A 1153433-nucleotide genomic window follows, 5' to 3' on the forward strand; every position below is an offset into this window, starting at 1 on the left:
TAATATATAAACTATAAGTTCCATATAATCTATTTAACATAAAGCCACAGCCTTTGCACAGCAAAGGAAGCTATCAATAAAACTAAAAGTCTGCCTACTTAATGGGAGAAGATATTTGCAAATGATATATCTGATGAGCGGTTAATAACCAAAATATAAAAAGAATTCAACTCAATAACAAAACTCAAATAGCCCAATTGAAAAATGGGTAAAGGATCTGAACAGGCATTTTTCCAAAGAAGACATACAGAGACCAACAGGCACATGAAAAGATGCTCAACATCACTAATCATCATGGAAATGCAAGTCAAAACTACGATGAGACATCACCTCATACCTGTCACAATGGCTATTACAAAAAAGATAACAAATAACAGGTATTGGCAAGGGTGTTGGAAAAAGCGAACCCTTTCCTGCACTGTCAATGCGAATGTAAATTGGTGCAGCCACTATGGAAAATACGGAGATTCCTCAAAAAATTAAATATAGAACTACCATACGAGCCAACAATTCCGCTCATGGGTATTTAGCCGAAGAAACCAAAAACACTAATTACAAAAGATATATGCAGGCCTACATCCATTGTGTTTGTATAACTTGATTCTTACATGCAATCTAAAAATATAAATCAGAGGAGAATTATATCAAAGGTAAGATCTACTTTATATGATCTTATTTCTTTAAAGTTATAAGTAGTAAAAGAGTACAGATAATACTTATCAACGTCACGGACCGGGAAGGCTGGAATTTGAACCTAGGCAAGCTGGCTCGATAGGCCAAGTTCTTAAGAACTCTGCCATACTGTTCTTTACTATTTCTAAATTAAAAATTTCTAAGCACTGTGGTCAAGCAGAAACCTATTTGCTATTAAGCTATTTGTTTACAACCCATTATATTTTCCCCAAATTAACAGCTGGAAGAGATACTACTACTAGCTATTATTGTAACAGTACTAAATATTAGAGTAAAGCAGTAACATTATCTTAGAAAACATAATCATCAGCCCTCTATACATTATGAGGAATACTTCAGTAAGATGACATGATTGGCTTTAATGTTTTTAATGCTTTCCTGAGAAAAATTACAGTGTGAAATGGAAATTTTTACTTGTAGGGAAAATAAGATGTAGAAAGGAAGAGAATTTGGATATTTAGAAGGTAATCTAAAACTGAGTACACTGGGATAACCCAGAGAGATGATATGGGGAGGGTGGTGGGAGAGGGTTCAGGGTTGGGAACTCATGTACACCTGTGGTGGATTCATGTCAATGTATGGCAAAACCAATACGGTATAAAATTTTTGAAATTAAAGAACTAAAAAAAAAAAACAAAACAAAACTGAGTACCTACACATTACGTGGAGGGGCTAATAAAAGGTTTCTGGAAAATGTAAGAAGGGTTGTGGGAAGAAAAAATAATGAGAGAGAAATGAAAAGAAGTGCTTTGTAATTTTACCTAGAACATTGAAAAAATATTTCAGTGAGCACCTTTGGTTGCTGTTCAGTTCAGTACAGTTCAGTCACTTAGTCCTGTCTGACTCTCTGTGACCCCATGAACTGCAGCACGCCAGGCCTCCCTGTCCATCACCAACTCCTGAAGTCCACCCAAACCCATGTCCATTGAGCAGATGATGCCATCCAACCATATCATCCTCTGTCGTCCCCTTCTCCTCCTGCCCTCAATCTTTCCCAGCATCAGGGTCTTCTCCAATGAGTCAGCTCTTCGCATGAGGTGGCCAAAGTACTGGAATTTCAGCTTCAACATCAGTCCTTCCAATGAACACCCAGGACTGATCTTCTTTAGGATGGACTGGTTGGATCTCCTTGCAGTCCAAGGGACTCTCAAGAGTCTTCTCCAACACCACAGTTCAAAAGCATCAATTCTTCGGCACTCAGCTTTCTTCACAGTCCAACTCTCACATCCATACATGATTACTAGAAAAACCATAGCCTTGACTAGACGGATCTTTGTCGGCAAGTAATGTCTCTGCTTTTGAATATGCTATCTAGGTTGGTGATAATTTTCCTTCAAAGGAGTAAGCATCTATTAATTTCATGGCTGCAGTCACCATCTGCAGTGATTTTGGAGCCCAAAAAAGTAAAGTCAGCCATGGTTTCCATTGTTTTCCCCTCTATTTGCCATGAAGTGATGGGACCAGATGCCATGATCTTAGTTTTCTGAATGTTGAGCTTTAAGTCAACTTTTTCACTCTTCTCTCTCACTTTCATCAAGAGGCTCTTTATTTCTTCTTCACTTTCTTCCATAAGGGTGGTATCATCTGCATATCTGAAGTTATTGATATTTTTCTCGGCAATCTTGATTCCAGCCTGTACTTCTTCCAGCCCAGTGTTCCTCATGATGTACTCTGCATATAAGTTAAATAAGCAGGGTAACAATATACAGCCTTGACGTACTCCTTTTCCTATTTGGAACCAGTCTGTAGTTCTATGTCACGTTCTAACTGTTGCTTCTTGACCTGCATACAGGTTTCTCAAGAGGCAGGTCAGGTGGTCTGGTATTCCTATCTTTTTCAGAATTTTCCACAGTTTATTGTGATCCACACAGTCAAAGGCTTTGGCATAGTCAATAAAGCAGAAATAGATGTTTTTCTGGAACTCTCTTGCTTTTTCCATGATCCAGTGGATGTTGGCAATTTGATCTCTGCTTCCTCTGCCTTTTCTAAATCCAACTTGAATATCTGGAAGTTCACGGTTCATGTATTGCTGGCTTGGAGAATTTTGAGCTTTACTTTACTAGTGTGTGAGATGAGTGCAATTGTGCAGTAGTTTGAGCATTCTTTGGCATTGACTTTCTTTGGGATTAGAAAGAAAACTGACTTTTTCCAGTCCTGTGGCCACTGATGAGTTTTCCAAATTTGCTGGCATATTGAGTGAAGCACTTTCACAGAATCATCTTTTAGGATTTGAAACAGCTCAACTGGAATTCCATCACTTTCACTAGCTTTGTTCATAGTGATGCTTTCTAAGGCCCACTTGACTTCACATTCCAGGATGTCTGGCTCTAGGTGAGTGATCACACCATCGTGATTATCTGGGTCACGAAAATCTTTTTTGTACAGTTTTTCTGTGTATTCTTGCCACCTCTTCTTAATATCTCCTGCTTCTGTTAGGTCCATACCATTTCTGTCCTTTATTCAGCCCATCTTTTCACAAGCTATTAATACCCAAGTTAAAGAAACTTTATGAAGAAATTTTAGTAAAGAGTCCCTTTGTAACATGAATAATTATACCTACTATTATCGAGGATTTAAATAAAAATTGAAATCTTATCTTTGTGTTTATAAAATTTTGACTAATTTCGACAGCTATGTCTACTTCTAAACCAAGAATTATAAAAGTCTAGAATAAGTACATATTTCTTTACAAAATAGATGTACAGCTGATAAAATGGAGTTTTAGGAATTTATTCAGGCTTTAAGAAATAACTTTTGTTCTCTTTATACATTTTATCACTGAAGAAAATTTGTGCCAAATGGAGAAGCAAAAAGAAAAAATTAGCCATAATTCCATCATTTGTAGCTAACAACTTCATATTTTGGTATATTTCTTATCTTTGTCTTTTATTCATTAAAATTCTGATCATATGTTTTATAATCTTATTTTCCTCTTTAATGCATGTTTCTATGTTATTAAATAGTCTACATATAATTTTTATGGCTGTATATAATCTACTGTACATATAAACTATAATTTATTAAAATAATCCATAGATCAGAAATCTTTAAATATAAATTTTTTTGCACATACATGAGTGCCGAAGAATTGATGCTTTTGAACTGTGGTGTTGGAGAAGACTCTTGAGAGTCCCTTGGACTACAAGGAGATCCAACAAGTCCATTCTGAAGATCAGCCCTGGGATTTCTTTGGAAGGAATGATGCTAAAGCTGAAACTCCAGTACTTTGGCCACCTCATGCGAATAGTTGACTCATTGGAAAAGACTCTGATGCTGGGAGGGATTGGGGGCAGGAGGAGAAGGGGACAACCGAGGAGGAGATGGCTGGATGGCATCACTGACTCGATGGACGTGAGTCTGAGTGAACTCCGGGAGATGGTGATGGACAGGAAGGCCTGGTGTGCTGTGATTCATGGGGTCGCAAAGAGTCGGACACAACTGAGCAACTGAACTGAACTGAACTGATTTATATTAAAAGCTTAAGAAACAGAATTTCCAGTATGTATTAATCAACTGGAACATGAGTCAAAAGAAAATATTTAGAATTAGGGAGAGAAAGACAAAATGATGGAAACTAGAAAAGGTCATTAAAACAAACAGCAGATAACATGAAAAAGCATAACATGTAATATTAATTGTAGCCCAAAAGTAAAACAGAGAAAATGGCACAGAAACAATATTTGAACAAATAATATCTGAGAATTTACCAAAATGAATAGAAGGCATTAATCATGGTTTTACAAAAGTACTAAATGTATTTACTGAAATGAAAACAAAGGGGACTTCCTAGTGGTCTCGTAGTTAAGAATCTGTCTGCCAATGCAGGGGCCATGGGTTTGATCCTTGGTCCGGGAAGATTCCACATGCCATGGGGCAACTAAACCCTGCGCCACAACTGCTGAACCTGTGTATCTAGAGCCCACGAGCCCAAACACCATAGAGCCCATGCTCCATGACAAGAGGAGCCACACAATGAGGAGCCCACCCCCAACTACTACAAAGCAGCCCCATTACTGCACCTAGAAGAAGCTCACATGCAGCCATGAAGACCCAGCACAGCCAAAAGTAAATGAGGAAATGAAGACAAAGGAACCATATCTATGCATATTATAGTAAAATTGGAAAACAAAGAGAAAAACTCGGGAGGAGACAAAAGATATATTCTTTTCCAAAGGACAACCATAAGACACAGTAATGCCTAAACTCTTAAGGATACAGAAAGACGGAAACAAAAAGAGTGTAAAAAGATGTACTATGGCAACATTAACCTACAGAAAGCTGGCATTGCTCTATTAGTGCTATATAATAACACAGCTTCAAAATACGTAACACAAAATTGTTAGTTCGAAGGCTAAATATGTAAATTAAAAACTGAGGTAGAAGATTTTTAACATACCTCTCTCAGTAACTTGTAAGTAGGCAAAAATTCCACAGGGATAAAAAATTTAAACAACATGACCAACAGACATAAATGGAGAAACGTACTCAACTGCAGAATGCATGTTCATCTCAAGTGTACACTGAACATTCATAAAAACTGACCCATGTTAGGCCTCATATAGTTTCAATACATTTCAAAAGATTAAATCCATATGTTGTATATTCTCTGGTGACAGTATAATTGACCTAGAAGTCTTTAACAAAAATACAACTACTAAATGCCTGCATGTTGGAAATGTTTAATATACTTCTAAACCCATGATAAAATTACAGTGGAAATTAGATGTTTTCCACTAAATAATAAAAATAATCTGCAATCTAAAACTTGTGGGATTCAGTCAATGCTATGCTCATTATGTACATTTATGCTTAAATGTACATAATACTATAGAAAAATTTTATTAGGCTTGATTAAGTTAGATTGCAGTTTTAACACCATTTTAAAAAGTATTTCACAAGGTATTTCTAAGGTATCTTCATTTCAAGAGTTTTTCCTCAAATAATACCACTCTACTGAACTCTACTTCTATGAAATAAGCATGTCAGTCTCAGCTGCTCCATCTGCCATTTGCTACAAAAATCCTGAAAATCAATGGTCTAATTAATGCTCAAGAAGTTAAAGAGAAGAATGGTAAATAAAAATGAAAAAGTAGAAAGATGGGAGAGTGAACTGTAATGTTAAGGATGGACTTTGGGCGATAATGATATATCAATGTAGGTTCATCAACTGAAACAAATGTATCACTCTGGTGGGGGATGTTGATAAAAAGAACACTATGCATGTGTGGGTGCAGTGGGTAAATGGGAAACCTATCTTCTTCTCAATTGTGCTGGGAACCTAAAACTTTTCTTAAAAAAATAAGGCCTTTAAAAATTAAAGAAAAACACTGTAAATCTTTCAATGTGCAGCTCAATGTTCATAGCAGCATTATTTACAATGGCTAGATATGGAAGCAACCTAAGGGCTCATCAACAGATGAATGGATAAGGAAGATGAACGAGGTAAGAGGAATTAATTAATCATCTGGGTATTATTTTTTTTGGCTGTACAATGACCACATGTTTTATTTTCCATGTTCTGTGATTTTTAATTTCAATAGTAACCTTCATATAAAGTAAAATTACTTACTCAATTACCTCAGCTTTGATTTAGATTAAGGGCTTGTAAGAAATAAGAATTTTAGAAAGTACATTTAAACTAATGGCATAAAAAACAATCATTATTGAAAATAAGCATTCATCAGGAAAATATGCCAAATGAGTATTAATCATTATTATTATTTTTTAACTTATTTGGCTAAGCCGGCTCTTTAGTTGTGGCATGTGGGATGGCATGTGAGATCTTTCTTTCAGTTGCGGCATGTGGAATCTTTGGTTGCAGCATATGGAATCTAGTCCCTTGACCAGGGGTTGAATCTAGGCCCCCTGCATTGGGAGCATGGAGTCTTAGCCACTGGACCACAAGGGAAGTCCTGGATATTAATTCTTAACATAAGCTATAGTAATTAAAGCTCTGTGATAATGGTGTAAAGATTTGCAAACAGGTAAGTGGAGCAGAATTTTAAAATGTGGAGACGGGCTAATGGGTGTATGACAGCTTGATTTATGACAAAGTTGACACTGCAGGACAATGAGGGAATGCTACTCTTCTCCATAAAAGACGCTAAGTCAACAGGCATCTCTCTAGGAGGAAAAAATGAAACAGTAAGTTTGTGCAGAAAAGCAAAGTAGCAGGTTTTAAGCATTAAGTATTCAGAAAAAAAGATTGCTGGTTTGGCTTACATTATGATTAAGAACTAAGTACACCAAAAAAAGAGAAAGAAAAGAAAAGAAAAAAGCTCAGTACAACAAAAAACACTATTGAGTGAAGAGGAGAAGAGGATGTGAGGACAAAATTAATTAAGAAGTCTAAATCAATAAGAAAAAGATAATCCAACAGAAAAATGGGCATTATCACTCAAGAGGCTATCCAAATGTTCAATTAACATTTGAAAAGTTGTACTTTAATTTCATTTATGAATTGAAAAATGCAAAGTAAACCCTTCAAAAGGACTCAGTGTGAAAGACTGACAACCTAAATGTAAGGAAGAATGTGAAATGACATAAACTCTGATTATGCTGCCAGTAGTCTGAAACTTGTATGCAGATCTAGAAGCAAGAGTTAGAATCTAGTATGGAACAACTGCTTGGTTCAAGATCGAGCAAGGGGTACAAGGCTGTCTGCTGTCACCCTGTTGGTTTAACCTGTATGCTGAGCCCATCATGAGAAATGCCAGGCTGGATGAGTTACAAGCGGGAATCAAGATAGGTGGGAGAATGACAACCTCACATACGAGGATGATACCACTCTAACGGCAGAAAGTGAAGAGGAACTGAAAAGCCTCTTGATGAGGGTGAAAGAGGAGAAGTAAAAGAGCTGGCTTAAGACTAAATATTAAAAACTAAGATCATGGTATCTGGGCCCATTATTGCATGGCAAATAGAAGGGGAAAAGGCGGAAGTAGTGACAGATTCCCTCTTCTTGAGCTCCAAAATCACTGCAGACAGTGACTGCAGCCATGAAATCAGAAGACGATTGCTTCTTGGCAGGAAAGTGATGATAAACCTAGACAATGTGTTGAAAATAAGAAACATTACTCTGCCGACCAAGTTCTGTATAGTCAAGGCTATGATCTTCCCAGTGGTCAGGTATGGTTGTGAGAGCTGGACCATAAAGAAGGCAGAATGCCGAACAACTGATGCCTTCGAACTGTAGTGCTGGAGAAGATTCCTGAAAGTCTTGGAAAGTAATGAGATCAAATTAGTCAATCTTAAGGGAGATCATATGAAAAAGACACGTAGAAGGATATTTACAGCAGTGTTACTTAAAATGGCTCTCAAACGTTGACAATCTAAATGTCCAACAATAGAAGAGATTTTTAAAATATTGGTATATTTAAACAATGGATTGCTATATAACAATGTAAACAAATTACTGCTATATTATATGCAACAACATGGATAAATCTCACAAATATAATGGTGAATAAAAAAGCCAGATGCAAGAAATGCCAACAATATGAATCTACTTATATTAAGTTCAAAAGAAAGCAAACTTGGTTGCTTTGAGGAGGGCTGAGGGACTGAGGCTTGGGCTCTTGAGTTGCTAGTAATGTTTTATTTCTTTGATTTACATAGTAGTTACACATGCTCAGCTTCTGGTCATTTAATGATCTAAGCACTTTGCTGTACTTTGCTGTATCAGAATTTAAAGTTTAAAAAATACAGTCGGGTTAGAAAAATAAGAATGCAAAATTAATAGTTAAGGAGAGACAATAATCCTAGCTATACTCAGCAAATTACCAGTGTATGGTGCTCATTAGAACTCCTTTTCTCCCTTGGGGGTGGTCCCTAATCTTTCCTCAAGCTCCCTGAAGATAGCCTACATTCATACTTCTATTTATCTACCTACAGCACCAAGCACCTTAAACAGTGTTTAAAATTGTTGTTTAGTTGCAAAGTTGTGTTTGACTCTTTTGTGATCCCATGGACTGTAGCCCAACAGGCTCCTCTGTCCTTGGGATTTCCCAGGCAGGAACATTGGACTGGAGTGCATTGACATGCCCTTCTCCAAGGATCTTTCCAAACCAGGGACTGAACCCAGGTCTCCTTCATTGAAGGCAGATTCTTTATCATCTGAGCCACTAGGAAGTCCCAAGAACACTGGAATGGGTTGCCATTTCCTTTCACAGGGGATCTTCCCTACCCAGGGATCAAACTGGCATCTCGTGCATTGGCAGGTGGATTCTTTACCACCAAGCCACCAGAAAAGCCCGTGTTTACAACAGCTCCTCAATAAATGTTGTAGAATGACTGGAAATTTGCTGTTTAGTCAGTTTGTCCTGAAAAGAAAAAGTGAGCAGGAGAAGGAGTGAGAGGTGGGTGGCACAGATAATGTTTTTTAGAGATGCTATTGGGGTCCAGATCTGGCTAAAAATGTACTGCTATCAAATCTAAATTTATTGCTATCAAGGCTAAAATTATTTACTGCTATCAAGTCTATTTATTGCTATGCTTTTAAAGTACTATTGTTAAAACCTACACAGTCTCCTAATAACTCAGCATATATAGTAACGTAATATGTACTGTTAGAAATGCTGGCTGGATATCCTTGTTAATTGAAAAACAGATTTGGTATCTATTCTGGATTTTTTAATAGTTAGCCTTTGTTGTATTATAAAACTTTTGGTTGTTTTATTAGCCTGGCTTTTCTTCTCCCAGTTTTTGATTAAGATAGTAGAATTATGAAAAAGAGAAAAACAGTATAAAGGTGTGTGTGGCACATGATTAATATTTAATTCTTTTACTACATATTTACATATATCTATAGATAGATGTTGGAGAAGGCGATGGCGCCCCACTCCAGTACTCTTGGCTGGAAAATCCCATGGACGGAGAAGGCTGGTGGGCTGCAGTCCATGGGGTCGCGAACAGTTGGACATGACTGAGCGACTTCACTTTCACTTTTCACTTTCATGCATTGGAGAAGGAAATGGCAACCCACTCCAGTGTTCTTGCCAGGAGGATCCCAGGGACGGGGGAGCTTCATGGGCTGCCGTCTATGGGGTCGCAAGAGTCGGACATGGCTGACGCGGCTTAGCAGCAGCAGAGACATAGATAGATGTATAAATATGGGCTTGGGTAAAGACTGGCTAGGTAACAATGGTGGATAATTGGTTCAAGGAAAAGGTAGAGATTTCTTGAGTGCTATAGTTTGGTGAGTAGGGGAACTGGCAGAGAACTGAAATTCCACTGTACTAAAGAAAACTGTTCTCATAGTCATATAATCATTCCACGAATATTTACTGAATTCCTTAAATTTGAAAAATATTGTTCTAGTTACTGCTAATAATGAAAAAATCAGATAAGAGCCCAGAGGTCAGAGAGCTTCCAATCTAATGTGAGGACAAACATTATATTAAGCAAAATACATAATTATTTCATGACAACTGTGATGAGTGCAACTGACGTATATGTGCTACTGAAGTGTTTGAAGAATGAGAATATAAAATAAGGAGATGAAAAGGGAAGGATGTTTGAATAGATTTTTGAAGTAAAAGGATTTAATCGGTGATGATGGGGTGATGATGGGGAATGGCAGGGGCATAACTCCAGGGCATTATATGAAATAATTCAGAAAAGGCTTGGTAGGAAAGAATATATAGTATGTTCAAAAACAGAAAAGATCAGCATGATTGGTGCACAGTGAGCAACAAAGACCATGGGTTGGAGCAGGACTGCTGTCGCAAGCAGGGGCAAAAAGCACGCAGGAACTTTGTTAATAATTTTATTCTCCACCTTAATAATTGCTGGACATCATTAAAGGGTTTTAAGCACCCACCCCGGGGCTTCCCTGGTGGCTCAGAGGTTACAGCGTCTGCCTCCAATGCGGGAGACCCAGGTTCGATCCCTGGGTCGGGAAGATCCCCTGGAGAAGGAAATGGTAACCCACTCCAGTATTCTTGCCTGGAGAATCCCATGGACGGAGAAGCCTGGTAGGCTACAGTCCATGGGATCGCAAAGAGTTGGACACGACTGAGCGACTTCAAGCACCCACCCCATGTAGGAAGGAGGTTGGTATTGCAGAAAGTTTCTGTCTGGTGATTGGACCTAGAGAAATTATAGGCTCCTGAGGAAATTAACCTTGGATTGGCTTCCTTGTGCATACATTGTGAATCTAGACTATATGATCACTTAGGTTTTCTTCAGCTCTAAAATTCAAGAATACCTCTGTATATTCACAACCAGAATGTCAGTTACAGGTCCGCTGACTTCTTGGCGAACTCCTCCTAACTCTAAAGCTGAACACCTTTTAGATCCAATGAAGAGTCATAAGTTAATCTATGTTATGTTGATGGGGCTGAAGTTTGACTAACCCAAAGAAGGCTGAGAAGTTAGGAAGTTGGGAAGAAGGCAGTAGTGACCAGATGCAAAACCAGTGTAATTAATCTTATGAGTACCGAGGAAGTAGGCAGAAAAGAGCAGGACAGGAGAATTCAGCTGACTGGAACGATTTAGTTTAAAGGCAGCTAGTCAAGAGGAAGTTTAGGAGGGGGAAGGGATGTCCATCAGCAAAGCCTTATCTTCATCAGCATCTTGCACTCCGATTCCCCCACCATTTTGACGGTATAATTGATCATTCTTGCAGCTTATCATGCAATGATATGCTATGCAGAAAGTTTAAAGTACTTCATTTCTTGAGATTTACTCAAATTAAATCCTTTGTATTTAAAAACTCAGGAGTGGAGAGTGAAGGCTTCTCTATAATGTGAAGGCAGAGAGTGTGCGTGTGTGTTTGGGGAACAGGAGGTAGAAGAAACTATAATTCCAGAGTGTTAATGCTAAATAGGCTCTTGGAGATCACCGATGAACAAAAACCTTCGTGGTGAGGTGATTTTCCCAAGATGACACTAAGTGGAGGAGCCTAGCCAGATTGGGGTTCTTGCAAGACCCCCGGGTGGCCTCTTTGGGTGGCCCTTTATCTGTGAAGCCGAAAGCCCTCTTCGTGGGCCAGAGGAGTGTACAGGAGGCTGGCCCTGGGGTAGCCTGGGGCTGCCTGACTGCCTGGGGCTTTCCTCCGTTCCCGGTCGCCCGCTCAGTCTCCCTGCTTTCCCCGTAGGTTTCAGCAGGGAGGACACCGGGTGCAAAATGGACGCGGCGCCCCCCACGGGTCTCAGGCGCTCGGAGAAGTGGATAACCGAAGAGACATCAAAACAGGCGGGAGCGAAGTGCTCGGAGCAGATGACGGAGCTGTCCCCGCACGGGTACCAGTTGGCCGGCGGCCCCGTACGAAGCGGGTACGAAGCGGTCCCACAGCAGCCGCACGGCCCCGTCCTTTGGGGAAGCGAAACAGCAACTTCCCGGACTTGGTGGTGTTGCCGCAGCGGATGGGCACGGCAGCAGCCTCGGGGCTGGGAGCTGCGCAGCTGGGGAGCTGCATCCTGAGCACGGCCTCGCACTCCCAGCGCCCTCACCTGCCGACTCCGTGTCGGCTGCTGCTTCTTTGGCCGCGAGAAAGTGCCAAACGGCGGCCCCTACCTTGGAGAGTACCCGGCTTTTGGAGGTCCTTCTCCTTCCAGCAGTCTTCTCCTGAGAGCAGGCAAAGGGATACAAATTTCGCGCGGACGCAGCTGAGGTGGGAGGTAAAGAGGGACGGACCGGAAGTGGCGGTTGTCATAGCTACCGAGGTGGCCGGCCTCTTCCTCGTTTTATTCTCCTCCCCACCCTAACGCTCTGTTTTTCTGAAACTGGGACGCTAGAACGAGGAAATGCTGATATTTTGGGCCCCTCAAATATAACCAGAGGCTCTAACGAGTCCATTGACCAGTAGATTTGGGAGAGGACCAGACCGGAAATGGCAGTTTCCATGGTAACTCCCGAGCGGGTTGCCTAGGAGATGACCCCTTTCGGTTTCTCAATCTGTGCTGTAGCGTCATTTCTAAGGCAGATCTATCTGATCTTCTTGGACTGTCTCCTGCCATGATTCCCGGGAAATACCGCTCTGTTTCTGGCCGGGCTGCGAGCAACGTAGGTTGGGTTTCCTACTTTCTCTTGATTTCCATTTGTACCGTCCTTTCTGACTGGAGTCTTTGTCCTAGGTGATGAGCTGTATTGTTGAGACCAGGACCGCTCAGTCTACTCAAGCTATTGTCTGACCGAGGCTTGAGGTTCCTGGACTGGACCAAGGCACTTGGAGGGTATTTAACATTGAGTGATGGGTATTCAAAGCCTTGTCCAGGATCTGCGCTTCCCAGAAGGTGGAGCTGGTCTGCTGTGAAAGGCTAAGCTTCATTTACATTCCTTTAACTGGTCAATTCCTTTTTTTTTTAATTAAGAAAATATTAGCAGGCACCCCCACCTCCTTTACCTGTCTCACTGAGATATTTACTTAGACCTCACATGGCAGGTGACGAAAGCCTGAAGTGCCAAGTAGAGGGTTAAATTGCAGACATTTTGGAAGATAAATCACAGTGAAACCTTTTAATTATTAGTTGTAATTTTATTGTTTTCAGCAAATATCCAGAACATGATAATTTACCAGAAACAAACAAAAAGTGAATTCTAATTTTTTTTGTTATATCTTTATGTACTGTTTTGGGGAGGAGTGTTTGTGTGTGCGTAAGTTAAGAGCATATTTTATGGTTTAATTTTTACATTGTAGGTGAACTGTGGGCTTCATCTGGTTATTCAAACATCATCGCTTCCTGAAAAAAACAAAGTAAGATTCAAGCAGATTTGTATTTAGATTGAATATAAATTGCTTTATATTCTGCACAAATAGCATGATTTAAAGAGCAGAGTCTAAACTGGAAAATTTAAGTATATTTACTTTGGTCTCTACTTTGAAGCTAATATTTATTTTTTGCCTACACTAATCCAACTAGTAGTTACCAAAGAGAGGGAAGGGGGAGGGGCAAATTAGGGGTATAGGATTAAGTGATAAAAAATACTGTGTATAAAATAGATAAGCAAGAAGGATATATTGTATATCTGAGAGAATTATAACCATTATTTCACAATAACTTTTAATGGAGTATATTCTATAAAAGTACTGAATCACAACATCGTGTATCTGAAACTATTATAGTATTATAAATCAACTGTACATCAATTAAGAAAAATTAAAGCAAAACCAAAAAAAAACTCACCTCCTTTACAAACTGAATCTTATTTCATCAATTGCAAGAGGTAAGATGGGTTTTTTTTTTGTTCTTTTTTGACATATAAGCATTTCTTAAATCAGGATCCTTCTTGAAACTGATGGCAGATCATATTATTGTTTTAATGGGGAAACTTTTTCTTTCTTAGTAGTGGATAAAATGATGGCATGTTTTACTACTGATAAAAATCTTATATTAGATAAAATGTGATAATTTGGGGTCCCATATCTAACATTCCAGAAAAAATTGATTAGCAGTGGCAGTTTTTTAGGCCTAATGAGATTTAGAAATTAAGATCTGAGCATTCTTTTCCCCCCAAAATTTGCCCATATTCTCCCTGAGATTTCCTTAATTTCTGGCTTTTGATTTGATTTTTGAGATACATACGTTTTCTTACCCTCATGTCACCTGAGCACTCAGATATACTTACCCATCTCCCACACAACTGTGTCTCAAGACACAACACAAAATTTTCTTCTTTGACCAAGTTGGACACCTTCAATGGGCACAATTCAGGTTTTTCCTAAAAAGTTTTAAAATAGATGTTACTGGAGGAATTCTTAAATGAAGGACAAAGAAGCTGTGGTACATATATACAATGGAATATTACTCGGTTATAAAAAGAATGAAATAATGGTATTTGCAGCAACATGGATGGACCCAGACATTGTCATACTGAGTGAAGTAAGTCAGACAGAGAAGGACAAATATCATATGATATCACTTAAATCTAGAGTCTAAAAAGGTATGAATGAATTTATAAAACATTCTCTGAATGTTGTGTCTTAAATAATGTTTTTTAGGTTGAATTCAGGCTAAATAGAGAAACGCCATCATTCCCTGGTCGACTCTTACAGCATGACCTTGAAAGAAACTACTCAAGTAGACAAGGTATTGTCAGAGAATAGAGATCAGACATGATTTATCATCTTTAAGTAATATTGTTTAATAATATTGAATTTCTGGATCCAAATAGACTTCAATTAATGATGACATTATTCATTGGTTACCAAATTCATTGGGCATTTGTTTAAATCAGAATTGATTTAAACCTATGTACACAACATAGGTTATTTTTAATACAGGAAAAACTGTTGTATTTTAGTTTGGAGTGGGCTGTACACAAGAGAATTAGAATCTACCAAATAATGTCTTAGAACTAGAAAAAATAGCTAATTCGTGAGGGTAAGACTATGGGAACACATTAGGTAAGTAAGGACACTGGAAAGAATGGAAAGTCGGGAGTAGAAAAGAAGCTATCACTTTTCCTTACTAACATATATAATTATAGAATTATATCAGAGGGCTTTGACATTTGTGTGCATCATGCAAGGTCTTATTAGGAATGCAGATTCTTAGTGCTTGCTTCGTCCCCTTCCCCATTCTGACTTTGTAGGTCTTGGTGGGATTTGGAAAAGTGTGTTTTAATAACTTCTCAGGAGACTGTGATGGATGTGGTTTGTGGACCACCCTTTGAAAAATAGCCTCATATGATCCAGTTATATTTCTGAAATGTATTGTTCAATTAAAGGAGAAATCTTGTTTAGAACTTCTGAGTTGTTACTTCAGTTCAGTTCAGTCGCCCAGTTGTGTCCGACTCTTTCCGACCCCATGAATCGCAGCACACCAGGCCTCCCGGTCCATCACCAACTCCCGGAGTTCATCCATACTCATGTCCATCGAATCGGTGATGCCATCCAGCCAGCTCATCCTCTGTCGTCCCCTTCTCCTCCTGCCTCCAACCCCTCCCAGCATCAGAGTCTTTTCCAATGAGTCAACTCTTCGCATGAGGTGGCCAAAGTACTGGACTTGCAGCTTTAGCATCAGTCCTTCCAAAGAACACCCAGGACTGATCTCCTTTAGAATAGACTGGTTGGATCTCCTTGCAGTCCAAGGGACTCTCAAGAGTCTTCTCCAACACCACAGTTCAAAAGCATCAGTTCTTCGGCGCTCAGCTTTCTTCACAGTCCAACTCTCACATCCATACATGACTACTGAGGCTATGAAAAACCATAGCCTTGACTAGACGGACCTTTGTTGGCAAAAGTAATTTCTCTGCTTTTGAATATGCTGTCTAGGTTGGTCATAACTTTCCTTCCAAGGAGTAAGCGTCTTTTAATTTCATGGCTGCAGTCACCATCTGCAGTGATCTTGGAGCCCCCCAAAATAAAGTCTGACACTGTTTCCACTGTTTCCCCATCTATTTCCCATGAAGTGATGGGACCAGATGCCACGATCTTAGTTTTCTGAATGTTGAGCTTTAAGCCAACATTTTTACTCTCCTTTTTCACTTTCATCAAGAGGCTTTTTAGTTCCTCTTCACTTCCTGCCATAAGGGTGGTGTCATCTGCATATCTGAGGTTATTGATATTTCTCCCGGCAGTCTTGATTGCAGCTTGTGCTTCTTCCAGCCCAGTGTTTCTCATGATGTACTCTGCATATAAGTTAAATAAGCAGGGTGACAATATACAGCCTTGACGTACTCCTTTTCCTATTTGGAACTAGTCTGTTGTTCCATGTCTAGTTCTAACTGCCGCTTCCTGACCTGCATATAGGTTTCTCAAGAGGCAGGTTAGGTGGTCTGGTATTCCCATCTTAGTTGTCAACAATTGTTAGCTCTCTGTAATGTACTAGTGTTAAGCACTGCAAAATACTTACATACAGTACTGTCCTCATCTAGGAATTACTGGATGAGAAGGATAATCCGTATAGGCCTCTCTAGATTGTTCATCTTACATGAACACGTGGCAATTTTGAATATTAGCTTTCTTTTTTTGTTTTGTAATTTTTAGACTTTCCTCTTGGGCCCAGCTAATCTGACATCACTTTTCTGTTTCCTATATCTTGAATTCTTCCCTTGGTCAATTGCTGGACATGACATCAACCTAACCACTGTTCCACAGTGCAGAGAGCATCTGTCTCCCCTTCTTTGGTTCAGTTCAGTACATATCTATTGAGTATGTTCTGTGTGCCAGACACTGTATTGGGCTCAGAGCTATAGATGTGAACCTGAAAATTTTCAGGTAGAATTTTCTTGTATTTACATTGTGAACTTCCTTTACATGTTTGATAATAACTCTTAAATTTGTTTTCTGACTCGTGAGCCAAACTTAAATACGTTTCCCAAGGTATTCTTGAGTTAGAGGATGAAGTTGGTAGACAGATTTGTGTATGTCTGGCTGAATAAATTTATTTTAGTGTTTAAGTATTTCTAGATATTTGGTAATGAGGAAATAGTATAGAGGCACTGAATTTTGTGAACCTGAAAGATGAATAAAGTCCTATACATAAATAATGACCTGTAAAATACAAATTAATTCCTTCGGGAAAAATAAACCTATTTTTTTAATTAAAATATATTATTCAAAATCATTCTCTCTAAAATTTATACCTGATTGTTTCCAAATGTGCCTCCTTCCTAGTTCCAGGCAGTTTCATGCAAAGAAGGCCTCACAGTGTAGCTGTGTTCTTTACTTCTGTACTTACTGTTCTTCCTCCAAAGGCACAAAACTTTGGAAAACTTTTAAATAGCAATTTATCAGGAAAAATGAGGGAATCTCTATCTAATAAACTGCATTTTGATACTGAATTATTATAATTAATTTTACTTCATTTCATATTTTTTATGTTTTTCAAAATTAATTGAACATACACCATAAATTAACCAGTGGTACTCTCAGCCCAAAGTAAAGATTCTCTTTGTTTTAGTTAGGCTACTTGGTCTTAAACTTGGTGTATGATTTCTTTTAGGCATTTTATATTAATGTTAAGAGTTAAGCCCTATATCCTTGAAATTTTGTAAGAGTCAGGAACTGCTATAGACTAAAATCTCAGTTCCAGACCTTCATTGATTAAATCCCTTGAATAAAAATGCCAAAATATGTATATAGAGAGGAAGAGGTAGTGCTTGACTCTTAAGACCATGATGAATCATGAAAAATACAAAATCAGGATTTTGATTGCCAACACAGTCTTAAAGATAAGGCTGAGTGGACAAGCATATGAACATGTACTGTATTATCCATCTATTCAGCCAGCCATCTGTCCATCCCCCTGCCCATCTGTCTGTCCAACTTTCTCTCTATCCATCCACTCACCCATCCTTCTCATCTATCCCTCCATCCATCATATATCTAGGGTGTGGTGTAGTAAAGACTCATACCAAATATATACCATTATGCCTTTAAACACTTTGGGATTCTAATTATGAAAGAATTCATTCAGAAATTTTATACTAAAATGCAAATATTTCTGATGTTCTTTTTTAACAGAAATAACATTCACAGAACAGATTTCTGATTAACTCTCAGTAAATTGGAAAATCAGTTAATTTAATGATTGCCTACTGAATTTAGATTCCGCAAAGAATATAAAGAATATAAAATGAGCTCCATTTCTCCAGGAGCTTATAAATTTAATTAGGAAGACAAAAGTTATTATTTGGTACATTAAATAGTGATATATGAAATTACCAATAACAGGAAATATTTCAATTAAAATTTTGCTTTAAAGTGGGATGAAACAGTCCACATATATATATGTTTGGGTGTTTGATACATACATCTACTGTATGTATATGTGTGTGGGTATTTATTGTGGATGTTTCGATTGCAGATCATTCTGGTTCCCAGTTGTTTAGAGGGTCTTGTTTGCGTATTTTAAGGCCTTTCTATCTCATCATTCTCATATTCTGCTATTTATTGTAAGATGTATGTCATACTGATCATGATAGTAAACTCATCATGCAGATCATGATTTTGTGTTCTGTGTGTAATAAGAGGTGGCAAGAGGGAAGATGAAGTTCCTTTATTCACTGACTGTAAGTGAAATTTACTCCTTGATTATTGCCTCTACATCCCAAGTCTTATTAAATTTAAATGTGCTTTCTAAATTGAGCACTGGCTTGAAGCCTTAACAAAGTAATTTTAAAAACCTAACTCTAAAAAAAAAAAACCTAACTCTGACACTAATGAGGGAAATCAAGGTTGTTTATTGTTTGGAGTTTTTCCTTTATTATTTTCACTGACCAGTTAATCCTTTATCAGTTGATCCTTACTCTAGTTTTTGTTTTTTTAACTATTCAGTTTTTGATTTCCAAATCAATTTACTGACTTATCGTTGCTTGGGTATTTTGCTAGCAACTGGTCCTGTCACAAGACCAGTTCATTTATGAACATGATCTTTGTTCCGAATGCTTGTACTCTAGAACATCATTTTTATTTATCTTGGTATTTCATGGTATTCAGAAAAGTGGGGTGTGAGCACTAGTATTCTGTTCAATAAGCCAGGTTTGTGCACTTTGGTGCATATCTTGCACACCTGGAGAGGTTAGCAGATACCATTGCTTTACAGCTCTTTAATATGATATGTGTGGAACTTGATTTTCAGATGGCCTCCCAGAGAATGATAGCTTCCTGTATTTAGGTTCATCTCTTTGTCTTATCAGTCAGTTTAAGCAGTAGAATTCTGTGGCACTTTAGGTTCTATTTTATTGCTTTTCGCTTCCATCAACATCGGTTGCTGCTTTCAGAAAATTTTCTCTTGGTAGAAGAAAATATTTCCTTCTGGTGTTCAAATTGGTACCTTTGACCCATTTCTCAAGTCTTACTTCATTTCTGGAGCTTCTCAGCAGCTTTTATTAACTATTCTACATTCTTCTAGGTCTTTAGAACATATCTTAATATCCACCTCCACTGAAACCCATCTGTGATCTTCTTTAAGTGAAAAATAACCAGACACATTTATGTGTGAATATATACGTAGGTATTGTTTTTTATTCTATTTTATTTATTTTATTTTATGTTTTGTGCATGTTGTTCTGTACAGTTTATTACTTTCATATGCCCACTAGATTGAAAGCTACTTAATGGAAGGGTCAACATCAAACCATCAGCTTATAAGTCTCATAGGGGTGTCAAATACCTGTTAGACCCTAACGAAAAACCTAACTGCAAATGTACAAGATTTATTGACTCCACTTTGGTCTCTGCAGTATTCTCTACCAATAGTAGCTGAACATACAAAGAAAAAAGGATGATTCGAGGTTTACATTTGCTATCCAAAACTACTTTCTCTATATTTCTCTAAAGTCATGTACTGTGTAGCTTTGTGATAAATTTTTTGATATTTTGAAGGAGATGGAAGAGTAATAAGTCCTTCGCCTCATAATAAATCATCCTGCATCTCATCCACAACAAATGTGACAGAACTATGTGGGCTGGAAATGAAAGCTGCCACGAGCTCCTTATCAGCATTTGGAGATTGTTCCATTCAGACACCTTCAAAGTCCAGAATCCGGCAGGGCTGTCATAGTGCTGGCCCAAATGTATCTGGTAATGAGGGAACTATCATCTCAGTTACAAGAGAGTTAAGATATAGTATTAGGAGTCAGGATTATAAGGGATAAATGTAGCACTAGCGTAGTCCTGTACTTTCAACCAATCTACAAGGCAAGGGAGAAATTATTTGATATGTATAGAACACACAGTTTAGACCTGAGGAGGAAAACAAGCTGAACTTTAGTTTCAAATACAGAGAGCTATAGAAGCTGTGTTTTCTAGAAAGGATATTGGTAGGTGCCAAAGTTCTCCAAATATAAGGTGATTTTAGTTTCAAAATCGGAAAGATTTTTCTTATTCAAGTAATTTGTATATTATTTTTAATAGGTGATCATATTAATTTGGTGAGCTCATCAATGCCTTCATTTCCCATTCTCCAACGTTCTTCTGAAGAGAAAATTCTTTACTCAGACAGGTTGACCCTAGAAAGGTGAGGACAACTTATTTAATTTTTCTGGCTTGACGATATATAGATATAGTACAAGATTTGAAAGGTACAAAATTCTCTCTTCCTCCCCCTTGTTTTTCAGGCGTTTAGTTCTCCTACCTAGGTATAATCACTGTTGCCAATTTTAAATTTATCCTTCCAGGAGTATGAAGAAAAATTTTATATCTGTGGAATGTAAAGGAGCTTGACTACACTCCAAAAGAGTACTATAGAGGTTCTAAAATATGATAATGATAAAAATGGGTTTTAGGATAGGAAAAAAACTTCAAAATATACTCCTCCAATGGGCTTCTCAGCACTATTCAGTTGAGTTCCCTTTTACCTTATTGACCTCACCTGCTCCTAGTCTGGCCTTCACTCACTCTGCTACTGCATACCTGCTCCTTGAATACACCAAGAGTGCTTAAACCTCAGGAGTTTTGCATTTGCGGTTCCCTCTGCCTGGAATGCTATTTCACCATGTATCAGTAGGCTCACTTTCTTACCTCCATCAGATCTTTCCTCCAGTGTCACCACCTAGGGATAGCCTTCCCTGCCCGACTCTCCAAAGCAGCAACTCCTTCAGCCCTGACAGTTCCAGCACCTTTCTCTGCCTTTTCTTCTCAGCACTTATCACCCTCTCACATGTTAAGTATTTAATTTAGCACATTTATTGTCGTTCATTGTTTGTCTCCTCCGAGTAGAATGTAAACCCCACAGACACGGGGAGTTTTGTTCAGTTCTGTATCCCCAGCACCTAAAACAAAGCCCCGTACAAAATAAACCCTTAACAAATTTTGAATGAATACATGTGTTTAGGACTTAATCCCTATCTTTAAATCTAGGAAAGTATCTGCAGTAGAATGATGGATGAAGGATTTCAACCTTACCTTAGCGTTATAACCAGCAGAGAAACATTCTCTGCAGAGAAACCTTCTCTGCTGTGCATACCTTTAGCTCAGCAGTGCATATCTAACAGCAAGGCGTTAAGCAAACTTTCTAGCTTAGCAATGCCTGAGCAATGTTTATCTCAGTGGGTTAATGGCAAGCGCATTTCTCTGGTTATGTGACATGGTTCCTTGAATCATCTCAACCTTTCCCACAGAAGGCAGTTACACTGAGTGTTTTCTGATGGTTAACTTTATATGAAATAATTAATACTGGAGTTTTTTTTTTAATACTATGAGCGTTAGACTTAATTTTAATAACTACCCTTGCCAAAGTATATCGGTTTTTATATGAGTGATTTACAATTAGATCTAGAATGCTTGGTTCATGAAGGCAAAAAGTGGTTCTGTTTTTCTTCTTCTCATGGCGTGGGCACACAAACATACTACTATTAATATTCTTGAGAAGAGGCAGACTGCTGAATCAGAACCTTACTAACTTTAAACATGTTTTCTAGGCAGAAGCTGACCGTGTGTCCTATTATTGATGGGGAAGAGCACCTTCGTCTCCTGAACTTTCAGCACAATTCTATAACTCAGATCCAGAATATCTCCAATCTGCAGAGGCTAATATTCTTGGATCTATATGATAATCAGATTGAAGAAATTAGTGGACTTTCTACTCTGAGATCTCTCCGTGTCCTTCTTTTGGGGAAAAACAGGTAATCATTATAGATCAGTCACTGTTATACTTAGGACTAACGTTGAGTCCTCCTGTGGTCTCTAGATGGCAACTCAACACTGAATAATACTTAAGAACCTAACAGACGAATGTTTTTGAAAGACTGTTTGATTGAGTTAAGATTCATTTATAATTTGTTTTATCAGTTTCATATTGACAGTTATTCAAACCAAATAACATTTGTTGAAAGTGAAAGTCACTCAGCCATGTCTGACTCTTTGCCACCCCATGGACTATACTGTCCATGGAATTCTCCAGGCCAGAATACTGAAATGGGTAGCCTTTCCATTCTCCAGGGCATCTTCTCAACCCAGGGATCGAACCCAGGTCTCCCGCATTGCAGGTGGTCTCTTTACCGTCTGAGCCACCAGGGAAGCCGAAGTTGTGGCTGACTCTTTGTGACCCCATGGACTGTAGCCCACCAGGCTTCTCTGTCCAAGGGATTCTCCAGGAAAGTATACTGGAGTGGGTTTTCATGCCCTTCTCCAGGGTATCTTCCCAACCCAGGGATCAAACCCACGTCTCTTATGTCTCCTGCATTGGCAGGTGGCTTCTTTACCACTAGCGCCACCTGGGAGGCCCATACATTTATTAAGTACATATTATTTCCATTGCTTTCCAGAGCCATATCATATGTGGAAGTAAACAACAGACTTTGGCCTCTATGTTTTTTTAGGCTACATTTTAAATATGTGTATTCACATTAAGCTTATGTGTTTCACTTGTGATTCTTCTCAGTGCTTAACTAAGGGTGGGCATTTGATACTTTGTGACTGTCAAATTTTAGTCAGCTATCTGTATCCAGTTTTTCATCCACAGCTTTAACTGAGGATCGAAAAACACTTGAAAAAAATATTCCAGAAAGTTCCAAAAAAGTAAATCTTGAATTTACTGTGTTCCTGGAGACTATTTATGTAGCATTTACATTGTAGTACATATTATGAGTAGTCTAGAGATGATTTAAAGTGTACATATACTCTGCCATTGCACATAAGGGATTTGAACACTTGCAGATTTTGTTACTGATCCTGCCCAAAATAGATACCCTATGTCCAAGGGCAAAGGAGAAGCCCCAGCAAGACAGTTCAGTTCAGTTCAGTCCCTCTGCTGTGTCTGACTCTTTGTGAACCCACGGACTGCAGCACGCCAGGCATCCCTGTTACCAACTCCCAGAGTTTACTCAAACTCATGTCCATCGAGTCAGTGATGGCATCCAACCATGTCATCCTCTGTCATCCCCTTCTTCTCCTGCCTTCAATCTTTCCCAGCATCAGGATCTTTTTATATGAATCAGGTCTTTGCATCAGGTGGCCAAAGTATTGGAGTTTCAGCTTCGTCATCAGTCCTTCCAATGATTATATAGGACTAATTTCCTTTAGGATGGACTGGTTGGATCTCCTTGCATTCCAAGGGACTCTCAAGAGTCTTCTCCAGCACCACAGTTCAAAAGCATCAAATCTTCAGTGCTCAGCTTTCTTTATAGTCCAAATTTCACATCCATACATGACTACTGGAAAAACCATAGCTTTGACTAGATGGACCTTTGTTGGCAAAGTAGTGTCTCTGCTTTTTGATATGCTGTCTAGCTTGGTCATAACTTTTCTTCCAAGGAGCAAGTGTCTTTTAATTTCACGGGTGCAGTCACCATCTGCAATGATTTTGAAGCCCAAGAAAATAAAGTCGGCCACTGTTTCCACTGTTTCCCCATCTGTTTGCCAGGAAGTGGTGGGACCAGATATCTTAGTTTTCTAAATGTGACTTTTAAGCCAACTTTTTCACTCTCCTCTTTCACTTTCATCAAGAGACTCTTTAGTTCTTCTTTGCTTTCTGCCATAAGGGTGGTGTCTGCCATAAGCAAGACTGTAGGAGGGGCGAAATTGCATTTAGAATCAAACCCCTTACCCTCCAGAGATCCTCAGAGGGCTCAAACAAACCTGTGTGTACCAGAACCTAAAGACCCCACAGAGACTGAGCCAGAACTGTGTTTGAATGTCTCCTGCAAAGGTACAGGTCAGCAGTGGTCTGCCACAGGGGCAGGGCCTCTGGGTGCAGCAGACCTGGGTATGGCATAAGCCCTCTTGGAGGAGATTGCCATTAACCCCCTTGTAGAGCCACCAGAACTTATACAGGACTGGGGAAACAGACTCTTGGAGGGTACAAACAGAACCTTGTATGTACCAGGACCCAGGAGAAAGGAGTAGTGACTCCACAAGAAACTGACCCAGACTTGCCTGTCAGTGTCCAGGAGTCTCTGACAGAGGCATGGGTTGGCAGTGGTCTGCTGCAGGGTCGGGGGTACTGAGTTTGGCAGTGCGTGCACAGGACCTTTTGAAGGAGGTTCCCATTATCTTCATTACCTCCACTATAGTTGACCTCAGGTCAAACAACAGGGAGGGAATACAGCCCTGACCATCAACAGAAAACTGGATTAAAGATTTACTGAACATGGCCCTGCCCATCAGAACAAGACCCAATTTCCCCAAACTCAGTCTCTCCCATCAGGAAGCTTCCATAAGCCTCTTATCCTTATCCATCAGAGGGCAGACAGATTGAAAACCACAATCACAGAAAATTAACCGAACTGATCACATGGACCACAGCCCTGTCTAATTCAATGAAACTATGAGCCATGCCGTGTAGGGCCACCAAAGATGGACTGGTCATGGTGGAGAGTTCTGACAAAACGTGGTCCACTGGAGAAGGGAATGGCAAACCACTTCAGTGTTCTTGCCTTGGGAACCCCGTGAACAGTTATGAAAAGGCAAAAAGATAGGACACTGCAAGATGAACTCCCCAGGTCAGTAGGTGCCCAATATGCTATGGAAGATCAGTGGAGAAATAACTCCAGAAAGAATGAAGAGATGGAGCCAAAGCAAAAACAACACCCATTGGTGGTTGTGACTGGTAATGGAAGTAAAGTCTGATGCTGTAAAGAGCAATATTGCATAGGAACGTGGAATGTTAGGTCCATGAATCAAGGCAAATTGGAAGCAGTCAAACAGCCGATGGCAAGAATAAGCATCGACATTTTAGGAATCAGTGACCTAAAATGGACTAGAACAGGTTAATTTAATTCAGATGACCATTATATCTACTACTGTGGGCAAGAATTCCTAAGAAGAAATGGAGTAGCCATCATGGTCAACAAAAGAGTCCGAAATGCAGTACTTGGATGCAATCTCAAAAATGACAGAATGATCTCTGTTTGTCTCCAAGGCAAACCATGCAATATCACAGTAATCTAAGTCTATGCCCCGACCAGTAATGCTGAGGAAGCTGAAGTTGAACGGTTCTATGAAGACCTTCAAGACCTTCTAGAACTAACACCCCCAAAAGATGTCCTTTTCATTATAGGGAATTGGAATGCAAAAGTAGGAAGTCGAGAGATACCTGGAGTAACAGGCAAATTTGGCCCTGGAGTACAAAATGAAGCAGGGCAAAGGCTAACAGAGTTTTGCCAAGAGAAGACACTGGTCATAGCAAACATCCTCTTCCAACAACACAAGAGAAGACTCTATATATTGACATCACCAGATGGTCAACACTGAAATCAGATTGATTATATTCTTTGCAGCCAAAGATGGAGAGGCTCTATACAGTCATCCAAAACAAGACCAGGAGCTGACTGTGGCTCAGATCATGAACTTCTTGTTGCCAAACTCAGACTTAATTTGAAGAAAGTAGGGAAAACCAGTAGACCATTCAGGTATGACCTAAATCAAACCCCTTATGTGTATACAGTGGAAGTGACAAATAGATTCAAGGGATTAGATCTGATAGAGTGCCTGAAGAAGTATGGACAGAGGTTCGTGACGTTGTACAAGAGGCAGTGATCAAGACCCTCCCCAAGAAAAAGAAATGTAAAAAGACAATATGGTTGTCTGAGGAGGCCTTACAAATAGCTGAAAAAAGAAGAGATGATAAAGGCAAAGAAGAAAAGGAAAGATATAAGCATCTGAATTCAGAGTTCCAAAGAATAGCTAGGAGGGATAAGAAAGCCTTCCTCAGTGATCAGTGCAAAGAAATAGAGGATAAAAATAGAATGGCAAAGACTAAAGATCTCTTCAAGAAAATTAGAGATACCAAGGGAACATTTCATGCAAAGATGGGCACAATAAAGGACAGAAATGATATGGACCTAACAGAAGCAGAAGGTATTAAGAAGAGGTGGCAAGAATACACAGAAGAACTGTACAAAAAAGATCTTCATGACCCAGATAATCACGATGGTGTAACCACTCACCTAGAGCCAGACATCCTGGAATGTGAAGTCAAGTGGGCCTTAGAAAGCATCACTACGAACAAAGCTAGTGGAGGTGACGGAATTCCAGTTGAGCTGTTTCAGATCCTGAAAGGTGATGCTGTGAAAGTGCTTCACTCAATATGCCAGCAAATTTGGAAGACTCATCAGTGGCCACAGGACTGGAAAAGGTCAGTTTTCATTCCAGTCCCAAAGAAAGGCAATGCCATTTCCTTCTCCAATGTGGGAAAGTGAAGCCGTTCAGTCGTGTCTGACTCTTAGTGACCCCATGGACTGCAGCCCACCAGGCTCCCCTGTCCATGGGATTTTCCAGGCAGGAGTACTGGAGTGGGTTGCCATTGCCTTTGACTGTATGGATCACAACAAACTGTGGAAAATTCTTCAAGGAGATGGGAATACCAAACCACCTGACCTGCCTCATGAGAAATCTGTTTGCAGATCAAGAAGAAACAGTTAGAACTGGACATGGAACAACAGACTGGTTCCAAATAGGAAAAGGAGTACATCAAGGCTGTGTACTGTCACCCTGCTTATTTAACTTAAATGCAGAGTACATCATGTGAAATGCCAGGCTGGATGAAACACACACAAGTTGGAATCAAGATTGCCAGGAGAAATATCAGTAACCTCAGATATGCAGATGACACCACCCTTATGGCAGAAAACAAAGAAGAACTAAAGAGCCTCTTGATGAAAGTGAAAGAGGAGAGTGAAAAAGTTGGCTTAAAGCTCAACATTCAGAAAACTAAGATCATGGCATCTGGTCCCATCACTTCATGGCAGATAGATGGGGAACAATGGAAATAGTGACAGACTTTATTTTCTTGGGCTCCAAAATCACTGCAGATGGTGACTGCAGCCATGAAATTAAAAGACACTTGCTCCTTGGAAGAAAAGCTATGACCAACCTAGATAGCATATTAAAAAGCAGAGACATTACTTTGTCAACAAAGGTCCATCTAGTCAAATCTACGGTTTTTCCAGTAGTTATGTGTGAATGTGAGAGTTGGACTATAAAGAAAGCTGAGTGCCTAAGAATTGATGCTTTTGAACTGTGGTGTTGGAAAAGGCTCTTGAGAGTCCCTTGGACTGCAAGGAGATCGAACCAGTCCATCCTAAAGGAAATCAGTCCTGAATAAGGACTGATGCTGAAGCTGAAACTCCAGTACTTTGGCCACGTGATGTGAAGAACTGACTTATTGGAAAATACCCTGATGCTGGGAAAGATCAAAGGCAGGAGAAGGGGATGACAGAGGATGAGATGGTTGTATGGCATCACTGACTTGATGGACATGAGTTTGAGCAAGCTCCGTGAGTTGGTGATGGACAAGGATGCCTGGCATGCTGCAGTCCGTGGGGTTGCAGAGAGTTGGACACAACTGAGTGACTGAACTGAGATTTTGATGTCTATTGAGAACCAATACCCTGCTGATATTTAGTGATACTGATTATTGCTCAGATGATATTTTCAGTGTGTTTTTAATATTATATCTTATGTAAACTTCCCCAGTTCCCTTTAAAAGAATCTGTTGTGTAGTTCAGTTCCGTTCAGTCGCTCAGTCATGTCTGACTCTTGGCGACCCCATGAATTGCAGCACGCCAGGCCTCCCTGTCTGTCACCAACTCCCAGAGTTCACTCAGACTCATGTCCATCGAGTCAGTGATGCCATCCAGCCATCTCATCCTCTGTCGTCCCCTTCTCCTCCTGCTCCCAATCCCTCCCAGCATCAGAGTCTTTTCCAATGAGTCAGCTCTTCGCATGAGGTGGCCAAAGTACTGGTACATCTACTCAATTCCGGACTAATTCCCTTGAGATTTGTTCAACAGTTTTCTTTCCATTCTGTTCTACTGGATAGCTTTTACAGTGTTACCAGGAAAGACTGTTTAGCAAAATCCAAAACTGATTTTTTATATTATGAAGTTTAGATATAGCATTATATCTAAGCTTGGTTTTTCTCCTCCCTGTTCCTTCCCAACCCCCACAGCATGGACTTTGAATTTTTATTCTCACTGTCTGATGATAATTAACATAAAATACTTTTTTTCCAAGATTACGCACCAGTGTTCTAGGTTCTTGTCTATTCTTTGTGGTTTCTTGAAAGTTCCCATCAGTGTAGTTTATCAGCCACAGTTGGCTCAAGTGTTAAGCTAAGCATTATGGTAGCATGAGGGAATTTAGGGGAATTACAGGATCATAGAGTATTAGAATTTGGAGTGAACTCAGAGATCAGTGATCAGCTCCCTTATTTACAGATGAAGAAATGAAGATATAAAGAGACTTTTGCAAGGTTACATATGCCTCTGGAGTATGCCACCAGAGCATTCACTTCAATAAAGTGAGGCATAAAAGAAAGTTTTCATATATTTGAGGCATTTCCTCATAGGTGCTCCTGATTGTCTCTCCCAGAGACTTCTTCACTAGTTTCTGATCCTTGGAGTTTCTGATTTGTTTACCTAGCTTCCACTTACTATTTAGTATCATGGCTTTTAGGTCCTTCTTTTAGTCCTTGAGTAAGTAGACTTTGTTTTTGTTTTCTTGCAGTTTTATTAAGATATAGTTGACATACAGCACTGTGTAAGTTTAAAGTATATAGCATGATGGTTTTTGAAAAGAACTTTTATATTTTCTATTGGAGCATAATCAGTTAACAGTGTTTGATAGTTTCAGGTGAACAAAGGGACTCAATCATACATATACATGTATCCATTCTCCCCAAAATGATTTGACTTATATACATCATGAAGTGATTATCACAACAAGTTTGGGGAATATTCATCATTTCATATATAGATACAAAATGAAAGAAATAGAAAACTTGTTTCCTTGTGATGAGAACTCAGGATTTACTTTGTTAATAACTTTCACTTATAACATACAGTAGTGTTAATTATATTTATCATATTGCCAATATCTGATGGATCATTGAAAAAGCAAGAGAGTTCCAGAAAAACATCTATTTCTGCTTTATTGACTATGCCAAAGCCTTTGACTATGTGGATCACAATAAACTGTGGAAAATTCTGAAAGAGATGGGGATACCAGACCACCTGACCTCCCTCTTGAGAAACCTGTATGCAGGTCAGGAAGCAACAGTTAGAACTGGACATGGAACAACAGACTGGCCCAAATAGGAAAAGGAGTACGTCAAGGCTGTATATTGTCACCCTGCTTATTTAGCTTATATGCAGAGTACATCATGAGAAATGCTGGGCAGGAAGAAGCACAAGCTGAGTCAAGATTGCCGGGAGAATATCAATAACCTCAGATATGCAGATGACACCACCCTTATGGCAGAAAGTGAAGAAGAACTAAAGAGCCTCTTGATGAAAGTGAAAGAGGAGAGTAAAAAAGTTGGCTTAAAGCTCAACATTCAGAAAACTAAGATCATGGCATCTGGTCCCATCACTTCATGGCAGATAGATGGGGAAACAGTGGAAACAGTGGCTGACTTTAGTTTCAGGGGCTCCAAAATCACTGCAGATGGTGATTGCAGCCATGAAATTAAAAGATGCTTACTCCTTGGAAGAAAAGTTATGACCAACATAGATAGCATATTAAAAAGCAGAGACATTAGTTTGTGAACAAAGGTCCATCTAGTCAAGGCTATGGTTTTTCCAGTGGTCATGTATGGATGTGAGAGTTGGACTATAAAGAAAGCTGAGCATTGAAGAATTGATGCTTTTGAACTGTGGTGTTAGAGAATACTCTTGGGAGTCCCTTGGACTGCAAGGAGACCAGTCCATCCTAAAGGAGATCAGTCCTGGGTGTTCATTGGAAGGACTGATGTTAAAGCTGAAACTCCAATACTTTGGCCACTTGATGCAAAGAGCTGACTCATATGAAAAGACCCTGATGCTGGGAAAGATTGAGGGCAGGAGGAGAAGGGGATGACAGAGGATGAGATGGTTGGATGGCATCACGGCCTCAATGGACATGGGTTTGGGTGAACTCCGGGAGTTGGTGATGGACAGGGAGGCCTGGCGTGTTGCAGTTTATGGGGTTGCAGAGTCGGACATGCATGACTGAGTGACTGAACTGAACTGATTATACATTGTATCCCTAGTATACTTATTTATCTCATAACTGAAAGTTTGTATCTTTTGATTGCCTTCATCCAGTTCCCCCTCCTCTCACCTATTCCCTGCCTCTGATAACCACAAATCTGCTTTCTTTTCCTGATTTTTTTTGTTTATGAATATAATCAACCTCCAAATCTCTGTTAGTTCCTGTTACACAACACAGTGATTTGATATTTCTATACATTTCAAAGCGATCACCACAGTAAGTCTAGTTACCGTCTCTCACCAAAGATATTACATAATTATTGACTATATTCCTCACACTATACATTTCATACCCATGACTCATTTATTTTGCAAATGGTAATTTGTGTCTCTTAATCTCCCTCACCTATTTCTTTCTCACTACCCCCTCTGGCAACCACCTGTTTGTTCTCCATAACCATTTCTGTTTTCTTGTGTTTTTTGGTTTCCACATATTAGTGAAATCATATGGCATTTTGCCTTTCTCTGTCTGATGTATTTCAGTAAGCATTATACCTGCCAGGTCCATCCATGTTGTTGCAAAAGGCAATATTTCCATTTTTTTATGGGTGAGTAATATTCCATGTGTATGTACACTACATCTTCTTTATCGGTTCAGCTACTGATGGGCACGTGGGTTGCTTCCATACTGTGGCTATTGTACATAATGCTGCAATGAACATAGGGGTGCACGTATCTTTTTAAGTGGTGCTTTTCTCTTCAGATACATACCCAGAAATGGAATTTTTGTTTCATATAGTAGTTCCATGTTAGATTTTTTTAGAATTCTTTCTTTCTCTATGGCTGAGCTGTGTCTTCGTTACTGGGCACAGACTTTCTCTAGTTGCAGCGAGTGGGGGCCACTGTTTGTTGTGGTGCAGGGCTTCTCCTTGTGGTGGTTTCTCTGGTTGTGGAGCACAGGCTCTGGGCATGTGGGTCTCAGTAGTTGCAGCACATGGGCTTTAAAGTGTGGGGTCAGTGGTTGTGGTGCACAGGCTTGGTTATCCCATGGTATGTGGTGTCTTCCTGCACTAGGGATCAAACTGTGTCCCTTGCATTGGCAGGCAGATTCTTAACCACTGAACCAACAGGGAAGTCCCCTATTTCAAATTTTTGGAGGAATTTCCATAACATTTTCTATAGTGGCTGTGCCAATTTATATTCCCATCAACAGCGCATGAAGGTTTTCTTTTCTCCGCATTCCTGTCTCTTCTTTTCCGTTTATCTGGCTTCTTGGAAATATATATATATATATTTTTAATATTTTGTTCTTTGAAGATACAAGTCTGTCTTTCTGTTCCTCCATCTGTTTTTTGTTTACTTTTGCTCACACTTTATTTTTCACATAAAGTAGCTATTAAATAGTTTTAAAACTTTTAGTGTTCTGGAGTAAAAAAAAAAAATGTGTCAGAAGACTAGTGTCCACAATTCTCCCAAATTGCATATTTTTGAAGTATCAGTACAAGCAATTCTGACCCCTAACATATTCCTCCAGTCAGCTGACTGTCACAGCAAGGAGCCTGTGAGCCTTGAAGATGCAAATCTATACTGAGGCCGTACTTTAGTGGTTATTAGGCAAACTGGCTGAGGATTGCTGAAGAGAGAAACACATCCACCACCCTGTCTCCTTGTGTTTGTTTTGGGTGACTCGTTGCCCCCTGCTGGTTAAATCAATATCATTTACTCCCTCGCACATCTCAAAGCACTGTAGTCTTTGAGTCCAAGGCAATGGAACCACATATGACAATCTAGTGCAACCATATGCCTTTAAATTCAAGCAGATCCAAAAAAGATTTCCATTCCAAAGATAGAAAGATCCTGCTCACCTTCCATATGTGAAGTTTACATTGCTACCAAAGAACTCCCAACCCCTCTATACCACTTTGCTGTTGAAGTTCTTCCTGTCTAACTCTTCTACTTTCTATATCCTCTGTTTACCTTTGTGAGATCTTCTGGTACCCTAATGTTCAACAGGCTCATGACCAGAACTTCGCTGGGTTTTCTTGTGATCACCCAGTTCTATAGATAACAGAATTTTCCACTAGACCCTGGAATTCCATATTCCTTTCCTTTTGATTTCTTGAAGCATCTCACTTAAGGATTTCTCTTTGACACCTGAGAAGCCAGGCCTCATATAGATCCTGTAGTGGGGTCCTTATTCTAACATCAGCACATAATGTGGCCTGCAGAGACAAGCTGTGGTATGTCCCTAGAGGTCTGTAGTTGCTGAGTGATGAGTGAGCCTTGTCTTTTTCTAGTTCACTTCCATTTGATGGGAGAATTTCTTTTTAAGTAAAAGCTTTCAGGTCACATTGGTATCTTACTAGTTTTCTACAAGTTAGTATATAACTTACAGAGTTTGGGCTCTAGTCAGTTGTAAATAGATGATCCTTAGGTAGGTTTGTTGACAATGCTCTGATACAACACTGAAAGGACAGTCATTCACCCCTTTGCCTGTTTCCAAGCATTGGTTATCAACACTGAATACACCATTCTATACTCACATGTAAGTTTTAGAACTTGATTTTTATGTGATCTGTTTTTTACTCGAATATATTTTATTATTTTGCCTTGCCTGGTGGCTCAGACAGTAAATAATCCGTGTTAGCGAGGAGAGAGGTGTGAGAAAGCAGACTGAGAGGGGGGTTTTGGTCCTAATGGAGTAGTGTGGGCAGGGGGTGGTGTGGGGAGATAAGCGTGAGAGGAAGAATAGTCACACTACAGTAGGACATAATAGGCGTATGATAAATATTTTCATAAATTAAAATGGGTTGGTAATACAGTTCTGGATTTGGCTATGATGTGAGTGATGGAAAGGAAGAGAGCTTCTTTTTGATAGGGTCACCTGGAAAGGCTGCTCTGAGAAGATGTTTGAGCCAAGACTTGAATAATGGCAAGAAATAAACCATGTAAAGTTCTGGTGAAAGAACATTAAGGAAGAAGAAACAGCAAGGGTAAACACCCCAAGGCAGAAATGAATTTGTCAAGTTAGAGATAGCAAGAAAGCCCCTGTGGCTGGAGCAGAGTGATTAGGTAAGCCTGAGAAGGAGATAAGCCATGGAAGGAGATAAGCTAAAGGAAGAGTCAGCCAGGCAGTTTAGGGCCTTGAGGACTGTTCAGTTCAGTTCAGTTCAGTCATTCAGTCATGTCCGACTCTGCAACCCCATGAACTGCAGTACACCAGGCCTCCCTGTCCATCACCAACGCCCGGAGTTCACTCAGACTCACGTCCATCGACTCAGTGATGCCATCCAGCCATCTCATCCTCTGTCGTCCCCTTCTTCTCCTGCCCTCAATCCCTCCCAGCAGCAGTCTTTTCCAATGAGTCGACTCTTCTCATGAGGTGGCCAAAGTACTGGAGTTGCAGCTTTAGCATCATTCCTTCCAAAGAAATCCCAGGACTGATCTCCTTTGGGATGGACTGGTTGGATCTCCTTGCAGTCCAAGGGACTCTCAAGAGTCTTCTCCAACACCACAGTTCAAAAGCATCCATTCTTCGGCGCTCAGACTTCTTCACTGTCCAACTCTCACTTCCATACATGACTACTGGAAAAACCATAGCCTTGACTAGACGGACCTTAGTCAGCAAAGTAATGTCTCTGCTTTTGAATATGCTGTCTAGGTTGCTCATAACTTTTCTTCCAAGGAGTAAGCGTCTTTTAATTTCATGTCTGCAGTCACCATCTGTAGTGATTTTGGAGCCCCCAAAAATAAAGTCTGACACTGTTTCCACTGTTTCCCCATCTATTTCCCATGAAGTGATGGAACCGGAGGCCATGATCTTCATTTTCTGCATGTTGAACTTTAAACCAACTTTTTCACTCTCTTTCACTTTCATCAAGAGACTTTTTAGTTCCTCTTCACTTTCTGCCATAAGGGTGGTGTCATCTGCATATCTGAGTTTATTGATATTTCTCCCGGCAATTTTGATTGCAGCTTGTGCTTCTTCCAGCCCAGGGTTTCTCATGATGTACTCTGCATATAAGTTAAATAAGCAGGGTGACAATATACAGCCTTGATGTACTCCTTTTCCTATTTGGGCCAGTCTATTGTTCCATGTCCAGTTCTAACTGTTGCTTCCTGACCTGCATACAAATTTCTCAAGAGGCTAGTCAGGTGGTCTGGTAATCCCATCTCTTTCAGAATTTTCCACAGTTTATTGTGATCCACACAGTCAAAGGCTTTGGCATAGTCAATAAAGCAGAAATAGATGTTTTTCTGAAACTCTCTTGCTTTTCCATGATCCAGCGGATGTTGGCAATTTGATCTCTGGTTCCTCTGCCTTTTCTAAAACCAGCTTGAACATCAGGAAGTTCACAGTTCACGTATTACTGAAGCCTGGCTTGGAGAATTTTGAGCATTACTTTACTAGCATGTGAGGTGACTGCAATTGTGTGGTAGTTTGAGTATTCTTTGGCATTGCTTTTCTTTGGGACTGGAATGAAAATTGACCTTTTCCAGTCCTGTGGCCACTGCTGAGTTTTCCAAATTTCCTGGCATCTTGAGTGCAACACTTTCACAGCATCATCTTTCAGGATTTGAAACAGCTCAACTGGAATGCCATCACCTCCACTAGCTTTGTTCATAGTGATGCTTTCTAAGGCCCACTTGACTTCACATTCCAGGATGTCTGGCTCTAGATGAGTGATCACACCATCATGGTTATCCGGGTCATGAAGATCTTTTTTGTACAGTTCTTCTGTGTATTCTTGCCACCTCTTCTTAATATCTTCTGCTTCTGTTAGGTCCAGACCATTTCTGTCCTTTATTGTGCTCATCTTTGCATGAAATGTTCCCTTGGTATCTCTAATTTTCTTGAAGAGATCTCTAGTCTTTCTCATTCTGTTGTTTTCCTCTATTTCTTTGCATTGATCGCTGAAGAAGGCTTTCTTATCTCTTCTTGCTATTCTTTGGAACTCTGCATTCAGATGCTTATATCTTTCCTTTTCTCCTTTGCTTTTCACATCTCTTCTTTTCACAGCTATTTGTAAGGCCTCCCCAGACAGCCATTTTGCTTTTTTGCATTTCTTTTCCATGGGGATGGTCTTGATCCCTGTCTCCTGTACAATGTCATGAACCTCATTCCATAGTTCATCAGGCACTCTATCTATCAGATCTAGGCCCTTAAATCTGTTTCTCACTTCCAGTGTATAATCATAAGGGATTTGATTTAGGTCATACCAGAATGGTCTAGTGGTTTTCCCTACTTTCTTCAATTTCAATCTGAATTTGGCAATAAGGAGTTCATGATCTGAGCCACAGTCAGCTCCTGGTCTTGTTTTTGCTGACTGCATAGAGCTTCTCCATCTTTGGCTGCAAAGAATATAATCAGTCTGATTTTGGTGTTGACCATCTGGTGATGTCCATGTGTAGAGTCTTCTCTTGTGTTGTTGGAAGAGGGTGTTTGCTATGACCAGTGCATTTTCTTGGCAAAACTCTATTAGTCTTTGCCCTGCTTCACTCCGCATTCCAAGGCCAAATTTGCCTGTTACTCCAGGACTGAGGTGAGGGATTTAGATTCTATTCTAAGGTGAAGGAAGGAGAAGGCAATGGCCACCCACTCCAGTGCTCTTGCCTGGAAAATCCCATGGACGGAGGAGCCTGGTGGGCTGCAGTCCATGGGGTCACTAAGAGTCGGACATGACTGAGCAACTTCACTTTCACTTTTCACTTTCATGCATTGGAGAAGGAAATGGCAGCTCACTGCAGTGTTCTTGCCTGGAGAATCCCAGGGACGGTGGAGCCTGGTGGGCTGCCGTTTATGGGGTCACACAGAGTCGGACATGACTGAAGCGACTTAGCAGCAGTAGCAGCAAGGTGAAGGAAATTGCCTTGAATAAGTGCCTTGTGCTAAAGTTCCTAGAAGTAGAATTGTTCTTTCCTAAAGATAGCACTTTGAAGCTGTCTTTGGAACATTTCCCCTAGTGGGACCGCATCTTTAACATTACAATTAAATCAATGGAGATATGTTTTTTTAATATATGTAATTATATACAATCTCTCTCTCTATGTATATATGTATTTCTGTGTCTATATCTATATCTATCTATCTGGAGAGAAAGAATAAATTAAAATAAGTCATGCCTTAGACTGGTTTTTTTTTTTTTTTGATGATCATGAGCAAGCTTCTTTATTTTTTTTATTTTTATTTATTTTTATTTATTTTTTATTTTTTTTTAATTTTAAAATCTTTAATTCTTACATGCGTTCCCAAACATGAACCCCTCTCCCACCTCCCTCCCCATAACATCTCTCTGGGTCATCCCCATGCACCAGCCCCAGGCATGCTGTATCCTGCGTCAGACATAGACTGGCGATTCGATTCTTACATGATAGTATACATGTTAGAATGCCATTCTCCCAAATCATCCCACCCTCTCCCTCTCCCTCTGAGTCTGTTTTTATTTGCAATAGATGTGATGCATCTGTATTTCCATTCTGCTTATTCTAATTTTCAGAATTAAGAAAATTTCAAATCTGGAGAATCTAAAGAGCTTAGATGTCTTGGACCTTCATGGAAATCAGGTATTGTTAAAGCCCTTTTGTGACTTACTCTTTTGAAAAAGCTTTAGGAAATTTGGCATAGAAGTTTAAATAATTATACTTGTGTTGAATTTTTCCAGAATTACTTTACTGATTCACTGAAATTAGCTTTGGTATTAAGGTATTAAGTCTATTTACATGAATTTCTCAACAGCAAATGACAGATAAGACATAAAACATTTAGAATTCTTGTAGTTATGCCTGTTTGTTTCTTATTTAGTCTTTTATTAGCTTAATAGACAACCCCAAACCAAGAACTAGAATATTACTATTGATTTTCCTCTACCTAAGTGTTCCTTCTTTATTCCAAGTTACCGCTATTCTGGATTTCACATTTATCATTCCTTTGTGGGTGTTTTTAGTTGGTTTTATCACGTATACATGTGTCTAAATAATATATTGTTTAGTAGTATCATCTTTTAACTTTAAAAAGGTGTCACACTATAGATTGTCATCTAATGTTTGCTTTTTTGAAACAGCGTTATGTTACTGAGATTTATCTATTTTGATTATGTAATTGTAGTTTGTTTATTGTTATACGTTCCATGGTTTGATTGTACAAAAACATTTTTCTGCATTTTATTATCGATAGACATTTGAGTTGATTCCTTTTTGTTTGCTCATCTTTTTGTTTTGTTTTCTACTCGGATAATACTTGTAAGAACGTTCTTATATATGTTTCTCCCATACATTATATTACTCTAGGGTATATTCCTAGGAGTGGAACTGATGGGTCATAGGTTATTTAAATGTCTAACTTTAAAAGATAATGCCAAATTGTTTTCCAAAGTGATTGTACCAGTTTATACTCCCACCAGTAACACATAATAGATCCTGTTGCTTCGTATCTTTTTCAACATTGGGAATTGTCATACTTCTTAATTTTTGCCAGTTGAATTGGTGTAAAGGGGTGACCCCTCATGGTCTGGATTTATATTTCCCTCATTACTATATAACCTGGGATCATTATCCTGTTTGATCAGTTTATCTACCCATGTATTTGTCTGTCTTAATTTGTGTCTGGTTTGTTATATTCCCCTCCTTATTTTCTCTCTCAGAGCATCTTGGCTGTTTTTTTAACCCCTTGCTCTTACATTTAAATTTTAGTCTTTTCAATATGAATACTTATTTCTAAATAACTACATGAGCTACATACTCATGCAGAAGGTAAAACCTCTCCTGTGGTGGCAAGTGTACATTGTGGGATGATCTGGGAGTCCCTGCCTGTTAAGAACAAGGTTTTCCACTTGCAGTTGGTCAGACATAAGCCTCAGTGTAATCTCTCTGGGTGCTCTAATAGCTGTTAATGCCAAGCATTTTGTTGAAAACTGAATGTTATTAATAAAACCGTGATAGATCTGGATAGGCCGCATCAGCTAGCGGCTGGGGTCAGCTAGCGGCTGGGGTCCCAGCTCCATCTGTATGTCTGCCCATATATGCACACAGAGGGAGGGTTTTTGATGGCCTAGGAACTGTCCAGCCCTGCAGGCTGGTTAGTGTCTTTCTAGTAGAGAGAAAGTTAGCCTTTTATTAATAGTTAGATGTTGGTAGAAGGGAAGAAGAATTAAAGTGTTTGTCAGTAAGAGAATATCATATACAAAAGCACTGAGGTTAAAAATAACATGGTAAGTATTTTTTTACTGCTAGAGAATTCAGCACATGTTGGGGGATGGTGAGAGATGAGGCAAGAGAGATAGATATAAGGCCAGATTGTGGAGTGCTTTATTTGCAGTACTAAGAAATTGCTATTTTGTCTTTATTTATCCCACTATTTTAAATATTGTCCATAAGTATAAGTGAAACATTTTATGGTAGCAATATTTTTCCTAAGTTTATTTTAAAATGTATAAGCCTTTATGTGTTTTCATATGATAATATACTTTTAAGAATTCATGGGCATTACCCAAGATCTCTATAAGAGCAACTGGTAAATGAATAACATATCACTTGATCTATATATCTTGTATAGGGATTATTTACCAACATTATGTTGATTAAAAATGCTCTATTCCTTGTTAACTGACCTATATTATGAGTTCTATAATTCCAGCATGTTTGTGATAGTCTGTGTATTAAAATTAAATATTTATACCACACAAATTATTTCTCAAGATTCTGTGAATGCAAGAAAGAAATTTTAAGTGAAAATCTTAGTCTTATTTCAAATATTTAATTCCAATAAGCAAAAATTTGGAGTATTTCAAGGCAAAGATAGTCTTGGTGACTAAAAAGTCAGGGGATGTTTCAACTCAAGTTGAAACAATGTGCAACTCTAAAAAAAATAGCATCAGATAGTTTAAAAACTAAAAGACTATTAAGTGAATATTTTTTATAGTTTGAATTTACTTCCATTGGAAATAATAATGATACATGATGTACATTGTAAAATGAAATGTCACTGGTCTTTTGATGTGCAAACATTGGGAGGAATAGTGATAGTGTTCAAGAAACAGATTGGGGAATGGAAAGAGAGGGGAGGCGAAACTGGAGGTAGAGAACAATTGAGAGACAAATTCAATAATTCTTGTGAGAAGTGACTTAAAGCAATAACAATAGGGGTGTAACAAAGGGACAGATTGGATAAATAGTTAAGTAAAAACATTAAGATTTAGCAATTGATTGTATGTGAGTAGTAGAGAATACAGAGGAATATGGGAGACTGATTCTTAATTTACAACCTAGATTTTTTTTTGTCTAGCAGAAAATGTTCTCCTATTGAATGCTTGCTTTAACATGGACACAAACATACTTCAAGAAGAATCTGTTCTTTCAGTGACATCTTTTCCTTCAGGGAGAGCTTGCCCTTTCTGTGATTGCTCGCCTGAAAGCAGACATCTTTCTTTTCAGTGTTGTTTAATAAGAAGGTCGTCTTTATCCAGATAGAACAATCTGGGTCACTCTTATACACATACAAAAGAATGGAGGATCACCTTTCCTAGATGTATTAAGAAGCTTTCCTGTCTACCTTAAGACCCTCTCTGATCAGTGTGACCTAAGGTTAGGCTTTTGAACATTCCTATCTTCTCTTCTTCTTGCTGTGAAATTTATTAACTGATCCAGAACTCTGCTCTCACTATATACCACCTTTTGCTTGAAGATTCTGTCATTTGCTCTGTTCCTGTGACTTTGTCCATGGCTGCAACAGAGTAACAAATTTTATTCTATCGGAGATGTTCCACCCAATTCTGCCATGTCAGTTTGCAAAGCAAGAAATTAAACAACATCCCCAGTGATTTTTTTTAAATTACAGATTTATACCTAATATGAATTAACAACATTTCTTTTCGGAGTCACCAAACTAAAAAGGGACTCTAAAATTTAGGCATCCTAATTGTAAGTCCCACCAGGACCAAATGAAATTGAAGGAAGGTAGTTTTCTAAAAGAAGTGCTCCAAGATTATTGGCAGAAGGGGGAAGACATCATACACAGGTCATGTGCCCCTTCATTCTGTGTATTTATCTTTCTTGAGTTCAGAGAAGTTTTATATATATAAAATATATACATGTATATATTTAGATATTGCTTTTTCATATACCTATCTCTATTTTTTTTTTAGTATTTTAGTAGAATTTCTCAAGCTTATGTTGATATTACTGATTTCCTATAATGTCCATTTTACTTTTTGCTGATTCTATACATTTTAAATTCTATCACCTATTTAGTTTTTAAATGTCATTTTCTGTGTCTTTACAGTTCTGTCATCTGCAAATACTCATAACCTTGTTTTTTTCTTTTACAGATTTCAATTGTTTTCATTTTATTATTAGTTAAACCAAAAATCTCAGTGCAAATTTTAAAGCATGGTCATAGTTCATCTTTTATATTGTTAAGTTTGCAATAAATATACTTACATTTCTCCTCTTGAATCTAGACAAAATCTAGATGATATTTCTTGAATGGAAGAGAAGGGCTAAATAATATCATAGAAAATGTATTTTAAGTCTTTAAAAAGGCTATTTTAGCCAATATCTGCTTTGAAATGTTAAATAGAAATTTTCAAATAATATTGTGATGGCAATACAGATGAGAAAATTAATCTCCAGTGACTGTGAAATTTATATATTTTAATGTCTGGGAAAAAAAATGTTATGAATAACTCGATATTACTTACGTCTGTTAGATTAAAAGGTTGATGAAGCCCTCCCAAGAAGCCCTACTTCTGGGTCATGTAGAAACTCACCCTGTTTTGTGCTGTTCTTGCTATATTACAATAGTGGGGCTTAAAGTCATGCTGCACTCGCATCACTTCATGGGCCATGCCCTTTAACTTACCCTTCTTGTGCAACTTTGATTCCTCTGCTGCAATTCAGTGCTTATGTACATGGGTATAGTCTATAGTTCAAGTCCTCTTGTTCTAAACAGCCAGTGTCCACCATATTGTACCCTGACTCAACATTATCTGTCTCCTCTCTTAAGCAGTTTCAGTAATAAAGAATATCTATCCTCACCCTCTCCTGGGGTTCCTAGTTCCTTTTCCATTCAGACTCTTGACTGCTTTCAGGATCCTGCAGTATAAATGGAGTATGAACAGGGAGAATTGGTATCATATCTTTTCTCTGTCTTTTCTCTCAGAGGGTAGTCTTGTTTGGTCAAAACATTGTGAGCTCGTGCCTTACCTTAGGCTTACAGTGTCTATTTTGAAGCTAGTACATATATTTCTCTTTACCTTCCTGGGAACGTGGCTCAGTATTGGGCAGTTCAGTTCAGTTCAGTTCAGTCGCTCAGTTGTGTCCAACTCTTTGTGACCCCATGAACTGCAGCACTCCAGGCCTCCTTGTCCATCACCAACTCATGGAGTTTATTCAGACTCATGTCCTTTGAGTCAGTGATGCCATCCAACCATCTCATCCTCTGTCATCCCCTTCTCTTCCCGCCTTCAATCTTTCCCAGCATCAGGGTCTTTTCCAATGAGTCAGCTCTTTGCATCACGTGGCCAAAGTATTGGAGTTTCAGCTTCAACATCAGTCGTTTCAATGAACACTCTGGACTAATTTCCTTTAGGATGAACTGGTTGGATCTCCGTGCAATCCAAGGGACTCTCAAGAGTCTTCTCCAACACCACAGTTCAAAAGCATCAGTCATCGGCACTCAGCTTTCTTTATAGTCCAACTCTCACATCCATACATGACTACTGGAAAAACCATAGCTTTGACTAGACAGACCTTTGTTGGCAAAGTAATGTCTCTGCTTTTTAATATACTGTCTAGGTTGGTCATAACTTTTCTTCCAAGGAGTAAGCATCTTTTAATTTCATGGCTGCAGTCACCATCTGCAGTGATTTTGGAGCCCCCCAAAATAAAGTCTGCCACTGTTTCCCCATCTATTTGCCATGAAGTGGTGGGGCTAGATGCCATGATCTTCGTTTTCTGAGTGTTGAGCTTTAAGCCAACTTTTTCACTCTCCTCTTTCACTTTCATCAAGAGGCTCTTTAGTTCTTCTTTGCTTTCTGGCATAAGGGTGGTGTCATCTGCATATCTGAGGTTATTGATATTTCTCCCAGCTTCTTGATTCCAGCTTGTGCTTCATCCAGCCCAGAGTTTCTCATGATGTACTCTGCATATAAGTTAAATAAGCAGGGTGACAATATACAGCCTTGATGTACTTCTTTTCCTATTTGGAACCAGTCTGTTGTTCCATGTCCAGTTCTAGCTGTTGCTTGGAGATGCCCAAATGAGTGCTTATTGATTATTTGGTAAAATATACTTCAAATAATTACCATGGTCAGATTACAAGATGTGTTCCTTTAGTTAATTTTCACAAATTAAGTAACTTCATAATATCTATAACAGAGGAAACAAGAAATAGATTTTGAAATGTCTTTGTATAAATATGTTTGTTACTGAATCCCATGACTGGATCTTTTATTTTTATAACATGCACCTCTGAGATTTATGCCTGCTAATCATCCCTGCCTCATTTTTTTTAACAGATTACCAAAATTGAAAATGTCAATCATTTGTGTGATTTGAGAGTTTTAAATCTTGCCAGGAACTTTTTAAGTCACGTTGATAATCTTAATGGGCTGGATTCACTAACTGAGCTTAACCTGCGACACAATCAAATTACTTTTGTGGTGAGTATTAATATGGAATCATTATGTGATTTCTGGCCTTTCTTTTAAGGGAAAGAAATAAATGTTATAGCATTGCTTTCTCTAAAGTAAGAGTCTAAGGTAATTTAGTTTTTTTCTGAATTTAACTTGTGGATATAATTATTAAGCTTTATAATATTATGGTTTGGGAAATAGTATGTTATTTTCCATTCTAAAAGATAAATGTAAAATTAGGAGCAGGAGTGTTATCAGTAAATGAGTCAACTAGGGATAAATGAATTTTTAATCCTTTCCTGTGTTATTATAGAAAGAGAATTAATAAGAAAGATGGTTATTGGTGACTGACAGTTGGCAGATTGTTGCACAGAGAGGAAAAAGACACAGTGAGGAGAGATTGAGGGCTTTGAAGGCACATAAATATCATATTCTTTGCAGTTTTTCAAAGACAGCTTTGTATGGAGGAAAAAACACTGCTGCATAGGACATCAGAAGCCAGGCGCTGGTCTGCTTCATCTCTCACTAATTGTGTAGTGGTGTAGTGTTAGTTGCTCAGTTGTGTCCAACTCTTTGCCACCCCACGTCCTGTAGACTGCCAGGCTCCTCTGTCCATGGGATTCTCCAGGCAGGAATACTGGAGTGAATTGCTAATCCCTTCTCTAGAGGATCTTCCTGACCCAGGAATCGAACCTGGTTCTCCTGCATTGCAGGCAGATTCTTTACCATCTGAGCTATAGGGAAGACAGCTGTGTGACCTTGGGTAAGTCACTCACCTGTGAGCTTCAGTTTACTTTTCTCTAAAATGAGGATATTGGGTTAGATCATCTCTGCAGTCCTTTTTGGTTTGCTGACTCTGAAAAAAGGATATAAATATGATAGAAAGCTGGCATGTGAGCAGGATGAAAAGAGCTGGCATCATGAGGCTACTCTGAAACTCTGAGGATGAACTTCATTAGATTTATAGTTTTACTCACGTTTAGCAGCTAAATAACTGCTTAATGCTCAGGTATGTTGAAGTCGCATAGGTGAGGAGCTCTAGAAATAAGACTTTCAGTTATATGAAATGATACAGGCCAAGAAGACATCTAAGGCTTTATAAAAACACTATTTGTTTTTAAACAAGTTTCCTTTGTTTTTATGCAACAGAGAAACTGCATTAGGTTTTCTCTGGATATCACTTAAGCACTCTTAAAGGCACAATCTGATTCTTAACTTTTTCAAGAAGACATTGAGTTCCTTGGTTGGTTGGTTTAGTCACTAATTTGTGTCCGACTTTTGCAACCCCATGGACTGTAGCCTGCCGGTCTCCTCTGTCCATGGGATTCTCCAGGCAAGAATACTAGAGTGGGTTGCCATTTCCTTCTCCAGGGAATCTTCCCAACCCAGGGATCAAACCCAGGTCTCCTGCATTGCAGGCAGATTCTTTACCAACTGAGCTATGAGGGAAGCCCATTAGTAAGTAAGTAAGCCCATCGAGTTCCTTAGTAAATAATTACATAAACTTAAGTGGTACACTTGCAAAAGTTGGACGACAGTTGATACCGTGTTGAAGTTGAAGTTTCTCCAGAAAATCTGAGCCAAGTAATGCTTACATTTTCTAGGAGGCTGGGATAATTACAAAACCTTTTCTAAGACTTAGATTTATTCCAGAACCTTTAAATTCTGCCAACCTTTCCCCAGATTGGATTTAAATATTGGAAATGGCTTGTTTATTTTAAGAGACATCCATATTGAGTTAATCTGTTACATTGCTGTCTGGAGGAACTGTTCAGGCTGAACTTAATCCGTCCTCAGGACAATGGGTGTGGTAAGAATCCAAAGACTTCAGTAGTGTGGGGTACAGAAATCTGTTGGCCTTAGCATATTTCTGTCTACAATTTGTCCTTCATTTGGAAAATGTGTAATACACATCCAGGAAATTGCTTAATGAATTTCCCACTGAGTACCTAATCATTACTGTTATAGATTAGGCAGCAGTGAGCATCTTATGGAAAAGGAAATTGTTTTAATTTCTAAAAGTGAAAAAGGTTTAAGTATTATGTATATGGTATAAGCATCATGTGTATTAATTTACTGGATACTGTGAGTGTATGTGTAAGAATAAATAAACTTTTCCAACTCCATTTCTTTTCTGAAGCATCCTTTTCCTGAAGGCCCAAGAGACTTTAAATCTGAGGATTCCTCTTTTTTTCCCCTCTCTCTTGTTTTTAAACTACCTCTTCTTTTCTCCAGGGTCACTTATCACATTTTTTTTTTTTTGCTTTGTTTTTTCTCATGGTTTTGATTTTCCACAGTGACTGGTAATTCTTAAATGAAGGACCATGTTAAGGCATGGCTGACTCTCCTCTACAGCTGAATAGGTCTTTTTAACCATAAGTCTCTCCCTAGAATGATCACTAGATTTGTGTAAGTTGCTGATTCCCACACATTGGCAGACTTCCCCTTAGAGTGAGTGGATGACAGGCAGGCTCACTGTGTAACTATCAAAATAGGAAAAACTACTTTGTGAGGGCAGGGAGGAGGAATAAGAAGGACCTCAGTATCTTTTGTGCCAGCTGAAATTGCCATTCCTCTTCCCCTTCTGGTTCTGCTGTGACGGTTATTAAACATCTCCATAGATAAAACTGTTTGTGGGGTTCTCAAGGCAAAAATACTGAAGTTGTTTCCATTCCCTTCTCCAGTGGACCACATTCTGTCTTCTCCACTGGAGAAGGGAGTGGCAAACCATTTCAGTATTCTTGCCTTGAGAACCCCGTAAAAAGTATGAAAAGGCAAAATGATAGGATACTGAAAGGGAAACTCCCTGGGTTGGTAGATGCTCAATATGCTACTGGAGATCAGTGGAGAAATAACTCCAGAAAGAATGAAGGGATAGAGCCAAAGCAAAAACAATACCCAGTTGTGGATGTGACTGGTGATAGAAGCAAGGTCCGATGCTGTAAAGAGCAATATTGCATAGGAACCTGGAATGTCAGGTCCATGAATCAAGGCAAATTGGAAGTGATCAAACAGGAGATGGCAAGAGTGAATGTTGACATTCTAGGAATCAGTGAACTAAAATGGACTGGAATGGGTGAATTTAACTCAGATGACCATTATATCTACTACTGCGGGCAGGAATTCCTTAGAAGAAATGGAGTAGCCATCATGGTCAACAAAAGAGTTCGAAAAGCAGTACTTGGATGCAATCTCAGAAATGACAGAATGATCTCTGTTCGTTTCCAAAGCAAACCATTCAGTATCACACTAATCCAAGCCTATGCCCCAACCAGTAATGCTGAAGAAGCTGAAGTTGAATGGTTCTATGAAGACCTACAAGACCTTTTAGAACTAACACCCCCCAAAAATGACCTTTTCATTATAGGGGACTGGAATGCAAAAGTAGGAAGTCAAGAAACACCTGGGGTAACAAGCAAATTTGTCCTTGGAATACAAAATGAAGCAGGGCAAAGGCTAGTAGAATTTTGCCAAGAGAACTCACTGGTCATAGCAAACACCCTCTTCCAACAACACAAGAGAAGACTCTGCACATGGACATCACCAGACGGTCAACACCGAAATCAGATTGATTATATTCTTTGCAGCCAAAGATGGAGAAGCTCTATGCAGTCAGCAAAAACAAGACCAGGAGCTGACTATGGCTCAGATCATGAGCTCCTTATTGCCAAATTCAGACTTAACTTGAAGAAAGTAGGGAAAACCACTAGACCATTCTGGTATGACCTAAATCAAATCCCTTATGATTATACAGTGGAAGTGAGAAATAGATTTAAGGGTCTAGATCTGCTAGACAGCGTGCCTGATGAACTATGGATGGAGGTTCATGACATTGTACAGGAGACAGGGATCAAGACCATCCCTATGGAAAAGAATTGCAAAAACCAAAATGGCTGTCCGAGGAGGCCTTACAAATAGCTGTGAAAAGAAGAGAAGTGAAAAGCAAAGGAGAAAAGGAAAGATATAAGCATCTGAATGCAGAGTTCCAAAGAATAGCAAGGAGATATAAGAAAGCCTTCTTCAGCGATCAATGCAAAGAAATAGAGGAAAACAACAGAATGGGAAAGACTAGAGATCTCTTCAAGAAAATTAGAGACACCAAGGGAACATTTCATGCAAAGATGGGCTCGATAAAGGACAGAAATGGTCTGGACCTAACAGAAGCAGAAGATATTAAGAAGAGGTGGCAAGAATACACAGAAGAACTGTACAAAAAAGAGCTTCACAACCCAGATAATCACGATGGTGTGATAACTCACCTAGAGCCAAACATCCTGGAATGTGAAGTCAAGTGGGCCTTAGAAAGCATCACTATGAACAAAGGTAGTAGAAGGGATAGAATTCTGGCTGAGCTATTTCAAATCCTGAAAGATGATGCTGTGAAAGTGCTGCACTCAATATGCCAGGAAATTTGGAAAACTCAGCAGTGGCCACAGGACTGGAAAAGGTCAGTTTTCATTCCAAGCCCAAAGAAAGGCAATGCCAAAGAATGCTCAAACTACCGCACAATTGCACTCATCTCACACGCTAGTAAAGTAATGCTCAAAATTCTCCAAGCTAGGCTTCAGCAAAATGTGAACCATGAACTTCCAGATGTTCAAGCTGGTTTTAGAAAAGGCAGAGGAACCAGAGATCAAATTGCCAACATCCAATGGATCATCGAAAAAGAAAGAGAGTTCCAGAAAAACATCTATTCCTGCTTTATTGACTATGCCAAAGCCTTTGACTGTGTGGATCACAATAAACTGTGGAAAATTCTGAAAGAGATGGGAATACCAGACCACGTGACCTGCCTCTTGAGAAACCTATATGCAGGTCAGGAAGCAACAGTTAGAACTGGACATGGAACAACAGACTGGTTCCAAATAGGAAAAGGAGTACGTCAAGGCTGTATATTGTCACCCTGCTTATTTAACTTCTATGTAGAGTACATCATGAGAAACGCTGGGCGGGAAGAAGCACAAGCTGGAATCAAGATTGCCGGGAGAAATATCAATAACCTCAGATATGCAGATGACACCACCCTTATGGCAGAAAGTGAAGAAGAACTAAGGAGCCTCTTGATGAAAGTGAAAGAGGAGAGTGAAAAAGTTGGCTTAAAGCTCAACATTCAGAAAACTAAGATCATGGATGGCACCTGGTCCCATCACTTCATGGCAAATAGATGGGGAAACAGTGGAAACAGTGTCAGACTTTTTTGGGGGGGGCTCCAAAAATACTGCAGATGATGATTGCAGCCATGAAATTAAAAGACACTTACTCCTTGGAATTAAAGTTATAACCAAGCTAGATAGTATATTGAAAAGCAGAGACATTACTTTGCCGACTAAGGTCCGTCTAGTCAAGGCTATGGTTTTTCCTGTGGTCATGTATGGATGTGAGAGTTGGACTGTGAAGAAAGCTGAGTGCCAAAGAATTGATGCTTTTGAACTGTGGTGTTGGAGAAGACTCTTGAGAGTTCCTTGGACTGCAAGGAGATCCTACCAGTCCATCCTAAAGGAGATCAGTCCTGGGTGTTCATTGGAAGGACTGATACTAAAACTGAAACTCTAATTCTTGACCACCTCATGTGAAGAGTTGACTCATTGGAAAAGACGCTGATGCTAGGAGGGATTGGTGGTAGGAGAAGGGGTTGACAGAGAATGAAATGGCTGGATGGCATCACCAACTCGATCGACGTGAGTTTGAGTGAACTCCGGGAGTTGGTGATAGACAGGGAGGCCTGGCGTGCTGCAATTCATGGGGTTGCAAAGATTCGGACACGAATGAGTGACTGAACTGACTGACTGACTGAACTGATAGATAAAACACCCATGCTCTCCATCCTTCCTTTAGTCTCTGTTTTGTTAGAAACAGATCCTGAGGCTCTAGCTGAGGATTTCTTCAGAGAGCTGCTCTGTACATGATTGTGTGTGTGCATGGCAGGAGTGGGAGTGGGCTTGGAGGGCAGTGGGTTTGTTGGTGTTCCAGGAATAGCTGTTTAGTAGACACATCTTTAATTATACATCTACTTGATTAGTCATAGCTGTTCGTAGTGCATGCCTGTGTTTTGTTTGTGCTGACTCTGAGAGTGGTAGTTGGCATTCTCATGGAGAGAATTGCCACGTTTGCAGTGCAGCATCTCTCCGGCCAGTTCTGAGCTGCAGTTTTCATTGTTCAAGATTATCTCCAATAACATCCATCTGCTTTTCAGCTTCCTGAAATTTCATCAAAAGTGTTGCTCTATTAATAACTTTTTTTTTAACATTTTCTGTGGAATTGCTCATTTTCTTTATTTTGTTTGTTTCACCCATTGAATCTTGGGAAGGAGATGAAATAAATGCATCACCTACTTTACCATGTTATCAGAAACTGCCTTTACTGATAATTTCAGTGTAAAAAAGAATTTAATACAATAAAAAACCAATGACTATATAATACAGTGTCAGTTCAGGTCAGTTCAGTCACTCAGTCGTGTCCGACTCTTTGCAACCCCATGAATCGCAGCACCCCAGGCTTCCCTGTCCATCACCAACTCCCAGAGTTCACTCAAACTACTGTCCATCGAGTCGGTGATGCCATCCAGCCATCTCATCCTATGTTGTCCCCTTTTCCTCCTGCCCCCAATCCCTCCCAGCATCAGGGTCTTTTCCAATGAGTCAACTCTTCACATCAGGTGGCCAAAGTACTGGAGTTTCAGCTTCAGCATCGTTCCTTCCAATGAATACGCAGGACTGATCTCCTTCAGAATGGACTGGTTGGATCTCCTTGCAGTCCAAGGGACTCTCAAGAGTCTTCTCCAACACCACAGTTCAAAAGCATCAATTCTTCGGCGCTCAGCTTTCTTCACAGTCCAACTCTCACATCCATACATGACCACAGGAAAAACCATAGCCTTGACTAGACGGACCTTCATTAGCAAAGTAATGTCTCTGCTTTTCAATATGCTGTATAGATTGGTCAAAACTTTTCTTCCAAGGAGTAAGCATCTTTTAATTTCATGGCCGCAGTCACCATCTGCAGTGATTTTGGAGCCCAGAAAAATAAAGTCTGACACTGTTTCCACTGTTTCCCCATCTATTTCCCATGAAGTGATGGAACCAGATGCCATGATCTTAGTTTTCTGAATGTTGAGCTTTAAGCCAACTTTTTTGCTTTTGGAGTTCCTCTTCACTTTCTGCCATAAGGGTGGTGTCATCTGCATATCTGAGGTTATTGATATTTCTCCCGGCAATCTTAATTCCAGTTCATTCTTCTTCCAGCCCAGCATTTCTCATGATGTACTCTGCATATAAGTTAAATAAGCAGGGTGACAATATACAGCCTTGACGTACTCCTTTTCCTATTTGGAACCAGTCTGTTGTTCCATGTCCAGTTCTAACTGTTGCCTCCTGACCTGCATATAGGTTTCTCAAGAGGCAGGTCAGGTAGACCACCTGGTATTCCCATGTCTTTCAGAATTTTCCACAGTTTATTGTGATCCACACAGTCAAAGGCTTTGGCATAGTCAATAAAGCAGGAATAGATGTTTTTCTGGAACTCTCTTTCTTTTTCGATGATCCATTGGATGTTGGCAATTTGATCTCTGGTTCCTCTGCCTTTTCTAAAACCAGCTTGAACATCTGGAAGTTCATGGTTCACATTTTGCTGAAGCCTGGCTTGGAGAATTTTGAGCATTACTTTACCAGCGTGTGAGATGAGTGCAATTGTGTGGTAGTCTGAGCATTCTTTGGCATTGCCTTTCTTTGGGCTTGGAATGAAAACTGACCTTTTCCAGTCCTGTGGCCACTGCTGAGTTTTCCAAATTTCCTGGCATATTGAGTGCAGCACTTTCACAGCACCATCTTTCAGGTTTTGAAATAGCTCAACATGAACAATATGAAAAGGCAAAATGATAGGATACTGAAAGGGGAACTCCCCAGGTCAGTAGGTGCCCAATATGCTACTGGAGATCAGTGGAGAAATAACTCCAGAAAGAATGAAGGGATAGAGCCAAAGCAAAAACAATACCCAGTTGTGGATGTGACTGGTGATAGAAGCAAGGTCCGATGCTATAAAGAGCAATATTGCATAGGAACTTGGAATATTAGGTTCATTTATCAAGGCAAATTGGAAGTGATCAAACAGGAGCTGGCAAGAGTGAACGTCGACATTTTAGGAATCAGCAAACTAAAATGGACTGGAATGGGTGAATTTAACTCAGATGACCATTGTATCTACTACTGCGGGCAGGAATTCCTTAGAAGAAATGGAGTAGCCATCATGGTCAACAAAAGAGTCCGAAATGCAGTACTTGCATGCAGTCTAAATAACGACAGAATGATCTCTGTTCGTTTCCAAAGCAAACCATTCTATATCACGGTAATCCAAGTCTGTGCCCCACCAGTAATGCTGAAGAAGCTGAAGTTGAATGGTTCTATGAAGACCTACAAGACCTTTTAGAACTCACACCCCAAAAGGATGTCCTTTTCATTCTAGGGGACTGGAATGCAAAAGTAGGAAGTCAAGAAACACCTGGAGTAACAGGCAAATTTGGCCTTGGAATACAGAATGAAGCAGGGCAAAGGCCAATAGAATTTTGCCAAGAGAATGCACTGGTCATAGCAAACACCCTCTTCCAACAACACAAGAGAAGACTCTGCACATGGACATCACCAGGTGGTCAACACTGAAATCAGATTGATTATATTCTTTGCAGCCAAAGATGGAGAAGCTCTATACAGTCAGCAAAAACAAGACCGGGAGCTGACTGTGGCTCACATGAGCTCCTTATTGCCAAATTCAGACTGAAATTGAAGAAAGCAGGGAAAACCACTAGACCATTCAAGTATGACCTAAATCAAATCCCTTATGATTATTTAATACAGTGTAGTTGTATTCAATTCTCTGATCTTTTTCATGGAAATTTTATAAGTTTCTAAGCAAATATCTTTTTGATTTGTATATCTTTCCCTTTCAAAGAACTATGAAACATTTCAAACATTCCCAAAGAATAGGAAATAAGATTACCAACATTTGTGTGTCAACCAATGAATTTAAATAAAAGCCTTTTAAATATAGTTGAGACCTACTCTGTAGCCCTCCCCCAACACATTCCCTCCCTCCTTTGCAGACATAACCACAATTATGAATTTGGTGTTTATTTCTATGCATGTCTGTTGCTGTTTCCTGTATATATTCCCAAACAATCCCATATATATCCCTAAATAATGAAGTAATTATTTTGCATGCTTTTAAGTCTTCTGTAAATGGTTTTATCAAACAGTACATATCTTCTGTGAGTTACTTTTATTATGCTTTGAGATTTATATGTGTTGATACCTATCACTCCAGTTCACTAATTTTCATTGTTATATAGTATCTGACTGTATGATTATGATTAAATATTTATTCTTCTGTTTTTGGATAATATTTCTAATTTTTATTGTTAAGAAATAATATTTTTGTATGTTTCTTTTTGTGCATAATTATAACAGTTTCCCTTGGACAGTGGCTTTCAGACAGTTTTGGCCGTAGTCTATGTTAATAAATAAAATTTACATAGTGCATGCATGCTCAGTCGTATCTGACTCTTTGCGATCCCATGAACTGTAGCCCACTAGGCTTCTCTGCCCATGGGATTTCCCAGGCAAGAATACTGGAGTGGGTTGCTGTTTCCTTCTCCAGGGGATCTTCCCAATACAGGGATAGAACCCATGTCTCCTGCATCTCCTACATTGCAAGAGAATTCTTTACCACTGAGCCACCTGTGACATCCCTGAATTGATTTCTTGACTAATGAAAAACTGGTTGTAATCTGCCTTTGAAAAATAATGCTAAATGGTGACTTGGGAGAAGCGCAGCTTGGTGCCAGGACTGTGCACATCATTTTACTCAACTAGTTACTGCCACATTTTCCCCAAAGTGGTTGTACCAAATTACATTTCCATCAGCATTCCCTGAGAGTTTAACTTCACTACTTTATTGACACTTGATGTTGTCAGATGTTGACCTTCTAATTTTTGCCAGTCTTGTAACTATGAAATTGTATTATCTTGAGATTTGAATTTGAATTTCTAGTGGGATTGCATACCTATCATCTTTTTTCCATTTTTGATATTGATATTGCTTGTTCTGCAGATAGCCTTATCCTTTGCCCACTGTTTTAACGTCTTTTTCTTTTTCCTATTGATCAGTAGGATTTCCTTTGTTTCTGCTGTCTTTGAGAAACAGATGTAAAAATCAAAAGTTTCCTTTATTGTTTCTTCTTTTTGTTTGAAAAATCCTTTTTTATAGGCTGAAGACATAAAGATGTTTTTCTGTGTTGTCTAGCAAGAGTTTTAAAGTTGTTCTTCACATGGAGGTGTTTCATCTATTTGGCGTTGATTTTTGCTTGTGATGTGCCATTGAAATCCAATTTCATTTTTTTTCTCATATGGATTACCAGTTGTCCCAGCACATTTTCTTGAAAAGTAAATTCTTTTTGTCTTTCCCTCTCCCCTGGGCAGTATCTTCTTTTAGCAAATTAAATGTGCACATATGCGTAGGTCATATGCACAATTTATTTTTAAATGTATAATCTGAGAATCTGTCTTCTGATCAGATGTTTGTCTATTATACTAATTTTGATCACATACATTTCCATTCATCAATTTGATATTATTTCAAGCTTTCTATTTTTTTCTTGTGTCTGATTTCCAGTTGATGGAGTTTTCTCTGTTCTTCTTCACATTAATGGTTACTACTGCATTTTAAAATACACAGTTGACTTAAATTATAGTCAAGTACACGTCCCTACCTTCTTCTCGAAAAAGAACCTTAGAATCATTTAATCCAGTAAACCTCTCTCATTTTGTATGCTTTTGTTGCCTAGTATTTCCTTTTTTTTTAACCATCCAATTTATATATTTTAATTGCTGTGTTTTTAGTCAGTGTTTATTTGGATTCAGCAACATACTTGTTTGGCTTTACCACTCTTCCCAAACTATATAACTTAGATAAAGTTCCTTTAAGATGGCTATGGTGGGAGTAAGCTTTCTCAGTTTTTGTTTAGTAACTTGTTTATTTTGCTTTTACTCATGACTGATTTCTGGATTTGGTTGACAGTTGTTTTTCTCCTGGATGTTCTGAAGCGCATATTCCCTTGTCTTCAGTTTTCTATTATTGTAATTAAACTGTCATCAATCACTTTTTGTTGGTAGTCTTTTACTTTCTCTGTTTAAGATTACTTCTTCAAGTCTTTCAGACTCACTATGATCTATATAGATATGGAACTACTATATTTGACCAATTTGAGGCATGTATTTTTCTATATTTCAGCAAATCTGAAATCTGAATATATGTTACAGTCTATATCAGTTCAGTTCACTTCAGTCTCTCAGTCATGCCCAACTCTGTGACCTCATGGACTACAGCGTGCCAGGCCTCCCTGTCCATCACCAACTCCCGGAGTTTACTCCAACTCGTGTCCATTGAGTCAGTGATGCCATCCAGCCATCTCATCCTCTGTCATCCCCTTCTTCTTCCGCCTTCAATCATTCCCAGCCTCAGGGTTTTTTCCAATAAATAAGTTCTTCACATCAGATGGCCAAAGTATTGGAGATGCAGCTTCAGCATCAGTTCTTCCAATGAATATTCAGGACTTACTTCCTTTAGGATGGACTGGTTGGATCTCCATGCAGTCCAAGGGACTCTCAAGAGTCTTTTCCAACACGACAGTTCAAAAGCATCAATTCTTCTGAGCTCAGCTTTCTTTTTACCAACTCTCACATCTGTACGTGACTACTGGAAAAACCGTAGCCTTGACTAAACAGACCTTTGTTGGCAAAGTAATGTCTCTGCTTTTTCATATGCTGTCTATGTCATAACTTTTCTTCCAAGGAGCAAGTGTCTTTTAATTTCAAGGGTACAATCACCATCTGCAGTGATTTTGGAGCCCCCCAAAATTAAGTCTGACACTGTTTCCACTGTTTCCTCACCTATTTGCCATGAAGTGGTGGCACCAGATGCCATGATCTTAGTTTTCTGAATGTTGAGTTTTAAGCCAACGTTTTCCCTCTCTTCTTTCACTTTCATCAAGAGGCTCTTTAGTTCTCCAATTTCTCCCATAAGGGTGGTGTCATCTGCATATGAGGTTATTGATATTTCTCCCAGCAATCTTAATTTCAGCTTGTGCTTCATCTAGCCCAGCGTTTCTCATGATGTACTCTGCATATAAGTTAAATAAGCAGGGTGACAATATGCAGCCTTGACGTACTCCTTTCTCAATTTGGAACCAGTCTATTGTTCCATGTCCAGTTCTAACTGTTGCTTCTTGACCTGCATACAGATTTCTCAGGAGGCAGGTCAGGTGGTCTGGTGTTCCCTTTAAGAATTTTCCACAGTTTGCTGTGATCCACACAAAGGCTTTAGTGTAGTGAATAAAGCAGAAGTAGATGTTTTTCGGGAAGTCTCTTTCTTTTTTGATGATCCAGTGAATGTTGACAATTTGATCTCTGGTTCCTCTGCCTTTTCTAAATCCAAATTTTTTCATTCTTCTCTTTCACGTTCATCAAGATGCTCTTTAATTACTGTTTGCTTTCTGTCATAAGGGTGGTGTCATCTGCATATCTGAGGTTATTGATATTTCTCCTGGCAGTCTTGATTCCAGCTTGTGCTTTGTCTGGCCTGGCATTTCGCATGATGGACTGTGCCTATAAGTTAGATAAGCAGGGTGACAATACACAGCGTTCATGTACTCCTTTCCCAATTTGGAACCAGTCTATTGTTCCATGTCCAGTTCTAACTGTTGCTTCTTGACCTGCATACGGATTTCTCAGGAGGCAGGTCAGGTGGTCTGGTATTCCCATCTCTTGAAGAATTTTCCACAGTTTGTTGTGATCCACACAGTCAAAGGCTTGAGCATAGTTAATGAAGTGGAAGTAGATGTTTGTCTAAATTCTCTGGCTTTTTCGATGATCCAACAGATGTTGGCGATTTGATCTCTGGTTCCTCTGCCTTTTCTAAATCCAGCTTGAACGTCTGGAAGTTTTTGGTTCACGTACTGTTGAAGCCTAGCTTGGAGAATGTTGAGCATTACTTTGCCAGCATGTGAAATGAGTGCAATTGTGTGGTAGTTTGAACATTCTTTGGCATTGCCTTTCCTTGGGCTTGGAATGAAAACTGACTTTTTCCAGTCCTGTGGCCACTGATGAGTTTTCCAAATTTGCTGGCATGTTGAGTGCAGTACTTTCACAGCATCATCTTTTAGGATTTGAAATAACTCAACCGGATTCCATCACCTCCACTAGCTTTGAGGAGGCCACCATTAGCTCCAGTATAGAGCTGCCGAGCAGGTGACCCACAAACTTGAGAACAGTAATAGACAAAGAAGTTCCCATACTGTTGCAAAAGTTCTAGGGTCTACAACAGGTTTCCCAACCTGGGGATCTAGCCAAAGAACTGAGAACCCCCAGGGAATTTGACTTTGATAACTGTTTATATTATTATCAGTTCAGTTGTTGGTATTATATATGTGGAGTTTAATTACTCTGCAAAATGTATTTTAAAATTTTATAGCATAATTTGGAATTAAAATCAAACATTATTCCAAAAAACATGGAAATAGAATAGCAAAAACAAGTTTAATATTAGTGAAATATGCTTTTCATTGGAGGAATGACTGTAACTCCACACGATTTTTCTAATTAACAGTCAAATACTTAAAAGGAAGATAACTGCACTTGACAAAGCTGTGTTACATTCTCACTGTAGTTTTACTTGCAGTTAGTGACTCATGGACAATAGGTACCTATTGGCTATTCTGGTATATCCTTTTGTGAAGTATCAGTTCATGTCTTTTGCCCATTAAAAAAAACATATTATCTTTTTATCAGTGAGTATGGTAGATCTTCATTCTAGATTCAGCCCTTTGTTTCATTTATATATTGAATGCATTTTCTGCATGGCTTCCTTTTTTGCTTTCTTAACAATATTTTCAACTTGTAGAAACTTTAAGTCTTAGTGACATACAGTTTATCAATTTGTTTTCTTTCTATCATTAGTGTCTTTTTTTGTCTTGTCTGGGAAGTCTTTGCTTATCCAGATATCATAAATATGTTCTCCTCTCTTATCTCCCAGAAGGCTTATACTTTTACCTTGCATTTTAGGTCTGTGATCCACTTTTTTTTTTTTTTTTAACTTTATTTTGCTTTACAATACTGTATTGGTTTTGCCATACATTGATATGAATCAGCCACGGGTTTACATGAGTTCCCAATCCTGAACCCCCCTCCCACTTCTCACCCCATATCATCTCTCTGGATCATCCCTGTGCACCAGCCCCAAGCCTCCTGTGTCCTGTATCGACCATAGACTGGTGATTCATTTCTTACCTGATAGTATACATGTTTCAATGCCATTCTCCCAAATCATCCTACCCTCTCCCTCTCCCACAGAGTCTAAAAGTCCATTCTATACATCTGTGTCTCTTTTGCTGTCTCACATACAGGGTTATCATTACCATCTTTCTAAATTCCATATATATGTGTTAGTATACTGTATTGGTGTTTTTCTTTCTGGCTTACTTCACTCTGTATAATAGGCTCCAGTTTCATCCACCTCATTAGAACTGATTCAAATGTATTCTTTTCAATGGCTGAATAATACTCCATTGTGTATGTACCACAGCTTTCTTATCCATTCATCTGCTGATGGACATCTAGGTTGTTTCCGTGTCCTGGCTATTATAAACAGTGCTGTGATGAACATTGGGGTACACATGTCTTTTTCAATTCTGGTTTCCTCAGTATGTATGCCCAGCAGTGGGATTGCTGGGTCATAAGGCAGTTCTATTTGCAGTTTTTTAAGGAATCTCCACACTGTTCTCCATAGTGGCTGTACTAGTTTGCATTCCCACCAACAGTGCAAGAGGGTTCCCTTTTCTCCACACCCTCTCCAGCATTTATTGCTTGTAGTCTTTTGAATCGCTGCCATTCTGACTGGTGTGAAATGGTACCTCACTGTGGTTTTGATTTGCATTTCTCTGATAATGAGTGATGTTGAGCATCTTTTCATGTGTTTGTTAGCCATCCATATGTCTTCTTTGGAGAAATATCTATTTAGTTCTTTGGCCCATTTTTTGATTGGATCATTTATTTTTCTGGAATTGAGCTGCATAAGTTGCTTGTATATTTTTGAGATTAGCTGTTTGTCAGTTGCTTCATTTGCTATTATTTTCTCCCATTCAGAAGGCTGTCTTTTCACCTTGCTTATAGTTTCCTTTGTTGTGCAGAAGCTTTTAATTTTAGTTAGATCCCATTTGTTTATTTTTGCTTTTATTTTCAGTATTCTGGCAGGTGGATCATAGAGGATCCTGCTGTGATTTATGTCGGAGAGTGTTTTGCCTATGTTCTCCTCTAGGAGTTTTATAGTTTCTGGTCTTGAGTTTAGATCTTTAATCCATTTTGAGTTTATTTTTGTGTATGGTGTTAGAAAGTGATCTAGTTTCATTCTTTTACAAGTGGTTGACCAGTTTTCCCAGCACCACTTGTTAAAGAGATTGTCTTTAATCCATTGTATTTTCTTGCCTCCTTTGTCGAAGATAAGGTGTCCATAGGTGTGTGGATTTATCTCTGGGCTTTCTATTTTGTTCCATTGATCTATATTTCTCTCTTTGTGCCAGTACCATACTGTCTTGATGACTGTGGCTTTGTAGTAGAGCCTGAAGTCAGGCAGGTTGATTCCTCCAATTCCATCCTTCTTTCTCAAGATTGCTTTGGCTATTTGAGGTTTTCTGTATTTCTATACAAATTGTGAAATTATTTGTTCTAGTTCTGTGAAAAATACCGCTGATAGCTTGATAAGGATTGCATTGAATCTGTAGATTGCTTTGAGTAGTATACTCATTTTCACTATATTGATTCTTCCAATCCATGAACATGGTATATTTCTCCATCTATTAGTGTCCTCTTTGATTTCTTTCACCAGTCTTTTATAATTTTCTATATATAGGTCTTTAGTTTCTTTAGGTAGGTATATTCCTAAGTATTTTATTCTTTTCGTTGCAATGGTGAATGGAATTGTTTCCTTAATTTCTTTTTTCTACTTTCTCATTATTAGTGTATAGGAATGCAAGGGATTTCTGTGTGTTGATTTTATATCCTGCAACTTTACTATATTCATTGATTAGCTCTAGTAATTTTCTGGTGGAGTCTTTAGGGTTTTCTATGTAGAGGATCATGTTATCTGCAAACAGTGAGAGTTTTACATCTTCTTTTCCAATTTGGATTCCTTTTATTTCTTTTTCTGCTCTGATTGCTGTGGCCAAAACTTCCAGAACTATGTTGAATAGTAGTGGTGAGAGTGGGCACCCTTGTCTTGTTCCTGACTTTAGGGGAAATGCTTTCAATTTTTCACCATTGAGGATAATGTTTGCTGTGGGTTTGTCATATATAGTTTTTATTATGTTGAGGTATGTTCCTTCTATTCCTGCTTTCTGGAGAGTTTTTATCATAAATGGATGTTGAATTTTGTCAAAGGCCTTCTCTGCATCTATTGAGATAATCATATGGCTTTTATTTTTCAATTTGTTAATGTGGTGAATTACATTGATTGATTTGCAGATATTGAAAAATCCTTGCATCCCTGGGATAAAGCCCACTTGGTCATGGTGTATGATCTTTTTAATGTGTTGTTGGATTCTGATTGCTAGAATTTTGTTAAGGATGTTTGCATCTATGTTCATCAGTGATATTGGCCTGTAGTTTTCTTTTTTTGTGGCATCTTTGTCAGGTTTTGGTATTAGGGTGATGGTGGCCTCATAGAATGCATTTGGAAGTTTATCTTCCTCTGCAATTTTCTGGAAGAGTTTTAGTAGGATAGGTGTTAGCTCTTCTCTAAATTTTTGGTAGAATTCAGCTGTGAAGCCGTCTGGACCTGGGCTTTTGTTTGCTGGAAGATTTCTGATTATAGTTTCAATTTCTGTGCTTGTGATGGTCTATTAAGATTTTCTATTTCTTCCTGGTTCAGTTTTGGAAAGTTGTACTTTTCTAAGAATTTGTCCATTTCTTCCACGTTGTCCATTTTATTGGCATATAATTGCTGATAGTAGTCTCATGATCCTTTGTATTTCTGTGTTGTCTGTTGTGATCTCTCCATTTCATTTCTAATTTTATTGATTTGATTTTTCTCCCTTTGTTTCTTGATGAGTCTGGCTAATGGTTTGTCAATTTTATTTATCCTTTCGAAGAACCAACTTTTGGCTTTGTTGATTTTTGCTATGGTCTCTTTTGTTTCTTTTGCATTTATTTCTGCCCTAATTTTTAAGATTTCTTTCCTTCTACTAACTCTGGGGTTCTCCATTTCTTCCTTTTTTAGTTGCTTTAGGTGTAGAGTTAGGTTATTTATTTGACTTTTTTCTTGTTTCTTGAGGTATGCCTGTATTGCTATGAACTTTCCTCTTAGCACTGCTTTTATAGTGTCCCACAGGTTTTGGGTTGTTGTGTTTTCATTTTCATTCGTTTCTATGCATATTTTGATTTCTTTTTTTATTTCTTCTGTGATTTGTTGGTTATTCAGAAGCGTGTTGTTCAGCCTCCATATGTTGGAATTTTTAATAGTTTTTCTCCTGTAATTGAGATCTAATCTTAATGCATTATGGTCAGAAAAGAGCTTGGAATGATTTAAATTTTTTTGAATTTATCAAGGTTAGATTTATGGCCCAGGATGTGATCTATCCTGGAGAAGGTTCCATGAGCACTTGAGAAAAAGGTGAAATTCATTGTTTTGGGGTGAAATGTCCTATAGATATCAATTAGGTCTAACTGGTCTATTGTATCATTTAAAGTTTGCGTTTCTTTGTTAATTTTCTGTTTAGTTGATCTGTCCATAGGTGTGAGTGGGGTATTAAAGTCTCCCACTCTTACTGTGTTATTGTTAATTTCCCCTTTCATACTTGTTGGCATTTGCCTTACATATTGCGGTGCTCCTATGTTGGGTGCATATATATTTATAATTGTTATATCTTCTTCTTGGATTGATCCTTTGATCATTATGTAGTGGCCTTCTTTGTCTCTTTTCACAGCCTTTGTTTTAAAGTCTATTTTATCGGATATGAGTATTGCTACTCCTGCTTTCTTTTGGTCTCTATTTGCATGGAATATCTTTTTCCAGCCCTTCACTTTCAGTCTGTGTGTGTCCCTTGTTTGAGGTGGGTCTCTTGTAGGCAGCATATATAGGAGTCTTGTTTTTGTATCCATTCAGCCAGTCTTTGCCTTTTGGTTGGGACATTCAACCCATTTACGTTTAAGGTAATTATTGAGAAGTATGATCCCGTTGCCATTTACTTTATTGTTTTGGGTTCGGGTTTATACACCCTTTTTGTGTTTCCTGTCTAGAGAATATCCTTTAGCATTTGTTGGAGAGCTGGTTTGGTGGTGCTGAATTCTCTCAGCTTTTGCTTGTCTGGAAAGCTTTTGATTTCTCTTTCATATTTGAATGAGATCTTTGCTGGGTACAGTAATCTGGGCTGTAGGTTATTTTCTTTCATCACTTTAAGTATGTCTTGCCATTCCCTCCTGGCCTGAAGCGTTTCTTTTGAAAAATCTGCAGTTATCCTTATGGGAATCCCCTTGTGTGTTATTTGTTGTTTTCCCCTGCTGCTTTTAATATTTGTTCTTTGTGTTTGATCTTTGTTAATTTGATTAATATGTGTCTTGGGGTGTTTCACCTTGGGTTTATCCTGTTTGGAACTCTCTGGGTTTCTTGGACTTGGGTGATTATTTCCTTCCCCATTTTAGGGAAGTTTTCAACTATTATCTCCTCAAGGATTTTCTCATGGTCTTTCTTTTTGTCTTCTTCTGGGACTCCTATAATTCGAATGTTGGAGCATTTCATATTGTCCTGGAGGTCTCTGAGATTGTCCTCATTTCTTTTCATTCATTTTTCTTTTTTCCTCTCTGATTCATTTATTTCTCCCATTCTATCTTCTATTTCACTAATCCTATCTTCTGCCTCCGATATTCTACTATTTGTTGCCTCCAGAGTGTTTCTGATCTCATTTATTGCATTATTCATTATATATCTAGGTCTTTGTTAAACCTTTCTTGCATCTTCTCAATCCTTGTCTCCAGGCTATTTATCTGTGATTCCATTTTGATTTCAAGATTTTGAATCATTTTCACTATCATTATTTGGAATTCTTTCTCAGGTAGATTCCCTATCTCTTCCTCTTTTGTTTGGTTTGGTGGGCATTTCTCCTGTTCCTTGACCTGCTGGGTATTCCTCTGTCTCTTCATCTTGGTTATATTGCTGCGTTTGGGCTGGCCTGTCTGTATTCTGGGGATTTGTGGAGTTCTCTTTATTATGGAGTTTCCTCACTGTGGGTGGGGTTGTATCAGTGGCTTGTCAAGGTTTCTTGGTTAGGGAAGCTTGTGTTGGAGTTCTGGTGGGTAGAGCTGGATTTCTTCTCTCTGGAGTGCAATGAACTGTCCAGTAATGAGTTATGAGATGTCTCTGGTTTTGGAGTAACTTGAGCTGCCTGTATATTGAAGCTCAGGGGTGTGTTCCTGTGTTGCTGGAGAATTTGGGTGGTATGTCTTGCTCTGGAACTTGTTGGCCCTTGGGTGGTGCTTGGTTTCAGTGTAGGTATGGAGGTGTTTGATGAGCTCCTATCGATTAATGTTCCCTGGATTCAGGAGTTCTCTGATGTTCTTAGGATTTGGAGTTAAGCCTCCTGTTTCTGGTTTTCAGTTTTATTTTTACAGTAGCCTCAAGACTGCTCCATCTATACAGCACTGATGATAAAACATCTAGGTTAAAGATGAAAAGTTTCTCCACATTGAGGGACACCCAGAGAGGTTCACTGTTTTTAAAGACAATGATCTGCTTTTCTGGATGCCTGATGTTCTCTGCTAGCATTCAGAAGTTGTTTTGTAGAATTTACTCAGCGTTGAAATGTTCTTTTGATGAATTTGTGGGGGAGAAAGTGGTCTCCCCGTCCTATTCCTCCATCATCTTAGGACCACCCCTCTGTGATCCACTTTAATTAAGTTTTGTGTATGGTGTGAGATGGCAGCCCACTCAGGTATTCTTGCTTGGGAAATCCCATGGACAGAAGAGCCTGGTGGGTTATAGTCCATGGGGTCACAGAGAGTCAGATGCAACTGAGTGACTACACACACACACACACACACACACACACTCACACACACACACTCACACACACACACACACACACACACACACACACACGGTGTGAGATGTAGGGGTCGTGATTCATTTTTCCCAAATAGAAATGTCTGTTTTCTCCATCACCGTTATTCAAATGGACTTATTTTCCACTATTTAATTAACCTGCTTTCTTTTTCAAAATTGAGTTATAGTCAAATGAGCCTTTCTCTGAACCTTCTCTTCTGTTCCATCTATTTGTCTACCATTATGCCAAGACTGTACTGTCTAATTATTCTAGCTTTATACATGGAGATATTTGGGGAGATCATTAATTTAAAAATTTTATTTTGCCCAATTTTTATGTGTAAAGAAATGATATTTGGTTTTAAAAAATATGGTTAAGTAAATTAAAAGAACTTTTTTGGTAATAATGAAATAAAAATTCAAAGTGATATTATATTGGTTAATCATAAGTTTATTTTCACCAGGTGTTATATAAAATAATCATCAGATGATATCTTAGATTTGATTAAATATGATAATTTTATTAACATACCCAATATCTATGTTTTATGTATCTGTGGATTCATTTCTTTGACTAATTATGGGAGCAGGAATATTCTGAGGCTTTATATTTCAAGTATTGATCTCTTCCACGTTCTGCTTCTTCAGCACCTGCTAGACATGGTATGGGCCTTCTTGTTCTATTCTTTGTTCCTTAAAAAATTTCCATCATTCTTACTTTTCTCTGCTACATTTGTGTGTGATTTTTATTTCTTTAATGTTTCTTCCAGTTCACTAACCTTGTCTTTAGTTTTGTCTAATCTGATTTTCAGTCCATCCGCTGAATTTTTAATAATGACCAGAACTTTCTAGAAGTTCTGCATGGATTTTTAAAAAATAAATACTCTAATATCTTTGTAACATATTTTTTCTCATGTTTTGATTCATTTTATTTATCTAATAATTTTAAACATAGCTATTTCATAGTCTTTATCAAGTTATTATATTTTCTTAGTTTTTTGGTAATTCTACATTTATTGCCTAAAATTTATGCTTACTCTTGCTTATAGCAGTGTTTTTCATTAATCATCTGCAATTGTCAGAATGCTGTAAGGGCTTCCCAGGTAGTGCTAGTGGTAAAGAACCACCTGCCATCACAGGAGATGCAGGAGACACTGGTTTGATCCCTGGATTCGAATGGTCACCTGGAGTAGGACATGACAACCCACTCCAATATGTTGCCTGGAAAATTCCATGGACTGAGGAGCCTGGCAGTCTACTGTCCATGGGGCTGCAAAGACTAAGGCACCACTGAGCAACAGAGCGACTGAGCATGCACGTGCATGTGTGCATGCGCGTGTGTGCACACGTGCACACACACACGCTGTAAAGTCTGATTTGAGTTTATGTCTTTCTAGTGAGTTTTTCCTGTAGTGGTAAGGGTAAGAATGGCAGGGACCATTTTTTATGAGGAGTCTTGGGTTTCCCTGATGCCTCAGATGGTAAAAAATTTGCCTGCAGTGCAAGAGAGCTGGATTCGATCCCTTGTCTGGAAGATCTCCAGAGAAGTTAATGGCTACCCATTCCAGTATTCTTGCATGGAGAATTCCATGGACAGAGGACCCTGGTGGGCTACAGTCCGTGGGGTCACAAAGAATCAGACGCAACTGAGCATCTAACTCTTTTTTGTTAGATCATGTATGTGATGTGAATTTGAACTAGAAATTCAAGTGTAGAAAGGCCTGTGATTGCGAAATTGAGGCTTTTTCTATTTCTCCTCATAGTGGTTATATCTAGCTCTCTTAGATTATAAAGACTGGAAATCTCTGTAGTCAGAGTGTCATTTCCTGCTTATTAGTCTGGTTTTCAGTTCCTTTTTATTTTCAGGGGATTACAACAGTGTATAGAAATAAATCAGACTGAAAGAGCAGCTTGCAGCTAGACTGACTGATAATTGCCAGGTAATATGTCATAAATAAATGTAAAAAGTAGGTATGGATATTACTGCTTTTGGATAATAGAGGCAGGTAACAAACTTTTTTTCATGGTATATAAAAAGATGATTTGAGTTGTTGATATGATGGCTTACACATATTATTCCTCATATAATATGTGTCTGTATTACAGTGATGGCTATAGTAAGTAATTTTAGAATTTATAAGCCTTTTTATAAAAAGGAACACTTTTTTCTTTGTTTTTTTTTTTTATGCTCATTCAGTGCTTTGTTTTAGTTCTCAAAATGAAGATAATTACCCCTACATATTTTAACACTGACTTTTTTGTGTAACAGAATAGGTAACAAAACGAGAGCTGTTGTGATTTTATTACAGTCATCTTTGTTCTCTTTGCTGTGTGCCAAAGCCTCTGTCTCTTCACCCTTCTTCCTTATTCCCCTGCAGGAGGCTGCTCTAAAAATAGCTCCAGTAATAGATGTTCTTTCTACACAGGGTCAAATTGCTGAATCATTTAGTCCTTTTGTGAAGTTTAGGAATATGGAAAACAGCATCTGAGCTGGGTAGGACAAACATGCTTCTAAACTGGCAGGTCATTATTCTCTTGAAAAATAAAGAATTGTATTCTTCTCAATAACCATATAGTAAATAATTTTTAAAGTCTATTTTTGAAGAATATATTTTAAAAATCTGTAAAATGCTTTTGTGTCTTAACTTCAAAACATATTTTGAATGTGATTCCCAGAAGTGTGTTTTGTTAAATATAATAAATCTGATATTAAGAGGTTAACAGATGAACTGTAAATATTCCCCTATATGTAAATATTTCATCTTCTTTTTCTTATCTTAGGTATGTTATTGCCTCTTTGGAATAGTTTCAGTGCCTGTGAAATAGTTACCTCCAGAAAAGAATTTCTGGGAGGATTTAACACTTGACAGTGAAATAAATATGCTGACATTTTCTTAACGTTATAAGGATTTAGCTTTCTTTAATTATCTGTAACCCCTTATTTTAACTTTTCTCATTATTCCAAAATAATTATATGCAGATTGTTGAGTGCTGGCTTCCCGAATGTAACACCAGAACAACCTGCTGATAAAGAACAGTTGAGATTATTACTTCCTGACAGGAAGAGCACATTTTCTTGACACAGTCTTAGTCATATTTTAAGAACCAAGTCACAATATGTATTTTTGAGATTTCTTGGGGATCTTGTTTAAGGTGGGTCTTTCAGTGCACTGGCTTCAGATTGATGAATTTATGACATAATAGGTTACCCCCTGGTGGCTCGGATGGTAAACAATCTGCATGCCGTGCAGGAGACCCAGGTTCAGTCCCTGGGTTGGGAAGATTCCCTGGTGGAGGAAATGGCAACCCACTCTAGTATTCTTGCCTAGAAAATTCTGTGGACAGAGAAGCCTGGTGGGCTACAGTCCATGGGGTTGCAAAGAATCGGACACAACTGAGCAACTAACAGATTTCAGATTTTCAGGTTAGGATTGTCTGGCAGAACAAGATAAGCTTTTCAAAGTGAATGTTGGACCATGATACTAAACTTTGGTTTTCTCTGGCGTTAATTACTGTCTCACTTCTCCATTAATTGCAGAACACTCTCCATTAATCCCAACAGAACTCTAAAATTCTTCTCTATATGGGCAAAGATCTCAAGTAATCTCTCTGTTTCATTTTCTGTCTTTGAAGATACCCTTTCCTCTGTCTCTAATGTAGATTGGTTGCCCTTAGGCCTGCTATGGAGGTGACATCCTTGAGTTTCTCTTGTCTCTCTCCAATAGTGAATCGACTTCCTGGATCTCATGTATCTACATCTTTAGTTCACTCTCATATTAGAGCAACCATCTTCTGGTAACTTTCAGCAGTCTTTTTTTTTCTTCTGTAAATAACTCATGCATAGATAATTGATATAAATAGAATATTTCTTTTTGTCTATTATAATGCTAGAAATTCATTACAGAGTATATCTTAGAGTTGCTAGAAAAATTAAAGTTATAATTTTCTTATAGGAATGAAGTTTGTGGGTAACAATGATTGTGGGTAATTATTTTGCTTTTTAAAGTTTTGGAAAGGCTATCTCCTGAAATGATTTTGGGGTATATGTTGTTGAATTCTGAGTTTTAATTTTTCAACTTGTGAATACTTTTTATACCTCTATCAGATGAGAGTTAATAATTTTGAAAATTTGATAAAAAACTCCTGGTAAAATTTTGCTTCTTAAATGAAAATAAATATAAAACATTATAATCAAATAAACTTAAAAAACCCTTTTCTCACAATTTATAACCTGATGTAATTTGAGTTTATATTTTAATAATAGAAAAACTGTCTTGAAAGGTGTGTCTGTGTGTCTGTAGTCTTTGATGGTGGTAGGCTAGGGCCCCAAAAGAAGACTATTTCTTAAAAAATTGATGGCACTAGTTTATTTCCCTTCCAAAAACCAATTGCAACTAAATGAAGCAAACAATCTCCAATTTTTATTGTCCTCATAATAAAACAAAATATGAAGTTCAGAACTGGATCACTTTCTCTTTCTCCTCTTATCTCCTCTCAGTTCAAAATGCTTGCATCTCATAATAGCCAGCATTCTCTTAAATCTGCAGTTAGGCTCAATGTATTCAAGCCTCAGTACAATCTTGTAGTAGTTTTAGTCTTTTTCTGGAAAATTGGTTTAGTGTGCCCACCATAGCCATTCAGCTTCCTGTCATAATGCCTCTTTCCTTGGGCATACAGAGAATCCTTGCCCTTTTTGTACTGTCACTTTGTGGGATTTATACTTGCCTACTCCTTAGAGAAGCCCAGTGTGTTTTAGGAACGTTCTCCATGTTTGTGAGAGTGATTGCACAGAAAAAAAGCAGATGTACTTTTTTTTTTTACAGATGCCTTGATTCAAAGGAGATTCAGGCTACTGCTTCTCAGTTTTCTCCCAGTTAGATGTCAGCAAACAATGCTTATGCCCAGAAATATCTCCCTTAGATTCCAGGAAGAATTTAAGAGAAGAGATTCCTCAGACAGGCTTTCAATCTGACTGTAACTCTAAACTTCCGGAGACCGGATAGGAAGCAAGCTATCCTTTTCTTTTGGAAATTACAGCCCTGGAAACTATATGGGAAAATGTCTTCAGCCAGATTCATTGCTCCTATGTCCTCTAAAAAATCAATGAGACATGGCTCTGCCACAGTTCTATCACTTTTATATTTTCTTTGTATAACAAGTTTTTAAAAATAAATAAATGACTTTTCGGAAAAGCCTAACTTGTCTGTAATTTTGATGCATGGCCTACATTTTTATTTGGTCTTGGAAATGGTAGTTTTAAAAGGGAGGAAGGAAAGAGGGGGAGGAAGAAAGATGATGACTTATGGAAAGAGTTTGAAAAGTTTTGATTGGGCTTAAATATTGGTCACAATTTATGTAAAATGTACATTTTTATATTAGCATCATTCAGTTGGATATAACTAGAAATTATTATAAATAATAAAAGTGAAAAATATTTAATATTAGAAGTACCTGTGTGTGTAGTATTGTACAGAGCAGAGCACTGAAGTCAGGATAACTGGAATCTTGGCCTACTTTGGCTTCTGTGTGTGTGACAGTATGTTTCCTGGTCACCTTTCCACCCCTCTCCCACGCTGCCCCTGCCACAACCTCAACCGTTTTACTTTTTCTCATGTGAACAATGAGATTATGGACTAGGTAATTACTAAGCTTCCTCTTAAGATTCTGATATTCTAGAATATGTCAGACTTTTCAGGAGGTTTGTGTCTTTTAATAAAATTAGTAAAAAATCATTTGGGCCAAAACATTTCAATATTTGCTGATGGTAACTGTATTTAAACAGCAGTGTTTTACTCGGGGTGCTGCACCTAAACAGAACAGCATAGATTTCCAATTGTAAGAACCTTGGATTCTTGCTTAGATTGGAAATTGCCCTTCCAGTACCCTTCATTGACAGTGATGATGATCTACTTTGAGCATTATGGGGGCATTGTCAGTGTATTGATTCATCTGCAACTGAGCGGTGCATTTCTGTGGGTTTGAGAATAGTGAGGCGAATGGCTCTGAAATTCTCAGTACTATTTGGAAAGCTGATTGCATAAATTTAAAATTTAAAGTGTTTGAACAGATTCTTTTCCAAGTGATTTTTAACAAATGTTTGATCATACTGTATTTGTGCTACAGTTGAAAGGCTGAAGTAGCATTTTGGCTCCTTTCCCAAAAGCATGCTTGAAGAGGCTAGCAGCAGCAGCAGCATCTCCCTCTGTTCTCCTCAGTGCTTTTTACCTTGCGAGTGGTGCAGCTTGTTCTGCGGATGTACTAAAACCCTCCCATTTAATCTGCAGTGGAGAAGAATGGAGCTCAATGCCTAGTAGCATTCAGTGGTCTAGTAAGGTTGCAGTAACTAGCAATGACTATGTATTTCAACAGCTGAACAAGAAGACATTTTATAATATATATATATTTTTTTCCTTTCAGCTGATAGATTTTTGCTTTCTGTTTCCTTCTAGAGAGATGTGGATAATTTGCCCTGCCTCCAACGTCTGTTTCTCAGCTTCAACAATATAGCTACGTAAGTGGAAACTCCCAACTTGTCATGTATTAATAATTTGATTGTGTGGATTCTAATGCTTTAAATTAAGATTGTAAATACTTTGGAGTATTTCTAATGACATGTAAGATTTTCAACTGGGAAATGACAGGGCCATCTGTGACAAAGTTCTCTGTGGAAAAACAAAGCTCTTGTGTTTATTAGCGCTTCTGATGCTAAAGTGATGACTGGTTTAGTATAGTATGTGCTCTTTATAGTTATAGTTTAGAGTTGCTCCTTTGTAAAACATGTATGTGGAGATGTCAACATATATTCTGCTGTCCTTTGTTTGACACTTACTGCACTAATCAGTTGAATTAGAATTTCTTTCATAAATTATCATCTACAATCTACTGAGCAATTTTGATATAGCAGGTTATAGTTGTCACTAATCCACTTGCTAATTAGGCCGTAACTTCTAACTTGGTATCCCTACTTGGAGAACTAATGCAGCTAAACACTGTGTATTAGAATATATAAATGTATAAATGTTGTTTTATAAATATTTGAAACATATCATCCTTTCTGTTGTGATGATGTCTCATTCAGTGTCAATGTGGAAGATTTCAGAACTGAAGCTGAGACAGGCAGTCAGACTTTTCAGGGCAGAATGAGTAGCCACCCTTCCCTGACTCTCTCCTTCTCTTCTCCCTTGCCCCTCAGTTCTTTAGTTTCACTTCAAGACTGTTCTCTGAATGTACTTTTATAGAAGGATAAGAACTAAGTATAAAAGAGTTGAGAACATATCTCTTCCTGAGTTCTAGGTCTATGCTTCTGACTATTAAAAACCAGTTGAGCTTTTGCACAATTTCTGTTTCTACCTTTCTCCTATGTTAGCCCCCATCCCTGTACTATATCTCTAAAAGGTAGCGGTTAAGTCTAGATGGTGAATTTTGCATATAGGCATTATTTCAAAGAAAATACCCTTAATCATTTCCTTTTTTTTCTTTGTGTGGAAATACTAAGTTTCTGAAATACTTTTAATGTGCTCTTCAGTTTATGTTGAATCCTGTTCCAGCTGCCTCCCCATCTTGTGGGAAGAGTAGAATTTATTTATTTATTTAGAATTTATTTTTAATGGCAATAGAAGGAACACTCAATTTTCTTTAAGGAGTTTCTACCTAAAGACCATTAACAATTGTTTTGAGAAGATAGTGTCTCGTTTTTAAAATGTGTTTTTTCTCATGTCTCACAATATTAGCTGCTGAAGGTGCAGCAAACCCTTAGCTTCCCCCAACCTGTGGAGGAACTTATTACTTTTGCTCTTGTCTTGTTTATGGGGAGTAATTTAAAAAGAGATATAAATTTGGGTGTATGGGGGTTATGACATGCCCACTTCCTCAGGATACCTCAACTTCTAAACTCCTAGCTCTATCGGGAGTTGATCTTAAATGTCTGTATTTAGGGAATTTTCTTCCCAACCTGAAAAGAAGTTTTATCTACTCAATGAAATAAATATGTGATTAATGGGATTAATACTTATGACTTTCTATTAAAAGTGGGATTTATTGAGAAATTGAGATAGAAGGAAGGGTTTTCGTATTCTTACTGATTGCTTTTTTTGTGTTTCTGCAAAGGCTTAGCTCTTTACCTTTCTCTAATATTTCCAGATGACCTGCTTTTGAGGTCAAGTACATTTTCTATTTTCTGCTTTGTTCCTGTTGATGCATGTAATCCAACAGATGGCATAGAGAATATATTGGCTCTTGGGCAGGGGACAGGAGGAATTGGAAAGTGCAAGCCCTTTTCACATTTCCATGAGTTTTATTCAAGACACAAATATTTCAGTTGACTGGGATGGTAGATGATCTGTAGTGTTAATTGTGGTGTCCTTTCATATCCTGCTATAGTCCTGGCATGACAGAGTTGCATAACTTTCAATTCAGTGGTCGAGGAGTAACATACAGGAAGAGCAGAAATAGCAGTATAAAGGTGAAAGTACCTTTTAGGACTTTCTCTGGATAACTTTCAAATATCATCCAGCAAGTGAAATATCCAACAGGGTATCCATTTTTGGGAGACAAAAATGTACTGACTGTTGAAGTAGTAAGGCTTCCTAGATTTTGACCAAGTTGTTGGATTCTTAGAGGCCCATTTGCATAAACTATTACCTGGTGAAAATTCAGAAAGTTCCAGAATGTTATAGCACCCTAACTGAATTTAGAGAGCTCCAACTTGGGGTAAATAGGTACCTATATTTAATGATGGGTTGACTATGGCCTTGGTAGACAGGACCATTTTTGTATGTTTTCCTGTAGATATTAGAACAGGCATTTAGTTCTTCTGGTAGGCATACAAGATATATTAAGAGAATGACTGACATATCCACGTCTGTGTATCTGAATAAAAGTGATGCCTCTGGTTAAAATATCCCTCAGAGCATGAGGAAGACAGAAACACAAATAGGTAATTATAATACAGTGAGTTAAACTTAGTTGTGGTCAAATGCAGATATACTAGAAAATGTAAATCAGTGTAGAGAAGAGAAGTTAAGGAAAACTTCCCAGAGGGAGATGGTCCCTAGACCTCAGTAAAGTGAATAGTCCTTGGACATACCAGGTAAGGGTGAAGGCTCAGAGTGGACTCACTAGGCCCACCCTCTGGGAACCTGCAGTGAGATGCTTGCCCCCTTCTCCTCCTAACTAGCTCCAGGTCTTCCTCCAGCCCACGGAATGCTAGAGGGACCTGCCAAAGTACACTTCGCAATGCTCACCTTGAAGGAAATATTCTGTGGCTAATCAAGAGAATCAGCTGTGTCTAGTTCGTTCTTCAGGTGTGTTCGTTCCATTATTCAGCTCTTCTGAGGTGCTATTGTCTGCTTGATTTGTTTTCTTTGTCTTGGCTCTCATGATCTTAATTTCCAAGTAGTCTGCATTTTTTGTAATGGCTTATTCTGTTTAAAAAATTATTTATTTATTTGCCTGTATTGGGTCTTAGTTGTGGCATGTGGGATCTTCATTGCCACATGCAGAATCTTTTTAGTTGCAGGATGTGGGATCTACTTCCCTCATCAGGGATCAAACCTTAGTCTCCTGCACTGGGAGCACAGAGTCTTAGCCATTGGACCACCAGGGAAGTCCCTCTAATGGCTTATTCTTGTTTTATGAATGAGGTAAAGTTTTTTTTTTTTTTTTTAATTTCTAGAATTTATTTTTCTCCATTACCTACACTTGTTCTTTAAATTAAACAAAAATACTTTCTTTCATCCATTCATTTGTTCTATGATTTTTTTTGTTCTGGTTTATATATGAGGATCTAAACGAATTTGTTTCCTTAGCATAATTTAGAAATGTCACTGTGAATGCAAGTTATAAGATCTCTGTCTGTGGAGGATGTAGGAGGGAGGAGGAAGGCTATCCAACCAATTGGACTTGCCTTTATGATGTTTACAAGAAACTCGCCCTCTGAGAATGGGGGCTCCTTTTACATCTTGGGCCAGATGCACTTCCCCAAGGCACAGCCCTTCTTCCCTCACCATTTTCAACCTGAGGACAATTCAGGAGTCAGCCTTTTTGAGGGTAGGAGGCTAGCAAATTGCTACCAAACCCTCCAGTAGTTACTGGACAGCTGACCCACATCTGCTGGCCACACTTTCTCTCTCTGATTCTGGGGAGTATTCTGAAGTTCTGCCGGTAACATTTTCTTAACTCTTCATACTCTTCATTTCAGGCTCTAGCAATTTGGGGATTTACTGATTCCATCTGCTTTATATCTTCCAGAAATTCCTTAGTGCTCTGGTCTGCTGATAGAACTTTTTCTGGTTTTCTAGTATTGCTAAGGATATTTTTGTACTTTTATATTCAGTCATTTCAAAGAGGTTTTGAGAGGGTAGAGAGAGGTCAGATCACACACCAAGCAGCCATTGTCATAGCTGTCCTTACTTTGAGTGATTTGCCCCCCAAAGGCCACCCGTAAAAATATCCTTGGCAGCTTTAAAAACACATAGGCCTTAAGTTCACTGCTGGGTAACCTGCTCCAGTAAATCTGGAGTAGGGCCAAGGATCTGTATTTTTTTAAGGCTTCTCAGAGAATTCTGATGTTCGGCTTGATGCTAAATCTGGGAACCATTGAGTTATGGCACCCCCAAATAAGAAAATTTGTTAACTAGCAGATTACTATTTTATATAAAATTTCCCTTCACAAGAAAAATCTGCTAGACAAAAGTATTTGTCAGGGATAGATATGTACTACCATCCAGAGGTAGTTTATGATCTGTAGGCAAAACCCAGGGTGTTTCATCTCCTTTCCACTGAGGCTGTGCAGAGCTCTACTCTTCATTACAAGGTTAAGGTATAATTGATTCTTTCCTGTCTGTTTCATTCTCCAATGTAGAAAATTTTAACAAGCTTTTTTCTTTAAAAAAAAAAAAAAAGACACATTTATAATTTGAGTGTTTTCCTTGCTTAAAAAGGAATGGTTACTATTGCTCCCAGAAATAAGGAGACGTTAGTATCCCTGGGAAAAGAGTCAAATACTAGTCAAGGTCAAATGTCAACTCAGGACTCTTAGTCTCATGTATTATTTTTTAAATTGTGGTAAAATACTCATAAAAGTACCATCTTAACCATTTTAAAGCACACAATGAAATGGTGTTAATAAATACATTTACACCCTTGTGCAGTCAGTCTTCTGTTGCACAGAACTCTTTTCATCTGGCAAAACTGAAATGTTATACCCATTAAACAACCGGTCTCCCTCTCCAAGGCCCTGGCAACCACTGTTCCACTTTCTGTCTCTGAATTTTTGACTACTCTAGTTATGTCATGAATGTGAAACCATGCAATATTTGTCTTTTTGTGATTGGCTCATGTCACTTTGCACGATGTCCTCAAAGTTCATCCATGTTGTTGCAGTTCAGTCTCTTAAGTCGTGTTGGACTCTTTGTGACCCCCATGGACTGCAGCACGCCAGACTGCCCTGTACTTCACTATCGCCTGGAGTCTGTTCAAATTCATGTCCATTGAGTCGGTGATGCCATCCAACCATCTCTTCTTCTCTTGTCCCGTTCTCTTCCTGCCTTCGATCTTTCCCAGAATCAGAGTCTTTTCCAGTGAGTCAGTTCTTTGCATCAGATGGCCAAATTATTGAAGCTTCAGCTTCAGCATCAGTCCTTCCAATGAATATTCAGGACTGATCTCCTTTAGGATTGACTGGTTTGATCTCCTTACAGTCCAAGGGACTTTTGAGAGTCTTCTCCAGCACCATAATTCGAAAGCATCAATTCTACAGTGCATAGCCTTCTTTATGGTCCAACTTTCACATCCATACATGACTACTGGAAAAACCATAGCTTTGACTGTATGGAATTTTGTCTCCAAAGTGATGTCTTTGCTTTTCAATATGCTATCTAGATTTGTCATAGCTTTCCTTCCAAAGAGTAAGCATCATTTAGCTTCATGGCTGCAAGTTCATCCATGTTGTAGCATGTGTAAGTTTCCTTCCCTTTTAAGAATGTATACTTATATATTATTCTTTAGGTGGCATGGAACTAACTAGGAGAGGCAGATGCCAGAATGAACCATGCCTACCTCTTCATCCACATTGTTTTCCCATAGAGCCCTATGAACTTGCCTTGTTCCACTGAACTTCCTTAAACATAAGCATGCTCTCCCTTGCCCATTTAGTCTTTGCATTTACTATGGCCTCTGACAATAATATTTTTTTCTACCTCTCTTTGTCTGAATAACACCTGATGATCCTATAGATCTCAAGGGTTCTCAAACTTTAATATGCTTAAGGATCATCTGGAGAGCCTGCTAAAATGCACTGCGTGGGGATCCATCCTCCATGGATTCTAATTCAATAGTTTTAGATGGGGCTCAGGAATTTGTATCTTTAGCAAGTTGTGCAGCTGATTTAAAAATACCACTGATCTGTGCTTTCCAGACTTTGAGTCAAAACCCATACAAGAATCCTAGTCAATTTTAGTTCAAGACTGGAAACATAAAAGCAGAATAGAAAATGTCAAGAGTTTCTCACACATTGTAAGGGTGAACACTGTCTCATGAGAAGTTTGCAGTTTTAGTATATATGGATGTATCTATGTATACATTTGTATGTGTTTGTGTATGAATGTTATTTTGCTATAGATATTTTGGAACTGGATTACAATGTAAATATATTTCTCACCATGAATTGGGTTTAAAAAATTTAGAAAACACTGTGGAGTCTCCATTTTGGGAGCATGGACTACCAGGGAAGTCCCCAGATAATTCTTATTATAATCATAAAGTTTCATTTTTCTTTGTGTTAGACTAATTTATTCAATGTGTATATGTGTGAGTTTTTCTAAAAGGAAGGATTCTTAAACTAAAATTAAACTAAGACACGGTGAGCAGGCTGTTTTGCACACCTAGTCTCATACTGGGTTCACACTTATATAGTTGAGAGGCTGATAGCTATTCATGGCAGTAAATTAACATTTTAATGTATTGATGTGTCAAAGGCCCTTTTGGGTTTTGCTAATGTGAAGGTTCTAGAAGTTGTGGACATTTTTGGTACATATTGCTAAGGGGGAATTTTGGTCTTAAAATTACTCATGATTGTATGTTATATTGGGTGATTGTTTCTAGGTTGAGAAGCACAATTATGGTAAATTGAGATCAGTGTGTTTTATGATTTCTGTTTTGTTTTGGTCTACAAATTCAAAGTATAAGTAGAGTAAATCCAAAATGCATTTAGAAATAAAATATATTAAGTAACTTCTCCTGGTGCTATTCCTTATAACTTGTAGAAAATACTTCCAAAAAGTGTTTGAAGTATTTTGCAATAACAGTGTCAAATACAGTGAACATAAACATTTAAAACAAAGGTAAGTGACTGTAACATCCCCTTCTTATCTTCATCTTATCTTGTTTTGTTTTAATTGAAGTACAGTTGATTTATAATGTTGTATTAGTTGTAGGTGTACAGCAAAGTGTTTTGGTTTTCATGAAAAGAGATGTACAAATTTGAAACAAAAATGTTTACATATCTGTTTTATGTCCATTCCACCTCCCCACCCTACCCCACCCCAACCTAAATTGCTATGTTGATCTCTTAACCCATGGTACCTCAGTATGTAACCAACCTTATTTGAAAATATGGTCTTTACAGAGGTAGTGAAGTTAAAAAGAAGACATTAAAGTGGGCTCTAATCTAGTAAGACTGATATTCTTATAAAAAAGGTGAAATTTGGAGGCAGGTGTACAGGGACTTCCATGGTAGCTCAGACAGTAAAGAATCCACTCGCAATGCAGGAGACCCATGTTCTGTCCCTGGGTTGGGGAGATCCCCCAGAGAACGGAATGGCTACTCAGTCCAGTATTCTTTCCTGGAGAATCCCATGGACAGAGGAGCCTGGGCAGGCTACAGTCCATGTGGTTGCAAAGAGTCAGACCTGACTGAGCACACACACACACACACACACACACACACACACACACACACACACAGGGAGACTGCCTTGTGAACATAAGGACAGCTATCTACAAGCCAAGAAGAAAGGCCTAGAACAGATTCTGCCTCCACAGCCCTCAGAAAACAACAACACTACCATCGCCTTGATTTCAGACTTCTAGTCTCCAGAACTGTGTGATAGTAAATTTCTGTTGTTTAAAAATATGAAAATAAAGCAGAGGTGAGCAGATATTGAAAGGAATGAACAAACCAGTTAATTTTATGAAAAAAGCAAGGTCAAAATTAATCATGCCAAAACCCCAAGTATATACTTTCAAATTTGATCTTCTGAAGTAACTTTTGTTCATCCTTTATAATTAAATACAAACCCCAAACTAGAAGAATTATTTTTTTTCTATTATCTATACCATACCTCTTTGAGTTCTGTAATATCTATTTTGATGTATGCCCAATTATAACTTAATTATACAGGGGTAAGGGTAATTCGCTCAGTCGTGTCTGACTCTTTGCGACCCCATGGACTGTAGCCTATCAGGCTCCTCCGTCCATGGGATTTTTCCAGGCAAGAGTGCTGGAATGGGTTGCCCTTTCCTTCTCCAGGGGATCTTCCCAACCCAGGAATTGAACCTGGGTCTCCCGCATTGCAGGCAGATGCTTTACCGTCTGAGCCACCAGGGAGTAGTGTCAGTTATTATCTGTCACATGGTAGGCATGTAATTATTGTTCTTTTAATTAATGAAAAAAAGAAACCAAAGTTTAAAGGTGATGTTCTTCAATATTCATAGATAATTTTTAATAGCCCTTTTCAGCATGTCATCTTGTTTGGTTGTCTAACGACCCAGTTTGCAGCTAATTCACCATGGCTATCCCCTGGAATATAAAATAATAAAAAGTAACTAAAACAAGGAAGGCAAATTAAAATTATTTTATGGATTATTTTATTGATTATTGATTATTTTATGGATTATTTTATTGGATTATTAGAAACAACTGTAACAGATATCTTCCAGACTAAAAGCTTTCCTCAGTAACTTAAGATTTTAGCAGTTACTTTTTGAATATTTGAGTAGATTCAGTGTTGTTTTGAAGAAAAACTAAGACTGTTTCAGGCAGTTTCTGAATTATGTAACACAAAGATAAGATAGGCCTCTTATTTATAAATATATGTATAATAGTCATTTTAAAGTCCTTGTCTACTAATTCCAATATTCCAACAGCTGTGTCATCTCTGAGGCTTTTATAGAGACTTGTTTTTCCTTTTTGATACATATATTGAGGTTTTTTTGCTTTCTCATGTCTGGCAATTTTTTATTACATTCCTGGCATAGTGAATATTACATTGTTGAGAATCTGTGTTTTGTTGTCTTAATTTGAAAGTTGTTGAATTTTGTTTTAAAGGTAGTTAACATACATGAATCAAGGCAAATTGGAAGTGGTAAAACAGGAGATGGCAAGAGTGAACGTCGACATTCTAGGAATCAGCAAACTAAAATGGACTGGAATGGGTGAATTTAACTCAGATGACCATTATATCTCCTACTGCAGGCAGGAATCCCTCAGAAAAATGGAGTAGCCATCATGGTCAACAAGAGTCCAAAATGCAGTACTTGAATGCAGTCTCAAAAATGACAGAATGATCTCTGTTCATTTCCAAGGCAAGCCATTCAATATCACGGTAATCCAAGTCTATGCCCCAACCAGTAACGCTGAAGAAGTTGAAGTTGAACGGTTCTATGAAGACCTACAAGACCTTTTAGAACTAACACCCCAAAAAGATGTCCTTTTCATTATAGGGGACTGGATTGCAAAAGTAGGAAATCAAGAAACACCTGGTGTAACAGGCAAATTTGGCCTTGGAATACGGAATGAAGCAGGGCAAAGACTAATAGAGTTTTGCCAAGAAAATGCACTGGTCATAGCAAACACCCTCTTCCAACAACGCAAGAGAAGACTCTACACATGGACATCACCAGATGGTCAACACCGAAATCAGACTGATTATTTTCTTTGCAGCCAAAGATGGAGAAGCTCTATACAGTCAACAAAAACAAGACCAGGAGCTGACTGTGGCTCAGATCATGAACTCCTTATTGCCAAATTCAGACTTAAATTGAAGAAAGTAGGGAAAACCACTAGACCATTCAGGTATGACCTAACTCAAATCCCTTATGATTATACAGTGGAAGTGAGAAATAGATTTAAGGGACTAGATCTGATAGACAGAGTGCCTGATGAACTATGGAATGAGGTTCATGACATTGTACAGGAGACAGGGATCAAGACCATCCCTATGGAAAAGACTTGCAAAAAGCAAAATGGCTGTCTGAGGAGGCCTTACAAATAGCTGTGAAAAGAAGAGAGGCAAAAAGCAAAGGAGAAAAGGAAAGATATAAGCATCTGAATGCAGAGTTCCAAAGAATAGCAAAAAGAGATAAGAAAACCTTCCTCAGCGATCAATGCAAAGAATTAGGGGAAAGCAACAGAATGGGAAAGACTAGAGATCTCTTCAAGAAAATTAGAGATACCAAGGGAACATTTCATGCAAAGATGGGCTCGATAAGGAACAGAAATGATATGGACCTAACAGAAGCAGGAGATATTAAGAAGAGGTGGCAAGAATACACAGAACTGTACAAAAAAGATCTTCACGACCAAGATAATCATGATGGTGTGACCACTAACCTAGAGCCAGACATCCTGGAATGTGAAGTCAAGTGGGCCTTAGAAAGCATCACTACGAACAAAGCTAGTGGAGGTGATGGAATTCCAGTTGAGCTATTTCAAATCCTAAAGATGATGCTGTGAAAGTGCTGCACTCAATATGCCAGCAAATTTGGAAAACTCAGCAGTGGCCACAGGACTGGAAAAGGTCAGTTTTCATTCCAGTCCCAAAGAAAAGCAATGCCAAAGAATACTCAAACTACCACACAATTACACTCATCTCATATGCTAGTAAAGTAATGCTCAAAATTCTTCAAGCCAGGCTTCAGCAATATGTGAACCGTGAACTTCCTGATGTTCAAGCTGGTTTTAGAAAAGGCAGAGGAACCACAGATCAAATTGCCAACATCCCCTGGATCATGGAAAAAGCAAGAGGGTTCCAGAAAACCATCTCTTTCTGCTTTATTGACTATGCCAAAGCCTTTGACTGTGTGGATCACAGTAAACTGTGGAAAATTCTGAAAGAGATGGGAATACCAGACCACCTGACCTGCCTCTTGAGAAATCTGTATGCAGGTCAGGAAGCAACAGTTAGAACTGGACATGGAACAACAGACTGGTTCCAAATAGGAAAAGGAGTACGTCAAGGCTGTATATTGTCACCCTGCTTATTTAACTTATATGCAGAGTACATCATGAGAAACGCTGGACTGGAAGAGCACAAGCTGGAATCAAGATTGCCGGGAGAAATATCAATAACCTCAGATATGCAGATGACACCACCCTTATGGCAGAAAGTGAAGAGGAACTAAAGAGCTTCTTGATGAAAGTGAAAGAGGAGAGTGAAAAAGTTGGCTTAAAGCTCAACATTCAGAAAACGAAGATCATGGCATCTGGTCCCATCGCTTCATGGAAAATAGATGGGGAAACAGTGTCAGACTTTATTTTGGGGGGCTCCAAAATCACTGCAGATGGTGACTGCAGCCGTGAAATTAAAAGACGCTTACTCCTTGGAAGGAAAGTTATGACCAACCCAGATAGCATATTCAAAAGCAGAGACATTACTTTGCCGACTACGGTCCTTCTAGTCAAGGCTATGGTTTTTCCAGTAGTCATGTATGGATGTGAGAGTTGGACTGTGAAGAAGGCTGAGCGCCGAAGAATTGATGCTTTTGAACTGTGGTGTTGGAGAAGACTCTTGAGAGTCCCTTGGACTGCAAGGAGATCCAACCAGTCCATTCTGAAGGAGATTAGCCCTGGGATTTCTCTGGAGGGAATGATGCTGAAGCTGAAACTCCAGTACTTTGGCCACCTCATGCGAAGAGTTGACTCATTGGAAAAGACTCTGATGCTGGGAGGGATTGGGGGTAGGAGGAGAAGGGGATGACAGAGGATGAGATGGCTGGATGGCATCACGGACTCGATGGACGTGAGTCTGAGTGAACTCCGGGAGTTGGTGATGGACAGGGAGGCCTGGCATGCTGTGATTCATGGGGTCGCAAAGAGTCGGACGTGACTGAGCGACTGAGCTGACTGACTGAACTAACTTACAGGAGAATCAGGTTGTGTTCAGGTTTATATTTAGGCTTTTTCAGGCAGGTCTAAAGTAATCTTTTTCTACAAGTAAAGTCATAAGCTTTGCATCTATATTTATTTTACCTTGACACTAAACACAAGATTTCTCCATCAAAAGAAAACCAATTGTTTATCTGCAGAGTATCTTTGCACTGGTTTCCAATGTTCCATTTTTCCTCACAGGTTTATGTGATGAAGGCAGTTGTCTCCCATATGTACAGGGTGGAGGGTTTCTGGCCCTTAGTGGAATACAACATTTTTAGTTTGGGAGCTTATGTAGGAGCTCCTTGTATAGCTTCACCTGTTCCCCTCCAGAAAAGGAGCAAGAGACAGACAGACAGATACATGCTCACACACACACATACAAGAGACAGACAGACAGACAGAGATGGGGAAGGCTTCTTGGTCAAATGACCTTTGGAATGTAAACACACAGTTGTAGGAGATAAAATTCTGTGTCACCCGAGAGGTCTCTGTCTATGCCATCACTTTGAGCCCACGTGGCAGTTTTCTTTGCCCATGCAGAAATAGGAACATCTGAGCACTGTTTCCCAATATAGAACAACCTGAGGCATAGCATTGCTGGGACCTCAGCCGTATAGCCTGGGTGTTCCCCGTGGTCTCTGTCTGGTTGGAACTCCAATGTCTCCGAGCTCTCTATGCTCAACAGGTACACTTTTCATCTTTTGGCCCCTCAGTAGTTATAATTTGCTAGGCTTCCTGGAGCCACACTGTGTTGGTGCATATTAATTTCAGCCAAGACTTCTATGCATGTTTTTGGAGTTTCTTCCCTATACAACTCCTTATTCTCCACTGTCCAGCCCTCTGCCTCAAATTCCAGCAGCCCCAGCAGACCCAAACTCTGACCTCTGTTTGATCCATGCAGTGAGACTTCTGTCCTCTTTTTGACTCCTCTTCCCTTTCTGTGATCTGAGAAGTGCCTCCAGGCAGAAAGCAAGATTAAAGTGGCTTTCATGTGTTTCTCTTCTCTAAGGACCACATCTATCCTGTCTGTTGTTCAATGCTTGCTTCAAATATTTTGTCAGTTTTATAGTTGTTTACATTGAGAAATTGAGTCTGATAACCCCATAGCCAAAACTGCAAGTTCCTTCTACCGTATTTTCAAATTATCATGTTGTATATAATCTTTGCGACCTGTCTAGTGTATAGAAGATGCAAATTCCCTTAAATTAACAATACTGTATTTTTGAATCTAAGAACAAGGGACTTAAATCTAACCTGAATTGGTAGATGTGCAGTTGCTGTCAAAAGCCTTCCTGATATTTAAAATGAGCCATTTAGAAATGAGCTAAAAATGTATTGTAAAAATCGACTTTAGGATCATGTTATTTGTCCAGAAATCTCCATGCTCTGTCTTTACATACTTAATCTCCCTATAGAAATTCCTTCAAAAACTGTGATTTAATGTATTTTAATATTTATTGAAGAGATTGAGGAAAAAGCTAGTTAAACCAGAAAATTCTGGCTAGAGAAAGATATAACAGTAGAACACAGGTTTAGTTATGTGAAAAGAGAACATTATGAATGTATGAGTAAATTATTGGGATGCTTTTAATATACCCAAATATGCCTACATAGAGTCGTTCCTGAGTCCATGTCTGAGGGTGCAGGATCATGTCATTCTCAAAATAAAAATACATTTTTCTGTTTCCTATGGATAAGTACATGTTATCTAAAAGGTGTGTTAAATTATTTAGGAGTACATTTATAAGAATTGTATGTTTCTATAGAAGCTGTTGACTTTTGATGTTTGAAGGGTGATAGTTAATCACACCCTTTCTCTTCTGCTCTAAGTTTTTAATCAATTGAAAGATACAGTGGTCGGATATATGGAGTACAAAATAGCAGAATGCAGTTTAGCTATGCATCTACAGTCAGGCTTCCTAGTATATCTCTCCTGGATTAGATTTTCAACTCACTGGCCAAAGAACTGGAAAACAGAGACCTCTCTCCTTGGGAACAATGAAGCTTAAGAAAACACTCCCATCCTGGAGACCCGGTGGCCTGAAAGAAAAATAAGAGAAGCTGGGCCTCTTACGTATGCACATCCCCCTGTGAGAGTTTACCTTGTAGGAATTATGTGTGTGTGGGTGTGTGTGTGTGTGTGTGTGTGATGGGTGAATTATTTGTTTTCTCCATATTTGTTTTTAGAATTAAAGATGACTGTTATGATGTGGTGAAACTTAGCTTGAGGAGGAAGGAAGATTATTGCCTGAACTTGATAAGCACTGAACTTACAATCAGGCCTTGGTTAAATAACAGGGCATCCTCCCCTTCAAAAAATCTTGCTGATATCCAAGTAAGGGAGTTGGGATTCTCTATAAATAAGGAGGTTATTTCTAGATTCCTGTCTTGAAGGGAGGTGAACCAGTTAGATTTGTTTGTCCTGGGCACTTAAAAAGATATCGCAGTGGCTTAATTATATACTCCAAGATATCTTGAGTAGTTTACAACTGTCGAATAGTCTCTGGGAATTATTTGTTGACAAGACTTCCTTCTTATGGTTTAAAAAGAAGTTGACAGTGTCAGTTGTAGACCCCATGTTAGAAATCATAGTTCTTAGTTTAGGAATCTCCTGGGAAGCACTGAATAATGTAAGCCAAATTAACAATATTTTTTGGCTAGTTCCTTTGATCTTATCTTTGAAGTTTGGAGTTTTGCACTTCTAGGATATTGGCTTGTGATTCTCCAAAGTAACCTGCTTGCGGGCTTATGAGAGTGTTTTCTCCAGGTATTTATTTATTTATTTGGCTGGGTCGGATCTTAGCTGTGGCCCGTGGGATCTTCGTTGCATCATACAGGACCTTTTGTCGCAGCGTGTGGACTCTGTAGTTGTGGACCTCAGGCTTAGTTGCTCCATGGTATATGGGATCTTAGTTCCCCAACCAGGGATCGAACCCATGTCCCTTGCATTGCAAGGGGAATTTCTAACCACTGGACCATCAGGGAAGTCCTCCCGAGAGTGTTTTTATAGCTGCATGGGTTTAGGATGGAGGACCACCTTAGGGATATCCAGAGCATGGTAGCTAATAACTGACCCTCCTCTTTCTCATCCTTTATGATTTCATTAAAATATCTTCTCCATCTGTTTCATTTAAAGACTTTAAAATTTCTTCGCAGTTGGTTTCTGGAGAACACTGTTTATGCATTTCTCTATATAAAACATCAAATAAGGCATTTTGGGGCATAACAAGAGGATGTCTATATGCCTTTTTTCCTAAAGTGGATAATCTAATGACAGCACGCGTGCGTGTGTGCTCGGTCGCGTCTGACCTGTGCCCCCGTGGACTGTAGCACGCCAGGCTCCTCTGTCCATGGGTTTCTCCCGGCAGTAATACTGCAGTGGGCAGCCATTCCCTTCTCCCGGCGATCTTCCTTGCTCAGGGATTGAACTGGCATCTCCTGCAACTCCTGCACTGGCAGGTGGATTCTTTAGCACTGAGCCACCTGAGACCTCCCTATCTGGGGAAAATGAAGCCCCAATCTAATGACAGGGAACATCCAAAGACATAAGTGACATTAAACATAAAACAAACCACCCCCGCTGCCTGTAGAAAAGCCCACAGCCCTAGTATCACAGTTTTATCAGCTAAGAAGCTTTGGTGTAAGGGGTACTTCTTCCCTGATAATGCTGGCAAAATGTTTTCTTTGAGGGTTTTTTTTAATTGAAGTATAGTTTTAGTTTTATTGAAGTATATTGTGTTAGTTCTTGGTGTACAACAAAATGACTCATGTATATATATATATATCCCCATATTCATCCTGTAATAACCCATAATGGAAAAGAATATGAAAAAGAATATATATACACATATGTGTATGTGTGTGTTTGTATATGTATGTGTATATATGTATTCTTTTCCATTCCCTATTCAGCCACAGGGACGAATATGGTCCCCTGTGCCATACAGTAGGACCTTGTTTATTTTATGTACAGTAGTTAGTATCTGCTAATCGCAAATGCCTACTTTATTCCTCCCCCTGCCCTCTTCCCCTTTGATAACCGTAAGTTTGTTTTCTATTTCTGTGAATCTGTTTTTGTTTTGAAAAAACATTCATTTGTGTCATAAGTGATAGCATATGGTATTTGTCTTTCTCTGTCTGACATACTTCACTTAGTATAATGATCTCTGGATCCATCCATGTTGCTACTAATGGCATTATTTCATTCTTTGTTTGGCTGGGTAATATTCTTTTATCTATTTTCTTTATCCTTTCATTGTCAATGGGCATTTACATTGCTTCCGGGTCTTGAAGGTGAAGGTGAAGTCGCTCAGTCGTGTCCGACTCTTTGCGACCCTGTGGATTGTAGCCTACCAGGCTCCTCCATCCAGGGGATTCTCCAGGCAAGAATACTGGAGTGGGTTGCCGTTTCCTTCTCCAGGGGATCTTCCCGACCCAGGGATCGAACCCAGGTCTCCCGCATTGGAGGCAGACGCTTTAACCTCTGAGCCACCAGGGGAGCCCCTCATGTCTTGAACATTGTAAATGTTGCTGCTATGAACATTGAAGTGAATGTTTCGTTTTAAATTAGAGTTTTCTCCATATACATGACAAAAAGTTTTTGAAGAGCCCTGATGTTCAAAATTGTGGGTCTAGATCAGTAGTATCAATATCACTGGGATCTTATCAGATATCCAGAATCTCAAGTGCAATTGTAGACCTACTAGATGAGAATCCTCCTTTTTAAAAGATCCCTGGGTAATTCAAATGTACGTTATAGCCTGGGAAGCACTGTCACAGAGGATTCTGATTGTGCTTCTTTGTTATTTAGGTCAAATGTCCAGTTGGAACTAATCACTCCAACCACAGGCATATAGGTTACACTGAATGCTCAAGGTCACACTCAGTGCTTATAGAGACATATGTTCTCTGTCCTCTAGGACAATGCTGTGGATTGGGTTTGCTGCAGAAAAGAAGTGTTTTGTTATCAGGAGAAGCAGGGGCATAAGCGATACCCAAATACACTTATTTCCACTTTCAGATCTTGGCGCACACGAATGTCAGAGCTCACTGTTACTAGCCTCTTCACGTTGGATCATTTCATCCCATTTCATGTTTGTGTGTGTGTGTGTGTGCACGCGTGCAAATGTGATACTCCCCATCTCCGTTGCCTCACAGTACCATCTGTCTGACTGACCTAGATAACAGAGATTCTTGCTTCTTCCACAGCCTGGTTCTTCTATCACATTTCAGAGTCATATTTATCAAGTACATATGAATACTTTAGGATAACCTATATATACGTACCTGTGCCTACGTCTGAATTCACTTCCCTGTAGTCTTGGTAGGCATGTATGCCTCACTTACCCTCTTTCGTCTTGCCACTATGGCATTGATCCTTGGAAGTAAGTAACTTTCAAGTTACGAACTGTTAAATTGCACTGGTATTCTCTAGAAGAAGTCATGCTTTCAGCCCTCAGGAATTATAACTGCTAGTCACTACCTTAAAGAAAGTTTAATATACAGGGCAAGAGAAGGTTTTAATCCTTTACTTCTGTTATTTATAGTTGACCCTTGAACAATGCTGGGGTTAATCTGCTGATAATTTATAGTCAGCTCTCTGTATCTGAGGTTCCTCTGCATCCTCAGGTTCAATCAACCACAGACTGTGTAGTACTCTGGTATTTACTTCTGAAAAATATCTGCTTATAAATACACAGTTCAACTCACATTGTTCAAGAATTAACTGCATTTTGATGCTCATGTTTTCCTGGGTTTGTTAAGCTGTCTCCTGTTGCCTTTTGATGTGTCGTCATTCTTTGAGCATTCTTACTTTCTGGCGCACTAGATGTTCCAAACTCATCTTTACAGGGGTTCTGATTCCTTTTAGTGGAAAATAATATTTAGAAATCAAGATCTGAGTGTCAGATACAGTCATGGTTACTGAGCTGTCATTGCTTTTAGGCCTTCTCTATGGATAGAATCAGGAGATGTGTATGTGTGTATTGCACACATTTATCTATTTGTCTATCTGTATACATTTAAAACCATAGTTTTATACCAACAACTTCATGAATTCATTAATGAAGCTTTGAATTACAATTCAATTCTGCAGGACTGATGTTAGCCATCTACCACAATCCTTTTCCATATTTGCAATTACTTTCTCTGACATTGACTCCCCATTATGTATAATACATTTACTTATTTGCTCAGTCCTTGAATATATTGAAAGTAGTTTGAGAGTTGCTAACCCACACTGCTGTGGGAGGAATAAAACTTCTAACCCTTATTTTTTTCACTATGCTGCACGGCTTGCAGGATCTTAGTTTCCTGACCAGGGATCAAACCCAGGCCCCCAGCAGTGAAAGCTTTGAGTCCTAACCACTGGACTGCCAGGGAATTCCCTCAAAAAAAAAATTTTTTTTTTTTTGTACTGTGTTTTTGTGTTTAACCTAAAAGTATGTAATCAGAAAACTGTGTTTAAAGTTGTTTGGGTTAATTCTCCTCTACACTTTCAGTGTGATTATGTTATTCATTTAAGCAGTAAGATTTATCTGTTTGTTTGTATCCACTTTCTGTTGTTCTCCCCCAGCCTTGCTAATCTGATATACCGATTTTTCAGTTGTGTAACTGTAACATGGTCCCCAAACTCAACTATGAAAAAAGGGATCACTCAGAGGTTACTTTCCTATTCTTTCTACCTCATTTTCAACCCCCTTCCTTTCCATCCTCTTTTCACCCACTCTTTTAGATAACCTTATACATTTCTGGTTTATCTTCATGTGGTTTTTTTTGCACATATCAGCAGATACATGTGTAGTTTAGATGAACTCACAGGGGTTTTTTTCCCTAGTATTTCTGTGGCATTTCTAGTATTTGTATTTTTAGTTCCCTGATCCACTTGAAGGTTATTATTTTTTTGGAGGGGGGAATAAATAGCATGAGATTTGAAGTTTAGTTTTTCAAGCATCTACTCAGTTGTGCCAGAGATACTTATGTAAAAAGCCTATCTTTTCCTTGGTGATCTGGGATGCTACTTAAGTATCAACTTATCTAACCCCGTTAAAACTTCAGTAATCATGAACTTGTTTTACTGTCTTTCTTCTCCCACCTTTCGTTTTTCTCAGCTGCATCATTTCTACCTTATTGCACATAAAGCCCGTTATATAACATACATAGCACGTTGTTCTTTCAGCTGGATTCATGCCTCTATTTTAGAGAGTCATGGAGAGTCTTAGATCTCTAATTAATTATTGAACGTGCATCATCAGTCCTAGTCGAGTTTCCTCAGTCGTCTCTCAGTGAATGAAGCTCATCCAGTATATTCCTCAGGAAGGGTTCATGGGTACAGAACATTCTGAAATCTTAACCTTGATGCTTGAAGGACTGTGCTCTGTGCTTAGTCACTCAGTTATGTCCAACTCTTTGCGACCCCATGGACTGCAGCCCACCAGGCTCCTCTGTCCATGGGGATTCTTCATGGAGTGGGTTGCCATGCCCTCCTCCAGGGGATCTTCCCAACCCAGAAATGGAACCCAGGTTTCCTGCATTGCAGGCAGATTCTTTACTGTCTGAGTCACCAAGAAAGCCCAAAAGTACGGGAGTGGGTGGCCTATCCCTTCTCCAGGGGATCTTCCCAACCCAGGAATCGAACTGGGGTCTCCTGCATTGCAGGTGGATTCTTTACCACCTGAGGTACCAGAGAAGCCCCACCTAAACATAACTTACAATGCAAAGTAGCAAAAGTGTGACCTATTTAAGAAAAAGGGAGGGGCATAAAAAATAAAATTCTTGCGCTATTCATTTTTGCCATGAGGTTTTTTTTTTTAAAAAAACTTTTTAAACTTTTGCTACTTTGCATTGTAAGCTATGTTTAGGGCAAAATAGTACCAGTCTGATTTCAGCTGTCATCTTTATGCTTAGAGGTTAAGTCTAACAGTTTTACTAGGATTGTTGCTGTTCAGTCGCTAAGTTGTGTCTGACTCTTTGAGACCCCATGGACTGTAGCATGCAAGGGTTCACTATCCTTCATAATCTCCTAGAGTTTCACCAGCACTCTCAAGAGTCTTCTCCAAAGCCATAGCTTGATTATATGGACCTTTGTCATATCAAATTGATTGTCCTCATTCAGTTTTCCCAAGTTCCTGTTGGTCCATTTCAGTATGTACAGTTTGGTCTTTTCTTACTTCCAGGAAGTTTCCTTGGGTTATAGTTTTAAGTATTAGTTCTGTTCAGTTGTTCTTATCTTTAGACTCTCCTGTTGCACATTGCTTTCATCTTTGGCCTTTTCTATTCCAACCACTTTACTTCTGATCCTTTTCATTTCTTTGCCTCGTCTTCATTCTCATGGTTGTTTTTTCTGGCTTTGTTAGATGTCCCTTAGTAAAAATTTATTTGGATCTGGTCTCCCTTGGTGACTTTGATTCTGCAGTGATTTTATCTTTTCCTTTCATTTCTTTCCCAAGTTCAGTCAACCCTGTTTTTGTTTCTTCCTGTTTATTGTCCATTTTCGCTTTTAGTTTTTGAATTTGATATTCAAGGTGGGTTTTTTATACTTTGATATGCTTATTTGAGGATATTTAATTTAGTATGGAATGTTGTATTACAGTTTCCTTGTTCTTCATGTTTGTTTTTGAAGGGGAAGGGAATTTTCATCAGCTTGAGTGGGTTTGATTTTCTAGTCTTAAAATATTTTATAGATATTTAGTCTATTTTTGCCAAGTTCCTTTGTGAGTGTGGGTGATTTACAAGACTCTTAGGTCAAGGGTATCTTCTTCTGTCAGTGTAGCCAAGCCAAGTATGGTGTGTGTGTGTGTGTGTGTGTGTGTGTGTGTGTGAGAATTTTGGGGAGACAGGGTTGTATATCTTCATTCTATTCTTTATTTTGGGGGTTCTCTTTTGTCTTGCATTTTCCCCTTTTGCACCTTGCCCATTTTCATCTTCACCATCCAATTTCCAAAGACCCCTCTTCTACCTTCTTTTCTACCATCTCAAGAGCAATGTGTTTTTGAAGACTGCGACTGCAAATCATGTGCTTTTAGAAGTCCATTCTGTGTAGTGCTGGAAGAGCTATTGGAACGTTTCCAATATTTTCACACCTAATGTGGAATTTCTCTTTCTGGAAATGACTGTAGATTAGTCCTCTACTAGTTCCCCATTTCTCTCTTGTGCATGAGTTTTTCTAAAGTGTTCTTCTGTACTGACTACTTATATAGGTAATTTGATACTTGAGCATACTCTTTTTGTTATGGGCATTGGTTTTATGTAATTTGCCTGTTGTTCTTATAGTTTTTGTATTGCTTTTTGAAAGACAGACTGGAGCATTGTGTTTATACCCCTGCATTTACCTCATATATATATATATATATATATATATAGTATACATGCATGTATGTGTGTAGATGTTATATCTATATACTATCTCTCCTATCAGAATGTAATTACCTTAAGAGCAGCAGTTCAGTTTTACTTATCTTTATGCCCTTAGCAATAGTCCCAGTGCCTATCATACACAATGCCCTTTAAGCCTTTCTTTTTCATATTAACAATTGAAACAAAATTGTAGTAACTGCACATTACTGTTAATAAATTTTCCTTTTCCCAAAGGCTGCAGATAATTAAAGGATTGTAACATGAAGTGAAAACCCTTCTAACTATGTAACTATGCCCATGTGGGCTAGATAACCAGCACTAGGAATTATTATTTGATAACCTGAATATATAGAAATTGCCATATTCCTCATGAATGAAGGAATATGATTTACATAGTACTATAAAATGATGCTGTTCAGTTTAGAGAAGAGCCCCATGGTTCCTGAATGGCTACATTATTATTATTCTTGTGACTTGACTGTAAAATGAAATGAGAGGTTTCAGGAATCTTCTGTTCAAATAAAGAGACAAGTAGCAGTGTTGCTTTATGCTACCGTATTTTAAATTGGTTGGGAAGGTCAAAAGTACTGCAATGAATGTTTAATGTTCTGATGAAATCTTAAGGGAGATTATGTGTATTCACCAGTACCAGTTTCACACTGAACTCTTACATGATCCATCCCGTCTGGATCATGCAGGAAATGAAATTTAGTGTAACTGCCATTTGAGTAAGAGACAGATACTTTGTCAGTTCATGATTCAGAAAGAGAAGTGATGGATAGGGATATAGGGATCAAACCTAAGAATATGTACAAATAAAAAGTTTAAAGAAGAATATGTATGGCAGAGTCTCCTTTGCTGTCCACCTGAAACTACCACAACATTGTTAATTGGCTATACTACATAAAATAAAAAGTTGAAAAAAATAATATACATAAGATCTATGTACAAGTGTTGTGGGCTGAATGGATCGTGTCCTCCCCTCACCCCTGCACATTCATATGTTGAAGTCCTAATTCCTAGTACCCGAGAATATGACCTTATCAGGGGACACAGCATCTGAAAAAGTAATTAAGGTAGAATGAGGTTTTATGGGTGGATCCTAATCCTGATATGAATAGATGAGGACACCTACACCAAACAAGAAAACCCATGTGGAAATGGGGAGAAGATGGCCATCTCCAAGCCAAAGAGAGAGGCCTCAGAAAAGTGAACCCTGCTGACACGTTGATCTTGGACGTTTATCCTTTAGAACTATGAGAAAATGAATTTCTGTTGTTTAAACTACCCAGTTTGTAGTACTTTGTTGAAAACCCTCTCAAACGAATATTACAAGGATACTCATCACAGAATTTTTTTAATAGCAGCTCAAGACAAAAACATAAGTGTCCAACAGTGGAGGCATTGTTCTTTTCATACTCCAGTTTACCTGTATGTCCTTAGGAGGAAATATTTCACATGGTTTCTTTTTTTTTGCCAGATTTTGATTTTATACTTTTCTAAATTTCATCACTTTATTATTATTAAATTTCCTCACTGTATTAGGGGGTGAGGAAAAAATTTTATAATTAGGAAAAAAAGAAGGCAAAAGAAACAGCTATGGAGAAGACTGCTGATTTAATCTCATTATACACTTAAGATTTTTTGTTGCATAATTATGGAGTGAGATAAGGTTTCAAAAAGATTTTTTTTTTCGTGCATGGACACTGGTATAGTCAGAATAGATGCTAAATTGGATCATGAAGCCCCTGCTGTGTCAAGGGTTATATTTTTACTGCCAAAATAATAGGTGTTGTGGGGCACCTCAGGGCTGAGAGTGGGACAGTGAGGAGGGGCATTTAGGTGTTTTGAGAACAGCAGTGTTTATCAACTGGCGTGGAACTTATCTCAGAATTTTAACTAAGGCAGTTAGTTATATCACATATATATCAGCCTTACATGTACATCTCATTGTTTTTAATGGCTGCATTTAATTTCATTATATGGATCACTCTCAATTTATTTAATCAGCCTCTTATTGATGGTCATTTAGATAGTTTGCCCTTTTTTTGTTATTACAAGCAGTGTTATAATATGCATCTTTTTTTAACATATTATCTTTGTGAAAGTGGGTCAGTATATCACAATGTGACTCTGGAGAAATCATCTTTCTCCTTAGAATTGTGAATCCTTTCCTAATATTAGCAAGGAGTTGTAAAGTTCACATTAAAATCTGTAGTTTTAAGGGGATATTGAAGTTTAGGTCAGTGGTCTCAAATGTTGACTTTGTTTTAGAATCACCTACAGAACTGTTAGGAATTATTCATCTATGACCCTACTCCTAGAGATTCTGATTTAGATCTGGATGGGTTCTAAGTATTCAATAAGCTTCACAAATGATTCTGATGCCCAGCCAGTATTAGCAGCTTCTGAAATGCAGAAAAATTAAGATTTTAAAAGAAGACAGGGTTGTATGATTTGTCAACATCTAACATATTATAAGGAGTATGGGCAAGGAATTGAAGCTACCGAAGCTCTCATACCTGCTAGTAGGAGTGTGACTAGGTAAAATCATTCTGTAAAACTCTGGCAGCATCTATTAAGCTGACTTCTTAATAGCATACTTTGCACTCAGCAGTTCCACTCCTAGGTTTATAATCCATAGAAATGCTTAACATGTTCACCTGAATATTCTTAGTTGCACTGTTTATAATAACCCCAGGCTGCAAACAAGATAGACGTCCACTAATAGTAGAACAGAGGAAGTAAATTGAATGCTGTTTTTAAATAATGGAATATTACCCAGCAATGAGAGTCATCAAGCTTCAGCTACATACAATGTGGATGAATCTCAAAAAAAAACAAAAAACAAAAAACAAAACAACCAAAATATGTAGCAAGAGAAGCCAGATTCAAACAAATGCATATGTACAATTTTATCTAAAACAGGAAATCTGTATCTATAGTGTTAGAATCAGGAGAGTGGTTACCTTTGGGAGGTTTACTGTAAAAGGATACAAAGGCATCCGAGTGTGGGTAATATTTTGATCTGGGTACTGGTTACATGGTATATTAGTTTGTTCAGAATCATCAAGCTGTATACTTGTGATTTATAGTCTTTCTGTGTATTGTATGTTGATAAAAAGTTCAAAAATATTGTAAACCCATCATTAGGAGGAAGTTCCTCCAAAAAACAAAATCACTTCATGACAGAATGATCTCGGGTGGCTTCAGCCTGCAACTGCTTGGAGCAGCACTTGGGTTCCCAACCAGAGACTGAGGCTGGGTCATGGCAGTGAAAGCGCCAGATCCTAGCCACTAGACCAGTGGTCAGTGACAAGGCCCTGGCCCTTTGGCTTTGCAGAAAAGAATTTCCACAAAGACAAAAAGCAGTGAAACAAGTGTTTATTAAGAGGAAAAAGAATACAGTATGTGTGGATAGGCAGACTCAGAAGGAGAGTCCCTGAGATGCGCCTGTGTGGCAGTTTAAATCACGTATATGGGCTATTTCTTCCAGTTTTCCTTTGGCCAATCATTTTGATTTACCTGGTTCACAGTCCATATTTGGTATATCTCAAGATCCTTCCATGTGTATGCATGCATCTCTTAGCCAAGGTATCTGGATAGAATGCAAGGTATCTGGATGGAATGTCCCTTGACATTGCTTCCCCTTTGGCCTGCAAGGAGCCTTTTCTACACATATGTGGTTGGGGAGGTCTTCTGACTTCAGGAATGAGAGATATGTGGTCCAGGCAGGGCCCAGCCTTCTTCCTTAATTGCCTTGCTGTTATCTTCTTGGAGTTTCCCTCCATAGAGAATGAATCTCCAACTGCTTTACCTTGAGGAGACCCTGCCTCAGGTCTCCTGCCTCACTTCCACTAACTGTAAAAGGAACTTGGTCTGCAGTGGTGTGCTGGAGGCAGCTTATACTGGCTCACTAGAACAATTTATGTGCATCTCATCACCTCAGCAACATTGTCCTTTTAGCTTGAAATCGGCCATGTTGGAAATATGTACACCGTGGAAACTGGCAAATGCTACATCAGGTATTGTTGTTTTCTCAGAGAGCTGCTTACTTACTCAGTACTGAATTTAGATCTCTTTGTATGTGGAATATTATTTAACCTGTTTCATAGCTAGTGTAATTAGTAAACAGTATAAAGGTTGAAAGTGACTAAAATGAGCATGTCTTTTAGAATTATCTTATTTTGAGATTGCAAAGAATCCTTTTTTTTTTTTGTAAATTTAAGGAGGCTTATTTGCATTCACATATCAATTCAGTGAAAGGAAATATGTCATTAAGAACTTTCTTTGTCATTTTAAATTTGATTTTAGTGTCACAAATTAACATTACAAGAATATTACCAGGTCCTGAAATTTACCCTCAGTACTCAGAGTAACTGTAAATCACCTGAGACAGAAGCTGTGTTTTTGTTTTTTCTTTTTTTGTTGTTGTTTAGTTGCTAAGTTGTGTTCAACTCTGCGACCCCATGGACTGCAGCACACCAGGCTTCCCTGTCCTTTACTATCTCCCAGAGTTGGCTCAAACTCATGTCCATTGAGTCAGTGATGTTACCTAAATATCTACCTCATCCCTTCCCACACCCTTCTCCTCTTGCCCTCAAGCTTTCCCAGCATCAGGGTCTTTTCCATTGAGTCAGTCCTTCGAATCAGATGGCCAAGTATTGGCGCTTCAGCTTCAGCATCAGTCCTTCCTATTGAATATTCAGGGTTGATTTCCTTTTAGGACTTACTGGTTTGATCACTTTATTGTCCAAGGGACTCTCAAGAGTCTTCTCTAGCACCACAGTTCGAAGGCATCAATTGTTTGGCACTCAGCCTTCTTTATGGTCCAACTCTCAAATCTGTACATGACTACTGGAAAAACCATAGCTTTGACTATATGTCCCTTTGTCTGCAAATTGGTGTCTCTGCTTTTTAACATGCTGTCTAGCTTGGTCATGGCTTTTCTTCCAATGAGCCAAGCATCTTTTAATTTCATGACTGCAGTCACTGTCCACAGGGATTTTAGAGCCCAAGAAAATAAAATCTGCCACTGTTTCCATTTTTTCCCCATCTATTTGCCATGAAGTGATAGGACCGGATGCCATGATCTTAGTTTTTTGTAGGTTGAATTTTAAGCCAGCTTTTTCACTCTCCTCTTTCATCTTCATCAAGAGGCTCTTTAGTTCCTCTTTACCTTCTGCCATAAGGGTGATACCATCTGCATATCTGAGGTTGTTGGTATTTCTCCCCACAGTCTTGATTCCAGTTTGGGATTCATCCAGCCTGGCATTTCTCATGGTGTACTTTGCATCTAAGTTAAATAAGCCCGGTGACAATATACAGCCTTGACGTGCTCCTTTCCCAATCTTGAAGCAGTCCATTGTTCCATGCCTGGTTCTAACTGTTGCTTCTTGACCTGCATACAGGTTTCACAGGAGGCAGGTCAGGTGGTCTGGTATTCCTGTCTCTTGAAGAATTTTCCAGTTTGTTGTGATCTGCACAAAGGCTTTGGCATAATCATGGGAGCAGAAATAGATGTTTTTCTGGAATTCCCTTGTTTTTTCTATGATCCAACAGATGTTGGCAATTATCTCTCTGTTGCCTCTGCCTTTTCTAAATCCAGCTTGAACACCTGGAAATTCCTGAAGCCTAGCATGAAGGATTTTGAACATTACCTTGCTAGCATGTGAAGTGAGCACAATTGTGTGGTAGTTTGAACATTTTTTGGCATTTTCTTTCTTTGGGATTGGACTGAAAACTGACCTTTTCTAGTCCTATGGCCATTGCTGAATTTTCCAAATTTGCTGGCATGTGGAGTGCAGCACTTAAAAAGCATCATCTTTTGGCATTTGAAATAGCTCATCTATAGTTCCATCATCTCCACTAGCTTTGTTAGTAGTGATGCTTCCTAAGGCTCACTTGACTTCACACTCCAGGATGTCTGGCTCTAGGTGAGTGACCACATCATCATGGTTAACTGAGTCATTACCTGCTTTTTTGTATAGTCCTTCTGTGTATTCTTGCCCCCTTTTCTTAATCTCTTCTGCTTCTGTTATGTCCTTGCCATTTTTGTCCTTTATTGTGCCCATCTTTGTATGAAATGTTCACTTGGTAATTCCAGTTTTCTTAAAGAGATCTCTTGTCTTTCCCATTCTATTGCTTTCCTCTATTTCTGTGCTTATTTCTCCTTGCTATCTCTGGAACTCTGCATTCAAGGGATATATCTTTCCCTTTTTCATTTTACTGCTAGAAAATGATCATTGTAGCCTTGAGAAAACTAATAGAATTGTCATCTGCAATTATGAGACCCTCAGCTCTGTGCTCTGTCTGTCTGAGCGCAGCCAGACATAATAGATATTCCCTTGATGGAACTGTGTCAATGGCACTGTTGTAACAAAAGGTATGCAAAGAGACACTTGAACATTTTCCTGTTTTACATCTGTCAACTCTTTAACTCTCTACCTTTTCACTTTCCTTTTGACTTTATCCATGGCCTTCTATTTATTTCTATCTGTTGTCACTTTATCTTCTCAAGTTATTAAAAACTTTTATATGTAGTGATGGATAGGTTAAACTACTTTAATAGCTTCCCCCAAGGGAAATTTGGAGTTCTTTTTCATGCTATGTGAAAACTTTTTTCCATCATGAGAAAAACATAGTGACTTATTATTAGAAGATATCTTGAGATTCTTTAGAACAATTCATTTCTAAGAACCCTTATCACCATCATGCATTAAAAATTCTAGTGACTAACATTAATTAACATGTATCAGATCTAGATGTTTACTTATTATGGAGCACCAAAAGAAACAGGAAAGTGAAAAAAAATGTAAATGGAGAAAAAAAATATATGAAAAGAATATGTGTTAGTTTTGCTTACTGTAATATTAAAAGTGATTATTAGGTTCAGCAATATTATTAGGTTCAGCAAGTTTTAATAAAGTTCCCCATCATCTTTTTGCTGAAGTATTTTAGTAGTCATTGATGATTGTTGTCTGGATCCAGTCTTTCTTTAGGGATTACAAAATGATATTCTGTCACTCTTCATTTTTAAATCTGTGTTTCTTCTTTAAAGAAAACTTTTACTGGCTTTCTGGTTACCCTGAAGAACAATTTGTGCAGGAAAAATAGGGCGAATGCTTGACTCCCTTTATCTGCATCCCCTGCCTTTGACTTTTTTATTTTAATTAAAAAATTTTTTTACCTCTAGAAGATCTGTGCCTTTTCAGATCTTCTTGGAGTTTACTCATATTTTCAAATTTGTTTTTATTTCTTGAAATATATTATAATTTTTATAGTCTGTTTGATGATCATTTTATATGAAGAAGTCACAAGTTTGATAGGGTCACCTATTGTTTTTGCTGGTGGTTAGAGTGCTTTATTTCCTTTTGAACTGTGAACTGTTTATTTATCTTGGTACCCGTCTTTGGGAATTCTTTGAGGTCTTGTTTAAAGGTAGGTTTCTCCATGGAGAAGTTTTGTTTCTGTCAGATGCCTATAGGCATAACAAGCCTTTGACTTTTTCAAAATATCACTTCTCCTCTTGAAATATTTTAGACCACCCATTTAGTGTGGATTCAGGTTGCAGATTGTGGTTTGTGGTTACAAGTAACCAGGGAAGAATTTTCATCCTCACCTTAGCCCCAGGTTTTGAGATAAGCGATAGTCCTGGGGGAGTGGAGAGAAAAGTTTGTAACACATTTTGAGACCCTAGGCATTGGGGTCTCAGTGTATATGTGACTTAGTCAGTCAGTTGTTTCTGGATTCTTTGCTACCCCATGAACTGTAGCCCACCAGTCTCCTCTGTCCATGGAATTCTCGAGGCAAGAATACCGGAGTTGGTGCCATTCCCTTCTCCAGGGGATTTTTCTGACCCAGGGATCGAACCTAGGTCTCCTGCATTACAGGCAGATTCTTTACCGTCTGCACCACCAGGGAAGCCCCTGGGGTCTCAAGGTTATGGACAAGTCTCCAGGTATACTCTCCAACTTGTAGCCCCTGGGATTTGTCTTCTGTCCTCCAGCTTTAAAGATCATGGAAGCTGGAGCTCAGATTCACTGTGTTCCCTCATAACAAAAAGGTCAGTTTCAACATTCTGCTTGCCTCTCTGGCTTCCTACCTTTACTTTTTTCTTTTTTTTTTGGTCTGTGTAATTCTTATGTATTTTTTTAGCAGGTCATAGATGCGTTTGAAAAGATTTTAAGAATACATTTTATTTTTAGTTGTTTAAAACATATTTGTATTTTTTAGTTGTTTTTAGCAACAGCCTCAGTCCACAAACTTAGTTCATCATTTTATCAGAAATACGCTGTCATTGTGTGCTCCTTTCTTTAACTGTCCTTCATTCTTTAGCACTTAGGTATTATCCTGTTGATCTATCTTATTGATATCTTATTGATCTAGCTTATTGATATTTATGTTTATTAACTGTGTATATTTAAATCCTTGTGAGTACACTTGATTTATTCTATTTGATTTGTTCCATTTCATTTTAGCCTGCTAGACACATAGAAACTATTCAGTAAAATTCTCAATGATCAGTATAAAACAAGTGAGCTTTTCGTTAAGGTTATCACAGAGTACATGGTATTTCATTGGTATGAAAGAGTAAAACCTATCTTACTTTTAGGAGAGAACTTTCTAATTAGAGAAATTTGACTGGCATTGAGGAATTTTTACTATATTGTATACATGCATATATGGAAATTTTGTTTTTTCTCTGTTTTATTAAGCAAGCATAAAATGGGCTGAAATAGTTTATTTTCCTTTTGAGATGTGAGTTTTGGTCAGTGGGGACAGCTTGTTCCTCTATAGATTTTTTAGCAGATAGGAAGCAGATGTGGCGTTGGGAGGAGACTGCTAGGGGAAGAACAAATGTATGAGTAACCTGGAAAAAGATTAAAGTCAAACTATGAGTTAAATGTCAGCCTTTGGACCAAAACTTTTCCACTCTTGGTACTTTGAAGAGACAAGCAGCTGAGTGTTCTTAAAAAAGGAGAGACTGTTCTTAAAGCCATTACTACTCCACTGTACTTACTGTTATTTTTCCAAGTGTTTTTGTTTTTTAACAATCTGATTCAGACTTTCTTTGGCTAGGTAGAATATAGCTCCTCATTAGCCTGTGTTTGTACTTAAGGAGTCTTGTTTTATTTGATTAGAGAATGTCTTTAAAATCATGTGCCCTTTGTCAGTGTGTTTCTAGGAATGTCTGGCATGTTTATTGGTCAAATGCCTTACAGATGGAAATGAAATTTTGTGAGGAATCTTGTGGATCAGATATGAATCTATTTTTACTTTAATAAAATTATTCAAAGCATAAAGACTTCGTTCTGGGTGTCAATACTAGCTGCTGATCTGGGAAGGATTGCCAGGAAAGTACCTGCTAAGGATTGCAGTGATTTTCCCATCCCTGGTGCCTCTTTTTGGTTGTGCTTGAATTACAGACATAAGCCAGACGGGCATCCACAGGTCTTCTAGATCTCTGACGTGCTTCATGATGGCATTTACTGAGCCTGCTGTTTTTTCCTGTTTTCACCAACATGCCTTACAGTATGAGATTTCACTGAAGACATTGTTTTGTTTTGTGTTTTGTCATTCAGTTTTGAGTGTTGTTGTCATTCCACCAGTCAGTCATGTCCAGCGCTTTGCTGCTCCGTGGACTATAACACAGCAGGCTCTTCTGTCCTCCGCTGTCTTCTGGAGTTTGCTTAAATTCATGTCCATTGACCCAGTCGTGCTGTGTAACCATCTTGTCCTCTCCTGCCCCCTTCTCCTTTTGCCTCCAATCAAGCTTAGTGTTTAACAACACTCATTAGCTTCTGTGTTGGCTCAGATGGTAAAGAATCTGCCTGCAATGCAGAAGACCTGGATTCGATCCCTGGGTTGGGAAGATCCCCTGGAGAAGGAAATGGCAACCCACTCCAGTATTCTTGCCTGGAGAATTCCACGTACAGAGAAGCCTGGCAGGCTGCACTCCATGCAGTCACAGAGTCAGACGTGAATGAGTGACTTTCACTTATATTAGTTATTTAGTCATTAAAGAGAGTGACTCTAATATAATTGAAATTTATCAATCTGCTTTGAGGTATTATTTAGAAAAGTGATTATTTGCTTCTTTTAAAAAATGAGTCCTTAAAAAATTCAAAATAAAACTACCATGTGATCCAGCAAATCTTCTGGATATTTGTCTGAAGAAAATGAAAATATTAACTTGAAAATATATAAGCACCCCAGTGTTCACTACAGTATTATTTACAGTAGCCAAGATATGGAAACAACCTAAGTGTCCATTTATGGTTAAATGGATAAAGAGAATACCATACACACACGTGCACAATAGAGTATTATTCAGTCATCAGAAAGGATGAGATTTTGCCATTTGCAACTGCGTGGATGGACCTTGTGGGCATTGTGAAATAAGTCAGAAAGACAAATATGATCTCACTTATATGTGGAATCTAAAAAATAAAACATTAAGCTCATATATAAAAAACAGATTGGTGGTTGCCAGAGGCAAGGGGTGAGGTGTTGGTGAAATGGGTGAAGGGGGCGTCAAAAGGTACGAACTTCCAGTTATAAAATAAATAAGTCATGGGGATGTAATGTACAGCATGTCAGCTATAGTTAATGATATTGTATTACATATTTGAAGATTGCCAAGAGAATAGATCTTAAAAGTTCTCATCACAAGAAAAAAATATTCTGTAACTATGTATGGTGATAGATGTTAACACTAGTTAATTATGGTGACCATTTTGCAATATATACAAATATTGAATCATGTGCATACCTGAAGTTAATACAATATTGTATGTCACCTATAACTTAATAAAAAAACGAAAGTCTTGATTACAATATCAGCAAGCAGATATTGACAAATGGATTCTAAAGATTATATGGAAAAGCTAAGACCTAGAACAGCAACATGATGCTGAAAAAGAACAGAGTTGGAGGACTGATACTGTCCTATTTCAAGACTTACTATAAAGATACAGTATAATCCAGACAGCACAGTATTGGTGAAAGAAGAATAGAAGGTCCAAAAATATACCCACACAAATATAGTCAAGTGATCTTTGACAAAGGAGCATAGGCAATTCAATGGAGAAAGAATAGTCCTTTCAATAAATGGCAGTGTGACAACTGAGTATTCATCTAAAAATGAATCTAGATGTAGACCTTATACCTATTGCAAAATTAACTCAAAGTGGATTATACCTAAATATAAGACACAAAACTATTGAACTTCTAGAAGAAAACTCAAGAGAAAATCTAGGCACCCCTGGGTTTGGTAGGTTTTTAGATACAACACCAAAATTATGATCCATGAAAAAGGAAATTGATAAGTTGGACATATTAAAATTAAAAAGTTATGCCATGTGAAAGACACTGTTAAGAAAATGAAAAGAAGTCAGACTGGGAGAAATATTTCAAAACATATTCTGATAAAAGACATATTCATGATATAAGAAAAAGAACTCTTAAAACTCAGCAATAAGGAAACGATTACAAATCTACCTGAGAACTGAAAATGCAAAGAAGATATACAGATAGCAAATATGCATATGAAAAAATGCCAGCATCTTTGTCCTTTGGGAGTTGCATGTTAAAACTGTGAGACCACTGAACACCTATTGGAATGGCTAAAATTAAGAAAAAACTGACACTTATGAAATGCTGATAAGACTATAGAGCCAATAGGAATTCAAGATGGTACAGCTACTTTGGAAAACAATTTGGCAGTTTCTTACAAAGCTAAACATAGTTTTACTGTACAATCCAGCAACTGCACTGTTGAATATTTACCCAGTTGAGATGAATATTTATGTTCACGCAAAAACCTGAAGATGAATATTTATAACTGCTTTATTCATAATCGCTGAGAACTGGAAATAACCAAGATATCTTCAATAGATGAATGGACAAGCAAATTGTGATACAGCCAGAAAATGGAATATGATTACTGAGTGATTTTTTTTAAAGGAAGCTATGAAGCCACAAAAAGATACGGATGAACCTTAATTGCATACTGCTAAGTGAAAGAAGTCTGTCTGAAAAGGCTGTAAACTATATAGTTCCAACTATATGAAATTCTGGAAAGCAAAACTATATAGACAGTAAAAAGATCAGTGGTTGCTAGAGATTCAGGGAGAAAGGAGGATGGTTAAATGGGGAATTTTTTAGGTCCATGATAGTTTCTTGGTGGATATATGACATTACGTGCTTGTCGAAACTCACAGAATTTTACAGCATAAAGAGTGAACCTTACTGTATGCATATTAAAAAATAATTTAGGAGATTGGAGAATCCCAGGAAGAAATGAATATAGACTATAACAGGAGAATGTAACCACATTTCAATTGTATGGAACAACCTTCTTGAAGGTGTGAGCAAGGAAGAGTGGCAGGGGAAGGTGCTAACCTAAGTAACTTTGGAAATGAGTCTGTAAGACTAGATGCAAAAGGAATTACACATTATCATTATGCTTTCGTTAATAAAGTGATTTCCCAAGGGGGTACAACAAATTGAAAATTCTCATAGCACTATACGTATATTCTGGAATTAATAATTAAATGGATGAGAGATGGTGACAGCCAGATTTCTCCTGTTTGGAGTAGGAATTTACAGATAAGTAAGGGGAGAGGTGACAATGATCCTTTTGGTGATAGAGTTGGAAACATCAGTTTGAACTCATGTTTAGCTTAATATAGACACAGATGGTTAGAGAAAAAATATACATATATACACAGGTTGGTATACATGCATATATTTCCTTGCTCGGTCATCAGAGGGCCTAAAAGAAATGACACCTCATAGTAAATAGTACACTTGCCACCAGGTCTTTGTTTCTAATGCCATTTCCCAATAAAGGAAACCATGGCTTCTGAAGAAATGGCGGATGCCAAGACTAGAGTAGGAAGTATACAATAGAGAATCTTATAATGCTGGAAAGTAAGGAAGTGCTTAGAAAAACCAAAAAATCCATGTTAATAGGGGTATGTCAAAGGGACATAGGAGCCAACCGAGAGAGCTTCCAACAGCCCAAACTGGAACAAATAGAACAATAAAAAATAAATAAAGATGTACTGGATTATAACCCAAAGAATGAAATGAAATGTCCATGGATAGAAACCCAATACAAATAAATAAATAAGAAAAAGACAACCTTCCTTGGAAGAACAATCCCAATTAATTTATGTAGATACTATGCCCTCAGTGAGAGGAAACTGAACTTCCACTCCCTCAGTATGGGCTGCACATAACGACTTCCCCCCAGAGTTCAGTGTGGAAAGAAGGGGAGAGAAGAGTAACTATACACCGGAGGAGCCTAACAAACACTGCTTCAGTCAGGTGATCAAGGTCGACTTTCAACAATGGTGTCATATTCATTAATAGTATGTACTGTAATCCTAATCATGAAAAAAATCAGATAAATTCCAATACAGGATCAGCCTACAGAATAACAGATCGGTGCTCCTCAAAAGTGTCAAGGTTATCAAAAATGTCACAGCCAAGAGGAGCCTAAGGAGACCTGACAACTAAATGTCATGTGATATCTTGGATGGGGTCCTGGAATTGAAAAGGGGCATTAGATGAAAACTAAAGAACTCTGGGTAAAATATTGAGTTAGTAAGAATATATCAATATTTGTTCATTAATTGTAAAAAATTTACTAATTCATGATGTTAATAATAGAGGAAACTTGGTGTGGAGCATGTGGGAACTCTGAACTGTCTTCTCAGTTTTCTGTAGGTGTTCTAAAAAATAATGTATGTTAAAGAAAACAAAGTGTTATTTGAAGGGCTTGCAGTAATCAGCTGGTGTCTGTCTCTCCTCAGTTTTGAGAGTGTTTGCTGCCTCGCGGACTCCACTTCTCTCTCCGACATCACCTTTGATGGCAATCCCATAGCTCAAGAGTCATGGTACAAGCACACAGTCCTTCAGAATATGACGCAGCTGCGCCAGCTAGACATGAAGAGAGTCACAGTGAGTGGGAGCTCTTCCCAAGTGCTCGCCGCATTGGTTTACTTAGCGTGGGCTAGGGAATTAGAGTGCATAATCTCTGCTTAAAATGCTGATTTTTAACAATCTATGGATTCTCATGACTATATACTTCATAATTATAATGACAAACTTTCTTTTTTACCTCCTACCCATATTCCCAATTTCATTGAATTAAGTTCCTAGCTTTCTGTTTAAATTAATCATCATGCTTGTTTTTCATTCTTGCTTAATGTCCAACTAACAGTTTACTTTGGAATAGATGTGTAAGGATTTCATTGGTAACTTACATAGTATAATGGCTAAGATAGGTGCTGGAGCCAGACTGCTTGAGTCTGAATCCTGGCTTAACCATTTTCTAGTCGTATGACCTTTGACAGTTTACTTAACCTTTCTATCTAATTTTCCTCAAAGTAAAATGGGGATCATAAGTATGTCATATGGTTGTTGTCAAGATAAAAGTGAGTACTGAACCTTAGAACAGCGTGAATCTTCCAGGAAACATAACATGCAGCTATTATTATTATTCCTTTTGATGCTATATTTCTCGAAGTATCTCCTTTTCTATTCATTCTATCTCCATGGTAGACATTGTTCACAGTAGGAGTTTTGATACGGCTCCTGAGCTAAGTGAAATGCTGCTTAGAGTGCTCCTCCTTTTAGGTGTACAATGCACACAAGCATGCTTTAGCCTCTAAGAAGTTCTGTAATAAAGAAACTTGCCTGAATGCGTTTTGTTGCATCCCAAATTTATTGGAAGAGAAAATATCTGTTAATGATCTCAGTTTGATAATCTCTGACCTAGAAAAATATCCTAAACCTCCACTGTTTTCTTACTTTTAGACTGTGCTAATTTCATGTGGATTTTTTTTTTTTTTGGTCCATATCCTGTGTCTGCTGGTTTCTTAGCTCTCCAGCCAGGGATTGAAATTGTACCTTCAGCAGTGAAAGCACAGAGTCTTAACCACTGGAAAGCCAGCAAATTCCCTGATGTGGATTCTGAGTGATCACTTAGGTTTATTCAGTTGCCAGTTGACTCATTGCCTGTCCACTGGTTTCACAGTGTGTGCCATTCACATTTCTACCTTTATTTTTTGGGCTCTAAAATCACTGCAGATGGTGATTGCAGCCATGAAATTAAAAGATGCTTACTCCTTGGAAGGAAAGTTATGACCAACCTAGATAGCATATTGGAAAGCAGAAGAGACATTACTTTGCCGACTAAGGTCCGTCTAGTCAAGGCTATGTTTTTTCCAGTGGTCATGTATGGATGTCAGAATTGGACTGTGAAGAAGGCTGAGCGCCAAAGAATTGATGCTTTTGAACTGTGGTGTCGGAAAAGACTCTTGAGAGTCCCTTGGACTGCAAGGAGATCCAGCCAATTCATCCTAAAGGAGATCAGTCCTGGGTGTGCATTGGAAGGACTGATGTTGAAGCTGAAACTCCAGTACTTTGGCCACCTCATGAGAAGAGTTGACTTATTGGAAAAGACCCTGATGCTAGGAGGGATTGAGGGCAGGAGGAGAAGGGGACGACAGAGGATGAGATGGCTGGATGGCATCACCAACTCGATGGACATGAGTTTGGGTAAACTCCGGGAGTTGGTGATGGACAGGGAGGCCTGGCGTGCTGCGATTCATGGGGTCGCAAAGAGTCGGACACAACTGAGCGACTGAACTGAACTGAAGTGAATATTATGGACATCACGGTGGCTAACAGGCAAAGTGTTGATGAATTCGTAAACACTAGGAATCTCCTAGGGTTCCAACTCTGTCTCTGCTCCAGCGTGTAGCAAAGGTTCTTTGTCTTCTCAGTTTGTTTGGATCTATACTGGCCGCTCTGTCTCATACTTTTACTCTTATCTTCTTGTCTTTCTTAGTTAAGGATCTTTAGTACTCTTTTCCTGTTGGGGTTGCAGTGAACAGGGTGAGAAATGAAGCTGACCCATTTATATAAATTAGTAATTATATGGTGTGTTTCTCATAGTAAATTTATGTCAGTCTTGTCTACTCAGCTAATGTATATGGTCCTTAAGGGCAGAAGCCATTCTTCATCTTCCTTGCCTGATACATGGAGTTGTTCTATACACGCTTATTTTCTTTCCTTCTCTATCTCATACAATGGTGAGACTATAGTAATATTCAGTAAAGACTTTTGGGTTGAGTAAAATTTACCCTTTCCATGCCTTAAATAAAAGGAAAGTTGTATTCGTTGTTCACGTCCAACTCTTGGTGACCCCATGGACTGTAACCTGCCAGGCTTCTCTGTCCATGGAATTTTCCAGGCAAGAATACTAGAACGGGTAGCCATTCCCTTCTCCAGGGGCTCTTCTGGACCCAGGGATTAATGGGCTTCCCTGGTGGCTCAGACAGTAAAGAATCTGCCTGTGATGCAGGAGACCTGGGTTTGATCCCTGGGTCAGAAAGATCCCTTGGAAAAGGGAATAGCTATCCACTCCAGTATTCTTGCCTGGAGAATTCCATGGACAAAAGAGCCCAGTGGGCTACAGTCCATGGGGTCGCAAACAATCTAACACAACTGAGCACTTAACACTTTTCACTTTCATGTCTGAAATAAGGGAGAACAAGCAATACTATCTATAATCATTGTCCTTGTACATTCCCTAAAATGTGCTTGCTGGGTAAGGAGATGAGGAAAATCCCCTGGGATGGGAGAGGGCCAGCTCTTCTGCTAAATATAGAGCAGCAATCCTTGCGCATCTGTTCCTCCACTGTTAATTTTAGAAATTCAAAAATTTTTAATGGAAATAATCTCAAAGTTACAGAACAGTTGTAAGTACAGTACAAAGAACTTTGTTTTATTGAACGATTTGAGAATAAGCTGCTAACTCAATTCCACAACTGCTCTGAATACTTCATGGTATATCTTGTAAGCAAAGACATTATCTCATGTAAACACAGCATAACCAACACTGTCAAGAAATAAACATTGAATGATTGCTAGTGTCTAATCCTCACAGCACATTCACATCTTACCAATCATATTAATACTGTTCTGTGGGGCAGAATGACCCAGTTTGGAATTACACACTGCATAGAGGCGCATTTTGTTTGCAGGTGTCTGTTGCCACCGTATTTCCTGAACAGTGTCCTAGTCTTTCCTTGACTTCATGACTGGCATTTATGAAGATTACAGGTCAGTTATTTTATAGACTGACCCTTAATTCAGGTTTTAGTTGATGTTTCCTAATGATCAATTAATAGTTATAGCTTTTTGGCCTGAATATCACACCAGTGATTTTGCATTTCTCTTATTGTGTCCTATTGAGTGTTCGTGTTCTGCAATGTATATGTATATCTTTATTGAGGTTGTTTACTTTAAGATGGTGTCTGCGAGCCTTCTGCATGTGAAATTATTCCCATTCCCTTTCCTTTTGGTGTTCTGAGGTTCAATTTCCAATGTGGAGGGCAGGGTTTCTCACAGCTCCAGTAAGAAATTCTCAGAGCACCAGCTCAGTGTTCAAGAATTCAGTTTGGACACCATCCACCTGGAGATAGCATCAGATTCCACAGGTTGAGGGCTCAGTCTGGAAAACTGCACGTGTACCCTCCCCACTCTGCCAGACGCCAGTAACAAGCCCAGGTTATTACCTGTACTTCTGACCTGCTGGAAGAAACTGTTAGGTTGGCCAAAAAGTTTATTTGGGTTTTTCCATAACAGCTTATGGGAAAACTGGGGCGAAATTTTTGACCAACCTAGTACTTACTAGGTCACCAGTTTATTGTAAAATGATATAACTCAGAAACAGCCAGATGAAAGGGATACACAGGGCTTGGTGGGAAGGGACAAAGAGCTTCTGAGCATACCACTCTCCCCAGATGTCCAGGTTTTACCACCCCCGAAGTTCTCTGAACCTGTCCCTTTGGATTTTTTATGGAGGCCTCATTAAATAGTCATGATTGATTATATCATTGGCTATTGGCAATTGATTCAACCTTCGGCTCCTTTTCTCTGGGGGTGCCATGGAAAGTTCCAACCTTCTTAATTGCCTGGTTGGTTCTCCTGGCAACCAGCCTCCATCATTAGATGAGGTCCAAAAGTCATCTCATTAATGAAACAATAGACACTTTTATCACTCTACACACTTAGGAAATTCCTAGGGTTTGAGGAGCTGTGAACCAGAAACTGGGATGAAGATCAAACATGTATTTCTTATAATAAATCATACTATCACACTTTTGTAACTCTGTGCCTCATAAAAGTTTCAATTTATTAACTTATTCATATCAGTATAGACTCATGGTATTTTGTCTCACCTTTTGTTTATTCCTTTTTAGTAACTTTAATTTGTAAAGAATACACCTTGTAAAAGACTTTCTATAGATTTTTCATCCTGGGCTAGTATTGACAAACACTAGCCCATGAGTGGGCCACCTGTTTTTGTAAATAAAGTTATATTAGAACACAATCATGTCCACTCACTTATGTATTTATATCTGCTTTAATGCTACACTGGCAAAATTGAGTAGTTGTTAAAGAAACTATGTAGCCTATGACCCTAAAATATTTACCATCTGGCTGGAAAATTGTACTGATACCAGTTCTGTAGCTACTGTTTTCTAGCTGGAGTGGATCACATAGACACCTCATGAACTTGTGTGTACTGTGGTTATGGTTCCCCACTGTGTGCCAAAGATACTGCAGTGAACTCACAGGGGTGTGGTGGAGTATTTTTAATTTTAAAGCAAAAGGCAATGAGATTTGGTATCTATGAGACCCTGAGAAAACTACTAGCTTAAGGTAGTTTACCATCTCAACGTTAGGTCACAATATATTTCTCTCTATGGCATTATATCTTGGCAAAGCTGAGCTTTCAGTGACTGTTGTGATAAAAACAAATACTAAAATCAGTATAGAGCAGGAAATGAGGGTGACAGTATCCAATCTAATTCTCATATTTGAGAAGTTGTGTAATGCCTTACAGATACACACATTTCATTAGTAAGTTATTATAGTTATTCAATAATGATATTTTTATTTAAATTATTATTTTTGAAATGATCCCCTGGTGGCTCAGCTGATAAAAGAATCTGCCTGCAATGAGGGAGACCTAGGTTCGATCCCTGAGTTGGGAAGATCCCCTGGAGGAAGGGAACGGCTACCCACTCCAGTATTCTGGCCTGGAAAATCCCATGGACTGTGTACTCCATTGGAGTTGCAAAGAGTCGGATATAACTGAGCGACTTTCACTAAGTTGCTAGAACATGAATCTTGTTGTTTACTAACTACTTAATAAACAGAGCTATAACATATTTTTTCTGACCTAGTGAGTGGTACCATGAAAAATTCCTAAGACAAGTCGTAGGCACCTTAGAGTTTCTGCACTAGGGTGTGTATTAGACTCTAGAGATGACAAGATCAGAATTGCAATTAACAGCCTCAAGTTACTTACAGTCAAGTACAGAGGCAGGCATGCAGCCAGATTATAATGCAAAGTGATAAACTAGTTAGATAAAATTGATTGATAAATAGATATGTGTATGTTTATACGCACACACACACACACAGCACCATGATATCAAAGAACAAAGCTGTCCTATGTATACTGGAGAAATAGAAAAAATTCCAAAGGAGAAAATGCTTGACTTGAGACTTGAAGAGGGCCAGAGACAGAGAAGAATATATCAGTAAGAAAGTATTCTGGAGAGAGAGAAGGCACGCAAAATGCAGAGGGGTGTGAGGATATAGCAACTCAGAGCGGTTCAACGTGGCTGAGCACTGAGTGTTCATAGGCGAGAAGAGCAGCAGGATGAGAAGAGATGCATGACCAGTAAGAGCTGAGTCATGAAGAGGGTGTTTTATGCCATAAGAAAGAGTTTAGATTTTTGTGTTGAATATAGTAGGAAACTCTTGAAGAGTTTAAGATACTTAAATTGGATTTGCCTATTGAAAAGGTTGTCTGAGTAGCAGCCCAGAGGACAAATTGGGAAAGATAGGATGAGTGATAAAATGAGAAGCAGGGTTAGTCAGGAGAAGAGCTTCTGGGGGGGTCTGATCTAGAAGAATGGCAAGAGATAATATGGGATCTCAAGATAACATGAGTTGCTGGCCTCTATTCCTATTTTGCTTTTCTTATCTATGTTGGGAAGAATGACTTTTAGTCAGTAAAGAGAAGTAGATATTAATAAAGTGAAAATAAAGCACTGGATAGGTGAATAAAAAGTTTGAATCTGGACCTATTCAGGGCTAAATGTCCTTATGGGGATTCCCAGGTGGCACTAATGGTAAAGAATCTGCCTGCCGATGCAGGAGACTAAGAGATGCAGTTTTAATCCCTAGGTCAGGAAGATCCTCTGAAGTAGGAAACGGCAACGCGCTCTAGTATTCTTGCCCAGAAAAATTTCATGGACAGAGGAGCCTTGGAGGGCTACAGTCCATGGGGCTACAAAGGGTCTGACACAACTGAGCACATAGCCTAAAGGGCCTCATAGTAAATATTTCAGGCTTTGGGGGATATACAGTCTGTGTCGAAATCTATTCAACTCTCTCATTGTAAAGTAAAAGCAGGCATGAACAATACATAAAAGTGAGCATGGCTGTGTTCCAATAAAACTTTATTTACAAAAACAGATGGCATGCTGCATTTGATCTGTGGGCTAGAATTTGCCAATCTTTGATCTAGAGCAGTGAATAAATGCAGTGAATACGTTGCTAGGCCTTTGAAAGTTATATCTGGAAAGCAGTGTAGAATAGTAGAGTAGCTAAAAGGTAAGATAAACTAATCTCTCTTTTTATCTTGGATAGAGAAAATATTGTGGCAAATTATGACAATAAACTTGAATGTAGATTATGAAAGAAATCTAAATTGGATTATTTAGATGATTTGTGAGTACTTAAGGAATTGATCACAAGGAGGCAGTATTAGTTCACTAAAAATAATTTGTGCCAGACAAAATTAGGTTACTGTTTTAGATGTTGTAAATAGACCTTCTCAGATGAACACTATAGAGAGACAGTGTTTTGGTATATAAGCGAAGCACTCAGTGAAGTCTTTTATGATAGCACATTGAGTAAATTGTATGACAACATAGTTAAGTGGATTTGTGATTCGAGTATACCTACAGAACAGAAAGTAATGGATTAATGGCCAACCTGCAGAGAAATCTATACTGGGGTGCTCTGAGGCTTTTTGCTCACTCTCATTCTCTTAAACATGTTTAAGTATTGACTAGTTGAGAGCATTATATTATTCTAATAAAATATATAAATGACAAACTAGGGAAGTTAGAAATCCTGATACACCAGTTGATCAAATCAGAATCCAAAAGAAGCTCAATAATTAAAAAATAAAAATAAAAATAAATAAAATAAAAGAAGGTTTGGCAAACTACAGCCTGTGAGCCAGATCCATCCCACAGCCTGTTTTGTTTGTTTGTTTGTTTTTTGTTTTCATAGCTCTCAAGCTGTGAATTGTTTTTATATTTGTGAAGCACTGTGAAAAAGAAAAAGAATAAGAATACGTGCTGGAGATTTTATATGGATCACAAAGCTTCATATACTTGCTATCTGGCTGTTTGTATAAAAACTTTGCCGACTTCTAATCTATAAATATAAGCAGAATTTAGCAAGATAAAAAATAGATAAATTGAAAATTCTGGACTTAACTTCTTAACAACAAACATGACAGTTCTCAGCCAAATGCAGAGTTGGGGGAAAGAGAATTAGCATGTGTGAAAAAGACTTGCATTGAAATTGATAAGTTCAGATTGAGTTAATTATGAAATATGATTGTTTGAAGTTGATATGGCTTAAAACAATATTCATTTATAGAAATAGAGAATTTAGAAAAATGGACAGTAGTTCACTTTTTTTTTTGTTAAATTACACCTGAACTATTAGTTTTAAAAAGGTGATTGCAAACAAACATTTCCAGAAAACCTAGCACAATTCATTGACAAAGAAGATATTCCAGTAGTGTTCAAATATTTTTATGACTGTACAAAAAAGGAAGGGATAGACACATTTTTAAAATTTTATTTTTTTTAATTGTAGGCTAATTACTTTACAATATTGTGGTGATTTTTGCCATACATTGACATGAATCAGCCATGGTGTACATGTGTTCCCCATCCTGAACCCCCCTCCCACCTCCCTCCCCATCCCATCCCTCTGGGTCATCCCGGTGCACCAGCCCTGAGTGCCCTGTCTCATGCATCGAACCTGGACTGGCGATCTGTTTCACATATGGTAATATACATGTTTCAGTGCTCTTCTTTCAAATTATCCCACCTTCACCTTCTCCCACAGAGTACAAAAGACTGTTCTATACATCTGTGTCTCTTTTGCTGTCTCACATATAGGGTAATCGTTACCATCTTTCTAAATTCCATATATATGCATTAGTATACTGTATTGGTATTTTTCTTTCTGGCTTACTTCACTCTGTATTATAGGCTCCAGTTTCATCCACCTCATTAGAACTGATTCAAATGCATTATTTTTAATAGCTGAGTAATATTCCATTGTATATATGTACCACAGCTTTCTTATCCATTCGTCTACTGATGGACATCTAGGTGCTTCCATGTCCTAGCTATTGTAAACAGTGCTGTGATGAACACTGGGGTACACGTGTCTCTTTCAATTCTGGTTTCCTCAGTGTGTATGCCCAGCAGTGGGATTGCTGGGTCGTATGGCAGTTCTAGAACAGACATATTTTGAAGGACTAGAACAAGGACCATTGTATAGAAAATTCCACCTCCCAGAATTTTTTATTTCCAAGGCAGTATTTTGTGAATGCAGGTGCTATTCTCACAGTTCTGAAATGGACACAGTATCTAAAGTTTCCACCTCAAACTCACATATATTTGGCTTCATAGGAACTTGTTTACAATTTGTTCTCCAAAATATGAAGTAGCCTATCCAAGGTGGAAGTGAGTGTCCTGTTGTGGTAGCCATTACTAATCCCCCCAGTGTGTTCTTACATCTTCCAGGTGGAAAGATGATATTTGCATTTCCCTTAAGTTAAACGTGGTCATGCAATTTGCTTTGGTCAGTGAAATGTGAGCAGAAGTAATGTACATAATTTTCAGACAGAAGCATCTAAAGGCCAAAGTGTGATTTTCTGGGCTTTTCTCCCATGTGATGGTCATTGTGAAAGCATATATTGAGTCAAAGATGCCATCAAGTCATAGCACCTAGGAACACTTAGCCTACTACATGGAGAACATTTGAGGTGTTCTTTGCATGATCAAGAAACAAACTTTTCTTATTGTAAGCCCGTGTGAGTTTTAAAGTTATTATGGTGGTATAACCTATCCTTTTCTGGCTTTTTCTCCCCTAATGTATAGTAGGGGGGTTGCAAACAAGATGGAGGAGGGAAGCATCACTACGAACAAAGCTAGTGGAAGTGATGGAATTCCAGTTGACCTTTTTCAAATCCTGAAAGATGATGCTGTGAAAGTGCTGTACTCAATATGCCAGCAAATTTGGAAAACTCGGCAGTGGCCACAGGACTGGAAAAGATCAGTTTTCATTCTAATCCTAAAGAAAGGCAATGCCAAAGAATGCTCAAACTACCACACAATTGCACTCATCTCACACACTACCAAAGTAATTCTAAAAATTCTCCAAGCCAGGCTTCAACAGTACGTGAACCAGGAACTTCCAGATATTCCAGCTTGAACTGCATTTAGAAAAGGCAGAGGAACCAGAGATCAAATTGCCAATATCCTTTGGATCATCAAAAAAGCAAGAGAGTTCCAGAGAAACATCTACCTCTGCTTTATTGACTATGCCAAAACCTTTGACTGTGTGGATCACAACAAACTGGAAAATTCTTCAAGGAGATGGGAATACCAGGCCACCTGACCTGCCTCCTGAGAAATCTGTATGCAGGTTAGGAAGCAACAGTTAGAACTGGATATGGAACAACAGACTGGTTCCAAATCAGGAAAGGAGTACATCAAGGCTGTATATTGTCATCCTGCTTATTTAACTTATATGTAGCGTACATCATGCAAAATTATGGGCTGGATGAAGCACAAGCTGGAATCAGGACTGCCGGGAGAAATATCAATAACCTCGGATATGCAGATGACACCACCCTTATGGCAAAAAGTGAAGAGGAACTAAAGAGCCTCTTGATGAAAGTTAAAGAGGAGAGTGGAAAAGTTGGCTTAAAGCTCAACATTCTAAAAACTAAGATCACAGCATCCAGTCCCATCACTTCATGACAAATAGATGGGGAAACAATGGAAACAGTGAGCGACTTTATTTTTGGGGCTCCAGAATCACTGCAGATGGTGACAGCAGCCATGAAATTAGAAGAAGCTTGCTCCTTGGAAGAAAGGCTATGACCAACCTAGACAGCATATTAAAAAGCAGAGATATTACTTTACCAACAAAAGTCAGTCTAGTCAAAGCTATAGTTTTTCCAGTAGTCATTTATGGATGTGAGAGTTGGACTATAAAGAAAGCTGAGCACCTAAGAATTGATGCTTTTGAACTGTGGTGTTGGAGAAGACTCTTGAGAGTCCCTTGGACTGCGAGGAGATCCAACCAGTCCGTCCTGAATGAAATCAGTCCTGAATATTCATTGGAAGGACTGATGCTGAAGCTGAAACTACATTACTTTGGCCACCTGATATAAAGAACCAACTCATTGAAAAAGACCCTGATGCTGGAAAAGATTGAAGGCGGGAGAAGAAGGGGATGACAGAGGATGACATGGTTGGATGGCATCACCGACTCAATGGACATGAGTTTGAGTAGGCTCCAGGTGTTGGTGATGGACAGAGAAGTCTGGCGTGCTGCAGTCCATGAGGTCACAAAGAATTGGACACGACTGAGTGACTGAACTGAACTGAACTGAATGTATAATATGACTATTATCCATAGGCCAGTAGAAGTCAAGTGATATAGCTTCTAATCTTCATTCTGACATTAACTATGACCCTGGAAACATCTGTGTTCTCTGTTAAGAAAAAAAGATTGAAAGAAAAATAAGGAACATTCTCCTCTAGATAAAAAGTCTGTAATTTAATCTGTTTTAATATTTAGTGTAGTCAAGGAAAACAATGTCTTGTATAACTATTTAAAGTATATGGTTAAAAAACCCACATTGCCATTGTTTTTAAAATTCCACGTAATAAATTGCTGATTATATTAGGACTGCTATTATTTATTTTGTAGCAAAATGTCTTCTCATGTAATAAATTCATTGTTTTAGAGCCTTAGAAGTCTGCTAAGAGTGTATAATGTAAGTTATTAAATACCCATTAAATCACTGCTGCTGCTGCTAAGTCACTTAAGTCGTGTCCAACTCTGTGTGACCCCATAGACGGCAGCCCACCAGGCTCCTCTGTCCCTGAGATTCTCCAGGCAAGAACACTGGAGTGGGTTGCCATTTCCTTCTCCATTAAATCACTATGCTTCTTAATTAATTTAAACCTGTTTCTGTATTAGGTCTTCATGACAAACCACAGTAATGAGGAAAGTATATGTCTATTTTCAGGTGAGGTAGATCTCTTTTTTTGCTACATAAAGGATATTATTTTTGTCCCAGAAATTGGATTATTATCATGAAGATGCCTGAATTTTACAATTTTTTTCCTTCTTACCAACAAATTTATAGCTTATCTTTACAATTAGAGGTGTTTATTTTTGTTTCTAACTTTAGCTACTCTGTAATTATTTGGGCTGAAATACAGTCATCATATGTATAAATTTTTAAAACATTCAATATTTGAATTGATTTGGCATCTATCCAGTTTTCCTAGGTTTAGCTTTCCTTTTAAAGTCCTCCTGCCTTTAATAGAAGCTCAGATTCTTTGCAAATCTAATGAAATCATCTGTTAAGTATGTATAGTACGTGATCCATACAGTTTCCAGTACTGCTTAAAATTGGCTCTTTGAATAACCAATCTGTTTCTAGTTCATATTCAATACACGAGTCAACAACTGACCATCAATATATTTTGTTCTTTTAAAAAGTTTTTTTCTGAAACAGGTTATACTTAATAGATACTAAATCAACATCTACTAAACAAAAGAGTTTAATGTGGTTATTAATTCAGCTATTTTATGAAACTAGGAACCAAGGTTCTGAATTTCTTATTTAGTTTATTTCTCCTCATTACCTCTGTTCAGTCTTTAAACATTAAGAACAACTATTTTCCATATTGTAAAATGTACTTTAAATTCACCAAAAATCATATAAATTTTCATTCCCTTTTAAACAACTAAACTGTATGGCAGATTACTGCTAAATTTTGACCTCACTTTTTTCATCTGTCTAAAACCAGTAAAACACATATAATTATATCCTGATTATAAAAATGCAAACCCCATTTCTCAAAAATGACCGCTGTTTCTGATCCTGGCTTTGACCTTGTATAAGGTACTAAACTTCTCAGAGTGTTCATTTCCTCATTTTAAAAATTTGAGTCTTCCAGTGGATGTATTTCTGATTACCTTTTTAACTCTGAGATAGTTTGTGCATTTTTTATTTACTTCTTTAGTCTAAGTCCTTTGTTTTCGGGAGCATTTATAATGGCTCACACCCTAGAATACATTTTCGTGCCTCTTTGACTTTCCTTAATTCTAATTATAATGTATATGCTGATCAGGATGCTCTAGGCTGTTGTTCAGTCACTGAGTTGTATCTGACTCTTTGCAACCCCATGGACCACAGCACACCAGGCTTACCTGACCTTCACTGTCACCTGGGGTTTGCTCAAACCCATGTCCATTGAGTCAGTGATGTTATCTAAGCATTTCATCTTTTGCCACCTCCTTCTCCTCTTGCCCTTAATCTTTCCCAGCATCAAGGTCTTTTCCAGTGAGTTAGCTCTTCACATCAGGTGGCCAAGGTACTGGAGATTCATTTTCATCATCAGTCCTTCCAATGAATATTCAGGGCTGATTTCCTCTAGGATTGACTGGTTTGATCTCCTTACTGTCCAAGGGACTGTGAAGAATCTTCTCCAGCACCACAGATCAAACACATCAATTCTTCGGCACTCAGTCTTCTTTATGGTTCAACTCTCACATCTATACATGCCTACTGGAAAAACCAGAGCTTTGACTATACAGACCTATGAGGGCAAAAGGTGTCTCTACTTTTTAATGTACTGTCTATGTTTGTCATAACTTTTCTTCCAATGAGTAAGTGTCTTTTAATTTCATGGCTGCAGTCGCCATCCACAGTGATTTTAGAGCCCAAGAAAATAAAATCTGTCACTGTTTTCACTGTTTCCCCATCTGTTTGCCATGAAGTGATGGGACCAGATGCCATGATCTTCATTTTTTGAATGTTGAGAGCTTTTTCACTATCCTCTTCCACCTTCATCAGAGGCTCTTTAGTTCTTCTTCACTTTCTGCTATAACGGTGATATCATCTGCATATCTGAGGTTGTTGATATTTCTCCCAGCAATCTTGATTTCAGCTTGTGAGTCATCCAGCCTGGGATTTTGCACAGAAGTTAAATAACCAGGGTGACAAAATGTAGCCTTGATGTACTCCTTTCCCAATTTTGAAATAGTCAGTTGTTCCATGTCCAGTTCTAACTGTTGCTTCTTGACCTGCATGCAAGTTTCTCAGGAGACAGGTAAAAAGGTCTGATATTCCCATTTCTTTAAGAATTTTGCAGTTTGTTGTGATCCACACAGTCAAAGACTTTAGCATAGTCAAAGTATGCTAAAACACATATAATAGCAGAAGTAGATATGTTTTTGGAATTCCTTTGCTTTTTATATGATCCAACGGATGTTGGCAATTTGATCTCTGGTTCCTCTGCCTTTTCTAAATCCAGCTTGAACATCTGGAAGTTCTCAGTTTAAGTACCATTGAAGCCTAGCTTGAAGGATTTTGAACATTACTTTGATAGCATGTGAAATGAACACAATCATATGGTATTTTGAACATTCATTGGCATTGCCTTTCTCTGGGATTGGAATGAAAACTGACCTTTACCAGTCCTGTGGCCATTGCTGAGTTTTCCAAATTTGCTGGCTTATTGAATGCAGCACTTTCACAGCATCATCGTTTAACATTTGAAATAGCTCAGCTGGAATTCTATCACCTCCACTAGCTTTGTTCATAGTAATGCTTCCTAAGGCTCACTTAACTTCACACTCCAGGATGTCTGGCTCTAGGTGAGTGACCACACCATTGTGGTTATCTGGGTCATTAAGACCTTTCTTCTATAGTTCTTCTGTATATTCTTGCCACTTCTTTTTAATCTCTTTTACTTCTGTTAGGTGTTTGCTGTTTCTGTTCTTTATTATGCCCATCTTTGCATGAAATGTTCTCTTGGTATCTCTAATATTTTTGACAAGATCTCTAGTCTTGCTCATTCTATTGTTTTCCTCCATTTTTTTGCATTGTTCACTTATGAAGGCTTTCTTATCTCTCCTTGCTATTCTCTGAATCTCCGCATTCACTTGGCTATATCTTTCCCTTTCTCCTTTGCCTTTTGCTGCTCTTCTTTTTTCAGCTATTTGTAAGGCCTCCTCAGACAACCACTTTGCCTTCTTGCATTTCCTTTCTTCCTATACAGCATTACAAACCTCTGTCCATAGTTCTTCATGCATTCTGTCTACCAAATCTAATCCTTTGAATTTATTTGTCACCTCTACTGTATAATTATAAGGGATTTGATTTAGATCATATCTGAAAAGTCTAGTGGTTTTCCCTACTTTCTTCAGTTTAAGGCTGAATTTTGCAATAAGGAGTTCATGATCTAATCCACAGTCAGCTCCAAGTCTTGTTTTTGCTGTTTAGAGCTTCTCCATCTTACAGTAACAACTTCTCTAATCTCAGTGGATTAAATCAACAAAGTTTATTTCATGCTCATACTGTCAGTCTGTCCATTTTGTGTGGTCTGAGAACTTTACTCTGTGTTGTCCTCATTCCATGACCAAGGCCATCCTTTGGAGCTTTGCAAATTCTGTACCAGAAGTGAGAGAGGAAATAGCTATATCATACATTGTCCTTGAAATTTTCTACCCAGAAGTAACACATATCACTTTTGTTCATACGACATTGGCCAAAGCAATTCACATGACCACACCTAACTTCAAGAGGACATGAAGTGCCATCTCACTATATGGCCAGGATGTAGGAAGACATAGGAATATTTGGTGAACAACTCTTGTGACTATCCATTATATTTTAAATCAAATGTTAACTTCTGGTAGAAATGTAAATTAGTACTACACTTATGGAGTACTTTTGCAAACACAGCAAAAGCCCTAGAAATATGTCTACCATTTGATTTAATGATTTCACTTTTAGGAAATTATTGAACAGTTGTGGGCTTCCCTGTGGCTCAGATCAGGAGCCAGTGGCTCAGATCTGCCTGCAAGTCAGGAGACCTGAATTTGATCCCTGGGTTGGGAAGATCCCTTGGAGAAGGGAATGGCAACCCACTCCAGTATTCTTGCCTGGAGAATCCCATGGACAGAAGAGCCTGGTGGGGCTACAGCCCATGGGGTCACAAAGAGTTGGACACGACTGAGCAACTTACACAGTCACAGTCATAGAGATGTACATTTAATAATTCATTCTTTGAATATATATTTACTGCATATCTCCTATATGCTGGGTAGCTGATATGGTCCATACCTTCATGGAGCTATCTATTTGCAGGCAAAAGAGGAGAGACAGTACCAGAGATCATTTAAATGAAAGAGGTTAAGAGCTATGACTGGCAATTATAGGGTGGTATGAGAGCATTCTACTCTTCAACTCACGTCTTAAATTTTTAATTTCAGGTTTTGTAAATTGTATGTCTGAAAATGTTCTCCTTCAAATGTACTGAATTACTTTTTATAGTTTTCTGTCTCTGAAGATATTTTCAAGTTTGTCTTTAATGAAGAAATTGTTTTCTCAAATTATGACATCATTTTTAATGTATACAAATCTTTTGATAATAAAAATTATGAGTTACATGCCTATAATTTACTTTATTAAAATTTGCCAATCCTTAGGGTGAAAAATCATGATGCAGATTGCGTATGCAGATTGCAACATTTAAAAATTTGTTTATAGTGAATATCATAATGTGATGGAAAAATTATGATATTTGAGTTAGGGTTTTGGGATTATGACTGATTTTTTTAAAAAGTTTTTCTAAACTGTAATGTTATTACAGTAAAGTTTCATAGTTTTTAGAATGGAAGAAATTAGACTAGCCAAATCAACTTAAAAACAAAGTAATGATATTATGGAGAATAATTTATTAATATCCATGGAAATTTTTAAAAAGCTTTCACATTTGTATTGTCATTTAAAAAAAACTCTGCCTTGCAACAATAAATTAAATAGATTGTTAAAAGTATGATTTTCATCTTCATGATAAAAACTTTGTTAAAAATCTCCAAGTAGAACTACAATACAGAGAAAAGTTATACAGTCCTGCTTCCCACTCCCTTTTGGTACGACCTTATTCATTTATGTCTGTGCGGGATCTTGGCTGCCATGCGTGGCTTTCCCTAGTTGTGTGAGGCGGGCACTTTCAGTTGTAGTGCATGGGCTTCTCGCTGCAGTGGCTTCTCTCGTTGCGGAGCGTGGGCTTTAGTGCATGCAGGCTTCGGTCGTTGTGGCACGTAGGGTCAACAGTTGCATTCCCAAGCTTTAGAGCACAAGCTCAATAGTTGTGGCACATGGGCTGAGTTGCTTCATGACATGTGGAATCTTCCTGGACCAGGGATTGAACCGGTAACCCATACCTCTTGCATTAGCAGGTGAATTCTTTACCACTGAGCCACCAGGGAAGCCCTCTGCTCTCCCTTTCTCCTTTCTCTTCTCAGTCTTTTTCTTGTATTGTTCAGGTTTATCTCACATCAAGAGTTGGGAGTAGAGTTAAGAATGCCCAGTTTTCTTTTCGAATTAAGTTGGAAGAAGAAAATAAAGAGGAACATACTGACTTTTTCTTTGAGGGCATGTTTCCTATTAGCAAGTAGTATGGCTCTCACAAAGAAAATCAGACTTGGAGAACTGAAGATATTTAGCATCAAAAAAGGTTAAATACTTAACAATACTTTTTTACATTTTTCTTTTAGGAAGAAGAAAGGCGTATGGCATCTGTTGTAGCCAAAAAAGAGGAAGAGAAGAAGCGGGAAAGTCATAAGCAATCTTTGCTTAAGGTATTGTCTCTGGTGTCTGCATTCATGTATGTGCACGCACACACACACACACATACACACACACACACACACACACACACACACTCTCGCACCTACTGAAGGTAGAAAAGTGGTTTCCAAACTGCAAATTTTTCATTCCTATTGATAGTGTTTTTAATAAACAGACACCCTTAAAACATAAAAAACCTGTACTTCTGAAATACAATATAATGTAATATAATGCACATTATAAAATAAATGTGAAAATGAGAAATTATAAAAGGAAGAGATTCAAGTATATATATAAAACAGAAGTTAACCTTCTTTCCACACCAGTACATCACCTTGTGTATCCTCCTGGCATTTAAATTTCATTTTGGAAACCACTGTAGTAAACTGTCATCTTTAGTGATATATTTTAACGAGCTCTGCTACATGGGTTTATTTTTTAGTGATGGCTTTAAAAAAAAAAAGAAAAATCTCCATTAGCTTCTCCGATAGAGAGGTGGTAAAGATTTTGAGGAGTATAGAAATTAAAGGTTTTTTTGAACTTGTTTTAAAAGATTTAGCATATCAGATATTACTGTCCTTAAAAGGTTTTCGGGATAACAAAGTTGTATATAGCAAACTTAGGAAACAAGAGAATTTACTGGGGTGATGGAAATATTACAGGGTAACATTTATGCATTTGTCAGAACTGATCGAAGAGTACATTTGAATCTGTGTGTTTTACTTTGTGAAAACAACTAAATTAACAAACAAAACAAACTTGGTCCCAAGTCCTCTCAACTCCACTCTACTAGGACCTGGGCCACACAGCAGGAGGTGAGTGGCAGGCGAAAGATGGAAAGATCGAGGCTTCATCTGTGTTTATAGCCGCTCATCTCAGTTCAGATGTCAGTGTCTTCCATCACCCCCAGATGGGACTGTCTGGTTACAGGAAAACAAACTTAGAGCTCCCACTGATTCTGCATTCCAATGAGATGTATAATTATGTCATTATATATCACAATGTATAATAATTTAGAAATAAAGCACACAATAAATACAATGTACTTGAACATCCCCAAACCACCTGCCCCATCCTGGTCCATGAAAAGATTGTCTTCCATTTAACTCGTCCCTCGTACCCAAAAAGGTTGGGGACTGCTGTTTCTGAGGGACAGGAAGGGTGTATAGACATCCATCTTTAGTCCTGTTGCTTTTCTATCTTTCTGTTTTCTTTTCAATCTTTAAAATGAATGGAAGTGATAGTGATGACATATACTGGTGTGGTATTGCTTGGTTTATAAAGAATAGACTCAAGTGGCAGAAGCTGAAAGTTGGCATCTTCTAAAATAACTATCACTTTAACACAAATTTGACAGACTGTCCTCTAGTTATAGTTGTGATTGTACTAATATGCCAGATGCATCCATGATCTTTGAACATAAATTTTTTTTGGGGGGGGAACCCTCTTTTGCCTGATAGAATATTTGTCTTTCCTTTGTTCTTCTTTTTCCTGCTCCACAGGCACTTAGAGCCCTTGTTGGCCCCTCTAACCAGCCAGTGATCCCCACCTGACCCCAGATTGCACTCTTGTTTTAAACTATATCTTCCCTTTCCTTGACCTCGGTGAAAATACCCATTTTCTTTGTCAGCCTGGTGTTGATCTGATTTTAACAACTCAGGTAAAGAAAGCTTAACTTTGGGATTGGTATAGAAAAGTGTTTGCATTTTCAGAGTATCTTGTTATAAATTTAACATACTGAGTGGTGTAAACTTTTGTGCCTTTTTTCTAAGCACTGCTACATCTATCTCATTAAGAATATTTATTTTTGCCAATCATTAAGAATATTTATTTTTGCCAACTGCAAGTCAGCCAGAAAGCCACATGCATGGCGTCAGCATGATAGCCATCTGCCATTAACTCCCTGCCCCTGCCTCTTTCAAAATAGCCTTGGCAGTGAGTGAAAATAATGGTATTGTGTAGATTAAGAATTGGGTTGTCCCAAGTCATCTGCAAATAATTGAAATTGAATCTTTTAAGATAAGATGCCTTCTTATCATAGATTTGGGGGAAAAATTTATAGTAGAATGTCAAATGCCTACTTGCTTTAGATAAGGGCATACATAAAATGTCAAGAAGTCTCAGAAGTATACACATACTAAGTGGAACCCATTTAATTATATAAACAAATTTCAAATACCAAGCAATAGAAAAAAGAACCCATGTTAAAGACATTTTTAAACGCAGAAATAGAACTTTAAAAATGTTTAGTTTTAATTAAGCTTTGTCACCAGTTTTCATTCGTATTCAGTGCCATTTCCACGTCTAAAATTTTAGACAGGCTAAGAAGTGGATGTAAACAGAAGTATTCTACATGTGTGGATGCACTGGGGGAATAGGCAGAGAATCTTCCCGACAGCTTTTCACTGGTTCCAAAGGGAGCAGGTGAAGAGGGGCAGTATCACACCATGACTTTTCACTAGATGGTTGTTCTCTGAGTAAAGATAAAAGGGGAGGTGTCTATTTTCAGGACTCTGATTTAATCAACATACCATTTAGAAGCTGTGTTAGTCGCTCGGTCATATCCGACTCTTTGTGGCCGAATGGACTATAACCTACCAGGATCCTCAGTCCATGGGATTCTCCAGGCAAGAATACTGGAGTGGGTTGCCTTTTCCTCCTCCAGGGGATCCTCCCTTCCCAGGGGTTGAACTCGGGTCTCCTGCATTGCGGGTAGATTCTTTACCATCTGAGTTACGAGGTTTGATAATGGATAATCTAAGATGCTACTAGTTATCTAGAAATGTTTCAACTTAGTACAATTTCTTTTAATAGTCTATATATGTTTGTTAATTTTCAGACATTGTAATTTATGCTGTAAAGCTTAAAACGCTGATCAATCTCTCCTTTCTCCCTCCTTCCGAGATCACTCCACCATATTTGCCATAATTATTGGTTAAAAAGATTAAAATATTGTCAGGTTTTCTTACTATCTTTAAGCACAAAGACATAATTTAAACTTCACATAACAGTTGAGTCCCCTGGAGGAGGAAATGGAAACCCACTCCAGTATTCTTTCTTGGACAGTCCACGGACAGAGGAGCCTGGAAGGCTACAATTCATGGGTTGCAGGGAGTGGGACATGACTAAAGCGACTTAGCACACATGCCACCATAACATTTGAGTATATCAATTTCCGTCAAGTTAAACTTGCAAATAGTGAATTTTCTTATGTCCAACAGGAGTAATTGTTATTTGTATATACTTTTTTAAGAATGATAGAGCACTTTTGAGATGTTTGAATGCATAGGTTGAACAAAGGCTGCTTATACCATGTTTTAGAATACCTATTTGGTAGCTGCTTTAAGTAATTGACTCCTCTTAAAGATGTGATAAGTAGTACAAACAATATGCTCCTTGGATTCTCCTGCTACAAAAATTGCATTATGTAATTCTTGTCACAATGAACTTTTTCATAGGAGAAGAAAAGGTTAACAATTAACAATGTAGCTCGAAATTGGGACTTGCAACAACATCGAATAACCAGTATCGCTATAAATCAAGATAGAAGAGATTCTGACTCTCAGGACCACTGTCAGAACGATGGAAGCACCGTCTCTACATTTCCAGAGGAAGCAGGGTATGCAGTGGTATTCTTTCCGGATATTAGTATCTTTGGAGAAATGAATTTGGAGCAGAAATGGGGAAATATTTTACATTTAACTATTTTAAAATAGTTTTCTTAAGAAAACCTACTGAAATTAGCAATAGGTTTTAAAAGTTAAGATGGCAATATTGAAAATATAAGCTTACCCCTAATTTAAGAACCCTTTAGTAGTTTCTTGTTTTTCTTAGGAATAAATCTAGATTACTTACTGTAGCCTGTAAGGCCATCTACCCACCTTACCTATCTTGTCCCATAGTATCAGCCATTCTGTTCTTGTGCTGCAGGCTCAGTGATTCCCAATTTGTTTACTTCCTACCTTAGAACCCTTCTTCTACAAAGAGATCTATTCTCCCCTGCCCTGCTTCCTTCACCCTGCCCTGGCTAACTGCAGTTCAGCCTGGAGGTCTTGACTTCAACCCTCACTTCCCCTGAAAAGTCTTTCCTAATGACTTCCCAGACAGTAGGCTAGATCAGATACCTGTTTTTCTCCCAGTACTCTGCACTTCCCCTTGTTAGCACTTATGAGCATAATTAACCACTGGGTAGTTAGAAAAAAGGAGAAGAGGGCAGCAGAGAATGAGATTGGTTGGATGGCATCACCATCTCAACGGACATGAATTTGAACAAACTCCGGGAGACAGTGAAGGACGCAGGGGCCTGTCGTGCTATTATAGTCCATGGGGTCTCACAGTCGGACACAACTTAGCAACTGAACAACAACATAAATAGTTGTTTTGTATCTGTCTTCCCCACCAGAATGTAAAATCCTGGTTGTGTTAACCTTTGTTGTTTCCCCAGTAGCTAGCACAAATCCTCACTCCTTAACTATCAGTGTTAAGCAGTTTGGCATAAAACATAAGTAGTTACTCCAGTTGCAGTCTATAGTATCTGTCTTTTCCAGTGGCTCACAGCCTTTTCCTTCTATGACATACAAATCATATAACACATATCCCTTGGTTTATGAACAAATCTGAGGACACTATCTAGGCTTAACATATTTCACTTCTGCTCATAAAGGCATACTAGAATCAAGTCAATGAGAGGAATATAAAGCATATATAACTTCATAGTTTGTTTATCATTTAAAAACATGTGTGTGTGTGTATATATATATATATATATGATTTAAAAAGAAAAGCTAAAACTCAAAGATAGAATGCACTTCAGTTTTGTTTCATTTGATGCACAGTTATCTAATGGCCTAACCAAATTCTGAAACACATTTCAAACTAAATATAATATAGCTTTTATTTTAGCTTTTCAGCCAGTTTTCTTTGAGCTTTCCATTTATGAAGAGTGTAATCAACAAGTCATTTAAGAGGAATTAGAATAATATTTTGGAAATTTCCTGTAGCTAGAGTTTGACATATATTTTAATGACAAATATACTTTAGCAGTTTTAGTTATAAGATTAATTTATATTGACCAGCATACCTCCTTTACCTCACTTGGGTATCCACATGTAGAGTTTCTCAGATGTTTCAGCTAGAAAAATAAGGAAACATGAATTAACATTTTAATTAAGTGATAACTTATATAATGGATATATCACTTATATTGCCCTGAAACTTTGTTAAATATTATTTAAATGTCAAAATAATTCTACTTGTATATAACTATACTTTATAAAATTAAAACTTTATCTCATTGGGCTTTAGATTTATGAAATGCTACCCATTAGTTCTATCTGGTTTATCTTTTCTTTAAAAATATTTTTTCTGTCTTCCTTAAGAAGGATTCCTAGTTCCAAGTTTATCCAAATGACCTTATAAATTTTATTCTAAAATTTTAATAAGGTTTTAAAATTCCTTCTTTAATACATCAAATTTATTTTTATACATGGTGTTAGGTAAGAGCCTAACTTGATTTTATTCCAATTGACTAGTCAGTTTTCTAATAGCATTCCTCAATTAAATTATTCTCTTTTGTAATGGGAATGTCATTTTCATCTTATATTAAGTTCCCATAAATACTGGATATATTTCTGAACTTTCTATTCCATTTCACTAACCTACTTATCTGTTTTAATGCCAATACCAGACTATTTTGATTATTGTCATTTTATAATTTTAACAACTAGTAAGGGAAATATGCTTTCACTATTCTTTTCAAAGTTTCAATTCTCACACACTTGTTCTTACATATGAGCTTTAAAATCATTTAATCTAAATGGAAAGTTAAGAATCTTTTTCAAATGGCATTTAAGTTGTTTATTTCAATAGGATTAACATTTGTAAGATAATAAATCATCACTTTAAAAATCATGGTATATCTCTACATTTTTCAAGTATACTAGGGAGCTAACTGGGGAGGTGTTGAGATGTTGAAGGAAAATTCTGAGGAACTAAAGGAAGTTATAGACCATGAAATTGTAGCAGCTAGTCTGAATTGTTGGGCAAGTATTCCAGGAGTACAGAGTGACAAGATATATCAGTTGTTGTTGTTCAGTTGCTAAGTCTTATCTTTGCAACCCCATGGACTGCAGCAAGCCAGGCTTTCCTGTGCTTCACTATCTCCTGGAGTTTGCTCAGACTCATGTCCATTGAGTCAGTTATGTCATCCAGCGATCTCATCCTCTGTCACTCCCTTCTTCTCCTGCCCTCAATCTTTTCTAGCATCAGGGTCTTTTCCAGTGAGTTGGATCTTCGCTTCACATGGCCAGAGTATTGGAGCTTCAGCATCAGTCCTTACAGTGAATATTCAGGTTTGATTTCCTTTAGGATTGACTGGTTTGATCTCCTCACTGTCCAAGGGACTCTCAAGAGTCTCCTTCAGCACCACAATTCAAAATCATCAATTCTTCAGCTCTCAGCTTTTTTATGGTCCAGCTCTCACATCCATACATGACTAGTGGCAAAATTATAGCTTTGACTTTATGGACCTTTGTCAGCAAAGTGACATCTCTGTTTTTTAATACACTGAAGGTTTGTTATAGGTATATCGGTAGAAAAGCTAAATATCTTAGAAAGAATAAGGAAATAAAGGATCAAAGATAAGGAATTTAAAAATTCAAGTATAATGTCAAAAGAAAGAAATGATAGATCATATGGTCTAGGCTACTTTTAAATAGTTGAAAAGTAGAAGTTTGCCAATGAATTGGGAGAAAATGTAGTATTTCTGGGACTAGAAGTCTTAATGAAATTAAAGATGGGAATTACATAAAGTAATAGGGTCAGTAGTGAGCTGAACTAGTGGGAATTTATGGTCAAATTAAGTTTTTGAAGTTGAAGATTTTAGAGATGGAATATATGTTAGTAATAACATAAAAAACACTTTGGAGGCCACTGCATCCCTGGGAATGAGTTGTTGGAGAAAAATAGAAATCAATAAGGAGAGGAGAAGAGGAAAGAAGATGAGTTGAAGTTATTATTGTGTGGTCATTGAAGTTATTGCTGATAGAACTAGGTGTGGAACCAAGGGCCAGAGTATTCAACGGTGAGCAGCGTTATCTCCATCCAATCTCAGCCATGCATCCTATGCCCTTATCACAGAGATGTTCACTGTTCACATCTCACTAGTGTTGGCAGCAGCAGTGATTGCGGGAGTGTCATTGTTAATTAATTGATTCTTTTACCTGGCAAAACTATCTCTGATCGCTGGACTCTGACTATTAGGCAGACTGATAGGTGGACTCCAGACTATTAATGTGACTTTCCTGATACTCTAAACTTTTAAAACAACTTTTTTCCAAAAATTTTGTGACCCTCTAAAAAACAATTGGTTCCAAGGGAAAGAAGTATCTGCTAGTGAAAATTACTATGACTTAAAATTGCTCCCAAGATTTTCAGAACTTTTATTAGGAGTTCCACAAAGCTAGAGGCTTTTTAAGGAAAGAGCGCAAATGAAGAATTTGCAAGAGATGGGAAAATTGATGTGTGGATTCAGTGCAGAGGATGTGGAGAGCAGTAATGAATTATTAGGAAAGAGATCCACAGTTTCTGGCAAAAATTACTACGGTTGTAAGTTCAAAGTGCCATGGAGACACAATTACATTATCATGGTCCGACCCGTTTTGATGATCTAAAAACTTTTAATTCAAGGAGACGTAGATGACATTTATCTATGAAGTCAGAAAAGTAACACTTTAGAGATAGACAAGAAATTATTAGTAGAGACTATAATGCAAAATCACAACTTCTAGTAGTTGTAGATTTTTTTTTTCAGTTTGGCTTATGGTTATGTGATTCCTGTAAAATCTGTTACATTGGAAAGGTAGGAATATTGCTTAAAGAGCTTATTTTACCTTGTATATGCCTACATGAAGGGCTCTTAAACAGAGAATCCAGATTGACTTTTTGAACTTCAAGTTCTTATTTTGCTTGAACATGCCACACCCATTGACGTAGTTGATACTCATTGTTGGTAGGATCTTTGCATTAATATTGTTGAGAGCACATTCACTTGATTTTCCTTTTACCTATGTGGCTCCTCTTTTTTATGTTTAATTATTTGTTTATTTTTAAAATTTTTAATTGGAGTATAGTTGATTTACCATGTTGTGTTAGTTTCAGGTATACATCAAAGTGAATCAGTTATACATATACATATACCCACTCTTTTTTAGATTTTTTCCCCATATAGGCCATTACAGAATATTGAGTAGAGTGTGCTGTATGGTAGGTCCTTATTAGGTACCTATTTTATATATAGTGGTGCGTGTATATATCCCTCATTCCCTCCCTCTCTCCTTTCCCCCTGGTAATTATAAGTTTGTTTTCTACATCTGTGACTCTATTTCTGTGTTGTAAATAAGTTAATTTGTACCACTTTTTAAAAGATTCTACGTATAAGCAACGTCAGATGATATTTGTCTCTGTCTGACTTCACTTAGTATGACAATCTCTAGGTCCATCCATGTTGCTGCAGTTGACATTATTTTGTTGTTTTTTTATGGCTGACTACTGTTTAAGTGGGTTTCCCTGGTGGCTCAGCTGGTAAAGAATCCACCTGCAATGCTGGAAACCTGGGTTTGACCCCTGGGTTGGGAAGATCCCCTGGAGAAGGGAACAGCTACCTACTCCAGTACTCTGGCCTGGAGAATTCCATGGACTTTGTAGTCCATGGGGTCACAAAAAGTCAGACACAACTGAGCAACTTTTACTTTCACTCTTTTAAGTATATCTTGCTGACTCCATTTCTCCATTTCTATACATTCTATCTTTGAATGTATATGAGATTGATCCCTGGGTCAAGAAGATCCCCTGGAGAAGGGAATGGCTCCCCCTCCAGTTTTCTTGCCTGGAAAATGTCATGGACAGAGGAGCCCGGTGGGCTACAGTTCGTGGGGTTGCAAAAGAGTTGGACACAACTGAGTGACTAACACTTTCACTAAGGAATATAACTGATATTTTAATATTTAACAATTTAGTTTGCATTAATACCAATTTAGTTGTATTAATTTGTAAGCACTTTGCTCTCATACAGCTCCAAATTTTGTCTTTATACATTGTGTGGACATTGACTTAGCAGCAGCAACATAGGTACTATTTTATGCATTTGTTTATTAAATCATGCAAGAATAAAGAGGAGTTACCAACTAAAAATACAGTGACACTGGATTCTATATTTATCTGTATAATTATCTGTTCTAGTATTCTTTGTTTCTTCGTGTGACTTTGAGTTATGGTCCAGGTTCCTCTCATTTCAATCTAAAGGACTACTTTAGCGTTTTTTTTTAATAGAGTTAGGTGTACTAGCAGTGAACTCTCACAATTTTTGTTTATCTATAAATGTCTTAATTTCTCCCTCAGATTTGAAGTATAGTTTTGCTGGATACAGAATTCTTGGTTAACAGTTTTGGGGGTTTTTTTTTCCCCCTTTCAATATGCCATCCCACTGCTTCTGTCTTCCATGGTTTCTGATAAGAAGCTGACTATTAATCTTACTGAAGATTCTTTTTATTAATACAGGACTATTCATTTCTCTCTTGTTGCTTTTAAGAATCTCTGTTTATCTTTGTCATTCCACAGTTGGAGTTGATGTTTAGAGTCTTCTCAGGTCTTTTCTGAGCATAAATGTGGACATAAGTGTCACCCTGTAGATTCCCTGGAACACACAGGAGCTTCCCAAAGTCCTTCTTCCCCTAAATATCTTCTTTCCCAGCCTCTTGTTTCTTAGTCTCTTTGGTCTATCTATTGTTTGCCCTGTGTGGCAGCAGCTAAATACATTTTTGCCTTTAAATACTTTTGAAAACTGCCACCTAGGAAGCCACCTCAGCTATGGGGAAGCTCAGAGGCAGGGAAACAAAGGCAAGTCCTTGAGCTGATCCTTTGGTGAGCTACTGGACATGTCAAAACATATAACCACAATTATTTTATAGTAAGGTATGTATGGCTTCCTCTGGTACCAACAACCCACACAAGGAATGTGAGCTGTCATGTTCAAGGCTGCCACTGAGCTGGGAAGTAGGGGATGGGAACAGGGTAACCTTAAATGCCACAGAATTGTCTTAAATTCTGTAAAAATCAACTTTGTTTTCCTTCATTAAACATTCCCCTGATTGTTGTAATATTTCTTAGATTCCAGAATTCTGAAAAAGTTGAATCTGATAGTTTTTACTATCATATACGGTGCCTTTATGGAGAGATGGAGTTTCAGACTTCTCTATCCTGCTTTTTTCCCTTCTTTGGTACTCTAATTTTGTTGTATTCTATGAACTATACTTTTATATTTCAAGATCAGTATCATTTATATTTGTTCTATAACCATTACATTTGTCAATTGGTAGCTTCTACAGATCAGCTCAACTAGTAAAGAATCTGCCTGCAATGCAGGAGACCCCAGTTTGATTCCTGGGCGGGGAAGATCCCCTGGAGAAGGGCTAGGCCACCCACTCCTGTATTCTTGAGCTTCCTTGGTGGCTCAGATGGTAAAGAATCTGCCTGCAATGAGGGAGACCTGGGTTCGATCAATGGGTTGGGAAGATCCCCTGGAGAAGGGAATGGCTACCCACACCAGTATTCTTGCCTGGAGAATTCCATGGACAGAGGAGCCTGGCAGGCTACAGTCCATGGGATTGCAAAGTGTTGGACACAACTGAGCACTTTCACTTTCACTTTCAAAGACTGAAAACTGATAAAGTGTTTAAATGTCTGTGATTATGTAATTATCATGTAACTATTTTTTACTTGAGAGTCAAGTTATATACTTATATCTTATTTTCTGCTTCCTAAACCATTCAAGAAAACTAGTCCTAGTATCAGATTCAAAGGTTACGCTTCAAAGTTTGTTGAAAACCGTGCCACAGTTTAGTTTGCTTCGTATTTGAATCATGCCTTTCTTACATAGTTTGTTTTTATCTAGGGTTTCTGATGGCCTGTTTGTTTAACAAAGAGATTTGTGCTTCCTTTGCCACATTTCAGTTTCTTTGAACTTATTTGTCTATTAAATAGTAGTATTTACTTTTTACCTGAATTATGTGTCTTTTTCATATCCTCAAGTACTTCTGTCCTTTCAACTTCTAGATGGTAGAATTTCTCTGATTTTAGTCCTGAGCTTTCTTTTCTCTCTCTGCTTTCCCCCTAAGCAATATCATATATTTGTTTGACTTTAAATACCATTTGTATTTTGAAGATACCAATATGTATGTCTTTTCTTCTGTCGTTTACCCATTTGAATTGTGTTCAAGGGTAAAAAAAAAATTTTTTTTTACTACACTGAGATTATGAAAATATTCTCCCATTTGTCTTCCTAAAGGTTAAAATATGGCCTATCATATTTTAGTCTTTATTACATCTGAAATTGATTTGTAAGTTTGAGGTTGGGTTGAATTTCTTTGTTTTTCCCTATAGGAATAACCAGTTGCCCCAGTGTTATTTGTTGAATATTCTTTCCTTTTCCAAATCAACTGCAATATCCCTCTGCCTGTTTTATTGGCAGTAGAAGAAGGAAGTAGTAGGGTCCTTGCAGATCTTCAATTAATGCCCCTCCCTGTGTTAGTCTCGCTTCTCACTCCCATCTTCCATCATATCTCTGTTCATTTCTTTCCAAAGTTTGGGCATCTTGGCTGACATTTTTGTTCTTGTCCCCACTTCATATTCAAAGCTATGGTTTCCTTTGTCCTTCCTCACACAAAATTCTTCACCTTCCAGCTTCCAGAAGCTTGCTGAAACTTCTTGCGAAAGATTGTCTCCCCCCTGTCCTCTTTACTTGTTGTTATTGTGAGTTTATAACCTTTTAACTACCTTAATGGGGTCTTGGAGGGAGAGGTTTCAAACACATGCTAATTCTATCAACTATTTTATGTGAAAGCACAAAGTGAAACATTTTAAGTATTAGAAGTTTTATTACTACATTCTCTGTAAGTCTTTAAAAATATAATTAAATTTCATCTTTCAGGAATGATACAAGCCTGGCTCTATCTGAAGGTAGAAAGTCAGAGGGCCACAGAGTCTTTTCCTTAGGGTTCCAATTTGCTTTTTAATGCTTCATGAGATTTTCCATTTTTAACAGTCCCATTTATGGTCTTTAGTATTTCATAATGCCAAAAGAGTGGCTAATTCTTGTGTTATAATGTCTGTGACCTTTGGCTTATGGGTGTGTAACTAAACGCCTGGAAATAAGTGTCCATGAAGAAATTATAGTCACATAAAGGAAAGAAATTCTGTAAAACTTTGGTATATCCCATTAATGATTTCACTGTTCACTGTACTTGGGACAGCTCTATAGTAAAATGACATATTACGGGTTTCTTTCCCCTGCCAGAAATGGGAAAGTACGTGGTGTAATGTTTTCTTTGCTTACATTGGATGCATACAGTGAAGCTGGTTTATTTTCGGTCATTTCCTGTCTATGAACAGTGTGGTATTTTAGCTAACACTACTATAATAAAATATAATGCATAAAACGAATTTCCACACCTATGAATGTTGTAATAGAAATTCATAAAATACATTATTATAGGAATCAGCACCACTTATTCATTGGGAAAAGAATCTTCCGAAATATTTTAAGTCTTTCTATTCTAGCTTGTTATAGAATGCATAAAGTTTTTTTTTTTTTTAACTGTAATCCTATGAAATATTGTCTTTTCTCTCCACTTAGGCATTTAAGAGTATATTCTCCATTTAGCCTGCCTTTCTGGGACTTATTACTTTATTGTATTAAGTTAATCATCTGGTCTTAGAGTCCTTTACTAATCAGGAAGGCATAGAATATTTTTCTGATTCATTCTTATATAAAGGTTGAGTTGGATTAATGAACACTTGGAATTAACGTCTAAAAATCTTTAACAGAATTCCTATTTGATGGCAGACTGCCTTACTGTTATATAAATAGTACTTGAATTGGGAAATATACATTGAAATGTATTGTACTTCATGGAAAAACAAATTATAAAGCATGGATCCTCTGTAGAGGAATACCACATTTCTTAAAGCATGAATTTAGCCTTGACAGGGGTAAAACCTAGGCCAGGTTGACTCCATCACCTACTCTAAACCTTTTGAATCCTCCCTGTCATTCCTTCCCCACAGTCACTAAGTCCTACTTTTATAATCTCTTAAATATCTGGTATATCTGTGTTCTTTTATTAGTAATCATCATTAAAATCTATTGAAGTAAGCGTTAAGTATGGTTTAGAGTTGATCCCTGGGTGAGGAAGGTCCCCTGGAGAAGGAAATGGCAACTCACTCCAGTATTTTGGCCTGGGAAATCCCATGCACAAAGGAGCCTGGTGGGCTACAGTCCGTGGGGTCACAAGAGTCAGACCTGACTTGGCGACTAAACCACCACCACCATGTTTAGAATATTACTTCTAATCTTAATAACAACTCTGAAAAACTATGTATTATGATATTTTACCTACAAGGAAACTGAAACTACAAAGAAATTCAGCAACTTGCTCCCAGAGTCATCTATTTATTCTGGCAAATCTAGGATCTGAACTAAGCTCTATCTTATTTTCTTGCCAATGCCTCTTCCACTGCCTGATGCTTTCTTTTTTGTTATATAATCTAGCTGACACTGTTGCACTAGTCTTCCTACTAACCTCCCTCCATTCAGTCTCTCCTTGCTACCTACCTCATCCACAGAATTGACCAACTTATCTGTCTCAAGTAGGTCCTTGAGAGCAGGGAACATATTTTATTCATCTTTTTATTCCCAGCCACAGAACCTAGCTCCATGCATGGCACACTGGAGATGCTTAAAAACTTGCATTGAATATGATTCTGTTATGTTTTCATTTGAAAATCTTTTTCTGCTTCTCAAACTTATGGGATAAAATCTGATTTTTTTGACTTCAGCTTCAGCTTCTACTCCCCTATATATTTTAGTGTTTAATTTCTTAATTTCAGTGTTCCATCCATATTGAAATTGTTTTTAACTGAGTATGTTATAATTAGGCTTCTGTGCCTTCATTCTGTTTTTCTTACATAAAGTATGCTTCTTCCTTCTACTTCTGATAAAATTCTACTGTTTATCTTTCAAGGACTAGTTCAAATATCAATACTACCTCCTTCTGAAACCTGACTTCTCTGCACTAGCAGAATTAGTCATTCTTCCTCTGCATTTACGTAACATATTGCTTAAATATTCATTGTGTGATAATAAGCCTATTATATTTGGATTAATGTATATGTTTATCTTGCTTTCCACCCTCATAGAATGGGAGCTCCTTAAGGATAAGTAACTATTATCTTTATATCCCCAGTGTCTACCACAATACCTGACACAATACCTCTCCAGATTAACCTATTTGTTTAATGGGGTTGAGGTCTTTAGAAATTATACCCATTTCCTTATTAATTTAATTACAGAGTATTATTTGAGCAGTTATTTTTCTGGGACCATAAGTCAATAAAAGTGAAGAAAATTTTGATACATCAAAAATCTTGCCCATGATTTCTGTTCTGATTGACTTTTTCAATGCAGATGAGCTGGTTGCCTGTGACAGAATTCTTAGGACAGTGCCCTGTATACAGTGAACTTTTAGCAAATGTTTGGCCAATAAATGAATGATAGAGCAAAAGAAATAATATGTATGTATGTTTGACTAAAAAGATATGGACATATCTGTTAGGCATACAAGAAAAACTGGAAGGACAATGCCCAACATATGAACATGGGAGAAAACTTCCTGAATTATTTTTTTTATGGACATCAGAGCACACTTTGCCAGAGGAACAGCTTCCTCTATTTCCTATTGGCCAGAGTTTGAGGCTGACCTTGAGCCTCATTCAGAAAATAACTGAAACATAATGATCAAAGGATCAATCCAAGAAGAAAATATAACAATTATAAATATATATGCACCCAACACAGGAGCACTGCAATATGTAAGGCAAATGCTAACAAGTATGAAAGGGGAAATTAACAGTAATGCAATAATAGTTGGAGACTTTAATACCACACTCACACCTATGGATAGATCAACTAAACAGAAAATTAGCAAGGAGACACAAACTTTAAATGACACAATGGACCAGTTAGGCCTAATTGATATCTATAGGACATTTCACCCCAAAACAATGAATTTCACCTTTTTCTCAAGTGCACATGGACCTTCTCCAGGATAGATCACATCCTGGGCCATAAATCTAGCCTTGGTAAATTCAGAAAAATTGAAATCATTCCAAGCATCTTTTCTGATCACAATGCGGTAAGATTAGATGTTAACTACGGGAAAAAAACTATTAAAAATACAAACATATGGAGGCTAAACAACACACTTCTGAATAACCAACAAATCACAGAAGAAATCCAGAAAGAAATCAAAATATGCATAGAAACAAATGAAAATGAAAACACAACAACCCCAAACCTGTGAGATTCAGTAAAAGCAGTGCTAAGGGGAAGGTTCATAGCAATATAAGCTTACCTCAAGAAACAAGAAAAAAATCAAATAAATAACCTAACTCTACACCTAAAGCAACTAGAAAAAGAAGAAATTAAGCATCCCAGGGTTAGTAGAAGGAAAGACATCAGAAGAATTAGGTCAGAAATAAATGAAAAAGAAACAAAGGAGACAATAGCAAAAATCAACAAAGCTAAAAGCTGGTTTTTAGAGAAGATAAATAAAATAGACAAACCATTAGCCAGACTCATCAAGGAAAAAAGGGAGAAGAATCAAATCAACAAAATTAGAAATGAAAATGAGGAAGTCACAACAGACAACACAGAAATACAAAGGATCATAAGAGACTACTATCAGCAACTATATGCCAATAAAATGGACAACTTGGAAGAAATGGACAAATTCTTAGAAAAGTATAACTTTCTGAAACTGAACCAAGAAGAAATATAAAATCTTAACAGACCCATCACAAGCATGGAAATCAAAACTGTAATCAGAAATCTTCCAGCAAACAAAAGCCCAGGACCAGATGGCCTCGCAGCTGAATTCTACCAAAAGTGTAGAGAAGAGCTAACACCTACCCTACTGAAACTCTTCCAGAAAATTGCAGAGGAAGATAAACTTCCAAACTCTTTCTATGAGGCCACCATCACCCTAATACCAAAACCAGACAAATATGCCACAAAAAAGAAAACTCAGGCCAATACCACTGATGAACATAGATGCAAAAATCCTTAACAAAATTCTAGCAGACAGAATCCAACAACATATTAAAAAGATCATACATCATGACCAAGTGGGCTTTATCCCAGGGATGCAAGGATTCTTCAATATTTGCAAATCAATCAGTATGATACACCACATTAACAAATTGAAAGATAAAAGCCATATGATTATCTCAATAGATGCAGAGAAGGTCTTTGATAAAACTCAACATCCATTTATGATAAAAACCCCCCAGAAAGCAGGAATAGAAGGAACATACCTCAACATAATAAAAGCCATATATGATAAACCCACAGCAAACGTTATCCTCAATGGTGAAAAATTGAAAGCATTTCCCCTAAAGTTAGGAACAAGACAAGGGTGCCCACTCTCACCACTACTATTCAACATAGTTCTGGGAGTTTTAGCCACAGCAATTAGAGAAGGAAAAGAAATAAAAGGAGTCCAGATTGGAAAAGAAGTAAAACTCTCACTGTTTGCAGATGACATGATCCTCTAGATAAAAACCCTTAAAGACTCCACCAGAAAATTACTAGAGCTAATCAATGAATATAGTAAAGTTGCAGGATATAAAATTAACACACAGGAATCCCTTGCATTCCTATACACTAACAATGAGAAAACAGAAAGAGAAATTAAGGAAACAATTCCATTCACCATTGCAACGAAAAGAATAAAATACTTGGGAATAAAGCTACCTAAAGAAGCAAAAGACCTATGTATAGAAAACTATAAAACACTGATAAAAGGAATCAAAGAGGACACAAATAGAGGGAGAAATATACCATGTTCATGGATTGGAAGAATCAATATAGTGAAAATGAGTATACTACCCAAAGCAATCTGTAGATTCAGTGCAATCCCTATCAAGCTACCAACTGTTTTTTCAGAGAACTAGAACAAATAATTTCACTATTTGTGTGGAAATATAAAAAACCTCAAATAGCCAAAGCAATCTTGAGAAAGAAGAATGGAACTGGAGGACTCAACCTGCCTGACTTCAGACTATACTACAAAGCTCCAGTCATCAAGACAGTATGGTACTGGCACAAAGACAGAAATATAGATCAATGGAACAAAATAGAAAGCCCAGAGATAAATCCACGCACCTGTGAACACTTTATAGGTGTCCTTTGACAAAGGAGGCAAGAATATACAATGAAGAAAAGACAATCTCTTTAACAAGTGGTGCTGGGAAAACTGGTCAACCACTTGTAAAAGAATGAAACTAGAACACTTTCTAACACCATACACAAAAATAAACTCAAAATGAATTAAAGATCTAAACGTAAGACCAGAAACTATAAAACTCCTAGAGGAAAACATAGGCAAAATGCTCTCTGACATAAGTCACAGCAGGATCCTCTATGACCCACCTCCCAGAGTAATGGAAATAAAAGCAAAAATAAACAAATGGGACCTAATTAAACTTAAAAGCTTTTGCACAATGAAGGAATCTATAAGCAAGGTGAAAAGACAGCCTTCAGAATGGGAGAAAATAATAGCAAATGAAGCAACTGACTGAAAGAATTAATCTCAAAAATATACAAGCAACTTATGCAGCTCAATTCCAGAAAAATAAATGACCCAATCAAAAAATGGGCCAAAGAACTAAACAGACATTTCTCCAAAGAAGACATACAGATGGCTAACAAACACATGAAAAGATGCTCAACATCACTCATTATCAGAGAAATACAAATCAAAACCACAATGAGGTACCATCTCATGCCAGTCAGAATGGGTGCTATCAAAAAATGTACAAACAATAAATGCTGGAGAGGGTGTGGAGAAAAGGGAACCCTCTTACACTGTTGATGGGAATGCAAATGACTTTTACAGCCACTATGGAGAACAGTGTGGAGATTCCTTTAAAAAACTGAAAACAGATCTGCCATATGACCCAGCAATCCCACTGCTGGGCATACACACTGAGGAAACCAGAATTGAAACAGACACGTGTACTCCAATGTTCATAGCAGCACTGTTTACAATAGGTAGGACATGGAAGCAACCTAGAGGTTCATCAGCAGACAAATGGATAAGAAAGTTGTACATATACATAATGGAATATTACTCAGCTATTAAAAAGAATACATTTGAATCAGTTCTAATGAGGTGGATGAAACTGGAGCCTATTACACAGAGTGAAGTCAGAAAGAAAAATACCAATACAGTATACTAGCACATATATTGGAGAAGGCAATGGCACTCCACTCCAGCACTCTTGCCTGGAAAATCCCATGGACGGAGGAGCCTGGTGGGCCGCAGTCTATGGGGTTGCTAAGAGTTGGACACGACTGAGCAACTTCACTTTCACTTTTCACTTTCATGCATTGGAGAAGGAAATGGCAACCCACTCCAGTGTCCTTGCCTGGAGAATCTCAGGGACGGGGGAGCCTCATGGGCTGCCATCTATGGGGTCACACAGAATTGGACATGACTGAAGCGACTTAGCAGCAGCAGCAACACATATATATGGAATTTAGAAAGATGGTAGCAATGACCCTATATGTGAGACATCAAAAGAGACATAGATGTAAAGTACAGTCTTTTGGACTGTGGGAGAAGGCAAGAGTGGGATGATTTGAGAGAATAGCATCAAAACATGTATATTATCATATGTGAAACAGATCGCCAGTCCAGGTTCAATGCATGAGACAGGATGCTCAGGGCTGGTGCCCTGGGATGACCCTGAGGGATGGGATGGGGAGGAAGTTGGGAGGGGGCTTCAGGATGGGGAACACATGTATGCCCATGGCTGATTCATGTCAATGTATGGCAGAAAACACTACAATATTGTAAAGTAATTAGCCTCCAATTAAAATAAATAATTAAAAAAAATAAAGCTCCTTCTTTTTAATCGAGGGGGAAAAAAAGAAAATAACTGAAAAAAGTTTGGTCCTGTAAGACCTATTTAATAGGTGCTTTGTTTCCTAGCAACAGCCCAGCAAACTTGCCATTTGTTTTTACTGAATGTCCATATGAAGTCTACAACAGTTGAAAATTAATTCTGCTTTGTTTTGGAACTGTACAACTGTTTTGCTGAGGCTAAGCTTATTTATTATTTCACTTATTTTCTTAACAGTTTACTAAAAAACTTTTAAAGAAAATAACCATTTTCTAATAAAGACATTTTATTTTGAAGTTTATTTTTTCATATTTTATTTTATTATTATTATTTTTTTACTTTACAATATTGTATTGGTTTTGCCGTACATCAACATGAATCTGACACGGGTATACATGTGTTCCCAATCCTGAACCCCCTTCCCACCTCCCTCCCCATACCATCTCTCTGGGTCATCCCAGTGCACCAGCCCTAAGCATCCTGTATCCTGCATTGAACCTAAACTGGCAATTCGTTTCTTATATGATATTATACATATTTCAATGCCATTCTCCCAAATCATCCCCCCCCCCACCCTCTCCCACAGAGTCTGAAAGACTGTTCTATACATCAGTGTCTCTTTTGTTGTCTCGCATACAGGGTTATTGTTACCATCTTTCTAAATTCCATATATATGCATTAGTATACTGTATTGGTGTTTTTCTTTTTGGCTTACTTCACTCTGTATAATCGGCTCCAGTTTCATCCACCTCATTAGAACTGATTCAAATGTATTCTTTTTAATGGCTGAGTAATACTCCATTGTGTATATGTACCACAGCTTTCTTATCCATTCATCTGCTGATGGATATCTAGGTTGCTTCCATGTCCTGGCTATTATATCATAAGGAAAAAAGATAAACAAGACATGTTCATACAGACGATGTAAAACAACACAACTTCTCATAGCTATGATTCAACTTCTTTTGCTGAGTATCATGGCCATCAGGCATCACTACATTAACTAGCAAACTTTTTTTTTTGCCTTGACTTTACTTTTTCATTATTTGTGTTTGCCTCACCTGTGAGAACCATCTTCCTAACCGCTTAGCCTGTGTCTGTATCACCGACTCTGCCCCTTTGTTCAAACCACAGTTGATGATTGGAACACCCTTTTGAAGTTCAGTAGATACTCCTAAGAAAATTCATAACTGTCTCATTCATTAATTCTTTGAAGAAATACTTACAACATGTGCTAGGAGCTGTGCTAGGTGCTGATCTACTATAGTGAACATGACAGAGTTTGAACCCTCAAGGATCACATTGTTCAGTAGGAGAGGCAAGCAACAGTAGTACAGTATGGCCAGTGCTGTGTTCTTTTCATAAAGCCATCTTTATTTTAGTGGTACTGAAATGTAACTCCTTTATCCTATTCTAGAAATGATTATGTGTTCTATGGGTTGTGTGTACACTCAGTCGCTCAGTCTTGCCCAGCTCTTTGCCATCCTATGGACTATAGCCCACCAGGCTCCTCTGCCCATGGAATTTTCTAGGCAAGAAGGAATAGGGTGCCATTTCCTACTCCAGGGGATCTTCCAAACCCAGGGATCGAACCCGTGTCTCCAGCATTGGCAGGCAGATTGTTTATCACTAGCTCCACCTGCTCTACATAGCTCAACACAAAGTTATCACACAAACCACAATATAAGGAACTCTTAATTCTCACCTTATTTTTGTTCTATTATCAGCCATTACCTTTATAGGATTTTCATCTAAGATTATTTACACACCATTACTCACTAAATATTTGATTATTACTGTATAATAATCATTGCCATGAGCACTAGCCTGGCAGAAATCAATCCTTTTTATATTTTCTTGGTCACACATTCACAGAGTTGATGGATGTTATTACCCAACTTCTTATTGTGTTAACAAATATGTTACATGTTAAGTGGTGCCCATGGGGTAAGTACATGGAAATCTAGTAAAGCATGATAAACCAGCAAGGTGATGGTTTGTCAGTCTTACTCACAACACCAGCATTATAAAACTTCTGAAGATCTTTAATAATGCCGTCATTTATATTGTGAAAAGCCCATTAGTAGATTCTAGACCCTCCAAAGATGAAAAAAATGTAGCCAAAATTGTAAACCCATAATTATGATTGAATATGAGAAGTGGTGTATCAGAGGAGTATACAAAATTCTGTTGGAGTCCAAAGGAAGGCTAAACATTAATATGTTAGTAAGGGCAAATAAAAACTATCTAAAGGTAAAATCCCATAATGAAAACAAAGCATTATTTGAGTTTCAAGATTGAGTAACAAATAGTTATGTCTGTATTCATGAAGCAGAAATTTTGAGTTGGATCAAGCAGCTATGGTTTTTCCAGTAGTCGTGTATGGATGTGAGAGTTGGACTATAAAGAAAGCTGAGCACCTAAGAGTTGATACTTTTGAACTGTGGTGTTGGAGAAGACTCTTGAGAGTCCCTTGGACTGCAAGGAGATCCAACCAGTCCATCCTAAAGGAAATCAGTCCTGAATATTCATTGGAAGGACTGATGCTGAAGCTGAAACTCCAATACTTTGGCGACCTGATGCAAAGAACTGACTCATTGGAACAGAGCCTGATGCTAGGAAAGATTGAAGGCAGGAGAAGGGCACAACAGAGAATGAGATGGTTGGATGACATTACCAACTCAATGGACATGAGTTTGAGCAAGCTCTGGAAGTTGGTGATGGACAGGAAGGCCTGGCATGCTACAGTCCATGGGGTCGCAAAGAGTCAGACACAACTGAGCGACTGAACTGAAGCTATTTCTTTTTTTTTCCAGAGCATTCATTTAGGTAACCTTTTACAGAAGTGTGGCTCTAACTTTGAAAATATTAACAGTTATCATAGTCACTAGAGTATGTGAAGTTATTTTGCATGTGTATGTACTGGATTTTTTATCATTTCTTATTTCAATACGGGGAGGAAGTCTTCATTGATTTTGCTGCCTATAACTGTAATATATTTACACTTGCATATTTTCAAACACATTGAACTATTTAAAAATGTGGAGTCAAAGTTACCCCTTAGTCCAGCTTCTGAGAGAGAAACTATTGTTAGCAGTTAGTATGTGAATTCCCACGTATTTTATAAACATAGTTTTATATTATATTGTTCTTACTATAGAAATATTATTCTGTAAAATGCATTTTTTTTCAGTCAGACAGTGGAATACTTTCCAGAGTAGGCAAACTTACTTGTTTTGACATGCAAAAGTATCTATGCTATAGTAAATGGATTGTTTTATTTTTTTCTTTTTTTAAAACCTTTTTATTTTGTATTGGGGTTTAGCCAGTTAACAATGTGATAGTTTCAGGTGAACAGTGAAGGGACTCAGCCATACATATACATGTATCCATTCTCTCCCAAGCTCCCGTCCCATCCAGGCTGCCACATAACACTGAGCAGAATTCCATGTGCTATACAGTAGGTCCTTCTTGGTTATCTTAAATGTATTATTTTAAAACTAAATAGAATATCAATTACCTTCCATCAGTATAAATAATTTGGGTTTAAAAGTAGTAATTTTTTGTTCACATGTGCCTCTTTTTAAATTAAAGTATATGACTATAGAAGAATATAAAGCTTCAGTTCAGTTCAGTTGCTCAGTCGTGTCCAACTCTTTGCGACCCCATGAATTGCAGCATGCCAGGCCTCCCTGTCCATCACCAACTCCCGGAGTTCACTCAGACTCATGTCCATCAAGCTTGCAGATGTACTATTGAAAATTAGTCTTTGGTACTCTGGGTTTAATTATTGAAATAAAAAGAAATGGATGTAAAATTTCAAATACCTTTTCCAACAGATCTTTATAATCTGTTATTTACTTTGCATGATAAAACTTTCATTAAGATTATATGATGGGTTTCCCAGGTCTCTGGACTCAGGACTCACCAGTGGATTACAGGATCTATCTGTCACAGACACACACCTTGTTGAAGTGGATGGAGACACGCTTTCCCTGTATGGCTCAGGAGCACTGGAGTGTCTGGATCGGAACTGGAGCATGCAAACAGCAGGAATGGTGACAACAGTGTCCTTCACGTTCATAGAATTTGATGAAATCGTCCAAGTGCTTCCCAAATTGAAGATTAAGTTTCCTAATTCTCTGGTAAGCATTTCCTTTTTGTTGTATATTTGAATTCTTCTCAGTCATGACTTGTATATTCAGGCCAAAGACCTATTTTAACTTTTATTTATGCTGTTTCTATCTGGCAGGGAGACTAAGTTCTTATGTTGAATTTCTGAATCTGATATTTAAATTAGTACTCATAAATGGCCTTGCAGTCTTCTATTAATATTGGAAATTTTCTCTCTAGAAAATGCTTCCTTATGGAGTATGAAGGACCAATGTAATTTTAGTCAAGTGACATGCTTCTACTTTGGGAAACTTTCAACAGGACCTCACCTAACTCTATATTATAAATTCATTTACTATACCTGGTATTAACAGGACAAGTATACTCACATATAATTTTTATAGTAGTCGCCTAACAACATTTAAAATCATTTTAATAGCTCATTAAAGTTACTTTGAGAAATTTGCCTTTTCCAGTTATGGTATTAATATATTAATTATTAGTATGAATTTGTGAAAGCTGTGATTTCTGAGTTCTTTCTTGAGTTTTTATTATCATTGTGTTTTTCTCAATTAGCTAGTGATTTCCCTCACCAACGCTTTTTAAAAAATTTATTTATTTTAATTGAAGGCTAAATATTGTAAAAAACCACAATATTGTAGTGGTTTTTGCCACACATTGACATGAATCAGCCATGAGTGTACATGTGTTCCCCATCCTGAAGCCCCCTTACAACTTCCTCCCCATCCCATCCCTCAGGGTCATCCCAGTGCACCAGCCCTGAGCACCCTGTCTCATGCATTGAACCTAGACTGGTGATCTATTTCACATATGGTAATATACATGTTTAAGTGTTATTCTCTCAAATCATCCCACCCTCACCTTCTCCCACAGAGTCCAAAAGTCTGTTCTTTACATCTGTGTCTCTTTTGCTATCTCGCATATAAGGTCATTGTTACCATCTTTCTAAATTCCATATATATGTGTTAATATACTGTATTGGTGTTTTACTTTCTGACTTACTTCACTCTGTATAATAGGCTCCAGTTTCATCCACCTCATCAGAACTGATTCAAATGCATTCTTTTTAATAGCTGAGTAATATTCCATTGTGTATATGTACCACAGTTTTCTTATCCATTCGTCTGCCAATGGACATCTAGGTTGCTTCCATGTCCTGGCTATTGTAAACATTGCTGCGATGAACACTGGGGTACATGAGTCCCTTTCAATTCTGGTTTCCTCGTCACCAACCCTTTTATAATGTATTTTGTTCTTTTGTTATATTTTCCTCTCTAATAAAAAGGATAGTAGTGGAGACAGTGTGTTTAGAAAAGATCATCCAAATTCACAGACAGAACATTTCTATTAGCATTTCAATGTTGGTATTTTGTTCTCTGATAGCCAGTTTAAGTAGCGTACATAGTAATTAGCAAGATAAAAGTAATAATGGTTAACTAGTTCTTCTCAGAAGTACTGTGAGCCCTGTATTTGTAAAGTTCTGAAAATTTTACTTCTGGTTTTTCCTCTATAGATTTAATCTCCATGTAAAACATATAAAATCATTGTAATATCTGGAAGAGTCTGAATTATTGTATATTTATATAATTTTTTAGAAATATAGTTATTTAATAGATAGGTGGATGTCCTTTCCAGAATGGAAATCACTTTGAATTCAATATTGGGTGGCTTAATATATTCTATCAATAATTTTTTATTAGGTAGATTAAAGGTATTTAAGTTTAATACATTTAGTTTGTTTAATGAAAACATATTAGTTAACCCTAAAATTTAGACTTCTTTGGGGAATGATAGTGAAGCTTTAATGGTTACATTTTAAGATGGTTAGAGTCAATATTCACCCCTTTTTTTGTTTATTATTGTAGCACCTTAAATTCAAGGAAACAAATCTTGTAATGCTGCAGCAATTTAATGCACTAGCACAGCTCCGTCGAGTTGACCAGTTGACAATTGATCCTCAAGGAAATCCAGTTGTCAGTTTTACACTCTGGAAATATTATGTCCTGTTTAGGCTGAGCCATTTTAATATGCAGAAAATAAATGGAACAGAGGTAAGCTAACACTAAGTCAACTGTAGAATTGAAATGTTCCTTTTAAAGGGAAATAATCGTAAAAATATCCAGGAATTTATGTATAAAATCATGATTGAACTTTTGAGAAATAATTTTTTTTTTAAATCGTCACATTTAAAATGTTGAAAAGCTGAAAATATTTGTCTAAAAACTTCTAATATACTAGGCAAATTTTGTGAATAAATTAGTAACCAGATCATGGTGAACAGTAAATACTACTTCTATTGTTTTTAAGTATTCAGAGAAGGATTGATAGGATAATAGTTTAAAATGAAAAGAAAAAGAACACTTCTGTAAGTAATGTGATCTTTGTGTTTCTCAGAGTGTTTTACATACTGACATGTAAAAGGGCCTGGGGAAGTGATACTAAATGTCATTTAATAAAGGTTGTGATAGAGGAAGGGAAGAATAACATGCAAAAAAATGTACATAGGGAAAGAAGAGTGATTTTAAAAGAAGATAAGAGGGAGAAATAAGCAAGGAGGAAAGTTAAAAGACGAAAAAGTCTACATGAATGAAAAAGGAAATAAAACAACCATAAGTAAAAGTCTAGATTGCTTTGTTAATAGTTTGTAACAGCTGCTTGGACATATCTACATTGTATAATTCAGGTCTGGAGCCTGAATAGCTGGAAAATTATTAGCAAAGAGTTATTTTTCAGATTGATTCTGCTAAGCTTGTCACGAGGGTAATCCTCCAGCTATCCAAAGATCATGTTCTCTTTAAATATTACTTTGGAAGAAGAGAGAGAAGCTATGCTTCTTCTTCTTCTGTGGAATTCCAGAACTGAGTTTAGATAGTCCTCCAAAAGGAAAAAATCTTTTAATATGCTACTAGTATTAGTGTGATTATCTCTTAAAATTCAGACCTCCTTATTGTAAGACGAGCTATAATCAATTTTGCTAGCAGGGTGGGAAGAGCAACTATAGTTCCCTGCAACTGATACACTATAAGTAGTGAAGTGAAGTGAAGTTGCTCACTCGTGTCCAACTCTTTGCAACTCCGTGGACTGTAACCTACCAGGCTCCTCCGTCCATGGGATTTTCCAGGCAAGAATACTGGAGTGGGTTGCCATTTCCTTCTCCAGGGGATCTTCCCGACCCAGGGATTGAACCGGGTCTCCTGCCTTGCAGGCAAACGCTTTAACCTCTGAGCCACCAGGGAAGGTAACTCTGGCCTAAAACTTGAGAACTCCAGCATACCATCAGGAGATTGGAGGTCTCTGGGTCAGCATAGAAGAGCCATGTGAAATTTGCATCAGCTACTTTGGTCACCTCATGAGAAGAGCTGACTCATTGGAAAAGACTCTGATGCTGGGAGGGATTGGGGGCAGGAAGAGAAGGGGACGACCAAGGATGAGATGGCTGGATGGCATCACGGACTCGATGGACGTGAGTCTGGGTGAACTCTGGGAGATGGTGATGAACAGGGAGGCCTGGCGTGCTGTGATTCATGGGATCGCAAAGAGTTGGACATGACTGAGCGACTGAACTGAACTGTTGCAGCCATGAAATTAAAAGACAATAACTCCTTGGGAGAAAAGTTATGACCAACCTAGATAGCATATTCAAAAGCAGAGACATTACTTTGCCAACAAAGGTCCGTCTAGTCAAGGCTATGGTTTTTCCAGTAGTCATGTATGGATGTGAGAGTTGGACTGTGAAGAAAGCTGAGCGCTGAAGAATTGATGCTTTTGAACTGTGGTGTTGGAGAAGACTCTTGAGAGTCCCTTGGACTGCAAGGAGATCCAACCAGTCCATTCTGAAGCAGATCAGCCCTGAGTGTTCTTTGGAAGGAATAATGCTAAAGCTGAAACTCCAGTACTTTGGCCACCTCATGCGAAGAGCTGACTCATTGGAAAAGACTCTGATGCTGGGAGGGATTGGGGGCAGGAGGGAAAGGGGACGACAGAGGATGAGATGGCTGGATGGCATCACCGACTAGATGAACGTGAGTTTGAGTGAACTCTGGGAGTTGGTGATGGACAAGGAAGCCTGGCGTGCTACAATTCATGGGGTCGCAGAGTCAGACATGACTGAGCAACTAAATTGAACTGAACTGAATGGTAGGTCCATCACCCCAGGTATCAGCCATCTGTTGAAGATGTAGGGCAAACCTGGAACCTTCAGATGACTATTAATTTCTCCAACTAGTTCACAAGAGATTCGTTTTAGTTTTGTGTACCCTCTTGGTACTTCCCCAGAGAGGTTGTAAGTCACTGGTCAGATCTAATAGTTCCAAAAGTTTCCAAAGCTAGCCTGGGCTGTAGGATAGTTATTTTAGCTATAGGTGAGGAATTCTCCCTTGTTAGTGGCCAAACCATTATCTTCATTAACCCTAAATACTGTATTTACCCAAATGTGGATCACTGCTGGAGACATAATAGTTATTATAAAACCTTAAAATAGGAAGTAATAGTGTAATATCATTATATAGAGAAGAATGAGAAAGAACCAGTGTAATGTACTCTGATTTAAAGTTCTGAAAATGTCAATGCCCAGGAATATTTGACCTTTTAATATAAGACCTAGAATAAACCTGCTTATCTCGTCCTTGACAGTATGTGATAATGTTATACTGTGTTTCTGCTTTTCTTTGTATGACAGTGAGCATTGTGAGCATCAAGAGGAAAAGATGGAGTAGTGGCCTACACTGACCACTAGGTGACTATGTTAGGCCAAACAAGTTAGTTGTCAGCTGAAGGAATGATTCTGGGGAGCTGCAGCCTCATTAACTACTGAAGTCTAGGGAAGGAAGGGAAAGAGTCAGTCTGCAGTGATTCCTATGTATAAGTCGCTTGTGAATTATGGGTCATTTTCCAGAAAATCCCTGTGTAGGTAATTATAGCAAGTGTTAAGAATAAAGGTTTTAAAGATCCAAAATGGGTCTCTCAACATCAGCTCTATTGACATTTTGGACCAGATAATTCTTTGTTATGGGGACTGTCCCGTACACTGTAGGACATTTAACAGCATCCCTGGCTTCGACTCACTAGATGCTAGTAGTATCTGTCCACCAGTTGCAATAAACAAAAACCATCTCCAGACACTGGCAAACATTCCCTAGGGGCCAAAGTGGCCCCTGATTGGGAACCACTGAATTATATTGGTAAAGAAATAGTATTTAAAATGCAAGAAACCTAATTTTATATTTAAAACATGCCCAGATATTAGTACAAGGCTTGCGCCTTTAGTAGTTTCTTGGTTAACACAGGAATGAGCCCACATGGGGAATGTACCTGTGACAAACTGTTCCTTGTGCGGAGAAAGGTGGATGCAACTTCAGAAGGAGCAGGAGTGCCATTCCTAATCCAATGTTCATTCCCTCAGAAAGGGATGAAATTATCCTTTCAGGAACAAGGTATTAACAACACCTTGACTTGCCTCTAACACATTATTAAAGTTAATCTATTCCACTGACACTTGAGATTTTCCCCCTTAAATCATTCTACTCAAAGAAGCTTTGGGATTTTTGGGAAAAAAAAAAAAAATTCATTAAGAATTTAAGGTGTCTCAAGTATAATCCTCAGGAACCATGGCTTCTAAGTCAGAGCTAACACCTCACCTCCCAGCCCTCTTCCATCACAATAAGCCACATTTGTAAATCTACATTCTAATCAAGCTCAGGGAAAAAAGAGAAATATCAGCCAGAACTCACTCTCTTCTTATAGCCCAGGAGAATGTATTTTCCCTGAAAAGAAAATTTTTAATTAATTTATTTATTTTCGGCTGCTCCATCAAGTCTTAGTTGCAACACGTGGGGTCTTCCTTGCAGTGCATGGCTCTGCAGTTGCAGTTTGCAGGCTTTGTTGCCCTGCAGCATGTGGGATCTTAGTTCCCCAACCAAGACTCAAACTGGCATCCTCTGTATTGGATTCTCAACCATTGGACCACCAGGGAAGTCCCTACAAGAAAATATTTAATCTGGACATTTCTATGAGATTATGTTAGTTGTATCAAGTTATGAGGCAATGTCATTTTTTACCCCTTTCCTATTTGTCTCTTCAGGTGACGCAAAATGATATGATAATGGCTGAGAGGCTGTTTGGAATCCTAGCACATGTAGCATCTTCTGAATTACCACAGTACCGTCTGATTTCAATACTGGGTGATGCCAGGTAAACTTTAATTTCTATAGTTTTTATAGAAGCATTGTTGCACTAGACAAAGTAATACATAACACACACTTCTCAATTGTGCTATTCATTCATTCCACAAACATCCTAAATTTGTTTTTGTCTGGCCTTCTCCAAAGTTTTGGAGATATAAAGATGAATATGACGAAGTTCTTGCTTTTTGGTGGCTTATAAGCTAATAAATTATTAGTTTATGAGCTAATAAGGTAAGACATTTCAGATGTTGTAACAGAGGGCTGTAAGAGTATAGGAGAGATTACGCTTTGGAAGAACATTGGGGAAGGCTTCACAAAGGACTTGACATTTTTCTAGCTCATCAGGAATGAATAAGGGTTTTTTCAGATACAGGGTATGAGGGAACGAGATCTGCTAAGGCACAGGGAATTGTAAATAATTCAGCATAATTAGAGCATAGGATGATTGTGAATTGTGATAGAGAGTGAAAGTAGAAAGATTGATTGTGATCTGATTTTGAAGAGCCCAGAAATCCATGAAAAACAAAATGAATACTGTGCTTTGTAATTAAGCACAACAATCATGTGATTAGATTCGTGTTCTAGAATAGCTGCCATTTGAGAGGATCCAGATGGAAGGAATGGAGACCACTCAAGAGGCCAGTCTGTACTCCAGGAGAGAGGTTATACGGGTCTGAACTAAGACAGAATAGAGAAGATAATTGAAAAACACATAGAAGTGGACCTGACAGAAAACGCTGACTGGCAGGGTGTGGCATGGACAGAGGAAAGCCAAAGACGGTGTGCCAGTCATGACTCAGTTATAGATAATCACCCTGACCAGAGGAAGGAGAAAACAGTTGGTATACAGGAAGTCAGTCATCCACAAAATCACTGAGAGGGACAGGGAAGCAGTCTCTAGCCTGGGCCAGGAGGGGATCCCACAACGATACCGCAGAACCAGTCCACCAAGGGCACTGCCACCTTGGCTACAGTCTGGGAGCTGGGGGGTCAGGATGCTTGTCCAAACCATGGCGTCCACTTTTCACACAGGGGTCAGGAAGTTCCCCATTCCCCTCCTCAAAACTTGGCTCTACTATGATTCATGCCAATAAAAGGGGTGTCTGGCATGCTTACTCTCCCACTTAGATCAGGTCTGATTTCAGAGCTTACCCATGTGTATCTGATTGGCAGAGCTGAACTCATAAAAAGCCTGCAGAACATTCTGAAAAAAACTACTGAGCGAGGTGCTGCTACAAAATGAACAGTAAATGTAAGAAATAGGAAGCATTGAATTAAAGAAATGATGTTGTGCAAAGACTCATTAGTAAGTGGGCTTCCCTGGTGGCTCAGTTGGTAAAGAATCTGCCCTCACTGCAGGTAGACGTGGGTTTGATCCTTGGGTTGGGAAGGTCCCCTGGAGGAGGGCATGGTAACCCACTCCAGTATTCTTGCTGGAGAATCCGCATGGACAGAGGAGCCTGATGGGCACCAGTACATGGGGTAGCAAAGAGTTGGACACGACTGAGCAACTAAGCACAGCACATAATGCAAAAAACTTTAATAACATGAAAATAATAATCCCAGAATACCCTCAGAGAAAGGATGTTGACGTTTGCCAAGTTTCTTTCCCTGTTAGGGAGAAATAGGAAAGTATATGTTTATCTATGTGTTTTCAAATCTCAAGGGCTACCATTAGAAAGGAAGATAAGATGTACAATTTCTAAATCATTAAAAGAAAAAACCACTGATCAACAAAAAAAGCAGGAAGGGAAGAAAAAAATGAACATGTCAGTTATCACAATAAATATTCATGAATGAAATTCTATTCATTGATAATAGCTCTCAGCTTGGGTTAAAAACTGAATTTCATTTTGTTTTTGAGAGATACTCCTAAACTAATATATAAAGGTTGAAAATAAAGGGATGGAAAATATATAACAGGCAAATAACAATAAATAAATATGGGAATATTACTACTAGTGGTGATAGAATTGATGATGTTGTTGTTCAGTTGTCCAGTCATGTCCAACTCAGCAACACCATGGACCATAGCATGCCAGACTTGCCTGTCCCTTACCATCTCCCAGAGTTTTCCAAGTTCATGTCCATTGCATTGGTGATGCCATGCAGCCATCTCATCGTCTGACACCCTTTTCTCTTTCTGCCTTCAATCTTTCCCAGCATCAGGGACTTTTCCAGTGATTCAGCTATTCACATCAGTGACTAAAATGCTGGAGCTTCAGCTTCAGCATCAGTCCTTCCAATGAGTATTCAGGGTTGATTTCCTTTAAGATTGACTGGTTTGATCTCCTGGCTGTCCAAGCAACTCTCAGAAGTCTTCTCCGGCACCACAGTTCAAAGGCATCAATTCTTTGGCGCTCTGCCTTCTTTATGGTTCAGCTCTCTCAACCATATGTAACCACTGGGAAGACCATAGCCTGGACTACATGGACCTTTGTTGGCAGAGTGATGTCTGCTTTTCAACACACTAAGTTTGTCATAGCTTTCCTGCCAAGAAGCAATGGTCTTCTAATTTCATGGCTGCAGTTACCATCCACAGTGATTTTAGAGGCCAGTAAGAGGAAATCTGTCACTATTTCCACCTTTTCTCTTTCTATTTGCCATGAAGTAATGGGGTCAGATACCATGATCTTAGTATTTTTAATATTTAGTTTTAAGCTGGCTGTTTCACTCTCCTCCTTCACCCTCATCAAGAGGTTCTTTAGTTCCTCTTCTCTTTCTGCCATTAGAGCATTAGAGTGATATCATCCAAATAACTGAGATTGTTGCTGTTTCTCCCACCTATCTTGATTCCAGCTTGTCACTCATCCAGCCCGTCATTTTGATAATATCAAAAACCTAAAATCCACCAAAAAAGATAATTATGAAACTTTATGTAACCAAGATCACAGCTTCTAAATATGTTAACAAATGTAAGTATATATTAACAAATTCACATTATTGTGGTAAATATTAAGCTATTCGATCATTTGATCAAATAAACACAGTTAGAAAAGAATACTGAGGATTTGAATAACTCATTTAACACACTATACCAAATAAATGTATTTAGAATTTTATTTCCAGAAACTTATTCCCAAATCAGGGGGGAAAAAGCCTATTTAAATACCTATTTAAAACTTTCAAAAATTGAACATATATTTAAACTCAAAGAAAATCTTCATATATCTCAAAAAGCATATTCATGCACATAACTTTCTGTAATGATAATATCATAAAATTAAAAAAGAATGAGACAAAAACCTGTACAACTGCAACTGGAAAAGCAAAGAAACAAGAGAAACAAATTCTCAGAAAACAAGATACAACTTCCTTAAAACTTTAAAAAAGTTGTTTGATCTCAAAGTTATAGACAGCACAAACATAGGTATCCAGGGATTTTCATTACAGTGTTTATAATAGTAAATAACAAACATATGAAAACTCACTCAGTTCAGTTTAGTTCAGTCATTCAGTCGTATCCAACTCTTTGCGACCCCATGAACCGCAGCATGTCAGGCCTCCCTGTCCATCACCAACTCCCAGAGTCCACCCAAACCCATGTCCATTGAGTTGGTGATGCCATCCAACCATCTCATCCTCTGTCGTCCCCTTCTCCTCCGGCCCTCAATCTTTCGCAGCATCAGAGTCTTTTCAAATGAGTTAGGTGGCCAAAGTATTGGAGTTTCAGCTTCAACATCAGTCCTTCCAATGAATACCCAGAACTGATCTCCTTTAGGATAGACTGGTTGGATCTCCTTGCAGTCCAAAGGACTCTCAAGAGTCTTCAACACCACAGTTCAAACGCATCAATTCTTTGGCACTCAGCTTTCTTTATAGTCCAACTCTCACATCCATACATGACTACTGGAAAAACCATAGCCTTGACTAGATGGACCTTTGTTGACAAAATAATGTCTCTGCTTTTTAATATGCTGTCTAGGTTGGTCATAACTTTCCTTCCAAGGAGTAAGCATCTTTTAATTTCATGGCTGCAATCACCATCTGCAGTGATTTTGGAGCCCAGAAGAATAAAGTCAGCTACTGTTACCACTGTTTCCCCATCTATTTCCCATGAAGTGATGGGACCTGATGCCATGATGTTAATTTTCTGAATGTTGAGCTTTAAGCCAACTTTTTCACTCTCCTCTTTCACTTTCATCAAGAGGCTCTTTAGTTCTTCTTCACTTTCTGCCACAAGGGTGGTATCATCTGCATATCTGAGGTTATTGATATTTCTCCTGGCAATCTTGATTCCAGCTTGTGCTTCTTCCTGCCCAGCGTTTCTCATGATGTACTCTGCATATAAGTTAAATAAGCAGGGCGACAATATACAGCCTTGATGTACTCCTTTTCCTATTTGGAACCAGTCTGTTGTTCCATGTCCAGTTCTAACTGTTGCTTCCTGACCTGCATACAGGTTTCTCAAGAAGCAGGTCAGGTGGTCTGGTATTCCCATCTCTTTCAGAGTTTTCCACAGTTTATTGTGATCCACGCAGTCAAAGGCTTTGGCATAGTCAATAAAGCAGAAATAGATGTTTTTCTGGAACTCTCTTGCCTTTTCAATGATCCAGCAGACATTGGCAATTAGATCTCTGGTTCCTCTGCCTTTTGTAAAACCAGCTACATGTCCATTAATAAAGGACCAATTACTTGCAGCCATGAAAATTATTAGAAGTTCTGATATGAAATAATCTTTAAGATGTCTTAGAAATGAAAAATACAAGATATAGAACAATTGTATAGTATGCTGCAATTTCTCAGAAATAGAACATGTTCTTCAGAGATTTCCTTGTGTAATTTTAAATATTTGAATTTTTAGAAATGATTGTCTCTATGAGTTAAACTGAGAACAGTAGGATTTCATAGTGCAAAAGCTTACTTTTTCTGTATGTTTATATGTAGTACTTGGAATTATCTTTTTCGGTTTGTTCTGGTTTTTTGTTGTTATTCTTTTTGTTAAAATTATTGTATTAGTTTCTAAAAAAAGGATTTTAAGAGATTTCCTATCAGTATTCCTGCAGTAGAAGAAATGATAGTCTCTAATTAAGGCAGAAAGAACCTGATCCCAGATAGAAATTCTGATGTGCAAGGAAAACTAAAGAGCAAAGAAAGTAGTAAATTTGTGGGATGAAACTAAATAAACATCGACTATATAAAGCAATGATAATAGTATTATAAGATTTTAAAATCAATATATCTATTGAAATGAGTATATTAGGAAAGAATAAAGACTGAAAATGAAGGAGCTAAACATTTATCTAAAGAAGCTAGGAAAACAATAGCAAAATAATCCTGAAGAAAAATGAAGGAGATGAAGACATTGAAAATATAATGAAAAACTGATTATTTGAAAACACTACTGAAAGTGATGGATAATGTGTATGTGGCTTTCATAATTAAAAATCAATAAAATAAATATTGATAAAATCTATATTACTTTCTTCTTTATAAGAGTGAGAAAATTATGCTACCAAAATATCCAGTAAATGAGTGATCATATAAATTGACCTACATCACAATTAAATTTTATTCATTTATTAAAATGTTAATTTTAATAACATAGAAAATGCTTATTATATAGCATTAAGCAAAAACAGTGTACAAACCTGGATGTTTATAAAAATTCACAGAGAAAGCCTATGAGGAAATATGTCTAATGTGAACAATGTTACTGATTTATATAGATTTATTTGCTATATATTTATGGATGATTTTATGCTATTTCTTTATACTTTTCAAAATATGTACTCCTTATAATTTTTTAAATCTCTGTGTTATGCTCATATTAAATTGGAAAAATGAAGACATTTTCTAAAAGATATATTCCCTTTTTGCTCCCAGTCTTCAGTTCACAGTTCATAGTAGTTACATCACTTCCCTGAGAGACACCCTACGTGGTAGAAACCAGAAAGCAACCTTCATGATGAGTTGCTGTCCTCTGTAATTCTAGGCTTGTGGGTCTGCAAGTGATACTCTGAACACTGTCTATGTTCTTCATAATCAAATGAAGCTTCCTGTTTCATTATTTACCTCCTGCTGAGATCGCGCCCTTGATATGATAACAGCTAAAAGTATTTTTGTTCTGCTTTTCCTAAACCTAAACCAGTATTCCATTCCGTTTGTAGCTATGGCTGATGCTACTGAGCTACATAATGAAATTATGAACTATTTTTGTGATTTATAAGGTGTGTAACTAAGATGTTTTATGGGATATAAAGACTGTGCAAGTTTGGTCTACTATGTGTCTAATTGCTTTTTGTGTGTGTATTCTGTGTTATTTACGTTTTATATTGATTTTTTAAAGACAGTTTTTTTTTTCATTTTAGAAATGCTTGAGACATGTCTTTGTTGATGATTGGTAGTGAAACAAAAGAATTTGAGTTATATAACTTAATTAGAGAAATTGGAGTAGTGAATTGACTTTAAAAACTCAAACTGATAAAACAGATATTCAAAAAAGCATATGCTACCCTCTAAGATCAACAGGAAAGACATTTTCACCAATTGGATAAATAACTCTCTAAGTCTCTCTACCGTCTTTCTACAGGAAGAAGCAATTCCGATATCTTCTAGAAACCAAAGGGAAAAAACCTGGTATTGTCAGTGAAGAAAATAATGATCGCAAGAGACTTGTGGGAGAAAACACAAATCGTGCTACACTGAATTATACCACCAGAGACTTTTACACTGAAAAGCTGGAGGTAAAGCTGCCATCATCTGTGCAACTTATTGCCTGGATAAATTCCAAATGGCCTGAGACTTGGGAGTTATACGTTTCTCTCCTCCTCATTTAAGATAACCTTTTTTAATTCTGGAATGTTAGTCAGCCTCATATCCAGAGCTGGGGGCAGTAGGCACCAAGGAATTAGGGAGAAGTAGAGCCCTTAGTTCAATATATTTAAGCAGGAAAGAAATGTTCAAAAGAAAGAAATTGGTACCAAAAATTTAAACCGAAGTAGGACCAGGATTCAGATCTCTCTGAATTAAGAAAACTGGAATAGACTTGCTCTGAGTACTTACCTAGCCTGTGCCAGACTGGCAGAAAGACACAACAGAACCTCCATTTCTGTTCTCTTTGCCTAGGTCCTTGATGTTTTAATTCACTATTTTATTCTCCTACAGCATTGGCTTCTGTGTTCTTAGTCACATAGTTTTAACCTATTTTGTTTCCACTATAGTCTTTTAGACAGAAAGGCTAGAACCAGTTCTTTACTCCTGTATGAGTTCAGAAGTTTTTTGAGGGACTGCTGTGTTAGGGGACTGCAGAACTATAAAGAAGAGAACCATGCAGTGTGTGCCTTGATGGAACTCAGAGAAAGGTGAAGAAACAAGTCACCTCTATAAAAATAAGATGTTAAAATTCTGCAAGAGTTTTTGAGGGGTTTAGGGGTGTGTGTTAGTGTGTATTGGCCAAATATTTTTCAAATGTTTTATAATGGTTGTGAGATTCTTTATTCAAACTATATTGTAGCTGAAAACTCATTATGTCAAAAGAAAGCAAAACAGCAGAGCTGCTCCTGTTGTAGATGGGGTTCAGAGCTCTGTTTGATTGGATCTTCTATTTTTTCCTTTCTCCTTACCTCATTCCCGGACTTCCCTGGTGGCTCAGATGGTAAAGCGTCTGTCTACAATGCGGGAGACCCGGGTTCAATCCCTGGGTTGGGAAGATCCCCTGGAGAAGGAAATGGCATTCCACTTCAGTACTATTGCCTGGACAATCCCATGGACAAAGGAGCCTGGTAGGCTGCAGTCCATGGGGTCGCAAAGAGTCAGACACGACTAAGCGACTTCACTTCACTTCACTTCACCTCATTCCCAGACCTGAAGAATCTCTTTGGAACCCGTAGGCCTCTAAGGATTGTACTTTGAAAAGCACTTAACTCAATGCAACAATATCTTTATAGCATCCTGAAGGATGTTTTGAAAAGATTCTGCTTTAAATTCTAGCACATGAAAGGTTACTGCTTCATGAGGTACTTGTATATCACTGAACAACTCTAACAGTGGAGAAATTCTTACCCATGTTAAGCTGCCTCCTAACAACTTTCAATTAGTGATGCTAATGTTGCCTTATGTAGAAAACAGAGCAGATATCTTCCTTATGAAAACTCTTTAAATATTTGAAATGAATTGCTTGAAGTCATCTTTATAGTTATACTTTCTTACATTCAAAAATAACGTATTGAGCACCTGTCACATGTAATACTTGGACTGTAAGAAGTCGCTGTATTATCCTCATGAATCTCACATTCTAACGGAGGAGATAGACATATGCAGGGATGATGTAAATCAGTAAGTTGGGAGAGTGTAGCTCAGGGAAACTCTGCTCAGTGCTCTGTGCTGACCTAAACGGAAAGGAAATCAAAACAAAGAGGAGATGCATGTATACATGTGGCTGATTCTCTTCAACACAGCAGTGTAAAGAAACCAAACTCAAATTTTTAAAAGTCAGTGTTCCTTAAAGTAATTTAAAATTTAATATAATCCCAATAAGAAACCAAAAATTTTTCACTGAATTGATCCTACAGTACCTGTGGAAAAATAAACATAAATAACCATAAAAACTCTGGAAAAGAAAAATGATGAGGAGAAAACTAGCACTACTAGATAAATTAAGACATATTATGGTCTTATCAGTTAAAACAGGGTGTTTATGGAGAGACAGTCTCATGGGATAGAATGGAAAATTCAAATGTACATCTAGAAAAAATTAATTTATGATACGATAAAGAATAATCTCAAACAAATCAAGAAGGGTTATCCCAGTGGTGATTTGAAAATAACTACAGAATTAAGGGGGAAAAAAAGCTGGATTCAGACTTTATACTTCAGTTCAGTTCAGTTCAGTTGCTCAGTCGTATCCAACTCTTTGCAACCCCATGAATCGCAGCACGCCAGGCCTCCCTGTCCATTACCAACTCCCGGAGTTCACTCAGACTCGCGTCCATCAAGTCAGTGATGCCATCCAGCCATCTCATTCTCGATTGTCCCCTTCTCCTCCTGCCCCCAATCCCTCCCAGCATCAGAGTCTTTTCCAATGAGTCAACTCTTCACATCAGGTGGCCAAAGTATTGGAGTTTCAACTTTAGCATCATTCCTTCCAAAGAAATCCCCGGGTTGATCTCTTTTAGAATGGACTGGTTGGATCTCCTTGCAGTCCAAGGGACTCTCAAGAGTCTTCTCCAACACCACAGTTCAAAAGCATCAATTCTTTGGCACTCAGCCTTCTTCACAGTCCAACTCTCACATCCATACATGACTACTGGAAAAACCATAGCCTTGAGTAGACGGACCTTAGTTGGCAAAGTAATGTCTCTGCTTTTGAATATGCTATCTAGATTGCTCATAACTTTTCTTCCAAGGAGTAAGCGTCTTTTAATTTCACATCCGCATTAATTCCAAATGAGTCAGAGACGTTGAAGTTTATAATGAAAGGGTAAAATATCTACAAAAAACCATGAAAGATTTATGTACAGCACTGAGATCAGAAAGACCTTCAGAGATATAAAATAAGCAATGTCAAAAAACAAACTGAAAAAAATAATTTGCAGCTCAGTTCAGTTCAGTCGCTCAGTTGTGTCCAAACTAATCTCCCTAAATTATCAAGAACTTTTAGAAATCAGTGAGAAAAGGGACCAACAATCCAGTATAGGTTGTGTTACTTATTCAAAAATAAGTTTAATATAATATACCATTTACCATGACAATAAACACCGTCAGTTCAGTTCAGTCGCTCAGTCGTGTCCGACTCTTTGCGATCCCATGAACCGCAGCATGCCAGGCCTCCCTATCCATCACCAACTCCCAGAGTTCACCCAAACCCATGTTCACTGAGTCGGTGATGCCATCCAACCATCTCATCCTCTGTCGTCCCCTTCTCCTCCTGCCCTCAGTCTTTCCCAGCATCGGGGTCTTTTCAGATAAATCAGCTCTTCACATCAGGTGGCCAAAGTATTGGAGTTTCAGCTTCAACGTTAGTCCTTCCAGTGAACACCCAGGATTGATCTCCTTTAAAATGGACTGGTTGGATCTCCTTGCAGTCCAAGGGACTCTCAAGAGTCTTCTTCACTTCCACAGTTCACAAGCATCAATTCTTTGGTGCTCAGCTTTCTTTAAAATATGTATAAGCCCTCCACAGAGAAAATTATAAAGTTTAATTGAAAGACACTGAAGAAGAACTAAATAGATAGTGTATGTTTATGGTCAGAAACTTTCTACATAATAAAGATGTCAGTTCTTCCTAAATCCATCTGTATAAGGCAATTCTAATAAAAATTTGGAAAAGTTACTTGTAGAACTTCACCAGTTGATCCTAAAGGTGTTTGATAGAGCAAAGGACTTAAAATAACACAACAGTATAAGTGAGGAGAACTTGCCTTATCAGATATGAAGTACTATTTTTAGCTCTAGTTATTGAGGCCATATAGGAATAGATTCATAGATCCATGGACAAAATAGCCAGAACTATCCCATGTTTATGGGAAAACTTTGTACAGATATCAGGTATTGCTGACTAGTACAGACAGACTAGCTAATAAATACTACTGAGGAAATGAAATATCAAATCAGAAATACATATCCCTACTATGGTGTACTTTGTTAAAAACCATATTAAAAAATTAACTCCAGATCAAATAAAAACCCAAATATGAAAAGCAAACTTTAAAATTCTCACTTAAAAAACAGTTGAAAATATGACTGTGATTGGGTAGGCTATGATTTTCTAACCCCCTACCCTCCAAGGGCACAAACTGTAGGGAGAAATTTTGATAAATTTGGCAATAGAGGTCATTTTTTGAAAAAAACAGGAAGAGTTTCCATGGAGTAATATAAGCAGAGTCTTGATTAAAGTGGTTTGAGAGGCAAATAAGCAATCAAGAAGTAAAGATAGCAAATGCCGACTCCTGTTTTGAGAAGTATCAAAGGGAAAAATAAAATCTGAAGCCACATAACATTTGGAAAGAATAATATGCCATTAGGAGATTTGGATCTGAGCCCATGATTCCACCACTTATTTATTACCTGAAAGACCTTGCCTGGTCCCTTAATCACTTTCTCTTGACTCACAATGTACCATTCCCCACTTCCTGAAAAATGTTTTAATCACTGCAACACAAAGTGCTGATTCTCTCTCCTCTGTATATCTTGAGTTGTTGAAGGAATTACTTGAAGTAAGTTTCTCACAAATCAGGATAAGCCGCCCCTTTCACTATACGTATGACATGTATAATTCTGTTGCTTGGTAGGTGTTCATCCAGTGTCCTGACTCATTCTGAAAAAGATTTAAGATGGATGGAAAGCTGAAAGGGACTTTAAAGAACCCAGTCCTGTTATTAGACAGCTGAGGAAAACTGGAAACTTAGGTGAACAGCTGAGGCTCACATGGTGAATTCCAGACTGAACTGCCTGTAGAACTCAGCCCTTCTGATTCCTGCCCTTGGCTCCTTTCAGTGTGTATGAATGCTTCCTAAAGTCATCTTGACCACCCCAGCACAAAGGGCTCTCTTGAACCCTGGTGGTATTTGCTGTCTAAACATTTCATCCAGCACTCATGTACTGTTTCATTGCTTTTAGTTAAGCTTTTAATGTGTGTAGGACATCTCTCCAACTAGACTGCAGGTTCTTCAAGAGTGAAATTAGCATTTTCTCCAAGTAGGTATTAGTAGAGGACGGCTAATCCTGAGCAAGTCTGTCAACCTTTGTTAACCTTAGAGTCCTGTTTATAAAATGGAGATATGGATTAAATTCCTATACAAGTGCCATTATTGTTAAAGTAACTCTATAACAAGTCTACCATGACCTGCTTTTTTCTATCTTCATGACAATAAAGTTGCCAATTTTCCTCAGCTGTCATGACATTATGTTAGTTCAATGAACTAACATAAACAATATTGTAGAGTTCATCTCATCAGGATTGAACTTGTGAAATACTTGTTTTATGACCCCCTACAGGGATAGAAAAAAAAGTAAATGTGTGATGTGTGAAAGCATTTGAGAATGGAAAAAGCATTATTCAAAGAGGAGCAACTTCTTGACAGGTCAGGGCAAGAGAAGTATCTCTAATGTGCTCCTAACAGGATCACTCTGTACACGCAGAGTGAGTTGTGCTGGCAGATGCCTGATGAGTTTCAGAGCATACTGCATGGAGATGCAGAGTAAATTGGCTTAGTGGAGAGAAGAAATGATGAAGCAAGGATGCTTTCAAACACATTTACTCATTAACAGTTAGTATATATTAGATACAATTCTGTATCAACATGTTTATAAAGAAGTCATGGAAGAAACTAGCACAAAATTGTAAAGCACCCAAAATTTCACTATGCCAATTAGAAAAGTTTAATTCGTATTATATATAAATTATTTAACAAAAGTCATCATTTAAATATCTTTATATTTTTCTTATCCTTTATTACTATAAAAATTTTCCAGTCCTACTGCTAGAAATTTTTTAAAAATTCAAAATCATGTTTTAAGAAACTTAGATGTCGGTAAGAGATGTCTTATGTAAATACATTGCTCGTTGCAAAATATTGCTTGTTTTAGTTATTGATCTCTAGTGATTCACTGGAGAAGGCAATGGCACCCCACTCCAGTACTCTTGCCTGGAAAATCCCATGGATGGAGGAGCCTGGAAGGCTGCAGTCCATGGGGTCGCTGAGGGTCGGACATGACTGAGCGGCTTCACTTTCACTTTTCACTTTCATGGATTGGAGAAGGAAGTGGCAACCCACTCCAGTGTTCTTGCCTGGAGAGTCCCAGGGACGGGGAAGCATGGTGGGCTGCCGTCTCTGGGGTCGCACAGAGTCGGACACGACTGAAGTGATTTAGCAGCAGCAGCAGCAGTGATTCACACTTATCTTTCTTCCTGGTATTCTCCTTGTTTCCCAAATTTACTGAGTATTAAAAGGGAGCAGCTAAATGCTGTTCTCATTGATAAGCTAACTTAGTGCACATGACTGAGTCCCAGACAGTATTTCACAGTTAGTGAAGTTCGGTTCACCAGAGAAGTCACCAGCTGGAACCATCTGTTATTTATTGCCCATCAAAATCTGTGCATATTTTTATAATAGGTCAATACATGACCTGTTGCTTTTAGCACATGAACTAAATCAAATCAGATCAGCATGTTGACCCCTGAATGGTAAGTGATTATTTAGAGAAATCTTAAATGTCATAAGAAAATTTCCAAAATGTGCCTCTGTTAGAGGAAGTTAGTGACGATTGGGACTCGTTGTTAACTTCTGTAAATTAATCAAGAATCCAAAACATATTTATTTTTTGTTTTATAAATTGTAAAACTTTGGAAAAGGAAGAGAAGAAAAAAGGAGTAGAAATACTCGTCTCACTACCCTAAGACAATCTTAATGACACTTCAGTATATTTTCTTTCATTAATATTGAATATATTTTTGTAACTTTTTAATGAAAATTTCAAACATATGACAAAGTTGAAATAATTTTACAGTAAACATTCATTCCCCAAACTTAAATTCTAACGTTAGTATTGTACTGTACCATGTACTTGCTTTATCACTTATCTGTGCTTTTCCCCATCCTCTATCCATCAATAATCTATCTTATTTTTTAAATTTATTTCAAAGTAATTGCACACATTGCCATGCTTCTCCCTAAATAATTCAGCGAGCACATCATTAGAGTTCAGTAATTGATATAGTTTCTTATTTTGAGGCATAATTTATATACAATGAAATATAAATCTTAGGTATACAATTAAGTTTCGACAAATACGTATACTCATGTAACCCAACCTCTATCAAAACTTCATTTTGTACTTTTCTTCTTCCACTTAGCATTATAGTGTAAGCATTTTCCTTGTTACTATAAACCTTCATAGTAGATTTTAAGGGCAGTATTTGTTGATGTTTTAAATTTAACTTTTTAAAAATTATTTTGCTATTTTGATTTGAGTTGGATAGATCATTTTTCAATTAGTTAAACCTATTTTCTCATTGACATTTATTATTTATTTCCTTATCCATTTGTGTGAATTGCTTCCCCTATAATTCTGATTATCGATCTATTCCATTGATTTTTTCCACATATATTATGACATTTTCCATCATTGTGCCTGAATACTCGAAGTATCAATAGCCAAAATAAGTGTCAAATTCTTGCATTAATCAAAATGGCTTTGTTTCAGCTTCTAGGATGAAATCCAGGCCCAATGTCCCAGTTACCTCAGGTCTCAGACTTCCTCTGTTGTGTTTTGAACCCAGGCCTTTCATTTGGGTTTCCCTTGTGGCTCAGCTGATAAAGAATCCACCTGCAATGCCGGAGACCTGGGTTTCATCCCTGGATTAGGAAGATCCCCTGGAGAAGGGAAAGGCTACCTACTCCAGTATTCTGGCCTGTAGAATTCCATGGACTCTATAGTCCATGTGGTTGCAAAGAGTTGGACATGCCTGAGCAACTTTCACTTTCACCTTTCATTTGTAGACTGCCAGACCGAGAAGTTGAATGGGTGCATTGTGTCATCTGAAGGCCAAGTTCGGGGTCCCAGGCTTGTATATATGTCCTCTTTCTCCTTGTTCACTTTCCCCCAACTTTGTCCAAATATTCTCAGCCACATAAGTCAGTGTAATGTATCACTTCATCCTTTCCTAAAATATGGAAATAATTCAGAGTGTGGATATTTCATGTGTGTATATAAACATTAACTGACCTCAAGGCTTCCCAGGTGGTGCTAGTGGTAAAGAACCCTTCTGCCGATGCAGGAGATGTAAGAGACATGGGTTTGATCCCTAGGTTGGGAAGATCCCCTGGAGGAGGGCATGGCAATCCACTCCAGTTTTTTTGCCTGGAGAATCCCATGGACAGAGGAGCCTGGTGGGCTACATTCCATAGGGTTGCAAGAGTCAGACATGACTGAAGCAACTTAGCACGCATGCACATTAACTGACCTCTTGTTTATTAATATTGTTAGTATCATTTACCATTAGAAGCTATGAATCTGTACATTCAGCTGACTTGTGTGAGGTAAACTGCCTGCACTGAGAAAGGAGAAAGTCTATCAACAGAGAAATTGTAGTTAGGATCCAGTGATGCCAATAAATAAGCACTTTTAAAATACAGCTTAAAATCTTTATTTCTCCCCACAATTAGCAAATGAGTTTCATATTAGCTCAACTGGAAGTTTTCTTCTCATAGTTGCCAAGAAATACATTTTTAACAGAGCTGTCCCACAGAGCTGGGAGTGGACTGGCAAGAAGGAAGCCCTCAGTTGCTGTCTTTACTCAAGCAGAGCTCTGTGTCAGAGTGTCTAGGAAAGTGTTCCTGCTCTGAGGGCTGGGGTCAGAACAGATTATCAAGCTTCTCTGGTTCAGCTAATTGTTGCTTTGGCTTGGGGCTTAATTATGACTCAATGCAAAATATTCTTTTTCTAATAGGAAATAAAGGAAAAAAAGAAATTCTGCAAGATGTATATCGAGGATCTTGTGAAGGAAGCCACAGAAATCAACATGAAAAATGAAGCTTTGCAGAAACTTTGGCCACAGATGTTCATTGAACTTGTGAGGGATGCAGTTATAGAAATCCGCAATAAAAATTCCTATATGAAGCTTTGCCTACAGCAGATAACGGACCAAAAATAGAAATGGCTTAGTTACAATTGAGATTTTTAGTTTTATGTTTTTGATGGTTGAAAATATGTGGGTTAAAAAAATGTTAAAACAACAACAAAACTTTTCCTTCAAGCTAGAAAGACTAGCATCAAAGCATTTATTGCCTACTGTTCTTGTAGTTAAAGGTTAGGAAGGAAAGAGCAAAAGGGAAAATTCATTTCCTATATATGTTGACCAAACAGCCTTTGGGAACTGAGCAATCTTTAGGGCCCTTGAATGGGCCCTGCGTCTTGGGTTCTTGATTTGACTGGTGCCCCTGCTATAGCCCAAAGCACGTAGTGTTCGCTCATGATTCAGCATGAGTTGCTTCTGTCTACTTTCAGCTGATAATTTTTAGTTACTTACCTCTTTATTTTATGTCATGATTTCAAAGCCAAAAATATGTTCTTTTTTATGAGTGAAGAATAAACTTATTAATAAATTAGTTTAAAAGAAAACGTGTTTGCCTCCTTAATCCAGTCAGAATTGTCATATTTATTGTACGTTTCTCTTTAGCTGAGTAGGAGCCCTTCTCTTTACTTATGTAGGAAGAGGCCTCATTCTTCTAAGTATGCATACTTGGCGCACCACAGAAAGTCCTGGGGGTCACTATGAGCAGAGAATATGAAAATGAGTACGAACAGGGACAGGAAGAAAGTGTTCCTGCCTTAAGAAGTCCTGGGTGTCTGCATGTAAAATGCAGTGATTAACCAGTAAGTCTGCTTCTGTGAATGGTGTCTCTTTCTGTTGTTGGCTACTCTGAGGCTCTTTTTCTAGGCAGGCATGTGTACCTGTATCTCAAAAGTATTAGGGGTTTATGAGGGAAGGTTTCGAATTTTTCTAATTCCAGTTGAAGATCAAACAGAGAAATAAGATATAAAGATATAAGCAGGGGGTTGTCCTGGTTGATGCTAGTGATTTTGGAGCCCATGACCATAGCCAGAAGTGATACAACTTTAGAAACACGATCTTACAGGTTCATAAATAGGAATTCTCTGACTTGCTCAGATTTCACCTGGCAGCTATATGGATCACCAGGATATGGGAAAATGAAAACAAAAGTTACAGGACAATAGAGTCCTATGGAAATGCTTGAAAGGAAGGAAGGTAAGCTGCTTTGCTTACACTAAGAAAGGCTTACATCCTTAAGAGCTCTTGGTCACCCTCAAGTTTAGGAAGGGCTCAAGTTTAGGAAGCCACGTTTCAGAACATGGCCTTTCAAGTCTCACTGTCCTGGGTTTGCGTCTTGGCACTTCAGCTCTCACTTTAGCTTGTGAACCATCTGGACCTCAGTCTCCTCGTAATAGCACATATCTTATAAGATCATTGTGAGGATCAGATGAGGTAATGCATTTAACCCAGAGAGATGATATGGGGAGGGAGGTGGGAGGGGGATTCAGGATTGGGAACTCATGTACACCCATGGCAGATTCATGTCAATGTATGGCAAAACCAATATAGTATTGTAAAGGAAAATTTAAAAATAAAAAATAAAAGAAAAGTGAGCACAAAGTAAATGAAGGTATTCTTTGTTATCTTCTAGCAGCAGGTTGAACCACGGTGTTGGTGCCCCGGGACAGGAAGAACTGTTACTGTTTCCTGATAATCCTCCGTCTCTCCGAATTGAAACATACAGACCAACTCTCATCTGCCTGGTAAACAGTGACCCCTCCCCGGGTTTCTGTCTTATTTGGTATAGAAATGAGAGCCCACCTTGAGGGTGATGTTGAGATGAAAAACAAGAGTATCTTGTTCATGGGCTTCTAGGAAATAGGAGAGGCAAGGACATCTGACCCCTCAGGCATGCGGGGAGTGGTTGCTCACTCTAGGCCAGGCAGGGGAATGCCTGGCTGTTTAATAAACGACCTGTCTAGCTTCCTGCTTGCTGCCTCGCCTCCCCCCACCCTCCCGCCCCTGATGATAAAGAGCCTAGATCTTCACGTTCACATGCATTCTTAGCTCTCCCCAGTCCTCCTAGGCATCTAAGGAACTGAAAGAAGATCAGCACTCACTGGCTTGGTGGCAAACCTACAGGTTGGCTTAACTCAGAGCACCTGCTTCAAGCCTAGTAAGAGAGGTTCTGTCTTGTCTCTGAAATCAGAACTCCTTAATGCCCCATCTTTAGTCACTTGGTCTCTTCATCCCTTTGTACTTGAGCTCCCTCTTGTTTACCCCCACTTTACATACTGAGTGATTTCTGTTACTTGAATCTTTGTTTTGCCTGATCCCAAATCCCACTGACTGTGTCCTCCCATCTCATCCTTATCCATTGCCACTCAGCTTCCTCCCAACCCATGCTTGCTGGACTTTCAGGGTGAGGATAATCCCCAGAGAAAAGGGCAAGGGGACCTGGGTCTACTGTGTCTGAAATCAACTGAGGACTCTCTGTGGCTAGTGGGGATCCCTGCAACAAGTTGTTATCTCTACTCGGGGTTTTCCAGGATCTTTAGGAAGGGAGTAAGATGCACACCCCACAGGCTGAGACTATCAAGGCTAGTGTATTCTGAAGGATTGCCTTTTTCCAAAAAGAATCTTGAGCTCAAACAGAATATCACCTCCAAAGCAGAAAGGTACAGAATCCGCCAACTGGGGAGATACCATCCCCCGGGTTATGGTTTAGCAGTTAGGTGGTTACATGTGCTGTTGTTGGGTCTGGGGATGGCCAAGTGTGCGGTTGGATCTGAGGCTAATTAGCTGTGCTGCTGTCTGAGGATGGTGCCTGGGTCGGCTCCCTACTTTGTGAGCTTCACTCCACTAAAGGCCTGATGGAGGAGACCATGAAGCCTCACCCTGCTCCTGATCTGTTCCTTTCCAGGGTAGGGGCTACAGTGGTATTCTTATGCTCCACTGAGTAATACTAATCATAACAACAAATAAGATTTATTGGGTGGCATCATGCACTGTTTTAAGCTCTTTTTAAAAAATGTTTTAAATTTATTTTTGTCCGTGTTGAGTCTTGGTTGCTGCATGCCAGCTTTCTCTAGTTATAGCAAGTGGGGTCTGCTCTCGACTGCGATGCAGGGTCTTCTCATTTCGGTGGCTTCACAGAGTTGTGGCACACAGGCTCTAGGTGAGCAGATTCAGCAGTTGCAGCACGTGGCCCTAGAGCACAAGGGCTTCAGAAGTTGCTATTCGAGTGCTCTAGAGCTCAGGTTCAGTGGTTGTGGCTCATGGGTTTAGTTGCCCCACAGCATGTGGGAGCTTCCTAGACCAGAGATCAAACCCATGTCCCCTGCATGGGCAGGCGGATTCTTTACCACTGAACCACCACGGGAGTCCTATTTTAAGCTCCTTACATGCACTGTCTCATTTATCTTCCTGCACTGTGATATACATGTGCCCCTATTTGAACACTAGAAAACTGAGACACTGAGAGGTTAAAAACCTCACCCAAGAGTATTTCGTCCAATAAGTAGTACATGGGACCTGCATTCATAACCATGTTTCGTCTTAAGCGTTTGGCATCTGAGTAATATAAGGGAAAGAATGAAAAGAAAGAAAGGAAAGAAAAAGAAGAAGCAAGGAAAGGAAAGAGGGACGAAACAACAAATGAAAGAAGAACCCGGCTAGTTAGCAAGGCAAGCATGCAAACCGGAATACAGAGACACTGCTCAGGAGAATATTAAGTTAAATCTTGAAGGACAAAGGTTAGTTTTCCTAACCTGCTTTTATGGGTCAGCTGGAGATGGAATGGTGACTGTTGCCAAGAAGTTCAGAGCCAAGTTTGAAACTTGATCACACTGACTGTGGTTAACCAGTATTGATGGAGTATTTGTTATCTTTGATCCTGATTTTCTACTTAGGTTTATATTTTCCTGGCTCATTGTATGTTTTTTTTTTTTTTGCAAGCTACCTCAAATCCTTTCTGGAAAGAGGAAAAGGATAAATAAATGAGTTAAAATATACCCAAAGCTCCAAAGAATAGACTACTCCTATATTTTGGGCAATGAAATTCTTTACAGTTTCTCTTCAGGAGACAATGAAACTATTCCTTATATCACTCTCTCTAAACTTGAGTTTTTGGAGAGTTGACTTCTTTCTTCTCTTTGTTTATCCTGAAATATTTCAACATGCAGAAATGTAGGTAGAACAGTATCTCAAATAAAACCCTGTATCCACCACCAAGCATAACAGATATTTTTCCACATTTGCTTCAGATTTTAAAAATAAAACATCACAAGTAGAAAAGGAGCCTCTGTGTAGCTCTTTCCCTAGAGGTAACCACAATCCTGAATTTGATGCTTATCATTCATTCATGTTTTCATACCATTCCTATTTATATACATACGCATAGGGAGTTCATTGAATTGACTTTATATTTTCATATTTTATATAAATAGTATCATGCAATATGCATTTTTTCTGCATATTTTTTTTTCTACTTGGTATTCTGTTTCTGAGACGCTCTACCCAAAAACATAATTGATGGGAATAAATAAGTCAGCTTTTGTTGTTGTTGTTTTTACTGCTGTTTGATATTTGGCTGTATGGTCAGTGTATACTTTATCTATTCATTTTCCTGTTGATGGGCATTGTGATTTCTAGTTTATAACTGTTACATACAATTCTGCTTTGAATATACTTGTTCACAGTTGAGTTTTGAGAGCACAGAATTAGTGATGGAATTTTTGGGTCAGATGCACATCTTCAACTACATTAAATATTGTAAATTGTTTGCTGAAGTCATTACCAGTTCACATTCCCACAATACATGTTCGGTTGTTCCACATTCTCAACGATAGGTTTCAATTTTTGCAACCTGACGAGTTCATGTACAGTATGTGTGTGTGTTCTTGAGGATGGCTTTTGTGCAGAGAAGAGATTATTCAAGAACTTTTTTTAAGATGAAATTTATATACAGTGAAATGCACATAAGTGTAAAATCTGATTAATTTTGAAAATATCAACATCCCGATTAAGATATAAAACATTTTAATCACTTGAGAAAAGTTGTTCTAGCCAATTGCCTTTCCCTATGAGCAGCTATTTTTCTAAGTTCTTTCACCATTGATTGGTTAATTTTGTCTGTTCTAGAACTTCCTGTAAATAGAACAATACAGTGTGTACTCTTGTGTCAGGCATCTTTTACCCAACAGATATATTTTTAAGAATCACTCATATTGTTTCACATATCTGAAATAGTAATTTTTATTGCATAGTGTGAAGATACTACAATTTGTTTATCCACTCTATTGGGTTGTTTCTAACTTTGGGGATATTATGAATAAAGACATTTTATAAAAGTTCAGTGAAGCTACTGGGTCATTATAAGTTTGACTTTCTAAGGAACTGCCATGCATTTTTAAAGGTGTTAATTTCACACTCTCTCCAGCAGCGTATACAGAGTTCCAGCTGCCCACATGGTTGCCAACATGTGCTGTTGTGAGCCTTTATTATTTTTAATAATCCTAGCATGGCTTTTTTGGCCATCTCATTGTTACTTTCATTTTATTTTCCCTGATGTCTAATGCTGTTGATCATGTTTTTATGTGCTTTTTAGTCATTTTTATTTCTTCTTTTGTGAAGGAAATATTCAGGTCTGTTGCCCATTTCTAAAATTTGAATTGTCATTTTATTATTGATTTGTATGGGTTCTATATATGTTCTATATAAAATACTTCTGTTTTGAATTATAAAGTTTAATCCATTGATTAAGATGGATTGCCAGGGAAATCCTGGCAAATGCTTTTTGATGTTCCCTTTAAAATGATTTGCCTGTCCAAAGTTTGCAAAGATATTCTCTGTTTACTTCTGGAGGCTTTATAGATTTATTATCACATTCAGGACTATTATCCTTCTTGAATTAATTTATGCAAATACTGTGAAATAGGGATCAAAATTCATTTTCTTTTCCATATGGAAGCCCAGTTGTTCCCATATGGTGGTGGTTTAGTTGCTCAGTCGTGTCTTACTCTTGCGACCCCATGGTCTGTAGCCTGCCTGGCTCCTCTGTCCATGGGATTCTCCAAGCAAGAATACTGGAGAGGGTTGCCATTCCCTTCTCCAGGGGATCTTCCCAACCCAGGGATCAAACCTGGGTCTGCTGCATTGCAGGCAGACTCTTTACTGACTGAGCTACAAGGAATATAACTTGGTGCAAAAAGTTCCTTTCTCCCATTGAATTGCATTGGCAATTTTTTAAAAAAATCGATTGACCTGTACATGCGTGTATCTCCTTCTATACTTACTATTCTTTTCCATTTTAAACTTTTTACATGAATACCATACTGTCATGAATACTGTACTGAGTCTTGAAATCGTGTAACTCCCACCAATTTCATTTTTATTTTACAAAAGTGTTTTAGCTACGCTAGGTCTTTGCATTTCCATATAAATTTTAGGATCAGCTTGCCAATTTATAAAAAAAAATGATTTTGGACATTTTTATTAGGATTATACTGACTACAGATGAATTGAGGAAGATGAATATCTTAATAATACTGAATCTTCCACTGTATGAATATGAGATATCTCTTCATTTATTAAGACCATTTTTCAGCAAAATTTTGTAGGTTTCAGTTTAAATTTTATTCTGAAGTAAATTTATTCATGACTTTTTATATTTTAAAAATATTTTAGTTTTACTTTCAATTCTTTTTGATAATACATAGTAATAGAATTTATATATAATTGATTCTCACTGTTTATAGATTCTGTATTTGCGAATTCACTTAATTGCTAAAGTATATTTGTAACCCCAAAGTCAGTACTCACAGTGCCTTCATGTTGATTCAAAGACACAAGCAGAGTGATGAGAAATTTAAGTCAACCAGCACACACCTCCCAGCTGAGATCAAGGAAGGCAACATTCTGTCTTCTTGTCTTAGTTGTCATAATGTAAACAAGTGTCCTTTTCAGGGTATATTTAGTGTCATGACTGTTACTTTTTTATCTTTTCTGTTGGTGAGTTTGTTTTTTTTAAAGTGTCCCCCAAGGATAGTGCCAAACTGCTCTCTTAAGCACAAGATGGTTGTGATGTGCCTCACAGGGAAAATACGTGTGTTAGATAAATTTTGTTCAGGGATGAGTTGTAATGCTGTGGCCATGAGTTAAATGTTATTGAATCAATAATATGTATTTTAAAAGATGTCTTTAAACAAAGCATACATTAAAAAGTTTACATACGAATTGACAAAAATGTTGTGCTCAGAGGGTCACAGGCACCTAACCCTGTACTTTCCCCAGGAGCAGTTGTTTAACATTTGCTAATTCAGTGTTCACAACATCGTTATAGAATATAACTTCAGTGAATAATGAGGATCTAGTATGTTGACCTTGTATCCTGTAACTTGGTGTGCTGCAGTTCATGGAGCAGAGAGTCCAACATGAGAGCGACTGAACAACAACAAACACTCCATGCTTTACTAATTGTAATAGATTATTCGGTAAATTTCTTAGGATTTTCCAAAACACATTTTGTCTACAAATACAATGTTACATCTTTCTTTCCAGTCATCATACCCCTTATTTCTTTTTCTTTCTTTACTGTACAGGCTAAGATTGCCAGTTTAGTTGTCTAAAAGAAATGGTAAGAGTGGTTGTCATTGTTTTGTTCCTAATGTAAAAGTATTCAATGTCTCATTATTATTAACTATAGGTTTACATAGATAGCCTTTGTCAGACAGGGGAAATTTTTCCCCTTTTATTCCTAGTTTGCTAAAAGTTTTTATGGTGAATGAATATTGACTTTTGTAAAATATTTTTCTACATCTGTTGAAATAATCATATAACTCTTCCTTGAGGCTGTTAATATTAAACCAGCTTTGCATTATCAGGATGATATAATGATATCCTTTAACATACTGCTCAATTTTATTTGCTAGTATTTGTTTAGAGGTGTTTGCGTCTATGTTTATTAAGAATATTGTTCTGTGATATTTTTCTGTTGCCTCTTTTTCAGGTTTTGGTATCAAGGTTAAGTTAGTCTCATAAAACTAGTGGGAAAGTCTTCCCATCTACTCTGTTTTCTGAAAGAAAATGAGAAGAGCCATATCCTTTAAAATACATGCTAAATTTCCTTGCGATTTATTCTTTGACTCAGAGGTTACTTAGAAATGTGTTATTCAATTTCCAAGTATTTGGCCCATTATTTGAATAAAAAAATAGAACATTTCATATCTTTTTGGTATGTGTGTGGAATCACCAGTATCAACATCTGAACCAAAGTTTGATTGAAGAGTCTGTCTCAGTTCTGAAAGGTGACTATAACATCTGTATATCAATTTAGGTCAAAATTCTCAAGTATATTGTTCAAATCATCCTTTGCTTTATGCATTTAAGAACATGTTATTAAGTGCATACAAATTAAAAACTGACATATCTTCCTGGTGAGATGATGTTTTGATATTATGAAATGGCTGTTTTGTCTCTAGAAATGTCTAAAGTCTATTTTGTTCAATATTAATATAGCTATATCAGCTTTATTTTTTTTTTTACAGTTTGAATGAGGTATTTTGTATGTTTTAATTTCAACCTTTCTATATCCTACGTTTTAGGTTGTTGTTGTTGGTCAGTCACTCAGTCATGTCCAAGCCTTTGCAACTCCGTGGACTGCAGCACGCCAGGCCTCCCTGTCCTTTACTATCTCCTGGAGTTTGCTCAAACTCATATCCGTGAATCGGTGATGCCATTCAACCATCTCATCCTCTTATGTTTCTTTTAAATGGCATATAATTTGTATTTCTATCCAGCCTAGCAATGTGGCCTTTTTAAAGGTGAATTTAGCTCATTTGCATTTACTGTGATATAAAATCAACTGGGTTTAAATTAACTATCATAGGCTGTGCTTTTACTTTACCTCCTCTTCCATGTTTTATTTCATTGTGTTTTTTCATCCTTAATTGCTTCTTTTTGATTTATTGAGTATTATTTAGTATTAAATTGTGGGTATTTTTTAACCAGAATTTTTCCTATATGGATTTAGAAGCTATACACTCTGTTTCTATTTTATGAGTGACCTCCCTATAACTTATATATATCATATCTGATAGTTTTATAATATGCAATAAATTAAGACGTGGAGGTAAAACTTCACCAACTCAATAAAAACCCAAATTTTATATAGACTTAATAATGAACATTTATACTTCATATTCACAATTTTATATTTCATTTCTTCATATCAAATCATCATTTTACACAGTTCCATTTGCCCAGCACCTTCATTTTCTCATTCTTTATTTACGGTAGAATCAGCTCACTATTTAAGTTTACATAATTTACATTAATTGAATATGCTCATCATTATTCTTGACCAATAAACCATTTTTATGAACTGTGACTAAACACAGTATAATAGAAGTAAGAAGGAAACGGCAACCCACTCCAGCACACTTGCCTGAAAAATCCCATGGACAGAGGAGCCTGGTAAGCTACAGTCCACGGGGTCGCAAAGAGATAGGTTCTTCTATAGAAGTGAGAAATATGCATATTAAGGAAGCATTCATTCAACAAACACTCACTGAGTACTTATGAGGGTATTAAGTGTATCCCAGGCATAGTGCTGTGGCTCAGAATATAAAAGTGAGCAGTAATAAATGTAGCCTCATAAAATTCATAATCAAGTAGACAGCACAAACTGCATGGTGAGAAGCTCCATTGGCCTAGAGGAGTTCTACTGACTGATTTTCAGCAGAAAACAACTGTTTATAACATGGATAATCTTTAAAAATAAAAATATAGGAAAGCTTACACTTCTATGAAGGTAATTTTATGTTCCAAATTTGTGGAATATATATATATATGCATGCATGCATGCTAAGTCGCTTCAGTCATGTCTGACTCTTTGCAACCCCTTGAACTGAAGCTCGCCAGGCTCCTCTATCCATGAAATTTTCCAGGCAAGAATCCTGGAGTGGGTAGCCATTCCCTTCTCCAGGGGATCTTTCCAACCCAGAGATAGAACCCAGGTCTCCTGCATTGCAGGTGGATTCTTTACCACGTTCTCTATCATCTGAGCCACCAGGGCTCATATATATGTGTGTGTACATATGTGTGTGTATAACTTTTAAAGTATTTTTGACCATTCTGGAACCACCAAATTAGCTGCAGTTCATTCACTTAGATCGCTGGCGTCCACCAGTGGTCTAGAGAAGATGACTTACAAAATATACATGTAGATGTGTTTTTTACATATCCTCCTCCAGCAGTGTAGCAGAAATCTGGTTGGTGGAATTGATTTCACTTGCTCCAAAGTCGAGACTTGTTTGACCAAAGCTGGTTAACAGTCCCTAGTCTCTTGCTGCAGTCATTGTGCAGTGCATCAGACGTAAGCCAATCGACATATGGAATTTCTCTAGCATCAGTAATTGGTTCAGTAAGCCAGTCGGAGAGAAGTACAGTTTTGCTTTATGCTTTGAATGTTTGGGAGTAAGAGAGAGCTGTCTCTCTCTTGCTCTTAATACAAGATGTACAAATATGAAGGCTAGAACTTCTATACTTCTTTAATACCATGATAGAAATCACCCACACTCAGAAGAGGATTGCTGATAAAGAGTACTAGAGGAGTCCTGTTAGAGCTATGCTTGAAGCCCTCTACTGCTGGAGTTTTTCTCCGCAGAATGATGTCTGGGGCTTCAGGAAGGAAGAGGCATAGAATGGCATTTGGAACAATCTGAGAGTTGGACTGTGAAGAAAGCTGAGCACCGAAGAATTGATGCTTTTGAACTGTGGTGTTGGAGAAGACTCTTGAGAGTCCCTTGGACTGCAAGGAGATCCAACCAGTCCATCCTAAAGGAGATCAGTCCTGGGTGTTCTTTGGAAGGACTGATGCTAAAGCTGGAACTCCAGTATTTTGGCCCCCTCATGCGAAGAGTTGACTCATTGGAAAAGACTCTGATGCTGGGAGGGGTTGGGAGCAGGAGGAAAAGGGGACGACAGAGGATGAGATGGCTGGATGGCATCAGCGACTCGATGGATGTGAGTTTGAGTGAACTCTGGGAGTTGGTAATGGACAGGGAGGCCTGGTGTGCTGCAATTCATGGGGTTGCAAAGAGTCGGACACGACTAAGGGACGAACTGAACTGAATAAAGCTTTATCTTACACTTTGTATAGTATAGCAAACCAGTTTCATTTAAGTTGGATTTTCATTTCTGAGACAGCCCTCAACTTCCAGACTTTTAAAATCCTTGCATCCTGCATTTTTTTAAACCCTCTGCACCGACACTTCTATGCACCCTCCAGACGCAAAATTCAGACTTTTATAAGCCAGGCAGCAAAGAATATTCTGAGCTACATCATAGTGGCCACGCCCAGCAGCCAACTGCTCAGTCTTACGAACATCACCATGTATGCACAGCAGAGTGAATGGAAAAAAGAAAAATAAGTAATTCTGATATTAGTGATAAGTGAAACCTGACAGGTACTACAGTAGAGTCAAAGATGAAAATCATTAAAAATGATAGAAAGGCAATAAAAAATAAGAACAAAAAGGAAAGAATTTTGCTGGAAGGACATCGTCAGAGATGGAATCTAGGGGTTTCCACAGTGGCTTAGTGGTAAAGAATCCACCTGCCAAAGCAGAAGACACGGGTTAGACCCCTGATCCAGAAAGATCCCACATGCTATGGAGCAATTAAGCCCATGCACCACAACTGTTGAGCCTGTAGTCGAGAGCCCGGGAGCAGCCACTACTGAGCCCACGCGCTGCGACTGCTGAAGCCCGCATTCCCTAGAGCCTGTGCTCCACGACAAGAGAAACCGCCACAGTGAGATGCCCACACTGTGCAACTAGAGAGCAGCCCCCACTCACTGCAACTGGAGAAAAGCCCGTGCAGAAATGAAGACACAGCACAGCCAAAAAATAAATAGATAACATTATTCCTTAACAGATGGAATCTAAAAGGTAGACTGTTACTATGGAATTGATCATTTTTTTAGCTCTCTGGGAATGAAAGCTGCTCATAATACACAAATTCTTCTGATGAACTTCTCATTTTCTCGCAGGTTTGTAGGGAGGTACTGTACACTTAAAGAGTAGACTTCTTATTCTAAAACAGATATGAAGCTCATAATTAATTTCCATCAACTCTATAAGTCAAGTTTATCAGTGTATCCAGGCTGTGAACTGATGTTGAAGATGGCAACAGTAAGATATGTGCTCTGGGAAGAAGACGTGAAGCCTTAGATACCTGTGCCTGACAAGCAGAAGGTCACATCAGGTTCATGACTGGCAAGACATCTTCTGAAATGTAAGCAAAGACCTACTGTCGTTACTCTGGGAAATATTTCTGGAAGGATGGCATAGGGATGCCCACATCAGAATCGCATTAGGGAGTCTTATAATTCAGATGGCTGCCTGCATTCCCTTTCCTCAGACAAAATCTCTTCAAGTGGGTCCCTGCCTTTTTAACAGGCCCCAAAATCACTCTTTCCATATACCACATTTGGAGACCAATACTTGGTAGATGCTGACACGGGATCCATGAGTCACTTGACATATTCCTGCAAGCTGGAGAAGAGCCCAGTCTAGTCTCACTGGACTAAGCTGGACTCACCAGGAGAAAGTCAACCTGAGCAAAGCCCAGGTGACATAAGCCCATATTAACAAGAAGAAAGGGTTCACAACAAGAGAATGAGAAGAAGAATCCAAGGAAAGATTTGGCCATCACCTTTGAAAACTTTGTGTATTTTCAATTGTCTAAGACCTCTGCCTTTCTCCCCTAGCTGACATTGTATTAGCAGAACTGGGTAGCCCTCCTTCCAACAAATTTCTGTGAGGCACTGGTCCCACAGTCCAGAGAATATTAAACTGGACTACAGGAAAAAGGTGGCCAAGGACAGAGCGTTTTGTGAGACTGTGATGCAGAGACTGTGGCTTGAAGTCTTATTTAAGAATGATAACACTTCTGGTTTCTGCGCTATGGGATAGCCTGCTGACAGCAGTGGAAATGGTGACAGCCTAAGACTGATCAACAATGCAAGGGGCAAGTGAGACTGTTGGCTTTCAGCTAATCCCAGCACTGAATATAAGAAATCAGAGATCTTTTACATCATAAGCTGCTGCTGCTGCTAAGTCACTTCAGCCGTGTCCGACTCTGTGCAGCACCAGAGATGGCAGCCCACCAGGCTTCCCCGTCCCTGGGATTCTCCAGGCAAGAACACTGGAGTGGGTTGCCATTTCCTTCTCCAATGCATGAAAGTAAAATGTGAAAGTGAAGTTGCTCAGTCTTGTCTGACTCTTAGCGACCGCATGGACTGCAGCCTACCAGGCTCCCCCGTCCATGGGATTTTCCAGGCAAGAGTACTGGAATGGGGTGCCATTGCCTTCTCCAACATCATAAGCTATGGGAAGTTAAATCTAGTGGCTGAATTCGCAAAGCCTAAAATGGACATGAAGATGCTGTAGGCAAACATAAGTAGCCTAATGACCAATGTCCAAGCAAAACTGAGACTGGAAATATGTAACTAACCCCATAGAGCTTACTTATTAACATGAGCTCAGCTAAAACAATTCAAATTCTGCTGGGTTTTTCTATCAGTGAGTCTGTGGCTTGTATTTGTGGTCTAGGAAAGAAACTGTAAGAGTGAGTTTCTCTCTACTTTTCTTTCTCATCCTGTCCATTTTTCTTTGCTTTATTGTCCCCACATCTCTCCCTACTTCTCATATCTTGCTATAAATCCCCTCTCAAAAGTCATCATTCTTTCCATGTCTGTCATCTATTTTATTTCATTTATTTATTTTTTGTCTTAAATATTTCTGTAATCCTCTGTCTTTCCTGCTGCACACTCTTGGTGCTCTCTCTTTCCCACACTTCTCATCACAAAGCCCATCTCCTTCCCTCTCATCCCGTTAGTCTCTTCCTGTCTTTGTTTTTGTTTCTTTGTTTCTCAGTGTCTCCAGCCACTTATCTTTATCTCAGTCTTCTAAGACCTTTATATCTATGTTTAAAAATTTCTGTGTTGATCTCAACCTCTATCAAGTTATTCTTAGGAGAATTAATGTGCCAAGGAGCGTGGGCTATTCTGACAAGCAGTATCTACGGTCCCATGGGGAGAACAGAGGCCTGTCGCATCCAGTCTTCTCCTACCAGACTGTGAATTCCTCAAAGCAGGGACAGTGCTGGGAACACATTAGGGCCATATTTCCCTGTCGGTCCAGTGGCTAAGACTCCATGCTGCCAAGGCAGAGGGCATGGCTTCAAATCCCTGGTTGGGGAACGAAGATCCCAATTGCGTTGCAGTGTGGCCAAAAAAAAAGATTTATAGCTGCCTTCCAAGCAGGTGACCCGGGTTCATTTCCCGGCCAACACATAGTGCTCTTCGTTTTATTGGGCTTCCCTGGTGACTCAGATGGTAACGAATCCTCCTGCAATGAAAGAGATCTGGGTTCGATTCCTGGATTGGGAAGATCTGCCTGGAGAAGGGAACAGCTACCCACTCCAATATTCTGGCCTGGAGAATTCCATGGACAGAGGAGCCTGGCAGGCTACAGTCCATAGGGTCGCAAAGAGTTGGACAGGATTGAGTGACTTTCACTTTCACACTTATATTAGGGGCACGTACATTTATAGGACCTTTGTTACCAGGGAGAAAGTGTTCATAACAGGTGATACCAATTACTATAGGAAAAGTGTATGCTCAGTCACTCAGTTGTGTCTGACTCTTTTCGACCCCATGGACTAGACTTCTCCAGACAGAAGAGTCTGTCCATGGAATTGTTCAGGCGAGAACACTGGGATAGGTTGCCATTTCCTTCTCCGGACTTAGAAAAGTAGGATACATCCATATAACATCATTACATTTGAAAAATCTTAGGAAACCATAGTTTATTTTTTAAGTCACATTTTCCAGTGCAACTGGCTCAATAGCAGTGTTGGAACTTCTAAAATTTTATATATTTTTAAAATTTTTAATTAGAAGATAATTACAATATTGTGATGGTTTCCACCATCCATCAACATGAATTGGCCATAACTATACCTATGTCCCCTCCCTCTTGAACCCACCTCCCTCCCCTTCCCACCCCTCTAGGTTGTCACCAAGCACTGGCTTTGGAAACTTTTGCCCATTTTTCATATGCATTCTCTCATGCCCATGATTCTAATACTTTTGTCAAGTAAAAAAGTGAAATAGGATGCCCAGAGGATAGATGGTTCTTTGTGCTGGGAAATGGAAAAGAATGATCAGAATGAGCCTGGAATATCCTACTACCCCCAGAAAGCAAGAATATTGTTTTTTAAAAGTATAAGAGGCTCTGGAGAAGAAATGGCAACCCACTCCAGTATTCTTGCCTGGGTAAGCACGAGAGGAACCTGGTGGGCTACAGTCCATGGAGTCACAACAGTTGGACATGACTTAGCATCTAAACCACCACCATCAGTAATAGCAGAGGAATATTATTGTAAAAAAATAGGAAATGGCTTAAAACCAAATAATGGATGTCATTGCTAAGTTCACTAACCTGCAGGTCCAGTGTATAAATCCAGTCAACTAGTTAGCCAACCAACTAGTTAATCAGTTCTGCAACTGATTGGTAAACCATAGTGATCTTTTATCCAAATGTTAACTGGTTTTGAGTATTTATTATTCTCTTCTAATTAAAAATGCTATATAAATATAGATATATATATATAATATAACATTAAAAATTAAAATCAAATATTCTAATAAAAAAAAGTGTAAGAGGCAATATGAGAAGGCCAAACAACCCAATTTAAGAGTTTCTATTAAAAAATAAAAATTAAAAAAAAAGAGTTTCTGTTGACCAGGTTTTAACAGTTTGAGCATGAAATATTATTTTTATTATGCTTACTTGGAGCAAATTGAGTCTATGAAAGACCATGGATTCATCAGTTCAGTTCAGTTCAGTTCAGTCACTCAGTCGTGTCTGACTCTTTGCAACCCCATGAGCTGCAGCACGCCAGGCTTCCCTGTCCAACACTGTCTCCTGGAGACCACCCAAACTCATGTCCATTGAGGCGGTGATGCCACCCAACCATCTCATCCTCTGTCATCCCCTTCTCCTCCTGCCCTCAATCTTTCCCAGCATCAGGGTCTTTTCCAGTGAGTCAGCTCTTTGCATCAGGTGGCCAAAGTACTGGAGTTTCAGCTTCAACATCAGTGCTTCCGATGAACACCCAGGACTGATCTCCTTTAAAATGGACTGGTTGGATCTCCTTGCAGTCCAAGGGACTCTCAAGAGTCTTCTCCAACACCACAGTTCAGAAGCATCAATTCTTCAGCGCTCAGCTTTCTTCACAGTCCAACTCTCACATCCATACATGACCACTGGAAAAACCATAGCCTTGACCAGATGGACCTTTGTAGGCAAAGTAATGTCTCTGCTTTTTAATATGCTGTCTAGGTTGGTCATAACTTTCCTTCCAAGAAGTATGGATTCATAATATTTATCAAAACCGAAAAGTTAAGATAATGAGTACGAAAATATAGTTGTGATACAAAAAATGGATAACCAACTATGAATTTGCCTCTTGTTAATGGATTTTAACAAGTAGCTATTATTTGTATATGGATATTTTGTTTCTCCCACTTAATTATTGTTTTTTATAAAAATGTATAAATCTGTGTACACATATTGGTTTCAGAGGAAAAAATAAAATTGTGGAACTGAGCAAACCAGTAATCTAGGAAAAAAGCAGAAATGCTAGCAAGAGGAGAAAAGACTGGTTTGGCTGGTGCTGAGTTGAACATACAACTTAAACAGAAAGAAAGTCCAACACTTAATCAGGGTTAGTGACCACACAATGTTGCCACATAGAAAAAAGGGGCAACAAGACCTTCCAAAAAGATGAATTAGTCAAATATCCCAAAGAGGAAGAATCTGCAACTCATACCCAATGCCTCATCTTACAGGAAAGGAAACCACTAGATGGCCCTACTCATTTTAATAAAACACCAATAAGAAATACATAATTCTTTAAAAAGGTAACAGACCAAGTCAATATATCATACTGATAGGACATTGGGTTTTGTAACTCTGGCAAAGTGAGATTTTAAAAGTACATCATTTCCTGAAAGACAGCAGGTTGTAAAAAAGTAAAACCCAAGTGAAGGTGTGACCTTAAAAATCATGTTGCTGTAAGGCCGGAAGTTAATGCAGCCTGATGATGAGTCCTGTACCCAGACCAAGAATGGATCAGCTGGTAATCCAGATTCTACAGCCTTGGCTGGGCTGAGCACATATACTTTTTTTGGAGGGTCTAGTAATATTACTCCACCCCTGGGAAGAAATAAAAATGTATTACTGAAACCCTAGGAAGATATTAAAATAAGAATACTAATATCCCCTCAGAAGGTATAAAACAAGCACATAAATTATCAAAGAAATGAATAAGTCCATTGTTTCAAGGCTTTAGAATATATTCAAGTATAAGTATAATAATAAGCTTTGTAGTCACGGCATTTGTGAAAGTTTTATGACATTTGAAGTATTCAAAAAACAGCCATAATGAATTTGCGATTGCATTTTAAATGATATAGGAGAACTTAATCAAATTATAGTCAGTTTAAAATTTCAAGATAATTTTAAAAAATATTTTTTATTAGGTATATGAGTTCAGTAATTTGAGCATTAAACAAAATACAAATTTCTAGCTCCTAATAGGAAAACTAAGAAACCTGGACTGTGAGGTCCCTTCCCCTAAACTATCCCAGAGGAAATTGGAAACCTTTGTGGCACATTAGAATTATCCATGGAAGCTTCAAAAACTACTGATAGTCAGGAGCCCTCCTTGGACCATTTGTATCAGAATCTTCAGAAGCAGAATCTTGGCACTAGAATTTTTAACATACACCTCAGTTCCGAATAATATGCAGCCAGATTTGAGAAATTGATAGAGGAGTTGAGAAGGCTGTGGAACTAACATCAAAGGTTTGAAAAGGCCATGAGGAAACCAGAGACCATTCTGAGTTGGTGTAGAAGAGACTCATGGCAGTATGGGGTGGGGACATAGTGGAGCAGTAGGGGTAGCTATGGAGGGTGAATTTTGCTGCTACTTATCCCCTACATTGCTTTGCAGGATTTTTTTCTGGCCCCGTCACTTCCCATGGACTAGAAATTAGCAAGAGCAGTCCAGATGCCAGCTATGCATGTGGGGGAAATGGAAGAGTTGGGGAGATGGGTAGCTTTAAGACCCTACCAATCTGAAAATTCAGTGGGAACCTGTGTATAATATCTAGCTGCCCTAAGGCATTTGCTTCCTCATTCTTTTACTCTCCATAGCTCAGTGACAGGGGACTAAGAATTTTATCTCTTCAAGATAACCTGCTTCTTTCCAGGAATTCAAGGAGGTTCTCTGAATGGGGCAATCCCTCATGAAGAAACTACGAATGGAGTTGGTCTGCAGGTTCTGTGATGTGTGGTGCTCTCATTCCTAGAGATCTTCCCCAGCCTCCACCAGTAATCCTAAATATGGATGTCACACAGGCTATGTTCTCTAACCACAATGCAATGATGTTAGAAATGAATTACAAAAAAATAATTATTAGGAGAACCAGAGATCAAATTGCCAACATCCGTTGGATCATTGGAAAAGTGAGAGAGTTCTAGAAAAACATCTACTTCTGCTTTTTTGACTATGCCAAAGCCTTTGACTATGTGGATCACAACAAACTGTGGAAAATTCTTAAAGAGATGGGAATACCAGACTACCTGACCTGCCTCCTGAGAAATCTGTATGCAGGTCAAGAAGCAACAGTTAGAACTGGACATGGAACAACAGACTGGTTCCAAATCAGGAAAGGAGTATATCAAAGCTGTATATTGTCACCCTGCTTGTTTAACTTATATGCAGAGTACATCATGAGAAACGCTGGACTGGATGAAGCACAAACTGGAATCAAGATTGCCGGGAGAAATATCAATAACCTCAGATATGCAGATGACACCATACTTATGGCAGAAAACAAAGAAGAACTAAAGAGCCTTTTGATGAAAGTGAAAGAGGAGAGTGAAAAAGTTGGCTCTAAACTCAACATTCAGAAAGCTAAGATCATGGCATCTGGTCCCATCACTTCATGGCAAATAGATGGGGAAATAATGGAAACACTTTCAGACTTTATTTTCCTGGGCTCCAAAATCACTGCAGATGATGACTGCAGCCATGAAATTGAAACACACTTGCTCCTTGGAAGAAAAGCTATGACCAACCTAGACAGCATATTAAAAAGCTGAGACATTACTTTGCCAATAAAGATCTGTCTAGTCAAACTTATGGTTTTTCCAGTAGTCATGTATGGATATGAGAGTTGGACTATAAAGAAAGCTGATCGCCTAAGAATTGATGCTTTTGAACTGTGGTGTTGGAGAAGACTCTTGACAGTCCCTTGGACTGCGAGGAGATCCAACCAGTCCATCCTAAAGGAAATCAGTGCTGAATATTCATTGGAAGGAATGATGCTGAAGCTGAAACTCCAATACTTTGGCCACTTGATGTGAAGAACTGACTCATTGGAAAAGATCCTGATGCTGGGAAAAATTGAAGGCCGGAGGAGGAGGGGACGACAGAGGATAAGATGGTTGGATGGCATCACCGACTTGATGGACATGAGTTTGAGCAAGCTCGGGGAGTTGGTGATGGACAGGGTGGCCTCGTGTGCTGCAGTCCATGGGGTTGCAAAGAGTTGGACATGACTGAGCAACTGAACTGAACTGAACTGGATTATTGGGAGACAACTCTCCATGGGTCTCTTGTGTTTCTGGATATTGTCTAAGCAGAAGTATTCTCAGCTTTTGACTATCTTTTCAAGGATGTTCATATAGCAAGCAGCCTTGGAAAATAAGGGTATAATCTCCCTCCATGACAGATGGCAGGTTTGTTTGCTGTCTAGGAAAATGAAGATAATGTCTGCCTGTGTGGAAAAGATTAGGTAGGTTGGCTTATACTTCCTTAGGCAAGATAGGAGTTTCCTCATCTCAGGGTCCTTCAACTGTGACTGAAACCTCTTGCAGGTATGTCATCCTCCTGGACCCATGCATCACTCCTGTAGGACTTGGGAGGCAAGGGGAAACAATGAGAAAATGAAGCCATTAAGTCCTTTGTCTTTGACCTTTTGATCAAAGTCTCGAGTCTTTCACCACTGTTTTTGAAACTGTGACTGACAACATTGGTAGCTTACAAGTAGGTAAAATGTAAGACTCTTCACAGTTGTTGATAATAACTTTAAAAAATCCTTTAAGTGTAGATATGAAATTGCATACAACTAAATAATCTTTAGATTAAAAAGGAATTTATGACTATCATATAGAAAACAGAATAAACAAAGTATTTTAAGTCAAAATTTACGGACTTAGCTGAAGCAGTATTTGGAGGGAAATTTACACATTTAAATAAATGTATCAGGAATCAAAAAAGAGTGAAAACAAATGACTTAAGTGTTTAGTTCAAGAAGAAAGAAAAAAGAAATTAGAGCAGAATTAAAGAGGTCAGAGAGGGAAAAAAATACTAGGTTGGCCAAAAAATTCATTTGGGTTTTTCCATTGGATCTTATGGAGAAACCCGAATGAACTTTTTGGTCAACCCAGTATTAAGCAGGTAAAGAATCTCCCTTCAATTCAAGAGACACAGGTTCGATCCCTGAGTCAGGAAGATTCCTGGAGAAGGAAATGGCAACCCACTAAGTATTCTTGCCTGGGAAATCCCATGGACAGAGGAGCCCGGTGGGCTATAGTCCATGAAGTCACAAAAAATTGAACCCGATTGAGTGACTAAACAAGCAAGCAAAAAATATTATGGGCAGAAGTCAAAGTAAACAATAAGAAAACAATAATAATTTAAGATATAATAATAGTAACAACCAATAATACTGAAAATCAGTAAAATTAAAAGCTGATCTTTAAATGTTTTTGAAAAGATAAACAAGATGGTCTTCTGGGAAGAAAGGAAAAAGGTCATATAAAGCAAAATCAGAATGATAAAAAGGAAATAACTGCAGATAGATGCAACATTTAAAAATAATAAAAGAGTGTTGTGAAAACTATATTCTACTATATTGAACTTGTAGATGAAATAGATTTTGCTCTCTATGATATTTAAATTATTCAACATCAAGTAGAGCATGGTGCTGGTTAATCAGCCTGGGCATGTGCCAGTCAGAAAGGGTGATCTCTGGTTGCCAGACTGGTATGTCCTGCCCAAATAACGGCTTCGTATTTCTGAGATCAAAATTAAATTCCCAACTGGCCCAAGGAGAAGTATAAATACCATACAGGCCAGTAAACATTAAAGAAGCAAAATGGTAATCAAAGCTTTTCTTTTCCAATAAGCTGCAGCCTGGAAAATTTTTTAGATGAAAGCTTCACAAACAATAAGAGCGAGGTAATTCCCTAGTTCATATATTCTCAATGGAATCAAAATCCACTGGTTTTTGAAGAAGGATAAAAATCTTAGATATTAAAATAGTGTGTAGTCTTCCAAAGGGTCACAATACATAAACAGACAGTGTCTCTGTGGTATTAAAATTTCAAGGTGAGGGATTGGGAGAAAAAAACATATCTAAAAAAGTTCCAGTGACAGGGGGAGATGCTACTGAAAAAGAAAAAAAAAAAAAAAGATTGAGAAACATTCCCTAAATTTAGTTAGGAAGATAGAGAAAGAATAGAAACTTCTGAGATTATTGTAACATTTTAAGAAGTTGCTTGCATGCTTAGTCACTCAATGGTGTCTGACTCTTTGCGACCCTTATGGATTGCAGCCTGCCAGGTTCCTCTGTCTGTGGGGTTTTTCAGGCAGGAATACTGGAGTGGTTTGCCGTTTCCTCTTAAAACTGAATCCAAAACTGAATAAGAAACACATACACACAGAGACATATAAGTTATATACACATATGTATGTATTTATATTTGTAAGTGAAATGTGCCTCTGTAGATATACAGTCATGTTCCATTACGAAAATGAGGGAGAAGTCCTCCATAAATGTTCATTAAATGAATCCAATAATATTAAAAGTATATTTCAGAACCAGATTTACTCTTCCACCTTAAACAATGAAAAAAACTGGACAGCATATGGGGAGCAACTGTCTTAAAATACAGGATGATGTGAAGATAAAGACTGTGATTCCGGAGAAAGGGAAACCAATGAGATGAGTCTCAGCATCATTGTCGTTGCTTCCTGAAGGTGCTCTCTGGTCAGCAGAGTGTGTAGGGATTTCCCAAGCAGAACACAGTGTTCTCTCTGAGATGAGGAGCAGAGATTGGAGTTCTGGGAATCTGAGGTAGCTAGAAGCTGTAGAGGCAGAGTTCCAGAGAGGAAAGCACTGTAGAAAAACAGCTCAGTCTTTGCTTAATACTAGGATGTGCAGACCGGAGAAGGCGATGGCACCCCACTCCAGTGCTCTTGCCTGGAAAATCCATGGACAGAGGAGCCTGGTGGGCTGCAGTCCATGGGGTCGCTAACAGTTAGACACAACTGAGCAACTTCACTTTCACTTTTCACTTTCATGCATTGGAGACAGAAATGGCAACCCACTCCAGTGTTCCTGCCTGGAGAATCCCAGGGATGGGGGAGCCTGGTGGGCTGCTGTCTACGGGGTCGCACAGAGTCGGACACGACTGAAGTGACTTAGCAGCAGCAGCAGCAGCAGCAGCAGTGATTATTAGAGCTGCTTACTATATACACTTTAAACCAGCTATTGTATACAAAACAGAGTTTTAACTAATAAATCCCCAAAGGAGGAAAAAAAGCTCATAGAAGTATTCAATTAACCCAAAAAAAGTCAATAAAATAGGAAAAAGTTCACAAGTGACAGATGGAACAAATAGAAGTCAAACAGTGAGGTAGAAGCATATGACTTACTGTATAAAGGACAAATGGTGGAAACACCAAGTTAAAAGCCAGAGATTGTCAGACTGGATAATAAAGTAACACCTAACTATATGCTGCCTGCAAGCAATCTATCTCAAATATAAAGACACAGTGCACACATGCATGCTAAGTTGCTTCAGGCATGTCCGACTCTTTGCGACCCTATGAACTGTAGCCTGCCAGACTCCTCTGTCCGTGGGCTTCTCCAGGCAGAAATACTGGAGTGGATTGCTATTTCCTTCTTCAGGGGATCTTCCTGACTCAGGGATTGAACCCATGTCTCTTTATGTCTCCTGCATTGGCAGGTGGGTTCTTTACCACTAGTGCCACCTGGGGATCAAAAGACACAACAGATTAAAAATAAAAGTGGACAAGATGTACCAAGTTAACCCTGGTCAAAATAAAGCTGGAGGGGCTATACTAATACCAAACAAAGTAGAATTCATTGCAAATAATCTTAGCAGGGATAAAGAAAGTCATTTTATAATAATAACAGGGTCATTTCACCAAAGGACATAACAGTGTTTTTGTACCAAGTAACAGAGCATCAAAATAATTAAAGGAAAAAGCTAATGGACCTGAAAGGAGAAGTTGGCAAATTTATAATTATAATCAGAGATTTCAACATCCTCTTTTAATAATTTATAGTTCAAGTAGAAAATCTTCTTGGACATAGAAAACTTGAAAAACACAACATAACCATAGAGGTAAACCATGTTTATATTTACGGAATACCCCACTCAATAACTACATAATACACATTCTTTTCAAGTGCCCAGGGAATATTGACTAAGACAATATTCTGGAATGTAAAACAAACCTCAATAAATTGAAAACAATTCAACTCATTCAAAATATGTTCTCTGACTACAATAGAATTAAATTAGAAAACAAGAGAAAAAGACTTGAAAACTCTCCAACTGTTTGGAAACTAGCATACTTCTAAATAGCCTATGGATCAAAGAAGACATCATAAATAAAATCAGAAAGCATTTTAAACTAAATGAAATGAAAACACAACATATCAAATATTATAGGAAGCTAGTTAATTAGTTCTTAGAGGGAATTTCTTGGGAAGGTCTCAATTAATGACCACCTTAAAAAGGTAGACAAAAATAGAGTAATCCAACCCCAAGGAGAAAACCAGTGAAGCCAAACACTTCTTTTTTTTAAATCAATAAAATTGATGGATCTCTAGTCAGATTGATTACGACAAAAAGAAGACACTGGGGGAAGGAACTGTAATCACAGTTTCAACAGACCTTTAAAGGATAATAAGAGCATATAATGAAACTCTACACACATAAATTTAGCAACTTAAATGAAATGGATCAATTCTTTGAAAAACAAACTACCAAAGCTCCTTCAAGAGAAAATAGATAACCTGTATCATTTCAGTTCAATTCAGTTCAGTTCAGTCACTCAGTTGTGTCCGACTCTTTGCGACCCCATGGACTGCAGCACACCAGGCTTCCCTGTCCATCACCAACTCCTGGAACTTACTCAAACTCACATCCATCGAGTTGGTGATGCCATCCAACCATCTCATCCTCTGTGGTCCCCTTCTCCTCCAGCCTTCAATCTTTCCCAGCATCAGGGTCTTTTCCAATGAGTCAGTTCTTTGCATCACATGGCCAAAGTACTGGAGTTTCAGTTTCAACATCAGTCCTTCCAGTGAATGTTCAGGACTGATTTCCTTTAGGATGGACTGGTTGGATCTCCTTGTTGTCCAAGGGACTGTCAAGAGTCTTCTCCAACACCACATTTTGAAAGCATCAGTTCTTCAGTGCTCAGCCTTCTTTATAGTCCAACTCATATCCATGCATGACTACTGGAAAAACCATAGCTTTGACTAGACAGACCTTTGCTGGCAAAGTAATGTCTCTGCTTTTTAATATGCTGTCTAGGTTGGTCATAGCTTTTCTTCCAAGGAGCAAGCGTGTTTTGATTTCATGGCTACAGTCATCATCTGCAGTGATTTTGGAGCCCAGGAAAATAAAGTCTGTCACTGTTTCCACTGTTTCTCCATCTATTTGCCATGGAGTGATGGGACCAGATGCCATGATCTTAGTTTTCTGAGTGTGACATTTTAAGCCAACTTTTTCACTCTCCTCTTTCACTTTCATCAAGAGGCTCTCTAGTTCCTCTTCACTTATTGATTATGCCAAAGCCTTGACTGTGTCGGTCACAACAAACTGGAAAATTCTTCAAGAGACAGAAATACCAGACAACCTTACCTGCCTCCTGAGAAATCTGTATGCAGGTCAAGAAGCAACAGTTAAAACTGAACATGGAACAACAGACTGGTTCCAAATTGGGAAAGGAGTCCGTCAAGGCTATATATATATTGTCACCCTGCTTATTTAACTTATTTGCAGAAGCACAAGCTGGAATCAAGATTGCCAGGAGAAATATCAATAACCTCAGATACGCAGATAACCTGTATCTCTATATTAAAAAGCGGAGACATCACTTTGCTGACAAAGGTCCATATTGTCTAAGCTATGGTTTTCCCAGTAGTCATGTACAGATGTGAGAGCTGGACCATAAAAAAGGCTGAACACCAAAGAATTGATGGTTCTATACTGTGCTGCTGGAGAAGACTCTAAAGAGTCTCTTAGACAATAAAGAGATCCAACCAGTCCATCCTAAAGGAAATCAACCCTGAATATTCACTGGAAGGACTGATGCTGAAGCTGAAGCGCTAATACTTTGGCCACCTGATACAAAGAGCCAAATCACTGGAAAAGACCCTGATGTGGGCAAGATTGAGGGCAGGAGGATAAGGGGACAACAGAGGATGAGATGGTTGGATGGCATCATCGACTCAATGGACATGAGTTTGAACAAACTCTGGGAGGTGGTGAAGGACAGGTAAGTCTGGCATGCTGCAGTCCCTGGGGTCACAAAGCTTAGATACAACTTAGCCACTGAAGAACAACAACACCCTATTTAGGGCCAATAGCTTCTTGCTTTTGCTCTCAAATCATCTATGATTTTTCTCATAATAATCTCATACTTCCAGAGCACCCTCTAATCCAAGTTTATTGTTCAGGTGGTTTCTTCAGTGAGGACCGGGAGCCTGCTGGCAAGAATGTTGGAAGAGGACTCCTGGTTCACATTAGAAACATTGGAAGCTGTTGTTCTTTCGTCACTTAGTCATGTCTGACTCTTTTGCGACCCCAGGGACTGTAGCTCTTCAGGCCCCTCTGTCCATGGGATTTTCCAGGAAAGAATTCTAAAGTGGGTTGCCATTTCCTACTCCAGGAGATCTTCCTAACCCAGGGACTGAGCCCACGTCTCCTGCATTGGCAGGCAGGTTCTTAACCACTGAGTCACCAGAGAAGCCAAACTTTGAAAGTTTGGCTATTTGACCTTTAAAACTGTATATACATCATTCCTATATAAAAGTAAATCTATAACGAAAAGGTCTAGTATGGTTGCTATTTCTCCCCATACTGGGCAGGCACCACTAATCTATAAAAGGGCTTCTTTCTAATGACTCACAGCCTCCCAACCCTTCTCAATAATGTACTCCAAGCAGGTACTACCAGTCAGAGTTGACATCCGGCTGGTTTTCACTGCCTCCGTGAACAGATTTTGCTTTTGCTTTTCTAACTCTGGACTCTGTGCTTTTTTCCAGAATGATTCCAAGATTCAGCTCTCTGATGTCATACAGCATAGCCTATGATGTACGCTGCTCCTACACCAGGCTGGGCCTCACTGCCAGGAGGCCTTCTGTGGCCTCCCTGCTCAATGGGGAGTGGAGACTTTACAGCTGCAGTGCACAGAAGCAGATTCATTTAAAGAGGTCCGAACAGCCAGAATCCCTAAGAGAAACCCCCTTTGGGAATAGCGGGTGCAGCCAACTGGACATCTTATTGCCTCAGAGGTCTTCAGCCATTTATGTCAGTCTGAATCACCCTGGGGAGAGGGAGTGACCTCTTAGCATTCAATAATTTCCTCTCCAAGAAGAGTAGCAGCTTCTACAGCCATTCCAACTGTGGTTGGCTTACCCCAGGTAGAGAGATCTTACATTATATCTGCAGAGGGTGTGGCACAGGAAAAATTACAGCAGTGAGAGCTGTTACCCCACGCTCCCTCCCATCAGGAAGAGCACTGACATTTTTAAATATTTTTCCTTGCAAATCTTCAGTCTCGGAAGCAGAGCAATCCATCATGTTGTCAACACAAATAGGCCTCATAAAATTCAAAGTTAAAGTCACCTCTGACAGTTTCCTCACTCATAAAAATGAGGGAGGTAGACCAGATAATCTCTCAGGGTCTTTCCAGCTCTCACATCCAGTGATTTTATAGCTTCAGTCAACAATATAAAACAAGAGCAGAAAGCAAAAGACTTCCTTTAAAACTTAGCACAGGTTCTGGAGAAAAAGAGGATTGACTTGAAAGGTAAGAAGCCAAAATGAATTCTGAAATGAAGCAGGACAATGAGAACGTGCTTGTAAAATGTATCACCGCCCAAGTGCCTTCCAATTGGCTCTGGATAATTTCCAGACTGGGTGGTAACCGACTGATAAGCATCATTCTTGGTTAATATAACCATGACTTGTTGTGTTTGCCAAAGATTGGAAGAAAACTGAGCCAAGATCTGGAAGCCAGAAGTTCCCACTCCTGCCCTACTCATCTAGGCTTTGGGTTTTTACATTTTCTACTACATTTCAAGGCAAGTAACCTTAATTTTGCTCCTCTGTCCTCTGTCACTGTGGAATAGTACATCTCCATGGAAACAGCGGATGCCTTTACCTTCACCAAACCTGCTGAAATTCTTCTAGAATCTGACGTAGCAGGATTTGCCTTTCAGTTGGTGGAGGTTCAGAATGCTGTCTGTACACGAAGAGGTGCTTGTTCCCAGAATGCAAGCGCTCTCCAAAATCCAGAGATACAAGAGATCTCTCATGGAGGAAGCAGTGGCTGCAAAAATTAAAATGGAAAAAGCACAGGAAAGCAAAGCTTAAGTTTGGCACAGAATTTGGGACCATTGCTTTGGGAGTCAATGACATCCAGGTGGGAATGGCAGCCTCCGGGGTGGGTGAGGCAGATCAGGGAGAACAAGTGTGTGCAGGGGGAAGAGATGACTTGGGAGAGGAGGCTGGTGGGGTGGGTGCTGTCTTGGGTCTGTTCCTAAGAGGCATGTTTTTCCAGCCTCTTCATACCTTCACACACCTCCACTTAGGGGAGTGTTGCATTTCTTCATTCACTTAATTGAATCATCCATTCTTTCACTGACTCACGTACTCAATTATTCAAAAAGCATTTATTCAGCACCTACGATGTGCCAAATATTGTCTTAGATACTGAGTTCACGTGGAGGGATAGGACATTGTCCCTACCCACCAGGGCTCACAACCTAGGCTGGGGAGCAGATGCCATTGAGCATGGTCCATGGCATGGTGTGGTGAGCAGATAAGGCGGTGGAAGCACAGGAGAGGGGCAGCTAAACCGCTTTTGGGAGGGGGCTCAGTGGGTTTTTTAAAGGAGGGCCTGCCTTAAGGGTCCTGAAGAGTGTGCTATTATTTGCAGGGTCCTGAAGCGGGCAGGCAGTTGCCTCCTAGGTTCTCGGACAGCTTTCAGGATGTCTCAGAGACAAGGGAGAGTACGTGGGGCTTGGGGGTTCAGAGATCTCAGCTGATGAACTGACCACTTGCTTTGTGGTAGGTGGGAGCCCTCATCTTCACTGGTGTGTTTTCCTGCACTCCTCTGTCTAGGAAAGCGCCTTGTTTGTGCTGGCCACATGAATCCACATGGTTTGACTGTATTTGACTTGGTGCAGTTGGGTTCAATGAAAGGTTCCCTCTTTGGAAGGAACATGTGGGTTTTTGAACCAGAGAATAACAGAAGAAATCATGTGATAGTGGACAAGGTGATTGCTCGGTGAAGGGACCGAAGGGAGAGCTTTCAAAACAATCTGGTCGCCATTAGAGGCACTGGAATGGCACACCCACAGTAGGGAAGGGAAGCAACATTAAGTTTTGTATCAGGCACCAGGAGAAATGGGCTTCCACGTGGCACTAGTGGTAAAGAACCCACCTGCCAATGCAGATATAAGAGATACAAAATATCCCCTGGAGAAGGGCATGGTAACCCACTCCAGTACTCATGCATGGAGAATCCCATGGACAGAGCAGCCTGGAGGACTGCAGTCCATAGGGTTGCAAAGAGCTGGACACGACTGAAGCGACTTAACATGCACACAACCAGGAGAAACGCAATAGACGGGTTACCTGAACTCCTCCCAGCTACCTCATGAAAAGGGGTATTACTACACCCACGTTACAAATGAGGAAGAAGAGGCCAGGATTTTGTCAAAGTCACTTGCCCTGTATCATTTTGAGAGGTCTGTCATGGTTTTCTAGACTAAGCAGAAGCTGAATTAAATGTTCAGAAGTTAAGATCCATGTTGGGGGGAGAAGCAGTACAACTGAGTGTCTGGTTGGGTGTGAGCAGCTCAGGAGGTCTCCCATGAGTTGGCAGATGTGACAAGTAGAGGTGTCAACCTTAACAACAGGGAACTTAGGAGAGGTGATGGATTTTTAGAGCCTATAGTCTCATCATTCTTCATTCTATTGATTCTATAAAAGATTACTGCTAGAGACACAGCAGCAAAAGTGAACAAAAAGAGACCAAGATCTGTGTAATTATGGAACTTGTCTTCTAGCGGAGAAGCAGATAAACACGATGAATATGTTTCCTCTAGAGTAGGATAGTGAGTGATAAGCCATCAGGGAGAGAAACAAAGGAAAGAAAAGAACACCGAACTATCAGACTGGTGACATTTTTAGAAGTGGTCTTGAATTAAGACCTGAAGAAATTGAAAGGTGAATGTGAAGATATCTGGGAGGAAAGTGTTTCTGGCAGAAGAACTAGCAAGTGTAGTGCCAATCCTGGCTTTGAAGCCTGTTTAATTTCATGGTCATTCCAGGGATCTCTTGGAAATCGATAGGAGGGTATGCTGTCCCCTGTATGGTATTTTTATGTCCATTTTTATGGGGCATTTATTTTTTCTGCTAAAAATATCCTGTGCCTTTCTGGAGGTAGGGGTGGGGGGAAGTGGAGCGGAAAAATTATTTCACCATCTCACTTGCAAATCTGCTCAGTGAACTGGAGTCTTTACCTACTGTGGGTTTGAGCACTGGCATTCCATGCCCCTTTCTGGATGTCCTCACTAACATATTCCAGCCCAGGCCCTTCCTGTTTTAATGAAAGGAAAGCAGTGAAATCCTGCCCACTCATCTTAGAAACTCCCTCTGGATGGCCTGGCCAGTTTCCATTCCAGTAGATGGCACGAAGCTGAGTTCACGGAGCATAGAAAGTCTGAACATCTGTTTCTATGGGTCTAAATGATGTCATTTGTCCTGAAACACCCCCAGCCCCACACACAGACAGCCCAGATTCTAAATTTGGAGGAAAAAAGGAAAAACAGCAGGGGAATTCCTACTGGGGTAACGTTCTAGATGTGCAGCGGCACCCAAATCTGGCTTCCATGAATGGACTGATTGAGCTAGGTAGACTCGAGAGGGTGAATCTCCCCTCAGTACTTCCCTAAACTCCGTCCTTTGAAAAAAAGAAAAGAAAAATAAACTGGGAAAAGTCATTGCTGTGTGAAATGGAGCTGGGGATTAGGATTTCCACGTGTCTAAGAGCAACTGAGTCAATACCATTGCAAAGATTCAAGGCTGATTTTAGGGTAGCTGACTTCATTCACCACAAGATATTTGAGAAACTGGCTAAAGAAAATTTCATTGTGACCCAGCTCAAGTCAGAGTAAGAGCTTGCTTCAGACAAGTGAAAATAAGTCAATAACATCCCAATGGTTGCTGGAGGTGGGATAGAGACTGGCACATGGAGAATGGAGGAAGTCGTGTGAAGGGGACTTTATATGAATCAGAAAGAAGTGTTCCTCCCTAAGCTTCAGGAAGTAGTTCTTCAGCATGAGGGGTGTGATCCTTCCAGGTCTCAGAACCAAAACTTGGGACCACCATGCTGGTCAGTTTGGGTTTGGGGAAGGATGAGAAAGGAACATTTTGTGAACAATATTTAGCACTCCAGGTCAAGTGGGCTGCTTTAAAGTCCAATTCAGGATGGGGGTCAGTGCATGGTGGTGGTAGAAGGCAGGGGTGGGAGTGGGTGGGGAATGGCTTAGGTTCTGTTTTGCCAGCTTGGAGCACTAGATTCTTGATTGGCAGCAGCATATGGGGTCCTACCGGTAGAAAACTAGATCCTCAGCGACACCTGGAGAAGTGCTTTGTCTTAATACTTTGGGAAGATAGCAGCATTTCTCCATCAGCCTGAGAGGACGTCGCGGTTGAGCCGTCGAGAAGAAAAACTGCCATGTCCACTGCTTTGGCAAAACCTCAGATGCGTGGCCTCCTGGCCAAACGTCTGCGATTTCATATTGTTGGAGCATTCGTGGTCTCCCTGGGGTTTGCAACTTTCTATAAGTTTGCTGTGGCTGAGAAAAGAAAGAAGGCATAGGCAGACTTCTACAGAAATTATGATTCCATGAAAGATTTTGAGGAGATGAGGAAGGCTGGTATCTTTCAGAGTGCAAAGTGATTTGGAATATAAAGAATCTCTTTGGGTTGAATTCTTTGGAAGTTTGGCACTTTGCTGTGCTCCTGAACTATGAAACTGTGACTCTCTGGGGTGAGAAATAGTCTCTCAATAAATAAACAATTGACAAATACTCTGGAAAAAAAAAAAAAGAAGATAGCAAAAGATTTGTTGACAGTGTTTGAACCTATGCTTCTGAATAAAATCTTTAAGAAGAGGTGGCAAGAATACACAGAAGAACTGTACAAAAAAGATCTTCACGACCCAGATAATCATGATAATGTGATCACTAATCTAGAGCCAGACATCTTGGAATGTGAAGTCAAGTGGGCCTTAGAAAGCATCACTACGAACAAAGCTAGTGGAGGTGATGGAATTCCAGTGGAGCTGTTTCAAATCCTGAAAGATGATGCTGTCAAAGTGCTGCACTCAATATGCCAGCAAATTTGGAAAACTCAGCAGTGGCCACAGGACTGGAAAAGGTCAGTTTTCATTCCAGTCCCAAAGAAAGGCAATGCAAAAGAATGCTCAAACTACCGCACGATTGCACTCATCTCACACGCTAGTAAAGTAATGCTCAAAATTCTCCAAGCCAGACTTCAGCAATACGTGAACCACGAACACCCTGATGTTCAAGCTGGTATTAGAAAAGGCAGAGGAACCAGAGATCAAATTGCCAACATCCGCTGGATCATGGAAAAAGCAAGAGAGTTCCAGAAAAACATCAATGTCTGCTTTATTGACTATGCCAAAGCATTTGACTGTGTGGATCACAATAAACTGTGGAAAATTCTGAAAGAGATGGGAATACCAGACCACCTAACCTGCCTCTTGAGAAATCTGTATGCAGGTCAGGAAGCAACAGTTAGAACTGGACATGGAACAACAGACTGGTTCCAAATAGGAAAAGGAGTACGCCAAGGCTGTATATTGTCACCCTGCTTATTTAACTTATATGCAGAGTACATCATGAGAAACGCTGGGCTGGAAGAAACACAAGCTGGAATCAAGATTGCCGGGAAAAATATCAATAACCTCAGATATGCAGATGACACCACCCTTATGGCAGAAAGTGAAGAGGAGCTAAAAAGCCTCTTGATGAAAGTGAAAGAGAGTGAAAAAGTTGGCTTAAAGCTCAACATTCAGAAAATGAAGATCATGGCATTCGGTTCCATCACTTCATGGGAAATAGATGGGGAAACAGTGGAAACAGTGTCAGACTTTATTTTGGGGGGCTCCAAAATCACTGCAGATGGTGACTGCAGCCATGAAATTAAAAGACGCTTACTCCTTGGAAGGAAAGTTATGACCAACCTAGACAGTATATTCAAAAGCAGAGACATTACTTTGCTGACTAAGGTCCGTCTAGTCAAGGCTATGGTTTTTCCTGTGGTCATGTATGGATGTGAGAGTTGGACTGTGAAGAAGGCTGAGTGCCAAAGAATTGATGCCTTTGAACTGTGGTGTTGGAGAAGACTCTTGAGAGTCCCTTGGACTGCAAGGAGATCCAACCAGTCCATTCTGAAGGAGATCAACCCTGGGATTTCTTTGGAAGGAATGATGCTGAAGCTGAAACTCCAGTACTTTGGCCACCTCATGCGAAGAGCTGACTCATTGGAAAAGACTCTGATGCTGGGAGGGATTGGGGGCAGGAGAAGAAGGGGACGACCAAAGATGAGATGGCTGGATGGCATCACAGACTCGATGGACGTGAGTCTGAGTGAACTCTGGGAGATGGTGATGGACAGGGAGGCCTGGCGTGCTGCGATTCATGGGATTGCAAAGAGTCGGACACGACTGAGCGACTGAACTGAACTGAACTCTTATGCTGTAGATAATGTAAGTTTAATCATATACATCTGTACATAAGGGTTAACCATAACAAGCCTGAGACTGCTTTCCTTAGAAAGGCTTGCTTGTCATGGTAGCCCTCGGCTGGTGTATGGGAATTGTCCAGTAAATAGTTCCTGACTCTGATCTAAAACTTCCCTAACTGATAAGGGTAGCTCACTGTGCCTACCCTGTTTGAATTGGGTTGGCCAAATCATTTGTTCAGGTTTTCCAGTAAAATGTCATGGAAAAACCCAAACAAACATTTTGGCCAACCCAACATCATGTGGTTTATGCTGAAAACCTGTTTGCCTTCTGGGAGTCTGGAGTGTTGATACAATAGCGTGTCTATATATGATCAGCCTCCCCAAAAGCCTTTGACACTGAGTTTCTAATGAGCTTCTCTGATAGACAGCACTTCATATGTGTTATTACAATTTGTTGCTGGAGGAATTAAGCTTGTCCTGTGTGACTCCACTGGGAGAGGACTCTTGGAAGCTTGCACCTGGTTTCCTCTGGACTTCTCACATGCCTTTTCCCTTTTGCTGATTTGGCTCTGTATCCTTTCACTGTAATATATCACAGCCATGAGCGTGACCATATGCTGACTCCTGTGAGTCCTCACAAATCACTGAACCTGGAGGTGGTCCTGGGGACCCCAACACAACACTAAACCATACATACTTTAAGGCTGGATTCTAAAGTTAATGACCAGTTCCTCTGAAGAATTCGAAAAATTCTTTAATTAGGTGGGTTAAAAAAGGTGTTGATTCCAGTCTGGATAATTCTGTTGACCTATTCTTGGTGACCCCTGTTGTTCCTGTCCCATGCGCGTCCCCAAGAGTAATTGATTCCCCATACCAGACCCTACCCCCTTATGTATGTTATTCTCAGTCTCTACTTTCCTATCATGGAGCAGGGTCAGGGCAGAGACAGGGAAGGAATGTTGGGATTTGTCAGTGGTTGATGCTCAGAACTTCATGGATGGTGGCAGTTCAGCTCTTAAGCCAGCAGGAGAGTGATGATGATGAGCTGACCTACAGGTCCAGTTCAGGACAGACCCCTTCAGCAGGGCATGGATGGGCTTATCCCAAGTGCCTTTCTGACTGAGGTTTTTTTCCGATTGCAAGTTGACCTACTTTCACCTGGTTTCCACGTACTCCTTCTTTAGATATGCTGATGCAATCAGTTATTAACAGAGAGTCATGCTCTGGCCTGTGGGCATTAGCTTCTGTAAGGTGGCTCTGTCTGTCCATAACCTCATGTGTTGATTTGGCTCTCAAAGAACAAACTGATCCAAGTTCAGCAGTACGCCTCACTCATGGTTCCTTCCTCCATCTGCAGTTATACCTTATATGCAGAATTACTTTGAAGCCTTGGATTATTTCTAGAACAACCCGAAGGGGGGGGAAAAGAAAAAAGCAAGTTTTCAGCTTGTATGTGCTGTTCAGGGTCTTAGAAAGAAACTTGCCATGTATCCAGTAGTGTCCCAGACAGCCACTCAGATGTGGAGGCTTTCCTGGCAGGACGAGTCTATTTCGCTAGCAATACTTCCTTCTGCAGACATAGCATAAATCCGTGAAAATATGAGAAGCAGCCTTGGGAAGTACACAGGAAGCATGCTGAGAGGAGGCCCATCTTGAAAGTCTGGAAGATGTGTTTATCTCATAGAATTTTGACTCCAAGGGCTGATTTTCTAAATTGCCTAGTCCTGATTAGCTTTGGAAGAAAATAGTCCATAGGTCTGGCAGCCCCTATAGAAGGCCAAAGGAAAGTAGGACTCCTGAGTGTGGAAAGTGAAAGCACTCAGTTGTGTCCGACTCTGTGTGACCCCATGGACTATAGAGTCCATGGACTTCTCCAGGCCAGAATATTGGAGTGGGTAGCTGTTTCCTTCTCCAGGGGATCTTCCCAACCCAGGGATCAAACGTAGGTCTCCTGCATTGCAGGTAGATTCTTTACCAGTGGAGGTGAGAGGAGTAAAGGAACAGAAGTATCTAGATAGCCACAGGATCCAAGGGTAGGAGAAGGAAAGAGAAAGTGTCCATGGATGAGGGGTCAGGAAACCCCAAGGACTTTTTTTTCTGATTGAAGCCTCATCACCCCCACTGAACAGTGGAATAGGATCGAGGGACCACTTATGATTGTTAACCCAGGGTGGACCTTCATGGGTTGCTTTAGATGGACTGTTACAAGTGGCTTCAGATCCAAAAAGAGAAACCAGTCAGTGTGTTCTGTCTCTGCATGATAGACAAACTGAGAGTACGCCTTTTGATAATCTGCTCTCCATCCTTCCAACATTACAAGCTTAGTAGGAAAATAGAAAATTCTCACATTTATGATGGCAGGAAGTGCTGGATGAGCAGAGAAGTGTACTAGAACTTCAGACTTTCATATCTGGAAGTTTTTCCTCATTGTTAACTTCAAAGGTGTCTTTAAGGTATTTGAGGTCAAAAGCCTTTAAAGGAACATGATGTGAAGGTCTCCTTTCATATCTAGAGTCTGTTCTCCATCTTTAATGACTGTGAGTAGAGACCCCGTCATTTTCACTGACACACATTGGCTGTGCACCTGGGGTGGTTGCGGGAAGCCATAGAGAATGACTAAGACACTACCTCTTCCCTCAGGGAGCTTACAGTCTAACATGGGGATCCATAAGTGAGAATAAGAGGATGCCCTATTGTTGAATGGAGGGCTAGTAGTGGATCGATCCCAGCTCTCCCCAGTGGAGGGTTCTGTACTTTCATATTGCCCATCTGCAGACAGATCTGCTCAGAAGACTGTGGAGGCTATATTCATTCCCCAGAGCAATGGCTTTCAGCACCACCTGTAAATATATTTTAAGGAGGTCTTCAACAAGCATGTTTTAGTTTCTCATAATTCAAACCAATCCAACATTTATTAAGGCCTAAGAAGAATGGAAAAGAATGTGGTCTGTAACCTTAGGTCCCCTGCTTTTATTCTCCTGAGATTGCCTGTGAACCCCAAATCATTGTTTGGCAGGCAGCACAAAACCTCCAGCCCCAGCTGAGCCATTTAATAGGTGCTTAGGTCGAAATTTTGCAAATTTTCTAGAGAAGAAGAAAAGCAATTTCCCTAAGCATACAGAAATATTTCATGCAGCTGCATTTGTATCCTCCACATTTCTTCCTGCTGTGAAGGATGACCTGCCTCTGCCTCTGTCCAGGGAAACCCACCACCTGTTCACGGGGTCCTATCTCTTCTTTCCATTCAAAGACATTGCATCTTTCTCTTGTATCATTAACTTTCCCATTTCTGATGATTTTATCCCCTTGACATATCAACATGTTGTAAGTTCCTTTGATATTAAAAAATAAATAAATCTCTTCTTGACCTCCAGTTCGTTATCTATTATTTATTTTGCTTTCTTTATAGATAAATTCCTCCAAAACAACTGTTGCTCCTTACTCTACCTTTCCCTCTTCCTATTCTTCCTTTGACCCTTATCTGTCAGATTTTTGTCTCTACAGTAACACTGAAACCAGAATTCTAATAGGCACCAACAAGTGTCACCTTGCTAAATCCACTGGTCAATCTTATCTTCATATCATTTGACCTCTCATTAGTATTTTATATAGTAGGTCATTTCCTTCTTCTGAAAACTCTATTCTTTCTGGAATTTTGGGGTAGCCCACTCTCCTGGCTTACTTTTTTCTTTTATTTTAGGCTGCACTGGCTCTTTGCAGCGATGCACATGCTGTTCTCTAGTTGTGGCGTATGGGCCTAATTACCCTTTCATATGTGGGATCTTAGTTCCCTGACCGGGGATTGAACAAATGTCCCCTGTACTGCAAGACCGACTCTCGACAGATGAACCACCGGGAAAGTCCCTCTCCTGGTTTACTTGCTCAGTGATTACTCCTCTACGCCCCTTACTGGCTTTGCCTCCGCTTCCTTCCTTCTAAATGTTGAGGTGTTCTAGGCTCCTTCATCAGACTTGTTCTCTATCTCCCCTCACTCTTAGCTGATCTTACCCTGTCTCATGATTTTAAATACTATTCATACTCTGATGATTTCTCAAGGGTTTAGGGTGGTGCAGAACTAAGTGCGAGCTGGACTAGGAGCTGGGGGCTCGACCCCAGGGTGGGGTGCTTCACTGATCCTGGAGTGGAACGCATCTCTCCTTCCAGCATGTGCTTGCTGGGGGTCTGGAGCCTGAGAAGCTGGAGTCTTTAGTGAGCACACTCTGGAAGCGTGTCAGCTAGCTGATTACGACTTCCTCAGGGTTGGAGGGCCCTCCCTGCCCACTCATGTGTGTTTCCCCGGTGTCTCCACCTTTGCCCATCTGCCGTAGCAATGCCTACAGCGTGCGGCACCACACAGGGTGTTCCTTCTCAGCGCGCAATGTTTCCTTAAAGAAACACACACCTGGAAGTGGAATTTCTGGAACGATTCTTGGATGCTTTCCAGAGGAACCCTAGCAACACGTGCAAATACCCTTCTATTTTTCAACATGGCAATGAATATTTCCTCTCTTTCTTTTCAGTGTGGGGGCTGGGCTCAGTGAGTTCTCAGGCAACTCGTTTCTGGGTGGCAAGGGTGGATAAGGCCAAAACAACAGCTGTCAGTTCTGGGTCATTTCCACCAGCATCAAGTATATTATTATTTTAATATCCCAGTGGAGATTAAAAATGGAAAGCTAAGGGGAAAAGACGGAGATGAGAATTCTGGACAGAGGGAATTTTAAGCTATGAGAATGAATGCAATCTCCATAGAAGAGAAGAGAAAGAGGAGTAGAGAGAGACAGATGGGAGGAGACAGGGCCTCAGACTGCTTGAGCATAGAATTTATTACCCAAACTGGAACAACTTTGGGAGAGATAGGGGCCAAAATTAGTAATGACATTGGGAACTCAGGGGTAAAGCAGAATTGTCTCAGGCACACGAGTACACTAGAGTCACCTCTACCAAGGGACTGGTGATTGCCTTCGCCACAGCCCTGACATAACAGCAGGGATTTGCTGCAGTCCAGAACGTGACTCCTTTTGGTAGGGTCTCCTGAGGGAGCCATTGTCAGCTCATGCAACCTGTCTTCCCTTGGCTGGAAAAAACCTCTAGCTTTTCTCCTGTTTTAGCATCCTTCCTTGTGGACCAGCGAGGAATAAGATAGGACACGGATGGGCAGCTCTCTCCAAATGTCTCAAGGTAGAAAACTGTAGCTGTTGGGGAACTGATAGAATTGTCAGGAGAATATAATCAGTGACATAAATTGCTTAACCAAAGACACAATCCTATGATAAAAATTGTCTTCATATGATATTAGAACTGTTATCATGTCTATAAAATTCCCATCTCCCCCCAATTTAATTACAACATACCATCATCCCTGGAGAAGGCAATGGCACCCCACTCCAGTACTCTTGCCCGGAAAATCCCATGGATGGAGAAGCCTGGTAGGCTGCAGTCCATGGGGGTGCTAAGAGTCGGACACGACTGAGCAACTTCACTTTCACTTTTCACTTTCATGCATTGGAGAAGGAAATGGCAACCCACTCCAGTGTTCTTGCCTGGAGAATCCCAGGGACAGGGGTGGGCTGCTGTCTATGGGGTCGCACAGAGACGGACACGACTGAAGCAACTTAGCAGTAGCAGCAGCAACCATCGTCCCTATTTTGTTTCCAACCCAGTCTCTTTATCTATGCCCTCCTACCTCTTCTGGGACCTGGACCCATATTTTATTTAAAAAATCATTTCTTAACCCTGAGTCTCCATTTTAACCTACATCTAGAAGAGTATAGACTCAATGTCTTCCGTTTCCTCCCCCACCTCTTTCACTCCCTGGCCTGTATAACCTGAGCTTCTACCATCTCCATTTTGGTGTTTGGTGTTTTGACCAGACTGAAGAGTTCTGACAGTCTGAATCAGTGTGGCTGAATCACAATAGGCTCTGACTAGCTTAGCCATTTCTGAATGCTGGATTTCTAACAGAAACCAACTGATTCTCAGTAGTAACCAAAGTAGCAAACCGATTCCAAATTGGTCAAAATCAGTTTTTAAATGGTTCTAACTGGGTCAAATCCAACATTCCTGGTTCAAATTGGATAAAACCAGCTCAAGGAGGATAAAACATTCCGACTTAGGACAAATTAGATACAGAGCAATTCACACTGACTGAGGCCAGATGAGCCTGGTTTTAACTTGTCCTTACTGGGTCAGACCAACATGAATTGGGTCACCTTGGTTCAGAAGGAGGGACTGAAATCAGTGAGGTGATACTGCTTCATATAGGGAAAAACAGTAAAAAATTATTTTTAGCAGAGCAAACAGATTCTAGCTAAATTAAACCAGCTTTAAGTCACATTTGTTAAAGTAGCTTGATTCAGACTGGATCAAGTCAACTCTGTCTTCAATAGTGTTGCCATTGTGGACTAACACCAGTTTTGGTCGGTTTAAACCAGATCTGGCATCATGACTTTAAAAATATTAGCTGTTTATTGAGGAAGAAAAGATATGGATAAGTTCTAAATGTCATTATATATTATATCTTATTTACTTTTTGGTTTCATAGATGAGTGAGAGGTATATGAAATTACTAATTCAGCAATTAAAAGCAGTCAGTCTTAAAGGAAATCAACCCTGAGGAAAAGGCCCTGATGCAGGGAAAGACTGAGGGCAGGAGAAGAGGGAGGCAGAGGATAAGATGGTTAGATAACATTACTGACTCAATGGACATAAATTTGAGTAAACTCTGGGAGATATTGGAGGGCAGAGGAGCTGGCGTGCTGCAGTGCATGGGGTCACAAGGTGTCAGACACGACTTAGTGACTGAAAACTACAATGTTCGTTAATTTACAGATTTCCCTCAGCATTAAGATTATTTTTACACTGCTGAGTTTTCTAAATTTTCATCATATCAAGGCAGGTTCTTGGCAAATAAAAAAAAATTCTCCCAAATATCTAGAGAAGAGATTCCCTCAATGGAAGTGAACTACATGACCAGGCTCTGACCCCACTGGTATTTCAGGAGAACCTCTTTTCTTCATGGGGACAACACCCAGGTTTGAATTGCTTCATCAAAAGTAATTAATGAGGAGCTAGACCTACAACAGCACACATTTTCAAAGAGAAATGACTTCTCCAGATCCGTGAGGATTCTGTCCCAAGGTGGTGCTGCTTTTATGGAAAATATGTTGACTCATGAACTGCTGAACCATCTTTCCATAATCTGAAAATAGCTCTCCAATAAAAACCTTTTCATATTTTTTTTCTTCAAAGAATTTCTGGATTAAATCATAGTTTGATACTGATGGGTAGTGCAACAGTGAATGAATTCAGAACTGTGTTGATGGCTTCGGATCCACCTGAATTGATACCTAGTCATACTTATTCATCCAAATGGCAAATTAGTTTAGAAGTAGAACAAAAAGGTGTCGAAATTGAATGAGAGTACAAGTTATAGTACAATTAATAATAAAACTGAAGTTGAAAGGTAATTTATATGAACCACCTGGTGGTTCAGCCACCTGCAATAAAGACTGCCTGCAGTTCAGGAGATGAGGGTCCGTTCTCTGGGTGGGGAAGATCCCCTGGAGAAGGAAATGGCAACCCACTCCAGTATTCTTGCCTGGGAAATCCCACAGACAGGGATAACTGGTGGGTTGCCCTCCATGGGGTTGCAAGAATTGGACACATCTTAGCAACTAAACCACCACCACATTTTTAAAAAAGTATTTCAAAGCCTGAAAGTAAATATTGGATTTTGTGTTTCAAAACCGGACACCTACAAACTTGACACCCTGGTCCTATTAGATAACTTGTTTAAACAATTCTATGCAAATGAATTGGTTCTCAATACTTTAAGCTACTTGCAATCATATTAAAATGAGAATTTCCTTTTCATATCAAAGTTTGCACCACCAATGGTCCCACAATGTCCTCTGAGAGGCTAGATTGTGAAGTAAGAAAATGCCTCTCTGCTACTGTACTCCCACCATCCATCACATCTCCACCTCTCTGGTACAATTAGTGAAGAACTGCTTTATGCAAAGGAGTCCCCAAATGTTCTATGTGCACCTGAAAGAAATATATATTCATCCTGCTGTTGGGTGGAGGAGTCTATAAATATTGAGTAGATTCAGTTGGTTGATGGTGTTGCTTGGTTCTAGTTTTGCTCACTGTCTATCTTTATTTTTCTTAACAACTTTATTTACTTATGGTTGTTCTGGGTCTTCTCTAGTAGCATGGTCGCTGCTTGGGGTTTCTCTAGTTGCAGCGAGTGGGGACTACTATCTAGTGATGGTGCCTGGGCTTCTCATTGCAGAGGCTTCTCTGGTTGTGGAGCTTGGGCCCTAGGGTGTGTGTGCACAGTAGCTGCAGCTCCTGGGCTCTAGAGCACAGCCTTAGTTGCTCAGTGGCATGTGGGATCTCCCCAGACCATGGATCGAACCCTGCATTAGCAGGTAGAGTCTTCAGAGTCTTTACCACTGAGCTATCAAAGAAGCCCCATTGTCTATGTTCTTAAACTATTAATTACAGACAGAGGAATTTTGAAGTCTTCACCTCTGTGGATTTGTCATTTCCCTATCTGGTTCCATCAGTTTTTATTGTGTTCTGAGATTCTGTTGTGGGTACATACACATTTAGGATTGCTATGTCTTTGTGAATTGGCACTTTTATCATTATGCAACGTCTCTTCTTTATACCTGGTAATTTTCCTCAAACTAAAATTTACTTTAATACTAAAGTAGCCTTTGCAGTTTTCTTTTGATTAGTGTTTTCACAGTTTATCTTTTTTCCATATATTTATTTTGAATATAACTATATCATATTTAAAGCAGACTTCTTTGGGGCAGTGTAGTTGTGTCCTTTTTTTCCCTTAAATTTAATTTTATCTTGGAATGTAGTTGATTTACAATATTGTGTTAGTGATTCAGATATGTATATATGTATATTCATTCTTTTTCAGATTATTTTTCCATATAGGTAATCACAGAGTAACAAAAGGGGTCTTTTTTTAATTCATTTTTTTCAGTCTTTCATTTCATAGGTCTGATGGACACACTCTAAAATGGTCCCCAATGATTGATGCCTCTTGAATTTATGTTATTGCTTCATACCATCTGCTCAAATGTTGGCAGGTCCCATAAGGTGTTTCTAACCAATAGAATATGGCAAAAGTAAAGGGATGTCACATCTTTGGCTATGTTACCTAGGTTATCTTCCATATTTCTAGGAGACTCTCTTGGTAGAATCATTCTCTTGCTGGCTTTGATGAAGCAAGTTGCCGTGATAGGGAGGCTCACATGATGAGGAACTGAGCTACCAGTCAACATCCAGCTAAGAACTGAGGCCTTCTATCCAACAGCCCAGAAGAAAGGGAATCATCTTACTAACCGTGTAAGTGAGATTGAAAGACGATCCTGCTTCAGTCAAGACTTCAAATGAAACCCCGGCCCTGGCCAACACCTTCATGAGAGACCCTGAGGCAGAGAACCAGCTAAACCATGCCTGGACTCCTGACCCACAGAAACTGTGAGGTACTTGTTTTAAGCTAGATTTGTGGTCATTTGTTTCACAGCAACAGATAACTAGTATATTATACCATTTAAATTAGTAATATCTTTGTACCTAGATCACCGTTTTATTATCTATTTTCTATTTGTCCCTTCTGATTTTCATTTTCTGTTTTCTATGTTTTTGTACTACTGGACTATTTTTATATTTTGTATTGAGTTCTCTTTTTTTTTTACTCTATCTCTTAAAAAAAACTTTCTAGTAGTTTCTCTAGGAATTAAAATATACATACTTTCACAACATGTGTAGAATTCTGTTCTACAATCTCAAGTGAATTACAGAAACTTTATCACCATGTAAGTACTTTTGACATCCCCTATTTATATTAGTTATGGTGTTATTGATACATCTGTGTGTGTGTGCTTAGTCGCTCAGTCATGTCTGACTTTTTGCAAATGGTTGGAAATGGGTTGCCATTTCCTCCTCCAGGGAATCTTCCCAACCCAGGGGTCAAACCCACATCTCCTTTGTCTCCTTCATTGCAAGTGGATTCTCTACCTGCTGAGCCATCAGGGAAGCCCGTTGATACATCTGCATATATTAAAAACGCCTTCAGGCAAAGTCATAAGTTTTTAACTGTCATATACTCTCCATGATCTTTGCGACACCTTCTGGCTCCTTGGAGCCTTCTTCCTAATGCTCTAGGCAGCATGCTTGGACTATAGTGTCCTTCCTCTGCCACACATTTCCTGTGACTGCTATTGTGCCTGGAGCCAAGTGACTGGAGGACAGAGAAAGGGAAAAAAAGGAGTGGAGACTTGCTCACATTCTTCCCATCACTGCTCCTCTGGTCAAGCAAAAGGATTCTTCTCCCTCCCTCAGGACTTTAGCTGCCTGCCCGTCACCACAGCTGCCACCCCTCTCCCCTCCCCACCGCTGCTGCCGCCACACTGTTGCCTATGGGAGAGGCTGAAAAGAAGGAAAACAAGAAACGAAAACCAGGAGATTCCCCCGCCCCCTCTCTCTGACCCTTAGGGGTACCCTTATTTCTTGGATCAGAAACAAGAAATTTCACTTGGAGGATTTCACTTGGAGCTCTTTCTGTCAGCCCCTGGTGCACACTTCGGAGTTTCTGGCTGCCTTTGGGTCCAGGCTGGGCAACACTGGAGGAAAAACAATGGCAAACTCACTGCTGGCTTAGTGGAACTTTGAATTCTGGTCTCCTTCCCCAATCTGCGTGCTACAATTTATGTTTCAGGGCCCTCAGAGAGCTGCTCCATCCATTCTGTCCAGGATTTATAGTTGCATTGAGTGTGCAACTACTGTGCCCTTCTTATTCCATCTTTTCTGGGAACAGCATCTCATTTTGCTTTTTAAATCATTGGTGTTTTGCTTGGTGAAAAAAAAAATCCTCAGAAGTTGAATTTTTAAATTTCATAGACCAGCAATAGCTCTTTATTTTGGCCTGAAAGAATGAGGCAGTCCCCATACTATTTTCTGAATCTACAGTTCAGAAAGACAAATTATCAAAGGAAGAAATTCACTCTAAGATTGAACTGCAGACTTACTTGGCCTGCATGATACTTCCAGTTGTTTCTCCTGTTTATGTTCTCTGCTTTCACATTAATAAGGGGGGAAAGAGACAGTGTTCCAAAAAGGCTGTAAGAATTCTAAAATTTTCAGCCTAAGCGGTTGGGAAGATGACTGCCCTTTACCCAGATGTGGAGCCTGGAATAGGAAATAGCAGTTTGGGTAATGGGAGATGGTCTGTTTTGTCTGTAACACATTGACTTGAAGAGTCTGCCAAAATATCCAGGAAATGGAAACCTAGAGTTGAAAAGTTATCATGGAAGATGTGAGGAAGAAAATTATTAAGGCAAGGGAGTAGAGACAGGGACCACGTATTGAGGTGTGCTTAAACTTCCTGCTGCCAAGGATCCTCCTCCCCCAGTTCAGTCCTTAGTCTGAAGAGCTGCTCAAGACCCCTCCCACTACTGTGCCTGCTCACCCTTCTTGAACATCTCTCTGCTCCCCAGAGCCTGGTGAACCTCCTACGCACTTTCCCTTTCAGGACATCAACTGATCCTTTACCTGGAGCTTAATCAAAGTTTTAGAGGTGGTATTTGGTCACCATGGCAGAACCACTGGGGGAGATTTTTTAGGATTTTTCTGATTCTGGCTCCTGATGGAGACAAATAGTCTGGGGGTAAGTTACAATGTTCTGTAGCCTGCTTGACCTTTGTCAAGAATTTGCCCCTTAACTTGAGTTAATCAGTACAATTAGCTTTAGACAGTGAAATAGCAAGGCTTTTCAAGCACATTACCATTGCCAACTTGTATCTACAAATGCCATCAGATTTTATTGTAAAAACTATTGTATCAGTCATGGTATGCTAGGTTTTGCTGCCTTAATAAACAAATCCAAATCTCAGTGGCTTAACACCACAAAAGATGCTACACATCCAATAAGAGGCAGTGAGTGCTCTGCTCATCAGAGACTTCTGGAACCTATGCTAACCAAGGCGACATCTGAACCGTAACTTCCACAATCACGGTACCAGTGGGAAGGGAAAATGATGGGTTCACTGAGACTTGAAGCATCTGCTAACTGCCCTCCCTCTCTCTCTCCTTCCTTCCTCTTTCTCTTCCTTCTTTCTTTCATTTTAAAGAATAGTTATATTCCGTTGGCCACAGCAAGTCACACAGCCACATTTAAGTTCAAGGGGACAGTGAAATGAAATCCTCTTTTGCCCCTAAGGGGGAAATAGTCAGCCTTCATAATGACTGCCTAAACCGTGTCCTCAAGAATTATCTCCTCTTTAGAGTTGAAAACTTTAGACTCTATTAAGGCACTTTCCCCAGGTCACACAGTTGATAAGTTAGCAGAGCACGGATGCAGGCACACACTTGTTCAGCTCAGATGCCTCCTCTTCAGAAGCCATTATACAGAAGATGGTTCTGATTAGCTTCCAGGGAGCTTCAGATGCTGATAAGTGAAAAGCTTGACCCCCAAATTCACAAAATTAATTTTGTGGAAAAGTTTCTTTTATTTCTTTTTTTGAAACAAGCTGTTATTTTTTTTTTAAGAATGAAAGAACAAAAGAAAGAAAGAGAAAAAATAAAGAGATTAAAAAGAGAAGAGAAAACAACAACCAGATCTTTTGCCCACCCTTGCTCTGCACTACTATATTATTGTATGTCAGAGTGATTTGGTTTCTTTCCCACTGTGTGGTATTTTCCATTTAGAAGACTGGGTCAGGAGTTTGTATATTAATCTACATGCTTGTTCTTGCTTATGTTTGTTCTCTGCTTGATCCCGTACCCTTCATTCATCCTTGGAATGTTCCCGTGACAATGGAAGAATAGCAACGCAGCTAGCCAGACAAAGGGAACAGACCATGGACACAGCCCACCTTCTCTCAAAATTCTAAGAGGGAAAGTAAGGACTTCCCTGGAAGTCCAGCAGTTAATCGGTCTTCTAGTGCAGGGGATATCGGTTCAATCCCTGGTCAGAGAGCTAAGATCCCACATGCCTCAGGGCCAAGAACACAAAACTTAAAACAGAAGCAGTATTGTAACAAATTCAATAAAGACTTTGGAAATGCTCCACATTAAAAAACAAACAAACAACAAAAAAAAAAAAAAACACAGCAAAAATATCCTAAAAAAAATAAGAGGGAAGGTAAAGGCCATGAGCATGCTCTCTACCCATCTCCCTACTTGAGAGGTCAGCCATGTTTAGTCCCACTCTATGGATGAGGAAAATGAGGCTCAGAGAAGTTAAGCCAGTGTTCAAGGTCACACGTCTAGAACCAGATATAAACCAGCTGCTACCATTTTTCTGAATCATAGCTTCAGATCACCCCACTCTGCAGCCTCCCGCCTACCCTCCTACCCGTGGTGCAGCTGTCCTTAAATATATCACACCAACTGATGCAGGTGGCGCTCTCCCTTGTCTAAAGACTTCCGCCTTCACAGGCTTGCTCTCTGATGGGCGCAAGAGTAGGTACAGTCCTTTCCCAGGGAGACATAGAGATGAGGCAGCAACCCCGCTGCTCAGACTGCTGGCCCTGGAGGTGATAGTCCTGCCAACACTTTAGAAGAAACGTTTCTCGGGTCTCAGGACTCCTCCTGGACAAACTTGAGATCCATAGATGAGTTCTGGAGAGACGCGTGAGTAGTAGGAACTTGTGTCCATACCTCAGGACCAGGCCTCTGGATGAGCCCATGAGGAAGATCCAGCAGTGTTTTTGTTTTAACTCCAAAGAAGGAAAAACACCACTTGATTAGATTAAATGTGCTTTGAGTAGGGCCCAAAGTCCTCAACTTTAAAGTGCAGGCGATCTGCCACTCAAGGTATTTTTGGTGGCTTTGATAGCTGTTTCTGACAGCATGAGACCCCAGCTTTCTCCATGCATGGGCTTGGGAGGGGCAAGACAGTGGAGGGGCTTCCTGAAAGAGCTCGAGTCCTGGCCTCCGGGGTAGTTATTCTTGGTCTTGACCAGACACATACATACTTCCAGAATGACTGTTTGCCACTCACTTACCTGCATCAGAGGAAGCGTTCTCTTCCACCTCCAGAACTCTGTGGTTTGAAATAGGGAAAGGTGACCTTAGGGAGAAGCCAGCCATGGATCCTCTGGCCTGTGGACCAGCAGCTGCTTCAAGGGGAACACTGGAGCCATTCCAAGGCTCACACAACCAGCAGGCCTTCCATCTCAGCAGCTATGTCAGTGAGCCTTGAAGACTCAAGACCCAGGCTGTGGGGAGTTTTCTACTGAAGCCATAACTTGGCACTAGAGTTGTGTGGTAATTCTCTACATAATAGGAAAGAAAGAAGCCCTTTCAAATGCAGCCTGAAATTTTTTAAAAAGATGTCACATACGTCTCTGAGTGTGCCGTCTTTTCCCAGATGGATCCAAAATGAGCCACAGAATTTCCCTATTGCAGAGTTTCTGAGAGAATCACAGGTTGGAGGTTTGGGAGGGGCTTGGTATGAGTCTTTTATTCCAACAGGTATAAATATGTTCTCCCTATTTTCTCAATGAGGGGACTGCAGGTCCGAGGTTGGTGATTTCCACATTGACATGGCCAGCAATACTCCATGGTGTGGGAGTTGGGAGCTACCTGCATTTTTCTGCTATGCTAAACTACTTCTCACAAGGAGAAGATCCCACCATCATGCAGAGAGTATGAAATAAACCAGTAAAAGAGGAACGCCAACGTCTTGGCAGCAAAGACTGACAAGATGTCACAATCAGCGTGCAGTAGGTCTTTATGTATTGACACCAGGGCAGGACGCAGGTGACGGGCAAAGTAGACCAATGAACCTGTAGACCGTTTGACTTTGTGATCTGTAATGCCTGGGTTTGTGTACAAGGTGTATCTGGCCAGTGTTGAATTGAACATGCGGTATCTCTGAGACTTTGTAAAAATCAATTTGTTCAACAAAAAGCCAGTTTGATAAAAGAGGGAAACTTGCCAATGAGGCTAAGGTGACAGCGATTTCAGGCACCGTGTAAGCTGATTAGCCTCAAACAGCGACACTGCTCCGTATGCTGAGACCTCTGACCCTGTGACCGCCTTGGAGACGTGCGGTGCCGGTCACGAGGGCAGCATGGGCAGTGAGTGAAGGCCAAGACCTTATTAGGAGAGTCTCCCAGGAAGCAGGGAAGGCAAACACAGGGCATTCCTTTAGAGTGATGGATTTATTTTGCATCTATTTTTGCTTTACAAAAAAGTCATGGAATGATGTTTTATAGTACCTTTTTTTCCTTTTTTAATTAACTGAAGGGATTTTTTTTCCCTCTCCCTTTGGATGAACACAGATCTGGTCAGGTCAGCCCCTGCTTAAACTCCCTCAGAGGCTTTGAAGATAACCCAGCTCACAGAAAAGACCATAAGCATCACTCACTTTTTTTAAAAAAAAAATTTATTTTTTATTAGAGGATAATTGCTTTACAAATTGTGTTGGTTTCTGCCACACATCAGCCATAAGTATACAGCCATAGGTATACATATGTCCCCTCCTTCTTGAACCTCCCTCCCTCCTCCCACCCAATCCCACGTCTCTAGGTTGTCACAGAGCCTCAGTTTGAGTTCCCTGAGGCACACAGCAAATTCCCATTGGTTGTCTATTTTACACATGGTAAGCATCACTGACTTTTAACTGATTTGCCCATGATGGCTTTCCCTGTCGATTATGGGATGATACGTTTTGGTATTGGTTGATGAAAAGCCACTATTTTGAGCTGCCCCCACTTCCCCTCTGGGATCCCTTATCCAGCATCTAAGGCAGCGGGGGGCCCTAAACCCCTGCTCCAGCCGGTAGCTTATGTCTGTTCTGATGGGACGTGCCTGTGCCTTTGTGGTGGTCAGAGGCGCATTAACCCTGCCTGGAAGGCTCACACAGCCAAACCTGCCCACTGACCACTTCCCTGCTTTCTCTCCCTTTGGATGAACTGGCTACACTGCCCTTCTTTATGATCCCCAGGTGGGCCATGTTTCCCTCGGGGGTCTTTGCAAGTATGTTTCCTTCTGTCTAGGACGATCTTTCCCACCCTGTCCTCTTCTGACTTCAGTTAACGCTTCTCCTCCTTCCTTCAGTCATTCCTAATTGGCTTTCATACATACAGGTTGGATGGATGAATGAGACAATGACCAATCACGTGTGAGAGGAGCATACATTTGCGTATGGACTTCTTCCATCGCCATCAATTGTCTCTGTCCGGTTAATCATCGCCAGAAGGACAAAGGGAGCCTGTGCTGTCCACCCTCCACCTTATTCAGTGTTGCTACTCCTGGAGAGAAGCCGCTTCAGCCTGAGTGATGCTCCTTAGCTGCAAGTATTATGCTTTCAAAGAGGAAAAAGAGGAATAATTGGAATATTTGGGATTCCAGAAGTTGTCTTGTACCAGGTAACTCTTCAGGCTTCCTATCTCCTCTTTCTGGCCATGAGGCAAGAGAGGAAAGGGGAATTAGACAAATTGAACACAGCCTGAAGACTCCCCAACACTTCATTGGAAACCCACGTTCCACTGAGAAGTCCTTTTGCTCCTGTCCTCTGAGCTTGAGGCTGCAGCTCTTCTCGTGAGGTCGTAGACCACAGGTCACATGGGGGCCAGCCCCAGGCAGGCCCTCAGGAGAAACTCGATTTTTAGGTCTTTGTCCCAGATGCCCTAGAGGAGGAAGAGAAAGAAATAAGTTACGGAGGCAAGTAGGGGAGAGAAGGCTTCTTAACACTCACCCAAGGTACTTAGAAGCAGCTTAAAACCACGTTTACCGGTTCGCAAGGGGCTCTGTTGTGTCGCGTTGTCGTGTTTAAATCATGCTTTCCTTATTTCCTTATTATTCACTGGGCACAAACTTGCCTTGACTTTCAGTCTACAAAAGTTTACAACCAAGAAAATGAAAAGGACAGCTTTGCAAGTCTTGTGATGGATCCTGAAAGTACCTCGCTGGAGCCTGAAATTAGGGGTTTGACTGCGAGTCTGCTTCCCTTCCACCTCCAAATGTTAACAAAGTAGGGATAATGGAGGGCTTTTCTTCCCTGCTGGGACACAACCCCCTGAAATGCCATTAAGATGAAAACACTAGTGTTTGTCAAGAGTAGAGAGCAGTATTTTTTCAAAGCGTAATTTTTGGTACACTAGCCCCCAGAAATATTCTGCTAGTAAAAGGATTCCTGGTCAAGTGCTTGTGAATGAAGTGCAGAAGCTGTGTTACTCATATGTTCCCCCACAAAGGTCTGGTTGTCCCAAGCTGCCTTCCTGCAGTCTGTTCATACTTGGCTCTTATTACAGTCCCATATGCCCTGAAATCCCAGGAAGCCGCTCTCATCAGTACACCATTGGTCCTCCAACATTTGGGAGCCTTCACTGGTACTGACACTCTGGTCCAGGCTAAGGACCCCCAGAAAGAATGGAAGAATGCTGGGCATGTGTCACTAGGCAGACAACAGACTCAGTAAAGTAAGGTGGTTGGCCGTCTTGTGCAGGATGACCAGCAACTTGGACAAGGGAGTGAAGGGGGCATTAATAATCCATGATTATACTAAGCTTCCCTGGTGGCTCAGACAGAAAAGAATCTGCCTGCAATGCAGGAGATCTGAGTTTGATCCCTGGGTCAGAAAGATTCCCCTGGAGAAGAGAATGGCTCCACACTCCAGTATTCTCGCCTGGGAAATACCATGGGCAGAGTGTCCTGGCGTTCTACAGTCCATGGGGTCACCAAGAGTTGGACATGAATGAGCGATAAACACTATACTGGGCAGAAGGTGGAAACTAGGGCTGCCTTGTGTACACGGAGCTGACAGAGGGGTTGAGTTTTGTTTCTTATTCTAGGAGCCACTTCTAAGGCCAGTGGACAGTAGTCACAGGGAAAAGGTTTCAGTTAACGATGAAAAGAGGCTTTGTAACAGAAAGCCTCCAACAACAGTATGGGCTATTTTATGAGTAGTGAGTACCTCGTTCTGCAGCTATGCACGAGGGTATTCGACAGCTGCCCTCCAAGATGCTGTGTTTAGAAGACACTGACATACCAGGGAGGTGCCAGGGCTGTGGGGTAGTCTTTGATTGGGTTCTAAGGCTCCCATTCTACTCTGCCCTCTCTGCTGCTGAGAGTTAGTTGTTTATCTCATACGTACGTTTGGTAAGTTGCTTCAGTCATGTCCAATTCTTTGTGACCCTATGGACCATAGCTTGCCAGGCTCCTCTGTCCATGGGGTTCACCAGGCAAGAATACTGGAGTGGGCTGCCATGCCTTCCTCCAGGGCATCTTCCTGACCAGAGATCTTACCCGTGTTTTCTACATTTCCTGCATTGGCAGACAGGTTCTTTACCACTAGTGCCACTTGGGAAGTCTGTTTATCTCATACATGAGGACAAAATCCTGCCAATTTGATTCATGCGAGTGTATACACACACACACACACACACACACACAACATGGATAAAGTAGAAATGCAACAGGACTGAAAGATAGAAAACTTGCTGGTTTTATATAGTTAATTAATATTCTCTTCTGATATACATAATGTAAATATCTCTGTTTAAAATGAGACTGGATTTCACAGTATAGTCTTGACTTTAAGAGAACACTCTGGGACATGTAAGCAGAATATGCTCACAACTCTTTGAACAAGTTTGAATTGGTTCAGAATCAGTTCTGGAAAGCCAGCCTAGGTCACTTGGATCAAGTTAGGTCAATAATAATTGCTCTCTGGTTATGTAAGCTGTTCACATCAAGGGAAGAAGGGTGGGAATAGAAGGGAATTCTTTGTACTATTTTTGCAACTTGTCTGTATGTCTAAAATTAGTTTTAAAAAACCCCATATCCTTGGCTCCTAAGCCCTGCTCATACTGTGCTCTGCCTGATGAACTTCCCCTATCCTGTAGACTTAGCTCAGGCAGAACACTCCAGATTTCCGATCCCCTCCCATGAGTTCTACAGATGTCCCAATTATACCCACCACCGACCAGTATGATTTTTTGTTTTGTACCTTTCTTGCCTGACTCAGAGCTTCTCTGGACTGAAATGTTTTCTTCATTTCATCTTTCCCTCTCAGTACCAAGACCCTACTGAGCACTCTGTATATATCTCTTCAATGAGTTAATAAATCAATCCAATTTGAACAAGTTTTATTAGTTTTCCTCGTTTTTAAAAAAACTGTGGTAAAATATACATGACATAAAATTGACCATTTTCCCCATTTTAAGTGTCCAGTGCATTGGCATTCAGTATATCCCAATGTTCCATAATTTTTCTCTCATTTTAAATGGTTTAAACTGATCAGAGCTGTTAGAGCCACTTAATCTGGACCCAAGGGACTCACGGGGCTTCCCTGGTGACTCAAACAGGAGAGAATCTGCCTGCAATGCTGAAGACCAGGTGCAATCCCTGGGTCAGGAAGATCCCCTGGAGGAGGAAATGGCAACCCACTCCAGTATTCTTGCCTGGAGAGTTCTGTGGACCGAGAAGCCTGGTGGGCGACAGTCCAGGGAGCCACAAAGAGTCAGACACAACTGAGGGACTAACACTTTGACTTTCAAGGGACTCATGACACTCGGAATTAATTTAGTCCCACTTGCACCAGGAGCCACCTGGTCCAATCAAAATCTGTTTGACCGAAGTGGAATTATTTCACCCCATTTGGACCAAGTTGAATCAGGGAGAACGGGTTCCGCCCAGGCTCCAGGCCAGAGCCTTTTCTTTGTCCTAATCTCCTGGGTTGTCACTCTCCTTTGATCCTGTTTTTCCTCTGGGGGCTACCCGCCCTGCTGCTCTCCTAACTGCTCCCACACGCCGCACCCATCCCTGTTGGACCTGGCTCCGGGGCAGGGAGCTCCCATTCTGCTGCCACCTTCATTGTCCCACCCGTGCACCTGCGCTCTCAAAACAACTCCTGCTTAGCAGGCAGTCACAAACAAATAGGCTGACTCATTTAGTGAGACGACCAGTATCTGGACAATCTCTTCAAATATTTAAGGTCACCTCCACCCCCTCCTGGTAGAGGCGGGACATTTTCTCCCAGTCACTCTTTCCTGCCTCACTAGCTCTAAAGGCCTCCATTTGAATGTGAGGAGTGTAGCACTGCGTTGGAACCCAAGAACCTGGGCTCTAGCCATTCGGCTGCCGCTAGCTTTCTAGGTACCTTTGGTCATGCCTTCTTTGGGATGATATTTGCCAATGAGTAAAAAGAAGGGCTCAGATATATGAATCAAAGTTTGATTTTTGTCATTATTGCTTTGCAGCAGGATTTTTTTTTTTTCCTGTGTTGTGTATGTAGGGTTTGTGTGTGTGTGTGGCGGGGGGGTGGGGAAACTTTTCTGGGGAAACCAGAAAAGTACCAGATGTCTCTGGCTGTCGCAAGCGTGTTTTCTCGCTCCCTCAAGCTGCCCAATCCTAGTGCGAATTCGGAGGGCTCTTGTCCGTTGTCCCTTGCCTTCAGAAGCAGCCAGTGAGACTTCTCTTGTGTGTGAGTGTGCACGTGTGACTACATGTGCCCTTTAGACTAGGGGTCCCCTTTCCTATCTTAGAGCCACTGCTCTTCTCTTGTTTTCAGCAAGTTTCCTTGCCGGCTCCCTCCTTCAGCCTCAGCCTCACCCTGTTGCAGCCAGAATGGCTGTTCCTAAACGCAAAGATGCCCGCATCCCTCCTGTGCCTCGGCCCTTCAGGGGCTCTCCCAAACCTCAGGATAAGTAAGATGAGCTCGAAGTTCGAAGCCTCCCACCATCTGTCTCTGGCTTACTCACCTCCTGGTCTCACCCCTTTTCCCTCTTACTTGGCCAGCCCGGGCCACTCTTCCTTCCACTCTCGCCACGCTCCTCCCTGTTTCTTCGGTCTAGGCTGTCCTAGGGAATGATGCTCTCTGGGGGCACAGGGATCAGGGGCCCCTCTGGGACGTGCGGGTGGGTTGAGGGCCGGTGCTTCCCGAGGCGGCCGCCAGGGGGCGGCAGGAGCGGCTCCAGATGACAGCAGGAGGCCGTAAGCGGGGGAGGGAGGGAAGGACGGAGGGAGCGCGATTCCCGGCTCTCCTGATCGCAAACTCGGAGCCAGAGCTCTCCGCGCGCGCCCCAGCCGCTGGCCGCCCGCGCAGCCGGACGCGGAACCCCGGCGCAGCGGGAGCCTTGCAGGACGGGCGCGGGGCGGCGGCGGCGGCCGTCCATGCGGCGGGCTCGGGGCTGCCCGGCGCCGGGAACCACGCGCGGGCCAGGCAAGGCTGCCACTGGCCGCACCGGGACACGGACCGCCAGGTGAGCAGAGCCGCCCGCGTCGCACGCCCCCTACCGCCCTGCCCCGGGGGCCCGGATCCGGCCCGGCCGCTGCCCGCCTCTCGGTCCCCCTCTGGACGGCCAGGAGGGCTGGCGCGGGCGGCGGGCGCAGTGGGTGTGTCCGGGGCGCCGGGGGGCTGCTCCCGAACCAGGCAGGGGAAGCCAGCGCGCGTCTGGTCCGTCCCGACGGCTGCGCCTCCTTCTCCCCTCTTCGCTTTCTGGGGGATTGGCTCTGTCCCCGCGCCAGCACTCACCCCTCCACCCTCCCACTCGGAAACTCTAGGGACGGTCAACCTTGGTCGGCCCGGAGTTGGGCCCCCAGCTCTCTGGGTCGGGGTAGATGGGAACCGGTGAGTGCACACCCAGCCCGCGAGCCCTAACCGCAGCCTGGCCAACCTCCTGCCAGGGCGGGAGAGCTGACGGAGCCTCGGTCGGCGCGCGTCGAGCCCCATCCTGGGGCCTCGGCCACACGGTTTTCTAGAAAGCCTCAGATCTGTGTATGTGTCTGAGCTAAACCGCTGCAATCCAGCGCCACTGGGAGCCGGAGTGGGTGGGTTGTTTCCGCCAACTCTGGACGCTTCCTCGAGTGCAGCCCAAGTACCTGCGGTCTCTGGGCGCGCGTGTAGGATTAGCTTTCACGGAACTAGCCCGCACTGGAGCTTTAGCGATCGCGAAGTTACTGGGGGTGTGTTGTTTCGTTTTTCTTTGAAATGACATCAGCCCTAACGTGGGAAGAAGCTTTCAGGTCGCATCTGGAATGTGTGGGGTCTGGGATCTCCTTGAGCAGTCCACACTCAGCCTCTCGCCGGGGTGCCTCCAGGACAGCCTGTTGCATGTGCGTGCCTCTTCCGGTCTCCTTTGTGACCCCCATCACGCAGCTCTTTGTCCCTTGGCAGGCAGGCAGCGAATCTGAAGCCCCGGACCTGGGTAGCCACAGCGATCATGGGATGCCTGTTGGAATTTGGAGTAAGAGAAATAGAGACCCAAGAGAGGGCTAACGAATCATCTTGTCCAACTGTCCTTTCACAGCGAAAGGCACCCAGGCACCTCATAGTGTAAATGTTAAAATCTTAAAATTTGTATAACCTGCCCATGTCTTCTACTTCGTTGATAAAAGTGATGAAGTGATTGAGCTTAAAAGGATTTTATTGGGCCTCAAAATACAAAGAAGAAAACATTTTTAACAGGTGATTTAAATACAGCGCTACACAATTCCTATTGATTTCTGTTAGCACCATGGTTGAATTACTTGGAAAACAAAATCTAGCCCTGAAATTAATGTAAGGAAGCAGATGGGAGTCCTGGGACTTTCCTATAAACTTCTGCAGGGCTGGAAAAGGGATTTCCCAGAGGTCCCGGAAGTGAGTTTGGGTGACCAGAATACTGGAGCCCTCACTGAACAAGCAGCTGGTGTGGCCTCTTGTGGGCAGAGTTAGTCAGCTGAACCTGTGTGATCTTGGTGCCCAGCACCCAGTAGGGTGCCAGCTTGGTCTTATCTTCATTTCAGTCTCCCATGAAGAAGTGGTTCCAGTTCATTGTTAAGAAAAAATAAAATACAGATAAAGTTTGGGAATAAGATCAGGATTGGATATTTTGATTTGAAGGGTTGTTGTTTTTGACCCAGAAGTGCTTATTGTGATTGTAATCACATTACCCTAAAGAGTGCCTAGATATTGATTGCCCATCCTCCCACATTTCTCTCCATGGTACCACCTTTTTCCAAGTTGGCTGTGAGTCTATTTTTGAGAGCACAAAACTCCCCATCCCATCCCCCTTATTTGTAGCTAATTCATTACCAAGCCCCTTCCACATTCTTTTGTGATATCCCAGGAAATTATTTTCCTGTCTCTGTTCCCTCTGCCTTCTTCATAAACCACGTCCACATTGCAGTAATAGTCTCCCCTCTTGACTCCCGGCCACGAGTCCCTTTCTTCATTTTAATCCATCATCTTTCATGCTGACAGATTAATATTCCTCAAATTCTGATTTCGCCACATCACTCCTTTCAAGAAATCACAGTGGCTTCCCAGTATTTACTTCTCTTTAAATCTTCTCCAGCCAATATTTTTGGGCATCTGCTGTGTGCCAAGGACTGTTACTATGTGCTGGGGCTTAAATTAATAACAAGACAATATCCTTGCCCTTGAATTGTTAACAGGCTAACAGATAATATACAGCCACCCAAGAGAGAAAGAGATGTGGAGAACCGCAAACCAAAGCTAATCATTAGGGTGTGCAAGACATAAAGGAGACACAGATGAGGGAGAAGCATTTTCCTGTATGAGAAGAGCTGGGGAAATTTCACCTGGGCTTTGAAACATGGGGAGCAGTTCAAGGAGATGGGAAAGACTGAGAGCAGGGAAAGCATGCTAGGCAGAGGGAAGAGCTCGAGCAAAGATCCAGAGGTGTGAAAGCACTGGTGTGGACGTGGGGGTATCGTGGCCGTTCTTCGTCTAGGGGTTTCACAGTGTTAGTCACTCAGTCGCGTCCAACTCTTTGCAACCACATAGGCTATATCCTCTGTTCATGGAATTCTCCAGGCAAGAATACCCGGGTAGGTAGTCATTCCCTTCTCCAGGGGATCTTCCCTACCCAGGGACTTCTGCCTTAATTTGAGTCTACATTTTTGATCCAAGAGCAGCTCAACTCTTTCCTGCCTGAAGTCCTTCATTCCATTTACCTGGTGTTTTTACTGTGGTCTTATATGCCTGCTAATCCTAGCTCAGAAATTCAGATTTCCTCTCTGCTGGGCTAAATTTCTCCAGGAAGTGGATCCCAGCCTATCTTAGGTGTTCCTTTACACTCTTTGCACTGACTCTGTATTCAGCCTAGGCATGTTCTAATGGGCATGCCTCATCTCCTCAGCCACTTCGGAGTTTCTCCAGAGCAGCTCCTGCTCTGAGGACCTCTCCCAGGCTGTGGGACACAGTCCCAGCACACTGCCAGCACCAGCGAACTTGAGAATGTGACTCGCTATGACCTTCCATCCTACTTTTCCCTCCTCTCTTCTTCTCTCCACTTTCCCCACCTTTGATCTTTCTTTTTGTGTGTCTGCAGAGTTGTGATATTTATTTACATATATGTTTATTAACTGGCTTCTCTTTGAAGATAATGGATGAAACGTGTTGCGCTGGTAGCTAATGTGCGGTGCAGATTGGCACTGGGAGGGGAGCTGCAGTGTGAGGCTGCGCCTTTACGTTGCATTGCTGACGCTTGGGTTGTTTCAGAATCACCCCTCTTCACCCCCCTCTGCCTGACCTGTGCGACTGATGCTGGCCTACTTCTCATCTTTGGCTCTGATTTGCCTTCTCTTCTTTCCCCAACCCGTCAAAACTGACTTCTCCAGTTTCTGGAGCCTTGCTGGCCTGATTAACTCATTCAGGTCAAGTTTAATGAGCCTGTGTGTCCTGGGCCTGATGCTTTCATCCTCCCAGCAACCTGTGACACCAACAGTATCATCCACACTTGAGGAAACTCCGCTTCCTTTCCTGAGGTCAACCACTCAGGTTTTGAATCTAAGTCTTAGAACCTAGCTTTCTCAGTCTGGTGCTCTTCCTGCTATATCACTGTTCCCTGAAAAGACTGTTTTCAGAACACCTGAATCAGAATTAAGATCTGGTGGGAAAAACTCAGATTCCAGAATGGAGGCAGGGCCTGGGATGGGCATTGTAAAGGTGGACTTAGGTAGTTCTGCACACTCAGGTTTGAGGATCACTGCCCTAGGCTGCCTTTACAAAGGAGGTTCTAATGACAGGTGGTGGGCGAATAAGCCTCAGGATCCCACATAGCACAGTCCTTTTTAACAGGCCTTGACCTTGACTTGAAGGAGTGAGCCCTGGAACTGAGCCCTCTTTTGGTCAAAGGGGTCTGCAGTTCAGTCCTGACAGCATGCTCCCTACACGTCCCCATAAAGGCAGGTGAGCCTGCTGCTGCTGCTGCTAAGTCACCTCAGTTGTGTCCGACTGTGTGACCCCATGGACTGCAGCCTACCAGGCTCCTCCATCCATGGGATTTCCCAGGCAAGAGTACTAGAATGGGTTGCCATTGCTTTCTCCACAGGTGAGCCTAGCCCCCATCAAGATGGCTCACTCTGACTTTATTTCTGGGCCAGAGCAAGTGCCGAGGGAAAAGGACCAGAGTGGACTGGTTTGCAGCCCAAAGTTGCCTGGAATCACAGTGGACTGGGACTCCCCAGATAGAGCCGAGCATGGTGGCCAGTCACTCCCTCCCTCTCTCTGGGCGTGGTGAGTCAAACCTCCTCCATACCCGAGTGGAGTCTGGTCACTGACCCCTCTCCTTCATTCTACAGGCCTTCGTTTTGTGCCCTCAGCCCTCCAGTCATTTCCCTGTCGGTAACGATGGATGGCCACAGCCCAGAGGGTGCGTGTGGGGCCCGGTGCACAGGCACACAGGGCGTTCAGCAGAAGTCCAGCCCCTCGTGGGTGCCCAGTGTCGCTTCTCATCCTGTTCAACTGCTCTGAAACTGTCAGTGCTTGGCAGGCAGTTGGTGCTCAGAAAGAATCTGCCTGTCAACACAGGAAATGCCAGAGACTCGGGTTCGGTTCCTGGGTTGGGAATAGCCCCTGGGGAAGAAAATGGCAACCCACTCCAGTATTCTCACCTGGGAAAATCCCATGGACAGAGGAGCCTGGCCAGCTACAGTCCATGGGGTCACAAGGAGTTGTACATGACTGAGCATGCAGGACAGGACGTATGTGCACTAGAAAAAGTATGTAGTCTCAGACCCCTCAGGTCCAGGGGGTTTGTGTTTAAAGGGCTGAATATCACAACTTTATATTCAAATCCAGGAAATGAGCATGCCCAGCTGTGCAGTAATAATAATGATGCTGGTGATGGAGATGATAAGGAATTAACTATCCATTCAGCATCCCCTCCCCTCTCCAGTCCCCTCCTCCCACTTCCCCTTTGGTTTCCTCTAAGAAGAGGAAAGTGGGCAGCGGTTTTCTTTATTGCTGGTTACTTGTCCCGAGAAAATGGTCTCTTTCTGCTTATCTCTCTTTCTTTTTCCCTTATCTTTCCCTGAACATTGGAGAAGGAAATGGCTACCCACTCCAGTATTCTTGTCTGGAGAATCTCATGGACAGAGGAGCCTGGTGGGCTATAGTCCATGGGGTCAGAAAGAGTCAGACATGACTGAGCAACTAACGCTTCCCTGAACGTACTGTGCTCTCTGTCTTCTCCTATGAGCCTTGCTTAAGCGGATCACTGAACGGTACCCTGGCAGCTTCCCACCTTAGCCCCTCTACTCTCGGGCGTGGTCCAGAAACCCGGCTTACAAGGCCGTTGTCCCAGAAGGGTGGCACCGAGCAGCCCACGACCTGGGCTGGGCAATCCTCCCAGCCAGCTGGCCGACTGCCCGAGGGCTGGCCAGCAGCGAGGACCCAAGTAATGAGTGATTAATGGGTGCCCCATCTGATCTCCTGCCAGGGGAAATGAAGGGCCAGTCGTGGGCTGGGGCTCGTCATGACCTGCTCCAGGTGGGCTTGGAATGCACCCAGCTCAGGATGGGGATTAAGGCTTGAAAGATGAGAGGAAATGAGATGTTAACCCTTTACGCTGTGGCCCTCTGAGCCCCAGCAGGGAAATCTCAGGGGAATTATCTGTAGGCATCTGATGAAAGGGGAGCCTGGCCTTTGATTTACGGCAGGGATGTGGCCACATGACTCTGGTGGGAGGGGGGCAGGGTGTGACAAGCGACGGCTTTGACTTAACCATTTTTCTCGGAGGCTCAGATTAATTTCTTATGAAAATGGAGTATGTGGACTGCAGGGAGGCTGCTCTACCTGCTTCCTTCTCAGAAACCTTTCAATCATATCACCACGTTACAAATTTGTAGTTGCCAAGCAGACCTTTCCTTCTGTAATGCAGTGTCCCTGATCTCCTGTTGTTTTGAGGAGGATGGAGGAGAGAGTCTGGTCATTGGTGGTGGGTCCACCTCCTTCCTCAGGTCAGAAAGCAGCGCTGGGGCCCTGAGGGTGGGAACCAGCTCCCCGGGTTCCTTAGCTCTGCCATGCTGGGGAGCCCTGAATCTTAACCTCTTGTGCTATAGTTTTCCTGTCTGTAAAATGGGCCTAATAATAATGCATAGGATGGGCGAGATTCATGAGGATGTAGAGAGCTTTCAGCAGTCTTAGGCATGCGGACCTGCCATGTGAGGATTGTGCTGCGCTTAGTCGCTCAGTCGTGTCCGCCTCTGTGAGACCCCAGGGATTGTAGCCCGCCAGGCTCCTCTGTCCGTGGGGATTCTCCAGGCAGGAATACTGGAGTGGTCTGCCATGCCTTCCTCCAGGGGATCTTCCCAACCCAGGGATGGAACCCAGGTCTCCCGCATTGCAGGCGGATTCTTTCCTGTCTGAGCCACCAGGGAAGTCCATGCATGGGTGAGATTCATGAGAATGTAGAAAGCTTACAGCAGTCTCAGGCACGTGGACATGCCATGTGAAGGTTACCCATCACTTTTTTCTCCCCTTTCTGGGAAGGATGTAAGCAGCTTCTCTTCCACACCTCTCAGATTTGCTTAGGGTGATGGATCTCACTTGTTTGACCTCTGACCCTCACATGCCTTGAATTCTGGTCCCCCCTCCCTTTGCCGCTGGCTCCCTGGCCTCCAGCCGCCCTTTTCATTCTACTGCCTGCCCCCGCCCCACCGCCATGCTCAGCGGCCAGAGCTGCTGGACCCGGTAGTGGCTCCTGCCTGATCCTCTGGTGGCACGGCCCTTCCACACCAGCACTGCCCACTGCCAGCCTTGCTGTTCACCTGTAGCCCAGAGAAAACTGGCTGAGAGTAAAGGCAGCAGCTGCCTTGAAAGCAAAACTGGGACCCGCGGAGACAGTCTAATCTGGGTGCAAGTCACAGCTCTGCCCATTTTCTGGTTTCTCTGAGCTCCTGTCGCCTCACCCTTGATTGATGCTAAGAATAGCAATGCTTATCTAACGGTTGAGAGGGTTCAACCCAGCAGTGGACGTGAAGCCTTTGGCGGGGAAGAGTTTATTGCTGGTTATATTGGGTTGGCAAAAAGTCAGACACGACTTAACTACTAAACAACAACAATACTGGGTTGGCCAAAAAGTTTGTTTGGCTTTTTCCATAGCATCTTACAGGAAGACCCAACGAACTTTTTGGCCAACCCAATAGGTGAGCCATGAGGGTGGAGCTGTGTCTTCAAGTTTTGAAGTCTTATTACAGAGTATACACTGGCATCCTCGCCTCCAGCTCCATTTAGTGTCTTCTCCAGAATGGACACGTACTCAGGTCCTGCTTGACTTTGGTGATGTTTTAGTCAAGGCCCAGGGTTTTATTCTGCTTGAAGTTTAAAGGAGCTTCTGGCCAGCGAAGGGAGAAGGAACTGCTGTTTATGGATCTCCATGTCAGGGATTTACCTGCGTGCACTTATTTAATCCTCTCAACAATCCACATGAGCTAAATGTTATTCTTGTTCAATAGCCTAGCAAACTGAGGCTCCGAGAGATTAAGGAAATTACAGGGGCTCATGCAACAAATGAACGTCAGAATGATATTTGAATTCCAACTCATCTGACTCCAGACTGTGTGCTCTGGGGAGAACTAATGGGCCAGGTAGTACCTCACTGTAATTATAACCCGCTGAGAAATGTAAGTATCGCCACTTGAAAGCCTAATTGTAACCCACTTGAAAATTTTAAACATTGAGATGTAGTTCCCATACTGTAAAATCCACCATTTTAAAGTACACGTTCAGTGGTCTTTAGTTTATTCACAGAGTTGTGCCACCATCACCATGATCTAATTCCAGAATATTTTCAGCACCTCTAAAAGAAACTGCATACTCATTACAAGTCACTTCCCACTGCTTCCTTTCCCAGCCTGTGGAAACCGTGAATCTACCTTCTGTCTCCATGGATTCTGGACATTTTATATAAATGGAATCTTATATTGGGTTGGCCAGAAAGTTTGTTTGGGTTTTCCCGTCCCATCTTATGGAAAAACGTGGAGGAGCCTTTTGGCCAACCCAGTCTACTGTGACTGCTTCCTTTCCCTAAGAATGTTTTCAGGGTTTGTCCGTGCTGAAGCTTGTATCAGTGCTCCATTCCTTTTCACTGCTGTGTAACCACTTAAAAAGTAGAAAGTAAGGCGATTTTGCTTAGAGAAGAGGTGGGCTTACAACTGCAGGTGTAGCACAAAGTGGTGCTCATTTTTTACTGGGGCAGGTGTGAAGGAACCGAGTGAGGAGGCGGAGGCGGGTGGGGGCTTGGCTGTGTTCCCATGTCTGGGAATTGCAGGGATGCCCAGCGTCTCTGCTCCAGGCACTCACGCTGCCCTTGGCTTGTGTCTTTGGCCAAACTTACTGAGATGCACCCCAAAGAAGCCATGGGCGTGCCATGGACCCCTGCCTGGGAGAGGTGGGCTAGAGGGTTCTGGAGCTGTCTTTGCCACAGTCTGCCTAATGTTGGTGCTGTGGAGACATTTTAGCCCCTGCTGTAGTCTGCTGGGTTACTTTTAGCTGCAGGTGGACCCCAGTGCCAAGTGCTGAGGATGGCACTGCTGATTTGCTTTATAAAAACAATTTTGTTTACTTCGGCGGTGCTGGGTGTTCACTGCGGTGGGCTTTTCTCTAGTTGCGGGGGTCGGGGCTCTTTTCCTGCTGCAGTACACGGGCTTCTTACTGCGGTGGCTTCTCTCCTCACAGATCAGGGCTATAGGCTCCTGGGCTTCAATAGTTGCAAATAGTTGTAACACATGAGCTCAGTTGTTGTGGCACATGGCCCTAGAGTTCATGGGCTTCAGTAGTTGAGGCCCATGGGATTAGTTGCCCTGAAGCATGTGGGATCTTCCCGGACCAGGGATCCAACCTGTGTTTCCTACATTGGCAGGCAGCTTCTTTACCACTGGGGCTCCCCTGGGGGTGTGCTGTTAAGTTACTAGATATAATGCTTTATTTTTTTCTAATAATGTAGGTAAGGTATATTTATTACAGAAAACTTAGGAAATACAGAAAATACACACACAGAAAAAAATCACCCATAATTCCCCAATCAATAAGACCAGGATTTTGAATGTGTATCTTCCTAGTCTCTCTGTCTCTTTAAACACACACTCATACACACACACACACACACACAGTTTATAAAATTGGTATTACACTAAACATATTGTTTTCTTCACTCCTCCTTTCACTTAATAACACATCCTAAACATTTTCCTTTTGTACTAAATATTCAATGTTCTTCCAAACTATAATTTTTTCAATGGTTGCAGTGTACTTTTAAAAATATTAATGGTTGCTTAAACAGAGGACCTAACAGAAGCAGAAGATATTAAGAAGAGGTGGCAAGAATACACAGAAGAACTGTACAAAAAAGATCTTTATGACCAAGATAATCATGATGGTCTGATCACTCACCTAGAGCCAGACATCCTGGAATGTGAAATCAAGTGGGTCTTAGAAAGCATCACTATGAACAAAGCTAGTGGAGGTGATGGAATTCCATTGAGCTATTTCAAATCCTGAAAGATGATGCTGTGAAAGTGCTGCACTCAAGGTGCCAGCAAATTTGGAAAACTTAGCAGTGGGCACAGGACTGGAAAAGGTCAGTTTTCATTCCAATCCCAAAGAAAGGCAATGCCAAAGAATGCTCAAACTACCGCACAATTGCACTCATCTCACACGCTAGTAAAGTAATGCTCAAAAATCTCCAAGCCAGGCTTCAGCAATACGTGAACCGTGAACTTCCAGATGTTCAAGCTGGTTTTAGAAAAGGCAGAGGAACCAGAGATCAAATTGCCAACATCTGCTGGATCACTGAAAAGGCTAGAGAGTTCCAGAAAAACATCTATTTCTGCTTTATTGACTATGCCAAAGCCTTTGACTGTGTGGATCACAATAAACTGTGGAAAATTCTGAAAGAGATGGGAATACCAGACCACCTGACCTGCCTCCTGAGATATCTGTATGCAGGTCAGGAAGCAACAGTTAGAAATGGACATGGAACAACAGACTGATTCCAAATAGGAAAAGGAGTATGTCAAGGCTGTATATTGTCACCCTGCTTATTTAACTTCTATGCAGAGTACATCATGAGAAATGCTGGGCTGGAAGAAACACAAGCTGGAATCAAGATTGCCAGGAGAAATATCAATAACCTCAGATATGCAGATGACACCACCCTTATGGCAGAAAGTGAAGAGGAACTAAAAAGCCTCTTGATGAAAGTGACAGAGGAGAGCGAAAAAGTTGGCTTAAAGCTCAACATTCAGAAAACGAAGATCATGGCATCTGGTCCCATCACTTCATGGGAAATAGATGGGGAAACAGTGGAAACAGTGTAAGACTTTATTTTGGGGGGGGGGCTCCAAAATCACTGCTGATGGTGATTGCAGCCATGAAATTAAAAGACACTTACTTCTTGGAAGGAAAGTTATGACCAACCTAGATAGCATATTCAAAAGCAGAGACATTACTTTGCCTACTACCAAGGTCCATCTAGTCAAACTATGGTTTTTCCTGTGGTCATGTATGGATGTGAGAGCTGGACTGTGAAGAAGGCTGAGTGCCGAAGAATTGATGCTTTTGAACTGTGGTGTTGGAGTAGACTCTTGAGAGTCCCTTGGACTGCAAGGAGATCCAAGCAGTCCATTCTGAAGGAGATCAACCCTGGGTGTTCTTTGGCAGGAATGATGCTGAAGCTGAAACTCCGGTACTTTGGCCACCTCATGCGAAGAGTTGACTCATTGGAAAAGACTCTGATGCTGGGAGGGATTGGGGGCAGGAGGAGAAGGGGACGACCAAGGATGAGATGGCTGGATGGCACCACCAACTTGATGGACGTGAGTGAGTGAACTCCGGGAGTTGGTGATGGACAGGGAGGCCTGGCGTGCTGCAATTCACGGGGTCGCAAAGAGTTGGACACGACTGAGTGACTGAACTGAACTGACTGACTTAAACAGTCCCCTGTTTTGGACATGTTGGTTGTTTTCAGTTTATCAATATTGTTTATAAATAAAATGGCTTCTTTTGTGCATCTTTGTGCATCTGTTAATGCATGGTGTTGCTTCTGGTACAAAAGATATAAATACTCTGAAAGTATTTGTTACATATAATCAAACTGGCCTTCCAGAAAGGCTGTTTAATTCCACAACTGTGTTATTTTTTAACTTGAGTTTTACTGTTCATGTAACTCTGCCAAATATCCCTCCCTTCTCCTCCTCCTCCTTCCTCCTCTCTCTTCTTTGCACCCCCCGCCCCCACATATCTGCATAGTCCACTAAATGCTCATATTGTTTTCTCCTTGATCTTTGCCTGTATTTTAATTGAAGCATGCCTTTTTGCACACAGTATGATTTTTATGTTAACATTTCTCTTGACATAGTTGGGGTTCCCATTTTTAAGCCTTATGACCGCTTCCGTCATTCTGCCCCATCATGGTCTCCTCTTGCCGTTCCCCATCTTCCTTTACGGGTCTAGGTTGTTTGTAGTTTTTTCCTCATCAAAGAATTAGTACTTACCAAGTTTACCCATCCATCTCCCTTCCCCCGTCCCCCCATTTGCTCTGGTCATAGCCGTGCTGTGGTCTGCAGCGTGTGTGCCCTTAGTCAGGTCTGTGCTTTATCTTCATGTCTCATTAAATGGTGTTTTTCCCCCATAGCAGGAAGTTGAATTGGTGTATCACTATGCAGTTACAGGAGAAGGCAATGGCACCCCACTCCAGTACTCTTGCCTGGAAAATCCCATGGACAGAGGAGCCTGGTAGGCTGCAGTCCATGGGGTCGCACAGAGTCGGACACGACTGAAGCGACTTAGCAGCAGCAGCAGCAGCAGCAGCAAGCTGAATGTCCAGTGTGCTGTTTTGTTCTGGCCTCATGCTCCGTTTTGGACATTCAGTTCCTGGTCGTGTAATTACTAGGTCCACAGCAGGAGCTGTTCTAATAACATTCATGCCGCTGAGGGGCCCTCAGAGAACAGGCAGCTGGGAGGCCCAGGTGGGAGAACCCAGAAACAGAGCGGGTGCTTGTTTTGGCCTTCCCTCTTCCTTTCCTTACGAGGCCCTGTTCTTTCTTCAGGCTCACGTTGGAGGAACTCAACACCTCACTGCTACCAGGGATATAAGAGGTGCTGTGGGTTGGGACTTTCCGAGTCCACGCAGGGAAATTATGTCAGTGTTCGTTTGGTGTCCACGTGTGAATGGCACCATGTGACAGCTGGTCTTTTGTGACTGGCCTCTTTCACTAAGCGTAGCGAAGGCCTTCTGGGATTGTTAATACGCTTTGCTGGTTCTGTGTGGGCCTGGCCATGCCTCCATTCACCCGGCTTCCAGTACATTCTGAGCCCCGACCACACACAGTCGTAGCACCCTGTGTTTGTAAATGGTGCAGATTCCAGTCCTGACGTTGTCACTTACTGCCCATGAACAGCTTAACCTCTTCAAACTCCAGCTTCCTCGTCTCTGACACAGACTGATGATCCCCGTGCCTGCCGCCAGAGAGAGGAGGTGGTGTGTGCAGCGTTCGTTCACTCATGAGACCAAGGCCTGCGCCGAGGCTGTCAGCTCTGGGGGATCTGTCCACCTTAAGGAGGAAGGAACTGGTGTTCCTGCCTTTCAGCTTTGGAGGGGGCAGGTGAGGAGATCCCTGTGACCAGCTTTACTATGCGGGAGGAAGGCGGGGGCCCAGGAGAAAGGCATCAGCGTGACAGAGGTGGGAAGTCGCAGGGACTGAAGTGCCGCACGCTCAGATGGGAAGCTGTGTGGGAGAAGGAAGATGCAGAAGCCTGTTTTATGGGAGGGCTGCATTCTTTTTTTTTAATATATATCCCCTATTTTGGATTTCCTTCTCATTTAGGTCACTACAGAGCATTGAGTAGAGTTCTCTGTGCTATGCAGTAGGCTCTCATTAGTTGTCAATTTTATATATAGTGTCAACAGTGTATATATGTCAATCCCAACCTCCCAGTTCATCTTCCCCCTCCCTCACCTTGGTATCCATATATGTCTTTTCTATGTCTATCTCTATTTCTGCTTTGCAAATAGGGTCATCTGTACCATTTTTCTAGATTCCATGTATATGCATTAATATATGGTATTTGATTTTCTCTTTCTGACTTACTTTACTCTGTATGATTGTCTCTGGTTCCATCCACTTCTCTGCAAGTGGCGCAGTTTCTTTTCATAGCTGAGGAATATTCCATTGTATATATGTATCACATCTTCTTTAGCTATTCCTCTGTTGATGGACATTTAGGTTGCTTCCATGTCCTGGCCACTGTGAATAGTGCTGTAGTGAACACTGGATACATGTATCTTTTTGAATTATAGTTTTCTCTGGATATATGCCCAGGAGTGGAATTGCTGGATCATAGGATAGTCCTAGTTTTAGTTTTTTAAGGAACCTCCATACTGTTCTCCATAGTGGCTGTATCAATTTACATTCCCACCAAGAGTGTAAGAGGGTTCCCTTTGCTCCATACCTGGAGGACTACGTTCTTGAAAACCTCACAGAATTCAGATCTCTAATCATTTAGACCACGTTTTTCCTGTAAAATAGATGTACAGTGTTCACGGGTGCTTGGTGCATAATTTTGCTTGAACGTGGCTTTTCACAGTGCCTTGTTTATCACCAGTGCTGTGCAGAGGGCTTGCTCATAAACAGCCCACTTGGTATCTCAGGATGGGTGTTTGGCTTCCTCAACAATTGCTGGTGGTGGTTGTTATCATCATCATCTCAGTGTGTTTTCAGTCCAGCACCACTGTTTGACAGCCCATCTAGACCAGAGATCAGCAAGCTTTTTTTGTAAACGGCCAGTTGCAGGCTGTAGGGCCTTTGTTGCAACTAATCAGCTTTGCCTTTTGAGCACAAAGCAGCCATAGATGATACATAAATGAATAGGCAGGAAAACCTTAGTTATGGACACTGCAATTTGAATTGCATATAATTTTCACATCGTAAAGTAGTATCCTTTCGATATTTGTTCAGCCATTTGAAAATGTGACAAGACCAGGCACTGGGACAGGTTTGGCCCACTGGCCAGAGTTTGCTGACCCCTGGTCTAGATGACTATAATATGTGAACATTGTCTTCAACTGAGTGAATGTTAAAAAAATAAAAAGAATAAATGTTAAAGTAGCCCTGTAGTCAACAAAATCACTCCTAGACATTCCAGTGCTCCTAATAGCATAGCTAAGTTCACAGAGTCTATCAAACGATTGTGGGTACTTATGAGCCTGGGTGATACCAATGTAGCCAAGTTATTCTTGTGAAGTTTAAAATGTAAATCTTATTGTTTTGAAATTTAGGCATCCAACCAGTGCCTTAATAGTTGCATCGCTCCATCTCATGATTCTAATTGCACCCCGTAACATTGTTCATGGTTGTGTACCATGCTGGGGCCTTGCAACCTCTGCCTGCCTCTGGACAGTCTGATGGCCTATGGTGAGGGGTTTGGAACTTGCTTCTGGCTGGAATGGTTGTTGCAGAAGCCAAGAGAAGGCACAATGGAGGCCCAAGGGGTATGTCTGGTGCGTGGTGAATGTGGGATAAACTTTGTTCCTTCTCGTCCCTTTCTTTTCTTCCCCACCCAAAAGTTCTATATATTTGGTCAGCTCCAAAACATGCTGAGCCTCTTTGAAACTGTTACTTTGGTTCTTTCCACATGCAGTAAAGTCACTAACCTTTTTAAATGGAAACAAAAACAAAGGCTGTTAGAAAGCAGTTTCCCCTCCCAGGTCACCAGCTTTCCTTTGCCGGAGAATAAGCAGTGCTGTGCTGAGACTGCGGCTGGGGCCAGAAGAGGGGCCCCAGGTTTGAGGCAGGCGCCTCCAGCGGGGTGCAGACTCGGCTCTCCAGCCAGGAGGAGGGCGCCTGGCCTGCTGGCTGCGCTGAGGTCCACAGCTCCTGGGTGTATCTTGGTTTCAGAGATTCTAACGGTAGGAAAGCCAGGATCCTCTCCAGATGGGAGACCACCAGCCCCGAAGGTGACTGTGATGCTGTAGTTCTTGGCTCACGAGTATGCTTTTGCTGTGTGTGTTGGATGGAAGGCCCGTCTTGAGTAGACGTGTGTTTGTGTTGTTCGGGGGCTGATGTGCATAACCACGTGTGCTTTCTGGCCTGGGGTCTGGCAGGATGTGAAGAGAGGCAGCCACTACCCTTTGGCTGGTGAGATTTTGCATTGTTATATTGGCAGGGGGCTGGCATTCTTGCTGTATTTTTGGAACTCTTTGGTGTGTAGACAGGGGGTCTTGGAGCCAGGGGCATGGGCATTCAGTCCTGACTTTGCCACTGCTTTGCCATTTAATCTCCAGTAACCCATTTTACTCTGTCTCTGGGGTCACTCATTCCTCACTCCTAAATGAATGATGATAGCCATTTCTGAACACTGAATTCTCAGTTGAGATATGTGGGGAACCTGGACCTTCACTCCCACCCAGCAGCAGTAAGATGGCCCTGCTCTGCGCCACTGGGTGGTCAGTGGAGGCCTCATGGAGGGTCAGGACTCTTACACCACCCAGTAGTAACTAGGCCTTGCATTCCCCCTGCTTCCTGCCCCCACCCCAGTGTGCCAGTGGAGGCCACATGAGGCACCGTGATGAGGCCCTCCTACCCCTCCCAGCCAGGAAAGTATCAGTGGAGACGTGCTTGGGAGCTAGAACCTCCTACCCTGCTCAGCGTAATAACGAGTCCCCTGCCCACTCAGCTAGCTGTCCGTGAAGGCCAAGTGGGGAACCTGAACTTCTGTCCCCACCTGACTGTAATGTGATAGGATTTCCCTTCCTCTGCTGAAGCAGTGTCAGAGTAATCCAGCCAAAATGGAATGTTTAAGTAATTTCTAGAGCCTCGTAAGGGAATACCTAAAATGTCCAGGTTTCCGTTAAAAACCACTTATCACACCAAGATTCATGGGAATCTCAAACTTAATGAGAAGAGACAATCAACTGATGCCAACGCTGAAATGACAGAGATGTGGCAGTTTTCTGACAAAGATATTGAAGCAGTCATCATGAAAATGCTTCAGTGAGCAGTTATGAACGTGCTTAAATGAGAAAAAAGGAAGTCTCAGCCAAGAAACAAAAGGCATGAAGAAAAACCAAATGAAAATTTAGAACTGAAGAAGGCAATAACTGGGAAAAAAATCTCACTGGATGGGCTAAACAGCAAAATGGAGATGAATCAGTGAATTTGAAGATATAACCATAAAATTCCCCAATCTGATCAACAGAGAGAAAAATAGACGAGTGGAAGAAAAGAAGAACAGATTCTCAGGGACCTGTAGGACTAACAAAAGACCTCACATTTTGTGTCTTTGAAATCCCAGTAGAGAGGAAAGAGGATGGGAATGAAGAAGTTCTCAATGAACTTATTGCTGTAAACTTCTTGAGGTTAGGAACGTCTCTAGATTCAAGGAGCTTAGTAAATTCTGAACAGGATAAACCCAAAGAAATCCATACCAAAAATATGTCTATACTCAAATTTCTGAAAACAATTTTGAAAAGAAAGAAAGTAGGAAGAATCAGGGGGCTTCCCGGGTGGTCCAGTGGTTAAGCATCTGCCTTGCAGTGCAAGGGACCCTGGTTCAATCCCTGGTCCGGGAAGATTCCACACGCCATGGGTCAATGAAGCCCCTGCACCACAACTACTGAGCCCATGCACCGCAACTCCTGAAGCCCGTGCACCTAGAGCCTGTGCTTCACAACAAGAGCAGCCACCGAAACGAGAAGCCCCTGCACCACAACAGAGAGTAGCGCCCGCCTGTTGCAACTAGAGAAAGCCTTCATGCAGCAACAAAGACCCACCACAAAACAAGTTAAATAAATAAATCTAAAAAAAAAAGACAGTAGAAGCAATCAGTCTTCTCAGTTTCAAGACTTATCGCTAAAATAATCGAGACCGTGTGGTGTTGGCAAAGGACAAAATAGAGCACCCAGAAGTGTGCCCATCTGAGTTTTGGTAAAGGTGCATAGGGGAAATGGAAGAAACACTAACCGCCGTGATCTGGATGATGATTTGGAAAGGCTGGTGGAAGATGGAGAGCAGAGGGGAAAGTTTATCTGAGAGATAATGCAAATGCAGAATTGAGAGCTGGTGAGAGATGGGTCCTAAGGCTCACTGGAGGCGGAATCACAGAAGCCCAGGCAGGCTTTGAGCTTTATTCATTGGAAGAATAGTGATACCAGGATTTCCCCTGGTGGTGGTCCGGTGGTTAAGAATTTGACTTGAAATGCTGGAAATGTGGGTTCCACCCTTGGTTAGGGAACTAAGATACCACATGCTGTGGAGCCTCTGAGCCTGTGCCTCTCAACTAGAGAATCTGTGCACTGCAATGGAAGATCCCACGTAACTCTGAAGATCCTGTGTGCCACAACTTAAGACCTGATGCAGCCAAATACAAAAATTAATGTTTAAAAAAAAGAATAGTTATACCACCACCAAAGCAGGAAAGGGTGGCAGAAAGAGGGCTTGGTGTGGAGGTGTTGACCACGTCCAGGTCCTTTTATTATTCATCTTGGGTGGGCCACCAGCAGGAGGAAACTAGAAGTACAGGAAAGCATCTGAATGAGAGGGTAGGTCTCATGTGGGGTTTTTGAGACCTCAGCATGAGATAATTATCAAAGAGGTCAGAGTGTAAGAGTCCTTACCCAGTGTACACAGCTCATTAGTGGGGGATGGGTTATGACTGATATTTTTCTATGCTTGTTTGGATCACAAGGAAAGTCAGTGAGGCAGACAGGAGAGACAGGCAGAGAGCAGACTTGCGTGGCCTCTGATGATGGGGTTCAAGAAAATGGGTACAGTAACAGTTTTATTCTTCCTAAACCCAGTTGCCTTTTATCGTCCCCTTGACCTCTGGGTGACCTTTGGCTTCAATGACTTGCCTGTCTTGGTTTCCTTGAAAATAGTTCCTAATTCGCAAGATGGGCGTCTGGTTTGCATTACCATAATCTTTTAATCACAGCACCCGATTTCAGCTTTACCTAATACCAGCCTATCACAGAATTGTGTCAAGGAAATAAGACTAATTTGCTGGATTTCTGTTTCCCTCCGTTAAGGATATATGGAGCCTTTCAGCCTACATTGCACAGCAGTGATTGCTACAAATCATTGACTAGATTTCTATCGCTTAAAAAAATAATGACATAACTCAAATGTCAATGCAGAAGCCCCAAGAGCCGAGCAGGAAAGGGCAAATCCTTTCCTCTGATGTTCAGAAGCACCAACGGCAGAGTGTGTGGCTGGCTGAGTTATGGCGGTCGAGGCACATGGAGCCAGGATGTGTTCTGGACGGGCAAGTGTGTGGGGGCACTGAGATGCCATTCTGGATTCAAGGCCAGAGCAGTAGTGGAGTGAACACGCAGAGCACAACCTCACGCATACCAGCTCCCCTGGCCAGACCCAGGCTGCAACCTGTGTTGTGTGCCTGGTGAATGTGAACAAAAACAGCTCTCCAGGAAATGTATATCTGACGCAGTGTGTCAGGGGACCTGAGAGGCAACTTAGTGGAGTGCCAGACAAGCCAGGTGGCCTTGGGTTTCATCACGCTTCTGCCCCTTACTAGGGGCATATTGCTTCTGGTGACCTTGGGCACAGTGCTTCACTGCTCGCAGCCTCAGTTTCCTCCTCTGTAAAATGGGCATATCGATAGCACCTGCCTCATAAAATAATGTTTGAAAAGTGTTCAGTACAGCCTGTCACGTATTATACACTCACCCAAAATTAAAAATCTCTAGTCTGAGCTCTGTGTCTAATTAGCTGTGATACTTTGTAACAGTCATTTGGTTTCATTGAGCATCAGTTTATTCATCTGTGAATCGTGACTAAAATATAATGGATTTGGAGAGTTGGGTTGGAATCTCCCAGTTTTTGTGTGCTTTGTGATTTTGTGATGAGAACTCAATCAGAAAGTCACAAAGGAAATGCCTGATAGATTTAAAGACTATGACAACACTGTCATTTGGTTGTACCTCGAAATAAAATAAAAAGTTTTAAAAAAATAAATAAAACAGTACTTCCTCACAGCATTCAACTGTCATAAATCCCCTCCCCCAAGGTTTTGACTCTTAATACTGGAGAGAAGTCTACATTGGGTTAAGAAATCACATAAATAAATATTGCGACAAAAAGTAAATAAAATAGGTAACTAACAAGTTGCCAGAGGCTTTATTGACTATGCCAAAGCCTTTGACTGTGTGGATCACAACAAACTGTGGAAAATTCTGAAAGAGATGGGAATACCAGACCACCTGACCTGCCTCCTGAGCTATCTGTATCCAGGTCAAGAAGCAACAGTTAGAACTGGACATGGAACAACAGACTGGTTCCAAATTGGGAAAGGAGTACATCAAGGCTATATATTGTCACCCTGCTTGTTTAACTCACACGCAGAGTACATCATGAAAAACGCTGGGCTGGAAGAAGCACAAGCTAGAATCAAGATTGCCGGGAGAAATATTAATAATCTCATATATGCAGATGACACCACCCTTATGGCAGAAAGTGAAGAACTAAAGAGCCTCTTGATGAAAGTGAAAGAGGAGAGTGAAAAAGTTGGCTTAAAACTCAACATTCAGAAAACTAAGATCATGGCATCTGGTCCTATCACTTCATGGCAAATAGATGGAGAAACATTGGAAACAGTAAGAAAGTTTATTGTTTTGGGCTCCAAAATCACTGCAGATGGTGACTGCGGCCATGAAATTAAAACACACTTGCTCCATGAAAGAAAAGCTGTGACCAACCTAGACAGCATATTAAAAAGCAGAGACATTACTTTGCCAACAAAAGTCCATCTTGTCAAAGCTATGATTTTTCCAGTAGTTATGTATGGATGTGAGAGTTGGACTATAAAGAAAGCTGACTGCTGAAAAATTGATGCTTTTGAATATGGTGTTGGAGAAGATTCTTGAGAGTCCCTTGGACTGCAAGGAGGTCCAGCCAGTCCATCCTAAAGGAAATCGGTCCTGAATATTCATTGGAAGGACTGATGCTGAAACTGAAACTCCAATATGCTGGCCACCTGATGCGAAGAACTGACTCATTGGAAAAGACCCTGATGCTGGGGAAGATTGAAGGCGGGAGGAGAAGGAGACGACAGAGGATGAGATGGTTAGGTGGCATCACTGACTCGATGGACATGAGTTTGAGTAAGCTCCAGGAGTTGATGATGGACAGGGAAGCCTGGCATGCTGCAGTCCTTGGAGTTGCAAAGAGTTGGACGTGACTGAGCGACTGAACTGAACCAACAAGGATCTACTGTATGGCAGGAAAAAAAAAAAGAAAACTTATTTTCATAAAAGTTATAAGCAAAATTAAAAGACAAAAATCAAACTGAAAGAACTTGAGAAAATAAGAGTCAGTGTCCTTAATATAGAAAGTGCTTCTTAAAACTCAACTGAAAACATTATGAACTCAACAGAAAAACTGGCAAAATGCACAGAAGAGATAGTGCGCATGGGTAATAAAAATGAAAATCTGTTCCAACTTTACTAATAATCAAAGGAAATACAGTTAAAATGACTTTTTTTTTTTTTGCCTATTGTGACTAACACATATATGCCCATCCGGTACCAGGAAAAGTCATTTACCCAAAAGTTTCCTCCTGGGAATGTGGACAGACCACCTTCCCACAGGCTCTGCAGTTAGGTGTGGCCATTTGACTAATGGAATAGAGAGTGGCGGTGACTCAGGTTGCCTCTGTGGAGCTGTCAGCTCAGTCTCGCATGCTTTCCCTTTTCCCTTGTTTGTTCACTGAATGGGAAAAAAAAAAAAAAAACAACAGTGGAGGATTCTGAGGCCCTAGACAATGGTGACGTCCTTAGCTGAAAGGAGACTGGCTCCCTGGATGCCTGCATGCCCGTGTGGAGCAGAATGCCCCTGCCAACCCACATCAGATAATGAACTGAGCAAAAACTTTTTGTGTGTTAAGCCTTTGAAACTCTGGGATGGCTTGTAACTACTTGCTTACCCTAACTAACTATGCATCAAATTGGAAATTACTATAATGCTAACATTATTGGCAAGTGTGTTGATTTTACCCATTTCAGTGGGATTTTAAAAAAGAGTGTTCTTTTTTAAAACAATTCATATGTAAGAAGGATTTTAAATAGTTATACCTTTTGGCTTAGTGATTCTGGTTTTAGGAATCTACTGTAAGGAACTAAACAGAGAAACAGGTAAAGAATTTCTTATAAGGATGTTTGTCACAGATTTCAACAATAAAAGAATTCCTTAGATAGTGTTATCTGGCTTCTGTGGGGTGAACTATTAAACAGTGATTAAAATATTTTAATATTCTATACTAAAACATAGAATATATATTTATATATGTTGTCTATATATTACTTATTAATATATACTTACACATAATCTTTATATTACTTATTAATATTTACTTATGTATGTTATCTATATGTTCTATATATAATCACTTAAATAGTTTTGCATTTTATTTTTCACTTTAAATCATAAGCATTTTATTAGTAACATTCATAAATATTTTAATCACTGTGTAATATTTAACCCGATGGAAGCCAGAAAACATATCTAAGAAATTCCTTTATTGTTGGAATCTGTGATGAATATCTTTGTAGGAAATTCTTTACCTGTTTCTCTGCTTAGTTCCTTATAGTTGATTCCTAAAGCCAGAATCACTAAACCAAAAGGTATAACTATTTAAGCTCCTTCTTACTTATGGGTTGCTTTCAAAAAGAGTGTATCCACCTGCCCTGGGGACTCAGACAGTAAAGAATCTGCCTGCAATACAGGACACCTGGATTCAATCCCTGGGTCAGAAAAATCCCCTGGAGAAGGGAATGGCTACCGACTCCAGTGTTCTTGTTTGAAGAATTCCATGGACGGAGGAGCCTGACAGGTTATACAGTCTATGGGGTTGCAGAGAGTCACACGTGGCTGATGACTAACACTTCCACTTCATATAAAATTATTAAGCATAGAAACAAACACCAGAAGGAAAAACACCAAAAACACTGAGTGGCTGACCGGGATCGTGAGGTTATGAGTAATTATCACGTTCTTCTTTATGTTTCCCTGCCGTTTTCAATTTTTCTTCAATAAACATGTACAATTTTATAAACATCTTTTTTTCTAAGTGTTCCACGCAGCTGTTAAGTCTCACCTAGACCCACCTTATGGATAAAAATGACGCTTGTTGTCTGTGAGTTTGTTCTGTTAGTACTCTTGGCACACCTGCCTTACCTCATGTGTGTGTGTATGTGTGTGTGTGTGTGTATGTGTGTGTGTGTGTATGTGTGTGTGTGCATACACAGATGTACACAGGTGATTGCCAGAGGGCCAAGGGCCATTTGTAGATGTCAGGACCTGGACCTTATAGCAAAAGGAGAGAAAGTGGGCCAGAAGGGTAGCTCAGCCTGAGCCAGAGCTGCCCTTCGTCCCATGGCCACCTGCCTTCGATCAAAAGTGGCTGGAAAATATATTGCTTTTTGCAATGAGATGGCTCATCATCTTGGAGAAGGCTTGGGTAGCACATCAGAAAATCTGTGGTTCTTGTGCAGAACTCAGGCTGTGGAAGTCTGATCTTATTTCCTTCGATGTCTACAACCCAGGGATTACAAATCATTCTTGGCAGAGGATGGTGGGGAGGGGTTGAATTCTGAGCAGGGAGGAAAAATGGAGTCTGTCTGTAGATGTCTTTGATTCCTAGTGAGAGTGACCTGCATCCCTTTACAGTTCACTATGATGTGTGTCTGAAGACAGCAGAGAATGTCATTGATGGTGTTAATTTCAGAAATGCAGTTATAGTTATTACAAAGCAGTAGAGTCTCTATTCAGACTGCAGGCTGGGCATCAGTACGTTTGGAATGTATTACAATCATGCCTGAAGAGAAGGCCCTCCAAGTGAGATCGAATGTAAGTTCTCCCTGCTGTCACAGAACACCTGCTGTGCCCCGAAGTGCTGTTCTAGGAACCAAGAATATAAAAAGTAATTCCTTGAGAAATCTCTCTACTCTTCTGTAGTGTCCTGTTATGGGGAGGAAAGGAAAGCACCAATCGTAATGATACGCTGTGACAATTTCTGGGTTGGAGCTCTGAATGTGATATCTACACAGAAGTAGAGAAATTCAACCAGGTTTATCAAGTGCTGTAAATCAAATGACTAAGTAAGCAATATTTGGACAAGAGAAAGCACTGTCACTCCAAATGCATTTCTCCCTTTTATCTGCAGTATCATGTCATCTGAAATTGAAAAAGCCACTCTGTACAGAAGCAGGAACAAATGGCTCATTTATTGAAAATATCTTGCCTGCCTGATATTTCTACCCTGGACTGTTTTCCTGGGTTACCTGGGAAACCTTTTTTAGGAGTAAAAACAAATATATACCACATTAATGTCAATGACCGTGAAAATGATGTAGTTTGCCTTGAAATCCTTGACTAATCCATGCTGATTACCTAGTTTCTCCAGGGAAGAAAGGAGAACTAAGGTGATTTCTTTAATGAGTTAGCAAAAACCTGCTGTAATGTGTTTGCTTAAAAGTGTCCTGGGAGTTTTAAGATCTTCTCAACATTTTTCCTTAATTCCAATTCTCTGGGTTTTCAGGATGGTCTGGGCAAGCCAGCTGATTTGCAGAATGGAGGTTCAGTGGGAAGAAATGAGTTCTGTGGCTGAGTTTCAATATGATGTGGAAGAAGGATGGGCTTGCAAGGGGTAGGAGAAAATACCAAAGATAGAGAGCAGAGGGAATGTCAGGGGCCCATCTCTCTGGCTGGCCTCAGCCCAGTAGGGTGATACTGGAAATGTGACCAGGCCTGGGGCCCCAAGGTCTGTTTTCTCAATACCCTGGGCTTCCATGGTGGCTCAGATGGTAAAGAATCCACCTGCAATGCGGGAGACCTGGGTTCGATGCCTGGGTTGGGAAGATCCCCTGCAGGAGGGCATGGCAACCCAGTCCAGTATTCTTGCCTGGAGAATCCCCATGGACAGAGGAGCCTGGCGGGCCACAGGGCATGAGGTCATGAAGAGTCAGACACGACTGAGAGACTAAGCACAGCAGAGCATAGCGCTGCTGCCTGGGGCAGGATTCCTGAACGGGCTGTGGCGAATGATGATGGCCAGTGGAGGGCTTGGGAGGGCTGGACGCGCTGTGGGGGCAGCATGCATCTGCAGTGGCCTGGTGCCTTCATTCTGTCTCAAGGGCAGTCTGTAGCAATTCACTGAGCACCTAGCAATTCAGTAAAAGTCTGCTGGAGAAACACACCATTCATCCTTCATTCATTCCTCAAGCTTTTATTGCATAGCCACTGTGTCCTAGGCAAAGATGAGCAAAGATGTAGAGATGAATAAACTTATCCCTGGCCTTGAGAAGCTCCCCGGCCAGTGAGGGAGAAGCATAAACAGAGCATAGAGCAAGCATGCCTAACATCTCTGTTAAAAGAGATGATAATCCATTCTCTTGTAAACTTCTAGCTCCTGTCCTGTACCTCCCATTGTTGGCTGGCAAATTTGCCCACCTTGTTGTTAATGGTGACTCTTCAAAGGATATTGCTCTCTCAAAAGAATACTGTAAGTGCTAACAATGAAAGTCCACTGTGATATTTACTTTTTTGGACTGTTGGCATTCCTTTTGCCTGTACAGCCATTGGTCCCTCAGTCTCGGGTGACGTGTCATTGTGAAAGAAATATTTATTTATGTATTTGTGTATTGGGGTTTCCCTTGTGGCTCAGCTGGTAAAGAATCTACCTGCAATGCAGGAGACTTGGGTTCGATCCCTGGTTTGGAAAGATCCCCTGGAGAAGGGGAAGGCGGCCCAGTCCAGTATTCTGGCCTGGAGAATTCCATGGACTGTATAGTCCATGGGGTTGCGAAGAGTCTGACTCAAGTGAGCGACTTTCACTTTCACTTTTCTGTGTTTATTTGGCTGCCTCATTAAAAGTTTAAGCTCCTTAAGGGCAGGGATCACCCACTCCTTGTTATATGTACTATCTTGCATGAAGCTTCCTAACCCAAGAGGTATTGAGAGCTCATTAGCTGGTAACCTATATGCCCCCATACAAATACTCAAGGATGATCTCAGGATGGCTGGTCCCAGCCCTACAGAAGACATGAGACCACTCTGCTGTGTTGTGACTTGAGGAATCCAATGTATCCATTGAGACTTAGAATGTTCCTTTAACTCTAGAGGACACCAGGGAAAAGACAGCCACAGATGCAACCTCTGTTTTGCTCCTTTAAGCTGGCACTGTTCGTGTGTGGATAGCAAGCAGCATCAAATGATGGTTAAGTGCATAAACTCTGGGCTCAGGCTGCCTGGGTTGTATTGTGACTTTCCCACCTGCTAGCTGGGTGACTTTGGGAGAGTTATTTGACTTCTTGGCACCTCCATTTCTCAATGATACCTCTTTCATGGGGTTGTTGTGAGGATAAAATGAGTGAATATAAAATGCTCAGAATACCGTATGACACATGGCACCCACTCAGTAGGTGTTTGTTAGAGTTTCCAGCTACATTATTATTATCTGAAATAATAGGTTATTACATTGCTCATCTTGGCTCACTTTGCTCTAAGTGATGTTCATGGCACAGTCAAGTCATGTCTTGAAATGTTTCATCTCCTAGCAAAACAGGTGAGATACACCCAGTCCCCTTGGGGTGGCATCTATCCTTCCATTCATTCATTTATTGAGTGTCCAGCTATGATCCTCTGCTATGCGGGAGGCAGTGACTCTAATAAAGTGAAAAGAGGAGAAGCCCTGTGGTTGGTGGTCTGTCTTCAAGTCCAAGCCCTATCCTCTACCCATCACGTGGTCTTGGTTTTGCTGTAAGAATTAAATCACATGCTTATGTCGTGTATCTTATGTGTAGTAAAAGTTGATTCCTGACATTGAGTTTTCTTCCACTTTTCTGATAATTTAAGACAGAAGTGGGTTGGATGCCCTGATGTTGGGAGCTGACACCTGGTACTCTGGTCCACAGACAACCAGGCCTCAGGTAGGGGCGCAGAACACAGTGGGCCAGAGTTCTAAGGGAGGAGAGTTCTGTGAGAAGACACAGGCGGGGCAGGAGAAGGTGTTGCTGACGTTATTGGTGAAGACACGACAGGGCAGGATGGAGGCTCCAGCATATCAGGACCCTTGGGGGCAGCTTTCACAGAGGAATATGTAGGTTCTGAGACTCGTCCTCACTCATGATCCTCCTGGGTGCTAACTTGGGGTCTAAATGGCTCCTCTCTCTGAAACCTGTGGTTCTCATTCTTCCACTGGTGAGTCACTTCCTCTCCCGAGGGACTAGGGCCTTTGTTTGTCTGGGTGGTGGCTTTCCCTTGTGGGAATTCCCTTGTTGGGGGAACAGGAGGAGGACTGGCTTGTCTGTGGTTGAGGTGTGGATACAAGGTGGTCTCACTGAACCCAAACCTGAGAGGCTGAGCAGACGCTTCTTTCTGGGGTATGCTGAAATCAGAGAGGGGGATCTTCCAGGGGTTCTGCAGGCCAGGAGAAGGGGCAGGAAGGATGCTCAGAGGTGGACTGTCAGAAAGGGCAGCACAGCTGTGCCAGTGCCTAGGGCACGATGACCCCTTCTGGGGTCAGGGAACCATCTCCTGTCCTGAGTCACATCTCTCCTGGCCTCTCTTTCCATCTTCTCGTCCCCAGCCTTCTCATCTCCTGCCACATCCTCCCCACCCTTGAGGTATTGGGGCCTGTGACTTTGGCCTGAGCCATGTCAGGTGCCTGGTCCAGCCTTCCTGCAAGGTCTCTGTGGAAAGGACAGCCAGAGCCACCAGGGAGCATATGTTCCAACAGAAACTAGATTGTTTGATTATTTTTTGTTCACTGTCAAGAAAGGTTATAAATCAACAGGAGCAAACCCCCAAGGGCGACTCACTCCACGGATAGCGTGTTTACTCAGTCCTAGAGCTGTGGCCAAATGGGTTTCGGGAAACTTCACTTTCATCAGGTCCCTCCTCTCTCCAGAACCTACGAGGGCTCTTTCTCATCCATTTCATCAGAATTCTCCTGGCATTTCCCAGGGCTTGGGCAATATGTCTTGGCTCCATCTTCACGATTTTATTCCCCCCATTACAGCGAGAATCCCGCAGTGCCTTCTGATCCCCCAGAGCCAGGGCTTCTAAACTTTTCTGACCAGGAGCCTCAGTGAGACATACTCACTTAGCCTCACTGTGTGTGATAAACACTGCTATTTTCTCTTTCATTTAAAAAGGTGCACACTGCTATTTTCTCTTTCATTTAAAAATGTGCAGGTCATGACTCACGCAGTTGATTTCATGACAGACTAATGGGTCATGACCCACAGTTTGAAAAGCAGAACTGATTTCACACATACTAATCATGGTAGCATGTCCAAGCTTGTACTGTTTGCCGCAGGACAGGCCACAGGCCAGTCAATGGAGAGTTTTGGGGGCAAGGAAGAGTGACTTTATTTGGAAAGCCGTGAGGATGGTGGGCTCATATCCCAAAGAACCATCTTCCCCAGGCTTGGATGATAGTTTCTTTTATAGACCAAAGGAGGGGAGGTGAAGCGGTAAAGCAAAAAGGGTTATCTCTGTTGTTTAGTCACTGAGTTGTATCCGACTCTCTTGTGATCCCACAGACAATAACCTGCCAGGCTTCTCTGTCCATGGGATTTCTCAAGCAAAGATATTGGAGTGGGTTGCCATTTCCTTCTCCAGGGGATCTTCCTGACACAGGGATCAAACCCGCATAACCTGCATTGCAGACGGATTCTTTAGCACTGACCCCACTAGGGAAGCCCTCCAAAGGGGTGACAAGTTGTTGGAATGATTTCCTGGTTCCAGCTAGACCCCAGAAAGCATGTGTTAGTTTCTTCCTTCCTGTAGCTATTCACAGGTGGGCCTGGTCAGGATGTTTCCTGTGAGCTAAACAAAGGTATTTTAGCTTAATGCTCAGGTGTGGGAGGCAGGGTTCCCCGAGATGGACCATTATGTACACTTTAAACTATAGGTAACATCCCTTGAGTGATCAACTTGTAGCAAAAGCAATATAGTGCAAAAGTTAAGAGAGAAAGATCCAACATGGAGTCAGATTTGTTATTCCCTATTACAGTCATGGAAACCCAAGTGGATGCCAGGACACGCTCACCAACCATCTCAGGAGATTAAAGTGACCAGTGACATCTGACAAAAAGTTGGTCAAAAAACATTCAAGAGTAGTGGCTGCCACAAATTTTTTTTGATTGCACCCCATCAGTAAAAAATGTTTCAGCATATAGCACTGATCTATGTTTGGTTATTTTTTTAACCTACCGGTGTATGATGTGACCACATAAAACATACACTCAAAATGGGGATTTTGAAAGGGTGGCATAAAGATGAAAGGAACTGCATTTTAAAATGACATGCTAATCGTGTTGGCTTCATTCTGTTATCAGCAAATATCCGAAGGCAAAATACACAGAAAGAACGAGGCTCGTGGTTATCAGCAGCAGTTGTAAACCTATTTTCAAACTGTTTAGATGATTTAAGATGTTTTTCTGGTTGACTTCTTGTCAGATTTGGAAACCACTGCTTTGCATCACACCCTCTTTCCTCAACGTTGCCCTTCCTTTCCTGACAAAACCAAAAAAGCTCCATTAGCACCTCCTTTTGCTACTTCTACTTCCATCCACCAGAAATCTGGGGGGAGTCACTTTTGACACCTCTTTCCCTTGCCCACCTCAGCCAGCCATTTACCACTTTCTGAGGACTTTATTACTCAGTAGAGGATCAGCTCTCCCCACGCTCTCCTTCAGCTGCTACATTCCTGCCATGCTGCCTCCTCCTTCCTCCCAGGTCTTCACACACCTTTCAAGTGTGATTCCCCCTCCCTGGAGTGCCCCCTCCCTTTTCACCTGACTCCCACTCACCCCTCGAAACCCAGCATAAAGGCCTTCTGCAGAGGGACCGTCTCTGACCACTGCCCGGGATACTTTCTGAGGCACCTTGCACTTTCTTCCATGGCTCATATCACAGTTTTATTTTTATACTTATTTATGCTTCACTTTCTTTCAGGTGTGCAGCCCTCTAGCATCTAGATTGTATCGAGTTGGCCAAACAGTTTGTTCAGGTTTTTTTTTCTGTTACATCTTATGGAAGAACTCAAATAAAATTTTTGGCCAACCCAGTAATTTCCTTCAGGGCAGGGACCATGCCTGATGTGTGTGTGTGTGTGTGTGTGTGTGTGTGTGTGTGTGTGTGTGTGAGAGAGAGAGAGAGAGAGGGAGAGAGTGGGTGTTTAGCATCCACATCATGGACTCTCAATAAATATTTAATACTACAACTGTATTATAGATAGTACCCCTGTTTTACAGATGAGGAAGTTGGAAGTCTAAAAGGTTAATTGCCTGAGGTCACCGGTTAATAAGTGGGAAAACTGGCCCTCGATCCAGGCCTTTCAGGTTGTCGCGCACACTCTTGCCAACCCCTCTGGGTTGTTCTTTTGTAACCCGCACAGGCTCTAAGGATGGATTTCAGTCCTACCTTCTTTGTTGATACTAGCTCCCTAGTGATTCTCCTCCTGAACTAGCTCCAGTTGTGCTCAGGGTATCTGCATCACACTCTTTACCCTAAGTTTTCTGGATGACTCTGACCTTTTCCCACACAATTTCATGTCCCTAAAACTTATCCACGTTTTAAGTTGGAAACGTAAGACTCTGCATTGCCTCATCTTCTCTTGAATTCCATAGCACCTTGGAAAGAACCTGAGTGCCCCAAATACTAAGTAAATAATTACTGATTAGTTGATCATTATCAAGAGCTTGGCAGAGATTTCATCTGACTCCCAAGTTAAACCCCGTCTTTGTGCGTATCCGCTTCCCAGCCAAGAGTAAGAAGACCGTGCCTCGGATTCAGAGGGGTTTTAACTGTTCCAATTTGCACTTGTTGGCCTTCTTCCTGGTGGATCTCAGTGTAACTTTTGGCTGAGACCCAGGAATTTAAGGGTCTTCAATACCATGAGTAATTTCATGAGTTGCTGATGGCTAATTAGGGGTGATTACAGTCAAGAGATTTGACTGTCTTAATAACCCCCAGAAATGGCTGGTGGTGACTTTAAATGTCTTGATTATTTTCCCCTGCAAATGGAATTTTCTGATTCTTTTGACTGTCTTTTCATAAGTCCTTGTAATTTATCCCCCATCTCGCCTTTCTAGTGAAAAGGAAATGTGAAGTCCTGAGGTGAATTTGGAAACCAATGATTTTGGAAAACTCTGGCTTTATTAATGAGGACTCCTGGGCACACCTTGAAACCCTGCTTCATTTCTTTGTCTTTCCTTGGGAGGAGGTGTGTGAGGAGAGGAGTCTGGACCATGATTTTTCTCCCCATTCCATTCCATTCCAACCTAGCCTCCCATCCCAGGCTGTCTGATGGTATTTATAACTTACCTTTGAAACCACTTCCTCATTTGACAATGTTGAGAAATTGTGTTCAGTGCAATTTTCTGAATGGAGTAGTGTTTGTAGGTGAGGGGTTTTACCTTCCTGTTGTTACTGTGACAACAGACTTTATGTTACTTGACCTCTTCCTGCAGAGCAATTTTTTTTTTCAGGGTTTTTTTTTTTTTGTCATGCTGTGCAGGATCTGAGTCCCTGATCAGAGATTGAAAACAGGCCCAGGGCAATGAAAGCGCTGAGTTCTAACCACTGGACTGCCGGGGAATTCCCCAGAGCTACTTTTAATTGGGCATCCTCTGTTCTAGGCACTGGGCTAAGCATACGACACGTTTCCACTCGTTTAATATTCGCAACCTGCCTCAGTTCTTCAGGACATATTTTTCAAACAGGTTTTATTTTCTTTTCCTGTTTTGTTGTTCTTGTCCGTACCACATGGCATGTAGGATCCTAGTTCCCCCACCAGAGATTGAACCCGTTCCCTCTCTGTGTGGAAGCCCAGAATCCTAACCACTGGGCCACCAGGGAAGTCCTGAGCAGTTTTATTGAGATGTAATTCACATGCCATATACTTTACCGATGTAACATGTAGAATTAAACTTTTTTTTTTTAGTGTTTTCACAAAATTGTACAGCCATCATCACAATCTAACTTCAGGACATTTTTGTCACCTCAGGCGGAATCCTCACACCCTCGAAGTAGCCTCTCTCCATCCTCCAGACCTTGGTAATCACGAATGTATTTTTTTTTTGTCTCTATAGATTTGCCTATTCTGAACACTTCCTGTAAAGGGAATCATACAATACGTAGCCTTTTGTACTTCACTTGTGTGATGTTGTCAAGGTTTGTCAGTATCCAGATGTCATTTCTCTCTGTGTTTAGGCAGTAGTTTTACCCCCACTGTACAGGTGGAGTAACCAGGACACAGAGGTGAAAGGACTTTCTAATGGGTCAAGTAGCCTTTAATGGATGGAACAAGATTTCCAGTGCGCATTTGCCTAACGACAACTCTGCTGTTGGCTTGGACTCTGAAGTAGTCATACTGATGGTGGCTTATTGAACAGTCTCTCTGGGTCACTGTGCTGAGTGTCCTGTAAATCTGTTACCTCACTTTCATACATAATCAACTTTCATTTGGGCCATCTGGTGACCATAACTGGGCATAAATGGGCAACGGTATTTTTGTACTAATGTCTTCCATTTGCTCACTTCTTGTTGAAAGGGCTGGCCTAAGCTGCAGAATCTTAGATCCTAGACTCTTTGTAAGCTGATGATACTAAAAATAGCATTGTTATTCTTCTGTAGGAGGTGAACATCACCCCCATCTGCAGAAAATTGGCAGCATCTCTGAGGAGCCCTTGTTTTTTCCTGGGACACCCAGGATCATGGTTTCCTGTTTCATGGAGTCCTTCAGGTGAGTGGAAAATCTTTTAAAAGGAAATAGGAAAATAAGCAATTCAACATTTGAATTTTCCTGTATATTTCTTCTAGTAATGAGCCTTGAGGGCCTGCATCTCACAGGTACTTTTGATGAGCCATGTACATATGTGTAGCAAGTTTGATGCTCACAAAGGCTCCTGAGGCCTGGACAGCTATGTGCTGTGGTGAGAAGTGCTTAGACTGAGATTAAGTGGCTTGGGCTGTATGCTGTGTTCTGCTATTTGCTGAGAGATATCTAGGACTCAGAGTTTTCATTTATTATTTATTCATTTGATGCTCTGCTTGGCATATGGGATCCTAGTTCCCCAACCAGGGATCGAACCCATGTCCCCTGCATTGGAAGCACGAAGTCTTAACCACTGGAGTGCCAAGAAAGTCCCCTCAGATTTTTCTTAAAATAAAAATGTTAAAGGACTTGTGGGTGTTTATCATGGCTGCTTAATAAAATTACCTGAAGAACTTTAGAAAATATTGTCCTCTCGCTGCATGCCCACAGATTGTGATATAATTGATCTGGTATATTTAAAAGGTGGCCTCACTGCTCCTGTTTGTTCAAAGCATCTGTGACTTGCCCCTGCATTTTTAACTTGATACTGATATCAGCCATGCAAAGTAAGTGGAACAAGCAGTATGGTCTCTGTACGCAGATCAGAAAATCAGTGTTTATCTCCTGATGCCCATTCCTTCAGTGTAGGCTCAGGGAAAAGGCTTGGTGCTCTGGAATTTAGTCTGTACACTGAGACTCTTTTCACGCTTTCTTAAAGATGATAGACCCCTTTAAAAATTCTTCAATCAAAATCCTATGTAAAAAAAACAACAAAAAATACTTCATCATTATAAAATAGCCAGTGGCAGTATTTTATTAAGGGAAACTTATTTTAGAAGTTTGAATTTGTAATGTTTACACATTATGAGATTCATGAGTCTATTTGCATAAACATCAGAATTTGGAATCAGAATTTACAGATGATAGCTTATACGTTTGGAGAAGGCAATGGCACCCCTCTCCAGTACTCTTGCCTGGAAAGTCCCATGGATGGAGGAGCCTGGTGGGCAGCAGTCCACGGGGTCGCGAAGAGTCAGACACGACTGAGCGACTTCACTTTCACTTTTCACTTTCATGCATTGGAGAAGGAAATGGCAACCCACTCCAGTGCTCTTGCCAGGAGAATCCCAGGGACGGGGGAGCCTGGTGGGCTGCCGTCCATGGGGTCGCACAGAGTTGGACACGACTGACGCGGCTTAGCAGCAGAGCTTATACGTTAGCCTCTGCATCGAGTTTACCTTGTGACTGGTTTTAGCTGCATAGTGTTCAGAAAATCTTGGTCCATCTAGGTAAGTAATTGCAATTGGTAACAGTTCTTTAGTGAAGCTCATTTTACAATCTCAGGATACTCTTTAAAGAAATTGACTCAGAATCTAGAAAGGGAAAAGAACTTTTTGTTTCAAAGTTGAATCACTAAGGTTATCTTATTTTTTTCCCTCCATAACTATGATAGTCCCAAATGCCCAGAATTTACACTGAAAAGTGAAAACGGTCTATAACATGTTATTATGACGGTGCCACATGTAATGGCTCAACCCGGGCTAGAGCATTTGTCGGGCAGATGCTCTTAGCCCATGGCTGGCATTTCACTGAGTATAGTGCGTGTGTGTACTCTCAGTCTGTAATTGCTTGTATAATTTTACATGAACTGACATGTGCAGGCCTGCAGTCCAAAGACCCACGCAGAGCTATAAGCTTCTTCATCAGTGACATAAACCAATGTGTCAGAAAGAGTCAGAGAAGGCAGGAAGTGTTCCATTCTGAGGCCTCTGCAAAACCCAGCCATGAACAGAACAGCCTGAGTCTCTTCAGTGTTCATTTTTGGTATCTAAATTAGCATGTGGACAGTTTTTAGCCATAGTTTAAAACACAGTTTAAAAGCTGTTTCAGGACATAAAATGTGTATCCAGTTTGTGGAAGCTCCCATGTCCTGCTGTAAAACCACAGGGGAGTGAGACATGCAGTTGTCCACTCAGTCATGTTAGGACCACAGCCTATTTGAGTGCCAGGACCCAATGGGAGACACAGAAGTGGAAGTCACAGTTGTATATTTAATTGAATTAAAAAGAGCAGCAAATAAAATGTTGTTTCCTCATGCAGTAAGCAAGTGGTAAGCAATTGTGAGTCTGGCTGCTATCAGAAAGGCCCCCTTGAATACTGAAGACCCTCAAAAATGTGGGGCCACCCAGGCTGTATAAGAAGGGCTTCATCTGAGAGAAGTCCCTTTTGCAAAAATTTTTTTTTCCTTAATGTTTGGAATTTTAATTGATGCCCCTGCAGTTAACCTCCGTAATGATCTGTGATATGGAGGCCATCTCCCAGGGAGGCCTGGTGGGCTCACCTCCAAGCTGTGCATTATTTCAGAGAAATTGCCAACAGATTAGAAGTTAGCAGGGTAGGAGCTGTTGAAAGCTAGATGTGGCCTTGCTACCCTCCAGGCAGAACTCTGGGAGTCTTGACAGGCCTCCAGGATTAGGGTCCTGCTGAAGGGATTGTTTGGAAAGAGCTGCTCAGTCAGATGATGCTTCCCAGCTGGCTCAGAAATTAGCAGGAGATGTGGGTTCGATCCCTGGGTCGGGAAGATCCCCTGGAGGAAGAAATGGCAACCCACTCCAGTATTCTTGCCTGGGAAATCTCATAGACAGAGAAGCCTAGTAGGCTACAGTCCATGGGGTTGCAAAGAGTCAGACATGACTTTAGTGACTAAACAACAACAACTCATCAGGACATTTCTCCAACAGTCCTGCTCTAAGGAAAGAATATATGAGTTATGAGTACAGGCAAGTCTTGAGGAGAGGTCAGCTGAAGATTTCCACCAAGTCTCCTTCTTTATAAGCCAGGTGCTCATAAACCATTTTGCATTCTGTTTCGAGGCCCACATAAATATATTTTAACTTGAGGGGGAGGGGGGATAAAAAAAAGCAAGAATGTCTTTTGTTTAAATACTTTAAAAAATGTTCTGGGGGAAAGGGCCATGGTTACTTTAAGAGTAAAAGTCTTCGATAAAACTGGTAGATGAGAAACACATAGAGACATACAAATACTCAGGGTTTAAAAAAAGAATATTGATCAAGGCAGCCAAATGCATAAAGATTAATAGGAAAAGCTGGAGGATATCTCTACCTATAGAGAAAACAGGTCAAAATTAGGAGTTAGTCGCCAAGAAAACCCCTGAGAGGAAAAAAAACAGTTAAGGGGATTCACAATTCTGATATGCAGAGATTTTGTTTAAAAATCCCTCCCCAGTTCTTGCCAAGCCACAGGGAAACAGAAAGCCAGCTTCTCCATTGAAAGAGACGGAGAAGCCCTGAGTATTAATATAGCAAGAGTGCCTCTGCCATGCTCAGAGTCTGTAGTAATAAAAAGAGCCATAGTTAAATCCAGTAGCAAAAGAAACACTAACTCTGCCCGCAGCTGGTTATTGAGTTGTCTTTGGACCTTGGATGAGTCTTGGATGCTGTGCAAAATTCAGGACAGGTGATATCCATTTGGAGCAGAGTTGGTTAAGGCTGGATTAAGATTTGTCACCTATCACAAGTTAGAGAGGAAAAGGCCCTAAGTAATACAGGAGCGTATTTATCTCTTAAACACTTGCTCCAAATTGTGCCCCGTTTTTTTTTTTTTTCTTGTATGTACAATTACATCTTTGTGTGTTTGTTCAGTGATCGAGAGGAATGAAACTCAGTTTTCTCTCTAGAAGCAGCATAACAGTTGAAGATGACCAGCCAACCAAGTTTCTTTAGAGCCAATCACCCTGGTCAAGGGCTCTTTCTTTACCTTTTAGAGTGCTTTTGTGCAGTTGACATAATATATCTTTGAAATGAAAACAGGAAAACAAAACTATTGAAAATGCCAAACAAATGGTTAAAGCTGATTCGGGGATTCTTATTTGGAATAGTAGTTTTTGAAGAAATACAGATGTAATTAGAAGGATTACAGGGTTAGATGGTGATTTTTATAGCTCTTATGAAGGAGAGTTCTGGATCATTTTAAGGGTTTTACAGGTTGATGGCCCTAGGTCAAGTGTCTGGTTTTAGTCTTCTGAAACGTGAGGCTTTTCTTTTCCTTGATACACAGTTCAGTACAGGAATATTACTGTAATGCCTGTCAGCTACTTCACTGAGAAATACAACCATAAGGGATTGAGGAAATGAGGAAGAGAAAGGTTCCAGTTCTTGGAGAACTGGAAAAAGATCCTGAAGACAAAAAGCAAGAAAGAAGGAGGTTGAAAAAGTCTAAGTGCAAGAAAGAGAATGCCCAAAGTAGTGATAGCTGAGGTGTGAAAACTGAGACTCCCTTTGGAGAGAGGGGAAATCTGTGATAATTGGGAAGGTCATGGGATCAGTTAGTGTTCCTGTGCCAGTGACCAAGAAGTGGGTTGGAGGAGGAGGGGAAATAAGAGAAGGAAGAATAGAAGGAAGAGACGGAGTGGGGAGGGACAGAAGGAGGATGGAGGGAGGCCAGAGGAAGGAAGGGGCAGAAGAGAGGGGAGTGGTGGGAGTGGGGCAGGAGGAGGGGTAGGAGGAGGAAAGGGGAGGGGAAGGAGAAGGAGGGGGATGGGGCAGGAGGAGGGGAGGAGCATGAGGGAAGGGGCAGGGCATAAGGGGAAGGGCGGTGCAGGACAGAAAGCAGAAGAGGCCAGGCTGAGATCCTAAGTATTAAACTTCAGGGTGTCACTAAGGCCGGACTGAATTGCTCTGGCCCACATTGAAACCACTACCCAATTGATGCATAATAAATATTGAGTTGGCCAAAAAATTAATTCGAGGTTTTCCATAAGATGTTACGGAAAAACTCAAACGGAGTTTTTGGCCAGCCCATGATTTGTTGAACATTGAATGAATAAATTAATAATTCTCTTTAATGCGAGAGAAATAAAGTAGATTTTTCTTTCCTAATCAGGGTTTTTACTTAATTATAAAAGTAGGTTAAAGCAGAAAATCGTACAAGTGATACAGACACACACCTTTAACAGTTTATTTTTAACATAAAACACATGTACACTCACCAAGTGTTTGATGTAGGGGCCAAGGACTTTTCCTTGAGCATGAACCCCTGATTGTCTTTCTTGCACAGACCACACCCATAGCATTATCAAAGGTTTCCATTTGGGTTTCTTTCAAGTGGAATGAGAATCTAAGACATTTGCAAAGCAATCTGAGTATAGAATGATGCTGAATTTTTATTATTTTTGCTTCTAATCATTTACAGTTGTCCAATCCACACCAAATTTGCCAGTGTTTTTTTTTTTTCTTGGCAACTTGCCTTTATCAAGTCTTTTCCAAAGCATTCAGCTTCATTTATGTAGAAACAACTACCAACTGCTCTTTCTTTTCACATTTTGTTTCACGGGCTTGTGTACGTTTGAACATTTTCTGTAATTACAAAGCCCTGGCATCATCAGTTTGGGGACCATGGTTAAATTCCATTGGAACGCAACTCATCTGGTGAGTGCAGAAGAGTACCAGGGAAGAACCTGCTGGAATCTTTTGTGGGAAGCCCAGTAGGCATAGAGGCTAGGAGGAAATAAAACAGTTTCTTGGAGGACTGTCTTGGCAAGCCCCTCCCTATAAAACGATGGCGGGCGTTCAGACAGTATTGATTTTTCTTTATCCCTGGCACAGTCCTGCACCTGGCATGCATCCTCATCCCTCAGAACTTAACAGTGGGATTTTCTAGAACCTTCTGTACCTAAAAGGTGCAACGCAGTCAAGGTGTGTCACTAAGCTGCCAACTACCTGTTCCTTATGGACTGAAATAAATTTGTATGGCTCAGGTTAACGTCGACACCCCACCCGCTTCCCTGGGGTCAGAATCAATATCTCCAGCTTGTAGAAATCCACCCTTTGCAATTGTCCCCACCCCACCCCCACCCCACCCCCACCCCACCCCCCTCCTCAGCAGTTCCTGGTTTTCCAACAGTGAATTCTAGGGAAGTACTTAGAAAACACTTTATTGATGAAAGTGTCATTCACAGCAGCACTTTGTATTTCTTGGTGACTGGTATTTCCTCTCTCTCTCTCTCTCTCATTTTCTTTTTTCCCCTCACTTCATTCTCTCTTTCCTTTCTTTTATTCACTTGCTATTTATTGGCCCTGCATTTGGACTAAGACTGTGCTGGTGGTTCTGTTTGCTGCAAAGGTGTATCAGAAACAGTTTCCTCAAGAAACCTACCACTGAGCTGAGGAATTTACTGCAGGGTTTTGTGTCTTAAAAAGCTGTGCTGAGGGACTTCCTCGGTGGTCCAGTGGCTAACACTCCGCACTCCCAGTGCAGGAGACCTGGGTTCAATCCCTGGGCAGGGATCCCACACGCTACGGCTAAGAGTCCGCAGGTTGCAACTAGAGATCCTACATGCTGCAATGGAGATCAGAGATCCCACGTGCTGCAGCCAAATAAATTAATGAAAAAAGAAAGCTGTGCTATGACAGGACACCTCACTTTTCCAGAGACCCCAGTCCAGAAAACACAAATGGCTGTGAGAGTTGAGAACCTGGAAATAAGCAATAAAAACAAATACGCAGTTAGAAGAGGTGTCCTTAAGTCCGGCTCTAAAATGGAAACATTTACGCCACGACAGCCAGCCAGGCCTTTTCCTTGAACCTGTTTGGTCTTGGTTTGGCTGCAGCTTGGTTGTCTAAAGGTTTTCGCGGCCAAGGCTGACCCGAAGGAAGCGGAGTTAAGAGGTGCAGGCTCATCCACAGTAAGGTGAGCAATACCTGACAGCAGGAAGGAACCGGCAGAAGACCAACTGGATTCAGAAAGCCCCAGGCGTCTCCGGTGCTTTCAGCCTGCTCTGCTCCAAGGTTGCCACCTTCTGCTGCACCAATTGATTGATACTCACTCTGGTGACTCTGAGCCATCTAAACAAGGTTACCACAGCTCAGCATACTCTGTATAAGAAAGCGGGGCAAAGAAATAGAATGCACTTTTTTAAAGTTTGGAATTTCAATGGCTAGTTTCAATTATTCTAGAATATTCTCTAGTGAGTCTGGTACATGTTTTCCTGTATCTACTTATTCTCTGATTATTTTTTGCAAGAAATGACAGAAAGTAAAACAGATGTGGGAAGCCACCAGCTTATACAGACTGGAGGAAAAAATTGGTGTGATAAAGTGACAAATGCTTGGTTTCATAGTGCGTTGTGTCCTAGGAGGCCTGGACCATAGGGGTTAAGGGTCCAGACCGAGACACTGACCGTTGGCATTGGAATCAGGCTTCGCCACTCAATACTTTTCACTAAGTGACTTGGCCTCTCTGTTCCTCAGTTTCCTCACCTGCAGAATGGGTATAAACAAAGTATCTGACAGGATGGTTGTGGCAATTAGATGAAATAATAGTTGTAAGCGTTGAGGTCAGTGGTAACTGTGTAGTCTTCTGGCTAATGTCATTTGTAACTCATCTCCTTCCCTTCTTGCCTTTACTGTTTCAATGCTGTGAGAGGAAGTTAGAGGGTTGGATTGAATACAGTAAAATGAATGCTTAGCAATCATTTTTGATCTCCAGAGTGCAGTACGTGGAGATTTCACTTCAGTGCTAAGATTTTGGCTCTCTTTTCAAAGGTCGATATAATTTTATTCCTGATCAGGTTGCTCCCAAAATATCTCTTGGGTTGTATTAACTGAAGAGGAAAAGAAGTACAGTTTTTTTTTTTTTTTCCTCTCTTTTTCTTGTTTTGTAGTTTGACTGTGTTCAAGTGGCACTGAGTTCATTGAGATAATCCCAGGTATACAGTGTCTGTGACATGATCCACCCTCGCTAGAGTCAAGGATGATTGGGCTGGGGGTGGGGGTTTGGGGGAAGTGTTGGCCCAGGCAGATACAGAAGGGCAGAGTCCCAGTTCCATGATGTCAATCTTGTACCAAATTTCAATGAGCATTATTTTCTACAGGAAATGAAATGATGGAGTGTTTAAAATCTAGAACAGGGTTGGGTAAATGGCATGACTTTTTTTTTCTGATTGGTGTGAACTGTTGGGTTGTTTCTCCTGCAAGGTGAATCGGAAAGTCTTGCTAGGAATGTGGCTCCCCTCACCGCTTGGAGGGGAGTATGTGATCTGTTTGCCAAAGGCCCTGGTAGCCTTCAATCTGTCAAAACGTTGCAAGCTGGGAGCAGTTTGCCAAAGCAAACTATCAAAGTGAAATAACACACGAGTTGCACACACACAGACACACACATGCTCTCCCATTCCCCAAACATTAATTTCGAATTGGGTCAGCAGGAACAAGACTTTGGGCCAGATTGCCAGTGTTTTGAAGAGCTGTGGGCACAGCTATGGACTACCAATTAGATAGGTATGTGTGAGGAGGGTGGGGTGTCCTAAAGTGGAGTCTGCAGTGTAGGGGTGGGAAGCTTCCAGCCCTTGGCCGAGTTTCATCTGGCCCCTGGGGTTATATATTGCTCTGGCTGCTGCGATTGCAGTCCAAAGAATAATTTCCCCTCTGGGGGAATTTATTCTATTCCATTCATAGCAGAGCCCACTTAATAACTAAGATTTTATTCCAGCATCAATTTTATTGGGTACCCCTATGCATCTGAGCCTCACTAGGGCCCGACTTGATGAAGAAAAGAAGCATTTGAACATCTAACGTAACTTGCGTAGCCTTTTTGCAACAAGAAGCACTCACAAACATTTTGTGTAAATCCTTTAAGAACAAATTTGGGGGAAGTCATGTAGAGACTCCAGTATTCTTGCCTGAAAAAAGCCACGGACAGAGGAGCCTGGTGGGCTACAGTTCAAAGGGTCACAAAGAGTCGGACACCACTGAGCAACTGAACACACACATGCAGAGACTCAAAAACATACTGATTTTTATAAATCCCTCGTAAAATAGCTTTTAAAATCTCCCAACATTACTTTGGACACTTTAAAATATGTTAATTTGCACTATTTCCACTCATCTTGAAATTTCACTGGTCACAAGATGATGAAGGCGTATTCATTAATTCAATGAATTAAGCTCTTTCTATATAGCAGACAGTCTGCTTGGTGCTGGGAGATAAAGGAGTGACCAAACAGGCTCCCTGATCTCGTGGAGCTTATATCCTAGTGGGCAGAGGAAGAAGTTTAAGTGAATAAAGACATTCTATGTGAAATGGTAGAGCGTCCCTGGTGGCTCAGTGGTAAAGAATCTGCCTGCCAATGCAGGAGCCACAGGTTCGATCCCTGAGTTGGGGAGATCCGCTGGAGGAGGAAATGACAACCCACTTCACCATTCTTGCCTGGGAAATCTCCTATACAGAGAAGCATGGCAGGCTACAGTCCATGGAGTCACAAAAGAGTTGGACATGACTTAGCAACTAAACAACAACAGCAGGTGAGATGGTAAGTGCTGTGGAGAAATAGAAATAGACTAGGTTGGGAGAGGGTATCCTGGGGAGGGAACATGTTGTAGCCGTATCTGGGAGGAGAGTTGACCAGGCAACCCTGGAATGTAGTTCCTCCAAGAGAGCGGAAAACCTAAAATTTTCCCTTCTCCCACTTTCCACTCCTTCTCCCACTCCAAGTCCCCCTGACTATTATGGCAGTGCAGTCTGGGATGAGTGGTTATGCAAAACAGCTCCTGATTGCATTACAAATATGTGGCTTAGGTGTGTGCCAAGAACTTTGAGGGGCTGAGGTGTAACACATTTCTAGAGCTGCTGTTTGTTTTTTTAACAAAACCACACCAATCTGGTTTTCTTTTTAAATGAGTAAACAGTGCCAGAATGTGTTACAAGTGATTCAGATTTGTGGGCACAGCTTCATAATGTATTTTCTTGCACATAAACTCATTTGAGACAGTCAGGGCGGGTGCCATTATTCCCGTTTTACAGATGGAGGAATTGAGGTGCAAAGGTGATCTGCCCAAGGTTATGTAAGCAAGGAGCATAAACTCCCGAATTGTGATGCCCATATCCCTTGATTTCTAGAACAACCTAAATCTAGTAGGAATGCAAGTAGAAAATAACTTCTTCTCTCATCACCGTGTTCACACCTACTTCCTTAGATGGCCCTGCCTTGTCGAGGGAAGACAGATAGGCAGTTTTCTGGTCCATTGCAGGTTTAATGAGCAGTCTCACTTACAAGTATCAAAAAGCCCCCAAAGATGTGTGTATGTGTAGGAGGGATGGCTTTAATGGTTGCATGTCCATCCTTCTAGAAGTTTTAGTTTCCCTTTAGTAGCTTTAGGTTTCATTTTCCTGGAGTCATTTTTGGATGAATCTAAGACATCAGTAACTTCACCATCCAGACCTGCACCCTTAGCCACCTGTGTGCTGAGCAGCACAAGTCCATGTGCCCGTGCATTGGATAGTACAGAGACAGAACATTTTCACCCTCATAGAAAGTTGTCTTGGACAGCACTGGCTTAGAGCCTCAGCAAGTATAAATCAACTCCTTGATTCTTTTCACCACTCATTTTAATATTTTTCTGAATAGATTCCTTACTTGGAGGGATTTTGTGTGTATTTTGCTACATTAAAAGGAAGTCTAGTCAGATATAAAATCTTTAGTCTCTCATCCAATTTAAAGCTCCTCTCTTCCCACACCCTGGGCCTGGTCTGGCCTCAGAGCACTGTAGTAGGGAAGCGAAGGCTTGGCTGGTTTCTTCGTACTCCTGGTTCCCCTCTGTGCCCTCTCCTTCTGGCCCTTGTTCCTCCAGGATGGAGCATGGGGAGAGAGGCGACTGGGCCTAGAGGATCCCAATAGGAGTGGCGCCCACTCTCAGCTGATGTGGCTGCCTTGGCTCGGCAGATGTCAACACTGTGGATTCTCCTTTCAGGGCACTCTGGCTGGTCCTTTGAAGAACCTCCCCTCACTGGGGTCTCCTGCTGTGGATCCCCTGGTGCAGGCTGTGCAAACATTGGCCGCCCCTTTACCACCTTCCCCCAGCTCCTGGGCCCCATGGGTACACACCTCATATCACCCTGTCTTTTGGGGGTTACCTGATCCTGATGAGTTATCTTCTTTGAGGAGGTCCTTACTGGACAACTTAAGTCCCATTTTCCACAGGCGAACCCCAGTCTCTCCTGCCCCTGCAAGTTATAGGTACACAGGCTGCTCGCACTCCAGCCCTCTCTCATCGCTCTGTGCTCCCAGACACTCCAGATAGGTTTTGACCTTTAGATACTTTTCAGGGGACGATCAGGCACCACTCAGTATACTGCAGACACAGAGGGTCCAGATCCAGCTCTTAAATGGTTGCCCTCCTTATTTCTTCCCCTTGTAGCAGGATGGAGGGGCTGTGCTCAGCACTCCTGTATCCCTAGCAAGTGTGTCCCATTCTCCAGCCCACACCGCGCTCCTTGTTCAGGCCGAAGGTTGAGGATGGGTGGGGCCAGAGGAGGACACCTCCATTTCTGGTCCTGAACAGAGGGTTGCATCCTCCTCTCTGGAATGTGTGCATATGCCAGCCCCTTGGTTCTTAGTTTTGGGGCCTCAATGCAGCAATGCATTTAACACCTTGGTACAGAGGCACCTGGCATCCATGGGGTCAGACATGACTGAGGAACGGAGCAGCAACAACATATCCCTTCCCCCTGCTTCTTGTCCCATCACGTGATCTCTAGCCAGTCTGGCCACATCCATTCTGTGTGGTTTCCTAGAACCGGACTCATTTATACACAGTGGCGGTTAGGGTGGAACTTAGGGTTCCTAGAGATGGTGGGAGCTTTCCTAACTCCACAGGTCTTACCCGCTCCCCCCACCGCCACCCCCGCAGCTTCAGACAGATTTTCCTCATGCCTACCTCTACATAGGACAAGGGCCTGTGGATCCTCTCTCAGCTACGTTGGAGGCCTCTAAAAGGTTGAGAACCACTGGGTTACCTGACTGTGCTCAGGTTTTAACCCTAAGAGGATTCCAAAGACAACCAAGTAGGACCAGTGGCCTTTTCGCCTTGATGCTTCAAACAGTGCCATTGATGACGTGACATCAGGGTGCTCTGGGCATTTAATTAATTGGCAGTGCTTGTTTCTGCTCTGACTCACTAACTGTGCTGGGCGTGTTCACCTCTGTTGTCCTCGGTGATCCTTACATACGGCAACCTTAAGGCTCACAGATGTGAGCTCACCCAGGATCACCTGGATGGGAATGACAGAGTTGGGATTCTAGCCTCAAAGTGTTTGAATCCAAAGCTTCATGCTCATCCAGCTCACCCTGCTGCCTTGGGGCCAGTTGGCTCCTATTTCTACACCTTCTCTTTATTTGATGACAAGCCCTAATCAGGGCTGGTGACAGTAGGGCTTAACACAGCTAATCCCACCCATGGAGAACATATATAACACTGAAGGGCCAAGGACAGAGAGAGGAATGGTTCTGAGGAAGCCTAGGGTGTGGGAGGGGAACTTTCTTGTCCAGGCTCAGAAGCCCCCCTTCTGGGCTAACATTACCACTTCCATGAGGACTTGCATGAGCACTTACTCTGTGCCAGGCACCGTGTGTTATCTTATGCAGCCTTCCCAGACCTCCAGCCAGCTTCTGTTGTATCCTGATCTTACAAGGAAGGAGTGAGTGAGTAAGTGAAGTTGCTCAGTCGTGTCCGACTCTGCGACCCCATGGACTGTAGCCTACCAGATTCCTCCATCCATGGGATTTTCCAGGCAAGAATACTGGAGTGGGGTGCCATTTCCTTCTCCAGGAGATCTTCCCGACCCAGGGATTGAACCTGGGTCTCCCGCATTGACAAGGAAGGAGACTGAGGCTCAAAGAAATTCAATGTCCTGACCTGGAAACCTTGCCAGCAAGTGGTAAAGCAGAGTTTGATCCCCAGGTCTGCCTCATGCCAAGGCCCTGCCCACAGCACTGGGCTGCCTCCTTGCGTGTGGGGCTAGCCCTTTGCATCTTCACTGGGTTTACATCCTAGGGCCCAGTTGGGCTGTGCTCCTTCCCTGTGGCTCAGCTGGTAAAGAATCTGCCTACAATGCCGGAGACCTGGGTTTGATCCCTGGTTTGGGAAGATCCCCTGGAGAAGGGAAAAGCTACCCACTCCAGTATTCTGGCCTGGAGAATTCCATGGACTGTATAGTCCATGGGGTCGCAAAGAGTCGGACACAACTGAGCGACTTTCACTTCCTTCCAAAGATGAAACAGAAATATACTTTTCCACTATATGCTGCTGCCTAGAACACGCTCACAGCTCTGCCTGTTGCTATTTTTCCTTTTCAGTGTCCTGGGTTCCCTCCTGCTGCTTGGACTCCAGCTCGTCTGCCCGCAGCCCTCCACGGAACACAGAAAGGTAAGCCATGGCCTTTCTGTGGCTTTCCTTTTCTGCCAAGGTCCTGGGGTCATACTAGTCATCAATGCCTTGAGTTTTATTCTGTTTGGAGGTGAGTCACTGATGATTCTCAGAGGAAGCACCATTTATAGGACGTTCACCACTCCTAAGTCCTTGACCTTAAAAATGAAGCCAGTGCCCAGGGTCAGTCTCTGATCTGAAAGCAGTGCTGGCCTTGCAGCCCATGTCTGATAGAGTGGGTCAGCTAAGGAGAGGTCAGTGGGCAGACTCTCCCCACTAGGAGTGGAGGAGCACCGGCACGGAGCTTTGACCTCCTCTGGGGGCACCTTCAGTGCAATGGGTATGGATGGTTAGTGCTGTGGTGGGAGCCATCCATGATTTTCCGTAGAAGGACACCAGCCAATAGCCGGGCAGGGAGGGAGAGAACAGGGAAATAAAGACCAGGCCCTCTCTTTTTTCCTCCCCTCCATCTCTTGCTGGTGAGTCCCTCAACCTGAGCCCAATCAAAGTACAGAAAACAAAGAGACCCATCGATGCAGTGCTCAAAGGCCAGCCGTCTGGGCAACAGGGCTGGGTGGAGAAAGGTGGGCAGAGCACCTGGAGGGACATGTGGACAGTATCAGGCACGCTTCCCTTCAGGTTCTGAGTGTTCCGTAGTTGATGAACCATACGCTGGTGCCTAAACAAGCCCAGTGCTGTCCTGCAGCGGAGCGGTGGCATGATTAGTATTTCCTTGAAAATAGGTGCATGATATGACCTTGGGAGAGGCCCTCAAATGCCTTTCTCCTGCCTAAGAACTCCTGGTGTCTAAAGGTGATGAAGTGCAGACACTTCGGAGAGGACTAATAGGCCAGCCATTTGTATCTAAGTGTGACTGAATTGGTTGGAACCTTTCCTAGAGGGGCTTTCATAAGGGAAGTCCAGGAGAGAAGGGAGCCAAGAAACGAGTGTATGTATGGGTTTGCCTAGCTATGCACCTTCTTGGGACAAGTTCTTGATGTTCTTGTCTGATGAGTCTTGTTTCTTTTAGGTCTGTGGATTGTGTTCTGACTTTCTTTCTGGGCCAGATATGAACCTGTATTGTGTGGTGTCCTTCATTAGGGGTCAGCTCCATGAAAGTGGGATCTTACCTATCTTGTTCATTACCCTATTTCTACCTCCTGGAATACAGCCTGGCATGTTGTAGGTGCTCAATAAAACACCTATTGAATGACTGAATGACTGAATGAGTGAGTGGAAAAACTGGCCAAAATCTAAGCATTATTTTGGTAGATGCCTGGCAATTTACACCCCTTTTAAACAGGTAGCTCAGTGGTTAAGAATCCACCTGCCAATACAGGAAACGTGGGTTCGATCCCTGGGTTGGGAAGATCCCCTGGAGAAGGAAATGGCAACCCTCTCTGGTATTTTTGCCTGGAAAATCCCATAGGCAGAGGAGCCTGGCAGGCTACAGTCCATGGTATCGCAAAGAACTGGACATGGCTTAGTGACTAAAAACAATGACAAATACTTTACTGTGTCATTCCCATTCATGATTTCAAGAGTCAGAAAGGACAGCTATTAGAGCTTGAATGTTTATATTCCACCCCAACCCCCTACCCCCATGCTAGCCCAAGATTGGTGTGTTAAAACCTAACCTATGTGATGGTATTTGGAGGTGGGGCCTTTGGGAGGTGATTAGGTGATGGAGTGGGGTCCTCACGAATGGGGTTAGTGCCCTTGTTAGCAGTAGGGGAGAGGTTGCTGCCCCGTCCTGTGAGGATACAATGAGAAGTCTTACCCCAAGGTTGGGACTGTGCTGGCACCCTGACCTCAGACCTCCAGCCTTCAGAACTGTGGGAAATCAGTTTCTGTTGTTTATGCACCACTCGAACTATGATCCTCTGTTTCAGCAGCACAAATTGACTGAGACAGAAATTGGCACTGAGAAGTGGTGATGCTGCTATAACAAATATATACAATGTGGGAGGGGCTTTGGAACTGGATACTTGGTAGAGACTGAGGAGGTTTGAGGTGCAGGCTAGAAAAAACCTGCAATGACATAAATGGGCTTTTTAATAGTGACTCTGCTAAGAGCTCAGCAATGAAAGAGGGGGGCTGTAGAGAAACTCTCAATCTGCCTAGAGAATACCTAAGTAACCTCAACTAAAATGTTGGTAGAAATATGGACGTTAAAGGCCATTCCAATGGGTTCTTAGATGGTAATGAGGAACAAGCTATTGGAAACTGGAAAGGCTGTGCTTGTTATAAAGTGGCAAAGAACTTGGCTTATTCCGGCTGTAGTGTTTTGTGGCAGGTAGGACTTGTAAGGGATGACATCAGATATTTAACCAAAGCCATTTCTAAGCAAAGTGTTGAAGGAGTGGCCTGGTTTCTCTTGACTGCTCATAGTAAAATGTGAGGAGGGAGAACTGATTTAAAGATGGAATTGTTAACTGGAAAGGAAGCAGAGCGCAGAAGTTAAAGATTTGGAAATTCTGCAGCCAATCCTTATTGAAAAGAATGAGAAAGCCTGTCCAGGAAAGAACAAACGCTGAGGGTGTGGTTGGGAGACTGATAAGGCCATTAGTCAGCCATCTTGACAGAAGCCAGAGGCTATTGTCCAAGACAATGGGAGACTGTAAAAGGGGCGGTGGTGCCTTCCGGACCTGGCTCATCTTGGCACCATCTCCCTTTGTGGTTTCCACTCTCCACACTCAGGCTGAGTTCCTAGGCTGCCCCAGGAGCTGCTCCAGTGATGACCCAGCGAGGTTGGGCTGTGCCCAGCAGAGCCTTGGGGGGCATGACTACCTCCACCCGGATTTCAAAGGACAAGGCTTAAGCCAAGGTCCCAGGATGCCAACCCTGGAGAACCACAGTGAGGGCAGGGCAGCCTGGAGCTTTGGGGCCCCAACCTGTTCAGGCAGGGCCGTGGGCCCAGTGGGCCTGGAGAGCAGAGCACAGAGCCAAAGAGAATTATTCTTAAGCCTTTATGAACCTTTCCTGGGTGGGCTGCAGACTTTTCCTCTTCTTCCCCTTTGGAATGGGATTGTCTGTACTCTGCCTGTCTTACCATCATATTTTGGAAGCACATAATGTTTGATTTCACATGTTCATAGCTGGAGAGCAGTTTGCTCATACCTTGCGCATGGACAGTATCAGGCACACTTCCCTTCAGGCTGAAGGGAAGCCCTTCCCGTCCCATGAATCATACCTTGAGTTTCACCTATGTCTGATTTAGATGATATTTAGGTGAGACTTAGAACCTAGACTTTAATAATGATGCTGGAACCAGTAAATGCTTTCTAGGTTATTGGGATGGAATGAATGTATTTTGCCTATAAGAGATGTGTGAATTAGGGGGCCCAGGGATAGAATATTATAGACTACATGTGTCCCCCCAGATTCATATGTTGAAACTAAATCCCCAGTGTGGGGCTCTTTGGAGGTGGGACCTTTGCAAGGTGATTAGGTCATGAGAGGATAAATGGCCCTTATTAAAAGGGTCGTAGAGGAATCTCTTGCTTACTCTGCTATGTGAGGATACAGGGAGACGATTACTGTCAATGAACAAGGAAATTTGTTCTTCCCAGACATCAGATCCACAGGCCCTTTCATCTTGAACACCCCAGCCTTCAGAACTGTGAAAAATAAATTTGTGTTTTCCATAAACCACCCAGTCTATAGCATCGTTTTTATTGCAGCTGGATCAGACAATCGTCTGTTTCCATTATTATGTTCTATTATTTATTAGTGTTTAGAGCTATCAGGGTTATTAATCTTAACAGTTGAATTAATCTACCAGTGTTCTTTTTTTTTTCACCAGTGTTCTTTTTTTCTTTTGCTGTTATTCAAATAGGCCATCATACCTTAAAATAGTTTATAAATGGTCAGTTTACTTTGCTGTGTCTATTAATTTTTCAAGTTAGCCTGAATGATATATATGTAGCCGGAACAAAAGTTTCACAAAAAGGTACTGCCTCCATTTTGCTTTGTTTCTTCCTTTTTTTTTTAAATTTATTCTTTTTATCAAGTTGTACCATAATATGCTTGGTAAGTCTCCACAGTTCTTAAATAGGGTATTTATTCTGAGAAATTTGAAAAATGATTTATGAATCACTTTAGAATGTCAAATTTAAAAATTGAGTAAAAGGTTTCACATTTTAGTGTACTCTTTCTCCTTGTCAAAATATTAAGAACTTTGTAGTAGAAAGTTAGATTAGGAAAATTTTTTTCGAAATCACTTACAGACTCCTTTACTCAGACAGTACACATTTTAGGACAGTTTTCAAATATGATTATGTGCGTTTTAGTTGCCAGGATCATTGTCACTGTCATTCACTTCAGAGAAGGAAGATTCAGCGCTTTTTTGGGTCGCAAATTTCTTCTTGATGTTTTGCTGGAGTGCTGTGAAGCCGCGGCTGTCATCCTGCCTGCCTGACTGTATCCCCAGAGCCCTGGAGCAGCAACAGTGCTGGCAGTAGTAGCATCCATTTATTTCTGCAACATGAGAAATACGGAGATACCTATTAGGGGCCGGAAATGTTTTCCTATAAATGGTCAGGTGTGATTGCTCTAGACTTTCTGGGCTACAAAATCTCTGTCACAACTAGTCAGCTCTGCTTTTGTAGCACAAATTCAGTAATAAACAACTTGTCAATAAATGTATATGGCTGGGTTCCAATAAAACTTTATTTGCAAAACACTGGATTTGGCCCGTAACCCATCGTTTGCCAGCCACTGCTCTAAAGTCAAGATACAGAAGAGTTAACTGTAATTACTTTATATGTATTTCGAAGTTGGAAATTGTCTCCTCCTGGGACCTTAAGAAACACAAAGGATTTGAAGGAAAAAAGTATATTTTTACATGAAAACATAAGAATTATGATTGCTATCAAATTGTTTTTGTTGCTTGGATAAATCATGATTGAATTCCTGCTGACTGCTTTGTGGCAAGATCCACTCTCAATCTGTAGAAGAGAGCAGCAGCAAGAATTAGAAAACCATTTATGGTAAATTCTTAAGGGACAGCATTACGAATTTGTGCGCACTGTAGTTCAGTATGCATATGAAAACCACTCTCCAAAAGACATCTCTTTTTCGTTCTCATTACTATAGCATGTCCAACTTTAGCATATGGAAGCATTTCTACACTGTAAGTTATTCTGAGGAAAAGACATAATTTGTAAACGCTGTCAAATAAACTATGCATTTCTAAATGCTACTCGGGTGACTGGATACATCTCTGTAAAAACTGTCCCATAATGGTGCAGGAAAAGAGGGCTCGAGTGCAGAGTATAAGTAGCTCTTTCAAGATATTTTTATCCAGATGTCTTCCTCTTGCTCCTGATGGATGGCATCAGAAAGGACTGTTCCTCCTCTGTTCTTGGTAGTTATTTAATGACACTTGGCAAGTGATTTCATTTTAGAAACTCTCTGTGGCTTCGTTTGTAGATAAGGTAAGACCAAGAGTGGAAAAAACTTGTCCCAGACTCTAATAAAAACCATACGTTATTAGTACAAGAGAATATGTAGATTGTAGAAAGCTTTTAAGTTAGTGAAAGTGTTCTGTCTGTCTGACAGACGTTCACTGAGCAGGTTGCTTTATAAGTCATAAAATGTATGGTCAACATAATCTATTTAGGAAAAAATCATGAAACATGTAATTTTATTCCTACGAATGGAGAAACATTAATATACTTGAATCACCACTGCTAAACTTTTTTTTTTAAGTTTACTTTTTAATTAAAAGTATGCATGTATATTGGGCTTCCCTGGTAGCTCAGCTGGTAAAGAATCCACCTGCAAGCCAGGAGACCCCGATTCAATTCCTAGGTCAGGAAGATCCCCTGGAGAAGGGATAGGCTACCCACTCCAGTACTCATGGGTTTCCGTGGTGGCTCCGATGGTAAAAAATCCACCTGCGATGTGAGACCCTGGGATTGATCCCTAGGTTGGGAAGATCCCCTGGAGGAGGGCATGGCGACCCACTCCAGTATTTTCACCTGGAGAATCCCCATGGACGCAGGAGCCTGGTGGGCTACAGTCCATGGGGTCACAAAGAGTCAGATACAATAAGCGACTAAGCACAGAACATGCATGTTTATTATAGAAAATTTAGAAAACAATGAAAAACAATGAGGAAGAAAATAAAAACTCATTCCTAGGGCCACCAGCCAAAGAGAAGTGCTCTTCAATCTGTTATTTATAGAAACTTTAAAACAAACAGAAAAAAACCCCAGACATACTATAAAATGAAATAAGAGTAAAGTAAAATATTTGTTTTGCTAACTGGTTTGTAAGTCACAATATGAATAGCTAGGGGCCCTTGTAAAGGGTTTAGAGCCTACTATTACTGTGTACAGGCTTCCCTGGTGGTTCAGTAATAAAGAATCCACCTGCCAATGCAGGAGATGCAGGTTTGATCCCTAGGTTGGGCAGATCTCCTGAAAAAGGAAATGGCAACCTACTCCAGTATTCTTGTCTGGGAAATCTCATGGACAAAGGAGCCTGGTAGGCTATATAGTCCATGGTAGCCCAAAAAGTCAGACATGACTTAGCAATTAAACAACAACTAAAACAACTGACTTCAGATTGCCTCTTGACAATGTCCTACAATTGGATATTGAACAGAAAGCCTATAGAAGGACAAAAAATTTCTCATATTATTTCTCCTGTACTCCACAAAGGAGAAAACAATAAGGTTTTTTGAAGAAAATATATGAAAATATCCTGATGACATGGGATAAGCAAGGGTTTCTTAAACAACACACCAAAAGAACTAATCATAAAAAAATTGAACTCCATGAAAATTGAGTAGTTTCATTTATTATCATACACCCTGAAGAGTGAAAGGATAAGCCAAAGACAGGGTGAAGGTATTCACAATTACATATTTGACCAAAGATTCATACTCAGATTACATAAAGAAACTCTACTGATTATTAAGAAAATGTTAAGCAGTTAAATTTTTAAATGGGCAGAAGACTTGAACAGATGCTTTGTGTAAGAGGATATTCTAATGGCCAATAAGCATATGAAATATGCTCAGTCAGTCAGTTCAGTTACTCAGTTGTGTCTGACCCTGTGATCCCATGGACTGTGCATGCCAGGCTGCCCTGTCTATCACCAACTCCTGGAGCTTGCTCAAACTCATGTGCATCGAGTTGGTAATGCCATCCAACCATCTCATCCTCTGTCACCCCCTTCTCCTCCCACCTTCAATCTTTCCCAGCATCAGGGTCTGTTCCATTGAGTCAGTTCTTCACATCTGGTGGCCAAAGTATTGGAGTTTCAGTTTCAACATCAGTCCTTCCAGTGAATATTCAGGATTGACTGGTTTGATTTCCTTGTAGTCCAAGGGACTCTCAAGAGTCTACTCCAACACCACGGTTCAACAGCATCAATTTTTTGGCACTCAGCTTTCTTTATAGTCCAACCCTCACATACATACATGACTACTGGAAAAACCATAGCTTTGATTAGACAGACCTTTGTTGGCAAAGTAATGTCTCTACTTTTTAATATGCTATCTAGGTTGGTCATAGCTTTTCTTCCAAGGAGAAAGCATCTTTTAATTTCATGGCTGCAATCACCATCTGCAGTGATTTTAGAGCCCCAAAACATAAAGTTGCTCACTGTTTCCATTGTTTCCCCAGTGCGCAATCAAAATCATTAATTAAGTGGGACTTCCCTGGTGATTCAGTGGCTAAGACCCTACTCTCCCAGTGCGGGTGGCCCAGATTCAATCTCTGGTCCAAGAACTAGATCCTGCATGCCACAACTAAGAGTTCTCATGCCACAACTAAAGATCCTGCATGTTGCAATGAAAATTGAAGATCCTGTGAGTTGCAATACAGGAGACATGGGCTCAATCCCTGGGTCGGGAAGATCCATTTCCCTGGAGTAGGAAATGGCAACCCGCTCCAGTGTCCTTGCCTGGAAAATTCCATAGACAGAGGAGCCTGGTGAGCTACAGTCCATGGGGTCACAAGTCAGACGTGACTGAACACACACACACACGCATTGCTCTGGACATCACAAACAGATCATAAAAGCAGTACTGAATGGTTCAAACTGTTTCTAAATAGCTTATCTATCCTACTACAATTTTCAAGAATATGGGAATATGAAAATATCCAGTACCCAACGAGGTAACATTCAAGATGTCTGACATTTAGTCAAAGATTACTAGACATGCACAGAAGTAGAAACACATTAGCATTATTCTCCATAATGAGGAGAACAATCAATTGAAACCAACTCTGAACTGACACAGATACCAGAATTTGAAAACAAGGGTAATAAAAGTTATTAAAACTGTATCCCATATATTCAAAAAGTTAAGTAGAGGTTTGGGAAGTATTAAAAAAAATGTCAAACTTCTGGAGATGAAAATGAAAAATACACTGGATGGGATTAATGGAAGACTAGATGTGGACAATAAGAGAGAACTTGAAGTTACAGGAATATAAACTTTCTAAAAAGAATTTTTAAAAAGATGGTGAGCATTCAGTGAACCCTGTAACGACTTCAGGTGAATTTATGTGTGTGCAGTTGGAGTACCAAAAGGAGAAGAAGTGAGGGGTGACAGAAAAGTATTTTTTTTAATGTTAGGAAATACTCTGATTTTGATTAAAACTATGAATCTAAGAACACCAATGAACTCCAAACACTAGAAACATGAAGAAAATGGCACCTTTACACCATGATCAAATTGCTTAAAATTCAGTGATACAAGGAAACAAAAATTTGAATCCCTTAGGGGGGAAAAAAAACACATTACATCCACAGAAACAAAGAAAAAGATGACAACATATTCCTTGTCTGCTGTCACTCATGCATGTGAAGCAATATCTTTAAAATACTGAAAGAATAAAACTGTCAACCTGGAATTCTATATCCAGAAAAAACATCTTTCAAAAATGAAAGTAAAGACATGTTCATACATAAGTGCTGAGTCACACTTGTAACACCAAAATTGTTAATGGAAATTCTTTAAGCAGAAGGAAAATGATACAAAAAAATATAGATCTATACATGAAATGAACCAGAAATAATAACTACACGGGTAAATATATACAATTTTGAAAAACACTTAAGTATCTTTCAAAGATTGACTCTTTAAATGAAAATAATATAATGTGTTGTAGAGGTAATAATGTTTGTGTAAGTAAAATGTATAGGAACAATATTGTAAATGCCAGAGGAGGATAAATGGAAGTATAATATTATAAGGTTCTTATAATATGTATAAAATTATATATAACTTGAAAGTGGACTATGATAAGTTAAAGATGTAAATTATAAACCTTAAAATAACAGAGTAACAAATCAAAGACTTAACTCACAGAATTGTTTTAGGAAATAAAATAGAGTCATAAAAATACTCCAACAATTCAAAAAAAGACAGAAATAGAAGAAAAAGAGATGGGATAACTAGAAAACGAATAGCAAGTTGATAGACTTAAATATAGTTATATTAATAATCACAAAAACACCTCAACTAAAAGGCAGAGTCTGAGCAGGTTGGATAAAAAACAAGACACTCAACTGTATGCTGTCTACAAGAAACACACTTAACCATAAAGACACAGATTAGGTTAAAATTAGAAGGATGGAAGAAGACATACCATGTTAACATTAGTCAAAAGGAAGCTAGAGAGACTCTATCAATATCAGATAAAGTAGATTTTAGAGCAAAGACTATTACCAGATATAAAAAAGTCATTTCATGATGTTAAAGGGGTCGGTTCATCAGAGGACATAACAATCCGAAACATTTATGTACCTAATAATAGAGCTTCAAATTACTGAAGTAAATCTGAATAACTGCAAGGAGAAACAGAAAAATCCACAATTACTGCCTGAGGTTTTAATGGTGGTAGTTTAATCGCGAAGTCATGTCCTACTCTTGTAACCCCGTGGACTGGAGCCTGCCATGGGATTTCCCAGCAAGAATGCTGGAGTGAATTGCCATTTTCTCCTCCTTGGGATATTCCCAACCTGGGGATGAATCTGGGTCTCCTGCATTGATTGCATGCAGAGTTTTTACCAACTGAGCCACCCCCTTTCCAAACCCTGATAGAGTACTTAAACAGAAAAATCAGTAAGAATGGAGAAAATTTGACTATGACTATCAGTCAACTGGACCCAATGGACATTTGTAGAACATTCCCCCAAACAAAACCAGATATATATTCTTTTAAGATGCATGAAGAACACTTACTAATATAAATCATATTTGGGGCCATAAAGCAAGTCTCAATAGACATGATTCAAATCACAGTTTATTCTCTAATCACCGTGGAATTGATTTAGCAATCAATATAAAAGATATCTGGAGAATTCCTAAATATTTGGAATGGAATAAAACATTTCTAAATAATCCATCTCAAAGAAGAGATGAAAGAGAAATTAAAAATTATTTTGACCTGAATGAAATTAAAAACACAAAATATTAGGAATTGTGAGATGCTGCTAAAATAGCACACAGGGGGAAATTTGTATAACTAATCAACTATAAAGACAAAAAAGGTCTCAAATCAGTAACCTCAGCTTTCCACCATAAACAACTAGAAAGAGAACAGTGATTAAACTCAAAGTAAGAAGAAAGGAAATAATAAAGATCAAAGCAGAAGCCTCTAAAGTAGAAACAGAAAAACCATAAAGGAAACCATTTATTCCAAAAGTTGGTTCTTTGAACGATCAATGAAATGAATAAATCTTGAACCAGAATCATTAGAGAAAAAATTGAAGATATAAATGATCATTATCAGGAGACAGAGTGGTAACATCACCACAGATTCTGTAGATATTAATAAGGATAAGAGAATATTATGAATTCTTTATTTTTATAAATTCAACAACTTAGATGAAAAAGACAAATCATCTGAAAGATACAAACTACCAAAGCTCACTTAAAAAGAAATAGATAAACTGAATATTCTATATTTATTGGAGAAATAGAATTTGTAGTTAAAAACCTTCCTGCAAAAAAAAAACTCCTGATGGCTTTTCTGATGAATTCTTATAAGCATTTAAGGAAGAAAATAGTACTAATTTTACACAAACTCTTCTAGAAAATTGAAGAGGAAGAGAACTTCCCAACTCATTCTATGAGACCAGCATTACAAACCAAAGACAAATAAAGATGTTAAGAGATAAGAAAATTATAGATGGTTGTTCATAATGAACATAGATACAAAAGCTCTAATTAAAATTTTAGCAAATTAAATCCGACATTATAAGAAATGATATGCATCATCAATAACTGGGCTTTATTCCAAGCATTCAAGTTTGGTTCAACATTTAGAAACGAACTGGTATACAAACTAAAAAAGATAAGTCATATGGCTACCTCCTTAAATGCAGAGAATTTTTGACAAAATCTGATCTCCATTCCTGATAAAAACTCTCAGCAAAGTAGAAATAAAAGGAAACTTGATTTAACCTGATAAAGGACATTTCCTTAAAACCTATAGCTAATGACAGAGGATGAGAGTGGATGGCATCACCAGTTCAGTGGACATGAACTTGGTCAAATTCCAGGAGATGGTGAGGGACAAGGAAGCCTGGAATGCTGCCGTCCATGGGGTCGCAAAGAGTCGGACACGACTTAGCGACTTAACAGCAACAACAACCATTCTTAACGGCGAAGGACTGAATGTTTTCCTTCTAAGATCAAGAAAAGACAATGATATTTTCCGTCACCACTTCTTTTTTTTATGTTTATATATTTATTTCTTTGGGGCTGCGCTGGGTGTTCGTTGCTGTGCAAGCTTTTCTCTAGCTGTAGCCAGCAGGGACCACTCGGGTTGTGGTGCGCGGGCTTCTCACTGCACTGGCGTCTCTAGCTGCGGAGCACGGGCGCTGGGGCGTGCGTGCTTCAGGAGTTGTGGCGTAAGGGCTCAGTGGTTCGGTTCCTCGGCTCTAGAGCATACATAGGCTCGCTAGTTGTGGCACAGAGGCTTGGTTGCTTCACAGCGTGTGGGATCTTCCAGGATTAGTCTCCTGCTTTGGCGGGGCATTCTCTACTACTGAACCACCAGGGAAGCGCCCTCACTGATTCTGTTGTGCACGGGATTGGAGGCTCTAACCAATGCATTCAGGCAATGGAAAGAAACAAGACGTATACAGATTGGAAAGAAGTAAACTTGTCTTTATTTTCAGACAGCAGAATTGTCTGTAGAAAATCTGATAATATATAAGAAAGACCATAAGTGAGTTTAGCTAAATTATTGATATAAGATCAATATGGAAAGAATTAATTGTATTTCTATAACTGCCAATGAATAATAGAAAATTAAGTTAAAAAAAGAAATCATTTACAAAATCTGACAAAAGATGTGAAAGATCTATACATTTATACCTATAAAACATTGTTGAGAGAAATTACAGTTAAATGGAGAAATATACTATTTTTATGAGTAGGGAACTCAATATTATTAAGATGATCATCTGCCAAACTTGATCTATAGATTTAACACAATTTCAATAAAATTCCCAGAAGACTTTTTACAAAAATTAACAGATATATTTAAGAACCCTTTTTGAAATGCAGAGGACCTTGAATAGCCAAAACAAATTTCAAGAAAAAGAACAAAATCCCAGGAGCTACACTGTCTAATATTCGCATTATTATAAAGCTACAGTCAGGAAGTGAAGTGAAAGTCGCTTAGTGGTGTCTGACCCCTGGCAACCCCATGGACTGTAGCCTGCCAGGCTCCTCTGTCCATGGAATTCTCCAGGCAAGAATGCTGGAGTGAGTAGCCATTCCCTTCTCCAGGGGATCTTCCCAACCCAAGGATTGAACTCAGGTCTCCCACACACTGCAGGTGGATTCTTTACCATCTGAGTCACAGGGGAAGCCCATGTTTTTTGGCATCAAGGTAGATAAACAGTGTAACAGAATACAGTATAGAAATAAATCCACAAATATATGGTCAACTGATTTTTGGGAAAAAATGCAAAGGTAATTCAATGGAAAAAGGGTAATATTTCAATAAATAATCCTGGGACAATTGGGTATCCACATGCAAAAGAGTGAATAGTCAATCCATACCTTGTTCAATATGCAAAAATTAACTCAAAATGGATCATAAATCTAAATGTAAAACCTAAGTCTTTAAAACTTCTAGAAGGAAACAAAGGAGAAAATATTTGTTACTAGAACTAGCTAGAGATGTTATTTTTTAGATGCATCATCAAAGTCATGACCCATAAAAGAAAGAGTTGATTGGTTAAATTTTTTGAAACTACTAACTTCTACTCTTTTAAGAAGGGAAAGACAAGCCACAGACTGAGAGAAAATATTTACAAAGCATATATTGATACAGTACTTGTGTTCAGTATATATAAGGAGCACTCAAAACCCGATAATAAAGAAAAACAACCTGATACAAGAGTAAGCAAGGGGTGTGAAATGATGCTTCATTAAGGAAGGTACCTGGCTGGCAAATAAGCTCAGGAAAAGATGCTCAACGTCGTTAGTCATTCAGTTCAGTTCAGTCACTCAGTCGTGTCCAACTCTTTGCGACCCCATGAATGGCAGCACGCCAGGCCTCCCTGTCCATCACCAACTCCTGGAGTTCACTCAAACTCTTGTCCATCAAGTTGGTAATGCGATCCAGCCATCTCATCCTCTGTTGCCCCCTTTTCCTCCTGCCGCCAATCCCTCCCAGCATCAGAGTCTTTTCCAATGAGTCAACTCTTCGCATGAGGTGGCCAAAGTACTGGAGTTTCACCTTCAGCATCAGTCCTTCCAAAGAACACCCAGGGCTGATCTCCTTTAGAATGGACTGGTTGGATCTCCTTGCAGTCCAAGGGACTCTCAAGAGTCTTCTCCAACACCACAGTTCGAAAGCATCAATTCTTCGGCACTCAGCTTTCTTCACAGTCCAACTCTCACATCCATACATGACCACAGGAAAAACCATAGCCTTGACTAGATGGACCTTTGTTGGCAAAGTAATGTCTCTGCTTTTGAATATGCTATCTAGGTTGGTCATAACTTTCCTTCCAAGGAGTAAGTGTCTTTAATTTCATGGCTGCACTCACCATCTGCAGTGATTTTGGAGCCCCCAAAAATAAAGTCTGACACTGTTTCCACTGTTTCCCCATCTATTTCCCATGAAGTGATGGGACCAGATGCCATGATCTTCGTTTTCTGAATGTTGAGCTTTAAGCCAACTTTTTCACTCTCCTCTTTCACTTTCACCAAGAGGCTTTTTAGTTCCTCTTCACTTTCTGCCATAAGGGTGGTATCATCTGCATATCTGAGGTTACTGATATTTCTCCTGGCAATCTTGATTCCAGCTTATGTTTCTTCCAGCCCAGTGTGTCTCATGATGTACTCTGCATATAAGTTAAATAAGCAGGGTGACAATATACAGCCTTGATGTACTCCTTTTCCTATTTGGAGTCAGTCTGTTTTTCCATGTCCAGTTCTAACTGTTGCTTCCTGATCTGCATATAGGTTTCTCAAGAGGCAGGTCAGGTGGTCTGGTCTGCTGCTGCTAAGTCGTTTCAGTCGTGTCCATCTCTGTGCGACCCCATAGACGGCAGCTTACCAGGCTCCCCCGTCCCTGGGATTCTCCAGGCAAGAACACTGGAGTAGGTTGCCATTTCCTCCTCCAATGCATGAAAGTGAAGTCGCTCAGCCGTGTCTGACTCAGCGACCCCATGAACTACAACCTACCAGGCTCCTCCATCCATGGGAGCTTCCAGGCAAGAGTACTGGAGTGGGATGCCATTGCCTTCTCCACACACCTACTAGAGTAGCTTAAATTTAAAAGATCAAGTGCTGATGGTGACAAGGAGGAACTACCTCCCTTGTAGGCTGTTGGTGAGACTATAAAAATGACAGACTATTCTAGAATACAGTTTGTCAGTTAAAAAAAGTTAATCATATACCTATCATGCATGTGTGTGTGCTAAGTCACTTCTGTTGTGTCTGGCTCTTTGTGCCCCTATGAACCGTAGCCTGCCAGGCTCCTCTGTTCATGTGATTTTCCAGTCAAGAATACTAGGGTGGGTTGCCATCTTCTCCTCCAGGGGATCTTCCTGATCTAGATTGAACCTGCAGGGACTGACCCAGGGATCTCTTAGGTCTCCTGCATTGGGAGATGGGTTCTTTACCAGTAGCCCCATACCTATCATATGGGAAGGTATGGGAAGCCCCATACCTATCATATGATTCAGTTTTTACCCAAGAGAAAGGGATATATGTATCCATACATAAACTTGTACAGGAATATTCATAGCAGTTTTCTTTGCTGGAAAGTAACCCAAATGTCCATCAACAGGTGAATGGACACACTGTATTAATTCATTTATATAACCTAGGAAATGTAGTTCAGTTCATTTCAGTTGCTCAGTCATATCTGACTCTTTGCGACCCCATGGGCTGCAGCACGCCAGGCTTCCCATGTCCATCAAGTCGGTGATGCCATCCAACCATCTCATCCTCTGTCGTCCCCTTCTCCTTGTGCCTTCAGTCTTTCCCAGCATCAGGGCCTTCTCCAATGAGTCAGTTCTTCGCATTAGGTGGCCAAAGTATTGGAGCTTCAGCTTCAGCATCAGTCCTTCCAATGGTTATTCAGGACCGATTTCCTTTAGGATTGACTGGTTTGATCTCCTTGCAGTCCAAGGGACTCTCAAGAGTCTTCTCCAACACCACAGTTCAAAAGCATCAGTTTTTCAGCGCTCAACTTTCTTTATGGTCTAACTCTCACATCCATACATGACTACTGGAACAACCATAACTTTGGCTAGACGGACCTTTGTCAGCAAAGTAATGTCTCTGCTTTTTAATATGCTGTCTGTGTTGGTCATAGCTTTTCTTCCAAGGAGCAAGCGTCTTTGGATTTCATGGCAGCAGTGATTTTGGAGCCCAAGAAAATAAAGTCTCTCACTGTTTCCATTGTTTCCCCATCTATTTGCCATGAAGTGATGGGACCAGATGCCATGATATTCGTTTTTTGAATGTCGAGTTTTAAGCCAGCTTTTTCACTCTCCTCTTTCACTTTCATCAAGAGGCTCTTTAGTTCCTCTTTGCTTTCCGCCATAAGGGTGGTGTCATCCACATATCTGAGGTTATTGATATTTCTCCCGGCAATCTTGATTCCAGCTTGTGCTTCATCCAGCCTGGCATTTCACATGATGTATTCAGCATGTAAGTTAAATAAGCAGGGTGACGATATACAGCCTTGACATACTCCTTTCCCAATTTGGAACCAGTCCATTGTTCAATGTCTGGTTCTACCTGTTGCTTCTTGACCAACTAATCTATAATGATGTAAAGCATATCTGTATTTATGGGGGATTAAGAAGGCATGGATGCAGAGTACATCATGAGACATGCTGGGCTGGAAGAAGCATAAGCTGGAATCAAGATTGCCAGGAGAAATATCAATAACCTCAGATATGCAGATGATACCACCCTTATGGTAAAAAGTGAGGAGGAACTAAAAAGCCTCTTGATGAAAGTGAAAGAGGAGAGTGAAAAAGTTGGCTTAAAGCTCAACATTCAGAAAACGAAGATCATGGCATCTGGTCCCATCACTTCATGGGAAATAGATGGGGAAACGATGGAAACAGTGTCAGACTTTATTTTTTGGGGCTCCAAAATCACTGCAGATGGTGAGTGCAGCCATGAAATTAAAGACACTTACTCCTTGGAAGGAAAGTTATGACCAACCTAGATAGCATATTCAAAAGCAGAGACATTACTTTGCCAACAAAGGTCCATCTAGTCAAGGCTATGGTTTTTCCAGTGGTCGTGTATGGATGTGAGAGTTGGACTGTGAAGAAAGCTGAGCGCCAAAGAATTGATGCTTTTGAACTGTGGTATTGGAGAAGACTCTTGAGAGTCCCTTGGACTGCAAGGAGATCCAACCAGTCCATTCTAAAAGAGATCAGCCCTGGTTGTTCTTTGGAAGGACTGATGCTGAAGGTGAAACTCCAGTACTTTGGCCACCTCATGCGAAGAGTTGACTCATTGGAAAAGACTCTGATGCTGGGAGGGATTGGAGCAGGAGGAGAAAGGGATGACAGAGGATGAGATGGCTGGATGGCATCACTGACTCGATGGATGTGAGTCTGAGTGAACTCCGGGAGATGGTGATGGACAGGGAGGCCTGGCGTGCTGCCATTCATGGGGTCGCAAGGAGTCGGACATGACCGAGCGACTGAACTGAACTGAACTGAAGAAGGAGAGGAAGGGAAGATGGTCATGTGATACAAAGGAAAATTTGGGGTGATCTGTATGTGCGTTATCTTGATGATGATGATTTCATGGTTGAATACATATGAGCAACTTATTAAACTGTACACTTCAAATATGTATGATTCATTGTGTGTCAATTATACTTCAATAAAGTTGTTAATAATAACCTATTCATATAAGCACCAACTGGGTAAATTTCTCATGAATTCCATTCACTGAATACGTTTTTCTTACTGACTGTAAGATACCAGACACAGAAGTACCTACAGTATAAGTCCATTTATATTTAGTTCAAGAACAGGCAAAGCTAATAGACCGTAAAAATAAAGTCAGAATAATGGAAACCTTTGAAGAGGTTGGGATTGACTAGTAAGGGGCATGAGGAAACCTTCCAGGATGTAGGAAATATTCTCAATCTTAAGCTCAGTGCTGGTTATTTAGGTCTTAAATGTCTCAGGAGCCATACACTCATCATGAGCCTACTTGATGTGCTTCTTATAATAATACATTATACCTCAATAAAGAAAAGGGTAAAGAAAATGCAGTTCATTAAATGCCAGTACTGAAATGGCACTGAAAGTCTTTGGAGCAGTGTGGGATTGTCCTTTGAGTGTTACCAGGAAACAAAGATGCTCTTCAAAGTACAGCATAAGGCGCATTCTCATTTGCTATTGAGTGTCCAGCCACAGAACCCTTGCCGAGTTGGAAGCTGCCTCTAAAGCAGGCACTGTGTCTTTTCCAGCTGGTATTTGTCAGACCTTCTGTTTCTAATGGCATAAATATAACTGACTGCTTCTGAAAAATTAAGAGTACTTCTACTTATGAGAAATGAAGAAATTAAAGTAAAAAGACCTTATTAAGGACTGGGAAGAATGTCAATGTTCATTAATTCATGCTTTGCCAAATCTCTTGGATTCAAATCCAACGGCTGAAAAATCAAATTTGCTTCTATTACAAATGGAACAGCAAGTATAAGACTGCATGTTCAGAAAGCCCTTGACAACATAGCAGAAAGAGCACATCTTCAGCTTTTAGTCTGGGCATAATGGGGCATTCCTGGCCTCTTAGCCTTTTCTGGTTTAAGGCCAGAATTCCCTACCAGATCTCCATTTTTTTTTTTTTTTGTTTTTTTTTCCTGAGTGTGCATTTTGCCCAGGGGTAGATGGGACAAAGTGGAATGTAGAAGAAACCACTCTGCCTAGAACCCAGCTTTCACTGGGTTGGCCAATGCTTGCTGACTTCCTCGACTGCAAACGGGGTCTGCCTGCCCAGCCCTTTGGTGCTTCTTTGCCTTCTCCTGCCCTGGTTGACTTAACTTGGGTGGGTTTTTCCCAGCCTTAGGGTATCTACCAGGTCTCTCCTGTGGAGGAGTCTGTCCCGTCTATCCTGATATCACTGCCCATGCCTGGCGCCAGGAAGACAGGGAGGAAGTCATAGCTGTCACGTATTCTATTTGTAGAAGTCTGTGAAGATGATGCGGGCCCATCAGAGGAAGCAGACACTGGGATAGTGTAAGCTCGGGAAACCAAGGCATTTTTAATGGCAAAAATTATATCCGCTGAGTTTTGAGTGTTCCTTCCCTAATGATGCCCTCTACCCTGGCATCTTTAAAAACTGCTTTTAGTATTTAATTTGTACTAAGTTCAGGGACAAAAAAGCGCTTTATTTTTCTATATTGTAAGTATTTCTTTTGTTCTGAGTGATTTTCCTGCTTCCCAGAAACACATACAACCCAAGTTTATAAATTCCTTCCTTTGGAAGTTTGTGGTTCCATTTGTAAGGGTATTTAAAAATAAATACGTTATAAATTTATTATTGTCTGAGCAAACTCTAGTCTAATACCCATATCTCAAATGTGAGATTACTACAAACAAGCCAAATTATACAGAATAGATTTGTTTTTTGTATTTGTTGACCCCTAACAAAGTTACTTTGAGACTATAAATAGTTATAAGAAAAAATGAGTATTTTATGTACTTTAAGTTTTACTTGAAATTTCCATTCCCTCCCACACTTATACACACAAAACTCAAACCATAAAAAGGTGTTTTTAAAATAACTTATAAATTCCCCACTATGTTATGTTTCCAGGCCAAATTACAGTTAAAACAAAGTTTTGACAGACAGAACAACTTATCACTTAGGCCACAAATCTTGGTCTTTGGAAAAGAAAATGAACAGTACAGTCTTAAGGCCACTGCCCTTGTGGAGTCCTCACCTGCTAGCCAATTTCCAGCCCCTCCACAGGATGCTCACTCCTTGGTTGCTTGGAGAGGATAAGTCCGTATCTTTTTGCTCCGAATTTTATTCTGTTTGTATTGCTTCTCTTATATAGTTCATGCATGTTTTTACTTATGGCCAAGTTCATCTTTTTTTTCCCCATTAACTCATCAAACACCTACCAAGTGCCTACTATGTGAACTTAGACTCTGAAGCCAGACTGCCTAGTTGATACCTGTTCTGCTACATACTAATTTTGGACGTTGGGCAAGGTCCTGTGCCTCAGTTTTGACATCTGTGAAATGGGGCTGGAAATAGTACCCATTGCATAGGTTGTTCTGAGGATGATATGAATTTAGGATGTTTCAGATGATATTTGACCCACTAATTGCTATGTTGGTGTTGCTGTCATTGTTTGCTGTTGCTGTGATGACAAATGCCAGCCTTGAGCTAAGTGCTGCATACCCTAATGGACTGCTTTTCAAGGAACTGCCCTACTAATGTCACCTTCAGGATTTCTATCCAAGTCTGATGTCTCCAGAGTGTCTCAGTCTCAAAACTATTGGCATTTTGGGTGGGGTGATTCTTTGCTGTGGGACCGTGCTATGCACTGTTAGAAGTTTAGCAGCATCTCTGGTCTCTACCCACTAGATGCCAATAAGATGCTCTTCCAGTTCAAAAAATGTCTCCAGATGTTTCCAGATGCTCCTTGGGGGACAGAATTGCCTGAAGTGGAGGACTGTCCATTTAGGTGGTAAATCTGCCTGCAGAGGCAGCACTGTGGCTCCCCCTGCTTTCTAGGGAGGCCCCTGGGGCTTCCCTGGTAGTTCAGCTGGTAAAGAATCTTCCTACAATGCAGGAGACCGTGGTTCAATTCCTGGGTCGGGAAGTTCCCCTGGAGAAGGGATAGGCTACCCACTCCAGTATTCTTGGGCTTCCCTGGTGGCTTAAACAATAAAGAATCCACCTGCAATGTGGGAGACCTGAGTTCAATCCCTGGGTTGGGAAGATACGCTGGAGGAAGGCATGGCAACCCACTCTAGTATTCTTGCCTAGAGAATCCCCATGGACAGACGAGCCTGGAGGGCTACAGTCTGTGGGGTCGCAAAGAGTCGGACACGACTGAGCAGCTAAGCACAGCACACAGCAGTGGTTACCTGCACTTGTCTTCCCCCTGAGCATGGTTTTGAAGATCCATGTTGTGTGTTCCAGGCATCTCTAACCACATGTCTGGAACCATAGGAACACTTCTGCTGTGACCACTGTGGCCTCCTTAGTAGGAGGGGCTCCTCTTTACAATGGACTTCTTTATTTTTTAAAATTTATTTGGCTGTGCTGGATCTTAGTTGTGGCACACAGAATCTTTGTTGTCACATGCAGGCCCTTAACTGCAGCATGTGGGATCTAGTTCCCTGATCAGGGATCGAACCCGGGCCCCCTGTACTGGGAGTGCAGAGTCTTAACCACTTGACTGCCAGGGAAGTCCCTCTTTAGAAGATAGGAGGAGAGACATAAGCATCCTAGCACTTCAGTCCAAGGCTCCCTGTGAAAGCCAGTCCCCTGACCCTTTACAGCTGAAGGAATTTACTGCTTATCACTATGGGGAACAAGCAGAGGTCACAAGACCACATATGGGGAATCTCACTATGGGAGTTTGTGCGATGTGGTCCTTGGTCCTCACTGGGTGAGCCCTGGTGGTTAACACTGAGAGACTGATCATCACACGCCAGACTGAGCTAAGTACGTGATGAATATTGCTCACATTCACCCTTGAAAGCAGATATTTTTGTCCCCATTTCATAGGCTGGGAAACTTTAGCTTAGAGACATTAAGATCACAGAATCAGGATTCATTTCCAGACTACCGATTCCAAAGTTCTTAATCCCATTGACACTTATCCTCAGAAGCACTGCCTCCATAAAAAGCGGCGTCTCACTCTTGGAATGTCCCCTGTCTGTGCCCTAGTTAGATTTTGGTTCCCAAATTCCATCCTGGTCACATTAAACTATCCATCAGCAGCTTCATGCTGACCTGAGATGTGACTGGAGTGACATCATTTTGTTTTGTTCGCAGGTAATAATGTCACAGCTGAGACATACCCTGTCCCCCACTCTTATTTTTCACTCTCCTTATGCTGAGAGCCCCGGAGAAGGGAATGGCTACCCACTCCAGTATTCTTGCCTGAAGAATCCCATGGACAGAGGAGCCTAGAGGGCTACAATCCACAGGATTGCAAAGAGTCAGACACGACTGAGGGAGTAACACTAATGCTAAGAACCAAATCTTTTTCTTCCTTGTGTTTAAGCTGTGTGCTTCTGCTAACTGACAACAGTCATTGTGATGTAAACCAATCTTTAAATTAGAACTTTCTAAATGACCCTTAGGTCACAGAACTTATCCTGCTGGCACCAGTTGTCCTAAGATCTAAATTTCTCCAGGGTGAACCTCTTTAAAACTATTAATTCTGTAAGCAGAAAGTAATTACTTTTAATATACTTCCAGTTCTGTCCCAGACACAGAACTTCATACAAGCCCCAAATAAAGAACTTAGTGTAGAAAAAGAGTTATACCTAATTTCAAGGGCCTTTACTAGAATTTTTTTGTATTGAATATTGTTCAAAATACGTTGGCCATTGAAGGTAAGGTGCCTTTTCCCCCCTTTACAATGATAGTTTATGCTAACAGGCTGTGGTTTGGACCATAAGTCTATCTGTTACCTGGTGTCCCTTTGGCCTACCTTGGTTTCCTTCTGCTGAGGCCACATGGGTCTGCTTTACTTTTCCACTTTGTATTAAAACCCCTGGCTTTAGGATCATTGTACTTATAGTTTTAGTAAAATCATCAGCATCTGCAGAAAGCACTCAGAGAAAATGAAGGTCATAAACTGTCAAAGTACAGATGAATTATGTAGAATCTTTGCCTTAGAATATTTCTGAGTACAATCAAGAACATCTCATTCTTTTTCTCTAGTCTCCTCCCGCGCCTGTCACAGGGAGGACGCTCCATGTCCATGCGTGAAACGATAGGAGAAGGGCAGAGAGTTCAGTCTGGAATTAATCACTGATGCAAAAACATGTGGGAGGTTTACTGAGTACTTGCTGTGGGCCAGACACTATACAAGCTCCTGGGGATATGATGGGGAGGTACTGGCCTCTCCCTGGAAGATCTCAGAGCCTAATAGGGGTGGCAAGAATTAAATGATCACAGTGCAGTCGAGGAGATGCTGTGATCTAGTCTGGCTGTTGAATTTGGGATCACAGAGAATGGTGCCTGACATTTATTGAGCACTTTCTACATGCGCCGTACTTTCTATTGTTGTTCAGTTACTCAGTCATGCCTAACTCTTTGCAACCCCATGGACTGCACCATGCCAGTCTTCCCTGTCCTTCACCATCTCCCGGAACTTGCTCAAATTCATGTCCACCGAGGTGGTGATGCCATCCAACCATCTCATCCTCTGTCATCCCCTTCTCCTCCTACTTTCAATCTTTCCCAGCATCAGGGTCTTTTCTGACTTGGCTCTAAGCATCAGGTGGCCAAGGTGCTTTCTACACATCATTTATTTTTTTAATTCTCACCACTGTGTGAAGTTGAAGCTGCTCTTATACCCATTTTATAGATGGGGAAATTGAGACTCAAAGGGAAATTCCCTGAGTCTTAAAAGCCAAGTAGGAAGTATCCAGAGGGAAGAAGGAGGAGGTAGAAATTCTGGAATGAGGGAAAAGCAAGTATAGAAACACAGAGGCAATTAGATGAGATGACCTCTGTGTATCAAGAGGGCACTGGGAGCTGGGTGTTACACCATCCAGTTCTGCCCACAGTTAAGTGATTTCAAACTTGTGACTTGTTTTTTCATTGAAGAGCAACCTGTGCTTCCTCAAGTGATGAGCCACTTGATTATGTAATTCACCCACGTGATCAGGGTGAACTCCTCAACCTTGAAGTGGTTGTTCAAGTGCCTCTGATTTTATGCTTGGGGGAAATAACAGCTGGGAGAGTCGCTGGGCTGGCAGGGTCCCCAGGGGTATTGGCTTCTCAGGCTTTCAAGCTGGACTTCAAGTGGCCTTAGGCAACCCACTTAACCTCTGTGGCATTTGCTTTGTCGCTCACATGCTCAAGTCTGTATCCCCAGAACCTACCGCAGAGCCTCTGTGTGTGTCCGTGTGCACACATGCTCAGTCATGTCTGAACTGTTTGCAACCCTATGGACTATAGCCTGCCAGCCTCCACTGTTCGTGAGATTGTCCAGGCAAGAATACCGGAGTGGGTTGCCATGCCCTTCTCCAGGGGATCTTCCCAACCCAGGGACTGAACCCGCATCTCCTGCATTGGCAGTTGGGTTCTTTACCACTGTGCCACCTGGGAAGCCCTACTTCAGAGCCTAGACCTGCATAATCCATAACATGGGGTACTAGTGAAGGCAAGGCATTTCAGTAATTCATTATAGTTCACATGAAAGCCTTTAAACTATTCAATGAAAAGTAAGCAACGAATGGGCTTCCCGGGTGGTGGGAGGCCTGGGTTCAATACCTGGGCTGGGAAGATCCCCTGGAGAAGGAAAGGGCTACCCACTCCAGTGTCCTAGCCTAGAGAATTCCATGGACAGAGGAGCCTGGCAGGTTACAGTTCATGGACTCACAAAGCATTGGACGTGACTGAGCGACTCACTTTCAGGTGGCGCTAAGTGGTAAAGAACCTGCCAGCCAATGCAGGCGACATGAGACGCAGGTTCGATCCCTGGGTGGAAAATATTCCCTGGAGGAGAGCATGGCAACCCACTCCAGTATTCTTGCCTGGAGAATCCTGCTGGCGGGCTATAGTCCATGGGGTCGCAAAAAGTCGGACACGACTGAAGCGACTGAGCACGCAAGGAATAAATAATCCCACTTCACAAGAGATTCCTTCATTAACTACTCACCAGCGATCTGAGTCCTTATATGCAGAGCTGGCAGATGTTAGATGTACTAGGAAAACTGTGTTGGCCTCTGCTCTGTGCAATTTTAGTTCGCAGCGGGTGGGTACAAAGAAGAGCAAACCAGAGGTGGAATTTTTTTCCATACAAGGGGCATGCCTAGTGGAAAAGCAGCCCTTTCATCAGGGGAAGGCAGGTCGAGCAGGGCAGAAAAACCTGCAACCTCTGATTGTGCCTCATCTGATGGCTTCTCCTTTGGAAGGGCTGATCCCTAACATTGAGGTGGGGGAGGGTGATGATTGCATTGAAATGTCTGCTCCTAGGCAAGACCCTGCCTTCTTCCACACCCTCTCTTCTCCAAAGACCTTCTGGAAAACAGAGCAAAAACAATGAGGCAACCCCAAGGGTTGATGAGAATTGCACTCTCCGTGCAGCCCCGATTACCCTGCGCCTTTGTCCCCGGGGACTCCGTGAAGGGCACGGCTGTCAGGTGTCGCTCCTCCCGGGCTGGTTAATCTGCGCTGATTGACTTGTCCATTGTCCTTCCCCTGGAGCTAAAAACAAAACAGGAAAGGCTGCTTGTTGGGGAGAGAGGAGAGCTTGGTGGCCAAATGCTGTTGCTTTCCCGGCATTGGACACAGGCTCTCTCTCTCTGAGCAAACTTACATCCAAAGGCAGTGACTTTGAAAGGACTGTGGCTGTGGAATTAGAGACAGATGCTTAGCTGGCCATGAGCAGATATTAAATTGTATTAAACTATGCAAACCGCATTTCTCATGCAAGGCTTGTTTCAACCTTACATCAGCCCTTGGGCTGCATTTGCATCTCTATAGAGAAGGAAATAAAAGCAGCATGTCACTTATTCATTTCTATTCATAACTGTGAGCTGTTATTATTCTAGCTCTTGTCTCCCCGACACAGCACGGGCTAGATTAATCTTTCTCAACCTCCATCAAGAGCTTGTTCCCAGCATTTCACTTTATCCACTCCTGTTTATAAGGCCCAGGTGCTGAGAGGGGTATAAGGATATGGAAGACAGGACTAATTTTAAAGACATCCTGCTTCGTCTGGGACAATCCTTGTGTATGCCTGTTATTCTGATATAATTTAATAGGACCCCCTTCTGCTTTCAGAAGTGATCCAGTCTTCATAATGAATTACATGGTCACCCTGCTCACATGCTCATAAGCTAGAAGGGGTGGAAATGATGAAGAGAAATACAGTAGTTACAGAACAAGGTAGAGAGACTGGAGGCAGAGGAGGTCGATGGTTGGAGAAGGAAGGGAGGCGCCCCGGGGCTCAGGTTGACGCAAGACCTAAGGGTTAAAGGAAGAGAATGATCGAAGCAGAGGGGGAAGGAGGCCTGGGTGAAGGCGGGGGACCAGAACCATGAAGACGAGTATGTGTTCAGGGTTCTCAAGGGGCCACGTGAGAGTGAAACTGTTAGTCGTTCCATCGTGTCTGACTCTTTGCGACCCCAGGGACTGTAGCCTGCCAGGCTCCTCTGTCCATGGGATTCTCCAGGCAAGAATACTGAGTGGGTTGCCCCAAGAGACCACACAGATGGAGGATTTTTCTGAGAAGACAAAGTGGACTGGAGAGGTGGGAAGGATGCCTGTGGAGGTCTTGAAAGGTAGGGGTGGGGGATCTTGTGCTTCACCTTGGAGCCGGCAGAGAGCCACAGGTACTGGCATGAAAGCCTCAAGGTGAATAGGAGGTTTCAGCAGCTCCTGGTCTAGGACTGGTCACCCGGGTACTGACTGTGGATGTAGGATTTGAACGGCGGAGGCCGCTTCTGAACCGCGCTCTTTGCTGTCATGCCCTTCTGCCTGTCTCCCATGTCCCGCACGATTAACTAGGCAAATTAAGATTTTCCACACATGACAGGGTGAGGCAAATGGATGTTCTGGTGTCTTTGGTTTCCTCTGAGCAGAAGCCTCCAGCCAAGAGTTGACATGAGCTTGCTGTTTGAACACTGGTTAAAATAATGATTTTAGCATGATTTTTTGACAGGAAAAAACCAAAAGCATACGTTTACAGGAGCAGACCTTGCAGTTTGGACAGGTAGGAGCCTTCAGGGGGCTGTCAGAGAATGACTCGCCCTGGGGTGTTTCTGTGTTTCGTGGGGTTAATCATCTTCTTAGTAATTCTGCTCGACTGAAGTCAGAGCTAGGGTTACACGTGTGCAGTGAAGCTATTTGTTTCGCCTGTGTCATTTCTTTTCTTCATCTATCTTTCCTTTCCTTCAATTAAAACCATTTATCAGGTGTCCCAGACTCTAAGCTGATTGCCCTCACTTCACTGTTACAACAACCATCCAATCCTCTGAGATCAGAGCATGCCCATTTTACAGACGAAGAAAGTGAGATTTGCTGAGGTTGAGTGCTACTCAAAAGGAGACCCACTGTGTGTGTTGTTGAACACATTCCCAGGGCGAGCATTGTCCAGCAGGGCTCTGGAAATAGTCTGATTATTTCCAGGGATGCTGTTGAGGAAATTAAATGCCATATAGAAGGCAATACTAAATTAGTGGTACCCAAACCAGAACATGCATCAGCACTATTTAAGGAGCTTTAAAAATGCAGGTGCCTGGGCTCTACCCCCAGAGATTCTATTTAGTGGGTTCTGGTGAGCTTAGGAATCTGTGTGTCTTTGTGTGCGGTGTGTTTTACCTTCTGTGAGGCACTGGTTCTCAGACTGTGTGTGCAGCAGCATCGTGCAAGGCTTGTTAGAACGAAGATAATGGGCAGCCCCCCTCCCTGATTCAGGGAGGTTCTGATTCAGGAGATCTTAGGTGGAGCCTGAGAATTGCATTTCAGGCGGTGCTAATGCTACTGGAGTAGGAAAGTCTGAGAACCACTGTCCTAGCAGTTGGGGATGCTCATCCAGGCTAGGGACTGCTGGCCTATGGGCTCATGGTCTCTGACTGATGCTTAAATTGTGGAGACTGTGGTAGGATTAGAAAAACCTGACCCAGGATGCCTACGGAACCAGCACTCCCGCTTCTTCCTCACCTGGAAGGATCACTGTGCTCTTTTTCTGTGAGTCTGGATGTGGGCTCAGTATCTCTCTCACCTCTCTGCAGCAGGCAGACCCAAATCAAACAGAGTTGGCTCACAAAACAAATGTGTTTTTGTTCACTAAGCTAGAGAGTCTAACTGGTACTTCCCAGATCAATAATTTTATGTCTGTGAAACGTGTGCCTTATGTATTCGTTAAAGGAAACCCCGTGGGGAGTAAGTGGTTAACCTTGGTTGCACAGTAGGATCACCTAAGATGTTAAAAAAAATTTTGCACAAAAATTATTGATGCTGGGCTCCCTTCCTCACTCTGCCTGTCTGGCAGTGGCTCCTGGTGTTGGTAGCTTAGTGAGCATCACCTCCTGTGCAGTCAGTGGTGGGAGCCAGTGACCAGAGGCATCAATGCTGTGCAGGCACCTACTTATCCAGATGCCACGTGGGCTCCTAAAACCTGTCTGTGGATTCCCTTTTAGGGCATCCCTTCTCTCCCCACCCGCTTCCATGTACCTCTTTATTTTTCTGCCAAACAAAATAGAAGGGAAAACAGCCAAAGGCCTGCTGATATCCATCACTGTCCTGGAGGTTCCCTGACAGGAGGCTGAAATGGGTGAGAGCCACTGTCCCAGAACAGCAGGAAGGAAGCCGTGTTCCCGGAACAATGCCAAAGGAGCAGAGTTCTGGCCACAGAGTGTCTCTTTGCTCTCTTTTGTGAATGCTGGGATGCACAGGGTCCCACCAAGAGGAAACATTTCCATGTGGGGACTCCCCAAATCTCAGCCCCGTGGTTTTCCCTCTCTGCCTAGTGCCAGGCTGCTGGCGCCACCTTTGCCAAGACTCACTCCATCACCGCTGCCCGCTGTGCTTCATGAAAACTGCCCTAGTCTGAAGCCACCAGGGCTTCCTAAGGGACACGTCTCATTCTCTGTTCTTCCTGAACCACCTGACGGAGTTGGTCCCCCTCTCCTCTCCGGGCATCTTCACTGTCTTGCCTTCTCTGTTTCCTTTGTTGACATCTCTGCCCTCTCTCACCCTGTCAATGGGAGCCTTTCCCCACTGCCGCCGTCTTTGTCCCTCAGCACTTCTCCTCCAGCCTTCTTTCCCTTGGGATTCCTTTTCCAGCTCCAAGGGACCAGCCTGACATGCTGAGTCCCAGTCTCCCAACAGTATCTCCTCACAGAACTTCCTCTGTGTTCGCTGAACTCGCCCTGTCTCTGGGGTCCTCTTTTTATTCCAGCCACCACCATCTCTTCTGATTTCCCCCATGTGGGAGCTGAGCTGCACTAAGCTGCATTTTCCAGGCAATGCCCGAGTCTGGTCTATGTTTCCTTTCTGATGCTTCTCAGGATGGCCATTCTTGCCTACGCCTCTGCTCCCTGGTGCTGGGTTGTGGTGAGAACTTTCCAGGGAACCACCAGTTTCCAGTCTCACTCTCCTCACATTTACTCATCACCCTCAGAGTCTTCCTTTTAATCCGCTCTTACTTCTCTCCCTGCAAACATCCGAACATGGATCTCACGCCATGTGCCTGGCACAGTGCTAAGGATGTCTGTTATCAACCCGACGACAACCTTATGAATCCATAAACACTATTATTTTCCCTGTTTTACCTGTAAGGAGGAAGAACTGGAGGGAGATGGTTGGGAACTTAGCCAAGGCTCATAACCAAGGACAAGTGGTGGAACAGAAATTCTGACTTTCTCTGAGCCTCTGAACTAGACTCTGTTGTTTCTCCCTTTGCGCCCAGCTCTCAGCAACTGCCCAGCCCGTGCAGAATAAACACCAAGATCCTTGGATCCACACGTAGGCTTTTCCAGATCCACTCTACTTCACCTTTGAAGTTTTCTCTTCTTTCATCCTCCTGTGTAGGACTTAGCACCACGTGAACCGTTTCCTCCTGGGCCCCCAGGTCGCTTCACTTTGTTCCTGTTCTAGTAATACTTTTTTGCCCAAATCCTCGGTGACATCCAGTCCCCCAGGAGCACTGCCGCTCCTTGAAGCTTAGTCATCGTGGCCTTTCAAACCTTCTGGGTTTCAAAAGCCTTTTTTGGTGCACTCTCTTGTGTCTTACATTCCTTTCTTTACTTTTAATGTGAAACCGCTTTGGACTCCTTTTCAGGTATTTCAGTGTTATTTTCCTGGATGGGTTATAAACCCTGGAGGGTAGAACTGAGTCATAAACTTAGTTCGGTGTCCTGAGTTCTCGAGGACGCAGTGGTCGCTCAAGTCCGTGCCTTCTGTCTTGTCCATCACAGGGGCTCGCGCTGCGTGATGTAAATGAGGCTGCGAGAGGCCGGCCCACCCCCGCGAGCTGTTCTGCTAAGGTGCCCTGATCCCCTTGCGGCCCTCAGCACAGCCGGAATCATTTGTTAGATTAGTTTTCCATCCTTCGTGGGAATCATTTTTCTTCGTACGTTTCTGTTTTTAAAGTTGAATAAAATGGAGACTTGGCTGGACACCAGGGAGGTTTAGGAGAGAAATGAGCACTGGGACGTCCCCAGCCAAACCTGGCTGCAAACCGCTGACTGCGCAGGAATACAGATGACTTGTAGCGGAATGGGCGGGACTCCGTGGGGACGCTCTGCGGGTCCTGCTTTTGATCAGGGCTGGGCTGGCGTTGGGAATCTCAGCACGGTCGTCCCTCGGTGTCTGCAGTATCCGGTATCCGCGAGGGTTGGTTCCAGGACACCCTTGGACACCAAAACCTGCAGATGCTCAAGTCCCTTGTATAAAATGGCATAGTATTTGCATATCATCTATGTACATCCTCCTCCTGCTGCTGTTGCTGCTAAGTCGCTTCAGTCATGTCCGACTCTGTGCGACCCCATAGACGGCAGCCCACCAGGCTCCTCCATCCCTGGGATTCTCTAGGCAAGAACACTGGAGTGGGATGCCGTTTCCTTCTCCATTCCTTCTCCTAGGATACTTTAAATCTTCTCTAGATTACTTACACCTAATGCAATGTAAATGCTATATAAATAGTTGTAAATACAATGTAAATGCTATGGAAATAGTTGCTGTTATTGTTTAGTCGCTAAGTTGTGTCCAAGTCTTGGCGACCCCATGGGCTTTTGCAGCACACAAAGCTCCCCTGTCCTTCACTGTCTCCCAGAGTTGCTCAAATTCATGTCCATTGAGTGGGTGATGCTATCTAACAATCTCATCCTCTGTTGCCCCTTCTCCTTTTGCCTTCAATCTTTCCCAGCATCAGGGTCTTTTCCAATGTGTCATCTCTTCTCATCATGTGGCAAAAGTATTGGAGCTTCAGCAACAAGCCTTCCAATGAATATTAAGGGTTGATGTCCTTTAGGATTAACTGGTTTGGTCTTCTTGCTGTCCAAGGGACTCTCAAGAGTCTTCACCAGCACCTACTGGCAAGTAGCAAATTCAAGTTTTGCATTTGGGAAATCTCTTGAATTTTTTTGTGTGAATATTTTAAATTTGAGTTTGACTGGATCTGCAGATGTGGTACTCATGGGTACAGAAGGCAGGCTTTTTCAGTGCAGCCCTCCACTGGGCTCCCTGCTCTGTATCTTCTGGGATGAACTTGGTGTCCACAGTCAAAAAGGACCACTTCTATTACAAACCTGCCTCTTGCTGACTGAAACAAGTGGGTGTTTGGAATGGCAACTCGTGATGTGCCTCATACAGAATCATGTGAATAACAGTAAGAAGCTCTGAAACAGAATGACACGTAACATGGCAATGAAATAAACATCTAAGCACAATCAGTACAGTTAATTTTTGTGGAGAAGGCAATGGCAACCCACTCCAGTACTCTTGCCTGGAGAGTCCCAGGTACGGGGGAGCCTGGTGGGCTGCTGTCTATGGGGTTGCACAGGGTCGGATTCGACTGAAGCGACTTAGCGGCAGCAGCAGCATTTTTGTGGAGAGTATAATTACTTTACAATGTTGTGTTAGTTTCTACTGTATGATGAAGTGAATCAGTTATATGTATACATATATCCCCTCCTTCTTGGATCTCTCTGTCTGCCTCTATCCCACCCATCTATTATAGTTCATCACAGAGCACTGAGCTGAGTTCCCTGTACTATACAGTAGGTTCTCACTAACCATCTATTTTATACATGGGTTATTCAGTTCAGTTCAGGTCAGTCGCTCAGTCGTGTCTGACTCTTTGCGACCGCATGGACTGCAGCACACCAGGCCTCCCTGTCCATCACCAACTCCCAGAATTTACTCAAACTCATCAAGCTGGTGATGCCATCCAACCGTCTCATCCTCTGTCATCCCCTTCTCCTTCTGCCTTCAATCTTTCCCAGCATCAGGGTCTTTTCAAATGAGTCAGCTCTTGGCATCAGCTGGCCAAAGTATCGAAAAAAGCAAATCAAAACTACAATGAAGTATCACCTCACACTGGTCAGAATGGCCATCATCAAAAATCTACAGACAATAAATGCTAGAGATGGAGAGGTTATGGAGAAAAGGGAAATGAATTAGAACAATTTGAATGGTTCATAACTTCTCGAAACTCCAGGATCTGCTGCTGCTGCTTGCATTATTGTTCTACCTAAAGGAAGAACTGCAGTCATCCTCTACCACAGGGAATGTGCCCTTCACGCTCTCAGGGGGCACTACTGTCTTCAATCAGTAAATATTTATTGACTACTTTTATGTGTAAGGCATTGCATTAATTCATTGTAGAAGGTAGAAAACCAATAATGTTTGGGAATGCACCTAACAGTACTCAGTCCATGGAAGAGGCTAAGAAATGTTAAAAATCTTTAGGTATGTATGTGTGTACATGCATGCTAGGTCACTTCAGTTGTGTCCAACTCTTTGTGACCCTATGAGCTGTAGCCTGTCAGGCTCCTGTCCATGGGATTCTCCAGACAAGAATACTGAAGTGGATTGCCATGACCTCCTCCAGGGGATCTTCCTGACCCAGGGATAGAATCTACTTTTCCTGTGGCTCCTGCCTGGCAGCTGGAGTCTTTATTGCTGAGTCACCTGGGAAGCCCTAGGTATGTGCATTCTACTGCAAAAGATAAAAAGACAACTGAGCATTATTGAGTTGGAGGACAGCCTCTTTGCTGGGGTCCAGAGGGTTAGGGAAGGGAGAAGTGGGGAGAGTTTAATAGAGGGAGGCTGATAGGGAGGACATTTCTCTTGTCAGCTGGAGTGTGCGTAGGGTGGATGGAGATGGGAAGACACTGGTGGCAGGGAAACCAGCTTGTAATAATAATAGTATTATTAATAATAACAGTAACAACCACCAGCAATTATTGAGCATACCCTAGGTGCTAGATACTGTACACATATGATTTCTGTCTTACACAACAAACCTACAAAGTGAGTGCATTCAACTAATGAGGAAACTAAGACTTATCCATGTTGAATTGCCCACCCATTGTCATAGAGTCTGTAAATGGCAGGACCAGCATTTGAACTCCAGGCTGCTTTCTTTCAAAGCCCAGGCTGGGGACATCCCTGGTGGTCCAGGGGCTAACACTCCACACTCCCAATGCGAGGGGCCCAGGGTCGATCCCTGGTCGGGGAACTAGATCCTGTATTCCACAGCTAAGTCCTAGTGCAGCCAGATAAAAGCAAAAACACACAAACAAAACCCCAAATCCCAGGCTGGAGTAGGTGGGTCGGGGGGTGTTATTATGGATTTGGAATCCAAATTAGGGGCGTTACAATTAAATTGAAAGGAAGGGTCAGGCGAAAGACATAATTGGAAGAGGTAAGAAAACTTGACAACAGGACCAGGTTTGGAGGGCAAAGGAGACTCAAGGAAAAATAATGAGTCCATTTTGTGACTTCGAATATTGGGAGAGAGAGCTGCCATGCCCTCACCAGATGTCATGAACAGGAGGTGATCTTGAGTGAATGAGGCAAGAGGGAACTGTGAGGCGTTTCAGAGATGTGATAATCAATGACATCACTGGCATCCAAAAAATAATGCGAATGAATGTATACACAAAACAGAAACAGGCATAGAGAGGCAGAAAACAAGCTAGTGGTCGCCAGAGGGGAGAGAGAGGGAAGCAGGGGCAGATTAGGGGTAGAGGACTGAGAGATTCAAGCTACTGTGTATCAGATGGGTCAGCAACAAGGATGTACGGCAAAGGGACCTATCGCCATTATCTTGTAATACCTTTTAAAGGAGTATACCTGTAAAAATATTGAATCATAATGCTGGACATCCGAAATGCATGTGATATTGTAGATTAACTATACTTCAACTAAAAGGAGAAAGAAATATGGCAATCACAGTAGAAGCAGAGATGCCAGTAGTGGGTCAGTCATCTCCGACTTGGATTGTAAACAAGCTGTGAGTATGCATGAATAGGAACATGGAACGGAGAAAGACTCTTAAGTTAGGGGTAGATTCTGGAGGAAGGTAGAATGAGGAATGACAGAGGACATAGCTTTCGGAGATGTAGGACGAGGAACAAGGATGGTGTCATGGTGAGCCTGGCAGAAACCGGCAGTGGAGTTGGTCCCAAGTGAGCTGTCAAGGTGCCGTGCGTGTTAGAGAAGATACTTGCTCCTGCCTGAACGCGGGAGGGCGCAGTTCAACTGACCACACGCTCAAAACGCAGTTTCCATAGGCTGGCTTTGTGTTTGGTGCAGAGGATAGAGAAAGACTAGACCCTACTTTTGAAAGGCTCAGGAAACCTCGAAACAGACCTGAGTTGCAGTGTGGCCCTTCCGCTTCCCGAGATTGTCATTCTCCGAGTTTATTCCCTTATGTGTAGAATGAATATATTTAATACCTGCCCCTGAGCAGGTAGTGCTGCTGGGCGTTTTTCTGGGATTCAGAAACTATGCCTGTACAGCACTCACCCAGTACCTGGAGCTTCATGGTACTTGCCTGATGGTGCCTGGAACTCAACGTGACCCATGGGAGAATGAAGGGCAGCTTCTGAGGATCTGCCTGCCAGACTCAGGGAAGCCTGCCTTCTTTGGGAGGGCATCGTTTCTTCAGTGGTTTGTGCTGTTCAGTCGATCAGACCTGATCTCTGCTGCCTCATGTGGCTTTTCAGGACTGAGAGGAATCTCCTATTTCTAGAGCTTCCCGCCCTTTCATGTGTGTTTTGGCCCAGATGTTCCAACAGAGCTCCTTTTCATTTTTCTTTCCCAAGTTCAGAGCAGAGACAGAGCCCCCTTCTGTTGGCGGGTGGCGTTTTTGCTGGCCACGTCCCGGGAAAGCAAATAGAGTGCTCCGTGGCAGATGGAAGGGTCCCCAAGGGCTCCGAAGGTTGACAGCACGGATGCACCGGCTGCATCAGGGGCTGAGCGGACTACCTCGAGCGCTGCAGGACTCTATGTTTATCTGCCTGAGCACCTTGCTGCCTCCAGCACAGCCTTGCTGGGGGCTGGAAGGTGGGGGGAGGAGGGGCCTAGGAGTATGGCCCTATATGTGTTTGGCACTGTTGGGAGAGTAGGGAATAGAGGTTGGAGGTGGGGGATTGATGCCACAAAGATACGGGCTCCTGGAAAAATCCATCTGTGACCTCAGAACTGAAAGTTGTATGTGTGGAAGGGGAAGAGATCAAAGCGGGGACAGAAAAGGCCAACCCGGTGACCTCTGAGGCTGTACAGGAAGGCTGTGGCCCAGACACCACCTCCTTCACCCCCTTCCTGGTGGGCAGCTCTGTCCCATTTCCTTGCAATCAGTTTCCCCTGCACCTATATCCAAGGCATGGAAATTTTTACATATCAGGCTGAGGGCCTTCGGGGGTCACCCAACCCCACTCCTTCCCCACCAGGTGACTGTTGCCTCAGTTTCCCCAGTGATTGGAGGAATGTAAATCACAGGTGTCTCGGTGTCACGGGTGTAGCTTTGGGCATGGAGGGCAGAAGGGGTCGAAAGGGATCCAGGGTAAGGGGCTTGCTAACCTGGCAGTCTGCCTCTTCTACCTGGCCAGGTATGCCCAGCGTCTGAGAAGGCCAGCGGGGAGGCATGGGCTCGAGGTTAGCTCTCTTGGCACTGCATATGTGGCCACACCACCATCCACTGATATGGATGACCCAGGCACCTTTAAATAAAAACTCACTTACAGCTTGATCAATCCAATGGCCCGGCCACAACCATTTAAAGAGTCAGAGCAGCATTCCTTTTCATTCCAGACTGACCAATTTCAGTCTGGGTATCTTTCCTATTTAACCTCAGTAGTATCAAGTTTAATCAACTGGCATAAGCAGTTCCCCTATTAATAGATTCACTGGAAATCCCCTGATGTGTCATTTATTTGTGACCTTGTTTAAAATTAGCCCATATCAACATCCACTAGCTAGGCACCCAGGGTCAAACTGCCTGCCTAGCTCTTTGCACCAGTGCCATGAGACGTCAGAAGCAAGGCTAAGGGCAGGTCTCGGGGTCCCCGACACAGGTGCTGCCACATCCCCATTCCCTCTGGACCTTTTCCTTTTGAACTGTTGTTCCCTCTCATTTTGTACCCCACCCCCTTGCCCCTCTCAGTCACAGTGCTAATGCTCTGGGGACCAGATTCCTTAGCTGTGCACAAGCCAGAGACAGAACTCTGTGGAGAGAAAGGCTGAGTGGAGTGAGGATATCCCTGGCTCATTCCAGAACAGAAATTTTCATCCTCAGGGCCATTGACATTTGGGCCCAAGAACTGAAGATCTCAGGGGGGTGGGTGCGGAGATGACTGTCTCATGGATTGCAACATGCTGGCAGCATCCCTGACTTCCACCCACTAGATACTATAGCATCCCCCACACCCTTAACTATGAAAACCGAAAATGTGTCCAGGCGTTCTCTAATGTCCCCTGGTCGGCATAATGGCCCCTGCTTGAGAACCATTGTTCTAGAAACCACAGTAGCAGTATTTCAGGCGCCTCTGGAACTTTCCCCAGTCTCTCTTTCAGTCGGGAGTTTTGGAGGCTGTGTGGGACATAGGGCATGTCCCAGCTCCCTCCACATTCCTGGGCCTGGTGTGTCCCTCCTTCATTTCTGTGGCTGTTCTCCCAGCCAGAACCCCGCCACTCCTCACATTGGTCTATGGTTTGCTGAGTCCCTGTTGGCTCCTCTGCAGGCCTCTGGCCTTGCATGGCAGGTTGACTGGGGGCAGGGCTGGTGGAGAAATCCCGGGCTGGTGTCTCAAGCTCCGCCTCTCACTGGTGATGTGACTTAGATCACCTTGTGGGAAATGTCAGCCTTGGGCCTTGGCAAGCTTGTCATGTCATCCACTGGTATTCCTGCCAGAGATGCCTCAATGCCTGAATCCTGCCTGTGGGATTCCTGAGCTAGAGAGAGACCCTGACAACAGTAGCAGATGGAAGACAAAGCCTGCTATGTCCTTATGATGCATTAATTATGCCCCTGAGAGGTTTTGTGCTAAGCATCAAGTCATCAAAGCCATGTTTTGGAGGAAGAAAAGGGTTAAGTGTTTGAGAGTTTCATACTTGCAACAATAAGTTTTTCTGTAAGAATTAATAAAGGCTTTTTAATGGTCACTGGGTATATTTTGGTAACATATGTAGGCTGCTGTCATCATATGATCCATTGTTACAATCAATAAAGTGCAAAATTGAGATAAGATGTGGGGAGCAGGGAGCAGAATATCCAAACACAGTGCAGCTCCATTCACAGCCGCCGCCCTTGGAAGGAGACACCACATTGGTGGCTCCTAAGCCCCAAACAGAGTTGAGCCCACTGGGGGGAGTAGTGGTGGCTTCTCCTGTGTTCCTGGTTGGCTTCCCTTGGGAATCCCATATGGCCAACATCCATGTGATGGTGGATGTGCTCATTTTTTAACCATTCCCGTTATATCCAATTTACAGTAAGAGTTATGTTGTGAGGAAAATGCCAGAAAACACTTTACCTGGGTCAGTGCCTAATGGGTCCCAGTGCAGATTTCTGACAAAGCACAAGTGGATTATATAGCTTGGATGTGAGGCCTAAATGGAGCCTTCTGTCTCTGTGAGCCCTAAGCAGTGACCAGCACTTTCAAGAACTTGTAAGAAAAAAGAGGTGGAGGACCCCTTGCTGCGGAAGAAAGAGCCAGAGGATGGAAGCTTTCAAAGTGGTACCTCTGCTCGCCAGTAAATGTGGTCCAGGCAGCATAAGGGATTCTAACCAATTAGATTAATGACTCTCCTGTGGATAAACTGAGGATGCTAACCTCCCAGGATTAGGGTGTGGATTAAATACATTTATATGAGTGCAGTGTTCTTACCATCCAACACACTGGATCTCAAGCCTCAAGCAGTTCGAAAATCCAAAGGTGCCTCTGGTTCCTCCACATTGTCCTGCCCTAAATGTGGCAGAACCTGCCTGCGCTCCCAGCACTTCCCTACGGCACCTTTGGTCTCCCGCATAATCGTCTGAGAGCCTTGGAAATAGCTGTGGTTTTTAATACAGTGATATTTCCTCTTCAGGGACTCTAGCCCCTGGTCTGGTTTCAACAACTGCTAGCACGGTCCCAAAACGTGGTTCTTGTTTCTTCCTTGTCTAATGGAGAGAGTGTTTGCATTTGCACAGGGTTTTTAATGGGCTGTACGCTGTTGGCTCTGAGAGGGATTCTTGGTTCACAGCCAGGGAGAGTTTAAATGTTTGGGGAAGCCTATGAGTGCTGCAGAGGAGGCCCTTTCGGGGCTGTCCACATGACCCACGTCTGCATGGACAGGGGCGTCCCGGTTCCCCTGGCAGGCAGGCTCCTCTGACCTCCAGGGGATGTGTGCTGCTCTGTTCCTCGCCCGAGCAAGGATGCTGCACCAGGCAAAGTTTTCTATGACTGTCTGGGGCAGAAGTTTCAGATCAAGCCAGAGTCTGTTAAGAATCCACCTCCCCACCCCCACCTTTTCATCATTCCAGAAACAGTGGTAGGAGCTTCTAATTTGGCTGTTGCTGGTGGGTCTAGGCCATAGCATTCTCGGAATGGAAATAAGTTCCAGAGATTGTCTCTTCCAGGCAAGATCTACACCATCCCAGAAAGACAAGCCTGTTTTATTTTGGCCCATGCTGGGAAAGAGGCTTTGCAACCATCCTCGCAACAGAGTCTCTTTCAAATAATGTCTGTGCTTTTGCTTTCTCACCTAAACCACTTTAGCTGAGGTCTGTTGACCTTTCTCTCTCTAGCACCATCTTTCCTTACCTCGAACATCATTGTTTAGGATTGTTATCCCTCAGCTACCTTTTTTTCTGCTAAATCATTTCAACTCCAGCACTTCTGAGTGGTGGCCTGCGTACAGTGTGGGTCTTCTCAAATGTTTTCCTCCAAATGTCCCTTTAGAAGAGTGTGAACATTTACATACATGCCCATGCAGGCAAATAAGCAGAATACAACCTTTGGAGTGGCCTAGAATGGCCTACTGAGAGCTCAACGTTTCCTTGAAGTCTACTGTTTTCTTTAAACATTCTTGGAAATGTAACATTCTGTCCCCAAGTACAACTGATCGTTTTAATTTTAAAACAATGTTCTAAATTACTTAACATCAGGGATGTTCACATGCACATATGTCCTGAGGAAACTGGTTATTGGGGAAGGTCCCACATCTTTTTATTTTTCCCCTGGGATGTCTGGTGCACTGCTAACAACCCCAGTTAGAGAAGGTGGAGGAGTGAGCGTCTTGGCTTCTGGAGCAGGTAGGTTGAAGTTTCCATTCTGACTGTATCACTTTCCAGCAGCCTAAACCTAAGCAGAATATATTAGCTTCTCAGTTATATTAGAGGGATGATGTTTCCTACTGAGTAGAGTATATTCATTCAACAACCACTCAGCATCTACTATGTGGCAGGCTCTGCGTCTAGGGCCTGGGAATAGAGGTGAAAACACAAGATCCTCACATATAAGGAGGCATTTCTAGTCTAGATGGGAGCAATAGAAAATAAGCAAGCAAGCATATAAGAGTATTTCAGACTGTAATAACTGCTATGAGGGAAATGAAACAGCATAATGGAATAGTGACTCTGTGTGTGACTGTATGTGTATGTTTGTGTGTGTGTGTGTGTGTGTGTATAAGTGTGTACGTGTGTGCCCATGTACACTTGCTACTTTAGATGATGTGGCCAGGGAAGCCTCGGTGAGGAGGTGACATTTGAATTAAGGTATAATTGGCAATGGGACTTGGACTTCCCTGATGGCTCCGTGGTAAAGAGTCTGCCTGCCAACACAGGAGAGTGGGTTCTATCTCTTGGTCTGGAAGATTCCCTGGAGAAGGATGGCAATCCACTCCAGTGTTCTTGCCTGGGAAATCCCATGGACAGAGGAGTCTGGCAGGCTACAGTTTATGGGTTCAAAGAAGAGTTGAACACGACTTAGTGACTAAACAATAACAATAACTGGTGAGTGTGGGGAAGCTAGCTTTAAAATTCAGTCAGGTAAGTTAGTAATGTGCCTGTCTGGCACATGGTTGGAGCTTAGTAGACATTACTTGCCTCTCTTTTTAGAAGAATCAAAGAAATGCTGTGTAAACACAAGGAGATAGATTTTTATAGGTCACTGGATGTGTTGAGAAGAATCTCAAAGGTAACCAAGGAATTCACCTGGACCCTGGAAATAATAGGGTCAGAAGATTTGTTTGCATCCCAGACAATTGCACCTTTTCCAGGAATGGCTGCTCACGGGTGTTCTTGGCTTAGCAGCAGTTTTCTAGTTGCATTTGCACCTGGGCCCCTGATAATTAGCATCTTTTCCTTTGTTGGGAGGCCCCAGTTTTCTACTAATCTGCTCCCATGGTACATGTAAATAATACCTTTACCTCCTTAATAAAACAATATCAGATTTGAGTTGTAACCTGTTAAATATACGGAGAGAACTGATATAAATATTATCTCCTTAAAGAGGCATCAAATTGTGCAAGACAGAACACTTCCTAAAATAGGCCTGTTCCTTTTCTGAAGTATTTTCCTTTGACCTATATAAGTAACAATAAACTAACCCTCAACTAACCATCATATAGTGTTTTATGGGACTTCCCTGGTGGCAAGTGGTTAAGAACCCGCATGCCAATGCAGGAGACATGGGTTTAGTCTCTGGGTCAGGAAGATCCCCTGGAGAAGGAAATGGCAACTCACTCCAGTATTCTTTCCTGGGAAATCTGATGGACAGAGGAGCCTGGTGGACTACAATCCATGGAGTTGCAAAAGAGTTGGACACGGCTTATCCACTGAACAACAAGAGGGCTTTATGGCTTCTGAAGCTCTTTGGTGCCCAGTATTTGGGCCTCAGAGCATTCTTGAGAATTAAACACCAGGGGCAGAGAGAGAAGAGTCTGAACTTTGGAATCAGCCCAGCCTGGAGTCAAATCCTGGCTTTCAGCCTCATCATTTTTCTTTAATATTAAAACAGTGTTTTATAAGCCAACAACCCATAGATCCTTGGAGTCTTTTGTGTATGCTTGGTGATCTGCATCTTAAATTAGATTTTTTTAGTTGAGAATTTTCATTTTGATGATAACCTAAAAACATTAATATAAATCTATTCTGGGTAATCTGAATGACAGTTTATAGCTTCCTTTTAGTGAGGAAAGGTTTACATTTTTTCAGTCCATAAAAAGGTGGAGATATATGTGATACCATCTGGGTATCAATCTCCAAAGATCCCGTCTTGTAGAAATGCAGAAGCAGGGCCACCTTCAGCTGTATGCACAGGTTCTGTCTTTCATGACCTAGCTCACACTCATTCCTAATAAGTCCGGTGGTAAATAATACTGAATATTTTTAATTAAGCAAGATTTAAAATGTTCTTCAGCCTTATACATAAGACCTTTCTCTGTGATGGATTGGTGGTTTAAAATAAGTTCATTTTTTCAACAGGAAAAAATAACTCAAATGATAGTTCATCATGCTCAAATTCAGAAGAATGTAGTCAATAAGTAAAATTTCAAAAGCTTAGATATATCCTAGTCACTCTCTGCAATGTCTAGTTTCATTAGCCATCCATCACATTAAATTAGTATTGTTAATTTGAGTTTTTGTTGTTTTTCTCAGTTTTATACTTATTCCATTTGTAGATGAGCACAAGAAATTTAGATCTGGTTTTGTTTCACAACTTGGGGTATGAGACACATCAAGAAGTTATAATGGAATACAGTAAAGTGTGCTCAAAATTCTCTGAGTGCCTAAAGAACAGAGCAGCCATCCTTGCCTCGAGAGTTGGGGTTGTCTGCAAAGAGGGTGTGACATCCAGGAGGTCTAGAAGAATGAGCAGGAACTTATCAGGTGAAGTAAAGGTGGGAGCGAGGGCTTTAGAGCCCAGGAGCATGGGCTATACTTTGTGACCTCATGGACTGCAGCCTACCAGGCTCCTCTGTCCATAGGATTTTCCAGGCAAGAGTACTGGAGTGGGGTGCCATCGCCTTCTCTGATATTAGGCACAGAGTGGTGTAAAGACTTGGGGCAGCTGAGTGAGAAGTTAAGAATAGGGAAGTGCTAGCAGGGGAGGCTGCAGGTCCAGGAAGAAGCCAAAGAGTGAGGGGGACTTATGAGCCAGGCTGGGGAACTAGTTCTGGAGGCAGAGGGGAGCTCCAGGAAGTCAATAAACATGAGACTTGGATGCGTGATTTTCAGGACTGTAATTCTGGAAGTGGAAGGAAGGGGGGTTGAATGGATAGAGACCAGGTAAGAGCAAATGAAAGTGAAACCTTGCCCCAGCCATGGGCCCTGGGGTGGGGGAAATGGGATGGAGTCCAGAAACATTTTTGAGGTCAAGCTGTCATATTTTATAACCAGTTGGAGGAATCAGAAAGTGGAACAGGTGTTCTGGTCCTCGTTAGATGACATATTGAGTGTGAGAAGCCCATGTGTGGGTAAGTAGAGTTGGTGATTTAGAATATAAATCTGGTGCTTGGGAGAGAGTTTGGGGCTACTCATTAATAAGGGAAATATCATCATGAAAGATCATTGCTGATGCTACAGTATTTCCCTGTAAGAAGAGTTGGATAAGACTGGAAAGCCAAGAGTGGAGCCCTAACATTTGAAGGGCAAATAAAAGAGAAGCCGGCCGATAGAAGAAGACCTAGGTAACAGCAGAGAAGAGAGCTGTAAGTTTAGGAGGAAATCTAGGACAGCATGGTGTCCTGGAGTCAAGGAGAGAGAAAGTTTCAAAAGGCAGGAGATAATCAGGGAATCAAATACTGAGTGCCTTACTTTGAAGAGATAGGAGAGCAGGCATGCTGTTCTGGGGAGAAGAGAAGCAGTTGGTACATTCGTCATTCATTCACCCCTGTGCTTATTCATCCTTCCATCAAACATTCTCCGAGGGCCTTGCCAGGTGACAGACAACTGTAAGCGGTGCTGTTGCTGTTGCTGCTGCTGCTAAGTCACTTCAGTCGTGTCTGACTCTGTGCGACCCCAGAGATGGCAGCCCACCAGGCTCCCCCGTCCCTGGGATTCTCCAGGCAAGAACACTGGAGTGGGTTGCCATTTCCTTCTCCAATGCATGAAAGTGAAAAGTGAAAGTGAAGTCGCTCAGTCATGTCCGACTCCTAGCGACCCCATGGAATGCAGCCTACCAGGCTCCTCTGTCCATGGGATTTGCCAGGCAAGAGTACTGGAGTGGGTTGCCATTGCCTTTTCCAAGAGGTGCTGTTAGAGAGAGTAAACGGAAGACAAAGATAAATAGGCATAATCCCTGCCTTTTGGGCTCATGGTGTTGGGGAGACAGGTAATTATAGTTACGTACACAGATAATTATAGTGCCAGGTGGTAAGTGCTATGGAGAGGGATGTGGGTAATGACCCGGCAGCATGGGAGAGAGACCATTAAACCTGGACGGGAAAGGTCTTTGGAGCTGAGTATGAGTTCCCAGGCAGAGGAGGAAAGGAGAAGGGAGAGGCATTTGAGCTGTGAGCTTAGCAGGGTTAAGGCAGAAAGGGAGAAGCCATGTGTCCTCCTTCTCAACTTCATCCATGCCATGAGCACAGTGCGGGAATAGGGGAGAGGGCAGCAGAGGAGTTGAAGCTGGAACGGAAGGGTGAGGCTGGTTTATGAGGTTTATGAAAAGTTTCAAATGCCATGGCACAAAGTAAGTTTGGATCTCATCTTCTGGAGAGTGAGAACTCAAGAGACATTGGTAAGCAAGAGAGTATTGCAGTAGGGCTAGATCTGGAGAAAATAGCTTTGATGGCATGAGGAGGAGTGAGTGGGCAAGGGAAGGACTTGAAGTTGGGAATCCAGGTAGGGCCCATCTCAACCCATCTGCAGCCGCCTTCATCCCACAGAGTGTTTACTGAGTGTCTCCTGTGCGCTCTGCTCTGCGTGGGATGCTGCCAATTTCCAGGGGATGCTTTCAAATTGCCTTCCTTCTAGGAGCCTGCTGATCCCAGCTGCTTCCCAGTGAGTGCTGGCTATTGACTCAGATGCAAATGGCCAAATCACCAGGCAGAAGTCTCTACTGGAAGGTTCCGAGTCAGCCTCCGGTCCAGAAGCCAGCACTCTTTATTGTGTGAATTACTCACTATTTTGACTTGTCCCGGTTGGCTTGGGTTGCAGGTAGTGGATTGCTGTTGAAAGCATGAGGCCAAATGGACCAGCCACCGAACAAAAGAACACACCCAGGCTCTGCACACAGAGAAGACATCTGCTTGTGTTTTCTGAGTAACTGTGCAGCCACACAGGGCAGCCTCGGGACCCAGGCACATGCTCCGTGTTATTTTCTAGTTACAACCGAGGATGAGTTCCATGTGGCTGGTGATGAAAGAGTCAGGTCCATTTCAGAAGGGGGAGTGTTTCCGATTATGCAGATCACATTCAAATATTCACCTCATTCCATCCTTTTGGCCGGGCCGCCTTTGAGTACTATGGGAAGGCATCCGGGCCTCCTTTGCACCACATTTAGGGAAGATCTTCTGTGCTGAAAGCCTGCTCTTGGCTGGCAGTGGGGACCCCTGGGCACAACCTGTGGGATTGCCTCTCTGTTGTGGTACTTGAAGCGAATCCATACGTGGCAAGGAATGTCAGCTCTCTTCCAGGAAAAATCAGAGCCTGTTAGCACTGGAAGGGACCCCAGCCCTCATCAAACCCAACCGGCTCGTTTTACTGATATGGAAACTGAGGTCCAGAGCCACAGACCAACGTGCCCCAAATCAGAAAGTGGGTTACAGCGGACTTGGGACCAGAACAAGGAGCCAGTCTGGGGTTTCCCACGAGTCTTCCCTTCCCTTCTCTTTCATCTTCCTACAGTTCTGATTGCTGTTGTACTTCCTTTCTTAAAAGTACATTTCAAATGGAGGCTGCTTAGCGTGGATCCCATGTTAGGTAGATATCCTTCTGTGGATGCTTTCCTGTCTCGTTTGATAAACTCTAGGTTGTCATCAAATTGAATGACAGAAGTGAAAAGGGTGGGATGAAAAGCAGGGAATTTGAGGGTAATAAAATAGTGTGGCTAGAGCATTTGGGGATTAGGAATTAGCAGTGTGTAGTAGAGCCCCAAACCCCAGACGGTAAGTCAGTTGGATGCTTTCCATCACAGAGGTCCCCAACCTCCGGGCTGGGAACCAGTACCTCTTGTCAGATCAGCATTAGATTAGAAATAAAGTGCACAATAAATATAATGTGTTTGAATCATCCCAAAACTATCCCCCCCCCACCAGGTCCATGGAAAAATTATCTTCCACAAAATTGGTTCCTGGTGCCCAAAAGGTTGGGGACCACTGCTCTAGAGGCATCCAGGGACCAGTGATTCTCAAACCAGAGGATGCATTCAAATCACTGGGGAAACTTGTTTAAAATGCATATTCTTGGGCCTCACCCAGGAGATTCTTATTCACTAGGTTTGGTGTGAGATCCAGGGATCTGCGTGTCTCCAGCAGATGGGAGGCTGATGATGTTGTGGGTACCAGGTGGGTCACACATGGAGAAGCGACACAGGACTAGGACTAGGAGGACAAGGGTGTGTCTGTGTTGTTCTCCAGTGTTTGGGTCAGACTGTGCTGCTGGAGAAGACTCCTGAAAGTCCCTGAGACAGCAGGAAGATCAAACCAGCCAATCTTAAGGGAGATCAACCCAGAATATTCACTGGAAGGACTGATGGTGAAGCTGAAGCTCCAGTATTTTGGTCATCTGTTGGAAACATAGATGCTGGGAAAGACTGAGGGCAGAAGGAGAAGAGGGCAACAGAGGATGAGATGACTGGATGGCATCACTGAGGCAATGAACATGAACTTGGGCAAACTCCAGGAGATGGTGAGGGACAGGGAAGCCTGGCGTGCTGCAGTCCATGGGGTCACAAAGTGTCAGACATGACGGGGTGACTGAACAACAACATATACTCAAGTATCATATTTATGGATGGATATGATGGAGTTTGATGAATTTAAGATCATTTACTGTCAGGATTCATCAACTCAATGAATACAGGTGTTAAGAGAGGGCCCAAGGGCCTGGCAGATAGACTTGGAATCTGCAGGGCAACAAAACTCGTACTTACTTAGCTTTCGGGTGGCTCCCTGTCAATGGGTTTTCCTCTGTATGGTTCATGCTTTAGCTGAGGCTTGGTATTCCTCTTTCCACACATCTCCCTCTCTCTCTCCGTTGGCTTCCACCCACTCCTCCCCCTTTATGATGGTTTTGTGCAAATGCATCCTTTTAAAATGCATTTGTAAAAAAAAAATAAAAAATAAAATGCATTTGTAGAGCTCTCTTATGTATAAACATTTGACGTGATAATCAAGGTTGAGCGTGTTTTACTCCAGTCTCCCATTTTTGTGAGATTCTTACATTCATTTTGCAGCTGCTGGCCTTGACATTATGCTGAAAGGTAAGAGTAGGGGCTTTTGCAGTCTGTGTTGTAGCAGAGTCAAGATAGCTGGTTAAAATGTAAGGCTGAATTTGTGTCCCTGAGAAAACCATCATGGAGGTCTTTCATTTACATCTGGCTTGAGTTTGGAGTATCTTCATCATGGTGCACCACCTCCCAGGACTCCTGCACAGGTAACACATATCCTAGCTGGGGGGCCAGCTCGACGTGCCTGCTTCTGTGTGCTCTCAGAGTTCCAAAGCTTTGCTCGCCGGGATGAAACTCCAAGGTGTGTTTTTGCCATGTTTGCTTTAGGGTGTTGATTTGGTTATATGGCTAAAACCAAAGTCTTCTTTTCCAGTCTCTCCTAGAACAAGACTTTAGAATGTCAGACTTTGCATGTGACTCCCTTTCTATGAAGAACAGATGGTGGGTTTAATTTTGTAGAAAGAAAATTAGAAACCAGTGAAATCTTACATGATTTCACATTAGTACCGAAACCAAATTTCACATTAGTACCGAAACCAAATACATTGAAAACATTCAGAACTGTTCCTAGTTATGGATCTTCTGGTGGCAATGAGAAATTCCCAGGGCTTTCTGTGAGGAGGATTTCTACCAACACTCGGTTTATTCCATACTTCTCCCCATCCCCCAGCAGTCTGTTCTGAATCTTTCTCCGTTTAATCTATTTATTTTTATTTATTGAGCAAGCAATATTATAACCATGACTGAACTTTTTTAAATTACAAGAAAACTTACCCTGGGTCCAGCTTGAGTAACAGATCGTATGTTTTCATTTTTCCATGTCCCCTTCCAGGCTTTGTTCATATGCCTACAGAATCTTTACATTTTTATAATCACAGTATAGTTACAATTTTGTATTTGGCGTTTTTCACTTAGTATTATGTTACAGGACTCTTCGCATTGCTCTGTATTATTCATAATGATGATATTTCGTTGAGTCATGAAGCCCCAGTTTATTTGACCATCCTATTTTAGTCATATACGTTCATCCGCCTTAAAAAGATGATGAAATAAAACACAGCCACCATCGTTCAGATTGTTGCTTCTCCAGCTCTTCTCTAAGCTCACTTGCTATCTGTCCCTGTGAACCTCCTACTCACTTAGTGCCTCCTATTCCATGGCGGCCTTGGTTCTCTGGTTACACTTACCGTGATCAACTGTTGTCTCCATATGAAGCCGCCAGCGCTGGATTCCTTTAATCCTGAGGCTTCTGCCAAGTCAGGACTACCTTTGGTCATCCCAGTCACTGCTTTCTCTCCAAGTAGTATGCCAAAGGCAGACCCAGCTTTTTTCATCTTATCTTGGATGCCACATATTATCTTATTTTCAATCATTTAGATATCATGTGGGCTTCCCTGGTGGCTCAGATGGTAAAGAATCCACCTGCAATGCAGGAGACCTGGGTTCGATCCCTGAGTTGGGAAGATCCCCCTGATGAGGGCATGGCAACCCACTCCAGTATTCTTGCCTGGAGAAACCCCACGGACAGAGGAGCCTGGCAGGCTACAGTCCATGAGGTCGCAAAGAATGGACACGACTGAGCAACTAAACACACACAGATATCATTTAGGATTCTTAACTGCAAGCCACAGAAACTAATATAAGCATTGCGGAACTCACTGTTACCAGCCTAGGAGGCAGATAGGCACTGAGGCACTCCAGAGAGCAACAGAAATGGTCTCAGAGCACAAGCGATGGGATCAGGATGAAGGACCCAAAGCTGTCTGTGTTCTTTTGGCCACTTTACTGGAGATTTCAGATTCCAGGGACTGTTCAGTTGGCTCACACTGCTTACCTTGGCTTCAGCTGTCAGGGTCCCTGAATACATTCCTGTTATACTTCATCCAGCATGGAGGGGGATTTCCTAAAGGACCCAGGGGAAAGGTAATAATTGCCAGGCTGCCCTGTGCATACATCCTTCCATCAGTATACATTTACACATCCCTCCCTAACGTTAACTTTCGTACAGCAGATCCCAAAGTGTTGTTCATTAAAGCATCCAGCTCCAAACCAAAACCTTTGGGGGATTTTAATCCCCCTACTACCACCCCTTCTTTTGCACAGGTCAAGTTAAAATAGGGATGTGACTACCTTGATTCTCCTACTTCTCTGAATGCCTTCCATTTTTTCTGCTCCCTGGCTCATGCCCAACAGTGACTATTTAGAAAAATACTGTAATAACAAGCAGGTTTTTTTAAGCTAACTGATTAATTTGATTGCCCTGGATCTTGGCTGCTGTGCACGGGCTTTCTCTAGTTGCGGTGCACGAGATTGTTATGGTGATAGCTTCTTTTGCACGGGCCCAAGGGCAAGTGGGCTCCGTAGTTGTGGCGCATGGGCTTAGTTGCTCCTCGGCATGTAGAATCTTCCCAGACCAGGGACTGAACCTGTGTCCCCTGCATTGGCAGGCGGATTCTTAAACACTGGACCACCAAAGAAGTCCCAAGCAGTTGTTTTTTCTATGAGGAAGGGGACTATTAGAAGCCTGGAGGATTTTATCCAAAGTGTACATCTCCTTGGATCCTAGCCTCATCCCAGGCAAGACATATCATAACCTCTGGGGAAAAGGCATGGCATTGTAAGTGTACTTTGAAAAATCTTCTCTTTCAATTCTCTTATCTTGCCTCTACATCCACCCTCCCCCATTCTCGAAAACCTCCAGTGGAATGGAGAGAGCACCAATTTGATTTGACAGCTGGATCTGCTTCTTACACATTATAAAACTCCTGTCGAATGATTTAAGTTCTTCTGGTGGAGGAACGATTGGAGCTCTCCTGTGCCCCTGCTTGGTGACTGCTAGCATGTTTGCGACTATACTTCATTCTTTTATTTCATTACCCAATGACACTGTCAGATCTACATTAGAGTCAATCCTTGGATATGAGGAATGTGGGCTCCAGGACCCCCAAGGATACCAAAGTCTGCGGATGCTCAAGTCTCTTATTTATATAAGATGGTATGGTATTGTGTATAATCTATGTGCCTCTTCCCAGAAACTTTAAATAATCTCTGGATTACTTATAATACCTCGTACAATGTAAATGATATATAAATAGTTGTATAGTATAAATGTTATGGGCTTCCCAGGTGGTGCTAGTGGTAAAGAACCCACCTGCCAATGCAGGAGAAATAAGAGATGTGGATTCAATCCCTGAGTTGGGAAGATCCCCTGGAGGAGGGCATGGCAACCCACTCCAGTGTTCTTGCCTGGAGAATCCCATGGTCAGAGGAGTTGGGTGCGCTGTAGTCCAGAGGAGCCTGGTGGGCTACAGACCATGGGGTCATAAAAGAGTCAGACACGACTTAGCACCCTAACAACAACAACAGTGATGGTATCTATAAATAGGTTTACTTTCCACATACTGTTCTACTTCTTGGTGGTTTTTTTTTTTTTTTTTACTAATTAATATATTACGGAGAGTTGTCCAATTTAACAGATATATATATCTACCTCATTCTAACAGATGAGTTGTATTCCATTGCTTGAAGGGATTAGATTTGAGAAGATTTAACCAAACTCCTTTTCATGGATATTCAGGTGATTTCCAGAGTTTTTGGTTTTGTTCTTACGAAAAGTATTGCAATAAAAGTTTTTCTATATACAACTTTATTCACTAATTTTGAGTGTATCTAGTCAAGGCTATGGTTTTTCCAGTGGTCATGTATGGATGTGAGAGTTGGACTGTGAAGAAAGCTGAGCGCCAAAGAATTGATGCTTTTGAACTGTGGTGTTGGAGAAGACTCTTGAGCGTCCCTTGGACTGCAAGGAGATCCAACCAGTCCATTCTGAAGGAGATCAGCCCTGGGATTTCTTTGGAAGAAATGATGCTAAAGCTGAAACTCCAGTACCTTGGCCACCTCATGAGAAGAGTTGACTCATTGGAAAAGACTCTGGTGCTGGGAGGGATTGGGGGCAGGAAGAGAAGGGGACGACAGAGGATGAGATGGCTGGATGGCATCACTGACTCGATGGACGCGAGTCTGGGTGAACTCCGGGAGATGGGGATGGACAGGGAGGCCTGGCGTGCTGCGATTCATGAGGTCGCAGAGTCGGACACGACTGAGCAACTGAACTGAACTGAAAGGGTGAACTACTGAAAACAGAGCTGCTGGGCTCAAGGGTTTGTGCATTTAAAATTTGGTAGGTACTGCAAAGTTCGCTATTAAGAACTGCCCTAGTTTAGACTCCCATCAACATTGAACATTCTTGCTGTATTGATATTGTCAAACTTTATAATCTTTACCAGTCTGATGGGGGTAAGTGGATTTCTGTTGTTTTAGTTTGCATTTATTTGATTACATGGAACATTATACAGTTTTCATATATATGTTGTATTTCTCTGCTATACTAGTCAGCTTGGGCTGCTAAAACAAAATATCATTGACAGGGTGGCTTAAACAACAGGAATTTATTTATCATGGTTCTGGAGGCTGGGGATAGTCCACAATCAAGGCACTGGCAGATTTGATGCCCCAGTGAGGACTCTTTTCCTGGCTTGAAGACAGCTGGCTTCTCACTATATCCTTAGATGGTAGAGAGAAAGACAGAAAGTGCTGGTCTTTCTTCCTCTTCTGATAAGGATACTAATTCAGTTAATCCTAAAGGAAATCAACACTGAACATTCATTGGAAGGACTGGTGCTGAAGCTGAAGCTCCAATCCTTTGGCCACCTGATGCGAAGACTCATTGGAAAAGACCCTGATGCTGGGAAAGATTGAGGACAGGAGAAGGGGGTGATAGAGCATGAGATTGTTGGATGGCATCACTGACTCAATGGACCTGAGTTTGAGCAAACTCTGGGAGATAGTGAAGGACAGGGAAGCTTGGTGTCCTGCAAGTTTGGTATACGATCATGGGGTTGCAAAGAGTAGGACACGAACAACAACAATCCCATGAGGGGAGAGGTCCCATCACATGACATCATCGAAACCTAATTAACTCCCAAAGGTGCCATGTCCAAATACCACCACATTGGGGTTAGGGCTTTAAGACATGAACTTACGAAATGTCTGTAAACTACCCATTCATGCCCTTTAAACCTACTTCCGTTGGGTTGTTTGTTTTTTTCTTCCTGATTTGTTAAAACTCTTAATAAGTGAGAGAAATCAGCAGTTTGGGGTCATTTGAGAAGTGCCTCATGTTTTTCTTCTTCAGTCCTGATATGTTGTGTGTATCTTGGGCAAGGGACAATGGGCTAGCAGTTGACAGAGCTTTGAGCTTCTATTACTTGTTTTTATCTCTCACTATGATTTATTCTTTGGTTTAGCTGTTTGTCACTGACTAACCAAGGTCCTAATTTTAGGAATAGTGTGTCTGAGAACATTTGGAATTTTTCCCATCCTGCCTCACAGAAAACTCCTTGATCATCAGAAAAGAAGGAGAGAGGAGGGTCGTCAGGAGGACTGGAAGGAGTAGAGGGCGGATGGGAGGCTGATGGAACTAGGAGGCTGGTATCCAAAGCTCTCCTCCCTTTATTTTTTCCTTTGATATTTCTTTCTTTCTCTGCATTTCCACTCCTTCTTTCCTTTCTGTTTCTCTGTTTTCCCCTTTGTTTCTGGCTGTGTACTATAAAAATACAATTCTGGAGCTTGTGGTTGGATTCTCACCATGGGGACCGAGATGGAATTTCAAATCACTCACCATAATTCAACTTTATAAATTAGAGAATTCTTATGAATAGAAGAGGATGGAATGTGGTTTCATGTTTTCTTTCCCCAGGGACCCTGCCCAGCTGGGCAATAGGAAACTAAGTCAAGGGTGGGATTAGTTCTAGGAAGTGGATTTTTAGCTGCAGTCAAAGCTAGACATTATAGACAATGCCTTAGTTATCTGTGTTCATGATAAATCAGGAAGTGATGGGTAACTGAATTCCCAAACGTGCCAGGAATATACTTCCTCTGTTTGATTATCCCTATTATCTTTCTACTAGGACTATCAAAGTGGATTTATTTCTATTCATTTTACTCTTCTGTTTTCCACTAAAAACACAGACAGGGAGGCAACATGCTGCATGAAAAGCAAAAGTGCTCGAGTAGGAGTCATGTGTGTGCCTCAGTTGCTCAGCCTAACTCTTTGTGACCCCATGGACTGTAGCCCGCCAGGCTCCTCTATTTGTGGAATTTTCCAGGCAAGAATACTGGGGTGTGTTGCCATGCCCTCCTCCGAGGTATCTTTCCAACCCAGGGATTGGACCTGAGTCCTCTGCATCAACAGACGGATTCTTTACCACTGAGCCACCAAGAAAGCCCAGAGTAGGGGTCAGGAGACCTCAATTTTAGTCCTGTCTGTGCTCTTCACTAGCCAGAGACCATGGGTGAGTCATACAGCTTCTCTGAGCCTCAGTTTCTTCCTGTAAAAGAGACAAAATAATCAATCTCCCAGAGTGGCCCAGGGGCCCTGTAAAGTGGTGACCTGGGGTTAGTGGTGCCAATGCCACACAACCTGTCCCCATGCTTGTGAGCTGTCTGCACAGTGCTCAGCACAGAGAAGGAGCTTGACAAATGTCTGTATGCTTTTTTTCCTTGTCCTGGAAGGACCAACAGACTGTGTTAATTTCCTATGGCCATTGTAATAAATAACTACAAACTTCATGGCTTAAAGCAACAGAAATTAATTCCCTCACAATTCTGGAGGCCAGACATTCAAAATCAAGGTATTTTCAGGACTGTGCTTCTTCTAGTAGCCAAGGGTGAATTCTCCTTACTTCTTTCAGCTCGTGGTGTACTTCTTTCAGCTCCTGGCCTGTGGCTGCTCAACCCAGTCTCTGCCTCTATGGTCACGTGGCCTTCTCTGTCTTCTAAGGACATTTGTTATTGGATTTAGGGCTCCCTCCTCCCCCCAGAAGAGGATGATCTCATCTCATCCTTTAATTACATCGACATTGACCCTTTTCCCCAATAAGGTCACATTACAAGTTCTCAGGGTTAGGGCATGGACATATCTTTTGGGGAAAGCCACCATTCAAACCGCTTCCCACACTCTAGGAATTACTTTATATATCAAGCCTGCAACCTGATTTGACACTTTTTTTTTATAACCACCCAGTGAATCCATCATCAGTTTATTAATAAATCAGGATATGTCAGGGAGGAGAAGAAAGAACAAAAGCTTGTTTTCTGTTTGCTGTGTTTTGTATTTACAAATAAGAGAAAAGCCTTCTCTGCTGGGTCCCAGGTTTAGGACTGATGAGTTGACTGTATTTGCCACTCGTGCGGCCATCCCCGTCTAATGTTCACATCTGGTGATTAGGAAACTGCAGCCCTTCGGTCACAGAACCTTCTGTCCTGACCTTGCTCTAACCATGTCTCCTGCTGGCTCCGCCCACATGACCTCTGACCTCTCACCGCAGCTCTCTGAACATGGTGCCCGTAGACTGGCAGGCTGACATCCAGCTCTGGGCTCGAACCTCTGATTAGATGGTTCTTTGCTGAGCTGCTCAGCCCTCTCACTCATCCTGCCTTCAGGGACCCAGTTTAAACTCTCAAGGTCATCCAGAGACCCGTCTGTGCCCTGGAATGTAGTTGAGTGACAATGACAGCGCTCAGCCACTCAGTTGTGTCCGACTCTTTGTGACCCCATGGACTGCATGCAGCCCGCCAGGCTCCTCGGTCCACGGGATTTTCCAGGGATACTGGAGTGAGTTGCTATTTCCTCCTCCAGGGTAGTTTCCCATGGAGGGAAGGTCAAACTCGTGTCTCCCACCCGTTGCGGGTAGATTCCTTACCCCTGCACCACCTGGGAAGGCTGTAGAACAAGCCCCATGGTTTCAGGGTAACTGAGTGCCAGGACTCTACCCTGGAGCTGAGACCTGGAGGACTTTTAATGACCACAGTGTGCTACAGCAGTGGCTTACACTCACTCCCTGAGCACTCACTCGCCTTAAGCACTTGGGTGGGTTTCCTCAAAGAGTCCTCACACCACCCTCTGAGGTAGTCTTGGCTCCATGTCTCCAGGTGCTGTGAAGGAGTTCAGCCTTACTGGGTTTGTTCCACACAAAGGGGAAGACAGTCCCTGTACCTCTCACCTCTCAGGGTTATCCTGGGGACAGAGGAGTATAACTGTGGAAGGTCTTCAAACTCTTGGACCTTTGGGTAAACAATGCTACCCAAAACCAATATCTAAAAAAAAAGAAAAAAAAAAAAGCTGAGGTAGTCTGGAGGCATTTATGCATGTCACATAGAAGCCTGAGGCTCACTGAAAAACCCTCCTTTTAAGAAAGTCATAGTGTTGCTCACGGCTTCCCCAGTGACTCAGTGGTAAAGAATCTGCCTGCAATGCCGGAGACCCCGGTTCAATTCCTGGGTCGGGAAGATCCACTGGAGAAGGGATAAGCTACCCACTCCAGTATTCTTGGGCTTCCCTGGTGGCTCAGCTGGTAGAGAATCCACCTGCAATGCGGGAGACCTGGGTTCGATCCCTGGGCTGGGAAGATCCCCTAGAGAATGGAACGGCTTCCCACTCCAGTATTCTGGCCTGGAGAATTCCATGGACTGTATATTCAGACCACGGGGTTGCCGAGTTGGACAGGACGACTGAGTGACTTTCACATAGTGTTTCTCGGGGTCCCGAGGGTAGGAAGGACATTCCAGGGGAATGATTCAGAAGCTCGAGAGCAGTCTGCTGGAGAGAGAGCAGGCAGTGCTGGAACTGCCTATACTGGGGGCTGAGCAGACTCGAGTCCAGCCTCTGCTGCAACCACATGACTGAGGCAGGTCACAGGTCTCTGATCCTTGGGTGGGAAACTTCATCTCTGAAAGGTGAGAATGTTTGTAACCAGGGATGCCAAGAGGACTGGAAATTACATGTGCTATCTGGCACCAAGTGGATACCAGAATAATTACAGCTATTTTACCATGATTCCTCCTCTGAGGACTTGTCAACCCATACCCTACCCAGCCAGGCAGCCGGTTCCCCAGGAGACTCCCCTAGTCTTGTCTTAGCTGCATAAAGCTCTTTGCTGCTAGGTCCAGTCCATTTGTGCAACCTGGGGTGCTTCTCTCCTTGTTCTCAGGTCCTAGCTCAACACTGGTATACAGCTGGTACTCAGAGCCTGTCTGCATCATGAAGAAACAGAAGGATACCCATGCTTAGCACTCTGCTTGGCATGATAGCTCTCTGTGAAAGGGTCAATTAAATGCATGGGAACGTCGAATCACCTTCACTTAAAAATGTCACTTTCTGACATTTTTAATCTCTCCTGATTCACCACGGAAGCAGAAAAGATGAAAAGCAGAAAAGATCATTATGGTTTTACCAAGCACGTATTTAATGCCTGCTCTCTGCTGTGTGTGTAGATATCCTAACTTAAATCTTCTTGGAGCCTGTGAGGTAGGTAGGTAGGTACCATCCCTCTTTAGGACACAGAGAGCTTCAGAAACTTTCTGGTAGTACTGGTACAAGTGGCAGGCGTGTGATAGGGGCATCTGCTTCTGCAGCAGGTCCTCTAAACCCTGATACTGCGTTGCCTTTACTGCATGGAGACACTGGGCCTTGGCCTCCTCACCGACTTGAGGGAAGCCCTGTCCTTCTAGCCTGGACCCCAAGGACCTGAGGGGTAAGCCTCAGTTAAGATGTGAGAGCAGTGCATTGTGCTGTCCAAGGCCATGGTCCCCAAAGACAGGGTCACATAGGTGAGCCCTATGCACTTGTGCCTTTATGTGTCCCTTCCTTTATTAAAAAAAAAAAAAAATATATATATATATATAATATATAAAAATTATATAAATATATAAATATATAAAATATGTATATGTATATATATAGTTATGTCTTTGTATGTCTTCCTTTATATATATATGTATGTATGAATGTATGTATGTATGTGTGTGTGTGTGTGTGTGTGTGTGTGTAGATATATGTTCATTCTATTTTACTACTTCGTCTGTATAAGGATGAGTATAACCCAAGCTGGATTCTATTTTGTTTTCAGATTTTAACACAGGCCCTGTGCCAACTTGTGCCTAATGGATAAGCCTTTTGGGTTATCCACGGCCTATGCGGGTTAAGCAGGAGCGGGTATTGCGGTCCCCTAACAGGCCTCTGTCTCCACAGGTCCCGCAGCGGATGGCTGTGGCCGAGGGCGCCCCGGAGGACGGCGGTGGCGGCGCCCCGGGCGTGTGGGGCTCCTGGGGCCCCTGGTCCGCCTGCTCGCGCAGCTGCAGCGGCGGCGTGATGGAGCAGACGCGGCCCTGCCTGCCCAGCTCGTACCGCGCACGCGGGGGACCACGGCCTGGAGCCCCTGCGCGCGCCTTCACGGGCCACGTGGTGTCAGCCGTTCGCACATCGGTGCCGCTGCACCGGAGCCGTGAGGAGACACGCGCCCCTGCCGGCCTCAACTCTAGTCGCCAGGGCCCGGCGCTGCGAGGCAGCCGACACCCGCAGGCCCGGGGCCGCGAACCCACGGCGGAGAGAAGGTACCTGCCCTCCCGACCCCCAGGCGCCCTCCCGCTATCGTCCCTGTACCTGCTGGCACGTGCCACGCTCGCCATTCTTCATCATAGATGTCGCGGTTAAAGCTTGGTTTCTGCCAGGTGGGGAGGAATTCTTGGTTCCACGGATCTCCTTCCATCCTTTGATTTATTTTGCAGCCTTTTACAGCACTGAGGCCACTCCCACCCACTCTGTGATTCTGAATTGTCTTCAAAGTGAAGCTGAGTTTAAGAATGTCCTTAAGCTCAGCTTTAGGGAGGCCCTGAGGAGGACTGAAAGAGCTGCCTGGAGCGGGGAAATCTCGTTCCTGGTGCTCCTCTAGCGCTGGGGGAGAGGGAGAATCCTGGCCGCAGGCTGTGTGGGTTTGAGCTAAGAACACAAAACAAGGGGCTTTTTAAAGCCAAGAGCTGGCATGAGTTTGGAATCCCTGAACAGGTTGGGTGTCTGGAGTCTAACTTGCTCCCAGCCTATAGATTTCAGGATTCTATGAATTCTTCTAGAAAGTTTCTCCAAATTATTTTGAGTGAACTCACAACTGTGAGAATATGTCTAATTAATTAGACATATTCTAATTAGATCTAGATATTTTTTAGAGTCAACAAAATCAGAATAGTTGTATAACTCTCCAAAGCCTTAGGTGGCTAGGCTAGCATAAATAAACCAAAATAGGCAGTGCCCATGGCAAGGCAGGAATACAGATGCTGAGAAAAACTTGTTAGTGAATGAATCAACCAACATTCACAGATTATTCAGTATCCCTACTGCAGCATTTGTTGGGCACCCAAGGTTCATGATAAATTCTGAGAGAATATTCCTATGAAAGCAATTTTTTGTTCAGTTGTATAGTCCTTTCTGACTGTTTACGACCCCATGGACCACAGCACACCAGGCTTCCCTGTCCTTCACTATCTCCTGGAGTTTGCTAAAACTCATGTCCATCGAGTCGGTGATGCCATCCCACCATCTCGTCCTCTGTCAGAGAATGAAAGCAATAAACAACAAACATTTACAAGAAGAATAGCAAGTATAAGGCGTGCTCACTGTGCTTAACAAAAGTGAAAGTCTTTGTCGTTCAGTTGTGTCGGACTCTTTTCGATCCCATGGACTGTATGGGATCCTCTGTCCATGAAATCCTCCAGGCAAGAATACTGGAGTGGGTAGCATTTCCTTCTCCAGGGTATCTTCCTGACCCAGGGATCGAACCTGGATCTCCTACACTGCAGGCAGATTCTTCACCATCTGAGCCACCTGGGAATCCCTGCTGCGCTTAAGAAATACTTAGTTTAGTCATTAAGCCAAATTAATGCCCAGTTCAGGGAGGGTGCAAGTGTATAAGATGGGCTGCCTGGTCCCTCTTGTCAGTTGCAGTTCAGACATTAGCATCGATCGCCACTGTGGTTAACACTGCCTGAGTCCTTTTTAGCTGCCAGCCACCTAGAAATAGAGAGGAGTTACAACCCATCCACCCTTGCCTGCACAGGTCTTTCTTGACCCGGTTGTTAGGATTTTGGAGAGAAAGGGCCATTTCACAGAGAAGATGCTTTGGCCGAATCCTGAATTGATCAACCAAATTTGAGCTGATAGAAGGGAGAGTCTGGAGACCTGGCTGGCCTGCCAGTTGGAGAGTAAAAGAGAGATCACCTGGGAGAAGGTGCTTCCGTCTTTCTCTGTTCCTGCGTATAGACCCGAGGACCTCCCAGTATCACTCTGGGACTGAGAGGCTGCTGCTTCTAAAGCCAAGGGTTTGGTTTGTGTTATCTCTCTTCATCCTGATCACAACCCCATAATAACATAGCTCTCCAGTCCCTTATCTGAAATGCTTATGGCAGTGGGCATTTTAGAACTCAGAACTGTTCGGAGTTTAGCAAGGTGATTCAGGGCACATTTCACACGGTAATGGCATTCCTTCCATGGCCTGGGGCAGCACCCCATCAGCAAACACATTACTACTGCTGCAGTGAAGCCTGCAAATGTTCACATCAGCTGGGAAGAGAAAAAAGACCATAAAAAGCCTTATGTCAGTTAAGGCGAGGCTTGCTGCCCAGAGTTTTGGTACCAAACAGAAAAATGCAAAAAGTAAAGGAAAGACAAAAAGTTGGTTTTCCAAATGCTTGGTTTCAAAATTGCAGATTTATAACAGCTTATGGAATGCCTGTTCTGTACCAGCCACTGTTCTTGTCTCTTTTCACGGACAACCCTATGAGATAGGTACTAATATCATCCTCATTTTAGAGGTGAGGGAACAGAGGCCCAGAGAAGGGGTGTAACCTGCCCAAGGTCACACAGCTAGTCTGTGAAGAGTCAGGATTGGAACTCAGGCAGTTCTGGCTCTAAGGATGTGATGAAGTGTTACACATGAGGATCTAAGGCCCGAAGAGGTTTAAGTGATTGCTCAGATTCCTAGAGCCATGAGAAAGCTGAGATTTGAAGGTGCTACTGACTCCAACCTCAGATATGCAGGTGACAGCACCCTTATGGCAGGAAGTGAAGAGGAACTAAAAAGCCTCTTGATGAAAGTAAAAGAGGAGAGTGAAAAAGTTGGCTTAAAGCTCAACATTCAGAAAACGAAGATCATGGCATCTGGTCCCATCACTTTATGGCAAATAGATGGGGAAACAGTGGAAACAGTGTCAGACTTTATTTTGGGGGGGCTCCAAAATCACTGCAGATGGTGACTGCAGCCATGAAATTAAAAGACGGTTACTCCTTGGAAAGAAAGTTATGACCAACCTAGATAGCATATTCAAAAGCAGAAACATTACTTTGCCAACAAAGGTCTGTCTAGTCAAGGCTATGGTTTTCCCAGTGGTCATGTATGGATGTGAGAGTTGGATTGTGAAGAAAGCTGAGCACCGAAGAATTGATGCTTTTGAACTGTGGTGTTGGAGAAGACTCTTGAGAATCCTTTGGACTGCAAGGAAATCCAACCAGTCCATTTTAAAAGAGACCAGCCCTGGGATTTCTTTGGAAGCAATGATGCTAAAGCTGAAACTGCAATACTTCGGCCACCTCATGCGAAGAGTTAACTCATTGGAAAAGACTCTGATGCTGGGAGGGATTAGTGGCAGGAGGAGAAGGGGACGACAGAGGATTAGATGGCTGGATGGCATCATTGACTCGATGGACATGAGTTTGAGTGAACTCCGGGAGTTGGTGATGGGCAGGAAGGCCTGGTGTGCTTTGATTCATGGGGTCGCAAAGAGTCGGACACGACTGAGCGACTGAACTGAACTGAACTGAACTGAACTGACTCCCAGATCCCTGGAGTACTAGGGACTTCTCTTCCAGCCTCTGTGGTTGAGAACCTAGGAGAGCTGCCTGGGGAACAGGCTCCAGTTGGCTGGAGGCCTGGGCTGCAGGCATTCCAGCCCATGCGTTTTGGCAACAGGAATTTTTTTCTTCTAACTTATTGACAAGGGGCCAATTACTGTTTACTATGAAGTTCCTACAAGTTTCTATCATGCTTTTGTAATTTGACAGTTTCAGATGAAACAATCCAATTATTAGCCTGGAAGACCCACACTGCTGACAAATGTGGAGCTCTTCCTAGCTGACGAAAATCACATTTGCTTATATTTATTAGTCATTAGGAACTTGCATAGCATATGTGACCCCAGAAGAGATGTCAGTGTGTTCTCTGGATGGCTGTCTGCCTCACTCTCTGTTTCAGGTTCAAGGTTTGAAGCAAAGGCCATTGGGGGTTTAGATGTTTAAGAAACTGTTAGATTGTTATGCTAGCCAACTGAAAACCTAACTGGAGCCAGATAACAAATAAAACAAAATGATACAACCTTCTAACAAATATTTATTAAGCATCTAATATGTTGTAAGGCCCCAGACAGACACAAAGGTATAAAAACCAGATTAGGGATGCTCCAGATTCTTACTGACAGAGCAGTTGTTTGCAAATGTAACTTTTTTTTTTTTTGCATTCTTAAAAAAAATTTTTTTAATTGGAGAATAATTTCTTTACATTGTGTTTATTTCTGCTGTATAATAATGTGAGTCAGCTGTAAGTATACATATATTCCCTCCTTGAGCATCCCCGTGCCATCTCGCTCTGCTAGGTCATCAGAGAGCACTGAGCTGAGCTCTCTGTTATACACTTGCTTCCCACTAGCTGTCGGCTTACGCATGGTAGAGTGTATATATGTCAGTGCTACTCTCTCAGTTCGTCTTACCTTCTCCTTCCCCCGTTGTGTCCACCAAGTCCATTTTCTACAGCTGTCTCTCCATTCCTCCCCTGTGAATAGGTTCATCTGTACCATTTTTCTAGACTCCATATATATGCGTTAATATATGATACATGTTTTTCTCCCTCTGTATGACAGACTCCAAACTTTTTTTTTTAAGTTTATTTTTAATTGGAGGAAAATTGCTTTACAATGTCATGTTGGTTTCTGCCATACCAAACTTAACTATTTTTTGAAGTGTTAAGAATCCTGTCTGCAAAATCAGTCTTAGGTAGAGGCTCAGTTTGTCACACAGACAAAAGCTGAGCTGCTCTGGTTGAAGCCTCATAGGCCTTGCTGTAGAAATCCAGGGTCTAGATCCAAATGCCACAATGGTTTTCAACCTCTGTTGACCATAAGAATCCTTTGCCCATCTTTTAGAAGTCTTGATACCCTGGTTACATCCCAGATGAACATCTGGATCTCAGAGGGTTATGCTTGGATGTCTATATAATGTCAGTCCAGCCAAGTCTGGGAACCACTGATCTGGAAGTATCTCTTTGGAACCTCAAGGTTCCGTGGTAAGTCATTTAGGAATCAGTATTGTCCAGCAGAACTTTCCAGGTTTGGTGAGCACCTGGAATCACTTGCAGTGGGGTGGGGAGGTTTGTTAAAAGAGGGGTTGCCCATATGCATAAAATAGGTAATTAATGAGAACCGACTGTATAGCCCAGGGAACTGTAATCAGTGCTCTGTGGTGACCTAAATGGGAAGGAAAACCAAAAGAGAGGGGCTATATGTATAGCAGATGCACTTTGCCCTAGAAACTAGCACAACATTGTAAAGCAACTATCAGTTCAGTTCAGTCACTCAGTCGTGTCCGACTCTTTGCGACCCCATGAATCACAGCACACCAGGCCTCCCTGTCCATCACCATCTCCCGGAGTTCACTCAGACTCACATCCATCGAGTCAGTGATGCCATCCAGCCATCTCATCCTCTGTCGTCCCCTTCTCCTGCCCCCAATCCCTCCCAGCATCAGAGTCTTTTCCAATGAGTCAACTCTTCACATGAGGTGGCCAAAGTGCTGGAGTTTCAGCTTTAGCATCATTCCTTCCAAAGAAATCCCAGGGTTGATCTCCTTCAGAATGGACTGGTTGGATCTCCTTGCAGTCCAAGGGACTCTCAAGAGTCTTCTCCAACACCACAGTTCAAAAGCATCAATTCTTCGGCACTCAGCTTTCTTCACAGTCCAACTCTCACATCCATACATGACCACTGGTAAAACCATAGCCTTGACTAGACAGACCTTTGTTGGCAAAGTAATGTCTCTGCTTTTGAATATGCTATCTAGGTTGGTCATAACTTTCCTTCCAAGGAGTAAGCGTCTTTTAATATCATGGCATCATGAAAATCACCATCTGCAGTGATTTTGGAGCCCCCAAAAATAAAGTCTGACACTGTTTCCACTGTTTCCCCATCTATTTGCCATGAAGTGATGGGACCAGATGCCATGATCTTAGTTTTCTGAATGTTGAGCTTTAAGCCAACTTTTTCACTCTCCTCTTTCACTTTCATCAAGAGGCTTTTTAGTTCCTCTTCACTTTCTGCCATTAAGTAATTATACTCCAATAAAAATTAATTAAAAAGATAATTTAAAAATAGCATAAAGAAGTTCTAAAATAAAGTGGAGTTGCCCGACCCCCACTCTCTCCCTTGCTTAATGAGGACTTTATTTTGTAGGTCTGTGCTGTGTCCTGTGTGGCTCTATTTTAAATGATTTTGGTATGCTCCAGAGTTTGAGAACCACTGCTCTAAAACGTTGGGAAACACGTGAGTGTAAATGCCTTCGGGACAAGGCAGTGTGTTGAAATAGTCATGGTAATGATGATGGCTACCATTTTGGAGCTTTCATATGTACATATGCTGTCGAATGCACTGTAATTCTAGCTTGGCAAAAAGTTTGTTTGGGCTTTTCCATAAGATGGTACAGAAAAGCCCAAATGAACTTTTTGGTCAACCCAGTGTTTACAGCTCACATGGCCCTGTGAGGAGGTTGCAAAGACTCACATTTTACAAATGAGAAAACTGAGACTCTGAGGAATGAAGTGACTCCACCAAAGTCTCCCACTTCAGAAGCAGCGGAACTATAATTCTCAGTAGGTCTGTCAGAGTCCAACAGTAAAGCTCTTATCTCTGAAATGAGTATTTTTCAAAGGGGCGTTTTGAAAGTGAGGCTTCTCGTTTCCAGCAGGTGTGGTCCAGAACAGCTAAGTGGAGGTTAGAGACACGTCTTGAAAAGTGGGTGAGGTTTGGTAGTCGAGATTTAAAAGGACTGCTTCTCTTCCTCGCAGTGTTTAGCTCTCTTACCAGGGAAATCCTTGCATGTAGTCCTGGGCACCAGAGGGGTTCAAAAGAGTTGGAAGCCATGGTCCTTGTCCTTGTGGGCCTGACACTGAGTCTGGGGATGAGGGGCAAACCCACAGAGCACTGAAAGGGCCAGAAACAGTGAAGATGTGACCAGAGTTCAGGGAGATTGGAAAGTCCTTGTGGGATGGAGTTGTCAGGAAATACTGCACAGAACACATAGAATTTGAACCCAACCTTGGCGAATAAATACAATTTACTTGGCTGGAATTATGTGGAAACTTCTTGAGTCTACCATTTGTTTGCCATATCAGATCTTTGTCTCATTAAAACACATACACTCACACTTTAAAAACCCTTAGAAATCGTGTCATTACTGATTGGTGCTCTCCCAAGCATCCTAAAGTTACTTAACTCCTCTGAACCTCAGGGGCTTCATCTTTCAAATAAGAGCAGCATATGATAATATCCATGTTCCAGTGCTCTTCTCTCAAATCATCCCACCCTTGCCTTCTCCCACAGAGTCCGAAAGACACATGTACAACACCCATGGCTGATTCATGTCAGTGTATGGAAAAACTACTATAATATTGTAAAGTAATTAACCTCCAATTAAAATAAATAAATTTAAAAAACCAAACAAAAACAAATAAGAGCAGCAATAGTAATACCTATCATATCGGATTGTGGAGTCTTGAAATGAAATAATATTTGCATTGCCTGGTCCATAGTAGTTGCTCAGTAAATTATAGATCTAATTCCCATTATGAATATAGAGGCTGGGCAGTAGTGTGTTAGATAGTTCCAATTAGAACTGTCATTAAACTCATCTGTACTTAGCATATTCCTCTCAGACTTGCCCTTCTAGAGAGCCTTTTTCAATGTTAAAGGTAATACTCATGACTTAAACTAAGTTTGGTAAACTAATACTTCTCTGTTTGAGATGAAAATTTTCTCCAATATTTACCCCAAAATTATTAGTAATAACTTACATATATAATGACTGTATATAATGTTACATATTGGTTTGGCCAAAAAAATTCGTTTGGGTTTTCTGTAACGTGGAAAAATCCAAACTTTTTGGCCAACCCAATATCCAGTAACACTGAAACCATCTCTACCGTGAACTCCAAAATCTGTGTGGGATCACAGGGGAAACCAACTAGCCATGGTCAACAGCTGGCCATGCAAAAGTTTTCACATAAAGTATTTGCTTTTAAAGGCTTCCTCTGAATTACAAGGCTTAATTCAGCGAGATGACCTGGGCATTACCGTTTGGTGTTTCATTTTCGTTTTAATTCAGTCAACGTTCCTTGTGTATTTGTTACGAACCAGGCCCTGTGCTAAATACAGAGGTATAGTCAGGGAAAGGAGGTGTGGTTTTCAAGGACCTCCACACCTAATGAGCAAACAGCCCAGAGATAACCACCAGAATGCAGGGTAGTGGGTATCCTGCCCATGGGGTGAGTGAAGGGTTGCAGGAACACAGAGGTGGAGCTCATTCTTGGAGAAGTAAGTTACCTGGTGGTGGAAGTCCTGCCTTGCAGGGTGAGTTTGCATTATTCAGGTGGGAAAGAGCTGGGAAGTACTTGGTAAAGATGGGAGATGGCGGTGGTTTGGTGACGCAAGAGGAACAGAGTCTCCTTGACCTCAAGGAGTGCATGTTGGTGGGTTGGGGGAGGGAGACAAGCAGACATTGGCAAGACCAAGCGCTCTCTTAAGAGGGGTACTCAGGGCGTGGGGAAGGAAGGGAGGGGCAGAAGGAGGCCTGGGGAGCCCGAGAAGGCATCACAGAGGCAGTGATGACTGAACTGAATTTTGAAGAAGAAGAAGGATTTTAGCAGAGGTCATTCCCCAAAAAGCAAACTGCGAGGGCATGGTGAGCCTGTCACGTTCTGGAAGTTCTCCGTGGTCTGATGGGGCTGGAGCACAGGCTGTATATGAGGGTGTGTGCAGGCGAGACTGGTTAAGTCCACAGGCTCCTTTCCAAGGAGGGGTTATCAGGCAGTCCTAAGGGGACTGAAATAGAATTTCTTTGAGAGAGGCAGTCCCTGTAAACATGGAAAACTAACTCTTTTCCATCTTAAAGCAAGATGGTGTCTCCATTGTATAGTTGGTTTAAATCTCTTCTTAATGCCCTTGGGATTTTTCAAAATATTTGGCTCTGCCACCCCGTGCCCCATCTCCGTAAAGCTTAGGAAGCTAGGGTTTACTGCCCGGGAGCTTAGGCTTGCTCTTCCAGTTTCGCAATAGGTGTTTCAGTCTCCTCTTGATGCTGTAACACTGACCACAGATTTGGTGGAGAAAAACAGTACAAATTTTTCTCTTACCGTCTGGAACTCAGAAGTCTAAAATCGAGGTATTGGAAGGGCTATTTTCCTTCTTGGGGCTTCAGAGGAGGATTTTTTTCCTTCTCTTTTCCAGCTTGTGGAGTCAGCCTGCCTTCCTTGGCCTGAGGATGTTTCCTCCTATCACTCAGCCCTCTTGCCTCTGTCATCTCCTCTCCTTCTCTAACTCTTATCCACTGATCTTCTCCTTTTATAAGGACCTTTGTAATTACATGGCACCCACTCAGATAATCCAGGATAATCTCATTTCAAAATCTTTAGCACACCTGCGAAAATCCCCTTGCCACATAAAGTTACTTTTCACAGGTTCTGGGGATTAAGTATGTGGGCATCTTGGGATGGAGTGGAGTGGGGTGGGGAGCATTAGCCAGCCTACCATAGTGTACATGCATTTGGGGGGTCTTAAGAATACCCTAGTAACAGGACAGTTTCTGTGCTAGCAGAAGCACCAGCCACTTCCGCACATCATGCCTGGTAGCCGTCTGTGGGAAATCCAGCAGCACGGGTTCCGGCAGAACAAAGAACAGGAAGGATGCATTCCCCATCTAGCCCTCATGTGCTCTTCTTTGGGACAGGTGGTGTTAATCAGGACAGTGATAATGAAGTTAAACATAATAGTTGCCCAGGGCTGCCGGCATAGAATAAAGAACTCTGTATTCCAGTCCAGAGTCCAGGGTCCAGTCCCCAGCTCTCGCTAATGCTTTGATCTTGGGGAAGTCACCTCATTTCTCTGAGCCTTGGTTTACATGTTTATAAAATAGAGGGATTTTATCCAGTCATTAAGGTCTCTGGCCTGATGTTGATGTGTTGTTGTGGTCCGACTGGATTGCTCTTTTAAATGCTCCCACCGTCCTTCTGCCATCCGGAGTGATGGAGGGATGGTGGCTGGGAGGCACGGCTCTCAGACCTGTTTTCCAACATGTTCAGGAATGCCATGGCTTTCTTTCTCTCTCTGAATCCACAACATAACCCGCTGTTCAGATTTCTGCCCCATCACATGAGTTTTTCTTAAAAGTGCTGTCCACACGTCAGAGCCCCTCTTCTTGGTCTCCCCCCGGGCCTTTTCACTGGAGGCATCTGCATGTGTTTCCTCGCCTGGAGAAGCTCCGGGCTGGGAGTCATTACACCCTGCTTCCTGTCTCATGGCCATCATTTGCTAACTGGACGACCTTCGGGAATCACTTAATCTAATCTATAAAATCTGCATTATTATTTGTCTCTGTCTTCCATACCCTCTGCAGAGAGGGTCAGTTGAGGTAACAACTGTAAAAGTACTTCAAAAATACAAGACACTGTTCAAAACCAACATGGCTTGATAATTTTATTATCACTGACCAGATCACCTTTGGGTTTTTAGAGCCTTGTATCTTTTTCTGTAACATCTTGTCTGTACATACACGTGCGTGTGTGCATGTAGTGTGTGTCTGTGTGTGTACACGTGCGTGTGTGCATGTAGTGTATACGTGTGTGTGTTTGCTTGAAAGGTCTGTGGTTTCGAAACAGGACAGACAGGATCAGCCCTAGATCCTAGGCTGTCCCTCCATTTCCTACCTCTTCGGGGAATTGTCTTTGGCTTATGGGTAAGAATCATTTGTTTTTTTAGCTCCTCCTTTCCTGCTCACTTTCTTGGAGGCCATTTGCATTTCATCATCAATAACTCTGGAGCACTATGTTATTTCTGTCCCAAGGGCCCCTGGAGCCAAGTGGGCCCCTTCATGATGCTGGATAGGAAATTTTGCTGTTAATTAAACTTCACAAAGCCCACTTGCCATTTTCCTGACCCTCTGTTGAAACTTAAGGAGTCTTGTTACATCCAAGAGGGGCAAAAACCACACAGCAAAAGACGGGAAAGCTTTTGGCCTTGTCTGTGTTTCTCCTTGGAAAATCTCCCTGATAATCTGGGCAGTTAGCAGAGCAAGCAGGTACATCTGTTTTTAAAATGCAGACTCTACATTTTCGGTGTTTTTTGTTTTCTTCCTGCAAGTAGAGTTTGGTTTCTTTTCCTCCTTTTGAAGCAGGATTTCCACTTAGTCCCTGAATTGTTTGACATGAAGTTACCTGTTGATGCTAACCAGATAGACGGTGTTTTAATATGCTTTGGTTTCTGAATCTGAAACCTTAGCCCCTTTGTGGTGCGAACGTTTGTAACAGAGCCGGACCCGCTGGTATGTACACTTCTGCCTGTAGGTTAGGAGAGATTGGAGCCAGATTTTAAGCTTGAGTGACTCTGCTCTCAGACAAGGCTCCAAAGAGCCCTTGTTCCTTTCTTGTGGCATTTCATTAAGTGTCAGAAGTATTTCATTAGTTATCAGAACAAAGATCACATTTGCCATAAGAATGCTGCACTGAATCCCCTCCAAGTCATTCATAACTCAGGGTTCCAGAAGAGAAGGGTGATGGGCTCTGGAAAAAGCCTGACAGCAATATGTGTGTCCCAGAAGGGGATCTCAACCTTGCATCCGGGACCCCTAGGGTTCTCCTTGGATGCTCGCCTGGTGGCAGTCAGAGATGCCTTTGTGTGAGGATGGTGGGGGGAGCACATCTTGTACGTGAGGCGTACTGTCATTTTTTTTAGTCACCCCCTTCCTGCACGCATTGCTGATTTAGTTGTAGTAAAGAAAATTATTTTTGTAGCACCTGCTATGTGCCACATTAGTCACATGTGTATTTGAACCTTAAGCAGCCCCGTTTTACGGTTGAGACCACTGAACTAAGGTTGAAAATCCCCAGCGTCCTGCTCCTTTAAGGGGTGGAGAGGATCAGAGTGCAGGATTGCCTGACCCCAGCCGCTTCACTCTTCCCACTCCAAGCCTGTAATATGGATGCAGGTAATTTACCTGTGACAGAGTTTGGAATACAGAGGCTATGGCGTCACTGTTGGTTTTCATGGTTAAGTACTAACAGCCCCTCAAGAGCATTTTGAGTCCTTACTTTCTTACCTTAACTATACGCACTTTCCTGGGCATATAGCTCTTCTGGCTCATCTCTGTTAATTGTAACAAGGCCAGCCACAATGGATGTTTATTGAGAGTTTACTGTGTGTAACAGGCTGAATACAGCTCTCTCCCCCTACCCACCCCAAAGGTATGGAGTCCCAAATGAAAAAGACTTTGCAGATATAATGAAGGATCTTGAGATGGAGAGATTATCCTGGTGGGCCCTGCATGCAACCATGAGTGTCCTTATAAGAGATGGGGAGACGGAAATTTGATACCCAGACACACAGAGGAGAGGTGATACAAAAACTGAATAGAGAGCGATTGGAAGGTGCTGTTCTTGAAGATGGGAGGGATGGGGCCACAAGCCGAGGAAAGCTGGCTGCCACCAGAAGCCAAAAGAGACCAGGAAAGAGACTCCTCAGAGCTTCCTGAGGGAGCACAGCCCTGCCAACCACCAACTCCATTTCGGTCCATTGACCCTAATCTCGAATTTCTGGCCTTCAGAACTGTGAGAGGATCAATTTCTGTGGCTTTTGGCCACCGAGTTTGTGGTAGTTTGTACAGCAGCAACAGGAAGCATACGCAGTATTGAAGGCTCTGAGCTAAACCTCTAGGGACTCTTGCATAAAGTAATCCATATTATCCTTTTTTTTTTAAGTACAAGATCTCTGCACTCAGAGAGATGAAGTAATGAGCCTTGGGGCCCAGAGCTAATAGGTTGGAGAACAGGGCTTTGAAATGGAGTTTGGCTCTAAGCCTCTGCTCTTAACCGCTGTATAGTTCTTTCTTCCTGTCCCCTGACTTATTTCTCAGCCTCATGCCCTCTACATCAGGCCTAGGTCAAGATCACACCTTGCCCCAGAGACTTCCTTTCCCTCTTTATGGTTTGACTTCCAGGCATGCATTATTTTCTTTTTCCTATAGAAACACTTAGTCCCTCGTGGGCCTTGTGGATCCAGCAGCAGTTAACTAAGATTTCCCTTTTCCTCAGTGATGAGAACATGTGGGCTAGTGCTAAAAATGTTTTCTTTCTGGATTTGGAGGGAAGCAATAATTTCCCCCACCCTGTTTTCCAGTAAATTCTCATTCCAAGCAGTCTATCCCTGTAATCCTTGGTGAATGGCATTTGGTATTTATAAACTGTACTCTGTTGCAGCAGTTTAAGCTCCTTAAGAGCTTACCATTCATTCATTCGTTCAGTAACATTTGTTAATATCACAGTAATATCCATTCATGTAGACTTTCTATCTTGGAAAGTTGTTTAATATCTTTTAGACTCAGTTTCCTTATGTATAAAATTGGAGTAATGACCCACTTTACTGTTTGCAGTGAGAGTTAATGGATAACATGTATAAACCATTTGGCAGGTGTTCAGTAGTTGCTGTGATCTGAATACTGAATTTATGTAAGTACATGATGCTATTTGAGGGGATGGAGTAAAGTCTAGGACAAATCTCTTTTTCCTTCAATTAACTCAGGGTAACAGACCTGCATCTAAAAAAGGAAAAAAAAAAAAAAAAAAAAACACTTCTCTAATGCAAGTAAGAATGTTATGAATTTTTTTCATACATGACTATTATAATAGAAATATTTCATATTTAAAACAAAGAAAAAATATACATGGTACATGGGTACACATTAAGTGGTATGTGTAAAAGAGGAGACATTCAGAGTATGAAACACCGTTGCTTCCTCCATGGACGATTCACATAAAAAATGTTCAGGAAATGTAAGTTGCATCAACACATTACTGTTCCATTATTAAATTCAGCAGCATGTACAGAAAATAGTGCTTCAGTTTGCTTCAACCTGCTGGGGGTCAGCCTCTGGGGCAGAGAGCACTGTTTGAGAGGCCCCGGGGAGAGGGGTTAGGAGCTCACATTTGCTCAGCGCCTGCCTGGCCCGGTACTGTGCCCCACAGGTAATCTCATTTGGTTTCCCTTTTAAGCCCCTGAGTCCCCCAGGGCTGCTCAGGTTCAGATCACAACACACACCAGCAACAGGTTTGATTCTCAAGAGGGTTCCTCTCAGTTAAGCTGGAGAAATGAATGCATCACTGTTCTTTCATGCAAATCCAGGCTGTACCTCCCAGCCCCCATTTGGCTGTCTGCCTCCGCAGTGACCCTCATGTGTGAAGGTTGCAGGCTCTGTGTCTCTCTTCTTGGGGACAGTTCAGCTCTCATGGTAACCTCCATTTACAGAGAGTCCCCAGGGGCTAGGCCCTTTCCCTTCATTATTTTGTTTAACCCTCACGGCAGCCACTGATGAGGTAGTCACCATTATTCCATTTTGCCACTGGAGATAGGAAATGTGGCCTGACTGACCCAGGATCGCAAGGTAATAAGTGGCTGACCTGGATGGTTTGATGGAATACCCAGGACCTCTCTATCTCCCCAGTTACCACCCCTGTCCTGGTTGATCTCTTAGTTTCCTTATCTTCAGGGATGCCCTGCCCAGCGTGAAACAGGGTGGGGCCATCATCTTTCTCTGAGCAATTGAATGTTAACTTAGTCTCGACTGGGATCGTCTCTTTGGTACACCTCCATCAGCTCATCTTTTGCCTTTGCGTGAATCCAAAACAGATGCCTCTTCCTCTGGTTAGGTCCATCCCCTCCCTGGGAAGACACACTGCTTTTCAACACCCAGGTGTCCTGGTGCAGTGAATAACCTGCTCAACTACAAGTGGCAGCCGTGCAGGCAGTGGGTACTATTGCTTTCTATTGGTCTGAAGTTGGTTTCCTTGAAGACTGACACCTCCTCCCACACCCGCCCCCCCACCCCGCCACCGCCATGCCCTTATTCCACCCCTCGAGGCCCATACTGCACAAGCACCTGAAGATCAGTCCTGGAAACCCAGTATCCTTCAGATGTGCAGCGGCACCAGGGAGCACTGTGGTGACTTGTCCTTAGGGATGCTTGGCTGGCCTCCAAACACCATCCTTTAGACAAGGAGAAGCAGCCTGATGGCAAGATCTATTAATAAATCAGAGTCCAGGTCTCTCCTGAGATCCTTACCCCAGAAGGACTGGGTCTGTTCTGAAGGCTGTTTTATATTTGGGGTGTGTGGAGGTGGGGGGACAGTACTATGGTGCTCACTGTCTGGGCTGCCAGCAGTTGGGTGGGGTCACTGAGAAGAAGGTTTTCTCAGGGCTTGGCTTCCTGGCGCAAAGAAGGCCTTTTAAACTTAGTTGCTCCAAAACCACCATTCTACTTCCTTTGCTAGATTTCAGACATCTTGGTTCCTGCTAGTGCCCCTGAATCCATTGATGAAAAGACCTCATTCCTTTTCTCTTATTAAAACAAATTCGTCATTTCCTCTCGCTCCCTCTGCCTCCCCAACTCCCCCACATGTAAGCCTTTGAGTTCCTTCTTCCCTGCGGGCTCAGAGCAAACCTGTCCACTGATTCTTCCATTGATCTTTAAATCCAGACCTTAAATACTTTCCAGGGAGCAAGCAGATCTGGTTAAACCGGCTAATGTGTGTGACAGTGTGTACCACCCAGTAGACAATCAGGAAAGCTTTTGTTTTCATCATCTTAATTTTTATTTCCCTAAGTGGTCGGAGTTTTGCCTCTTATCTGCTGTAGACAGCAGAGAATTTATTGCCTGGAACAGCTCTGGCAGGACTTTCAGTCTTCTGAACTTCTAAGAAGACATATGCTCTCAACCTAAACCATTTGCTCACAGCCTCTTTGAACTCAGCACATGCTATCCTTTCTCCATTTGGCAGGTGATCACAATGGAACAGGGTGAGTTTTAGGAACACAGGGCTCTCTTTCCAGCTTTAAGCTGCAGACTCCTTTCCTTCCAGCTTGCCTTGGATCACGCACCCCTTGGTGAACGCATGTTTCTGCTTTTCAACTGCTGCTCCCTTCCATTCTTCCTCCCCTCGTGTTTGAGTGTCAGGGTCTCTCTAGGTGGCCAGTGGCTACTGATGCTTAATTTCACATCAACTCCCTTTGCTTCCCACCCAGAAGTGTGGGGCTGCCTTGACTTCTTGCTTATTGGAACTCAGAGCTTTTATATCTCTGCTAATTGATCCACAGAGGTAACCTTTATTGACCCGTTGGTAAGAAATGGTGAGCAATTAAGCTCTGGTCTCCAACAAGTGTTATTTCAACAAACATTCACAGAGTGCCTCTGGGTCAGACCCGCTGCTAATCTCAGGGATTACACACACAGGAATAAGAAGCTGACAAGCCTTGCCCTCAAAGACTGGAAGACTTGGGGGGAAGCCAGGCCTTTTACTCAACAACATTACCAAGATGCAGTGTTAATGCCGAGGCAGAGGGGTGCGCAGACGACAGAAAGCGCTTACTGTGTGGGGGCCGCCTAGGGGAAGCATGCGGGTGCTGATGTTTATTTTGGGCTAGAAGGCTGCTCCAGTTCAGAAGTTTGTAGGTAGGGTAGAATTCCAGGCAGGCTCTTGGAGGCACAAGAGCTCAGTGTGTTTGGAAAATGATGAGTGATTTTTGTGCCTGGAAAGTGTAGGGTTGGTGGCAGGAGACAGGGGGAGAGGATAAAGACTGGAATTGAATATGAGACGAGAGACTGAAACCAGTTGATGAAGGTCTTAATGCGGCATCAAAATGAATGGGCCTTAAAACCATCTATGTTTGAACTTTATTTTCTAGGCCGAATGAAGTCATGAACATTTTTTTCTTTTTAATAGAGGGTAATGATCAAGGGGCGTGCTTATGAAAACGAATCTGGTGGAGAGAGAAGTCAAAAGTACATGAGGGTCCCGAGTTTGACTTGGCTTCCTCATGGACCGGGATGCGTGCACAACCTGGGAATATGCTCTGGGGTGCATTTTGTCATCATTGTAGCTACTGTATTGGATGTCCAGAGTCAGTGCAATTCATTACCTAGGCTCTGTTGCCCAAGTACATCCAGATACCAAAGAAGCTTGGCACAGGGCTTCCGATGGCCTTTGTCGATCTAAAATCTTCTGGGAGTATGTGACTTTTCAGTTATTGACAGTGACATTTCAGAAGAATATTTTCTCCCCTAACTGTTTATGCTCCTTTTGTCTTTGGGGATTACAATTTATAAATGGGTATTTTGTGTCCAACTGAAATGTCTCCATATTCAAGTATTAAGTTTGCTGACTTGAATTCTCTTTGTGATGTTGTGTATACAGCAGACAAAACCTTTAGAGAGAGTTCTGCCTAGGAATTTTGGCATTTGCTTTCTTAGGATCTTCCCCCCATCCATAAAGGGCTACATTTAAAAAAATTCAGTGGAAAACAATTTAGTATTATTCTTTTTGATATCACTTTCCTATATTGAAAACTTGTACAGAAGACAAAAAAAATTTTTTATGATAGTACAAAAGGGTAAGAAATGATAAATCTGCTTCAACTCCACCCTGAATCTGCTTCTCAGAGGAAATCCTTGCCTAAAATTTCATTTGTATCAGTTCAGAATGTATGCAGCATACGTATGATATTTTGTATACATATTTTCCTCCTCTCTTTGTAAACACAAACAGGGAGCATGAATGTTTCCTGTGTCTGCGTCTTGTCCTTTTTCATTGCAGGGTGCTTTGGGGACCGTTCTGTATCAGTACATACGCATCTGCCTCATTCTTTTAAACAGCTTCATTGAACTCCACCAGCATGTACCCTGACGTTTACCTTCATTTACCTAGCTTATTATCCTCCTCTTTAAAGATGCTTACATTGGGTTTCAAATTTACAATTGCAACTCAGAGTTGCAAAATGCAATTTATTTTTCTACAACTGGGTTTGGTTCATGAGTCTTGGTTTCTGCTGCTGCAGGAAAACTGCCAGCTCCAGGAAGCTCAGATGATCAGATGCAGCAAGGCCAAAAAACACAAAGCAAAGCAAACAAAAAACAAACAAACCAACAGCAACAAACATGACCGATTCTGTGATTTATACTCAGTTCACTCAGGATTTCCCTCCGTCCTCGAGTTGTAACCTTTTCCCTGAGGGAGACCTGGATCTCCAGATGAGCGGCTTCTGTGCAGCTGTGTTCTGTTTTGTGGTTGCTGCTTTGCTTCCATAAACTGCCTCCCACCCTTTGCAGTAACTGTCCCTGAGGTCTCCACCTGTACTCTAGTCAGAGGTCATGTGCTCTGTGTTCTTGTTAGAACCACAAAGTCTCCTTAGGGATGACCCATCAGTGCTCAGGTGGGCCCCTCCATCCCAAGTCCTCCCATGTTCAGGAGCCAAGTTGGACATGGACTTCCCTACAAAGCTTGCAGGCCCCTTCTATTCTCAGGCTCCTAAACAAGTCTGAAAGTGAAAGTGAAGTCGCTCAGTCGTGTCTGACTCTTTGCGACCCCATGGACTGTAGCCTACCAGGCTCCTCCCTCCATGGGATTCTCCAGGCAAGAGTACTGGAGTGGGTTGCAGTTTCCTTTCCAGGGGATCTTCCCAACCCAGGGATCAAACCTGGGTCTCCCGCATTCCAGGCAGATGCTTTAACCTCTGAGCCATCAAATCTGAGGTTTCTATTACTCCCCACCCCAGGCAGAATATTCTACCCTAACCTCTGATTACTGCCTCTCAGTTGCTCCCTCCTGTGCCTACTAGCCAAACTCTTGATTCCTATAGGTTTGAGAAGATTATTTCAGTCTTAGCATCTTCTTCACATTCTGGAGTGTACACGATACCTCTGCTCTCTATGCTCCCAGCTTTGGATCTTGCCAGACAAGGCCCAGCATTTCAGATTCTAAAGAAACCTCTTCCATTCTGCTGACCTTTAGTTCTTCTCTTTTCTGGTGCTGTAATGATCCAGGTCATTCTAGAGGCACTGCTCAGGGAGAGAAGGGATTGCTGAGAGGGAGAGATGTACTGGCTAATTCCTTAAAACATTGTCCTGTGAGGGTTGTTTCAGGTGTCCTGCCTGTTCAAGAGGCTGCACCGAGGACCCCTGAGCTCAGGTCTCTTTGTGCCTCTATACGTAGATATATATGTATGCGGCCGAGTATCTTTTAAGATGTCTATTAAAACTTCTTTATAAATGCATTTGGGGATTAATTAGGAGTTTCGGATTAGCAGATACACACTGCTGCTGCTGCTGCTGCTGCTAAGTGGCTTCAGTCGTGCCCGACTCTGTGCGACCCCATAGACGGCAGCCCACCAGGCTCCCCCGTCCCTGGGATTTTCCAGGCAAGAGTCCTGGAGTGGGTTGCCATTGCCTTCTCCAAGATACACACTACTATATATAAAATAGATAATTAACAAGGACCTACTGTATAGCACAGGGAACTATAGTCAGTATCTTATAATAAACCTATAATGGAAAAGAATATCAAAAAGAAAAGAAATACACACACACACACACGTGTGTGTGTGTGCTCAGTTGTGTCCCACTCTTTGGAACCCCGTGGTCTGTAATCCGCCAGTCTCCTCTGTCCATGAAATTTTCCAGGCAAGAATGCTGTAGTGGGTCGCCATTTCCTTCTCCAAGGGATCTTCCTGACCCAGGGATCGAACCCATGTCTCCTGCATTGGCAGGCAAATTCTTTACCGTCTGAGGCCACCAGGGAAGGCCAATGTATGTATGTATGAATATATGTCTATTACTTTGCTGTACACCAGAAACTGACACAACATGGTAAATCAACTATCCTTCAATTAAAAAAAAATCAAACCGATGGATTTTGGGGAAAGCATTTCACTTGATAATAGTTGTGACTCACATCTTCCTTTCTTCTCTGCATCTGTAACTAGGAGACTGATTTTAGCCTCTCATATCCTCAGACCTGTCTTTGGTGCTAAGACTGGCCAGGGAAATTTGCACCCAAACATTAGCTTGGGAAGAATTTAGTTTTGATATGTAAAAACAGTGCAGCGTGCAAATGTGGCATAATGGATCCCTTTAAATCATATGGAGATTACTCATTAGATACATTAAGATTTAAAAAGATCTTAGATTTTTCTCAACGGCATCTAGTACAGGAACTTCCACCCACCCTTGGTTCTGTGAACATCTCCAGTAATATCCTGTCTCCCAAGCCTCCTTCCCATCTTTGCTATGGAAGGATTGACTTCTGTTTACCTAACAACTCAGGTGGCTTGCTTCAAGGAATGCGCCTCTTTAAATGCTGTGAAAACGGGAACCTCTGAGCTGAAGGCATACAAGGAGACTTTTCAATTGAGCAGGGACACCAGCCTCACTGCCCAGCCCCCGGCTGGCAGACGCAGGCTCCTGGGGACCCCACCAGGCTGGTCCCAAGGGCTGCTGCTCTGTTGGATGCTGGGGCCAATGTGTGGTTCATGTTAGCACAGCTGAGAGAGGCCAGGCCTCTTGCAGAGACCTGACTGAGCCCAAAGCTCGAAGGGAAATAAACATGAAGAGTGTAAGAACTACAAACAGCCTGGCTTCCAGAAGGCAGGGTTCTCTCTGTGCCCGTTCTACTCCATACTGGGAACTGAGACAATAGATGGAATGCCATCCTGTATCCGCAAGCAGCTGACAGACAGCCTCTCCTGGGTGGCTCTCAAGCTCTGACAGGCTTGCATGGAGCACCGTGACCTCTTAGTTCTTCCCTCCTTTTGAGAATAAAGCTGAGTCCCAGCCTCTGTTGGATCCTCTGTTTCATTCTAAGGACGTGTTTCTTCTCCAGGTGTTTGATACCAGGAATGGTCTCGCTTAATAGATGAGATTTTATTCCTACACAGAGGGATATTTCATGTACTGGCAATTAAACATGGATAGTAATGGGAAGGCGGGGGCTTCCCTGGTGGCTCAGATGGTAAAGAATCTGCCTGCAATGCAGATTCAATCCCTGGGTTTGAATCCGTGCATTTAATCCCTGGGTCAGGAAGTTCCCCTGGAGGAGGGCATGGAAATCCACTCTAGTATTCTTGCCTGGAGAATTCCATGGACAGAGGAGCCTGGTGGGCTACAGTCCATGAGGTTGCAAAGAGTCGGACACGACTGAGCAACTAACACTTTCACACTTTGTTTCAGTAAGAAGGGTTCTTGCTTTGGCAGGCATGGTTGGAGCCATTCATTCATTTGTTATTTCAGTTTTTCAACAGTTGTTGAATACCTGCTCTATGCCGACCGTTGTACTAGGATCTAGAGATATGAGACAAATAGGACATATACCCTCCTCTGAAGGAGCCTACAGTCTGTTAAACTAAGGCAGTCTAAAGAAATTGGTACAATAAAAGGTTATTTTGCTGTGACAGTTACATGGGGTCTGATGAAAGGACAGAAGAGATGAACATTGATTCTAGGGAGTGGAGGGGTGGGGTTTGGACCCAGAAGAGCTTCATGGAGGAATTAATGCTCAGCTAAGTCCTGAAGGGTGACTAGCTGGTTGTTGCAGAAAATGGGGGGGAAGGCAGCCTAGAGGAGAAAGCAGCGTAGCCAGAGCATGGAGAAATAAATTGGGTTGTTCTGTTGGGAAACTCCAAGGAGTGGGGTGGGGGAGGTCTCTTTAGTGCCAGGCTGTGACAGGACATGTGATAGGAGCTTCGCTGTGCAGGCTCGGTGGCCGAGCTGAAGAGTTTGAACTTAGAATCACAGGGTTGAGGAGAATAGAAGACCGAGCTGACATCAGGGCTGTGACAGTTACATGGGGCTCAGTGGAAGGACAAAAGAGAAGGACACGGATTCTATGGAGTGGAGGCTTGGGTCGGGTTTGGACCTGGGGATGGTGCGGTACTTGGAGGTAAAACAGAGCAGTTTGGCCCACAGACCAGCATCAGCATCCCTTGGGGACTTGTAAGAAAGGCCGATTCTCAGACCCCACCCAAATCTCCTGAATCATACTCTTTGTAGGCAGGATTCAGTGGTCCGATTAGGTAAGACTTCCAAGTGATTCTGATGCTTGCTCAAGCTGGAAAACTACTGAGAAGAAGGAGAGTATAGGAAGAGCTAGAAAGAGAACACTTTTGTCGTGTGGGGTGAAGATGATGAATTTGGGCTTGAATGTGTGGAGTTTGAGATGTCTGAGGGAATGTCTAGAGCAATTAAAGTATAGTCCAGGGACCCACAGCATCAATGTCAGCTGGGACGTGGTTACAAGTGCAGAATCAGACCCCCACCGGCTGACCTCCTAAATCAGAAGCTGTATTTTGACAAGATCCTCAGTTATTCTGCATGTACACCCCAGGTGAGAAGCAGTGCTAGTCCAGAGGTTAGTTAGGTCGATGGAACTGATGCTCAAAAGAGGGGTCTGGGCAGGAAGTAGACATGTGGGTGTTGTCAGTTCAGGTGGTGGTCATAGATGACACACTTCAGGGTTCATGTTGAGCTGGGAAGAGGGAGCTAGATGTGGCGTCTTTGCTTGAATCATCACACTGATTGGTCAGGATTAACATCACCAAGCTGGACAGCATCACACTTAATGAGCCCCTGGGTGACAGCCAGCCGGTTGTAGGGAACATGTTTTATGTGTTTGTTACTCTTTCCAAAATGCTGTTTGTAGCCATTTTCTCAAGAAACAACAGTTTCCCCAGACGCCCATAGAAGGTCGTTGGAAGAACTGAGGCCAGAACCCTTGCTGTCATGTTCTTACCATTGTTGGGGAGGGAGGCTCTGCATTTACTCATGTTGTCAGGCTTGGAAATGTGAACAAGCAGGAAAAAATATCACACATGAAGCTCATAGATCAATAGAAGTTTGTTAAAGGTTGTTGAAACAAGTGATGGAAAATGAATGATAAAAACTGCTTTCAGATTCAAAACATGCATTCCTATTGGTAACCTCAATTTGATCTTTACATCTTCGTAAGTAGATAAGCTGGGAATTATTCATGATCTCATTAAAAAAAATGACAGTTGTATTGAGATAATTAATGTACCATAAAATTCACCATTTACAGTGTATAATTCAGTGATTTTTAGTATATTCACAAGGTTGTGCAATAGTCACCACTCTCTGATTACAGAACATTTCCATCATCCCCAAAAGAAACCCATACCCTTTAGCAGTTGCTGCCTAGTCTCCCCTAGTAAGCAATAATCTGCTTTCTGTCTGTCTCTATGAATTTGCTTGTTCTGGACATTTCGTATAAATGGAATCATGCAATATGTAGCCTTTTGTGCCTGGCTTTTTTCACTGAGAATATTGTTGAGGTTCATCAGTGTTGTAGTTTGTATCAGTGCTTTATCTGTTTTATGGCTGAGTAATAATCCAATGTATGGATATACTATGTTTTGTTTATCCATTCATCAGGTGATAGGCATTTGGGTGGTTTCCATGTCTTGGCCATCATGAACAGAGCTGTTATGAACATTCATGTACAAGATTCAGTACAGGTCTTTGCACAGACATACGTCTCCATTTCCCTGGGGTATATACCTAGGAGGATTGGAATTGCTGGGTCACATGGAAATACTCCATGCAACTTTTGAGGAACTTCCGGGTAGTTTTCCAAATGACTGCACCATTTTACCTTCCCACCAGGAATGTCTGAGGGTTCCGGTTTCTCTGCATCCCCTCCAACACTTGTTATTATTTGTTCCTTTTATTATAACCAGCCTACTGGCTATAGCTCTCATTTTCTAGGTAAGAACATAGAGGGTGTGCTTTTTGTCCAAGTTTGGAGAGCTGGTAAATGGCCAAGCTTGAACATTTTTTTAAAAAGCAAATATTTATACGAAACATGCTGTGTGTCAGGCATTGTTTAAATCCTTTGCACTTAAGTTGTTTATGTTTTACGACAACCTGGAAGCAAGGCACTATTGTCATCTTTATTTATTAATGTATGCAGGGCCAGGGCTGGATCTGAGATGCAACGTTTAAGGGGACATCACAATGCTGAGAGTGACTATCTCTTTTTTTTATTAATTTGAAGTATTGTTGCTTTATAATGTTCTGTTAGTTTCTGCTGTACAGTGAAGTCAATCAGCTATACATAGAGAAGGCAATGACACCCCACTCCAGTACCCTTGCCTGGAAAATCCCATGGATGGAGGAGCCTGGTAGGCTGCAGTCCATGGGGTCGCTAAGAGTCAGACACGACTGAGCAACTTCACTTTCACTTTTCACTTTCATGCATTGGAGGAGGAAATGGCAACCCACTCCAGTGTTCTTGCCTGGAGAATCCCAGGGACAGGGGAGCCTGGTGGGCTACCGTCTATGGGGTCGCACAGAATTGGACACGACTGAAGCAACTTAGCAGCAGCAGCAGCAACATACATATATCCCCTCTCTTTTTGGATTTCTTTCCTGTTTAGTTCACCACAGAGCACTCAGTCGATTTCCCTGTGCTATGCAGTAGATTCTCATTAGTTGTCTATTTTATACATAGTAGTGTATTCATGTCAATCTCAGTCTCCCTGTTCTTGCCCCCTTCTTCCCCCTTGGTATCTATCTATTTGTTCTCTATGTCTGTGTCTCTATTTCTACCTTGTAAACAGGTTTATCTATACCATTTTTCTAGATTCCACATATATGCATTAATAAACAATATTTTTCTCTTTCTAACTTACTTCAGTCTGTATGACATTCTCTAGGTTCATCCGCATCCCTGCAAATGACCCAGTGAGCATCTCCAAAAGGACTAGTGACCCAACCAAATTGCATAATTAGCAGGTGGCAGAGCTGGGGTTCAAACCCAGGAAACCTGGCTTCAAAGTCCAAGTCTAACCACTCTGCTATACAAACATCAATGTCCTTGACTTTCAAGTCAGGCTTTTTCTGTTACTTTTTCAAGACCTAACTTTCCAAAGTTAGCTAGGACTTTGACAAATGGAAAAAATCCCAGAGCCGGGTGATGGGGAGATTAAGCAAAACTGATCACCCTAACAGCTCCCAGGCACCTACCACATGCACCCCTGGAAGGGTTAACCAGCTACACAGATCCCCTCGGCCACATCTGTGCTTATTATCCCAACTCTGCATAAATCTACCCTTGCAAGTGGCCAGATGGACTCTGTCCTGTGGGGAAGAGGCCATTCTGAACCATCAGGATTATTAGCTCTGACCGGCTGTAAGGAAAACACACATTGTCCTGGCCAAGTGGGGATGAATCTGCTGCTTGTCCAAGTGTTCTGAGTCAAGAATTCAGAAATCATATCTCTCACAAGCACTCTCTAATTGGCTGCTCATCCTCTGTAGTCTGTTTATCAGAGTTAACTGGTCGTTCGTTTCTGAATCATCCTCCTTCCAATGATGTCGCTGTTTCGGTAGGTTTTGAATGGTTCTTGGCAGAGCCTCCCATGAGGCACTGTGAATATAAAAATATACATTTGCACATGTATATGTTACCCCCTCTGGGGTGATGAGCAGCCTTTGAAAAGATGCTTACACAAGTCACTGGCCAACTGTAGGTTCTCCCTCTGCCTCCTGGACTTCCCAAGAGCAAGGTCAAGTCCATCTGGGTTCAGCACCTCTCACTGATGGAGCTACAGCAGTGCATCCTGGCTCAAACCAGCAGAATTTTTGTCTGTGTCACAGGCTAAGAGGTTTTTGAAACAATTTTATAGCTATCTTTCTCCATTAAACCTGACAAATGTTGTTGAATTCTCACTCTTTTGCTTGGAATTTCAGTTCTATTCTGTGACTTTGTCAAAGTAGTGGGTCTATGGACGCCAGCATCACCATTATCACCTGGGAACTTGCTAGACATTGAAAGGTTGTTGTTGAATCATGCAAAGATGTCGGGATTCTTGGCCCCCGGAGGAGAGGAATTTAAATTCGAGGCCAGAGACGAGGCTTGATCGCTCAGAGCTTTTGTGTAATAAAGTTTTATTAAAGTATAAAGGAGATAGAGAAAGCTTCTGACATAGCCATCAGAAGGGGACAGAAAGAGTACCCCCCTGCTAGTCTTCAGCTGGATGTTATATAGTCACTAGCATCTGTTAATGAAAGAAAGGAATGTCTTAAAACTCAGAATGGCACCAGGCCCCTCACCCATAAGATGCATTTTGGGATAATCTTGGCACCAAATGGTTCATCCTGGGCCATACAATGATTAACTTGAATCTTGAAGAAGGGCAGATCACCATACAAATAGTTTCATTTACATAGATTAGGGGAACAATATCTGAGTATAACATACTGGTTTGTCAAGTCGGTTCTGAGTCAAGAGGTGGAACCAACTTGAAGACAGAGTTTGGGGTGAATGCATAGTACATTAGCATAGCTTAAGATAAACATTTCCATAAGAAAAAGGCATTGGTTAACTTCAGGTGAAACCAGGTGTCATTATGTTAACACAGTATTTTAAGAGAAACCCCCTTTTTAAATTTGTATAGAGAAGGAAAAAATATCCCTAGTTTGTTTCTTCCTGCCGCTTAAGAGAGATAAAAATGTCTGACCCTTGCAGGCTATTTCCTCCGTTGGGAAACCCCTGGCCTTCCTGCCTGTTACCCTCTCAACATGAAGAATCCTGCCCCTTCCCCAACCTACTGAGTCAGAATATGCCTCCCAACAAGATTTTTGTGCCCATTCAAATTTGAGAAGCATCACTCCATATATGTTTATATCTCTATTACCTTCTGTTGGGGTTTCCACCTGTACTTTGAAGCTAGAATTTCTATTAGGCTTTCAGATCTTTAAAAAAAAAAAACGACACACACACAGAAAAATTCTTTCCTTTACTTTTGCATGATGTTATTCATTTTACCTGGCCTGCTACAAGAAGAAAAAAGCAAATTACATCCAACATATATATACACACACACATATATATATGACTAACTTCTTAATTGCATCTCTTAAAGCAGCATTCTGAAACCCCCATCATTAATAGAGTCCTAAGTGTTGCCAAGATTAATTGAGAAATGCCTAAAGGCAAAATAAACACCAGCACAGTTTAATTCAAAATCATATCAGCTAAGAATGAAGGTGCAATTTGTGATAAAGATGTTAATAATTAGTTGTGGTCTGTTAAATTTTATATTCAGTGGTTCTGTAGAGTGAAGAAAGAATTCTTCAAGAGGGCAGAAATTAATGTTTCACCTTGATTGCTATTTTAATGTGCTTATTTTAACGGGGCCATCCTGTAGGAACCCTTGGGCACATTTCCAGTTTTACATAAATGTAGAATTAATTATTATGGAAGCATATACTTTTAGAGCTGGAACAACCCTCATAGTTATTTAATCCAGCTCAGTCATTTTACAAATAAGTAAGAGTTATGTGACTTACTTAAATCCTTCCACAGAGTATTGGAACCTTGCATCCCAGCTCTCAGATCCGTGATGATGAAACCCCCTGAGATCACCCAGATAGAAGTTCTCCCTCTTGCCTCAGATTGCCAGTGTGCTGCTTGTTGTATTGCTTCCAAGGCTGTTTCCCACCTTGTGTTATGTTCTGGTTACTTTCAGTTGTATGGTTGGGGTCTTGGGTACCCCATGGGATTCACTTTTATATTTCTTCCTCATTCCTAGCTCTGTTTTGAAAACAGTGGTTGTGCAATAAATTTGCATGCAGTGGTGTGCGAGAGCTGGTTTTGCCCTGGTTGCTCCAGCTGATTGTGTCTTCACATTAGTTGGCCACGGCGGGAGTATTTGCACCATGGAAATGGACAGAAGCTATAAATCAGGGAATTTTTTTCTCCCTGACGGGGTGGGGGGAACCTCTGTTTACATAATTGTCATAAGATCCCACAGGGCAACTGATCTTAGCAAAACCTAAAGATCTGTATGAATGTGAACATGGCCCTTTACCCATTATTCCTTGTGAGTTGACTTAAATGATGGAGTAGCCAGTTGCTCAAACTCCTGAAGTTTCTTCAGGGATTGAGTTTGACCCAGGGAAAGTCAAGACTCAGGACTGCATTAGTCTTTGGTTGCTTAGCTAAGTTCCTCTTTCCTGCAAAAGCTATTTGGACATGAATGGTCATGGAAACAGGGTCTGAAATATTAGTAAAGTTGAGTGAGAAAAAAAAACCCACTAACTATTATTGGGGGGAAAAAGTGAACAGGATGTCACTATGGCTGAAATGATAATTTTCTCTTTATTCTTCTCAAATACTATATATAAAATAGATAACCATTAATAATAAGAACCTACTGTATAGCATAGGGAACTCTACTCAATACTCTGTAATGGCCTATATGGGAAATGAATCTAAAAGAATGGATATTTGTATATGTATCAGAGAAGGCGATGGCACCCGACTCCAGTACTCTTGCCTGGAAAACCCCATAGGCGGAGGAGCCTGGTAGGCTGCAGTCCGTGGGGTCGCTAAGAGTCAGACACGACGGAGCGACTTCACTTTCACTTTTCACTTTCATGCATTGGAGAAGGAAATGGCAACCCACTCCAGTGTTCTTGCCTGGAGAATCCCAGGCATGGGGGAGCCTGGTGGGCTGCCGTCTGTGGGGTCGCACGGAGTTGGACACGACTGAAGCGACTTAGCAGCAGCAGCATGTATGTGTATGACTGACTCACTCTGCTGTACACTTGAAACTAATACAACATTGTGAATCAGTTGTAGTCCAATAAAAATTAAAAAACCTTCGGTGGCTCCCTACAAACTACAAAACACCCAAACTCCCTGACATAAGTCACATACTAGCCACAGCTTACTGTTCTAACCTCATTTTCTACCAGTCACATCACCCACTGTTGATTCTCACTTTCATTCTGCGTTCCAGCCTCTGTAAAGCCTCTGTTTTGGCCTAACCCTTCCCCTGGAAAGCCCTCCTGCTGCCTCTCTGTTCCACCATAGGCTTTCTCTCAGGCTTCTGTTCCTACCCAGTCCCCTCTCCCATGGACCATAGGTTCTGGGTAACATGAAAATCCTCTCTTGTGTTTCTCTTTAGGAGCAGGACCCGAGGTCCCATCGGCCCTGGCAAGTATGGTTATGGGAAAGCCCCATACATCTTACCATTGCAGACAGACTCTGCACACCCACCGCAGAGGCTTCGGCGACAGAGGCCCTCATCCCGGAATTCCAGGTCCCAGGGGGCATCTGGCTCTAGCCATGACTACCACCCTTCAGCTCACCAGCGCCCCCAGCATGGACCTCTGTACCAGAGTGACAGTGGCCCGCGTTCTGGACTGCAAGCCTCAGAGGGCTCTGTCTACCAGCTGCCTTTGACCCATGACCAAGGCTTCCCTGCAGCCTCCAGTCTCTTCCACAGCCCAGAAGCAAGCAGCAGCCCTGGGCTGGGGGCCCCCAGGGCAGCTCAGAGCTTCTCCCAGCCCACCAGATCTACAGCCATCTCCTGCATCGGGGCCTACCGGCAGTACAAGCTGTGCAACACGAACGTGAGTACATACCGCCCGAGACTGGCCCTGGAAACAGCTGCTACTCATCTTTCTGCTGGTCGGCAGTACACATGGCAGAAGACAGCAAGGGCATGGTTTTTTAGACCATGTGAATGCTCCCTTCCTCTCATTCCTTTTCATGTGTTCTCCCATATACTTTTCTAAGGTTATTACTTTAGTAACTTATGGATAACTTCTTGAGTCATTTATTGATGATCACTATTGCTGATCAAGCTACTTCCACATTCTCAGTGGCTTTATATAAAAACTATTTCTTCTTTGCTTTTTGGCCTGTGAGTCAGGTGCAGTTTAGCTAATTTAGGGCAACCAATGGTGGTGCCAAAGATGGGGGAGTTTGGGGGGGTTTGACCAGCATGAGTGTCATCCAGTAAGTTTCCTGGCGGCTCCCTGAAAAAGTCTGACAGTGAAAAATTGCTGGATTCCATAGCTGATGACTCTACAGCAAAGCAAATTATAAATGGAAGCTACACAAGATGACCAAATATGATTAAAAAAAAAAAATCAGTTTGTGTGCTGTGCTCACTCAGTCGTGTCCAACTCTTTAGACCCCGTGGACTCACCAGGCTCCTCTGTCTATGGAATTTTCCAGGCAAGAACACTACAGTGGGTTGCCATTTTCTCTTCCAGAGGGCCTTCCTGACCCAGGGCTCGAACCTTTGTCCCCTGCATCTTCTGCATTGGCAGGAGGATCTTTTTTTTTTTTTATTTTAACCACTGAGCCACCTGGGAAACCAATATCAGTTTAAAGACTTTATACTGAGTTGGCCAAAAAGTTCTTTGGGTTTTTCCATCTTACAGAAAAGCCTGAAAGAACTTTTTGGCCAACTCGATATAAAAGAGAAAGAAATAAGAGAATCCTTAAAGGTTAAATTTCCAAGTTGCTATATTTCTCATTAATTATTTAATCTGCCTTAATAGTTTTACTGGGTAACAGGACAGCTGTTATATATTAGCTTCAATTTCCTCATTAAAAATATATTTCCTGCCACAGAGTCCATAGAAATGACTTAATTTGTGATTTCAATAATTCCTCTGAATGCCTGGATTTCTTTTCAGCATGTTCTTCCACTGACAGACTTCAGGAATTATTGATTTTTTAGAGCAATATTTTTCCTAAAGCCATTACTAATCAGTCAACCAGTAAGTCTTAATTGAGCATCATTGCTTGTCTTGTAATGAATGAGGCTCCATGGAAGATAGAAGAAAAGTCATATTATCTACCTCACAGAGTTGTTATGAGGATCAAAAGAGGTGATATTAAGAAAGTGCTTTGTAAACAAAACAAAAAAATACTTGTGCTCATCATAAGACATGGTCCCTGTTCTTGAATATCCATTGCAATTCTTTTAAAAATGAAATGGATTAATTTCTAATGTAGAATACACTCTCCCATTGCCTAGTATGTGTCTTAATTTTGAGGACCAAGTAATCCACAAAGAGAAGGAAAAGAGAGAAGGCATTTAGCATATATCAGCTTCCCAGGTGGTGTTAGTGCTAAAGCAGGAGAAGTGAGAGACGTGGTTCGATCCCTGGGTCGGGAGGATCCCCTGGAGGAGGGCATAGCAACCCACTCCAGTATTCTTGCCTGGAGAATGCCACGAACAGAGGAGCCTGGTGGGCTACAGTCCATGGGGTCAAAAAGAACTGGATGTGACCAAAGCAACTTAGCGCACCCTTCGGACGCTCAAACAGACCTGATATGTACTTAGCATTTCTTTCATTTAACCTCTGTTTTTGAAGCATGCACTTTTTTCCAGGCCTGTGCTGCCAACAGCAGGGCTGTGTTTGCCTATGTAGAAGCTGTGGTTTCTTCTGGTGCTGGATAACTCCACTACTGAGGAGACTGAATTGCAATGATTTTTTTTTTTTAATTCTTGTGAATTCATGATGTCTGCATCATTTTGCAAAAAGGTAAAGCAGTGTCTCACACATCTTCTTAGACAAAGAAGTAAATGTTGACAAAGGATTGACAGGTTTAAATCCCTTCTTTTCACTGTAACGCTTTGCACCCCATCACCCCAAGCCACATCCTGCTGCTGCTGCTGCTAAGTCGCTTCAGTCGTGTCCGACTCTGTGCGACCCCATAGACGGCAGCCCACCAGGCTCCCCCGTCCCTGGGATTCTCTAGGCATCCTACTTATCCTTATTGAGAGATTTCTTTCCTTAGAGGTCACAGTAATACACATCTTCTTTTTAAAATATTGGGGTATGGTTGCTTTGCAATGTTGTGTTTCTGCTGTACAACGAAGTGCATCAGCTATATGTATATGTATATCCTCTCCTTCCGGGACCTCCCTACCACCCTCCCAACCCACCCATCTATGTCACCACAGAGCACCGAGCTGAGCCACCTGTGCTTTATAGCAGCTTCGCACCAGCTATGTCTTTTACACATGGTAGCGCATCTGTGTCAGTTCTCATCTCCCCATTCGTCCCACCCGCTTCCCCCTGTGGTGTTCACATGTCCCTCTCGACACCTGCATCTATTCCTGCCCTGCAAATAGGTTCATCTGGACATTTTCTGCTGCTGCTACTGCTAAGTCGCTTCAGTCGTGTCCGACTCTTGCGATCCCATAGACAGCAGCCCGCCAGGCTCCTCCATCCATGGGATTTTCCGGGCAAGAGTACTGGAGTGGGGTGCCATTGCCTTCTCTGGTACATTTTCTAGATTCCACATATATGCTTTAATATACTTTATTTGTTTTTCTCTTTCTGACTTACTTCACTCTGTGTGACAGACTTTAGACCCGTCCATGTCTCTACAAATGACCCAGTTTGGTTCTTTTTTATGGCCGAGTAATATTCCATTGTATATATGCAACACATCTTCCTTATCCATTCCTCTGTCCTAGTGTTCATTGCAGGACTATTTACAGTAGCCAGGATGTTGAGGCAAACTAAATGCATATCTTCTTTTTTTTAAGCCCATGGCTTCTTGTGACTTGGGCTATGCCCCATGAACACTTTAAGACTCCCTGTGTTACTGGCTCCTAGAACCATGCCTTGGTCTAATGATTTGTAGGAAGACTCACTGGACTCAGCATACACTTGAAGGTACAGTTATGATTTATGACAATGAAAGGCTACTGGGAAAGTCAGCAAAAGGCAAAGTGCATGGGGCCAAGTCCAGAGGAAAGCAGGCTCAGTCTTCTAAGAGTCCTGTCCCTGTGGAGTCACACAGGATGTACTTCTTCATTCCCTCAGCAGTAAGTTATTACATGAGTGAAGCATCATCTACCAGGGAAGCTCATTACAGACTCCATGGCCATAGTTGATACCGGGGACTAGTTCAGAGGCACCCTCTGCTTGCTACTTACCAAAGTGCCAGGCTCCCAGAAGAAAAGCAGGGGCTTAGCATAAAATATATTGCTTGTATAATATAGATGGAGCATAGTGACTCACACTTACCACTTAGGAAGTGGTGGGAACCCTTCTGAAATCCAAGTCCCCAAACATCAGCCGAAGACCGACATTGCAAGCAGGCTTTTCTGAGAGCAGTCTCAGTCCTGCTGTGCTGTCTCATTTGTGCATTCTCCATGTGGACCCATGAATTCCAGCATCTTAGCCTCAGTGACCTTATGTAGACGTATTTGTATCCTTCTCAATGTCCAAAAGGGGTGATGGCATGTGTCCCCCAATTATGTAAGTCTTCCTACTCAAAAATGAAAGAGGTGAAGGGCAGTGGTATGAATAATTCCCTGTGAACAGGGAGTGCAGGCTTTCACTTATGTCCTTTCAAAGATTAAAAAATAATGCATACATTTAGAGTTCTCTCCCAGATATTATCTGGGAGAAGAAAAAGAAGGGAGAGTAACCCAGAGCTGGTTGGAAATATCCACTGATTTCAGAACTTCATCCCTTTAACTAAGTGCCCAGTGTATCCCACCCCAGTTGTTTTATTTATTTTTTAATAAAAAAATGTTTTTGGCTGCACCACAGGGCATGTGGGATCTTTGCTTCCCAACCAGGGATTGAATCAGTGCACCTTGCCGTGGAAGCACAGAGTCTTAACCACTGCCTCCCCTCCCCAGGGAAGTCCCTCCCACTCCAGCTCTTGATGGAATGCCCCCTTTCTGAGACTTCTCACCATAAAGGGCTCAGTTCTGAGCTGGGAGGTCATGTGATTGGCAGGTGGTCTGAATTAAGGGAAATGGTTTTGCAGGCGTCCAAATTCCGAAACAGTGTCTCATCACTGGTCATGATGTCTCCTTCAACACAGCAGAGAAGGTGCTGAATGAGCTACTTGTAAGTCATTACACTCAGTGCTGGAGCACTTCATGAGGGGAAGAACTCTAGGAGCACAGGGCAGGAGGCCACAGGGTTGGGGAAGGGAACAGTTGAGCTGGGCTTTCAAGGATGGCCAAAACAGGGGAGAGAGCATTTGAGATCAAGGAAACAGCGTAGTCATGGGGCTGGGTCAGGATCTCGGGTACTGCGGAGCCTGCCAGGTGGTAGGGACTCCCCTTCTTTGACCTCTTGCCTCCTCTTCTGTTGTTATTCAGTGGCTGGGTCGTGTCCCTCTCCTTGAGACCCCATGGACTGCAGCACACCAGGCTTCCCTGTCCTTCACTACCTCCCGGAGTTTGCGCAAACTCATGTTTTTGCCCTCTTGCCTCCTCTTATCCACTATAAATAATCACAGTCTTTCTTGTTTCTTTTTTTCCTTAACTTTCTTTATTTTATTCTTCCTTTCTTCATTTCTTTCTTACTTGCTGTGCTGTGCATGGTATCACCATCTTAGTTCCCCAACTAGGGATGAAACCCGTGCCCCTTGCAGTGGAAGTGTGACGTCAGCCACTGGACGGTCAGGGAAGTCCCAGATAATCACAGTCTTAATGGGCAATTTATTCTTTAACATCTCAGAATACAGAAGTATCACATGGTCTTGCTGGTCTTTCTTACATGAAATTGACAGGTGAGAAACATTTAAACACAGTAAAAAATCAGAAAGCAATTCTAATCAACTGGCTTAATTGGTTAAGTCTTAAAGGCTTACTGAGCTTGGGAGCAAATCTGAGCTGGATATAAACCCCAGCTCCAACGCTGGGAGCTGAGTTTCCTTGGGCAAGTTACTTAACTCTTTGAGGACCATCTGTGATCTGGGGACAGTAATTGTACCTACTGCACAGAGTTGTGAGGTTCAGATAAGGTCAGGTTCAAGCTTGGCATGTGCTGACACACTGTTAGCAGGAAAAAAGACTGGACCTGGATAAGTAAATGTGGCTGGTGATGATGGAGTAAGATGTTTTACATATCTGAACAGGTCCCATTTCCTAAGTGCCCAGTCATGGAATTGTGGATGAAATGGTCAGACTTGCTCAGAATCCCTTTTTGTCCTTTGACTTACTTGTGGTTGAAAGTCCTTTCCTTTTGAAAGTGAAAGTGTTAGCCTTTCAGTCGTGTGTACCTCTTTGTGACCCCCATGAACTGTAGCCCTCCAGGCTCCTCTGTCCATGGAATTCTCCAGGCAAGAATCCTGGAGTGTGGAGCCATTCCCTTCTCCAGGCTATCTTCCCAATCCAGGAGTGAAACCTGGGTCTCCTGCACTGACCAGCAGATTCTTTACCATCTGAGCCACCAGGGAAGCCTTTTCCTTTGCCCAACCATAAAACAAGCTGAGAGACCCAGCATTTCAGCTGTGATGTGGTTTTAATCTACTCACCCTTGGGTCATATTTAAAGTGACAGAAGTCAGCCTACAGGTAACTTCATGCCAGTGAAGCCTTGATGCCCTCAGATGTGTATATTTAATGTTAAGCCATACCGTACATGGTAGTGTGTCTTTAGGATTGTTCCGATCATGTAAGATGTCCTCGATGAAATAGTACTTCAGTATCAGTAATAAATGCAACATTAATGATGTCTGAAAGTAGACTTTAAAAATAAGGAAGACTTTCTTTATCCTTGCCTACATGTGTATGAGGAAGTGAAGCTGACACACTTCAGTATGAATAAAGAATTTCTGGGGGCTTCCCTGGTGGTCCAGTTGTTAAGACTCCATGTTGCCACTGCAGAGAGGGCATCACTGCAGGGAGTGTGAGCTCAGTCCCTGGTCAGGGAACTAAGTTCCCATACGCCACATGGTGCAGCCAAATAAAGACATCATCAATAAATAAAGCTAGTCACTTAAGAATAAAAGTTCACAGCAGGCATCTGCGTAGATGCCTGCGAGTATAACACTCCCTACTGTTACACTAGTCACTCCCCGCTGTGGATTTTTGCTTAGAGTCCATGAGCACAACCCTGACATTGACTGGGGGTCAGGGACACTGAAATTAGAGGAAGCTCTGACCCTAAGCAAGTCAAAGTTCAGTGGGAGAGGGAGGCTTATAAATATGTAACAACAAGTACTAACAGAGTTTTGCCAAGAGAATGAACTGGTCTTAGGAAACACCCTCTTCCAACAACACAAGAGATGACTCTACACATGGACATCACCAGATGGTCAATATGGAAATCAGATTGATTATATTCTTTGCAGTTGAAGATGGAAAAGCTCTATACAGTTAACAATAACAAGACTGGGAGCTGACTGTGGCTCAGATCATGAACTTCTTATTGCCAAGTTCAGACTTAAATTGAAGAAAGTAGGGAAAACCCTAGACCATTCAGGTATGACCGAAATCAAATCCCTTATGATTATACAGTGAAAGTGACAAACAGATTCAAGGGATTAGATCTGGTAGACAGTGCCTGAAGAACTAGGGACGGAAGTTTGTAGCCTTGTACAGGAGGTGGTGATCAAAACCATCCCTAAGAAGAAATGCAAAAAGGCAAAGTGGTTGTTTGAGAAACAAAGAAGAAAAAAAGAGAAGCGAAAGACAAAGAAGAAAAGGAAAAATATATCCATCAGAATGCAGAGTTCCAAAGAATAGCAAGGAGAGATAAGAAAGCCCTTATAGAATGGGAAACAATAGAAAGACTAGCGATCTCTTCAAGAAAATTAGAGATACCAAGGGAACATTTCATGCAAAGATGGGCACAATAAAGGACAGAAACGGTATGGAACTAACAAAAGCAGAATATATTAAGAGAAGGTGGCAAGAATACACAGAAGAGCTATACAAAAAGATCTTCATGACCCAGATAATCATGATGATATGATCACTCACCTAGAGCCAGACATCCTGGAATGCGAAGTCAAGTGGGCCTTAGGAAGCATCACTCCAAACAAAGCTAGTGGAGGTGATGGAATTCCAGTTGAGCTATATCAAATCCTAAAAGATGATGCTGTGAAAGTGCTGCATTCAATATGCCAGCAAATTTGGAAAACTCAGCAGTGGCCACAAGACTGGAAAAGGTCAGTTTTCATTCCAATCCCAAAGAAAGGCAATGCCAAAGAATGTTCAAACTACCACACAGTTGCGCTCATCTCACACACTAGCAAAGCCATGCTTAAAATTCTTCAAGCCAAGCTTCAACAGTACATGAACCAAGAACTTCCTGATGTTCAAGCTCGTTTTAGAAAAGGCAGAGGAACCAGAGGTCAAATTGCCAACATCCGTTGGATCATAGAAAAAGCAAGAGAATTCCAGAAAAAAACATGTACTTCTGCTTCACTGACTATGCTAAAGACTTTCACTATGTGGATCACAACAAACTGTAGAAAATTCTTAAAGAAATGGGAATTCCAGACCACCTCACCTGCCTCAGTATGCAGGTCAAGCAGCAACAGTTAGAACCGAACATGAAACAATGGACTGGTTCCAAATTGGTCAAGGAGTACGTCAAGGCTGAATATTGTCACCCTGCTTATTTAACTTGTGTGTAGAGTGAAAAGTGAAAGTGAATATGAAGTCGCTCAGTTGTGTCCGACTCTTTGCGACCCCGTGGACTGTAGCCCACCAGGCTCCTCCATCCATGGGATTCTCCAGGCAAGAATACTGGAGTGGGTTGCCATTGTACATCATGCAAAATGCTGGGTTGGATGAAGCACAAGCTGGAATCAAGATTGCTGGGAGAACTATCAATAGCCTCAGATATGCTCATGACACCACCATTATGACAGAAAGGGAAGAGGAACTCAAGAGCCTCTTGATAAATGTGAAAGAGGAGAGTGAAAAAGCTGGCTTAAAACTCAACATTTAGAAAACTAAGGTCATGGCTTCTGGTCCCATCACTTCATGGCAAATAGATGGGGAAACAATGGAAACAGTGATAGACTTTATTTTCTCGGGCTCCAAAATCACTGCAGATGGTGACTGCAGCCATGAAATTAAAAGACACTTGCTCCTTGGAAGAAAATCTATGACCAACCTAGATAGCATATTAAAAAGCAGAGACATTAGTTGGCTGACAAAGGTCCGTCTAGTCAAAGCTATGGTTTTTCCAGTAGTCATATATGGATATGAGCGTTGTACCATAAAGAAAGCTGAGCACCAAAGAATTGATGCTTTTGAACTGTGGTGCTGAAGAAGACACTTGAGAGTCCCTTGGACTGCAAGGAGATCAAATCAGTCCATCCTAAAGGAAATCAGTCCTGAATATTCATTGGAAAGACTGATGATGAAGCCGAAGTGCCAACACTTTGGCCACCTGATGCAAAGAGCTGACTCCTTAGGAAAAAAACCCTGATGCTGGGAAAGATTGAAGGTGGGAGGAGAAGGGGACAACAGGATGAGATGGTTGGATGGCATCACCGACCTGATGAACATGAGTTTGAGCAAGTTCCAGGAGTTGGTGATGGACAGGGAAGCCTGGTGTGCTGCAGTCCATGGGGTCGCAAAGACACTACTGAGCTACTGAACTGAACTGAAGAACAAGTGCAGTGCTCAGGCACCGCCCTACATGCTGTGTAGATCCTTTGAAATCTCCAGATAGTGGAAGTGAACCTGGCTTGGGTGAAGGGAAGCGAAGGCCTCCTGAAGCAGTGCAGCTGATTCATCAGAGAAGAGAGTTTCCTAGAAAGGGGGAGTGACAGAGTTGCGAGAGTCCTTTCAGGCTCCAGTAAGGGCTGAGAAACAAGAAGGGATGTTGGAGGACCTCTCAGTGGAATGAGATGCTTTTGCTTGAGCGGTGACTTCACCTGCAAATATGTCTTCAGCAGTGAAGGAGCAACACCAGGAGGTGAACATGGTTTATCCATAGCCCTGGACACATTCTCAACTGTGGCTAAAAATAATAAGTATTCAAACATCATGTAAACAGATACATTTCTTTTATTTTTAACTTTTTATTTTGTATTGGAGTATAGCTGATTTGGCACCCCACTCCAGTACTCTTGCCTGGAAAATCCCATGGATGGAGGAGCCTGGTAGGCTGCAGTCCATGGGGTTGCTAAGAGTTGGACATGACTGAGCAACTTCACTTTCACTTTTCACCTTCATGCATTGGAGAAGGAAATGGCAGCCCACTCCAGTGTTCTTGCCTGGAGAATCCCGAGGATGGGGGAGCCTGGTGGGCTGCCGTGTATGGGGTCGCACAGAGTCGGACACGACTGAAGTGACTTAGCATAGCTGATTAACAAGCTTATGATAGTTTTAGGTAAACAGCAAAGGGATTCAGCCACACATATACATGTATCCATTCTTCCCGAAACTCCCCTCCCATCTAGGCTGCCACATAATATTGATGCCAGTTCCCTGTGCTATACAGTAGGTCCTTGTTGGTCTTCCATTTTAAATATATGCTTATTGAAGGTCAAGACCTGGGAACAAAATGACTAGAGTCTTTCCTTATAGGGGTGACACATGGGAAGGAGAAAACCAAACCACAATCTCTCCTGGTGTCTGTGGATATGCAGTAAAAATACAGCTCTTTCTGCTAGCTGTTTCTAGGCTTTTGTATTATTATTATTTGCAATGTAATTAACCAATTGAGACATCTTATGCTGTTTGTCCTGGAGCCCTAAATGTCTCTCTCCCTCCTTCTTCTCTTAAGCACTCTGAGTTCAGTACTTCCTCCCCGGAGAGGAAACTGACACACAGGCTCCTTCTGGATCAAGGAGGCTGCAGTGAGTCACCAGGTGCAAGGCGGGGACAAGGTTTTGAGTTTTTAAAGGGCTTTGCTGACAAAGGAGGCATGATCCTGAGTTTAGACAGAGTGCACTTAGCATTTTGAGGGGAAAAACCTCTGGGGCTAAAAAGCAGCTTTTAGCAAAAAAAGGCTGTGACGAGTTGTGGTATCTCCAGTGACTCTCCAGTAAATTTCCCTGGGGTGGGACTGACTTCTGACAATGGATTTATCCACATGCAGAGTTGTTTCTGGCTCAAAGTAAGTGAAAATGAAGGGAGGATGTTGGACAAATCTCAAATATAGCTAAGCTCTCTTTAGGCAGATTTTAATTCTATCCCATTGCTACTCTTATATGAAATGAGAGAGGAACTGATAAACAACTTCCTGCATGCAGTTTAAGGAGAAACTTTGCAAATGGGCCACATCAAGAAGTCAGTGCAGTTCTGTGAGGTGTGAAATGTACCAGGAACTATGGGGCCAGTTACTGGATACACAAGTTCTCTAACTTCAGGGCTCAACTTAGGCTTCTCCTGTCATGAACTTGGCCCCAGCCGCCTTGTCTGGGAAATAGATGTGAAGGTCAGTGGTGTTTGCAGCACTCTGCTTTCATCTTCTCAGGTCACTCGGAATTTTCCATAGAAATACGTGTGTGTGTGTGTGTGTGTGTGTGTGTGTGTGTGTGTGTGTGTGTGTGAGAAATGGGCTTTCTGGTGGCTCAGATGGTGAAGAATCTGCCTGCAATGTGGGAGACCTGAGTTTGATCCCTGGGTTGGGAAAATCCCCTGGAGAAGAGAATGTCAATCCACTCCAGTATTCTTGCTTGGAATATTCCATGGACAGAGAAACCTGGTGGGTTACAGTCAATGGGGTTGCAAAGAGTTGGACACAACTGAGTGACTAACAGATATATATGAAATATGGATATGAATATTTTGTGAACAGTGGCCTTATATATATAGTATATATAAACATGTAAATATTAGATACATTAAACATATTCAAATAAATTTCATACAGATATATATGTGAAATATAAATGTATGAATCATACCCATAAATATATTGTTGTTCAGTTGCTCAATCGTGTCTGACTCTTTCCAACCCCATGGACTGCAGCATACCAGGCTTCCCTGTCCATCACCATCTCCCAGAGTTTGCTCAAGGTCATGTCCATTGAGTCAGTGATGCTATCTAACCATCTTATCCTCAGATGCGCCCTTCTCTTCTTGTTCTCAATCTTTCCCAGCATCAAGGTCTTTTCCAATGATTCGGTTCTTTGCATCGGGTAGCCAAAGTATTGGAGCTTCAGCATCAGTCCTTCCAATGAATACTCAGGGTTGAATTCCTTTAGGATTGACTGGTTTGATCTCCTTTTAGTCCAAGGGACTTTAAAGAGTCTTCTCCAGCACCACAATTCTTCAATGCTCAGTCTTCTTTATTGTCAAGCTCTCACATCCATATATGACCACTGGAAAAACCATAGCTTCGACTGTGCAGACCTTTCTTGGCAAGGTGACATCTCTGACTTTTTAATATGCTGTCTAGTCTTGTCATAGCTTTTCTTCCAAAGAGCAAGCGTCTTTTAATTTCATGGCTGCAGTCACCATCTGCAGTGATTTTGGAGCCCAAGAAAATAAAATCTGTCACTGTTTCCATTGTTTCCCCATCTATTTGCCATGAAGTGATGGGACCAGATGCCATGATCATAGTTTTTTTAATAGTGAGTTGTTTATTCACAACTGTCACTTTTCATGATTACAAAAAGAAGTTCAAATAGGAAGGAATATCACAGTGGCAGTAAGAGGTATATCCTCATCCCTCTCTCAAGATGTAATTACAGTCAATCATTTCAAACTTAAATTTCTCCATAACTTGAAATAGTATACCAGCACCTTGCTTCTTGATATATCAGCTTCAAATTTTCTCTGTTGACTCCTCACTCTGCAAGATAAAGAAATGACCCCCCTACATCCACTCTGCTGTTCTCTGTTAGCCACATTTTATTTTCAGTTATATTTTTATTATATATAGTATGTTAATAATTTTTGTTTTGTTGATTTGTCAATGTTTTGAAGGATCAATCAACTCCTTATTTTTCAAGATTAGAAATGTAGTGCCTAAGTGGTTCACCAAATTCTTCCCATGGCATTACATGTTTTGGTTTATTTCTTTATTTATTTTACCTTGGCCTATGAAATCCTTGCAGGAGACTATTGTGAGGAATTTTTCTTTGCATCTTCAATAATTGCAATCATAGCAAGGGTACAATGACTGTTTGCCTTTGAAGGAATTTCACGTCTTGCCTCAGCAGATGGCAGAGGGGAGGGAAACCAGGCTTATTAGTAAGATTCCTAAAGTAGCCACTGTAAAATTTGTGCTCCTTGGGGGAGTAAGAGCTTTGCATTTAAAAGCTTACTTTTTCCCACATACTTCCTGGTTAGTTATATAAAGTATATTCTCTTTTAGAGAATATCCTCTAATTCTCTTTTAGAGCTATTCTTCTTACAGATCTCGAGATACATGAATAATGTAAAAAGGGAGAAATAAACAAGCATTCCTGTGATAAACTTAGGTTTGTATAGACATGTGTACAGAGTATTTAAGAAATAGGGTTCTCTTGGGTGAATGGATGGGCTTAGTTACATTAACATCCTTTGGGTCTTTGATGAACTTACTAAGAGGGAAACTCCTTTCTATAGGAGAACAGTATGAATTTGGATAGGAAACAAAAAGTGTCTGAGAATGGAGAAAACCTCAGTTATTTGTTTTTTAAATCCAAAGCCTTTACCAAGTTCTTTTGGAAAACCCAGTTTGCTGACTGTCTGGAGGGCCCTGGAAGTGGTGGGAGGTGGCAGCATTATTGCAAAGTTGAGTTTGTTCCAAGTGACTTGGGAAAGCAGTTATTAAACATATTTGAAAACTGTGCTGGATCGCTTGTAAGAAATTTTGATCCATGGTTGTATGATTCTACAGCTGGGAAACAAAGCCCATCTTCCATCTGTAGAAGAGAACATCCACCTGTCAGGCACTTAGAGCTTCTGGAACTGCTGGGTTCATCTTTGATGTCTTCTTAGATTTCAATTCAGCTAACATGTATTGCATTAGTATGAGATACAAACTTGAATATATTACGAATTTTCTCCTCATGGAATTCCAGGGTTGGGGGCAGTAGCATAGGGCTTGGGATTGAAATGCAGTCATTTAGGCTATTTTAGAGGAGCAGAGTACTTTTCCCAAGGTCCCGTAGGCACTTTCTCATGGCAGTGCAAGGACATTTTCTAGAGCTTGTTCTTTAGATTTTTTTCACTGTGGTGATGTTAAATACATCATGTGTTGCTATGGTAGCTGGTCTTTTGATTGAATCCAGAGCAATGCAAAAGCTAAAAAAAAAAAAAAAAAAAGTACATATTGGACCCAGGCAGACCCCAAGGTCATGTTCCTTGGTGTTGTCTTCATCAGGGATGATATTCTTCAGTCTCCTGGGGAACTGAAACAATTAATTACTAAAAGGTAATTGTGTGATCACTGACAGGGACCTCTTGAGCAGTGAAGTTATGTATGGGCAGCTGTCATCTCAGATTAACCAGGGTCACTGGAAACATAGCCAGAGTTTCCATAATAATTTTTGTGACTCATCGCAACTCTAAGCAATTGTCTAGATGGAACTTTGGATAGGGCCTCAAGTGCTTTATAAGGATTCTGCTCATTATATTAAAGTACATCTTTATTCCACTTCCCATAAGAGACCGGTGGGAATAACCCTCCTTCTCTGGGATGGAAGAGAGTCATTTGAAGGGAGGTTATCTCCCAGAGGCATTCTTTGGCTGTAAAGCTCCAGTCATAGCTGGCCCCATCCTGAGCGGGCCTGATCTCTATCTCCATGGCTTGTCCCTTGTTTCAGTGTTTTGGCCTGAAGATCATAAGGATCTGTGCCCATGGAAAGGATCAGCAGGAAATCTGCCCCAAGCCAACTCGCAGTGTAATATCGAAACAATTACTGATAAGGTGAGGGTGACTCAGTCTGTGGCATCAGGAAACAACCCACTTAAAGTGTAACAAATGTAAAATGATCTGTAACCTGGAAGTTTTAACTTCAGAGGGTCTGTTGAAATGAGAGGAGATCGCACACTGATAACAGTATGACAAGTACAAACAGATGTGATCTACAGAAGAGACATGAGACAGAAATTCCCCAGCCCTCCTTGGTTTTCATCCTCAGTCTTCAGCTCCCTAGTCTTTGTTACTGGGGCCACTCCAGCGGGCCTCAGAGACCGAATCTAAACCTGTTCTCCAGGATGTCTCCTGACAGTAAGCAAGAGGAGCTTACGGCTCTCTTGTCTGAGGATCCATTACAAATGAACTATGCTGTCCACACGGTCTCGACGGGCACCTCGGCAGAGTGGTTACTGTCATGAGTTCTAGAGTTAAATCCTGACTTCCCCACATGCCCTGTGACCTTGGGCAGCTCCTTTAACTTTTCTTTGCCTGCTCTTCCTCATCTATAAAATGGACATGAGTGGTTGTGCAGATTAAATGAGTAAATATACATAAATCGTATGGTGGAATAGCTGACATTTGGTGAGTGTTGATAAAAGTTAGCTATTTCTTTTTATAATTTTATTTTTTGTTTATTTTTGGCTGTGCTAGGTCTTCGTTGTTGTGTGGGTTTTTCTCTAGTCATGGAGATCTTCCTGGATCAAGGATCAAACCCTTGTCTCCTGTATTGGCAGGCAGATTCTTTACCACTGAGCCACCAGGGAAGCCCCCAGATTTAGCTATTCTTAACACCATCATCATCATTATCACCCCAGACATCTATGTTCCTCTCCTGTACCATAATTCTGTCTCAATAACCCACTTCCATATCTGGACTCTGTGAGGCTTGCATTTTTCTGACCAGGTCTCTCCCCTCCTCTGGAAGTAGTGTCCTGACTCTCACTGGCAACTCACCTGGCCTCCTGTGGGTCATCTTTCAGGGCACCTTGTTAACCTCCTGCTGCACCTTCCCATGCGAGGTAATCCCTGGGTACCATGGTCAATCTCTGGGCTCATCTGCTTCCTGGTAACCATAGGTGGATTTGCTGTTTTAGCACCTGACCCCTCAGGGGTCAGATGTCCACAAGCACCCTGGCCTCAGGAGGTAACTGGGGCCACACTCAAATCTAAAGAACTTGTTGATCTGAGATAAGATACCCTGAATGACCTATCACAGGTGGCTGGTAGACTTGGCAGATGCATATGGATATAATAAAAGCACCAGGCATTAGCATTAAAAACTCTGCAAAAATGTTAACAGTATTGAGCCATTCCAGCTTTGCATGGCTATGTGTTTGGAAGAGCTCAATAGTGATACATACGTATTACATAAATGTTAAATATTGCAGAAAAACTAGATAATACAAATAAACCAAGTTAATTATAAAAAGAAAACATCTATAACCCATCTTCCAGAGATAACCATTTTAATCTCTCTCACTGTCTCCACACACACAGACCCCGCCAACACACACACACATAATCACTTTTTTCAATTAGTAGATTGTGAACTGCTTTCCATGTCATGAAATATACATTTAGATTATCAAGCATCAAATAATTCAAAATCATTCTGAAGCTGTGTTGTTTCGTGGTCCAGCTTTTTGGCACTATTTTGCTGCCAAATGATAATGGTGATGGTGATGTTAAGAATAGCTAAACTTCTGGGCTTCCCTGGGAGCTCAGTGGTAAAGAATCTGCCTGCCAGTGCAGTAGACAAGGGTTTGATCCCTGATCCAGGAAGATCTCCACAACTAGAGAAAAGCCCACACAGCAACAAAGACCTAGCACAGCCAAAAATTAAAAAAGAATAAAATTATAAAGAGGTTAAACAGACTGGCTGAGTTTTTATGGTGTGCAGCTTCTGATGCTGGTAACTGCCACCAGGTTAATTAGGGTGGCTCCTGGCTGGAGCCTCCTTCAGAGCAGCTTGGCTCTGTGTAGGAGTGGTTATTTGAGGAACAGGACTTTTGGCCCATTTGTTCTAGTCTCTTTCCATTGCGAAAACCTGCCACCCAGCAGTGGATCTCAAGTTTCTAGGGATGGCCAGGGTGGGTGTTTAGCATTCTGGGCTCTACCTCTGTGTCACTGTGTGATGTCTGGCAGGGTAACCCGTCTCTCCATGCCTCTGTGTCCTCCTCTTTAAATTAAAGGAATTGTACTTGCTTTTCTTCCGCTCTCACACTCTGATTGCATGTTAAATCATTTGGAGTGTGATTGAGGCCTGGGAGTGGCTCTTATTTGTGGCTGCATAATCTGGTGCCAGGCTGGCTGCCCCAGGATCACCAGAGTGGGGCGCATTCCAAGTGTATATTCCTGGCCCTCTTCCTTATCCTCCACTGGATAAGAAAGCCCAAGAATCTGTATTTTTTAACAATCCCCTTAGCTAGTCTTTCTCATTGAAAGGATGGTGCCTGCTCCTAAGCTGCCCGGCTGATCTCATCCTAGTTGGACTCTCGTTCTGGCCAAAGGGTTGTAAAAAGCATCTTAACCCCAGATCCTTCATGGAGGCAGCTGGTTTTGCTGGAAGCCTACATGGTTCCGGCTTTAGGACCGCCAGCAGCTTGGCTTCCATGGCCCCTGGAGACAGCTTTCCCCAGCCTGTTAGCTTCTCACCCATTGTCAGAGCTCAGCGCACGCTGCTCAACCACCTGGCCCCCTTCCCCCAGCCCAGTTTCCATTATGTTCTACTTCACATGGTTTCTTGTTCTATATGGTTTGGCTCAGGCTGCAGTAGGGTTATGACCACCCTGCGTGTTTGTCCCAGCAGCCTCCCCCACTGCCCTTCATCAAGCAGGGGATGTTTTTCCTTCTACCTGGTTTCATTCCCCGCCTCTGTTCCCTCATCTTCCAGGAGACCTGATGTTTCTGATACATATAGTAGATTTCCCTCTAATCCTGTAGGACTTGATCTATTGTATTAGCACTTTACTTCAGAGACTTCTATACAGGGCTTTAAATATTTGAGTGGCCGCATTCCTTTCCTGTCTGATTATTAAAATACAGACACACAGGCACACACCCTTCACCTGAGAGTGTGCTGGATTTAAAAAGCTAGAACCTACCTTATCCACAATTTGAATAGGAGATTCTGATCTTATTTCACATTTATGTCCCATTTTACTCATATTCACCATTTATAAATAAGAAAGCAATAAGCCAGAAGCAGCTGGATATTAAACCTGAGTAGACTAGTATATCAGAATCACCTGGATAAATTAACAAACTACAGATTGTTGGACCTCATGCCAGACTTACTGAATCCTTCAGGGAGGGCTCCACAAGTCTGCACTTCCCAGGAGCTCTCTGAATGTCTCTACTATAGGCTGAGGGCTTGGATCTCCTGCACTAGATAGTGAAGAGAATTTAGACAAAATAAGATGCACCATCCTGCATTAGACAGTAGAGAGAATTTAGGCCAGAATTTAGACTGGCAGGCAGCCTGGTGGGCACTAGACTTCTTGGGGTTCAATTCAGCCTCTGCCCTCACTGGCTATGTGACTGCTTCATGCCTCAGTTTGCTCACTAGTAGAAACAAATCTGTAAAAATATTAATAACATTGTCATCATGAGGATTAAATCAGTTAACATGTGCATACATGCTAAGTGGCCCCAGTCTTATCCAACTCTTTGTGACCTCATAGACTTAGCCCACCAGGCTCCTCTGTCTGTGGGATTCTCCAGGCAAGAATACTGAAGTGGATTGCCATGCCCTCTTCCAGGGGATCTTCCCAACCCAGGGACTGAACCCGTATGTCTTACATCTCCTGCATTGGCAGGCAGGTTCTTTACCACTAGCGCCACCTGGGAAGCCCTAGTTAGTATGCTTAAAATAGTGCTGCACATTGGTAAGAGCGGTGTCTGTGTCCACTGTGAATGTTACCCCATGCACAGGAATGGCATGAGCAAAGTCAAACAGATGCAAACGGGTGGCCTCTCTGAGGGAGGCGAGCAGACCTCTTTGTTAAGAGCAGGTTTAGGTCAGTAGTTTTCAAATTATGGTATGCAAAAACTTCACATGGGAAGCATGTTAAAAATGTAGTGTCCTTCCAAAGACTTGATTTAGTAAACTTGGAGTGAAGCATTTAAAATTTTTGATGTAGATGATCAGCACATTTTTAGAAATCCAGGTTTCAGTGGGGAAGTACAGGCATTTAACATTGGTGAGGCCTCATGGGATGTGGCTTGGGCCATGAAAAAATATGGATGCTAATTGCATATTTAATATCTGCTTTATTAGGTGTGTCCAGAAAGCAGTAGAAGTATCTGGGAGGTACAGTGTGCATCCTACAACAACAAGCCGTTCATGGGCCGGTTTTATGAATGGGAACCATTTGCAGAAGGTAAGAGTAGCCCCAGCCCTGTCCGCAGGAATCAGTTTTGTCTGTTCTCCAACCCTGTTGCCTTTTTGTTGTTGCTGGAGGAACTGGTGTGATGCTGGCTACAGTGGCAGTGTGAGGAGGAGCTGGTACGGGTCTTTACTGAAGGTAGTAATAGCTCTCAGGTGACAGCTGGACCATTAGTCAGATGGGAGAGGCTTTGATCGAAGCAAGCAGCATCTGAGGATGACAGGATGAGTGAGACAGAGCAAGGGTCAAGAAATGAGAAGAAGCAAGAGATTCAAGCTAAACCTGTGAGGAGTGAGCAAGGCTAGAGTTTCCCTTTTCCTTGGTTCCTGCTGCAAGGGCTGGTATAATGGCTTAAGAGAGCCTAGAGGTGTAAGGCTGACAGTTGTTTGGCTTTAGTGCTGGGGGAGCCTCAAATGCAGTTTCCCAAGAGGAAGTGTGGTAGGCAACCACCTCAGAGCTCGTCAGTACTGTTCCAGATCTTGGAGTCACTTTCCTTTGTTGTTTGCTTTGTTTTGATAAGGACCATTTTTTAAGTCGTTTTGAGTTTTTACCATGTTGCTTCTGTATTACGTTTTGGTTTTGGGGCCATAGTAAGTTGTGCTGATTCCATTATAGAATCTGTGTCCACATGTGAGAAGTCGTGCCTAGGTGTAAGGCCATGGGAAGAGGGAGGTGGGGTGGATGTCTGCTCTGAAATGGGATGCAGAATTATTCTTGTCTGCACATTTGTCTCAGAGAAGTGTCTGTAGCTTGGGTTGGATTCTTAAAGTGGTCTCATGTCCACTGCCCATTAGAATCACTGAGGAGCCTTCTAGAAATACTGAGGCCTGGGTGCCACTCCCGGAGATTGTGATTTAATTGATTTGGGGTGCAGCCTGGGGATGGGGATTTTTTTTTTTTTAAGATCACAAGTCATTCTGATGGGCAGCTGGGGTTGAGAAACTCTAATCCAAGATGGAGGCAGGATCTCAGAAGAGGTGGTGACTCTGGCTTAAATTAAGGCACAGAATCATGAGTGTTTTGTCAACTGTGAAATATATTCTTATGTCAGGGCAACAGTACTTGGCAGTGAGCACTTAGAGAAGTAACCCTTTCTTTTGTCTGAGCTGCGCCCTTGCTTTATTGTTGGCTGTGGGTAGTAATAGCTGCTTTACCGTGGTTCACTGGGCGGCAAGGTGAATTCCTCCAGCCATGCGCTGTCTGTCTGCGTTGTTTACCCTGAAGCTGGAGCCACATCACCCTCTCTGCTTAGTGCCACGTGGTCCTCTGCCAGCCACCTGATCCTGTCAAGCCTAGTATCAAAAGCTCTTTGCATCCCACAAAGAAAACTCATGCTAATATTTTCACCTATCATCAGTATTGCCTGTGGATGCCAGCTGTTGTCTATCTATGATTCTACTTTTTCTGTTCTTTTGTTTGCCCTGACTCAGACTGGACTTTAATTGTGAGTCCTCAGGTAGGAGGAGGAGTAATTAACATCTGATTCAACTTTTTATTTTGGAAAATTTCAAACATATGAAAAGATAGAGAGAATGGTATAATCATATGATAATAACCTCCTATATACCCATCGCTTAGTTTCAACTCATGGCAAGTCTTTTTCATGTATAGTCCACCTGTTCATCCCCATCCAAATATGGCAAACTATTTGGATTTACGTTATATAGCATTATTCACTAGTGCATATATTGATTAGAACTCTTGGCTGTAAGTGACCAAAACCAAGCCTACCTATATTTAAGCAAGAAAGATACTTTGTTGGTCCTGTTACTGGGAAGTCCAAGAATGGGGCTGGGATTTAGATGTGGCTGCATTCAAGAGATTCAATGACGTTGCTGCTGCTGCTGCTGCGAAGTTGCTTCAGTTGTGTCTGACTCTGTGCGACCCCATAGACAGCAGCCCACCAGGCTCCCCCGTCCCTGGGATTCTTCAGTCAAGAACGCTGGAGTGAATTGCCATTTCCTTTTCCAAGGCATGAAAGTGAAAAGTGAAAGTGAAGTTGCTCAGTCGTATTGACTCTTCGAGACCCCATGGACTGCAGCCTACCAGGCTCCTCCACCCATGGGATTTTCCAGACAAGAGTACTGGAGTGGGTTGCCATTGCCTTCTCCCCCAATAACGTTAGGAGCCTGCTTTTCTCTCTTTCTCCGTCTCTTGGTCTGTTTACTTACTTCTCAGATGGATGGACAGGCTTACATGGCTTTGAACTTGCAATCATAGTGAGAAAGACTCTTTCTTATCCAGTGTTATGGGTTGAATTATGTCCCCCGATTTTTCTATCTCTGGTGCCTATGAATTTGCTTATCTGGAAATAAGGTCTTTGCATGTAATTAAGGTTCAGGTTAAGAAGAGGTCATACTGGATGAGGGTGGGCCGTTAATCCAATGCGACTGGTGTCCTTATATAAAGAGAAGAGACACAGAGACACACATATAGAGGACACGCAGGCACAGAGGAAAGATGGCATGTGACACCACGGCGGAGCTCAGGGACACAGCCACAAGTCAGGGGACACTAAGGGTTTCTGGAAAATGCCAGAAACCAGGGGGCGTAACAGAAAGATTCTTCCCCAGAGACTGCAGAGGGAGCAGGGCCCTGCCAACACCTTGAGTTTGAATTCCCAGCCTCCAGAACTGTCAGAGAATAAATTCTGTTGTTTTAACCCACCCAGTCTGTGGTCTTTTCTTATGGCAGCCTAGGAAACTAATATGCCTAATGAGGGCTTTGGTCTCAGAAAAACCACACTGTGATCTTTTTGGGGTCATATTCCAATCCCTGGACATGACATGGCCTAGGCTGGGGGCAGTGGTCCTTGGGTTAACTCAGGTCATGTAACTAGCCCTCTGGTGGGAAACCCACATCCCAGGAAGCGGAGGTGGGAAAGAGGGAATTGGGACAGGCAGAAAAACAGAATCTTCTACAGTAATTGTTATCTACTTCTTCACCATAAGCCACTGAAATTTTGAAGGAGCCAGTGAGAATGCTGTTTTACAAAGCATTTTTACAAATGTTTTACAAAGAAAAGAAAAATGCAGAACAGCAGCAGATTAAATAAATCAACTATCTTCTGCACTGCGTTTGGTACTTTGTCTAGAAAATTCAGCATTCTTTAAAAATATTTACTGACATTAATATGTCTCACATGCCTAGGAGGAGGGGATCCCAGAGTCACTGAAACTGCATTTACTTTGGCTTTCTTTAAACAGTTCTTCTTGCTGCTAAGATTGTTTTCTTGATTTTGTCCTCTTTCCTCTTAAATGACTCCCAGGCTGACCAGTGGGAGGAAGACGCTGTTAATGTTTCTGCGGGGTGTTCATATTTTACGGCTGGATTTTGCATTCAGCTCTGGGTTTTGTTTGGATGTCTGTTGCTATTCGCATATGCCTACTTAGGGGAACAGCTGCACTTATTCAGCCCAATGCCACATAGAATAGTAAAAGCAGAGTACACTCTCTGATAAACACATTAATTTCACCACATGCTTCTTCTTAGACCCTTGACTGCATTTCCTGGATATAGTGATCTGTCCTAAGATAATGCCTCCAGGAATTTTTCTCATAGACTTAATATTGTAAAGACGATGGAAGTAGAATTCCAGGGTCTGCACGCGCCTGTTTACTCAGTATAGTCATAGTTCATGTGTCACCCTCGCCCCCCTTCACTCCAAGCCACTCTGGACTGTAAATTGCACAGTCAGTGTAGCTAGAAGAGGACACTTGAATAGGTAGAGTCTTGTTTGGGTGCATTGGAGAAAATCGTACATGTTTTCATAACTAGAATCTAGAGTTTTGCCGGGTCACTGTGGGCTCTACAGCAGGGAGTATCAGTCTTAATCCATAAGCCAGGGGACAGCTTTGTATTGGTATTTTAATGCACCATATGTCCCCAAGAGCTGAACTAAACAGAGCACAAATCTAAAAGCCAGAAGTGAGACTGAGTAAGAAACTGGAGGTTGCCAACTGGTCATATGACCGGGGTCGGTGGATCTGTCAGGACTGAGTAGCTTGAGCTGCAGGAACAAAGAACCCCTGAGTCCTTATGACTTAACAGAACAAGCTTGTCTCTTGCTCAGCCTACCTGTGTGATGCAGTATGTATTCTGTTCATTCAGGGGTCCAGGCTGATAGAAGCAGCATCTCAACTTCTGCTTCCACTGAGGCCAGGAAAGGGAACAAATGAATCACCCATGGATCCTTCACGCTTCTCCCAGAAGTGATCAGTGTTGTTTCTGCTCACATCTCTTTAGCCGAAGCAAGCAACACATCATGTTTAACTTCAAGGGCAGCAGGGAGGTACCATCCTGCTGTGTGCTCAAAACAGACGTGGAATATCCACGACCACCCTAATGACTAGTGCAAGCAGGAAGCTTCGAGAGAATTCCGTGAGCTGTGTCTTCCTTCTCTAAGTTCAGGTGACTTTTATTAGGCTGCTTGCAAGAAGAGTAGGGCTCTAGGGAATGTTATAGGTGACACAGTCTCTAACAGTTACAGGGCCCTGAGCTGTTTAGACTATTCCTTCTCCTTGGTTAAAGCTCCGAGGGGCAGGGATGGAATGTTGGTGCCAAGGGGTGCTGCTGACTCCCCCGCAAGTCTAGCCCTGGCACAGACCACGTTGGTACGGGGGTCAAGGACTGTCATAAACATGGACAGTATTATCAAAACTGTATGATGTGAGGAAGGAAGGCTTAGGGCCAAGTGCTGGTGGACCTGGGGTTAGGATGTTTATATTTTACTGAAGCAACTTTATTCATTCCTGGAATTCTCGCTCCCTTAGCCCACCCCTCCTGCACAGATAGTTCTTAGTCATCATGGACTTTTCAGAGTGGACAGGGAAGGCCTAAGGGAAAGAAGAGGAGTTTTCCAGTTTTCTACCCTCCACAGATCCATTCTGAAGCTCTTTTATCCAGGCCTAGGAATACCTGGCAAGACAAGGTCATGTTTGCTCCGCATTTGAGTGTATCATTGAGGACAAGGGGCTTCCCTTGTAGCCCAGTTGGTAAAGGATCTGCCTGCAGTGCAGGAGACCCAGGCTTGATTCCTGGCTTGGGAAGATCCCCTGGAGAAGGAAATAGCAACCCACTCCAGTATTCTTGTCTGGAGAATCCCATGGACAGAGGAGCATGGAGGGCTACAGTCCATGGGGTCGCAAGAGTTGGACATGACTTAGCAACTAAACCTCCACTGAGGACAAAGCAAAATCCTGAGAGCAACCTCTTTGTGAAAACAAAACAGTGATTTTGGTTTTATACATTAGTTGAGTATGAATGAATGGTAGTGAGCTCCCAAGAAAGAAGTTGGGGGTATTTAAGGGAGATATCTGAGGGTTGTAGACCTATATTTGAAGTCATTGTCTTTAGTGTGATAATTAAAGCCACTGTGATGAAGACCTTCAAGAGAGTACAGAATCACGAGGATGAGAGACTCAGGAAGGAGGTTTGACATATATCCACATTAAAGAAGCAGGGGAAAGAGACCCAACGATGAAAGGAGCCTGAGAAGAGGTGGCATCAAAGTATTATTGTGCCTTATATCATCTCCAATAGTAATAAAGTCTGTTATGGTTTATAAAGTTCTATTACATACACCACAATGAGGGACAAATGAGATAAGAGGAATTGCAAGCACTTACTGTGTACCAGGCTAACTCATTTAATCTTTACAACAACCCTGTGAGGTGAGTCCTATTATCAGCCTCACTTTACACAAGAAGCAAAGTATATAATCGTTAAATAATTACCCAAGGTCACCCAGATAGTAAGTGATAGAACCAGGTTCAAACCTCAGAATCTGGCTGCAGAATCTCTACTCTCAATGTATATGAAAGCCAGGAGAAAGATATGTAGACTTGTGGGCATTTTAGACCAGTCTTTCGGTGCCTGTTTTCCTTGTAAAAACTATCTGAGTAATTAAAGTTTAACTTTTCTTTAAAAAAAGATAAAAGAAGGAGTGGTGGGGGAGAAGCCATGAACACAGCTTAACATAGCAAGAAGTCAAGGGGAGGATGGGGCCTGAGAAAATGAGACTAGGATAGACTGTCGGGAAAGCACTGGAGAGAATCTAGCCGGGTGGAATGAGCAGGGAGGGGAGGGATCTTTAAGAGGCAGGGGACACGGGTATGCCTATGGCTGATTCACGTTGATGTGTGCTAGAAACTTTCACAATATTGTAAAGTAATTATCCTCCAGTTAAAAATAAAATAAAAAATTTAAAAAGAGTGTAGCCAGTGAATAGGGCTAGCTCTTCCTTTTAAAAATTGCCACGAAGAAGGCATACTGAGAGTGTTTGCTAGCTTAATTTAAGGCAAAGAGAACGGTTTGTTTAGAATGGTAGAGAAATGAGAATTCTGGGGATTGAGAGACTGAAACTTAAAAAGGAAGAATAAGGGGTTAATAGAATGGTATCTATAAACCTAGTCTATCCTAGAAAAAAAGGTGGAAAATAGGCACCATTTTCCCTCCAGGAAAAATTATATTATTGTTTCTCTGCGTGCTGTTAATACAAAACCTCTTCACCATTAAATGAAAATTCATTTACTCAAGACCAATGAAAGCAATCATAGTTCCATAAAAAATATTTATTTAAGAACTTTTTTCATGATAGCTTCAAAGTGGAAACAACCCAATGATTTCATCAACAGGAGACTGAATAAACACACTGTGATACATTTATACAGTGGAGTATTACTCAGCAATAATAATGCACACTCTACTGATACATATAATGATCCAGGCGAGTATCAGAAACACTGTGTTGACCAGAGTAAGCCAGATACAAGCCTCTGCACTGCCTGATTCTGTTTGTATTTTCTTCTAGAACAGGGAAGATAGGGCTACACTGATGGAAGTCAGAACAGCGTTTGCCTATGGGTGTGGGGAAGGAATAGCTGGAAAGGCCCGTGATAGAGCTTTGTGGAATGATGGTCACGTTCCAGATCACAGTTGGCACAGCTGGTTTACATAGTTGTTGAAACCCATCAACTGTACATTTGTGATCTATGCATTCTATTGTATATAAACAATACTTTAAAAAGCCATTAGATTCTCTTTCCCATTCTGTCTTCATTCCTAAAAGTAAAATTTAGAGCTAATATAAATTTTACCATTATAGAACTATTCTAAGCAGATCCAACCAGTCCATTCTAAAGGAGATCAGCCCTGGGTGTTCTTTGGAAGGAATGATGCTAAAGCTGAAACTCCAATACTTTGGCCACCTCATGCGAAGAGCTGACTCATTGGAAAAGACTTTGATGCTTGGAGGGATTGGGGGCAGGAGGAGAAGGGGACAACCGAGGATGAGATGGCTGGATGGCATCACCGACTCGATGGACGTGAGTTTGAGTGAACTCCGGGAGTTGATGATGGACAGGGAGGCCTGGCGTGCTGCGGTTCATGGGGTCGCAAAGACTTGGACATGACTGAGCGACTGAACTGAACTGAACTGAAGCCTTGCTAGTTTGCCTCTCCTTCTCTTACTCTATTTTATTTTAAATACTCTTTATTATTTACCATAGAGGCACAAGAGGATTTTAGGAAGAATGTACTCATATGCAGGATATCATTTTTGGAATCATTTAGGATCATAGGGCTTAGTTGAGCCTAGAAATCCTCAACTAGGTCCAGAATCTGAAGAAGCAAGCTGCACATCTGTGTAAGTTAGCATTCTTCATTTTTTCACAAGCAGCAGACACCAATTTTGGCTAGGTCAAACACAAAAGGATTTTGTTGAAAGGATATCCAGCAGCTCTAAGAATCAACAGGAAGTGTGTGGGAGCAGGCTGGGTGAAGGACAGATACAAAGTGGGTGCTGGGGATCCAGGTGGACAGAACTGATGGTGTTACTTGCGTGCTGCTGGTGTTGCTGCAGTGGATACATTTGGACAGGTTTCTTCATCCAAGACTCAGAGCCCTGGAGATAAGAGCCCTATGGCTTGGCACAGGCCACATGCCCACTGCTTGGCTGGGGATGGAAAGGTCGGGGGAGTCCTGATTGACAGTCCCACCAAGACTACATGCAGAGGAGGAGGATATATTCCCAGAAAGGAAATCCAGGTGCTGAACCAAAAGAAGGAAGAATGGGTCTGGGATGGCCCAAAACAACTGATATCCATGACAGAAACTCATGACAAGTCAGGATCCCCACCTGGTTTGTCAACTGTACTTCATGAGATTTTCTGACACCTTTGAGGGACTATTGAAATTAGACTATAAAGTGTGATTGTCGCTCTTTCCTTCTCATGTTGACTTTTCTGAAGATTTCTTCAGATAGGCCTCCTTATATAGGTATGGTATGTGACTGTGTGGGTTCTTTCTGATTCCACACATTGTCAGACATAATTTGGGTTGACCAGTGTGCATTTGCAAAGGGACAAGGGAGAGAGGCTGGGGTTCTGTGGTACCTTTATCCTGTGGCATGCTGTGTTGAGGAGGACCTCAGGAGGAAGTGAAAGGGGCTAGTAATGGTTGTTCTTTTCCTGCTGATTTCTGTAATCCTGGATAGACTCTTTGGTGGGATTATATGTGTAAAGTACATCTAGATCTGTGTACCTTAGGAAGTGGGCCTTAGGAAGCATCACTACGAACAAAGCTACTGGAGGTGATAGAATTTCAGTTGAGCTATTTCAAATCTAAAAGATGATTCTGTGAAAATGCTGCACTCAATATGCTAGAAAATTTGGAAAACTCAGCAGTGGCCCCAGGACCAGAAAAGGTCAGTTTTCATTCCAATCCCAAAGAAAGGCAATGCCAGAGAATGCTCAAACTACCTCATAATCGCACTCATCTCACATGCTAGCAAAGGAATGCTCAAAATTCTCCAAACCAGGCTTCAATAGTACATGAACTGTGAACTTCCAGATGTTCAAGCTGGATTTAGAAAAGGCAGAGGAACCAGAGATCAAATTGCCAACATTCGCTGGATCATTGAAAAAGCAAGAGAGTTCCAGAAAAACATCTACTTCCGCTTTATTGACTATGCCAAAGCCTTTGACTGTGGATCACAACAAACTGTGGAAAATTCTTAAACAGCTGGGAATACCAGACCACTTTATCTGCCTCCTGAGAAATCTATATGCAGGTCAAGAAACAACAGTTAGAACTGATCATGGAACAACAGACTGATTCCAAATCAAGAAAGGAGTATGTCAAGGCTGTATATTGTCACCCTGCTTATTTAACTTATATGAAGAATACATCATGCGGAATGCCAGGCTGGATGAAGCACAAGCTCGAATTAAGATTGCCAGGAGAAATATCAGTAACCTCAGATACTCAGATGACACCACCCTTAGGGCAGAAAGCGAAGAACTAAAGAGCCTCTTGATGAAAGTGAGAGAGGAGAGTGAAAAAGTTGACTTAAATGTCAACATTCAGAAAACAAAGATCATGACATCCAGTCCCATGCTACTTCATGGCAAATAGATGGGGAAATAATGGAAACAGTGACAGACTTTATTTTCTTAGGCTCTAAAATCACTGCAGATGGTGACTGCAGCCATGAAATTAAAAGATGCTTGCTCCTTGGAAGAAAAGCTATGACCAACCTAGACAGTGTATTAAAAAGGCAGAGATATCACCTTGCCAAGAAAGGTCCACATAGTCAAAGCTATGGTTTTTCCAGTGGTCACGTATGGATGTGAGAGTTGGACAATAAAAAAGCTACTGCTGCTGCTGCTAAGTCGTGTCCAACTCTGTGCAACCCCATAGATGGCAGCCCACCAGGCTCCACCATCCATGGGATTCTCCAGGCAAGAACACTGGAGTGGGTTGCCATTTTCTTCTCCAATGCATGAAAGTGAAAAGTGAAAGTCAAGTCTCTCAGTCGTGTCCAACACTTCACGACCGAATGGACTGCAGCCTACCAGGCTCCTCCGTCCATGGGATTTTCCAGGCAAGAGTGCTGGAGGGGGTTGCCATTGCCTTCTCCAAAAGAAAGCTGAGCGCAGAAGAATTGATGGTTTTGAACTGTGGTGTTGGAGAAGACTCTTGAGAATCTCTTGGACTGCAAGGAGATCCAACCAGTCAATCCTAAAGGAAATCAGTCCTGAATATTCATTGGAAGGACTGATGCTGAAGCTGAAGCTCCAATACTTGGGCCACCTGATGCGAACTGACTCAGTGGAAAAGACCCTGATTCTAGGAAAGGTTGAAGGCGGGAGGAGAAGGGGATGACAGAGGTTGAGATGGTTGAATGGCATCACTAACTCTATGGACGTGAGTTTGAGTAAGCTCTGGGAGTTGGTAATGGACAGGGAAGCCCGGTGTGCTGCGTCCAGGGGGTCACAAAGAGTCAGACGTGACTGAACCGAGTGACTGACACCTAGATCATGTGTTCCTCTCAGTATCTAAAAAGAAAGAAGAATGTAGGGTGGGGCACATGGAATCATGTCTCTGTGAGTGTTTTCCTGGGAAACTGAGGATTTGGAAAAGAAAAGATCATTTGAGGGAGAACATTGCCCCTGCTCTTAAGTATTCTGGAAGGTGTAAAGGATTCATGTAAAAGCAGTTTCTTTCCTGGCACTTACAGCAGTGTCATTCTAGGTAATTAGTAAAGAAAAGCCTCAGGGTATATTTCAACATCTAAAAAGCAGATTAGTCTAAATGTAAATAATTTTGAGGATTTAAAGGCAAGGGTAAAGCTTAAACCCATTGCAAAATATTCAATAATGAGACCCAGTCCTGTCATTTCTCTCTCCTGGGAAGCTCAACTGTCTTCAAAGACTGCCTCCATCCTCGTGGTGTGTCTGGTCAGGATGAGCAAGGTCAGATGTCATTATTCTACAGACTCAAGAACTGAGCCTCCAGGTTGGATGATCTGCCCTGGGTCGCAGGATAAAATAGAAGGATCAGATTAAAAGAGATGTTACATAACCGCAGCCTGCTGATTTCAGAGCAGCCATTTGCCTCAGGGGCTATGAAAGAATTTTTCCCTTCATGTAACCAAGCCGTGACCGATTTGGTACCTTTAAAAACAAACAAATGTGTTTTTACATCGACTGAGACTTTTCCAGGAAATCCAGGGACTCTGTCTTAATCCTTGTAGCACAGTTATCTCACCCTTTGAGCAGATGCCTCTGATCATAAATTGATAGAGCTGGGTCCCAAAGGAGTGGTCAGGACCTTTGGTTGCACCATGTCCGGATGTTGAGACATTAGTATGGGGCCAACATCAAGAGGTTTTTAGAATTAGAGGCCTTAGAGCTGGAAAATAATCCATGAAAATGCAAATTCTGTTTAAGTTGTAAATCCAGCCCATTCTTTTGCATATTGATGAAAGAAATTCTCCTTCGCCTGCATAGTCCCTCCCCCGAAGCAACCATACCTGTTGGTATCTGTTTTATTAGAAATTGCAGTGAGAACATTCCATGAGTCAGTGGAACTTGTTAACAAAGGATTAAAGGAAAAATTTGTTGTATATCTGGGGTTGGGTAGGAGGAAGGGAGAGAGCAAGCTCCAGCATTCCTGTGTTTACCCAGGCGGTTGGCTTCACCTTCCTCTTCACAATGCCTACACTTTGTAATAAGGCCATTCTTTTAATGCCACTATAATTCATCCCAGGATGATTGTTACCTGGCTACCCTTTGGAACCACATGGAATGAAACCTCCAGGTTCCCTCTTAAGATATTTGAAAGCAGCCATCTTGTCATTCTACGTTTTGTTTCACCAATCTGCTAAATATTTATTTCCTTCAATTGACTCCATATGTATTGGAGCACGCCACTTGTTTACCATCCTATCTACTCCCTTTAGAATCAATATATGAGTCATAACAAGCAGCTCTGGTTGAGTGTGCCTCTGGTGTGCAAGGCTCAGGAGCACGGAGTGTCACTGGCATGGATTAGTGATGTCCTGCATAACTATGGGAAGGGACATGGTAGCCTGTATCCTCCTCCTTTTCCTATAGTTGATTTACTGTATTGTGTTAGTTTCCCATGTTGCTGCTGCTGCTAAGTCACGTCAGTCGTGTCTGACTCTGTGAGACCCCATAGACGGCAGCCCACCAGGCTCCCCTGTCCCTGGAATTCTCCAGGCAAGAACACTGGAGTGGGTTGCCATTTTCTTCAGTGCATGAAAGTGAAAAGTGAAAGTGAAGTCATGTCCGACTCTTGGTGACCCCATGGACTGTAGCCTACCAGGCTCCTGCGTCCATGGGATTTCCCAGGCAAGAGTACTGGAGTGGGGTGCCATTGCCTTCTCCAGTTTCCTGTGTACAGCAAAGTGATTCAGTTATACATATACATATATTCACTCATTCTTTCTTAGATTCTTTTCTCTCATAGGTTCTCACAGAATATTGAGTAGAGTTCCTTGTGCTATACAGTAGGTTCTTGTTGGTTATCTGTCTTATATATAGCAGTGTGAAGGCAATGGCACCCCACTCCAGTACTCTTGCCTGAAAAATCCCATGAATGGAGGAGCCTGGTGGGCTGCAGTGCATGGGGTCACTAAGAGTCGGACACGACTGAGCAAATTCACTTTCACGCTTTGGAGAAGGAAATGGCAACCCACTCCAGTGTTCTTGCCTGGAGAATCCCAGGGACGGCGGAGCCTGGTGGGCTGCTGTCTACGGGGTCGCACAGAGTCGGACACGACTGAAGCGACTTAGCAGCAGCATGTATGTATGTAAGCTCCTGATTTATCCCTCCCACATTTCTCATTTGGTAACCTTAAGTTTGTTAACCTCAACATCTGTAAGTTTGTTTCTATCTTTCACACTGTGATGACATAAGTGCCAATTAACCCAGTAATGAAGGAAATGATGCAAATAAATATAATGAATGCATCATTGTACTAGTTTTGTCTAAAATGTGTTCACGTTTAAAATGTAAGTAAAATACCAAATAATATGTAACTGATTGTAATTTTCCAGAAGAAGACATTTAGGATGGCTGAAATAGTCAGGGACAGGCCTGGATTTCCCAGAGTAATCCTTCAACTTGAGGCTTCTTTCAGGGGCCCAGTGTATCTAGAGGTAGAGAAACTAAATCAAAGATAGTTTCTAAAAACTGGATTGTCTGCTATCGCTGTATTAAATAGGTTTCATTCTGCATTTGAAGTTGTGTTTCCTGTCTGCATCTGAGGCTGGGTTGACTAAAGCAAAGTAAAATGAAGTAGTGGCAGTGATGTATATCTGAATTATCCTGGTTCCAAACCCAGCTATTTTCAGCCTGAACTATGCAGATAACTTGTCATCGTGTCTTGAGGACACATGTGTCATTTTCACACCTCTTTCCTGAAAAACCTAGGAGACACGAACAGCTATTTGAGGTCCTTTGAACCCAAATGCTTAGGAACCTAGTATTTATTGGGATATATATTTTTTTTCCTTAAGGTTACTAATTGTGATATACAGCCTGAAACAGAAGGCTTTGGTTCACAACCATTTCTGTTCAAATGGGAGAAATTTTTGGATTGTTGATTTTCTCATCTCTTTCCTGTTCTGCAATTGTCACTGCTCCGCTCCCACCCTTGATGGAAACCGGTGATCGCTGAATGGCCCACTGATGGAGACATGCCTTTAATGCTCTTTCTGTGCTGGGGCTAACATGGTTGCCGCCGTAGCTCCGCCTGGGGCGAAGCAGAAGTACTATCACTACTCATACAAGTCCTTCTGTTCCGCTCACCCTCTCATGGTGAGTGCTTAGTTTTTTATCTGGATTTTTTCATTCTTTTTGGGTTGCAAGATACACACATACACACACCACCACCACCACCCCACCTCCGGGAGGAAACCACTGTTTAATTTGTTGACAAACATGTGTGGATATGTTTAAATACTGTAGAAGTAAAACAAGGAAAGTTCAAGTTCAGTTCAGTCTCTCAGTTGTGTCTGACTCCCTGCGACTCCATGGACTGCAGCACACCAGGCTTCCCTGTCCATCACAAACTCCCAGAGCTTACTCATACTCGTCCATTGAGTCGGTGATGTCATCCAACCATCTCATCCTCTGTCATCCCCTTCTCCTCCTGCCCTCTTTCCCACCTTCAGGGTCTTTTCTAATGAGTCAGCTCTTTGCAACAGGTTGCCAAAGTATTGGAGCTCCAGCTTCATCTTCAGTCCTTCCAATGAATATTCAGGACTGATTTCCCTTAGGATTGCCTGGTTGGATCTCCTTGCAGTCCAAGGGACTCTCAAGAGTCTTCTCCAATACCACAGTTCAAAAGCAGCAATTCTTCGGCACTCAGCTTTCTTCACAGTCCAACTCTCACATCGATACATGACCACTGGAAAAACCATAGCCTTGACTAGATGGACCTCTGTTGGCAAAGTAATGTCTCTGCTTTTGAAGATGCTATCTAGGTTGGTCATAACTTTCCTTCCAAGGAGTAAGCATCTTTTAATTTCATGGCTGCAATCACCATCTACAGTGATTTTGGAGCCCCAAAAAACAAAGTCTGACACTGTTTCCACTGTTTCCCCATCTATTTCCCATGGAGTGATGGGACCAGATGCCATGATCTTCGTTTTCTGAATGTTGCGCTTTAAGCCAACTTTTTCACTCTCCTCTTTCACTTTCATCAAGAGGCTTTTTAGTTCCTCTTCATTTTCTGCCATAAGGGTGATGTCATCTGCATATCTGAGGTTATTGATATTTCTCCCAGCAATCTTGATTCCAGCTTGTGTTTCTTCCAGTCCAGCATTTCTCATGATGTACTCTGCATATAGGTTAAATAAGCAGGGCGACAATATACAGCCTTGATGTACTCCTTTTCCTATTTGGAACCAGTCTGTTGTTCCATGTCCAGTTCTAACTGTTGCTTCCTGACCTGCCTATAGATTTCTCAAGAGGCAGGTCAGGTGGTCTGGTATTCCCATCTCTTTCAGAATTTTCCACAGTTTATTGTGATGCACACAGTCAAAGGCTTTGGCATAGCCAATAAAGCATAAATAGATGTTTTTCTGGAACTCTCTTGCTTTTTCAATGATCCAGCGAATGTTGGCAACTTGATCTCTGGTTCCTCTGCCTTTTCTAAAACCAGCTTGAACATCAGGAAGTTCATGGTTCATGTATTGCTGGAGCCTGGCTTGGAGAATTTTGAGCATTATTTTACTAGCGTCTGAATTGAGTGCAATTGTGTGGCAGTTTGAGCATTCTTTTGCGTTGCCTTTCTTTGGGATTGGAATGAAAACTGACCTTTTCCAGTCATGTGGCCACTGCTGAGTTTTCCAAATTTGCTGGAATCTTGAGTGCAGCACTTTCACAGCATCATCTTTCAGGATTTGAAATAGCTCAATGGAATTCCATCAGCTCCACTAGCTTTGTTTGTAGTGATGCTTCCTAAGGCCCACTTAACTTCACATTCCAGAATGTCTGGCTCTAGGTGAGTAATCACACCATCGTGATTATCTTGGTCATGAAGACCTTTTTTGTACAGTTCTTCTGTGTATTCTTGCCACCTCGTCTTAATATCTTCTGCTTCTGTTAGGTCCATACCATTTCTGTCCTTTATCGAGCCCATCTTTGCATGAAATGTTCCCTTGGTATCTCTAATTTTCTTGAAGAGATCTCTAGTCTTTCCCGTTCTGTTGTTTTCCTCTATTTCTTTGCATTGATCGCTGAGGAAGGCTTTCTTATGTCTCCTTGCTATTCTTTGGAATTCTGCATTCAGATGCTTATATCTTTCATTTTCTCCTTTGCTTTCACTTCTCTTCTTTTCACAGCTATTTGTAAGGCCTCCTCAGACAGCCATTTTGCTTTTTTGCATTTCTTTTCCATGGGGATGATCTTGATCCCTGTCTCCTGTACAATGTCACGAACCTCCGTCCATAGCTCATCAGGCACTCTATCTATCAGATCTAGTCCCTTAAATCTATTTCTCACTTCAACAGTATAATCACAAGGGATTTGATTTAGGTCATACCTGAATGGTTAGGAGGACAAAACTCTGCATTGTACTCAGTGAATGGTGTCCTTCTAAACTTTGTTGCAAATGCTTTTCATCATGGAGGCATGGAGGAGAATGGTGAGTAGATACTAATGCCGAAGGTTTGCAGTTGGGAAAATCTTAATGGAGTAGGTTATGGGTGAAGAGAGCCAGATATTTCAGGGGTCAGAACCTCTAGATAGACAAGCCTCGTCATGAGTTTATTGAGCCAAGAGTCACCAGCAGAATAGGGCAAGAGATTGGCAAGGCAAGCATAGATTTCACACTTACCAAATTAATTTTTACTTTTAGATTTTATCAAATTAGCCATAATTTATTGGGCTGAGTCAAGTTTTGGTCAGGGGAGTGATTTGAAGTTTGGGTTAATACCTGGAAGCATCTTTCATCTATAGTCATGTTCTAGCAAATGATTTTTTTTTTTAATTGAGCAGCACATTCAAAATAGGTCAAATTTAAACAGGACAGTGGAGCTTTTGGTTTTGGGGAAAATTTGCAGTTGCTGTTAAGAGATGTATCTGTTATTATCATTTAGGCCTTGCCTGTCTTTAGGAAAGAAAGTAGAGGAGTGGGCTCTGACCGTCCAGTCAATTCATGTAACTTCTTGATGCCAAAAATTAGAAAGGAGAAGCATATCAGATTCATAAGCATATCAGCCCAAATTCCATTTGCTCTTAAGGTTACGTAACTGCTCATCATGTAATACCTTGGGCCCTTGTCCAGGGAGCATGTAGATATTGGCAGCTTTGCATGCTTTAATAGACCCCCATCAATCAGTCACGATGGCTTGTCCCACACCCAGTTGCCTTGTTTGTTTAAGCCCGCTTTGGAGGTTGTATAAATAGCTTTAACAACCTACTCTCCCACCCCTGGTGATAAATGGCACCTTCAAAAAATCCCTTGGCATGTTCTTTGGCTTCAGAGGAGTAGAATTTTATCCACTCATGCTTATGATGATTATCAGTCTTATTCCCTGTATGTTCTCATGCGTTCCAGGCAGGGAGCATGGAGGGGCCCCTGGGTTAACTGCTCCCACCCTGCTCCCTGGACCTCCCAGGCGTCTACTCTTTAGAGTCAGCAAGTGTATAGTGTGCTTATGGAGCCTGCCAAGAGGCTGCCACATGAAACTGTGCCTCAGGACTGGACAGGTGAATTCAAGTTCACACAGAATGGAAAGGTACACTTTTCCTCTTAAAAAGCACAAATTTTAAAAAGGTTACTACAACACATCAGCATTGATTCAGGCAGCCACCTTTTGTTCTGTGTGAGAGATAGCCTTGGGCTAGCAAGAGGGACAGTGAACAGAGGACACAACCGCAGGGGCACCAACCCCAGCCTCCTTGGACCACAGTAAGAAATGACCTCCTCCCACTGTGAGGATCCAGTGAGATGATGTGTATAAAGCATGTGTATAAAGGTTGTAAGTTCCACTATTGATGACCAGATGCCTGCACCTTCCAGGTGAATTTCTGAAAGGTAAATGGTATGGGACAGGTCTTCCCTGGTGATCCAGTGATTAAGAATCTACCTGCAGGAGATATGGGTTTGATCCCTGGTCTGGGAAGATTCCACATGCCGAGGGGCAACCAAACCCATGCACCACAGCTACTGAAGCCCATGCGTCTAGAGCCCATGCTTCAACCAGTGAGAAGCCCGTGCACCACAGCTAGAGAGTGATCCGCACTCGCCGCAACTAGAGAAAGCCCGTGCACAGCAACAAAGACCCAGTGCAGCCAAAAACTGAAGACAGTTTAAAGCAATCGTATGCATGAGGCACACGCTGATGTTGGGAAAGGCATTCCCGGCTGAGGGAACAGCACGAGCTCCCTGTGACAGTGCAAAGGAGGGGGATACAGGATGCACCACAGGAACATCAGGGAGCGCCCTGTGGCTGGAACAAAGAGTGTTCAAAGGGCTGGAAGTCTGGGGCCAGATTACAAAGGGCCTCAAATAGGAGGCTGAGGAAACTGGACTTCGTTTTATAGGCAGTGAGGAGCTATTGGGGTTTCTTAAGCTGGGGAGTAACATGACCATAGCTGAGCTTCAGGAAAATTAATCTGGCAGCAAAGTGCTGCAAAACCTCTTTGGAACAAGAAGGGGTATAAATAAATAAGTAATTCAAAAACTTGGCAGAAGTGTTTTCACATACGTTCTGAAATGTATATGCTATATATTTTGAAATGATAATGTCTTTCTTGTTCTTTATTTGCCCCTCACAGCAGCCAATTCCTTTTTTGTTCCCTCTTTTCTTTCTTTTCTGCATTCCCTCCCTCCCTGTCCCTCTTTCTCCGACTCTTTCCCTGGCTTGCTCATGCTCATTCCCTCTGCGGCTCCTTCTCTGTCTGCCTCTCACGGTGAGTGTCCTTTGGGGCGGTGGTGGGGGGAGTGCGACCCAGCCAGAGGTTGAGGGTTCCAGCACAGTGCTTCCCAAAGGTCTAACTGTGGGGACTCTGTGTGCACTGTAACGGAGCTCCACTACGGAAGGCAGGGCAATCATCCAACTTTGATTGTCACCAATTCTGACCATACAGAATATAAGCATTTTGAATGAATAGGCAAATTTCCTGTAATTCAGTGTCCCCAGCCCCCAGATTCTAATGCCTGATGATCTGAGGTGGAACTGATCCAATAACAGAAAGAAATTGCACAATCAATGTAATGCACTTGAATCATCCCGAAAACCAGCCCCCCTCCCCTTGGTCCATGGAAAAATCATCTTCCACGAGAAAGATTGAGAACTGCTGCTGTAATTCATGCGGACAGTGTTTCTATAATCCAATTTTCTGGACTCATCACTAAAAGATTCAGTCAAAGTCTGCAACTCTTGGGTTAGCAAGAATAATAGCATTTCTATGGATTTGATTGATACAGCCTGTGTCCCATGCTCAAGCAAACTTAAATCAATGTGTTTAAACCCTAGGTGTTCGTGGATTTCACTTGCAGGTTTGTGACCCTGTGTGACCTCCCCTGACTAAGATATGAATCTGAGAATTCTGCTTTGTAAGATATCTGTACAGAAAACGGTCATTTAGCTTTATCTTCCTTCACTGATTTGTGCATTTGCAAAAACATTCATTAATGAGTTAGAAAAAGTTTGTTTGTTTCTGTGAGAAATGGCAATCAAGTGAGAGATAAACCTATTATGAGATGTGGAAGTATGGTTAACTCATAGTATGTAGCATAAGGCTATGAACAGAAACTCTCCATGGAAGTGTGATTCCCGAAGAAGCTGGGAGCCTCTATAAACATTTTTGTATTTGTGAATCTGGGAATTCAAGAAGGTTCCAGATGTATGCCTCAGGAATGTCAAGAGTCTGCTGTAAATCTAAATTCACAAAACAGATAAATTATTGGATGACTATTCAGATTGCAAAACAATTTTTCATTTTATTAAATATTTACTGTGTGTTTACCCTAAAGAAGTCCTTTAAGTAAATATAGTTAGCATTTGATTTACAGACATTCAATGTATACAACTGTTTCTGAATACACATACTATGTTAAGTAGAATGTCTTTTTCATGGCACTAGGAAATTTTAAGATCATCATTTTTCCACTTGAAAAATTAATTTGCTCATTCAATAATTATCAGTTTGGGTTTTTTTTTAATCCCAAAGAATTTTGCCTTATAGATTATAACAACTGTTTAAAATATTTATTCATTTTTAAATAAATAATAAATTATTTATTTTTAAATTATGGCTGCACTGGGTCTTCATTGCTGCAAGCAGGCTTTTCCTATTTCCGGCGAGCAAAGGCTGCTCTCTAGCCGTGGTCCTTAGGCTTCTCACTGCAGTGGCTCCTCTTGTTGCAGAGCATGGGCTCTAGGGTGTTCAGGCTTCAGTAGTTGCAGCAAGTGGGCTCTAGAGCAGGGCTTAGTGGCTGTGGCCCACAGGCTTAGTTTCACTGCAGTATGTGGAATCTTCCCAGAGCAGGGATCAAACCTGTGTCCTCCTGCCAATGGAGCACCTCCTGCCAATGGAAGTCCGATGATTCTAATTTTCTAAGCTGCTTAATAAGTAAGATTTCTATCTGTTATGCTCAATCAATATTCTTTGGTTTAGGCCCACATAAAATAGCCTTTAAAACTCTGATGTTTACTTGACTAATGACCAGATTAGTCAAGTAATCTGGCCTCAGATTCTCCATCAATAAAATAAGGATCATAGTAATGTCCCCTTAAAGGTCTTTGAAGAAGATTAAAGGAACCTTATATGGAACAACTGACTGGTTCCAAATTGGGAAAGGAGTAGGATAAGGCTGTATATTGTCACCCTGTTTATTTAACTTATATGAAGAGTACATCATATGAAATGCTGGACTGGATCACAGCCTGGAATCAGGATTGCTGGAAGAAATGTCAACAACCTCAGATATACAGATAATACCATTCTAATGGCAGAAAGTGAAGAGGAACTAAAGAGCCTCTTGATGAAAGTGAAAGAGGAGAGTGAAAAAGTTGGCTTAAAACTCAACATTCAAAAAACTAAGATCATGGCACCCAGTCCCATCACTTCATAGCAAATAGAAGGGGAAAAAGTAGAAGCAGTGATAGATTTTATTTTCTTGTGCTCCAAAATCACTGTGGACTGTGACTGTAGCCATGAAATTAAAAGATGCTTGCTCCTTGGAAGAACTTCTCTAGTAGCTCAAATGGTGAAGAATCTGCCTGCAGTGCAGGAGACTTGGTTGGGAAGATCCTGGGTTGGGAAGATCCCTGGAGAAAGGAATGACAAACCACTCCAGTATTTTTGCCTGGAAAATTCTATGGACAGAGGAGCCTGATGGGCTACAGTTCACGGGGTCGCAAAGAGTTGGACATGACTGAGCAACTAACACTTTCACTTTCACTTCCTCGGAAGGAAAACTATGACAAACCTAGACATCATATTAGAAAACAGAGATATCACTTTGCTTACAAAGCTTACATAATCAAAGCTATGGTTTTTCCAGTAGTCATGTACGATGTGAGAGTTGGACCATAATGAAGGCTGAGTGCCAAAGAATTAATGCCTTCATATTGTGGTGCTGGAGGAGACTCTTGAGAGTCCCTTGGACTGCAAGGAGATCAAACCAGTCAGTCCTAAAGGAAATCAAACCTGAATATTCATTGGAAGGATGGATGCTGAAGCTGAAGCTCCTGTGCCTTGGCTACCTGATGCAAAGAGCTGACTTATTGGAAAAGACCCTGATGCTGGGAAAGAGTGAAGGCAAAAGGAGGAGAAGGCAGCAGAGGATGAAATGGTTAGATAGCATCACCAGCTCAAAGGACACGGATGTGAGCAAACTCCAGGAGACAGCGAAGAACCGGGAAGCCTGACATGCTGTAGTCCATGGAGTCACAAAGTGTCAGATATGACTTAGTGACTGAACCACAACAAGTCAAAATTTTCTATCCCCAGAACTCTTTCACTTTGTTATTTCTTTAACTTTCCTAACAACTCTATGAGGTGGGCAGGTGGGATATTTTTAACCTTTACTGTACATGGTTACTTGGTCAAGCTCATATAGCCAGTGAGACAAGAACTTGAACTCAACTCACCAAGTCTACCAGCCCTATAGCCCTATTTCCCAAGTACAGTTTCATGCCACTTGCTTCTTGTATGTTAATATCGTCTCTTTAACTACTCTGTAAAGACTTGATGCCAGCGGTAAATGTCTTTTATTCCTGAACCTTTCAATAGCACTTGGCACTGTATCCAGCACTTGCTTAAGACTTCTCGCCTAATAACAGTAATATTTAGCCACTGCAGGCATTATGTGAGCTTCTTTATGAGAAGTGTCTCATTTAATCCTCAGAATACCTCTGTCACGCGAGTGTACGTTCCCCGGTTCTTTGTCTCGTCACAACAAAGATTTGGAGCGACGGACATTAAAGCCCTCGGCGCGTCACAGCTCTCGGGTCTCGGACAAACCGTGTTATAGCTCTTAGGCAAATCAGTGTCACAGCTCTATTTTATTTAGAAGATAGCAGGAGAATCCATCCTCGAAGTGTGAGGGCATGCCAACCCAAAGACTTGAAGGGAAGAGAGTGGAGGAGTGCATGGGGGAGGGAGAGAGGGAGAGAGAGTGCACGCACGTGGGAGAGAAGGAGAAAGAGAAAGAGAAAGCGCTTTGGCTCCTCCTTTTATATGTTTTTTCCTCCCCCTGGGCCTGCCCTATGCAAATTGGGCTTAGCCAGGAGTGCTATTTGTTCCACCTGAAGTCTTCACTCTGGTCCTCGGACCTTCCTTTGACCTTCCTTGTTTTTTAGCCACCGCCCTTTTGGACTCCTTTTCCCTATTCTACCTACCTAACACCTCTATAAGTGCCATTATTACATTTAGTTTCAATCTAGGTTCAGAGAGGTTTAGCAACTTGCTGAGAGCCGATAGATCAAAAAGCTAGTAAACAGCTTGAATTCATGGCAAAGATAGCTATTACCATGGGAGGTTATTTGCGTTGTTTCTGTTTAAACTGAGACGTCTATACAGCTTACAATTCAAAGGCAGAACTCACAATGGGCGAAACTGCTGTGTTGTGGGGTCTGGAATTTCTCTGTTGAAAGTGCCCAAGAATGGTAAACGGAGAATCTAGGAGAAACAGATTTTCCTTCCTGTCCTGTTTGGAGCTTTTATCTTAGCAAAGAGCAGCTCACTGGTCTCTTACCAGAATCCCACATTTTTCTTGGATTGAATTATGTCATACCATAATATTCTACTTAAATCAGAGGTCCAGTGCTTCAGATGCTTTTTTCTCTCAAGTATGTTTTGTCCCAGAGCAGAGAAGTGAGAACCCTGGGTATGTGGCCCCAAGAAACACAAAGAAAGGCTAGGAATGTCTGTGAAAAGAAGTGAAAATGAAAGTGTTAGTTGCTCAGTCATGTCAAACTCTTTGTGACCCCATGGACTGTAGCCTACCAGGCTCCTCTGTCCATGGGATTCTGGAATTCATGGAATACTGGAGTGGCCAACCCAAGGATCGAACCTGGGTCTTTCACATTGCAGGCAGATTCATTACCGTCTGAAGCAGCAGAGAAGCCCCAAGAATACTGAAGTGGGTAGCCATTCCCTTTTCCAGGGGATCTTCCCAACCCAGGGGTAGAATCTGGATCTCAGGAATGTCTGTACATTCTTACAAACTCATGAGTGCTTTTCACTGAACACAATAGCATATTTGTCTTGGTAGAAAAATACATTTATATCACTTACCACTGAGGGAAAATGTGAGATACTATTATTTGGTTATTTTAAAAATTGTGTTGGTTGAAGAGTACTAATGCTGCATATTAATAGGTTCAAGGTCCAGACAGCTTCTCCCTCTTTCTTGACGTTATAATATTTTGAAAACGTGAAAGTGAAGTCACTCAGTCGTGTCCGACTCTTTGCGACCCTGTGGACTGTAGCCCACCAGGCTCCTCCGTCCATGGGATTCTCCAGGCAAGAGTACTGGAGTGGGTTGCCATTTCCTCCTCCAGGGAATCCTCCCAAACCAGGGATCGAACCCAGGTCTCCCGCGTTGCAGGCAGACGCTTTAACCTCTGAGCCACCTAAACTCATACAAATAAGTACTGTATGTGGGAAGATGCCCAGAATATTGCCAAAGAAGTGATTGCATGCTGTATTTTCAGCCTCCTGAAAATTTCTTTCTCTGAGAAACCAAGTTACTTCTATAATGTGATGGACTCCAGTTGTTTCTGATTTCAGTAATTAAAAAAACTGGCCATTCAGGTAAATAAACTGTATCAAAGACATATAGTTCCTGGGATCTCTACTATTCATACAACTCAAACTTTTTTATTGCCGCAGTCAGCTCTGCCTTGCAGTGGTGAGTTGAGAGATTTCAACCATGAAAAAAAATTTTTCTTAAAGAAGTCACTTGTGAATATCAAGATAATTCCATGTCTCCAGGTTTTTACCCTTTATTTTCAGAACAGTTATTCCTCCATTAAGAAAAACAACAATTCAGTAGTAAGTTTAAGAATATTAGCAGTGATCTATTCTTTCCTCCACCAACAGCCAATATTCACCTAGACAATAGAGCCAAGCTTTTGGGCACTTTTTATTACCCTGTGTCTAAAAAGTCTAGTTGTTGGCCAGTGTCTACATGTCCTTCTTTCCTTTTAAGTTCTGTTCTCTGTTGAAGCTACAGCAGCTTCAGGTGTACTCACCAGCCTACATTCAGACTGCCATTCTCAATTTTAGCCTTGTCTCTACATTTTCAGTGGAGAAGGCAGTGGCACCCCACTCCAGTACTCTTGCCTGGCAAATCCCATGGACGGAGGAGCCTGGTGGGCTGCAGTCCATGGGGTCACTAAGAGTTGGACACGATTGAGCAACTTCACTTTCACTTTTCACTTTCATGCTTTGGAGAAGGAGATGGCAACCCACTCCAGTGTCCTTGCCTGGAGAATCCCAGGGACAGGGGAGCCTGGTGGGCTGCCGTCTATGGGGTCGCACAGAGTCAGACACGACTGAAATGACTTAGCTACAGCAGCAGCAGCAGCTACATTTTCAGAGGTGTGAGCACCATTATTATTATGAGTGGAATGGAATGGAATAGTTATACCTTATTAAAATGATTTCATCATTTTACAGCTAAGCAGTTTGTACATTAATAAGCCTTCACAACAATATTAAAAACATAAGAAGTAAAGACCATAAATGGACTAATCATTCATACCAGACTTGTTAACTGCCCGGAAAGTCCCTTAGATGCTCCTTCACCTGTATCTGTTGAATAGTTTAAAATGAGTTATTTGGTAGTATTATTGATTTTTAAAATTAATTTTTTATGAGAGTATAATTGCTTTACAATGTTGTGTTAGTTTCTACTGTACAGCAAAATGAATTTAGCTTTCTCTTTTGATCCAAGCCAGAAAAGTTAATGTATAGACATCAGGGCTTCACCAGACTTTTTTTTTTTTTTTTTTGATGTAGATCAGTTTTAAAGTCTTTACTGAATTTGTTACAGTATTGCTTCTGTTTTATGTTTTGGTTTTTTGGCCAAGAGTCATGTGGAATCTCAGTTCCCCACCAGGGATTGAACCACCCTCCCTGCCCACCTCCCTCCACCTATGCAAGCTCCCCCTCCATGGGAAGGCAAAGCCTTAACCAGTGGACCGCCAGGGAAGTCCCTACCAGGTGTTCTAACTGAACTTCATCTCCTAAGGTGTTTCTGAAACTAACACTGAACAAAGATACAAGCAACTTAGTTCAGTTCAGTTCAGTTCAGTCGCTCAGTCATGTCCAACTCTTTGTGACCTCATGAATCGCAGCACACCAGGCCTCCCTGTCCATCACCATCTCCCGGAGTTCACTCAGACTCATGTCCATCGAGTCCGTGATGCCGTCCAGCCATCTCATCCTCTGTCATCCCCTTCTCCTCCTGCCCCCAATCCCTCCCAGCATCAGAGTCTTTTCCAATGAGTCAACTCTTCTCATGAGGTGGCCAAAGTACTGGAGTTTCAGCTTTAGCATCATTCCTTCCAAAGAAATCCCAGGGTTGATCTCCTTCAGAATGGACTGGTTGGATCTCCTTGCAGTCCAAGGGACTCTCAAGAGTCTTCTCCAACACCACAGTTCAAAAGCATCAATTCTTCGGCGCTCAGCTTTCTTCACAGTCCAACTCTCACATCCATACATGACCACAGGAAAAACCATAGCCTTGACTAGACAGACCTTAGGCGGCAAAGTAATGTCTTTGCTTTTGAATATGCTATCTAGGTTGGTCATAACTTTCCTTCCAAGGAGTAAGTGTCTTTTAATTTCATGGCTGCAGTCACCATCTACAGTGATTTTGGAGCCCAGAAAAACAAAGTCTGACACTGTTTCCACTGTTTTCCTATCTATTTCCCATGAAGTGATGGGACCGGATGCCATGATCTTCGTTTTCTGAATGTTGAGCTTTAAGCCAACTTTTTCACTCTCCTCTTTCACTTTCATCAAGACGCTTTTTAGCTCCTCTTCACTTTCTGCCATAAGGGTGGTGTCATCTGCATATCTGAGGTTATTGATATTTTTCCCGGCAATCTTGATTCCAGCTTGTGTTTCTTCCAGTCCAGCGTTTCTCATGATGTACTCTGCATAGAAGTTAAATAAGCAGGGCGACAATATACAGCCTTGATGTACTCCTTTTCCTATTTGGAACCAGTCTGTTGTTCCATGTCCAGTTCTAACTGTTGCTTCCTGACCTGCATACAGATTTCTCAAGAGGCAGGTCAGGTGGTCTGGTATTCCCATCTCTTTCAGAATTTTCCACAGTTTATTGTGATCCACATTCTTGCCTTGAGAACCCCTGAACAGTATGAAAAAGGCAAGCAACTTAAGGCTTCACTAATTAGGATTCCCTGGTGGCTCAGACGGTACAGCCTTTACCTGCAATGAGGGAGACCTGGGTTGAATCCCTGTGTCAGGAAGATCCCCTGGAGAAGGAACCCACTCCAGTACTCTTGCCTATAAAATTCCATGGATGGAGGTGCCTGGTGGGCTGGGGGTTGCAAAGAGTCGGACATGACTGAGCTAGTTCACTTTCTTTCACTTTCAATTGTTTTCCAATGAAAGTGAAAGTGAAAATGAAATCGCTCTGTGGTATCTGACTCTTTGGGACCCCAGGGATGGCAGCCTGCCAGGCTCCTCTGTCCATGGGATTTTCCAGGTAAGAATACTGGAGTGGGTTGCCATTTCCTTCTCCAGGCAATCTTCCCAACCCAGGGATAGAACCTGGGTCTCTCTCATTCCCAACTTTTCTCTTAAACTGAAAAAAATGTAAACACGTAAACGTGAAGTCTCTCAGTCCTGTCTCTTCACGACCACATGGACTGTAGCCCACAAGCTCCTCTATCCATGGGGATCCTCCAGGCAAGAATTCTGGAGTGGGTTGCCATTTTCCTTCTCCAAAAAAAGGAGAAAAAGGTCCTAGTGTTTTCTCTTCAAAAATTTGCATAATTTATTAATAAGTATCATTGCAGGAAACTTTTTTTCACGCAGCTAATTCTCAGATTTTTTCCCCCAGCAACATGAAAAAAAAAAGTCAGGTTTAGGCTCATTTGTATCTCTATAGTGGTAAACTCTCTGTTTGACATATACATAAAATGCATATTTTAAAGTTCTGGTATGTATTTAATGTATCCTATGCATTTTAAATAGATTGTGACTAGTTTGTTTTAAGTTGTGTTTGGGGTTATCCTATTATTATTGTTGTTTTGCTATTGTTACCATTATTTGTTGTCAGTTTTATATTGAAGAAATTTCAAAACTTGGACTAATTTCAAATTATTTCGAGTTTTACCTATTATTATCTATATTTTTGATGTTTATAAAGTTTATACTTCAAATTTCCAGTTTTTAACAAATGATTACTATTCCTAGCAGAATGCAACTCCCATTTGGGAAGTATGACATTTCAGTTAAACTCATAGTCACAAATAAACTAACACTAAAAATTATGACTGCCTGGAAAAGACACTAGAGAAAAATGAAATATTGAGGAAGCAAAGGAAAAGTGCAAGAATAGTTTAGGGTGGAATACAGCAGTGTCAGATGCTTGTATTTACAGAAGGAAATGGAAGAAAGTTCATCATCTTACAGAATACTATGTTAATATTTAATATTTAGAAAATCGTAAGAGCATCCAAGAAAAACTGAAAATAATATGCTTATTATCCCATAGTGTTTTTATAAAAGCCTACAGATCTAGATTTTTACTCGTTGCTCTATCTGTAATAAGCATTATGGGATAATATTAATATCCTTACATTCTTCTTTGATATGCATGGGAATATTTTTAAATTTAGATATTTTATATCTAGAGCAGTTCCAGACACTACTCAAAAAAACAATCAAACTTCACGTGGTGAAGAGAAATAGGACTTTGTTCCTAGGAAACAGATAGATGTAGACTTTAAAAACAGCTGTGAGTGAGGCAAACATAACTTGTGGAAAATAATCTGGCACGATTTTGAAACTAGGGCAAGCCTCCTGCCACACAAGAGTCAAGGACCACTATGGGGTCAAATGCCAAGAGGATGAACTTGCATATTTCGGATGCTTCATATTTTGCTTTTGATATTCTGAGCCGCTGGAGTCGGGTGCAATTCTTCTTGGGTTGATAAACTGTTAGGAGACATCGGCTTCAAGATGGAAATTTTAGCCCTTCCACATTTTAAAAATGAATGAGTCCTATGGCCATGGGCTAATGCAGTTCCCATGATTGGGAAAAAGCTTGAGGAAGAAAGCAACTCTTTTTCACATTTGAGCAATTTTATACAACATGTGCAGCCACGTACTGTTTGTACGGAGAGGCCACCTACAAAGTGTGCTGGGTGATACTTCCTGAGGCAAATACCCTAGTTTATGCCCAATGAGACATAAACAACGTTCAGAAGAAAATGAATCTTATAGTCCCACGTAACTATTTGCTTGGTATTTACTGAGTGCAAGCCTGCATTTAGATGGTAAAAAGGAATCAGTCCACAGTAAACATTTAATGGGAAAAGAGATAAAGATAAATGGAAAACTTCCTTATCCTGTTGTTTTGATCTCTTTTTGAAAGAAAACATCCTGACCACAGCAAGGAAATATCAGCTTGGAATGAAGATGTATTTGATTTGGCCAAGGTGAATAGCTATTCTTTCTGAATCTCCAAGAAGTAAAACTATGGAACAGCCCCTGAAAACCACCTCAGAGTTATCCGCTGTTTGTACAGATGGGGAAACTAAGGTCTAAGGAGGTGTCTAATGACCTACTAGGGCCAATGGGCAGGTGAGGATTGGAATGGAGGGTCAAAGCAAATACCCAGCTCCTCGCACCATCCCATCTCACCAAGTCCACCTGGAAGTCCAAGGGCAAGGGCTCCTTCCTGAGATGCAGAGCAGAGCAAGGAAGGGCAGGGAAGGCAGACAGAGAATGGCCAGCACATCGATCATATCCATAAGGAAGACAGTCCTTACGAATGGCGATTCGGCTCACTCAGTAAATCACTGTATCTTACTCATCACAACAGCATCTGCACACATTTGAAATGGCGCCTATGCACATGTGTGAGACATTATTTACACAATCTGCTGACAATACTTGGTGCAGTTTCTGTCCTCAGGCTCCGCTCACAGTTACACCAGGACCTTCCAGGGACTGTGGTCTTCTGCATGGGGGATTGCTTCATAAAGAAACAAAACACTTCTGGTGGGCAAATCCCCTACTGGCGAAGGTTTCTGTTCACTACTGCTTTTTGAAAATGGGAGATGAGTCCTTCCCTGCCTCATACCCCATACCCTCCCTCCCGAGTAGAATAATAGCTCTGTCTCACGGAACCCAGACTAAGATAGATACCAAAGCCAGGCCTTTGCAGGGTCCCTCTTGAGGTGCAATTTTCAAAAGAACTAATTAGGCAACTATTCAGTGGGTATGGAGGACATTAAGTGGACCAGTCAGTGATCTAATTATTATGGATTACTGGATACCTATTTGACTCAGAGAACAAATATGTAAACAATTCTCCTTTTTAAGAACAGAGAATATAGAGTTCCACACCGCCTGATGTTGCCTTAGCCTGAGCCTTCTCAGATTTTATTTGGGGGCCATCCTTTATCATAGAACGTGGCTCTGGCTTCCTTTTGACAAAAGAGAAATGACTGGGATTCACTTTCCCAGTTTTCGAGCTGGATGATACCCCCCTGCCAAATAATCCAAAGTGAAGTGATAGTGCCAGAGCATTGGGAGAGCACCCACGTATGCTAAACACCTCCTCACCCACCTTTCCCCAAATCAGATATGCATCAGATCCTAAAGAATTTATAGCAGTTCTTTCTTTCCCACAGTAGATGGAATTGGGAGAAGGGTGATGGAAGTTTTGCTCTGGATCAAGCTACCTTGGTCCCTGTACCACATCCTCTTGGTAATATTGATGGCACAACCTGTGGGTGACCAAGACCCTGTGGTCTGTAGCCTTAGGGTTTCCCAGGGACAGCTGCTATTCCTGACTGGGTAGCTTCCAGGCTGGCTCTCCTGCAGACTATGAGCTACCCGAAAGAAAGTAAAGTTTAGTCGCTCAGTCATGTCTGACTGTTTGCCACCCTATGAACTGTAGCTCACCAGGCTCCTCTGTCCATGGACTTCTCCAAGCAAGGATACTGGAGTGGGGAGCCATTCCCTTCTCCAGGGGATCTTCCTGACCCAGGGACAGAACCCGGGTCTCCTTCATTGCAGGCAGATTCTTTACTGTCTGAGCCACCAGGAATTCCATGAAATGCCTAATGCTCTTTAAATATGCTTTCTGCTTAAACCAGCTAGAGTGGGTTCTGTGTTTGCAATAATAGCACAGTAGAGCAGGGGTCTTCTACCTCTAGGATCTAATGTGTGATGATCTGAGAGGAGGCTGATGTAATAATAATAAAGTACACAGTAAATGTTATGGGGATGAAACCAAAACCACCCCCCCAACCCTTGGTCTGTGGACAAATTGTCTTCCACGAAACTGGTGCCACAAAGGTTGGGGGCCGCTGCAACAGAGCACTTTTAGAATCCATGAATGATGCTGTCATGAGTTGTTTTATTCTCAATCCCAAACTTTCATTTGTGTGACATTTTTATTTTCTTCCCTTTTGTCCTATTCGTGTCTCTTTGGGATCTTCATGACTATCCACTGACTGGTTTGCTCTTAAAAATGATTCTGTTTACAATAACATCCAACATTTGGAAAAGTTCTTTGCTTCCAAGGACTAAATTTCAAGGAAGCTGAATGCATGGTGGTTAGATTTATTTCAGGCTTTGATTACTGAGAAGAGCAGAGATGCATCATTCACTAATGCTTAATTTAAAAAACATTTAGATTATATAGATATCTAATTTGGTCATAATGTATACATTAGTTACCTTTGAATTTTGTTTATGGTTCATGAAACACTTAACTGCGTAGAAAGCTGTTGATTACAAATAAGTAACCTTGTCATCACATGTTAGAGGTGGCAGGAAGGTTTGGTCTCCACTGCCAATTCCAATTAAGTTATTTTTAACATGTATAGTCACACCCTAATTGATCTATCTTGAAAATCTGGTTCCCTTTCTTACATTAACTTTTATTTATGAACATATGCATATAATTTAAAAATCAAATAGTCCTAAAAAGCTTATAATGAGAAACAGTACTCACCCCAAATCCTATCCATTCCCCAGAGGCAACTATCTTCAACTTCTTGAGCTATTTCTTTCGGCATTTACTTCCATATTTCTAGACAGTGTGAGTTATCCACTTTGGGTATTCCTTCTTGATTTCTTATAAGGTAATTGGATTTACCATTCTTACACCAACCACTCTCAGCCTTACTACCCGCCCCCCTCCCCCAACCTTCCCGTGTAGTCATAACTGAACTTTTAAATGGTCACTGTTTATGTAATTACAACCATGAAAATACTATTCATTACTGTTCTTTCATATGTTACCATATTTCCTTATAATTTAATACATCTGTGTTAGAATTCTCCAGAGAGAAACAGAACCAACCAATAGGATGTATATATTTGTACACATGTATGTATGTGTGTGTCTATATGTATCTGTTTACTTATTTCTTTGTTGTAAGGAGTTGGCCTGTGATTTTGGAGGCTGCCAAGTCCTAAGGTTAGTAGTTGGCAAGCTGGAGACTCAGGAGAGCTGTTGGTGTAGTTCTAGTCTGAAAGGCAATAATAGCCTTGAGACCCAAGAAAAGCTGTTATTTCTGTTTGTCTCCAAACGCAGGGAAAGCCTGATATCCCAGCTCCAGGCAGTCAAACAGGAGGACTTCCTTCTTACCACAGAAAGGTTATCCTTTTTGCTCTATTCAGGCCTTCAACTGATTGGGTATGACCTACCCACATTAGGGCAGGCAATCTGCTTTACTCAGTTTATTGATTCAAATGTTAGTCTTATCCAGAAACACCTTTACAGATACACCCAGAATAATGTTTGGCCAAATGTTTGGGCACCCCGTGGCCCATTGAGTTGATGCATAAAACTAAGTATAATAGCATCTTTCTGACATCTGTCAATTTCCCAAGTGCTCAAATACATAAAATAACCTGCTGTTTATATTTTGCTTTCTCTTGGAGATCTTCCCTCCTGCTCTGTCCAGTCTGGATTGGTTGGCTGTGTTCTAGGGTGAGGGCAAAGTTAGCATCCTCTCTTGCGATGCTACCATGTTCCCTATCTTCTGCTTTCTTGATTTATTCTTTTGTTTGGTGGAAGCACAGCCTCTCACAGCTTCCTAAGGAAATGTACAAGGGACATATTTATTTTTTGTTTTTTGCATATGTAAAAAATGTGTTTATTCTACCCCATGCTTGATGTGTAATTAAACTAGACTTAGAAATCAATGTTTTAAATCATCTGTCTCTGAGAATTCTGAAGGTTTTTCACCATTGTATTCCAGCATTCTGCTTGACAGAAGACTTTAATGGCAGTCTGTTGCTCCTTGCTTTCTGCGGGATGTGAATTTTGCCTCTGAAAGCTTTTAGGGTCTTCTCTTAATCTTTGGTGTCTCCTTACCTCACAATGAGATGCCTTGGTGAGGACCTTTATGTGTGTGTCCATTGCATAGTATGCATACCTTATGATGGCCTTTTCAAGATAGAAATGCATTCCTGAGTTGTTTCTTTAATATTTCTTTGATAAGTTTCTTTGTGTTTTCTCTGTTCTTAGTTTCTGCCTCAAATCTTCCTATCTTTCATCTCCAATTTTCCATGGTTTTGCTTCTTGGTTCTGTTTTGGGGGCAGTTTTCTTGAATAGCTTCTAGATTTCTCTGTTGAACTTTATTTTTATGACCATGTAATTTCTAAGAGCTCTTTCTTGTTTTCTGATTACTTCTTTAACTTAGGATCCTCTTCTTGTTTCATGGATGTGATGTCTTAATGCATTCACTTTCTAAGAACATAACTTTTCAAGGTTCTTTTATTTTCTCTGCATCTCCCCTCACTTCCAAGTAATTTTACTGTTTGTTTTGGCTCTGCCTTTCCTGTCAGGTCTGCTGACCTTTAATGAGTATTTATATTTGACAGTAAGGCAATAAAACTGAGATTAAAAGTTTAAAAACCAGATTAAAAGTTCTACATGCAGGAGTGGGGTAGTTGGCTGATCAACTTTCTTTGGGGAGAACAGATTTTTGAGCTGGCTCTTTTCTTGGAACCTCACACACACACATCAGTATATGGATGTCTTTCCTCTGAGTTTATTTATTTTCTCCAGAGATGAATTCTTTAATCCCCTGCCTGGGGAGATAAACGTGTGCTGGTGCTCTGGGAGCCCCTCATCCTTCACTTCTGTTCTCCACCAGGTCTGTTTCCTGAGTCTGCAGCCCCTTCTCCGATTCTCTCTGGCATAAACCTGCCTGCTTGGAACAGGAGGTGAGGAATACAAAGTGATCTGGCCTCATAAAGTCACAAGAATGCTGTTTTCTTCATTTACCTGATGCCCATCTTTCATGGACCTTCTGCCTCCAAGGGCTGAGCTGCTGGAGTTGTCAGGCTGGTTGGCTTTGATCTCAGCAGACCCTTCACATTTTATTCTGAGCGTGCATCCTGTGCTCTGTTACTGACTTTGCTGACACTTTTGATTTGCTGATGTCTCCTTTCTGTTGCCTTTACCCTTGTGGGCTACAGTTTTCTCAATTGCTTTACCGACACTTTAGTAGGGTTTGGGGAGGGAGAGAAGGTTGAGAAAGGCTCAGAGTCACTCCTCAATGTTTAACTAGATGTGAAAATCTTGGCTTTCCCCTGAGTCCTGAGAAGTGCTCATGGAACCCAGTCCCCCAAATGCCCCCTCTCCCACCTCCCCTAACCCCTACCCCACCTCTCCATCCCCACCTCCCACTGCCAGTGGCTGCTGGGGGATGCAAAGGGGATTTTGGAGTCACTGTGCATTCCAAGCAGGGGCACTTGCAGCTCCTCCGCAAAGTATTTGCCTTCCCCAGTTTAGATGCTTGTCCTGGGCTTCCCTTGTGGCTCAGTGGTAATGAATCCACCTGCCAATGCAGGAGACATGGGTTTGAGCCCTGATCTGGGAAGATCCCACATACTGTGGAACAGTTAAGCCCATGCGCCACAACTACTGAGCCCGTGCTTTAGAGCCCGGGAACCTTAACTACCGAAGCCCAAGTGCCCTAAAGCTTGTGCATCAAGGGCTGCTACTGCTAAGACGCTTCAGTCGTGTCCGACTCTGTGCGACCCCGTAGACGGCAGCCCACCAGGCTCCCCCACCCATGGGATTCTCCAGGCAAGAACACTGGAGTGGGTTGCCATTTCCTTCTCTAATGCAGAAAAGTGAAAGTGAAGTCACTGAGTAGTGTCCAACTCTCAGTGACCCCATGGACTGCAGCCTACCAGGCTCCTCCGTCCATGGGATTTTCCAGGCAAGAGTACTGGAGTGGGGTGCCATGAAGCCATCACAATGAGAAGTCCACACAACGCAACTAGAGAGTAGCGCCCCCGCTCCTCGTCACAACTAGAGAAAGCCCACATGCAGCAACGAAGACCCAGCACGGCCAAAAACAAACAAATAAACAAATGAATAGATGCTTGTCCTCCTTCCCTTTGCTTTCCTCCCCATTTTTCCTGCCTTGGTCCTCGCCCTCTTCTCGTCCATCTTGTGCCCGTTTATGTTCCATTGCTGTTACTGCTCACAGTTAGCTTTTCAACAGGTCTTTCCCACCTCTCTGAACTAGATGTTCTCAGGTTAAGCTTTCTTCCTCCTGACCTTGAGCCTGCTGTGCTGTCCTGAGTGAGGAGCTGCCATTTCCTTTGCCTTCTTGTCTGTCCTTAGTGACCTTTTATGGAGAATGCCTGTTAATCTCTGTCTAGTCCAGTTACCAGGACCCAACTGTTCAGTGACATAAACAGTTGCCTCCAGCAAATCAGGTTTCTCTCGGATCTAATGAAGCTGAGAAAACATGGCCTGAGCAAGCCGAGTGGAAGGGTCTCTGCCATGCCGCTGTTCTGTCTGACTGTCTGATCTCATGGGCCGAGAGCTCAGGAGGTACCAGTATTTACACTTTTTGTTTCTCGGCAAGCATCTTGGCCTAAATGTTCCCCTATCCTGACACAGGCTGCACGTCTCTCCCTAAGTGTTGAAACTGCCAGGACCATCTCGGTCCCTTACTATTCTTGGTCTATGATGTCTATATTCACATCAGGGCTCTATGATTATCCATAATGTAAACGACTGGCCCCGAAACGTATGGCCTGAGTTTATCCAAGGCCCAAACAATTACCAAACATTCCTTTTAGATAGAAGACAGATTTCTTTCCCTTGGCAAAGATTTTCTACTGAGATATATTACAGGATGTTTTACATTCTCTTGGTCTTGTAATAACACCACGCCCAATCCAGTATTGATGCATCAGTGGCCACTCGGAAGGTTGTTATTTTTTAAATATACATTGTTCTCAGTTGGGGCTGTCATATTTGTAAAGAAATACAATCCTGTTTCCCCATTTCCAGAGTTTTATGACACCTGGGGACTTATAAGTCAGGATAAGACCAAGATTGGGTGGATTTGTGGTGCCTGCATCAGAGAACTTTGAAAGGGCCTGTGAGTGCCCTACAGGCTGGAAAGGATGCTCGAGTTGTGGCGTTTAGATAAGCAGATTGGGCTGGACATCTGTGGTTTCAGCTCGGCAGGAAAGGAAACCATCCAGAGTCATCTCTTGCCTGGATTCCTCAGTGTCTTCCCTACTGGGGTCACGGTGATCCTGGGAGCGTGATGTTATCAACTCTCCTTTACAGATGGGTGAACGTGATGAGACTCAGAGAGGTGCAATGACCTGGGTCATCCTTTAACTGTCAGGGCCAAAATTTGAACTCAGGTCTCCTGACTTCAAGTCTGTGGCCCATCCACTGCCCTCCAGATGCTTCCTGAGCCCCTTTCCTGGGTCATTCAGGCAAAACAAGCCAGCTTCCTGCTATCTGAGGGGGGAAAGTGTTTAGTGGGAACAGACTGACTCATTGAGGTTGACTGTTCTCTTTGGTTCATCTCACCAGGTCATCCCCCCAATCTCTGTTTCCTTTTGTGTCATCGCAGATCAGAGGCATTCTGGCCCTATATAAATTCACTTTGTGACCCTGGGTGAATCATTTTCCTCCCTGGGCTTTAGTTTCTATTGTAAGATAAGTATATTGGAATTCAGTGGTACTCAAATATGCTGGTGTTTCAGTCACCCAGAGAGCATTTTCAAAGGAGACAATCCTATTAAGGCATATTTTACATATCATAAAATTTACCCATTTCAAGTATACAATTCAATGATTTTTAGTAAATTTACCCACTTGTGCAACCATCACCATAAATCAGTCTTAGAACATTTTTACCACTCCAATAAAATCCTTTGTGTGTGTGCGTGCTCAGTTGTATCCGACTCTTTGTGACCTACCAGGCTTCTCTGTCCATGGAATTTTCCAGGCACGAATCCTGGAGTGGGTTGCCATTTCCTCGTCCAGGGTATCTTCCCAACCCAGGGATCGAGTCCAGTCTCCTGCAGCTCCTGCATTGGTAGGCGGGTTCTTGACCACTGTGCTACCTGCCCAGGTTTATCCCCATTCTCACCCTCTGCCTCAGGCAACCAGTAATACATGTACTTTCTATCTCTGTAGATTTATCTTTCGTGAACATTCCATATAAATAGAAATATGCAATAGGTGGTCTCTTGCACTTGACTTCTTTCACCTAACATAACGTCTTTGCAGTTCATTAATACTGTATTGTGCATCAGCAGTTGGTTCCTTTTAGTTGTTCCACAGTGTTCCATTGCCCAGATATGCCGCATTTAGTCTGTTAGTTTACGGGCATTTGGTCCAGGTGGTGGACTTAGCAGACAGTTAGTAATGCTGCTAAGAACATTCATGGACAAATTTTTGTGGTAATGTGTGTTTTCACTTTTCTTGGGTACACAACTAGAAGTGGAATGGCTGAGTCATATGGTAATTCCGTGTTTAACTTTTTAGAAGACTGCCGAATTGTTTTCTAAAGTGACTGTTCCATTTTACATTTCCATCAACAATGTATAAGCCTTCCCCTGAGGAGCTTTTTAAAAATTCTCATTTCTGGGCCTTACTCCCTGGCGATCTGGAGTGGGGCCCAGGAATTTGCATTTAACAAGCTTTCCAGGTGATTCAGATACATGTGGTTGGTGGATGTGTGTATGGACCCACTAAGACCAGGTGACCTTCAAGGCCTCCCTGAGGCCAGTTGTTTCATTTGTGCCTCTAGGGCAAGATGCATATTCCTGCCAACTCTTTCTTGGTGTTTGTCTTTGGATCAGAGGAGTTGTTACGCAGGGTGGGGCTGAGGGAGTTGGCCAAGTAGCATTCATAAATCTGTGCAGCACCTGTCCTCCATTAGCCTTGACACAGGCCAAGACTCTGTCCCTGGCTTCATAGACATCACGTTTTATCACAGCTTTTTGCGTGTTATCACACTGTAAAAGTGCCATAAAATCAAGTGTCCAGTTTTCAGTGCCTCTTCCTATAAGTTTTAATCTTGGTTGCTGCCATTTTGGTAACTTATTGAGAAGCTTCATCCTAGCCTTGCCACTTAGCTGTGACTAGTTTCTTAGTGGTTCTGAGCCTCTGTTTCCTTGCCTGTGAAATGGGATTAGAATGATAGGGTAGACCAAAAAGTCTGTTTGGGTTTTTCCATAAGATATCACAGAAATACCCAAATGAACTTTTTGGCCAATCCAATATTAATATCATGGAGTTTCTTGTGAGGATTAAATGAGATAATATGAACTATAACTAGGATGGGCGTTAGTCCTATTTTCTTACTTTTTCCCCCATGCCCTATTTCATTATTATATGTATTTTCATGTGCTTGTTAGACACTTGTATATCTTCCACTATTTCTTTAAATTTTTATTTTATTGTAGTAAAAACACAACATGAGATCTACCCTCTTAACAAAATTTTAAATATATAGTTTAGTATTGTTATATATAGAGACGATGTTGTATAGCAGTTCTCTAGAACTTATCCATCTTGCATAACTGAGGCTTTATGCCCATTGATTAGCAACTCCCCATTTCCCACTCCTCTGAGCCCCTGGAAACCACCATTCTACTCTCCGATTCAATTGGTTTGACTAGTTTAGATACTTCATATATGCACAAACATGCAGTATTTATCCTTTTGTGACTGGCTTATTTCAATTAATGTAATGTCCTCAAAAGTTCATCAGTTACTGCATATTGCAGTATTTCATTCTTTTTTTTTTTAAGACTGAGTATTAGTCTATGATTAACCACAGTTTCTTTATCCATGCATCCATCAATGGACACTTATATTATTTCTACATTTTGGCCATTGCAAACGGTGCTACAAGAACATGGGATTGCTAATATCTCTTCAAGATCTTGATTTCAGTTCTTTTGGATATGTACCTAGACACAGGATTGCTGGATCTCATGGTGGTTCTATTTTAATTTTTGTGAAATCTCCATACTTTTTTTCATAACAGCTACCGTATTTTGCATTCACACCAAAAGTGTGCGAGAGTTCCTGTTTGTTCACATTTTTGCCAACAGTATTGTCTTTTAAAAAAAAATAGCTATTCTAATTTTGTAATAACCTTTAAGGGAAAAGAATCTGAAAAAAGTACATATGTATGTATGTCCAACTGAATCACTTTGCTGTATACCTGAAATTAACACTTCCCTGGTGGCTCAGAGGTTAAAGCGTCTGCCTCCAATGCGGGAAACCTGGATTCGATCCCTGGGTTGGGAAGATCCCCTGGAGAAGGAAATGGCAACCCACTCCAGTATTCTTGCCTGGAGAATCCCATGGACAGAGGAACCTGGTAGGCTACAGTCCATGGGGTCACAAAGAGTCGGACACGACTGAGTGACTTCACTTTCGCTTTCAGCTATACCTCAGTAAAAGTTTTTTAAAAAAGAAGGTAGCTATTCTAGCAGGTATGAAGTGATGTCTCATTGTGGTTCTGATTGTATTTCCCTAATGATTAGCGGTGTTGAGCATTTTTTCACGTACCTGTTGGTTGTCTGCATTGTCTTCCTTGTAGAAGTGTTGATCCATATCTTCAGCTCACTTTAAAATTGAGTTATTAGGTTTTTTGCTGTTGAGGTGTAAGAGTTTCTTATATGTTTTAGAAAGCAGTCCCTTATGTGATATAAGTGAGCTTGCTCAGTCGTGTCCGACTCTTTGCGACCCCATGGACTGTAGCCCACCAGGCTCCTCCCTCCATGGGATTCTCCAGGCAAGAATAGTGGAGTGGGTTGCCATTTCCTTCTCCAGGCGAACTTCCCGACCCAGGGATCGAACCCGGGTCCCCACATTTCAGGCAGGCGCTTTACCCTCTGAGCCACCAGGGAAGCCCTATGTGATATATGATTTGTGTATATTTTCCTCCCATTCCATAGGTTGCCTTTTCACTCTGTTGTTTCCATTGCTGTAGAGAAGCTTCTTCATTTGATGTAGTTTCACTGTCTGTTTTTACTTTCATTGCCTGTGCTTTTGATATCATATCCATGAAATCATTGCCAAGACCAATGTCATGAAGCTTTCCCCCTGTTTACTTCTAGGAGCTTTATAATTTCAGTTCTTCCACTTAACTCTTTAGCTCATTTTGAGTTGTTTTTGTATGTGGTATAAGATAAGGGTTCCATTTCACTTTTTTAAACATGAATATTCAGTTTTCCCAAGAAGAAAGGAAGAGACTTTTCCTTTCCCTATTATGTATTCTTGGCAGCCTTGTTGGAGATCAGATGACTATATATGTGTGGTTTGATTTCTGCGCTATCTTGTTCATTTAGGCCAGTGCCCTACTATTTTAATTACAGTAGCTTTGTAATATATTTTGAAATCAGGAGTGTGATACCTCCAGCTTGTTCTTCATCAGAATCATTTGGCTATTGGAGTGTTTTGTGGTTCCATATGAATTTTAGAACTTAAAAAAATTTTTTTTATTAATGCCATTGGGATTTTTTATAGGGATTACATTGAAGCTGTAGATTTCTTAGAATAGTTTGGACATTTTAAGAATATTAAGTACTGTAACTCATAAAAATATAATTTCTCTCCATTTGTTTTAAAAACATTTTTTTTCATGAATATTTTTGTATTTTTTGGTGTACAAATCTTTCACCTCCTTAGTTAAATTTATTCCTAAATATTTTATTTACTGTGTGCTTATTAATGAAATTGTTTTCCAATTTCTTTTTCAGATACTTCATTGTTAGTGTATGGAAATACGACTGATATTTGTGTATCAATTTTGTATCCTGAAATTTTATAAAATTTGTTTATTAGTTCTAGCAGTATTTTGTGGAGTATTTAGGGTATTCTATATATAAGATCATGTCATTTGCAAACAGACATTTTTACTTCTTCCTTTCTAATTAAAATGCTTTTTATTTTTTTTTCCTTGACTGATTACTGTGGCTAGGACTTCTAGCACTATGTTGAATACAGTGGGGAGAGCAAGCACCCTTACATTGTTCCTGATCTTAGAGGAAAAGCTTTCAGTTTTTTTACCGTTCAGTTGTGATATTAGCCGTGGACTTTTCAAATATGACCTTTATTATGTTGTGGTAAGTCCCTTCTATTCCTACTTTGTTAAGAGTTTTTACCATGAAAGGATGTTGCATTTTTTTCAAATACTTTTACTGCTCAATTGAGATGATCGTGTGATTTTTATCCTTTGTTCTGTCAATGTGATATAGCACATTATTTGGTTTTCATATGCAACCATCCTTGCATCTCAAGGATAAATCTCATGTCGTCATGGTGTATAACCCTTTTAATATTGCTTCTATTTGGTGAGGATTTTTGCATCTATATTCGTTAGAGTTATTGGCCTGTAATTTTTAATTCTTGTAGTATCTTCTGTATCTCAGGTAATGTTGGCCTCATAAAATGTTTGTACATGTTCTTTTCTCTTCAGTTTGTTGGAAGAGTTTGAGAAGGACTGGTGTTAATTCTTCCTTAAATGTTTGGTAGAATTCACCAGTGAAGCCATCTGTTCCTGGCTTTCTTTACTGGGAGGTTTTTGATTCCATTTCAGTCTTCTTACTAGTTTTAGGTCTCTTCAGACTTTGTGTCCTCATTATTCAGTCTTGATTTATGATTTTGGTGTCATATCTAGGAATCCATTGCCAAATCCAAGGACATAACGATTTACCCCTATGTTTTCATTTAAGATTTTTATAGTTTTGCTTTTAAATTTAGGTCTTTGCTCCCATTTTGAATTAATTTTTGTATATGATATGAGCTAGAGGTCCAACTTCATTCTCTTGCATATTGCTAGTCAGTCGTCCAAGCATCATTTGTTCAGTCTATTCTTTCCTCTTTGGATAATCTTTGTACTTTTGTCCAAAAATCAATTAACAGGCCCTTGCTATAACAATACAACCTTGGGCACATTTCTTAAACCTTGTGAGCCTCAGATTATTCATCTGTGAAGTGAGGATGGCCATTCTGACTTAACAGGATTAATACTCAGATCAAATGAAATAAGGAATGAAAATTACCTAGCACCAGCCTGAGTACACTCAGATCCTGCCTTGGCTTTTTTGAGTGTCTGATCAGAGTTGCATTTCATCCTACTGAGCTGGGCAATGCAAATGAGAAACACAGGGCCGAATGATAATTAAAAAGAGGTGACTTTCATGGAACTATTTGAAATGTTTTACCATATTTTGAGGTTTTTAAAACTTATGTCATCTTGTAGTTTTTGTTTTCAAATGCTTGGCTTCTTGATAAGAGCTAAGCATTGTGAATGCTCTGATATTCTTCAAATATTTGTTCCACACTATTTAGAGGAGCCACGCAGGGTGATGGGGAGAAGGAGGACCACTGGGGCAGCAACTCTTTGTTGTTCTGGGCATTTCACCTCTAGTCCCAAACTTGAATGTGTCATTGAGCAAAATAAAAACAGTGTGCTTATTAACAGGAACCGTCTACCCGAGAAAGCATTTTGGTGACCAGCTCCTGTCACTCAAGCGTACCCCGTACAGTTGCCATGACTACCACAGGCCCCCTCATCACAGGCCTCCAACCATTTACAGAGCCTTCTTTGAAAGGAGTTCTGGCAAATTCTATTTCCTCTTTCTAGTAAGGTTTTCCTTGTATTTTGGCATTGCTTAGAAAGCAAGTTGTGAAAAACACCATGGCTGAGGGCTCTGGGTGGGGGTGAGAGATTCTATAGTAAGAGCTAATCGTTGAGTATACTTTCTCTCTAGATCCAGAAAGCCCTAACGTAAGGGTCATCAGACACTACTAGGGATAAGGGATGAAATTTTCATAACTGTGCTTTTCGAGGCTTATTAAAAAATCCATGTGCAATATATTTTTACATCGTATCAGCCTGGAACATCCTGATAAGTTAGCATCCCTGTTATAAAATGAGGCCCAAGCTTTCATATAAAGTACAGTTTTCTATCTAAGGATGTGTTCCCTCTAAGTACTTAGCAAAACTTAGCTTTTGCGCAAATATTATTTTTATTTATGCTGTCCTCAGGGATACACCACTGCTGTATGTTTTTTTCTTTTCTTTTTTTTTTAAACACCTGAGTTAACAGAAGAACATAAACAGCACCTTTAATTAGGAATCAGAGAAATATCACTCCATGATATGGACCTTTGTCTGAAAGAGGCTTTCAGAGCTGCACAGAGATGCCTGGGAACTTGGGATGGTTTGATTAATGGTGATTTTAGGGATTGTACATGTGTGCCTGTGAGCTCAGTTGCTCAGTAGTGTCTGACTCTTTGCAACTCTATGGATTGTAGCCTGCCAGTCTCCTCTGTCCATGGGATTTCCTGGGCTACAATACTGGAGTGGGTTGCCATTTCCTCCTCCAGGGGGTCTTTCCAACCCAGGGATTGAACCTGTAGCTTTTGCATTGGCAGGCTGATTCTTTACCATTGAATTGTTATTTCTGGACCAGGTGCTGTATTCATAGAAGCTTCTCATTGCTTTTCCCACTAAATCTTTCAGTCTTATCCTAGGCAGAGTTTGACTTTTTAAAGCCCTAACACTTAGCAGTTTTCCAAAATTATCCAGGAAGATACTAGCCCAGGAGTTTAAAAGTACCAGTAAAAATCTAGAGAGTATAATGTGTTCTTTTTGATGGCTTTGTCTGCTTTAAACTCTTCATGTATTGTCTGGCAGTGAGACAGTATATGAGAACTCGATTAAGTTTCAGATTAAAAAATTATCGGCCACATAATAAAATAAACAGATTGTGTTGGCAAGTTCTAAGGGAGCATCAAAGTGCCTCGATAAACATCTTCTTCCCAAAGAACCAACTCCCAGCTTCTGAAACCACACCTAGGGGAGCTCTTTTGCTCTAAGATTTTACCATTGTCCAAAACAATATCTGCTTAATTGGGTAAATCCCTTTTAGGACTTAAGAATTTGCTAAAGGAGAAGGTAAAATCGGGACAGTGTTTGTTTTATTTAAAATAATCTGTGTCTTTCCTTCAAGAAAAGGGAAACTTCTCTACCCAAAAGGTAATTACCCTTATTAGATAATTATCTAATTACCTAAAACTTTCTTCATTAATGGTTGAGAGTTTGTTGTTTTTGTTGTATGTTTTTAAACAGAAATAGTGACTGACGGCAAAAAAGAAAAAAAAGTCTGCTCTGATTCCATCACTCAAAAATAAATGCTATTAATTTGTTCTACATGTTATTTAACTTTTTAACAAAAACTGAGACCATACCAGACATAATATTGCCTCACCTGTCTTTCTGCACTTAAAAATATATGGTAAGCAGCTTTTTATGCCAGCAAAGAGAGTTTTAGATCACAATTTTTAGTGGCTTCAAGTATCCCATGTGATAGATGGATCATAATACATCTTATTCACCACCTGTTGATTGCCGTCTAGGTTGTCTGTAGGATGTTGCTATTTAAAACAATGCTTTACTAAACATCTTTGAACACACACCTCTGTGTATTGTGGAAAATCATTCCTTTCCATCTTTGTTGTTCAAAAAATGGTATCTCTTGAGTTCTTTTTGAGTACTTCTCCAGGTCTTCTGACCATTTATATTCCTACTTTTATAAACTGTTTGTTGATGTTTTTTGCTAATGATAACTTCTCTTCAGATTTCTAGTAAACTTTTATGTACCCTCTTTTATGGGGGATAAAAGAGAAGCCTGGTTTTCTTTGGACTCTTTTACTTGGCTTTGAACTCTAGACCTGAGGTTCGTAAACATGACGAAACACTGAAATCAGTTTCCTGGGGACTTTTAAAAACTTCTGTAGCCTGGTTCTCAATCCCTGACATCGATTTTGTTGGGGTGGAACCACTTCTCTAACTTAGATCATTCATCAAGCTTGCTTCTGTAGATATATATTTCCTTCCAGTTTGTCCCATTTATGTTTTTTTTTAAATTTCACTCAGAGTGTGCATCTTTTATTCTGCATTTTTAGGAATTTCATATTACATCATAAGCAGTTTTCCAGATTCCTTCTTTATTTAATCATTTAACCATTTTTAGGTCCACACCATACCATTTTGAATTTATCAACAATAACCTATTTTAAATGTATCCTACAATGAACATTTCAGTTGATTTTGCTAGAGAAGCAGCTGAATATAATGGATGCAAACACTCTGGTTTTAGACTGTCTGGATTTAACTTATTAACTCTATGACTGTGTGACCTTGAGCAAGTTGTTTAACTTTTCTTGACCTCAGTTTCCTCATCTGTAAATAGGGATGATAAAATAGTACCCACTTAAATATGATTGTTGTGATGTTTAAATGAGTTAATGTATATAAATCACTTAGACAATATTTGTCTGTTAGTAAGCAATCAAACAGAGAAGGCAATGGCACCCCACTCCAGTACTCTTGCCTGGAAAATCCCATGGATGGAGGAGCCTGGTAGGCTGCAGTCCATGGGGTCGCTAAGAGTTGGACACGACTGAGCGACTTCACTTTCACTTTTCACTTTCATGCATTGGAGAAGGAAATGGCAACCCACTCCAGTGTTCTTGCCTGGAGAATCCCAGGGACGGGGGAGCCTGGTGGGCTGCTGTCTATGGGGTCACACAGAATCGGACACGACTGAAGTGACTTAGTAGCAGAAGCAGCAGCAGCATCCTACTAATATGATTCCATTATAACTCGTTTGTTATATTTGTTAACATCTGAAAGGCCTGGCTCACCTTTATTTACTCTGCTTGTTTTCCAAGGTTCTCTTTGCTATCTGGAGATCTTCTCCAGTAATTTGAGTTTCAAGTTACAAGTTTCTAATGTGAGTATGTGCATCAAAATAGTTGAACTTCTATTCTGCTTGGATACTTACAAGGTAACTATCCTCTCTTCTAGTCAGTGGAGGGAGGGAAGGAAGCATCACCCAGTCTTTTCAATACATGACAACCTGTTAGAACAACAGGTTGCCTTTGATTCCTCCTGCAGGGGGTCTTGCTGGCAGTCTGACTTTGGCTGCCTGATGCCCACCCTGGTGCTACAACAATTCCAGGACTTTCTGATTTTATGGTCAGAACTTGGGGGGTCTTTTTGTGAGAGCAAGGTTGCATGCATGTGTGTGCTCTGTCGTGCCCAACTCTCTGCGACCCCATGGACTGTAGCCCACCAGGCTCCTCCACGAGGAGGAGCCTGGAATTCTTGCTTATTCCAGGCAAGAATGCTGAGTAGGTTGCCATTTCCTCCTCCAGGGGATCTTCCCAACCCAGGGATCAAACCCACATCTCCTGTATCTCTTGCTTTGGCAGGTGAATTCTTTACCACTGAGCCACCTGGGAAGCCAAGAAGCAAGGTTAGAATTGGTTTATTTGGGGACATATTTCTGAAGACTGAGGTTTAAAGTAGTAGTTGGAAGTCTTTCTGCATGTGAGAGGTGAGCTACCAGGTGTCACTGTCAGCCTCTGTTCCCTGACAGAGTGTTCTGTCCTTGCTCGTTGGGATTCCATGGGCCTGTGGCTCCACAGAAATTCTCTACCCCAGATTGGAGAGAACACCAAAAGTGGCAGAGGGTAGCGGGTTGACACAGTAGAGCTGAGATCCAAATAGAGAAGCCAAACCCTGATGATCCCAGGAGGGAAAGCCAGTGGGTCACCAGAACCACAGGGACCAGAAACAGAATCTGCTGCTGGAACTTGCAGCTGGGAAGGCCGTCATCAGAGAGATGAGAAGAATGAGGCCAGCAGGTCCACAGAGAGGCTGTGGGTTGCTGCTGGGAGTGGTCCCATCTCTGGCATGGTGCACACCATCTGCACAAGGGCCATGCTTGCATCCAGGATCCAAGTGGGATGGTTTGGGGCTATCCATGAGGAGCGAGCTAAAACAGCAAGTAATGAAAATTTGGGGATCTTGTCTCCAAACACACCTCTCCCACACACTTAGCCCGGTGAATACATCCTTTCTTTGGACCAGTAGGAAGTCTGCTTGCTGGTTCAGGGGTAGGTGGGGTAGGGCATGTAATGATGTCAGCCACTTCCCCTCATCTGGGGAGATAGTACTCATTTTCCCCTTTCCAACACCATGGCCTCACAGGCTCTATGCCTTCTGACTTCTCATCCTACCCTCTTCCCACTACCACTCTGCAGGGTACAGGGTCTCTGGGCCACCTTTCCCTGTGAGACCTTGCTTTGGCACCTAGAAATGGCAGCCTGCATTCAGATAACAGTTCTAGGTCTCCTGACTTTGGATATTGTGCCTCTCACAACCCTTCACCTCTCTCATTCCAAAGCTCTTTTGCCCAGGAGGATACTTTGATCTGCCATGTCTAGGAGAAACCCTGAAATCTGGGTTGATAAAAGCCCCCCAGGTGGTTCTGGCCATCAGCACAGCTAGCCCTGGGTACCTGTACACCCCCTGGGATGGTGGCTGAACCCCCAGGCAAGGCCCACATAGACTCTGGTTAGGGAACTGTAGGCAAGAAGTGGGCAGTCAGCGTGAGCTAAGTTTTTACAGATCCCTGGCGGATGCTGATGTCTGCTCTGGCTAACAAAGGGATGGGGAGAAGAACGATAAATGGGCTCCAAAGTTGTAAAGAATAATGTGATATGTGCGTACTTACAAATGTGGACCTCACACAAGCCGGTTCAGTGGGTAAAGCAGTACACTTGAGATGAGGTTTCTGCTTACTTGTTTTTGGTTTTATAAGAAGAAGCATGATGGAGGGCCTGGTAGAAACTGATATTGGGTCTTGAATGTGTAGCCTCTTCCAGAATTTTCCCTTTAAGGTTTTCTCACATTACTACTTTTATGTTTCTATTTGGCTGCATCAGGTCTTAGTTGAGGCATGTGGAATCTTCCTCGCTGCCTGTGGGATCTTTAGTCATGGTGTGCAGGATCTTTTTTAGTTGTGGCGTGCAAACTCTTACTTCCAGCATGTGGGATCTAGATCCCTGACCACAGATGGGAGCTTGCATTGGGAGCTTGGAGTCTTAGCCACTGGACCACCAGGGAAGTCCCCCATATTACTACTGACACCCTTTCCTTGAAGCCTTACATTTAGTGCCATTCATCTGGATGACACTTCCTCATAACTGGGTGTTGTGCTGGCCTTTGGGGTCCTCAAGGAGGATGTTTTACTGGTGTTCTAGGTTAGTCCTAGCCTGACACTGGGCCTGGTGTAGTTACTCCAGGGAGTGTTTACCTAGAGAATACCACCAGGCATACGGAAGTCCTTCAACACTCACTGGGTGTTATACCTCCAGACCTCTCTGAGCTGCTCCTCATGCCAAAAATCCTGGGCTGCTCCACTTTGGTTCACAGGGACCCCTTTGCCTGGACCCAGAATAGCCCTTTTGGTTCTCTTTCCCTGGCTGGCCCCAGTTGTGACCTTCAGGGTCAGATGGCAAAAGTGGAGAAAGGTCCTGTCCCCAAGGAAGGGTACTGGGGGCTGAAGAGCAGAGTGGGCTCAAGCTGCTTGTTCCATTTATTCCAGCTGTGGAGAGGAGGCCTCCTAAGGTGGCAGCTCATCCCAGAAACCACCAGGATATTGTGCTTGCCCTGGGGGGAAAACCAAAAGAAATGAATCATGCAAAGCTGAGACCTCTCACTCTTTGTGAAATGTGAAAAAGCGTGTCCCATCTAGCTGTGACCAGTGGGGCTTTTGGTGGGGGCTCTCTGTGCCACCCCTCATGAAGGGGAAGGGGGGAGCCTTGTGTTCCCTTCAGAGGTTAGATGGTGCTTTGACAATTCTTACTTTAGACCGTAGATCCTCTGGATGGAGTTCAAGGGAGACATAATTTATTCTGATGTTTGCCACATAGAGAATAGCTTTTCTATACCAGTATATTCCAATTAATGCTATTTCCAATATAGTTCTAATGTATGGTATTATCCTACATAAATTAAAATAAGTTTAGCAGTCAGATTTTCAGTCTTATCACTAAAATTTTGGTCCCAGTTCTCTTTCTTCCTTTCTGTTTCTCACCCAATTTGAGGATTCTATCAGTGTTTCCCTTCAGGAAGACATAAGAGCAATACCTAAGAACCTTGAAACTATTTTCCAAGAACTCAGGTGTGCCTGATTTGGGAGATGCCTAGAAGGCTTTTCAATGTTCTCCAACCTTGTCCATGGTTAAAAGGTATTCCATGTAATAGATTCCTGCTTAAAAGAAGTAACCAAAATGCATACTTACCCCATATCAGATAATTAATTTCCCCAACAGACTTGTCGATTTATGCAAAAAGAGTGGTAGAATATAAAAGATCATTAATCATCCTGGCATCATGATCTCATGTTGTTATGAAATAAATATGCTTACTAAGTGGATCCAGATGCTCTCAAATCCATGTGTCCAGTAAAGGCTATTTTCTCTCCTTGGTCTGGGCAATAAACTCAGGAGGCTTGTTTGAAACACTTCCCTTCCGTCAATCGCCAGTGGTCCTACACATTCTTTTAACCTTTTTCCCCATCCACTCTGCTGCTGGTGAAAAGTGAGCAAGTGTTTTCTGATAAGGATTCTGGGGAAAACCCTAAGGAGCTAGAAAACTTTTTGCCTTGACCCAGAGCTGATGGATGATAAGGAAATCAAAATCATATAGCCAATCATCTACCAACCCAAGACAAAACATTTTCTCTATTCATCTTCGGACCCAATACATCAAAGCACAAATTCCAGCTCAAGACATTACCAGTCCACAGAGGACAGACTTGAGTCTCAGAGTATCCCCTACAATCTGCCGTGTAAGGATGGAATGATAGATGGAAACGAATTCAGTTACCATTAAACATCAGATTCTTGGCATGGTAATGATCTTCCCAAGACTACCCCCAGAAGTAACTGCAGGGCTGGAAAGCAGAAAGGGGGCCATTGTGAGGGAAGATGGAACTCATAGTGAGCCGAGGAGAGTGGGTTATGGCTTTGGGACTTCCCTGGCGGTCCCGTGGCTAAGAATCTGCTTGCCAGTGCAGGGGACATGGGTTCGATCCCTGTTCTGGGAAGATTCTACATGCCGCAGGGCAACTAAGCCCACCCACCTCAACTACTGAGCTCTAGAGCCTGGCAGGGGTGGGGGTGGGGGCATAACGAATGAGCCCACGTGCTGCAACTGCTGATCCCATGCATCCTAGGGCCCGGTACTCCCCAACAAGAGAAGACACCACGAGGAGAAGACCGCTCATTGCAGCCTGAGAGTAGCCCCCACCCCCTGCAACTAGAGGAAGTCCGAGCACAACACCAAAGCCCCAGAGCAGCCAAAAATAATAATAATAATAATAATAATAATAAAAACACAGGGAGGGGGGTTCATGTTTGGGAACACATGTAAGAATTAAAGATTTTAAAATTAAAAAAATAATAATAATAATAAAAAAAAATAAATAAATAAAAAAATAAAAGAAAAAAAAAAAAAAAAAAAAAACACAGCTTTGGAGCCAGATACATGTTCCAAATTTGTGACCTTCGAAGGAAATCTACTTCTCTGAGTTCATTTTCTTTGTTAACTCTGAGGTGCTGGGGGGATTAATGAGGTTGGTATCATAAATTGCCCAGTACCTAGGATGTGCCCAAGATGTAATAGCTATCACTACCTTTATAGCAAGATTACCACAGATGGTCATCCAGGAGAAGGAGTTGAGTATCGAGAAAGCAGTTCACCTTAATAGAGTGACGCTTACATGTGCTACTAACCACAGGGCCTTTCTTGCCGGGAAAGGCCTCTCCTCCCGGTTTGGGAGCTCTGTGAGAGCAGGGATAACAAGACAGTGATTCCTCTGGCTTGTTCGCTGCTGTATTTTCACTTGGCTAGAATTGTACCTGGCGCACAGTGGGGTTCAGTTCACATTCATTGGGATGGATGAGTAGATATAAGATAAAATTAGTTTTAATATATGGATAATTTCAAATTTTAAAAGAATACTGCTTTAACTGGAGCCGATTATACAGAGTGAAGTAAGCCAGAAAGAAAAACACCAATACAGTATACTAACACATATATATGGAATTTAGAAAGATGGTAATGATGACCCTGTATGTGAGACAGCAAAAGAGACACAGATGTATAGAACAGACTTTTGGACTCTGTGGGAGAGGGCGAGGGTGGGATGATTTGGGAGAAGGGCATTGAAACATGTATACTATCATGTAAGAAACGAATCACCAGTCTAGGTTCAATACAGGATACAGGATGCTTGGGGCTGGTGCACTGGGATGACCCAGAGAGATGATACGGGGAGGGTGGTGGGAGAGGGGTTCAGGATTGGGAACTTATGTACACCCGTGGTGGATTCATGTCAATGTATGGCAAAACCAATACAGTATTGCAAAGTAAAAAAAATAAATAAAAGGGAAAAAAAAGAATACTGCTTTAAGAGGAAGAGAGTGTTCACCTTTTGGAGAATAGTTTCTTAGGAGAAGCATGTTGTTTTCGATTTTTGATTTATCATAGTTACCCCTGCCCTCCTGTAGCTGAGGTCTTGGCTGTCATCTAGCTATACAGACTCCGTCCATCTCAGTAGATTGCTACTGACACCAGCTTGCTGTGGCTTTCATGCTGTTATTAGTATCACCTTTCTACATGATCATCTCTTTTGCTGAATTTACTCTATTTGAACAAGGACTCAGGTCATCAGAAAAAAAACACAGTCCAGGCTTCTAACAAAAGCAAATGAAAGCTGTCCTTTACATAAGTTTTAATGTCCTAATACAGATCAGTAGGTATGCGGAGGGTTTTCCTGGTGGATTTTTCTGTCTGGAAGGGCTTTGAATACACGCTGAAAGTCCTACAGCTTTTCCCAATCTTTAAAGAGCACTGACCCTAAGAAACTTTCTGGGTAAGTTAGGATCATTTTAGTCATGATCATAGCCGTTTTGAAAGGTTTGGTAACAGACAGTTAATCAAGAAAGAGCTTGAATGTCTGCCTTTGGGTAGGGAGAAAGGATGATTCATTTGCGCATTTGTCTCCAAAAGGTGGATTTAGTTCTGCTGCTGCTGCTGCTAAGTCGCTTCAGTCGTGTCCGACTCTGTGCGACCCTATAGACGGCAGCACACCAGGCTCCCCGTCCCTGGGATTCTCCAGGCAAGAACACTGGAGTGGGTTGCCATTTCCTTCTCCAATGCATGAAAGTGAAAAATGAAAGTGAAGTTGCTCAGTCGTGTCTGACTCTCAGTGACCCCATGGACTGCAGCCCACCAGGCTCCTCCGTCCATGGAATTTTCCAGGCAAGAGTACTGGAGCGGGGTGCCATCGCCTTCTCCGGGATTTAGTTCTAGATGTACTTAATCGGAAGTCAAGTTGGGATATTAAGCGAGAGCCATTCAGAAGTTGGAGAAGAGAGAATGAAGAGCAAAATCGAGGCCAGGAATGCAACTGAGATACATCTGCTATAGCAGAAACTGGTGTGTGACTTCAGTCATGGCCAAGTTCCTATCTTGGGAGCCGATCCCCACACAGGCTGAATTTTAGACCTGGTAATTTACCAATGTACTGGTAAGGTTTACCAATGAATAATTAAGTTTGCTATTTTTTGTTCTGTACCACCAAGGATGATTTCTGCCTGGTGTGGAAAACTGCTGGTTGTCCTCAGGGAGTTTTATCCCCATTTTCAGACTAGTCCTTGCTCCAAAAGGACCCGTGAGTCTGCAGAAAGACACATGAAATCGACACAAAAGTTACATTTTCTCTGTTCTAATTCCATTAACACTACTTTAATCATGAGGTCTTGGAAAAATTTTTCAGTTTTTAAAAATATTTTGCAACACTTATGAACATGGCTTTAGTTAAAGGAATCTAGCCTTCATCTAGTACTGAAACGCTGTGGGCTGTGTTCAAAACAGTTTTCGTTTTGATATTTCACTTTTTCATTTCTAGGTTGGATATCTGTATATTTTCCCAGCACCGCATTTCCTTTCTATGGGGGAAGTGAGACTACTTCATCCTTATGAAAAATGTTTAGAGCAGGAATCATATGATACTCACACATTACCTTGTACAATTTCAACATGGCGCCATATTTTTGGTGATTATATCATAACCCTTGCTATCTCTGAATGAGTTTTCAAGAAAGGATTTTATTGAAATACCTGTTAAATATTTACATGAATGGCCCTGATTGATTGGACTGATATGTATATACTTCAAAGCTTACAGAGCACATATTTACTTTGTTTTTAGGTCTTTCCTGGTGGCTCTGATGGTAAGAAATCTGCCTGCAAGCAATGGCACCCCACTCCAGTACTCTTGCCTTTAAAATCCCATGGACGGAGGAGCCTGGTAGGCTGAAGTCCATGGGGTCGCTAAGAGTCGGACACGACTGAGCGACTTCACTTTCACTTTTCACTTTCATGCATTGGAGAAGGAAATGGCAACCCACTCCAGTGTTCTTGCCTGGAGAATCCAAGGGACGGGGGAGCCTGGTGGGCTGCCGTCTATGGGGTCGCACAGAGACGGACACGACTGAAGCGACTTAGCAGCAGCAGCAGCAGGGTGACTAACACACTGTTTAAAGAGTCTATTTTTTGTCGAGTTTGTATTATAGCTTTAAGGACCATAAGAAGAGGAGAGATTTTTAGAGCTTGCTGAAAATTTCTGGGCTTAATTATCTTTTTCTTATAGTATCAGGGTAAAGAATAAAGAGAAGCGAGTTCATGAAAAAGCCTTTGTTTCCACTGTGGCTGGTAGAAATTGCCTGTGTCAGGACTGGACCTTTCTACTTTTACTCTATCAGTAGTGATCCTGTGAAGTTGCTGAAGGAGAAATAAGAGGTGCCTCTTAATACTTGTGCCAGCATCTCTTTGGTTTGCTGAATCAGGCTTCTGCCAGGTTTGCAAGTATAATGTAGAAGTGTCTAAGGGAGTGTCACATGCTTTACTGGACTAAATAATGGTGTCGTATGATACTCATTCTCCCTTCAGAGACCAACTTATCCTGCATAGATCGTGCTCTTTCTCCAGTTGCCTTAATTTTGTAAGTATGCTGAAATTGAACAGAGAAAAAAATAGCAGTGTCAAAATAGGAGAGGAGATGTGTAGCCACTCTGTCAGCACCCTTAAAAAGGGGATGCTTGTCTGAATTCAACATTGCAGTCTGAATCTCCCCTGCAGAATCAGATATTAAATGTTAGTGACTTGAATTACATGAGCCCCATATTATTAAGAGTAATAAATGCAGGGATTTCCCTGGTGGTCCAGTGGCTAAGACTCCATGCTCCCAATGCAGGGGCCCATCCGTGGTCAGGGAACTAGATACCACATGCTTCAACTAAGAGTTCACATACTGCAACTAAAAATCCTGTGTGTTGCAACTAAGGCTCAATGCAACTAAATAAACAAATGTTTTTAAAAAGAGTAACGAATGCATCTCCCTGGTGACATAGAGACATGTTAGCTCGTCCCCACAGTCTTCTCCCTAAAGGAATACAAATAGGGGAAGCCAGTGATTATTCCAAACGAAGAGCAGTTGTCATGATGTGATGTAACTAGTACACATGAGCTGTTTGGCTGGAAAATGCTGACATCACCATAGGTTGCTAGCCCAACCCTCCCACTTACAGTGTGCGACTTTATGTAATCTTACCAAGGTCACAGAACCTTAGTTTTCTTATTTGTAAAATAAGATAGTACATTTATTTTACTGACTTGTGAGGATAGCATGATGTAATGTGTAAGTTCCAAGCACTGTGGTAGTTATTGATAGTACAGTATTTTTATTAGAAGATCACTTGGCTAGTAAATTGAGAAGAGAAAGTGTAAGAGGGCTTAAAGTTTGAGAGCCTAATGCTTTCTTTTTCATTATCAGAAAGTATGTGTCTGAAAAATAGACACTCATCCAACTTGTCAAAGCCAAACTTTCCCTAAGGTATAGCGGGAGATAATTCATACTCCAAAGACTTACCCTCTTGAGAACCCATGCAGACGACTCCCTTCTCATAAGAGGTCCTTCTTCATTTTATAAATTGCTTTTCATGGACTACCTTTAAAAATAAAGCTAGCCAAGTCTTCCCTATTTTGACAAACTTTCTGCCTTTTAAGGTGGCTAATGATTAATGTGGATCTTACTTTTTGTTTGGTTCTACCAATTTATGTTCATAAATTTACAGATAATAATAAAAATAGTGATTATAATATCTACCATTTATTGAACAATGTGTTTGCATTGTGAAAAATGCTTTCCCTGGAATATCTCATTTGATTCTTACAAACAAACCTATGAGGTAGATGAAATCTTTATTCTCAGAATGAGGAAAAAGAAACTTAGAGAGCTGCAATGATAGCTAGTGAGCTGCAGAGTTGATATTCCAAAGTTGCACTGCCCTCCAGTTTTGGGGACACACCCGTTTTTGCCTTGCAGTTTGGTACCTATATTTAGAACCCTTATCTAATAGCAATGAACTGGACCTTTATTATTGTTATTTCAATCAGAAGATTTCAAATGTGGAGAAGGACATAGAAAGTAATAAAACATGGTGTACTCACTATTAATATTTAATGTGTGTTAGCATTTTAAAGGTATAGAAATAACTAAAATCCATATCATCTCTTCTTGTTCCTTAATCTCCTTAGCAGAAGCTAATAAATATCCTGAAGGCAATGAATATACTTCTTTGGATGTTTTTATGACGTGTGACTTATGTACAAACCTAAATAAAATATGTAATATTCCTTCAGTGTGTTTTTAAAATGGTACCGTATTCTATCTTACTTCTTGCAACTGTCAGTTGAAATTTTTCTTCGTTGATACATGCAAATCTAATTCCTACTGTATAATATTCTGGTGTATAGGCACTTCACAACTGTGTTTATCTATTCTCACATTGATGGACGTTTAGCCCCTGCAGACATTGTCTCCTTATACACATGAGTGAGATGAACATGCGCTAATCTTCTGTCAGTTATGTGTATTGCAAATACTTTCTTCTAAACCAGTTATCAGTAAACTCTTTCTACATAGGGCCAGTTAGTGAATGCTTTAAGCATTGTGGCCCATAGAAACTCAATGGCAGCTATTCAGCTCTGTCAATCCAGACTGAAAGCAGCTGTAGACATAAACAAATGATCATGGCTGTATTCCAATACAACTTTATTCACAAAAAAACAGGCAGAGAGTCAGATTATGACCTGAGGGTCATGGTTTGCTGACCCCTGTTCTAGATTATTGCAGCATTAGGAAAGCTTTTGTTATACTGATTTTTTATTTGAATACAATTGGTTTTTCCCAATCTTTTCCTATCTGTTCTTGCTTTGGAGTCCTTTTCCAGATCCTCTTCCCTCCTCTTTGTATTAAATATTGTGTCTTATTTGTACCTCTGAAAGTTTTCAAGTTTTGAATATTATGTTCAAGTTTTCAGTTGACCTGGAATTTATTTTTCTGTGATATGAGCTATGAATCTAATCTTAATTGTCATTTTATGACAGAGTTGTCCTAGCTATTTATTGAATAGTTCATCTTTCTTCCATTGATTTGTCAAAATTCTCCTGTCATATACAAATTTGTTTAAAAATAACTCTTTAAATTCTGCAGAAAGAACACTAAGCTGTTATGTGTTGGTTGCTATCCATGTGAAGAATTAAGCTAAATTTGAGACCTTCTGGTTGGGCAAAATTTAAATATTCCTGAGAGAAACAGCTTCTTAGGATTCTTGCCAGAGAAACATGATGTAATTAGTCAATCTCATGACTGAGTATTGGTTAGAGTTGGCTCACTGATATAGCAAGCAACCCCCAAAGCTCAGTGACTTAACATAATCGGGTTGTATTTCTCACTTAATGTCACACACCAGCATGAGTGAATGGTAGGTATAGGGGAGTGCTTGGTTCCACAGAGTCATCAGGGACTTTAGCTCCTTCTGCTTTATGGATCAGTATTACTTGGGGCCTTGGGGACCTCCAGGGGATCCTCTGCTATAGGACTGTGTATGATGGAAGAGAGAAAGCATATGGAACTTTTATGGGAGGTAGTGTAGATGCCTTCTACCCAGATTTAGGTTGACTAGAACTCAGTCAAGTCACATGGCTGCACCTGGCTACAAGAGGTCCTGGAAAATGCTGACTATCTGTGAGTTCAGGAAAAAGAAGAAATGGATTAGGTGAAAATGGATAAATATAGGAGCCCCCCCTTCTTTCAGATCCAGAAATGATTCATCATGAGAGCAGGAGTATGTTTACTGCACTCCCCCTATCTCCCCAGCACCTAGCATGGTACCTGGCTTATGGTAAGGGTTCAATGAAAATTATAAAGAAAGGGGACTGAAAGAAGGAGGAAGAAGGGGAGGGAAGGAAGGAAGGGGGAGTGGAAGGAGAGAGGGTGGATTGACAAGAGTGAATGAATGGGGAAGCCCAAGGCATTGCTGAGGTGATTGCCCCAGGCTTTTGTGGAATCTATAGGTCAAACACAGCTCTACCTTTATTGAGGGTGAGTGACATAAAGCTATGACTTTGCAGGGGCTTGGATGTCATTTGACTCTTTAAACGCAGTAGACTCCAATTTAAGCTCATTGCTAGTAGGGATGGAGACCAAACATGCTTCTAAGCTTGGGTCCTAGTGGCCGAAGGACTGAATAGAACCCATCCTGCAGGTGAATTTCTTCAGTTCCATCTGCTGAGCAGAGCAGAGCTCCCTGGGCCTAGGACATGCAGCCCCAGTGAGCAGCAGAAGCTAGCTATAAGGCTGATGTTCCCAGCATCTTAGTGAAGTTCTCAGAAGACAGCGTAATGAGTGTCAGGGCAAAAATCTGGGGATTCTTATACGAATTTTTCCCTGCATGTTTTGGGAGAGCCCATGTCAGAAAAATAACCAAAGTATTGTACTTGGTAGTTATCTGTGGGACCTAATAAACCATTGCCAATCCTGACAGATTTTCACACAACACACAATGAGCCGTGGGAACTGCCATCCAAGGTCCCTCAGAAAGTGTTGGCAGAACCCAGAGTTTTAAAAAGATTGGGTGGGATGTAAATATTTAGACAGATTAGATTTCTTAAGTGTTTGCTTTGTATAAGAATAGTCTGAATAAACTGCTGAGGGATAATTCTCAGAGTTAGATATTGGTGTCAAAAATAGTCGATATGATAGTGACTGACACTCTCTTCCCTTTACCCCTGGAACGGATTTGTGCTTGAGAGAATTAGAAGTCAGGGGTAGCCACAAAAGGAAGAAGGGTGTTTGCCTCCCGTGAACCCCTCTCTATGAGGGTAAGGTAGAGTTCTTTGAAAGCTGGTAGAATATGCCCTCTGGGAAATTTGTTTTTCCTTAAGGTTCCAAGGGTGGCCTAGAGCATAGAGTTAACATGTTCCTAAGGTTGCCTGTGAAGGAAGGAAGCAGAATAGTTGAAGATTGGGGGAGGGCCTGGTTTCAAATCCTGGATCCACTACTTACAATTGATATCTGACAAATTACTTAACCTCTTCAAGCTTTATTTTTCTCATTTTCCTTTATTTTCCTCATAAGCCTGGGGAAACCCACAGTACCTATCTTCATGAGGTTCTTATGGTGTGAGATGAGATAAGCCACTAAAGTGCTCAATTAGCAAAATGCCTGGCATTTGGTCCGTGCTCAGTAAATACTGGGGCTTCCCTGGTGGCGCAGTGGTAAAAGAATCTACCTGTCAATGCAGGAGACGTAGCTTTGATCCCTGGATCAGCAATACTCCTTGGAGGAGAAAATAGTAGCTTGCTCCAGTATTCTTGCCTGGGAAGTCTCATGGACAGAGGAGCCTGGTGGGCCACAGTCCATGGGGTCGCAAAGAGTTGGACACGACTGAGTGACTGAGTACAGCACACATAGGAGATAATAGTGACTCTTATGATCCTCACTGCTGCTATTACTTAGAGAGGAGACAGTGGAACTTAGAACATATATACCCAGGAGTAGGGCACTTCTTGCCCTAAAACCCACTTGCCAGTGGCTTTTAGGAGTATGTAGAGGGAAGAAGGATTCAGGGAGCATAGAGTTAACATGTTCCTAAACTACTTGGGCCTACTATGGGGGAAGTTGGTAGAGAAAAGATTCCAGGCCCTTCAGAGGAGGCAAGCCATGAGCCAGAGGCAAGGCAGTGAATTTGGGAAGGGAAGGACTCAAAGCAGTGAAGCCTCATGGTCAATATAGATTGGGATAGAGTCACCATGGGTGGCCGCCAGCATGAAGGCTGAGGAGGTCAGGTATGGAAACCAATGGGGAGTCAGTCGAGGAGTGGCCAGAGGGATAGGCAGAGGGTTTAAACCAGGGCTGGTTCAGTGTCCTCTCCACCTGGACCTTTTGTTCCTGAGCCACAGTGAGAAATGGAATCTTAATTAAGAGCTGGAATCCTAGTCCAAGGTGAAGGCTCCTGAAATAAGCATCCTGATGGGCAAGGCCTAAGCTCTTGGGAGCAACTCAGAGTTTGGCTACGGAGTAACTGATGGGGCCAGAGTCAGTACGGCCATCTGGACCAACACAACAGAGCCAAAGGTCTGAGGCCAAGGCTGAGGCTTAGCCCATTATCATCAGAAGGATCCCAGAGAGGGTAGAACCACAGAGGATCATTTCCTGCTGGAGTGGAAGCCACCAAGGTCAAGATCCTAGGGGCAGTGAATCGAAGACTTAGGGCAGAAGAAAGACAGACATCCAGGTTAACTGGAAAAAGGTCAGATGTCAGCCGTGAAACTGAGAAGCGGAGGACAGAGGGGCCGAAGTGCAGCCCGTGAAGGGAGTGCTGCACTGGGAGCCGGGCCCTCTGTTCCAGCTTGATGGGTAGCTTCGGACATGTGGCTTTGGATCCTCTCCTGAGTGATTACATTTGTTGATATTTGGTCCAGATCTATTCTCAGCACCAGGGAAGCCCATTTTCAGTACACCATGGTCCTAACTGGTCACTTTAGTACGCTTGTTATATCTGGTCCAGGAAACAAGGAATACTAAAATACTGACATAAAACAAGAATTCCAAGATCTCTAAAATGTCCCAAAGTCCTTCAAATTTCTGGGAAATACTCACTTACATTAGTTCCAAAGTGAAAACACTCTTCCATACAGTATTCAGGAAAACAGAATACTGTTTCCTCCTCAATATTTTCCTTTGTCCTGGTCCCAGAGTGCCCTGACAATGATGCTGCCATTAGAAATCAGTTAGGATTGAAAATGGCAGCCCCACTCCTGTACTCTTGCCTGGAAAATTCCATGGATGGAGGGGCCTGGTAGGCTACCGTCCATGGGGTCGCAGAGAGTGGGATGCGACTGAGCCAATTCACTTTCGCTTTCTATATGCACTGCCATGTGTAAAATAGATAGCTAGCGAGAACATCCTGTATAGTACAGGGAACTCAGTTCGATGCTCTGTGATGACCTAGAGGGGTGGGCTGCGGGTGGGGGTAGGAGAGGGGCTCGAAAGGGAGGGGATATATGTGTACATATAGCTGGTTCACTTTGTTGGACAGCAGAAACTAACACAGCACTGTAAAGCAATTATACTCCAATAAAAAAAAAGAGAGAGATCAGTTAGGGTGGCCCTGAGTATGAGTTTTGCTAGGCTTATTTGGCCAACAAGTTGTATACAAACGAGTGCTTAAACAAAGGTAAGCAAATTATTACAGGACTTCTCAGAGCTTTTACTCTACTAATGGCCATTTTAAATTTCCAAAAGGAAGTTATAGTAGCCAGACTTTACCAAAGGGTAAAGGGTCACAGGAGCTTTCTTAAATTGGGCTTTCTTTTTTAAACAGAAATCTCTCCACACTAATATTCTTAAGAAAGTGCTTTGGGGACTGCTAACTCAGGGATTCATGTTTGTGGAGCTCAGAGCTTGTTGAATTGCCGCTAGTGAAGCCCATTTCCCCCAAGTTGGCCTTTGAATGAGTTTTGATCCCAAATCAGGGTATATTGTGTGAGGTCTTTCTGTTGTCACCCATAATAACCACATCACAGTCTAATAGGGTCATTCTATAATGCCTTACATTTGGTATAAGACTGGAGTTCATAAAACACTTTTGTATATTTGGAACTTACTAAAGATGATCAGCTAACCTAGACTGAAACAACCTCAAAATTATTTGCTGACCTCAAAATTATTGTCTCTGGATTACAGCAACTCCCCTTCTCTCAAGCTCTTTGCTTTTATTTCTTTTCATGGGGATACCACCTTCCAGAAAAAGGGACTCTCCTTTATTACAAATTATTCCCCTTTTTTAAAGGTCCCCAGTATTATTAAGATTTTAAATAGGTCAGCTCACATTTTTGGCCTCATAATACGTTGCAATCCATCTTGTATTGGTAAAGAAACAGATAACATGTATAAGAGACGATCTGAATAGGCATGGAAACCTGTTCCTGAATTAGTAGTGAATGTTTTGCTTCACTACATACTTTTCATCAGCTTTTCAGAAAGTATGAGATTCACTTCTGGTGGTAGCTCATCCCTTGACTTTGGGTGGATGGTTTGTTGATGTCAGTTGCTTAATCATGTCCAACTCTTTGCAACCCCATGGACTGTAGCCTGCCAGGCTCCTCTGTCCATGGAATTTTCCAGGCAAAAATATTGGAGTGAGTTGCCAGTATCACTGCAGATGGTAACTGCAGCCATGAAATTAAAAGACGCTTACTCCTTGGAAGGAAAGTTATGACCAACCTAGATAGCATATTCAAAAGCAGAGACATTACATTGCCAACAAAGGTCCGTCTAGTCAAGGCTATGGTTTTTCCAGTGGTCATGTATGGATGTGAGAGTTGGACTGTGAAGAAAGCTGAGGGCTGAAGAATTGATGCTTTTGAACTGTGGTGTTGGAGAAGACTCTTGAGAGTCCCTTGGACCGCAAGGGGATCCAACCAGTCCATTCTAAAGGAGATCAGCCCTGGGTATTCTTTGGAAGGAATGATGCTAAAGCTGAAACTCCAGTACTTTGGCCACCTCATGAGAAGAGTTGACTCACTGGAAAAGACTCTGATGCTGGGAGGGGTTGGGAGCAGGAGGAGAAGAGGCTGACAGAGGATGAGATGGCTGGATGGCATCAGCGACTCGATGGATGTGAGTCTGAGTGAACTCCTGGAGTTGGTGATGAACATGGAGGCCTGGCGTGCTGCAATTCATGGGGTCGCAAAGAGTCGGACACGACTGAACGACTGAACTGAACTGAACGGAGTTGCCACTTCCTTCTCCCCGGGGGATCTTCCCGACCTAATGATCACACCCAGAACCTGCATCTTCTGCATTGGCAGGCAGATTCTTTATTGCTGGGCCACCAGGGAAGCCCTAGAAATCTGATTATTTAACACTGAATCATACAAGGAGAAAGTCGTCCTTTTCTAGTTCTTTTTCAACCCCATGCTACATCTTTTTTTTTTTTTTTTTTTCCTTTAACATCAAGAAAAATGTTTCAGTTGGGTACTATTTATCTCCAACAATTCTCAGCCTGAGCTAGCCTTCAACAGTTTTCACCCCAAATTTAATAACATCATTTGGTTTTCTCTTGTGTTTATTTTCCCTTGACCTTTCATGGATGGAAATTGATGTGGGTTTTCCACTTACCAGGGTAAGATGAAATTTCTTTTGAAAATAAAGTTTTAAAAATTTGAACATTTAAGTCCGTGTGATGGCAAAAGTCATGAAGGTTAAGACCGCTGTCATAGCAGTTGGTGGGCCACCTTCCAGAGCTGACCCATGAGTGGACCCCCATCATTTTACAGATGAGTAAACAGACTCAGAGAGGTGAGATGACTTTGACTCAGTTATTTGACTGGACAGCCAAGCCAGGGCTGGTACTAAGATTTCCATCTTTATGACTCTCGCCTCATCAAAACTTTGCATCAACTCTTTGTATTAGAACATAAGGTTAAAATAGTTTCTAAAAATAATTTTTCCTCTCCCCACAATATTTGAAATCATGTTCCAAGAATAGATTAGGACTAAATAAGGTCTTAAAATATTAAAAGCTGTTACGAATGTAAAAGCACTGAAATAAATGTAATTACATTCTTAAAACGCTATAACATCAGATGATAATTTTAAGTTAAAATATTTAACCGAAAAACAGCTGAAACAACTTAAGACCTGTTAAAACAACAAATGGGCTAATGTGAGCAAAGCTGAAAAGAATCTTAAAACATTATAGTCAATTTCATAGGGGCCAAAAAAATTTCTTTCTCAAAACCCCGAAAAGCAGCTAAAACAAATAAAAGCCAGAGTCAACAATTGCAAATGTTACAACCATCAAAATCCAGGAGAACTTTAGGGCAAATTTAGGACTGAGTAAAATGATAACATAGATTTCTTTTGGGAGTTTTAATACGGGTCAAATTAAGTTGAAATCAAGCCCAAAGTATATTAAAAGACAGCTGAAAAGTGAAAGTGTTAGTTGCTCAGTCGTGTCTGACTCTTTGTGACCCCACGGACTATAGCCCACCTGGTTCCTCTATCCATGGAATTCTCCAGGCAAGAATTCTGGGGTGTGTAGCCATTCCCTTATCCAGGGGATCTTCTCGACCCAGGGATCCAGCCTGGGTCTCCTGAATTGCAGGCCAATTCTTTACCATTTAAGCCACCAGGGAAGCTCTAAAATACACCTACTCATGGTTTTCAAAAATCCATTGCAGGTGGAATTCTGCCTGGAAGGAATAGGTGACTTTTGGGGAACTTTGAAGAAATGTTCCCTTCGTCTGCCTGATTTACAGGACTTCCCTGGTGGCTCAGACAGTAAAGCATCTGTCTACAATGCGGGAGACCCGGGTTCTATCCCTGGTTTGGGAAGATCCCCTGGGGAAAGAAATGGCAATCCACTCCAGTACTATAGCCTGGAAAATCCCATAGACAGAGGAGCCTGGTAGGCTACAGTCCATGGGGTCACAGAGAGTCGGACACGACTGAGCAACTTCACTTCACACCTGATTTATACCTACTGACTTACCTGTTGGAAAAGGGGTCTCCATGGGATTAAAGAGAGTGGGAGGCTGAGATTGTAGGTAGGCTGACTGGACAAACTAAACCCTTGCTGAAGGATATTTAGTTATTGGAACTATCCAGAAAACAGGGCCCAAAAAAGTGAGGAAATGTAGTTCAGGAAGCAGACTGGAATAACTTAATAAGCTCGTTGAACGTTGTGATTTTCTCCTATTTTAAAGTTAGAATTTTACCTTTAAATACAAAAGATGAAGCAGCAAAAATCAAGGCTGCCTGTATGGCTTTGCTGTTCCCTTTGATTTAGCACAAGATTAACACAAGAATCTTACTCTTGGAAACACACACACAGAGCTCTTTTTCTCGTAAGGAATATATTCATAGACACTTTAGAAAGTGCAGATAAGCAAGAGGATGAAAATAATCTGTAACCCCGCTACTCTAAGAATACTACTGAAAATTATGACTTCTGTTTTTTCCAGTGATCATGAATTTCTCACTCTCTGCATCAGTGTGTGTTTTAACAAAGCAGCATCGCAGCATTATTAGCTGCTTTTCTCATGTAGCATCTTTTAATAGTGACCCCTATTGTGAATGATTCTACTGCAGCAGTGTTTCTTGGCCTTCTTTTCATTATGGCTCCACTAAAAAGTCCTTTTAATACTACCATGAAATTTTAATACCACAGATATACTGTATATCTGATTATATACTGTGGTTCTTGGGAGGGCTGCAAATAATTATAATATCTAAGATTTTTTACCTCCCAAGAACAAATATTTGCCCTCTGTTACACTGCATGTAGTATAGCAGTATTTTTACAGCTTTACGGCATTTCATTATATGAGTGTACAATAATTTATATACCTATCTGCCATTACTGAAAATGTGGCTTATATTCAGGTTTTACTCAATGTTATACACAGTGTTGTTGCAAACTCCTCATACATGCCCGGGAATTGTTCCTCTCATCCCTAGATGTCAGACTCATCTGTAACACCCAGAATGATTACGTCTTTTCCCTTTGATTCCATGACCATGAGTTTTCTCTCCGTTCCTTAGTGCAGTAGTCCCTGAGTACCTAGCTGATGCCAGCCCATCCTGACTCTAGCGAGAGATAGAGAGATAACTGAGAACCTATTGTTATCTGTGCAGAGATCGAACGCAGTGGACGGAAGGAGGCAGGGAACTTGGATGCCAAGAGAGGTCCCCAGTATGGTCTAAGGGGGTTCAAATGTAGGAGATGCCATAACCCCCATCTTTCCTGAAACTCAAGTCAGTGCACAAGATCATATGATTCATGGTTATTGCAAACCTTGTCCACATCTGTACAATGTGGAGGAAGACCGACTGGAGAGGGATTTATTTTTTAAACCACTGCATTTAGGGCTCAGTTTCTGAAATGCTAAGCCCAGATCGGAGTCTAAGGAAATGCTAAATTAGAGCCCATTTGACTTCTGACTCTGACATTAATTAAACAAAAGAATAGTTTTGTTTGTTAATTTGTCCAGGGGAACACTGGGTTTATGATGATGTCAAAGTCAGAAAGAAAGAAACATTTTTACTGGGAACTTTTTTTCCCTCTCACCCCTGAGTACTTCTAATGATATGCATGAAAAATACATTATGGCAAATCCTCTAACAGTTTCCGCCTCAGCAATAAATGTTGCATTCTAGTAGAGCGAGAACATCTGCTTAATAATTTCATGGAACTGCTCTGCAAAGCTGCCAGGGGTGGAATTTAGTCAGTTGGGTGTAGCATGAATCAGATGGCGTGGGAGAAGGAAAGATGCATTTTGAACCCAGGTTCGGCCACTTCTGTGACCTGGGGCAAGTGCTTAACTTCTTCAAGCTTCAGTTTCCTCATCCACAAAGTGGACATACTAAATGATATACACCATGCAGGGTTGTTTTGTGGATTCAGTGACTGAATGTGTGTCAAGGGCTTATTAGTACCCAGTCCTAGGTCAACATCTGATCCACAGTGAGTGGATCAGGGTGCTCACTCAATAAATGGCAGGTGACGATACTGATTGTGATGAGAATAGTGATGGTGATCATGATGATGTTGGTGGTGGTGGTGGTGACAATGTTGATGGTGGTGGGACTTCTGCTGATGGTGACAATGACGGTGGTGGTGACGATGTTGATGGTGGTGGTGGGACTTCTGCTGATGGTGACAATGACGGTGGTGGTGACGATGTTGATGGTGGTGGTGGGACTTCTGCTGATGGTGATAATGACGGTGGTGGTGACGATGTTGATGGTGGTGGTGGGACTTCTGCTGATGGTGATAATGATGATGGAGAGTGAAAAAATATATTGCTAATATGAATCAGGAGTGATTTTTCTGGTTGTATTACAGCTAGCTGTAGCTGAGAGGCAATGGCAGGGAAAGAGAATAGTAGTTTGGAGGAGAGCTGGGGTGGACAGCACGAAACTTTGTCAGAAAGAGTAGAAAGAGCAGAGGCGTGGGAGGCCAACAGACCAAGCAGCGTTTTGCCTCTAATCCTCACGGACTCTGTGATGTTTGGTCTCAGTGACCCTCCATTGTTCACCTGTGAAATGGGAACAGGACCTTCACCTCACATTGCAGTGTGACCAAAGCAGACAGCATGTGTGAGAGCAGCTGGTGGCGGGCAGGCCCAGGAAAGGTCAGTTCTGTCCATGAAAAGAATTTTCAGTTACCAACTCAAGCACTCAAGTGGACCGTTTACTTTATTCCATTTGCTCTTTGTAATTGTTTTATGGTTACCTTTTCTCCTCCTGTGAAATGCATAAAGGTCCCTGTTTGTGAAGGGGCTTACAGAGCCCTGCCACCCACCTTTGTTTCAAACAGCTCCTGTCAGTCTAAATCTTAGCGTCCATTCACCACATTGTGGTCACCTTCCTCAGGAAGCACTCCCTGACTGCCCTGACCCACCTAGAGCTTTCTTTCTTGGGACTTTGGAGTCATGGCAATTCATAAAGCCATTCACTAAGGCTTTACTATGCTAAGCACATAGATTTATTTTATATATGGATGTTTGTATTTGTTTCATCTAACAAATGAAAGCTCTGTGAAGTGAAGAACTCTTGTTATATTTATTTTTTTGAATCTCATCTGCTTTCTTTTATCCAGATTTCCTCCTTCTGAAAATTCTTAATGATAGAGTGCTGAGCATATAATGGGCATTTAATAAATAAAGAGTATTTGGATTTCTTTCTGTAAATCCTGCTTTTACTCTTGCCCTTTCTTCTTCATCTCGCTCCCCGTATTGTGTGCCTTCAAATGTACACAAATACAACCTTTTATGTTTATATATTTAGCGACTCACTTGTGAAAATAAACATGTTACCATGTGGGGCCTGGGCCACCTGATACTATGGGAGCCTCAGAATATATTAATTAATTCACTTGTGTCCGTGAGAGAATGGTAACTTCTCAGTTTAAATAAACGTACTGTAGCAAAGGCCTGTGTCTTTGCCCACAAGGTTACTGAAGTTAGGAATAGAGCAAAAAGGAAAGCCACTCTTTTCACTGCCTTGCTGATTGGGCTGTGTGTCCTCCGTTCCCAAACCCCGAGGTGATCTAACTCTAAAGTTATTAAAAATCCTGGCTCAGAGGAGAGGGCTCTGGACAAGTATTGTGTCCTGCTGTGGGATCCACTGCGACCCCTCTTAGTCGCAGGTTGTGTCACTGTACTTTTGTGCCCTTGTTGTGTTTAGTTCTCTTCTTTCTATTTCTTTCTCTTCTTTTTAAAATTGATGTGTAGATAATTTTCGAAATTGTGTTAGTTCTAGGCGTACAGCAAAGTGATTCAGTTATATTCATATTTTTTTCATATTCTTTTCCATGATAAGTTATTATAAGATATTAACGTAGTTCCCTGTGCTGCACATTAAATCTTTCTTGCTTGTCTATTTTATATATAGTAGCGTGTACCTATTGGGCTTCCCAGGTGATACAGCGGAAAGGAATCTACCTACCCATGCAGGAGACCCATCTTTGGGTTGGGAAAGTCCCCTGGAGTAGAAAATGGCAACCCTCTCCAGTATTCTTGCCTGGAAAATTCCATGGACAAAGGAGCCTGGCATGCTAGCGTCCATGGGGTCACAAAGAGTTGCACATGACTGAGCACATAAGCACAGCAATCTGCTAATCCCATGCTTCTAATTTATCCTTCCCCCCTCCTTTCTCCTTTGATAACTGTAAGTTTGTTTTCTATGTCTGTAAGCCTGTTTTATAAATTAATTTCTTTAGATGCTACATATAAGTGATATCATATGATATTTGTCTCTGTCTATCTGACTTCACTCAGGTTGATAATCTCTAGGTCTATCCATGTGTTGCTGATGGCAGTGTCTCATTCTTTTTATGGCCAAGTAATAGTCAATTGCATATATATCTATACAGCACCTCTTCTTTATCCATTCATCTGTTGATGGACATTTAGGTTGTTTCCATGTCTTGGCTCTATAAATAGCGCTTCTGTGAACACTGGGGTGCGTGTATCTTTTTGAAGTAAGATTTTCATCTCTTCTGGATATATGCCCAGGAGTGGGATTACTGGGTCATATGGTGCGTGCATGCTAAGTCACTTCAGTTGTGTCCAACTCTTTGAGACGCTGTGGACTGTAGCCCACCAGGCTCTTCTGTCCAAGGGGTTCTCCAGGCAAGAATACTGGAGTGGGATGCCATGCTCTCCTCCAGGGGATCTTCCCGACCCAGGGATCAAACCCACATCTCTTTCTGCCTTCTGCGTTAGCAGATGGGTTCTTTACCACTAGCACCACCTGGGAAGCCTGGGTCATTTGGGAGCTCTATTTTTAGGTCTTCTTTGTAAAAGAACCTCCATACTGTTTATCTCTTTTTCTACTTCTTTCGGAATTCAGTCATGTAATATTCTAGTCGGCCGTGTGAACGATGGTGGCCATTTGGGTGTTTCAGTCTGCCCGATTCAAGAATCTTTCATCCAATCCTCCTAAAAGTTCTGAGTGCCTGCATACCTTGGTGGGCAGGAAGGAAAAAGGGGGATTTCACAGTATTTCACTTGTGGTTTTGTTCTCTCCTTCCTACCAAGAGTCAGTTTGGCCTGATGATTCTCCCCCTGATATTTTCTCATTTGTTCATTCATTCAACCACTCTACCATTTAATAAATATTTATCCTTTGTCCACCAAGTGCCAGGTGCTATTCTGGGCTTTGGAGATAAAACAGTGAATTAGACTGAAAATGCTCTGCTCTCCAGGGGCCAGCATTTAAGCAGGGGAGAGAGAAGAACATACCACATGGATATTTTTTGATTGGAACTTAAAAAAAAAAACTGAACCTTGGAAGAAATCCACTTTCCATGGGCTTGTTAAGTATGCTGAACCAGACTGTTAGTGCTGCTGACTGAAGATCAGGGTTCAACAAACTTTAGCTCCATGACACAGAGCATTTGATTTTATGATTTATAAAATAAAAATAGTATAGCTCTCTGCAGATGTCACATCTGGTTTGTTCTCTATGTTCCCCAGAGGCAACGTGATGTCATGGAAAAAAAGCAAGACCAAGCTTCCAAGTTTTTTCTAGTCACTAGGCTTGCTAGGTCTCAGTTTCCCCACCTGTAAAATGGGGGGTGGATTTGGATAGTATCTACGCTTCCCTCCAGCTCTGCAGTCAGATGACTGTAGTCTTCCAGGATCGAGATCTTTTTCCTGAAGAGCCGTCTGCCGCCTCTAAGCTTCAGGCCCAGCCAGGGCATCTGAGAAACACCGAGCCTTCGTTATGATGTGTCGCCATGAAAACGCTGGCTGCCCTTTGCACGGAACTCTGCTGATGCTGTGGCCCAAAGTTAAATTTAGATAAAAATCAGCTCGGAGCTAAAAATATTCCCAGCTTCCCTGACAGGTTGTATCCATCATCATGGGAGGAAAAACAAGGAGCTGGCTGCCTGGTGACAGGGAGGGCCTGGGCTGAGCATGAGCTCAGGCCTCCACTGGAATCTTGCTGATTTGAAAGGCCAAAGCCATGTCCTAGGAAGTCGGAGGCAGATCGTGGAGGCTCAGGCCCAGGGAAAGTTCAGTGGGAGAGCAGGGTGGCCAGTTGACCGGGTGACCCACACTGCCTGTAACTTCTAGAGGTCCTTTTGGGAAATCCTGTTCAGGGTAAGACCTGAAACTTCTTTTGCTGATTCCTTAACAACTTGCTTTAAAGGGGACTCTTCAGCCAAAAAGTACATTTTGTTGGAGTGGACAGGTGACAGTCGAGTTGAACCTGTCTCCTGTGAGACACTAGGCTGGCAGGCAGTATGGTGGGTCTGAGTTAGGACTCTAGGTCTGCTTCCAGTACTTGTGCCTGTCTGAGCCTCAGATTGTGAAATCGAGGTCATGCCACTTACATGGCAGAGCTGCGGTTCTGATCACATGAGGTTATTAATATGTGCAAAGTTCTTGGTTTGGTACTGAAACCATTGGTAATGTTTGATCAGTATTCAGGATCATTGCTAGCATAAAAATGCCCTCCTGGGCAAAAAAAAAAAAAAAAAAGGTGGCTGTGGCTACCCCTGGCTGCACCTGTGAGAAGGACTTAGGGTGTGTGGGGCCTTTGCCTCAGTTCCAGCCTGTGCCCCCACTCCCGACCCCACCCCACCTACTAGCAATGTGACGTTTACTCAATTCATCCTTCTGAGTTTTGTTCTCACTTCTTAGAAGTGGGTATGACACAGACTTTGTCGGGTTTTTGTAAGGATTACATGAGGTCAGGTAGTTAAAACACCAGGCACACAGTAGGTATTCAGAAAACACAGGGAATCATGTATTGCTGTAGTGGATAAAGTAAGCTTCAAGGGTGGACCAACTGGTTAAAATTCAGGCTTGACGATTATTAATTGGAAAGCTTCGGGACCACTCTGAACTTCAGCGTCTTCTTCTGTGTGTTGGAAATCATAACAGTACTGACTGTCTCGAGTGTGAGGATTAGATGACATAATGGACATAAGTCAATTAGCACAGGACCTGGCAAGCAGCAGATCTCTCAATAACCGTTTGCCCTTTCCTTCCTGCCTTCTGTTCTCCGGGGACCCAGCTGAATGCAGTGCTCAGGCCCTGTGTTCCTTCCCACCTAAAATAATGTTCTTTAAACCCACTCACCTTTTCTCACTTTCTCTCTCTGTCTCTGCTGCGGCTGACCCTGGTCCACTGCTCGATTGGCTGCCAAGAGTAAGAGAGAGGCTAGTTCTGTGAGTAACTTATAAAACAGACATCAGTTGACACACTAGAGGTTTGAATGGCTTGGGCACTGATCAGCCTGTTTACTGGCTGTCCCTGAAAGCTGGCCTTGGCAGGAGAGCAAGGGTGGCTGTGCACCTTTGCTCTCCCACCTGTGCATCTCCTAGGATGTAGACAGAGAACTGAGCTCCTTTCCCCTGGACTCCCCTCAGTGGCCTTTGGCTGGCAAGGCTGTTTGTCTCCCCTTGCAGTCTTCTGCTACAGTCATCTAGACAGCACTGATTGGTTTTCCTGTGGTGGTATTTGGGCGTCTCCACCAGCCACCTAGGTGTTCGGCCTGCAAGTGGTGATGGAGGCATGACTATCCTTCCTCAGGCTCCTCCAGACACTGGGGAAGGAGCTTTGAAATCTCCAACTGGGGCAGGCCGAGGATACATGGATATGGACACATCCATGTTTCATCTGAAGGCGGTCAGGCCTCAGGTGGCCAGGATCACTGGGAAGAAATGTGGCTTTGCATCTGAACTCCACGTTTGGGGAGACTTGGAGTTATCAGTCTCAGCTGGCTCTGACTCAGAGCAGATTAACTTTTATGAAATGATTGTCTCCAAACACTTACTAAATGCAAAAACCTGCTGTGGCTCCATGGGGCGGGGTGAACCGCGGAGGCATGCTCTCACTGGGAAGGCTCTGATGCTGGAGCTCACCAGCTGGGAGGAGGAATCCCAGATTCAGATGCTTAAAATCTGGACGTTGGTCTTGGCCTGCCACTCATCAGCTGTGGGACCTGGGGAAAGGCGTCCAGCTTCACAAAATATACTGCAGGGCCTTTGCGGGGCTCTGGGGCTCTTCGTGGAAGGGTGGGCGGTGTCTGTGTCATTTGGATTCCCGAAGAGCTGATACCATGGCAGCTCTTTGCAAACCCTTTCGTGACTCTGGGCAGGTTATTTGTTTTTTGAACTTCAGCCTCCACATCTGTAGTACAGAGATAATGAGATTCTGTTTGTCAGGGTCTGGCAAGAAGCAGACACCGAGACAGGATTCAGTAGGCAAAGATATTAGTAGGGGCAGTGTTTGGGCTAGGAAAATGGTCAGACAGCAGTGCAGGTCTGCCCTTGAGAGAAGGAGAGAGGGAGGGAAGGTTGTGAGGGAAGATCCTAGATTTCCAAGAAAGATAATATCAGGGAGCCCTGGAGTCAAAGTTGGCTATTGATGGACCTAGAGATTGTCATATAAAGTGAAGCACGTCAGAAAGAGGAAAACAAATACTGTATATTAATGCATATGTGTGCGTGCATAATCGCTCAGTCATGTCCGACTGTTTGTGACCCTTTGGACTGCAGCCCACCAGGCTTCTCTGTCCATGGGATTTCTCAGGCAAGAATACTAGAGTGGGTTACTGTGCCCTCCTCTAGGGGATCTTCCTGACCCAGGGCTCGAACCCATGTCTCCTGTGTCTTCTGTACTGCAGGCAGATTCTCAACCCACTGAGTCACTGGAGAAGCCCCCGTTAATTATGCATTAATATATGCATTAATTAATGCATATATGTGGAATCTAAAAAAAATAGTATAGACTAATTGCAAAGCAGAAACAGAGACACAGATGTAGAGAACAAACGTATGGATAATAAGGGGGAAAGAGGGGGAAGAAAAATCGAGATTGGTATTGACACATAAATGCTATTGATACCATATGTAAAATCGATAACTAATGAGAACCTACTGTGTAGCACAGGGAACTCTACTCAGTGATCCGTGTGACCTAAATGGGAAGGAAATCCAACAAAGAAGGGATCCATGTATGCATATAACTGATTCACTTTTCTGTACAGTAGAAACTAACACAGAGCAACTATACTCCAATAAAAGTTTTAAAACGGCAACAAAACAAAGTTGGTTATCAGAGCATCCGTGTCTCTCAGGAGGAGACTTGCCTCTGTAGCCCTGCTGGGTCCAGCCATTGCCTCTGGGAAGCTCAGCTCAGAGCTCCTGCTGATGCAATGATGAATTTCAGAGCCCAGCACCTGGGACCCTTAGTCAGTTACACTCCCTGTAGTTAGAGGTCTGCAGAGGACGTTTATTCTTACATTCATTCTTAGAAATACCTACCCTGCAGGTGGCTATGAGGATAAGAGATCAAAGAGAACAGGGCATCTTAGTTTAAGGATGACGTATCTGTGTGCATGGGTCCATGTGTGTATGGCAATTCTTGGCTATAGAATATGGAAGGAAGAACACCTGGCTTGGAATCCGGAGACCTGGGGGGAGGCATGGACCCTATTTAGGGTCTTTCAGATTCCTCCTTTAATTTAATCCTCCCCCAAAACCTGGAGAAGCTGGGCACCTGAGGTTGCACAATTAAAACACAGCATGCCTCAGATTTTAACCCCAGTTCAAGCTTTGTGAGCTTAACATCTTATGCCCCATGGCTTTCACAAGGTTAAGGTAGGGTTCATTCATTATCCTTGAAGGCAGCTGGATCTGTCTGTTTTGTCTGTGGTGTGTAATCGATACCTAGAATTGTGCTTGGTACACAGAAGGCTCTGAAGTAAATATGATGAATCCATTGATTGCCAACTGTTAGTTGGTGTCCAGTCTAGCTCACCCAGATTCCATTTGGGCATCCTCTTCCCCATCAGGCTCGCCTAACTATGGTGCTCCTACAGGGAAACTGGGATGCCGGGCTGGGAAAACGTTGTCCCTCTTTGCTGGATGCAGAGTTACAGTGGAGAGAGCTCTGTGCTTTCTGCTTGAAGAAGAGGGGTGCAGTGCAAGTTTTAACAGCTCAACCCCAGAGAGTGGGCTTCCTTCCTTTGGAATTTCCGGACTGAAATTGCATCAGGAGGAGTCTACCGGTTCAGCTTTCAGATCAGGCCTGCATTCTGTGCAGTAGGGTCCAATCCATCTAAAGCACGATCCCCACCCCCACCTCGGCCCTATTGCTGCCCCTGTGACTGTTAATGTGTCCTGGAAGAGGAGGATTGCTCATCTGGACCCCAAATGGCTGCCTCTTTTATTTCCCATTTCTGATGTGAGGGCCTCTCAGATTTGAGCTTTCTCACCCTCAGCACGCTCTCATTAGGCTGAGCCTTTCTTTTTTCTTGGCCAGGAGCCTTGTTGTTCTGGCATCTACCATTTTGGACAGGAAAAGTGTGGATTTGAGAGGCTGGCAACTGGTCCACTGCAGGACAGTGATATGAGAGGATCGTCCCAGGCCATCAGTGTGGACCTTTTAATTCTCCTGAGAATCCACCAGACCAGGATACTAGGGGCTGTGGCTGTCATTAGAGACATATATTAAGTCTTTCCTTAATACCTGACTTAATACTCAAAGCTATTTCCCTCTCATTAGAGGTGACATTTGTGTCAGACATCCAATCTTTAAGGCAGTATCAAGCAGGAACAAGCCTTCCTGTCTTGCAGGGCTTGGTAGATGCTTGTTGACAAAGTGTGGACTTTAGTTGACAAGATAATGCTACAGAAAGTTGTGGCTTCCTTCCCTCGCCCACTCTCCGGTCCCTTATCCTCAACTCAGATTTCTAGCCTGGCTCTTTTATGCCAGATATGTGGAACTCTCAGATGAGTAAGAGATAACAACCTCTGCCCTTGAGAAACTTGCAACCCCTGAGCCAGCCATTTTGGGTGCTGGTTCGATTGATAAAAGTTTGTAAAGAAAGACCATTTTTAAGATTTAGAAGTCACATTATGGAGGATAGTGTGATAAGATACATCCAACGAACAGGGAGCCAGAACAGTATATCAGCAAGCAGAAACATCATAGACAGCTTGTCTTTTTTCCGCAAAATCGTCCAAAGCATGTTCACATGGATCGTTTTTCTCCAGGTTATATATGCTGAAGAAAACCAAGGAGAATTCTCTCCTTCTTGCACATGGGCAGGCAGAATTGAAAGCCCTCTTCAAAATCTTAGCTTTGAAATCAAGCCATGATTTCGCTAGAGCCTTTTCCCCAAGAGATAAACATAAGCGGCATTTCTATGTGAATAGGTCATCGGAGAGTTGGGGCGTTAGCCATGAGAGTCTATGTGAAGCATTTGGTATATTTCAAGGGTGCTTATCAAACATCCAGTAAATCGGTAGCTCTCCTTTTAATTATTATTTTCGTCATCATTTTGATTTTCTCACTCCCCAGATCTGGGAGCAGCTGGTACAAGGCTGTCACCCAGGATCCATGGAGCATTCCTGTGGGCCAAGTAACACTGGAATTTGTCCCAGTCTGTGGCCAAATGCCATCCCACAAGGGCAGATGACTCGGCAGGTCAGAATCTGACTCAGGCCCGGGAGAGGAAGCCCCATAGCTTTCCTGTCTCTTGTGCTTTGCAATGAAGCCTTTGGCATCGTCCAATTGGTGGATAGATTGTCACCCTCCTAGCTCTCAGAAATGTCGTCAGATGTGGCAGGTGGGGGCTTCCACCAGTGGCTCAGCAGTAAGTCCGTCGGCAATGCAGGAGACGTGAGTTCAGTCCCTGGGTCGGGAAGATCCCCTGGAGGAGTACATGGCAGCCCACTCCAGTATTCTTGTCTGAAGAATCCCATGAACAGAGGAGCCTGGCGGGCTATAGTCCGTGGAGTTGCAAAGAGTCAGACCTGACTGAAGCTACTTAGCACGCACAGTGCCTTTTAGGACTTATTCTGGGTTGGTAGATGGAGGAAGGGGAATGTATGTTTTCCATGGAAGCTGTGCTGCCCATCTGGGGCAAGGGTGGCCTGTGTTACAAAGTGTGCTGCGTTTTTGAAGCTGCGTGTTCAGAAATAGAATGTGGCTGAGTGACAGACTGAAGCAGATGGGCCAGGGCTGCGCTGGCTTTGAGAAGGGCCCTCCTTCTTGAGCAGAATTAATGGAGCTCAGGTCCTGGGAGGCTGAGAGTGCTCTTGGCATACAGCTGTCCTGCACAACTTGGGCTATGCTCATCTGTGAAACATGCTGGATCTGAGAAATGAATCTTGGATCCTGGGTAGTGTTCGTGTCAGAGTCATCTTTTATTAATTAAATGAGACAGTACATGTGAGGTGCTCAGAGCGGCTGGCACACACTTCACGTTCAGTAAATGCAAACATATCAGCACCAGCATCTTCTGGCTGAAGGCTCTTTGCTTAAATCAGTGTTACTGGTGTCAGAGATGGTATTCCAATGCAACAGAACTTCCTACGCTGCTGAGGACTTGAACGAAGTGCCCCTTTCCCCATGAGGATTTTTGTATAATCCTCTCCCTTAGAACCTGGACTCCCAGGATGGCAAATGGATTTAATCTGATACCATGGAGTCTGGCTGGACTTCTTTTCAAGAAGAATTCTGAGGCTGATTTCAGGTTCAGAGGAAAAGGATATAGTGATTGATTAGTGATGTCTGTCATGAATATGGGAGAGGGGTGGGAGGACATATGTGCCATGCATTTACCATCTCTAATTAAACAAAGGAGACTCAAGGCCTGACCTCCTCCATCAGGATGAGGGTGAGGCCCATTTCTGAAGATGTTGCCATTCTGGCCAGCAGCTGAGACCTGAACAGCTGTTTATCTTTCTGGTCATGTTTCTGGTTTCTGGCTGTTTGTCTTTTAACAAGAGGTCAGTGATCGAGGGCTCCTCCACATCTGCAGGGAGTTTCCTGCAGAATTAGGATGTGTAAAATAAACCTACAAAATCAAAGACCCAGGCCGATGCTGGAGATTGTTTCCCCCTTGAGGTCATCCTTCTTCTACAAGGGCATGGGGGTGGGTTGTAAAGGAATGATGTGAAAGGCCAGTCTTGAGGAGCTGGACCACAACAAAGCACAATCCGTTTTTAAAAATTCTCAAATTGGGGAGTAGTCACCTCAGTGGATGGCCTTTCAACTTTAATTCATCAGGGAGGGGCAGTATAGTGACTGCTACCCTACCCCCACGTGTGGGACACACTCTCTCTCCCCTACAAATGCTTACTCTTCTAGAGTCTATTTAAACAATTAAGTGATTTAGGGCAATATTTTTTCAACTTTTAATATGGAAATAGATCTACAGCCTTGGTCTGAGCATGGAAAGAAGAGGCATCTAATAAATAGATGAACACCTTTTATTACAAGTTTGTAATATTTCATTGAATCTGAAATTCATTTAAATGTAAAATAAATTCAAATTCAAGTTACTGAAAAGTTAAAATTTCTATTAGCAATATTTAAAGCAAGAAATTCTAGATTTTGTCATTTCAACATTTAAGGGAAAAAGCAAGGCAGTCACTTGGGTGTAATTGCTTTTCTTAAAGGTAAAGATGAATATGAGGAGCAGTTGGTGTTACCACTGGCCATTCATTCAATTCCACATTGAACCATGTCTCCATTTGTTTTAAAGTACCATGTGTGCAAAGAAGCAATAGATCTCACAGAATCAGACTTTTAAAAAAGGCATAGAAATATTAAATTTCTGTAAGACATGCTTTCAAAGCTCTAATCTAGCAACTCATTTCTTTTCCTCAAAAGATTTTTTTTTTTTTAATTCATAACTTGTTTTCTCATATTCGGTCATTCATATTTGGTACAATTTCTGAAGCAAAAAAACCTGATTTAACCACAATCTGATATTTATTTGTCTAATATTTAAGCAGAAATGGGCGAAATTCTAAGAATGATGCACAAACCTTTCAAAATGAGTGAAGCTTTCATATCTTCATCAGGGAAAAATGCTATTTATTAAGATCACCTGGAGATGACTTTGGTCACATTTAAACATACACCTTAGGAAAACAAAGGGCATTGTTTGCTTGAGTGCCAAATCAGTGGACATGAATTTGAGCAATCTCTGGGAGATAATGGGGAACAGAGGAGCCTGGCATGCTTCAGTCCATGGGGTCACAAAGAGTCAGACACAACTTAGTCATTGAACAACAGTCGCTTGAGGGCTTTTTGTTATCTGCCCAGCCCTTCCAGATCTTAGGACAAACCAGAGTGTGTGCACACGTGTCTGTCCGGTAGGGGAGGGGGAAGAGTGCAGGAAGAAGAAGGGCTGGAATGACCCCCCTGGTCCTGGGCTAGGCTGAGGACATCCATGGATATGGATGTGGCTGGACTGGACGCAGCGCTGAGTTGCTCCCTAGTTCCACCCGTAAAGGTGGAAGCCAAGCTGAGTGGCTATTTCCCAACCCAAGAGAGAACGTAGTAGGAAGGTAGTAGTCCTTGTAGCTGCCGGGCCAGATGTAGAATGGATGGTGGACCCAGCCTGGAAGTTCAGAGAACCCAGCAGCTATGGTTAGGGTCCAGGTAGATGAGTAAGCTAGACCCCATGGCCGCTGGTGGCGCTAGGAGTGAGGAGCAGACTGAAACCGAGTTACCTGGGGGAAACCTGGCCCCAGAGGGCCTGGCCCTGCTAATTCAGTGTCTGTCACCCCAGGAGAAAAACCACAAATACTTGCCCTGTGAGCTAAATCCTACAAGAATCAACTAGTTAACTTGTGAAAAATCGGAACTGGATAAACTGGTCTAGACTGATAAATAGTAAAAGGATTTTCCAGCCAGGAATTGGGTGAGAGAGCCCTCAAACACTCTGTCCTGGCAGGCCATCCATGCAGCAAATCTTTATTCAGCCCTGGGGGGCGGGGTCTCAAAAAGCTGGGCCCCAGGCTACAAAAGCCTCTGCCGGGCAGGAATGTAAGCCTCTGCATGTTGGGTGCCCCTCATGGGCCTGATAGAAGGCTAGGATGCCTGGAGACATGCCTCAAAGGCTGGAGGGGTTAGTAAACTGACTTCTGGATGCTGTGTGATATAGGCAGAATGCTCATTTGAAGGTCAGACTGAGTTCTAATCCAAACTCTCATTCACTAACTGACTGTGGTCCAGTTTCTGAGCCTTTCTTACCGTCAGCTCCCTCTCTGTATAAATAAATCAGGGTACTGATGACCTCCATGAAGGACTGTGAGGGCTAACAGAACTGTGTTAAACAGTTTATCACCCAGCGGTACCTAGCAGAGGGCTGGTGTCCTCATTCATCTCCCCTTCCTGTGCTGATGGTAAATCCGTCCCTCTTCTCCTCCCCAAAGGCCATCAGCTTATTTCCCCAAGAACTGGTTCATGGGGGAAGGAGAGGGAGGGGCAAATGGGAAGAGTAACGTTGAAACATACGTATCACCGTATGTAAAATAGGCAGCCAGTGGGAATTTGCTGTATGACACGGGGACTTCCCAGGTGGCACTGTTGGTAGAGAATCTGCCTGCCAAGTGGGAGATGCAAGAGACATGTGTTTAGTCCCTGGGTCGAGAAGATCCTCTGGAGTAGGAAATGGCAGCCCACTCCAGTATTTGTGCCTGGAAAATTCCATGCACAGAGGAGCCTGGTGGGCTGCAGTCCATGGGGTCACAAAGAGTTGGATATGATTGAGCACTCACGGCGTGGCAGGGAGCTCAAAGCCGACACTCTGTGACAAGAGGGGTGGGGGCGGATGGGAGGTGGGAGGGAGGTTCAAGAGGAAGGGGATGGATGGATCCTTATGGCTGATTCCTATTGATGTACGGCAGAAACTAACACAGTATTGTATAGCAATTATCATCCAATTAAAAATAAATTAAATTTTTTAAAAAGAACTGAGTTCAGAGTATGGTTTTTAACATTGAAGAATCTGAAGTTTGAGCTTTAAATGCTAGCTCCCTTCCTTAGCTAAGTGACCTTGAGCCAGTCCCGCAATCTTGGCATGCTTTGAAATGTCAGGATTCCTTGGTGGTGGCTCAGGTCCCCCTGCCCTGACCTCTCCGGGCTCCCCTCCGTAGCACAGAGACTCCAGAAGCAGAGTCTGCTGCCACATTGCATGATCAGTGTCTAAGCCAGCCTCACGCATCAGGGAGCGTCACTCGCTCAGTCCCTACTCACACGTGGAACCTAGAATCAGGCTGTGAGGTAATGCCGAGAGTATGTGGACTGTATAAATTAATATGCTGATCTGCTCCACAGTGAGGTTCTTTCAGCTCTGATTTCTCCTTTTATGGCGTCTTTAGAGAAAGGAAGGGAGATTAGGAGGCACGTGCCTTCAGCTCGAAAGAGCTAGAGTTCAGCTTTTTGTTTTTGAGCAAGTTCTGTTGTTTGGGTTTGCTGAATCAGTGACGGAAAACTGAGATTATTAGAAGGAAAAGGCTCTCATAAACCTCATAACCAGCCTCTTGCAGGAACAGACTCTTAGTGGGAGGTAAGAGAAGAGGGAATTAAGACCAAATAGAAAAGTGCCTCGAACTTGAACCACCAGAGTAGGCCTAGCGAAGATGACAAGGCTCCAATTTGGGGTGACCAGAGCTGAGATCAAGGTCCGCGTTCTGGAGCTACCTGTCTACCCTAGGGGTCACCTTTGTTCCTACAGGAAGGGAGCTACAGGTGCACCTGTGTGGCTGGCGTTTATAGGATAAGCTCCTTGCAAGGCAGACACTGTGTCGCTGCAGCAGCTGGCCTGCTCTGGGCCTTGCTTTCTCCCGGGCCGTCTTGTCCTGACCTCATCCCAGATCTCTTTTGTCAGCCTTGTTTTCAGCGCTTGGGATATCACTGCCTCTGTGCATCGTGCTCTGCTCTTCATAGCATTTTCGCTTTCCTGGTATGTTTTGTCTCCTTAAACTTTTTCAGTGTTCTATGCAGTTTCTTGCTTTTTTCTTTTCGTCTTCCTTTTTTCTCTTTGAGGGGGAGGGGGTCTCTGCTGCCTATCCTTCCTCCTGCCTAACCCTTCCTTCTGCCTGGGCCTCCTTTAGATTTCTTTATTTTTTAACCTGGAAAAACTTCCATTCATCCTTCAAAACCCAGATTGAGTTTCATCACTCTTAGGAAATCTTCCTTGGCCTTCTCAGCTATTTTATTATTTTACCCCTGGGTTACATCTGTGCTTAGCGCACATGTCCTGTTAAACTGATCACAGTACATTATTATATATTTAAGTGCCTTGTTCCTACCTAAAAATGTAACCTCATTGAAAACAAGTGCACTGTGCTGTCACTTCAGTCGTGTCCAACTCTTTGCGACCCCCTGGTCTGTGGCCTCTGTCCATGGGATTATCCAGGCAAGAATACTGGAGTGGGTTGCCATTTCATCTTCCAGGGGATCGTCCTGATCCAGGGATTCAACCCACATCTCTTTACATCTACTGCATTGGCTGGAGGGTTCGTTACCACTAGTGCCACGAAAATAAGAGCCATATATTATTTATCATCATGTAGGCATAAGGTACTCTTGCCTGGAAAATCCCATGGACGGAGGAGCCTGGTAGGCTGCAGTCCATGGGGTCGCGAAGAGTCGGACACGACTGAGAGACTTGACTTTCATTTTCACTTTCATGCATTGGAGAAGGAAATGGCAACCCACTCTAGTGTTCTTGCCTGGAGAATCCCAGGGTCGGGGGAGCCTGGTGGGCTGCCGTCTATGGGGTCGTACAGAGTCAGACACAACTGAAGCGACTTAGCAGCAGCAGCAGCAGCAGGCATAAGGTTCAGTGTTTAAGAGATGGATTGCTTAGATGAAAACCCCAGCACTAGCATTTGCAAGCTTGTAACTTGAGGCAAGTTCTTAACTTCTCTGTGCCTCAACTTCCTAATTTATATAATGTGACTAATTAAAGAGCCCACCTCCTAGGATGCTGTTAAACGGCAAAGATATATAAAGCCACGTACTCAGTAGTTGCGCACTGATCTGCTCTGTACTGCGAATCTTGACCAGGCTGTGTTTGCAGAGGAAGGGCACCGTGACCTGCCTGCTAAGATTCATGGTAGGTCTGGCCCTTGCTTGTATCCCCATTTCATAGATGAGGAACCTAATGCTCCTTGAGGTTGAGGGACATCTGGAAGGTCACTCTGAAGTTCCAGATATAGCAGAAGTCCTGGAACTGTGAGGACCAGAGTCTAAAATGTCGCCACCCTGAAGGTGAAAGGTTCTGGCCTCTCAAAACAGATCCTCAAGGGAGTGAGTGAGTGAGAGGAACCAGGACATGTGGCCCTTTCCATGCAGCACCGGAAGCTTGCTGTGCCAGCTGCCCTCTGGAAGCCCTTGGCTGTGGTGCCCGCCCACCATCCCACCATGCAGGCTTTCCTTTGTAGGAGAGGCAGCTGGTGTTTGGGCCTGAATGCACCTCCAGAGACTCTTCCATAAGCTGTCCAAGGAGATTCACTCATGGAAATGGGACAGGAGGGCCTGCCCCGGGCCCGAGGTTTCTAAGGTGGGTGTCCCGATCATAGCCTCACCATTTCTTTTGAGTGGGCCTCATTCTCTCCTGTTTGTTTTCTTTCCTCTTTTCTTCTCTTTCCTTTCTTTCTCTTCTTTTATTCTATTCTCTCTTCTTTTCCCTCCTTTCTTTCTATTTACTTCAACTTATGGGAATTTTATTCTACTTCTTTTCAAACAATGACCTAGTACCTTAATTTTTTCTAAAATTAGCACGTGTCCAATGTGAAGAAATCAAACAATCCAGATGAAAGCTAGAAAGAAAGTTTTTAAAAAAAAATCACTCCAGATTCCACCACTGAGAATTAATTTGTGTTAACAGTAGGTGAACATTTTTCCAGGCGTCTCTAATGCATCTCTCTCTCTCTCACTCACACACACACACACACACACACACACACACGCACACACACAGAAAGATGGATGAGTGTGTTGGTTGATGGATGTCCTGATAGAGAAACCAATAGATCAATTGACTGAAATGCTTTTTATAAAAACGGAGCAATAGGTGTTATAGCAAAATATAGTAAATTCCATTTTCTTCCTGGAGTTTAAAAATAACACAGCTGATGAGGTTTTACAGCATGGGGAGTTTAAACGGAGAGGGCATTTGTGTTAGAGACTGTTGTAGGAAGTGTGAACTATCCGTAGTGTTAATGGTCAATCTAGTAAAGAAGTAGGGGTGTACCTGCTCTCAGGTTTGTGGTCCTTTCCTTGCAGGCACTCTGTCAACCCCTGGAAACAAAAGAGGTGTAGTCTTGGCATCTGTATCTCTCCCTTCTCAGACCTCCCATTGAATTGCTCTCCATACAATGAAACATATTCCAGTTTCCAGACTCCCTCACCTGGCTCCCTGTGTCCCCTTCTGCCCCTGCCCTGAGGTGCTGGCAGGGACAGACCCTGAAGGGCTGCAGAGCCGCCCCTGGGTGCCCTATGGTGGTAGCCCTTTTGGCTGACTCCAACATACCCATCCCTACTTTCAGGATAGAAGTGCTGTGCCAGGCACCTATGTTGGAGGGAGCCCAGCCTCAGTTGTAAGCCACACTGACGAGGCCTTCCCCACCCCACATCACAGATAGGGGCCCAGGATACCAGCTAGATGCCCCTTTGCTCATGGTGAATTCAGCTCCTGGGATCTTTGATGTCAGACCCACCTAGACCCTCATAGAAAGTCAAGTGCTGAGTCTCAGAAGGTGTTTGCCATCCCCATTTGTTTGAGGCTCTCTGCTATCTTCCTTTCTCTGCCCAGTTCTGCCCACAAAAGGGTCTTCAGAGAAACAGCCTTTGCCACACCCCCCAAAAGTTCCATTTCATCCATGTGCCAGAGCCTTTGTGATTCTGGTCTTCTGTCATTGGAACTGGGAGGGAAGATGGTTTCTTTTCTTGACAGAGCCTACCCTTCAATGACCTGCCTTGCCCACTCTGCAAGTTTCCTAGGGGTACTATAACAAAGGATCACAGACTTGATAGCTTGAAACAAGAGGAATTTATTCTCTTGTGAATTCAGAGGGCAGAGTCTGAAACCAGGGTGTGGCTAGAGTCGACTCCTTCCAGGGGCCCCATGCCTCTCTCCTGACTCCTGGTGACTGCTGATAATCCGCGGCTCTCCTGCCCTGCATCCCTCCACCTCTGCCTCTTCAAGTGGTGCCTTCTGTGTGTGTCTGTGACTGTGATCCACCTCCACCTCTCTCATAGGAACACCTGCCTTTGGATTTGTTGTTGTTGTTGTTTAATTGCTAAATTGTATCTGACTCTTCTGCGACCTCGTGGACTGTAGCCCTCCAGGCTCCTCTGTCCATGGGATTTCCCAGGCAAGAATACTGGAGTGGGGTGCCATTTCCTTCTCCAGATTTAGGGTTACCCTAAATCCAAGATGGTCTCATTTCAGGATCCTTCATCTGCAATGACCCTTTTTACAAATAAAATCACATTCACAGTTCCAGGGTTCAGGTTTGGATCTGTTTGGGAGGGGGTCACTTTCTACTGCTGAGCTCTCTACTCCCCCCTGATTATCAAGGAGCATTGACTGGGACTTCCCTGGTGGTCCAGAGGTTAAGAGACCGCCTGCTAATGCAGCGGACACATGTTTGATCCCTGGTCTGAGAGGATTCCACATGCCACAGGGCAGCTAAGCCCAAGCGCCACTACTGAGCCCGAGCTCCACAACAAGAGAAGCCACCGCGATGAGAAGCCTGCACGCAAGAGTAGCCCATCCCCCTCCCAAACAGAAAATCTTTTTTCTCGCTGCAGCTAGAGAAACCCAAGGTACAGCAACAAAGACCCAGTGCAGCCATAAACAGATACATAGATTAAAACGTAAAAAAAGAGAAAAGTGTTGATTGCCTCTCCAAACATATATGAGCTGCCTCTCCAGACACTAGCTTGGTGTCTGCTCAAAAAAACCTCACATCCTTTATCTTTCGTGCCCTCCTTGACACCTAGCACTGTGCTATAGGCTTATCTTTAGTTTCTTGCTGGACGTGTTAATTTAGGGAAAATAGTAAATGGTGCAAAAGTTTCTCTGGGCTTAGGGTAGGGGCATTATTTTCACACTCAAGGGGGGAAAAAAAGGCATGGAAATACTGAGTTTTACTGCAAGCATTCAAAACAATTTCTCATGCTTGCCTCTGTGGATTCTGTGTTCATATGTACAAGATCAGCCAAAAAAATTGATCTCACTCACCAGAATCTTCAGGGCTATGGGAAGGATTTGAAAACAGTGTAGTATCGACGTCTGTTTCTCAGGTCTAACCAGTGAGAACTGCCCAGGTGGGAGATGCCCTTTAGGTGTGATGGCAAGAAAGCGAGCCAAGAATTCTGAGTATGTACGTAGTCCTGAGGGAAAAGTGTGGAAAGAGGGGTGCAGACTTCACGAGGTAAAATATTCTAGGGGGAGAGCATGAGGCTTAAAATCCAAAGGAAAACTGCTGCCAAGTTTCTTCATCTTTATCCTTGACCTTCCTTAGTCTAGACGGGGTCTGTGACATTGGCTCTAAATATAGATGTGATTTCTCGTTTCTGTAAGGTACATTTTTGTTCTGTTTCACTGCGCTCTGTGTGTGTGTGTGTGTGTGTGTGTGTGTGTGTGTAGGTAGGGTGAACGAAGGACTGACTCTGAGTAGGGAGAAGTTGTGCCCTAGTAGTCTGTCAATAAGAAGGGTATTTTACATGTCAGCACCTTCAGGAGGTGGAGGATGGGAAGCTAAAATACAGAAGGCAACACAGGGCCAAAGGTAACCGAGTAGCCTGTAGTGGGAGAGAGCTGAATTCTTTGATGGACCCCTTTCTTCAAACAGGAGAGCTAGTGCTGCCTAATGGCAGATTTTTTTTTTTTTTTCTCTTAATCTGAATTTGGTGATACATCACACATAAGAAATCTGGAAGGAGGCAGGTTGCGGGCTTGCTAATTTAGAAACTCCACAGCATCAGTCCCTGGGATGGTTTCTCTGAGTTTCTAGTGACTTTTCCTTATTCACAGGATGATTGCTACCGCTCCCAGCATCAGCTTCAACACATAGATGTCTGGGTCACATGGAAGGGAAGAGATTCCCTGCACACTGTTCTCTCTTTTTGCTAGAGAAGAGCATCTTTCTGAGATGTCTCCAAAGTGAAAGTGAAAGTTGCTCAGCCATGTCTGACTCTTTGCGACCCCATGGACTGTACAGTCCATGGAATTCTCCAGGCCAGAATACTGGAGTGGGTAGCCTTTCCCTTCTCCAGAGGATCTTCCCAACCCAGGGATCGAACCCAGGTCTGCCGCATTGCATCGGGGTTCTTTACCAGCTGAGCCACAAGGGAAGCCTGAGATATCTTTAAGGAATTTCCATTACAATCCTTTGACCCTGATGACTCAACAGGTAAAAAATCTTCCTGCAATGCAGGAAACAAAGGCGATGCGGGCTTGATCTCTGAATCAGGAAGATCCCCTGGAAGAGGAAATGGCAACCCACTCCAGTATTCTTGCCTGGAAAATCCCATGGACAGAGGAGCCTGGCGGGCTACAGTCCATGGGGTTGCAAAGAGTTAGACGTGACCGAGCATGAGCATGACTGTGTTCTCTCTTTTTGCTAAAGAAGAACATCTTTCTGAGATGTCTCCAAGGAGTTTCCATTACAGTCCATTGGCCCAAAATAGATAAACATGGTTTATTTTTATTTTTGACATCTAAATAGTCTCAAACTTACAGAAAAGTTGCAAGTCCTGTACTCAGAATTTTTTTTTTCCCTGAACTATTTGAGTACATTGCCAATGGGGTGCACCATCACCCCTGCATGCTGTATTGCCTATAAACAGAGACATTCTCATACATAATCACAAGTCTATCAAAATCAGCAAATTAATATTGGTATGTTACTACTGTCCAGCATCATTCACATTTCATCAATTGTCCCAAGAATGTTCTCACAGGGAAGGAATCTAAGTTCAGAATCGTATGTTATATTTAGTTGTTGTATCTCTTTGGTCTCCTTCAATCTGGAGAAATTTCTCAGTCTTCCCTGGACTTATATGACCTTGACAAATTTGAAGAGTGCAGGCCATTTATTATATAGGATGGCCCTCAGTTTGGGTTTGTCTGAAGTTTCCTCAAGACTAGATTCAGGCTGTTTGTTTCCAGCAGGAAAATCACAGAAGAGGTGGTCTGTTCTTATTGTATCCTAGCAGATGGTACATCGTGTTTATTCACTCCTTTATTTGATCGTTTATTTACATCAGCAATGGGTTATGATTTGTTACAGTCATTCCTTATTTTGAAGCTCATATTGTCCTAATTTGCCCATGGGGGCCCTGTCTATCTGTATCTTTTTTGACATGCCCTCATTATTCATATCATTAAAAGCTATGGTTTTTCCAGTTGTCATGTATGGATGTGAGTGTTGGACCATAAAGAAGGCTGAGTGTCAACATTATTCATGCCCTAAGCCCTATCTCTGAAGAAGGAAATGGCACCCTACTCCAGTACTCTTGCCTGGAAAGTCCCATGGACGGAGGAGCCTAGTAGGCTGCAGTCCGTGGGGTTGCCAAGAGTCGGACACGACTGAGCGACTTCACTTTGACTTTTCACTTTCATGCATTGGAGAAGGAAATGGCAACCCACTCCAGTGTTCTTGCCTAGAGAATCCCAGGGATAGGGGAGCCTGGTGGGCTGCCGTTTGTGGGGTCGCACAGAGTCGGACACGACTGAAGCGACTTAGCAGCAGCAAGCCCTATCTCACTTTCTGGCATAATAGGATGCTCCAAACTTATATTGTATTTTTCCAATCCAAGCCCTGGAATTAGCCATTTTCCCAAGGAAACCTGGTTGACTTAAGTGGGAAATGAAATTTAGAAGCAAAGATCTGGAAAATGAGTGTGCCTATTGCTACAAGGGCATTGCTGTTCCCAGGCCCTCAAAGGTGGACAAAGCTAGGCAATATGTATGTATGTGTGTATATACATATATATATGTATATATACACACATATATATACATGTGTTTTTTATATATATGTGTGTGTATATACATATATATATTCATATATACACATATACATACATATTTAAATCCACATTAGTTTCTGTATCCATCTATATATACATTGAATATTGTGAGTTCACATTCATCTCTTAAGTTTCAGTTTAACCTTATAAGGTTCATCTTAATTTTCTCTCTTTCCATATTTGTAACTGTCTTCTCTGATGAGAAATCCAGCTCCCATTGCTCTGTTTATTTTTTGGCTGCTCTGGGTCTTCACTGTGGCTCGCAGGTTCTTCGTTGCGTGTGCGGGCTCTTCTAGTTGCGGAGCTGTCTTAGTTGCCACACAGCGTGTGCAATGTTAGTTCCCCAGTCAGGGATCAAACCCCCATTCCCTGCATCAGAAGGAGGATTCTTAACCATTGGACCACCAGGGAAGTCCCCCATTATCCTTAAAATATTTATTTGCTCAGACACCTTGCATGTAATTAATTTTCCATTGCCATCATTACCCCTGCCCAAAGTAGATGTCCGCTCAGTGCAGGATCACCCTTGCACATGAACACCATCTTTCTTCCACTTGAACTCTGGCACCTTGCTCCTGTCCACCACCAGATGAACATCTTCCCTTGCTCATCCCCTACCACACCTTTTTTTAAGGCAAAGATTGACTTTATCAGGATCTCTATTTTCTCTATGTCTAAATCTACTCAGTCAAACCTTTAATTTCTTTGACTGGTACCTTTAGCGCCTCTTCAATGCCCCTTCCCTCAATGGGGATCCTGCTGGTCCTCCTGATGCCCGAAGCAGGCACAAGGGGTGGTTTCCTATCCATGGTGTTTATATATACCTGTGCTTCCAGTATGGTGGCCAACAGTCACCTGTAGCTTTTAAGTTTAAAGTAATTAAAATTAGATAAGGTGTGAAATTTATTTTTTTTAGTTTTGCTAGCTATTTTTTAAGTACTCAATAGTCATATGTGGCTAGTATTACCATATTGGACAGTGTGGATACAGAACATTCCCATTGTCACAGAAAGTTCTATTGGACAATTCTGTTATATACTGCATAAACCCACTCTCTTTTCCTCCTAATTTGACACTGATCCTTCCCTGACTGCTTTTCCTCCTGACGTTATTTTAATTTAATTAAAATTTTAGTTAAAAATTTTTAATTTCTCATTTGGGATGGCCCAAATGATTAGCTGGGCCAGCCACACACTTAGCAGTCCCTCACACTAACTAGCCTATCTCCGTACCCACAACGACTCTACTCATCTTACCCCTGAGGACTCATTCACAGTACCCAACAGCCCATCCCCGTTGCCCCAGACTGTCCATAATATGCAGTCTGCAAATGGAACAGAGTATTTGAAACTGAGACTGTCTTGGAAACTCTTGGGCTTATGGTTATAGTAGTTATAAAATGAGTAGAATCAAACTCCTGCTTGTCTGAGCTTTTGAAAAGCTTTCTTTTTAGGTGATTCCTGGGACCCTTGACTCCAGGTTGTCCCTTCAGTTTCCCGGGATCCCACCCTTGGCACAGGGACTCCTCCAGGTCAGCGCTCCTCAAACTTTAATATGCAACACAACCACATGGAAATGTTATAAAAATGCAGACGCTTTGATTTAGGAGGTCTGGAACCCGCCCAAGAGTCTGCCTTTTAATGAGCCCCAGTGGGTGCTGATGTTACTGGTCTGAGGACCACATCAGCAGGTCCTGGATGTCCGAGATGCTGCACCCCAGAAGTGTTAACTCTATCCTCTATTTTTAATTTGTCTTCTCTCGGAACACCTGCTCATCAGCTTGATATCTAGGTGAATGTTGTCTTTCAACAGCGATACCTCTAGAGTCTACTCTGATGATCCCCCCATTCCAGAGGACAGCTCAGGGTTTTGCTTGTATTCAGAGTCAAGCAGAGCTAGAGAAGATGTAGTATCTCTGTCTTACAGTCACACCGATTTATGATGGCTGTTTTAGCCTTTAATTAAAGTTTACACTTTCCCATTCAACCTTTTGCTTCAGATTTGGTTCCAAATGATGAACATCTATTTCCATTAACCTGTTCAAAGGAATGTGCCGCATGTTCCATAACTCCATGTAAATAAGGAGTCATATAAACATTTTGAGTGACAGTATCATCTTTGGAATACATGCCAAATCTCCAGGGTGAGCCCCTTGAAAGGTGGGGGCAGTGCTCCTATTTGGGTAGGCGGGGTTTCACCTTTTTGTTATGAAATTTGCTTTCCTTTATCGAGCACAGCTTGTATTGCAGCCTCTGTAGCTCTCTACTCTGGATTTCAGACACACATTTACTTTTTTGGATGGTCCTCCCTACCTGTGTGCTCAGGTCTATCCCACCTCCAGGAGCGTGCAGTGGGGAAACTGGGATAGAAAAATCAAGCTAATCTGGATTCAAATCCCATGTCAGTTCTTCTTAGCAGTGAGATTACAGACAAATTATTTAACTTCTCTGAATTTCAGTGTTTTGATTTAAAATGAGGCTTCTCTGACATGTGGGGGTAGAATTAAATGCAGTATATACAGAGGATACAATGGATACAGAAGTGCCCAGCCCAGAGAAACACCGAAAAATGTTTCCCTTTCTTAGTTGTTTCTCTCGTGTTTTTGTTTTTTTTTTTAATTGCAGTATAGTTGATTTTTTGAGGGCTTCCCAGGTGGTGCTAGTGGTAAAGAACCTGCCTGCCAATGCAGGAGATATAAGAGACACAGGTTCAATTTCTGGATCGGGAAGATCCCCTGCAGGAGAGCAAGGCTAACCCACTGCAGTCTTCTTGCCTGGAGAACTCCATGGACAGAAGAGCCTGGTGGGCTACACACCATGGATCGCAGAGTCAGACGCGACTCATGCAACTTCGCATGCACACACATATTTGATTTACAGTGTTGTGCCATTTCTCTTTAGTTTTGACCCCTTTGATGCTCAGGTCTTTGCTTCTTCATCCAATCATGCAGGTCTCTGCTATCAGGAAAGCAGTGACATGGACCTGCTCCTTTCTCGAAATGCTATTCCATCTCCCTGCCTCCCTCCACTAACTGGCTTATTGAAGACATGCCTTTAACTACTCTCATCACTTCCCTGTCCGCCTGGCCCTTGTCAGTAACCCCAACCCCAGAGCGCATGCCCTCAGCCTGGAAATTCTGTGTATCCTCTGACCTGCTCACCTCTTGAGAGGCAGCATCTCCATCTTTTCTTCAGTTGATGGTACTTTCACAGGTAAAAGTGGGCCACACCTAGCATTGGTCAAAGATCACCGTGGAGGACCTCCCTGGTGTTTCAGTGACTAAGACTCCACACTCCCAAGGCAGGGGGCCAGGGTTTGATCACTGGTCAGGGAACTGGATCCCACATGCCACAAATCAAGAGTTCATGTCACATCAAAGATCCTGCACGCCGCAACTTAGACCCAGTGCAGTCAAATAAATATTTTTAAAAGTATATGTAATATGTGTATTAAAAAATAAAATAAAAGCACTTTAAAAAATCACACTGGCAAGAATAAGTGTGGCTGAGAGATTAATCAAAGGGTCAGTTTTTTTGTTTTGTTTTGCTTTCCCATGTTTTGGAGAAATGGGATGAGGCTGTATGTGTGTACGTTTGTCTTCGAAATAGGATGGGATCCTTACTCTTAGAGGTTTTAGGGGCTTTGTAATTGAGGGGCAGATGGAATGTGGGCCCAACCAGGGTAGCCGATAAGCGGCTGGTCTCAGGAGGGAGGTTAGAGCAGGAGGGAGAGACACGATATGTTTCTGCAGGAGCAGAGGTTTACAGCCCATTAATTTTAACGTAATGCAAATCGGTTTATGGAAGTTGCTGACATACTGTTATTCAAAAAGCATGAGCAGCATGATAATTAAATCTCCATCTATATTTTATTCTAGCACATTTATAGTATATCCCTGCCCAGCTGGTGTGATAGATTTCCAGTCTTATAATTGTATAAACTGCAAAGTACCATAAAGAGAAGAAAAAAAGTGAATTTGATACCAAAGCCAAGGTGGGCTGTATTAGCTTGAGTTTCATTATTTTAAGCCGAATTTTGTTTTGTCCCTGAGTTTGATATTCACTCACTAAAAATATCCCAAAGTTATGATTCCCAGTATCTAACACGAGGGGATATTGGAGTCTGTTTAGTGTTTCTTTTCGGCACCTTCGCTTTGAAGCATGTGTTCTTGGTGGGGAGCCGAGCACCCTAGAATTCACAGTCATTCCCCGCTGAGCGGAGGAGTGGAACAGGAGCGAGTTCTCTGCTGGGAATCTGCTTTGGCGCTGCCACTAACTGGTGAAGTGACCGCCCCTCTGGGAACCAAGATGCTCTCACTTCCAGAGTAAACATTTTGTTACTCGATTTTTTTTCTTTTTCTTTCTTCTCTTAAAATAAAAATCTCCCAACATTGCTGTTAACACAACTCTAAAGTTGAATTTCTTCAGCCCCAAAACATTCAACTGGAAAGAACGGCCAACAAACTTGAGATGTCTTGGACAGTTAGGAAGAAGGCAGGTGGGAGAGCTGGGGAGACAAGCTGAGACCTTGAGGGGAAGGATATATGGAAAAAAGGATAGTCGGTGATGACAGTGTGCCATCCCCAGGTTTGCAGAGTCTCCTCTTTATAAGTTGCAGGGCAAGCATGTGGACACGCCTCTCACGTCTTCACTGCATGAAGCCTGTTGGTAATTCTTCTAAGAAACACCCCTGGGAGGATGGGTGGTTTTGTTACCTTTAAACTGAGCTGATACGGGAGGCCGCTTGGGTCCCTGTGTATAAGGAACATAATCAGACAGGTCTGTCAACAAGCGGCGGTTAGAACAGCTTTGCTTGAGCGCCAGCTGGGGTACCAATTACCTCTGTTTGGGGAGTGGTTTCCAAGGCCAGCTGTGGTCCTGGGGGATCAGGTGAGTGGCTGGGGCACCACTGGGGAGTAGTAGAAGTCCATGTATACTCTGTAGAAAGGCAGCCCTGCATCGCAATGAAATGTTGCGTGGTAAATCAATCACGGGACATGAGCACTGTGAGAGGCATTAGACAGCAACTGGCCCAAGCCTAGAGGCCCAGACTCAGCTAGTGAGGGGCAGGGCCCATGGGGCTACCTGGTGCTGAGCAGAGCTTTTTGTGTTTCCCACTGTAACTATATATATATATATATATATATATATATGTCATTATTGCAAAAAATATACATTCCTTTCTTTAGGAAAGGTATACATAAGTAATACAGACACAATAGGTCTTTAAACTACATTGCTTCTGTTGATTGATTTTACTGTCTAAATACTGGTTTTTTTTCTCTCTCAACTTGTGGATTTCATGAGACTTCTAACCTTGTTCCTCCTCCCAGCTGTCTGCTCTTAAATTCCTCCTTGTACAAAAACTAAATAACCCTTTTATAACTTCAGAATAATATCTAAATGCTTCTCACATGTGCTCTAGCTTTCATTATCTGGGTTGAGACAGCAAACTCTCTGCCACAGCTATTTCCAGATTCTCACCAGAGAGTGGAGATGGCATTTGCCTCGTCCTTCTCCTGGGCTGGTGATGGTTTTCCCTGCAGCCAGGTTCGCCTGCAAATGCCAGAGAAACCAGTTTCCTTTCTGCACCGTGTCTCCCAACTCGGTCCCTGCCTTTGCTTCTATCTCCTTACTCCCTTCCAGGGGCCATATTGATTCAGAAGTCAGTTATCAAATCATGGTAACTTGCCTACGCTGATCTGCATTTAGGAAACCCACTGCTTCCTGCCATTTAAGTTTTCCACCCAGTGTGCCAGCCTTGGTCCTTTTTGAAACTTCTCAGTTCATGTGTGCAGCTACCCAATGAAAACACACTTTGAAGAATCATGATAGCCCTGTACCTCTCACATCTTCCCTCTTTGATGTCCAAAGTGTCCAAAGAAAAGAGTATAATGTTCCTTTATTTTTGGCTGGTTGGTGATTTGAATTAGTCGATACCTTTTGCCCCTTCTCTGCACCCCCCACCCTCTGCCTTTTTTGTTTTTTTTTCCTTAAGCATTCTTTTCCTACCAGGAACATGTTGAATGTTCATTTGGAAAAACAGAAACTTCCAAGACTGTCACTCCTGTGTTACCATTTCTATTACATTCAGCCCTCAGCCAGGTTGAGGTCTGATGATTGGTCCACAAGGTAAACTTCTGACTGAAGACACATGACCTGAGTTTATCCAAAGCCCTGATGGTTGCCAGCCATTCTTTCTGAGAAGCAGACATGTTTCTTTCCCTTGGTGACGGCTTCGTATGGAGATAAATTACAGGATGTTTCACATAGTCATGGCCACATAACAGAGTAACAGACATTACTGTGTCTGCTGGGTCTGTTATGAACGGGGTTGAAAGGCACGGGTCTTTAAAAACCAGGTAAATTGGAACATACTTGAACTTTACTAAAGCTGCTAGACACCCTGGGACTTAAAAGAATTTGAGAGGATTTGCTAGTGTAGTTGTGCTCATTCCAAAGAGTACTGAGAACTCTGATGCTGGGAAAGATTGAAGGTAGGAGGAGAAGGGGACAACAGAGGATGAGATGGTTGGATGGCATCACCAACTTCATGGATATGAGTTTGAGTGAGCTCCAGGAGTTGGTGATGGACAGGGAAGCCTGGCATGCTGCAGTCCATGGGGTTGCAAAGAGCTGGACACAACTGAGTAACTGAACTGGACTGAATTGAACTGAGGGATACAAATGTTGGAGACATGGGTCCTGTCCTCAGGAGTTATAAGAGTTCCTAGATACCAGGAGAAAGAAATGAACACGGTATCATATGTTCTGTGATAGAAGTTTTGTTATCATGGTTGTTTAATTACTAAGTCATGTCTGACTCTTTTGTGACCCCATGAACTGTAGCCTGCCAGGCTCTTCTGTCCATGAGATTTCCCAGGCAAGACTACTGGAGTGGAATACCGTTTCCATCTCCAGAGAAATCTTTCCAGCCCAGGGATTGAACCTACATCTCCTGTATTACAGGTGGATTCTTCACTACCGAGCCAGTGTGGAAGCCCATAATAGAAGTTTAGCAACTATTATAGCACTTTATGGAGCTTCCCTGCTGGCTCAGATGTGAAGGAGTCTGCCTGTAATGCAGAAGACCCAGGTTCCATCCCTGGATCAGGAAGATCCTCTGGAGAAGGGAATGGCTACTTATTCCAATACTCTTGCCTAGAGAATTCCATGGACAGAGGAGCCTGGTAGGCTACCGTCCATGTGGTCACAAAGACTCAGACATGACTGAGCGGCTAACACACATATAGCACTTTGTGAGCCTCAACCCGAAAGGAAAAAGAATTCCAACCAGAGTTTGGGTGGGGGAAGGGTAATGGAAAGCTTAACTTTTAAGTTGGATCTTTTAAAAAAAATTAAGGTATAATTGACATACATCTTTATATTAGTTTCAGGCGTACAGCATAATGATTTGATGTTTGTATATATTACAAAATGATCACCACAGTGAGTCTAGTTAACATCTGTCATCGAATATAGTTATACATTTTTTTCCCTTGTGATGAGAACTTTTAAGTTAAATCTTGATGAAATTTTTCACATGGACACATTAGTGGAAAGGCTGTCTAAGAGGAGGGAGCTGCATGACTGAAGGTCCAGAAGCTTGAAAACTCTGGGAAATACTGTCTAGTCCTACAGGTTGAGTCAGTAGGAGATCAGGAGATGAGGCTGTAAAGGCAGCTGTGGCCAGCTTTCTAAGGACCTTGCGGAATAGCTCCCATTCATCCAACACCACCTCAGGTACCAGACGTTTTGCTGAATACTCTCTATTTGGTGCTTCTTTGTTATCATAGCATCTCCATCAGATCCTCCTTACGTCAACAGATTCGTGCCACATGAAAAGAAGCAAGGTTTCTCTATTTCCATCAGAGGATGTCACACCTAGAAGAGCAGTGAGGGGTGAGGAAAATAAAATATTCATGGGACACAACACTTTTAGCTGGTTTGGGCCTAGTGCAATTTTTAATAATAAATAACCCAATTTAATAAAGTCTCCCATTATTCTTTAGAAAGTACTTAATCTGCTTTCAAAACAGTCCGTGATATGACCCAGTTGTCAGTTTGCTTTTGAGAGGCAATTCAGAGCAGAGGAGAAAGAGCACTTAGATTGTGGTTTTATTTAAAATACTACAAAGATGTTTTCAGTGTCTTTACAGGATAGGTTCTTAAATTTGAGGTTTCTGACCCAGATGGAGTTATTGCTGAGCGTCAAGGGGATCCAGGACACCCTTCAAATCACATACAAACATTTTCTCTACCAACACATACCTGTGTCAGTTTCTACAGAGAAAGGTCCTGCTTTTAGACAATTCTGAAGAGGGTCCGATAGTCCCCCAGATAATAGGAGCCACTAACGTATACATTATGTACAGAATGTAATGTCCCTGCTCTGCTCTGTGCCTGCTCAGTGTGGTCAGCTCTTTATGACCTCGTGGACTGTAGCCTGTCAGGCTCCTCTGTCCATGGGATCGCAAGAATGCTGGAATGGGTTGCCATTTCCTTCCCAACCCAGGGATCCAACCTGCGTCTTTTGGGTTTCCTGCATTGGCAGGCAGGTTCTTTACCATTAGGGCCACCCAGGAAGCCCACTATTTCTTCAAAGCCTGGATGATAAAATATTGGCTTCTTTGCATTAAAGGAATGGATTTTAGACTCAGACAGACCTGAATTCAAATCCTGCCCTGACCCTTTGCTACTAGTGTGACCTCAGCTTTCTTTTCCTCCCTTTTGAATATGGAAAGTTAATATGGGAGCAGATAATGAGATTCACACATGTGTAATAAAGAAAGCAGATGAGATTGCCAGGTGATTGAGGGGGAAAGGGGCTGAGAATGAAACTCTGGGGAGCATCAGAATTCAAGGGGCTCTTGAGAAAAGGGGGCCGATGAAGGAGACCAAGGAGAGGCCAGGGAGCCAGGACAGAAGTCAAAAAGGACAAGTCAGGATCTGGCAGGGAGGCCTCACAGTGGCCTCAGACTGATCCATGTAGGTAAGGGCTCACAAGATACTTCTCAAAAGAGTAGCGGGCTCAGGAAGGTTTTGATGAACTTGTTAAAGACTCCTCTTTTATTAACGTAACATCAATTTACTGAATGCCTATTGTGTGCTAGCCAAAGCCAGTGATGCCATGGAACTTGGTTCATGCGGTCTCACTGAGACAGGCTGGGACCAAGGACTCTGCTGCAGTGCTTGCACCTGGGCACACCTCTCTTCCAGCCACAAAATATACAAAGAAACTATTGTTGAGCAGTCGCTAAGTCGTGGTCAACTCTTGGCAACCTCACGGACTGCAGCATTCCAGGCCTCCCTGTCCTTCATCATCTCCCGGAGTTTGCTCAAATTCATGTCCATTGAGTCAAAGAAACTATATGGATATGGGGCTAAAAATAACTGGGTATGTGCACAATTGGGGCAAATTCTGGACAAAAGATGAAAAAACGACCAAAAAAGCCCAACTGCCACCTTTGAAGAAAGAGCCAGGAGCAAAAGCAGGGTACTGAGCATGCCCCCTGCACAACACCCCCAAAGTGTGGGCATACTCCCTAAGCTGACCTCTGTCCTGACCCCTAGACACTACCCCTCACCCCACATAAAGAACAAGGTCACTTCTGCCTCAGCCAGCGAGCAAGGGAATCTGTTATTTGTTCTCACGCCCCACTGCTGCAGCAGGGGCCCCAGGAATGCCTTGCCTGAATTTCTTGTCTGCCCTCTGATCAGTTTCTGTTGATTGGGGAAGGCTAGAACCTGGTTGGTATCATCACCCTTAGAAATTTAAGGTTCTAACATGTCCCTGCAGTTGCTAACAAGTATTGGAAGAGATAACCAGACCACATATTGGTCTATTGTGTGGCTTTGGGGCCATCCCTGGTGGCTCAGTTGGTAAAGAATCCACTCCTGGTTTGATCCCTGGGTCAGGAAGATCCCCTGGAGAAGGGATAGGCTACCACTCCAGTACTCTTGGGCTTTCCTGGTGGCTCAGCTGGTAAAGAATCTGCCTGCAATGCAGGAGGCCTGGGTCCAATCCCTGGGTTGGAAAGAGCCCCTGGAGAAGGGAAAGCCTACCCACTTCAGTATTCTGGCCTGGAGAGTTCCATGGACTGTATAGAGAATTCCGTGGACTATACCAACAAAGTCCATATAGTCAAAGCTATGGTTTTTCCAGTAGTCATGTATGGATGTGAGAGTTGGACCATAAAGAAAGCTGAGCACCTAAGAATTGATGCTTTTGAACTGTGGTGTTGGAAAAGACTCTTGAGAGTCCCTTGAACTGCAGGGCGATTAAACTACTCAATCCTAAAGGAAATCAATCCTGAATATTCATTGTAGGGACTGATACTGAGGCTGAAGCTCCAATAAGTTGGTCACCTGATGTGAAGAGCTGACTCATTAGAAAAGACCCTGATGCTGGGAAAGATTGAAGGCAGGAGGAGAAGGAGACAACAGAGGATGAGATGGTTGGCTGCATCACCGACTCAATGGACATGAGTTTGAGCAAGCTCCAGGAGTTGGCTCAGCTGGTAAAGAATTCACCTGCAATGTGGGAGACCTGGGTTCGATCCCTGGGTTGAGAAGATCCCCTGGAGAAGGGAAGGGCTACCCACTCCAGTATTCTGGCCTGGAGAATTTCATGGACTGCGTAGTCCCTGGAGTCGCAAAGAGTCAGACATGACTGAGTGACTGAACTGAACTGATGAACTGCGTGGCTTTGGGCTGGCCACATGATCTCTCCAGGCCTAAGGGATGGAGACTAGATTATCTCTCAAGCTCCCCCAGTCTATGGTGAATCCTGCATCCCCAGTCTATGGTGAATCCTACATCCCTAGTCTATGGGGAATTCCCCCATCTTGATGGGGCAAAAGCTAGAGATAAGTGAATGCCTTTCCCATACAGAACTCTGGATATACCCAGAGCGCTTCATCGTGTAGGGTGTCCCTCTATCCTTCTGTCAGCTTCGTGGCCCTCTTGTTCTTCCTTGCATCTCCTGTGCCTGCGTGGTGCCTCTGCCCATGTTTGGTGGATGGATAAATCTTTTGCAGGTGAGGAGCTTTTCCTACCAGGGAATCATGTTGTCTTCACACAAAACCTGTACAGATGTTTATAAAACAAAAATAACATCTCTGAACACCAACTGTGAGATAGAGCTTGTGCATGACCTTGTTTGGGATGAGAGTCTTCTTTATGAAGATTTCAGTGCACTGTGGGTCAAATGGTGTTTCAAATGAAGGTCTTCCTGGAGCAAAACTGCAAGCACTAAAAGAGTGACAGCAACTGCTAACTGCATAAGGTGAGGGGTAATCCTGGCCGCCTTGCACCCAACTCACCAAGGAGCTCTTCTTTGTTTGAAATTGCCTTCCAAACCTGATGACTTTCTGAGCAAGACATTCTTCTCTCCAACTGGTTTGAAATTTGCCTGTTTTGTATGTGTGTGTGTACACGTGCACACATAGGCATGTGTGCACACTCAAAATAGAAGCTCTAAATAAATGTCTCTACCTTCCCAGAGGCTTACTTCTTGGTTTTGTGACAAGCGTGGACAGATAGCTCAAGCATTACTAGATTGCATTGTTCACCGGTGTCCTGAGAGGAGAGGAGGGATCATCAGATGAAGGGGTCTGTCCTGCCTGGTGGACAGCTGGGGGTGGGAAGGAAGGTGCTGGTCGAGCTGGGAACATGCTCTTGGGCAGCCAGGCCTGGGCCTCAGGGAGCTGAGTTAGTGGACGGTAGGGCTCAGGGAGGGTGCTGGCGCATGACTGGTTTTCCATCAGCAGGACCCAGTGGCAAGTAGTAAGGAGTGACGTTGTGTTGTCTTCGTGTGTCAAAAATGGAGTCTTAGCCTTTCCCAAGTTGTCTAAGTTAGATTCTTCCCCTTAGTTACAAATCATTTCTTTAAAAAAAAATTTTTAATTTGAATATAATTGCTTTACAATATTGTGTCAGTTTCTGCTGTACAACGTCGTAAATCAGTTATGCGTGCTGCCTGCCAAGCCATTTCAGTCGTGTCCGATTCTTTTCGACGCCATGGACTGTTGCCTGCTAGGCGCCTCTGTCCATGGGATTCTCCAGGCAAAGATACTGGAGTGGGTTGCCATTTCCTCCTCTAGGGGATTTTTCTGACCCAGGGATTGAACCCACGTCTCTTATGTCTCCTGCATTGGTAGGCAGGTTCTTTACCACCAGCACCACCTGGGACTCAGCTTATATGTATACATATAACCCTTTCCTCTTGCGTTTCCTTCCCAAACCCTCCATCCCACTCCTCTAGGCCATCACATAGGCACTGAGCTGAGGTCCCTGTGCTACACTGATTAGTTCCTTCTCTGCTGCTGCTGCTGCTGCTGAGTCGCTTCAGTCGTGTCCGACTCTGGGCGACCCCATAGATGGCAGCCCACCAGGCTCCCCCATCCCTGGGATTCTCCAGGCAAGAACACTGGAGTGGGTTGCCATTTTGTTCTCCAATGCATGAGAGGGAAAAGTGGAAGTGAAGTCGCTCAGTTGTGTCTGACTCTTCGCGACCCCATGGACTGTAGCCTGCCAGGCTTCTCCGTCCATGGGATTTTCCAGGCGAGAGTACTGGAGTGGGGTGCCATTGCCTTCTCCCAGTTCCCTCTCTAGAGTATTCTATTTAGATTCTTCCAATGAGATTGATGACTGCTCTCTGAAGACGGGTGCTTCTGGGGCTCAAAGACCTCCCACAAGCACCCAGACCAAAGCGACCCTGCAATCACACTCTGCCTGGTCCTGGTACTGCTTCTCTCCATCACACTTAACAATCCAAAAAGGAGTTGGGGAAATGGTTTGCTTATTAAATAGTGTCTGTCACCTCAGCCCCCCACGATAGAATGTAACTTGGTGAGAGTGGAGACCTAGCAGTCTTAATTCCTGCCATGTCTCCAGGGCCTAGAAAAAGGACTTGGTGCATAGTAGGTGTTTAATGAAAATGTGATGAATAAATGAACAGAAAGCAAGGGAAAGGAAAAAAAGGAAGGGAGGAAAGTGAGAGAGGAATGGAAGGGGGTAAAGGATGGAGGGGTATAAAGGCAGGAAATGTCAGCAGGGATATGAGCTCTTCTTGTATATTTTTAATTTTATTGGAATATTGTTGCTTTACAATGTTGTGTTAGTTTCTACTGTTAGCAAAGTGAATCAGCTGTACATGTACCTATATCCCCTCTGTTTTGGATTTCTTTCCCATTGAGGCCACCATAGATAACTCTCCTTATCTCAAGCAAGCTCTGATGGAGGGGGCTCAAGAAGGGTCCCTTGCTCCCTGAGTGCAGCTCCCCTCCCCTCTTGGAGCTCACAGAACTGTCTTAAGTCAGATAGGAGACTGCCATGGCTACTTCAGCACTGAGGGGGCTGGAATGCCCTCACAGGTCATGCTTTAAGGGGAGTTTTGTTCCTAGGACATTAGCAGCTCCGTGCACCCAAAGATAACAAGTGACAGGGCCTAGGGAGGCAGTCAGGTCTAGCCTGGGGAAGAGTAGAAGGGGACAGGGGCTGCCCACCTCAGCCTCTGCTTCTCCCCACCTCGCAAGTGTAGAAAGAGATTTTCCTTGTACAGTTGGGATAAGGGGGGATCATCCATGTCTGTGCTCCCAGCTCCCAGGTCCCCAAGACGAGAACTGCCCCAGTTGTGTTCTGCAGCATCTGGGCCAAGGGCCACTCCTTCCCAAAGGCTCCTGTGCATTACTGCGGAGCGGGTGGAGAGAAAGCAAAGGCATGTGCCCTCCTCTTGCCTTCCAGCCTCCCACCTGAGCTGCTCATGGGGACAGACGGTGTGGCGCATCTCTGCTGTGCCAGGGACCCTGTTACCGTCCCTGAGATGGCTCAGCTAGGAGGCATACCTTGCCTTGGCTACCGCTCCTGGCCCCGGTGGGAGCTGACACCCTCTCCCATGTGAATTTCAGCAGGTCCACTTGGTGGGACTCCGTGTGGGCTGGCTTCTCCCAGAGGGCGTGGGCCGTACTGCCAAGAGCGGCGAGGGCCGCTGCCAGGCTTTGAGAAAGTATCTGAGGCATGGAGGCCGTGCAGGGCCCCACGCCCTTGCTCCCTCTCCCCTCCTGGCTCTCCGACCTGCAGTTTTAATATGGGCGGGGGCTGGATTAAGTGTCTTGGCAGAACCCAGCAACCCGAGTCCTTTCTGGCGGAGGATGGGGAGTGCGCCTTGGGCTCACATTCCAGATGCAAGGACAGAGATTTGGGAAGGATAAAGGAAAGAGAGTGAGAAAATTAAATGTGGCGAGAAATGAATTTTCCCTTTCTGCCGTCTGAAAATAATTGAGTTATGTTAGTTTGTAAAATAATCTGTTTTGAGGTTTTTCCTGGTCCCCATCATACTACCAGTTGCCGTACTGAAGAGGGAGGGAAAAAAGCATTCACTTTGGCTCTGTGCTGCGATTTCTACCAAATACCTCAAACTTGGGCTATATTCTAAGAGAGGGTTTCATTGTCTGTGAAAATGAGAACCTGGACTTTTAGGGGAGAGGTGGCTGAATCCCCCTTGTCAGGTCCCAACTGGCTCCTCCCACTCATCCAGACAAGCGCCCACAGCACGGCCTTCCCCCTGGCCTTTCCCTTCTCTGGGCTTTGAAGGGCTTAGTCACATGTGGCTGGAGATCCTCACAGGTGTCTGTCTCACCTTGGGATGTCCTGATGGAGGATCCCTCCCTTCCTTCCCAGTTGTTCCTGGAATTCTGCTCCCTGTGTCTCTTGGTGGTGGCTTAATGGTGAGTTCGCACATCAGGGTTCCCCTGACAGTAAAAGTGTGTTATTATCAGTCCAGGGAATATTTAGTAACTGTTAGTTACTGTACTTTCATCATGGAGGGTGATCAGGTGGGACTTCAGGCATATGTCCCGCCAAAACCCGGCCAGATAGGTATCCATCTATTAACAGAAGCAGCCTGACCGGGTAACAGACAGGAATAGGCAGGGCTTTCAGGAGCTTCAACTCTAGAGCCAGACTTCATAAATTCATATCCTGCTTTAGCCACTTATCAGTGAGATGGTTTTGGGCAAAGACATAACTTCACTGTGCCTCAGTTTCTTAGCTGTACAGCGTTGCGTGCTCAGTTGCATCCGACTCTGTGATCCCATGGACTGTAGCCCTCTAGGCTCCTCGGTCCATGGGATTTTCCAGGCAAGAATACTGGAGCAGGTTGCCCTTTCCTATGCCAGGGGATCTTCCCAACTCAAGGATCAAACCCACGTCTCCTGTGTCTCCTGCCTCTGCAGCTGGATTCTTTACCACTGCCCCACCTCTCCAGCTATGAAACGGATGCAAAAATAGTATTTACTTCTCGTCGCTGTGAGGATTCAATGAAATAATGAGCATAAAGTACTGAGAACAGTGCCTGCTACTGCTCAAGTAATATTACTTAGCATCAGTGCTGTGGTCATCATCATCTTTACATACTATCTAGTGGCCTTTTGTTAAGTCACTTAGATTCTCTGAACCTTGGCTTCCTTATGTGTAAAATGGCTATCGCACTAATAGGACTGTCAAGAAGAATAAGAGAGAATGTATGTGAAGATATTAGCCCAGGGCTTGACATCTACTGGAAGCTTGGCAAAAATGAGCTTCCTTGTCCCTCTCCTATGCAGTCTGCCACTGTATAGCCTGTCAGCTACTTGGACGGAAGGATCCATTTTATTATAGCGTGGTTGGCTGTATGGCAAGTGTAGTCCTTGTCAGTTGTTTTATTACGGTACAAATTAACATTATCTTCAGTCTAGAAGCTCCTTTTCTCATCCTCCAGTTCTCTCCTTTGCCTTTTCTCTTCTGCTGTGTATCAATCAGGCAATGAGTCTTGAGGGTCTTTCCACGCCCAGGACAGTGGACAGAGACCCAAAGCTCACTGAGGACGTGGAAGAACCTTCTCCTTGAATATCGGACTCAACATGCCTAATACTCTTTCCTGACCCCGTTGCATCATTCGTATTGCAATTCTCCCACTCATCTTGAGTTACCTTTGATTCTTCCTCTGTAGTCACAGTACCTTCCATTCAGTAAAGGCCTATCTTATAATCACCATACTAGGTGCCTTTATTTTGTCATCTCATCGATTTTCACATTAACCTTGGGAGGAAAGAATATAATCATCCCATTTTACAGATGAGCCAACAGATGTTTAGGGAGCTTAAGAATCTTGCTAAAGGCTGCTGCTGCTGCTGCTGCTAAGTCGCGTCAGTCGTGTCCGACTCTGTGCGACCCCGTAGATGGCAACCCACCGGGTTCCGCCGTCCCTGGGATTTTCCGGACAAGAGTACTGGAGTGGGTTGCCATTGCCTTCTCTGTGCTAAAGGCTACTCAGTAGTAACTTAAACTGGGATTGGAACCCAGGTATGTGAGAACTCATCTTCTGCACTTGCCACTCTGTGATTCTGTGTCTGCTTCCTCTATGTCTTGGCTATCTATTTCTATGTAACAAACCACCCAAAACTGAGTAGTTCAAAGCAACAGCTTATTGTTTCTTATTATTATCTCTCATTATTCTGACTGTGCTCAGCTGGGTGATTCTTGCTTCTTCTCTCCTGAACTTGCACTCAGATGGTGACCAAGACTGGAGATATCTTTCTGTCACTCATGTATTTGATGCTTGGGCTGAGAAGATCTAGGGGCTGATCAGGCCTCTCTCTCTCCCTGTGTGACCCCTCCTTGTGGCTGGCTTGTGCTTTCTCACAGCATAGTGGTCTCAGAGTAGTCACGTTTCCTGCATGGCAGCCGACTTTCCCCAGAACAAGCATTCTAAAAAATTGACTGGAAGCTGCGAGAGTTCTTATAACTTAGCTTTAGAAGTCCCAGACCTTCACTGTCACCACATTTTACTGGTCAAGCAAGTTCTAAGGCCAGTCCAGATTTAATGGAATGAGTTATTAGGCTTGATCTTTTGACATGAGAAGAGACATGTGTGTATGCAGAGTACATCACGAGAAATGCTGGGCTGGATGAATCACAAGGTAGAATCGAGATTGCCGGGAGAAATATCAATAACCTCAGATATGCAGATGACACCACCCTTATGGCAGAAAGTGAAGAGGAACTCAAGAGCCTCTGATGAAGGGGAAAGAGGAGTAAAAAAGCTGGCTTAAAACTCAACACTGAAAAAACTAAAATCATGGCATCCAGTCCTATCACTTCACGACAAATAGATTCAGGAAAAGTGTAAACGGTGGCAGATTTAATTTTCTTGGGCTCCAAAATCACTGCAGAGTAAATTAAAAGATGCTTGCTCCTTGGAAGAAAAGCTATGACAAACCTAGGCAATGTATTAAAAAACAGAGATATCACTTTGTTGACAAAGATCCGTATAGTCAAAGCTGTGTTTTTTTCCAGTAGTCATGTACAGATGTGAGAGTTGGACCCTAAAGAAGGCTGAGCGCCTAAGAAATGATGCTTTTGAACAGTGCTGGAGAAGACTTTTGAGAATCCCTTTGACAGGAAGGAGATCAAGCTAGTCAGTCCTAAAGGAAACCAATCCTGAATATTCATTGGAAGGACCGATGCTGAAGCGGAAGTTCCAGTACTTTGGCTACGTGATGTGAAGAACCAACTCATTGGAAAAAACCCTGATGCTGAGAAAGATTGAAGGTGGGAGGAGAAGGGGACAACAGAGGATGAGATGGTTCGATGGCATTACTGACTCAATGGACATGAATTTGCGCAAACTCCAGGAGATAGTGAAGGACAGGGAAGCCTGGCGTGCTACAGTTCATTGGGTCTCAAGGAATTGGATATGACAGTGGATGAACAACAACACGTGTGCATAGTGAAGGAAGAAATTGATAGTTGCCATCTTTATTTGATCAGCCACCAAGACCCAGCGTTTTTCCATTTAAAAAGCCCCTCTTATCTATCCTATTCTACTTCTACTCCTGTGTAGGGTTCTGTTTCGTTGTGCTTTGTTTTTGGTTCACTACAACCATCTCCTAGTTTGGTTCTGACACTCCCCAGCTCCTAATCCATTATGTACTTTGCTAGCATACAAATCCTCATCAGATGCCTCTTTCAACCATCAGTTCATGTACTCATGGATCTAATAAAGTCTTTTTGTTAATCTAGTGGTGGTGGTGGTGGTGGTTTAGTCGCTCAGTTGTGTCTGACTCTTACGACCCCATGGACTGTAGCCTACCAGGCTCCTCTGTCCATGGTCTTCTCCAGACAAGAATACTGGAGTGGGTTGCCATTTCCTTCTCCAGGGGATATTCCTGACCCAGGGATAGAACCCGGGTCTCCTGCGTTGCAGGCAGACTCTTTACCGACTGAACCTCAAGGGAAGTCCCCTTTATTAATCTAGTAAGGACATTTATTGCCAACAAAAGTCCGTATAGTCAAAGCTATGGTTTTCTAGTAGTCATGTAGGGATGAGAATTGGACCATAAAGAAGTCTGAGCACAGAATTGATGCTTTCAAAGTGTGGTGCTGGAGAAAATTCTTGAGAGTCCCTTGGACTGTGAAGAGATCAAATCAGTCAATCCTAAAGGAAATCAAAACTGAATATTCATTCGAAAGACTGAGACTGAAGCTGCAGCTCCAATACTTTGGCCATCCTGATGCAAAGAGCCGACTCATTGGAAAAGACCCTGATGCTAGGAAAGATTGAAGGCAGGAGGAGAAGGAGACAACAGAGGACAAGATGGTTAATAGCATCACTGACTCAACAGACATGAGTCTGAGCAAACTCTGGGAGATAGTGAAGGACCAGGTGAGCCTGGCGCATTGCAGTCTATGGGGTCACAAAGAGTCAGACACAACTTAGCACTGGATGACGATGATGACAATGTGAAAAAAAATGCTCAACTTCATGCATAAAAAAGGAAGTGCAATTTTAAGCTACACAGATACCATTTGTCACTTGTCAGAGCAGCAAAGAGTCTAAGAGCCCCTGACTTGGTGAGGGTATGGGATTCATCATACTTTGCTGGTAAAAGTGTAATTTTGGTGCCTTCTCCATGGAAAACAACTTGGTGACATCTATCAAAATTATCAATGCATTTATTATTTGCCCTAACAATTCTGCTCCTCAGTGTACAGCTATTCGTATATTGAGAGGAAGCACATGATTATTTATTGTAGCACTGTTTGTAATTGCCAAGGATTCAAAACACCATAACTGTCATGGAAAGAAAAGTAGTCAAATTATAATTCATCCATACGAAGGAATGCTATGAAACCTTGAATAAAGAGAATGAGATTTTCTGTGTGTGCTGATCTGGATGGCTTGCCAAAACAAAGTATTGAATAAAGAGGAAAAAAAAAAAACTGTAAAAAGAGAGTGGAAAGTAAATATACATACACATTTGTTCAAGTATACATAAAATATCTCTGGAAGGAAATATAAGAAACTTACATTATTGTTTATAATAATGAGTAGCTGGGGTGTAGAAGTAGGACGAAAACATTTCATTTGTTTATTTTGTTGTACCTTTTGAATTTTGAACCATAGGAATCTTACTTTTTTTAAATGGAAGGGAGACAAAACAAAAGCAAAAATTCAAAAAAGTAAACCATTAATTCTGGGGCCTTCTTCAGACCTGGAGTAGAATAAATACTCCATGAATTTCCTTCACTGTGCAGTCAGTTAATGAGAGAGGAAACTTGGCCTAATCTTCTCAAATTAAAGACTATGAATATAAAACTTAAAGCAAAGCAAATGTGACAAAATAGTAAAGTGAGTTGAGCACATAAGTATTTCATACTGCCTTTCTGTATACTTGGGACTATTTTGCAATAACAAAGATAAATTGTGGCAAGTAAATAAGCAAACAAATTAATAATTTGCATGGCATGGCTTTGGGATTATTGAAGCTGGTTATTTCCATTTTCAACCATACTCAGTTCCCATCTAAGTTTCATTTTTCTCCTAACCACTCCTATCCATGGAGACTCACTTTATTTTTATTGTCATTTTTTGTATTTTCATTCCCTTCATGAGATTATGAACTCTGTAGAGAGTAAAGATTGTGTCTAATTGAGAAGCTGGCAAATGTCTTCCGTAAAAGGTCACACATTAATATTTCAGACTTTGCGGGTCAGGTAGTCTCAGTTGTAGCTACTCAGCTGCCGTTAGTTCTATTACAAAAGCAGCCATAGTTAACACACAAATGAATGCCTGTGACTGTGTTCCAATAAAACTTTATTTACAAAAGCAGATGGTAAGTCATATTTGGCCCGAGGGCTATAGTTTGCTATCACCTAACTCCTAGTTTACTGTAATCAGATTTCACTCTCTCCCTTTCCCTGTGTCTTCCTGGGCAAGGGCTGAAGTTCCTGATCCATGTGCATGTGTGTGTTTGTGTATTGTGTGTGTACTTGTGGTTCCACGAAAGGGATGGAGTGAAAAAGAAAGAAAACAGACTGTAATTCTAGATTAGGGAGGAATTCAGGCTGAGTATCTCAGGGAGCAGTGGAACATGTTAAAGAGCAATTTTTAGGAAAAGGTACAATCATGATGATCTTTCTTTTTTTTTTAAACTGCCAAAACGGTCTGCATCTTGACCTTGGCCTTAATGAGGTTTACAGCCTGTAGGGTTTTACAGTTTTTTTAAATTTAAATTTATTTATTTTAATTGGAGGCTAACTACTTTACAATACTATATTGGTTTTGCCATACATCAACATGAATCCGCCACGGACGTACATGTGTTCCGCATCCTGAACCCCACTCCCTCCTCCCTCCCTGTACCATCCCTCTGGGCTACCCCAGTGCACCAGCCCCAAGCATCCTGTAACCTGCATCAAACCTAGACTGACAATACATTTCTTATATGATATTATACATGTTTCAATGCCATTCTCCCAAATCATCCCACCCTCTCCCTCTCCCACAGAGTCCAAAAGACTGTTCTATACTTTTGCTGTCTTGCATACAGGGTTATCATTACCATCTTTCTAATGATGCTCTTTCAAATAGAATATGAACATGTTGAAGATTTTATTTAACTCATGAACTAATGAGGGAAGGAGTAAGATGTTACAACTAGTTCACAGGAGAGAGTAAGCGTACATGAAGATCATCGGGCATGCTGAAAGGAATTGACTGTAGATGAAAAACTAGCCTCTGGGAAGCAACGGGGCTTATAATTTGCATCTCCACAAACCAAATAATTCATTTGCATCATTATCTGTTTTCTATAGTTTATAGGGTTGTAAAAGAGCTCAGCTAAAGACTATGAAAGGCATAGGCCTATAAAATTAGGCCATCTAAAAAATGTTATTAACAGTGCTTAATTTTACGGTAGGTGTTGCAAGAGGGTATGAGAGGGCAGACACTGAAACCATACTCACAGAAAACTAGTCAATCTAATCACACTAGGACCACAGCCTTGTCTAACTCAATGAAACTAAACCATGCCCGCCCGGCAACCCAAGACAGGCGGGTCATGGTGGAGAGGTCTGACAGAATGTGGTCCACTGGAGAAGGGAATGGCAAACCACTTCAGTATTCTTGCCTTGAGAACCCCATGAACAGTATGAAAAGGCAAAATGATAGGATACTGAATGAGGAACTCCCCAGGTCAGTAGGTGCCCAACATGCTACTGGAGATCAGTGGAGAAATAACTCCAGAAAGAATGAAGGGATGGAGCCAAAGCAAAAACAATACCCAGCTGTGGATGTGACCAGTGATAGAAGCAAGGTCTGATGCTGTAAAGAGCAATATTGCATAGGAACCTAGAATGTCAGGTCCATGAATCAAGGCAAATTGGAAGTGGTCAAACAAGAGATGGCAAGAGTGAACGTCAACATTCTAGGAATCAGCGAACTAAAATGGACTGGAATGGGTGAATTTAACTCAGATGACCATTATATCTACTACTGCAGGCCGGAATCCCTCAGAAGAAATAGAGTAGCCATCATGGTCAACAAAAGAGTCTGAAATGCAGTACTTGGATGCAATCTCAAAAACAACTGAATGATCTCTGTTCGTTTCCAAGGCAAACCATTCAATATCACAGTAATCCAAGTCTATGCCCCAACCAGTAACACTGAAGAAGCTGAAGTTGAACGGTTCTATGAAGACCTACAAGACCTTTTAGAACTAACACCCAAAAAAGATGTCTTTTTCGTTATAGGGGACTGGAATGCAAAAGTAGGAAGTCAAGAAACACCTATAGTAACAGGCAAATTTGGCCTTGGAATGTGGAATGAAGCAGGGCAAAGACTGATAGAGTTTTGCCAAGACAATGCACTGGTCATAGCAAACACCCTCTTCCAACAACACAAGAGGAGACTCTACACATGGACATCACCAGATGGTCAACACTGAAATCAGACTGATTATATTCTTTGCAGCCAAAGATGGAGAAGCTTATACAGTCAACAAAAACAAGACCAGGAGCTGACTGTGGCTCAGATCATGAACTCCTTATTGCCAAATTCAGACTGAAATTGAAGAAAGCAGGGAAAACCGATAGACCATTCAGGTATGACCTAAATCAAATCCCTTATGATTATACAGTGGAAGTGAGAAACAGATTTAAGGGCCTAGATCTGATAGATAGAGTGCCTGATGAACTATGGAATGAGGTTCGTGACATTGTACAGGAGACAGGGATCAAGACCATCCCCATGGAAAAGAAATGCAAAAAAGCAAAATGGCTGTCTGAGGAGGCCTTACAAATAGCTGTGAAAAGAAGAGAGACGAAAAAGGAGAAAAGGAAAGATATAAGCATCTGAATGCAGAATTCCAAAGAATAGCAAGAAGAGATAAGAAAGCCTTCTTCAGCAATCAAGGCAAAGAAATAGAGGAAAACAACAGAATGGGAAAGACTAGAGATCTCTTCAAGAAAATTAGAGATACCAAGGGAACATTTCATGCAAAGATGGGCTCGATAAAGGACAGAAATGGTATGGACCTAACAGAAGCAGAAGATATTAAGAAGAGGTGGCAAGAATACACAGAAGAACTGTACAAAAAAGATCTTCACGACCAAGATAATCATGATGGTGTGATCACTCATCTAGAGCCAGACATCCTGGAATGTGAAGTCAAGTGGGCCTTAGAAAGCATCACTATGAACAAAGCTAGAGGAGCTGATGGAATTCCAGTTGAGCTATTTCAAATCCTGAAAGGTGATGCTGTGAAAGTGCTGCACTCAATATGCCAGCAAATTTGGAAAACTCAGCAGTGGCCACAGGACTGGAAAAGGTCAGTTTTCATTCCAATCCCAAAGAAAAGCAATGCCAAAGAATGCTCAAACTATCGCACAATTGCACTCATCTCACATGCTAGTAAAGTAATGCTCAAAATTCTCCAAGCTAAGCTTCAGCAATACATGAACCGTGAACTTCCTGATGTTCAAGCTGGTTTTAGAAAAGGCAGAGGAACCAGAGATCAAATTGCCAGCATCCCCTGGATCATGGAAAAAGCAAGAGAGTTCCAGAAAAACATCTATTTCTGCTTTATTGACTATGCCAAAGCCTTTGACTGTGTGGATCACAATAAGCTGTGGAAAATTCTGAAAGAGATGGGAATACCAGACCACCTGACCAGCCTCTTGAGAAATCTGTATGCAGGTCAGGAAGCAACAGTTAGAACTGGACATGGAACAACAGACTGGTTTCAAATAGGAAAAAGAGTACGTCAAGGCTGTATATTGTCACCCTGCTTATTTAACTTATGTGCAGAGTACATCATGAGAAACGCTGGACTGGAAGAAACACAAGCTGGAATCAAGATTGCCGGGAGAAATATCAATAACCTCAGATATGCAGATGACATCACCCTTATGGCAGAAAATGAGGAGGAACTAAAAAGCTTCTTGATGAAAGTGAAAGAGGAGAGTGAAAAAGATGGCTTAAAGCTCAACATTCAGAAAACGAAGATCATGGCATCCGGTCCCATCACTTCATGGGAAATAGATAGGAAAACAGTGGAAACAGTGTCAGACTTTATTTTTTGGGGCTCCAAAATCACTGCAGATGGTGACTGCAGCCATGAAATTAAAAGATGCTTACTCCTTGGAAGAAAAGTTATGACCAACCTAGATAGCATATTCAAAAGCAGAGACATTACTTTGCCGACTAAGGTCCGTCCAGTCAAGGCTATGGTTTTTCCAGTGGTCATGTATGGATGTGAGAGTTGGACTGTGAAGAAGGCTGAGCACCGAAGAATTGATGCCTTTGAGCTGTGGTGTTGGAGAAGACTCTTGAGGGTCCCTTGGACTGCAAAGAGATCCAACCAGTCCATTCTGAAGGAGATCAGCCCTGGGATTTCTTTAGAAGGAATGATGCTAAAGCTGAAACTCCAGTACTTTGGCCACCTCATGCGAGGAGTTGACTCATTGGAAAAGACTCTGATGCTGGGAGGGATTGGGGGCAGGAGGAGAAGCGGACGACAGAGGATGAGATGGCTGGATGGCATCACTGACTTGATGGACATGAGTCTGAGTGAACTCCGGGAGTTGGTGATGGACTGGTGTGCTGCAATTCATGGGGTCGCAGAGTCGAACACAACTGAGCAACTGAACTGAACTTAACTGAATTTTACCCTTCCCTCATAGCTCAGACGGTAGGGAATCTGCCTGCAATGCAGGAGCCCCAGGTTCAATCCCTGGGTTGGGAAGGATCCCTTAGAGAAGAGGTTGGCAACCCACTCCAGTATTCTTGCCTGGAGAATCCCATGGACAGAGGAGCTTGGCGGGCTATAGTCCATGGGGTTGTAAAGTGTTGGACATGACTGAGCAACTAATACATAATTATACCCTGGAAAACATACTCAGAAATCTTTTTTTGTTCTTTCAAAATTTTCCCCAATTTTGTGTGGTAGAAATAACATTTAGTAAGGTCACTGTACTCTAGATTATAGAATAGCAGTCCCGAACCCTTTGGGCACCAGGAACTGGTTTCACAAAAGACAATTTTTCCATGAGCTGGGCTGGGTCAGGGGGATGGTTTGGGGATGATTCAAGTGCATTGCATTTATTTTGCACTTCATTTCTATTATTATTACATTTTGATTTGGTGGTGGTTTAGTTATTAAGTCGTGTCCGACTCTTGTGACTCCAGGGACTATAGTCTGCCAGGCTCCTCTGTCCATGGATACCGGAGCAAGAGTGCTGGAGTGGATTGCCATTTCCTTCTCCAGGGGATCTTCCCGACCCAGGAATTGAACCCGGGTCTCCTGCATTGCAGGAGATTCTTTACCGACTGAGCTATGAGGGAAGCCCATTTTGATATACAATGAAATAATTATACAACTCAGCATAATGCAGAATCAGGTCAACAGGCATTAGATTCTCATAAAGAGCATGCAGTGCTTCCCATGTGGCTCTCGTGGTAAAGAACCCACCTGCCAGTGCAGGAGACAATGAGACATGGGATCAATGCCTGGGTCAAGAAGATCCCCTGGAGAAAGGTATGGCAACCCACTCCAGTATTCTTGACTGGAGAATTCCATGGACAGCGGAGCCTGACAGGCTACAGTCCATGGGGTCGCAGAGTCAGAGATGACTGAAGCGACTTAGTACACACGCACACAAGGAGCATGCAACCTAGATCCCTCATGTGAGCAGTTCACAAGGAGGGTTTACACTCCTGTGAGAGTCTAATGCTGCTGCTGATCTGATAGGAGGTGGAGCTTAGGCCATAATATGAGTGATGGGGAGTGGTTGTGAATTCAGATGAAGCTTTGCTTGCTCACTTGCTCCTCACCTCCTGCTGTGCAGCCTGGTTCCTAACGGGCTAGTACTAGTCTGTGACCCAGAGGTTGGGGACTCCTGATATAGAAAACCTTGAAATCTTGGCAGGCATTTCTCAAACTCAGTGATTGGCAGCTGTAGCCCATGCTTGAGCCCCTGGTCCAGATATAGGAGGAGACAGATTTACCTGCAGTCCTCTAGGTGAAGGCTTACCAGTAAAAGTGGGTGAAGGGGACAGTTCCAGGGACCATTTCAGAAGCAGCAGCATGGTGACTTGGAGTACACAGTTCTGGAGTAAAAAGCCACGTTTGAGTCTGAAACTGCTACCGACCACTCCTGCGACATCAGGCAAGACCAGTTTGCTCATAGCTGGTAATAATAATATATATTATTAGGAGTAATAATAACTTCCTCACAAACCATTGTATTAAATGAGAAAGCACTTACTTTAATACTTACCACTTTGCCCGGCCCAAGCAGTTTGTTACAATGTCAGTTTCCCACCTTCCATCTGCGGTGCTCACTAGAGAGGAACTCTTTGCCCATGGGCAAGTAACTTTAGCAACCTGAACTTTGATTTCTTTACTTGTTCAAATGCAGAAAATGATACCCACCTTGTAGATTTGCTAAAAGAACTGGCAAAAAGCAATTCCAGAAAATAGTACTTTACCTTCAGGGGTTTGGGAAGGCCTCACAGAGGAGATGACCACTCAGTCAAGTCTCAGTGCATGAGTCAATGTTTTGTATATTAACATTTCTGGATTTCATAAGGTTTCCCAGTACGATAACTAGTGCTTATGTAGTTCAGTTTTATTTATTTTCATCACATTATTTCGGACCATTTGTGTTCTCTTTTTGGCCACCGCATGGCACTGCATTTTAAAGCATGTCATGGTAAGGCACATGTGTTGTGGTTGTAGCAAGCACACAAGAGTATGAAATTGCTCAAAGTTTATCTGGGAATGGATTGTAAATGGAACGTATATTGTGTGTGTGAATTAATGGTTATTTAAAGCCCTGTTAAATTGCATTTGTGGGGAAGAGCACTAATCACAAATATTTTCACCCATGGCTTCCACCTAAACAATAAAATATCGTAGGAATTCTATTATTTTGGCACCTAAACCACATTTCCTAGAATACAAAAAAAAAAGAAAATCAGATCCTTGGAAATGATGCTCATTTTAACTTTATAGTTCATAAAATTGTATTTGTTTCTCTCCCTACCCCTGCGAGTGTGTGCATGTGTGTGTGTAGAGAGAAAGTAAGCCCACCAGCCACGACCCACTTGACTGGGTGTGTGCTGCCTGAGAAATGTACATGAGGAGTTTCAGGGAAAGCAGAGAACACACTAGCTCTGACTTTCCCAGCTTGCCTTCTGGGTGTCAGTCTTCTGTGCCTCCCGTCGCTGTTGCTGATGCAAGAGTAACAAGGCCGCCAAAGTGGTGGTTCAGGCAGGAGTCCAAAGGAGGAGCCTTAACCCTGAGAGCACTGTCTCCACTCCATCAAGCTCTCTTTCTGCCCGGCAGGATTCCTACCTGATCTTCCTTTAGCTGTGGTTGCCCTAACTCCTCACTTTTGGTAAAAAGCCTCTTTCCATCTTTTCCCTGTCTTCCAGAATCCCTCTACCATGTATTTCATAGGCCTCAACAGCAGAATCTGCTGCCACTTTATAGAAACAAGGAGAAGTGGGGAGAGGGATAAAGAAGAGATTCTATAAGCTGAAAGAAGGTTTGGGGCTGCCTTTGGTGTCCGTGGTATGCCAGCATCCTGAAGTGGGTTCTGGTTGGAATGGAGCTATAACTTGTAAGTGAAGTGAAGAAGAAATTCATGGGGTGTAATTACAAGCAACCATTTTGGTTGCCCCCCCAACCCCACTGTCCTTTTAAAGGTATTTCAGTAAAAGTTCTTCCACTGCCGTTGGTGAAAGCTCAGGTAGTCCCATATTTTTCTGATCACTCTCAAGTAATATTAATATAGATTCCTTGAACCACTGGAAGTTGACAACACAGTCTCAGTTTACTTGTTATGTGTTCGGTCTATGTAATAAATTCCAACTTGTTTAAAAGTTAGAACTGAGACTTCCCTGGTGGTTCAGTGGTTAAGAATCCACCTGCCAATGCAGGGGGCACGGGTTCAATCCCTGGTCCAGGAAGATCCCACATGCCGAGGAGCAACTAAGCCCTTGTGCCGTAACTACTGAGCCCGTGCTCTGCAACAAGGGAAGCCACCACAGTGAGAAGCCCATGCCCCACAACTAGAGAGTAGCCCCTGCTTACCACAGTTAGAGAAAACCCGTGCACAGCAACGATGAGCCAGCACAGCCAAAAATAAAAAGTGAGATCTGCTCCCTCTCTTTATTAGAGTCTGATGCAGGTGGGAAGAGGATGAGTTTCCTTTTCACTCTGCTTTCACACATCCTTACCCATATCCGTGACCAGGACTGCTGCCTCTGCTGGGTACATGCACAGGGGCGAGGAAAGGGCAGGAAATCTCTTACTGGATGAGTCTTGTTGTAAGGTGTCCTCACTTCGTGGGCTTGGGAGGGTCAGAGAGCCGACTCCTTCCCTTGTGGATTTTTCTGTGGGCTCTTCTGAGATGCTTACAGGAACACTGACCTGCATTTTCCTGACACATACGTTGCATTTTCCTCCAGCTGGCCACTCTTTCCTCAGCTCTCCACACAGGCCCATTTTGATTGGGCTCCTGTCACCTTATCAAGGAATCCTCTTGGTGGGACTGAAATAGATCGAGGCTCACTTTCTCCCCAACACACCTTCTGGTAACTCAGGTGTGTTACAGGTGTGTTACAGAGTACTGTCCTGACAGTCTCTAGGGGAGCAGTGCCCAGTAGATACCTCTCCTTTGCTAGTACCAATAGGACATCTAATCTTTTAGATTTTCCATGGCACAGTGGTAAAGAATCTGCCGGCTAATGCAGAAGAAAGAATAGACGAGGGCTTGATCCCTGGGTCAGAAAGATCCCCTGGAGAAAGAATGGCAACCCACCTCAGCATTCTTGCCTGAAGAATCCCATGGACAAAGGAGCCTGGTGGGCTATAGTCTGTGGGTTCACAAACAGTTGAACGCGACTGATCACAGCACACAGCACACAGGCAGGAAGTAGACCAATGACTCTGTGTCTCAGTAATTATAAGGAGACCAAATCAAGCCGTCCAGTGATCTCACTGAAGCTTCTTTCTCTTTAAAGACGAGCCCTACTCTTTCCCCTGGGGAGGGGGAAATACCAGCCAGACTCTCTCCAAAAACATTTTCTCAAAATTATTCTATCTTCACTGTGAGTAAGGGATTCAAGAGTTATGTAATGCGTATTTGCTCTCCAACTTTGAAATTTTGTGTTGTTCCCTTCAAAACGTAGCATCCCCTATCTTCCTATTTTAGCTGAACAGGAGACTGAACAGCCGCATTTTAAAATCAGTTACACAAGCTTGGCCTTAGAACTGGCTTCACATTTATTGTCTATTCTAGACCCCTTTTCATGTTATCTCTTTTAATCCTCATAACAGCCTCCTTCTTGAGAGAATGAAATTAAGTGATTATAGAATTTGTCCAAGAGTGTTCAGATAGTGTTAGGGCTAGGGTTGGAAACAATTCTTCTAAATAATTTATAATTTCAGTTTTGATCACCTCTTTAATCAGTTATTTCAAAGAATGTCTGTAACTTGCAAGTGGATAGATTAAACATCATTCTTCTAGAATTGGGCACCCTGGTGGCTCAGAGGTTAAAGCGTCTGCCTCCAATGCGGGAGACCTGGGTTCGATCCCTGGGCCAGGAAGATCCCCTGGAGAAGGAAATGGCAGGCCACTCCAGTATTCTTGCCTAGAGAATCCCATGGACAGAGAAGCCTGGTAGGTTACAGTCCATGAGGTCGCAAAGAGTCAGACACGACTGAGCGACTTCACCTCACCTCACCTCTTCTAGAATCATTTCTAGTTTGTTTCCTTTGAGAACAGAAATATAGCCCTATATGAGTTCTAACTTTTCGATTGTAGTGAGGTTGATATGGTGGACTAATATATGGACAGTTTTAGTAGCTATTTTCATGGATATTTGAAGACTATTCCCTGGATATTTGCTTTTTGGTTGTTGGGTAGACCTGGGTTTGATCCCTGGGTTGGGAAAGATCCCCTGGAGAAGGAAAAGACTACCCACTCCAGTATTCTGGCCTGGAGAATTCCATGGTCTGTGTAGTCCATGGGGACACAAAGAGTCGGACATGACTGAGTGACTTTCACTTTCACGTTCACTTGTTGGGTAGAGAGTTCTGTGGGTTTCTCTTAACTCAGACTTTCATTGTTCCTAGTTCAAGGTCTTACACACAGGAGATGCCAGAGACTAAAACAAAAGCATTTTAGAACTGCTTGTGACCAAAATGGGCTTCCCTGGTGGTTCTGTGGTAAAGAATGTGCCTGAAATGCAGGAGACCTGGGTTCAATCCCTGGGTCAGGAAGATCCCCTGGGGAAGGAAATGGCAACCCACTCTAGTATTCTTGCCTGGGAATCCCATGGACAGTGGAGCCTCCCACAAGAGTCAAATGCGACCTAGTGACTAAACAACAGCAATGTGACCAAAGAGCAAATTTTAAGAACGTTAGCATACAGGAGGCTCAACTACATTTTTATTATTTCATTCCCAAGCAATCAGGAAGTCTCTTCTAGATCCATACGCTCTGGTTGGGGAGTGTTCCTCTGCTCCTAAATCAACTTTGGATGGTGAAGCAGGACCTGTGAGTTCTTGACCCAACTCTGCCACTGACTTGCCCCTAGGCGAGTCACCGCCCCATGAAATATGGGGGTTGGGTCAGATGTTCTCATGGTCAATTCTGCTTCTCAAAGTCTAAGACTGCACAGTGGGCCTCGGGCTTTCCATTCTGAAGGTCACAGTCAGTTCACGAAGCAGGGTGTTCCCATTGCAAATGAGTGTTTCTTGGAGGAAGCATTTTGCTCAGGGAAGTGCTACATATTGGTCCCTGGGAATTACAAAATCATTATTTAAAACGTGCTGGAACTGTTGGTCTGTAGTCAGTTTTAAAATCACTGGGGTAACCCTTTCCTCAGTTTGTTATATGAGCCTCTGGACCAAGTTCAATGACAAACTAGGTCAGAGGGCAGACCTGCAATGATATGCACAATGCTGTGTTTTTTTTTGTCTAGAACAGCTGCACATGGGCTGGGTGGTGTGTGGACTCCCTGAAGGGGATACAAGCACATGTTTCCAGTGCTCACTGCTGTACCGTTCCTTCCTGGATGCCCTTGGCTGTGGGGTAGCTGAAGCTGTCTGATGGGGGACGTGGAGGGTGTGTAACTGTCTGTGCAAAACACGTGGGTCATTTTCTTCATTTCAAAAGTCCCCTTGAACATGTATCTTAATAATTTCCTTCATTTTCCATCTGTTGAGCATTTAACACATGTCATGTTGTGCTGTCTTCTGCAGAGACAAAGATGGAGAAGAAGCCAGAAGAGCTTAGTAGATGCCTGTCACTTTTTCCACCTAAAGGGAGGCATGAGCTAACCACACTCTAAATACGAATTAATGGGTGTGGTCAGATAGGGGATGTGATAAGAAATATCCATCTAAGTTTCCAAATTAAAAAGGGGCAGTCTTGGGGGGAAGGTTGTGGTGTTGACCCATTCGGTGGTCAGAAAAGGCTGTCTTGACCTCACCAAAGTGCTTTCCTCCAGCTGGGGCTTTCCTCCAGCTCCCTCGAAGGCTGCTTTGGGGAATGAAGCTTGAGGATGAGCGATGACACTGACCCTTCCACTTTGAATTCTAGGCATGAAGTTGTTTGCAGGAATGAGCTCAGCCTAACCACTTGAAATTAAGGCAGCAGAGGAAAACGGCCCATCTCTGTTTATAAATGTGCAAAACAATTTGCGAGACACAGCTATTACTCAAGCAAGAGACTGTTCACAGATGGTGGCTTGGGCTGGGAATGGATGCAAAGGCTAGGACGTTGGGCCATTAATCACCGTCAGCAAATAAGCTGCTGGGTATAAGCGGCATACTGGGCTGAGACAGGGCTTAGTAGGGCTTGGTGTCTGTAGATTGCCCTGTCCTACAGGTAATTAGAGAAATCCTCACAGCCACAGAAAGCACCAAATCACAGTGGGGAGAAGGGTTTCAGCCAAACCTGCATGCCCTTCTTTTACTTGCTGTTCTTCCCCTATGCTTTCCTAAATACAGAACAACTTCAGTCTGTTGCAAATGAATAGAAATATCTACCTCTGCCAGAGTCCAGCACCCTAAGGAATGCCTCGGTAGATTAAAGACTACCACTTCGTCCAGGTTGGTTACTGTCTAGATGTGGAGATAAGGCAGAGTGTGTGTGTGTGTGTGTGTGTGTGTGTGCACACTCGTGTACATAGGTGTGTGTGCAAAAGGTAAGCAACCCTAGGCAATACGTAAGTTTCTTCCCCCACTTCCAGGCTCCCTTCTCCTCATCCTTTTGGTCCCAGCTCAGCTCCGCTATCTCCCGAGCAGCCTTCTCTGACCTTCTAAGACTGGGTGAGCTGCTCCGTGTTTCCACCAGTACATGTACTTCCCCCATCACAGGGCTTCTCACACTGAATTGTGACTGACTATTAAATTGTCTGTTACTTGTGGGAACAGGGACTTTGCCTCTCTCTGTCATTTCCAACATAATTCCTGTTTGTTGATTAGTCATATTAACAATATCGATAATCTTCTCTAAAAGTGGAGATAGACGAGGTAATTTGAAGTCGAGGAGAGAGGACTCTATCTGGCCCGAGAGATATGAACAAAATGAGAGAAAGGGATGTGGTTTTACCTTGTTCGCTGGTTCTCAAATTGTGGTCCCTGGATCAGTAGCATCAGCATCATCCAGGAATTTGTTAGAATTGCAGGTTTCTGACCTCACCCCACACCTACAAAATTAGAAACCCTGAAGGGGGAACTGACAATCTGGATCTTAACAAACCCTCCATGTCAAAGTAAGGGAGCTGCTGACCTAGAGCCCTGCAGCTCTGTCTCCGTGCTATTCACAACTAAGCCAGTGAACTTCACATTCAGACTTGTCCCTACCTATGACTTTGGGACCAGGCATAACAAATAGAGGGCTTCCCTGATAGCTCAGTTGGTAAAGAATCTGCTTGCAATGCAGGAGACCCCAATTTGATTCCATCCGCTCGAGAAGGGATAGGCTACCAGCTGAAATATTCTTGGGCTTCCCTTGTGGCTCAGCTGATAAAGAATTCATCTGCAATGCAGGAGACCTGGTTTTGATTCCTGGGTTGGGAAGATCCCCTGGAGAAGGGAAAGGCTACCCACTCCAGTATTCTGACCTGGAGAATTCCATGGACTGTATAGTCCATGGGATCTCAAAGAGTCGGACATGACTGCGCGACTTTCACATCTACATCTACATGACAAATAGAATTTATCTCATGTGCTTTCAATTAATTGACAGTGGCTGTTTGGAGATCTTGTATGAGGGATTTTGATGTTATTGCCTGGGCCCGGAGTGAAAAAGTGCCACAACTGACCATTGATGTCTGCCATGTGTGCATGAGTAAGGAATACTCACCTCCCTTGTGTCTGCAATGGTTCATCTGGAGACAGTCCTGAATTTATGCAGGACAAGATGAAGGCCATGCTTAGGGCTGACAGTCTGGCTATGGGTTCTGTTCTGAGCTTCATGCTATAGTTTTCTAGAACCCACCCTCCTTTCTCGTGGCCCAGTTTGGGTGGCCTGCCATTTTACATTAGTCTTGATGTAACTGGGCATTTAGTACAGGCCACTGGACCTTCCCCATAGTGATCACCACCCCTTGGGTCTTTCTTTTTTAAATATTTACATATATATTTGGCTGCTCCAGGTCTTAGTTGTGGCGCTTGGGATCTCCAGTCTTTGTTGCAGCATGTGGGATCTTTAGTTGTGGCATCTAGGATCTAGTTCCTTGACTAGGGATTGAACCTGGGTCCCCTGCATTGGGAGTGCAGAGTCTTAGCTACTGGACTGCCAAGGAAAATAATTTGAAAAAGAATCAATATGTCTGTATGTATACACCTAAAACTAACACAACACTGTAAATCAACTACAGTCCAATATACTATATATATATTTATATAATATATATTTTATATTATATATTATATTATTAATATACTATTAATGTTAATATATTATTAATATATACATTTAATAATATATTATTAAAATAATATATTATTATATATATTTAAGGAAACCATGTCAAGGCACATTGTACTGAAACACTGACAAACAATTGGTAAAATTATGGAAGGTTTTAATCCCCCAGCTCTGGAGTTTGGGTTTTGTGCTTTAGGAGGGAGCTGCCAGAGCTCTGAGCTGGGAAAGGTGGTGACACTTGAAAGAGGTTCTGTAGTGGTGGTGACCTAGCAAGTGTGAGCAGGGTAATCAGCAGACTCCAAGAGGAGTCTGCCACAGTTATCCAGGCTGGATGTGGCACTAGATACGGGGGTGGAAAGAAATTGACCTATGAAGGAAACACTTGAAACATTCCCCAGGGGAGAATCAATTGGACTGGATGGCTGAGCTAAAGGCCAGAGAAAAATCAAAGATGACATCATTTTGAAGCTCTGTGACTAGAATAATGACATGAAACAGAAAGTCCAGTGGGGAAGAGGAGGATGTTGAGGGCTTGAATTTAGCAGTAAAGTGAGTTTGAAGTCAAAATGTCCCTGTAGAAATGATGAGCAGCGACATGGAGAGCCAGGACCACAGGTTGTGTGCAGACTGAGATGAACAGGAATGCTGGGGACTCCGCATCCTGAGAGACAGCTGGAAACGGGAGAGTGGAGAGTGGAGGATGAGCTTCAGATCTGAGACGTGACCTCTAGAGAATGCCTACCTCAGGGTGGAGGAAGAAGAACGTGGGGAGAAATAGCCCAGGAGGAGGGCAACCTGGAGATGCCCAAGGGACAGGAGGGTACCAGGAAGGGGTGGTGGCTGCTGCTGCTGCTGCTGCTAAGTCGCTTTAGTCATGTCCGACTTCTGTGCGACTCCATAGATGGCAGCCCACCAGGCTCCGCCATCCCTGGGATTCTCCAGGCAAGAACACTGGAGTGGGTTGCCATTTCCTTCTCCAATGCATGAAAGTGAAAAGTGAAAGAGAAGTCGCTCAGTCGTGCCTGACTCTTAGCGACCCCATGGACTGCAGCCTACCAGGCTCCTCTATCCATGGGATTTTCCAGGCAAGAGTGCTGGAGTGGGGTGCCATCACCCTCTGCAAAGGGGTGGTGGTCTACAGTACAAATCTGCGAGAGGACGAGGAAAGGGAACAGACCTGATGCGCATGCCTGTCGGTCTGTGGACAACACCCAGAGTGCTGTGCACCTTTCTCTGTCAGGACAGCTGTTTGGTACCTGAGCTCACAGTGTATTGATAGGGAAATCCTTTTGCAGACAACTTTCCAGATAAAACTTGCTGGGCCTGAGAACTTATAATGGTAAGAAGTCATTCATTAGAATCCTTGTGATCTAACTTGTGATCACTGCTTGTCCCCTTCCCAACTCCCTAAGTGATAGTCACTCAGTCATGTCTGGCTCTTCCAAACCCCATGGTTTGGAACCATGTTACATGCTACAATCTAACAGACTGTAGCCTGTTAGACTCCTCTGTCCATGGAATTTCTCAGGCAAGAATACTAGAGTGGGTAGCCATTCCTTTCTCCAGGGGATCTTCCTGATGCAGGGATCAAAGTTGGGTCTCCTGCATTGCAGGCAGATTCTTTACCACCTGAGCCGCCAGGGAAGTCCCTAACACACACACAAGCATGCACGTTCCCAGCCTCTTTCTGTCAGTGAATCTTCTGAAGCCATCACGAAAGTAACAGAACATAAATAGTTCTACCATTTACCACCAACTCATAGATTCAGTTTTTCAAGATTAGTCACCTGTGTGTCTGAAAGAAAGCAGCTGGCCTGCACAGTTGTTCAGTGAGTTTGCTGCGTGGGTTACTGCATCTCCAGAGGCAGTATTTATTGGTTTGATTTTCTTCATGGTTTTAAAAAATATCTATTTATGTGGCTGTGATGGGTCTTAGTTGCCACACGCAGGATCTTTGTTCTATCATGTGGCATCTCTCATTGTGGCCCATGGGCTCTCCAATTGTAGTGGGCTGGGCAGTAGTTATGGCACTTGTGCTTAGTTGTTCCACAGCATGTGGGATCTGAGTTCATGATGGCCCAGAGATCGAACCAATGTTTTCTGCATTGCAGAGCAGGTTTTTAATCACCAGTCCACCCTGATTTTCTCCGTATTTTTTTAATGATTTTGTTGACTCAAAAGTTGAGTGACTTGGATATTTACTACAACAACTTTCCAGCAGATGACAAAAGTGGCTGATTCTATCAGTATCAACACATTGTGATAATTTTCTATCGGGAGGAAACAAGGTGTGTTGAGGAAGTCTTCACAAAGGAAACCTGGACAGCTCCCATCAGATGAATGAGGGACCAGCACTTTACAGACAGTTCATCAGCCATCTGTTCTCCGTATGTGGATGGACCATTAGAATGGGCTCTGAAATGAGTCCGTTTCCATTTGACAAGCATTTATTAAACACCTACTGAGGACCGCTATATCAGCTACTAGGATGAGAAGACATCATCATCAAGGGACACTGAATCTAAGTAAGGGCATGAGTAGGAAAACGATATCACGCAGTAACCGTATGTCTAAAGTGCTGGGCACCCAAATTCAGTCGTGCCACATCCACTGTTCCACTCCATTATGCTCTTGCTTTTAATGGAATAAGCTTACATACTGGCTATAATTAAAGCATCATTTTTAATGGATCTTTTATTGTTTTGAGTCACTGCTTAATAAACCTGATTCTTTCTTCCAGGCAAAAGAAGATAACATGTTTTAAACCAGTTGCTGAGATCAAAATTTTTTAGGGCATCTACCCACTGGATTAAGCAGCTGTGGAGCGAGAGAGAGAGAGAAAGAGATGGTGTTTTTCTTTAGCTTATCCCCTTTTCTCCTTCTCTGGTAGCGGATGGTCTTGAAAGACAGGGAAAAGTTTGCACTGCAGTTCAGCTCAACAGTTCTAAGTTCTCTTAGGAAGTGGGGGGAATGTTGAGTCCTCTTGGGCATATCCTGTTTTCTTGTAGTCAGGTGTTCTCATAGCTAACTTGTCCTTCACCAGCTCTCTGTTCCTAAGTGAAGGACAAGGTTAACCTAGCTTTTCTTTGCTTGCCAATGTCTGACTCTCAGGACTGCCATCTTTGTGAGGCTCTTGAAGTAGATGGCTTCATTCCTTGTCTGGGTCTCTTTTTCCTCTGACCATCATAAATAGCATGGACTTAAGGGATCAGTCCCATTTCCTTACTGTACAAACAAAGAGATGGAAGCCCAGAAAGCTGCTCAGGTTCAGGCTAGGAGTTTAATACCAGGAAGCAATAGTTTATAAAGAGAATTGCATGTCGGTTTACTTTAAAGAAAGGAATGGCAGAATGAAGACTAAACTAAAGGAAGAGGAGGAAATCGATTCTGAAGGGGAAAGTGATGCTAATGAAGAAACAGAAAGGGCAGAAAAGCAGTGATGTATACATGCAAATACGCTTGAATTTCCTGGGGCTAGCCACTGGGTGGGTACATGGCCAAGATGGAATCAACATGAGCGCACAGAAAAGCAAGAGCTTTAGAGACACCAGAAACAAGAGTATGGCAACCACAGCCTTGCCCTCACTGCCCGTGTTTGTGGGTTTATTTACTTTTAAAATAAAAGACAAAACAGGTGGTTATTGAACAGTTTACCCAGCCAGATAAGGAGCTTGTGCTGTGAACAGCAAAGATCATAGTTCAAAGCAATGCCAGCCTGGGGGGAGGGGGTGGATGGGAACCCCTGACCTCCAGGTAAACAATATCCAGCTTTAGAGCAGGGTTTCTGGATTAACTTTAGGATGTACAGTTCTAAAGGAAGTCTGATGGAGACTTGCACAAACCGTGGGGAGGAGGGTGAGCCAGGGTTAGGAGAGGTTCCGCAAATGCCAGAGGGATGAAGGCCACCGAGGACCTCAGAAATAAGGAAAGAAGCCAGATGTTTTAAATAAAATGGCAGTGCTTCTGAATGAGAAAGTGTGAATGTAAGTGTGACCTAGAGTTATAGGAATATAAAACTAACATTATCTGCCTTTAATGCAGACATCTAAATTTCCAGCAGATGGAGATGTTACCACGTGAAAGAGAAGTTCGACAGGTGGGCACTGTCCCAGACTTCCTCCTTTCCCAAACGGGAGGGCTTCTTTCTTAGGAGAGAGACACAGAAAGGACCCCTGAAATATGTAGACTCCCATCTCTAAGTAAATAACACATCTTAAGAGAAAATATGGACATTACCTAGGTTCCAAATTCAGAGGGTAAGCTTTTAAAATGACGAAAGCCTTTCTCAGTTATTTCCTTCTCGATTTGGAAGAACTTGGCAAAAATCCTTTGATTTCTAAGCTTTGTGTTTGGAAACCAGAGGCAGAAAATGGTTCTCTTTGCCTTCTAATCAACAGGCGTTTGTATTATAGTACTTGCTACTTTAGGAGTCGAGGGTTCAGGGTTTTCTGTTGTGTGTTTGATTTTTTTCTTGGGCCCTAGAAATTGCCGTGCAGCCCTGGGCCTGGGGGGTTAAGTTGTTTTCACAGCTTGCTTGCATTTTGCTTCTGAGGACTTGGGCAGGGTGCTTTTATCACCCTTTTGAAGAGTTGAATAGCTGTGCCCCCGCAAGCTAGCTGCTAGGCATAGCTCATTAACATTTTAAAAAAGAAAAACAACCTGTCTGGGTGCCTACCGAATGAAATCTTTTTGATGGACTGTGTTGTCTGGGTGATCTCAGGTATCAGGGAAGCATTTTCGGATCTGCTTAGGATGCTATGGTTGGTGGCTGTCTCCAAACCAAGGAAGTGGTGCCCATGAATTGGGACTTATAAGGGGGGTTAGTATGGCCTTAGGTGTAATGGGGATAATGTTTTATCTCTGCCAGTCTTTTTTCCTAATGAGGTTTTTTTTTTTTTTTAAGAACTAAAAATTCATTCAAATAAATTTTCAGGAAAATTGTAATATGTTCTCTTCTTTTAGATTTTAGTCTTAGAATAAATTCTAGGAGGGGGATGAATAGGTCTGTCCATATGAATAATATGTCACTGGATATCTTCCTTATTGTCCCCAAAGTATTGGACCAATTACATGAAGATACCACTTTCACCCCGAACTTATTTTACATGCCATCATTTTTTTTTTTAAAGAAAATAAGACCTCTCTTTTGTTAATTATAAGTATACATAGCAAAGGCTTAGAAGTAAATTTATGGTCAGGCCAGGGAATTTCTGGTATGCAGCTCAGAATCCTGCTCTGCACAGCTTAGGAGAAGCATCATACAGATCTTCTTCTCAGTCCAGAACCCCTTTTCCACATTCCTCTAAGTTCAAGCAAAGGTTACCTTCCCTTGGCCAGAGGACCTCTTGCTGCCTGCCAGCCGGGGATGTCTGGATCTTCTTTTGATCTCCTTTTTTTTTTCTCAACCCAGAGATATCTTATCTCTCCAGGGAGAGGCAGAGACATTTGTTATTTGGCCATTAACAGTTAACTGCTTATGTGGCTTACACACATACACCGAAGGCAAATCAAAACTGCATTCAGGATATCACATATTCTCAGTAAAACCTGAGACTAACAAGAACCTCCTTTACCTTAAATCATCCCATAAATCATCCCTCGGATATGTCCAGAAAGAGGCAATCAGTTTGTGTCTTTAGCACTCTTGAGGGGTTCTTACACTTTTATCAAATCATGCTTGGTTCGTTCCCTCTTAGCCTTTGAGTGGTTCATTCATTTGCTCACCAAACCCCTATGGAGTGCCCACTCTGTGCCAGGCTCTTGCTGCTGCTAAGTCACTTCAGTTGTGTCTGACTCTGTGCGACCCCATAGGTGGCAGCCCACCAGGCTCCCCAGTCCCTGGGATTCTCCAGGCAAGAACACTGGAGTGGGTTGCCATTTCCTTCTCCAATGCATGAAAGGGAAAAGTGAAAGTGAAGTCACTTAGTCGTGTCTGACTCTTAGCGACCCCATGGACTTAAGAGTAGGCAAATGCAGGTGAAGCGATGGAAATGTGTCTCTAGTAATGGTGAGCACAGCATCCTCGCATGCTTTGTTGGTTTGGGGTCAGTTATGTCATCTTTGCTTGCAAAGGATGGCTGATTTTTCCATCTCCCAGGATATATTCTCTTCCAAGAGGTTGTCTGTGTTGAACTCTTCTTTTACGCCCACTTCACTTGACGAGGGAAAGACAGAGACTAGAAGGCAAATCTCTGTGGGCAGAGTAGTCTGGTGGATCATCCCAGCTATTGGAATTTGACCACCAATTTTAGATTAGTTTCATACCAGAGTGTTGATTTGATCTTTGGAATATAATAAGGGAAACGATAGGCTTCTGAATGTAAAGACTCTAGTTCCATTTTTTCAAATTTGTAGCAAAATACATATAATAGGACTCCCCCTGTGGCACAGAGGGTAAAGAATCCACCTGCAGTACAGGAGAAACAGGATTGATCCCTGGGTCAGGAGGATCCCCCTCGGAGGAGGAAATGGCAACCCACTCCAGTATTCTTGCCTGGAAAACCCCATGGACAGAGGAGCCTGGCAAGCTACAGTCCAAAGGGTCGTAAAGAGTCACATACGACTGAGCATGAGCACAATTGGACACATAACATAAAATTTGCCATCTAAGCTGCTTTTAAGTGTATGATGAAGTAGCGTTAAGTAATTCACATTGCTGTGTAACCAGTCTCCAGAACTCTTTTTTTTCTCGCAGATCTAAAACCCTGTTCCCGTTAAATAATAGCTCCTCATTTTCCCCTCCCCCAACCCTTGCACGCACCATTCTGCTTTCTGTCTCTAAGATTTAATTATTCCAGGTACCTCATATAAGCAGAATCATACAATATCTTCTTATAACTGGCTTTTTTATGCAGCATAGTGCCTGCAGGTTCATTTGTGTTGCAGCATGTGTCAGAATTTTCTTCCTTTTTCATGCTGAATAAATACTATATTAGAAGTGTAGGCCATGTTTTGTTTGTTCATTCATCTGTTGATGGATACTTGGGTTGCTTCCACCTTTTTGGCTCTTGTGAATAGTGCTGCTGCTATTGTTGTAGGAAAAGATAGGGTATAAGAGGATGGGCATGTCCCAGGTCTCTGGTGAGTCTCTCGGACGGGCCACCAAGTGGCGATCCTTGACTTCACGCAGGAAGGAATTCAAGAGCAAGCCACAATAAAGTGAAGCAGGTTTATTTAGAGAGGGACACACTCCACAGGCAGAGTGTGGGCCATCTCTGAAGGCAAGAACCTTGGGCTGGGGTCCTCTGTTTGGAAAGTGAGGGTGGCGCTGTGGGAGATACACATTCCATAGGTCATGCAGTCAGATGCCAAAGGTGAGATGCTGGTGAGAGGGTGGTTCGTTTCTGTGGACTGGATAGTTTCATAGGCTAATGAGTGGAAGGAATATTCTATCTTGGAGAAGAGGGGGGTTTCCAGGAGTTGGGGCACCTCCCACTTTTTGGCCTTTTAGGATGAGACCTGGAACTGTCATGGTGCCTGTGAGTGTGTCTGTTAGCATATGCAAATGTATTACAATGAGTGTATAATGAGGCTCAAGGGCTCCTGGAAGTCTAATCTTCCCGTATCTTGGGCCTAGTAGGTTCTAAGCAGTTTTGTGGCCTCCTGTTGTTCCTAATTGTTGTGTCATTCTTTTAATGGTTGTACCCTGCCTCCCTCCTTCCTGTCTCACTGTGAACGTGGGCATGTAATACTTTTCAAGACCTTTGCTTTCCCTTCTTTTGGATGTACAGTTGACCCTTGAACAACAGGAGTTTGAACCATGGAGGTCCACAAATGTAGATTTTTTTCAGAATAGTCCCTGAATTTTCATTTTACATTAATTAAGTGTGGGGGATAGTTCGTGTTTGATTAGAGATCAGAATGTGTGCAATCAAAACAACTGAGGTTTGCGTACTGATTCTATCCAAGCTGTCCTGTCCTTGGGTGTCAGTTACCAGTGTTTTTGTTTCTGAGGTGTAGATTTCTGGGCTCTGGGCATGGGGTCAGCACCCTAACTGCCACATTACTCAGGGTTCAGCTGCATACACTCAGAACAGAATTGTCAGGTCATATGGCGATTCTACGTGTGCTTTTTGGAGGAACGTCCATACAGTTTTCCGCTGTAGCTGTGCTGTTTTACATTCCCAGCAGCAGGGCACAAAGGGTTCCAGTTTCTTCGATCTTAATTAACACTTCTTTTCTTTTTTTTTGATAATAGCCATTCTAGGGGGTGTGAGATGCTGGTTCTATTTCTAAGGGTGAAATAATAATTTATTAGTATTATTATTATCAGGATATGCTCAACAACATATCCTGAACAATCCCTGCATTTTCAGATGAAAGGATACAAATCAAAAAGTGCTAATAACATTTGTCACTATATTATTCAGCTCTTCTTGGTTTATTTTTGGTGGCTCTTAATATACCTTTTGGGCTTCCCCAGTGGCTCAGCAGTAAAGAATCCACCTGCAATGCAGGAGCTACAGGAGACGCAGGGTTGATCCCTGGGTCAGGAAGATCCCCTGGAGGAGGAGATGGCCACCCACTCCAGTCTTCTTGTCTGGAGAATCCATGGACAGAGGAGCCTGGCGGGCTACAGCCCACGGGGTCACAAAGAGTTAGACAGAAGCAACTAAGCATGAGCACAATATACCTAGTATCAAAAACCAACAGGAACCTAGACCAAAGGTTTAAAAGAGCTTATACTGCATCTCCTCTTTCTGTATGTTATCTAATTTGATTTTCATGAAATCTCTGTATGGCTCTTTAGCTAGGCAAAGAAAGGAGGGGGAAAGATTAGAGAGGACTTGGAAATATGGTTACAATATTGGAAGATGTCTGGATTGCATAGACATCTATGGAAAGTTTGACTTTCATGGGTCTTCAGGATTGAATCCAACTTTGCATCTTACATCTTCCTATGTGTGCTCTGTCATATGACCTTCCTCTGACCTCCAGCACTCTGAACCAAGAGAAAGACCTTGAATGTCCTTGGTCTAAACGCGTGCTTGCCCATTTGTCACAGTGCCCTGAGGAGCAGTTTACTATGTTGGATGATCCAGAAACTTTTCTTGGAGACTGATCTGCATAGCACACTCAGGAGGAGTGTAGGTAATAAACTGGATTGTTGTGTGGGCTGTGCTTAGTCACTCAGTCATGTTCAGCTCTTTGCGACCCCATGGACTGTAGCCCACCAGGCTCCTCTGACCATGGGATTTTCCAGGCAAGAATACTGGAGTGGGCTGCCATCTCCTCCCCCAGGAATCTTCCTGACCCAAGGATTGGCCCCAAGTCTTCTGCAGCTCCTTCACTGCAGGTGGATTTTTTACCGCTGAGCCACCAGAGAAGTCCCTGGATTACTCAGTCAAAAAGGTTACATCCTTTTATCTCAAACCTATTGGGCATTTAAAGAGAATTCTCTTTTTCCCTGGCTTCCCCCGCACCTTACCCAATTTTTAAGGTAATTGTGGCTGACTAAATCTATCCAAAGGGGGACTTCCTTGGCAGTCCAGTGGCTAAGACTTTGTTTTCCAGTGCCAGGGTGTGTGTTCAGTCCCTGGTCAAGGAACTAAGATCCCACATGCCTCGCAGGCAAAAATCCAAAGCATAAAAATAGAAGCAATATTGTAAAAATTTAAATAAAGACTTAAAAATAAAATAGAAATAAATCTATTCAGAGGAACTCAGAACATCAGGCTACAGCTACATAGTTGAAGTGAAGTAGGGAACTGAATCTAGGAAGAGCCAGTATCCTCACAAAGGTATACTGATTGTGACTATGTACTGTTGGGAATCTGGGGAGAGGTACCTTCTTTCCAGGCATCCCTGTCTGTCACCCATTTTGCACTGAGGTAGAGAAAGTATGCTTGGGCTTTCCTGGTGGCTTAGGCGGTAAAGAATCTGCCTGCAATGAGGGAGACCTGGGTTCAATCCCTGGGTTGGGAAGATTCCCTGGAGAAGGGCATGGCAACCCACTCCAGTATTCTTGCCTGGAGAATTCCATGGACAGAAGAGCCTGGTGGGCTACAGTCCATGGGGTCACAAAGAGTTGGACACGTGGACACGACTGAGCAACTAACACACACACAGAGTACACTTGTCAATGGAAACTTCTACTGAAGGAAGAAAATAACAAGTTCCTCACTAAGACCTGTGTTTGTCAGTAGCTGGGGGTTGAACTGCAACTGATGGCCTTTCAGAACACAGGAGACTCTCAGAAAAAGGAGGATGAAAGCGAACTTTCTATACAGACCTAATAACAAAATGAAACTTGCAGGTGGCTATTTGCAAGAACCATGAAAGAGAAAGAAAATAGAATAATGAGATCTTAAACAGCGTTCCCAAGGTTTGGCTACTGAGCAGCTGGAGTCCTGAAGTGCAGCCAAAACACCATGGAACCATTCTTCCTACTCCTCTTCCAGGACATATTTTAACTTGACCTCACTGCTTCGGCAATTATCAAAGAAAATTAAAAGAACAGACAGCTCTGCAGAGCTTTGGGGACAGACTAACATCAATTACCTACCTACCGGCAAGGGAATACTTTTAATAAAGCCTTGAAACTAGCAGGGACTACCTCCTAGTCCATCTTTTTACCGCCAAGGGTTGCCACATTTCTATCAAGTCAAATATTTCCATGTCTGCAGTTCTTAATAAAGCTTCCAGAAGCAGACTTCATCACTTCCTTGGGCATCTAGTTTCAGGGGAGAAGAAAGGAAGTGATCATATATTTGCACCTGTGCTTTTACAAGCATTCTCTTACTTAATTCTCAGACAAGACTGTGAGATAAGCATTAACATACCCATTTTTACAAATGAGGAAAACAAGGTTCATAGACATAATTATTCCAATGACACAAGCTTGGTAAGTGGCAGAACTCCGATGCAAACCTAGATAAGGACGTACAGAAACCCCTTCCCTTTTCCCTTTGTGCCTTTCAGTGGATTCGCGAGTGCTAGGTGCTTTGTCTAAAGGTCTAGCCAGCATCTTTTCTGCAGTGTTTCTTTAAATGCAATTGCATTTTGAAGGTCCTAATGGGCCCTGAAGGCCTTGGCTAGGGAGCCATAATGCTGGCCGCAGCTAGTTCTGCAAAAGGGCTTTAGGTCTGAGATTGAAAGGAAGGCTGTACCTCATTTAACTCAATGGCCACCATCCAAATCGTCCCAACAGTCAAGAAGTGGGCTGCTTTTCATGCCTCTTCTGTACACATCCTTTGTTTTTCTTTTTTGTCTTTGCCCATCCTTTCCCCAAATATCACAAAACACTGTTTCAGCCTGAAGTTTCAATTAGGTTCTGGCGTGATGAGCTCATGCCACGCTTTGTGTGGCCGCAGCCAGAACATCCTTCCCGGTGCTTTCTTTGAGAGGGAGTCGGGGCTGCTGAATTCCCTTTTCATGCCTCCACAAGGGAGCCTCCGTTTCTCATTTGTCCAAATCCTTGTTTGTCTTCGGGCAAGTGAAATGCTTGCATTTGATTGTGATGGGAATGGATTGACGTCTTTTCAAGTCCCGTGGAGGAATGAAAGCCAAGCTTACTCAGAGGGATAATCCCCCTGCATTCAGTCAACTTGAATGTGGAGGGCTGCATTCGTTTGGTAAATAGTGGCGGAGGGTCCCACCCCTGCCTTTTTCTCTGCGTGGTTGTGCGTATTTGGATGCAACGTGTTCTGCCTGCAGAGAGGGCCTGAAAAAAGTCTCTTAGCAAATAACCGGACCTGAAAGGGACAAACGTAGCTGGCTGGTGTGTCCCTTCAGTGTCACAGTTCCTGTCTTAAGGAGAAAAGGATCCTTTTCTACACTTGCCATGTCAGTTCCATGGGCTACCATGCAAGAGTAAATTTACCAAGCCAGCAAGGAGGAGAGCCGTCTGGGTTCCTGGCTCTGGTAGAGTCTCCGGGAAGAGGCAGGAGTCTAGCTGTTCAAAGCAGCCACTGGCTGGGGTCCTTTGTGTCTCTCCCGGTGTTTGTGCGTGTGCAAGTGGCCTCTGCTCTGTCTGGCTGGCTGTTTATTTTGTTTGGAAAGCTCCTGGCTGTCTGGGATTATATCTATTCATCCCCTCTCTGTCCAGAGGCATGTAAATGAGCTTGTTAATTCAATGGAGCAATTGATTAGGCTCTTTTTTAATGTGCTCAGCACTGTCCTAGGCACAGCAGGAGGGCATGAAAGAAGCCTCAGTGGGGTCTTTATCTGCGACCTTGAGCAGCCCTGGAGCCTTTCTAAGCCTCCTGTTCTTGTCTGTGAAGCTAGAAGGTCAGACCAGCTGATTTCTAGGACTCTTCTTGCTCTGAGTTTCTCTGACTGGGGTCATGAGAGCTGGAAAGACATGAAGCCAGCTTAAAAAAAAAAGACCTGTTGTGGTGAAGAATACAAATGAGTTATGTAGAAAACTATGTCCTTTGGTTGTACAATTCAGAGTAACATGCGTTCTCAGTTGCTTCAGTTGTGTCCACTCTTTCCAACCCCATGGACTGCAGCCCACCAGGCTCCTCTGTCCATGGGATTCTTCAGGCAAGAACACTGGAGTGGGTTGCCGTGCCCTCATCCAGGGGATCTTCCCGACTCTGGGATCGAACCCATGTGTTCTGGGTCTCCTGCATTACAGGCGGATTCTTTACCACTAAGTCACCAGGAAAGCCCCATTCAGAGTAGGATTGCTAGCAAATAAAAATAAGGATTGTCAGTTAAATTTGCGTTTCAAATAAGCAAATAACTTTTTAATGTAAGTATTAGCCTGAGTATGTCCTATACAATATGTATTGTGTATCTCAAAGTTTCAACTGGGCATTCTGCACTTTATCTGGCAACCCTGATTCAGAGAGATCACGAGAACTGTGGGCCTAAAGAAGGGTCACCTCTCCAGCCTCTCTCTTCTCCAGACAATCTCTCCAGCCACACTGGTCTTTTTTTCACTCCTTGTGCAATAGGGCCTTTGCGTAGGCTGATACCCACTGCTTGAGACGGCTTCCTCTCCATCCTGTCTCATAAAACTAATTCATTCTTCAGATTTCAGTTCAAGAGTAACTTCCAATACAGTATGAAAGTGAAGTCATTCAGTCATGTTTGACTCTTTGCGACCCCGTGGACTGTAGCCCACCAGGCTCCTCCGTCCATGGGATTCTCCAGGCAAGAATACTGGAGTGGGTTGCCATTTCCTTCTCCAAGGGATCTTCCCAACCCAGGGATTGAACCCAGGTCTCCCGCATTGCGGGCAGATGCTTTAACCTCTGAGCCACCAGGAGAGCCCTATACAGTATACTAATGCGTATATAAAGAATTTAGAAAGATGGTAACGATAACCCTGTATGCGAGACAGCAAAAGAGACACAGATGTATAGAACAGTCTTTTGGACTCTGTGGGAGAGGGAGAGGGTGGGATGATTTGGGAGAATGGCACTGAAACGTATAATATCATATATGAAACGAATCGCCAGTCCAGGTTTGATGCAGGATACAGGATGTTTGGGGCTGGTGCACTGGGATGACCCAGAGGGATGGTACGGGGAGGGAGGAGGGAGGGGGGTTCAGGATGGGGAAAACGTGTACACCCGTGGCGGATTCATGTTGATGTATGGCAAAACCAATACAATATTGTAAAGTAATTAGCCTCCAATTAAAATAAATAAATTTAAATTTAAAAAAAAGTAACTTTCTCGGTAAAGCCTTTCCTGATTCCCTAGACAGAGTCCATCCTGTTCCATGTTCCCTGGAGACTGGTTTCACAGCACTACTTACAACTTTTATGTTTGTGTATTTTACAGCCATATGCTGGAGGTAGGGTTTGTGTACGTAGATTGGAATGTCCAGAGCATTCTGGTTAGATGAACAAAAAATTGAGGTACAGAGGTGTGAATGCCCATGGTGTGTTTCCAGAACAGTGAAGAAAGCAACTGAGTGGCTATGGTTAGTGAAAGATCCACTTGTAGAAAAACATGGCCTTGAACCCCATTTTTGGGCCTGGATGTAGATGTTCTGAGGGGGTGGCTACAAGAAGAATGGTGACAGGGTGACAATCATTCTTCAGTGGGTTTTATTAAGACCCAGAAGGGAGAGCTGAGTCAGCTTAGCTGGGGCTCCTTGAAGTTTTCCCCTGAATTCTGAGAATTTGTCATATTAAAAAATTCTTTCCTTGAAGCCATGAAAACTTTCTCCTGAAATCTTTTTTCCTAGCATCTTACCATGTCTGCTATTAAATGTTTAAAAGAGAGAGCCACCATTAGAACCTGCTTGATTTTCAGGATTGTGGATTTGCTTTATCTGTCCACACATTCATGCCAACATAAGTTTTGCCACCTTATGGACCAGCTCATATTGTGTTCTTATCACTGTGGAACAGACTCTGGAAGATACAGCGTTGGCCTAAAGTTTTTCTCGGCTTTTTCTGTAATGTGGATAACCCAAAAGAACTTTTTGGCCAACCTGTTTTTGGCGTGCTCACTATGCACATATATACATGAACAGATACCTATTTACTCATACTCATCTACACACTTACACACATAACATGTAATGTCTGCATGCTAAGTTGCTTCAATAGTGTCCAACTCTTTAAGTCCCTATGAACTGTTGCCTGCCCTGCTCCTCTGTCCATGGGATTCTCCAGGCAAGAATTCTACAATGGGTGTCCACGCCCTCCTCCAGGGTCTCTTCCCAACCCAGGGATTGAACCCGTGTCTTTTACGTCTCCTGCACTGGCACAAAATACACAAATACGTAAATAAGTACAAAATTATTGTTATTAAACAACAACATGACTAAGTCACAACAACATGACTAAGTCACGTCTGACTCTGTGACTCCATGGGCTACAGCATGCCAAGCTTCCCTGTCCTTGACTATCTGCTGGAGTTTGCTTAAACTCATGTCCACTGAGTTGGTGGTACCATCCAAACATCCCATCCTCTGTTGCCCTTTTCTCCTCCTGCCCTCAATCTTTCCCAGCATCAGGGTATTTTCCAGTGAGTCAGCTATATGTGTGTAATGAATACACATATACACATGAATGTACGTGAGTGTGTGTGTGTGTGCTCAGTTGCTCAGTCATCTCCGACTCTTTGGGAGTCCATGGACTATAGCACGCCAGACTTCTCTGTTGGGATTTCCCAGGCAAGTGTACTGGTGTGGGGTGCCATTTCCTCCTCTAGGGGATCTTCCTGACCCAGGGGTTGAACCCGCATCTCCTGCGTTGGCAGGCGGGTTCTTTACCACAGAGCCACCCGGGGACTCTGAATATATGCATACATGCATCCATACACTCAGACACATGCAACATATACACATACTGCTGCTGCTGCTGCTGCCAAGTCGCTGCAAACACACCCATATACACACAAACATATATGTACATACACCTAATTTTTACTATGATGATGGCAGGTGGTAGGAGGTCAAGCTGCCCTCCTCTGGGTGAGGCCTGCAAAGGTGGTACCATTTCCTCTCTCTCTGAGTTTCTCCAGCCTCTGAGGGTTTTATATACATGACAGTTTGTACTGGAGTTCCCTTCTCCAGCTTCTTTCAGAACTCTTGACAGCCTCAGTCCTTAACAAGAACTCTAGCCACATCATTTTTCTGGAGGATATGAATATATACTGTATCTTATTAATAATATCCACATCCATCAGATTAGATCTATATTTTCTCCTAAGAAACTGGTTATGACCTCCCACTTCTATTGACGCTGTCAGGCTGCTTTCCTGACAGTTGGCCAAACTGGCTTTCTATGGGCAGAGCCCCTTTCACACTTTTTTTTCTTTTTATTAAATGTAACATTCTAAGATGTAACACTACATGTCACACTGCTTGAAGAGTTTTGAGCAGAATGGTGTTTTTCCCGTCACAGTATTTGTGTTCAGTCACTTTTTCTGGCTTTGGATCTACATGAGACTAAAAAAGGACACATTTCAGAAAAAGGTTGGGTAACTTGGACAAAGTTGGCTTAACCAATTCCCGTGAAATGATGTGTCTAGGAACTTTCTCCAAATGGGAAGCTTCTGCTGTGCCATGTTCTGCTATCCAGTAAAGTACAAGGAGTGCTAGCCGTGCTGCTTCGTGGAACTCGAGACAAGTGTGTTCATTGTTTCTGCAGGAATGATGATCTTGTACACCGTGGGCTGCCAGCCAGCCTCTGCAGCCTCCTCTCAGCTCATCCCCCTTCGTTCTCTATCTCCACCATGGAGGATGCCTCTTCACCCTTTGAATGGGCCCTGTGTGGTTCAAGTGCAAGTCACTCAGCTTGCCTGAGCCTCAGTGTCCTCATCCTCCAGAGGTGAGGATTAGCCAAGTTGATGTATATGACGGGTCTGGCTCATGGTAGGTACTCAGTAAACAGTAGACACTGTGATGTTGGAGAAGACTCTAGAGAGTCCCTTGGACAGCAAGGAGATCAAACCAGTCCATCCTAGAGGAAATCAACTCTGAATATTCATTGGAAGAACTGAGACTGAAGCTGAAGCTTCAATCCTTTGGCCCCCTGATGAGAAGAGCCAACTCATTGGAAAAGACCCTGATGCTGGGAAAGATTGAGGGCAAGAGGAGAAGGGGATGACAGAGGATGAGCTGGTTGGATGGCATCACTGATTCAGTGGACATGATTTTGAGCAAACTCAGGGAGATAGTGAAGGACAGGAAAGCTTGGCCTGCTGCAGTCCATGGGGTCACAAACAGACAGACACGACTTAGTGACTTAAAAACAACAAAAAAATGTAGACATAAAAAATTGTGAAAGGCAGGAAGAGGTTAGGCAGCCAGATGGAAATGCAGGTGCTAAAAAAGAGAAGTCCCTTTTCCCTCTTTGTTTCCTGCACAGTGTGGACTGTACCTGCGGCTCAGAAGGGAACTTCATCCTTGCATGACCTCTTAATTGCAGTCTTGACTGGCTGGCTTGCATATATAAAACCTTTGATTTTGAACATCATTTTGTGTGTCCGCTTTGGCAGTGCATTCCCAGGGTGACAACTAGTGGTCTGGTTGCTGGGTGGGTCTCCTTTCCCTCTCTGGGTTCAATAGCACCAGTTAGAACAGTGGTTCTCAAAGTGTGGTTCCTGGACTAGCAGCATTGGCATCCCCTGGGAGCCTCTTAGGAAGGCAGACTCTCAGACTTCCCTGGTGGTCCAGGGGTTAAGAATGCACCCACCAATGCAGGGGACACAGGTTCGATTCCTAGTGTGGGCAGATTCCACATGCCGTGGGGCAACTAAGCTGGTGTACCACAACTACTGAGCCCGCGGTCTGGAGCACGCGAGCCTCAACTACTGAAGCCACTCGATGCCGCTATTAAAGCCTGGGAGCTCTAGAGCCCACGCTCTGCAAAAAGAGATGCCACGACAATAGGAAACCCACACATCACAACTACAGAGTAGCCCCCCCATCGCTACATCTAGAGAAAGCCTGTGTGCAGCAACAGAAACCCAGCAGAGCCAAAAGTCAATTACTTAATTTTTAAAAAAGAAAGACAGACAGACAGATTCTGGGGCTCCACTTCAGACCTAATGAATCAGAAACTCTAGGGGTGGTGTCCACCAATCTGTGTTTTAATGTGACTTCAAGGTGATTCTGAATACAGTTCAGTTTGAGAACCACCTCATTAAAGTGTTACCTACTAGAAGTACATGTAGGTCTGAGCAGTGCTAAGAGGAATTTAACATCTCTGGAACATCGAGCCAATGAATTTTCAGGCCTTAAGAAACACATTTTGTGTACCTTTTCTAATCCAGATCTCCAAGCCTATAGAGACTAACAATTGAATAAGATTCACTAGGGTACTGCTGGTGAATTTCTAAGTTTTAGTTACATAGTCACAGTGTGGGATAGAAGGTTAGGGGTATCACATAATTGATGAGCCATATGCTTTCACATTTAAGTTTTTATACTGGAATGCACCCGAAACAATTTCCTTTTCAGAAGAGGAAAAAGCTAAGAATTCAACAGTCTCGCCCCTCTTCTCTTCTTTTTCAGAACAGTTTTCTAATTCCAGAGAAGAGTCTGGGCTCTTAGAAGCCTTCTCCTCATCTTATTTTCCATAACTTTGTCCTGGAAAATATAGTCTGGGGGAAAGCAGTTTAAATAGTAATCATCTGTGTCTAGTGCAGAATTCGAAGATCCAGTGTCACAAACAGGGGGAATAGCACATAGATAATGTAGTCGACAGAGGTCAAACCCGGCGTGGCTGTCCCTGGATTATTCCACCCCAACCAAATGCTACAAACTCCATGCCCACTGCTAGGGCTTTGGGCAAACCCCTTTTTATTTTATTTAAACCTCGCATACACAGTTAAGACATTGCATCCACATGTTTCTAATTCGTTTACACTTCACTCATCAGCATGTGTTGGGTAAGCACCCTGCCACGTCTGAGTTTTATGAGCTGTGTTTACAAGGCTGCTTTTCTTGAACAGGGATATCGTATATTCTACCCCCAAAAAAGGGAACTAGAGCCTGGGAAATGAGGGCTTCGGTGTTAAACTTGGAGTGAACTGGTGAAGTTTGAATGGATCCAAAACTAAGCACAGATGTTATCCATTCTCCAGGAATAGCCTCATGTATTTATTCACAGAATATGTCTCCTCTTCTTACCTGAAATTTTCTCTCTACTTTAAGGAATGGCCAGGGAATGTGCATTTGTCTGCAAAGTTTGAATCTCATTTCCTGCCACTTGGAGGAGTCTCCCTCTTACTTACTCCCTCCAAGCTAAGGCAAACCTTGGTAGTAGCAAATCTGGATGAAATCTAGAACCTTCCACAGCATGTTGGTTTCTTAGAAAGCAACATTTTGCTCTCCCACTTATGCTGAGTTCCTGAAAAGACAGCAAGGAGTTTTAGTTTTGTGCTAATTTTGAATAGAGATGGAAGAGACTTACCACTGATAAAACTGCACAGAGTTCCATTTCTCAGAACCCAAATTGTTGGAATTTGTTTTCACATTCTTTATAAAATTAATTTTATTATTTAATCTGAGTTAATCTGCATGCATGTATCTTAGAAAGTCAAATAATTCTACAAACTTTGCCCATCCCCTACTATTCTTTCCTCCTCAATAATTTTAATTGTTCTTTTGATATTTACTTTCTTATCTCTGAATAATGTTTATACTGTTACTTCTGGATTTTTCAGTTTCAGGATTTTCTGTAAGGTGAGGATTGTAGCCCTCTTTCATCGTCCTTACCCTCCACCTCACCACGTATACACACGTCCATCCCACATACTCTTGATGGAATTATGTGGTAATTCTGTTAGACTAATAGCCAGTGCTTCCAGTATAACTGTGTGCATGCTCTTCACAGCTGAGCCACATAGCATAACAGGTTAGAGCTCCAGGATGTCGATCTCCAGGTAGAGATTTGTGCCCAGTGTTTTTTAGGGAATGCTTCAGGAACAACTCCTGTGAAGGGTACAAGATGCAGGATTGAACATCTCTGAGCTGGATTAGCCCTGTAGAGTTACCCCACATTGAGACGGAATGGGCCATTGTACAACCACACAGATCGATCACTGGACAGGGGCTATCCCAGGGAAGGAGGTTGGTGAGGCGGCTTCCTTAGGCTGGGGGTGAGTTCCAGAAAAACACAGCTGTGAGCTACCAGCTGGCAGCGCTCCCATCTGCTGGGGAAATCCTGACTTGGATTGGAATGATAGCAGTAGATAATCTGAGCACCGCTTGCACCCTTGTCTGGGCACTTGGTGGACTCCTTCAATCAAGAAATTTTGGGGACATTTATTTGATGATTTCTTGGGGAGTTGGTAAAGAATCTGTCTGCAATGTGGGAGACCTGGGTTCAATCCCTGGGTTGGGAAGAGCCCCTGGAGAAAGGAAAGGCTACCCACTCCAATATTCTGGCCTGGAGAATTCCATGGACTGTATAGACCATGAGGTCACAAAGAGTTGGACACAACTGAGTGACTTTCACTTGGGGATCTAGGAAACTGCTGCCACTTCTCTTAAAAAAAAAAAAAAAAAAAAAAAGCTCTATTGAGATAAAACTCACATACCTTAAAAGTCACCAGTTTAAATAGTACAAGATACTGGTGTTTAGTATGTTTAGAGTCATGCTATCATCACCTCAATATAACTTCAGGGCATTTTCATTGCCCAAGAAGAAAGTTCATATCCATTAACAGTTGCTCCACATTCTGTTCTCCCTCCAGTCCCTGGAAACCACTAATCTACTTTTTGTTTTTTGCTATTGCTAAGTCACTTCAGTCATGTCTGACTCTGTGCAACCCTATAGACGGCAGCCCACCAGGCTCCCCCATCCCTGGGATTCTCCAGGCAAGAACACTGGAGTGGGTTGCCATTTCCTTCTTCAATGCATGAAAGCAAAAGGTGAAAGTGAAGTCGCTCAGTCATGTCCCTTAGCCACCCCTTGGACTGCAGCCTACCAGGCTCCCTCCATCCATGGGATTTTCCAGGCAAGAGTACTGGAGTGGGGTGCCATTGCCTTCTCTACCTCTGCACATTTGCCTATTCTGAATATTAGATATAAATGTAATTATACAGTGTATGCTTTTTGTGATGGACTTTTTTCAATGAGCATAATGATTTCATTGTTTACATGTTGTTACATGTACCAGTGTGTGCTACTTCATTCCCATCTATTGTCAAATATTTTCTGTATGGACATACCACATTTTCTTTATCCATTTATCGCTGGAAGAACATTTGGATTGTTTCCACCTTTTAGCTATTATGAATAATACTTCTGTGAATTTTCATGTACAAGTTTTCGTGAAGATGTGTGTTTTCATTTCTCATTGTTACACACTTAGAAGTGAAATTGCTGGGTCATATAGTAAATCAACATTCTGATGATCTGCCAAAGGTATTCCAAGAAAACTGTTCCATTTTATAGTCCTGTCAGCATTGTAAGAGGGTTCTGATTTCTCTACATCCTTGCCATTGTTTCTTATCGTCTTTTTCTTTTTCCAGCCGTCCTTCTATGTGTGAAGTGGTATCTCATTGTGGTTTCACTGTGTATTTCCCTAGTGGCTAATGATATTGAACATCTTTTCGTGTGCTTAGATTTGTAATAAGCGGAAGATCTTCATAATCCAAGATCATGAAGATTTATGCTTATGTTTCCTTCTAAGATTTTTTTAATAGTCTTAGCTTCTACATTAAAGTTGATGATCCATTTTGAGTTAATTTTTATATATGGTGTATGATAGGTGGTCCAGCTTCATTTTTTTGCACATATATATGCAAACTGAAGCCCTGCAAATGTATTTTTATGTGGCATTTTTAAGTGGTTGGGGAGTATGGGCAGGGTCTGGAGAAGTCAGTGGTTATGTAATTTTAAAAATATTTATTTATTTTTGGCTGTGCTGGGTCTTCACTGCTGTGTGCGGGCTCTCTCTAGTTGCAGTGAGTGGGGGCTCCTTTCTAGTTGTGGTGTTCAGGCTTCTCATTATGGTGGCCTCTCTTATTGTGGAACACAGGCTCTGGGACACGTGGGCTTCAGTAGCTGTGGCCTGTGGGCCCCAGAGCGAGGGCTCAGGAGTTGTGTTGCAAGAGCTAAGTTGCCCCGTGATGTGTGAGATCTTTCTGGACCAGGGACTGAACCCATGTCCCCTGCATTGACAGGTGGATTTTTAACCACTGGACACCAGGGAAGTCCAGGGCTTATGTAATTTTATGAGAAGCTCTACATGGAGTATTGCTAACGCAGCAGGATTCTGGGCAGTTTTATTAAGTAGTCACTTGTCTCCGGGTTTCAATTGTCTCCTAGGATTGCCTTTTTCCTTTTTGCAAGTCTGAGAGGCAGGGACACTGCCTCTGCCACATAGGTGGAGGGGTAGGCCTAGCTGGTTTGGGCCGCAGCTAGAAGAAACCCAGACTCAAGTTCATTTCTCTGGGTTATTTCCATGGAGCCCATTTGCTGTCATTGTCTCCTGATTAACTATTATTTTGTTGTTGTTGTTCTCAGATTGTAGTATGATTGCAATATTGAGGAATAAACTTGCGGCTGCCGATGATACTATTCCTAAGGATAGAAGCAATTGGGAGGAAACCCAGAGAAATCAGAACTCAAAACCCTTGCCCTCTGTAGGCTGCTTTATAACACTTTTATTACATCAAAATAAAATGCACTTGGATAGTTTCTGCTATAGCTTCAGTAAATATGGAGCTGGGAGAGAGGAAATGGGGTTTGGATACATAGACGACACAAAAATGCACGTTGTAGGAGACTGGTTTTCCCTCCAACTTGTCACTTCCTTTTTGGGCTTGGGGGTGTGTGTGTGTGTGTGTGTGTGTGTGTGTGTGTATTTCATCTATAAAATGACAGTTTGGTTTCAGATAATTCCCATAGTGCTTCCGTCTTTGGTAATCATTGACTTTTCCAAGATCACTTCATATCTTTCGGGCAGCTAGGGTAGGAAATCAAGTCTCTTGACTTCTTCGATAGAGCTCAGAGCGCACAGAAGATTCAGTCTTCCCTAATCCATGTGGTCCCACAGGTTGCCTGCGATTTCCTGTTAGCGGTTTTCAATAGCTTTGGAGTAAAAGGAAGTTCATTGCTATGACAGTCAGGCAGCCACACTAGGGAAAATATGATGTATTGTGTTATGTAGGAAAAAGTCAGAATTATCCAGTGCAGTAATCAGATTTTCAGACAAAGGCATGACCCTGGAACATGCTGTCTATGGCTGAGTATAGCATTAGTCTCGTCTCCAAAAACAGTTAAACAAAATCAGTATGTACTTGGCATGTCTTTCTCCCTTGGATATGGAAATATATCTCGCCTGAACATTTTTCTCATTCTTATTTTGGAGGCAACTAGATTGCTCTGAAAATAGCAGTAATTGATTTAGTATTTATTGAGCAGCAGGCTCTGTGTGAGGTAACAGAAATATAAAGAAAGACTCTGAGGTAGGGGAATCTATCTAGTGGGGAGAGAGGAGAGAAAAACAAAAATTAAAACACCTCCAAAGGCCAATATTTATTTTCTCTGCCCCTCCCTTTGGGGCTTTCCTGGTGACTCAGTCAGTAAAGAATCCACCTACAAGGCAGGAGACCGCCTGCAATTCAGGAAACCCAGGTTCGATCCCTCATCTGGGAAGATCCCCTGGAGAAGGAAATGGCAACCCGCTCCAGTATTCTTTCCTGGAAAATCCCATGTACAGAGGAGTCTGGTGAGCTACAGTCCGTGGGGTCAAAAGAGTTGGACACTACTGAACAACTGGGCACACATCCTTCCCTTAATTCATCAGGTATTTGTTGAGCATTTGTCCTATGCCCAAGCTCTCTACTGAGTGCTGGAGATACAAAAGTGAGTAAGACAGACACATCTCAGACCTCCCTGGTGGCCCAATGGTTAAGAATTCAATTCACCTGCCAATACAGAGGACATGGGTTCGATCCCTGCTCTGGGAAGACCCCACATGCAGCAGCTAAGCCCACGCACCGCAAGTACTGGGTCTGCCCTCCAGAGCCTGAGAGCCACGACTACCAAGCCCACGTGCTGTGACCACTGAAGCCTGCACGCCTTCCAGCCCATGCTTTGCAGCAAGAGAAGCCACCACAGTGAGAAGCCCATGTGCCATAAGGAAGAGTAACCCCTGCTTACTGCAGCTAGAGAAAGCCCGCACACAGCAACAAAGACACTGTGCAGCCAGCAGTAAATTAGCTAAAAAAGACAGACACTTCTCTGCGGTCCCTCAAAGCCATGCCTCAAATGATGTTTGTTGAACCGTATAGTAGAGGAGACCGGATCAACCTGTGATAGATGAACTTAGAGGGCAGATCAGGATCCATGGAGGGCTTCCCGGAGAGGGTGACCTGGGATCTAAAGCAAAGTAGAAGCAGGTGCTAGTCAAATAGGCAAAGCCAGAAGAGCAGTGATCAACAGCTGCACAGAGGAAGTGCTTCGTTGGAAATAGAACAGTAGGAAATGAGACTATAAAGGTAGGTGAGGTTCAGCTCTTGAAAGGACTTTAGACTTCAATCTAGGGTGATAGGCAAACCACTTAAATGTCTCATAATGGAGGAATTATTACAGGAAACTTGGGCCATTTAAAAGAACATAAAATGGTATAACTGCATAGATTTTAAGTAATAAAAAGCAGAACGCAAACATTGTGTGCTCACTGTGATTACTGATTTATACAATATAATTGAGACTGTTAAAGATGGGAGGATGCCTAAAAGTGAAGTCCTATTTGTATTGTGAGATTCTTTAAGAATTCTTTTATGATATTCACTCAGCATCAGATCTCTACTATGTGTGCAGATCCAGACGCAACCTCTTCTCTCTACCATCAAATACAGAGAGATCTAATAGCTTTAGTGCATTTTAAATGTGTGTGACTGTGAGATACCGAGAATAGGCACATCCATAGAGACAGAACATAGATTTGGTGGCTGCCAAGGTCTTGAGACATTACTTTGCCAACAAAGGTCTCTCTAGTCAAGGCTATGGTTTTTCCAGTAGTCATGTATGGATGTGAGAGTTGGACTGTGAAGAAAGCTGAGCACTGAAGAATTGATGCTTTTGAACTGTGGTGTTGGAGAAGACTCTTGAGAGTCCCTTGGACTGCAAGGAGATCCAACCAGTCCATTCTGAAGGAGATCAGCCCTGGGTGTTCTTTGGAAGGAGTGATGGTAAAGCTGAAACTCCAGTACTTTGGCCACCTCATGTGAAGAGTTGACTCATTGGAAAAGACTCTGATGCTGGGAGGGATTGGGGGCAGGAGGAGAAGGGGATGACAGAGGATGAGATGGCTGGATGGCATCACCGACTCGATGGACATAAGTCTGAGTGAACTCCGGGAGATGGTGATGGACAGGGAGGCCTGGCGTGCTGCGATTCATGGGGTCGCAAAGAGTCGGACACGACTGAGCGACTGAACTGAACTGAACTGAAGGTCTTGGGAGGAGGAGAGAGGTTGGGGTGACAGCTAATAGGTCCAGCATTCCTTTCTGGGGTGATGGAAATGTTCTGAGGTTAGTTTGTGGAAATGGTTGTAAACATTGTGAGTATACTAAAAGCCATTGAGATACATGCTTTGGTTAAAACAGTTAATTTTATGTTATGTGAGTTTTATCCTAATAAAAAAAATACAGAAAGATAAAAGATGCTGATCGGTTTTGTTGTTGTTTTTGGTAGTCAAGGGCAATCGGAAGTGTGAGCTGAACTGCCAGGCAATGGGCTACCGCTTCTATGTTCGGCAAGCTGAGAAGGTCATTGATGGTACCCCCTGTGACCAGAACGGGACGGCCATCTGCGTTTCCGGGCAGTGCAAGGTAAGTGCCCCAGACTGGGGTGTCTGGAGTGGGTCTCAGGGTGTTTGATCTGTGCCTGCAGACTGCACTGTTTGCCAGGCTGTGGCATGCTTCCTCCCTATCACCTATGGTCAACCCCACCCCCCAACTCTGAACCATGAGCTCTGGGAGAAGTGGCTTAAACAGGGCGGTCTGTTCTGCTCTGAGTTTTCGATCTTTGGGAGTTGCCAGATCTCACTCTGGCATTTCAGTCATTAAGTGATTTACGTTTACATCATGTGAGTCCTAAGAAACTCAAGGATCTTTCCTTGTTGGATCTGGAGCTTCTTCCTTACCTCTGAAGAGGAGGTTATGGAAAGGGCACTGCTGAATCAGTCAAGAGGCGGTTGGCGTCATCAGGGTGGCATTTTAAGGGCATGGCATATTTTATCTTGCCTCCCACCAGCTGGGGCAGGCTTCCAAATGAAAGCCGTCTAGTGCCTTTATAGCCAAAGCTGTACTTTCAACAGGAAGTTTTCAGCCTCCTTGGACTTCTGAAGTCTGTTCCAAGAACTCCCCACCTTGCATTCTGCAAACATTCTGGGCTGGAGAGAATCCTTGTGGGATACTACCCTTTAAGCAAAAGCACCATTTGCTTAAAAACAGGCACACCAGAGAGATGGCACCAGTTCCACAGTATATTCATTGGGGCCTGGACGCCCACCCTCCTTTCATCTATAAATGTAAGCGTGGAGGTCTGACTCTAGCAGGTAAATGACTTTTTGGAGCCCAGGCTAAGATTCTATCTTAATTAACACTCAATGGCAGGCAGGACTGAGTTTCATCAAAGGAAGGGCTCTTTGGCTGTCACATCTAAACGTTCCTGTTGTACTTTCAATGTAAATTGTTGCACTGTTTAGTATTAGAGCTACTCAAGTATGATTTATAAGCACCTCATTCCCCCTCCCGCCTTTTTCTTCATGGGGTTTTAAATAGAATGCAAACTAATTTATCAAAGCAGTATGAATATTCTGGGGCTTCTCAGGTGGCTCAGTGGTGAAGAATTCGCCTGCAGTGCAGGAGACGCGGGTTCAATACCTAGGTTGGGAAAATCCCTGGGAGATGGAAGTGGCAAGCTACTGCAGTATTCTTGCCTGGGAAATCCCATGGACAGAGGAGCCTGGTGGGTTACGGTCCATGGGGTCACAAAGAGTCGGAAAGGACTCAGCAACTAAACAGCAACAACATGGATAGTCTGAGACTATGAATAAAGAAAGGAAAAAGCTGTCATTTGATATTTGATGCATGTGAAGTTGACTTTGGACAGACAAGAAACCCACAAAGCTTTGAGATAGAGTTCAAAAGAGTCAAGGAATACGGTGGGGAGCACACTGGAGGCTGAGACCTATCTGGCCCCAATTTCGACTCCTTTGGGAAAAACCACTGGGTTTCATGCATCCCCTCTATCGTTACTGTCTTCAGATAATACTGAAGGAGGTCCCATTAGAGTTTGTAATTTCTGACTCAACTAGTCCCTTCTTCTAAATGTTAACTGAGCCTGAAATGCACTTTATAGCAACCTGGCTTTTCTTTCGGATCCTGAATCAACAGTTTAATTTCCTGAATACAAATGCACACTGCTAGGAGATGTGATAGTGCAGTGGTTAAAAACATGCCCTCTGAAGTCAGACCGCTTGGATTCAGTCCTACTTTGATCATTGACTGTGTAACCTTGCACAAGTCCCATGAGCTCTCTGTGCCCCTACATCACCTACAGCACGAGGAGGATGGTACCAACCTCCTGCTTTGTAGTGAAGAGTCATGAGCCAAACACATATGGTCCTCATATCAGGTCTGGCACTTAGTAAAGCAGGCTGGCTTTTCCTGGTATTATGTTCACTTATGCCCACATATGACCTGTTGTATTTGAATTTTTTATGCAGAAGTATTTGAATTTTTTAGCAGATTATAGATTTGTGAGATTCACATTATCCTATTTTGCAGAAAAATTAAAATACTTTAATTGACAGATACATCTTTATAATAATTTTTCCTTATATATTTTGGCTGCGATTTTAAATTTTTTTCTATTTTTTAAATTTATCGTTTTAGATTGGAGGATGATTGCTTTAAAGTGTTGTGTTAGCACAACAACGTGACTCAGCCATCTGTATACATAATCCCCTCCCTGTTGAGCCTCTCGCACCCCACCTCCCGTCCCACTCCTCTAGGTCACCACACAGCACCAGGCTGGACGCCCTGTGTTACAGAGCAGTATCCCACCGGCTATCTGTTTCACACATGGCAGCGTACATGTCAGGGCTGCTTTCCCGGTTCGTTCCACCCTCTCCTCCAGTTGTGTGCACAAGTCCATTCTCCACATCTGTGGCTCTATTCCTGCCCTGCAAATAGGTTAATCGGTACCATTTTTCTAAATTCCATGCGTATATGTGCATTAATATATGATATTTGTTTTTCTCTTGCTGATTTATTTCTCTCTGTATAACAGGCTCTAGGTTCAGCCACTTCAGTTCAACTGATTCACATTTGTTCCTTTTTATGACTGAGTAATATTCCATTGTATACATGTGCCCCAACTTATCTACTCATCTGTTGATGGACATCTAGGTTGCCTTCATGTTCTGGCTCTTGTAAGTGGCGCTGCAGTGAACACTGGGGTGCATGTGTTCACATTACCCTTTGAGGCAGTGTCCCTGTGCTGCAGACCCTCCAGGGGATGTTAGATTTGATGTTGGTAGGTCTGGGGAAAGTCCTGAATAGTCTATTTTTATAACAAGTTCCCATGTGGTGCTGATGCTGCTGGTCCATGGGTCATAGTTTGAGTAGCAAAGTTTTAAAGGACCCTTTGATTAAAGCACAGTTCACAAAGAGCCAGACATGTAAATATAGAATGGCGAGATGAGTTGGAAGGAAGAGGAAATGTGGTCTGTTTCCACTGGGGGAGCTTGTTTTCTTAGTATTGCCTTGAGTACCTCTAAGCTGATGATACGAAAGAAAAACAAATACTAATAAGGACATAAGGGTATGAATTCTTACTAATTGATGAAAACTAATGGTGTCAGACAACACAGTTTGAAGATGATAATTGCAAGAAGACTGAGACAGATATTCCCCAGGATGTGAGTAGATGAATAGGAATTTGATGTTATAAGGACAACTTTGATATTACTTCGTATTTGTTCTCTGTGTATTTACCCAAAATTTGCTCATAGACGTTGTTGAAACAACTGACTGTAGTGTCCTCACCAGAACTTCAGTTTAAATAATCAGAAGTACATTTGCTTCCCAGGCTAAGTTCTGTTTACTCTGTAACTTTCAAAGGGTAGAGTGCCCTTTTTGAATATCTGATTGGAAGCCCAGAATTCAAATTGCTGTCTCTGCCTCTCTGACCTGTGGCTGGGAGGGCTATCACTCTCCAACAGGAGTCTCTACATCTGAAATAGCTCCACAGAGCCTCTGCCAGCCACAGAGAGGGGAAAGCAAACCCAGGCCTGCAACGAAAATTAATGAAAAGTGACAAGCACTAAATGAGAATATGAGCTATGAGCTAAACCCACACAAGAGTAGCTGGAGGAGAAGGGCGTGCTCCCAACACGAGGCCACAGAAAGGCCCCGGGCCCACCCAGAGCAAGCTGGAATGCTCTTCCAGTGCCCACGGAGTGCTCGCTGGCCAGCCTATGTTTACCCTGTTGCTGGAGCTCCATTGATGTTTCTGATCCAAGAGTTGCAAGAGAAGCCAGGCTTGTAAGAATGCAGAAGTCCTTGGGCTCAGGGTTGGAGAACATGGGGATTCCTCTCCAGTCTCTCAGAGGTGTGTGACACTTCCTTTCTTGACAGGGAGTGAAGGATCCCAAATCTTAGCTTCAGGCTAAGGACCGCACTTTGATAGCTAGGCTTTGAAGGGAGAGCTCTAGCCCTGACTTTTCCTAAAGCAAGAAAGTGTATCTGAAACCCACAGAGATTTCTTCTTCATCTTAACCTCATCCCTCTAGACATCAGACTAGACTGGCTAGAACCTCTGGCCAGTCTTCAGAGAAGTCTCTGCCCCACCCACTCATGATTGGCATTGATGGGAATGGGACAGCATATATGTCTAATTAATAGAGAACAGCTCAGTAATCCTTTGTATCGTTAAGCATCACATTAACTTGCTATGATTTTTTTTTTTTACTTGATCTCAGTTTCAAACTCTGTCTAAAAAATTCTGCATTTTCATGGTTTGATCATGTGCATGCTATTTTTACTGACAACTTAATAAAATAGATGAAACTTTGCTTACAAAAGTATGGCAGGCATTTGAAAGAACAGGGTCCCTTGGATAAAACCCAAAAAGAAAACACCACCCCACCCCCACCACACACACACAAAACCCTTAGCTCCCCGGAGACCAGCCTTTCAGAAACCTCAGGCTTTCACATTTAAATGTTCCTGGAAGAATCAGAATCACCCCCAAGACCTACCCTCCTTCCCCCCAGAAAACAATCCCTGGTGGTAAACAACAGTCCTTGAGTAGGTGCCTTGAAATAATAGGCTGATGCCAAAAAATAAAATAAAACAATAGGCTGATGCAAAACCTTCATGCAGGAATGTGTTGGAGCTGACGCAGACAGCAAGGAGCCCCTCTGAGAACGTGCCTTGTGCCAGACACGGTGCTGTGTGCTGTTCATACAGAAGGATTTCCTTAAGCCATGTGTCTTCACAATAACTCAGTCAATAGGAATTATTAGTCCCCATTTTCCAGAGGACTGTTATGAAGATGAAATGAGTTGTACCCTGTCAGTGCTACATGGAGAGTTGGCTATTGGCTTTTTCAGTGAATTGTTAATCAGAACAGAAAGTAATTTAAATGTGATAGGATGAAACTCATGTGCTTCCACTGTCTCCCCTCTTCAGAGTTTATTTTCCTCACCCCCTCTTTCCAAAGCAAACTGTCTTTCTAAAATACACATTAGAATATGCCTCTCTCTTGCTTCAGTTCCATCTGTGACTCCCCATTTCCAGGGAATAAAGTCCAGGGCCAAGATGCTGGCCGAGCTGGGACTTGCTGCTCCCTGACCCAGCCGGCGTTCAGGTTGTGCCTTCACAAGCAAGGGCACACTGTCAGCCTGGAGAGCCATTCCTTGTCCACTCTTGGACCACCCAGTGGACTCTGCTCAAAAGCCACTGGCTGACCCCCTTGAACACTGTTTCTGTTCTTCTGTTCCCACTTCTTGTACTCATTTGTTCCCATGTCCCCAGCCTACCACCCATCCAGGCCGGGAGCAATTCCAGGCACTTTGCTTTTCAATAGGTGCTTAAAATAAATGTGTAAATGAATTGAGGTACTTGGTGACTCAGTCTCTGGGGTTTTAGCAAATGAAACTCGTCTTAAATCCAGCACAGAGCTTTTCCTTTTGGCTTGATGGGCAGTGGAAGGCTGCTCGCACAAGGACGCAGAGCCCCCTTGGCCAGATCCCCAGAACCCAAGGCTTTGAATGTCAGGCAGAATTCTTGGCACCTCCCCAGGCTCCTGTCTTCCTCATCTTGTTTTTAATTTTGCTCACACTGAATTTCTTGAGTCCAGACAGAGCTAATGACAGGAAGAAGCTAAGCAAGTGTGAGAGTGCAGTCTCCCACGGTGCTTTCTGCTGTGGGGGGAAGACCCCTGTCTGCCACACACTGCCCCTCCCCATAGCCTGGTCAGCCTTTGCCTGCACCATCTACCCATCCTCAGGGGCGAGGGCGGGGGAGCCTTCACACCTCCTCTCCCAGCTGGGGCACTGCTCAGCTTCCAATGGCTCCAGCAGGACGCATCAGTGGACAGTTTCATATTTATTCAATAAATTACAGCAAGGTAACTCTTTCCACATGTTCAGAGATAAGCTCTGGACCAGAGTGTTGCCGTGACCGAAAAGGATGACATGATGGGCGTATGCATCTATGTGCGCCCCTGTATTCAGGCGCCAAGTTTCTTCCACCCTCTGTTATAAACTCCCGTGGCACTCTCCTGAACCAAACAGTCCTGCTCCTTTCTCTGCCTATTTGCCCCACGTTGCTTCTTTGTTTTCTTTTTTGGTCAGTGGCTGGATTCTGTGGGCTTTGCTCAGAGTTCTCTTGTTATTTGAATGAAACTAAGAGAGTCAGTTGCGTTGAGTAAAGTGTTCTGGCCTATGCCAGACATGTGCATGAATTGAGCCTTGAAAGAGGGTGGAGGGCTTTTACTTTGCTTAAATTCTGAGCTTATGTGACTTGGTGGATTCCCTATTGTATTTCTACCCCAAGCAAACTGTGTTCTAAGAGTACTTTCTGCTTGTGAGTATTAAAATGCTTATCATATTATGTTACGGTTATTTTGACATATGTCTGAACTCCTAAAGCTGAGGGAGTATTATACATATTTGTATCCTCAGTGCTTTTGTTGCAGGAGGGGGGATCCCCTCCACGGCCAAGAGTGGGCTCTTATCTAACACTCGGAAATGAATTGTCCGAGGAGACACACGTGCTGACAAAGCAAGAGACCTTTTTGGGAAGGGGTGCCCAGGCAGAGAGCAGCGGGGTAAAGGAACCCAGGAGGACTGCTCTGCTATGTGGCTCGCAGTTTTGGGTTTTACGGTAATGAGATTAGTTTCTGGGTTGCCTCTGGCCAGGCATTCTGACTCAGGGCTCTTCCCAGTGATGCTTGCATCCCTCAGCAAGATGGATTCCAGCAAGAAGGGTTCTGGGGTGTTGGTGGGACATAGGGACTGGCATCTCCTGTCTTGCTCTGACCTTTCCCAAATTTTTCCTGTTGGCGGTGGCTTGTTAGTTCTGAGTTCCTTACCAGGACTTCCTAGTCTAAGTTAACTCATACAAGTAGCTACTATCTGCCCTGGCCAGGGCAGGCGGTTTTAGTCATTATTTCCCTTGACACTTAAGGTATTAAGATTTTTTAATAAATTGAGTAAGTTTTAAAAGTATGTCAATGAATGAACCAAAGAGCAAGTTAGAAAATGACTTTCCAAACCTCTTTTCCTAAGAATGATCAAGAACAGGATTAACGAAGCATTAATCAACAACCCAAGCAACACACATAATTAATTCGTCTTTTTTTTAATTGGAGTATCATTGTTTTACAATGTTGTGTTAGTTCTGCTGTACAACAAAGTGAAGCAGCTATGTGTATGCATATATCCCCTCCTCTTTGAGCTTTCAACAAACAGTCTTATGTTTTTGTATAGCCTGCTCCCAGCCATACACTGGGCTAGGCACTGGAGATAAGAAAAAAAATGGGAAAGATGAAAATAGTTCCTCCCTACACTGAGCTTAAAATTTAATGGAGAAAGCGATAAACAGTCAGTTAACAAACAAAAATCTTCCCTGGTGGCTCAGACTGTTAAAAATCTGCCTGCAATGCAGAAGACCTGGGTTTGATCCTTGGGTCAGGAAGATCCTCTGGAAAAAGGAACGGTTACCCACTCCAGCATTCTGGCCTGGAGAATTCCATGGACAGAGGAGCCTGACAGGCTACAGTCCATGGGGTCGCAAAGAGTTGGACACGACTGAGTGACTCTCACCAACAAACAAAAGAATGACAAATTTTGATAAGCGCTTTGAAGTTGATAGGGAAACTGAAATAGTGAACCGTGGTGAGAGGCATACATTAGTTGGATGTCAGGGGAAGGTCTCCAAGGCAAGCAGGGTTCTGTATTACAAGTGCAGGCAGTACTCCCAGCCATACACGTCCAGGGATTGGAGAAAATGTGTGTCAGGCCTCCAGCCAGGCCCCAGGACACTCACGGTGCTCAGGAACTCATAGATACCGAGGTGGTTATTTTGTATTTTCTTCTGCTCCCTGCCCTTGGGTGAATCTGGTCCCCCACTGATGGTGCTATCCTTCCTTCCTCCAAAGTATTCGCATTTTCCTGGGTGAATGTTGGCTTTAGCAAGAGCAAGTCCTCCACTGAGTCATCGTCTAGGCACAAAAAGATTGCCCTAGAAAATAGGTGGTGTTATGGGTCGAAAACAGGTTTGGGGGTCAGCCAGGGTCTCTAGTATTAAAACAGATGAGAGAAGGTTTGCTTAGGTGGAATTGGGGTAGGGTGCACAAGGCCTCCGACCTGCCCTTCCCGATGGTCCGTCCTATACCAGAGTGTCAGAAGAGAGAGGATTTTCGAGTCCCTTTGCCCTGTTCTTCTGAAGGAAGGGACCGCTTTACCCCAAAGGGAACTTAAGGAATATTCTTAACCAAATTGGCAAGGGTGCTGAATGGTACATGTAACTGAGAAAATGAAACTTCAGCAAAGTCCCCTGGGCCAGACAGGCCACCCTTGCCCCAATCCATCCCTATTCCTGCCCTGAACCAGATACAGGCTAGAAGCACTGCTGAGTAGGATACGGAGGCTGCAGAGTTACGCAACACTCACTGTATATAACGACGTCAGGGGGATTTCCCTGTGGTCCAATAGCGAAGTCTCAAGTTCCCAAGGCAGAGGGCCTGAGATAGATCCCTGGTCGGGGTGTTGTAGAAATCGAGAAACCACGCACCACACTTGGAGAGTTGGAGAACACCGGTTTATTACACGAGCGGGCCCAGAGGAGTTAACACTCCACGCTCTGAGCCCTGAACAGAGGGGTTACAGAGTTTTTATATACGGACAGGCATGATTAAGCAGGTTTGCGGGTCTGCAGGGGCTGAGCGATTGCAAAGAGCAGGACAAGGGTGAATGAGATAAGCTCCAGTTCCCAGTATTGTGAGTCCCCACTTTCTGAGACCTACGTGATCCAGACTTTGCAAGGAGCAAGCTGAGTTACAGAGGCAGAAGGAGCAGGAGGTTATGTAAAATTTTAACATTTCCTTTTCAAGGGAACTAGATCCCACAGAGTTTGCAGCCATGATAAAGATCAGCGATCTCACCTGCCACAACTATGATGCAATGCAGCCGAATAAATAATATCTCTAAGATATTTAGGGATGCAGAAAACTGTATTGCTTATGGAAGCCACAAGGCAGTGTCTATTCGGACTGACAAGCCAAGATCCCCTCTTTCCCCTTGGCTCCTGCGCCCTTTCTTGCTGAGTCAGCTTATGTTCTTAATCGATAATATTGACATAGGATTAGACTTAAAAAGTAGGCTGCTTAGCCTGATAGTGATTCAGTAGAGCCTGAAAGCCTATTACCCTGACTCCGAGTTTGGGCATCTTGTTTACATTTCTGCCAAAAGTCAGGTCACACCAAGTAGTGAGCAGCTCTGCTAGGGTGAGAGACAAGCTTCAGAAAAATATCCTGAGGTGTCATGCATCTCGGTAGAAATAGATATAAGAGGACAGCAGTGCCAGAGGAAAACACATTTTTATTTCATATTTTTAATAGATAATAATATATTTACTCGACTCCAATATAAAAAAAAAAGTGATCCTCTGTCTCCATCCACCCAGCTTCCCATTCCCCAACAGGAATAACCCCTCTCTGATAGTTCCCTTTTTTAAGGCAGATGGTTTTTTTTTTTTAATATAGTTAAAGTATAGTTGATTTACAGTGTTGTGCCAATCTCTGCTGTACAGCAAAGTGATTCAGTTACACATATGTACATTCTATTTTCATATTCTTTTCCATTATGGTTCATCACAAGATATTGGCTATGTTAATAGTTCCCAGGGCTATACAGTAGGACCTTGTTGTTTATCCATTCCATATGTAATAGTTTGCACCCACCAACCCCAAACTCCCAGTCCATCCCTCCCCCATCCCCTCCCCCTTGGCTACCACCTGGACCTTGCTTTTCTTAATATATCTTGGGGGACTTCCCATTTCAGTATCTAAAGCACATACCCCTTCATTTGACAGTGGCATGGTACTGCCCTGTATAAACTAACCATAGCTTATTTAACCGTGATGCATGTTTAGGTCACATCCGATCTTTTACCGTTACCAGCAGTGAGCTCTACAATAAATACTCCTGTGTGTAAGTCCATTTTATGTTTGTCTGTATCTCTAGGATGAAGTCTTAGACGTGAGTCAAGAGTACATATGGATTTGTGATTTTAATGCCCAGTGGGTGGCAAATTGCTCTCCAGAGGGGTTGAAACAACTAACCCTTAGACCAGCAATGTCTGAGGGTGGTGTGTTGTCCAGCATTTGGATTTTTGCCAATCTGATAAGTGAAAAATGGTATCTTGGGTAGTTTTCATTTGTGTTTATTTTGAGTGAGGTTGTGATTCTTTTCCTGTGTGTAAGATGATCCATTCAGCTTGGAGGGGGATGAATGAGGTGCCTTGGATGCAGAATTTAAGGCGGCACTGAATAAAATGAAATTCTCAGGGTCTCCTTAAATGTTGTACCTTAAGTACCTCACCTGCCTCATTCCAGCCCCTGCCCTGCATTGTACGCACCTTGATCTCCTGCCCGGGGGAACCATTTATATTCCTCCCCTGTGATCTGTCTTTCTATTGGGTTGTTGATCATTCTCTTAATTTGTAGAAGCTTTTCATACATGAAAGAATTTTTTAATATATAAATTTCAAGGCTTTTTTTTCAAGTAGCCTTTGACCTATATCTTTGCTCATGTAGTTTTATTTATTTATTTGCTAAGCCGAAGTTGTACATTTTTTAAATGGTGAATTTAGTAATTTTCTCTTATCTGATTCTAGATTTTGTGTCATGGAAAGACTACACTTTGAAGTTAAGAATTTTCTTCTGTGTCTTTCAGTAATTTATAACTATGCTTTTACATTTTTGTACTTCATATTAATCCATTTGGAATTTATTCCGGTGTATCATTTGAGGTATGGATTCAATTTTACTTTGTTTCAGATGGCTACCCAGTTATGCCTTTACTATAATTGAATAAATCTTTCCCCCACTATTTTGGGGTTCCCTCTTTATTACCATATGTATGAATGTATGCGTGTATATAAGTAACTATGTATTTTGGAGGTACGAAAGGTACTCCAGATGGCAAAACCATGGCAAAAAAAAAAAATGGAATTATAAGATTTCTTAAGGTTTATTGAAAAGCACGGAATAAAAGTTCCAGCAGCTTTTTGCTTTTAGAATAAGCCAGATTTGATAGGGGGAAAAAAGTGCAGTTCCTAAGAGCAAATCGGTTCTTGGGGTCCCATCTTCTGTCATTCAATAAACAAATATCTTCTAGAAATTTTATGTAGTATGTATATGGAGCCTATTGATTTCTTTAAAGCTTATCAATATCTCCTGATGGTTAGAAATTTACTATTGTCCTACTTATTTTTACTATGTTTTCCTGTGTTTTATTTTTAGCATAATGCTAGTAGTTATAGCAATACTTGATGTCCTAATGAAACCTTGAGAGAGTGCCAGGAGAAAAGATCTTTTTTGTCCAATCTCCAAACTCATGCAAATGAACCAAGGAAGGAAGCTTAGTAGTGGCCCATGATTGTCAAGGAACTGAATATAATCATGTGAGTTAAAAGAGCTGGTTTCAGTTTTTGGTTTCCAGATACCAGCCTTGTTTTCTCAAAACTGTACTTGACAAAACCTTAAAGTGTGCTATTTCCCTTATGAAAGCTATGATGAGCTTGTCCTGAGTGAAAGGTCTTTGTATTCTTTGGGTTTCAAATCAGTTTCTAAAAGACCAGTCTAAAGACCTCATATATCCAATAGGAGGTTTCAAATATATGACAATGCCTGCTCTTCCAACGGCGCATGATGCATTCTTGCTACTATCTCTCACTTGGGGAAAAACAGGGGTTTAAAAAAAAATTTTTTTTGAGCCCCTGAAAGCGAGGCTAGAAAACATACAGTATTACTTAATGGAATCCTATGTCTTATTGCTGTTCCAGTTTTTATAGATTACGTAACACAATATCACATAAATGTGACTTTAATCTGGGTGATGACTTTTACCTTATAGAAGGGTGGTTGTGTAGAACTGGTTAACAGTGACATCTAGAGTTCAATGTTGAAATTACATGTCTTTTGGAAACGCGGAATTTGTAGCAATGTGGATGGATTTAAGAGATGATCATGCTAAGTGAGGTAAGCCAGAAAGAGAAAGACAAATACCATATGATATCACCTATATGTGGAACGTAAAATATGACGCAAAGAGAACCTATCTGTGAAACATAAGCTGGCTCATAGACATAGAGAACAGATCGGTGGTTGGTTGAGGGGAAAAAGAGGGATTGGGGGCTTGAAGTTAACAGATGCAAACTGTTATGTATAGAATGGATGGGCAATAAGGCCCTACTGTATAGCACTGAGAACTATACTTAATGTCCTATGATGAACCATAATGGAAAAGAATTTAAAAAAGAATGTGTGTGTATATATATATATCTCTCTCTGAATCACTTTGCTGGGCAGCAGAAACTAACACAAATTGTTTTACAACTATGCTTCAGTTAAAAAATAATATATATATATATATTAGTGGAATTGATGAATAGGAGAGAGAGAGGAGAAAGGGGAGCAGAGGGAAAATACAAGTATGGTAAACTGGTCACTGAATCTAAGAGAAGGATGCATGGATGTTAATGGAACTGTTCTTGCAACTTTTTCTTTAGGTTTGTAATCCTTCCAAATACAAATTGGAGGGAGGAGGGAATGAAAGATTTGCTTTGTTTTCATTTTTGTTTTTAAAGCATTTCTTTTATGGGAGATTGGACCCATCTGCTGTGTCTTTCCTCCTTCCTCACGTGGCCTCCCTGGGCTGCTCTGGCTGCTTGTAAATACTATTTGTGTCCATAAGACAAAACTGTTCTCTCCCCACAAGTCTCTTGACATGGCTTGGCTTGGCTCTCAACTGGGCTTCACTTGTAATGAAGAGAAAAACATATTCCTGTCCTTCTAGGTGTGAACACAATATTGCTTGGAAGCCACATGCATTTTGGAATTTGGGATTAGGAGCGATAACGTTAAATTTTGCAACAAGAGAGCACTGAGACAGCCCCTTAAAAGTGCTTATACATTTAAGAAGCAAGAAACAAAAAAATATAAGGTGCCACTTACATTGCCCTGCTCCCCCTGCTGGGCATTTGCAGAACTGCAACATTCCAGATCCATCGTTAAAAAAAAATTCCTCGTGCTGATGTGCTTTTGAAAAGCCTGAAAGGTGCCATGTTCAAAGCTATAATCCATTCCATTCTGCAGCAAGCATCGCTTAAACCATTAAGCTATGTACTGAATTAAAGCACAGTGGGCAAATGTCATTTCAAAACAAAAGCCGCATAGCAAACGCTCTTCAAATACTTCTATTTTATTTTTTTAAAAGAAAGGACCTGAGGCAAATCCTAGACTTGAAGACTGTCACACATCCCTTCTGTTACATAGATTGCTTGAAGATCAGAGGCTTTCTCTCAGTTGAAAAATCTGCCTCTCCTAAGGCTGAGGGTACTTTCTGAGATAACAGGCCTTTTGTCAACATTTTTTAAAAGTTCCTAAGATTAAAAGAAATGTCCCTAAGAAACAGAAATTTCCAACAATGGAATGGCCCTTTTCATGTGGTACTGCCCTCCATTTCAAAAACCGTGTGAATGCCTGTTAAACGTGGAGTGAACGGGGCCGGGGGTGGGGGCCGGGGGCAGGCAGGCGTACAGAGATGCACAGGTAACATGTGGACAAGCTGAGAAACTGGTGCTGGGGGAGGGGTGTCCAGGTTGAGTGCAGGTCAGATCACCTGTGGGTCTGTTTCCATCTAAAATATTCAAAGTCCGAGTGCAGAAGCACTGAGCCAGTCTGAAGTGTCTTAGGCTGATACCACCTCTTCGGTGAGCACACGTGACATTCCTAACTTGTCTAGTCATTTATCGATTTAATTGTCGGTCAGAAGACAGAAATTTACCAAGAGAATCAACGCGTCCTCTGCAATCAGGTCTCTCTGGAGCTGCTGGCGGATGCTAATTCATTCCTGTGCATTTCCGCCTGGAGATGTTTGACTGGATCGCAGCTGAACTCATGTTTCTCTCCCACCTTGTTCATCCTCATGTTTCTGATTTTGGCAAGCGGCACCTTTATTCTTCTGGTTTCCCAAGCCCGACCAACTGGATGCCTTCCGTTTTCTTGCCTCTCCACGTCCTTGGTGACCAAGTTCTGTCCATTCTGCATTCTTACAGTCTTCTGTGTCTGCCCCTTTCTTGTCTTCTTAAAGCCATAGCTTCATTTCCGGTCTTCAGCTCTTTGGATCATCACAGGGTTCTCCTAACTGATCTTCCTGCCTCTTTTCTTGTTTTCTTTCATGAAAGTTGAGCTATCCTTTTGCTGTTCAGGAGATTTTAAAATATACATCGGAGTAAATTTACTCTCCTCCTTTGCCCTCCATCCCCATCTTCACTGTCCACAGAGTCCAGACTCCATAGTGTAGCATCCGTGTGTGCTATGATGTAGCCGGTGCCTACCTCTCTACTCCTGAAGCAGTTAGTCCAGCCACAGCAAACCAAGTACAGCTCTCTGAACAGGCCATGCCTCTGTTTATGCCTTTAGACTTTGCCCCACCTTCTGCCTGGAACGTCTCTTCTTCCCTGTACAGATGGCAAATAGCCACTCACCAGACAAGACAAGACTCAGTTCAGGCATCATTTCTTCTGTAACACTATTCCTCTTGGTCCCAGGAGAAGATGGAGGCTTTTCTTGTGCCTCAGACAGGCGTCCATCAAGACACCTGTAATTCTCTGTTGTCTTTTGGATTTACACGTCTGCCTCTCCATGGATGCCCAGAAATACCTTGAACCATGACCAACCTTGTCTTACTCATCTTTGACCCTCCACTGACCAGCACAGTGAGTCAGTGCGTAGTACTTGCTTCAAGTGAATGAGTCAACCTATTGTTTAGCCGGCCCTGAGATTGTTCACACACCTGTGTGCTCAGTCACTTCAGTCATGTCCAGGTCTTTGCAGCCCTATGGGCTGTAGCCCACCAAGCTCCTCTGTCCCTGGGATTGTCCAGGCAAGAATACTGGAGTGGGTTGCCATGCCCTCGTCCTGAGATTGTTCAGCACTGTTCATCTCGAGCTACTGGATTGTACAATCTAGTCATTCTTCACCAGTTTTCACCTGGGTATCCCCTGACCTTACAACCACATTTACAACACGAACCCCAGACCTGTGTTCTATCTCCTTATACTTGATCAACCGGAGTTTCCTCCTTTTCTCAGATGATCCTGCCAATCATTTCCAATGGTGAGATCAAGTAGGCAGCTGTATATCCAAGCCTGAAGTTCAAGGGCTGGTCAGGATATTGGTTGGGCTGTCTGGGGAAGAAGCTGACGGTTTAGTTTTATGGCTAAAAGCCTCAGAAAGTTCTTTTCCAGGTGGTAGGCTTCAAATGTTACCTATGTGAATACACAGGGCCTTTATGATATTGTTCTTTCTTTGTACATCAAAACAGGAAGCATGGGGGAGATTTGGCTGAGTTCAGTCGTGGAGACCAGCTCATACTTTACCCTCTTAGCAACTACATGCAAGATGGCTCCACCTAGATGCCCAACAAGGACCTCAAATGTCAGGGTAATTAAAATGGAATTTTTCTTATCTTTCCCCCAACTTCCCCCAAAGAAAATAATCTCACTCTCATAGGAGCTTCCTTCTGTATCTCCGTGAGCAACACCCAGCTGGTCATCCAGGCCAGAAATATGAGTGTCACTCCACTCCTCTTTCCTCCCCCTACCACATCCAGTGGCGACTGGGGTCCCCAAGCTGCCTCAGTGGGTTGCTGTAGCTTGCTCTTCTTTCTATCACTCGCTTTCTTCAAGTCTTCATCACTGCTGGTGTAGGTCAGTAAATCAACCACTGCCATGGGCTTCCCGTTTCTTCCCAGTGTCACATGCTGAAAACTTTCAGTAGCTCTCCCTGGGTCTTTAGGTCTCTGCTTAATGGTGCGGCATCATCTCATCAAGCTGGGCTTCCCAGGCGGTGCAGTGGTAAAGAGCCTGCCCCTCCATGCAGGAGACACAAGAGACGTGGGTTCGATCCCCGGGTCAGGAAGATCCCCTGGAGGAGGAAATGGCAACCCACTCCAGGGAAATTCCATGGACAGGGGAGCCTGGCAGGCTATAGTCCATGGGGTCACAAAGGATAGGACACAACTGAGCACCCACATGCATTCCATCAAGCCACTCTGTCACCTTCGATGTGGGTCTTCAACACCTCTAGGTCTTAAAACAGGTCATCTCTTGTATCTCTTGTTTCTGTAACATATGCTGTTACTTCTCTCCAGAATGCCTTCGTAGCAGGACATTTTTTGGCTGCAAGTAACAGAAAATCCAATCCAAAAGACAAACACTGAGAGGATTTATTACCTTACATAACATAGGCCTGGGCACCTGGTGGGTCTAGGTTTGATTAAGATGGCAAGTGAATTATGCCACTGAGATGCCATCTTTCCACTCTGCCAAGCTCAGTGTGGTCTGCTCTGGCTCACTTCCCTTGTTTTCAGGATATCTGCTGTGGGTGTAAGCATTGTGGGCAGATATGAGGACCGGTAGAAGAAAGGACAGCCCATTCTTTCTTCTTTGTCTTCTTTTTAAGAGTGAATAAAGCTTTTCTAGACACCATCACAGCAGAATTTGCCTCCTGTCTCATTAGAACCGAGTCTCAGGCGCATCCTAGAGAAATCACTGGCAAAAGGATTTGACAAAGTCATGAAAGGGAGAGGGAGGGAGAGAGGAGCACTGGAATGAAAACCAAGGCATTGTCAGCACAGAGGAAGGGAAAATGCCCATTTGGTTGGGCCTACTATAGCCTTCTCTGCCCTGTGTGTGTGTGTGTGTGTGTGTGTGTGTGTGTGTGTGTGTTGTGTGTGTTCGTTCGCTAGTCATGTCTGAGTCTTTGTGATCCCATGGACTGTAGCCCACCAGGCTCCCCTGTCCATGGAATTTTCCAGGCAAGAATGCTGGAGTGGGTTGTCATTTCCTTCTTCAGGGGATCACCCTGTCCTGGGGATCAAACCCTTGTCTCTTGTGTCTCCTGCATTAGCAGGCGGATTCTTTACCACTGAGCCAGCTGGGAAGCCCCCTTCTTAAGGGGGTTCATTTTACCAGGCTAATTCTTGAATACCCAACTGAGTCACCTGTGGGGGAGTGGGGGTGGGGAGTGAGAGACTTTTCTGACCACTTCCCTTCCTTCCAGGCCTTCTGATGAGTGATGCTGCCACAGAGCCTGTCTCACCAGACCCCAAGCGCCCCCTGGTTGTTAGTATCAGACTGGCGCATGGTTACAAGGATGTACTCTAATATTTGTTGAGTAAGAAAATGAATGGCAAAACTTGAGTGGCCATGTCAGTTGGGGATGAATTTCTGCTTATAAATCCAACAACAGTGATAAAACCAAATAAAGGTGTATGTTCTTCCGGAATAACAACTCCAGAGGAAGAGGCCCTAGGCCTGTGAAGATGCTCTTGTCAAGGACCAAGACGCTTTCTGGTGCCTTAGCGTGTGACCACATGTCCTCATGAGCACCAGGTGACCAGTCTGCCCCACTGAGTCCACGTTCCAGGCAGGAAGAAGTGCTGAGGATGCTTGTCAGCTAAGTCTGTGTCTTTTCTTCAAACAATAGCTTTCTCAACAGAAACATCAAGTTGACTTCTGGTTACATCCCATTAGCCAGACCTAGGTCTGGTCTAGGAAAGTTGCCAACACAAATATTGTCAGGGTTCTGTTAGTTAGGGAAAGGAGAGGCAGGAAAATGTGCAATGGGCTTAGGTACTGCCTGCCTTGGTCACCTCCAAAGGGTCTCAAGATAATTTATTCTTTACTTATTGTCCCACCTGCCAGCTTGAAACAAAATAGCAGCTGTTCAAAGCTGTCACACAGAAGTGTTCCATCCTAGAATTGAGCCTTGTAAGAATGGGTTATACCACACTATCCAACACCCTCATTGAGAATATTGAGGAGACAATGTGGAAAGAACGGAGATGTCGTTTGCCCAAGTTCGATCAGAAATTTGGTGGTAAAGATTGTTTGGGGAATAACCTATCCTTATCTCCCTTAACGTCCTGAGCATTCAGTGATTTCAGTGTATATGATCCTGGGGTCATCCGTCCATCCGTGCTCCAGGTCGGTTGTGTCCGACTCTGCAATCCCATGGACTATAGCCCATCAGGCTCCTCTCTCCATTAGAACGGGTAGCCATTTTCTCCTCCAGGGGATCCTCCCGATCCAGAGATCTACCCCACATTTCCCCGTGTCTCCTGCATTGCAGGCAGATTCTTTACCCGCCGAGCCATCCGGGAATGGAAATTAAATTTATTAACTTCTTTTTTCCAGTCTTGCAGAAACTGCATCTGTATGATTTTCTAGGTATTGCGTCAAATGTAACAAAGATCTTAAAGTAGTCCTTCCTTCTTGCTCTCTCTGCAAAGATCAGAGGAATGATTGTGGCCGGCAGTTACCTCCATTCACCCCTAGGTGGCACTCATACATCAATCGGGAAACGACCGACTGGTAATATTAACCGCCTGGTAGAAACTGACAAATTTTTGAATCAAGGTGGTGAAAAGTTAAATGTAGGTGGCTTTCAGGCGTGTCTGGGTGAATGGATTGGTAAAAGGAAAGGTGGTGAAAACTGGGGTCTGGCTGTAAACACATTTGATGATTACATAGAAATTTCCTTGCCTTCTGTTCATTTTCCGTCAAATCCCAGGTCCCTGCTGGGCCAGCCAAAGCAGGCAAACCCAGAAATTGACTGGCTGGTCTCACCTGGGTGTGCCTGCCTGACCAGGGACCTCCTCAGCAGTGCCCCAGAGGACTCAAGGGAGCCTCGTCATGTCCGTCAGTCATACACTAGGATGGTCATCACAGAGGAGACAAGGTCACCAGGCCCTGTCTTCACTATTGAGATGGAGAGGGGTTAATATGCTGGCCTGAGTTAGTAACTAGGTGATTGACTTTTAAATTACTCTCATGGACATAAGCATATATATCATTATTCAATACCACTACTACTTTTATAGTCAGTTGTATCTGACTCTTTATGACACCATAGACCATAACCTGCCAGGCTCCTCTGCCCATGGAATTCTCCAGGCAAGAATACTGGAGTGGGTTGCCATTCCCTTCTCCAGGGAATCTTCCTGATCCAGTGATCAAACCCATATCTCCTGCACTGTAGGCAGATTCTTTACCATCTGAGCCACCACTTGTGCTACTGACTGACCAAATTATCTGGACCTCTATTGGACATTGTCTCTATGTGGCAGCATAGGAGAGTGGTAAAGAACATGGGCTTTGGCGTTGGAAGGACCTGGGTATTCATCTAGTTTCTATCACCCATTACTCTGTGGCCTTGGGTAAATTAATTAGGCCCTCTGTGCCTCAGAGAAATGGAGGTAATACTAGAAGCTCCTTCCCAGAGTCATTGTGAGGACTGAATAAGATAATTCTATGGAAACCGCCTAGCACAGTACCTACTAGACTGTAAGTCTGCAAAACAATTACAAATTATTGTCTGTTATTGTTGCCTATAATCCAAATTCATGAAAGTCAGAAAGGACAGTGATGTCTATCAGTTGTCCCCACTGTTTAGGTATTTCATAATCAGTTGAGTTGTAAAAAAGCGCTGAGATCAAAATCAATTATATTTTGACAGTAAAGTCTATTACTGGGTTCAAGCTAAAATAGTGTCTTAGAAATAAATAGATTAAATTAGGGAAAATTGATCTGCAACAAAAATTCAGACCCCAAACTGCTAGAAAACAAAAAACAGATTTAAACTACTTTTGACCAGTTTAACCCCAGTTTGTGTCTGTAAGATTTGCTGGCCAAAGTGCCTAATTCTCTGGCATGTTTAAAAACCCTACTAGGCATTTTCATCACAGATGCATAGTAGGGTTACTAGACACTTAGGGAAAAACATATTGGTTTTAAAAGTGGGACTAGAGTCTAATCTCTGTAGTAAAGCAACATGACAAAGCAAAGAGGTGGGCCAGGATTCTGATACAGAATAACTATCCACGGAAGATGCAGATAGTGCTAAAGTGAGATGCAAATATTGACAGAATCAAAAGAAGTGAAGCTGAATCTGGCCTCTGTACCCTGACACTGAATTAAATCTTGGGACAGAGTTTTGGGTGAAGTGAAAAAGAGTAGCTTTTATTACTCTGCCCGACTTTCCTGGTGACGTGGGCTTCCCTGATGGCTCAGACAGTGAAGAATCTGCCTGCAACGCAGGAGACTCAGGTTTGATCCCTGGTCAGGAAGATCCCCTGGAGAGGGGAATGGAAACCCACTCCAGTATTCTTGCCTGGAGAACTCCATGGACAGAGGAGCTTGGTGGGCTAAGGTCCATGGGGTCACAAAGAGTTGGACACAGCTGAGCAACTGACACTATTATTTTGGCAGGAAGAGGGGGCCGCAGTGGGCTAATGACCTCAAAATCATGTGTTGCAACCTGGAGGGGAAGTTGTTAGGTGTTTTATAGCAATGGTTCAAAAAAAGCCATGATCATTTCACGGACAGCCTTTCAATTGATGGTGGTGCAGTAAGTGGGAGTCAGCATCATCAACCTTCTGATTCCAACCTGTCTGGGTTGTCTGTGCTTGTGGGCAGCACCCTATTACCTTCTCCCACCTGGTGGGGGCTTCAGTGTCTGCACAACAGCTCAGAGATATTGTGTGGATCCCTTGAGGGGGAACCAGGACCCTGCCCCAAGCTGCGCTGTGGTTTCTTGGCTGCTCCTCCCTTGTCTCTGCAGTTCCTCCCTCCTCTGATTTAGCAACTGTTTGAACCTACTCTTTCTCAGGAAAGGTTATGGAAGCTGAATAAAGCCCATTTCCTGTAATCAAAAAATGGGGGACACAGGGCTTTTTGTGCCTAGGAGCCCTACAGTGTCCTGCTTGGTTATCAGCAGGGACAGAGGGAGGAAGGTTTTGGTGTTGGACAGATATTTAGTCTAGCTGCACGTGTTTGAACATTGGAGGGGCTGGCAAACCTGTCTCTAAACCAGGTCAGTTTGGCTCATTGTCGGGTAGTTACCTGTCCCTCTGGCCTTTTATGTCCTACTAGCTGGTTGGTTTTGCTGTCTGGAGGAGATGTGGGCTTGGGAGAAAAGTGTCAACTCACCCCGTTGGTGCCCTGTGACTGTGGGCCAGGGTGAAAGTAATGCTGGCAGCTGAGGACCACTTGTCTTGCCTTCTTTTCAACTGGGAGAGCTGAGCTGCCCAGAGAAGGTTAGGGGAGAGGCGAACAGGAAACAAACCCAAAACACATTGAAACTGGGCTCAGAAGACTCAAGTTCCCACTCTTACCAGCTGTGTGCCCACCCACAGGTTGCTTCCACCTTCTGAGCTTCTGTTTTCTCATCTTCAAAAGGGAAATAGCAAAACACAGCATCCAAAATAATGAGACAGGTACAAAATCAACAGCCACAAAGGGGAGTTTGTGGACATGTGTTCATGAGTGAGTTCTACTTGTTCACAAGACCCAGTTTTTACTTTGTAGACAAAGGTTCTGGGGGCTGGGGAGGGGCTGGCATTTAATCTTGTAGTTCAAGTTAGTCATTTCTGGTTTCGCAGTCTCTTCTAGACTAAGTCGCTTTGGGAAAAATCCTCTATCTTTCAGAATGCCTCCCTCTTTCCCAAGGGTCCCTTCTCTGCCCTGTTCTCCTGGGGAGAGTCGAGGTGGAAGAGGACATGAAGCCCTGAGCTGCTGGGGGCCAAGGGCCTGGCTGACTGGGTTCCCTATCTCCTGGCCTTTGGGGTCCCCTCCAGCCTCACTGCATCTACCCCTACGGCCATGGATGAAACTCTCAGGCTGGTTTTGCAGCACAGTTGAGGGCTGATGGAGTCCGATCCTCCCTCACGCCCATTTTGGCCCCTGATGCTCCCTGGCCCCCTGCGTACCCCTGAGTCTCCCAGTCCTTCCACGTCCACCTCTTGCCTCGACTCCTCATGCAGCCACATTCCAGTCTTGGGGCCGCTGTCTCAGCTCCTCTCTCTGCCTGGTCTTACCACGCCTCTGCTTCTTCTTTCCTGCAGCTTTCCCATGTTGCTGGGGACACAAGGAGGCGGTCTCCCAGCTCCCACTTTCCCAAGGGAAGTGCAACGCATGTCCCCTCAGCTTTGGGTTCCCAACTCTTTCTGGAAGTTTCTCCTCCCACCTCCAGTGTTTCTACCCTGGGCTAGATGGAAGAGGGGTGTGGGGAAGGGCTGCATGTGGTGAAGGAACAGGTCCCACGCTTGAAACTTTAACCTTCCCATACTGCCCTTTGGGTTCAATCCCTGGGTCGGGAAGATCCCCTGGAGGAGGAAATGGCAGCCCACTCTAGTACTCTTGCCTGGGAAATCCCATGGACAGAGGGGCCTGATGGGCTGCAGTCCATGGGGTCACAAAGAGTCAGACATGGCAGCGACTGAATCACCACCTCCTACCGCCCTTCTCCGAGCTTTTGAGGGCATCTAAGCCCATTACAGATTGAGTTTTTGCCCCGTTTCCCCAAAATAGATATGTTGAAGCCCTAACCCTAACGTGATGGTATTTGGAGGTGGATCCTTTGGCAGGAAATTAAGTTTAGATGAGTTCACAAGGGTGGGGCCTAGTGCCCTTATGAGAAGAGAACCAGAGAGCCTTCTCCACCCCACCCCCTTCCTCTCTCTTCATGCACTTTATGCAAACACATAAAAAAAAAAAAAAAAAAAGGCCACGTGAGACCATAGCACCAAGTTGGCATCTACAAGCCAGAAAGAGAGTCCTCACTGGAAACTGACTTTGTGGGACCTTGATCTGGGATTTCTACCATCTAGAACTGTGAAAAAATACACGTCTGTGGTTTCAGCCACCCCACCTGTGGTGTTTTGCTGCGGAAGCCGAAGCTAAGACAGCCCCTGCCCCCTTGCAGCATGCCAGCTTGCCCTGTCACCTCCAGACAGCCTGTGCTTAGACCCAGCTTGGGGTGATCTTGTGGGCCAAGCCCTTTCAGAATTCGAAACTAAACTCTTCCACACTGAAGCACCTAGTTCTTACAAGTCGAAAGCCTTCTGTCGGAGACAGGCTTCGGGAACTGACCTGTGGTCTCCACTGTGCCTCAGTGGACGGAAGGCCACGGAGCATGGAGCAGTTTAGTGTTACCGACCACGAGTGAGCGATCCATTGAATGATGACGCCATACCGTGACTATGCCTGGTAGGCAGTGGGTGCCCAGTGAGTGTTTTCTGAATTTTGATATTGAGTAACAGCTGTGAACTTGAGTATCCTAAAAAGTAAAACTGAACTACGTTCAAATGACATTTGTCTGCTTGTTAGCTGCGTTGTCTCCTGGAGGCATGAGACTCAGACCTGGAGGGCTGTGGCTGTGGGCAGCTGTGAAGGCTCTCTGCTGGGCATCTAATGGACAGCACCTCAGAAAATCCAGAGTGGGTTTCATTGCCTTCCTTGCTTCATGACCATCATGCTTACTTACTGGCAACCCCCAGAGGTGAACTCCAGGCCTGGGAGCATGGTTTATTTGTTGCAAATGAACCTTGGTGCCCATGGTGGGTGAATACTCTTTAAAATGAAAGAGCCCACGTGGAAAATAACTCCAAAGAAATGTACATTTAAACCTACTCTTCCCTCTCTTGCTCTTCTAAGAAAGAAATGGTTTGGGGGTGGAATAAAACTTCATGTTTAAGTCAAACAAGGCTGTTTCTGTACATTGATGTAACTGGATAGCTTTGAAAAGGAGGGCGGGCTCATCCCTGGCCTGGGTCTTGGAGCCTGGCTGCCAAAGAAAGAGGCGGCCTGGCCCCTCTCCCAGCTGTGGGGCTCCGGGGCTGAGGAGCCCGAGGCCCCGCATGTGACACCTCGTTCTTAGATACTCTAATTTATAGTTAACGCCTTTTAAGCAAACAAGAGGGAGAAAAAAATCTGGTTCATATTATGGCAACTTGCAATGAAGGGAAGTCTAGGAGTTCAAAGAAAAATATCCCAGGAAAAGCAGAGCCCGTTAAAATTCATTCTAAGTGGTTGGGAAGATAATTGGAAAGCAGGCTTTCTCAGGGCGAGGCTGGAAGCCGGGTTCCCTTCACTCCAGTTGTCTCTCCCTGACACGAGGGTCATTCCAAAGAGGAGCCAAATTCACAAGGACTGGTTACTAAGACAGGCTAAATGGACTGAAGAAATAAAAACTTCAGAGCTCAGTTGAAGGGATCAAGACAGAGGTGATGAGTACATTCTCTTCCCAAAGCCAGACTCCTGTTCGGTTTGATGTGAGGGGCACAGAAGCTTTCTTTCCCTTCCCACACTCAGCCTTGCCATCACCTCTGCAAAAAAAAATTGCCCCTCACGTGCTGATGGTCTTTGGGGGCTTGATTTTCTACCGTCAGTAAGTTCCTCACTGGGTTCTCTGGGCCAAGGCACCTTTGGTGGCTCTGTGTGCTTGTTGGAGGTCTGCAGGGCAAGAGGGATGACAGCCAGCAAAGAGCAGAACTTTGCTTCACCACTCCCCACCCTCTCCCCGCAGCTCCCCACCTCTGCCCTGCATGGAAGCCTTGGAAGGCCTCCAGGCTGGAGGTCTTCATATTTGATGCAGTAGCACCACAATGACTAAATCATAAGAGCCTGGGGTGTCTGAATGGTTGGAAGGTGGTTTTGTGGGGCCTGTCTTACAGCTGTGCTTACTGAGGAGCCTACGGTTTGGGCTCACACTGCTGTATTGGTGGTTTGGTGGGTGTGTGATCAGGATTAGAAGGAGAGCCTGGTGGAGGTTACACCCTTGATCCCTACCGACTCTCCCATCCCCACCCTGAGACTTCATGGAAGCAGAAGGCCAACCTCTTAATAAACAGCTCTTACTCAACCCTCCAGGTCCCTACCAATGAGTCCATATGCCATCAGCCTCAAGCCCAGAATTGAATATTCATTCCTTTCACCTACGGAAATGGCCTGTAATCAGATGCCCTTGTCCCTCAGAGGCCTGACACCCTGGCCTAGAGTGAAAGTGAATTGATGGACATAATCTTTTCCAGATGAACTCCAATTTGGTTGAGAGGTAGGGGTAAGAATTAGGAGCATGGAGGAAGGGGGCAGAAATTTGACACAGTTGATGCTGAAAGGGAGGTGGGAAGTGTCAGACAGAATTGCCCTCTTCACCTCGGGGTGGCCCTGGATTGCAGCGAGAATCTTTGTGCTTCCCCCGCCAACAATTCTCATGGGTCCTACTGTTTCTCTTAAGCAGCTGAGGCCGCTGATGTCTGCCCCTTTCATCCAGGTCAGTTTTTCCTCTCTTTCTGAGCCTGCCAGAGAGTCAAGGGTCAAGCTCATCCCACTTTGACCCGCTGACTTTTTAGACTGAGCCCCTTTTGTAGACAATGACAGGCTTTTGCTCCCTTAATTAGAATTTCCTGGTATGAATGGCAGTGTTATTTGGTGGTGTTTGGTTTGAGTATGACGAAAGAACTTTTCTTTTCCTTTCTTTTCCTCTTGTGGTTTGCTTTTGGATTACTTAAATAAATAGAGGCAAATGTCCCCAGTTCAGCATTCAAGAAGTGCCAAGGCAGCACACCATGTTTACTCATATATTTTCCACCCTCTGTATTCCTCTGCACCTTGGATTCTAAGGCAATCTTATGCATTTTTTTTTTCCTGCATAATTTCTTCCATTTCCAGAGAGCATTTTTGCCAGTGGCAAAAATGAGTTGCCTTTAAGTATCAGTGAGATAGTGGAAATGCTGAAATGCTTGTACTTGGTGGAATAAGAAGAGTGGGTGGGCAGGGTTAGAAGGAAAGCCTAGTGGAGATTACATCTTTGATCCCTGTCAGCTCTCCCATCCTCGCCCTGAGACTTCACGGATGGGGAAAGCTGATCTATTAATAAGCAGCCCTCCCCGGGCAGCCTGTCCCTTTCAGTGGGTCCATATGAGGTCAGTCTCATTGGGTATTCAGTCCTTTGACCTACAGGAATTGGCCTGTAATCCCCTTGTTTCCTGTGTCATGGAGATGAGTAAAGCTCTCTGCTAAGCACATTACCTGCCCATCTCAACTGGCCCCCAAGCAATGTTACTGAGTAGGTTTTATCACAAACCTCAGTTTACCCATGGCAGACCTGATGCACACAGCAGTGCGACCAAGATCTTCTACCCAGTTTGTGGCTGAGTCAGGAGTCACACCTCATCTGAGGGCCTTCTGAAGCCAAGAGTCCTATCTGGGGACTTTCCTGAGTTGTCCAGAGGTTAAGAATCCTCATGCCAACGCAGGGGACACAGGTTTGATCCCTGGTCTGGAAAGATTCCACGTGCACGGGGTCGAGGAAGCCCATGCACCACAGCTGCTGAGCCCGCGCTCTAGCGCCCATGGGCTGCAACTACTGAAGCCTGGGAGGCCTAGAACCCGTGCTCTGCAACAGGAGAAGGCGCCGCGATAAGGCTGTGCATGGCAACCAGAGAGCAGCCCCCTCTAGCAACTAGAGAAAGCCCGCAAGTGGCAATGAAGATCAGGTACAGTCAAAAATAAATAAACCCATAATTTTAAAAAGAGCCCCATCTGGGGACTGCGCTGATTCCCAGTGTTTGCTTCCTTCTCAACAAGCCCTTGTTAGGATTTGAAACAGAGTTGGGCAGAATGGGGAGGTGACACAGTGGTAGATGAGGAGAGCGCCTCCATGAGTGCCCTTTAGACAAGGATGAAGGCCCCCTGGATATAGAACCCCACCCCAGACTGAAGGAGCTGACCACAGAATGACAGTGGTGCTGGTGTTTCCAACCTATACATTCAGCCTGAGGGTGAGAAGCAGAGATTCATCACCTGGAGTAAAATCCACTCTCCTTCCTGTGGATTACAGGTTCTGTATACTCTGGCCCCTTCCTACCGCTACGTTCACTCAGCATCTGCCACCTCTCTTTCTTGTTCTTGGCTGTGGCCAAGCTCTGCCCATCTCAGGCTTGGCACTTGCTGTGACCCTGGCCTGGAGCCCTCAATGCTGGGATCTTTTCAGGGCCCACTCCTTTGCTTCTTTCATTCTCCTCTGGAAGGCTCCTCCTGAAACCAGCCTAGCTCCACCCCGCCTCCACCGCCATACACCCTCCTCCCTTGTAGCACCTTACTTTCCCCATAGCATGGCTGCCTGAGATGACAGTATTCATTTAGTTATAGGTTCACAGCCTGCCTTCCCCATCAGAAGGTGAGCCCCAGGAATGCAGGGTCACCTTGCTCACTACTGGATTCCCTGTGCCATGACAGTGCCTGGCACATATGTGTTAGATGAACAAATGAATTCAGGAAGTCTGTGGTGCCTGCAATGATCAGAATCCTCTACCAGACCATTTCTGGGTTTTTCCAGTTCTGGGATAAATTATTAAAAATGACACAATTCTATGAGAATGTAATCTTGTTATAATAAATATCTTTTACATATGTATTAGTTTAGTTCTTTAATGGCCATGAGTAAATTGTTCTAATTTTTATCAATATTTCTCTTTCTTGGATGGTAAAACTGAAGCTTGGAGAAATGCGCTGACTTTCCAAAAGCCATGTAAGCTTTGAACAAGAATTTTATGAATTTTGTGTGGAAATTGGATGTGTATGTCTATTGTTACAGAGTGGGAAGAGCCTGGGATTTGGAGTCAAAAGGTTTATATTTTGTATTTTGTCTTAGTTTGCATTTTAGCACGTTTATCGCAATATTATCACAGACAACAGGGACGTCCTTGGTGGTCCCATGGCTGGGGCTCAGGACTCCTGAGGCAGGGGGGCTCAGATTCGATTCCGAGTCAGGGAACTGGATCCCAGGTGCCACAACTGAGGGTTTGCTTGCCACAACTAAAGATCCTGCATGTCATACTGAATATCAAAGACTCCATGTGCCACAGCCAAGACCCAGCACAGCCGAATGAACTAAATGAGCAATTTAAAAAATGTTATCACAGACAAGACTTCCCTTTCTAAGCATCAGTGTTCTTATTGTAAAGGAGGAAAATAAATTTTAAAAAGTAGAACTTCATTCACAGCACTCCCTGTGATAATATATTTAGCATTTAGTAGAGTCCAGCATACCTGTTAGGCACACAATAAATATGGGTTGACTTACACACACTTATTTCCTCATGCGTAAAGTACTGTGCCCACCTTTTGGGTTGTTATTAAGCTCAAATAAAGTAAGGTGTCAAAAGTACTTCATGAAGTATAAAAAAGCATAATGTGGTGCCAACTGATTATATTATTGTCCTGTTTCAAAACACTGGACATCCTGGAACTTTCTAAAAGAGAAATAATTGTGATGAAAATATTCTTTTCATCCTTAGACATTGTTGGAAAAATAATAACATAAATTCAAGGCATTGATGTTACTGAGAATGCTTCTTATTCTGTGAGGTTTCCACAACTTTATGGTTTACTCTTCAGCACAGAATTTTTAAAAGAAGCTTCAAAAAACTCTACTCTGTTACTCCTTTACGATTGTACTAAGTGGACACAGTGTGTTCACAAGCCCTGTGACTTGCATGGATGGACACTTCTCTGCTTGGATCCTTGACTACACTGCCACTCATGTTTCATATTTGATTTGAAAAGAGTTGGAAGTCATCTTTGAGGGACCTGAAAAGAGCTCTTAAGATAACTTTCTCATGAATCCCTAAGTGTAACTTTGTTGATTCTCCATGAGTCCTCAGTGCTAGGCACCCTTTTCATTTCTTCTTGCTTTCTGTCTGGTTAATGCTTCTTGGGGCTTGCCTGGCCGTCCTGTGTTAAGCGTTCACCTACCAATGCTGGGGATGTGGGTTCCATCCCTGGTTGGGGAGCTAAGATCCCACATGCCTCATGGTGAAAAAAAACAAAACATAAACAGCAGAAACAATATTGTCACAAATTCAGTGAAGACTTTAAAATGGTCCACATAAAAAATCTTCATTAAAAGAAAAAAATGCTTCTGAGCTGCTCAGCAAAGCACACCAGTACTGTCATAGGTGGGGTTTTAGTCTGCTCACCCTTCTTGGTTCAAGGTAGATGAAAGCATTTTTTCTGCAAGTTTTCTTCAAAAAGTTGTATCTCTAACCATAAAATAGAATATATGAAGCAAGAGTTATTTAGATTCCTTTTTAATTTGAGAAGTTCAAAAAGATACATATATATCTTCAAAGTAAAAATCACACATAATCCAGCAAAATATAAGTAAGATAAAAGGTGACTACACAGGGACTTCCCTGGTGGTCCAGGGTCTATGACTGCTAGCTCTCAGTGCAGGGGGGCCCATGTCTCATCCCTGCTCAGGGAACTAGATCCCACACACTAGGACTAAGACCCTGTGAAGTCAAATAAAAATCATAAATAAATACTTTTTTTAAGTGATTACATATAAACTAAGGAGTTATATCATAACTGTTATTTCAGAATAACATTTCAGTTTTGTGAAGGATTAGCCCATTGTGAGTAACTCTGAACTAGAGACCGGCAAGTGAATTGATAAATCCTAGGGTGGGCTGATGAAAGTGAAAGAGGAGGGTGAAAAAGTTGGCTTAAAGCTCAACATTCAGAAAACTGAGATCGTGGCATCTGGTGCCATCACTTCATGGGAAATAGATGGGGAAACAGTGGAAACAGTGTCAGACTTTCTTTTGGGGGGCTCCAAAATCACTGCAGATGGTGATTGCAGCCATGAAATTAAAAGACGCTTGCTCCTTGGAAGGAAAGTTATGACCAACCTAGATAGCATATTCAAAAGCAGAGACATTACTTTGCCAACAAAGGTCCATCTAGTCAAGGCTATGATTTTTCCAGTGGTCATGTATGGATGTGAAAGTTGGACTGTGAAGAAAGCTGAGCGCTGAAGAATTGATGCTTTTGAACTGTGGTGTTAGAGAAGACTCTTAAGAGTCCCTTGGACTACAAGGAGATACAGCCAGTCCATTCTAAAGGAGATCAGTCCCGGGTGTTCATTGGAAGGACTGATGCTGAAGCTGAAACTCCAATACTTTGGCCACCTCATGCGAGGAGTTGACTCATTGGAAAAGACTCTGATGCTGGGAGGGATTGGGGGCAGGAGGAGAAGGGGACGACAGAGGATGAGATGACTGGATGGCATCACCGACTCGATGGACATGAGTTTGAGTGAACTCCTGGAGTTGGTGATGGACAGGGAGGCCTGGTGTGCTGTGATTCATGGGGTCTCAAAGAGTCAAACATGATTGAGCGACTGAACTGAACTGAACTGAACTGAGGGTGGGCTGCTGTCCATGGGGTCGCAAAGAGTCAGACACGATTGAAGCGACTTAGCATGCATGCATGCATTGGAGAAGGAAATGACAACCCATTCCAGTGTTCTTGCCTAGTGAATCCCAGTGACGGAGGAGCCTGGTTGGCTGCTGTCTATGGGGTCGTAGAGAGTCGGGCACGACTGAAGCGACTTAGCAGCAGTAGCAGCACCAGCAAGCTTTTCCATGGGTTTCCCTGTTGGTTCAGACAGTAAAGAATCTGTCCGCAATGCGGGAGACCTGGGTTCGATCCCTGGGTTGGGAAGATCCCCTGAAGCTCTTCACTCCTGGAGAATCTCAATGGACAGAGGAGCCTGGCGGGCTACAGTCCATGGGGTCGAAAAGAGTCAGACACGACTGAGCAACTAAGCACAGCTTTGCCCTCCCCCCCCTTTTTTTTTTCAACATTTGGCTGCATCGAGTCTTGGTTGCAGCACTTGGGATTTTCATTGTGTTATGCAGAATCTTTCATTGTGGTACTTAATTCTCTAGTTGTGGTGCATGGGTTTAGTTGCTTAATGGCATATGGGATCTTAGTTCTCTGACTAGGGATCAAACCCATGTCTCCTGTATTGCAAGGCAGATTCTTAACCACTGGACCACCAGGGAAGTCCCAGCTTTACACCTCTTTTTCTCAGAATAATATATGTATTTTTATTAATACTTAACACATTAGGATACTTTTAATACTGGCAAGTCAAAGTCTTAATTTTATTTTAAAATGATTCATCAACATGAGGGCAGTTGTTACTTTAAAGTTTTAAGAGGCGTGTTAACTAGTGAGGTGATCCTTGACTCACCCCCTTCTACTTGTTGATCAGTGAACTTTGTAGGAAGAGGAGCTTGGAAAGCAATGGACATACTTGGGTCACTGGTTGAGACCATGAGACATCTCTGTTTGATGACTGAACATTTGCTGAGCACAGAATTACCTGATATTGACTGGCAGTGTCATAGGAGCATCAGAGGAGAACATTTTGATCACATGTATTCAGTAGCAGATTTCATAATTACTCTAATTCAGAAGTAATAGTGAATATAAATGATATTTTGAGACATTTGTAACCACTGTAATGTGATCCAGCTTTACACTTTTTCTTTTTCTGGATTATATTCCCTCTTACAGGCTTGATAATGAGTCTGCCACAGCCTGGATCTACATCGTGTCTCCTGCCACACTCAACCATACCTTTTATGGCCCTGGAGTGACCAACACTCTCTGCCTCTGGGCCTGTCTCCAAGTTTCTACCTCTGGCCACACTGATGACTGTCCGATAAGAAGTGCCGTGGCTTCTTTTTCTCGTTTCTCTGGAGCTCTCCCCTCTCTCCTCCTTGATTCAGTGCTGATGGTAATTTAGTTTCTCAAGCACATTCCCTAAGGATTCCCTGAGGGAATGGCTAAGAGGTTGAAACCTAGGCCAGTTATTCTGAGCTGACATATGCTAATAGAAGAAATAAATCACCTACTAGCATTCAAAAATATATAGGTAGATAAGCAAGGAGGAGAAGAAATACAAGCCACCTTTTTTTTTTTTTTTAAACATACCTTTTGTCCCAGATAACTCCAGGAGTAGATTAAATGGTATATTAAAAGGCAGTTAAATATCATGCCTGCTCTCACAGAATTAATGTTGCAGAGTGCATTCCACACTGAATTTATTATGCCTGCCTGCAGGGCTGGAGGGCATGTGGGCATAGTTGCACGCTGTGGAAACAGTAGCTTGGTTTATGATACCTCAAGTCCTGAGCGCACATTAGAATCTGACAGTAAGGCCCATGACTCTATGGGAGCTGATTTATCCTGAACCATTTAAAGTCAGCAGATCCTTTTTACTATCTTAAGTTCTGCCCTTTCTCTCACTGGCTGGTGGCTGTCTCTTTAATAAAAATAGAAAAGGGCTACCTTGTGACAATGATGAATGTTCCCTTTTGAACACAGTTCAGCCACCTTTAGAGTTTAAGGTCAAGGTCATTTTATATCTTGCTGATGTCTAGTCATTGCCACCCAGCTAGATGGGACTGGAAGTTACCAGAACACCATTTCCTTAACTAATCGTTCATTGCCCGGGATAGTCAGTCCAGGAAAGACCAAACAAAATGTGTTTCTTCTATATGGCTTTCTAAGTCCTCATCTTATACATATTGGCCCCCTTTGTGAGGTCCCTACTACTCAAGCACTATAAAGAAAAATTGAGTTTTACTAATTGTAACTCTATATTAACTCTCCTGTGTTAGTTATCTCTTGCTGTGTAACAAATTACTCTGAAACACAGTGACCTGAAAATAATAATCAGCGTTTATTTTCCCACAATGGCTCAGCAGGTAAAGAATCTGCCTGCAATGCAGGAGACACAGGAGATGCAGATTCAATCCCTGGGCCAGGAAGATCCCCTGGAGAAAGAAATGGCAACCCACTCCAGTATTCTTGCCTGGGAAATCCCATGGGCAGAGGAGCCTGGTGGGCTACAGTCCAAAGGGTTGCAAAGAGTTGGACATGGCTAAGCAACTAAGCACGCACGCATTTTCCCAGTGTTTTTGTAGGTCAGGAATTGACGAGCAGCATAACTGGGTGGTTCTGACTCAGGGGCTCTTGTGAGGTGGCAGTCAAGATGTGAGCTGAGGGACTTTCCTGGTGACCCAGTAGCTAAGACTCCATGCTATTAATGCAAAGGACCTGGGTTCGATCTCTGGCCAGGGAACTAGATCCACACGCCGCTACAAAGAGTTCACATGCCACAGGTGAAGATCCTGCATGCTGCAACTAAGACCCGGCATAGCGAAATAGACAAAATAATTAAAACAAAAAGATGTTATTTGAGTCGTCCTGCTACCGTGTAAAGGCTTGACTTGGGCTAGAAGATCTTTCAAGATGGCTTACACACGTGCCTACTAAGTTGGTGCTGGCTGTTGGTAGGAGGCCTCAGTTCCTCCTGGATGAGCGTCTATAGGCCTGCTTGAGTGTGGCAGCTGGCTTTCCCAGATGTTCCAAGAAAGCACAAAGTGAAAGCCCCAGTGCATTTTATGGCCTAGCCTCAGAAGTCACACTTCATCATTTCCGTAATATCTCATTGGTTACACAGATTAGTCTCATTCAGTGCAGTGGTGAAGAATTTGCCTGCCGATGAAGGAGACGCAGGAGATTTGGGTTCAATCCCTGGGTCAGGAAGATCCCCTGGAGGAGGAAATGGCAATCCACTCCAGTATTCTTGCCTGGAAAACTCCATGGACAGAGGAGCCTGTGGGCTGTAGTCTGTGGGGTCACAAAGAGTTGGACACGATTGAGTGACTGAGCACATTCACTCTGTGCAAGGGAACTACAGAAAGGCATGAATACCAGTTGGCCAGGATTACTGGAGGCAGTCCTTAGAAGTGTTATTTCAAATAAAGAACCAAAGGTGCTATTGAAATCTGTAGGTTCCACTGGTATTATATTATATGTAGACCACTAAGGAAGACCCAGTATTATATGTAGCACTGTTAAAAGAAGGATTCATTTCCAAACATCTGATTTGATGTTTGTTATGAAACAAAATGGTCCAGAAAATTCAAGGTTAGAGTCCACTTTTGATCACGCTTTCCAAACAGGATTTTCCTCTGCCATGATGAAGCCATATGGGCACTGTCAGTTTTCTTTTCTTTCCCAGTGTTTGCATTGGGGAAAGTTAAACAAACAAATCAAAACTGAACCTCCTTTCACAAAGTTACCATTTCATGGATTGCCATCCTGGAGTGCAGGCAAGTTTCTTTTGTCAGCTGCTGCTTTGTAAGCCAAAGCCAAGATTGCCTGGCACGAAGCTTTGCGTGTTGGCAAGCCAACCCCAATGAATTGGAAGTGCGTTCAAGGCTAAAAGAATAAGACTAGAAGTGTTGTAGATATCTTTTATAGCCTCATGGTTGGAGGGAATTTGCGAGGCTCTCCAGGCTTAACTTCCATTGTATGCAGGTATAGGTTCTGAAATTCTAAATATACGTAGATGATCACCCTGCCTTTGTTTTAATATCAAGTGAGAAAAAGCTTACTACCACTCCCTTTGATTGTCAAAGGTTTCCTATTTGCTGCTTAAGCCACATTTTATCTCTGTGTATCTTCTGACCACGGACCTTCCCTTTCCACCCCCCAGAGAAAAACCAAATGTGAAATTTCATCAGATATTTGAAAACCCACTCTCATGTGAGTCTTCTTAGTCTTTTCCAGGTTAAATAATCCATGTTTTGGGGTTTTTTTGCCTCCAAATCCCTTGCCATCTTAGTTTCAAAGTCCATCTGAAAATGTGGCGTCCATTCATTTGCAGCAAAGCATTTGTTGAATGCTGTCTGTGGGCAAGGCACTGTGCCAGTCCAGATGTCTGAAAAGGACAGAGTCAAGCGGGCTGTTTCTTCCCATTAATTTAGATGTTATGTTTCTGTTGATGTCACCAAAGATTACATTAGCTTTTCTTGTAGCCATGTCAAACTATTGGATTATTTTGGGCTGTGATCAACTAAAACGATCAGTTTTTGTCAAAGGGAACTCTTCTCAGTTCTCGTCTTCCCAAGGCTGTACTCATGTAATCAAGGTTTTGAATCCAAATGAAAGACTTCACGTTTATCTCTATCCAGTTATATCTCATTGGTCCAGCTCATCGTTCCAGTCCACTGAAGTCGTTGTGATATTTGCTGACTCTTAGATCTTGATTTCACTGTTTTAGCATTTCTCGCAGCTTTGCGTATTCATCAACGTTTCTTCTCTCTTTGTAGCCATGTCACTCCTAGTGATGCGAGCAGAACAGGGCCAGTGACAGTCATTTGGCAGGTCACTAGACCCCTCCCTGCCCCCTTCCATCAGCTCTATGAGAACAGATTTTCAGCCAACTATGAGTTGCCCAAATTATACTGTCATCTGGTCTGCATTTCTCCATCTTGTCCACAAGAATTTCCTGAGAGACTTTGCCAAATGCCTCGATTAATCAATACATGCTGAGTCTCTGACATTCACAGTTGTTGGTCGTAGTGACCTGCTTCTTTCTCCAGAGGAAGAAAGGGAATGGGGCAAGCTGAGAACTGTTCTGTCCTCCGTTTGAGCTCCCTAACCACCAGACTCCTGGGTCAAGCTAGGGAATCGCCAAGTTCATGAAGATGTATCTGTTGACTGACCCCTTGACCTTATGCTTTAGGACCAAAGCATACCTTGTCACTTTAAAGTATTATAACTTTGATTAGAACCCATATCTCATCTTTTCTGATCAGTTGTTCTTTCTAGCTATCTTGGCTCACTTCACTCTCCCCCTTCCCAGGTGGCATTAGTGATAAAGACCCCATCTGCCAATGAGACTTGGGTTCAATCCCTGGGTCAGGAAGATCCTCTAGAGGAGGGCATGGCAACCCATGCCAGTATTCTTGCCTGGAGAATCCCCCTGGACAGAGGAGCTTGGAGGGCTGCAGTCCATAGGGTCGCACAGAATTGGGCACGACTGAAGTCACTTAGCATGCACACACCTTACTTTGATCCTCAGGTTCATAGGTTTTTATAGTTCAAATCACCAAATATTTGGTGATTTTCAAATCACTAAATATTTAGAGTATCTGGTATAAGTTCCTGTACAAGTTATGTCCATGCCATGTCAATACTTTTTAATGCACCATGCGCAACTACCCAAACCACAGTCCACAACAAGCCTCCCTGGTCAGCTTTGCTCCACCTCAAGAAGTCCTGCAGACTCACACCTATCTCCACCATCCAAGGTATCCAGCCTTACATGTTAGGATCTATGATTTCTCCATTCTTTTCAGCCTCATGTTCTGACAAGCACGTTCTCTCTGGGTCTTAGATTTGGTAACTAGGTTTAGACAGTCTACTCTGATTCAGAACTTTTTCCCCACCAAGATATGACTTCCACTGGATCAAGCACTGTGGGCTTCCCTTGTGGCTCAGCTGGTAAGGCATCCACCCTCAGTGCAGGAGACCTGGGTTCGATCCCTGGGTTGGGAAGATCCCCTGGAGAAGGGAAAGGCTATCCACTCCAGTATTCGGCCTGGAGAATTCCGTGGACTGCATAGTCCTTGGTTGCAGAGTTGGACCTGAATGAGCAACTTTCACTACACTTCACTTCAAGCACTGTAGTTAGGATGCATATCACCCTGCCTCCACCCTGGAACCTCCATCACAGAACCTTCCCTTCACCTGTCAGAAGGATTAGAAAGGCAGTGGGTGGAAAAATAGATGAAAAGACTGGGTCCCAGTTCCCAATCCAGTGCAAGTAATCCAGTACAGTTCATTGCCTAGTAATTTTAGATAAAGCATACTTTGGCAGGGAGGAGGGTTCTGATTTGTAGTAATGAGTCCCAACCATCGTTCTTGGTGATATTAATGAAAAGGCACACACCATTAAGGGCTTTCCTGGTGGCTCAGCTGGTTAAGAACCTGCTTTCCAATTCAGGAGATGCAAGACGCTGTGAGTTTGATTTCTGCGTCAAGAAGATCCCCTAGAGAGGGAAATGGCAACCTGCTCCAGTATTCTTGCCTAGAAAATTCCATGGATGGAGGAGCCTAGCAGGCTACAGTCCATGGAGTCCCAAAGACTTGGACAAGACTGACCATATACCATCAAGTTTCACACACACACCATCAAGTTTCACAATTCAAAGTAACTGTGTTACTCAGAGCCTGTCTCTTGGTTTGCAGGACCTTTACATTGTGAGCAACATACTCAAAAATCTTGCCCTAATTTTCTCATGGGAAATAGAGAGCTTTGGTGTGTTTTCTGGGACACACTCATTGTCTTAGAGTCATAGTCTCCTCTGGACATTTTCCCTTCTAAAGCTTAAGCTCATAACTGTCTAGGTGAGAAATTCCTAACCCATGTTTTCTCCAGCTTGAGGAGAAGTACATTGTTTCTTTTTATTTCTTTATATTAGAGTTTTTGTTTTTCTTAATTTTATTGAGATATAATCGATATGTATATATGGCAGAAAGTGAGGAGGAACTAAAGAGCCTCTTGATGAAGGTGAAAGAAGAGAGTGAAAAAGCTGGCTTAAAACTCAACGTTGAAAAAACTAATATCATGGCATCTGGTCCCATCAGTTCATGACAAATAGATGGGGAAACAGTGGAAACTATGGCAGATTTTATTATCTTCGGCTCCAAAATCACTGTGGATGGTGACTACAGCCATGAAATTAAAAGATGCTTGCTCCTTGGAAGAAAACCTATGACCAACCTAGACAGCATATTAGAAAACAGAGACATTACTTTGTCAGCAAAGGTCCATATAGTCAAAGCTATGGTTTTCCCAGTAGTCATGTAAGAAGGCTGAGCACTGAAGAATTGATGCTTTTGAACTGTGGTGTTGGAGAAGACTCTTGAGAGTAACTTGGGTTGCAAGGAGATCCAACCAGTCAATCCTAAAGAAATCAGTCCTGAATATTCTTTGGAAGGACTGATGCTGAAGCTGAAGCTCCAGTAATACTCACCACCTGATGCGAAGAACTGACTCATTGGAAAAGATCCTGATGCTGGGAAAGATTGAAGGCAGGAGGAGAAGGGGACAACAGATGATGAGATATTGGATGACATCATTGACTCAATGGACATGAGTTTGAGCAAACTCCAGGAGATAGTGAAGGACAGGGAAGCCTGGCGTTCTGCAGTCCATGGGGTCACAAAGAGTCAGACACCACTGAGCAACTGAACAACAATTGAAAAATAACATTTTATTTTTAATGTGCCCAGTGTAATGCTTTGATATATGTATGTATTGTAAAATGATCACAATAAGTTAACATCCATCACCTACTTAAAATTTTTTCCTTGTGATGATAACTTTCAAGATATACTCTTAGAAACTTTCAAATATAAAATATAATATTATTAATTATATTCATTGTGCTGTACATTACATCCCTAGAACTTGTAACTTGGGGATAACTTATAATCTTATAACTGAAAGTTTGTACTTTTTGACCATTTTCACAAGTTTCCTCCACCCCCTACCCCCTCCTCTGACAATCACCAATCTACTCTCTGTTTTGATGAGTTCAGTGCTTTTTAGATCCCACATATAAGAGAGCTAATATAGTATTTGTCTGTCTTTATCTGATTTATTTCATTTATCATGAAGCCCTCAAGGGCCATCCCTGTTATCTCAAATGGCACAATTTTCTTCTTTTTATGGCTGAATAGTATTCCCCTTTATAAATATACCACATTTTCTTTGTCAGTTCATTCATCAATAGATACTTAGATTGTTCCCATGTTTTGACTATTGTAAATAGTGCTGCCTTGAATAGGGGGGGTACAGATATCTCTTCAAGATAGTGACTTCATTTCCTTTGGAGTTATTCCCAGGAGTGGAATTGCTGGATCATATGGTACTTCTGGTTTTAATTTTTCAAAAAACCTCTATTACTGTTTTCCTTAGTTGCTGTACCAACCTACATTCCCAGCAACAGTCCGTAAGAGTTCCCTTTCCATCACATCTTGACCAACACTTGTTATCTCCTGTCTTTTGGATGATGCTCATTCTAACAAGTCTGAGGCTAGAATGTGGGTTTGATTTGCATTCTCCTGGTGACCAGTAATACTGATCATATTTTAATGTATTAAAACGTATTGGCCACTGGTATGTCTTCTTTGGAAAAATGTCTTTTCAGTTCCCTTGCCCACTTTTAAATGGCGGTGTTTGGGTTTTTTCGCTGTTGAGTTACATGAGTTCTTTATATATTTCGGATATTAACTTTGCAAATATCTTCTCCCATTCCATAGACTCTCTTTTCATTTTGTTGTTGGGTTTCTCTGCTATGCAGAAGCTTTTTAGTTTGGTATAGGCCCAATAGTTTATTTTTGCTTTTGTGGTCTTTACTTTTGGTGTCAAATCTAAAAAATCATCACCAACATTGATATTAAGGAGTTTCCTCCTTACTTATTTATTTTTTAGGAGTGATATATACACTGTTTCTGCCTAAGAAGTCATAGAATCCCTATTTGTAAATGCTGCCTAAGTAGCCAGCTACTGATTTCCCATATTCCATGATCTTCCAAAATCTATGACTTTCAGCTGGAGTAAGAGATGATAACATTACCTCTTTACTTAAAATTTTAATTCCCTACTTAGAAAGTGAATATGTGCATTTTAAACATCAATTTCTATTCCCTAAATGGTAAGTGGAAATGACCGTTTAAAACTCTCCAGTTTAAGTACCATTTGTACTTGTGTGTGGCCCTTACCTGGGTTATTTTTTTTCCTGGTGGGTGAGTGACTCACAATAGAACTCAAGTTCCTGGCTCTCTCCCTAAATGCTAGGAAACTGGAGCTTTCAGCTACTGAAATTCTTTACTAAATGAGCCTGTTTCTACTCATTTTCAAATGTGTTAATCTCCTCTAACATTTCACTGTGAAGAAAACAAGGTTTTTGTTAATTGAAGCGGGATCTCCCACAGGATGTCCGGTGTGATTGGCTGCATCATTACATAATAGTAATAAACAAATGAGCCCCCTTTGAACTCAGCAGTTCAGGCTCCTCCAGCATCTTGGCTGTGGTTCCATGGTTTGACACTTGTGCCGCAGTTAATTAGGGTGACTGTGAAAGGTAGACAGGGGCAGAGAAAAGGCAGGATTTAAAAGCTGTTCCTGCTACCTTTTGGGGAGTTTCAAGTCCTTTCTACATTATAAAGCTAAATGATGGATTTATGCTTTATTTTCTCCCTGGCCTCCCTCCTTGGCTTCAGATTTAATGAGCCCAAAGGAAAGGGGGATCATTATTTAAAATCTGGGTGACGTGCATTTAAATTTAAGATTTGTATTTGCCCAGACTTTTTATTCCTGCAACCCAAGATACCTACGTATAAATCAAACTTCCATCAGTTACACTGTCGCCATTCATCTCTCCTATTGGGAAAAGCTTAGTTTAATAGGTTATTTCCCAAAACTTGCTTTGTTGCTTTCTTATTTGGGATGTATATAGAATCAGCTGGAGAAGGGAGGAGACTGGAAAAATGCTTTGGTCACTTTACATGAGTTTTAAAATAGCGGCAAATAAGAGAATGTCTATTCACAGTGTTTATTGGCAGTCCCGTGGTGGGTAGGTGCTGAAGGTTCCTGTGACAACAGAGAAGTCCAGAAAGCAGGGCCCGGGATGAAACTGATGCAGGGAAGGGGGTCTGACTTCCCTTCCTGGAGAATTCTGAAGGGTATTTCTTCCTTCTCCTCCAGCTTTTCTGCCCCTCTTCTACTTAAACCCTGGGAACAGAGGCCTGATGGGGAGAAGCTGGACCAGGGAAACAGGGTCAGACCAGATATGCTGGAGACACTCGCTACTCCCCAAGCCCCCTAGTACGAGGTCTTATCATGCTTTTTTTTTTTCTTCAATATTTATTTTATTTATTTATTTGGCTGTGCCGGGTCTTGGTTGCACCATTTGGGATCCTCATTCTTTGCTGGAGCATGTGGGACCTTTAGTCACAGCATGGGAACTCTTAGTTGCAGTCTGTGGGATCTAGTTTCCTGACCAGGGATCGAACTCCGGCCTTCTGCATTGGGAGCATGGAGTCTTAGCCACTGGACCACCAGGGAGGTCTCATCACGCTTTAAAAGGTCGTGTCCTTTATCTGTCAGACCTCCCTTCTCTGGTCCCACGGGGGCAGAAGCTCCAAATTCATCCTTCATCCCTCAAATGTTTGTTCCACTTTCTGGATCTCTCGCAAATGCTCTTCTCTTTCCTTCCCCTGGAAGCAGCTGTTCTTATCTCCTGCCCCGATGGCTGCAATGGCTTGGAAATGGGCTCCCCCCCCCCACCACTCCATTGCTTCCTATTGGCTTGCCCTGACCCACCTTCTGTGCTGCAGCCAGAGCTGTCTTTGAAGAAGGCATCATCAGTCTCAGGCTCCTCTGGTTAAACCTGGAGGGACTTCATTTTCGTCACCTTTAGGATGACATCTCTGCCCCCTAAGAAGTCTGAGGCAGCTTGCCACCTGGCCTGTTCCTCTCCTGTTCTTCTCCACTTGCCCTGCCCAGCTTTACTCCAGCTACACTGGACTGGACATGCACTCTTGTGCCTCGAAGCCTGATGTCTCATGTTCCTCTAATCACAGTCGAGACAGCCTTCCTTTACCCACGCCCTTAATCAGGTGTTCCCTCTGAGATATTGTTTCACACTTAAGGTTCCCCTCCAAGAAAACTTCTTAAATTCTTGGAAAGGCCTAGAAGCGCCAAAACGTTTCCCACGACTTCCAGAGACTTCCAGGGCTCACTTTTTCATGCTTCTCTCTGCCGCTTCACTTCTGCATCCTCATTCGCTGCCTTGGTTTCTGTCTTCATTATCAAGCTCCCAAGTCCATTTTCCACAGCAGTCCACATGCTATGAGCTTACTTTCATGAACTGAGTACCTTTACTGAAGATTGGGATGATTATGAGAGGTAACTTTCACAAGTGATTGGTCCTAAGTCCTTTCACTGGCTCAACCCTCATTTCACTCCCTTTTTCTTGTTCCCCATTACACAAAGTTCAACTCTAAGAGAAATAATAAGAATGGCAGTGATCTAAAAGAAACTATTTCTGTCTCACATTGAAGAAGTTGGAGTGTGGCAGGCAGTTTTATTGTCCTCAGTATGAGTCTTTCTTTCATTTTATTTCTTCACCGTCCAAAATGATTGCTGCAAGCCCATTGCTTGTGCATTCCAACCATCAAGAAGGTCATGCAAAAAAAAAAAAAAAAAAAAAGGTCATGCATTCTCCCTTGAGACTATTTCCCAGAAGTTGCACAGACCACTTCTGCCTCTACCCTATTGGCCAGAACTTAGTCATATGGCCACACCTTGTTACAAAGTAGGTTGGGAAATGTAGTCTTTCTCTGGGAATACATGTGCCCAGTTAAAACCTAGTGGTTCTATTACTACAGAAGAAAAGGAAAATAAATATTGAGGGACATCCTGAAGACTCTGTTAAACCTACAACAGTAAATACCTGTCCCCTGTTCGTGACTTGCCTAGTTTGACATGTGATCAGGTTCCCTCCGAGCCTCACATCTGACCCATGAACTTGTTTGGATCTATTTCCCGAACACCTACAGCTCTGCTTCCAAAGAGGGCACTGCACCTTTTTTCTACATCTCATAAACCAGGGGTCACCATCCTCTGGGATCTAATTCCTGATGATCTGAAGTGGAGCTGATGTAATAATAATAATAAAGTGCACAATAAATGTAATCCACTTGAATCATCCTGAAACCATCCCCCCTCCCAATCCTGGTCCATGGAAAAATTGTCTTCCACAAAACTAGTCCCTGGTTCCAAAAAGGTTGGGGACTGCTGTTATAAACCGTGTAGCTTCTCTGTGGCCTGCCTTGCTCAGACCCCCTGTGGTTGTCGTGTGTCTGTATCAGTGGGGTTCCCTTGGGTTGCACACATAGGCCTGGTCAGCACACATACTTAACAGTTGTGGTCGACTCAGGTAACAATTTTGGATTTATCAGGTGTCAGAATGCAACAGCAGATTCACCAGTCAACAGCCATGGTGAACAGTAAAAGAACAGTCAGGAGTGTTCTTGGTATGGCTCCCTCATAGCTGCAGGTCTATGGACACACATGCATGCCTGGTTTCAAGGCTGAGAAGCTACCCACCAACTCCTTCTGATAGCTCCCTTCTGGTGAAGCAAGGCACAGGTGATATTATCTACTAAACAGCACTCATATGAATACATTTAGCTGGATATGTATTCAACTTATGCTGAACACATCTGCATCCAGTGTATCTTTGGGAGACTGCCCTTTTAGGGGAGGAAAGCAGGAAATTCAAAATCTGGTCATGTCCCTCCCCGTGTTCTCCACTACACTGGTCTTGATCACTCTTGTATCATTCCTCCGTGTTTCACCTGGAGCCTAAAATAGGTTTTCAATAAATATTTGTTTAATGAACAGATGAAAGAACACCATATGCTAAATGATGAGATGCAAAGATAATTGAAACATGGTCTTTATCCTCAGAGTTCAAAATCTAGTGGGGGAAGCCAAACATAAGCAATCATATGCTAAAAAATATATGCAACATAAATACGTTGAAGTAGCCCAGAGGAGATGCCTGAGCTGGATTTTGTCATATGAATAGGAGTTTGCTAGGCCTGTGGAGGTAGAGATGGAGGACTTGCAAGTAAAGAAACCAACCTGTACAAAGGTATAAAGGCCTAGAACAGCCTTTCCATGCTTAGGCAATAAGTATAAGAGGTCCTCTGACTTAAAGACCTTATAGTTTTAAACTGTGTGTTTTTTTTTTAATTAAACTTCCTTTTTATTTCCTAGAAGTGGTTTGTAAGTACTATTGACTTATCAAAAATCAGAGCTTTGATTTAGAATGATGCTTTGCATCCAAACATTATGGAACAGGATCTCATAATTTGTTAGAGTTCTACCCACTCCCCACCTGGAGGCACCAGTAAAACGGAAAATCTTGCTGTCTTTCTATATGTGGAGTATTTGCAGCCCTGTGAATGCTGTATTTCAATAATCTCAGTATAAATGTCTTAAAAAACCCCATCGATAACCACAGTTAGGAAATAGCAACAGTTGCTGATATTTATATGGTCAAGTGCCAGGTGCTATTCTAAGCATTTTAAAAGTATTAACTCTTTTAATTTTCATAATAACCTTCTAAGGTAGGTGCTAGTATTGATATCATCCCTATTTCATAGATGAGGAAACTGAATCACTGAGATTTAGTGACTGGCTCAAGGTCACTCAAGTGACTGAGTTAGAATTTTTAAACTCTTACACAGTTCAAAAGTTTTACAGTGTGTTTAGAGTCATCTGGCTGTTTCTTTTACTATTTCACTTTTTGAGTTTTCCTGCCAGGCAAAGAAGTTTTTATGAAGAAAATCAGAAAGAACTTGCTGGGTTTTGGATAACCCCTTGGGCCCTGACATCTTGGGAGCATTCTCTGGCCTCTCTCCAGCATGGCTTCCATCTCTGGCCTCTCCCTCTGTGGTTGATCCCTGCCTCTTCCCTGCCCGCCCCAATGCCAGCTGCCATGAACATAAAACATGAATACTCTAGCCCTCTGCATGGGAAGGTTCAGAACTAATCACTAGAGCAAGCATGCGGAGGTATCAAAAAATCAGATCCATGGAACAGTTTCTCGAATGTTCTTACAGGAGTTCCTGCCTCCCTCTGAGACTATGAATGTGTTTGATCCCCTCTGTTGCATCCCTTGAAAGCAGACTATACCACTCTCACCTCTTTAATGGCTTTTCTTGCTCACCCAAACGGCTCTGAGATGGAAAACTGGGTCTGCAATGTGCCATTCTGAGGCCATCTAGCTCACTGCTCTTCATTCCTCCCTTTGACCTGGCCTTTGTCCCTTTGTATTACCTCAGTCAGGTAATTGTTTTATTTAAAATTTTGTGTTTAGTTATTTATCTGTGCCAGGTCTTAGTTGTGGCATACGGGATTTTTTATTTGTAGCATGCAAATTCTTAGTTGTGGCATGAGGGATCTAGTTCTCCAATCGAACCCAGGCCCCCTGCATTGAAAGCGGAAGTCTTGGCCACTGGACCACCAGGGGAGTCCCAGATGTTGCCTTTTGCAACATAGCCTATATTCTAAGGCTAGGAGCAAGGATGCTCTGCCCAGACATGCCCGGGTCCAAACCCTGGCTCAGACATACTAAGTATGTCACCTTAGGCAAGTGCCCCAGACTTTATTCCTCAATTTCCTAATGTTTGAAATGGGGGTGATAAAACCTACCTGGCAGTGTTGTCATGAGGATCCAAGTAAGATGGTCCCTGTTGTCCATTGTTTATGTCCAACTCTTTGCAACCCCTTGTACTGCAGCACGCCAGGCTTCCCTGTCCTTCACTATCTCTGGGAGTTTGCTCAAACTCTTGTCTAACGAGTCAGCAATGCCATTCAAGCATCTCTAAAGTTGGTCCCTTGTACTGAGTAACAGCAGCTGTCAGAGGCTGTCCAGCAGTGTCAGAGTCCAGACTTGAGGGTCACACAGTGGGTGGGAATCCCAAGTTGCCTACTGACTGACCAGTGGCCAGTGACTTTGTGACTTCTCCTCCTCTGAAACACGGCCGTAATAGTAGTATCCACCTTATCGGAGGGTTGTGAAGATTTCATACTGTAACACGGTAAAGTACATGGTAGGCTCCAGGGGATCTTCCCGACCCAGGGATCGAACCCGGGTCTCCCGCATTGCAGGCAGACGCTTTACCATCTGAGCCACCAGGGAAGCCCCACTGGGTGTTCAATAAATACTAACTAATCTTGTCTGTCATTCATTATCATCATTGCCACCAGCTAGAGTTAACCCATTCTGGATGAATTATCTGTGGTATCTGTGAAAGCCTTATCTGAGTAGAGACCCTTCCCAACACAGTTCAGACCGTATCTGTGTCTTTCTCCTGCTCTCCCTCAAACTTCCCAATTAGAAGCTCCCAGCTGAAGGTTTCTTTGCTTTTTTTTTTTTTTTTTTAAGCATACAATTGGCTACCCTAAGCAGACAAACTAGGGTTTTTCTGCCCCAAGGAGTTTTCCTTCATTTCAAGATGAATGTTCCAGAATATTCATCTCTCTCTTTCTCTCTCAGTGCATCTTTGGAAATCCCACTCGCTGACCTGCTTGGGACTGGAATCTTGATGTTAAAGGTTGATTTCGCAGGAGGTTGGCTGTGTGTTATTCTCATAAAGCACATATCATCTTAATTGAAACTGTGTGAGTGGTAAACTTTGCATTCTAAATTTAGAAAAACAGCTTTGAGAGGAAATGTAACCTTTGAAACTGTGGAGGAGGCAGTGTGAGTTGTTTTATGTAACTCTGGTGGGAAGAATACCTGGGTTGTGTAGAATGACTGCTGTTACTGGGGAGGTCTTTTTGAATAGTACGTTTTTTGGCTTTGTTTTGGTTTATTTTTATTTTACTTTTGGTTTTTCTGATATTACCTGATCTTTCTGCCATTTTTTATTGACCATATGCAGCTTTGTGAATCTTAACCTGTTTCACCTCTTTCAGTATTATCATTATTAGCTCTAGTAATAGAAATAGCCTCAGCACTAATGCCTGACAGGCTTATGTCATTGTAACTAGGTGGTCTCACCCTGTGCCCCAAGCCCTGCATACGGAAGACAGACATGGAGCATTCCCTTCCCATTGCCACTGCTCGTGGAGGGCAGGGGAGTGGTGTCAGGGACTCCACCCCCTCTTTTGGTAGGCTGTTGGAAGTGAGGGACTTTCGGCCTTGAGTAGGCTAAATGGGGCCAGCAAAACCCCCATGCACATGCATGGCTGCAGGCAAACAGATGGGGAAACAATGGAAACAGTGACATACCTTATTTTCCTGGGCTCCAAAATCACTGCAGATGGTGACTGCAGCCATGAAATTAAAAGAAGCTTCTCCTTGGAAGAAAAGTTATGCCCAACCTAGACAGCATATTAAAAAGCAGAGGCATTACTTTGCCAACAAAGGTCCATCTAGTCAAAGCTATGGGTTTTCCAGTAATCATGTATGGATTTGAGAGTTGGACTATAAAGAAAGATGAACACTGAAGAATTGATGCTTTTGAACTGTGGTGTTGAAGATTTGAGAGTCTCTTGGACTGCAAGGAGATCAAACCAGTCAATCCTAAAGGAAGTCAGTCCTGAATATTCATTGGAAGGACTAATGCTGAAACTGAAGCTCCAATATTTTGGCCACCTGGTATGAAGAACTGACTCATTGGAAAAGACCCTGATGCTGGGAAAGATTGAAGGCAGGAGGAGAAGGCGACAACAGAGAATGAGCTGGTTGGATGGCATCACTGACTCAACTGACATGAGTTTGAGCAGGCTCTAGGAGTTTGTGATGGACAGGGAAGCCTGGAGTGCTGCAGTCCATGGAGTCGCAGAGAGTCGGACATGACTGAGCGACTGAACTGACTGACAGATAATTCATCCAGCATAGGTTAACTTCAGCTGGTGGTGATGATGAACAACTGAACAACAAGAAGACGGACACACAGAGATGTGCAGGTTGCCATCAGTGGAGGGCACTCAACAGAAAGCAATGAGCCCAGTGCAGCCTCACCTGGGACATTCTTCCTTATCAGCCCAGGTCACCCCAGAGGAGTTCTGTTGGAGCTTTTAGGGCTAGGGTCTTTGTGCTAGTTTTCAAAGATTCCCAGGTGGCTCAGATGTACATCCAGGCTGAGACACCCCAGCGAGGGCCCTGTGGTGATGGACCTTGCTGGGCAGTCTCTTAATGCTGAGTTTTCCTTCCCATGTGGTTCGATGGTCAGACTCACCCGCTGACCCCTCTGACCTCCTCCATGGTCAGGCTTTGCTCACTCCTGGAATCCCAGTGCCCCAGAGGCAGGGATGATCATGGTTCATAGACTCTTGTGCCCTTAACGAGATGTTCCGCCCTATTGGTACACCAAGGACAGCATCGCAGTGCATGTTGGCAGCTTTATTCTTGTTCGTGACTGAAGAGTTCTCCATGGCTTCATGCAGCTGGTCTGCTCCTGTGATACTTTCCTCTTGCTCCCCTTCGGTGGCCCTCTTCATCCTGCTGTCTGCCTGCCAGGGCTCCTGGTTGGATTGTGTCCTCTTGGTTTCCCGTTGGGTTCACCCAGGGGAAAGCTCAACGCGAGAGAGGAAGGAGGGAGGAGAGTGAGCCTGGGGAACTCTGGCCTCTGGCCTCCTCTTACTTTTTAGGTGCTTTTCCCACATGACCATTTCCTTACAGGTTTCTGCAGCCTCTCCCTTCCCTTGTCCCCCTGCCCCCCTTCTTCACTCTTACTTACTCGCCCTAAATTACCACACTATGCAAATGATTTTCAAAGTGTCATTGCTGGACCAGCAAAATCAGCATCACCTGGAAACTTAGAATTGTGGACTCCCAGGCCAGCCCCATGCCTAGTGATTCAGACCCTCCGGGAATGGGGTCCAGCAGTGTGTGTTTTAACAAATCCTCCGGGTGATTTTGGTACACACTAAAGTTTGAGGACCACTGCACTAAACCTTCTTCTTTTGCCTGACCCACACTTTGCTGATAATCTCTTTATTAAACCCTGCTCAGACTGTCATAGTCTGAACCTGCCATCTGTTTCCTCTAGGAACCCTGCCTCTTGTACCTGTTGACACAGATTTAAGAGGTTTGCTGTTCTACACAGTTGTGATCTTTGTGTATAGATCTCTGCACATGTATATGAGCTTATAAGGAGAGTAAATTTCTTGAATAGCGTTCTCCTTTAAAGGGAAAGTGTATTTTAAATTTTGATAGATAGTGACAAATTTTGTTCTCCAAAAAGATTGTCCCAATTTTATATGTTCTAGACTGGGCTTCCCTGGTGGCTTGGCCTGCAATGCAGGAGACCCGAGTTCAGTCCCTGGGTTGGAAAGATCCCTTGAGAAGGAAATGGCAACCCATTCTAGTATTCTTGCTTGGGAAATTCCATGAACAGAGGAGCCTGGCAGGCTACAGTTCCTGGGGTCACAAAGAGTTGGACATGATTGCGCAACTAACACAAACTAGTCTCTAGTTATTCCACATTGTGATACCTCTTCCAGTGAGTATTAATTGACCAGATAGTAACAATGTGTCAGGGATATACTTCTCAGACTTGGGCACACACAGATCACCAGGGATCTTGTTAAATGAAGGTTTTAATTTGGGAGGTCTTTGGTGGAACCTGAGAGTCTGCATTTTTAACAAGTTCCCAGGCAATACTGATCTGTGCTGGCCCTGAATAATGAGCAGTTAGAGGGTACGCATAAAGAAATGGCTAAGAAATGGGCTTTGGGTTCAGATCTCTATTCAACTACTCACTCTGACTTTTGCCAAGTTTTTTAATCTCCTTGAGCCTCAGTTTGTTATCAATAAAATAGGAATTAGATCATAGGTTTTATGATGATCAAATAAGGTAACACGTGTATACGAAGTATTTAGCAAAGGCTGACACATCACTGACATTCCACCAATGGAAGCTCAGATTCTCCTTTGCCCCCCCCCCCCCCCCACCATTCCTGATAGTTATTTGCCCCATTCTCTGTCTGTTGTTGATACTCAGCTGCCCTTGGCTCCCTTCAGACAGCTTCCAGTGTCCCAAACTGGTAGCTTCTCCAGAAAGTCCTGCTTGTTTTCAAGATCCCTGGGTCCAAAAGAATAGCTGGGACCCAGAAGTACTATTGTGCATCTTTCGAGGGGAGCTTGTAGCAGAGTTGCCAAACCCTCTGCTGAGCAGTTGTTTCAACAGTTTAAGAAACACTGGAGACATTCACTTTTAGAAAAGCGAGCCTTAGGAAACACCAGCTGCCCCAGCAGTCCCCCAGGCAGACATCTAATTCATCTTTTCCTTCAGAATGGTCTAAATCCCAATGAAAACGTTTTCCCCTCTAGGAAAGTCTCTAATCCTTCTTTTCTTTAGGATGAACCTGAGGGAACCTTCAGTGGCATCCTCCTATTTGGAGCAACAGATAGACTTTCCCCCAGAGGTATCTAAACTCATTTCTAGGGAACTTGGCCATGCCCAAACTTGCCTGCAGAAATCACTTATAGCGCATGAAAATATAGCTGCAAATTGGTCCCTAAAATAGCACAGTTCACCAAGGTAAACATGCAAATCATTTGTCATACAGATCCTGGTTTGAAAACATTTCTAGAACCTCAACGTGAGCTCACAGCATCAGGGGGCCCACCGGAGCCAGCTGCCCAACTGGCTTGCCTCCTTCTTCTGTGGAATATGGAGTGGAGCAAGAGGGTGAACAGACAGCCAGGAGAGCTGTGAGCATGTATGGAAAGAGCATTTGAAGTTGCCAGAGGAGTCCAGAGGTGGAGGAAGTGGATGTGCCACACCGCAAGCCCCGGGTCTTGAATTCATTTCGCCCACCCTGCCTGCAGCTTTTGCGCTGGGAGGATGAAAAGGCAAGTGGATGGGAAGAGACACTTGAAAGTTCCAGGAGTACAATTAGGAGTATGGAGGCCACATTGGGAGCCTCACGCGGCATATTACAGAAGTGGAAATAAAAACTGCCGCTTCCTTTACTTCTTGAGCAACTCTCTTATCTGTGGGTCCTCAGCACCTTCAGTTTTTGCCCCCTTAGCGGGGTCGGCTCTTCTCTACCTGTCTCATCTTCCACTGTTGTTTTCCAGTCTTCATCACTCGCCCACATCTCCCTCCCAATCTGCTGCCTTGGTTAAGAGCTGAATGTCCCTCCAGAAGTCCGCTGTTAGCATCTCTAAAACGGCTCTCATCATCTGCGGCACCAAACCTGCTCTTCTTTCTATGTTTCCCACTCCCGAGGAAGGCATCATTTGAAGACAGTGTTGTGCAGCTTTAAAAAATGATTACAGACAGTCCTTCTGCTTGCCTCCAAATCTGTCCCTGGATCAGGTGCCGGGCAGTAGAGCTGTGTGTCCAGATCAAATTGTTCTGGTCCCGGAGAAGGAAGGCTTACACTCCCAGCCTGCTTTGAGGGCTGTTGTAAGAAACAGCCCCGTGAAACTGTTAGCTGGCTTTGTGCAGCAAAGATATTCATTACATTCCACAGCAGCCCCCTAATGTGGACCCAAGGGAGAGGTTTCCCTCAGGTTTAGCTGAATAGAATAGCCATCTTTGTACTGAGCAATCAACCTACTCTTATCCCATGAATCCTGTGTCGTATTACTGCTCCCAGCAGACAGTTCAGAGCTAACCTCTAGCAGGGACAGGAGAAGGCACAATATGTATTGTGTACTAACTCCACTCCTGGCTTTGTTATGTCATCTACTTATTTTAATTTATATGATCTTATATTATAACATGTATTTATTTAAGCCCCCTTTGAGATTCGATATGAAATGGGAAAGATACCCTCCTTGGTGGCTCAGATGGTAAAGAATCTGCCTGCAGTGCAGGTGACCTGGGTTTGATCCCTAGGTCAGGAAGATCCTCTGGAGAAGGGAATGGCTACCTACTCCAGTATTCTTGCCTGGAGAATTACATGGATAGAGGATCCTGGTGCGCTACAGCCCATGGGGTTACAAAGAGTCGGACACTGCTGAGTGACTAACGATTTCCTCATATTTTTATAAATGAATGTGTATATACAGTGTCTTTAGAGAGATATTTATCAAGTAGAAAGATGTGGCAGATGGAGATGCAGTGGAGGACATAATTTTTTGGTTTCTACTCAAACAATATGCTGCCGCTGCTGCTAAGTTGCTTCAGTCGTGTCCGACTCTGTGCGACCCCAGAGACGGCAGCCCATCAGGCTCCTCCATCGCTTGGATTCTCCAGGCAAGAACACTGGAGTGGGTTGCCATTTCCTTCTCCAACGCATGAAAGTGAAAAGTGAAAGGGAAGTCGCTCAGTCGTGTCTGGCTCCTAGCGACCCCATGGACTGCAGCCTACCAGGCTCCTCCGTCCATGGGATTTTCCAGGCAAGAGTACTGGAGTGGGTAGCCATTGCCTTCTCCACAAACAATATACTAAGTAGTAACAAAATCAAAATAGCAGCACTCTTGGTAACCTGTTATAAAATAGTGCAGCATTATGAGGAGAGATGTAAATCTTGAACTTCAGCTAGAAGGCATGTCAGTTACAGGTAGCAACTAAAATTCAGATCCCTTTTATGTGGCTTACAGCACACATGCTCACTCTAATTGTGTAACATGTAACAGAAATATTGGGGACCGTTTTCTGATAATGGGAGGTCCCTGGCAACCAAATGAGTGATCACAAGGGACGTGAACCATATGGACTTTCTTCCAGACACTGGGCAGTGTGGCAAAGTGCTCTGAGACCTGTCTTCCTCCAGCTTCTCTAATGGGCCATTAGAGAAAGGGACTGTTTGCTGGTTAACGGAGATGAAAGTTTCTGTCATTTTCCTGCAAGCGAACAGGTCTTTACTATTTCCTGCAACCACGGGTCTGTTTCGTGTCTTGTAACCGAAACAACTATAGTCTTTAACGCCAGGGAGCAGCAGGCCCCAATAGTACAGTGGCAGTGAAGGGAGCAGAAACACCTGCAGGAAAATTAGGGCATTTTTTTGCAAGGCATGTCTGGGATCTGTAAATGCTAGCTGACCACTGGCAGATTTTTTTTTTTTTTTTTTTTGGTCAGATGTTTTCAATGACTCCCCTGTACCTGAGTGAGGTATTTGGTGGACATATTTCACACAGATTCCCAGGAGACTTAAATAGCATTCTCTGCATCCATTTGTCAGCATTGTTTATCGTGTTCACAGCTTCTGTTTCTGATGCCAAATCTTAGTCCTCTTAATTGGGTAAGCTTTCTCTTTCCTTGATACTAATGAACTTATTTTTATTAGAGTCTGCACTTTCCCAATCATTGCTCTGGATTTGGGGCTTTATGGGCAGATCAAGCACAAATCATCGAGTTAAAGGTGGGAGAGAAGATTAACCTTACCTTTGGGAAACTGTATAAAGACTAAGTCACAGATATTCTGCACAGAATCATAATCAAAGGCTTTTCATCAGCTGAGTTAGGAGATGGACAAATCTGAGAAACAACAGTCTGGGCTATTTTTGGTAGTTCCATGGAATTTGGTGTAAATTTTGAAGCACATTTCAACCTTTAGTTGCCTGATTTTTAAAAAACATAGCTCTAAGTCTTTAGGAAAAAAGGGAAAATGTTTATATTCTTACCACTCAGAGAGAAACACTGATAACATTTGGTATATTTCTTTTCAGGTTCTTTCCTGTACTTTTCTGTATATGTAAACACATACATGTATATAGATTTTATATAAGAAAGGATTCATGCTATACATAAAATGTTTATAATTTGCTTTATTCTTAATATGTTTTAGATGCTTTCCATGTCAATATGTACATAGGTCACTATCATTGATAATAATGACTGTTGGAACTTCCCCAGTGGTCCAGTTAGTTGAGACTGTGCTTCCCCTGCAGGGGGCACAGGTTCCATGCCTGGTCAGGAATCTAAGATCCCGCATGCTGTGCAGTGTAGCCAAAATAATAAGAATAACTGTTGAATACCCCACTATATATGTCACAGTTTATTAAAATCTTTATTTTTTGACCTGTGTATCAGTCACCTATGGTCATAATAATGCTGTATAACAAACAACCACAAAATCTTAGTGCCCTGAAGAAATTAAGCATTACTGCTTGCTCTTGAGTTTGCAGACTGGCTGGGGGGGCACTGGTACATAATGGGCTGGATGGAGAGGCTCTGATCCGTGAGTTTGTCATCCATCTCCTGGGATCTTCTCATACTAATGTCGGCTAGTGTATGTTTTTATTGTAGTGATGATAAATGTGCAAGGGTGCAAGTCCAATTACACAAATGCTTATCAAGCCTTGGGTTGCACACTGATCATGAATATTTCATTGCGCAAAGAAAATCACTGGCTCAGCCTTTATTCATGGAGCAGGAAGTACACTGGGTCCACAGAGAGGGACATAGGAAGAGTAGGTATTTCCACATGTGAATGTAGTCAAGCACATTGTCTTCATTTTTCATTATTGGAAGCATTATTGTGAGCATTCCTATGCTTCCAGTTTGTACATACAATTGATTTTTTTTTTATGGATACAGTCATAGAAGTGAAAACTGGTCAGGTGTCCCAATGTATATAAAGTTTTGACTTTATGTGTGCAACCAGATTACCTTTGTTTGACTTGTTTAAAAACAAAACCATTGTCCAGGAATGATTATTTTTTACCCATGTTTGTGAGATTTTTGGGGGGAGAGGAGAGGAGATAGGAGGATATTCACTAACCCAAAAAGCAACAGCAAAATACCTGTACTTGATTGAGAGGAACAAAAAGGTCCGATACTGATGGATTTTGGCTTTAAATATAACCTTTAGACAACGTGAAATAAGAAGCCCCAGTTAGACCCAAGATATCTGATAATTTTGAAATACCGTATTATTAAACGTGTATGGAAAGTACTGAAAGATATCTTTAATTTCTAAGTATATTTATCAAATTTGAGTCATTCTATCATGTGTATGTGTGTATATATATATATATAAGCTTGAGAATTCATGGGAAAATGAAACTTTTAAAAATAGACATTCTTGGCATTTCCAGCCATTCCTTGAAAATGCATCCTTTTAGCTTTTGGCACCAGAAAAGTGGCCCAGAACCATGGGTGCCCTTCCTAAAGTCCAGCATCAACATAGAGTAAAAAATAATGATTCCTGCTCCTTCTGGCCATACTCTGATCACTAAAGGTAGCAGCCATATCATTTGTTAATGTGTTTGACTTTAAGTAATGGTAACCAACTTAGAGTAGCATAAACCAAGAGGGATTTGTTTTCCTCTCATGACAAAAAGTCTAGAGGTAGGCAATAACCAAAACTGTTATTTAGTACTTTAACAATCATACCATCTCTACTGATTCCTTTGGCCTTTCTCCCATGGTCATGGGATGGCCAACCATCAAACCTGAGTTCAAAGCCGAAAAAAAGATGGAAAAGACAGTCCTGTACCTTTTAACAGGAAAGGAAAACTTTCCCACTACTGTTACCTCCAATCAAGCTCAACTTATATGTCATTGGCCAGAACTGTTGGCATGCCCATCCCTAGCTAGGAGGGAGTTTGGGAAAGTGAATATTTCTGATGAAGACATAAAAGAAGAAAGGGGGTTGAGAATGGGTATTGGATTGCTAATAAAAAGTGTCTTATACAACAAGGAATACAAAATATTAAAGAACTGTAAAAACGCCATCCAGGGATAGAAAGAGAGCCAAGAGAGAAGGTGTGTAAGCCAAGCTGTGCTGACTGCAGTACTGAGTCCTTCAGCCTGGTTCCAAAGTATCTTGAATACCTTCTTTAACTCCCCCCAAACTTTGTATGTTTGAATATATGGAAATACATATGTCTATAGTGTGTTAGTCGCTCAGTCATGTCTGACTCTTTGCGACCCACCAGGCTCCTTTATCCTTGGAATTCTCCAGGCAATACTGGCATAGGTTGCCATTCCCTTCTCTGGGGGATCTTCCTGACCCAGAGATCGAACCCAGGTCTCCTGCATTGCAGGCAGATTCTTCACCAACTGAGCCACCAGTAAATGCATGGTTTATATCTTATTTGATATACTGGTATCAAAATGGACAAAACATTAATTATTAATTACTGATACTTCGCTTTTTAAAAAGAATTTTCTCTTGTTGTTTTCAAGACTTTCTATACTTTTAGTAGTTTAGCTTTATTTTTTTGACCACGCCACATGGCATGTGGGATCTTAGTTCCCAAACCAGCGACTGAACTCATGCCCCTTGCATTGGTAGCTCAGAGTCTTAACCACTGGACCACCAGGGAGGTCCTTGATATGTGACCTTTGACTGGACGTTTTATGTACGTGAGAGTCATGTTCTTAAACTTGGTAAAGTGGAGTGAGAGGCCGTGCCTGTGTCATGAGAAGAACATTCAACTGGTTGATAATTTGCTTAGGAAAGTAACTTGAATGTGAACTTTCATAGCCTCAGTTTCTTCTTGTGGGCAGTGGAGGCTGCAGCCACCACCCGCCTCATAGAGTTGTAAGCAAAACTGGACAAATGAGAAAGCTCACTGTAAACAGTGACAGGTCCTTCCATTATGTGTTAGTGTCTCTTTTTCACTGGGCCCATCAAACAGCTTTTCTCTGAGCCTGGACTTTCTCATGATTTGAAACTGTGATGGAGACAAGACTATTCCCCAAAGGGAACTTTTGAAATATTTTCCTACAAAATTCCTAAAGCTCTGACCACCCTGGTTATTCTGCTGATCTCACTGGTTCCACTCACACGGTTGAATGATAAAGAGCAGCCACAGGTGAACGATCTGCTTTTCTAAACCAGCTCTCAGAAAGGCCCACATGCTACTGTTTCCATCAGTTCAGTTCAGTTCAGTTCAGTCGCTCAGTCATGTCTGACTCTTTGCAACCCCATGAATCGCAGCACGCCAGGCCTCCCTGTCCATCACCAACTCCCAGAATTCACTCAAACTCATGTCCATCGAGTCGGTGATGCCATCCAGCCATCTCATCCTCTGTCGTCCCCTTCTCCTCCTGCTCCCAACCCCTCCCAGCATCAGACTCTTTTCCAATGAGTCAACTCTTCGCATGAGGTGGCCAAAGTACTGGAGTTTCAGCTTCAGCATCAGTCCTTCCAATGAATACCCAGGGCTGATCTCCTTCAGAATGGGCTGGTTGAATCTCCTTGCAGTCCAAGGGACTCTCAAGAGTCTTCTCCAACACCATAGTTCAAAAGCATCAATTCTTTGGTGCTCAGCTTTCTTCACAGTCCAACTCTCACATCCGTACATGACCATTGGAAAAACTGTAGCCTTGACTAGACGGACCTTTGTTGGCAAAGTAATGTCTCTGCTTTTGAATATGCTATCTAGGTTGGTCATAACTTTCCTTCCAAGGAGTAAACGTCTTTTAATTTCATGGTTGCAGTCACCATCTGCAGTGATTTTGGAGCCCAAAAAAATTATAGCAAAAGAATAAGCTGGCTGTGAGTCTCTTCCTAAAATGTTTTTCTGATGAAATGGATACTGTTATTATTCCACATTTGAATTTGAAGAAACCAAGGCTCAGAAATATGAAGAGTTTTGCCCAAGATCTGACTTTTGAATCACATTTGCCTTATCCAAAGGCAGAGCTCTTCACCTCCACTCCTGCGGTAGCATCATCATCAAAGGTAGCATCATCATGAAAATTCTCACCTTGCTGTTCCTTCTCCTGCTCATCCTTTAAGCACACCTTTCATCTTATAACGTCCTCTTCTCAACTCTGAAGTTGGTTGAACTGTGTCTATTAGCTCCAGCTTACAGATGAGGAAACTGAGGGGTCGAGATATGAAGTGACCTATGATGCTACAAGAGATTCGTGATTGCCCTTGTGATGGAGTAGGATCTGGAGTCAAGATTATCCTTCTCCGACAGTTGGAGGCATTCTGATTTAAAAGAAGTCATGGTATAGAGAACAGACTGATGGTTGCCAAGGGGGAAGGGTTCGGGGAGGGATGGAGTGGCAGGTTGGGGTTAGAAGATATAAGCTATATAGAATGGATTGTTTATCCAATATGTCTAGGAGATATGTAAATCCAATATATCTAGACTACATCCATTATATATACAGTATTTATCCACTATATATAGAATGGATAAACAAAGTCCTACTGTATAGCACAGAGAACTGTACTCAGTATTCTGTGATGGTCTTCCCTGGGGGTCCAGTGGTTAAGAATCCACCTGCCAACGCAAGAGACACCAGTTCAATCCCTGGTCGGGGAAGATCCCACATGCCACGGAGAAACTACGCCCGTGCGTCAGAACTACCAAGCCCACGTGCTACAGCTACTGAAGCCTGCGTGCCTAGAGCCCGGGCTCCACAACAAGAGAAGCCTCTGTAATGAGAAGGCCACGTACCACAACTAGAGAACCGCCCCTGCTCTTTACAACTCAAGAAAGCCCGCACGCAGCAACAAAGACCCAGCACAGCCAGAAAATAAAAATGAATCAGTCGTAAAAAATATATCCTATAGTAATAATGGAAAAGAAAAATTTTAACAGAATATATATATACTTATATATGTGTGTGTGTAACTGAATCACTTTATTATACAGCAGAAATTAACACAAAATAGTAAATCAGCTATACTTCAACTTTTGAAATATTGAAAAAAAAAAAAAAGAAGTCATGGGTTTCTGACTGAAGGTTTGGTCCTGGTGGATAAAATGTGCATCTGGTTGAATTCACTTAAGGTTTCCCATCTTCTCAGAAACAGAAGGCTGGCCAGTGTGCTCTGCGTTCCTTCTGGCTCTTGCTGGCCTGCTTGGTGACGGCCAACAGATGTTTGAATCAGCTGTGCCTTTGTGTATGCCATTCCTCCCCTGCTTTCCACAGCGCCACTAGGAGCTAGTGTTTCCAGACTTGGGAGAACAAGGGCACGGCTAGGGAAGGGTGTTTAATGAGTAAGCACCCCTGCCCCTCCTGCCATCCTCATTAATGTTAATGGCTTTTTCTAAGCCTCATTGGCTCAACATATAATATATATGTGTGTGTGTGTGTGTGTGTGTGTGTGTATATATATTTTTTTCTGCCATTATTCAGCTGACCTGATTCTCATCATCACAGTTTGGAGCCCTAGAAGAGGAACTGGAAGACACAGGTTCTAGGCCAAGGTCTGCCATCTCACTCTCCCTCTCTGGACCTCAGATCCTTAGCCCTCAGCTGACAAGGTTGAACTGGAAACCCTCTAAGGAGCTTTTCTCTGTGATTCATTTTCCTCCCTGGGCAGTTACAGTTCACCATCACTGACTATTTTTGGCTCAAAATGATTGTGGTCAATGGTAGGAGAGGAACTTACTGCAAATTCATCTTTAAAATGTTTTGAGGTCATTAACAGAAAATTGAGCTCACCATTGACTCTGGAGCATTTGATGGTACTAAACCTGCCAGGCAGAGGAGTCCTGAATAAAGTGGGATTTGGATTCAAAATTGCCTGGAGATCCCAGATTCCTCCTCCCACCTTCTGTGAAGGGACAACCACAGCCCAGGTCCAAGGTCACCCCACTTTTAAGGACAAAATGGAGCATAAAACTATGTTTTCTACACTGTTTTATGATTCCTTTCATAGAATGGCAGATCTTTATTACTGTATATTTTAGTGTTATTCCTATAAAATTAGTGACCATGTGTATCAGCAATGTATATTATTTTCTTTGTGGTTGAGCTCAGTTACACTACATTTCAGTGACAAGTTCTTTTTTCATCCTGTGGAAATAATTACATCGTCAAATACCACTTCATGATTAAAAACTTTTCTAACCAAGAATAGCTTCCCTTTCACAGTAATTGCTTGTGGCAAATATCCTTTTTTTAGAAAATAAACGCTGAGCAAATTGAAGTCAGATCATTTTTTCCTCTCCTGCTAAAATAATTGCATGAGTAAGAGGTGATTCCAATTTGGGGGATGTTAATAGTCTTATATATTGCATGGTATTTAGTCAACAACACCCTTCCCGCCTGCCTCTCCATCTCAAAATATTTCTCTTTCTTAGCATCAAAGCTGAAGTGGATACATCTTCCTTTTATATCAGCTCTCTTTAATTCTCCCTTCCTGGGTGATATTAAGCCCTCAATTTTACACATATTTCTTTAGCAGCTGTAGTCTCTCCCTCTTCACTATTTTGGAGTCCCAAATCCAGTGCCAGTTATGTGACCTTGGGAAAGTTAAACTCTCAGGCTCAGTTTTTAAAAATGGGAATAAATATGTAATAAAAATTTTACTCCACAGGGTTGTTCTGGGAATTATATAAGAAATTTGCATCTTAGGAGAGTGGTGGTTGGTACATAACTAGCTCAGTCAGTATTCATTCTCCCACTTACTGTTCTGGTTTATGGCATTTTAGATGTTGCTCACATCTTACCGTAAGCATTGGAACCAGTTGCCTACCTCCCTGATGCAAAGCTTCCTTTCTCTAGTTTTTATTTTTTCCTATTCTTTCCTTCATTTTTATAAACATTTTAGAAAGAGATTTTAAAAGCCTCTTTCAGATTGGCCTTTTATCTGTTATTCCTGGGTGTGAATTCTCTTGTTTATTTTGAGTGCTGATGCTGGCTCATGGTTGGGCCAAAACCAAAGCATGGTTTCTCCCATGCTTTGTAATTTTGGACTGTGAGCTAGTTCAGCAGGAATACTTCTCCTTGAACAACTCATTTTCTCTGGGTTCAAGAGGAGTACCTATGAGAAGATTCTGAATTGACCTTTTAGGGTGCTATAGATTTCTTCACGGGCCATGTTTTATGTTAATTTCTGTTCTTCAAGACAGCACCAGTTGAGTAGTTCACCACCAGTTCATAAAACTTACAGTTTTATGCTGAGAAAACCCCTCAGGTTCAGCTTCTTTTCTGCCTAGGAAGGGGTTGTCTGTAGTCTCAATTGTGGACAGTTTTAAAATTGTATCCATATCTCACCCCTGCAGGGTTTTATTGGGGTCTTGTACCACTGCAAGACTTTCAGATTTATGCCAGCATAGTATCTGGACTTTGTGTTTCCTTTTCATTTCTGATTCCTCAAGATTTCCCTTTCTTATTCTGAATGTGGCTGTGCGGATTTTGTGTATACATGTGTTTTATCCAATTTAACTATGTGAGCAGGAAGGTCAGCTTTTTGTACCAGTTTGTTGCTGTTCAGTTGCTCAGTCGTGTCAGACTCTTTGCGACCCCGTGGACTGCAGCCCGCCAGGCTTCCCTGTCCTTCACCATCTCCCAGAGCTTGCTCAAACTCATGTCCATTGAGTCAGTATCATTGTATCAGTTAAGCTCCCTGTAATCAGTGTTAAGTTCTGTGTCTGTCTTTCGGCACTGAAATGAGTGACTTTGGGTAACATTTACTGACTGGTTTTCAGAATCACTGGAAACTGCTTTTTTTAAATTGGAGGATAATTGCTTTACAATGTTATATTAGTTTCTGCTGTACAACAGTGTGAATTAACTGTAAGTATAGACATGACCCCTCCCTCTCAAGCCTCCCTTCCACCCTGCCACCCCACCCCTCTGGGTGATCACAGAGCACCAAGCTGAGCTGCTTGTGCTATACAGCGCTTCCCCACTAGCTGTCGGTTTTACACACGGCAGTGTGCACACATCAACCGGTCTCCCAGTTCGTCCCACCCTCCCTTATCCCCACTATGTCCACAAGTCCATTCAGAAACTGCTTTCTTGAAGATCAGAAGTAAGCTCTTCAACTGCTAAATCCAGTTGTCTTTTCTGAGTCTCAGTATACATCAGCTTATTGAGTATTTTTAATATAAGTAACTATTTATAGTTATTGCAAGAAATTGTCAACCAGAATATGAGGTCACAAGTAATACGGTGAAGAACAATTCTTGTTTCATTTATGTTTGCAATCCTCCCAAAGCCAAGCACAGAATCTTGTACATAGATATTTGTCTAGTTCCAAGGGGGTAAAATCATTGATAATTATATTAAGATCATGTTAAAAGTACACAATCCAAGAACACGGCATGACTTTATATTTGTTCAAGTGTTCTTTTGGAGACTTCAGAAATATTTTAAATATTTTTATGAGTAACTTTTATACTTCTTAATTTATGTGTATTTTATCTTTTATTACTTTTGTAGATGGTAGCTTTTCTTCCATTATATCTTCGACCTAGTTATTACTTATAAAAGTGAAAGTTACTGCATTCTATATGATTTTTCTAATTATATTATTGTCTTCCTAATTTTTAATTATTTCAGTATTTTAATTTTTTTTTCTTTGAGTGTTCAAAGTATGTAATCATGTCACCTGCAAGTAGTGATAATTTTGCCTCCTCCTCAGTATCATGAGAAACGCTGGGCTGGAGGAAGCACAAGCTGGAATCAAGATTGCCGGGAGAAATATCAATAACCTCAGATATGCAGGTGACACCACCATTATGGCAGAAAGTGAAGAGGAACTCAAGAGCCTCTTGATGAACGTGAAAGAGGAGAGTGAAAAAGTTGGCTTAAAACTCAACATTCAGAAAATGAAGATCATGGCATCCGGTCCCATCACTTCAGGGCAAATAGATGGGGAAACAGTGGAAACAGTGGCTAACTTTATTTTGGGGGGCCTCCAAAATCACTGCAGATGGTGATTGCAGCCATGAAATTAAAAGACACTTACTCCTTGGAAGGAAAGTTATGACCAACCTAGACAGCATATTCAAAAGCAGAGACGTTACTTTGCCAACAAATGTCCGTCTTGTCAAGGCTATGGTTTTTCCAGTCGTCATGTATAGATGTGAGAGTTGGACTATAAAGAAAGCTTAGCGCCGAAGAATTGATACTTTTGAACTGTGTTGGGGAAGACTCTTGAGAGTCCTTTGGACTGCAAGGAGATCCAACCAGTCTATCCTAAAGGAGATGGGTCCTGGGCGTTCGTTGGAAGGACTGATGTTGAAGCTGAAACTCCAATAATTTGACCACCTGATGCGAAGAGCTGACTCATTTGAAAAGCACTTGATGCTGGGAAAGATTAAGGGGAGGAGAAGGGGATGACAGAGGATGAGATGATTGGATGGCATCACTGACTCGATGGACATGGGTTTGGACTAGAGAGTTGGTGATGGACAGGGAGGCCTGGTGTGCTACAGTTCTTGGTGTCGCAAAGAGTTGGACATGACTGAGCGACTGACCTGGACTGAACTGAATCAGTTTTTTAGCCCTAATATTTTTTTGTGGTTTAATTATATAGGCTACTACTTCTGGTACAAAGTTAAGTAAGAGTCAAATCCTTGTATCTTTGTCTTGTTTTTGACTTTGCTGAAGACACTTCTTATATTTCTCTCTTTAGCATGACGCAGGCTCTTGGGGCAGGGATAGATTTATTGTTATCAGGTTAAGGGAACATTCTTATATCACTGAATATTTTAATCAAGAATAGATGTTGAATTGTGCTTTTCTTCTTAAACTTATTAATATGATGAATTATATCAACATGTCTCCTAATATTAAAGTCTCTGTTCCTGGCATAAACTCAAGCTGATTAGGATGCATTGTTCTTTTAATGTCCTGGATTCTATTTGTGTTATGACTTTTAAAATTTAAGTGGAGCACAGATTGCTGGGTGGTTAGCACCATTCAGCAACAGACCACAAGAGATACTGAAATAAAGTTAATTTCTCATAGTTCCTGGAGGAAAAACACAGCACACCTTGAGAGGCCACATGGGATTGTCAATGCAGAGTGCAGATGGTGAGACAGGACCTGGGACACATGCCTTTGTTAGGGTCTGTGGGCAGAGTGCTTTGGGGTTCCCAAGTTAGAACCTGATTGGTTGATTCAAACCAGAGGATTTTGGTAAACCCCACAAGGGTCTTATATAAGGGCCTCATAAGGCGTACAAGTCCTGGGAGATTGTTGATCAGAAGGACTGCTGGGAAAGTCATATCAGGAACTCACATTTGTGTGTGACAGAAGCTGCTGTCTAGGGTATGTGCTTATATGAGGGGGCTAGTGTCAGTTGAAGGTCCATGAAAGCTTCTTGGCAGAACAAAATAGATGCTGAAGCAGTAATACCACAGAGTAGCTTAGCTAACCTCTCAATAATTTGTTAACATTTTATTTAGGATTTTTGCATCAGTATTCATACGTTATCTGCGGCTTTATCTTTGAAATCTTTGTTGCATTTTATTGCTCATGGCAAAAAAAAATTTAGAAGTTTTCATTCTATTTCTGTGTTCTAGAATAGTTTAAATTACATTGGGACTTTCTGTTCTTTAAAATTTAATGGTGGAAATCCTATATGAAACCAGCTGGATCTGGTTCTTTTTAGATGAGGCTGTTTGTCAACTTTCCCCATTTTTTCCCCCATGGAAACTGGGTCTGTTTAGATTCTCTCTTTTTCTGGAGTCAGCCTAGCTAAATTATATCTTCTTCAAAAATTGTTCATTTGTCTAGGTTTTCAAAAGTATTTATTTTGAGTTTAGCAAAGTAGTCTTTTATGGTTCTTTTCATTTGCTTAGATTTTGAAGTCATTTCCTTACAACATTTCTTACTATGTATTTACTATTTTTCTCCTGTTTCCTGATTAGCTCGCAAATTAACTGTCTTTCTCCCAAAAAAGCTTTTAGTTCTATTTATTCTACTACTATTTTCTGACTTACTAATATCTGCTTTTATTTTTATTGATCTCTTTCTTCTGCTTCTCTTCAGTTTATTTTCCCTTTTCTAACTTATAATACCCAAAGTTGTGTGGTCTTAGAGACACAGTTAAGTGTATCCAGAGATCCCCCCCGTCCTTCTGCCATCGTTTCCCCAGTCATTTTTTGGTTGGCTGTATTTCATCTAGAAATTTTCACAGAAGACTCACGGAATCATTGTTCGCTGAGTTCTTGCATATTAAAAATTATTGTCCTGTGAAGAGGTGATCAAGGACTTTGCAGTCAAAAAACATAGTGAAAGAAGATATTTATGGAAGGGGAATTATAGAAGAGAGGTATTATAGAGGTGGGTCAAACAGATTGTTGAAGTTAGTTTTTGTTTGGTTGGTTTTTTTTGGCTGCGCTGGGCCTTTGTTGGTGCACACAAGTTCTCTCTAGTTGTAGCAAGCGGGGGCTACTCTTTGCCGTGGTGTGCGGGTTTCTCTTTCCTGTGGCTTCTCTTGTTGCCGAGCACAGGCTCTAGGTGTATGGGTTCAACAGTGTGGTGCATGGGCTTGGTTGCTTTGCGGCATGTGGAATCCTCCCCAACCAGGGATTGAATCCGTGTCTTCTGTGTTAGCAAGCGGATTCTTAATCACTGGACCATTAGGGAAGTCCTTGCAGTTAGTTTTTATTTTTTTATTTTATTTTTATTTTTTTTTTGCAGTTAGTTTTTAAAAGTATATATTTTTTTCTGTTGGTTTCTGCCGTACATTACCATGCAATTATCCTTCAGTTGAAAAAATAAATACTTTAAAATTTTTTTCAAAGTATATCATTTTTCTGGATCTTGGTGATGTGTGTAGAATTTATCAGCTTAAAAGTTTGCATTTATTACTTGCATTTAGAATGAACAGAGAAACCCTTTCTCTGTTCATTCTAAATAAATACGTTTGTGCCTCATTTTGTATTTTAGATGTATTGGGTATCTTTAAAAGGGGCCCTCAAATTGTATAAGCTTCAAGCCTACAGCACTAAATCTACTTCTGGCTGCAGCCCACCTCACCTATCTGGGAACCCTCTTGCAGATGATGGCTCTGTCTTAATCCCTGGGGTATGTCCATCACCTTCTAGAAGTACATTATTTTTAGAGCTCAGTGGGTGTTGCTGCCCCATATACTCTCCCTCCTCCTCTTCTTTACATGTCCTCCTCTGGAGCTCCAGAGAAAATTTGTTTGCCTTTTGTATCCCTTTGCAACCTTGATGTATGTTTCTTGGTTTTGCCAGAAATGGAAGATGGTATGTTTTTTCCTTTTATCCTGATTGTTGGAACATTTCCACAAGCAGGAGGGGGAGAATGCTGACTTAGGCAACTATATTCACACTAGAAGTCCATTTCTGTCATTTTAAACATTTCTTTCTGTTTTTAAAATACATATACATTATAGAAAATTCAGATCCTGAGAAGTATAAAAAAGAAAATTAAAACCACCATCACTGGTAAAATCCTTGTGTGTTTCTTTCTAATCCTTTTCCCATGCTTACATATTCTCTTTCCCTTAAAAAGCTGGAATCACTGTAAACCTGAAGTGTTGTATCTTGATTTTTTTTTCACATAAGCATTTTCTCAAAACACTGAAAGAAAAAAAAAGAACTGTAAAAGCTACATAAAATAAATTATATTATCGTTTCCACATTGTAAGCATTAGATGATTCCATATTTTTTATCACTAATAAATTTTACTGTACAGGTTGGAAAACTATGTTTTATGGGCCAAATCTAGCCTGTGCAACCTGTTTTTATAAATAAAGTTTTACTGGAACACGGCCACGCCCATTCTACTATGTATTGTCTATGACTGGCTCGCTACAGAGATAGCGTTGAGTAGCCACAGAGACTGATTGCCCTCTGAGGCCTAAAATATATGCTATCTGACCCTTTAGAGAAAGTTTCCAATCCTGTTGTACTGCAGTGAACATGTTTCTATGTTCATTTTTCACATATACGTCCATGTATACACATGGGGCTTCCCAGGTACCACCAGTGTAAAGAACCTGCCTGCCAATGCAGGAGACGCAAGAGACGCAGATTGGATCCCTGGGTCGGGAAGTCCCCTGGAGGAGGAAATGGCAACCTACTCCAGTATTCTCGCCCGGAGAATCCCATGGACAGAAGAGCCTGGTGTGCTATAGTCCATGGGTGGCAAAGAGTTGGACATGACTGAAGCGACTTAGCACACACATCATGTATATACATGTTTATTTTATCAGCATGAATTCCTAGAAAAGGAGCTATTTTGATCAAAGCTTATGAACATTTTTATGACATCTGACAAATTGTCCACCAGAAAAGTTACACTTTTCTGTAAGATCCATGCTTACATTACTAGAAGATGAAAGTTTGCCCATATCCCTGCACCCTTGACAACATCAGGTGTAATCATATTTTGTAACAGATTCTGTAAATTGATGAATGGTGTCTTATTTTTGTTTGCCTGCCTTTGGTTACTAGTGAGGTGGAACATTTCTTCATAACTGTCATTACCATTTCATTTCTGAACTGCCTGTTTATCCCCTCTGCAATCTTCCTGTTGGAGTATTTGTTTTCACTTCATGATCTGTTAGACATGTTTAAAAGTTACCACTATTATACACTTGATGCTTTGAATGTTGGCAGCTTTGCTTTTTCTCAAAATAATGTGCTGTCAGCATCCGTAGCAAGAATGGATGGTATACCATGAGTCTGAAGTCATATGGCAATTCTTTCCATCTTAGGTTTTGTTTTGAAGGGAAGTATATGTGTGTGGGAAAGCTAAAGACTTAGCTTCTTCTCCCTCAGCCTAAGAGAAAGAAAGCTTCCACAAAAGAAACCTAGCAATTTAGGAAAACCTAAACCCTCTTTTCCTTTCTTTTTTCAAATCTGGAATTAACCCAGGGTCTTCAAAGCAGAAAAGCCCCCCTTCCATTGTTTCTGTATGAACCCCTAAATTAATTCCATACTCGTGGAAGCTGGTAGCAGGAATGCACGTGTGTGTGGCAGGCATTATTGCTGAAGCATGCCCCATTTAAGCCCTTTGCCCTCCATGAAATATCTTTTTTTAATGTTTTTCAGAAATCATGTAATGAACTGTTGAAAAAGGGTTAATTGCTATAATGCAGAAAGTAGCCCCCTGAAAAGTCACACCAGCCATCATACTTTGCAAATAAAATTGTGTGAATTCAGGTGGGTGTCTTGGCTGGGAGAAGGGAGCAAGAAGATATTTCTGAACCATATGGTTGTCCCTAATGCCTTAAAATAAACAAACCCGCTTGGGTTACTCCGTGTAGAATGGTTTGGGAAGACATTCTTAAGTTGGCGTAATAGCATGCACGCGAAGCCAGCTTGCCCTGTCTGTGCTCCGGAGTAGTGAGGTGATAGCCAGTTTTTTGAGATAGCTGGTGAGTCTCACATTTAACTGTGACTGCCTGTGGCCTTTTCTGCCATTTGGCTGACAAATCAGCACTCCATCCCTGTACCTCTTGCTCTTATATTTCTTTGATTTTTTAAAAATAATATTTTGTAATTTCCTCTGAGTTAGGACAGAAGCCATCTCAAACTTACTTATCACCTATACTTGTATAGCACCCCACAGGTTCAAAAAGCTTCCTTCCTGTGATCTTTATCACCTGTGAGGAAAATGTAGCTGACTGTTCTCCCCATTTTATATGGAGTAAACTGAGGTTCCAAAAAAGCTCAATGGGTTCTTGTGTCTAAGTCCTCCAGCTAGTGTGCATCAGCATTCCAGTGTATGAACCTGGACTTTATTTCTAGTCCAAGAATTCCATACACTTCAGCATGGACAGAAAGCACAATTGGATTGCCCTGAAAGTGCCCACATGAACTTTCTTTGTCCTGAGGTTAACAGCTTCTTTCATTCAGAGGGGAAATACTTATCCCACTCACGATATCCTGTGTAGTGTCCTTTCTGCTAGGTGTTTCACAGACAATATGGTCAATCAGTCATAGCTACCTTGTGAAGGAAGGGCTCTTGCATGGAGAGAGGGAGGCTCAGAGTGGTTAGTGATTACCTCGTCCAAGAGCACCTCAGAGGTCGCACTGGGTGTAAATCAGCCCTACGTGGCCCCGGTACTTGGAGCTGTGCTGGCCTGCGTAAGGCTCAGGTCGAGTGTGCTGGCAAGGGCACGATTCATACCTAGCAGCCTTGACCCAGCCCTTCTGAGTTCACAGCATTGCTCTCAGGTAGCGTCTCTAACGGAACACCCAGATATAATCCAACTTTAATTTGACTTAGGACTGTGAAGGTCAGTTTTTGAAGGAAATTATACATTCCTGGCAACTCCCGGAGGGCCTTTGCCCTGGCCCCCAGCTGACACATTGACCAACATCCCGTGCCCAGTGAAAGTTTGCACACTCAGCAAGGACCAGCAGTGGGACAACCAGGGTACCGGGTGTGTCATCCAGCTATGTGGAGTGGCGGGAGGGCATGTGTCTGTTAGTCAGGGCCTGACAAAATGTGGTCCACTGGAGAAGGGAATGGCAAACCACTTCAGTATTCTTGCCTAGAACTCCATGAACAGGGTGAAAAGGCAAGAAGATATGACACTTAAAGAGGAGGCCCCCTTGGTCAGTCGGTACCAATACGGGAAGGCTTTAAAAATTACCCATGAACCTTTGTAAATGAAAAAGTTTAGAGAAAAATATTTTTCACTTTACACCTACTATTTATATCTGTAAGCTGAACTTGTGGGGAGGAGGATTTTTTTTTAAATTATAGTAAAATGAATGAACAGTAACATAAAAAGGAAAAATTGGGTTTATATCTGTTCCCATCTTTTCTGCTCTAACTCCATCTTCCAAGCTGGGAACTTGTGCCTAAACAACTCAGAAGACCTGACTCATGGTCACCCCCAGAGCTGTGACAATTCCAAAGGCTGGCACAAAACACAGGCAGCTTCCAGATCCAACAAGACACTGATTTTTAATTAAATATTTTCAAAAACTTTCAAGCAGCCCAAGTATGTATGATACAAAGTTTCCTCTTTACTCTTCCATATTCTGACCCCCTTCCCCCATCACACCACATCATGGATCCCCAAAGAAATACTGTCTGGATCCTTGCCCATTAGAGAATTCAATATTTTTCTTTCAAGTTCTGCTTCAGTTCAGGAAGAAGAGTGGCTTTATAAACCATTACCAAATCAAAGCCCCATCAGAGGAGGACAGAAGCCCCCATACATTGGGATGAATTATTTTCGGTTCTTGATTTTATGCCAATGCTAGTGAAATTTCACAGCTGGTTATTAAAAAATCCTGGGGTCGGGGTTATGTGCTATTTATGTCACAAGAAGCAGGAGAAATAAAATACCCTAAAGATACAAAAATATTTTGTAAATCGACATATTTGGGGCATATGTTTCTCTTTCGGGGCCTAGGAAGCGATTTATGTGCTCTGATGAAGTGCTGGTAGAAAGACCTCTACTGAATTCCCCACTTAATGGTCCACGCACCTTCCAAACTATTGATACAGCTGACCTGGCTAAGGCCCGTGGCGGGTGAAAGGAGGGAGCCTGAGGAAATGGGGACAATTTATTACCTTTCAGAAAGAAATGGTGCGAGTGACCTAAGTCACAGTTTCCTCGAAAGGTAGAAACTGCTAACAATTCAAGTTGACAACTGCCAATGGCAAGCCAACTTCACTTTTCTCACTATAAATCTGAATTTTTGGGTTACTGGGGAGAATGCTAAGATGGAGTATCCCCCCCACCTACTGCTTGGAGCAGTTCAAGCCCTACCTCAGAAGCAAAGATCCAGGCACCTAAGTCCCTCTTCTAAACATGAAGATGGCCCACGAACCAGCCCCTCCAGGAACAGATGTCTGCTCCTATAGAGAAATGAATTTCAAATGTCTTACTGATTAGTGAATGGTTCCCAATATCCAGTCCCCTGAGAATAACACTCTAAAATACTCAAAGTCTAGTTTCTCTTTGTTTGTTAGAAATATGATATAGGAGGAACAGATATTTTTTTTTTCTTTGCTCAGAGAATCTGATACCCAACAAATCAAAGTGGACATGCCCAAGCTGTTGGGTCAAGATGACTGCAGAGTATAGAGGTTGAGAAGGATTAAAATGAGGCTCAATGTTATAGGAAAGAATGTGGGTTTAGAAGCCTCCCATGTGGGCTGTAGAAGAGGAAGTCTAAAGCTATATTTCATAGACACAACTCACTGGCCCCAGGGACTCCCCCAGGTGCCCAGTCCATCTTATTTCTTCAGGAAAAGAGCATGCATCTTGTTTAAGTCTATGGTAGAGACCCTAGAGGGCCTAATGACAGCTTCAGGCTTTGGAAGCATTCAGGACAGGGCCTCCTCTGTTTGTCTCAGGACAGTCAGCTGATGCTCACACTCATCTCTTCTCTACGCAGTAAAGCACCAGCTCAGGGTCTGGCCTACCTTGAAGAAGAGGCTTCTTTCTTGGAAATGATGTGCCACTAAATCCTGTCATTTGTGTCTGACTCTTTGTGACCTCCTGGACTGTAGCCTATCAGGCTCTTCTGTCCATGGGATTCTCCAAGCAAGAATACTGGAATGGTTACCATTTCCTCCTTCACAGAATCTTCCTGACCTAGGGATTGAACTCACATCTCTTAGGTCTCCTGCACTGGCAGACAGGTTCTTTACCACTTGTGCCACCTGGGAAGCCCAGCTAAATACCATCCTTTGGTTTCTGAAGATACAGATCGGTTTGGAATCTCACTTGTCCTGTGCAAATCTAAGATGTTCCTTGATTCAGTTGAACTGAGATAATTTAATGATGTGTAGTGATAGACTGTCTATAGCTTAATTGGACTTTAGCTTTTTCATCCCAGTATTACCTCATGGCATAAAAGACATGAGTTTTTGATATTCTTAGGATACAATAGAAAGCTGTTGGTCTAACACATTACATGAAGATTAGAATCTGTTGTACAAGCAGAAGACTCAAAATAACCATGGTAGGGTCCCAAAGGTGGTTTTTTCTCTTTCGCTTGAAAGAAGTCTGCATGCAGCAGTGAGGATCCTAAATTCCACTGCATTTTTGTTCTGTCTCCTCAATTTGCAGCTCTCATCCAGGTTGCCTCAGGGTCCCAGGGGTTGCAGTAGCTCCTGTCAACAGAAATGCATTCCAGGCAACAAGATGAAAGAAGGAAAGACAAAAAGTATAGTACTGCTTGCTTCTCTCTCAGGGAACTTCTCCAGAAACTCACCCTACACCTTCCACTGACATCTCCTTGGACACCCTGTCAACTAGAGAGGGTAGAAGCTGTCATCATGTCATTGGGCACTCTGATGCATGAACTAAAAGCAGTGTCTGTCCTAAGGGAAACTGAGAGAGTAAGTGACTCAGAATCTCCACCAGAAGCAATGCTAGAGCCAGGAAAAGACAGCCCCGCCCCCTTTCCACTTGGGGTGGCAGCAGGTGAAAATGAGAGAAACCACTCTGGGAGCATTCGCTGGAAGCTTGGTGCCCTGAGCAAGGTGGTGAATTAGTTACCAAGAGAGAAGGAAATACATGAAGGCTGGGCATATTCGGGACTTTTCCATCTGAGAAATAAGAACACCAGCATTGCCATTCCTCTTTAGCCCCTGAAGAGTATGTTGCCAAAGGAAGAATATTTTACAGATTCTGAAATTGTTGCACTTGAAAGGAGATCTTTCTGCAATAAGAATGCAATTGTACAGATTTTTGAATATTTCTCCAAATGCTGTGAATAAGTCCATCTATACCATTTTTCTACATTCCACACCTATGCGTTAATAAATGGTATTTGTTTTTCCCTTTCTAACTTCACTCTGTGTGATGGTCTCTAGTTCCATCCACGTCTCTGCAAAAGGCACAATTTTGTTCCTTTTTTTAATCTTTCTGACTTACTTCACTCTGTGTGATGGTATCTAGTTCCATCCACGTCTCTGCAAATGGCACAGTTTTGTTTCTTCGTATGGGTGAGGAATAAAGCAGAAGTAGACACACAGACATAGAGAACAAATGTATGTACACCAAGCAGGGAAATGGAAATGGGAGGGACTGGGAGATTGGGATTGACATATATGCACTACTATGTAGAAAAACAGATAACTCATGAGAACGGACTGTATAGGTCAGGGAACTCTTCTCAATGCTGTGTGGTGATCTAAATGGGAAAGAAATCCAAAGAAGAGGTGATATGTGTATATGTATACCTGGCTCACTTTGTTGCAGTGCACATGCTAACATAACATTGTAAAACAGCTATGCTCCAAGAAAAAAAAATGCTCTGTTAATAAGGAGAAGAGAAAAGGACTATGGCCATGTGTATGAAGGTATCAGTTAGTACAGTCACTCAGTTGTGTCTGACTCCTTGTGACCCCATGAACCGCAACATGCCAGGCTTTCCTATCCATCACCAACTCCCAGAGTTCACCCAAACTCATGTCCATTGAAACAGTGATGCCATCCAACCATCTCATCCTCTGTCGTCCCCTTCTCCTCCTGCCCTCAATCATTCCCAGCATCAGGGTCTTTTCAAATGAGTCAGCTCTTCGCGTCAGGTGGCCAAATTATTGGAGTTTCAGCATCAACGTCAGTCCTTCCAATGAACGCCCAAGACCCATCTCCTTTTGGATGGACTGGTTGGATCTCCTTGCAGTCCAAGGGACTCTCAAGAGTCTTCTCCAACACCACAGTTCAAAGCATCAGTTCTTCAGCACTCAGCTTTCTTCACAGTCCAACTCTCACATCCATACATGACGACTGGAAAAACCATAGCCTTGACTAGACGGACCTTTGTTGGCAAAGTAATATCTCTGCTTTTCAATATACTATCCAGGTTGGTCATAACTTTTCTTCCAAGGAGTAAGCGTCTTTTAATTTCATGGCTGCAATCACCATCTGCAGTGATTTTGGAGCCCAAAAAAATAGTCTGACACTGTTTCCATTGTTTTCCCATCTATTTCCCATGAAGCGATGGGACCAGATGCCATAATCTTAGTTTTCTGAATGTTGAGCTTTAAGCCAACTTTTTTACTCTCCTCTTTCATTTTCATCAAGAGGCTCTTTAGTTCCTCTTCACTTTCTGCCATAAGGGTGGTGTCATCTGCATATCTGAGGTTATTGAAATTTCTCCCAGCAATCTTGATTCCAGCTTGTGCTTCCTCCAGCCCAGTGTTTCTCATGATGTACTCTGCATATAAGTTAAATAAGCAGGGTGACAATATACAGCCTTGACACACTCCTCTTCCTATTTGGAACCAGTCTGTTGTTCCATGTCCAGTTCTAACTGTTGCTTCCTAATGCATACAGTTTTCTCAAGAGGCAGCTCAGGTGGCCTGGTATTCCCATCTCTTTCAGAATTTTCCACAGTTTGTTGTGATCCACACAGTCAAAGGCTTTGGCATAGTCAATAAAGCAGAAATAGATGTTTTTCTGGAACTCTCTTGCTTTTTCCATGATCCAGCGGATGTTGACAATTTGATCTCTGGTTCCTCTGCCTTTCCTAAAACCAGCTTGAACATCAGGGAGTTCACGGTTCACGTATTGCTGGAGTCTGGCTTGGAGAATTTTGAGCATTACTTTACTAGCGTGTGAGATGAGTGCAATTGTGTGGTAGTTTGAGCATTCTTTGGCATTGCCTTTCTTTGGGATTGGAATGAAAACTGACCTTTTCCAGTCCTGTGGCCACTGCTGAGTTTTCCAAATTTGAGTGCAGCTGGCATATTGAGTGCAGCACTTTCACAGCATCATCTTTCAGGATTTGAAACACCTCAACTGGAATTCCATCACCTCCACTAGCCTTGTTCGTAGTGATGCTTTCTAAGGCCGACTTGACTTCATATCCCAGGATATCTGGCTCTAGGTGAGCAATCACACCATCATGATTATCTTGGTCATGAAGCTCTTTTTTGTACAGTTCTTCTGTGTATTCTTGCCACCTCTTCTTAATATCTTCTACTTCTGTTAGGTTCATACCAATTCTGTCCTTTATCGAGCCCTTCTTTGCATGAAATGTTCCCTTGGTATCTCTAATTTTCTTGAAGAGATCTCTAGTCTTTCCCATTCTGTTATTTTCCTCTATTTCCTTGCATTGATCGCTGAGGAAGGCTTTCTTATCTCTTCTTGCTGTTCTTTGGAACTCTGCATTCAGATGCTTATATCTTTCCTTTTCTCCTTTGCTTTTTGCTTCTCTTCTTTTCACAGCTATTTGTAAGGCCTCCCCAGACAGCCATTTTTTGCTTTTTTGCATTTCTTTTCCATGGGGATGGTCTTGATCCCTGTCTCCTGTACAATGTTATGAACCTCCATCCATAGTTCACCAGGCACTGACTATCAGATCTAGTCCCTTAAATCTAGTTCTCACTTCCACTGTATAATCATAAGGCATTTGATTTCGGTTATACCTGAATGGTCTAGTGGTTTTCCCCACTTTCTTCAATTTAAGTCTGAATTTGGCAATAAGGAGTTCATGATCTGAGCCACAGTCAGCTCCTGGTCTTGTTTTTGCTGACTGAACAGAGCTTCTCCATCTTTGGCTGCAAAGAATATAATCAATCTGATTTCGGTGTTGACCACCTGGTGATGTCCACGTGTAGAGTCTTCTCTTGTGTTGTTGGAAGAGAGTGTTTGTTATGACCAGTGCGTTCTCTTGGCAAAACTCTATTTGCCTTTGCCCTGCTTCATTCCATACTCCAAGGCCAAATTTGCCTGTTACTCCAGGTGTTTCTTGACTTCCTACTTTTGCATTCCAGTCCCCTATAATGAAAAGGATATCTTTCTTGGGTGTTAGTTCTAAAACGTCTTGTAGGTCTTCATAGAACCGTTCAACTTCAGCTTCTTCAGTGTTACTGGATGGGGCATAGACTTGGATTACCGTGATATTGAATGGTTTGCCTTGGAAATGAACAGAGATCATTCAGTCGTTTTTGAGATTGCATCCAAGTACTGCATTTCGGACTCTTTTGTTGACCATGATGGCTACTCCATTTCTTCTAAGGGATTCCTGCCCACAGTAGTAGATATAATAGTCATCTGAGTTAAATTCACCCATTCCAGTCCATTTTAGTTCGCTGATTCTTATAATGTCGACGTTCACTCTTGTCATCTCCTGTTTGACCACTTCCAATCTGCCTTGATTCATGGACCTGACATTCCAGGTTCCTATGCAATATTGCTCTTTATAGCATCGGACCTTGCTTCTATCACCAGTCACATCCACAACTGGGTATTGTTTTTGCTTTGATTCCATCCTTTCATTTTTTCTGGAGTTATTTCTCCACTGATCTCAAGTAGCATATTGGGCACCTACCGACCCGAGGAGTTCCCCTTTCAGTATCCTATCATTTTGCCTTTTCATACTGTTCATGGGGTTCTCAAGGCAAGAATACTGAAGTAAACATCTTTTAATTTCATGGCTACAATCACCATCTGCAGTGATTTGGGAGCCCAGAAAAATAAAGTCAGCCACTGTTTCCACTGTTTCCCCATCTATTTGCTGTGAAGATGCCATGATCTTTGTTTTCTGAATGTTAAGCTTTAAGCCTACTTTTTCACTCTTCTCTTTCACTTTCATCAAGAGGCTCTTTAATTCTTCTTCACTTTCTGCCATAAGGGTGGTGTCATCTGCATATCTGAGGTTATTGATATAACCACACTCACAGACAACTAGCCAATCTGATCACACGGACCACAGCCTTGTCTAACTCAGTGAAACTAACCCGTGCCATGTGGGGCCACCCAAGATGGTCGGGTCATGATGGAGAGGTCTGACAGAATGTGGTCCACTGGAGAAGGGAGTGGCAAACCACTTCAGTATTCCTGCCTTGAGAACACCATAAACAGTATGACAAGGCACAAAGATAGGACACTGAAAGATGAATTCCCCAGGTCGGTACATGCCCAATATGCTACTGGAGATCAATGGAGAAATAACTCCAGAAAGAATGAAGGGATGGAGCTAAAGCAAAAACAACACCCAGTTGTCGTGACTGGTGATGGAAGCAAGGTCCGATGCTGTAAAGAGCAATATTGCATAGGAACCTGCAGTGTTAGGTCCATGAATCAAGGCAGATTGGAAGTGGTCAAACAGGAGATGGCAAGAGTGAAAGTTGACATTCTAGGAATCAGCGAACTAAAATGGACTGGAATGGGTGAATTTAACTCAGATGACTATTGTATCTACTACTGTGGGCAGGAATCCCTTAGAAGAAGTGGAGTAGCCATCATAGTTGACAAAAGAGTCCAAAATGCAGTACTTGGATGCAATCTCAAAAACAACAGAATGATCTCTGTTCGTTTCCAAGGCAAACCATTCAATATCTCAGTAATCCAAGCCTATGCCCCGACCAGTAATGCTGAAGAAACTGAAGTTGAACCATTCTATGAAGACCTACAAGACCTTTTAGAACTAACGCCCAAAAAAGATGTATGAAGATATATATGCACATAAAATAATATATGAATATAAGGAATATATTTAAAAACTACATTTGATTAAATTCATCTTAGCGTGCTTACTACATTGCTTCCTTGTTCAAGAGGTCTTGTTTACAGAGATAAAGTTTAATCTCTTAAGGCTGAAATTTTCTGGGGAAAAACATAACTTACCAAGCAGTCCTCACTGGGTTAGAAGGTCCTCAGCCTACTGCAATCTGTTGCAATTGTTTTCTTTCTGTTCATCAACAGAGAGTGTCAATCTTTGAATATAATCAGGGAACAGTAAAGATTTCTCATTCATTGAGTAGATACAATGGGTTTTTAATGCTGTGGTCTAACAAAATAAACGCTTTTTTTTAATCAATGCCCTGAAAAGTAGAATATTGCTTCAAGATCATCAACTCATTATACTTGGTGAATAAACTGTATGTACATGCCAATGGAATTCTCAGATGGAGGAATTAAACATGTTTGGGTTAAAATTATATTTAAAGGAAACAATTCTTTTCAAGGGAAGAGTCGGGTATAGGTTGATTCTTCTAATGATTTAAGTGCTTGTCCTAACTGGGGGTGGCGTGAAGCCAGCATAAGCTGGTGATAGAAATCTAACACTTGAATTTAATGATTGAGTAATTTTTAACTAATAGAAACCCTGCTGTTGGATTATATTACTCAAAACAATATTAAGTTTTGTAACACTGTCTAATCAGAAAGAATCTGTGGAAATAATCCATATAATAATCGTCATTTATCATGCTTTATGAGGGAAACTACTCATTCTTCTCGAGAAAGCTGATTATTTCTCATCTAATTAAAACACTAACATTTTGGGACCCTTTGAAGGTTGAGACCCACAAAACCTTCCTGCTGTGTGCAAGAACCTTAAATGTATTTTAGAATATTTAACATTTTTTCCCTCTAGTTGTGCTTATTATATCTTACTGATACATAGGATTGGAGAACAGTATTTTATTGTTTCTTGGTCTCTCCCTCTTTTTTTTTGAATCCTGTGGCTGCCTCTCCTAATAACCCTCATCCTTAGGGTCTCTCTAGAATCATTGCTTCCTCAGACTGCCATGACCACCTCCCCCATCCAGGCTTCACTGCTGGTTTCCTAGACATTGATGTAGTTGGCATGACTGCTCCCTCTGCCTCTGTTTCTACCTTTTCCATTGATCCTGTGCAGTACCCAGGTTTATCTTCTGAATGACATAACTTAGGTCACCTAATTAGCAAACTCAAACACGTCCACTCACGTTAAGTTGATGTTAAAGAAAGCATATAGCTTGATAGTGATCAAGAAGTTCTGCCTGTCCTACCGTGTCTCTCTTTATTTTCAGACACAAACCCTTCACCTTGGTCTCAGCAGTCCCACTGCTGGTGCTCAGAGTTGCTAGCCGCTCTTTGCAGTTTTTCCACATACCATCCTTTCTACCAAGGACGTGTCTCTTTACTGAGTCTGATCCTTTCTTCAAGGCCCAGGGGGAAGCCCATCCTTCGCTCTAACTACTCATGGAGCAGTGGTCTCTCCAATACTGAGTTTTTAAAGCACATATTGTCTCTGACGCTTTTTGATATCTGACATAAGATGCCATGTACTGCATCTTCCTACATTTATCATCTAAGCAACTGAAGGCCAGGCTACTATGCCTTCGGTGCTTAGCACAGTTCTTTATGTATACTAAAAAGAATGTTGTTGATGATGAAAGGGTATGAAAAAATCACCAAAGCTAGGGATTCTTTCTTTTTTTTGGAGGCAGGAAGAATGTGTCTTAGTACAAACTTATGAGGTAAATGCTGGTTTCTTTATTGTGCAAAGAAAGAAACAGATTCACATTTAGTAACTTCAGTTATTAAAGTCCATGGCAGAGTCTGGGTTTGCCCAGAGTCCTCAATCTCTTCTCCTTTTCCTCTTTTCTCCACTTCTCTCTTCTCGTCATCTCTCTTCCTCTCCATACTAGTATTTTCTAACTTTGCCAATATGAGCTATCGACTGCCTTCATTCCAGGACTAGGTAATGCTGAGGTCATTATTAGCATCCTTTGACAAATATGTTTCAATAAGGCAAGGAAATTTCATGGCTGAATTGATGAACTAATCCATTGTGCTCTGGATTAATTCTTTAACCTTGTGAGTCTCTTTTGAAAGCTAACACTGACAGGCAGATACGAATTTAAAGATGCAATTTTTTCCATTCTGGCACTCTTGTGAAACTGCAGGACTATTTTTGTTTTGTTGTCACTGAGTTATCTTTGTGGCCTCCCTTTCCCATCTCTGCCTCCTCCACTTAGTATGTGTTACATAATTTTCTGTCACCAAAGAGAGAACAAATCACAAAGTTATATAACAGTGAACACACCTATTTAACTTTGTTTAAGATCTGCCCAGGAATGTGGAACATGTTTAAATATAAAACTGAGAATGAGGTCTTTGACATTGATTGATTTTAGAAATTAAGTAGGACTAATCCACAATACTGATCTCATAGAGAACTATTTTCACAAAATTCCAGAACATTTGTGGGAACTGGACCTTAATTAGAGCCCCATTGTATGGGGATAAATAGCATCATTCTTAGAGTTGATATTGCTGCTAAATGGAATGGCACATAATCAGGGGAAATTGGTGCATTTAGGTATTGTAGATGTATAGAACTGCTTATATATAATATAGAGTCAGTCCAGAAAGCATTTAAAAATACTTCTCAACATTTTTTATAGGATGTTGAAATTATCTCGGAGTACAGAAGTTCATCATCATTAGGGTGGGGAAATGAATGAAAATAATGGGATATGCTTCTTTGTGAAGTTCTGTAGCAAACAATTTAGAGGTTACCATGGGCCACAGATGAACAAGAACACAATATCTTATCCAAAAGCAAGCACAAAGGATGTTTGAACAATTATAATATCTATTAGTGATCTCTGTTCGCTTCCAAGGCAACCCATTCAATATGACAGTAATCCAAGCCTATGCCCCGTCCAGTAACACTGAAGAAGCTGAAGTTGAACGGTTCTATGAAGACCTACAGGACGTTTTAGAACTAACACCCAAGAAAGATATCCTTTTCATTATAGGGGACTGGAATGCAAAAGTAGGAAGTCAAGAAACACCTGGAGTAACAGGCAAATTTGGCCTTGGAGTATGGAATGAAGCAGGGCAAAGGCTAATAGAGTTTTGCCAAGAGAACGCACTGGTCATAACAAACACTCTCTTCCAACAACACAAGAGAAGACTCTACACGTGGACATCACCAGATGGTCAACACCGAAATCAGATTGATTATATTCTTTGCAGCCAAAGATGGAGAAGCTCTATACAGTCAGCAAAAACAAGACCGGGAGCTGACTGTGGCTCAGATCATGAACTCCTTATTGCCAAATTCAGACTTAAATTGAAGAAAGTGGGGAAAACCACTAGACCATTCAGGTATGACCGAAATCAAATGCCTTATGATTATACAGTGGAAGTGAGAACTAGATTTAAGGGACTAGATCTGATAGACAGAGTGCCTGATGAAATATGGAATGAGGTTCGTGACATTGCACAGGAGACAGGGATCAAGACTATCCCCATGGAAAGAAATGCAAAAAAGCAAAATGGCTGTCTGGGGAGGCCTTACAAATAGCTGTGAAAGAAGAGAAGTGAAAAGCAAAGGAGAAAAGGAAAGATAGAAGCATGTGAATGCAGAGTTCCAAAGAATAGCAAGAAGAGATAAGAAAGCCTTCCTCAGCAATCAATGCAAAGAATTAGAGGAAAGCAACAGAATGGGAAAGACTAGAGATCTCTTCAAGAAAATTAGAGATACCAAGGGAACATTTCATGCAAAGATGGGCATGATAAAGGACAGAAATGGTATGGACCTAACAGAAGCAGAAGATATTAAGAAGAGGTGGTAAGAATACATAGAAGAACTGTACAAAAGAGAGCTTCATGACCAAGATAATCACGATGGTGGGATCACTCACCTAGAGCCAGATATCCTGGGATATGAAGTCAAGTCGGCCTTAGAAAGCATCACTACAAACAAAGCTAGTGGAGGTGATGGAATTCCAGTTGAGTTATTTCAAATCCTGAAAGGTGATCCTGTGAAAGTGCTGCACTCAATATGCCAGCAAATTTGGAAAACTCAGCAGTGGCCACAGGACTGGAAAAGGTCAGTTTTCATTCCAATCCCAAAGAAAGGCAATGCCAAAGGATGCTCAAACTACCACACAATTGCACTCATCTCACATGCTAGTAAAGTAATGCTCAAAACTCTCCAAGCCAGGCTTCAGCAGTACCTGAACTGTGAACTTCCAGATGTTCAAGCTGGTTTTAGGAAAGGCAGAGGAACCAGAGATCAAATTGTCAACATCCACTGGATCATGGAAAAAGCAAGAGAGTTCCAGAAAAACATCTATTTCTGCTTTATTGACTATGCCAAAGCCTTTGACTGTGTGGATCACAATAAGCTGTGGAAAATTCTGAAAGAGATGGGAATACCAGGCCACCTGACCTGCCTCTTGAGAAATCTGTATGCAGGTCAGGAAGCAACAGTTAGAACTGGACATGGAACCACAGACTGGTTCCAAATAGAAAAAGGAGTACGTCAAGGCTGTATATTGTCACCCTGCTTATTTAACTTATATGCAGAGTACATCATGAGAAACACTGGGCTGGAAGAAACACAAGCTGGAATCAAGATTGCCGGGAGAAATTTCAATAACCTCATATATGCAGATGACACCACCCTTATGGCAGAAGTGAAGAGGAGCTAAAAAGCCTCTTGATGAAAGTGAAAGAGGAGAGTGAAAAAGTTGGCTTAAAGCTCAACATTCAGAAAACGAAGATCATGGCATCTGGTCCCATCACTTCATGGCAAATAGATAGGAAAACAGTGGAAACAGTGTCAGACTTTATTTTTCTGGGCTCCAAAATCACTGCAGATGGTGATTGCAGCCATAAAATTAAAAGACACTTACTCTTTGGAAGGAAAGTTATGACCAACCTAGACAGCATATTCAAAAGCAGAGACATTACTTCGCCAACAAAGGTCCATCTAGTCAAGGCTATGGGTTTTCCAGTGGTCATGTATGACTGTGAGAGTTGGACTGTGAAGAAAGTGCCGAAGAATTGATGCTTTTTTTTTAAGCTCATTTGACTCATTGGAAAAGAATCTGATGCTGGGAGGGATTGGAGGCAGGAGGAGAAGGGGACGACAGAGGATGAGATGGCTGGATGGCATCACTGACTCGATGGATGTGAGTCTGAATGAACTCCGGTGATGGACAGGGAGGCCTGGCGTGCTTCGATTCATGGGATCGCAAAGAGTCGGACACGACTGAGTGACTGAACTGAACTGAACCTTTTTTTTTTTTTTTTTTTACATTACAATATTGTATTGGCTTTGCCACACATCAACATGAATCCACCATGGGTGTACACGTCTTCCCAATCTTGAACCCCTCTCCCATGCTCACTGCCCACACCATTCCGAATTGATGCTTTTGAACTGTGGTGTTGGAGAAGACTCTTGAGAGTCCCTTGGACTGCATGGAGATCCAACCAGTCCATCCTAAAGGAGATCAGTCCTGGGTGTTCATTGGAAGGACTGATGTTGAAGGTGAAACTCTGATTTTTTTCGCCACCTCATGCAAAGAGTTAACTCATTGAAAAAGACTCTGATGCTGGGAGGGATTGGGGGCAGGAGGAGAAGGGGACGACAGAGGATGAGATGGCTGGATGGCATCACGGACTCGATGGACGTGAGTTTGAGTGAACTCCGGGAGTTAGTGATGGACAGGGAGGCCTGGCGTGCTGCGATTCATGGGGTCACAAAGAGTTGGACACGACTGAGCGACTGAACTGAACTGAACTGAACTGAACTGAATATCTATTAAAAATCTTCCAACTTGACATTAACTGTGTATAGTAATAATGTATCAAGTTTTGTGTTTCACAAGTTAGAGAAATGAAGAAACTCAAAGGAGCTCAAATATGATTACAGCACTGGAAAGTAGAATGTAAGAAGTGTTCAAACATTTGACTTGAAAAATAACAGATTGGATCATCATATGGTATATACTGGTTTGGCCAAAAGATCGTTCAGGTATTCCCACAGCATCTTACAGAAAAATCCTAATGAACTTTTGGCCAGCCCAATATTATATACTATACATTATATATCATATTATATATTATGGAAGAGTTTCTACAGAAGATAGTTTCAGGCTTCTGTCTGTCTTCAGACAGAAAATGGGTAGAAAACGTTGTGAGAGCTGGAGAGAGAAAACAAACCATTTGAATGAGGTCTTTCTGTTGTTCAGTCACTAAGTCATGTCTGACTCTTTGTGACCCTGTGGACTGCAGCACACCAGGCTTCCCGGTCCTTCACTGTCTCCCAGAGTTTGTTCAGACTCTTGTCCATTGAGTTGGCGATGTCATCCAACCATCTCACCTCTGTCACCCCCTTCTCCTCTTGCCCTCAATCCTTCCTAGCATAGGGCCGTTTCCAATAAGTTGACTTTTCACATCAGATCGCCAACGTATTGGAGTTTCAGCTTCACCATCTGTCCTTCCATTGAATATTCAGGATTGATTTCCTTTAGGATTAACTGGTTTGATCTCCCTGCAGTCCAAGGGATTCTCAAGAGTCTTCTCTGGCACCACAGCTTGAAAGCATCAGTTCTTTGGTGCTCAGCCTTCCTTATGGTCCAACGCTCACAACTGTACATGACTACTGGAAAAATCATAGCTTTTACAATATGGACCTTTGTTGGCAAAGTTATGTCTAGATCTGCCATAGCTTTTCTTCCAAGGAGCAAGCGTCTTTTAGTTTCATGGCTGCGTGTCCATATGGATAGGGATATATAGTATACACGATATATATACTATATACATGTACTAACATGTATAGTATGTATAAGTGAATTGATACTGTGTAAGAAGAGCACAGAGTGATACATACTATAGGAGATGTGAACAAATCCCCATCCAACCTGCTAGGGGACAGCCTTCCAATAAAGGTGCTTTTCTTTTTTATCAATTTTTATTGGAGTATCAGTTCAGTTCAGTTCAGTCGCTCAGTCATGTCCGACTCTTTGTGACCCCATGAATCGCAGCACACCAGGCCTCCCTGTCCATCACCAACTCCTGGAGTTCACTCAAACTCACGTCCATCGAGTCCGTGATGCCATCCAGCCATCTCATCCTCTGTCGTCCCCTTCTCCTCCTGCCCCCAATCCCTCCTAGCATCAGAGTCTTTTCCAATGAGTCAACTCTTCACATGAGGTGGCCAAGGTACTGGAGTTTCAGCTTTAGCATCATTCCTTCCAAAGAAATCCCAGGGCTGATCTCCTTCAGAATGGACTGGTTGGATCTCCTTGCAGTCCAAGGGACTCTCAAGAGTCTTCTCCAACACCACAGTTCAAAAGCATCAATTCTTCGGTGCTCAGCCTTCTATAGTTGATTTACAATGTCATGTTAGTTCCTGCTGTACATCAAAGTGAATCACTTGTACACATACATATATCCACTCTTTTTAAAAAGATTTTTTCCCCATATAGGTCATTACAGAGTATTCAGTAGAGTTCCCTGTGCTATACAGTAGGTCCTTATTAGTTTTCTATTTTACATATATTAGTGTGTCTGTCAATCCCAATCTCCCAGTTTATCCCTCCCCTACTCCTTTCCCCCTGGTAACTGTAAGTTTGTTTTCTACATCTATAACTCTATTTCTGTTTTGGAAATAAGGTCATTTGTACCATTTTTTAAGATTCCACACATAAATGATATCAGATGATATTTGTCTTTCTTTTCAAGTGTTCCTAAAAATCAAGCAAAACCAAACAAAGCCCAGAACCAGTGGATCTTTTGTGGGATCCACTGTTACAGAATTCACATGAGCACACTGGGTTTATGGAGCTCTTGGCTTCTCTTTTCACATGAAAACTTTTCCTTGAACCTGGCCTTTCCATGGAGCCATTCTGCTTTGGGATTCTGAGCCCATCTGTTAGGACCTTGTCTGGTCCATAAGTGAAAACAAAACAAGGCAACCTCTAGCTTGGCAGGGACCCTTAGGAACTGCTACAGCCAAGGGGCAGCAAGTCTGGGCAATACTTCTCTGCTGCAGTCGAGGGGGTCTGGGCAAACCTAGGAGCTGACCTCCTGACTCCCCTCCCCCAGAGAGCATCACCCTCCAGGGTCATGGCCTAATTTATTTGCTTTCAAGCCCTGAGTTGAAAGTTTTGAAGGTCAGCACAATAAAGCCAAAAGAAGCACCAATTTTGCTCCTGGAGCCAGCCCTCCCCTTTTTCAATAGATGAAAATCATGCACAAAACAGGAAAATGGAACCTTTGTCTGGGCTGTAATTTTCTAACTCAAATGACCATGAAGGCCCAGTTCATACTGGCACTTATTATGCAGACAACATTTGGAACCCAGTTACTCAGTAAATTATGATTGTAGAGGATATATATCATGGTCTTATCCTAGAGGGGGAGGGAAGAGATGAAAAAGAATGGTAAAGAATGAGGTGGAAAATTAAGGCTTTTCAAAAAGCAGGGCAGATCATACCTTTCAGATTCAACAAGGCTCGTGGGACATGCCCTTGTTCAATGATGAGCAAGTCATGAAGAATTTCACCTTTCTTTATCTTGATGACTTGAGGGCTGCAACTCTAAGTCACCAGTGGTAGCTCAGAGCCTGGCTTATTATAGGGCCTTCAATTTATGTGTGTTGAATGAATGCACAAGGGAATGAATGAACATATGCATGCAGTTTTGGAAGCTAAGAAAATTAAAGGTGAGGATGGTCACCACTGTTAATTTATGCAGAAGAATTGATGAAAGATTAAAGGACTTCTTAATTAAGTCAGGTGACCTCAGAAGAAACAATTTCAGAAGCATAAACACTAAAGCCATGTACTCCTCTCACAGTTCAGTTCAGTTCAGTCGCTCAGTCCTGTCTGACTCTTTGCAACCCCATGAACCTCAGCACATCAGGCCTCCGTCCATCACCAACTCTCCGAGTTTACTCAAACTCATCTCCATTGAGTTGGTGATGCCATCCAACCATCTCATCCTCTGTCATCCCCTTCTCCTGCTGTCCTCAATCTTTCCCAGCATCAGGGTCTTTTCCAATGAGTCAGCTATTTGAATCAGGTGGAATTTCAGCCTCAGCATCAGTCCTTCCAATGAACACCCAGGACTGATCTCCTTTAGGATGGATTGGTTGGATCTCCTTGCAGTCCAAGGGACTCTCAAGAGTCTTCTCCAACACCACAGTTCAAAAGCATCAATTCTTCAGTGCTCAGCTTTCTTTATAGTCCAGCTCTCACATTCATACATTACTACTAGAGAAACCATAGCCTTGATTAGACGGACCTATGTTGACGAAGTAATGTCTCTGCTTTTAAATATGCTATCTAGGTTGGTCCTAACTTTCCTTCCAAGGAGTAAGCGTCTTTTAATTTCATGGCTGCAATCACCATCTGCAGTGATTTTGGAGCCCAGAAAAATAAAGTCAGCCACTGTTTTCACTGTTTCCCCATCTATTTGCCATGAAGTGACGGGACCCAATGCCATGATCTTCATTTTCTGAATGTTGAGTTTTAAGCCAACTTTTTCACTCTCCTCTTTCACTTTCATCAAGAAGCTCTTTAGTTCTTCTTCACTTTCTGCCATAAGGGTGGTGTCATCTGCATATCTGAGGTTATTGATATTTCTCCCGGCAATCTTGATTCCAGCTTGTGCTGCTTCCAGCCCAGCGTTTCTCATGATGTACTCTGCATATAAGTTAAATAAGCAGGGTGATGATATACAGCCAAATAGGAAAAGGAACCAGTCTGTTGTTCCATGTCCAGTAGTAACTGTTGCTTCCTGACCTGGATATAGGTTTCTCAAGAGGCAAGTCAAGTGGTCTGGTATTCCCATCTCTCTCAGAATTTTCCACAGTTTATTATGATCCACACAGTCAAAGGCTTTGGCTTAGTCAATAAAGCAAAGTATGCAAATAATTATAGAAAGTAGAGAAAAGATACAAAATGGAACCAGTGGCTAAAGACCTAAGTACAAGGAACTTGAAAGTAACATATTATTTGGATTATTTTAATAACATTTTTATTTTGGAATGATTTTAGATTTACAGAAAATTAGCAAAGATAGTGTGGAGAAGTCCTATGCATTACTTTAGCTAGTTTCATTTTTGCCTAATGTTAACATGATACATTACCGAGGTACATTTGTCAAAACTAAGAAGCCAACACTGGGAGTTCCCTGTGGTCCAGTGGCTAAGAATCTACCTTCCAATGCAGGGAACGTGGGTTTGATCCCCAGTCAGGGAACCAAGATCCCACATGCCACAGGGCAATTAAGCCTGCGCACCACAACTAGAGAAGCCCACGTGTCACAGTAAAAGATTCTGTGCACCGCAGCTAAGACCCGATGCAGTCAAATAAATAAATTAATTAAAAAGAAAAAGCCAACACTGGGACATCACTATTAACTAAACTCTGGTGATTCAGATGGTAAAGAATCTGCCTGCAGTGCAGGAGATCCAGGTTCCATCTCTGGGTCGGGAAGATCCTCTGGAGAAAGGAATGGCTACCCACTCCAGTCTTCTTGCCTGGAGAATCCTATGGACAGAGGAGCCTGGCAAGCTGCTGTCCATGGGTTCGCAAAGAGTCATACACAGCTGAGTGACTAAAGCTTTCACACAGACTTCATTCAGGTCGCCAGTCTTTCCATTACCGTTTCAGGGTCCAAGCCAGGATCCCAGGTCACATTATGTCTTCAGGTCTCCTTAGTCTCCTCTAGTCCATGACAGTCTCACACTCTTTTCTGGTTTTCATGCCCTTGACATTTTTTTGAGAATTTTTAGGTGTTTGGTCAGGGATGTTGTAGAACATAAAAATGGGTTTATCTGAGGTTTTCTCATGGTTAGACTGGAGTTATGGGTTTGGGGGAAGATTACCACAAAGGTGAAGTGCCCTTCTTGTTGCGTGGTATTGGGGAGGGGGGCGCATGATATCCATACAACATGACAAAGGACAGTCCTATGCTATGGCCAGTCTCCCATCCTTCCAGGCACACATGAAGCAGCATAGAGTCTCCTTCCAGACATCCTCAGAACCTTGTTCCTTTGTACCTTAACTGAAACCCTGTTACCACGTTTATACTCTTTCGCTTTAGCACCAAGTCTTTCATTTTACAGAGGTTTGTTGAGTGTCTGTTTAAACATCATCAAAGAGAATGAATGAAACAGACATGCACTTTAAAAAAAGACATTCTTAAGGCTTGAGGAAGGAGACAGAGAGCCCTGAAATGCAAAATGAGATATAAACAGAGAACAAGACAGGGGGAAAATGGCAGCCAAAAGGAGACAGCCAAACCAAACAGGGGCAAAATTTGCGATGAAAATAGCAAGTGAAAAATGGAATAGCGGTCAAAAGCAAAAGTTAAAAAGAAAAATCTAAAGTTCCCAATTTTAAAATTTTGCAAAAGTAGAGGAAATTTAAGTGGTTCAAGTTTGTACAGGAACACAACATAATGGAAAAATATGTTTCAAATAGGTAAGGCAGATTTTAATGAGAAGCCAAATACTACAGTTATCTGATCTTACAAAAGGAAAGTACTGCAATTTGGAAAACCCAGGAACCTTTTGGCAACCCTCACGTGATTAATAGCTATCAGCTTGAGCTTAACAAAGGGTCTGAGGAGGACTGTCCTGAAGGCTTGTATTGGAGCCTGTTGTTTTCTTTGTATAAACAGTCACTTTGTTTTGAGAAGTAAACAGCAAAAGAATGTGAAATCCTTTTTAAACAATTTAGCTTGGTAAATGGTTTTTGTTTATTTTTTGAGGAAAAAATGCATGATCATGTCTTCTAAATGGGGCTCCTGCCCACGATGTCATATTAAATATTTTCTTTCACTCAAGAATTTATTGTGCATAGTCTTTGTTCAGACACAGTGTCAAGAGTTGGTCCCTGCCCACAGAGACTCGTGGTCTAGTTAGTATATACCCTTTTTATTCTTTACCTTTCATTTACATTTTTACTGGTTTTGATATTGGGAGTCAAATCTCTTCTGCAAGCAAGAGTTTGGTTTTTGCTTTTTCCTTCTGTGGCCCAGGCTATGCACCATGTCATCTAGCAAAGTGCATTAGCTATCAGGATGCGTGACCTGTTTCAGCACCTTTCCCCTGTTGGGTTGTTGATTCTGTCACTCTTACTTCCCCTTGTGCTTGCAAGAGGAGCAACCTGTGAACATGACAGAGGCCGTAAATCTGTCTCCATAGGTTGGCTCTACTTTGTAACTCTCTTGCCAACCAAGCCCAGGTTATTTGCAAGTAGCCTGCCTTGTGCCGCCTTTCATTCTATCCAGCACGAGTGCCAACACTGGGCATTCCATCCCAGATAAGAATGTCAACACAAGGTTATCAGAACTCATGTAATCCACACAAAACTATGTAACACATTAAACCTTCAAGTTTCATATAGGAAAAAAAGATCCTACTATATCCCACAATCCTATTTTTTTAGTTCTTTCAGTGCCAACACTTATGATTGCTTAAAGAGTAGGGTATCTTTCTCAGCTGGAACTGGCTCAAGGTTGGTGATGACTGGACCTCTCTGCCACTTTCTAGGGTTTGTGTTCTAGGTTCTTCTTTCTGGTGCTATTCTGTTCTAACTTGTGTTCTTGTGACATTGCTTAGGTCACACAGGCCCGGTAAAAGGAGGAATGATATCAATATACCATGGAAGCTAAGTTGATTCATCTGTGGTTTTTCAAAGGAAGAAAGAGATTGAATATCACTCATTATTAGAGAAACGCAAATCAAAACTACAATGTTGTGTAACCTCCAACGAGCAAGAAAGGCCTATCATTTAAAAAATGTACAAAGAGTAAATGCTGGAGAGGATGTAGAGAAAAGGGAATCTGCCTGCTCTATTGATGGGAATGTAAATTGATACAGCCATTATAGAGAACAATACAGAGATTCTTTAAGAAACTAGGAATAAAGCTACAATATGACCCAGCAATCCCACTTCTTGGCATATACCCTGAGAAAACCATAATTCAAAAAGACACATAGGAGATTGGTTCAAGATGGCAGAGTAGAAGGACATGCGTTCATCTCCTCCTGTGAGAACACCGAAATCACAACTAGCTGTTGAATAACCGTTGACAGGAGGATATTGGAACCCACAATAAAAGATACCCCACAACCAAAGACAGAGGAGAAGCCACAATAAGATGGTAGGAGGGGTGCACTCATGATAAAATCAAATTCCCATACCTGCTGTGTGGGCAACTCACAAACTGGAGAACAATAATAGTAAAGAAGTTCTCCCACTGCTGTGAAGGTTCTGAGCCCCACGTCAGTCTTTCCAGGCTGGGGTTCCAACAAAGGGACTGGGAATCCCCAGGGAATCCGACATTGAAGGCCAGTGGGATTTGATTACAGGACTTCCACAGGACTGGGGGAAAACAGAGACTCCACTCTTAGAGGGCACAAACAAAACCTTGTATCACCAGGACCTAGGAGAAGGAGTGGTGACCCCCGCAGGAGACTAAACCAGACCTACCTACTAGTGTCGGAGTGTCTCCTGTAGAGGCATGGGTCAACTCACCGTGGAGACGAGGGCACTGGCAGCAGCAATCCTGGGAGGTGCCCTTTGGCATGAACTCTCTTAAAGGTTATGGTTAGCCCTACCATAGAGTCTGTAGGCTCCACAACTGGGTAGCCTCAGGCCAAGCAACTAACAGAGAGGGAGCATAGCCCCATCTATCAGCAAACAACTGGATTAAAGTTGGTGATCTGTGATGACCTGGAAGAGTGGAAGGGGGAGGTGGGCTGGGGAGAGACACAGAGGTAGGGAATATATGTTTATGTATATGTATATTTGTAGTTGTTTGTTCAGGCACTGAGTTGTGTCTCTTTGTGACCCCATGGACTGTATATGTATACACATATAGCTGATTCACATTATTGTACAGCAGCAACTAATACAACATTGTAAAGCCATTATTCACCAATTAAAACTATAAAAAACTCTTAAAAAGGAAGTAGAATTACAAACCTCAGCAGCCTCAACAGGACAACAAAGCAAAGCAAAACAAAGCCTTTCTAGGGTTTTGCATGGGCTGGAGGCTTTACAGATCTATTTTGTTGTTGTTGTTGTTCAGTTGCTAAGTTGTCTGACTCTGCTACCCCATGGACTGCAGCACACCAGGCTTCCCTGTCCTTCACTGTCTCCTGGAGTTTGCTCAAACTCTTGTCCTTTGAGTGGGTGATGCAATCCAGCCATCTCATCCTCTGTCACCTCCCTCTCCCCCTGCCCTCAATCTTTCCCAGCACCAGGGTCTTTTCTAATGAGTTGGCTCTTCACATCACATGGCCAAAATATTGGAGCTTCAGCTTCAGCATCCATCTTTCCAAAGAATATTTAGGGTTCATTTCCTTTAGGATGGACTGGTTGGATCTCCTTACTGTCCAAGGGACTCTCAGGAGTCTTCTCCAGCACAATTCGAAAGCATCAATTCTTTGGCGCTCATCCTTCTTTATGGTCCCACTCTCACATCGGCACATGACTACTGGAAAACCATAGCTTTGACTATCTGGACCTATTCTAAGCAAATTAAAAATGAGTGCATGTGGAGGGTCCCAGCCTCCAGAAGTGCGCTTCCTGCCTGATGGCGCTCTAGGACTGCAGTTAGTTGTGCTTTTTCTGGGCCTTTAATGGTTGTGGCTCAAGCCTCTGCTTCATCATCTTGCCTCAGCACCTGCAAGCCAGTGCTGCTGCTCTTTTGCCTTTGTACATTTTAAATATCCCCAAGATCAACTCCAGAACTCCAAGCTTCCTGTATGGGGTGTTAAATTATATCCCGGGAACCAATGATTGTTTTTGCCTGGCTTCTGGTTATAAGGTTGCACAGGTTTTAAGTGGTTGGCTCTTAAACTTTTCCCAAAAATCCTACTATTCTTGGGGCACTATTTTGCATAACACAAGGTTTTCGAGGGGTCCATATTGAAAGGCCTAGACTCATCTGTGTTTTCCTTTCAACCACACTTAGATCTCTTCTCTCTGATATGTTCTTAGCTGGGGACATTGCTCCTTCCATTGTCTCAAAGTTTGAAAGGTAGCAAATGAGGAGAAGAGGGGTGGAGTCACCTTGTTCCTAACAGTTACCTCAATGTACTGTCACTGCAAACTCTATCTCCTTCTAGACTCCAAACTCCTTGAAGACAAAGATCAACTCTTTGGTGTCAACCTCTCACGGTTGCAGAAAATCCTAGACGCAGAGTTGGAATGTTAGCTCAGTAATCTGTAACAGATGTCAGAAAGCCAGATGCCTTCCTCAGATACGCTCCTCATGGAAGCAGGCCCAGAATCGTACTGTACAATTTTTTAGGGATAAACCCTATGACACTCGAAGGGCCCCACTCTGATTCAACCAAGCAAACTGATCAATACCCCAATTAGGTCTTCTAATAACTTGTCTTCAGCTCTTCTCCTGAAGCAGGGAGGAGCAAAGTCATTGCTACTAAAAAGTAAAATAGAAAGTACAGTGGTCTTTTGAAAGTAATAGTGGGTAAAGAAGAGAGAAATAAGTGTGTGGCTGAGAAAGATGTGTTACATGAGTTGTGAACATAGTTAAGCGAGTGGGAGGGCAACTTAATTATCCAGTGAAATAGGAACTGTCTAGACAAGTAACTCAGATAGCTCAGACTGAAGCCAACCCTTCAGGAGTTTGTGCCAGAACCCAACCTCAGTCCTGCCTACTGGAGTCCCAGGGTTTTGTTTTGCCCTGGGTTAAGCCTCATCCCAGTTGGCTGCCAACTATTAACATTGAGTGGCTTACCATAAGAAGCTCACAGCTAAAGGAATTCTTTTCCCTCCTGTCCACTGTAGTAAGGGGCAGATGAACTTGAGTCCAGCTTCCAGCAGTTATTCAAAATGAAAAGAACAGCTTCCCTCCAAGTCCAGAGGGTCATGGTTACCTTGGTCTGACCCTCCATACCCCACCTTGCCCTGCTACCCCTTGCAGATCCCTAGAGAAGAAGGCATAAAACACAGCACTGGAAAACAGAGAGCTTGCATTCCAGCTCTCCAGAGGACCTGCTGGGGATCTGGGGGAGGTCATTTAACCTGTCTGCTTCTGAGTTCCTCATCTGTGAAGTGAAGGGGCTGACCGAGAACATGGCATTTTTTTCTGAAAAGTGATAAAGCACATTTTCATTGTAGAAATTGTATAGCATGGAAAAATGTCATGTGTATATAAAGTATACCTAAAATATCTGAATATCTAATAGATATTATAAATACAATTTGGGAGCCTACTTCTCTTCCTAACATTACATGAAGCACTTCTCCATTCATTAAAACGATTCTGCATCAAACCCAACCATTGGGTTTCCAAACTTCCTTCCAGCTCAAACATTTTAGGGTTCTTTGAGTGATGATACAAAATAAGATTGAAACTTTGCATGAAAGGATACCTTTCTAAGAGAAATGATAGCATCTTTGACTACCATGTTGGAGGCACTGTGGGTAATCTAATCATGGGTCTCTTGTGTTCTCACTTGCCTTCCTGAGTATGCCAAGAATATGAAGCCATGATTGCTTTCTACCTGAGCCACTCTTCAGCATTGTGTTTTCGGCAAGCATCCCTGAAAAATGAGATAATATCTACCTACAGAATGACGAGCAGACTTGCTTACTGCTAGCTCTAAGAGTAGGACATCCCTCAGGCTCTTCAGCTGCAGTGCAAACCCACCACACATGCAGCATCTATCTGGATCCCTCTGCATTGGCCCCAAGGACTTGGGGGACAAGAGTAACTGGTGTAAATACTGATGTCCATGCCGCTTGCTGTGATGTAAAGTAATGAAATCTTCAGTCTCTGACCCAGGGGTCTCGTATCTTCTGCCAGCAATAGATTAACTCATTATCTTGTAAGTGGGATCAAATCAGCTCTCAGAGAAAACAATCATTACACGTTAGCTAAACAATGACAGCTGTGCAGCAGGGACATTTAGACTCCAAGAATGAAGGCATCTCACTTCACTTTACCCGGCTGATGAGTGGCAGAGCTGGGAATCAAACCGGGGTTTGCTGGATTCCAAACTCCACATATTTTATTGGCTGCTTTCACCATATCAGACACCGTAGGGAATCCTCTACCCAGTAGAAACCATTTCATATGAAATTAACTGAGAACTTCAAATGGATTCCTCATTCAGAAAAATAGTTGATCCTAATTAGATGTTAAGTCTGAAGCTACTTTCCCTGGAAAATTTTACCATCTGTTACCTATTTGTAGGATTCATCTACCAAGCTATACCACTGGTTCATTTAGATTAAATGAAAGCATTTAAATTTGGTTGTTGTGGTGTTTTATTTGCTTTAAAAAGAATTTTTTCTCTAGGAGGCTCTAGTTCATAAATATTATGGATATTCTTTAAAGTGACATAAACGCAATAGGAATCATTCTAATATCCATGATCATAGATGATATAAGCTTTCCATATTGGAGTGAAAAAAAGGTAAATGAATAACCCTAGGGACATGTGTCACTGCTATCCTAGGGCAAGAGGCTTCTTCTTTTTTTTTTTGAAGACTAATTTTTTTTTAAAGCAGATGTAGGCTCCCAGAAACACTGAAAGTACAGAGACTCCTCATATCCCCCTGAGCCCACACATGCATGGCCTTCCCCATTAACATCTCCTACCAAAGTAGTACATTTCTCACAACTGATGAACCTACATGACACATAATTATCACCCCAAATCCAGAGCTTACATTAGAGTCTGCTGCAAGAGACTTTTTATTGATTAAAAACAGAATATGACCCAATGACAGAAAATCCTTGTTGCTAGAACATACATTGAACTTGCTGAAAGGACTCCCTGCAGTGTCTGGTATCTTGGAAGCACTCAGTAATTGGTAGGTGTTGTGATTAGATGCTTGGAAGTACTTTCTTGGGTTTCCCTGGTAGCTCAGATGGTAAAGAATCTACCTGCAATGTGGGAGACCTGGGTTCGATCCCTGATTTGGGAAGATCTCCTAGAGTATTCTTGCCTGGAGAATTCCATGAACAGAGGAGCCTGGCAGGCTACAGTCTACGTGGTTGCAAAGAGTCAGACACTAGTGAGCGACTAAGCATAACACAGCAAGTACCTTCTCAGTGAATGAGTTATTTGATCATGCATTCAGGTGTTCCATAAGTGTACTAGGCATACAGCAGTGAACAAGACAGACGCCCCTGCCCTCATGGTTATGTTCTAGAGGGGAGAGCAGCAGTGAACAGATATACCAATACAGAAATCAGTGATGAGAATTGCTCTGAAAAACATCAGATGGGAAGAAAAGGCTGGAGAGAGATGCTGTGGGTGCCACTCTTTTAGATTATATAATCAGAGGTCTTTGCACTGAGATGATATTTGAGTAGAACCTGAATAAGATATGGGAACAACAGCGGGAACATGTGGGTAGTAATACTACCTGGATTAAGAATAGATGTGAGAGGGAAGACTTCCCTGGTAGTCCAGTGGTTAAGAATCCACCTTGCAGTGCAGAGGACATGGATTCAATCTTTGGTCAGGGAACTAAGATCCCACATGCTGCGAAGCAACCAAGCCCTGAATGCTGCAACTAGAGCGTCTGTGTGCTGCAATGAAAGACCCTGAGTGATGCAACTGAGACTCTATGCAGCCGAACAAATAATTAAAACAACAAAAAAAGAGTAGACATGAGAGTCACATAAAAAGGTTTCTTTGCAGTCCAGCCTCATTTCCTGTTTTGGATTGCGTCTTCTCTGTGGAACTCAACTCACTGAGAGCATATGCACAGAGATGGCAAGCAGAGCCTTTTGCATTGTGAATGGATGGTCAGAGTGCCCATCATTTACCGTGGGTGGCTGTTCTAGGAGGAGACATTTTTATTTAAACTGAACAAACACTGGTGTTTCCCACAGGCCAGGCTCTGATCCCACAGTCTGAGTGTGACTGTGCTTGGTGGTGTGACTGAGTTGTTTTATCATCAGGAGCGTGGAGAACAGTGTAAGTGAAGATAAGGAGAAATAAAAACATGGTTTCTGTTTTCTGTGGGGCCAAATCCTGGGAAGCTGGGAAATGAGGAAAAAAGGAAGAGAGAGTTGTTCTGGTTGTGGGCTGTTTATGGAACCGGTAGTCAGTTTGGTTTCCAGGGGCATTTTCATGGACATTTGGTCTTGGTCCAAGGCAGAGGTTGGCGACACCAGCCTCTTTCTCTGCTTTTGGCTTAAAAGGACTGAAGAAAGAAGAATAGATTCTCTTCCCTTCTTAGCTAAAGGTGGGAAGATGAGATTTTTTTGGAGACCTGGGTCTTCTCAGTGAGTCAAATAATGTAAATTTTATTGTAATTTTTCCTTCCTCCCCAGAAAAAGAAAAAAGATTTACTTTCATTGCAAATATTTAAGTGTTTATTGGGTTCATTTTCACAACAGAGTTAAAATGTTAAAATGTGGGAAAACCAAATATTCCCCCCCCCCGCCCCCCGCCCACTGCTTTCATTTTGGCTTTTGTTTAATTTTGTAACATTAATTCTTTGATCCTTCCAACCATAAATCATTTAAGTGACTTTGATTAAATAGCTGCTTAACTTCCAAAATTCTTTGTATAATGATTGTGTTTCTTGTCATATTCTGTACAATTATAATGAGGTTTTCCAAAGCAGGTTCCGATGCCAGTGCACCTGGACTCCTCCTGGTGTGCTGTGATTTAAGGCAAGTTATTTCACCTCTCACAACTTAGTGGGAGCATTGATAAGAAAAGCTTGGTATTTAATATATATCCCTCATGGAGATGGTGGCGGGAATTTTATTCAGTTAGTGTTTATAAAGGATGTTTATTGGAGACCCCAGGGAGGGCGATGCTTTAATATGCAATAGGAAATCTGTTCTTTGGACCATCTGACCAATGTTATATAATGACTTGGTTTTTGGCTCCACATGCTCTACTGAGACTTTCTTCTGGCTTCTCTGGAGACCGAATTTTGCTGTTTTCCCAGTGTCTTAGAACTCAGAGGTGTGGCTGCAAGCTGAACACGCAGCAGCTTCTACATCCAGCATGGTCCTCCTTTGGTGTGGATACTCCCATTATGTCAACTGCCAATGTCTCTAGTTTTTGGGTATGAGCAGATCTGTGAAATGCAAGACCCTTAGTTCAACTAGCAAAGTTTAATCCAAAATTCTAGCAAATTACCATTACTTGTGTTGACCCTATGACTTTATTTTGCTCACGAGTTTGAGCAAACTCCGGGAGATGGTGAAGGACAGGGAAGCCCGGCGTGCTACAGTCCACGGGGTTGCAAAGAGTCGGACATGACTTAGCAACTGAACAACAGCAACAATGGCTTTATTAGCAATACCCGTTGACTGCCACTAACTTTTATGGGTTTATGTGTTACAAAGGTCAAGCCACTTCAGTCTGGCGATGTTTTCCTGTGACCCGTATGTTTACTGTAACTATTAAGCCGACAGTAAAATGTACAGAATGGACATGGTTCAAATATTTCCCACTGCTTCTGAAATGATTATTTCTGTACAAGAACAGGAGACTCGTGAAATGTGGGCTTAAGGAGAGGCAGCAACAAAAACCATGGGTTTTCAAGTTTAAGCTAATATTTAAGGTAGGATAAAGACTTACTGGTAAATATTGATTTATCTTCCCACCTATTCCCCTAGGGGCTTAATCTCATAGCACAGAACATTAAACAATTGTTTATTATTCCAGCAGTATTATAAAAACAATACTGAAATTCTTTTCCTTCTTTCATTTTTTTTTTCTTTAAGAAATAAAAAGCATCTAATATCCCCACAGGGCAGAACAACTGTGTCTGAGACAGCGACACACCCACATAGAAATAGGCCTTGCTGGGCTCCATCCTTCACAGGACTCTGCTTTTCTTCCTGGCCTGGGGTCTTACTTGCAACAAAACTTGAAAGACTTCTTTTAACTCTAGGCTTTAAAAAGAGCTAAAAGGATTGGTGATAAATGATTGACCCCCTCAGGAGTCAGGTGAACCGTCCAGAGCAACGCTGCTAGGAACGCTCTGAGATGATGGAAATGTTCTGTATCTGTTGTTGCTGGGTGGTCACCGTGAACCATGTGTGGCTCTTGAGCCCTTGAAATGGGGCTGGTACAACCAAGGGACTGAATTTTCCATTTTATTTCATTTTTAATAATTTCAATTTAAACAGCCACCTGGGCTAGTATGATTACCATATTGCATAGCACAGATTTATAGTTTCTCAAGAGTTAGCCAAATAACACATATCCTCTCACACACATGTACAGTAAAAAGTAGAATTGAAATGCAGGAGTGGTTCAGATGTTGCCTTGAACCCTGACTACCCAGGGGAATGGCCCATCCTGGGACAGTCTGGCCCTCCCTTTATGGTTGACCTTTGTCCCTGCCTGTCTTCTGTATTTCACCTTGCCTGCCTTCTCTACGAAACCAGAGGTGATCGTACTCAACCATTGCATGCCCAGCTAGACATCAGATATATTTATACTTTTTCTGGGTCAGATTCCTGGGCCGGTCTTCTCCCCCTCAAAACAGTCTCTGTAGGAACTTCCCTAGTGGTCCACTGGTTAAGAATCTACATGCCAACGCAGGGGACATGGGTTCAATCCCCGGTCCAGGAACTAAGATTCCACATGCCCTGGGGTAGCTAAGCCTGTGTGTCATAACTATCGAAACAGAAGTGCCCTAGAGCCTGTGCCCTGCAATAAGAGATGCCACCACAGTGAGATGCCCGCACACTGCAACTAGACAGTAGCTCCCGCTCACCTCAACTAGAAAAGGCCCGCTTGCAGCAGTGAAGACCTAGCGCAGCCAAAAATAAATAAGTTGAATAATTAACTAAAACAGTCTCTGTAAGTAAAAGTGGTTTGAAGGAAAACTAGAGGAATACTTTTAAAATTTCCTATTACAAAAGAATTTCCCCAATAGTCCTTTCTCAAACAGGCATGAAATACTCTTAAGAGCAACCTTCAAATCATCACGGTTTAAATGATGCAGATTAAGGATCAAGATGCTGACACAGAATGAAAATGGAGAAACAAGGGTCCAGGTGTAGACAGCCCAGACAGGCGGGGCGAGTGGTCTGCCTGCGGGAGATGCACTGCCCTCTGCTGCCGCGTGTTCAGGGCGTCTAGCATCCATTTCTTTACCAAACATTGAGTGCTCCATGTGCCAGGCACAGCTCTCAGAATGAAGCAGTGAGCAAAATGGGCCTGGTGTTTATTTTCACGAGGTCAGGCCAATATTAGTCGAACAGGCAAACCCACCAGGAAGGCCCAGGGCCGGGAGCTCTGATTGAAACCATCTACGCTTGCTTGTCCAGTCTCTTTCCACGTTCTCAGATAGCACCTCAGTGGGGGTTTCACCATCCCAGCATGACTCACCTAGGTGTCTTTTCTCTTTTTTTTTTATTCTTGAATAGGCTTTATTTCTTTCCTTTCATTTTCTCTCTCTCTTTTCAAAGCATTCTTTTTAGTTAATGTAATTTCTAGAACTGAGTCTTTTTAGCATATTGGGAGGTTAAGAGTTTGAAGAAATACATTACTGTTGATACCGTTCCCTGTATTTCTGTCATATTTCTACTTATTCTTTAATGCATTGCTTGAGTACTACCTTTTCGGTAAAATATCACCATCACTGTCAGTCCTGACGGCCTCCAGGAGTAAATATTCCTGAACTTCTGTAGCACCTTGGACCTGCATTATAATGCTTGCTGTGTTATAGCAATTCTTTACCTGTTAGCTTCCCTCACCAGTCAGTGAACATCTCAGAGTAAGGTTTGTGTCTGAGTTTTGTTTATATTTTCAGCTCCAAGCACAGCAACTCACATCTAACTGTTGACCTATAAATGCTGAATAATGAATGAAGGAATGAACAAGAGTCAAAAAATCACAGGAATCCAGATTTTTTAGTCTAGCAAGGAATACTTTGTCTTTGAAATAGCAATGAATTGTCAACTTTTGTGATCCTGGCTTATTATTTTCTATTGACTTTTTAATTTAATAGGGAAAAGTATAAATACATTTTCTATTGGAAAATTTATTTTTAAAACAACAAAAACTAGATAGGGAAAGACGACAAGCAGTCAGTTGTTGCAGACCTTCAATGCTGAAGCTAATACTACTCTTTTATTCCGGGAAACAGAATCCAGCTCTTACATACAGAGCGCCCTGGCAATATTATTTCTCAGCTAAAGAATGAAGAACCAAGTCTAGCAGACTGTGGACAAGCCCAGATATGCAGGGGATAAAGTAGGCTGGACCTGGGACAGAACCAAAGGCCTGAAGCCACATAAACAACCAACAGTACAAGCACCTTTTGACCCTTGGAATAAAAGCAAGACCACAAGTTAGAGCCAAGAGGGCAGGCAGGAAGCTGGGCAAAGGACAGGATTCAGGATAAGCAACAAATCACACCGGAAAATAAAAACATCAATCTTAGTTGCAGGCAGCCCAAAACCTAGTATTTCAGGAAAAAGGAAAGTGGTTAGAGATCAGAGCAAATAAACTGATCCAAAACCTAAGCAGAGTCTAGGGAAACCTCATCATGACACAAGCTGATGGGGAAGCAGTGTGAGGAAAGACAGAATCAAGAGGATCAGGGGGGTCAAGTAGAGTCAGGTCCACATCCCTTCAGCACTGACAGAGGCCTCCCGAAGGGGTGAGGCAGAGCTGAGAGCCTCTCTGTACATGAGGGTGTATCATCCTTGCAATGCTTGTAGCACCAGTTACCCTGATCCTCACTAACAAGAGAATTGTGATTTCCATTAAGAAAAAGTGAAAGTCACTCGGTTGTGTCCGACTCTTTGGGACCCCATGGACTATACAGTCCATGGAATTCTCCAGGCCAGAATACTGAAGTGGGTAGCCATTACTTTCTCCAGGGAACCTTTCCAACCCAGGGATTGAACCCAGGTCTCCTGCATTGCAGGTGGATTCTCTACCAGCTGAGTCACCATGGAAGCCCAAGAGTACTGAACTGGGTAGCCTACCCCTTCTCCAGTGGATCTTCCCGACCCAGGAATTGAACCAGGGTCTCCTGCATTGCAGGCAGATTCTATACCAGCCATGCTGAAAGGCTATCCTTAATTATAGCCTGTTACAGTATTGTCTAATTTGCTCTTTATCTTGAATGTCTGAGGTAGGTAGGAATTTACTTTTAAAACCATTTTACATGACATTGGACTTGTATCCAGAATACATAAAGAACTCATAATCTTGGGACTTCCCTGGCAGTCCGGTGGCTTAGACTTCACACAGTCCCAATGTAGGGGGCCCAGGTTCTATCCCTGGTCAGGAAACTAGATTCCGCATGCCGCAACTAAGACCCGATGCCACCAAGTAAATAAATATTAAAAGAAAGCATTCATAATCTAAAAAGACTGACAACCTGTTAAAAGAAAATGCTCAACGTCCTTAGTTATCAGGAACTTGCGAGTTAAATCTTCCAAGCACACCACGAATAGCACTTCACTGGCAGTGCCTGGTATTGGTGAGGATGAGAGACTGGAATCTTCATCTCTTGCAGATGGGCTTGTAAAATGGCACAACCACTGTAAAGAACTGATCCAGCAATTTCATGAAATCAACATGCCTGGACACACACACACACACGTATGCACACCTGCACACACATACACATACAGAACTTGAATAGAAGTGTTAATAGCACCTCTATTTATAACAGCCCCAAACTGGAAACAACCCAAACTTCCATCAGTAAGTGAATGGATAAACAAATTGAGATATTCTTACAATGGATATATTCAACAACAAAAAGGAACAAACTATTCAATGCTAATGCTCACAACATCACAAGATCATGGCTGTATTTCAGAAACGTTGTTTTGATCAAAAGAAACCAGACGATCTGCGGGATTCCATTCTATGTGGTTTTAGAATAGGGGGGACTCTGCTGTGGTCATGGAAATCGGAAAGTAGATGCTTTGGTTTATATATGGGCCAGGAAGGAACTTTCAGGGGTAATGAAAATGTTCTATATTTTGATTAAGGTGGTGGATACATGTGTAAATATCTGTAATACTTGTAAATGATTGTCCAGACTCAGTGAACTGTACATCTAAGAGATGTGCATTTTGTAATGTGTAAATTGTACCTTTACAAAAGAAGAAAGTCAGGTTCAGAGATGTGAAGATACCTGCCTAAGTTCAGTTAAGTTCAGTTGCTCAGTCGTGTCTGACTCTTTGTGATTCCATGGACTGCAGCACTCCAGGCTTCCCTGTCCATCGCCAGCTCTGGGAGCTTGCTCAAACTCATCTCCACTGAGTCAGTGATGCCATCCAACCATCTCATCCTCTGTCGTACCATTCTCCTTCTGCCTTCAATCTTTCCCAGCATCAGTATTTTCCAATGAGTCAGTTCTTCACATCAGGAAGATGTGGAGAAGTATTGGAGTTTCAGCTTCAGCATCAGTCCTTCCAATGAATATTCAGGACTGATTTCCTTTAGGATTGACTGGTTTGATCTCCTTGCTGTCCACAGGACTCTCAAGAGTCTTCTCCAACACCACAGTTCAAAACCATCAATTCTTCGGCACTCAGCTTTCTTTACAGTCCAACTCCATACATGACTACTGAGAAAACCATAGCTTTTATTAACAGACCTTTGTTGGCAAAGTAATGTCTCTGCTTTTCAATATGCTGTCTAGGTTGGTCATAGCTTTTCTTCCAAGGAGCAAGGGTCTTTTAATTTCATGGCTGTAGTCGCCATCTGCAGTGATCTTGGAGCCCAAGAAAGTAAAGTCTGTCACTGTTTCCATTGTTTCCCCATGTATTTGCCATGAAGTGATGGGACCACATGCCATGATCTTAGTTTTTTGAATGTTGAGTTTTAAACCAGTGTTTTCACTCTCCTCTTTTACCTTCATCAAGAGACTCTTTAGTTCCTCTCTACTTTCTGCCATAAGCATGGTATCATCTGCGTATCTGAGGTTATTGATATTTCTCCTGGCAATCTTGATTCCAGCTTGTGCTTCATCCAGCCCAGCATTTCAAATGATGTACTCTGCATATGAGTTAAATAAAGTGGGGCACCAAATAAACGGCAGAGTCAAGAGCTTCCCTGATGGCTCAGCAGGTAAAGAATCTGTCTGCAGTGCAGGAGATGTAGGAGATGTGGGTTTCATCCCTGGGCTGAGAGATACCTGGAGGAGGGCATGGCAACCTACTCCAGTATTCTTGCCTGGAAAATCCCATGGACAGAGGAGCCTGGGTGACTGTGGTCTATAGGGTCACAGCGTTGGGCATGACTGAAGCAACTTAGCACACATGCACAATACTTGAAGTTGGGCTAACTGAGATCAGAGCCAGGATCTCTTTGGCTGCATCATTCTCTCAGCCTAGAGAAAGGTAAGGAAGAACACGAGGGAGGCTCCCTTTACCAGAAGAAGGAAGGGCAGTCATCACAGAGGTCACATTTCTGTCTTGGACATAAGATGTGTAATGGTGCCTGTAATGGAAAGAGCAATTCCTTCTGGCCACCTGCGAAAGTAATTAGGAGGACTTGAAAGACATTGGCACAGAGATAAGCATCACCATTTGATTCATGGAATCTGCCAGTAGAGAAGGTATTAAGGTTATTCTTTTGCTGATCTCCACCTTGAGTAGTAAATAATTAATGTGTTTCATTTTTAAGACTTTTCAAAAACACTTTATGAATTAACCACTACATTTCCATTGCAAAAAATAGAAGATAACAAACAAAAGAAGAAAAAATTAAAACTTCCTAGGGCTTATTGTCCAGTGATGATCTCTTACGTCTTTATTTGCTAATAAGTAAAAAGATTTCAGCTTAGCAAAAACAGAATCATACTAAATGTGCTGTTTTATAATGTGCTTTTTAAGCAACATTTCGTGAACACTTCTCTCTGTTGGAGAGTATAAATAGATAGCCTTTCTATTAACTACATAACATTTCACAAATGGTCATATCCAAATTTTTTCAACTAAGCCTTGCTATTATATATTCAAGTTGTTTCTAATTTTTTCTACTACCTACTAACCTCCTCCAAAGAGAACATCTTATAAATGATGTTCTTAGTTATAGAACTTCCAAGTGTTCTATAGAAGTGAAAATTTGGGGTCAAAGTTGAGATTTGGACGTCTTTAAAACACATAATTCATGGTGTCATTTTTTCCTTTGGTGAATAAATAAATGGCAACCCACTCCAGTACTCTTGCCTGGAGAATCCCACGGATGAAGGAGCCTGGTAGGTTACAGTCCATGGGCTAGCAAAGAGTCGGACACGACTGAGTGACTTCACTTTTCACTTTCACCAATTAACATTCACCAGAAATGAATGAATGAGTCATCCTGTGTCTCCCTAATGCCTAGACTGTGACTTTGGTCCCCACGTTAGGTATCATCTCTTCATGGAAACACAATCAGGGTTAGAAACTAACTTTTGATGTTGTCTAGCTCCATCTTTCAAGCCATGCCTGAATCCTCTTTTGGAGTCTACTAGGTTGAGATGAAAAATATTTCTTTTAAGATGTGAATTTGAGAACATGGTTGGTGTTTAAATGTAGTAGAAAAATTGGGGGAGTTAGAAAGAGAAATGATCCTGAGGTTCAAATACTATGGTTTCAGGGCGGGCTGTATCATCATGCATTGCTGTGTGTTACATCTGGCAATTCACTTTTCTTACTCTGCCTGGGCCTCAGTGGCCCCATCTCTAAGATGAGGGGTTGAGGAGGACCCCATCTTTACTTGGTCTTCCATTATGACATTCTATAAATCTTGGCTATTTGAAACATTCCTTTCTGAGGCTGGGCTTGTAAATTGAGAGTTGTCAGGCCTTTAAAATGTAGCTAGTGTGGGAAAGGAAAAAACCCAGCAGCTAGTTTGCTGCTGGATCAGAATTCTCTCTTCTTTGTGAAGTAATAAATTGTATCTTGGCTCCCGGATTATTCCAGGTTGCCTCGGGTTTTGCGGAAGTGGCTTTTTCAGGAATTGTTCCCATTGCCGGAAAGTGGGTGTTAATTTGTGCCTTGGCTGTTTTTCAGGGCACATGCTGGCAGAATCCTAACAGCTTTTTCAGAGACTCAGCAGATGCCATGACCGGGTTGTGGCTATCCTCGCAGGATGACACACACCCTGCATGAATAACCCAAAACATATCCATATTAGAGACCTAACCTTTATCATAGACCCCTTAACCTTGGCCTCTGAAGTGTTTTCTTGACCAAGTAGAAGCACTCTGATCAACATACCACAGGAACCAGGATAGCCACAAGCATTGAAATTGGTTAATATTCCTTAATAAAATATCTGTGATCCACTCAAATGGGGTGCAGATGGTGTCTTGGAAGAGGAGATGAAGCCAAGCAAAGAAAGAAGGAATAACACTGAGTAACATTTGTATTTAGTTCTTGACAGTTTACAGCCTATGCTGACCACCTTATTTATTCCAATGGCATCTCTAAGATCTCTTCATCACCATTTCGTCCTGATTCACCCAGCGAGCAAATGCAAAAGCTGCTGTCATGACTGTGAATGGCCCAATAGCTTCTACAGCAAGCACGGAGCTTGGCTTGAATTCCCCTAAGTCTCTGCTTTCTTGGCAGACTTTGCAGTCTCACACCTCCTTCCTCTTCTATCTTTCTCTTCTATGTCAACAGCTGAAAAGCAACTCTACTTTCTTGCACTGTGAGTAGAAGGTGGCAAATTGAAGTCAATTTCCCATCTTTGGGGCTTCCCAGGTGGCACAAGTGGTAAAGAATCTGCCCGCCAATTCAGGAGACACAAGAGACGTGGGTTCAATCCTTGGGTTGGGAAGATTCTTCGGAGAAGGAAATGGCAACCCACTCCAGTATTTCTTGCCTAGAAAATTCTTTAGTAAGATGTGCTTAGAAGACACTGTCTAGTTGACACTGTACATTCTGGACTTTATAGTTATTTAGCCTTCACGATTTATGCCATGTTCATACACCACATGTACTATTACTTACTTAATATTTGTCTTCAAATAAATGCACTGTTTCATTTTTTATTATTCTAAACAATATATACAGTATCTGTGAAATCATCAGTTAGACATAATGCTTATAGGTTTCTATAATTAGAAATAATTATAGAAATAATTGAAATAATTACATAGCTATTAAATATTTTAAATGTTCATTGATACTGTGTAATATATTTCACTTTTATTCTCTTTGTTATGCACACCATATTCTGAGAAATGCATTAAAATTAAATGAAATTTAAAATTCAGTTGAATTCAATTGGCCACATTTTCCATGCACAGTAGCCACTGTGGTTAGTGGCTACCATGTTGAACAAGGCAGAAAGCAGCTCTGTCACCCCAGAATGTTGTGCTGGAAAGCTCTGCCCAAAGTTTGCTCAGAGCATGTTGACTGCTTTCATGGACTAAAGCTACACTTACATAAAGTAAGATCACCAAAAGAATTGAGCAGTGTGAATAATGATGAATTTAGAAAATGCTATAAAAAATGTCCATCTCTCTACCTTCCATATGTGTCTAAGTGTGTCCTCTGCTTTCCTGCTTCTCTTCTTCTTGCCCCACCTCTGTGTATCCTGGTTCACTTTTTTAACCTGGTGTATAATCTATAATGTGTTAGTTTCATGTGTACAGCAAAGTGGCTCAGTTATACACAAATATGTATCTTCTGTTTCAGGTTTCTCCATGATGGGCATTGAGCACAGTTCCCTGTGCTACACAGTAAGACCTTGTTGCTCATCTGTTTCACACGTAGGAGTGTATCCCATGGACCGAAGAGCCTGGTGGGCTGCAGTCCGTGGGGTTGCTATGAGTCGGACATGACTGAGCAACTTCACTTTCACTTTTCACTTTCCTGCATTGGAGAAGGAAATGGCAACCCACTCCAGTGTTCTTGCCTGGAGAATCCCAGGGATGGGGGAGCCTGGTGGGCTGCTGTCTATGGGGCTGCACAGAGTCGGACACGACTGAAGTGACTTAGCAGCAGCAGCACGACTGAAGCGACTTAGCAGCAGCAGCAGCAGTGTCAGTTCAGTTCAGTCACTCAGTCATGTCTAACTCTTCACGACCTCATGGACTTCAGCACACCAGGCCTCCCTGTCCGTCACCAACTCCCCAAGTTTACTCAAACTCATCTCCATTGAGTTAGTAATGCCATCCAATCATCTCATCCTCTGTCATCCCCTTCTCCTCCTGCCTTCAATCTTTCCAGCATCAGAGTCTTTTCCAATGAGTCAGCTCTTCTCATCAGGTGACCAAAGTATTGGAGTTTCAGCTTCAGCATCAGTCCTTCCAATGAATATTCAGGACTGATCTCCTTTAGAATGGACTGGCTGGATCTCCTTTCAGTCCAAGGGACTCTCAAGAATCTTCTCCAACACCACAGCTCAAAAGCATCAATTCTTTGGTGCTCAGCTTTCTTTATAGTCCAACTCTCACATCCTTACATGACTACTGAAAAAACCATATCCTTGACGAGACGGACCTTTGTTGGCAAAGTAATGTCTCTGCTTTTTAATATGCTGTCTAGGTTGGTCATAACTTTCCTCTCAAGGAGTAAGTGTCTTTTAGTTTCATGGCTGGTATACATTAATACCAAACTCCGAATATTATCTCTCCCCTGCCACTCCCCATTATCCTTTTTGGTAATCCAAAGTTTGTTTTCCATGTCTGTGAATCTATTTCAATTTCATATATAAGTTTATTTGTATCATTTTTTAGCTTCCACATTTAAGTGTATCATAGGATATTTGTCTGCCTTACTTTGCTTAATATGATAATCTCTAGGTCCATCCATGTTGCTGCAAATGGCATTATTTCATTCTTTTTTATGGCTGAGTAATATTCCATTGTATATATGTACATCTTCTTTATCCTTTCATCTGTTGATGGACATTTAGGTTGCTTCCATGTCTTGGCTGTTGTAAATAACTGCTGCTATTACATTCCTCGTTCACTCTCATTCTTGTCCTTAGTCCTTTCTCTGCTTTTCTACCTATGTTCTTCTTATCTTCCCACCCCAGAATCTCCCTTAATTCAATTTGGATTTCGCTTTGTAAATTAGCCCTTAGCTGCAGCAGTAACTTCAGGTCAGAGGACATTCTCAGTTGTAACTTGCACAAGGAATCCCTTCCAGTGGAATTCCTTAGGGATGTGGTCAGTGGCACACTGGACATCTCTACTTGGAAGTCCCCCTGGAATCTGAAGTTCAGCATGCCTGAGATTGAACCGTTTCCCACTCAAACCCCTGGCTGCCCTTCACTGATGTAACCATCGCAAACTGCTTGCTTTACCTACTCCCCATCCAAAGCCACCTTTAGAAGAATAAGAGAATTTTTAATTATGCTTTTTTCAGGCCCATGAAGGAAGGGCCTAAAACTCCCTGTATGGCACTAGTTTATTGAGCAGGCTACAAAACACAAATTGCCTAGAAGGCTTGAGGTAACTTCTTTTGAAATAAAAAATGACCCTGCTAGCACTTGGAAAGCTTCTGGAGGATCCCCAGAGGAGGAAAGTGCTATATAGACATATGTATGCTTTGTCTGTTGGCCATGAATGTTGAGGAATAGGATAGACCAGCCCCCTTTCTCCTTATTTTAATTATCCGGAGACCCCCAGCAGGAAAGTAATAGAGAAGTTGGATCCATAGAGCTCTCAGAAGAGCAGGAGGCTCTAGGGAACATGTATGCATTGTTTGTATGAAACAGACCCTTCCTTAACAGGACAGAGTTTAAAATTTCCCTTATTCTTCTCAAGAAAATATGTTCTCCTTTTTTTTTTCATTCTAAATGCACTCAATTAGGTTATGGAAAATTTAGTTCCTCTTGCTAATTTATACAAGGAGTTATGATACCTTGGGATCATCATCTGTCAGCTTTAAAACCCTAAATATGGCATTGATTATTCTCAGGAAGGTGATGTGATGATCTGCTCTCTTTCTCAGACAAAGGGAGGCAGTTGTCCAAAGTGGGAAGTCCCTATCTGGGTGGGAATGATAGAAACATCCTTCTGGCTATATTCTGTTTCTGCTCCACTCTGAAAAAGAGAAACAGATCCAAGTTTAACTAGCCTTAATCTTACTGAAGGTTAGGGTCTGTGTTGTCCTCTGGATAATAATAACTGTAACAACTATTTGTTGAATGGTTGAATTTTTCCCAGCAGTGTGTTAGATGCTGTAGGTGAAATCTCATTAATAGTCCTTACAGCTGTGATGGTAGGGAACCATTCCCCGCCCCCCCCCCCCATATTTTACTTTGAGGAATTTGAGTTTGGGAGAGGTAAATAATTTGTTAAAGATCACACAACCCATACATGGCAGAGCTCAAATGCAAACCTCGGTCTGTCCAATGCCACAGCTCAATGTCTTTAGACCTTGTAGTTTTGTATGTTTTTTTTTTTTTTATTGATGGTTACTATGGGCCAGGCGCTATTCTAAGCTCAGCGAGATCCCTAATCTTATGGAGTTTATATCCTGGAGAGGAAAGATAGGAAAAGAATAAGTTAAAAAAAAAAAATCCAGATCATTTCAGATGTTGGCAATGCCATAGAACAATAGAGGAAGTAAAGTGATAGTGAACATGGGGCTACTTATGTTGAGAGCTCTTTGAAGGATTTTCTGATATGACCTTTGATCTCAGACCTAGATGATATGAAGGGTCCAGAATGTGTGTATTGAGGGCCATGGAAACAGCAAGTGCAGAGGTCCTGGGGTGAGAGTGAGTGCCATGTGTTTCAGGAGCTGCCAAAAAAGCCAGTTTTTCTATCTGGCCATAGATATGAGTGATATAATAGCAGACATGTAGGCAAGCTTTGGGTCTTGTTCCGAATATAACAGGGCATCAGATAAGGGTTCTAAGCAAAAGAGGCATATAATCTGAATTAAGTTGTTAAAAGATCTCTCTGGTTTCTGTGTGGAGAATAGCAGATACAGGAGCAAGACGGGGAGTAGGGGAAATGGTTAGAAGAACATGAACTTCAAGGGGACTGAAAGTTTTTGGAGAAGATGCAGCCTTGGCTTTGGAAATAGCAAAGGATCTGGCGGCAAAAGAGTATTTACCTTTATCTAGGCCCTAAGATATTCAAGATGTGAGGAGGGTGCCTCAGAGGCTAGCCAGGTCCAGTTCATGGGCAAAAGGGAAGGGGGCATTCACAAAAGAAGATGAAAGGACTTCCCTGGTGGTTAGGACTTCACCCTTACACTGCTGGGGGCCCAGGTTCGATCCCTGGTCGGGGGACTAAGACGCTGTATGGTGCGGCCAAAAAATAAATAAATAAAAAGCTTTTAAAGAAAAAGAAAGTAAGGTGAAGCTATGGGGAGTTTGCTTCAGTGTCAGTGCTGGCAAATCATAGTAATAAGAGCTAGTTTTATTGAGTGTATACCGTGTGTCTAGTGGTATTCTGAATGCTTTTCTCAGGATAACTTCTTTAGTCCTCTCAGTAATCCTAAATCCCAGATGCTATTAGGGCTTCCCAGGTGGCGCTCATGGTAAAGAACCCACCTGCCAATGCAGGAGACGTAAGAGATACAGGTTCCATCCCTGGACTAGGAAATTGCAACCTACTCCAGTATTCTTGCCTGGGGAATTCCATGGACAGAGGAGCCTGGTGGGCTACAGTCCGTGGGGTCGCAGAGTCTGACATGATGAGCACACAAGCATGGTCGTGGTTTAGATACTATTATTAGCCCCATTTTACACAGGAAACAGAGACACAGAAGAGTTAGGGCACTTGCAGCTACTGCTAAGTGGGAGGAAAGATTCTTCATTTCAGAAGTCAGAGACGTAAGGGTTGAGGCTGTCGGGGAGAGTGGAAGAGTGACGTCAAGAAGGGAGGGGCCAACTGGTCTGAAGGTGAGACCCAGGTGACCAAGGGGATCTGGGAGGGAGTGATGAAGGGAAATCAGTTTGTCCCATGATGCCCCACATCCTGAATGACTCTAAAAGAAGGCTCCTGATCAGGGCAAACTAGGAGCTTTCCTGCAGCTTCCGGTGGGTGGAGTGAGCCTCGGCCCCCTCCATGGGACTGCTTTCTTAAGCAGCTTGTGGGAGAAGAGCAGTTTCATCTAACAAGACAGTGTCTTAGCCTCTTTTATCCCACTGCTCTTGGGTGGTGGGGAGAATGCTCAAATCCACACATTTCTGAGATGTGTTTCCCTGACTCACATTTGGAGATAATAATCACTTACTATGATTAATTAGATTATGTATCTGTGGACCCCACATTAGTCTAGCAGAGCAGGAGTTCTGCACATTAGAAATGGAATGGGATCAGCCTAACATTGTTTGGGGTTGGTTTTCTTTTGCTATTTTTTTTTTTTTTTCTGAAGGGGAATGGCACTTCTGTGTTTCAAATTTTATGCTGAGAACCTGACATATGTTATTCCTTCATTAAACACGACAGTCTTATGATACAGCTTATTGCCCATTTTCTGATGGACCAACTGAACTCTGGATATAACTTGCCCAAAATTGTAGCGAGTGGTGGACCTGAGAGGGCTTTCTACGAGGCACAGTGATAAAGAATCCACCTGCCAATGCAGGAGACATGAGACGCGGGTTCCATCCCTGGATCAGGAAGATCCTCTGGAGTAGGAAATGGCAACCTACTCTAGTATTCTTGCCTGGAGAATTCCATGGACGGAGGAGCCTAGCGGGCTACAGTCCATGGGGTATCAAAGAGTCAGACACAACTGAGCACGCACACACACAATGGACCTGAGATTTAAACCCTGACGATCTGATACCAGAAGTTAATCCTTAATCATGCTGCTACAAGTGAGGATCATAGCTATGCTGGGTCGAGTGCTTCCCAAGAAGTCTTTGTAAACCCAAAAGAATGAGTGAATGTAACAACACAAAGTTGGAAAGGAGATCTTAGGGATGAACAGTGAAGGCATTTCTTGACTACACTGATTTTGAAATGTTAGTAGACCAACTGTCAGGATCAGGAAGCAACCTGAAGGTAGTAGGCTTGAGTGAAACGTGGGTTGGAAGGGGGAAATTGATATGAATAGAGAGAAAAAAAAAATACTGCTTTACTTCCTTGTCTTCTCCTCAGTCAGTTCAGTTGCTCAGTTGTATCCAACTTTTTGCAACCCCATGAACTGCAGCAAGCCAGCTTTTCATCCATCACCAACTCCCAGAGCTTGCTCAAACTCATGTCCATTGAGTCGGTAATGCCATGCAACCATCTCATCATCTGTGGTACCCTTTTCCTCCTGCCTTCAATCTTTCCCAGCATCAGGGTCTTTTCCAGTGAGTCAGTTCTTCACATTAGGTGGCCAAAGTAGGAGTTTCAGCTTCAGCATCAGTCCTTCTAATGAATATTCAGGACTGATTTCCTTAAGGATGAACTGGTTTGATCGCCTTTCATTGTCTTCTCCTACTAAGTCTAAAAGTGCCACTGCTCAAATGACACTGCTCAAATTTTTGCCCTTCTAATTCCACTTAATGAACACCAAAAAAGCTATCTGCTTCTCTACTCTCCCCACAAAACAGGAAAAGTGGTAGGATTATGAATAATTTTTGGTAAGGTATTTTCATTTTCCATGATTTTTTAAAGAAAACAAATATGCAGGAGGGAATCATTTAAGGCGAAACCATTTAAATAAATGAAATAAGATTCCTTAGGCATCATATTTAATTGATTCCATTTCATCATTTAAAAAATATATTTTCTTTGACGTTCATCTGTTCCTATCCAAAAACATGGGTGGATAATCTGATCTCAGTTTTCTTAGGCTCTGTGATCTTGGCAAAGTCATTTTTTAATCATATGCCTGGCTTTCTCTAACTTGAAAATATCTAGACTCCCAGGACAACTGAACTTCTGTGGAAGGGCCATGAATTTCTTTGCCACATGGCCATGAGTAATGAGATCACCTCTTAGAGGTAGCTCTCAGTCCTTCATTTGGATTCTAAAAGAGTTCATTAACCTGTAAACCAATTTTCTTGTTAGTCACCTGGTGGATTAGCAAACCCAGAATCTGTATTCACTTTATGTGTGCTTCTTGGAATATATAACTTAACACTTCTGTATCTCTAAGTGGAACCAAAAGATTTGAGTGCCAGAGTTTGTGAATGTAGGTGTTAGTCAGTCGTGTCCAACTCTTTGCAATCCCATGGACTGTAGCCTGCCAGGCTCCTCTGTCCATGGAATTCTCCAGGCAAGAATACTGGAGTGGGTAGCCATTCTCTTCTCCAGAGAATCTTCCTGACCCAAGGATTGAACCCAGGTCTCCTGAACTGAAGGCAGATTCTTTACCATCTGAGCCATCAGGGAAGCCCAAAAGTGAAAATGCTAGTCGCTCAGTCATGTTCGACTCTCTGATCAGGGGTATCATAGAGCCCTCCCTGCACCTAACATTTCTCAAATTCCTTTAGCTTAAAATATGCCAAGGTGCTATATTTTGGGGGAGCATAACCTTAACTCCATTATCCACAGTCATAAGTTGTGGGGATTAGGACATGGACTTCTCTTTTGGGGGAAACACAATTCAACCCATTACCCTGACTTTGATGTATTGTTGTTGGTTGTTCAGTTGCTAAGTCATGTCTGACTTTTTGTGACCCCCTGTAGCATGCCAGGCTCCTTTGTCCTCCATCTCCTGGAGTTTGCCCAAATTCATCTCCATTGAGTTGGTGATGCTATTGAACCATCTCATCCTCTGCCACCCTCTTCTCCTTTTTCCTTCAATCTTTTCCAACATCAAGGTCTTTTGTCTTAATAAGTTGGCTCTTTGCATCAGGTGGCCAAAGTATTGGAGCTTCAGCTTCAACATCAGTCCTTCCAGTGAATATTCAGAGCTGATTTCCTTTAGATTGACAGGTTTGATCTCTGTGCAGTCCAAGTGACTCTCAAGAGTCTTCTCCAGCACCAATTTGAAAGCATCAATTCTTTAGCACTCAGCCTTCTTTAGATTAGCTGCAGTGGCTCAGCTGGTTAAGAATTTTCCTGCAATGCAGGAGATCTGGGTTCAATCCCTGGGTTGGGAAGGTCTCCTGGAGAAGGGAATGGCAACCCACTTTCAGTATTATTGCCTGGAGAGGAGCCCAGTGGGCTACAATCCATAGGGTCGCAGAGCAACTAACACTTACAGCCTTCTTTATGATCCAGCTCTCACACCCATGCATGACTACTGGAAAAACCATAGCTTTGACTGTGGTTGTTGACAAAGTGATGTCTCTGTTTTTTAATATGCTGTCTAGGTTTATCATAACTTTCCTTCCAAGGAGAAAGTGTCTGGTAACTTCATGGCTGCAGTCACCATCCACAGTGATTTTTGAGCCCAAAAAAGTAAAATCTGTAACTACTTCTACTTTGTCCCCTTCTATTTGCCATGAAGTGATGGGACCATATGCCATGATGTCAGTTTGATGTCTTAGGAAGATAATTTGGCAAGAGGAGTCAAGGTCCTGCTCTAGCCTTAGTCCAGGACCGAAGAAATGAGGAACTGGATTGGTGGCAGCAGGGTTCATGGGGGTGGAGCATGGGAATAAAGAAGAGGAGTTGGAAATCAGGAGACATATGAAAGAATTTGCCAGGACTTATTTACTGCATGTGCGGTAAATAAGAGAAAAAGTTTCAGTGCACCACTGACATATGTTTCCCCAAAACACGTGTTGTAAAATACTGGAAATTGTTCTACAGACAAACGCATTTGGGAAACCCTGGATCGAACAAGACTGAACAGGCTTCTCTGCAGTGCTTCTTTGAGCTTTTGGCATGCTCATATACACTGTGGCTTCCTAAAGGGGACTTCTGGGGGACAGCCTTTCCCAAACATACAGATACTGACAGCAATTGGCAGAAGCCGCTCCTGTCTTTAGCACTCCCTGCCCCATGTAGAAAAGAATGGCTGGTACCAGTGACAAAATTATGGACATCAATTTTGCAATGAATAGTTAAAAAAAAAAAAAAGCGACTGTTTACTGAGCTGCTAGTATGAATCAGACACCACATTAAGTGTTTCACACACAATATCTCATTTAATTCTCATGACAGCTGTTCAGGGATAGGTACCATCAATCATCAGATCTTATAAATGGGACCCAGAGGCACATAGAGATAAAGTTACTTACCCAAGGATGCATAGCTGGGGCCTGGTGCAACCAGAATTTGACTCCAAGCAGTCTAATGTTATAACTGACATTCATAACTACCAGATTATGAATCTAATTGTAGATGTTTTGGATTTCAAATGTTGATAAGGCTTGCAGATGGAAATATGCAGAAGACAGTGGAGGATACAGAATCAGACAAGGTCAGATCTGGGCTCAGAGCCATTAGGGGGCAGACAGGGGTTGAAAATTGCCCTTGGATACATTTATTCAAACTATGAGGTCTCGAGTTGGTTATAAGATTTACAACGCAGAAAGGGCTCCATGCAAAGATTTTATGTATTAGTGGGATGTTTTCCCAAGCAATGAGTTAGAAATAACTGGCTACCGTTATCACAGTCGGTGTACAGAATGTTCCAACTGTGATGAAACAGGACCCAGACACAGAAGTCTACGTCCTAAATCATGCTGAAAAGTCAGAATCAGATGGGATTTTTGAGAAGCAGAGAAATCTCACTGGTCCCACAAGTGCAGCAGAAAACCTCAGCGAGAGCCAGTGAGTAGCTCTAAGAGGCCACGGCTCTGCCTTGACATCTCACCGCAGACGCAGGCCCTTCCCTCTGTTCCCTGGAGCCCCTGGAGCACAGAAGTGTATCTCATTCATCTAGAAGCTTCTAACACCCACACAATGCAGACACCCAGGAAATAGTCACTGAGCCAAGGAAATGAGAACCAACCCTGTTCAGCTTCCTTCTGCTCCTGGATACATTATCAAGTTTTAAAGTGTTTTCACTGACCCATCCCTATGCCATTACCTGTCTGAATTTTCTTGCATATACTGGGGACAAAGCCATGATAAATTGCTACCTACTTGCACTGAGTTTCATTTTGTTCTGATTCATTGCCTACTTCAGAGACCTTCTAAAATCACAGTTTATGGACTCTACATCCTGGTGGTTCCCAGAGAGAAATAAACCTAGATTCCAGGGAATGCAGATGTCTTCAAACTTGCAGCCAGCTTCCAGGCTCCCTGCAAAGGTCTCTTAAGCCCCAAAGTATTTCCTCTCTTAAATCACACATCACTGGCACAGGCAGAGTATTTGTTAGGAGACAGTTGCTTAAAGGTCTACCAAGTAGACAGAAATGGTGTCGTTCTTGGCAATTTTTTGCGCTATTCTTGGGCTTAGTGTAGTGATTCTTTTTTTAATATTGTGTTGGCTTTTTTGTTCCTGAAAGAAACTATTTCTTTAGTGCTGTACTTGAAACATGATGTTGAATCTCTCTTGGCATGTTTATGGGCCGGGTGAAGGACTGTATATGTGAAAGGGAGCTTAATATTTCACTTGCACAAATGTTGTGACTTTTATTCGACACATTTCTAATTAGGTGACGTGAATCCCTGCAGCCACCGGTATGGGTTATTGTGTCATTGTGGCACGTGAGTGTTCTGCCAAATTTTGATCTGGATAGAATGGATTTATTTTTGCTTCATCCTAGAACAGATTCTCTTACAGTGTCTGTCAGATGGTGTGCTGAACTGAACAGGTTATGCTATGTGGCACAGAATGAGGCAGGGTTTTCTGTGTTGCATCAAACTCACACCTATGGAAAATGGTCATTTATTGCAATATGAAAATGCTTCTTGTGAATATAAAAAAGCATGTGGTCAGGGCAGGAAGCAATTCTTCCTGAATGCAGGGCAACAAAAATAAATAGTGTGACAACTGTGGAAAGTTTTTTGAACTTCCTGAAGTTTTTTTTTTTTCATTACTAGTGTTCACCTTTGAAGTCCTTCAAGTGTACAGCGTCAGATTTGAGTATCTGAAATAGTGCTGTAGACACACACAGAAAGTTTTTCAGACCATTGCTCCATTACCAGTGGCATCAGTACACACACACATATATACACTTCAGTTCACATTTACTATTCTTATGTTGAATTTTCTTCATGGACATTATTCAAATACTGTTGATCTCCATCCATTTTTCTGTTTATACTATAATATATTGTCTGAGATAGCCTAGGTTCAAGCCTAGGAAGATTGCCTTAAGTAAGAAGGAAGAATACCTTGAAATCTCTTTGCTCTCAGATACATACCCAACTTTCTAAAGTGATTATTACTGGAAACCACAAAAGTTGAAAATGGAGAACAACTAACTTGGAAAATCCCCTCATCCCTCCACCTTTACCATTGTCAGGGTCAGTGATCAGGATTCGAGGCAGGTGCTCTCACCCATGTGTTGTGGGTGGTGGTGTGGTAGAGAGGGCTCCTCGACTCTGAGAGTCACGGCCCTTGTCAGGAACCTCCCCTCCCTGCAGTGTCACCCAAGAATGCTTGGCTTCACAGGAAACGGTGATACAGTAGAAAGTATTTAGACGTAGGCAGCACCCAAGTAGAGGTCCACTTCTTCCTACTGCTGCAACCTTGGCAGAGCTGTCTACTTCTGTGAGCCTTAGCTTTCTCACCTGGCGAATGGAAATAAAACTCCTTTCTCTAGACAAATACCATATTTTACCACTTACACTGGGATCTAAAAAATAGAACAAACGAATAAAACAGGACAGAAACAGACTCACAGAGAACGAGCTTGTGGTTAATAGTAGGGGCGTAATAGGGGAGAGAAGAAGAGAGAGGCAAGATAGGGGCAGGGGATGAAGAGGTGCAAACCGCAAACTACATGGATATATTGTATAGCACAGGGAATATAGTCAATACTTTATAATGACTTTAAATGGAGTATAATCTATAAAAATATTGACTTCCCATGTTGTACACTTGAAACTAATAGAATACTATAGATCAACTGTACTTCAATAAAAAAGTCTTCTCCACAAAGTAAAAAGTAAAAAGCTTTAGCCATATGAGTGGGGTAACCATAGCTTGTTCTATCTGCCAGAGAAGCAATTTGGATTCAATGGTCATTCATAAACTAGTGAGTTGTATATTTGTTGTACCTGATTCCTGGTTAAGGTTTTGGAACAAAAACTATAGGGTGGCCATGTCTGTCTCTATGTTTATACATGTCCATGGATATGTTATATATATATATGATGTTATTCTAGTTCCACAGGGTATTACAAATATTAATATGTAAAAGAGCTCTAAAGTGACTTTAAAAAAAGCTTTCATATCAATAGTATATTTATGTAAAACTCAGACAATTTTCTTTCATCTGTTAAAATAAGAACGTGTTCTTGGACTATTGGTCTGTCCTTCATGAGACTGTGCAAAGTTTTTCTTTACCTTCTAAGTAATCAGCCAAGAAAGATTCTGGGTTTTTATCAAAATGGTGTCCAGTGCTTTGTGTCTTCTTCACTGATCTTTGATTATTTAAGAAAACTGTGTCTTCTCTATTAAAAGAGCTAAGTTTTTTACAAGTAAGTAGTAGTAGTGTGTGTGGCTCAGTCCTGCCCAACTCTACGACCCCATAGATTACAGCCTGCCAGGCTCCTCTGTCCATGGAGATTTTCAGGCAGAAACACTGGAGTGGGTTGCCATTTCTTACTCCAGGGATCTTCTCGACCCAGGGATTGAATCCGAGCCTCTTTTATCTCCTGCATTGGCAGATGGATTCTTTACCACTGTGCCAGCTGGAAGCCCTGCAACTAAGTAATTTTCAAAACATTCCTTCCTTATTAAAATTAAATAACATCATGTCTGTCGAGTCGCAGCATAGAGTAGGCACTTGATTTTCATTTCCTTACCTCTCTGCACCCCATAGAATAAGCAGTAACTCCCTCACTGAACCTGAAGCTTCTGTTTCTGAAACTGAAGAATCTGAGCATCAAATAATGGGATGATGAGACATGCCTCTTCAGTGAATACATTATGTTTCTTGGCTGGACTGAAATGAAGCAAAGGCAGGAGAAAATCTGGATACAAAACAGACATTTAAGCCTCATACATAGCATGGCATAAACCTGAGCTATTCAAGCTCACCTTACTACAAATATACATCACGCTCTTGTATAATGCAGGTAACAACGATGAACCCTCCACCAGCCCTGTGATTCTTTCTCTTGGGCCGACAGATCAGTCATAGTTACTAGCCTTCTTGCAATTTGATGTGCCTAGTGGAAGGTGGACCAGTCCTAACGATCCTCCACTTTCTCCCCTCCTCATCTGCCAGGTGGATGTCCATGTCTGGGGTGACCCTGGTTGCCATGTGCTGAGGCCTGGATGTCTTAAGTGGCCATGTAGAGCAGAGTACTGCTTGCCCTAACATCTGGAATTTAGCCAAATAAGAAATAAACTCTTGATTAAGCCATTAAAACCTTAAGGTTTATCTGTTACAGCAGCTGCCACCACCCTAAGTAATGAACTTGATGATACAAGAGGTGAATTTTAAAACCTTTCTCCTTGCACTGGCACTTGACACTTTTCTGAATATGACAGCACCATTTTTATATTTCGTTTCTGTGGGAAAACAAATTTCATAGTTGCCTAAAGACTAACTATGCGGTCTATCTATTCAGAAATATACTGTATATATTGATCATAAGAACTGTGAAACAAGGTTCTTTATCAACAAGAAGTCTATTTGATTTTTTGCCTAACAATTTCAGCTGAAAGCCAGGGTTAGTGATTAACTACATTTATTGTGTTTTAAATTAGATTAAACACTTCTGATGCCAGGTGCTGGGCTGCAAAGGGAAAGCTCAGTTAAACAGGAGAAATAGAGGTAATTGTTTTTCCTAAATTATTAGAAATTCAGGAATTAGAAACCTAAAAACATTTCTAAAGTATTCTATATACTTTTATGTTTTCTTAAACCATATGGAAAGTAATTTTACTTTTCCCAGTGATACTTAATTCATAGGATTTGGGGATTAAATGGGGATCATGTCTGCTGCTGCTGCTGCTGCTAAGTCTCTTCAGTCATGTCTGACTCTGTGCGACCCCATAGACGGCAGCCCACCAGGCTCCTCTGTCCATGGGATTTTCCAGGCAAGAGTACTGGAGTGGGGTGCCATTGCCTTCTCCGGGGGATCATGTCTACCTCCCACCTAATGCCTGGCACAATAAATATTAAATAACATGCACAGTAACTATTGAAACCTTGACCTCTTTCTTAATGATTTGTTTTATTGGATTTTACTTTGGAATTATTCTTAAGAACTTGAATTATCACCCTCAGAGGCTTGTAAAGTAGCTGCATACCCCACATCAGTTGGTACTAAACTGCTTTTAATTATGGTATCTACTTTTACAGTTTATCCTGGCTTCTTCTTGCTACTTTTTACTGGTAGCTACAGCCATCATGTTATCTTCTTCAAGTCCTTTATATGGGGAGAAAAAAATAAAAGACCCAGAAATTATTACTAAAAAATGAAAAGTTCTACATTCAAGCTGGGGGAAATACCCCAGCAGAGCCAATTACCAGCCTTCAGAGGGCTGTTTCAACAGCTTGGGGGCTCGTTATATTCAATGCCAAGATTGTTGCTGGTTCCAGCAAGTTGAGGTTAACAGAAGTCAGAACTCCCTGTCTAGGTATGGCCTTGATACACTTTCTGCCAGCTTAGCTTTTATGCTGAGAGGAGGGAGAGAAAGAGAGGTAAAAAAGAAAGAGAGGTAAAGTAGGATTGGGAATTGAAGGGGGAAAGCTAGTTGAGGGTAAGAAGTAACTGGTTGCTCTTCTGTGTACACATTAAAAGTTTGAGAAGACCAGCTCTTAAAGCACCTATTCAGATTTATGTTCTCACTAGCCTTATGTCAGACTACCCATTTTTCTGAACTCTTGCCCATAGTGGGTATAGTGTTAGTTGCTCAGTCATGTCCAACTCTATGCGACCCCATGGACTGTAGCCCTCCAGGCGCCGCTGTCCATGGAATTCTCCAGGCAAGAATACTGGAGTGGGTTTCCATTCCCTTCTCCAGGGGATCTTCCCGACCCAGGGATCAAACCTAGATCTCCTGCATTGCCGGCAGACTCTTTGCCATCTGAGTCACCAGGGAAGCCTATAGTGAGTATTGCCATTCACAGAAACTGTTATCAGGTGAACATGGTATGATGTTATTTGGTTTTGTAATTCTTTGGCCGTCAATAATGGTAACTTGCTTTTCATCTTCCATTTTCATATTGCATTTGTATATCTTCATTTGTGAATTGACTATTTCATAATCTTTCCCATTTTTATTGTTATAGTCCCCATTTTTTCCAAATGAAGATAATTTTGTTTTTCCTACTACATTTATTCTTCTGCTGCCCACTGTAGAAAAATAACTAAAAATTTAAAAACAGGAATGTGATGGAACTTCCCTAGTGGTCCGGTGGTTAAGACTCCTTGCTTTCACTGCACAGGGCACAGATTCAATCCCCTGTCAGGGAATTAAGATCCCGCCTGCCACCCAGTGCAGCCAAAAAAAAAAGTCACCCTTTATGTTTACCCAGAACAGAATTAAGAATACCATATTATGATGTACTTAAAAATTTTTTTTTCTTAAAAATAATGCACGTATACTATTCACACATTTAAAGTATAAGCACCATAGTTTAGCATAGTTGTGCAACAGTCACCACAATCTAATTTTTAGAAATTTTCATCACCCCAAGAAGAAATACTGCCCATTTCTTCTCACACTCCTCAGGACTAAGACACTACCCATATACTTTCTGTTTCTATAAATTTACCTATCCTGAATATTTTGTATAAATGGAATCAGTTAATAAAGGGGCTTTGTGACTAGCTTCTTTTTCTTAACATAATATTATTAAAAGGCATGATATTGTAGTCTGTATTAGCACTTCATTTTTCTTTATTGCAAAATACTGTTCCATTGTTTGGGTATTTTTATTCATTCATCAGGTGACAAACATTTGAGTTGTTTCCACATTTTGGCTGTTATGAATAATGCTGCTAGGAGTATCCATGTACAAATTTTTGTGTGGACGCATGTTTTCATTCCTCTTAGGGGTATAACTGGGATTGGAGTTGCTAGGTCTTACAGTAATTCTCTGTTTCTCTTTATAGGGCAGCTGCCTGATTGTTTTGCAAAGCAGCTGCACCATTTTATATTTTACCACCAGGACTGTGTGTGTGTCTTGATTTCTCCACATTCTCACCCACATTTGCTATTACCTGTATTTCTGTATGGCTTCCCTGGTGGCTCAGACGGTAAAGTGTCTGCCAGCAATGCAGGAGACCCGGGTTCGATTCCTGGCTCAGGAAGATCCCCTGGAGAAGGAAACGGCAACCCACTCCAGCACTCTTTTGACTTTTTTTATTGGATTGTCTTTTTATTATCAAGTTTAGGATTTTTTTCTATATTCTGAATGTATCCCATCAGACATCAGTTCAGTTCAGTTCAGTCACTCAGTCGCTTTGCGACCCCATTAATCGCAGCACGCCAGCCCTCCCTGTCCATCACCAACTCCCAGAGTTCACCCAAACTCATGTGCATCGAGTCAGTGATACCATCCAGCCATCTCTTCCTCTGTCGTCTCCTTCTCCTCCTGCCCCCAATCCCTCCCAGCATCAGGGTCTTTTCCAATGAGTCAACTCTTCCCATGAGGTGGCCAAAGTACTGGAGTTTCAGCCTCAACATCAGTCCTTCCAATGAACACCCAGGACTGATCTCTTTAGGATGAACTGGTTGGATCTCCTTGCAGTCCAAGGGACTCTCAAAAGTCTTCTCCAACACCACAGTTCAAAAGCATCAATTCTTCGGCGCTCAGCTTTCTTCGTAGTCCAACTTTCATACCATACATGACCACTGGAAAAACCATAGCCTTGACTAGACGGACCTTTGTTGGCAAAGTAACGTCTCTGCTTTTCAATATGCTATCTAGGTTGGTCATAACTTTCCTTCCAAGGAGTAAGTGTCTTAATTTCATGGCTGCAGTCACCATCTGCAGTGATTTTGGAGCCCAGAAAAATAAAGTCTGACACTGTTTCCACTGTTTCCCCATCTATTTCCCATGAAGTGATGGGACCAGATGCCATGATCTTCGTTTTCTGAATGTTGAGCTTTAAGCCAACTTTTTCACTCTCCTCTTTCACTTTCATCAAGAAGCTTTTTAGTTCCTCTTTACTTTCTGCCATAAGGGTGGTGTCCCCTGCATATCTGAGGTTATTGATATTTCTCCCGGCAATCTTGATTCCAGCTTGTGCTTCCTCCAGCCCAGCATTTCTCATGATGTACTCTGCATATAAGTTAAATAAGCAGGGTGATGATATACAGCCTTGACATACTCCTTTTCCTATTTGGAACCAGTCTGTTGTTCCATGTCCAGTTCTAACTGTTGCTTCCTGACCTGCATACAGATTTCTCAAGAGGCAGATCAGGTGGTCTGGTATTCCCATCTCTTGAAGAATTTTCCACAGTCCACACAGTCAAAGGCTTTGGCATAGTCAATAAAGCAGAAATAGATGTTTTTCTGGAACTCTCTTGCTTTTTCCATGATCCAGCGAATGTTGACAATTTGATCTCTGGTTCCTCTGCCTTTTCTAAAACCAGCTTAAACATCTGGAAGTTCACAGTTCACGTATTGCTGGAGCCTGGCTTGGAGAATTTTGAGCATTACTTTATTAGCATGTGAGATGAGTGCAATTGTGTGGCAGTTTGAGCATTCTTTGACATTGCCTTTCTTTGGGATTGGAATGAAAACTGGCCTTTTCCAGTCCTGTGGCCACTGCTGAGTTTTCCAAATTTGCTGGCATATTGAGTGCAGCACTTTCATAGCATCTTCTTTCAGTATTTGAAATAGCTCAACTGGAATTCCATCACCTCCACTAGCTTTGTTTGTAGTGATGCTTTCTAAGGCCTACTTGCTTGCGCTTCACATCCTAGGATGTCTGGCTCTAGGTGAGTGATCACACCATCATGATTATCTTGGTCGTGAAGATCTTTTTTGTACAGTTCTTCTGTGTATTCTTGCCACCTCTTCTTAATATCTTCCGCTTCCGTTAGGTCCATACATTTCTGTCCTTTATTGAGCCCATCTTTGCATGAAATGTTCCCTTGGTATCTCTAATTTTCTTGAAGAGATCTCTAGTCTTTCCCATTCTGTTGTTTTCCTCTATTTCTTTGCATTGATCGCTGAGGAAGGCTTTCTTATCTCTCCTTGCTATTCTTTGAGACTCTGCATTCAAATGGGAATATGTTTCCTTTTCTCCTTTGCTTTTCGCTTCTCTTCTTTTCACAGCTATTTGTAAGGCCTCCTCAGACAGCCATTTTGCTTTTTTGCATTTATTTTCCATGGGGATGGTCTTATCAGACATATGATATGTTACTATTTTCACCCAGTCTGTGGTTTGTGTTTTCACTTTCTATCATTAGTAGCACAAAAGTCTTTCATTTTGATGCAGTCTCATTTATTTCTTCCTTTGTCACTTGTGCTTTTGGTATCTTATCTAAGACACAATCGGCTAACACAAGGTCATGAAGTTACTTCTGTGTTTCTTTCTAAGAGTTCTAAGGTTTTAGCTCTTACATTTAGATCTATATATGGCTGTCTTATGGCTGCTGTAAACCAACACAAACAGTGGCTTGGAGTAACACAAATTCATGTTTATACAGTTCTGGAGGTTAGAGGTCTGAAGTGGGTCTCACTAGTCTAAAATCATGGTGTCACAGGCTGCATTCCACGTGGAGGCTCTAGAGATTCCTATTTTGTTCCTTTTCTGGAGCCTATCCACATTCATGGGCTCATGGCTCTTTTATCGAAGCCAACTATGATGTGTTCAATTCTTCTCACATCAAATTATAGTCAGCCTCCAATATCCACTGGTTCTGCATCCATGAGTTCAATAAACTGAAGATAGAAAATATTTAGAAAAAACGTTTCCAAAAAGTTCTAAAAAAGCAAAACTTGATTTTGCCACATTATAGCAATCATTTACGTAGCATTTATATTGTATTAGGTGTTATTGTTGTAGCCACACGTTCTGGGAAACAAACTCACTCAGAAGGACGATGCAGATAGTGGGGTGCAGCTTATGACACCGGTGGGCCCAAGGCAGAGTCTCCTCTTAGCCAAGGACCCTGACCAGTGTTTCTGAAAACCTTATATACCCTAAGTGTACGTGCCCAACACACCTCCCCAAATTCCCTGAAACTAGTCTGAACAAAGGAAAAGAAAGATACAATCGGAGATAACCCATGATTCATTTGCCTTAAGCCTAGGTAGTTAACAGTGGACAATTATCAATAGGCCTGTGGTCATACCCCAATAAGCATAATAGAATCTATGATTCTATTTGGTTACACAGATAATCAGGGCATTCTTTTAGGTGATGGAGAGTCTAGGTATGAGCCTTGGGGCTCTTCCATCCGGGGGGCCTGGTTTTCCAGTTGGTATGTCATTTCCATAGATACTGGGCGTATAGCTCAAAGTCCACAGTCCAGCCCAAGATGGAGTCCTGCTTTCAAGATGGAGCCTGTCCTGTCTGTTTCCTCCTTCATTCCCCGCTCTTGATGCTCTTATCTCATAGTATGAGCATCACTCATAGGGATATATTGCACCCTGACTCTCCGACCTCCAATTTGGGAGAACGACATCAACCTTTGGGTTATGAAGTTCATAATACATTGTAAAATAAAGGGTCCACAAAGCAGAACTATCAAGGCAACTCTAACAATGGTAAACATAGTTTTCCACCAATCACCCTTCACTTAAGTTAGGACCAAAGTCCAAAAAGGAAGATTATCATCAGACATAACTTTTACCTGACCTTTCATGTCATCTAGGGTGATTGATATATAGCCAGATAAATCAGGAATATATGCACAACATTCAACTTTAATTATAGCACAGGTCCCTCTTTGTACTGAAACTACGGTCAGTCTCAAGATGATACCAGCAAGGCCTTGGAGCAGCAGTTGATTGTAGAGCTTCCTCTCTGTTTCTTCTTGAAGATGATCTTGGCTTCATGGGGATCAGTGGGGTCCTGTTGTGTAGTCCGCTCGGCGTCCTCCGGGTCTGCGTGGTATGCCCTCTTCACCCTCACGTGGTGGATCCAGGGAGTGACACCTCAACTTTAACTGCAGAAGGGCTGGTTAGAACAACAGTATAGGGACCCTTCCCATGTGGGGCCAAGGAGTCGTGTTTCCAGTCCTTGACCACACCTGATCCCCCGGGCACAAATTCTTGACTCTGTCCCCCAATGGGGAATGGCAGCCTTTCTTGTACAACCTTAGTTACCTGATTTATTACCTTCCCCAGTTGTTCCATCTGCTGTGAAATCTCATCTCCCTTTACCTGAGGCAGATTTGTTGACACCTATTTTATTATGGGAGGGGGCCTTCCATACAGTTTTGCATGGGACTGTGGGGTCATCCTGAGTCTGAGCAGAGCTGTCGGAAGCAAGTCCACCCAGGAACAGTCAGTCTCTATGATCCACTTGGAGAGTCTCTTTAAGTGTCCGGTTAGTTCATTTCACCATCTCAGAACTCTGGACATATATGCAGTGTGCAGTTTCCATTTGATGTTTAAAGTTTTGTTTACTTGTTGTATTAAATCAGCAATGAGAGCCGGGCCATTGTCTGATCCAATGCTAGTAGGAAGTCCAAATCTGGGAACTATCTCCCTAAGCAGGCACTGAACTACTTCTGATGTTCTTTCAGTCCAGGTAGGAAAAGCTTGTACCCATTTCAAGAACAACAGTATATGGACCCAGGAGTATTTGGATCCTATGTGCATACCATGACCAGCAGGTAACGGTAGTGTCGGTGAGGTTTCGTTTCAGTGAAGTCCAGTCCCTGGTGTTCAAAGGGCAGCGTGCCTTTCAGCTGAATACCCGGAGGTTTTTGTCTATGCCGATAGGCAGCATTAACCTGTGAGCAGGCAGCATGGCCTAGGTGGTCACTTGGTGTGTTTGGCTTACCAGAGTGTGTGCCAGCTCCTCCAGTACCAATAATTTGCCACTGGGCAACTCCCACCATCCCTTTTTAGTCTTGATGGCCCCTTCCACTTTGGCTAACCTGACAGCCGTTTTCCTTGTTTTATCCGGCTGGTGCCATCAGTATATAGGACCCAACTAGGGTCTGGAGCCTTGTGTCCTTCTTTAAAACAAACCCCAGATACCTTACCTCCTCCTTGCAGATCTGTGCCTTCTTTGACACTCGGTAACCTGCTTCCGTCAACAGCTGGAGCAGTGCTTTTGTCCCTTCCCAGCCTTTTCCCTTGGTCTCGGCGGCCAGCAGCAGGTCATCCACATGTTGTAGGAGCCAGCATCCATACTCTTCCGGATGGAATGAGTCGGTCAGAAGCCACGGCTTCCCCAAAGATGGCTGGGGAGTTCTTAAACCCTTGTGGGGGAGTCCAGGTGAGCTGTTGCTTGGTGCCCCCGACTGGATCTTCCCATTCAAAGGCAAAGATGGGCTGTGACGCTGGGCCGAGGCGTACGCGGAAGGCATCCTTGAGACCTAGGCAAGTATAAACCTTAGTCCTCAGTGGGAGGAGGCTAAAAGGTATAGGGGTTTGGAACAGTGGGGTGTAAAGTCACAGTAGCCTGTGACTAGCCTGAGATCCTGTACAGGCCTAGAGTCCTGTCCTTCCTTTTTGTCTGGCAGGATCAGCGTATTCCAAGCCGACTGGCACTCTACTAGAATGCCCACTTGTTTTAATCTATTGATGTGGGGCAGTATACTGGCCCAAGCCTGTATCGGTAGTGGGTACTGGTGATTTCTAACCAGGATGGTGCCTGGTTTGAGTTCTATTATTACTGAGGGTTCATGTTTAGCCAGCCTGGGGGAAGCGGGGGTTGTCTTCTGCCCAGACCTCAGGGAATAAATGAGTTAGCTCTCTATCATGCTCTTCTGGCCCACCCGGTTCTTCTTTTGGAGGCTCATGGAACCTCCACTCATCTTGAGGGTGTCTTGAGACAGAGAGCAAATAAGTCATAGTGCCCATCCAGAAGGTGGGCCTCTCCTCAGGGGAGAAAGTCACTTGTGCTCCTAGTTTGGAGAACAAGTCTCTTCCCAACAGGAGTACTGGGCAATCAGGAATGTAGAGAAATTCAGGAATCACTTGGTGCCCCCCCATCTGACATTTTCTGGGCTGGCAAAACGATTTGATCATGTCTTCTCCCGATACCCCAGTTACAGCGGTAGTCTTTTTGGACAGTAGTGCCACAGGCTTTACTACTGACAGTTCTGCTCCTGTATCCACCATGAAGTCAATGTTTTGGTCCCCCAATTTTAAGGTTACCACGGGCTCTCGGGGACCTGGTATCTCTGAGCCCCGGCAGCCCTATTTAATTTCCAAGCCAGCAAGCCCCACAACTGCAGGAGCTTCCTCTTCCTTCCTTGCCTTAGGGTATTTATTCTTCCAGTGACCAAAAGCTTGGCACCGGGCACACTGGTTTGGCTGTAATGGGGCCTGGGGCCTCTTTTGGGACCGGTTGAAGGACTGTCCTGTCCCTGGGGCAGAGGAGGTTTTCCGGAGGGCCCGAGATAGACTTTCCCAGAGCAGCAGCTAGCATTGCAAATCTCTTGTCTGTTCTCTTTCCTTCCCTTCGGCTCTCTGGCAGAGCGCAGTCTCTGCTTAATTCCAACGTCTCCCTCCCCTTCCTGTCAGTACTCACTGGGAGAGGCAGGTATAGCTTGGGTGGTTGGGCAGGAGCTGGATCCTGAAAGTGTTGGCCAGAGGCTTCTGTCACCAGGATCGGAGCCCCCCGAGGTGGCGGCTCTACGACCTCCAGGAGAGCTGGCGGAGGAGCAGCGGCTGCTGCAGGAACTTCACCTGGCCCTGGATCGGGCATTAAGGTGGCCTCCAGTCCTGGTGGAGCACTGGGCCGGTGGGCGCGTCATCATCTAGTATGGGGGAGGGGCAGGTCATCCTTGTCCAATCCTGCCAGATCCCAGAGGGAGGAAAGGGGTCAGCGTGTCTTCACCTGCCGGTCAGCACAGCCAAACCAGAACACGATGTGAGCCAAGACTGTTTCTCCCTTAAAGTCCGTTCTGCCTTGGTGGGCTTGATCAGGTGCGGATGAAAACATAGATGGGTTAAATATCCCATGTCATCTCCAGAAAAGCCAATTCATACTCACTTATGTATCCCCCTCCTTCTAGCCTGACAATTCCGAGGGGGTCAAGAATGTCACAGCAGATGGGACACCTCCTGGGGAAGGGCAGAATATGAGCATACAAGGACCAGTTTCCTATCCTAAAAATCCCCTGGTGATCGCTGGTAATAATTTTCCCTGAGAAGGTGTAGGCACACCTCCTAAATGACCTTGGCAAATTCCCTTCCTAAGCCCTAGCACGCTCTACCAAGTCGACCTGTGTACCAAGCAATCGCCACCTGCCTATTCCAGGCTCCCGTGGGTCTATGCCCCTTCTAGTCCCTCCCAGGGGGGTGATCAGGCCCCCTCTTCCACCCTGCCAGGTGGGTTCCTCCTCACCTGAGCGCTCAGTTCCCCTGCTGCCATCCACTACCTGCTAACATGAAAGGTCTGGGCATTGAGAAGCAGAATCCTTCCAGAAGGGCGAGGCATCTTCCCCCCTCTAAAAGATTCAAGCTGCAAAGCCTGAGTAGTCCCAAATGGGACTTGTCTCCTCAAAGTGAGGACTTTCCCAGCCAGTGCAGCAAATGTTGTAGCCACACATTCTGAGAAACAAACTCACTCAGAAGGACAATGGAGACAGTGGAGTGTGGTTTATTACACCGGCGGGCCCAAGGCAGAGTCTCCTCTTAGCCAAGGACCTCGACAAGTTTTTCTGAAAACTTTATATACCCTAAGTGTATGCATCCAAACCCACCTCCCCAAATTCCCTGAAACTAGTCTGAACAAAGGAAAAGAAAGATATAGTCAAAGTTAACCCATGATTCATAAGCCTTAAGCCTAGGTAGTTAACAGTAGACAATTATCAATAGGCCTGTGGTCATACCCCAATAAGCATAATAGAATTTATGATTCTATTTGGTTACACAGATAATTGCTAAGTCACTTCAGTCGTGTCTGACTCTGTGTGACCCCATAGACAGCAACCCACCAGGCTACCCCGTCCCTGGGATCCTCCAGGCAAGAACACTGGAGTGGGTTGCCATTTCCTTCTCCAATGCATGAAAGCAAAAAGTGAAAGTGAAGTCACTCAGTTGTGTCCAACTTAGTGACCCCATGGACTGCAGCCTACCAGGTGCCTCCATCCATGGGATTTTCCAGGCAAGAGTACTGGAGTGGGTTGCCATTGCTTTCTCCAACACAGATAATTAGGGTATTCTTTTAAGCAACAGAGAGTCTAGGTACGAGCCCTGGGGCTCTTCCATCCAGGGGGCCTGGTTTTCCAGTTGATATGTCGTTTCCATAGATACTGGGCATATAGCTCAAAGTCCACAGTCCCGCCCACGATGGAGTCCTGCTTTCAAGATGGAGCCTGTTTTGTCTATTTCTTCCTTCACTTCCAGTTAAGTGGCCGACTCTTATCTTAAAGCAGTATAATATCAAAATGTACCCATATCAGTAAGTATATCTCATAGTCACTTTAAATGATTGGAAAGGATTTTACTTTTGAGATATACCATACTTCATTTAGCAGCTCTGCTACTGAACATTGTTTCCAGCCTTTCCCTATTAAAATTGATATTTTCTGCTTTGTGCGTCTTTAAAAATCTATTATGGACACAAACTCTTTTCCCTTATAGATGATGTAAATTACCTTTGAAGTGAGTCTCTTCTTTTCACCATCCTGGTTTAAGCTCTTACCCCTTGTCAGCTGGACTCTAGCCATAATCTTCTCACTGACCTCCCAGCCTGCACTCTGGCCTCTCTCCTCTCTTCAGCCCTTTCTCTATAGACAGAGTGGCAAAGTGCAATTCTCGCCGTGTAACTGCTTACTCCGTTTTTAAAACAGATTCTCATTAGGAAAAGGATGCAACTCTTTGTCATGTTCCCTCCCTTTGTCTTCAGCCTAATCTGATGCTGTGCTTCCACTCGCCCACTCTCTCTGCATCCACACCTGCTGCCTCTCGGGTCCTTGTGAAAGCCATTGTTGCTCCTGTCACAAGCCAGTCTCCATAATGAGGACAGGCCTTATATCACCACATATCTTTTCTTTGTAGCTCTTTTCACATTCAATTTTTAATTTACTTATTGGGTTTCATTAATGTTGGCCTCCTGCACCAGGCAGCAAGCTCCATAAAGATAGGAATTGAGTCTGCTTTTGCTGATCACAGTATCTCCAAGTCTGTGCACATGATAAGTATTGATATCTTAAGTAAATAAACAAGCAAAGTACATTTTCTACTATGTATTTGACTTTAAATTGTGTTAATGGTATGTAAATTTTTGATTTACTGAATCTTAAAAATGCATGCAAATCTTTTCTTCTATGATTTCTGCCTTTTTAAGAGCTATGCTTAAAAGTCCCCCCATTCCAAGAATACAGAAATATTGACCTATTTCTTTTTTACTGCTTTCATACTTCTGTTGTTCACATTAAAATCTTAAATCTACCTGCAGTTTATTTTTATTAACAGCATATGGTATTATTTAGGAAAATAACTAAATAGCCATTCTCCTAACCCTTTTCCACCCGTTCCTTCCAGATCTGTAGTGATTCATTGTTTGCACATTAAATCCTTTTGCATGTTTAGTTATGTAAATAATGTCTATCCCTACACCTGTTTTACTTGCCACTGTTTTCATTATTACAGCTTTATGCTATGTTTTAGTATCAGAAAGTCATGTTTTCTAAGAAAATGTTTTTAATAAACAGTATATTTTTACTTAACTGGTTTTAATGTTTTAAATAAAATGTTTTAATTAATAATACGTAAAATATAATGTAATAACCCTTTCAAGTTATACAGTTTGAATTCAGGTTACTAGACAGAGAACTGTTACGTAGAGCAACACAAATCCATTAGCCCTGCACCCTGAGTTTCTGAGTCAGTAGATCTGGGGTGGGGCCCACATATTTGCATCTCTAGCAAGCTTCCTGATGGTGCTGCGGCTGCTGGTCTGGGGACCACAGTTTGAGAACCTCTGCCTTAGGGAAGTGATTGCAATAAAGAATATGGTCAACATGAGTGGTCCCAGTGTCTGCATTCACTCCCATGTCCGCTCAGACTTGGGATGAGCCTACCCCCTGCGCTGTGTGTGAGCATCTCCCTACAGCATCTCTGGCCCTGCTCCTGTCTCGAATTCAAAGCCGAGCCAGGAAGCATTGCCCTCATTTCAGTGACCCCAAAGGTGCTCAGCCTAACAGCACAGCTGCCCTCCAGGTTGTGGGAGTCAGCTTTGGTCTGTTATAAGCAGGAACTGGAGAAAGGGAAGGACCCCTGCCTTCCTTTGCTGTAGCTTCTTGTGATTTTCCATATGTTTGAGGGGAATGGAGCAGAGAACTCCCCCTTGGCTTTCCTCATTCCCACTTCCTTGGCTACTTAATGACTCAGTGGTCCACACAAAGGGAGAGTTAATTACTAACACCTGCTCCCAGACCAATCGCCACCTTCTTGACAGAGATTTTGTTTCTACCCATTCCATCCAGGGTAAGCATATTTAAGGAAATAAAGATAGTCTGACTCGTGTAACTATACATATACTGTATCTCTGTGGAGAAAACGGCCTCACTTCTTCCTTCATAACGGGATGGACATTCTTTGCGGGAAATAGAATAGCCTTAGAGGTGCTATTTGCTATGGGCTTATTCTTCTTTGTTATTCAGACAGTAGTATATGATTATATTTTACATGAGATGTGTGGTTTTAGGAAAACATTTGTTTTCCCTGTTTTTGGTTACTCATATTCCCCACACTCACTTGTACGTTCTATATCAAGGTCACACAAGAGTTAGGTTAACAGTTGTCTGCATTTCTGAGAGGGATATACTTTCTGGAAAATTCTGCTTTTCATTTTCCCCTTCGTGGTATCTAAAATGTGCCATTCGAAGACCTCTTCTGTCACAGAGAAGATGAGAGGAACCTTTCTGGCATTCATTCCCTAATTCAGTGCACACTGAACAAGCCTATGTGTGGGGCCATGGGAACACAAAAGACACATCTCCTATCATCAAGGCCTCAGTCTTTCCTGATGAAGGCAGAGACATTAGTAAACAGTTACAATAAATACTGCGCTGGAGCAAATCGGAGAATGCCTAGGGATGAAGGCCAGGGCCGTGTCCTCAGTGGGGTGGGGAGCCTGTCAAGGCACAACTCCCAGAAGATATCACCTTTAAATGAATCATTGGTGGAGAGAGATTTATCTATGGGTACTTATTTATTTATATTATTAACTGTTATTATTACCATTGCTTCATTTTTATTTACTTTTGGAATAGCAGTGCATTCACATTTCTGACAATTCCCTAACTATAACAGGGATATAGACATGCTGTCCAACAGAAATATGTAATTTAAAAGTTTTCTAGTATTCTCATTTTTAAAAAGTAAAACAAGGCAAGCTGTATAATACCACACTTTATTTAAACCGGCAAATATAAAATTATCATTCCAACATCTAATCAACAAAAAACATATTAATAAGATATTTCACATTCTTTTTCCATACCAAGTCCTCACATTGATGCAAAGTATATTTATGTATAACAGATCACAGTTTGGAAAAGCCACATCACAAGTGCTCGGTAACCACATGTGACTAAGTGCCGACACAGGCATAAGTCTTGACCCCATTTCTGCCCTGAAGCTACTGAGTTCCTCTCCCTAGAAGCAGATATTGTGGGTAGCCTCAGCTGTGTTCTTCCGTAGATAACTGATATATATACAAGCAGTTAGAAACACATATGCACAAAGAATTGGATAGTAATCACACCATAGTGTATCCCACTTTTTCCACTGAATACTTCTTGGAGATGTTTCATATCATTATATAGGAAGTAAGCTCAGTCTTCATCTTAACTGCTGCAGAGTATCCTATTTTATGGATGTCACAAATTATTCATTTGGTTCTTATCAGTGGGCATGTAGGTGGTTTCTGGTATTTGGTGCTTATTTGAGCTGAGTTTTCAAAGAGGTAGAGTGCAACAAGAGCCAACCCACTGAGGCTGGGGGAATGCTAGTCTAGAGAAAGGGACCAACATGGAGCACAAAGACACATGGTATTTAGGGATAATTTCTTGTGGTTCAAGATGTCTGGACAGTGGAGTGGGTGAACAGAAAAAGAGGAGGAAGAGGAGGCTGCAAGGGCAGGAAGAGATCAGATTGTAAACAGCCTTGCAAGTGTCATGTTAAGGAGTTTGGACTTCACCCATAATGGAAAGTAATCAAAAGGTTTTAAGAAACAGAGAAGAATTAATAGATGACTGAATTAATAAATGGGGACGGGAGGGACAAATCTTCCATATGAATGAATTCTGATTAATAGATGTAGATGGGTAACAGAAAATAGACATTTAGAGAACTACATTAATAATTGCTGCAGGCGAGATCTACCAATGAATATTCAAATTAGTGGATAAAACTTTTCGAAACAAAATATTTGTATAGCCTCAAAGTATCTCCCCCCAAATATGTATTAATTATTGTGATGGATATCTGAATATTCTTTGACACTCCCTCTTCAGGAAGTGGAGCTTAAGTGCACCGGACTTGCTCACTCATTTCTAATGAATAGGATATGGAAAAAGAAAACTAGCAGTAGTAATTTTACACTGGACAAACCTGGCAGACATCGCTTCAACCGAGTGATCAAGGTCAGCATCACCAGTAATGTTGGTATAGGGTGCCCCTGAAAAATGAGATGAGAATGGCCCTTCACCTCTGTGGCATCCCTCCCCAAAAGCCATAACCAGAGGCTAATTATGAGAAAGCATCAGATAAACTCAAACTGAGAGGCATTCTATAAAATCTGTAATCAGTACTCTTCATAAGGGTCAAGGGCATTAAAAAACAAAGACTGAGAAACTGTCATACACAGGAAAAGACTAGAGATGTGTTGGCTAAATGTAATGTGGGACCCTGGAACAGTAAAAGGACATTTGAGGGGAAACTGGAGAAATAGAAAGTCTTTATTTTAGTTACTATCATTACATCAGTGTTACTGTCTTACTTTTCATAAAGGCACCATAGCTATTTTTAAGATGTTAATATTAGAAGGAACTGGGGGAAGATAAACCATGATACTCTGTATTATCTTTGCAAATGTTCTGTAAACGTAAAATTGTTTCGAAATAAGTTTTAAAAAAGAATCAGGGAGTGTCGTGATTAGATTCACATTTTAGGAGCATCTCAGTGGTTGCAGTGAGGAATAAGGTTGGAAAGGGAAAGACCAGAGTAGGGAAGTTACAAGGTCTTGCTACAAAAAGTCAGGAAGGGATAGTAGAGGCCCACCCAGATAGGGGCAGAGGCAGCAGGAATCGGGGGCCATGGGCAGACTGGAGATAGCTCTAGAAGGTAACTGTATCACACCTGGTGAGGGTTTGGTAAGGAAATAAGACAACTCAAGATGACACCTACCTCTCCAGCTCTAGGAGTTAGATAGACAGTATCATTCACTGTGATGGAGAAAACAGGAAGAAGAACAGTTTTCAGGGAAACTTTAGTTCAATTTTAGACCTGTTGAGTTTGAAGTACATTTGACAGGTCCACATGTCCCTCAACAGATGAATGGATAAACAACATGTGGTATGTCTACACAATGGAATATTATGCAACCTCAAAAAGGTATGACATTCTGACTCATGCTACAACAACCTTGAAAATATTATGCTAAGTGATATAAGCCAGATACAAAAGGACAAATATTATATGATTCCACTTAGTTGAGGAACATCAAGCAGGCCAGTTCCTAAAGACAGAAAACTGAATCAAGGTTTTCAGAGGTTAAAAGGAAGGAGAATTGAGGAGTTATTATTTAATGAATACAGAGTTTCTGGATGATGAAAAAGTTCTGGATAGTGGTGATGGTGTTACAACATTGTGACCATACAAAAATGCCTCTGAATTATACACTTAAAAATTATTAAAGTGGTAAAAGTTTATGCTATGTATTTTTACCACAATATTAAAAAAAAAAATAGAAGGCCATCATTAATGCTGCAAAGAAGTCAAAATGAGACAAGTTCTGAAAAATTATCCTTTATATTATTCTGTGACTCAGAGGCCATTGGTGACATCTCCAGAGCCCCTGTGGTAGAGAAGAAGTGTTAAAAATCAGATTCCAATTGGTTGAAGGGTGATTGAGAAGTGTGTGGACAAATATGGCCAAATCTGGCTTGCTACCTATTTCCATAAACAAAGTTTAATTGCAACACAGCTCTGTTCACCCCTTCATGTATGTATTGCCTTTGGTTGTTTTTGTACTACCCCAGCTAGGTTGAGTGAGCTTCCCAGGTGGCTCAGTGGTGAAGAATATGCCTGCCATTGCAGGAGACTTGGGTTCGATCCCTGGATCAGGAAGATCCACTGGAGAAGGAAATAGCAACCCACTTAGTATTCTTGCCTGGAAAATCCTGTGGACAGAGGAGCCTGGTGAGGCTTCAAGTCCACAGGGTTACAAAAGAATCAGATACAACTTTCTGACTAAACAACAACAAGCAAAGTAGCTGTCACAGAAACCATATGGCCTGCAAAGTCTAAAGTATTTACTCTCTGGACCTTTACAGAAAGTTTCCCAACCCTTGGACTAGACAAAACCCCAGTCTTTCAAATAGTTTGGTTTTCTTAGACAATTCCTGCCTTTGCAGTGAGGTTATTGGGTAGACAGCAGTGCCCTTTCAGTTACCTAAGAGAACAGACCAAATGTTGAACAATAATGATGAATAAGAAGGAGAAAGAAGAGGAAGTATGGGGAAGAGAAGAAATTCATTCTTTCCTTTCTCTTCACTTTTACCTTCTGTCTCTTACAACCCTGGAAAAAAGGACTGAAAGTCCCTCCACCCAACCCCCCAAAAATACTCTCCACTAGTAAATTCTCACAATGACTGGTGATAATAAATGTTCTGAAATGGCCACAAACTGCAGTCTGGTTTAAAGTTTCCTCATTAACACAGGAAAATGCCCACAACCTGAGGCTTTTCAAGTGTTTATTAATTTACTTTCTGGGACTGAGTGCCAATATTTATCAGATCAAAGAAAGAGCCTCTGTCTTTAGCATTTACTGTGTATCAGGAATGATGCCAAGTTTTGAACCTAGATGACCTCATTGATAATCATCAGAACCAGCATATGGCCTTTCCCCATTTGACCAGTGGAGCAGCTGGGGCTCACTGGGGTTCCATACTCAGCCACAGACTCACAGCAAATTAGTAGCAGAATGAGGGTTTGACTTGACTTCCCCCTGATTCCAGGGACCCAGGTTGTTTCCACTGCACCATGCAGTCATCCTGTCCTCCACTTCATGATGGTTTAGGGGTATCGTGTGCCCATTCTAAGCAGAATCTAATATTTGGTGGGTTCTCGACCTGTTTTAAGTCACGAGTCTGCCTTTTCATGCTGAGTTGGCTTATGATGTCTCAAGTGGACTGTAGGCTTTAGCATGACCTACTTCCCAACCTGTTCCTGTGCTCCTTCTTCCCAGAAGCCCCACTTTGATGGCCAACGTGATTCTGCCCAGAGGTATTTCTCTAAAACCATCTTGCTTTCGTGCACTGTGCCAGTGTCATATAATACCTGGGCTTCACTTGTTCCCACCTTACTGTTTATTTTTACATTGTCTGCAGTAATTCTTCAAGCTCGTGGTTAGGGACAGAGACCCAGTAAGGCAGCAAGAGGGTATTATAGGGACTTCCTCGGTTCCCATCTATTCACATCCACATGTTAAGCATGTAAACACATAGCACTGTGTGACTTCTTTCCTCTTTAAGGTTGTCCTTGATAGCACAACCTTTGACTGCCTAGATTTCTGCAGCCATCAAATCAGAACCAAAAGGGAATCAAGAGGTCAGCCAACCCTTGACTGTACCACTGAGACCACCAACCGAGGACCAGAGAGGGTTGGCAACTTATCCAGGCACACACAGCTTATCAGCAGCAGGACTGGGAAGGCCTCTGGTCTCCCAGCTTCCAGCCTAGGGCTTATCCTGCTGCTGATCGCTACCTCCTGCCTGCCTCAGTTGATGAAGCAGGGGCCCGTCCCCCTGCCTGTGGAGTGCTTACCTTGGAGCCCTTTTCATGAATGAGACCAGATGCAGAACTCCACATTGATCATTTCTGTCCCTCCCCTTTCTGCCTTCTGTTAAAGGCAGCCCCCCAGCTCCCAGCTGGCTCCTGTCCCCTCCCCCAGCCGGGAGAAGTTATTACATGAAGAGATCAGCTTACCAGTTTTCTTCAGAGCAGAGGCTGAGCTGGGAGCTCCGGGCAGTACATGAAGGAGAGCGGAGGGAAGCAGTGCGGTGCCTAGCGGAACTCCAGGGCTGGAATCCCGAGACACAAGTGCATCTGCTAGCTGTTAGCACTTGGCAGAAGGAGTTCTCCTCTAGGGTAGTTCTAACTTTGGGTAATAATGTTTGTCAGCTACCTGATATTAACATTGCTCCACGTTCAAACAGCAGTGTTAGCAAGACCTGGGGGAGAGGTAAGCCAAATAAAATATCTTGTCAGAAGTTGTATTTTTGTCAGCATTATATTTCCTCTTCTATCTACCAAGAGGGATCAGGGAAGGGGTTTTTATGGTGTGCAAAGAGTAATACTTTATTTTGCTGTTTTAGGCTTGCCTTGCCTTTTCTTATAGAAAGATTTCTTTGCTTCTTAAAAAATCTTGTAATTTCTGAAACCTTTTTCTGGTACAGTGGCCACACCAGGGGATTGGCATGGCCTTGGTGACAGATACCTGGAGCATGTACACTTCTAATTCTGCTGTTGCTGGAAAAAAAAAAAAATGTACTTGTCAGATTCCAGTAGGGACTGTTACCTGTTGAGAATATTTCTCCAGTATTGCTTATGCATGTTAGAGGAATTGCTTTTCTTTGCTGCTTTGCATTACGTTTTCATCCTTTTTAGCTTTGATGTGCTTGGGGGGGTGGGGGGAGTCTGTGCTTAACTTAGTATCATAGGTTTGAAGAAGGGTAGTGGTGTATAACAGGTCTTGGAGCGTCCCAGATCTACCATAGACAGGAGGCATGTTTAAGACCCATGAGGATGATTTATTCTTATTGACTTAGCTCATGTTTGCTGGATACATTTCTGAGCATCATAGGTGCCTGTAGGAGCCAGTTTTTGACACAGGCGGAGATTGGAAAGGATGATCATATGGGCTGGAGAGGGAAGCTCTTGGGTGTAGCCACCCTCACCTGCAAAGAAGCCTGCAACAAATTTACCTCATTCACTCCTTTTACTTCCTGTTCTGATGAAAAGTCTTGGAGACTGAGGGCTGAGTTATGAAAAGACAACCTTTTTGCTGAATCTGTCTTCCCTTTGAAAAGCCAAGTGCAAACTGTATCTCCTAGAAATGCCACGGGGCCACTTCACAGCTCTGCCTTTTGTTAGCAAATGTGGGGACAGAGAGAGCTCTGAAAGCCTCGCGTAATGACTTTCCCTTTTCTAAGAGGAGTGGAAGGGAGCTGCTCCCAAATACAGGCTGCAGGGCAAGCTGTGGTTGCAGCAGGCTCGTTACTCCGTTCAAAGCAGACATGTGGGGCAGAGGCGTGTGGCCACGGGTCATTTGTCCTAGGCTTTTAGCCTATTAGTTACCCGTGTCCTCTGCAGATATTTTCTGGGCCTGTTGGGTGGGGGCTGTGGGTAGGAGGTAGGGGTCTTGAATGGGAGCTGGAGGAACTGAATTGGGTTAGTGATGCTGGAGGCTGAAAGCAGACAGACCATTGCCCTCTAGTTGCAGTTGAAGTTCGCAACTTCCCTGTTGATTTTTCAGTGTGGAGAGTAAATGACAAATGGGCTGGCCTGACTCAGCCTGGAGCACTTAAGCATGTGAGGGGAGAGCTCATATGGAAAATATTTCTATCACCGCTGCATGCGCATATGGTCTGGGGAGACCCCCGTACAGAGCAAATCACAGCGCTCCAGCAGCCCCTCAGTGGCGTGCCAATTACTCTTATTAACAGCGAGGCGAACTGCAGGCTCCAGTTACCTGCACACAGCTGGCTCCCGGGGACTCTGCAACGCGTGTGCTTCGAGCCTTGTGTCACATTCGGAGAGGGCAGTGGCTCTGTTTCACTTTGCAATCAGCACAGCAGATGAAAAATGAAAGGGGATTACACGGGCTCATCCAAATCTTGACTCTGTTCAGACGGTGCTCAGCGTGCGGGAGAGGAAGGCAGGAGTTCTGTCTTTTGAGTTAGAGTGTGTGTGCTTAATAGTCAGAAAAACCAATCAGAGGTGACGAATGCCTGCTGTCTGTTCCTTTGTTCTAGCCTGCTATGCGAAATAAAGACCCTCCCATGCCTTTTCCTCTTTTCATTCTAGTTTTCCTTCCTTCCTTCTTCCTTCCTTCCTTGTGTGCTGCTGCAAAATCTTTGCTCCAAAACTACTGTGCTCCTAGAAAACTGTACAGTTAGGATTCCTTTCCCCTTGTTGGAAATGAAACGATGAGGAAGGAATAGAAGTATGAAATGCCCCTCCCCTCCTTAAACAGAATGTCATTTATACAGAGCTTTGGAGAATGTGACATTTCTTTATTAAGAGCCGCTTGTTTTATGGCCATGTTACTTACAAAAGGCACCTGTAAACATGTGGCCCCATCCCTGTGTCACCCAGGTTTTCATTTTCTCGGCCAGCCAGTTTTCTTGCAGGCTTTGATTATCTTTCCTTTGGATGTTCATAAAAACACATGAGGAAAAGGAAGGAAGGGGAAGACAGTGTTATACGCCTCGTGGTACTTGGCTGGCTGTGTTCTCAGTGCGGATGGGCACAAACTCTGGGCAGCAGCTCAGACTGTTTTCTAGGGGGTGAGGTCCTGCCAGATCACCAGGGGCCGGCAGGTGGTGGGAGGAGATGGTGTGGTTCAAAGCAAACTTTATTCAGTGTCCTGTTGCTGGCACTGTTGGCACTGGTATGAGGTCACTACATGTTTGGAGAACAAACACGAGAAACACTGTTCCTTCTTTAATTTTCTGGCTGCAGGAGCGTTAAACTAAGAAGGCTGAGGTCCCTGGAATGCCTTTGCCCTTGTCACGACAGGGCAGCATTGGTGCACAGCTTATACAGACTGTGTACGTCTCCTGAAAGAGTGTAAAGGACTGTGAGTCACGCTGGACTGTAGCTGCATTTGTCAGTGTGGGAAACATGCTAGGACCCCAGTTTCTTTGCAGCATGCCACAGAATGGTGAGTGGGGATGTGCCTGTGCATTCCCTGAACTTGGACTTACCTTCTCATAGAAGGCCAATGTTGTTCAGTCGCTCAGTCGTGTCCAGCTCTTTGTAACCCTATGGACTGCAGCATGCCAGGCTTCCCTGTCCTTCAGGGAATGAAGACCAATGAGATACTGTTATATGTGGGGAGCGATGAGGAAGGAGCTAGAAACCTATGTAGTTCTGTACACTGTGGTGAGACAAATTCTTAGAAGTGAGTCAAAAATATATTTATTTTCATTTTGATGAAGCAATTTGGCAAAACCTATCAAAATTAAAAATAAATATCTCAGAGTACTTCCCGGCAGGCCAGTGGTTAAGACTTCACCTTCCAATGCAGGGGGTGTGGGTTCGAACCCCGGTCAGGGAGCTAAGATCTCATATGGCCCATGACCGAAACACCAAAACATAAAACAGAAGCAATATTGTAACAAATTCAAAAAAGACTTTAAAGATGGTTCACATAAAAAAAAAAAACCAATCTTTTAAAAATAAATAAATATCTCAGCTGCTAACAGTTATGGGTCGTGCCTTTTAAAAGAACAGATTTTATGGTATGTGAATACTATCTCAATTTTTAAAATTAAAAATAAATAATAAATATCTCTTTGACTCAACTTTCCCATTTCTAATACTTTATCATATAGATTTACTCTGAATTTGCCCTCTAAGCCACCTCCCATCATGTGGCTGTTACAACAGCCTAAATGCCCCTCAATAGGGAACTAATGAGCCTGAAGTCCAGCGTGACTCACAGTCCTTTACATTCTCGGGGATGCACACAGCCCATACAAGCGGACACCAATGCTGTTCTATTGTGAAAGGACAAAGGCATTCTAGGGACCTCAGTGTTCTTAGTTTGATGCTCCTGCAACCAGAAAAGGAAAGACAGAACAGTCTTTCTCTGTGTTTGTTCTCCAACCCATGCACGGACCCCAGACTGGGTTGTTCTGTCCTTAGCTAACAGCCACCAAGATGTTCAGAAAGAATGGGGTACCTCTTACATGCACTGATAGGAAATGACTCCCAGGATATGTAAGAAAAGAATGACGTATAAAATGCTACCCTTTGTTTAACATGTGTTAATATCTTTGTCCTTCCTCTCTCTGGGAGGATATATGAGAAAATGGGGGAGAATATAGCATGGCTGGGGAAGGAAAGCTGGTGAAACTTACAATTTATTATACAGTTTTAGTTCCTTTTGAATTGTGTGTAGTAAACATGTCTTATCTAGTTAAAGAATAATAGTAAAATATATGATGTAATAATAAATCACTTGGTAATAAATAAAGCATGTGATATAACAGATAACATCCTCAGCAACTGTTCATAGCCCATGCTAAGGTGAAGTGTACATGAGCTAATAGGCGTAACAATGAAGTCCGTTCAGCTAAATGATTCCTTTAGGGCTAAAAGGATGCTTTAGCTGGTTAGTTCATTCATTTAACACCTACTTATAACCATCCGTTTTCTCATTCTCTAAATTCTTTTGAATTGGATGATAATTGCTTTACAATGTTGTGTTGGTTTCTGCTGTACACCTACATGAATCAGCTACAAGTATACCTATATCCCCTCCCTCTTGATTCTCCCTCCCAAACCCTCTCCACCCCACTAGGTTGTCGCAGAGCCCGAGTTGAGCTCCCTGTGTTATCCAACAGCTTCCCACTGGCCGTCCATTTTACATATGGTAATACATAGATTTCAGTGCTACTCTCTCAGTTCATCCCACACTCTCCTCCTCTGGCTGTCTCTCTATGCCTGCATCTCTATTCCTGCCCTGCAGGGCGGTTCCTCAGTACCACTTTCCTAGATTCCATATATATACTTTAATACACACAATATTTGTTTTTCTCTTTCTGACTTATTTCATTCCTTGTAACAGGCTCATGGTTCATCCACCTCAGTTCAACTGACTCAAATTTGTTCCTTTTTATGGCTGAGTAATATTCCATTGTATACTTGTATCTTAACTTCTTTATCCATTCATTTCTTGATGCACATCTAGGTTGCTTCCATGTGCTAGCTACTGTAAATAGTGTTGCAGTGAACATTGGGGAATGTGTATTTTTCTCAGTCATGGTTTTCTCCGGGTATTTGCCCAGTAGTGGTATTGCTGAGTCATATGGTAGTTTTATTCCTAATTTCCTGAGGACTCTCCATAGTGTTCTCCATAGTGGCTGTATCAATTTGCATTCCCATCAACAGTGCAAAAGGATTCTCTTTCCTCCACATCCTCTCCAGCATTTATTAGTTGCAGTTTTTTTTAAGTTTTCCTTTTATTTTTGGCTGCACGGGGTCTTCATTGCTTTGTGTGGGCTGTCTCTAGTTGCAGAGAGCAGGGGCTACTCTCTAGTTTTATTGCATGGGCTTCTCATTGTGGTGGCTTCTCTTGTTGCAGAGCGTCGGCTGTAGGCACGTGGGCTCAATAGTTGCAGCTCACAGGCTCTAGAGCCCAGTTGTTTTGGCACATGGGCTTAGTTACTCTACAGCATGTGGGATCTTCCTGCACAAGGGGTTGAACTGGTGTCCCCCGCATTGCAAGACAGATCTTAACCACTGGACGACTAGGGAAGCCCTGTTTGTAGATTTTTTTGATGTTGGTTCCATTCTGACCTGCGTGAGGTGATATCTCATTGTAGTTTTGATTTGCATTCCTCTAATAATGAGTGATGACACATTAGCTATGTTAAGGGGTGATTGAAAGGATTACCACCCACCAGCAGACTCACAGATATGGAGGACACACTAGTGGTCACAAGTGGTTACTAGTGGCAAGATAGCAATGTAGGATTAAGTGGTACAAACTACTATATGAAAAATAAATAAGCTCTATGGGTATATAGGAAGAGCACAAGGAATACAGGCAATAACTATAAATGGAGTGTAACCTGTAAAAATCATAAATCTCTGTGTTTACACCTGAAATTTATATAATATATAAATATAACATTTATGTAATATTGTAAATCAACTGTTCCATTTTTTTAAAGATTTTTAAAATGTGATAGTGTGTGCAGAGCTCGCAGCTTGATATGCCAGGCACAGAGTGAACAGCACTTACTGGCTATCACTACAGTTTCTATTGCAAATGCTACCAGGGTGTGTCACCTCAGTGCCGGAAAAAGGAAGACAAAAACATAAGGCCTTTGTCTTGATGAGCTTATACTTGAAGAGGGGGACAGGGTGTAAACAGTTAATGATTATACAATAAGAAACTCTTTAATTTGCAAGTGCAAAGGCAAAGAAGCAATGAAATCTGCCTAAGAAAGTGAAGAAAGACTCCAGAAACAATGTCAGTTTGAAAAACTCAAAGGGTTGTGCATTGAGGGTCTTCAGGACAACCCCCCAGTTCACTGATTCACAGTGATTCTTTAACTCAGCGTGTAGTTGCATATACAGCTATGAGTTATCACAGTGCCAGGACACAGAGCAAAGTCAACAAAGGAAAAGGTACATGGGGTGAAGCTGGGGAGAAAGCAGATGAAAGCTTCCAAGGATCTTCTCCCAGTGGAGTCACACAGGCCCCACTTCATCCCCCCAGAAATGTGTTGTGACAACACTTGTGAAATACTGCCAACCAAGGAAGTTCGCAGAGACTCAGCACCGCGGGTTTTTGTTGGGGGCTGGCCACACAGGCACTCTCTGCCTGCCATGTACCAACATTACACACTCCCACAGGGAAACCTCTCTTCAGCATAAACCATCTTGTTCACCTAGTATATGCAAGTGAGCCATTCCTCCCAGTTCTGGGAATGGTGAGCTCTGTTCCAAAATCTAAGTTCCCGGATGCTAGCCAGTGGCCAACCTCATAAGCAGATGTTTCTAAAGAACAGTCAGGTCTGCTATGTTAACTCCTCTGCATGGATAGGTAGGCATCTTAAGGGGAAAAACAGGGAAGGAGGATGTTCTTGGCAGAGGGAAAACATCTGTAGAGTCACAGAAATATGAATTTAGCATATTCTGGAAACAGTTCAGATTACAGAATGTGAGGAATGTGTCAGGAGATTTGTCAGTCACCTGGATTCCAAGGGTTGGAGTTTTCTGTGCCTTTGGAAGTTCCAGAAATTCTGTAAAAAAGAACTGGAATATAATTGCTTATAATATGTATGTGTTAGTTTCCACTATGCATTGAAGTGAATCAGTTACATGTATGCATACATTCCCTCTCTCTTGTTCATCTGTCCCTACAGTCTTAAGATTATATTTTCATGACACATCATCTTGGTTACCATTGTATAACATTGTCTTGGTCATAGGTTATCGAAATTATTTCCCAAGGATTAAAGTAAATGACACAGTGAAGATAGCAGGGACTGCCTTTCTGAAAAGGTCACCATCATTATTAATACCTGAAGTATTATTTGTGGCAAATAGGAATGAAGGATCAATGTAATACCCTGAGTGACTGATTCTTTGTGCATAATTCTCAGTGGCTCCATCTTTTTCTCTTTCTTATGAAAAAAATAAAAAATGAACTATGTGGAACTGATTTGATAGTGCAAGACCTGACTTTGAGCCTTAGGTCTACCATGTCTAGCCATATGACTTTTGGCAGGTTTTTTTAATGGGAGGGTAATTGCTCTATAATGTTGTGTTGGTTTCTGCCATACAACAATATGCATCAGCCAAAAGCATATATATATATACATATATATCCCCTCCTTCTTGAGCCTCCCACTCTAGGTCATCGCAGAGCACCAGGCTGAGCTCCTTTGTTATACAGCAACTTCCCGCCTAGCGATCTATTTCACACATGGTGATATATATATATATTTCAACGCTACTCTCTGAATTCGTCCCACCCACTGCTTCCTCTGCTGTATCCACAGTCCATTCTCTATGTCTGCATCTCTGTTCCTTCCCTGCAAATAGGTTCATCAGTACCATTTTTCTAGATTCCAGATATATATTTTTCCTTTCATTATGAAAATTTATTGTTGTAAAAACAAATTCAAGCAATAAAGAAATGCAAAGAATGAAAAGTTAAAGGTTCCTCTTTACTTTCACTCACTTCCCAATTTCTCTTCCCTCCCCTAATGAAACCATCAATAACAATTTGGCATCTGTCCTTCAAGAACTATTCCTACACATTTAGAAGCATAAGAATGTGTACATATGCCTAAGACGTGCAAATAATGACTTTTGCTTCTTTTCTGAGACATGGTGCCTCTTGTTTCTGCCTTTTGTCTAATGCAATTGCTAAAATTGCCAGTATACAGTGTCGAATTAGCACAATGAAAATGAACATTCTTGTCCTCTTCTGGACTTAAATGGGAAAGCTTGTAATATTTCATCACTAAGTGTGATGCCTGCCAGATATATTAAGTAGATAAATTTTATCTAGTTTTAATTTCCCTTCTATGTTTTTATAGAAAATGGCTGTTGAATTTTATCTAACTCTGTTTACCTTCATAAAATGATATGATACAATCTTTTCATCTACTTAGGGATTATGTTAATAGATTTCTTAATGTTGGATTCTCTTTGCATTCTTAGAACTTAACTTTCTTAAACATAGTGATTTATTCATTGTTTGCTAATGGATTTTAGTTGTGAATATTTTTATTTTGAAATTTGTCTTTTTTTTAAAAATGAGTACTGTTGGTTCATGGGTCTCTTTTATTGGGCTAGACTGGTTTCTTATAGTTTAGTGTGCTTTGAAATATTTTAAATAACAGAGGAACTCCAGCCTTTTCTTAAAGCTCTGTTGAACTCAGTCATATTCAGTTCAGTTCAGTTCAGTCGCTCAGTCGTGTCTGGCTCTTTGTGACCCCATGAATCACAGCATGACAGGCCTCCCTGTCCATCACCAACTCCTGGAGTTCACTCAGACTCACATCCATTGAGTCGGTGATGCCATCCAGCCATCTCATCCTCTGTCATCCTCTTCTCCTCCTGCCCCCAATCCCTCCCAGCAACAGAGTCTTTTCCAATGAGTCAACTCTTTGCATGAGGTGGCCAAAGTACTGGAGTTTCAGCTTTAGCATCATTCCTTCCAAAGAACACCCAGGACCCATCTCCTTGCAGTCCAAGGGCCTCTCAAAAGTCTTCTCCAACACCACTGTTCAAAAGCATCAAATCTTCGGTGCTCAGCTTTCTTCGTAGTCCAACTCTCACATCCGTACATGACCACTGGAAAAACCATAGCTTTGACTACACGGACCTTTGTTTTCAAAGTAATGTCTCTGCTTTTGAATATGCTATCTTGAAAAGTTGGTCATAACTTTTCTTCCAAGGAGTAAGCATCTTTTAATTTCATGGCTGCAATCACCATCTGCAGTGATTTTGGAGCCCCAAAAATAAAGTCAGCCACTGTTTCCACTGTTTCCCCATCTATTTACCATGAAGTGGTGGGACTGGACGCCATGATCTTCGTTTTCTGAATGTTGAGCTTTAAGCCAACTTTTTCACTCTCCTCTTTCACTTTCATCAAGAGGCTTTTTAGTTCCTCTTCACTTTCTGCCATAAGGACTAGATCTGATAGATAGAGTGCCTGATGAACTATGGACTGAGGTTCATGACATTGTACAGGAGACAGGGTCAAGACCATCTCCATGGAAAAGAAATGCAAAAAACCAAAATGGCTGTCTGGGGAGGCCTTACAAATAGCTGTGAAAAGAAGAGAAGCAAAAAGCAAAGGAGAAAAGGAAAGATATAAGCATCTGAATGCAGAGTTCCAAAGAATAGCAAGAAGAGATAAGAAATCCTTCCTTAGCGATCAATGCAAAGAAATAGAGGAAAATAACAGAATGGGAAAGACTAGAGATCACTTCAAGAAAATTAGAGATACCAAGAGAACATTTCATGCAAAGATGCGCTCGATAAAGGACAGAAATGGTATGGACCTAACAGAAGCAGAAGATATTAAGAAGAGGTGGCAAGAATACACAGAAGAACTGTACAAAAAAGATCTTCACGACCAAGGTAATCATGATGGTGTGATCACTCACCTAGAGCCAGACATCCTGGAATGTGAAGTCAAGTGGGCCTTAGAAAGCATCACTATGAACAAAGCTAGAGGAGCTGATGGAATTCCAGTTGAGCTATTTCAAATCCTGAAAGATGATGCTGTGAAAGTGCTGCACTCAATATGCCAGCAAATTTGGAAAACTCAGCAGTGGCCACAAGACTGGAAAAGGCCAGTTTTCATTCCAATCCCAAAGAAAGGCAATGCCAAAGAATGCTCAAACTGCCGCACAACTGCATTCATCTCACACGCTAGTAAGATAATGCTCAAAATTCTCCAAGCTAGGCTTCAGCAATACGTGAACCGTGAACTTCCAGATGTTCAAGATGGTTTTAGAAAAGGCAGAGGAACCAGAGATCAAATTGCCAACATCTGCTGGATCATCGAAAAAGCAAGAGAGTTCCAGGAAAACATCTATTTCTGTTTTATCGACTATGCCAAAGCCTTTGACTATATGGATCACAATAGACTGTGGAAAATTCTGAAAGAGATGGGAATACCAGACCACCTGACCTGCCTCTTGAGAAACCTATATGCAGGTCAGGAAACCAGTTAGAACTGGACATGGAACAACAGCCTGGTTCCAAATAGGAGAAGGAGTACGTCAAGGCTGTATATTGTCACTCTGCTTATTTAACTTATATGCAGAGTACATCATGAGAAATGCTGGGCTGGAGGCAGCACAAGTTGGAATCAAGATTGCCGGGAGAAGTATCAATAACCTCAGATGTACAGATGAAACTCAGTCATATAACCAGCTCTTTTATGGAGTGGTAGCCTTTGATTACCTTTTTCCTTCTTTTTGTTTCTAAAATATGCATAATATTTAGTATATTACAATATATATTATAATGTATAAGCAAGTCATAAAGCAAAATAATAAAACAAAATCTAAGACCCCACCACCCAGCTAAAGAAATAAAACATTTTCAACACTCTATGTTGCTCCCAGGTACAGCCTCCTCACTTCTCTCCCTCAGAGAGAAACATCATTCTGAATTTTATGATTGTAATTTCTTTGCTTTTATAGAAATAATACATACATATGTATGTATCTCTAATGAATATATTGTTTGATTTTGTTTGATTTTGAGTTACAAAGACACACTATCTTAATTTTTTTAGTTCAAATTGATTTTTTGTCAACAGGAGCATGCATATATCTGTGGTTCATTCATTTTCACTGCTACATAGTATCCTTCTATGTGAATATACCATATTTTTTCCTGTTGATAGATCTGGAGTATGAACATTTTGGAACATATCTTCACATATATGTGCAAGGATTCCTTTTGGGTGTATACCTAGGAGTTGAGTTCCTGGGTCTTAGAATATGTGTTTCTTTAACTCGACAGTATGATGTCAAATTGATTTCTTTTTAAAATTTTATTTATCTTATTTTTGGCCATGCCGGGTCTTTATTGCTACACAGGCTCGTCACTAGTTGCCGTGAGCTGGGGCTACTCTCTAGTTCTCATTGCAGTGGCTCCTCTTGTTGCAGAGCATGGCTCTGGGGTGCCAGGACTTTCTGTAGCTGCAGCTCCCAGACTCTAGAGCTCAGGCTCAATAGCTGTGGCGCACGGGCTTAGCTGCTCCATGGCATGTCGGGTCTTGCAGGGTCAGGGATCGAACCCTTGTCTCCTGCATTGGCAGGCAGACTCTTTACCACTGAGCCACCGGGGAAGCCCTGACAAATTGATTTCTAAAAGGTTGTATCACTTTTCACTTCCACTAGCAGTGTTTAAGAGTTCTCAGTTATCTATCTCCTTCTCAATGTTTGGCATTATCAGACAGGCTAATTCTTGCTGATACAGTAGGTATAAAATGTTATTCAGTTCAGTCGCTCAGTTGTGTCCGACTCTTTGCGACCCCATGAATCGCAGCACGCCAGACCTCCCTGTCCATCACCAACTCCCGGAGTTCACTCAGACTGACGTCCATCGAGTCAGTGATGCCATCCAGCCATCTCATCCTCTGTCGTCCCCTTCTCCTCCTGCCCCCAATCCCTCCCAGCATCAGAGTCTTTTCCAATGAGTCAACTCTTTGCATGAGGTGGCCAAAGTATGTTAACTGACACTTCTCTGATCACTAACTCTTGCAATATAGAATAATTTTTACATGTATTCCAGTTATTCATGTTTTCTCTTCCATGAACCGCCTGTTCATGACTATTTTCTGATTTTAAATTTGGTTTCTTTTTTTCATCACTGATTTAAGTGTTCTTTATGTATTTTCAGTATGAATCCTTTGCTTGTTATTCCATAAACTGTTTTCTCCAGTTTGTGCCTTGCATTTAAATATTTATAGTCTTTTGATAAACAGAAGTCTTCAGTTTTAGTGTATTTGAATTTATCAGTTTTATTTTGTTGTGTTACATCTTTGTCATGTTTAAGAAATTATTAATCCCAAGTTTATGGAGATATCATCCCAAATTCTCTTCTAAAATTATTGAAGTTTTGCATTTCACATTTATGTCTTTAATACTTGCAATTGATTCATCTGCTTAATGTGAATAAGGGATCTAATTTCATTTTTTCCCATATTGGTAATAAATTGCTGCAAGACCATTTATTGAAGTCTGTCTTATTCTTACTTTGTAGTGTGTCTTAGCTATTCTTAGATATTCTTTATGAAATTTGAAGATAAATCTTCAATTTTCCTTGAAAAATCCTTTAGAAAATTTTAGCAGAACAGTTTTGAATCTGTGGATCAATATAAGAGCACTAACATCATCCCAATATTGAGTCCTTATATCCATGAACATACTCTAAGCCTTACATTTACTTAGGTCTATTTTGAATTTTTTCAATAAGGTGTTATAACTTTACATAAATGTCTTGCACACTTTTAATTTTAGATTTATTCCTAGCTACCTTATTATAGTTTTGTTATTGCAAATTATTTATTTTTAAATTATTTTTTATTTTTGCTAATGCCTAGAAATGCAAATGATCTTATACCAAAGCAACTTGCTAAACTCTCTTATTAATTTAAATCAATTATCTGTAAGAACATCTATGATTTCTAAGTACATAATCATGTCATCTGTGAATGACTTTGAATAAGGACCACTTGTTTTTTTTTCCCTTTTTCAATTCTTTTACATTTTATTTCTATTCATTTTTATTGCACCTACTAGAACCTCCAATATTATGTTGAATAGAGCTCATGTTATTTTGTTCCTTAGTTAATGGGAATGCTTCTAACATTTTGCGATTTAAAATGAAGTTTGTTGAAAGTGTTTGGTTGTATCAGGTTGATAAATTCTCTTCTGTTTGTTAAGAGATTCTTACTTTGATCATGAGTAGGTATTGAATTTTACCTGAGACATTGCCTCTGTCTCTTGAAATGATCATGTGGTTTTCCTTCTTTAATCTGTCTATTGCAGAAATAGACATTATAATGTTAAGCCATCCTTGCATTCCAGGAATAAATCCTACTTAGTTATGATATATTTTGATTTTTATTAAATTAATTCTACATGTGACTGTTTTGTCCAGAGGATTTTTAAGAATCTGTATTCATGAGTGAACTCGTAACTCTTCTTTCTTTCTTTCTGGTTTGTTTTAAGGCTATACTAGCCTCATAAATTCACTTCAGAAGTATTTCCTTTTTCCTGGAAATGTTTTAATAAAATTATTATAATCTATTTATAGAAAGTCACATGAAAAAATGGGCTTGGCTTGGTGTGGTGGTTTCTTTTGTTTTTTCCTGAGGGGAAATTGTAAACCACTGATTCAATGTGTTGAAAGGTTATAGGAAAATTAAAGCTTCCTGTTTTTTCTTGGATAATGTTTGAAAGTTATGTATGTCTAGGCATTTGTCCATTTCATTTATCTTTTCTACCTTTTTAACATAAATATGTTCATTATATCCTCTAATTATCTTCTCAGATGTTGCAAATGTCCTTAGTTTTTCCTTGCATTGTTCCTTTACGACTTCTATTTTATTGACCGTTCTCAGGAGAAGTCTGTCAAATTTATCAATCTTTATGAAAAATCAACTTTTGGCTTTGTTGAGCCTCGGTACTTGAGCTTTGTTTTCTATTTGATTAATTCTGCTCTTCTTTTTACTTTTACCTTCTTTGAATTTATTCATTTGATTTTTTTCCTTTAAATAATTTCTTTAACTCCTTAAATTTATGGTTAGCTCATTAATTTTCAGCCTTTAATCTGTTCTAATGTAAGCATTAAAGATGGTTTTCTTTCCTTGAAATATCACGTTTGTTTCATCCTTAACTTTTGATATATAGTATTTTTATTATTTATTTAAAGTGATTTTTAAAACTGTCATTATGATATTTTTTGGCCCATACATTATATCATATTTTCAAAAGTATTGGGCTTCCCTGGTGGCTCAGATGGTAAAAAATCTGTCTTCAGTGTAGGAGACCTGGGTTCAATCCCTAGGTCGGGAAGATCCCCTGGAGAAGGGAATGGCTACTCACTCCAGTATTTGTCTGGAGAATTTCATGGACAGAGGAGCCTGGCAGGCTACAGTCCATGGGGTTGCAAAGAGTCGGACACAACGGAACCCACTTTTCAAAAGTATGGCCCAAGTTCATTTCTAACTTGATTACCTTATGGTCAGACACAACCGAGCGACTGAACTGAACTAAACTGATGGGGTATCTGTAGTGCTTTTTCTTTTAAATTAGCTGAAACTTCCTTTATGGCCTTGTATATGGACAGACTTTGTCAACATTTTGAGTGTGCTTGAGAAGAACGTTCATTCTTGATATTAATAACTGGGTATAGGACTTTTTATGTAGGTATTCAATCAAGATTGTAGATAGAATTTTTCAAGTCTGTGTCTTTGCTAATGTTTGTCTGTTTTGTCTATCAGTGTTTGAGAGGGACATGTTGAAATCTCCCACCAGCTGCTCTGCTGGCCGATGGAGGAGATGAGGCATGACTGATCTCGCTGTTTTTCGAGCAGTTCTGTCCTTGATATTAATGACCACTCTTGCTAAATAGCCTCTCCTGTTCATTGTACCTGTGGTTTCTGTGTATAGAATTTTTTCCATCCCTGTAGTAGTCTGTTTTAGTAGTTTTTTCTGCTGTGATTTTTTTTGCCAACATAAACTTTTTAATATTCAGAAATTCCTCAAAAATGTTTTATCTGTTGATTGTGTCCTTCTTTTATAGTTGTTTTTACAACATATGTATTTTTTCTGCTATATGAATGATATTTGTTGGAGAAAAGAGAAAAACAAATAATTTTGCTCAGTCTACCATCTTGACCTTTGTCAGATACATTTTTATCCTTTCTTCTTTCCTTCCTTTTCCTTTTTCTCCAAGCATGTGTTTATAGGACAAAGACTTTTTCTAGACCTCTGTTTCCTCATCTGCAAAATGGGGATAATAGTAGTATTCATCTCAAGGCCATATAAGGAAGATTAATAAGATAATGGCAATGTAAGTGCTTTGCAAACTGTAAAGATCTATACAAATAGAAATATGATCTTTAGCACCTTTCTTTAACTTTCCTTTTGTATAGCTAATGTAAAGCAGCTCTACTTTAGAGGAAAGTGATTAATCATGGTTGGCATATCATGAGAGACACAAACAAAATTTTAGTAGCCACTTTTTGAGACAGTTACTTGCCAAGAAATGTTGGGTTCCTTAATAGAAAGTCACACATTTTATACATGGAAATATTTATTTAGTCTAAACACTAATGCCATGGTGGTGTCTCATTCCCCTATTTTTTTGTACTGTATTGTTGGCATGCATACTCAAATTAGTTATTTCTCCTTTAAAAAATAATTTTTAACTTATTTGCTGATTCAGCATATTACATAAATTTATTTACTTTAGCTTAGAGAATTAATTTGAACTGACAGAAAGAATGCTGAATTTTCAACCCAGGCATATTTAAAAGACAGAATGAGTAATTGATGTAAAAGGCCAAGTGATTTGTATTAGAACATACTGAAATCTGCCTATCTACACTTTTTTTCACATTCCTACATTGCACCAGTGCAAAAATAAGCAATTCTCAATTAAATCCCACAGTTCTGTATTGAGTGCTAGTTTGTGTATGAGGTTTGTGCTAAGTGTTCTGGGATTCCTTAGGAGATAAGAACCCCCACCCCCCACCCCCATCCACTGTCCTCTAAAGGTGAGCAAGTGGGTTAGTTAAAGGAAACATTAAAGTACTCTAATAAACATATGACACCCTATGGTGAGGATCAGGGACAGTCTTATGGAAAAAATAGTATTTGAGATGTGATTGAAGAATGCTTAGGCCATTCCAAGCCTCAGGAACAGTATGAATAAAGAAAGGTATTAAATTGAAAACTATAAAGGCATATTTAGACAATGGCAAGTAAATTTTTTTTTCCTTGACCAGAACATTAAGTACATGCATGGAGTGGGAGATAATGCATGCAAGACAGCCTGGGGACATATTATACACAATACAATTCCAGCCTTAGAGAAAGGATTGAAGCTTTGTTTGTGGTCAAATATTCCAATTTTGGTAAATGTTCCATGGAAGCTTGTAAAGATAGACTTTACATTTCTGTTAAAAATATAAATGTAAATGTGTGCATTCTTCCATGCAATAATTATATCATTCCTTTCCTCTGTGTGGCTATGTTCTTTTATTTCTTAAGTTCTACTAGAAATAACTGAAACTAAATAATTTATTAAATATGTTCCAACTTTTAAATTCTCTGAATCTAGAGGTGACCAATAAACTGCAAATGCACATTGGGAAGCCCTGAATAGTGTTCCTGTCTTTAGTAGAATGAGGAAGACCCATGGGCTTTGAGGCACATGAGCCTGAGCTTGAATCTCCAGTCCTGCACGTCCTTAATTAGGCAAGGATGGTGACTTCCCTAAGCATCATTGTTCTCATCTTTAAAATGGGGAAGGACTTACCTGGTAGTCTTGTGGTTAAAAATTGACCTGCCTGTGCAGGGCACCCAGGTTTGATCCCTGGTCTAGGAAGATTCCACATGCTGCAGGGCAGCTAAGCCCACATGCCACAACTACTGAGCTCACACACATACTGCCTATGCTACGCAACAAGAGAAGCCACTGTAGTGAGAATCCTGCACACCGCAGCTAGAGAGTAGCCCCGGCTAGCTGCAAGTAAAGAAAGCCTGGGCACAGCAGTGAAGACCCAGTGCAGCCAAAAATAAATTAATAAATATTAAAAAAAGAAAGTAAAAAAATAAGATGTAACATTTTAAAAAAATAAAATGGGGAGGGTCATGTCAACATTATAGAGTTTTAGTAAAGATTTTTAAATCTTAGTTGCAGCACGCAGGATCTTTGTTGCGTCCGGCAGGATCTTTCATTGTGTTGCATCGATTCTCTAGTTGCGCCATGCGATCTCAGTAGTTGCGGTGCACAGGCCTAGTTGCTCCATGGCGTGTGGGATCTTTATTCGCCAGGGGCTGAACCCTCGTCTTCTACTTCGAGAGGCAGATTCTTAACGACTGGTCCACCAGGGAAGTCCCTAGTGAAGATTAAGGAGGCAATTTCCATGAAGTGTTTGGTACCCAGCAGAGGCATGATGGATGACAGCTATCCTGGTTATAGAGTCTAATGGAAAAAGATTCTTCGGTAAAGCTTCAAGGAGATGTTTATCAAATTAAAGCAGAATATAAAGTGAGAGAAAGAGGATATAGATTGGCGGGGAGCATCTAAGGGAACAAAAAAGAGAAGATCCTAGAGAGGGGAAGTTTATGGTCAAGACACCACAGTGTGGCTCCAAGTTTCTCAACCAGATGTAACGGAGGCAAAGGCTCTGACTGGGAGAGAAAAGAGAAGAAAACATCCAGGATACTTTAAAATGGGAGGGTCAGAATGGCCCACTACAAGAGGAGAAAGAGCAAAACGAAGATTCTTAAAGCTAGAACAAGGCAACCACACCTTCCTCGTGGGTGAAGAAAGGGACTAGGAGGTCACTGTGGTTTTTCTGGCAAAAGGGTGGATAACAAACACTCTGTCTTCTCTAGAGCCAAAAAGTGATGTTAAACACCAAATTCCAATCTCTTGAATCATTATTTGAGAAGGAACCTTAAGATAATCTAAGTCTAACCCATTAATTTTGAAAAGGAGGAAAGTGAATCTTTTAAGAGGTTATGTGGCTTGCCCAAGACCACACAGTTGCTCAACCCAGAGCTGGAGGGCGAGTGGTCTAGAAGCAACAAAATCACCACGGGCCTAGTTGTAGCGTTTGAAACCTTTGGGTGAGTAAAAGCTTAGGGGTAACTTCAAAGAAAGTGGTTGTGGCTTTTAATCTTTTTGGCAACAGCAGTTAAACCAGATGCATTAAATGTGTTCAATGCTATTTGTAAGAGACCTCAGCTGTATACAGTTTGTTCCCCAAGTATGCTGACCCATAGAACGGTTAGATTTGTGCATCAGCCTTCTGAGTCTGTAGGAAGGTGGCCAGGAGGGAGGGGGAAAGGTGGAACCTAGGCTTCCACTGCACTCAACAACACATTCTTTTTTTTTTTTTCCCTTTGATACATTTTTAATTTATTTATTTTTAATTGGAGGATAATTGCTTTACAGTATTGTATTGGTTTCTGCCATACAGCAACATGAATCAGACATACATAGTCATATGTCCCCTCCCTCTTGAACCTCCCTCCTACCTCCCACCTCATCCCAAACCTCTAGATTGTCACAGAATACTGGGTTGAGCTCCCTGTGTCATACAGTGAATGTCCACTGGCTATTTTACATATAATAACGTACAGGTTTCCATGCTCCTCTCTTAATTCATCCAACCTTCTCCTTCTCCCACTGCATCCACAAGTCTGGTCTGTATGTCTGTATCTCCACTGCTGCCCTGCAAGTAGGTTCATCAGTGCCATCTTTCTAGTTTCCATGTGTATGCATTAATAGATGAAATTTGTTTTTCCTTTTTCTGACTTACTCATATAGTAGGATCTAAGTTCATCCACCTCTTAGAGTTGACTTAACTGCATTTCTTTTTATGGCTGAGTAATATTCCATTGTGTACATGTACCACAGTGTCTTTATCCATTCATCTGTCAATGGACATCTAGAGCCACACATTCTCTTTGGAAGGCCTGCTACGTGCCAGGCACTGTTCTAAGTGGTTGGCCTACATCCGTCAGTCAACCAGATAAAGGTGCTGACCTCACAGTCTAGTTTTCCTGCTCTGAAAAGCAGAGCCTGAGTGTGGTGCAGTGTCTGTTTCATTACACCTTCCCTTCCTGCCCATCCCAAGTTTCACCCCTTCTGTGACACCCTAGCACACCATCTCTGGCCTAGAGTGCCCTCTGCTTTGGCGCATAACATAACATCAAGCCTTGGATCTGGTTTGATTTCTGTTGCTCTCTTACTAGTGTCCCCTGTGAACATCTGATCTCGGGGTGAACCTGTAAGCACTGGAGACTGGGAAACCATCTCTACATCCTGTATCATCCTGCAGTACACAGCGCCGGATCTCAGCTGCATGCAGGTGGCATACATGGATAGAGCCTTCATGTAAGACAGACTGAAGCAGAGTAGCTGTGTCACAACCCTTTGGAGATAAAAGGTCAGGAGAGTCTGGCTGGAGGACCCACTTGCAATACTACTCCAGGAATCTTCCCTATGAGCCTCAGGTGGTGAAGACCCACTTAGTGCCCTAGAGGCAGTTCCTTTGGAACCATATCCTCTAAATGCTCTGGAAAACCCATTCAAAGGGAATTGAAATTCCAAATACCACTGAAAACATCTTAGAACTATGAGTAAGCACTACGGGATTGTTGGATGAAGGGGGCCCTCTAATCATGAAGCAGTTTAAGATTAACAGAATTCTGAGTCAAGACTTGAAGTCAGATATACACCATAATGGTTAAGCCAAATAACAATCATTTTGGCTCTTATTCCTGAGAAACAAAGCACACGGAAATAGAAAGACAATAAAAAGTTTTTATAAAGGGCCACTTATTTTTATTGGGTTCAAATAACCTAAGTACTTACATGGCCTCTGATTTCCATGTTTCATAGCATGTCTGTCAGTAACCTCAGAAGAGATGGCTTTGTCTGGCCTCAAAGAAGGTTGTTATCCAACCAGGGCTCCCTTCTTCCCAGTCACTGTTTCCATCTCCCATAAATGTATCCAACTGATGAGTAAAGACTTAAGCCCATGTGGCAATGTGTATCGAGGTCCCGGCCATGCATGAGCCCCCAGGGCTGTAGTTTCACTTGCAAATCTAAGGCAGCCCTGACTTGTTAGTGAGGGGATGTGTTGGAAGTGATGGGAGAGATCTTATCACTCTAATTTCTGCTCCAGGGACTCTCTTGCAAATTTAATTGCAAACAAACATTGAATTTGAAGAGGGAACAGCAGGCAGATGTTCCTGGGATGTGAATGAGCCTCTGAGACCACAGGATATAAATTACAGGGCTACAGTAACAAGAGGAAAAATATCATCCTGGAATTTCTTGACAAGGGAAGAAAAGCAAAGGCGTCATCAAGGTTTAGATGTTCTAAGCCAGCTTCCGAGGTGCTCGGGACACAAGTGTGACAATGGCAGATGGAAGTCACTCTTTCTGGCCCCATAAAGGACTCAGTCCTCTGCTTTCCTGAGGGCACTAGAATGGAAGCAAAGCAAAGACCCAAAAAGGCTCCTCAAGCACATTTGGCCCGGTGCCCCTTGATTTTTAGTTATGGGAAATCTGAGGTCCAGGAAGAGGAATAAGTTTATAAGGTCACAGCTAGTACTTAAAGAAAAATAATGAGTAAGCCATTTCATTTGGTTTTGCTTTAGAAAATTTTTTTTTTGCTGAAATTTAATAGTGGATTCAAGTACCCTTCAGGCATGGTTATTCTGTAACAGTGCACAGTTTGAATATTGTATGTGTTTTCTCTTTATAAGAATTTAATCAAATAAAAATGCATACTAGTTTTGATGTAGCCATGGGTAAAAATACCCACTTTCTGGGTAAAAATACCCACTTTCTGAGTGTTGAGAAGTTCATGGTCAGACGTGTCCATGCATTTCTTTAACTCAGGGTCAGCCAATAGGTCCCAACACCAGTGTTGTGGGAGCATCTATTTGTGCTCAGGTGCTCAGACCAGCATAAAGGGATTATTGACCCATTTTTAGATGAAGGGAGATGCTGACTGTAACTTGTTAAAGGCTGTAGTATTCGTCTCACTTCCTTAGCCACACTGGGCGATAACATCACTCCCTGAGTTTCTCTAGTATAGACCCTCATCTCTCAGACCCTTTTGCCACATAATCCCCCATCCCTTCCTACACTGTAACCAGATTTTGTGGGTTATAATTGACTCACTGTGCCCATAGAGAGCCCTGTCATTTCTTCTCTTGTCTATGATCTGTCCTCTTAGCTCTTAGGAGCTTCCCTGGTGGCTCAGATGGTAAAGAATCTGACTGCAATGCAGGAGAACCAGGTTCGATCCCCCAGTCAGGAAGATGCCCTGGAGAAGGGAATGGCAACCCACTCCAGTATACTTGCCTGGAAAGTCCCATGGACAGAGGAACCTGGTGGGCTACAGTCCATGGGGTCGCAAAGAGCTGGACATGACTGAGAGAGTAACACTTTTACTTTCTTTTTTTCTTAGCTCTTGGGCCTCCCTCCCCGCTCCCCATGCCATTCCCAGTTCTTTGGTTATCACATGGTCAGATAGGATGCAGACCCTGGATCTACTCTCTTCAGGGCCACTTCCTATCTTCTGACCCCACAGCCTTTTACAGAACAGACTAGGATGGTCTGAATAACAGTTCAGCCGAGAGCACTGTGATTTTTCTTTCTCCCTAAAAAGTGAAACTCATGTAGGTATGGAATATTTTATGTCAAGGAACCTTAGAACCAGAGGGGACCAATAGATCGGCTTCCCCGGTGGCTCAGTGGTAAAGAATCCACCCGCAATGCAGGAGACGCAGATTCGATGCCTGGGTCCGGTAGATGCCCTGGAAAAGGAAATGGTTACCCGCTCCAGTATCCTTGCCTGGAGAATTCCATAAGGAGAAGAGCCTAGCGGGCCACAGTCCATGGGGTGGCAAAGAGTTGGACTTAGTGGCTAAACAACAAAACACCTCTTGTTAGAGATTAGCATCTGCAGGCCAGGTAAAGTAGGCTTCAACTGCACTGCACTTCACACAGCAATGCTAAATGCTAGTTCTATCAAGGCGACCCTTCACCCAGAGCCGTGAGCAGGCTGCCATGGCAGTGACTGTGTGAAACTGCCCTTGGCTGTGCTGGACGTCCTTCTGAGAGGCAACATGTGATAATCATCATTGTGTTTTAGTGCATTTCCCCAGATCTCAGAACATCGAGGTCTCAGTTTGGGTTCGCCCAGACACAGACGCTGAGCCAAAGATCCCGGTGTACGTGGTTCATTTTACAGGTGGTCACGGGATACCCCAGTAGGGAGAGGGGAAGGATGGTGTGGAGGAAAGCACTCAGTACATGTGTGTTGTCGAACTGGTGATCATATGAGCTCCTGGGGCTCCATCTGGATGGGGATCTCTGAGAGTCAGTGTAGCACATACCTCAGAATTATTCAGCAGAGGAGCAAGGAAGCTGGTGTATCTGCCCACCAACTCACAAGAGGAAGCTGTATCAGCTATCAGAAGGAGGAATGTCAGCACACCTGATCTGTGTGTATGTTTGACTTACAAACACTGATTTTGAGGACCCGTCATCCTTGCATCTCAGTCTTGGCAATTTGGAAGCTCAGAACCAATTTATAGCCCACCCAGGATCAGGGGCCTTCTCGTGAGACTTTCCAGTGCTCCAGTGGTTAAGAATCCACGCTTGCACTACAGAGGGTACAATTCAATCCATGATCAGGGAACTGAGCTCCTATATACTGCCATATGGTGATGCAGGCAAAAGAGCAAAAAAAAAAAAAAAAAAGGACCCTTTTCTTAACATGGAAAATAGACATATAAATGAAAGTTAAGTACTAGCAGAAGCGCCCCCCCCCCCAGACTTTAATAGCTGTGATCTTACCTCTTTTTTTTTAGTCTAATATTTAAAACATTTCCTCCCATGCATGACTTTTTGCTGAATATTTTTTCTACTTGTCTGCATGATATACAGCAATTTTCCTTTAAAAAGTATGTGTTACTCCTAAATGGAGAGAAAATGGAAAGATATTTCCTCTCATAAGAATGTTTTTAACCATGATATCCCCTTAAATATCTTGGTTTTCTAAAAATACATGTTTTGCTAAAAGCATCCAAGGCAAAATGTGGCCTGCTGGTCAGATATCCAAGGTTTGGGTTGTTTTCCTTGCTGGTCAGAAGCCCTGAAGAAATGAAGATTCTGCTTTCTGATATTCATGGATGTGAGTCACAGGCCCATGCTAATCTTTCTTTGACATTTGGTTTCATGTTTCAAGGAAAATATTAAGCCAGGCATCACAGCTAAGAGAGATGGGGGGGAAGGAAGGAAGGAGAAGAGGGAGAGTGGGGACAGAGGAAGGAGGGTTACAAATCTTGTCGCCACTCATTTCTTTCTTTTGTTCAAGAGTCAAGAATGTGTATTGAGCATTTCTCAAAAGTTATTTATTTATAACTCTTTTTCTCCTAAAAAGTGTTGAAAACAACCATGAAAATTTTAGTGAACATAATAACATACAAGATAACAAGGAAGGAAGGAAAATGAAGCAAAGGGAAAACCTAGGATAGGAAAAATAAGACAGGGAAAAGACTAGCGTCTAAAATCCCTGCCATTAGGTTCTGCTGAGTATGGGCCAGCTTTACTCTGAGCTTCCTAACAGCCAAATCGAAATAGGAAACAATCAAATATGTGACTCATAGGTCAGTGGGTAGAGGGGTGGAAGAGACTAATTCATTTATTAATAGGATGGGATACTGAGCTAAGTATTTTGGAGAACATATAAAAGGAGATAAAGAGACATTAGCCTTTGGATTCAAAGAGTCAGTGCCACTGCTTATGAAGACAAGTAATAACACTATCTCCCATCAGCTGAGCACTTTTTGTTTTGGCTGCACTGAGCCTTCACTGCTGTGCGCAGGCTTTCTGTGCTTTCAGGACAAGGGGGCTACTCTCCAGTTGCAGTGCCCAGGCTTCCCATCGTGATGGAGTCTCTTGTTGCCGAGCACAGGCTCTATGGCGCACCGGCTTCAGTAGTTGTGATGCACGGGCTTAGTTGCCACACAGCCTGGGAAATCTTCCCGGAGCGGGGATCGAACCTGTGTCCCTTGCACTGGCAGGCAGATTCTTATCCACTGAGTCACCAGAAAAGTCCTGAGCACGTCTTATATGCCAAGCACAGTCTCACCCAATGTATTTGTGGCACAAGAATACCTTGCATCAGGTACAGCTACTTATATTTGTAAAAGTAGAGTTAATGGTTTACAAAAGGCTTTCCCATTTGTATTTACTCAGTTACTCAAAACAGTCCTGTGAGATATTAGCCAGGAAGACATTGTTTTTCCATGAGGAAGGCAGGACTGTACGGCTAATAGTTGGTGGACCTAGAATACAGATCCAGATTTCTCTGACAGACTGTTTCCACTACCTTGTGGTCTAAGAGGGCAGAACTCTGATGATGGAAATAGGATATTTGGCTCCAGGATCTTAAGCAGAGTTGGTGCAAAGTGTCTCCTCCCAGGGCCTCCATGAAAGGGTTGCTGGGTGTTGGGAAAGTCCCTTTTCTTCTGGGAGTTGCAGTGACTTCAACTGGAAAATTAGAAGGTTGACAACCATCTTGGCAGATTCATTCCAGCTGCAACAGCCTATGGCTCCGGGCGGTTTCCCAGACTACACTCCAGGGTGTTTCTAGTCGTTTTCGCATTAGCAGTTGCTCTGCGGTATAGCTTGGCTGCACCTCTCTGAGCCATTTAACCTTCGCCATTGTCCCAGCCTGCAAAGGGGCCGGGCTGGGCTTGCAGGCTGCATGTTAAAGGCTGAGAGAAGCCAGAACTCCCTTTAAGCCTGAGGTGTCCTATGGGGTGTTTCCATAGCATCGTCAAGACAGGCTTTGTTGTTGCTGACTGATGATTCATCTTCCATGCATCTTCTGGGAAGATCTAAGGTGCAAAGTGCCTGAAGTTGAAACCCAGACCTGGTGAAGAACTCACTTTTTCCCCCCTTTCATTTTTAAGCCTCTTCTGAGCCCAAAGATCCCATGTACATGTCTTTGATTCTTACAAGTTAGCTATGTCTCCATGGAGGGCCTCCCTGGGAGAGTAGGATGTTGTGTGTTAGTTTCCTGCACCCACAGAAATAAACCCTGTCCTAAGCTGTAGGCTCCAGGTTTGTTCTTGGCATCCCTTTGCCTCAGAGTCTCTGCACTGAATAAAACAGAAATGTTTAGCAAATCCCAAGAAATTCCTTGTTTAATGGAAAAAAGAGATCCCTGAGTTTATATTTCAAAATGTGATTTCCATGTTCCTACTGCATTAAGGCAAGTTCCCCTTACCAAATCCCCAGATGTCTAGTATGCTTTTCTAAAAATGCCTGTATTTAGCATCTAGAATTCATTTTGGGCACCTGTTATAGACAGGGTTCTCCTCGGAGCCCTGTAGAAGATAGAGTCCCCGAGGGTGACTCAAACCCCATCCTATAATTTAGTTATAGAGGTTATGTTAGAATCCGTAGGACATGTCAGCTCTGGCCTGCAGGCCTACTTTCTCCTCTACATGTTGATCTTTTTAAAAAAAAATTTTTTTTAATTCATTAATTGATTTGTTTTGGGCCATTCTGAGCATTTGTTGTTGTGCCTGGGCTTTCTCTGGCTGCAGCGGGTAGGGGTTCCTCTCTAGTTGCAATGCACGGGCGTCTCATTGTGGTGGCTTCTCTTGTTGCGGAGCACAGGCTCCAGAGCATGAGGACTCAGTAGCTGCAGCTCGCAGGCTCCATGGTGCAGGGTGAGTAGTTGTGGCGTAGGCTTAGGTGTTCTGCAGCACATGGGATCTTCCTGGACCAGATATGGAACCCGTGTCTCCTGCAGTTGGCAGGCAGCTTCTTGACCACTGCTCCACCAAGGAGGTCCTACATGTTGCTCTCTTATACTGTGCAACATACAGCATCTTGGTGTGGCCGTCTCTCTCCCTTCCAGACGATGAGAGGGTCAGCTCTGGAGTTGGCCACAGACAGCTCCTCTCACTTGCTAACCTGCCATCTAGCAACTGCCTTGGAAATGTCTCTATACGTTGTATTTTCTTCTTCCAGCCTCTTTGAAGAGTGGGTTTTTTTTTTTTTCATTTGCTTCTTGTTTCTGCCAAACCTGAACTGCCCCCTTCCTAAAATGCTTGCCCCTTTTCCTAAAAGTAATTTGTATATATTGTTGAAAGAGAAAGAAAGAGACAGTGTGCAGAGAGAAATTTAGAAAAACATAGTAAAGAAATAAAATCCCACCACAGCAAATTTACTGCTGTTAATATTTTGGACTTACGAAAATATGTTTGCCTGTGGTTATTTATCCTCAACCCTTGCCAAATTATGTGACTTTCTAGTTGGAGGATAAAAATGCAAAAAGACAAAAACACCAAAAAATGAGGGTAATAACTACATTATATAGTGAGCAGTTTTTGTCTATCGTTAAATCATCTTCAAAACCTTGTTTGTTGATAGCTGTACAATATTCAGTTGTATGGATGAAGCTGCCATTTTAACCATTTCCTTTGTGCTGGGCTTGCAGGTGGTTTCCACCCTTTTATTTCCAACCCACCTTGAAGGTGGTAGTTGTAGCTTGGTAGCCACTTCCAGAGCCTATAGCTCTTGTCTGACCCTGGGCTAGGTCTGGAGATAAAGTAGGAAAACCACCGGCTTGCCCCCAGGGAAAGGGGTAGCGAGCTCTGTTGCTGGGCTATGTATGTGATACACATGCTGTGTATCATGTCTACTACTGTGAAATCTCATATTAGGAGCCCTCCTCTTGCAGCGCAGCGGAGTCTGAAGGGGCTTACTGAGTCATCTAATGCAACAGTGTTCACTATAATCTTAGAGTTATATATATATATATACATAAACACATAGTTCATTCTTTTCTAAGTCTGAAAAGTGGTTTTAGGGGTGGGGATGGGGAGAAAGCTCCCCAAGAGAAGCTGAGTCTGAGCTACTTCTGGAAGGACAAAGTGACAAAGAGGAAGCAGGGAAGATTGGCAGTGGGGGGAGGGAGAGGTCATTCCAGGAAAAGCAAAAAAATGCCCAGAAAGGGAGCTGGCAGGGTTGGGTATGTGCCAGGACTTTGTTCCAACGTGAGTTTAGGATGCCTGTGTGAGCATGACAGGGGCTGCCCCTGAAGAGTCTGCAGGGGACATGTACTGAGATGTCTCTAATGCCTCACCAGGGGGACATTTCAGCCAAAATCTTGATGAACCACTAAGGGTTACAGATAGAGTTCTGAGCTCAGCAGACATGCAGGATGTCTGGGAAAGTCACCGCAGCATCTGTATGGGGGACAGGAGATGTGGGGGTTTCTGGGGAGAGGCAGTGAGTGAGGACCCTGAACCTCTGGGGCACAGGAATTGTGATTTTATTTACCACTACCTGGTGCATGATAAGTGCTCCGTATTTGTTACATCTGAAAGAGCTTGTTACAAGATTCCAGGAGGAATGCTGAGGGTGGTGGCCACTGGGAAGACATTTAGAAAGGAGCATGGGTGAGATTTACTGACTTTGAAGCCAAGGACCCCCAAAAGACCTTATTTTTCATTCCTGAACAAAAACTAGAATGTGGCTTTTGAAAAGGTATTTGACTTCAGGAACCCATAGGCCAATGGAATGTTTCTAGAGCTTTTGAAACCCTAATCTCTGCTTTGTGAATTACATAGTTTGGTTCTAGTCAATGGGTCCCTTTTTCTCCCGAAACACCACCTGTGAAATAAGTTCAACGCCATTCTGTCTTAATGTAAAAATATTTCCTCAAAGCCACTGTATAAATTAATTACTCTTCAGGGAATAGGATAATCGAATTTCCCTTATACAATGTATTCCATTCACAGGTTCTACCTTGCTGTTGGGGTCGGTTATGAATCAACCGTTTCTGAAGGATTGTGAGCTATAATAAATGTCAATATGGGCTCTGATTGATTTCCTGCAGCCTCACTAGCTGTGATTTCATTTGGTAATTTAATACTAATTGTGTCACTTTGATTATCTTTGATTTTCATCATATTTCCAGCACCTTACTAGAGTACCTGGAACAAGCAAGGTGCCCAGTAAATGCCTTTTGAATGAAGGTGGACTTTGAATCCTCTAAAAATTTTAGAGAAGTTAGAGAGGACTCCTGCAGTTCAGGTGGGCATTCACTTAAGAAGTAAAACCAGAATTTGGTCCTTGCAGCCGTGACATAGACTTGATCCCAGCACTTTGTTGGAGACATTCAGTGAATCTTAGCTCCCTGATCAACCCCGTCTGTGAAACGATGTCTGATGCTGACCCACAGCCCTCAGTTCAAGACTGTGCCTTAAGCAATAATGCAAACTTCTCTGTGTGCATTCAGCTTTTACTGAGCACCTACTGTGTGTCAACACAATAGCAGACATTTATGACACGCCTTGAATTCCAAAGAGCTTTCTTATTTTGAACATTTTGACCACCTTTGTGGATATCTTCATCCCCTTTTGAAGATGAGCAAAATGAGGTTTGGAAACACGTTTCTCATCCAAAGTGGTGTAATCAGAGGGAAGACTGGCTGTCTCAGCTGCATTTTCGTGGCACCAGAAACTGGTTTCTGGATGTCCCTTTATAAACCAGCTGTGTAAGCAGCGGGGACTCTGAAGTAGGGGGTCAGGATGTCAGAGGGTTTGGGCCCCTGACTCCTTGCCTTTCTGCTTTGTGACCCTGAGCAGCTCCCTCTTCTCTCTGGCCCTCAGTTGGTAGTGCCCAGGTGAGAGGTGATGAACCGAGGGGCACCAGAACAGATGGAGAGGAGCAGCTGGACACAAGAATGTTAAGGAGAAAATCACCTGGACATGATGATTGATACCCAGTAAGGCAGGAAAGAGTGGCTTAACATAACAGCCATTTATTATTGTTCCTGAGTCTGCAAGTCAGCTGGGGTGGGTCTGCCAATCTGGGCCATGCATGGCTGAGCTTGGCTGGGCTGCATCTGTGGTCAGCCAGAAGCTGGCTGACCTGAGAGAGCCGCACACACACGTCTGGCAGTTGCCTGGCTATCCACCAGGGTGACAAGGGTGAACGGAGCACACGACTCTTATGCTCTTCCAGGCTAGCCCAGGCTTGTTCATGTGTCAGTGCTGGAATTCCACGACCACGAGCAGAAACATGCAAGATCTCCAAGGGGTAAAGAAAGAGACTCCATCTCTTCATGGGGAGAAGCTACACAGTCACTTTGTCAGGGGCTTGGATACAGAGACATGAACAAGTGCAGCCATAGTGATCGCCTGAAGCTGATATAATCAATCCATTTCCCTAGAGACCCTAGAATAGCTTCAGACTAAGCCAGAAGCTGCAGAGCTGAACCATAGCATGATAGCCCCCAGTAGAATTGCCTGTACAAATGGGGCTTTAGTGATGTATCAGCCTGTACACAAGGAAAGTTACAGGAAACGAGACTATTCAGTTTGTTGTTGAAGACTTCCTGCCATTCAGTACATGATAGGGAGATTTCCGTCTTGTCTCCATACTAGACACACCTGGGCTTCTCTAGAGCTGGTTATAATTTTAGAAATTTGTGACTCATGAAGTGAGTGCATTTCTCTCTCCAGCCATCTACCAGAAAGCTTGGAGCTGAATAGTAACCCACTACTAACAAAGAGTCAGACACAATTTTGCGACTGAACAACAACAGCTAACAAACACAGAGATCTTGTGACATACATTTTGGTGCTGATTTCACTTTCAGCCCCATTATATTGTTCCTTTTAACAGGTTTCCTCCCTACTCTAATTCTTGTTTTGTTTGATTGCATTGTATGTTTTTGTAAGTGGTAAGTTTTAAATAAAGTAGATGAAAAATAAAATGACTGAATGAATAAGCAAGCAGAATGCCTCAAATACCCAAAAATATGTTGAAAATCAGGGAGTTTTTTATTGTTGTTCATTTATTTTTTTAATATTTTTGGCTGCATTGGGTCTTCATTGCTGTACTCGAGCTTTCTCTAGTTGGCAGTAAGTGGGGAGCTGCTCTTTGTCGTGGTGAGGAAGCTCCTCTTTGCAGTGGCTTCTCTTGTGGAGCATTCCTGGGCTTCAGTAGGTGCAGCTCTCAGGCTCCAGAGTGCAGGCTCAGTAGTTTTGACTTTCAGGGTCTAGAGCACTCAGGCTTCCGTAGCTGTGGCCCACAGGCTTAGTTGCCCTGAGGCGTGTGGAATCTTCCTGGACTAGGGATCAATCAAGCCCATGTCCCCTGCATCGGCAGATGAGTTCTTAACCACTGGACCACCATGAAAGTCCTTTTTGTTTACTTTTTAATCAGTTTTTTTTTAAGGCCTACTTTGAAGACTGGAAATTCATACCTGAAAACTACAGCTTCTGGCAAGATTTAATTCTGGAAAGACTGCAGTTACCCTTCTCACCACTAGGTGACACTCGGTCATTATCCTCTCTAAGGTGAATCTAGCTGTATAGACTGCTGTGAGGACTGTGGTATATTTGTGAATGGCCCCTCTAACGCATAAAACCTATGTTTTATATAGGGTTGGTGTATAAATATTTGGCAATGGAATGGAAACGGTTGAGGGCATGGTATCTTGTATGTGGGTTAGCCCCTGCCTGCAAGAAGCTTACAATCTAGGCCAGAGGTTTTCCTAACCCCTTAAATGTAGTCTTCAGTGGCCCTGAGCAAAATGTGAATGAAAACTATGGTAGAGAACCTTGCTGCTGCTGCTGCTGCTAAGTCGCTTCAGTCGTGTCCGACTCTGTGCGACCCCATAGACGGCAGCCCACCAGGCTCCCCCATCCCTGGGATTCTCCAGGCAAGAACACTGGAGTGGGTTGACATTGCCTTCTAGAATGCATGAAAGTGAAAAGTCAAAGTGAAGTCCCCCAGTCGTGTCCGACTCTTCGCGACCCCATGGACTGCAGCCTTCCAGGCTCCTCTGTGCATGGGATTTTCCAGGCACGAGTACTGGAGTAGGGTGCCATAAAAGTGCTCTTTTTCTCTGAGATTATGTTTTTCTACTTTTTTGGTGTTAAAATTTCTTTTATGAGATGATTTTAGTAGTAAGAATAAGATGGTAGACACTTTTTATTTTTTTGGTAAAAAAATGTTTCTGCTTGACAATGAAAAGTGAACAAATCCATAAAGCCTTCAAAGCTCTTTGGGGGAATTTCAAATTTTTGGACCTACAAAATCCAAAATTCTGAAAAATCTACAATTGTCTAAGAGGAAACCAATGTAGTAATATTTAGTATAATCCTTCCCAATATTTGCATATATCAGCCCCTTCACAGAAAGTATAATCTCATATTGCATACAGTCCAGCTCCTATTATAAACCATGCTTTTTTTTAAGTGTAATATTTAGGAAAGTAATGATTATTCTCCTTCCACCGCTCTCGTTGGGAATTCTGAATCTACTCTGTGAGCACATTAGACTACTTAGACCTCAACAATTACTGGCCATTGCCATGTTCTTAGCTTTTATAGAGACTAAAAGATGGTCTATTTTCTGCCTTTGTTTTTATTTTAAAGCTGTTATTAAAGACATCTGTTATATTACACAGTAGACCTTAAAGTTCCATGTGAGGAAGTTTTAGGAACCTTTCTAATGTCCTATGGATCTACCTTATCTTCTCCTTTCAGGGAACAAGACAGCATGTTATCTTTTTGCCTTCACTGAGCATAGCCTCTTTTCATGTTTTATACTCAACCAAAACAACTTTAACCTTAACATTTCCTATTTCCTGGATTTTTTCTATTTTTATCAACTTTATAATGTCTTTATTATAAGCTCTCCAAAGCGTATGTTGGAGTGATGTACAAATACTTCCAAAATAGAAATAGATTTCTTTATATAAGAAATGGTATGTTTTGGAAAGCACCGAATTATTCAATATGAATTACAAATGCCTCCAGAGTATGTTCCAGGACTGTCCTAACAAGAAAAGCTTTAGTATTCTCTTATTTGAAACCATTTCACATATTTAAACCTTCTTGCCTGGACTAGTAATCCCTGTTGTGGGAAGAAACTTTGTTTTGAATCCCCTCATAGTTTCTAGAACAATGCCAGGACCTAAGGAATGCTCAGCGAATACTTACTGAAGTCCACTGATCTGTGTGTTCTGGGAGAATTAGAAAAACGTTCCTATATGGGCTGCAAGGAAGTGGACAGAAGGCCTAACACTCACTTCCCTAATCCTTGGCTTCTCCAATGTTAAACGTGATGGCTAAGGTGTCTTAACATTCTGGGACTTCGCAGTTGTTAAGCAGAAGGGCAGGAGACTGTGGAAGGTGATGAGTGAAAGTTTTCAGATTCATGGAGGCAGAAATAAATGTGGTATTGTGGAGAAGCTTGCAGGATGGAGAAGTGGTTTTTAAACTGTAAAGTGTGGTGAAATGATGCCTCTTTAGTTTACAACCATTTGGCTTTACTACTGCTTTAACTCTATGCCCTTGCTTTAGCTCTAAGGGGACTGGGCTGGTATTCATGAAAACTGGTTTGGACTGGTGCTCCTCCTGAGCATCAGGGCAGCCTCCTCGTGGTCATCTGGACAGTGGTGCAGGTCATACCAACATCTGGCTGGGCATGTTCCTTTCCGATGACTCATGGTTTGCTGGTTGTAGCAGGGATACTGTTTCGTTATGATGGTGACTTGTTAGATGAGTGTGGTGTCATCTGCACTGTGTTCACTGATTCTTTTTGACTTTACTATTTTTTTAAACTAAAGGTTGCATTATTTAAACTTTCAGTATCATACACATGTGTGTGTTGTTGTTTTTTTAGTATAAAGTATCTGGGGGTGTCATAGCCTAAGGAGAACAGGAAAACAGCTATTAGATAGACTAAATAGTAAAGAGAAAACATTTGGCTGGTTTATATCCCCATATTCATGTTAGCTAGTAAAGTAGCTACATGATATTTGGTGTTGTCTTTATGTACATTGATTAAATTGGGGGCTCTGGATTGTGCTGACTTTTTTCTTATGAAATTGGTGGTATTTGTGCTGTCAGTTTAAGATAATTTGCCTTTATGAATGAGGATAAACTGTGTTTTGGTAAGGAGATACTACATTGCATTTACCTTTAGATCTCGTTCTTTCTGTCCAATGCCTGTTATTAAGTTGCCAGAGGCTGGCTGAGATTTCAGAGAGTATTACCTAGGGCTGGTATGTCCTTCTGGAGAGGGACCCATGCCTGTTCTCATGTTGATCTGCCTATTGTAAATCTATGGAGTTTCTGATGAGGAAAGGAATTAGAAATACCTCTGGGTAAACAAGTCTTAACAAGAAGGAAAGCACACATGTGAAAAGTAATAATAATTCAATAATAATTCAACTATCAGACTTGACATGGCTCAGAAGGTTTGCTATTTTATCAAGGTTATTTCACTTAGAGAAAGATTGCTGCTATGCTCTTGAAGGATGATTCCAATCTATTCTGTAGTAACTGGTTGACACCTCTCAAATTAGTTCCTTTATCTCTCCCTGCCCTCAACCTTGGTTTTTATTATCCTTCCATAGCATTTAAAGGGTCTGCTGTTACTGCTAAGTCACTTCAGTCGTGTCCAACTCTGTGCAACCCCATAGACGGCAGCCCACCAGGCTCCCCTGTCCCTGGGATTCTCCAGGCAAGAACACTGGAGTGGGCTGCCATTTCCTTCTCCAGTGCATGAAAGTGAAAAGTGAAAGTGAAGTTGCTCAGTCGTGTCTGACCGTCAGCGACCCATGGACTGCAGCCTTCCAGGCTCCTCCGTCCATGGGATTTTCCAGGCAAGAGTACTGGAGTGGGGTGCCATTGCCTTCTCCGTTAAAGGGTCTGAGCCACCATGATCTCTTGTAGCAACAAGAGACACTAATTTTATGCACAGAGAAATGGAAAACCTAGCTATTAGTAATAACTAAACCTTCCCAGTTTCATGTGTAATTAGTTTTCTATTGCTTTGTAACAAAATACCACAGACTTCAGTGGCTTAAAACAACACAGTTGTATTAGTTCATAGCTTCTATGTAATGTAAACTAATACATACATATATTATGTATTATATCATCGTTTCTATAGGTCAGAACTCTGGGCACAGCGTGGCTAGATTTTCTGCTTATGGTCTCACTGGGCTGAGATCAAGGTGACCCCATGGCTGCCATGCTCACCCGGTTGGAGCCTTTCAAGCTCCCTGCTTATAGACAGTTCATTTCTGAGGTCCCTGTTTCCTTGTTTGTTGTCAGCTCCAGGTGGCTGCCCATTATTCCTTGCCACATAAACTCTATCTTCGAGCCAGAAAAAAGATGACAAATTCTTGTGTTTCAAATCCGTAACCAACCAGAGAAGACTTTGCAAGTTTAAAAAGCTCATGTGATTAAGTCAGGCCACCCAGATAACCTCCCTGTCTTAAGGTCAATTATGCCATTTAACATAACCTGATCATGGGCACAAAGCCCATCCCGTTGGCAGTCTTGGAGAGGATCCAGGGCATGAAGCTCATCTTAGAATTCTGCTCACCCTTGATGGAAGCTGCTTATCAGGACCAGCAGGCATCATGCCTGCCACGGAAGATATGAAATGCATGTAAGGCCTTCTCTGTCTCTTCACAGTTTGCAAAACGCTTCCACAGATGTGATCTTATTGCCTCTTAAAAAAATAGAAAAGAAAAAGCTCTACCAAGTTTTCATTTTATATGCGAGGAAATTGGAGCCCAAGGAGATTATTAACCCAAAGGTAACAAACCTAGCAATTTTGAGCTGGGACTTTTGACTCACGGATGAGATACTTTGCTCCAAGACAGCGTATTTCTGCCCTCAAGAACCTTGTCATTTGGAAGACAATGGGAGACACAGAAAGCAGTTGCAGATTAAAGAATAAATATATCCTAGTAGTATTTTTAAGTGCAGCTTAAGTTCAAGGGCAGGGTGAGGCTGGAATACCTTTGGATACTTGATGGGGACGTGGGGCTCCCTGGGTGGCGCTAGTGGTAAAGGGCCCACTTGCCAATGCAGGAGACGTAAGAGACAAGGGTTCGGTCCCTGGGTCGTGAAGACCCTCTGGAGGAGGAATGGCAACCCACTCCTGTATTCTTGTCTGGAGAATCCTGGCAGGCTATGGTCCATGGGGTCGCCAAGGGCCGGACATGACTGAAGTGACAGCACACACATGCAGAGGGCAGGCAGGGGGCAAGCAGGGGTACTGTCTCTGTAAAGGCAGGAACGAGCAACGTGTGTTTGGGGGAAGGCGAGAAACCTGTCAAAGGGTTAATGACCTGTCAGAGACCCAGGGATAGGTCGTTAGACATTAAGGAATTGTTATGTTTGTTTAGCTGGAGAATGATTTAAAAGAGCCGTGTTTTAATGGGGACTTAAAGGTTCATGTAGCCTTCCACCCATTCAGCAATTCCACACCTACCCTAGGCCCATACATGGATCATGAAATCGATTTGGGGGGCTTTGAACAGCATTTAAAATATAGAATAGGATAGAATGGAATATATTAAAGGACAGAGGATGCAATAAGGGTAAATAAGTACGGTTTCTTGAGGCAGTTCCACTTGTGTGTGTATACAGACATATTTTGTGTTTTGTATAGTATTCAGTGATATAAAATATATTTTTACTGTGAGTTGCAGTCAAAAAATTTCAAAAATGACTGGCCAGAAAAACCCTGGCAACTATGTACTCTTGAAGATGTGTCCATAAGTACAGTAATGTTGGTAGCAGCACTGTCCATAATCATCAGTTATTGAAAACTGCCTTAATATCCATCCTCAGGAGAAGAGAAATGAGTTGCTGGTTATGCATGTAGTGAAGTACAGAGTGACACTTAAAAAACTAGAGACTCATGTATCATCCTAGATGAAAAACCTCAAAAATGAAAGATGAAACATGGTCTCTGAATTATAAAGGTATTATATCATCATATAAAACTTTAACATACCAAACGATGAAATACTTTATTTATGGGTCCTGGAATGTGAAGTCAAGTGGGCCTTAGAAAGCATCACTACAAACAAAGCTAGTGGAGCTGATCAAATTCCAATTGAGCTGTTTCAAATCCTGAAAGATGATGCTGTGAAAGTGCTGCACTCAATATGCCAGCAAATCTGGAAAACTCAGCAGTGGCCACAGGACTGGAAAAGGTCAGTTTTCATTCCAATCCCAAAGAAAGGCAATGCCAAAGAATGCTCAAACTACCGCACAACTGCACTCATTCCACACGCTAGAAAGGTAATGCTCAAAATTCTCCAGGCTAGGCTTCAGCAATACATGAACCGTGAACTTCCAGATGTTCAAGGAAAGGCAGAGGAACCAGAGATCAAATTGCCAACATTGCTGGATTATCAAAAAAGCAAGAGAGTTGCAGAAAAACATCTATTTCTGCTTTATTGACTATGCCAAAGCCTTTGACTGTGTGGATCACAATAAACTGTGGAAAATTCTGAAAGAGATGGGAATACCAGACCATCTGAACAGCTAGAACTGGACATGGAACAACAGACTGGTTCCAAATAGGAAAAGGAGTACATCAAGGCTGTATATTGTCACCCTGCTTATTTAACTTGTATGCAGAGTACATCATGAGAAACTCTGGGCTGGAAGAAGGACAAGCTGGAATCAAGATTGCTGGGAGAAATGCCAATAACCTCAGATATGCAGATGACACCACCTTTATGACAGAAAGTGAAGAAGAACTAAAGAGCCTCTTGATGAAAGTGAAAGAGGAGAGTGAAAAAGTTGGCTTAAAGCTCAACATTCAGAAAACGAAGATCATGGCATCTGGTCCCATCACCTCATGGGAAATAGATGGGGAAACAGTGGCAGACTTTATATTTTTGGGCTCCAAAATCACTGCAGATGGTGACTGCAGCCATGAAATTAAAGACACTTACTCCTTGGAAGAAAATTTATGAACAACCTAGATAGCATATTCAAAAGCAGAGACATTACTTTCCCAACAAAGGTCCGTCTAGTCAAGGCTATGGTTTTTCCAGGGGTCATGTATGGATGTGAGAGGTGGACTGTGAAGAAAGCTGATTGCCTAAGAATTGATGCTTTTTAACTGTGATGTTGGAGAAGACTCTTGCGAGTCCCTTGGACTGCAAGGAGATCCAACCAGTCCATTCTAAAGGTGATCAGTCCTGGGTGTTCTTTGGAAGGAATGATGCTAAAGCTGAAACTCCAGTATTTTGGCCACCTCATGCAAAGAGTTGACTCATTGGAAAAGACTCTGATGCTGGGAGGGATTGGGGGCAGGGACGACAGAGGAAAAGATGGCTGGATGGCATCACTGACTCGATGGACGTGAGTCTGAGTGAACTCCGGGAGTTGGTGATGGACAGGGAGGCCTGGCGTGCTGTGATTCATGGGGTCACAGAGTCGCGCAGGACTGAGCGACTGAACTGAACTGAACTGGAATGTTAGTAGGAGTATAAACATGCATGAGGATGTAACAGCAGTTGAGGACAGTGGTTATGGCTGATGAAGGAGAGAGGGCAGTGGCATCAGGGAGAGGGACATTCCCTTTCATCTGCTATGTTAAATTGGGGGATGCACTAACACAACATAGTCATCAACTATACTCCAATAAAAATTTGTTAAAAATTGAGTGATGGGAACCCAAATGTTTGAGATATCATTCCCTGTATTTGCTCAAATACAGGGCTCAAAATATTCTATAGTATGTTTGCTTAGAGCAGAAGAGAAGTAGGGGGGGAGAGTGTCAGTAAAAGTGTTAGTTGTTCAGTCATGTCCAACTCTTTGTGACACCATGGACTGTGGCCCACCAAGGCTCCTCTGTCCATGGAATTCTCCAGAGAAAAATACTGGAGTGGGTAGCCATTCCCCTTTCCAGGGGATCTTCCCAACCCAGGCATCAAACCTCGGTCTCCAGCATTGCAGGCAGCTTTTGTACTGTCTGAGCCACGAGGGAAGCCCGCTTAGAGCAGAACTATAGGATAGTTCACAAGTCAGCACTGGAAAGAGACTGATTCTGAGGTTTGCAACAGTGTAGCCTTGAGGCAATGAACTTGGACTAGGGTGATGACAAGAATAGGCCATTCTCATAAAGCAGTATGTGTGATAGCAAGTGGTAATAATAGCCTGTATTTTAGATGGGCTTTTCAAAAGAGCAAAACACTTTTATAGACATCTTCTTAGGTTATGGTAACCAGATAGAGCAGTTGTTTATTGTGACCAACCTCAGAAATTTGAAACTAAGGAAACTGAATGACTTGGCTGAGACAAGATAGTAAGGTATAGGGAAGTGGGGCATTGAATCTGGTCTGCTAATGTTTTTCCCATCTTTCAAGACTGGCATGTGGGGCCCAGCTTTGACCAAAGTCCAAGTGCTGTTCTTTAAATCTCTGGTTTTCATTTCTGTGTGTCACAAACATATGGGCATGTGATATGAAGACTGTGATTATGGAGACGTCTTCAGCTCTCCAGAAGCGAGCACACTGCTGTAACTCACTCCCATCTTCAAGGTGCTGGAGCAGGTCCTCACCTGCGCTTCCCCTGTTGGTCATGGGTCATGTTCCAAGTGTCAAATGACACTGAAAAGGAGACTTCAAGGGCGAACACCTGGTAGATTCCTGCTGGCTGAGCTTCAGGGGAGGTCAGAGGGCAACTGGTGAGGGAATGAGGCCTGGTGCAACCTTCTGTAGGAATGTTTACAGCCAGCCTATGTGCGGCTAGAGATGCTTAGACTGGAGCCAGATGTTCTCCTTAGCAAAAAAAAAAAGCAACAAACCCAGACATCTTCCACAGACTGGGAACTAACAAACAAAACCATGGGTGTGTAACAAGTAACTGAATGCTGTTGTTCAGAAGTGGTTTCACTCTATAAACAACAGAAGAAAAGACAAAAGGAAATATTTTTGGATCTAAAATGTGATAGGCTGTGTTAGGGTTTTTTTTGTTTGTTTTGTTTACTTTTATAATGGGAGTATAATTGCTTTACAATGATGTGGTAGTTTCTGCTGTACAAGGTGAATCAGCTCTGTGTACATGTGAATCCCCTTCGTGTTGAGCCTCCCTCCCAACACCTCCCGTCCGCCCCTCTGTGTGATCACAGAGCGCTGAGCTACCCTCCCTGTGCTTTAGAGCAGCTTCCAAATAGCCATCTAGTTTACGCATGGTAGTGTATATATGTCACTGCTACTCTCTCGATTCGTCCCACCATCCTTCCCCTGCTGTGTCAGGTTTTGGTGACTGTTATCTCATGTAATTTTCCTAACAACCCTCTGAGGCAGATGTTGCTATTGTTCAGTCATGTCTGACTCTTTGTGACCCCGATGGATTGCAGCATGCCAGGCTTTCCTGTCCTTCACCATCTCCCAGAGCTTGCTCAAACTCATGTCCATAGAGTCAGTGATGCCATCCAACCAGCTCATTCTCTGTCATCCCCTTCTCCTCCTGCCTTCAATCTTTCCCAGCATCAGGGTCTTTTCTAGTGAGTCAGCTCTTTGTATCAGGTGGCCAAAGTATTGGAGCTTCAGCTTCAGGATCAGGCCTTCCAATGAATATTCAGGACTGATTTCCTTTAGGATTGACTGGGTGGATCTCCTTGCAGTCCAAGGGACTCTCAAGAGTCTTCTCCAACAACACAGTTCAAAAGCATCAATTCTTTGGTGCTCAGCTTTCTTCACAGTCCAACTCTCACATCCATACATGACCACAGGAAAAACCATAGCCTTGACTAGACAGACCTTTAGACAATGCAACAATAAAGCTGAGAGAGAAAGAACACTTGTGTATAAGCCATCATGTGGTGACCATGGAAAGAAGTAAGTCTGGGGGGCCTGGAATACTGGAAGGGGAAATATGGAACTTTGGGCTGGAAAAGTTCTGGTTTCTTGAGCAGACCATAGTCTAGGTGAATGCTGTGTTCTGGCATGTTCCACCAGGCAGTGAAGTGCTCGATGAGCCCGGGTAGAGGCAGCAGGGACAGAGAAAGGAGATGGGGGGGAGCTGCTGACAGCTCCCCCAGTTCCCCACCCCCACCACCAGCCCTACAAAACAGTCACAGGGCCCCAGCTACCCCAGGAGCTGAGCAGACACCTCCCTCTAGAAGTGCAATGAGAAGCTGTGCGTCTGGCCTCACAAGTCAGAATGCAGAACACAGTTTGCCACAGAAACCATGTCCTTCTTGGTGTTGGATTTTGGCCCGCAGAACCTGCAGAGCTGTGGACTAGATGGGCTTTTTACGGGCAGGTCTGGAAGCCAGTGCGTACTTAGTCGCTCAGTCGTGTCCAACGCTTGAGACCCCATGGACTGTAGCCCTCCAGGCTCCTCTGTCCATGGGACTTCCCAGGCAAGAACACTGGAGTGGGTTGCCATTTCCTTTTCCAGGGGATCTGCCCAACCCAGAGATTGAACACACGTCTCCCACGTCTCCTGCATTGGCAGGTGGGTTCTTTACCACTAGCAGTACCTGGGAAGCCCCTGGGAGCCCAGTCACCATGAATAACAGAGTGGGTTGGCCAAGAAGTTCATCCTGGCTTTTCTGCAACATTGTATGGAAAAACCCAAACGAACTTTTTGGCCGACTCAATACATTCTTTGGGAAGATGTGTTTATAGTTCAGCTTTCAATAGGTTTTTGGGATCTAGTCTGCCTTAAGCCAAGGACAGCCTACCTTGGAGGAATGCTGAGATGTGAGGTGTTAAGCATCTGGGTTACAGTACTGGTTGAGGGAGGGGACAGGGTGTGACATTCACTGAGCAGGTACCTGGGACTGTGCTGGGCTCTCTGTGTGCCCTCCCATCTAGTTCCAATTCTAGTTCTGGGGGGTCGATAGGGGCATTTTTGTGCAGGGGATTGGACTGACAGAGGTTAATTAGCTTTTCCAAGGGTAGACAGCTAGGGAGAATTGAGGTCTGTAGTTCAAGTTCTTTCCAGATAGAGATCAAATCTTTTGATTGGAGGTTCTCTTCCTGCCCCACCCTTGACCTTTACCATCACTGTGATAAAAATAACCCATAAGAAAGCCTCATGGGGGCACCTTTTGAAAACATAACCAGTCGCCCGAGGCTGTGTGACATTGGTGGGGTGGTAACACCCCTCGTAGCCTCTCCTGCCCTTTCCCCACACGAAGATGGTAGGTACTGTTATACCCATTTCTTCTCTGTTTCTGGCTGAAAACTCTTACTGTCAAATCAGTGACTGTTTATGGTCATTAATAAAAGGGCCAGTGAGGAAGGAGGAGAAAGGGGAGGCACCCAAGGATGGGAGGGACCCGGGGAGGTGGGAGGTGGCAAGAGGCAGATGGATGTGAGCTCCCTGGGGGGCAAAGCACATACTATGTGCTGCCTTTTCCTGCTGAGAGCCTCGTCCACACCTTTGGCCCCACAGCCCAAGGACCCACTGGATTGCAGTTACCGTTTGGTCTTGTCCATTCCCAAACCTGCATGGGTCTCTTTCTAGCCGAGATTTCTGCTTCTCTGTGAGCCAGCCTCTGCCCTGGCCCAGGAGGATCCAACCTGACCCCAGTGTGACCAGGTGATTCAGACTTGCCATATCAAAAATTTCCCCACCCTGCCTTCAGGGGAGACCTGGGGCCTTCTTCTTGGCACTGACAGCAGACATGTGAAGGCGAAGTTCCAGGTCACTTATACTCCGGCTTCTATTTACACAGCAAGCATTAACCCAGTGCCCACAGTGTGTCAGTCTGCATGATACACTGGAGCGTAAGATATAGTCTTGGTCTGGCGTCATTAACAGTGGAGAGAGAGAGGGGAAGAGAGAGAGAGAGCAAGATAGAGATGTTCTACCAAAGTATATTTTATGCCTGAAGAAGGCCCAAAAACCTTGGGAGTAGAGATAAGTGAGTATCTGAGTGTTGTTGGGATCAGGGAACTGGGGACACCTTCTCTGAGGTGGTGACCTCTGAGCTGGGCATGGAAGAAGGAGGAAGCATTTACCAGGTATGTAGGGGATTGGGCAGTCCAAGTGATGGGAACTCAGTGGGCAGGAGTGTGAGCAAGAGAATTTTGGTTGGCCAGAGCATGTGGACCAGCTGAGTCTGGAAAATCAGGTGATGTTGTTACTAAACTAAATGTATGGGGCTCTTCACTGTTCAGTCAGACAGGGATTGGCAACTGCATGGGAGGACTTTTGTGTAGATACTGGGTGATGCTGGAAAGCCACCATGGGTAGAAGGCCTTGGAAGTTAGACACTGTGAGTTCTAAAACTTATTTTAATAAGCAATTTGGTTAGAGCTTGGGAAATTCAAAGGAATTCAAATTGCATTGTATGTACATGTCAGTCCAAAGAAAACAGATCTCATCCTCTACCAGTTATTGTATTTCCAGAGCCCTGTTCATAATTAATTAAAGAACATTCTCCCCTGAATTATTAGAGTAGAAGAATCCCACCATCGCAGTATCTGCTAGTTCAATCAGTTCAGTTCACTTCAGTCACTCAGTCGTATCGAACTCTTTGCGACCCCATGAATCGCAGCACGCCAGGCCTCCCTGACCATCACCAACTCCCGGAGTTCACCCAAACTCACGTCCATCGAGTCAATGATGCCATCCAGCCATCTCATCCTCTGTCATCCCTTCTCCTCCTGCCCCCAATCCCTCCCAGCATCAGGGTCTTTTCAAATGAGTCAACTCTTCGCATGAGGTGGCCAAAGTATTGGAGTTTCAGCTTCAGTATCAGTCCTTCCAATGAACACCCAGGACTGATCTCCTTTAGGATGGACTGGTTGGATCTCCTTGCAGTTCAAGGGACTCTCAGGAGTCTTCTCCAGCACCACAATTCAAAAGCATCAATTCTTCAATACTATCCATTTAAAGATGGTAGGTACTCTTATACCCATTTCTTAGATGAGGAAACCAGGACCCAAAGAAGCTAAGGTCAGTTTAAGTGGCTGAGAAGGATTTCTGTCTGTGTTTCCATAATTACACATGTTGGTTTCACTGAGAGATGGTCCAGCTTATCTCCAAACCCTTAACACTGGGACACGAGCCCTTCTATCCAACCTCATCATTACTTTTCTTTCCCAGCAAAGGTTCTGTTTTGGGTGGTTTTTTTTAGTTGTTGTTTTTTAAATCCCAACTAGAATGTCCTTGACGTATTTCTTGTTTGTGTTTTTTGCTTTTTATGAGTATTCATTCCATCTTTTATTAAAAACATGTCTTTAGTGAAATCAGTGCATGGTGAGTGAAAGGCGACTTTCTGTTTTGCCAGCTGGTTTGAGGGGAGAGTGGCCTTCCACAAATGACACGGTACATGCCACCCTCTGTGGGTAGAGACGTAGTCACAATCATGACATCAATGTGGCTCTCTCTTTCTCTCTTTTCTCCAAGTGCAAACATGAGATAATTATCCTGAAGTAGCCATCTGTTTCTCTAGCCCAATAAAGGCAGCAAGTGTCCACCTCCCAAGAGGTGCTGCGAAAGCTTGTTGCTGAGAGTTCTGTGTTTTATAAGCAGTGAGTTACCGTACAGATTAACCTTAGCAACCCAAGACTAGATCCATGAGAACAAACTGAGATATTTTAGTTTTACCTAGTTATTCCAGATGAGGACACTTGTTGGGGCTCTTTAAAATATATATATATATTTATTTATTTATTTATTTATGTATCTGCTCTGGGTCTTAGCTGTGACAAGTGGAGTCTTTAGTTGTGGCATATGGAATCTAATTTCCTGGCCAGGAATTGAACCCAGGGAGCCTGTATGGGGAGCTCAGAATCTTAGCCACCAGACCACCAGAGAAGTCCCACGCTGGGGCTCTTTGAATTCTAAAGTTTCCTGGTGTTGAAGAGACCCAGGATGATATTAGCACAGACAGTGTTCTTCAGACTCAGTTTGGCCGACCCATTAACAGGGGACCGTTGCTTCCTATTGTGCATGGTGGGGTGAGAACCCTGTACTCTTCCTAGCTGGGGAAAGATGCCCAGTTTGGGGGGCGCAGAAGCAGAGGGAGGTGGAAGGGTGCTGGTGGGCTTGCTGGGCCCTGGGGTGACCTTGGCCCTCTTGGCTTGGAATGCCATTGTTTAAAGAGTTGCAGCCAGAGATAGGGGTGGGGATGAAGGAAAGCAGCCAAGAGACATTGAAGTCGCAAGCTGTAGGGAACGAAGCTGGGTGAGGCAGAGAGGAACTATTGCTAAACCAAAATATTTGACTAGATTTCACTTTTTTCCTTCAGTTCAAATTCTTTGCTTGAAAGTTTAGCTTTGAAGTTGTTTCTTTTCTTCTTTTCTTATTGTTCCAACAATATTGTTCTTTTAATCTTGTTTTTTTGGGTGGAACGTAGACTATTTAGATTATTTCTAAATCATAGCATCAAATTTCTCAAATTCCTGGGGATGCTTTCAGTCATAGGCCTTCTTTGGTGCAACCCAGACTCTTCTGTCCCAAACAGGCAAGAATGTGTAACAGCAGCCTGGCTAAAAATGACAGTGGATCTGTAGTGTCTGAGTGCTGCCTCACTCAGTCGTGTCCGACTGTTTGCAACCTCACAGACTGTAGCCCGCCAGGCTCCTCTGTTCATGGGATTCTCCAGGCAAGAAGACTGGAGTGGGTCGCCGTTTCCTTCTCCAGGGGATCTTCCCCACCCAGGGATCAAACCCGCATCTCTTAAGCCTCTGGCACTGGCGGTAGGCAGGTTCTTTAACACTAGTGTCACCAGAGTGCACATTTTCAGAGTTGCTAAATTGATTCTATGTACTTATAATTGATGCAGTGCTTTCTATGTCTTCATATAGGATACGTATGGTAATTCTTCGTATAGACAACACTATAAAGAGCATAGTAACAGATGTCATGAGAAGGATAATAAGATTGTAGAGACAAAGTTTTCTGCCAAATATCATGTTTACATGATAGAACACAACCGGGACTTCCCTGGCAGTCCAGTGGTTAAGACTCTGAATTTCCAGTGCGGGGGGCACGGCTTCAGTCCCTGATGAGGGACCTAAGGTCCCGCCACATGGCACAGCAAGAAAAAAAAAAAAATGAGAGAGAGAATACAGCCTTTTTATTTCACTTGGAAAAACAAGATGAGACGCTCCCTAGTCAAGTCACTGAGCTTCAGTAGATTCGTTTCTCGTGTATACTCCCCTCCTCCTTCCAGGTCACTGGGGGTTTTAACAAGCTCAACACTCCAGATGAGAAAAACCTCTTCCATCAGTGGCCTCCTGAGGTGAGGGGGAGAAGCAGATTCCACCACCCAACCCTGAAGCCCAACGTCTGAGCCCCAGGGGTAGTGCAGTACATCTCATCAGGGTAATGCCTGTGTCAGCCACAAAGGAAGTGAGTTCAAGCACCCTCCTGAATAGCTTTTCATTTCTCCTTCATACATGTAGCAAGTGCCCGATGCAAGCCAGATCCTGTGCTGAGCCCCAGGATTGCCAGATGAATAAGCCATGATTCAAGGTGCTCCCAGGGGAGAGAGACATGCTCATTGGTACAGACTAAGTTAAAGGAGGATGGCCACACAGAGACCTAGGAAGGGCTGTATCAGAGGATAGAGTCACCAGGGTTAGCCATGGTTCTCAGAGCCACTCACTTTCAGCTTAGACCTTGGAGGACTGGTAAGCACTGATCTCCCTTCAGCCAGGGCAGCAAGAACAAAAATCAAGGGCAGAGGGACTTCCCAGGATGTCCAGTGGTTAAGAATCCAAGCTTCCATTGAAGGGGACATGGGTTCCATCCCTGGTTGGGGAACTAAGATCCTGAGTGACATGGGGTGCAGCCAAAAAAAAAAAAATATATATATATATATATATATATATATATATATCATTAAATTAAATTCTAAAAAGCTATTTTAAAAAAATTAGGAGCTAAAAGTATTCAACTCATGATATGTTTGGAAAATGCCAGTTTGGCTGGCATGGCTACATCAGGAGGCTGGAGAGGTTAGCCAGGTTATATTCCAAAGCCAAGAGTTTGATCTGAAGGCACTAATGGGAACTGAGAAGAGATGGGCCCCAGGATATATACATGATATCAAGTATAAACATGCCAGAGGATTCCTTAGGAAGACCAGGATCTGACTGACGTTTGGGGAGAAGGATCACTGCCTTGTTGAATCCATTTCCTTTGGCATTATAGCTCTCCTCCACCTCTCCCCGAGGCTTTGTGCTATGCACAGCCAAGGGCTCAGGGCTATGAACAGTAACTAAGAGAAATTTTTGAGGCAGAAGCCAGCAGACCTCACAGGTTTGCATCTGAGTGAACCCCACTGTGTGCTCAGAGGAGCTTTGCCACCAAGCCTTCTCTGTAATCTGTGTCATTGCTAAATGAGTTGCTGGTATTCTTCAAGATGGCGGATGCCCCCAGGCTAATGCCAGTAACAGTATTTCCATAATTAAGCTCACAGGTTAGAGAACAAATCTCCCTCATAAATTCTTAATGAAGTACCACTGCACAATAAATTAGTTCTATTGAATGCAGCTTTTCACTCTCAATCCCTCCCAGCCACAGAATATATGCAGAATCCAGAGAAACCACAGTATTCTGAATATGCTTCTAAAAGAACCATTTATTTTTCTAACATCCAGAATGAGAATAGGGCTTAGGCAACTTCCACAGTGTGTGTGTAGCTGTGTGAGGTTCAGGAACAGCCCTGGGTTCAATCCCACCACATCTCTGACAAACCAGATAACCTCAGGACAATTGTCTCACAAGACTGCTTAGTACTTAAAGAGATGTAATAAATAACATTCTTTCAAATAAATGGACACCAAGGAGGGAAAAGGGGGAGAGTTGAATTGGAAGATTGAGACTGACACATATAAACTACTATGTATTAATATAAAATAGATAACTAAAGGGATTGGGGGCAGGAGGAGAAGGGGACGACAGAGGATGAGATGGCTGGATGGCATCACCGACTCGATGGACGTGAGTCTGGTGAACTCCGGGAGTTGGTGATGGACAGGGAGGCCTGGCGTGCTGCGATTCATGGAGTCGCAAAGAGTCAGACACAACTGAGGGACTGAACTGAACTGAACTGAATGGGAACCTGAGAACTTTTCACTGGAAAAGACCCTGATGCTGGAAAAGATTGAGGGCAGAAGGAGAAGGAGGCTACAGAGGATGAGCTAGTTGGAAGGCATCACTGACTCAACGGACATGAACTTGAGCGAACTCCTAGAGATGGTGGAGGACAGGGAAGCCTGACACGCTATAGTCCACGGAGTTGCAATGAGTCAGACATGACTTAGCAACTGAACAGCAACCGAGAACCTATGTTTTAGCACAGGCAGCTCAACTCAATGCTCTGTAGTGACCTAAACAGGCAGAAAATCCAAAAAAGAGGGGATGTATGTGTCCTTATAGCTGATTCACTTTGCTGTACAGCAGAACTAACGCAACCCATTGTAAAACAACTATACTTCCAATAAAAATTAATTTTTTAAAAAAGAACATTCCTTCAGTTTCTCTGAAGTTTTGTTTTTTTGTTTTTTGAAGATTGATGAAGGTGTGTGTCACCAATATTAGGAGCAACCCAGGGAAAGTTTCACCCCCTTCATGACTCCCTTTTTAACTACTCATACTTGCTCTGACTTGTTTATTTTCCTTGAATCCCACTTGCACTCACAGTCAATATTTACAGTTGGGACCACTTGAAAAGTCTTAGTAAAACCCTCAGTGATGTTGGGTACAAGTATTTATTTCATGTGGTTTAGTTTTGTCTCCTAAACTAAATGGTAGACCTTTGAGATCAGGGGCCATGTGTTATATTTCTTTGAATCCAGCCCTCTGACTCTAGCATGGTGCAATGCTGGTTACATGGTATGTACAAGTTAAATAGTTGATTGATGGATTTGCTGTGGTTTTTCCTATCCAAGTGGAAATATGGATGTTTGTCCCCTGAGGAGGATCCAAGTCCTCTGAGCTGATGTCATACACGGAGTTCACTTTCCATCGGCCTATTTCTTCACGTGGTCACATCCTCCCTGGACACAGACTGAGCCCCTGATATGTCAGACCCTTTCCGTGCACTAGAATATCTTCTCTTAGGCACCAAACTCTGAGGCTCAGACTTGTGCGAGCTTTTCACTGTTGTGACCAGACCTCAGTCACCTGGAGGCCATGGAAACACTGTGGAGTATCTCCAGGGTGGAAAGGACCTAAAAGCAGGAAACCTGCCCAGTGGTGATGCAGGGTAATTAGACTCCATCCATCCAGTGGTATGCACTGCCCCCCACCCACCCCACAAGGCCCCGCTTCATTTGTTTCGTAAAACCTGATGAAGAGCTTTTTTTTTTTTTTTAAAGTAAGACCTCTTCCATTCTGTACTCAGCCACCAAGGGGGCTGCTGGCTGCTGGCCCTGAGGAATGTGTGTGCACTCAAGGGCAAATGTCATCTCCCTGCATTGTGTGCAGAGCTCGCTTTGTGCCTGAAGACAGGGAGCTGCATAAAGCCCCAATGTCTTCCCCACAATGCACCCCAGTCTATGGAGTGCCTTTTCAGTGGCTCTGCTGAGATGCACTTTGACTCTCTGTCTTCCTGTAAGCTCTCACATCTCAAATTCTGAGACATGCATGCTAGGTTAGAGTCATCTTTCTGTTCTGACTCCATCTGGTGAAAGCCTATTTAATTTTCCTTCCAATGTGACTGATATGAGCAGCAAAATTTTTTTTTCTTTAAAGACTGAAATAGTGATTAAGATTTAATAGCAGTGTGACCTTGGGAACATACCACTAATTAGCTACAGTCAATACTGTGGATTCAAGAGTATTCTGTGCAAGACTGCCACTCACACAGAAAATTCTGTCTAGATTTCCAAGCTTTGCCCTTTTCCTGGTATGCCTGCCTCCCAGTCTTCCAATGGTCAAGTCACTTCATCCTTGCCCTAGCTCAGATATCACCTCCTCCAGGAAGCCTTCTCTGGTTTTACTCTTCTTCTGAATTCCCATAAGGCTTTGTTTCCTCTTGAAACTCTTTTCATTTTTTTTCTTTCTCTTGTCTTGATAAGTGCCTATGTTACTTGTATTCTTCTGTAAGAACCTCGAAGAAAGAATCTGTGTCTTCTTAATCATTATCCTTTCCATAATGTCTAATACAGTGCCTTACACATACATGCCACTTTCTAAACATTTGGTAAATGGGCATAAAAAAGGAGTTATTGGGAATTATTTCAATGAGTTATACTCAACTATTTTTTTGTTTTGCAGGATTTTTTTTACAGTTTTACTGAGATGTAATTGACATATAATATTGTATTAGTTGAACTGTATATAGCATAAAGATTTGATGTATGTGTGTATTGCAAAATTATTACCACAGTAAGTTTAGTTAACATCCATCACCTCACATAGCAACTTCTAAGTATACAGTACAGTATTGTTAACTACATGACATCCCTAGGACTTATTTGCCTTATAAGTTGAAATTTGTACCCATACTCAACTATTTTTAATGACCTCTACAATCAGTTCCTAAATACATTCTCTGATGATGATGATAATAATAACTAAAATAGTAAGAATGACCATCATTCATCGAACAGTTGCTACTTTCTACAAAGTAGCAGCACTTTATGTTACCCTCCTCAGTAATGAGAAAGTGTGGTTTTAGAGAGAGTAAATAACTTGCCCAACAACCACAATGAATAAATGATAGAAGTGAGATTTGAGCTCAGCTCCATCTGACAACAGAATGAGAGCCATGAACGGTTGTATTATCCTAAAAAGTATCATTAAAGAGTGATTTCTGCTGTATGTAAGAGCAGTCTCTTTCCCTTTAAAATTCACGTGTTTGTGAAATCAGCCTAGAATGAAAGCCTTTCACAGCTAGAAAGAGCATTATAGGTCATCTACACTTACCCCAGCTCCAGCGACTGCCCCCCTGGTCTCCATGGTGCTTCTAGAACAAGGGAATGGAAACCTGGGTGAGCATTCCCAGGCGGCCAGACTTTGGGAGGCATTGTCACGGGCCTGCCAAACCTCCTTTCATGTTGGCTACTTTGTAAATGGCTATAATTGCACCAGGCTTTGGTGGAAGACTTTGAGCCTAATAAAAATGTCAAACTCATTAAGGAGGTTTCCAAGACTAAATAAACTCTGAAGAGGCTGTAATCTCTGATGGCTCTAAATTTGCAAATCACAGGAATGTGGAAAAATATAACTGCCATGTACAGAGCTACTGAAATGTCACTATTTATTGCTTCAACGTCATCTTGTAATGGAGGTTCGGTGGCAAGATCAGAAATCTCTCCTGAAAACATTGTAACACTCTTTCTTTATTGTAACAAAGCAGCTGTGTGTATGAGCCGGCCTGTATGTGTCACCAAGCAAACTCTAGAATAAACACAAATTTGATTAGCCTGGAGTCAGAGCCAAAATATCAGTATATTGGAAATGTTGAAAGTCAGGGCGAATGGTATTTTTTCTGTCTTCTGGGTGGCTTAGGAAAACCGTAAGAAAAACAGAAGTTACACTGGAGAGAGTTTCACATGTAGGAGGTAGAATTTCAACTGAATCTTAAAAGTTGGTTTTGGAGAAGCAGTGTTCTAGGAGACAGACAGAGCTGAGGGACAAAAGCAGAGAGTATAATGCGGGGATGTTGATAAAGATGATGGGGTGCCTGGAGCTAAAGGTTTTATACTCGGGGATCTGAAGCACTTAGTGATTTATTAACATCCTCTTAGATGCTGAGCGAGAGGCTTAGCAAAAATCGCCTCTATCCTCACGTTAGTCCTATAAGGCTCGTGTTATATTCAGCTTGCGCTCAGTCGCTTTGTCATGTCAATTCTTTGCAGCCCCACAGACTGTAGCCTGTCAGGCTCCTCTGTCCAAGGGATTTTCCAGGCAAGAATACTGAAGTGGGTAACCCTTCCTACTCCAGGGAATCTTCCCAACCCAGGGACTGAACCAGTGTCTCTTACATCTCCTGCGTTGGCAGGTGGATTTATTTTTACCACTGAGCCACCTGGGAAGCCCTGTATTTTGTTTGCTGCTGCTGCTGCTGCTAAGCCGCTTCAGTTGTGTCCGACTTTGTGCGATGCCATAGACGGCCTCCTACCAGGCTCCTCTGTCCCTGGGATTCTCCAGGGAGTTAATTAAAACTGAGATTCATGCAAATCCGTAGAGGACAGAAAGAAGATTGGTGGTTACCAGGGGCTGAGAGAGGGAAAAATAGAAAGTGATTGCTAATGGGTATGGTGTTGTTTTGGGGGGTGATGCGAGTCCTAGAATTGGATCAATGTAGTGTTTTTACAACTTTGTGAATATACTACTGAATTATATACTTTAAAATGGTGAAATATACGGCATGTGAATTATATTTCAAGAAACAATAATGATGAGGGGAAAATAAACAGTGGAGCTAATGACTTTCCCAGGGTCACAAAGTTTGTGGGCATTTGGCAAACTGGGATTTCAACTCAACACTTCCCAGTGCTGAAGCTTGTGATCTTCCCCTTAGACTGTGCTGTCTTTTGTCCTTTCAGGATCTGTGAAGGCTTAGCCATGAGGTTGATTACAGATTTTTTTAAATTTTTTTTTAAAAGTTTGTCTACACCAGGTCTTAGTTGCAGCACATGGGATTTTCCTTACAGCATATAGGCTCCTAGTGGCAGCATGTGGAATCTAGTTCCCTAAGCAGGGCTCAAACCCAGGCCCCCTGCATTGGGAGCACGGAGTCTTAACCACTGGACCTCCAGGGAAGTCCCTGGTCTCAGACATTTGGTCAATGAGTAAAACGTATTTTTACAAACGTCATGATGCTGACAGATACAGTGTAGAACCTCATGGGTCCTGAGACACATAGTAAGGTTTCTAGCAGGAAGTAACACACCAGCTATTACCTTTGAAGAGCAAAAGCAGTTCTGGACCCCGCCTGAGGCCAGGAAATGCTGTGGTGCTAGGCCCCAGTGCTCACTGACCAACTGCGCCTCGTGGTGGAATATTTTTGGTGCACGCAGTTGGTGGGCTATGACAGGTAGAGTCTGCAAGAGGGGATCATGTTATGAAAGACTTGAAAAGCCCTCCCCTCTGGTGGGGAAAGTTTAATTCGGGATAGTGAGCAGTGGTACATTAGGGACATTATTGTTGTTGGAAGGTTCTTCTGGCAGTGTGCAAAGGGTGGGTTAGTGTGAAGATGGAGTGAGCCAGGGAGGCCAGCTATAATCATCCAGGCGTGAGTTGAGGAGAGTTTCGTTCAAGGTTTTTGTAGTAGAAACAGAGAGGAGGAATGAATTAGGGTGAGATTTAGAAAAAATAAATAATAGCCTCAGCCACAGATGGAGAGGAAACAGACACAGTTATAGAACTAGCCTACATTTCTCTCTTTTTAACTCTAGGTTTTACAGCCTGGAAGACTAACAGCTTGGAGGTGCTAGGGATAGGCATGAAATAGAAAGGAGGCTTAGTCTGGGGATAAAATAACGGAGCAAGTTTACAGCCTAGGGAGTCTGAAGTAATGATACTGGAACTCTGGCACAAGAGTTGTGCTAGCTCCTTGCCCAGGCTCTCATCCTAGACAGATGCAGCATTTTCATTCTTTGTGTGTGTGTGTGTGTGGCTGCATTGGGTTTTAGGCGCAGCAGGTGGACTTCTTCTAGTTTTGATACTTCGCTCAGTAGTACTCGGGCATGCAGGCTTAGTTGCTCTGCAGAATGTGGGATCTTGGTTCCCTGACCAGAGGTCTAGCTCAAGTCACCTACATTAGAAGGCATACTGATGACCACCAGGGAAGTCCCCTGCAACCTTTTTATTCTTTGAACTTCAGGAAAGTGTGGTCTGATTGATATGCCAGTGAGAAATATGAATGAGTAATAACATCTGGCAATCCAGTGCATTTTTGTAACACTTTGTAATTTACAGATTATTTTGGCCTCTTTTTCTCTATTTGTTATGACACAGTTTTATTATAATACTTCCACAATGGTGAATTTGTGTGCATAAAACTATACTTGAATTTAGTGTGGCATTCCATTCAGTGCTTTGAGTGACATAGGGAGTTCAAGAGGAAGAATCAGAAAGACCCTGAATATTTGAATGGAAGACAAGACACTACCATCAGTGCCTGGCAAAATGTGTGTTATCTACATCAAATGAACAAATTAGGGGGGCTCCAGAAAAGTTTGGACTGTAAAGAAGGCTGAGCACTGAAGAACTGATGCTTTCAAACTGTGGTGCTAGAGAAGACTCCTGAGAGTCCCTTGGACTGCAAGATCCAACCAGTCAATCCTAAAGGAAATCAGTCCTGAATATTCATTGGAATGACTGATGCGGAAGCTGAAGCTCCAGTACTTCAGCCACCTGATTTGAAGAGCCAACATTGGAAAAGACCTTGATGCTGGGAAAGATTGAAGGAAAAAGGAGAAGGGGGCAGCAGAGGATGAGATGATTAGATAGCATCACTGACTCAATGGACATGAATTTGAGCAAACTCCGGGAGATGGTGAAGGACAAGGGAGCCCAGCATGCTGCAGTCCATGAAGTCGCAAAGACTTGGACATGACTTAGCAACTGAACAACAACAATTAGAAAAGTTATGCAAGCAAGTGCTGGGAAAATATCTGCATATTAACCAATGTCAGTTACTTACTGTTTTAGGGTATATAAAATGTCCACTGTAATAGAAGAGAGTGGAATGGTGTCTTTAAGTGTTGAAGAAAAAAAACTAGGATTCTACATTTAGTAACAATATTCTTTAGAAATGATGGCAGAAGAAATGCTATGGAAAAAAAGAAAGCAAGAAATGTCAGTAGGAAATAAAGGGATGGGAGTCTCAGTTTTAAGTAAAATGATCAAGGAGGACCTTTCTGGGAAGGTGACAGTTGTTCAGAGACCAGAAAGTGGGGAGGTGAGCCATGTGAACAAATGGGAGAAGAGGTTTTAACAAGCCGAAGGGCCCTGAGAAGGGTACATGTTTAAGAAACAGCATGAAGACCAGTGTGGCTGGAACAAAGGGATTAAGGAAGAGAAAAGGTGAGGACACCATACAGTTGACAGGGCAGCAGACTGTGTAGAGGATTATGGGAAAATAAATATATATCTTATAGGCCTGGAACAATTCAAATATAAACTTGTTGTTCTCAAATTATTTATTTTTAAAATGTCCTGATTTGGATGAGAAACATTATAGTAACCCTAAGTATGTGGCTCAGATGGTAAAGAATCTTCCTGCAATGCGGGAGACCTGAGTTCGATCCCTGGGCTGGGAAGATCCCTTGGAGGAGGACATGGCAACCCACTCCAGTATTCTTGCCTGGAGGATCCCCTGGACAGAGGAACCTGGCGGGCTACAGTCCATGGGTCACAAAGAGTCAGACACAACTGAGCGACTAAGCACACACACAACCCTAAGTATAGATCATTTAAAGATTCGGGTCTTTATGCCTATTGGAGTGTCATGCTGAATGAAGTAAGTCAGACAGACAGGGAGAAATATATAACACCCCTTATATGTGGAATCTAAAAAGAAATTATACAAATGAACTTACTTACAAAACAGAAACTGACTCATAGACTTCAAGAACAAGCTTATGGTTGCTGGAGGGAAGGATGGGGGTAAGGAGTAATTAGGTTGGGGATGGGCATGTACACAGTCCTATATTTAAAATGGATAACCAACAAGGACCTACTGTATAGCACATGGAACTGTGCTCAGTGTTACGTGGCAGCCTGGAAGGGAGGAGAGTTTGGGGAAGAATGGATACATGTGTATGTATGGCTGAGACCCTTCGCTGTTCACCTGAAGCTATCACAACATTGTTTGTTAATTGGCTTATTGTTGTTGTTTAGTCACTAAGTCATGCCTGACTCTGCAACCTTGGGGACTGTAGCCCACCAGGCTCCTCTGTCCATGGGATTCTCTAGGTAACAATACTGGAGTGGGTTGCCATTTCCCACCCCAATACAAAATTAAAAGTTTTTTAAGAATAAGGATTTGGGCCTTTATATGTACTGAAATAAATGCATATAAACTTCGAACCTCTGGAGGTTTAGACTAGTGATCTGGCTCTAGCATGAGTGTTGGACGATCATGTGAAGAGTGGATGCTAAGTGAACAGAAGATGGTAAGTGGGCAAAAAAAAAAAAAAAGAGGATGCCAATTCATTAACTATTGAACCAGCCCAGGTGAGAGGTGAGGATGTCTTGGGTCACAGGGCAGGGGAGGTGTTAAGGTGTCTGGATCCTGGAAGTATTTTGAGGGGAAGTGGCATATTGGGTGCAGGATGTGAGAGGAAATGGTGAGTACAGAGTGACATCAAAGATTCTGGTCTATACCGTGGGAAGGATGGAGTAGCCCACAGCTGAGATGGGGAACAGATTTAGGAGAGAAGATCAGGAACAAGAGTTTGGATTGTGAAGTTGGTGGTGCCTTTTGGACAGTTAGGTGGAGATGTTCATGGCACGAGTATGAAAGTCAGAGGTTTGGGGAGAGCTTCAGAATGGAATGTACATGTGGCATTTAATGCCAAGAGACTGCATGGGCTTGGCAAGTATAGAAGAGAGAAGATGGTCAAAGAACTGAGCCCTGGGATGCTATGATGTTTAAAGCCTGTGAAATGAGGAGGACAGCAAATAAGATGGAAAAGTAACAACCAGGGGAATTCAGAATAAAATTAGGAGACAGTGCATTGCCAGAAGCCAACTGAGGACAGTATTCCAAGGAGGAAGAAGTAGTCATCTGGGTCAGATGTTCCTGGTAGGTCCGGTAAGATGAGGACTCAGAATGAATCATTGGATTTAGCATCCAGACAGTCAGTGACCACCTTGACAATGGAAATGTCAGAACCTAGTGGGGGCAGAAGCCTGACTGAAGCAAGTTCAAGAGAAAATGCTGTCTCTATTTTTGTGGGGTTTTTTGGTTTCATTTTTTGTTTTTGTCTTCTCCCCACTTTCAAACACTCTACTTGGTTAGCCCTTGTGAAAAGCGAAAGATAAAGGATGTTTCTCCAAGAAATGTCTCTTTCATTGTACTTTGCACAGTAGGCTAGGCAGAGAGACCACAGAAGCTGTATGGTTTTATGTTTCCTTCATCTGGCTCCTTTTGAGGATGGGGGCATTTGGCAGGAGCACGATAACTTATGTTATATTCCTTGTCACTTAAGCTCCTGCGGCAAAGCGAATGCAATTTGGGGGCAGCAAACTCCACCAAGGAGACAGAGTCAACAGCTCAAAGGAACAAGACCTCCCAGAAATAACATATTTCTCGGAGCAGTTGTAATATGATTGTCCTTAAAATTAGGAGATGAAATCTGAAAACCTTTCAGAGGGAAAAGAAGGCAGGACTGGATGACAGTTTAGCTTTGGGGAATGAAATAGGGGGAAAGAAAGAATTCATCAAAGCTTTGGGGTGAGCCAAAAACTTAGCAGTACTCAGCAGAAATGCATGGGTAGGAAAAGAGGGGCCAGCTAGGGGCAATGTGGTAACTTCAATTTGAGACCTTTGCAGGAGATACAAATGGAGATGGTCTATCACTGGCTAGAAACCAACACCAGTAAGTTAGTGTGGCTAAATGTGGCTCTGGGGGGTCCCTGAATGGGAAGTGGCAGAGGAAGTCCTGTTTCATAGCATACGTGGGATTTAGGAGCCATTCCAAAAGCTGGAGAAAGGCAGCTTGACCCATCTTGGGAAGAAGTGGTGATTAGGAAGGTCACATGCAGATGGTCCAGCTTGCAAGACAGCTTAAAGGTGAGAAAGGATGGCATCTCCACATTTGTAAACAACGAGGACCTTGAGAGGTGACTGCTGTGAGTTAAGGTGTTAGAATCAGTCTCTCACTAGGTTGAGAAACCTAGACAGTGTATTAAACCTATACAGTGTTTAACCTATAAACAGCACAGACATCACTTTGCCTACAAAGGTCCATATAGTCAAAGCTATGGTTTTTCCAGTAGTCATGTATGGATATGAGATTTGGACCATAAAGAAACCTGAGCACCAAAGAATTAATCCTTTTGAGCTGTGGTGCTTGAGAAGACTCTTGAGAATTCCTTGGACAGCAAGGAGATCAAATCAGTCAACCTAAAGGAAATCAACCTTGAATATTCATTGGAAGAACTGAAACTGAAGCTCCAGTTCTTTAGCCACTTGATGGAAGTGGTTTTAGCCAACTCGTTGGAAGAGACCCTGATTCTGGGAAAGACTGAAGTCAGGAGGAGAAGGGTACGACAGAGGATGAGATGGTTGGATGGCATCACCAACTCAACATGAGTTGACATGAGTTTGAGCAAGCTCTGGGAGCTGGTGAAGGACAGGGAAGCCTGGTGTGCTACAGTCCATGGGGTCGCAAAGAGTCAGACACGACTTAATGACTGAACAATGAATAGCTTCTGTACTCACTGACTCACTGCTAAGACTCAGACATCATGCCCAACACTGAAAAATTCAGAGGTGATCAAGGTAAGGTGACTGCATTTGCTGTAGTGGCCCTCACTGTTGTGGTGAAACGTGCCCAACAGTGCGTGCTCAACACAGCACAAAGTGTGAGTTGTACTTGAGGAATAAGGAGGTAGAACCTTACCCGCCCTGAGTCTCAGGGCAGGTGTCCAGATAGAGTCATACTGAATCCACCCCTAACTAGGTCCAGGGAGGAGGGATCTGTAGCTTTTTCCAATGCAGACAAACACTAGGGCTTGTGGAAGAGAATGAGAGGTCTTGGAAGGTACAGGGAGTTCAGAAGTAGGAAGAGTCTGGAGTCCAGAGCAGAGCAGGGAATGAGGAAGGAAATGGGCGAGGGCTGATCAGTAGCCGCTTAGGAAGCACGCTGAGGGCAGGTTAAGTGGGGAGGAATGGGACTCACATCATATGGCAGGCCCTTTGTCGTTGTTTTTTAGATATTTTATTTATGCATTTGTTTGTTTTTGGCTGCTGTCAGGTCTTAGCTGCAGTACTCGGGATCTTCCTTGAAGTGTACCGGCTTCTGTCTACTTGAGGTGTGTAACCTCAGGAGCTGCAACGGGCGGGCTCAGTTGCTCCATGGCAGCTGGGATCTTAGTTCCCCAGCCAGGGATCCATCTGGCATCCCTTATATTGGTAGGCAGATTCTTAACCACTGGACCACCAATGAAGTCCTGCAGACTCTTTATTAAGGCTTTCATATTTTTAAGTTTAGTTGTGATCTTTCAGTGTTTAAAATATGTATATGCTGTTTGTAAAAAAAAAAAAAAAATTATAAAACACAGAAAGAAAGAAGACCATAACCTTCCATTGTTAGCATCCTGATGTACTTCTTCCTGGTATTATATGGTGTCTCTAGCATTTTGAAGGGGATCTCCCACATTATTAAAAATTCTTTATAAACATCATCCTAAGCAGTATCTAATATTCCATCCTGTGAATGCACATTGATTTATCGAATCATTATCCTAGTACTGTGCATTTGGGTTGTTTCCAGTTTTTTTTAATTATTTATTCATCTGTTTTTTACTGCACTGGGTCTTCACTGGTGCTTCATTGCTGCAGAAAGCTTGAGCTTTCTCTAGTTGCGGCGAACAGGGGCTACTGTCTAGTTGCATCAAGTGGGCTCTAAAACATGGGCCTCAGTAGTTGTGGCACATGGACTTTGTAACCCTGAAGCATGTGGAATCTTCCCGGACTGGGGATTGAACCCATGTACCCTGCATGGGCAGTTGGATTCTTAATCACTGGACCACCAAAGAAGTCCTTGTTTCCAGTTTGCATAAATATAAATAAAGCTGCGATCAGCATCCTTGTATGTCTATCTTTGACCTTGTTTTCGATTATACCTTCAGGATTAATTCCTATAAACTGGAATGACTGGGTCAAAGGGCGTGAGCATTTTCAGCCTCCTGATCCCTATTGCCAAATGGTTTTCCAAAAACTCTTTCCAATCTGTGTTTAAACTGGCAGCATTTTGCTGCAAACTCTCCAAAAGTGAATGTTGTAATTTAAAATTTGATATCACTTAATCCTGATGGTATTCTCATGAAATGAGTATTATCCCCAATTTACAGATAAGGAACTGAGGTCAACAGGTTATTTCACTAGCTCCGAGTCACACAGCTTGGAAGGCACAGGGTCAGACCCAAACCGGGTTTGGCTCAGAATTTAAGAGCTGCATTGCTCTCTCCCTGGGCAGGTAAGGGACCCCACTGGAGGGTTTTAAATCCAGAGAGTGACACAAAATACAAGGTACTCATGGTTTGCTCTTCTTAGCCCTGGCTTGTAGGTTGGTGATGAGCCTAAAGATTAGCTACCAACGGACATGACAGAACCCTTTCATAATACCGTTTCTTGTTCTTTGGGGCATGTATGAGCTGATGAGTGACTGTGCAGAGGAGGGAGAAAAAAAAAAAACAGAAAATGTAATGTAGGTTATTAATGTTAATAGGTAACATGTATATGAGTTCATACAAATTAGTTAACAAATGTGATCCACCACAACAATTTCTGAAGAGTGTTATATAGTTAATAATTGTGGAAGGGGTCATTTCACAAGGAATTAAGCTGAGCTGTTCTCAGCTCAGCCATGTTTCTGAAACCTCCCACATCTCTTAGCTTTTTAGACCTGAAGGTCCAAGGTAAGGACATGCATGTCCAGAGTCATCTCAGAGTTTAACTCAGGCTTTGGCCAAATAAGCCACATGGGTTTAATTGCTCTCGAGAAGGACCCAAGTTGGCCAATAATCTCTTCTTGGCCATACATGGGGAGCATAAGAAAAATAATAATCAGAACTACCACTTATTGAGTGCTTACTATATGCCAGACACATCGAGAAAATGAACTCCCTTGGGCACATTTGGGACCAAATAAGCAAATCAAATTAAAGACAGGTTCCCTGGCATCGATTCCAACACTGTCATCAGCAATAAAGAGGTGAAAACTGTTTGCAAAAAGGATTTAGATAATCTGTTTTAGACCACATTGTGTCATGCATATTCCTTCCCTGACTTAAAGAAGAATATGCTGATATTGAATAGGAGAAAGCATCAGATCGACAAGCAATTGATGGTGACAGCCACTCACATGTCACAGAAGAACCATATGCTGCAGAGAGGAAGGAATCATGCGGCACTTTGCAGTGGGATGCGTCCCCAACCCCCCACTTCAGGCCTCTCCGTCCACCTTCTGCCTTGTCCTCTCTTCCTCTTGGTTTTCTGTTTATTGCTCCTGTCAGTGAGAGAAGCACCACTTTTCATAAGCACGTGTGAACTGAGAGGTCCATCATTATCCAGAGAATGGCCTCTTTAGGAAGGCTCTGGGGTGTACTCCAGGCAGTGCTAATTTTTTCACAACAGAGGTCCTGTGAGGGGACCGCTCTGGCTGTCCAGTGGTTAAGACTTTGCCTTCCAATGCAGGGGGCACAGGTTCGAGCCCTGGTCAAGGAGCTAAGATCCCACACACCTCTTGGCCATAAAACTAAAACATTAAACAGAAACTGCGAATAGTGACTGCAGCCGTGAAGACACTTGCTCCTTGAAAGAAAAGCTGTGATGAACCTAGACAGCATATTAAAAAGCAGAGACATCACTTTGCCGACAAAAGCCTGTATAATCAAAGCTATGGTTTTTCCAGTAGTCATATACAGATGTGAAATTTGGACCCTAAAGTAGGCTGAGCACCAAAGAATTGATGCATTCAAATTGTGTTGCTGGAGAAGACTCGAGAGTCCATTGGACTGCAAGGAGATCAAACAACGCAACCTAAAGGAAATCAACCCTGAATATTCATTGGAAGGACTGATGCTGAAGCTGAAGCTCCAATACTTTGGCCACCTGATGCAAAGAGCCAACTCATTGGAAAAGACCCTGATGATGGGAGAGATTGAAGGGGATGACAGAGGATGAGATGATTGGATGGCATCACCAACTCAAGGAACATGAGTTTGAGCAAGCTCCAGGAGATGGTGAAGGACAGAGAGGCCTGGCATGCTGCAGTCCATGCGGTCGCAGAGTCAGACATGACTCAGTGATTGAACAACAACAATACTGTAACAAATTCAATAAAGACTTTTTAAATGATCCACAGCAAAAAAAAATCTTTAAAAAAAAAAAAAAAACTCCATTGCGAACAGGTTCAAATCAGCAAGGACTACCCTTGGAGAAACAGCCTGTCTTACCACTGGAGGGAGATCATGAAGGGGGCGGGTTCCACTTAGCAGGAACGGATGTTGGGGGCACTCCTGGTTCCAGTAATTTACTCTCTGTACTCGAGTGTAAACTCAGGCTATTTACATACATTCGTTTACATATTTACTGGAATATACTTGTACATTAACAGACTCTGTTTCTCCAGATTGTATAAAATGCCTGCCTTCATACCTGTTTGCTCATGTAAAAGAAGGTAACACTCTGACAGATACTCCTCAAATACAATTTGGAGACAAATAGCACAGAGCGGACAGGGCAGTTATATGATGTGAGTGGGGGATGAGAAAGATGCCCCTTAGTGAGCTGGCATGTATGTAAATATGTACACATTCATATATATCATTACTCCACGTGTGCATGTGTGTATGTGAGAAGGAGAAAGACAGGCTAGGGTATAGAAAGGATTACATGAATAAATACCATGCTGACCTCTCTTCTTGGTGTACAACTATTTTCAGAGGCCTTGGCAATTTTTAATGTGTCTTTAGATGCCTTAATGGAAAAAGCACTGTGCTTGTTGCTGCTTGGGCTCAAACCTCAGTTATGTTATCTGGTAAGTTGTGTAATCAGTAAATATGAGAAGTACCAGCGGTAGCTGGTTCCAGTCAGTAGATTTCATGTTCCTTCTATATCCCTGATCCTTTCAGTGTTCTAATATTGCTGTACTGATCTGTTTCCTGTATCTGGCTTATAATGGCACCCCACTCCAGTACTCTTGCCTGGAGACTCCCATGGACGGAGGAGCCTGGTAGGCTGCAGTCCATGGGATCGCTGAGGGTCGGGCACGACTGAGAAACTTCACTTTCACTTTTCACTTTCATGCATTGGAGAAGGAAATAGCAACCCACTCCAGTATTCTTGCCTGGAGAATCCCAGGGACAGAGGAGCCTGGTAGGCTGCCGTCTATGGAATCGCAGAGTTGGACACGACTGAAGCGACTCAGCAGCAGCAGCAGCATGGTTTTCCTTGGAAATGAAAGTATTGCCATTTCCTCTTGGAGACAGGTTAAGTGTGGTCGCAGGCTAGCAACCAATGAGGTGGTGCCTACCTCCCACTGCCAACATCTCTTGTGGAAGCTTCATCCCCTCAGAAGCCCCGTGCCCATCTGCAACAGAAGCTCAGTACGCCCCCTTTTTCCTCAGTGAGCACCCTGAGAACACCTGCTCTGTGTTGGGGACCCTCAGGAGCTCACAGTCTAGACAGAAGAGACGATTGATAACAATTAACCATTGTATAATATGACAGGTGAGCAATTCATGTTGTATGTGGAGGAGAGAGAGGGATTAACCTTCCTAGGGAGGTCAGAGAAAGCTTCAGAGGAAATGACATTTCAGTTGACTTAAGGGAGGATTTTTGTTTGGCAGACCAAGGAGGACAATTAAGGCAGAGCCTACATTGTGATAGGATCAAGGGACAGGATATGGAATGCCTGGATCTCTAGGAGGATGGAGGGAGGAAGGGGAGGGTGCTGGTTGAGCCCGTAAGTTGTGGAATGGGAAATGGCTCTAGTTAAGACTGGAAAATTGGCCAGGGTCAGGGCTTGCAGACTTTGAGTTGAGCAGAAGTTGAGTGAGTGCTCTTTGCCGAGAACGGCGGATTTATAGAGGCATGTAGGGCTTCCCCCCCACTTCAGTACTTTTGCCTGGAAAATCCCATGGATGGAGGAGCCTGGTAGGCTGTGTTCCATGGGGTTGCTAAGAGTCGGACACAACTGAAGTGACTTAGCAGCGGCTGCAGGGCTTCCCAGCTGGTTCCGTCAGTAAAGACTCTGCCTGCAATGCAGCAGACCTGAGTTTAATCTCTGGGTGGGGAAGATTCCCTGGAAGAGGGAATGGCGACCCACTCCAGTATTCTTGTCTGGGAAATCCTATGGACCGAGGAGCCTGGCAGGCTACAGTCCATGGGATCGCAAAGAGTCAGACACGACTTAGCCCCTTAGCAACAACAATAGAGGCATTTAAGTCAGTGAGTTTACCATTCATCGCTAAGGCATTTGGGGCCCCAGAAGTACTGCTGGGTCATTTGAAAGACATTCCCTTTTAGCCACTTCTGTGGAAATGGACAACTCTTAAAGACTTGGGAAACGCTAGCTGTGTGGTCAGGGAGGAGCCAGAAGGCCTGGGAGACCTTTGGGAAAGGGTCGTGAATGACCAATATCTTTGTGCTTTTGTCGGCGTAATCGCTAAAGGGGAATTAAAGCCTTTTGTAAAAGAGGTAATGAGGCTTACTAAGGTTGGATGAGCTCACAGCTTCAACTAATCACCCCCCAGTGGGGTCGATGCCAGACTTCTTCTGCAAATGTCTTTGTAAGATGGCGCCTTGAATTAAAGGATTTCTGAAGACAGATAATTCATAGAGGAAATGGTTGCACAGAGATAGAGGATCTGGAATTCAAAGGGCAGACTGCAGGAAGCCAGAATGGTATCCCAGGCTTGGATTGTTAGTGTGTGAATCTGTACAAGGTTGTCCAGCGCTGTTTTCACCCATGAAAAGGGGTGGGTTCCATGGCTGCAGCTGTTGACAGAAAAGAGGGATCTGCAGCTGCTTAAACTTTTGACACATTGCTATGGGACCAGAATGGGAGGCCATTCAACTTCCTCCCAACGTCTGCCCTGCCTTCTGAATTCTGAAGTTGAAAGGGTCACGCTCAGACAGAGACCCCAGCTGTGAAATTATTTCCCAATAGAGTCTGCATTGATACATTTCAAAGACCCAATCCAGGGTGCTCCAATGAGCTTGGAGCAAGGTGGTTGATTGTTGGAAGAATTTCTGGAAGTTTCTCATTGTTGCTAAATGTGGCTTAAATCAGAATGCTATTGCCATCAGTAGGAAGGAGTTAGTAAATCCACAGATTGTGCTTTTGAGAATAATCCTGTCTTGAAGGGTATTGTTTATTTAAGAGAAGCCATTGTCACTTAGTCACATGAATAACCAAAGTAAAGCATTTGAGTCTGCTTCCTTAATGAAAAAGCTTAACTAACTTTTTATTTTATTTATTTTTGTTTTTGGCTGTACTAGGTCTTCGTCAATAAGCATGGGTCCTCTCTAGTTGCAGCAAGTGGGGGCTACTCTGCTCTGTACCAGCTTCTCATTGTAGTGGCTTGTTTTGTTGTGGAGATGAAAAAGCATTTTGAAATTCACCTTGACTTATGAAAAAGCAAATGCATTTTTATTTGTTAATAGCCAGTCACAGGCATAGTGTTTGCATAAACAGAGCTGGTGAAGAGCAGCCTTTCCCAAAGTGTGCTCCAGTACCTTTAGTCCTGTGAGAGTCCTGCACAAAAAGGTTTTATTCGAGAATAAGCCCAAGAAATGCTGTGTTACATGCTCCTCTTGGAAATTCACAGGGCCCACTGGCACAGTAAAGACACTAAGGAAACCTGCTTGACTTTGTATAATTTAGCATTTCCAAAACTTGTTTCCCATGGAGCCATTATTTTGGATTTTGTTTTTTATTTTCAATTTTTAACATCTTTTAAAGTCCTGCATATTCAGAACAACTTTAGGAAGTACTGGTTTGGAGAACTAAGACATAAGTAGGATTAGCATTTATTGTCTTCAATTGTCTTTGCTCACTTTTGACCATGTTGAGCCCATTAATCATTAGCCTGGAGATATTTATGGAGTCACATATATAAAATGAGACAATCTTTCTCTTCAAACCTCTCTTCCTCATCTAGACCTTCTCATCTTCATAACTCCCCGCGTCCATCTAAGTAAAACAGGCCTGACCATGTCAGTTTTTTGTCTACACACTGTTTATTAACATATATTCATACCAACTGTTGTGCTCAGTAGGGCTCTTCTGTCTACCCATGGGATCATATCGCATGTAAGCAGTAAATCCAGGCAGAACCTATATACTCCAATAAACCAGTACTGATTAGGTGGAATGTAGTGTAACATTTGGGCCAAATTCCCAGCTGACCAATATGCCTCCTTTTATGTGGGGAGTAAGTATACTTCATCTGGGCTTTGAGTCTGTGAAACTGATACCCACCCATGACCTGAATGGGGATTTGCTGCATGTTGACCAGACCATAAACTCACTGAATAAATAGACCCTTTTCCCTGTCCTCCCCTTACTACAGGGAATATTTATTCATTCAAATTTTATCCGCAGAAGCCAGCTGCAGGCATGGAGGCTCTACAGTTCAAGCTAGGTCATCAGAATGGTAGACTAGAAATGCTTTCTCCCTAAAGTATCCCATCTTCTTTTTCTCCAGGACTCAGTGGCTCTGTTTTGGCTAAATATTTCTCTCTCTGCCCCAAATAAAGATTTGCAAAATTGTTTGGGAGAACTCTACCCACTTCTTGCAAATCCTTGCTGCCATTTGCTCTCTTTTGTTACCCATCCCAGTCTGGATTCAGCCACCTTTACTCTTGAGGATACTGGCAACTTCCTAATTATTATATTCAATTGCCATCATCATAGTTTTATTTTTTCCACCTCCTCAAAGTCTTCTTGAGAATCTATCCTTCTGACTTATAGGATGCTGAATTTTCCTTGTTCTCACATGCCCTTGAAGTCAGCCCTTCCAATCTTCATCTTCTACATGGAATTCTTACACCCATTTATCTTGTGCCACCAACCACTGCCCCATCTCCAATTCTTTTGGAATGCTTCAGGGAATAAACAAGTAAACTGAACCTATTGCTTCCTCCAAATATTTGTATTTCTCTGCATGAAATAATAAATCTCAGGTCAACTGAACTTAAAACATCAGTGTCATCTTTGACTTCCCTGTGTCCCTGACCTCCTGTGACATCTGTGACTGTGTCATAAATTAGGAAGCACAAGGGCAGGTCTGTAAAAGAAATTTATTTTTTCTGTGTCCTGTTCAAATAAATAGAATTCATTTAACCCATTTTATTTTATGCTGAGAAGTCATCCTACTCACTAATATCCCCATACATTATTTCAAAATGCTTCCTGGCTTTGTTAATGTGGATGTTCTTGTCATTTAAAAGCTGTATGTGTTTCATCGGAGCCGTCTATTTACAATTCTGGTGACTGCTTTCTGGTGAACGGTCATGTCTGTTAATGATTTTATAAGCCTAGATCAGAGATTTTGCTTACTGCCTGGCTCAACCCTGTATGGGACCTTTGGAAAGGAGGGAAAGAGTTAAATTTTAGTTCCGACTTTATAAAGCATCAAGTGGAAAGGAAAGTATAAATCTGAAAGGCTTAAATAACAGTTTCTGAAAATATTTAATTAAATCCCGAAATATTCAGTTGGAAGATATACTTCAAGCATAGGAAGAGAGAGAGAGGTTAGTGTTGGTGAGAGTAACGGTGGAATGTTCCAAAAGGAGGTAATATTTTGAGTGGAGATGAAGAATATGGAATATTTGAAGAGAGCAGTAACCGGAGACCAGGAGCTCAGACACTATTTCTTCTTCCTTTCAAAACGGAGAGAGGTAATGAGCTCAACCTGGCAGGGGAAAAGCATGATCTCATGAGCGTAGGTGAACTCCCCACCCCACCCCCAACCTCCCCCCTCCCCCCAACACACACATAGAAGTTCACATTTACGGACTCTGGACTGAGTGCTGTGCTGGATGCTTTCACAAACAGCAGATGAGGCCTGTGTGTGAGGATTCCCGCCAGCTTGGGATGGAAGATGCCACCCTCTCTACCAAACCACTGCCCTCCATTCAAAACCAGGACCTGGGAAAATACTGGACTTTAGAGTAGTTCTTAGATTACACTCCCTTCGATGTAAATCAACTTGTACAGATTTGATTTTGCAAATGAAAACAAATCTCCAGTGTTTCATAGCTCTCCACTTCTGCCCACAGGCTTGTTCACTTTTCCCTTTTAAATATAAATGGAAAAACGGAAATGAGGTTTCCATGATGCACGGAGTCTTTATTTTCAGAAAAGATAAACAGGGTCCTCTGGGCAGAGACTCCAAACAGAAATGTGGCTTCCGAGGGGTAGAAGACTAAAAATAAAGATGCTGGTAGATAGGTAAGTGAATTAAAATGAGGCAACCAAACAAAACCCCTGAACTCATTCCCTTCACCGTTGAAAGAAACACCATGCAAAGAAAATGAGAACCAGGGGATGGAGGGAAACTTCCAAAGAAACCCGGGCAGCTGTCCCCGGGGATCCTATGAGCTGGGATTTCCCAAACGTTGGTCATGTGGGCAGAAGGGAAGCAGGCACCTTGATGAGCTCACCCAGCAGTGAAATGCAGGGAAACGGGGTTAGGAAGGCCAAGGCTGGATTCAACCAGGACTCTTGGAAAAGGGGCTTCTAGACCATTTGTATTTCTTGTTGGCCTGTAAGTCAGCAAGGCATCAGAAAAAGTGGTCAGGGTGATATGTGGATTTCAGGTATGGGAATCCTGGATTTGGATCCTGGTGAGTGGCCTCATTTCCACATGTGTCTGGTCAATAGTCAACTGCTGAGCTACTAATGGGTACATTTCCTAATAATGTGACAAAAAACTGAGCCTATCTTTCCAGCCATAAATGAGAATAAAAATACCTCATCAGATTGCTATGAGGATTACAAGGGATTGGAGGAGTAAAATATGAGATATATACATATACTTCATACAGAGTGAATATTAAAAAAAAAAAAAAAAGGAAGCTGCTCCTTCTCTGGGTCATCCTAATCACCGTTTTAGAGCAAGTAAGAACGGAGTGCAGGGCTAGACCTACTCCTTGCTGCTGCTGCTGCTGCTGCTGCTAAGTCGCTTCAGTCATGTCCGACTCTGTGACCCCATAGACGGCAGCCCACCAGGCTCCCCCGTCCCTGGGATTCTCCAGGCAAGAACACTGGAGTGGGTTGCCATTTCCTTCTCCAATGCGTGAATGTGAAAAGAGGCAGGCCAGGTAGTCTGATATTCCCATCTCTTTCAGAATTTTCCAGAGTTTGTTGTGATCCACACAGTCAAAGGCTTTGGAGTAGTCAATAAAGCAGAACCGGAACTCTGGAACTCTTGCTTTTTCAATGACCCAACAGATGTTACCAAATAGCAAAGAGAAACAGGGCTGCTCCTATGTGGCTTCTGTGTTTTCCTGGGTAAACAGTGCTCTTTCCATGAGAAAATAGAAACAACAGGGCAAAGAGGCACCTGCAGCCCAGAGTAAGTGTTGAGTGCCTGAGATGAATTTGAGCTTCTTGCCAATACTAATCGTGTGTAGGCTGACCCCACAACTCCAGCGAGAGATGCTCCTTCAGTGTGGATGCATGTGTGTTCCTGTGGCAGCTTGCTCCTGAGCTGTTGTAACCTTCTCATCACTCACGTGACTCTGCCCATTGGATAGAGCCTCTGCTCGGGCAAAGACTGTGTCTCATTCAGTGCCCATCCCCAGCTGCCAGCTCAGCATCTGGCCCAGAATAGACACACAATACAAATGAGCCATTTAACTGTGCTGAGACAAGAAATAGACACATGTCTACATTTTCAACATGAAGAAGGATAAAATTTGGGAACTACAAATATCTGAGCTTGGTGGTGGCTCCAAAAAAAAAAAAAAGAAAAAGATCTGGAACAGACTTACATGGCTCATTTCAGAGAGCTTACATAACTCTCTGCAGTTCATCTAGAAATGATCAGGAAATTTGAGCTGACTTTCATTAAAAACCACGAATGCAGGACTTTCCTGGGCAATCCAATGGTTTACACTCCATGCTTACATTGTAAGGGGCTCCAGTTCGGTCCCTGGTCAAGGCACTAAGATCCTTCATGGCACACATTGCAGCCAACTCCCCTCAACAAAAAATAAATAAATAACTTAAAAAAATAAACAGCAACAACAGCAAAAATCACATCAACGAAGACCTAGCACAGCCAAAACTTAATTAATTTTTTAAAAGGACCACAAGTGCAATGAAAAGATGTTAAAAGGGAATCTAACTAGATTACTAGTTTCTGCATTACTAGAAATAAAGGGCCCTGAGAAATGAGTCCTCTTGTGTTTTGCAGGTCAGATCACATTATGTTCTGTTCTGAGCAGCTCATTTTCAGAAGGACTCTGATAATCTAGAACACACCCAAGGGATGGTACCCAGGACCAGTCATTAGGGTTTCTATAAAATGAGTCCATGGGATTTCCCAGGCAAGAATACTGGAGCAGGTTGCCATTCCCTTCTCCAGGGGATCTTCCTGACCTAGGGATCCAACCCGGATCTCCTGCACTGCAGACAGAGTCGTTACTACCTGAGGCACCAGGAAAGCCCTGTGAAATGTGTACAGTTGAGAGAGCTGGCATGGTTTAACCTGGAGAATACTGGAGGCGATAGGCAGGAAGAAGGACTTCCCTGGTAGCTTAGATGGTAAAGAGTCTACTTGCAATCCAGGAGACTCAAGTTCAATTCCTGGGTCAGGAAGATCCCCTGGAGAAACAGTGTTCTTGCCTAGAGAATCCCAAGGACAGAGGAGCCCAGCAGACTATAGTTCATGGGGTCACAAAGAGTCAGACACAACTGAGCAGCTAATAGGCAGGAAGAGGCAGCAATATCATCGTCAAAGCTCTGGAAAATGAGTAAAGATCTCTTTTGTTCTACTCACAAAGGCAGAACCAGGACCAATGGGTAGAAGTAATCAGGGATCTGAATTTAATCAACCATAAAGAAAATTTTCCTAGAAAATAGAATTGTGCTGCCGCCAGATGCACAGAGCAAATGTTCCACAGAAGTACCTGGATAACCTATTCAGGGAAGGTGTACCTGAGATCCCTGCAGTGGGCAAGCAGTTTGAACTGGGTGATCTTCACCATCAGGAATCCATAATGAAAATGCCTCTCTTCAAGGAGCCTTTCCAGATGAAGGTCCCTGTGCAGCCAAGCCCCTTGGAGGCTATGTTCACATTATTTTCCAGGTGAACTACTCATAGTAATCCATATCTGTCACAGAGATTCAGAAGAGTTTAACCAGTAGTTTAGAGCAACTTCCTACCTATCACCAGGGAGTAGCCAATCTATAATTGTTATTTAGTCGCTAAGTAGTGCCCGACTCTTTCGCGACCCCATGGACTGTAGCCTGCCAGGCTCCTTCTTCTGCCCATGGTATTTCCCAGGCAAGAATAGTGGAGTGGGTTGCCATTTCCTTTGCCGAGGGATCCATAATTGCTTATAGTTATTAGAAGATAATTTGTAAGTTAGAGAATTGATTCAGTTACATCATGTGGTCTCATGAAACAAATGTCAGCAGAAGTTTCTAGTGATAAATCAACTAATGTGAACTCTAACCTGAGAACTCTTGATTCCTCAAATTCCCTATCTCAAATTCCTCTCCTCCAGTTGTTTTTACAACACTTAGCAGCAATCTTCTACTTTTAAATTAAAATCAGATACAAGCCAAAAACAAACTAAGGAAGTACGTGAAATGAGACTATAATCATTTTTTGTAAATTATTTTCACTTAAATTTTTCCCACCACCATTTAGATTTCACCTCTGTTTTTATTAGTAATTTCTTACTGTCTGCTCCTTTTCTTCTTCTTCCTGCCTGCTCCTTTTCTTCTTCTTCCTGCCTGCCTTTTATTTCCTTTCATCTTCTTCTCCTCTAAGAATTTATATTTTTTAAAACTTTCCCAGGACTCAATTAACATCACTTAAAAATTTTTTGTGGGACCAGTGAAGTCTTGAAGTTGCTGCATTTAATACTCAGCTGAACCCTGGAAATCCAATCTGTAGCCAAACATTTGGCTTTGGTTTAGAGGCAGAAGTCGAAAAAGGGAATTGATATGCAGGTGTGGTGCAAAGCTGGTCTTAAAAATACAGATGTTATTACCTCTGGGCCCTAGGGACCTGGAACAAAATGCAGCGAGCCACCCCCAGAGGTGAAACAATGGTCATAAAATGGTTTCTAGATTCCTGAGTTTTGCTGAGCTGTCTCTTTGCAACATTTAGTGACTATTTAATAACACTAACAGCTCTTTGAGCTAAATTGCTAACATTTGGGGAGCAAGGTTATGTAAAACAAAATTGAATTATGAAAACAATTTTCCAGTTAGCACTGGCATTTCTTTATTTCTGTTTATCTTTTTCCTCAAAGGAGCCATTTACCAGTTCCTACTCGGCTGGCATAAGCTGATGTTCACAGACCCCAAACAATCAGCGCACACCTCTGAACAACAAGGGTTCTTATTTTCCATCTCTTGTCCTAGCCCAAAGCTTGGAAGCACATTTAGTCATGGAAAGATATAAAACCAAAGAAGTACCCAAACTGGTCTTTTGAAGAAAATTATGATGCTCATTGAACCCCACTTAGATTTTCATATAATTTCTCTCTAGTGCGTTGGAGGTAGTTTTATTTAGATGTATAAATGGTGTGTGTACTGATATGTGAAACTTAAAAACAGAGGCACTTTCTAGTAAAACTGAAAGTGTGTACACCATAAAAGCAAGCAATTCCACTTTTAGGTATATACTTCAGGGCAAGACTCTCACATGTAGCCTCCTAACACCAGTTAAAATGAATAAACTAGATGCACGTGTGTCCACCTGGAGAGCTCGCAAGAACGCAGAGTGTAGAAAACTGGTACTAAAGATACATGACTTTTATGCAAATATCTAAATAAAAATGCAAAACAAACAATATAGGGGCATGGATGCACCCCAGCTTCAGAGACTGCCTCTGAGGAGAGGAAGGGAGGAGGAAGGGATACCAAAGGCTCCTTCACATTATCAACAATGTTGTGTTTCCCTAGGAAAGAAAATATCTAAAGCATATTTAACCAAAAATTAATTTATTGAATATTTGGTATTATTCTCTATACTTTTCTGCATCTTTACACATTTTTAATTCTTTTTAATTGAATAAACAATCCTTTACATTTTATAGTGCTTTACAATTTTCAAAGGTTTCATACATGTATCTTTATACATTTTACAAAATAAAAATAAAACCCAGGGATTTCCCTGGTGGTCAAGTGGCTAAGACTTCGAGCTCCCAATGCCAGGGCCCCTAGTCAGGGAACTAGATCCCATGTGCCACAGCTAAGAGTTCACATGTAGCAACTAAAGATCCTGCATGCTGCAACTAAGACCCAATGCATCAAAAAAAAAAAAAGAAGCATTCACAAAATAAACATGCTTTCTAAAAATAAAGAATAATAATAATAAAGCCCAAACCAGAATTTACTTCATCTTTACATATTTTACAAATTAAACCTAAAGCCCCAGTGAGGATTTGAACAAAAAGGGTAGACACACCGTCTAGCACCCAGGAGGGTTTTCTCCAAACCCAGTAAGCAAGGGTGGTTGGCATCTAGTTAAACAAGCCAAGGCCCCAGTCTTCAAGAAGACAGAAGTACTGGTCAGTTGTGTTCAATTCATTCTTTCTCTTACCTGCTTTTAAGACTCCGTAAAAGCTCGTTGTTTAATGACTAAACTTCCCAGTCACATTCTTCTTGCCTGGCACAAATTTTTAATCCCACTTAGTGATACCATCAGTTGAAATTTCCATGGCTGCTATTCATTCTATTCCTTTGTGGCACCACTTTCCATTTCTCTCTGTTCATTATATTCAAATGCATACACCCAAACAGGGTCTACATGTGATGGCACAGCCTGCTCTCTATTTTACATAGAATTTTATTTAACAAATGAAAACTAATACCTACATATGGAGGGAGGTCTGCTTGACAGTAACAGCTCATTTTTCCAACTAATTCAGTTAACACCTGATTAGAAATACTGATCAAGTTTTGAAGTTCTTTCAACATTGTTTAATATCACTTCTGTTCAGTTGGGGCTTCCCTGATGGCTCAGATGGTAAAGAACCCACCTGCAACGCAGGAGACCTGGGTTCGATCGCTGGGTTGGGAAGATCCCCTGGAGAAGAGACCAACTACCCACTTCAGTATTCGGACTTGGAGAATTCCGTGGACTATACAGTCACAAAGAGCTGGACACAACTGAGCAACGCTCACTTTCGCACTTTCTGTTCTGCCAGTACCTATTTAACATCCTTTTTGTCAAGAGTGACCAACATAAGAATAGAATTATGTACAGCCCTTTAGAAATTCATGTGCAGTCCCAGAAGGTAGTTTGAAGAAAAACATACAATGCACTGCCCATGACAGTGATGCTATGATTAAAGGCCTTTGAGAGTCCAGAGAAGGAAACCTCAAGGGACCATCTCAGTGTTTGCAATCAGACAAGTGGGGCTCTGAGTAGCTGCTCTGCCACCATACCATACCAGGTGTGAGGCCTCAGGAAAGTTACTTAACATCTCTGATCTTTTACTTTTTCTCCAAAACACAAAGTTAGTAATACTCAGCTTCTTGGATGGTTAAGAACTGAGTGAGTTAAGCAATGTACCATGCTTCATACAATGCCTGACATATATTATCGATATCTGAAAGCATAGTTGCATTAATAGTTCCCTCTTCCTCGTTCCTGACATGAATCACAGGGAGGCATGTAAATGCTGCATATTATCTATGAAGATATGATTTGCATGGAATGTATCAACATGGAAAAATTATTGGTCCAGCTTTTTGGTCAGATTAGCATGGCATGGTTTTGCCTGGGAGATTGTAACCATCCATATGCCCTTTACCAAATTGAGGTCATCTCCTTGCATGAGTATTTGTTTTCAAGAGGACATCAGCTCATTGTGAAGCAATCCTACTGATAATTGTGGTATCAAATAACACAGTTAGATCTATGAATTCTATGTGTAACCTTGCATAGGCTTGAGAAGTAGAGCCTCAGGTAGATAAAGGTGACTGTTGCACAAACTGTGTTTATGATGTTTTTTTGTAGTACTTTAGGAAACATTACATATTCTCAGAAGCTCTCGATGTCACTCTAATTAGGAGGGGAAATGCTGTTAATGAGAATAGTCGTAAATTTTTAGCATGTAATCACAAGAAAAGCCTGTGGATATGATCACATAAATCACTTTATGGTGATTTGTGCCATTGAATTTTCTTTTTTTTTAATGTTTATAATTACATTTTTCTTAAAAAATTAAACAAGGCTGCACATGTCCCATGGCATCCCTCCAGCCTGGACTCACCACCCTGGTGACCGCTGTTACTGGAGTGAGGGTTAAAAAGGTTAACAGCCAATGGGACAGCTTCAGACTGGGAGTCCAACCTGTTTTCCATTCTCCCCATGAGCTGCCCCGTGTTGTGTCATCTTGAGCAAATAACTTTCCTGGCTCTGATTCTCTTGGTCTTTAAAAATGGGGATGGAAGATGTGAGACAAGATGATTTCTGGAGTCCTTTGCTTCAGTATTCTGCATGTGCATGATTTCTTATTCTCCGCATGTATGATTGCACGCTAAAATGACCATGTGTTTTCAATTGTAAAATGCACATTTTTTCACAGTTTAAAATTCAGGAAGTTACAACTGATGGTAATTTAGATTGCTGTGAAATACAGTGTTAAATACAGGAGAAGTACTGAATAATAAGTACTGTTTTATCAAGAGTTTCTACAGAAAAAATGGAAAATTACTGACAAATGGTGATTGAAAATAAGAGTGTACAGTTCTTGTAACTTCACAGAGATTGTGTGTGTTAACTTGCTTCAGTCGTGTCTGACTCTTTGCAACCCTATGGACTGTAGCCCTCCAGGCTCCTCTGTCCATAGGATTCTCCCAGGCAAGAATACTCGAGTAGGTTGCCCTGCCCTTCTCCAGGGGATCTTCCCAACCTGGGGATTGAACCCGTGTCTCTTACATCTCCTGTACTGGCAGGTGTGTTCTTTACCACTAGCACCACTTTAACATGGAAAACAACCCAGGAGTTGTGAGGACAATAATCCCAGAGGACGGGTTGGTTTGGATGTCCCTGAAGGTCCCTTTCAGCTCAGAGATGCTCTGACATGCCCAACTTTATTTCGGTTATTTGGTTATTTTGTGCACTCATCAAGTATAGAGCATTTTGTAAAAAATGGAAGATAGTGTATGGCAATGACATAGTAATATTGTGCCTATTAAATAATTGCATGGTAATTTCCATTGAAGTGTTAAATCACTGATACTGATTAGTTGAGTGTTCCTATAGCTGTCACACATTGATTATTTTCAAATAAATATGTTTGGACACTAAAACTATAGTGGAAATAATTTCATATTTGTCAGTGGCTTCAAAGGTCCTTTAGATTCTTCCCAAAACTCAGGAGTTAACTGCTATGAACATTGTGCCATATGGGCCTCCCTGGTGGCTCAGACGGTAAAGAATCTGCCTGCAGTGTGGGAGACCTGAGTTTGATTTCTGGGTCAGGAAGATCCCCTGGAGGAGGGCATGGCATCCCACTCCAGTATTCCTGCCTGGAGAATCCCATTGACAGAGGAGCCTGGCAGCCTACAGTCCATTGTGTCACAAAGAGTCGGACGTGACCGAGAGACCAAGCACATAGTTCCATATAACAAAAAATGTATTTGTGCTCCAGATAAATGGAACTTCCATGTTAATTCTTACCCTAGTGATAGAGAAACTATTACTTTACTGTAACTGCTAGTGATTTTTGATTGCTATTGAGTTTATATGTATAAAAAGAAGCCATTAGTTACTTATGGGTGATTTGTTTCTTTATTTATCAAGCCTTCATAATAATTACAATGCATGCTGTCTATGGCCAACCTCACTGTGGCTCTTAGCATGGCTGATAATTGAAATGGTTTTGAACCTGACTTTCCCAGGAGTAAAGTCCAGAGGTGTGGTGCAGTTGATCTTGGAGTTGCTGCTTAAAAAGTGGTTCCCAATGCCAAAATCTGGGATTAGTTATCCAAAGAGCCATATTTGAGGGCTGGGTTTGATTTCTGGGTTTCCCTAATTGACAGTAGAAATCTCAATTTATCACATGTGCCATGAATTTGTTAGTCTGAAGGAATTAATCAAAATCCTGTTTCTATAAACATTTTTATTGATTCATCATTTCTGAAATCATGCAGTTTATGAGTTGGTCCTATTTTGGGTAATAGCAATTACTTATGAAAGCTGTTAGATAGTTTCTGTCAAGCTTAATTAAACCTTTTCTGCTGGGAGACTTTTTAAAGAGTTTGTGAACTGTCAACTGTTGATACCATGTCCCAAATATTACTCATAAAATGGAATCTCTACCAGTAAAAATAACTCAGAGGCATCAAACCTCCAAATCTGGAAGCCAATTGACTCCTTTTAGACAAATTCCATATGTCTCATTACCTCATCGCAGCTTAGCATTTGGTCTTTGTGTGTTAGTTATGGGTGGGAGTCATTTTTTTTTCTTGAGATGTCCACTCTACTTTTTACTACCATTCTTTCGTAAATGTTAATGATGTGAAAAGTGCCTAAGGACCAATGGAGATGCTCAGAATAGCAGCCTTTGTAGGCTGTCCTGATGGGGAGCTTATTAAGGGAGATTTTTGACTCATGTATGAAACTGAAGGAAAATGTAGTAGGAGTGCCTTTGACTATACGGTGTTAGGAACATGGGAGAATGTTAGGGTAAGCGAAGTCTCAGGAAAGGGGTAGCTATGGACTTAGATAGAGAGGAAGTTTAAGATTTATGGGGTTTATTGTTACCATCTTTCTAAATTCCATATATATGCGTTAGTATACTGTATTGGTGTTTTTCTTTCTGGCTTACTTCACTCTGTATAATCGGCTCCAGTTTCATCCACCTCATTAGAACTGATTCAAACGTATTCTTTTTAATGGCTGAGTAATACTCCATTGTGTATATGTACCACAGCTTTCTTATCCATTCATCTGCTGATGGACATCTAGGTTGCTTCCATGTCCTGGCTATTATAAACAGTGCTGCGATGAACATTGGGGTACATGTGTCTCTTTCAATTCTGGTTTCCTTGGTGTGTGTGCCCAGCAGTGGGAGAGGGAGAGGGTGGGATGATTTGGGAGAATGGCATTGAAACATGTAAAATATCATATATGAAACAAATCGCCAGTCCAGGTTTGATGCATGATACTGGATGCTTGGGGCTGGTGCACTGAGACGACCCAGAGGGATGGTATGGGGAGGGAGGAGGGAGGGGGGTTCAGGATGGGGAACACGTGTATACTTGTGGCAGATTCATGTTGATGTATGGCAAAACCAATACAGTAATGTAAAGTAAGTAACCTCCAATTAAAATAAATTTATATTAAAAAAAGATTTATGGGGTTTAATTTGAGATTAATGGGATTCACTTTGATCTGAGCAGGGTTTGGATTGATAAAAAAATAAGGGAGAGTAATTCAGACTGAGCAATGGTTCAAAGGTAATGAAGAAGAGTTTTCTCCATTGGAATAAACATTAGCACCAATTTATGAAGGCGTGGTAATCAGGAATCCCTGAAGAACTTTGAGTGGAGAAGTGATACAATGAAAGCAATGTTTACAGAAAGTAATTCAGTAGCATTGGATAGAATTGGAGGGAAGGCATAATATCAAGGAAAACTTAGGGATAGGAAAACCAGTTTCTTTTTAATTAATTTATTTATTTTAATTGGAGGCTAATTACTTTACAATACTGTGGTGGTTTTTACCATACATTGACATGAATTAGCCACAGGTATACATGTGTCCCCCATCCTGAACCCCCTCCCACCTCCCTCCCCATCCCATCCCTCTGGGTTGGTCCAGTGCACCCGCTCTGAGTGCCCTGCTTCATGCATCGAACTTGAACTGGTCATCTATTTCACATATGGAAATACACGTTTCAATTCTATTCTCTCAAATCATCCCACCCTCGCCTTCCCCCACAGAGTCCAAAAGTCTGTTCTTTACATCTGTGTCTCTTGCTGTCTTGCATATAGGGTTGTTGTTACGATCTTTCTAAATTCCATATTTATGCATTAATGTATTGGTGTTTTTCTTTTTGACTTACTTCAGTCTGTATAATAGGCTCCAGTTTCATCCACCTCATTAGAACTGACTCAAATGTGTTCTTTTTTATAGCTGAGTAATATTCCTTTGTGTATATGTACCACAGCTTTCTTCCATTTGTCTGCTGATGGACATCTAGGTTGCTTCCATGTCCTGGCTATTGTTAACAGTGCTGCAATGAACATTGGGGTACATATGTCTCTTTCAATTCTGGTTTCCTTGGTGTGTATGCCCAGCAGTGGGATTGCTGGGTTGTATGACAGTTCTATTTCCAATTTTTTAAGGAATCACCTCACTTTTCTCCATAGTGGCTGTACTAGTTTGCCTTCCCACCAACAGTGCAGGAGAGTTCCCTTTTCGCCGCACCCTCTCCAGCATTTATTGTTTGTAGACTTTTTGATGGCAGCCATTCTGACCAGCGTGAGATGGTACCTCATTGTGGTTTTGATTTGCATTTCTCTGATAATGAGTGATGTTGAGCATCTGTTCATGTGTTTGTTAGCCATCTGTATGTGGAAGGCCACTTTCTATTATAACATTCAAGGAGTAAGGTGATGATTAAGGTAATAATAACTAGATAATAATAAGTTCACCAGAGTGGTGCCAGTGTTATGCCCTTCATAGCAACAACAAAGCTACCATTAATTGACTGCTTATTATGTGCCAGGTATAATGCTTAAGTGCTTTACATAGATATATCATTTAATCATCATCACAACGATCTTATAAGTACTATTATTAATGCCATTTTCAGATGAAGAAACTGAAACTTAGAAAGGGTAAATGATTTCCTCCAATTGATGGAGTGAAGATCTCCACCTAAGTCATCTGAAACCTGAACCCATACTATAAAAGAGGACCTTTAGGAGTATTTGAAAGGTAGAAATGAGAAAGAGCCAATATGTATTTTGCTTAGCACTGTACTTGATATTATAGCATCTTAAAGTAGTAAGGTGGCTCAGTGGTAAAGAATCCACCTACCAAGCTGGAGACATGGGTTTGATCCCTGGGTTGGGAAGATCCGCTGGAGAAGGAAATGGCAACCCACGCCAGTATTCTTGCCTGGGAAATCTCATGGAGAGAGGAGCCTGGCAGGCTACAGTCCATGGGGTTGCCAGGAGTCAGACATGACTACTAAATAGCAGCAAAGTAGTTAAGACCAAGTATGTTATCATAAGAGTTTAAAATCTAATCAGAGAATCAAGTTGTAACATGAATCAGAAAGATGTCATACATTGGGCTCCCCAGAATATAGGCTTTGAGATTTGTGTGCAGGAGGTTTATTGGGGAGAGTGCTCTGTAACAATATCCATGAGAAATAAAGGATGCAGGAATGGACAGATGCCACAGAGACCTCCCTGATCTTAAAGGGAGTTCTAGAGCTAGAATCACCCTTCAGAGTTGTCCCAATAAAGGCAAGGAGCCCAGATCTTTATATTTGTCCATTAAGCAGTCAGTGGATGCTGCTGCCCCCAGGAGGGGAGGATAATCTTTGACCAAAGCAACTTCCTTCTGCTGACAGGTCCTGGGAAGGGACTCCACTGTGTCCTCAGTCTTGAAGGGAATCTGGACAACATACCACAGTGTCCACTACACCAAAATATAAGAACATAACTATATTTTTAAAGTTATCTACTCTTTAATATGTAAAAACCTTAAGTCACATTTTGGGGGAATACTTTCCTTTTAAAGTACTATTTTCGTGGGGAGGAGACACCCAATAAATCTGTCTGTGCATTTCTTTGCTGTAGAGTGGTAGCCTTAGTTCTTGATGAAAATAATCAATATGGAAGGCATTTGGTGTGTGGCTTAATTGAAACACTGTGTTTTGAACCCATTTGGTGTTAATGTGTAAATCCAATACTGTTTTCACACCTGCCCTCTTTTTATGAAGCTTTTTTTTTTTTTAATGGAACTCTAGTATTGATTTCTTGCTTCAGACTAAAGAAAGGGCATGAACTGTCATCACTGGCCAAGAATCCAACTCACATGGTATCATGACATCATCCTTCATGTCCATCAATAAGACCTTGCCAGGTTTGCCTTCAGAGAGGAACTGTGTGAATAATGTCTTGGGCCAAAATCACCCAGGGAGCACTCCATTATACCTCAGCTGATCTTGACAAATATTAGACACAGACACACAAAATATATGCATACCTGGACTTCATTTCCCAGAGAATCCGCTTCCTGGTGCCTGGAGTAGGATCAAAGAGTACTTACTCTGTAACAGCCCATCTGATTCATCAGAGTTTAAGAATCCGTTTCCAGTGGGCCAGTCCAGTTCAGTCGCTCAGTCATGTCTGACTCTTCGCGACACCATGAACCGCAGCACACCAGGCCTCCCTGTCCATCACCAACTCCCCGAGTCCTCCCAAACCCATGTCCATCGAGTCAGTGATGCCATCCAACCATCTCATTCTCTGTTGTCCCCTTCTCCTCCTGCCCTCAATCTTTCCCAGCATCAGGGTCTTTTCAAATGAGTCAGCTCTTCACATCAGGTGGTCAAAGTATTGGAGTCTCAGCTTCAACATCAGTCCTTCCAGTGAACACTCAGGACTGATCTCCTTTAGGATGGACTGGTTGGATCTCCTTGCAGTCCAAGGGACTCTCAAGAGTCTTCTCCAACACCACAGTTCAAAAGCATCAATTCTTCGGCGCTCAGCCTTCTTCACAGTCCAACTCTCACATCCATACATGACTACTGGAAAAACCATAGCCTTGACTAGATGGACCTTTGTGGACAAAGTAACGTCTCTGCTTTTGAATACGCTCTCTAGGTTGGTCATAACTTTCCTTCCAAGGAGTAAGCTTCTTTTAATTTCATAGCTGCAGTCACCATCCACAGTGATTTTGGAGCCCAGAAAAATAAAGTCAGCCACTGTTTCCACTGTTTCCCCATCTATTTCCCATGAAGTGATGGGACCAGATGCCATGATCTTCCTTTTCTGAATGTTGAGCTTTAAGCTAACTTTTTTACTCTCCTCTTTCACTTTCATCAAGAGGCTCTTTAGTTCCTCTTCACTTTCTGCCATAAGGATGGTGTCATCTGCATATCTGAGGTTTTTGATATTTCTCCCGGCAATCTTGATTCCAGCTTGTGCTTCTTCCAGCCTAGCATTTCTCATGATGTACTCTGCATATAAGTTAAATAAGCATGGTGACAATATACAGCCTTGACGTACTCCTTTTCCTATTTGGAACCAGTCTGTTGTTCCTTGTCCAGTTCTAACTGTTGCTTCCTGACTTGCATACAGGTTTCTCAAGAGGCAGGTCAGGTGGTCTGGTATTCCCATCTCTTTCAGAATTTTCCACAATTTATTGTGGTCCACACAGTCAAAGGCTTTGGCATAGTCAATAAAGCAGAAATAGATGTTTTTCTGGAACTCTCTTGCTTTTTCGATGATCCAGTGGATGTTGGCAATTTGATCTCTGGTTCCTCTGCCTTTTCTAAAACCAGCTTGAACATCTGGAATTTCACAGTTCACATATGGAGACCTATAATAAATGGTTCTGTTCTATAAGAGTCTTTAGGGGTGAGATCACCAATTGGGTGTTTTGGGGATCTCCAAAACAGTGAATCTTAGAAAGAAAGATCTTCTTAAGGGAATTAGGGAGTACCATCTAGAAGAAAGAAAGAAGGTGAAGGAAAGTTTCACTTTTGTTTTTCTAGATTCCACATATATGCATTAATATACAGTATTTGTTTTTCTTTTTTCTTTCTGCCAGTCTGTATGACATTCTCTAGGTCCATCCAGGTCTCTACAAATGACCCAATTTCATTCCTTTTAATGGCTGAGTAATATTCCATTGTTGTGATCCACATAGTCAAAGGCTTTGGCATAGTCAATAAAGCAGAAATAAATGTTTTTCTGGAACTCTCTTCCTTTTCCCATGATCCAGCAGATGTTGGCAGTTTGATCTCTGGTTACTCTGCCTTTTCTAAAACCAGCTTGAACATCTGGAAGTTCACGGTTCACGTATTGCTGAAGCCTGGCTTGGAGAATTTTGAGCATTACTTTACTAGCGTGTGAGATGAATGCAATTGTGTGGTAGTTTGAGCATTCTTTGGCATTGCCTTTCTTTGGGATTGGAATGAAAACTGACCTTTTCCAGTCCTGTGGCCACTACTGAGTTTTCTAAATTTGCTGGCATATTGAGTGCAGCACTTTCACAGCGCCACTTGAGAAACCTATATGAGGGTCAGGAAGCAATAGTTAGAACTGGACATGGAACAACAAACTGGTTCCAAATAGGAAAAGGAGTACATCAAGGCTGTATATTGTCACCCTGCTTATTTAACTTATATGCAGAGTACATCATGAGAAATGCTGGGCTGGAAGAAGCACAAGCTGGAATCAAGATTGCCGGGAGAAATATCAATAACCTCAGATATGCAGATAACACCACCCTTATGGCAGAAAGTGAAGAGGAGCTAAAAAGCCTCTTGAGGAAAGTGAAAGTGGAGAGTGAAAAAGTTGGCCTAAAGCTCAACATTCAGAAAACAAAGATCATGGCATCCGGTCCCATCACTTCATGGGAAATAGATGGGGAAACAGTGGAAACAGTGGCAGACTTTATTTTTGGGGGCTCCAAAATCACTGCAGATGGTGATTGCAGCCATGAAATTAAAAGATGCTTACTCCTTGGAAGGAAAGTTATGACCAACCTAGATAGCATATTCAAAAGCAGAGACATTACTTTGCTGACTAAGGTCCATCTAGTCAAGGCTATGGTTTTTCCTGTGGTCATGTATGGATGTGAGTTGGACTATAAAGAAAGCTGAGTGCCGAAGAATTGATGCTTTTGAACTGTGGTGTTGGAGAAGACTCTTGCGATTCCCTTGGACTGCAAGGAGATCCAACCAGTCCATCCTAAAGGAGATCAGTCCTGGGTGTTCTTTGGAAGGAATGATGCTAAAGCTAAAACTCCAGTACTTTGGCCACCTCATGCGAAGAGTTGACTCATTGGAAAAGACTCTGATGCTGGGAGGGATTGAGGGCAGGAGGAGAAGGGGACGACCAAGGATGAGATGGCTGGATGGCATCACACACTCGATGGACATGAGTCTGAGTAAACTCCTGGAGTTGGTGATGGACAGGGAGGCCTGGCATGCTGGGATTCATGGGGTCGCAAAGAGTCGGACACGACTGAGCGACTGAACTGAACTGAGCTGAACATTCCGTCGTACATCTGTACCACATCTTCTTTCTCCATTTCTCTGTTGATGGACATTTAGGTCTAATGACGATCATTGTGTTTATCCTGCATGTGTGCATGGTCAATCACTCAGTCCTGTCTGAGACCCCATGGACTGTAATCCACCAGACTTCTCAGTCCATGGGAGTCTCCAGGCAAGAATACTCGAGTGGGTTGCCAAGCCCTCCTCCAGGGGATCTTCCCGACCCAGGGACTGAACCCACGTCTCCTGCTTCTCCTGCACTGGCAGACAGATTCTCTACTGAGCCACCTGGGAAGCCCTTGCGTTTATCTTGATGGATAGCAAATAATTGGGAGCATATAAGCAGGGATCTGTCTTTTCTTCGTTCATGCAATAAGTCTTAGTTGAGCAGTGACTATATTGCAAGCACTGTGCAGTTGTCCGTAGTGTGAAGATAGGGAAATTCGGTTTCTGTCTTTAGGAGATCACAGTCTGAGGGAGGAAGTAGACACTGACGGATGCTGGAGCACAAACACAGCGTGGCACAGGTGCCGGGGGTGCAGACAGGTGGTCCCTAGGCCCTCCCCTGAGGGTCAGGGAAGGCTCCCTGGAAAAGCTCCAGAGGCCTCTGCAAGACCGGAAATGCTCCGTCAGTTGTGCCTTTTCCATCCATAATTGTGTCACAGCATTCCACTTACTTAGACCTTTTTTATCTTTTAAGAGGATTTTTATACATTTTCCTTAAAAATCTTTTACAATGTTTTGAACTTAATTCCTAAATAATTTACCATCTTTGATGCTCTTGTGGAGAGTATTATTTTGTATTCTCCTTGGTTGTTTCTTAATGGCTATAGAGAAGTACGATTGAGCTTGATAGAATATCTTGCAACTTGCAACCTCACAATACTCTATGACTACTTCTAAGAGTATTTGGATTTTCTTGGGTTTTCTGTGTAGATAAACATACCATCTGGAAACAGTGGCAGTCTTGTCTCATCTTTTCCGGTCCTTATATTTCTTATTTCCTTTCTACGTGTTACTGTACAGGACATCCATATGTAAAGAGCAGTAGTGACTGTAGGCATCTTTTTGTCTTCTCCCAGACCCTAAATGAAGTATGTCTCACTTTCCTCCTTTGAGAGTGATGCTTCCCATGCGCAGGTTTTGGTAGATTACTATTTTCTTATTTAGGAGGCAACCTTCTATTTCTAAGTTTTTCTGGGAATGCTTCATCTTAAATATGAATTGGACTTTAACAAATGCTTTAATTAAATAGCATTTTTTGAGATGCCCATATGGTCTTTCTTCATATGGGCTTGAAGTACCAAAGATGGAATGAATTACACTGATAGATTTATCAGATTGTATCATCTTTATGTTTGAGTAAAGTCACTTGATTATAATTATTACCATTTTAATACACCATTAGATTGCATTAGCTAATATTTTATTCAAGATTGTGGTATATTAAAGTAGGGAGCATTGACTTATTGTTTTCTTTTCTTTCACTGATCTTATCCAGCTTTGGAATCAAGGCTATTTTAATGTCATTAAATGAAATGGACAGCTTTCCTTCTTGTTCTGTACTCAGGAACAACTTGTAGAATGGGGATGATCTGTTCGATGAACATTTGATGGAATGTACAAAATCAACTAGACCTAATGCTTTGGGGGAGGAAGATGGGACATAAGAAGATTCCCTATTACTATATCAATTTAGTTAGTGGTCATTGGTCTATATAGGCATACTTGGAGACATAGTGGTCTTGGTTCATGACCAAGCAATAATGCGAATATCATCATAAAGTGAGTCACACTAATTTTTTGGTTTCCCAGTGCATATAAAAGTTACATTTACCCTATACTGTAGTCTATTAAGTGTGCCATAGCATTATGTTTTTTATTTTTATTTATTTTTTATTTTTTTAGCATTATGTTTTTAAAAAACCAGTGTACTTACCTTAAAAAAATATGTTATTACTAAAAAAAAAATGCTAATTATTATCTGACATTGCAGGGTTGCCACAATCTTTCTTTTATTTTAAAAAATGCAGTCTCTGCAAAGCACAATAAAGTGCAATAAAACAAGGTCTGCCTGTATTGAGAATGTAGGCTATCCTCATAAAGTTGCTCAGGAGTCTTTGGTGATGAAGGAACTTAAGAAAAAGAAGGAGATGCCCCCTGGCGTCCATGCTCGTTTGGGACGTTTCTACTTTGACTCATAACCACTGAAGCATCAGACAGGCTTCTCTGGGAAATAAGAGTGGGGCTGGCAGTGAGGGAAACAGGGTTAGTCATCTGGTCATTCAACTAATATTTATGGAGTGCCCACAGAGACCTGGAGACTATTCTAGGCACTTGAGATGCAAAGATAAACAAGCCTCTTTTATAATCCAGTGAAGTGAGCCTAAACCAAAACAGTTATCACGGGGTCTGGTTATGTGTCTAGCTTACAGTTTTCCTGGCCTGGTCGCTTGAAATACCCTGACTTTTCTCACTCTGTCAGCCTCTATGTCCAATCTGTCACCAGGTTGGCTCAATATGAATAAACAGTGTCGTGCAGCTGCCAAGAAACCAATGGAGGCTCCATGTGCGTGAATAGAGGTGTCCTGAACCAGCTCTCTCTGCCTGGTCAGCCTGCAGCTGGGTGGCTGGTTTCAGATCTCTGGGCCCTGTCTCAGTGGGAACCGTGACAGACGGGGCCTCGTCCAGGGAGCGTGCCAGACAGGGAAGGGGACCTGAGCATGTCGTATCCAGCGCTGTGAAACAAGCTGGAAGTTTTACAGGTCCTGCTTCAAGTCAGAGGGAGCAAGGGACCTGAGAGCCTTCCCCGCATGTCCCTCTGCCTTCATGCTCCATCATTGTCCTCAAAGGATGATGCCTCTTGTTCAGGCCACAGGTTGTTGTCACCCTCTCTGATCCAAGCAAAAGAATTGTCCCCCGTCACATGTCTCCAGCGCTCCACGTCACACATCCGTGTTTGCACTTCCGAACTCTTATCACCTCTCTGGCTGTACTGTCATTTCTTGTGTGTGAGGATAGTCTGAGAAGGTCGGCTCTATCTAGGAAATATTAAGCGTAAGAAGATGCTCAAGGCTTCCAAGTTACTGCTCTGTGACATTCATAGCCTTGCCTTTTCCTCATCTGGTCCCCATCCTACCCCACGTCCCACACCGGGGCTGCTGTGGTAGCCTCCCTGGAAGCTTCTCTTTGTTTATCTGTGTGCACTGTCCCCATCGCCAATAAACCCATCCTATACCCAGCTGATTGAACAGCTGTTTCTGTGCATGTTTCCCATTCACAAGAGGTACATTGATTGCAACCTCAGCCCACAGGAACTTGGTTCCTCTGGTTACCGGGAGAGCCACCCTCTGTCACTGGTGATGACTTGGTTCTGGGACCTGGGGTGGCTCCTTTTCACCATGAGCCTCCCTGGTCATGCCCACTGTGTGCTCAGAGAGGGGCCCCCATCCCTCTTGGCCAGCTTCCCTCCTTCTGCCTCAAGTTGAAATCTCTCAAGAAAAATGGAAACAGTTTCCAAGCATCAAACTTAGGTCCTTGCAAGCTGGCTCTGGAGCCCTTTCTTTTCTTAAAAGTTGTTGCTATCTAACCACATTCTAAAATACCCCCAATAAAAAGGAAAAGGGACCCAAAAAAAGCCCTTCTTTAATCAATGCTTCCTTAGCTGGTGCTTCAGACAAGCACTTCTTAGGCAAATGGATGACCACATGGATTTTCCAGAGAGGGGTGGGGGGATATGAAATTGGCACAGAGTTCTGCTCTGTCTCCTTTGATGTTTAATTCGAGCCATTCTAGACAGGGCTCAGTACACTCTGAAAACACTTTGTGATTAAAAAATGTGCAGTACATCAGCCAAAACATTTGTTTATATTTTACCCTCAATTTCAGGGTTCTTGTTTCTTGTCATGCTTTCCTTGAGAACTTTCTTTGTATAATTAAAGAGGTGTGAGTGTTCCGAGCCTGACTGTGAATAGTATACAAAGCACAATTTCCCTCCCCAGGAGACAGAGAAGGGTTTCTCCCCACCTTCTCAGGCGCAACATCCATAGGATACGGCAAAAACGAGCTTCTCTGTACCATTTCCAGAACAGTAATAAAAGGCGGGCTGTCCAGGAAAGAAGGAGCCTGACTAAGACCGAGGCCTTCCAAGTAGGGCCTCTCTCACCCCCGGGAGCCTCTCATAGGCGCAAAGGTGTTTGAATGTGCTGGTGTGTCTCCAGTTCTGTTCAAGCAGGGTTTCTCAACAGTGGCACTATTCACATTCTAGACCAATAACTACAGCTGTGGGGCTGTCCAGGGCATTGTAGGATGTCCAGCAGCATCCCTGGCCTCTACCCAGCAGGTAGCAGTGGCACGTTCCCTCTGCCTCTGCCAACTGCACAATCAAAAATATCTCCAGACAGTTCCCCGAGAAAAGCAAAACACTCCCCTCGCCCCCAGTTGAGAACGGCTGCACTGAATGAACTGGAAAAGGGATTCTTCTAAGAGGCAGCGTCTGTAGGACCCAGAGTAGCGGGCATCCAGTAGGGCTACCTGAGACGATGTCATTCGACACTGGCAGTGACCAAACCCCCCCAGCCGAGGTCAGAGCCCAGGTCAGGCCCAGGCATCGTCGGCCTTTGAAAGGCCCCCAAGTGGCTCGAGGATACACTCAGGGCTGAGAAAGAGAGAACTTTGAAAGGAAGGACTGTTTCCTGACCTCCATCAAAGGATTAAGAGAAGAACACGGGCCTTAGAACATTTCATTTTGTTAACAATGGACGTCAGAAAGGAAAGGCCAAGAAGGACAAATGGCTAACTGCAGCTCCTAGGCTTACTCTCTCTTCTTCCTTGATGGTTGTGTGCGTGCAGGTGAGCTCAGTTGCTTCCGTCATGTCCGACTGTTCTCGACCCTGTGAGCTGTAGCCCACCAGGCTCCTTTATCCATGGAATTCTCCGGGCAAGAGTGCTGGAGTGGGTTGCCATGCCCTCCTCCAGGAGATCTTCCCAACTCCCAGGGATTGAGCCTGTGTCCCTTGCAGCTCCTGCATCGCGGGCAGGTTCTTTACCGCTGAGCCACCAGGGAAGCCCCCTTAATGGTTCAAAGAGCCTTTAAATGAAGAAGCCCTATGCTGGGAAGGGTCAGGGAGACTTAGTAATACCTCATAGCCAGGCTGTGAGAGAAGAGGAATCCTCCAGAGGTACCATGTGTCTTGGAGATACTAAAAAGAAAAGTCCACTGAGCCTGTGAGGCCTCAGGGAAGAGGGAAAGAGGGAGAAACAGGCCAGGAGGGGAAGCAGCCCTGAGGCTGAGAAGTCAGTCCTTCTTGGCCAGTTAGTTCCAATTAACCGAGGGTCAGAAAATGGCTTCAGTAGTGTTGGCTTGGGGGTCGTGTGATGTTCCTCCCTTTTCCTCTGTGGCAACAGAAGTCCTATACAACAGGGGAAAGAAAAACCAAGGGGTGCTTTAGTGTCAGACTTCTGGGTTTCAGTTCTGGATGCTACCAACACATATTCTAAGCTAGAAAGCCTCCTGTCATTTTGCAGCCTGATTTCTACTAGGCAGAGAAATAAAGAACGTGGGCTTTGGAGTCCCTAAAAGTGTGCCCATTTCTTGGTCAATGTCTTACTAGTGGAGAGATCTTAGAGAAGTAGGCTGCCTGACCTCCCTGGACCTCAGTCTTCTCATCTGTAAAATGGGATAATCCTCATGCCTATCTCATAAGGCTGGTAGAACTGAATGAGATAGTCCATGAAAAGCAGTAAGTACAGTGCTCACTAAATATTAGCTACTAACATTATTTATTCTCTGGCCACAACATCCAGTGGGTAGAGAAGTTCTGTTACCTGTGCCAAGGAAATGTTTTGAGAATTTGGCCCCCAGCTTCCCATCTCTGTTGGTTCTATCTGAGTTCTATGTCACCGGTTACACACTCCTCCACCCACTGCCCACCTTGCTGTGTAGGCCCACCTTGCTCTGTCACGCAGCTGACCTTTATCCAGGTGTTGCTAGGGTCATGTGACTCCTGATTAAAATTTTCAGAGGTTCTTTGCAACCAACATGGTGAAGTCCAGAAGCCATACAGCCAGAATCTACTTCTTTGGCCTCCCTGTGGTCTCATACTGTCTCAGAATTGTTGGTTTTGTTTCCCCTCACCAGAGATCCTGGACCGGCTTCCCTTGCTTGGGTTTTAAATGTCCATATGTTTTCAAGTCAACTAAGTGTTGGTCGAATGAACTCTCCTGTCCACAGTTTATATGTCTTGGACTGAAGCATTGCACATTTTTTTCCTGTTATGTATTAAATATAAAGTTTTGTTTTCCCAGCAGATGCTGTCAGTGATTTGGAAACATTGCCTGGTCCTGATTAATTTCTTTTCTGCATTTCATGTAGGGTCTTGTTTATTTACATTAATTAAAAAAAAACTATACAAACATCTTACATGTGAAATTTTCTCCTGGCCGATGATAGAGGTTAATTCATGAGTGAGGGGAAATTGAAATCTAGGTCCTTTCAGCTTTTGTCTGACCTATTGCTGCAACCAATCTCTTAATTACTATGACAGACCTTGTCTAAGGCAGTTATTTTATTACTGGTCTCCCCAGCTGTACTGCTTACCTAACAGACAGCCCTTTTTTGAGGGGATCAAGAAGAGCAGGAAAGAAAGGAGTTCATAAAGGAAAAAAGAAAATAAAAGACAAATTGCCTCAAAGTCAGACTCTTCGGAATTCCTGGGCATTGGTTGACTCTCAAAGGAAAAATTGTTCCCAGGAATATTTTGTTGCGTTGCCACCAAATTTGGACTCTTCAGATTTTTGTTCTAAGTCAGTCCGCATCTATTGCGTGTACAATTAAGCAGCCCCCCTCATGAGAATGATTCCACTGAGGATGAAGACGAGACAGCTGGGGCAAGATAGCGACTTGAAATCAAGAGCAGGATTTTGCTTAAAGGGATAAATTTTGACTCCTTGAACTTGCAGTATTGGATATCACCTAGGTAGAGATTATTAATATGCCCTCCTATTAGTGCTCTTCCCGGCAGGGTTATAATTGCTAATGATTGTGAACTTCTTTGTCTATTTCCCTCCACTAGACTGGGAGGCAAATGACCAGAAATGAAAGACAGCATAGCATAATGGATATGGGCATGGGATTTGACAACAGAAGACCTGATTCTAGTCCTAATTCTGCTGCTTACTGGCTCCTTAGCTGGGGGAAAGTTGTCTGATTGCCCTTCCATTCAAACTTCAGTTTTGTCATCTATCAAATGGAAGAATAATAGTAGCCACTTCTCTGGGTTGTTCTGAGGAATAATGGGGTCATGCAAGTTGAGTACCTGGCAGTTCTTGGGATCGCCAGCCCAGGTCAGTTGCTGCAGTGACAAGAGGAGAGTTTTTATAAGTTCCTTGAGAACACAGATTCCTCTGTGTGCATTACCAGCTTCTGAATCTGTAACTGGAAATGAAAGTGTCTGAAATGAATGAATCAATGTCATGCTCACAAGTTCAAGCCTCTGCTCTCTTCAGTATAAGTATTTAGGTAAATGTGAGTGTGTATACAACCCAACGACATGCCAGGGACTTGGGCCACAGCTGGACGAGTGACATTTTTAAATCCCTATGTGATTTGGGAGAAGGAACCTTCCCCCTGGGAATCAGACACATGGCAGATGTGAACAGAGAAGAAAAATTGTAGCTTGGGGAGTGACTCACTGAATGGATGGAGGAACAGTTGAAGGAAGGTTGATCAGAAATGAGAAGAAAAAACTGGCCTCAGAGGTGAAGGGAAGTTTCCCAAAGGCGATGATGCTCCTCTATGCCCAGAGTGGCAGCAAGGTCAACGGGAGGCCCAGTCCAGTGTGAACCGTGCAAACACTTATGTGGGGGCCATTCATTTGAGCACCCAGTTTTATTACAGTTGCATCACCCCAGTCTCATTGTCCTATGTTCTGATTAGTGACTAAGAGCCTTTCCGAATGGCCACAAATGGAAACTCTATTCTAATGGCTCTCAGCTGGGCTGTGGTTTGTTCACCATTGTTTGCACACAAAAGCCTGATCCCATTAAGATGGTCAGATATTTCCTGCCATCCCATGGCCTCCTGCTCACAAACATTTGATGCTATTTAAAGCCTCTGCTCTGCAAATATGCTTTGGTCACGTTTGTATAGTGCCCATTAATTAAGGCCAGATTTGAAGCTCTCACAGCTATCACTTGTATTAACTGACTTCAGGGAATGGAGGACTTTATTTTTCCAGCAGATAATTTGGACATCAGAGAAAAGCCAAGAGATCCTCCAATCCGTGTGGCACTTACCTTGACTTCCAGGCATCTAATGAAAAAGCTTCTTAGACAAAAAGGGACACAAAGACTCTTTCATAGAAACCATCAACACTCTGCCAAGTGGGAGATTTATTGGGTGGGAGCACACACACACACTCACACACACACACGCAGGCTTTATTTGAGGCACCCTGGAAAATGAAAAGCTATCTGGGAAAAGTAATCATGTGAGAAGATAGTCTTGAAGATAGCAGCTGGGTTTTCTGTGAAAGGAGAAATGGACCAATTGACAACTGTGACTCTAGGCTAAAAGACTTGTCTATTTTTTTCCCTATATCTATTTTTCTCAAAAGGAAACAACCGTGGATTGGTTGAAACACATGATCTTCTGGTTACTGAATGCTTTAATTAATAGGGAGTCAAAAACATACAAAGACTGCCAGTTATCCAAGAAAGGAAATACTGTTCTTTCCCAGCAGCATGATTTGGAGTAGAGACATGGCGGCAGAGGTGATACTGAAAAAAAAATGGCAATAATGGAGTTTAATGTTTATTAGGTCCTTACTCTGTAGGACTTTAAATGTATGCATTTCCTGGCTTATCTCATTTGACTCTTGAAAACCTATGAAGTAGGCACTGTGATATGTCCATTTTATAGATGAGGAAATTGCAGTTTCTAAGCTTAAGAAATTTACCAAGGTCGTCGGGATAGAACTCAGATGTTGGTGAGGCCTGTCTTGCCTGGCCTAAACCTCTTGCTCACCCCCTTCTGTTATCCTGGTGCGATGGAAAGCACGTGGGCTTTGGAGACGGAGCAGAGTTTTATCCGGGTCTGTCTTGTGATCAACAAACAGATAAACGTTTATGAAACTGTCCTTAAACTCAGATAAAATGGGAAAAACTATGGCTGCTTCATGGTTAGTCTAAAAACTAAATGAAATAGGGATAAATGAAATCCAGAGATAGTCAATAAATGTCAGTGCCTCCTCCTCCATTTCATTTCATTCTAATCATTTCTTTTTTCCATTCCTGGACAGCAGCTCCCACCATCTTGTGTGATATTATCCCTGAATTCTTGGCCTCTTGGCTTTCTGTCATGGGTGGGGACCAGCACAAAGAAATCTTTCTTTGCTTAGCTCTTCCTGGCCGTCCTGCAGCTGTACCTTCAATGCCCCTGACTCCCACTGGTTCCCCAGGAATGATGGGCCCCCACCTGTCTCCTCAACTCCTATGACATCACTGAGCCACAGGAGGACCTGTGAGATGAGAAACCTGAAGGTTTGATTATTAGGCATTCTCTTCCATTGAGCAATGTCTCATGTTTAAGTGGGTTCATTAGGAAAGAGCTTTGGACAACAGCTATTTTCACTCTCAAAGTTGCTTTCTAGATTCAGATTTTATTTCTTCAAGAAACATGGGTGTTTTTGCCTTAGTATCTCTGAGTTTCTTGGAGGATGAGTAAAAAAAATGAAAAGACAATAATTAGCAGAATGCTTTTCAGTAATCATGGTCTTTAGCTGGAAAACACAGACACCGAAAGGACTCCTTAAGATAGAGGTCTTTGTATGAGGAATTTAAGTGAGAATAGGTAGATGAATTTACTGATGACAACAGAATAAATAGAAAACTCTGAGAGTGAACTGTGATCGTGAAAGACCATCACTGTTAGGAGGTAGTAAGGAGTAGGTGATCAGTGCTACTTGCAAATCTGATTAACTCATTTTAACCATTGTTTACAGATCTTTAACTTCTCTGTTACTTTCAAAACACCTGTATTTGAAGTTTTAGATGAAAACAAAAGCTCATTTACTAACAGATTTTTTAAAAGATTATACATGGATGTATAACCTGAGAAAGTACAATCCAGAACTGAGCCTTTGTGCCTGCTCCCTGCCACTCTATGTTAAATTTGCAAACAGAAATCTAAAGAGTTCTGATAAAGAATCAAATCGAGTTTTTGGAAGCCCACAGTTAGAAACAAAGGAAGGAAGGAGAACCAATCCACCACCTTGGGGGGCCCAGGTGGTGCCAAGACAGAGAATGATTCAAGAGGTGAGGCATGAGCAGCGCTCTCAAGAATGAATGAGAACTGGAGAGATCCCATATGATATAGGGCAAAATGAAGTCATTAACATGTTCAAGGGAGAAACTTTCAGTAATCTAGTGGAGGGGGTTGGGGGCAGTGATCCGTGGCTAAAGGTTAAGAGACATGATTGCATGAAAGTTGGTGCTTGTTGGAGATGTTGCTATTTTCTATACAATAAAGAAAAAAGTCTTTTTAGGTAATTCCATTACTCGATTTGAAACTTTGTTATTCTTGTGGTTGCAGTGCTTTTCTCTTAATTTACAATATATCAATTATATGCTCTAATTAGGCACTGGGAAAAAAATGTCAGAACATAGTTTGACTGTACCAGATATTAGAGGATAATAGCCCACAGTGGAGACAGCATCATACTTGGAGATGCAATGAAGTTCGGGATTGTCAGTGATCCCATGTGTAATTTCTTGAGCTGAGAGTATACAATGGAGCAAATGAATGCAGGATTCTCCAGGTTGTATTTTCAGAAGCCTGGAGACCATTTGAATACTTGTGTATCTCTGTTTTACTCTGGCTTTGTGTAATACATAGAAGTTCTGATGAGATGTTTTATACATGCCTTAAAAGGCCCTTCAGGGAGCTTTCCAAACTACAGCTCATGACCCAGAAGCACCAAGTTAAAGTCTGAAACCTAGGAGCCTAAATTTACACACGAAAATCATGAATTACATGTGGAATTGCCAAGTAGCATTCTATATCTATTAACTATACAGAACTATTCTGTATCTATTAACTATTGCCTTTTGTATACAATAAAGAAAAAATCTTTTTAAGCAATTCCACTACTCAATTTCAAACTATATTGTTCTTGTGGACCCAGTGCTTTTCTCTTAATTTACAATATATCAATGCAATAGTATGCTCTTAATTGAGCACTAGAAAAAAAAAAGATGTCAGAACATAGTTTGACTACACCAGATATTAGAAATTAGTATAGTAGTGTATCTATATCAATCCTAACCTGCTGTAAAGCACAGGAAGCTCAGCTTGGTGCTCTGTGATAATGAGGTGGGTGGGATGAGGGGGTAGGAGAGAGGTCCAAGAGAGGAAGCATAGAAGTATACATATGGCTGAATCACCTCATTGTACAGCAGAAACTAACACAGCATTATAAAGCGATTATACTCCAGTAAAAAAAAAAAAAAAGCAAATAAATAAAAGACCTTTCTTAAAAATGAAAAAGAAGTTCGTACTATCTACTTACTGTTTATCACCTGGGATGACATTCTATATAATTTTTGGCTGTAAGTTTAAGAATTTAACCAGAAGTTCTATCAGGAAGAATAGTCTATGTTACGCTTGAGTGACAAATAATGACAACATGCAGTGGCTTAAAACAAAGATTTCTTTTTCATTTTAGTCCTTCTAGGACTGGTAGGAGCTCTATTTATTAGAATTCCTCAGGGTCCTAAGTTGGTGGAGGCTCTACTATTTTAAGCAACTGCTGTCTCACCCAAAGTCTGCGTGATTTGCTCTGGCAAAGAAAGAGAAGGTTGGAGAGTTGAGCACCAACAGTTAAATGTTTCAGCCTGGGGGTGATACATGCCACTCCCACATGCATCCCCTTGGCCAGAGCTAGTCACATGGCCACACCCAACTTCAGAGGGGTGGAAAGCTGTCATACTCCATGTACCTGTAAGTAGAAGAACCACATACTGAGAAACAGCCGTAATTTGAACAGAAGTTCATCCTACCATTCCTTTTGCCTAAGAAGAAAAGATGAGTACTTTCATCAATGTTATAAACTGTAATTTTGAAGTAAATCCTGGTGACTTGCATGGGGGATGGGAGAGAGTTCCAGTAAGCCAGATATAACTCAGGAGTGTCATCCATTTGAGCTTAGAGACTATCTCTTTGACATAAACACCTCTTTTGCAATACAGAACCAAAATGCACTGAACCAAAAACTTATACCCATGCAGATCTAGACTGTGCTTTCTTCATTGTCCAAATGAGACATTCTGTAAACTGAATAGGAAGCCCAGCTGTGGCCATAAAATTGTATTTATTTCAAGAATTATTATCACTTAATACGTGCATGTTCAAAACCAGAGACACTTTGCCGACAAAGATCCATCTAGTCAAGGCTATGGTTTTTCCAGTGGTCATGTATGGATGTGAGAATTGGACTGTGAAGAAAGCTGACCGCTGAAGAATTGATGCTTTTGAACTGTGGTGTTGGAGAAGACTCTTGAGAGTCCCTTGGACTGAAAGGAGACCCAGCCAGTCCATTCTAAAGGAGATCAGTCCTGGGTGTTCTTTGGAAGGACTAATGCTAAAGCTGAAAGTCCAATCCTTTGGCCACCTCATGCGAAGAGTTGGCTCATTTAAAAGACTCTGATGCTGGGAGGGATTGGTGGCAGGAGGAGAAGGGGATGACAGAGGATGAGATGGCTGGATGGCATTGCCGACTTGATGGACGTGAGTTTGAGTGATGGACAGGGAGGCTTGGTGTGCTGCAATTCATGGGGTTGCAAAGAGTCAGACACCACTGAGCGACTCAACTGAAACGAACTGAATATGTGCTAGTTCTGAAAGGCATGCAGAGTTAAATTTTGTATGTTCTTTGTTCGAGACACTTAACTGTAAATTTAACACAAGCTTGGTGATAATGATGGGATTTAAATATTTTTAAAGATTTGCTATTAAGTTAAAACGTTAATGAAGAATTGTGATCTTTATCGTGTGGCTTTGTGTAATCCTGACCTACCGCCAATGCATCCCTGAGGATTCTCATCTGCTAATTTTAGTAGGATGATCTAGGTCAATTACAAGTAACCCACTTAGCAAAAAGAGAAAAATATAAAATATATTCAGGGATATTTCTTATCCAAAATAAAGTTTAGTGCAGCATTCCACAACCTTTTTGGCGCCAGGCACTAGTTTCACAGAAGACAGTTTTTCCACAGACAGAGGAGGGATGGTTTCAGGCTGATCCAAGCACATTACATTTATTGTGCACTTTATTTCTGTTATTATTATATTGGGATATATAATGAAATAATTATACAACTCACCAAGTGGCACAGTGGTTAAGAATCCTGCTAATGCAGGAGATGCAGTTTCGATCCCTGGGTCAGGAAGATCCCCTGGAGAAGGGAATGGCAACCCACTCCAGTATTCTTGCCTGGAAAATCCAATGGACAGAGAAGCCTTGATAGGCTATATAGTCCATGGGGTCACAAAGAGTCTGACACAACTGAGCAAATAAGCAGACACACACCATAATGCAGAATCAGTGGGAGCCCTGAACTGGTTTTTCTGCAGCTACACCGTCCCATCTGGATGATTGGAGACAGTGACACCTGGAGTGTTTTGTGGATGTCCAGTCTGCTTGATAATCTTGTTTTGGTTGCTCTCACTGCAGAAGACCCTGCCTCCCGAAGATAAGGATGTTGGAAATGGAAGTAAGCTTTTCAGTGCTTTTGCAGCAGTCTCAGGATATTCAGTCTTGACTTTGACCCAGAATGTATAGACATTTGAAATTGTTTCAAACATACTTTTAAGGCCACTGTCATTTTCAAATTCAAGTAGTAATGTGAACAATGGGGAGCGACTGTAAATACAGATGAAGCTTCACTCACTCGCTTGCCCAACACTATGAAGCCCAGTTCCTAACAGACCATGGACCGGTACCAGGGGTTGGGCAGTCCTGCTTTAGTATCATGAAGAATAATACCTCTCACAATGTATATTACTGACTTTTTTCAATAGAGACAGGTCAAGGAAAAAATGGTACTGTTCTTTAGCCACCAAAATAGTAATATTGAGGGAAGATTTGAAAAGCAGTAGCAAAGGCAACCTTCTCATGTAGTGTAGTGAAGTTAGACAGCAGACAATAACAAAGCCTAGTGGAGGGTTTACAGCAAGAGGGCCAGAGTTTGCCCAAGACTGGTCTTGAATTTTCCATTGTCAGGCTGGTTTTCCTGGTACAAGTTGAGATCACTGAAATAGGTGACTCCTTCAGAGCCAAGAGCAAGAGGACACCATGCCACCGATAAAGACTCAAGTTGTGCTGACTACTATATGGACATCCCAGGCTTCCCTAAACTGCAGCTGATCTCTTGTCTGTTTTGCCCGTAGATACCATCTCCCCGGTGAGACACTAAGACTATTGAGAGCAGAGTCATGACATACCCCACTTTTGATTTCTCTAAAGGATTATGTCAGTGCTAAGCATGTGGTTGCTGCTACTGCTGCTAAGTTGCTTCAGTTGTGTCTGACTCGGTGCAACCACATAGACGGCAGCCCACCAGGCTTCCCCATCCCTGGGATTCTCCAGGAAAGAACACTGGAGTGGGTTGCCATTTCCTTCTCCAATGCATGAAAGTGAAAATTGAAGTCGCTCAGTCGTGTCCGACTCTTAGTGACCCCATGGACTGGAGTCCACCAGGCTCCTCCATCCATGGGATTTTCCAGGCAAGAGTACTGGAGTGGGGTGCCATTGCCTTCTGGAGTGGAGTGCCATTGCCTTCTCCAAACATGTGGTAGATATTTAATTAATTCTTTGTTAATATAATAAGTCATCTGATGATTTAAACTGTTCTTTCCAGACCCTCCCATCCTCAATCAAGTCTGACTATATTGATACTGAGCAAAGCTCAGATTTATTGAGTGCCTACTATGTTCCAGGCTCAGTGCTAAGTTCTTTATACAGATTGTGGCAGTCAGTTCTCACAACAGTCTTACGAGGCAGACATTCACTGAGACTCCATTTCAGGATCAGTAACGTGATAAGCGTTTCTGTACAATCCCCCTGTTAGTCCCAGTCTAGTCTCTTGGGGCCACAAAGAGGACATCTTTCTTCCATGTGACAAAGCCTCCAATATTTAGAGCATATCTGTCTTCTTTTCTTCCTGTTAAACACTCCAGATCTTTATTCTGTGATTGTTAACAATAATCACAAACTCTTATTCCAAGTACTGTGATAAATGCTTTCCTTTTGTGGCTTAAATTACTGTAGTTTTCTTATTTAAGCACCTTGTTTAACGTCATCCTGGCCAACAGGATTACAGTCCCAGGAAAGCATGATTCCAAAGACAGAGTTTCCAGTTATTATTCAGTGTCATTGCTTCTTAATGGTAATTTTATCTTTTTTCAGTGTATTAAATTTCTTATGTCATCTTTTTAACAGAAGAGTGAAAAGAGCAAGTACTTTGTCATATAAAGATTTGTGAAACAGGTATTTTTAAGCCTCTGTTTTCCTAGGAAAGCCAAATACTAGGGAGAGATAGTATACTGAAATATATTCTTGATACTGTAAAACAGTAAAGCTATTCCAGATAATTCATCTTTGGAGCTGGAAACCTAGGGCTTTACTTAAACCAGAGTGTCATCCCATAGTCCTGACAAAGAAGGGATAATGTTGAGGAAAAAGACTGTTTTAGGCAAAAATGTCCAACCAAATGGGAAATATCAGAAAGGAAGTGGCACAGACCAGTGCCCAGAGGTCTCCAGAGAGCAGAGTAAGGCGCACTGATGGTCAGTACACAGAGAGTGGTTTCCAAAGGGAGGGTTTGTTACAAGTCAGAGTCTTTCAGGGATGAATGGCTCCCTGAGGTGGGCATCTCCATAACAGTGGGAGAATGTCCAACAAACCCGGATAGACAGGGCTATCCGAGAAATGTCTTACAAAGTTAGGGTCACCAGGCACTGGGAGTCAATGGGAGATATAGTAAGAGATGAAGTTAACAGTCCATGTTCAAGAACCAGACCACCAAGTTACATTCTAGCTCAATAGCTTGCTAATCTGGGACAACTTTCTCAACCTCCCTGTCATTCAGTTTTCTCATCTCTAAAATGGAAATAATATCATCTAGCCCTTGGGATGTTGGGAAGATTCAATGAGTTAGTTTTTGTAAGGCATCTTATAAAATAAGTTCTATGCATGTGCCGTACCATCTAACCTTATGTTGTTGTTGTGTTAAGTGGCTTCAGTCGTGTCCAAGTCTTTGTGACTTCATGGACTGTAGCCCACCAGGCTCCTCTGTCCATGGGATTCTCCATGCAAGAATACTGGAGTGGATTTCCATGCCCTCCTCCAGGGGATCTTCCCAACCCAGAGAGCGAACCCACAACTTTATGTCCCCTGCATTGGCAAGTAGGTTCTTTACCGCTAGCGCCACCTGGGAAGCCCTTCTAATCTTATCAGTTCAGTTCAGTCTCGCAGCCTTGTCCGACTCTTTGCGACCCCATGAATCGCAGCACGTCAGGCCTCCCTGTCCATTATCATCTCCCGGACTTCACTCAGACTCACGTCCATCAAGTCAGTGATGCCATCCAGCCATCTCATCCTCGGTTGTCCCCTTCTCCTGCCGTCAATCCCTCCCAGCATCAGAGTCTTTTCCAATGAGTCAACTCTTCACATGAGGTGGCCAAAGTACTGGAGTTTCAGCTTTAGCATCATTCCTTCCACTGAACACCCAGGACTGATCTCCTTTAGGATGGACTGGTTGGATCTCCTTGCAGTCCAAGGGACTCTCAAGAGTCTTCTCCAACACCACAGTTCAAAAGCATCAATTCTTCAGCGCTCAGCCTTCTTCACAGTCCAACTCTCACATCCATACATGACCACAGGAAAAACCATAGCCTTGACTAGATGGACCTTAGTCAGCAAAGTAATGTCTCTGCTTTTGAATATGCTATCTAGGTTGGTCATAACTTTCCTTCCAAGGAGTAAGCATCTTTTTATTTCATGGCTGCAATCACCATCTGCAGTGATTTTGGAGCCCCCCAAAATAAAGTCTGACACTGTTTCCACTGTTTCCCCATCTATTTCCCATGAAGTGATGGGACCGGATGCCATGATCTTCGTTTTCTGAATGTTGAGCTTTAGGCCAACTTTTTCACTCTCCACTTTCACTTTCCTCAAGAGGCTTTTTAGCTCCTCTTCACTTTCTGCCATAAGGATGGTGTCATCTGCATATCTGAGGTGATTGATATTTCTCCCGGCAATCTTGATTCCAGCTTGTGTTTCTTCCAGTCCAGCGTTTCTCATGATGTACTCTGCAAACAAGTTAAATAAGCAGGGTGACAATATACAGCTTTGATGTACTCCTTTTCCTATTTGGAACCAGTTTGTTGTTCCATGTCCAGTTCTAACTGTTGGTTCCTGACCTGCATACAGATTTCTCAAGAGGCAGGTCAGGTGGTCTGGTATTCCCATCTCTTTCAGAATTTTCCAGTTTATTGTGATCCACACAGTCAAAGGCTTTGGCATAGTCAATAAAGCAGAAATAGATGTTTTTCTGGAATTCTCTTGCTTTTTCCATGATCCAGCAGATGTTGGCAATTTGATCTCTGGTTCCTCTGCCTTTTCTAAAACTAGCTTGAACATCAGGAAGTTCACGGTTCATGTATTGCTGAAGCCTGGCTTGGAGAATTTTGAGCATCACTTTACTAGCATGTGAGATGAGTGCAATCATGCAGTAGTTTGAGCATTCTTTGGCATTGCCTTTCTTTAGAATTGGAATGAAAACTGACCTTTTCCAGTCCTGTGGCCACTGCTGAGTTTTCCAAATTTGCTGGCATATTGAGTGCAGCACTTTGACAGCATCATCTTTCAGGATTTGAAATAGCTCAACTGGAATTCCATCACCTCCACTATCTTTGTTCGTAGCGATGCTTTCTAAGGCCCACTTGACTTCACATTCCAGGATGTCTGGCTCTAGATGAGTGATCACACCATCATGATTATCTGGGTCGTGAAGATCTTTTTTGTACAGTTCTTCTGTGTATTCTTGCCACCTCTTCTTAATATCTTCTGCTTCTGTTAGGTCCATACCATTTCGTCCTTTATCGAGCCCATCTTTGCATGAAATGTTCCCTTGGTATCTCTAATTTTCTTGAAGAGATCTCTAGTCTTTCCCATTCTGTTCTTTTCCTCTATGTCTTTGCATTGATCACGGAAGAAGGCTTTCTTATCTCTCCTTGCTGTTCTTTGGAACTCTGCATTCAGATGCTTATATCTTTCCTTTTCTCCTTTGCTTTTCACCTCTCTTCTTTTTATAGCTATTTGTAAGGCCTCCCCAGACAGCCATTTTGCTTTTCTGCATTTCTTTTCCATGGGATGGTCTTGATCCCTGTTTCCTGTACAATGTCACCAACTTCATTCCATAGTTCCTCAGGCACTCTATCTATCAGATCTAGGCCCTTAAATCTATTTCTCACTTCCACTCTATAATCATAAGGGGTTTGATTTAGGTCATACTTGAATGGTCTAGCGGTTTTCCCTACTTTCTTCAATTTGAGTCTGAATTTGGTAATAAGGAGTTCATGATCTGAGCCACAGTCAGCTCCTGGTCTTGTTTTTGTTGACTGTATAGAGCTTCTCCATCTTTGGCTGCAAATAATATAATCAATCTGATTTCGGTGTTGACCATCTGGTGATGTCCATGTGTAGAGTCTTCTCTTGCAGTGTTCACTTTTTAGCAAAAGTGTTCTTTTCCCCAAGGAGCATGACATAAAGTGGTATGACAGATCCTAATCATAAAATAAATTCTTAAAAATTTGATGTGTTTTGTTAATATTAAGTTAAAACATTAAGACATAACTGCTATAATGGTAATTACTGCAATGTGGCTATTTTGTTGAATAGTGCATGGATTATAGAAAATTATTCAGATGCCTCAGCATCCAATTTATTTCTGAATTTTATTTTGGCCTACGATTCTTGAATTCTTAATCAAGGCATGCAACAAATTGCAAATTGTAGACAGACAATCTCTTCAAAATGGGAGCAGTTCATTCTGAAGGCTGCATAAAAATGACTTAATATAGCAGTGCCCAATGTGTTATAATCAGGCATATATGATGGTTTAAAAGCATGTTTATCAAGTTCTTCATATTTAAAAAAAAATGTTTTAAAGATTGTGAAAACGTTAAAGTAGAACCTTAGAATAACTTAAAAGCCATGAACCTATGTGGTCTAGCAGTCACGTTTTATTAGTTAACTTAACTCCAGTGATCTATCCAGGGTCTCGACAGGGAATAGTAGTTCCTAGGTTGACATCAATATTTAACTTGGCCACTTACAGTACTGCCTCTGACCTTGGTTAAATAGGTGACTTTTATGGTTTTTTCTGCTCTTCTGCTGCTGCTGCTAAGTCGCTTCTGTCATGTCCGACTCTGTGCAACCCCAAAGATGGCAGCCCACCAGGCTCCCCCATCCCTGGGATTCTCCAGGAAAGAACACTGGAGTGGGTTGCCGTTTCCTCCTCCAATGCATGAAAGTGAAAAGTGAAAGTAAAGTTGCTCAGTCCTGTCCAACTCTTAGCAACCCCATGGACTGCAGCCCACCAGGCTCCTCTGTCCATGGGATTTTCCAGGCAAGAATACTGGAGTGGGGTGCCATTGCCTTCTCCTGCTATAGAAATCTGTGATTCCAACATTCTATATTTAGTGGAAATTCTTGGTATTTCCCAAAGCCTGATTTTACTATAATAAGCCTCCTTCTCTTCCTATTGGTTGGACCATTTTGTTCTTTATATTACAGCAATCTGTTAGGAAAAAAATATTTTCTTAAAGTTATATTTTTTGAAAAGGGCATTCTTTGCTGCAAATCCATTTTATTATTGTTCCTATCCATTTTAGAAATGTTAGTATAAAATAAAAAACTGATTTTCTACAGCAAGCAGAGATAGTTGTTTTTTTGCTAACACTAATTGGCAATGACAAGGTCCAAATTTACAAAGAAACTCCAATTTTATTTTCAAAGCCAGCTAAGTCAATGCCCTGTGCTATCCATGTTGTGTTCTTTTCCCTGACATTTTAGCTCTGAGTTTGAAAAAAAAAAAAAAGGTTCAATTTGTCAATGACTTTGAACTACAGCAGAAAGGAAAACAGACAAATGTCCTTATATGTGCTGGTGACATGGTCTTCCAGCTATCCTAAGAAGCAGATAAATCATTTTGCTTTTTATCATCTGAATGGCTTTGTGTCAACCATTGTGTCAAACTGAATTATTTAAGGTAAAGATCTTTCCAATGTTCAAGTAGACACTTCCAATAACTTTCTCTAGCACTCCAGTTCACTCCTCATCTTGGTTAACAACTCAAAATCAATGTTCTACTGAAGCACCTATTAAGTTATAGGTTTATAGCCCTCCTTGGCTCAGTATCTCTAGAAGTTCCTTTATCTTAAAAATGAAAAAAGAGCAGGCTGTTTCCTAACATTATTTAAAAACACAAGTTGAACAAATTGAAACTATACAGTGATTTCTTCACAGCCCTCAAACATATATAGTAGAATACAGCCTCAACAAAGCTAACCTTAGGTTTCAAAAAAGAAGTCCCAGGATTGCTCATTTCAGTTCAGTCACTCAGTCGTGTCCAACTCTTTGTGACCCCATGAATCGCAGGATTGCTAGGAGGGCTCAAATACAGTGAGACAAAAAGGTGGTCTTGGGGAAATCCAAGTCTATAAGCTCATGATGCCATGATTTTAGGATCCCTTTCCACTGGTCAAAGGAGAACATTCTGGAGGCTTGAGGCAGAGTGAGCCTAATAAGAAACAGAGGCTGTCCAGAAGACTTAAAGACCCTGGGGTCTGCATTGGATCGTTTTATTACAACAGGAAAAAGTGGTTGGGAACGTTTTTCATGCCAGGGCTTTCAGCGATACATGGAAACATTGGGTTAGGGAGAACCCAAAGAGTGAGAAATTAGAGCTTTTTCGTGGGAATAAAAAGGAAGTCCAGCATGATATTAAGAGACTCCTTTCTATGAGCTCTCAGGGAAGAGCAGGCAGTCAGAAGCCATCTTTCCCTGTCAACCCGAGGCTACGTGTCCTCTTCCCGAGGACACTTGCCTCTGAGGGCACTGTGTCCACCCACTTCCAGAGCTGTTCTCACTCCCTCTCTTGTAGCTTCTGTCCTTCACCTTAGAGCATGCTGTTTACCACCACATTCACCGTCTCTATCACTGACCCCCACTCTATCACTGTACTTCTAAGTGTTTGAGCTAGGTAGTTGTGGGTTCATAGTTTGCTGTTATTTAGTCACTAAGTCAAGTCCAAATCTTTTACAACCCCATGAACTGTAGCCCGCTAGGCTCCTCTGTCCATGGGATTCTCCAGGGAGGAATACTAGGTGGGTTGCCACTTCCTTCTCCAGGGGCTCTTCCCCACCCAGAGATCAAACCTGTGTCTCCTGCATTGCAGGCCGATTCTTTACCACTGAGCCATGTTGAAGCTCAGGTGCTGTTAACTATATGACCTCTTTCCTCCTCTATTAAAATGGTAGTAAATATTGTCAACTTAGTAGATTCTCAGCAAATGCCTGTTTCTTTTCTTTCTATTGCTTTTCTTGGTATCCATTAGCACCTCTGTAGACTTCTTTGAATAATGCGAACATGCCTTTCTTTTAGAGTCCAGAGAGAGAGTCTATCAAATTGTCAAAACTGAATTTTTGACTTTTTTTTTTAACTTTGGCTCTGACTCTCTTTTAACTAGGTTTCTTTTACTCTGCCAGAGAAATGCTTTTCTTTTTACTTCTATATTTGCTGCCATTCCACATTCCTTAGAGTGTACACAATCCGGCTGTTCTTTTAGCTAAATAACATTCCAAGGCAGCTATTGTTTAAGCGAGGAGTGAATATCATTTGTTTGCATTTCTTTGAATTTGCCCTCTCAGTTATCTTCAACTTGACTTTAAATAAAACATATGTATTGAGTTCCTCCCCAGTGTCAGATGCTTTTTATAGACTTTGTCTCCCTTTTATCATCATGAAACCAACCCAACAAATTAGAATAGAATTAATGATTAGCATTGCTAATTAATATGTGGGCTTTCCTAGTGACTCAGTGATAAAGAATCAAAGAATCCGCCTGCCAATGCAGGAGAAGGGGTGTGGTGGAGGGTGTTTGTCCATCCCTGAGGAAGATCCCCTGGAGAAGGAAATGGCAACCCACTCTATTATTCTTGCCTGGAAAACCCCGTGGACGGAGGAGCCTAGTGGGCTACAGTCCATGGGTTCACAAAAGGTCAGACGCGACTTAGCGACTGAACGATGACAATGGCAAAAATTAATATGTACTGTCACTTTAACAAGGTATTTTTGCTTTCAAAGTGTAAGGATGCTGGATCATTTTCAAAATGTCTAATCTCGCTGTTATCCACACCTGGGGTAAAACTTATTCTTGAACTGCTGTAGCCCCAGGCAGTTTTCCACCTGGAATCAGGAACTCAAATACAGGCTTAATGCCTAGGAGGAAATAATCAGCTTGTTTAAGTGACAGCTGACATCAGGAAGCCTTCTGAGCCAGAGGAATGACATGATGACAGCAGTATTTTGGGGAAGATAAATTTCACAGCCACATGCAAGATAGATTACCTGAAACCACATTAGCCTTTCTCATAGTTATACATCTGGGGGGTATGATTTAAAAGCTCATAAATACAATCAGTTTAAAGAAGGGACTGGTGAAAATTAAGAATTTCAAGCTTCCACCAAAGAAGATGAATCAATGTTTATCCAACTGGTTTGCATGTCCTAAATATTTATGTACACAACTGCATATTCTTAATACAGTCACTTGGAAGCCGTGTGGAGGGATCCTATCTCCCATGGCCCTACCTTTTTGTTTCAAGTTGCAGAAGAAGAGACATTGTCTGCAAGCATGAGGATTATTCATCTGGCTGCCACCTGAATTACTGTTATGGAACACATTGAGTTTGACAGATAACCCTGTTCTTAGCTGTCCTTCAGAAGAAGCGTGAAGAACCCTTCGTGTTTAAGTATTTCAGCCAGATTTCTTCCTTCTGAGCATGCATGGAACACAATGTCTTTATTTCTTAATGAAATAAATAATCACACTGGATGCATCTATGGTTAGAAGAAGGAATTATCTGATTGGATATCTTGCCCTAAAGAGCATTCTCTTGGATCGGGTAATGATCTCCCCCATGGAATGATGTTTTTCCTTGAGTCATAAATATTTCCTAGCTTGGTGAATCAACAGTTTCCTTTCCCAGCAGGACAACTGAGAAAATTAGAGACTATTTCAGTGAATAAGCTTGGACTTTAGGAATTTATTATGGAAGGAAGTGTAGTGATAGAGATGTTCCTTCCCTTAGGTGAATGAGTGCTGTGTGAGAGGAGAGAGACATCAGGGGACTTTGTGGGGAACAAGAGAACAAAGAGAAGCTATAGGAGGTGCTGAAACTATTCAGTCAGCTCTTGTGGAAGGGGAGGCCTCAGACTGCACAGAGCACCCCTGTGGAAGCACCTTAGGAAAAGCCAGAGAGCAGTCTTAGCCATAGAAGGAATGTGCTGTGCTTAGTCGCTCAGTTATTAAAACATTAACCTGATTTGATTTCTTGGATAGTCTAGCCCACGATATGTGTAACCCTTGGTCGGCCATCCACCAGGCTCTGTTTTTCTTATTTTTAAATATTTATTTAGGGTCTTAGTTGTAGCATCTGGGAACTTCATTGCATCATGGGGACTCTTTCGATGTGGTGCATGGACTCTCTGGCTGCGGAGCATGGGCTCAGTAGTCGCTCTGGGGCATGTGGGATTTTAGTTCCCTGGTGAGGGATGGAACCTGTGTCCCCTGCATTGCAAGGTGGATTCTTAACCACTGAACCACCAGGAAAGTCCCAGGTTCCTCTGGGCTAAGGGACTATGCAGGTAAAAAAAGAGAAAGAGCCAGAAGTCCCTTCATTCAAACCCACCCTCACCACCTCTATATTACACATTACTTACCTTCTGTGAACTTTGATAAAGTAGGGACAGTTAAGAAAATTAAACAGGATAACATGTTAAGTGCCTAGCACACGGCCACTTCTCTACCCGTGACAGCTGTCAGGCAGATATGTGGGGCTTCCTACTGCCTGAATCCCTGGGAGTTGCTTGAATCCCTATCTAAGACAGTGCCCATAATACCTAGAAAAGAAGTTCCTTGCACTCAGAATTTCACTGAGCACCAACATCCCCATGCTATGAGCTCCATCCACAGCCTCCCTTGCTCTTTTCCTAAAATGAACATGTGTGCATGCGTGCTCAGTCGCTCAGTCGTGTCCAGCTTTTTGTGACCCCATGGACTGCAGCCCCCCAGGCTCCTCTGTCCGTGGGACTCTCCAGGCAAGAATACTGGAGTGGGTTGCCATGCCCTCCTCCAGGGGATCTTCCTGACCCAGGGATCAAACCCGAATCTTATGTTTCCTGCACTGGCAGGCACGTTCTTTACCACTAGGGCCACCTGGGAAGTCCAAAATGATCCCTTTACAACTTTTGAAGGTTTCTATTACTGGTCTCTCGGAGAAGGCAGTGGCACCCCACTCCAGTACTCTTGCCTGGAAAATCCCATGGGCAGAGGAGCCTGGTAGGCTGCAGTCCATGGGGTCGCTAAGAGTCGGACATGACTGAGCGACTTCACTTTCACTTTTCACTTTCACTTTTCACTTTCATGCATTGGAGAAGGAAATGGCAACCCACTCCAGTGTTCTTTCCTGGAGAATCCCAGGGACGGGGGAGCCTGGTGGGCTGCCGCCTATGGAGTCATACAGAGTTGGACATGACTGAAGTGACTTAGCAGCAGCAGCAGCATTACTGGTCTCTAAGACAAACCAGGAAACACAAAACAAATGAACCCATACTTTTTTTTTTCAAAAATAGAGAGGTAACAAAATTGTAAGAAAAAAAATCTCTGGAATTCTTGATACCATTGTCCCAGAATGTGATTGAAATGCAAATAGATCACAGGAGTTTTCTTGTCACAACCTGGCTTGGAGCACCACTTGAGAATCATGTGTAAATAGAAGTGAGCTTTCTGTGGGCAGTGCAAACAGACCAATCTCCTCTCTTTGAGTAGAATGTGTGTGCCTGGTGTGAGAAGATGAATTCCCTTGGCCACGCCCAGGAACAGGTCACTGAAGGGAGGCAGGTGCAGCCTCAAGAAGGGAGGTAACAACATTCTTCTAGCCCTAAGTCCAAACCAGTTCTGAACTGGATGCCTCTATCTGCATGTTCTCATTTAAACTTCACAGCAGACTTGAGAAACTCTATTTTAATGCCACTGTTTTAGAAGAAGGAAACTAAGGCTCAGAAAAATGAAATCACCTACAGGGGTAGCATGCATTACTACTACTACTACTACTAAGTCGCTTCAGTCGTGTCCGACTCTGTGCGACCCCATAGACGGCAGCCCACCAGGCCCCCCCGTCCCTGGGATTCTCCAGGCAAGAACACTGGAGTGGGTTGACATTTCCTTCTCCAGAGGTGCTCTTTGGTGGGCATCCCTGTGTCTAGAAGAAAAGAAGTTTGAAGATGTGGAAATATAGAAGAGAATTTTTTACTCCAGATTATGAAAATGAAAAGGAGTTAAAGGAACCTAAACCAGGAGTATTAAAGGCAGGAGAATAGGCATAATGTAAATGCAGAGTTTCAGTGCAGACTTGGGAAGTCTGGGAACAGAGAGAGTTTAAATCACAAGTCAACTTCAAATTCAAGGTCAGTATTAACAGTCCTCCCAACCACTCAGGGCTTCTCATCGACCTTCTGCAATCTCCTAGCTTCTCTCCTCCTCATCTTTCTCTCTCTCTTCTATCTCCAGCTCTGGAAGCAAAGCCAGACTCTTCTACTGTTTAGCCCTATCTTAGTTTCACCATTCTGTCTTGTAACTTTGGTTCCTGTTGACCCCCAGGCCTCAAGGTCCCACCTCCCAGCCTGCGCAGTTTATCCAAATATTTTCACAGAGACAATTTGCTTTCCAAAAGGAGTTGCTCTTCTGGCTAGTAGATAAAAATCTTTTTCATGTGATTATGGGGACATAAGGAGAAAGAAAAGAGCATAGACCATTTGAGTGAGGAAACAGTAAACCCCAGCCTTGGAAAGAGGAGGGGGACATCAGAGTATAAAAAGGAGACTCTGGCAAGGAGGTCCTCTCTCTGCCACCCTGGAGAAATCACTTCCCCCCCAAAACTTGGTTCTTCATCCATGAAGCAAGGGACTGGGGCTCCCGGAGACGTCCCTACTGTCCAGCACTGGGATTCTCAAGATAGTGTGTTTATGGATGTGATGTCTCTCCTCTGTCCTTGTCCCTGTTAAAAATATCACAGAGAAAAACACTTTCCAAAGGCATTATTTCTTTTTTAAATTTTTAACCAAGAAGGTGATAAGGTTGTGTTGTCATTATTTTGACTGGATGGGAGAGTTTGTTGTGCAACTGGAGAAAAGTATAAAGGACTTGGAGTAAACAAAAAGTGAGCTGGAAATGATCTCAGATGGCACAGAACTCACCCAAGGATGCTACTCAAATCTAGACCCTAATTCACTAAGCCCATGATGGGGCCCGAGGTTTCTGAGGAGCTCGCAGATGATGCCTATGCTGCTAGTTCACGGACCACACTTCCTGAAGCAGGAGGGTAGCGAAGACCCAATAGTGCTTATTATTCTTTATTTTTAAAAAGAAAATCAAAACAGAGGAGTGATAAGTAAGATTTGAAAGGATTTCCATCCAAAAAGCTGAAATAAGAATGTTTAGTGTCCCAGAGGAAAGTTCCAGTGAAAGAGAGAAAGAGAATTTGTATGGCTAAATTTAATGAATGAATTAATGGGGATCAAGATGTACACTCAGACCCTTGCTCTAAGATGACTCCATCAAAGACCTGATTTTCTAGGAAAACTTCTGTAGTATTCTTCCAGGTTCCAAAGCCACGGACTGCCCAGTCTTCCTTACTTTACCTTCCATAGACCATCCTTCTTCAATCCATTAGTTGCTCCTTCAGCCTTACATCATTGTGCCCTTGCCCTCCATTCTAATGCCATCTCTCTGGTCCGGGCCTCCTTCCCTCTGCGTCCATCCCAATGTGTTGTCTTTGTGCTTCTCAACCTCTAGTCTCTTCCATCTGTAATCCGTTGTCTGTGTGTGCCAAGCATCTTCTGAAAACAGCATTAGTGTGCCCTTCTCCCAGTCTAGAGTCTCAGGATTGAGCCCTCATGCTTTGGCAGCCAGTCTTGCCTTCTCATCTCCTCCCACCCCACCAGTCATCAGCCACCAGTCACCCCTCTCAGCCATCCCTGAAGAGATCCCCCAGTGACAGCAAAAAAAAGCCCATTAACCCCCAAAGTTTAACTCACATAGATTTTTAAGCATTTTCTCGAAGATTCTGGAAAAAGAAGGCCTGAATATTCCACCCACATTTTTAAATGCTCCACAAAAACATTTTGAGAAGTGAACATCACATCTTAACAACAGGACAGAAACTTGCACATAAGGGCACAATAAATATGCAGTCACCCTGAATTTCTGAATCTAGACTATCACTCCTTTTAATGTTTAGCCGTTGTTTCTTGTCCGTAAACGATTGCTTACATGAGTACCCTTTTAGCAAGGCTTATAGGTGCCATCTTGTGGAGAAAAATGCAAACAGGCAGGTCTAGAGATAGACTGTGAATTATGGGAAATGACAAGGACAAGCATGAGCCTCCCTCATTGCCTTCTGGTCCCTGGAAGGGACCACGGTCCTCCCAGGTCCTTCTGGTTGGACCTGTACCTGTGGATGTGGGCTGTCTGCACCCAGGAGGCCATGTAAACTGGGCCAGTGTGCAAGCAGCCTCTATCCTGGAGCACAGTTCATCTGCCCAACTCACTATTGACTTTGCTGGTGATCTGGCCTCCAGAACATCACCCTTTAAAGTGTAGACAGCATCTCTCTGCTCCCTTCTGCAAGAAACTTCCAGGTCCTGACCCCTTGGCAGCCCTATAGAGTTAAGATACAATCTGACCAGATATTTTAAACAGAATTCTTTTTTTAAGTGCACAGTGGAGTGACTCCTAGGCTGCCACATAACATTGAGCAGAGTTCCCTATTAAACAGAATTCTCTTTAAACAGAGAAGTTACCAGTCAGTCTTACGTTTTAAAAGTAAAGTTCAGAGGTTTCTCCTATTCTGTTAAAAAAAAATATGGGCACCTTTTGTTAATATAATAGAGAAATTGTCATTGTCATAATGCATTCATGCCCCCTCATTTCAGTCCATTAGGGAGGAAGATAGTGAAAGTGAAGCATTGAAATTTAAAGTTTGAAATACCCCCAAGCTCCAGGGAAAGATGACCCTAGGAGGAGAAGAGTTGGGGTTTTTTTCACTGCATATCAAATGTTCCCTCTCAGGATCCCATCTCTCAGATTTATAAACATTGGTGTAGTTGATTCTCACCCAATTTTATCCTAGGAGGGTGCCAACATTTTCTTCCCATTGAGTCACTTGGTAAGGTGCTATTCTCTAATGAAATGAGATGAAGTACTGAAAAGGGACAGCCAAAAACTTGATTAAAGCCAGATTGCCAGTTTCACAATTGCCTTCATTAAGGAAGCCAGAATACCTTTTATCCCATGCATCATTCCTTCCCTTCCAATGAATGACATTATTAGTTTGGTTCCCATTGATTCTTGTTTCCAACTTAATTTTGTCTACATGAAGCAAATTTCTCCTTTAGACATGGCAGGATGTTTTCACGTCAGGACTGTACCCCATTTTTCCCCAGAAACAGTTTAGCACCAGAAGAGACTTCAAGATGATTCAGTTGAAGAAGCAAATTGGTTCCTATAACTTTATTCTCTTGGTTCCTCAACCAAACTGCTCCTTCATTCAACAGATACTTACTATGCACCTGCTGTATGCCAGGCACTGTGCTCTTTCCAGTACCTATGTGCTCATATTGAAGTTACGCCAAAAGGCAAGCTTCAAGGGCTCTAGAAGGCAGCTTGATGGCAATGGGAAGTGTTTTTTAAGACTGGATAATTACGTATTCTTTGCTCATTAGCTTCTGACATTTACAGATAACTGTTTTGCACTTCTATGAAATTGCCGCTGTTTTAAAGCTTTTTTCTGGGGTATCTGTGCTTTTAGGTCTCCCATGAACTGTGGAATAAACTAGAGCAGTGCTTCTCAACTGGGAGTGGTTTTGTTCCCAAGCAGACATTTGGCAATGCCTACTCCAGTAGCTCAGGTGGTAAAGAACCCACCTGCCAATGCAAGAGACACAGGTTCAATCCCTGGGTTGGAAAGATCCCCTGGACAAGGAAGGAGTATTCTTGCTTAGAAAATTCCGTGGACTTAGGAGCGTGGCAGGCTACTGTCTATGGGGCTGTAGAGTTGGACACAGCTGAGCGCCCATGTTCGCAAGCCTATACAGATATTTTTGTTTGTCATACTGAGGCAGAGGGTGGCTGCTGGCATCCAGTAGATAGAAACCAGGGCTGCTGCTGACCATCCACAGCGCAGAAGACAGTTCCCACAACCAAGAACTATTTGGGCCAAAATGGCACTAGGGCTGCAGTTGAGAAAGCCTGGCCATGGGGAAGAAGGGCCGATAGGATGACAAGACATCTATGGGGCTTCCAAACCCTTCCAGCCCCTCTTCACCAGAACAGTTTTGCTTTTCTCAATTTACGGATTGAAAGTCTGTTTCTGCATGGGATTTTGTTTGAAAAGTATGCGTTTTCTGCTTAAGGGGGAGAAAGAAAATGACTGAGGTGGAAGGTAACTCTTGACCTTGCATCTTGCAGTTGAGACACATTGAGACAAATCAAGTGAGCAGTGTGTGATACAGGATGAGGGCCGTCAGGGGCAGACTGGAGCCATCAAGTTCAGCTTCTGTCTTGTCTGTGCAGGGCTCTGCATCCTTCCCTCTGAACATTTACACACCATATTAAAAGATGGCATCGTGTCTGCCTTTTGATTTAGACCAGGGGTTGGCTTTTTTTTTTAAATATATAAATCACTAAAACAAATATTTTAGGCTTTGTGGGCCATACTATTGTATCTAAAAGTAGGGTCCGGCTGCTCGCTGCTCAAAAGCTATTAAAGAGGCCAGGTTGGTGGAAAGGAAAGTTTGCTTTGTTTTGGATGCCGGCAGCCAGGGGTGGGAGGGCAGATGCCTGTCCAGAGGTTGTTTGCCCCACTGACCATCAGTGGGCAAGAGCTTTTATAGGTTGAGGGAGGGGGCTACATGCAGAAATAGCACAGTCAGTTCCGACAGGCATCTTGAAATTGGTCATCGGTGGTCTGACCAGGATCATCTAGATTAAGCATAGCTAATCTTCAGTTCCAGGGTCGGTTTGTTTCCATTTCTTGAGGCCAGCTCTTGGAACTGTGGCAGCTTATTTCACAGCTACAGTCTGCTCATCATGTAGTTACCTTCTTTTACCTGGGGAGGGTTTTAGTATCTATAAGACAGCTCACAGGATATGGCTCAGAATATCACCTATCACCCTTGAGAAGGAACTGGAAGTCCTTGACTATGCTAAATGACTAGGAAGTTATTATTTCCCATTGACTGTTTCCCTTTGTTTCCACATTTTCTCACTTCTCTGATTAAACTTAGCCTTTGGCTTAAGTTTTCCACAGACAAAAGTTAAGCTGAGGACATGAGGACAAGGACCATAGGGTCTTGCTCCACTTCACTATCTCTGTCTCAACGACTCAACCCTGCTGTTGTAACACAAAAGCAGTCCCCACAATAACTAATGGGCATGTTTGTGTTCCAATAAATCTTTATTTGTAAAAACAGGTGGTGGCCAGATTTGGCCAGTGGGCAATAGTTTGCAGACCCCTGATTTGGACTATAAGTTTTCAGTAGGAACCAGGTTGGTTTTACCTTCCTGTCTCTCCTGTCTAGCCCTGTATTGGCACATAGTATGGGTTCCCAGGAAACATTTACTGAACTGTATTGAGAGTCCATCATGTAGGCACAAGCACTGGAAGATTTTCATGAGAAAACAACTGGGAAAAGATCCATCCAGCATTTCTCAGAGGATTTTTGTTTATGGTATAGCTATTTCCCTATGTTGAACATTTAAGATGTTTCCATTTTTTTATTAATAATAATATGGTAATGAGATCCTTCACACAGAAATTGTTGGCCTCTTATAATTTCCTTAGTGTAAATTCCCAGAAGAAGAATTCCTGGAGGCTTCCCCAGTGGCTCAGTGGTAAAGAATTCACCTGCCAATGCAGGAGACGTGAGTTTGATCCCTAATCCAGGAAGATCCCACAGGCCGAGGAGCAACTAAGCCTGTGCACCACAACTATCGAGCCTGTGCTCTGGAGCCCAGGAGTCGCAACTACTGGAGCCTGCAGCACCCCAGAGCCTGTGCTCCGCAAAAAAAAAAAAAAAAGCCCCTGCAATGAGAAGCCCACACACCCCAACTAGAAAAGGTCTGCTCAGCAACAAAGAACCAGCACAGCCAAAATAAATAAATAAATAAATAAAATTTTAAAGCAAAACAAAAGAAGAAGAATTCCTGGGTCAAACAGTCTTTTTTGCTAAATAGCTTTCCAGGAAGGTGGTATTGATCTACATTCCTAACTGTAAAAAGGAGATATTTATCATAAGCCCAAGAATTTCTTTCAACAGGATGTTGTGAATAGAAGTTTTGGAATCCGTATATATTTCCACGAATTAGTTCAGCATAAATATAAGTACATTGGTGTTAACGACTAATCATTTTAATAATACTGTTCTCCCCACACTGTTGTGACAGCATGGTTATTAAGGCACTTTGTTTTACCTGTTGGTGTCATCTGGCCAACTGGTGGAGGTTACCCTATCTGGTGTGTTTACTGAGCACACGTAGAAACATCTGCTTCCCATTAGGGAGTCTGAAGCTCCAGTATCTGCATGCCTGGCACCAGCCTACCCTGCCATGATGTACAGGGGCCTCCTCCCTGTGAAATTCACCACCAAATATGTCATCCAGATTGCTCATTTCCCATAGGAAATTTCATTTAGGTTAATTTTGGCACACAGTTGGCGGCAATTCTTGAGCAATTTCTCCTGTGATGGCTTGCAACATGTAAAATTTTCCTACAACATGTTGCAAAAATCACTGGATGAGTAAAAGGATATCTGATGGTTGTCCAATCACCTTTGTAAAAACAAAAAATATCTCTTTTGAGTGACAGTACATGATGAGCAGAAAAAAAGAGATGAAATATAGACCAAGGACCAGATGCTCGTTCTGTCCATTTTCAGTTGGTACTATTGGAGCAGTAAGGATGCAAAGGAACCACATAAGGTGCCTTACATTTTTGGTGAACTTGGCCTTTTCTTAGCTCTTCAGACTGCTCTGAATTTCTCCGAATGAAGAAGAGAATATCTACAACTGAGAAGTAATAGAAAGTGCTATAGAACTAGGAGTGAGTCTGAGCACTTACATGTGATGGGATTCACTTTAAAATGGATGGATTCCAGATAAAACCAAGTCTGTAGAGACAATGATAAACCCAGTGTTTTCTGAGAAGCCAGCCTATCACAGCATGCTGCTAAATGCCTTCTGTGTTTACTTCGTTCAATCTTCGCAACTGTGCTAGGAGGTGCCACCCCAGTCGCAGATAAACTGAGGCTCAGAATGGCTAGTTGATGCATCAATTGATGCAGCACTCCTAAGTGGAGGCGCATCTCAAGGCCTAGCTCAGGCAGACTCCAGGGTCACCTTCTGAGCCCACTGCTAGCACGCGGGTGGTGCCTCTGAAGAGTTTAGAGACATGTTGTTGTTATGTTTGGCCGTTCAGTTGCTCTTTTGTGATCCCCATGCACTATAGCTGCCAGGCTTCTCTGTCTACGGGATTTCCCAGGCATGAATACTAGAGTGGGTTGCCATTTCCTTCCCCAGGGGATCTTCCCAACCCAGGGATCAAACCCTCATCTGCTGCATTGGCAGGCAGATTATATCTGAGTCACTAGGAAAGCCCATTAGAGGCATAGACCAGAGCTACTAAGTCACGCCCATCAGAGACCAGTTGACCAGACTTCTGATATGCAAAACCAGAATTCACTTCAGATTCATTTTTGAGCACTGTCCCGTGTAGGTCTGCATGATGGTAGAAATGTTTTCAGTGCCAAGCCCAGAGAGAAGCAACCCATCTAGCATCATGTAAGTCAGGGACTGAGCCAGGACTGTGCTTCAGGTTGCCTGATTCCCAGTACAACACTCTTTCCATCACACCGAAGTGCCTGGTAAATGACGTCAGCTCCCCTTGTCAATTTACCCGGCCATGTTTTGGAGGAGAATACTAGCTGCTTTAAAGAAAGTAACACAGCACACAAGTCCAGACATGTGATAAAATTTTGTAGGCATGTACACCAAAAAAAACGTGCAGGTTAAAAAATGCCAAAATCCAAATGAAGTTTATTCTTGAGTTAATATACTGATATGCATGATATACATGGTTTTGACAATGTGAGATATTGTTCTCAAGGGAGGCTGGGTGATGGGGTCACTGAAATGCTCTGTACTATTTCTATAGCTTTTTTTGAGTCTTAAGAACTATTTCAAAATGAAAAGTTATAACAATAAGAAGGTAATGTGATAGGAAGATGAGCCAAGATATTTATTCACTTACTGTGTGTATATGTTAAAATAGTCGGTGTGTGAGAGATACATGACGCGTTTGATACTCCATAATGTTAAAAGAGGAGAATGCCAGTCACTCCTGGACCAAGCTCTCACTGTCGCTGTGGTAACAATGCCTTGAACTTCCTCCTCTACACCTAGGTCACTGCCACCATCCACTCCTTCAATAATGCTCGAACCCTCAGTGTGACCTCTGATCCTTTGGAGGGGGACAGTTTTTGCATAATAGTTATAAGTATGGGCTCTGGCTTCAGATTCAGCCCCACCACTTATTAACAGAATGGCTTTGGGCCAGTTAGCTAATCTGTCCCTGAAGTCCTATTTTCCTAGTTTTTCAGCAATAGTATCAGTTGCTTTTAAGAGTAAATGAGAAAACTGTATATTCAGAGGACCTGGAAAATGACAAAGACTGTAAATGTTAGGTATGACAGATTGAGAAGGGGGAAGAAGAAGAGGAGGACGACAAATGGAGCTCCCTTCCTCCTCACAAAGACCTGTCCAGTTTGCTTCCTAAGCATCTCTGAAATCCTCTTCCTGCTATCACTATGCCCCTAGTTCAGACTGGGATATTGCCACATTCTCCAGACTTATCTGCCCCATTGGTAATTATCAGCTTTCTAAAAGAGAGTTGATCTGACTCAGCATGACACAGAGGATGCAGGGACTCCTCATTGCCTGTTAGCATGTCATTTTCTGCCTGGATGTCTTATCCCTCTGGTTAGAATCAAATTCCCATAGGCAGGACCTGTGTCAGATTCAGCCTGGCATTTCCCAGATGGCCCGCCTGGTGCAGTCACTCAACAACATCAGTGATAAAATGTGTGTTTACATCTTTCGATCTTGCCATAAATGATCCTTCTTGCTTTTCAGATTCCAGCCCAAAGTCACTTCCTTAGCCATGCCCTGCCTGGACTCCAAGTTCAAATCTTCTCTCTTTATATCATCAGATAGTCATCATAGCCCTATGCAGGAGAAGGGACAATTATCAGATAGGTAATTTGCTGGTGGTCACAGTGTTAAAAATAAAAATCTTAAAAGCATGTCCTCCACCCAGTTCATGTTATGGGATTGTCCTTCCTGCTTTGTGACCTGTATGTAAGACATTTAACACCTCCGTGGCAATCCAGTCTTTCAGAGGCCCTGAGTGGCCTCTAGAACCCTAGAAGTGTGCTCTGCTAGCCCCTTGACACTCCTCAAAGAAGGTTCACACACACACGCACACACACACACCCCTTCTTCTGACTTCTTTTTTAAGGAGTGAACCCTGGGGGCTCAGAGTCCAGAGATGGGTTCTGGGAAGGCAAGATGTTATCTTCAGTTTTGCCATCACTTGTGCCACCACGTGCTTCTCTGAAGGCAACCCCCAGACCAGGAAAACCTGCTGTAGCCCTCCCTCTCCACATCTAGATGTATCAGGAGTGTCTGTGCTGTATGGGAAATCCGGTGGGGGATCCATTGCACTGTGCAGAACATTTTAATACAGTGTCTGATTTATAAGGTAGAATGCTTTTCTGTCTGGGTCTGGGTTGTCTGAAGCAATCTATGGCTGTATAATTTCTTTGTGATTGTCCCGCTCTAACTGGGCTGGGAGCTGAGGATTCATGCAATGTCAGCCCCCATCTTCAAAAGCTCTCGTTCTTTCCTGAAATAGCCCATACACCCCATTGACAAGAGAAGAACTCACTAGACTGCCTCTTCTCCCCACTCTAAGACCCACTCCTCGCTACAGCCAAGGTTATCGTCTGAACAAAATCTGAGGGTGGCCCTCACCTTCTTCAGACACCCAGTGGTTGTTGATACAATAGAATAAAATTCCAGTTCTTCACCCTGGCAAACAAGATCCTTAAGAAACTCAGCTGAATTCTCCAGCGTCCTTTGATCCCTCCTAGCAAACCTACGCTTCCACCATGTGTGTCTATGAGCATGTTTCCTGATTCCTCAGTGTTTCTTCCTACTTCTGTGTCTCGGTACCCATTCTTTAATTTACCTGGGGTACCCCAAGAGAATGAGCTCCATCTGGGAGGAGCTGAGTCCAGGGGTAGCAAGAATGGATCATGGTTGGGGGAAGGGAGGAAAGTTAGATATTGCTAGGGCAGGGAGTGAGTGCTGCCAGCTTCTCTTTGATCTCCCCATCAGTGACCATCAGAGGCATCTCCTTAATTCAGTTAGCGTCTTCCTTTGGCAAAGTGGGATCTACTTTCCCGAAGTTTTCCTGATGGTGGGTTTTTGTTTGTTTGTTTGCTTATTTGAAAGCAAAGGAGAACCCAGAGCAGGGGTGCAGGGTAGAAACCATGCATGGAAAGCATTTTCCTTATTTTTCTGCTACAATGTGCACGGGCTGAGGGCAAGAACTGTTTGAGGGAGGAGAAATACATAGGAAACATGGCATTTTGAAAGGTTAATGGGATGTATAGGAACATACTGAGATGATGTTCTGCTATTGTCAGAAATAATGTTTTACAGAGAAGCTATTTGTGAAGAAAGACCAGTTATCGTTGATGGACTAACGTGCACGCAGGAATATGGAAGTAATAATGCCGATGTACAGTGCCTGCAGAGAGATGTCAGTCAAAACACGAAGTAGGCGTTGGGCTGGGGGAGAATGAACACCTTTTGATTTGACTCTGTCTATAAGATTGGACCCGTAGGACCCACATGAACAGACCCAGGATTGTTTAACAAAATCCAAGGTGGACTTTGAATGGTTTGCTGACCACTTTGCCCCTGCGGTGGGGTTTGATGACTGCTCTTAGAATTCCAGAACCATCACAACCCTGTGATTCAGCAAATGTCTCTCAAGTTGTAGAGTACCATTCTAATTTCAAGTATCATTTCCTATCCCCTTAACCCAGTGAAATAAATACTGTCATCCCGATACTTCATTGTCCAAACTGCAATCAGCTCACTTCTGTCTGCCTGCAGAACTGTGACAGAAACTTCTCTGTGCAGACCACACACCCTAACTTTAAATTCAGGATACATGAATGTGAGTCCTCTGGAATCAGTGGTGGAAAAGGATTCTGTGAAAATCATTCCATTCTGTCCTAAGGTTTAATTGCCCTAAGAGATACATGAATAGGGAGGGGAAAGATAAAGCAAAAAGATCTTGGGATGAATAATGGGAAGACTCTTCAGGGGAGGAAATACAAGAAGGTCAGATTTCCTTTAAACCCTGATGGGAGACTGCCTCTACAGACAGTATCCTGTTATTTAGATGCATAGAGACCAGTGGGGATCCAGATCTTAACCAATTTGATTTAATTTCCTAAGAAACAGGGCCTGAGAACACTACTTTTGGGGGGTTCTTGGCTAAGTGTTTGTACTGTCTGTCATTTAGAACCGAGGATGTGGGGACAGACCCCAGTTTTAGGTGCAGTGCTTATCGTGATCCCAAAATCTTCCAATGTGGGATGGGTTTCCTGGACAACTTCAGTGTCTAACCTGTGTAAATAAATGTCCAACCCCTACACCCTCCTTATTCATTTTCCCTGCGTTACTTTTCTCTTGATCATTTACTACCACCCGATGTGCTTGTTTTACTTACTTGTTCACTCCAGTGGCTCAGACGGTAAAGAATTTGCCTGCAATGTAGGAGATCCGAGTTTGATCCCTGAGTTGGGAAGCTCCTCTAGAGAAGGAAATGGCAACCCACTCCAGTATTCTTGCCTGGAGAGTCCCATGGACAGAGGAGCCTGGTGGGATATAGTCCATGGGGTCGCAAAGAGTTGGACTGACTGAGGACTAACATTTTCACTTTACTACCTGTGACCCCCACCTCGCCACTACAACGTACATTTCACATATACCTGGAAAAGAAGTTCTTTGCCCAGAGTAGGTGCTCAGTAAAATTCTGTTGAGTGAAAGGCCGGAGGAACTTGCTCATCTACAGGAGCTGGATGGGGGCAGGAACACAGTCAGTTCAAGACCCACAGTAGAGCCTCAGTGGTCCCCTGTCCCCTTCATCCCTGGGACTCTCCTGACATATGCTACAAGAGTCTCTTGTTTTCCACCTCTTTGCAGAGCATTGGCTGTGATGACTACCTAGGCTCCGACAAAGTTGTGGACAAATGCGGGGTGTGCGGAGGCGATAACACAGGCTGCCAGGTTGTGTCGGGTGTGTTTAAGCATGCCCTCACCAGCCTGGGCTACCACCGAGTTGTGGAGATTCCCCAAGGAGCCACAAAAATCAACATCACCGAGATGTACAAGAGCAACAACTATTTGGGTAAGCTCGGCTTTTTTTCAGAGGAAACCGTCTGTTGTTCTCAGGTGCTTCATTCCATCCAGGATGGTGACACAGCAGTGTCCGGAGGTCCGTGGACACTTAGAAGGTGTCACTGGAGAATGCCAAAGCACCACCTTGTGTCCCCTTGAAATGAGACGGAGAAAGTAAGAAGGTCTTTCTTGGAAGGAAATGCTTAAACCAGCCTTTGTTCCTTCCAAGAGAAATAATGTTGTGAAACTGAGAACGCTCTACTTTGTTCCTCTGAAATGAGGGAAGATCTTTGGAAAGCCCAGAGATCTGCCAGTCTTTTTCTGTTGGAATTTCAGGGGGATGGGGCAGTCAATCATCCTGTCCAGACTCTCACTCTGCAGGGATCTAAGGCAAAGGCCATTTCCCTCTTCTTTCTGCTTCATCAGCCTGGGGCAACAGTATGTGTGCGTCTTCATGACAGCTGCAGAACCTCTCAGTGATCATTTGGGGCAATATCATCAATACAGGGAGACCATTTTCAACCCATCTTCCCACAAATGGAGATGTTTGTTGAGTCTTCCTTCTGGGTTTCTGGCTGATTTTATGCTAAGCAAATCAGGTCCTGCAAGTTAATTTTTAGCAATTCTAATTCATGTAAACATGGACTAATCAGTTAACAAAATAGTATAAGGAAAGCAATTTTGCAATATACATTTTTATTCTTTCATTAATTATGTAACAGGAATTTAAATAGCACAGACTATGTGCCAGACATTATTCTTGGTGCTTTACAGGTATTAATTCATTGAACCCTCTCAAAGCCCCAGGGGATAGGAGCTATTTATTCCCCTGCTCATTTCATACACAAGAGGACAGGCACAGGACATTTGTGTAATTTGACAAAGTCACAGCAAGGAAGAGGTGTAGTTGGGATTTGAATCCAGGCAGTCTGTCTCCAAGCATCTACCAAGTAATAATACCTATGAGCAGTTTTGGTTCACCAGGCAGTACTCAATGGCTGCAACAACTGAGAGAGCATGAATTTCACAAATTTCAAATACCACGATCACCCCAGAAGATAACTCCAAACCAGAGACCTCCAGATACTGCAGCTTGTCCTTCTCCACCGCGGCAAATGCATCTAAAATTAGCTTCCTTTGGCTTTATTGGTGGGAGGAGGGAGGGATGGCAAATGGGACTCGGAAATAAATCCAATTAAAGTGGAAAAACTGTTACATTTGCAAACCCAGAAGCCCCCAAAGTAGCAATAAGCCTAGGTTCCCCGGGAGCGGTTTGCTGCATTATTTTTCTTTGTAAAAAAATGGTCTTTTCGTCTCCTTTCTTTCATGCTATTAAAAGAACAAGTCTTCATAAATATTCTGTTCCTAGAATGGAAAACGTTCTTCAAGGGATTATTTTAAGTGTGATTGTGTTCAAACGTACCAACAAACAATGCCACTTTTTGTGAGCTTTGCGTAGTTTTTAGTACTTTCCCTGAATCAAATTAGTTCTAACCAGTAAGTGATTTTTAAGCTGTGCCTTCTGAAGTTGAAATAGATAACCTGGGAGAATATCCGCCAGCTGTCTGAATGGAAGCTACTCTCAGAGTCCCAGTGTTTTCATCTAGAATCTTGCTCTTATAAGTATTCATGAGAAGCCATAGGATAACAAATATTCAGGACCCCACAGAGCCCCTGGGACTTGTTAGCAGTTGACAAATGTTCAATCTATTTCTTTTGTCTCAGAGAGCTTGTCAGTATGTCCAAGCTTCATGGAAACAAATTCCATGAAAGTGAAAGCCGCTCAGTCATCTCCAACTCTCTGTGACCCCGTGGACCTTACAGTCCATGGAATTCTCCAGGCCAGAATCCTGGAGTGGGTAGCCTTTCCCTTTCTTCACCAGCTGAGCCACAAGAGAAGCCCAAGAATACTGGAGTGGGTAGCCTATCCCTTCTCCAGGAGATCTTCCTGACCCAGGAATCGAACCCGGGTCTCCTGCATTGCAGGTGGATTCTTTGCCAACTGAGCCACAGTAATTCCCTAAAAAAGATGAAGAGGAGGCAGAGGAGGATGTGGGTACCCAGAATCAGTGGAAGGGTGATTCAGAAAATCAAGTACCACTTCCTACAGCCAGTGACCAGTGGGGTGTGTGAGAAATCCAGCCCATGGCAGTGTTCCATGATGCCACATGGGCAGAGTGGGAGAGCAGAGAGAGAGAAAAGCAGATGGGAGTGAAAGAAGTTTCCAGAGGTGGTGAACAGGGGCTTGTGTTTACGGTACTTAAGCATCACTTAGGACACAGCTGCATCACTCAAGAGGCTCTTTCGCTTTCTTCTTTCCTTTTTATTGAGATTTAATTTGCCTTCCATAAAATTAATTCTTTTAAAGTGCACAATGGATGGGATGGTCTTTTTCTCATCACAGGTGTTCTCTTAATCTATTCTACTTATTCTACTAAATTTCCTGTTCTGTGAAGTCTGTATATTTTAAAAGTTAAATTGCATCCAATTGTTTGAGATTATGTGTAAGCTATTAGAGCACAGGTCTGTCTAGCTATTTTTGAATTTTTCAAAGGTTATAGTTCACAATTCACATTTTCAAACATTGAAGCATCTTTCAAAGAGTTATATGGTAAGGTTCTCCACAATTTTCCGAGTAATGGTGTGTTGTTTTGTTTTGTGACTTCTACCTGTGTAAACTGTGTTTTGTACAAAAATTTGACTTGATGCACAAAATTGAGTAGGCTGTCTGCAAACATTGGTTCTGCAGAGGAGGCAACTTAGAGGAAAGGAATAGACCAGATGCTTTTAAAAATTGCACAACTTTAACAAGCTTTTTTTAGTTGCCCTATTGTTTTTCTGAATAGCCTGTAGTTATTTGTAATAAAAATCAGACATGCTTTGTGAAATACTTGGAATTTTTTAAATGACTAACTCTCCAAACTTGATAGAGATAGAAACTAGATTTCCATGAAAACAGAAGGACCTGCATTATTAGTGCTGAAGAAGATGGTTTAATCACCTCGTTCTTAAAGGGTTTTTGAAAACCCACCATATTTAAATGACTTACTCTAAGCTGTTTGCTTAGTTAATAGTAGTAATTGTACTCTATGTATAGTACTTTAGTCGTCAAGTGTTTTTCCGTGTATGGTCTTCTGACTTTTAAAACTGGACATTCTTTACTTTGCTTGCTTCACAAAAGATGAAGTTACAGTTATTGAATTATTATTGAATTGCGATGTGAAAGGTGAAATTTAAAACTCAAAAACTTTGGAGAAATGTCTATTCAAGTCTTCTGCCTATTTTTCAATCGGGTCTTTTGGTTATACTGAGTTGTATGAGCTAGTAATATACTTTGGATATTAATCCCGTATTGATCATATCATTTGCAAATATTTTTATTCGGTTGTCTTTTTGTTTCCTTTATGGTTTTCTTTGCTGTGCAAAAGCTTTTATGTTTACTTAGGTCCCATTGGTTTATTATTGCTTTTGTTTCTTTTGCCTTAGGAGACAGATTCAAAAAATATTACTAGCATTTGTGTCAGAGTGTTCTGCCTATGTTTTCTTTTAGGAGTTTTATGGTTCCCGGTCTTAAAGGTCTTTAATCCATTTTGAGTTTACTTTTGCATATGGTGTGAGAAAATATTCTAGTTTCATTCTTTTATATAGTTGTCTTTTTGAAGAGACTGTCTTTTCCACCATTGTTTATTCTTGTCTCCTTTGCCATGGACTTTGTTGTTGCTGTTCAGCCGCTAAGTAGTGTCCAACTCTTTGTGACCCTGTGGACTGCGGCAAGCCAGGCTTCCCTGTCCTTCTATATCTCCTAGAGTTTGTTCAGACTCATGTCCGCTGAATCAGTGACGCCATCCAACCATCTCATCGTTTGTCGTGCCCTTCTCTTCCTGTTTTCAATTTTTCCCAGCATCAGAGTCTTTTCCAGTGAGTCAGCTCTTCGCATCAGCTGGCCAAAGAATTAGAGCTTCAGCTTCAGCATCAGTCCTTCCAGTGATTATTGAGGGTTGGTTGCCATTAGGATTGACTGGTTTGATCTGATTGCTGCCCAAGGGACTCTCAACATCTTCTCCAGCCCCACAATTTGAAAGCATCGATTCTTCGGTCCTCAGTCTTCTTTATGGTCCAATTCACATCTGTACATGACTACTGGAAGAACCATAGCTTTGACTAGACAGACCTTTGTTGGCAAAGTGATGTCTCTGCTTTTTAATATGCTGTCAAGGTTTGTCATAGCTTTTCTTCTAAGGACAAGCATCTTTTAATTTCACAGCTGCAGTCACCATCCGCAGTGATTTTGGAGCCCAAGAAAACAAAGTCTGTCACTCTTTCCCATATTTTCCCCCATGTATTTGCCATGAAGTGATGGGTCTGGATCCCATGATCTTTGTTTTTTAAATGTCGAGTTTTAAGCCAGCATTTTCACTCTCCTCTTTCACTTTCATCAAGAGATGGCCTCTTTAGTTCCTCTTCACTTTCTGCCATAAGGGTGGTGTCATCTGCATATCTGAGCTTATTGATAGTTCTCCTGGCAGTCTTGATTCCAGTTTGAGCTTCATCCAGCTTGGCATTTCACATGATGTACTCTGCATATAAGTTAAATAAGCAGGGTGACAATATACAGCCTTGACATACTCCATTCCCAATTTTTAAACCAGTCCATTGTTCCATATCCAGTTCTAACTGTTGCTTCTTGACCTGCATACAGGTTTCTCAGGAGGCAAGTAAGGTGATCTGGTATTCCCATCTCTTTAAGAATTTTCCACAGCTTGTTTGATCCACGCAGTCAAAGGCTTTAGTAGTCAGTGAAGAAGAAGTAGATGTTTTTCTGGAATTCCCTTGCTTTTTCTATGATCCAATGATGCTGGCACTTTGATCTGTGGTTCCTGTATTTAGAAAAATACAGCTTGTGCATCTGGAATTTCTTGGCTCATGTACTGTTGAAGCCTAGCTTGAAGGATTCTGAACATTACCTTGCTAGCTTGTGAAATGAGTGCAATTGTGCAGTCATTTGAACATTCCTTGGCATTGCCTTTCTTTGGGATTGCAATGAAATTGACATTTTCCAGTCCTGTGGCCACTGCTGAGTTTTCCAAATTTGCTGGCATATTGAGTGCAGCACTTTCAAAAGCACCATCTTTTAGGATCTGAAATAGCTCAGCTGGAATTCCATCACCTCCACTACCTTATTTGGAGTGATGCTTCCTAAGGCCCACCTGACTTTGCATTCCAGGATGTCTGGCTCTAGGTGAGTGATCACACCATCGTGGTTATCTGGGTCATGAAGATCTTTCATGTATAGTTCTTCTGTGTATTCTTGCCACCTCTTTTTAATATCTTCTGCTTCTGTTAGGTCTAAACCGTTTCTGTCCTTTATTGTGCCCATCTTTGCTTGAAATGTTCCCTTGGTATCTTGAGGAGATCTCTAGTCTTTCCCATTCTTTTGTTTTTGTCGATTTCTTTGCGTTGTTCACTTAAGAAGGCTTTCTTATGTCTCCTTGCTGTTTTTTGGAACCCTGCATTCAGATGGATATATCTTTCCTTTTCTCCTTTGCCTTTTGCTTCTTTTCTTTTCTCAGCTAATTGTAAGTCCTTCTCAGACAACCATTTTGCCTTTTTGCATTTCTTTTTCTTGGGGATGGTTTTGATCACCACCTCCTATATAATGTTACGAACCTCTGTGCATAGTTCTTCAGGCACTCTGTCTATCAGATAATCCCTTGAATCTATTTGTCACTTCCACTGTATAATCATAAGGGATTTGATTTAGGTCATACCTGAGTGGCCTAGTGGTTTTCCCTACTTTCCTCAATTATAGAGAAAAAACAAGTGGTTACCAGTGGCGAGAGGGAAGGGGAAGGGCCAAGATAGGGGTATGGGATCAAGAGATACAAACTACTATGTATAAAATAAGTAAGCAACAAGGATGTATTATACAGCACAGGGAATATAGCCAGTATTTTATGGTAATTTTATATGGAGTATAGTCATAAAAATATTAAATCACTATTGAACATTTAGAACTCATGTAATGTTGTAAATCAACTATATTTCAATTTTAAAAACTTGAAAATATCACAAAAGGGATTTCCCTGGCAGTCCAGCGATTACGATATCATGCTCCTATTGCAGGGGATATGGGTTTGATCCCTGATCAGAGAACTAAGCTTCTGTATGCTTCATGGTGTAGCCAAAAAACTTCACAGAAGAAAGAGTCTTCTATATCAGAAACTTTGGTTAATATGTAAATAGTGATGGCACATTCAACCTGTCTGAGTTGATGGCTAATGTTGGTTTGATCGTCAAGAACTGGACCTGTTAGACTCAGATTCTGAAAGCCTGCATTCTGGCCCTGTTCGTGCCATAACTTGCAAGGGGTATAGACCCATGTGCAGCTGGGAGTACAGGCCAGCTCAGCATCTCAAGATGCTTACTATTTCTCTGAACAAAGCTGGAGGAATCATAACCTTTGATGACACACAGGAGATAGGATGTTTATCTGTCTTATTTTAGGTTGGAAACCAATGAAGTTCTACAGAATTGAGCTCCACTTTGCAGTGTTTATTTGAATTTTTCATATGCTCCAAAATATAAACTAGCTGGTGGATTACGGATTCCTAGATCTTGGTTTTTTTTTTTTTTTACATGAAAAATACTTTAGAACCAATGTATCTTGTAAGCTATGTAGTCTCCTTTTCCACTTGAGTTATTCTGAACCCTGCTCTTTGGAAATAAAAGCTTAAATATAATTTTATTAAAATGATTGACATTTTATATTACTTGCCTCTTCCTTAATAAGATGTTGTGAAATTATTTTAGCTGAAATATCAAAGTTTGGCATAGTTCAGCCAGCTCAGTTTACTAATGTCATTATGTAACAGTTAAGAAATCAGACATAAAAGCATACCAAGCAAAAATTGATTCTACAGGACATGTTCTATCTGCCAACATCTTACATTGTCTTAGAGTCTTAGAAGGGATTTTTTGAAGATTTATAAGCTTTTAAAAATAAACTGCCAGTATCTTTACTTTTAAGCATGTTTTCTTAAAAGTTTTAAAACAGTGAAAGTAGGGGTCAGCAAAAAAATGTCAAGCATCATGGATCATCTGTAACTTGTACACCTTTATTTAATTTATTAGTTGAGCAGCTTTCAACGTGGGAAAGACTAGAGTATGTAAATAATGTGATACATCGTCTTTGTATGACACGTATGGCAGCTTTATATGACAGTTAACCTCAAAGATTTACTCATATACATACATTGTAAAAGTTTTGAATAATAAACATGGTATAGGGCAAAAAGATGAAATTCCTTCTCCATGCCAATCTCACACTTGATCCACTGGTTTCAAGTGTAAAGACGGAGATGAAGGACCACTCTTAACAGCTCAGTATATACCCTCCAGTCCTCTGTGGAAGTGCAAATAAATATGTATTTTCTAAAATTGATATTATATATGCTTTCTTCAATTTGCTTCTTTATTTTAATGTTATATCATGATATCTTTTCTTATGAATACATATAAAGCTAATTCATTATATTTTTAATGAAAAGCATCCCATACAATAGGTGCAACTTAATTTATTTCAGAATTTTCCTACTGAGGGATGTTTAGACTATCTCCAGCTCTAATATTGCAAATAATGCTTTCGATTTGTGGTTCAAGATGACAGACTGAGTGCATGAGTTTTTTCCCCCTCCTCCCAAGATTTTTCAAAATGACAGTAAAGGAATAAGAGAGGGTGTAACCTATAACCACCAAACAAATGGGTGGCGGGAGGGCCTCTATTACATGATTGTAACAAATTTCTGGAACAGAGTCTCAAAAGTAAGCGGAAGGGAGCTCGCTAACAGAGCAGAGGAGGTCACAGCCTAGGGAGCAGAGGGAACGGTGATGGGGGCAGGGTGCTGACCTGCATGCAGGGCCCCATGAGCCTGTGAATCTGGGAGACAGCAAGAAAAATGAAGGGTGGGAGGGGAGAATAGGGTGGCAAAACAAGCAGATAGTGAAAGACCCTGATATGTGAACAGGCATGCCAGCACACACACATCCAAAAGGGTATGGGCAGGAGACTTGGTGCTCCAAGACCTCAGTATTCATTCTGGAATGAGAAGAGGGGCTGCTTAGGGACTGGTGGCCCATCTCCTACAACGTGGCCTCTTAACACGCTTGGCCAATGTGTACAGAGTTCTCAGGCAGCCTTCCCACTGCTTTTGTCTTTAATATCAATGGATAATTGAAAATAACATAAATGGACACTTTTTTAAACCCCATAACATGAAAATCTAAGGTAAATATCTGAAAAAGATGTTTTAGAAGAAAACAGCAAATTTGGGGGGAAGAAAATTGAAGAAAGCTTCTCTAACATGTAATGCTTTCATGGATATCCTGATATATGTATCATTTCATATTACATAAATATTTCTGGAGAATAGACCCCTACTACTGCTAAGTCACTTCAGTCGTGTCCGACTCTGTGTGACCCCATAGACGGCAGCCCACCAGGCTTCCCCGTCCCTGGGATTCTCCAGGCAAGAACACTGGAGTGGGTTGCCATTTCCTTCTCCAATGCATGAAAGTGAAAAGTGAAAGTGAAGTCGCTCAGTTGTGTCCAAACCTCAGCGACCCCATGGACTGCAGCCTTCCAAGCTCCTCCGTCCATGGGATTTTCCAGGCAAGAGTACTGGAGTGGGGTGCCATTGCCTTCTCTGAGAATAGACCCCTAGAAATAGAATTTATAGATCAAATGGAATGAACACTTAAAACTGTGAATGATAAAGCAGTATTCCTCTCCAGGTTTACTTGTATTAAGTTATACCCCCACCAAAAGTTCATGAAAGAACCCTTTCTCTACATCTTTACCAACACTGAATATTATGAACGTACTTAATTTTTAGGGTTTCCCTGATGACTCAGTGGTAAAGAATCCACCTGCAATGCAGGAGACATGAATTCGATCCCTGGGTCAGGAAGATCCCCTGGAGAAGGCAGTGGCAACCCACTCCAGTATTCTTGCTTGGGAAATCTCATGAATGGAAGAGCATGGGTGGGCTACAGTTCATGGAGTTGCAAAGAGTCAGACACAACTTAGTGACTAAACAACACTCGATTTTTAGTATATATTTTTAATTTCCTTTCCCTGACCACTCATTTTTGATATTTGTACTCTGATGGATTTGCTATGAATTGTGTTTTTGGTTTTCTTGCTGATTTTAAGAATTCATGTATGTTATGAGTAATAACCATTCTCTTCGTGTATGTTTATTAGTCTTTATCTTGTGTTTCAACTCTGTGTGTGGTATCAGTTGTTGTTGTTGTTCGGTCACTGAGTCTTGTCCAGCTATTTGCAGCCCCAGGACTGCAGCATGCCAGGCTTCCCTGTCCTTCACCATCTTCTGGAGCTTGCTCAAACTCATGTCCATTGAGTCGGTGATGCCACCCAACCATCTCATCCTCTGTCATCCCCTTCTCCTCCTGTCTTCAATCTCTCCCAGCATCAGGGTCTTTTCTAATGAGTCAGCTCTTCGAATCAGGTGGCCAAAGTATTGGAGCTTCAACTTTAGCATCAGTCTTTCCAATAAATATTCAGGATTGATTTCCTTTAGGGTTGACTGGTTTGATCTCCTTGCTATCCAAGGGACTCTCAAGAGTCTTCTCCAACATCACAGTTCAAAAGCATCAGTTCTTCAGCACTCGGGCTTCTTTATGATCCAACTCTCACATCCATACATGACCACTGGAAAAACCATACCTTTGACTAGACAGGCCTTTGTTGGCAAAGTAATGTCTCTGCTTTTGAATATGCTATCTAGGTTGGTCATAACTTTCCTTCCAAGGAGTAAGCGTCTTTTAATTTCATGACTGTACTCACCATCTGCAGTGATTTTGGAACCCCCAAAAAATAAAGTCTGACACTGTTTCCACTATTTCCCCATTTCCCATGAAGTGATGGGACCAGATGCCATGATCTTTGTTTTCTGAATGTTGAGCTTTAAGCCAACTTTTTCACTCTCCTCTTTCACTTTCATCAAGAGGCTCTTTAGTTCCTCTTCACTTTCTGCCATAAGGATGGTGTCATCTGCATATCTGAGGTGATTGATATTTCTCCCAGCAATCTTGATTCCAGCTTGTGCTTCTTCCAGCCCAGCGTTTCTCATGATGTACTCTGCATATAAGTTAAATAAGCAGGGTGACAATATACAGCCTTGACGCACTCCTTTTCCTATTTGGAACCAGTCTGTTGTTCCATGTCCAGTTCTAACTGTTGCTTCCTGGCCTGCATACAGATTTCTCAAGAGACAGGTTAGGTGGTCTGGTATTCCCATCTCTTTCAGAGTTTTCCACAGTTTGTTGTGATCCACACAGTCAAAGGCTTTGGCATAGTCAATAAAGCAGAAATAGATGTTTTTCTGGAACTCTCTTGCTTTTTCCATCATCCAGCAGATGTTGACAATTGATCTCTGGTTCCTCTGCCTTTTCTAAAACCAGCTTGAACATCTGGAAGTTCACGGTTCACGTATTGCTGAAGCCTGGCTTGGAGAATTTTGAGCATTACTTTACTAGCATGTGAGATGAGTGCAATTGTGCGGTAGTTTGAGCATTCTTTGGCATTGCCTTTCTTTGGGATTGGAATGAAAACTGACCTTTTCCAGTCCTGTGGCCACTGTTGAGTTTTCCAAATTTGCTGGCATATTGAGTGCAGCACTTTCACAGCATCATCTTTCAGGATTTGAAATAGCTCAACTGGAATTCCATCACCTCCACTATCTTTGTTCATAGTGATGCTTTCTAAGGCCCACTTGACTTCACACTCCAGAATGTCTGGCTCTAGGTGAGTGATCACACCATCATGATTATCTTGGTCATGAAGATCTTTTTTGTACAGTTCTTCTGTGTATTCTTGCCACCTTTTCTTAATATCTTCTGCTTTATGGAGGACTTCTTTATCATGTTTTGACAATAAGAATGTGTCTAACAGATGTTTGCTAAAGATTCTGATGGATACCTCTTATCATAGTAAGAATTTTCTTTAAATAACTAACTTTTAAGGACTTACATTGTAACTTGCCCTTGTTTTGTGTGTGTGTATGTGTTTTTCTACAGTGTCTGTAGACACTGTACAGGATCTCTTTGCAGTCCCATGGACTGTAGCACACCAGGCTCCTCTCTCCATGGAATTCTCTAGGCAAGAACATTAGGAGAGCCATGCCCTCCTCCAAAGGATCTTCCTGAACCAGAGATCAAACTTGGATCTCCTGCATTGCAGGCGGATTCTTTACTGTCTATGCCACAAGGGATATCTTGTCAATTTATATTTATCAAGTTAATGAATATTTGCTTATTATAGATACATTGTGAGTCCTTGGTGGCTCAGATGGTAAAGAATCTGGCTGCAGTGCATGAGATCCGGGTTTGATCCCTGGGTTGGGAAGATCCCCTGGAGAAAGGCAAGGCAACCCACTCCAGGATTCTTGCCTGGAGAATTCCGTGGACAGAAGAGCCTGGCAGGCTACAGTCCATAGGATTGCAAAGAACATGCCTGAAGCAACTTTGCTCATGGACAAGCGGTGACAGAGAGTAGATACAAAACCACTATCTCTTTGTTGTTGTTGTTCAGTCGCTAAGTTGTGTCCAACTCTTTGCAACCCCATAAAATGTAGCATGCCCGGCTTCCCTGTCCTTCACCATCTCCTCGGGTTTGCCCAAACTCATGTTCATTGAGTTGATAATGCCATCCAACTATCTCATCCTCTCTTGTCTGCTTCTCCTCCTCTCCTACCCTCAATTTTTCCCAGCATCAGGGTCTTTTCCACTGAGTCCATTCTTTGTATCAGGTGGCAAACATATTGGAGCTTCAGCTTCAGCAACAGTCCTTCCAGTGAACATTCAGAGTTGAGTTTCCTTCGGATTGGCTGACTTGATCTCCTTGCTGTGCTGTCCAAGGGACCCTCAAGGTTCTTCTCCAGCACCACAGTTCGAAAGCATCAACTTTTCAGTGCTCAGCCTTCTTTATGGTCCTATTCTCACATCCATACATGACTACTGGAAAAACCATAGCTTTGACTATATGGACTTTTGTCCCCAAAGTGATGTCTCTGCTTTTTAATATGCTGGCTAGGTTTGACATAGCTTTTCTTCCAAGGAGCAAGTGGCTTTCAGTTTCATGGCTGCATTTACCATCTGCATGATTTTGGAGCCTAAGAAAATAAAATGCCACTATTTCCACTTTTCCCTTATCTGTCTCTTAGAGTTATGTAAGGATTCAATAGGATAATAAACATAAAACATCCGGCATGGCAAGAGCTTAATTCATGTTTTCCCTTAATTCATATTTTCCCTTCCTTATCCCAAGGTCCCAGTATTTATCAATGACTGCTTAATAAAACTCTTCTTCTTCTTGTAACAGCTAAATAGAAAACAGTCTTCTCTTTCACCCACTGCCTGAAGCCTCTAGGATTATGTTGACTCAAGTGTAAAAATTTGTACCTTTCTTCTTAGACATCAAAAGCCTACCTGATTTAACTTAATCGCTCCAGTTGAGTGTCCTTCTGCCCTCCCCATCAGCTGTCTCTCTAGGAGTAATTCCTTCTTCCCAACAGAACGAAAACAGAAACACCAGTGAACATGTGTGTTCAGCATCTCCCCTGTGATTATCTCATTCTAATCAGAAAATGATTTCTGTTAAGCCCACAGACAATAGAAAGCAAACATGGTTACCAAGGGGAGAATGGGAAGGGATAAGCGTATACTCACTGCTGTATATAAAATAAACAATAGGGACTTACTGTATAGCACAGGGAACTATAGTCAGTATTTGGTAGCAACCTAAAAGGGAAAAGGGCTTCCCCGGTGGCTCAGATGCTAAAGAATCTGCCTTCAATGTGGGAGACCTGGGTTCGATCCCTGGGTGAAGAAAATCCCCTGGAGAAGAAAATGGCAACCCCCTCTAGTATTCTTGCCTGGAGAATTCCATGGGTGGAGGAGCCTGGTGGGCTACAGTACATGGGGTTGCAAAGAGTTGGACATGACTGAGCAACTTTCACTTTCACTATAAGGGAAAAGGCTCTGGAAAAGAATATATATATATATATATGCATATATGTGTGTGTGTGTATGTTTATATAACTGAATCACTTTGCTATATACCTGAAACTAACACAACTTTGCAAATCAACTATACTCCAATAAAAAGAAGAGAAAATGGTTTCTTTGCTGGATAAACTTAGAATCACGCATTTACTCCTTGAACCTCCACCTTAGACTGCATCCAGTGCTTCGAGTGACGTTTCTCTGATCTTGTTCTGTGTCACCCTTTTTTTTGCCACACCTCTTGGTATGTGATAACCTGGCTCCCCACCAGGGATCAAGCCCACAGCCCCTGCATTGGAAGCACAGAGTCTTAACCACTGGGCCACCAGGGAAGTCCCTGTCATCTCCAGTTCTTGACTTTGTCTTCCATTCAGTTCAGCCTTGGACTGAAATTGCCCTTTGCAGAGCTACCATTTCTGACTGGGCTGCTTTTGGACAAGTTTGTTAATGTTTCTGATATTCCATTTCCTCACAAGTAAAATAAAGAAACAGGTCCAAATGAGATGTATGTAAAATACCCAGCATCTTAGAGGCACTTGGTAACTGTTAGTTTTTTCATCTCCCTAAGTTAGTGGTTCTCACTCTGGCTGCACACTGGAGTCACAGGAGGTGTAGATTTGAGGTCTGTTTGAAATATGTCAGTGCCTTGTTCTCACCGGCATATCTAGTAGATGTGGGGCACAACGTGGGTATTAGGATTTTTAAGCTCCTACGTGATTCCAGTGTCCTTTCAGGGTAAAGGACATTTCCCCATCCAGTGGGTCTCAACTAGGGGACCAGGTTGCTCCCACCCCGATCCAGTGGGTCGCAACTGGGGGACCAGGTTGCTCCCACCCCCATCCCCATACATGTGGTAATATCTGGAGACAAATTTTTTTGGCTGTGCCGGGTCTTTGTTGTTGCATGTGGGTTTCTTTAGTTGCAGAGAGCGGGGGCTACCCTCTGGTTGCAGCACAGGGGCTTCTCATTGTGGTGGCTTCTCTTGTTGCAGAGCACAGGCTCTAGGGCTTGCAGGCTTCCGTAGCTGCTGCAGCACCTGGGCTCAGTAGTTGCTGCTCACAGGCTCTAGAGCATGGGCTCAGTAATTGTGGTGCATGGGCTTGGTTGCTTCACAGCATATGGGATCTTCTCAGACCTGGGATCGAACCCATGTCCCCTGCATTGCAAGGTGGATTCTTAACCACTGGACCACCAGGGAAACCCTGGAGACATCTTTGACTGTTACAACTTGAGTAAGGTTGGAGGTTGCTACTGACATCTGGTGAAGAGAGGCCAGAGATGCTGCCAAGCATCCTACAGTGCAAGGAGAGCCCTACAGCAAAGAATTATCCAGCCCCAAATGTCAATAGTGCTGGGATGAGAAACCCTGACCAATGTGATCCCCAAGATCCCTTTCGATCCTGAAGTTTCATGAGTCCTTTCTTGCAGAATGTTGTCTTAATAGTAATAAATGTCTAAGGTGCTGTTGGAAAGACTTTCTGTCTACCATTATGTTTGCATCTGTCAGTTCACTCTGAAGTCTTAGTTCCCAGCCCAAGCCCCCTCCTTCAGTTTACCTTCAATCTTTCACTCCGTCAGTTGGCTGCCGGCCCCTGGGTGACATCCCCAGCAGCAGAAATTCCAGCTTAGTGCACCTTCCTACAGACTTCCTTTCTGGCATTTTCAGTCCTTGCTTACTTTCTTAATGCATGGCAGAAGAATAAAAGGCAGATAGGTAAAAAGAAAAGCAAAGAGAGATTTTTCCTTTGGATTCTCATAGGACTTTGATCATATCTCCAGTTTGGCACTCACCGTAATATTTTATTGTAATTTATCTGTTTATATGTCTGTGTTCTCCCTGTATACTCCTTGAAGACAGACAGTCCAGACTCAGACATTCCTTCCCTGGAGTACCCTCCTGGTGCCAGCAGCTGGGACAGATCTCTTATGCTGTGCAGCCCATTTTGGGGGTCTATGCTCAGGCACCCTTAACCCACCTTAATCACGCTTATGATCACCATTATGGTGATCACACCTTAGACCACCTTCATGATCTCACATATGGCAGGGGTCCCCAACCTCTGGGATCTGTTGCCTAAGAATCTGAAGTGGAGCTGATGTGATAATAATAGAAGTAAAGTCCCCAATAAATGTAATGTGTTGGAATTATCCCAAAACCATCCCCCCGACTTTGACACCAAAGTCTTTGACTGTGTGGATCGCAACAAACTATGGAAAATTCTTAAAGAGATGGGAATACCAGACCACCTGACCTGCCTCTTGGGAAATCTGTATGCAGGTCAAGAAGCAAAAGTTAGAACCAGACATGGAACAACAGACTGGTTCCACATCGGGAAAGGAGTACATCAAGGCTGTATATTATCACCCTGCTTATTTAACTTATATGCAGAGTACATCATGCAAAATGCCAGGCTAGATGAAGCACAAGCTGGAATCAAGATTGCCGGGAGAAATATCAATAACCTCAGATATGCAGATGATGCCACCCTTATGGCAGAAAGCGAAGAAGAACTAAAAAACCTCTTGATGAAAGTGAAAGAGGAGAGTGAAAAAGTTGGCTTAAAAATCAACATTCAGAAAACTAAGATCAAGGTATCTGATCCCACCACTTCAGGCAAATAGATGGGGAAACAATGGAAACAGTGAGAGACTTTATTTCTTAGGGCTCCAAAATCACTGCAGATGGTGACTGCAGCCATGAAATTAAAAGATGCTTCCTTCTTGGAAGAAAAATTATGACCAACCTGGACAGCATATTAAAAAGCAGACATTACTTTGCCCACAAAGGTCTGTCTAGTCAAAGCTATGGTTTTTCCAGTAGTCATATGTGGATGTGAGAGTTGGACTATAAAGAAAACTGAGCACTGACGAATTGATGCTTTTGAACTGTGTTGTTGGAGAAGACTCTTGAGCGTCCCTTGGACTGCAAGGAGATCCAACCAGTCTATCCTAAAGGAGATCAGTCCTGAGTGTTCATTGGAAGGACTGATGCTGAAGCTGAAACTCCAATACTCTGGCCACCTGATGCAAAGAACTGACTCATTGGAAAAGATACTGATGCTGGGAAAGATTGAAGGCAGGAGGAGAAGGGGATGACAGAGAATGAGATGGGTGGATGGCATTACCGATTCTATGTACATAAGTTTGAGTAAGCTCTGGGAGATGATGAAGGACAGGGAAGCCTGGCGTGCTGCAGTCCATGGGGTCGCAAAGAGTCAGACACGACTGAGCAATTGAACTGATCCCCCTGACCTCATCCATGGAAAAATTGTCTTCCATGAAACCAGTCCTTGGTGCCAAAAAGGTTGGAGACCGCTGGAATGGTACTGGAGTCCTATGTTACTTGTCGACTATAAGAATCCTGGGTCTGCCTCCTGCGTGTAATTCAGCATTTACAGGGGTGGTTGGCTGGGGACGGGTCCTACTAGCATCTGCATTTAGCGCCCAGGACACTGAGCTCAGCCTGGTGGAGGGGCCTGCCGAGGGAAACAGTTTGTGAGTAGTGGAGTCAGGGCTCAAGTCCAGGCTCAGTCTGTTCATGACCCACATTCTGTATATATGCCCATGGCCACTGGCAAGAAAATTGTGACTGGGGAGTGGGAAGGACCTGTGCCCTTCTCCCTCCCCCAACCCATGAGAAAAAAGATATATTCTAATCCCTCATAGCCTTTTGTCCCCTCCACACTGTTCTATCCCTACCCCACTATTACCTCAAACCTCAAACCTTACTGACATCATCTGGCCTACCTTCACATTGGAAACTCTTAGGCTAGCTTGCCAGAGTTCTATCTTAGTCACTAGACTTTCACCATCCGCCTCAACAGAGATCTTCTGAAACTAGCACCTAAAAGAACATCCAGCTCTTAAGCAGTGTTGAACATTTTGGAGAAATAAAGCATTGTGCAGCTTTTTTCCCTTTTTAAAAAAAATGTGGTAAAACATATATAAACATAAAATTTACCGTTTTAACAATTTTAATACTTCAGGGATATTAAGTACATTCATGATATTGTACGACTATCACCACTATCAGAACTTTTTCATCATCCCCAAAACTATACCTAATAAATAATAATTCCCCATTTGCCCCTATTTCAAGCCCCTGGTAACCTCTACTTTCTGTCTCATGAATCTTAGAAATTCTACTTTCTGTCTCATAAATTTTCCTATTCTAGGTACCTCATCCAAGTGGAGCCACAGACTGTCTGTCCTTTTGTGTTTGGATTATTTCACTTAGCATAATGCTGTCAAGGTTCATCCACATTGCAGCATGTGTCAGAAATTTATTCCTTTTTATGTAGCTACCACACTTTTTCATCCACCCATCTGTTGATGAACAGTTGGGTCCTTTCCACCTTTTGGCTATTGTGAATAATGCTATTGTGTTTAGTCCCTACTTTCATTTCTTTTGGGTATATACTTGGGAATGGCACTGCAGCATCATATGGTAATTCTGTATTTAACTTTTTAAAGAGCTGCACAATTGTTTGCCACAGTGGCTGCACCTTTTTCTATTCTCACCAGCAACACACGAGAGTCTCAGCTTCTCCACATCCTCACCAACATGTCAAGTGTGTGTTTTCTTTTCAAGTGTGTTTTTAAAAGAGTATTCAAGCAGGGAGAAACACAGACTGCTCTCAAGCATCAGGAAAGGATGCTGAGATGGGCTTTAGGACCTCTTTCGGTTACCTGTGATAAGTAGTGGCAGCCCCAGGTAACGTCTGAATGATGTCCTGGCCCATGGCTCATGGTTCCTCATCTATACCGGCACAAGAGAAGGTGGTCCTCGAACATTTGGATTTATATTTGGACTCAGTTCTTGCCTTCTCTTTAGCAGCAGGCTTTTATGATTCCTGTCCAAAACCAAACCCTTACCAAAGATCCCATGCCAGAGAGACTGTGGAAAGATGCTGTTATTTGTTTGAGCACTCCTGGACTTAATTTTGCATTACGTACTTTCCACCTGGTGTCTGACAGCATGCTTCCCTTTGATTTAGGAAAGCTCTGATGTCCTTGCATCAGTTTACATGAGCTTTCTTATAACTTTTATCGTCTCTCTGCCTTGAAAAGCTTTCAGAGACACTGGAACCAAGTGAAATCCGTTCTGCTCCACCTCCGTATGCTCCTTGTATTTTCACATTATCTACTTTTACTGTCTGGAAATGTAAGACTAAATTTCCCTGTTTGTACTTGGATTTGCCTGTTGTTTTGTGGGGAAGAGTTAAGCTGTGATTTGTTTTTGCTTTTAATTGTATCATCTGTCTCAGACATATGCAAAGCACCCACACCTGCTCTTTTGCACCTAATGGGATCTTTCCTGAAATGCAGGGAACAGCTGTTGAGGGGCTGGCTCTTAGATTTTTATGAAAGTGGTTTGACAGCCCAGTCTCTGCAGGGAGAATGACATTCTCTCCCAGCAGCACCTCCAGACAGCATCTTCAGCAGGGCTGCTAATCACTTCCAGGTCTTATACCTGGATTAGGGTAATGGCTCAGAACCCATTATCTGTGCGTCCAGCATGGACAGAGCTGTCCTCAGTCTATCCACTCTAACCCGCTTGGAAGTGCCTCTGAGCTTTCCCTCTTTGAACAAAGTCTGGCTTTTGAGGGTGTGTTAGATCACTGATCTTCCACATTAGAGAATTAATATGAGTTAAGCCTCAAGAAGAGATTTCTAAAGCTTAAACTACATTTAATAAATATAGTTGACTTCAGGAAAGAGAAGTGACAGCCAAAACAAAGAGTAACTTCCAGAATTTCTTAACCAGCAGCTGAGGCTGCCCACGCTTTGCTGCTCTGTGGTCAATGCTCTTTTCTGAAGGTCCTCTGCTTTCTCTCAAGAGCTAAAGCTTCAGAAATGGGAAATCTGCCTTCTAGGACGGGCCCCCTCTTCCCTCCAGGAGAAACTGAGCACGCTTCTCTCACTAAGCAGAACTGCAGTCCGATTCTGCTCTTCCTTTGCACATTTCATTCTTGCTAATAAACCCCTGAGGGTTGAGTTTTGAAGACCCGCTGCTTTTCTCCTGCTAGGGGTGGGCTGCCTTTGCTAGCTATCACTCAGCTATTTTAGCCAAGCTTCAACAGCTCTTAGAATTTTCTGCATCTCCTGATTCTACTGGATCCTTTTCCTAAGCCAGACATTATTCCCTGAATTATAATCATACAGATGTCAGAGTGGGAGAAGTATACAGCTTCAGTCTGAATTAAGTTGATATTCATGTTCCTAAGAAAGTATACATAGCCCCTACTCCTCCAGCTTCTTTGTCACCCTGATATTTATTTTGCTTTGGGGGCAAAATTTGTCTCCTTGTCTCCTCAGTATTTATTCTTCTCTTAATCTAGTAATTCTTTAATCTGATTAAGTAAAACATTGCTCTTCTTGTGACTTGATATTCATTGCAGCTATCCTGTGCAATGCCTTGCAGGGATATGAAGTTGTGATCCCTGCACCCAGAATGTGCATGCATGTTAAGTCCCTTCAGTCATGTCCAACTCTTTGCAATATGATGGACTGTAGCCCACCAGGCTCCTCTGTCCACAGCATTTTCCAGACAAGAATACTGGAGTGGGTTGCCATGCCTTTCTCCAGAGGATCTTCCCGACCCAGGCGCTGAATCCTCGTCTCTTATGTCTGCTGCATTGGCTTGGGCAGACAGGTTCTTTACTGCTAGTGCCACCTGGGGAGCCCCATTTACAGTCTGTTTGAGACTTCTTTGAAGATTTTTGAGACTCAGCACTATAGGAGTGCAAAGGATGGAGAAATTTTTTCTAACAGGATAAACTGAGGAGGAACATGGGGAGATGGCATTTAAACTGAGTTTTTAGGGCAGGGGTTGGCAACCTTTGGGGCTGAAAGTGTCATTTAGTGAGTATTTTAGGCTCTGCAAGACTTTTGGTCTCAGCTAGAACTACTTTGCCATCATAGCGAGAAAGCAGCCACAGACAATATGTAAATGAGCGGTTGTGGCTATGTTCCAAGAAAACTTGATTTACAAAAAAGACGGTAACCAAATTTGGTCTCCCTGCTGTAGTTTGCCAACCCCTGTGTTATAGGATAGATAGGGCTTTATCATGGGCTTTCCTGGTGGCTCAGATAGTAAAGAATCTGCCTGCAATGAGGGAGACCTGGGTTCAATCCCTGGGTTGGGAAGATCCCCTGGAGGAAGGCATGGCACCCCACTCTAGTATTCCTGCCTGGAGAATTCCCACGGACAGAGGAGCCTGGTGCGCTGCAGTCCATGGAGTTGCAAAGAACAACTAAGCACAGCACAGGGTTTTATCAAAAGAAATAGGGGAAAGAACATTTCAGTCCGAAGCATAAGCTAAGGTTCAGAGAAGAAGGTAATATGACGCATGTCTGGACATAGTATAAGTAAGTAAGGATGGCCTTGAATTTGAGGATGTAATTGTAGGATAAGGCCAGACCATGGAAGCTCTTTCATCCCAGACTCCATCCGTTGGATGAATCTTTGGGCAGATCTCAGCCACTGAAGATGTAGGGCTGGAAGAGGGTTGTGACAGAATCATGCTTCACTTTAAAGGCATTTTTTGGCAGTAGTAGGGAAGGAGGAGAACAGAAAGCAAGCATTTCAGAAAGGCCACGTCTATACCAAGAGTCTGAGGATGGGATATGACTAGTAAACAAAGTATTGGTTTGTATCAGTGGGCTCCATGACTCCAAACAATAAACTGAACCGTAAGAAACCAGTTTGTGTATGTGTGTCTTTAATCAGTGACTATAAGTGTCTCATTATACAAAAACATAATATCCACCAAACCATTGCTAGATCCTGGAATGGTAAAGTGCATTTGGCATTTGGAATGATCTGGAACAAATGAGAGTAGAAGGAGCAGATGAGTAATTTCAGGATGGGGAACACCTGCATACCTGTGGCGGATTCATGTTGATGTATGGCAAAAGCAATACAATATTGTAAAGTAATTAACCTCCAATTAAAGTAAATAAATTTATATAAAAAAAGAATACCCAAGTAAAAAATATTAAAGCAGAGATTTGAACACAGGCAAAAAAAAAAAAGTGAAAAATTAGGAGATCATTCCTACTTATAAAAGAGAAGTTGGGGACAATATACTAAGGAGAAATCTAAGTTGCATTGAAGAAACTTTTCTTGTCTCTAAAACAACACTCTTCAAACTGAGCCCAGTCTTTCCTTCCTTGGTGGTGAGCTCTAGGAATGCCAAAGCCTAATGGTTACCTAGTACTTTATCCGTGCCAATCACCTAATCCTCACAGCAGCTTCTCATAGGCAGCAAAGATCCTGTCCCCATTCTTCATTAATGCTTTCCTTAAGTGGAATTCCTCTATTTTCAATTACCCTTCACAAATCATATATCCAATGCCTGCCTGCATGCTAAGCCACTTCAATCACGTCTGACTCTTTGCGATTCTTTGGACTGTAGCCCTCCAGGCTCCTCTGTCCATGGAATTCTCCAGGCAAGAATACTGGAGTGAGTTGCCATGCCTTCCTCTAGGAGATCTTCCCAACCCAGGGCTCCAACCTGCAACTCTTATGTCTCCTGCATTGGTAGGTGGGTCCTTTACCACTCAGCACGACTTAGGAAGCCCCATATATCCCATAAATTTCCAAAATTGCTGCAAGAAGACCAATATTAACCCTAAAGATAAATTGTTAACAGTTCAGTGGAAAGTTGTTCATCGAAAAAACTAACTTAAGATTTTTTTCTAAATGAATGCTCCACATTGTGGTTCAGTTGGATTCAGTTCAGCCGCTCAGTCGTGTCCGACTCCTTGCGACCCCATGAATCGCAGCACGCCAGGCCTCCCTGTCCATCACCAACTCCCGGAGTTCACTCAAACTCACGTCCATCAAGTCGGTGATGCCATCCAGCCATCTCATCCTCGGTCGTCCCCTTCTCCTCCTGCCCCCAATCCTTCCCAGCATCAAAGGCTTTTCCAATAAGTCAACTCTTCGCATGAGGTGGCCAAAGTACTGGAGCTTCAGCTTTAGCATCATTCCTTCCAAAGAAATCCCAGGGTTGATCTCCTTCAGAATGGACTGCTTGGATCTCCTTGCAGTCCAAGGGACTCTCAAGAGTCTTCTCCAACACCACAGTTCAAAAGCATCAGTTCTTCGGTGCTCAGCTTTCTTCATAGTCCAACTCTCACATCCATACATGACTACTGGAAAAACCATAGCCTTGACTAGAAGGATCTTAGTCGGCAAAGTAATGTCTCAGCTTTTCAATATGCTATCTAGGTTGTTCATAACTTTTCTTCCAAGGAGTAAGCATCTTTTAATTTCATGGCTGCAGTCATCATCTGCAGTGATTTTGGAGCCCAAAAAAATAAAGTCTGACACTGTTTCCACTGTTTCCCCATCTATTTCCCATGGAGTGATGGGACCAAATGCCATGATCTTCATTTTCTGAATGTTGAGCTTTAAGCCAACTTTTTCACTCTCCTCTTTCACTTTCATCAAGAGGCTTTTTAGTTCCTCTTCACTTTCTGCCATAAGGGTGGTGTCATCTGCATATCTGAGGTTATTGATATTTCTCCCGGCAATCTTGATTCCAGCTTGTGTTTCTTCCAGCCCAGCGTTTCTCATGATGTACTCTGCATATAAGTTAAAAAAGCAGGGTGACAATGTACAGCCTTGACGCACTCCTTTTCCTATTTGGAACCAGTCTGTTGTTCCATGTCCAGTTCTAACTGTTGCTTCCTGGCCTGCATACAGATTTCTCAAGAGACAGGTTAGGTGGTCTGGTATTCCCATCTCTTTCAGAGTTTTCCACAGTTTATTGTGATCCACACAGTCAAAGGCTTTGGCATAGTCAATAAAGCAGAAATAGATGTTTTTCTGGAACTCTCTTGCTTTTTCCATGATCCAGCGGATGTTGGCAATTTGATCTCTGGTTCCTCTGGCTTTTCTAAAACCAGCTTGAACATCAGGGAGTTCACGGTTCACGTATTGCTGAAGCCTGGCTTGGAGAATTTTGAGCATCACTTTACTAGCGTGTGAGATGAGTGCAATTGTGCGGTAGTTTGAGCATGCTTTGACATTGCCTTTCTTTGGGATTGGAATGAAAACTGACCTTTTCCAGGCCTGTGGCCACTGCTGAGTTTTCCAAATTTGCTGGCATATTGAGTGCAGCACTTTCACAGCATCATCTTTCAGGATTTGAAATAGCTCAACTGGAATTCCATCACCTCCACTATCTTTGTTCGTAGTGATGCTTTCTAAGGCCCACTTGACTTCACATTCTAGGATGTCTGGCTCTAGGTGAGTGATCACACCATCGTGATTATCCCAGTCGTGAAGATCCTTTTTGTACAGTTCTTCTGTGTATTCTTGCCATCTCTTCTTAATATCTTCTGCTTCTGTTAGGTCCATACCATTTCTGTCCTTTATCGAGCCCATCTTTGCATGAAATGTTCCCTTGGTATCTCTAATTTTCTTGAAGAGATCTCTAGTCTTTCCCATTCTGTTGTTTTCCTCTATTTCTTTGCATTGATCACTGAAGAAGGCTTTCTTATCTCTTCTTGCTATTTTTTGGAACTCTGCATTCAGATGCTTATATCTTTCCTTTTCTCCTTGGCTTTTCACTTCTCTTCTTTTCACAGCCATTTGTAAGCCTTCCCCAGACAACCATTTTGCTTTTTTGCATTTCTTTTCCTTGGGGATGGTCTTGATCCCTGTCTCCTGTATAATGTCACGAACCTCATTCCATAGTTCATCAGGTACTCTATCTATCAGATCTAGGCCCTTAAATCTATCCTTGCCTTTACTTACAAACATGTGAATGGCTTAGACTAACTTGGAATTTTCAGAAACATTCAGTTACCAGTTCTACTGGTGTAAGTACACAGGATACAAAGTCTCAAACATTTCAATATGAACAGAAATGTACAGGTTGTACAAGGCAAATTGCTGGCTCTATAGCCTTCAGTCAGTTGCTTGATCTCCCCATTGTATCATTTTCTTTATCTGTAAAATGAGTGGACAATAATGCTTATTTTATAGGGTCTTGTGGAAGATTAAGTAAGATACTACCAATAAAGCATTCATCACAGTGGCTGACACAACATATGTATTCAACAAGTATCAGATGTTGTTATTACTATTTTTATTGTTAGTATTATACAAACTAGTCCAGAATTACATGGGTATAGGTCCACATCCTTGTGCTTTGAAAGGATGTGCTTTGTCTGGATAATAAATAACCCTTCCACAAGCAAAGACTTTTTCTAACCATACCAAGCCCATAGTGAAATCAAAGTTTTCAGCACATGCTTTTATAACTGACAGTAAATTAGATCTTAAGGGCTGTTTGGATTGTATCCAGGCCATGTGATGTCTCCTCTTAGAGCTCATTGACTTGAGGCATTACCACGATGTTCACAGATGCAGTCAGAAGTTGATCAACACTTATATTTAAGGTTTGAGCAGGGATCAGGGATTGGGCCTTTAGATGTTCTGCTTTTAATATGAATACTGACTTTCTATTTTGTGATGTTTTTAAAATGTTCAACCATGTCACAGAGACCATGGAAGTTTCTGCTGTGAGCAATACGTCTCTCATAGAAACATAAACCTCAGTGCTGGTCAGTGTGGGGACTATCGGAGTCTTTACGACACAGACCCCTCCTGGAAGGGTGAAAAATGAAGGTTAAAGTCGCTCAGTTGTGTCCAACTCTTTGCAACCCCATGGATTATACAGTCCATGGAGTTCTCCAGGCCAGAATACTGGAGTGGGTAGCCTTTCCCATCTCCAGGGGATCTTCCTAATCCAGGGATCTAACCCAGGTCTCCCACATTGCAAGCGGATTCTTTACCAACTGAGCTATCAGGGAATCCCAACAGACTTGTTTCATCCCAAGACTTCATGGACCTGCTTAATTGACTGAAGTGTGGCTCAACGGTAAAATGTCTGCCTGCCAACACAGGAGACACAGGAGCCATGGGTTGAGTCCCTGGATCAGCAAGATTCTCTTGAGAAGGAAATGGCAACCCACTCCAGTATTCTTGCCTGGAAAATCCCACACACAGAGGAGCCTGGAGGGCTACAATCCATGGGGTCACAAAAGAATCAGACATGACTGAGCAACTGAGGACACAGATAAGTTTAACTTGTCAACATAGACCTTTATTTCCTCTTCCCAAAACAAAAATGGAAAAGAAACACATGTTTAAGGACGGAAAGCCTGACTTCTGGCCAGAGCCATCAGCTGGCCTAGCACTTATTTATTTGTTAAATAAGCATTTTATTGAAGTACTAAGTATAAATATATAGGAAAAGCCCTCAGTTCAAATTTGTACAGCTTTGATGAATTTTCACAACGTGAACCCACTCGTGTAACTAGTACCCAGATCAGGAATTAGGACTTTATTGGCATTCCAGGAGCCCCTTCTGGCCCCACACTCCCTCAGTCACTAATCCCCCGACTCTGAAAGAAACTGCTACTTTTACTATTAACACTCTAAATTAGTTTTGTCTGTTTTTTAAAAGCCTTATACATTGATAAATATGGAAAATACAGCATATACTCTTTTATATATGGCTTGGGGGCAGAGGGGTCTAAACATTGTTACAGCTTAACTTGGAGAATAGTATAAAATGAGATGACAGGTTTTTTCCTCATGTTTAGCCAATTTTCCAACCCAACATTTTGGATAATTTATTTATTTAACATTGGAATGCTTAGAATGTGCTACATCCTCATATTTACCCTAGGTCTATTTCATGAGTGCTTGTTCTGTTCCATTTATCTGTCAAATAAATTCTGTACCACATTTTGACTATTGCAGCTTTAAAATGTGATTTAACATTTGGCACGGCAAGGCTCTCTTATTTTGCTTCTTTTTAACAATATTTAAGATATCTGGGTGAACTTCCCTGGCAGTCCAGTGGTTAAGACATCACCTTCCAATTCAGGGGGTGCAAGTTTCATCTCTGGTCAAGGAGCTAAAATCCCACATGGTTTGCAGCCAAAAAACCAAAACAGAGTGGAAGCAACATTGTAACAAATTTAATAAAGACTTTTAAAATGATTCACATCAAAACAAAAAATACTTTTAAAAAAAAAGGTAATCTAGGATGTTTGTATCCCAGGTGAGTTTTGGAATCCTTTTATCACATTCAAAAAATGCTATTGATATTTTCTTGGGACTGTGTTAAACCCACTCAGTCAACATGTATTGGGCACTTGCTATGTGCCAGGCTCTGTTCTAGGCACAGGGAATACTGCAGAGAAGAAGGACACACCACCGCCCTTATGATACTTACTTTCCAGGGAAGGAGCTTGGAAACAAAAGAGCAAAAATATCCTTTCAGATGGAAATATGTGCTATTAAAAAAAACAGGGAAAGTAGAGACAGAGTGGCTGGCTGGAGGAGCAAGGTGCTACTTGAGTTCAGTGGTCAGAAAAGATCTCTCGAAGGAGGTGATACTTGGATTGGAAACTGCATTCTGCTTAGAGTGTACCAGATGTATATTTCACTGTGGGAGTGAAATGAGCATCCAACCTCAGAATGTAGCATTTATTTCCATTTATTCAAATAGTTTATATCTGCCAGTAAAATTTTAATATTTCCCATATAGATTTCTGCATTTCTTGTGAAGATTGGTCTTAGTATTTAAGTGCATTTTGCTGCAGAACGATGATGATGGAGAATGAAATCTGTTCCTATTTTATCTTCAAATTGTTATTATTAGCATATAGAAAAGTTATGAATTTCTTACATTTACCACTGTCTGACCACTTTATGAAGGTGAAAGTCACTCAGCTGTGTCTGACTCTTTGTGTCCCCATGGACTGGAGCCTGTCAGGCTCCCCTGTCCATGAAATTCTCCAGGAAAGAATACTGGAGTGGGTAAGCCATTGTCTTCTCCAGGGGATCTTCCCAACCCAGGGATGGAACCCGGGTCTGCGGCACTGCAGGCAAATTCTTCACCATCTGAGCCACCAGGGAAGCCCCACCACGTTGTGAACTTTTATTAATTTTGAGTTGATGTTTTGAGTTGAGCTTATTAGTTTTGAGTTGATTTTCTAATGATATATCAAATAGAAATAATTACAATGTTGCCTTCTTCTTTTCAATTCTTTCTCATGAACTATTCAGTATTACCACAACTTCGCCAAAATTTCTAAAACCACTGTTCATGAGTGACAGCAGACGTCTTTCACCTATCTCTTTCATGTGAATAACCTCTAATTTTCACTATCGTGAAAGATAAATGTATGCTCAATACATATTTTAAATTCATGTATGATTACATGCCTATTATCAGATTGAGAAAGTCTGTTTCTAATTTTGTAAATGTTTTTACCAGGATGAGTTTTAAATGTCATTTTTGGCAGCTATTTAAATTATTTTTTCCTAAAAATTTCCTATATTAAATCATTCTTGCATTCCTGGCATACAACCTTCTTCATCTTGCTCAGGGATCCTTTTTTCCTTCTGTTGAATTCAGTTTGCTGGTACCTTACTTAGGACTTTTTAAATCTATAAGTCATCAGCAAGACTGGCCTATTGCTTTCATTTTGTGTTACTTCTCTGAAGCTTCGGTTAGGTTAGCTTTCCAATTTTTATATGCTCTGGAAAGGTTTATATCATTACCTAGTCCTTTAGATTTTGATGGAAACACACCAATAAAAAACATTTGGCTCTGGAATCTTTAAAAGAAATTATTTTGGGTAACTCTTAAAAATTCTTTTATGGTTACTAGTCTATCATGATTTTTTTTGTTCATCTTAAGTTGATTTGGTAATTTTTAATTGTAGCGTTTTCATGGAGAGCTTCAAATATGATAGTATAGAATTATATATAGAATTCACTGATTATTTAAATGTCCTCTGATACACTGGGGCTTTCCTGGTGGCTCAGACGATAAAGAATTTGCCTGCAATGTAGGAGACCCGAGTTCAGTCCCTGGGTTGGGAAGATCCCCTGGAGGAGAAAATGGCAACCCACTTCAGTATTCTTGCCTGGAGGATTTCGAAGGACAGAGGAGCCTGGCAGGCTACAGTCCACGGGGTCACAAAGAGTCGGACATGACTGAGCGACTAACACTTTCACTTTCACACTTTTCTGATGTATTATCTGTTTTTAGTTGTAATATTGCTTGAGAGGCTTTTGGCTTTTTTCTTTATCAAAGTTGCTTATTAAAAATGTACAAACTTCCAGTTACCAAATAAATCATGGAGAAGTAATGTACACCATGGTGACTGTCGTGCCTGGTACATCTGAAAAGGGGCTTTCCTATGTTTCATGAGTTCCTCACCCTTCGCCTGTTGAACATATTGAAGGAAAACTCTATCAGCACACAGATGAATAGTAACCAGGACGATAGTCACCTACCCTGTCCATTGTGTGTTCAGGCACTCAGTCGTGTCCTACTCTTTGCCACCTATGGACTGTAGCTGCCAGGCTCCTCTGTCCATGGGATTCTCCAGGCAAGAATACCAGAGTAAGTGCCATCTCCTCCTCCAGGGGATCTTCCCGACCCAGGGGTGCCCCCATCTCTTACATTTCCTGCACTGGCGATGGATTTTTTACCACTGGCACCACCTGGGAAGCCCCCAACCTGCCTATTAACAGGCACCGAAGCTGGACTCATTCCTCATTCCAACATTTAGTTGAGAAAAGTTACATAGTCAATTCTGAGCATAGTGCTAGATGGTGACCAGTAAGCCTTAGGGAATAAAAATTACACTACCAACTCCTTATTTCTAGGTGTTCATTTTTTGTAACTGCTTGTTCTTTAGGACTCTAGTCTACCTCTGAATGTTGTTATGGTCTTCTGTTTCAAATAGGAATTTTATTTTCTATGAAAAATTATGCTGATCTGCTTTAATTTTTCAAAGTAGTGGGGTCTTGGCTGTTTGTTTGGGCCAGGAGACCATAAGCAAGGTATCATTGCTTCCGTCTGACAGCACTTTCTATTTTTAGGAAAAGCCCATCAGAGGAAAATGAGCTCATAAACTAACCTTAAAAACTAACATCTCAGAAACTGATCTGTGTCAAGGATCCGTTAGTCAAAAATCTTGGAATGTTTTCTATGCAAGTTTTACTTATTCGTTTCACTCATTTAATTACTTATTTCCTTCATTTATTCACTCATTCAACAGACGTTTATTGAGAGTCTAAGCCAAGTCTGTTTTAGGCTACAGTTATGACTTCAATTATAGCTTCTTGTAAATGTTTGTTTTGTTCACATGTGCTTGTATGTATTCTATATGATAATTTCTTCTACCTTCCCTTTTAATAATAAAAGCTCCTTGAGTGAAAATCTGGATTTTCCCTTTTCTTCATAATGCTCCCCAGTTCCCAATTGGATACTCCACATGGAATAAAGTGCTTAGCACATGACTTTGATTTACTGACTGATGGAAAGCCGTTATAATCCAGTCTTCTGTCTTAAGCTCTATCCAGAATTCCTCCCTTAACTTTCCTATCATTCCCAAAGGTTGCAAAGAACATTTTCCTTTCTGCCTTTAAGGGTTTGTGTAGAATTACCAGGACCCAGACTTCACCCTAAAGATGAGTGTATTTACATACTCAAATGAAGTGATCCTGAGGTAATATTCTGAATTGTGTCCTAACTTTTAAAGAGGCTCCGTATTGCATTTGACTCATAAAACTGAAAAGTAAAATGTTAATGTGTAAAAGTGTTATTCCAGATAATAAAACCTGTTCCCAGCCTTTCATAATCACTTCCAGCCCAGTCGACAAGCTTATTAGCAGAAATAATGGAGAGGGAAGGGAAATTAAAACTTTTATAATTAAAAAGAGTAAGGCTCTTCTATTAAATTACCTGTTTAATGTCCATCGTTGTTGGGATTTTTCTTTCCTTTTTCATGAGCTACCTATAATTTTTAAAAACCTACTTTTGAGGGCAAAATGTTAACATCTTGGAATAATCACTCCCTGTCCAGTTTCTATTTATTTATTTATTTTTAGTCATTCACTTTGACATTTTCATTCCCAGTTGTGACGTTCCAGAACCCCACACATCTGGCTCTTCTCAGGAGCAAGACCATTTAGCTGGCTCCCATCCATCTCTGCCCATGAGATAATGCACACGAAAGTTTTTTGTCCACCATTGGGTGCCAGGCAAGTGCCAAGGGTCCTCTCCTCTGAAGCTCTCCCCATTAGGAGCTGCAGAGATCTTCAGTTTACTTCTTCCTCAGTGAGATTCTGATAGATAGACAGTAGGTCTAAAATGTGACCCCAAATAGCCCGTCTTCCTGCTGGAAATTTCTACAAAGTGTCTTTAACTCTCAAACCATGTTTTAGCTTCTTGGTATCCTCATGTGGGGGCTTCCCTGGTGGCTCAGATGGTAAAGAATCTGCCTGCAATGTGGGAGACCTGAGTTGGATCCCTGGGTTGGGAAGATCCTCCGGAGGCGGGCATGGCAACCCACTCCAGCGTTCTTGCCTGGAGAATCCCATAGATAGAGGAGCCAGGTGGGCTCCAGTCCACCGGGACGCCAAGAGTCAGACACAACTGAGCAACTAAGCACACAGCAAGTCCTCATGTGGCTATGTATAGTCAGTCCAAGGATGGATCTCAGGGCCTGTGTGTTCTTCCCTCTCTGGAAGCCGCCACCTGGTTCCTCAAGAGGCCTGGGACCTCTGGGCTTCTGGAAGCAGCATCAAGGAAGGGGCAGTGGAGAGGCTCAGTGAGTCTTTGAATTCTGTGTCCACCACTGGGCAGCTCTGTGATCTTGGGCATGTACTCTGAATTCTGTGAATCTCCTTCTCCTGACATATAATGTAGGGATAACAGAAATGAAATCATGCTACGTGAAGCTGCCTCCAGATACAAAGTAAGCTTCATTTTCTTGTGACTGCTCTCAGAATTATCAGAAAGTAGTGAGGTAGGAAGGGGAGCCAAGAGCATCCAGGCTTCCCAATGAGACAGGAAAGTGCCCTGAGTGCCAGGAGCCTGGGCCATCCTCCAAGCCCTGCCTTGGACAAGCTCTGTAACCTGGGGTGAGTCTCTGGAGCTCACCTGTCTTCTGACCCATAAAGCGGAGCTAATATTGTCACCTTCGTTGAGGTCATCAGTGTCTGCAAAAGACTAGCACCTCATCTGCAACAGGGAGTGGATTTTTTCAGGTGTTATTTCCCCCCAGGTTGGACTCAGAGTCCAGGATCCCATCTGGATCCTTCTATTTGGACCATGCTCCCCCACTTTCCTGAACACTGTTAGAGGCACGGAGTGACTTCCTCATGAGGCAGTCTCTTACCCTGAACAGCTCTGATTGCTCAAAAGTCCTTTCTGTTTAACTCAAATCTGCTTCTTCAAACTTCCTACCCATAATCCATAAAATGGAATAAATGCCCCAAGACATCCTCCAACTAAGGTTTTTTTTCTTTTTAATCCCAATGGAATCAGGTTCAATTAAACACTGAGGTCAATCTTAAAAGGAAAAAATAAGAAGTCAGCCAGAGGGCTTTGCAGCAGGACCATCCTTGCCCTTCGTCTTGGCCCTGTTGGTGTGTATGTTTTTGTGATGGATGGGCAGTTACTTCTGGGCGTTCTCTGAGTCTCCCATTTTTAAGACTGCCGGGTGGAACTGTCCTCTTCGGCATTGCTGGCTTTCTCTCTGGTATCACTAGGCATCAGATCAGAATCCTCACAGAGAAGCTGGGGTCCCAGAGGAGCTACAGCTCTCGCTCCAGACTTCACCCTAAAGATGAGTATATTTACTGCTTGTGTATGGTGCTAGAGTGTATTTCTAGATTTTCACAAAGTTGCTTAGCAGGATGGGTGAGATGGTACTAGAGCCTATATTTCTAGATTTACACACAGTTGCTTAGCAGGGTGGCTGGAAGCCAGCGGTTAGCACACGTGTCAGAGGGGCACATGGGGACTTGACTGCCACCACCATCCAGCTTCAGGTAAAATTGTGAGGACACGGAGTCTTGTTGATACTCTCTGTGGAAGGAGAATAATTCCCCCTCCAAGGAAGTTCACACCCAATTTCCTGGAACCTGTAAACGTGTTAAGTTACAAGGCAAAGGGAATTATGGTTGCAGATGGAATTTAAGTTTCTAGTCAAGACCTTGTGATGGGGAGATTATCCAGGTGGGTCTGATGTAATCACAAGTGTTCTTAAGTGGAAGGGGAAGGTAGAAAAGTTGGAGTCAGAAAGAGATTTGAAGATGCTTCACTGCTGGTTTTGATGAGGAGATAGGGCCACGAGCCAAGAGGGACAAGCAATATGGCTCTAGGAAATAGGAAAGGAAAATGTAACCTCCTTGAATTTCTTTAAAGGAACATCTGCTGAAACTTTGATTTGGTTCAGTGAAACCCATTTCAGACTTCTGACCTCCAGAACTGCAAGAGAATAAGTGTGTGATGTGTTAAGCCACTAAGCTTAAAGTAATTTGTTACAGCAGCAGTGGGGAACTAATACACCCTTCTTTCATTATCCTGCTCCCGCTGTGGGTGTCTCATTCTTTACTGTCACCTGCCTGGAGACTGTAACTGCTAAGGTGTTCACTCATCATTAAGAGGCAGCTTGCTTGGAAAGGAAAGAGCACAGACTTTAGATCCAGGCAGGGCTGCATTGAGTTCCAGGGCCATCACTTCCTGTCTCCACAGTCATACTCAAATTGCTGCATACCTTTTTATTAGCCTCATCTAGGAAATGGGTATCACAAAAGGATTAAACTGCAGAAAGTTCTCCTGGTGGAATACCTGGCATATAGCCTCAGCATATAGCCTCTTTTACTGATGACTAGGGGGAGTATTTCTCTTTATTTAGAGTGTAGGAACTCTTGTTCTCTGCCCTGCCCAGCACCAGGGAGCCTGGCTCCAGGGATTCCTAGTGACAGCATCACAGGTAGTTGGACTTTGGAGAGCTGGACACTCTCTTCTCCAGGGTCAGTTAATACGTGAAGACTTGGCAAAGCACGTCTAAAGGGAACTCGAAATTACCCAACCATCAGGATTCCCAAAGATCACACCAGCCAGGTGAAAGCTTCAAGTAACCAAAAACGGCAGAGTGATTAGGCTTTAACGTTTAACCTCTGCACCAGTGGCAGCCAAATTCCATCTGGGATGTTCACCAATATTAACAAATAATTACACAGGCGTGTTCTCTATCTGAATGACCAGAGCCTCCGCAGGGTCAATTTCTCATATAATTAATTTATGAGAGAAAAAAAAAAAATACCAGGACATGGATACATACAAACAATTGTTCCAGAATATCCAGGCACAAACATAAAAGTCACATGGGGGTAGATGCACATGGAAGAGGACATTTGAGTCTAATTTTGATTTTTCCATTATTCTAAACTGAATCCCTGTTATGAGTTTCGAGAATTAAAGAGATTATGAGGTCATCGTACTGGAATTTTGCTCCCAGGCCATCCCTCAGAACAGTTCAGGACATTTTTCCCTTCTTTTTACTTTGCTGAGTGCCAAGGGGATTTCGCTAGACACAAGCTGTACTTTATGGCAGGACGCATATTCTCCCACTGGAGATTTTGTTGCTGCTGTTGTTCACTGGTTTAGCTCTGCAGCAGGCAGGGAACTATCAACGAGCTGGAGGTCAGGAACCAGCCACGGTGAACTCGGCTCGGCTACCAGAGCCAGTTTCCCCAGCTCAGTCTCCTGGTCTCCTGGTCTCCTCTTTTGTGCCTAAGGGATTGGCCGGGAACATCCCTGAGTTTCTGTGTAGCTCTGATGCCTGAGGCTGTCTTAAAGAAGCAGCAGGAGAAAGCGGGGAGGGGAGGAGTGACAGCGGGTCTATTCCTGGAAGTAAGAAATCCTGCTCCACACCCTGGTATCTGGTGGGATTCATGCTGCAGTGAAGGCAATTTGGGAAATGCTGACCTGGGTGATAGTTTATATTTGATATTTAAAACTATCTTTGTGACCAGTGCAAGTTCGATGCATGAAGCAGGGCATCCAAAGCTGGTGCTCTGGGACAGCCCAGAGGGATAGAGTGGGGAGAGAGGTGGAAGGGGCCTTCAGGATGGGGGGACACATGTATACCTGTGGCCAATTCATGTTGATATATGGCAAAAAAATCACAATATTGTAAAGTGATTATCCTCCAATAAAATAAGTTAATTTTTAAATTAACATAACTATAAAAAATAAAACTATCTTTGGAAATTTTGTAGCTGATATGACAATCTAAATTAATATAGAAATCAATATACAGAATCAAATATTGTTGTTTAGTTGTTAAGTCATGTCCGGCTCTTTTGTGACCCCATGGACTGTAGCCTGCCAGGCTCCTCTGTCCATGGGATTTCCCAGGCAAGAATACTGGAGTGGGTTGCCATTTCCTTCTCCAGGGGATCTTCCTGACCCAGGGATTGAACCTAGGTCCCCTGCATTGGCAGGCTTATTCTATACCACTGAGCCACCAGGGAAGCCACAGATTCAAATATTGAAGACATATTCCACTTTAGTCCTCTAAATAAACTGTACTATAAAATTTTTTTAAAAAAAAAAAAAGAAAAGACTATCATTGGAGTCATTGAATCAACTTCATTCTTAAGTCCCTATCCTGGAATTACAATTCCTTAAAACTTCCAACTGGGCAAAGAATAAACACATCAGGAAGAGAGCAGTGTCCTAAACCTGTAAGGGAGTGAATTCAAAATTGCCTTTGAAGAGACACAAAAATATCTCTTGTTGCAGTTCTATACGTTTAGGTTTGCTTGAAGACTGAATCAACCCTGATGTTAACTCACTATTAATTTCAGGATGTGGGAATGGTGGGGAGAAGTTCAACCTATGGAAGAGGAAAATCAGGAAAACCCATAGTGGACAGATATTTCTCACTGCTACTAATATATGTGGAAAGCTAGAAATATCTCTAGCAGGAAGTATTTGTGGGGTGGTCCAGGTGTGCTCGTTGGTAGGGCAACAGGGCAAGGAAATCCAGTCCTCATGATCTGTCCCCTTGTGTCCGCTGGCAACAAAAACTCCTAGATTGGAAGGGGAGGTGAAAGAGCAAAGCTGGGGTTGATGGGAGGACTCTGAGGAGAGGAGAACCGGAATAGCCTTCAGATGAAGCCTGACCCTTGGTGAAGAGTCTGAGAAAGACTCTTGAAAAGCCATCAGCCAGTGAATGGATTTTCATTTATGTTCAAGTGACTTTATCCTCCTTGTACTGTCACGAGCAATTCATCTCTGAATGTTTAGATTTCTCCTCTTCCATTTTTTTCTATATATTTTCTTTTTTCCCTACAGTACAGATCTCCATCTGGTTAGTTTTTCATCAGTTGCCTCCAGATCACTGTTTCTGATGACTTTTTTTGAAAGTCTGACATCCTTTAAGCACGACTTCAAGTCATCAGATTTTCTTTGAATGTGGTTAAACTTTTCAGTAACTATGCATTTTTCTTTAATTTGTTCAGCAACTTTCCTAGCAGCTTATTTTTCCCTTCCTCTCTAGGGTCTAATCGAAAATTTTATTAAAATAATTGTGGATTCTCATGCAGTTGTAAGAAATAATACAAGTATTCTTTTAGTTTTTAACGAAGTGATAACTTCCGCTGCTAAACAAAAGAGCCGCTAAAAACCTTTTTGAAAGTCTAATGATTGCTGCTCATATTGTCATGTCCCAAGGAAAAGTGCAGATATTCTGAACTTAGGATTTTCAGGATGTGCTACTGTAACTATGTCTGACTTCATCAGGAGAAGCCTGAAGCACAAGTCAGAGAACATCCATAGCCCAGTCCTTGTGCCAGGGACCCCCCCCAGTACACCACGCAGGATCACAACAAACCACACAGCACACCCACGGCATCCACATGGCACTCGGGTGCACCTGGTTGCTGGGAAGGCCCATAAGTAGAGCCAGTCAAGGGAGGCAGAGACAATAAAGAGCCAGCATATACATGGGCGTGCCCAGGTTTGCTTGTTTCCTGAAAGTTTCCCTAAACTTGTCCTTTTGTGCCTCTTAATTTTACATCCCCTTCACTATCCTCATATCTCCCTTCTTCCAGAATCCCACAGAACAAGTGTATATCTTTATGAAATCTGCCAGGCGCCGGAAGCCTCTCCATATGCCCTGTCCCAAGCTCTGCTCCCTCCCCACCCCCAACTTGTAGAGAAATAACTTCCTTGCATTTTTTGATAATGTTATTGGCCAAGTGGTCATCCTTGGACCTCATGGTTTAGCCTAGCCTAACCTTTCAGTTAGGTTCTTTAAGCCTCTCTTTGTCTACAGATTCTCTCTTCTGTTTTTTGAATTAATTGATTTATTTATTTGGCTGCGCCAAGTGTTTGTTGCAGCATGTGGAATCTAGTACCCTGACCAAGGATTGAACCCATGCCCCTTGCCCTGGAAGTGCAGAGTCTTAGCCACTAGACCACCAGGGAAGCCCCTATTCTTTTCTGTATGAGTTGCCTAAAAAGGACCCGGGGTCACTGATTGTCATGGATCCCACGGTAGTGCGTTTTGCTGATTGCAGAGTCATAATACAGTTTAGTGTGTTCCTCTGTCCTCTGTTTTCTGCGTTGAAGGTTAGATCAGAGTCAGATACAGTTGCCCGAGTGAGACATCAGTCTGTATGTTGACATCTCTGTGGTTGATCAAAGTCAGTAAAGAGGTTAGAAGACTGCAGCTTCTCCCTTCAGAGACCCCCTCCAACCCCTACTCCTGTGTCTGCTGCCCACCTTTGTCATTCCAGGAGAGGGGCCACCTAGACATGGGATAGAAGGCAGACCCACAGCTCTGTGAAGGCAGGGGACAGTCTCACAAAAGGAAGATCGGGCCTCTCCTCTCCATCCTGCCATCCTGCAGCCTCCTCATGAGAGGAGAGATGGTGGGAAGGTGGCCTGACTCCACCCTGCCCTAGGAGCACACCCCCTGTGTCTGGGAACAGTTTCCATGCCTCACACTGAGGAGCCAGTACACAGGCCACTTTCTTCTTCCTTTACAAGGGAGAATGGCTTTAGAGGGAGAAGGCAATGGCACCCCACTCCAGTACTCTTAGCTGGAAAATCCCATAGATGGAGGAGCCTGGTAGGTTCCAGTCCATGGGGTCGCTAAGAGTCGGGCACCACTGAGCAACTTCACTTTCACTTTTCACTTTCATGCATTGGAGAAGGAAATGGCAACCCACTCCAGTGTTCTTGCCTGGAGAATCCCAGGGACAGAGGAGCCTGGCAGGCTGCCATCTATGGGGTCACACAGAGTCAGACACGACTGAAGCGACTTAGCAGCAGCAGCAGCAGCAGCATGGCATAGAACCAAGTTCAAATCCCTGCTTTGCCTTCTGGTGACCTTGGGCAAATTACTTGGCCTGTCTGAGCCTCTGCTTCCCCATCTATACAGTGCAGCTAATAATGCCTAGCTAGAAACTTTATTAAGAGTATATCTGACAATATGTGCACGTTGTATGAGTTAACTTCTGTATAAAATCTGACCAATAGAGATACCTACCTGATAAGGTGGTTGTATCATTAAATGAGGTAAAGCATTTACAAACCATGCACATAGTAAGTCTTCAATAAATTTAGGTAGTTTTACGTTACTATATAAGATATGGCCTATTGAAAAGTTCCATTTTCCAGATAGTTGAAAATAATGGCAGCAGCTAGGTGCCCAACTCCAAATATTTCTTTCACAGTCTAGAACAGGGGCCCCTAGCCTCCAGGATCTAATGTCTGATGATCTAAGGTGGAGCTGATGTAATAATAATAGAAATAAAATGCACAATAAATGTAATGCACTTGAGTCATCCCAAAACCATCACCCAACCCAATCTGTGGTAAATTGTCTTCTACAAAACTGGTCCCTGGTGCCAAAAAGTTTGGAGGCCACTGATTAAGAAAGGTGAAAAGAAAATGCACAAAAATCACACTGTTGGCATAACTTGAAGACAGAGAATGCCCAAAGGGTAAAGTGAATGTAGTCATTATAAAAGGAGAAAGAACACCACATCACAGCCCACGAAGGTGCACACTTCCTCCCACCCAATTCCACCCTCACTGCATGACCGACGGGAAGCAGGGACAAGCAGAGAATCTGCAGGGAAGGAAGAAGAGGGCTTCAGCTTGATCGGAAATAGCTCCTGGCAGAAATAAGACTGTTCTAAGCCTGAAAATACTACACACAGCTTCTAGGGGAGGCAAACAGGTGAGGAGGGGAGAAGTGCCCTCTGGTGATGGGTGGTAAAGAGGGAGAGAAGTAGTAGGGGGAAATAGGGTGGCCACTGCTAAGGGCACACAGATCCCAATTATTATGTGAAAAGGGGAGGCATGAGGAGAGAATTCCAGAAGGAATCTTAAGTTGGGAAAATAGGGTAAGTGGGAAAATTAGGTGGGGGAGCTGTCCCAAAAGGTGGGATGGTGGAGCAGACGGTGAGGGTGGAGGACAGTGGCATGAAGTGAAGATCTGTGAGAGGCACACGACATTAGGGACCCAGGAGCTAGCCAGGGGGAGGCAGAGCATATTGGAACACCAGCTTCATTGAGCAAACGTGGAATTCGTTTCGGGAAAGCAAGGGGAAACGCCTGCTCAAGGGAAGTGAGCACAGAGACACATAGACATAAACACACCTGTTCTGCAAGTTGTCTAGGCCCTCTGAGGGCCCCAGAAACAGGGATCGCAGTAGGGGGGACACCCAAGGATACTGCCGTAAAGAAAGAGTAAGCATTTGGACCCAGGTGAGAGGAGAGAGGGGGAAAGGTGATGATTCTGACACCATAGAATAGGCATGCTGTAGAATTCAGGTCATCGAGTCTAAAATACACTATATAAGAGGAAAGAAGGAAGATAGGCCCACCGTGCTGACAACACCTGGGGTGATCAACACCTGGGGCTGTGCAAATTACAGTGTTTGCAAAATCTCCCTTTGTGTTGTGTTGGGGCTAGGGGGACTGTTATGGGATATTTGTAAAATGTCACATCTTTCCAGTTACAAAATGTAAATTCATGGTCTCCTCTTTGAAGTTTTAGAAAAGCTCGATAGCTGGTATTTTCTCTGAAATATGTACAGAACAGGGCCATGGGTAGAAATGTTAGTTTTTATTGTTTTCATGCCAGGGGAACTTTTATAGATGAAATAATTCATCTATAATTCTGTGGTTTTGCACGGAACCACCCCAGGTGAAACTAGTGGTAAAGAACCCACCTGCCAGTGCAGGAGATACAGAGACATGGGTTCGATTCCTGGGTCAGCAAGATCCCCTGGAAGAGGGCACAGCAACCCACTCCAGTATTCTTGCCTGGAAAATCCCGTGGACGGAGGAGCCTGGTGAGCTACAGTCCACAGAGTCACAAAGTCAGACACAACTGAAGCAACCTGGCACACACACACACACCAATTCAGTATATAAAAAATTATATGAGGCGCTTCTCTCACAGACTAGGGGATCGAGGTCTGCAGTCCCCTCCCACACTCTGTAGAATCCTGGAAGGCTCTCCCTCAGGACCTTGGGCTCTGTGACACACACTTTGAAAAGCACCAGATGCAGCCACTTCCTACCCACACTTTACATGGGAGACATGAAGATAAATGAACAGCATACGCTGCCTTTTGGAGAATTCAGAGTCTAGAGGGGAGACCAAAATTAAACAGCCCTCTGGAACATAATGCTGAGGTAGAATTAAAGGGAGAACAATAAACTCTGTTCCTGAGGGTGTGCAGAGGAGAGAAAGGAAGGGTTACAGAAGGCCTGCAGAGGAGCTGCCTCTGAGCTGGAGCCATGAAGAATAAGTCAAGTTCTCCAGGTGAGAATGGAGAAAGAGCTTTGAAGGTGAAGAAAACAAACTGTAAATCCACTAAAGTATAAATGTGCCTAGACTGGAAATGTTACATGTCTGGAACTACTAGAATTTAGGATGATTGTAAAGGGTAATGGGAAGTGAGACTGGGAGGGCTGGGTGAAGTGAATTAGGAAGACCAGGAGCAAAAAGGGAGGAAGGGAACCTTGCCAATGAGATCTGCCAAACTGACCGGGATGATCCATGGTGGCAGGGTTATAGCCTGGTCACCCTCAGAGGGTTCAAGATGACATTTGGAATTATGGTCTCTTGTAAGACCTTCCCTAAACTCCAGGGTTATGCAATGTTTCCTTTGGGAATAGCAAGGCTAGATACTTAACGTCTTTTTCATGGCCAAGAATGTCTTTATCCTGTATCTTGTATGTCTTCTGGTCTGTTATTTTTCTCCAGCTTTCAAAGCAAGGTTTCTGCCAATATTTCATTCCAGTATTTAGTAATATTAGCTGTTAGTGTCTATTATCTTCTCTTTTCTTAAAAATAACATTGTCATTCCCTTTGTTTCTCCAATTTGGAGATTTCACGTTCCACTTGAAAGGTTCAGCCTAGGGTTTGCCAAAGTCACCTTCAAACTGGGGCTATGCCCAGGCCTTACAGCTGGACACACTGCACCTTCCTCGGGGCCTTCCAGGCCCGAAAGCATCAAACAGCAGGAAGTGGTCAAGAGGTGGCAGGTCCAGCATCCTGGGTAGTTTCTGTGTTAACATGACAATTTTTTTGTTTGTAATGGACAATCCCATTAGAAAGGCATGGTGGGGAGGGAAGTACAGTTTAATTTTAAAATATAAATAATTCCGGAAATAAAAAGACTGTGACTATTAGAATAGTTATTACTACACTAATATACGAAAGGAAAAATGTATCTTAATAGATTCTGAAAAGTCACTTGACAACATTTGCCACCCAAATTGTATTAAAACTCTCTTAAGCTAGGAATCCCTTAATTTGGTAAAGAATGTCTGTTGGAATACAATAGTATTCATCATGCTTAACGGTGAAACTTGAAAAGCTTCCCTGGTGGCTCAGACGATAAAGTGTCTGCCCACAGAGCAGGAGACCCGGGTTCAATCCCTGGGTTGGGAAGATCCCCTGGAAAAGGAAATGGCAACCCACCCCATGGGTTGTAGCCTACCATGCTCCTCCATCCATGGGATTTTCCAGGCAAGAGTACTGGAGTGGGTTGTCATTTCCTTCTCCAGAGGATCTTCCTGACCCAGGAGATCAAACCCAGGTCTCCTGCATTGTAGGCAGACGCTTTACCATCTGAGCCACCAGGGAAATCCTGAAACATGAAAAAGCAATCCTATTTCAGAGAAATAGCAGAGTCACTGTGAAGATTCTAACCAATGAATTGAGATGAAAAAATAAACAAGATATACACATTGGGGGGAAAGAGATAAAACTCCTGCTGCTGCGGCTGCTAAGTCTCTTCAGTCGTGTCCGACTCTGTGACCCTATAGACGGCAGCCCACCAGGCTCCCCAGTCCCTGGGATTCTCCAGGCAAGAACATAGGAGTGGGTTGCCATTTCCTTCTCCAATGCATGAAAGTAAGTGAAAGTGAAGTGGCCCAGTCATGTCCGACTCTTCGCGACCCCATGGACTGCAGCCTACCGGGTTCCTCCATCTATGGGATTTTCCAGGCAAGAGTACTGGAGTGGGTTGCCATTGCCTTCTCCAAAACTCTCCTAACTTACATATTACATGACTTTTACCAATAAAATTATTGTTAATCCTTATAAAGTTGTTAGATCTAGTCATTGGATCTATTAATAATCATATGTTTATTACAGGTAAATTCAAAAATCACTAGTTTTCTGACATGTAAGCAATAATCATACAGAACATGTAATTTTAAAAAGATGCCATTCAACATTTGAGTCAGTTCTAATGAGGTGGATGAAACTGGAGCCTATTATACAGAGTGAAGTAAGCCAGAAAGTAAAACACCAATACAGTATACTAATGCATATATATGGAATTTAGAAAGATGGTAACGATAACCATGTATGCGAGACAGCAAAAGAGACACAGATGTATAGAACAGTCTTTTGGACTCCGTGGGAGAGGGCGAGGGTGGGATGATTTGGGAGAAGGGCACTGAAACATGTATAATATCATATGTGAAATGAATCGCCAGCCCAGGTTCAATGCATGATACAGGATGCTCGGGGCTAGTGCACTGGGATGACACAGGGGAATGCTATGGGGAGGGAGTTGGGAGTGGGGTTAAGGATGGGGAACACGTGTACACCCGTGGTGGATTCATGTTGATGTATGGCAAAACCAATACAATATTGTAAAGTAATTAGCCTCCAATTAAAATAAATAAATTTATATTTTTAAAATGCCATTCAATAAAGCAACAAAAATTTAAAATATTTAGGAATACATAAAGCAATAAATGTGGAAGAACCATACAAAGAAAACTGAAACTTTACTAAAGGATAAATAAGGAAACATATACAGATTTTAAAATATACCATGTTTGTGTCTAAGATAACTCTATATTAAAGAGCTATCAATTTCCCAAAAGTTAATACACAAATTCATTTTTTTAAAAACCTCAGTATCCCAGTAGAATTTTAATGACAATCACCTAATTCAAGAGTTCATCTGGAAAAACAAACGTGTAAGAATAACCAAAATTTTTGAATGAAGATGAAGCATGTCCTACCATATACCAAAATACTATAAGCCTATAGCACTTAAAACAGGATGGGGCAGACACAGGAATACCAACAAGATTGCAGTGAAATGAAATAATCTAGAAATAGACTGATAGTATACAATAAAGGATGCATTTTAAATAATTGAAGAAAGCTTGGACACTTCAATAATCAACATTGGGATAGTCATCATGTTGGGGGAAAAAAATAAAATTAGATTTCTGTGTTCTATACCAATATAAAAACCATAAGAAAAGAAGAAAATACAGGAAAATAAAATCAATAAAATCCCTGGGAAAATATCTGTAAAGCATATTGTGAAGAGCAACTTTCTAATGAGACTCTAAACCCTTTTGGCCTCTGTAAACATTAATAAGATTTACAAATTTGTATCTAAAGATCCAATTAAAGACAAATGATAGCCCGAAAGATTATATTTTTGAATATATAACAAAGGGCTAGTGACTCATATTCGAAAAAAACTACAATTCACTAAGAAATGATAAAACAACCCAAGGTAAAACAGGCAAATAATATAAGCAAGTAATTCCCAGGAGGAAAAATACTATTGATCTAAAAATACATGAAAAAAAAAATCTCATCAGTAATCAGCAAAGTATAAACTGTTACAGTGTAAATTTTGCCTGGTAGATTGCAGAAATAAATGTTGGTAACAATATGGTATGGGAGGAAAAGCAAAAACAGTTGGCAGATGGTGTAAATGTATAATATACCATAATAGTGTACAATTCCACTCCTGACTGTTTATCGTACCAAAATGCTCCTTTAAGAGCACAAAGGCCTGTGCACAAAGGTTTATTACAACCCGTTTTACAATCTGAAAAATATGAAATGCTATCTAATTGCCCAACAATAAGAAAATGAGTCAATGTTATTATGATTTCTCCATCCTATGAAACACTCTTCAGTCATTAAAAATAATGAAGTCACTCCATACTTCCTGACTTGAAATGAAGATCCTTGAAGGGATGCTGGGCTAAAAAAAAAAAGAAAAAAAAGTTTATAATAGGGTTCCACTTTGTATTTTAAAATGCCCCAAAGGAAATTATATATAATTTTATATATGTCTGTCTCTGCAGATGCACAGAAAGGTCTGGAAGGATATACACCAAATTGTTAAAAATGGTTATCCTTGTGGAGTGAAGTGAAACTGGGGCTAAGTGAAGGGAAAAGTGAGAGCTTCCACTTCTTACCTTTAGGACTTTTAATTTTTTAATGATCGTGACTAACTTCTGTGATACTCAAATAAAGTTCAAATTGTTCTGATGGAAAACATATGGAAAATTAAAACTGTCAGAGGAAACACCACTGTACAGTCAACTCTGAAAAGCACCTTCAGACCAGATGCACACTGCCAGGCCTCCTCTCTGCCAGTCAGAGTTGTTCTGAACCCACCACTCACGTGTGCATCCATGCTCAGTCATGTCCGACTCTTTGCAACCCCCTGACTGTAGCCCACCAGGCTCCTCTGTCTGTGGGATTTCCCAAGCAAGGATACTGGAGTCGGCTGCCATTTCCACCTCCAGGGGATCTTCCCAACCTGGGGATCGAACCCACGACTCTGCATTGCCTGCACTGCCGGCGGGTTCTTTACCCACCAGGGAAGCCCTGAACCGACCAATCAACAGTCTTCAAAAACTCAACTGTCTACAAATCACTCCATGACTTGCCCCCAGGGCCAAACTTTCCCGTCTGCTCCACCTGCTGCTTCACTGAGGGTGTTGCCTCATGGAAGGCCTCCCAACACCACCATAACTGCAGCCTAGGGTGTTGTAACGGGACCCAGGAGAGGCCACCACCAAGTCTCTGGAGCTGGCCATCATATTTAAACTCTTATTGATTCATTTCACCATTTCAAATTCATTATTCTAATTAATCTTTTAAGAGAATTGTTCACGTAAAGGGACCTTGGAGATCTTTTTGTTCAATCCTAACATTTTAGGCGGGGAAGGCAATGGCACCCCACTCCAGTACTCATGCCTGGAAAATCCCATGGGCGGAGGAGCCTGGTAGGCTTGCTGCAGTCCATGGGGTCACTAAGAGTCAGACATGACTGAGCAACTTCACTTTCTCTTTTCACTTTCATGCATTGGAGAAGGAAACGGCAACCCACTCCAGTGTTCTTGCCTGGAGGATCCCAGGGACGGGGGAGCCTGGTGGGCTGCCGTCTATGGGGTCGCACAGAGTCGGACACGACTGACGCGACATAGCAGCAGCAGCAGCAGCAACATTTTAGGGACAAGGAATCAATCCAGGAAAATAGCATTCACAAACTGTTTTAGATTTAAGACCCTGCATTTAGAGGCTCATTTAATTTTGTGTAAGAAAAAAATATATACAGCTTTCTTATTTAAATTTGTGTAGATTAAAAAGGAGATTGAATATATTTCCATTCAGTTCAGTTCAGTCACTCAGTCATGTCTGACTCTTTGCGAGCCCATGGACTGCAGCATGCCAGGCTTCCCTGTCACCCACCAACTCCCAGAGTTTACTCAAACTCATGTCCATAGAGCCAGTGATGCCACCCAACCATCTCATTTTCTATCGTCCCCTTCTCCTCCTACCTTCAGTCTTTCCCAGCATCAGGATCTTTTCTAATGAGTCAGTTCTTCACATCAGGTGGCCAAAGTATTGGCTTCAGCGTCAGCATCTGTCCTTCCAATGGATATTCAGGACTGATTTCTTTTAGGATTGACTGGTTTGATCTCCTTCCAGTCCAAGGGACTCTCAAGAATCTTCTCCAACACCACAGTTCAAAAGCATCAATTCTTTGGCACTCAGCTTTCTTTCTGGTCCAACTCTCACATCCATACATGACTACTGGAAAAACCAGAGCTTTGATTAGACGGAACTTTGTCAGCTGCTATTTAATATGCTGTCTAGGTTGGTCATAGTTTTCCTTCCAAGGAGCAAGTGTCTTTTAATTTCATGGCTGCAGTCACCATCTGCAGTGATTTTGGAGCCCAAGAAAATAAAGTCTGTCACTGTTTCCATTGTTTCCCCATCTATTTGCCATGAAGTGCTAGGACCAGGTGCCATGATCTTAGTTTTTTAAATGTTGAGTTTTAAGCCAGCGCTTTCACTCTCCTCTTTCACTTTCATCAAGAAGCTCTTTAGTTCTTCGCTTTCTGCCATAAGGTTAGTGTCATCTGCATATCTGAGGTTATTAATATTTCTCCTGGCAGTCTTGATTCCAGCCCGTGCTTTATCCAGTCCAGCATTTCACATGATGTACTCTGAATATTAGTTGAATAAGTAGGGTAACAATATACAGCCTTGATGTACTCCTTTCCCAATTTGCAGGTAGTTCATTGTTCCATGTCCGGTTCTAACTGTTGCTTCTTGACCTCCACACAGATTTCTCAGGAGACAGGTCAGGTGGTCTGGTATTCCCATCTCTTTAAGAATTTTCCAGTTTGTTGTGATTCACACAGTTAAAGGCTTTTAGCATAGCCCATGAAACAGAAGTAGATGTTTTTCTGGAATTCTCTTGCTTTTTCTATGATCCAGTGGATGTTGGCAATTTGATCTCTGGTTTCTCTGCCTTTTCTAAATACAGCTTGTACAGCTGGAATTTCTTGGTTCACATACTAGTGAAGCCTAGCTCGAAGGATTTTGAGCATTAGCTTGCTAGCTTGTGAAATGAGTGAAATTGTGTGGTCATTTGAACATTCTTTGGCATTGCCTTTCTTTGGAGTTGGAATGAAAATTGGCCTTTTCCAGTCCTAGGTCCACTGCTGAGTTTTCCAAATTTGCTGGCATATTGAGTGCAGCACTTTCACAGCATCATCTTTTAGGATTTGAAATAGCTCAGCTGGAATTCCAACACTTCCACTAGCTTTGTTCATAGTGATGCTTCCTAAGGCACACTTGGCATCACATTCCAGGATGTCTGGCTCTAGGTGAGTTACCTAGGTCATGAAGATCTTTTTTGTATAATTCTTCTGTCTATTCTTGCCACCTCTTGTTAGTATCCTCTGCTTCTGTTACGTCCATACCATGTCTGTCCTTTATTGTGCCCATCTTTGCACGAAATGTTCCCTTGGTATCTCTAATTTTCTTGAAGAGCTCTCTAGTCTTTCCCATTCTGTTTTCCTCTATTTCTTTGCGTTGATCATTGAGGAAGGCTGTCTTATCTCTCCTTGCTATTCTTTGGAACTCTGCACTCAGATGGATATATCTTACATTTTCTCCTTTACCTTTAGCTTCTCCTCTTTTCTCAGCTATTTGTAAGGCCTCCTCAGACGGCCGATTTGTTTTCTGTGTTTCTTAGCTTCTGTCATTTACTCAGCTGTCCATCGGCCTCTGACAGTTCACTCAGTCATTCCTGGGTAGTGGTCTGATTCAACAAGGAGAGAGAACCTGTAAGTGGTTGTAACCTGAAGCATGTGGCAGAGAAAAGGGACAGATTTCATCTAGGTATAAAGTAGCACCACGCACAGGGCCTCAGGGGCGCTATGCTCTCTCTGAAGTGAGTGCTAAGTCACTTCAGTCATGGCTGACTCTTTGAGACTCTATGGACCGCATCCTGCCAGGCTCTTCTGTCCATGGGATCCTCCAGGCAAGAATAGTGGAGTGGGTTGCCATGCCCTCCTCCAGAGGATCTTCCCAACCCAGGGACTGAATCTGTGTCTCCTGTATCTCCTGCATTAGCAGGTGGATTCTTTTACCACTTGCCACCTTGGAAACCCTATTTCACGATTGCCCGCTATACACAGGAGAGTGTAAAGAAGAAAAAGAACCAGACATGGGCTTTTCCCTCTAAGAGTGTGTGGCCACTTAATCTAATGGGGAAGATAAGAAGTGATCAGTGATAAAACTCTAAAAGAAATACATAGAGTGATACTGGAATCTAGAGGAGGTGCAGCAGGGGAGGGAGTCAGGGGGAAATCTAGTCAGCAACTCCCACGACTCTTGAAGGATAAGCAGGCTGTGGATGTGCAGACATGGTGAGGAATTGCCTCTAGAGAATCAAGAACTTTAGAGACTGCCTGTCTAAGCCCTTTCTGTGTGTATGAGGAAACAGACCCAGACTGGGTGAGGAGCAGCTGACGAACTGTTGGCTCAATGCAGCGCCTGTCCGCACAGCGCCCTCCTCACAAGGCAGGCCCTCTGGACCCAGCACACAGTGTGGGCCAGGGCCGGGAGGGGTGGAAGCTCTGACCGAATATGGTGAAATGGGGATGACAGTTTGCTTGGAAAATAGGATTTTGTAACTGATTATACACCAGGAGTAAAGAAAGAGCTGGGAAAAAGGGGAGGTTTCCAGCCCAGTGAACGGCGGGACACCTGGGCCAGCAAACAGGCGAAGCAGGACTGGGAGTGATCACGCAGTGTTTGCTTTGAGACATGTTGGACTTGATGGGGGAGCCATTTTTGAAAGGTATAGAGTAAAGTTCAGGGAGGCCTTGGAAACGTGGTGATGGAGTTCAGGACCAAAGATATAAATTGCGAGTTGTGTCTTCAAAATGGAGGACTGGATTTGGAGGGGTCGGGGGGAAGGAGGCAATAGAATGGAAGAGAAATAAAAGACAACCAAAGACTGCAGCCTCAGATCCCTTTGGAGAGGAGGAGGCGGCAGAAGAGGACCAGACATGCAGTCAGAGATAGGCCAGAGTCAGGGGATGCGGTACAGAGGAGGTGAGGGATGAGGGAGATCACTGGGAGCGGTCTACATCCCAGCAGAAAGAGCTAACATGCCATAGACATGAGGCCTGGGCAGAGAGGCAGCTGGATCCAGCAACTAGAATGTTGCTCCTGACCTTTGCAGGCGCAGGGCAGCCAGAGTAAGTGTGATTTAGGAAGTTTGACAGTGAAGAGGAGGAGGGAGAGTAAGGGGTGCCAGGGCCGATGCAAGATGCGGTATTTCTTTTCTTCTTGAAGGCTAGGGTAGCCTTAAACATATTTCTTGGAAGATGGGGAGGAGCTGGCAGAGAGTGAGGGAGAGAAGAGTAGGCAGGGAGAAGGAGTGCTTGCTGGAGGGTGATCTTCAAGGAGGCAGGAAGGATTAGGTCAAAGACATAGCCTGTTAACAGCTGGAATGGAAATCTTTGAGCTGAGATGGGAGTGAGTCAGCCTGGGGTGAGCACTGAAGCCCTACGGTTGGAGACAAGTCATGCAGGAAGAAGAAAACCAAAGGGCTGAGGCTCAAACCTTGGAAGAAAATCAAAGGTCAAGGTCAAATAAGCACCAAGAAGAGGACAGCTGGAAAACACAGTCATGATGTCCAGAGGCCCAAACAAGTCAGCTGGTGGTACCCAGCCCCAAAGATGGGGCTAAAGGAAGGGGACCAACAAGGATAATGTTTGCTTTGGAGACAGGCTAGAAAGATAAAGTCCGTTAAGCCGCATATCAAATGCATGATTTCTCTGCTTGTGCTGAGAAAATATTTTAATTAAACCAACATGTGAGTATGGAAGATATCAAAGGAACAAGCACATTATTAATTTGAAAATCAAAGCAACTAACCACTTGATCCTTTTAAGTCATTTCCTCATTTAGCTCTAATCTGAGTAACAAACATTCCTGCACCTCCACGATAATGTTCCTGGATTTAAAACCTCAGTTTGGTTTTTTGCCCCCTTGGGGACTTATTTCTTATCTCATGGGTCCTTTTGAAATAGGCAATTATCAGATCAACCTTTAGCTCACTGGCCTTGGGTTGAATAGGTAATTTTTCCCCGGAATCACAGGCTTGTAAGAATTCAAGCCAAAATTCCAGGCTAGCTTTAAGCAATAAATACTGTAATTAACTTCTAACCAGGCAAGCTAACATTTTGCTTGGAGAAAGCATCATTTTCTCAAACAAATGCCTTTCAAATAAAAACAATTTTATGTCCTCTTTTTCCAGCGTGATACTCTTCAGTGCTTGGGAATAACCATGGCATCGTGTGAGGGCATGGTCTTAGAGATTTTTTAAACCCAGTTTTCTCTGGTTTTCTGGCCAGCCATAGAAGCTGCACTACCTTCTAGCGGTCTGTCGTTCTAACAGAGTTCTGTCTAAGCTGTTCGGCAAGTTCTTTGGAAGCCCTACCAAGCCTGGTGAACGTGACTTCCATTCTGTCTGACAGGGTAGAAATGGAGCCCAGGGCTATAGAGTTTGGGATGGACCTTTGTGACTGAATGTTACCAAGGCTGGGGAGGAGAGAAAGGGGAGGAGTATTTCTCATGGTGATAATAAGAAACATCCACTACTAGACGCTTTTATTACCGTTTTTAAATCCTCTACAATGTACCTCCTTATTCCCTGTACCCAGGACAGACCAAGTCCACGGCCCAGACAATGGATGTCACACTGCCTTTAGTTCAGTCAGTGCAATAGGGGGAATGAAGACCCATAGTAAGGTCAGCCATGGGAGTTTGAAATCAGGAAGTCCCGAGAATATTCTAAATGTGCAACCAGAAAACTAAAGCCCTGGATCAGAGCTGAGTTGGAAACTGAAAGGATCTATAATTAATGCGTCAGTTGTTAGAAGAGAATATTTGAGTCCTAGAGCAAACACAGGGTTTCCCAGGTAGCTCAGTGAGTAAAGAATCTGCCTGCAGTGCAGGAGACGTGGGTTCAGTCTCTCGGTTGGGAAGATCCCCTGGAGGAGGGCATGGCTACCCACTCCAGTATTCTTGCTTGGAGAACCCCAGAATGAACAGAGGAGCTTGGCGGGCTATAGTCCCTGGGGTCGCAAATGAGTCGGACACAACTGAGCATACACAAGGCAGGAACCAAAAGAGAATAAAGCATCCCGTGTGTATGCAGGAAGGGCTCCATCATGAAATGGATTATGAATTTTTTCCGAATGAGCTGCTACTCTCTGACCCGGGTTTTGTGTTTTGGTTCAGCTGTGCACATGGCGGGTTTTCTCCAAGGAGGTTTTAAAGTAACCACATGCTTTCTGTCAGCATTCAGAGGGGAGGGCATGTACCGTGGCCCGAAACCTGGCCTTATTTTCTCAACACTGCGGCAGAGCCCCCCGTCCTGTGGTTACAGTGCTGCACACACACGGTGCAGAGAGCTTGGGTGGCCCTGGAACATGACCGCAGGGAGCAGCGGCAATAACCAGAGGTCTGTATTCCGTGAGGTCCTGTCCCCAGCCTGCCGTGGACATGCAGTTACGTGGGAGGTAGTGTGACCCTGTAGGAATCTAAAGAGCGAAACAGGGGCCTTACATTACACACCCAGTTCTGCTGCTTACTAACCTCGTGGTTTGGGACACAACTCTCCTTTGTTTTAAAACCAGCTTCCTCACCTGAATAGTGGAATTGGAATCAGAACAGCTGAGGGGAAGGAGTAATTGAAATAAGGTGTGTGAATTTACTTTGCAAACTGTAAAAGACTACAGGGATGGAAGAATGAATTGTCTCCAGGCTGTGCTGATTTGGTCTTCTGGTTGTCATTAGGCCTTAGCCAGTAATTCATAATTGGTATCCAAACACAAGGTGGGGGAAAGGAGTTAAGCAGCAGCACCTGTTTGAAAAAAGCTCTTCGTGAAATCAACCACGTGCTTTGTAGAAACTGCAGGAATCGGAGTCGAGTGTGGAGAAGCAGAGATGTCCTCTTTCTGCTCTCCTGTGCAATCATTACATCCGTTCTAGTACGATGCACTCTGGGAAGACACCTCCCTTTAAGAGAAATACAGATTAGGGCTTCCCTGGTGGCTCCATGGCAAAGAATTCGCCTGCCCATGCAGAAGACATGGGTTCGATCCCTGGTCCAGGAAGATCCTACATGCCGCAGAGCAACTAAGTCTGTGCACCACAACTATTGAGCCTGTGCTCTAGGGCCTGACAGCCACAACAACTGAGCCCATGAGTCACAATTACTGAAGCCCAAGTGGCCTAGAGCCCGTGCTCCACAGTGAGAAGCCACCGTAATGAGGAGCCCACATGCTAAAACCAGAAAGTAGCCCCACTCGCCATGGCTAGAGAAAAGCCGGAGCAGCAACAAAGACCCAGCACAGCCAAAAACAAACAAATGAAATTGGGAAAAAAAAAAATACAGACCAGCCAGATAACATGTTGCAGGAGGAGACATCCAGGAAGCCTGGGATTTTAATTGGCATGGGAAAACTCTGGGAGGAAAGTGAAAGCTCTCTTTGGATTTTATATAGGTTCTTATGTGGCAGACAGGTTCAAATTGTTACACGTGTCTTCCACAGGACGAGTAAGAGTACCACGTGACACTTCTAAGGTGCAGATTTCAGCTCATCTAAGGCTATAAGGTCTCCAAACTTGGCTACAAATTAGAATCACCTAGGAAGCTTTGAAGGAGAAGGCAATGGCACCCCACTCAGGTACTCTTGCCTGGAAAATCCCATGGATAGAGGAGCCTGGTAGGCTGCAATCCATGGGGTCGCTAAGAGTCGGACACGACTGAGTGACTTCACTTTCACTTTTCACTTTCATGCATTGGAGAAGGAAATGGCAACCCACTCCAGCAGTCTTGCCTAGAGAATCCCAGGGATGGGGGAGCCTGGTGGGCTGCTGTCTATGGGGTCGCACAGAGTCGGACATGACTGAAGCGACTTAGCAGCAGCAACAGCAGGAAGCTTTGAAATCGCCCATGACCCAGGCTACACCCCCAAACCCATTAAATCAGAATCTTTAGGCGTGGGGCCCCGGCATCAGTATTTTTTAAACCTTTACACAGTGGCTCAGTGGTAAATCATCTGCCTGCAATGCAGGAGATGCAGGTTCGATCCAGGGTGTCAGGAAGATCCCCTGGAGGAGGAAATGGCAACCCACTCCAGTCTTCTTGCCATGGAGAATCCCATGGACAGAGGAGCCTGGTGGGCTACAGTCCACGGGGTCACAAAGAGTCCAACATGACAGAGCATGTACAGATGCATGCATACCAGAGACACAGGTGATTTTAATGGGCAGTCACGTTTGAGAAGCACTGACCTGCAACTGTTGGCATCAGAACTAAGCCAAGAAGTGAACTGCTAGAGACGTGGACGTTCCCTGCCACTGAGGCTGCCCAGGCAGATGTCACGTAGTGGTAATGAACTCAAGTCTTCCATGGATGGTTAGACTGAAGTCCACAAACCTCAAGTTCCCACCCACCCTGAGAGGCTGAGTCAATGCTCTGAGGTGGAGGTTTTCAAATTTCTTTAATGGTGCCATGGAACTATTTGTTCAAAGAAAACATTTGAAATAAACAAAAGAAGAAAGAGGTGGCTTCCTTCCCCCAATACATATGCCAAGACCATTCTACCGTTTTCTCTATGATGACCCCTTGAGGACGCTGTGGAGATATGGAAACAGTATGAAAATCTCTAGGACTTCAGGGAACGCAGTTTTTAAAGCCACTAGTTTAAGGAAAGGGAAATAGGATTTCCACAGAAATGAATTTTGTATTCAACCATTTGTAGTTGGAATCCTGATTATTTCTGATGAACAGAAGTAGCAAAAATTCCAAATGGAGAAGAGCCAACATAAATGACCGTGGACGGAAACTTATTTGTTAGTTGGAAATGTGAAAACATCAGCCAGTCTGTGGCTGATCAAGGGCCTAAAGAATTAGATCCAGGCCTATTTCCACTCATTATCTTGGTGCCACACATAGGATGTAAAAGCCACCTCTGCCAGCTCACCATAGTGCTTCCAATGGGAAGAATGCTTAGATACTGCTGCTGTTGTTCAATCATTAAATCATGTCCAACTCTTTGTGACCCCATGGACTTCCCCATCCTTCACTATCTCCTGGAGTTTGCTCAAACTCATGTTCATTGAGTTGATGATGCCATCCAATTATCTCATCATCGTGACCCCCTTCTCCTCCTGCCTTCAGTCTTTCCCAGCATCAGAGTCTTTTCCAATGAATTGGCTCTTCGCATCTGGTGGCCAAAGTATTGGAGCTTCAACTTCAGCATCAATCCTTCCAATGAATATTCAGGGTTGATTTCCTTTAGGATTGACTGGTTGGATCTCTTTGCTGTCCTAGGGATTTTCAAGAGTCTTCTCCAACACCACAGTCCAATTCTTTGGTGCTCAGTCCAACTCTCACATCCATGCATGACTCCTAGAAAAACCATAGCTTTGACTATACAGACCTTTGTCAGCAAAATGATGTCTCTGCTTTTTAATATGCTGACTAGGTCTGTCTTAGATTTCTTCCAAGGAGCAGCATCTTTAGATTTCATGGCTGCAGTCACCATCCGCAGTGATGTGTTATTTACAGATGGTTCCCAGGCTTTGCAGTCACATATTGAGTGCTCTACCCGAATGAGCTCTACCCTCATGTCCTGCAATATGTGGAGCATATTTGAACCCAGATGTTTCTCATTTCCAGTATCTTTTTACAATTTGATGGCATCTCCTGTGCCACAGATTCTAGTTTTGGGTACTAAAGCTGTGACTTACACAAATGGCGACCTAGTAGCAGAGAAAGGAAGTGGGAACAAATAAGCTGACTCCTGGTTCTGCTATTAGCCAGCTATGTGAATGCAGACAAGTCACCAAACTTACCAGTTTTCTCTCCTCTAAAATGGAATTCATAATACCTACTACGTACCTCATGGGATTATCATGAGGTTATAAAAAAGCCAAGGTCATATCCTCTTAAGTTATACGAACTATGTGTGATTATTGACAACAAAAGTAACTTTGGGAGGATCTCACTGTATGTAGATGTAATACATATGACAAATATAATATAAATGGGGGAGGGTAAAAGACCTCTATGTTTTTAAGACTTTACATTTTATTTGAAGTGGTAAATATTAACTTCAATTAAACTGTGACAAATGAGGTTTGTATATTATAATCCTCTTGTAACACCTAAAAAATAGTACCAGAGCTATGAACAAAAAGCCAGTTGATAAAGTATGTGGGGTACTCGATGGACATGAGTTTGGGTGAACTCCAGGAGTTGGTAATGGACAGGGAGGCCTGGCATGCTGCAATTCATGGGGTCGCAAAGAGTCGGACACGACTGAGCAACTGAACTGAACTGAACTGACGGGGTACTAAAAAGTATCCAAATCCTAAAGAAAGGAAAGGGAGAACAGAGGAGCAAAAAACAGAGGAGGCAAATAGAATATGAAGAAAATGGTAGTGCTAAATCTAATCAATAATTATAGGATAAATATAGATGGGCTAAAATACCAAATAAAGATAGATGTTGTCTGGTTGGGTTTTTTTTTTTAAGACCTAATGATATGCTATCTGTAAGAAACCTACTCTAAATTTAGTGGAAAAAAAATAGATTAAAATTAAAAGGATAAAACAAAAAAGATATGCCATGGAAAGACTAAACGTAAGACAGCAGGAGTGACTATGTTATTACACAAAGTAGACTTTGGAACAAGAAAAAATTACCAGAGGCAAAGAGGGAACTTGCATGTGTAAGACTAATACACCTAAACAGCAAAGTCGCAAATACATAAAGTTAAAACTGATAGCAATGAAAAGAGAGATAGAAAAATCCACAATTATACTTGGAGACTGTCATGTTCCTTTCAAGATAATTAACAGAACAAGACAATTAATAGAACAAGTAGACTCTTGATCTAATTGACATTTACACAAAACTCCATCCAGCAGCAGCAGAAAGACATATTCTTTCCAAGTGTACATGGAACAGGCACCAAGATAAACCATATTCTGAACCATAAGACAAACCATAACAAATTTAATATAATCACATAAAATAGCTTTTCTTGACCATGATGGGTATTTAACTAGAAATCAGTAGTCAAAAGAAATCCAGAAATTTCCCAAATATTTGAAGTTTAAAAATACATGGAAATGAACTGACAAAAATCTTACAGAAACTTAGTATTTTGAACTGAATGAAAGTGAAAATACAACACGCTGAAACTTGTGGGATATAGCTAAAGCAGTGCGAAGAGGAAATGTATAGCATTAAATGCTTATATTGGAAAAGAAGAAAGATTCTAAATCAAAAATTTAATCTTAAACCTTGAGAATATAGGAAAAGAAGAGGAAATGAAACCCAAAGCAAGCAAAAGGGAGAAATAATCAAGAGAAGAGCAGAAATCAGTGGAATTGAAAATAGAAAAACAATTAAGGAAATCAATGTGCTTGTATACAGCCTGTATATTTCTTTGGTAAAGCTCAAATCCTTCCCCAATTTCTGTGGATTTTTGTTGAATTTCAATAGTGCTTTATATATTCTAGACATAGAATAATACAGTCTTTCATTGAGCAGGTGTTTAATTTTGATGAAGTCCACTTTAATGATGTTTTCTTTTATGGATCTGGTTTAGGGTATAATATCTAAGAACATTTCACTTAACCCAAGGGCACAGAAGTTTTATCCTAGGTTTCTTCTAAAAAGTTGTCCCAGGCGGTGCTAGTGGTAAAGAACCTGCCTGCAAATACAGGAGGCTTAAGAGACAAGGGTTCAATCTCTGGGTCGGAAAGATCTCCTGGAGAAGGGCATGGCAATCCACTCCAGTAGTATTCTTGCCTGGAGAACGCCATGGACAGAGGAGCCTGGCGGGCCACAGTCCAAAGGGTCACAAAGAGCTGGACATGACTGAAATGACCTGGCACACATGCGTGCACATTTCACATGGAATTCTATGATCCATTTTGATTCAATTTTTGTATAAAGTGGAAAGTATAGGTTGAAGTTCATTTTTTTCCCAATGTAGATAGATATGCAATTTGTTTGAAAGACTACCTTTTCTCCATTGAATTCCTTTGCAACTTGGTCAAAAATTGGCCATAGTTATGCGGGTCTGTTTTGAGACTATTTTGTTCATTGGACCTACGCATTTATCCTTTTTCCTACACCACTCTGTCTTCATTACTGCAGGAGGCATGGAAGGAGTTTCATGGATGGGTTAATACCTAAAATAGGTAAGCTTCAGTGATGTCCACTGCCTATGACTTATAGATGAAATATTGCAACAAGGAAGCTTAAGTTTTACCCAGAAATTTTTGTTTGTTAATATCTTCCTCAAGCTTGTATTCATTTTTCAGGTAGAAATGTTTTGAAAGTGATAGTCCCTCAGTCATGTCTAACTCTTTGTGACCCCATGGACTGTAGCCCTCCAGGTTTCTCTGTCCATGGGATTCTCCAGGCAAGAATGTTAGAGTGGGTGGCCATTCCCTTCTCCAGGGGATCTTCCAGAGCTAGGGATCAAACCTGGGTCTCTTACACTGCAGGCAGATTCCTTACCATCTGAGCCACCAAGGAAGCCCAGAAATAGGTTTTAGGCTATTTTAAAAAAGAATATGCGTATATACAAGTGTCTTTGTGTGGGGTGGGGGGATGTGCACGTGCACTCACACACAAGCATTCAGAGAACACAGGCTAGGTATCACATTCCTGATTCTTGCAGCTGTCCATGTTTCAAGTTGCCTTAACCTTTAGAGTGAAGTGAGTGAAGTTGCTTAGTCGTGTCCGACTCTTTGCGACCCCATGGACTGTAGCCTACCAGGCTCCTCCCTCCATGGGATTCTTCAGGCAAGAGTACTGGAGTGGGTTGCCATTTTCCTTCTCCAGGGGATCTTCCCAACCCAGGGATCGAACATGGGTCTCCTGCATTCTAGGCAGATGCTTTAACCTCTGAGCCACCAGGGACTCCAACCTTTAGAGTGGTGGTTATCAAAGTTGAATGTGCAATAGAAACACTGGGAGGGCTTGTTAACACTCCGATTTCTGGGTTCCGCTTCCAGGGATTCAAGTTCAGGAGGTCTGGGATGGGATGAGAGTTTTCATTTCTAACCAGTTCTCAAGCGCGGCTACAGCTGGCTCAGGGCTCACACTTTGAGAACCGTGGCTCTAGCTCTGTGCTGCCCTAATTGGGCCCTATTATTACTTGGTGCTCAATACCCCAAGTGCAGGAACAGTGCTCACATGGGGTTAATTCCATTCTGAGCACCACCTTACATTCCTTAACCCAAGTTGGAAAGGGAATTAAATCAGAGAAGTAAAAAAAAAAAACAGATAAATCTGCTATATTCTTGAAATTTGACATGAGTGAATATTTCCAAGGAAAAGAACAAGCTTATCTCCCCTGAGAGAAGTGTTGAAAGGCAAGAAAGACAAGGAAGCAGTCAGAAAGTTGTAATGAAGAATGGCCAAATGTTGATAATTCCTAAAGTTCTATTTAGGAATTCCTAAAGTACCTATTCGGTGATAGGTACGAGACTTTATTACACTGCTTCGTTTACTGTTAATGTTAGATGTTTGACATTTTCCATTTTGTAAAACGTTCTTTTTAAGTAAACTGAGATTATAAAGTAGAGGAGCCTAGCAGAAGATCAATGTGTGTTAGAGAAAATTTAAATGCTATTCTCAAATTCTCAAGATGATTTAGAGATAAATCCACTTCACCAGTGTTTCTTAGACTTTCCTTTAAGCCTCCAGTACCAAGAAAAGTACTGGTACTGGAGTACTTTCTATCAGGAAAAATCCTTCCTGACACTGAGAAGGTAGCCCAAAGTTGTTCTACTGCAAGCCCGAATTTCTTTGAGATTTTGTGTTTTATTTTCCAAATGTGATTTTGCTCCCTAGTTAATATCTATTTGATTTCATCTAAAAATCTTTTAAATTATCATCACAGGAAAATGTTTCCTAGCTATTCACCTAGTAGATGGACAAGCTGTCATCAGTAGCTGTGTAACACTTGTAACTCCAAAGACGTAAATGGTTCAGTCTCAGAGAAGTGTCACAAGCAAGAATCATAGCTCAACCGTCGAAGTCATTAAACAGAAATTTCTTCCCTTGTGTTTGCTCTCAGAGGACCTTGAAATTGATGTGTATTTATTGCTCAGTGTTCTCATACTCAGAAAACAAAAGGTTTGGGGTTCATTTGTGTCTCTGCAATAAAACTTTTCTGTTACATTAGCATCTAAGTACATCCTATGTTTCTTAGATTAACTTCTGCCATTATCAATTCACTGGTAAGGATTGAATTAGTACCATCATCTTGGAACCCTCAGCAAAAACATAGTGTGTATGGGTTAATCAAAAACTGCTAATTTATCTCTCCCCCAATGAAGAATCTGAAAAGAATGTGTCTATATGTATATATAATACATATATATACATATACATATATATATACATATATATATGAAACTGAATCACTTTGCTGTACACTTGAAACCAACACAGCATAGTTTTTTGTTTTTTGAGTTCTTTTTTTTTTGGTCTGTACCACGTGCCATGATGAACTTCCCCAATCAGGGATTAAACCCATGCCCCCCATAGTGGAAGCACAGAGTCGTAACCACTGGACCACCAGGGAAATCCAACAGCATTGTAAATTAACTATACATCAACACGTGTGTCTGAAAAAAAGAAAAAAAAGTGGTGAAAATGATATTAGATTGGTTGTTTGGAATTTCCCACAAGACCTTGCATCTTTTCACTGGATTCAAGCTTAAAAACAAGGTTGTTTTTAATCTTAGAAACAAGGTTGTTGAAAAAATAGTAACATCTACATGAATTATATACACACATGTATCACATTAGTGTAGATCCTCGTTAGGACAGGCAAGGAATAATGTCAGAGAGAATCCTGTGGGAAAAGGAAAATAAAATAAGAGAGGTGGGCCTTGTACAGCAGAAGTGCCCTGAGCTGAGGAGTCTGATTCAACTTTCTGCTCTTGAGGTTTAAAAAATTCTTGGGGGCTTAGACATAGCTTTTAAAACAATCAAGACAGTCGTTGATTGAGCCTCAAAGAACAGGGTATGTGCTAAGTCACTTGTCTGACCCTTTGTGACCCTATGGACTGTAGCCCACCAGGCTCTTCAGTCCATGGGATCCTCCAGGCAAGAATACTGAAGTGGGTTGCCAGGCCCTTCTCCAGGTGATCTTCCCGACCCAGGGATTGAACCCAAGTCTCATTATGTCTCCTGCACTGCAGGTGGGTTCATAAATACTAGTGCCACTAGGGTTAAGAGGTTAGAAGCAGGAGGTAACAGCTCCTGAATAGGACCCTCAAGATGAGAGGGGGACACTGGCTTTATTCAGCAATATCTACTGAGCATTCTTTTGGCATATACAGAATGACAGAGCTCGTCTCCTATGAAAAAAATCACAGAAATTCTTTAAATCACAGATACAAATTATAGACATTTTCCATACTTGACTGAAGACGAGGGGGCTGTGTGAGATGGTTGAAGGCAGAGTCAAATCACACAAGACATTGATTGTCAATCAGGGCTTTATGCTTCAGGTGTGGAAATTCAGAGGCAGGGAAGGGAGAGGAGGAAGAGGGTATTTTAGGAAGATTAACGTAGGGTAGCTTGCCAGGAGATCCATGTGCAGACCTCTGTCATGGTCCAAAGGTGAGACAAAGAGAACTTGAATGCCTAAGGGAGTAGGCAGGAAGGGAAAGCGAGAGAGAAGAGTAGGGAAAAACCAAAGGGGATTGCCAAAACTTGAATCTGAGTAATGGGAGAATAGTTCTTTTTTAAAAGGAGGAGGGGTTAGGAAAGCAAGCTCATTTAGAGTGAGAAAGACACCAAGTTTATCTCTAAATGAAAGCGTAAACTGGACTACTGGAATGCCTTCTAATGCAGCAGTCCCCAACCTTTACGGCACCAGGGAATGGTTTCATAGAAGACAGTATTTCCATCGACAAGGGTGGGGGCAGGTGGTCTGGGGATGATTCAGGCACATTTACTGTGCACTTTGTTTCTATTATTGTTATAGCAGCTCCACCTCAGTTCATCAGGCATTTGATCCTGGAGGTTGGGGATCCCTGTTTTAAAGGGCAAACAGGTCCCCCCTGCTCGTGGGAAGTAGATAGTTCAGCCTAGATAGGGGAGGTGGCCCCAGGTGGCTGTAGTGACAGAGCTGAGGGCTGCCCATGAGGCAGGGTGGGCACTCCAGGAACTGCGGTGTTCATGAACTTGGGGCTTTCCTATTCAGCAGCCCCTTCCCACCTCATCTCCAGGGCCTCTCACTCTGCAGACATTCCCCCTCTCCTCCAGCCCCCAGGACCCCATGACACCTCTAAGGGCACCAGACTGCCCCCCACCCCTCCATGCTCAGGCCTTTTCTGGCTTCTGCCTTTGTCCAAGTCCTCTGTTCCCCAGTGAATCCTGCCCCCATCCTCTGCTTAGTGAACTGCTTCTCATCTTGCAAGTTCCTACTCAGACTCCAAGCCCTCCGTGTTCCTCGGCACCCCGTGGAAATTTTACTAGCCTCTCTACACACATCATATTAGCAGGTGTCCAAGCTCCGAAGGTTGTGGGCTGTGTCTTACCTTTATAGCCCCTCAATACTTCTTTGCTCAGTTTATCATCTCAGTTATGCCATGCTTGCATGCTAAGTCCTTCAGACATGTCCAACTCTTTGTGACCCCTTGGACTCTAGCCCACTAAGCTCCTCTGTCTGTAGGATTCTCCAGGCAAGAATACTGGAGTGGGTTGCCATGCCCTCCTCCAGGGGATCTTCCCAACCCAGGAATCAAACCTGCATCTCTTATGTCTCCTGCATTGGCAGGTGGGTTCCTTACTACTAGCGCCACTTGGGACGCCCCACTTAAACCATAGATGAGATCTATTTCATACAACATTATTTGGGGCTTAAAAACACACAGACTTTCTTTATAGTTAGTAAGCATTCACAGGAAATTTGGAGTCAAAATACATCAAATGTTAATATTATAAAGAATGAGATTTAGGCATACTTAGCCATAATTTATCAATTAAAATAAGAGCGGACTTGGCAGTTCCCTTTATTCAAACCCCTCACAACCTGTAATTGTACAGTGCCAAAGAAAGCCAGCCTTCTTTCTCTGATACTCTGATTTTCAGTCCAAATTGTTACATCATGTTGTAGAAAATCACACAGGTTCAATTCTTTGCAGCTCAAAGTTCAATTCTTTTCAACACAAATCTGAGCTAAAAGAAATCACTGTGTGATATGTGTGTGTATTTGTTTAACAGAAACCGTAATCTGGACATTTTATCAGGTTGGACCTGGATCTACCCAAAGAGACATGTTGCTTTATTGTTTGTTTAAAAAAACAAACAAACCACAGAATTTTTAGGCATCATTGCATGTGTTTACCATTTTGACCAGAAGAAATGGTGTTTTTGAGATTGGTTGGAATTCTTCAACAGGAACATCGAGATTAAAGCAGGATTTATGGAGTTTCCAAGTTTCTTATCTGAACTCCAAGTTTAAAATTAGATAGATCAGAACAATACAGCTCATAACTTACTTCTATTCAATAAGCATTTATTGAGTGCCAAGCAAGAGCTAAGCAGTGGAGCCAACAAGTATATGTCACAGTATCTGCCCTGAAAGTACTCACCTTCTAGCAAGAAAAGCAGGTTTATATACCTATAGATCAGGGAAATAAACTTAATAATAGAAACCAGCCAAAACATATATTTATGCATAGGTGTTACTTCTTTCAAAGTTGCATCAGAGTTGTACTCTGAACCTTCTCCATACTCTGATCCTAAAACTTCTTTCGCACCACTTTTGGTCTTTGGCAGTTCTGCAGGAGCATCACAGTGACAGAATATTTTCAGTGGGGCAGAAGGAATGTTGGCTCATAATCAATGGAAATTTACTTCTCACAGTTCTGGAGGCTGGAAGTCCAAGATCAAGGAGTCCGCATGGTCATGCTCTGGGGAAGGATCTCTTCCAGGAGGAAGATTTCTCACTGTGTCCTCACATTGCAGAAGGACAAGAAGCCAATCTCTGGAGCCTCTTTTATAAGGGTACACACACGCTTTTATGAGGACTCTGTCCTCACCACCCAGTCTCCTCTCAAATTCCCCGCCTTCTCATACATCACCCCTGTGTGCTCAGTCGCGAAGTCATGTCCAGCTCTGTGCAATCCCTGGACTGTAGCCCATCAGGCTCCTCTGTCCATGGGATTCTCCAGGCAAGAATATTGGAGTGGGTTGCCATTTCCTTCTCCAGGGGATCTTCCCAACCCAAGAATCAAGCTCGCATCTCCTTTATTGCCAGGCAGATTCTTTACCACTGAGCCACCAATATATCACCTTGTTGTTCAGTCACTCATTCATGTCCAGCTCTTTGCAACCCCATGGACTGCAGCATGCCAGGCTTCCCTGTCCTTCACCATCTCCCAGAGCTTGATCAAACTCATGTCCATCAGGTTGGTGATGCCATCCAACTATCTCATTCTCGGTCATCCCCTTCTCCTCCTGCCTTCAGTCTTTCCCAGCATCAGGGTCTTTTCTAATGAGTCAGCTCTTCACATCAGGTGGCCAAAGTATTGGAGCTTTAGCTTCAGCATCAGGCCTTCTGATGCATATTCAGGATTGATTTCCTTTAGAATTGACTGGTTTGATCTCCTTGCAGTCCAAGGGACTCTCAAGAGTCCTCTCCAACACCACAGTTCAGAAGAATCAGTCCTTTGGTGCTCAGCCTTCTTTATGGTCCAACTTTCACATCCATACATGACTACTGGAAAAACCATAGCTTTGACTAGACAGACCTTTGTGGGCAAAGTAATGTCTCTGCTTTTTAGTATACTGACTAGGTTTGTCATAGCTTTTCTTCCAAGAAGCAAGTGTCTTTTAATTTCATGGCTGCAGTCACCATCTGCAGTGATTTTGGAGCCCAGGAAAATAAAGTCTGTCACTGTTTCCATTGTTTTCCCATCTATTTGCCATGAAATGATGGGACTGGATGCCGTGATCTTTGTTTTTTGAATGTGCATCACCTTAGCGGTAAGGATTTGAATATATGAATTTGATGGGGGAGGACACAAATATTCAAACCATAACAGGGATTAATCTATCAAAATATGTATAAGATCTATTGATATATGAGGAAAATTACAAAACTCTGGTGAACAAAATCAAAAAAGAACTAAAACTGAGGGAATGTTCCATGTTCATGAATATTAGAACTCAATATTGGCAAGTAATGTTTTATGAGATCTGTGCACGCGGTTTCCCTGCAGCATGTTTATACCTATCAGAAGAAGTTCAAAACCCATTAGAGAATACTGGGGCTTTGTCTGAACTTCTTGTTTGATTATACATGCTGTCTCTCCTACATCATATTATGTATTTGTATACATTATCTCCTAAAATTAATTCAAAGTTTTCCAAGAGCAACTGGGGAGCAACACACTTGTGGTTCAGGATGCAGAAAAACAGTGGCACCTACTTCTGCCTTGGAAATTCCACTATCTATTCCAGTCCTGGCTGTACATTAGCATCAACTGGGAGCTTGTAGATCTCTCCCTGCCCAGGCTATATCCCAACCAATTAAATCCAAATCACTGGGGAGATGTAACCCAGGCATGAGTATGTGGGAGAGAAGTCAGCTTGTGGGGTTTTTTCAAGTTTTTATGTTAGAAATAGTTTGAATTCATAAAATATTGCAGAAGTTGCTCAGTGATATATGGCAGCTTGGATAGCAGGGGGGATAATGGATATGTGTATGTGAGGCTGAGTCCCTTTGCTGTTTACCTGAAACTATCACAACATTGTTAACTGGCTATATGCCAATACAAAATAAAAAGTTTAATTTTAAAAGATATTGCAGAAGTTAAAATACTACAAAGAACTCTTGCATTTTCTTATTCAGAATCAGTTCTATTTTTTCCTCTGGACCATTTGAGGGTAGGTTAAGTGCATCATGGCCTTTTACCCAAAAGCATCCCACTTCCAATGAGTATTTATTGTGCGTTCCTGCTAAGTCTCTTCAGTCGTGTCCGACTCTTTGCGACCCTATGGGTCGTAGCCCACCAGGTTCCTCTATCCATGGGATTCTCCAGGCAAGAATACTGGAGTAGGTTGCTGTGTCCTCCTCCAGAGGACCTTCCCCACCCAGGTATTGAACCCGTGTCTCTTACATCCACCTGCATCGGCAGGCAGGTTCTTTACCACTAGCACCACATGGGAAGCCTGACTATTTACTAAGAATGGGTAAGTATTTAGCACACACTCACTCTCATATGTAAGCACTGGACAGCCAGCAGCTTCACACATTTACACTGTCGCTAAGCTTACAAGTTTTTAATTAAACGTCCTACTCCAGCTTTGTCAGCTGACCTCATAAGGCCGTTACAGCACTTTTCTCCCTCTGGTTCAGGAGCCAGTCTAAGTCAGGTAATACAATTCGTTGACATTTCTCTCTCCTCTCAATTAATCTGTAATGTTTCCACAGGCTTTGTCTTTTGTCATATTGACATTTCTAAAAAATACAGTTGTTGTTATTCAGTCACTGAGTCCAGTCCGATTCTTTGTGACCCAGTGAACTGCAGCACACCAGGCTTCCCCGTCCTTCACTTCCCTGTCCTGGAATTTGCTCAAACTCATGTTCATTGAGTCATGATGGTGATGCCATCCAACCGTCTCATCCTCTGTCGTCCCCTTCTCCTCCCGTCTTCAGTCTTTCCCAGCGTCAGGGTCTTTTCCAATGAGTCAGTTCTTCGCATCAAGTGGCCAAAGTATTGGAGCTTCAGCTTGAGCATCAGTCCTCCACTTTAAAAAAATAAAAGATTCCTCGCTGCCTGCTGTTGCCCGCTCAGCTGAGCACTGGGTTGGGCATGGCGTGTCCTCTGCAGGTCCGCATCGGGAGGCCCATGCAGTGTCCACCTTTTCTCACTGGTGCTGCTCGTTTTGATCACCTAGTAGAGTGCTGCCCACTTTTTTCACTGGATAATTATCTTTCTCTTTCTCCTTTGCAACTAATAAGCAGTCTGAGGGGCTGACAAGACCACTGGAATACATGGCTCCAAATCAGAATTTCCCCCCACAGTTCAGTGTGGATTGATGATTTTTGGCTGATACAATATTTACCTTGATGAACAAACTGCAAATGATTTTCCAACTCCATCACTCTCTCCGTATTTACCAGTCAGCCCTTGAAATCCTCCCTTCTCCTCTGCGTATTTATTTATCTATATATTATTGGTATGAACTCATGAATTTCCTTTTTTTCAATAATTTATTTATGAATTACCATATTTATTGGGGTGCTCAAACAGTCTCAGGTGTCACTAGTGGGAGGCCCTTCAAGGTGACTCCTGTATCCTTGTGACAGGTCCCCAGTTTTGTGAACACTTCCTTACTTCCAGGCTTATCTTGTACCTACCCTGCCCTATCCCTGGTACTAGTCATTTCTCCAAAAAAAGACACCTTTTCATGGAGAGTGGTATAAGAGAACAAGATTAAGTTTGCAAGGTATACTTATCGCTGGTGGGTTGTCTCCGCTTCTTAGCCCTCTTAGCAGAGAGAGCTAGGAAATATACTCATGTGTGTATATACATGCAGGCTTCCCTGGAGGCTCAGTGGTAAGTAATCCACCTGTCAAGGCAGGAGACACAGGTTCAAATCCCTGGGTCAGAAAGATCCCCTGGAGAAGGAAATGGCAACCCACTGTAGTATTCTTGCCTGGGAAATCCCATGGACAGAGGAGCCTGGTGGACTACAGTCCATGGGGTCGCAAAGAGTCAGCCACAACTTAGCAACTAAACAACAACAACAACAATATATGTTCATACATGTAATGAAAATACACATGCATGCATATATATTTTTGTGTATACGCACATACACCTATATATACATGATCTCAAAATCATTAATTCATGCTTTTATCTCAAATTAAATTTTAATTAATTTTTAGTGGAGTATAGTTGCCTTACAATACTGTGTTAGCTTCTGCTGTACAGCAAAGTGAATCCGCCACACCTACACAAATAACCCCCTTTTCACACTTTTATCTCAAATTTAAATGCATCCCCACAAGGTTCTATGCTGCCTTCCCCCATTCCATATTTGTATGTCTCCTTTCCACAGTGAGATCCCTGGCTCCCGACAACATTTAGTCCAGCCATCTTGGAAAAATGTTTGATAGCGCCTATTGCAACTAAACATGCATATACCTGTAATCCAGCAATTCTACTACTGGGTATATTCCCAATAGAGATAAGGGCTTATGTCCACCAAAAGCATAATGTTTGCAGCAGCTTTACGCATAGGAGCCAAAAACTGGAAATACACCAAAAGTTAATCAATAATAGAAAAACACATTGTGGCATATTTATGCAATAATAAATTGCTGTGAAAAAGAATGAAACTCCTGATAAACACAATAAAGTGGATGACTCTCATAGACATCAAGTTAAGTAAAAGATGTTCAGTGTGAAAGAGGATGTATGATATTATTCCATTTATGTGAAATTCAAAACCGGGGAAAATATGACTCTAGAAAGCAGAGTAGTGGCAGCTGCTAAGATTTGTGAGGATGGGATAATGATTCTGAGAGGGCAGGAAGGAGCCTTCTGCAGGAGCTGGGATGTTCTGCATCTTTATCCAGGTAGCAGTAACACAGGCGCAATACAAATACAAAAAAGTCATCAAGCTATAATTTAAGTATTTTACTATACGCAAGTTACATCCTATTTTTTTAATTTAATACAGCTATAAATTGAGTTGCCAATGCAATTAACTCAACTGAGATGATTTAATCAGACCGATTCCACATGTGTTCAGGAAACGACAACTGCATCAGAACTTAATCATCTACCTGGCAACTACTGCTCTTCTGTTGGAATACACATCCCATGTCAGTAATGGGAAAAATTGTACATGCAAGGATCTAACAGTACAGTTCATGGGTTTTCTCAGTGTCTTGATTTAATTTTTGGTTGAGTGGAATTGGACTGTGTTATACACACCCCAAGGGTTAGTCACAATCCAAACCTTTAATGGTTTACTCTTTGCGTGTAAAGTCACTTGATAATAGGCGTCCTCTAGGGTTGATTACTGGTAACTTGAAATTCATGGAAAAAGTCAGCTCCTAGAATCCTAAATGCTCAAAGGAGGGCATTGTGACAAGAGCTTCAACAGTAGGATGGAATGAACATAGGTTTCAACTCCCAGACGGCCCTTTTGCTACCCTTCTCTCAGCGTCAGCCCTGTTGCCTAGGCAAACCCGGCATATAAGGCATGAAACCATTCCTCCTTTGATGAAGACGGCTTCTCTTTTGATCAGTTCTGAAAAATAAGAGATGAGGGTGGGAAGGTATACTGCAGTGCTCACCAACTTCAAGTGAGCTGCAGCCACCTGGACAGCTTGCTAAACCTGAGTTTGGCATGGGACCCCACCCAAGTTTCTGATTCAGCCACCCTGAGCCAACACATCTACCAGCTTCCAGGGGATGCTAATGCTGCTGGCCCAAGGACCACACTCTGAGGATTACTGCCATCATTGCAATGAATGTGGAATTAGAGCATCAACGTTCAGATCCTGAACTTAACCTAATAGTCTGCGACCGTGAGCAAGCAACTTAATCTCTCTGAACCTATTTTCTCATTTGTATGATAAAGACAGTATGTGTCCTGCTTGCCCTATAAGATTGACATTCATATTTTGTGAGTTCATTTGTGTTTTGAAAACCATAAATCATTAGACCAAAATGTTCTTCACTTTTTTGTGCTTTGGACTCCTTGGCTGTCTATGGATACCATCCCAGAATACTGTTTTTAAATCTATAAAATAAGATACAGGGGGGAAAAAAGGAAACCAATTATACTTAATTAAAATTATAAAAATATTTTAGAAAAATAATTTTTAATATACATAGTGATGTGCTTCTTTGACATTAAAGTAGGTAATGCCGTGGAGGGTTTTCCAATAATTACTATAATTCCAGAATAGTGATGAGTTTTTAAACAATATTTCCAAATTTTGAAATCTATAATAACATCTATAATGTCATATGAATACATGAGTGACTTCTATCAGTGACAAAGTCGCAGTATTGCTAATACTATTATGGTCTGTTGCCTATATTTATAATAGAAGGAATGCTAAGTTTCAGTTGGGGGTTAGTGAAAATAAAGATGCGATTAACAGACCCCTCCAAGCTGGTCCTTGTGAAGTGAGTAATTGTGTTCCATTTTCAGGGTATCTAGCTTGGGTAACATATTCTGAGACTCACTTGGGATGGTGCCCATATGTGGGCTTCTATGGAAGCTCCTAGACCAGAAATGGCAGGACCACAGGCTTCCAGCTCTATCAGAGCAGCAGTACCGGTGATGTCCAATCTCTTTACCCCTGAGTTTGCCGTGCTGCCCCCATAATAGCTTCTAAGAATTACGGAGATACTAAGAAGCTCCAAGGAACTTGTTAGTAGGAGGATCACAGTGATCTGTTGCTGTAATTGATCGTGGAACCAGTGTTTGGGTCATCAACAGTGGGCATTAAGATGGTGGGATGAGGTGTATGAGAAGCAGGGCATGGATATATTAACAATTTGTACATGAAACTTGGAGAAGGGCATTGTTGATACAGAGAGTTTAGGCCAAAAATATATGCCCAGCATTGACCATTTAAACTGGAATAAAACCCGAATGTCCAACAAGAGTGGAGAGTTCCTCTTATTGACATAGTTGTGAGGTTGCCTTTCAAACAGACTTTGCCAAATCTTGACCTCAGTGAACACACGCGCTAGCAAGAGCCCTGAGTCACCTGCACTTTTTTGTTAGTTCTGGACACCGTTAAGAGCCCTGGAGCTGCTTACAAGTACAGACCCTGTAGACGCGGCTGTTTTCAATATGTAAGGCCAGATAGGGGGCTAGTTTTGGACCTGTCTCAGAAGCTAACCTCTGGGCATAGGGTATTAGGACTATGTTTGCAAAAAATCTGATGTTGCTTGTTTTTTTTTTAAGTGTTTTGCTAGTCTATGGTTAAAAATTCATCTAAACCCTTAGTGAGAATCCACAGATAACAGTTATTTAGTCGTTAAGTTGTGTCTGACTCTTTTGTGACCCAAGGACTATAGCCCACCAATCTCTTCTATCCATGGGATTTTCCAGGCAAGAATACTGGAATGGGTTGCCATTTCCTTCTCCAGGGGATCTTACCTACTCAAGGATCAAACCCAAGTCTCCTGAATTGGCAACCGGATTCTTTACTGCTGAGTCACCAGGGAAGGCCCCATGGATAACAGTTCAGTTCAGTTCAGTCGCTCAGTCGTGTCCAACTCTTTGTGACCCCATGAATCTCAGCACGCCAGGCCTCCTTGTCCATCACCAACTCCCGGAGTTCACTCAAACTCACGTCCATCAAGTCGGTGATGTCATCCAGCCATCTCATCCCCTGTCATCCCCTTTTCCTCCTGCCCCCAATCCCTCCCAGCATCAGAGGCTTTTCCAATGAGTCAACTCTTCACATGAGGTGGCCACAGTACTGGAGTTTTAGCTTTAACATCATTCCTTCCAAAGGACACCCAGGACTGATCTCCTTTAGAATGGACTGGTTGGATCTCCTTGCAATCCAAGGGACTCTCAAGAGTCTTCTCCAACACCACAGTTCCAAAGCATCAATTCTTCAGCACTCAGCTTTCTTCACAGTCCAACTCTCACATCCATACACGACCACTGGAAAAACCACAGCCTTGACTAGACGGACGTTTGTTGGCAAAGTAATGTCTCTGCTTTTCAATATGCTGTCTTGGTTGGTCATAACTTTTCTTCCAAGGAGTAAGCGTCTTTTAATTTCATGGCTGCAGTCACCATCTGCAGTGATTTTGGAGCCAAAAAAATAAAATCTGACACTGTTTCCACTGTTTCCCCATCTATTTCCTATGAAGTGAGGGGACCATATGCCACGATCTTCGTTTTCTGAATGTTGAGCTTTAAGCCAACTTTTTCACTCTCCGCTTTCACTTTCATCAAGAGGCTTTTTAGTTCCTCTTCATTTTCTGCCATAAGAGTGGTGTCATCTGCTTATCTGAGGTGATTGATATTTCTCCCGGCAATCTTGATTCCAGCTTGTGCTTCTTCCAGGCCAGTGTTTCTCATGATGTACTCTGCATATACGTTAAATAAGCAGGGTGACAATATACAGTCTTGGCGTACTCCTTTTCCTATCTGGAACCAGTCTGTTGTTCCATGTCCAGTTCTAACTGTTGCTTCCTAACCTGCATATAGGTTTCTCAAGAGGCAGGTCAGGTGGTCTGGTATTCCCATCTCTTTCAGAATTTTCCACAGTTGATTGTGATCCACACAGTCAAAGGCTTTGGCATAGTCAATAAAGCAGAAATAGATGTTTTTCTGGCACTCTGTTGCTTTTTCCATGATAATAGTAGTAGATGGTAAAAAAGATTCAGGGTCCCAGTGTTTAATTTCCTAGGGGGCTCTTTGCCATACTTCAAATGGTTCTTTAATGGACTTTTTGGTTTCCAGATAATAACTTCTTCTATAATACTGCCATTAAAAGCAGTAAAATCTTAGCCAGAACCTACCTCAATTCTGAGGTTTTGATGCTCCAAATTGGATTTTAAGGAGAAGCTGTGAAAGGGGGAAAATATTTCATTTCTGCTTATACCATGTCCTTTATATTAATTAAAAATTTTTAAGCTTTAAAGAAAATAATATATACATGTGGTAAAACAAATTTTAAATGGTAGTAAAAGGATATAAAGTGGGAAATAAATGTCTCCCTTCTCATCTCCCATGCCAACCTAAACCCCCATTCCTTTCCCCAAATGTTAATTGTTTTAGGACTGTCTTGCCCTAAAATGTTTATGTGTGTGCCTACATGATTTTTAATGTATATATTTTTATTTTAAAGTGTATAACAAATGAGACCATAGCAAATGGACTGTTTTGTATTTTTGTTTCATTTTAAAATGTATCACAGAGTTCATTTCACACCCACAGACCTGCCTCATTGTTTTTAGGACCATGTGATATTCCATTGCATGGTTATCCAAGATGACAATTTACTTAAGTAATCCTCTATTAATGCATATTTAGGTTGGTTTTAGTTTTTCTCAGTTTAAAACAAATCTGCAGAGAATATCCTTATTTAAAAAACACTTTTGTGTACTTACAGAAGGATATCCATCAAGTAGTTTCCTAGAAGAATAATTCTCAGGTCAAGAGTTTGGGCATTTAAACCCATTGTGGGGAGGGAGGGGGGAGAAAGGGGAGGAGGGGCATTTAACCCCATGTTCTTGACCTGAGAATAGTTAGTAAACAAACTGCCTTCCAAGGTTGAATCAGTTTACACTCCCACCAACAGTGTGGGATGCATGGATAACAGTTGTTGTTGTTTAGTTGCTAAGTTGCATTCGACCCTTTTGTGACCCCATGGACTGTAGCCTGCTAGGCTCCTCTGTCCATAGGATTTTCCAGGCAAGAATACTGGAGTGGGTTGCCATTTCCTTCTCCAGGGGATCTTCCTGACCCAGGGATCAAACCTGCCTCTCTTGCACTGGCTGGTGGATTCTTTACCACTGAGTCACCAAGGAAGGTTACTTGGCCATAAAAAGAACAAAATTCCTCCATCTGCAGCAACATGAATGGACCTAGAGAATATTAGGCTTAGTGAAATAAGTTAGACAGAGGAAAACCACTATATGATATCACTTATATGTGGAGTCTAACAAATAATATAAATGAAAGAGAAAGAAAGTGATGTCGCTCAGTCATGTCCGATTCTTTGCGACCCCGTGGACTGTAGCCTACCAGGCTCCTCAGTCCATGGGATTTTCCAGGCAAGGGTACTGGAGTGGGCTGCCATTTCCTTCTCCAGGGGATCTTCCCAACCCAGGGATCGAGCCTGGGTCTCCTGCACTGCAGACAGACGCTTTACCCTCTGAGCCACCAGGGAACCCCTAATATAAATGAATGTCTATGCAAAACAAAAACGGACTCACAGATATAGAAAGCAAACTAGTGGTTACCAAGGGGAAGTGGAAAGGGAGTATATTCTGTAAAAATACTGAGTCATTATGCAGTGAAACCTGAGGTTAACCTTACTGTAAATCAACTCTACTTCAGTTAAAAAAGAAATACTGGAAGAGGTCGAGAACAAGCTCAGACCTACACATCTGAGGGATGTTGTCAAATAGGTAATTAGATATACAGGTTTGAGGCCTAGTGGTTAGGACTCCACACTCTCACTGCTGAGGGCCTAGGTTTGATCCCTGGTCAGGGAACTAAAATCCCACAAGCTTAGGACCAGAGGAAAATACTGAATTGGAGACATAAATATCAAAGTCACTGGACTATAGTAATTGAAGCCATGGGCATAGATGCAATTGCCCATGAAAGGAGTACAGCACCCAAATCAGGCCGACTCTGAAGCCTTAAGGAACACTAATATTTAATGGCCAAGTAGACAAAGATGAGAAAAAAGAAAGAACAGATGCACAGCCCAAGAGCAGGAGGAAAGCCAGTTGAGTGCGATGTCCCAGAAACCAGAGAAAGAAGACCTCAAACAGGATGGAGCAGCCAGTAGTGCCAAATGCTGCCAAGACGTCCAATAAGAAGAAGGCTGAAAATGCCCATTGGATTTGACAACATGGAGGTCCTGGCGACATTCATTTGGATTGTTTCAGTGAAATAATGGGAACAAGAGCCAGACTGGAGATGACTGAGAAGTGAATGGGAAATGAGAACACAGAGACCCTATATGGACTACTCTCAAGAACTATGGTTTTGAGAGAAAACAGCCCAAACCTATTCATCCTCAGTCTCAACTCTTGACTCTTCCTTGCCAATCAGTAAGCTGAAGTGATTTTCTAACTTGGTATTCGATGTACCACAGCTGTGGTCTCCCAGGAGCCATGGCAATGAGCCAGCCAGGGATAGCATCTTTGGGGGGTGGGGGGCATGGGTCACCTCAGCCTTGGGGGTTCTTCCACTCCTGCAAGCAGCTTCTGACTCTGCAGGCCTGGGAAGGCCCATTGTAGAAAACACTGCTACAACTGGCTTTAAGAAACAAAGAGTCTTTATACTTCAGTGAGATCTACTAAAAATTGTCTCTGGAGAAGGAAATGACAAGCCCTTTCCAGTATTCTTGCCTGGAGAATCCCATGGACAGAAGAGCCTGGCAGGCTACAGTCCATGGGGTCACAAGAGTTGGACACAACCACCACCACCACTGAAAAATGATAATGTCTGGAACTGGCAAAGCAAAACAAGCTAAGGCAGGAGTTGATCACTGTTGAAGCTGGGTGATGGGATGGGTACATGGAGGCTTCTGATACCTTTCTCACTCTTTTTGTTCATGTATAAATTTTTTCATAATACATTGTAAAAAAATATTAAGTTTAGTAACTGTAAATTGGAAATACACAGAACCAGTGCCACCACAGGCCTACTGTTGACCATGTCACTTAGAGCAAGAGCTCCTTTGGGGCTTCCCTTGTGTTTCAGTGTCTAAGAATCTGCCTTGCAATGCAGGGGACGTGGGTTTGATCCCTGGGCAGGGAACTAAAGATCCCACATTTCATGGGTCAGCCTGAGCCACGTGCCACAACAGAAGATCTTGTGTGCCACAGCTAAGACCCAACACAGTCAAAAAAGCAAATAAATATTTTTTTAAAAAGAAGAATAGGATCTCCTTTAAATCCAATTTTCTTTTGGCCTGGGGGAGAGGGGTGGCATCCAGGTACCAAATGTGTGAGGGAGGAAAATGTGTCCTTTCTTCTCTCAGTAACTATAGAATCTTGCTCCTTGCCCCCCTTCTCCATTCTTACCTCCCTCCTGAGTGTGCACTCCAAGTCAAGGTTCTGTCACCCATCGCTGAACTTGAACAAGTTCCCTCTCAGACGTGCTCTGAAAAATGAAGCTGCACATCTGCTTAGCAGTGTTGTGAAGATCCATTCTGATGGTGCATGTGGGAGTGGCTCCCAGCGCCCACCCTTAGAAGGCCGCAGAAGTCAGGGAATATACATGAATGGAGGCAACCAAGTAGGAGAAAATCATATGACCCTCCTAGCCCATCTTTAGTTTTGCCGCTTTTAGTAGACATACAGGTAGGAAGAACTGTAAGAAAAATTCTATTCAGTAAGAAAAAATAATTCAAGCATGACACATAATCTATATTCACGAGTCAGTGGGTAAGAAACTGAGACTTCGCTTCAGTGTCGGGGAGTATTAGGAGCGGTGGGGAGTCGGGCCGTCAGAGCATGCAGGCCCTGTCTAACAGAGGTGGTCCTCCCAGCTCCGTGATTGCTGCCGTGACAGAACGTGGAGCCAAGGTTAGCATGTCTTCTTGTTTTACTCTAAACCTTTTATGGGAAATCTCCCAATTCTTAAATTTGGGTTCAACTTTTTAAAAATAAAAACACTACAATGGCCAAATTAAGCTCATTTGTGAGCCAAAATCAGCTCATGAGCTGCCAGTGTGCAACCTCTCACCTTTAGATGATGGGATTAGAATACAGTTTCTGTTGCCCCTTCTTTTTGTCTTCACCTCCAAGTTTCTCCTTTCTCGCATTTTCCACGTCCTTCTCTCCTAACCTCTCCCACCCTTCCTTTCTAGACTAAGTCCAAGAGGTAGAAGGGGTTGAAGTCAGTTGAAGGAGTGATGAGGCCCAAAGTGTGATCTAGATGCCTCATCCTGCAAGGCCTAGGCCAGTGCCCCACACACAGTGGTTGAAGCAACAAGTTGGATGAGTGAATAAGCCAGCAACCAGGGGTCAGTCAGTTTCTCGCGCACACCTGGGCTCACCTGAGGACTGTCTCATTTTTCTCAACAGCCTTGCGAAGTCGTTCTGGCCGCTCCATCATCAATGGGAACTGGGCAATTGACCGGCCTGGAAAATATGAGGGCGGAGGGACCATGTTCACATACAAGCGTCCAAATGAGATTTCAAGCACTGCTGGAGAGTCCTTTTTGGCCGAAGGTCCCACTAATGAGATCTTGGATGTCTATGTGAGTTTGAACTACTGCCTTTGTGTCTTCTTGCTTCTCAGGACCACACTTAGAAAAATTAAACAAACGTTGCCCTGGCTCAAGAAGATCATTTGAGTGGCGCCTTCTGGGGTGCTCTTACATGCTTGGCGCGCATCTTCGCCACTCACCTCCAAATGTACCTAGCTCATAGAAACCATAAACTCTCCCAGATGCCTCAGCATTTACTGACCCAGTAAAACCAATTTTACTTGTTGAATCAAATCAGAGGCAAAACATATCCTTTATTTCATGAGCAGTGGACCTCCTCCAGGCACTTTCCTCCTATGCTAATTTGGTGTGTTTTCTTTTTATGGCAAAAGAAAGCAAATGCCTAAAGCAAGACAAGACCACTCACAGTTCCCAGCCCTCTTCAAATTCGATTAAAGCAAGTGAAGAAACAAGAACTCCAGAGTCCTCCGCATGACACAGTAAAGCCTGGAGTAACAATATAGAGATTTACTAGAAGTTCCCTGCTTCCCAGAAGACAGCACTTTGATTTCTTTTACAAGAAGTATTAAGTTGCCCCAGAGTTAAAAAATGGTCTTTATTTTTATAAGAAACCACTAGAATCCAAGCTTCTTAAAAAAGATCTGGAAATAAAAGGGGACCGGAAATAAAAGCTCAAAATCAAGGTTTTGATAAAAAGGAATGGGCTCACCCATCGATATATATTCTCTCACCATCTCCAGGGTCACACTGGTGCACCTGATAATTGCTGAGTTTGAGTTTTATAAATATTACTTGTCCCACTATACAGTTACATGTTCATTCCCTTTGGGCCTAGTGGCTCATGGACTAGAAACAACAAAGGAAGCATTGTTATAACTCATTCTGAATATTTTTTAATAGACTGTCCAGTGGTTGTTGGACTCTGGGTAAGTTTCAAATGGCATCAGGGGTAAAAACTCAGGTTGTTAAAGGCCGACTGTGGGTGGTCTGGGATGTGGTGGCCAATAATAATTTCATAAATGGGACAAGGTTTGCACTGGAGAACATTCACATAGAAGCACAGAAGAGTGGGGAAGGATTTCCAGGCCCAGAATGAGTGTCAGATTGGGTGAAAAGAGAAGTGAGGGAATTAGGAATGGATCGCGGGGACCTGTGGTCACGCCACCGTGTCCCTCAGGGGCTCTCTGCTCCCCACGTGGTTCCTAGATCTGAGGGGCCCCGGGGCTCTTATGTCTGCCTTCCCCTGGGTGATTTATAGACAGGAAGCCCCATTTCACACGTAGGGAAGGGTAAGGGCTGATGGCGTAAATGGACAGAGCAGATACCCTCATGGACCAAACAGGGCCCGCCCTTGCAGGAGTGACTCAGAGAATGCCTAGCTAGCAGGACCTCAGAGATCAGCTGTGATTCCAACCTTCAGAGAATGAATGCCTAGCTAGCAGGACCTCAGAGATCAGCTGTGATTCCAACCTTCAGAGAACACCTAGCTAGCAGGACCTCAGAGGTCAGCTGTGATTCCAACCTTCAGAGAATGCCTAGCTAGCAGGACCTCAGAGATCAGCTGTGATTCCAACCTCCTGCCTCTCCAGATGAAGATATCGAAGGCTATGAGATTGAGGGACTTGCTCCAGGTGACACGGCTGGTCAACAGGAGAACCCCTTTATAAAGCAGTAGAGATGGAAACATCAATACATGACCCTGTCTCCTTGCCTGGCTCATATTTTCACTTCAGATTCCTGTTCAACAGCTTTATTTAGCCCACCACCCTGCTTCCCACCAGGAAAGCCATGGGTACAAAGGATTTTGTGCTCCAAAGCCAATAGGGAGGGAATTAGCCTGCCACTGCGTACTGGCTTGTTTTGTATTCTTGTCTCAGACAGTGCCGTGGCTGACTTCCACGGCCCTATGCAGCTTTTATCATGGATTTCTTAAGAGAATAGGACCCAGGAGACACTTTCCTTATTCCGTACCTGTATTTCTCACCCCATCTCTCTGTGATTCTGGAGCTTTCCATGGGTGAGAGGGGATGGGACCCAGAGAGTCAATAAGGGAGAGGGTTGGGGCAGACCTTCCCGAGCCAGGCTCACAGGCCAGGCAGAGGACTTCAGAGGCGCCTAGAAGAGCTGCTGGCACCGCCAAAGTCTGGCCCTTCCTTCACGACTCTGTCTCGCCACCTAGTGTTCAAAGGGTGTCTCTGCGGTATAAACCTAAGTGTCTCTTGGACATTTGGAGGTCTGTGCACAAAATCTAAGTCGTGGAGAAGACGGTGGGGAGCCAACAGAAAGGTTCGCTACCATTGCTCCCGTCTTTCCATTTGGAACTTATAAAATCTTGACTTTCAGCCTAGTTTTCTTCCGAATCTCTCAAAGACTGTGTTCCTCATTCTTCAAAAGCAAATACCAAAAAGCCATCTGAAAATAGCTTTCATTTAGTCTGTCACTGGCCCACTGTTATTATTAGATATAAATCAATCCACTTATGTATAGTTAATGCCACTTACACCACTGAGCCCAGAGTCAGCCGGAAAGGGATGTGCTTGTGTACCAGTGCGGTGACATTGACCTCTGTGTTGTCAGATGATACACCAGCAGCCTAACCCAGGAGTCCACTACGAGTACGTTATCATGGGGAACAACGCCATCAGCCCACAGGTGCCACTTCACAGGAGGCCAGGTAAGACTTCTTGTTTTGCTGCCAATCATTCCAGATCATTTCCTTTTAAAGCCCTTTCTCTCTTCTTGTATATCTGCCCTCTGTCTCTTAGTTAACACAGCGAAAATTCATGGACACATACTTCAGAGTCAATGGGCCCTGGTATCAGAGGATGCTTCAGCATTCACCTGAACTTTCTCTGAGAGTGTTTCATTCACTTGATTTACACGTGAAGTGAACAGAACTTCCCTGGTGGTAGGTAGCTAAGAATCCACCTGCCACTGCAGTTTGATCCCTGATCCAGGAAGATCCCACGTGTCACGGAGCAAAGGAGCCCATGCACCACAACTGCTGAGCCTGTGCTATGACGCCCAGGAACCGCAACAAGAGAAGCTATCGCGTTGAGAAGCCCGCACGCTGCAGCTGGAGAGGACCCCGCACAGCGACAGAGACCTAGTGCAGTCAAAAATAAAATTAATCACATTTTTTTAAACTGAAAAAAAAAACCCAAAGTGAACATTCTCAGCCTGCCTTTCAGTTCAACATCTTGAATTGTCTTATGTATTAGATTCCTGTTGCTGCTGCAACAAGTGGCCTCAAACTGAGGAGCATAAAACAATAACAAATTTACTATCCTATAGTTCTGGAGGTCAGAATTCCAAAATGGGTTTTGCTGGGCAGAAATCCAGGTGTTGGTGAGCTATGCATCCTCTGCAAGCTCTGAGAAAGAACTGATTTCCTTGCCTTTTTCAAATTCAAGAGGCCGCTTTCGTTCCTTGGATCGTGGCCCCTTCTTCCATCTTCAGAGCCAGCCAAGCAACACCTTTAGATCTCTCTCTGCCTCTGACCGTCTTCTGCCGTCACATCTCCTTCTCTGACACTCACCCTCCTCCCTCTTTCTTACAAGGACCCTTCTGGTTACACTGAGCTCAGCCAGATAAATCTCTCCACCTCAAAACCCGGGATAGATTAATTATATCTGCAAAGTCCCTTTTGCCACATTAAACAAACACATCCCAGTTCCAGGGATTAGGACCCAGACACCTTCAGAGGGCCATTGTTGTCTTTACCACATGCCTTTTCTCTTGGTCGCCTTCGGCTTCCACTGACACAGCTTTGACCTATAAGAAAAGCATCATGGTTCACATCTGACAACTGACCTCTTCCCAGTGGACTCTGCTGAGAGACAGAGCTGGCAGCTCTGCTTGGCTGCTGCTGGAAGTGTCACAGCTCCTGGCTGATACTTCTTCACCAAATGGTGATGGAGCCTGGCACCCAAATGGAGACTGTCTTTTCTGTCTTTCAAACAGAAAGGTCTGCAGAAATATTCATAATAATTGCTCACACAGACTGAGTCCTCACTAGGTGCCAGACACTGCTGAGCCCTTCATATAGACTAACTCATCAATTCTCACAAGTATACTCAGAGGAACTATTATTAGCCCCATTTTAAGAGTAAGGAAATAGAAGCTTAGAGAGACATGAGATCCCATCCATCCATCCTTCCCTGGGCTGTTGATTGGATAACCAGGTCATCTGACCCAGATGGAGAAGGAGTCACCTGGGCTTCCTGAGGACAACAGCCTGGTGTTTGCCTGGCATGGGGGGTACGTGTGTTGTCCAAACTCCAAGTCAGCACACTCAGCCTGAAAGAATTTTTAAGCCATTTCCAGGAGTAATATACAGCCTGAGAAACCAAGTTCAGATGGCAAAATATTGAGATTACTGATATTGACTTATAGGGGCAACTGGATAGACTATTTGAAATCATATAGGATGATGGTGATTGATAGCAAGCCTAATGGGTCTCAGTTTATGGGTAGCATGTGGTCCTGGGATCAGCTGCCTGGGACAGAGCAGGCTAGAAGGGCTCAGCCATAAAACACTGATGAGGAGAGGCAAGCTGGAGCAGGCTTCATCCTCCATATCAACAGGGACAGGAGGCCAGAGCTTGAATTCAACTCTACCTCTTTTTTTGCTGTGCATCTTCATGCAAGAGAGCAACTTCTCTGAGCACATTCACAATCCACAGAATAGAAAGGAGAAAAATGTGCATTCAAAGGCTTTATTTAGGAGGGGAAAGGTAGTGAAAGAATTAGGTGTCCATCCTAGCACAGTGCCCAGGGCATATAAGACACACAAAAGATCTTAAAAGTTTTTATCCTATAACGTTTGCACAGTCTTATTTATACCAATTTACTGGTCTTGATTCTGTTAGTTTCATTTGCATATAGTATTTCAAACCATGAAGTATTCTAAGTAGCCAACTAAATAAGAAAGTGCTGATAAAAGAGGAGAGAAAGCTCTAAGTTTTAACTGCATTTTATAGTAACCCTAGAATTTGCCTCCTTATTTGATATTAAACTAATGAATGCTTGAACATTATTCAATCAAAATAGAAACATGTAAAGTAAAATGCAACTGCTCCACAATTGCCAAGACCTGAAAGCAACCAAGGTATCTTTCAGTAAGTGAATTTGGATAAAAGGACTGTGACACATCCAGACGACAGAATAGTATCCAGTGCTAAAAAGGAATGAGCTATCAAGCCAGGAAAAGACATGCATGAACCTTAGCTGCACGTTACCAAGTGAAGGAGGCCAGTCTGAAGAGTCTGCATACTGTGTGGTTCCAAGCACGTATGGATGACTGTCTGCAAAAGCTGTAACTGTGGAGACAGTAAACAGATCAGTGGTTTCCGGGGGTTACAAGGGAGGGAGGGATGAATAGGCAGAGGATTTTTGGGCAGCAAAACTATTCTGTGTGATACTGCAGAGGCTGACAGAGGTCACACATTTGTCAAAACCCACAAAATGTAGAACACCAAGAGTGAACCCTAATGTAACCCGTGGACTTTGGATATGTCGAGTGTAGTTTCATCAGTTTTAACAAGTGTACCACTCTGATGTGGGATGTTGACGGGGGAGGCTGGGGGGCGGGCAGGAGAAAGAAGGGAACTCTTTGCGCTTCCTACTCAGTTTTGCTGTAAACCTAAAACTGCTTGCCATGCTGTGCCTAGTCACCGTGTCCAACCCTTTGCAACACTATGGACTGCAGCCTGCCAGGCTCCTCTGTCCATGGGATTCTTCAGGCAAGAATGGTGGAGTGAGTTGCCATGCCCTCCTCCAGGGATCTTCCTGACCCAGGGACTGAATTCGTGTCTCCTCCGTCTCCTGCATTGGCAGGCGGGTTCTATCTGTGTATAATACGTGTGTACTCAGTCATGTCCAACTCTTTGCAACCCCATGGACTGACTGTAGCCTGCCAGGCTGCTCTGTCCATGGGGATTCTTCCCAACCCAGGGATTGAACCCATGTCTTCCTAGGTTGGGAAGATCCCCTGGAGGAGGGCATGGCAACTATTGGTATATAGTTGGGCATATATACCTATATGTGTGTATATATATATACACACACACATATATATATTAAGTCTATTTATTTAAAAAAAAAAAAAAGTAGTATTCCCAACCTCATACCTTGCCCAGCTTCCCAGACGCAATCTCTCTTAACAATTTGGAGGGACTCTGTCCAGCCCTCTTTGTGCATGTCCAAACATGTTCAAGCCGATTTGAATTTTTGTCTACCATCTAAGTATACCAGGGACGTCACATGCCAGTCTTTTCTTTAAGTCAACATAAAACTAACCTGAATTTGAAACTTCCTTGAAACTGGTAGAAAATTCTGTCCTAATCAATCTAGAGGCTCCCCCACACACCGTAGATATGAGGAAAGTTTCCTGCCTGGCAGGTCTGTGGTGCTCAGGAAACGCAAGGCCTCAGACGCCTGCTTCTCCATCTCTCTCTGACTCTCTCTGTCTCTTAGAAAGTGCTCTCCACTTTTTTCTCCTCCTTCCCCTGGGCCAGCTGTTCTGGAACCTGCTATCCTTACTGGAAGCTCAGGTTTTTGCTATGGGAAAGAAGAGCTGTTGACTTCTAGTAGCTTTTGCCTTCTCTCCTACAAAAATCTCAGGCAAGAAAATCCAAGAATTTAGCCATTTGGACTGGGAGAGGAGGAGGAGAAACAGAGATAAAGAACAAAACACAAATTAATCTCTCAAAAAGTGTCCTGCCACATCTGTGTATGTGTATACAAACTGAATTCTGTCATGCTTTTTTCTTTCACCAAACAACCTGTCAGTCATGACGTATATTTGCTTCATTCTTTTTTTAAAAATTACATAGGATTTCATTCATGGCTGTAGTATAATTTCTTTTAACTAGTACCACTGGGTCAGGAAGATCCCCTGGAGGATGGCCTGGCAACTCACTCCAGATTCTCGCCTGGAGAATCCCAAGGACAGAGGCGCCAGGTGGGCTACAATAGGATTGCAAAGAGTTGGACACAACTGAAGCAACTTAGCACACGTGCACGCACTGGTGGACATTTAAATTCATTCTACTGTTTTGGTGTTTCAAATTAGTAACCATACTTGTACATGCAGCTCTATGTAAAAGAATGGGAATATTTGCATGACAATTGTCCTAGAAATTGACCGGCTAGGTCAAGAGATATCTTGCCAAGTGGCTCTCCAAAGCTTTGCATCTATTTGCAGGCTCACCCAGTGTGAGAAAGTGCATTTTACAGCACCTGCAATGAGGGGTTTAGGGATTTAAAGGTTTCCAGAGTTTCTCACCTTTATTGTTAGATAAATAGAATTGCTGTTGTTGCTTTCTCGTGTAGTTCTTTAATTAGAAATGAAGCTGAGCACTGTTGTATGACTTTTGGTTGTGTGTAGTTCACTCCAGTACTCTTGCCTGGAAAATCCCATAGACAGAGGAGCCTGATGGGCTGCAATCCATGGGGTTGCTAAGAGTTGGACATGACTGAACGACTTCACTTTCACTTTTCACTTTCATGCTTTGGAGTAGGAAATGGCAATCCACTCCAGTATTCTTGCCTGGAGAATCCCAGGGATGGGAGCCTGGTGGGCTGCCATCTATGGGGTCGCACAGAGTTGGACACGACTGAAGGACTGAAGCGACTTAGCAGTAGTGGCAGCAGTTCTTTTTGCATGAAAAGAAAAGAAATTGCCTCTCCTGGGTCCTTGCTCACTTTCCCTTCTGTGATGTTCATCTTTTCCTCATTCATTTTTAATAACATTTTAATATTAGGGAAATTAACATCTACTTATTTTAGACACATGTGCTTTGAGTTAGAAATGATCTCACGCTACCTGATTTCTAATGCTGGATCATTTCCTCTTGACAACTCACCATACAAACCCATCTTCTGTGGTGTGTGCTCTCGCCTCTCCTAGGGGAGCCCGTCAATGGCCAGCTGGTACCAGAAGGGAGGAGCCAGCAGGAGGGAAAAGAGAAAGAGGGGGACCAGGAGAAGGCAGATGTGCGCAGCGGGACACCTGAAATGTTCACGTTGGAATCAACACAGACCTTCCCGGTCAGGCAGCCAGACAGATTCTCTCTCCACCGGCCGGACAGTGTGGTGCCACCAGCTCCGCAACCCCCTCGGCAGAGCCGGGATCACAACTGGAAGCAGCTGGGGACCACGGAGTGCTCGACAACCTGCGGGAAAGGTAAGCGCATGTGAGGGCTAGGAAGGCCTCTGCAGACCCCCAGGCGGGAGTGGGGAACATACAGGTGGGCCCCAGGCATGCGGCAAGCCCTTCTCTTCTTGAGCCTGATTGCAGGATGGCTCGCTGTGGATTCTGTGTTAGGGGGTCCCCAAGACCTGATGATTCACTGGAAGGACCTGGAAAACTCAGAAAAGCTGCTGTGCTCGTGGTTATGATTTATTACAGTGAAAGGCTACAAATTAGCATCATCCAAAGGAAAACCACATATGACAAAGTCCAGGAGACACCAAGCCAAGTGCCAGCCTCCAGGTGTCCCCTAGGGCCCAGTAGAGTGACACAGGGCTACATTTGATTAAGCCAGCAATGTTATAGATAAGCCTAGTATTGCCAACCAGAGAAGCTCACTCCAGCTTTGATTTCCAAGGGATTTATTGGGGTTCAATCATGCAGACATGCATCTCCCACATTAGCTATTCAGCCTCTAGCACTCCAGAGGTCAAACTATGACTTAAGGCATGCAAAAACGGGCATTCATATAAATCACATTGTTGCATAGACTTGATTGTCAAAAGGATACAGAGCAATCCAAGATGTCCCGCATAGAATAACTCATCAGCAGAGTATTCCAGGAGCTCTGAGGTTAATTATCTCCAGCCTCAGTCAAGGGCCAGTCCCGGACACAGGTCTTTCCTTGGAATGTGCAGGGTCTGAGCAACCCAAGCCTGCTGAGTTAACCCTTTCCTGCACAGGACATTCATTAATAATCAGAAAATACACTCACCTAGTTCAAGATTTACAAGTTGACGCACAAGGCAAGGTCGTCATGGAACACTTATACAAATGTCATTGGAAAGTCATTCTCAGATCTAAGGGTTTCAGAAGAAAAAAGTGCTTTTGGAGCTTCCAAGCTTAGTTAGCTAGCTCCTATACTCACCAACATTCACAACTCCCTTCCTCCTCTTCAGTAATTTCTTGATCTTGTATTTATCCCATTATCTTAATCCCCATCAACTAAGACCACCAGGAACAAGACTGCAGCCCAGCAAAGTCAGTTTATGCAGCGAGGAGGACTACACACCAGAGGGAGTTTACAGCATTTCTCCAATGGAAAGAAAAGATCCAGTAATAGGATTTGGGATGAAGGGTGGAGTTTTGGTGAAATTTAAATTGGGTGTGAGGTGATACCTCATTGTAGCTTTGACTTGCATTTCTCTAATAATTAGTGATATATGAGCATGTTTTCATTGGTTGGCCACCTCTGTGTCTTCTTTGGAGAAATGCCTATTTAGGGCTTCCACCCGTTTTTTGGTCAGCTTGTTTGTTTTTTGATATTGAGTCACATGAACCATTTGTATATTTTGGAGATTAATCCTTTGTCAGTTGCTTTGTTTGCAAATATTTTCTCCCACTTTTAGGGCTGTCTTTTCTTCTTATTTATGGCTTCTTTTACTGTGCAAAATCTTTTCAGTTTAGTTAGATCCCATTTACTAATTTTTGTTTTTATTTTCATTACTCTAGGAGGTGGGTCAAAAAAGATCCTGCTGCGACTTATGTCGAAGAGTGTTCTGCCTGTGTTTTCCTCTAAGGGTTTTATAGTGTCTGGCCTTATTTAGGCCTTTAATCCATTTTGAGTTTATTTTTGCATATGGTGTTAGAGAATGTTCTAATTTCATTCTTTTACACACAGCTGTCCAGTTTCCCCAGCACCTCTTCTTGAAGAGGCCGTCTTTTCCATTGCATAGTCTCGCCTCCTTTATCATAGATTAGATGACCGTACGTGTATGGGTTTTTCTCTGGGCTTTCTACCCTGTCCCATTGATCTATATAGTTCTGTTTTTGTGCCATGAGTGGACCTAGAAACTGTTGTACGAAGTGAAGTAAGTCAGAAAGAGAAAGACAAATGTATACTAACACATATCTGCAGAATCTAGAAAGATGGTGTAGATGATCTTATTTGCAAAGTAGAAATAGAGGCACAGACACAAGAGAACAGATGTATGGGCACCAGAGGGGAAGAAGGGGAAGAACTGGGAGACTGAGGCTGACACATTTGCACTGCCAAGTATGAAATAGATAACTAATGGGAACCTACTCTATAGCACAGAGAATTCTACTCAGTGCCCTGTGGTGACCTAAATGTCCACCTCAGTGGGAAGGAAATCCAAAAAAGAGGGGATATGTGTATACATAGAGCTGATTCATTTTGCTGCGGAGTAGAAACTAACACGGCATTTAAAGCAACTCTTTGTTGTTCGGTCACTCAGTCGTATCCAACTCTTTGAGACCCCATGAACCGCAGCATGCCAGGCTTCCTTGTCCTTCACCATCTCCCAGAGTTTGCTGAAACTCATGTCCGTTGAGTCCGTGATGCCATCCAACCATCTCATTCTCTGTTGTCCCCTTCTCCTCCTGCCCTCAATCTTTCCCAGCATCAGGGTCTTTTCCAATGAGTCAGTTTTTTGCATCAGGTGACCAAAGTATTGGAGTTTCAGCATCAGTCCTTCCAATGAATATTCAAGATTGATTTCCTTTAGGATTTACTGGTTTCATCTCCTTGCAGTCCAAGGAACTCTTAACGCTCCAATACAAATTAGTTAGTTAGTTCAGTTGCTCAGTCGTGTCCGACTCTTTGCGACCCCATGAATCGCAACACGCCAGGCCTCCCTGTCCATCACCAACTCCCAGAGTTCAGTCAGATTCACGTCCATCAAGTCAGTGATGCCATCCAGCGATCTCATCCTCTGTCATCCCCTTCTCCTCCTGCCCCTAATCCCTCGCAGCATCAGAGTCTTTTCCAATACAAATTAATGTAAATAAGTAAAACAAGGCTGTGATAGGCTTGAAGCCAAGCCTGTCTGTGTGTAAAAGAGTCAATATCATTATCAGTCTGGACTGTGACATGGGCTCACAACCCTGAGTCCTTGAACACTCCAAAGTTAAGACAGATGTGGGGTACGATGTCCAGAAACCCCTGATCTAATGTTCTGCACCTGGGTTGGAAATTGATGCTGCTTCTCTGTTCCAGGTGCCTTAGATCTTCATTTTAAGAGTATGTATAATCTTTAGTCATGACTTCCTTCATATATATGGTGAGAGCTTCCTGCTTGTAGTGAAGTGCTATTTGTGATCCCAAAACAGCTGTTCTTTGAGGGGAGGTTATCATAGAAACAAAGGCTGTATCTCAGAAAGTTTCTGTAACTGGGAAACTGTGAAGCTCCCAGCATATTGTTTTGGGGATTTTCTTTTTCCTTTTCTTAAAGAGACTTGTATCTGAGAGCACAAAATTTGGGAACCTTGGCATAATCAACACGTGGAAAAATCTTTCACAACCACCTCTAAAGCTTTTACCTTTTTCATAGGAGCACTGACTTAGTGGCTTTGGAGAATCAAATCTAAGTTTTTGGTTCCTCTTGGGGTCTGGAGCCCTTTCTGTCTGGAACCTTTGCTAGTTCCATGATGCTTTCAGAACTGGAGTGCTCACTTATGTAGGCTTTATTGTGCTTATACTTAATACCTGCACAGAGAACATAAACTGGAGAGTCATTGTACCAACTTCTCTTATAAGCCTTATGAGGGAGAGTAAATGCCTGTTAAATGTGTCTTGACGGAGGCAGAAAGCAAAAGATAATTATACATTAAGGCCAAAAAGAGTTTAGTGAGGATCTGTCACAGCGTCAGTTTGGTGTAGTGAGCAGCGAGAAATGTACTTGACACAGAAACTCAACATCGGCATGTATTAGTCCCTAAATATTCTACCATTTAGGTAGTGGCATGATGCCCGTTGGCCTTCCCTGGTAGCTCAGCTGGTAAAGAATCTGCCTGCAATGCATGAGACCCTGGTTCGATTCCTGGGTCAAGAAGATCCCCTGGAGGAGGGATAGGCTACCCACTCCAGTATTCATGGGCTTCCCTGGTGACTCATATGGTAAAGAATCCGCCTGCAATGCACGAGACAGGGGTTCAATCCCTTGGTCAGGAAGATCCTTCCCTGGGTTGGGAAGGTCTCCTGGAGGAGAGCATGGCAACCCACTCCAGTATTCTTGCCTGGAGAATCCCATGGATGGAGGAGCCTAGCAGGCTATAGTACATGGGGTCGCAAAGAGTCGGACACAACTGAGCGACTAAGCACACGATGCCCGTTAAAGGGCTTCCCTGGTAGCTCAGACAGTAAAGAATCCACCTGAAATGTAGAAGACGGGAGTTCAATCCCTGGAGAAGGGACTGGCAACACACTGCAGTATTGTTGCCTGGAGAATTCCATGGACAGAGGAGCCTAGCGGGCTATAGTCCATGGGGTTGCAAAGTCAGACACAACTGAACAACTAACATAAGTACATGATGCCAGTTAAAGGAACCAAATATACTTGGAACTAGATGAAATCAAGGCACTTATAAACAGGATAAAAATTGCCGTTGTGTGATTTGATGTCGAGGATGGCAGCTGTAGAAGAGTCTCTTCCATCTCAGCCTTTAAATGTAGCCTGGCCCAGCCTTTCCAGTACGGTGAGATGTAGGCCTGCTGGAGACCATAAGGCATTGTCTTGTGGGACAAGGACAGAGCCTGTGCCCTTCGCCACCCTGCATGCTGCTCACCAGCCTTGCGTTCACTGGACGGATTCTACTTACTCGTCCAGGTGGTCATCCAATGGTGCCTGTCTATTCTGTCCCAGGCACGATGGAGAGACCCCTTTGCTCCCTCTAAGATTTGCTCCCAGCCAGCGATGGTCTCAGACGTGCAGCGCAGGAAGGCAGGGCAGGTGCACAAAAATTTAGCTCATCTCATGGTCCTCAGTGTAGTGCTAAGTATGCCGTAACCCAGAAATTCTGAGCCTGCCAGGGCTGTCCATCTCTTTTCTGCAAAAACCCAAGTTCACTTGCTTTGTAATCTCATTGTGTCCCCACAAAAACCCTCTCTAAAACTCTTCTCCAGTCCTTCCTGGCAGCGCTCATCAGACTACACGTGCCTCTCAGGTTAAAACTTCAGCACCATGATAGCATCGTCACAGGGAAGAACTCTGTCACCAGTGGACAAGAGTGACCCATACTCTGCTCAGTCATTGCCCAGACCTCTGTCTGTCTGGTCAAATTCTTGGCTTGGCTCAGCTGATCCCTGAGTTTAAAGACTAGAGTTGTTTACTGTTTTCTTTCTCCTTATTTTGCCTCTCTCTTCACAGTGCCTCGCTGACCTCTGCACTGGCCCTTGCCTTCACTGACTTGCCTCATTTTACCTGTGGTATGCTCCCCGCTCCAATGGAGTGTACTTCCATTTTGATTAACATGCTCAACGTCCAGCCCAATCAACTGATGCCAGATTTTTCCTGCTGCCTGAAGTCCAGCCAGCACCTGACCTCCCCACCCCATTCTTGCTGGCTAGCACTTAGAAGGCTAATTATGTGGCGTTCTTGGGCAATGAAGAGGTGCCATTTTGCAGAAATATAAACTGACCTAAAGAAAGAAATCATTTTGGTCATTGGGTCAAGAATTATAGAGCTAGTGTTTTCTCACCGTCAGAGAAAGTGTGCCTCTGAATTTATTTCCTTGGCTAAACTCTGGAACTTGACAATGAACAAATATACTGTATAGGCAGTAAGAAGGTGGAGGGAGGCAGGCAGTGGCCATGTGCACACAACCCCAAGCAGGATCCATATTTCCAAGTCACAGAGTATTCCTAGGGTAACCTGTATCCTTTTAGCTAGGGACATTCAATTCTCCCCTCATTAATGCCAAGCAGTTGGGGTACTTACTTTTCCTTTCCAGTCCACAAACTTCTAAGTAGAAAAGTTTAACCCACATGGTCCAGAGGGAAAGGGATGGGCTAAATAATAAGATTTTTACTTAATCGCTTAATGGCTGAGTCCCAGTGGGTATCCCGCAAGCTGTGAACTGAATCTTATTCATCTTTATAACTCAGCACAGTGTGCTTAATGTTTGTTGAATTTCATTTAAAAATCTCTTAATGGAAGCAGATTTGTCACTGGACAAAATTTAATTCCACAAAAGCTTTTGATTCCCGTTAATTTTATAGCCAGCACTGCTTTTTACTTAGCTAATAACGATACTTAATTGGCAGATTATTTTTAAATAATGGTGTCAAGTTGTAGCTGCATTGTAAATTTTTACAGCAAGAGTAGTTTAAACAAATGATTGTTCTGATTCAAAACTGTCCTACAAACTGTCAGATTTCTTACAAGAACTAGCTTCTGGCTCAGTGTGTCACCCAAGACCAGCCTAAAGGAGCTTTGAAACTCTTTGTGGCTGATGAAGTATTTAGAGACACTTACATTCAAAATTATCCCTCTAGTTACAATTAAAATTATAGCAAGTTGAAATTCAGAAACTCTAAATGCCTGGCCAATTAGCAACAGAACTGAGACAAAGCTGTAGGATAAATGATAGTGTTCTGCCTAGCAGGATTCAGGTACTGGCCTAGACTGGGATTTGGCAGGGTGGGGTGGGAAGACAATTATTTATTAAAAACAAAAAAAAGGCGTCTTATTCCTCAGACACTGAAGTTGCACTTTCAGTCAGTTTTAAACACTCATTAGTAGTACTTCAGTGGTGCCACCAGGGGGTAGCAGAGAGAGGTAGGCAGAAGTGAATCCACATTTTTTTTCCCCAGTTGAGAGCTAGAAAGTTCACTGAACAAATTCTGACTTTTTCTCCAAAATAGATTATGCTTTGTTAAGTACGAAATACTCAGCTGTGCATTTAAAACAACCTGAGGCCATTAGTAGTTTTTTAGGAAAGAAATAAAAACAAATTTTAGACCTCTGAAAAATGCTTGCTCAACGAACTTTTATGAGCACTTACAAACTTGGGCTTCCCTTGTGGCTCAGCTGGTAAAGAATGCACCTGCAGTGCAGGAGATCTGAGTTTGATCCCTGGGTTGGGAAGATCCCCTGGAGAAGAGAACAGCTACCCATTCCAGTATTCTGGCCTAGAGAATTCCATGGACTGTATAGTCCATGGGGTCGAAAAGAGTCGGACACGACTGAGCTACTTTCACTTCACTTCACTTCACTACCCTGCTGTACTGGGGTTACAGGATTGAGCAAGAACTAGTCCTGTCCCCAAGAAGCTCACCATCTCATAAGAGGCAGACATATACTCAAATAACTAAAATACCATCAGATCAGTACTTTACTAGGGGAATGTGTAAAAATGATTGCAAAGCCAAAGCCAGCTGCTTATCTAGCCTCTCTCGAATCTTATTTCTCTGCCCCAGCCTGACTGTCTCTTCAACATACTTGACACTCACAGGCCAGTTTGCCATGCACTTTTGTTCTAGGTCAACAACCTGAACAGCCTCCTCCCTCCAAGATACACGTGTGCACAGCTACCCAAAATCAACCCTCTCTCAACGATGCCGCTAGATTCCTCAAGGCCTGTTCTCTTTCATGTCTCCAGAAAACCTTCAAGACATTATTATTTGTGTTCATTTTATAATCACTCCCCTACCTAGCAATCTCTCTTGTTGTCTTGAACTCTTAGGAAACGTGTTTTTATCTGCCATTGAGCATGTTCAAACCATGTCCCCAAATAGGTCATAAGACCTTTGATGACAGGAAGTATTCCTACTGCTCTTTTTGCCCCCTACAGTGCCTGGGAAAGCCCTTGTGCAGGGAGTGTTGACAGCTCAGGGTGGAGGAGTGTGTGTGTGTGAACAGTTCTGTTTCTGAGGCTTCTCTTCATCAGCACCAGGATCTCTGCATGTCTGCATCCAAAGCCCAGTGTTCAAACACTCCTTCTTGTCCTTGCAGGATCACAGTACCCTATTTTTCGCTGTGTGCACAGAAACACTCACGAAGAGGTTCCTGAGAGCTACTGTGACTTGGCCATGAAGCCGACCCCCGAGGAGGAGCCCTGCAACATCTTCCCTTGCCCAGCCTTGTAAGAGGACCTCTCTGTTTCGGTCGTGTGTTTCTGGCTCAGGTTGCTTTTGCATAGGACCCTAGTAGTAAATATAATCTGATTTTTAAATCAGCCTACATCTGATTTAAAAGGAAACTTGATCTGTGCATAAAATGCAATCTGTTTCGTAAGCATACCTGTCTTTCAGGACTAACACAGGAGCTCGTGTTGGAATGTGCTTCCACAGGAGCACACTCCCAGGAAGCCTTTGGTGAATTGGAGCAACTAGGTTTTAGCTGGTAAGGGAAACAAAGAGGAAAACAAAGAGTTACAATACAATGTGGTCAGTGCTCAGGTGAGCTGTGTACAGAGACACAGTTATCAAACTCACAAATATATCTGCCTGGGGAGTGTCTCAGGAGAGGTATTGGGTTAGTTATTGACTAATAAATGGGACACTTTTAGAAGAACAAGGCAGGGAACTTCCCTGGCAGTGCAGCAGTGAAGACTTCACTTTCCGTTGCAGAAGGTGTGAGTTCAATCTTGGATGGGCAGCTAAGATCCCACATGCCTCATGGCCAGAAAACCAAAACATAAACCGGAGGCAATATTGTAATAAATTTGGGGCTTCCCTGTTTGTCCAGTGGTTGAGAGTCTGACTTACAAGACAGGAGACACAGGTTCGACCCCTGGTCTGGGAAGATCCCACGTGCCACAAGGAAGCTAAGCCCGTGTACCACAACTGCTAAGCCTGAGCCCTAGAGCCCAGGAATCACACCAAGAGAAGCCACCGCAATGAGAAGGCTGTGCGCTGTGACTAGAAAGTAACCCCCTGCTCCCAACTACTAGAGATAGTCAGTGCGCAGCAACAAAGAACCAGTACAGCCAAAAATTAAAAAGATGAATATTTCTTAAATATTTCAAAAATTTCTTATTGTAATACTTTCAATAAAGACTTTAAAAATGGTCCGCATCCAAAAAACAAACAAACAATTTAGAAGAACAAGGGGGAAAAGCCCTGAAACGGAGCTAAAACATAATTCTCAAACTAATAAGAACATAGTTCTTACCCAAAGACACAATGGACATGTGCTAATGTCTTATTTAAGAAAGTGACAAGACAGGATGACGGAGGAGAATATGTGACGCTGATGTGCAAATAGTTAATGAAGAATAACGAAGGTTGGAATAAGATTTCTAAGTTAGTCTCAAAGTGGGTTAATGTACTACAGCGTGGTAAAACTCACCTTTGGAGTCATTTTGGTGACTAGATTTAAAAAAAAAATCACTTGTCCCTTCTCGGTTTTCTGTAATTTTACGGAATATGGGTCCTAATCACTGATGAATAGGGAATGGAACAGAGTCCCATCCTTTACGGAGGCCTGTGGGTGGAGGCAGGCTGCCAGGTGCTGCTTTAGGCTGGGGGTCACCCATAACCAACGATTCTGATGCTTCTGGTCCGTTGGCTCGGCCAGCTTCCTGTGAGATGCTCTCTTCCTGGTGACGGAAGTTATGGTCCTTCTCGCTCTCTCCTTCCTGCACCAGCTGGGACATCGGGGAGTGGTCCGAGTGCAGCAAGACCTGCGGCCTGGGCATGCAGCACCGCCAGGTCCTGTGTCGCCAGGTGTACGCCAACCGCAGCCTGACGGTGCAGCCCTACCGCTGCCAGCACCTGGAGAAGCCCGAGACCACCAGCACCTGCCAGCTCAAGATCTGTAGCGAGTGGCAGATCCGGACCGACTGGACCTCGGTACGCGGGTGGGGCCGCCTGCTCTGGGGCGCCCCCTGCAAGGCCTGCGGCCGCCCTCCCACCTGCCCCCTCCCAGACCTGATGTAGGCTCTCCAGGAGGACTCTTCCTGCAGTTTTCTGGAAGAATTTTTCTGCAGAGCATAGGAAGTGCTGGTTGCCAGATAGACTTAAGGGCCGGCTTTCCATCAGGGTGACCCATGGAAGCCGTGTGCACACAGGTTTCCTCTCCCCTGTGTCATGGTGGAGTGAAGACCAGTGACTACTAGAGTCAACTCCTCCTTGCCGTCCTGCTCTCCCATTTCACAGGTGACAGAACTGAGGCCCAAAAGATCAAAGGAAGCCGGGGATCCTCCCCAGGCAGCATCGCATGGCTGGGTGCACAGCAACCCAGGAGTCACGCCTTACCCTGCCCTCTGCTCAGGTGGCGGGTTAGGAGGACGAGGGTCCCCTGACGGGAGGGGGCCCTTGGACACAGCACTGCCCACTGCGCTGATGTGCACTTGCTGTGTTTTAGTGTTCGGTGCCTTGTGGAGTGGGACAGAGGACCCGGGACGTGAAGTGTGTGAGCAACATCGGGGACGTGGTCGACGACGAGGAATGCAACATGAAGCTCCGGCCCAATGACATTGAGAACTGCGACATGGGACCCTGCGCCAAAAGCTGGTTCCTGACCGAGTGGAGCGAGCGGGTGAGCAAGAGGATGGCGGGCAGGCGGGGCTGATGGGCAGCAGCGTGCCCCAGGAGGTGCCCCAAGCCTCCCAGACATGGATCTCTAGTTCAAAATCCCAAGGGTGATTTCTGACTTTTGGGGAGAGGCCTAGAGATGAACTATCATAGGCTTCCTATGCTCCTATGAAGACTAAGGGCCTCGGAGATCAAGACATGGGTGTGAAAGAACTCATTTAATTCTCCTTAGCACATCACATGAATATTAAATAATGAAGTTCTAAATAAAGTGCATAAATGCATCATACCTTTCCTACATCTTGGGAATGTCTGGCATAGCAAATGACAAGCCCCTGCCCTGCTTCTTACAAACTCAGAATCGTCCCCAACTTTCCTCTTCCCGGTAGCCAGGCCACCTTGGGGGTCCCTGGTGTCAGGTGTCAAGGATGAGCTAAAAGGTGTATATAGTTCATCATTATCCCACCAGTTACCTGTGTACAAGGGAAAACATTATGAGTTCATCTATCAAAGACAAAAATAAGATTTATGTTAGAAGAGAGAAAGTGAAATAAAAGTCGTTCAGTCGTGTCCAACTCTTTGTGACCCCATGGACTATACAGTCCCTGGAACTCTCCAGGCCAGATTACTGGAGTGGGTAGCCGTTCCCTTCTCCAGGGGATCTTCCCAGCCCAGGGATTGAACCCAGGTCTCCCGCATTGCAGGCAGATTCTTTGCCAGCTGAGCCACAGGGAAGCCCTAGAAGAGAGAGGGGTGGCAGCAATGGTTGCACAACATTGTGAATGTACTTAATGCCTCTGACTTGTACTCTTAAAAATTATTGAAATGGTAAAGTTTATGTTATGTGTATTTTACCACAATAAAAAAAAAGTTTAGGAAAAAATACTAAGTGCAATTAAAAGATATGCCTATGGGTAGGAGAGGGAGGGGGAGGAGATGATGGTTTTGCCTGCCTACTCTTCTGGAAGCTGTTGATTGACGGGCAATAGGAGTATTCTAACCAAGGCAGCTGAACTGCTTATCAAATGAGCAGTGTCTGGGTTTCTGAATTTTTCAGAAGACTGTGGAAGTTTAACCGGGATAGAGGTATGAGTGGCTGCCTCTTAGTTCCTCCCTATCAATTAGGCAAGTCTGCACCATTTCCCTTAGAAGAATCCCTCAGGGTGCTTCCACCCTGTAATGTACAACCACCTGGAAACCTGGTTACAGTGCAGAACCAGAGTCCTCCTGCCAGGAGTGTGTCCAGCCATCCAGGTAATGATGGAAAAGATATAAGGGACTGGGTCATGGGCCCCCAGACCCACAGACATGTGTGTGCACTTAGTCACTCACTCATGTCCAGCTCTTTGCGACCCCATGGACTGTAGCCTGCCAGGCTCGTCTGTCCATGGCATTCTCCAGGCAAGACTACTTGGAGTGGGTTGCCATTCCCTTCTCCAGGGGATCTTCCCGACCCAGGAATCAGACTCAGGTCTCCTGCATTGCAGGTGGATTCTGTACCATCTGAGGCACCAGGGAAGCCCCAGCCACGCAGATAATAGGGCTGGGATACACACTGATGTGCCTGGTTCCCCGACCAAGCTCTCGCTTTATTTCGGTCTGCCTCCCAGCTCTCCTCTAGCCTTTGAGGAATGGAGCCACCTGCCTTAGCATCAGGCAGCAGTGTCTTGTGAGAGACTTCAACCCTCCTTTCCCAGGCCAGGCCAGGCCAGGCTCGGCTACTAGCAGGCAGGCATGTGCCCAAGTTTGCGTGCTCTCCTGCTGCTGCTGCTGACCATACAGCGCGTCCTCTGCATAGGAACCTTCAAGTTTCGAACTTTCAAAGACGCAAGCGTGCACGCACATGTTCAGCCACTAAGTTAGCTCACGGGTCTGTCACACGTTGTCATGTGTGTGCACGCTCCACGAGTGGTCCTGCTTTTGTGTCGTTACTGTACGGTGCTACATGCAGTACAGGATCTCTATTTCAAGCCCAGGATGTCCAGAAGCGAGCATGAAAGCAGCGGCGATGTAGCTGGCACTGACTGTTTTGTACTTTTCAAGGGCCTGTACTGTGAGGTTAAAATATTTTCTTTTGTATGTGTTTGGGTTTTTTTTTTTGTATTATTTGTGTGAAAAGTATTATAAACCTATTACAGTACAGTGCTATATAGCTGATTGTGTTAGTTGGGTACCTAGGCTAAGTTTGTTGGACTTATGAACAAATTGGGTGACTCAGTGGTAAAAGAATCTGCCTGCAATGAGGGAGACTTGGGAGACATGGGTTCGATTCCTGGGTCAGGAAGATCCCCTGGAGGAGGAAATAGCAATCCACTCCAATATTCTTACCTGGAAAATCCCATGGACAGAGGAGCCTGGCATGCTATAGTCCATAAGGACACAACTTAGCTACTAACACATACACTTGGGAAGGAACTCCTTTATATGTAGGGGACTAACTGCATTTTTGAACTTGAAAGCCAAAACAGGTAGAACAGGTAGTCTGACAAGCGTAACTGCATTAGTCGCCACCATGGACAGCACATTTGGAATGAAGACTGTCCCGGGAAGCCTGGACTGGGTGCCATACTGATGTCCCATAATGGAGGAAACTGAATGACAAGGGCCAGTGGTTTCCAAGGGGAAGAGTTGGTAGGGGAGCGGGGGGTTCTGACCTCCTTCGCCTCCTCTGAAAGTGACTTCGGAACCTGTGGGGAGGCCTCCTCTCTAATGTGCCCGCCCTGTCTCACAGTGCTCAGCGGAGTGCGGGGCTGGAGTGCGGACGCGCTCCGTGGTGTGCATGACCAACCACGTCAGCAGCCTGCCCCTGGAGGGCTGCGGGAGCAACCGGCCAGCAGGGGCCACCCCGTGCGACAACGGGCCTTGCACGGGCAAGGTGGAGTGGTTTGCAGGGAGCTGGAGTCAGGTGAGTGGCCAGAACTAATGTGTCTCTTTTCCTGGTGAGAAGCAGCATAGCTGAGGGGTCAGGAGACAGGGCTTGGTGTCTCCCAGGGATGCTAAATTTGAATCTCAGCTGTGCTACCCATGACCCTAGAGAAGCTACTTATGCTTTTGGAGCCTCATTCGGTCAACAATGTTTATTGAGCACCTACTATGTGCTCTTCTAAACCCTTGGGCTATATCATTGAGCAAAACAAATATCCCTGCCCTCAGGAGGCTTATGGTCCAGCAGGGTTTCCTTATCTATACAATGCTGATTGTGCCAGCACCTATGAGGTTATTTTTAGAAGTGAAGTGATGTTTTCAAAGTATGTGATGCGGTGCCTGATGTACAATAACACAATAAATTGTAGCTTCTACTGCTCTTAAGTATTGTTGTTGTTAATAAAGTCAGTTTGGGCTGTACTTGAAAGTCAAAAGCAGAAATAGATATGATCCAGCAATCCCACCTCTGGATATATACCCAAAGAAAAGAAAATCATTGTCTGGGAGCGATACCTGCATCGCCTACCATGTGGGTAACAGCATTATTCACGGTAACCAAAGCATGGAAATAGCCTAAGTGTTTGTCAACAGATGAATGGGTAAAGAATCTGTGGTATTTGTTTATAATGGAATATTATTCGGCCTTTAAAACAAGAAGGAAATCCTGCAGCTTGCAGCAACATGGATGGGCTTGGAGGGCATTATGCTAAGTGAAGCAAACCAGACACACCACTGATCCTGCAGTGGTGTCACAAGTAGTGGAATCTGAAAAAAAGTTCAATTCGGAGGAAGAGAATAGAGGGATTTCCCTGGTGGTCCAGTGGGTAAGAAGCTGCCTTCCAGTGCAAGATATGCAGATTCAGTCCCTGATGAGGAACTAGAATCCACCTGCCATGTAGCAGTTAAGCCCACGTGCCACAACTAGACAGCCCTCGTGCCACAGCAGAGACACGGCACAGCCAAAAACAGTAAATACAGAATTTTTGAAAAGAGACAAACAGTAGAATGATGGTTGCAGGGGTTGGGGGTGAGGCGAATAGGAAGAGATTGGTAAAAGAGTTCAGATTTTCAGTTATAAGATGAACAAGTTCTGGTGGGGGGAGTGGTCTAGTGTGTAACATGGTGTCTATACTGCAGTAGGTAATACTGTACTGTATAATCGAAATTTACTAAGAGAGTAGAACTTAATGTTCTCACATATGCATGTAAAAAAGGTAAATGTGTGAGGTGATGAATGTGTTAACTTGATTGTAAGGACAATTTCACCATGTACATGTATACTATATCATCATGAGCATACTTTTAATATATTACAATTTTATTTGTCAATTACGTCTCAGTAAAGCTGGGGGAAAGAAGCAGAAACAGAAGGTTATGTTTGTTCATTATGAAGAGCCAATAACACCGAATACCTCAATAAAGTAACTTAACTGATCAATTAATTTTTCCTTAGAGTTCGAAAGTTGCACATGAGCCCCCTAAAATCATTCCCTCTTTGCCGTGTTATGATGGCCATCAGTATTTTGAGTTCTCAGACCATCCAGGATTTGGCTCCCAGGGCTGGCTTGTTCTCCAAAGAATTTTGGCTGATGATCATGATTTATACATTCTCTGGACCTCTGGCTCCATATAGAATTTTATTTCTTTTAAGTAGCTTTAAAAACAGACCCTGAAAAAAATGGACTGCCTTGTCCTTGTAAATTGATACAGCCCCTTTGGAAAGCAATTTGGCAATAAAAGTCAAGAACCATAAAAACGTTCATTTGCTTTAACCCAGCCACCCCACTCCTGAGGATTCATTTTAAGGAAATAATTAACAGGAGAAAAAAAGGCTTTTTCAACAGAGATGTTCGTGACAGCAGGGCAGTTAGGGATATTATGGCATATCATAACTCATTAAGGTATTATGTAACAACAATGATAATTACAAGATGTGGAAAGTATATATAATGGCAAGTGAAAAACGGACTATGTCAAAGTATGTGAACCCTATCTCAACCGCTTCAAAGTATAGCTTTTTGTATAAACATGAGCAAATGTTTTCTCCTCAAATTTCCTGTAATGTTTTTATAATACAAACTCTAAAATATTAACAAATTCAGAAAAGAAAGAATTCAAGTACTTCCAATGCTACCCAAGTCGGTATCAGAGTTAGGCATACTTGATAACTGATCCCAGCTCTATGTCCCCTTAGTTCTCTGACTTGGGGTGGGTAATTTAACCTTTCTGAGCCTGGTTCCTCATCCAGATAGGAGAATAATAATACCACCTTTTTAGAGTTGCTATTGGGTTTTCATGAGACACTGTATATAAAAGGGTTGTTGCTTAAAACATGGGGAGTACTTAATAAATATTCGTTTCCTCTTCTCCATGTCTGTTATTTTTTTCTGCCAATGTTTCTATCTCATTGTCGGTAGCAAAATATCTAGAATCTAAACCCCAAAGATAATTCAGACATGAATGGTGTATGGGACACTAATTACACCAAGTGTCTGTGGAAACTCCGGGAGAATAGCAGAGAACAGGGAAGCTGGGCATGCTGCAGTCCCTGGGGTCACAAAGAGTTGGACATGACTTAGCGACTGAACCACAGCAATCTATGGAAACTGAGACAATGGGGAGAGTCCTGTGTGAAACTGTAGTATCAGACCATAACAGCCTTCACACGGAGCAGATACCCAGTGCAATTCAACTCACGCATCCACCAGTGTCTGAGGAAGAAGAGAGGGAGCAGAATGCAGTTCTTTTTCATTTGTGGGCCTCCTATTAACTCTAGGCATACTCAGAGAACAGACTTCCCCAGGGGCTCAGGTGGTAAAGACGCCCTTGCCAATGTAGGAGACACAAGACATGCAGGTTAAATCCCCAGGTCAGAAAGATCCTCTGGAGAAGAAAATGGCAACCCGCTCCAGTATTCTTGCCTGGAGAATTCCATGGACAGAGGAGCCTGGTGGGCTACAGTCCAAGAAGTCACAAAAAAGCTGGATGTGGCTGAGTGTGGGAGCAAGCACTCAGAGAAGTGAGAATCACGTGAATCCTGGTGAAGGCAGCATTTATTTCTGCTAAGATTAGAAACATGGAATGCATCGCCCTGTCATCCAAAGAGTCAGGACCTGATTGATTGTAGACCAGGTTTTGTTTCTGAATTCAGAAGACCGTCAGAGCCTGCTGACACCTCCCTGCCCTGGGAATTGGATATTATCCCCAAAGAAAATGAAATAGAGCACACTTAGTTATTGAAAGTAAGTCTTAAACATTAATTGACTTCAAGATATAAAAGGAAATATTCCTTCCAGACCCATGATTTGAATGAGAGTTGGCCTCAAATGCCCCACTGGCCTGGTCACAGTGATTGGTCCAGATCGGACATGTGACCCAAGCCGAGTCAAACTGAGTCCTTCCCTGGAACTTTTAATGTGGACTTTGGGGAAAAGACTCCCTTGGAAGTTGTGAGCACAGGTGCTAGCAGTGGTCCTACTGAGGCTTGTAGAGGAACTGTCCTAAGAGAACGAGACTTCTCAGGTTTAGGGACCCTTGTTCTACTCTGGAAATGGAGTAGCCCGACTCATTCATAAGATATTCCACCAAGTCTATTACTCATGCCCAGATGATTTCTTTCTTCCTTGTCAATTCTGGGTTTACTTCATCCTTGTGTGTGCATGCCTGCTCAGATGTGTCCAACTGTTTGCAATCCCAATGGACTGTAGAACACCAGGCTCCTCTGTCTATGGGATGCTCCAGGCAAGAATACTGGCATGGGTTGCCATTCCCTTCCCTAGGGGATCTTCCTGACCCAAGGATAGCACCTGCATCTGCTGAATTGGCAGGCGGGTTCTTTACCACTGAGCCACCTGGGAAGCCCTGCTTCACACTTAGATTGTCTTAGTTCTTGGGGGGCGGGAGGGTCTTCCACAGTCTTTAGCCATTAGGAGCAGGCTAAATGGCTGCTAAATGGCAGACAAGCCCCTGCTTGTCTGCCCCTGTGTCTGGGTCACATTTATTCTCTGACATCTGAACAGACAGCTCCAAAACTAAGAAGCCTTGTAGTTTACCTGTGAAGATGGCAGAGAACAGGCTCAAAGTGGAAATTGCTGATGACGATGTTTATCGTGGGCTGTGTGACTAATCTGTAGTCTGTTAGCTTGGGTTTGAGGGGTTTTTTGCTGTGTGGTGACATGGGTTCCCCCCTCCACACCATTTTTTTTATTTCACCATGTGCCTGCATACAGAAGCAAGGCTAATATTAAGAGTTGCAGCTGTAGACATTTTTACAGGCTTTTCATAAAGGCAATAGCTTCTTTAAAGTCTTTAAAAGTATATAGATCACAGCTTATAAAATTTTTTCAATCAAAAGGTAATAAGAGTACACCAAACATGAACAGAAAACATTTTACAAAGTAATAGATACTAACTAGAGTAAGTAATGGGCAGTTACATGCATCATATTTCCATAACCTAATGCAATGAAGCAAGACGTGTAATTATCTGACTGGACTCTTTGCAATCACAACTTCAGTGAGCTTTGGCTCCAAGTAAGGAGCCAGGGAGTTGGAGTCTGTGGGCAAAAGCTTCCTGCTGGCTGCCCTGTTGGGAGGGGAGGGCTGATCATAAGGAACATTGTCCCAAGTCTGTGGTCTTCGTCTGAGTTTTGTGTATCCCAAAGCATTTTAATGTAGCACTTCACCCACATACATGCAGACTCTGGGAAAAGAATTCATTCCCAGCAGCACCCCGCCAAAGGCCAGCAGATAAGCTAAATGTTAGTTCACTATTTTACAGTGAGAGGTGTCACAGTCTACCAGACAAAACCAAATGACTGGATGGCATGCTCCGTGGGATAACTTATGGGAAACCTGATTTCACTCCCATAATACTGAGGGCATCAGGATCTCAGCCACCAGGATCCCCAAGACGTGAGAGTTCAGGGGAGGTACTCTCCATGCCAGAAACAGAACTGTCAGGAAAATTGCAATTTTGGGAAAAGAGCAATGGTGGAAAGTTCTGGTAAACGTTCCTCGATGGATGGTATTTCTCATCCTCTTTCTATCATGTGATACCTGTCTTTCTCTGCCGCCTTCTCTAGTGTTCCATCGAGTGTGGGAGTGGGACCCAGCAGAGGGAGGTAATCTGTGTTAGGAAGAACACAGACACCTTTGAAGTGCTGGACCCCTATGAATGTTCCTTTCTGGAGAAACCCCCCAGCCAGCAACCCTGCCACCTCAAGCCCTGCGGGGCCAAATGGTTTCACACAGAATGGAGCATGGTAAGTCTTGGTGCTCTCATCTGCTTCCCCCTACCCCTCATGGCTGGCCCATCTACTGGGTGCCAGGCACTGGGCTCAGCCCAGATTCCCTGTACAATCTGCTCTCCTTGGTCACAGCCAGAGTGCCCTGAACTCAGCCTGCTTGGCAGGGAGGAGGGAGCCTGAGGCTGGGGTGAGCTTGACTTCCAAACTCTGGAGGCCATAAAATGGTGGCTCTCAAATTTTCATGGGCCTAAGAATCAGCTGGGATCTTGTTTGCAAAGACTGATTCTGGGTCCAACTTGGCCAATAAATTTGCTCTTTAGGATTAGGTTTGATGTTGGCCATGGTCCTTGAGAAAGCAAGAGCAGACCACTATTTTCTTCTGCCATTTGGTTTGGAGAGTCTAGAAAGGACCAAACTCACCAGGCCACGTCAAAGGCCACAAACTCCTAAGATATCTGCTGGGAATAGCCCTGATGTCCCTTAACAGGTAAATGAATGAACAGACGTTTGTCCAAACAATGGGGTGCCACTCAGCAACAGGAACCAAAGAACTGATACCTCCTATGACATGGAAGAACTTCAGATGCATTTTGCTAAATGGAAGAAAGACTCCTCTCCCCCTACAAAGCTACATAGTGTATAATACTGTCTATATAATATTCTTTAAAAGGAAAAACTATCAGAACAGAGACCAGACCAGTGATTGCCAGAGGATGGGGTGGGACAAAGCTCACTACAAAGGGAAAATACAAAGGAATTGTTCTGTGTGATGAAAGCTCCGTCTTGTTTGCTGAGGGAGATACAAGATTCTCTGAATTTGTCAAAACTCAGAACTGTGTGCCACAGAAAATGAATTTTTCTGCACGTAAATTTAAAAATAAATAAATAAGTGGGGACTCCCCTGGTGGTCCAGTGGCTAAGACTCCACACTCCCAATGCAGGGGGCTTGGGTTCGATTCCTGGTCAGGTAACTAGGATCCCACAACTAAAGATCAGCAACTAAAGATGCCATATTTTACAACTAAAAAAGATCCCAAATTCCGCAACAAAGATTACACATGCCTCAACTAAGACCCAGACCATCCAAATAAGTAAATAAATATTTTTTAAATAAATAAGTCAGTTGAAGCAAATGTAAAATATATTGTTACTATATGAGAAACGCTGGGCTGGAAGAAGCACAAGCTGGAATCAAGATTGCCGGGAGAAATATCAGTCACCTCAGATATGCAGATGACACCACCCTTATGGCAGAAAGTGAAGAGGAACTAAAAAGCCTCTTGATGAAAGTTAAAGAGTGAAAAAGTTGGTTTAAAGCTCAACATTCAGAAAACGAGGATCATGGCATCTGGTCCCATCACTTCATGGGAAATAGATGGGGAAACAGTGGAAACAGTGTCAGACTTTATTTTGGGGGGCTTCAAAATCACTGCAGATGGTGACTGCAGCCATGAAATTAAAAGACGCTTACTCCTTGGAAGGAAAGTTATGACCAACCTAGATAGCGTATTCAAAAGCAGAGACATTAGTTTGCCAACAAAGGTCCGTCTAGTCAAGGCTATGGTTTTTCCTGTGGTCATGTATGGTTGTGAGAGTTGGACTGTGAAGAAAGCTGAGTGCCAAAGAATTGATGCTTTTGAACTGTGGTGTTGGAGAAGACTCTTGAGAGTCCCTTGGACTGCAAGGAGATCCAACCAGTCCATTCTGAAGAAGATCAGCCCTGGGATTTCTTTGGAGGGAATGATGCTGAAGCTGAAACTCCAGTACTTTGGCCACCTCATGCAAAGAGTTGACTCATTGGAGAAGACTCTGATGCTGGGAGGGATTGGGGGCAGGAGGAGAAGAGAACAACAGAGGATGAGATGGGTGGATGGCATCACTGACTCAATGGACTCAATGGTCTGAGTGAACTCCGGGCGTTGGTGATGGACAGGGAGGCCTGGCGTGCTGCGATTCATGGGGTCGCAAAGAGTAGGACATGACTGAGCGACTGAACTGAACTGATAGTAGCAAAGACAGTGACAAAAGCTAGACATTTTTAAAATTCACCTTGTTTTATAAATTTGCATTTGGAATAAAGTAAATATTTTATATAATTATAAAACAAAATTATTCTTTTTAAAAAGAAATCCCTAAAAATGGAAAATGAATGAAACAAATTAGCCTAAATATGTATGCAATTGGTGGCATCAACTCTCTTGCCTGTGGCTCTAAATCACAGTAATCTGACTGTCTATACCTAAGGACAAAAAGAACTGCAGAAAAATGTTAACATTGTTTGCAATAATGACATTTTTAGTGATGGCTGTTGTCCTGTGTTCTGAGATGGTTGGGTGTATAACAGGTAATAAAGTGAATGAATAATCTACTTCCTGGTACTCTGATGATATATGTAATAGTAGATATGATGCTATAGCTCTGTTATCCCCAGTTGCCTTAAGAAACAGGATTCTCAGCTCTTAGGAGAAAGAAGATAACAGACAAAATAGAAGAGATTTAAGCGAAAATCCTGTTGTCCTGAATTTGACTTAGAAATACCAGTTTGAACTCACAAATTAATTTATCTTAAAAAAATTTTTCTCTGTTTTATCCATTGAAAGATCCTGGAAACAGTGACCAACCCAGTAGCAAAGGCCATGCCTATCAGGCGGAATATGGTTTCAAAATGCCACTCTCTGGGACGTCCCTGGTGGTCCAGTGGTTAAGATACTGTGCACTTCCAGTGAAGGAGGCCAGGGTTTGATCCCTGGTCGGGGAACTAAGATCCCACATGCCAAGCAGTGAGACCAATAAATAAATAAATAAATAAGTAAATAAAATGACAACAAAATACCATTCTCCTCTAAAAGGAGCCAAAGAAAAATGTCTGATTCCAGGTCTGGGAATGTATAGATATAAATTAAATCAGGATGACTTTTTATACCAGGCAGATGAGTTCATGTCTAAAGAGCTCAAGAACCAACTCTGAGCCCTGGATAGCCACTGATGGGGCATCAATGAGCATCAGTAAAAATAATAACTGCCATGCATTGAATGAAACCCATCCATCTATAATCCATCCATCTATAAGTTTAAATCCATTCATCTATAATAAATTTAAATCCATGTATAATAAGTTTACAATGATTAAAAAACTAATTAGAGGATCCACCATTGTAGGATGTTAGAGGAACCAACTCATTATTCTGAAAACTGATAAATAAAGGAAAATAATCAAACATTTGCCCTGTCTTTCCTAAACAAGCCATGCCATTGGGTAACCAGAGTAAGCATAAGTGAAGAAGGAGTGGGAATGCTTTAGGTTCTCAGCTTGTAAAGAAAAAGTGGTATTAGGATATTATCACCATTTTTCAACCCCAAATGAACTAATGATCTGCTCTTGAGTGAGTGCTGACCTCCTCCAAAGAGAGACAACTAAACACATCCTATGAAGTAGTCTCACCACACACACACACACACACACACACACACACAAATCAAACCTGCACCTGGTAAGGTTGAATAGATTGGATCCAACATCCTATCAGTGGAAAATGTGGAAGACAGAAGAACATGTCAGCCTGTATCATGGGGGATGCACTCAGCAAAATCTTAAACTGTGGGAAAATCTTCAGGACAGGTGATCCCATTCCTCCAACAACTCAAGTACAAGGGGAAAACATAGGGCAGGGAACCCATGGATTAAAAGGCCTATCAACCAACTGCAATGTACAGACCTTATGTAGACCCTGATCCCCACACCCCCCAAAAAATCTCTATTTTAGAAAGTTGTCATGTCAGTAACAGGGTTTGAAAATTGTAGCTGGACTTTTAAACTACAAAATGAAGCAAGAAAACCTAAAATAAAATTGAGATTCACAAGCAAAATGAAATATATGTTTGAAGAGAAGAAACTATTGTCAATATCTAGGTGTGATAATGATATTTTGGTAATCTTTTAAGAATCTTGGTTGTTTAGTGCTACAAACTGAAATATTACAGAAGTGATATGATATCTAGATCTGCTTCAAAATAATCTGAGACATCATCCTGGAAGGGCACAGATGGGACATGGCTAGCCATGAGTAGATGTACATTGAGGCTAATTAGTAGGTGCAGGGGAGTTTGTTTCAATATTGTCTCCTTTGATAGATGTCAGAATTTTCCAAAATCTGCCTTCTTCAGCGTGCTGAGCGAATGGGCTGCCAAAAAGTCAAACTTTCTTCCCTTCCCCTCACAGTGTTCCAAGAGCTGTCAGGGCGGCTTCCGTGTCCGAGAAGTGCGTTGTCTGGCAGATGACATGACCCTAAGTAATCTCTGTGACCCTCAGTTGAAACCAGAAGAAAAAGAATCTTGTAACCCTCAGGACTGTGTCCCTGAAGTTGGTAAGTAGGGAATCATACCTTGCAATAAAAGATTCATCTTTCTTAATCTCCATCAAATTCTCTGGTGTCAAAATGCCAGATTCTTCTAGGTCTCACTGTGACTGTGTGCAAAGTCATGGAGTTCAGAGAGGGTCAGCATCCTTCAGGTGTAAATTTCATAATTTAAGGTAGCTGCTGATAGCACAGATGGTGAGCAAAGAGAAACTTAAATGGGAATTGATTAAAATGGCAATGCAGTCAGAGATTTGGTTCCAGCATTCTGAAGGTCAGAGTAGACAGATTTCAGCTGCTTGTTTAAAGAAGAAAAATGTATATATAAACTTGCTCTCAGCCCACACTCACACCTTCCATCAGTAATAAACAGTGGAGCTGGGATGAATAGCCACACCCTCTGCCCTTTCTCATCCCCTAAGTCTACGCTGCTCCTCGTGCTCAAAGTCTTCTCCATTCTCCTCTGCTGCAGATGAAAACTGCAAGGACCGGTACTACAACTGCAACGTGGTGGTCCAGGCCAGGCTCTGCGTCTACAACTACTACAAGACCGCCTGCTGCGCCTCCTGCACGCGCGTGGCCAACAGGCACTCGGGCTTCCCAGGGAGCAGATAACATCCCACTCCACAGCTGTGGGCAGGTCAGGGAGTCTGTGAGCAGTGGGACCCGCTGGCTGCTGCCCTACCGGGGGCTCCCTGGCCTGTGGAGCTGCCAGTCAAGTTAGTCCGCACCCTGCCTTCGTAAAGTGTACACACGGCGCCCAAGAGCAAGGCCACGGTTGTCCTTTGAGCATCACCATGAACAGATGACCCCTCCCCCAGAAGCCTGGCCCCTGCGCTTTCTGCAGACCAAGCGGTGGGGAGTGCCTTCAGCTCTCAGCTGACTCCGTCCTGGCACTTTCTAAGTCAGCAGCCGGGCTCTGTCTGGGCACTGCCTCGTCCCTGGCGCTGCAGGCCTTTCCAATATCAGCGCCCCAGGAAGAGTCAGAGGAGGCAGCACCCCCACCCCAGGGCCCCCCTAAGGCTTGCTAACATGCCTGCATTCCTCTGTTACCTCAGCCTGGCTGTGCCTATTTTCATGCTCAAAGACCTTAGGCTGTTTTCCTGCCTTATGACACAAATATCTCTCGCCAATGTAGTGCTTTATTGTTTGGAAGGTATAGTCAGAGATATTAGCTCATTGTGGCTCATGGTGCCCCAGAATGAGAGGCAGGGAATGAATCATGGTCCCTATTTTACTGACCAGAAAACTGAGACTCAGCCTAGGTAACTGACCTGCCAGGTATGAGGTCACGAGTCCCAACCCCTGTGGTCTGACCACAAAACCCTCACCCTGAGGCCTGGCCGGAAGTCTGAGGTCTGCAAAATTGGCTTCCTTTCAGACCTAGAGGCTCAGAAGTTTCCCATTCAGCAAACAAAGCCCAGACCTTTGAATTCTCTCCTCTGGCCCTGCACTCATTTGTTTCAGGCATCTGTTTCTTTTTTCCCTTTCCCCACAAAATCACAGGTCCAGGTGACAGGACTCTGCATGGGTTCTTGAACCCCATCCTTAACAGAACTAGCCCATGAGATAAGAAAGCCATCGGGGTAGCAAGGTGATTGTCTTAAATTATTATTCTTCTCCCTACTGGGACACACCCAGAGCAGATTTCCAGCGCACACAGCTCCATAGCCCCCTGGGCTCTTGCCTCTTCCTCAGCCATCTCTCTAACCAACCAACCTATCCCAGTAGGAATCCTATGTTTATATTAGAAAGAGTCTCCCTTGGGTCTTTCTGCTTTGATTTGTGGGTTTCTCTTTGCATCCTGCCCACTCCCCCACACACACCTTGCCCCATGACTCACAACCCATATCTCCCCTCCAAGGTATGGGCACTAAGATCTTTAATAATGCAGTCAGCCTGGGAAAAAGGGCTGTGAACTCCTCCACAATGGCCACAGCAGAAGGGTCCTTCTTGATTCACTTCACATAACTCTATAGTTCCCAAGGCCTCAGGCTGGAAAGAGAATGTAGTACATATGGAAGATGAGCCATCTGAAAAAAATCAGTGAAGAAAAAGAAGGGGGGAAATATATATATATATTTGTATATTCTTACACCCACAAAGAAAAAGAATCAGGCTGAACAAATTGGAAGCATAAAGAAAATTTGTCTTATTTAGTACTATGGTCCTGGCCCTATTTCCTATTCAAAGCAAGAGTTTGCTTTGAAATTTATAGCAACTGAGTTTCTCCCATGAGCCCTTTAACCCAAAAATCTGCTAATTTGATGATGATGTGCTTTTGGAAGCAGTATTACCAGCTCAGTCTGACACACTCCATCACGCTCCCATTACCCTTGGGCTTTCACAAATTCTATTTGGCCTTACTATAAGTGTCTTTCTCTTTCTGGAAAGCCCCAGTTACCATTTTCCAAAAGCACACCCATCTCTCCTGATCCTTAGATAACTTGCGCAATAAGCAACAGGGCAGAGGCCCAGATTCCCATGCCCACCAATCAAAAGCAGACCAGAGAGGCCAAGCATATGGCTGGTTCCTAGCCAGCACTCACTCTCTCTGTTTCATCACTCGCCTTTGCTTCTTGTCCCAGGGGAGGGTATCCTTTCTGCAGCTGCGCTCTGATCTTCCTGAACAAGCCAGTCCTTTGGAGGATTCCTTGGAGGAGGCTTTCTTTACATGCTAGGGGGCAGAGCAAGATCAATGGGTGGAAGAGCAGAAAGGCTGATTTCAGCTTAAATGAAGGGAAAACCTTCTAGCCATCTAGGCTGCCCAACACAGCAGAGGTATGGCTGCCATATGAGTGAGTTCACCAGCTTAAAAGGGCTTTCTCCACCAAGTGGGAGGTGAGCATCCCAGGTTCTTCCAACTGAGGATTCTCACGACTGGCCTGGGGCTTTGTCTCTTTGACGTCCAACAGTGTCCCCTGACTCCTAAATCTTACCAACAGTGCTTTAAAGGATCAGGGATGCTCCCATGAGAACGGCCATCCTGCCAGGTGTGAAACTGGGTAGGAGCAAATGAATCAACCCCAGGTCTTCAGGGGAAAGAAGTACTGAAACTAAGCATCTTTTTTTTTCTCTTGCAACAAATAGTTGAGCTAGTCTTGGAATTCATTTGTCTGGAAAGGGCATTTGTTACTAGATTAGGGGGTTTATCAACCTGTTTTAAAAACTCAGTTTTTACTAATTTCCTACTTTCTTATATCAGCATCTAAATGCCTCTGTTTCTAGCACAACACACATGATAATGTCCAGTAACATTTCCAGTGACAGCGCTCCTTGCTCCTTCCAGAGGTGCCTCTTTCCCATTTTCTTGGCCCCCTTGTCTCACCCTCTCCTTCCCATGATCCTCCATCTCCCATCTCCTTCTCAGTCTGTTCCCATAACTGGCTGTGATGCAGAACTGAAATTTACATTTTAATACTCTTCTTTTTTCTGCAAACCAAATTGCATCAGTCCCTGCTCTGCATTTTAAAATTAGATGAATTTAAGTTCTGTGCTTTTCTCTCCAAAAAAATCAAGAAAGCTCCAAACGGAAATAGTTTGCTTTTTTTTTTTTTGTACTATCACTTATTGGAAAAGGAAAGCGTGCCCCTTGCAAAGGGCAAAGGCTATTCAGTGCAGCCCATCCTTCCCATTCTCACATAGACTCACGTTTCTCCCGCTAGAAAAGGAGCAATGTAAGAAATATGGCACTGAAACAAAAAAGCTTGCAAACCCAGCTACCAGATAGAGCTGGTTCAGTTCGTGAAGGGCGTGTTCACTGCCTGCTGCTTGCACGCTGCAACCCAGGTGAGCACAGCCCGCGTGACGGCAGCGCTCAGAACTGTCCCCGTCTGTCCCTTTGCCTTACTTCTCTGGCCCACGGCTGTTGGGGTAGTTACCATTTACTCACCCCCAAAGGGTTTAGCTTTCATCATTCTTTCCTTTAAAAAAGAATGGCTTTCCAGAGGGACGAAAATGAGGGGCACCGTCTTCATTTGTTGTCAAGTTGTGTGGCCGAGAGAGAAACCCAGATGTTACTAAGGCCTTGCTAAACCTGTGGCTGTCTTTTTCTAATTTGAACATCCATTTTCTAATATCAAAGACACACATGTAAGTGGCAGAAAGAAATATGATTTCCCTCAAAACAGATTGAATCATCAAACCAGATGGAACCTCTGTCCGCCTGGCAGGTGGAGACCAACGCTGCACCCTTGCCGTATGCAACATTTTTAGTGTGACTTAGATGGGAAATTAGACAACTTCCTAATGAAATTGGTGGATGCCAAGAAGTTGGAGCGGTAACAGCTAAATGACAAGTTCTAGGGCTAAAAATGTCTGAGAGACTAGAATAAAACCTAGATCTTCAAAATTCACCGGGAAGCAACATAAAGTCCCACCTTTGGATTTCAAAACAAAACAAAACTATAGAAGTACAATGTGGGGAGCAGGTAAGAGTTTCAATTGGCTGAGCTCAATGCAGGTCAATAAAGTGGGATGAAACTACCGCCCCCCCAAAAAAAATACACAAAAAACCCCCAAAATAAACAAAAAGCCACAGAGCATTCAGGCACAAGGAGAAAACATTTGGTGAACTCTATTTGTGATTGCCATAAACTTTAAGAAGAATACTGATAACATATAACATTCAGATGAGCATGGCTGATCCTGTGGAGGGGTGCAGACTGTGAGAAGCAGTGCAAGGACTTCATGAGGAGGTTTAGGCTGGAGGAGAGATTTGGGGAGCACCAGGAGAGCCATCCTAGGAGGTGAGCGCTGCAGGGAGGCAGATTTTAGCTCTTGGAAGAGAACCTCCTTTCTGCACATGAGCACCTTCAGAAGGTCGAGGGCACCATGGTAGGTACTGCTGACTGACCCATTCCTGGAGGTCTCAGCAGAGTCTTAATGGCCCTCTGTCATGGATGCTGAAGGGGGTGGGGGCGGGGGGTGGGAATCCAAGCACCTAGCTGGGGTAACAGGACTTTTAAGATTCCTTCCAGTCTGGACTTTGGTGACTCTGTAAGTAGAACAGCTTTAAGTGATTTACCTGGTCTGGGATGGCAAGTACACAGCACAGGTACTTCCTGTTGCTATGACTACCATTCTAAACCCAGTGTTGCATTCCTCCCAAGAGCTGAATGTGACCTCAGAGAACCACTAACCAACTGATCAGAGCTGCCCTATGTGGTCCTGCTTTGAGAATGACTAATCAAACGTCCTGAAGGCTAGTTCCCTGCCTAGGGTCACACACCTTGATGCAGGCAGTGCCTCGACTAGTCAAGGACCCTCTAAATACCATCTCTGTCTCAACTCACTTTGCTCTCCTGCATCTTGGCTGGAGCTACATCATTCTCCCCACCCTGCACCACACTCCTGGTTCTTTCTCTTCAGTGGCTGACGGTGGGAGACAACCGTCGTGACGAGGAAAAGCGACCCCGTGGGCTGGGACCCTCCAGACGGCTTTCTCAGCGTCTTCTAGACGTTGAACCCTTGCTTCAGTGAAAGGAAAGCCGTTCTGTTACATAAACTTGATTTCCACCTGCCTTGACCCCCAGACCCCCACCAGTCAGTTTGACGGAAGGATATACTTTGTTATAACTTATTATTTTGTTCTTTGTAAATACAAGATGTTTATAGGAAATGTGTATTCTGAACTCAACCCGGGGAATGAGTCACTACACCAAAATAGTTCTATTATTTAGAATATGTTAATTTTAAAGGGACCTAATAGGTATTTATTTACATATTCAATCCACATTTAGGTAAAATTATTTGATCCTACTAACCCAGCTTCCCCAGAAAGTTGCTGCACATGGCATCTTATTCTAAGTCCATGGGTACACTTAAGTATACTGATAAGCCAAGTTCCTTGGGTTTAAAGATCAAATAGAAATTACTCTATTTTTTGACTCATTCAGGGGCTTTTTACCCCTGGGATTGTACCTGAAAACAGGTCTGTCTGGATTGCCACCTTTCCACCTTAAATATTATATTTGCTCATATAATCTGCCCTCTCCTCACCCTCAACTATTTGGAGAAGGAAATACAGGGGTCTTTTTCAACCCTTCTCTTTGTCTTGCCTCATTCATCAGAATCGCCAGCAGTAAGTGGCTCAGGGGGCTGACTTGGAGCCGGGAAGGGGGCAGGGCCCCCTGGCAGGGGCAAGGAGGGGTATACAGGAGCTGATGCACTCACTGCTCTGACCACACCTCCAGGGTCCCTGCTGGTGACTGCTGAGGGGGGCTCTGGGTGGTCAACTCCGCAGCCAGGAGCATGGAGCCCACAGAATACTCCATCAACCCCATGTCACCCTTGGGTGTCAATTATTGCTTAAAGAGGTGGCAGGTAGAAGGTAAATTATATGAGTAAACGGTCTGCTTTCTCTTCAGCAAAAATGACAACTATTTTTGTGTATGACTAATTTATTTTTATTATTGTAAAAATACAATAAACTGGTGTTAAAAATCAGCTTTGTTAACATGTCTGTGCTTTCTCAGGCTTTATTCCATGTCTGCTCACATCTCACTACACAGCCCTCTAAAGAGAGGAGCCAGGCCCTTAGAGGCCGGTTGGTCTGTGGGACTTTGGCTTTGGGGGTAGCTGGACCCCTAAGAGGACAGGAAAGACGGGCCTTCAGCCTGCTGGCCTACGTGAGTCCTCAACCTTGGATGAAGAGCTTAAGATAAAATATCCAGGCATGCGCACTTCTTCAGGATTTCTTTATTTTTTTTTACAGGATTACATTCAAACAGGCATCTCTTTAAACCTCTCCCAGGAGGCAGAAAGTGTGGCACCCACCATACTGATTCATACAACTCCATCTCAGCTTTTTAAAATATTTTTTTACTTTGTAATCTTTTTTTAATTTCTAAGCTTTTTATTTTATATTGGAGTATAGCTGATGAACAGTGTTGTGATCCTTTCAGGTGAACAACCTTACATATGCATGTATCCATTCTCCTTCAAACTCCTCTCCCATCCAGGCTGACGCAGAACACTGAGCAGAGTTTCCTGTGATGTACAGTAGGTCCTTATTGGTTATCCATTTAAAATACAGCAGTGTGTACATTTCTATCCCAAACTTCCTAACTATAGCTTCCCCTCACTCTCCCCTCCTGGCAACCATAAGTTCGTTCTCCAAGTCTGTGAGTCTGTTTCTGTGTTGTAGATAAGTTCATCTGGGATTTCCCTGGTGGTCTGGAGGGACCACCAGGGAAGTCCCTCCATCTCTCGACTCGAGTAGTTCCTTCCAACTCTCCTTGGGCTGACTTAGCCTTGGGCTTGAGCTTCGCACAGCATTTGAAAAGTCTTTCAGGTTATATTGGTGCATAACAATGTGGAATATGACTTGGGTCATAAAGCACATTGGAAGTCATCCTGGACAGACAGAATCCCTAGTGGAGTCCCTGCAGGCTCTTTCCTTGATGTTGCCCTGCATCATCGTTATCAGCAGCACTCAGAAACTTATCATTATGCCTCGAATCTGCTCCCCATCCCTCCTACTCACCTTCCCAGCCTGGAAAATCTCAATTTACTCTCTTTTTTTATTTTGGTAACATTCACTTAACAAAATTCACTATATTAATCATTTTAATGTGTATGATTTGGGGATATTTAGTACAGAGCTTTGTGTCTCCATTACTGGAACATTCCTGTTACCCCCCAAATTCCATTTATTCTTCAACTCCCAAATCAGGCACCCACTATATGCCAGAGCCCTGTCACTCATGCTGTCTTGTTACACCTTCACACAGACCTAGGAGGTTGGAATGTTGTCCACTTCTAGACATGAGAACACTGAGACTCAGAGAGGGTTTTTCATTGATTTTTAAATTGTATTTATTTGTTTATTTTTGGCTGTGCTGGGCCCTCATGGCTGCTCGGGAATTTCTCTAGTTGCAGGAAGCGGGGACTTCTCTCTAGTTGCGATGTCTGGGCTTCTCATTGCAGTGGCTTCAGTTGTTCCAGAGTGCAGGCTTTAGGACCTGCAGGTTTCAGCAGTAGCGGCTCCCAAGCTCTAGCACACAGGCTCAACAGTTGTGGTGCACGGGCTTAGTTGCTCTGCAGCATGTGGGATCTTCCTGGGCCAGAGATCAAACCCATGTCTCCTGCATTGGCAGGTGGATTCTTCACCACTGAGCCACCAGGGAAGCCCCTCAGACAGGTTTTATGTCAGGTAACTCTAGGCTGCCCCTGGAGGCCGGCCTGTGTCCCTCCCGTCTTCATCTCCCCAGGGCCTGGCATGTCACACAGTCTCAGCTTATGTTAGTTTCCGTCTCTTTCTCCACATCAATTTCTATCAATGACATCGATTGCCCAAGAGCTAGATGGGGTGCCTGGCTGTTGGTGGGAAATTGAACATTATTTAGTTTACGCAAGCTCAGTATGGCAGGATGAGCAGAGGCTGCATTTGAAGATGGACAGCTGCCCCTCAGAGGGAGGCCACAGGCCCCTGTTCAGGGGTCAGACCCCAGCTGGATCCTTCAGCCTCCAGTCCTGGGAACCAGATGTCACATTAAATGAATTGGCCACCAGGAAAAAGTCGAGAGGATCAGGATGGTGACCAGGATGCGGGAGGGAGGGTCTGGAGGGAAACTGTCTTCAGCCATCTGCAGACGTCTCTAGGGACAGTCGACCATCTACCTCTAGCAGATAAAAAAGAGAAGGGACAGAGAGTCATACTTGGTTCAAAATAACACGTTCCTGTAATAGACTCAGTGACAATGACTCTCATAAAAAGAGTGATCAGGAACATTTGAGCAGAGGGAAAATTTGAACATGGCCTGTACTTAAGATGACACAGCTGAGCCTATGTAAAACTTCTTGGACGTGCAGACAGTGTTTGGTTGGGCAGGATGAATGACTGTCTCAAGGTCTGCAATTTACTTTCACTTGGGTCTATCGGTAAAATTGTGTGTGTGTGCGTGTGTGTGCGGAGAGAGGGAGAATACATGCAAATAAGGTAAAATGTACTTTGGTTAACACTAGTATGTAGTGTTCATTATATTATTCTTGCTGAAGAGGTTTGAAATTGTCTAAAATAAAAAGTTGGGGAGAATAAAGTACAAAAAGAGGATGGAGGGAGCAGAACTAATGTCTTTGGCAGTGCTTTCAAGTTGTCCAATAATAAGCATCACCTGGAGTGCTCATTACACACACCTACTCACACACACACACACACTCATGCATGCACACACATACACACATGTGCGCACACACATGTGCACCTCCTCAGAGGACAGCACAGAATCTACATGGCAGCCAGTTCTGGGTGATGCTTTATTATCACCCAGGCTGGGAAATCCTAACTTATTGAGCACCTACTAAGTGCCAGGTGTCCTCTAGGTCCTTTTGTATTATTTAACCTTCATGACTGGGCTGGAGGAAGCACAAGCTGAAATCTAGATTGGGGCCAAAAAACAAAATATAAAACAGAAGCAATATGGTAAAAATGTCAATAAAAACTTAAAAATGATCCATATCAAAAAATCTTAAAAAAAAAAAAAAAAGAAGAAGAAGAAAGTGAGAGGGCAGCAGTGGAGAAGAGCTTGCAACTTTATTTTTTTTAACTTTATTTCACATTAGGGTATAGCCAATTAACAAATAGTGTTGTGATAGTTTCAGGTGAACAGCAAAGGGACTCAGCCATACATATGTATGTATCCATCTTCCCCAAACTCATCTCCCATCCAGACCACACATAACACCGAGCTATACAGTAGGACCTTGCTGGCTATCCATTTTAAATGTAGCAGCATGCACATGTCCATCCCAAACTCCCCAAATATCTCTTCCCCTATCCCTCCTCCCTGGCAAGGGGTTGCAACTTTAAATAGGATGATTAGGAGTGCAGGAGGAGCCAGCCAAGTGGACAGCTGGGTCAGGGTTCCAGACCAGAGTCAAGTTCCAGGAGCACACGCAGGGTGTTCAGAGACCAGGGGAACCAGGCATCGCGGGAGGAGAGAAAGTCAGATGCCTGGGGTGCCAGGGAAAGATTGTGTTTTCACCATGAGACAGAAGAGAGGCTAGCCGGGACCTGGGCAGAGGAGGGGCAGGATTTGAGTAAGGCTGGCAGCCTGAGCCATGATTTCTGCACTCGCATGAGCTGGGCCCCCAAACCCATATTCTCCTGGATTAAACTATAAGCCTGGGAGGCAAGCTGAGAAATATCATTTCAGTGAAAATATTGATTTATGAAAGTCTACTTGGTACAATGTAATAAGAGCCATAAAGCTCTTCAGCTTTCACTTAATAATTCCCTGCCAGGGGGAATTCATCTTGAGGAGAAAATTTAATAAAGCAGTGTTTTTCCAGAGTGTTTTCAATAATAATTTTTTCATTTTGTGTTTTCATGTTAATAATCATCTTTTCTAAATTGGCGTGAACATGTCATTGTAAGAGCTGTGTGACTATTATGATTGAACATTCACGTATGCTTAGAAATTTTGGTTTATCTTCACCTTTTAAAAATTATAAATAGCATTGCCATTAAAATAACTGTGCATTAAAAAATATATAGGCACGGGACTTCCCTGGTGGTCCAGGGGCTAAGACTCTTGCACTCCCAATGCAGGGAACAAGCGGGCTTCCCTAGTGGCTCAGCGGTAAAGACTCCTCCTGTAATTCAGGAGATGCGGGAGGGGCGGGTTCCATCCCCAGGTCGGGAAGGTCCCCCGGAGAAGGGAATGGTAACCCACTCTAGTATTCTTGCCTGGAGAATCCCATGGACAGAGGAGCCTGGAGAACCACAGTCCGTAGGGTTGCAGAGAGTCAGACACGACGGAGCAACTGAGCATGCATGCCCAGGGAACTAGTTTCCCCGTGCTGAGCGCCACAGTGAAGATCCGGAGGGCCGAAACTAGGGCCCGGCAGAGCCTGAATAAATAAATAAATAAATTTTTTTTGGAAAAATATATAGGCATGAACATATACGCCACACATAGTTTCCCTTACAGCAGCCCAACACCACTTTTGTTTCCAGCCCTGGAACCAAGTAGCACAGTAAGTCCCCCACATACGAATGAGTTCCGTTCTGAGAGCATGTTCGAAAGTCCAATTTTTTCGTAAATCCAACAAAGTTAGCCTAGGTACCTAACACACTCGGCTATGTAATACTATACTGTAATAGGTTTATATTTTCACACAAATAATACACAAAAACAAACACAAAAAAAATAAAGAAAATATTTTTAATCTTACAGTACAGCACCTTGAAAAGCACAGTTGTGCAACACAACAGCTGACGCTGAGTGAACAGGCAAGAAGAGTTCTGAGTGGAGGAGGGGGAGGAGGTGGAAGCCGGTAGAGCTGGAGGATCCTCAGCAGCAGGAGATGGAGGGCGAGCTGACATTTCATTCATGCCTGATATAGATGCGATGCACACTCACATCTCTAAAATTCAAAACTTGAAGATCCGTATCTCGGGGACTTACTGGATTACATTAACTGTCATGGGCTGAGCTAACACAAGAAGAATGGAGTTGAATTTAGTAGTAAAAGGTTTATTCATGCCAAGCAAAGGCCAACTTATGGCACAGATTTGCTGTTTGAAGCAAGAATCTGCAGTAGGGTGGATAGACAAGAGTGGTGACTTACTTCTCATTAATGCCAAACCCAAAGGAATTCCCACCATATAATCGATGCCTCTCCGTGTTGTGTTTTCATTTTCAGTCAGTTTTCACTCGAATCTCAAAGAAGGGCAATGCCAAAGAATGTTTAAAGTACTATATAATTAGACGCATTTCACATGCTAGCAAGGTAACGTTCAAAATCCTTCAAGCTAGGCTTCAGCAGTATGTGAACTGAGAACTTCCAAATGTACAAGCTGGGTTTGGAAAAGGCAGAGGAACCAGATATCAAATTGCCAACATTTATTGGATCATAGAGAAAGCAAGGGAATTCCAGAAAAACATTGACTTCTGCTTCATTGACTATGCTAAAACCTTTGACTGTGTGGATCGCAACAAAATGTGGAAAATTCTTAAAGAGATGGGACTACCAGACCACCTGACCTGCCTCCTGAGAAACCTGTGTGCAGGTCAAGAAACAACAGTTAGAATCAGACATGGAACAACAGACTGGTTCAAAATTGGGAAAGGAGTATGACAAGGCTGTATATCATCACAGGGCTTATTTAACTTATATGCAGAGCACATCATGTGAAATGCCAGGCTGGATGAAGCACAAGCGTAATCAAAATTGCTGGGAGAAATAAAAACACCTTCAGATATGCAGATGACACCACGCTAATGGCAGAAAGAGAAACTAAAGAGCCTCTTGATGAGGGTGAAAGAGAAGAGTGAAAAAGCTGGCTTAAAACTCAACTTTCAAAAAACTAACATCATGGCATCTGGTCTCGTCACTTCACGGTAAATAGAAGGGAAAAGGTGGAAACAGTGACAGACTTTATTTTCTTGGGCTCCAAAACCACTGCAGACGGTGAGCGCTGCCATGATATTAAAAGACTCTTGCTCCTTGGAAGGAAAGCTATGGCAAACCTAAGTGTTAGTCAGTCGTGTCTGACTCTATGACCCCGTGGACTGTAGCCTCACCAGGCTCTTCTGTCCATGAAATTCTCTGGGCAAGAATACTGGAGTGGGTTGCCATTTCCTTCAAACCTAGACAGCATATTTAAAAGCAGGGACATCACTTTGCCAACTTATGTCCAAATAGTCAAAGCTATGGTTTTTCCAGTAGTCATGTATGGATGTGAGAGTTCGACCATAAAGAAGATTGAGCACCAAAGAACTGATGTTTTTGAATTGTGGTGTTAGAGAACACTCTTGAGTGTTCCTTGGACTACAAGGAGATCAAAACCAGTCAGTCCTAAAGGAAATCAACCCTGAATATTTATTGGAAGGACTGATGCTGAAGCTTCAATACTTTGGCCACCTGATGCAAAACTGACCCCTTGGGAAAGACCCTGATGCTGAGAAAGATTGAAGGCAGAAGGAGAAGGGGGCAGCAGAGGATGAGATAGTTAGATCTCATCATTGATTCAATAGACATGAGTGTGAGCAAATTCCAGGAGATAATGGAGGACAGGGGGGCCCAGCGTGCTGCAGACCATGGGTTGCAAAGAATCCAACAACACAACTTAGCAAGCGAACAACAGCAATCCAGGTTGTGAGTGGAAACTGAGTTCCAGAAAAGCATTATCTGTCTTATCAACATCATTGCTGCTAATTACGTTTGTTCTGAAATACTTTGGAGAAGGGAATGGCAACCCACTCTGGTATTCTTGCCTGAAGAATTCTATGGACAGACCACGGGGTTGGAAAGAGTCAGACCCGAGTGAGTGACTAACACTTTCAACTTTCACTTTCATTCTGAAATACTTACTGATTTCATTTCAATTATATAATTCTGTAAGAGTTACAATCCCTTTATTCAGATTTATTTTTGCAACATTCTGTGAAGTGAAGTGAAAGTCATTCAGTTGTGTCTGACTCTTTGTGATCCCATGGACTATACAGCCCATGGAATGCTCCAGGCCAGAATACTGGAGTGGGTAGCCTTTCCCTTCTCCAGGAGATCTTCCCAACCCAGGGGTCGAACCCAGGTCTCTGGCATTGCAGATGGATTCTTTTTTTTTTTTTTTTTTTTTTTTGCAGGTGGATTCTTTACCAGCTGAGCCACAAGGGAAGCCCAGCAACATTATGATTAAACATTAAATTATTTAATTCAACATAATGGGTGAATGAACGAATTATTTTCCTTTACCTGTTGCCTGATCATTACTCAAGCATGAGCAACATTGGAATAACCAGTGGCTTGAAACATCAGACACTGGAAAGAGCTGTTCTGATGCTGATTTGCTGATCTCCCACTCTGGAAGGGCTGGCTGCTCCTTGGCTGCAGGAAGTACCTGGGAGACCAGTCAAGGTAGCGTTACCTGCTCTGGCCTGATCATGAAGGCCCCCAGTTCACCAGGGCTCCTCACTAGGGCCCTGACCAAGTGGTCCAGCTTAAATTTAGTTCATTTATCCAGGTGGTGATCATACTCTGGGGGAAACAACAGGCAGGTCTCTGTCCAGAAATTTTTCCATCTCCCATCCACACTTTATCGTCTCTGAGGATCTCTCTCAGGCGATCTTAGACTTCATGTGGTGACCTTCTCCCAGCACCTTTCATCTTCCTTGCTTTCATGGCAGCAAGAAATTCCCCAGACCCTGCGGCTCCATCCCACCTCCGTTCTCAACGTCTGATGAGTGAGACGTCCTCTGGGGCCACATGTTTGCCTAATCCTGTTGCTCTCATACTGTCTTTTCCTACTGGTTAAGTAGACTGTGATAAAGATTCCTAAGTCTTCATTCAGCAAACATCCTGCCAGCTCAGGGCTCCCCAATCCCTGGTCATCTGGTCCTTGAGGCAAATGCCTCTAAAATACAGGAAAGCCAAATTCTAGTCAAAAACAACAGACAGCTCTAACCTTTTTAACAAATCACATCCACAGTTCTTATGGGAACAGGAAATTCTCACAGAAGAGTGTATCTTTTAATTCTGAGGTGACTGTCAGTGATGCAGGTCAACAAATTCAACATCCTTTCCATTCAGCATCTCTTGCCTGGATGTTTATGATACATCAGGAGCTCTGACACACAAGAACCAATGCATCGTAACAAAACCTTGCAGAGATTCTTATCAGGGAAGGAAGACGTGGAAAAGACTGTTCTTCCTTGGTGCTTTGGCAGAAAAATAAAGCTATGAATTAAACCCTGGGTGACTTAGCAGCAGCAGCAGCAACTTTGCCAGGATTCATCCCTAAAATCTTTTAAATCTTGTGCCTGAATTTGCAAGTACTAATGAACTTTTTTCCTTTTCTATAATTTTTAAGAAAAAATTTCCAAATCTATTATAGAACTTGGGGAGTCATACAGTGCAGGAAGACAAAGCTTTTCTCGTGGAGTAACATCTCCATCTTGTGGCCATTTGGAGTATTGCATGAAGATCAAGCTCCCTCTAAGTTTGTAACTTGATCTCAATGGACCTAAGTTTGAGTAAACTGTGGGAGTTGGTGATCGACAGGGAGGCCTGGTGTGCTGCAGTCCATGGGGTCGCAAAGAATTGGACACGACTGAGCGACTGAACTGAACTGAACAGCCACGGATCTTAGATCTGGGAGAGAACTTGAGAGATCGTCTAGTTCAGACCCCTGCCTTCATACAGGGGTCATCATTTCTTTACTCTGACAGGCCAGAGAGGTTGTGAGGCTCGTCCAAGGTCACACAGCTATTAAGCATCTTACCTGAAGCGCCTGCAATCCTCTTGTCACTTTTTTGGAAAAGGAGAATTTCCTTCAAACAAGATCCTACTGATTATAAAACAGACCAACACAAAGATGTTCTGGCTGAAGCATAGATGGGCTGCCCTTGCCACTCCCCTTCCTCAGCCCACCTTGAAAACCATCATCTTATACCAGGGGCTGCTTCCTGGTACATCTACGTGGAAACATTACTGTAGAAACCTGGGAAAGAGCTCTAGGAAAATATCTCCATCCTGGGGTAGTTTGTTATTTGAACCGTTTTCTATTCTGGCCTAAGAAAACCCTTTTTATTAAAGCATATTTTCTTTTTATCATGATTATCAACAACTCTTCATTTTTACAGATCTCTTCCCAGAGAATCTCTAAGTTGACCTGTTTTCAGTTGCAAGTAAATGTTTTAAGCTTCCTGTGACAGAATCAGTGGCAAAGCTGGCCGTAGGTGAGAGCAGCAGGAATGCATGCAGGCTTGCTACCTGCCAGGCCCTGGCCTGGGCTCTGACATGTGAGCAGCATGATCTGAGCAGTGAGATGGTTCTGCTGGAGGCAAGAGCAAGAGGGCAGGGCGCGAGGAAGGAGCAGCAAACTCTGCTAGGAATTAGGGGAAGCTTTCATGCACCTGTTTGGTCCGTCGTTCAGTAAATAATTGTCGGGACTTCCCTGGAGGTCCAGTTGTTAAGAATCTACCTTCCAATGCAGGGGACACAGGTTCTATTCCTGCTCGGGGAACTAAGATTTCACATGCCACACAGCAACTAAGCCCACGCACCACAACTACTGAGCCCGAGTGCCACCACAAAGACCCAGTGCAGCCAAAACAAAGCAAAGTGTTTAAAAAAGAAAACTAAAAATTGCTGATGAGTGAACTGAAGATCACGTAAATAAATGGAGAGGTGAGTTGTGGTCATGGGTTGGAACACTCCACATAGTAAAGACATCAGTTCTCTCCAAATTGATCTATAGATCTAACACAATTCCAGTCAAATATTGCAGCAATAAATAAGTAAATAATTGTCAGACTCCTTCTCTGTGTCAAGCCTTTCAACAAGATAAACACGCTTTCTGATCTCAGAAATCTTCTGGTTCTAGTTGGAGACAGGCAATAACAATGAGATGAAGAGATGGATAAGAGAGTTTCTGATTAAAACTGGGCTGTGGGGAGAAATGATAGAGTCCTGATCTGAGGGGAGATACCGAAGCGCAGTTTTGAACTGTGAGGAAGAGTCAGCCACAGAAGGAGAGCAAGGGTCCTGGGGCCTGCCAACAGCAGGCATCCCAGCTGAGATGAATCAGAGAAAGAGAAACCCTGCAGAGTAACATATATGGAGGCTTCCCAGGTGGCGCTAGAGGTAAAGAACCCACCTGCCAGTGTTGGAGCCCTGGGTCGGGAGGACCCCGTGGAGGAGAGCATGCAACTCACCCCCGTATTCTTGCTTGGAGAATCCCCATGGACAGAGGAGCCTGGCGGGCTGCAGCCCATGGAGTCACAGAGAGTCAGACAACGACTAAAGCGACTTAGCATAACACATCCAGGTTCAATTCGGTTTGTTCGGTTCAGTCGCTCAGTCGTGTCCGACTCTTTGCGACCCCATGAATCACAGCACGCCAGGCCTCCCTGTCCATCACCATCTCCCGGAGTTCACTCAGACTCACGTCCATTGAGTCCGTGATGCCATCCAGCCGTCTCATCCTCGGTCGTCCCCTTCTTCTCCTGCCCCCAATCTCTCCCAGCATCAGAGTCTTTTCCAATGAGTCAACTCTTCGCATGAGGTGGCCAAAGTACTGGAGTTTCAGCTTTAGCATCATTCCTTCCAAAGAAATCCCAGGGTTGATCTCCTTCAGAATGGACTGGTTGGATCTCCTTGCAGTCCAAGGGACTCTCAAGAGTCTTCTCCAGCACCACAGTTCAAAAGCATCAATTCTTCGGCGCTCAGCTTTCTTCACAGTCCAGCTCTCACATCCATACGTGACCACTGGAAAAACCATAGCCTTGGCTAGACGGACCTTTGTTAGCAAAGTAATGTCTCTGCTTTTGAATATGCTATCTAGGTTGGTCATAACTTTTCTTCCAAGGAGTAAGCGTCTTTTAATTTCATGGCTGCAGTCACCATCTGCAGTGATTTTGGAGCTCGAAAACAAAGTCTGACACTGTTTCCACTGTTTTCCCACCTATTTCCCATGAAGCGATGGGACCAGATGCCATGATCTTCGTTTTCTGAATGTTGAGTTTTAGGCCAACTTTTTCACTCTCCTCTTTCACTTTCATCAGGAGGCTTTTTAGTTCCTCTTCTCTTTCAGCCTTAAGAGTGGTGTCATCTGCATATCTGAGGTGATTGATATTTCTCCCGACAATCTTGATTCCAGCTTGCGTTTCTTCCAGTCCAGCATTACTCATGATGTACTCTGCATATAAGTTAAATAAGCAGAGTGACAATATACAGACTTGACATACTCCTTTTCCTATTTGGAACCAGTCTGTTGTTCCATGTCCAGTCCTAACTGCTGCTTCCTGACCTATAGATAAGTTTCTCAAGAGGCAGGTCAGGTGGTCTGGTATTCCCATCTCTTTCAGAATTTTCCACAGTTTATTGTGACCCACACAGTCAAAGGCTTTGGCATAGTCAATAAAGCAGAAAGAGATGTTTTTCTGGAACTCTCTTGCTTTTTTGATGATCCAGCGCATGTTGGCAATTTGATCTCTGGTTCCTCTCTCTTTTCTAAAACCAGCTTGAACAAGTGGAAGTTCATGGTTTACATATTGCTGAAGCCTGGCTTGAAGAATTTTGAGCATTAATGTACTAGTGTGTTAGATGAGTGCAATTGTGCAGTAGTTTGAGCATTCTTTGACATTGCCTTTCTTTGGGATTGGAATGAAAACTGACCTTTTCCAGTCCTGTGGCCACTGCTGAGTATTCCAAATTTGCTGACATATTGAGTGCAGCACTTTCACAGCATCATCTTTCAGGATTTAAAATAGCTCAACTGGAATTCCATCACCTCCACTAGCTTTGTTCATAGTGATGCTTTCTAAGGCCCACTTGACTTCACATTCCAGAATGTCTGGCTCCAGGTGAGTGATCACACCATCATGATTATCTGGGTCGTGAGGATCTTTTTTGTACAATTCTTCTGTGTATTCTTGCCACCTCTTCTTAATATCTTCTGCTTCTGTTAGGTCCAGACCATTTCTGTCCTTTATCAAGCCCATCTCTGCATGAAATGTTCCCTTGGTATCTCTAACTTTCTTGAAGAGATCTCCAGTCTTTCCCATTCTGTTGTTTTCCTCTATTTCTTTGCATTGATCGCTGAGGAAGGCTTTCTTATCTCTTCTTGCTATTCTTTGGAACTCTGCATTCAGATGCTTATATCTTTCCTTTTCTCCTTGGCTTTTCGCTTTTCTTCTTTTCACAGCTATTTGTAAGGCCTCCTCAGACCGCCATTTTGCTTTTTTGCATTTTTTTCCCATGGGGAAAAGAAATAACAAGAAGAGATAAGAAAGCCTTTCTCAGCGACCAATGCAAAAAAATAGAGGAAAACAACATCACTTCCAAGTGGTATCTAAAAGACCTAAATGTAGAAACAGAATAAAATGCTGGTTTTCAGGGGCTCAGGGTGGAGGAAAAGGGAAGATGTTTGTCAAAGGTACAAACTTCCAGTTATAAAATGAATATGTTCTGGGGATCTAATGCACAGCATGGTGACTATACTTGACAACGCTGGTGGTATATACTTGAAAGTTGCTGAGAGAACAGATCTTTAATCACATTGGAATATATATGTGTATCAAACCAACATATTGTATGCCTTAAACTTACACAGAGTTATATGTTAGGGGAAGTTTTCGTGCACCTGTTTGGTCATAACCATATCTCAATGAAGCTGGAATTTTATTATCAAATAAATAGATAAATAAATCCTCAAAATAACACCATAAAAAAAAGAGATGGGACTTCCCTGGGAGTCCAGTGGTTAAGACTCTGTGCTTCTGCTGCAGGAGGCAAATGCTCAATCCCTGTTTGGGAATTAAGATACTAGTGAGAGAGAGAAAAAAATGCCAGGTGCTCTCATTCAGGGAAAAATGCGGGGGGGCCGCCACGCCAGCTCTCTTCTCCCAGGAGGGGGCGCTGATGCACAAGACAGCAGGCCCTGTCCAAAGCCAGAAGCTGGAATTTTCCTCCGTTGCCTTGCCCCTTTCCGTTTAGCTCCTCAAAAATTACACAGCAAGCTAAAAATGGCCAGTGAAGACAGATTGGAGTGGGCGTGTGAGTGCAAAGAGAAAAACAGAAAAAAGTTAGACTTGAGAGTATGTCCAAAATCATTAACAAAAAAATTTCAGTGTCTGCTTATATGAGTATGCTATTTTAATTAATTTTTTATTGAATAAAATTTCAGTCATAAACAAATTTGTAGAGACAATAGTTCAGTGAAATCCCATGTACCTATCGCCCACAACAGCCACTACCAACCTTAGCTGTTCTCAGTTCATATCCATTCATTCACTTTTTTTCTTTTTTTGCTGGAATCTTTGAAAAGCAAATCCAAGACATTGAATCCCTTCTCTGGCAAATGCCTCAGAACATGTCTCTAACAGTTATAAAATTCTCTTTTATTAGACATAACCACAATACCACTGTCATAACAAACCAAATTAAAAACAATTCCTTAATGTGTTCTGATTGTGTGTACTTGTTTGTAAACATTTTTAATTTTCAAAATAATTTCAGAATTCCAGAAAACTAATTTTAAATTTCAGTGTCTTATTCCAGAGTCTTACCCTAAGATTATGTCTGGGAATAAAATAATAGATCAATAAAGTTAAAGGTTACCATTCCATGAGGATTATTAAATAAATAAATAAATGGCCATCCTTTATGCTGAGGAAGCAGCATAACAACATAAAAGATCAAGAAAATACTATTTTTTTCATTAATGATATTAAATCATTTTTAATAAAAATTTTATAGTTAAATAATTTTTATTAAATAACATTATTAAATAAAAATAATTTTTATTGAATGCATTAAATTTAATTCAATATCAACCAGAATGCCTCTGACTTAACAGAATTCATTTTGGTTTTGTATACAAATGACATAGAGTTTGTAGTATTTTGTACCTTGCTGTTTCATCGTAACATTTTTCTATATAACCCCCTTTCAATGGCAGAAAAATAGCCATCTGGGAAATGCACCATAATTTATTAACTGAAAAAAATGTATTTCTCTATTTCCAATGCATGGTAACCAAAACAACGTCTTCTAGATCATGGTGTAGTGTCTGTGTAAGAAATTCCACTAAAGAGCAGGTCTTCCAGACCCCTTCAACGATACTAGGGGGCAGGAAGAGCATGCGCAGAGCCCTGTTTTGGGGAGACGTTTGCTCTTTTCAGGGATGCAGGAGACCTTTGTGGCCAGAACTTGGAGCAGAGGCCAGACTGCAGCCCTGCCTAAAAGACAAGCAGCGGCCGGTCCACCCAGGACCCCTCATGTCCGTGGACTGCTTTGAGCATAGGCATTTTCTAAAATGCCATCCTGAAAAACATACCTTCCATCACTGTGGAGAGGCACCAGATTTTTGTTACCTCAGTTTACTATCTTCACCAAATTAATAAATGGAACTAATAAGGAATGCCATTAAACACAGCTAGCTTCCATATCATAAGTCAGGAAAGAAAATATGCCAGATGATACACGTGAACATGGTCATCTAAACAGTTCGATTTGGGCAGTTTCTTTATGCCCATGCAGATGTCAGGAAGTTGTCTGGATGCTCAAGAATAAACTGCAACAGACACAGGCATAGCTGGAGTCTTTGCATCAGTATCTGTTAACCCTCCACGGTCACAGGACAGTCAGATTCTCACCATACACACTCACACCTGCACACTCATGCACAGAAACACACACTCACACCTGCATACACGCACACCTACAGGTAATTCCCAGTCACAGCTGATGCAACCCCAGAGCCCTTCCCTTAAAAGCAAACATAGAAAACAAAGGTTCCAACAGAGTCATCCTATCACTTTTCTCTAGAAGTGTTTTTGTAGGTTGAGTCTAAGAATCTGCATTTCAGACAAGCTGAGAAGAGAAATGCCAGCTCAAAGTCACTTTCCACAGCCTAGAACATCTGCTTTATCCTTTTAACCTACCAGGAGACAGAGCAGGTCGGGAGGAGATTTTCTTTATTAAATATATGAAGATGATATTTTTTAAAATTATATTTCCATTTTCTTTTCCTCCCTACCCTTGGGCAGATACATTTTCCCAAAATAACCAGCTTATCTGCCTGGGTTTGAATCTCACCTCTGTCACCCTAGCTGTGTGACATTGAAAAATCAAAGTGTCAGTTGCTTAGTCATGCCCTATTCTTTGTGACCCCATGGACTGTAGCCGTTCAGGCTCCTCTATCCGTGGGATTTTCTAGGCAAGAACACAAGTGGTTTGCCATTTCCTTCTCCAGGGGATCTTCCTGACCCAAGGATCGAACCCAGGTCTCCCACATTGCAGGCAGATATTTTACTGTCTGAGCCACCAGGGAAGCCCACCCATGTGATGCTGGGAAGGTCACTAAACCTCTCTGTGAGAGGAAGACAGCAACGCGTCTCTGATAGTGTTGTGAGGATTGAGTTCACACATATAAACACACAGAACTGCGTCTGTCACACAACAGTGTCTTAGGCAAATATTTCTGATTGTTATCATTTAAGATCGTATTTATTTCAAATTAGCTAACATTTTTTTAAAAAACACAAGCTTTATCTTAATTATAATTATGATACATGTTCATTATTAAATATTCTTACAACACAGAAAAATATAAAGAAAATTAAACAGTAAAACTCTTCTTCCAAGAAACCTGCCGACTGTGAGCATCCTTTTGGACAGTTCCTCACTCAGCAGGACATCACACCGGAGATAAAGTTACATGCCTGGCGGCCCAGGACTCCTCCCGGATCTCTGTCATGGGAAGTGTTTCCTGCATCTGTGATAACAGATTGGTGGTCTGTCTCCAGGAAATAATACCGCTGAGGCCAATGTTTCTGCACTGGGGACAATTCTGCCCCTCATGGGGGACATTCAGCAGTGTCTGGAGACACTTTGGGTTGTCGCCGTTGGAAAGAAGGGGATGCCACTGGCATCCAGTGGGAGGAGGTCAGGGAAGCTACTAAACTCGTACAATGCACAGAACAGCCCCACGATGAATTATCTGGCTCAAAATAAGGGAGGGGGGACCCCACTTTCAGGTTGTTTCATTTCTAGAAGATAATAAATACTATAACCCAGAGGGTCAGTCACCTAGAAAACAATGGTAGTGTTGCGCCTATTGATGAACTTTTAAATACTCCATACTGGTTTTCAAGGAGACAGATTTTCTTTTTGGGGGGCTCCAAAATCACTGCAGACAGTGACCGAAGCTGAAGCTCCGATTGTTTGGCCACTTGCTGCAATGAGCCGACTCATTGGAAAAGACCCTGATGCTGGAAAAGATTGAAGGCAGGAGGAGAAGGGGACAACAGAGGATGAGATGGTTGGATGGCACCTTCGGCTGAAGGGACATAAATTTGAGCAAACTCTGGGAGATAGTGAAAGGCAGGGAAGCCTAATGTGCTGCAGTCCATGGGGTCGCAAAGAGTCAGACGTGACTTAACGATGGAACAACAACTCGTTTTCAAAGAACTCCCAGCCCTCATGCCACAGCCCGCTCAACCCCTCTCTGATCACCAGAGGTTCCCAGGGTCCAGCACTAAAGGGAAGACACCAGGCCCAGCAAGAGGAAGGCGCACCTCCAGGACCAGGCCTCCGCCTCTGCAGTACAGCTGTTGTGATTAAGCCCAGGCCCAGCCTGAGCAGCTGCTAGATGTTGGCCTTGCCCTTGGGTAACAGGTGAGAAGAGCCCAGACCGTGAGAAGCTTTGCATTCCACACATAGAAACACTGAACCATTTCTTCACAAATATGTCCTGTGATAAGGAGGAGGATTGGTTATGTTGATTTCAGATTAGCTCTTTTTGAAAAAAAAAAAAACTTAAAAGAACTCTGTTTTATCCTGATCATCTGGTAACACATGTTTACTATTAAACATTCAAAGGAAACAAGATTTTCTGATCGTAGTGAGGATCTCTGCTGATCATAGCTCTGCTGGAGGATGGAGAAGCCCACTTCTCTCAGCACCAGGAAAAAAAGAGAGTTTAAGGGACTTCCCTGGCAGTCCAGTGGTTAGCACTCCACGCTTCCACTGCATGGGGCACGAGTTCGATCCCTGGTCGGGGAACCAAGATCCCACATGCTCTGCCAGGTGGCAAAAACATTTTTACAAAGTTTTTTTTTTTTAAAGAGGTCAAAACAGATGTCGTTCACATCAGACACCACTAGAAAAGTGGTGTCTCCCCACTTTATTCCCCACTTTCCCTACCCGCTCCATGTGCAGCAGCAGATCAGATGTGTCCTGCATAGCCTGTCTTTCATCTGCCTGTCCTTGGATGGGGACAGGAGCCTCTTATGTTCTGCTCGGACCTTTGAAACAATTCTAGAAGAGAGACTTCAGCAGCCAAAAGCTGGGAAACTGTGCAAGGAATATGTGATTATTTCTAAATGTTATCTCGAAAAGGAAATAAAGAGGCTTTGTTAAGAAACTTTCCTGCTGGTGTTGGCCCCTCAGAGTCCTGACCCTTCCACTCACTGCTCTAGAAAAAGAAACCATTAATTAACTCAGGCCCTGCAGAGAAGAAAAAGAATCCCATGATCTTTGGCCAGATACTCCTCCGAGACACAGGAAATCAAACTGTGCGTGCTGTTGTGCAGCTGGATTGAGGTTGGAACCGTGTGGGCATATTTCCCTGGAAATGCGCTTGGGACGAATGGCTGCCCAGCGTTCCACCACAAGGACAGCGCATACTTGATCTAGCCAGTTGTCTACAGCTGGGTGTTTTACTAAAATCGCTGCAGAGAACAGCCATATAATTCAATCTTTGTGACTTTTCCAAAAGCGTGGTTTCCTAGAAGTGGAATTGCTGGGTCCTGGGCTCCGGAGCCCATGCACTCATCACCAGCTATCCTTTTTCTGAGATAGTGAAGACTCTTGGATGAGCAAACAAAGAGAGAATTTTAAAGAAATCCCCGAAGACATGTTCCCAAATGCTGTGAATGAGGTTTGCAGGATAAGAGAAGCCTGTGGCAGCCACGGGCTGAATACGAGCCAAGCCATCCAGCCCAGGCAGCCTGATCAGCAGCTGATTCATCCCAGGGACCACTGCTTCCTCCCAATGGCAGAGCCCAGGTCATCTCTCAGGCCTGGGACATGGTCGCACCAGCTAGGAGGACCCTAGACAGGCTGGGGCAGGGGCTTTACCTGCTAGGGTCTTCACCATCCAGAGGGAAGTCACTTTTGCAGCCTTCACCATGTACCCGTCTCCCTGCCAACCCTGGCCCCCAGCCCCCACCGCCACCCTGTCCCAGACTCTTCCAGGGAGTCAGAAGGAAGTTGCTGACCTGTCCCCTGGGGGAATAATTGTATTAGTGATAAGGTGGCCCCTGGCGGCTTTGTCAGCAGATTCAAGGCTTTGGGCTGAGTAATCCTTTGGTGTCTGCCCCAGCAGCTGGTGGCCACAGATCGGGGAGGAACCTCCCTCTCCCCTAGCCCTGCTGGACTGTCATCTTTGTCCCCCAGCACAGTCACACTCCTGGCTGGGCCTGAGGGCCAGGGTGCAACAAGAGCTCGGCTGGGATCAAAATGACACGAAGAGCCGATATAATAAAATCAAAACAAACTGTAGGAACAAGCAGGTCAAACACTGCCGGTATTGCCGGTGTCTTCTATTCATTTATTTTCTATTCTATACCCACTCTAGAATACCAAGAAAAGAAGGACAAGCTAAAAATAAGCTTCTGTCTATTAAGTGCCTTGTGATTCACATACCCAGCTGACCTGATGCTCTGAACCTGCCCCCTGGAGTCTCCCATTGACTGAGGAGAAAAAGCGGACCTGGCATGAGGTCCAATATTAAGGACAATATCTGGCCCTGGAGGTGCCTTTAGAAAGAGAGGAGTCAGGGCAGACTGCCTGGAGGAGGTGAGCCCTGAACAGGCCTTGAAAGCTGGGAGCGATTGGATAGACAGAGCAGGGGGGCAGGACAGCTCAGATGGAGAAGAGCAGAGAAGACTCGCCAGGGGAAATAAGTCCCCTCCTTCTCTGCTTCCCCACTCAGCTCTCCCCTTGACAGCCCCTCCCCGAGGCCTTCAACTCCTTTCTTGAGGTCCTTCCCACACACTTGCTGGGAGGAAGCTGAGGAACCCAGCCACAGAGCAGTCCTGGTGTCCACCTCCTCCCAGCATCTGCCTCCCTGCTGGGGGCTTCAAGAAAAACCCTGTACCTGCCCAGACTGTCACCGTCTTTACTCTCAGCTGGGCCTCAGAGTCCCTGGCTGAGTCCCTATCCTAAGGCAGGGGCTTCAGACCTCATGTCTCCAAGGCATCCCCCTAAGCTCTGCTCTCGCCCCAGCTCCCTTCCACCTGCTTCTTCCCTCTCACTCTGGGCTGTGCTAACCCCTGCTGTGTCCCCTCCTCTAATGCCACCACAACCCCCCTTGGCTCTAGTCTACCCAGTCTAGAGATGATGAGCCTGAGACCAAGAGGCAGAATCCCTTGCCAAACTCACACAGCCAGGAAGATGTAAAACCAGGGTCTGAAAGGAGATATGCTGACTAGGAGACTTCCTGAAGCCCTGGGTTCTCTGATTCCTTCCAGGCGACCTCTCTCCAGGTCAAAGCCATCCCTCTACGTATGCCCTGCACCCCCAGGCTTGCTCAGGGATTGAATATTTGATTTATATCCCATCTTCAGCTTCACCCTCTCCCGCTGCCTCTTTCTCCTCTGCATCTCTTATTATAAAAAAAATACTCCTGGATTTGAAGATGGAGGAAGGACCATGAGCCAAGGAACACTGGTGGCCACGGTAAATAAAATAGGAATGCATTCTCTTCCGGGGCATCCAGCAGCGTCAAAGTCCTGCCAACATCTTCGTGTCTGACTCGTTGTGACCCCATGGACTATATGGGCCATGGAATCCTCCAGGCCAGAATACTGAAGTGGGTAGCCTTTCCCTTCTCCAGCGGATCTTCCCTACCCAGCAATCGAACCGGGATCTCCTGCACTGCAGGCGGATTCTTTACCAGCTGAGCTCTTACGGAAGACCTTCATTTTAGCCCAAGGAGACCCATTTCAGGCTTCTGACCTTCTAAAACTTACAGATATTTATCCTAAGCTCCTAGTGTGGTCATTTGTTACAGGAACAATACGAATCTAATACAGATTTATGTTCCACCAGATATCATCCCTCTGAGCTGAATTAAAGCCTTTCAATACAATCAGTGAGCAGTGAAGGTATTTTGTGTTGAACTCTTACCTTAAACAGAAGAAAATTAGAGTCAGTTTGAAGAGGTTGTGCCCCATTAGCTGGTACAGGGAGTTTCACATTGCCTAAATGTAAATCTTGTTTTCACTTTGAGGCCTTGGAGGATTTAAGATAGGGAAAGTAAATCATTATAAAAATTAAGATCACACATTATAAAAGAAAAAAAAGGAACTCCTGTTCTCAAATATTTATCTTTTGATATCTCCCTAGACAAGGGGAAAACCCTTTCCTCAACGTGGCCCCTCCTACAAACCCCTCAGCCCTGTCTCCTTCTCCTCTCGGCCCTTTGTTTCCAGTCCTCCCCAGCACTACCAACCCTTCCCAGGGCCGGCTGTCCCCTCCCTCAGAGCAACTCTCGCCATGGTGCCAGCTGGCCCTGCTGCTAAAGCCCGGCAGAGTGACTGCTCAGGGTCTTCTTGGAGAGTACCGTGGTGGAAAGTGGGAGTTTGGGGGTAAGACACAAGTCTGAAACCCCTGTCTTCTTCCACAGTCTGCTCCATCTCTCCGTAGCTGTGTGGCCCAAAGGGAATTGCTTAACCTCTCTGAGCCTCAGTTTCCTGATCTGTGAGTTGAGAACAATGATGGTAACTCCTTAATAGGGAAGCTGTGAGGCTTGGCAGCATTTGTGTAAGCACTCTTCTTAATGACGTCTTCTCCCTTATTGCTGAGGATACAAACGACCTCCTAAGACACATGACCTGGTAGACGCCCCCATCCTTGAATCCTCCCCTGCCCTTGTTCCCACGACCCGCCCTGTCCCGATTTCCCCTCTTAGCTCCTTTGACAGCAGATCCTCCTTGGCCCAGACTTCCAGGATTAGGGGCCCTCAGTTCAGCCTCAGGCACTTTCCTCCAGCACGGGATGCTCCAGGTGGTCCCTTGATCCTGAGGTTTCAGGGACCATATCTGTACAGACAAGCCGGGAATGGGTTGGCTGTGGTGTGTGGAGTTGGTCTCCACACCAGAACTCTGGGGTAATCCATGGGTGAAAGTCCGGGGCAGAGACCCAGGCAGGAGTCTGGTGTGAAGTGGCCGTGGAAGCCGTGACTGTATGTGAGGTCACCCGAGGGGAGAGTGGGAAGGTCTGCTGGGGTACAGGAGATGCAGACGAGTTCAAGGGGACAGAAGATGGTAAAGCCGTGTTCCAGAAGAAGTGGAAGAGAGAGGAGCTTTGGGAAGATGGGACTGACCAGTCGGGCTCAAGGAGATGCCCTTGGCTTTGGGGGTTTGGTGAAGCAGGAGGCCTTGCGGAGGAGGGTCCTGAGGGACTGCCTGTCGGCGAAGGGTGGAGACGAGGGCAGAGGCAGAGGAGCCCAGGTCAGGGGCCGCAGCCCAGTGGCCTCGATCTTCTGAGGCCCCAGAAAGCGGATTACCCTGCAAAGCCCCTCGAGCTGACTTTCCAAATCCCCAATAGTGCTTCCCTGTCACAGGGAGGGTTAACCCCACTTACATAAGGGCCCTGCACCACCCGCTCTGTCCCCTTAACTCCGTGATCCTCCCAGAAGCTTCGCACTGTCCCCCTCCCCCTCAGGCTCTAAGGCTAGGCCAACCCCTGCCCCAGATGCACCCAGAGGTGAGCTCAGCTCTGCTGAGGATGCATGTCATACCCAGACCAACAGGGGGCTTTCTGCTCTGGCCTGGGCATGGGGGTGGGGTGGGGGCAGAGGAGCAGGAGAGGAAAGGCTATTTGCTGAGGACTGCTCTAGGACCTCAACAACCCTGAGATGCAATAATAATAACAGCCCCATCATTTATTGCTGTTCTTGTTTAGTCTTTAAGTCGTGTGCGACTCTTTGAGACTGCAAGGGCTACAGATCATTAGACTCCTCTGTCCATGGGATTTCCCAGGCAAGAATACTGGAGTGGGTAGCCATTTCTTTCTCCAAGGAGGATGTCAGGGATTGCACCCGCATCTCCTGCATTGGCAGGATTCTTTACCGCTAGGCCACCATGGAAGCCCCCCATCATTTATTATGTTCCTACTAAGAACCAGGCCCCAGAACACTTGGAGAATCATCTTAATTAGCTTCCCCAGCTGCTCTACGAGGCAGGTACTCTTGTCACCCCTTTTTCCAGGAGACTGAAGCTCAGACAGGTTAAATCATTGCCCAGGGAGGCGTGGCTGGCTGTGAGAGAGCAGGGATTTGAACTTGGATCTGTCTTGGCTGTCTCCACCCTCGCTCCAGGGCCCATCCCCCACCTCAGAACCACCCCTGGCCTTGAGCTGGGGAGACTGAGTCTGGGGAAGCTGAGGGACCAGCCTGCCTGGGACTGTGAAGGCAAGTCAGGGTAGGCAGGTGCAGGGGCTGTGTCCCCCTCCCAGTCTTGCTGGAGACCCTCCACATTGGGCCCAGTGCCCATTGCATGCAGACTGGCCTCAGACCCTACATCTAACCCATTTGCACCTGTGATGGGAGTTGCCTCTGTAGGGGCATCCGGGGGCTGCTAGCCCTCCACGGGTGCCCAGACCCTCAAATCCTGGGCCCTAAGCAGTCTCTTATCAAGGGATTAAGTGAGGAGCACTGGGGCAGAAAGCTGGACTTACCCAGGACCAGCAGTGAGCACCCGTGTGTGGAGCCACACACACCTGTCCCCAGACCCACTTGTCCTGGGGTAGGTGGAGTCCACACCTCCCTTAACAATTCGAACAGCTCTGGAGCACAGAGCACGAGGAACTGGGCAGCCCAGGAGCTGGTGTGGGGGCAGCAGGACTGACCGGCTCCCAGGGGCACCTTGGTAATGCTGCAGGTGTGGCCGGTTGATCCCCTGTGGAGACAGTAAAGATTAAGAGGATCATAAGCTGCGTCCAGCACTGCCCTGGGAGGAATCTCCCCGAGCCAGAGCTGCTGCTGTGAGGGCAAGTTGGGGCAGCTCCTGAGTTTAGACAGAGGGGGCAGGAGGCAGGAGCACAGAGAGGAGAGGCAAGAGGGAGAGAAAGAGACAGAGGGAGAAGGAGAGATAGAAGAGAGACAGAGTTTCAGAGAGGGAGGCAGGGGCTGGGTCCAGCTCAGAAATCCTGAGGCTTCCCTTAGGCAGGCAGAGGCTGCCCTGGGACCTGCCAGGACAGGCTGACAGCGCCCATGAGCTCCAACATGGCTGCAGCGGTGCCGGCAGCCGTGTCCGCCTCCAGGAAGGAGTCTCCAGGCAGGTGGGGCCTGGGGGAGGAGCCGACAGGTATGGTTTTCCTTGAGGCAGATATAGACCCTTGGGGAGAGGAGTGTGGGTCACATGTTTGCAGGGACCATGATAGGAGCCCGAGCAACTCAGGCCAAGCCCCCAGGGCTATAGGCAAGTTTAAGGAAACCTGCCAGGAAACCCAGAATTCTAGAAACATAGCTGATCAGATGGGAGAAGAAAGGAGAGAAGAGGGCCCTCAGAGGTCGGGAGCAGAGATCCCTAGTGGCGGTGTCCAGAAGGCTCTGGTGCAGGATGGAGCCTGAGCCCACCTGCAGAGAGGGACCGGGAAGTGGAACAGAGAGGGTCACTTGTTGAGAACTGGCCATTGGAGAAGCGGGGAGGGGGTGTGACAAGGGACGCGTTTTCCAGCTGGGAGAGACACGGGTGTGTCTGTATGTGGGTGGGCAGGAGCATGAGGGCGGTGAGGGAAGGAGGGTGGAGGGGTGCCTCAGGAGGTGGGGATGGCGTGTGACTGGCCCAGCACAGCCCCCACCCAGCCCGGCTTGCCCTTAGGCGTGGGCCCCTCGCTCCAGTGCCGCGTGTGCGGGGACAGCAGCAGCGGGAAGCACTACGGCATCTACGCCTGCAACGGCTGCAGCGGCTTCTTCAAGAGGAGCGTGAGGCGAAGGCTGATCTACAGGTGAGAGAGGGGCGCCCCGTCCCAGAGGAGTCCCGCCGGCCGCTGAGCGTTCCTGGGAGGGAGGGAGTGGGGGATGCTCAGGGGAGAAGGGGCTGCAGCCACAGTGTCTGAAACCCATGGCCCAGGGCCCGGGCAGGACCCTGACTCCCTGGGGCTCCCCTCCACCCGCAGGTGCCAGGTGGGGGCAGGGATGTGCCCAGTGGACAAGGCCCACCGCAACCAGTGCCAGGCCTGCCGGCTGAAGAAGTGCTTGCAGGCGGGCATGAACCAGGACGGTGAGTCAAGAACCCCATCCCGGAGAGGCGTGGCAGAAGAGACAGGGGTGTATGATCCGTGGGGTGTCCTGACCCTTCCCACCTCCCCAGCCGTGCAGAATGAGCGCCAGCCGCGGAGCACCGCCCAGGTCCGAATGGACAGCGTGGAGTCAGAAACGGAGCCCCGGCTGGAGCCCCTGGCAACACCCCCTGCCCTCGCAGGGCCCAGCTCACGGGGGCCCACACCCGTGTCTGCAGCCAGAGCCCTGGGACCCCGGGCCCTCACGCCTCCGGGGCACCACCACTTCATGGCCAGCCTGATAACAGCCGAAACCTGCACTAAGCTGGAGCCCGAGGATGGTAAGTGGGCTGACGGCTGAGCTCCAGATCCCACACCTAGGTCCCTGAAAAGCCACTTCTGCCTGCCTCGGAACAGGGGCTGAGGCGCAACCTCTCTTCCGACAGCCGATGAGAATATCGATGTCACCGGCAATGATCCCGAGTTCCCCTCGTCCCCATACTCCTCCTCCTCCCCCTGTGCCCTGGACAGCATCCACGAGACATCGGCTCGCCTGCTCTTCATGGCCGTCAAGTGGGCCAAGAACCTGCCGGTGTTCTCCAACCTGCCCTTCCGGGATCAGGTATACTCATCAGCGGGGATCGCAAGTCAGCCGGGCTGGGGGCGCACACCTCCTTGTGCAGGTGATGACTGGAGGGGCACGCAGCTTGCGGATGGTGAAGGCTGGAGACACCCGTGCCTCAGAGTCAGCGATGGTCATGGGCACGTATCTCTGGGATGCGGCAGTTGGGGTCATCACCTAGGGGACACTGATGGCCAGGGACGCACAGGGACCAGACATTAGAAGGCAGTGTCTATGCTCCTCTGGGTCTTCTTTCCTCCTAGACAAACCCTCTGGCCTTAGAGATCCTCTGTCTCTGCGTCACAGGGTGGTCTGCACACTGTGAACAGCATCAGTGGGCAAATCTGGGCTCCCTTGGAACACAAATGCCCCTGACTTCTGGGTTTGAGTTTCAGCCCAGCCTCTTCACTCCTCTGGGCTTCTCATGAGCAAGGCGACCTGTCAGGACATCCAGGAGGTGAGGCCCGCTGAGCGCGGCAGTCCTTAGCTGGTGGTTTGTATGAAACAGCTCAGAAGCGACAGAGTCTGCTGAGTATGGCCAACTTGGGATGCTGGTGGGGAGTGTCCCTGAGCTGCCCAGCTTCTCATGGCTCCAGGATTTGCCTGTGCTCCACCTTTACCTTTCGATGGAGCCCAGAGAGTGTCACAGAGCTGAGGTATCTGGGCTGGATGGTGCCAAGTCCCAGAGCTCCAAGCCCCTGGCTGATGTGAAGCAGAGGTCAGAATGTTCTGGGTACCTGGGACCAGCCTGTCCTGTCCTAAGACAGCTGAGAACTTGGCAGAGGTTCCAGGCTGAGCCAGAGAAGCTGTGCATCAGCCATCACACTTGCCCTCACCCCCCTCCCTGGGCACAGGTGATCCTGCTGGAAGAGGCATGGAGTGAACTCTTTCTCCTTGGAGCCATCCAGTGGTCTCTGCCTCTGGACAATTGCCCACTGTTGGCCCTGCCAGAGGCCTCTGCTGGCGGCAGCTCCCAGGGCCGGCTAGCACTGGCCAGTGTGGAGACTCGAATCCTGCAGGAAACCATCTCACGGTTCCGGGCACTGGCGGTGGACCCCACGGAGTTCGCCTGCATGAAGGCCCTGGTCCTCTTCAAACCAGGTCTTTGTCCGAGGCTTAGAAAAGAGTGGGTGGGGATGAAGGCAGGGAATTTTGGTGACTTCCTTCTGCCTCTCACTTTCCCTCCATCACCCCTCATAGACCTGAATGTGTGTAGACTTCCCTGCGAGCAGGAGGGGAGGGCTGCATGGCTCCTGGGCTGCTGGGCTCCCCACTCCTGAGGCCCTGGCTGATGGTGAGGCGGGTGGGGGGCCTGGGAAGGAAGCTCACAGCTGCTGCTTCTCTCCAGAAACACGTGGCCTGAAGGATCCTGAGCACGTGGAGGCCTTGCAGGACCAGTCTCAGGTGATGCTCAGCCAGCACAGCAAGGCCCATCACCCCAGCCAGCCTGTGAGGTGACCTGAGCACCTGCCTACCTGCCCATCTGTCCCTCTACCACCCTGCCCACCTTTTTGACACTGTCTTAGGGCTGCACTTATTAGATGGGACAGGGATCTCAGTGCAACCAGCACATGGCTGACACCTACTGTGTGCCAGGCAGAGCACCAGGCCCAGGAATAGGGACCAAAAAGCATAAAGCAAGCTCACTGCTTCTAGGGGATGCCCAGCGCAGTGGCCACGCAGAAGTTGAGGACCAGCCTAGCTGGTACTGAGGGCCACATGCATATGAAGGAGACAGAGACTCACTGGGAGGCAGGGCGCAAAGCACTGCTGAGAGGGATTTGTGGAGGCAGGGCTGGTGCTGAGGAAGGAGAGGGTGTACAAGCAGAGAAATCATCATTTACGAAGGGAGAGTATTAAGTGTTAGCCGCTCAGTCATGTTCGACTCTTTCTGACCCCATGCACTGTAGCCCACCAGGCTTCTCTGTCCATGACTTAAGTGGGTACCTAAGCACCCCACTCCAGTACTCTTGCCTGGAAAATCACATGGACGGAGGAGCCTGGTGGGCTGCAGTCCATGGGGTCGCTGAGGGTCTGACACGACTGGACGACTTCCCTTTCACTTTTCACTTTCCTGCATTGGAGAAGGAAATGGCAACCCACTCCAGTGTTCTTGCCTGGAGAATCCCAGGGACGGGGGAGCCTGGTGGGCTGCCGTCTATGGGGTCGCACAGAGTCGGACACGACTGAAGTGACTTAGCAGCAGCAGCAATCCCTTCTCCAGGGGATCTTCTCAACCCAGGGATCAAACCTTGGCCTCCTGCATTGCAGACAGACTCTTTACTGTCTAAGCCACCAGGGAAGCCCGTAAAGTGAGAGGGAGAGAGCAAATATACATATGTTCTTAGGTCGAGATCAACGTGGCTTGTGGGGATCTTAGTTCCCCAACCATGGATCAAACCCAGGCCCCATGAATGAAAGCACTGAGTCCTAGTCGCTGGACCGTCAGGGAATTCCCAGGAATTTATTTTCTTATTCAAATATATGTGGTATTAATGATCATGTAATTATAATAATTATATGATGGTTAATAATATAGTCACATACTATTAATGTAAGTAACTTCTTACTTTATAATCTTTACACTATTAAACAAAATTTATTCACTATTTTCATCACACTCCTTAACTGAACACTGGAGGAAAGCCACAGTGGGTCCGGGGTAGGTGAATGGGGCCTTTCCTTGAAATTCCTCCTTACTTGCCCTGGGCACCTCTCATCTCTCCTCTCCATCCCCGCTGCCTCTCCTGGAATGGCGCTGTGCCCAAGACTCAGGCTCTGAAGCTGATAATCACACTGTTGGTGTCCTCTCTCCTGTCCAGGTTTGGGAAATTGCTCCTGCTCCTTCCGTCTTTGAGATTTATCACTTCTGAACGTGTTGAGCTCCTCTTTTTCCGCAAGACCATAGGGAATACTCCGATGGAGAAGCTCCTTTGTGACATGTTCAAAAACTAGTGGAAGTAGAAATAAAATGAGTGCAACCACTTTGTGAAACAATCTACTGAAGCTGAAAATCTGGGCTACCCTTTGATTCGGCAATTGCACTCATGGATATGTGTACCTGTCAGAAATGTCCACCATAAGATTGTTTGAAGCAGCTTTTTTCATAGTAGCCCCAAACTGTACAGTGACAGTGGAATGGACTATAAATTGTGGTAAATACATATTCAGTCGTGTCTGTTTGTGACCTCATGAGCTGTAGCCCACCAGGCTCATCTGTCCATGGAATTCTCCAGGCAAGAATACTGGAGTGGGTAGCCATCCCCTTCTCCAGGGGATCTTCCCAACCCAGGGATTAATCCCGCATCTCCTGCATTGCAGGCAAATCCTTTACCATCTGTGCCACCAGGGAAACCTTATAAAACAGCAATAAAAATGAGTGAACCATCAATATTGTATGACACCATGGATCTATTTCAGACACAAACAAAACCATCCAGGCACCAGTTCTGATTATATAAAGTTTCAGAACAGGCAAGACTAAGCAATGGTTGTAGACATTAGAATAGAGGTTACCTTTGGGTAGGGGGTGGGGTTGACTGGGAAGGGGCCCAAGGTATGCTAAAAATGTTCTTCATTTTGATCAAGGTGGTGGTTTTGCAAACTTATTCACTCATTAAAAATTAATTGCACCATGCACTTAAGATTTGTGCACTTTATTGTTAGACCTAAGAAAAAAAAAAAGTGAAAAAACAAAACCAGGAAAATAAATGTGGCCAAGGTTCTCCCTTTGAGGACACTGATGGTGTGAGCACAGGGTTGAGTTCCATCTGGCTGCCACTCCAAGTCAGCGTCCAGGTGCTACGAATTCAAACACAGTGAAAAGTCTCCCGGAGGATTCAACAACCCAGCTTCTCTCCAGATGGCATCCCAGCACCCCACAGCTTCTTCCCATCTTTCTTCCCCATCCTTCATCACCTCCCTGAAAATAAAGGTGAGCACCATGCAGCTCAACATAGCAGCCACAGGCACTCTTTGTGGAGGGGAATCTCCATCACTTCTTAATTCCTTATGGAAAGATGAAGTTCAGACAAACCTCTTCCTTTTCAAAGGCAGGTCCAGGAGACCTAAGAAAAAGTACTTTTTAAAATGTTAATACGTATGAGGCACTAGATACACCAAGACAGTGAAATGAGCACTGAATGTGTATTGTTCTTTAACTCTCAGATTAATCTGGCAGAGGGATCAACTATCCCCATTTATAAGCGAAAATTAAGAGAGGACTGAATACTTGGTGTGACTCTACTTAACTCTGGCACTGCCTTCTCCCCATGCCCCTAGACCCATGGAATCAGCTGAACAATTCTGTTCATTTTCTATCTCCAAAGAAGACATGTTTAAAGCCCAGAAGAAAAAAAAGGCCTTGTGAGAAATCCTGGTGTTTCCCTGCCCTTTGGCCTGTGTATGCATTCTCCTCGTTTTTCAGAGATCAGCTGCCTTGATGCAGGAAGGATGGTTCAGAACACTCTGCTCTGGGAATGATGGCTAGACTGATGTCCAGAGAGGACAGAGTAGGGCAAATACTGCCCAGCTTAATCTCTTCCCACTTAAGTACTCAAACTCCTTGAGACTCTTGAACTTCTAGAAGCATCCGACTTGCCTCAGTTATTTGGGTCATTTAATGTCAGTCATGCCATGATACTAGCTAATTCCCTATCCAAAGTTTTATCCATAAGGTTTAAAGGCCCCACATATAGAAAGTCTGAGTAAAAGCATATTAGCAAGAAGCATGCTGAAGTATGACCAAACAGGCCCTGAACATTATTCTGCAGTCTTGCTTTTGGGAACACAAAGCTGCAAAGGCAGCCAGCTGAAGTTCACATGCTAGTATCTGGGATGTGTGAGTACACAAATTCTACACTGGGAGAGACTGGGCACTCCAGGAAGAAGTCTTGGAGACTTAGAGGAGGCCAGTTGAGTTCAGTTCACTCACTCTGTCGTGTCTGACTCTTTGCAACCCCGTGAACTGCAGCACGCCAGGCTTCCCTGTCCATCACCAACTCCCGGAGCTTAATCAAACTCACATCCATCAAGTCGGTGATGCCACCCAACCATCTCATCCTCTGTCATCTCCTTCTCCTCCCGCCTTCAATCTTTCCCCGCATCAGGGTCTTTTCTAATGAGTCAGTTCTTCACATTAGGTGACCAAAGTATTGGAGTTTCAGCTTCAGCATCAGCCCTGCCGATGAATATTCAGGACTGATTTCCTTTAGGATGGACTGGCTGGATCTCCTTGAAGACTCTCAAGAGTTTTCTCCAATATCACAGTTCAAAAGCATCAATTCTTTGGTGCTCAGCTTTCTTTATAGTCCAACTCTCACATCCATACATGACTACTGGAAAAACCATGGCGTTGACTAGACAGACGTTTGTTGGCAAAGTCATGTCTCTGCTTTTTAATATGCTATCTAGGTTGGTCATAACTTTTCTTTCAAGGAGCGAGCGGCTTTTAATTTCATGGCTGCAGTCACCATCTGCAGTCATTTTGGAGCCCAAAAGAATAAAGTCCGTCACTGTTTCCATTGTTACCCAATCTATTTGCCATAAAGTGGTGGCACCAGATGCCAAGATCTTAGTTTTCATTTTTTTTCAGATGTGTATGTTTTATTATAATATTTTCAGATTTACCAATTCATATACATTTTTTGGTGGTTTTTGCCATACATTCACATGAATCAGCCATGGGTGTACATACGTTCCCCATCCTCACCCTCCCTACCACCTCCCTACCCATACCATCCCTCAGGGTCATCCCAGTGCACCAGCCCTGAGCACCCTGCTTCATGCATTGAACCTGGACTGGTGATCTATTTCACATATGGTAATATACACATTTCAATGCTACTCCCTCAAATCATCCCACCCTCGCCTCTGCCAGAGTCCAACAGTCTGTTCTTTACATCCATGTCTCTTTTGCTGTCTCGCATATAGGGTCATTGTTACTATCTTTCTAAATTCCATATGTATGCATTAATACACTGTATTGGTGTTTTTCTTTCTGACTTACTTCACTCTGTATAATAAGCTCCAGTTTCATCCACCTCATTAGACCGGATTCAAATGCAATCTTTTTAATAGCTGAGTAATATTCCATTGTGTATATGTACCACAGCTTTCTTATCCATTCATCTGCTGATGGACATCTAGGTTGCTTCCATGTCCTGGCTATTGTAAACAGTGTTGCAATGAACACTGGGGTACATGTATCTCTTTCAATTCTGGTTTCCTCGGTGTGTATGCCCAGCAGTGGGATTGCTGGGTCATATGGTAGTTCTATTTCCAGTTTTTTAAGGAATCTCCACACTTTTCTCCATAGTGTCTATATTAGTTTGCATTCCCACCAACAGTGTAAGAGGGTTCCCTTTTCTCCCCACCCTCTCCAGCATTTATTGTTTGTAGACTTTTAGATAGCAGCCATTCTGACTGGTGTGACATGGTACCTCATTGTGGTTTTGATGTGCATTTCTTTGATAATGAGTGGTGCTGAGCATCCTTTCATGTGTTTGTTAGCCATCTATATGTCTTCTTTGGAGAAATGTCTGTTTAGTTCTTTGGCCCATTTTTTTGATAGGGTCACTTATTTTTCTGGAATTGAGCTGCAGGAGTTGCTTGTATATTTTTGAGATTAATTCTTTGTTAGTTGCTTCATTTGCTATTATTTTCTCCCTTTCTGAAGGGTGTCTTTTCACCTTGCTTATAGTTTCTTTCATTGTGCAAAATCTTTTAAGTTTATAGGTCCCATTTGTTTATTTTTGCTTTTATTTCCATTACTCTGGGAGGTGGTCGTAGAGGATCCTGCTGTGATTTACGTCAGAGAGTGTTTTGCTTATGTTTTCCTCTAGGAGCTTTATAGTTTCTGGTCTTACATTTAGATCTTTAATCCATTTTGAGTTTATTTTTGTGTATGGTGTTAGAAAGTGTTCTAGTTTCATTCTTCTACAAGTGGTTGACCAGTTTTCGCAGCACCACTTGTTAAAGAGATTGTCTTTTCTCCATTGTATATTCTTGCCTCCTTTGTCAAAGATAAGGTGTCCCTAAATGTGTGGATTTATCTCGGCTTTCTATTTTGTTCCATTGATCTATGTTTCTGTTTTTGTGCTAGTACCAAACTGTCTTGATGACTATTGCTTTGTAGTATAGCCTGAAGTCAGGCAGGTTGATTCCTTCAGTTCCATGCTTCTTTCTCAAGATTGCTTTGGCTATTTGAGTGTTTTTGTAATTCCATACAAATTGTGAAATTATTTGTTCTAATTCTCTGAAAAATACCATTGGTAGCTTGATAGGGATTGCATTGAATCTACAGATTGCTTTGGTTAGTATATTAATTTTCATTATATTGATTCTTCTGATCCATGAACATGGTATATTTCTCCATCTATTTGTGTCATCTTTGATTTCTTTCATCAGTGTTTTATAGTTTTATATATATAGGTCTTTTGTTTCTTTAGGTAGATTTATTCCTAGTATTTTGTTCTTTTCATTGCAATGGTGAATGGAATTGTTTCCTTAATTTCTCTGTTTTCTCATTGTTAGTGTATAGGAATGCAAGGGATTTCTTTGTGTTAATTTTATATCCTGCAACTTTACTGTATTCATTGATTAGCTCTAGTAATTTCCTGGTGGAGTGTTTAGGGTTTTCTATATAGAGGATCATGTCATCTGCAAACAGTGAGAGTTTTACTTCTTTTCCAATCTGGATTCCTTTTATTTCTTTTTCTGCTGATTGCTGTGGCCAAAACTTCTAAAACTACGTTGAACAGTAGTGGTAAGAGTGGGCATCCTTGTCTTGTTCCTGACTTTAGGGGAAATACTTTCAATTTTTCACCATTGAGGATAATGTTTGCTGTGGGTTTATGATATATGGCTTTTATTATGTTGAGGTATGATGTTCCTTCTATGCCTGCTTTCTGGAGGGTTTTTATCATAAATGGATATTGAATTTTGTCAAAGGCATTCTCTGCATTTATTGAGATAATCATATGGTTTTTATCTCTCAACTTGTTAATGAGGTGTATCACATTGATTGATTTGCAAATATTGAAGAATCCTTGCATCCCTGGGATAAAGCCCATTTGGTCTTTTTACTATGTTGTTGGATTCTGTTTGCTAGAATTTTGTTAAGGATTTTTGCATCTATGTTCATCAGTGATATTGGCCTGTAATTTCTTTTTTTGGTGGCATCTTTGTCTGGTTCTGGTACTAGGGTGATGGTGGCCTCATAGAATGAGTTTGGAAGTTTACCTTCCTCTGCAATCTTCTGGAAGAGTTTGAGTAGGATAGGTGTTAGCTCTTCTCTAAATTTTTGATAGAATTCAACTGTGAAGTCATCTAGTCCTGGGCTTTTGTTTGCTGGAAGATTTCTGATTACAGTTTCGATTTCTGTGCTTGTGATGGGTCTGTTAAGATTTTCTATTTCTTCCTGGTTCAGTTTTGAAAAGTTATACTTTTCTAAGAATTTCTCCATTTCTTCCAAGTTGTCCATTTTATTGGCATATAGTTGCTGATAGTAGTCTCTTATGATCCTTTGTATTTCTGTGTTGTCTGTTGTGATTTCTCCATTTTCATTTCTAATTTTGTTGATTTGATTCTTCTCCCTTTGTTTCTTGATGATTCTGGCTGACGGTTTGTCTATTTTATTTATCTTCTTGAAGAACAAGCTTTTAGCTTTGTTGATTTTTGCTATGGTCTCTTTTGTTTCTTTTGCATTTATTTCTGCTCTAATTTTTGTGATTTCTCTCCTTTTACTAACCCTGGGGTTCTTCATTTCTTCCTTTTCTAGTTGCTTTAGGTGTAGAGTCAGGTTATTTATTTGATTCCTTTCCTGTTTCTTGAGGTAGGCTTGTATTGCTATGAACCTTCCCCTTAGCACTGCTTTTACTGAATCCCATAGGTTTTGGGTTGTTGTGTTTTCATTTTCATTCATTTCTATGCATATTTTGATTTCTTTTCTCATTTCTTCTGTGATTTGTTGGTTATTCAGAAGTGTGTTGCTTAACCTCCATATGTTTGTACTTTTAATAGTTGTTTTTTTTTTCCTGTAGTCAACATCTAATCTTACTGCACTGTGATTAGAAAAGATGCTTGAGATGATTTCAGTTTTTTTTAATTTACCAAGGCTAGATTTATGGCCCAGGATGTATCTATCCTGGAGAAGGTTCCGTGTGCACTTGAGAAAAAGGTGAAATTCATTGTTTTAGGGTGAAATGTCCTATAGATATTAATTAAGTCTAATTGGTCCATTGTATCATTTAAAGTTTGTTTTTCCTTGCTAATTTTGTTTAGTTGATCTATTCATAAGTGTGAGTGGGGTATTAAAGTCTCCCACTATTATTGTGTTACTGTTAATTTCCCCTTTCATGTTTGTTAGCATTTGCCTTATATATTACAGTGCTATGTTGGCTGCATATATATTTCTAATTGTTATATCTTCTTCTTGGATTGATCCTTTGATCATTATGTAGTGTCCTTCTTTGTCTCTTTGCACAGTCTTTATTCAAAGTCTATTTTATCTGATATGATTATTGCCATTCATGCTTTCTTTTGGTCTCCATTTGTATGAAATATCTTTTTCCAGCCCTTCACTTTCAGTCTGTATGCGTCCCTAGGTTTGAGGTGGGTCTCTTGTAGACAGCATATATAGGGGTCTTTTTTTTTTTTAATCCATTCAGCCTTTGTCTTTTGGTTGGGGCATTCAACCCATTTACATTTAAGGTAATTATTGGTAAGTATGATCCCATTGCCATTTACTTTGTTGTTTGTGGTTCGAGTTTATAAACCTTTTCTGTGTTTCCTTTCTAGAGAAGATCCTTTAGCATTTGTTGACGAGCTGGTTTGGTGGTGCTGAATTCTCTGAGCTTTTGCTTGTCTGTAAAGCTTTTGATGTTTCCTTCATATTTGAATGAGATCCTTGCTGGGTACAGTAATCTGGGCTGTAGGTTTTTCTCTTTCATCACTTTAAGTATGTCCTGCCATTCCCTTCTGGCCTGAAGAGTTTCTATTGAAAGATCAGCTGTTATCCTTATGGGAATCACCCTTGTGAATTATTTGTTATTTTTCCCTTGCTGCTTTTAATATTTGTTGTGTTTGATCTTCATTAATTTGATTAAAATGTGTTTTGGGGTGTTTCACCTTGGGTTTATCCTGTTTGTGACTCTCTGGGTTTCTTGGACTTGGATGGCTATTTCTTTCCCCATTTTAGGGAAGTTTTCAACTATTATCTTCTCAAGTATTTTCTCATGGCCTTTCTTTTTGTATTATTCTTCTGGGACTCCTATGATTCAAATGTCAGGGTGTTTAACATTGTCACAGACGTCTCTGAGGTTGTCCTCATTTCTCTTAATTCTTTTTTCCTCTGTGCTTCATTTATTTCCACCATTCTATCTTCCACCTCACTTATCCTATCTTCTGCCTCAGTTATTCTACTGTTGGTTCCCTCCAGGGTGCTTTTGATCGCAGTTATTGCATTATTCATTATTGACTCTTTTTTATTTCTTCTAGGTCCTTGTTAAACTTTTCTTGCATCTTCTCAACCCTTGCCTCCAGACTATTCATCTGTAACTCCATTTTGTTTTCAAGATTTTGGATTATTTTTAGTATCATTATTCTGAATTCTTTTTCAGGTAGACTCCCTATCTCCTCCTCTTTTGTTTGGTTTGGTGGCCTTTCATCATGTTCCTTTACCTGCTGAATATTTATCTGCCTTTTCATCTTGTTTAGGTTGCTGTGTTTGGGGTGGACTTTCTGTATGCTGGAAGTTTGTGGTTCCTCTTTATTGTGGAGGTTCCTCCCTGTGGGTGGGGTTGGACGAGTAGCTTGTCAAGGTTTCCTGGTTAGGGAAGCTTGCATCGGTGTTCTGGTGAGTGGAGCTGGATCTCCTCTCTGGAGTGCAATGAAGTGTCCAGCAGTGAATTTTGAGGGGGTCTATGGGTTTGCTGTGACTTTTGTTCACCTGTATTTTTATGCTCAGGGTTATGTTCCTGCATTGTTGGAGAATTAGCTTGGTATGTCTTGCTCTGAAACTTGTTGGCTCTTGGGTGGAGCTTGGTTTCAGTGTAGGTACGGAGGCTTTTGGATGAGCTCTTGTCGATTAATGTTCCCTGGAGTCAGGAGTTTTCTGGTGTTCTCAAGTTTTGGATTTAAGCCTCCTGCCTCTGTCTTCCAGTCTTATTCTTACAGTAGCCTCAAGACTTCTCCATCCATACAGCACCAATGATAAAACATCTGTTAATGGTGAAAAGATTCTCCACAGTGGGGGACACCCAGAGAGGTTCACAGAGTTACATGGAGAAGAGAAGAGGGAGGAGGAAGATAGAGGTGACCAGGAGAAGAAGAGGGGGGATCAAAGGGGGAGAGTAATCTAGCCAGTAATCAATTCCCTATTTGATCTCCACAGTCTAGAACACTCAGAGAGGTTCACGGAGTTCCATAGAGAAGAGAAGAGGGAGGAAGGAGACAGAGGTGACCAGAAGAGGAGGAGGAGTCAAAAGGAAAGAGACCAATCTAGCCTGTGATCAGTTCCCTAAGTGTTCTCCACAGCCCAGAATACACAAAGAGATTCACAGAGTTAAGTAGAGAAGAGAAGGGGGAGGGAGGAGATAGAGGTGACCTGGGGGAGAAAAAGGAGAGTCAAAAGAGGAGACAGCAATCAAGCCAGTAATCACACTCCTAAGTAAAAATGGATAATGAAGATTGGATTCTTAAAGGTACATAATTGATAACAAATACCAAAAAGCAAAGATTGAAAATCTAGAGTAGAGGTTGCTGCTGCTGCTAAGTTGCTTCAGTCGTGTCCGACTCTGTGCGACCCCATAGATGGTAGCCCACCAGGCTCCCCCGTCCCTGGGATTCTCCAGGCAAGAATACTGGAGTGGGTTGCCATAGACTCTCAAAAATACAATATTTTAAAAATTGCAAAAGTTATTTTAAAAAATATGAAGTTTGCTTTAAAAATAGGGACTTTTTTTTGTAAGGTAATAGTAGATTTTAAAAATGAAAATTAAAGGAGTAATGCTGCTGCTGCTGCTAAGTTGCTTCAGTCGTGTCTGACTCTGTGCGACCCCATAGATGGCAGCTCACCAGGCTCCCCCGTCCCTGGGATTCTCCAGGCAAGAATACTGGAGTGGGTTGCCATAGACTCTCAAAAATACAATATTTAAAAAATTGCAAAAGTTATTTAAAAAAAATATGAAGTTTGCTTTAAAAATAGGGTCTTTTTTTGCAAGGTAATAGTAGATTTTAAAAATGAAAATTAAAGGAGTAATAAAGAACTTTAAAATTTTTTAATTAAAAAAATTAAAAAATGATAATAGTAAAATATATCTAGTAATTTCTCTGGAGCTATTGAGGGCAGTGTGGAGTCAGCTCAGTTTCAGATAGTCCCTTGATCCAGCTTATACTTTTCAAGGTCTATAGGTCTATATACTATAGGTCCCTTCCAATGTAGCCAATGCTAACTACAAGGTTTTAATCTGTTGCACCTGTCCCTCCCAAAGCGGTTCCCTCTTATTTGTTTATTTTGGCTTCCTCTGTTTGCAAGTCTCTTTAGTATCTAACTTCCACCCTGACACAAGGGGGTGAAGGTGGTCATTTATTTAGGCTCTCTTGTTCAATTGTGCTGGAGGGAGGAACATTGCCAACAAATATCACTGGCGTGTGTGGGGTGTGCTCACAGTGTCTGGGCCACACTGGGTTTGCCCCCACTCATAACGTGTGTGCTTTCCCGGTCTACACTGCTCAGGCTCCAGGTTGCTCTGCAGGGGAACTGTCTAAGGTGGGGCCTGGGTTGCGTGCACTTCCCAAGTCTAAGCTGCTCAGGCTCAGGTTCTTGGGTATTCCACAAAGGCACAGACTAGGTTGGGCCTACGTTTTGTGCCCTTCCTGAGCTTCTGAGCAGCTCAGCTGACCAAGCGCTTGGCGAGTGCACACTCCCCAGGTGGCCGGTGCGTCTTATCACCTCCCCTGTCCCAGCCACTCGGTTTCCTGGGTGCGCAGCAGAAGTGTCATCTCAGGTGTGCTGTGTGTCTCCTCTGGGGAGCTGATCTCTGGTTGCAACCCTCCTGGTGGATGTCAACCGTTCAGGATCCCAGGAAGACTTGGTTAGCAGCTGGGAGCCTGCTCACAGTTTGGTGGAGGATGCCGTCTCTGGGGCCGACTTTGCCCCTTGCCTTTGGCTCTGGCTGTCACCCGCCTGCCTCCCTGCCTCTAGCGAGGGATGGGCCAGTCCGCTGTCAGCTAGCTCTCCTCTGGTATTCGCTCAGTCCTTTGTTCTGTGAGTGGCCAGGCAGTGTCTTAGGTTAGAGATTTTTACAGGAAAGTTCTTTTTCTCTCTGGCTACCCCATGGTTTGGGTTGCTATCTCATGTTAGCTCCCTCAGATTGCCCTCAGGGCAATTGCTTACCCTAAGCAATGCAGCCCACGCTTCCCTGTTCAGCCCTGGCTTGCTGGTGGTGGACACGAGCATTTGGGCTACTTCTCCACTGGGAGTTGCAGTCAGGCGTGTAATCTGTGGGTTTTGCTTTTTCCCCTCCCAGTTATGTTGCCCTCTGAGATTCCAAAACTCCCCACAGACCCCCCTGGTGAGAGGATTTCCTGGTGTTTGGAAACCTCTTTTATGACTCCCTCCCTGGGATGGGTCTCCATTTCTAACTCTTTTGTCTCTTTTTATCTTTTGTCCTACCTCCTCTCTAAGACAATGGGCTGCCTTTCTGGGTGCTTGGTGTCCTCTGCCAGCGTTCAGAAGTTGTTTTGTGGTATTTGCTGAGTTCAAATGATCTTTCGATGAATTTGTGGGGGAGAAAGTGGTCTCCCTGTCCTATTCCTCCGCCATCTTAGGACCGCCCCCAATATTGGTTTTCTGAATGTTGACTTTTAAGCCAACTTTTTCACTCTCCTCTTTCACTTTCATCAAGAGGCTCTTTAGTTCTTCTTTGCTTTCTGCCATGACTAGTGATGTACATAAACTTAATTATCTGCAGCCAACCCAGCATCCACCCCCTCACCCTGCCCTGTGGCCCATCCTAAGGTCTTCTCTTCATTGCAGAGATGCCAGTAAGTACGTTTTTCAGGATCCCCTTCCCCTATGGTTTGCTAGTAGAAGACAGGCACTCACGTGAGATTTGTAAAGTAAATGAGAAGCCATTCATCTCTGGACACAGTCACAGCCAAATGTGTGGGAAGACAATTTCATAGCAACCTTCTTTAGAGTTGTAGGAGCTTCTAGGCAAACCCTTGAGAACTTCGGGTTCAGATCTGCTGGCTTTCTTGACTTTCAGTGGGGGGCTTTCTCTGACCTGCTTCCCCACTTCTTCCAATGTTTACATTAAGCCCCTAGTTCCTCTATCAAGTCCTTCCCATCTGAAATACAGAGTGGCTTCTGTAATCCTAATACAACGCAGTTCCCAGTTGATCCTAGGATTTACTCAACCTTTTGCTGTAAATTGGCCCTACTGAAACTCAGATGGGTAACAGCTCTACCCTAATGGATTTAGGGCCAGTGCTAGGGGAGGGAATACTATGAAAACTCTTTTCTGCCCTCGGTGCCAGAAACGTCTTTGATTATGAAGCACGCAGAGGTAGACTCTGTGGGCCTATCTGGGCCTTTCTTTTCAACTGCAGTTTTCAGATTTGTGAGACACTCTGCTGCTGCTGCTGCTGCTGCGTCACTTCAGTCGTGTCTGACTCTGTGCGACCCCATAGACGGCAGCCCACCAGGCTCCCCCATCCCTGGGATTCTTCAGGCAAGAATACTGGAGTGGGTTGCCATTTCCTTCTCCAATGCATGACAGTGAAAAGCAAAAGTGAAGTCGCTCAGTCGTGTCCGACTCTTAGTGACCGCATGGACTGCAGCCAACCAGGCTCCTCCATCCATGGGATTTTCCAGGCAAGAGTATTGGAGTGGGTTGCCATTGCCTTCTCCTGTAAGACACTCTATCCCTACCCTTAAGGGAGTATTTAGATGTAGGAAGGGCAGAGAAAGACTCACAAGTTGCCAAGAAGCAACCATTCAGATTAATAAAACCTGAAGTGGGACCCAGATATTGTGGATGACTAGTCTCCATCTGGTGGACACCACTGGTTTTCCTCACTAGGATGCAAGCTCCATAGGGTGCAAGGGCTTTGGTCACCAGCGTACCCCAACCAACTAGAGTGCTCAGTCAACACTTGTCAAATGAGGGATAAATGGCCCCACAGAACTGGGAAGTGACATGCTTGTTAGAGTCTGAGATGTCTCACAAGATCCAACAGATGTTACAGGTGTCTCATCAATGTTCACGGTTATGTCCCTGGCTCTAAAGACACTGTACTGTTATCCAATTTAAGAGAAAGAACAATTTTTTTAACAAGCAAAAGCTCTGATCTGTGTCTCCTTACAACTTTCTGCTCTTTCTTCATCATCAGAAAGGTTTGTTGTAGGTTTAGTTATCACATGGGGAACCTTCAAAAATGGCATTACTAGGTTTTATTTAGCCAACTGCTGCCACTGCTGCTAAGTCACTTCAGTCGTGTCTGACTCTTCGCGACCCCATGGACTGCAGCCTACCAGGCTCCTCCATCCATGGGATTTTCCAGGCAAGAGTACTGGAGTGGGTTGCCATTGCCTTCTCCAATTTAGCCAATTGAGGAAACCTTAAACAATCCACTATTCTTACTGTGTTGTCATGTAGACAATGCAAACTGTAGATGTAAAACAATGTAAAAAATGGAAAGGATGATCTCAGAATTTTTAAATGGAGTAAATTTGACATTAGGGAAAAACTGACTACAATTTTGTTTTTTTCAATTCTACTTTAGATTTGGTTTGGTATTTGAGAACCCCGATCACATTCACCTTTTGTCAGGTGCTGAGGATCTAAGTCAGGAAGACAGGTTCCTTTCTTGCCTTGGGAGGCTAATGTCAGCTTTTTGATGTCAAAAACACTGGGAGCTGTTGAGAACACATCTAAGACATCTAAGCCAGTTCAACGGGGAAGAGGGAATTTCCAAGTAGAAATGCCTTTTACACTATGACCTCAGAGTCAGTAGGAGTTACCCAGAGAAAACCTGGGGGAGGGACACACGTTCCAGACTGAAGGCAGATGACCTTGCCAAAGTCATGCAAGTGCAGGGGCAGAACAAAAAAGGACACACCAGGGCCCTCTACTAGCAGCTATGCCTTTTTGGTGAGGATCCTCAAGGTAGATTTATTTTCTTCCCAGCTAGGCGTCCCTTATGGAAAACTCACAACTTGAAATCTCACCTTCACTTGAGCTATATTAAGTTCCCAATAATTACCATCTCTGTACTTTATCAATTTGGGGCTCAGCCCTTTGCTTAAAAAAAAATGAGCACTTTATCAAAAATCATAGCTGTTCCTTGGGTTCAGGCTGGACTGAGTTGGGGTGGGAGCCAAGATGGTCAGAAAACAAACCACACATATTGCTGCTTCTGGAAGCTTTGTTCTTTAATGAGCCATGGAGTGACCTGTCCATCAAACTGCTCTTGTGTAGCCATACAGTGCATATTTTGAGTGGCACAAACTGCATTTTATACAACTGATGGCCCCAGCCCCACCCCCTGCCAAAAAAAAAAAAAAAAAGGAAATCACAAAGTGCCTGTTGATTGCATCAGGAATGTAATCAGTTCTGTGGGTGAGACAAATCATTCTTTGTATAAAATTATTCTGTTAAACAGTAAAATGATACTATATTTCACAGGCTATGTCCTTTTACAATAGATAGTCTTTTATAAATTTACACTCAGTGTATTTATATAAATTACTTTAAATCCATTAATATAATACTTATCTGTAGTCCACACCTTTCCCTTAGTAAATACAATTACTTGGTTCCAAAGGTGCAACTTTTACATGACCTAAGAGGGATGATAAATAGACATTCAGTATGGCTGGAAAGGTGATGGACCCCTTGGTGGGGCTTTTTTGACAACAGTTTCAACCAAGAGACCAACAAGACCTAATAGATCCACCTCCATCGTCACTATTTTGCCCTTTACCACCAGATAAGATGTGGGAGCAGTTCCAGAGATTTTAAGGGCATAGAAAGAAAAGTGAAAGTGTTAGTCACTCAGTCTTGTCTGACTCTGAGACCTCATGGACTGTAGCCTCTGTCCGTAGAAATCTCCAGGCAAGAAAACTGGGGTGAGTTGCCATTCCCTTCTCCAGGGCATCTTCCCAACCCAGGGATCGAACCCAGGGTTCCCACATTGCAGGCAGATTCTTTACCATGTGATCCATCAGGGAAGCCCCAAGAAAGACTCCCACAAACACCAAGGAACCTACCAAGGGTAGCATGGTAGTGGGGGACAGTGCCAACTGTCACAGAATTATGGGGAGCTGTCCCACAATTATGGGTAGACAAACATATCTGTCAGCACAGAATGATGCTGTGTGGGTCAACACAGAATGACCAAGAGGGGGAAAAATGAGAGAGGAGAATGAGGAAAGCCAGCTGGAGTGTTTCTTTCTAAAATTAAAACTCTCTGAGCTTTGAACAAATCCTGAGAATATTTTCTCTCTTGTTCACCAAAGTGCTTGTGAAAGGTACACATTCCTTAATTACAGTTTAAAAAAGAAAAATGTGGCCCACAGGCACTGAAGTGGGCCTGCAGAACCTTGCTGGAGCTCCTGTTTTCTGCGTGCTTCTGGGACCCTCCATCTTTGACAGTGAAAACAATCCTACTGTGATGGAAGACAGAAGTCTCCACTAACTCCCATGAGGAGGGAGGGCTCTTATATCCCACCCCTTGAATTCAGGTCCCTCTGCCTCCACAAGGCTCATATTGGGCTGTTACCTCCTCTGTGTTCACAGAAACCCAGAGTGGCGAAGTAATTAAAACGGCAGGAAGTACACAGTGCATTACAAAGGAAGCAAGTCACCTTCCTGGATCCTTTCTCTATTTACTTCATTTTGTGTATACACACTTTGACCCTACAATTAAACTTCTCTGCTTCCATTACATTTTCCATGATAAGGGATACATTGGCTTTAATGGGGAGAATTAAAACTCTAGGCTGTATCTGGGGCTGGGAATGTGTGGTAAGAAGAGAATGCTCTGCATTTTAGAGTATGGGCTCCAAATGAGGGGCTGCCTCTATGCTGCCATATATGGGTTTCTTTTGAGGCATTTGAGATCAAAGAAAATGAGCAAAGGAGAAGCAAATAGAAAAGACACATTTGACACATACAGATATTAAATATCTTAATTATAACTGATTGTTATGCAGCATCAGCTGTGGTAACATAACATGAACCACAGAGATGACCAGTTAAGATCAGAGGAGAGGAGAGACAGCACTTGGTTCTGACAGTTGTTAAGTGTTATGGCTTCATCTTTTTCAGGCCAACAATGCCCATTATTCTAGAGAACAGCAGCATGCTTTCCTTCAAAGGGAGGGTCCCGCCTTTGCTCTCCATTCTTAGCATTCCATGCAGCTCCCTTTCTCCACCCCTCCATTCTGACAGCTTGTTAAAAGACTAGAAATCCACAAATCTAGCAACTGAAAAACAAATATTTATTTAATGTTATCCAAATTCAGGTTTTAGGTCCCTGAGAAAAAATTATAAAGTCTCTTAACATCCATCACCTGGTTCCTATAAAGTGACCTATATGAGTAGTTTTTAAATTTTTTTTTCACTGCCAAAAACTTATTTTGCAAAACAACAGCAACAAAACAAAAACTCCACAAAGATTTAGAAGGGAGACCGTATGCCAAGATGTGTTTCCCAGGCCATTCCTCTAGGCCAAAGTAAACTACTCAACAGGGGTACTTGCTTTTTTTTGTATGGTATTTAACCAATGTCCTGGAACAAGTGGAAAGGAGTACTCAACATCGGCTGAAAACCACCTTCCCAAGAATAATGGGAGAGACTGCGCCTGGCACAGAGACTGGGGCACCCATGCAGACACAGCCATGATGAGGGGCTGGGTTCTGCTCTAGGAGATTATCTGAAATTCAGATTTTTAAAGACCTTATTTACCTTTGTTACTCCTCAAGGCAGCATGAACAAGGTGACAGATGTTTGCAGGTTATAAAATCGCTAACCATCATCATTCTGGAAATTGACAAAGACTCCTTTTCCCGAGGTCATTTCTGAACCCCACCAAGGAGAGGAAAGCCGCCTGCTACCTGGAGCTGCCACTTGGGATGATATCTGTGTCTGGCCTCTGGGGCTCGACAGCAGCCACAGAGGCAGTGGCATGAGGTTCACTGTTGTGTAACAGGAGAGACTCTGCCTTATTAATGAAAGTCCTCAGGTTTCTATAACTTCATCTCAAAGAAGTATGAAAAGGAAGAATAACCAAAATTCAGGTTACAGATGGTAAAGGCTCTTTTTTAGAACAGTGCATGTGGTAGTTAGACAAGATGCATTTAGTAACTTTAAAAAAGAAACATTTTCACATACTTATCTCAAGAAAGGGTATCATGTTTCATTTCCCATATATTATAAATAGCAAAAACAGACTTCTAATCCCACAGACACTAAGAAGCTTAAAATGCTTTTATAACTCAGGTATATGGAGACACCCAGTGGTGAGACTTTTCCCTCAACCCAGGGATGTCTGGCTCTCACCACCGGATCCAATGGCCCTTAATCTGTGGGAAGAAACTCTATGGGGAGGAAGGAAGCATAAAGTTAAAAAGAAATATGCACACTATACATATATATATTTACAGTAAACTTCAGTAACCAGAATATTAACAAAAATAGCTTCAAGTAGTCCTTGATTTTTTTTTAAATCTATTTAATACTGATGGTCTGAGGAAAAAAAGATAAAAGCTAGATGGGTCATATTAAAAACTTTTCTTTTTTTCTTTTTTGGCAGCTTTCTGTAATGTTTATTCATGCAGTGCCGTGTGAATGCTTGGGGAGAAGTGATTAAGTGGTCACATCATTTGTGTGAGCTCATGGTGGAAATCCACCAGCAGATAAACAGGTTCATATATGGTCTTCAGTTTAATCTATACAAAGAGAAAGGCCTGGATAAATTAGAATGAAACCCTCCTGTTTAGGGATCACCATGTCTCTGGGACATTTAAAAAGTATTAGAGGAACCTGATTCTAGGATCAGGGGATATAAGAACAGTATGGCTATTGAAACTTCGGCCCATGCAATACATTTGGCAGGAACTAACCAGGAGTTAAACCAGCATTATTATGACATCAAACATCGTTGAAAAACAAAACAGGTCTTCTCTTCTTCGTTGGATAACCACAGAGGTCTCAAACATGCTCTGATGGCTTGATGGAGACAACTGCGTTGTTTTTTTTTTTACTTTCCCCAGAATATAACATGGAGTGTTTCTCAAAAATCTTAAAATAGAGGGCTTAGGCTTTTTGCTTACAAATCCTTGGAAGAAAATTATATTCTACACCAGCTCCTAACTATCCCAAAATAAACCCAAAGGATTTTGCTTTCATGGTTAAGAAAGGTTTATATGTTTTCTTCAAATGTTAGAAATCAGTGGGTCCCTCTAGCCCACAATGTCCCCCCAGTTCCACACTCACCTCTGGGAAGGGAAAAAGGGAAGGAGGAGAGGCAACTACAGAGACCTCCACAACTGACCCAAATCCCAAGGCCCTGGGCGCTCTGTTCAGTGAAATCTCTAGCTGGATACAGCAGCCAAGGCACAGCTGGTACCATCCCTGGCAGGCTTCAAAGAAGACCTTCCACTTCGGCAGGAGGCCCACCCGGGACTCAGCACACAAGGTCTTGGCTGCATGCTCGGGCAAGAGGCAGGACCACAATCAGGATGGATACTGTGGACCGGGTGATGAAGCCCCAAGATGAGATGTGTTTACCACTCTGTAGCCATAAGGGACACACATCTGCCAGTTCAGACCATAAACTCATTATTCCCAAAGAGAGCTAGCTGTTGGGCCGAGCTGCAGTCTGGCTCCACAGTTTTCCTGCGGCCAGACACAACTATCCCCTCTGGGGTCTCTTTGGTTTTCTGAGGTGAGTTTTTCACATTCTTTAATTTTTGTTTGCCCTTTTCAGGGTTGAAGGTTCCTCTGCTGATGAACTGAGGCTTGTCTTCTAGGGATTTGGTCTGGCCCGATGGCCCTTCCATCCCGAGGGCCTCACCAGCTGAGGAAGCTCGGTAGAAAGGAGATTTGGAATAAATCTGAAATCGTCTTCTGGTCCCATGAGAAGATGCAGTGCCAGATGAACATAAAGAAGAGACTGAAGAGTCCACTGAATCCAGTGAGTCTTGCTGCTTTTTGAGCTGCTTCCGCAACCTGCTTGAAGGTTCAGACTTGCCAGCTGCCTTCGTAGAGATAAGGGCTAAGCTTCTCTCTAATGCAATAAAGAGACCAAAGCTGTAAATGACAGTTCTCTCTGAAGCAAATCATTATGTGATGAAGAGGTGTCACTGCTCACATGTGAAAGTGGGTGGGCTAAGATCTGGAGGGTCCAGGGTGACCTGCTTTGGGCACAGTCGCAACTCAAGAAGACCTAACCACCCATCTCTACACCGTCCATATAGTTTCAGAATTAACCCTGAGGAAGCTGGAGTGGGACCATGCCATTAGAAGAGGCCTACAACCATCCCCATCATTTAAAACACTGCCAGAATATGTAGTAAATACCACATCTCACGGAGACACGGCAGGCAGTTAAAGACTTCCTTGGGTCCAGTTCCATCTCATAGCAGGGCACGGCCTCACTACCTACCCTTAGAAAATGGGTCATGAGTCAGTAAGACAACATGAGCTATGACTGCTGGCTTTCCTCTGTGGTAAATACAAGGAAACATTACATTACAAAAGAACTATGTTACACTGAAGGCTTGGTCTGATGAACAATTTATACAGAAGTTTCAGGAGGACTGGTATATTTCAGCTCCTTAGGACTTCGTCATCTTTTCATGTAAGGTCAAAGGCCTTCTTCAAAGAGACTGTCTTTGCTTGGGAATCCTTATTCCTCCTCTGCAAAACAAATCTGGAGTCTTTGGTCTAACATGTTCATTTACCTGATTTCTCAGAGATGGCACCTTCAGACTCAATATTCAAATTTTCTGAGCTATCAGCAGTCCCTATGGAGGCCTCAGACTCAAGGGTTTCATCATCAGAGGCACGTGGTTCCAGGACAAGCATCTCAAATGTTAGTTCTTCCCTGTAAGATACAATCAAGAAATCATTAACATTTGATAAGAAATGGAAGGAAGCCAACAGGAAAGCAGACTTTCTGTGAATGTCAGGAATTTAGGTAGCAAAAACAGTCCCATTTCTTACTGTTCCCTTCCAGGATGGCGATAAGGACCTGTATACCTGATGGGAAGAGCCAACTCATTGGAAAAGACCCTGATGCTGGGAAAGATTGAAGGCAGAAGGAGAAGGGGATGACAGAGGATGGGATGGTTGGATGGAATCACTGACTCAATGGACATATGTTTGAGCAAACTAAGGGAGATAGTGAAGGATAGCGAAGCCTGGCTTGCTGCAGTCCATGGGGTCGCAAAGAGCTGAACATGACTTAGCAACTGAACAACAAGTCACAGTCACAGTGAAGGTTAAAGACAGCAAAGGCTGGGACCTAAAATGGGGCTAAGGGTGAGGTAGAGGAAGATGCTAAACCTGTAAGATCCTTTGATAAAATGAACTCTGGGCTGCTAATCAGGAGATTGGGATTCTAAACTCACTCTAAACTCATTCATAATACATCAGGAAAGTACTTTCCTCTTTATGGACCTTAACTTTCTTATACACAAAAACAAAGAGACTAAACTAAACTAGATGGTCTCTAGGATTCCTTCCAGCTCTTAAACTATTTTCTACAAAATTTTATTAGCTGCTACACACTATATCCTCTACCTTCTTTGGCCAAGGAGAGACCTCTGGATCTCCTAAATGAAATAAAACAGACTGACCTCTTCTGTCCTTTTAAACCTTTGCCATCTCCACTTAAGACTACTATTCTCTATTCCTTCTTATCAATCACTCACCTCCTCTCAGCCATGCCTCCTCATTCCCTGAAGTCTTTGGTACCTGGCTCCTAATCTTACTTTCGCACTACTGCCTGACACCACTCTGATTCATTTTAATCAATATCTTTGTTAAAAGCTCATGTCAATACCCTAAGACCAACGTTCCTTTACATCTGCAATTCCTAATAACCTTTTCTCCACTCTATGTAGGCAGTTTTCCCCAGTGGGCAGACCCTGGAGTTTGTCGATCCACTCCTCCACTCTGTCCACTGCCTCCTTACCCTTCCAAGGGTAACTCCATTTTCATCCACTCTCCTCCTTTTCAGAGCCCTCTTAGCTTCTCTTCCACTCTACCCAGCTTTAAACTGTTCATCCTTTAATACCTCCGATACCTGGCTTGAGATTCGCGGACAGTCTTTGCAAGGACAGTCTCACCAACAACTCACTGCTGCAATGACAGCTGTCATAAGCAATGCACAGTCACATCTCTGAGACTGTGTTCACACATTCTCCTTTCTCTGGGACTTTCACCTTCCTGGCAAATTCCTATTCATCCTTCAATACTTCCAATGCCATTTTCATCAAAGCTGAATTAGCTCCTCTTTTCAGATCATTTTTGTATCAAATAGCTAGCTGCTCATCAAAGTAGACCATTTTTACCTTATGTTCAGCACAGTTGAGCCCTAGTTGCTTTTTCAGCTTGTCCAAATTCTAGAAGCAATCCTGACAAGCAATAAGTACTTCAAAAGACTCATAATCTCTCATGAATCAAGCTCTCAGACCTGGGATCCTGGAACTCACAAACAAAAATCCCCTTAAAACTTGAGTCATCACTGACAACCAGTACACAGTACCTTCAGAAAGAACCACAGGATGTTCACATTATACCCAAGAAGTAGTGTTACCATCCTTGCTCCAGGGATGGCAGAGGTTATTTGTCTCTCTCCCAAACTGCAACCAATTTCCCTACCCAGTGTCCCAGCAGCACCTCCAAGAGTTGCTGCCTTACCCTGACCATCCAGTTGCTGACCCCAAGGTTATACTGATCTTCAGATCATCTTAGCCTGGGAATCTTTATTCCTCCTTTAAAAGAAAAATTCCTGTTAGGAATCTGGGCTAAGACTGACCCACCCTGTCCAGTCAGCCTTTTGAGAATCTCCACTGTCAGCTTCAGATCTCCTAGCTCACGAGCATCCTTCCCTGAGGTGACAACTTTCATACTGCTACCTGAGTACAGACAGCATGTCCTTGTCATCTCCACATCCCCTGTACCCTGATGTAGAGTCTGACTCACAATAAGAAAGAATAAACAGAGGACAGGAGGAAGGAAATGGAAACAGGTAACGGTTGCTCGCTTTCCTTCCGGCGACTCACTTCTCTTTCTGCAGATTCTCAATCTGCTCGGTCAGGACTCTCTCCTCCTGCTGCATAGCTGCCTGCTGCTGCTCTGTGATGTCAGTCTCCAGGGCCGCCTCACTAGCCAAGGTCTCTTCCGTGACATCAGACATGGAAGGCAACCGAACCACAGCTGGAGAGGATGGACATGGATAGTTTCCTCGACGAAGACGCCCCTTGCCCTGCAAAGAAAAATACATGTTAAAGGTAAATGGAGTGACTCCATCAGTTTTACTTGGCCCAGTTAGGATAACAAGTGTAATATTTCCATCACACCTGGTGAATGGTGGGGATAAGTGGAAACATTCTATGAGACCTAAAATATTTAATGAGATACCATATCCATCAAACACATTTAGGCTAAGTATTTCTTGCCAGAGCACTGAAAAATGGGTAGGTAGGTGGGTGCGTAAGAACACACTGTGTACTGGGATTGAGATTCTCTTTTTTGACTAAGGTATAGTTGTTTTACAATGTTGTATTAGTTTTTTCCGCTGTACAATGAAATGAATCAGCTATATGTATACATATATTCCTCTTCCTCTTGAACCTCCCTCCCTCCTCCACTCTTCTACCCCTCTGAGTTATCACAGAGCTCCAAAGTAAGCTCCCTGTGCTTTAAAGCAACTTCCCCACTAGCTATTTTACACATGGTAGTATATATGTCTCAATCCTAATCTTTATAATGATATGAGATTCTTCTATTAATCTAAGCTATCTCCTGCAAAACATCCTGCAAATATCCTGCAAATTACATATCCACACATGGCTATTTAAATTTTAATTAATTAAAGTTAAATGGGATGTGGGGGAGGGATAAATTGGGAGATTGGAATTGACATATGTGTATATGACATGTGTGCATACTACTGTATATAAAACAGATAACTAATAATAACCTACTGTACAGCACAGGGAACTCCACTCAATACTCTGTGATGGCCTATATGGGGAAAAAAAATCTTTAAAAAGAGTGGATATATGTATAACTGATTCACTTAACTGTACACCTGAAACTAACACAACACTGTAAATCAAGTATACTCCAATAAAACTTTTTTTAATTAAATAGAAGTAAAAATTTAGCTCTGCAATCATCTGAGCCAGATTTCAAAAGTTCAACAGCCACAGGTGGTTAGTGACTAGCACAAGGAAAAGTGCAGAAATAGAGCATCTCTATCATCAAACAAAGTTCTGAGGGACAACACTGCTCTATAGGAAGACTATACAAAACAGGTCCTAAAACTCAGTTGTTTTTTTAAAATATCATTTATATATTATAGGGTGTTAGTGAGAGATATTCTCTAAGAACAACTCAAGAAACTTCCTTCTTGAGATCAGAGGGGGAAGAATCTCATTGTTTTAATTGGTTACTTTGTATGTAACTTTAGCCTCTGATAATGACAATTAAACCTCCTGCTAAGAACAACTGGACCAAACATAAAAACCTAACAGATTCTTGAAGGCACTACAGAGTTAACAAGGCAGACCAAAGAGAGGTTGGCCCAGTATTCAGAGCTACTTTATATTTAAGAAGAGGCAGATGAGAGTCTGAACAGAGCTTCTGACAGACTACAGCAGGAGTCAGCAAAACACGACCCTTGGGCCAAATGTGTCCTAATGTCAGATTTTGTAAATGAAGCTTTACTGAAATATTTTTCTGCTCATTAATTCACGCATTGTCTATGGCTCTTCTGCAGAATAACGGTAGCACTGATAGTTGCAACAGCTTCCATGTTCCACAAAGCCTCAAGTATTTAGGCTATGGTCCTTTATAAAAAAATTGCCAAGCCCTGGGGTAAGAATAATAGTCCAGACCCAGGCAAGGGTGTGAGCTGTAGTCGGGTGTTGAGTGTGGACTCCATGCATGCCTGATGCTGGGACCCCTAAGGTTTGTAAATTGAAATTATTATAGTCATTGCAGATACTGCAGGCTAGCTTCAAGTTGTCTGAATGGTTCAAAAAAAACTGTAATCCCTAAAATTGGATTCACGTAATCTTAGATTGCTGGTGTCCTAGAACCTGGCCGAAAACAATGAAAACACTGGAGGAAAGTAATACCATCTTAGGTTTCAAAATATTTTTACAAATAATTTTTAAAAATACTTTGTTCACATACAATAAAAGGTAACTAAGCACAAAAAGAGACAAGACAATGTAAATGGAAACCAGTAAAAACAACAGAAACCCTCAATGACACCAGATATTGTGACTTTCAGAACAGACTTGAAGTAACCACACTGAAAGACATGGAAAGACATAGTTTAACTACTGGACTGGAATAAGTCGGAAGAAAATATAAAGAATCAAGCAGAGAAAACAAAACACATTTTTTTCTACAAAAATTCAATAAAGAAGATAAAGAGGACACAATAAAAAGATCTACCATATGCAAAAAGACTACTAGGAGAAAAGAGAGATCCTATAGGAGAAATACCAAAGAAATAATAGCATAACATCTTTCAAAACCAATTAAAGATATCAACCTACTGACTGCAGAAAATCTTCAACCTCTAGGAAAGATAAACACTGGGTTGGCCAAAAAGTTCATTTGGGTCCTTCCATCTGATGTTATAGGAAAAGCCCGAGCGAACTTTTTGGCCAGTCCAATAAAAAGAAGTCCATACCATACCATACCTAGAGACAGCTGCTAAAAATTAAAGGCAAGAGAAAATCTAACAAGAAGTCAGAAAAAAAAATGTATCTGCAACAAAGAAGCAACTATTTGATTCAAGGCTTACTTTTCAACAGAAAAAATGGAAGTCAGAAAGCAACAAATAGTACTTCCAAAGGAGGAAAGGAAAAAGTAACTGCCTGACTAGACTTCTATACATTGCAAAAGCAGCCTTCAAGAATGGAGTTTAAATAAAGACATTTTCAGACATACTAAGATAGGAAATCTGCCACCAGCACATCTGCACTAAAGGAAGGGCAGACAGAAAATGACCCAAAAAGAAAAGTCAAGGAGAAAGAAATGAAGAGCAGTGAGAGCAGTAATGATGTAAGTCTAGATGAATTTTCATAAAATGTAAGGATAATATATTGCATTTAAAATACAGGTAATTTAAAACATCTGTATAACAACAACAGCAATATATCATACAATAGCTAAAGCATATTAAAGACCTTGCCCTATCTAAGAAAAAAATAAAAGCACCAACTGACTTTGATAAATCACAGATGTCTGTTGTAATCTTTAGGTTGAAAACTAAAAGAAGAGTAAAAAAGTATAAAACTTTAAAACTAAGGAAAAAATTGAATACAATATGTAGTCAAAAGAAAAAGGAAAAAAAGAACAAGACAGTCAAGAAAGAAACAAAACATATATCAGGTAGGAAAAATTATAAGCACAAAATAAAACAGTAGATTTAAATCCAAATATATCAGTGATTACATTAAATTAAGTAGATCAAATGCCTTAGTTAAAACCTGAAGATTATCAGACTATATTTTAAAAAAAGAAAATTCAACTATAGTAAGTTTACAAGGCATGGATATAAAATATTCAAAATTCAGGAAGGCTGAAAGCAAAAACGCAGGAGTAAAAGACATACCATGTCAGCACAGAGAAAACAAGTCTATACACACAAATCAGTAAAGTAATAGACCTAAACAACTTAATAAGCACAAGTTATCTAATAGACATATAGAATTCATGACCTAACAACTACAGGATATTTTAAAGCACACACAGCAAAGACAATAATAAATTTCCCAGGATTGAAACAGTTTATCTGACCTTTAAAGTAATTTAAAGTAAGTTTTCTGATAGTACAATTACAAAGAGAAAACTAAAAATCCCTATGTATGCAGAATTTAAGAAACAGATATCTATGCATCAAGAAGATGTGATACATATATGAAATAATGGAATTTGCAGCAAGATGGATGGACCTAGAGACTATCATACTAAATAAAATAAGTCAGAAAGAGAAAAACAAATGTCATATGACATCACTTATATGTGGAATCTAAAATATGACACAAATGAACTTATCTATGAAACAGAAACCAGACACATAGCACAGACTTGGGGTTGCCAAGGGGGAGAGTGAGGGAGAGATGGATTAGGAGTTTGGGGTTAGCAGATATAAACTATTATATATAGAATGGATAAATAACAAAGCCCTACTGTATAGCTCAGGGAACTATATTCAGTATTCTGTGATAATACCATAATGGAAAAGACTATGAGAATGATATATGTGTGTAAGTGAGTCATTCTGCTGTATGGCAGAAATTAATACAACACTGTAAATCAACTATACTTGAATAAAATTTTAAAAAAGAAAAAGAGATAAACTTCTAAAATACCCATAGCCAAAAAAGAAATCACAACAAGAATTTTAAAAGTCTTTGAACTAAACAACAACATAAAAATCTGTGGGATACAGTTTAACCCTGTTGATCTTAAAAGTATAAGCTTTTCTATACATTAGGAAAAAAAGGTTAAAAATTAAAAAGGTAACTACTTTAGAAAACTTTAGAAAAAAGGTACCTATTTTTGAAAACTGGGGAAAGAAGAACAAAATAAACCCAAGGAGAAAAAAAGGAAATAAAGAGTAAATAGACACTAGAAAAAAGAGGACCAAAGGCAAACGCAGCTCTTTGAAACAACTAATAAAGAATTTTAAATGCTGGCAAAATTGATAAGAAAGAAAGAACTCACAAATAACCAAAAGCAGGAATGAAAAAGGGGGCATTATCCAAATCTAGTAGATATGAAAAAGATAAGAGGCTACTATGAACAACTCTATGTTAATAAATCTGAAATTTTATACAAAGTGGAGAAATTTCTACAAAAGTCCAAATAACTAATACTATCAAGGAAATAAAAAAGTTTGATTAATTTTATAAACTTAATCTATAAATAAAATCTTTATAGAGAGAAAACTGGAAGCTTAGATGATTTCACCAGTAAACAAGAAGAAATAAAACACAAATTCTTCCACAGAATTAAAAATAAGGACTACTCTCCTGCTTGCCAAAACTAGAGAAAGAAAAGCCACACAGCAATGAAGACCCAGCACATCCATAAATAAACAAAAATTATAAAAAAGGACTACTCTCTCCAAATCATTTTTAGAGGCCAGCATAAACTAGATATTAATACATAGGACATTAAAAGGAAAGTCTATTAAGGGACAATTTTACTCAAACACAGGTGCAAAAATTCTAAACATACTACAAATCAATCTCAATAAAAATCCCATGACAATTTTTGTGAAGCTGATTCTATAATTTATATGGCAATATATACAGAGCCAAGAATAGTCAAAACACTACTGAAGAAGGTAGAGTGACTTGTTCTAGCAGGTATTTTTAGAAAGCTATACTAATTGAAATAGTGGTGTTGATACAAAGATAGTCAAAATAGACTAGAAAGAGATCCATGAATATAAAGACCACTCCTTACATTATATCACATACAAAAATATTTTCAGGTGGATTATACACTTAAATGTGAAAGGCAAAACAATAAAGCTTGTACATGATAATAATAAAGATTATCTTCATAACTTAAGATTGGGAAAAAAGTTCTTAAACATGACCCTAAAAGTACTAATCTAAAGAAAAAGATTGGTAAGTTAGGCTACATTAAAATTAAGAACATCCTGTTCAATGAAACACACCTTTAATAGTGGAAGAAGAAATAACGCAACGGAAGTAATCAATAAAGGGCTTATATCCAGAATCCATTAAGAACTCTTTCAAATCAGAAGAAGGCAGACAACCCCATCAGAAAAATGAACAAGAGTTGTGAACAGGTCCTCCATCAAAGAGGATATCCAAACTGCCAACATACTTATGAAAAAGTGCTTAAGCACATTAGAGTCACAACACAGAAATTTAAAATGAAACCCTAATGATACAAAATCACTGCAGATGGTGATTGCAGCAATGAAATTAAAAGATACTTATTCCTTGGAAGGAAAGTTATGACCAATCTAGACAGCATATTAAAAAGCAGAGACGTTACTTTGCCAACAAAGGTCCGTCTAGTCAAGGCTATGGTTTTTCCAGTCATCATGTATGGATATGAGAGTTGGACTATAAAGAAAGCTGAGCCCTGAAGAACTGATGCTTTTGAACTGTGGTGTTGGAGAAGACTCTTGAGAGTCCCTTGGACTGCAAGGAGATCCAACCAGTCAATCCTAAAGATCAGTCCTGGGTGTTCATCGGAAGGACTGATGTTGAAGCTGAAATTCCAATACTTTGGCCGCCTGATGTGAAGAGCTGACTCCTTGGAAAAGACCCTAATGCTGGGAAAGATTGAGGGCAGGAGGAAAAGGGGACGACCGAGGATGAGATGGTTAGATGGCATCATCAACTTGATGGACATGGGTTCGGGTGGACTCCAGGAGTTGGTGATGGACAGGGAGGCCTGGTGTGCTGCGGTTCATGGGGTCGCAAAGAGTTGGACACTACTGAGTGACTGAACTGAACTGAACTAACGATACATCCATTAAAATGGTTAAAATTAAAGAATCTGGCAATATAAGAGCTGGGAAGGAAGTGAAGCAATTGGGAACTCTCATACACTGCTAGTACAATACAACTATTTCGGAAAAAAGTTTGGCATTATGGACTCAGGATGAAAAAAAAATATATATATATATATATATCCTGTGACCCAGTAATCGCACTCCTGTATAACCCCCACAAAAATACATCCATGTCACCATCAAAATTATATGTATCAGAGTGTTCATAGAAGCATTACTCATAATTCCCCAAAACACAAGCCAAATGTCCATCAACACTAGAATGGATTAACTGGTATATGCATACACTAAAATACTATTACAGTAACAAGTATGTGCTATAATGAAATACAATAATATGGACAAGTCTTACACATATAAGGTTGAGTGAAATAAATCAGATATAAAATACCTATTATATGAGTCCATTTATATAAAGCTCAAAAACAGAACTATAGTGCTCAGGGATACACACTTTAGTGGGAAAACAACGAAGAAACAGAGTAAGTGCTTAACATAATACTCAGATTATTGCCTATTTTGGGGGGAGAGAAAGGATTGTGATTGGAAAGAGAAAGATACGAGCTTCTGGGGGTTCTGTATCTTGACCTAAGGGTGGTACATGGATGCTCATAATTCATTAAGACATGTATATATAATATATATCTCCGTGCTTTTCTATATGTGTCATATTTCTCAATAAAGCCAGTTCCTCTTCAAAGCTAGTTATTTATGCAAAATAGTACTATCTTTTCAGAAGATCTGTCTTAGAAACAGAAACTGCTGAGCTAGCCCAAATGACAAGGTGAAAGTGGAGGGTAGTTCTAAAGACATTCAGGCTCATTCTTCCAAACGTATGCCCGCTAAAACATGCAACAGGATGAAAATCAGGAGGATGACAAGATTACTATTCCACTTTTAGTTCTGGGATCAAGAAGTGAGGAATATGTTATGAAAGCCCTCAAAACAAAGGATCAAATTTCACCATATGTATGGAAACACAAAAAACCTCCAATAGACAAAGCAATCTTGAAAAAGAAAAATGGAACTGGAGGAATCAACCTTCCTGACTTCAAACTATACTACAAAGCTACAGTCATCAAGACAGTATGGTACTGGCACAAAGACAGAAATATAGATCAACAGAACAAAACAGAAAACCCAGAGATAAATCCACAAACCTATGGACACCTTATCTTTGACAAAGGCGACAAAAATATACAATGGAGAAAAGACAATCTCTTTAACAAGTGGTAATAGAAAAACTGGTCAACCACCTGTAAAAGAATGAACCCAGAATGCTGTCTACCACCATACACAAAAATAAACTTCAAATGGATTAAAGATCTAAATGTAAGACCAGAAACTAAAATTCTTAGAAGAAAACATAGGCAGAACACTCTTTGACATAAATCACAGCAAGATCCTCTATGATCCACCTCCCAGAGTAATGGAAATAAAAACAAAAATAAACAAATGGGACCTAATTAAACTTGAAAGTTTTTGTGCAATGAAGGATACTATGATCAAGGTAAAAAAAAAAGGCAGCCTTCAGAATGGGAGAAAATAATAGCAAATGAAACAACTGATAAAGAATTAATCTCCAAAATATATAAGCAGCTCATGCAGATCAATACCAGATAAATGAACGATCCAATCAAAAAGTGGGCCAAAGAACTGAACAGACATTTCTCCAAAGAAGACATATGATGGCTAATGTGCTTTGTTGCTCAGTCGTGTCCGACTCTTTGTGACCCCAAGGACTGTAGTCCACCAGGCTCCTCTGTCCACAGGGTTTGTCCAGGCAAGTATACTAGTGTGGGCTGCCATGGAGTTCACTGGAGATGGCTAAGAAACACATGAAAAGATGCTCAACATCACTCATTAACAGATAAATGCAAATCAAAACCACAGTGAGGTGCCAACTCACGCCAGTCAGAATGGCTGTCATCAAAAAGTCTACAAACAATAAAGGCTAGAGAGGGTGTGGAGAAAAGGGAACCCTCTTACACTATTGGTGGGAATGCAAACTAGTATAGCCACTATGGAGAACAGTGTGGAGATTCCCTAAAAAACTGGAAAGAGAACTGCCATACGACCCAGCAATCCCGCTGCTGGGCGCACATACCAAGGAAACCAGAACTGAAAGAGGCACATGTATTCAATGTTCACTGCAGTACTGTTTACAACAGCTAGGACGTGGAAGCAACCTAGGTGTCCATTGGAGGACAAATGGATAAGGAAGTTGTGGTACATATACAAAATGGAATATTACTTAGCTATAAAAAAGAATACATTTGAGTCAGTTCTAATGAGGTGGATGAAACTGGAGGCTGTTATATACAGTGAAATATACAGAAGTATACAGAAAGATAACACCAATACAGTATATTAATGCATACATATGGAATTTAGAAAGATGGTAACAACAACCATATATACAAGATGGCAAAAGAGACACAGATGTAAAGAAGAGACTTTTGGACTCTGTGGGAGAAGGCGAGGGTGGGATAATTTGTGAGAATAGCACTGAAACATGTATATTACCATATGTGAAACAGACGACCAGTGCAAGTTCAGTGCAGGAAGCAGGGCACTCAGAGCCAGTGCACTGGGACAACCCAGAGGGATAGGGTGGGGAGGGAGGTTGGGGGGGGGGGGTTGTGCTCAGGATGGGGGGACACACATGCACTTGTGGCGGATTCATGTCTATATATGGCAAAAACCATCACAGTATTGTAAAGTAATCAGCTTCCAATTAAAAAAAAAAATCAGTCTGCCAATTTAACAGAGGATGACTCCAGATGAAGACAGCATTGTGGAATGGAGGCAGAGAATAGGGTTTTGAGTGTTAAAGTCCATTGTGACTGGTCAGGATCACATTATAAACTCCAAGACATCTCATTACTTATGATTTTGACTATTTTAATGAAGCCAAATGAACGACTAAAACTTTATGTGATATAAAAGCCTCAGGGAGCTGGAAAAAATGTGAGCTTATCCCTAGTATTCACTTCCCAGTATTCAATAAAACAGCTGCCTGCATTCTGAGTTCATACCATCACCTGGCCACCTAAGTACCTCACAATGGGTTAGTTGAGAATTACTTAACAGAGATGAAGAAAATCAAACAATCTTTCTAGGTATGATCTCTCTTAAGATAGCATTAAATAAAGATTAAGAAAGAACTCCTACAGCCCAGAATTCTCTTACAAGGTCAGAGAAAGTAAATTTTAAAGTTAATTACATAGAGCTTTTAGAAACATGGGAAAATGTTAATACTGTGTTAAGTAAGAACTAGGCCATAAACAAGTATATCACAGGTTCTCTTAAAATCTGCAAATATATCAAGGTATTTCCCAAGTGGAATAATATCCTTTATTCTCCATACTTTTCTGTACCTTCCAATTTTTCCATAATAAGCACAAATCAGTTTTTTAATGAGTTTTTTTTTGTAGCAACATTTACTATATATTCTTTTTGAGTGTTTTTTCCTCATAATTGCTCTTTTACACTCAACAGACTGAAAAAGGCAAATATTTACTCTGCATTATGATAAAAACACACACGGACATCACCAGATGGTCAACACTGAAATCAGATTGATTATATTCTTTGCAGCCAAAGATGGAGCAGCTCTATACAGTCAACAAAAACAAGACCAGGAGCTGACTGTGGCTCAGATCATGAACTCCTTATTACCAAATTCAGACTCAAATTGAAGAAAGTAGGGAAAACCGCTAAACCATTCAGGTATGACCTAAATCAAATCCCTTATGATTATACAGTGGAAGTGAGAAATAGATTTAAGGGCCTAGATCTGATAGACAGAATGCCTGATGAACTATGGAATGAGGTTCATGACACTGCACAGGAGACAGGGATCAAGACCATCCCCATGGAAAAGAAATGCAGAAAAGCAAAATGGCTGTCTGGGGAGGCCTTACAAATAGCTGTGGAAAGAAGAGAGACAAAAAGCAAAGGAGAAAAGGAAAGATATAAGCATCTGAATGCCGAGTTGAAAAGAATAGCAAGAAGAGATAAGAAAGCCTTCTTCAGCGATCAATGCAAACAAATAGAGGAAAACAACAGAATGGGAAAGATGACATCTCTTCAAGAAAATTAGAGATACCAAGGGAACATTTCCCGCAAAGATGGGCTCGATAAAGGACAGAAGTGGTGTGGACCTAACAGAAGCAGAAGATATTAAGAAGAGGTGGCAAGAATACACAGAAGAACTGTACAAAAAAGATCTTCATGACCCAGATAATTATGATGGTGTGATCAGTCATCTAGAGCCAGACATCCTGGAATGTGAAGTCAAGTGGGCCTTGGAAAGCATCATTATGAACAAAGCTAGTGGAGGTGATGGAATTTCAGTTGAGCTGTTTCAAACTCTGAAAGATGATGCTGTGAAAGTGCTGCACTCAATATGCCAGCAAATCTGGAAAACTCAGCAGTGGCCACAGGACTGGAAAAGGTCAGTTTTCATTCCAATCCCAAAGAAAGGCAATGTCAAAGAATGCTCAAACTACCACACAATTGCACTCATCTCACATGCGAGTAAAGTAATGCTCAAAATTCTCCAAGCCAGGCTTCAGCAATACGTGAACTGCGAACTCCCTGATGTTCAAGCTGGTTTTAGAAAAGGCAGAGGAACCAGAGATCAAATTGCCAACATCCGCTGGATCATGGAAAAAGCAAGAGAGTTCCAGAAAAACATCTCTTTCTGCTTTATTGACTATGCCAAAGCCTTTGACTGTGTGGATCACAATAAACTGTGGAAAATTCTGAAAGAGATGGGAATACCAGACCACCTGACCTGCCTCTTGAGAAATCTGTATGCAGGTCAGGAAGCAGCAGTTAGAACTGGATATGTAACAACAGACTGATTCCAAATAGGAAAAGGAATATGTCAAGGCTGTATATTGTCACCCTGCTTATTTAACTTCTATGCAGAGTACATCATGAGAAACGCTGGACTGGAAGAAACACAAGCTGGAATCAAGATTGCCGGGAAAAATATCAATCACCTCAGATATGCAGATGACACCACCCTTATGGCAGAAAGTGAAGAGGAGCTAAAAAGCTTCCTGATGAAAGTGAAAGAGGAGAGTGAAAAAGTTGGCCTAAAGCTCAACATTCAGAAAATGAAGATCATGGCATCCAGTCCCATCACTTCATGGGAAATAGATGGGGAAACAATGGAAGCAGTGTCAGACTTTATTTTTTTGGGCTCCAAAATGACTGCAGATGGGGACTGCAGCCATGAAATAAAAAGACGCTTGCTCCTTGGAAGAAAAGTTATGACCAACCTAGATAGTATATTCAAAAGCAGAGACATTACTTTGCCGACTAAGGTCCGTCTAGTCAAGGCTATGGTTTTTCCTGTGGTCATGTATGGATGTGAGAGCTGGACTGTGAAGACGGCTGAGCGCCGAAGAATTGATGCTTTTGAACTGTGGTGTTGGAGAAGACTCTTGAGAGTCCCTCGGACTGCAAGGAGATCCAACCAGTCCATTCTGAAGGAGATCAGCCCTGGGATTTCTTTGCAAGGAATGATGCTAAAGCTGAAACTCCAGTACTCTGGCCACCTCATGCAAAGAGTTGCCTCATTGGAAAAGACTCTGATGCTGGGAGGGATTGGGGGTAGGAGGAGAAGGGGATGACAGAGGATGAGATGGCTGGATGGCATCACTGACTCAATGGATGTGAGTCTGAGTGAACTCCAGGAGTTGGTGATGGACAGGGAGGCCTGAGTGCTGCGATTCATGGGGTCGTAAAGAGCTGGACACGACTGAGCGACTGAACTGAACTGAACTGATGATAAAAACAGATTTGACCTCTTGGACTCCCTGGAAAGAGCAGTTAACACTCCAAGAAGTGGTTTATAGTAACCTTTGTTCATTTTCCACTAGATAGCTGGTCTTTCTCCTATTTATTTATAGTAAATATTTCCTAAGGTATATTATTTCCCTTTTGCTTTGCTATCATCATTTTGTCATGCATAACTTGATAACTATGCCAATGAACCTATCAAGTTTTAATGGTTTTATATAATAGAAAAACCTCCTCTACTCCACGATCAGAGTATATTTTTCTATCATAATAGGGATTTCATTGGTTTTGATTGATCACATAGTTCATTAACAATGTATACTTTACCACACTTACTGAAAGATCTATAAAAACATATTGTAAATCCTTTTCTGAACAGTAATCCCTGTGACTTTTCAGCTTAAACTTTAAAGAAAAACTATTTCTAAAATTAAGATTTTTAACTACAGTTATTTTTAAGTGTTGATGAGTATTAAGTCTAAAGTCTCACTAATCCATGATATAATATCATATACAATATTCAGATTTCCAACCTCTTATCAACAGTTACTAGGAAAAGTAATTATGACAGAAAGCCAAGATCAAGGATCCAGTGTAAGACATTACTATGCTTATGGAGAGTTAACTATTTTCAGTTTGTAAAGAAAAATAAACTAGCACTTGATTTCACCCTTTCAAAATGAGAGGAGGTGGAATTCCATTCTTCTTAAAAAACATATTTGTAATTGAACTCATGGAAACAGAGTAGATGGGTGGTTTCCAGGGGAAAATGGGTGACAGTGGTCAAAGGGCACAAATTTCCAGTTATAAGATGAATAAGTTCTGGGAATATAATGTACAGCATGCTGACTATAGTTAACAATACTGTACTGCATATTTAAATGCTGCTAACAGAATAAATCTCAAATGTTGTCAACAGCAAAAATAAATAAAGAAGCAACTATATGAAGTAATGAATATGTTAACTAACCTCATTATGATAATCATTTCATAATATATACATATATCAAATCATCACACTGTACACCTTAAACTTACACAATGTTATATGTCAATTAAATCTCACTATATACACTGGGGGGCTTCCCTGGTGGCTCAGATGGTAAAGAATCCACCTGCAAAGGAGGGAGAACCTGGGTTCGATCCCTGGCTTGGGAAGGTCCCCTGGAGGAGGGCATGGCAACACATTCCAGTATCCTTGCCTGAAGAATCCCAATGGACAGAGGAGCCTGGTGGGCTATAGTCCACGGGGTTGCAAAGAGTTGGACATGATTGAGTAACTAAGCATATAACACACTGGGAGAAGAAAGAAAAAACCAAAACACATGTATAAAGAGTGCACTTAAAAAAATGCAACATATATACACTGCTGTATTTTACATGGATAGCCAACACAGTCTTACTGTTATAGCACAGAGAACTCTGCTCAATGTTATGTGGCAGCCTGGATGGGAGGGGAGTTTGGGGGAAAATAGATACATGTATATGCATGGCTGAGTCCCTCTGCTGTTCACTTGAAACTATCACAGCATTGTTAATCAGCTAGACTCCAACATAAAATGAAAAGTCTAAAAAACTGACTTAAAAATAATTCTAGATTGTACAAGATGTACAATATAGGGCCCACTGACTTGATAAATTATATTAATTTGGTCACATTTGGTTTCAGTTTCTGTGTTACCCTAAGGTGAGTGTTTTTAGTTTCTTGGGTAGCCACTTCAGTCTGTTTTCCTTTTGCTCCCCTTTTTCATTTTGTTCCTATTTTTTCCCCTTAAGATGTATCCTTTTCCACTTCCCATTATGTATTTGTTTCCATTTTTGTAGAAAAGGTGGAGCTGACAACATTTTTCATCTGAAAGGGCAGTTAAGCTCCATAGTCAGGAAGACCAGTTGAAGTTGACAGTGATCAGACACATTAATTGAGAATAATCAAGTTATACCATGCAGGAGATAGCTGACATACTCAAATATCTAAATCAAACACTGGAAATCATTTGCACCAGCTTGGCAAATCACTTTGATGTTGCATTCCACATAAGTTAAGCAAAAAAAAAAAAAAAAAAAAAATGCTTCTTGACTATATTTCTGCATGCAATTCTCTCCTGAAACATAAAGAAAATATGCAGTTTTAAAAACAAATTGTGATGGATGTGATGCGATGGATGATGTGTATACTGTACAATAATGTGGGATGGAAGATTTTGTGGAGCAAGTGAAATGAACCACCACCACCATACCAAATGCTGGTCTTCATTCAAAGAAAGTGATGTAGTGTATATAGTGGGACTGGAAGGGAGTGCTCTGTATTGAACTCCTTCTAGAAAACCATTAATTCCAACAAGTACTGCTCCCAATTAGACCAACTGAAGGCAGCACTTCATGAAAAACATCTGGAATCTTTGCTCAAGAAGATAACAAGCTTTGGCAAGATGGAATTATGAAGTTGCCTGTAAAATGGCAGAAAGTAGCGGAACAAAATGGTAAATGTGTTGTTCAATAAAGTTTTTGGTGAAAATTAAAGATGTGTCTTTTTTTTTTACTTAAAAAACCAAAGAACTTTTTGGCAAACCAAATACCATGTTCATGGACTGGAAGAATTTATATTGTTAGTATCACCACACTATCCAAGGCAATCTACAGATTCAATATAATCCCTATCAAAAGACCTAAGAAATTTTTCACAGAACTAGAACAAATAAGTCTAAAATCTGTATGAAAACATAGAATATTCCAAAAGCCAAACCAATCTTGAGAAAGAAAAACAAAACTGCAAGTATCACATTCCCTAATTTCAAAATTTACTGCAAAGCTACAATGACCAAAACAGTTTGGTACTGTAAAACAGACATATAGATCAATAGAACAGATATAGAGTACCCAGAAATAAACTCATGGTTATAGTTAATTAATCTACAACAAAGAAGGCAAGGATATACAAGAGGAAAAGATAGCTTCTTCAATAAATTGTTGGGACAACTGGACAGCTACATGCAAAAGAATAAAACTTTCTCAAACCATATACAAAAATAAATACAAAATGCATTAAAGCCTTAAAAGTAAGACCTGAAACTCCTAGAAGAAAACATAGGCAGTACACTCTTTGACATTGGTGTTAATATTTTTTTGGATATGTCTCCTTAGGCAAGGGAAACAAAAGCAAAAATAAACAACTGAGACTACATCAAAATAAAAAGCTTTTGTACAGCAAAGGAAGTTGTCAACAAAATTAAAAGGTAGCCTAATAAATGTGAGAAGATATTTGCAAATTATATATCTAACAAGGAGTTAATATCCAAAATACTCAAAGAACTCATACAACTCAACTTTAAACAACAAACAACCCAATTAAAAAATGAGCAGAGCACCCACATAGACGTTTTTTCCAAAGACAAAATATAGATGGCCCAAAGACTCAAGAAAAGATGCAGGACATCACTATCATCAGAGAAATGCAAGACAAAACTACAGTGAGGTATCACCTCAGACCTGTCAGAATGGTTATTATCCAAAAGTGAAAGAGGAAAGTGAAAAAGTTGGCTTAAAACTCAACATTAAAAAAACGAAGATCATGGCATCCAGTCCCATCACCTCATGGCAAATAGATGGGTAAACAATGGAAACAGTGAGAGACTTTATTTTCCTGGGCTCCAAAATCGCTGCAGATGGTGACTGCAGCCGTGAAATTAAAAGGTGCTTTCTCCTTGGAAGAAAAGCTATGACCAAACTAGACAGCGTATTAAAAAGCAGAGACATTATTTTGCTGACAAAGGTCCATCCTAGTCAAAGCTATGGTTTTTCCAGTAGTCATGTATGCATGTGAGAGTTGGACTATAAAGAAAGCTGAGGGCCAAAGAATTGATGCTTTTGAACTGTGGTGTTGGAGAAGACTCTTGAGAGTCCCTTGGACTGCAAGGAAATCAAACCAGTAAATCCTAAAGGAAATCAGTCCTGAATATTCATCAAGAAGGACTGATGCTGAAGCTGACTTCAATACTTTGGCCACCTGATGCGAAGAACTGACTCATTGGAAGAGACCCTGACGCTGGGAAAGATTGAAGGTGAGAGGAGAAGGAGACGACAGAGAATGAGATGGTTGGATGGCATCACCAACTCAATGGACGTGAGTTTGAGCAAGCTCTGGGAGTTGGTGATGGACAGGGAAGCCTGGCATGCTGCAGTCCATGGGATCGCGAAGAGTTGGACACGACTGAGCAACTCATCTGAATTATACAAAAGAGCTAGTATTAAGCTTTAAAAATGAATTTAAAAAAGGAGATACAAGAATGAAATGAGACTATTTAACAATCAATTTTTAGAATGCAAATGGTAGATCTCACAGCAAAAATTAAAAAAAAAAAGCATAGGGAGCCTCATTCATTCTTGTCTAATATTCCTTACTTTCTATTCTCTAAACACTCAACACCCCTGAATCACTCACTCTACTGTTTGTAAATCTTCATCTTCTCTTCTCTCACATATAATCCTACCATGCCAAGATCATACAATTCTTATATTTCCTTACTCCATAACTTCTGCCTTTTATTCCACAAACCTAATTTTCAAGTTTCTTAAAAAGCACCCTTGCCAGATATTACTGTGGTTCTTCCACTCCTATGGAATTCTATCTAAAAGAATTCCCTACATAATCTTTTTTCCTGTTTGTCCACATCTGAGAGAATAACACAATTTCAAGGCTTCAAAAGAGATGCTCCTTTCACAATACACACAGAAAAGCACAAACACTGTTCTCCTCTTGCCTACTTTGCCGAAGAGGTCCTGGGCCAAATTTTCCTCAGCACGGGTGCTACATGCTTCCTGCATGCGGATCTTCAAGTCCTGCCTCTCGCCTATACCATCATGATCTCTGAAAGAGGGTTCTGGAGGAATAGAAAGAGCCAGGGTCTTCTGGTTGTGGTGTTATCTAACCATGATACTAAACGTTCTTATCACAAGAAAAAAATTGTTAACTATATGCGGTGACAAAGCTTCGCTAAACTTACTGTGATAATCACTTTACAATATATATTAATACATATATCAAATCATTATATGCTACATCTAAAACTAATACAATGTTATATAGCAATTATATTAAAAAAAAAAATTAACACTACAAAACTACCTTCTGGTCAGTACCAGAAACAGTAAGAACAGTTCTATATTCTCAGAAAATCTTCATTCTGTGGATCTAACTCTTATTACGTCAAGTCACCGGAATGTGAAGAGTAGACTCAGACACTGTGCACTAACATAAGGAAATGATAGGAACACTTGCCAGAGGCAAGCCCACACCTGAATATCTTTTTCCTTTGGAGCTCTTCAAAGCTGCCACATTTCAATTGATTCTTAACTTTTCAATTATTAACACTTAACTTTTGGAAGGGCATTTCTTGCTTCTCTTGGTGTAGTCAATTGCAAAGTTTATCCCTGTAGATCCACCCTGATATACAGAATTGCAGGTATACCAATTTCTAACAGAGACATGCAGGTAAGTTCTTCAGAAAGCCTAGATGATGCAAAATTCACAAGCACTGCCAACTACTATGAGTGCAGCAAGAAAACCCTGAAGATTTAAGAGCAATTTTAAAATTCCAAAATAAGTACATAAAATAGCAACTGATACTATTTTAAAAAACTAGAATGTCTTTTTTAAATGCCTTTTTTAGAACTCTTACTAAACTAGACCCATTATGAAGAAAGTACTCTATAGTTAAAAGTTTTAGAAGTGATACATATTATATCCCAAACTTTGTTTGGCTGTGAAAACTTCTGTAACATCTTTCAACAGGATAATTTGTGACATGGTTTGACAGATTAGTAAATATTATTTCAAATTCTATTCTTCATATTAGCGTAAATAATATTAAATCAATATTTATGCTTAGAATTATAAATACGTTACAAAAACACCTAATTTGTTATATAAGATATAACCGGATAGACTGTGAGCACATCATATTCTGAAATCCTAGTATGGGAACAGCCTAGCTTATACTACACAAATCTAATTACATGGAAAGGACATGGTAGCAGAAAACATTTTAAAATGGAATGATCAGGATTCAACCTATTTCAGTGAAGGCACATGTGATTATCTACAAGTCTCCTAACTGATAAAGGCTGCTAGTCTTGCCCATCTCTAATCCTTTCTTCTTTAAAATGCTACAGTTGTTTTTCAAAAAGAATTGATGGTAACGTTCCCCTACTTCAAAAGCTTTCCGTAGCTTCCAGGGCTTCAAACTCGGAGAATTCAAAATTTTTAATGCTGCAAATCTGGTTTCAGTCTAACTTTCCAAATTCTTCTGCCACATCCACACAACCTGCCCAGCTCTAGCTATACAAGGTAGTCATTATCTGTTTCGTGCTTCTCTGCCTCTGGAATTGTCATTCCTCTTTCTTCTCTCCATTTGTTAAATTATTTCTCATCTTTCAACACCCAACCCAAATGACTCTTCACATTAGCAATAACATACAAATTCACTTCATCCCACTTAAGAAAAGTCACTACTGTATTTAATTACAGAATAGCAACTTTTCCACCTATGAAGACATGAATACTACTGACTTTGATTAGTTTATTTATAGTGAATATTCTGGAGAAGGCAATGGCACCCCACTCCAGTACTCTTGCCTGGAAAATCCCATGGATGGAGGAGCCTGGTAGGCTGCAGTCTATGGGGTTGCGAAGAGTCAGACAGGACTGACCTCACTTTCACTTTTTACTTTCATGCACTGGAGAAGGAAATGGCAACCCACTCCAGTACCTGGAGAAGCCCAAGGACAGCAGAGCCTAGTGCGCTGCCGTCTATGGGGTCGCACACAAAGTCGGACACGACTGAAGTGACTTAGCAGCAGCAGCAGCAGTGAATATTCTAAAAATCACTCTCTCTCCTCGATTCAGTTCTCAGATTCAATCCCGCAGTTGCTTAATGAATACCGAATATATACGAGACATAGTCTTGATCTAAGTCTGGGCCCAACACCTGTTCTACAGCTAGATGCATATGCAATAGGATGCATATATGCAAGTGGGAGTTTTCCTCATGTTCCAAAATTGTACCTAAGGTCAAAAGCTGAGGATAATTAAATACCCCTTCTTATAGTTTTAAGGAGTCAACAATAACTGGCACCAGCTTCTCCTCTTAGGGCTTACTGAGAGTTCCATTTTCTTTAAACCAACACTGTCATCAATATTCTAACACCTTTCCTTCCATACATATCTAAAAAGGCTTTAAAAACAAAAGAGGGGTTATTGGACTTTGAGAGGAACATAATGTTTATGAAAGGAGGATATTCTCTCTCCTCTTATAGCAAAAAAGCAGTGTCATAACTAATCGAAAAGGTAAGAATCCAAGTTTGAAGTCATCGGAAAGAAAGGCAGACTGGTATTTCATTCCCTGTTTGGGGGTCTGTATAGGCAAAAGACTTACTGACTTACAACTCTATAATATGCTTAGGGGAAAAGAGAAGTGGGGAGAGAATGTGTGGAAAGTGTCATACAGGAAGGTAGGCAAGACTATCACCCACCTTAAGTTCTTGGGAACCAAGAGGTATGAAAAATATAACCTTTTCCCCAGTGTGCCTGCAGGCCCTAGAACTGGCCATGAGAGGTAGATCTGATTGGGTAAGGTCTTGAGGCAAAAAAAAAAAAAAAAGACACACACATCAGAGACACATGGTATGAATGCCATCAATCAGAAGATGTAACCAAATCTTGCAAGGGATTGCCAATGCCTATGGAAACAGGACAGACTTCAGCTCACTGTCAGCACATCTTCATTTAGCCCATCTACGATGAACTTGAATAGTAGTACTGAACAACCAAGAAGACTCAATACTTGGCACATCGTGTAGAATTCTGCCTCCCCTATCACTCCTCTCAGTTTCAACACCAGAGGAAAAAAACAGCTCAGGAAAGAGGGAAGGCAGAAGTGTGTGACCTAAAGTTCTCAGACCCAGATTAAGGTCTATTCTATCCTGGGAAAAAGTGATAAGAGTACTGGATCAAGCCTGTGACTGATGCTATAATATGAAGAGAACTTAGTCTTAAATGGGGGGCAACCCACTCCAGTACTCTTGCCTGGAAAATCCCATGGATGGAGGAGCCTGGTAGGCTACAGTCCATGGGGTCGCAAAGAGTCAGACACGACTGAGCGACTTCACTAGTCTTAAATAATAGACTGAGACTAGAATATTTAAAAATTACGGAAAAAGTGACAAGACGTGTTAAGGTACTTGATATATCCAGTAGGAAAGGGGATTTTAATACGGCAGAGTTGCAAGGCAGTTAGTTACTAGATAAAAAGCAAAACTGATTTATATTTATATCCCAGCAAATTGAGATCTTCAACAAACTGGTTATACAAAGATGGACAGTCTCTGAAATTAGTTTCCATATATACTGGTATTCCATCTCTTCATTCTTTTGTTGCATGTGTGAAATTTTGGTATGAGCTCTACTATACTATTACTATTTAAGTCTAGAACCAGTTGATCAACAGGCTCACTACTACTTGCAGTTCTGTCTAAAAAATACTAAGTAGATAAGAAGTCATGCTTCTACCTCAAGGAAGACAACAAAGTCACAGATAAGAATGGGTAAATAAGCATTTCTAATGATGGAGGATGATGAAAACAGTAATAGGTTTTCCAAGTAGTAAGGGAGGAGACTGATGAGAACACAGCTCATAGAGCAGAAATTTGACACCTCATTGCTTTCAATGTTCACCTTTCAATAATCACACCAAAGAAGAAATCCACAAAGAGGTTTATCTGACAAAGAGGAAAAACCAGAATATTATAAATGGACATTGTTCAAAAGCATGATACAGAGGAAAGAAAATAAAGATTCTAGAGAAAGAGAGTAAGAGAAAAGCACATGAAGGCTGAACAGGAAGTGGGACCTGAATTGGGGCTGCACATGGAGGGTGGACAGGCATGGATGGCAGACAGAGCAGAACAACTGCTGGATGCATGAGAGACAATAATGTAGAGTGGCTGTGACACATTACAATATTAATACATACCGAGACTGAATTGCGGGTAATGCTCATAAATCTAACTGCAATTAGTACAGGTTTCTGGATTAGGAAGGACATGAAAAGGAAAGCAGAAGGTTAGAAGGTACATGTCATCGCCCCGTTAAAGAGGTTTAATCTCTCAATGGAATGAATATATCCGTCTTCTGCAGCATCAGCAAAAAAGCATGGCTTGTCTACGTGCTGTGAAAAGTAGATTTATAGTAAAAAGTCTCTTCCTTTCTTCCCTGGATGGGTACTGCTAACTTGGATCTCTCAGAACTGAGTTCTTAAAATTTCATACTACAAAAAGGGTTTCACTTTTAAATGGGGTTTCTGTTTTCATTTGCTGGGGAGAAAATTTAGAATGTGTTTTGTGATGAGCTTTATTGAATACCTTTACTGGCTGGAAAAATTGTGTTTATGTTTGTTTTTAGAGAACACCCTTCACTAACTTAATCAACAGATATTTGTTGGGCACTTGTCCTGTGCCAGGCAGTTTAACAGTAAAGGAAGAAACAGAGTTATTTTAATGCTAATCTAAGGATAAACTATGAAGATAGTGGAAGTATTGCTGGGCCCCTGCAAAAGCATGGGCTTGATGATGGGGAAGCTTGCTTCTCTTTAGAGATTTACTGGGGATCTGAATGGGTGTTCACTAATACAGTTTTGTTTTACAAGTCAGGGGAAGGGTAGTAAATGGGCAATAATTAAACTTAAATGCAGCAGTAAGTTTCCAGTTACCTAGACCCTATTGATTATGGATCAGTGTGAAATAGAGTTATTTACAAATAGGTCACTGGTTACAAAGGAAGATATTAAACAGCAAAGTGGCCAAACGGAAGAAATTAATTATCATTTTTGTATGGCTTTTCTTCAAAATCTAGCAAATCTTTATTTGATAATAGCAGATCCATAATGGAATTCTGTAATGTTATGAACCACATTCTTGTAAGTGATTAAGTTGTCTATGTCCCCGAAGTACTGGCAGGACCACCAAAAGTGACATGGTTAAGGATGGGATCAGATGGTAGAAGGAAGTAGAGCCAAAAGTTAGGGTGGGTCAAGTTTTCATAGAAAGAACAGGAAAAAAAAACAGCGCAACTTATTAAACCACCATCATTTTATCCAAATACTTGATTTATAAAATTCTTCACATTTAATTGAATATACTCTGTACATAAAACCAAAAACAGCTAAAAGATCAAACATGAGGCATAACGTCATACCCTGAGATAAGGTGATTTTTTTTTTCACTTGCTCCATGTGAAAAAGATTTGGAGATAATCTCTCTCCACACGTCATAATGTGCCCTGAAAATCCAAGGAAGTCTCCCACTTTCCCCTGTGATTCTATGTCCTGCATCTTACCATTGATCTACGAATCAGTGATAGCCTGGTTTTTGCTTTATTCTCAGCAAATTCCAGGCTACTAATGTCTTTGAGACGAGCCTTATATTTATTCATTTGTTCCACAACAATCAGCTCCACACAGCTGAAACAAAAGGAAAGAGAGAAAACTGTTAAGAGCTGAAGTAAATCAAATACATCTTATCAGTCACAGACTACTTTTCAGCTAAGTGTGGTAGAGAGTTGGAGGATAAGAGAAAAATCAACATCCCTTATTTTATGAGCTCAGAGACAGGGTTTATAATGGTGGTTCAGAACTTCAGCTGCACTTTAGTATCCACCTGAGGAACAGTTATAAGTCCTGATGCCTAGGTCATACCCCAGACCAATTAAATCAGACTCTCTGGGAATGGGACACAAACACCAGGCCTTTCTGGGGGAAAGCTCCTTTTGCAGGAAAGGTTAAGAATCAGCACTCTAGAAGGAAATCAGAGATCCGTGAGAAAAAGGCCAAGGTGAAATACAGGAATATTAAAGTATTAAGACCAAAGAGATACAGAGCCACAAGACTACAGTTAGACTGGATTGTAGGAAAACACACAGTATACGTAATTTGGTAAAATGAGATTTTAAAATACATCTGGAAACTATAAACAAACGTAAAGAAAAGCCAAATTTAAAAAATAAGACCTTTCAAAACAAATGATGCTTGTTACATAGAATCTAAAGGTATTTTTCATATTCAGCATAAAAAAGACCAGTGGTGCCTAGCAATCTTATTAAAAACATATGAACCTAAGAAATCATTCACTAGGGGAACGATTAGGTAGTGGTCCAGTGGTCCAGTAGTTAGGACTCTGCACTTCCACTGCAGTGTGGCTGTGTTCAATTCCTGGTCAGGGAACTAAGATTCTTGCAAGTTGAATGGGACAGCCAAAATAAAAAAGGAAAAACCATTCTCTCTGGTATCTGGATAAAGTGACTACACTGACTCAGGAGTCCGTGGGGTACTGCAGAGGTGATAGTGACTGGCCTTACGTGGTAGTCTTACTGATGTCCTGCACACTTTGCAGTGGGTCGATGGTATCAGGGCAGCGGAGAATGCAGGGTGCAAACACAATGGCCAAAGCATTAGCAGACATTCGATTAGTGTCTTCCTGTAGAGCAATCCTAAGGAACAAAAAACCCAAGTGAAACTGGGATAAAAAAGGAAAACTGCAGGGAGATAGACAGAAGAGATGAGAGAAAGGCAAATGACATCAGCTGCATCGTACTGGAAGGATATTCCTACCAGTTGAGACACTGTAGAATTTCCCCAAAGCGGTTCCCTTGCCTTTGGGAAGCACTCTTTCACTCTGTCCCTTCCCTGAAGCAACTGAGGTCAGCAGATAGCTGATCAAGGGAAATTTGTGACTCACTGTCCCAGGTCACCATTACTAGATGAATATGTCTAAAGAATGCAGAGTAGAGACCTTAAGGCATTTTCAGACAGTGATAAAAGATATTTATCCAAAAAGAAAGATGGCTTTCTTTCCCAACATCAACACTCACGAGAACACAGACTGCCCCGAAGTCTCTTTAGTCAGTCGATTCCTGAGCTCCATATGACCCCACCACCTCCTATGAATTAGGCTATGTCAATAAACACACATCTTCTTTAGTTCAAGAGTTAAGACATATAGCTAGGCTATGCAGTGCCACCATAAGACTGAATGATTACACGGCTCATTAGGGTGGGGAAGCACTTGCCACGCAGTCCAACTCCATGGAGAATTTCTGCTCCAAGCAATCATAACCACTTGCTCAAGGCACTGACTTTATTAATAATAAAAAAATATCAGTTTTCCATATGAAGAACTCTTCATTTATTTAAAACAATCCAAGAGAAAATGTTAAGCGTTCCTTTGTTTCTTGAAGTTACCTGACCAGATGAAAGATGAGGCGTTCCAGTGTATTGAGATGAGTTCGGGAGAGCTGGTCAATGACAGAGTATACACCACGGATTGTCTCTTTCCTCTCCTGAAGGCCTGAAAACAGTAAGAGCAGCAATTAAGACTAAATATCTTCTCTTATACACTACATCTTCCTTCTGGACATTCACTGGGTACAGCTGACTTTTAAGAGTTTTAGCCATACCTGTATAGCAGAAGAAAACTCACTAGTTACCACTAATCTCCCTCTGCTTGAGTTCCATACTCACTAAGCAGTCTCCTAGGTTTTAATTTAGATCCTAGTAATTCTTGATTACAGCAAGAGGCAAGAGATAGCCCAGTTTTTCATTTTGTGGCAAACCAATTCCCCATGAAAATTAATCAATTGCTATACAAGTTATCTATTGTTGTCATTTAGTCATTAAGTTGTGTCCAACTCTTTGCAATCCCATGGACTGTGCCATGCCAGCCTTCCCTGTCATTCACTATCTCCTAAAGTTTATTCAAACTCATGTCCATTGAGTTGGTGATGCCATCCAACCATCTCATCCTCTGCCGCCCCCTTCTCCTTTCAACCTAAGCTATAAGTAAGTCTTAAGGGAATTTCAGGAGCCATGGCTTGGGGCCTAAATGAATACTTCGATAGGCCTTCATCAAAATCCTACATATCTGTAACACTGAAAAATTAAACTATCATGTTAGGTATGGCACAGAATAGATAGCCAACATTACACTGAGTTCTTGCTTAGATTCACAATTTAATTTGTTTATAATCCTAGTCTTTCAACCTCTTTGTGAGAAGCAACTAAGTGACTTGCTCAGAAAGTTTTTAGGACATTGACATTTTAATGAGTCTCTAAGAAAGGCAACATTTGAATAGGTGAGAATTCAGTGGCAGTTTTATATCGACTGTATTACTTTTGAATCTATATGAACTTAAGCCAACTGAGAGAATGGCTAAACAATCTAATATGAAGCTAGCATTTCTTTCCCAAGTGTAGCCCTTCCCTGAACCCAGGAAACCTGTGCTTACCCATAGCTCGAAGAAATTCCTCATAGAGTTCAAAGGTCATGAGTGGATTGGGTAAATCACGAAGCCATTGTTTGAATACACTCGCAATGACATGTATGTTATAGTCATCAAGGTTTACATTCTCAGCATCTATTCAGAGATAAAGAGTTAGATAAGAAAGCAAAAATATGCAGAGGGTCAAATAATACACTTTAGAAACTACCATGACCAAAAGATGCCTTTATCAATATCTTCTGCAATCCAATTCATGCTTCAGAACAGTGTTCCTCTTGCAGTAAAGGTGCAGTTTTTGTCTGTTTTTTGAACTGTTGTGGACTGATGGATGTGTTAAAATAAAAGGTCACATGGTTTCATGTCAAGGCGCTACTAAACTGCTATCAAAGTTTCTAAATGCTTGCTCTCAATTTCTGTACTTCTCTTGCTGTAGCCTGGCCTGGGAACCACACTTTTAGTAGTGATGCTTTAGACGAGCAATAGAAGAAAGGCCTAAGAGACATCTTCTACAAGTCAGACTGATTTTAAGTGACTCTTAGAGATAAAAGGACAGTGATAACTGAGCTCATGAAATGTGAAGAAAATCTTTACTATGCTTCACTTAAAAACCCTCTGGTTATACATGAGATGACTGGGGTGACATAGGATGAATGGTGCCTATGGGTAGACTTTTGGTTATACAGAGACAACTGTTGCACCTATATGTGATTCAAAAAGATCTATTCCTGGAAATTCTCTGGCAGTCCAGTGGTTAGGATTCTATGCTTTCTGCCGAGGGCCCAGGTTCAATCCCTGCTCGGGAATTAAGATCCCACAAGCTGTGCAGTGCAGCCAAAAAAAGAAAACTATCCCTTTTCAATAATGGTAAAGAGCAGAAGTTGAACATAAAGCCAAAGTCAAAGCTCTGCGTACATTCCAGAACTGAGGTTACAGCTCTACACAGATACATATTCAAATCACTAATTATCAATTTAAATAACTATGTCATCAATGTAGGAAGGCAAGAATATACACCAGAAAGAACATCATCTGGAGTCAGAGTAAACAGAGACTAAGAGGCAACAGTTTAGATTATGGGTTAAATGCCAGCTTTGTCACTTATTGGTGCTAAGTCATTGGGCAAGATCCTCGATAAGCCTCAGTTTCTTCATCTGTAAACAGGCATAATAATCACTGTCTGTGAACATCAGTACAAAGATTTGTTGTGAAGATTAATAGAAAAACATCAGCACATTGCCCTGCATCTTATCAATAATAGCTCATTATTTAATTTTCCTGAACCTAAGTTTTCTTCTTTGTAAATTAATGATACGATCTTACCAGACTGCTAAAAAGATTAAGCACGATCTGTCTGAAATATCTAATAATGCCTTGTACAAATGATATTCAATGTATGTTTGCTGAATGGACCATATAATATAAAAGAAAGCTACAAATGATTAAAAAAAAAAGCACCACAGCAACAGCAAAGACTGCATTCTTCTGGCTTCAAGCAAAGGATCAACATGTAATAAAAACTAACAGCATAAGATGACCTACTTAAATAAGAGTATTTGGTCTTGATTTAGAGGGCACTATCTTACCTGTATCTAGACCTTGTCGAAGCTCCTTGATTTTATTAGTTGAACCCGACTTCCGGTAAATACCTTCTGTGTACAGTCCATGCATTTCAATGTAGTTTATGAGCTTTTCCACCACCAGAGGAACAGTTCGGTCTTCACTGGTCAAACGGGACAATTCAACCCCAAACTGTCGAGAGGACAGCTCTGGATCATACTACATGGAAGATAATTTTTGATTCCAAATACATTCAAACACCTTTAAACATATTTATCCAATTCTTGAAAAAGTAACAATTTTTTCTTTTCCTCAAGTTTTAAAAGCACAGTTATGAGAGTTGGGAGGAAAAGGAATTCGAAGAGTTGGGAGGAAAGGGAATTCTTGTTAATGCTGAAAATATAAAGACGTGAGAAGTTCGTTTCAATCCTCTTCCACTTGGAATCTCCCCCCACCTCACTGCATTCCCGCCTCCCCACCCCCCACCCACCAAATAATGGGGAAGAATGCAGGCAGTGGCTACAGGTTACTGCTTTCCTTTCCTTAAAAAAATCTTTTCACGTAAAGATGGGCTGTGGGCAAAGGAGAAAGGGGAGAGACTTTGCATACTAAACATTTACCATGTACCACTAGAAAATCTATTGATTTGATATGAATTAGAGTGTCAATAATTTCTGAAGCCTAAGGATGCTCTGGTGTTTATGTAAACTTTAGAAGTCAGTTTATGTAAACTGACTACTGATGTTACAGCTAAAGGCAGAGGCACACAGACTGGCCCAAGATCAGTGACCTCTTTTATTTAATTCAATCGTGTATTCTGATATTGTATTTCACTATTATTTTATGTGATTGGGAAAAAATGGCTTCTCCTTAAGATTATTTGAAGTACTTCAAATAAAAGAAGAATGCCAGCTATTATCTCTTGAGACTGAAAACTTTTTATGTAAATCTCCTTTTTGTCCTTTCCTTCTCCCACCCCATGCTCCTTGCCTAGCCCAACACTGTATACCCCAGTCTCTCCTTCAACCTGCACGCAGTCAGTGCTGAGTTCTTTTAGTCAATCAGTACACTCTTTCTTTTCATACAACTCCAATTTTTCTTTCTTTGACACTGTGAGATTGCAAAATAATCTGCTTTTCTGTTAGCTTCTTAGCCTCTTGACCTGTGCAGCTTACAAATTCAGAAAACACCTTAAAGGGAAAACCTCTGAGTTTTAGGCTCACTTCTCTATATGTTTGGATCATGGTCCTTCAAGTCTTGTCAATCCCAAACTCCAACTTTTGTCTCTATAACTCTGTAAGATTTCTAAAAGCTTTTCTCACTTTTCTGACTTTTAAGTGTGGCCCTCTGCCCAGAATCTTGGCTTCTTGTCCTAAAACAAAAACTGACAAATTCCCACTCAGAGGAAAACATCTCACACATATAGATTCACCAATTTGTAATTCTTTTCTCTGTAGGATCTAGGCCCCTAAATTCCAATTTTCCTGGGCAGACTTTTTTCAGTTGTTCTCAGCACGAGTATTAGTCTACCACAAGCTACTCCATCTTAGTCAGCAGATGTCTTACCTTCATTGTATATTTTAAGCCCTGAGTCAAATTTCTCTTTGTACTTTGCCATGATTGGTCTACTAATTTGGAACAGATGAAAACTATATACATGGGCTGGAAACATGCACACATATTTTATTATAGTTCAGATCTGCATAGTATTGTTAAAATTGTATGTGACAAATAAGCAAATGTGATTACATGTCAATAAAAGCCTGAAATATTTCCAAAATGGTTGCTTTGTTGAAGCATAAAATTATCAGAGTACATGTTCAGTATCAAATCCAAGTAGAAGTTTGTAAACACACCAACTATGCTGATGAATTTTAGTGTGTATGTTAAAATCTTTAACTGTAGCATACCACTTTCAAGAAAATTTATAGGAACACTTATGAGTGTTTACAGTAGAAAACCTTAGAACTTCCCTGGCAGTTCAGTGGTTAAAACTGAACCCTTCCAGTGCAGGAGAGTGGGTTCAGTCCCTGGTCAGGGAACTAAGATCCCACATATCGCATAACGTGGCCAAAAAATTTTTTTTAAAAAAAGAAAAAAGAAAAAAAAAAAAGGCAGGAAACCTTTAAAAAGAGTGCTTTAATAAGTTGCCGGTTGTGAAATCAGGTTAGCAGCTCCCATGTAGTAAAGGTAAATACAGTTCTGGGAAAATCGATTCAGTTATATATACACACATACCTCTATATGTGTAAGCAGGATTATGATATAAAACTTATTTCTTACAGTAATTTGTGGCCAAAAAGTTTGAAAACCACTACTCTATAAGATCATCAAAGAGGCTTTGATTTCTTTCCACAAGGCACAAAAGACCTTTTTTGTCCTTTGCTCCTCCTGCACCATTCTCCAACAGACCTGTTATTTATTACTCATAGGTAATAACTTCTTACCTTTTTAGAACACTTGGCTGTGGTTTTCAGACAGCACTTCTTATGACAAGCATACTTGCACACTGAAAAACAAGTTAAAAATGTAACATTTTCAGAAGTCTATATATTAGTGGCAAAACTTAACAAGTTTACTGCTTTATTTTGAACATACATTTTTTTTTCTTTAAATCTGAGACTCCTATAGCATCATATACTTTGTATTATAATAGAATAAAAAATGGTCTTAACTCATTCAACTCAGAAAAATGAAGCTGAAGAACATACCTAAAAATCCTAGCCACTGTCTGGGAAAAAGCTTTTTATTCTTTCAAGATTGCTTGCCCCTCCTCCTTGTCCCCACCATATCCCAGCAAAAAATTTATCTATCTTCCTGGTTTGATTCACAAACCAATGCTCATGTTCCCCTCTTATACTTGCTCCATGATCTGATAAAATGCAAGAAATACCTATTAAGAATCATTCCAGTGGATAAGAAAAGCATTAATATCAAAGACCTATACTAAAATAAAAACAAATCGGGTAACATTAGGCTATAAGAAAGGCCTTATTTATTCTCCCAGAAGGTCTAAAACAGAGCTCTGAGGAACCAAAACATAAAGAACATCAGTAGTGGTTGAGAAGATGAGATGAAAGGTTCAGAGCAGAAATCAGTTCTCAGACCAGGAGATAACAGGGTGGCTCGGCAGCAGTAAGGCACACTGAGAGAAAATACTGAGAAGATACTTGGCCTGTGTTATTTTGGTATATCAGCTCTGGCTCTTGCAAATCAATACCTGAATATTCTTCCTGAGCTTCTAAAGCATGGTTTGAGGGATTTTCAAAGCCAAGATCAAGTAGGGGAGGCCATATAACTGTAGTGGTAAAATTACCAGCATAACCACACAAAAAGTTAATTCTATTAAGAAATCAAAGCAAGCCCATCCAAGTCATAAATGAAGAAGCAGATTCTTTCTATTTTCCAGTTTCAGATCACAGAGAAAATTATATGAAACCTACAGGAATCAGGCTAACATTAAACATTCAAGTACATGGCAAACTACACCCTATTTAACTCTCATAGTATTTTTTTTAAAGGAAAATTGAAGCATTGAACAAGTGAACATATCTAGCAATATCCAAGTGCTGATTTTGCTATGATGAACATGATTTTCATCCTTACTGTCATCCTGGACCCAGCCCTTTCATTCGATTCTGGCCCACTAGTTAAACAAAGCTTCACAGAATTATTGAAAGCACCGAGCAGATGTATATGGAATGACAGGTTTGAAAGGTAAAGATTCTCTGTAAGCCAGAACCAAGTGGACCCTCAAAAAAACCTCCACTCACATTCTAGGATTTAAAGGTTCTGATGAAAGGATTATAGTAAAATAAAATATCTTTTTAGTTATAATCTAAGAATTTGTTCAATAATTCACCCATCCACCTATATAGGTCCAACTACCCCGTAAATATTTACTAAAACTTATAATGTGCCAAAACTGTTCTAGGCCCTGGAGATACAGGAGAGACTTCTGTATGAGACAGTTTCTTGATCTTATACAGAACACATTCTAGTGGGACAGTGAAACAAGGAAATGAATACTTAGTATCATTTTGGGTGGTGGTAAGTAGGTCTCCTGCATGGCAGAGGGATTCTTTACCATCGCAGCCACCAGGGAAGCCCCAAGTATAAAGACTAGGAAAGCTGAGGAGAGGGATGGAGAACTGGTGGACAGAGCAGCATTTTAGACAGGAGAGTGAAGAAACAGCTCTCTAATATACTAGTGGAAACATGAATTAACTGAAGTAGTAAGTCATACTAACATCTAGGAGAAGAAAATTTCAGACAGTGAGCTGCAAATACAGTGACCAAAGAACATCAAAATATCTTATTTGCTACAAACAGCAGGTGAAAAGGAGTATAATGAGAGATGAGTTTAAAGAATTAGGGAGTGTGAATTATTCCTTAATGTTAAGCTCATGGAAAAGGAAATATCAAGTGGTTAAAAACATTCCTCAAAGATCTCTCATACTTACATTTGCAAACAGAGGCTCGGTCCATGATCCATATCAAAGAAGAACAGTATTCACAGTAGGTAGGGATGCTATACTGGGTGGCCTTAAAGATGTGACCATTGTGCTCTTCTACCTGAATGAAAAAATACAGCTATTTATGTCAAAGCCAACACAGTAAATGCTGCCCTAACATGTCAGGCAACAGGAAATCCTTCAATTCCTTGTTGTCTTCATTGGGCACTTATTCCAGGAGGAGAATTATGATCTTCTGAGAAATAAAATAAAGGTAAACTATATGATCCCTGCTTTCAAAAAGCTAACAATCTCGTAGAGAAACAAGACCAACCTATACGAAAATCAGAAAACAATGCTATACACATATAAGAGCTGTCTTACACAACTCTGAATCAGCATGTTAAATTAAAAGCAGTGGTTTTTAAAATTTTAACCTCAAGAACCTTTCACACTTTTCTGTTTATTTATCACAAATTCCTCTTCAGTAAAGAGCCAGTACATGTTAGTATGAACAAGTTGATACATCCACTGGATAAATTCCTAGATGCAGAACTGCTGGGTCAAAGTTTTTTTGGTTTTGTTTTTAATATTTTTAAGGCTTTTAATATACCATCATTAAAGTACCTTCTCCAAGAAAGTTATGCAAATAAAACCCCCTATTTGCAGTATTGGGAAAATATCTACGTATTTATTTATCTTTCCAGGAAACATTTATTTTTAGTTTTGCTCATAGATGGACAAAGTAGAAAATCACTGTTGTTTATTTTAATTTGAATGCTCTTAAGTATAAATATTTATTTATATATTTATTAATATTTCCTTCTATTACCTGCACTTATCACAGGCCCTGAAATATAACAGCTGTTGAATTAATGAATTTTCTTTTTTTAAAAACGTCATACGCTTTTACTCATTTCTGTCTTCAGGTATTGTTCTCTCTCACATAGACATGAAAAAGACTACTCTTATAAGGCTTAAAATGCATAAAAGGGCTAAACACTACCTGTTAATATCAGGAACCTTCCTACCATTCCTCCGCCTTGCCTACCCTTTCCTTCATATACAATCTCAAAAATTCTCAGTGGTAGGTGGCATTACTCCTGTCTTATATAATATATACTCCTATTATATACATGAGGACATTGAGTCTCAAAAGGATTAAGTTGTCTAAGGTTTCTCAATTGGAAAACCCTCCATTGGTGAATAAGAATAAGCCAGGCTAAAGGGTTTAGATACCCTACTTTCAGGATTCAGATCTTAAGAAGTAAGATCATGCTAAAAATAGAATCAGATCATGCTTCTAAAACACAAAGTGGAATAGTGACAAGCAATGATCTAAAGAACCTTAAAATTTGGTTTACAAGTGATACGGAATGATTTATAATCCTGATTTATTAATAAGTTTAAGGTTAACAAAAACTACTCTAGGATTAGAATTGCCACTGGCAGGGGTGAATCCAGGTTCTGTAGGTCCTAAAGCTTAACATTTTCAGGGGAAAGCGAAGAAGATAGGAGGAGGAAGGGAAACAACCAGAGAAGAAGGAAGAGAAGATGGTGGCAGCAAATGCAGCTGAAGCAGAGGGAATGGGGGAGGAGTGGGAGGAAATGAAGCTTAGAGAAGTCACGATCAAGAGGATGTCAAGTCTTACAGACAGTAAGAACTCTGGGTTTTATTCTGAGTAACACTGTAAGTTACTTGTGAGATCTGAGTAGAGGAGCAACGTGACCTGATTTCTGTTTTTAAATGGTCATTATGGCTATTATTTAAAAAACTGTAAGGGGAGAAGAATATAAGAAGGCAGACCAATCAGAACACAACACATAGTGTATTGGACTTCCCTGTCGCTCAGATGGTAAAGAATCTGCCTGCAATGAGGGAGACCTGGGTTCTATCCCCTGGAATGGAAAGATCCCCTGGAGAAGGGAATGGCAATCCATTTCAGTATTCTTGCCTGCAGAATTCCATGGACAGAAGAGCCTGGCGGGTTACAGTCCATGGGATTGCAAAGACTTGGACACGACTGAGCAACTAACATTTTCACTTTCACAAAGTGTTATTAGACTATTGTAATAGCAGTAGAGGCAATGTGAAATGGTCAGGTATTAGATATATTCTGAAGGCAGAGTACCTACCAGAGTTCTACCTTCTTTTCTAGCTCCCCTATAAACATGCAATACTCAAACCTGTTAAAGCTACTGGCTCAACATGCCAGGTTTTTCATTCACATGTCTTTGGACATACTCTTTCCTTTTGGCTAGACACGGCCTGTCTAAACTACTACTTGCGTGTTAAGAACCTGCAAAAATATCTTTTCTTCTGTAAAGTATTCCTTCATTCTCTTTGTATTTCAACAGCACTTTGTACTATTTCTAACATAGTATTTATCACATCTGAAACTAGTAATTTTTTAAATGCCTGCCTTCACAAGCAGATTCTGCGCTCCTCTGGGGCTTAACACATCCTTCTAATTACAGAGATTATGGTAAAGTATGTAATAGAGATAATACAAAAGATAAGAACATGAACAATGATAAAATATACTCAAATGCCTTTGGGAATGTCTTTTGAATTAGAAGGACTTATCTTTGTAAAATCCTAAATAGTCCTCATATTCTTTACAACAGAGAGAGAGCTCCTAAAAAAGTGCCTTCCCAGTCCCTACTTCTGCAAAAGGGTCATATTTGTTTGTAACTTTCATGAGTAAACATTTCAGTTTTCTGCAATTTTAGGAAGCCATCATTAATAACAAGTCAAGTCAAGGAATTCAAGACATATTTGTCATTCTAAATTTTTGTAAAGGCATAAACGATTACCCCCTAGACATCTGATAAACTTATTCCTTAAATATACCCAGAGAAATATTGTATGATACACTTCAGACTGCTAGTCTAAAAATTACTTTATAACACAGGGCAAAAAAAGACAGATTACAACTTACTAAATCAGATTCTTTTTTCCTTCTTTTCTTTCTCTCTGTTTTTGGCACCTGGTGGGAAAGAAATACAGACACTGTGATATAATAAAAACTAATATACTTTCTTACTTCTTTCCTAAAACCTAATTCAAGGAGAAATTTATGGGTCCTTACATGAAAGTCACGAGATGATACAATGAAATGATGAAAACCACTGTTTTCCAAAATGAAATTCATGCACTGACCTCTAGCAAAGCTGAGGGTATAATCTTACAGCAACAGCATTCTTAACATTATATTTTAATTCAGTGAAAAATGTATTAATTGAAGAAGGCTTAGATAATACAGTCTGATCAACTTGTAAGAGAGAATGGAGTTTGCTGGATCTGAAGTAGTGCAAAGCTGACATGTTCACTGCAGTGCTTTTCTCAAATACTAGATGTCTTAGACTCTTAAGAAGAATTCATAATTGAATTCTTTTAGAAATCAAAATATATTTTACCTTTGTGGGTATATATTCCAAAGTCTTGAATTCATTCATATATTCATCTAAAAACACTTTAAAAGTGTTAACCCAAACTCTGACTGGAGACTCACTCCAATCTCGCTGCTCAAGCCTCATGGTCTTTTCCAAAATCTGTTCAAATAGTGCGTAGAGGTCTTTATATCGTATGCTTTTCCCATCATCTACCTATTAAACAATAAGAAAAATAAGGTTTTAAGAAGAAATTCTTTATATAGAGAAGACTGATTAAATTTTCATTGGGTAGTATTTTGAATAAAAATTACGCTTTCTAATGGGCATGCCCATGAGGTCATGTGGTATTTGTAAACTCCCACTCCGCTTTGGAATGTTTGCAGAATAAAACCTGCTACATTTAAAAAAAATACCTAACAGTTTAAACAATGTAATAGTTGAAGAAAGTCCTGGGAATTTCTCCCATAAACCTGCCTTTTTAACTGTATTTGAAAGTTTAGTCGCTCAGTTGTGTCTGACTCTTTGTGACCCTATGGACTATAGCCTACCAGGCTTCTCAGTCCACGGGATTTTCCAGGCAAGAGTACCGGAGTGGGTTGCCACTTCCTTTTCCAGAGGATCTTCCTGACCCAGGAACTGAACCCAGGTCTCCCACATTGTAGGCTGACACTTTACCATCTGAGCCACCAGGGTATGAAGGTTATTTGCATACCTCTTAATTACCTATCTCTCCAGAAATGAATCTTATTTAGATAATTCTGCCTTAAAAGTGAATACCTGAATTCTTGCCTAGTGAAACATTAAGTAAATTTTACTAACTTTACTTAGCTAACTTTACTTTTTCATTTTTCCAAGGAAGAATGACATGCCTAAAAAAACACTATATTTCTTGCAATGGGATCTACATGGAATTCCTTTTAAATTTAAATGAGGTGCAGACTCTCCATGAGAAAGAAAAAATAGCATTTCAGTGACCAAAACATGTTATATATATTTAAATTTTATTTCTCTTTCACTTTCTCAGAATTAGAGGTTGACTCTCTTTGATCCAAGATTATAAAACCACTATCAAGCTCCAGTTTATAATGTTGGTCCTTCCTATGTGATTCAAAGTGCACTGATCCCTAATCTAGAAAATATAGGTGTGAAGCAGGATAAGTAGTTGGCAGGATTGGAAAAATATGGCCAATACTGTCCCTATTCAAACCTAGTCATTTGCCATAGTCTAATTACTACTTTATTATGGTCATGAAATTACTGCTCTCTAAGACTGTCTGGTTTCTATTTGCAAAAGGCCAAAACCCCATATACTGAGTGGAAGATACACAGGAAAGTTTTCTCACTTTTCACATAAAATTATAGGTTGATCAAAGAAAAATCAATTAAATACAAATTATTTTTTATAGAATATGACAATTCAAGAAATACTAATATCCTATAGATCAAAAGTATTAGTTACTATATACTTTAGCACCAGGAATAAATTTTCTAAAACATGAATACCATATGAAAGTATAAAAGTGAAAGTGAAGTCGCTCAGTCATGTCCAAGACTCTTTGTGACCCCATGGACTGTAGCCCACCAGGCTCCTCCATCCACGGGACTTTCTAGACAAGAATACTGGAGTGGGTTTGCCATTTCAAGGTAAAGTAAAAGTGAAAAAAACTCACACACAGAGATTATTAAACATAAACGTTCCTAATTCTATGGGATAAAAAAGTATAATAATTCCAACATAAATGAGAATTAGAAGCTGGAGCCAGAGCTGAAAGGATCACAGGAGGTCAAAAATAGAGCGCCACTGAGTGAAAAATAATCATAGCTAGAGTATTTGAATTTAATATCCTGCTGCTGCTGCTAAGTCGCTTCAGTCGTGTCCAACTCTGTGCGACCCCACAGACGGCAGCCCACCAGGCTCCCCCATCCCTGGGATTCTCCAGGCAAGAACACTGGAGTGGGTTGCCATTTCCTTCTCTTCAATATCCTAAGAAGATGAAAATATACCCCTAAGAGGGGGAAAAAGGCTACTCAAGGAAATTAAAGGGTGTTATTAATCAGAGGTCAATCAGTATGCTTTTCCATATCTATCCCTAAAACTAAAGAAGACACTGGAGAAATCTCTAATTGAACATAGCCCTGTATTATTTTTATGGTGTTGTCAAATTTTTCATATGTTGAACTTCTGACTCTCTCCTGACACAGTCCAACTTACCGCCAACGCAGACGAATAAAAGCTGAAGATATTCTGCCGAAATTCTTTCAGGGCTTTCTTGAATACAACATCCACTAGTGTGTCTTTCTTGCTGTCTTCATTATCTAGGTCATTCATCTGGGGACCACAGAAAGAGTTTTTGTACACAATCAACTAAATTGAAAAGAAATGAATGCCACACTGGACACATATTGTTTCTTCAACAATGACCATCCTGAAAGGGCAAATTATCATGGGACCCAGATAAAAACATGACTAGACAGCCAAAGTTTTATTACGATGAGATAATTTCCAAGGTCTCTTCTAATACTGTATAATTCAATCATTTTGCTACAGAAAACAACTCAGAAAGTGTATAATGACAAACCTCACCTTAACATATGGAATGCAATGTGACAGTAACAGTAAAAGTGAAGTCAAAAGTAAAGCCTAAAACCTTAAATTCCGTCTACCCAGTCTGACTCATGCATATTCTATGATTTGCACATTTCTGATAAAGAAACAGACCCTCTAACTTACTGAAGCATGCGTACTTTACCGGGCATATCCTGATATACAAACATTCCACAGTCAAAGCTGCTTAGGGGCCTGAATACCTTTTTCAGAAGAAATTCATCCATGCTTTTTAAATCACTGGCACTTGCTATAATCTGGACAGAGTCATTTTGCCAGTGCATAGACTCCAAAGCCACACTGCTGATCTTCACACTTCGCTTGCGCCTTGCCTTTGGAGAAGGCTCTTTGTTCTCTTTGAATTCCTTTCGGCAACTCCCAGGCAATTCTGGACTCAAAGGAGGTGTTGGGTGATTATGAGATAATTCTGTAAACCAAGACAGAGTATCCAAACAAAAAATTTTTTAGTAAAAATATTGAAACCTCCACACCTTCTTTTCAAGTTCCTTTACTAAGTCACTAAAGGAAATATCTGAAAAGTAACATTAATGTTTGGGGTCAGACAGGCAATAAATCCAGATTGTACGTTTGTACTGATACTTATTTAAGAATTATCACTTTCCAATGGGAAACGCTATCAGGTGTCCCAGAGAGATGAGGTCTGACACTGAAAACCTAGATGGAAGTGTTGTATACAACTGAAGCCTGGATTCTAAAGACCTCAATCCCAAAGAAAAGAAGCATACACAATCACACTAGGATGTTCAATGTTGACTGCTAACCCAGTCAGAGCTTTACTACATCTGTTTGAAAGAACAACCAGCTTATACAAACCCAATAAATCAGTGAAGCTTGATAATTAGTATTATTTCTTTACTAGGGTCTAAAGCCATAAATGTTTCAGTGACAATATCTGGTGTTAGCCTGGCAACCTCTATTTAGGGAGCAAGGTAACCCAATTGGTTCACTTCTGCTTAGGTCTCTTTACTATTTGGGATTTTCTTTCATATGCATACTTCCCTCAAAACTGTATTAATTTCTCAGACAGTTCCTGGACTGAACCAGTTTTGTATATAATATTGGAAAACACAACAAAATTTTTCTGCAATTGTTTATACCAGAGAAATTTGGTTCCATGTAGTCCACTGGAATCTAGAACTACACTGGATTTGCCAATGCCTACCTGGGGCTTGATGAGAATGTTGGTCCCATTTCACATACCTGTTTTTCTCACACATATTTACCTTATCGTCTGGCCAATGGTATATCCTCATTCCATCTAAAAGCTTAATTCTGATAATAAAGGGAAACAAGTAGCCTTCTATATGCTAAATGCCACAATAGGCAGGAAATGAGACAAACTAAATCTCAGATATGGCACCAGAATAAAAAATATGAAGATACAGAGAGGATACAAGTATATTCAAACTGGTGTCAACTGATATTAATTCCATTATATAAGCTAGATATACAAGTATCTAATTATTTCATTTAAAAAACAATATCTGTCTTTATACTAAGAGAAATAATGGTTACTAAAGAAACTGTCTATAATCCTAGTTCAGCCTTAAAAACAAGGGCTACCTTAATAAATTTTTACTCAAAGATAAATAAAAAGGTACAATTTTAATTTTTATACATGTATCCTTATTAAGCAAACACTCAAAGAATTTCCTATTTCCTTCTTGGAAATAAGCAGTAGAGAATATAACTGTGAAAAATGAAAAATTTAGAATGACTACTATAAAACAGATAAAACATAAGAAATGGATCCTTGTAGGAAGTTCAAATTTTCCAAACTAAACTTGTAGTATTCACGTAATTTACTACTGGCTTTATCCATATCAGTTTGCAAACTGATAGGAGCAGAGTCACAAGACAGAAAAACAGGATTCTAATTAAATTTCTATCAGTTTTCCCTCTGACACACAGGTGCTTCTGTTCTGGTTGATCCATGCCTCTGTGAAACTTGATCATCTTTCCTCCCTTTGTCTTATTTTATCCTCTGTCCCTTTATTTTTATCTTAGCCTAGATGTGACAAGTTTTATTTACTTATTTTAACTTGGTCTGTTTTATTTCTACTTAGAGATAATAATTTTCTTCCTAGGGTCTATTTCTATTTTATTCAATACTGACATTACACCCCCTCATTGGTATTTTACCCACTCATTATCACATAGCCACCTCTGATGTATATCCCCCCATTGAAGATAGCTGGCATCTTTACATAGTAATTAAAAATGCTCATACATACTTGAGCAAAGGGCTTAGAGAGAAAGGGCTAATCTTCAAATGTTGGAATTACTGGAATCCTTGGAGAGTCAGTAATTCCAGCATTTAGAGAAACCGTATCAACAGATGAACTAACTGTTGGGTACCTGTTATGTGCTATGATTGATGCCCCAAAATTAAAATAACAGCTACCATTATAAAGTCCTAGCAACTGACATACAGTAGATCTTTTAGCACAACAGTTAGGATCACTGACTCTGGAGCCAGTTCGCCTGAATTCAGATCTCAGCTCTAACAACTGCTATACGTGTATAAGCAAATAACTTCTCTGTGCCTCAGCTTTCTCATTTGTAAAGTGGGAAAAATAATCATACCAACCTCAAAAAATGGCTGTGAGGATCGAGTTAATACATCCAAAATGCTTAGCACAGTGCCTTTTTCATAGTAAACAATCAAATATTAGCTGCTGCTATCTTACTAATTTTTACTAGGAATATATATATGGAAAAGGCAATGGCAACCCACTCCAGTACTCTCATCTGGAAAATCCCGTGGACGGAGGAGCCTGGTAGGTTGCAGTCCATGGGGTCGCTAAGAGTTGAACACGACTGAGTGATTTCACTTTCACTTTTCACTTTCATGCATTGGAGAAGGAAATGGCAACCCACTCCAGTGTTCTTGCCTGGAGAATCCCAGGGATGGGGGAGCCTGATGGGCTGACGTCTATGGGGTTGCACAGAGTCAGACACAACTGAAGCGACTTAGCAGCAGCAGCAGCAGGAATATATATTTGTTAGGTGAATGAATGGTGGCTAAATTTTTACACTTTAGAAAACTGAGGCTAATCAAAGATTCGCAATTATTCTTGAATTTGTTGTTACTTCATTGTTTTGGTGCCGTATTTCCTTGAAGGAAATACTACTCTTATAGGTAAAATGTAATTCTATAATTATCTTTTAGTTAAGGAAGGATTTAACAATCTTGGTCCTATCTCACTAGAATATCTTGCCAAGAGAATTACTGTTACAAATACTAGAGAGAGAGAAAACTTTCAGAATGAGTAAACAAATTTTGAAGACAATCTCCACCCTTTGTCCATTTTTACCATCTGGAAACTGATGAGCTGGAATCATATCTGAGCCAGCAGAGAGTGCTGAAACCTCTGAGTGGGTATCAGGTTTCACTCTGGTAGTCTTCTTCTCCCCTTGTTTCCCTTTGGCCCAGAATCTCATCTTAGCTCTCTGAGGTCTGTTAAGCAAAAAAAAAAAAAAAAGGTAAAAATGGCAATCAGCATGTCCTATTGACATTATCTGTATATGACTTTAAGTTATATAAACAACTTTCATATGAATTAATTTATTTAACCTTCACAGTTAAGCTTAAGTCATATTTAATCTTCAATTGTACAGTTAAACTTCATCTGGAAAGTAAATGATAGTCTCCTCATCTTGAAAACAGAAATGAGATCCAGAGATGTTAACTAAAACCACCATTTATATGAGTTATTGTCATATAATCATATTAGTTTGCTATGACCAGTGCATTTTCTTGGCAAAACTCTATTAGTCTTTGCCCTGCTTCATTCCGCATTCCAAGGCCAAATTTGCCTGTTACTCCAGGTGTTTCTTGACTTCCTATTTTTGCATTCCAGTCCCCTAGAATGAAAAGGACATCTTTTTTGGGTGTTAGTTCTAAAAGGTCTTGTAGGTCTTCATAAAACCGTTCAACTTCAGCTTCTTCAGCATTACTGGTTGGGGCATAGATTTAGATAACTGTGATATTGAATGGTTTGCCTTGGAGACGAACAGAGATCATTCTGTCATTTTTGAGATTGCATCCAAGTACTGCATTTCGGACTCTTTTGTTGACCATGATGGCTACTCCATTTCTTCTGAGGGATTCCTGCCCGCAGTAGTAGATATAATGGTCATCTGAGTTAAATTCACCCATTCCAGTCCATTTTACTTCGCTGATTCCTAGAATGTCGACGTTCACCCTTGCCATCTCTTGTTTGACCACTTCCAATTTGCCTTGATTCATGGACCTGACATTCCAGGTTCCTATGCAATATTGCTGTTTATAGCATCGGATCTTGCTTCTATCACCAGTCACATCCACAACTGGGTATTGTTTTTGCTTTGGCTCCATCCCTTCGCTCTTTCTGTAGTTATTTCTCCTCTGATCTCCAGTAGCATACTGGGCACCTAATGACCTGGGGAGTTCCTCTTTTGGTAGCCTATCATTTTGCCTTTTCATACTGTTCATGGGGTCATAGCAAACACCCTCTTCCAACAACACAAGAGAAGACTCTACACATGGACATCACCAGATGGTCAACACTGAAATCAGATTGATTATATTCTATGCAGCCAAAGATGGAGAAGCTCTATACAGTCAACAAAAACAAGACCAGGAGCTGACTGTGGCTCAGATCATGAACTCCTTATTACCAAATTCAGACTCAAATTGAAGAAAGTAGGGAAAACCGCTAGACCATTCAGGTATGACCTAAATCAAATCCCTTATGATTATACAGTGGAAGTGAGAAATAGATTTAAGGGCCTAGATCTGATAGATAGAGTGCCTGATGAACTATGGAATGAGGTTCGTGACACTGCACAGGAGACAGGGATCAAGAACATCCCCATGGAAAAGAAATGCAGAAAAGCAAAATGGCTGTCTGGGGAGGCCTTACAAATAGCTGTGGAAAGAAGAGAGACAAAAAGCAAAGGAGAAAAGGAAAGATATAAGCATATAAATGTAGAGTTCCAAAGAATAGCAAGGAGAGGTAAGAAAGCCTTCTTCAGCGATCAGTGCAAGGAAATAGAGGAAAACAACAGAATGGGAAAGACTAGAGAGCTCTTCAAGAAAGTTAGAGATACCAAGGGAACATTTCCCGCAAAGATGGGCTCGATAAAGGACAGAAATGGTCTGGGCCTAACAGAAGCAGAAGATATTAACAAGAGGTGCCAAGAATACACGGAAGAACTGTACAAAAAAGAGCTTCACGACCCAGAGAGTCATGATGATGTGATCTCTAATCAAGAACCAGACATTTTGGAATGTGAAGTCAAGTGGGCCTTAGAAAGCATCACTACGAACAAAGCCAGTGGAGGTGATGGAATTCCAGTTGAGCTATTTCAAATCCTGAAAGATGATGCTGTCAAAGTGCTGCACTCAATATGCCAGCAAATTTGGAAAACTCAGCAGTGGCCACAGGACTGGAAAAGGGCAGTTCTCATTCCAATTCCAAAGAAAGGCAATACCAAAGAATGCTCAAACTACCGCACAATTGCACTCATCTCACACGCTAGTAAAGTAATGCTCAAAATTCTCCAAGCCAGGCTTCAGCAATACGTGAACCGTAAATTCCCTGACGTTCAAGCTGGTTTTAGAAAAGGCAGAGGAACCAGAGATCAAATTGCCAACATCCGCTGGATCATCAAAAAAGCAAGAGAGTTCCGGAAAAACATCTATTTCTGCTTTATTGACTATGCCAAAGCCTTTGACTGTGTGGATCACAATAAACTGTGGAAAATTCTGAAAGAGATGGGAATACCAGACCACCTGACCTGCCTCTTGAGAAATCTGTATGCAGGTCAGGAAGCAACAGTTAGAACTGGACATGGAACAACAGACTGGTTCCAAATAGGAAAAGGAGTACGTCAAGGCTGTATATTGTCACCCTGCTTTTTTAACTTATATGCAGAGTACATCATGAGAAACGCTGGACTGGAAGAAACACAAGCTGGAATCAAGATTGCCGGGAGAAATATCAATCACCTCAGATATGCAGATGACACCACCCTTGTGGCAGAAAGTGAAGAGGAGCTAAAAAGCCTCTTGATGAAAGTGAAAGAGGAGAGCGAAAAAGTTGGCCTAAAGCTCAACATTCAGAAAACAAAGATCATGGCATCCGGTCCCATCACTTCATGGGAAATAGATGGGGAAACAGTGGAAACAGTGTCAGACCTTATTTTTGGGGGCTCCAGAATCACTGCAGATGGTGACTGCAGCCATGAAATTAAAAGACGCTTACTCCTTGGAAAGAAAGTTATGACCAACTTAGATAGCATATTCAAAAGCAGAGACATTACTTTGCCGACTAAGGTCCGTCTAGTCAAGGCTATGGTTTTTCCTGTGGTCATGTATGGATGTGAGAGTTGGACTGTGAAGAAGGCTGAGGGCCGAAGAATTGATGCTTTTGAACTGTGGTGTTGGAGAAGACTCTTGAGAGTCCCTTGGACTGCAAGGAGATCCAACCAGTCCACTCTGAAGGAGATCAGCCCTGGGATTTCTTTGGAAGGAATGATGCTAAAGCTGAAACTCCAGTACTTTGGCCACCTCATGCAAAGAGTTGACTCATTGGAAAAGACTCTGATGCTGGGAGGGATTGGGGACAGGAGGAGAAGGGGATGACCGAGGATGAGATGGCTGGATGGCATCACGGACTCGATGGACATGAGTCTGAGTGAACTCTGGAAGATGGTAATGGACAGGAAGGCCTGGCATGCTGCGATTCATGGGGTCGCAAAGAGTCGGACACGACTGAGCAACTGAACTGAACTGAACTGAATCATATTAGTTATTATCATATAAGTACTTCTGCCTGGAGCATAAGTACTTATGAGTTATGGAGCATAACTCATAAGTACTTAGAGTTATGCCTGGAGCATAAGTACATAGAGTTACCTTAAATACCTATAACAACAAATTTACATTCAAACCATAAACAGTTTTCAGGTGAAAAACTGGTGGTTTAAGTATTAGGTGACTTTCCCAAGGTTACACAGCCAGTGAGTGACAAAGTGGAGGATCATACCTACTATGCAACATTGCCTCATTCTTAGCACTTACATACTCTCTCCCATCAAATACATCAAGGAAACATCCTGAGACAATAACAGCTTACTGACCCATGTATCCTAACTCTGTACTAGGAGGCTTACTTGTACATTTAGTGTTGGTTCCTTTGTATGTTTGTCTACCAAAAAAGAAATTTTTTTTGAGCATCTACTAGAAGCTAGGCACTGGGCCTTACTTACAATGACTACTTTTCATAACTGCCAAGATAAATGAGTATTTTTATCCTAACTACACATGAACAACCTGAGGAGGGCTGATAGAGACAGAAGTTAAAATCAGGTCTATCTTCTTTGGAAGTCAATTTTCTTTTATTCATGGTGCCCTCTTTTTTTAAAATAGCATATTACTAAACTTGTACATCTATATGGTATGAAAAGAAATTGTTCCACGAAGCTTATTACAAATGATAGCTTTTCTCCTGCTATTTTTATCCCTTTTCTGATCCCTAAACAACCCTTTAGAATTTACTTAAATGGTTCTTTTAATATTCACCAAACTTATATTGCTATCATACTTGTGACCACAGATAACAAATTAAGCACATTCCAACACTCCAGTTCTATACCCTCCACAAACACAGACATCCCCCCAACAGAATATCACAATTTTAGTTAGGTCAATATACAGTTTTTTTTAATTTACCTTTTAGTTTAGTTCTTTAGTGTTCACCTTTTTTACTATGTAAGTAATATTCACAACTGAAGCATATAGTACCCTATATAACTCATATTTTTTAGAGTTAATATTTTATTTTATATTTGCTCATTGGTTCTACATTCAATTCACCTCCAAGTGTTTCCCCATTTGTGACTATCTCCTCTCAATACGTTGAAATACAGTTAGGTACTCCATCAGTTCCATGTTCTTAAAGAAATCTTTCCCAGAGCCTTCTAACCTACTCTATTCTGGAATGGTTCCCTCTGTGATTGCTGTACAACCATCATTTGTAAAGCTACTTTCAGGATCATAATGGAGATTTCTTTTGTCTCTCCTATTGTATGATGACATGTCTTTTGGTATGGGTCTATTTTCATTCATTATGTTGAGCCTTGTCAATCTAGAAGCTCAAGTCCTTCAATTCTGTGACATTTACCTGAATTTATTAATGATTTGCTCCTCTCCATTTTCTTTGTCCTATCTTTCCAGAGTTCTTATAAGTGGGTCACTGGATGTCCTAAACTGCTCCTCTAATTTTCTTCTCTTTTCTTGCCTCTTCTCTCCCTTTGTCTTTTTGTTCAAATTTCTGAGAGATATCAGCTTTCTTTCTCATGCTTTGGACTTCTTTATGCTATTGTAGTTTCAATTTTCAAATGCTTTTTATTATTATGGATGTTTCCCTTTCAACTATTCTAATTTAATGAATATAGCTGTATTTCTTTATGCAGAAGATCTATTGATAGTTTTATGCATTTGTCTTAAAGCTTTCTTTCCCCTGTATAGTTTATTTCTTCCAAGTTATATTTTATCCATTAATTTTAGTTTCTTTCATTTAAGATGTTTCCTCAAATGTGTGGTGATCATACTTAGAAACACTTCCCTTGTGGCTCAGCTGGTAAAGAATCTGCCTGCAATGCAGGAGACCTGGGTTCGATCTCTGGGTTGGGAAGGTCCCTGGAGAAGGGAAAGGCTACCCACTCCAGTATTCTAGCCTGGAGAATTCCATGGTCTGTAGTCCATGGGGTCTCAAAGAGTTGGACACAACTGAGTGACTTTCACTTTCACATGCCTGGAAGTTCTAGTGTGCATTGGTGGGGCTTCCAAGCTGTGGTTGCCCTTGCAGGGTTATCTGGCTGATACCAATATCTTTAGGTCTTTTCTTGAGGGTTGGACCAAAGTCCCAAAGACTTTTTGAATCATCTGCTTAGAGGGTATGTGAAACATGGGAGCTGAATACAGAATAAAATCTGGTGGATCTTAACATTCAGTATGTAGACATTCATAAAATCCCCCTGGTTCCAAATATGTACCTCAATCCTCAAGTATATCTGGTTACCTCTAAGTGCAGAAATCTTTTGTTTTATCCTTTCCAGAAAATATTTTCTCCTATTTTCTGCTAGGGTTGGGGAAGATCAGCCAGTCAGATGCTTCTTTCTCAGCTGGCTTAAGATTCAGCTTTCTCCTATCTATTAAGACATTTAAAATTTGTCTATTTACCTTTTGGATTCCACATTTTTATTATTTCTGTCTCCTGTTGCTTTGTTGCTGCTGTTGCTTTTGTCATATATAGGCTATTTTAGAAGGATGTGGAAATTAAATTTATATATTTAATCTGCTATCTCCACTTGTATATTTTTCTACTATGTTATATTTTGTTTCTCAAACTTTCATCTCCAGCATAATCTGCTCTAGATTTGGGTTACCTTGGATTATACTCTACAGTCATTGAGAAGGGTTATGAACCAGATAGATAATTCAATGTGATATTCAATATCAGGGAAGACCTCATATCAGTGAGGACCCAACTGCCTTACATAATACAATAAGGGACAAAGACATACTCTTGATAAATAAAAACTTCATATACTTTCCTAAAAAGAACAGTTATTTCTTGAAAGATTTTTCCAGTTATATTTTTACAACACTTAGAGCAGAATTCAAGTCCAAAACCAGAAAATATTTTCACTCTCATCTCATCTAATGTCTTTTCTTTACAACCAAAAATCCTAAGTCATATAATGATGTTAAGACTTTGCCCTGGGGCTTCCCTGGCGGTCTTGTGGTTAAGACTGCATTTCCACTGCATGGGGGTGTAGGTTTGATCCCTGGTCAGAGAACTAAGATTTCACAGGCCAAACTGTCACCAAAAAAAAAAAAAGAAAGATTTTGCCCAAATCACAGTGCTAACATATAAAAAGACAAAGTTTACTATATATATCTGAACTGTTTGTTTCTGTCAGAGTAGGTGCTTAGTATTTGCTGAAAAAATGAATTCAAAACTTTCAAAATCAATAGCTGCTTTATGAATTATGCTTTTATAAAGATGCTCGGTATTTAGCAAATAGAATTATTTTACCCCTATTAACTTTCAGTGTATGCTTTATACCTTATATCTGACTCTGAAGCCTTCTGTCTCACTGCCAACTTCGTAATCTCTCCTTGAGACATGGTCTTATGAAGCTTTGCTTCTTCATCAACTGAAGAAAACCGTTGTGATGTCTGTAATAATTACATATGTAAAGACTTTAAAACCAAGTAATTATCATAGCACTGTAATTAAAACTCAGATTATAGAATTATTTGAGAATTATACCTATTAAAAACATACAAAAATATTCATATTACTCAGAGATTCATTAAAATAAAAGAACCTACTAAAAGTTCCATTAAGTTCAAACAGTAATCCAAAGTAAAGGGCACTTGGGTCAATAAAAATGCTAAATGGGAAATACCAGCTCATGTTTTCTGACAATTTAGCAAACAATGTCATGTAGGGTGAATGGAAAAAAAAGAATATCAAATGGAAAAGTAAGAAAAAAATTAAAACCATCTAAAGATAGGGACAAAAGATACAGGACCTGATAAATCTAGATATATAGGATAATTAATCAGTGGTTATCAACTTAAAGACATAGCCTAAACTTTAAAGAAAAACTTCTCAAGGTCTGCAAGTAAAAAGATCAAATAACTTATAAGGGCAAGAGATTTAGACTGGCAATAGACTTACCAACAATAACAAACAAAGTAAGACAATAATAAAACAGCACTTTCAAATAACTCAGAAAAAGAAAATATGAATCAAGGACTTTATATGTAGCCAAGATGTCCCTTCAAATATCAAGGCCATAGAAAGATCTCAGGGAATTCCATATTGATGGCCCTTTGAGTAATCTAAGGGAAGAGCTTCATCCAACCAAGAGACAAACAGGGAAACTTCTGCAAAATATTTGAAGTGATAATTGAATATATTTAATAGTAGATCTAAGACAAAAACAAAGGTGGGGACTATGGTGAAAGAATTGTATACAAAATTACATATTCTGACAAAGTAGGAATAAAAGCTTAAAAAAACTGGAGTAGAAGGGAATAGAGACTAGAATAATTCACCAATAGTTGTGTCACAATAGGTAAGAATAGTACTCATTTAAAAATGACTAATTAGAGTATTATTGATTAAATTTTAAAATATTAAAGGCATTTTTTAAAGTTACATATAAAAGTAAACAACAGAACAAGACCACAATGTTTGCTAAACATCAAAAGAAATTTAAAAAAATAAAAGAGAAAAAAATGAACACAGTACATTTAACATAACATGATAATAACAAAATTGCAAGTTGAGAATTAATCTCTCACTTTCATCAATAAACATGAATAGATTTAACTCACCTACTAAGGGAAAGATTTTTTAATTTGGCTCACAAAGCAGGGCCCAACTATATTGTATAAAAAACACACCTCTAAACAAAAGGATCCAGACAGGCTAAAGTTGAAAGGACAAACAACAGTATTCTTGGCAAATGGAAATAAAAAGAAAACAGAGGCTGTGATATTACTAATGTAGAATTCAAGCAAAAAAACATGGAAGCTGACAAAGGACACTTTTTAATACTAAAAGGTACAATTCACAATGAATAATAGGAATGATATTAACATTCATCTGATATAAGACAGATAAAAAATAATAAGGATATAGAAGACAAATAACATTATCAGTAAGGTAGAGATTATGGATGTATACTGAAATTTTATACTCTGGATAGAAAATACACCTTATCAAACACACAGTCAACAAGTAACAAATGCTGGCAAGGATATGGATAGAAGAGAACACTCATTCACTATTAGTGGGAATGTAAACTGTTATGGCTAAATCATTACATAGTATATCTGAAAGTAACATAATATTGCAATCATATATATTTCAATTTTAAAAATGCATGTGGAACATTCATAAAAACTGATCATATTCTAAGTAACAATGAAAATACCAATAAATTTGATCAACAGAAGCATTATAAATAGTCTTTCACCAGAATACAATAAAACCAGAAACTAACAAAGATTTAAAAACAAAAAGGCTCTTCATCTGAAAACTAAAAAAAATTTTATTAAACAAGTTTCAGGTAAAGAAAGAAATATAAACTGAAATTACAGATTTTCTTAAAAACAATAAATCCTTTACACATTAAAATAAGTGAGATACATCTGAAGTGTGACCAGAGGAGAATTCATAGCCTTAAAAACCTGTATCAGTAAAAATAAATGAATTAAATTATTCACTCAAAAACTAGAAAAATAAGAAAGTAAACCAAAAGAAAATATAATAAATAATAAACATAAGGTAAAAACAGAAATCAGTGGAGAATGAAAAAAAAAGGATATATGATAAATAAAACCAGATCCTGTTACTCTGGAAAAAATTAACAAAATAGACAAATAACTAGGTAAAGAAAAAAAAAAAATCTATGAAATAAGAACTGACAAAAGGGAAATAACCACTGAAACAGAACTTTTTAAAATCATGAGACTACTTTATAGACCCCTATGCAAGTAAATCTGGACGATGAAATGGAAAAAAATAGTTGCCAAAATTGACCTTATTAGACAGAAAGCTTTAAAGGGTAATTCTCCTAGAAGAACTAGAGGAACCTATGCTACAAAAAAGTACCAATCCCAGATAGTTTCATAGGAAAATTCTGTCCTCTGACTTTTGGGGGGGGAATAAAATACATATGTAAATACTAAGTGTAAGGAGTTCCCTGGTGGCCTAGTGGTTAGGATCTCACTCCATGGCCAAGGGTTCAAGCTCTGTTCAGGGAACTAAGATCCTATAAGCTGAGAGGTACAGCCAAAGGGGGGTAAAAAAAAAATTAATGAAAATCTGAATAACAAAACTGAAAACCAGAGAGCCCTAACAGACTAGAAGAAATTTAACAAAATAAAATAGAAAAGAGTATGCTAAAAAATAAGTAAATACTAAAAATAAGTAAAAATAAGTGTACGCAATAAGCTGCTATCCTGGGGCCACCAATCTAAACTTTTTATGGCATAAACTGTTCAATTCACCAGTTTCCCAACTTGCAACACTCACCTCAAAATCACTAGCCTAGGTCTTAAAATATTATAAATATCCTTTCCTGACTTCCCCTTTCTGAAAAATTACTAAGACCTAGTCGAGGTGACTTTCCGCTTACTGTAAAATAAGCTAACACACTTAGCTGTGCTTGATCAATGGGTTTTTTTCTGGCAGTTTTCTGTGGAGTAAAGAGAAGGAAAATTCAACACAGATAAGGAGTGAAGAGTATCTCAGAGAAATACAAACAAAAATAGGAAGGTGAGAAGTACAGTAATTCTTCTGTATTGAAGAATGAAAATGAAAACTCAGTTTTATGATACAGGAGATAAAGTCAGACCCATGGAGATGACTGTTGAAGTGTAAGGAATGGTGGAAGAAACTATACAGAGAAAACTCTGTTACCTATATCAATCCTACAAATAAGGGGTAGAAATGATTTTATTAACTCACTATCCACAAGATTCAGAGACTAAATAAAAAGCTATATAAAAGCTATCTTCAAAATGCTGCTTAGCAGAACATGTTGTTGTTCTTGGGTAAAAACCAACATGGTGTGTATAAAAACTACGTGAAAACAGCATACAGAGACTAAACAGTTATTCAAATGGCAGAGTTATAAGTAGAAAAAAAACCAAGGTCATAAAGATAGAAACTGCTACTCTCACTTCCACTTCTTCATTGCAGGTAACAACTAATTACCGATTTGTCAACTCCAGAGGTAATGCTTACCAAATCCCCTTGAAGGAATTTATATCTAACTGTTTCTATCTCATTAGGATAAGTTATTTCACAATGGAAAGGTCAGTTGATGGCTTCCTTGAGGAATGACACACTTCTTAGCAAATGTCAGAGTTACTAAGTCACTTTGTCCAGAAAAAAATAAACTATCCAGCTTTTTAAAAAAGTATGTGCCCATAAAATCAAGACCATTTACAACCCTGAAGATATTCAGAATTTGATAATTCAGTAGATTCGAGTTAGAAATAATTAGTCTTCATTTTCACAATATCAGATAACATTAGAACATGGTATATTTTCAAATAAACAGAAACATACTTTAAAACTGTCCCTACCCTTCCCACCCCCAACCCCGATAAGTATCTGTCAGCATAGTCTACAGAAAGCAAAGCTTCTTCATGCAAGTGTCCACCAGAAACAAACACCGCAACCTATTCCTAAAATAGCTAGTGATGAAACACAAGGACAGTGAGGAAGCTGGAGAGGTGACTAACACACTGTGCAGGAGGGTGCTCTGCAACTACTGGCATGCAGTGACCGTCAAGCAGGTGAACAGAATCACAGGCAAAGACTGCCAGATAGAACCCTGAGAGGGGCTGAACGCTCCAAGCAGAAAGCCCAGCTTCTTGGTTCACCTCAGTAAGTTCTCAGAAAGAATTCTACCACCAAAAGGACTAAGGTTTGTATCAAAGGAAACTCTCAGGAACAAAATAGCAATTATAAATGCTAAATTCTTCGACTAATAAAAACTGGAGAATAATTTAAGTACGTTCCCTATTTATACTAGAAACATACAGCAGTGTTTTTTCATTCAAATTAGTTTGCTCCATTACATAATTTCATCTTCAACCAAAAAGCATATGATAGAACACGTTTCAATAATTATAACTCAAAAATAGGGCCATCTCCAAAGTGGAGTTATTTAATCCTACACTGAAGAGAAGTCTTTGGTTCTAACTAGATATATTAATGAACATACAGGCTGAGCAACTTTTACCATTTGGTTCAGGGTAATGATTCATTAGTCTAATTAGATAACTGGCTGTGCATTTTTCTATTTTTGTTGGTTATTTTATTTTTTCTTCTTTAGAATATCCATATTATCATTTAAAAAATGGGTCTATCTTCCAACAAAAGATAAAGACAATGAGAATATTCTGGAACTTAACGATAATTTTAATTAACTAGGTCTTTGGCACAAACAGCCTGAAAGTTTAAAAAAAAAAAGTGAAAGTGCTCGTCTCAGTTGTGTCTGACTCTTTGTGACCTCAAGAGCCCGCCAGGCTCCTCTGTCCATAGAACTCTCCAGGCAAGAATACTGGAGCGGGTAGACATTCTTTTCTCCAGGGGATCTTCCCGCCCCAGGGAACAAACCTGTGTCTCCCACATTGCAGGCAGATTCTTTACCATCTGAGCCACCAGAGAAGCCTCCGAACAGCTTAAAACCATTCTTTGAATATTGATAAAACATTTAATGAGTCAAAAGAAGACTATCCTAATATGTTCCTCCCATAATGAACAGATACTACAGAAGAACATTAGAGACTAAACTTAATCAAGAATATGCATGGAAATAAAATGCATATCACTCTACTTCCTCAGTGATAACATTTAGTACACAGTAGGCATACAGGGTACTACTATTGTATTTTCCAGGCCAATTCCAAAATCAAAAACTTTATATCCATAAATACACTCAAACTTACCAAACTATATCTACCTAATTTGGGCTGAGATATGATAATAAAGCTATTTTATTTATGCAGCTTTATTTAAACATAACGTTAATGTTATACTTTGTGATTAATACAAATTCACATTATCTACAGACGTTTTAGTTGGATGGGTTGGTCCAGGAAGGTATTTTTGTCATTTCTCATTAAAGTTAAAAAAAATTCATGTTTATTTTGTATTACTAAAAAATGCAGAGGGGAAGCAGGTTTAAATGCAAAAAAAAAAAAAAAAAAGAGAGAGAGAGAAAGAGAGAATACTATTTCAGTTAAAAGCTACTAGATTATTTAACATATACTCTATTCACTAGACCACAGAGAGATCAGGAAACTATGGCTAGCAGGTCAAATAAAGCCCATTGCCTGTTTTTGTAAATAGTTTTATTGGAACACAGCCATGCACCTTTGTTCACTTGCCTACGGCGGTTTCCATTCTACAACAGCAGAGTTAACTAGTTCCGACAGAGACTGTATGACCCATAGAATCTGAAATATTTAATATCTGGCCCTTTACAAAAAAAGTTTGAGGCTCTTGTTCTAGAAACTTCTAAGATAAAACACAGAAAGCCTCTACATTAGTGCTAAGTTAAATAATTTTAATATTTTTGGCCTAATTTATGATTTAACTGACATACTGCTAAAGTGCCCTTAATCCAAGTCCTGTTAAATTAAGCTTTAGCTCTAGTTGCTGTGTTCACTGAGGTTTCCCACGTACAAACCATTATATGGAGAAGAAGCTGTGAAGGTTAGCTTTAGATTAGCAAAGACTATTTCCATCAGATTTGCTTGTTGCCTATTTTTCTTATATTGCTGTAAAATTACCATTTCGGAGTCACTGTGAGAGGCCTGACCCAGGCTGGGTGCAGGCCCTAGCTCAGAGTGAGAAGCTTGGTCAAGGGAGAGAAGGGGCTCAATAATGTCATCGTAATCATCTTCCTCTGTATCCCCCTCCCCATCGGCAAAAGTACCTCTAGTCAAGAAATCGGAGCGCGTCCGCGCCATTCGAGCTTTCTTTTTATGGGCCGGTCTGGCAACCTGCTTGACCAAATGATAAAACAAATAACACAACAATGTTTTGTTTTGGTTTTTTGGGAGATGATGCCAATGAAAGACATCAAAGAGCTCATGAATTTCTTGAAACATCCCCTCCCGCCCCATGCCTTTTCCACTAGAAGCGACAGCCATAACCAAAATCAATCCATATTCATTACTCTGGACAAAGAATAAGAACGGAAGCTAAATCCACACTGTTCCTCTCCATAGCCAAGGAAGTCATCTTTCACTGCCATAATAAGTCACCAAAGTCACCTGCATAAATTGCCTTCTTTTCTTTTAGAATTCCTTTTTTGTAAATATAATCTGGATTTGTAGGCATCCTTCCCTGCCTGAAGTATTCCTCTCTGAGTATAACAGATTTAACTCATGGCTTCTTTTTCTATAAACACTTGGGAGTAAATGAGTAGATCAAGTGTTCTAACTACAAGAACAGTAATTTCCAAAACAGTATGCACCTATTTTGCATAGAAGATAAATAAAACAAAATTCAACACTTACCTCTCCTTGGGCCGGCCCAGTTAACTTTACAGGTTTCCAAGTTGGTTCATCTTGTTTCTGGAGTTGAGGATTTCCACTGTTCAAGGTGTCCGTGGTGACACTTAGGATGAAACAACAGAATTACATTTCTATTCCTAGCAGATAACTCATGGCAGCAGTCTTAAAAGGATAGCATGAAATATAGTCTAACAAGCCAGGTCAAAGAAATGGATTTGATGATGAGAAAGGGAAAATACTAAGTCCACAAATCTTAAGAATTAGTCTTAGAAGGGTCTTTACACGCTCATCATTATAAAACACCTGATAAGTAGCTACCGAGTGATGAGGATCTCATTACTTTGCTTTATAGGGAGACGGTTCTATTGACAAACAAGTTTTCTTTCCGAAATCTCTCTGCAACTTTTATCTGTTGGCTTAGTTTTAAAACTTGAGGCTGTATAGAATAAAATCAACACTGACAGAGTAAGAAATTGTTATCTATCAGTAACATATTGTTCATCTCTTCTTAGCAAGACTGTAAACTCACTGAAAATCATATTCTACCTTCTAGCATACTTCTGAGTTTAAAGTAGACATTAACTTACAATATCATTTGGCAGACTAATTGCCCTTGCATTCAAAATCTTCCATGAAGGCCTAGGTTATCTTGTACAATAATCTCTAAACACACCCTTCTTACAACTAAAATCTTCTTAGAGACCTCCCTTTCTGACCACTATAAAATCAAGTCCAGCAATCCTAGGTTGTCCTAAAAGATTCCCTTTTGATTATTCAAATCTCTCTTGCCACAGCTGAGTCATTTATCTTTGATTTGTTCTCCAAAAGAGGGACTATTAACAGGATCTTTGATAGCACCTAGCTACTCTGATTAACTTTTAAACTCACAGCATTTTCTCTTAAGTTTCTCCATGATTTCTTTTTTGTTCTCCCTTACTAACCAGATGAAGACTATGATGCACTTACCACCCTACGGCATAGAAAGAACACTAATCCAATGTTACTTCCTAATCAGGACACCCAATGCTGATTTCTAATCAGGAAACTCAAATTCTGGGCTCAGCTATTTCTAACTATGTGACCTTATCCAGGTCATTTCATGTCCAAGGGCACCAGTGACCTCATCTGTAACATGTGGCAACTGAATAGATAACTTAGAAACACTAACATTTACAATTCTATAAAATGCTAATGTTTCTAAAATTACTTACAGAATAAGAGAAGGTGTGAAGTATGGATTTTCCTTAAGCTTTCATGCAAACAATCTAATACATAATCATTTTGAAGATAAATAGTTGTTAATAAGGTAAAGTAAACTAGGTCAAGTAGCTGTTAAGACTGTATCTTGGCAAAATGATAAAAGGAGTAATTCACAAGTATGATTAATGTTTTTGAAATCTGCCTCTTGAGAAATCTGTATGCAGGTAAGGAAACAACAGTTAGAACTGGACATGGAACAAGACTGGTTCCAAATAGGAAAAGGAGTATGTCAAGGCTGTATATTGTCACCCTGCTTATTTAACTTGTATGCAGAGTACATCATGAGAAACGATGGGCTGGAGGAAGCACAAGCTGGAATCAAGATTGCCAGGAGAAATATCAATAACCTCAGATATGCAGATGACACCACTCTTATGGCAGAAAGTGAAGAAAACTAAAGAGCCTCTTGATGAAAGTTAAAGAGGAGAGTAAAAAAGTTGGCTTAAAACTCAACATTCAGAAAACTAAGACCATGGCATCTGGTCCCATCACTTCATGGCAAATAGATGGGGAAATAGTGGAAACAGTGGCTGACTTTATTTTTCTGGGCTCCAAAATCACTGCAGATGGTGACTGCAGCCATGAAATTAAAAGACACTTGCTCCTTGGAAGAAAAGTTACGACCAATCTAGACAGCATATTAAAAAGCAGAAACATTACTTTGCCAACAAAGATCCATCTAGTCAGGGTATGGTTTTTCCAGTAGTCATGTATGTATGTGAGAGTTGGACTATAAAGAAAGCTGAGCCCTGAAGAATTGATGCTTTTGACTCTTGAGAGTCCCTTGGACTGCAAGGAGATCCAACTAGTCCATCCTAAAGGAAATCAGTTCTCAATATTCATTGGAAGGACTAATGCTAAAGCTGAAACTCCAATACTCTGGCCACCTGATGCAAAGAACTGACTCATTTGAAAAGACCCTGACGCTGGGAAAGACTGACGGCAGGAGGAGAAGGGGACGACAGAGAACGAGATGGTTGGACGGCATCACTGACTCAATGGACATGAGTTTGAGTAAACTGCGGAAGTTGGTGATGGACAGGGAGGCCTGGTGTGCTCCAGTCGATGGGGTCACAAAGAGTCAGACACAACTGAGTGACTGAACTGAAGTCTTCTATAAAACAGATTCATGGATCTAACAACGATATACACACACACACACATCCCTCACGTAACTAAATCAGAAAGGCAGAAAACAATATGTTCTTAACATTTTCTGATGGGCTTATATGCTACGGACAATCTACAGGTTAATGGGCAGGACTAGGATCTCAAGCTGTCATGTAGTCCAACTGCATTTTATAATATGATATAAAAATTCTTCGTGGAAAAATAAAGTATCAATGACCTCTTGCCCATTTTCTGTAAAATCTGTATGCAGTTTTTTAAAGACTGAAATATTTTTTAAAAAGCTCAGGATTTGATGAGAAAGTTATTTTCACAGTTAGTATGAAATTTAACTTTTTTAGCCCTAAGATATAGCTCTCCTTTCATTTAAACAGTGATATTCTTCCACAAGAACTGAAAGAATCCACTGTGTAACTGGGCTTAATACAAATATTTTAAATTTTATAAAATTTGTTTTATGTACCACTTAAATGCTTTCTCACAGCTACCACTAGTTAAGAAAACTTAAAAGTATAAGGAACTTCCACTTATACAAGGTATCTAAAGTAGTCACAGGGAATTCTCCAGCTATCCAGCCGTCAGGACTCTCAAGCTTTCACTACTGAGGGCCTAGGTTCAATCCCTGGTTGCAGCGCAGCCAAAAATAAAACTAAAATAAAGTAGCCATTGTTATAAACAGAAGGTAGAATGGTGGTTGCCAGGGGCTAGGGGTAAAGGGAAAAAAAGAGTTGCTTTCAAAGGTAACTGAATTTGTTTTGCAAGATAAAGTTCTAGATTTGTTGCACAACAATGTGCATATGGGTAACACTACTGAACTGTACACTTTAAACTGGTTAAGATGGTAAATATTATGTGGCTTTTATCCGCCCCCCTCAAAAAAGTACAAAGATATTAATGAAGACCATAAATAGGGCCACAGCTATCACAAATCCCATTAATTTTAAAGCCTGATACAAATAAGCTTGGACTGCTACACCTAATAACTGTGGGGCAACCAGCATTTGCTGAATGTCTACGGCATTTCCAGCCACTCTATGGCTCTCCACAAATGCTTTCTCCCTTAATGGGAGGGAACTAAAAATCCTGCTGCCTGTACTTAGTCAGAGACTCCCAGGGTATAATTATATCCAGTTTTCAGGTGGCTGGTGTAGTCAACAATCAGGAAATTTTTAACACAGAAAATGGCTAATTTGAGTAGCACCCATACAAATAACTGAGGAAGACCAAGGCACCTTAATGAAAATTTCCAAAAAGTTTCTCATTTATACATAGAAATAAACACTTCACTTACAGGGAACTACTCATATTTTCCTTTGGCGTGAAAAAAATGGCCTTAGTAGTTCCATCTCTGAAAGGGTCATCAGATTTATGGCTACAAGGCTGAGCTGGCCTAAGGTGTTCTCTCTTTGAGATGCGACTATGAGAGTGTTTACAGGCAACATTCAGTTGGGTGGACATTCTGTCTGCCTTGGATAATTCCTTGACAGTATGAGATTGGCCTGGGCCTCCTTTTCTTTCAAAGAACAGAGTGACAGGTTGGTCCTCCAAGGGTAAGTGAGCAGAGGGACTGTCTTTTGGGGCAAGAACAGAATCTTTTATAGTTACTGACGGAGTCCCAGCCATACTGGGTTCTTCATCCTTATTTGGGGTTTTCAGGATGAATAGAGAGGATGGTCTCTCTATTCTCTGCTTTGACTGATGGAAAGATGGTACCAGAAAACTCTCCCCAGTTCTTGGCTTTTCAATTGTCTTGAAGGCTTTACGCTCCTTTTCTAAAATATCTTTTTGTCGGCGAATCTGTTTCATCATCTCTTTTTCATTCTGCTGCTGCAATTGCTTTTGCCTTTCTTCCTTCTCAGTGTTCAACTTTTCTAACTTCTTAAGAACAGCATTTGACGAATCTGTATTCAAAGAAGCAACAACCTGATTTTCTCCTGGGAGGTGGTACTTTCCAGCTTCCCTGCTGATATCCAAAGTAAGAGATGGAAGCGTTTCTTCACTTTCCAATAGTTTGCTTCTCTGGACACTTGTGTCTAGTTGGGAGCTCGTTTTCAGTGGGTCTAGATGGGGAATATAAAAAAATGTAGGCAAACTATTTGAAACAAAGGGGTCTCTCAGCTGTGGTTTACAGGTAATAGATTCAGAACTGCAAACCAGTTTTTCCTTCATAGCCCCATTCTTTAAATGCACTGAGTCAGAGGGTGACCCCCTTTGAGTCAATGTGTGGTGAGTCTCACTTGCGGCACTGAGAGGATAGTCCTGTGGATCAAAATCGGGACTGCGAGATACCTCAGGTGGCACAAACGGCAAGTCTCTTTCATCTAGAATCAAGGGCTCTGGTTTGCTCTTTTGGCTCTCCTCACAGCTCAGAAGTTCCAAGCTTCCTTGCGAGCTTTCACTCTCAGGTGTGCCCTGTAAAGACTGAAGGCCCTCAGGCATCAGGTCCGTAGACCATCTACGCTCTTCTGAAGGAGACACGCCACCAAGAGAACGGACTTTCAGCAATTCTAAGCTAAATATAGCTTGCTCTAGTTCTCTCATTCTCCGACTTTCTCTTTTGGCCCGACTCACTTTTTTCTGGTGGAGATCTTCCAAGGACTTGGGTCTCTCTCTTACAATCACATTTTCCTGCAAGTCCACACCACTTTGACTTCTGGCTCTCTCCTGTCGCTTGTTTGGGGACTCATTCAAGCAGTCCATGGAACTTTCATGACTAATTCGATTACTCTCTATCACAGATTTACATTCCTCTATGGCTTTTACTCTGCTGTCAAATGAAGAATCTTCCCATTTTGAAGGGTCTGAACCGTGAATTTCCAGAGTCCCATATGGCTTGATACTTGCCAATCCAAGTTCTAGTTTTGCTTCTTTTACTCTTTGTTCTTTCAGAGATTTAAATCTGTATCAAAACAGAAAAAAAAAAAAAAAAAACCCCAAATGGTTAGAGATATCTCTTGGTTACAAATGGAGAGAAAAAGTTTATTCAGAATTTTTTAAAAAGTAAAAAAAAGTCTCAAAAATTTTTTTTATAATATTAAGTATTTCTTTAACATGGATGCATATTTCAGAATTCTGTTTCTATGAGTGAGATGATGTTTTATTAAGTATATTATTCCTAATTGGGCTCTCTAATCAAAGCATAAGTTAACTCAGAAGCAAAGCTCTCATTTTAATAACATCTTCTTTTAAGATAAACCTTAAAAATGAAATTGAAGTTTCTGAAAGTAAAAACAGTTGGAATGTTGCCAATTTTTAAGGATTCAACCCAGTGTAAAGTTAATTCTTAGCAGTTATAACCATAGACCATGTAGGTTTTCAATCCAATTTAACTCAATATTATAAACCGCACAATGTGGTTTAAAACCGCTGGGGGGATCGAAATTGTACACAACCAGTTTTTGCCTGGAGAATCCCAGGGACGGGGGAGCCTGGTGGGCTGCCGTCTATGGGGTCACACAGAGTCGGACACAACTGAAGTGACTTAGCAGCAGCAGCAGCAGCAGCAGCAGCAGTTCTAATTCAAGTTTAGACAAATGTTAGAGCAGACATATAAGCAAAGTACTTGAGAAAAGAGGAGTTAATTATTATGGCAATGAAGATTACCTTTGTCTTGCTCTGAATCCTCTACACAGTGACTGCAAAAGGATAATTTTGTTCCTTTGTTCTTGATACCTCTTACACTCCCTGTAGCCTTTCCATCTTGCCTGTATACAGATAGCAGCCAAGTGCCTCCGCCGACAGTGCTCCCTCCATCTCTGCTGGATGACGATGGCGGCAGTCCGCAGCTCCAAATACCGCTGCCTCTGTAAGTGAGCACGCCAGGAGGCTTGCAGAAGAGTGGCTGCACTTGCCATAAGTAAAGCATCTTTCTGCACAGCTGCATCTCTGACTTGCTTCTGATGTACGTAATTCCTCCAGAATTGCTGTGGGGAAGACAAAATAATAAAACTGGTATCATATAACACATTTTCATAGAAAAAAGAAATCTCTTATGTCGTAACTAGAGATTAAGTAGCTAAACAGCTAAATTGTGGGTGGTTAAAGTTAAAAAAATGTTTTCCAGATATGATCAGTGAAAATAACAATTTCGGATAATATACCCTTGATGAAGTTAATTATACAACTTAAAATAATTTAAGTTTTTGATGATTTCATGCCCTACAAATTAATTTTAATAAATTCCATTATATTTTTACCTATAATTTGCCAGTACTAATGGGTCAATGTGTATACATTTCCAAGATTAAGATATTAAAGACTTTCTTGCACAAACAGAAAAGGTTCTATGGAAAACAATTGTCAATGAGGGAGAAAATAAAAAGATAAATGTAAAATATGAATTTGAATAATTATAACAACAATATATGTATCATTCTCAAATATCACTAAGAAAACTAAAAATAACCTTGTTAACAGAAATTAAGGCACATAACCCCTTTGTTCCTAATTATACCTCACAAAACATTATAACTATAAATTCAATTTAATTTCAACTGTACATTAATATATGTACTAATACTAAATTGTATTGTCAGGTAAATCCATTGGTTGCTATGAAAATTAAGAAATGAGTAGGACACATTTGCATTTCTGAAGAAATTTACCTTCTTATTTAAATGCTTCACAATAAAACAATTCTAGTTACTAAAACACATGCTAAATAAACTGGCCAATCTCATGTAAAGAATCCTTTACTTCCCACCTGGATGACAATAGATGCCTGTCTCAGATGGAGGAAATGCTGCCTACATAGCAAGACCCTGAACCATCGCTGCAGCAATATGATTCTGCGGAGCACCTCTTGGTGAAGCAGATCCTGTAGGTGTTGTCGTTCCTGCTCCTTTAGGAACACCTACCAGAAGGGAAAAAGATGAAGAATACAGTTCAAGAAGAAATGAGAAATGTATTTAATGCATCATCATTCCTGTGATGATTCCCGTGGTAAGCTTTTTTAGAGAAGAACAGGTACAGCAGCAGACATGTACAAGTAGTCCTGATATTTCTAAGATTTAGTCAAAGCAGTCATTCTCAAATTGGAAAGGATGTATTAGAATACAGAAGGGGAACGGGAAAGGTGAGCAGAAGTACAAAAATCCCAGTGCCAGAGATTGTGATATATTATTCCCTGGGGAAATTCACTGCTGTCGGGAGCCAATGATTATAATAGTGATAAATAACAACCATCTTTTTAAAATCCAGTATGCATCAAAGGCTTCTTTGCTGCCCAAAGATATTCATCAGTTTGTTTATTCACTCTTTCATTCAATTATAAATCTTTAGGAATTTAGGGGTATACAAAGATAAATTAGATACCCCTCTGGAAACAGGACTTGCACCTCAACTTTAAGACCAGATAGATATTAAAAACTGTATATATTTAAGATGTACAATGTGATGTTTTGATGCATGTATAAACACTGTGAAATGATTATCACAATCAAACTAAGAAACATGTCCACCATCTCCCATTTTTGTCAAAAATTTAAAAAAGATTTTTAAAAAGCACAGATAGGTATCAGAAACCCATAGAGTGAAACAGTAAGCTATCAATGGCAAGAGACAGAAGACCGTACCTGAGCAAAACAAGGAGCTGCAAATAAGAATAAATGTACATACTGGGGACCATGGAACAATTAAAGAGTATGAAGCCACAACATGGAGGTTCTTGAAAAAGAGAAATATGTTTAATCAGGAGGTTATTGAGTGATTATTACTGAGCAGGAAACTGACATAAAGAAAGAAGTATATGAAGATGATGATTTTGATACTAAGGGCAGAATGAGTTACATGGAATAACAGATTGATATTGATGATGGATCTGTTTACTATAAGAGAAATGTGTGAGAGCAAGAAACAGAACTAAAATGAAACAGCAGGAATGTAGGGAAAGGCAGAGATGTAAGAATCATTTGTAAGGAAAAACAATGGAAACATTTTTGTAAAAAGGTTAAAGTGAAGGGTAAGCCATATATGATTATGGTTTCTAGCCTAGAAACTACAAGAAAGGTAACAGAGAAAAAGAGCAGTTGGTTAGTTAAAGACAGTAAGGGAATCTGGCTAACGTCACTTTGGGCAAACTGAGTTGAAAATTACAGTAGAATACCTAGAAAGAGATGCTTTTTAAGCAGTTAAAATTATAGGCAGCACTAGAGCATTGGTCATAAGCTCTTTCATTAATACTGACCATCTCATTAACTAAAAATCTTGGTCTAATCAATTTCCTTATAATATCTTGTATATTATCTTTCTTATCAACATTCTCCTAGGCAAAGACTGCCATTATTTTTTTTTTAAAGAAAGAATATAAAGTATCACTTTAATTTATATTGGATAATCATTTTTTCTTTTTTTTAATTTATTTACTTTTAATTGGAGGATAATTGCTTTACAATATTGCATTGCTTTCAGCCATATATCACCATGAATCAGCCATAGGTACACGTATGTCCCCTCCTTCTTAAACCTCCCTCCCACCTTCCACCCTATCCCACCCCTCTAGGTTATCACAGAGCGCCAGATGTGAGCTCCCTGTGTCATACAGCAAATTTCTATCAGCTATCTAATTTTAGATTAATTGGCCATTTTAATCTATATTAATATTCTAATCTTACATTAATACGATAATGTATGTGTCTCAGTGCTACTCTCTCAGTTGGTCCCACCCTCTCCTTCCCCCACTGTGGCCACAAGTCTGCTCTCCCTGTTTGTGTCTCTACTGCTGCCTACAAAAACACAAAACTCAATTTGGACAAGGGCTGTATATATTATATTTACCATGGATTTTCCAACTTGATAATTATCTGGATTAAGATTTATTTTCCTGAAGAAATCCTGAATGTTAAATTTGGATGGAATAATATTTCGGGGAAGAAGTACATGGAAATGGCTCACAAAATCCTGAAAAACGAAAAGAAAATATTGTAAAATCACAAGAGAATTATATGTAAACAAGATCCCAAACAAGTTAATTGTCCTTTTATTGATTTCTGTCTCATTAAACAGGGTGAAACCAAGAAATTACCTGTTAATTTAAAATATTACAAGAAGTTAATTAATTAGCAAAATGGGGGGTAGAGATTTCTACATATTTTGTTATCAAAGCAAAAGAAAAGAAGAAGGACAGAAACTAATTTTCCCTTTGAAAAAGCTATACTAAAGACCAAATAAAAAGTTAGTTAACAAGGTTTTGAAATTTTTAGCAGAAAAATAAGGAAAGGTGGCAGCTATTTCAGGTTATAATGGAAAATAAAGCTTTCCCTCAACAGTATAGATGTGCTCAGCTTCTGAAAAGCTTCAAAATAATTTCTATACCCATATCAGCAGCAGCCCATGAGAACAGCTGAAAGCCTTGTTGGCAGCATACTATGAAAGATAATTCTGCTGAGAAACCTCTAGGGAAAATCAAAAGGGATCTTTTCTTTTGAACTAGATTGCTCTGATTATAGTATTTCAGTTACTGGAGTAATCACTGTGAAGAACTGCCATGTTATGAGTAAACTTATAAAAGCAAACATTCAGATCAAATGAGAAGAGCCAAGAAGTGGAATCTATTAGAACACAAGCTTAATGATATTGCTGTCAGTCAATGGAAACGAGTATTCTCTATCCCTCTTCAATTCCGTATATGAAAGATAGAATGGGGAGGAGAATTAAGAGAAATAAACAAGTGAGTCAAAAATGAAAAATAAGCAAGATACAGGACTAATTTACTTGATGTACATATATATTTAAATATCACTATAAAAGCATAACCTGGAAAGAATATTTGCAGCTGTATCCTGACTGGCGAATTCGAACTGTCTCCAGCATCCCAGTGTACCGAAGCTGTCTAAGCACCAAGGCATCATTGAACCTTAACGGTAACTAAAACAAAGCAAACAGAAAAAGGGTTAACCCAGAAGAACAGATCTCCAAATTTATGTTTTCTAAGTATAGTTAAATTCTGAATATCTAGGAACTGACTGGAGGTTGTCTGATTAAGATACAGCAGTCAATGAGACATTCTTACCTCCACAACTGGTAGCTTCAGAAAAGTTCTGACTGCCTGACTAAAGGGAAAAAAAAAGACACCAAGCTTCCAGGCTTCACTACTTGCAGAAGAAAAGTGCCCTCAGAACTCAAAAGGAAATGTTGCTGCCCACAGGCCACAGAGTTTCAGTTCAGTTCAGTTCAGTCGCTCAGTCGTGTCCGACTCTTTGTGACCCCATGAATCGCAGCACGCCAGGCCTCCCTGTCCATCACCATCTCCCGGAGTTCACTCAGACTCATGTCCATCGAGTCAGTGATGCCATCCAGCCATCTCATCCTCGGTTGTCCCCTTCTCCTCCTGCCCTCAATCCCTCCCAGCATCAGAGTCTTTTCCAATGAGTCAACTCTTTGCATGAGGTGGCCAAAGTACTGGAGCTTCAGCTTTAGCATCTTTAGTCACTATAAAATTTGTAACAAGATTAACCTACTTATACATAGTTAAGAGTGTATTTTTGTTAAGATTTTACCCACCATCTCACTCAGAAACCACCCACTCTATAAGCTTCCAGTTGCCTTAACTTGAGAGCTGACAGACTGATCTTCTATGACTAGTACAAGATTAAGAGCAGTTTATCTTCTTAAATTGCTTTTGTTGATGATCCTGTAAGTTCAGTTCAGTTCAGTTGCTCAGTCGTGTCCAACACTTTGCAACCCCATAAACTGCAGCACACCAGGCCTCCCTGTCCATTACCAACTCCCGGAGTCCACCCAAACACATGTCCATCAAGTCGATGATGCCATCCAACCATTTCATCCTCTTTCGTCCCCTTCTCCTCCTGCCCCCAATCTTCCCCAGCGTCAGGGTCTTTTCCAATGAGTCAGCTCTTCGCATCAGGTGGCCAAAATATTGGAGTTTCAGCTTCAACATCAGTCCTTCCAATGAACACCCAGGACTGAGCTCCTTTAGGATGTATTGGTAGGATCTCCTTGCAGTCCAAGGGCCTCTCAAGAGTCTTCTCCAACACCACAGTTCAAAAGCATCAATTCTTCGGTGCTCAGCTTTCTTTATAATCCAACTCTCACATCCATACATGACCACTGGAAAAACCATAGCCTTAACTAGACAGACCTTTGTTGGCAAAGTAATGTCTCTGCTTTTTAATATGCTGTCTAGGTTAGTCATAACTTTTCTTCCAAGGAGTAAGCGTCTTTTAATTTCATGGCTGCAATCACCATCTGCAGTGATTTTGGAGCCCCCCAAAATAAAGTCAGCCACTGTTTCCACTGTTTCCCCATCTATCTGCCATGAAGTGATGGGACCAGATGCCATGATCTTAGTTTTCTGAATGTTGAGCTTTAAGCCAACTTTTCCATTATCCTCTTTCACTTTCATCAAGAGGCTCTGTAGTTCTTCACTTTCTGCCATAAGGGTGGTGTCATCTGCATATCTGAGGTGATTGATATTTCTCCTCGCAATCTTGATTCCAGCTTGTGCTTCCTCCAGCCCGTCGTTTCTCATGATGTACTCTGCATATAAGTTAAATAAGCAGGGTGACAATATACAGCCTTGACGTACTCCTTTTCCTATTTGGAACCAGTCTGTTGTTCCATGTCCAGTTCTAACTGTTGCTTCCTGACCTGCATACAGGTTTCTCAAGAGGTAGGTCAGGTGGTCTGGTATTCCCATCTCTTTCAGAATCCTCTAAGACACCCTGGAAAATAAAAAATCCCTATAGTCCCTCATCACTAGTCACTCCTAGGTATCTCTTAGGTGTGTTTTTAGACATTCAAAAGAAGATGTATTTGAAATTTCTGGTATTTCTCCTTATTTTCTAAATACCATTTTCAATTTTTCACTAAGGAAATCCCAAACGTTTTCCTGCAGAAAGATAGGGTATACCAACTGTCAAGAGAAAAGTCAAGTGGGCAGCTTATGTTAAATAATAATAGCAATTAACATTTATTTAGTATTTATTCTGTGTTCTTAAATACCTTATTAATTGAACCCTTTGTAGAACAAGGTCTCAATAGCAGGGACTCAAATTTCTCTATAACTATAAATAAAACAGTTTCCCTTTTTGTCACCATAAAAGAACCAACCATTAAGGAATAGCTAACATTTACTAAGCACTTAGTAGGGGCCAGGAATATTCTAAGTACTACATAGGTTTTTTTCTCAGGTTCTCATGACACAGTTATGAATTGTCCTACAATTACAGTATATTCTTACACAGATGAAATTATTTAAGGCACAGAGAAGTCATGCAACTCATTTAAGACCACAAAACTTGTAACTGGCAAAGCTGGAGACTGCTTCTTAAGAATTAAGAAAGCTGAACCTAATTTCCTACTACATTTCAGAAGTTTGGGCTGGAACTATTTTTTCCTATGATGGACATAAATGATTATACTTAATAGATATATTTTGCAAAGCTCTAATTAGGGGAACTGTCACATAAAACAGGAAGGAAATCAAAAATGTCCACAGTAACCTATTTTAAAGAGACAAGAATCTAAACATGAAAAATGCCAGGCAAGTTCTATAAGAGGGATTAACACCTTATGTCTGAACAAGAGATTAATTTAGGGTAACAAAAGTTGCAAAAAATTATTTTGTATAATGGAATTTCAAGAGATTTTTGCTTCTACATGTAGCAGATGCTAAATTCTAGAAAATGCTAAATTGAGCTCATATAAATAGTTCATAGGCAGGTAAGTGAGAAAATTAGGAGAAAGTGATGGCAACCCACTCTATTAGTCTTGTCTGGAAAATCCCATCGATGGAGGAGCCTGGTAGGCTGCAGTCCATGGGGTTGCTAGGAGTTGGACATGACCGAGTGACTTCCCTTTCACTTTTCACTTTCATGTGTTGGAGAAGGAAATGGCAACCCACTCCGGTATTCTTGCTTGGAGAATCCCAGGGATGGGGGAGCCTGGTGGGCTGCCATCTATGGGGTCACACAGAGTCGGACATGACTGAAGCAACTTAGCAGCAAGTGAGAAAATTAGAAAGATATCGACATAATATTCAGAACACTGTTTTCCTTACAAAGATTATAAACAGCTCTTTGCTTCCACATATCCTTCTTAGAACGAATTTACAGTTTGGTTTGAAGTAAGCTGAGCTAGAACCTCTCATTTAAGGGACATTCTTACCTTTTCAGCATTAGAGCGAATGCACTTTACAAAATACGGTTCTGCTTGATCAAGTGTTTCCATCAGTTTGCTTAATGACGCCTGCAATACAAAGCAATATAGTTAGCACTGTCTCTCATTCCAAACTGGAAACAAATGACTTATGATGTTGGTAAAATATGCAAAAACAAGTGATAAACACAGAACCAGGTTTGTTTCTGAAAAGCAAATTGTGTACAATGCCATACTGATTAAACTGAGACCAGTTAAGGACAAGGATGGCAGTTTAACCTTAAAGCTGAGAGACTGGCAATGGTAAATACTGTAAATAATTTTATAGTCACCTAAATATGTAACGGGGGCTTCACAGACGGCTATATGGTAAAGAGTCCACCTGCCAAGCAGGCAACGTTTCAATCCCCGGTTTGGGAAGATCCCCTGGAAAAGGAAATGGCAATCTACTCCAGTATTACTGCCTGGGGGATCCTATGGATAGAGGAGCCTCGCAGGTTATAGTCCTTGGGGTCCCAAAGAGTTGGACATGACTTAGCAACTACACAAGTCTACAATAAATTTTTTACTTTTCTTCAGATTTCATGAAACAATTTTATTCAAATGCATTCAGTATTAGAAAGCAACTTTGGGAAAACCATTCAGTAGGGCAGCAGTCCCCAACCTTTCTGACACAAAGGACCAGGTTCATGGAAGACAGTTTTTTCATGAACTGGAGCCGGGGGGAGGGGGATAGTTTCAGGATGATTCAAGTGCATTACATTGATTGTGAACTTTATTTCTATTATCATGACATCAGCTCCACCTCAGATTATCAGGCATTAGATCTCAGAGGCTGGGGACTCCTGCAGTAGAATATCCAGGAAGGTAGTAGTATCCTGTTTCAATTTTAACCTTTAAGTATGTAACGATGTTCCCTCTTCCATTTCTGATGCTGATTATTTGTGCTTTGCCTGTTTTTTCCAGGTTAGTCTAACTGGAGGTTTATAAATTTTCTGATATTTTCAAAGAATCAGCTTTTTAATTTCATTAGGTTTTCTCTTATTATTTTTCTGTTTTTCATTTCATTGATGTTGCTACTTTATAATTTCACTCCTGTTTGCTTTGGGTTTGATGTTTTTCTTTTACTAGTTTCCTAGGGTAGAACCTTAGATTACTGACTTGAGGCCTTTTCTTTTCATTTTTTATTTCATTGATTATTTCTACTTTATCATTTCACTCCTGTTTGCTTTGGGTTTAATGTTCTTGCTTTTCTAGTTTTCTAGGGAAGAACCTTAGATTACTGATGTGAGGCTTTTACTTTTTCTAATAAGAGAATTTATTGTTATAAATTAACCTTGGAATACTACTTTAGCTGCACTGCACAAATTTTGATGCTTTATTCTCATTTATTTTTAAAATACTTTAAAATTTTTCCTTCCCCTTTGACTATACAAAGAGTTACAACAGTACAAACTTACATTTAGCCCCTCCCTTCTTTTGTGCTACTTTGTCCATGTCTTCTTTGTACCCTACAACATACTATTATTTTGTCTCTTACAATCAATTAACTTTTTTTTAAAGGTTCAAAGAAGAAAAAACTTTTTATAGTTACATTCTGTCCTTCTGGCAATCTTAATGTTTTGTATAGATCCAAATTCTGTGGTTTTCTCATCATTTTTATCCCAAATTTAGCATTCTTATATTGTAGATTTCCTGGAAGTGAAAGCTCTCAACTTTTGTTTGTCTAAAAAAGTCTCTAACCTTCATTACTCACTTGTACAGAGAATTTTAGAGTGACAATTTTTTTTTTTCTTTCAGGCTTTTAAAAATACTACTCTTGAATTCTGGTTTTCATAGTTTATGATGAGAAACATATTGTTATTCTTATTTTCATTTCGTAGAACATAAATATCTTTTTTTCTTTGGTTGTATTTAAAATTTTCTTTTTTAACTGGCTTTAGCAATTTGATGTGATGTGTCTTGATATGCTTGGCGGGGGGGGGGGCGGTGTTTTGCTTGGGACTTGTTGAGTTTCTTTGATATTTGAGCTTATATTATTCATAAAAATCAGAAAATATTTTTGTCATTATCTCTTCAAAATTTTTTCTGTATCCCCCTCTTTTGCCTTTTCTTCTTAGATGTCAATTACATCTATGTTCAATGACTTAATATTTTCCCACAAGCTACTAATGCTTTTCTTCATTTTTTTCCCCATCATTATTTATTATATCTCTCTGCATTTTAAAGTAAATGTAAACTCTAATTCACTACTTCAGCACTAATCCCAACTAATTTATCTCATTTCCAAATATTACAATTTTAATCTCTGAAATGATTAATCATTTGAGTCTTTTTCCTATCTTCTATTTTTTTCTCATTATTATTCACATTTTTCTTATATCTCTGGACATATTTATATGGTTTATAATAGCTATTTGAGATCCTCATCTAGTATTTCCATCATCTCTGTTATTTTTACAATCTATTTCTAATGATTAATTTTTCTGTCTTGTTATGGGTGGTTCTTTCCCTGATTCTTCACATGCCTAATAATTTCAGATTGGACACTGGAGTGATTTTATATTCTTTGATTTTGCTGTATTTCTTTAAAGAGCAACAGACAGTTGCCCCTGGGGCTGAGTTACACTGGATCGTTTTGACTCTTTCAGGACTTACTTTAATTAAGCTTTGTGAGGGTAGGTTCAGCGCAAAACCTTCTGCATTTGCTTGGGCTCCCTCTTCCTGGGCTACAGCAAACTATCTTTGTGCAGTAACCTGGGACTTGCCTCATTTATTTCCCTTTTCTCAGAGATCAGTATCCTGTAATGCTTATTGTCTGATAACTAAAAACACTCTATTTTTACCTTATGCCTAGTTTTCTAGATGTTCATAATAGAAGGGCAATTCCTATATCAATTAATCCTTCATGAGTTCTACAATTTCACTTTGATGAAAATAAACATTCATTCACAAGAAGGGTGTGAAGTCATAGACATCTGGCTGCCATCTATCTCCATCACTTCTAATTTCCTCATCTGTACAATAAGAATTATGGTATTTATTTCACAGAATTGGAGGAAAAACAGATAATGCATATGTATAAATATTTAATAAGGAATATGGAAAATGTAGTACATTCATCACTATGTTTCTGGATGGTAAATGACTTTCATTTGTTTTTGTTCAATGTATTTTCTAAATAATAAAAAGTTTAGAAAAATTAATTCATTACTCTTATAATATTTAACAATGTATTAGAAACATTACAGATGACTCTTTGTAAATGTTAAATACAATACATGAATATAATCTGAAAATATCCATAATTCCTGAATTTGGGGGACTTTAAGGGACATTATAGGACTATAATTAAGCTTTTATTATAGTAGCTATAACGAGCATTCTTCAGATTAAAGACTGAGTTTGATAAAGAGGCACCTGTAAAAGAACCAAGATGATAAAACAAAGGACACAACAGCTTAATGGTTCTAGTCTTCCTAATCATGCAAAGGAGACTAATGCGTCCTTGGATAAATAGGGCCAAGCAACACCTCTCTCTTTTTAAATAATCAAATACCGTTAACCCATAGGATTGTGATTTAAGAAGGTTTGTGTAAAATTCATGGCAGAGCTTCCAACATATATTCAATTGTCTTTCCTTTAACTTTATTAGGACCTAGTAAGTTATTTGGCTCTTAAATCTTATATATATTGTTTTTTTGAAGAAAAAACCTTTGACTAAGTAGCTTTTATAGAATCAAATTTTTCTCTGGGCCTATGGTGAAAATTGTCTAAAATAAAATGACATTTCTAGCTTATAGGTCGGAGAAGGCAATGGCACCCCACTCCAGTACTCTTGCCTGGAAAATCCCATGGACAGAGGAGCCTGGTGGGCTGCAGTCCATGGGGTCACTAAGAGTCAGACACGACTGAAGCGACATAGCAGCAGCAGCAGCAGCTTACAGGTTGAAGAACTGTGCTTATATAAATCAAACAAGATCATATCCAGTGACATGTTATTAGATAATTTACATTTAGATATCCTGGATTAAAAAGGAGCACTGGAAAAGTGCTAAAAAATAGAAATATAGCTGCTGCTAAGCTGCTAAGTCACTTCAGTCGTGTCCGACTCTGTGCGACCCCATAGATGGCAGCCCACCAGGCTCCCCCGTCCCTGGGATTCTCCAGGCAAGAACACTGGAGTGGGTTGCCATTTCCTTCTCCAATGCATGAAAGTGAAAAGTGAAAGTAAAGTCGCTCAGTCGTGTCCGACTCTTAGCGACCCCATGGACTGCAGCCCACCAGGCTCCTCTGTCCATGGGATTTTCCAGGCAAGAGTACTGGAGTGGGGTGCCATTGCCTTCTCTGGAAATATAGCTATCAGTAGATAAAGAAATTTTTAGTTAACAATGCTTTAGTTAGTACTGCTTCTGTGAGTGATAAAGCACAAGGTAGAATAAAATTATCTAAAACACCATTACCCATCAGATTTTCAGCTCATTTTCATAAATATCTAGCAAATGAACAGAATATTAGAGACAATCTGATAAGAACAGGAAAAATGAAGAGTATTTTGAAATTAATTCTGGAGGTGATTTGGTTAATTTATGATGATCGTATTTATTCCTATATGCACAGTCATAAGAAGATGATCTAGATTCCTATATATACAAAACTAAAATAGAAAGTCAAGAAAAATCTTACAATTCCATTTAGTTAAATAATGATGGAAGTAGCATGAGGTTTAAATATACAGAGAAAAAAAACATACATCATTGTATTAACAGTGCCACATCTAGGCAGTCAACTTTCTGGTGCTTTTCTCTTCAAGCTGAACATAACGAATTCCTCTTTGGGATACGTACTACCCAGAGATGAACAAAAGCACCTGATTTTTCTCCCATCTTTGGTACTTCCAACCAAAAGGACCATGCTACATAACTTTTTAGTCACATGAATCTTGCAGATCACTTTGACCTTATGATTTCAATCTGAACAAAACAGATTCCTCTTTGTTAAAAATAAAAGGGAAGAAAAGTAAATAGGAAATAACCTGAAACTGGGCACTGATGCTGGGAGGTTTCTTCTTCTTGTGCAAATGAAGAAGAGACTTGGTAATGCGATCCTGTAGGGTCAATCTTGTCAGATGCTTTAAAGACTTTACTTCTAGCAAATGCTGAAAAACAGAGGGAAGAAATAAAATTCTTCACATAAATTGATCTAAGAATAGGAAAAACAAAGTTGTGAGCCAGTGTTTATTATTCCTATGTATGACTGTGGTGAATATGGGAGATTAATATTCAATATCCACTCTACCCATCTTCTGCTTTCTGGCAGAAGGTGATCAGCTAAAAAGAAACTGCATTTCTCAAACTCTTACATCTCAGTTTCTGGATGTGATTTAAGTTCCACAATTCCCACACATTAAACTGGGAAGGTCTAACCAAGGCAGATTCAAGGGATTAGATCTGATAGACAGAGTGCCTGAAGAACTATGGACAGAGGTTTGTGACATTGTACAGGAGGCAGGGATCAATACCATCCCCAAGGAAAAGAAATGCAAAAAGACAAAATGGCTATCTGAGGAGGCCTTACAAATAGCTGTGAGAAGAGAAGCAAAAGGCAAGGGAGAAAAGGAAAGATACACCCATTTGAATGCAGAGTTCCAAAGGATAGCAAGGAGAGATAAGAAAGCCTTCCGCAGTGATCAATGCACAGAAATAGAGGAAAACAATAAAACGGGAAAGTCTAGAGATTTCTTCAAGAAAATCAGAGCTACCAGTGGAACATTTCATGCAAAGATGGGCACAATAAAGGACAGAAATGGTCTGGACCTAACAGAAGCAGAAGATATTAAGAAGAGGTGGCAAGAATACACAGAAGAACTGTACAAAAAAGATCTTCACGACCCAGATAATCACGGTGTGATCACCAACCTAGAGCCAGACATCCTGGAATGTGAAGTCAAGTGGGCCTTAGGAAGCATCATTATGAACAAAGCTAGTGGAGGTGATGGAATTCCAGTTGATCTATTTGAAATCCTGAAAGATGATGCTGTGAAAGTGTTGCACTCAATATGCAAGCAAATTTGGAAAACTCATCAGTGGCCACAGGACTGGAAAAGGCCAGTTTTCATTGCAATCCCAAAGAAAGGCAATGCCAGAGAATGCTCAAACTACCACATTTTTGCACTCATCTTACATGCTAGTAAAGTAAAGCTCAAAATTCTCCAAACCGGGCTTCAGCAGGACATGAACTGTGAACTTCCAGATGTTCAAGCTGGTTTTAGAAAAGGCAGAGGAACCAGAGATCAAATTGCCAACATCCACTAGAGCATCAAAAAAGCAAGAGAGTTCCAGAAAAACATCTACTTCTGCTTTATTGACTATGCCAAAGGCTGTGACTGTGTGGACCACAACAAAGTATGGAAAATTCTTAAAGAGATGGGACTATCAGACCACCTGACCTGCCTCTTGAGAAATCTGTATGCAGGTCAGGAAGCAACAGTTAGACTGGACATGGAACAACTGACTGGTTCCAAATAGGAAAAGGAGTACGTCAAGGCTGTATATTGTCACCCTGCTTATTTAACTTATATGCAGAGTACATCATGAGAAACGTTGGGCTGGATGAAGCACAAGCTGGAATCAAGATGCTGCTGCTGCTGCTAAGTCACTTCAGTTGTGTCCGACTCTGTGTGACCCCATAGATGGCAGCCCACCAGGCTCCCCCGTCCCTGGGATTCTCCAGGCAAGAACACTGGAGTGGGTTGCCATTTCCTTCTCCAATACATGAAAGTGAAAAGTGAAAGTGAAGTAGCTCAGTCGTGTCCGACTCTTAGCGACCCCATGGACTGCAGCCTACCAGGCTCCTCCGTCCATGGGATTTTCCAGGCTAGAGTACTAGAGTAGGGTGCCATTGCCCTCTCTCTTTACTCTATTCATAGACATTCCTGGAAAATTCAGTGTTTGTTAAAATCGTGCCACATCAGAATTGTGTTAATATGTAAAACAGAATGGGTTGGAGATATATCATCACTAACAACTTTTCACTTACAGGAATCTTGGTGGGACATCAAGATGGCCGGGAGAAATATCAATAACCTCAGATATGCAGATGACACAACCTTATGGCAGAAAGCGAAGAAAACTAAAGAGCCTCTTGAGGAAAGTGAAAGAGGAGAGTGAAAAAGTTGGCTTAAAACTCAACATTCAGAAAACTAAGACCATGGCATCTGGTCCCATCACTTCATGGCAAATAGATGGGGAAACAGTGGAAATAGTGACAGACTTTATTTTGGGGGGCTCCAAAATCACTGCAGATGGTGACTGCAGCCATGAAATTAAAAGAGGCTTACCTCTTAGAAGAAAAGTTATGACCAACCTGGACAGCATATTAAAAGCAGAGACATTACTTTGCCAACAAACATCCATCTAGTCAGATCTATGGTTTTTCCAGTAGTCATGTATAGATGTGAGAGTTGGACTATAAGGAAAGCTGAGCCCCGAGAATTGATGCTCTTGAACTGTGGTGTTGGAGAAGACTCTTGAGAGTCCCTTGGACTGCAAGGAGATTCAACCAGTCCGTCCTAAAGGAAATCAGTCCTCAATATTCATTGGAAGGACTGATGTTGAAGCTGAAACTCCAATACTTTGGCCACCTGATGCAAAGAACTGACTCACTGGAAAAGACCCTGACACTGGGAAAGATTGAAGGCAGGAGGAGAAGGGGACGACAGAGGATGGGATTGGCTGGACAGCATCACCAACTCAATGGACATGAGTTTGAGTAAACTCTGGGAGTTGGTGATGGACAGGGAGGCCTGGGGTGCTGCAGCCCATGGGGTTGCAAAGAGTCAGACATTGCTGAGCTACTGACCTGAACTGACTGAATCAAGGCAGAGGGTTTGGCGACTAGCTTGTTTCTGCCACCAAACACGTATACAAAAGTACTTCAGCCTTCCGTGGCCCGTGTCCAGGCACTACTTCTGAGAGTGTTGAGAGGCAGCATGCAGGGCATCTGTGTTGTCAGTGCAACTCTAGTAAAAGCACCTTAGTACAGAAGCCAATAATTATAGCAGCTTCTCCATGAGCCTGGAAGCAGGTGCAAAGATCGCAGCTTCCTCATTTGCTAGCTTTTGGAGTATAGCTGAGGTCAGTTTTGCTCTCTAACGTCTGATGATTTCTGTAAGCACCACTTTGAATTAAGACCCTTTATACTTAAAAAGGGGGCTTCCCTGGTGGGTCAGATGGTAAAGAACCTACCCTCAATGCAAAAGATGTGGATTCACTCCCTAGGTTAGGAAGATCCCCTGGAGAAGGGAAGGGCTACCCACTCCAGTATTCTTGCCTAGAGAATTCCATGCACAGAGGAGCCTGGTGGGCTACAAGTCATGGGGTTGCAAAGAGCTGGACACCAAGGAGCAGTATTTTCTTCTTTTACTACTTAAACATATCCACAGTGATTATTAACTTGCAATGGAATCCTGACCTATAGAGGCAATAAATTAAATTCAATCCCTAGACTATACAGTAAGCCAGGAACACATAAACAGGAAAAAAAAAAATACAGTCCCTTATCAACCTGCATCCTTAAGTCCTAATTATTAATCTTCATAAGTTAGGAGTTACACATAAAGCAACTGAAGAATACAAAACAGGGTATTAGTAAAGGATTTTGGAGCTCCTTTTAGCCAATCACTAATCAATTTTGAAAACCCTACTAATTTACGGCAGTGAGTTTGTCAATGGAAAGAACATATCTATACTGATGCACAACCTTATGTTATTTATAAAGCAGAAAAAGTTTCATTGTATGAGAAGCAGAGATTTGAGTTAAAAGCATGATAAATATAGAAGACTAAATAAACAGTTTTAATTTTGACAATATAAACATCAAAAAATACAAACTTCCAAGTGGTAATATAAGTATAATACACATTTAAATGATTCCACCTAAGGAAAAAGAAATTTCCAACAAACACTTATCATCTATATATAAGAATGATAAAAAAAAAAAAAGCTTAAAAGAACATGTCCCATGATCATAAACGAGCAGAAGACTTCAACAGACAGTTCTCAAAATATACATGACAAGTAACATAATGAAAACCAATCTTGCTTTAATCAAAGAAACACACCTTTTCTTTAAGATTTATTGCACATTCAATTGGCAAACATATAAAGGCTGATCAAATTCAGTATACATAAAATAGGCATATTTATGTATTGTTCTTAGGAGTGAAAATCCTTATTAACTTCCTGATATTAAGCAATTTCATGTCTAGGTATTTATCTAAGGAAAGATAGAATATAACTTGTGACAATGTACTTCAAAAATATAGTGAAAAGTTCTGACTAGAGATAACGAACTACACGAAACTTTTTTCATGACGTTCATCCACACAACTGAACACTGTACAGCTCCTAAAAATACTATAAACCTATATTCTGACATTGAAAAATATCTGCAAATACTCTTGACCAAAAAAAGTCACACAAAACAATAATATATTCACATAAATATATAATGGTATGTGTGTGTTAAATTTTCAGTTTTTACTTAAGTTGAAATCCTTCCCTTCAGGAATTTAATTGGAAAAGTCAATCAAACAAAAAAACCCAATACAAAATATCTACATTCATTCTTATCTCCAGATCTTTCCAATTTTTTCATTTGTTTGGAATATTAGACCTTTAAATGGGTTAATTTCTCTTAGTATTCAACTTATAGCTTAAATACCCAAATTTTTTCATAAAGTTATTACTTGCATACCCCAAAAGCAGCCTACCTGTATGCTAATAATATGTCATTTCATCTTCCTCTTTGCATATAATATCATCTAAATCTTTTACTGTTTTTCTCTTTCTCTGAAAGAATCACTACAAGAGAGCAAGAGTTCTTGGACTAGACCGTCTATCCCTGCACTAACAATGTCTAAAACAGTGTCTGGTTCTGCATGTGCCGTGCTCAGTCGCTCAGTCGTGTCTGACTCTTTGCAACCCCACAGACTGTAGCCCACCAGGCTCTGCTGTCCACAGAGATGCTCCAGGCAAGCATACTGGAGTGGGTTGCCATGCCCTCCTCCAGGGGATCTTCCCAACCCAGGGACTGAACCCAGGGTTTCAATCTCCCGCATTGCAGGCAGATTCTTTACCGTGTGAGCCACCAGGGAAGCCCCTGATTCTGCAAACTCAATAAATATTAGTTGGGTGAACCAACGAATGGTTAACAAGTAATGATTTTTCAACAGTGTTTCCTCAGACTTATGCCCATGAAACTCATCATGATTAGATCTATCAAGAAATATTCAATGATTACTACAGATCCGGTTCTATTCTAAGTGGTCAGAATACACTACATTCAAGTACAAGGAAACGGGACTATAAGGACATTAAAAAAAATAAATGATAATCTCAGGGTTATTCCGATTTATGAAGATAAAACAGTGCAAGGAAGAATGGAGATATAAGGCAGAGCAGAACAAGGCAGTGGACAGGAGGCTAAGAATGCAAGAAAGAGATAAAACCAGTTAAGGGACAGCTTCAATAGAACAGCATGATGTGACAAGGACTGAAATGCAGGTCCAAGATCTAGCAGGAAACAGATAACGGATTTAATTCCTTTCTTAGGTCTTCTGTTCATTATCTACTTTATTCCTTTCTTAACTCCATCTTCATTGTTTAGTTTATTCAGATTAGTCAATTCGTTCTTTTTTAAACAATTATTTACTGCCTGCTGTGCAAGGTGCTGTAGATACAAAGATTAAGAAGATATTGCTCATGCTGTTAAAGAGAACTAAAATAGATAATAAACTTATCTTCAAGGTTTGAGCCTGAGTGACTACAAAATTCAGGAGGGGAGGGACACAGCAAAATCTCTTAGGGCATAAGTCTGAGATATGAGCAGGATGTCACAGTAGAAATGTACAACAGTGGAACTGGGGGTAAAAGACTAGAAATTTAAAGGCAGATCGAATTATAAAGATATATTTAATAGAAGTGATTGATGGTTTCAAGGTATGAGAGGGAAAGTACTCTCTAGAAGAAAAAAGCACTATCAAAACAGAACTATATTAACAGAGGGCTAAGGGCTGTTGGAGGTTACATGTGTTTAATATTTGCCTGTGTTTATTCAGAATTGTAAAAAAAAAAAAGCATTCTAAATCCTGCCTTTATCAATAAAATGAGATGCTAGAGGTGCCCTTAATATAAGTGACTGAACCTTATTTCCAGTAGCAATAAAAGTTGTAGGAATATGTACATCAATGATTCACACTCAAGGTAAGAAAGCAGTTTCAAATTTCACAAAAGAGCAAAAGGGGAAAAAAGTTTAGGTTATCTGCATTGCTGCTGCTTCCTTCCACACCACATATAAAACTAACTTAATGCAACAGAAAGAACTTGTTCAGAAATGACCATGGTCAATGAGGATCTAGGATCTGCTAATTTAATTTTATAAATATAAAAATTTATTTTGTCTTGGTTTGAACTGGACTGAAAGAAACAAGCAAAACATTCACTAAGCATAATTAGAAAAAATAAGGTATATTTAAATAAGGGTAGGAAACAAAGATGAAGAGTGAGGTTACTAATCAAACGACACATTATACATATATGTATGTACACATATAAGCCACAAATTCAACTCTAACATTTTGGTAGAAAACATGAAGAAAATAATTATTTTACTGAATACTAATCGTGCACATGGGCTGCTCTGGTGGCTCAGTGGTGAATACCTGCTGCCCATGCAGGAGGCAGAGGTTTGATCCCTGGGCCAGGAAGATCCTCTGGAGTAGGAAATGGCAACCTACTCCAGGATTCTTTTTTTTTTCCCACTCCAGGATTCTTGCCTGGGAAATCCCATGGACAGAGGAGCCTGGTACACTCTAGTCCACAGGGTCACAAAAGAGTTGGACACGACTTAGCAACAACAATAATCATGCACATACCAAATATATGTATTTCTTCCTAACGTGTATTATCCCCCACATTACAAATGAAGAGACAGAAGTTAAGACAAGTTAGAGAATTTACTCCAAAGACCAGAGAGCAAGTAACAACAGACCCATCATTCGAATGTAGGTCAGTTTTATTCCAAGGTCTATACTCTCATAGACTATGCTGCCTCTCTAATATTAAATATATGTACTTGAATACACAAGACATGTATACCTGTGGCAGATTCATGTCAATGTGTGTCAAGTAATTAGCCTCCAATTAAAATAAATAAATTTATACTTAAAAAAAAGCATACACAAGACACTAAAATAAACAATAGCTATATTTAATTTTGAAAAATTGAGAAACGGATGGGATTCCTGTGATTGATAACTGAATGGTATTATTGACTTCAGATGTATCTAACATATTCTTGTTGACTATCATATGAAGTTCAAGAAGTTACAAAACAATGTATATATAGATACAAGGAGTCACTTTGCTGTACAGCAGAAATTAATACATTTTAAATCAATAGTTCAATTAAAAAAAATAAGTTATCCATCTGAAGAGAATGAAAAGAACAGGGCAAACACTAGACCCACAGGTGGCATTCAAAATACTAAAAGGATCAAGAGACAGTGAAGTAAAAAAAAGACAAATGAACAATGACAAATATTTGACAAAGAACATGGTATGGTCTCCTCTTCTCTCTACATAAAATTTTTCATGATAAGAACATAATCACAAACCACTCAGTAAATTTTCTTTGTGGTTTAAAACACATTTGCCATACCACAGACCACGTCAGCAATGCATTCAATTTTCTTTGGAAATAGAAGGCAACTCAAGTAGAAGGAAAAACTACAGATTCACTTTCTTGTTCCTTAAACTAGAGAATTTTGAGAATAAACAGCCCTTTTTCAGTTCTTTTAAAATCTTTGAATTATGTTCATTAACAAAGTTAATGACAGGACTCCTTTGGAAGGGCAGAAGAGAAAGAAAAACTCTAAGATTGTTCTTCAGTAAATCTAATAAACATTTTGGCACGCAATAAGAGTAAGCAAATTACAAGTCCTGGGCCAAGTTATGCCCATTGTTTTATAAGATTTCTATGGTTGAAAAAACTGTATGAAATTTAAGTTTCAGTATCCATAAATAAAGTTTTATTGGAATACAGTCACAGTCATTCAGTTACATATTGTCTACAGCTGCATTTGTGCTATGACAGCAGAGCCAAGTAGTTATAACCCAGACCAGATGAGCCTGCCAAGTCTAACTGGACCTTTACAGAAAAACCAGGCTAACTAATGTTAGTGATGATGACAGAAATTATTTTTAAATCAGATAAAATTTTAAAAATTTTAATTAGATAAAATTCAGAATGTCTCCTTAACCTGATTTAAGGAGAAATGAAAAAATCTATGCAGAGTCAATTACTCAACAAAAATTTACATCTATATTCAGAAGCTTTTCAAACACTAGAAAGTGAGATATATCACCAATATTTACCAGCATTAAGCTTTGCCATTTCATAATAACATCCAGCATTATTTCTAAAATGGTTTTAACTGAACATACATAATCTGTATTTTGGGTACAAATAAGATATGTCTTGTTTATGATTTCTATAGATTGTTTGCATGAATAATAAAAAAAAAATCATGAAGTGAGGCACAAAGGAAAAAATATTTTCATAATACTCACCTTTGGAAGCCCAGGTTTGGATTTGAAATTTTTGTTTCTCCTATAGAGAAAAATCTTACATTAGAAGAAAAAAAAAAAAAATATCGAAAAGATGAATTTCAAGTTCTCTACAAAAAGAACATTATATACCCACTTCCAAGTTATAGGTCCTTTAAATGAAAACACTGTCTAATTCAACTAAGCAGGCACCTTTGGGAAGGAAGGATAAGCAAAGTAAAGACATGCCTGCTCCATAATACAGGTACAAACAGACTGAGCTTGATGATCAGTAGCATAACGTAGATTCAAAGCTCAAGTTTCATTTTCTTTTGGACCCTAACAGGGCTCTGCATTCTTAACCTACAGAGGCCTTGTTTCTGTCATTTTAAACTTAAAAAGATGCCTAATTTCATGAATTATTAAAATGTACTTTTCACTAAGACTTATGATCTTCCATTTTCAGAAACTATAAATTCTGCTCTGCTCTTCCTTATTCATAATTCAATATCACACTTTGATCAAACCTTTTTTTTTTTTTTAATGGCTACAAAAAAAGGAATAAAACCCAGTGCTTATGAACATGGGCTGGGGAATCAGGAAGACCTGGGCTTGTTGAATCTGAGCTCTATCACCTACCAAGGTATGATTTTAATCTCTTTAAAACCTGGTTTCATTATGTAACAGTGTAAAATGATATCAACCTCACAGAGTTGCTATGAGGATTAAATGAGTTTATTCACAATTCTAGAATGTAGCATGACATATAAATTGAGCCTATTAACACTGTTAAGAGATGACTTAGGGATTAAGAAATATAATCCAGTCACACTTCTAGCTAATGATCAAAAAATATGCTTTGGAAGTGATTTAAATATATTGATATGGGTAGGTAAGAACTTTTTACTGGTCCACCATGCATGGTTAATACCTATACCCCGAAACCAGTTCTACATCAGGTAAGAAGAAACAGCAGGTTTGGCAAGTATTATGTATCACCGTACAGGTGCCCCTTGAACAACACGAGTTTAGACTGTAAGGGTCCAGTTACACATGGAATTCTTTCAACATGAACTACAACAGTACTACTTGATCTGAGATTGGCTGAATCTGTGGATGTGGAATCACAGATACTGAGGAGCAGTGGATATGGAGGGCTGACTATAAGAAACACAAATTTTCCATTGTGTAGAAGGCTGGCATCTCTAACCCATGCAGTGCTGAATGGTCAACTGTATGTGGTCCCATTCACCATTTCGTAAGAGATTTACCTGCCCAACTTGTTAAGACTGCCAGTATTAAAGGGCAACTGCAGTTAAAAACTAGGAATCTTAAAAAAAGCTAACAGTATTTGCTCTCTCTGGATGTAGAGTCTGTAAAAGAGCAATAAAGAATCATCTCCATAAGTATATTCAGTCATGATCTCCTAGTAAGATGAAAACAAATAAACAAATACCAGCATTATAATACACGAGACTGTCACAGTTCTAAATTCTGACTACTTTTTAATCTTGTTTCACTTAAAATTCCACTCATGAAAATAATGCTTCACAATTACCTCTCTTCTTTTTTAGCCAGAAAATTTAAACCAGTTATAAAAAAGGCAAGCGATATTGTTGATCAATACTAACGTGAGAATCCCATGGGCTCTCTCCAAGAGTTTGCTGCTAGCTGAATTAGCGAATATCCCATCTTTATCAAGCAAGGAGGTGTTACTCGATAGTTTACTCTGGCGAATCCCAGTTCTGCCATTCCAGGCAAAATCAAATGTTTCACTGTAAAAATTAAATATAATACAATTTCCTTAATTGAGACATCCCTAACATTCCAGAAATTTCTTTTAAAAGTAAAACAAAGCTTTAAACACTGAAGTTAAAACTTAACTTTACTTAAAAAAGTAAAATAAAGCTTTAAACACTAAAATTAAAATTTAGAAAAAATGCTAAACCAGCAGAAAACGGTTTTATCAAAGAGATTACTGATCAATTTGGGCTAATCTTTTAGTCTCCCAGAACCAAATATTTCTAGGATTCTACCACATTCACATTCAAAAGTACATGATGAGCACACCATATAGCTAAATGCACCATTTAACAATCAGTAAATCATATAATGTATTATAAGATACTGGCATGTCTTTTGTCTTTGTTTCAGGTCCAAAATCCCCATCCTTGAAAAAGTATATATTAGCCTGAGTGTAACCACTTCTTTGAGTTTTACTTCTTTTCTGAGAATATTCAATGTACGTAAAATAGAAATAGAAACTGTTTGCTTTTTTCCCTGTTAACAGTCTCTCATTAATTTACAGGCCTATAGCCACTGAACCTAAGAAGGCAGAGGACAGTTTCATACCATAAAATTTGATGTATATAACATTATCAAAACAATAAAACTATAGAAATGAAGAACAGGTTAGTGGTTGCTAGAGACAGGAAAGGGACATGGAAGAAAAAGAAGAATACAAATAAGCAGTATGAATAAATTCGTTTATGATGATGAAAGAGTTCTGCATGCTGACTGTGGTGCTGGTTACACAAACTTATGTTGCTGTTGTTTAGTCACTGAGTGGTGTCTGACTCTATTGTGACCCCATGGACTGTAGCCCACCAGGCTCCTTTGTCAGGGGATTTGCCAGGCAAGAATACTGGAGTGCGTTGCTATTTCCTTCTCTAGGGGATCTTCCCGCCCCAGGGATTGAACCCATGTTTTCTGCATTGACTGGTGGATTCTTTACCACTGAGCCACCAGGGAGATAAAATTGCAAAGAAACTACATATATACAAACACAGATTTATTTTAAATGGTGAAAACTATAGTCTAGTTAATATTAATGAAACAATGTAATTTTCCTGATTTTGATAATGTACTACTACTATATAAGATTCTTTTAAGGAAAACTGAATGAAGAGTACATAGGACTCTATAAACTATATTTCCTTTGTACTCTTTTTGAAACTATTTAAAAATGGAATATAACTTAAAATATTTATTTTCCCATTAGTTCTTTACTTAAATTATACCACTTTTTAGATAGCCAGGACAATATCTTCAAAATCTTTTAATAGCTTTGTTCTATCCTCCTGGTCAAGTTTCTAATGAAGAACAACAGAAAATAATCAAACATAAAAAACTTTATCTATAAAAATTTTCATCAATACCAAAAAATTAGAAACAACCTAAATAGCTAACAATTGGAAATAAATAAAGAAATCATGTCATAACCACACCAATGGGAGTCTATAAGGTCATTAAAAATCATGTCATAGAATAGTTATTTAATGGCATAAAAAATTGTCTGCATATATTATCAAATCTAAATAAAGTATTGCTGCATGGTATGGTTTTGTTTAAGACAATTATATTTATACATATGGAAAGAAGAATACATACAAGAAAAATTTTATGGGCAAAGTAGACATTTGCTCAAACAAGATATATGTATTATCAAAAAAGATATACAAATCACCAATAAGCACATAAAAAGATGCTGAACATGATTAGGTATCAGGGAAATACAAACCAAAACTACAAGGAGATACTACTTCAATCCCATTAAGACAGGCAATAACAAAACAACAAGGATGTGGAGAAATTGGAACCTTTATCCATTACTAGTGGGAAGGTTTTTTTTTTGTTTTTTTTTAAGTCGCTCAGTCATGTCCAACTCTTTGTGACCCCATGGACTGTAGCCCACCAGGCTTCTCTATCCATGGGATTTTCCAGGCAAGAATACTGGAGTGGGCTGCCATTTAATGAAGCCTTTATCTCTCACTCAAGGAAAATGTACACAGCTAAAAACAGATTTATATTTGCATTTCCTTGTTTTACAAGTGAAGTTGCTCAGTCATATCCGACTCTTTGTGACCCCATGGACAGTGGAGCCTACTAGGCTCCACTGTCCATGGGATTTTCCAGGCAAGAATACTGGAGTGGGCTGCCTTCTCCAGGGGATCTTCCCAACCCAGGGACTGAACCCGGGTCTCCTGCATTGCAGAGACACTTTAATGTCTGAGCCAAAGACTACCTCAATTCTTAGTCCTAGATCACCACCAAACTGGTTGTTCCACTCTTACATTTATGACTCACTGATTAGGAATATTCCATAGGTAAGATCCAAAAACCTCTACTCAGTATATACAAGCTAATAATTTCATGACTCATTTGATTTTCTAAGTATCTATTTTTTTATCTTCTCCATCTTCTCACTAATTTTCTCTAAAATATGTCTAAAATAAACTCAACAATACAACAAATATGAGCTGGAAGGATTTCCTGTTAAGGCTGCTAGGTGGCCTTATCCTGATAACATTACTTCAGCGCCAAATATCTTTCTTTATTGTATGCAAAGGAAAAGAATTAAGCTAGTGTGATCAATTTCTCCATGAAGAAGGGTCTCATAAATGAGCTTATACACACATCTTTACGATATTAGATCGTCTTTCCATGAGTCCCTAAATTCAGTTAGCTGCTTGAACCCAGAATGATTAATCTTAAACCAAAATATCAGACTATTTCAACTAATGTATAAAAACAGAAGACCATACAGATCACCTCAGACATCCAAAATTGAAAGCAGTACAAACAAACACAAACTTGGGAATTCCCTGGTGGTCCAGTGGTTAGGATATGGCACTTTCCCTGTGGTGGCCCAGGTTCAGTTCCTAGTTGGGGAATTAAGGTCCCACAAGCCACACACAGCAGTCAAAAAAAAAAAAAAAGGAAAGAAAGAAAGTCCACAAATTAGGAATTAGGAAATTTATAACCATTAAATTGCTTCGGGAAATGCAACAAGTCACAGTTCCTTTTTTATATGCAAATCAAGAAAATGAGATCCTTAAGTTAGGGATCTCTAATGACCAGGGTAAGAACACTGCCAGTATATTGAAATAAAGCTACATAGGATCACCAGATTAATGATTTCATTTGTTCTTGAGTAAAATATAACATGCACATATAATGGTGATTTTTGTCAGCAGCCAACTGTCATACATACACTACAAAGATAGTAAGTCATTCAATCATTCATTTTGCTGGCACTAAAGATAAGTAGAGTTGAGGTCAGATACCTGGGCTGTGAAAGTTCTTGTAGGTTAAAACAGCAAACCAAGACTTCTTGTTACAAGCAATAAAGAGTTGTAAAAAAGTTATGGAGCAGAGAAGTGACAATATACATTAGAAAGACATAGTAAATCAAAATGGAAAACCTGATCAATGAAGTTAAACCATAATTCTAAATACTAAATAGATCATCCTAATTTTAGTGTCTTACCAGGGCACTAAGAAGCTCAATTCTCTTGATGTTCAAAATGTACACAGAAAACTTTAGATACTAAACAATGTTCTTTTGCTCATTTAAAGTATAATCTTTATAAAATAGTATGTGCAAAGGAAACAGTTTTATTTACAAACTCAGAACATTACTTGTACTTGTTACTTTCAAATTTTACTCAAGAATTCTTCAGTGAAAATGGTAAAGGTAAGCTGTGGTTACCACATTCATCAAGAAAAGATATTGGAATATTTAAATGTGGCAAAAGTTTAAAGAAAACGTTTCAGATGGTTTGATATAAATCAATTTACTCAGTTATTACTTACCACTAAGATTTCTCCATGGAAAGAAGCAGGAAACCCATTACTTTTGCAAAAGATATAAAATGCCAGAAAAGTCTCAGAAATGAAAACATATGAACTCATTTTTAATCATTCTGGGGAAACTTTTTTTAATTGTACAACCATTTTACCAGAAGCAGTCTTAGATAATATACCCTATTGTTAACTCTAACCTTATTACACTTTTTATAAAAGTTTTAAGAAGGTTTTTTAAAAGGTCTGATTTTCTTCATATTTTTAAAGCCCCAGAAGTATTATTACTAAGAATTCGAGCTATTTCTTCTGTATTTCCTTGAAAACGTAAACCAAACATACTTACTGTTGGTTTTTTTCATTTAGAGTATTCATGCCCTGGAGATCAGAAAGAGGTGTTCTGGGATTTTTCCGAGTTATACCTAGTGTATAGAAAGCAAAAATTTTCAATCAGTGCTATCAGAAACTAAAGACAAAACAGTTTTTCTAAGAGCAAATGAAATTAATATACTTAAATAGCAAATACTGCTAAACATATCAGAAACATCTACACTTGATCTAGCCAAAAGGCTGAGAAGCGATATCAGAAACATCTAAATAAAAATATGAACCAAGTCCCATGACTGTTACTTATAAATCTTAGTCAACAATGAAACCAATTAGGGAATTTAATAATAAATTCTTTAAATTCTTCTCTCATTTAAATATATTTAGGAAATCCAAGGGTAACTGGGCTAAAGGCCTAGAAGTATACAAGTTCTTTTCTTATTTTAATATTAAATATTTAATCATTTCATGTTCAAAAAATTCTTAATTTATTTGCATCACTTTTCAGCAATAGTATATTGCTGACATGAACTGTAGATTTTAGAAATCGATTAATCTTATAAAGACACTGAGAATCAAAGACGATGAATTGCTTCCTCAGAAATAACAGTATTTTTTAAACAAAAACTCTAATTTAAAAAATAAGCAGATCTGAATAGACATTTTTCCCAAAGAAGAGGCACAGATGGCTCACAAGCACATAAAAAGATGCTCAACTTCATTAATCACCAGGGAAATGCAAATCAAAACCAAAATGAGACATCACTTCACACCAGTCAGAAAGGCTATCATAAGTGCTGGCAAGGATGTGGAGAAAGGAAATGCTCATACACTACTGATGGGGATATAAATTGGTGCAGCCACTGTGAAAACAGTATGGAGGTTTCTCAAAAAATTAAAATGGAACTACTATATGATCGAGCAATTCCACTCCTGGATACACATCTGGAAAAAATGAAAATGCTTATTTGAAAAGACACATGCACTCAATGTTCACAGCAGCCCTGTTTGTAACAGCTAAGTAATGGAAGCAACCCACGTGCCCATCAGCCAACAACTGGCATAAGAAGATGTGGTGTGTGTGTATGTACACACACACACACACACTCACACAGACATATTACTCAGATACTAAAAAAAATAAAATACTGCCATCTGCAGCAGTGGAGAGACCTAGAAAATATTATGCTTAGTGAAGTAAGTCAGACAGAGAAAGACAAATACTATATATGACTTATATGTGGAATCTAAAAAAAAAATACCAATGAGTGTATATGCAAAACAGCAACAGACTCACAGATACAGAAAACAAACTTGTAGTTACCACACAGGAGAGGGAAGATGGAAGGGACACAATAGGGATATAGGATTAAGAGACAGAGATTACTATATATAAAATAGTAAAAGTATTTCTACTTGAGATAAAAATCTTGTATGTGGAAAATACTAAGAGATTCACAAAACAATATTAGGACTACTATTAAATAAGTTCAGCAAAATTACAAGATATAAGATCACCATTCAAAAATCCACTTTGTTTCTATACAATAGCAACTAACAATTGGAAATGAAATTAAGAAAACAATTCCATTAATAATAGCATTAAAATAATATAAAAGGAATAAGTTGAACAAAAAAATATAATAATTTTAAAAGGAAACCTAAATAAAAGGAAAGCCATCTGTGCTCATGGATTGGAAAACTTAATACTGTTTTAAGATCGCAATGTTCCTGAATTCATTCACAGATCAATGCAATCTCTATTAAAATTCCAGCTGTTTTTTTTTTTTTACTAAAATGAATAAGCTGACCCTAAAATTGATATGGAAATGCAAAAGGCCCAGAATAGCAAAACTAATGTTGAAAAAAGAAAACACAGTTGGAGGACTCATACTTTCTGAATGCAAAACTTACTATAAACATATAGTAACTGAGACAGTATGGTACCAGTATAAAGATAGGCAGATCAATGGAAAGGAACCTAGACATAAACCTTTACATTTATGATCAAATGAAATTTGACAAAGGTGCCAAGACAATTCAATGAGAAAAGAATAATTCAACATAAACTGAGAAAACTAGACAACCACATGGAAAAGAATGAAGTTGGTGATCCAGTGGCTAAGACTTTGCCTTCCAATGCAGAAGGCAGGGGTTTGATCCCTTGTGGGGAAGCTAAGATCCCACATGCCTCATGGCCAAAAATTCAAAACATAAACAACAGAAGCAATACTGTAACAAAGACTTCTAAAACAGTCCACATCAAAAAAAAAAAAAAAAAAAAAACCAAGAATGAACTTGGATCAAAGACCAAAATATAAATGGTCAAAGTACAAAACTGTTAAAATGTGGGAGTAAATATTTCTGACTTGGATTAGGCAGTAGTTCTATAGCTATGACATCAAAAGAATAAGCAACCAGAGAGAAAAACTGATAAACAAGGAATTATCAAAATCTAAAACTTTGGGGTTTCAAAGGATTCTATATTAAGAAAGTGAAAAGGCAATCCATAGAATGGTAGAAAATGGCAAATCAAATATCTGATGAGAAACTTGAATCTAGAATATTAAAAGAACTTTCACAACTGAATAATATTAAGACAACCCAATTTTTAAAAGAACAAAGGATATGAATAGGCATTTATCCAAAGATGACAAGCAAACAGCTAATAAGTACATAAAAAGATGTTCAGTATGATTAGTCACCAGAGAAATGAAATTAAAACCACGAGACTACTTCACACCCCCTATGCGTGCGTGCTAAGTAAGTTACTGCAGACGTGTCCTACTCTTTGCAACCCCATGGAGCCCACCAGGCTCCTCTATCCATAGGATTTTCTAAACAAGAGTACTGGAGTGGGGTGCCATTTCCTCCTCCAGGGGATCTTCCCCACTCTGGGATCGAACCCACATCTCCTGTGTCTCCTGCACTGCTAGGTGGACTCTACCACTGCACCACCTGGGAAGTCCTTCATGAATACACTGCTGAATGTGAAATGACAGTTAGTTTGGAAAACAGCTAGCAGTTCAAGAAAAAATTAAACAAGAGTTACCATTTGACCCCAGAAATTCCACTACTAAGTATACATCCAGGAGAATTGAAGAGGTAACGTCTATATCCATATAAAAATGTTACTGGAAAACATATGTCTTGGGATCAACAAATTCAGTTAGAACTTTGAACAACTTTATTTTCTTAGATATTTGAATGCATTGATTTCATTTCACTTATTCAGTTCCTAAGTTGTAGATACCAATTATCCTTAAGACAAATTATCCTTTTCTATTCTCCATGCCCATTCTTTTCTCCTGCATACTGACACATAATCACCTCAGGCCTTTCCTTAATACTACTAATGCAATTTTCAATTATGTTTCCTCTACTTATTGAGATCACATAGTTGTTGATTTATGCCTCTGATTTTAGCTCAAAACCTGTTTCAATATCATTCTGATTATTTCATAGTCTTAAATTTGTGCTACTGCTTTACTGGATTCATGTTCTTAAATTCTTCTTAAACTGTAAACTACTCACAGGGAATTTTCTTCCCTTTTTTGGAGTATCTTCCTTGTAAATACAATAGGGTGTTTCTTTTGTGCGCATTTCTTTTATGATATCATTTAAACTTTTTGAAAAACCCACTGTGAGACTCTAAATGGTGATGTAAATCTATTCATACTTTTATTAATTTAAAATCATAGTACTTATTTCTCATATTTTGTTTCACATTTATTTCACTCTTCAAACTCATTTTTTTCCCGATAGATGAAGGTTTCTTGAGCTACTTTAAAAGATAAAGATTCAGGGAAATCCATGATGGTCCAGTAGTTAGGACTCTGGGTTTTTGCTGTGGAAGGCAAGGATTCAACCCCCGATCAGGGAACTAAGGTTCCATGAACAGTGCAGAGTTGTCCCACTCCCCCACAAAAATTCAACTTTTGTTATTACTATGTTTGTCTGTAAGGCAGACCTTCATGTTTGTTTACCCATATTGATTTCCAAAATTTGATAAATAGCTGTATTTTACCAACTCAATAAAAACAGCTCCCTGACATACCTCCAGGCTTCATCAAAATATATACTGGCATACCTTGTGTTTCTGTCGACCATTTTCAAACAGGAATTCTAGTCATATAACATTTTTAGAATATTTTAAATTATGTTAGTGCAAGTCTCTGTATAGGGCAATAGCCAAAGGGCTTTGGCATTCATTATCACATTTGAGTCTCGCACTGCCCCTGTGCAGAGAGACTACCTTTCAGAGAAGGAAACTGAAGCTCTGAGAAACCCCTTCCACACACAGTAACACAAGGGCTAAGTCGCAGAGCCAGAATTTGGGCCTAGTCCTGCCTGACTTCAAATGCCAGGCTGTTTCTCATCTCGCTTTGAGAGTAATGTGAAGGTCCCTACGTCATAATCTATGTGCCCCGCCACAAACCTCAGGTCTTCCAAGAACTGGAGCCTTCCTCAATATTAGGTGAGCAGGCTGCTGGTTCCCACTCTGATCTGGAGGAAGTCCTTATGAATAAGGTGTGGACATTTCCTGGGGTTTCTATATTTTTATTTTTAATATTCTTAATTCCATGAAAAATAGTCTTTTCTACATATCTATAATTTATGTCAGGCTTCATGATAAGCAATTAATCTTTTAAATTGTGGCAAAATTTACACACTGTAAAACATATTCATTGTAAGCATATAGTTGGTCAAGTATAGGGAAAAACTGCAACCGAAGAAGATATACTGAGTGACTAATAAAGCTGGCAGTCTTTAAAGAGCCTAGGGATCATTCATATATCTTCTTTTCTAAGTGTATGCTTAAACCTCTTGACCGTTTTTAATTGAACTGTTTCTCTTATTGCAGTTTTTCCATATTTTGTCTTTGAGTCCATTATCAGTTATGTATTATAAATTATTATGAATATTGTTTCTCAGGCTGTGAGATGCTTTTTAACAGTATCTTGAAAGTTTTCAATTTTGATGAACTTCAATAATTAATATCAGTTTTTTTTCTTTTATACTTCATGCTCTTATGTTCCATCTAATAAATTTTGTCCCAAGACTGCAAAGATCTTCTCTCAGGTTTTCTTCTGTAAATTCAACATTTTATTCTTTGCAAAGAGCTGTATGACCCATTTCAAGTTAATGTTTATGTATAATATAAGGTAAGATCAAAGTTCTCTTGAACATTCTATTTGCCATGAAGTGATGGGTTTGGATGCCAAGATCTTAGTTTTTTGACTGTTGAATTTTAAGCCAGCTTTTTCACGCTCCTCTTTCACTTTCATTAAGAGGCTCTTTAGTTCTTCTTCGTTATCTGCCATAAGGGTGGTGTCATCTGCATATCTGAGGTTATTGATACTTCTCCCGGCAACCTTGATTTCAGCCTGTGCTTCATCCACCCCAGCTTTTCTTGTAACATTGTCTAATTTTGGTTTTAGAGTAATTATACAGGCCTCAAGATATGATTCGTATAGTATTCCTTGCTCCTTTGTTTTCTGGAATAGCTGAGCAGAACTGGTATTATTCTTTTCTTAAACGTTTTCAAAATAAAACTGGTTATCCAAACTATTTGAGTTTGGACTTTTCTGTTTCCATGTGTGGGAAGATTTTATTTATGAATCCAATCACTGATAGAAGACTAAATAAATTCTCTGTTTTTTCTTGGATCAATTTTGATAACTTGTTAACATTCAAGGCATTTATATATTTCATCTAAGCTGCTGAATATTCTTCCATAAATATTCATTATCTCTCCTCAATCTTTTGATGTCTATACCATATATAAATGTCTCATTCATTTCAAATAACAGTATTTTTGTCTTCTCTCATATTTCTTGATCAGAATGGCTAGAACTACACTGTCCAGGTACAAGTAGCCACCAGCAATATGTGGCCATTCAAATTTAAGCTGATTTAATTAAATTTCAGTTTTGAATTAAAAAAAAAACTTCAGGTGTTTAATAACAAAATGTGGCTAATGGTTACAGTTTTGAAGAGCATAGCTGGAGAACATTTTCATCCTCACAGAAAGTTCTACTGATCAGTACTGGAACTCAAGCTTTATTAATTTCAAAAATTGATCTTTTGGTTTCCACTGATTTTCTCTAATGCTGTCGGCTTTCTATTCAGTGGTTTTAGTTCCTTTACTTCCTTCTACTTATTTTGGGTTTAATATGCTCTTCTTTTTGTAGCTTCTTAAAGTAAAAGCTTAGATCACTGATTTTTAACCTTATTTCTTTTCTTAGATAAGGATTTAAAGCTATCAGTTTTCTTCAAAGCACTTTAGTTGCATTACACAATAAATTATATACATTATAAATCGCTGGTCCCTCATCTTGTTCATGAACATTACAGTCTCTTATATCCCACGAAGGTCAGAAGTATGGGTTTAAATTGAAGTAACATTCTATCACTCCCTCCCTCATTCTTTCTTTTCCCAGCATCTTATTTCTTCCCTTTCCAGGGCTCCTGATCTTTGTGGGAGTTACAGCTCATGCTCCTAAGAACCCTAATTTCTTCCCCCTCTTCTAATTTCCTCCCTGCAAATCTCAGAGAGATTTGTAGAGAGAAGGTGGGAGACCAGAAATGAAATGGAGGAGCAAGAGCCACAATAACTTTTATGTCTAAATCTCAAAGGTTACACACTGTCACTTCTGCCACATTCAATTTGTTAGAAGGAAATCACTAAGTACTACATGCGCCTTTTCAATGGAGTATCAAAAAACCGATGGACATATTTTAAACCCCCAGAACAATATCATAATTTTTTACCCTAAAAAAATCATATATCTTTTTAAAAGAACTAGATAAGGAAAGAAAATATGTACAGTCATATTTTTATACATATGTATTACTTCCAGTTTCTTTATTCCTTATAATAATTCACAGATCAGTAAACTAGAGCACAGATCAAACCCACTGCCTATTTTTGCATGGCCTGTAAGCTAAAAGAGATTTTAATTTTTAAATGACTGATGGAAAAAAATCAATGAAACAGTACTTTTGTGACATGTGGAAATTATATGGAATTTAAATAACAGTGTCTATAAGATTTTATTGGAATGTAGCCACGCTCATTTATTTATGTATTGTCTGTAACGCCTTTCAGAACTGAGTTGTTTCAACACAACATATGACCCACAAAGCCTAAAATAGTTACCATCTGACTCTTTGCGGAAAACATTTACCAACCTCTACTATACATCCAAGTTACCATCTGATGTCATTTCCTTTTAACCTAAAGAATTTCCATTATTTCTCCTCTTGGAACATATATTATGAAGAAAATTCCATCAGATTATCAGATTATTTATATGAAAATGTCTTTATTGCAGCTTCTTTTTTAAAGTATTTTTTTTTAATGTTTTTATTTATTTGGCTTCTCCAGGTCTTAGTTGCAGCATGCGGAATCTTTGAACTTCAATCTCCACTGCAGTACGTAGGATCTTTCAGTTGTGGCATACAAACTCTTAGTTGTGCCATGTGGGATCGAGTTCCCTGACCAGGGATCAAACCGAGCCCCTTGCATTGGGAGGGCAGATTCTTAGCCACTGGACCACCATCAGGGAAGTCTGTATTTCAGCTTCATTTTTGAAAGATACTTTTCTTAGTTGATGATTGGACATTGTGGATGACGCATTGTAATAACAATGAATTCCCGTTATGTTTTTCTGCAGACTTGATTTTTCTTCTAAAAGACAACTAACTTGTCTGTCCACAAACTATAAATTATAGCTTTTATAGCTATTTTTGTTTTATGGGTCTTGTGTTGTTCTACTGGATTTTAAATTTCGGCCTCCATTACTTTCAATGAGCAGACAGGTGTTAATCATATCATTATAAGCAAGTCTCATTTTGTTGGACTTCACTTTATCATGCTTTGGAGATACTACAAGAAGATTTGTGGCAACCCTGTGTAGAGCATATCTATCAGCACAGTTCTTCCAACAGCATTTGCTCACATAGTGTCTCTGTGTCACGTTTTGATAATGTTTGTAATATTTCAAAGTTTTCCATTACTATAATATTTGTTACAGTGATCTGTGATCAGTGATCTTTGATGTAACTACTAGTCCCTGAAGGCTTGGATTATAGTTACCATTTTTTTTAGCAATAAAGTATTTTTAATTAAGGTATATCATTTTTTTCCAACATAAAGCTATTGAACAATTGGTAGATTACAGTATAGCATAAATATAACTTTTATGTGTACTAGGAAACCAAAAATTTCATGTGACTCCCTTCACTGTGATATTTGCTTTATTACAGTGATCTAGAATCGGCTCTGAAACTGCTCAGAGGTATGCCTGCATTCTCCTATATTTAATGTAATTTCCTCTGGGCTGCTTTCAAGATTTCCTTTTTATTTCTGGCATTTAGCAATCTGCCTACAATGTGTCTAGTAGCGGTTTTCTTTTGTATTGGTTCTGGGTGGAGGTCACTGATTGCCTTTAAACTCCAAGTTAGTTTTTCTCAAATATGAGTAGTTTTTATCTACCATTTCAGCCACTATAGTTTTTTGCCTCTTTCTGTCTCACCTCTACTTCTGGGATTCTAACTAAAGACAGTAAGAATTTAGCTATCCCCTAAGAGGAGCTATGAAGAGATAACAAAAGGACCTCAGTTAAAAAAATCAGTAAACTGCACTTGTGTTTTTCAAAAATTATCTCCTATTTGGTTTGCAATTCTATTTACTTATTTATTTTTTATCTTTTTGGCCATACTGTATGGCATGCAGGATCTTAATTCCTGACCAGGGATTGAACCCGTATCCTCTGCACTGAGAGCACAGAGTCTTAACCACTGGGCTGTCAGGGAAGTGGTTTATACTACTCTTCAACAGGGCTCCTACAGTCTCCCCCAAATACTCAGAACAGTCAGCCAGGTATGGATGGCTCTAAGTTTGGGTATTAGCCTTTTGGCAGCTCTCTCCATTCCAGGATTTTCCTCCTAAACGTCAAGCTTCTTTGCCAGTCCTCAACTTAGTCCTCTGACACTTCAAACCAGTATAGTTGTGGTTTTCTGTTCCTCGAGCTATGGGAGTTGGGGAGTACCTTGTGTAAAGAGCCACAAATTCCAAATTCTTACCCACTACTTACCCATGGACTTCCCTGGTGGCTCAGACAGTAAAGTGTCTGCTTACAACGCAAGAGACCGGGGTTCAATCCCTGACTCAGGAAGATCTCCTGGAGAAGGAAATGGCAACCAACTCCAGCACTCTTGCCTGGAAAATCCCATCAACAGAGGAGCCTGGTAGGCTACAGTTCATGGGGTCACAAAGAGTCGGACATGACTGAGCAACTTCACTTTCTTTCTTTCTACCCACTACTTTACTTTCTTTAAAGGATAAACTTCCCACTAGTTTCTGCTTTTTTTTGGTCTGTTAGTATTTTTGCTCTTTTCTAGTGTTTTTAATAAACTGTTACCTTAAAATTTTTTTCCAGGTTTTACCATTGCTACCTGTGGCAGGGTTCATTTACCTCACCTATTCACCATTACTATTACATAACACTAGTTAGCCCCCTAATTTTTTTAAAACAATCTCCCAAACTTGAATTTATAATTTTATATATTATAAAATTTTAATTATTGGTAGTACTATAATGGATGGGAATACCAGACCACCTGACCTGCCTCTTGAGAAATCTGTATACAGGTCAGGAAGCAACAGTTAGAACTGGACATGGAACAACAAATTAGTTCCAAACAGGAAAAGGAGTACATCAAGGCTGTATATTGTCACCCTGCTTATTTAACTTATATGCAGAGTACATCATGAGAAACACTGGGCTGGAAGAAGCACAAGCTGGAATCAAGATTGCGGGGAGAAATATCAACAACCTCAGATACACAGATGACACCACCCTTATGGCAGAAAGTGAAGAAGAACTAAAAAGCCTCTTGATGAAAGTGAAAGAGGAGAGTGAAAAAGTTGGCTTAAAGCTCAACATTCAGAAAACTAAGATCATGGCATTCGGTCCCATCACTTCATGGGAAATAGATGGGGAAACAGTGGAAACAGTGGCTGACTTTATTTTTCTGGGCTCCAAAATTACTGCAGATGGTGATTGCAGCGATGAAATTAAAAGACGCTTACTCCTTGGAAGGAACGTTATGACCAACCTAGATAGTATATTCAAAAGCAGAGACATTACTTTGCCAACAAAAGTCTATCTAGTCAAGGCTATGGTTTTTCCAGTAGTCATATATGGATGTGAGAGTTGGACTGTGAAGAAAGCTGAGCACCGGAGAATTGATGCTTTTGAACTGTGGTGTTGGAGAAGACTCTTTAGAGTCCCCTGGACTGCAAGGAGATCCAACCAGTCCATTCTAAAGGAGATCAGTCCTGGGTGTTCATTGGAAGGACTGATGCTAAAGCTGAAACTCCAATACTTTGGCCACCTCATGCGAAGAGTTGACTCATTGGAAAAGACTCTGATGCTGGGAGACATTGGGGGCAGGAGGAGAAGGGGATGACAGAGGATGAGATGGCTGAATGGCATCACCGACTTGATGGACATGAGTTTGAGTAAACTCCAGGAGCTGGTGATGGACAGGGAGGCCTGGCGTGCTGCGATTCATGGGGTCGCAAAGAGTCGGACACGACTGAGCGACTGAACTGAACTGATAATGGAAAATACCATAAACTACCTAAAGTAATGGAAAAGTCCACTTCCACAAACGCAGAAATAAATTTGCAAGAGTACAATGTATAATATCCTTCTGCAGCTCATGATAAAATTGGTGCCTTCTTATTCTACACCCATACATACCTACCTGGAAACAATCAGGCCTGTGAGTCATGAAAATTGACAAAGCAAATAAAGTACTGAAATTATTTAAAAGTTAAAAAGATAAGTGCCCCCTCAAAAGATTTGTAGACTGTTTTCAATAATATCCCCTGGATTAAAAGATTTAGAAAAGGAAGATGTGTATTTGGAATAAAGCCTTGTATACCTTTTAGAAACAAGAGCAATAATTAAGAGTAACATTTAAGATGTATTTATTAAATACTTACCTTTGCTTTTCTAGAATGAGAAAATATTGTAATAATATTTTTCAAAATGTATTACACATTTTCTTATACCAAAACAGCATAGTAAGAAGAACTGAAGAGAGAATCCACAACATTTGCCTTTAGGAATTCTACTTATATTCTCCTTTTACTGATAATTAAACACTAATATTCCATGGAATTTCAATCACAGAATTGTGAAGTTAGCAAAGTAAATCTGTGATCAGTAAAAAGCTCAAAATACAAGACTGACTAATTCAGGTCCATTATATTACATGCAAACTGCCGAGTTAGCATTCTTAAGTATTCTTGGTATTCTTAAGGATCCCTTTATTCTCAGTACAGCAATAGCAACAGCCAAACAACAGTAATTCCACAACCAAAAGAATCCATTTTCATGCAGAATGAGTAGAACAAATAGAAAAGGAGAAAATGGAGACCAAGGGCATCTTTTCACACCAATTTTATATTAAAAAAAAAGAACACCCATTATGATTCTATCATTCTTCCTTAAGCCAAAACATTAACTGGTGGTTTTGCTCCAAACCAGACATGGCAAAGTCTGATAGGAGAATTATAGTCAAACTAAGTGGATTTGCCAATGATACATGAAAGCAACACTGCTGATGTTGAAGTTCAAGTATAAATAAGCATAAAAATCAGCAGGAATTCGAAAGAGAGGAAATTATTGGCACTGTTAAATATGTTAATTATCTTGATTGTGATGAGTTCACACATATGTCAAAACTGTATGCTTTGGCCTGCAGTTTATTCTACCTCAACTAGATTTCAATAAAGTTCAGGAAAAAATCAACACTCATTTTTACTCATCACTTGGATACTTTAAAGACAAAAATGGAAATCAATTAAAAGTTTGTAACCAAGTACAAATAACAACTCAAGGATCATAGATAAATAGTCATCCAAATTAAAAGAATATGTATATTATCTTTACACATATATCAATTCTTTCTTTATATCAAGAAAAAGAATGAAAGTCTCAATGGTGGTATCCTGAGACTCTCTGGTCAAAGGATGATAAACGTCACATTGTCTATTCCATTTAGGTTCCACCCAGGTGTAGAATGCTCCTGGTTTCCATTTCCAAACGGATGTGATAACACAGAGTTTATTAATCAGGATTTGCAGCCTTACTGTACTTCTCTTCCTTGCACCTCTGTAGAATCTCTAAGCTCCTCTGGTGGACTGGGTGTTGGAGAAAGCTAATACTATCCATACTTTTCAAAACTGCACATGGCGCTGTATCATCATGTCCTTAGGAAGCAAAAGAAAAACAAAAAAATGGAGAAAAGAAAAAGACATTTTATAAGCCCACACCAACAGAGAATCAAGGACAATGCTGCCAACTATTTTAAGAGTACATAAAATTGTATCAAGTAATTATGGTTAAATGTGAATAATTTTTCCAATTAATTTGAAGAAATTACACAAAAAGAAAAAAATAAAGGTCCTGTTTAGGTATTCAAAGTATTCTTTTTCAGTACTCAACATGTTATTGCGTTCACACCATACTAAAAATCTCTAATTTAAAATACTAGGGAAATTACAAAAACAATTTGTATGGTGCCATTTTTTTTAATGGACTCATTTTTATCAGGCCTGAAATATAATTAGAATATAGTTGGCAACAATGTAAGAAACATTGATGGAATCCCAAAGAGAAACAAACCCAAAACAATTTACCAAAAGTTAAACTTTCACAAATCTTGCAATTAACCACACTTGTAGGAAATCCAAGTGTGTCAATGTTGGAAAAGTAGAAAGAAAAGCACCACAGAACAGGAAAACCCAGCAGCACTTCTGTATTTACAAATCTGAAAACAAAGCTGGAGAATCTGTCAAAATTAACTATTGGGAAGAAAGGGAAGAGAGCACATTCAAGCAAGGACCAAAGCCCCAGATTAGTGTTACTGAAACAGTGGGTCACTCGAGCAGTAAACAGAGAAGGAAGACTGTACCATAAATATTAGGAATAAATGGATTTAAAGAGAATTTGGGTTTTCCAGGCTTGGAAGGTGTTGAGAATCATTTATACGGAGAACATCTCTAGAGTTAGGACATTAAGTTCAAATGTAAGTAACTTTGCCTTTAAAACACAAAAGTGAATAGTTTAAAAACAGATAGAGGCAAATTAAGCAACACATAATTATGTACTAAAGTTCCACTAGTATGCACATACTGTATAATTAGGAAGAAGATACTATCTATGAATAGTTCTCAAGGAAGAATCATTTTAAAAGTTAAACAGAGGCAGAGTAATTCAAAGAGGTTTGCAAAGCATGGTTTAATCAAACTATATTCCTTAAACTGGACACCAACACCCAGAGAATAGGCATCAACTTTTCAGCTAAGGAGATAGAAACTCATGATGCCATAACAATAGATTACAATAGACAGACATAGGTATATGTATTTGTATATGTGATATAGATATAGTCAGGTTATATACAATATTTTAAGAATTCATACTAGTTAATTTAAAAATAAGCTAATCAAACATCATCTCATTTATATAGTATGGAGAGTCCATAGTTGCAAGTGTTCAATGTTACAAAAGAGACAAGTTTTACCAAGTAACCACCATTTCTCAATCAAAAGATACCTCAATAAAAATATTCTATTCTCAATAATCTCCCACCTTGACTGGGTGCTTGGAGAAGGAATGCTTAGGCTCAGATGAGCCTACATTTGGCTAGTAACATGGTGGGGTAGAGTTGGGAGGCTATCAGTGGAGGGGGACCATTTGAGGAAAAAAACACCTGGTGAGTTCTACTCATACTCTATCCAAATTTTAATTTTCTAAAGTTATCACCAGACTTGCAGGTCCTTCAATATCTAATGATATACAGCGGTCAGAAATAATTTAAGAAAATTATGGTATGAAAGTGTTTTGTATAAAAGTTCAGAATATTAAATATACTGAATTATGATGTAATCTTAAGTTAAAACTCACTCAAAATTGATACAGCCATTGTACTCATATTAGTCTCTCAGTCGTGTCCAACTCTTTGCAACCCCATGGACTGTAGCCCACCAGGCTCCTCTGCCCATGGGGATTCTTCAGTCAAGAATACTGGAGTGGGTTGCCATGCCCTCCTCCAGGGGATCTTCCCAACCCAGGGATTGAACCCAGGCCTCTCGTATTGCAGGTGGACTCTTTACCATCTGAGCCACCAGGGAAGCCCTGCTAAGCACAGTTTCAACTGGATAATGGGTAATTTTCTATCTGTGATCGTTTTGTGTCTTACCGGCATGCCTGCAATTCAGGTATGAATGAAAATTCTTTCATTTTGCTTTCTATGCCTTCTTTTAACTCTTTACCAATTTTAAAGATTGCTTTACACACTCTAATACTGTTTCTAACCCTTAAAGTGATATTCCTCTCTTTGTTGTGTTCTTCAGCTCCCTGTCAAAACAGTTTGGTTTCCTAGGATGGTTTTATAAGTACATTTGCAGTGGAGTCTCAGACTCTTAAAAGGTTTATTTAGTGTTTGCTTGTGCTAGTTTCTAGTCTAGTCTGGATAATTTCTCAGTCTGAGATTATGCATCCAACAGCATAAATTCCCACACATGGTTAACAGCCATAACCCATGCTGGTGAAGATACAGAACACTAATTTTTTTAGGCAAGCTTTGTTTTCAAACTTTATCCAAGGCCTTGCACATATTGATAAGATTATTCTTGTTCCTCCTAGGCAGGGCAAATAAACAGAATTTTTCAATTATCTTTTCAGTGACAGAAAAGTTCAAGCTCTTTGAAGCTCCTTATACCACATAACAGGGGCTTAATTCCAGCTTCCTTGTAGCATTCAAATCTGCAACCGTGTCTCTGATCCTGTAACAGTTTCTATAATGCCAGTTTCCAGGGCTTTTTTAAAGGTATATTTTTAATGGCCATTTTTTAAAGATAAATTTCACATACAGTAAAATTCACTAATCTCAAGTATATAGTTTGGTAAGCTTAAACAGTTATATCATGTAATCCTCAATCAAGATATAAACATTTTCATCACCTCAACTAGTTCTTGTATTCCCTTCTGGTAAATACCATCCCTATCCCTCCCAGAGTCAACCAAGTAATGATCTATGTATTATTTAACCTGTTCTTAAACTAAGTGAAATCATACAGTACATATTTTTTCATATTCTGGCTTTCTGATAAATATTTTTGTGACTCATTCATCCTATCAGTAGTTTAGTATTTTAATTGCTAAATAATGTAACAAGGTAGAATATATCACAACTTGGTTATCGTTTCTTTCACTAATGGATATTTGGATGTTTCCATTTGGGGGTTATTATAAATAAAGCCACAATGGACATTCATTCTATGTGCACTTGTATATAACAGCTTCATAGAAATACAATTCACATAGCACACAATTCACTTATTTAAAGTGTACAAGAGGTGAGGTGAAGTCGCTCAGTCGTGTCCGACTCTGTGACCCCGTGGACTGTAACCTACTAGGCTTCTCCGTCCATGGGATTCTCCAGGCAAGAATACTGGAGTGGATTGCCGTTTCCTTCTCGACCCAGGGATCGAACCCGGGTCTCCCGCATTGGAGGCAGACGCTTTAACCTCTGAGCCACCAGGGAAGCCCCAGAGTGTACTATTCAGAGGTTTTTAGTAAAATTCCCAAAGCTGTTTAACCATCATCACAATCAATTTTAGAATACCTTCATCATATCAAAGAGAAACCCTATATTTTTAAACTATCACTTCCCTTCTCATTTCCCAGTCTTCCCACTCCAGTCCTAGGCAAACACTAACCTATATTCTATATACAGATTTGCCTATTCTAGAAAATTGATATAAATGGAATCATACAGTATGTGACCTTTTGTGCCTTACTCTTTCACTTAACATTGTTTTCAAGCTTCATCCACGTTGTAGCATGTTCTAGTACCTCATTCATTACATGACAGAATAGTACTCCATTGTATGGATATAGCAGTTTGTTTATCCATTCAATTGCTGATGAATATTTGAGTTGTTTCTATCAATATCTTTCGGCTACTATCAGTACGTTGCTATGAACATCAGGTACAAGTTTTGTTTGAACACCTGTTTTCAATTCTTTTAGGTATCTACCTAAGAGAGGCATTCATTACTAGATAAAATGTAACTAGCAGGGTGTTTTAGGCAAAGTGGCTACATCGTTTTACATTTTCACTAGCAGCATATGAGGCTTCCAATTTCTCCACATCCTTACCAACATTATTTCCTGTCTACTTTATTACAGCTGTGAAGTGAAGTGGTATTCTCACTGTGGTTTCAATATGCATTTCCCTGATGACATATTATATTGAGCATCTTTTCATGTGTTTTATTAACTATTTGCATATCTTCTTTAGAGAAATGTCTTTTCAGATCCTTTGCCCTTTTTAAAATCAGGTTATTAGTTTTCTACTATTGAACTGCAAGAAATGCTTACGATCTAGATACCAGTTCCTTATCAGATACATGTTTTATAAATATTTTCTATCATTCTACAAGTTGTCAGTTCTCAATAGTGTCCTCTGAGGCACAAAAGTTTTCTATTTGGGTAAAGTCTAATTTATCCCTTTTTGTATTTGGTTGCTTATGTGTTACGTGTCATACCTAAGAAACCACTGCCTAATCCAAACTGAGAAATGTGAATCCTCCAACTTTTGCCCTTCATGCACTTCTAGATTCCTTTACATATCAATTTTGGGATCAGCCTTGTCAATAGCTGGGGTTTTGACAGGACTATGCTGAATCTGTAGATCCATTAGTGCCAGCTAACTACATTAACCCTTTCAATGCACGAACGCAGAGTATTTTTCCAATAACTGCAGTATTCCTTAAATTTTTTCAACAATATTTCGCAGTTTTGGTGAACAAGCCTTGCAATTCTTTTGTTAAATTTACTAATAGAATTTTATACTTGTTGGTGCTCTTGTAATTAGAGCACCAACTTAATTTTGTTTTCAGGTTTTTCATTTTTAGTGTATAGAAATACAACTGATTTTGCATATTGATTTGGAGTCTTGCAACTTGATGAGGTCATTTATTATCTGCAGCAGATTTTTTTTGTAGATTCCTTAGGCAATTTTATACACAATATGCCATCTATAAACAAAATAGTTTCTTCCTTTCCATTTTGGATGTCTTTTCTTTCTTTTCTTTGCCTGTTTACTCTTACCAGTATCTCCAGGGCAATGTTATATAGAATATGTGAAAGCAGATATCTTGTCTTATTTCTGATCTTAAGGGAAAAGTATTCAGTTATTCACCATCAAATATGGATTTTTCACAGGTCCCCTTACCAGGCTGAGGAAGTCTTCTTTCTGTTCCTAATTTGTTCAGCATTTTTATAATGAAAAACATGAAAAGGTATTCACTTCTGTGAGGCCTTTTCTGTGTATGTTGAGGTGATGATGTGATTTTTGTCCTTTATTCTATCAATGTGGTGTATTACTCTGACTTGATTTTTCTAAGCTGAACTAACCTTGCATTTTTGAATAAATTTCAGTAGATAATGGTATAAAATATTGTTTACATATTGCTGAACTCAGCTTATAAGTATTCTGTTGACAATTTTTGTTGAGGGATATTGGTTTGTGGTTTTCATTTCTATGATGTCTTATCTGGTATCCTGGTAACACTGTCTTCACCAAAAGAGAACAAAAGCATTCCCCTATCTTCTATTTCTTGGGAAGAGTTTATAAAGAATTGGTGCTAAAAAAAAAAAAAAAGAATTGGTGCTAATTTTTCACTTCATTAAGTACTGGGTAAAATTTATCAATGAATTCACTGTTCTTGGCTTTGTACTGTGGGAAGATTTTTTTCATAACTAATCCAATCTCTTTTCCTGTGACAGGCCTATTCAGACTTTCTTTTTCTTCTGAAGTCAGTATATAGGCTGTTAGCATCTTTCCAGGAATTTTTCCATTTCCACTAGATATTAATTTGCTGCCATACAACTGTTCACAGGATTATAATCCTTTTAATTTCCATCAGTTCAGTAGCAAAACCCTCCTTTATTTCCCCAATTTGACGCTTACTCCTTGGAAGAAAAGTTATGACCAACCTAGATAGTATATTCAAAAGCAGAGACATTACTTTGCCGACTAAGGTCCGTCTAGTCAAGGCTGTGGTTTTTCCTGTGGTCATGTATGGATGTGAGAGTTGGACTGTGAAGAAGACTGAGTGCCGAAGAATTGATGCTTTTGAACTGTGGTGTTGGAGAAGACTCTTGAGAGTCCCTCAGACTGCAAGGAGATCCAACCAGTCCATTCTGAAGGAGATCAGCCCTGGGATTTCTTTGCAAGGAATGATGCTAAAGCTGAAGCTCCAGTACTTTGGTCACCTCATGCAAAGAGTTGACTCATTGGAAAAGACTCTGATGCTGGGAGGGATTGGAGACAGGAGGAGAAGGGGACAACCGAGGATGAGATGGCTGGATGGCATCACCGACTCAATGGACGTGAGTCTGAGTGAACTCCGGGAGATGGTGATAAACAGGGAGGCCGGGCGTGCTGCGATTCATGGGGTCGCAAAGAGTTGGACATGACTGAGCGACTGAACTGAACTGAACTTTCTCTTTTTCTTGGTCTGTCTACCTCAAGGTTTGTCAATTTTGTTTACCTTTTTAAAGAAGTAGCTTTTGCTTTTGTTTTCTTCTATTTTATTTATTTCAGATCTCCTCTTTATAATGTCCTTCCTATTTCTTCCTTTAGGTTTAGCTTGCCCTTTTTCCCTAGAATCATAAGGTGAGGCATTAGGTTATTGATTTGAGATATTCTTTCTTTTTTAATAGAAGTATTTGAACCTATAAATTTTCTTCCAAACACTGTTTTAGCTGTATCCCATAAGATTCGGGTGTGTATTTTCTTGCATTAATTTCAAACTATTTTCTAATCTCCCTTGTGATTTCCTTGTCTCACTGGTTATTAAGAACTTTGTTACTTAGTCTCCACATATGTTTAGAGACATATTATTTTTGTTCCTCTATTCTTTCAATACAATCTTCTTTTGTACTAAATACATGTTATCTAGCATACTGTTTAAACATTTTGGCCATTTATATTATTACTATATTATTTTTTAGCTATTTTCTTAACAGGGAATTAAAACTAGCATCTTGCCTTATAACAATCTAGCCCGGATTTAAAACTACTTAATTTCAATAGTAGGTAAAAACTTTCCTCCTATATAACTTCATTTCCATCCTCTTCCTTTATGCTGTTATTGTCATGCAAATTACAGCTTTTAAAATGGCCTGCCCTCCGACAGAGATATGTAATTATTGTTTTTTATAGTTGTCTTTTAAATTAGATTGGAGGAAAAAAGGTTACAAAATTATTTTTTTTAAGTTACAAAATGTAAAAGATACATTTATACTATCTTTTACATAGTACAAACTATAACTTCATAGTTGCCTTTAATGGTACTCTTTATTACATCATATGCTTTCAAATTACTGTCTATGTCCTTTCATTTCAGCCAGAACTCCCTTTAACATTTCCTGTGGGACAGCTAGTAGCAGTCATTCAGGATTTGTTGGCCTGGGAATGTCTTAATTTCACCATCATTTCAAAGGATAGTTCTTCTTGTGTCTGTGTATATGTGTGTTTTGGGATTTTTTTCTTTTTTTGGCTGCACTAGGTCATCACACCTGCACAGAGGCTTTCTGTGTTGTGGAACACAGGCTCTAGGCATGTGAGCTCAGCAGTTGTGACACATGGGGGTCAGCTGCTCTGCGGCATATGTGATCTTCCCTGACCAGGTATCAAACCCATGTCCCTTGCATTGGCAGGCAGATTCTTAACAACAACTGGACCACCAGGGAAGTCCTAAAGGATAGTTTTAGTGAATACAGAATTCTTGATTGACAGACTTTTCTTCCAGCACTTTGGATATGCCATGCCATTGTTTTCTAGCCTCAATGGTTTCTAATGATTAATCAACTGTCAATCATACTGAGGATACTTTGTGCATGCGTGCATGCTAAGTTGCTTCAATCATGTCGGATTCTTTGAGACTCTACGGACCATAGTCCACCAGGCTCCTCTGTCCATGGAATTCTCCAGACAAGAATACTGGAGTGCGTGTGGGGACTTTCCTGACCCAGGGATCAATCCCACATTTCATGTTTCCTGCACTGGCATGCCAGTTCTTTACCACCAGCACCACCTGGAAAGCCCAGGTGTGCCGCTTTCAACAGTCTCTCTTTACCTCTAGATAGTTTAATTATGATACATCTAAGTTTGAATCTCTGAATTCACTCATCTTATAATCTGTTGAGCTTCTGAGATGTATAGATTAATTTTCTCATCAAATTTGAGGAGACTGGGACCATTATTTCATGAAATATTCTTTCTGTCCCTTTCCCTCCTTTCCCTCTCAAAAGTGTATATGCCTCATGGTATCCCACAGGTCTAGAAGCTCTACTTATTTTCTTCATTCTTTATCCTTCCTATTCTTCAACTCAACTGATCTGTCTTCATGTTTACCGATTCTGGCTTCTGCTTATTCAAATCTGCTATTGACCCCTTCTGAATTTCTCATTTCAGTCACCGTACACTTTTTCCCACTTCAAAACTGATTTGTGTGTATCTAAAATTTTATATTCTCCATCTGGTTGGACATTGTTCTCATACTCTCCTTTTGTTCTTCAGATATGGTTGCCTTTATGTCTTTAAACATATTTAAAATAGTTTAAAAATTCTGTCTAGCAATATCAATGCCTGGATTTTTTCAGAGATAGGTTTTTACAGATTCCTTCTTTCCCCATGTATGGATCATAGTGTTTGCATGTCTCAAAATCTTATATAGAACACCAGACATTTTAAATAATATAACATGGCAACTCTGAAAATCAGATTTTTTTCTCTCTCCCCAGGATTTACTGTTGCTGCTGATTCTTATAGTTGCTATTTATTTACGACATTACTGAACTAATTCTGCAAGTTTGTATTCTCTGTCACAGGTGACCATGGAAACCTCTGCTCACTTAGCTTAATAAACAGCTATTGACTGGAGGCATATATCTTTACATGCCTGAGACCAGTAATTCTCCCAGTCTTTGTCAAGGGTCATTGAGTGCTTACATTGAAGCATACATAAACCATTCAGCTAGGCAGTTTAGAACTCTGTCTTACCCTGCTCACAGGAAACCTGAACGTTATCCTGAGATAAGAAATCAGGATCTCTTCAGGTCTTTACTGAGCATAGCCCTAGGCACGTACACAGTCCTATGCATGTGCTTAGCCACCTAAATTCCCATGAATACACAGATACTTTTCATAGCCATTATGGAAACCTCATTCCCCAGGTGTTCCTTTTAAATGTTTTGGCTAGTTTTTGCCCCAACTGTTATCTATTGCATCAGAGAGTTGCAACGTTCAACAACTGTTTCTGACTGTTTTGGACAAAACCCCTAGATCAAAGGTTATTCATACTGGGAAAGCTCTAAGTCAGGTTAAAAGATAGCCTTGTAAGTGGGGTCCTCCATGAAACTACCAAATAGGTTAAATAATGACAATTCTCTGGGAATGGAGCTCTGAAGGAGTACCAGTCCCCTTCTACTCCCTCCAGTGTACTCCCACTTCTGATTTTCATTGCATATCTAGGCTATAGGTTTTCAAGGCCACTGAGGGAGGGTGGTGAGTAGTGCAAGCTTAAACACTATAAAATGCACTGACATTAATAACATTCAGTCTTTTTTCTTGTATGTACACTTTCCAAATTACTGAAGGCCTTTGATGAATTTCTTGAGCTCCAACAAAGTTATTCTGACAATTTTTGCAAGTGTTCTTGTTGCTTTTATGGAAGAGATGCATTTTCAGAAGTCCTGTCTCCCCTGCTGAATTGACACTCAATCTAAAACCCTTACTCTTAATCACACCATAGAGCCTAACACAGAATGAATTTAATAGTAATGGTCAGGGTTTTGTTGTTAAGAAAAATGCATTTAATTGTCTTAAGTACTGGGCAGAATTGCGGATAGACTACTGCATAGAAACCCTAGACCCAGGGCTTACCAGGTGGCACTAGTGGTAAAGAACTCAGCTGCCAATGCAGGAGAAATCCTAGATCCTGTTTGTTGTTGTTGTTTAGTTGCCACGTCATGTCCAACCCTATTTAGGTGATATCTAAATTAATTTTAGTACCTGGTTATTTCTGGAAAAGGATCGTCACTGGAATCCTTCTCCCACTTGAAAAACAAATGGGAGTAGATTAGAGTCATGCAGCCCACTGTGTGGGATGGTGAAGAGCAACAGGTTATGTGGGAACCATTAACACTCTCTACCTACAGACACTATATGAATGGCTTCAGATTTTCTCCCTGTAGATGAAGACACTGAATGACACTTTAAATTCTCATTCTTGCCTCTTACACCAATGCCACAGCTGAATTTCCTGTCTCTCCCTAGTCTTTTTAGATGGATTAAAATTCCTCTTTGGCTATATTTTTATGTAACTCCAAAAGAAACAAATAAGCATCACTGCACCCACAGCAACACACTGTATAACTCATGGCCAAGTTATGATCTTCACTGTACTCTCTAGTCCAGGCTCTTTCTTATTTAGAAAGAGTAAATCAGAGGCAAGATGGATGACACCACTGGAATAGCTGTTCTTCCGTACCTCACTGTTCACCAGAAAAATCATTATCATTTCTAATTTTACCTCCTAGCAGGGCCAACATGGTGCCTCATTCAAATTGCCTATTTACATGACTCTACTAAGAATATTTTATGGTTTCCTAATAAACTGCCATAGCTATAACTCACAACTATAACAAATTTATTCTTCAAACAATTAATTGAATTAATTTTTTTACTTGAAAGTCTTAAAATGGCATTGTGTTCTCTAATATAGAAATCTATAAAAAAAGAAAAAAGAACAGTCAAAAGAAGATTTAAATTTGATATTCTCATTTGTGCTCAGCTGGCTTGATGAAGAAGAATGTTAGAGAATTCCTCAAGAAAATCAAGAATTTTTTTTTTTTTTGGTTCGGCAACAAGGTATTTCTTGACAATTAGCTAAAAGTCCACTGATATTTATTTCCTTTAAAAGATACTCTCAAAGGAAGTGAAAATATATTGCACTCTGTATTCTACGTTTACTTTCTTCATTAGAAATAATATTTTTGACATCTTATTCTAATTCACAATCTGAACTTGGTTATCTTCTGCCTTTCACATGTTCTACTTCTGTTTAAATAATCTCCAATTCCTGTTTCACTCTGATATATCTGCATTCTACTTATGGTGATTATAAAAGTTCTGAATCTACTACTTAGTCCATTTTCAGTTATTTTGTTAGTTTCTATTGTGCAATACTACAATGTTCTAACTTTATAATATCCTAAACTCACCAGAAAAGAGCAGGTGGTAAATGGTACAGAGGGAGGAAAAACGCTAAATTTTGGCACTGACACTAATATACAGTAATACAATTATTCTCTGTAACAAAACTGCTCACTCAGTGATTGTCTCAAAATGCAAATGAACTATCTTTTTTTTTTCTAGATAAAAAGGGAAATTTTTAAGTTTATGCAAGGGGGACTTTCTAGCATGTTGGTCATACTCTCTTTCTTAACATAGAAGATAGTTTCACAAGTGTTTTCACTTTGTGATAATTCACTGAACTGTGTTTTGTTCTATGCACTTTTATGCATACATGTCATACCCCAGTATAAAAGAATTTGTTACACGGAAGCTCTGTGCTGGCCAGAAAGAGAAATTAGATTAGAAAACAAGAATCTAGAAGTTATCAAAGCAGAGATAATACAGGCTCAGTTGATTGATCATTAGAAGCATTAGTAACATTGCATGTCTTTGTACTAATACTAATACACACAGAACCAGCTTTCACAAATAATAATTTAAATGCCAAAAGAACATACAATGTAACTTTTACAGAAAGCAAAGTATTTAATAGTAAATATAAGAAAAGTTTATTGTCTTAGTTAAATCTTAGTAGAATATGTATCAATTTCCAGAATTGATACATTTTTCAATATTGATACATAAATTGACGTCCACTATAATAAATAAGACTACATCTTTAAAAAAAAACTTTTCCTTTTAGTTTTTTGCTGGTAACTGTAGTCAATAATGCAGTATATATTTGAAAGTGGCCAAGAAATTAACTTGTGAAAGTTCTCATCACATACAAAAAATGTTTGTAACTCTGTGATGGTTGGAATAGTGATGAATGGAATCATTTCACAGTATATATAAATACTGAATCATTATGTTATATACCTGAAACTAATATAATGCCATATGTCCATTATACCTCAATTTAAGTTTGTTTCAAGTTTTTTTGCAAAGATAGCCTCTTAGAAATAATTTTGGCAAAGGCAAAGCAGTTTTAAGATTTCCCTTCTATTTTCAAAAAATATATATAGTTCTATTCACAAAGGCCAGTTCGTACACATTATAATCTGAAGTACAGAAATGAAATTCAATTGCTTTGGCCTCTCATTTTAGAAATACAATCTTTCTAATATTTTATTCATTTAAAAAATATAATAGCCAAATTTAAATTTTCACTGCTAATGCACACGCCAAAAAGGCACAGAAGTAAGCCTAGGAGACCTGAAAGTACAAAGTGTATCCTCCTGCACTTCTGCTGAAGCTTCTTGGCAGAAGCATATTACTTTAAAGGATTACATATGTATTAGAAAATCCTCACTCTGCAGCAACGGTCTATCTAAGGTTATCAACGGTCTATCAACGGTCTATCTACAGCAGGGGGGGGGGGGCACACAAAAGAGTATCCAGCTTTATCCATTTCTAACTTTTAAAGTAAAATTCAGCTAACTAAAGTAAGCATAAGGAAACAAACATTACACTTCATAACCAGACACTTTACAAGTATTATCTAATTTTACCCTCAATATTGAAGGTACTATTAACACTCCCAAGTAAAACAGCTAACAGTCACAAAATCAGTCAAGAGAAGAGATAACAACTGATTCAACTGATGACAACAGAGATGACAAGTGAAGCTGGGTTATCCACCATACTATACTACCTCCATCCTAATTTTTCTGTCTCCTGATTTATGCTTCCATATTATGTTTCATTTGTAGTAAAAACTATGACATTAGAAGAAAACAGAGAACGGTATCAATATTAAGTTCTATACAATTACATAATAATTTCACTTTTGGCTTAAGAATCTTACCAATGTCAGTATGCCTAAGAAATACCAGGTGCTTTACACTTATTATTCCTATCAGTATTTATTAATAATATACACACACACACACATAAAGTTCATCAGCACTCATTAGATCTGAAACACGATTTAGGGCATGATTTAAAAAAAAACAAAAAACAGAAGCATGGCAGAATACTGATGTCTATTGCTTACCAGTTTTTCTCTGAATGTGTCTTTTCCCAGCTTCCCTGAAAGCAACCACAGCTCTAAAAAAAGCTCGGAGAACTGACCATCGGAAAATAGCTACAGGATCAATTCCAATCATCCCAGAGATAAATGCATTCTTGCTACTTCTCAGAAGAGCTACAATGTCAGGACGCATATGATCTGTATTTTTTTCCCGGAAATCCTACATGAAAAAAATACCAGTGTTATTTTTGAAAAAATGTATTAAGCCAAGAAGAAAATGGGTGACATATTTGAACAGTGGCTGAATAAGAGTATAGAAGTGATTTCTGTGTTAGCCAGCTAGATGGACCAGACAGATATCCTCTATAAAGTCCCATCTAAGCCTAAAACTATTTAATTCTATAATTCATTTAAATTAGAATGAACATTCCACCAACTCATTGCAGCTTGTTAAACATTAGTCTGGCAGAGGTTCTCTAAGAGACTATCACATAAAACAACAAGAGAGTTGAGTAATAAAAAGAAGCCAGAAATGAGAAGACCAGGAACATTTCACTCAAAGGGAACACCTACTACCTTTCGGTGGTGCTAAGTTGCAGGAGTTAGGAGAATGTTAGTACGACTGAGGTCTAGAGCATTCTCGGCAAGGGTGAGAGAGGTACAAGAAAAGGGAGATAAATAGGCTATGCAAGCTATGCAAGACTGAGTTAGGAGTCCGGACTTTATTCAAGTGTCAAGGAAAGCCACTGGAAGGATAATGACGTGAACTAACTGATGTTTTAGAAACATCACTGATTGCTACTGAAGGCATCAATTGTACAAAGAATGGAGAAAGGTATTCCAAATAAGAGCTGACAGTGACTTGGACTATAAGGATGGTACTATAGGAAAGGGAAAATGGTTACATATTTGGGACATGTTTTAGAGGTAAGGGTGAAGGACTTGCTGGTGGATTAGAGCATTGTGAGTGAACAAGAGAATTAGGTTAACACCTATATATTGGGTTTGAGCAACGCGGTAGGTGGAGGTACTATATATACTAATATGGAGAAGACTTGAGAAAAGAGAAGATATGATAGAAATTGATGATCAGGAGGTAAGTTTTGTCCAAGTGAAGCTAGAGATGGTGAAAATAATGACGATAACAAGCAACATTTATTGAGAAGTTACTAAGTAAATGGCACACTTCTAAGCATTTTACACATGTTGTCTCATTGAAGTTCATTTCATCACCTTAACAAGTCCTTGAGATGGATATTATTATTATTATTTTATAGATGAGGAAGTTGAGTCACAGAAAGGTAAACTATCTTGGGCCCTATCACACAGTAATGAGAAGAACAGAGGTTCAAACATAGCCACTCATAACCACTATACTATGTCTGCATACAGACATCAAGTAGGCAGTTGGACGTATCTGCCTAGAGTTTAACAGATTTCAGAAAACACATCTGGATATCATCAGCATATACATTTTTAAAGTTGGATAAGATTACCAAAGGAATGTAAATAGCCAGTTAAAACCACTTGCCAATGGAGGTGAGAGATGATAGAACAGAAGAAAATGAGTTTAAATACCTCACAAAAGGATAAGGAGGGCAAGAAACTTACACTCCTGGAAGAAGGTCCCAGACTGATACATAGAGTCTAGGCATTTGACTATAGCCACACCCAGATGGAAGGCTGCTGCTGCTAAGTCGCTTCAGTCGTGTCTGACTTTGTGCGACCCCATAGACGGCAGCCCACTAGGCTCCTCTGTCCCTGGGATTCTCCAGGCAAGAATACTGGAGTGGGTTGCCATTTCCTTCTCCAGATGGAAGGACTGGTGAGTAAATCACTTCATGTCAGTGCAGCTTCACAGAATAGCTCTAACTCAGAATTCCTGGAGGGTCATGCCTAGTATTATATCATCAACCCTCATGTCCACAAGGCAGCTTGGACTCATCCTGCTACCTTTGGGACTTTCCTTTCCTAATAATTCTTGGTTCTCCTGAAAACAGGGGGAAGGGGGAAACAAGTCAGAAGTCTTGGTGCTCAGTTTGTCCCTAAATACCTTTTGAGCAAAAGTATATATTATAAAAGTTAGCAAAACTGAGGAAGAATTTTCAAATCAAAATGCCAGCAGCAGCAAATACTGAGGGCAGACAGACAAATGCCAGGCACTAAGTTAAGCACTATACATAACTAATTTAATTCTAACAATTACTCAATAAAGTAGATTCAATTATAAACCAAACTTCACTGCTAAGTAATCACAGAGATAAAGAAGTTCATCAGAAGTCAAACATAATAAGCGTTGCTACAGGAACTAAAACATCAGTCTGCCCTACTCCAAAGATTATTCTGTCCTATTAACAACTACACTGTAAAATCTAAAATTCTATATCTCTTTTCCATGTTGATAGTCATCAATATTTCCCAATGTAATGGTTCTGTCTCTCTGCCTTCATATTCCTACATTCCTAAGTATTAATAAACTAAATCACATCATAATCACATCATCATTGAAACTCTTCTGTTGCTTTCTACAACAACACAGCTTGTGACTTACTACTTGTATCTTGTGCTATCCCTTCTCAGTCCCCACTGTTGGCTCTGTATTGAAAATTCTTAAGAGTTTAATCTTGTGTACCCATAGTTTCTGATCATCCTACATCAGTTTATCTCAACCATAATTGTGGCTTAAACTCTATCTAAATGATGAAACCCAAATCTGTATTTCTAGCTCAGATATTTCTTGTTAAGTCTGAAGATGCATTTATACATTTTAAAGGTATCTCAAACTTGAAAGAAAATGTTTAATACTAGTATTGCTTATATGCTTTAAAGCAGTCACCAGTGAAACCATGTGGACCTAGAATTCCCTTTGTAGAAAATTTTAAATTACTGATTCAAATTACTTAACAAACATAGGATTTTTAAGTTTTCCTATATTTTCTTGTTTCAGTTTTGGTGATATTTTTCATGGAATCTTCAACTTTACACTGTCAAATTTATTGGCAAAACATGTTCATATCTTCTATAGAGTGTGTAGTTAAATCCCCTTATTTGTTTCTGCTACCAGCAATCTGTGAAGCTTTCTCCTTTCATTAGTTATTTTCTGTTATCTTTTACTTACACAGTTTTCCCTTGAACAACATGGGGGTTAGGAATGCTGACCAAAACCACAGCTGAAAATCCCCATATAACTTTACAGTCAGATCTTCATAGCATCTACAGTGCTGCATTTGCGGATTCAGTCGATCATGGATCACACAGTACTGCAGCATCTATTTACTGAAAGATGTCTAGCATAAATTGTTATTCAGTCGTTCAATAGTTTCTGACTCTTTGCATCCCACGGACTGCAGCACGCCAGGCTTCCTTGTCCCTCACTATCTCCTGGAGTTTGCTCAAACTCATGTCCATTGAGTCGATGATGCCATCCAACAGTCTCATCCTCTGTCACCCTCTTCTCCCCCTGCCCTCAGTCTTTCCCAGCATCAGGGTCTTTTCCAATGAGTCAGCTCTTTGTGTCAGGTGGTCAAAGTATTGGAGCTTCAATTCAGCATCAGTCCTTGCAATGAATAATCAGGGTTAATTTCCTTTAGGATTGACTGATTTGATATCCTTGCTGTCCAAGGGACTCTCAAGAGTACTCTCCAGCACCACAGTTCAAAAGCATCAGTTCTTCGGTGCTCAGCCTTCTTTATGGTCCATATCTCACATCCATATAAGACTACTGGAAAAACCATAGCTTTGATTAGGCGAACCTTTGCTGGCTAAGTGACTGTCTAGGTTTGTCATAGTTTCTGTTCCCAGGAACAAGAGTTTTTTAATGTCATGGCTGCAGTCACCGTCTGCGGTGATTTTGGAGTCCAAGGATATAGTCTATCACTGTTTCCATTTTTTCCCCAGGTTATTTGCCATGAAGTGATGGGACCAGAAGCCATGATTGTAGTTTTTTGAATGTTTAGTATTAAGCCAGCTTTTTCACTCTCCTCTTTCACCTTCATCAAGAGGTTCTTAAGTTCCTCTCCACTTCAGGCCATTAGGGGGGTGTCACCTGCATACGTGAAGTTGTTGATATTTCTTCCAGCAGTCTTGATTTCAGCTTATGATTCATCCAGCCCAGCATTTCCCATGATGTACACTGCACAGAAGTTAAATAAGCAGGATGACAATATACAGCCTTGATGTACAAATTTTCCAGTTTGTTGTGATCCACATAGTCAAAGGCTTTAGCATAGTCAATGAAGCAGGTGTTTTCCTGGAATTCTCTTGCTTTTTATATGACCCAACAGATGTTGGCAATTTGCTCTCTGGTTCCTCTGCCTTTTTGAAATCCAGCTTGAACACCTGGAAGTTCTCAATTCAAGTACTATTGATTTAAATACTATCTTGATTGAAGTACTAGCTTGAAGGATTTTGAGCATTACCTTGCTAGCATGTGACATGAGTTCAACCATGTGGTAGTTTGAGCATTCCCTGGCATTGCCCTTCTTTGGGATTGGAATGAAAAGTGACCTTTTCCAGTCTTATGGCCACTGCAGAGTATTCCAAATTTGCTGGCATTTTAAGTGCAGCACTTTAACAGCATCATCTTTTAGGATTTGAAATAACTCAGCTGGAATTCCATCACCTCCACTAGCTTTGTTCGTAGTGATGCTTTTTAAGACCCACTTGACTTCACACCCAAGATGTCTGGCTCTAGGTGACTTACCACACCACTGTAGTTGTACGGGTCATTAAGACCTTTCCTGTACAGTTCTGTGTATTCTTACCACCTCTTCTTAATATCTTCTGCTTCTGGTAGGTTTATATATTTTCTGTCCTTTATTGAGCCCATCTTTGCATGAAATGTCCCCTTGGTGTCTCTTATTTTCTTGAAGAGATCTCTAGTCTTTCCCATTCTATTGTTTTCCTCTTATTTCTTTGCATTGTGCACTTAAGGCTTTTTTAATCTCTCCTTCCTATTCTTTGGAACTCTGCATTGAGATGGCTAGATCTTTCCCTTTCTCATTTGCTTTTCGCTTCTCTTCTTTTCTCAGCTATTTGTAAGGCATCCTCAACCATTTTGCCTTTTAGCCTTTTTTTTTTCTTGGGGATGGTGGTCTTGATCTCAGCCTCTTGTACCATGTCACGAATCTTTGTCCATAGTTCTTCAGGCACTCTATCAGATCTAACCCCTTGAATCTATTTGTCACTTCCACTGTATAATTGTAAGGAATTTGATTTAGGTCATACCTGAATGATTTAGTGGTTTTCCCTACTTTAAAGTCTGAAGTTTGCAATCAGGAGTTCATGATCTGAGCCACAGTCAGCTCCTGGTATTTTTTTTTTTTTTTTTTGCTGATCGTATGTAGCTTCTCCATCTTTGGCTGCAAAGAAGATAACCAATCTCATTTTCGTATTGACCATCTGGTGATGTCCATGTGTAGAGTCGTCTCTTGTGTTGTTGGAAGAAGGTGTTTGCTATGACCAGTACATTCTCTTAGCAAAACTGTTAGCTTTGCCCTGCTTCATTTTGTACTCCAAGGCCAAACTTGCCTGTTACTCCAGATATCTCTTGACTTCCTATTTTTGCATTCCAGTCCCCTATGATGAAAAGAACATCTTTTGTGTGTGTGTGTGTGTGTGTTCATTTTATCATGTCTTTTAGGTCTTCATCGAACCATTCAACTTCAACTTTTTGGCATTAGTGGTTGAGATACAGACTTGTATTACTGTGATGCTGAATGGTTTGCCTTAGAAACGAACAGAGATCATTCTGTCATTTTCAAGACTGCATCCAAGTACTGCATTTTGGACTCTTCTGTTGACTATGAGGGTTACTCCATTTCTTGTACGGTTTCTTGCCCATCTGAGTAGATATAATGGTGATCTGAATTAAATTCACCCATTCAAGTCCATTTCAGTTCACTGATTCCTAAAACATGGATGTTCACTCTTGCCATCTCCTGCTTGACCACATCCAATTTACCTTGATTCATGGACCTAACATTCCAGTAATATATGCAGTATTGTTCTTTATAGCATCAGACTTTACTTTCACCACTGGACACATCTCCAACTGTGTACAAGTGGACCCCTGCAACTGAACACTATGCTGTTCAAGGATCATCTGTATTATTTTCAGTTATTTTTTAAAGGAACTAACTTTTAGCTTTGCTCATTTTTTTTTACTATATGTCTGCTTTTTATTGCATTGATTTCTAGTCTTTGCTTTATTATTTCCTTCTTCTAGTTTAATTTGCTGATTTTCTCTACTGTTTTGCCAACCAGTCTTCCTTTCTAACATATACTTTTAAAGTTATAAATCACTGCTTTAAATGCATCTTACAAATTTTGATACATTATATCTTCATTAATGTTCAGTTTGAAATATTATCACTTGTGATTTCTTTTTTAATTCAGGGATTACATAAAAGAAGTTCACTTAATTTATAAACACCAAAGAGTATCTAGTTATCTTTACGATGTGCCAGTTAGGTCAGTTATTTAGCAGTGCTGTTCAATTTTTCTGTTTTTATTGATTTCATGTCTGCATATTTTGTTGTTACTGAAAGATATGTATGAAAATCTACAACTTTAAGGATAAACTTGTCTAGCTCCCCTTTTAGCCTGAAGTGAAGTCATCAGGTACATATAACTTTTGATTATATCTTCATTGAAACAAGCCCCTTTTATTGTTATGAAGTGTGCTTCTTTGTCTCTAATAATGATTCTTGTCTTAAAGCCTACTTTGTCCAATAATAATGTAATTACAGGAACTTTGTTTTTGTTAGGGTCTGCCTAGTGTGTCTTTTTCCCATCCTTTTACTTTCAACCTATCTGATAATAAGAATGAATGAATCACAGACATAAATGCATATATTGTATGATTCTATTTATCTGAAATTTAATAAGTAAAAAAAAAAAAAAAAACAACTAAGGATAAAAAACTACAGTCATGTTTACCTCTGGGTTGGGGAGAATGAGCCTGGAAGGGGCATGAGAGAAATCTGGACACTTGAGATTTCTGCATTTTATGTACCTTGCTATATGATTTTATAGGTCAAGATTTTTTTGTTTTAGACTTTATTTTTATATATTGAGATGTAACTAACACACAACATTAAAGTATATAAAATATTAATACTGATTTGATACATTTGTAAACTGTAATATGATTACCATTTTAAAGTTAACAAACACCTCCATTCTGTCATACAATCATCATTTTTTTGTGGTAAGAACATTTAAGATCTGGTCTATCTTAGAAACTTTGAAGACAGTGGTATAATCACAATGCTAACTATAAACACAGTGTTTACTATAATTATAATGCTGTACATCAGAACTCCAGAAATTAACTGCAGGTTTTTATCCTTAGCCAGCCTCTCCTCAACTCCCCCACCCACTAATAACCACCATTCTACTCTGTTATTCTAAATGTGTATCTAAAAATCTGTTCCTTCTTGTCTTTTCCATCTCAGAAAATAGCACCTCAAATTCACCCATCACCTATAGCCAGAAGTCAGTTAACTATAATCTATCAACAAGATTTAGTCATTGCTTCTCCAAAAATATCTCATAATCATCTAGATCTCCTCCATCTCTACTGCCACCTCAGGGGTCCAGTTTACCTTAATGTTTCATTGATCTCCCAGCTCCCAATCTCTCTCTCTGCTATTCTTTCTCCTCTGAGAAACCGATTTTTAAAAATACATAACATATCCTCTGCTTAAAATTTTTTCATGGCTCCTCATCAGAATTTCAACAAAAACCAAACTCCTTTAACTTGATCAAGAAGCCCCAAAGAACTAAGTTACCGTCCATTCTCTACATTGATTTCATTCCACTATCTTCCTTGATCACTATAATCTAGTAATGCTGACCTATTTTCAATTATTTTAACATATTAAATTCTGTCCTATCTCATGGCCTATAAGATTCATCATCCCAACCCCTCACCAAGGTCACATTTACTTCAGATCATCTCTCAAAATTTGAGTTTTGAAGGGAGTGTTCATTACCTACAAATTAAAAATCGACTAATTCACTATTGTCTCTCATAGAAGCTGTTCATTAATTTATACACCAAGATCATGTCAGCTAATTAATCACTAGATCATTCTAAACACAAATGTCAGACTCTGTGCATTGTGTTTAGAATGATCTAGTGATAAATTAGCAGCACAGAGTTTGACATGTGCTTCATGTTTGAATAAATATTTCTTGAATAAATGAATCAGTGATGAGTGAATGAGTGGTCTTAATTCTGACTCTCACCTCAAGATCCAGAAAAAACATATTGCTCCACAATATTCCACAGCATCACTACCTCGCCTAGAAATTGCCTTCAATATCAGGCTTACATATCAAATGGTTGAAGGGTAATGGGTTCCTCAATTACAAACAATGGATGGGCAAAATTATGAAGATTCCTTTCTGCAGGAGTTAAGTCTCAGCATATTCATTAGGAGCTCAGGCTCACAAATATCCAAAGGTACATGAGGACATGAGGCCTCATGGATGTAGAGAAGAGAAAAATTCCATCAACCATACATAGATGAACTAGTGGGTTTCAGACATACCAACGGTATCTATTCTTGCAGATCTAAAAAGGCCATTACACGTCTGTAATAACCTGTATGAGGAAGGAATCTGAGAAAGAATGGATACATGTATACGTATAGCTGAACTGCTTTGTTGTACACCTGCACACCTGCTGTACACCTGAAACTAACACAACATTATAAATCAACTAAACCCCAACATAAAATAAAAGTCAAATTTAAAGAATTAAAAATAAACAAGATAAAAAGGCTATTACATTTAGAACGGATCGACATCAATTTTAGCTGCAGGAAAAAACCAATAAAACCATCAGCTAATGACAGCAGAATACTGCAGAGAACAGTATGAATTTTGGTACCATCCTTATAAAATTTCTCCCACTGTTATTGACCAACTACAAAGAAAACAGTATAACAGGGATGGTGATAACAGTTAAGAACACTCCTCTGTCCTAAAGGCTTATTCAATGAGAAATTTACTGACCTTTACCCCATATTTTACTTTCCCGGCATAATGCTTTATGATGAAAGCAGGCTCCATCACAGCTGGAAATTCAATGTAAGAATTCTCTTCATGTTGGTGCTTAAACTTGTCCAGCAGGGTTTGATTTGTAGCCTGTGGAAAACTAAATTAAAAATAAAAACAAAAACACTAAAGAAAGATGCAGCAGTTAATAAAGTATTTTTTTAATAATTACAATTTCATCTAACAAATATAGCAAATTACAGAGAGCTTTCACTTAAGTAAATTCTCATAACGAGCTGAGAGGAAATGGACATCAAGTTGCCAACATTTGCTGGATCATAGGAAGAGCAAGGGAATTCCAGAAAAATATCAACTTATGCTTCATTGACTACACTAAAGCCTTTGACTGTGTGGATCACAACAAACTGTGGAAAACTCTTAAAGATATGGGAATATAAGACCATCTTACCTGTCTCTTGAGAGAAACAAGAGAGTTTCTTGTTTGTGAGGCAAGAAGCAATACTTAGAACCAGACACGGAACAAAGGACTGGTTCAAAATTGGGAAAGGAGTACAAGAAGGCTGTATATTGTCAGTCTGCTTATTTAACTTCTATGCACGGTACATCATGGGGAATGCCAGGTTAGATGAATCACAAGGTGGAATCAAGACTGCCGGGAAAAACCTCAAATATGCAGATGACACCATCCTAGTGGCAGAAAGCGAAGAAGAACTAAAGAGCCTCTTGATGAACGTGAAAGAGGAGAGTGAAAAAGCCCCTCTTGAAACTCAATATTGAAAAAACTAAGATCAGGGCATCCAGTCCCATCGCTTTATGGCAAATAGAAGGCAAAAAAGCGGAAATAGTGTCAGATTTTCTCTTCTTGAGCTCAAAAATCACTGCAGATGGTGACTGTAGCCATGAAATTAGAAGATGCTTGCTTCTTGGAAGAAAAGCTATGACAAGCCTAGACAGTGTATTAAAAAGCAGAGATACTTTGCTGACAAAGGTTCATCTAGTCAAAGATATCATTTTTCCAGTAGTATGCATGGATGTGAGAGTTGGACATAAAGGCTGAGCACCGAAGAACTGATGCTTTTGAACTGTGGTGCTGTGTCCTTTGGACAGCAACAAGATCAAACCAATCAGTCCTAAGGAAATCAACCCTGAATACTCATTGGAAGGACTGATGCTGAAGCTGAAGCTCCCATGCTATGGCCACCTGATGCGAAGAGCTAACTCACTGGAAAAGACCCTGACACTGGGAAAGACTGAGGGCAGGAGGAGAAGAGGGTGAAGAGGATGAGATGACTGGATGGCGTCACTGATTCAATGAACATGAACTTGGGCAAACTCCAGGAGATAGTGAGGGACAGGGAGGCCTGGTGTGCTACATTCTATGGGGTTGCAAAGAGTCAGACATGACTTAGTGATTGAACAACAACAAAACAATCTGAAAGATGAGTGAAAAAAGATTAAGTATTCCTATTTTGTATATGAGAGCTCAAAAGTTGCGATCTGCCTAACACATACTATGCAAATATCAGAAGTAAGAAAATTAACTCAGGTTTTTATATGTTTATCTCGGGTCACAGTGTGCTGCACCATAAGACTCAAAGGATAATAAAAACCAAATCACATGTTGCTTGGGTTCAAGAACTTGCAAAAAGGGAATGATCTCTCAGGTTGGACAGGTCCTTTAAATCCAGAGTAATTTTTTTTATTACAAATTAAGTAGCAATTTTCTTACCTACATCAGTTACTGAATGTTTTTATATTATATCTATTATTCTTTCAAATACACATCAATAGACTTGTACTCACTGATGAACATTTCATATCTGGGAATCATTCAAATAATATTTATTAAGAAGTAACTACATAATAATAGTAGCTATTTAGTGGATAAGTTGTATCCAACTCTTTGCAACCCCCATGGACTAGAGCCCACCAGGTTCCTCTGTCCATAGGATTTCCCAGACAAGAATACTGGAGTGGGTTGCAATTTCCTTCTCCAGAGGATCTTTCCGACCCAGGGATCAAACCAGCGATCCTGCATTGTCAGGCAGATTCTTTACCACTGTGCCACCAGAGAATACAGTATAATACTAGCAATAATAGTAGTACAGACATATAAAACTTTAGAACAGAAAAAAGAAATCACTAGTGGTTGGGAATAATGGAAAGATTCAGAGGATACAAGAGGCAATTACAAGCTATATTTTTAAAGTTTGGTAGGAGTTTCAAACAGAGAAAATAATCACTGACCAAAAAAGAAAAAGAGAGGGCAAGTATATTTCAGAGAATAGTTTCATTTAATAGTACTTGAAATAATGAAAAATAATGTGATGTGAGATATAAAGATATTGAATACAATATCTAATGTATTAAAATGATTCCAAAACTACAAGAAAAATGGTTAATTACATAGTACATATTAGAACCAGGAAGGAGAAAGGTCTTTGATGTCAGATAGTCATTGCCTACATTATGAATTCTGTCTGTGACCTTGGGCAAGCTAGGTACAACCTTCTTTAGGAACTGGCTTGTTAATCCATAAATGAGTACAATGAATGATAGTGCTAGAAGAATTAATAACACTATCAAAAATACCTAACATTAGTTGGCATCCTATAGGGATGATATAAATTAATCTACTTTTTCATGTTAGCAACACTGCCATTTTCCTAGTCAACTGAGGCCTGCTTTTGCATCAAACACTATCCCTTCCTCTAGGCTTTTCTCTCCTTCCCAGAACTCTAAAGCCATTCCAGAACAGGTTACAACTCTTGAACAATTTCAGAGAATACAGCAACAGCCTTTATAGTAGCCTTAGTGATTCTAATTTTACCAGGTTTCATGTCACCAAACAGAACTATCAAAATAAATTTTCCTACAATGTGCTTTTAATGGTGTGCCTCCCCTACTTTAGAAAATTGAAATCCAAGCTCCTAAGCCCAGACCAACCCAACTTCGGCAAATACATCTCTCACTACTCCACAGCAGCATGCTTCTTTTCAGGAAGGATGTTCATCTCATTGTTTCTACCTAAAGGTCTATTTGCCTTCTAATCCTTTGAGTCATTAAAAAGCTTGTGATTTGTTTCTTTTTTCTTGGATAAACAATGGAAAAAATTAAATGTTTCCATTTAAACTTCCTTTATTAAAACCAATGCTAATTTTCATGTTTATGGGACATTTATATTGTTTATTTACATCTTTTGCCCATTTTTATTGATACATTATTTTTTTTTGATTGGAAGGTAATTAATGAGAACAAATATGAGGGCAGTTTCTATTCCAAATAAGGAAAGATGAGAAAAAAAGCTTTCCACCAGTCCTGCAGTCAATAAACAATTGTGGATACATACTACATAATCAAGCAAAAACAGAGGCCAAGTAGACATTATTGTGAATTTCAGAACTCTTCATCTAGTGTTCCCCAAAGACTACCTGCAAGGGTAGCCTTAGATTAGTGTTTCTTTGCACTAATCTAAGGCTACCCTAACTAAGGAGTTTTAAAAAATACCAATGCCTGGACCCCATCTCCTGTAATTCTACTGAATTGATGCTAGGCCAGTGACAAAGTACTATTTATAAGTTCCCCAGGTAATTCTTACAAACAAGCAAGACTGATAAAATGTTGGCCGAAATGAACGCTCTGATTTTAACTTCAGTTTGTTAAATAAAACGCAGAATCTGATTCAAGAAGTCTGGGATGGAAGTGTGAGACTCTGTACTTGTAACAACCTTTAAGATGCTGCCACTGCTGCTGTCAGCAGGCCATGTCGAGTACTATGGAAACGACTAATGACACTCTTAACCCGGCTTACACCATTCCTCCTTTCTAAATTCCACACTGCATCCTTTAGGATCTAATTTATAACATTTGAACAGCCAGCAGACAACAAAGACAAGATTAAACAAGAATTCTAACTTCCGACATGTGCTCCTAAAGCACTACAAACACGCTGACTGAAGCAGGAACACCAGTAAGAATATATCATGTAATAGATCCTCTACAGAACAAAATATTTTCAGAGGAAAAATACTCAAAGTGATTTCAAAAACAGCTCTCTCCAAATGACCCTAATTTACTGTCCAGTCCTCTTTATTGGTACATGAAAGAGGGAAAATATTTCATGTCTTTGCATCTTCTGGGAAGTTAAAAGAGACAGACAAAGCTGGCTAATTTATAAGGAAAATAACAGGATTAACTTAAAGCAAGGGAATTAATACTATGGTTTATTAAAAAATTTTATGGAGTTGATATAGAAGCACAACTGAAGTGGCAATTAAGAGGCTATTCAGTCCAATCTCCTATCTGCAAAAGTACCTTGATAGATGATGCAAAATAATTACTATAATGGAAAATTCTATTCCTTTATGAAGCAGCTGCTAATCAGTTCTAATGACTAAAAAGCTCTTTCTTATATTGAACCAACATCCATCTTCCTATAATTTCTGGACCCCACAAGCTTCTGGGTAACAGCAAAAAGGTGACATTCTCTTCATTGGGCAATATTTACATTTCTGTGAGGTAGCAACTGACCAGGTAAAGATGGTCTTTGTATAACATAATAAGATGTGCACTCAATGAAACTTTGCTTAAAGAATAACAGACAAGACCCCTTTGCTCTATTCATGTTTTAATTATATATCCATAGTTTATTTCCTGCTCACAACCACTGTAAGATATAGAGTAGACAGCTTTATAATTTATCATCATTATTTCCTTTTTGCATGCAAGAAAACTGAGGACTAAGGATATTAAGAGATTTGCTGAGGGTAGTTAATAGAGCTGGAATACAACCCTGAACTTCTGACATCACAGTCTAAGCATTATGGTAAAGCAAATAAGGACAATACTTCAAAGCACAAGCTCATTACTCTGTTCTCCATAGCTCATGTTTGTTTTTGTTTGATTTATTCTTGTATTTTTATTTTGCTTGTATACTAGTTTTTTATATACCAGAGAAGATGGGGCAGGGGGAAGGTGAAATCAGTAAAAGGGATCAACTGTATGGTGACAGATAAAAAATAAACTTTTGGTAGTGAGCATATACTGTAGGGTATACAGAAGTAGAAATATAATGTACATATGAATCTTATATAATGTTATAAACCAATGTTACCACAATAAAAAAGGAAAATGAAAGTTCAAGTAAAAGACAAAAATAAAGCTTCTTATTCTGAAATACCTGGTGGATTTGAATCTCGAGTCCATCATTTACTATACATATGATCTTTTTCTCAAATTGCTTAAATTTTCTTGTTCATAAGACATCTCAAACAAAATAACTGTTTATCATTTTAATATTTACAATGGTTCTCCATACTAAATATCAAAATCACCTATGACACTTTCTAAAATAAAATATATCAGAAGTAAGGCATCCAAGCAGAGTTAAGAATCACTAACTTCAAAATTTTATAAGGGAAAATGTATGTCTGGGGAAATATAGAGCAATACAAGAAACATTTACAACTTTGCACATAAAATTAAACTGCTTTTTGCTGAATTTTAATTCATTTAGATTAATGGAAATAGACTAATGATGGAAGGGCAGATATAATTGTTGGCAATCTCCTTTCCAATATATTTTGCAGCTCTGCCATATTACTTGATAATTCTATGCAGCAATTCTGTGAGTTTATGGTATAGTAATATGGCAATAACAAATAACTTACCATACATATCAGGATATTCTTAGAGTAAAAGTAAGTGCCTTTAATAACTAAAATGAACAATCAGTATAAACTTTAGATTGTCCTACACAAATCTGGTATACTGTCATCCTACCTATGAAAGTTACTACTTAATATTTTATATCTTAGTTTAATGGGTATAGTATTAAATGAGGAATCAAGTGACCTAATTCAATTCCTAAATATTTTACTAAAGAGTCATAGAAAACCAACACACTCTCCACCACTTTGGTTTCTCCAATTCTAGATTTGCCATCTCTTAGAATAATTAAACTATAATAATACTTCCTAGAGCACTGAGAACACAGTAGAGGATGCTCCATGAAGCTTTATTTCTGCCACATATATATTTAAGTTTGGTTGGGCTTCCCTTGTGGCTCAGAGGGTAAAGCATCTGCCTGTGATACAGAACACCCAGGTTCGATCTCTGGATCAGCAAGATTCCCTGGAGAAGGAAATGGCAACCCACTCCAGTATTCTTGCCTAGAGAATCCCATGGACAGAGGAGACTGGTGGGCTACAGTCCATGGGGTCACAAAGAGTCGGACACGACTGAGTGACTACACTTAGCTTACCTAACTTATACTGAACAGTGTTACCAAGGGATGGCAAATATCTAACATATGCAGTCACTAAAAATTTGCACAGCCACGGCAGATATCACAAATCTATTATTATACTCTTAACCACTAAACAAGAAAACTGCAAACACACCTCATATGTAAAACTTAATTCAATAAGAGAGAAACACAAAACAAAAAAATATATACCAACAATTGAACATCCAAGTGACTCTGCAGAAGAAATTTGGAAAAAGTCAAGGAAAAAATGAGTTGAGTAGTGAAGTCCATCCAACTTTCTCATAAACACACACAAAAATGCATACCAGGGAAACTTTCACTCTTAATAACATTAAGAAGAAAGTTTAGGGCTTAAGAAGACATGAAAAACTCAAATGGGCAATAACAAAACTAAAAAGAATCATACTCACTTGCTTTCTTCATCCAAAAGATGGAGCAGGCCTGTTGGTTTCTTGCTAATAAGATTTATGCAACAGGTATTATCAATATAGTCTATATTGTGCCAGCTGATACCTTCAGTTCTATATTCCTCCTAGGAAATAACAAATTAACAATTTATTCATCTTGCAGAAAATAAAAAGGTATGTGAGAATAAGGACTAAAAAGTTTTTACCAGGATTAAAAGAACAGACTAAACTTTTAAAAATCATTAATCTACACAATGAAAGAAATGTATATTTTAGTTGCATAAAATCGTGATATAGTATATGTCTATTTTAATAGTACATGCAACCAAATTTTCTGATTAGAATCCTATCTGTGATTCCACTCAGATGGAAAACTAAGTCTGATTTGTTTTAGCTACACTATCTGATGATTACACTAAGGAAAAATATAAAACGAAAAAGACTAATTTCTCCCACACAACTTGAAGCCATCAAAAAGAACTATTGGATAACCAACAATGAATTTACTGAAACAATGTCTGAGAAAAGTGGAAAACTATCACCTCCAGTGATCACTGATAAAACTCATATAGAATTCATACGTACTCAACTTTGGCAAAAAAAAAAAAAAAAGAATAACTTTCAAAAGGCAGGGGCAGAGTAGTTTCCCCAATTCCAAGACTAAATAACTCAAAGCTCACACACTGAGTAACCATTCGAAACTCTCTTATGAAACCCCTACTGTTCCTTCTTCAACCTCTACATGGGAAATAAATATCCTTTTATTCATCTCTGTGATGCTTTTACTTTTAAACTGTCAGAAAGATGATTCTGAAAATAAAGAAGGTTCTACACTGCAATGATATTTAGGCACCAAACTAATATCCTGTTCATCTGATGGTTTTAGTATTCACTGATTATCTCTCAGCAAATACAGTGGATTTGTAAAACAGTGATTTTAATAATTTAATCACTTTCTGTATTATTATCCTGTAAGGAAAAGTGGACCCTAGTATAAACTACTCTAATTGCAAAAAGTAAATGCTAACTTAATTTTTCCCCCTCAACAGTTTCACAAGCAAGTAGTGCTATATAAAGGTCACCCCCAAGCAATGGTAAAGTTTTTTCCCTATTCCTTTTCACAGCATGGATAAAAAGCATACTAGATAGTGTAAGCATATGGATTTTTATATTCTTTACTAGTATTTCAAAATCCCTTCTCATTCCAGTTTCCCAATGGTGATTCAGATCCTCCTGCTGCTGCTGCTGCTAAGTCGCTTCAGTCGTGTCCAACTCTGTGCGACCCCATAGACGGCAGCCCACCGTCCCTGGGATTCTCCAGGCAAGAACACTGGAGTGGGTTGCCATTTCCGTCTCCAATGCTCCGGCTCAAAGTTAACTATTATCCTAACTTCTAATACCAGTGACAAAACCCACCTCTTTATAAAAATTATATATATAGAACCATGCAATACATATTCTTTTCATCTGGCTTTTCTTCTGTTACTCAACATTATGTTTCAGAGAAACATCTATGTTGTCGAATGCATCTATGCATTTTAAGTGCTGTAAGACAGGGGTTGTGAAGTACTACTTTTACTCACTTATGCATTGTCTAGGCTGCTTTCTCAAAGTAATAGCAGAGCTGGGACCACATGACCTCCAAAACCCAGAAGACTGATTTACTTATACTTTTTTATAAGTATACTTTTTTATAGAAAAGTCATGCCAAAATCTGCTACGGAGCATTAACTCTCAAACTTTAATATACAACAGAATCACAGGAAGAGCTTGTTAAAAAAAAGAAACCACAAACTCAGAATTTGTGAATAAGAAAGTTTGGGGTAGTGCACTTGGAAGGAGTGCCTAGATGATACTGATTGTACCAGTAGGGATAGGAGAAGAATAACTAACTCTTCAAGAACCAATGATATACTTATATATAATACACTCATCTACTGGACTACTGATGGACATTACACTCATTTCCAATTTTGGCTATTAAAAATAATGGCATTATGTACATGTCTGTGCAAAACTTTTTGTAAGCATTTATATAGATTTGGAGAGTGAAACCACCGGCTTATAAACTACAAACATACAAACTCAGAAGATACTGCCAAACAATTTTCTAAAGTGGCTGTACCAATCTATGCACCCACCACCAGTGTATGAGACTTCCCAGTGCACAGTATTTCTCTAATATCTGTATTATCAGTTTTTTTCATTTTAGTCATTCTGGTGAATGCCTAGAAATATTTAAGTATGGGTTTAATTTTATTTTCCCTAAAAACTAATAAATGAAATATCTTTTCCTATGTTTACTTTCCATTTGGATGTCCTCACATGCCTACATTCATAATAAAAATTTTAAGAAAACATCCTTGCCTTGTTCTCAATCTTAGGGGGAAATCATTTAGTCTGTTTCCATTAAGCATGATATTAACTGTTGTTTTTTTGTAAATGGCCTTTATCAGGAAGTTCCCTTCTATACCTAGTTTGCTAAAGGTTTTGTTTTGAACAAGACTGAGTATGTAATTTTATCAAATGCATTTTATATTTTTATTGAGAACACCATGAATTTTTTTCTTCTTCTGTTTTGTTAACGGATGAATTAAACTAATTGGTGGTCAAATGTAATACACACCAGAAAAAACTCCACTTGGTTCTGATATATTATCCTTTTGTATATCTCGCTGGACTTAGTTTATTAATATTTGTTTAAATATTAGCAAACTGAAAATTTCCTAAACAAATATTAGCAAACTGAAAATTTCCACTTCTAATAATGTTCTTCACAGATTTAGGTTATCTTGGCTCCCTATAATATGTTGAGAATTGTCCCCTTTTATCTATTCCACATAAAAATTTATGTCAAACTGAAAATACTTTCACCATTTATGTCAAACTGAAAATACTTCTTTCACCACTGGCAGAATTCATCAATGGTGCCATTTTGGCTTACAATGTCCTTTATGGAAAGAATTTAATTACATATTCAATTTCTTTAATAGTTACATTTTCTTTTGGTTGTGCTGGGTCTTCATTGCTGCACACAGGCTTTCTCTAGTTGCAGCAAGCGGGCGCTACTCTCTATGTGCTGTGTGTAGGCTACTCATTGAGGTGGCTTCTCTTACTGCAGAGCATGGGCTCCACGTGCCCAGGCTCACTAGTTGTGGCACACGGGCTTAGTTGCTCCACAACACGTAGGATCTTCCTGGACCAGGGATGGAACCTATGTCCCCTGCATTGGCAGGTGGCTTCTCAACCAAAGGATGGCAAGGGAAGTCCTAATAGTTAAAAGATTTGAACTTTTGTTTTATCTGTGTCAACACAGTTTTGAGAAGTTTTTTCTCATATTATTTGATAAGCCTACTTATGGACATAAAGTTGTTTAGTGTATTCTGTAACTTTTTAATATGTATAGGATATACAATGATATAGTCTTTATCATTGGAATTCTGGCTATTTATATCCCTGTCTTTATGTGTCTGTCTCTTTCCCACTAATTTCTTGAGGCTTTTATAAATGTTATTGGTCATTTCGAAGAATTACTTACATTTCAAAGTTAATGATTTTTGTTGATCTCTTCCCATAATACATTTTTCATTTGTATTTATTCTTTTTTTTATTATTTCCTTTTGTTTAGGTTTCTGATCATTTTCAAATGTGTTAAATCACTGCTCTTCAATCCTAAAATGTTCTGATAGCTATAAAATTTTCCTCTAATTAAATCATTAGTCAAATTTCTTCAGAGACTAAAGTACATCTTTAGATACAAGTTTTAATATTTAACATATTAGGTTCAATATGCTCTCTAATTTTTTCAATTTCTAAGCTATTTAGAAATTCATTTCTTAACTTTTAATCATAAAGTATTTTCTAGTTATCTTTTTGTTGTTGGTTTCTGATATAACTTTACTATGCTTTTGAGATCTGTGTGATTTCAATACTGTGAAATTTCCAAGGCACTTTCAGCAGTCTTCTCTATCATCGTAGTTCAAAAGCATCAATTCTTTGGTGTTTTGCCTTCTTTACGGTCCAGCTCTCAAAACCGTACGTGACCACAGGGAAGACCACAGTGTTGACTATACAGACCTTTGTCAGCAGAGTAATGTCTCTGCTTTTCAACACACTGCTTAGGTTTGTTATCGCTTTCCTGCCAAGAAGCAATCATCTTCTGATTTCATAGCTGCAGTCACCATCCACAGTGATTTCAGAAATCTGTAACTATTTCCACCTTTTCCCTTCTATCTGTCATACAGTAATGGGGCCAGATGCCATGATTTTAGTTTTTTATTAATATTTAGCCTTAAGCTAGCTTTTTCACTCTCCTCCTTCACCCTCATCAAGAGGCTCTTTGGCTCCTCTTCACTTTCTGCCGTTAGAGTAGTATCATCTGCATATCTGAGGTTGTTGATGTTTCTCCTGCCTGTTTTGATTCCAGCTTGTAACTCCTCCAGCATTTGCATTCTTAGGGCTTCTCAAACATGTGTATGTTGGATTTTTTTGTTTTTTGTTTTAATTTTGGAAAATTATCAGCCATTGTTTCTTCAAATAAAGCCTCATTCCTATTCTCTCACTTTCACATATGTTTTCCAGAATTCCTGTTATACATATGCTAGATCTTTTCACTATGTCCCATATGCCTCTTACAATATTTGTGTTTTCCACCTTTATTCATCAAGCTGGTATTTCTTCTGACCTATCTTCCAAATCACTAATTTTCTCTTAAGTTATATCTAATTGTGAAAAATTAATATTATGTTCTTAATTTCACCTACTTTTTAGTCCTAGAGTTTCCTAAATTTAGGATTTTTTTTTAAAAGTTTGCTGTTCTTTAATAAAATTATCACTTCAAAAAATTTCTTGAAGCCACTGTTTAAGTTCACGTTGGTAAGATCATTATCTGAATCCCCTATGGTAGTCTACTGTCTCACTTCTCATGGTTTTTCCTCATGTTGGTTTCCTTCCTTGTGTATCTTAAACAAACATCTCAAGTTAAAAACCTGAATGCTCGCATGTGAAAAAGTGCAGAGATAACTTTAGTAATGAGATGATCTCTTTCTCCATCAGAGACTGAATTTGCTCTTAGCAGGTGGCTAAGAACACTGGAAATTCTACACTGTTTTAACCCAATCAGGAACTGAAATTATTTTAAACTGAACTTTAGCCCCTATGATGCCTGCCTGCTCTATTTCTGCTTTGGTGGTTGGCTTAGTCGCTGAGTCATGTCTGACTCTTGTGACCCCACAGACTGTAGCCTGACAGGCTCCTCTGTCCATGGGATTTCCCAGGCAAGAATACTGGAGTGGGCTGCCATTTCCTTCTCCAGGGGATCTTCCCGACCCAGGGATTGAGCCTGGGTCTCCTGCATTACCAGCAGTCTCCTATATGGCAGGCGGATTCTTTACTGCCTGAGCCACTGGAAAAGCTCTATTTCTGCATTACCTTTACTATAAGATATAACCCTTTGAGGTCTTGAAGCCTCTGGGAGTTGCCAAGGAGCTCCTCTTTTGTTCTTTCATCTGGACAAAATCCTTTTTGGAAGCCTTCTACCGGAACAGAAATGTCTCTAGCAACAAAGCATTCCCTGAATACTGAGTTCATCTCCCTAGACTTCATGCTTGCATATCTGAGCCTTGTAAAGCTTCACTTATTTGAAGGTACTCCAATGCTTTCAATTATGTTTTGTTCAGTTCTTTTATTTTTCAGATGTTCTGCAAGGCAAGTTTGGTCAAAATTTCTTAGTCTGACATCCCCAGGAGAGGAACAGACAAAAGAACCACTCGCTAGATTATGAACTCAATAATAAGATTCCTCAACTCTAAACTGTTTATCTTCAATGCCTAACACTGCCTGAAATATAACTGACTCTCTTCAATACATCTTCCACAGTTCCAATTAAAATGTTTGCTAAACATACTCTGAACAACTATCTGATCGAGACTATTTCATCAAACTTATCTCCTTTCCTGCCCGCATCCTTATATCCTGTATTTTTGCTACACTGAATCATTTCCAGTTCATCAAAAGTGCTGTGCTATTTTATGCCTCACAGTTTTAAAGATATTGTTATCTTTGTTTAAAATATCTTTCCCCCATTGACAGTCTGGTGAGCTCAACTTTCTATTCAAAACTCTATTTCAGAATCACTCTGCAGGAAATCTCTGCAGACTTTCAACAAATTCTAATAAATTTCATCCTTTCTATCATTACTTTACCTTGTATTTGATTTTAGTACCTATCATCCTGCATGGCAATTATTACATATCTCTCCCATCTTAAGTGCACATGTATTAATTTTGGGCAAGATTTAGAAGTGAACTTCAGTAATTAAAATTCTCAAAATGTTTCCTCCCAAAGCATCTTTGGTATATTTTTATTTCTATCACTTAATGGTAAGCACTACATGTTAGGTGATATTATAAAAAATAATACTATCTTTTAACAGTGGTGCTTAAACAGTTGTGCTTCAAGCCAAGACAGAGCAAGACCCAATGACAGGAAACTGTTGTGATTTTCTGTTCGTTTCTTTTCTTCATTATTTCCTTTCAGTTGAATGTGAACCCAGCTTCTATTTCTGTCTTCATACACAAACTTAACTTCCATAAACTCAACTTGTTACTGAATTCAAATCTGGCTTAGAAAAAGAATCCACATTTCTTTTGACCCTGCAGCTACCCTAAGAATTCTCATGTAAACTGATGGCTTACTCTTTCTATCCTAATTCAATCAATTTGACCATCTCATAAAAAATATGTAGTTACTCAATTTGGCCTCTCTATACTGTCCTATTTCTTTGTATCCACATTCTAAGCTGATTTAAGATTCTATTAATAAGCTCCTCTATCCCATCCTTGAACTAAGAGATCAAAGGAATCAAACAAGCATACTTAATATGATACACTGTGACCAAAGCCACAAAAGCAATTAAAAATCAAAAACATCAACAAAAATCAAAACAAATCCATAGATCTTTTCATTCAAAGGTTCCATCAAATAAGCACATATTACTGATTTTACTTAAGGCCTTTTAATTAAAACAGAAAACCCTGTGTGATAAGGCCCAAAAAACTATGCTCTCATCTGTCATTTGCTTACACTAATACGAAGACAATAATATCTTTATCGAAATCAACACTTAAAATACTTATCATGACTATGACTCAAAAAATTTATGTGGTGTATACGAAGGTACAGGTGGGGGTTCAGGGAGTGGGAAAGGAACAAGTGAACACACATTCACATCCTCACACACTTGTGTGCTCAGTTGCTCAGCTGTGTCCGACTCTTTGTGAACCCATGGTCTGTAATCCGCCAGGCTCCTCTGTCCTTGGGATTTTCAAGGCAGGAATATTAGAGTGGGTTGCCATTTCCTCCTCCAGGGGATCTTCCCAACCCAGGTATTGAACCCATGTCTCCTGCATCTCCTGCATTGGCAGGTGGATTCTTTACCACCAAGCCACCCGGGAAGCCCATTCAGGTACTCACTTGCTCCAATTTAAAGATATGCTGATTAAAGTAGTGTTGTAAACGTTCATTAGCAAAATTAATACAGAACTGTTCAAAGCTATTATTTTCATAATCTTCAAACCCAAAAATATCAAGAACACCAATGGACAAAGTCTGTGAAAAACAAGAAAGAAATTATGGTTAAAAAATGATGTTTAAATTTATTTCATGAACTTATATTTCACAATATAAGTAACAAAATGTTCAAAGTTCTTCAATAGCAGTAGATGAAAACTTGAGGGGACCCAGTGGTCAACCAAAATATACTACAAATAAAAAGCATTTTGGTTCTATTTATCTTCATCATTTTCTTTTTATCTTAATTATAAAAATACATCCAAAGTTTTAACACATGTAATTCATAGATTACTTCACAGAAATGTACAAAGCAGAGTTAAAGACTTGTTACTTCAATACCACAAATCTCTAAATCCCCAGAGACAAGGGAAGAGAAAAAAAAAAAAAGGCTATTGGAAAGTTAAAAGGTTAGTAAAGTAAAGCTAGGTTAATCCTGGGTATGCCTGGTTCTGCCAAAGGATCATGCAAATTTTCCTAGTTTGACTTCTCTATCCCAATAAAATTCTGCTTTAAGGTAGGCTAATAAGCATATTTCTTGTCTTACACTGGCTAGAAATGAAACTGGATATCAAACATTAAAAATTTTTTTATCAAAAGAAGTCACACAAGATTTATGACATTAACTTAAAAAAAAAAAGATTTATGACATTAAACAGTTCTAAAAAGATTACAGCAACCCACTTCACCATCCTCAATTTCTGGTTCCTAAAGTCAAAAACACTCAAATCTTTTTAGTTGCTTGGTACAAAAGAGTATAATATTTATTCTTCTATTTCTTGATATTTCACTTCCAGAAACAATCTTCTAACTTCTTGCTAAGGATGATGAATATTCAGCTCTAACACCCCAAACCATTATTCTTCCCACACCCCACCTCATGCTTAAAATAGAGTTGTATGACAGTTGTGATTAAATGAAACAATTTTTCTCCACTGGTGCGAAGAGATACTGGGCAGACTGATGTAATGAGCGATAAATAGCAAGAGACTTTTAAAAGTCTCCATAAGAGTATTTTGTTTGATTACTTCTGCTGACTAATTCTAAGCCCTTACAAAAAGCAGTGAAAATAATGATCTTCTAAAAGAAATCAATTTGGTAAATTAGATTAAAATTGAAATCAATTTCCTACTAGTGGACTTAAGGCATGACATGGTCATATAAGAGCAATTATATTAATAAATTTAAGACAGTAGGATTAAGTAATAAAGATGACACTGCTATTTGGCCTGAAAAGGTAGACTATTTCATAAAAGTTGTTGGGAAATAAAAATGGATTTGAAAAGATTAAAGGTAAATATCTAAAATCTACCATGTTTATAAATTCCAACAGGGGAAAAAAACATAAACATAATTGTGAACACAAACATGAACATAAAAAATTAAATTCTAAAAGTATTAGAATAAACATTTGTATTTTATAAACTTGGCCTAGACGAGCCCTTCCTATATTAGAAAAATCAACAAATAAAACCTAGGGCAATAAAGTAAAATAATGACAGATTTAACTGGGGACAAAACTTTAAAATATATAGGCTTAAAAACATAATACAAACAAATCTTAAAAGTTAAGAGAAAATATTTGCACTATATATCAGAAACTTTGTCTCTGCAATATCCAAAATGACTTGTAATAAAATGACAAATGAGATAAAAATAGCAAAAATATATAAAGAAATAATAAAGAAAAGAAATAAGAAAGAGAAACCATGAGAAGATACTCGACTTTCATCTAACACTGAAACAATTCGTAATAAAATAGTCCCCCTCATCAGATTAGCAAGATGAAAATACTGATAATATTCAACTAAGTAAAGTTACAGGGAAACAGGCACTTTCATTCATCACTAATGAAGTGTAGTCTTTTTTTGAAAAGCCACTTAGCAGTAGCAACCAAACTTTTTAAATAGTTATGTATCCTTAAGTCCAACAATTTGAGGATTTTATCCTAGAGGAATATGCACAAGGAGTATCTGTTACATAATCATTTATAACAATAAAAAACGTATTTGAATGGGGTAATTTATGCTACATATGCATATTATATAATGTTACAATATTAAAAATAATGAGGTCCTGATATATATCCAGACATAGCTAGGTTAAAAAAATACAAATTAGAAACAATGTAGGCACCATGATCCTATTTTTACATTTAAAAGCAACTCTGTAGGGGTACATCTACAGTAAGGTAAGGACATAGAGTCAAAGCTTTGACACACAGAAAGAACAGTTTCCCTGAATAGGGTCACAGAAACAGTAGTAAGGAGAGAAATAGCAGGAAATACTATAAGGTGATACTTATTGCTATATATAATTCTGTGTTTTTAAATGTCATGCATTAACCATTTTATTAAAACAGTTTTTCAGGAAAAATATATTAGAGTCCAACATATGTCTACCTTGGTATTTTGCTCCAAATCTTTACTATTCATAAGTGCATGATTAATCCGAAAAACGATCCAGTCAAACAGGGCACTATATAAAGACTTAGCCATAGAGTTCCTCACTGTCACAGCCTAGGGGGAGAAAAAAAGTTAGGAATCCAGGTGAAATTGGCAACAATCTTGGAAAAAAAAAAAGCTTATTATCTTGAAATAGAAATTCATTTTTATCTCAATATATATAATTTATAATTGAAGTTTTCTATATATACTCATTAATTTAATCAAACTCAGGAAATCCAGGCTAAAACTGCCATGAAAGATTAAAAAAGCAAAATGTAGATCACTCAATTCAAAATAGTTTTACTAAAAATTGGGGTATATATTTCATCTAGTAAAGAAAGAATAGGAAGTTTATTAACAAATGAACTTTGCCAGCTAAAGTGAGGAAGAATATTCTAGGCATAGGAATAAACCTGCTAGCAAACAGCATCAGTTATCTGTGGAATCCTAGTCAGACACTTGAAACAAAGGTAATATCACCACAATTACATTCCTAGTTGTCTTCAGCCTGTCATCCAGAGTAACATCTAGAATTTCTTCTTCCCCAAACACTGACAATTCTTTCATTATGGAGTTACTGTGATTTGTTTTTTCCCTCACCTCCAGCTTTCCCCAGTTTATGGAAACTCTGTATATATACTCAGTTTTTGTGAAAACCTGAAACTGATCTAAAAAATGAAGAATATTACTTAAAGAAAATTCAACTTTTAGAAGGCACTACAACCTAAAAAGAGGGTTGGGGAAGCACATGTCTTAGACAACTGAATATTATCACTTAAAAAAACAAATCATAATAATTTATGTATTTATTATTTAGGGACTTATTTTGAAGTTTACATATTAGAGCAGGTACAGAGCATTGATTAGGAGCTAGACTATATTCCAATTTCAGTTTCTTACTTATTCTAACAATTTGAAATTTGTCAACTTGCTGAAACTCTTAGGCTACAATCTTTTCTTACAACTGTAAAATGGAGACAATACTACAACTGACTACATATAAATGATGAATCAATTTCTGAATTTAAGTGAAAAAAAAAAGCTTCAAGTTGCTAGAACACACTATTACCTACACAGAAAAAGAGAAAACAGGTATCAAATTCTCTATCCAACAATTAAAACTTGAACATAATTGGAAAATGTTTAGAAGTTCTGAGAGAAAAAATAATGTGGACCTAAAATTCTACTCTTGGGCAAGTGGTCAACAACGTATCTTTAAAATATCAAGAAAATCAATAGCAGAATATATAGAGAGAATAATCATTCTATGCTTCTGAGGGATGGAGGGGGGAACATGGGATTAAGAAAATCTGATTAAATTCAGCAAAAGCAAAATATTTTAAAACATAGAATAAGAAAACATGCTAGTTGCCATAATCAATATAAATGAGCTGAATTTTTTGTTAAAGGACAACTCTTCATATCAAATTAAAAGATTCAGAAAAAATTCAAATATATGAATATGCCTTTTTGCACCATCATTCCCAATATTACACTTTTAGCCTCTTTTCTCTGAAACACAGTCTTGTCATAGCTTGACCTCAATCAGCTCTGCTGCTGCTGCTAAGTCACTTCAGTCGTGTCCGACTCTGTGCGACCCCATAGACGGCAGCCCATCAGGCTCCCCCGTCCCTGGGATTCTCCAGGCAAGAACACTGGAGTGGGTTGCCATTTCCTTCTCCAATGCATAAAAGTGAAAAGTGAAAGTGAACTTGCTCAGTCGTGTCCGACTCTTAGCCCAAATACCAATTATTTTCCCACTCAAACAGATCTTGCTTACTGTTTCCTGTCTCACTGAATGTTACCAATATTCTTATAGTTGTATGTACCACAAAATCAGGATTCATGCCTGACGTCTCCTTCTTCCTCCCCGATTCCCACTAAGAATTCACTGCCAAATCTTGTTGACTTAATCTTCTAATTTTTTTCTTTCTAAATATACCCATTTCTCCCTATCAGAATGTCACTTTTCTAGACACAGCAGCAAGCATCTTTCTCCTCAGGAGTAGAAACTACTACAGCCTCCAAACTCATCTTTGCACATTCACTCTTGCCCTCTGTGTTAGAATCCTAAGATGGTTCCCAAGACTCCCATCACTGGGTATACATACTCTCTAAATCCCCTCCCTCTCTAAATCCCCTCACAGCAGGGGATTTAGACGGCAGGACTGTAAAGATGATGGATTTCACTCCTATAACTATCTTATGTTATATGAAAAAGGTGAAGGGATTTTAAATATATAATTATGGCCCCAAATCAGCTGAAATTTTTAGTTAACCCAAGAGATACTGTCCCAGGTAGAGGTGGCTTACTAGGGAGTGAGCGCATGCATCAGAGGTTCTCATGCTGGACCTGAAGAAGCAAACTGCCATGTTGTGTACAGGAGCACATGACAGGAAATGCCAAGTACACTCCAGCTGCTGAGAATGGCCCCTGACAGCAAATAAGAAACTATGGACCTCAGTCCTACAAGGAAGTGAATCCTGCCAACAAATTGTGAACCTGAAAGAGGATGTTGAGTCTCAGATTAAAAAACAGCCATCAAGAATATCTTGACTTCAGCCTGGTGAAACCCTGAGTAGAGGAACCAGCTAACCCAGGCCCAGATCCACGGAAACTTTCTGATAATAACTTTGGGTTGTATTAAGTCACTAAAGCTTGTTACACAGCTACAGGAAACTAACACACTCTCCTCCAACTGATTGTTCACATAGCTGTCAAACTGTCCTTAAAAAAAAAAAAAAAAAACAAAACTCTAAGCCAACATTTTTGCTTAAAACACTTCTTTCCATTGCTCTTCAGATAAAATACTAAAATCCTTAAGGACTGCTCTTCATTTTACCCATAATACCTAGCACAATTCCAGGCACAGAAAGCTGTTTCAAATATTTACTAAATAAATAAATAAATACACCAAACAAATGTGCTCAGTCCCTCAGTCATGTCTGACTCTTTGCAGCCCCAAGGGATGTAGCCCACAGGCTCCTCTGCCCATGGATTTTTCCAGGCAAGAACACTAGACTGGGGTGCCATTTCCTACTTCAGTGGATCTTCCAGACCAAACAAACATAAACCAAAATAAAACAGGGGCAACAAAAATAATCTCAGAAAGCTGAATTTAAGGTTAAAAGATGCAAATAAACATAACAAATATTTAACAATCAAAAAAGTCAAGAAAGAAAATATAAAAGCATTGAACCTTTATGTAAAAGAGCAAAACTCTTAAATGGTTTGACTTTTTCTGTGGTCTACAAAGGCACTCTCAAAGTTGGCAACTATAAAACATGACATAAGATACCTGAATAATGAGGAAATGTGGACTTACAGGTACAATCAGGAGAGACCCCAAAAAATGGGATAAATGGATCAACGTCTGACTAGAAAGCATTCTCTACACTTAAATTACTATTTTCCCACCTCCATGTCTTCTAGTCTCATATTCTTATCCTATCTTTATAACAGTCATCGCTATGATTTCTCCTCATTTTTGTAAAATTTCACCATGAAGGAGTAGACCTTTCAATAATTTTCCTACTCCTATATACTTCCAGTATTCTTGGGCTTCCCTTGTGGCTCAGCTGGTAAAGAATCCACCTGCAATGTGGGAGACCTGGGTTCCATCCCTGGGTTGGGAAGATCCCCTGGAGAAGGGAAAGGCTACCCACTCCAGTATTCTGGCCTGGAGAATTCCATGGACTCCATAGTTCAATCAGAAAGAGTCAGACACAACTAAGCGACTTTCACTTCACTTCACTTTCATATACTTTGGTGGTAAAACAGTAATATTGGCTCCCTGTAGCAATAAAACTTTAGTGGAAGCCTTACTATACAGATGATATTTAAAGCCATGGGACTGAGTGAGACAACTGAGATAAAAAGTATACAGAAGGAAAGACAAAGACTGTCCTACAGAACCCCATCCTTTATGAACAAGAGTCAGGAAGAAGAAAAAAAAAAAAAAAAAAGAACTGCAAAGGAGTGGCCAACAATGAAAAAGTAACCCAAGAGTATGATGTATCAGAAGATATGATGTGCTCAAGAAGGAAAAATCATCTGTGTCAAATATTGCTACCTACCCATATAAATCAAATGAAAATTTAAAATGGTGATGAGATTAAAATCATTAGAGAAAAATGTAAGCATACTGTTTAAAATCACATTCAACTTTAAAAGTTTCCAAGGCTATGGTTTTACCTGTGGTCATGTATGGATGTGAGAGCTGGACTGTGAAGACGGCTGAGTGCCGAAGAATTGATGCTTTTGAACTGTGGTGTTGGAGAAGACTCTTGAGAGTCCCTCGGACTGCAAGGAGATCCAACCAGTCCATTCTGAAGGAGATCAGCCCTGGGATTTCTTTGGAAGGAATGATGCTAAAGCTAAAGCTCCAGTACTTTGGCCACCTCATGTGAAGAGTTGACTCATTGGAAAAGACTCTGATGCTGGGAGGGATTGGGGGCAGGAGGAGAAGGGGACGACCGAGGATGAGATGGCTGGATGGCATCACGGACTCGATGGACGTGAGCCTGAGTGAACTCCGGGAGATGGTGATGGACAGGGAGGCCTGGCGTGCTGCAATTCATGGGGTCGCAAAGAGTCGGACAGGACTGAGCAACTGAACTGAACTGAAGTTGATAGAAAATTCATAATCAAGTTTCAAGAACCCAGAAAATATTTCAATCAACACTACTGTCATTTTCATTCTATTAAGAGCAAGAATATAAACCTAAACTTCAAAAAGCATTTAGACTTCCCTGATTTCAAAGAAGATCTATTCATACCTCTGCCAGTTTGTATGGTAAAATAAGCTTTTCTCCCACTGTCACAGTCTTCCTTGTAACTAGTGCTTCGAATAGCATCTCTTCTTTAACCTATAAAGCAGAAAAGTAAATTCAATATAAGATTTATAACAATGGTTGAATTACTTACTGAAACATCACACAGAGAAAAAAATAATGAGAAATGCAAATATGCAATAGAGAAAAAACAGAAAGAGAATATACTGGGCAATTTAATTATTGGCCAAAGTGGAATTTAAGTGTCTCACTCACCCTTCTTCACCACAAAAAAGACACAAAGGGTAAATAAGACAGTTTGGTCTTTTTAAAGTTTTCTTTCTGATCATAACAGAGAAACATGTTTCATTGTGCAGAGTATGAAAAATATACAGTAGCACAAAAAGTATTTTAAGACAGTCAGTCATAACCCCACAACCTGGATACAAGGACTGAAAAATAACAATACCTTTTTTCTTAATTCTTACTTATTAACTGAATTTATCTGGCTGCACCAAGTCTAAGTTGTGGCATATGGGGTCTGAGCTCCCTGACTAGTAATCAAACCCAGGTCTCCTGCTTTGGGAGCATGGAGTCTTAGCCACTGGACCACCAGGGACATCCCAACAATACTTCTTGAATTCCAGGAACATTACAATGGATAGTTATTGATGTTTCAGATGTTTATTTTCACTTACAGATGTTAAACTTTAAAATAGTTATGCTTCCTTTATTCTTACTCTCTCTATAGAAGCCAAAATAATCATGAATTTCTCATGTATCACTTCAGTTCATGTTTTTATACTTATAAAACAACAGTGAGTCGTTACCCTGCCACCAGCAAACTCACAACAGATCAATCATGTTTTAAAATAAGATTACACCATAAAGAAAATAAACCTTCTTTTGGAGCATCCATTGCTGAATCTTCAGATTCCAAACAACAGAAACATATTGAGGCAAATTAACTTCACAAGATGAATAGCCAAAGTTTAAATGTAAAAACCTCAACCTTTCAGATATATTTAAAATATTTCAAGAATCAAATTATCGATAATGCAGATTATACAAAATGACAAAACTAAGAAAAAACACATGAGAAAAAAAAACACTAATATTCTGAGGAGTATTTCTTCATGCAAGCAATTATTATTAAAACTGAACATCGGAAAACAAATGACCTATGCAACAGATATAAGAAATGTTTTTAAAGGAACAAACAAATGTAAACTGACAACAACATGGGCAAAGATGACTTCCATACCCTTATATAAATTGGTATAATCACTATCGACAGTAATATGTCAGTAACAATAAAGCTCAGTATGTGTATATACCATACCCAAGATTTTTCTCCTTGAATTATATCCTAGAATAATTCTCACACATGTTAACAAGGATACATGTACAAGGCCTATCACAGTACTATCTATAAATGGAAAATTACAAATAACCTCACTCCCCACTAAAAAAGAAAAATTATGTTTTATTCATATAAGAGAATTTTATACAACAGCTCAAAGAAGAATCTAGAATATATAAACCAACACTGAAAAAACTTAAAAACAAAATATGAACTCAAAAACCCAAGTTTCAGAATGATACATATAGTATAACACATATAAAGTGTGAAAACATTCAGAACAAAACTATATATTCTTCATGGACACATCTATCCATTTTGAAAATATAAAAATAAGAATGGGAATGATAAAAACTAAATTCAACTAGTGGAGGTGATGGAATTTTGGCTATTTCAAGTCCTAAAAGATGATGCTGTTAAAGTGCAGCACTCAATATGCCAGCAAATTTGGAAAACTTAGCAGTAGCCACAGGACTGGAAAAGGTCAGTTTTCATTCCAATCCCAAAGAAAGGCAAGGCCAAAGAATGTTCAAACTATCATATAGTTGTGCTCATTTCACATGCTAGCAAAGTAATGCTCAAAATCCTTCAAGCTAGGTTTGAACAGTATGTGAACCGAGAAATTCCAGCTGTACAAGCTGGATTTAGAAAACACAGAGGAACCACACAGCAAATTGCCAACACCCACTGGATCATAGAAAAGGCAAGAAATTACAGAAAAAACATCTGCTTCATTGACTACACTAAAGCCTTTGACTACGTTGATCACAACAAACTGGAAAATTAAGACCTTAAAGAGATGGAAATACCAGACCACCTGACCTGCCTCTTGAGAAACCTGTATGCAGGTCAGGAAGAAACAGTTAGAACTGGACATAGAACAATGCACTGGCTCAAAATTAGGAAAGGAGAATGTCAAGGCTGTATATGGTCACCCTGCTTATTTAACTTACATGGACAGCACATCATGCGAAATGCCAAGCTGGATGAAGCACAAACTAGAATCAAGATTGCCAGTAGAAATATCGATAACCTCAGATATGCAGATGACAGTACCCTAAGGGCAGAAAGAGAAGAGGAACTAAAGAGTCTCTTGATGAAAGTAAAACAGGAGAGTGAAAAGGCTGGCTTAAAACTTAACGTTCAAAAAACTAAGATCATGACATCTGGTCCGACCACTTTATGGTAAATAGATAGGGAAAAAATTGGAACAGTGGCAGATTTTATTTTCTTGGGCTTCGAAATCACTGCAACAGTGACTGCAGTCATGAAATTACAAGATGCTTGCTCCTTGGGAGAAAAGTTTTGATGAACTTAGATAGCATATTAAAAACCAGGGACATCACTTTGCCGACAAAGGTCCATATAGCCAAAGCTATGGTTTTTCCATTAGTCATGTACGGACATGAGAGTTGGACTACAGAGAAGGCCGAGCACCAAAGGTTAATGTTTTCAAACCATGGTGCTGGAGAAGATGCTTGGGAATACCTTGAACAGCAAGGAGATCAAATCAGTCAATCTTAAAGGAAATCAACCCTGAATATTCAGAAGAATTGATGCTTTTGAACTGTGGTGTTGGAGAAAACTCTTGAGAGTCCCTTGGACTGCAAGGAGATCCAACCAGTCCATCCTAAAGGAGATCAGTCCTGGGTGTTCACCGGAAGGACTGATGTTGAAGCTGAAACTCCAATACTTTGGCCACCCGATGCGAAGACCCTGATGCTGGGAAAGATTGAGGGCAGGAGAAGGGGACGACAGAGGATGAGATGGTTGGATGGCATTGCTGACACAATGGACATAGGTTTGGGTGGACTCCGGGAGTTGGTGATGGACAGGGAGGTCTGGCATGCTGCGGTTCATGAGGTTGCAAATAGTTGGGCATGACTGAGCAACTGAACTGAACTAAACTGAACTGATTCACTGGAAGGACTGATGCTGAAGCTGAAACTCCAGTACTTTAGCCACCTGATGAGAAGAGCTGACTGACTGGAAAAGACCCTGATGCTGGGAAACACTGAGGGCAGGAGGAGAAGGGAGCTACAGAGGACGAGATGGTTGGATAGCATCACCAACTCAACGCACATGAGTTTAAGCAAACTCCAGGAGATAGAGAAGGATAGGGAGGCCTGGCATGCTGCAGTCCATGGGGTGGCAGAATCAGACACGACTGAGCAACTGAACAACAACTACAAATTCAAGGTGGAAGGTACAAACTTCCAGATATAATATAAAGGTCACATGTCATGGGAATGGAATGTACAACATGGTAACAACAGTTAATAAAAATTGTATTCCATATTTGAAAGTTGCTAAAAGAGGTCTTAGAAATCCTAATCACAAGAAAATAAACTTTTTGTAACTATGTATCCTGAAAGATGTATGTCAATTATAACTCAATGAAAAACAAGAAATTGTAGGGAAATCATTAAAAAAAAAAAGAAAATCTGAACACTGACTATATAGCTGAGACTAAAAACCAACTTACTTATTTTTAGGTGTTTTAATAACGTTAAAAAATTTTGGGGGGGGAGTATAGATGATTTGTAGTGTTGTGTCAGTTTCGAGTGTGTGGAAAGGTGAATCCATCGTAAATATATCTGCATGCCTACTCAGTTATGTCTGACACTTTGCAACTCCATGGACTTCAGCCCATCCGGTTCCTCTGTCCATGGCATTTTTCAGGCAAGAACACTGGAGTGGGTTGCCATTTCTGACCCCAAGGGATCTTCCCAACCAGGTGATCAAAACCACGTCTTCTGCACTGGCAGACAGATTCTTTACCACTGTTCCACATGGGAAGCCATATTTTTATATATATATATCTCCACCTTTTTTTAGAGTCTTTTCCCATACAGGCCATCACAGAGTACTGAGTAGGATTCCCTGTGCTATACAGTAATTTCCTAATTATTATGAATATTTTTATAAACATAGCCCATATCTTTTAGATAACTGGGATTTTATTTCAGAACTTGTTTTAAAAGAACTGGGAAGGAACAGAGGTGAAGATACAGATGAAAAGAGACGGGCCACATTAATAAGTGATGAAGCTTAACAATGGGTACTTGGGGATCTCTCCACTTCTGACCGCATTTAAAATTTCAATTAATAAAAACTTGGGAAAAAACTAAATTCATAGTAGTATTTATGCTTCTGCTGGGCAAAGTACACAGCAGACTTCAATTACATGTAATACTTTATTACTTGGATAATATTTTGAGTCTACAGGTATTTATTATACCTTTTTCATATATATTATATTCTAAAATTTTTCATAATTTAACAGAAAAATGTTAAAATATAAATCAATACATAATAAGTATATAAGAAATGAAAGATAAATTATGTATCAAAAGAAAACATGAATAGAAAGAACATTAAGAAACATGAATAGAAAGCTAACATCATAGAGAAAAATAATTAAAACATTAACAAAGTATTCACAATGAATACAAAAGTAGTGAGCTTTAAACATTTAATCAACAGTTATTTCCCAGAAAAATACAAATCATCAAAATTAACTCAAACCAGATTTAAAAATCCTGAAAAATCAGTCAACACAAAATTAATTGGAGGAATATTAAATACCATTGGTCATAGGGTTGATATTATTCATATCTTTAACAAACATATTATTCTTTGCTGATGATTCTTCTATTAAATGCAGAAAAAAGATTTTAAAGAATGGAAAACTACCCAATTCATTTTAAGGAGCTGATTTAATACTGGCACTAAAACTTGACAATGATCACACACAAGTCTACACACATAACATAATCACATAAAATACACTAATCTTATTTGGATTTAATAAGCAACCTAAGAAAATATTACTGAATTCATATTTTAATCAGCTACCTTTATAATTTTCCAAATAGTCTTTAAATTTTATCGGACTTCCCTGGTGGCAGTGGTTAAGAATCCGCCTGTCAATGTAAGGGACATGGGTTCGATCTCTAGTCTGGGAAGACCCCACATGCCACGAAGCAGCTAAGCCCATGTGCTACAACTACTGAGCCTGTGCTCTAGAGCCTGAGAGCCTCAACTACTGAAGCCTGCTAGAGCCCAAGCTCCACAAGAGAAGCCATCGCAATGAGAAGCTGTGCACCACAATGAAGAGAGAAGCCCCCTCTCGCCACAACTAGAGAAAGCCCAAATGCAGCAATGAAGACACAGTGCAGCCCCTGCAAAAAAATTAGTAAATAAAATAAAGAAATAAACTTCATGGGGGAAGTCCTTGGCAGCCCAGTGGTCTGGACCCAGTGGTTTTACTGCCAAGGGCCAAGGTTCAATCCCTACTTGGGAAGCTAAAATCCCACAAGCCTTAGGGCCAAAAAAACATTTTTAATAAAAAATAATGATAAATAAAAATATGGTCTAACTATAGGCAGGACACTCTGATAGGTGTTGTCAGATCTTCTCTAGCTCCTTGACTTTGAAGATATCTTCTTTCTACTTATTATTAAAACTTCAAATGCAAAACTTCGAATGCAAAAGAATGCTAAAACTACCACACAACTGCACTCATCTCACATGCTAGTAAAGTAATGCTCAAAATTCTCCAAGCCAGGCTTCAGCAATACGTGAACCGTGAACTCCCTGATGTTCAAGCTGGTTTTAGAAAAGGCAGAGGAACCAGAGATCAAATTGACAACATCCGCTGGATCAAGGAAAAAGCAAGAGAGTTCCAGAAAAATACCTATTTCTGCTTTATTGACTATGCCAAAGCCTTTGACTGTGTGGATCACAATAAACTGTGGAAAATTCTGAAAGAGATGGGAATACCAGACCACCTGACCTGCCTCTTGAGAAATCTGTATGCAGGTCAGGAAGCAACAGTTAGAACTGGACATGGAACAACAGACTGGTTCCAAATAGGAAAAGGAGTATGTCAAGGCTGTATATTGTCACCCTGCTTATTTAATTTCTATGCAGAGTACATCATGAGAAATGCTGGACTGGAAGAAACACAAGCTGGAATCAAGATTGCCAGGAGAAATATCAATAACCTCAGATATGCAGATGATACCACCCTTATGGCAGAAAGTGAAGAGGAACTAAAAAGCCTCTTGATGAAAGTGAAAGAGGAGAGTGAAAAAGTTGGCTTAAAGCTCAACATTCAGAAAACGAAGATCATGGCATCCGGTCCCATCACTTCTTGGGAAATAGATGGGGAAACAGTGGAAACAGTGTCAGACTTTATTTTTCTGGGCTCCAAAATCACTGCAGATGGTGACTGCAGCCATGAAATTAAAAGACGCTTACTCCTTGGAAGAAAAGTTATGACCAACCTAGATAGTATATTCAAAAGCAGAGACATTACTTTGCCGACTAAGGTCCGTCTAGTCAAGGCTATGGTTTTTCCTGTGGTCATGTATGGATGTGAGAGCTGGACTGTGAAGACGGCTGAGCGCCGAAGAATTGATGCTTTTGAACTGTGGTGTTGGAGAAGACTCTTGAGAGTCCCTCGGACTGCAAGGAGATCCAACCAGTCCATTCTGAAGGAGATCAGCCCTGGGATTTCTTTGGAAGGAATGATGCTAAAGCTGAAACTCCAGTACTTTGGCCAGCTCATGCAAAGAGTTGACTCACTGGAAAAGACTCTGATGCTGGGAGGGATTGGGGGCAGGAGGAGAAGGGGACGACCGAGGAAGAGATGGCTGGATGGCATCACGGACTCGATGGACGTAAGTCTGAGTGAACTCCGGGAGATGGTGATGGACAGGGAGGCCTGGCGTGCTGCGATTCATGGGGTCGCAAAGAGTCGGACACGACTGAGCGACTGAACTCAGAACTCATTATTAAAACTTCACTCCTCAAACCACTCCAAACTAGAAAGAGGAACCACTCCAAACAAGAAGGAATTTGAGAAGCTTGAATTCAAAAGGTGGGATTTGCTATTAAATCACACTTAGTTGTTACTCTAACTTTAACACTGGTAAGCCCAATTTTCAGAACTGGATTCCCGGCCCCCTACTCCTTTTTTTACAAACACCTGAGTGCCTCTTTAAATTTCCTAAATTGCTTTTATTAGTCTCTCACCAAAAAAGAAATATTTCACTTGGACTAGAAGCCTTGGTACTTGCTGAATGCCTAAACGTCTAAGAAAGATCACTAGCCACAATGCTTTGTATTACCACAATACAAAATGAATGACTAAAACATCACCTGGAAGTCCTGTCTGAAAGATCTGTTTTCTGACCCTCATGACCTTCAAAATTACAGCTTTCAGATACCACACTTCACATTCTGGAACTCCTTTCTAATGAGTGAGTCTAGTTCCAATTTAAAGTACTCCCTCCTGCCTCTTCTACCAGGCTAACTCATTCCATTAAAGTTAATAAACAAACAGCAAGGTATGTACAAAATAATAAAACATTGTAAGGTTAGATAAATAAGCACATCCACAGATCTCAAAGAACACTGCCACTACCTTATAATGGACACAAACTGGTAAACAATTAACTATGTTACAAAGCCAATACTGAATTATGCTAAGGAGAACCAAATTGTTCTACGCTGATGGAATCAGTTTAAACCATTTAATACAGTTAAAACCGATGAAGCAGTATATGAACCAAGATTTAAAAAATAAGTGATATTTTAACAGGAAAAAAAAGGTTACTGATAATTGTAAAAAAAAAAAAAAACTGGAAATAATTAACATGTTCTTCAATAGGTGGGCTTCCCTAATAGCTCAGTTGGTAAAGAATCCGCCTGCAATGCAGGAGACCCTGGTTTGATTCCTGGGTGGGGAAGATCTGCTGGAGAAGGGACAGGCTACCCACTCCAGTATTCTGCCCTGGAGAATTTCATGGACTGTAAAGTCTATGGGGTCGCAAAGAGTCGGACACGACTGAGCGACTTTCACTTTCACTTTCAATAGGTGAATGGAGCAACTGTGATATATGCACATTATGGAATAATATTCAGCAATAAAGAGAAATGAGCTATCAAGCCAGGAAAAGACACTGGATGAATCTTAAATGTATACTGCTACGTGAAACAAGTAAGTTTGAAAACATGATATATTAATACTATATGAATCTAATTATGTTACATTCTGAAAAAAGCAAACCTACAAAGCTAGTGAAAATATGAGTAGTTTATAGGGAGGGGTTGAACAGGTGACACACAGGGAAGTTTCAGGGCTGTGAAACTATTCTGTAAGATACTGTAGTGGAGGATACACAACATTACGCATCTGGCACAATCCATGCATATACACATACAGAATCCATGAATCTTAAGGTACACAAATTTTTAGCTGGAGGAATCTTAGGAAAGAATGCAGGCCATGACATGGAAACTATATGACAAATATATGGAACAACCTCAGTGAAGAGGGAAGGAGGAAAAGGTACTGACCTAAATAATCTTGGAAAGGAACGGCTACCCAATCCAGTATTCTTTCCTGGAGACTCCCATGGACAGAAGAGCCCAGCAAGCTATAGTCCATGAGGTTGCAAAGAGTTGGACACCTCTAAGCAACTAACACACACACACAGTTGATTTAAAATGTTTCAGGTATACAGCAAAGTGATTCAGTTTTATTTATATATATAAATACATATCCTTTTTCAAATTCCTTTCCATTATAGGTTATTATAAAGTACTGAATACAGTTCCCTGTGCTATGCAGTAGGCCCTTATTGTTTATCTATTTTACATATGGTAGTATGTATCAGGTAATCCCAAATTCCTAATTCATCCCTCCCTCCCATTTTCCTTTTAGGTAACCATAAATTTGTTTTCTACGTCTATGAGTATATTTCTATTTTGTAACTAAATTCATTTGTATCATATGAGGGTCCCTTTGATAGCAAGGAGATCAAACCAGTCGATCTGAAGGGAAATCAAACCAGTCAATCTTAAGGGAAATCAACCCTGAATACTCATTGGAAGGACTGATGTTGAAGTTGAAATCCCAGTACTTTGGTCATCTGATGCAAACAGCTGAATCATTGGAAAAGTCCCTGATGCTGCCAAAGATTGAGAGAAGGAGAAGAGGGTGTCAGAAGATGAGATGATGGCTGGATGGCATCACTGATGCGAAAGACGTGAACTGGGCAAACTTCGGGAGATGGCGAGGGACAGTGAGGCCTGGCGTGCTGCAGGCCAAGAGGTCACAAAGAGTTGGACATGACTGGACAACTGAACAACAGCAACATCATATTTTTAGATTTCACATATAAGTCATACCATATAATATCCTTCCATCAGTTGCATAGTTTGGAAATATTTTCTCCTATACCATAGGCTGTCTTTCCATTTGTTTACAGTTTCCCTTGTTGTGCAGATCATGTTTATCTTTATATAGACAGTCACATAAAAATATTTGGAGATATGTGAATATACTCAAGGTGAGTTTACACATACAGATTTCCTGTTCTATCAGAGGAGACTGCCCATTAAAAACTACACCCCTTTTAAGATGAGCAGTTAGCCGAGAAAACATGAGGAATCATCAGTCCAGGAAGAAAGAGTAAGGTAATGAGGACCTTGATGTGGGAAGAAACGTCATAGGACATGAAGACTTTTGACTCCTATTTAACCATGAAGAAAGAAAAAATAGTACTCTTTTCTCCACCCATCTGGACACCCCATCTTCAAACAAAATAATCTGACCAACATCCTACTATGTAGGAGAAACTTTACAAAGACCTACAACATGATACAGTATAGAGTGAAGTATTTATCCTATTCAGCAAATTTAGGAGTTACAGATATCTGGGACAAAGGGAAGCAGGGGAGAAAACCCAAATCTGGCACACATAATAGAAATAATTCCAATTCCTGGAGTAACACTATTAATTAAAAGTATTAACCCATTAATACCTACAAAATAGTTACACAAAATAAAAACTGAAAAGTTACCAGTATTTGAAATGAAAACTGAGAATATAATCACTTACTTCTAATAACTCTGAGACAACAGGCAGAACTTCAGGATTACAGATATCTATGGAGTCATCCCGGTATGTCTTCTTTTTATAACAGATATTACCCAAATGTAGTATTGCTGAGAGAAGAGAGAAAATCCTGTGAAAATAAAACCATAAATTACAGCTTGCTTATGTGACTTCTCTTACGCTTATTTCATTCCAAAATTCTAATGAAGCAAATTAACCAGTACAAATACAGAGTACTTAGTCTTCAGATAAATAAGAAATATGAGGATAATAATCATAACTACAAGAACTAAAATTTATTGAGTGTTTACTATGTCAGGCACTGTGCAAAGTGCTTTATATAAATCCACTTTAAGAACTGTATCTACATCAGATATACAGATACAGTTGTTTGAAGGGAACTTGTTTCTTTTTGTTTTAAATTTTATTTATTTATTTTTGACTGTACTGGGTCTTCATTGCTGCACAGGCTTTTCTCTAGGAGTGGCATGCAGGCTTCTCGTTGTGCTGGCTTCTCTTGGTGCAGAGCTCGGGCTCCAGAGCCCGCAGGCTTCAGCAGCTGCGGCACATGGACTCAGCAGTTGCAGGTCCCGGCTCTAGAGCACAGGCTCAATAGTTGTGACGCACAGGCTTAGTCACTCCATGGCATGTGGGATCTTCTCAGATAAGGGACTGAACCCAGTTTCTTGCATTGGCGGGCAGATTCTTTACCACTGAGCCACCAGGGAAGCCCTATAGGGGACTTAATATTGTCTGAATCTTCTGTGGTGTTTCAACAGTCCATGACTTTCTAATTGCTTTTTATCCTACCTGGAATGTCCTTTCCCTACACTGGCTATTTCAGATCTACTGAATTAGAATCTTTAAAAGAAAGGTCTGAGAATTTGTATTTTTTTAAACAAAGTAACCAAGGTGGTTTCTTTATTATTTATATTTTTTAACTGCTTCCCCACATCATATTATACTGAGCATCATATTATAATGCCTTTTTTAAAAACAGTAATGGAGACCACTGGACTGTATGATCTAATAGTAGGCCCTTACTGTGAAACATCTACATCTCAAGTGTCCTTCCCTCCTGTCTCAGAAGAACACGTGTCTCTCTTCCAGCCAATAGATAATCCCTATCCTTGGGCTCTACAGCTCATGAACTCAGTTTACTTTGGGACATTATTATACCTATTTTCTGTCTCTCACCTGAACTTGACAAGAACTTTCTATCGAAGTAAGCTCACTTCTCTTTTACTTTAAGCAATCCCCCTTATACCCCACATTGTTTCCTTCCCTTCACAGCAAGCGCTATAAAGCAACAGTTAAGGAAGGTACACAGAGAGGTTGGGGGGCACCATGAACTCCTGTAATAATATGCAAATGTTTATGGATTGCATTTTTAGGAAGAAGAGCTCTAACTTTCAACAGATTCTCAAAGAATTTATGACCAAAGAAAGCAATTCAAAACAAGTCTTTTCCAAAAATAAATTTCCTAATTCTAAGTAATGCTTAAGATGGAAGAGGCACTAAATCAGGAATATTAGAAAATTGTTTCAAAGATCTCTACTGAGGGTAAAGGAATACAGTAAATAAACTCACTGTCTTCGTGTCTTGGGAAGAAATCCTACCATTTCCATGGCTAGTTGTAAGCGTTCAAAGTCATGCCTCAAATCTTCCCCTTCCACGGTGAAGCAATCCTGCTTTTTTTAAGAAAAATGGAAAAGAAAAATCAAGATTACCTATCGAAAAGCAACCTAAGCCACTCAGAAATATAGTAATTTTAGATAAGCATACCTATGCATATTTAGATATCATCAAATTTATCAGACTCTTATCCTACTACAAGCATGCAAACCAAACATATACCTACCTAAGTACCAGTATGTTACCTTTTCCCTCTTCTTCACAACCACCCAAGCAAGGATCTCAAAAGTAACTTACAATAAAGAGCTAGCAAGACTCATAAAATGTTCTGATACCAAGTTTGATTTTGAGTGGTTCTGAAGAGTCTTGGAGATGCGAAGCATTTAAGAGATCAATTCCACATACAAATGTTATTTATTCAACAAATATTTAATAGATGCCTACCTATATGCAAGGTGCTGAACTAGATCCTGGGACACAAAAACATATTTTAGAAGAGGCATTAATTTAGTTGAGAAGAGGAGCCTAGACTTAATATAAAGATGTTTATATTACATCAACATTAGATATCACATAAATAGTTCCTAACAAATAATATAAACAACATGGCAATCAGCAAAATGAAGAAGTATATGTGAAAGTAAAAAAACTTTCAAAAGAACCCTCATAATATAAGCCAGTAAAAACAGTTATGGACTACCAGACTAAAAAATATTACTATTCTAGAGCAACTCCTGCATTTCAGTTCCCCCAAAAGTCAAAAGGTAATACTGTACCATTTGGTAATACTGTAAATCTTTAAAACAATTAAAAAAAAAAAAAGTATTTACCTGCCTTTACTATGTGTTCTCATAGTCCCTTTACACTTATATTTTAAACACTTCCTCACACTTCCTCATTTATTTTTTAATGCCTATCTTCCTATGAAATGTTGTTATCAAATAGTCAATGAACACATGAACTATTATTTGTCTCATTTACTGCAGATTCCCAATATCAAGTCAGTGCTAAGAAGAAAGTAGGAAATTACTGGAGTAAATCTACAATCAATGAATTATTTAACTGAATGAGACATTACTTTTAAAGAAATAAGCAAAGTGCTCATCTATTTTTTTTAAAGTACTTATCAAGTATCTACCATGTACAACCTGCTTTAGGTACTATAAAAGTGAATATATATATAAATAATAAAATTTTAAACAGTCTTAAAATGCTATTAAAAATAATTCTATTCTCTATGAAATGGTACATATGGATTTTAAATTCACTTTAAGAAAAGTTCTTTCTGACTATAAAATTTTTGGTAAGCAATTTTAAGACATATTTCTACAGACATGACAACATCCTAACCCATTTTTCTCTTTCCTAAAGCTTTTTAAAAGCTCTTCTTTTCTTCCCCCTAAAACCACAAACAGCTCACTCATTTTATAATTTAGTAAAAATTTTTCTGTAACAAATGAGTGGAGGGAAAACAACCTATGCTTCAACTTGTGTAAACTCAGCAATACAGTAATGATTCTCATAAATGACAGCTGCTCTTATCTACCTCAAGAATGAATAAAACAGTGTGGATAAAATATTGAGAGCAAAAACTGGAAAAAGAACTAAAATATAAATACATTTATACCTGTTGTTATCTATAATCAAATGTTCTTCAGAAATACAAGACCAAAATCGTAATGAACTTTTAAATACTTGTATTTAACATGAACTTCCTTGATGACAATGGTATTAGAAAAACTAAGGACAGATTAATCTACCAGACCAGAAATATCATTATCTTAATCTGGGTTCATACAGGTACAAATCTTGAGACCAAGATTCAGTACAAGTAGCGTTGGAGTGTAGGGAAGGCAATGTTGCCTAAATAGAGTACAATATTAAAATAGCTTCCAAGGTGGGTAACTGGACTTTAATTCCAAAGTAACCTCTGGGAAACAGTATAAAAAAAAGAAAGGTGAAGGAGCCATAACACTTATATATCACCTCTCATCAGTTCTGGAGATAAGCTGTTAATTCCTAGGTACTTTTACAAGACCAGGCAAGAGCGCAAGGCCTTCCAGGATTCTAAGAAAAGCTTTCAAGCACCAGACACAAATACTGGCTGTCGGAGGTCATTCAGAAAACAACAAAACAGTAAAGGTCAAAGACTGAGGTAGGGAACTAATCAACAACTGTTAAAACCCTTTCCACTGAAAGAAGACACCTGATTCCTATTGTCAAACTCAGCTCAGGCTCTAGTCTTACGTGATAACATGCCACTGCACACTCCCCACAAATACACCAAAATATTCTTTCAGGCTATCAGCATTTTTTCCCTTTGTATGACATGATGAGAACCCTTTCTCATTTATAAGTACCTACAACAAGCCTGGCATGTAGGAAGCATTTTGAGGGAGAGAAAGTGAAGAGCAAAATCAAATTACACATGTTTCTCATACACTGTCTATATTTCTTAGAATGCTGTTTATAAAAATTATACTTTTTTATAGCTACTAGTTGATAATATAGGACATAAATCTGAATAACTGACTTTGAGAGTTAGTAAAGATGTTGAAGATCATTTAAGAAAAAAGAATATAAAAAAAACATAGCCTGATTTGAATCCCAATTACATTATTAAATTGCTTCATCCACCACGGGGGAAGTCACTTAAATTCTGAGCCACTGTTGCTTCTTGTGTGAAAGGTAATCATACTAACTACAACCAGTGGTTTTATAATGATCAAATATAATATGGATGGTAATGGTTTTTAAATGGAAAAGTATTTGCAAAGGAGGTTGCGCAGCATGCAGAGACCTTCGTACTGGACTGGCATAAAGCCAAAAAAGCAGTATTTGAGGGAGTGACCCCAAATGTATAAGCTGTTGGACAGTGAATAACAGTAAAAGTGTTATGCTGTAGAAATACTTAAGATATGGAGGATGTAAATATTATGGATTCAAAGGTTCCCGTCCAGCTGCATAGGATTCCTGCAGCAGGTCTAGTTCATGGGAAAATGGGAGGTCAAGTACAATACAAATGGTTGGGCTCCTATAAAGCCAGTAATGACCAGGATGGAAGCCTGGCCTCACTGAGAATATGATGCTTTAATCCCTTTGCAGCATGGTGTTCAGTATCCTGAGACCCATCCTGGCAATTCTCACTAAACTCACCTGATAGTTGGACCTGACTATTCAAAGTTTAATTCAGAAAAATTTTAAATGAGGTGAAACTGTTTACATTGAAGTTATTCAGAACCAGCTTTAAGGTAAAATGATTAGAATAGATTATTATCATTTAAAGAAGGGAAATTAGCATTTACCATATATCTTCTGCATACCAGTCAATATCAGAGTCACTTGCCATATACAATCTTTAAATTCTCAAAACACAAGAAGTTAATTATGCATATGTACATTTTATTATACCTATATTTATAGGAAAGAAAACAGACTCAGCGGTTAAATAAGTCACCCAAATAACAGAGGCGGTTACACCAAAATCTGTTCTAAGTTACACCAAAATCTGTCCTAAGTCCTCTGCTATCTTTCATGAAACACTAGTTGCTTGAGCTTGTTTTATTAATAGGTGATTTAATTCCTTTCAAGGAATTAATACAATGGGCAACAACAGGTCCCTTGTTAAAAGCAATTTTCTCACTCAAGTTCCCCTTGGGATCACTTATACAATTTCATACAATGTATATTAAGTAATATAGCACCATCGGCAGAATCCTCCTTAATCCTCTCTTCCCATAAGTCACGTAATTTCTAAATACTCAGAGTGAAACAAGTTTACTTTGCCCCCAAATATGATATGAGGAGGTGCGAAGAGAAAAGAATTAAGCAAAAAATCCTCAGATAGACTACTTGCTTCCATTAAAATTACCTTGCAAGAAAAAGCAGAAAAATTAAAGTTCCAATGATAATAGATTTGAAAACATAATAAATAAGAGCATAGTGATGAAAGTAATATTAAGGGAGTAGGAGAGTATGGCTACAAATTTCTTCTGAAAGGAAAAGATAATGCTTTCAGTGGTGGTGGCAATAGTAGAAACACTTACTGTGTGCTTATTAAGCATTAAGTAATACATTAAGCTCTGTAGATGCACTAATTTAATACTCACAAAAGTTAAAGACCATTTTTTTCCCCTTAAAGAAGGGATGAAAACAAAAAGATAAGTCACCTCCTTGAGTTCTCAATACTAACAAGTAGATGAGCCAGTTTTCTAATCAGGTCTACCTACTTCAGAACCTAAAAATTCTTACGCATTACTTAGACTGTCTAAATAGCAGACCAGCTGGCAATCTCACTGTAAGCTCTGTACAGGCAATCAAGTCTTATATTCACTATATGAGTTTCTCAGTCTCCTACCTACTTCCCAATGAGGTGCACACAATCAACTGGCATACTAAGCAAAAGATGGAAGCGTCTCAAGAGAGAAAAAACAGCATAAAATTTTTCTACTAAAAATTATCAGTATCTATAAATTTACTGTCTAAAATTTATTTTCTAAAACATCAAATCTGAAATTGCAAATTACTTGATTATGAAATGGTACTGCAATTAAACTGAAGGAAAAATTACTAAATCTACTCAAAAATCTGATAGTCTTGCAATTAGTGGAGTTTGTAATCACATGCAGTGACAATTAAAGTGATAGTTATTTAAAGCAGGATTAAGACATATTACGTTTCCAGGAGGAGTAGTTAATACATAATTAGTTCATTAGTTAATGAATATATAGATGAGTGTGTGTTTTCAGCCTTTCACATCTGACCTAGTTGCAAACTGAAGTAAAGGAAAAAGATTTTTTATGTTCTATTTACAATTACAAAGTTGTTTTTATAAATTATAACAAATAATGCTAAATTTACCTACTCATTTTATATTACATCATATGTGCCTTTAAATCATACTTAATTTGAAACATAAAAAAATCTTATTTAAAGGAATTTCAATTCTTAATTTTTTAGAAAATTACATAGAGGCTACAGCCTCTCTTGCTATTAAAAAAATGCTTGCGTTCATTATGTGAAAAGACTGTTAACAGACACATAAAGCAGGAAGGATGCAACTTTTTAAAATAAACAGTAAATACTACCCATAATAGGAGGGTAACTAAACTACCACATAATAATTGAAATAAATAAATAAATGTCAAGGGAAAAAAACCCTATAGGTTATAATGATCCATAACAATGCTGAAATTAGGAATGCAATCAATGTATTATTTTTCAAAATAAATCCTGAATATAGCCTAAATATAGCCCCCCAAAATCCAAATAAGGTAAATTGTTTTAATCAATAAACCACACATAAACAAAAAAGTCAATTCCAATAAAATAAACACTGATTTATCTTCTTGCCTAGATTCTATGTTTGTATTTCAGCTGACTTTCTTTCTAACTAAGTCACAAAAAGGGTCCTTTAGCAGGAACACAGGATACTTAGGCACTTGTACTGACCGGCTCAGAGTCAAAGCAATAATCATCCCAGCTCTGTCTGAGGGGTTTCTTTGTTATCTGAAAGTAAGGCAGATTAGTTAGGTAGAAGTAATGATTATTACACTCTTCTAATGATCTCTTAGATGTAGTGTTCAGGTAGTACCACTGTTCTCCAAAGAAAAGTTATTTTGTATAGCAGCACAAAACAACTAGATAAACATTCAGATTCTGGGAGTCATATATTATTATAACCAATCCATATTTGCTATTGTTCAGTTACTCTGAAATTTATAATAACTGTTGAGTCCCATAGTCTGCAAATACTGACCCTAAGATAAGAATATGTATAGTACGGCCAGTAATTACAAAAAGATCTGGAAGAGGAGCAATAAACTCCAGATTTCTCTAGTATTAATTTTAGGGGCTTTCCCAGGTGGCGACAGCGCTAAAGAATTTTGCCTACCAATGAGGAAGATGTAAGATTCCTGATTTGCGAAGATCCCCTGAAGAAGGAAATGGCAACCCACTCTAGTATTGTTGCCTGGGAAATCCCATGGACAGAGGAGCCTGGTGGGCTACAGTCTGTGGGGTAGCAACGATTCAGACATGCTACACACATGCACATCAGCTCATTTTATCAGCAGTTGCTACTTTTTCAAAAGGAAAATATTTTATCATCCAAATATAAGGCAAATAGTTTAAACAGGGAAGGGGAAAAACTCGAAAGCTAAATCAATGATTTTTTTAATATACTTAATTCAATACAGTAAAAATGCCTCATATTATACCAAGAACTTTTATTTTAAATAATTTTTAAATTCTCAATATAGTAACAGAATTATGTTAGCTTATATAAATATGGAGTTTCAAAATTATGAAATATCAGTTATACAGCCTGCTCTATATCTTACAAAGTGTGAGATGTTACTTTCAAAGCCCTAAATACATACTACAATCTTTGAGCCACCATCCAAGTGTCAATTTAATATCCCTCAGAAGAACTTTTAAAATTACCATAAAGGAATTTCTTTCCACAGACATTGCATCTTGCCTCAAACAATTAAAAACGAGGGGAGACAATCTGTTACCTACATGATGTACTGTCAGATCAATTTCATTATTATTGATTCTAGAATTTTTGCTAATATACGAAATAAAATCGAACAAACCAATGCAATGAAAAGTTGTGAGAATTACTCCTTATTATGGAAGTTTAGGGGAGAATTTTTTAAGTTTCAAGGTAAAACACAAATTCTCTAAGTCATTTCCTTTAATGAATTTTCACACTGAGTATTTAATAGGGTAATCACTAAATTATAAAAATAATCATACTCTAAGTCAGTACCATAATATCATGCAAAGAGGTATATATATTAGGCTTCAAAACATGCAAATACAAGTTTCAGTAATCCTTTGTTAGGGCAAGCATTAATCATTAGTAACATTTAACATGCTCTGGTCTGTAAAAGGTAAACCACTTTACTTATTGAAAAGTGTAAACCTTTTTTCTAAATTAGAGGTATCTATAAACAGTTTATTATTCTCTCAAAGAGTCTCACAAAAAGCAAAAGGCACATAACTATCTTTTATGATTCATATAAGAATAAAAACAATTTTTAAATTTGAGAAGTACATCACATAAATTTTTAGATAGTATACATGAAAATGCTAGTTAATAGCCACTACCAACCAGGTTTCAAAAACAAAGTACTAGGGAAAAAACTTTTCTCAAGAGCTAAAATTTAATAATGCCTTACATTTCAAAATGATATTCATGAACTCTCACCTGATTGAGATAATGATATTCTTCTGGCTGTTTAAGATGGAATGCTAATCTCTCTTCTTCACTTGCTCCTGCCAGAAGGTAATAGAATACATGATAGTTCCTGTTGGAAACAAAAAGTATGGTTTTATAATGAACATGGTCTATGGTTATCATTTAACAAGAAAAAAATTAATTTATAAACTGTTTCAGCTTCGCTTCATTTTTTTAATACAAAGGTGATAAACTCTACTGAAATGCTGCAGGGGAATTCTCTGGCAGTTTAGCAGTTAAGACTCAGTGCTTTCACTGACATGACACAGGTTCAGTCCCTCATAGGTGAACTAAGATCACACAAGCCACAAGGGACAGCCACATAATAAGCAGTACAAAATAAGATAATGTTTTGTATGCTGCATCAAAAGACAAAGGTGAAGGCGGCAATACACTAAAGACCTCTAAAAATTCCCTCCACAAGACCAATCAGAAAACTAGCAAGTTTGTCAGAATAAATTCTAGAAATTAACCAAAAATGTAAAGCAATCTAGAGAGTGTTTATATAAGAAAAAGAGCTGAATTTCAGTATAAACAGAACCTTGGTGGCCTTTTAACTTGACCTAGTCCATCTCCTGCTTACCAGATACATGTAGCTTTCAATACCAACAGCTTACAACTGAGGTGGACACCAGAAGTCTGGCAGCTTCCAGAAGAGGGCAGAACAGGGGTGAAGTTCATTTAGAACCTCATTCCCTGAAAAATATCATTATTTGAACTGTCTGGTAGTTCCATGGTTGAAGTTACCTTCATTACTATTGATACCTTTATTTGATGTGATTCAGAGTTATTACCCCAGTATGAAAATCTTTGTTTCAGAGACATTTGTAAGAAACAATTAGTGGCAATTTTTTTTAACATACCAGCTGCCTGAACCGATGAATAAATATTAGGGCAAACACTGTAAGCTAACCAAACAACTTCAAGAGAAATGCTGGGAAATGAGACATCCACAGAGGCTTTAAAAAGCTCCAATATGTTCCTGGGAATCTAGAGGGCCATATGCATGCATAAAGTTGTGCCCATGCCCAGGGCTGCATGTCTGCTCAGCAAAGACAAGAGGAAATACTAAGCTCTCACCTATCACTAACTCGGAAGATCTCCACAAGCAGGAAGTAAAGACTAAGGCAGAATTATAAAATGCCTGCCTAGGAGTTAAAAGTCATGGTCCCTGAAACAAACACTAGAAGACTTACTGTTACCAACCATTTATGGAACTCTCCGTTCAATTACTCCCTGGTGGCTCAGATGGTAAAGAATTTGCCTGCAAAGCAGAAGACCCAGGTTCAATCCCTGGGTTAGGAAGGTCTCCTGGAGAAGGAAATGGCTAAGCACTCCAGTATTCTTGCCTGGAGAATTCCATGGACAGAGAAGCCTGGCAGGCTACAGCCCATAGGATCACAAAGATCTGGACACAGCTGACCAACTACCACTGAGAAGCTAACCAAGGGCTTCCCTGGTGGCTCAGTGGTAAAGAATCCTCCTGCCAATGCAGGAGACACGAATTTGATTCCTGGGTAGGGAAGATCTCCTGGAGAAGGAAATGGCCACCCACTCCAGTATTCTTGCCTGGGAAATCCCATGGACAGAGGAATCTGGCAGGTTACAGTCCATGGAGTCGCAGAAGTGGCAGACACAACTTAGTGACTAAAAAACAACAAGTTAACCAAGCAAATATTTAAACGGCTAAACTCGAAAAAAAATTAAGACTTCAAATTAGCTCAGAAAATTCACAAAACAAACAGCAGGAACAAAATTAACAACCACAAATCCTAGGAGGGGGAGGAATTCCTATCTACAGCTCTCAAATGATTATTTTAAAAGTCCAATTATTATTTTAAATGTCCAATTTTCAACAAAAATTTGAGTCATACAAGGAAACCAGAAACTGTAACACATACAAAGGAAAAAACAATCAATAATAACTGTTCCTGGGGCAGTCTGGAGACTAACTTACTAGATAGGGCTTTTAATTAGCTGTTTTAAATACATTCATAAAAACTAAAGAAAACCATGTTTAAAGAACTAAAGCATGAGAATGATGTCTCGTCAAACAGAAGCTATCGATGAATAGACAGAAATTATAAAAAATAATCAGAAAGTAATTCTAGGGTTGAAAAATATAATAAAATGAAAACCTATTTAGAGGAGCTCAACAGAAGATTCGTCGGCAGAAGAATGAATCAGTGAACTTGAAAAAAGGTCAGTTAAAGCTAGCTAGTCTGAGGAAGAGAAAGGAAAATTATCAGTCTCAGGGATTTGTGGGACACCATTAAACAGACACCAACAAGTGCACAATATGGAACACCAATATATGCACAATGGGAGTGCCAAAAGCAGAAGAAAAGAAGAGAAAGAATATTTGAAAAAAATAATGATCAAAGTCCCCCCAAATTTGATGACAAACATTAACCTCTACATCTAAGAAACTTAATGAACTCCAGGAGAAAAAAACTCAGAGATCCACCTCTGGACGAATTAAAACTATTAAAAGACAAAGACAAAATTTTCAAAGCACCATGAGAGAAATCCTCATCAAGGGATCCTAATGTAAGATTACCACCTGATTTCTCATCAAGAGCCATGGAAAGGAAAACAGATTCAAAGTACCAAAAGAAAAAAAAATCAAGAATTATATATCCAGCAAAACTATCCTCAACAAAAAAAGAAGAAATTAGGATATTCTCAGATAAATCAAAACTAAATACTTCACAGCTAACAGATGGACCCCGTAAAATGCTAAAAGGAGCTTTTATGGCTGAAATTAAAGAAGACAAGATTCAATTAAACATGAAGAAATAAATAGTATCAGTAACAGTAACTACATAGGTAAATATTGTAAAAGGTAGTATAAATGTCAGTGTTGTTTGTAAGGCTTTTTCCCCTCCAACTAGACATTGGCAAAAAGCAACAACTATAAATCTATACTGATGAGTCTACTGTTATAAACATTCGTACAACACTAACAACACAAAGTATAGAGAAAGTAACATAGGATAATGCTTAATGAACCTTTATTATATAAAAGGACTACACTAAGCATTTCATAAACATTATTTCATTTAATCTTCTAAACAACTAAAGGATAGTTTTCCATCTACAAAATAGGAAAAAGTATCTAAGAAGCAGAGAAGTTAGGTGAGATGCCAAAGGCATATCCAATACTTGAATGTAGGCTTGTTTAACTTCAAAGTCTGGCTCTTCATTTTATCTCACTGTAACATGAAGCAAATCATTTACCTCCCTGATATTTGGCTTCCTCATCTAAAGGAAGTTACATATATATCATCTCTGAAATTCCATATACCTCAAAGATTATAATAAAGTTAAGAGCTTTATTAAAAAACTTTGCTCAAATTAGAGAAAGAACACTAAGACATGGCAAAAGATCCAAAGACAAAACAAAAGATATCACCTAAGACACCCCTATTTTCCTGTTCTGATAGTCCTCCTAGAATTTAGAAAAGACAGCAATTCTACATAGTCATTAAAAATATCTCACAGCATCTTCAAAAGTACAGTATTCTTCCCATGACAGAAATAGCAATTATATGTAAAGCTATGCATGGTATAAACTGAATTAAAAGTCGTAATACACAAAGATCTGAAAAGTCAATCTGTATGATACAAGTGTTACACTCAGTTTAATTACACTCTCAATTACACAAATTAAAATATGTACCGTTCATTATGCTCTTGATAAACGAGTCTAGACTTCTCCAGTAGATACTTTTCAACATAGGCACTAGAATAAAAATAGAATTGGTTGATATAAATAATAAAAGCCTAATATAAGGTAGACAAATATTTTATTAGAAAAGATGCAAATATCTAAAGAATACTATTCAGAGTATATTTTCCATTATCATTGGTGGTACAGTGGTGAGCACAGCTGCCTTCCAGAGCATGTGAAGTGAAGTTGCTCAGTCGTGTCCGACTCTTTGCGACCCCATGGACTGTAGCCTACCAGGCTCTGAGGAGCCTCCCAGTCCATGGAATTTTCCAGGCAACAGTACTGGAGTGGGTTGCCATTTCCTTCTCCAGGGGATCTTCCCAAACCAGGGATTGAACCCGGGTCTCCTGCACTGCAGGCAGACGCTTTACCGTCTGAGCCACCTTCCAGAGTATATTTACCATTATAATTGTGTTATGGACATTGTTAGTGTTATCCATGTTCAATTCATAAACTCCTGTGTTTTTTTAACTTCCATAAAGCAAAATAAAGTCAGGAGTTCAAAACATGGCACTCAATGCCTACAATGACACAGACTTGACTTTCTTTCCAGGTTCAATACCACAGTACATTCTTTCAAGTATTATACTTTGGCTAGGCTACTGTAAAATAAGGCTCAAAGATATACTTTCTTTACATACCCTTGCTGTTGCCACATCCTGGAATAAATGTGTTTATGCTTGCCAATTTCCTCAGTAAGCACTCATTAACTGGGCACTGTGTAAGCACTGTTCAGATACAGAAATAAGTGATACACTACCTGTTTTCAAGTGATATACTACCTGTTTTCAAGGGGCTTACAACTAGTGGAGAAAACAGGCAAACTAGCAGCTATCATACTGAGCTGACAGGATTTATTATAGAGCAATGACCAGAATATTATAAATGTAAAAAGAGACACATATGATTCAATTCAAGAAGGAAAAAGGATGTAAGGAAGAACTCCCACAGAGAGTGAGTACACAGTACTTAACTAATATGGATATAAAAATCATAAATAAAAACTAGCACACAACAACCAGTTTACATATGTATGTATAAAAATATGTCTGTATGTGTACATCTGTGGGTGTTTTTGTCTTTGTATTGATCAAATGAGAATCTTTTCTCAGGAATGCAAAATGATCCAATATTGGGAAAATAACGATAATATTAATAAATTCAAGAGTGAAGATCAGACTAATTTCCATGGATGCCAAAAAGGCCTTTAATAAAATTCAGTAGCCATTACTGACAAAAATACTCAAAGAACATTAAAATCAATGCTCAATTCATTAACATGATAAAATGTCCTAAAGCCAATATTCTACTTAGTAAAGAAAAGTAAAGGCATTCACAGAAGTATCTAGAAAAATAGTACCACAGTTTAGGAGGTATGTAATCAAACAAGATAGAAAATAATCAGAGATATAGGAACAGAAAAAAAAAGTTAAACTATCTATTTTAGTAGATAATATAATAAACCTAGAAATGGTGAGAGAAACAACCAACAGTAAAACTAATACAAACAATAAATCAGCAAGATAGTAAGATATAAAATTAATATAAAAATCAATAGAAGTAATTGGGGCTTCCCTGGTGGCTCAGATGGTAAAGAATCTGCCTGCAGTGCAGGAGATTTGGGTTCAATTTCTGGGTCAGGAAGATCCTTTGGAGAAGGGAATGGCTACCCACTCCAGTATTCTTGCCTGGAGAAATCGATGGACAGAGGAGCCTGGGAGTTTACAGTTGACGGGGTCGCAAACAGTCGGACACAACTGAGCAACTAACACATACAAGTAATGTACAATTTTAGAAGATACAATGTAAGAGAAAAATCACACTTTTAATAAAAATGAAACATTAAAAATAACATAAGATTTATGAATAAACTCAATAAGAAATATAAAAAGCTAAAAAACATGTCTAAAAACCATAAAGATGTTAATTACTCCAAAATTTATTAATCCAATAAAACCAAGCCATGAAAGACATGGAAGATTCTTCAATAAATATTGCTAAAGAAGAAAGAATGCAATCTGTAAAGACTATATGCTATATAATTTCCAATTATGTGACATTCTGGAAAAGGCAAACCTATTAAGACAGTGAAAAAATGGGCGGCTGCCACAGGTTAGTGGGTGGAAAGGGATGAAGTGGGGCACAGAGGATTTTTAGGGCAGTGAAACTATACCTTTATACATTTATCAAAGCCCATTCAATGAACAACAAAAATGGAACACCCTAATGCAAGATACTATCAACAGAGGAAACTAGGGGATAGCATGAAGAGGCATAAGGGAACACTCCCTATTCTGTTCATTTTTGTCATTAATCTAGAACTGTTCTAAAAATAGTCTGTTAATTTTTTAAAAGCTATAAAGAATATTGCTGGCACAACCAGAGGACTCTGATCACAGACTGTAATAGCAAAAACTGTAACTATGACAAAATTAAATACCCTGAGTATGAAATAGTATACAGGAAAATGTCATTGTGGCTGCTTTAGGAAATACAGTAATTATTTCAAGGGGTCAAGTTATGTACCCAACTTACTCAAAGACAATTTTTTAAAAACAAATATATGCATAACAAAGAAAGATAAAGCAAATGCATATAGTTGTTAACAATTTATAAATCTAAGTACGGGTGGATGGATGGTACACTATTCTTAGAACTTTCCTTTTAGAACTTTTCCTAGAAAAGTTCCAGGTTTGAACTTTTCCAAAAGAAAAAAAAAAATTTAATGTAAATATTAATGTCACTATTTTCATTAAAGAGCAAATGAAAAACCTATGGTATATAAAGGGGCAATGGCAAACATTTAAACATCTCCAAAGCTTGATACTGCTACTTACCCAAGTACAGTGCCTGTTTCTTGGTAATTTACTTGAATAAACTTGCCAAAACGACTTGAATTGTTATTATGAGCTGTCTTTGCATTTCCAAAGGCCTGTCAAAATAAATAATTCTATTTTTAAAAATGGAATATCCTTAGATCTTCTCAACAAGAAAAAAGTGCTAAAGAGATACTAGAAAAGCAATTCACTTATAGCTTCAGGCTCTCATACTTCAGGTAAAGTAACTAGTATCCACAATAAAGTCAAGTAGATTGCATTTTATGCTACTGAGTAAACTAAGTCTTAACTGTAAAAACGTATTGCTCAATACAAATCAGATTTCACTTTCACATTCCAGTGCCAGCAAATTTTCTTAACACATTTATATATAATATATATTTAATACATATATACATTTTAAAATCTTGCTAAACTGAAATAACAGGCTGGGAAAAGAATAATTACATCAAAACAATTATAATTTAGAATAGTATAGAAGAAATAAAGTTTCATCATGCACTATACTATACTGTATTTTGCCTATTTAAAACAAAACTACAATACTATTTTAGAAAGAATAAAAAAAATATAAGCTTCCTAAGTTATAATCCAAAGTATATACCATGCAATGAAATATTACCTAGCAATAAGGATGAAACTACTGATACAGATGTCAATATTGATAAATATTAAACATTATGCTATGAAACCACACACAAGAGTACATATTATAATATAAAATTCTAGAAAAGGCAAAACAAGAGTAACAAGAAGCAGATTAGAAGCTGTCTGGGAATGGGGTAGGAGTGGGGAATGTCTAAAAAAGGGACACAGGGGTAGTGAAAATATTCTATAACTTGATTATATGACGGTGGTTACCTGGCATATACATTTATCAAAAATCACTAAATCATACATTTTAAGTGGCTATATATTATTTCAAGTTAAATCTCCATAAAATTGAAATTTAAGAACCCATGGTTGAACTCACATATTCAACACCTTAAATGAAATCTTCAATATATACTGCTGAATGAAAGAAGGCAGTCTTAAAACATTACATACTGTATGTTTTCATTAATATGACATTAAAAAAAAAAAGAAGGAAGAACAAATTGTCTCCACAAGTTAATGTGAGTATGGAAGGGCAGAGGGTATGAAAATAAGGAAAAGCATCAGGGAGTTTTACAGGGATAGTGGAACTACTCTGCATCCACTGCATACAGGTGACTACACAAATTAGTATGTTTTATCATTTATACAATTCTACTGTAACGGTATTTTTTAATCTTAATCTATACTTTTAAAAGTAAACATTAAAAAGCAAAGCAAATAAAAGACAATTTCAGACATACAAATGTGAAAATATTCATCACAAGTGAACCCACACGAAAAGAAACAAAGGAAATCCTTCGTGCAAAAGGAAAATGATACCATGTTCAAATACAGATCAATGTAAGGAATGAAAACAGCAGAAATAGTAACCACAGGAGTAAATATATAAAATACATTTTATTACTTAGGTCTCTTGAAAAGATTACTAAGAATGAGATCAGAGAAAATGGTAAAGGTCTCTGAAATCCCTCTCCCCTTCATAAAAGAAATAAGACTAACAAAAATTGTCAAAATCAACTTCTTGATGAATCTGGAAGTTAATGAAAGGCTTAGAGTAATCCCCTATAAGAATAATATTTAATCAAGGAAAACAGCTGGATTTCAGTTAGAAAAGCAAGCACTGATAGCATTTTAACTTACCTGATTACCAATTCCCTCTCCCTAGCTCCACATTGACAAGAAAACCAACACCCTACAATTACAGTTTTTTCAAAAAGCAGTCTCACCTAGAAACCACTGGAAAGATCAGACTAGAGTTAAAGTCAAAGCCCTGTCCCATAGATAATCGTCACAATTTGACCTATTTGGCATTTTCCTAGAAAACCTCATTCAAAGGGCTATCTTTATTTGACCTAACAAGAGAGCAGCCTTTTTCCCATTAAAAGTAGACTGCAATATGATTCACCAATCCCACTGTTCAGCATATATCAGGAGAAAAATCTAATTTGAAAAGAGACATGCACCCCTGTATTCACAGTCGCACTATTTACAAGAGCCAAGACATGGAAACAACCTAAATATCCATGGACAGATGAATGGATATAGATGTGGCATCTGTACAGAAATCAAGAAGAAATGGTTAGAATCAGACATGGAACAATGGACTGGTTCCAAATTGGGAAAGGAATATGTCAAAGCTGTATATTGTCACCCTGCTTATTTAACTTATATGCAAAGTACATCATGTGAAATGCAGGGCTGGATAAAGCATAAGCTGGAATCAAGATTTCTGGGAGAAATATCAATAACCACAACCATGAAGAAAATACCACCCTTATGGCAAAAAGCAAAGAAGAACTAAAAAGCCTCTCAATGAAAGTGAAAGAGGAGAGTGAAAAGGCTTACTTAAAACTCAACATTCAGAAAACAAAGATCATGGCATCCGGTCCTATCGCTTCACAGCAAATAGATGGGGAAACAATGGAAACAGTGACAGACTTCATCTTATTGGGCTCCAAAATCACTGCAGATGGTGACTGCAGCCATGAAATTAAAAGATGCTTGACCCTTGGAAGAAAAGCTATGACAAACCTAGACAGTGTATTAAAAAGCAGAGACATTACTTAGATGACAAAGGTCCATCTAGTCAAGGCTGTGATTTTTTTCAGCAGTCATGTATGAATGTGAGAGTTGGGCCAAAAAGAAAGTTGAGTGCCAAAGAATTGATGCTTTTGAACTGTGGTACTGGAGAAGACTCTTTAGAGTCCCTCGGACTGCAAAGAGATCAAACTAGTCAATCGTAAAGGAAATCAGTCCTGAATATTCATTGGAAGGACTGATGCTGAAGCTGAAACTCCAATACTTTGGCCACCTGATGCAAAGAACTGACTCACTGGAAAAGATTCTGATGCTGGGAAAGATTGAAAGCAGAAGGGGATGACAGAGGATGAGATGGCTAGATGGCATCACTGACTCGATGGACATGAGTCTGAGCAAGCTCCAGGAGTTGGTGATGGATACGGAAGCCTTGCGTGCTGCAGTCCATGGGGTTGCAAAGAGTCAGACATGACTGAGCGACTGAACTGAATTGATATGTAAACAATGAAACAATACTCAGCCATAAAAAAGAATAAAATAATGCCTTCTGCAACAACATAAATGGACCTAGAGGTATTATACCAAGTGAATTCAGAAAGAGAAAGAAAATTCCGTAGGATATCACTCATATGTAGAATCTAAAATATGACACAAATAAACTCATTTATGAAACAGAAACAGGCTCACATAGACATAGAAAATATTTGGTTTCCAAAGGGGAAAGAGGTTGGAGAGGGATTAATTTGGAATTTGAGCTTAGCAGATACACACTATTATGTGTAAAACAGATAAACAACAAGGTCCTACTGTATAGCAAAGGGAATTAACTATATTCAGTATCTTGTAATAACCTATAGTGGAAAAGAATATGAAAAAGAGTATGTGTACATATATGTATGTGTGTGTATATATATGTAGCGGAATCACTTTGTTGTACACCAGAAACTAAAACAACATTGCAAATCAACTATACTTCAATAAAAGAGAGAAAGAGAAGAAAAGAAAAACGAAATGGTGAGAGCAGACATCTGTATCTTCTTTCTGATCAAAGCATTACTATTAAGTACGTTTTTAACCTATATTTTTATAAATAGGTGTTCTTAATCAGATTGAGAAAGTTCCTTCTTATTCTGTTTGTTGAGAGTGTCTTTTTTGTTTGTTTGTTTGTTTGCTTGTTTTAATCATGAAAGGGTGTTGTTTTTGTCAAATGCTTTTACTGCTATCTATTCAGATAATGGTGTAGCTTTTGTCCTTTATTAATGTTTAACACTGCATTTATTTTTATATTGTTTAACCAATCTTTCATTCCTTAATATAAATCCTACTTTACCATAATACTTCTTTTATATTTTGCTGAATTGTTTGCTAGTATTTCCTTAAGAATTTCTCTGTTTCAAGGGATATTGGTCTGTAGTTTTCTTATGTTGTGGTGTCTTTGTCTAATTTTAGTATCAGTGAAATATTTTGGACCTTGTAAATTTAGAAACTTTTCCTCCCTCCTGTTCTATTTCTTGGAAGAATTTTGAAGGATTTGTGTTAATTCTTCTTTAAATGTTTGGTAGAATACATCAGTGAATCCATCTGGTCCTGGGCATGATTTCTTTCTTAAGCTTTTCACTGCTAAGAAACAGACTCACAGACATAGAAAACAAACTTATGGTTACCCAAAGGAAAAGGGGGTGAAAGAGGAACAAATTAGGACTTTGGGGTTAGTAGAAACATCAGTTCAGTTCAGTTGCTCAGCCGTGTCCGACTCTTTGAGACCCCATGAATCGCAGCACACCAGGCCTCCCTGTCCATCAACAACTCCCGGAGTTCGCTCAGACTCACGTCCATCGAGTCAGTGATGCCATCCAGCCATCTCATCCTCGGTCGTCCCCTTCTCCTCCTGCCCCCAATCCCTCCCAGCATCAGAGTCTTTTCCAGTGAGTCAACTCTTCGCATGAGCTGGCCAAAGTACTGGAGCTTCAGCTTTAGCATCATTCCTTCCAAAGAAATCCCAGGGTTGATCTCCTTCAGAATGGACTGGTTGGATCTCCTTGCAGTCCAAGGGACTCTCAAGAGTCTTCTCCAACACCACAGTTCAAAAGCATCAATTCTTCGGCGCTCAGCCTTCTTCACAGTCCAGCTCTCACATCCATACACATGACTACTGGAAAAACCATAGCCTTGACTAGACGGACCTTAGTTGGCAAAGTAATGTCTCTGCTTTTGAATATGCTATCTAGGTTGGTCATAACTTTTCTTCCAAGGAGTAAGCGTCTTTTAATTTCATGGCTGCAGTCACCATCTGTAGTGATTTTGGAACCCCCCCAAAAATACACAGTACTACATATAAAACAGATAAACAACAAGGTCCTACTGTATAATCACATTATATGATTATATGATTTATAATTATCTATAAAGAATCATATTCAATATCCTGTAGTAAACCATAATGGAAAAGAATTCGAAAAAGAGTGTGCACGCACATGTGTGCATGCATACTCAGTCGCTCAGCTGTGTCTGACTCTGTGCGACCCCATGGGACCCGCCAGGCTCCTCTGTCCACATGATTCTCGAGGCAAGAATACTGGAGTGGGTAGTCATGCCTCCTCTAGGGGATCTTCCCAACCCAGGGACTGAATCCAGGTCTCCCGCATCACAGGTGGATTCTTTACCATCTGAGCCACCAGGGATATATATAACTGAATCACTTTCCAGTATATCAGAAACTAACACAACCCTGTAAATCAACTTATTTCATTATGAAAATTTTAAATTTAAATTCCAAAAAAGAGAGGGTTAAATCTGGGAGAAGATGTGTATATATTTTCAGAACACATGTCTGATAACAGATTTGTACCCAGTATACACAAAGAACTCTCTAAATACAACAGTAACAAGTTGGGCAATAGATTTTGACTGACACTTGACCAAAGAAGATATATAAGTGGCAAATAAACACATGAAAAGGTGTTCACATCATGAATGTATTATAGAATACACATTAAAATCATGAGATACCACTGTATACCTATTTGAAGGCTAAAATTAGAAAGGATGACTATATCAAAGGTTAGCAAGGATATGGAATAACACAAACTGTATACACTGCTTGGTGGGAATGTAAAATAGTATGTACAATTTATATATAAGTTTGGCAGTTTCTTTAAGAGTTAAAAATATACCTATGATAGGACCTAGACTAGCCAGGTGGCTTAGTGGTAAAGAATTCGCCTCCCAATGCAAGAGATGCTGGTTTGATCCCTGGGTCAGGACCATTCCCTGGAGAAGGAAATGGCAACCTGTTCCAGTATTCTTGCCTGGGAAATTCATGGACTGAGGAGCCCGGTGGGCTACACAGTCCATGGGGTGGCAAAATAGTCAGACATGACTTAGCAACTTAAATACAAAAACATACATGATATGATCCAGTCATTCCACTCCTAGCTATTTACCCAAGAAAAAAAACAGATAATGTCCACACAAAAACATAATATTTTACATATAATAACCAAAAACTGGAAACAACCTACACGTTCATCAAAAGATGAATAAACGAAGTGTGGTAAATCCATACAATGCAATATGGAATACTATCTTAGCAAAAGGGATTATTGACACACACAAAATAACTATGCCATGTGAGAGAAGTCAAACATAAAATAGCACATACTACATGATTCCATTTATAAAGAATTGTAAAATGTACAAACTAACCTACGATGACAGAAAGCACGTAAGAGGTTTCTTGTAGATGAGAGGAGAAGTGAGAAGGAGGCATGGCAAAAGGATAAGAGAAAATCTTAGGGATAATGGATATGTTTAGTATCTTGACTGTGATGGTGGTTTAATGGGTACACATGTATGACAAATTTATCAAATTGTAACAGATTAACACTTTAAATCTGTGCAATTACACCTCACAAAAACTCTTTCAAAACAAGTAATATTAACTCTCCTTTAAGCTTTAAAACAAAAAGTGTATTCTGTTTCCTCTCTACCCTTGATGGTATTACTTATAAAACATAACTAAAAAAATTTTCCCATATTCTCTGTATTTTCAAAGATGAACCCTTAGAATTTCAATCTTAGGCACAGATTTTAAAGCTGCAAAGACAAAAATGTATTGAAAAGAATATTTTCCCCAACTACGCACTACCATAGTCAGTTGCAGACAGGAGTCCTGCCCCTGCTCTCTCCCTTTACAGGGGGATATATCTGACTCCAGTCTTTTCTTTCCTTCGCGTCACTAAGGCCCAAAGCTACTCTTTGAAAAAAATACTGCCACTGTTACATCTTTCAGCCTTCCACACTGCCTCCTGTCTTCCAGTCTTCCTTCCTAACTAAAAAACGATGTCTATACTTCTATTTAGTTTTACTTCATTTTCTCACATCTAACACTTTTTTTTTTTTAAGATATGTTTAAGGGTAAGAAAAATTATTTCTATACACTTACCTCAAGTACTGGTCCAGCGCCAAGAATGATTTGTTCCACTCCACTGGCAAATCCTTTCTGACTGAGGGCAGTGAGGTGATGAATAAGAAAGTTTGTGCTTTGAGTCTTTCCAGAACCGCTCTCTCCTGAAATAACGATGCACTGATTCTTTTTGCGCTGAAGCATGGCATGATAAGCTACATCAGCCACAGCATAAATGTGAGGCTCAAGTTTTCCCAACTGATGGTTATCATACATTTTAACATATTTGGGGTTATAAATAGGAAGAAACTTGAATGGGTTAATAGCTATCAGAATACTGCCAACATAGGTATAAATTTTTTCATGCTTAAAGCGATTTCGTAGGTTTTCTAAGAGAGTTTTCTCATTCAAATCAGGTAAGCTACATAAATCGTCAAAGTCCTTCTGTTGAGGCTGTGGAAGAAAACCCCGTTCCATCATCCTGCGACGTTCTTCTGTTACCCGTAGCCATGACTGAAGACTACCATAATGAATTGATCCATCAAGGTTTTTTTCTCTCAGAAGGAAACGGTAGTCCTCTCCACTCAGGCGATTTTCCAGAGCCATGCGGGGCCATAACATCATTCGCTGAACGGGACAGTCTGTTGGATTGAGTATCCATTCTTCTCCACCAAATTCTTTCACCTCTGCTAGAACGTAACATTTTGTTTTGTCAAGATGAAGCTTGTTTATAAGTGAGTCAATCACCTCAGCAGCCGTGGAGTTTTTTCTGGCAGGAATCGGACAGTAGATTGTCCCTTCTGAAATTGTCCCAGGATATATACGTAACGTGTGTTCGTTATCCTCAAAGCGTCGTCTTCCTCCATCATTTATATTCATATTGGATCCTGTCCCATCAGCATGGATGGTATGTGTTCAGGACTGCGCAAATCATTTTCATGGCAAAAGAACTGCAACATAAAAGATGTGAAACATTAAGAAGTCATATTACACAAAAACAGGCTTAACAATTATGTTGATTATATCTTTCAGAACAAAAAAATCCCAACTCTTCTCATAGAATAGGAACAGTTCTTGAAAACAGTCTAACTGAGACCCCAATATTTCATATATTGTCCAAACCTGGACACTTTCTAAAGCAGCCAAAAGTTTTTCAATGTTTTGTTATATTAGTAATTCAAAACCCAAAAAGTAAAAATAATAATTAATTTGTCATCTACTATCTCAAATGTTTCTGAGGTAGGTACCTGGAATCAGAATCAACTTCTTTCTTTATATATGAAAAAAAGCCTCACTGAAGACTGAATTAAGATGGACAAAACAATCACATAAATCTAATCATCATATATCCAAAAGCTCTTATACATAAAGCAAAACCAAGAAAGAGTGTCACCAACAAAGCAAAAATTTGTGAAAGTAAAAACAGTAAAAAGATGAGATCAGATAAACAGAAATTAAACTAGATGGAGTTATAACCAAGAAAACAATGAGAGAATCTTTCAACTATACTAGATACTAACAAAATGCTCTCCATAGTAGTTATATTAACTGACTATTGCAGTCACCCAGGAAGAGCTTGTGTTTCTTTGCCTCCTTACCAAAAGTCAGTACTGTCAGACTGGAGTTTCTGCCAATATAAGAAATGTAAAAAGATGTTTCAGTACTTCAAATTTTATTTCCCTGATGACCACTAAGAAGGGGTAGTAACACATCCTATCATTTGCCATTGGGGCTATGACTGTTTATTCAATTTCCCCTTTTTGAATTGTCTTCTCATTATTAATTTGAATGAGTTATATATCCTATATATTCAATTTTCAGCTGAACGAGTGACAAATATCTGCTACCATTCAGTAGCTTATCCTTCTATTTTGTTCATGTTGCCTTTTGTTGTACAGAAGTTATATTTTTGATAAATTTATCAATCCTTTACAGGTTACTATTTCTTTTTTAATAAGCAACATTAGCAATTGCAATTAACTTTTATTATGTGTTTATTTGTACTAGTCATTTTTCAAAGCATTGCACATGAATTATTTAAAACTCACAAGTTGTCCCTGAGGGTTGTTTTTTGTCATCATCATTTTACAAAAGAGAAAACACAGAAATTTTACATAACTAGACCAAATGTGATAAAGTTGAGATTTGAAGCAGGCAGTCTGGCTCTATATACTATTATCTCCTGGTATAGTTTTTCTAAATCTTCCTTTATCCTAAGGATATAAAGTTATTATCCTATATTTTCTCCTAAAAGACCAAAATTTTGCTTTTCTTATTTAAGTCTTTAATGCATACAGAACTTATTTTCATGTATGTTGTAAGACAGGGCTCATATTTATTTTCAAATCAAATTCAGATTAGCCACTGAACCAGCATCACAATGAAGATTCTAATCTTTCCCCACTGACTCATAATGCTACCTCTGCCATGTGGCTAATTCCATATAAGTATCAATCTGTTCTGGGCTCTGTAATCTTTTTCACTAGTCTATTTACCAACAGTAAGCCTATCTTAATTAGTATAGCTTTATAATAAGCTTCGATTATCTGGAGGGCATATCACCTCTATTTGTTCCTCTTTAATGTTACTTTAACTATGTACCACCATAAAAAATTTAAATATCAGTGTATCAACTATAATGAAAAAACTTTTGGGCATTTTGATGGATATTATAGATCAATATTGGAAAAAACTGATATCCTCCTGACTTCCCATTCATAAACACCATGTTGTTGTTTTTTGTAATCACCTTGTTTCACTCCTAAGGATTATCTTATTTTCATATTCATCTAATCTTTTTTCAATTTAAATTTCATAATTGAAATTTTAAGAGATACTACTTGCTTACTTACCTCCTTAAACATTCTATATAACTGGATATTTTTCAGAATAATATTTTAATGTCATCAGAGTGAACTGCTCTTATGATTGTTGATTTTATTTCTCATTTTTCTCAGCATTAGATGACTTAATTAGAGAATTTAGCTTTATAGGTACACTTTTTGATGGAAGACTTGTTTTTCATACCAACATTTACTAAGAACCCATTATTTACTACTTTTTTTAACACCACCACAATACTATTAACCAATACTATTACAATACTATTAACCTTTAAATTAATATTTTTAATACGACTGACATTTAACTTTCCCAATTATCTCATAAATATTTTTCTTACAGTTGGTCTATTCAAATCAGGAGATCTGTCCTGCAGTAACAGCATAGATATGTTTTAAGCCAGGAGGTTTTTAGTTGGAAACCTATGTTTGTGTTCTCATGAATTCCTAGGAATAAAGCCTCATATAAACTATGGCCTCTGGCAACAGGAAGCAGCAAAGCTACTCCTTACGGTCACACAGGCTGTTCCCTGTACTATTCCAGGATACTGCATAACTCACCTATAAAGATGAATAGTATGGCAGCCCCAGAACCAAACTCAGAAATACTTTTCTCAATAGAGGAGCCCCATCTACCCTGGACTCGTGGTTACCAGCGATTAGTCCAATTCCAGTGACATTTCTGCATTATCTCAAAGAGGCCAAAACCTCAGCTGCATTCCCTGAAAGCTCCCAGCCATAAGCCCTACTCACTGCTCTGTGTTCCATTCTCTTTCCAAGATAGAAATGTTTGCCTTATTTTGAGCCCCATTTATGTCAATTCAGTTATATCTTTTTGTTACTTTTTCAGTCACTGCTTTGTGTTAGAAAAAAGGGGTTCTCTCAAAATGTCACTCATAAATTTCCTGGTGGTCCAGAGATGAGGACTCCATGCTTTCACTACAGAAGGCCCAGGTTCGATCCTTGGATGGAGAACTAAGATCCCGCAAGCTGTGCAGCACACTCCCCCCCAAAATGTTTTTTTAAAAATCACTCATAAATACATCTTGACAGCAAGCCATGAGTGTTTATCAGAATCATCTGGGAAACATTTTAAAAATATACATTTCTAGGCCTCAAAATGGTTCTGAGGTTGGGAAAACAAAACAATTCTTTTGTTGCTGGTCCAGAGAATAGCATTTGGGAATCGATGGTCTATATTTCCACTTTCCACTCCCTTACCACTCTTTCCACATAGCAAGCTACTGCCAATGTTTTTTAAAGATGTCACCAATGACCACAAAGCTGTCAAATCCAAAGGTTTTTTCTCAAACCTCATCTTAACACACCACACTGCAGCCGTTTGACTAAGGTGGCCATCCTCTCATTCTAAAAACAGCCCTCACATTACAAATATTTTCCTTATAATCTTCCTGATAGGTTCTTTTTTTTTTTTTTTAATGAATCACTCTTACAGTTCCTCTTCCACTATCTCACTTTAAAGATAAAAATATTCTCCCAATTTCTGGTCTCAAACCAGTGCTCATTTGTCTGGTTGATTACATCTAGTCCTCCACAATTTACACTGTTACCTATCACCTATGAATGCTTTCGTACTATACTGGCAGAACCGAACAGTTATGACAGGGACCATATAGTCCATAAAACTGAAAATGTTTATTATGTGTCCCTTAAAAGAAAAAGATGCTGACCCCTATTCTAGGATAAAAACTAAAGAAATAAGGAAAAAACGTAACTTTACAACTAATAGAATGAAAATATGGGATGATAAAAAATAATCTATTCAAAAGAGGGCAACAGAGGCATTTAGAACAGACAGAACAAACAGAAAGCAAACTAAATATAAGTAACTATATTAAGTGTCAATGCTCCAATTAAAAGATTGTCAGAGCAGATTTTTAAAAATCTACCTATGTGCTGATTTCAATAAACACAAATGTATACTATGAGGATACAGAACCTAAAAGTTTAAAAAAATAAAGAAGCTATACATGTAAATTCTAGCCAAAAGAAAGGTGGTATAATCAAAATAACTTAAAGCAAAATGGAAAAAGAAAGCTGAGTTAAATATCTCTTAAGCCCGTTTTAGCTTTTACAAACTGCAATACTAGGTTTACACCTGAGACGAAAGTCCCTGGATATCAATGGTGACCCTGAAAAGCAGAAAACAGAGAAGAACTATAATAAGTTAGACAGGAAGTGACAGACGGGCAAGTAAGTAGACTAGCAGGTGTTCCCATATCCGCTATAGGAGAAAGGAGAAGACACATGAGTGAAATGTTTGTTAGTTAGAGGGCTTGAGAACATACCTTTGAGATTATAAATAGAATCAAACAGAAAAGCAGACACCAAAAACTTTTAAAAAATGAAGGTCTAATAAGCCAAGGTTCTTTGGTAAACAAGACTAAATACGATTTAAGTCAAAGGTAGACAGGTAACTCTTACGGAAAGAAAAAAATGACACTTCTTCTGGAAGAATTTAAAAAGAAGAGTAAAAGGATGGGTTATGAAATAGCTTTTCAGGTTAACGTGTTAAAGAGTGCATGTTAGCTGATCTTCATCACTAGACAGGCTATTAGAGCCCAATTTTAACCTTTGGTAGATCAACAGCAACTAAAAGCCAAATTTGGTACTAAAAGAAAAAAATCTTATAGTATTCCAACTAAAGAAAGGGTGATGGAAGAAATGAGTTATCGTATGACACACTACAGCATAGGTGTGTGGACATAGATTGGTTTATCAGTAAGTACTCTGTACCTTCTTCTGGGGAAAGTACTATGATTTTTCCTCAGAAGACCTCCTCCCTTACCATTTGACACAGTTTGAATGGACTGACCTCATCCTCCAGTTAGCTGAGACACAGGCCTGGCCAACCAGTTTATTCCATTCTCCCTAGCGACACTGGGCTGCTTAGTGGGACAATCTATTGAAAATTTGCTGTAACTATTAGGAAAGAAGCCTTTATTTTTCCTATTAGGACTGCTAACCTAAGACACAAATCTAGAGCTATTGGCAGCCATCTTCTCTGAATGCATAGAAGCCGCCACTCTGCAGTTAAAGAAATGAACTAACTCAACACACAGCAAGGCCTCACAACACTGAGCCACTGATTCTAGCTGTGTCTCTGATAAACTCAACCATTGAACTACCTTTTTAAGCGTGCCAATCAATACCTTTTTATTCGCTGAGCCACTTTGAGTTGGGTTTCTGCTCTCTGTGACCAAAAGAACCCACTACAACAGGTTCAGTACAATATCCTTTGATAATATAGGTATCCCTTATTATACAAATTTCTCACATTCAAAAAAATCTCACAATCTAAACTCAGGAGCCAAATATATTTGAATATATTTTTGAATACTTCCTTCACTATCATATTATTTGCTATCCACTTGGGTAATCAAATAAATTCAAATAAGGCAGTACCACTGAGACATCCAAATTCACTATCAAAACTGAAGAATTAAACAGATATGGATGGTGAAGGATACTTGTAATACCAACCAGGCAGAAACATGGCAAGGGATAAACAATACAATGTCAAGTAAAAACATATAAAATATAAAATTGTATATAAAGGTATACATATATATAATGGACCAAAATATTCACTTTTGGAAAAAATCTTCAAATTTTCCTTTTATAGTTTTCACCAAAAATAAATTTGACATGCATTACTTCATTCTAATTGAACAGAAATTCTATGAGATAGGAAATAAACTATTATCTTGTAAAACAAAGATTAAGGCTAAAAGAGCAAAATATATACATATATAATTTATGATTAATATTTCAAATCAGCAGAGAAAGAAGGATTAATAATGATGTCGGGATAAATAACAAATTGTGAAAATAAAACTATACATATTAAGAATTACTGGCACTTAATAGCAATTAGACATTGCTACATTTTTCATAAAGAAAATTATTTAATATTTTTTATGCCCTATCCCAAAGCAGTTACTTCAAAAGTATATGCTAACAGAGAAAAACAATGTGGTGAGACGGTTGCTGTGGTGAGTAGGGTGTGGTTCAGAATAGGCAAGCTTATGATGTTATTCACTGGACAGAGTTAGAAGAGACTAATTACAGAGGAAAAACTATGGTGAAGGAAACAGAGCTCAGGAATACAGTTTCCTTTAAATGAGAAGTTTGGTTACAAAAAAAAAAAAAAGATCAAAAGGAATAACTAAAGATTTTTAATGCAGTGTTTTGCAGCTATATGCTAATAAAACTTAATTTGCAAAAAAAATATGCATTGTTGCTTTTACTTTTTATCAAGTTCTCCCAAATTATTTTTCAACAAGAAAAAAGTGGCCTTTCTCTTTATATGTACTTTATCACAGGGATCTGTTTATGCAGTTTAGCGAGCAAGATCATACCTTATTACTCAGTAACAAGAGAACTCAAAGGACAGAATCAGGAAAATGTACAACTTAAAAATGAAAACCTAGCTTTGCTACAGCTTTGAAGCAGAGGACTCACCAGTACATTTTGAAAGAACATTCTACTATCAAGGTAGGGTCCTTTGAGAAAATATTACTACTGACTTGTGTACTGCTATACATTTCATGGGGAGAGAGTTATTAAACATTTTGAAGTTATGTTAGAAAAATGATTCTGGAAAAGTGGTATTCAAGAGCTAGTATTAAAAAAAAAGAGCTAGTATTCAGTTTTTTTCATTTCTGAGTACTTAAAATTGAAATGTTCTACAAATAAATATACTCATTACCATACTAATGTATAATCACATGCAGACATACCTTGGAGATAGTTTTTGGTTTCAGACCACCAGAATAAAGGAAATATTACAATAAAGCAAGTCACAAAGATTTTTTGCTATTTACACTATACACAGTCTACTAAGTGTGCAATAGCATTATGTCTAAAAAAATGTATATACCTCAATTAAAAATCACTTTATTGCTTTAAAAAAAAGCTAACTGAAAAGCTTTCAGTGAGTTGTAATCTTTTCGCTGGTGGAGGCTCTTCCCTAAATGCAGACTGCTGCTGATCATCGGGTGGCAGTGGCTGAAGGCTGCGGTGACAACAGCAACTTCTTAAAATAAGACAACAATGAAGTTTGCTGCATCAACTCTCTTCCTTTCATAAACGATTTCTCTGTAGCACGCGATGCTGTTTGATAGCATTTTACCCACAGAACTTCTCTCAGAATTGGTAGTCAATGCATTCAAACCCTGCTGCTGCTTTATCAACTACATTTATGTAATAATCTAAATCCTCTATTGTCATTTCAGGAATCTTCACAGCATCTTCACCAGAAGAAGATTCCACCTCAGGAAACCGCTTTCTTTGCTCATCCATAAGAAGCACCTACTCATCTACAGGTTTTAACATGAAATTGCAGCAACTCAGTCACATTTTCAGATTCCAATTCTAATTCTCTTGTTATTTCCATCACATCTGCATTCACTTCCTCTACTGAAGTACTGAACTCCTCAAAGTTAGCCAGGAGTGTTGTAATCTGCTTCTTCCAAACTCCTGTGTATTTTGATATCTTCTCATGAATCACAAAAGTTCTCAATGGCATCTAAAATGGTGAATCCTTTCCAGAAGCTTTTCAAATGACTTTTCCTAGAACCATCAGAAGAATCACTCTCTATGATAACTACAGGCTTATGAAAAGTTTTTCTTAAATAAGAAGACCTGAAAGTAACAATTACACCTTGATCCATGGCCTTCAGAAAGGATATTTGGTAGGGAGCATAAAAACATCATACATCCCTATCAGAGCTCTTGGATAACCAGGTGCATTTTCAATGAGCAGTAGTATTCTGAAAGGAATCTTTCTTTTCTGAGCAGTAGGTCTCAACAGGGGGCTTAAAATAGTCAGTAAACTATCTTGTAAATAAATATGCCAGCATCCAGGCTTGGTTTGTTCCATTTCAGACCACAGGCAGAGTAGATCCACCATAACTCTTAGAGACCTTACAATTTTTGAAATGGTAAATAAGCACTAGGATTCAAGTCACCAGCTGCATTAACCCCTAACAAGAGACAGCCTGACCTTTGCAAACAACCACTGACTTCTCTCTAGCTATCAAAGTTCTAGATGGCATCTTCTTCCAATAGAAGGTTGTTTCATCTACATTGAAAATCTGTTTAAGCAACCTTCCTTAATTATCTTAGATTTTCTGAATAACTTGGTGCAAATTCATTATCAGCACTTGCTGCTTCACTTCGCACTTACATGTTATAGAGACAGATTCTTTCCTTAAACCTCATGAACCAATCTCTGCTAGCTTCAAACTTTCCTTCTGTGGCTTCCTCACCTCTTTCAGCCTATATAAAATTGAAGAGAGTTGGGGCCTTGCTCTGAATTGGGCTTTGAAATAAAGGAATATTGTAACTGGTTTGATCTTCTGTCCATACCACTAAAATATTCTCCATGTCAGCAATAAGTTTATTTTACTTTCTTGTATACATTGTTTAGAATCCCACGGACAGAGGAGCCTGGTAGGCTGCAGTCCATGGGGTCATGAGGAGTCGGACACGACTGAGCGACTTCACTTTCACTTTTCACTTTCATGTGTTGGAGAAGGAAATGGCAACCCACTCCAGTGTTCTTGCCTGGAGAATCCCAGGGACAGTGGGGCCTGGAGGGCTGCCGTCTATGGGGTCACAGAGTTGGACATGACTGAAGCGACTTAGCAGCAGCAGCAGCAGCATACATTGTTTACTGCAGTACCACTTTTAATTTCCTTCAAGTTTTCCTTTGCAATGGCATCAAACTAACTACACAAGAGGCTTAGTTTTCAACATATCTCAGCTTTTGACATGCTATCCTTGCAAAGCTGAATCATTTCTAACTCTTGATTTAAATTAAGAGACACACAACCCTTTCTTTCACTTGAACACTGAGCAGCTACTGCAGAGCTATTAACTGGCATGATTTAAATACTTCATATCTAAGGGAACAGGGAGGGCCGAGAAGAAGGAGATAGGGGAGTGTCCAATCCCTGGAGCAGCCAGAACACATATAACATGTACTGATTAAGTTCATCGTCTTATATGGGTGTGGTTTGTGGCACCTCAGAACAATTACAATAGCAACATCAAAGATCACTGATCATTGATAATCATAATAAATAACAATGAGTAAGTTTGAAATATTGAGAGAATTACCAAAATGTGACTCAGAGACACGAAGTGAGCCTATGCTGTTATAACACTGGACAGGGGGTAGTGATCAAAACCTTCCCCAAGAAAAGAAATGCAAAAAGGCAGAATGGTTGTCTGAGGAAGCCTTAAAAATAGCTGAGAAAAGAAGTGAAAGGCAAAGGAGAAAAGGAAAGATATACTCATCTGAATGCAGAATTCCAAAGAATAGCCAGGAGAGATAAGAAAGGCTTCCTCTGTTCAATGCAAAGAAATACAGGAAAACAATAGAACAGAAAGACAAGAAATCTCTTCAAGAAAATTAGGGATACCAGGGAAACATTTCATGCAAAGATGGGCAGAATAAAGGACAGAAATGGTATGGACCTAACAGATGCAGAAGATACTAAGAGGTGGCAGGCATACACAGAAGAATATACAGAAAAGATCTTAAGGACCCATATAACCATGATGGTGTGATCACTCACCTAGAGCAGACACCCTGGAGTATGAAGTCAAGTGGGCCTTAGGAAGCATCACTACAAATAAAGTTAGTGGATGTGATGGAATTCTAGCTGAGCTATTTCAAGTCCTAAAAGATCATGCTGTGAAAGTGCTGCACTCAATATGTCAGCAAAATTGCAAAATTCAGCAATGGACACAGGACTGGATAAGGTCAGTTTTCATTCCAATCCCAAAGAAAGACAATGCCAAAGAATGTTCAAACTACCGCACAGTTGCACTCATCTCACACGCTAGCAAGATAATGCTCAAAATTCTTCAAGCCAGGCTTCAACAGTACATGAACCGTCAACTTCCAGATGTTCAAGATGGCTTTAGAAAAGGCAGAGGAACCAGAGATCAAATTGCCAACATCTACTGGATCATAGAAAAAGCAAAAGAATTCCAGAAAAACATCTACTTCTGATTCACCAACTATGCTAAAGCTCTTGACTATGTGGATCACAACAAACTGTGGAAAATTCTTTAAGAAATGGGAATACCAATCCACTAGTATTACCTGCCTCCTGAGAAAACTGAAGAAACAACCAGACATGGAACAATGGACTGGGTCAAAATTGGGAAAGGGGTATGTCAAGGCTGTATGTATACTGTCATCTTGCTTATTAAATTTACATGCAGAGTACATCACGTAAAATAGGCTGGATGAAACACGAGCTAGAATCAAGATTCCCAGGAGAAATATCAATAAATTCAGATATGCAGATTGCTTTCACCCTTATGGCAGAAAGCAAATAGGAACTAAAGAGCCTCTTGATGAAGGCAAAAGAGGAGAGTGAAAAAGCTGGCTTAAAACTCAACATTCAAAAACAAAGATCATGGCATCTGGTCCCATCACTTCATGGCAAACAAATAGGGAAACAATGCAAACAGTGACAGACTTTATTTTCTTGAGCTCCAGAATCACTGTAGATGGTGACTGCAGCCATGAAATTAAAAGAAGCTTGCTCCTTGGAAGAAAAGCTATGACAAACCGAGACAGCATATTAAAAAGCAAAGACATTACTTTGTCAACAAAAGACTGTGTAGTCAAAGCTATGGTTTTTCCAGTAGTCACATACAGATGTGAGTTGGACCATAAGGCTGAATGCCGAAGAATTAATGCTTTTGAACTGTGGTGTTAGAGAAGACACTTGAGAATCCCTTGGACTGCAAGGAGATCCAACCAGTCAATCCTAAAGGAAATCAGTACTGAATATGCATTGGAAGGACTGATGCTGAAGCTCCAATACTGTGGCCACTCAATGTAAAGAGCCAACTCATTGGAAAAGGCCCTGATGCTGGAAAAGATCAAAGCCATGAGGAGAACCAGACAATATAGGACGAGATGGTTGGATGGGATCACTGACTCAATACACAGGAGTTTGAGCAAACTTCAAGAGATGGTGATGCATAGGGAAGCCTGAAGTGCTGCAGTCTATGGGGTTGGACATGACTGAGTGACTGAGCAACAATTCTTCCTCTTCTGGGTGCAAAGTTAGACTTTATTCCCCAACCTTTTCTGCAGTTAGTTACACTGCAATTAAGTCCCACACCAGTGACACATGGGCAGGCTGAGTCATTAAAAGTCCCTAAAAAAAAGGATCTGCGTTTCCGTATTTGCTGGAAGAATGAACAGGATCCAGCTGTAGCTGCTGCTGCTGCTACTAAGTCGCTTCAGTCGTGTCTGATTCTGCGCGACCCCATAGATGGCAGCGAGGCTCCCCTTCCCTGGGATTCTCCAGGCAAGAACACTGCAGTGGGTTGCCATTTCCTTCTCCAATGCATGAAAGTGAAAAGTCAAAGTGAAGACACTCAGTCGTGTTTGACTCTTAGCGACCCCATGGACTGCAGCCTACCAGGCTCCTCCATCCATGGGATTTTCCAGGCAAGAGTACTGGAGTGGGTTGCCACTGCCTTCTCTGGAGGATCCAGCGAAAAGCTCTAAGATCCTAAGGGACACAGAGCCAACAGATGGAGGACCCTGAGTCCCCCATGACCACGAGGAGAAGACTACCCACCATCACCCCAACCCAATCCACCTTTATTGGACTATTAAGTAAATAAAACTTTATTGAGTAGAGCCACTGATATTTGGAGGTTTTTCAGTTATAGTAGGCAATTTACCCTAATGCATTATAGCTACATTGTTCCAATCCCTCCCTTGTAAGGAATTCTGTAAGTAAACTCCTTAGATTCAATCCATCAATAATTACATTGGTATGCCTTTAAAATATATCCTGAATCTAACCAATTTTCACCATTTCTATCTGTATCACTTTATTATTCTCTTATCTGAGTTACTTACAGTGTGATATCCTTCTTTTTGTCATTGCTCCATTACAGCCTGTTTATATACAACAGAACAGGCAGTCACCCTTTTTAAAGGTAAATCAGACCTTGACACTCTCCTATTGAAAACCTTGAATGGCTCACCTTAACACAACTAAATAAAATTGAAACTCCTTACTATGCCCTAATCATCTTTCCCTCACTCCAATCCAGTATAGCCTCACTGGTCTTTTTTCTGTTTTTAAGCTTATACCTGCTTCAGGACCTCTATGTTTGTTTCCTGCTTTGCCTGAACCTTCTTTCATATCACCGAGGTCTCTGCTCAAATGCCAGCTCCCCAGACAGGCTTTTCTTTGCAGCCCTATTTAAAATAACCCCTTTTCTCCACCCTATTGTCCTTGCCCTGATTTTTCTTTCTTTTGCCCTGATTTATTTTTAATCAGAAGACTTGATGCACTATTTGGAATTATATTATTTACTCACATTTTTGTTTACTGTCTGACTTCCCCATTAAAAGGAAAAGACTTGCCTTTTTCATCATCAGTATCCACAGCTCAAAACTGTGTTTGTTAAAGGAATAAACAAATTCATATCAACATTAACTCAAATATCTTACCAATCATTTTTTGTTGCCTAAGGAAGTTATTTTATTAAAACTTCACTGCAACTTTTTTATACTTTCTCATCTGTTTTCTGTGTATACACCACTGTATTTGACTTCTTTAAGAGCTACTTTCAACAGTTTGACAGTATGTGGCTTTAAATGTTATGTATGGTAAAAAAAAAAAAAAATCACAATATTGTATAATCATCTTCCAGTTAAAATAAATTAATTCCTTAAAAATTTTAAATAAAAAAAAATTTTTTTAATGAACAAGCAATCAACGTCCTTTCCTAAGGAGGTAATCAATACTGCAGATACAGTTAGCATGCCCAGCAACAATATATATAGAACAGTGGCTCTTAAGAAAATATCCAGGGGACTTCCCTGGCAGTCCAGTGGTTAGGATTCTGCACTTCTTACCCATGCCAGGTGTGTGGGTAAGAAAATATCCAAATGGCCAAGAAAGATAAGAAAAAGAACTCAACATCTGTGGTAGATTAGATTATCATTCAAAAATACTTCAGTGTCCACTGGAGAAGCATACCTCCCCTTCCCTCAAATTTAGGCTAAGATACATGACAATTTAGAGAGAGAAGTCAGCAGACATGATGCAAACAAGGTCTTGAAATCTGTGTGGTAAGCTAGGTAAGCCATCTTGCATTTTGTGCAACTACCATGAGAACATGCATCAACTAGCCTACTGGTCCCAGTAGGAAGGAAGTTAGGATGCTCAGAGTTGAGCTGACCCATCTGACCCAAAAAATCATGACCAACAAATACTTATTGTTGTACACCATTGGCAATTTTCAGATTGTTTATTAGCCAGTCATAGTTGACTAACACAATATCATTAGTCATCAGAGATACGCAAATCAAAATCACAATGGGATATGCCAAATATGTCCACGAAAAGATATGTACAAAAATGTTCATTGTCACTTCATTCATAAAATAGTCCCAAAATGAAAACAATCAAAATGTTCATCAACAATAAAAGGAATAAATGGAATACAGGACAGCATTTAAAAAAAAGAACAAATTACTGATATAACATGAACTCACAGATAATATTGAGTGGGGAAAAAAGCCAGATACAAAATGATACACTCTAAATTATCCCATTTATATAAAGTTCACAATAGGGAAAGTCAGTCTATGGTTATAAACTTCAGAAGTAAGATTCCCTTTAGGGGAGGAGAAGTTTTGGAGGCAAGGCACAAAAGGAAGCCTTATGGCATTTTATAAACATTCTATATTGTGACTTAGATGATACATAAGCAACTATATACATATAATTTTTAAACTGTGAACATTGAGTATTTTAACCTGTGAACACTGCACTTACTATATGTTACACCTCAACAAAAAAGAGGAAAAACTTTAGCATAACTAATGAGATTAGTTATCTGAAATTAAAATGATATTTGGTGTGATAAATATCAGTCTGATATTACAACTGTTACTGATAAGAATGTTTCAAAACTACACTTACCAGAATCTTTAAATACCTTGAGGAAGTACAAAAATCAGCATTTAAATTTAATATTATTCCAAAGATTTATTTTATTGAAGCATAGTTGATTTAAAATATTATATTAGTGTTGGGTATATAACATAGTGATTCAGTAGTTTTATAGATTAAATATACTTCATTTAAGTTACATAATAATGGCTATATTTTCCTGTGCTGTATAATAAATCCTTGTTGCTTATTTATTTTATATATAGTCATTTGTATCTCTAAATCTCATACCCCTGTCTTCTCCCAACTACCCAATGGTAATCACTAGTTTGTTCTCTGTATCTGTCAGCCTGTTTTTGTTTTGTTATATACATCAATTTATTTTTTATATCCCACATATAAGTGATAACATAAGAGTATTTGTCTTTCTCTGACTTTTTTCACTAAGCATAACACCCTCTAGGTCCATCCACACTGTTGCTAACGATAGGATTTCATTCTTTTTATGGCTAAGTAATATTCCATCATGAGTAATATTCCATTAGTGTTTTCATTTTCTTTGGATATATATACCCAGGAATTGCTGGACCATATGGTAGTTTTTACTTTTTTGAGGATCCTTCATACTGTTTTTCATAGTGGCTACACCAATTTACAATCCCACCACAGTGCACTAGGGTCCCCTTTTCTCCACATCCTTGCCAACATTTTTTATTTATAGACTTTTTGAAGACAGTCATTTTGACAGACAGGAGTTGGTATCTCATTGTGACTTTTTAAATTAATTTTTGAGTCTAAGGCTATACAATGTTGAGTTAGTTTCTGCTATACAGCAAAGTGAATCAGTTATACCTATCTCACTGTAGTTTTGATGTGCATTTCTATAATGATTAGCAATGTTGAATATCACATGCCTCTTGGCCATCTGCATATCTCCTTTGGAAAAATGTCTATCCATGTCTTCTCCACATTTTTTAACCCAGTTGGTTTTTTGGAATGAGTTGTATTGCTGTTTATATATTTTGGTTATTAATCCCTGATCAGTCATATCATTTACAAACATTTTGTCCCATTCAGTAGGTTGTCTTTTCATTTTATCAATGGTTTCCTTTGCTATGCAAAAGCTTTTAATTAGGTCTCAATTGTCTGTTTTGGCTTTTGTTTCTTTTTGCCTTAGGCAACAATCCAAAACAATACTGCTATGATTCATGTCAAAGAGTGTTCTGCTTATGTTCTCTTCTAGGAGTATTATGGTTTCTGGACTTGTATTTGGATCTTTAAACCATTTTGAGTTCATTTTTATATATGGTATAAGCAAATGTTCTAATTTCATTCTTTTATATGTAGCTGCCCTGACTTCCTAACACCACTTATTGAAGAGACTTGTCTTTTCTCCACTGTATATTCTAGTCTCTTTTGTGGTAGATTAATTGACCATAAGTGAGTAGGTTTATTTCTGCACACTCTCTGTGCTGTTCCATTGATCTATATGTCTGTTATGATAACAGTACCATGCTGCTTTGATTACTGTAGCTTTGTAATACAGTCTGAAGTCTGGAAGCATACCTCCAGATTTGCTCTTTTTTTCTCAAGATTGTTTTCAGCAATTAGGGGGTCTTTTGTGGTTACCAGAGATTTATTTTTTAAGCATCACATTACAGTTGATGCTCAACAACACGGGTTTGAACAGTGCAGATCCACTTATACGCAGATTTTTTTTTCAACAATGAATACCACAGTACTATATGACCCACAGTTGGTTGAATCCACAGAAGTGGAACCATGGATATCAAGGAACCACAGATATGGAGTGTGAACTATACCCTAAGACACAAGTCAGCACCCCCCAAGCCCCATGTTGTTCAAGGGTCAACTGTATTTCAAGAGTTTCAAAATAAACGGACTTTTTGCTGTTTTACAGGAATACCACAGGAACACTAGACTATAATCAAAATATGAATCTTAACTTAAAACCTCTCCATCTGCAAGATACATTTCCATTCTTTCTATAGTTACATTTTTTCTTAATACACAAGCATAATATGGATGGAGTACTTATGAAGCTTCTGGGCTTTAATTTTTAAAATTTCAGAAATTTCTAAATGTTTATTCATTGCAACAAAAATCTTTTATTAAGGTTGGAAAAAAAGTATATATTTTACTCAGCAAATTTTCTACTCTGTAGAAACTCCCTCAAATTAACTCATAGTTACAAAACAGTGCATAGTTTGACAGAATAACAAAGAATACTACAGTTCTTTAAAATTCCTAGTGAAACTATAAAAATCCAATTCGTATGTAGAAAAGATTATTGTAAGCGACTTTTTCTAGGTCATTTATGCTTATGTTTTCTTCTACTGGTCAATGAAAGTCACCTACAAGACTATTTTATCATCTTTCCATGGTCCTCATGGAAAGAAAATTGTATTTTAAACAGCTTTCTCCCCAGGTTCCCATTCTCTAAATAAAAACATTAAGTGAACATACATTTAGTGAATCCTAAGAGCTCAGGACTTCCTGGTAGCTCAGCTGGTAAAGCGTCTGCCTGCAATATGGAAGACTCAGGTTCAATCCCTGGGTGGGGAAGATCCCCTGAAGAAGGAAATGGCAACCCATTCCAGTACTCTTGCCTGGAAAATTCCATAGACGGAGGAGTGTAGTAGGCTACAGTCTACGGGGTCGCAAAGAGTTGGACACGATGGAGCAACTTCACTTCAAGAGCTCAGGAATGTGCCATATATCTCAGCAGTACTTCCCTGCTCTAAAGTGGAATTCTGTAGCATTTCCTTCATTCACAGCTTCAAGAAAAATATTTCTTTACTGAAAATATATAGTTACACACTGTGCTATGTGTTTTCCATGTATTGTCTTATTTAATAAGAAACGTATGCTATTATCCTCATTTACAGATGAAAAAACCAATTCCAGAAAGGTTATGTAATGTTCACAAGATAATATAACCAGTACAAGAATGATTTGGAGTAAGAATCCAGATTTAAATTTCTCAATTTGCTACACTTAGAACAAATAAGAAACATGATAATAATAATACCAATAAACACTCAATATAGCATTTACTATGTGTTTAAATCACATAAACCTCATAACAATCCTAATTAAATGTATGCTATCATTATCCGTTTTACAAATCAAGAAATTGAAGCACACAGAGGTTGCCACTTGTCTAAGGTTTTCTTGCTGTGCAGTTACTCAATCGTGTCCAATTTTTTGCAACCCCATGGATAGCAGCACACCAGGCTTTACTGTCCTTTACCATTTCCCATACCTCATGTTCATCGAGTCGGTGATGCCATCCAACCATCTCATCCTCTGTCATCCCCTTCTCCTCCTACCCTCAATGTTTCCCAGCATCAGGGTCTTTTCAAATGAGTCAGCTCATCGCATCAGGTGGCCAAAGTATTGGAGTTTCAGCTTCATCATCAGTCCTTCCAATAAACACCCAGGACTGGTCTCCTTTAGGATAGACTGGTTGGATCTCCTTGCAGTCCAAGGGACTCTCAAGAGTCTTCTCCAACACCACAGTTCAAAAGCATCAATTCTCCAGAGCTCAGCTTTCTTCACAGGCCAACTCTCACATCCATACATGACCAATGGAAAAACCACAGCCTTGACTAGACGGACCTTTGTTGGCAAAGTAATGTCTCTGCTTTTAAATATGCTATCTAGGTTGGTCATAACTTTCCTTCCAAGGAGTAAGCATCTTTTAATTGCAGGGCTGCAGTCACCATCTGCAGTGATTCTGGAGCCCCAAAAAATAAAGTCTGACACTGTTTCCACTGTTTCCCCATCTATTTCCCATGAAGTGATGGGACCAGATGCCATGATCTTCGTTTGCTGAGTGTTGAGCTTTAAGCCAACTTTTTCACTCTCCTCTTTCACTTTCTTCAAGAGGCTTTTTAGTTCCTCTTCACTTTCTGCCATAAGGGTGGTGTCATCTGCATATCTGAGGTGATTGATATTTCTCCCGGCAATCTTGATTCCAGCTTGTGTCTCTTCCAGACCAGCGTTTCTCATGATGTACTCTGCATAGAAATTAAATAAGCAGGGTGACAATATACAGCCTTGACGTACTCCTTTTCCTATTTGGAACCAGTCTGTTGTTCCATGTCCAGTTCTAACTGTTGCTTCCTGACCTGCATATAGATTTCTCAAGAAGCAGGTCAGATGGTCTGGTATTTCCATCTCTTTCAGAATTTTCCACAGTTTATTGTGATCCACACAGTCAAAGGCTTTGGCATAGTCAATAAAGCAGAAATAGATGTTTTTCCGGAACTCTCTTGCTTTTTCCATGATCCAGTGGATGTTGGCAATTTGATCTCTGGTTCCTCTGCCTTTTCTAAATCCAGCTTGAATATCTGGAAGTTCACGGTTCACATATTGCTGAAGCCTGGCTTGGAGAATTTTGAGCATTACTTTGCTAGCATGTGAGATGAGTACAACTGTGCGGTAGTTTGAGCATTCCTTGGCATTGCCTTTCTTTGGGATTGGAGTGAAAACTGACCTTTTCGAATCCTGTGGCCACTGATGGGTTTTCCAAGTTTGCTGGCATATTGAGTGCAGCACTTTCACAGCATCATCTTTCAGGATTTGAAATAGCTCAACTGGAATTCCATCACCTCCACTAGCTTTGTTCATAGTGATGCTTTCTAAGGCCCACTTGACTTCACATTTCAGGATGTCTGGCTCTAGATGAGTCATCACACCATCGTGATTATCTGGGTTGTGAAGATCTTTTTTGTACAGTTCTGTGTATTCTTGCTACCTCTTCTTAATATCTTCTGCTTGTTAGGTCCAGACCATTTCTGTCCTTTATCAAGCCCATCTTTGCGGGAAATGTTCCCTTGGTATCTCTAATTTTCTTGAAGAGATCTCTAGTCTTTCCCATTCTGTTCTTTTCCTCTATTTCTTTGCATTGTTCGCTGAGGAAGGCTTTCTTATCTCTCCTTGCTAATCTTTGGAACTCTCCATTCAAATGGGACTATCTTTCCTTTTCTCCTTCGCTTTTCACTTCTCTTCTTTCCACAGCTATTTGTAAGACCTCCTTAGACAGCCATTTTGCTTTTTTGCATTTCTTTTCCATGGGGATGGTCTTGATCCTTGTCTCCTGTACAATGTCACGAACCTCCATTCATAGTTCATCAGGCTCTCTATCAGATCTAGTACCTTAAATCTATTTCTCACTTCCACTGTATAATCATAAGGGACTTGATTTAGGTCATACCTGAATGGTCTAGTGGTTTTCCCTACTTTCTTCAATTTGAGTCTGAATTTGGCAATAAGGAGTTCATGATCTGAGCCACAGTCAGCTTCTGGTCTTGTTTTTGCTGACTGTATAGAGCTTCTCCATCTTTGGCTGCAAAGAATATAATCAATCTGATTTCAGTGTTGACCATCTGGTGATGTCCACGTGTAGAGTCTTCTCTTGTGTTGTTGGAAGAGAGTGTTTGCTATGTACAGTGCGTTCTCTTGGCGAAAGTCTGTTAGCCTTTGCCCTGCTTCATTCTGTACTCCAAGGCCAAATTTGCCTGCTACTCCAGGTGTTTTTTCACTATCTACTTTTGCATTCCAGTCCCCTATAATGAAAAGGACATCTTTTTTGGGTGTTAGTTCTAAAAGGTCTTGCAGGTCCTCATAGAACTGTTCGACTTCAGCTTCTTCAGCGTTCCTGGTTGGGGCATAGGCTGGATCACCGTGATTCCTTTTTCCAGTGGACCATATTCTGTCAGACCACTCCACCATGACCCATCCATCTTGGGTGGCCCCACACAGCCTGGCTTAGTTTCATTGGGTTAGACAAGGCTGTGGTCCGTGTGATCAGATTGGCTAATTTTCTGTGATTATGGTTTCAGTGTGTCTGGCCTCTGATGCCCTCTCACAGCACCTACCATCTTACTTGGGTTTCCCTTACCTTGGACGTGGGGTATCTCTTCACGGCTGCTCCAGCAAAGCACAGTCACTGCTCCTTACCTTGGACGAGGTCGCCCCTCCTGACCCTGAACCTGGAGTAGCTCCTCTCGGCCCTCCTGCATCTGTGCAGCCGCTGCTCCTTGGGACGTGAGGTTGGTCCTCTTGGCCACCACCCCTGACCTCGGACGTGGGGTAGCTCCTCTCGGCCACCACCCCTGACCTCGGGCATGGGGTAGCTCCTCTCGGCCCCGCTTCTGCGCAGTCCATTGCAGCCGCTGCGCTTCTGCACGGTCTGTCGCAGCCGCCGCGTAGTAAATTCCCATAGTAAATATGGGAATAAGCAAAACAAAGGCAGTCTTCTATTTCTTAATTTAGAGATTCATAAATTTTTTTTCCTCCCCCTTTTTTCAAGATTTCCTTCATTTAAGCACCCCTCCTTCTGACTTTGAACAAGAATTAGCTACTAGGGAAACTGATCTACAAGTTGATCCACTTAGTAGGCCCATATATGCCTGCATATTTTGAAGATATTGTTGACAAGATATACTCAATTACTATAAAATGCACATCAAAATACTAAAACTCAGCATTACTTTCCACATGCTTAAGCTTGTGCAGCCAGAATTCAGCACTTATTCTGGCCTCAGAATCTTTCAACTCTACCTCATCTATGGAATACATCTTCCAGGTACTTCATGGCCTTTCAGATGTGCATACTCTCAAGCACTTTAATAGTTTTACATGTATATTTCTAAACTCAGATTTGAGTTCTCCATATTCTGAGGAGCTTTCAGAAGTAGAAGATACTTTGAACAGACTCTCTCTTCTTGTCCACTTTGAAAGAAGATCTAGTCTCTTTAGACTTTGTTCCTACTACACTTTTTATCTGTCCCGCTTTCCTATCCTTTTAACAATGATTCTAATGTTCCTTTTATTAACTACTGTTGCTCAATTCCTTCATTCTAGACAACATAACAAATGTTCCAAAACTCAACAATTAAGCATGCTAAGAACAAAAAAGTTACCAAGGAACATAGTAATTTTTATAGCTATGAATTATTTTTCTGTGAAGGGACAGATAGTAAGTATTTTATGCTTTGTAGATCACATATAGCCACTATCACATATTTAGGTTTTTTGTGGGTTTCCTTTTACTCTTTAAAAAGGTTCAAAAATGTAAAAGCCATTTTTAGCTTTCAGACAATACAAAAACAGGCCACCTGCCGGATTTGGCCTGTGGGCAGTAGTTTGTCTATCATTATACTAGAGGACTTGGGTGTGCTATTTTAGTTATCTGTAGCACTCAGGGAGATTCTGCGAGTGCTAAGAAGCCTACAAAACAATGAAGGAATCAACTATGCTAATAACATGGGAGAAATACCCCAAGCAAAAAGAAATAGTGCAAAATCAGAAACAAACTTGGCACAGTTGAGGAACACAAAAGAGCTTAATGTGGCTGAAGCACAGTATTCAAAGGGCAAAATGATGAGCAATAAGGTCAGAGATAAGAAGGGAGTGGACTGTGTAGCACCTTGCAGTCTGGGATTTTAATCTAGTAGGACAGAAAGTCTAAGGTACTACACCATTCTCTTTTGTCTTTATATACAGGAAATGATACAACCTGATTTATGTTTTTAAAAGACTATTCCACTTGCTTGAAATAAAATGCATTAAGAGGAGATAGGGAGGAAGGGGCCAGAAGCAGGGGGCCCAGTTAGGAGGTTGTCACTGTAGTCCACGCCAAAGATAATGGTTAATTACTTTACAATATTGTAGTGGTTTCTGCCATACATTGACATGAATCAGCCATAGGTGTACATGTGTCCCCCATTCTGAACCACTACCAGCCCCCGCCCCGCCTCCCTCCCCCTCCCATCCCTCAGGGTGTCCCAGTGCACCGGCCTTGAGTGTCCTGTTTCATGCATCAAACTTGGACTGGTGATCTATTTCACATATGGTAATATATATGTTTCAATGTTATTCTCCCAAATCATCCCACCTTCGCCTTCTCCCAGAGTCCGAAAGTCTGTTCTTTATATCTGTGTGTCTTTTGCTCTCTCGCATATAGGGTCATCATTACCATCTTTCTAAATTCCATACACATGCATGAAAAAATAATAATAATAATGGTTGATGGTAGAAGCAGTAACAATGGAGATACAAAGACGTGGAGAGACCAGGTATGTACTCTGGACTCACTGAAGGATGAGATGGGAGAATACAATACACTGGTTTACCTGACTGAAAACAACCAAGTAAACAGTGTTTCTATCTACTAAAATGAGGAAAAAGGAAAAGAGGTTTGTTTATATTTTTTTGTTGGTGTTGTTTTTGTTGTCATATGGCTTAGATCATCTTTGGCCATATTAAATCTAAAATACTTAGAGGATTAGGACTTCTCTGATCCTAATCACTTTTCTGGTCCAGTGGCTGAGTCCAAGCTCCCAAAGCAGGGGCCCAGGTTCGATCCCTGGTCAGGGAACTAGATTCCACATGCCACAACTAAGAACCAGCAAAGCCAAATAAATAAATAAATATTTTTAAATAATAATAAAATAAAACACCTAGAGGACAGGGAAGTGAAATATCAAGTAAGCAACTGGATATATATGTCTGTAAAAGGAATGAGAAAAGAACTAGAGATCTGGTATTCATCTGGTATGCCATCTGGATGGCATATGAAACAATCAGACTAAATGAACTCACACACACTGGCTGCAGATAGAGAGAAAGAACTATGACCAAGCCTTTCGGTCACGAATGTTTAGTGGTCCAGCAGAGAAAAAATGAGAGTCAAAAATAGAGCAGCTAATGACTTAAAAACACACAGCAGTAACAGTAGAGTAATAACAGTAATAATGGTTAACCCTTAGGATACCTATTATGTGTCAAACTATCCATTTGAGTCATTACATCTGAGAACAACTTTGTGGAAGTAAGCACTATTATCTCCACTGTCAAATGAGGGAACTGAAGAACAGAGGATAAACAGCCTACCCCAGATGACGCACCTAAGTAGAGGAAAACCACCAGACAAATGAAGGGTCACTGAAAAAGAAATATTTCAAGAAGCAGCAAATGAAGTCAGATTAAGACAGAGAAAATGACCTATGGATCTGAAACCATGGAAATCATTTGTGACCATTTCTGGGCTTGATTCGTGATTCCAGTTGGTTTAGCATGGGAATGTACCTCAAATCCTCATAGGGTTAATGTGACAGATACCTAAAAGTTCATATACAAAAATAATATAAAACAATATCTGCCACATAATAACAATATCTAAGCTTTCGCAAGTATTATTATTGAGTATTCCACTATGTACCTAAAGCAGGCACCTTATTTTTTATATAACATATTTTATAGTATCATTCTCTAATAATATGAATAGTTAAGATCTTGTAGATATACAAGAAACCACCAGAAGTTAAAAATATTCACTGCTAACCACTTGTCAACTGTGACCTTCCATTAAATTAGCATTTACCTCTAAAGACCACAGACATACTATAGATTAATAACCTGCAACATTTCTCTCAGATACTTTAAAGTCATTTAAGTGGCTCCCGTAACTAGGATAAATCGGAAAGTGTACTCAACCACTGCAACAATCAGGGCCAATGGAATAGCGAAATATCATGACCATGTAATGCAGATGGCAACAGCCATTAGATCTAGGCATACCCCTTGCTTTAGTAAATTTATTCCATAGAGCCAACATAGTGTTTTGAGATACACACCTCAAAGGAATCTAAATTAAAACATCAATGACAATCTCGAAAGAACTGAAAGAAAAATTTAGATAAGGAAGAGTCACATTTTGCAAAAAACAGACAAATACATAAACTGTAGCTGGGATTAATTGTCTAGCCATGGTTCATCATGGCAATGACTATAAGAAAAGCCCCCTGGAGAGTTAAGGGCAGCTAACCCAAAGCAGTTGTGTGAACTGGAACAAGCTATTTAACGTGCAGTATTCAGTTCAGTTGCTCAGTCGTATTCGACTCTTTGCGACCCCATGGACTGCAGCACGCCAGGCCCCCCTGTCCATCACCAACTCCCAGAGCTTATTCAAACTCATGTCCATTGAGTCGGTGATGCCATCCAACCATCTCATCCTCTGTCATCCCCTTCTCCTCCTGCCCTCAATCTTTTGTGGCATCAGGGTCTTTTCCAATGAGTCAGTTCGTCACATCAGGTGGCCAAAGTATTGGTGTTTCAGCTTCAACATCAGTCCTTCCAATGAATATTCAGGACTGATTTCCTTTTTTTTTTTTTTTTCACTTTAAAAAAATTTTTATTTTGGAGCATAGTTGATTAACAATATTGTGTTAGTTTCAGGCATATGACAAAGTGATTTGGCTGTACATATACATTTATCTATTCTTTTTCAAATTCTTTCCCCATTCAGGTTATTACAGACTATTGAGAAGCATTGGCTGTGCTATACAGTGGCTTGTTTAACTAGCTACTTTGAATGACAGAAACTGGGGTGGAAGGAACACTTTCTTAAAGGCGTATGTATGAATTTGCTGTTGCAGACTTTGCATTAGCAGGGGGTTGCAGAGGGTCCTTGCATTTTTTCCTGACAAGATCTTGGTATCCTGTGACAGTGCCCACGGTGGCACTAGAAGGGTCTTGGCTTTTTGGGATATCCTGGCACATGCCCTGCCCTCTGTCCCCCACCACCGACTCCTACAACCAGTATCAGTGGCTGAAAACGACCATGATTACGTACATCCTAGTCCTTAACCAGGACAATTCATAGGAGTCATCTGAGGCCCTTGATAAAAATGGCTGATTTCTGGAGCTTTCCTGACTTCCTACAACAGAGATTACAGAGACAGAGCCTGTGAATTTGTACTTTTAGCAAGTACTTTAGGTGTTTCTTAACATCAAGCAAGTTTGGGTATCACTGAACCAAAGAACATGTGAAACACTTTCTAAGGTAATAAGGGAATGTGAGTTTTCACTGGGTAAATTAACTGAATAGGTAGGAAAAGAGGGAGTGCCATAATATTCCTAATGATGGGTGATAAGAAGTAAAAAACAGAGATAATGTAATCATGCATAATGGACTGGTTCCATCTCCTTGCAGTCCAAGGCACTCTCAAGAGTCTCCTCCAACACCACAGTTCAAAAGCATCAATTCTTTGGTGCTCAGCTTTCTTTTTAGTCCAGCTCTCACATCCATACACATGACTACTGGAAAAACCATAGGTTTGACTAGACAGACCTTTGTTGGCAAAGTAATGTCTCTGCTTTTTAATACGCTGTCTAGGTTTGTCATAGCTTTTCTTCCAAGGAGCAAGTATCTTTTAATTTCAAGCCTGCAGGCATCATCAGCAGTGATTCTGGAGCCCAAGAAAATAAAGTCTCAAACTATTTCCACTGTTTCCCTATCTGTTTGCCATAAAGTGATGGGACCAGATGCCATGCTCTTCCTTTTGTGAATGTTGAGATTTAAGCGAGTTTTCACTCTTCCTCTTTCACTTTCATCAAGAGGCTTTTTAGTTCCTCTTCACTTTCATCCATAATGGTGCTTCATCTGCATATCCAAGATACCTGATATTTCTCCCAGCAATTTTGATTCCAGATTCTGCTTCATCCAGCCCAGCTTTTTGCATGATGTACTATGCATATAAGTCAAATAAGCAGGGGGACTATATATAGCCTTGACGTACTCCTTTCCCAATATAGAACCAGTCTGTTGTTCTATGTCCAGTGTTAACTGTTGCTTCTTGACCTGCATACAGATTTCTCAGGAGACAGGTAAGGTGGTCTGGTATGCACATCTCTTTAAGAATTTTCCACAGTTTGTTGTAATCCACACAGTCAAAGGCTTTGGCATAGTCAATAAAGCAGAAAGAGATGTTTTTCTGGAACTCTCTTGCTTTTTCGATGATCCAATGGATGTTGGCAATTTGATCTCTGGTTCCTCTGCCTTTTCGAAAACCAGCTTGAACTTCTCGAAGTTCTCTGTTCACGGACTGCGGAAGCCTGGCTTGGAGAATTTTGAGCATTACTTTGCTAGTGTGTGAGATGAGTGCAATTGTACAGTAGTTTGAACATTCTTTGGCATTGCCTTTCTTTGGGATTGGAATGAAAACTGACCTTTTCTAGTCCTGTGGCCACTGCTGTGTTTTCCAAATTTGCTGGCATATTGAGTGCAGCACTTTCACAGCATCATCTTTTAGGACTTGAAACAGCTCAGCTGAAATTCCACCACCTCCACTAGCTTAGTTCACAGTGATGCTTCCCAAGGCCCACTTGACTTCACACTCTAGGCTGTCTGACTCTGGGTGAGTGATCACACCATTGTGGCTACCTGGGTCCTTAAGATCTTTTTTGTATAGTTTTTCTGTGAATTCCTGCCACTTTTTCGTAATATCTTCTGCTTCTGTTAGGTCCATACTGTTCCTGTCCTTTACTGTGCTCATCTTTGCATGAAATGTTCCCTTGGTATCTCTAATTTTCTTGAAGAGATTTCTATTCTTTCCCATTCTCGTTTCCCTCTATTTCACTGATCACTAAGGAAGGCTTTCTTATCATTTCTCCTTGCTAATCTATGGAACTCTGTATTCAAATGGTTATATCTTTCCTTTTCTCCTTTGCCTTTAGTGTCTCTTCTTTTCTCAGCTATTTGTAAGGCTTCCTCAACCATTTTGCCTTTTCCCATTTCTTTCTCATGGGGATGGTACTCTTGATCACGGCCTCCTGTGCCATGTCACGAATCTTTGTTCAGGCACTCTACAAGATCTAATCCCTTGAATCTATTTCTCACTTCCACTGTATAATCATAAGGGATTTGAGTTAGGTCATACATGAATGATCCAGTGATTTTCCCTACTTTCTTCAATTTAAGCCTGAAATTTTGCAATCAGGAGTTCATGATCTGAGCCACAGTCAGCTCCTGGTCTTGTTTTTGCTGACTTTACAGAGCTTCTCCATCTTCGGCTGCAAAGAATATAATCAATCTGATTTCAGTATTGATCATCTGGTAAGGTCCATGTGTAGAGTCCTTTTTTGTGTTGCTGGAAGAGTGTGTTTGCTATGACTGGTATGTTCTCTTGGCAAAACTCTGTTAGCCTTCACCCTGCTTCATTTTGTACTCCAAGGCCAAACTTGCCTGTTACTCCAGGTATCTCTTGACTTTCTGCTTTTGCATTACAGTCCCCTATGATGAAAAGGACATCTTTTTTGGTGCTAGCTCTAGAAGGTCTTGTATGTCTAAACAGAATTGTTCAACTTCAGCTTCTTCGACATTAGTGGTTGGGGTACAGACCTGGATTACTGTGATACTGAATGGTTTGCCTTGAACACGAACAGAGATTACTCTGTCATTTTTGAGATTGCACCCAAATACTGCATTTCAAACTCTCTTATTGACTATGAGGGCTACTCCATCTCTTCTAAGGGATTCTTGCCCACAGTAGTAGATATAATGGTCATCTGAATTAATTTCACCCATTCACGTCCATTTTAGCTCATTGATTCCTAAAATGTCAATGTTCATTTTTGCCATCTCCTATTTGACCACTTCCAATTTGCCAATTTCCAAAAGCAAGAGAGTTCCAGAAAAACATCTATTTCTGCTTTATTGACTATACCAAAGCCTTTGACTGCTTCGATCACAATGAACTGTGGAAAATTCTTAATGAGATGGGAATACCAGACCACCTGACCTGCCTCTTGAGAAATCTGTATGCAGGTCAGGAAGCAACAGTTAGAACTGGACATGGAACAACAGACTGGTTTCAAATCAGGAATGGAATACATCAAGGCTGTATATTGTCACCATGCTTATTTAACTTATATGCAGAGTATATCATGAGAAACGCTGGGCTGGATGAAGCAGAAGCTGGAATCAAGATTGCCAGGATAAATATCAATAACCTCAGATATGCAGATGACACTACCCTTATGGCAGAAAGCAAAGAAGAACTAAAAAGCCTCTTGAAGAAAGTGAAAGAGAAGAGTGAAAAAGTTGGCTTAAAACTCAACATTCAGAAAAGGAAGAGCATGGCATCTGGTCCCATCACTTCATGGCAAATAGATGGGGAAACAATGGAAATAGTGACAAACTTTATTTTGGGGGACTCCAAATCACTGCAGATGGTGACTACAGCCATGAAATTAAAAGACATTTGCTCCTTGGAAGAAAAGTTATGACAAACCTAGACAGCATATTAAAAGCAGAGACATTACTTTGCCAACAAAGGTCTGTCTAGTCAAAGCTATGGTTTTTCCAGTAGTCATGTATGGATGTGAGAGTTGGACTAAAAAGAAAGCTGAGCACAGAAGAATTGATGCTTTTGAACTGTGGAGAAGACTCTTGAGAGTCCCTTGGACTGCAAGGAGATCCAACCAGTCCATTCTAAAGGAGATCAGTCCTGAATATTCATTGGAAGGACTGATGCTGAAGCTGAAACTCCCAATACTTTGGCCACCTGATGTGAAGAACTGACTCACTGGAAAAGACCCTGAAGCTGGGAAAGGTTCAAGGCGGGAGGAGAAGGGGATGACAGAGGATGATGGTTGGATGGCATCACCGACTCGATCGACATGAGTTTGAGTAAGCTCCGGGAGTTGGTGATGGACAGGGAGGCCTGGCGTGCTGCAGTCCTTGGAGTCACCAAGAGTCAGACATGACTGAGCGACTGAACTGAACTGAATTTGCTTGACTCATGAACCTAACATTCCAGGTTCCTTTGCAATATTACTCTTTACAGCATCAGACTTGACTTCCATCACCAGTCACATCCACAACTGGGTGTTTTTGCTTTGGCTCTGTCTCTTCATTCTTTCTGGAGTTATTTCTCCACTGATCTCCAGTAGCATATTGGGCACCTACCGACCTGGGGAGTTCATCTTTCAGTGTCCTATCTTTTTGCCTTTTCATGCTGTTCATGGGGTTCTCAAGGTAAGAATACTGAAGTGATTCACCATTCCCTTCTCCAGTGGACCACGTTTTGTCAGACTTCTCCACCATGACCTGTCCATCTGGGTGGCCATACACAGCATGGTTCATAGTTTCACTGGGTTAGACAAGGCTGTGGTCCATGTAATCAGTTTGGTTAGTTTCCTGTGATTGTGGCTTTCATTCTATCTGCCCTCTGATGAATAAGGATAAGAGGCTTATGGAAGCTTCCTGATGGGAGAGACTGACTGTGGGGGAAACTAGGTCATAGTCTGATGGGTGGGGCCATGCTCAGGAAAACTTTAATCCAATTTTTTGTAGATGGGCAGGACTGTGTTCCCTCCCTGTTGTAATGTGCAGTATTATTCACTGCCATTTAATCAAGGTTTCATGAAGGGGCTCGCAAACTTTTTCCATAAAGGTATAGATAGTAAACATGTTAAACTTGGTGGGTCATAATGTCTCTTTCCCAAACACTCAACTCTGCCCTTGTAGCACAAAAACACCAATAAACAAACATTTATCCTCATATTACCTGCCTTTTACTCATGAAAGCTGAAATCAAAAAATAAAATAAAATTAACTGATGGAAAGTTAAGATTTTATTAGGCATTCCAGTCATATGATAATAAAAAATTAAACATGCTCCATATATCATCTTCAATGGAAACAGAAAGGCTTAAATCACCTGGACATTCCAACAAATTTGTTGACGCTATTAAGGAATTAATAGAATACCACTTTATCAAACGGGCTTCCCTGGTGGCTCAGCTGGTAAAGAATCTGCCAGCAATGCAGGAGACCTGGGTTCGATCCTGGGGTTGGGAAGATCCTCTGGAGAAGGGAACAGCTACCAACTCCAGTATTCTGGCCTGGAGAATTCCATGGACAGAGCAATCTGGCAGGCTATAGTCCATGGGGTCACAAAGCGTCAGACACAACAGAGCAACTTACACTTCACTTATTAAACTGTGCAAATGAAAAAACTAATATAATTTCTAAACAATTTTTAATTCAACTAATAATGTAATGTCATGCTGAGGCTTCTTCCTCTAGTTAAAATAAAATATATAAGGTCACAAGAGAGAGAGTCACCTTGACCATAAATAAAAGAAGAAAGTCTGGACAAACTATTAAAAGTTGCAAAAAAGTAATTTTTTTTAAACACATCAGAGAGCTGAGAACACAAAGAAATCTAAACTCAAATCCATAGAGGGAGGGACAAGCCATTATTAGGTAGAGAGACAAGTGAGCAGTTTCAACTCTAATACCATGGTGAGCAAAGGGGAAAACAACCCTGTTGACCAATGTGATGGACTGAAATCCAGAGAAGGCCTGTAAGCAGAGTTAATCAACACAACCTAAAAATTCCTCCCCGGGAGCAATCAGAGAGTAGGGAGCACCAGGCATAAGCCTAGGGGTAAAACAGGAGGTCAGAGTGAGATCTTCTGGAGAGCAGTAAGCCAAGTGTGGGGCTATAAAAAGATATCTAGAATCTAGCTGTACTTAAATTCCAAGCTCTGTTGTAGGGTGGAGACAGAATCCATCCTCCAAATACTGGAAACCAAAATTAACTAGAGCTATAGCCCAGCCCAGTTATAATTCAATTCTATGTCAGAATGAAGACATTAGCCCCTAAGGCTTTTGCTCTGAGGAGTTAACATGCTTTTTTCCAGGAAGAAGCAGTAATAAACTTCATTCTAACTGTTCTATTCATATATAATATTCACATGCAATAAAAATTATAGGTTATTCAAAGAATCACGAAAATGTGACCCACAGGCAAGAGAATAAATTCATAACAAACCCACACACGACCCAGATGTGGGAGTTAGAAAAGACTTTAAAATAAATTCTATAAATATATGCTTGAGAAAAATATGGATTTAATATATTTTGGCAGAGAAATGAAAACGCTGGGGAGAAAAAAGAGCCAAATTGAAATTCTCAAACTCAAAAACTACAATATCTCAAACAAAAAGTTCACTGAATAAGCCAAACTATAAACAAGATATAGAAAAGATCACTGAATGTAAGACTCAACAGAAATTATCCAAACTAAAGCACAGAGAAAAAAAGAATTAAGGGAAGTTCAAGATTAGACTCATATCTGTGAATATATGAAAATAGTCTGGAAAGAGTTCCATATAGTCCATATATGGAAATATATGGAATATTCTGGAAAGAGATGAAAAAGAAAATGGAATAGAAGAAATATTTGAAGAGAAAATGGCAGAATTTTTTCAAAATTGATGCAAAAGTAAGTCTACAGGTCCAAAAAACTCAGCAAACCACAAACAAAATAAATACAAAGAAAGCTGCACATAGGTGCAACATAGTAAAACTGCTTAAAACTAAAACTAAAGAGAAAATCTTAAAGTATAAAAAGAAAAAGGGCAAGTTACATTCAGGTTAACAATGACAAATTACTTTTCATCAAAAACACTAAAAACTAGAAGATAACTGATACTGTATTTTAATAGCTAAAAGAAAACAAAATCCATCTAGAATGCTAAACCTTACAAGAAATATCCTTTAAACATGAAGGTTAAAATAAAAATTTTTTCAAACAAAAGTTGAAAGAATTTATCACTAGCAGCCACGTAAGAAATACTAAAGGAAACAGTTAGAACTGGACATGGAACAACAGACTGGTTCCAAATCGAGAAAGGAGTACGTCAAGGCTATATATTGTCACCCTGCTTATTTAACTTATATGCACAGTACATCATGTGAAATTCCAGGCTGGATGAAGCACAAGCTGGAATCAAGACTGTCAGGAGAAATATCAATAACCTCAGATATGCAGATGACACTACCCTTATGGCAGAAAGCGAAAAGGAACTAAAGAGTCTCTTGATGAAAGTGAAAGAGGAGGGTGAAAAATTTGGCTTAAAACTCAACATTCAGAAAACCAGGATCATGGCATCCGGTCCCACTTCATAGCAAACAGATGGGGAAACAATGGAAATAGTGACAAACTTTATTTTGGGGGGCTCCAAAATCACTGCAGATGGTGACTGCAGCCATGAAATTAAAAGACACTTGCTCCTTGGAAGAAAAGCTATGACAAACCTAGACAGTGTATTAAAAAGCAGAGACGTTACTTTGCCAACAAAGGTCTGTCTAGTCAAAGCTATGGTTTTTCCAGTAGTCATGTATGGATGTGAGAGTTGGACTAAAAAGAAAGCTGACCACAGAAGAACTGATGCTTTTGAACTGTGGTGTTGGAGAAGGTTCTTGAGCATCCCTTGGACTGCAAGGAGATCCAACCAGTCCATTCTAAAGGAAATCAGTCCTGAATATTCATTGGAAGGACTGATGCTGAAGCTGAAACTCCAATACTTTGGCCACCTGATGTGAAGAACTGACTCACTGAAAAAGACCCTGAATCTGGGAAAGATTCAAGGTGGGAGAAGGGGACGACAGAGGATGAGATGGTTGGATGGCATCACCGACTCAATGGACATGAGTTTGAGTAAGCTCCGGGAGTGGGTGATGGACACGGAAGTCTGGCGTGCTGCAGTCCATGGGGTCACAAAGAATCAGACACAACTGAACGACTGAACTGAACTGAAACAAAGTAATCTCAAATGGAGTCTGAACCTGCAGGAAAAAATGAAGAGTATCAGAAAATATTGGGAACAAGAAAGCCATGTCCACCCTCACCACTTCTCTTCAGTACATACTGGAGGTAGTAGCCAGTGCCATGAATCAAGAAAAAGAACTGAAGGAATAAAAACTGAAAAGGAAGTAAAACTATCTTTACTCTCAGATAACATAACTATACACAAAGAATTCAATTTAATTTACCAAGTCCAAATGACACAGAGTCAATATATACAAATCAAGTAAATTCAAACTATTAGTAGTTTGACACAACATAACTGGAAAATCTAAATTAAAAATACTATTTGTAACAATTAAAAATAACAAACACTTAGCAATGAAGTTAGTAAAAATATGTGAAAGACCTCTAAAATGAAAACTATGAAACTCTGCTGAAATAAAGACAATCTCAAAAAACACAGAGCTATACCATGTTTAAGAATAGGAAGTCTTAATATTATTAAAAAGAAAACTTTACCTAAATTAATCTACAGATTCAACAGAATCCCAATCAAAATCCCAGCAAGTTATTCTGTAGAGACTGACACACTGATAAAGTTTAAATGGAAAGTAAAAGACCCAGAAAAGCCAACATAATAGTTAAAGAGAAAAACAAGGTTGGACACTCAAACTACAGAACTTCAAGACTTCTTATAAAGGTACAGTAACCAAGACAGCTGGAATTGCTAAAAGAATGGACAAAAAGATCAGTGGAACACAAAAGAAAGCACAGAAACAGACAAAGATAGTCAACAGATCTTTGATAAAGAAACAAAGGCAGTTCAATGCAAAAAGGATAGTCTTTTCAACAAATGGTGCAGGAATATACTATTTACAATAGCCAGGACATGGAAGCAACCTAAATGTCCATCAGAAGAATGGCTAAAAGAGATGTGGTACATACATATAATGGCATACTACTCAGCCATAGAAAAGAATGAAATAATGCCATCTGCAGCAACATGGATGGACCCAGAGACTGTCCTACAGAGTGAAGTCAAAGAGAGAAAGATAAATATCATATGACAGCACTTATACATGAAATCTTAAAAAAAAAAATGGTACAAATGAACTTACTTACAAAACAGAAATAGAATCACAGATGTAGAAAACAAACTTATGATTACCAAGGGGCAAAAAGGCAGGGAGGGATAAATTGAGAGATGGGGAATTGATATATACACACTATTATTTATAAAATTGATAACTAATAAGAACTTACCGTATAGCACAGTGACGTCTACTCAGTACCCTGTAATCACTTACATGGGAAAAGAACCTAAAAGAGTGGATAAATGGTTTATATATATAACTGATTCACTTTGCTGTATAGTAGAAACTAATACAACATTGTAAATTAAGTATACTGTAATAAAAAGTCATTTTTTTTAAATGGTGCTGGAATAAATGGACAACTACATGCAAAAAAAAAAAACTAACTAACTAACCCAAAACGGATCACAGACATAACTGTAAAACAAAAACTATAAAATTCCTAGAAGACAACATCAGAGAAACCTAAATAAAGTTGACTTTGTTAATGACTTTTTAAATACAAAATCAAGTCATGAAAAGAAGGGGAAAAAAAGACAGCTGTACTTTATTAAAATCAAAAGACACTTAAGAATATGAAAAGACAAGCCACAAACTGGGAAAATTTTTGCAAAACACGTTATCTGATTAAAGGACTGGTATTCAAACTGCAGAAAAAACTCTTAAAACCTAACATGGAAACAATCCAGTTAAGATGGCAAAACAGGCAAAAGAACCATTCACCAAAGAATATATACAGATGACAAACAGGCATTTAAAAAGATGCTCAACATCATGTTGTTAGACAATTGAAAATCAAAACAATGAGATAGTACTACACATCTATTGGAATGGAAAAAAGAGTCAAATGCTAGCGAGGATATAGAGCAACAAGAATTCTCATTCACTGCTGGTGGGGGTGCAAAACTTTACAGCTGCTTTCAAAGACAATTTGGCAGTTTCTAACAAACTAAACATACTCCTACCATACAATCTGGCCATCATACACCTTTGTACATACCCAAATGAGTTGAAAACTTACGGCCACACAAAAAACTGTATGCCGATGTGCATAGCAGCTGTATTCAAAACTGCCAAAACTTGGAAGCAATCAAGATATTCTTCAAAAGGTGAATGGGAAAACAAACTATGGGACCTACACAATGTGCTACTAGTGAGAAATGAAAAGAAATGAGCTATCAAGCCACGAAATTACAGAGAGGAACCTTAAATGCACATTACTAAGTGAAAGAATCCAATCTGAAGAAACTTCCTACTGTATGATTTCAATTATATGACATTCTAGAAAAGGCAAAAATATAAGATGGTAAAAATATCAGTGGTTCTGAGAAGAGGGATCAGAGGAGGAATGGAGAAAGGACTATATGAATGAAGTGCAGGAGATTTTAGGACACTGAAACAACTCAGTATGATATAATGGTGGAGAAAACCCACAGACTATACTACAAAAAGAGTGAAATTTAATGAAAACTATGAACCCCAATTAATAATAATATGCCAATATTGGTGTATCATTTGTAACAAACAGACCACACTAATGGAAGATGATAATAACAGAGGAAACTGGAGGGATCGGGTAAAAAGGTGTATGAGAATTCTTTACTTTATGCTTAATTTTTCTATAAACCTAAAAACTGCTTTTTAAAGTCTATTAAATTAAAAATAAATTTGCAACAAGTTTTTATGAAGTCCTCAACCTATACACTCTAAGATTTAGTCATTTTAATCCAGGTAAATCATATCTTCATTTTCAAAAATGAAATAAATGGTTCTTTTAGAAATTTTATTTGAAAATGGATATAGAACAAAGGACATTTATGTTCTTTCTCAAGCCTCTATCAACCATAGTAGAAAAGCTTTTGTAAACATATATAAATAGTAGGTATAATATATATATTTTAGGAAACAAATTTTTGTCTAACTAAAAAATTTAAGACATTTTGATTCTACTTGTTTGCCTCAGCATGAATAGAATGCTAGATTTCTAATTTTAAAAAACAGATATGCAACAAAGCAATAAAGGTTTACTGTATAGCACACAGAACTACAGTATCTTGTAATAACCTATAATGGAAAAATCTCAAAAATAATATATGTTGTATGTGTATAACTGAATCACCATGCTATGTACCTGAAACATTGTAAGTCAACTATACTTCAACAAAATATATAAAGAAAAAAAAGAAAATGGATATAGAACAAAGGATATATGATGCATTTATGTTCTTTACAATAATATATGTTCTACAGGTGCATATAGACATATTAGTAAATGCATAGATAAATAGCTGAAAAAAAAAATATCAAACTGGAATGAGCTCATAGTATGGGAAAATAGCACTTCTGTGAAGGGATAAGGATGGAAAGATGGTGGAGGCAGGGTTCACCTAATCTGTGTGTCTTAATCTCTGTTAGCAAAGTCTACATTACTTCTTTAAACTGTCTATTTCTAGGTTTTAAATTCAGGCTTCAGAATTTGAAGAAAAGTTTCAAAATGTTTTCTAAATCTGAAACAGCCTTGGAGTAAATTAACATTGGATACAGATCTTTATTTGTAAATATTTCCACAACTTTAGGGAATTCCCTCAATTATGACTGCTCATGCTAGGAACAAGTACTACTTGCTGATTCCTAGTTCATCAATAATTCCACCCCCACAACAATTACGGTATTTCCATTGCACCCTCCTCTTTCACTACTTTTTTGACTCTTAGATCCCTTCTTCTTCTCGCCCTAAAAAAAAACACAAAAAGCCTAATGTACTATTTGACACCCTGAAGGATATTAGTGAAGTTCTAACACAACATTCAATAGCATCCATTATTTCAGAATGTAAAGGACTGATTTGAGATATGGTTTTATAGCACTGATAAACTAATAACGTATCAATCCCTCAAAACTACCCCATGCTTGCCTTTCTTTATTTTTTTCCACTGTACCTTTCTTCACACAAAATTTAGTTCTATTCTGTTCTGTTTTCTCGGTACTACTGCTGTTAGGGACTAAACTGTGTTCCCCCAAAATTCATATGTTGAAACCCTAACCCCCTAATGTGACTATATTTGGAGATAAAACCTTTAAAGAGGTAATTATGGCTAAATTAGGTCATCAGGGTGGGACCCTAATCCAATAGAATAGTGTCCTTATAAAAAAAGGAAAAGATAGCAGGGATAGATACACATACAGAGAACAGGCCATGTGAGGACACAGGGAAAAGATGGCCATCTATAAAGGAAGGAGAGCCCTCAAGAGAAACCACACAGCAAAACCTTGACCTTGGATTTTCAAGCTATGGAGCCTAGAAAACAAATTTTTGCTGGGAAAAAAAAAAATTCATAGAAATACTGTTCATGGTATTTCATTTGTGTTATTTTGTTATGGCAGCCCTAACAAAATAATACAACTATATAGCATACTAATAAATCTTAACTTGACACAGTATTACAATGAATTCTACAAGATACTCAACTCAAGGGTTGTTTTTTTTTCCATTGCCTAGCAAGTACAATGTCCTCTGTGCCTTGTGTCACACATGTATGGCTTTCTTTTTCCAACAGAGCTTCAAATATTACACTCAAGGTCCCGTATCTACCATTGCCAGAGGTCTATTTGCCAACACTATCAAATTTGTACCTAATATATTTGCCACCTTTGACACCTTCCCTCCTACCCTCACTCAATCCTTCACCTTCATGTATACTTCTCAGCCTTGGTACTATGGACATAAGGCATGCAGAAGCATCACCAACCAACAAGAGAACTAGTCACTGAATAAAACAATAACATGCTGGTTTCTGTCAATTATTTATCTTATTGCTCACACCAGTAGGTTATTTTTTTCTGATCACTGCAACTATCCTTGAGAAAATTCTAATGTTAACTCTCTGTAGCTTATCATAGTGAAAATCACTGCTCTTCACATACTATCTAAACAGAGTCCAGCTTTGTTGGTTCCAATTAACAAAACATGCGCTAAGAGTTTTTTCTACTTACACTGATATGTCTGTGCTCACTTATCCACAGTCATTCAGCCTCCCTTCTCTGATCAATGATGTTCATTTTTGCAAAAGTAGTCTTCCAAAGGTAGCAGTATGATCAGAGAACAGAGTATCCCTTTACTCAATAAACTTACTCAATAAAACCTAAAATTTTGTATTCGTTAAAATGGTACACTGAACAACTAAGTTAACACTTCAAAATATTAATCAAATATTGCCTTAAGAATCAAAATATTATTGACAAATTGATCATTTTTATTCCTTCAAGACCTTGAAATTATCAACAGCAATGTTGCCAGACCATTTACAAAAAACTTCAATCTTGAAAGTTGTCTTAGGTTTTGATCCTTTTAAAAAGGTGCCATCATTCACCATGTGTCAAAAACTATATTATGTGAATGACTTCAAGTGGGATTCTAAACAAGTTTATCTCTCTTCTGTGAAGCTGCTGCTGCCGCTAAGTCGCTTCAGTCATGTCCGACTCTGTGAGACCCATAGACAGCAGCCCACCAGGCTCCCCCATCCCTGGGATTCTCCAGGCAAGAACACTGGAGTGGGTTGCCATTTCCTTCTCCAATGCATGAAAGTGAAAAGTGAAGTGAAGTCGCTCAGTCATGTCCAACCCTCAGCAACCCCGTGGACTGCAGCCTTCCAGGCTCCTCCGTCCATGGGATTTTCCAGGCAAAAGTACTGGAGTGGGGTGCCATTGCCTTCTCCGTCCTGCCAGCATAAAAACCTACAAATGCTCCTCTATTCTCATTGCTGCTTCTAATTCATGTGAGCTTAGAAACCAAATACTACTTATTTGAATTGTCTGAAGTAAGACTAACCTCTAAATGAACACCTGAAGGATTCTCATATAAGTACAGCAATGTTAACCACATATTTTCATAAAACGTCCATTAACCATTTAGAGATTTTTTTTTCACAATATAATTCTATGGAAAAAACATGGGCTTTATAGTCACAGAAGGGTTCAGATCCTACTTTTCATAGTTACTAATGCATGAGCCTCCCCTGGACTGCAAGGAGATCCAACCAGTCCATTCTAAAGGAGATCAGCCCTGGGTGTTCTTTGGAAGGAATGATGCTAAAGCTGAAACTCCAGTACTCTGGCCACCTCATGCGAAAAGTTGACTCATTGGAAAAGACTCTGATGCTGGGAGGGATTGGGGGCAGGAGGAGAAGGGGACGACAGAGGATGAGATGGCTGGATGGCATCACCGACTCGACGGACATGAGTTTGAGTGAACTCCGGGAGTTGGTGACAGACAGGGAGGCCTGGTGTGCTGCAATTCATGGGGTCGCAAAGAGTCGGACACGACTGAGCAACTGAACTGAACTGAATGCATGAGCCTTGGTAAATAAATAATAAACCATCTTCCCTAAATGTTTGCATACTTGTTAAATCAACATTATCGCCTAACTCATAGCTGCTATGAAGTTAAATATGATACTGTATATAAAAAACAGTGATTGCTACAAAGTAAGTACAAAATTAAATGGCCTATTCTCATCTTTAATTCATGTAGTTAACCTGGCAGATTTACTAAATTTTACTGTCTTTCATACCGTCACTTTTTTTTTTCATTTCCTTCTCAACATCTTCTTATTTCTCCAATTTCTACATACGGTATTTGTTTTCCCTGCCAAAGACCTTATGAGTAATTTATGCCTTTCTTGTCTTCTGTAGCTAAGACACTTCTCCTACATGGCCCAAGTAGCAGAAATCCTACAGATTGTACTGGGAACATGGAAAGCAACATACAATCCTAACTTCTCACTCCTAGATGGTAAGTAAGCTTCCTCAAGTCAAAGTCTCTGTTGGCTGTCTACCAGTAGTACAACTTTTGAGCTAACTACTCTATTTCTCTGAGTCTTAAACTTTTTTCATATTCAAAAACAAATAACAATCTCCAATAATATGGCCAATTATTCAGAACAAAACAACCCTCTGAAATTTTTTAAATTAATAAAATAGAAAATATATAATTTAAAAAATAGGAATTATAAGACCAAAACATGCAGAGAGGTAAGCAGAAGGATGAAGACAAATTAGCCCCTGACTGAAGCCAACGCTGGGCTTTGGTTTTCAGTCTTACAAAGACAGAAGCCAAACCCAGGGCCCATCCTAGGAAGTAAGTCTGATAGGAGACCCTATACAGTACAATGAAAACTCATAAAATAAACCAAAATAAACCTGTCCCACTCTACCCTATCCCCCAAGAACTGCAAAGAAAAGTTGTGCTGGCACTTAGTCATAAAGGAAAGTTCCTGACAAGTTGTAAGTTTTTCTGTAAAAGGCCAGATATAAATACTTTAGGCTTTGGAGACCATACTGACCTCTATGGCAACCACTCGATTTGGTGGCTGTAGCATGCAAACAGCCACAGACAATACAGAAACAAATGAGCACAGCTGTGTTCCAATAAAACTTCAGTTATGGACACTGAGATCTGAGTTTCATATAATTTTCACATGTTGCAAAATATTATTTTTCTTCATACATTTGAAAATGTAAAAACCATTCTTAGCTTGCAACCTTAAAAAAACAGATGACATAGGCCACAGGATGCTTTGAATTATAACCAAAAGACACACCACCGCCTCAGCTTATGACCACCCTAACACATGTATA

The 1153433-nt window shown here is 41.4% G+C and overlaps 5 protein-coding genes across 5 annotated transcripts; 3 read left to right on the plus strand and 2 right to left on the minus strand.

Moving 5' to 3' along the window:
- Window positions 1-11532: 11532 nt before the first annotated feature.
- On the minus strand, window positions 11533-12112 carry THAP10 (THAP domain containing 10). The gene is given in 4 exon segments (XM_052646869.1): window positions 11533-11602; window positions 11604-11629; window positions 11631-11969; window positions 11972-12112. Coding segments are annotated over 4 exon segments (576 nt in total).
- Window positions 12113-12651: 539 nt separating this feature from the next.
- Window positions 12652-166768, plus strand: LRRC49 (leucine rich repeat containing 49). Its single transcript, XM_052646930.1, has 17 exons — window positions 12652-12699; window positions 13334-13390; window positions 14636-14723; window positions 19967-20164; window positions 20498-20600; window positions 22003-22206; window positions 36990-37056; window positions 43005-43148; window positions 69701-69762; window positions 104577-104724; window positions 121768-121851; window positions 125299-125459; window positions 144765-145002; window positions 146857-147042; window positions 151071-151180; window positions 157706-157859; window positions 166565-166768. The coding sequence occupies exons 1-17, from the start codon at window positions 12652-12654 to the stop codon at window positions 166766-166768; spliced, it is 2256 nt and encodes a 751-aa protein (XP_052502890.1).
- A 99353-nt stretch (window positions 166769-266121) lies between these two features.
- On the plus strand, window positions 266122-880958 carry THSD4 (thrombospondin type 1 domain containing 4). The gene is made up of 16 exons (XM_052646870.1): window positions 266122-266247; window positions 322355-322716; window positions 351268-351715; window positions 369965-370067; window positions 515877-516013; window positions 774044-774248; window positions 849197-849372; window positions 851920-852016; window positions 857255-857530; window positions 865291-865420; window positions 866927-867131; window positions 867646-867819; window positions 870547-870720; window positions 875824-876003; window positions 880208-880352; window positions 880816-880958. Exons 1-16 carry the CDS (start codon window positions 266122-266124, stop codon window positions 880956-880958), a joined length of 3081 nt encoding a protein of 1026 aa, XP_052502830.1.
- A 29074-nt stretch (window positions 880959-910032) lies between these two features.
- NR2E3 (nuclear receptor subfamily 2 group E member 3) lies at window positions 910033-914661 on the plus strand. Its single transcript, XM_052647215.1, has 8 exons — window positions 910033-910168; window positions 910685-910811; window positions 910983-911086; window positions 911177-911425; window positions 911531-911706; window positions 912561-912807; window positions 913055-913160; window positions 914529-914661. Exons 1-8 carry the CDS (start codon window positions 910075-910077, stop codon window positions 914659-914661), a joined length of 1236 nt encoding a protein of 411 aa, XP_052503175.1. The 5' UTR covers window positions 910033-910074.
- A 17646-nt stretch (window positions 914662-932307) lies between these two features.
- MYO9A (myosin IXA) lies at window positions 932308-1113348 on the minus strand. The gene is made up of 43 exons (XM_052646755.1): window positions 1112509-1113348; window positions 1105431-1105525; window positions 1102543-1102605; window positions 1098831-1098930; window positions 1097066-1097122; window positions 1091570-1091667; window positions 1089983-1090109; window positions 1079711-1079800; window positions 1074887-1075003; window positions 1072389-1072523; window positions 1064919-1065040; window positions 1058238-1058379; window positions 1049238-1049433; window positions 1036014-1036133; window positions 1023861-1023936; window positions 1019563-1019706; window positions 1017956-1017995; window positions 1009360-1009482; window positions 1004334-1004414; window positions 1000962-1001072; window positions 999984-1000106; window positions 997912-998061; window positions 996813-997132; window positions 994501-996108; window positions 990825-990924; window positions 990093-990308; window positions 983830-983942; window positions 977026-977168; window positions 973891-974114; window positions 973295-973411; window positions 971107-971295; window positions 970629-970676; window positions 967696-967807; window positions 965680-965741; window positions 963259-963451; window positions 961682-961810; window positions 960639-960744; window positions 959756-959887; window positions 958739-958862; window positions 957378-957431; window positions 936008-936210; window positions 933680-933822; window positions 932308-933003 (listed from the first exon to the last, which is right to left on the minus strand). The coding sequence occupies exons 1-43, from the start codon at window positions 1113346-1113348 to the stop codon at window positions 932540-932542; spliced, it is 7950 nt and encodes a 2649-aa protein (XP_052502715.1). The 3' UTR covers window positions 932308-932539.
- Window positions 1113349-1153433: the final 40085 nt, after the last annotated feature.

Source organism: Budorcas taxicolor, chromosome 10, assembly GCF_023091745.1.
Source record: "Budorcas taxicolor isolate Tak-1 chromosome 10, Takin1.1, whole genome shotgun sequence".
Lineage (NCBI taxonomy): Eukaryota > Metazoa > Chordata > Mammalia > Artiodactyla > Bovidae > Budorcas > Budorcas taxicolor.

What these genes read in the sequence shown, in the direction of transcription:
- LRRC49 (XM_052646930.1), top strand. Translation starts at nt 12,652, where the DNA reads ATGATTCCCGGGAAATACCGCTCTGTTTCTGGCCGGGCTGCGAGCAAC. An exon ending in TGCTGGCCCAAATGTATCTG is followed by an intron (nt 20,165 to 20,497) that starts GTAATGAGGGAA and finishes TATTTTTAATAG; the next exon opens with GTGATCATATTAATTTGGTG. An exon ending in CTTCTTTTGGGGAAAAACAG is followed by an intron (nt 22,207 to 36,989) that starts GTAATCATTATA and finishes TCTAATTTTCAG; the next exon opens with AATTAAGAAAATTTCAAATC.
- THSD4 (XM_052646870.1), top strand. Translation starts at nt 266,122, where the DNA reads ATGCTGCTGCCTAGAACACGCTCACAGCTCTGCCTGTTGCTATTTTTC. An exon ending in GAACCCACGGCGGAGAGAAG is followed by an intron (nt 322,717 to 351,267) that starts GTACCTGCCCTC and finishes GTTTCTCTTTAG; the next exon opens with GAGCAGGACCCGAGGTCCCA. An exon ending in GGACTGTGTCCCTGAAGTTG is followed by an intron (nt 880,353 to 880,815) that starts GTAAGTAGGGAA and finishes CCTCTGCTGCAG; the next exon opens with ATGAAAACTGCAAGGACCGG.
- NR2E3 (XM_052647215.1), top strand. Translation starts at nt 910,075, where the DNA reads ATGAGCTCCAACATGGCTGCAGCGGTGCCGGCAGCCGTGTCCGCCTCC. An exon ending in CCTGGGGGAGGAGCCGACAG is followed by an intron (nt 910,169 to 910,684) that starts GTATGGTTTTCC and finishes GCTTGCCCTTAG; the next exon opens with GCGTGGGCCCCTCGCTCCAG. An exon ending in TAAGCTGGAGCCCGAGGATG is followed by an intron (nt 911,426 to 911,530) that starts GTAAGTGGGCTG and finishes CTCTTCCGACAG; the next exon opens with CCGATGAGAATATCGATGTC.
- MYO9A (XM_052646755.1), bottom strand. Translation starts at nt 1,113,348, where the DNA reads ATGAATATAAATGATGGAGGAAGACGACGCTTTGAGGATAACGAACAC. An exon ending in AGAGCCCATGGGATTCTCAC is followed by an intron (nt 1,017,996 to 1,019,562) that starts GTTAGTATTGAT and finishes TTTTCTCTATAG; the next exon opens with GAGAAACAAAAATTTCAAAT. An exon ending in TTTATTCGTCTGCGTTGGCG is followed by an intron (nt 971,296 to 973,294) that starts GTAAGTTGGACT and finishes ATTGTTTAATAG; the next exon opens with GTAGATGATGGGAAAAGCAT.